General features: G+C 39.4%; 3 protein-coding genes across 17 annotated transcripts; 2 read left to right on the forward strand and 1 right to left on the reverse strand.

Annotated features, from left to right (window-relative positions):
- The first annotated feature begins 253 nt into the window (after nucleotides 1-253).
- Nucleotides 254-48630, forward strand: CD151 (CD151 molecule (Raph blood group)). 2 transcript variants are annotated; one of them, XM_058157369.1, is made up of 8 exons: nucleotides 254-515; nucleotides 23082-23183; nucleotides 24110-24301; nucleotides 32123-32197; nucleotides 35928-36032; nucleotides 39192-39344; nucleotides 42868-42954; nucleotides 46388-48630. In XM_058157369.1, exons 2-8 carry the CDS (start codon nucleotides 23100-23102, stop codon nucleotides 46445-46447), a joined length of 756 nt encoding a protein of 251 aa, XP_058013352.1. In that variant the 5' UTR covers nucleotides 254-515; nucleotides 23082-23099; the 3' UTR covers nucleotides 46448-48630. The 2 variants fall into 2 exon arrangements, with proteins under 2 accessions (XP_058013352.1, XP_058013361.1); XM_058157378.1 differs by lacking the exon at nucleotides 254-515 and adding an exon at nucleotides 1183-1299.
- A 59289-nt stretch (nucleotides 48631-107919) lies between these two features.
- On the reverse strand, nucleotides 107920-115070 carry POLR2L (RNA polymerase II, I and III subunit L). 3 transcript variants are annotated; one of them, XM_058157511.1, is made up of 3 exons: nucleotides 114964-115070; nucleotides 112358-112458; nucleotides 107920-108336 (listed from the first exon to the last, which is right to left on the reverse strand). In XM_058157511.1, exons 2-3 carry the CDS (start codon nucleotides 112450-112452, stop codon nucleotides 108228-108230), a joined length of 204 nt encoding a protein of 67 aa, XP_058013494.1. In that variant the 5' UTR covers nucleotides 112453-112458; nucleotides 114964-115070; the 3' UTR covers nucleotides 107920-108227. The 3 variants fall into 3 exon arrangements, with proteins under 3 accessions (XP_058013494.1, XP_058013485.1, XP_058013503.1); XM_058157502.1 differs by lacking the exon at nucleotides 114964-115070 and adding an exon at nucleotides 114811-114944; XM_058157520.1 differs by lacking the exon at nucleotides 114964-115070 and adding an exon at nucleotides 114250-114377.
- A 190-nt stretch (nucleotides 115071-115260) lies between these two features.
- On the forward strand, nucleotides 115261-943019 carry TSPAN4 (tetraspanin 4). 12 transcript variants are annotated; one of them, XM_058157452.1, is made up of 11 exons: nucleotides 115261-115450; nucleotides 307977-308069; nucleotides 454004-454055; nucleotides 603731-603754; nucleotides 622078-622157; nucleotides 833383-833574; nucleotides 860749-860823; nucleotides 918862-918963; nucleotides 929112-929243; nucleotides 932907-932990; nucleotides 935904-943019. In XM_058157452.1, the coding sequence occupies exons 5-11, from the start codon at nucleotides 622095-622097 to the stop codon at nucleotides 935970-935972; spliced, it is 717 nt and encodes a 238-aa protein (XP_058013435.1). In that variant the 5' UTR covers nucleotides 115261-115450; nucleotides 307977-308069; nucleotides 454004-454055; nucleotides 603731-603754; nucleotides 622078-622094; the 3' UTR covers nucleotides 935973-943019. The 12 variants fall into 12 exon arrangements, with proteins under 12 accessions (XP_058013435.1, XP_058013426.1, XP_058013444.1 ...); XM_058157480.1 differs by lacking the exon at nucleotides 603731-603754 and adding an exon at nucleotides 554469-554547 and having other exon boundaries at nucleotides 115414-115450; XM_058157391.1 differs by lacking the exons at nucleotides 115261-115450; nucleotides 603731-603754 and adding exons at nucleotides 243472-243512; nucleotides 554469-554547.
- Nucleotides 943020-992882: the final 49863 nt, after the last annotated feature.

The raw sequence follows: 992882 nt of genomic DNA on the forward strand, positions 1-992882 counted from the left end.
ATTTCACCCCTGCTTTGGGACCACTTTCATGTTGTGTTTGAGGTCACATGGATAAAAATCATCGGCAGTCAGGCTCAGTTTGCTTTCGTGCCTTGTTACTCCATTTACTTGCAGCCAACGCCAGGAAAGGGGTCGGTCAGCTCAGAAGGCCACCCGGTGACATCATCCATCCACCCACCCACGTCCTGCAAAACACCCCCAGACAGCGTGTCTCGCGTGCCCTCCGCTTAACAGGCACCGACTTCCCTTCCCGGGATTCCGAATTCCACTTCCAGCCGCGGCGGCGCTTCGACGTCCTCCCTCCGTCTCCCCCAAGGCGGCAGTGGTCCCGTCCTTCCGCTAGGCGTCTCGGAAAGACCGGAGTTTATTCAGACGGTTTAAAAAGCACCGAAGCAGCTGCCGGAGCCGCGACTGAACTGGGAGGAGTCGCTTCCTCGGCGGAGCGTTTTGGGAAAAGCGAACCGAGCCTCTCCCGCCGCCAGCAGCGTCAGGACCACCCGGCTCGCCAGGCAAAGGTACAGGGGGCGAATTCCGGGGTGCTTCGGGGCGCCCGTCTGGTGCGGGAAGGGCGGACGCGGGAGGCTACCTGGGCGAGCGGCCCCAGTGGAAGGAAGGGCGCACTTGAGATACTTCAAGGGGGGAAGCGCGACTCTTTGTCCTTCCCATCTTTTGCCGGAGGGGTCGTGCTCTTTGTCTCGCGTGTATGTGGGGGGGGGGTGTCGGGTGGGAAAGAAGAGGTGGTTGGTTTGTTGGGAGGCCCACAAAGTTCCTGAAAGTGATTTTCTGGCGAGCGGGAGTGGAGGCTGCGTGTGAGTGAGTGAAAGGGCGCTGCGGGCGTTTCTTGCTCATTGTGCTGTTTGTTTTTAATAACTCGGGGTCGCGCCGGCTCTGGCGGCGAGGCGGGGAAGGGAAGCTCCGACCTTTGGAAATCCCTCCCCCTTCCCTCCTTTGGATTTGGATCCCGCTGTGGAAAAGGAGGGATGGGTGTGTGTGTGTGGGGGGGGAGGGAACAGATGAATAGAATAGGATAGAATTCTAATAGAATAGAATTCTATTAATAGAAAGGTTTATTTTATTTAAGCCGCAGGAGGCAGGAAGCTTTGTTGGACATCCAACTTTTTGTTTCAGAAGTCCGTGTAGGGTAGGGTGGGGCGGGACGGGACGGGGTGGGGCGGGCGAAGGGACCAAAGTTGTTCTCCTGGGTTTCTTCTGTGAAAGTGGAACTAGGAGATAGCCGCGGGCTCGCCCAGGAGCACTTGATTGCTTTGATTGGTTTTCCCCAAAGAAAGACAACCATAGGTCAGTTATGTGGATTATTTCTACAAATAATAGATTGTTATATAGATTAAGATTTTAGTCATAATTCATTAGCTCTTTGGTCCATCCTGTTTCTTTTGGGCGACCTGTGTAGTGGCAGAAAGTAAAAAAATGCTGTGGGCAGGTGGTGAGACCAATGTTTCCTTGTCCTGCTTTTAGAGTTGATAGAGTACCTATTAATTTCTGATCTGCAGTTCCTGAATTTTGGAAGTTACAATTCCAGTCACATCTGTAAGATTCCAGTTTGGGGAAGTAGGTTCACATGATGGATTCTGAGACTTGTGATTTTTTTAAAAAAAAAAATTGTTCCAGAAAGTTGCAACATTTGTTTTGGACCAGCATATATAATAAGACAACACACACACACACACACACACACACACACACACACACACACACACACATTCTATATAGAACCCGAGTCAAATATTTGCCAAATATGTATTAATTGTAGTGCAATATCAGCCTTTGAAATACAGTATAAAATTGAAAGCACTGAAATATGTAGTAAATCCCAATGTCAGGATAACAGAGTGGTATTACATTTTCATAAATTCATTTGCACTGATGTATTTGCAAGGCAGAATCAATGCCAAAACTTCAGAGAAGTTTACTTTCAATTTGTATTTACAACTTTGACTCCTTTCATGAGCATGTTACAAGAAGACCTCACCAACTGCAATTGGGACTGATAATTCTGTCACTTAGTGGCACGGTTGGTAAGTGTGATATCATGTGATCACAACTTCCCCCGTTGATTTTGTCGTTGGAAACTGGCAATGGTGACCACATAACTGTGGGATGCTCTAAACATCACAAAATATGTGTGAGCTGCTGAGTGTCTGAATTGCAATCACATGGCCTTGGTGATACTGCTAAGACCACAACTTCATGGATCAGTTGTAAGTCTTTTTTTCCCACCACTGTCATAAGTTAATGGGGTGCTGAATGAGTAGTTGATGAGCGAGGGCTATCTCTAAAGAAGTTGCACTTCCATTGTAACAGGAAAAAGGAGCTTGGACATCTTTTCTGAAATGAAAAACAATTTTTTTCCCATTTACGTCATCAGGGTAAATGCCAAGGGTTCCCCCCCTCTTTGGGTGTAATATCAAAATAGTAACATGGGATGAAACTTGCATTACTTTTTGTGGGAATGTGTTCTGATCTACTACTCTATAAATGTTTCAGCATTCACCCATATCAGTTCAAGCCAGTTTGCACAAGAAAAGAGCTTGTCTTGTGGGAGTTGTTCAGAAATTTGGAGAATGCTAGGCTGCCTACCCCTGGAGATTCCTTTTTGCTATGGATCTACTGCTATATTTTGTTTGTATAATGATTAGATAGGAAGACTTTGATCTTGCATTATACTGTGCTGACTAATGAAAAGAATACTGCCAACAAAATAGAATTTCTCCATTTTCTAATGAGTTTTAAATACTGCCTTGTAAAAAAGTTATGTGCTTTTGGCATCATTATATAATTTGTTTCTGTAGTAGCTAAAGGAGAGCAAACCAAGTTAATGACGTCCTCAGATGACCTTAACCCCTAGTGACTTTGTCGACACAAATGTAGATGTCTTGGTAATAGAATGAGGTGGTTCTGCCATTCCCTTCTTTTGGAATGTTTTTTCAACTCCTGTTTCGCCTATGGCTTTGGGGTCTCCTGGTGGTCTCCCGGGGGTCTCCCATCCAAGCACTCCGTAGCTTAACCCTGCTTAGTGTTTTGAAATCAGCTAGAGTTGGCTAAGTTTGGAGGAGAGTTGCTGTGTGGGATGGCATAGTAAAAGAACAAAGAGAGTGTGGGTGGTCTAGCAATAGGAAAAGGTGCCAGTAAGGTTTTAAGAGAATGAGAAAGCAACTGTTGATCTGAAAAGGGCAGCCAGACCTGTAGGCAGTTCTGGGCAATGGTATCTAGGATCTTGGGAACAAACAAAGCTCAAAGGCTGGAGTGGAATTTGCTGGCATTGGCTATAAAGAGCTGGAACTAACTCTTAAAGGAACAAGGTTCATTTTTATTTTGCAAAGTATAGACCTTGTGTAGTCTAATTCTCTCTCACTGGTTATTCTGACAAGTTTTCATCCAGCACCAATGAAAGGAACCACTTTGGTGGAAGCTGGCTGCAAACTGTAGAAAAATGACCAGAAAATAAATTAAAATTATGTGTCCCATTTTGGAATTTGTTTTTTTAAAAATAGTTTTGAGAATACATAATAACTCAAAAGCGTGTTAATAATTTTCTTTGGAAATAGAATGTAAATTTAATGAAAGGGTTTAATCAAAATTGTCAATAAAACCTGTTTCAGTTAATTAACTGAATTAATCTCCAGTTAATTCTGAGGGCCAAACTACATAGTATTTAACATATAAATTGTTCCAGAATGTTTTCAGTTTGAGTGTATTCTGTACAGATGCACACTGGCTCAATCTGGATTAGGACCACTAACTTCAAGGAGGTGAACCATTTAACTTTGTCCCACACATATTTATTGCCTTAGCTGGAAACTAAGTACGGATATCTTTTGCTGATATAAGATCACTGAAGTTTAAAGCAAATTCTGTGGCCATGCATGCTGATTTTTTTTAAAAATGAGCTTCTCTTCATGCATGATGCTTACATCCCACATTAAACTATCATATGGTTCAAGTAGAATAAATTGAAATTGGAGGATTCTTGCATTATGCCGACACCCAAAGGAATCGCATACTGTAACTTTAGACCATTTGAATCTGTACAAACAAGACTTAATGTTCTATATTTGGCATCACTAATTGTGCTTCTAAAAATAATAATTTAATTTTAAACATTTACATTTTAAACATTTAAACAATTTAAAAATAACAAAACAATAGCCCCCCCCCAATAAAAACAAAGATGATAAAGCAAACAAACCTGGATGGGAACAAAGAAAAGGAAGAAAAGGAGTGTCTACCCTCCTTGGTTGAAGAGTCACATCTTTAGGGCCCTTCAAAATATTTGCAGGATGGGAGCTGTTCAAACCTCCGGAAGAACCTCACACCAGAGAGCAGATGCTGCTACAGAGAAGGCACAATTCCTGGGTCCTGATAGATGTCATTATTTTAATTGAAGGAAGCTGGAGCACACCAACTCTGCCAGACCAGACTAGCTGGGAATATAATATTGGAGACAAGTGATCCCTCAAATTACAGAACAAAATGGTTACAGACAGTATAACCTGTCCTAAACCAATTATCCAGCTTTTGCAAGCTGCCGAACATATTTAATGAGAGGAATCTGGCTTCTTATCTTCCTACATAGATAAACTTCTCTCTCTGCTACTAAAGGGCAAGTGACATAAATGTTCCTAAGCACATTGTTTGTTTAGCATAACAGAGGTTGAACCGGATCTTTTTTTTTAGTGTAGACCTTATTTTCCTCTTCCAGGGGCCACCCCAGCCATTAAGGTGACTTCTGTGTTGATTTCCTTCCTGCTCAATGAGGTTTTTAAGAAACCTATAATGTTGAATTTTGTTACTTAGCGTCAAGATGGTGGAAGGACACTCCCTGTGAAATGCAAGCCTAACTCATATAAATATACAGCCTTTTCTTGGTTTTTTTCTCCTTCCTATATTTGTTTGCTGGCTAATGGCTATAAAAATTAAAATTCAATATATTGAAATGTGTGGGTTAGCAAGATTAGGTGTGTCTTTAAAAGAGATACAGCCAAAACCACCTGTCCCATCTGCAGATTTGGAGGAGAGTCAAGTTTTCCTCATGGAGTAAGCTGAACCCTTTGGAAACATTTCTCTCATACCATTTCCTAAGCTGCATTGTTTGAGGTGCCAGAGCGGGAGGGAGTGACCGGACATAAAGGCCTGTATCTCATTTCATCTGTAATCTGGATAACAATGGCAGCCTTTATTTTTGGATTGTTAGTTTTGAAAGACAAATGTCCCGAGCCCTCCCATCCATTATCTTTTTTTTTTATGATGTGCAGAGCTGTATTGGAGGAAAGAAGGTGTGGCTGGATGGTATTTCCTTTTGGCATCTGCCGTCTTGCAATCTGTTCTGTATCATTGCCTACTTAAGGTCAGTTTTGCTCAGTGAAATATGCCTGGGCGGAAAAGTTTTTTTCCCATTCTTGGCTCCCAGATGTCTCCTGTGGCAAACTAACATTGTTTACTTCTGGCTCTAAAAAAATACGCTGCTGTTTGAGGATTTAGTAATGGTCCCACAAAGAAAGTGGGAGATTCTAACGAAAACAAAGGCATTGCTGAAATTGCTGCTTGTGTGGGCACAAAAGAATTAATTCTGCCCATTTGTATCTGAAGTCTCCTGAAAGCAGCCCACAGTAGCAGGTTTTGTTCAAGATTGGATGGTGTAAAAACAAACCTACAGTCTGCATCAGAGATGACCAGCTTTGGCAAGGGGACAGGAGCTAAGGACTTCACATGGCCTTTGAGTGCCATGCTGCTGTTTCAAAAGGGAAGCATTTCTTTACTCCTTGTTTCTGTTTATATCAGAGGTCTTCAAACTTGGCAGTTTTAAGAATTGTCGACTTCAACTCAGCATAGCTGGCTGGAGAATTAAGTCCACAGGTCTTAAAGCTGCCAAGTTTGAAGACCTCCGGTTTATATCACACCAACACTCATTGGAGGTCAGTTCATAGCTTGTGAATGGTAGCTGGTTTACACATCATGGGAAGCGGTCAGCCATAGCTTGTGAATGGTAATGCAGGCATTTGCATAAGTCACAGCCAAGTAACATTTGAGTGCATTTTCTTTTGAAAAAGTCTACACCCTTGCCTGTAGTTAACATCTTTGCCTGCATGCTGCTTGAACTTTGACTGCTCTGAATGAGGTGTGGCTCATTGTACTTGTCCTGGTCTTTCTCCTATTTCCTCCAGCTTTTTGAGTTTTGAATGCATCTATTTCTTTCTGTAGTTTGTGTCTCTAGTTTGTATACAAGCCTGTATTCTCTACTGGGCACAGTACCCTGAGACTATAAGATAATTTCATCTCCAAAATGTATATTCCATAGATTTCTAAATATAATAGCATCATCAAAGCTGATACTAGCCTAGATACCTTGAGCATAGAACAACTCAAAGAAGTAGTGCAAGATTAGAAGATATGGAGAGAGACCTGGCCTATGGAATCGCCAAGAGTCGGTCACGAGTGAATGGACAACATCATCAGTTATAATATGGGACTTACATCTTGTATACCATTTTTTTGTTGGTAGGATGAACTTAGAGTCTATGAGAGTCTCCAGGATCTACAATTTTTTTTTAAACCCTGCCCTAGTTCCCTGGGCACTGCTGATGAAGCATTCTTTGCAACATGTTTTATTGAATTTTTATGAAGAAATGTTCTCAGACACAAAATTATTTTTTTTCTATTTCCTCACTTCAATCTAAGTGTTGCAGATAGTTTTTCTTTTTTAATGAAAGGACTCCAATCAGTTAACTCCCTGAGATTTCTCTGTGATTGCATTAAGACATGATTCACAAACATTTTTACATTTACCGTTTTTATCTCCTGGAAAATATGCTAATGGCCTTAGGGAAAAAAAGTACCTTCCATCTACTTGTTAAACTGTAGGGTTGTTTAAAAGGTGCATAAACATTAGACACGGTGTGATTTTATTGGAATATTTGGAAGCAATGACAGCTGAAAGGGGTGGATTTATTTTTAATGGTGCATTGAAGTGCAGCTTTTCTTCAAATTGCAGCAGTGGGTAGTTTGGAAGATGTACTGTGCAGCTGCTCAATTTAGTTGATTAGTACCTGACTTTCATTATGAGAAAGAGGTTTAGCATTTAAATTACTTTAGTTTGAGCAATATTCTTGCAGAGTACTGCTGAATACAAAACAAAAGCACGGGGAACTTATATCCATGTAAGGGAGAAAATCCCAGACCAGTTTGCATTGGTTATTCTGTGCTTAGCCTGTATGATGAAATGATGTATAACATTCAGTTAACTTTCCTGCCATTGGAATGGCCTCTGCAAAAATGAGGGATTGTGTGTGTGTCAGTTTCTCCTGTGCAGTTCTTCCCATGTCGTATATGGGAATTTGCAGGAATAGAAACAAGTCTCATCATGCAAGCAGAAATCCAGGCCTCAGATTTTGGATTTTATCCGAAGTAGGAAGCTACACAACATGGAAAAATGTAGACTTGGATTGAATTAAGATTTATAATGGAAAACAAATTGTGGGGGTGGGGGGGTAAGGTTGGACACACAATTGCAGATGAGTTTATCTTTATAGGTTAGAACTTTGAGGAAAATTACTGAGGTGATCCTTCCTAATAAGGGATAATTGTCAAAGATAATAGAACATACAAATAAAATTTAGATAGATGCTGCCTGGAAAAGATGGAAAAGACATTTAGCCAGGAAAGTTAGAGGGAAACCTGGATTTTTGGTTTCCTCGGTGTAAGATACGTGCTTCATTTACTCCTTATTGTTATTTATTTATATAAATTTATATAACCACCCATCTCACAGGAACTGACATGAGAGTAGCGTACAGGACCCCAGTATGGAATTTGGCTGAGATGGCTAAAATCTCAGCTTTTTTAAAAGACAATACGCAGGAAAGATATTTAATTGAATGGAAAAAATGGATTGATTATATACAAAACTGAATATATTTCAGATTAAGAAATATCAGATTGCCTTTGAATAATTAGAAAATTATTTTATTTAATGGGGAGGGGGTTGGGAGATGAAAAGCTTTGGATGAGGTTAATTGGATTGGAAGGGAAAATTTTATTCTATGTTTGGTTTATGTATAACAATACCTTGTGATTGACCCGGGAAGCGGGGAGGAAGGAGGGGAAGGGGATTTTTGGGAGGAGGGGAAAAAAGGGGGAAAATGTCTTTGTTTTTTTTTTTAAAAAACTTTTTCAATTAAAAAAAAAAAGAGTAGCGTACAATGGTCAGTAAAAAAAAAATACATATACAGTAGAACCTCTGGTCATGACCATAATTTGTTCCATAACTTTGGTCGCAATCCGATTTGGTCACAACCTAAACCTAATTTTGGAAATTTGGTGCTTACAAAAAAAACAAAAAACAAAAACAACAAAAAAAACCGGTGTGGAAGAGGAAACTGGCCGTGAAAAAAAATATTTTGTGAATTTTTTGGTTGGGACCTGATTTGGTCGGGATCAGAAGCGTTCGTGACCAGAGGTTCTACTGTATGTAAAAACAGACGTTTAAAAAACTACATGGCTATTTCCACAATTTGACTTGAAAAAAAACAACCTTGATTTTGAGCAACTTCAGTTTCCAGTTGTGATTTTATTATTGAAATGATGTGTTTTTGTAAAACTTGCAAAGCTCACTGAATATTCAGTAGTGCATGTGCACTAGAAGGGCAGGAAATACATTTCATATAGAATTAAAATAAAAGGTGCTCCTAGAAATAAATATCATTATTGACACATATTGCATATCGGATTGACTTGGTACTGTATGTCTGAGAATGACGGAGAAAGAACCAGTGGCAAACTATTCGTTCCATTGACACTTTTTGCTGTTTGCTAGAATGTTTCAGGTAAATGTTTATGTTTTTGTCCTGCATGGAGAAATTGACCCTATTATGGAGCAGAACATATTTTCATCAATTATATGAACAGATGAGAGGCTGAATTGAGCCTCTGTAACAGAATTTTAAATCCAGTTTTAAAGGAGAGTGGCAAACGCTGCAGATATTATAATATTACACAGGGGCAAGTATTGGCTGTTCCATGTCATATCACAATAAACAATTCTGCGTGGTACAGGTGACACTTTTGAAATTAGTGATGCTCTTGAAATTTCTATGTGGCACTGACAAAATTCTACATAGAAGAACAGGTGTTAGCTGCAGTTCAGAAGGCATTTCCGCCGCGAGCTTAAAACACATCTATTTATCTGTGCAGGACTGGACTAGAATTTTAATTTTAAATTTAATTTTAATGGGGTTTTTATCATTTTAATTGTAATTTTAAATTTTTGCCTATTTAATTAAGTTTTTTAATTTAGTGTTTTATCTTGTATTATATTTGTATTTTTATCGGGCTGTAAACCGCCCTTAGTCCTTCGGGAGATAGGGCGGTATAAAAATTTGATTAAATAAATAAATAAATAAATAAAATTTGCACAAACTGCAGAAAAAACAATAGCTACTAACCTGCCTTCCATTGAAGACCTGTATACTGCATGAGTCAAAAAGAGGGCTGTGAAAATATTTACAGACCCCTCACATCCTGGACATAAACTGTTTCAACTCCTGCCCTCAAAATGACGCTATAGAGCACTGCACACCAGAACAACTAGACACAAGAACAGTTTTTCCCCAAATGCCATCACTCTGCTAAACAAATAATTCCCTCAATTCTGTCAAACTATTTACTAAATCTGCACTGCTATTAATCTTCTCATCATTCCCATCACCCATCTCCTTCCACTTACAACTGTAACTTTGTTGCTTGTATCCTTAGGATTTATATTGATATTGTTTCCTGATTGCTTATTTGTACCCTATGCCTATTATTAAGTGTTGTAAGTGTTGTACCTTGATGAAGGTATCTTTTCTTTTATGTACACTGAGAGCATATGCACCAAGACAAATTCCTTGTGTGTCCAATCACACTTGGCCAATAAAAAAATTCTATTCTATTCTATTCTATTCTATTCTATTCTATTCTATTCTATTCTATTCTATTCTATTCTATTCTATTCTATTCTATTCTATTCTAAATGCATCTTGGGCTCCAGTTATACCCATTTCTGGATCAAGAAGCCTTACATTTATTGATGCTTTGCCTCTTCTTGTCTGGATCACTGCAATGTGCTCTACCTGGGATTTCTCTTCAAGATCACTCAGAAGTTACAGCCTATCCAGAATGCAGCGTCCTGGACAGTTACAGGCATTCCTCTGTGTGACCATGTAACATTTCTGTTTCAAGTGCTGCATTGGTTAGCAATAAGCTTCTGGGTACATTTTTTTTAAAGGTAGTAACTTAGTAAAATTTCCTCAATCTAATTTATGGTCTCTGCTCTCTGCATATCTAGCACTGGTGGTGGTCATTAACATACCTTCAGATGTTTGGCTCTCTCCAGATAGAAGAGAAACTCTAATCATCTAGTCCAGGGGTCTGCAAACTTGGCTCTTTTAAGACTTGTGGACTTCAATTCTCAGAGTTCCTTTGCTTTGCTGGCTGAAGAACTCTGGGAGTTGAAGTCCACAAGTCTTAAAAGAGCCAAGTTTGCAGACCCCTGATCTAATCTCCATTGTAATATGCCATTCTCAACCTCTTTGGTTTCACAATTATCATCTCTGGAGATGTCTTTCTACCCAACCCAATGGGGCAAAATTTGTTTTGTGCATGTCAGACACACTCCAACAAAAACATATCAGGAAAAAAAGTTAGCAAGAAACCTCCAAAGGAGCCAGGCAGCTCTGTTAGGCTTATATTAGGAAAGCAGCCAAACAGCTGATGGGAGTGCCAGTGTACAAAATATAATGGTTTCATTCTAAAAGCTTTTTCTGTGATTGATTCACAGGAGCCACTTCCGCAACCACTGAGATGAATGAGGGAACAATAAGAAATGAAGGGCTCGCATCTTTCAGTGAAGTGACAAGAGCCAGGGCCCTAAAAGAAAGCTCTTTTTAATCTGGTCTAAGTCTGCCAAACCCAAAGGAGCTGTACACAACGTTCATTTGCAAACTGAAAGATGTTTGTTTTTTGTAGGAAGGATTCCCCCCCCCACCCAGAGCTGTTACAGGAAAGGTGGAGTAGGGTTGGAGACCTCCAGTATGACAGCCTCCAGGCATCTCTCTTCATAATCACCAAACTCCCTGCCCTGCTCGACCATTTGCAATATAAAGCCTTGAGTTCCCAAAAAGAAGTAAAACTGCCATGCCGTAAGTCAAAGCATCAGATTTTCCTCCCCAAGAATAAAATGAAGAATGATGGTATTCTAGTATTTTGTTTATTCATTTCCCTTATATACTGAGCCATGGTGGCACAGTGGTTAGAATGCAGTATTGCAGGCTGATTCTGCCCATTGCCAGGAGTTCGATCCTGACCAGCTGAAGGTTAACTCAGCTGTCCATCCTTCCGAGGCCGGTAAAATGAGGACCCAGATTGTTGGGGGCAATATGTTGACTCTGTAAACCGCTTAGAGAAAGCTGTAAAGCAGTATGTAACGGCATATACAGTAAGTCGAACTGCTATTGCTATTGGTATTTATCAAGAAAGCTTGATTCAAATAACTCTTTCTAACTTTTCTTCATCCCCACCCCCACCAGCCATATGGAAAATCACTCTTGTGGAAGTTGTGCAAAATATTTATCTGGCCAAGAAATAGAGAGGGCACATCAGATATCATGTGCTCTGTCATGAGCATAATATGAATTATGAGCTTCCTAAAACAACATGGATACCTGTATTGACCAGGGCTTGGATAAGTATTTGAATGCACTGTAATATATTCACTTAGCAGGGGTGAAATGTAAAATTCATTACTACCGATTCTGTGGGCATGGCTTGGTGGGGGGTAATGTGACTAGGTGGGCATGGCCAACTTTTTTTTTTTTACTTTTAAAAGCATTTTTTCTACAACCTCTTCGGCTGAATGCTTTTAAAAGCCTGTCTGTGATGATCAGGCAACTCAGCTGGGATCGCCAGAGGGAAAAAAGCATTTAAAGGGTTCTGACGATCCCAGCAGAATTGTCTGATCGCCAGAACCTTTTAAAAGCATTTTTTTACAACCTCTTTGACCGAAGAGGTTGTAGAAAAATGCTTTTAAAAGGTTCTGATGATCCCAGCTGAGCCACGCGATCATCAGAGGTGTTTTTTTTTTAACTTTTAAAAGCATTTTTTCGGCTGAAGAAAAAATGCTTTTAAAAGTAAAAAAAAAACCCTCTGATCGTACGGCTCAGCTGGGGCGGGGCGGGGCGGGGGGGAATTTTGCTACCAGTTCTCCAAACCCCCCACTGCCATCACTACCAGATTGGGCGATCCGGTCCGAACCGGGAGCATTTCACCCCGTCACTTAGCTGTTTGGCTAAGGACTAGATCCATCCATCCATCTGGAATTTCTTCCATGAAATGTTTTGTAGCCATTATCTTATGCCCTGGCTGTGAAATACAGTGATGCATTTTTAGTGCAGGTTTACATTATCCTTGAATAACAAGGCATGGCAAACCTTTTCTGGCGCCTTTCAATGTTCTTTAAAGCAGTGCCCTGTAATTTGATTACTTTTTAGAGCACCTCCTCTGAAAACAGAAGTAACCTTTGAATACATTATGTCTATTTACATTTTCCCCCTAATTGGAAAATTGACATTTTCTTTTGCTTAGTAAATGTCTAGTTTGCCTGTCTTGGAAAAGCTGAAGGAGGCTTACAGAATAAAACCACATCTCACCCTCCCCCAGTCCGATGATACCCAGCTGTGTTTGTGGCCAGAATAGCCATAGGATAATGAGAACTGTAGTCTAGTACAGAGGTCTCCAATCTTGACAACTTTAAGACTTGTGGACTTCAACTCCCAGAGTACCTCAGCCAGCTTTGCTGGCTGAGGAACTCTGGGAGTTGAAGTCCACAAGTCTTAAAGTTGACAAGGTTGGAGACCCCTGGTCTAGTACATCAAGAAAGCAGATTTGTACACAAATCATACTGGTTGAGAATTTTCAAACTAATAAAGGAGAATATTTGTAGCTCAGGGTTGCCAAGAGGGGTCCTTGGTGTTCTCTGATCTTGCTTTTGTTTTCTGGCAGAGGTTTCATTACCCAAACTAGGTAATATCCTTGACTAGCACTGATGATATTATCTAGTTTAGGTAATGAAATATCTGCAAGAAAACAAGCAAGCTCAGAAAGCACTTTCTGAATTAAGGACACCTCAATTTTCAAACTGATATCCAATAAATTTGAAGGGCATCTGGTTGTGAAAGGCTGATGTAAACTGTTTTCTGCTAAGAAAGTTTAGCAAGAAACTTTTGTATTATCAAGAGTCTCCTCCCACTGCCACAAAAAAGAACAGTAATTGCCCATTTCTAAGGCTCTGGGCAACAATTAAGCTTTTTATTATTCCTAAAACTGGAAGAACAAGGATGAAATATTTTTGAAGAGCAGTGTTTATTATGCTCTTGTTTTGCTTGAGCTGTAGTGTCTATATCTACATAAGATCTGTTTTACCTCTTATTTCCTAAACTCCCGCTTTGGGTTTAGATTTAGCCTCAAGATAGGCTACAAAGAAGTAGCTTCAGGAGCTGCTTTCTTTATTACCATACAAGTTGAGGCAAGTGTGAAGGGCAAGGAGTGTAGGTAAAAAGATGGATATAATTATAAAAGAGAGTGATGATGTGAGCAGATAACTTTGTTGAGATTCTTGTTTATAATTAATAATTCAGGGCTTAGCATATGCCGGGTAAGAGAAGCTTCTAGTTTGACAGGTGTTCTACCCAATTTTGCATCTATGCCTTGGGACAGTCTCTGGGCTCACACGTTGCCAGAGGATAGCGTGTTTTGATTAGCAAGCATGAACCCATCTACTCCCTTTTCCTCCCGGCTTCCTAAAGCACAAGATGGCTTACAGCAGGGGTCTCAAACTCGCGTTGTCACAGCGTCGTCACATGACCTATCAGGGCTTTTCCCCCCTTTTGCTAAACCGGATAGGGGCATGGCCAGCACGTGATGCATCCGGCCCACAGGCTGCGAGTTTGACACCCCTGGCTTACAGTATTCTTGAGAACAAAACTCTGTTAGTTAACTGGCATAAGGCAAAAAGAAACTGCTGGAACTTGCCATGGATGAGATAATTTTTTACCAAATGAGTGCAGGTGCCTCAACAACTCTGCTACTGAATAGCCTTTAAGCTTTTATTTTTGTTTCCTTATCCCTGAGGTATATTTTTCTCTTAGTCTCTCCTTTCTTAAAGTGTGCCTAAACTATATTTAACATTAGTAGATTGATGTGAATGAGCTCAAGTTAATAACCAGCAGGTTTTTTTTGTCTGTGTATGTGTGTTTAATTATTAGCATTTTATCCTGGCACAGAAAAGGGGGAAATTAAGAATGCTATTTCTTCAGAATTATATTACAAAACTTGTATTCTACTGAATTAGTTAGTTAAAAAGCTGTTAGTAAATAATCCTTAGTAAAGGAAGGCCAAGGAGTGGGATAGATGTACCCTTTTTGTGGAGCTAAGAGTGAAATGAAGGCAGGAAGGGAGGGGAGGAGTTAGAGGAGTGATGGCCAACCTTTTCCAGGCCGAGTGCCCAAAGTGTGCACTCCCGAACTCCCATAATGCAATGCATGCGTGCACCACGTGTATGCACTCCACTCACCATGGATGCATGTGGCCCCCAGCATGCACCCCTACAAATGCACATGGGCCCCTCATGTGCACCCTGCTCCCCTGTGCATGCGTATGCCCCGCCTAGTGCATGCATGGCAGAGACCCAAAGACCAGCTGGCCGGAGGGAGGCATGGATGTATGTCTGTCCAGCAGAGCTGAATGGGATGATTGCTCGTGTGCCATCAGAGAGAGCATTGCGTGCCACCTCTGGCACGTGTGCCATAGGTTCGCCATCACGGAGTTAGAGGAATTGGAGGAATCATCTAATTCTAAGCCCTTGTTTCTTTGCCAGCAACTTCACTCACCTATATGCAATTGCTAGTCTCTTGTGCCAACCAGGTGTAACTAGTCAAAAACCCACTATATACTATAGCCTCAGCATTTTGCTATTATGAGACAAGTGGTGCTATTAGACTTGGAATCAGTTAAAATAAACAGATTTCAGCTTGGAAAAATGGGGTCCTTTTGAAGAAAGAGACTTGGGCTCCCAATTCATAGATATAAAGCCTTAGCAGACATAATACTGAAAATGGCCTTTTATCTTGATTTCAGTGCAGTAGAGGATTATTATAGTATTATGGTAGCATTTGATGTTTGCTTCTTAAAATATTTTAATGATTTTGAAAAAATCTTTGGCATGCCTATTAAGTTGAACAAACTGTTTTAAAATGTATCAATCTTAATAGGTGTTGGAATCTTAGATAGAAATGCTTTATGAAAAGCCCTTATGTATGGGCAGAACTCCTCAAAGAAGAATAGCAATAATTATGCAATAGAATTTTTTTTAAATTGGCCAAGTGTGATTGGACACACAAGGAATTCATCTTGGTGCATATGCTCTCAGTGTACATAAAAGAAAAGATACATCCATCAAGAATCATAAGGTACAGCACTTAATGATAGTCATAGGGTACAAATAAACAATCTGGAAACAATCAATATAAATATAAATCGTAAGGATACAAGCAACAAAGTTACGGTCATACAATCATAAGTGGAAGGAGATGGGTGATGGGAACAATAAGATTAATAGTAGTGCAGATTTAGTAAATAGTCTGACAGTGTTGAGGGAATTATTTGTTTAGCAGCGTGATGGCGTTTGGGAAAAAACTGTTTTTGTGTCTAGTTGTTTTGGTGTGCAGTGTTCTATAGCGTCGTTTTGAGGGTAGGAGCTGAAACAGTTTATGTCCAGGATGTGAGAGGTCTGTAAATATTTTCACGGATTCGTGCAGTATACAGGTCCTCAATGGAAGGCAAATTGGTAGCAACTGTTTTTTCTGCAGTTTTAATTATCCTCTGAAGTCTGTGTCTGTCTTGTTGGGTTGCAGAACCATTAGCTATGGATGTATTTTTTTCCTAACTCCTCTTTCTGGCTTCCTTTGGCTAAATGATTCTACCATGCACCTGTGCATAACTGCAAGAAAACAGCTGGTATTTTATTGGAGTCTCTTTAAACATATGTCTAAATAACAAGAAAGTGATGCCTGCAGGATGTTTGCAATCTTTCTTGGTGAGGCATACCTTGAAATATGTACGAATGGCTCCAGATACTTCTGCATGTTATAGTTTGCATGAGCTTGTGCCATTGAGCTGATAACTTTGTGGGCTGAATGAGAACATGGTGGCTTAGAATGAAATGCAAGCCATCAAGATATTGCAGGTCACCCTAGAGAGCTATCTTTTGTGGCTCATCTAGTGGCATCATGCTCAGTTGTCCTTCTCAAAAGTTGAGGTTGGAACAGTTGTCTGGGACCTCTTTCAATTCTTTGGTCCCCAATATGAAATATGCAGCAGAAGATTGGATTGACTCCAATGTTTTGCTGAGACTTTAACTAAAAATCAACCACAATCTGGGTGAGAAAGCAGGTCATAATTTGGATATATGGACGAACCACTCTACCTCTGCAGAGGAGGTTCCCTCCAGATTTGTCATTTCCTTTTTCAATTTTCTTTCCCATAAGCTTGGAGGGGATGGCAAGAAGGTAATTTTCTTCCTGCCTGTGAACAATATTTCACAGAGTACTGAACTCCTAAATGGATGCAGGAAACTTATTAGACTTAATCCCAGTGGACACGGGAAAGCACTGTATCTCTTCACAACAGCTTTATGATGCGGATGGAGAGAATGAGTTCATCAAATAGTCATGTTGAGATGATCTGCAAGTTGATCCTATGTTGGATGTACTTCCTTTTCAGATCTGTGAACTCTGTATCAGATTAACAAAAGGGGATAGCAGAATATTTACACGCTCATTTTCAGGATTGGATTATCTAATCTAACTAGTGTATTCTATTGAGATTATCTCTTGAAATTATCTGTGCATAGCTCAGCATGTGCTAAGTGAATGTGAGAATAGAACGGATCAAGCCTCAGTCCTTCTAATCACCATCTCATTTTATATGGTCGTTCACCAGAGAAAGCATGGAAGCCCACCAATAGGAGATTAAAACAGACCTCATCTCTTATAGTTGCTCTACAAAGGTCAAAGGGTACCTCCTTGTGACTTGAAAGAGTAACTCAAATTTTGCCTTTGTCTGGATTAATTTTGTAAGCATCGTGCAGACAAAGCCATAGCATAGAGAAACTCAAAATAGTCAGGTATGAGCATACTGTAATTTTCAGGGATCGTGAGCATGGCTTTTAGCAGAAGCAGAACAAGAGGCCCTAAAAGAAACAAACTAACCTCCTGTTTAGGTTGCCTAATTAGTTTATGCAGTATTGAAAAATCCAGATTTCCTTGGAAGAAGTGCATGCAAATTCTGATATCAGAAACATAACTGAGGTGCATACAGAACTCTAGTGCTAGCTACGAGATAGAGAATCTTTTCAAATTTTCAATTTTTGGAATGTTAAGAGCATGTTGTTCTTATAAAACATCTACCATGAAACTTTCCTATGCACTAAATTGGCATCCCAGGATGCCAATTTATTAGAAAACAGGTGGTGATGTTCTCCCTACCAGTTAATCTAGTCACTTCACAATGTTTTCTATCATCCCAGCGTAGAAAGTTAACACCCACCCTTCCCCTAGAACACGGGTCTCCAACCTTGGTCCCATTAAGACTTGTGACTTCAACTCCCAGAGTTCCTCAGCCAGCTTTGGCTTAAAGGGACCAAGGTAGAAGATTCCTGCCCTAGAAGATTGAAATATTTTGGGAAATATTGAAGATAGCAGAATATATTTCCCTGGATGAGAAATGGAGAAACATGTTTTAAAGACAGAGCACTCCCTGCAGCTTCCTGCCTCCCTCCCCCACCTTTGTCAATGGGCCAGAGGCAGAATCTCATTCCCCCCCACCTTTGTCAATGGGCCATGATCTGCAACACAATAGGACCCATCTAGCAACAGAAACTCACCACATGGTAAGACTCAAGCAAGCTTGAGAGACAATCTACAAAGTTAGCTAAGAACTCCCTAGACCACCTGGGAGTTTGACAACCAATCAGGATACATTTCTTATACAGGAACAGGAAACACTAAGGTGGGCCCCCACAGAGGGTATAAACTCAGGCACTCAGCTTCTTGGTCTCTTTTCCTATCCTCTCTGGTTCTTCACCCAACACCTTGAAGCATGTGATCGCCTTTTCTTCTCAGGAACTCAAGCCATGTGATTGATTCCTGTTCACCATTAAACCATCTTTCCAAGCACTCTCCGTATTTTCAGTGTCTTTTTCCCCACTTGGAACTGAACCCAGAAGGATATTTCTTTCAACAATTTGGCACCCCAGATGGGATGCTAAATTGCTTTTCACTTTTTTTTTTTGCTTTCCACTGTTGGAAGAAATGTCCAGACACTGGAAACATGGAGACTGCTTGGAAAGATGGTTTAATTGTGGTCAGGTTCACATGGCTTGAGTTCCTGAACAGAAAAGGGGTGAGATACTGAGCGTGCCTTGGTTTTATGCTCTCTCTGAGCTTTGAACTTCCTGGGGCATGGGAAGAGTATCCTGATTGGTTGTCAGACTCCCAGGGGGTGGGGGTCTTAGCTAGCCTTGCTGGCTGATGTAATCTTCCCAGGTGTCATGTGGTGAGTTTCTGTTGCTAGATGGGTCCTATTGTGTTGCAGATGATGGTCCCATTGACAAAGGTGGGGAGAATGAGTTTCTGCCTCTGGCCCATTGACAAAGGTGGGGGGGAGGCAGGGAGCTGCTTTGTCCTTAAAACATGTTTCTCCATTTCTCATCCAAGGAAATATATTCTGCCTCTTTAATATTTTCTAAAATATTTCATTCTTCTAGGAGGGGGATGGGTGCTAACTTCCTACACCACTTTCGCTCATGCAAATAGACACACTTCCAAACAAAGCACTGAACTGTAGTGAACCCATCCACCCCTTTTTTTAAAGTGCTTCTGGCATAAATATTTTGCAAGAGGCTAACACTTTACTATAACTTCAGGAGACCAAGGAACCCAATGGGCACCAAAGGAAGATGCCCACAAATGCCACATTTTCTAGCTAGAGATTAATCAACTTTGCATCTCCAGGGCACCATGAAAAAGCTAATTAGCTGATGTCAAAAGAAAAGCATGAAACCTGCAAGGATAGAATTACCAAAAGAGCATGATTGGTTCTAGTAGTATTCCCAGTGTCTTGCCAGTTTCATTGCAAGAACAGTCTTGCTATACTCTGAAATGCTGCTTTCTAGCCAGGACAACTGGAGAGAGCAGTGATAGTTCCATGATTCACTGCCCATTAACGGGGCATTACTCATGCTGCTTTTTGAATTTCCAGCTGCTTTTTGGCTACAGCATTAAAACCAGTAAGTGCCTTTTAAAACTGTCTGTAAAATCCCATTGATTTTACAAGCTTCTGGAAATTTAGAAGGAACATAACTATTTCTTGAAGTGCTGAATTGTTTCCTGTGATAAAAATGGGGAAGCAGTAATAGAAATGGAACAGTTTGCAGTAACATCAGATCCTATCTGAAATCTCATTTCTTTATGATGCTCAGGAAGAAAAAAAGAGACTGAAATGTAGAGTTGGCTAAGTTTAAAAAATTTTCTCTGGAAAGAACTGTCTTTAATACTTGGCAGTTTGGAGATTATGGAGTTGTAGTTTCAATGTTTTTAGTTGATATTTCTTATTGATGGCTAAAGAGGGACCCTTTGGGTCTTGGACCCTTTATGCACGGCAGGAGAGAAAGTTGAACACCTTTCATATGCGCTGTCTCCAACGTATTTTTGGCATCATCTGGAAGGACAAAGTTCCAAATAGCGCAGTCTTGGAACGTGCTAGAATTTCTAGCATGTATACACTACTGAAACAGCGACGTCTACACTGGCTTGGGCATGTCGTGAGAATGGCTGATGGTCAGATTCCAAAAGATCTCCTGTATGGCGAATTAGTGCAGGGAAAGTGCCTCAGAGGGAGACCATAGCTGCAATATAAGGATATCTGCAAGAGGGACCTAAAGGCTTTGGGAATGGACATTAACAACTGGGAAACCTTGACCTCCGATCGTTCAGCTTGGAGGCTAAAGACGTAGCATGGCCTTCTCCAATTTGAAGAGACATTTGTTCGGCAGGCTGAGGCAAAGAGGCAGTCCCGGAACCAGCGAAATTTGGGGGCTGGGCAGGGGATAGAATGTATCTGCCCTCAGTGTGGAAGGGATTGCCACTCTCGAATTGGCCTTTTTAGCCACACTAGATGCTGTTTCCAGAGCACGATACCATAGTCTTTTGAGACTGAAGGATGCCAATAGACAATAAGACAGAGAAAATAATACCGGCTCTCAATACCTCATTTGAGCTATTCTTGGCTTTTGAACCTTATAGATTCCCTTTATGTATCAACAAAACTCCGATAATATCAGTGACAGAAGTAGACAAACATTAAGAAAATCTAAAGGATGAATATCTTTTGTACAGAACAGGGGTACGCAATCTTAAACAGTCAAAGAGCCATTTGGACCCATCTCCCACAGAAAAAAAACCACAGAGCACCAAAAACCTGGGTTCTGTCATCTCTTCAGCTTTATCATTCTTTGGAATAACAGAACAGAGTTGGAAAGGGCCTTGTAGGTTATCTAATCCAACCCCCTGCTTAAGCAGAGACCCTATACACGTGATGGCGAACCTATGGCACATGTGCCAGAAGTTGCACGCAGTGCCCTCTATGATGGTATGCAAGCTGTCGCCTTAGTTCAGCTCTGTTGCGCATATGTACACATTTCCTGGTGGCCAGCTGGTTTTCGGGTCTCTGCCGTGCATACATGGGGGGGGGCAGGGCACATGCCAGGGTGTGTGTGCGCATGGGTGGGGGCGTGCTGCATGCGCGGAGGCATGCTGCATTGCTTTTTGGGGGTTCGCGTGCACACGCGTGCATTTGCTCACTTATGGGCATGCTTTAGACACTTGGTCGGGAAAATGGTAGCCATCACTGCCCTATACCATTTCTGACAAGTGGCTTTCGGTAAAGGTAAAGCCAGTTTATTTTTTAATGTAATTTGTTTATTAAATTTATTTGCCAGTAGTTCCCACAGTTTAGTTACTGTAGGAAGGATATGAAGAGGAAGGAGGTTTAGGGGAGAAGAGAAAATAAGAAACCAAATATGACAGCTTATGGGGATGTTTTGAAGATGTTCCACCTTAATTAACTTGCTGTAAGTCTGGCTGAGAATTTGCAGTTTGAAAGATTGGGCTGTTTTTATCTCAGATTTGCCTTAATGATGCCTTCCTGAAAGCCATGGGGTTCTTGCTTCTTGGATTTGTTAATTATATGGGGCTTGACAACAGTTCTATCCTGTATGTCCTGGGAACAGTAAATCTCTCACCATTTACAAGCAATAAATCTCTGGGAAGCCTTAAAGAAGTAAGATACTGGAATGTGAAGGGATGCATAAGGGGAGCACAGACATGTTTCATGATGACTGGGTTGTCAGCAAGCCAAGACTGGAGCATTCTGTCCCTGATACTATCTTGGGTGAATGCAGTCATCTCTCAGTCTTTCCTTTTGTTTTGTGAATAAGATCCTCTGCCAACTATGCCGTCACCTGTCCTAAGAGAAAAACCATTTGCTCTTTGCTTGCTTGTGCAGTTGGGCAAAAGGAACTGATTGGAGTAGAGATGAAAGCTTCCCATTTTTTTTCTCCAGAAAAAATGTCCCATGTCCTGGGGAGATGGAAGAGCTTTCTAAATGGGAGAGACCAAAACAAGAGGAAAAAAGTGTTTGTATTGCAAACTTCCATTTGTATTCAAGCCAGAGTGCCTCTGTAACTTGACATACTCATGTAAAAACATAAGAGAGGGGTCCTTGATGCTCTGTGAACTTGCTTGTTTTCTTGCAAACCTTTCATTACCCTAACTAGGTAACATCATCAGTGCTAGTGATATTACCTAGTTAGGGTAATGAAACATCTGCAGGAAAACAAGCAAGCTCAGAGAGTTCCAAGAACTCTTATTTCAACCCTCAACTGCAAATATTCTCCTTTACTGAAACCTAACAGGGTACATTTGCTCTCTTTCTCTCACTGTGTGTGTAGCCTTCTGGTAAGAATTCAAGATGCTGGTCATAACTTACTAAAACCTGTGACAGAACTCTCAGCCCTCATCATGGCCAAAGTGGAGAAAGGCATAAAACTTGGAAAGGGAGTTTAACTTGTCTTCCTTTAGAGAAAACTGTACCCACAGGAGACCATCAGTGAAAGATTACCATCAGGGGTGGGAGTCTACCAGTTCGGACCGGTTCGGGCGAACCTGTAGCTCCAATGATCAACTGGGAGCGAACTGGTTCACTCCGACAATCAGGTGGACTCGCCCGTCCACACCTGTGCTTTACTGACTTATATCTTCTCAGCTGATTTGCACGGCAGAGCCAATTGCCGCACCTCAGCTGTGTTACCTCCCCAGCAGTAACGTGGAAGGTAAGTTTTTGTAAAACTGTGCACATGTGCACAGCAATCACCGAACCGGTTGTTAAACTGGCAGGATCCCACCACTGGTTGCCATGTGGATGATCCTGAGTCTGCCTGTCTCTTGTTAATGTATTCGAGTGCCTGCAATTTCCAGCATGCACATAACACAAACATACGCAGAAGCAATAGAAGAGGAGAACAGAAATTTACACACAATGAAATGCACTGTATTACTTTGTTATAGAAGAAAATGCAGACCCTCCATATGGTCACTGTTGGTAAAAGGGTCCCACAAAATGCTCTGCATTCTTTTCCTGTCATATTTCCCATATGGTGTATTGCAGCCATGCTAGCTGGGTTGTTATTGTGTAGAACAGGGGTCTCCAACCTTGGTCTCTTTAAGACTTGTGGACTTCAACTCCCAGAGTTCCTCAGCCAGCTTTGCTCTGGGAGTTGAAGTCCACAAGTCTTAAAGGGACCAAGGTTGGAGACCCCTGGTGTAGAGAAATGCAGAATGATCACCCTTGCACAAAATAAAACAAAGAAAGGCTTCTTCATAGGTTTGATGTTTTGCTTTCTTCTTCCTTTACAGTTCTATTGATTTGTGACCATGCGTGAATACAGTGAAAGCAAGGAGACATGTATGACCATCTGTCTCAAATACCTGCTGTTCATCTTCAACTTCTTCTTCTGGGTAAGGAACTGCTATTTGGGGTACTTTCCTGCATCATGCTGTAAATCTAGGGGTCGCTTTGGGGGAGGGAAGCATAATTAAAGTTAATCTAATGTAGTACTGTGGCTAGAGTGTTAGATCTGGATTGCAAAGATCCAGGTCCAAGTCCATTCTCAGCCATCTCTGCTTGCATCATAAGGCTGCTGCTACTGAAAAAAATGGAAGGAGGGAGTTATGTATGTTGCCTTGAAACTTTAGAGCAGGGGTGTCAAACTCAATTTCCTTCAGGGCTGCATCATGGTTGTGTTTGACCTCGCGGGGTGTGTGTGTGTGTGTGTGTGGCCAGGTTGGGTGTGGCTTTAAGTCACTTGGTTTAAGTCCCTGCACTGAATTAGGAGTTACCTTCTTTTTTCCTTGATTGAACTCTATGCTGCATAGTCTGGAAGCCCACCAAAAGAGTTTCAAAAGCTTAATAATGGGGTCTGAGATAACATTTAGGAGATAACATATTGGAAGGTCCTGGAAACACAAATATATGGGGTGTTTGTGTGAATTGTTTCTGTGCTTGTATGGCTCAGGTACTTTTTTCCTAAACTGAGGTTTATGTCCTTTTATATTTACCAAGAAACATTATTGCCTTTGCCAGGCATTGTAAGCTCTTTATAAAAGGCTCAGTTTTGATTTCTTGATTGGATAAATTCCTAATCATATAACCCAGAGAAAAGTGAAAGTGAAAAAAATGCTTAGACATATTCCGGGAACTCAAATCTACAACTCTTAAAGTTGCCAAGGTTGAAAAAAGCTGTGCTATAATACTCACAATTTCTAGACACAGTCCAGTGCATGTGGATGACACCAGTTTGAAGAAAATTGGACAAGGTGGTTCTGGACATTTGAATGCAGATACCTTTCACTCATCCTGTATGCGTTTCTCTCTCCCTCTTTAGCTGGCAGGAGGAGCTGTGATGGCAGTGGGCATCTGGACCCTGGCTGAGAAGAGTGACTACATTAGTCTCTTGCAGTCCAATATATACCTGGCAACAGCCTACATTCTGGTGGTGGCAGGTGCCGTTGTCATGATTACTGGCATATTGGGTTGCTGTGCAACCTTCAGGGAACAACGGACCCTGCTGAAAGTGGTGAGTTATTTAAATGGACATCTGGAACCCAGAATGCAAAGGGGAACATGTTTAGTCAAACAAAAGGCAAGCTAAATTAGGAAAAAAACCAAACCCAGATTTGTTACAGCTCGAAAAAACAACTACTGTTTCTGCGTTAGTTTATTTTAATTTATGTAGTGTAGAAAATTCTAAATATGGAACAGCAAAATACAGATCAGTCTTGCTCCAGCAAAATTATTTGGTGGGAAAAAATTAGCATCTTTTTCTGATACAGAAAAAACCCAGTGTACCAAATTGGTTGCGTTGCTGTCCTTTTCCTTTACATAAGATATGACAAAGAGCAGGGCAAAAGAGAGGTATTCTGAAAGCTTTGACCCAAAGCATTTGGAGGGTGCCATGTTGGGGGAAAGGGTGTTATAGCTTAAAGATCAAGTCACCCTTGAGGATATTTTTGAAGTTCTTCTAGCAGCTTCAGAAGATGTTGATGTTGGACGTGGTTTGCAAGCCAGGCCACTCCACTCTGGCTGCACACAAGAACTCACTGTTTTGGAAAATTATCCCTGTTTGTTTCTCTTCCCCAAAGCCAAAAATTACAGATTAAAAGTTGGTCCAGTCTTTTAGGTTATTTTGCCATAGAAAACTAATACTTCTCTTTTGGGGAAGAAAAGAGCTGTTTGTTTCTGCATTTTCTACTCTAAGTGGCTGGCTGTGACAGGTCGATTGTCTCCTGATTTGGGACCAGCAGTTCATTTGGCCTGGCTGGCTTTGGCTTCAGCTGTTTCTGCCAAGTCTGAGCTCAGCCCATATTTCAAGCATCTCTGTGATTAGAATAAAGAGCTGTGCACTTGTATATTCCCATTTCTTTCTTATTGAACATTAAGATGAATGGACATGATGGTCCGCCGTGATGAGTGAACATCAAAGGATGAGTGGGTCTCTTATGGGCTTAGATTCAAATCTGGTATCAAATGCCTTGGAAAGAAGGCACAGACTTCAAAATATGTTTTCTTCCTTTGATGAGCAATCCCCTCCATTTCTTCTCCTGCCCACCCCCACAATTGCTGTGTAAGTCACTTGTTGCCATCCCAAGAGCGGGCTGTTGAGGGGGAAGTCTTTATGATCCCTATAAAACGGGTTGGCAACTCTTTAACAGCTACAATGACAAAGTTTCGACTTAAATCTTAGTGATATTAGGCATGTTCCTCATATCTGTAAGTTAAGAATAAACTCAAAATTCTCCCACTGCAAAACTTAAACCTATTGATAGGCATTCTTCCTCCCTTTTAGCTCATCTTAATTATGACCTGGTGGAATTTTTTCCCATATTTTTCCCTCTGTCAGTTATAACTTTGATAAATTGTCATCCACATTTAAGCATTCGTAATAGGGTGTGAGGTTGGTCTTTTTTGGGAGGGAGTTGACAAAGGTTGTGCTACAATCAGGTTGTGTGTGTGTGTGTGCGTGTGTCTGTCTGTCTGTCTTCTGGTCAGTATTGACTGCAGGAGATTGCCTGGACTAATCCCTGCAATTTTCTTAGCAAAGTTTTTCAGAAGTGGTTTTCTATTACCTCCTTTCTAGGGCTGAGAGAGAATGACTGGCTCAAGGTCACCAACTGGTCTTGTGTCTAAAGCAGGACTAGAACTCAGTCTTCTGCTTTCTAGCCTGGTGCCTTAACTACTATACCAAACTAACTCTATAATCAGTTACTTTGTTTGTTTGTTTGTTTTAAAAAATACTTGGGACTTTTGTAGAAGCCAAGTCTGTTCTTGCAAAAAAGAGAATTGTACTTTACAACTTGCTGGCTTCCTTTTAAAATTCTATTTAAATACTATTTTTAAAAATATCAAAACTAAAGCCTAGTGTACAGCAAGAAGGCAAGTAGAGAGGTATCTCCAAGTGCCAGATGCAAATCTCAATTCCTATGTCAATTGCTAGATCACAACTGACAAGGATTTGTTGTGATTCTATAGATCAGTCTTTCTCCTGCTGGCCGAGGATGATCACAGTTCTAGGTCAACATGTTTAGAAGGCATCACGTTTGAGAAGAGAATTACTGACCTTTGATGTTCTAAAAAAGAAACAGCTGTGTCCTGTTTAATTTGGGAGCCATTGGCTCTAATCATCTCTGAATGGAATGAAAAATATAATCTAATTGGGCCATATTTGTACATCAGAGGAGGAGAACTTCAGGAATACAAGCATAAGAATCAGTTTTCTAGCTGATTGGCGAGTTGTTTCTTTTTTAAAAATCTCAGCTGCTAGAAGGATGACATCAGCAACATCACTTATTCTGTTTCCAATAAAAATGACCTGTAGGTTAAGGCGTGTTTCTGTTCTATTTGCAACTCCTTTTAGTATGAAGTCCAGTCTTGAGTTAGCTAGCTCTCTTGTTTGTTTACTCGTGCCTGTAGTATGAAAGGACATCTTGTCCAGCACACAGATGGTCAGAGGCTTCAACAAACTTTGTGGGATGTGAAGGGCTGAGATCAGCCAAGAGCACAAAAAAAAAAAAAGTTTGAAGTTTATTATTTAACTGAATAAATGTGTTTAGGTTTTAGTCTTCAATTGTATTTACTACTAGCATGGACCAATGTATAAATTAAAGGGTGTGGACCCCCCCAATAAAATTAGCCAGAATAAAATTAAAAACTAAAAGGAAATGAAGAAACACTGCAACAACTACAATCACCAACACAACACTTTCATAATACTTTTTAGTAGTCCATTATCTTAAAACAACATAGCATATAACAGTTAAGAGCCAGTATAGTGTGATGGCTAAGATATTGGACTAGGTGTGGGGAGACTGAGGTTCTAGTCTTCTCTTAGCCACAATAGCTCGTTGGGTGACTTTGGGGTGATTTTGTTCATAACTCAGCTTGTCTCACAAAGTGAGCGTAATGGAGAAAAATAAATCTGTTGTGCTTAGTCATAAAACACATATGAAATAAAAATATTAAACTTAAATTAATATTGTCATTTAGTACTGGATGAAGAAATGCTCAAATAATATTAGGGGACGGGAGGCTAAAACATACGATGAACGGTTGCAGGAACTGGACATGGCTAGTCTAATGAAGGATACTTGCTTCCATCAGAATCTGATTTCTTTTTAAGGCAAGGGGAACTGGATGTAATTTAGGAGCCAAGGCATGTTAAAATAGCAGAGGGCAGATGGGAGCTATGAGGGGGTTGAAGGATAAGTATCAGCAATTTGAATTTTGTCCAGGGTCAAACTAGAAACCATTGGAGCTTTGTCTCTGTTGCCAGAAGACAGACATTCTAGTGTCCCAGTTCTACCTCACAACTAACTTTAATTCTTGAGTATTTAGCAAGAATGACTTCATGTATAACCTACTGTAGTAATGTAACTTGAAGATGTCAGCACATGGGCAATTTTTCCCAGGCTGTTTTTATCCTAGAGGTGCTACACATAGCAGGTCACCTTTGGTTGATATAAGTGATCCAGCATCATATCAGAATACTGGGGATGTGTGGGTTCCCATTGTTGAAGCAGGAGGCTCCAGGAAATGTGAGACATGCAGCACTAGTACAACCAATGTGTCATAGCTGAGTTGTCTGTTTTCTTTAGTGACTGAATTGTTGAGATGAGGGCTAGTTGTACTTCTAGGCAAAATGAGAAATTAGGAACTAGAGTGTATTGAAAGACAAAGATGTGTATCCCATAAAGTCCACTCTTTTATTTCTAAATTAATCTATTGCCTTATAGTGCCGTAAGAGAGGGCTCATCCATCTCTAGTGTTGAACTTAGCCAGCTGTCCCGACAGCTCTCCATGTAAAGAAATGAGTGTAGGTTGTTGTTACCTTGTCCTTTGCTTTAGGCAGCAAATTGCTTGGACCAACAATGTTAGAAATCGAGCTACAAAAAGAGTACCATCGTTGCAGAATAAGAAGTAATCTACTCTAATATATCTCTGAATTGCTTCCCTCTGGGTTCATGTTTTGTGGCATTAAATCTGTTTTCTTAAAAGAACTGAGTTTTATCTTCCCTAAACACTGTGAAAGACTATTCAGTATCCTGAATCCAAAGTACTGCTTATATATGGAAGGATGAATAAAGCTGGCAGCAGTCTTTTGAACATTTGAATCCAAGTTTTATTTAAATTAATCAGAGTTAACTATGTGCTTAATTAAAAGCCAGTTATGATAGATTCAGTGGTGCAATGTGTTATGGTATCTGGAACACGAAGCACTCCAATTGTCAAAGCATAATAGTAGGCACCGTCATTAAATCTTACTCCCTACCGTGCATTTCAAGCAAATGCAAGAAGGTTGGATAAATAGCAAAAAAGCCATAAATGTGAACAAGTTCTTGGTCTAAGAACTGCTCTAACTGTTGGTCTAAGAACCTCAAGTCCTTCCTTCTTTATATGTTAGTCCTCGAATTTAAGTCCTGGGCTTCTCCTCTTGAATTTCAGAGTCAAAGGCCATGTTTGCTCAATTCCTGATTTTGAATTTTTGACTGTTTACCCCTGTTTAGCTAAAGGACTTGCTGTGGCAAATGTGCAGGCTGGTGACCAGAAGCAAAGACACTGAGATCAGTATACATGATATAATGAATAAGCAGGTCCATTACTGTGTAAGATGGGGAAGGTTTAATAATTTGATCTACATGCTATATTATTAAATAGAGAGCTTGATTGCTTGATTGGCGATATCTGAACTTCCTTGTTATTAGGGCTACTTGTTTCTGCAATAATATCAATGTATGTTGCCTTGTCCTGCTAATTCTTGCATGTGGATCTGAGTTCCTTGAGAGAGATTTATGGTTGAGCCTTGGATGAAGCGCTGACACTGTAAGAATAAAAGATTTTCATCTCCTCAGCTTCATCTTTATACTACCTCTATTTCTACCTTTACTTTCACCTGACCCTGTGGATGCTTTCTTCTGATTTGGAGGAATTGGTTCCTGTCCTACTGTTTTTCTTTTCTTCTTCCTATATATATATATGCTTATACTCCTAACATTTACTCATATATATGTTTATATACTATATAACCTTTTTGTATGATGTTGTGACAAAATAAATAAATAGATAAATAAATAAATAAATAAATAAATAAATAAATAAATAAATAAATAAATAAATGAATGTCCTTCCTTCCACCCCCCTTGTTGTTGTTTTTCAATTGGAACTGACAAAGTCTCCTCCCTTCTACCTTCTCTTTTGTTTCTTTTAAATTGGGCATTTCAAGCCAGGGGATTTGCATTTCTTTTACAGTTAAACTGTAATATCAATCTCCCCACCCCAGGCAATTTCCCTTTATATTCAAGGTCAACCCAGAACCAGTCAGAACGTGCAGCCCATCAGAAAGTTTGGGTTTCTTGGTATGCTGCAAATGCAACCGTTCGTGCTTTGATATTTTGCAGGAACAGTGCAAACTATTTCAGTTAATAGATATTCCAGATTGCCCTTCCTAAATTGGAAGCCTGTTCTGTTCTAAATTCTTCCTCCCTGCCATTGAGATCGAGGTGATAGAACAGACTGGCATAGGGAGCCAAGGGAGGCATTCCAGAACATAGGATGGAAAGCAAGATATGTCTTCTGAATGCAGGGAAGCTGTAGACCAAAGGCAAAAGAATATGCAGGAATGGGAAATGGTCCATCAACCTGGATCCAACTTTTTAGATGTTCATGTGGAGGGAAGAAATATTCTTAGCAGTGTGAAGAGTCCTTGATGGTGACAGTTGGAGTGCTTGTAATAGGCCTTGAATGGCCTGGGGAAACCTTGAAGAGGCCCTGAGCAGTTTACACGTCCTGGAGTAAATATGAGAGCTCTGGTAGAAGGCAGCCAAAAAGCAACAGGGAGCAGTCGTGAGTGATAAGTGTAAGTGGTCTGAAATGACAAATCTGTAGAGGCATGAACTGAGTAAGTATACTGTATGTATCTTTGACAGGATTGTTGAACATAGCTCCCAAGAATGCCATAAATTGGAGATGGTCTAAACCTGGCGTGGGGATGAGATAGCTGGTTTTGTTGCTCTCTTATGTCAATTATAAATCCTGCAAAAGGTTGATGGGAAAATCCTCAAACCAATGGATAATTCCTACAGGAAGGTAATGAACCTGCTCAGTTGTTCTTCCTTTCAGGCCAAGAAGCAGAAGTTTGATTTCAGATGGCTATTTCAGCAGCAACAGCAGCGTATGAGGATTTGCGCAGAAAGCGTGACTAGAGCTACTATTGTGGCAAATTCCTTGCCACCTGTTGGGCTAGAACTGGTTCATTGTCTTGATTAACTGGATTATTGGATTGCAACTTGATACTGATACTAGAGCAAGTGATCCCCAGAAGATCTATACTCATAGCTTTGTCTTAAGAGCGAGAGGTGTGTGTGTGTTATACGAGGTATGGCAGTTAAACTCCCTCCTAACTCCACATTCCCAAGCAGAGAGAAGTTGGGTAAACAGATTAATTTCAGAAGATTAGGAAGTCATAAATATGAAGACCCAGATTGTTGGGGGGGCAATAAGTTGACTTTGTAAAAATATACAAATAGAATGAGACTATTGCCTTATACACTGTAAGCCGCCCTGAGTCTTCGGAGAAGGGCGGGGTATAAATGTAAACAAAAAAAAAAAAAAAAAAAAAAAAAAAAAGAAATTATCTGTATAGCAACACTTTCAAATTTGGTCCTCTCTTTCTTCCTCTTTCTTTTAAGTCTCTAGCTTTATATCCTGGGCCTGTTCCTCTTGCCCTTTTGAGTCAAGGTCATGCAGTGACTTGTTCTCTGACTTCTCCATTTGTCCCTTTTTCTAGTGTGCCTATCTCCTGTTTGGAGATGTCTACATGACCAGTTTTAAGCCTCACATCAGACTTAGTGTTAATCTGATCTGAATGTTTTTAGAGCTAGCTAAGTAGTTGGATTTTTTTAAAAAAAAGTTTATCTCCTTTATTCTTTTGTAAAATTCACACCTGATAATTCAGCCCAAAGTGCTTGCCTACATTTTGTTGACTTTCGATACTGTTAGGAGCCACAAGAAGCTCAGCTACTTCAAAATGCTTTCTGCCCTGAGCAATTAAACATTCCACCATCATCTAACAAGCTTGTGATGAGTTTTTTCTGATGTCAGCTGGAGGGTTGCATTTCAAAACAAGTAGTATTGGCAAGAGGCGTAGGAGTCACAGCTGTGAAAGCAATGGGTAAGGGAATATAATTTAGTGGTAGAGCACATGCTTTAGACACAGAAGGTCTACAGATCAGTCCCCAGACTCACTGAAAGGATCTTGGCTAGCAGAGCTGCAAATGATCTCTTGCCTATTATTTTGGAAACCCATTGCCACACAGTAGACAAAGGTGCATTAGTTAATTATGATTTATGGAATAAAGCACGAGGACTGTAATTTTGCAATGTGCTAAACCAAGCAAATCTCATTTTGGTGAATTTATATGGCAGTGAAGACCTGTTTTTGTCTTCCCCCTTAATGTATCCAGAAAGCTTATCAAATAATGTATCAAGAAAGCTACCTTCTAGACAAGGTAGATGTTTGTTCCACTTCTGAGTAAGGTGTACTTTGTGCAGCTTGTTCTGAGCATTTCATAAAATAACAAGCTCTGAAAGTCAAAAGCAATTCTTCCACTCCTAGACAGAGCAGTTGGCTGGTAACCCCCCAAATCAGGGGCAACCTCCAAATCCAGTTCCTCTTGGCCAGGAGTGCATCAGGCCTGTTGCTGTTTCTCTGCTTTGCCATGCCATTGTCTTCAACGTTGGGTAGCTAAGTCTGCTTGTTTTGTCAATACTATATTTTTATGGGCAAAGTAAACCCCATAGTGTACAATGCTCTGCTTTAACTTCTTTGTTCATTTTGTTTCTTTAGTATTTCATACTACTGCTCTGCATCTTCCTGCTTGAGATAATTGCTGGAATCCTGGCCTGTGTCTATTACCAGCAGGTAGGTAACATGAGAAAAGGGGGTGATTGGTAAACATGCTACATTTCATTCCCCACAGGTCTTCTCAACACAATGAATATTTGTCTACAGAGATCTACTCATTCTTGTCTACTGTGAGCCAGCACTACTGTGACAGTGGTAGTCATGGGGCTTTTTGGCTTCTTTCCACAAAACCCTGTAAGCACATCTGTTATGCATAGAACCTCCTAGGCTACAGATTTGTGCAAACCTACAATGAACAAAGGATTGGCATCTGGGCACTCTATGTGTCTCAAGGGCCATGCTATGATTTGAAGCTGAAGTGCAAACACTTCTTTCATTAACTTTGTTCCAGTGCTACAATAAAAATGCATTTGATTATAAAACTCCTATGTAGGCATTGATGTACAGCCATTGGCCCAAGTAAAGCAACTTTTACAATGCAGTAAATTTTAGTAAACCAGGAGCATAAAATGTTGCTCTAAATGATTTAGAGAAGTTCAGTAGTTTACCCATGCGCACACCTGGGAAGATCTTTACCACCAGACCCATTTATTATTTAAACCATTTACATAGCTGCCCATCTTATATCTAATTCTGGTAGGCTTCCAATTGAGAATTAAAACAGTATCAATAATAAAACAACATTAAGACCATATTAAAAGCATAAACATTAAAACCCAGGATCAAGTTAAGCTTCTGACCTGCAGTCACCTCATCCTATCCCATGATAGCAATAGCACTTAGACTTATATACCACTTCATAGTGCTTTACAGCACTCTCTAAGCGGTTTGCAGAGTCAGCATATTGCCCCCAACAATCTGGGTCCTCAGAAGGATGGAAAACTGAGTCAACCTTGAGCTGGTCAGGATCGAACTCCTGGCAGTGGGCAGACCCAGCCTGCAAATACTTCATTCTAACAATGCACCATTGGCCAGTTTAATATAACATGTCATTGATTGGCAATGAGTTGGTCTGAAGCCATTTTCATGAATTGTGAAAATACCATCTAAGAGAATATTCTGCTTACTGCATCTGTGATTGGAATGCAAATATTGGAATTTACATTTCTTTGTTCTCTTCCCTTTTGATGCTGTAGTATAAAATGGAATTACTAACCATCCATTTGATTCTATAGTTCGTAACACTTATTACTAACAAAAGGTGATTGTCACTGCAATATCTCTTGACTGTTCACATAGTCTATACTAAGCCCAGAGAGCTAAGAAACAGGGAGGAATGAAGATGTGAATGGGTGACATCTAGATCTATTTTTAAACTCCTAAGTGTCTCATTGTATATTTTGCAATATCCACATTCAACTGCAAGTACATAGAATCCCAGAGATAGATTCTTGTCTATGAGACCACTTCAATTGGAAATGTTAATTAAAACATTTTTAAAAACCTTTATTTTGGTCTGCTTATTCCTGACATATTAATTACCACTGAACTTAATTATTGTTGCTCTCTTTTAAGGGACTGTAATGCTTTTTTTGTACCTTGGTTTTATAATGAAATACTGCAATCATGGAAGGGCAGCTATCCTTAAAGGACCATCTATAAATAATAAAACAACAAAAAATGCTTGGTAGTTGTCTGTTTTTTAATATTGTTCTGATAGGTGCATGTTTTCATAATAAATGTAGAGACTGCTGATCTAATCAATAGTGGGTTTTTTGGCATCCCAGAGAGTGAGTTTGCAACAGTTTTACTCAGTGGTGGGATTCAGCCAGTTCGCACCACTTCGGGAGAACCGGTTGTTAACTTTCTGAGCAGTTTGGCAAACTGGTTATTGAAAGAAATCATTAGGGCAGAGAACCGGTTGTTAAATTACTTGAATCCCACCACTGGTTTTACTACTTAAGATAAACCAGACGTAACCTGATTGTAACCTGAACAGAAGACCTGACACAATTATTTTGGTTCACCCAACAAGCTAAATCCTGCTTGCTTGGTGTCTTTGCTTGTGTAACAAGCTGTGCCCAAACTAATAAACTAATTTGGGCAAGCTAACACTAATGTACAGGTTTCCGCAGCATGCTAAATCACAAGCTACACAATTCCACATTAGCTTTTTCCAGCAAATGCAGTGCAATGGATCAGGTCAGGTGGAAAAGCAGGGAAGTTTGCCACCTGTAGGTGCTTAATAATTTGGTCATGGCTTGATTTAGGACTGTGAACTGTCACATTGGGTTCTAATATAATTCAAATATGGATTATAAAAAAATTGTATGATTTATACACGGACTAGCAGCATTAAAAGGTCAGGTGTTGAAAAGATAAGTAGGCTGAATGCTAGTGAAATAAAATACAGTAGTGCTGGAATCACTAGGAAATCCTGATCCGATCCCTTGTGAAGTTTGCAGGTTGCAGAATCTGAGGTATTACCTGTATGTGAAAATGGACTGGAAGCTGAAGGAATGCATGGCAAGCATTGATGATGGGGGCAGGGAAAGGGGGCAAGGCATGGCATGTTGACATCTTCACTCTTTGTGGATGTTTAGTGATTGTGGGACTCATCTTGGTTTTGTAAGCTTCATTTATTCCTTCTGCTAGTTTTTCTTTGGCAATTGGTCTTTTGTGTTGCCTTTTGTATTTCTTCCCTTGCTGGCGCTTTCTTCCAAAATGCCTATAAACTCTGTGTGTGTGTGTGTGTTTATTTTTGCTGCCTCTTTGTGATGCTGCAGTTTTTCCCTATCAACCCACAGGTAATCTGCTTTTGTTTTTCTGCATGGCATGGGTTAACGGAGGGCCTTTTAAAATGTTTTCTTCTAGTATTGTTAAGCTGTTCGGTTTTGCATTTTTTCCTGATTTTCTGCTCTAAAACCTCACAACCTTTGGTTTCCAAATAAAAAGGTGATTTGGACATAACCAAGATGATACGCTACCTGATTGGACAAGTGGGGTTTAAGGCTTATTCCTGAGTTGATGATGCAAAATATTGACCTTGTCTTTTTTTCCAGATAGGCTTTTAACAGTGTACTAGTTTAGACAGCAAAGTTGTAGATTGGGCATTTGAAGTCTATAGTTAAATTATCTTGGCTGATAGGGTTGATAAAAATAATGGGTTTTGTTCATCTTCCCACATTAGCAATGGCCATTAACAATTTGATGAGTTACTGGTCCTCCATTAGATGAAATCATTCTTTGCTTCCAACCTATAAGGTGTGTGGGATCATTTGAATAAGCGCATGTAGCTCTCAGTGCCAACAGTATACTTCTAAAAGTAAATCCAGGCAACCAAGAATACTGGGTCTTAAAACTGTTTCAATTCTAGAGTTCTAACCAAGTTAAGTGCTTTGTCTTATTTGGTTTGCAAAGCATGAGGCAGGATGTGCAGGAAAGATCAGAACAGTCCTGCAATATATATATAAAAAAAACAAACAGGAGCAGGACATTTTGACACATTCAATGAGCATTTCTTCAGAAGCTGGAGGAGGCTTGAGTAGCCTTCTCCAGTGATCATGTTGGGTAGGGGATGGTGGGAACTACCGTCCAAGTTTTGGACTGACACTCAAGAAGCCTGTTCTAGAGCATTCAGTTTGCGCAGCATTTCAAGCTATCCACCTTGCTCAATTTGCCAAATTTATATTTGTCAAATTGAACCCCAAGTCCTAAGAGCCATTTTGTAGTACATGAAAATTCTCTCAGAATAGCTGGTAACAATTGTTACACTGGAAACTGGGTTAAAGAGCCATATTGCTATATCTTATTTCTGTCCCCATTGTTGATGTCCTCTTCTGTATAGCTGAACCACGAGCTGAAGGAAAATCTGAGAAACACGATAATCAAGAAGTATAGGAAAAAAGGAGAAGAGAGTGTGACTAATGCGGTCGACAAACTTCAGCAGGAGGTATGTTTAAGAGATTAAGATTAAGAGATTAATACAGATTCAGATCTAGGGGAAGAAATGGGAAAAGCTTAATTTATGTATATTTATTTATTTATTTACCTATCTATCATGGCAGAAAATAAAATAGCGCTTTCCCCCTATCTTCAGACTGTGGTATCTTTGAAGCATGTTTTCTGGGTCCATTTTTATTCATGCAAATACTTTCAAAATTAGCCTGCAGTTGTTTTTGGCCAGAATATTGTTCCCACTCATCCTGGATCACTGGGGATTTTCCTTGAACAGAAGTCATAATGTGGTCCTTCCTTTCAAGAGAGCTGTGGATGAAAGAATTAATCAAATGAAGGCCCAACAGCACTCAAAAAAGTGCTGATGGACTTGACTACTGCCAATTGACGGGGCCTGTTACTTACCCAGAATGTAGGTGCACATTTGGTAACTTTAGGCCCACTTATCTGCAAGTAACATCTGAAGGGGTCTGCATTTCCACCAAATAACTGTATTTAAATGATCTTTTATAAGGGCAAGGCACTTCTACCATACTTAGATAACTTTCCCATGCCTTCCATTCTGTGTTGACTTTCCCTGGTTCAATAAGGCCTGTGTATTTTTAGCACTCTTGCCTCATGCATGAAACAGCAGATCCCAAAGGAGAGGCACAAAAGTAGCTGGGTAAAATAATCTGGTGATCCTATTTAATGATCAGGTCACTGGAATACCTCTCCAGTTCTTATTTCCACCCTCAAGCATTTAATAGTCCCGTAGCATGAGAAAATTAGAAAAAAAACAGATTGGTCTTTGTTGAGTAAAAGTGGTAAATCACTTCCTGATTGTCAAGTATTTTTCTTGAAGCTATTAATCTCCGGTTACAGAGAGTCATGGCATAAAATGTAATTAACAGAGAAGCACAGTTCTCTCAGAGAGTGAAGGGTATGTGCTTCATCTTCTTTTGACCAGTGCAGCTGGGCTTCAGATCAATATGTCTGGTTATTTTAGAATTTAGATGATTATATTGGATGTGCTAGACACTTTAAGGTATGGTGAGTATGATTTGGGGACATACTATGTAATTCATTCAAAAGGACAAGATAGAGGGCATTTTCCCAACTGGTGGGACGTTCTACTCATCTTTTTTATTTTTAGAAACTGCTGATAGGAAAATGGCCGTTTCTGTTCTTCAGTTTATAAAATCACTCTATTTTATTTCAACACTTGTGAAAGTGTGTTGCTATAAGCCACCGGTATACCAAGTCTAAACAGGAACATCATCCTAACATCTATCCTTAGAAGATTTGCAGTGACTGAAAGGTTCTGCCGTTGGGCAGTAGGGCAGAGAGAGCATGTGATAGTAGAGGGATCACTCAGCACATGTCCCAAACGGTTCAGAAATAAATCCATCTGCATTTAAATTAACTTCCCAACATGCATGAGATTTCTGCCTAGCAGTCTAATAGCACAGGGAATAAGCTGCTCAGAGATAATACACATATAGGTTCTGGATTCATGCCACAAACTGGAAGCTTGGGATACTTCTGTGTAATCATGATATCAGATGGAAAAAGACTGTACAAGGAAGGGAGGAGTCTCCTTTTCACCGTAATTGAACAGAAATGCTTGAGCATGCCATGTCTCTACAGGGAATTACATTTTTCAGCAATGATTCTCCCACACCCAGCTGATATATCATCCACTTGGCGGGAGTATAGCTTGATACAGTGAGAACAACTAAAGCAATTTATTCATTGATTGAACAAATCAGTGGAGGCCAGCATATGCCCATGGATACGAAGCAAAAGTGGCACAGCCAAGCATGGCTTTATATTTAACACTGGGAGCTAATATCTTCCAACATTACTGAAAGAGTTTCTTAATATTCAGTATTTGTATCAAGCTCAAGGCCTAATTAGTTCCAGGTATTCCTCCACAGAGATGAACTATTCAGTGCCAGAGGGTGGTTCAGTCTTTTCTTTATATCTCTCTCAGAGGGAGTTTATTTATTTGTTTGTTTGTTTGTCCAGTTTCTATGGCCTTCCTTCTGGACTGGGCGATTAGAGTTCAGAAAATATACTACAATTAAACATTTGAAAAACATTTTAAAGCAATAAAAACAGTAAGGTAAAGGTTCCCCTCGCACTTATGTGCTAGTCATTCCTGACTCTAGGGGGCGGTGCTCATCTCCGTTTCAAAGCTGAAGAGCCAGCACTGTCCGAAGACATCTCTGTGGTCATGTGGCCGGCCATAAACGCCAAAGGTGCACTGAATGCTGTTACCTTCCCACCAAAGGTGGTCCCTATTTTTCTACTTGCATTTTTTACATGCTTTTGAACTGCCAGGTTGGTAGAAGCTGGGATAAGTAACGGGAGCTCACCCCGTTACTCGGCACTAGGGATTCGAACCACTGAACTGCCGACCTTTCGATCAACAAGCTCAGCGTCTTAGCTACTGAGAACCTCCAATTCAAGATACAGAAGAGCAAGCTATTTGGCCCGTTACCAATATAGCCAGGAAATGGAGCCCTTGACACATTCAGTGTCCCAGGCTTTGAAACATAGTCAGGTTTTTAAGGCCTTATGAAAGACTAACAGGGCTGGGGCCATTTTGATCTCTGAAGTGAGCAGGAGCTGTTGAGGAAAAAGCTCGTCAGTCAACGTTCTTTGGCTGATTGCAGCATGCACATTCTGCTTGACTTAGTTGGTAGAGACTCTTTGAAAAAGGTGATCCCTCATGGATCCCAAGCCATGTAGGGCTTTATAATAATAACAGCATTTGCAAAAGGAGGTGAAGAGGACTGACTTCAGGGCAGTTTTTTTAGAAAGTACTTTAAAAAAAAAAAAGGATTCCAAAACTGTACTGATACACATTTTTCTCACTCCCAAACTGAAAAGAGACATTGTAAGCTTCCAGAAACAAAGTGAACTGGTGGGAAGAGGTGCATAGCCTTGTAACTACATAACGGCAACAAGAAGCTTAAAAACAAAACATTTTTGTTCTGTTGTCTGGCTGGTGGGTGGTTGTGTACTGACCTTTTTATGAAAAGTGGCCACAAGTTGTGCATACTTGAAGGACATGTTGTCAAAGACAGGACACGTAATTTTGTAATTTTGGCCAATACGTCATGCAATTTTGGTTTTCTCATAATGTCTTATTGCTTGTGTTTTTCAGTTTAAGTGCTGCGGCAGTCATAATTATACAGACTGGAGTGACAGCTATTGGTACAAAGTTGAAAAGGAAGGAAGGAAAGTCCCCGATAGCTGCTGCAAGACAATGACTGATACCTGTGGTAAAAGAGATCATCCTTCAAATATCTATAAAGAGGTAAAAAAAAACAAATTAAAAAGGAAACCGTACAAAACCAAGCCTTCTCCAATTATCACTGTGTTAAGAAAACACTGAAGAAACCATTGACTGATTATGCTCTTTGATCAATCATACCTTGGTCATTATGCATTTGAACAACATAACAGCCTCCATCTAGAATTATATCACAGTACAGGTAGTCCTCGACTTAGAACAGTTTGTTTAGTAACCATTCAAAGTTACAATGGCACTGAAAAAATTGACATGACCGTTTGTCACAGTTATGACCTTTGCAATATCCCCATGATCATGTGATCAAAATTAAAATGCTTGGCAATATTTATGACTGTTGCTGTGTCCCAAACTCTTTTGTTACCTTCTGACAAGCAAAGTCAATGGGGAGGGCAGATTCACGTAACAACCAGGTTAATTTTTTTAAAATTTGCATTTATATCCCGCCCTTCTCCGAAGACTCAGGGCGGCTTACACTATGTTAAGCAATAGTCTTCATCCATTTGTATATTATATACAAAGTTAACTTATTGCCCCCAACAATCTGGGTCCTCATTTTACCTACCTTATAAAGGATGGAAGGCTGAGTCAACCTTGGGCCTGGTGGGACTTGAACTTGCAGTAATTGCAAGCAGCTGTGTTAATAACAGACTGTCTTAGCAGTCTGAGCCACCAGAGGCCCAACAATAACTTATCAACTGCAGTGATTCACTTAGCAACTGTGGGAAGAAAGGTTGTAAAATGGGGCAAAACTCACTTAAATGTCTCACTTAACAACATAAATTTTGGGTTCCATTGTGATTGTAGGTCGAAGACTATCTGCATTTGTCTTGAGTATATCGTTCTAGAGAAGTAAACATATAAGCAAAATTGATACTTATATTCCTTAGCAGCGCTGGCCCTACTGTTCTTGGCATATGAGGCCAAGAAGTTTTGCCTAGCTAGGCAGCCGCACCTCTCTGATCTTCACTAAGCCAGTATGGTTAGTACTGAAAGGGACACCAGAAGGGAAGGCCAAGACTATATGCTAGAAATGGGAGAAACATTCTGGGAGAAAACAGTGGTAACCTACTTTTCATTATTAAGAAAACAAATGGGGATATGTGAAATTGAACTCGCCCTAAAGAGTATTTTTCTTCTGTTTTATTGTGCATGTAAGCTTTTCAGTGTGAAGAGTAGTGAACTATATATATTTCAAAATGCCCATTTCTACTCCAATCCTTTAGAATTGATTTAAGTGCAAAACTCCATTTTTCCACCGAGCTGGTTGATGCTTTCAGCCTCTAGGATACTTTGCTGGATGATGATGATGAAGCAGTCCCTTTCAGTGGCGCTCAGGGGTGGATTAAGGGACATGAAGGCACATGAATAACTTCTGCAACTAAGCTTGTTTTGGTCATGCAGAGGATGACCAAACTCTGCCTCAGGGCACAATTGCTGACTGCTGAATCCAGGGGACCCTTTTTTTAAAAAAAAGCCCCTTATCTAAAATGTTGGGGAAAGAGGCTCTTCTGAAGCAAAATTTCATTACATTCATCTGAATTTTCCCTACATTTTTCCCTGCATCTATTTCCACTCTCTCTTTTTGTCTTTGTTTCTAAATTGCAAACCTTCCTTCTATCATTGCTGCTGTACAATTAAAAAAAATAACTAACAGGGCTGGGCTACTTTAAAGACTAGCCAGTTTATTATTGTATAAGCTTTCATGGATTGCAAATCACTTCTTCCAATTCACAAATGTTTTGATGATGGTAATAATAAAATGGGCTATTTTTAAGTTGTCACAAGGCAGTGGCTTATTTTTGTTCCAAATGCTCAACAGGGCAACTCCATACAACCTGTGAAATAAGTAATGTTCCCAAAGACTTGGAAACAATAACGAACCATTTCCTCTTGATGAGATTTCCTTCCAGCCAGTATTTGAATCTGACCTGCCATAAATAGGTTGAGAACATAAGGAGAAAGACTACTTTGGGGGTTATATGATTTAATTTATTCCACTGTAGTTGTATAGCCCTGGGAAGCAATTGATAAGGAGAAGGTGGAAAGGGACAATTCATGACTCCTGTCATAAACATAATCACTTGTTTTTATCTTTGCAAGAATTAGATTGTAAGAAACATGAGGCTAAATAGCCAGTAGGTTTGAGGGCATCTAGCAGCTTCATGGCCAAAGAAGGATCTGACCTTAGATTGCCTCAACATGTTTCCTGCTGGCTCAGTTTTAAAATCATGGGACATACCTTATATCACTACTGGGGTTCATGGGTATGAAATGAATAATGAACGTTTGGACTTTCCCCAGTTGTCTGTAAAAAACTAATATATATTCGGATTATAATATGCAACCACATATGCTGGTAATGTTTCTATGTTTGGAAGATCTGAGGGAGAAGCAGGTAAGACATCAAATGTAATGTTTTCCAGAAATGCTAGGCTTCATTGATCCCAGATTATGTGTTCTGCCTCCCTCACCTCAGTCCGAGCGATGGCTTAATTAGCCAGCACTATCAGCTCTGGCAGCAAACTAGTGAGTGTCTGCCAAGTGTCTTGGTTATCTCCCTTGATGCCGATGAGTCAACAAACAGTACTTCAGCTCTAGTTAAGCAGTTGATTTGCCTGCTATGAAGAGGCATAGCATCCCTTGCTGCTTTTATATCCTGTGGGGTGTGGCTCCATGACTCAGCACTTCCTAGGCCTGCCCCACCTCTGCTTCTGTTGTTCCCGCCTCTCCTGCCTACAAAACCTAGGGTCCAGCCAGGCCTGATTGCCATCAGCTGGGTCTGGAGGCATAGCCTGGGGGAGGGAAGAGTCAGGGGACGGAGGCCTCGTTATCTCCTCCACCTGGCCTGCCTCTGGCTCCTGGAGCTGAGCCAGGGAAGCTGGTGCTCCCGAGGTAAGTCCTGATGGCCCTTCCCCCTCACTTTCCAAGTCACTTTCTGGCAGGGGGCCCAGCTCGGGAGGCGCAGACACAACATTATGTATCAAGCTTTGTTAGGGTTAGGGTTATACTCCTGGTTCTTCTTCTTGTGCCATATCCATCATTGGACGCTGGCAATCATGCTGGCAATCCTATTTTTATCAACAGTCGCACTGTTGAGTTTTGTTCAAACCTAGTCCCTTAAAGTTGAAGCCATGATGTTCTTTTTCTGCCTAGACCTCGTTTGCCTTCAATCTTTCCTTGGAGGATTAAGTGAGGGATGCCGTATTTTTCTGGGTGTCACATTACATGCCCAGAATATTCTAACTTTTGCTTTTTTATGGTTTTGATGATTTCCCTTGGCTTTCCCAGTACTCCTGGTTGAACCTTCTTAAACCCACTTGATAGAAGGCTGTATGGAAAGCTTATCAGGAGATGGGGATGATTCTCAAGCTGATGACAGTTTTGCCACATGTATCAACCTGTGTTTTACCTCATCCATTCATATGTTTGCATCTTGAAGGATGTGACATTATACAGCATGAGAAGATAAAATGAGCTTAAAAAGATATGTATGAAAAGTAACATCACCTCAATGTTTTATTCCCAGGGTGGCTGTATCACTAAGCTGGGAAATTTTATCCAGGAACACTTAATAATTATTGGAGCAGTGGGGCTCAGCATTGCATTTGTACAGGTATGTAACTAGCAAAGACTGAATTAGGCCTGCTCAGAGTTTGAAGGACTTCAGAGTTTGACTTGGAAAGCCAACTTTGTCAACTGTAACCAAAATTGGTACTATAAGAGGCCCAATGATCCAGTTAATTGAAGTAGGAGTAAAGTTTTTTTCCCCCTAAGCTAGAACCTTGCTGAAGATTGCATGGTAATAAACTTATTCCCCTGCCTTAGAAATAAACCTGAATAGAAAATATTTCTCAAGAGTACCATCCTCTTTAATGAATTCGATAACATTTTAAGGAGAAGCTAACATGGAATCTTAAATTTCTCTCAAAGACTGAGGTCTTCAAACTCGGCAGCTTTAAGATTTGTGGACTTCAACTCCCAGAATTCTGGGAGTTGAAGTCCACAAGTCTTAAAGCTGCCAAGTTTGGAGACCCCTGCTCAAAGGTTTTTTTTTTTTAAGCCTAAAGAAAAAAAGCTTCAGAATGACAGTCAATTCAGAGATCTGTCATTATGCAAAGTATGTCATAAAACCAAGATTAAGTGATAGAAAGTTTATAGGCCTGTGATGTTGTGTTAATTTTACACAGTTTTATTATGGTTTTTATGTTGTTTTTCGTTTTTGGAGCCACCCAGCACTGGACATAAGATGAGAGGCTATATAAATGTTTTGAATAAATAAATATTTTAAATAAACGAATTGCAGGATTCATTGTGGCTTTTATGTATACCTCAACTAAAATGTGTATGTTGTTAATAAGTTGTTTTCATCCATCATGGCTATCACCTTTGTTTTTAGGGTCTGTGAGGCCAAAATGTACTGAAGCATGAGTATTTATTTATTTAAAACATTTATATAGCCCTCCATCTTATGTCCAACTTTGGGTGGTCAAAAGTGAAAACAGCATAAGAATCAAATGGTGGAATTCAAATTTTTTTACTACCAGTTATGTGGGCGTGGCTTGGTGGGCGTGGCAGGGGAAGGATGCTGCAAAATCCCCATTTCCACCCTACCCCAGGGGAAGGATACTGCAAAATCCCCATTCCCACCCCACTCTGGGGCCAGCCAGAGGTATTTGCCGGTTCTCCGAACTTCTCAAAATTTCCACTACCGGTTCTCTAGAACCTGCTGAATTTCACCCCTGATAAAAACCATAATAAAACTGTAAAATTAACCACATTAAAAATATTAAAAAAAACACCTAGCACCGAGATAAATGATAGATTATGATTTGGTAGGTAAATACAAACAAACAAATTCCTGTCAAAAATAACTTTAAAATATTGAAACAGTTGTTATTTCCTATATCTTCACCCAGGCCACAACCACCACCGCCAGTCATATATAAAGGTGTTGACCTGAACTTAACTTTATATTTTTACAACAGCAAATAGTTTAAACTGAAACCTCATCTTACTTTACACTATATATGCGCTGGAATGTTTCTCACCCTTGTGTCTTTTTTTGAAATCGAGTATTTCTGGATCCTGAAGATTTGTGGCTGTCATTTACTCCTGGAGGCTGTGTGTTCCTCCAGGGCAAAGAACTCTATGAACAAACCCTGCAAAGATCTTATACCAGCTTTTTTATAAAAAAAAAAAGAAAACACCAGCCAGTATTTAAAGGAGGATAATTGGCTCTGAAGACCCGACACTCTCTCTTACCATCTAGAAACTTCCCTGCCTAAAGAGGATTTCTACTGTGTATGAATAGCCATGTGATTTCATGTTGTTTGGATGCTGGGTTAAAAATGATACAAGCAGCCCTATTTATGGATTGGAATCTGCTTTTCAATCTAGGCCTCAGTGAAAAACAGAGACACACTTGAATTTTTGAATTATTTTAAATTGCATTTTGTTAAATGTGTAAATGGAAGTTCCAGTAATCTATTTTTTTTCTTTTTCAGGTGTGTGTGTGTGTGTTTGGGAGAGGGAGGGAGGCTAGAAAGTGTCTTTTTCAGGAAATGTGAAAATTTATAAAGCAGTCAAACAGCGCCCTCTGGTGTTAAAGCAGCACAACAACAAATCAATTTGCAAACTCCTGAGGGAGGGAGGGGTTTTGAACAGCTTCTTACAAATTCCCCTCGTCAGAGGTGTTAACCCACTGTGATAATTACATCCAGTGTCTGGGAAATTAGTAGTTTTCCATCATTGGGTATCTCCTTCCTCCCTGCACATTTCAAATAACTTTGGAGAATAGTAAAAAAGAAAGCCTGCTGTGCAAATGCTGGAAAGAGCCCAATTCTTCTAAGAACGGTACAGTTCACTGGAGAATTTTTGTTAAATTGGATCTGCACACTATGATGTAATCCAAGTTTTGCTTTCTTACAACACCATAGAAAGAAATGTTCCTATGCATAATATATTGATTGTCTTAAAAGCTCATTGCCATCCTATTCAGTTATCCCATCACTTACCAAGAGAAAATCTCCGGTTCCTTCTTATAGGTCCACCTAAATAAATAAGAGCGCCCGTTTCTTGTCCCAGCTTTTACCAGCCTAGCAGTTCGAAAGCATGTAAAAAAAATGCAAATAGAAAAATAGGAACCACTTTTGTGTTCCGTGTGTTTTTGGTGTTTAGTCATGCCGGCCACATGACCATGGAGACGTCTTCGGACAGTGCTGGTTCTTTGGCTTTGAAGCGGAGATGAGCACCGCCCCGTAGAGTCAGGAACAACTAGCAAATATGTGCGGGGGAACCTTACCTTTACCTTTAAATGTATCCTCAGCATTTCTGATTATAGGATACAGTTTGATTTAAATTTATTTATTATTTAAATTTGTATGCTGTCCATTTCACTGATAAAGTGACTCTGGGTGGCTTATAAATGATTAAAAAAGATAAATAAATTTAAAAGTTTATAAGAACTAATACCAGATTTAGAGCTAAGAGCTAAGACCAAGAGACTGATGACACACAGGTGAAATATTCTTATCCTGCTAACCTTCTCCAGCAAGCAGCACCCCCATTAAACTGTTGGCCTGGGAATTCTGGGAGTTAACATTGAAACCTTTATTTGCAATCATAGATTTTAGCAAAGTTAATATAAAATAGCAGCAATCCATATCATTCTGGGAATCAAAATCCACAGATCATAACATTGCTAAATTTGAGAAACGGTGATTTAAACCAGGAGTCAGTTTGGTCTAGTGGTTCAGGTACCAGACTAGAAAGCAGAAGACTGTCAGTTCAAATCCTGCCTTGGCCGTGAAAGTCAGCTGGGGTGACTTTGGGCAAATCACTGTCTCTCAGCCCAACACACCTTACAGGGTTGCTGTTGTGGGGAAAATAGGGGGAAGAAGGTGTGTTGGCTATGTTCACCTTGAGTTACCTGCAAAAATAATAAAGGCAGGATATAAATGAAACAAATAAACTGCATGGATCCACAGATGTTCTGGCTTAATATTATAGCCCTCCTCTTACTTACCTCCATTCTCTTTGTCTCCTAGATATTTGGGATGTGCTTTACTTGCTGTCTGTATAATAGCTTGAAGTTAGAGCCTTACTAAGAGCTCATGGATTGCCTACCTACTCATTTCCTCCACGTTCCAGCCCGTCACCCTGACCTTCTCTACAGCAGCACAGAACTATCAACCTTTCCAGGACTTTGCTGCTTCAAGGAATTTATTCTGGGATCATCCGGTGCCTCTGCCAGAAATAATAGTCCTCCTTGAGTCAGTAAGGAGGGAATTCAGTGCTTAGCTAAGTCATTTTTTTCCTCTCACTCCAACGTAATGGAGCTATAGAATGCAGCCTGGTTGAATTCTTTACAAGCACACAATCTGAAAGAGAGCTCCCAAGGACATGGTGCCTTTGTCTTTTCCCAAACCATCAATCAAGGTCTTTGAGTTCGGAGATATGACAACTAAGCATTGTGTGTGTGTAGTAGATGCTTTCTTCCTTTCCCTAAATACAGTGTCTGTATGGAAGTTTTCATGACATCTTACCCAAGAGGATAGCTCTATCTGTCAATAGATACTCCTACTGGAAAATTTTTCCTCCTAATTGCCTTACAGGATGCTATCCAGGGATGGATGAATAAGATAACCCTGCACATTTTTGTTCCCTTCAAGGAATATTTTTGTCCTGGAGAAGAATATTCTTTTGTGTTTCTCAAACCAAATGTTGGAAGACATTATTTTGTTCACATAATTAGAAATTTTTGACTTTAAAAAAATAATAATCAAAAACTTATTGAGATAATCCCACTTTGAGGTATGCAGTAATAACTCTTCATAGAATTAGATCCATTTCCAGAATGACATCTCTTTTCACTGAGGAAAAAATATATATTATCAAGTTTGAAGTCTGATACAAAAGTCTCATTTACCAGCCAGGTATGATCTGATAGGAAGAGATCCAAAATTTTGATCACTTTACATTATGAGTGAGATTCATTAGGAAAAAAATGTTGAGAAAGTGGTGTCTTTTCTAAAAAGTGATCATTAAAAATTTATCAGCAAAGCAGAAAAGTGATCACTACCTCTTTGCAGCCATAGTAATACTCCCATGTTTAGGAGGCTGACCAGGCACTGGCTTCCATCACTAGATTTATTAGATTTCCCAAGAATTCATCCACATGGAAAATTCCTAGAGAAGCTGCCTATCCTTTATAGCCCTTCAGGGTCCAATTGGCATACCCATTGCTAGAACATTTTGTGCCCCTTCCTACATCCCATTTTGGGTTTCAGGTATAAAGGTCTTTAGTTAATGCTCGTTTATCCCTCATCCACAGCAGCGGGCACTCAAGAGTGCTTTTTAAAGTGTTCACTATGGATTGTTGTTCCTGCAATCCCTGGCCATTAGCCCTGCCATTTGGGTTTTATGGGAGATAGTCCATAGTCATAGTGGGCCACCAGATTGCCTATCCCTGGTTAACAGACTACTACTGCCTGTAAGGTCTGTGATGCTTTCGAACCTAGCAGGGAAACAGATATGTGATTTACCTGGAGGTTGTTAGTACCATTCTCCCTTTCCCCCATCTCTTCCCTTATTGGTTCTTTTGACAGAATTGGCAGCAAGGGAAGTCACATGATCTGAGACTTCTTTTTCAGCCAGGACCAATCCACTTTGAGTGGCCATATTCCCTTCCCCACCACAAAATCACTATTCATTCTTTCAGAGAAAAAAAAGGTGGAAGAAGGTATTTTTTAAAATCTCTCTCTCTCTTCTTTCTTTCCCCTTTTTGTAGGCCCTTACTGCAAACACCTAACATTAACTCACACTGTTCTGAAACATCCATGTCACTGTTTTGAGTTAGGAAGGCAAATGGGAAGATGAGAAGACAGATCTCTTTTGTGTAAATGCTCACACAGGAGTCGGGGGGGGGGGGAGGATTCTCACTGTAAAGGTTGACAGGTCTTAAATTATTGACAGAAATTCATTTCTAGAATTAGGGGTGAATTATTTCTTGAATATGACATGGTGTGTTCCTTGAGAAATGGGTTATTAACTAAACTACTGCTATGATAGCTTGAAATGATGTTTGACTACTGAAATGTACATGCACATTGGCTAGCTTTCTTTTTCCCTTCTTTCTGGGAGTCATATAGTACCATGGTATAAGCAGACCAGGTATGCTGATTGGTAAGCTGTGTCTGCTCTTTTTTTTTTCTTTTTTAAAATATATGTATATATTAACCATGCTTAAATGCAGTTATGTTGCTGGCCAATAAAGTTAAATGTGTCTTTATTTGTCTTGTGTAATGCTGAACTGATCTCCTATATACAGTGGAAGAATAACAGCAATAGATTTTCCTAGGATGAAGTCTGAGCAGAAGGGAAGTTCTTAACTTTCCTGCTGTCCAGGACCCTCCTTAGCTCAAATATAATTGCCTTCTGGGTTAATAAAAACAGATTCTACTGCTACCCCCTGCTCATGCATTTCAGAAATCCAGCTGATTTCCTCTTCTGAAATAATACCTGTATTAAAATATTTTTCTTAAACATTAGAGGAAGTCAGGTTCCATTTTTATGTGATGGAGCAGAGTCTAACCATCTGCTGCTGCAGTTAATTTGTAATGTTGCCAGTGGGTATGTCTAAATACCCAATGACCTTGGATAATCTCATAAAGGTTGGCCTTGGATGAAAGATCACCAGAAAATCCAAAAAAATGTAGCCGGAACTGGGAAGTAATCAATGCTAGAAGAAGGTAATGGCAAATTACTTCCCTGTCGTTCCCAAGAAAGCCACATGAATTTGTCCTTGAATCAACATGAGTTGACTTTATCTGAGCTATGTAATGTTCTTTCCAGCCTGAAAGTCGTGCCTGTGCTTTGAACAGGATACTTGGGGGCTGTGATTAAAAAGAAGTGGGATCAAGATTTAAAAAATATTTTAGTTTTTAAAAAATTATTAATATCATTGCAATTTGATGACTACCCAGCCCATTTTTTTTTTTAAAAAAGGATGCACTGTGATCCTGCAACTTGGGATGTGCACTTCTGTTTTATAGTGATAATACAAGGGTGAAATTGTCTTGCCTCTATTTCATTCTAGACTATACAGGGAATTATTGTTCAGGAATTACAGTTGGGATTAGCATCTCAATTGCTAAGCAATCATGACTATACTTTAGCTTTCCTTCTCCTGCCTTTTGGAATCCTCACCCCAGCCCTGGGATAATTAGCAAGAAGAGAATTTATGTTCACATTTACATTCATTGGAAAGGAAGGGATTACAAAAGAGTATAAACAGGCACACAGTGGAGAATGCACATGAAAAGAAATGAGTTAGCATTGGCTGTTTGGCTAGTCTAATGCCCTAGCAGCTCCAGGCAGAAATGTGAAAGTGATTGAAATCTTGTCAGTTACAGGCAGCAGTTGGGAGCTAGTGAATTAAGATTGCGGAGCTGGGTTTGTTAATTTGTGGTTATCGTCTTTTGGGGAAGCACTGCAATGTAGAGAAAAACAGCTCAGGAAGAGATTGATTATTGAAACAAACTGGGGGAGGGGGAAAGCAAAAATGGGTCAGGCATAGGACAATGCATATGAACTGACTGTAATGCCAAACATGATCGAGAGATGCTGTGAAGGTCATAAATGCACACCTTGGTCACAAAGTTATTTTTTTTATCATCATAACTTAAAAAGAAGTCAAATGAGGCAGTCTGTAAACAAGGTCTTCCTGTAATTTCTCCAGTCAAAAGTTGACCTTTTGCATTTTTTTTCTTCATTGCCCACGACTAGCATCTATTACATCAAGCTGTTCAAAATCAACGATTTGAAATCTCAAATTGTTTGGAGCAATTTGAGATTTCAAATAAAATTTGGTGATTCAAACAGAAACGCAGAAGTTCTTGTTTAGACCATTGGTTCTCAACTTCTATGAATTGACAATACTATCTCAAGTGTAGTAGTAGTAGTAGTAGTAGTGTGTGTGTGTGTGTGTGTATTGTACCAAATTCGTGTTTGCTGATAAAGACATAAAGGGTTTTATCAGCAAACATAAATTTGGTACAAAATAGTTTGTTGTGAAAGCGACTGCCTGAGGGTTCCTGGATTGGAGTTGAAAGGCAAAAGGGAAGCGGTGTGCTCCCTCCGGTTTGAGGGAAAGTTATACAATATTTAAAAATACCTGCACTTGATATTTTGAATTGAATTGAATATACGGTTTATACAGAATATACATAATGCCCAAAAATATTGAAAAAATAAGACAAAAATCCTGTAGCACACTGGAGACAAACCCGTGGCACATCTGATTGAGAACCACTGCTTTAGAATCAAATAGAAACATGGGACTTGCTTCTTCGTAAACATAGTTGTATTGTTGCAGTGCTTTTGTTTATGAAAAAAAGCCTTAATGGAAGTACGTAAGAACAAGCTCATGTCAAAGCATGAAAAAAAGGAATTGGAGGACCCTTGCATTCTTTCTAGGTTTTGAAACTTCTTATTGCATGAGTGTCTGTGAAGATTCTCAGTCATCCAGGTCATGGTTGTCCCAAAAGTGCTTCCCACCCCCTCCCATCCAGTCAGAACTGAAGAAGCTTCTTGGATGAGAAGCGAAACGTCTTCAAAGAAAAACCAGAAAGTCCTATTGCATGAGTGCAAAGCGATCTATGGAATATGGGGTGAGACTAACCCAAGTTGTGCCCTTATTAAAGGCCCCCAAAGGTATTTGATAGGATGCCTGAGGCTTCCACTCCGCAGTTATGATATCAGTCTCTGCTTTATACAGCGTGAAGCAATTTTCCAGCGACAAAATACTGTAGTTGGATAATGGAGGAAAATGAGTGAATTTATTCAGCAGTTCAAGTTGGTCGTTTCTATCACAGGCCTTCTGTTCTCTGTGAAATTTAAAAGCCCAGGCAATGGGAAACAGAAATAACGATTGGAAACCTCATGAAAACCTAAGATCAATAACATTTCAAAATGTTTTTGTTCTGCTTTTCAGCAACTCCGTGGTAGCAAAGGGGTCCTCCATGGATACATCAATAAGAATGCCTTTCTGTTTTTCATGTGGACATAACTCCATAACCTCCTGAGCCAGGATTTCATTAAGCCATTGATGTTAAAGATCACATCATTCACATGTAGTATATAAAGATCTGGAAGCATAAAGAAGAACTAAAAGCCTCCAAGGGAGATTCATGTCCAAACTCCTGATGTTGTACATTGCACTGTAGTGACAACCAGAGCACTTGTTCAATACCATATAAAAGACATTCGTTATTAGGTTTCAATTAAAATTGTAAAAAGTTCTTTTGTCTCGAACAACTCCAAAGACTTTACCTTGTAAACCATTCGTTGCTCCTGAGGGGAGAAAGAAAACCCGTCTGACCTTTATTATATTTATTTACTGATTTTCCTTGAGCAGTTTAAATAGCGTGCATAGTTCTTTCACCCAATTTTATGGTCACAACAATCTGTTGGGGTAGTTTGTTGGAGAGCGAGTGACTGACTCAGAGATAGTAAATGAGTGACATTGATGTACAGTGGGTCCAAATTAAAGCTTTTCGTTCTAGTCCAACAAAGAGTTCTGCAATCTCTGAGGGTCAGTTTGGAGCCTTGGAGGTGCCTCATGGGCTGAAAATGCCAAGGTGAGCCACAAACCAGAAGCAAATGAAGTGCTGAGCTCAGTTATCCATTTATGTTTCTCAGAAGAGTTCAGGATGCAGGTGGGACTGCTTATTGCTGTGAACACAGATTGGGTTGTGTCTTATGCCTTGTTTTTTCCCTGTTCATTTTTTCTGAATTAAAAAATCTTAACAAAATTGGGCAGGAGGATTGGTGAATACGCCAGCAGGCAAATTGTCTCTTGCAGTACTACTGAACGTTAGGAAGCCAAGCTCTAATCACTACACCAATTGTCCCCAACCTGAGCACCTTCCAAACGCATGGAGGTCAACTCCCAGAATTCCATTGTTTCCATTGCTGAGAATTCTGGGAGCTGAACTCTGCATGTTACAGGCCATCAAGAACAGAAGGATGAATTATGTAAAACCGACAATCTACAACAGAGGTTGTAACCTATGGCTCCTTTATGATTTGTGGACTTCAATTCCCAGAATTCCTGAGTCATTCATGCTGACTCAGGAATTCTGGGAGTTGAAGTCCACAAATCATAAAGGGATCATAGTTCTCCAACTCTGACATACAACAAGGTTTTTAAAACATTTTTTTTATTTCTCAGGACCCCTCTACACCTTTAAAAATTCCAGAGGAGCTCCAAATGAAGTTTTGTTTTTGTGTGTTGCCTTTGTCAATATTTACTATATTTAAAATTAAAAGAGATGCATTTACTGCCATTGCCAATTCTCACAAGTGTTTGATGGGATTTGAATATTGCATTATTTTTCAACATAGGCAGGCAAATAACTTTGATTTTGAGGACCTCTAAAAGGATCTTGGGAGAAATCTCTAGGGGGTCTTAAGATGACACTTTAAGAAATACTGGTCTACTGACTCTTATTTCAACAAGAATAGAATAAAAATGAGCTGTCATCAAAATAATTTGAAAATCTTGACTGAAAATAGTCCTTTTTAATTTGATAAGCAACCTCTTGTGGATCAAGTTCAATAAATTCAGCCAGAGCTTCTGATAATTTTTTTTTTAAATCTTCCCCTTTCTCCTCATTCAAGCCCCTAATTCTCAGAGCTCCTTCCATCATTCTATACTGCATCACCACCACTTGATCTTCATTTTTGTCCAATTTGATTTGCATTCCCCCCATTCTATTTTCTATTTGTTGATTTGACTGAACAATTTCTTGCACCTCCTCCTCCACCACCTCCAGTCTTTTTGCCAAACCTTGAAAAGCCATCAAGATATCTTCTCTTATTTTTTTATTATTCTCTTTTATTTCTTCTCTTATTTTCTCATTATTATCCATAATCTCCTTAAACCTTTCTTCAGACACTTTCCCTTGCTCTTTAATCAGATCTTCTAAAGCTGGTTCAGAACCCCTTCTACCCCCAGTCTTAGGTGGTTTAGTAGCCATTTCAGTTTTAAAATTCACAAAATATAAGTCTAGAAACTTCTTTTCCCTTTAAGTATAGGAGAGCTCACTTCACTTCATTAAAATCCACACATAACATTTCTTATCTTCTTAGTTACACAGGCTGTTTGAAATTCCATTCGTCACTTTCACTCCCTTTCAGGCGCCATCTTTAAGAGTCAATTAAAACAAAGAAAAAAAAAGTTTCTCTTTTTTAAAAGGTAGAAGTCAGGAGATCAAAAATACTTGCAATCCAGTAATTGTTCGCTCGCACTCATTCCGTCTGCTTAAAGAGATCCATAAAGATAAGACAATTAGCAGAGATGGACACTTTCTTCTTTTCCTGCTTTTGCAGGCACGCACTGAAGTCGGAGCATGGCAGGAATATTTATGGGACCGTCGACCCTTCAGGGCTCTGCTTAATTAAAAACAAAGCCCCTGGGGAGGTCTACCAACACTTCCCTGCAGCTCTTATCTTTTCCCTTTCATCCAGGGAAAGAGATTAAAACCACAAGAACAAAGACTGTCGAGGGGAGCCCTTAAGCGTAAAGAAAAGGAGCAACAAACTCAAAGTAAAGTTCAGGATTCTGCTACAGAAGCGGTGGGAGGAGCACGGCCGAAGATACGGGAGGACGATCTTCAGTTGATTGCTCAAAAGCTTCAGCAGCCCAGTAATGGCAAATAAAATCTTGACTTGGAATGTCAATGGTTTGAATTCAGCTCAGAAGAGAAGAAAAATATTTCATTATTTGAAACAATTTAAAAATGATGTTATTTGCTTACAAGAAACGCATATTAAACTATCAGATCAAAAGTACTTAATAAACTCAAAGTTAGGTAAACATTTTGTTGCTTCAGCTTTGGAGAAAAAACATGGCATAGTGGTTTATTTGAGAAAAGATATACCAGCCAAGTTAATAGAGGCAGATATTCACGGAAGATATATTGCTATTGAACTTACAATAGAAACAAAAAGGACTCTCTTGTTTGGTATATATGCACCCAATCAGCAACAAGAAAAATTTTATAGAATGTTATATGATAAGTTGATTCTATGGGATTATAAATCGTGCATTATATTGGGAGATTGGAATGGAGTAATAGATACACGAAAGGACAAGAGAATTTCTTCCAAGAAGATACCTGCACATGCAAAGCTGCCTAAATCCTTTTTTGATATGATAGAAGATTTTGAGTTAAGAGATGTATGGAGACTGCGAATTTGGAGGAAAGAGACTATACTTTTTCTCTGATAGGCATCAATCCTTCTCACGTATTGATTTTATTTTAATTTCTAATGATTTGCTTTTTAGGGTGAAGAAAACTAAGATATTTCCAAGATGTTTGTCTGATCATAGTCCTGTTTGGATGGAATTGCAATATGGAAAAGAGGGTAGAAGAACTTGGAGATTAAATGAAAATTTGTTTAGATATCAGGATAATGTAAATCAATGTAAAAAGCAGATGAAAGAATTTTTTGATTATAATTTGAATAATGAAACATCGATAGAAATGGTTTGGGACGCCAGTAAAGCTTTTATGAGAGGTGTATTAATATATCTTAATAATAGACAGAGAAATAAGCAACAAAGACAGCGTAGGTATCTAGAAGAGGAAATTTATAAGAAACAACAATTATTAATACATAATCCACATGATCAAAAACTTAAAGATGCAATAAAGTTACTACAGAATCAATTTAATATGATAATGGCTGATCAGGTGGCAACAAATATACAATATGCCAAACATAATACTTTTTGTAACGCAAATAGACCTGGTAGGTGGTTAGCATATACCTTAAGGAAAAGACAAAAACAACGTACTATAGAAAAAATAGAATACAAAGGCAAAGAGAGATATCAACAGGATAAAATTAAAAAAGCTTTTTTAGAATATTATACAAATTTATATCTTAAAGATAATATATTGAATAGGGATATTGATAATTATTTGAAGGAATATAAGGTTAAAAATTTAACTTTAGAACAAATGGATGAACTGAATCGGCCTATAACCTCTGAAGAAATTATTTTGGTAATTAAACAATTAAAAATGGGGAAATCTCCTGGTACGGATGGGCTCACAGTTAGTTATTATAGGAATTTACAGGATGAGATGTTAGGTCCACTTAAGGAATTATTTAATCAGATACAACTAGGAGGGGAATTCTCATGGAGAACCTCTTTATTTCATTGATACCAAAAGAGGAACAGGATTGTTCTAAACCTGGGAATTATAGGCCAATCTCACTTTTAAATAATGATTATAAGATTTTGTTAAAATAATAGCTAATAGATTAATGTTGATTCTGCAGCGAAGAATTCATAATGATCAATCTGGATTTATAAAAGGGAGACAGATGAGGAATAATGTTAGGCAGATTGTTAATTTACTGGAGTACTTAGAAAAGAAAAATTTTATTCCAGCAGCATTTATTTTTCTCGATGCAGAGAAAGCTTTTGATCGATTGCATTGGGATTTTTTATTTAAATTAATAGAAAAGATGCAATTTGGAGATGGTTTTTTAAGAATAATTAGGGCAATTTATGGAGAGCAAACAGCACAGATTATAATCAATGGTAGCTTAACAGAACCTTTTAAGATTGCGAAAGGAACAAGACAGGGATGTCCTTTATCACCATTATTGTTTATTTTAACTCTAGAACCATTATTGGATAAAATACGAGAAGTAAAGGAGATAGAGGAATTAGAGTTAGACAATATGAATATAAGTTAAGAGCTTTTGCAGATGATTTGGTGATTACTTTAACAAACCCTATAAATTCTAGTAAATCTTTGTTGGAAATAATTGATCAATATGGGAATGTTTCAGGGTTTAAGGTAAATCAGAAAAGACAAAAGTGATAATAAAAATATGGCCAGACAACAGAAAGAAAAACTAGAGGAAATAACAGGATTTGAAATTGTAAAGAAGGTTAAGTACTTAGGGTTTATATTACATCGTCAAATGTGAAATTGTATAAGAATAACTATGAGGTTTTATGGCAAAAGTTCAGAAGGAGTTGATTGTTTGGAAAAATTGCAATTATCTTTGCTGGGAGAATTGCTGCTATTAAAATGAATGTTTTACCTAGATTTTTATTCCTCTTTCAGATGATACCAATAATTAAGAAAGATAAGAATCTTGAGGAATGGCAGAAGGAATTAACAAATTTATATGGGAAGGTAAAAAGCTAGGGTTAAAATGAAAATAATTCAAGATTCTCGGAAAGGGAGGTTTAAAATGCCTAATTTTAAATTATATTATGAAGCAGCTGCTCTCTCTGCAATAAGTGATTGGTTTAATTTAACAGAGGACAGAATTTTGAATATAGAAGGTTATGATTTGCTATATGGATGGCATGCATATTTAATTTATGACAAAAAAGTGGATAAGGCCTTTAAAAATCATGTGCTAAGAAATGCCGTTCATGTGTTTGGAAAAATACTCTTATAAACTAAATTATAAGGTTCCTATATGGGCAAGTCCTAGACATACAGTAGAAAATATAAACATAGAACAGAATCAGGAAATGATTACATATAAAGATCTTTTGTATACTGAAAGAGGTAATTTGCAGTTAAAATCTCTGCAAGTATTAAGAGAGGAAGGGAAAAATTATACTTGGTTTCAATATGAGCAACTACGTGCTAGATGGAAGGAGATCAGAAAATTGGTATAGAGCAGAACGAGGAAATTTGGTAAAGCAAATTAGAAATCAGTCTCAGGAGCATATAAAGAGATTGTATAATGTGTTACTTGAAATAGATTCTGAAAGGGACTTGGTAAAGGACTGTATGATAAAGTGGGCACAAAATTTTCAGGAGCCAATATTATTGGAAACTTGGGAAAAATTTGGGTTAGAAATGTTAAATTCACGAGGCACAGAATCTGAGGGAAAATTTTTATAAAATGTTTTATAGATGGCATCTAGATCCTAAAAAATTATTGTGTATGTATCCAGAAATGCAAGCAAAATGTTGGAGATGTAATTGTGATGACGCTACATATTTTCACATTTGGTGGACTTGTAAGGACATAAAGGCCTTTTGGCTAAAAATTTGGTGGATTTTACAAAATGTTTTGAAAAAGAAGATAAAGTTCCTGCCGCAATTTTTCTTGTTGGGAATTATTACGGATTGTACAGTAATTGAGACTAAATTGATTTTAAACCTAATAACAGCAGCAAGATTACTAATAGGACAATATTGGAAGAAAAAAGAAGTACCAACAATAGAAGAATGGATATTGAAGGTTGCCAATTTGGCTGAGATGGCGAAGATATCAGCCTTTTTGAAAGACAATACGCAAGAAAGATACTTAAAGGAATGGAAAAAATGGATTGACTATATTCAACGTAGATATCAGACTAAGAGTTATCAGACTGTTTTTGAATGATTATGATGTATTATTCTTGATTGTTTTTGGGGAAGTTAGGAATTGATGATTGTAGGGGTATAATTAAGTTGGGATGAAATTTTTTTAGCATATGTTTGTTTTATTTTTAACTATACCTTGTGCCCGTTCCGGGAAGTCGGGGGGGGGGGGGAGGGGGGTTGTGAAGGGAGGGGAGAGGAGGGGGGGAAAGGGGGAAAAAATTTTGTAAAACTTTTTGAATAAAAAAAAAAAGTCCTTTTTAAAATGATTTGTTACATACTTTTTTAAAAAAAAATGTAGGTCAGATTTTTGCCTGGTGGCTCAAACTAAAGATAACAACATTGTTTTCTTCTATTTTCTTCAGCTATTTGTGGTCAAATGAGAGACCTTACTTTTTTTTTGTCATTTAGATGAGAGCTATTACCCACTAAAAATACCAAACAAAATGTCTTCAAGAAAAACAAAAAGCAATCATGACTGGATGGCTGAGAATCTCCATAGACATTTACCTACTAAGAAGATCTTAGTGCTGATTGTTTAGGGGTACGTCTTATCCATAAAAATAAATGCACATTTATTTGTAGCTTATCCAGTGTTAAGACCCACCAGGTTGAATAGGCAATGCCCTGGTTCTGCTCTTATGTAAAACCATGGATTTGCTGCTCTTTATTGCTGCCCTCTGGCAAAATAACACCGCTCTATACAATATCCTTGCAACTGTTACTGAGATTATAGGCAGCTAAGGTAAAGGTAAAGTTTCCCCTGCACATGCATACTAGTTGTTTTCCGACTCTAGGGGATGTTGCCCATCTCCGTTTTTAAGCCGTTTCTAAATTCCCACCAAGACTGCATTTCCACAGGCAAAGATAATTTATAGCCCTGGGTTTAGGATGGTTAAAATTTTTGTGCACACCAGAATGGTCCAGGATGTGGCCATTCAAGTAGTAGATTAGGTACAATCCTAGTATTCTTACCCTTTATTTTGTTTGGTCTTATAGGAGGGAAATTATCAGTAGTTACAAAAGTTAAAAGGTGATCAGATTGTAGGAAGTTAGCATCCACCCCCATCCTAGAAGAATGAAATATTTTAGGAAATATTAAAAAAGGCAGAATATTATATTTCCCTGGATGAGAGAAATGGAGAAACATGTTTTAAGGACAAAGCAGCTCCCTGCAGCTTCCTGCCTCCCCCACCTTTGTCAATGGGCCAGAGGCAAAAACTCACTCCTCCCACCTTTGTCAATGGACCACCATCTCCAACACAATAGGACCCATCTAGCAACAGAAACTCACCACATGACACCTGGGAAGATTACATCATCCAGCAAGGCTAGCTAAGACCCCCACCCCCTGGGAGTCTGACAACCAATCAGGATATTCTTCCTGTGCCCCAGGAAGTTCAAAGCTCAGAGAGAGCATAAAGCCAGGGCGCCCTCAGCATCTCACCCCTTTTCTGTTCAGGAAGTCAAGCCATGTGAACCTGACCACCATTAAACCATCTTTCCAAGCAGTCTCCATGTTTCCAGTGTCTTTATCCCCACTTGGAACAGAACCCAGATGGACGTTTCTTCCAACAAGATATCAAAAAGTAACAAAGATTCTTGTTGGGAGAAGCAATTTTAGCAGCCATCGGTGTTTTCACTTCTGTAAAACTAGTTGCACTATGTGCCCGACTAAAATATATAAAAGCCACCTTTACCTTTTAATCTGACAGTTCTATGAACACAAGCAAGGAAAAAAAATCCTGCATTCCTTGACTCCGAGTCTAATGTAAGGTGTTAAGTGAGGGCTTGCCACTTTTACGTGAAATTATATTCCTGGGGAGAAAAAAATGCCCACTCATCTAGATTCTTACCAAAGGCTGAAAAAGAACACTAGCTTTAGGTTAACCCCCTTAGGCCAGTGGTTGACACAAGAAACAGTTCAATATATACCAACAACTGGTCTTGGGAATGAAGTGTGATTAAGGAGTTCCTCTTGAACACATTTTTTCCCCAAAGTATTAGACCGGTATGCTGTAAGAGATCTTTAAATGTCCTGCAAATGCAATCTCTGCTATTCTTCTCTTTGCATTGATCTTTTTTTTTTTTAATGATGGAGCATTCAAGTATACAATCTTCTTCCCCTCAACAGGAAATATCACAGTCCCATTAAATTTTACTACTTGAGGCTAATATACTAGGATTGTATAAAGTGGTTCCTAGAAATTAATTCTCAGGAAGCATTATCAAGTTTACTATGCTGCTTCGGGACAATCACTTCTGTCTTTTTGAAAGGGTGGTTATGAAGGTGGAATGAGTGTAGTTTCCCTTTTCTGTGTCAGGATTTGGAGAATTGCATGCACATGCCCGTCAAAAGCAACTTGAATCTTGCTATTAAACTACATTTCTAGGTTCTGCCCCATTTTCACTGCATTTATGTGAAAATCCCCTTTTCCTTGAGGCCTTCAGCATAATGTCAAACGTGATGTACACGCAGTACTTAAAACCTAATGAAACCTGTCTAATCACGGTCATAAGTTGTGATGGTTGTAAAACAGGATTGGTCATGTGACTGACCCAGTTTTACAACTTTTTTTTTTCCATAAAAAAGTTTTATTTTTACAATCATATCAAGCAGCTCATCCAAACGGGCTTGCCAGTCACCACCCCCCTTTTTAACACTCTTCCTCTTCTACCTTCTTTACTTTCCAGACCTTCCTCTCCTTCTCTTATCTACATCCTCTCCTACCTCCACCCTACACCTTCCTTCCTCTTCTACCCTCTTCCTTCCTCTTCTCCTCTTCCTACCTCCTACTCTCTCCTCTTTCTCCTCCCCACCGTTCTAAAATGGTAACTGGGCAGACCCGACCCTACATTAATTATATTTATACATCTTCAATAATCCCTGTACATTAATCATCACTCCATCCTCTACCCTCAACCCCCAATTCCCTCCCCTTACCCCCACCCCACCCCGATTTCCCAGAACAAAATGCAGGGTATCAAAACTAACAATCATAATCCAAAATAAATCCTAAATTATAATCTCTAGTCACTCCACATATAATCACACTCTCAATTCCCCTCTCCTTCAGAAATAAATCTAATACAAAATATTTCCTAAATTTACCAGTTTTACAACTTTTATGTGTGGGTCATTAAGTGAACCAATGGCTTGCTATGGGTGCAGTTTTGCCAAAAAACGTAAGTAACTGTCACATTTTGGCAAAACCATCATAAAATGCAATTGTGGGACCGTGGGACACTACAAACGGCAATAAATGCAGCCTGGTTGCCAAATGCCTGAAGTTCAGTCATTTGACCATCAGGGGTGCAATTATCAGAACTTTGAATCCAGGTCATCAGTAGCTCCGTGGTAGGTCCACTGAAACTTTGAATGGTTGTTAAGTAACCATTTATAAATCGAGGATTAGCTGTACCAGTGCACTAAGCCAAAATGGGTGTTTTGTTTATGGTTTAGCACATTGTGTAACCCACTCAGCCTGGTTTGTAAACCTTGATTTGCTACAGAGGGAGCAACATTTGGTGGGTAAGACAAGAGCTGCACTGAGATGCTTAGTGGCTGGGTGATAGAGGCTGGAATTTTGCTTTTGTATTTTTCTGGGAATTGGGAAACCTTTCCTTCTTTTGTTTTAAAGCAAATGTTTCAGTGCATTTCCTCCCTCAAAACCCCCTCACACTTATTTTTGTCGGAGGAAATTCTGTGATGTATAGAGGAAGTGTCAACTGATGATCATTTGTGTGTAGGTGATTTTGCTACTGGTATTGATCAGATAGTCTCATCCTTGTCTTTGCACAATCTAATTTGTTATAGTTTCCACTTTTTCTATTTTTTTCTTTTATGGGGTTTGTTGCTAGCAAATATTAAGCTGTCTCTTTCCTTCTTGACTGAGCCACTCTGAAACCATTGCCAAGTTTTGTTACTGTTCACGTTGCCTTCAATTTCATTTAGATATTGACCGTGTAAAGATTTATCTCTCTAAGTTTTCGTTTACAGTTTCACCTGTTCAGTATTTTATGTCATCTTTAATTCTGTCCCTTTCAAAATATTTTCCTTGCAGACTTAACATCCTCTTTTTGCTTGGTTTTATGTAATCACTGACTGAGACCTCAGATTTCATCCTCCACTGTCTGCTTTACTTGCAGCAAATAAGCACCAATTTTCCTTGGTAAATACAAAAAAAAAAAAAAAAGCGTTGCTTGCTGGAGTGGTTGGAATGATAAGGATCACAGTGCATGATGCTGAGTTCAGCAATGTAATGTTGGGTTTCTGGTTTACTGCATGATTTATTATCATATATTTCGGATCTTGTGGTCTAAAGCATCTAATTTCACCTGAATCCAGCCAACAATATCTGTTGTACAGCATATTGCAAGGACAACTTTGTATTATTTGACTTTGTATTACCATCATTCAGTTTTGATTGAAAACTTTAAAAAGTCATATTCCATATTCAGGACTGGTTTTCTTTTTCATTTAAGTATACAAATATTAAAACACCAAAATATGTACAACTTTCCTCCATTTTCAGTGTTTTCATTTTGCCGGCATTCAATTCCATCTAAGTATGCAATTTTTCCTTTTTTAGTGCCACTATTGCACATTTCTTTCAATCCAAATACCATTTTCATGTCTAAAGTTTTTAACTGTATCTAAAAGTAAATGTATTTCTTCAGACAATTTTGCATTTAATTTCAAACCATATCAGAAGAATAAATGTAAAACATTTGTTCCTTGCTTAATGAGCCAATATTCTGAGAACATTTCATTCAGTAGACCAGTGGTGAAATCTAATTTTCTTTCCTACCGGTTCGGTGGGTGTGGCTTTGTGGGCGGGTCATGTGACTGGGTGGGCGTGGCTATGTGACGGGGGATCAAAAGACAGAAATTCACTAACAATGTTCTGCTGGAGCTGGGTTGGACTAGATGACCGCCAGGTCCCTTCCAGCCCTGGATTATCATCTGAAGCTGCATTTAGTGCCAGGTTTGTAGTCTTTCCTTCCTCTCCTTTTTCCTCTCTTTCTCTTTCTTTCTTCCTTCCTTCCTTCCTTTCTCTCTCTCTCTCTCTCTCACCCCTCCCCACACCCCCATTTTTTGCCTACACCCCCCATTTTTTGCCTAGCAGGCTTCAGCTTTTTTACCTTTTAAAAAATGCTTTTAAAAGTAAAAAAAAAGCCTCTGATGATCAGGCACCTTAGCTGGGGTCGTCAGAACCTTGTTTTAACCCTTTAAAAGCATTTTTTTACAACATCTTCGGCCAAAGAAGTTGTTAAAAAATGCTTTTAAAAGTAAAAAAAAAAAAAAGGCTCTGATGATCACGTGGCTCAGCTGGGCATGGGAGGGGCCAGGAATTTTTGCTACTGGTTCTCCGAACCACCTGCTGCCATTGCTACCAGATCGACTAATCCGGTCTGAATCGGGAGCATTTCACCCCTGGTAGAGACAAAGAATAAGGGACGCAGTGGCTCAGTAGCTAGGACATTGAGCTTGTTGATTGAAAGGTCAGCAGCTCAGTGGTTCGAATCCCTAGTGCTGCCGTGTAACGGGTTGAGCTCCCGTTACTTGTCCCAGCTTCTGCCAACCTAGCAGTTTCGAAAGCACGTAAAAACGCAAGTAGAAAAAATAGGGACCACCTTGGTGGGAAGGTAACAGCGTTCTGTGCGTCTTTGGCGTTGAGTCATGCCAGCCACATGACCAGGGAGACGTCTTTGGACAGCTCTGGCTCTTCAGCTTTGAAATGGAGATGAGCACCGCCCCCTAGAGTCGGCAACGACTAGCACAAAGAATCTCTAAACAAATTGTCTTCTGATTTTGACTTCTCTAAGTTCTCTTGTGTTATTTTCCATTGCATTATTTAGAAAGTTATATTTTTCCCCATTGAATTCAAAACGTTCCAAATATTTTTAATCCAACTATTGTGTAGTGAATCTAATGCTTTTTGTAACTAATCTAAGCCATATAAATGTTTGTTTTATGTCTTTCAGCATTTTTAAATATTGCTTTATCCATGAAAAGTTGTTCTTTGTCACTAGAATTTTTGAAGTACTTTTTGTTCTAGAGCAGGGGTGTCAAACTCATGGGCTGCGGCCCAGATGCGTCACACATTGGCCACGTCCACCCCCATTTTAGCGAAGAGGAAAAAAGTTATGATACGTCACATGACGACAATGTGTCATTGCAAGTTTGACACCCCTGTTCTAGAGTATAAAGCTGAGATTAGATATCTTTATAGTAGATACTACTGGCCATTTTAATTTAGCTGCTGATCATGACCAAAGAAAGTCTGTAACTTCCTTTCTGTGATGTTGAATATGAACATTTTCAAGCTATACAAGTTTTATACTTTATCTTTTTTATAATTAAATTTGATTTCGCTTGTCTCTCGTGAGATTAATCTCACTCCTAAGGAAAGGCTGAAATTCTGTAGCTGCACACTTCTAAACTACATGGCCTATTGTGATTCAAGATGTGTGTGTGTGTGTGTTTATTACTTTTTGAAATGACTTCATATTCTAAAAAAAAACAGAATAAGCTTTTTTGTCCCATGTTTATCTTTAATCATTAGGAAGACAGCCCAGTGTGTGAGCGTTTCCTCTCTCACACTTGCCAACATATGGGGAAACATTGTGGCCCACTAATAGTCTTGCAAGGGGTGATTCCAGCAGCATAGACACCTATGACTCCACTCAGGCTGAGGTAGATCCAGCAAGTCCTCAGGGCTCCTTGCCTATACTTCAGACTCTGGAATCCAGCCATCTATTCCAAGCAAACGCAGGCTTTAAACAGCAGAGGTCCATGGTCACACAACCTGGTAAAAAATCGGACTAGGAGGAAGAGTAGACTGTAATGAGTAAGGAGTCTCAGCTGTGTATTTGGCTATTGGTTCAGCTTAGCTTATTTATTGGCCTTATTCCTTGAGAGAAAACTCTGAGAACAAGTTTTCAAGCCTTAGCTTTGTGGCGTTTGCATTGCTAAGACTCTGGATTCCACCTCACCAGACCTCTCGTCTTATATCTTAGGTTTGTTGCTTGTTTATTGGATTCCTGGTCTCAATCTGGGCCAAACCTTGGACTATGATGCAGTTGCCATCTTTAACTATAGGTGAAAAGAATTCTTCACTTCTCAAAGGTCCATCCAATTTTGCCTATCCTATCACTAGACAGTAGCAGACATCCAGCTTGTTATCTTGTCAGCTGTCAGTCAAAAGTGCCAGCAGAGAATGTCAAATAAAATGCTGCTTGGGTAACAGCAACTATCTGCCAGCTACCCCAAAGTAGGAGATGGAATTCAGAGCTGAAGACCCAGAGAGCTTATGGTAGAGGAGCTTTGATGTTTCCATCCTTCAACTCTATGGACTCAGACATTCCACTGTAGGTACAATCCACTAGTGAAATCCATTTTTTTTACTACCGGTTCTGTGGGTGTGGCAGGAGAAGGATACTGCAAAATCTCCATTCCCACCCCACTCCAGGGGAAGAATACTGCAAAATCTCCATTCCTACCCCACTCTGGGACCAGCAGAGGTGGCATTTGCTGGTTCTCCGAACTACTCAAAATTTCCGCTGCCAGTTCTCTGAACTGCTCAAAATTTCCGCTACCTGTCCTCCAGAACCTGTCAAAACCTGCTGGATTTCACCCCTGGTACAATCCCAAAAAACTGGGATCGTTGAGAAAAATATGGCTATATTAAGATTGCTGTGTGAATGCAATCTTAAAAAGAAGGGGCAATGAACTGGTTCAGACTTTATTGCCTCAAGAAAAGCTCTGTGATTCCTTTAAAACAAACAAATGAACAAAACAATTAACAAAACCTAGAATTGCTGATCTCCTGTTCTTCAAACCATACTGTGCATTTGCAGGGGGCTATTAACAGCTGCAACATAAACAGTGCCAACTCCCCATACATGCTCAGAGCTGGGAGATGTTGAAGAAAGGTTAAATCGAAACCCTGGACTGAAGGAAAGGTCTAAAGATAGATGAGATTTACTGATAGATTTCTGAGTAAATTCATATATTTAAGCTTCAAAACAGATATGTATCTAATTCCTCTGCCCTATCAAGACTACTTCAGCTTTAATTGCAACAATACAAGAGCAACCAACAGATTTAAACTTAATGTTAACCGCTTTAATCTAGATTGCAGAAAATATGACTTCTGTAACAGAATCATCAGTGCTTGGAATATTTTACCTGACTCTGTGGTCTCTTCCCATAATCCTAAAAGCTTTATCCAAAAACTTTCTACTATTGACCTCACCCCATTCCTAAGAGGACCATAAGGGGCATGCATAAGCGCACAAACGTGCCTACCGTTCCTGTCCTATTGTTTTTTTTCCTTTTCTTTTCTTCTTCCTATAAATATATTGGTGCTTATATCTCCTAATATTTACTCATATATATGTTTATATACTATATAATCCTTTTTATATGATGTTGTGACAAAAATCAAAAATAAAAAAAATAAAAAAGTAAACTAGTACATAATCCAAGTGCTCCATTCCTTTTTTTAAACATCCTTTTTTGTCCCGCTCAATGAGGACTGATATACAAGTACCAGGACCCGTCCTTTGCAGATATCAGCGTGCTCTTACTTTCCCAGCCAATCATGCTTCTGTGCTAGCTGAAGTGAAGGGAATTTTCTTCCATTATGCGTCCCCATGCTGGGTGCTATTATAGAGTGCTTTACATTTATGGCCTCTAAATTAAATCTCATCCCGTTTAAACGCCTCCATTTGGCTGAGGTCCCTCCATCTCGAAGTGATTCCATTTACTTGCTGTTTTTGCAAGCCCTCCTTTTTTGATTAGCAAAGGAGATCGATACCGCAATGTATTTTTGTCTCTGAAAACCACGAATGAAGATTTTAGAGGGTAGGCAGCCTCAGACTTACCTGGTGCTTCCTATGCCTCATACATCACAGCCAGTTGTGGAGGCGTTCAGTGCAATTGATTTGTTGATGGGCTGTCAGCAGCTCTCTGGTTGCACGGCAATATTCTCAAACAGAACATTTCAATGATTTGTCACAATTCCAAGATTCCATAAGGAAACTTTATTTAAAAAAAGGGGTAGAAGCTTCTCTTATTCCTTGAGTACTTTGCCTTTATGGGTGAAGGTATAGAGTATAGGGCAGGAGTCTCCAACCTTGGCAACTTTAACCCTGGAGGACTTCAACTCCCAGAATCCCCCAGCCAGCAAAGCTGGCTAGGGAATTCTGGGAGTTGAAGTCCTCCAGGCTTAAAATTGCCTAGGTTGGAGAACCCTGGTATAGGGCATATATGCAGGGGTGGGATTCAGCTGATTCGTACCTGTTCGGGCGAAATGGATGCTAATTTTACATCTAGTTCACTGAACCGGTAGTTGCAAGGACTGGCTGGCCCCGCCCACCCTGCCTCGCTCCTCCCAGGAGTCTCCACGTGGCCTGTTTTGGATGCGAGGTAAGTGCAGGGCCTGCGTGGAGGCTCTGGGATGGTGAAAAATGGCCCTTCTGGAAGTTCCAGGAGTCCAGAAACGGGTCTGTTTCCAGCCTCCAGAGGGCCTCAGGAGGGCCTCCGGAGGCCGGGAGAGGCCCTTTTCACCTTCCCAGAGGCTCAAGGAAAGCCTCCACAGCCTGGGGTGATGCAGGAGGCCAAATAGGCCACGCCCCCATGGCCATGCCCACCCAGGAACCGGGCAGAGAACTGGTTGCTAAAATTTTTCAATCCCATCCCTGCATCAGTGGTGGGTTGCTACTGGTTTTCACCAGTTCGGACGAACCGGTAGTGGTGGTGGCGGGACGCTCTGCCCACCTGCCTGGATGCTTCTGTGCATGTGGAGAAGCAGCGTGCGTGCACACAAGCAAACCCATACCCACAAGCAAACCGTTAGCAACAGGTTTTGAAACCTGCCCCTGCCCTGCATGTATGAGGATATCGTGATGATGGCATTGGACTTAGGCCAAGAAAATCCCATTTAGTCCTAACTGAGGATTTAAATGGGAATTTTAGGTAACTGGAACCAGTGATTGTGTTTCATTCAACCTACCTTACAGGGCTGATATTGTGGAGGTAAAAGTGAAAAACCTTTATAAGTGCTAGCTTGAGGTCTTCGAGAAAGGGTGGGATATAAATACAGCAAAGGAACTAAAATGGTGGAAGAGCCAAGAGTAACAAATAGACATGGTTTAACAACTGAATATTCATCAGCCGGGTTCACAGGGCAAACTGGATTACAGTAAAACTCAATTTTTGAGTTGAGTTGATCTCTAGCTATTTCAGTTTGATGCATATACTCATACCAACTCATAGTTAAGTATAGAGAGAAATCATAATTTATTGAATTAACCCAATTGTTTCCTAAACTGACATGCTGAGTTCCTACAACATGCTGAGTCAAAACTAATAACTCTCAAATCTCTAATTTGCGATTCACAAAGGCTGTGGTACTGAGACCTCCTAAAATGGTAAATGAATTTTTGTGACTACCCTCTCCCATCAGTGAAATAAATGGTTAATTTAATAAATAAAATTTAATAAATAAATAATTAATTGGGTTTATGGCTGCATACATGCTACTTAACAAACAAATACATAAATTTCCTCAAACTTGTTTGACCTGAACTTACTTTTATAAGCATAAACTGTAGCTTGGTCAGCTTTACCTTTCTCCATCCAGCAAAACCATTTTCATTTTGAAAGGCTAGAAACTGAAAAGAATAGATTAACAATTCTGATCTTGGATTACATGTACCAACATGGCAAGACAATGTATATGCTGCTTTAGGCCATGCTGCAATTTGCCAGTTGGTGCAATACGATCCCTCAATCACAAACCTGCTATGATTGGGTTTCTCCACCTATTAAACTCTGCTTGTGGGCAAGTCTGGACCCATTAAGTTTTGACAGTCCCCTACTTTGCCTGCACAAGTCTGTTCAGCTTGAAAAAAAAAAGAGAGTTCCCACCAGTGGCTTGTGATCTCCCCGAAGATCATACCTCCAATCTGAACATCCTTGGTCTACATTACTGTTCAATGCCAGCCTTTGAAAACAGGATTTGAGTACACAGCTTTACAGCTGAAATCCTTATATGCTACATAACCACAACTCTCACCATCTCTCACCATGTAGGCTGTTTGGAGTTTGGTGATTAGAATTTCAGGTTTTCTTTTTCTGGATATTGAGATTCTGGAAAGAGTACAGAGAAGAGCGACAAAGATGATTGGGGATTGAAGGCTAAAACATATGAAGAACAGTTGCAGGAATTGGGTATGTTTTGTTTAGTGAAAATAAGAACTAGGGGTGGCATGATACAGTGTTCCAATATTTGAGAGGCTGCCACAAAGAAGAGGGGGTCAACTAGGGATGGGATTCAGCTGGTTCGGACAGGTTCGGGCAAACCAGATGCTAATTTTACATCTGGTTCACCGAACCGGTAGTTGCAAGGACTGGCTGGCTCCGCCCTGCCCACCCCTCCCCTCCCAGGAGTTTCTATGCAGCCTGTTTTGGATGCCAGGTAAATGTAGGGCTCGCACAGAGGCTCTGGGAGGGCAAAAAATGGGCCTCCTGGAAGTTCCAGAAGTCCAGAAATGAGCCCATTTCTGGCTTCCAGAGGGCCTCCGGAGCCTAGGGGAGGCCATTTTTACCCTCCCGAAGGCTTGAGGAAAGCCTCTGGAGCCTGGGGAGGGTGAAAACAGCCCCTCATCATGGTGCAGGAGGCCAAATAGACCACGCCCACCATGGCCAAGCCACCCTATTTTCCAAAGAACCAGAAAGGAAGACCAGAAGCAATGGATGGAAACTGAACAAAGAGAGAAGCAATTTAGAACTAAGGAGGAATATCCTGACAGAACAATCAACCATTGGAACAAGTTGCCTTCAGAAGCTGTGGTTACTCCAACAATGGAAGTTTTTAAGAAGGGACTGCACAACAATTTGTCTAAAATGGCATAGGGTCTCCTGCTTTGACAGGCTGTTGGACTAGAAGACCCCAAAGGTCCTTTCCAACTCTTTTTTTTTGCTGTACATGATAGAAAACGTACAATAGCAATATTCTCAGGGCCAGGAATTTTCTTACAAGTTTTTCTTACAGGAGTTTCTAACATTGTGTCACCCTTTATAATATATTCATATTTATCTCCACAATATTTTGTAAGGAAAACTCCACTGCACGTTGATTAGAAAAGTTGTTTTGCGAGAAACTCTGCCTAAAGTCTTTCTGTATCTAGCTAGATTGGATTCTTTTTGTCAGTCAAATCAGTAATTTTGTCAAAGGAGGCTATTGAGTCTGCCCGGTGAGATCTGTTCTTTATGAACTCGAGCTGCTTATCACTCGTTGCATTGTTCTTTCATAAAGATGGGCATATTGATTTCTCCATCTCACTTGCCTGGTATAGAAATGCCGATTTCCATAAGTGAGTGAAAGCAACAGGCCCAGGATACATCACACAGTATTTCAAGTGGAAATGGGCAACGAGACTTGGGTTGCTCCCTCTGTCTAGAAGGGAGAAAATGCTTCTTGGCAAGTAGTGATGTGCATCATATTATTAGACTCAGCGGTGAAATCCTCTTAAGTTGCTACTGGTTCTGTGAGTCTGCTACTGAGTGCACGCTTTGCATGAGCATACGCACCTGAGGCACGCCCATGAAGCACTAAAAAAGGAACATTTTGAAGCCTTCCAAGTTTGCAGTGGTAAGTAGAACAGTGAGGGTGGGGGAATCCACTGTGCCACGTGATTTAGATTAGCTAGAAAGCAGGAAATCCGACGATTGTAGTTAATATAAATTGCGTATCACAGCTGATCATCGGAAATACCGGTTCGTAAGAACTGGTAGCATTTTTTTAAACTACCGGTTCGCCTGAACCGGTAGCATTTTTTACTACCGGTTCTCCTGAACCGGTAGCATTTCACCCCTGATTAGAACGTCTTGATGTATGCGCAAGAAATCAACAAGAAGGAACATCCCTGCTGCAACACACAATAAACAAAACAGGGAAGAAGAGATCAAGAGGGGGCTTATCTCTAACAGTGTGACAAGCTTTATTCAAGAAGCACAATTTGCTACCTTCAGTCAACCCCCCAACCATACATTTCAGTTTACAAACCTCAGTGGGTTAGGGACATAGAGCATATTAAGCCAAAACGTGGTTTGCTTTGTGTAGCTTAATAGGAAGCTGCTTTGAAAGACTCTTTGAAAGCTTCATTGTAACCTGATGAGACAAATCAGTGGGATTCTGAGACTTCCATACTGCATTTGCTTCAGTTGAAGTCTCCCCTGATACAGGTAGTCCTCAACTTACAATCGTTTTCATTTAGTGACTATTTGAAGTTACAACGGCACTGAAAAAAAGTGATTCCCCCCCCCACACTTGTGACAGTTGCGGCATTCCTGTGATCACATGATCAAATATTGGTCACATTTGGCAACTGGCATGTATTTGTGACTGTTGCAGTGTCCCGGGGTCATTTGATCACCTTTTGTGACCTCCTGACAAGCAAAATCAATGGGAAAGCCAGATTCATTGAAGTGTTACTAATTTAACAACTGTACTTAACAACTGTGTTAAGAAAAGTCATAAAACGGGGCAAAGCTCACTTAACAACTGTCTCACTTAGGAACAGAAATTGTGGGCTCAATTGTAGTTGTAAGTTGAGAACCCCCTGTATTTCTGCATAGCTCTCAGATGCAACTCTGGACTTAGGCAGGAGAATTCCCACTGGATTCAGTTGGATTTTTCAAGTGAAGATATATGGAGGTAGCCCAGATAACTAAAAGGGTTCAGGACTAAGATATTTTAAGGATCTCCCTTATCCACATCTTAAGAGTTAATCCTGGCACCTGGAATGGATGAATGTTTTTAGGTTCAAAAACAGCTCCATTTAGACATCATTTCACTGTTCAGATAAATGTTTTGTGGAAACGTTCATAAAACATGAATGTCCAAGGTTTGGCTAGGGTTTATCTTGCTTCATTTTCTTCTGGGGCTTTGCAAGTTGTGCGAACTCTGCCTATCTGGTTAGTTGATGGTTCAGTTTATTGTATACATCCAGAAAATAGGTTAATTCAGTAACTTGGTTTCACGGGTTGTATGAACATAGCCAGTAAGCCACAGAGGTGTGTCCAGAACGGAGTGGTGTGTAATATGGCAAACTTTTTAGTTTTCCACATTGGACCAGAATAGCTTCCAAAGTTGTATCCCTTTGCTCTTTTTGGCTGAAGGCCACCCACCGGGGAAAGGGCTGTTTTTGAGGTAACCCCATGACATGATTGCCAGTGAGGGCACATCCGACCCCATCATATCAAGCTTTTACAAAGCGCCTCAAGACTTATTTCTTTTCCCGTGAATGTTCTTAGATAAGTTTATATTCAGTCTCTGGATTTATAAAATGGATTTAGTCAGAGTGATTTATTGGGGGTTAGCATTTTTCTTTTTATTGAGCTGTCTTTTGGTGTTATTGCTCTTTCTTATTTATTTTTAAATTTAGCACTATATAAGTTTATTGTTATTTATATTGTCAGTTGATTGTTTAAAGCCGCCCGGGGAGAGCTCTCATTCCAAAAGGAAGAAAGTTATATTTTAAATAAATAAATAAATACATATTTGTTACACTGCCACTCTTTTATTGATGTTTTATAGCTGCTGCTCTGGAAATTTTTCTTTACCCACTGCAATATATCTTAAAAGTATTGCCAGTGTGTGTGTCGGAGAAAACTTTGCTGATTCCTCATTAAATGAGAGGAAGAAGGTCAAGTCCCTCAGCCATGTACCTCGGCCAGAAGATCAAACCTATTGGCTCTAGGATGGCTTCCCCATACACAGCAGCGGGGAATACTAGACCCATTCAAGCAGAGAGACTGATAAAATAGCTGATATCCAAGAAAAGCTGGTGTTTTCCTGGGAGCCATGATGGCACAGTGCTTAGAATGCAGTATTGCAGGCTAACTCTGCCCACTGCCAGCAGTTCAATCTTGATCAGTTCAAGGCTGATTCAGCCTTCCATCCTTCCAAGGTTGGTAAAACAAGGACCCAGATTGTTGGGCAATATGCTGACTCTATAAAACTATTTAGAGAGGGCTGTAAGCGCTGTAAAGTGGTATATAAGTCTAAGTGCTATTGCTATTACCCAGAAGCTTAGTGGCAAATGATGCATTGCCTGCAATATCAGTGTTACATGACGCTTATATGTCAGCAAACAGATGGCTTCATTCTATATCATTTGCAGCTTGCACGTACCCTTCAAATACAGGCCTATGTAAATTGCATTGCAGATCTCTTAACAGATGAAGATATGTGTAACTGTTTTCCAAGGCATTATATTCCAGGAAAGGCTATACTAGCAGAAACCAATAAACCTCCACTAACTATGGAGGGACAGAACAGGCCTCCACTGGTATATTTAACAGCAACTCTGAGTTAGAAGAACCCCAACTCAGGCATCTACTTCTTCAGGTGAAGTGCCTCCACATCTATACTTAATATTGGAACAGGCTGAATGCCCTTATAGTCCTTTGATACATACTGCCTCCATTTGCAGAGATAAATTTTAGCTTATTATTTGTCAACCACATCCTTACACTGTCCATATTCCAGGCCTTGACTCTTCCTCAATCACATACTGTGAGGTAAAACTAGGTATTTGATGATACCACATTCCAAAGTGATAGACTTTCCTATTAGTTATATATAAATCTTAACTAGTCAGGGAAGAAAAAAGTATTCTGCAGTATCCCACAATGGAACAACTGAAAAGTAACTTTGTCTCTCATGATTGATTGGCACTACCCAATTAGGTAAAAGTAGAACCACTGTCATACAGTACATCCAATTTTGTAGGCAATGGAGAAGTATACCACAGGTGATGGTATCAAACACCATCAAGAGGAAGTGAGCAATATCGATATGATGTAGGTCACCCACTAAGATTATTAAGGTAGTTTGCATCCTAAACCCTGACTGAAACTATGGGGTTAATCTTTCTCTAGGGCAGTCTATAGCTGGAGCCTCTCCACTATCTCAACAATCTTTTCCCCAAAAGTGAAAGTTGGAATGTGGCCAATAATTGCCCAGATTTGGAAGACCAAAAGAAGAACTTTTCAGAAAGGAATACATAACCATTTTTCTCGAAGTGGGTGACATAATTTCCTCTCTTAAAAAAGATTTGCCGATCTCTTGGCTCCAGCTCTAGATTTCTTGGGTTCAGCATGCAAATGACAAAGCTTATTCCAAAGATTATTTACTTCCTCAAAATCCACAATCAAAACAAATGCCAGGGAATCCCCTATCCCGGTCATCTTTGATAATAACCTTGCCCCTGCAAGACTAGGCCAGGGCAGAGTCATGGAATATTATTGGCAAAATGTTGCCCTAAAATCTCAGCTTGTCCTTCCTGTCTCCCAAACTTAAACAGAGAGCAGGTTACCCCAAAAAGTGTTGTTATGGCACAATCTACAGACACAATATTAGTGGGGAAGTCCATATTAATTTTTAATGGGGCTGTAGGAAAAGATTATTCTGTTCTTAAAAGATTAAAAAACAACTAGATAAAACATGATCCATTGGATCATCATTTCAAAGATATTTCCTTACTTAAACAGAGAAACAGAATGATCAAGAGCAAAAAAGCAATGGGAATGGGAACAATTTCCAACTTCCTGCTGGCTTGACCACAGGAATGGTCTGCTGATGCTCTCCAGCAGATGATGGTGGGACCTGTCTACCCGATCTTTAGAGGGATAGGATGAGACCCATCTACTGAACTTCTGGGAGATAGCATGGCAGCACTGAAGTGACCGCAACTTTCTCAGATTTCAATTTTTTAAAAAATTTGCATTTATATCCCGCCCTTCTCCGAAGACTCAGGGCGGCTTACACTATGTCAAGCAATAGTCTTCATCCATTTGTATTTTATATACAAAGTCAACTTATTGCCCCCAACAATCTGGGTCCTCATTTTACCTACCTTATAAAGGATGGAAGGCTGAGTCAACCTTGGGCCTAGTGGGGCTTGAACCTGCAGTAATTGCAAGCAGCTGCTGTTAATAACAGACTGTCTTACCAGTCTGAGCCACAGAGGCCCTAGAATTTGATGGAATTCTTGGGTTTCAAATTTTGGATGTATTCTGTAAGCTAGTCCATTTGCAGTACTTCAGTTCAAAAATTGTTATTCTATGAGGCACTATTTCACCGAGTTAAAGGTTACAGATACAAGGGTTAGTTATGGGGTTGGACTAGAAGACCTCCAAGGTCCCTTCCAACTCTGTCATTCTCTTCTCGTCTTGTCTCTTCGCTCCTATTCTCATTCCATTCCATAGCATTCCATTCCATTCTACATGATATATAAATAGAAATTACACTATCTAGCAAAATTGAGTGGTAATTTTGCATCACAATAATTGATAGCAAGGTGAACAATAAATTGGAGCTAATGCTGCAGATTGGCAGCTTATCTGAGTTTAGTTCCCAGCATTGAAATTGCATCTGAATAGCATATTACTTGTTAGAATTGTTGAATTTAGTTTATACTGTCTTTTCCACAATTACATTCTCATGCGCTCCAGTAAACCAATGTTTGCCCAGAAGATTGTCTTTATTGGCTTAGACAACTTAGAACTAGGCAGACTTCAATCTGACCTAAGCATAGTACATAAAATTATCTACCACAATATCCTACCTGTCAATGACTACTTCAGCTTCAACCACAACAATACACGAGCAAATAATAGATACAAACTCAAGGTAACCCGCAGCAAACTTGATTGCAGAAAATATGACTTCAGTAACAAAGTGGTCAATGCCTGGAATGCACTACCTGACTCTGTGGTTTTTTCCCCAAACCCCCAAAATTTTAAGCTTAAACTGTCTACTGTTGACCTCACCCCATTCCTAAGAGGTCTGTAAGGGGCGTGCATAAGTTCACCCGCATGCCTACCGTCACTGTCCTTAATATTCCTTTTTTTACTTCCTCTTTTCATGTATCCAAATTATGTTTATACTTTTACCTGTTATCTTATATATAATTGACAAAAATAAATAAAATAAATAAAAATAAAATAAGATTGTAGAGAGAGATGGAAAAAGTAGGACAGCCAATGATGTACGTGGCTAATAACTTCTTGAGTTGGACCTGAAAAGTAACATATATGTGGATTTGCCTTTGTATGGGTTTCAGAAATGGTAAGTGTTTTAAAGAGTGGCCGTCAGCCATGATGGTGGACTGGGACAGATTGCCCAAGGCATGTTGAATTCAAATTTTGTTTTGGCAAGCTGTTCCCAGTTAAATATTGGCTGCTCAAAGAAAATCTTTTCCCACCTGAAACACACAAAGCCCTGTGACCTGAATTGTGCTGGAGGGCCATTTCTCCACATGCCACTGCTCTGCTCAGAGCTCTCATAGGATAGTTGAGATAGTTCTAGAATAATGGGAGGTTTAGTCTTCAGCAAAATCTGATATTTCTTGGCAAGATCTTCCTTGGCACACATTGCCTGGGCTCACACATTTTACCGCTGGTATATAACGAGTTGTTATTTTGCAACGAGCTGCTTGGAAGACTGATGTTTTCTGAAAATATAGCAAAATGATTAAAATTTGCTAGATTGCCTGAGGAGGTTGTTTCTGGCGTTGTGTCAAATTTTCTCCATAGTTCTGTTTTTAATCCTGATCATGGATTGGATTAAAATGTATGTTTATTTACTTCCGGTGTAAATAAACATAAAATGTGATCTTTGGAGGATGTGCCTGTACTAGAAGAATATACCCACTTGTTAGGAATGGCGATCCCAAACCTGAAGCTTTGCTCTTAAATACCAGGCTACCCGGAAGCTTTGCCCAGGATCACTGCAGGCATGTTGAAAGTTAATGGGTGTCTCTAGAGGCAGCTCTGAAGGCTCTGCTAATTGAGCTTCTTGATTGGCGACAGCTGCCGTACCTAGTGTGCCATCACAATTGATGCAGAAAAATGCAGCTTCTTCTGACTCTGATGCTTCCTGAGTGGGCTTAAAGGAGATAGGAATAGGTTTCGGAGAAATAAAAAAAAAGCAAACCCAACATAGTAATTTGCCTGAGTTGGTGTATAATATAAGAAGCAGCTGTTTCAATTTAAATGGGTCCTTCCTAGCAATAGAAGCATTTAACTGGAATGGACAGAGGTTCACTGGTTTTCCTCTTCCTGGAAATTTGCAGATTTATTAGATGGGTTGAAAAAAAAGTGCTCTGTTAACAAGAAACCTGTTGTCTTCTAGTTTAGGAAGTGGCTAATTCCAATACTGCATAGGTAGTCAAGGTGCTAATATTTCTAAGACCCTGAGAAAATGTTAGGCTTGTTATGGGGCCAATATGAGCTAACTGCAAGATCTGGAATTGTATATCTCATTTATCAGAAGGAAGGAAGGAAGGAAGGAAGGAAGAAGGAAGGAAGGAAGGAAGGAAGGAAGGAAGGAAGGAAGGAAGGAAGGAAGGAGGGAAAAAAAGCTTGAATAGTTGGTAGCTGAAACATTTTGGGCAACAATTCTGCAACTGCAGCCAACCTTTTTCAACTTGTCTTTCATTCCAGAATGTGCAGTCGAAATAAACCTATGGTGAGGCTTGTAAAGAGTCTATCTTCAAAATGTCATTAAAATCTGACTACTTAAACTCTCTCAGAAGAGTAGTGCATTTCTTATCATCTGAACAAAACAGAGCGACAGCTTTTCCAAACCATGTCATTATTGCACAGTGCTGTTGTCTTGTTATTTGTTGAAGAAAATCCAGGCATCTTTGCCAGAATTTGTCCATCTGTTGCCAGAGAACTACAATTGCTCAGATCGGAAAACAATATTTTTTACCTAGGAAAAAAAAATCAACTTTGTCCCACAGCCAGTCAGCTAGTATGTCTTTTGGAACTGGGATTTTATCTCAACACCTATCAGGGCATTTTTGCATAATGCTCATGACACTATAAACTATCCCTGCTTTTCCTTATTATCAGTAGAAGTTGTCAATTTCCTATATGCGGTTCTAGAACATTCAAGGTGGTAAAATAGCTGAATATTACGTGGTAACCGAGAATCTTAGATTCAAGAATGTCAGATCCCTCTCTAGGTTTGCCACTGAAATTACTGCCTTGACAATAGGGGAATCATTGTCCAGTCACCAACTCTATTCATACATTCTTTGGCCGAAGAGGCTGTAAAAAAATGCTTTTAAAGGGTTCTGGCGATCAGGCAATTCAGCTGGGATCGTCAGAACACTTTAAAAGCATTTTTTCTACAACCTCTTTGGCCAAAGAGGCTGTAAAAAAATGCTTTTAAAAGGCACCTCTGGCGATCCCAGCTGAATTGCCTGATCATCAGAGGCTTTTAAAAGCATTTATTCTACAACCTCTTCAACCGAAGAGGTTGTAGAAAAAATGCTTTTAAAAGTTAAAAAAAAAAGTTGACCATGCTCACCCAGTCATATTGCCCCCACCACCAAGCCACACCCACAGAACCAGTAGTAACAAATTTTACATTTCACCCCTAAAACAGACCCAAGAAAAATGAGACATCCACATTGGAGCACTGATGCCAGAGTCATCATCAAAAGGCTGAAAAGGATAAGCAAAAGAGACAAAGCCTGAGGATTAGCACAATATAAAGCACAAAAGTATCAAAGCATGATAGTGAATGATGTATAATGGGAACAGGAAGACAGACTGCTTACAAGGGGTTACATTATTTGTCAAACTACAATTCAGTTATGAGCTACAGTTCAGGATTGTCTTCTGTGGAAGAGAGCAAATTCTGAGCCAGGAGGTTCAGAAGGTTTCAAGAACTGAAAACCTGGTGCTTTGGATCTTTTTTCTAAAGCACTTTAATCCCAAAACATAGATTTAGCCCAGCATTAGATAAGACCAGGATTTAAAGGAAAAACTCATACAGTCAAGTTTGGATTGAACAACATGCTGAGCCAAAGCTGAACTGTTGAAAGCACAATCAATCTGAAGTTGGTTCCAGCAATCTTGTCTTAGTATATTTCAGAGGAGTTGCAAAAACACCCTGTGGGGTTGTAGCCGAATCGTGCAGTGATCTGTATGATATTCTGTTCAGATGCTGAACGTTTCATAAAGAATCAGCAAGCAGCTTGCTTCGCACTCAGGTGTCTTAAAAAAGAGGCAGGAAACCCTTCTAAACTCCCTACTGTTTTTTGGAAACGGAAGAAAAAAAAACCTGGTCAGAACAGTTTCCCTTATCCTGATTTCTCCATTTGTGTTGGATTTGGACTCCCATAATCCCAAATCAGGATTATGAAAAGTGACATCTAACACAACTGGAATGTTGCAGTTGGGGAGGCTGCTTTAAAGAATATTGTTCATGTCAGGGTAATGATGATTTAATAGTTGACCAGCTGCTATAAGGCTGTAACTGAAATGATGATGCAATGAGAATGAGTCAGCAGAGTTATCACTTTAAGAGGCCCTATGAGGACGTAACTCTCTCTCTCTCTCTGTGTGTGTTTTCATGCTATAGTTGATGATTGATTACCTGACTTTGCCTAGTACATGTATGTATATATTCCTTGTAGATAAACCACTATTTGAAAGACAAACCTCTGTTTACTGTATTTTGCTCCTGGGTAGTCTCAAAATAATTACACTGTGTGCACTCTGACAGTTCAGAAATCAAAACCATCAAATTTAAGTTCACATAGGAAAAAAATTCCTTGGCTCTAAACAATATAAATTTAATAAAGCATATTTTTATATAGCCATGCCTGGCATGATGCTTTGACACCAACTTTTCTGTCTCACTACCTCCACTGCTATGGGAGGTAAGTTCTCACTTCAGGATTAAGATATGATTCTAGAATCTAGACCTTTCTTCAATCCCATTGACTGTCATTGAAATCACCAACACCTTGTTCCAATATCCCCACCAAATTGTGAGTCAGATGGTCCCATCATCCATCCATCCCCTAGTGATGAACGAGCTAACCAAGAAGGTGGTACAACAATTTTCAGCACCAGTATCATCTGTATCTTTTTTTCTTTTTAAAGAAACCAGTTTTATTGAATTTCAAATATAAAATAACAACCACAACAAAAGATTGGGAAGGTGGGAGGAAGACAGGGGAAAAGAGAAGTTTAAAAGTGACAAATCTTGCAACTGTTTATATTTAATTCTTGGTTTCATAACTTGCCATACAAATCTGGAAATATATTTCTGCCATTGTTTAAATAGTACATCAGTTGCCAATGCTGGTATAGTATGAGATAAAAATAACATCCTATGTCAACAGCCTCTCCTGTATCCTGCTCATGTAGCAGCTATAGTTGCTTCAGCAGCCCTCCCATATCAAGTATTTGCCTTCATGCTTGACAATATAATGGGTTTGTTGGCGTATTTGCTACCTTCTTGCTCAGAGAAGATTGTTCATCTCCCTACAAACTGAACATTTTCCCACTGACCAATCTTGAGGAGGATTTCTAATCAGTTTAATGTCTGAGAGAGCTGCAGAATGGACACCTGCCTTTCTGATATAAAACAGCCTGGATTTGCATCAAATATGTGTCATATCTGGGGAGAAGGGGGACATTTTGTAAGCAAATACCATGAATAGTCCAGGTCTGGATTTTCAGGAAAATAGCCCCGCCTAGGTCTCAAAAGCTAAGAGGCTGGGACACCTGGAAATCCAGTGGAGCCAGACAATTGCACGACTTGCTTTCATTTAGTTATTCCTCTTACATTGCAGACCCAGACAGATCCAGAAATAAAACAGCAGGCTGTAGTAGACTCCGATGCCCCTGGCAACTTCACTGAATTCTCTGTTGCACACAAATATGCTCTCCCCAGGCAGTCTATCAAACTGCTAGTTTGGGCTGAAACTATTGACGGCTGGCTTTTATGCTCAGGACCCATAGATCGATCTTCTTCCCATCAACAGTCATCAGGAGTTCCTGTATGACAACCCCTCCTTCTCTTCCCCGAATCCCCCTGGCCTCTCCTGTTTATGGATCTGACTTTTCTTTCCCTCCCTTCACCCTTACTTGGCCCATGGGCAGCCTGATCCCCCTGTGGCCCCCTCTTATTGAAAGTGCAAATCTGAGGGAGAAGGGCCCCCCCCAATAGTTTTTTTCTCCCACAGGGGTTGCTTTATTGCTGTGCATTCTTGCCTAGAATAAGGAAAGGCTGGGGAACATGGACAAAAGGAGGCAGGAGGGAAAAGTGAGAAAAAGAGAAGGAAAAAAGCAAGCAAAGCATTTGGCATCCAACAGTTAGTTTGTACAAAGTAGATGGAATTGGCTGGATTGCACTCCTTTGTATTCACTCCAAGATATTTGACTTGCCTGCTTGTTTTAGCGATAAAACTGACTAGAATGGTAAAATATTGGTCATTTCAAAATATGCTTCCTTTGATTCCATACTGCATTGGATGTCACTTTTATTTTAGCTCATTTTAGATAGGGGAAAGAAAGGAATATAGTGCACATATATTTCATTCCAAGTCTCAATCCAATGCATTTTGAGGAAAAACTTTCCTTTGGGGGGCTGTGAATAATAGAAATGATATCTTTACAATTCATATATCAAATAATAACTACAAATGGAAACACACATCAAGCAATATGAAATAATACTCATAAATGAACTAACCAGGAAAAGTGTAACAAAGAAGAAAATGTAAAATCAAATTAGAGCAAAACTAAAAACATAAAAAAAAAACCTATGAGCACAGCCCAAATTAAATGCAGTGTGACAAAATAAAAACAAATGAAGCATATTATGTAGAAATGTAGCAAATAATATAAAATTGTTGCCAATTATACAAAATATGTGAACACATAGCTCTATGGTCAGGATTGGAAACATATAACTTCTCATTTTGCTTCATTTCCATGTCTGCTCATTTTTTCCTCCTGCCTTCCCCCCCTCCAAATATATCAGCATTTTTCGCCTCATTTGAATATTGTCCACAAAGAGGAGAATATTGCAGATACCTGCAGGCCACCTTCCCACTGGCTAGTCCACTAGTGCAGGGGTCTCCAACCTTAGTAACTTTAAGACTTGTGGACTTCAACTCCCAGAATTCCTCTGCTGGCTGAGGAATTCTGGGAGTTGAAGTCCAGAAGTCTTAAAGTTGCCAAGGTTGGAGACCCCTGCACTAATGGGTTTCAATTTTGGCCGCTACCATTTTGCTCGTGGGTGTGTGCTTGCGCACAACGCTTCTGCGCACATGCAGAGATGTCCAGGCAGATGGGCAGAGCCTCCCGCCGCCGCTACGTAGCAACTCATCACTGGGCTGGTCCTGCTTAGTTGTCCCGTGTAAAAGCTTTCTAGAAGAATCCATTTTAGAAATGTAGAGAATATGAATTAGCTTGGCCTGGTTAGTCTGCCCAGGTCAGGTCATAGTTGACACAAAAGCCTAAGATGATGGGAGCCTGCAGCTGCAAATGGCAACTAACAGTGAGAATTTGGATGCCGTCAGACCCAGAACAAAATGAAGCATCTTCCTGAGCCATGGTTTATTTAATCATAATCTGTTGAATGGTATTGAAGTTAGATTCATACAACACATTACCACAAAACATTCAAACTCTATGGATTAGGTCCGTGATGGCGAACCCACGGCACGTGTGCCACAGGTGGCATGCATAGCCATATCAGTGGGCACGCCAGCTCAGCTCTGGCTCGCATGCGAACTCCAGCCAGCTGATTTTTGGGCCTTCTGTGTCCACCAGAAGTAGGGAAACAGGCTGTTTCCTGCCTCCGGATGGCCTGGGGGGGTGGGGGAAGGCTTGTTTTTCTTTCTCACCTGGCTCCAGATCCTCTCTATGCATCTAGGGAGGGCGAAAACACCCTTCCCCAGGCCCTTTGGAGGCCCAAAATGGCCTGTTTCCCAACTTCTGGTTGGACAGGAAGTGACTTTTTTGCTGTCCCCAGCCTCCAGAGACTCCTAGAGGACCTCCGAGGGGGTGGGGAAGGCTGTTTTCGCTCTTCCCAGATGCATAGAGAGGATCTGGAGCCAGGTGAGAAAGAAAAATGGGCCTACCGGGCCATCACGTGCCAGGAGTGGGGGGGAGGGGGTTGCACGCGCATGCACGTGGTGGGGTGCATAGAATTATGGGTGTGGGCAGGCGTGCGTGCGAACCTTCCCCCTCCCCGGCACGCGATGGCAAAAAGGTTAGCCATCGTTGGATTAGGTCTATAGAGTTGCCGTTTGGAGTCTTCTCCCTGAAGCATGAATAGAACCATCAAACATTGTATCTCTCATTCTTGATGCAGAGAGCATAGCACCCAGAGCATACAATGATGGATGGTGTTGAAAGTTGCTGGGAGTTGTAGGGGAATTAGTTTTCCCTTAGCTCTTTTCCCATCCATCCATCATGGTGACTAAGGTGGTTTTTGTGCTGCAACCAAGCTAGTAACCAAGCTAGTAACTAAATTAAAATGCATCAACATCATTAAAGAAAGCCTGGAGTTCTTTGGCCATCATACCATTCCAGCATTTCATCTGAAAGAGAATAAGAGAAAAAGAAAGAAGAAGAATGTTAGCTTTGACCAGTGGTGGGTTGCTACCGGTTTGCACTGGATTGGGCAAACTAGTAGCGGCAGCAGCAGGAGGCTCCACCCACCCACCCACCCACCTGGACACTTCTGTGCATGCACAGAAGCACTGCGTGCACGAGCGACAAGATTTGGAACCCACCCCTGGCTTTGACTAGCTGATATTGTTCTGATCCTCTGGGATCAGAGAGGCTATTTTCCAGTCTGTCAAAAGGTGATCGTAGTTATTTGGTCTATTATTTTCTTGAAATGTGTAAGTTGTTAGCTCAGGTAGGATCTTACATAGCCATTGGAGGAAGTCTCACATCAAGTGATCAAACTCTCTTATCACTCACATCTCCATGTGTACTTGAGGATGTGTTTGGGTATGGAGGGGGAAGAATCCGTTACCCATTCTTAACTGAATTATGAAACCAATCAACTGAAGACCCCAGCCATATCAGTGGAGTGGGGTAGCCATGAAGCTATTAACTATTCTCTTCTTTTGAGAACAGAGCCATGTGGCTACCATAGACCATTGGAAGAGGTAATGATTGATCCTGGAACCAATGTGAAAATGTGACTTGACATCCAATTCTTATCAGCTTCTGTCCATGGATTGATTACAGTTGTATTTGGTGCTTATGATGATCATCAATTCATTCTGAAAGAAAATTAGAGTCAGGCATGTCGATCGATGGAATGATACTCAAGAATGAGCATGGGAGGTTGTGCCTTATTTAAAGAACGAAATTCTGATATTCACATTTGAAGTTTGATCTTCACAATATAGATGTCTAGAAATGTGTCATGGCTCAAACAAGGGAGATTTCTGATGACACCCAAAAGTAATTGTTGATGCTTACCAGACTGGAAAAAAATTACAAGATGATTTCCCAAAGAATTTGAACTCCACCAGTCCAGTGTCAGGCAGACGATATACAAATGGAGGAAATTCAACACTATTGTTACTCTCCCTAGAAGTGGTCAACCAAGCAAGATTGCACCAAGAGTAAGGCATGTAATATTCTGAGAGGTGTCAAAAACCCCCAAGATAACATCTAAGGAACTAAAAGTGTCTCTTGCATTGGCAAATGTTAGTGTTCATGAGACTATCATCAGGAAAACACTGAACAATAATGGTGTGTGTGGTAGACTTGCAAGGAAAAAGGCACTGTTCCTTAAAAGGGATATTGTTGCCTGTGCACAGTTTGTGAAAGAGCATGTGGATATGCCTGGAATGCACTACCAGACTCTGTGGTCTCTTCCCAAAATCCCTAAAGCTTTAACCAAAAACTATCTACTATTGACCTCACCCCATTTTTAAGTGGTCTGTAAGGGCACCATAAGAGCACCAACGTGCCTACCATTCCTGTCCTAATATTCCCTTGATTGTATCCAATTTTGTATAGTTATTACATACTTATGCTTATATATATGCTTATATATCGTATAGTTATTTTATGCTTATGCTTATATAAACTGTTGTGACAAATAAATAAAATAAAATAAAATAAATGCCAGAAAATCATTGGAAGAATGCTTTGTGAACTGATAAGACCAAAATAAAACTTTTTGGCTTGAGTGAAAAGTGTTAAGTTTGGTACTTGTATTGATCTATGACCACAATAAATTGAAACTGAACAGAACTGTATTCCAGCATACGAACTTCATCTCATCTTTGAAATATGGTGATGGTAATATCACAGTTTGTGCCTGCTTTGTTGCCTCGATACTAGGACGGCCAAATTGCCCCAGCAAATTCTACAGGAAAGTAACAGGGTATCTGTTCATAAAGTGAAGCTCAAGAGAAATTCAGTCATGTAGCAAGACAACTGAAAACACACAAGTTGTATGACCAAAGAATTGTTGAAACAAAAATTCGTCAATGTTTAGGATGATCAAGTCAGTGTCCTGATCATAATGCTATACAAATGTGGAAGAATTTGATGTGTGGAAGCCTATCAACATTTCTCTCCAAGCCAATATCCAGGATTGATCAACAGTTATCAGAAACAATTACAGTTACAGTTATTGCTGCCCAAGAGGACACACCAGTTAATGAAAGCAAAGATTCAGATACTTTTGTCACATACAAATATGTAGCTTTGGATCATTTCTCTCAATAAATCAATGAACAAGTGCAGGTAGTCCTTGTTAAACAACCATTTGTTCAAAGTTACAACAACGTTGTAGTAAGGTGTGGCTGTTGCAGCACCTAAAACTGTTTAGGATTTCACTTAATGGCAATCGGAACTGCTGCAACTGCTGTTGTACGTTGGCACAGTCATTTAACATTGTACTTTATGACTATGTCATTTAGTTCCATCACTAGCTCCCCCCCCCTGCCCGGGGCTTCCCCACCCTGAAATACCTCATGTACGCTTAACAAACTGCACATTCAGTTAGCGAATGTGTGAGTGAAAGGAGGGAGTGATCGCGTTCAAGGTACAAAATTCACTCCCACGAATCCTCTGGTTACAAATGGAATGGGCAGGCTCCATTACATTCGTAACTCGAGGACTGCTTATATTCTAGCTCAGGGGTCCCCAACCTTGGCAACTTTAAGCCAGGTGGACTTCAACTCCCAGAATTCTGGGAGTTGAAGTCCACCAGGCTTAAAGTTGCCAAGGTTCGGGACCTCTGTTCTAGCTGGTCAATGAAAGAGATGCTTGCACTGAGGCTGGTAAACTGACCTGAGCTTGACTGAGTTATCTCATCTGCTATTCTTAATGGATGCCAATTGCATCCAGTTCTTTTAACTCTCAAATAGTCCTTCTCTCTGAATTTGTATATGAGCCTAAGCTAGAGGAACAATTTCTTTAGTTTTGTTGTTGTTTTATTGTTGTTGGTTTTTTCCCCCTTTTTTGGAGTTTTTTTCCAAAGTCACTTAATTACTGTTTCCAATGGATATTGTGGTTTAAAAGCAAAATAAAGCAAAACAATGAGATGTCTCTTTGCCAGTCCTGACTTCCCTTTTCCATTCTTTTTGAATGCTTGAACTCCATTTTCTGCCGGCAGTAAACAAAACCCCATAATTATTTTGCTATTGGTTTGGTTTTGCTCAAAAAACAACAATTCAGCATTAGATGTTAATTATGATAGTCCTGGAAATTATGCACCATGGAGATGCAGATCCATTTGTTAAGGTTGCAGTTACCAAAGTCTAAAACCAAAGGATATTTTTCTGACTCAGCGGACAATAAGAAAAAACAAACAAACAAAGTGAGTGCCGGCCTAAGCCGTGGGCCTTCCCTGCTAATAATGTGAAGCACTCAAGCCATTATTAGCTTAATGGTTTAATTTAATAGATCTTTCCTGGAGGTAGAATTTATTGTGCAAACAATAGAGTTAGAAAAAGTAAAGTTAATAATAGCCGGGACTGCAGAACTTGTTAGAGGGACTGGTCTTCAGCGTTAATTACACTATGAATTTTAAGGAACACTTCTTGCTTATTTCACAACCCTAGTGTGGATGCTTGGCATTTTATTTACATAAGCTACACTTTCTGAAAACGTATCAGAAAGAGCTGGAGCTCCAAGCAGCCCAGGTTAGAATTCACTTGTTCCCAATTATATTTGTGCATAATGTGATAATAACTGATCAGTGAAGAAACAAAACACCTGCCAAAGCTATTAAAGGTTGCTTAGAACATAGTCATGCCGTGAATGAAAAACACAATGGCTGTGTTCACACTATGATTACCTATAGTTGTCTATGGTTAGATGGGTTTTCTTAGTTTGCCAACACATTGAATTACAGGTAGTCTTTACCTAATGACTGTAATTGCATCTGCAACTATTGCTATGTGACATGGTCACATGTGTGACAGCAATTTGTCATTTTGCTGCCAGCTTTCCTATTAACCTTGCTTGTCAGGAGCTGGCTATGAAGCTCATAAACAGAAACCAGGTGACTGCAGGACTCTGCACTGGTTATAAATGAACACTGGTTGAAAAGCACCCAAATGGTGATAATGCTGTCATAACTTCAAACAGTTGCTAAACAGGATAGTCATTATCTTGGGACTACAGTCCTAGGGATATTTGAGACAATAGGCAAATTGATTGGGGTTTGCAAATGAGGGATATTTGAGAATTTAGAAAGATTTGTGGGGAAAGGAGCTCAACTGCCCTGAGTGCAGCCAGGCAATTCCATTGGCATAGTGAAATTTTTAGTTACTAATTTACTCCTCCAAAAGCATGACTCTACCCATTACCAACACATCGTCCAAAACTGAAAAGTGCAACATTAATTTGCACAACAGAGCATAGCTTAAGAGAAAAATGATTGGATTGACAGATCATATGGCTTTCAAGGGTTTCTTCTGTTACATTTCCCTGTCTTTAACAATGTCTTTATGAATACATGAATTAATACACAACAATAATGCATAACTCCATCAGCTAAGCTTCATTAGGGCATTGAGCCAGGAATATTTTTAATCACAGTTTGTTGAATAAAGCATTGTAGTCTGACTCACACAAATTAAGTCATACTGTGTGAGGTCATATTGCATAATATGGGGTTCTGTAAAAAACAGAGTCTGGATTGAGAAGCTTCATTGTCTATATATGAATCCGGCCCCTTAATAGAGAAGTTCCAGGTTCTGCAGTTTCCAGCTGCCATCCCCTATTGCCTTCTCTGAGAAAACGATTAACTATCTGGGAGAATAGATTGCAGGCAAGAAAACAGCATCTAAAACCTGCGGTGAGGAAGTTGTTGGTTGCGGTGTCAAGGTGACTGATAGTGCAATAAAAAGCCCCAGAAGAATGGCTGGAACAGTAGCATTTGAAGCTCTTGGGGGCTGGGAGAACATAGCAGCCATCACTTATCGAGTGTAACAGGGCTGCGAAAACAAGCAGGGCTTGGCGAGGGATGGAAACACTGCTAGTTGTAAGAGGATGCTCTTACGTTCTTCTACTGTCAGGTTAGGAAATGAGTATCCAAGGTAAGAGCCCTTCTCTGCCATGGCCCTCAAGAGTAGGAGTGAGGGAGTTGGTTGGGGGCTGGAATTGTTGCAATGATGGAGTGCAGAGGGGGATTGTCCTGTGGGGTTATTGAAGCTGGAGAGTTAATAAAAATGCTCATGAACTCCCTTCTAGAGGAAAAGAACAAAGAAGAAAGTAAATGCATAAACAGCTCCTTCAATTTTTGACTGATTGCATAGCTTCAAATACAACACTAAGCCCTAATGTTGGCTGATTGATTTTTGGATTGTTGCTGTGTTTCTTAGCCTCAGCAGCTTTAGGATGTTTGGACTTCAACTCCCAGAATTCCTCAGCCAACAAGAAGAAGCCCACTCAACTTAAAGTTGCTGAGATTGAGAAATGCTGGTGTAATATGTTGTATGTGCTCTGCTAGTGGGTAGAGTTTACTCACTGAAGTGTTTATACTGAGAAAGCCCAACCCTTCAAATTAGACCTGCTTTATAGTTCTGGCTGGACAATTAAACTTACCTAGTTATTTTTCTTTTCATTAAAACACCACCAATGTTTAGCCAAAGGCAGTAAAGTGATAGACAAAGCAATTGTTTCTATCATATTGTGCAAACCATATGTTTGTGCAATATGGTTCACACACTGCCCAAACTCAGCCTTTATAGTTTATAAAGGTGAAGACTTAAAGCATTGCATACAATTTGTTAATTGTGATTTATTCTATAAATATTTAACCAGACCACAGCTTACTGTAAAACCCTGACATAGGTGTACAGTATCAAAACTTTCTAATCTTTGAATTCCTGGAAGTTACTATTTCTAAATTGTATTATTCATTCGTATCCACAAAGTGGAGCCTGCTAGTTTACTAAGGCCCTTGTCTCCTAGTCCAATCTGGAGTGGGGATAAAGACAAAATTTCCTTCTATTATGTCCCTACTTCATGCTTTTGAATGCATTATGATTACATTCAACATAGAGAAACAGGAGTAGCACAAGGAAAATATGTCAGACAATTGAAATCTGTGCATTTCAGAGTCAGGAAACCCCCCTACTGTGTCAACAGTGTTAAGCATGGCTTAATGAATACGATTGAATTGGCTGTGCATATGCCATATTAAGGCATTAACAAACCACAATACTAGGTTTATATAAATTCCCAAGGAAAACCAAGCAAATATAGGTAAACCCAAGGTTGAATGAGATTTCTGACTCCAGTCATCTGAAGAGTTTGAACTTTTCCTTGTCTCAACATTACATTAGTACCTTGGAAGCTTGTATCAGAACAGCTTGTCCGGCTGGGTGGAAGTCACTATTGCAATACCTTCTTCCTGAAGCTCTCTGGCTCATCATATGCTGGATCTGGTTCCTATTTAGAGGTCGCTCCTGCTGCTACTACCTATCTTTTCAACTGGCATACTCCCCAATCCCTTTTGTACAGGTCTGTGACAAAAGGCTTGTTTTTTTGTAGAAAGCTAGAAACTTTCCACAAAATACTGCTGTTTTTTGACTGAAAACTGATAGACCCAATTTTTCTCACTTGTACAGAGAAATAACACCAATTAGACTTAACTCAACACCACACACATACACGCACACACAGAGAAATCTAATGCAAACATATGGTTTGATGCATTATCAGTTTCTTCAAAGATATTAACCAAAACCTCTATTGAGTTTTACTTTTTCTAGATTTTCTATTTTCCTGTGGTTAATATTAAGGTTGCTGGGGAGAGCAACTTTAATCTCCGTTAGTGAATCCTAGTTCACAGCCTCTGGCATTCTACTTCTGAGTTTCAAATATTTACAGTTTTTCTCTAGGTCCCAGAATGGAAGGTGCTTTTGTATACATGACAGAGAATCACCTCTTCCTCATGGGAATGTGTATTCAGCCTGAGCCAGTTTGCCATGGAAGCCACATCCACAACAAGGGCTAAAGTCTGGCTCCCACTAATAGCATGGTTCCCTTGAGATTCAAATAAAAAATGATGGAGATCTATGGGAAGGACTCCTGGTGTATTTTAAAATACCTCTGGTTGGAGATGCCTGTGCTGAGCATCATGCTCAATTGTCCCATGTCTATTACAAATAAGAACAAAATATGTTAACAGCAACAATGGGATTTGTGGACTTCAACTCTCAGTATTCCTGAGCCAGCCATGCTAATTCAGGAATTCTGGGAGTGGAAGTCCACAAGTCATTTATTTATTTATTTATTTATTTATTTTTCATATTTTTATACCGCCCTTCTCCGAGGACTCAGGGCGGTGTACAGCATAAATAAAACATAGATATCAAAAAATTTTTAAATACAATATTCCATTAAAAATCTGATTCAATAAGCTGAATAATAAAATTACTGAGTAAAAGTTACTAAATAAATTAAACCCCTTAAAACCCCCACTAAAAAACCCTCAAATTAAAAATTTATCATTAGGCCAGCCCTGCTTGGTGAAAGAAGAAAGTTTTGAGCTCGCGCTTAAAGGTCCGAAGATCAGGGAGAAGACGTAGTTCCACAGGTAGATTACTCCACAGGGCCGGAGCCCCCACAGAGAACGCTCTTCCCCTGGGGGCCGCCAGCCGACATTGGTTGGCCGACAGCACCCTAAGGAGGCCCTCCCTGTGAGAGCGCACTGGTCGATGGGAGGTAACTGGCGGCAGCAGGCGGTCCCGTAGATATCCCGGTCCCATGCCATGGAGGGCTTTAAAGGTGATGACCAAAACCTTGAATCGCACCCGGAAGACCACCAGTAACCAGTGCAGCCTGCGCAGGAGAGGTGTTACATGGGAGCTACGAGGCGCTCCCTCAATCCCCTGCGTGGCCGCATTCTGTACCAGTTGGAGCCTCCTGGTGCTCTTCAAGGGGAGCCCCATGTAGAGAGAATTGCAGTAATCCAGACGGGAAGTAACGAGGGCACGAGTGACTGTGCATAACGAGTTCCGATCCAGGAAAGGGCGCAATTGGCAAATCAGGCAAACCTGATAAAAAGCTCCCCTGGCGACGGCCGTCAAATGATCTTCTAAAGACAGCCGTGCATCCAGGAGAACGCCTAAATTGTGCACCGATTCTCTGGGGGCCAACGATTCGCCCCTCACAGTCAGCAATGGAATTAGCTGACTGTGCCGGGACGCTGGTATCCACAGCCACTCTGTCTTGGATGGGTTGAGTCGGAGTCTGTTCGTCCCCATCCAGACCCGAACGGCCTCAAGGCACCGAGTCATCACATCAACGGCTTCGTTGGGGTGGTTCGGGGTGGAGATGTACAGCTGAGTATCATCAGCGTACAGTTGACAACTCACCCCAAAACCACGGATGATCTCCCCCAGCGGTTTCATATAGATGTTGAACAGGAGAGGGGAGAGGATCGACCCCTGCGGCACCCCACAAGTGAGTTGCCTAGCGGTCGACCTCTGCCCCCCTGTCAACACCGTCTGCGAACGGTCGGAGAGGTAGGAGGAGAACCACCGAAAAACAGTGCCCCCCACCCCCAAACCCTTCAACCGTCACAGTAAGATACCATGGTCGATGGTATCAAACGTCGCTGACAGATCCAACAGGACAAGAACAGAGGAACAACCCCTGTCCCGTGCCCTCCAGAGATCATCAACCAATGCGACCAAAGCCGTCTCCGTGCTGTACCCAGGCCTGAAGCCGGACTGGCACGGGTCTAGATAGACGGTTTCATCCAGGTACCAGGGAAGTTGCCATGCCACCACACTCTCAACAACCTTCACCACAAAGCGAAGGTTGGAGACAGGACGGTAATTAGCTAAAATTGCCGGGTCCAGGGAAGGCTTCTTAAGGAGAGGCCTTAAGTCATAAAAGGGCCATAGTTCCCCTTGCCTGGCTTAGATGGAGTGACTAATCCAGAGATGCCCCAGATCACCCAGCACAGATCTGGGTCCCCTCACTCTAGTCTAGTCTGATTGTTTCCTGATTGCTTATTTGTACCCTATGACTATCATTAAGTGTTGTACCTTAGAATTCTTGATGAAGGTATCTTTTCTTTTATGTACACTGAGAGCATATGCACCAAGATAAATTCCTTGTGTGTCCTTGGCCACTTGGCCAATAAAAAATTATATTCTATTCTATTCTATTCTATTCTATTCTATTCTATTCTATTCTATTCTATTCTATTCTATTCACCGCTACACCACACAGTCTTTCACCAAATGACTTCCAGAATTATTTGCACTGTATAGAGTAAAATCTCTGAGTACTGTTTGAGATAGCACATGCACCCACAATTTTAAAACTTATTTTATTTGTAAAAGCTGTGGATATCATAGTCAAACTCTGGCTAAGAGCAATCACATCAGCACACACACCCCATTCGCCTTTTGCGGAGGAGCCAAATTGATGGCTGGGAGCAGCTCCAGCTCCAAGTAGAAGATGCCTAATCTCTTGACCCAGATTGCGATTTCTTTTCTCCAAAGCTTTAGATTATATTATTTTCCTCTCCTTCAAAGGGAAGGTTTGTGTTAGTAGATGCTTCATTGTGTCTTGTTTTAGAGACATGCCAAATTGCTTCAGGGGAACTGCAGCTGTGAGATGTGTTCAGCTGAAGACGGACCAGCTGCAAGAAGCCATCAGAACTAAAAAGGAGAATCCCCAAATCTTTGCAAAGCTACCAATCCACTGCTTCTTGGTCTTCAGCATAACACTTGATTGTAAAACAAACAGACAAACAAAAAGCCCTCTGATTCGTATTGGGCTCTACAGCTCCCAGCCTGAGAAACCACAGGAGTTTGCAATGCTCATCTTTCAGTTACAGCTGCTTTTTCTTACCTATCTTATTAACAGTCCTCTTCTTTAAGCATCTTTCCTATAGAATCTAAGCATCTTCTGACCTTCTGCTGACACTTTTTGGTGATTTGGATGCAGGGGATGTTCAATCAGTCTGATCATTATTGCACTGCTCTCTCCTAGTGCACATCAGAGGGGACGGTGGGGGAAAAAAAAACACTGCTTGAAAGATTTTGCTAATGCACTCAGGAAACCATGTGGCTTGAGATGTTTTATGGTGGGCTGCCAACAAGCTACCAGACAGCACTTTTAGAGTGGAAGGCTTGTAAATCATAACCATTTTAAGGAACGTTTTCATCTCCCAAATGCTCCCAAGGCATTCGTTTTCAATTCTGGTGTAGGATGGCACTGTTATTAATTAGTATTAAAACTTGTAAAACAACTTCCTGTGTCCACCCATCCTTATTTCTCTAGCAACAGTTCCACGAAGTAGGTTGTTTATTCTTTTTAAAAACAAACCAATAAACCGAGATGTAAGTCCAGCCTATATATTTTTGAAACTCATATGTTCAGACTGCAAAAAGAGGCTGATTGGAAAAAGCCACCCCCTTTGTTGGGAACAAGGTCTAAGTTAGCTTTCTGTGGTCCATGGCTTGATATTTTTCTATGTTCAGAGAATTTTTTAGCATGATGGAGTGTTCAGTCAGTCTCTCCACTCTCTAGCACTACCACCAACTGTGATGTGGTATAACAATTAAAGAGGCTTCTCAATGGAGTCTTAGGACAGGGGTCTGCAAACTTGGCTCTTTTAAGACTTGTGGACTTCAACTCCCAGAGTTCCTCAGCCAGCTCTGGGAGTTGAAGTCCACAAGTCTTAAAAGAGCCAAGTTTGCAGACCCCTCTCTTAGGAATATGAGACCATGGGTTATATTGACAACAAACGCATGTTTTAGTCACATTCTCTCCCTGATGCCCACATAGACTCTCACAGTTCGATCTACCTTTTGTCTTGACCTTGTCACACTGATAACTTTTCTATCTTTCTAATAGCAGCAAAGATGTGGGTCTGAAACACCTCATGTCCAGTTATTAAGTAGCTAAGATATCCTAGTTTCCTTTTCACTATCTGGCAATTCTGGATTTGTAGTCCATAGTTGGAGACACCAAGCTGAGGAGAAGTTAAAGCAATTGAAAGGCTATCATTTTGGTTTCAGGTTTGAACTTCTTGTCATATCTAATTTGCCATCTGTACCTGCTTAGTAACCAGTCATCCTCATTTGCCCATGATTATTCTTAGGTTTCTTCACTTATCTTTGTTTAAATGTAGCATCTGAAAGGACCCCCAAACTGCCTCTGCCCTAAATAATTAATAACATTTAACAGATGGAAGCAAATGTAATCATGCCCTCCTAATTCAACATAGGCTTGTAGCCAGATGAAATGAGTCTTGCATTTTCCAAATTTTCCCTTGGAAACTGGTGGAATTAAATTAGTCATTATTAACTTGTTGGGACTATTAAGACAATTCTACAAAAGGAGGGAAGGATAAAGTAGCAGCTTGTTTGCAGCTTCCCAGTCTGCCAAGTCACACTGGCTTGGGGACAATTTTACTTTTCTTTCTCTCTAGAAGTTTTGTTTTCATTTCAATGGTAGAGAAAATGTTTGTGCCAGCTGCAAACTGGAAAGAGTTTTGGAACTAAGACTGCCTCCATTTATCACAAGGGTATCCCATTTTAGTGCCAGGGACTTATTTGACAGACAAATAGCAGGGTTGCTGAGATAGTTTCTCTCCCAACATGAGTGCTTCTTTGCTGTACATATAGTCCTTGCTTACCGACCACTTGTTCAATGACTTTTCAAAGTTACAATGGTTCTGAAAAATAATTTTCCAGCCATTTACAACCTCCACAACCTCTTTCAGTCATGTGATTGCCATTACAGAGTGCTGTGAAGCACTAAGAGGTGGTATATAAGTCTAAGTACTATTGCTATTACAGTCAATACGCATTGTCTTGTGCCTGAACTGTGGTTTTTGCTCCCCCCCACCTAGAACAGCAGAGAGATTGGAGAAGATGGGATTGCAAGAGAATAAGCAGTTTCTCTTCCACATATCAAAAGCAAAGTGATCATGCTGGCAGCAGGAAAGGGTCAGACAAAAGAGAGATTGCCTATAGAAATTGCTTGCTTTTTTTTCTCCCTTCCCTTTCTGAGTAGAGAGATTGGCAAGAAAGAAAATTAAAGAGTACTGTAAACTGGATAGAACAATGCAAACAATGTTAATACAAACAACAACAAAATAGGACTTTCCCCTCAATTACAACAAATATAAACAATTTTAATAACTTATCTCTTAAAATATAACAAAGGATCTCTTCTTATATCCCATCTCTAAGCTATATCCTAAAACTTTGTCATTTCAGTCCTGATGTTAGCAAGATTAACAATACCATTAAAAGATTAATAATATATCTTTTAACCTTGATCAAGTTAACCATCCTTGTATTCCTTCGTTTTACTTTTAACAATCTTGTTCTTTAATCTCTTCAAACAATGTGCTAGAATTGAATATTTTTGTTCCGTTTCACAAACTTCTTCAAAGCTTTAACAAGCCATCTTTTATAAATCTAATATAACAAAATTATCTGGCTCACTCTTTTGGTTTGCTATTTATGTTCTCCCTTTTAATTAAGGTATCAGCTGTCTTTTTAAAATCCACTTTTAGATCTGTCTCAATCTTGTCTGATAAAACTTGTTCCTTTTCCATAACACTTTTTAAACAATTATTGATAGAGGCAGACATTCTTAGAATTAACCTCTGGGTCCATTGATCAAAAATACATCCAGTGTTAAACTATTTTGCTTCATTCTGTATTTGTATTTGTAAGTAGAATTTCAGTGTTCTTCTCCTTCAGTTGTAGTCTTCAGTTCTTTCTAGTTCCCTCTAGTGTCCAATTTGTAAAGTCTTGAAAAGCATTTCACCATGGGAAGGATTCTGTATAATTAATTCCAAAATCTTATTTCAACTTTACCAGACCCTTTATTCCATGTGTAATTTTCTAAAATCAATGTTTAATCACCTTTTTTCTATTTATTAAAAAAACAATTTTTTTAAAGTCTTTAATCTTATATTTAAAACCTCTTTTGCTAAGAATTGAAGAAAACATATAGATGCTATAAATTCAAAGGTTCCTAATAGCTGAAAAGCAGTTAACAATTTCCAAAAACAATTAGAAAAGGAAGTATGTGAACCAAGGACCCATAAAGGTGCTGATCATAGTTTGAGCAAGGTGGCTATTCTTTCATTTCAGAGCTCTCAACCTACACTGTCTTGTAGTTTCCTTATTAGAGCAACTGTCTGGAGTATTTGTGGGCAACCTCACATCCTCTCCTTGTCTAGAGAGGAGCTATTGAAGAGCTGGTCTACTAGCTGGCTCTTCATTCTGCAATGATTAGTAGTTCCACCTTTCACAGTGGTGGGTTTCAAAAACTTTTACTACCAATTCTGTGGGTGTGGCTTGGTGGGCATGGCATGGCTTGGTGGGCATGGCTTGGTGGGCGTGGCAAGAGAAGGATACTGTAAAATCTCCATTACCTCCCCAATCCAGGGGAAGGATACTGAAAAATCCCCATTTCCTCTCAATCAGCTGGGACTTGGAGGGCAGAGAATAGATGGAGGTGGGGCCAGTCAGAATTTTTACTACCGGTTCTCCGAACTACTCAAAATTTCCACTACTGGTTCTCCAGAACTGGTCAGAACCTGCTGAAACCCACCTTTGCAGATCTGTCTTCAGGTTGCCATTTCTTCCCTGGAAAATAGGCACTTGAGCATTTCAAAGGATGGGGGAGTGGTTAGGAAGGGAACAAAAGTGGAAGGTGTGAAATTTATTAATTTTGTCTCTTTCCAGCCAGAAAGTACAGTTGCAGTCAGGTAATTTCTCATTTAGTGACTGCTTTGCTTAGCAATGGAGTTGCTGATCCAATTCGGGCCATTAAATAGGGACCTTCTGTAATCTCTTCCAAGTAGCAGATTTGGGGATTAAGACTGGTCTAGGAATAATAACTCATGTAGTCAAGAAACCATGGATGTTTAGCTCTAGTTGTGTTTACTCCTGAGTAAATCAATCCCAGTCTTAGGTATTTTGAATGATCAAAATGGCAAATGAAGAGCAAATCTGGCTTTGAGAAATTACTTCCATTTTAGAAAAAGAAAATCAATATATGCACCACACTGTGAGTTTAGATTCAGCAAATTATTTGCTTTTGTTGCAAGAGGAATAGAGGGAATGCTCAACAAATTCTAATTCACTTCTGCAGAAGACAATACTGCTGTTTTCCAGGAATAAAAGCAGAAACCATAAAATACTTCCCATGGTTTCTTTCTTGCTTCTCCCCTCAACCTTGGTGCAGCAGATACTATTTAAGTAAGGTATTTAGAGTGATTTGCATATAATGATAGAAGATAAAATAATGTGTGATAGTCCAATTAAATCTAGATGCTTACAATCAGGGTATGCAATGCATCTCTTCAGGATAGAGATGGCAACCAAAACCCAAAAATCACATCTATTGGCAGGGATGGTTTGGCTTTCCTCCTGCTACCCTCCTTTCCCCTTTCCCCCCTTCTGCTGGCTAGAAATATTTATTTTATTTATTTTTATTTATTTTATTTGCATTTATATCCCGCCCTTCTCCAAAGACTCCAAAGACTCAAATACTGTAGGAGCCAGTTCTCACACATTCAGTTTTATTTATAAAATTCCTAGCTTCCTTTTATGAAAACAACTTTCCACGAGGCATCTATATTGCTTAAAAGCAGTTATAAGTAACTAAAATAAAAACAACATAGTAAAACCCTAAATAACATGTTAAAATTGTTGAATACATACACACATCCAACTATCCCCTTCCAGAGTAAGCAATATTATGTAAAGCAGGGGTCTCCAACCTTGGTTCCTTTAAGACTTGTGGACTTCAACTCCCAGAGTCCCTCAGCCAGCAAAGCTAAAGGGACCAAGGTTGGAGACCAAGGTTGGAGATCCCTGGTCTAGAAGGTGCCTTAAGTCTACTTGTAATAACTAGAAGAATGATTCAGAAAACCCACCAGCCAGATGTAAGAAGTGGCAGAATCCATTCAGATCCAAGCAATCAAGGATGGGTTCATTTTAAAGTTGTAACACTCAAAATAAAAGGAACAGTATTGATATGTCAAGTTTTGGACAAAGTATTAAAGTAAATACCAATGCTTTGCCAAACATCAAACTAGCCTTATTCAAATTATACTAAATTATACTATAGGGCAGGGGTCTCCATCCTTGGTCCCTTTAAGACTTGTGGACTTCAACTCCCAGAGTCCCTCAGCCAGCAAAGCTGGTTTGGGTGAGCTCCCTCTAGTCCAGCACTGAGCCTGCATGCCTGCCTCAGGCAGCCCAAGTGTACAGGCCAGCTGTTGTGAGGATTTTTTTTTTGCAGCAGGCTAGAAACTACAATTGCCTAGAGTGAGAATGAAGACTTAGCACAAGACCTAGAGTGTTGCTTTATATAGTAGGAAAAAGCCAAGGGAGAGCTGTCCTGGGAAGGGGACTACGTAAGCACCTTTATGCTAGCCAGGTCATCATGGGCAATGGTCAGAAGGATATTAAGCTTCCTGTAGAAGCTGTTTTTGGAGGAGCCACAGTGCCTGGTTCCCAAGCATGGTTCAGTCCAGCACCAGCAGGAAAGGCTTGCCTGCCTTCAGGCACAACAGACCAGAATACAACCTCCCTCATTGGCTCAGTCCCTTCTCTCAGCTTGGGTAGACCAGGAATACCTGAGGTAAGGAATAGTAAATAAAGGAAATGAAAAGCTTGAAATAAGAAAAGGAGATAAACTCTATCTACCCTTTTGGTATAGAGAATGGGCCGTGGATTGTATCCTCAAAAGGATGGTGATATCTTTGCGAAGGACTCAAAGTTCTAATTTCTTTTTCTCCTTAGGGAAAGACTTAGGGATAGAATGGGAATGAATGATCTTTCCTCTTTCTATGTTTAAAAATTCCACCATCACCGCCCCCTGGTCCAAAATTATGTAATCAGAGTTTAGCAACAAAATGATCAAATTTCTGCTAAAACTAGTTTATATCAACACGTGCACCTCCCTCTGTCTTCTCTCTGTTTTTGAAACCGCCCTTGCTTACATCTTGTCCAACATTGAAACACTATTTCATGCTTTGCTTTTTGTTCTTTAAGCTCTTCCTTTTGAGGAACTCATCAAGTCCATTCAATCATATGACTTTCCCAGCCTTTCTCTTCCTCTTAAATCCATTTATCTTTCTTCTTGTATTGTTTTGTAATTTAGTTCTCACCCATTCTTTCTGCATGACCACCCTGTCTCAAAATATTGTTTTCACATTGATCATTTTTTATATTCACACATACTTTTTTTTTTTTTTACATTTATACCCCGCCCTTCTCCGAAGACTCAGGGCGGCTTACAATGTATAAGGCAATAGTCTCATTCTATTTGTATATTTTTTTTACAAAGTCAACTTATTGCCCCCCCAACAATCTGGGTCCTCATTTTACCTACCTTATAAAGGGTGGAAGGCTGAGTCAACCTTGGGCCGGGCTCGAACCTGCAGTAATTGCAGGCTCTGTGTTCTAATAACAGGCTTCTCTACTGCCTGAGCTATCCCGGCCTACTTGAAGTATCTTATTCTGCATTCGACTTCCTTTATGTTTCTTCCTGACATACCCAATTCTCATTTTTATATAACAAAATGGGAAGAAGCATGCTCTTATGCACAACCACTTTCACTGCTTTGGACTCATTCTTATAGAATCTCTTCTTTTGGGTTCATTCTTATAACTACTATCCATCACTTTTCTATAAATATTTGCATATCTTTAAATTTCTCCATGTATCTCCTGATTTTAGTGAATGTTCTACAAAAGGACACAATTTCATTGACTTTCTCCAGTTTGCTGGAGAATTTTATGCATAATGCAGGTATCACTTCATTTTTCCTACCAAATTACAATTACCTTGGTCTTTGATACAATTTGAATGAAAGTTTGGTTTGATCTTGGGGTAAAGAGTCAATAAAAACCTACAGGGAAGTTAAGGTGTAGGTTTAATTATGAACAAAAGATATAAAAATGAAGCAAATATGAATTTGATCCTATGGGTGCATAAGAAAGTAGAAATTCATAGGTTGGTAATTGTTGCATGCTATGTTGCAATAATTGGTGATAGTGGCTAAAAACAGTATGCAACAGTCTGTGTGAATGAAATATTTGAATGGCTGGTTGGAACAAGGTAAAAGAGTACAGTAGAGCAATTAGGTTATTTGGAGACATTAAAATGAATGAAAAATGTGGTCATTAGGTGAGCATCTGCTTCAAAAATCTGTATTGGCTTTGAATATGTGGTCTAAGTATAAATCTACTCATTTGTACACATGGACAAAGAATGAATTCAAAAAAGACAATTCATTTGATGGTTTATGATGGAAAAGTGAGAGAATTATTGAACAATGCAAGAATATTAGCGGGCTTTGAACGTGAGAAAGGCTTCCTTTTTTTAGAGGGGATTTGATCATGTGGAGAATGGATGGAGAGGGAAAGAACATAGAAAACAAAATAAGTAAAATAAAACAGATTAAAAGAAGTAAAATAGATTGGAAGCAGATAGGAAAGTATAAACCTGTTTGTTTTTTTAAAAAATGTATTAGAAGACTGGTTATTCTCTCAACAATGAATGGACAGTGGATATGCAAAGAAAGAAGATGTGTAAACTGTTCAGAGCAGAGTGAAAATAATTATATAACAGATTGCCAAGAAGTGTTTGAAGGTATGCTAATAGGAAGTATGAAAAATAATGTTTAGGGGAATGATGAAGTGAAAAAGCTGTGGAGAAGAAAAAAATGCACAGGTAACAATGATTGCTGCAAAACTGAGGATGAGGGAAAGATATTACAAAAGGGCAGAGAGAAATATGGCTGCAAGAATGTAGACCAAGGTAGAACAAACAGAGAAAATGCAGTTACTTTTTTGGGAATAAAATAGTTTTAAAGGAAGGCAAAATGAGAAAGTGAAGCAAATTGGAATGAAATTTGAAGCAGGAGAATGCTATAAGAAGATTTCTATGGAAATAATAGTAAAATTTGAAGTAAGAGAATACTACAAGATGATTTCCATGGAAATAATAGTGGTATATAAAAGAATGGGACTAAAATGATGAAAAGGAAGCAAACATTTCTGTGAGCATGATGCAAAATGCGGAAGCTGCAGGGGCTGATGGTGTACTGAAAAAAATGTGAAAGGTGCAGGTGTGAAGATCACATCTGTGCCTGATAAATGGAAGAAAGGGAAAGATTGCATGAGTGAAGGCAAAAACAGCTAGTTTGTCATAGTACCGTGGGAAGTGAATTCTGTACAAGAGGAAATGGAGAGTAAAACTGGGGAGAAGTAGAGGGGCTTTAGTCTGAATATGGGGTGTATAGGCCAGATGTTTGCTCTTCAGCAGATGATTGGGAAACGTAGGCATGAATGTGAACTCTTATACATTTCTTGAGTGAAAGGAAGGATATGAGAAAAGGAACAAGCTTGAAATAGGAATGTTTTGCTATCAATTGGATTGGAAGTTGAGTTACTGAATGAGCAAGAATAGCATATGATGAAAGAAGAGCACATGTGAAAATAAATGGAGCCCTTACTGAATGGGTCAACATTGAACGGACAGTAATAGTAGGATGCCCTAGTTCTAACTCCTTGCAGTTAGTCTGGGGAAGGAGCTAGAACAACACATCCCATATTACCTTCCTATTGGTGACAAGTTGTTGTTGTTGTTGTTGTTGTTGTTGTTGTTATTGTTAGTTGCGAAGTCATGTCTGACCCATCACAACCCCATGGACAATGTTCCTCCAGGCCTTCCTGTCCTCTACCATCCTCTGGAGTCCATTTAAGCTCATGCCGACTGTTGTGACCCAGACTCGAGCAGGTAGCAACAAATGCAGTCCTTAGTAAAAATACACTTTATTCAAACAGCTGGGAATTAATTCATTCTCAGTGCCGGGTAACTCAAAATGAAACAAAGGCTTCTGTCGTGTGCCCCTCCCCCTCCGACGACCAGGTCTGGAAAGTCTGTATCAAGCGTGGCCACGAAGCCTCTGCAGCTTTGCCAAATTCCTTTCACATTTCTCAGGGCAGGCAGGAATCCAAGGTGTGACTTCAGCAAACCAGATGAGACTTTGCTTGACTCAAGGAATGCCAAAAAGCAGATCCTTCAAAAAGCAGAATGCCAAAAAGCAGCCACATGGGGTGTGGCTCCATGACTCAGCACTTATCCAGGCCTGCCCCTCCCTTCCTTCTGCTGACGTCGCCTCTCAGATCTCCGGAAGCGGGGATCCGTCCACTATGAATTCCCTTCCTCCGGATCTGCTGCCGGCAATTCTAGCACGTGGCTGGCTTCATGCTCACACGCTGTAGGAGTGAGGTTTGTTTGTTCATTCCTGACATTCTGTCTGGGCATGGTACCAGGGCTGGGGGCTGGAGGCATGCCTGGCCGTTCCTCTTCATTATCAGACTCTGAATCTGATAGCAGGCCCGGCAGGAGGAGGGAGGGGCCCGGCTGAGGAGAGGAGGGAGGACAAGGCACAACAGCTTCACAAACAAACAGTCTTTGGTTATCTCAAACCTGGTTCAATTTGGATAACTGCCAAGGTCTTTTCTGATAAACATACAGAGCAGAGAACAGAGCAAAGAGTGCAGCTGCAATGTTGCTTTCCGGCAAACTGAGACACCAATGCTGGTCTCCTTTTAAACCTTATGGGAGGGGCCAATTATCTCTTGGCCCTACTCCCGAGGTGTCCTCTCTGCTTGAGCTGCTCTTGCCTTCTGGCAGCTCGTCTCATGCAGGCATTAGGAACAGGCTCATCGCAGTCCGATTCCACTGACAGCTCTGTAGGCTGCTGACGGATCACAATACCGACTGCTTCAGTGACTCCATCCAGTACCTCGTTCTCTGTCATCCCCTTCTTCTTTTGCCCTAAATCTTTCCCAGAATTAGGCTCTTCTCCAGTGAGTCCTTCCTTCTCATTAGGTGGCCAAAGTATTTCAGTTTCATCTTCAGGATCTGACCTTCTAAAGAGCAGTCAGGGTTGATCTCCTCTAGGACTGACCGGTTTGATCGCCTTGCAGTCCAAGGGACTCACAGGAGTCTTCTCCAGCCCCATAGTTCAAAGGCCTCAATTCTTTGGCGCTCAGCCTTTCTTATGGTCCAACTTTTACAGCCATACATTGCAACTGGGAAAACCATAGCCTTGACTATACGCACTTTTGTTGGCAGGGTGATGTCTCTGCTTTTTAGTACGCTGTATAGATTTGCCATAGCTTTCCTCCCCATGGACAGTACAAAAAAGGGGACAAGGTAAAGTACAATAAATTGATGAAGACCAGCTGAAGACCACTGTCAGTACACAGAGTACTTCCTGAGACTGCTTTTCTATATTAGATTGTATCTGAAGTCAGAATAATTTTTGTGGTTGTATAATCTGGAGAAATTTGTCAGGTGCATGGTTCTTAACAATATAGTCTTACAACTTCCAAATTGTTTTCTTTTTTTCTCACTTATGTACACCTATGGTGTTTGGTGTGATGCACAACTTGATGAGAGCATTGTTCACATATTCAGTCACTGTCCCAGTTTCACCACCTACAGGGACATCATTTCAGCTTTCATTTCTAACAGAGTTGGAAGTGACCTTGGAGGTCTTCTAGTCCAGAGGTCTCCAACCTTGGCAACTTTAAGTCTGGAGGACTTCAACTCCCAGAATTCTCCAGCCAGCTTTGCTGGCTGGGGGATTCTGGGAGTTGAAGTCCACCAGGCTTAAAGTTGCCAAGGTTGGAGACCTCTGTTCTAGTCCAACCCCCTCCTCAAGCAGGAGACCCTATACAATTTGAGACAAGACTCTTAAAAGTTTTTAGTGATGGAGTATCCACAACTTCTGGAGGCAAGCTGTTCCACTGGTTAAGTGTTCTTACTGTTAATTGTTAATTGTTCTAAGTGGCTAATTGTTCTCTAGCTGGAGTACAGACTCAGGAGGCCAAATTGTGAACAATTCCTCTACAGTGAAGCTCCTATTTCTGAATTTGTTTAGAGATCAGACTGACAGACACAGGACCAAGCTACATATAACTATGCATTTGTTTTTGGTTTCATGTGGGTGTCAGTTCATTTTAGAACAATGAAAATCCATGGTTTATCATTTACCCATCACACTGGGGGGGAAAAAAAGAAACAAGTTGCATAATTGCTAAGCATAAGGTGTAAATATATGATGATTGGGTATTGGGTATTACAACTCATCGAAGTGTGTATACACACTTTGACATCATCAAAGTGTGGCAATACAGAGCACTTCCTCCCAGTTTATATTCTGGGAGGAATTATGAAGAGGGATTTGGGAAGTGTGGGTGGAAAGAGAGATTGGATGGAAGGTCATAGTCCCTAGAAAAACCTCCATCTGTCAAAGGGATAGATTTATGAGTATATATTTAGTATTGGGGATGGCAAGCAGGGCAGCTTCCATACACACACACACACACACACACACAAACTGTGCTAGTCTTATACCTTTCCCACATTCTTCCTAGTCACTTTACCTTAAATATTTATAAATAAATATAGGAGAAAAATGAAAAAGATGGAAATGGCCTTGTGGCAGCAAAAACAATAGAACTATCCTTGAAATCATGGGATTACACTTTAATTTTGAATAAAGCAAAGAAAATTGGGACACCCCTTTTGACAATAGGGGTTGCATGTGACAATCAATTAATAGATTTTTCATTTCAAGAGGGTAAAATTTTCCCTTTATTACAGTAGTACTGCATTTGCTCTCTAAAAGGTAGAGGAGAGGAATGGTTAACAAAACATATAGTGATTAATCAAACTTTTTATTTGGTGCAGTTAAGTGTTGGAGACACCTTCAAGGATACATGAGGACAATTTTAAAAATTCTCAGTTTTAATTTCTAATACAGTAAATATTTATGGATATAGCCCACATAAACCAACATTCTTTCCTCATTCATTTTTAAACAATATGAAGAGGAAGTCCTGAGATTTAATGTTTGAGAACTGCTAATCTATCCCACTGTGCTGGATCAGGTGTTATACTTTGATCAAGGGATTATGTTTGTCTTTACACCTTTTATTTGCGTATAGCTTATTTTCTTCAGCCCCACTTACAGTTTCAGTGTAAGTGGGGCTGAAGAAAATAAGATAGACGCAAACAAAAGGTGTAAAGATGAACATAATCCCTTGATCAAAATGTAATACTTTCAGTGTGATAGGCACAAGTGAGCATCTTAAACTACCTAGATGCCTTCTGGTGTTGTCACAGAAGTTTTGTATGGTATTAGCAATATAGCCTAGGATAAAATAGAGGAGACCATTTCAGTGAAACGCTGAAATGCAGAAAAACCCAGAATTTTCTTCTGGAAGGCATAGATTCTGAAAAAAATCCCTCAAGTGTAGCACCTGGAACTAGGGCGACTTTATTCCCTAAAAATGTAACTTTGAAGGGGTAAAAGCAAAGGAACAGTAACTTGATGGATTCCAGAAGCATGAGGCTTGAAACAGAATGTTATTTTTTTTAAAAAAAGCTATTTTCCTAGATAATTTACAAGCTTACAAAAACATAAGCTCTCCAGCCAACCATGAAACACAAATGCCAAAATTAATCACTTAATGCCCTTTGCTTTAGGATTCAACATGCAGTTTAAAATATAACAGAACATTTTAAATGGCTAAAGACTGGAGGATAAAAAAACAATATTTTGCATCCCAGTACTAAATGAAAAAATGGAAGGTTAACATGTAAAGATTTGCAGGAGGGAATGAGAATAATGCTTAGAAGTTTTTTAATGTTTCAAGAATAGTTTTTTTTAAAAAAAGCAAATTGATAAAACTAGTCAGTGTGTTGGAAAAAATGGGATTCCACAAGGAACTGAAAATAGCTAAAGTAATGAAATATGCACCTGTCTTTGCTGGTCTTTTTGGGACAAGCTACATAAGCATAATTTCTTGAATTATGAAGCTGAGCATAAGAAACTTTTCATATCATATCAAACCCCTTGGAATGATGTTACTTCATTTATTATGTTCATGCCACAAAAGCACGATATATGGATTTGCTACATTATTTCCAACTCAAGCACTGCCTAGATTGATTTTCTTAGTTTCAGCAAGGTACATGGACCATACGCTCCTTAATGTAATGTACCATTGGTTTATGGAAGCAGTTTTCCTTTGGCATGTTTCGCATTTATTATTAGATGAAGGGGATTTGGATATTTTGAGGGTGTGTGAACAAAATAATCTTGATATTTTTTCCTCTGTATTTCCCTGCTATGCAGTTATTACTGTACCTGGTTTTTTAATGTTTGTCATCCGCTGTACACTGCCTTGAGATGAATTGAATTATGCTGTGGTTGGTTGTAGTCAGCCAGATGTTTAGACTGGATTTGGCATTTTTATCGAATCCTTAGTACTATTATTCCAGAGAAGCTTTACTAATCCCTGATGGCAGTGTGTAGAGAAGCAAGCTTTTCTTGTATTTTTAGTTTTATTTATTAAAATTTTATTATATGACTTTTCTTACGTGGTCTGGGCTTGCTGAAGATAATATAAAAAAGGAAAACTTTATTCTTTATATTATAGAATGAGACTATTGCCCTATTGCCCTATACATTGTAAGCCGCCCTGAGTCTTCGGAGAAGGGCGGGGTATAAATGTAAACAAACAAACAACATTCTGTCTTTGCAGGAAGTATTATTTTTTAAAAGATAACAAGTTAGAATAATTTCTGTAAATTAATAAGTATCAATTCCTCTAAGCCATTTGCCATCTCTAAAATGTCACTGTACTATGTTGAAACTCAAGGCCATTATAGCAGACCTGGATAGCTACAGTCCAAAATGTCTTTCTCTAAATACGGTTTTCAATTGTACTTGCACTATAGCAGTACTCATAGTGATTGAAAACATCTACAGTAAAAGAGTTTTGCTGGCTAATAGGAAAACATCTTTTACCTCTTATTGAATTAATCACATATTTGTTTTCTTCAGTTTGTAAAATGAATAATGTACTATTTCTTCCAGGTTTATTTGGCAACAAGCACATCTTTATTTACTAAGTTCCCTCAAAGGATCCCAAAACAGAAAATACAAGTTGATTTCCAGCTCAACTCTAATAGAATAGAATAGAATAGAATAGAGTTTTTAATTCGCCAAGTGTGATTGGACACACAAGGAATTTGTCTTGGTGCATATGCTCTCAGTGTACATAAAAGAAAAGATACCTTCATCAAGGTTCAACACTTACAACACTTAATGATAGTCATAGGGTACAAATAAGCAGCAGAAAACTATCAATATCAATATAAACTGTAAGGATACAAGCAATAGTTACAGTCATACAGTCATAAGTGGAAGGAGATGGGTTATGGGAATGATGAGAAGATTAATAGTAGTGGAGATTTAGTAAATAGTTTGACAGTGTTGAGGGAATTATTTGTTTAGCGAGTGATGGCATTTGGGAAGAAATTGTTCTTGTGTCTAGTTGTTCTGTTGTGCAGTGCTCTATAGTGTTGTTTTGAGGGTAGGAGTTGAAACAGTTTATGTCCAGGATGTGAGGGGTCTGTAAATATTTTCACAGCCTTCTTTTTGACTCGTGCAGTATACAGGTCCTCAATGGAAGGCAGGTTGGTAGCAATTGTTTTTAATTATTGAAAACCAACTTCAGAACTGGCAGAAACATATTCAACATAGCAGTATCTTTTGGTTGACAGACATAAAGTTTCTGAATTAAGGATGAAGAAGAGACATTCTGGTGAGAGAAAAGTTCCCTGATGGTGTCCACAAATCTGAAAGCTAGGAAGTCAATGATTTGAATGAGGCTGAAATGCAATTAATCTAATTCAGGAATGAGATTTAGAATAAGACAATGGAAACTGGTTTAACCAACATATTTTTATTAAAACTTCGTTACAACTGCTAACTGTAACCCAAATTTTGAGTTTTTTCTCCCAAACTTCCATATTTGAAAATCCAAAAGATTCTAATATACTTAGAATCTGACAAAAAACCATGCTGTAATTAAAAGCACACTCCCCAACTGACTAGGTGAAATTCAATATTAAGTCATTTATTTGGGGGATACTAAGTGGCTTGAGGAATTTCCCACAGATCATTAATCTGATTTCTAATCGCAGCAGTTTGACTTGAGGATTGTAAAATCTTTGGTTCATGTACACATAAATTCTTCATATTTATTTCTCCAGTGGGGCATAGTTCAGGAGCTTTTCAATCAGGTCTACATGGGCAAGCAGCATTCTGCGACAGCAGTATCTTTTCAGACCCAAAGCATCTAAGGCATCACTAGGAACAAACAAAAGCAACAGTATTTTCAAAGAAAAGCATCATGATTAAATCAAATTCCAATAAAATAAATACAAATTTGAGGCCTTGTCCACAAAGGGAAGAAGACAAAGAGACAAAGAGAATGTGAGCATCTGCAGCAGAGGATGGTGCAACTAAGAACTAATCAGAGATCATTAGGGGGAAAAGTTGTGAAAGAAGTTGCCTCATAAATGCTCTGTTAATTCTACTTGGATCAATTACTAGTTTTTAGATTTTTCTACTTATAAACATGTGCCTGATTTGATTGCCTTGAGCCTTCCCACTTAAAAACACATCTGGTGTCTTGATAGTCTAGTGAGAGGAACTGCTGTTTTGATCGAAGAACCAAGGCTATATATTGGGGAAAAAAGATGCTTTTGACTACTTCAAATCTTATCTTCTTAACAAGACAGATGTAGAAGATGGCTTCTGCCCTGCAGGAAAATGTAAAAAGAAAATGTGGGGAACTTTTAGATCTATGATTTGCTTATTTTCTTTCCACCCCAATGCTTAGGAATTCTCTATCACAAAAGTCACACAGTGTTGGCTTCTAGCAGTTTTCAGCATCTTCCTCTTTTTCTCCTTCCCAGCTGCACAATATTGTATTTATAAAAGAAAGACTCTGAACAACAAAAAAAGTCTCTTTCAAATCAGAAGAGCAAATGATGAGAGAAAGACAGGAATCCTTTGTAATTCCTAGCTTCCTCTCCTTTTCAAGCTATGACTGTCAATTTTATCTGAAACTAATTGTGGTGATTCCTGTCCTCATGCTATCACTGTGTGGATTGTGTGAGAGACACACTTGCCTATGAACACATGTATATGCATATGCCTGCAAGAATCCCCATTCTATAAAAAGAACAGGATTGAAAAACATAATTTCCTGAACCAATAACTACTCTAATTTCAGGGCACATGTTGCAATGCTGTATGCTACTAGTATAGTGCCACTCTCAAGAAAAAGCATTTAGTTTTTCCCCCCAGTAGTATAAATGCAGTATGGCAGAAACTACTTGCTTGTTGTGGTCCACCAGCAGCCTGCGGACCTGGCAGCGGAGTCGGACAGTGAGGAGGCTGGGGAGGGCAATGGGCCAGTCCTGGAGTCAGGGGAAGGTCCGGACGAGGGCTCTGCATTGGAGGCAGAAATGGGGCCAGGGCCATCTGGGAGTGATGCGTGGACTCCAGAGCCTCCAGAGGCGGACAGCAGAGAGGCAGAGGAACAGGAGGAGCCTGTTCCTAGTGCCCCATGAGAAGAGCTGCCAGAAGGCAAGAGCAGCTAAAGAAAAAAGGATAATTCGGGAGTAAGGCCAGAAGATGATTGGCCACTCCTATAAGGCTTAAAAGAGCAGCAACGAGCCATTGAGTTCTTTGTAGGAAAGCAACATTGATTTCTGCGCTTCTTGTCAGTGTCTCTTGAACTTTGTGGGGTTTTTGCCAAGAAAAGCCTTTGGCAGGTTGCCAAAGACATCAAAGGTTGGTGATAAGCCGTCAGATTAGTTATTAAGAATTTTATTTTGGACAAAGCTGAGAATGAATTACCGTATATACTCGAGTATAAGCCGAGTTTTTCAGCACGTTTTTTGTGCTGAAAAACGTCCCCTCGGCTTATACTCGGGTCTATATGGCTTATACTCGAGTTTTGTTTTTTTTTAAGCCCCTCGGCTTATACTCGAGTATATACGGCTTATACTCGAGTTTTTTCTTTTCACATTTTACCGACGGCGCTGGGAAGCCCTGCCGGTGCAGTGAGAGGCGGGCGGGGAGCCGCCAGCCTTCTCAGCTGAGGGAGGAGGTTTCAACCGGTAGGTGCCTCATTTCCCACCCTCGGCTTATACTCGAGTCCCCAGTTTACCCCAGTTTTTGGGGTAAAATTGGGGACCTCGGCTTATACTCGGATCGGCTTATATTCGAGTATATACGGTAATTCTCAGCTGTTTTAATAAAATAAGTTTGTTGAGGAATGAATTGTGATTAGTAATCACTATTTGGGCCTTGGTCACAACACTGCTTTGTAATGATTTCAACTATCTGACCTTGCTGTATCATCCTGGATTGACTGTATCACTCTGATTTTATCATTCTGATGCATTCAGATAGAGGGATAGGAAACTGTATGTTGGTTTTAGATGGATACTTGTTCATTAGGGTCTATCAACCCCCGTGATCAGATATAGCTATTCAGCCTCTATTTAGCGGAACAGCTTATCTCAGTTTAATCCTGACCTTCCAGGTAAATATTCTACTTGTTTCTATCTTATATAAATTCAGGATTTCAATAGGGACTAATTAGCATCTTTCAGATGGCAGAGTCAGAGGCACTAACACGGATAGCAATAGTCTAAAAATAGTTGGCATTTTTCAAGTGTTATTATTGCATATTTTGACATGTAAGAAAATATTACATTCTAAATGGGACACTACAAGTAATACTCGACTTGAAACAGCCATTGGGACCAAAATTTCAGTCATTAAGGATTACCTGTATAGCTCATGATTTGGGTAAGGATTTATGCAAGGAATAAAATATCTATAGCATTTAACATTCAGTTTGAGATAACAGTCACTCACAGATCAAGTAAGTGAAAGTTAAAAAATCTAAGCAGAGAACTGATGAACACAAAACGGCAATCTGTAGCTTCCCCAACAAGTTCCAGATTTCTACATCAAATGAAAGCTTCTTCATAGAATTCAACCTCAAATCTATTCAAACAACAATAAAACTAAAAATAGATCCTTACACATTTTAATGGTGTATTATAATTGTTGTATTTGTTTTATTAGTGTTTTGATGAAAATTCCAGCATACTTAGGCTGCACAGTTGTATAAGCTTATATGGAGATGATTTTATTGAACTCTAAGGAATTTATTTCTAAGTAGAAATGCATATAAACACATTAATTTCCACCAAAACTGCAGAAAAGCTGAGTGCTGCAAAAGAATTCTCATATACCAATTTTTATGAACCCATCCTCCAGCTTTTAAAAATCCTACATCTGATAATATGGAGCTAAACAATTAAGCAGAAATGATTATGTTCTTTTCTTCAATATTATTTTTAGTCAGTGCTGTTTGAAGAAACTCAATGTACGTGAAAAGCAACATTTTGAAATACAGCAGAATCTCTGCATCTCTGGACAACTAGCTTATTCAGGTGACCTGACCCCTTTTTATTACAATAAATTATTTTAACAATAACTTGAGTGTCCTGAAGATTGTCAGATGACAGTTACTACAGACAATTCTGCTGCTAGGAGGAATTCAATTATGCATTGTATGCTCACTTGGCCAATCTAAAATCATACAATAAATAGCAAGAGAATTTAGGCATACACTCAAATCAAATGTATTTATCATGCAAATATTTTACTAATATGCTAAAATAATATCTCAGGCTGTAGATCCATAGTTTCCAATTCTGTATTTGCAATGAAAAATCAATGGCTATCACCGCATGATTAACTGCAACCAGAGACAATTCTACCAAGGTAAGGAAAATGGTGAATGTAGCACAAAAGAGAATAATAGACAATAGTTTCCAAATACTAGCGATCAATGGAAGAAATGTTTTTCAGGCTTTTATAGTACATAATAGGATTCAACATAATGTGCTATTTAATTGCTATTATTGAAAAATAGTACTACATGACTTCAAAACTAGCAAGCTTTTTTGAAAAAAGAGCACATCAGTATTAGGGGCTGCTGGAACAAGATTAATATTTTAAAATCTATCAAATTATTTGATCTGTTTCGGTAATATAACAAACTAAATTATTACTCAGAAATACACGTCTAACAGGACACTACAAGGGAAAAATTAAGCAATGTCTTACCATGTACAAGCTATCAACTGAAGCCACCAGAAAATTAGCAACATTTACATTCAGTGGCATGGAAATAATATACTTAAAATATTACACTGCAATCCAAATTGTTATATTGATAAAATTGTTGCTTATCTTACAAAATAGTTATGAAAATATAGGAGTTGAGAATGCATACCCTTCTGTATATTCTGCTTGCAAAAGACCAAGATATGCCTCCCATTTATTTCCAACTGTTTTACCACAAGTGAAGCATCTCACAGGTATAATCATTTTGATCTATGAAAATATAAACAAAACAGCATTTAAGCAAGTGATTAAGTGATTCACACCCAATTTTATGACCTTTTTGTTATATGAGTCACTGCAATTGTTAAGTGAATCACATGATCATTAAGTGAATTCTGGCTTCCCCACTGATTTCACTTGTCAAAAGCTTGCTGGGAAGGTCACAAATGGGCACTATGAGACCCTGGCATGCTGCAATCATTGTAGATATGTGCCAGTTGCCAAGCTCCTGAATTTTGATCACAAGACTGTGGAAATGCTGTCATGTGTGAGGACTGGTTGCAAGTTAATTTTTTCAGTGCCATTGTAATTTTGAATGGTTGTTAGAGGAGTAGTTATAAGTCAAGGACTACCTATATAACCCAACTCTAAACATATTTCCTTGAATAGGACGTAATAGCACAAAGGACGTAACTGTTGAAGTGAATGTGGACTGAATGGTGGGATGTCCCGGAAACCCAAGTAATCAGGATCAAGTACTTATGCAAAAAATTCCATCTGATTATCTATTTTTTGGGGATGTTTATATACATATTTCTGGCAGGTGGGGCTTGCTGCCATCCCTTTGGTCAAGGAATTTCAGGCCTAGAAGAGCATTTTTTGCCATGACTCCTACCCTTTGGAACACCTTGCAAGAGCCACCCCCACTCTCTTTGCCTTTCAGAAGGGCTGACTATATAGTTTGAATATATTATGAGAACCCAGCTTTAAATTTTGGCTTAATCACCAAGCTCTCCTGAGTAACCCAGATTGTTGGGGGCAATATGCTGACTCTGTAAACATCTTAGAGAGGGATGTAAAGCACTGTGAAGCAGTATATAAATCGAAGTGCTATTGCTAACCAATAAATGAAGGGTACTTGATGCTCTCCGAATTTGGTTGTTTTCTGGCAGACTAAGTAACATCATCAGTCCTGGTGCTGATGTTACCTAGTTTAGGTAATGAAACATGTGCAAGAAAACAACCAACTCAGCGACCCCCCAAGGACCCCTCATTTCAACCCTGAGCGAGAAATATTCTCCTTTATTGGTAACCAACAAGTGTATTACATTTTCTTAGCCTGATGCCAAATTATCTTGCAGGATTGTTTTACATCCTTCAATGAAGAACAATTAATTTTCTTCTGACCATTTTTCATAGTATTTGAGCTACCGGTATCTGTGCGATGAAGAGGGAATTAGAACTATTCTGTATCAGCATGACCTGGTGCAAGATGTCTGTGTGCTCAAATGCAATTAATAAATCAGCTTGCCAATGGGTATTGCCCTGAAGTGTTAAGTGTTAAGTGGCAAAAGTATTTCTATTTAGTGAAACTAATTGGAAACTGAAAACTGTTTTAACAGTTTTAAGTTATCCTGTTTCATTCATGAAATGTTTTGCAAGGGTTCATGTGATGCTTTTCTGCATTTTTCTGTATTAAACAGCTGATGCTTCTAGATAAGAATGCTTGCATTGTCAATAAAAACACATGCTTCTGTTCTTTCTTTAGTTGACTTTTTTAAATTAAAAAAAGAAAAGAAATATGAACGGGATATAATGAAAGATGCTATCTAATTATTTGATAAAATTCTGCAAGGACCATTTTGCAATAAATGTTTTATCTGATGGAAGTGCTTCTAGAGGAGATTTTTCATATGTAAATATTTAGCCTCATTTAAGGAATTGTACAGAGGATCAGACTGTATCAATCTCTATTTGCAATTCTGTGTTTTCTCATTACTCTTTTCAATTTTCACTGTAGGAAAAAAAACTAAGATAGAAGAGATCTAATAGCTACGAGACATTTTTGTGATGTTTCTAGAGATAAGGCTTCTTTCTGGACAGCTACATAGTTCACTTAGACATTCATTTGGGGTGTGTGCAAATGCTGTCATCTTCCATTTGTAACCTTCTGTTTTTCCCCTCATTATTCCATCATTTCTAGGGAAAAAAAGAGGAGGAAACATTGGAATAGTTACAGATCGGCTGTTTGTATGATATTGCTCATCTAATCAATGATAATTTATTCAGTGTAACCTACCATTATAGTGAATCATAAATTAATCAAGGCAGGTTACATTCGCACAGCACTGTAGACCAAAATTTCACAGCATGAAGCCAGTTTGTTGTACAACCCAAACCCGACAGGATTCACATGTAAGTACTTATGGGGTGTGTTTAGCGTTAGCTCAGCACTGTATGTTTGTGTCAAACTGTCAACTCCTTAAATTATGCGCAGCACAAGGTTTCTTCCCGCTAAAAAGCTTTTCTGGGAAAGCCTCTGAATCCCACGAAATAATTTTTCGTCCTTTCTTCATCAGATTATCTTTTGTGAAGGAAGAGCCAGAAAAACAGAATAAATACCAAACTGAAAGGACATGAGCTGCAATTAGCCTGGTGTGTCCCTGTCGGGGGGAAAAACATTCCACGTTTGGCCGATATAGGAAACGGCACGTTTTATTTCCAAAGCTTAACAGCCAAAGGCAAGTTCCTCTCTGGTCGCTCGGGGGTACCTACCACACCGAGCCGGTAACGGCTGCCTCCCGTTCAACCCCAGGCAAAGAAACTGCCGCGGGTCCACGCTTTCGCAAGGTCACGCCCACTCCCGCGGGCGCTACCAACTCCGCAAAAGGGGAGAAATAACGTCTCCTGCCTTCCTTATTTTAGTGTCCCAGGGCAGTAACAGAAAATAGAGACGTGTATTCATAGAGGCGTGTATTCATCACAGCGTGATCTGTGACAAGCGTAAAAAAACCACCTTTCTCTCTTTTTTCTTTTTAATCCAAATCGATCCCCCCAGGATAAAAAAATGATACGTTCCAAGAGGTACGGCACCGCGGTTGGCTCAAGATAACTGCGTTCCTCTACAAGCTTCGCAATTCTCGTGCGCGGTGCGCTGAGTATCTATCTAGCTATCCGGCTGGTGCGTTCGGCTTGCTGAGCGCCGAGTTTTAGGCAGCGGCTGAGTTCCGGGACTCATCGAAAGCAGCGGTGAGGCGGCAAGGTATTTCCTCGCTTCTTCTTCTTCTTCTTCTTCTTTTTTTTTTTGCGTTGCCGCGGTGCTGTTTGGACGACACTTGTTGCCGAGAGTTTTTCCAAGGGAGAGTTCGGGCGGGGGATGGAAAGGCTCGTCTCCCCGCTCCGCTGATTTGCTCTGCAAACTGGAAAGCGCAACTGGTGGTGTTTGCCATTGAGCCCTGCTAAGTTTTTCCCCTCCCTCCCGCTTGTTGATGGAAATAAAGAAAATAAGCGGAGGGGTGGCAGCTGATAGAAAACAGCTGCTCGCTGCCTTTGCCGGTCTGCTGCTTGTGATCTGATGTAGGAGGCCGGTTGGTTTGTGTTCCGCTGCTACCGAAGAGTGATTTCTTCTCGCGTTTGCCCCCAAACCGCTCGAGTTAGTAGAGATTTGCATGTTTGCATGCACGGGGCGGGGGGGATGCGGGAGAGGTGATTGCGATGACAGGCTGTGCATTTTGCAAAACCGAGAGGGAAATCTAAATGGAAAACTGGTACTAGTAAAATAATACCAACCAAACCTTCCTTTCTTTTTAACTTAGGAGACCGAGTTGAGAAAGCAGTGATTTCCCCCCCCCCCCATCGCGTTCTTCCTTGACTGCGCCGGCTCTTCTTGCTCATCGTTTTTTCTTTTCCGAAAGAAGGAATTTTCCTTCCTTCCTTCCTTCGGAATGTTCAGTTAATGGAGCGGGTGACTATGTTAACGTCACGCGAAAACTTGCCCGGTATAGATGTGTTCCCCCCCCCCCCACCACCCCGGGAGCTGTCTTAATTTCTCCAGCCTCGGCTTGGAAGAGGTAAATCAGCCACTGGTACCTCCCGGTTTCTTTCCGCGCACCTTTCTTCAGACGTAACCCGGTGGGGGTGGGTGTCAGTGGGTTTTACGCTCCGAGAAGGATGCACGGCCTTTGAGGGGAGAGGTTTACGTTTGGGGAGGCGAGCAAGCCTTTTTAAGCAATCCACCTGATTGAAATCGGCGAGTCGCTTACAGAGGAGCAAGTCTCGTTTGCTCAACTGATCGGACGTTGGTCTGGTTTTAAGGCTGCCCATCGGGGGCGAAAAAAAAACATATACATCTGCACTGCAAGCATCCTTTCCGAGCATTTCGACGTGCTTCGGCCTCCTTTTTTCGCTTCGTGGAAATCTTACGAGGCGTTTCAGAACGAGCGATGGTAGCTGATCTAAGATCACCCCGTGTAAACTTAAAAGGCGGCGGCGTGTGTGTGTAGGTGCGCTAAGCATGTGAACGCCGGTGAAAATAAACGGGGAAAGAGCTGATTGCGTACTGTATATCTAGCTTATTCCGCGGTCCTGTAATCCAATGAATCGGTTCCTCTACAGTGCGGACCGATGTTGGTGTCACAAGACTAGAACTTTTCTGCTCTTGTGAGTTTGGCTGAAGCCACTGGGTGTGGCCCATTTGATTTAATCTGGCATAATTTTGGCTTGCTCCCTCTGGGCCAGATATGCTGAAGAGCCTCTAGAGTCTAGACTACTTTCCTTCCAAAGGCTGGGAGTTAGTCACACCTGTATTTAGAACAGAAACTTACACCTTTAGTTTAGTACAGGGGTCTCCAACCTTGGTAACTTTAAGCCTGGAGGATTTCAACTCCCAGAATGGGAGCTTAACGTTGCCAAGGTTGGAGACCCTTGGTTTAGTAGGATAGTGGTCCAATGACAATTGATATTGTTTCCTGATTGCTTATTTGTACCCTATGACTATCATGAAGTGGTATACCTTATGATTCTTGATGAATGTATCTTTTCTTTTATATACACTGAGAGCATATGCACCAAAGACAAATTCCTTGTGTGTCCAATCACCCTTGGCCAATAAAAAATTCTATTCTATGACAAAGTTGGAGTGGGGTGGAGTTATAAATCATGGGGGAGAGGAGAAGATTTGAACAATACAAGGGGTCTTAAGTCCAGCAGATAGGTCCCTGCCCTTCTTCAAGCTGTATCTGCACTTTTAGGCAAATGCTAAAAGAAAGGTTATGGGAGATCTTTGAATGTCAGAATGGAACCCAAGTCAGTTTGTGAAAGAGGGCATGAGGGAGGTCTTCCCTACAACTTGTAAGGCTACCAAAGAGATGTTTGGGACAGGTTGAAGGATGGACATTTTTTGGGTGATCTTTTGGAGATCTTTGGGCTTATCATCACACTATCACAGCTAATAGAGTTTTGCATGCTTCAAATTTAAAGTCACCAAGGTCTTTGGGGCATGTGAGGAGGAATGCTCACCTTTGTACCTCCTTAATATAACTGCCTTTTTCTAGATGCTGTGGTTGGCCTTTAGAATAGAATAGAATTTTATTGGCCAAGTGTGATTGGACACACAAGGAATTTGTCTTGGTGCATATGCTCTCAGTGTACATAAAAGAAAAGATACGTTCATCAAGGTACAACATTTACAACACAATTGATTGTCAATATATCAATATAAATCATAAGGATTGCCAGCAACTAGTTATAGTCATACAGTCATAAGTGGAAAGAGATTGGTGATGGGAACTATGAGATGATTAATAGTAGTGCAGACTCAGTACATAGTTTGACAGTGTTGATGGAATTATTTGTTTAGCAGAGTGATGGCCTTCGGGAAAAAACTGTTCTTGTGTCTAGTTGTTCTGGTGTGCAGTGCTCTATAGCGTCGTTTTGAGGGTAGGAGTTGAAACAGTTTATGTCCAGGATGCGAGGGATCTGTAAATATTTTCACGGCCCTCTTCTTGATTCGTGCAGTATACAGGTCCTCAATGGAAGGCAGGTTGGTAGCAATTATTTTTTCTGCAGTTCTAATTTTCCTCTGAAGTCTGTGTTTTTCTTGTTGGGTTGCAGAACCGAACCAGACAGTTATAGAGGTGCAAATGACAGACTCAATAATTCCTCTGTAGAACTGAATCAGCAGTTCCTTGGGCAGTTTGAGTTTACTGAGTTGGTGCAGAAAGTACATTCTTTGTTGTCCTTTTTTGATGATGTTTTTGATGTTAGTTGTCCATTTTAGATCTTGCGATATGATAGAACCTAGAAATTTGAAGGTTTCTACTGTACTGCTCTGTGTTGAAAGAAAAGTCCACAGAATTAACTTTTTAAGCTAATTTGATCCAATCTATTGGGAAATAGAAGGATAGACTCTTTCCAAAATATCCCTATTGACTCCTTCACTACTAGGATAGAAAGAGCTGCAAGTTTGAAGAAGTGTTGACCTTCATGAAAATCTCCAACCATCATATTCTCCCATGTCTTGTCTTCTGTTTTGTTTTGTGGAACTGATGCTAGTTTATGAACTGATGGAGAACAGAAAATCTAATAGCATGCTAATCTTATTTTTTTCCCCATGGGTGTGGTTAAAAACTTCCAAAGTTCTAGAACTTAGCTATTGTGGGAAAATAAGATGCTATTCTAGATATGTTTTTGGTCTATTCCAGCAGGATTCCTCATTTCAGAGGCCTGTATTATTATGGTTAGATTCATGAACATAACAGTTGTGTTGCCACATATATTGTATATTTAAAGTAGATGCTAAGATATACATATCTGCAACTGATTTTGGAGGAAATGAATGGATCTAAGCAATCATGAAGATTATTTAGTGGGATCACATTCCTGAATCCTGTGTGGTTAACATAGTTCAGGGGTAGTTAACCTTTTTATTCCTACCACCCACTTTTGTATCTCTGTTAGTAGTAAAATTTTCTAACCACCCACCGGTTCCACAGTAATGGTGATTTATAAAGTGTATCATCGTCTGCGCATGCCTCTCACGCATCACTTACATAACGTGAACTAAACGTATGCGTGGGCGATACAAATAGTATATTTTCAGAAATTTAAATTGTCACAGGGAATTTTATTAAAACCTAATGAAAATGTTTTTAAATAATGCTATGATTTTTTAAAAATAAGTCAATTAAATTAAAAAAAAGGAAAGTGCTTCAGTATCGGATAAAACCCCTACCACCCACCATGAAAGCTGGAACACCCACTAGTGGGCGGTAGGGACTAGGTTGACTACCACTGACATAGTTATTCAAAGTAAAATGAATTTTAAATGATTCCTCACTCCTACCCAAATGGACAATTGAGCATAAGTTTTCTTGTTTTTTTATTACCAGATTTTCAGGTATTTTACAATGATCACTCCATTTTAACAGTAAGTTACATGGAGAGGAGAAAATGTCCTGTTCCTTCTTTCAGTAAATTACATAGAGGGAAGTGATATATAACAGTAATCTACAAAGGGGACTTCTCTGTAGTGGCATGTTGTGAGAGACTGTGGGAAGAAAATGGAAGAAAAGCACATTTTGGGGAGAAGAGATAGCACAGCTGGGTGGGAATCATCGTTAGAAAATTATTTAATTGTAATGAATTCACTACTGAATGGTTCTACCTAATACAAATAGTCCTCAATTTACAACAGTTCATTTAGTGACTGTTCAAAGTTACAACAGCACTGAAAAAGGGGATTATGATCGTTTTTCACAGTTACAACCTTTCCAGCATCCCCATGATCATGTGATGAAAATTAGATGCTTGGCAACTGGTTCATATTTATGTCCCTTGCTGCGTCCCAAGGTCACGTGATTGCCTTTTGCAACCTTCTGACAAGCAAAATCAATGGGGAAGCCAGATTCACTTAACAACTGTGTTACTAATTTAACTGCAGTGATCACTTAACAAAGGTGGCATGAAAAGTCATAAAATGGGGCAAAACTCGCTTAACAAATTTTTCACTTAGCAAAATAAATTCTGGGCTCAATTGTGAGGACTACCTGTACTTTACTCTTAGCGTTTCCAAGATTATGTTTTTATCACAGTTTTAACTGTGCCTTCTTGAAAATAATATGAACTTGTTTCCTTTGTTTGCTCCCCCTGTGGGGCTCAACACATATTCTTGAAATTCTTTGCCTTCCCTGACATTTGTGATACACGTTAGAGTCTGTAAAAGTTTTACCTTGCCTGTTTTGGATTGAGTTAATCAATCTTATATGTTTTAATTGTTGAATATTGAATAACACTTTTATCACCTTTCTTTGTTAATCTGAAAAATAACGTGGCTACTTTATAAATTGCATAACACACGGCTGTTGTGAAATACTTGGTTCCTTAAAACAGCTACCTTGCTTTCATATGTTCCAAAATGTACCTTCTGAACATTTTTGAAACATGCTCAGCCCTAACATTCAGTACTTTAACTTCGACCTCTTACTGTACCTACCGTATAAAGTTAATTAGTACATAAATTAAAAGTAACAGGGAGATGTATGACAAATATATATTAATGTATCATTGATTCTGGTTCTCAAAATATTGAACTTGGTGTAAGCAAAACAGTGAGGTCATTGCATGAGAGAAGTATCAGAACTCTTAGAAGTATCCCAGATCTTGTAGAAATAGAAACAAATTTAGGAACAATATGGATAAGGGATGAAATAGCCCACTGAGCTCAGAGTTAATGCTTTGTTGCCACAGAATGCTAAATGTTTCTTGTGAAACACGAACCAGGAAAACTTATCTTGGATATGGATTTGGTTGGCTGGAATAGGCACATCCCATTGTGCAACTCTGCGTTGTATGACCAGAACTATTTCAATTTTTCTGTGTTAATGGATTGACAGGGCCAACCCCAGAGATGGGACAGTGAGATCCAATCAAGTCCAATCTTTTATTTGCTTACATCTAATGGACAGAATCTTGCCAAACTCAGGCTATAACTTTCTAATCTACTAGATATATCCTGAGAGACTTTCGGGTGTTGAAATGTCTTTCAATATTAGTAGCTCAGGTTGGTAGTTATGTTGTTGGTCTGAGCTCCAAGCTTGGTGATTTGGTTGCAAATGTTTCGTCCCCATTAGAGGAGACATCTTCAGTGCACTTTGGATTGTGCTTACCTAGGGGAGCCCTGGCCTCGACAGATCACAAGAAATTGGACCACGTCACACATAGCTGATCAAATCAATCTGAAACCAAACCATGACATCATCAGAAGACATCCAAACAACACCAGCACTAATTTACATCATACAGATGGTACTTAAAACCAAGGACTATTCAGCAACTGCAGCCAGCCAATCACACAACCCGAAATCAGACCAGGACTTAGAAAGGTATTTAAAGGCCAGTATGCCCTCAGACAAGCACAATCCAAAACACACTGAAGATGTATCCTCAAATGGGGACGAAACGTTTGCAACCAAATCACTAAAAACTTGGAGCTCAAACCAACAGCAATAGCATTTAGACTTATATACCGCTTTACAGCTGTAAACCGCCCTGCGTCCTTCGGGAGAAGGGCGGTATAAAAATCTAATTAATTAATTAAATAAATAATAATAAATATAGTGCTTTACAGCTCTCTCTAAGCGGTTTACAGAATCAGCATATTGACCTCCCCACCAACAGTCTGGGTCCTCATTTTACCCACCTTGGAAGGATGGAAGGCTGAATCAACCTTGAGACTGGTGGGATTTGAACTGCCAAATTGCAGGCCGCCGGCAGTCAGCTGAAGTAGCCTGCAGTACTGCACTCTAACCAAGGCGCCATGGGGGGCTCATAACTTTAGGATGTGGTTACCCTGAACCTCTTCCCGCTTCTCCCATCCAGCTCAGGACTTGAACTGTTTCTTAATCTGTCCCTCTTTCTGTGAAGGCTCTGAGTTGGCAAAATACTCTTCCCCTGTTGCTGCAGGTGCACATTTGATCACATGAATATCTTTATTAAGACAAGAAATTGTCTACATTCAACTCTAACTCTGTGTTTAAACAAAAATAGTTCTAATTTAGCTACTTTATGCTAGAGATTTACTTTTCAAATCTAGTTGTTGGGCAATGACAACATACAATTTAGGAGCAGAATGTTTGGGTAGATTTAAATGTTCTCCCACTGATTTATGAATATTGCCAGTATTGTGTTTTTTTCCCCTCAGGTTTTTGCAAATAACAAAAATTCCTCTGCCAGCATTTCTGTTCCACCTTTTTGCAGACTACTTGAAAACTATGGTGGTCTTAGAAGAGATTGAATCGACTTTTTTGTTCTATAGGTCAAAAAAGTGTACTTCACTCATATTTCAGTGTTTTTCACTAATGCCATCATCATTGTCAAAACTCAATACTTTATTATGACAATCATATACCATGCAAATAATTAATTTTAGAAACATTAATATGTATCAATGGGTGGAAACTAATCAAGGGGAGAAGCAACTTAGAACTAAGGAGAAATTTTCTGACAGTTAGAACAATCAATAAGTGGAACAACTTGCCTCCAGAAGTTGTGAATGCTCCAAAACTAGAAATTTTTAAGAAAATGTTAGATAGCCATTTGTCTGAAATGGTGTAGGGTTTCCTGCATGGGCAGGGGGTTGGACTAGAAGACCTCCAAGGCAGTGGTGGGATTCAAGTAATTTAACAACCGGTTCTCTGCCCTAATGATTCCTTCCAACAACCAGTCTGCCAAACTGCTCAGAAAATTAACAACTGGTTCTCCCGAAGTGGTGCGAACTGGCTGAATCCCACCACTGCTCCAAGATCTCTTCCAACTCTGTTGTTATGTTATGTTATGTTATGTTATGTTATGTTATGTTATGTTATGTTATGTTATGTTATGTTATGTTATGTATCAGTTTTATGAGGACCATTGATCAATAAAGTTAAGGTCTTGTTAGGTTGTTTGATAATAAGGTATAATTAAAATATTCTTTCTTTGGGGAGAAGGAAGTAAAGGACTAAATGTCTTGCTTAGAAAATTCTAATTGATAGTCTACAGTTCACAGTTGAAAATCATTTTAACTATCTGAGGTATTTTCCAGTTTAGCAAAGTTGATTTGGAAAGATCTTACTTGTTATTTTATCTTTTCTCTCTGGGTGTCTCAGATAATTTTTTTTTTTTTTTTTTTTACATTTATACCCCGCCCTTCTCCGAAGACTCAGGGCGGCTTACAGTGTATAAGGCAATAGTCTCATTCTATTTGTATATTTTTACAAAGTCAACTTATTGCCCCCCCAACAATCTGGGTCCTCATTTTACCTACCTTATAAAGGATGGAAGGCTGAGTCAACCTTGGGCCGGGCTCGAACCTGCAGTAATTGCAGGCTACTGTGTTCTTAATAACAGGCTTTACCAGTGTGAGCTAAACCGGCCCGGTTAATTATGGTTGAAATAGCATGCTGGTATTTAGAAAAGATAACAGATTATATAGAATCTATTTACTTGATTATCTAGGTAATTTTATAGACTGAAGGAATATTATACATTGAAAGTACATTAATATTTCACAAATTTGGAGTGGCAAATGGCTTCTTGAAAATTATGTATATAAACAAAACTTGTGGTATGTTGGGTCACTGGCAAATTGCTGCATTCACTTTAAAACTCTTTTCATGTTTGCTTGCCTTATTTAATTAAACCAGTGATGGCGGACCCATGACACGTATCTTTTCTTTTATGTATACTGAGAGCGTATGCACCAAGACAGATTCCTTGTGTGTCCAATCACACTTGGCCAATAATTCTATTCTATATCAAAGGTAACATGCCATATTTTGGATGACATGCCAGCATTCACCAGCAACAACTATTCAAAAGCATAGTGTCATGTCCCACTCCCACTCCGACGCACGAGTCAAGGAAGTCCGTAACAGACTTGGCAATGAAGCCTTTGCAGCTTGCCAAGTTCCTTCGAGGTTTATCAGGGCAGGCAGGAGTCCAAGTTGTGACTTCAGCGATAGAGTCCGATATCAGCAAACTAGCTAAGACTTTGCTTGACTCAAGGTTGGAATGCCAAAAGCTGGTCCTTTATATAGGCTGTGGGGTGTGGCTCCATGACTTGGCATTTATCCAGGCCTGCCCCACCCCTCCTTCTGCTGGCGTCACCTCTCAGATCTCCGGAAACGAGGGTCCTCCCACTTTGAATTGTCTTCAGCTGGATCTGCTGTCAGTAATTCCAGCACCTGGCTGGCTTCCTCTGACGGCTGAGCCAAAGGAACACACGCCGTATGAGTGAGGTTTATTGGGCTTGTTCGTTCACTCCTGGCATCCTCTCCAGGCATGGGGCCAGGGCCAGGCTGGAGGCATGACAGGCCATTCATCTTCATTATCAGACTCGGAGTCTGATAAAAGACCCGGTTGGAGACGGGAGGGGCCCGGCTGAGGAGAGGAGGGAGGACGAGTCACAACACATAGTCTGTTATCTTGTGATTTTTTGAGGTTATGGATACCTTGCAAGAATGGGTTTGATGCCTCTGAAACCTCCAAAAATCACATGAGAATAGGGTGTCCTTTCACATGTTTGTTGGCTGCAGAGGCTACAGAAGAAGCTGCTTCAAGAACAAAAGCCTCGTGCAACTTGGATTACCTCAGAGATGCTGCAGTGGCCTTTTCAATAGAAAGAGAACACTGCCTGAAGGTAAGTAGCATACAGCAGAACCTGGGGAGTGCTGAGCTGTGGAGCAATCGCATCATTCCCCAAGGCTCATGGGGAACCATGAGATGGCCTTTTGGAGTAGCAGCTGTTGTATTAGGGCCGAAGTTGAGGCGTTTATTTCTACTTCAGGCCCAGCCTCAGTGTTGCTGCTGAGTTTTTTATTTATTTATTTATTATTTATTTATTTGTCATAACAGTATACATAAGCATAAGCATGAAGTATCTATACAACATATAAGTATATATATGAGTATAAGCATGTAATAACTATATAAATTGTATATAATGAAGGAAACAGTAGGATAGGAACGGTAGGCACGTTTGTGCTCTTATGCACGCCCCTTATAGACTTCTTAGGAAAGGGGTGAGATCAATAGTAGACAGCTTTTGGGTTAAAGCTTTGGGGACTTTGAGAAGAGACCACAGAGTCAGGTAGTGTATTCCAAGCATTAACAACTCTGTTACTGAAGTCATATTTTCTGCAATCAAGTTTGGAGCGGTTAATATTAAGTTTAAATCTATTGTTTGCTCTTGTATTGTTGTGATTGAAGCTGAAGTAGTCTTCCGTTGGGCGTTAATGTTGGGGTGGCCTAGATGGAAGGAAAATAGAAAATTGTTTCTCTTGTTTGGGGGAGTACTGTATCTGTGACAAGGCATTTTCTGAATTGTTGTTATGCAGAGCCTAAAAGGTCAACCATTACTTGAGCAAAAGCATTCTTTCTTAATCCAGTTTTTTTGGGTTTGCGTGGATATACTATGGATTCACACAACATACTAGCCCAAAGGGTACTTGACTAATTTGTGGTTCGGCGCATCAAATGACCACAACCTAAATAAATCTTATTACCTATGTTCATCAAATTATTGTGATGTTCCACATTTATTGTGCCTCCTTATTACATAGTTTCATTTGACCAGCAGTAGCTTTGGATTGCATCAGATCTGGTTGTGATTGACAGAATAAAACAAAATCTTTATAGTACACTAAGAACTGTGCATGTTACAATGACAGCACACTCAGATGTAGAATCCAGCAGCTATTTCTGCCATCCTGAATGGAGTTAGGTACAGCGCCTCTTCTTTCAAAATGCAGCCTTTTCTATAATCCTTTATTCATGGAAAAGCTGTAATGCTTATCTCAGCATGAAATGTGCATTAGGAATAAACCAGGGGGAAAATAAGAAGCTCAATGGAAGATGTGTGCAGGAACTACAGATGTTCAGTAGTTGACGCTTCCAAAGAAATAGGAATTGAAGGAAAAAGTCATGCAGATATAACCATATCTAGCCCCATTCTGATGCAATTTCCCTTTGCATGACATTAGATTAAAATTTTCTTTTTGCCTACATAAGATTAAGCACCATTAGACTGAAGAGAGATGACTTTTGAATAAACATTTCTAGAAATAGCTATAAGTGGGCCTTGCAGAAACCTGCATATGCAGCTATGATTTATTTGAAGGCCTACGAGTTCCAACTTTTTTACCGATGATAAAGTTTATTTAGAGTACTACAGGAAATATTCTTAAAGCAGGGAGAATTAGATAGCTTTTCTATTTCTTTTTATTTAGCTCACATTTTCAATTCCTAAAGACAATAAGGCGGTTCAGAGCTAGTCCTTTTCCTAGTTCATCATTCTGTACCAGTGGTTCTCAATTTACGATCACTCTCTTACAACTCAAACTTACAGTGGCACCCCTTCCAAAGGTACTTACGACTTATTTGAAATTTTGACTCCCCCTCCCATGGTCACCTGATTCCATTTTGGACACTCAGCCACCAGTCCACATTTACGGCTGTTTGCAGTATGGGTTTGCTTAATGACGGTTCCAAAAAAAGTAATAAATCCGGTCAGTCACATGATGACCTGCTTAGTGACTGGCATAAGTTATGATCAGAATTCTGGGCTTTGTTATGGTTGTAAGTTGAGGACTACCTGCAGCCTCTATATTTGCAAAGTAGTGACTTTACTATAAAGATAAAGGTTCCCCTTGCACATATGTGCTAGTCGTTGCCGACTCTATGGGGCAGTGCTCATCTCCGTTTCAAAGCCGAAGAGCCAGCACTGTCCGATGACGTCTCCGTGGTCATGTGGCCGGCATGACTCAACACCAAAGGCGCACGGAATGCTGTTACCTTCCCACCAAAGGTGGTCCCTATTTTTTCTACTTGCATTTTTACGTGCTTTCGAAACTGCTAGGTTGGCAGAAGCTAGGACTTTACTATAGAATTTGATATATTTTGAGTTTTGTCTTTCCTCCGTTAGCAGTAATTTAGAAAGAATGTTCCCTTTTCACCTTTGCAGATCCAGTAGTTAGAAGAATGAGAACCAGATGGCATCCAGATGGGAAAAGATTTGGATTTTGTTGCAGATTTCAACTTTATTCTTTGAGTGATTCTCTGGTGTAACTTCTAAGAGGGTAGGCCCTCTTTTAAAAAGAGCAGGACCATGCAAACATAAGATTTTAACATATATTTTAGACAAGCATCTCAATTAGTTTCACATTCAATGAATATCTCTTTAAGAAGAGATCTTAACAATTATTCATGTTGTTTGTAGGTAAAAATGTGCAGTCATTAACATGCAAGACTTGGATATGCCAGTCTTGATTAAATTCCTTATGTCTAGTCAGTTAATGTTGGACAATCACATTGATAAAAAGTTCTACAGAACCTGGAGCAAATGTCTGAAAATAATGACTTCTCATATATGTATTTTTAGGACTAAGACATTTAAGATATATTTGTATGGCATTTGTGCTACCTTCACAAAACAGGAGACATTTAATTTTGCTATTATATTTTTTGTGGTAAAGAGAATTGTATTTTAAAAAACTAAATAAACTGATACACTGGGAATATATAGCATTTTTTCCAGTCCTACTAGGCCAGGGCTGTCAAACTCGTGGCCTGCGGGCCTCACCCATGCCCGGTTTAGCGAAGGGAAAAAAATCATGATACATCATGTGACCAAGCTAGAAATCAGGAGATGGTGAGTTCTAGTTCTGCCTTAGTCATGAAAACCATCTGGATGAACTTGGATCGGTAACTCCCTTAGGCCAGCCCACCTCACAGAGTTGTTGTGGGGAAAATAGGGGAAGAAGGACTATTAGGTATGTTTCAGTGGTGGGTTGCTACTGGTTCGCCCCGGTTCGGGTGAACCAGTAGCGGTGGTGGTGGGAGGCTCTGCCCACCTGCCTGGATGCTTCTGCGCATGCGGAGAAGTGTTGTGTGTGTGCTCAAGCACGCCCACGCCCATGAGTGAACCGGTAGCAATGGGTTTTGAAACTGCCCCTCGTATGTTTGCTCTGGTTTTTAACAAGCTATGACAGCTGTTACCTTTATTTATTTCTCTCCAACTGTATACTATGAAGAGTTACTTTCAGTGTAATTTTGTAGTCTCATGTAATAGACAACATCGCAATAATCTCCATTCAGGGTTTTCTATTATTATTATTCCCAGTAGATGGATATAAGATGAAACATCCCATGTGAATGAGAATGGAATTTACTAGTTGTAGAATCTGAGTGTGTGTGAAATTTGGTTTAAGTTACTGTATTTGCTGCTCAATAGGAAATTGGTCTAAAAGTGCTTGGGGATCCACAAACCCAGGTAATGTATGGAGATTGTATATCTTTAGTCTACTGACACTGCTTGTCACTCATACTATTTCTGCACTCATTCCTTGCAAGAATCAGGATCCAAATGAGAAGCAAATATGTCTGAAAATGGAAGGTAAAGAGTAGTTTTGGAGTACACATGAATATCCTAGGTGCACTGTCTCCCTACCGAAAGAAATTGCAAAGAAAGTGTCTAGATTTGCTGGGGAAAAGTAGAAGAGCTCATGGGTTGATGCCATATAGTTCCATTTCTGGGCTAGGCCCTTCCATGAGGGTCTGGAATTGAGAATGGTGGCCTGTTTTGTACTTTGCAAAAATATGTTGCAGTTATGAAGAGTTTGAACTTTAAAAAGAGTTCTATTTGATTCAATAGAAGCCCAGTCTCTCTTGTTTTCAAGCTTACAAGCAAGCCATGAAGTTAGTAATATTAGGAACCATCAGAGAGTATTATAGCAGAGATTTACAATATCCAGTTGGTTGTTGTAATGTATCTTTAAGGGTTTTGGAGGGAAAATAGAGCGGGAAATAGCACGTTGCTAATTGGCTGAAGCCTCCAGCTGAACTGTATATAAGGAGGGGTTTTTACCGTTTGCTTTTGCTGGGTTCACTATAAACTGAAGAGCTGTTGTTACTCATCTGGTCTCCTGTCTCGTTATTGCCCGAATCTAACACTGGCGACGAAGGTGGGATCTCGAGGCAAAAGAGCACCAGGAACGAACCCAGCAAAATAAGGGCGGTTAGCAACGATGTCCAGCTATACACCGCCAGCGCCATTCGACCCAGCCAAAGAAAAATGGGGGTCATACATGGCTCGCTTCGAGTGTTTCCTCGAAGCCAACGAGCTCCAAGGAGTCTCGGACAACAGGAAACGGGCGTACTTCCTGAGTCACTGCGGTCCCGAGGTTTTCGACACCGCGGAATCGCTTTCTGAGCCAACGCCGGTACAGGCGGTACCGTGGCAAACTCTGCAGACTGTTTTGAAAGCCCACTATGCACCAACGCCTTCCAAGTTCGTTCAACGGTTCGAATTAAGGCAGCGCATGCAGCAAGAGGGCGAGTCCATCAGTGTGTACATGGCAGCACTGAGGAAAGCCGCGAACCATTGTGAGTACCGAGACTTGGAAGACGCGTTGCTCGACCAGCTAATTTGCGGGGTCAGGGACATCCGTTTGCGACGGCGGCTGCTGTCCAGAAGCAACCTAACGCTCGCAATCGCCCTGGACGAGGCAAGGGCTCACGAGATGTCTACCCAAGCGGCAGAAACACTACAAAAGCCAGTCGCGCCAGGGGCGGCAGCGAAAACAACCCCAGTCCACAACGAGGAAGTCCAGGCCGAGTCGGAAGAGGAGGAAGAGGAAGAAGTCTTCCACACCGGGAGGCCGGAGAGGGAAGACCGGGGCGAATGCGCGAGTTGCGGGGGCCAACACCAACGGCAACATTGCAAATTTATGTCACGTGTCGGCGATGTGAAAAAAAAGGGCACATCGCGAAAGCCTGCCGAGCGCCCCAACCTTCCCGCCAAAAATTCAAACCGACCAATCAAAGCGCGGGAACCGCGAAACGGCCCGGGATTTGTCAAGGGAAAAAAGGCGCGAAGTTGAATCAGACCGCCGTGAGAGTGGGCCAGGCATCAACACGCCTAGAAAAAAAAATCTTTATTAAAACACTCATCGAAGGAGTGCCGTGCCGAATGGAAGTGGACACTGGATCTTCAATTACGATCATGTCCTGGAGCAACTTAGAAAAAAACTTGCCGGCTATCGCGAAACGCAAACTGCGGCCACAGAAGCTACGAGTGCAGGACTATCAAGGGAACAGGATCCCTGTCCGAGGGGCGACGACCGTCCACGTCAAGTATGGACAGTTTGAAAAAACTCTGCCCATCACCATCGTCGATGGGACTCTGCCGAGTTTGTTGGGACTAGACTGGTACCGGGCGTTGTGCATGGTAGTGACCGGAGTCTTCCGAAATGAAGTCGACCTCAAGGACGAACTCATGAAGGAATTCGAGGACGTTTTCAAAGACTGCCTGGGCAAGTACAAGGGGACCCCTATCTCCTTCAACCTAGACCCTCAAGTTGCCCCTATCCGTTTAAAGGCTAGGAGGGTTCCCTTCGCCCTGAAGCCCAAGATTGACCGGGAACTGGACAAACTAGTAAGCCAGGGGATACTAGTGCCAGTTGACCATGCGAAGTGGGAGACGCCGATAGTCACCCCAGTGAAACCAGACGGGTCAGTCAGGATTTGCGCCGATTACAAGGCGACGCTAAACAAAGCTTTGCAAAAAAGCGCTTACCCCGTCCCAGTGGTGCAACACTTGCTGCACTCGCTAGGGCAAGGGCAGGTTTTTGCCAAACTAGATTTGGCCCAAGCCTATCAACAGTTGCCCGTAGATAGCAGCACGGCCGAGGCACAAACAATCGTAATGCACAGGGTGCTTTCAAATGCACCAGGTTACAGTTTGGGGTCAGTGTGGCACCAGGATTATTTCAAAATTTAATGGAGCGGCTTCTGCAGGCTCCCGGGTGGTACCGTACTTTGATGACGTACTGGTATCCGCCGATAATATGGAAGAACTAGGGTGCGACTGAGAAAAGTTTTGAGTATTTTCCGTCCGCCGGTTTAAAAGTCAAATTAAACAAGTGCCAGATCGGGTAGGATCCAGAATTCCTGGGCTACCGGATAGACAGGGAGGGATCCACCCACTGAGAGCAAGGTTAGGGCAATCAGAAAGGCCCCAGCACCCCAAAACAAAACAGAGTTGCAGGCGTTTTTGGGTCTGGTAAATTTTTACGCGGTTTTTTTAAAAAATAAGGCTACCATAGGCGAGCCGCTACACAAATTACTAGGAAAAAATGCTGCATGGTCTTGGGGAAAGGCGGAAGCTAGAGCATTCGAAGCAATAAAAAACCTCCTGTCTAGCGATAGCCTATTGATCCAATACAATAGCACACTACCATTGGTGCTAGTTTGTGATGCATCCCCTACGGGTGGGGGCTGTGCCCAGCCACAGGCTGCCAAATGGCACAGAAGCCCCTATAGCGTTTTACTCCCGAACAATGTCCTCAGCTGAAAGGAACTATAGCCAGTTGGATAGGGAAGCCTTGGCCATAGTCTCCGGGGTAAAGAAGTTCCATGAATATGTTTTCGGTCGCGACTTCGAAATCGTCACAGACCATAGACCCTTACTAGGGTTGCTGGCGGGCGACCGCCCAACGCCCGTGGCACTTTCGCTCAGATTGACCCGATGGACTATCTTTCTGGCTGCATATTCTTACAAACTGCTACATCGGCCAGGAAAGGAGTTAGGGCATGCAGATGCCTTGAGCAGATGCCCTTTACCAGCGACTATCGAAGACCCCACTCCGGGCACACCCGTCTTGTTAATTGACTCTTTGGACTCTGGTCCAGTCACTTCCAAGGAGGTGGCTCGGGCTTCTTACAAGGACATTACATTAAGGACTGTAATGGGTTGGGTGCAAAGAGGATGGCCCGCTGCGCTGGGTGAGCGTTTTAGGGAATATGTAAAAAAGCGCGGGGAATTGTCGGTGCAAGGGGGGTGTTTGCTCTGGGGGGATAGAGTGATGGTCCCAGAGAAATTACGGAAAAAAGTTCTGGAACTTCTGCACGAAGGCCATCCTGGAATCGTGAGAATGAAGGGTTTAGCCAGGAGCTATGTGTGGTGGCCCTTGATGGACATGGAGATTAGCGATAGGGTTGGGAAATGCCAAGCATGCCAGGAATCCAGACCACTACCACCAACGGCCCCAATCCGAGAGTGGGAGAAACCCCAGGGCCCATGGTCCCAAATCCATATCGACTTTGCTGGCCCTTTCCACGGCCAAACATTCTTAGTGGTGGTAGACGCATTTTCCAAATGGCTGGAAATCATTCTAATGAAATCCATGACCGCAGAGGCTGTAATTTCAGTCCTGCGGCACCTTTTTGTAACACACGGGTTACCAGACACACTCGTTTCAGACAACGGGCCACAGTTCACAGCGACCCTTTTTGAGGGGTACTTGGCGGAAGAGGGCATCCGGCATGTCCTCTCGGCGCCTTTCCACCCTGCGACGAACGGCCTTGCAGAGCGTTTCGTCCGGAGTGCAAAAGAGGCATTGTCCAGAATCAGACCCGGGTATTGGCAATTAAAAATTGACACCTTCTTAGCGGTACAACACAGAACCCCTTGTGTAGCGACTGGCCGCAGCCCAGCAGAGCTACTGATGGGGAGAAAGCTTAGATGCCCGTTAGACCGGTTAAACCCGAACTACACACCAGACGGGTACAAAACAACACCGGGCAAAACAAGAGAATTGACAGTAGGGAGTTCCGTATGGGCACACAATTATGGTGAAGGCCCAAACTGGCAAAAGGGAACAATCCTAGAAACAACTAGGGCCCAAATCATATCTCGTAGAAATAGAGGATGGCCGGGTTTGGAAACGCCACATAGACCAGTTAAGAAAAAGAATAGCCACCAGTCTAGAAACAGACGAAACAGGCCCTGACTATCCAATGATTGAATCCACAGCTAACTCAAACCCGAGAAAATCGCAGGACTTATCTGAGTTCCAGTGACACCAACCGGTCCCTCTGAAGGAAAGCAGGAACGACTCTGCAAGTAATCCAAGGCCGGATGGCCTGGAGGAGGAGCTGAGAGGAACGAACAGTCCCTCTGGCCAGCTCGACTCGCTCCCAGATAATGAACTGCGCAGGTCCGAAAGAGTTAGGAGACGCCCTGCGTACTTACGTGACTATGTAGAAAAATAATTATTCATTTTATGTAAATAGGGGTAAAAAGTTTTCTGGGAGGGGAGGAGTGTAATGTATCTTTAAGGGTTTTGGAGGGAAAATAGAGCGGGAAATAGCACGTTGCTAATTGGCTGAAGCCTCCAGCTGAACTGTATATAAGGAGGGGTTTTTACCGTTTGCTTTTGCTGGGTTCACTATAAACTGAAGAGCTGTTGTTACTCATCTGGTCTCCTGTCTCGTTATTGCCCGAATCTAACAGTTGTATATCTACATATTGACGCATATAGAAGAGCCTTCAGTACCTCACCATTTTCTGAGACAATAGTCACTAGGATTTCCTAGTCTGTCACATTCTCATTGCTGGTGTTGCTGCTGGGTGTCTTAGGTTGTTTTGAAGCTGCACCACATGGGAGAATTGACCCTGGATGTCTTTGGAAAAGAACAGCTGGGCAGTAGACAAAACGAGGGGCAGGGTGGCATATTAGGAATGTTGGCTAGGTGAAGAATAAGCAAGTCAAAATGGTAGATTCCTGGGACAGGGAATTAGACCATGTGTTCTTTATAGGTTTCAAGCTATTTCAATTTGTTGATTTTGTTGAATTAGTTTTTTTTTTGTAATAAAATTAGGGAGAAAATGTTCATATTTGTTCTCCTTGTTATTATCCCTAAGAGCTTTGCAAGGCTTTTATATTTTAAAGTGCTGGCTTTTCCCGAAAATGAAATTTCTCTTGACCCTGACATGAGACCTGTTCAAACCATTATACTGCCCTATGTGTAAATAATTGCTCCTTGATGCACAATTTGCGCTAATGCATTTTTCATGTTTTTTTTTAAAAAAACATGGATCATTGACGTGATGCATAGTATCTCTACTTGCAATACAACTTGTGTCAATCTAGGATTGCCAGATCTAGGAAAAAGATGTTCTGGAGATTTCTCTCCCCTGCATAAATGTGGGTGATCCACATGTACATTATGGCATGTATGTATGTATACATATGTTTGTGACAGAATCCAGACCTCAATAAATAATTGATTGAATTAATAACTAAATTATCCACAAAATAAGCTATACTACTACTTGATCTTTTATCTTCATAGGGTACTCATTTTCTTATTTGCATACGAATTACTTTCATCACAGAAATACTATAGACATGGACCCCCCATGGATCCAGCAAAAAGAACAAAAAAAAAAAAAGGAGATGAGAAAGATAAAAGAAAGGATAACTGTTGAATTTGAAAGAAAATAGAAAAAAGAGAAACCATTGAATAAATATGAGGAAAGCAGAAGGAAAGGAAAAATATTTATTTCTTTATCATATTTATGTCCTGTAGGCTCCCAAGACAAACCAGCCTTTGTATAAACAGCATAAATTCAATATCATAAATAAAATTCTAATAAACCCTGAAATACGATAAAACATCACTGTGCATTATCTGTATACTACCAAAATTCTCACATCTGTAACCTTTGACTGGGTGAAATGATCCATCTTAGGGCAAAATGTTTTCTACCAAGATACCTCAAATAGGCTAACTTACAGAATGCTGAGACACCTGATTCCAGTGGAGTGAAATTTTAGAAAGTTGTGGCTTCTTCAATGCTGCTGGGTTGCTGCAGCATCGATATTCCCTCACAGCTTCCCACAAGTCCCACACCCCTGTGTGCTCACACTTGATCTTTCCTTCACCCATCAACAAACTGCCTGTTGAGAAGGAAAGAAAGGACGGAAGGAGGAGGGAAGAAGGGAGAAGGACAGAGAGAAGGAAGCAAGGAAGGAGGAAAGGATGAAGGAAGGGAGAAATAGGGAGGAAAGGGAAGAAAGGGAGGAAGGGGGAGGCAGGGAAGAAAGAAAGAAGAGAGAAAGGAAGAGGAAGAAGGATGTAAGGAGAAAGGAAGGAAGGAACAGGGAGGAAGGAAGGAAGATTTCTGTCAGCTTCCCGCAAGAAAACTCTCTGGGGAAGCGTACAGGAAATCAGAAGCTCCCACTGATTTTCAGCCCACCTGTGATGGTCATTCTATTTAGGTTATGGAAATTTCTCTGAAATAATAAGCATTGTTATAACAGTGAGAAATACACAATAAAAATCCACAGTCAACCCTGACTGCTCTTTAGAAGGCCAGATTCTGAAGATGAAACTGAAATACTTTGCCACCTAATGAGAAGGAAGGACTCACTGGAGAAGAGCCTAATGCTGGGAAAAATTGAGGGCAAAAGAAGAAGGGGACGACAGAGAACGAGGTGGCTGGATGAAGTCACTGAAGCAGTAGGCATGAGTTTAAATGGACTCCAGAGGATGGTAGAGGACAGGAAGGCCTGGAAGAACATTGTCCATGGGGTTGCGATGGGTGGGACTCGACTTCACAACTAACAACAACAACAATTTTAAAATCCTGGTCAGCCCTCCTAAAATTATGGATTCCCAGAAGGGAAAGCTTCAGTATAGAAATAACTTTTTAAAATTCTTCATAAAAGAAGCCAGGGAGAGGCCAACTTAACTTCCAAAGAAAGGCGGTTTATAATACTGGTGCAACCACTAAGAAAACCTTGATTGGATGTTACAAAAGTAGTTGAATTCACCAGGGAAGCAGCCTCTCCCAAGCAATAGTTAATTGCTAATTTTCAAAAGCACCCACAGTTTTCAGCTGGGATGTCTGCAGTCTTGTGCCCACTGACTGTTTCCTTATTTTCAGTAATTTCTTCTCTGTAAATGTGAATCCCTTGCTCTTATACAGGTAATTATATTGGGGGAAGAAAACCCTATTCTCTTTGTATAAAAGTTAAATACTATAGTTGAGACATGATTTTTATGACATCTAAGTGCTAATGAAGAAAGTAGTTTTATCTTTGCCTTCCCAAGGCCAGTAATTTTCTTTAGTTTTGAAAGGAGGGAATTGAATTGGCACTTTATTATAAAAGCAACTCCTGTTCATGTTCATTAGCATTGAAGTATTCACAAGTCCAAGTATTATAATTCTCTCGCAGGACTGCACCTGTCTTGCAAATACCACATTGTTCATGAATCTTTAAAAAAAAATTCATAAAGAAAGGTAAGTATTGTTAAGGGAGTAATCCTAAGGAATCTTAATTAGAGAGCAGGTCCCATTAAGTGTAGGAGATTTAATTCTACACAGTAACATATACAGGTAGTTTTTGACTAAACAGCCACAGTCGACACAGGAACATCCATCACTAAGCAATGCAGTCATTGCTGATTTTATAATCCTTTTTGCCATGGTTGTTAAACAAATCTCACAGTCATTAAAGGAATCTGACTTCCTTCCTTGATTTTGCTTATCAGAAGCCAGCGGGGAAAGTTGCAAATGGCATGCTGCAACCATTGTAAATGTGAGCTGGTTGCCAAGTGCCCAGGTTGTGATCACGCCACTATGGGGACACTTCAACAGTTGTAAGTGCAAGTACCAGACAAAAGTCATTTTTCCCCAGCATGTCATAAATTTGAATGGTCATTAAATGAATTGTTGTAAAGCAGGGACAATTTGTAAAGTTATATTTATATTGTATTCTAAATGTGTGGTGAGAAGACTGAGAACAGAATTAAAAGGTTGTTTGCTGTAGTGCCAGAAACCTGGATGGTGCATTTTTTTAATCTTAGGAAGTCTTAAGTTAATAGTTGTATTCTATATGTATACTAATCAAATTAGGGAGAGCATGTAGAACATAATTTTTGGAATCCTTACCAGATTTTTAGAGTAATTCTACTCTAGGTCACCTGACCAGACAGGTAGACTTACAAAGGGTGAGTCCGCAACCCTCCCAGATATTTCTCCTTCAGGGATTCATTGGGGAATTCCTTTTCTTTGAAGAGTTTTCTCTGCAGTCTCGAGCCGAATCTAGCCCATGTTTGAATTCAGCCGTTTTTGTTTCAATACCATTTTTGCTCCTATTCTCTTTTGTGTTTGGCAAATTATCCTGCTGATAGACAGACAGATGAATGGATGGACGGGGTCCTTTCACCATGTTTTTCCCACATCTGTTGGGGTTGGAATCAGTGGTGGGTTTCAAATTTTTTTACTACTGGTTCTGTGGGCGTGGCTTAGTAGGCTTGGCATGGCTTGTTGGGCTTGGCTTGGTGGGCATGGCAGGGGAAGGATACTGTAAAATCTCCATTCCCTCCCCACTCCAGGGGAAGGTTACTGCAAAATTCCCATTTCCTCCAAATCAGCTGGGACTCGGGAGGCAGAGAATAGATGGGGACGGGGCCAATCAGAGGTGGTATTTACCAGTTCTCTAAACTACTCAAAATTTCTATTACTGGTTCTCCAGAACTGGTCAGAACCTGCTGAAACCCACCTCTGGTTGGAATGAATAAAAATAGGAAGCTTCTTCCCTCCTCCTCTTCCCCCAGTGTTTGCTTGCTTTGTTTGCCAGAGAATTTGAAAGTCTGTGTATTATTTTTGTGGACTAAATTGCCCCTACAGTGGAACTGCTGTTAAACATATTCTAGAACTTGTAATACCTTCCTTGCCTGCTTACTGTGTACTAAGGTACCTGATTTATAATTACCATTCTTGCATCATAAGAGAGCAGCTGTACCTTAAGCTTTGCTCTGTCACCACTCACAGTGCTCCCTCCTTTGTTCAAACTCCAATTACAGACATTTCTGTAGTTTTCTTTCATAAAATATAACTGACCGGACATCTAACAATTGCTCCTTGAAAGATCAATTTATGTTATGGCGCAATAAAACCACAATGCTACTTGTGAGATTCAAACCCCAGTCCTGTCTTCTAATATCCGAAATTCTAGTTTGGTACAGTATTGGATTCTAAATCCATTTAGATTTATCCAGGGGTATTCATTCTTTTTTTTTTTTAGTCTCGGATGACTTATGAAGAGTATCTGACAAAACTATAATAAGCTTGCTCATGTTGATCAAGGGAGGAGAAGCAACAGCTCCTAATGGTGTACTTGTAACCTTGTACTGTAATGCAGCAATAATATTTGACATAAATCAGTATTTTAATAGTTACTTGTCAAGAATTATATTGGTATTGTGACGGTCGGATCATATGCGTGTTTGCTTGGAAATATGGCCTGCTGAATTTATGGGGAGGCAGCTCCGTCCACCCAGACCATTCAGAAGCTGAATTGCTACAAGGAATGAGCCTTCTCACTAAACACATCTTTTAGTGTCTGATCAATTTGCATATAGGTAGTCCTCAACTTATGACTGTAATAGAGCCCGGAATTACGATCGTAAGTCATGCAGGTTGTTAAGCAGGTTGCCATGTGACTGCACCCAATTTTATAACCTTTGTTGCAGAGGTTGTAAAAGTGGACGCCATGGTCATTAAGCAAATCCATTGTCCGCAATTGGTTTTTGGCATAAATCTCAGTAAAGCGACCCATACGATTTATTTATTTATTTATTATTTATTATTTACATTTGTATACCGCCCTTCTCCCGAAGGACTCAGGGCGGTTCACAGCCAAATAAAAATACAATACTATAAATACAAATTAAAAATACAATTAAAAAACTTATTAAAATTGGCCAAAATTAAAATTTGGAACTAAAAACCCATTAAAACCCATTAAAACACTACCCCAGTCCAGCGCAGATGAATAAATAGGTTTTAAGCTCGCGGCGAAAGGTTCGGAGGTCCGGAAGTTGACGAAGTCCTGGGGGGAGTTCGTTCCAGAGGGCGGGAGCCCCCACAGAGAAGGCCCTTCCCCTGGGTGTCGCCAGACGACACTGTCGCGCCGATGGCACCCTGAGGAGCCCCTCTCTGTGAGAGCGCACGGGTCGGTGAGAGGTATTCGGTAGCAGCAGGCGGTCCCGTAAGTATCCCGGCCCTATGCCATGGAGCGCTTTAAAGACATTCACCAACACCTTGAAGCGCACCCGGAAGGCCACAGGTAGCCAGTGCAGCCGGCGCAGGATAGGTGTCACTCGGGAGCCACGAGGGGCTCCCTCAATCACCCGCGCCGCTGCATTCTGGACTAACTGTAGCCTCCGGATGCCCCTCAAGGGGAGCCCCATGTAGAGAGCATTGCAGTAGTCCAGACGAGACGTCACAAGGGCGTGAGTGACTGTGCACAAGGCATCCCGGTCTAGAAAGGGGCGCAATTGGCGCACCAGGCGAACCTGGTGGAAAGCTCTCCTGGAGACGGCCGTCAAGTGGTCTTCAAAAGACAGCCGTTCATCCAGGAGAACGCCCAAATTGCGCACCCTCTCCATCGGGGCCAATGACTCGCTCCGACAGTCAGCCGCGGACTCAGCTGGCTGTACCGGGATGCCGGCATCCACAGCCACTCCGCCTTGGAGGGATTGAGCTTGAGCCTGTTCCTCCCCATCCAGACCCGACGGCCTCCAGACACCGGGACAGCACTTGACGGCTTCATTGGGGTGGCCCGTGTGAAAAGTACAGCTGGGTGTCATCAGCGTACAGCTGGTACCTCACACGAAGCCACTGATGATCTCACCCAGCGGCTTCATGTAGATGTTGAACAGAAGGGGCGAGAGAATCGACCCCTGCAGCACCCCACAAGTGAGGCGCCGCGGGGTCGACCTCTGCCCGTCAACACCGTCTGCGACCGGTCGGAGAGATAGGAGGAGAACCACCGATAAACGGACCCTCCCACTCCCAATCCCCAACCGGCGCAGCAGGATACCATGGTCGATGGTATCAAAAGCCGCTGAGAGGTCTAATAGGACCAGGGCAGAGGAGTAACCCCTATCCCTGGCCCTCCAGAGATCATCCACCAACGCGACCAAAGCCGTCTCAGTGCTGTAACCGGCCGGAAGCCGGACTGGAGCAGGTCCAGATAGACAGTTTCCTCCAGGTGAAGGGGAACTGATATGCCACCATACTCTCTACAACCTTCGCATGGCGGGTTGGAGACTGGGCGATAATTACCTAAAACAGCGGGTCCAGGAAGGCTTCTTGAGGAGGGCCTCACCACCGCCTCTTTCAAGGCGGCCGGAAAGACTCCTCCAACAAGGAAGCACTCGTAATCCCCTGGAGCCAGCCTCGTGTCACCTCCTGAGTGGCCAGCACCAGCCAGGAGGGCACGGGTCCAGTAAACATGTGGTGGCATTCAATCTACCCAGCAACCTGTCCATGTCCTCGGAGTCACAGGGTCAAACTCATCCCATACAACATCACCAAGACCGCCTCAGGCGTCTCGTCCGAATCGCTGCAATCTTGGTCCAGACCGTCCTTCAGCTGAACGATTTTATCGTATAGATAACGTTAAACTCCTCAGCACGTCCCTGTATCGGGTCATCCCGCTCCCCTGGTGAAGGAGGAGGCGGGTCACTCGAACAGGGCAGCTGGGCGGTTATCTGCCGGCGCAATGAGGGAGGAGGCGTAGCAACGCCTCGCATCCCTCAGTGCCACTAGGTAGGTCCTAGTATAGGATCTAACTAGTGTCCGATCAACCTCTGAGCGGCTGGACCTCCAGGAACTCTCTAGGCGTCTTCTCCGGCGTTTCATCCCCTCAGCTCCTCGGAGAACCAAGGGCGGTTGGGACCTCGCCGGGTCAGAGGCGCAAAGGCACGACACGGTCTAAAGCCCCGGCCGCAGCCCGTTCCCAGGCTGCAGCCAGTTCCTCTGCCGTGCCGTGAGCCAGATCCTCAGGAAGTGGCCCAAGCTCCGTCCGGAACCTCTCTGGGTCCATCAGGCGCCTGGGGCGGGACCAACGGAATGGTTCCGTCTCCCTGCCGTGGTGGGTGGCGGTCAGGAAGGCCAGGCGAAGGAGAGTGATCTGACCATGACAAAGGTTCAATGACTATTTCCTTTAAGTCCAGATCTCGACCACTGACCAGAGACAAAAATCAGGTCCAGTGTGCCACCCCCGATGTGAGTGGGGCCATCCACTACTTGAGTCAGGTCCAAGGCCGTCATGGAGGCCAAGAACTCCCGAGCTACCGTCGATGATGAGCCGGCAGATGGCAGGTTAAAGTCCCCCATGACTAAAAGTCTGGGGGTCTCCACCGCCACCCCGGCAAGCACCTCTAGGAGCTCGGGCAGGGCCGCTGTCACGCAGCAAGGAGCCAGGTACGCGACCAGCAAGCCCATCTGACATCTATGACCCCACCTCACAAAGAGGATTCACACCCGGATATCTGAGGTACAGTGGTCTCCCTCGGCTCTAAACTCTCTTTAATCACAACCGCCACCCCTCCACCCCTACCCTGGGCCCTCGGCTGATGGAATGCACGGAAACCCGGTGGGCACATCTCAACCAGGGGTACACCCCCTTCATTGCCCAACCAGGTCTCCGTGCGCCTATAATATCCGCGGCACCCCCCTGAATTAGGTCATGTATTAGGGGGGCCTTATTGGCCACGGACCGTGCGTTGCATAACATCAGACGGAGGCCCAGGTCCTGAGGGTCCTGACCATCCGGGGAACGGGTAAAGTTAGGGGGATCGGGGCACGCGATCGCCTGCATACATCGAACGCGTGACCCCCTATATCGATACGATCCCCCCCTTCCGCCATATCTGCCCCTCCCACTTACCGTGCCAATAGACTCACCCTCACACAAAGGAACACCCTCCCCCCCCATAACCTCCGAACCCATTTGATAATCGCCACGAGCATGCGCTGGAACTGGTTTCCCTCCCGACGGGCTACCCCCATCACCCGCCCTACCCCTCCCACCCCTTAAAAATGCCCTGTCTAAAAACCCCCAAAGGCTCTTTCTTCTCGCATGCCACCTCTGTGGGTCCCAAGACCCGTCATTGAGGCCGGCCCTTGGTAGCAATACGGGCCATTCCTGCGAGGCGGGGGCACCTCGCAGGCGCAAGAGTTCACGTGCAGTGTAGCGCATAGGAAAGTGCGAATCGGCGAGGGATGCTAAGGTGGTAAAATCCCAAAGTAATAGAAATGGTGAGTCTTCTAGCGGGAGTCCAGTTGGTCAAAGGACAGATGGAGCAGGAACCGGATAACGATAACAGAACAGGAACAGACAGGCCGACAGTCTCCATAGCATGCCTATGGGAAGCAGTTCTACAGATCTTAATCAAGTAGACGTGGCTAGCGGTCAGCCCAAGTCCCGAGACCAGTCCAAGCTGGTCTCAACGATGTTGCAAATGACAGTAAATGTGGGTCCGTTGCCAGGCGCGCAAAATATAACCATGTCACTGTGGGGAAGGGGGCAATTTTGAATCTGGGTGTAAGTAGCCCCGGGAAGTATCCATCGTAATTTTGAATAGTTGCCAAGTGACTGGTTACTAAGTGAGGACTATCGGTATGTCCTGCTACTCTGAGGTGGACAATATAAGGTCTCGGAGTTCTGCAGGCCTTTAAAATGTAGGGAATCCTGTGGCATATGAAATGGGCGGCATGAACAAAGGCTTATCTTCCTTGGGGTACATGCATTTGCTGGTCTGACTGGCAATTGAAAAAGAATCAGATATAACTCTTCTTAGTGGTGCTTAAAGCCACTCCAGATATGTGTGAGTGGGGATAGAGAAGTCATAAGTGAGCTTGTGATTAGGGGTCATTTCTTAAGTAATTTCTGTAAAAGCCACTGATGTATTTTGTTGCCTCTGTGATGCAAGAGTGTTCATTGACAATGTTTGTAATGAGTTAGAGAGGTTTCATGTGTTCATGTAGCCTTCTCTTAACATCATGACAATGTTATGGCCTCCTGATCTTTATAATCTTGAGCTGTTCTTACAGAATACAAATATTTTATGGATCTTATTTAGTGACACTATCTAGTGACTGTACATCGTTTATTATAAAGGACAGTCCTTTACCTCAGGAAGCTGCCCTTTAGATGTATTTGATTTATTTTCTTGGTTTTGCTCTTGAATTTTCCTATGTAAAGCAAAGTTGTAAACATAAACAATTATTTTTTTAAATGAACCTCTTTTTCAATTTGTCCCTTTTCATGTTTTTCCTTTATTTTTTCCAACAAAATATGAGGACTGTAGGTATATAATTATCTGTTCTGTATTTGATGAAACAGTTACACATCAGTTTGAACTGGGTAGACTGAAATATAGTTAATTTTACTCTTGTTTACTTAAAATGTTAATGCATCATTCAGAACGTTTCCAGGTGGTGTATGGAAAAGTGTATGTTTTGCTGATGAAACTATCAGTAATGTTTGCCTGAAATAAGTTGATTTCTAATCTGTAATTTGAAGTAAAATCATCACCTACTAGGTTTCCTGAAATGCTTGCTTTTTTTTTTGCATACAATTTTTGCTGATTACACATCAGTAGGGATGACTTGGTTAAGGCTAAAGCTAATGCTTTTGAAGCAAAGTTCAAGTTGAATAAACAGGTTTCGCTCTCTGTCACCTGAACATTTCCTAACCAGGGAGGTTGTTTTTCTTCCTCAAGCTCAGTAAAGTCAGTGATTCAAATGACTGAATAATCTGTTTGCAAGTTATCTTTTGAGAAGACTTGGTACGTGACATGTAGGTCTTTCTTGCTTGCCATTTTAACTAATTAATTAATTTTATTTAAAACATTTATATAGCCAGCCATCCTTCAATCAACTCTGGGCAGCTCCCAATCAAAAATAACAAAAATAAGGTATACATTATTTCAAAAATTATAAAACTCAACCAGGTAAAACAAAACATTAAAAACAACTAAAACCTGACACCAATCAGTGCTAATGTGCTAACGTGCCATCTTCTAATCTTCTCCCACACCAGGCCTTAAAAGCCTTATGGAAAGCTAAAAGTAAAGGCTTAGCAAATTTCAGGGGCAGAATGTTCTATAGGACAGGGGCTGCCACAGAAAAAACATGCTTCTTAACTCCCATCAGATTATAATATTCTGATGTAACAAGTGATGTTACAAGCAATGGAACAGCTTGCTTTCAGAAGTTGTGGGAGCTTCATTATTGGAAGCTTTCGAGAAGAGACTGGACTGCCATCTGTCAAAAATGGTGTAGGGTCTCCTGCTTGGGTGGGGGGTTGGATTAGATAACCTACAATGTCCCTTCCAACTATGTTATTCAATTATTTTTTAATTAAGTGTCGAAGAGTGAGATTTCTCTCAAGCATTTCTGGGTTTTTCACCATAATTCCTTTTTCTTGTTCCCCTTCAGGTTTTTTTTTCTTTGCTATCTTTATTCCATCTTTTGCTTGTGTTTTTTTTTCTGTGTAAATATTTTTAACAATATATATAATATATGGATTGTTTATGTGCCATCAAATTGTTTTTGACTTCTAGTAACTGCATAGGTAGATTGTCACCATGACAATCTAGCCCTAACCTGGTCCTTTGGTCATGGATCAAAATTTTGCTTGGCAAATGACATATTTTTACCACCACAATTGCAATATCCTGGGGTTATGTAATTGCCATTTGCAACTTTCCCAGCTAGCTTTTGACACAAGCAAAGTCATTGGGGAAAGACGGATTTGCTTAACAACTGTGTTATTCCTTTTACAATGTCAGTGATTCTCTTAGCTGCCATGGAAAAAAAAAAGAAAGGTCATAAAATTGGGTACGACTCATTGAACAACCACTTTGCTTAGCAATGGAAATTCTGGTTCCAATTGTGGTCATAAATTGAGGACTACCTGTAATAATCCAAAAACCCTGAGAGTCAGAAAAATACATGATTCCTTGAAAGAAACAGCCCTGGATCCTTGGAAAGCAGCTGTCCTATGGAAAAAAGTGTTCTATCTGCACTATTCTCATTCATTCAAAGTTTTGATCTACTTCAGAACTCTTTGCACTTCTGAAGTTCTTGTCCCCATTTTGTTGCTTTGGACATGGAGATCATCTTTCCGTTTCCAGTAAATCTTCTGGAGTTGCAAGCCGGAAGTAGTATTTTTTTTTTAAAAAAAAGAATACACAATTAGTAAATATTGCATTTTTGCCACTGTATCTAAAGTTGGATGAATTTCCCGCTGAGAAAACTGTGGTGATGTCGCTGAATAATTAAATGTTGGGATCATGAAGTAGCCAAGATGTTTAGAATTCCTAGTATCAAGCAGAAGTTTAAGATGTCCAACTGAAAAGTGAAAGACAAATAGGACGGAGATCAGGAAGGGGAGTGAAAGAAGAATGATTAAGAATACAAAATAATTTCAGCTTTTTAAGTGTGCTATTTCTCTTTTGCACCCCTTTTTCTTTGCCAACATGGCAGCACATTTTATACAAAGGCCTTGTATAGTGATAGTGAGGTGGGGATGTTCCTCTGTTTGTACATGGGATGGGGAGTTATGAAATTGTGACCAAATTCATCTCCCAGAGCAGAAGTATCAAACTCGATTTCATTGCAGGCCATATCAGGGTTGTGTTTGATCTCAGAGACCCTGGGGGGACATGGCCAGCTCAACGTCACTCGTGTTGGGTGGTGGCTCAATGACGGCCTCCTGCAACCCTCTGCCAGTGAAAATCGACCCTGTGGACCAGATCTAAGCATCCCACGGGCCAGATCCAGCCCATGGACCTTGAGTTTGACAGCCCTGTCCCAGCATATGCAGAGTCGGGCTACACAGGCCTTGGGGTTCAAAGGGAGAAAGGTACTTTGGAACATCTATCAGCAATCTTTAAAACTAGGTATATCTTTTCCTGGGATACTGCTTCTGCTTTAGAGGGCATCCATGTGATTCTGGGAATGGACACAGCTGTTTTAAGGCGTTAACAACAGATGATATGTGGGTGCTTCAGCAAGCTGCAAACTGCACGATTCATGCGAAATTGTTGCCAGGAGCCTTTCCTGGTTTGTTTGTTTTTTTGCTCTCCCTGTTGGCAGTTGGAAGAAATGGAATATCTATTAGGTTGGGTAGATTGTTCCCTGCCTGTGAAGAGGAAGGGCATATATTTATGTCTTTATGCAGCCCCATAACTCTGGCCTGCTGTTTGAATTGCCCTCTCTAGATGAAAAATAGCAGGCATAACAACATATACAGACATATGCTGGGTCAGATGGAAGTCTCTTTAAGTTTAGGAGTTGGTTCCTGCAGAGACTAACCAGAGGCTTTTGAGAAGCCCATAAACTACCAGTATATGTGAATGGTAAGTATAGCACTATCCTGCTCATGTTTTCCTGTAATTGCTGCAGAGATGCATAGCGTCTCCTACCCATAGCTTGTCCTCTGAACTAGAAACAAGTGAAATGGTTTGTATGCATAGGTAATCCTCAACATACAACCACTCATTTAGCTATCTTTTGGGGTAACAACATGAAAAGGTGACTTACAACTGATCCTTAAAGTTACAACCACTGCAGCATCCCTACAGTCACATGACCAAAATTTGGATGCTTGGCAACCAGCACATAGGTATAATACTTGCGGTGTCCCAGGGTCATGCGATGACCATTTGTAACCTTCCCAGTTGGGTTTCAAAAGCAAAGTCCATGGGGGGGTGGGGGAAATGGGATTCATTTAATGACCACATGATTCACTTAACAACCCTGACAAAAAAGGTGTAAAACTGGGTGCAACTCATTTAGGAACTACCTTGCTTAGCAGCAGAAATTCTAGTCTCAATTCTGGTCGAAAGTCGCTGGCTACCTGTGTGCTTGCATTTGGAAGAAATGGAATAATATAACAACAAAGAGTTCATTTGATTATGGAAAGTTGGCCTTTCAGTCTCTTGCATTTTGACAAAAATCACTTCTTCCAGCATTGCTCTTTTATTGAAGTCATTTCTTTAAGAGTCTCCCTTTTATGCAGGGAAATACTTAACCCTTCTTTCCTTATTGTTTAATAAAGTAAGGGGGAAGAAGAAGTGAAAAGACAAGACAAATAGCATGCAGAAGTGCCCTACAATGAAATATGAGTGAGATGGTACTACACCTCAGTGGTGAAATTCAATTTTTTTTACTACTGGTTCTGTGGGCTTGGCTTGGTGGGCGTGGCTTCGTAGGCGTGGCAGGGGAAGGATACTGCAAAATCTCCATTCCCTCCCCATTCCAGGGGAAGGCTATTGCAAAATCTCCATTCCCACCCCATTCCAGGGGAAGAATATTGCAAAATCCCCATTTCCACCCCACTCTGGGGCCAGCCAGCAGTGGCATTTGCCGGTTCTCCGAACTACTCAAAATTTCTGCTACCGGTTCTCCAGAACCTGTCAGAACCTGCTGGATTTCACGCCTGAATTTCACAATTGTTGAACACAATTGGCAAAGGTGCATTGTAGGGCTGTGAAATTTCTCCTGCTGCAAAGGAAGCTTTGTGCCTGTTCAGCTGAGCTGAAAAGTAGAGGGCCAAACTTTGCATATCTCTTTTTGACAGCCATCCCTAAAGTTTCCTCCCTTCTATTTCCTCTTAGCCAGAGATACCAAATGCAGGAAAAGCCTTAGATTTGCTTATGATGGTGAGGGAAATGTGCTTCTCTCTACTTTTTAATAGCTAACTTTAGGAACTTGGAATAAAAGAGTAAGCTAGAGAAAGATGGGGTAAAAGATATATCATCAGACTAATACATGCAGTGTCTCTTTTGGGTGGGGAACTCTTAACATATATTTGCCTTCATTCGAGAACTGTTAACAACTCAGGTATGTCTGAGTTTTTGCTATATTTGTTCAGATATCACTGTTCAAGCTTCAAGTAGACAATCATTTTTTTAAGAAAGAAATTTTAACAGAGCCTATGGATATATATGTTAATAGCTTCCTTTTATCATGGTTTTGAGAACTTCTTGGTCTGAGATGAAGCAGGATAAAAATTTCATGTCTATGTCTCTGAATAATGAATAACAGAATAACAGAGTGGGAAGGGACCTTGGAGGTCTTCTAGTCCATCCCTCTGCTGAGGCAGGAAATACCATTTCAGACAGATGGTTGTCCAGTTTATTCTTAAAAACTTCCAGTGTTGGAGCACCCACAACTTCTGGAGGCAAGCTGTTCCACTGATTAATTGTTCCAACTGTCAGGAAATTTCTCCTTCGTTCTAGGTTGCTTCTCTCTTTGATTAGTTTCCATCCATTGCTTTTTGTCCTGCCCTCAGGTGCTTTGGAGAATAGATTGATTCCCTCTTCTTTGTAGCAACCTCTGAGATATTGGAACACTGCTATCATGTGACCCCTAGTCCTTCTTTTCATTAAACTAGTCATATCCAATTCCAGCAACCATTCTGGTGCTTTGTCATAACGACTGTTAAACAATTTAAAAGTACTGGCCTGGATGTTCAGTTTCTATGGGCGAAATTCCACTTACAGGATGTCTCCAGTAGCTGGAACTGTGTTTGGAGAAGCGTTTTAGCTGACAATGCTTGTACGCTCCTGAAAATCTGCTCTGAGAATTGGGGAGCCTCCATAACAGTGTGTGGGATATGGAAGGCAGCAGGAGCCACAAGATCTTTTGGAAAAAAAATTGCTGCCGGAACTCTGTATTACATTGAAGTCATTTCCAGAACCCAAAGGAAATTTCTATGAAGGATCCTTCCTGCCTATGTTCTGCTTCTGTGTCTGGTGAAGCCAATCTAGAAATGGCTGAAGGAGAAAAGAATTAAGGCTAGGAGCCTGGCTAACAGTTTTGAAATTCATATGCCCTTCTTTCATTAAATTTAGTATTTAACAGTTTGCTGGAATTTTGGTAAGTTTGTTATGTAAGATGCAATGAAGAACAGCTGTGGAATAAATTCACACATAGTGTCTATTGCCAATTTGGAAAGCGGTGCAAAGCCCTTGCCTTGTTCCAAGGAGGAAGGAGAACTTGGCGGGGAGCAAGCTGTTTATTTTACACCTTGTTAATTGCTACCGTTGATTTAGTTTTTCAATGTTAGGTAGGCTAATAAAGAGACAAATCCTCTCAGACGATCATGTACCAACTATGGCATCTTTCCATTGAGCATTCTGCTTAGAAAGAGGAATTAATTTTGCTGGGAAATGGCATAAAATTGTGACAATCTGGAATATGTCCTTTCAGGTAATTCACCCTACTGGAAATGTTTCAGTTTAATACATATCGACAAACATTATTGTTACTATTGTTACTATTACTACCTCATTTTTTATATGTATACCTTAAGGTGGTGAACATATTTAATACTCCTACCTCCCTGTATATGTCACAGGCTGTACTAAGCACTAAACTTTCACATCCTTTGTTATATTATAGTTTGGTTTAGCAAATTTGATAAACTCATTTGTATCGATTCAGATAAGCAAATATGGGTTAGTAAACATATAAAATCATTACAGAAGTGAAGATGTTTCTTCAACTGGTTTGGCTCTGCAACTGAACAAGAAAGACACAGACTTCAACGGATAATTAGAACTGCAGAAAAAACAATTGCTACCAACCTTCGTTCCATTGAAGACCTGTATACTGCACGAGTCAAAAAGAAGGCTATGAAAATATCTACAGACCCCTCACATCCTGGACATAAATTGTTTCAACTTCTACCCTCAAAATGACATTATAGAGCATTGCACACCAGAACAACTAGACACAATTCCCCGCATGCCATCACTCTGCTAAACAACTAATTCACACAACACTGTCAAACTATTTACTAAGACTGCACTACTATTAATCTTCTCATCGTTCCCATCATCCATCTCCTTCCACTTCTCATCATTCCCATCATCCATCTCCTTCCACTTATGATTGTATGACTAACTTCGTTGCTTGTATCCTTATGATTTATATTGATATTGATTGTTTCCTGATTGCTTATTTGTACCCTTTGACTCTCATTAAGTGTTGTACCTTATGATTCTTGATGAAAGTATCTTCTATTCTATTCTATTCTATTCTATTCTATTCTATTCTATTCTATTCTATTCTATTCTATTCTATTCTATTTCTCATCCTTCCTATTACCTATCGCCTCCTACTTATGACTATAACCTTGTTGCTTGTATCTTTACAATTTATATTGTTTTATTTAGTTTCCTAGTATGATTTGATTGCTTATTTAGTATCCTTTAACTATCACTAAGTGTTGTATCTTATGATTCTTGATGAATGTATTTTTATGTACACTGAGAGCTTATGTACCGAAGACAAATTCCTTGTGTGTCCAATCACACTTGGCCAATCAAGAATTCTATTCTATTCTATTCTATTCTATTCTATTCTATTCTATTCTATTCTATTCTATTCTATTCTATTCTATTCTATTCTATTCTATTCTATACAAAGGTTACCAGTAGTGCCCATACTTGTGAGTCTACAATATAAATCTCTGTTGCATTTCAAGCCAAATTACTATGGATGCTTTCAATGGATATCTATAGGCAGCATTTGTTTTTCCCATAAGGTCAATCAGTAACTTTCTATTCCTGACTAACAATAATAAATATTTCTAGTTAGTTGTGGAAAACAAAGAATAAATGTTAAAACCATGTGGTGCTATTAAGATATGCTTCTCTGACCTCAAGATGTAAGAATGTGTGTGTGTGTGTGTGTGTATCTGTCTGTCTGTCTGTCTGTCTGTCTGTCTGTCTGTCTGTCTATCTATCTATCTATCTATCTATCTATCTATCTATCTATCTATCTATCTATTTTCTTTTGAACAACAGTAAAGTAAAAATATTGTTTCAATTCTTTTCTCTCATTTGGCCAAATTCCCATCTAAATTAACTTGTTTACTAGATATTGTTTTTTAAGTAAGAAAAGCCTGTGTCTTGCTCTGCATCTGCCATTGTACTTGAATGCTGACACTGCCGAAAACTCATAATAGAACCTACAGCATCTACCTTACAGTAGATTGAAAGCTTTCATGGCTCTCCTTGAGAAATGTTTTCACCAGAATACGTCAAGGGCTTGGGTGCACTAGAAAAAAAAAATGACACTGATCCATTTTCTTTCTGAGAACTGGGAGAGGAAAGCCAGAAGCTGCTGGGAACTGTGCTATATAAATACTTAGTAACAGATTTGAATCTGTTTACATTCTCACTGTAGAACAATCCCTCTAAATTTGGTATGAACTGGCCTTTCAATAGAAAATAACAGCATAAAAAGAATATTAGTTAATGTCTAATTGCTCTGGCAGCCCTTTGTCAAAAAGCCAGTTCTCTAGGGCTTAGGCCAAACATTTCCTTGGACATAGGCAATATACTCTCAAAATAACAGAGTTGAAAGGGATCTTGAGGATCTTCTAGTCTAATCTGCTGCTCAATCAGGAAACCCTACAATATTTTAGACAGATGGTTGTCCAATTTATTCTTAAAAACTTCCAGTGTTCGAACACCCACAACTTTTGGAGGCAAGTTGTTCCACTTATTAATTGTTCTAACTGTCAGGAAATTTCTCCTTAGTTTCTAAGTTGCTTCTCTCCTTGATTCCACCCATTGCTTCTTGTTCTACCCTCAGGTACTTTGGAGAATAGTTGACTCCCTCTTCTTTGTGGCAGCCCTTTAGAGTAGGGGTCTCCAACCTTGGTCCCTTTAAGACTTGTGGACTTCAACTCTCAGAGTTCTTCAGCCAGCAAAGCTGGCTGAGGAACACTGGGAGTTGAAGTCCACAAGTTTTAAAGGGACCAAGGTTGGAGACCCCTGCTTTAGAGATTGGAACAAATGGGATTTAGCTCCTGGTCCTCAGAAGTTGGAGAGGCTGATTATCTGTATTTATAAAACTCTCTTATAGAGCAATATATTTCTCCCACCTAAACTAGAATATAAATTGGACGTGCATTTTCCTCTCTTTAGCAATCCATTCTCAATTCTACCTTTTTCTTTCACTTTTCCTCTCAACTGTTGATCAGTGTTCCACGGATAATGAATATGTTTCCACCTCATTGTCTACCCAGCACAACTCAAAATCTGTGTGATAGCGTACGATGAGAGTCTGAAGTTAAATGTGACTTGGAAATATATTCTAGCTATATGGTGTATTTTCCTGCTGGCCTGCAAGATGTTGCCTACAGTAATTAAATGACATAAGCCTTCCCTGTCTGCCATTTCAGCATCAACACAAATTTTATCCATGCCCTTGTTAAAAAAAAATAAAATTAGATTTGTAAATCTAAATGCCAAATTCTCTCTTAAAATTGAGGAAGAATTGAATCTGATCACAGAAACTCAGATATTTCATGCTTTATTGGGTCTTTTGAGTTCATCCATCTCACAACAGGTATTGTGGTCTATTGATGCTCTAAACCAGTGGTTCTCAACCTTTATAATGCTGCGACCCCTTTAATACAATTCCCCACGATGTGGCGACCCCCAACCATAACATTATTTTTGTTTTGAATTTATCACGCCTGAAGCCATATTGGCTAACGATCTGAACTGCTTGCGATTGCCTTGAGGATGGAGGCATTAAAGCGGAGACTCCTCCCCTATTAAGTTTATCGCGCCTGAAGCCAGATTAGGCTAGCAATTGGGAGTGATTGCAGCTGGCTTGAGAGGGAAACATCAGAGCAAAGATTTCTCTCTTTTTTAATTGATCGCGCCTGAAGCCGAATTCGGCTAGCGATTTGAAGAGCCTGCAGCTGGCTTGTGGAGTCAACCATTGGAACGCGATTCTTCGACTCGCAAGTATACTTCCCATATTTCCGATGGTCTTAGGCGACCCCTGGCAAATTGTCATTTGACCCCCAACGGGGTCCTGACCCACAGGTTGAGAACCACTGCTCTAAACAAAATTGTCCAAGGATCTAAGAACATAATGAGATTATTTGGAAGCATTCCAACATTCGATTGGACTATTTTTAGCTAAATCTTCTCAGGAAAACCAAAGTTATTGCTAAAGGTCCAGGTGTCGCCATAGAATTGAAAAAAAAATGTGGGAGGATCTGAAAAAGGAAGCATTTCCACGGTGTGTCAGGTACCGCAGAACATGTATTCGTATTCACTAAGGATAAATTTGGAGTTGAAGTCTTTCTCACAACTATGGATATGGGCTTCTCAAACTGATGAATTCTACATTGAACCATAAAGGAACTCCCAAGCTTCTTATTCCCTAGCCTTCCCCTATTTACACACAGCAAAAAAAGGTTTGCTGTAAAGTTTGCCAAGTCTGTCTGCCACATTTGCTAAATCTAAATAAGGAAAAGCTTCAAACGAACTTTGCTTGGCAAGGATTCAGATCTGTGTACCACTGGAAGAGCCACAAGCAATGTATTTTAGTTTCTTAACCATATAGAATAGAATAGAATTTTATTGGCCAAGTGTGATTGGACACACAAGGAATTTGTCTTGGTGCATATGCTCTCAGTGTACATAAAAGAAAAGATACGTTCATCAAGGTACAACATTTACAACACAATTGTTGTGTTGTATTGATGCCAAGAGCCTAGAATCTATGTTCTGTACCTTTAGATATACATTTCTTTAGGAATGCTCATTGTGTTGGCTGATTCTTGTATTCAGGGAAGATTATTTTTGTACACTTACCAAGAACTTCTTCGTACTCCTCAACTGGGGAGAATAGGCAGAACCATTTGATTTAAATTTGCAAAACAAATAAATTATGGTATTGCTAACGGCTTTGCAGCCTTGAAAGTGAGAAATAAACGATATTTTGATTAAAACACTTAAATGTGTAGGACAGCATTTTTAAGCACTGTGATTTTAAGATTGTTGTTTCAGGGAAGAAATAAATGTTGGTGGACATTGGCTAGGCACAGGTGATATTGGACTTTGGTTGGCTCATATTGTACTTGTGTGCTCATTTCTGTGTGTAGATGTCATGTTCCCTGAAGAATGAGGATAGTTGGTTTATTGCAGTTTTTTGTACATTCTTCCCATTTCTTTCTTGGCCGTTCTGATCCTTTGAAGAAACAAACGATTGTGACTTGGTAACTAAGGATTTGCAGAGAACAAAATATAAATGTTATAATGGCAAGTGCAGATGGGCTGGCTGTCATCCAAGCTGCCTTGCAATTTGCTAATATACTTAAAGGTATATAGGAAGTTGCAGGCAGGGCCCTGTGCATATCCAATCTCTTTGTGCCTTTCTAAGCTATATGAGACACCTTGTTGTAATATGAATGAGGCTACAATTAGATCTAGAATTCTGCTTACAGGCAAAAGATATGGATATATGCTAAAAATACACTTGCTAAGGAAGAAGGTTTTACTTATGGCTAGATTTAACATGAAACTATTTTAAAAGCCCCATTTTACAGCATTTTACAGAGAATGCAGAACAACGTGATTGCTTAACAGTATATATTTTAAAGACAATTTATGACTGAATCTCTCCTGGCACACTTGGTGGCACCACTTAAATTATAAATGGAGTAAAGTTAGAATAAATTCATACCTGGGAAAGAAATGTTAATGATCCCGCTTTCCTAGTTATATTTATTTTGAAAGTGAATGCAAGTGAATCTGTGATTATTTCCGTTGGAACAGTTGTACAGAAGCGAAAATATAAGGGTTGTCAATAGAGCACAAAATCCCATTTCTTCTGAAAGACTGGAAGGGATTGGAGTCAGTATATTACTTGTACCTAAGGCTAGTTTTGCTACTGTTTGGAGTAGGTATGTTGTTGTCTCCAAGGCTAGTTTTGTGTTGTGGTCCACCAGCAGCCTGCAGAACTGGCAACAGAGTCGAACAGTGAGGAGGCTGGAGAGGAACATGGATCAGTCCTGGAGTCTGGGGAAGGCTTGGACGAGGGCTCTGTATTGGAGGCAGAGAGGTGGCCAGGGCCATCTGGGAGTTATGTGCGGACTCTGGAGCCTCCAGAGTCGGACATCAGAGAGGCAGAGGAACAGGGGGAGTCTGTTCCTAGTGCGCGCATGCGCAGAGCTGCCAGAAGGCAAGAACAGTTAAAAAAAAAGGGACAACTCGGGAGTAAGGCTTGGAGATGATTGACCCCTCCCATAAGACATGAAGAGCAAAGGCACATGGGCCTTTGACTCTGTTTCCTTGTGGCCTTGCCAAGATAATTGCCAATTAGATCTTTGGCAGCATGTCAAAGAAGATAAAGGTGGGTGTTTACCAGCCTTATCTGAAGGACTGTGGCATACTTCTGTTGGACTATTTATAAATTGGTGATGCAGCACGTGCTGTGAATGAAAGGAATTCACAACCCTTAAAATTTTTTAAAAAAAGTTTTTGGGGACTAATTGTGTGCTTTTTACTATATCAGGAAGCCTAGGTCAGAACATTTTGTATCTTCTAAAAGTAGAAATGTGCTCCACTGTTGGAAGAGAAAATACATAATTTAACAAACAGTGTAAACTTTAAAAAAACTTTAAAAAATACTTTAATCGGGACAAGGGTTGAGCCCCCCCCCAAACATTTTAATTAAAAAGGTGAACTGTAGTTGAGTTCTTTTGGTATTATGGGAAGAGTAATCGGCCTATAAAGTAACTTTAGACAAAAATATAATAAAAATGGAAGCTAATTCATTAATAGTTACAAGTGTGACAGCGTAAGTTCTGTACATCCAAGTCCAGTAATGTTCACACATTTATATTCTGCCTGGGATAGCAAAGTGATTCTCAGTTTTGCCTACTGGAATTTGCTTTGGGATTGCTTTGGGAGTGTTTGGGAAAATTGAAGGTCCATATGGATACCCCAGATAAATGGGAGGGGGGGGGGAATTGGTGTAATCAACAGTATCATTAGGTGTAAAGATGACTATTTGGTAAAATAAAAACCAGAACTTGTTTGTTGGCTAAGTTCTTAGAGGCTACACCCCCCCTCCCCTCCAGTGCTTTTAATATCACACGGTTACAGGAGATGGCATTAGTATGTTGGAAACTCGCTTCTCTAGTTTCTTGTCATCTACTTTGGATAAAGTTGGGGAAGGGATGAATCGGCCAACCCATCAAACCTCAATCCTAATGAAAAGGAAGTATTAAGGCAGATGATTTCTGGATTCAGAAAAGTGTGGCATTTGAATTGCTCTTGATACAGCTGCACTGCCCCGGTATGATCCAGATGGTAGTTTCCTGGATTTCTGTAGCTTTGTCTCTTGTAACCTCACCATAGACAGGGAACTTGTTCACTTATATCCATGTCTTAACATCTTTATTGGATTACTGCAACAGTTCTATCTGTAGAGGTGCTTTAAAGATTACCTGGAAGCGTCAGTTGATTGAGAACAGGGCCAGAAGGGTTTTGACTAGTACATTTTATTTGGATTGTTATCTCCAAGGGATTAAAAGAGCTCTGGTAGCTGCCTGTTTATTTCTTAGTTCTGTTCAATGTTCAGAAATTGACCTGAAGCCCTAAATGTCTTAGAACCCAATTCCCTGCACAAAACTTCTCCGGTATCAATCTGCCAGCTCTCTCAGTTCATCAACTTAGAGATTTTTCTCTGCTTCATTCTTAAAAGAGGGCAGACATGCGATAAGTCCAGGGAGAGCCTTTTAGGAATGAAAAACATCCCCATCTAATCAATCTACTTCTATTTCAGTCTGTTTTAGGCAAATCGCTGGCTTATGCTCTTCGGTTGATTGTACTTGAGCATATTGTTTTGATATTTTAATTAAAGGAAACACGGGGGAACCAATTCTATTGAAGGGAGTATATAAATACCGTAAATAAAGAAGTCCCTGCAGAAGGTTACACAAACAAGCACATTGTAGCTTTGCTAGTCTCATGTCCCCTGACAAAAGCAATTTAGTAAAGGGCCAGGGAATAGCCAGTCATTGTCCGCATTTCTAACCTTCTATTCTCTTTTCAAATTCGATCCATCCTCCCAAGAAGCACAGCTGGAGTTAGGTTTTATGATGCTCACAGTCAGCTCTGATTTAATCAAAGCTATACCTGGCTAGGCTTCAGAAGAGTACCCCTGGCTAACCACTCACTCCCTTCTGGATAGCTGCTTGGCTTACTTGATTGGTTGTGGCCCCATCTAGTGGCCTGTAGCTGTAGTGGCAGTGCTGAGTCCCTAAGCCTAAGGCGACAATTCAGAGGTCTCCTTTCTCAGAAATTGTTAGCCCTGTGTTGTTGTCCAGACAAGGAGCACAGCAAGGAGTACAATCTCTGTATTTATTTCAAGAGAATTTTGCAGAACTGGGGACCTTGTTGTTATGTAGGTTGACAGCAGGGAGAATCATATATGCACAAAGATGGCAAGACACACTAATTCCCACAATGGAAGAATGGATGATAAAAGTGATGGAGATAGCCAAGATGCCGAAACTGTTTTAATTAAAGAGAAGAACTTAACTAGTTTTGTTTCCGTTCGGAAACTTTCTTGGACTTCTTGTTTTGAAACTGAAAACAACGAAATTTTGTTTGGTAATGGGAATGCTTTTGTCTTTTTAGATGTAGCTTGAAATGTTACGAAATGTAAAGCAAAACTTGACTTTTTTTTTTGTATCTTACTGCCCTAAAATATAGGAAGTCATTTTTTTCTTTTTTTTTCTCTTGGCACCTCTCTCTTTCTTTCTCTTAGTGTGCTAACATTTGTTTCTCATGTATTTTTATTTTATAATGTCACTTAATAAAAAAAAATATCGCAAGACTGAAAGTGTTTCTCCCCTCTTTTCTTTTTACTTTTTAGAATACTAGGGAGGGTCCCTTCTAAAACATTTCCCACGCTGTCCCTCCTTCTATGGACCAAGATACTTTTGATGCTGGTTGGCCAGCCTGCAGCTCCTTGTCCTGTCTCCCAAGGTTATTCCCACAAACCATTACACCTTCTGGTCCTACACACCTTGGCCCTACCTTCCTTCCAGGGGTGAACTCTACTTAGCTTCTCTACCGGTTTGGAAGTGTGTGCGCACCATCGTCACGTCCAATTTTGGACCCTCTGTGCATGCGCAAAGCCTTCTGCACATGCACAGAGGGTCAAAAACAGGTGACTTCCTGGTTAAAACCAAGAAATAATGATGTCCGGCTGGGTGGGTGGAGCCTTGTGCTGCAGCTGCTACCGGTTTGCCGAACCGTGCGCTGCTGCCGCTACCAATTCTCCCCAACTGGAACAAACTGGTAGCATTTCACCCCTGCTTCTTTCCCTGGTGTAGCTATTTGGTAGTTCCTGCTACATTATTCATTTTTCAGGATACATGTGTACCAGGTATCTTCCTTGCTTCCCGGTGTGGGAGACCCTGCAGACTCCATAGATTGTATGCCATAACGATAAGTAACTATACAAAAGGCTGATAAAAATGAAATGATCTTCTACAGTGCCATCTCTTGTGCTTGTAGAGAGAACTAAGGCACGTACCTAAAGAAATCACTCATTTGAGCTTAAGATCACTTTACAAGATAGAAACAAAATTAGCTTTTTTTTTAAATTAAATTTTAAGTAGTCACGTGCCACACGCCAGAACCGAAGACAAATGTAGTTTTTTTCAGTTCACAAAATGAGAATTCAAAGGATCGTCAAAGAAAACTGTAAGATAACTTTAGTGTCTTCCTAATTTAGAGAAACAGTGCTATAAAGCGCACAGAGTTTTTTTCAAAATAATTTTTTATTTTTATTAAATATAGAAACAGCAAAAATTTCAATGTCTATATAAATAGTGTGTTGTCTGGGTATAGTTAGTTTGAGCAATCATCATCATCATCAAAACAATAGCATTCATAACAATAATAATCATATAGTAACAATGATGTCTCATCATAACATTGATAATAAACATATAATGGCAATAGTGCTTACTTATCCATTTGATAAACATTTTTTACAAAATTAGTCATTCTCTTGTATTTTTTAAAAAATCTAACTTCTGTTTCTGCTCATTAACCATTGATAGAATGAATTCCATATTAAGAAATATTTGGTGTCTTCCTTGTCTTTAATTTTAAGTGTTAATCTATCCATTTCTGCACATTCTAGTATTTTTTTTATTACATTCTCTTCTATAGGGATCTCTATGCTATTCCAGTGTTGAAACACACAGTTTTTTGAGTATGTACAGAGAATCTAAATCAGTGGTGAAATTAAAAATATTTCCCTACCAAATCTGTGGGTGTGGCTTGGTGGTCATGTGACTGGGTGGGCGTGGCCTGGTGGACATATGACTGGGCGGGCGTGGCTGCACAACTGATTCACACACAATGTAAAAGCACTTCAAACAAAATGGCCCCTGCAACAAGCAGGAAACTCACAGAGTCACAGAGAGTTCAAAAACCAACTATCACACTTTACACAAAAATAACACAAAGGCTACACAACTGGCTCACACACAATGCAAAAGCAGCTGGACTTCACACAAAATGGCCCCTGCAACAAGGAGGAAGCTCACAGACAATCAGGCACATCTGATTATTTCACAGCTGATCGGTAGTAAAAAAATGCTAAAAAAAAGTAAAAAAAAAAAAGGTCCAAGGATTGCCCGGCACAGCTGATTGTTGCACAGCTGATCTTTGGAACTTTAAAAAAAAATTTTTTTAAAGCATTTTTTTACTACAGTTCAGACGAACCGGCCCGAACCGGTAGCTTTTCACCCCTGATCTAAATGCCCAAGACTATAAAGCAGACTTAAACATGTGCATTAAGAGAGAAAAGATTAGTCTGAGAACAGATGATACACGTTTGCCAACTTGTAACCTAGAAAACCTTGCATTTTGCTAATTCCAACTTAAAATTGACTCTGGACAATTCCCATTCATTTCTAGTTTTTTTTCCCCAGCAATCTCTGCCTGATTTTAAAAGAAATTTCCTAAGATACAGAAAGGGTGCAGTTTGGAAGGAATCTTGGCTGTTATCTGCCATTTTGCTGTGCTCTGTTCAGAGTCACTCATGCCCTAGTAGTCAACTCAAGATTGGACTATAGTAACGTGCTTTGCATAATGTGTTCTTGAATTTGGAAGCTTCAGCTGGTGCAGAATGCATCAGGGCAGGCAATTATGTCTTCTTCTAAGACAGCACATATTACAGCTCTCTGCTCCATGAGCTGCATTGGCTGCCATTTTGCTTCCAGGTCCTGGGTTTTGTGCTGGTTTTAATCTTTAAAGTCCTTCATAGTATGAGACCAGATTATCTGAGGGACTACCTTTCCCTTATTATATCATCTTATCCATTGGATTCAGTAGACAGGACATGCAATGGATATCATCAATCAGGAACCTATATTTGGTGGATCCCGGGGGGTAGACTTTCTCTGCTGTGGCACCTGCCTAATGGAACATTCTCCTCTGGACATTAAATCAGCTCCATCCCTTGTGATGTTCCGGAAGTCCCTCAAGATCTGGTTATGCCATCAAGTCTGGTCATCCCAGGAAACCGAAGGCTTGCTTAAATGGCTCCACTAGTCAGGTGGATGTACTTAACTCTCTCTGCTTGGGGCTTGTGTATACAGGTAGTCTTTGACTTACGACCACAATGGAGCCCAAAATTTCTGTAGTTAAGTGAGACATTTATTAAGGGAGTGTTGTCCCATTTTACGACTTTTCTTGTCCTAGTTGTAAAGTGAATCACCGCAGTTGATAATTTAGTAACCTGATTGTTAAGTGAACCTGGCTTCCCCATTGACTTTGCTTGTCAGAAGGTCGCAAAACGCGATCATGTGACCTTGGGACACAGCAACCGTCATAAATATGAACCCATTGCCAATCATCTGAATTTTGAACACATGTTCATGGGGATGCTGCAAAGGTTGTAACTGTGAAAAGCGGACATAAGTCACATTTTTTTCAGTGTCGTTGTAATTTTGAACAGTCACTGAACGAACTGTTATAAGTCGAGGAATGCCTGTATTTTTAGTTTTAATCTCCATTTTGAATGCTGATTTTTCTAGTTCTAAATATCTGTTTTTATATATGTATTTTTTATTGACTATTGTACACTGCTCAATGTCAGGCCTGGAAACCATACTAGGCCTTAGGTTTCCAGACGCTGCCACATTTTTCCCCTGAGGGGAAGAAGTGGGGTTGAGGGGTATGGTAACATTCTTCAAGCGGTCAAGGTCGGATTGTGTTCACATCTGCAGAAGGAGGGCAAGAAGAGGTTTCGAATAAAGTGGAAGGACGATGGACCATGTGACCAGCAAAGGGGTTAGTGGGGTGAGACTCTTGGGGTTTGTATAACTGGGAAAAAAATCCGGAAGTTCATTTTTGGAATTTCACTCATCGTGTGCCAGTTTCCTTATGCTAGTAAAGAACTCTGAAAGACAATGGCTTCTGAGTTTTTTTTATGCAGAGGAGGTTTTTCTGGAACCTTGACACTCAAAGTTGCTCGTTCTGAGATGGACAGCTATATAAATTAGGTTAATAAATAAATAAGTTTTGATAGCTAGCTAAGGGCTACCATTGTATTGTGATCAGTGAGTTCTTCTAAATGTTTAAGAACTGGCTCTGTCAATTCCATTGCCTGAACTGTGCCACTAGCCACAGAACACTGACAGGTGCGCCACACATGGAGGCTCACCTCTGGTGTCAACCAGCTCACAATTCCAGAACATTTAACAATTGAGTGTCATGAGCCAGTGTGAACCAGCTCCAGCCTACCACTGATTGTGGGTCATAACAACTAGTCTCTGTCCTTCTCTGTCTGGAATAAAACAGCCAGTTATTGCCTCTCCAACTGTTGCATTGCTGTCCCCAGGCCAGACAGCCTGAAAAAAGGACAAACTGGCATTTCAGCTAGCAATTCTACTCCTTGGGAGAGGAGGTAAGTGGTGACAGAAGCTCATGTCTCAGTTAATATCCCTGCTGGACCCAGTTAGAATACATAGGGACCATAATTACCCAGACACTCTTGTTGTCTTCAAGAGAGTTGTCATTTATCCTAGAATTAATTTTCTTCTTTCTTTTAAGACTGTGCTGGAAGTCATGTTTGGTTAGTACAGTATTCCACTCTTGGGAGCCCTGTTCTTTAATTCCAGATGTGCAACGTGATTACTCCGGTGTGTATTCATAGATTCCAGGATTGCGCTAACGCTAAGATTCGAATGTATGGTGACATAACAACACTATTTCTTAATAGTTTATTGTGTGTCCATTTGGATGCTTCATGCTGACTGAGAAGCAGAAGTGGAGAGTAGTGAAATGGATTGTGATTTTGTCTTGTGATAATTTGCAATCAGAGACAAATTGGCAACTCCAACACATAAAAGTATGTTTTAGGACAGGAGTCTCCGACCCTGTTTTAGGATACATATTTGTGTAGCAGCTGCTAAAAAAGCCAACACAGTTCTAGGCTGTATAAACAGAGGGATAGAATCAAGATCACGTGAAGTGTTAGTGCCACTATATAATGCCTTGGTAAGGCCACACTTGGAATACTGCATTCAGTTTTGGTCGCCGTGATGTAAAAAAGATGCTGAGACTCTAGAAAGAGTGCAGAGAAGAGCAACAAAGATGATTAGGGGACTGGAGGCTAAAACATATGAAGAAGGGTTGCAGGAACTGAATATGTCTAGTTTAATAAAAAGAAGGACTAGGGGAGACATGATAGCAGTGTTCCAATATCTCAGGGGCTGCCACAAAGAAGAGGGAGTCGGGCTGTTCTCCAAAGCACCTGAATGTAGAACAAGAAGCAATGGGTGGAAACTGATCAAGGAAAGAAGCAACTTAGAACTAAGGAGAAATTTCCTGACAGTTAGAACAATTAATAAGTGGAATGACTTGCCTGCAGAAGTTGTGAATGCTCCAACACTGGAAATATTTAAGAAAATGTGGGATAACCATCTGACTGAGATGGTGTAGGGTTTCCTGCCTGGGCAGGGGGTTGGACTAGAAGGCCTCCAAGGTCCCTTCCAACTCTGTTGTTATATACTTTATATACACCAGACACACCAGAATCTGCTCTGTGGTGAAAAGATCTGGATAGCTATGACCATCCAGAGGGAGGAAAAAAATAATATTGAGCAAAAGCAGCTAAAAAGAGTTGATGGATCTTAAATAAATACAAGGGGAAGAATTAAGTACCGTATATACTCGAGTATAAGCCGAGTTTTTCAGCACGTTTTTTGTGCTGAAAAACGTCCCCTCGGCTTATACTCGGGTCTATACGGCTTATACTCGAGGTTTTTGTTTAAGCCCTCGCTTATACTCGAGTATATACGGCTTATACTCGAGTTTTTTCTTTTCTTTTTCACATTTTACCGGACGGCTGGGAAGCCCTGCCGGTGCAGTGAGAGGGCGGGCGGGGAGCCAGCCTTCTCAGCTGAGGGAGGGAGGGTTTCCCCAACCGGTAGGTGCCTCATTTCCCACCCTCGGCTTATACTCGAGTCCCCAGTTTACCCCAGTTTTTGGGGTAAAATTGGGGACCTCGGCTTATACTCGGATCGGCTTATATTCGAGTATATACGGTAATCCTTTCCATCTGTAGGATTGTTCCTAATAATATACAGACCTAAATCAAATAAACCAGTAATCTGAACCAATACAAAGCATCTTAATATGATTGAAATATTTTGCTGCACAATTAAAAGGTAAAGTTTCCCAAAAATCTAGCTCAAAGTCTCAGAGAAGGAGAAAGAAAATACAATATGGAAATAATTGCCATTTCATTCTCCCATGATATTTTTTCATCTTCATACAAAGGGATTTATAAAGCTTGATTCTTTCTAATGCAGGAGGTAAAGATAAAATCTTCACAAGAGCTCTGGAGTCTGCTTAAAGACGGCTATTATGGAAATGTTTGCTCTCTGTTTCAAATCAAAGCTACCATTTTGATTCCACTTTGGCTACATTATATTGTGTTGCCTGACAGGCTCTTTACCATGGAAGAACTACTATTACATCACCATATATTGCTATCTAATTGGGACCGTAATTTGTACTGATTCATGAAGAACACAAGATACCTCTTTGTAGTTTTAATCAATAAATCAAGACACCTAATGCTACCAATTTTCTAACCTCAATCTCATCTTTCCACTAGGTTCTCCTTGGGGTTAATGAAAAGAAACTAGTTGAGCCTTTCTATTTTATTTTTCTTTACAGAGAGAATGCAGATGCTTATGAACATCTATAGCCTTACCTTTGGAGTGGTACATGCTAAGAATGTAAGGCTGGCCTCGTATAACACTGATATGCTGCCCTAGCTATCATACTAGTAGCAAAGCTTTCATTAGATCCAAACTGGGGGGGGGGGGAAATGATGTCTATTTCTGTCTATGGCAGCCATTCCCAGTCTGGTGCCTTCCAGTTGTGTTAAACTAATTTCCATAATACTTGGTTAGCATAGTCATTGGCTGGCCAGGTTTGGAATTATGAGAGTTATAAACCAATGGATCTGGAGGAAAACCTGATCTATAGGAGTGTTGAGAGGAAGAAAAAAATTGCATTAATATTTGATCAGCCTCCTATTTCAAGTACTGTACGCAGTTCTGGGAGTTACATTACAAGGAAGATTTAGAGAATTTATAGCAGTTAGCAAAGATGATCAGGAGATTAGAAACTGAGACCTAGGTGGAAAGATTGAAAGATTTATCTAGCCTTGAAGCAAGACAATTGAGGGAGAATCTGATAGCAGCTTTCAAATCCTTGAAATGTCACCTAGAAAAAGATTAGCTCCCTCATTCCAGAGTGTAGGACATTATATATATCTCTCTCTCTCATCTATCTATCTATCTATCTATCTATCTATCTATCTATCTATCTATCTATCTATCTATCTATCTATCTATCTATCTATCTATCATCGATCATCTATCTAATATTTAAGCTACAGCAAGGCAGATTCCAACGGAATGTTGGGAAAAACTTCATAACTGAGAAATTTGACAGTGGAACCAGTGAGCCAGAGAGGAGGCTGGTCATGGATGGAAACTAATCAAGGAAAGAAGCAACCTAGAACTAAGGAGAAATTTCCTGAAAGAACAATTAATCAATGGAACAACTTGCCTCCAACTGCCCCAACACTGTGAGTTTTAAAGAAGAGATTGGACAACCATTTGCCTGAAATGGTATAGGGCTTCCTGCCTGAGAAAGGGGTTGGACTAGAAGACCTCCAAGGTCCCTTCCAGCTCTATTATTCTGTTATTATTCTGTCTCTCATTAGGTGCATTCAAATAGAGGCTAGGCATAAATCTGTCCAGGATCCTTTAATTTGGATTCATGTACTGAGCAGGATATTGAACTCGGTGGCCTAAAAGGTGCTCTTTAGATTGATGATTCTGTGATATTTTTTTTTAAGTTTGCCTCTTCTTTCCATCTCTAAGAACTGTTGTTCAGTCCAGAGATTTTATGAATCTTTAATAAGACATTTTCCAGCACTTTTCCCAACTGACAATTCTCACAGGGAAACCAGGGCAATTAAATGGTTGAATAATAATACGTAGCATGTGGCTAGATACATTAAAATGGAGAAACTTAGTTCTCTTTTACAAAACCATGCAGAATATCTGTAAAAGCAGAACTCAGCTGGTAGAGCAAAAGGTTGAAGGTCTCAAAACTCCTACAAATCCTCTGAGTTTACACATTCTGACCTACCTTCCTGTCTGAGTTTTTCTTTTTACACATTACTATTGTTGATGGATGTGGTGCTGGTAATCTGTCTCCTGTCTAACCTATATGCTGCACAATCAACCTGACTTTTTCTCTTTTCTCCGTGGCTCAACCCAATTTAAGCCCCACATCAGTCTAGCACTCTGTTTGTCAGACAAAGCAAGCTGTAACTCACAAAAGCTTATATCTTAAAAAGGTTAGTTGCAAAAGTACTACTAGACTCCTCCTCTAGAGGAGGAGGCTACCTACTTCTGTAAGGTAAAGGGAAAGGTTCCCCTCACACATATGCGCTAATTGTTCCCAACTCTAGGGAGCAGTGCTCATCTCTGTTTCAAAGCCGAAGAGGCAGTGCTGTCTGAAGACGTCTCAGTGGTCATATGGCCAGCATGATTAAATGCCAAAGGTGCACGGAATGCTGTTACCTTCTCATCAAAGGTGGTCCCTATTTTTCAACTTGCAGTTTTTAGTGCTTTCGAACTGCTAGGTTGGCAGAAGCTGGGACAAGTAATGGGAGCTCACCTCGTTACATGACACTAAGGATTCGAACCGCTGAAATGCCAACCTTTCGATCAACAAGCTCAGCATCTTAGCCACTGAGCCACTGCATCCCTTTCTATACACTTCTACTAATCCTACTTTGTTCTACTTCTTGGTAGATACTAATGACATCCCTTTATCTTCTAGGGCAGGGATGTCAAACTTGATTTCATTGAGGGCCACATCAGGATTGTGTTTGACCTTGGGGGGCTGAGTGGACGTGGCTGGTGTGGGTGTCGCCAGGATGGGCGTGGCCAGCTCAATGTCCTGCAGCCCTCTGCCAGCAAAAACTGAGCTTGGGAAGGCCGCACGCAGCCCTCCTGAGCTCTGTTTTCGCTGGCAGAGGCACCATGGCAGAGGCACCAGGGTGGCGCCATGGGCCAGATCTAAGCACCCTATGGACCAGATCTGGCTCATGGGCCTTGAGTTTGACCCCCTTGTTGTAAGGAGATGCTTGTACTTGGTATCTTTATCCCTTAAACCTGACATGTGGGGCAGTTAGGGATTGCATTTGTGTTACTGGCAAATGGAAGGCAAAATAATGATAAAAAGGAAATACAAATTTGTATTGCCACCTCCTAGACCTGTGACATAAGATACATGACTAGAGTTAGCACATCTCCCCTCCCTTTGAGATAGATCAATCTTACAGGTGTTAGATGTTTTGATTTTTCTTAGCATTTGTCAGATTTTCATGTAGGGTCCACCTGTTTTTCATCGCATCTGCCTGGTTCACACCAGGAAGATATCAATACATGATGCAACGAAGGAATTGTTTTTCAACCAGTCTATTTCAGAATCTAATGCTGATTTGGGCTGAAAGACAGCAACTAGCTGGAAGTCACCCAGTTTGGTTCCATGGTGTAAAGAGGCTCTTCCTACTCTTAGTCCAGCATCTTAACTACTATGCCATGCTGACTGTCAGTTTTAAAAACATTAAAGATATTAATCTGTGTTACAAAAGGAACAAAAAAAATAGAAAAAAAATCAATTAAGTTCTTTAAGTAATTGTATATAAAGCATTCAGTGACATAGGAGATAACAATATATTCAGACTACAAAAAGCATTTTAAGCAGAATCTGCAGAAAGGAAAGCATAATAGAATATGTAACGCTTTGAATTGATTACAGTGTGATACTGATTTGAACCTTAATTTGGAAAAAAAAATGTTTTAAAAAGTTTCATGTTGGAAAAAACCCCCATGTAATTTATTGCGCATGTCCAGAGAACATAAATAAGAGAGATAGTCAAACATACAGCATAATTCAAATAAATCAAAGATCAAATTCTAACAAGTAGTTAACTTGTCTCCATTCCTCAAGCATAAACTACTCTTGAAACAGAAGTTATTTCTGTGCCATTTTTATTGCCTGGAAAATGTTTCTGTACTTGAGAATGAGCTCTGATAGAAGAACTGAGGTCCTGCAATAGCTCCCAGTCACTCTACAGATGCTTATCTCTCACAGCAATGATGGTGGGATGCTCAATTTGGCCCACACTGGTTGTAGGCTGTTACAATCATACTTGTCTATGGAGATTCTCAGTCATCCAGGTCATAGTTGTCCCAAAGATGCTTTTTCAAGAAGCAACTGGACTTTCTTGCTTTTCTTTTAAGATGTTTAGCTTCTCATCCAAAGAGAAGCTTCTTGTTCTGACCTAGGCTTCCTTAGAAAGCATGAAGTCTTAATCCCAGTAAAACCTCTTTTATTAACACAACTGTGAATTCCGTTCATTCACAGTCAACAAGGCTTTGGCAAACAGTCTTACAGAGGAATGTTTATCAACCCTCCACCTTATCTCACTTGGAACCACTGCTAGAGAACCAATTTCCAAATGCAGAGCAAGGCCAAACTTGGCATCGAGTCTATTAGAGTCACAAACAGAACTTTCCAATCTTGAAACTAGATGAACTAATTGCTTCCTACAAAAGCCCACATCCCGTTCGCTCCTCTTTTAAGTCCTATGGGTGGGGCCAATCATCTCCAAGGTGTGGCCTTACTCCTGAGTCTACCCTGCTTTCTTAATTGTTCTTGTCTTCTGGCAGCTCTGTGCATGCACACACTGGGAACGGGCTCCAGCTGTTCCTCTGCCTCGGTGCTGTTCCTCTGCCTCGGTGCTGTCTAACTTCCCCTCTGTCTCCGACTCAGAGCCCTCGTCTGTGCTTTCCCTAGCCCCCAGGACTGGCCCAAGTTCTTCCCCAATCTCCTCACTGTCCAACTCTGCTGCCAACTCTGCTGGCCACCAGTGGATGAGACTCAAAAGTCTTCAAAGAAAAACAAGCAAGTCCAGTTGCCTCTTGAAAATGTATCTTTGGGACTACAATCTTACTTGTTTTTAGCTCCCAAGAAGGACGACTCTTTTTTGGGGGGAAATCACTGGCATCAACCAGACAGAAGAAGAACTCAATCAGCTGGTTTCTCTTTGAAACAGTGGATGGCCCAAGGAAATGATTTTTTTTCCTGAGAAGCTTAAACAAATAAATGCTCAAGATGTTTTTATAAAAGGTTCCTTCCTTTAGGGGGCATTTCACAACTTTTAGAAATAAATGCGGTTGCATGATTTTTATGTACACTGATTGCATGATTTTTATGTACACTTTTATGTACACTGAGAGCATATGCACCAAGACAAATTCCTTGTGTGTCCAATCACACTTGGCCAATAAAATCCTATTCTATTGTAGGATCAAGCCTACCAATTTAATCCAAGGTTTCTATTTTTTCCTATTTGAATGACTTGACATTCTTTCCCCTCTTTGCTGATGTTTATACTAAGAGCCACCACTGTTTATAAAACTATAATGGCCCACCCACCCACACAAATGCAGAGGTGTCAAGTTCTCTTCTGCTCTCTTGCTTAAAGGAGAAGTTCAGCAGGTAGGCTGAGGCTGAATTTTACACATGGCAGAGGTGTGCAACTGCTCTCCTCCGCTTTTGTGATGGATTCAATGCATCCCTGTGAGCGACAAGTAGCCTCTGAAATGACAGCCTTCTCCAACAGAGCCTGAAATTAGGATTTTTTTTTTCTCCCCCCAAACAAAAGTACAAACAGAGAAAAAGATCAGTGACAGCCGTGTTCCTTCTCTGTGGGGAGAAGAGGAAAACGCTTGACCTTTTCAGGAGAAGTGGGGAGACCACTTGAACTTTAAGCGTTTATATAAAAGTAAAAACTGCTCTGAATTTTTAAGGTGAGGGGGATACCACTCCCTGCTTGGCAAGCATGCAGTGGCAGCTGTTCTCCCTAATTGTTTCGAGCAGCTTTTCCCTCTCTGCAAAAGTTTGGAAAGCAGGGGAAAAAAATGTGTGTGTTTGTGCGTATGGGGGGTTTGGGGAGGTGATGGGAAGAGGGCAAAAGCTCTTAGGGCACCCGTTAGCTAAGATTCCTGGTTTTCTGAATAAGCTTGTTTTTCCTTTCTAGATATTTGGCGTTCAGATTAGTTCTGCCTGAATCTCTGGACTGTCGTAAAGGTTTGGCAAGGTGGGGATCCAAAGGAAGGGAGAGAATTTAAAGGAGTCTGTTCTAAAGCCAGCTTACTCTATGGGTAAAAATAAGAGAGGGAGGGAGGGAGGAGGGATGGAGGGGGAGATAGATAGATAGATAGATAGATAGATAGATAGATAGATAGATAGATAGAGAGAGAGAGAGACTCATTTGATATAGTTGCTATTTTTTCTCCAAATAATTAATAAAACAAACAAGTACCTTTGTGTGTCGTACAGTGTGGCCTCCCTTGACAAATAAAGTGTGCCTCTCCCCCACACCCCATGACAGACCACGCTCAGCATGGTGGTTCTCTCACCTTAAGCATCCATTAAGGAGACATGCTTGGTCTCGCAAGAGACACTGAAGCTATTGCTCTACATATCCAGTAACCATAGGGGTCCGATGCTTAAAGCGCTGCTCTTAAAATTGCTCTCCCTTTTTTGCAGCAGGGAACTCTGTAGAACAGCAAATTGCTTTTTGTTGTGTTCTTTTCCAAATAGACTCTTTAGGTCTTAACGAAACTACTGTGCATGCACTGTAATGACTTGGCAAAAGTTTTTTTTTATTTTATTACAGTGTTCAGGCTTGAGTAGAAACTATTATGTTCTAATGGGTAAAAAAAGAAGGAAAGCCCTTAAGCCTGTCCGTAGCTTTTGTAAAAATGGATTTTGGTTCTTTTGTGTCTCTTGCTGATGTCTTTCATTAAAATTTATCTGCAGCCGATTTACTGGATGATGGTTGTAGGTGAGGAAGAATGGGCTGGCTGGATGAGATTTTTCACTAAAGTGGTCAGTGAAAGAAGTTACATTATCATATTGGCATGATTGGCGTTCTGGTGGCTTTATGAGGATCTGAAATGTATTTGGATAAGTTCTCTTCCACTTCTGATTATAAAGTTGCTGGAACATAATCAGCATTGCAGATTTTAAAACAGCAGTTTCTCCAGGTAAAGCTTCTATGTCTGATCCCATTGCTAATTGCCTGCTTCCCACCTCTTGCAAAAGTGAATGGGGAGTTGGGGATGTCTTACTTAAAAGTTGTGGTAGGAGGAAAGTGAAACAGTAACAGTGAATATATTGGGGAAAGGGGTGGACAAGTAGCAGATTTTGTTATTAAAACCTTAAAATAGGACAAGATTTCTGAAATTAACCCAGCTTGTACCTAACATTTTATGCCATCAATTTATTCCTAATGTGATTTGAGACACGTCGTAAGGTGTCCTTCACAAATAGTCCTCGACTTACGACTACAATTGAGCCCAAAATTTGTGTTGTGAGACATTTGTGAAGTGAGTTTTGCCCCATTTTACGACCTTTCTTGCCACAGCTGTTAAGTGAATCACTGCAGTTGATAAGTTAGTAACCTTGTTATTAAATGAAGCTGGCTTCCCCATTGACTTTGCCTGTGAGCAGGTCGCAAAAGGGGATCACATGACCTTGAGATACAGCAACAGTCATAAATATTTACCAGCTGTCAATCATCTGAATTTTGATCACATAATCATGGGGATGCTGCAAAGGTTGCAACTGTGAAAAACGGTTGTAAGTTACATTTTTCAGCGTTCTTATAACTATGAATGGTCACTAAACGAACTGTTGTAAGGAGAGGACTACTTGTATTATCAAAGAAGAACAAGTGAGGAGGAAGCTGAGAGCGGGATCCTACTTGCTTGGAGATCTTTGGGGGCAAACAGGAGCACGGAAGCTGCATTGCTACTCCTGAGTTACTCAGGAGTAAAGGTAATTGAATTTAGGAGGTTCGTTTCTAAGCAAAGTGGATTGGGAACAGCATGTCTACAAGCCCTTCAGATGCTACAAGCGAGAGGCTAAACATTTCCTTTCTCGTCTGCAGACAGTTTGTGCCATCATCATGCCGTCTTTCTGTGCAGAGTAAAATGAGGATATGTGCAGCGTGTTTGAGTTCTGGTGGGCATGGAGTGCCTGATTAAATCATTTGGCATAGCTCATCAGGGAGCAGTTCATTAAGGGCACCGGCTTCTTTTTTTCATCCAATAACAGCTGCGGTGATGCTTTCCTGTGGAGAGTAGGAATAATAAAATAATATTCTAATCAGAAAGTCAGGTGGTTGAAAAAAAAAGTTTTGTAAAAATTGACAGGCTCTTCCCTGACAAAAGAAGGATTAGGCACACAAATAAAATACTTTTTTTTCCTTTTTTTCTTTTCTTTAAGAGGCAGCGAAAATTGCAGATACGTTCTGAATAAGACCATCAATTTGATCCAGGATTTGATTTTTGAATGCTACCTCTGTTCTTCTATTTCCTTTCAGCGGCGTTCCCAAGCAATATTTGTCCTATATAGAGGAAATGAAAAACCTCTTCCATATTTGTGCTGGCACAAAAGTACCATTTTAAAGATTCCCTGATATTCTTCAGTGACTCACAAAGCTGTTTATCCTTTCATGTTATCTTCATGTTGATTGCTATTACATCTTAATAACCTGATAACAATAGCAATAACACTTAGACTTCCATACCGCTTCACAGTGCTTTACAGCCCTCTCTAAGCGGTTTACAGAGTCAGCCTATTGCCCTCAACAATTTGGATCCTCATTTTACCCACCCCAGAAGGATGGAAGGTTGAGTCAACCTTGAGCCTGGTGAGAATTGAACTGCCAAATTGCAAGCAGCTGACAGTCAGCAGAAGTAGCCTGCAGTACTGCACTCTAACCACTGCGGCACCGAGACTCATACATTCCCTGATATTGGAACCATCTGATAAGTCAGTGTATCTCCAGTAATGTGGCAGATACTTTATCATTAGACACCAAAACAGGTGGATGTGAGCCTCCAGTCATGGGATTTTTTTTTAAAAAAAATCTGCTATGAAGGAGACTCAGAGAGGACAAAAAAAAATGTGGTCCAGTGATGATGTTCTTATCACCCTGAGTCATTCCATTAATGGGGTGAAATGGCAGACCAGGACATTTTTTAAAAAATTTGAATTTATATCCCGCCCTTCTCCGAAGACTCAGGGCGGCTTACATTGTGTAAGGCAATAGTTTTATTCTATTTGTATATTTATATACAAAGTCAACTTATTGCCCCCCCAACAATCTGGGTCCTCATTTTACCTACCTTATAAAGGATGGAAGTCAACCTTGGGCCTGGTGGGACTCGAGCCTGCAGTAATTGCAGGCAGCTGTGTTTAATAACTGCTGCCTGCAATTAAGCTGTGTTTAAGCTGTGTTTGAATCATGCTTAGCTCACATGGTCTCTGTAACTTATTTTTAATGCTACTTTTGGTCAGGATTGTGACTGCAGTGTGTCACCTTTGCCCTGTCGAGGAGAATTGTGCAATAAGTACTGCCCCTCCATTGTATCCCAGATCTGATGTCTCACCAATTTTATTTCAGCAAGAGCTGAAATTCTCAGCAAATGAGGCCAAGCTGCAAATGTAAGAATGGTTTAAGGAGGTGTCATTTAAAAGCAAACACATCGTCTGACTTCTGTTGAGTGTTTTCCTCCTGCTGTTTTCCAGACAGTTCCTAAAGAGGGCAAAATGTAAAAACTCTCATGCTTTCTTTTCATCTGGTCCTCTGCCCTATTGCTATCCCCTGACTGTCCCTATTGCTACGGATCCTTCTTTTTAACCACCTACGCTCCTGATGTTATTATCTTTGCAAATTCCAGCGAGAGGGTTTGCTTCCTTTGTAAGGAAAGATCAGTGGATATTTGCAGTCTTGCTCTTAATATTGGGATTTAGCTATAAATGTACAGTGAAGGCTACCGGACAAATCCATTGCCCCACATCCAGTGCTTAGGCTTCCCAGAGGTGTCCTTCATCCTCAGTTGATCTCTTTCTATCCCTATAGATCCTCCTCTGCATACCTTCTGTTCTGTACAGTAAATAGTTTTTGCTGGAGAATGACAGGAATGCATGCCATTTACCCCAAGCTCTGGTGGCTTTTAATAATTTAAGATGGAGAGCTTCAAATATCAGCTTCCATTTCATTGGCCAGCCTGAACCATTAGCCAATAATCTGCTTAACAAAAGCTGTGACCGGGCCAGCACTCATGAATATATTTGAGATGGAAAAAGGGAATTCTGCATCACTTTTGATTTCTTTCAAAGTCTGTGGAAATAGTTAGAGATCATTCAGCTGCCATACCTTTCCAGCAGCTCACAGTTTCAGGATTTGAAGGGCATTGGTTGGTGGATATGCTGTTTTATCTGTTAAAAAAAAAACAAACCCCAACCCAAACTAATACATATACTTTCAATCTTTTGGGAGTTTATTCTTTAATGAAAGAAAACTTTCAATAAAAATGCTTTCTGCCTCCCCTTCCTAGTGTCTTTTTTCCAATTTTAATTTATTTTTGTGGGGGATTTCTGCATTCTGTAATAAAAAGGGCTTAATTGTGAACGCCAGTGTAGTGTGGAGAAGAAATTAAATGTGTACTGCAGTTCAGTAGTTGAGTAAGAGGATGTTGCAAACCATCATAATTTAAAACTTCACTGGCAGAGCCCTTTTTCCTTCCAAGAGTTTCCTAGTAAAAAGAGAATTATAGTAGTTGACTATCAGGAATAAAGCTGAATTTTTTAACATATCCTAATCTGAGGGGTCGTTGGTGCTTCTTCCTGAGCTTGGTTCTTTTCTTGAATTTCATTACCTAAACTAGGTAACATACTCAGTGCTGGTAAGGAGATTTCTGTAATGAAATGTCTACAAGAAAACAACCAAGCCCAGAAAGTACCAAGAAGCCCTCATTTTAATCCTGAGCTACAGGGTTATATCGATATCCTGGTCTTTTTCCCCCCCAATTTTTTAAAAATTTTCCATAATATTTCCAATAATTTAACCAGTGCACAATACATTCAATTATCCAACATTTATTCCTCCCCATAAATTGTACTCAGTTGGGCCTGCCCAGTCGCCACTCCCTTCCTTAAACCTTTCTACCCTTCTCTACCTTCTTTTACTTTCTCCACCTTCCTCTGCCTCACTTTCCTACTTCCTCTCCTCCTTCCCACTTCTCACTTCTACCCTTTCTGACCCTCTCACTTCCCCTCCTTCTTCTCCTACCTACCTACTTTCTTCCTTCTCTCTTCTCCTCTCTCCCTACCCTTTCCCTTCTGGAGTGGTTGCTGAGCAGGCCCGATTTTGCACCATTCCAACTTAATTAATTCTTCAATTATTCATGTACATTGGCAATCAATCAATTTATAATCTTCCCCCTTCCCCCTCCCTTTCCCCTCCCCCCCAAGACTTCCCAGAACAAAATATAGGGTATTATATCTAACAAACATAATCTAAAATAAAACATAAGACATAATCCTCAGTCCCTTCACACCTTCCCACTATCAATTCCCTTCTTTCTTAAATTTACTAATACAAAACAAATCCTAACTTCACTCAAAAGCTAATTGGTATTTTTTAATCTGATACTTATTTTGAATATAATCAATCCACTTTCTCCATTCCAAAATGTACAGTATAACTGTACAGTTATAGAGACTAAATTGATTTTGAACTTAATAACTGCCGCGTGATTATTGATTGCACAATATTGGAAGAAAGAAGACTTACCTACAATTGGAGAATGGACTAGTAAAGTATCCAATTTGGCAGAAATGGCAAAAATTTCTGCCTACTTGAAAGACTATACACAAGAAAAATATATTTTGGAATAGATATCCTGGTCTTGTTTGGAAGAAAAGATACTGTGGCTCTTTCTGTTAAAGCCCAGAAGTGTAGAACCATCTGCCACCCGGTTATCTCTGGACATCTTATGAGATCCTGTGAAGTAGATGTGGTTTGGGTTCCTTATCACAAACCAAAAGGCATCCAACAGTACACCTTCTCTAGTGAAGCACTTGCTTTATGGAACATCATTCACCCTATTTTTCAGACCGCTTCAACCTTTCTGCCTTTCCACAAAGCCCTAAAACCTAGATCCCTTTTCCTGCCAGGTGAGTGCATCGGGGTGAGTTCTACTTACCTTTACTACTGGTTCACAATGGGGCCTTGCAGAAGCTTCCTGATGACGTTGGGGTATGTAGGTGGAGCCTCTCGCCGGTTTTACTACCGGTTCTATAGAACTAGTCCGAATCGGGTGGCAACCTACCACTGGAGTGCATGTAGAATGTAAGACCCTTGAACAAGATATGCATTGGTTGACCTCAATTGCTTCTGTTATTACTGTTATTTCTATTCTTATGCTTATATTTCTGTTATTTTGCTATTCTTTTTATGTTCTCAAGGTCTGTTATATATAAAATATATACAATATTTTATATTTTTTTTTTTTAATCTTCTCTGCTTCTTCAAGTTGGAAGTCACTCAGAATCACTCTTGTAAATTAAGGGGCCATATAAAATAAACAAATTTTAGTCAATTCTTTTACCAATCCCTGAAGCATGGAAGCTTGCACTGGATAAGATTCAGATGAGAAATTTCTTTATTAAATCAATGAAACCAATCTCTAGATATAAAATGGAGTTTGCTGCGTAACGGGAATTACTGGAAAAATAAGGGGAGGAAACAAGAAAGATACATAGCATTGCAAATGAAATAAATACAGTCAACCTAGCAAAATGAATTACTTATTACCTGCTTGTCTGAAATTTTGGGTTTTCAGTACACGTTCAAATACAGTACCCATTGCAGAAAGAATGATTGGAGAAAAATATCTGGATCTTCTGCTTAAGTATGGTGAAATCCAAATCTTTTTACTACCGGTTATGTGGGCGTGGCTTGGTGGGCATGGCAGGGGAAGGATATTGCAAAATCTCCATTCCCACCCCACTCTGGGACCAGCCAGATGTGGTATTTGCCTTTTCTCTGAACTGCTCAAAATTTCCACTACTGGTCCTCCAGAACCTGTCAGAACCTCCTGGATTTCACCCCTGGACTATCCTCAATTTTATTGAATGTAGACCATAATAGAAAGCCAAGCTTTTTGTAGCGGCTGATTGTTTGTCTAACACAGTAAAAATGCCTCATCTCCAGTGGGACCAAAAACATTGCTAGAAATAAGCAAGATGTGAAACTGTCTCATATTTTTTACTAACGGAAACTAAGCAAACCAAGAAACGAAAGGTCAGATGGAACATGAAATCTAGTAGACACAATGAAGCCCACATAGGCCCCATGGCTTAGGCCCCATGCTGTTTACTTCTGCTTTTAAGTATTTCTTTACTGGCAACCATGCTACATTTTGAAAATACATAGTGAATGTATTATCAAAAGCTCTTGATAAAGCTTTTCCTGTGCAGTTAGCTTGCTGGATTCACATAGTGATATTGGAATTTCCAGGCATTACTTGTCTCATCTTCTAATCTTCTTTCTCTTTCTTCTGCTTCTTGCTTCTTATCACGGAAATCCATTAAAGAGGGTAAGATCGAATAGCTGCACAATGCCTATTGATTGGTGACGCTAGGAATTGCTCTCCTGGATGCATACCTTGAGGTTATGGGAGATGAGAAATGTGAAGGTGTTATCTTGCGGTCAGAAATTTGTTTTGGCTACATACTACAGATTCAATTTCCATTCTGTGAAGAGTATCCCAAGATGCTGCAACCCTTATTAAAAATGGTCTTTGTTTTCAAGGGCTCCTCTAAGATGCTTCTGAAAAAAAAGCAGCCCAGCTATGCAGGTGGCTTTTTCTGACTGCCATTAAACTGCTGGATGGAGAATAATAGGATGGCTTGTCTCTTGCTAATACCAATAGCACTTAGGTGTATATATCACCACAGTGTTTTACAGTCTTCTCTAAGCGGTTTGTAGAGTCAACATATTGCCCCCAACAATCTGAGTCTTCATTTTACTGACCTTGGAAGGATGGAAGGCTTGGAGTCAACCTTGAGCTGGTCAGGATCAAATGTCTGGCAGTGAGCAGAGCTTGTCTGCAATACTGCATTCTAACCACTGCACCACCATGGTTAAAATATAAAACAACATGAAGATTAATATTCTACCAGTTTTCAATTATACCGGCACAAAAGATCTATTTTGAAGGGAAGTGTACAACGCTCCCTTAGAAGCTGGGGAAATCTGCAGAAAGAAAGTTTGTAAATGTTGCTTTTGCCATCGTCTTCAGGGAAATAATCTTGCTTAGTATCTTTCTTCAGGAGCAAAGAGGGCTAGAGAGTAGTTCAAGAAGCAAACTGAATTTGATATTAAGAGTGTCTTTGTATTTAACATGCAGACCTTGAAAAAGTGTGAGTGATATTAAGGGGCAGGGGATTGGTCATTTTTGCTTTGCTCTAGGAATGAAGAGAGAATTTAATATTTCAGCCTCTTCCCCTGGAGCAGAGATGGAAGAAGGATGCATTTAACAATGAGGGTGGTTTTCAAGTATCCTTGGAATAAACATGTGGGTCAAAGTCACAAGAATTGTACAACCAAAGGCTTTGAATTATGCTCCTAGGTGATATAAAGGCTCTGCTCAGTTGCAAACCAATGTACAATGATTTCAGTGTTAGCAACCAGATGGTATGAATGCTTCTTAAGGAGACGTGTGTTTCAAAATAGAGATTTTTTTAAAAAATGATGATGTAGATTGAGGGTGGTGGGGATGGTAGTATCATTTAAATATAAAACAGCTGATTTAAGTCAACCCAGTGTTTACCTTTAAGTAGAACTGACACGTAAAGATACTGTGTTATTTCCTGTATGTGGCAGAAGCAAACCAAAGAAAGGGTGTCAGAGTTTGTTGCAAAAAAAGAAAAAACAAATCCAGAAGCACACACAGATAAACTGATGCAGCAGGATTCATTAACTTCTTTAAATACACAATAATACATGAAGTAAATTTACAATACCAACAGCAGATTCACAGTTACATTTCAGTTCAGATCAGCAGACAAGTTCACACACACTGGTACTGGTTTCAGTTTCTCTTTACAGACTCAGAAGATACGCCCTGGCTCCAGTCTGTCTCAGCTCCCAACTGGCTGACTTTGTTGCTATGCCTATTCATTGGCTGACCTTCTTATCATGTCTCCCCAGTCATGAATATTCTGACAAAGGGTTCTTTCTCAACTCTATGAACATTGCTAATAAGTGCAGTTGATACCCTTTTAGTAAATAAACTAAACATTTCACTTTGACAGCTGAATATCAAACTATCCGAATTACTAGAGTCCCGATATATTTGGATTGTAATCGTGTGATGGCAGCAATTTGCTTAAGATTCATCATTCAGAAGCTTTGTTTAAATCAAGTGATGGAGGAAAATGCCCTGTCCTTTTCCTTAGAACACCTCTTACATGACAGTTGCAATTACAGACTGACTTAAAAGCTTTATTGCAACCTGTAATAATGGAATAATTGTCCTGATGAATGCTTCTGGGTTACATGGGATGCTTTGTGGTGTAAGGAAATGAACTGAGTAGGGCAGAAATTTAGTTACAATTATGGTCTTTTAAAACTCATTTCCTAAGAAGATTGTATTTGTGGAAAATTTCAAGGAAATGTTAATCCTTGAAGAATTGGATTTTAAAGCCTTTTTCATCAACAATTGCCTGTCAAAGTAGTAAACTAAGTATCTAAATGAAAAGCAAATGTTTAAAACATGTTTATAAAACTGGAAATATTTCCTAACTGTGGAGAGATACACATTTCTTGTGAATACAGAAATTCTTCCTTCCTGCATTTATTCTAATTAGTTTCTTCAGCTGGATATGGCTTGGCAAGATCTCAGTAAAAGAAAAATGTATTGTTTTTCTGCAGGATAAATGCGTAAAGTAGGGAAATGCTACCTATCTTATCCTCTGGCCTTATTTGGATCACTCCAATCCCCTTTCCCAAATTTACTTTTGGCTTGGCTTGGGTTCACTTGAAATATTCTTTTCTCAAATTTGATAGGAATAAAAACAAACTGGTTTGTTATTAACATTTTAAAAACGATTCATTCTCCACTGCCATTTCTTCCCATATTCTTATTGAGCTATAGCAACAGCCGTGGAAAAGAGCCATAGACAATAAGTAGTTTAATTAATGTACAGATTATCTGGGGAATGACTGGAAGGAGGAAAATGTGTCATATCTCAAATAAGCAGATGCCACAGTTCAAGCAAGAGATTACAGTATGTCTTAACACCAAGTGAAAAGCTCAGACTGAAATCACACAAACACAAAAGGCTTAATTATCACTTAAGATTTTGTTCTCCAGTTCAATTATTGTGTTCACCACTGTTTAGAAGATGTGCTTTTCCTGTTTGTCACCTAGCCACAGCTAAGGTGGGTGTAGACCTTTCCTATCTGTTTAATTTACACTGGACGAGTAGTTCCTTGAGAGCTCAAGGCAATTCTGCAATATCTTGCTTCCCTATTCTTCCCTTCATCATATTACCATTTCCCCATCTCTCATGAAACTTAAAAACCAGGGAATCATCTGTCAATTTCACAGATGTCTTTCAGATATACTCACATGCCTGCAGACACACCCATCTGCATACACAAAAACATCTTTTAACTCATGGCTAAGTACATTGTCTAAGACAGGGGTCTCCAACCTTGGTCCCTTTAAGACTTGTGGACTTCAGCTCCCAGAGTTCCTCAGCCAGCTCAGCCAGCAACTCCCAGGGTTCCTCAGCCACCTAAGATATGGGTGAAGGAAACACAATATTTAAGATACACATAAAGAAAAACCTGACACAATGATGTTAAGTTACCTAACCAAACTCCTGCCTGGATCCAGGATCCAATTAGTCATTTCCAAAACCTTCTTTTAAGAAGATAGTTTGACTTCAAATGATTGAGGCACTTGAATGGGACTGAATGATGTGGAAGGCAAATAGCCATCTACTGGGGCATATGCACGGGGATCCAAAAAGGTCAAGATATGGTGGCCAGTGTTTGAAGCCCTATCCCTTTATTTTGTCCACCACACATGTGAGTTATATGAAAAAATGGTGGAACTTTGGTGTGATTGTGTGATTGTGGCCACCATCTTGTCTAATTGACACTCTTCCACTATATATTGGTGGTCTGTTCTAATCAGCAAAAGCAATTAGACTTATATAACACCCCATAGTGATTTATAGCACTTTCTGGAAGATTTACAAGATAATAGAAGCATTATTTGCATATTGCCCCCAACAATCTGGGTCCTCCTTTTACTGACCTCGGAAAGATGGAAAGCTGAGTCAGCCTTGAGCCAGTCAGGATCAAACGCCAGACTGTGGGCAGAGTTCACCTGCAATCCTGTACTTTAACCACTGTGCCAGCAGAGCTCCTATGTAAGGTTGAATATCTATTATTAATGTGGTAAATTCAGTATAAGTGAGCGAAATAGAGAAAACAATCAAATAGGCAGGCTAAACGTAAATTTCTTAAAGAAATTTACACTCAGCATCATTCTGCCTGATCACTCTGATCACTCTTCTTGGTTTTCTTAATGAGAAGCACACAACAAAGACCTTTTACTTTATGCTGAATTGGCAAGTTGGATCTTCAGAATAATAAGGAAGACAACCAGACAGGATTTAGAATTAGCCAGTTCATATGAGTTCATATAAGTATGTTAGCACAGAAAATGGTGGGATTCTGCATCGCTTTTGGTAACAGCTTTGTTCCAACTGTGCCTTCTATTAGTGTTCAACATGAAATTCTTAACCGTCCAAACTTTCTTTAGTCCCTGCCGTTCGATAATTTTTAATAGATTATTTTCTTTTTAAAATGGTGTCTATTCTAGAGAGTGTGAGATCAATTCTAGTTATCTTCTTCTTGTACTATTTCTTCATACTTCCCAATGGAACTTTTTCCTACCTTTTTCTGTTCGGTTTTGCTGTTGTGATCTTCAAAATTATTTGCTTTTTTCTCTTCATGGGGTGAGAGAAACAGGAGAACATTTTCTAGGGAAGTGCTTTTATATTAATTATATTTTGTATTATTTTGCACTGTTCTTTGGATCAGCCACTGCCTGACTTTTTTGTTCTGCACTGAAGTTATTTGTTTCTCCCAGTTCCTCTGCCTCTGGGGAATCCTGGCTGCATTTTTTCCATGACTCTGAGCTCTTCTTCATGGCTGAATCTATGTGCATTCCTCAGTCAATAGAAAAGTATGCTGGAAAAATTTGCTGGTGTAGTTTCTATTGCTCTAGTGGCCAATTTGTAATCTGTCTCAGTAACTCGGTGAGCAAGTGGTCTTCTCCTTGAAGCATCACTACCAGCCAGTTCAAAGGCAGGGATTGGTGGATTCCCCTCTTTTCCTTGGTATCTGTTACCACATGCCTCCCACCGACCCATACGCTCTCACAGAGAGGGACTTCTCAGGGTGCCGTCCGCCAAGCAATGTCGGCTGGTGGCCCCCAGGGGAAGGTCCTTCTCTGTGGGGGCTCCCACACTCTGGAACGAGCTTCCCCCGGGTTTACGCCAAATACCTGACCTTCGGACCTTCCACCGCGAACTGAAGACACATCTTTTCATTCGCGCGGGGCTGGCTTAAATTTTATTGATTTTAAATTATCTATTATTAATTTTAATGGGGTTTTAGTTTTATATATTTTAAAGTTTTTTAGGCCAATTATAAAATAAGTTTTTTAATTTGTATTTTAAATTGTATATTGTATTGTTTGTTTTTATTTTTGGCTGTACACCGCCCTGAGTCCTTCGGGAGAAGGGCAGTATAAAAATCAAATAAATAAATAAATAAATCAATAAATCATCAGCCATCAGAAAACAACAGCAACAACACAACACCCCCCCCCCCACAATTACTCTCCTTCAAGTGTCACACAATATTTGGGTGAGTGGACAGAGGCCTGTAGTAGAAGCTTTAGTTACTTTTCAGATTGCTGAAATGATAGGCTCTTAGTATATTCCACCTTGACAATATGTCAGCGAGGTTGTTGCTAAGTATAGATCTATGCAGGTGAAAAAAAATTATCTGCCTAACAATCAGTGATATGGAGGGGAGGTAGATAAAATAAGGAGGAGCTTGCAAAGTGCATTGAGATAACTTATCTCCAAGGTATTTTTAGGCTTAGACCTACTAGTCTTTTTTTCCCACTGGGCTAGTGATGTTTGACTTTGGGGGAAAAACCAGATACATGAAGGGATCCAAAAATGGACTTTGCATACTGGTTAGCCTGTTTCATAAGTGACTCAAAGCACACGATGGTGGTTTGGATTCTTTGTAGTTCCATCTTCCTGCCTGATCAAGAATTAAAACTCTGAAAGGATGTCTTTTTAAATGCAAATCAATAGCAAGAAAGATTTTCAAAAGTATTTAAGTGGACATTTGAGTAGCTTTTTTTGTAGTAAAAGATGAAGAATATCTGTATTCTTTATTGCATGAAATGAATCGCTTTAAAGACAAAATTGTTTATTGTATAAACTGCAAAGCATCAAATCGACTTGTGCTATAGTTATGTTCAATTCTATCTTTCAACAAAACATGAGACCCAAAATATTATGTTTGTATGTTTTAACTGTAAGTGATTGCAACAGAATATAAAACACAAATGGCATAAAATTGGATTTCTACTAGATACTTTTTTTCCTGTCCTTTGAGCACATTTGATCCAATCTATATTATTTCATAATTTGCAGAGATATAAAAAGAAGACATGACTTGTGGGCATAAATGTAGTTAGTTGGCATTTCAGACAATACTGACGAGTTTGTTCAAACCCTCCCTCTCCCCCTCCTCAATTTTTGCACTCTTCCCACAAAACGTGTTATGGCACTATATATTTGATTCAGAGGGGGTGAAATAGAAAAAGATGGAAGGTGTTGCCAATAGGTTTGTGAAATTTGCAAGGTTCTTTCGTTTGAAGAAAAAAAGGTGAGAAAGTACAGTATTGCAGAAAGGTATGAAATTTAAAAGTTAAATATGAAAGATAGCGAGAAGGCAGAAGTCTACAAAATGCCTGAGATATGCTTCAAACAGAGGAGGTGCCGTTCCTTTGCCATAACTTTTCAATTTTAGTTGAACTCTTCTTCCTTTGCACTGAAAAGTAGAAACTGCTTCACTTTCAACTTGGTTGAAAGGCCCTGTAGAATATCTCTGTTGCTATAGAATTTGTGGGGTTTTTTAAATAGATTTTTAAATAAGGGTTTTTTAAGGGGGGGGGAAAGATTTGAGGGCTGGGGGTGAGAACCCGTCGGGGAGGGATCCAGCCCCTGTGCTAGTTCGCGGCACTACTCCATCTGGTCTGCAGGCAGGGGGGGAGGGCGTTGTTCCAGGACTAGAGGGTTGTTCGATCTGTACGGTAAGTGGGAGAGGCAGATATGGCGGGGGGGGGGGCGTATCAAGAGTTGGGAGCACGTGTTCGATGTCTGAAAGCGATCACATGCTCCGGCCCCTCAGTCCCTACCCGTTCCTCGGGCGGCCATGATCCTCAGAGCTTGGATCTTCGGCTGATGTTATGTAATGCCCGGTCCGTGGTTAATAAGGCTCCCCTGATTTGCGATCTTATTCAGGGGGAGTCCGTGGACCTCATGGGCATTACGGAGACCTGGTTGGGCCCAGAGGGGGGGGGTTCCCCTTGTTGAGATGTGCCCTCCAGGTTTCCGAGCATTTCATCAGCCGAGGGCCCAAGGTAGGGGTGGGGGGGTGGCGGTTGTCATTAAGGAAGATCTAGAGCCGAGGGAGGCCACTGTTCCTCAGATTGCCGGCTGTGAATCCCTCTATGTGCGGTGGGGCCATAGGAATCAGTTGGGCTTGTTGATCGCGTACCTGGCTCCTTGCTGCGTGACCACAGCCCTGCCTGAGCTGTTGGAGGTACTTGCCGCTGTGGCGGTTGAGACCCCCAGACTTATAGTGATGGGGGATTTCAACCTGCCATCAGTTGGCTTGTTATCGACGGCAGCTCGGGAGTTCCAGGCTTCCATGACGGCCTTGGACCTGATTCGAGTAAATGATGGCCCTACGCACATGGGGGGAGGCACGCTGGATCTGATTTATATCTCTGGACAGTGATTAAATGATCTGGAATTAGATGATTTAGTAACAGAACCAATGTCATGGTCCGATCATTTTTTCCTTCGCCTAGACTTCCGAACCGCCACTCACCATCACAGGGAGACGGAACCTATACGTTGGTTCCGTCCCAGGCGCCTGATGGACCCTGAGAGGTTCCTGACGGAGCTTGGGCCATTCCCTGAGGATCTGGCCCACGGCACGACTGAGGAACTGGTCGTGGCCTGGGAACAGGCCGCGGCTGAGGCCTTGGACCGTGTCGCGCCTTTGCGGCCTCTGACCCGGCGCAGATCTCGTCCGGCCCCTTGGTTCTCCGAGGGGCTGAGGGAGATGAAACGCCGGAGAAGATGCCTAGAGAGCACCTGGAGGTCCAGTCGTTCCGAAGCTGATCGGACACTAGTTAGGTCCTATTCTAGGACCTACCTAGTGGCAATGAGGGAGGCGAGGCGTTCATATGCCTCCACCCTCATTGCGTCGGCAGATAACCGCCCGGCCGCCCTGTTTCGGGTGACCCGCTCCCTCCTTCACCAGGAGGTGCGGGATGACCCTTTGCAGGGACGAGCCGAGGAGTTTAGTGGTTATCTATACGATAAAATCGCTCAGCTCCGGGACGGTCTGGACCAAAATTGGGATGATCCAAGCGAGGGAGAGGAGGCACGTCTTGTCAAGTCTGTTTGGGATGAGTTTGACCCTGTGGCTCCCGAGGACGTGGACAGGCTGTTGGGGAGGCTTCACGCCACGACATGTTTACTGGACCCGTGCCCTTCCTGGCTGGTACTGGCCACTCAGGAGGTGACACGAGGCTGGCTCCAGAGGATTATCAACGCTTCTTTGTTGGAAGGGGTTTTCCCTGCCGCCTTGAAAAAGGCGGTGGTGAGGCCCCTCCTCAAGAAGCCCTCCCTGGACCCAGCTATTTTGGGTAATTATCGTCCAGTCTCCAACCTTCGCTTTGTTGCGAAGGTTGTAGAGAGTGCTGTGGCGCGACAGCTACCCCAATACCTGGATGAAGATGTCTATCTAGACCCGTTCCAGTCCGGCTTCCGACCTGGATACAGCACGGAGACAGCTTTGGTCGCATTGGTGGATGATCTCTGGAGGGCCAGGGACAGGGGTTATTCCTCTGCCCTGGTCCTATTAGACCTCTCAGCGGCTTTTGATACCATCGACCATGGTATCTTGCTGCGCCGGTTGGGGGGATTGGGAGTGGGAGGCACCGTGTATCGGTGGTTCTCCTCCTATCTCTCCGACCGGTCGCAGACGGTGTTGACAAGGGGGCAGAGGTCGACCGCGAGGTGCCTCACTTGTGGGGTGCCGCAGGGGTCGATCCTCTCGCCCCTGCTGTTCAACATCTACATGAAGCCGTTGGGTGAGATCATCAGTGGCTTCGGGGTGAGATATCAGCAGTACGCTGATGACACCCAGCTGTACTTTTCCACCCCGGGCCACCCCAATGAAGTTGTTGAAGTGCTGTCCCGGTGTTTGGAAGCCGTATGGGTCTGGATGGGGAGAAACAGGCTCAAGCTTAATCCCTCCAAGACGGAGTGGCTGTGGATGCCGGCATCCCGATTCAGCCAGCTGCAGCCGCAGCTGACTGTTGGAGGCGAGTTACTGGCCCCAAAGGATAGGGTGCGCAACTTAGGTGTCCTCCTGGATGATCGGCTGTCATTTGAAGATCATTTGACGGCCCTCTCCAGGAGGGCCTTCCACCAGGTTCGCCTGGTTCGGCAGTTGCGCCCCTTCCTTGATTGGGATGCCTTGTGCACAGTCACTCATGCGCTCGTTACCTCTCGCTTGGATTATTGTAATGCTCTCTACATGGGGCTCCCCTTGAAGTGCACTCGGAGGCTTCAGTTAGTCTAGAATGCAGCTGCGCGGGTGATAGAGGGAGCTACGCGTAGCTCCCATGTAACACCGCTCCTGCGCAGACTGCACTGGCTGCCTGTGGCCTTTCGAGTGCACTTTAAGGTGTTGGTTACGACCTTTAAAGTGCTCCATGGCTTAGGGCCTGGGTACTTACGGGACCGCCTGCTGTTACCACATGCCTCCCACCGACCCGTACGCTCTCACAGAGAGGGACTTCTCAGGGTGCCCTCCGCCAAACAATGTCGGCTGGCGGCCCCCAGGGGAAGGGCCTTCTCTGTGGGGGCTCCCACACTCTGGAACGAGCTTCCCCCGGGTTTACGCCAAATACCTGACCTTCGGACATTTCGTCGTGAACTGAAGACACATCTTTTCATTCGTGTGGGGCTGGCTTGAATTGAATTTTATTAATTTTAAATCTTTACTAATTAATTTTAAATGGGGTTTTTAGTTTATGGTATATTTTAACTTCTCAGGCTAATTTTGAAATAAGTTTTTTAATTTGCATTTTAAATTGTGCATTGTATTATCTGTTTTATTTTTGCCTGTACACCACCCTGAGCCCTTCGGGAGAAGGGCGGTATAAAAATAAAATAAATAAATAAATACAGTAACTTCTAAAATTGTTTGCTTTTATTAGCCAGTAGATGGTAATGTAATGATGATAGCTTGAAGAAAACCACCCAATCAAGCAGCCTATGGCTACTACGGGGATAGGAAAAGATAGTCCGTGATCGAATTATGAATTATATGCAAAAATTTGCTGGCCTGATCACAGCATCTCTGGATAGGGCTGGAAGAAAAGATCTACCAGAAATTGTGAAGAAGTACACCACTGGGACAGATGGGCCAAGAGTTTGATTTTTGTTACAGATAGTCCTTGACATATAACTATTTGTTTAATGACTGCTCAAAATTAAACTGGCCCTGAAAAAAGTGATTTATGACCAGTCCTCACACTTACAACGGTCAAAGTTCCTACGTTCACATGATCAGTATTTGGTTGTTTGGTAATCAACATGTTGCATTGTACTAGGATCACATGATTACGATTTGTGATTTTCCCAGGGGGTTTCCAACAATAGGGAAAGTTGGATTCGCTTAACAGCCATGTGATTCACTTAATGACAGCAGTGATTCACTTAATGACTGCAAGGAAAAAGGTCATGAAATTGGATGTGATTCATTTAATGACTGTATTGCTTAGGGATAGAAGTTCCAGTTCTTATGTTGAAGACTACTTATAATGTAGCTTCATATGCTCCTAAATAACCCTTTCCTGAAATTTTAGAACCGTAATCAAGAAATAATGACTTTAAATTGCTACCTTAAAGTGATTAATGAATCCATTTTATTGAGTAAATGCAGTTTGGGATAAAAGGAAAGATGCTGGAAACATGAATAAAAAAACACAACAACATTCTTTTTCTTGTGAATCTGTTATACGAGAATGAATTTTGGTAATTTAAGACCGAGGCAGAAGGAATATTGTTGGGAGGGGAACCAACTTTTTCAAAAGAAATTAATAAAATGGAGAATCAGGAAAGGAAATTAAATTGGAAGAGAGGCATAGGATGTTATCTCTTTAACACATTTCTATCTTGCCTCTTTGCTCTTCACAAAGACCTCCCATGGTGACTTCCAACACCTACAATCTGAATTTTTGTTGTTTGGCCGAAACCCAGTCAGGACTGTCAACTACAGTAAATGCTAAATATAGTTAAGAACAGAGCCTATAGTAGCAAAATTCAAGCTAAATACACAATGATTCAAGTTAAATACACAGTACACTAATACTGTTTCAGCTTACATACAAAGTTGACTTTAAGGACAGAACTTGAGAGCAGACTGGGGACTACTGGGGACTACCTGTAAGTTAAATGCATTAAAGAACCTCCGTTAAAACAGCAGTAAGCAGAGTCCACATAACCGGGTCAGCTACACAGGAGAAGGCCAAAAGCAAGAGGATAAAACTCAGAGGAAGGTAGAACTTGCAAAAGCAAACATGAAAAGTCTGTGGAGGGAGAGAGTCAGCCGGTCCTCTTGTGAAAGCAAAGGAGTAGTAATTGGCCTTGGTTGATGAATAGGAACAGAAGAGGTTGCTTGCTGGGGCAGCACAAAGCCTGTCTTGTCTGGCTTTTTGATGCCAGCAGGCAGGCAGCTTCTCAAGGGAATGCAGTGACCCAGCACAGCCTTCCCATAATTGCTCATCTCTCAGTCTTGTGAGTTAGAAAACAGCTGTGGCAGCCACTGCTGTGGGAATGGCCAAGAGGACTTGGGGGAGCTCATGTGGGACCTTTGTTTTGACTCCCTTTGGGCTTTGGACACAAACCCAGTCTAGTGTTTCTGTTTTAAGTCCGGCATTTGGACTTAAAGGCGCTAATAGGCCCCTCCTGGAATGCTGATGGAGCAGGTACCACTGCTGTGTGGAGAGGGAAGGACACACTGCAAGTGATTTCCATTGGGGCTCCATTTATAGTAGTCATTCTTTTCTTTATTCCTGTCAGAGGCACCTCCAAATCTCTGACTGAAAGCTGCTGTGAGGGTGAAAGGATTTTCCTTCGACAACATGGAGGAGATGCCAAATTGCCAAAGTAATACGATCTTCGGGATTAGTACAGGTAGTCCTCGATTTACGACCGCAATGGAGCCCAAACTTTTTGCTGTTAAGTGAGAAATTTCCCAAGTGAGTTTTGCCCGGTTTTACAACCTTTCTTGCCACAATTGTTAAGTGAATCCCTGAAGTTGTTAAATGAGTAATCTGGCTTCCCCATGAACTTCGCTTGTCAGAAGGTTGCAAACGGTGATCACGTGATCCTGGGGTACAGCAACTGTCATAAATATGAACCAGTTGCCAAGCATCTGAATTCTGATCACATGACCATGGGGATGCTTCAAAGGTTGAAATTGTGAAAAATGGTCACAAATCACTTTATTTGGTGCCGTTGTAACTTGGAATGGTCACTAAGTGAAAGTTGAGGACTACCTGTAAGGTAGTCATGATTAGATTTGTGTGGAACAAATAAGTGCACAGTTCAAGATGGTGGTAGTGACCACCTTTAATATCCTGTATGGCTTAGGGCAGAGGTGTCAAACTCACATCGTCACAGCAGTGGCACATGACATATTGGAACTTTTCCCCCCTTTGCTAAACTGGGCATGGGTGTGGCCAGCGCGTGACGCATCCGGCCCATAGGCCGGGAGTTTGACAGCCCTGGCTTAGGGCCTGACCATCTTCAACACTGCCTGTCCACTTAATCTTGTTTTTTTCCTAATATTTTTATTGACAATGTGTTCTTGGTGCTTTCTTTGCAGACATTTCATTACTCAGTTAAGTAACATCATCTCACGCTTATTAAAAAAAAAGCATATTTCTCTTATTTTCGGGTTTGTTTCTGCAAGCTGGTTGCGTTGATGCATGCTCTGCGTAAGAGAAGACACTTTATCTTGGAATGCATTTCTGAAATTCTCAGTGTTTATGTGTGCCTTTAACCTACCATCCCTTAAGATATGTAAAATAAGTGTTGCCGATTTCTGTATTCATTTCTTCTGTGCCATCAGAGAATGCTAGTGATGAATTTTGGTTACTGCATCCCTTGTTTGTACACAAAGAAAATAAGAGAAGGTTGTTCTTATGACAGGAGCCACCATGTTCAATATCTGAGTTTTCCTTTATTCATTCTAGTTTTGCCTTACATGTTCAATGTGACTTTGAACTCATAATTGATCTCCAAAATCTTTCATCTCCCCCACCCCACCCCACCCCACCCCACCCCATCACTTTTCTTTTCTTTTTAGGATTGGCTACTCTGGCTTCTTGGTATGTGGTATTGGTTGATAGAGGAAAAGCATCCATGGGAGACCATCAAACTTCCTGTGTAGCCCCAGGGTTGTACTGAGACTTTTCTTCTCCCTGCATGTCTGTGGAGTTTCTCAGTCATCCAGGTCACGGTTGGCCCAACGATGCTTTTTCAAAAGGCAACCAGACTTTGTTTTTCCTTGAAGACATTTTGCTTCTTCTCATCCAAAAAACTGAAGTCAGAACTGAAGAAGCTTCTTGGATAACAAGCAAAACGACTTCAAAGAAAAACAAAGGCCAGTTGCTTTTTGAAGAAGCACATTTGGAACTTCTCCCTACATGTTTTTATTTGTTTATTAAATTTATATGCTGCCCATCTCACTGTTCGACTTAATTTTATACCAGCTGAAGGCTTACATTTCAAAAAAAATTATTAACTCAGTTATCTTTTTTCATTGTTTCTATGAATACTTATGTATATTACTTTATCTTAGGAAGAGGGAAGAAAAGTCAAAACCATCTAGCATTTTGGATGTTAGCATTTCCATGTTTCTAGTGGCTGCCATTCCTGATTATGGTATTTTCAGACATACAGTCTTCAGGGGATGAAATTGTAAAGAGAGGATAAAAAATGATAAAGAAATATAGTTTGCTCAGCAGAGAAGAGGTGAGGTGAGGTGAGGTGAGAGAAAAAGAACAGTCCTTCTTGCTAGAGAGCTCACAATAGGCTAAATTTTGAGCAATTATTATTTGCGCTGTTCCATTTGAAGGGGCAAAAAAGATAGGACTCTTTAAAAAGGTAGCTCCACAGGGCTAAATCTTGTATCAGGTACGGTACTTTAATCTCTGTGCTGAGAAACACAGAATCCTTCCTGGGGTTTTTTTCTGGGGAACTCTGTCTTTTGTGTAATTCCTGTAATTTGTGAACCTGTCCTAAAATTACCAGGATCTGACATTTTTCTTTTCCAGGTATGTTCTGGGAATGGTGTCTGGCAAGGGCTACTACTCTGTAACTGTGCCTAACTATGCTGACCATGTTGTTTTCCTTGATTGTTGAGGAACAATTGTGGTAATTTATTTTTTTCTGCCACCTGAAGGTTGCCTAATATCTCAAATATCAAACATCTCCCCCTCCTTTTAAAAAAAAAAAGGGCAGCAAAGGCTAATAATTTCATTTAAAGATGCTTCACTGGGTTGTGTATACTTAAGACCAAAAAAAAAACCCCACAGGAGCCCACTGTGTCAAATACCTAATGAAAAAAGAACAAGAAAGAAATCCAAACATATAGCATTCATTTGTTTCCAGTCAAATCCATTTCATAAACTTTGGGTTTTAGAACTGTTGGTGTTATTTAAATAGTCTGCTATCAATGAGCAGAAGGAGAGAAAAGAACACTGTCTAAAATTGCTAAAAAGTTTACCAAAAGTGTAATCTAGAGGAGGGCTGTCAAACTCCTGGCCCATGGGCAGGATGTGTCATGCGCTGGCCACACCCCCGCCCACTTTGGCGAAGGGGAAAAAAATCCCAATACATCATGTGATGCTGCCGTGACGCTGTGAGTTTGACACCTGTGATCTAGAGCTTTGACTATGAACCAACTGTTAGGTTTTTTTTCCTCCCTATCTGCTTAGGATTGCATAAAACCTATGCAGTACAGAGAGGATGGACCAGGGGTGAAATGCTCTTGGTTTGGACCGGATCGCCCAATCCAGTAGCGATGGTGGCGGGTGGTTCGGAGAACTGCCCCCCCCATACCCAGCTGAGCCACACGATCATCAGAAGTTTTTTTTTTTACTTTTAAAAGCATTTTTTCTTCGGCTGAAAAATGCTTTTAAAAGTTAAAAAAAAGCCTCTGATGATTGCGCGGCTCAGCTGGGATCATCAGAACCTTTTAAAAGCATTTTTTTCTACAACCTCTTTGGCCGAAGAGGTTGTAGAAAAAATGCTTTTAAAAGGTTCTGACGATCAGGCAAGTCAGCTGGGATTGTCAGAACTCTTTAAAAGCATTTTTTTTACAACCTCTTCGGCTAAAGAGGTTGTAGAAAGAATGCTTTTAAAAGTTAAAAAAAAGGAGGCCATGCCCACCCAGTCACATTACTCCCACCACCACCAAGCCATGCCCACAGAACCGGTAATAACAAATTTTACATTTCACCCCTGGGATGGACTCACTTGGATTAATATCCACAGGTCCATGGCCAGTGACAACTGTCTGGATAGATAGAATAGGGGTGCAGAAGTCTTGTCTTCTCACTACAAACCATTCCTAGTTTACCAGTTTTTTTTCTTATAGTGGGCCTACATTCTTTGGCTTTTCTTTTGTTTTTAATATACAAACTTTTTATAGTTTTCTTTAATATCTCTTTCAAGCTTCAACTCATTCTGAACTTTATAACAATTTAAACAATTATATTAATAATTGTTATGGACTCTCCTTCAATTTCCTAAATATTCCCTTTTTCCTGTTCAGCATTTTGGAGAGGTCTGCATGCATCTATTTCTTCAATTTTTCTTCTTGTAGGAATTGTGACTATATCTTTAGCATCTCATTTTATAGAATTTTCTATCCCTCTAGAACAGGGGTGTCAAGCTCAATTTCATTGAGGGTCGCATCAGGGCTGTGGTCAACCTTGGGGGGCCAGGTGGATGTGGCCGACTGGGTGGGTGTGGCCAGCTTGACACATGTTTCCTTTATGCACTGAGTAGACTGAGCCAACATTACATTGGCCTGATCTTTTCTCTTTGCATTGGGTAGACTAGGCTAAAGCTATGTTGGCTTGATCTTTCCACTTCGCACTGGATAGACCAGGCCGAAGCTACTCTGGCCTGATCTTTCCTCTTTGCACTGTGTAGACCAGGATGGCACTGTGGGCTGGCTTCGACCACATTGCAGCCCGCATTCAGCCCGCGGGCTTTGAGTTTGACACCCCTACTCTAGAACTTCCCTCTTTTAAGAATTCTAACCATTGGATGTGTCCCATCTTCTCTTGGAGTTTATTAAAATCATTTTTTCCTGAAGTCCAGTATACAAGTTTGACTCTTCTCATTTCATCCTCCTTGGGATATCATGGATATAGGAATGAAACTACTTTTCTCTCAGAGTACTGGTAGTTTTTACTTATTCAACCAAGTCCTCCTTGGTGGTGAGGAATACTCCCCCTTCTTTTTTCCATCTTCTGACAGATGAAGTTGTCACCGAGAGAGGACACAAATGTGCTGGACCTCTGACTCTTGGCAGACTTATATTCCCTGCACATGTCAAGATAATTGAAATCTTCTTTATTGCTATCACATGACTCTTCAAGAGGCTTGTCATCTGATGCAGAAAGGCCCCATTCGTCTCTTCTGCCTGCTTCAGCAACCTAAATTCCCACAATGATGTCATTTTTGTTTCTCTCTTCTTTTAGCTCTGCCACAAGTACACACTTCCACCTAGAAATCCAGTTCACTTACAGTATATACTGCAGAATATACTATGCTTCATTTCAATTTTTTCCACATATTTCTCAGATCCCATTGAATATGTCTAAGTGAAGTTGACATATTAGAAGTAGCTTTTAAGCTGATGTTTATATAAATGTACCACATATTTTGGACCCTGTTGGGTGTACTAAAAGATCCTTAAATCAGTAGAGTGTGGATCAGTCATAGGGCATCTGTTAATGGGGGCTATCTTCTTTTTTTTTGAAACCAAGTGATACTTTCTGAAAAGTGTTAATGGGAAAAAGAAAAATTAGCTGCCAAGGCCAACTTGTTAATGGATACTACCTTCTCTATTAGCCAACCTAGAAGAGTAGAACATCTTCCAAAAGGATATTTTAGATAATACGTGTCTTTGTATTATGTTTACTTAGTTTCTTAATAAGACCTGCCCTGGTTGATATTCAGAAGCTAAGAGGAAAATTTAGGGCTGCTGTCCCAATTGAGATGTCAGAAAAGATTCCTAGAAGATGATTATGGTAGTTGAGCTTGTTTAAGTGGCCTCTTTATATTGCATTACAGTATTTTTTATCTTATTTTGATTGAAATAATAATCATTATTGTTTGCAATTAACCATAATCCTATAGCCATTTGAAAGAAGGTTATTATTATTAATGCTGTAAATTGAGATTGATATAAAAAGTTTTCTTTACATGAAAAAGAAAAAAAAAAAGGAAATCATATTTCTGTAAAACTGTGTCTCTTGAGCCCTCCTTTGACTATACCGTGATTCAATATTGCAGGGAGACATGAGAGCTGTCTTCAGTTATCAGAAGAGCTGTCAGGTAGAAGGCAGGAATTGTTCAGACTTGTTCCAGAAGAAAAGAAACAATGGGATTCAATCATGAGATACTAGATCTTGGTCAGAGATTAGGGAATATGTCCAAATGGTGAGAGCTCTACAAAAGTGCCTAAGGAAGAGAAGGATTTTCTTTCACTAAAGAGGTATAAACAAGGGCAGATGGACATCTGTTGAGGATGATGTAGTGATGGATTCCTGCACTAAGCAGGAACTTGACTAGATAATCTCCAAGATACCTTCCAACCTGATTTAACTGATTGTATGAGTCATGTGTAACATATGTTTTATGAGTCATATGTAACATATGCTTTAATTTTTACTGATAATGTCATGGCCTAAATTCTACTCTCTTAACTGGTAAAATATTGGTGGATTGGCCAATTTCCAGTGCTTAACCACTTCTTATCTTTCTGCTACCAATAACAAAGCTGCAAGATCCTTAACACAAGGAGCATTGTTACCATCTTTAAAGATACACGCTATAGCAGGTGACAGAACCTTGTTAACTTCGCTGAACTTGAAAAACCTCTTCAGAGTTAAACCTAGTTCATACTTGGAAATTCCAGGGATTTAGGTTAGGCTGAACAACATCCTATGTTGGCACAAAGAAAAATTGCATGCATTTGTCTGTATCATCATCAGGAATCAAGGTTTTATTAATTATTCTTTTTAATCAAAGATAAAAATAATAAAGCTTCAGTAAAAGACACTTGTTGATGTATGATTTCAGGAATGAAATGCAGTGCTTTGACTTAGCACTTTTGGATAGTGGGACAACCAAGCCATGTATTGTATGGCCCAATGTTCCTACTTTCTCCTATTGCTTTTGACCTACTTGACTTTTCGACATTTATAAGTTTTGTTGGTTTACCATCTGATTGCTTAAGAGATTCCATAGTCAGAAACTCCTAGTGAACAAAATTAACGGATGGAATTTCCCATAATAACATGTAAAACGAGGACCCAGATTGTTGTGGGCAATATGGTGACTCTGTAAACCGCTTAGAGAGGGCTGTAAAGCACTGTGAAGTGATATATAAGTCTAAATGCTATTGCTAAAGTGAAATCAAGCTACAACTCTGAATGCCATTTCGAATGACATGCTTTTTCTGCTGGTTGTATTGACTCTTAGAAAGTTTGGATAGTGGCTGTAAGATGGGATAATACACTGGAAATCTATGGGAAGCCTGACTCATAAACTTGGTTGTGTTTGGAAACTGCGTTGGCCAAGCTGTTAACCTAGCAGATTACTCCAGGGAAAGAGTCAGAAAATTTATGGGGATGACGCATAACAGAGTAAAAACAAATAAGATCATAAACCGGTCTTTGCTTGCCTTTATACTACAGTCTGGGATTTCATCCATTAAAATTGTTGACATTTAGAGGATCCCTGTGAGGAGAGTGGGAATGTTTTTTTGAATGTCTAGTTTAGATATTTCAAACAGCAGAAATTATGGAACGGTTGAAACTAAATGAGGTCTTTATTACCTCTGGGTTTTTTCCCCCTGATGTGTAAAGATTTGTTAATGGCGCTCAGAAGAATGTCTGGATGCTGAATCAATATTGACAACTGAGCTTGTTTGCCCAGAGGAGTGCAACTATTGTAATACCCTTGACTGAAGATTGGTCTCAACCCTGAAGCTGACCTGACTGAGGCCATTTTTGAGGCTTCAGTGTTGCCACACTGGAGTTGAGGGATAGGGAGGGGGGGAATCAGAGGTGGGTTTCAGCAGGTTCTAACCAGTTCTGGAGAACCGGAAATTTTGAGTAGTTCGGAGAACCGGTAGTAAAAATTCTGACTGGCCCTGCCCCCATCTATTCTCTGCCTCCCAAGTCCCAGCTGATCGGGAGGAAATGGGGATTTTGCAAGAACCTTCCCATGGATTGTGGAGGGAATGGAGATTTTACATTATCCTTCCCCTGCCACACTGACCAAGCCATGCCCACCAAGCCACGCCACGCCCACCAAGCCACGCCCACAGAACTGGTAGTAAAAAAATTTGAAACCCACCACTGGGGGGAATAGAGATAGCTGGGGTTTTGCAGCCAAAATAAAAGACTTTCTCTTGGGAACCAGAGACATTCTCACATCTGGCCAGAGGAAGGATGAGTGATGTCACAAGGCAACCTGACAGTGCCTTGATTGGACCATGTGACTGATTATTTGGGGTTGAGGGAAAACGTTTACTTTTCATTAGGTGAAAACTGTGGGAACCTTCAGAGTTGGTTTTCACCAGCTTATGCCAATATGATATATCCAATAAAACTGTTCTTTGAGGAATCTGCCTGCCTCGGAGTTCAGTTTGTTATTGGATGTATTACTCAGAACCCTGACAATCGGTACCCTCCTATCTGGGATGATCATCCTTTTTCACTGAGCGTGCAGCTTGCAGAGGGATGCACATGGAGCAGTGAGGGAAGAAGGAGACGCCTGGCTAGTCAGCCAGATCAGGGGTCTCCAACCTTGGCAACTTTAAGACTTGTGGACTTCAACTCTTAAAGTTACTAAGGTTGGAGACCCCTGGTTTAGATAATTAAACAACTAAGCAAACAAGAAAAACTATTTGGTTGAATTTTTTTAAATGGCACTGCAAATAATAATGAAGAATAATTCCAAGCTGTCCTGTGAACAAGAGTGAATTCTATTTACCCATTTGGAATAGCTCAGTATAATAGAATATTGGCTATTTATTTTGAGAGAAGACAGTCTTAGAAATGAGTTTAGTAGCCCACTTACCAATCTAAGGCCTTCTGAAGTAATGTCCATGCTGGTTGACCACCTGTCACCCCAGCACATTTGGAGCACTCCTGACTAAAACAGGTAGCCCTCGATTTATGACCACAATTGAGCCCAACGTTTATGTTGCTAAGTGAGAAATTTGTTAAGTGAGTTTTGCCCCATTTTACGACTTTTCTTGTCACATTGCTTAAATGAATTACTGCACTTGTTAAATTAATAACATGGTTGTTAAGGGAATCTGTTTTCCCCATTGTTTTTTTATTATTTTATTTATTTATTTATTTGTCAACAAGAACAAGGAAACATGTAACAGTATAGACATAGACACATGAAAAAAATTGGCACACAAAAAAGGATATAAATAGGCAAAACATAGCCATAAACACACAGAATTATTACATATAATTGGGAACAGTAGGACCGGGACGGTAGGCATGCTCGTGCGCTTATTCCCGCCCCGTTAGGGACCACGGTAGACAGTTTAAAGTAAACTCTGTTTTCTTGACAGAGGGTTGCAAAAGGTGATCACATGACCCTGGGACACTGCAACTGTCATAAATGTGAGTCAATTGCCAAGCATCCGGATTTTTATCACATGACCATGGAGATACAGCAACGGTCATAAGTTTGAAAAATGGTCATAAGTCACTTTTTTCGGTGTCGTTGTAACTTTGGTCACTAAATGAACTGTCGAGGAGCTGTACTATTATGGATTTTTAAAAGTTTCATTTTAAAGAAAAGGCTGTATTTATAAACCCCGTTTTCTTCTCTAGTTATGTACCTTGATTGCTTTGGAGGCAATATATGAGTGCATATTTTAAGACTGCAGTTAAAACTACAACAATGGATTGTTATGTTAAATGAATGAGGAAGTATGGAGTTCCCTGTTCCATTCATTAGTCCTTTTGGTAAATGGGGAAACATAGCCTGCATGGAAGGGTTGGCTCCTATTTTAATACTTCCATTGTAACTTGGAAGGGATGGAGATGAAAGCAGGAAACATGTGAATGAGGAGGTATTTTGCTGTCCATCATAAGTACATGTGTTAGGGTGGATGAGATCAAGTTCTTCTGGTAGATCTCAGGGTGTCTTGCAGTCAAACCAGCAAGGTTTTCAATTTCTTTTCTGTCCCTCCTCCTTCCAAAATTGACTTGCTAAGAAAAGACAGTGTGGACTGTCCTACCGAAGGACTTGTAAGCTCTGTTTGGCTGCTGATCACATGCTCAGGGGCAATTTGTGCCCTCACTCTTGTAGTATAGATGTCTATTTGCAGATGGACTATTGGAATCCTGCAGCTTAAGCTTGCTCATGGCTGGATCGGGGCAGTGTCTCGGAGCAGAGAGCAACTTGCGCATCTCCCCAAGTGACCGAGGTACGCCCAGTACCAACAAGGGCCGGAAGAAGCTCCAGCAAGAGTGAGGCACCAAAGAATCAGCTCTGGTTAATTCTCCCCCCCCCCCATCTCCCTTACCTTCTCAGGCCAGGCAAAGAGTGACTAGGAGGGGAGGGCAAGGGGCAGGACCAGCCAGTGATGGGACAGGGAGCCGCATCAAAGGGCCCAAAGAGCCACGGGTTCTTTGCCACCCGGTTTAGAGCAACACTGCAGAAGTGTTTCCTCCCTGTTTTAATTTAGACATTAAACCCCAAAGCCACAACTTTCATATCTACCTGCTCAAGCAGAGCCTTTTCTCTTTGCAGGCAATTCAAGGTTGAATCTGCAGGTTTTTAAGGAATGGGCATTGAGGAGGATATGTACATATAGGGCTGTGCCATCTGGAAAATTATACAGATTTTAACAGAACTTGCCAAAGGATCAGTTTTTCTCCAACTCTTACCATGAAGAGACAGGGAGATTGCAAAAGGTGCTTTGCTTTAGATGCATGAAATCAATATCATTTTACACACACGCTTCTTGTTGTAAACGTTTAGACAGTGATGGTAAGTTTGGGTAAAGCAGCCCCTACTTAATGGGATTTGCTCACAAGAATCATCTGCCAGAGTTCCCCTCCTTCCAGCCATTATGTTCAATCAGTTTAACAATCAGTGTATTTTAATCACTGAAGCATAATTTGGCTGAGATCTTGCTTATTCACAGTTCTGTCTTTTATAATGCTCTGCATGATTTTATTTGTAATTATTGCATTTGCTGCATTTTGGATGTTTGACTTTTTATGGACAGAAAGATGATAATAGAGCAATTTGTTAATTATTCAGGCAGTGTTTTATGTACACACAGCTTCACTCATGCGAGAGCCATTGTCAGGTCTGATTGTAGACCCTCTGTGCATGCGAAAAGCCTTCTGTGCATGCTCAGAGGGTCAACAGCAGGTTACTTCCTGGTTAAAACCAGGAAGTAACGACATCCAGGCAGGTGGGCAGAGCCTCGCGCTGCTGCCGCTACCAATTCGCCACACCATGTGCCACTGCTGCTACCGGTTCGCCTGAACTGGAGTTTCACCCCTGAGTTTGGAGTACCTTAAGAGGCTGTCCACCTTATAATAAAAAGGACTTGATTAAATTGAGAAGCGAAGGCTCTTTGCCCATCAGCTCCCCACCTGCATTGTCAGAGTCTCATCTTGAGGCACTGGGAAATCCAGTCTACAATTTCCCAGGAATAGGAAATAAGCCTTGGTATAAAATAATCCTGAGAGGGTCGGCAACCAGTCATTTTGGCAGGGCTCCTTTAGATACTATTCTAACAGATGAAAGGGTGTCCCTTCTTGTGTTATTGCTTTGTTTAAGAGCAACTTTATATACTGCAAGCCAAGGATGATGAAACAGAAGTTGCAAGGAGTAGGTCAAAATGCCAGAAGCAGCTGGAATCATCTGGTTATTGGAATTGGGATGTCTATGTGGCAATCATAGTATGGAATGAGGAAACGGATTTACACTCTTATTTTGGGTGCCGCAGTAGCAGTGTGGAGTAGTAGAAAACAGGAATTAGGTCTCCCCCAATCCTCTGTCAGGGTTTATGCCTTGGATCACCATAATCTCTCTTTCCCCCTTCATCTTCAGCATGAAAGAAATAGGAAGAGAACAATGATAGTGGAATATATATCTCGCTTTTCTTGTTGTTGACTATTTGTTGTTTTGAAATTTGATGTTTCATTGGCCAGCAATGGCAATAGTTCAACCCTTAGTCCACGGACTGGCACCGGTCTATGGCATGCCAGAAACCAGGCTGCATAACCAAGCGAAGGCCCATCCATGAGATGCAGACAACACATGAAACCACCACCCCTGGTCTTCAGAAAACCCTCTCTCTACGGAACCGGTCCCTGGTGCCCAACAGATTGGGGGGGGGGGCACTGCAATAGTTGGAATGGCATCATCTAGATTCTCATAATACAACCTTAGTTGCTCAGAATGGTGTCTTCAGTACAAGTAGTAGGGAAGGTGGAAAGTATTAATGTTACCCAGTTCAGACAAGACACACTATTCACATTTGGAGCAGGGTCTTGAGAAGGGATATGAGTGACCATTAAAGCAGCAATAACTTTTTACCTTAAAACTTTCATCTCTGTGGGTACTCTGCCCCAAAAGCTCAGCTTTGACTGATTGCTTGTTTGTGCTGGGAATCCCAATCATGCAAGGCCATTCTATGAACACAGTACAGGTGTCATCAGCAATCCAGCCTGAGAGAGAGACTGCAAGTGGAATAACAGACTAACAGAGTTGGAAGGGACCTAGGAGATCTTCTGTCCAACCACCTTCTCAAGCAGGAGACCCTATATCAGTGATGGCGAACCTGTGGCACGCATGCCAGAAGTGGCATGCAGAGCCATGTCTCTGGGCACGCCAGCCACCACCCGTTGCTCTTCTGGTTTGGCCAGCTGGTCTTCGTGCATGCATGTGTGCCAGAAACCGGAAGACGAGGTGACCAGTGCTCATGCGCACGCCAGAAATCAAAAGCTCAGAACTGCTCTTCCAGTTTCTGGTGTTCCCGCGTGTGCACGCCAGGGAGCTGCTCTTCCGATTTCCAGCGTCCCCCCACCACATGCCCGCACACTCCCGTTTTGGCACTTGGTGCTGAAAAGATTCACCAACACTGCCCTATACCATTTCAGATAAATGTACAAATGTTGTAATATACATGCACATAAAGTCACAGCTATGTTTAGACTCGGTAGAAGCTGATCTTGAAGCTGGTTGCAATAAAGGTAACTTACCTCCTCAATCCATTCCCATATAAGCTCTTGAATATGGTTTGAGTTCAGCCAGAACAAGAGAGAACTACTGCATTGGATATTAACTTGCAGTAAGGTACTTGTTAGCTTGCTAGCAGAGAAATGTTGGAATGAATATGTTTCTGAAAGTTTTGCAGACACAGTTGTTCTACATTCTCTGTTACAGTTTCCTAATTTCACAGGGTGCTCCTTGGAGCATGAACTATGTAATACATGGACCTATGGAATATGGTTCTTAATGATCCCAGTTCTTACAGTTTTGCGTGCTTTGAGAAGAAAAAATAGACTGGATGCTGAGTCAACCATATCCAATGTCCTAAGAAGTGCATACTATATTTGCAAAAGTCACAATATATAGTAAAAGGGCATAAACTTTATGTAAAAGCTCTGATAACTGTCTTACCAAGGGATTTTCAATTGATATGGAACGGTGTATTAGGCTCAGCCTTGAGCTACTGACGTTACCTTTTTTTTTTTTTTTGAATTTTTGAACAGAACAATAAGATATGAGGCATGAGACCAATGCAATTCCCTCTGAGGTTTCAGGAGGTGGTGATGTGTGGAAGGAATGCATAAAACCTTCCTTGTGCATCAAATGAACTGCCACAAAGGCTGCAAAAAACCCTGAGCAGAGAGTTGTATATGGCAGACAACTGAATAATTACTAGCTAACCTATTCATTTTCACTTACTGAGAAACTGGGTGGCAGATAATTATCTTTGAAGCTCCACAGATAATAGGAAGGAATGTGTGATTGTTTTATTTACTATATGTATTTATTTTCTTTGCTGAGCACAAGTATATCATTATGAGGAAATCCGAAGATTTCCTTCTGGCTCTCTTATTCTTCCAATAACCTTTTGACAACGTAAGGACCCTCTTGGGTCTGGAACAGTCCTGGATCAGCTGGAATGTGAATCAGGATCTTATCAACTTGTCCAGCTACCACATTGTCCTTGTTCTCAGTGCTATAAAATTATAAATATATGCTTGTGTGCATGCATTATTTTTTGCCACTTGGGATGAGTTCTTCTTGAGTTCCCCCTCAGTCCCATTAAGAATTTCTCTAATAATCATAGCATTATTACTGTTTGGAGGGAGGCCTTGAGATGAATATAGCATATTTCAAAGTTCGAACATCATGACTGCTAGCAAAGCAAATCTCCTTCAGAATCCAAGTATGAACTGGACTCTGGGGGCAAAGTGGTGTACTAGGCCTGGGAAGACCCAAATGGAATTCTTATCTCAATTATGAAGCTCTTTGGAATTATACATTCAGTCTTTACCCAATTCCTCTTTTTCCAATCCAGTGCCTGCAGAAAGTTAGGCTCTTTTATCTCCCTTTCTTTGGGTTGGTCCAGTAAGATGATGGAGATAACCATTGGCTCAAGATGGCATGAAGAGAGAAAGTGCACTTAAATGTAGGAACAAAAGGCAGAATGGTGCTAAATCATAAACAAACAAAAACCTAAAGCAAAGTCCCTTGTATTCATAAATGAGGAATCAAATGATGACTCAAAGGAAAAATTGCAATGACTGACAAAACGTACGATAAAAAGTGAACCAGAGGCAATTTAAGGAATAATCAGTGACAAATCAGAAAAAAAGTATATTCAAGCCGAACTCTGGTATTAATAGAATAGAATAGAATAGATTTTTTTTATTGGCCAAGTGTGATTGGACGCACAAGGAATTTGTCTTGGTGTATATGCTCTCGGTGTACATAAAAGTGTACATTAATTTCCCTTACCAGCGTTCAGCATTCATACTTCACTGTTTAGAGCATTCAAGCATAATGAAAATATATATCTACAATTCAGTGAAGATCTTAAACTCCTAACTGATCTTCAAGTTCAAATAAACATGCCAAGAACCCAGAGAAAAGTTAAGAAAGTTAAGAAAAGAAAGATATACTGGGGGGAAAAAAAACCCCTTTGTCAGCTGTATTGTTTCAAAAGTTTGAATCTTGGAAGAGGAGCTGAAGAACTGGAATTAGAAATTCAGGGCTATGTTCCCCAGACTTTTCTTTCCTTTGTATCAGCATTTTTCTTTGTTCAGTCCAGATTTTATAATTTGTCAATTGTCCCATGTTCGTCACTCACAGTATTTTAAAGTTTAAGATGAATATATTCCTGATACGCTTGAACTGCAACTCCTGAATTCTCTATTCAGGTAACCCATGGCTTAAGAACCATTTGTTCAGTGACCATTCAAAGTTGCAACAGCACTGAAAAAACGAATTATGATCATTTTTCATACTTATGACAGTTGCAGCCTCTTCATGGTCACAATTCAGGTGCTTGCCAACTGGTTCATATTTCTGATGGTTGCAATGTTCCGGGTTCATGTAATCACCTTTTGCAACATTTTGTTGTGCCTCGCCCGTCCCCCTCTCCTCAGCCGGGCCCCTCCCATCTCCTGCTATCTGAGCCAGAGACTGATAGTGAAGAAGAATGGCCTGGCATGCCTCCAGCCCTGAGACTGAGCAAACAAACCTCCCTCCTACAGCGTGTGAGCAAGAAGCCAGCCACGAGCTAGAATTGCCGGCAGCTGAGCAGGAGGACAAAACGTGGAAAGATCTCCGCTTCCGGAGAATGGAGAGGCGACATCAGCAAAAGGAAGGGAGGGGCAGGCCTGGATAAGTGCTGAGTCATGGAGCCACACCCCATGGCCTATATAAAGGATCTGCTTTTTGGCATTCCTTGAGTCAGGCAAAGTCTAATCTGGTTGCTGAAGTCACACCTTGGATTCCTGCCTGCCCTGAGAACTCTGACAGGAATTTGGCAAAGCTGCAGAGGCTTCGTGGCCATGCTGAATACAGACTTCCCAGACCCAGCCGTCAGAGGAGGAGTGGGACACGACACATTTTGACAAACACAGTCTATGGAGAAGTCAGATTTACTCAACAGCCATGTTACTAACTTAACAGCTGCAGTGAGTCACTTAACGTCTATGGCAAGAAAGGTCGTAAAATGGGGCAAAACTCACTTAATAAATGTCTCACTTAGCACATTTGGGACTCAGTTGTGGTCGTAAGTCAAGGACTGCCTGTACAGATGTGGACACCAGCTATGCTAGCTGAAACATTATGGGAACTGGAATCTCAACTTTATCTGGAAAGTGCCAGCTTGGGAAAAGTTGAGGATAATACATGGGCAGGAGGGGTAAGAAGTATGCTACATCTTGAGTTTTTGGAGAAAAAGGGAGATATCAGTGAAAGGAAAGAGTACAGACTTGTCATTTCTATCTTGAAAGCATAAGAGTGTCTAGCATGCATGTGCGATGTTCATTTTCTGTACTGTTCAATTGTTTTAAAAATATTTATATGCTTCTTATGATATTTTTCCCCAACTAAAGTATATTAAAACATCGGTTCATCTGTAAGGGAAACAAGGCTCTTAGTCGTTTTGCTGCAATTGGCTTAGCACAGTTATCCTGGCAACTATAACTTCAGGCAAGTCACTTGAGATTTTCTTCCTCGCTCACTTTTCCTGGGGGATCTGCTGCCTTAACGTTACCACCCAAGGAGGCTTACAAGTAATACTGCTGTTTTTGGATTAAGTGAAACTCTACCTGACCTGCACAAAAGGGGCACTTATTCCCCGACTCCACGGTGTACATCTATTTTATTTCTGAGCTTCCCTGCATTTAATGCAGATGGCATTTCCTTGCCCTCTCCTCCATCCTTTGACTTTTAAAAATCGTTTCCAAGTTTCACGGCATGAAATTCAATTCTTCATGGTGCCAAAAGTTCTTTTACATCTCTTCTCCTCCCTCGGTTTTCTTTTACCTACAAACGGCAAGGATGACTCACAAGACCCTTTCTAGAAAAAGGGCTGGTCTTTCTCTGAACATTTCATGCCAGCCTTCCTGTTCCTGCCTTCCTGACAGGTTTGCCTGGAAAATTTTAGCTTGTTAGCCTCAGCTGGCACTGGAGGTTGTTTTTTTAAGCTACTTTCAAGGTTGCTCAGATGAAAAATTCAGAGTCACATATTTGGCAGATAAAAAGCTTGGAGGAAAGAGGATCAGATTTAGAATGTCTCCAAGGGTGTATCTTTGTTGGGATTTATGCTGTTTTTATTTTTTTTAAAGGAAAATGATATTTTAAATAGAGCAAGTTAATTAATGTTTTTCCTTTACTTGTTTTGTAAGCAATTCATTAGGTGGCACAGCAAAATGTTGGAATAATGAGAATTTTTTTGAAATTCAAATGAAACTGGTTTTACTAGGCATATTTTGGCAGTACTAATGTGGCATAATAGAATGTGAGGTTAGACTAGTGTTTGTCATCCTTAGCCATTTTAAGATGTTGCTGGCTGGGGAATTCTGGGAGTTGAACTCCATACATCTTAAAATGGTTATGGTTGACAAACACTGGGTTAGACCATACCACATAGAGGACTGCTTAAAAATGAATTTTATCCCTTCCCAGTATCAAAATCCTTCTACACATTAAGGTGAAATAAGAAGCAATTCTTATTTTTTTTTTTCAAAAAAAAAGAAGAAGCAATTTTCTCTATTAACTTACATGAGTGCTATTCTTTGCAAGTGTAAATTAGAGGGTTGTCCTCTGTTTGAAAGGGAGTTTCACCTCAGTCAGTTTTGAAGATAAAATATCATCAGAAGGTAAAGGCAGGACCCTTAAAGCTAATCTTCACTTTGACCTCTGATCAAGCTGCGTATCTTGGTTACATTAAGGGCTGTAGATAGCAAGGCAGCCACTGATACCCAGTTTATGGAAGCAGCCCGCAGTTACCTAAAGTTACCAAGCAAACCTTTGAGTATCTTGGAAATGGTTTAAGCTATATCCTCATGTTGTTGCCTTCATCTGGTCCCCAGTCCATATCCAAGGCAACCTTAAGTCATCCTTAGCTATTCCAGTTTTAAAGTAGATTTTTCCAAATCTACCCAATTTTTTACCAACCTTGGAAGGATGGAAGGCTGAGTCAACCTTGAGTCGGTGAGGATCAAACTGCTGGCAGTCAGCAGAATTAGCCTGCAGTACTGCATTCTAACCACTGCACCACCACAGCTCCTAGCACACTTTCCCACCATTCTTTGGTGATATGGTCATGTATCTTCTAGAGTTGGTTCACCCCAGTGCTCACTGGCTATTTTAAGCAGCTTCAGGCATTTAACCCACCTCCTTCTTACCCATTAAACATAGGCTTTCAAAGTCATTCTAAGCTTGGCTGGCAGATGAGCCTAGTTCTTTCCTGGAGACTTGGATCAGCCTCTATGGCTGCTGATCAGCAATGCCCATGTGTTTTCCACAGCAACTAATCTGTGGCCCAAAGTCATCCAGTAAGTTTTTCTGATTAAGAATAGACCAGAAACTAGATCTTCCCACTGCTAATCCAAACTATTTAAACTTTAAACTATACTTATTTTCTTTTATATTTCATGCATTGCATAATATTTATGATCATACACAGAAGACTCTCTCTCTCTGCCTATCTGTCTGTCTGTCTGTCTGTCTGTCTGTCTGTCTCTCTCTCTCTCTCTCTCTCTCTCTCTCTCTCTCTATCTATCTATCTATCTATCTAGATTTATTATGTGCCATTAAGTTGATGTTGACTGTTAGCAGATAGCTCTCTGGAATGATCTGTCCCAAAGCTGACCCATATTGTACACATGCAAATTGTGGTAGCAATATTCTCTATTTAAATGAGAAGATGATGCTTGAAGGAAGTTATTTTGTAAAGTAAGTTCCATTTACCTTGACACTTCTACTGAGATACACTGTTACTGAAACAATATTTATTGGCAGTGATATCAAAAATGGCTCTTGGGAGCTGAGTGTATGAAATTTTTGTCTGTTTGTTTCTTGTTGGGTTGTTCATGGATGATCCCATTGATCATCTTAACAACAGCGAAGTACCAGGTTTTTTTTGTAAAGTTTTGTCAGACTATAATTCAAGTTTGTTTTCCTAACATTGTATATGTTTAAAGGGCATTATATTGAAGTTCTTGAGATGGAAGCTTTCTGCTTCCATAATGCAAAAGTTAATATGGATAGATTCCCTCCAAACTCTTGGTGTGATTCTTTTGAAAATCTTGGAAACTAACTGGAGATTTGTTTGCTCTAAAGACAGTTCTTGGTTTCTTGAGTATAGGTTTTAATTTAAAGACAGTTTCTCATGAAATCGCCTTGCCAGTTTAAAAGCTGCTTCAGATCTTTATGATCCCACAACACTGGCTGTGTTTGTAAGCTGAGTGATTCATTTTTGGCTCAGCTGCACTGTACTTGGAAATGTAGTTAAACTACACTGTTTAAAAGCAAACTGTACAGCCCTGTGGTGCTTGTGGGCATCCTCCTTCTCCGTTTGTGACTCCCTGCCTCCACCATACCTCCTGATTTCTGGGCCACAGATCTTTGAAGACAGCTTGGTATCTTTTAAATTCATCTTTACAAGACAGAGTGGAATATTAGTTTATATGGCCAGAAAAATGAATACATATATTGAAGTGGATTGGAATGTATGTACGTGCAAGCAAATTTCAATTTTTCTTTCACTTTCTCTTTTGCATGAACTGGGAATGAAAAAATAAAAAACCTTTGCTTCTTAGGACCTGTGTCAATGTGGAGCTGGAGAAGCAATTTTTGTTGCTTGCTTTCAGTGAATGAACCCTAAGTCTTTCCAGACAGCTCTCCATCTCTAACCCTTTTCACTGCAATAATGTTTCGGTGACAGTAGCAGCCACAGCCTTCTTCAAAGAGGAGAGAAATCTTCCTATTCTGTGTGGTTACTGCAGCTGGCCTGCTGGGCAGGTCTCAAGGGAACTCCAGTTTCAGAAGAATCCCTCCCATCCCCCAGAGGCTGGCAGAGCTGATGCTTTATGTCAAATGCAGGCACTAGTCAGAGAAAACAGAGATGAGAAATACCTCCATTCCTCAAGCTACAGCAGGAGATCCATCAATTTTGCCACCTGCCTAATCAGAAATTGTGACTTTAAAATGAAAGTGTTGAAGCTTGGGAAAGGGGGGGAGGGAGGGAGGGGGACAAGACTTAATTGGCTTTAGTTTTGCTTAGAAATGATTTAAACTATTTCCCAGCTTTCAGAGCAAGTCTTAGCTCTAAATTTACAGTGTGAATCATCCATCAGTGACACAATGAAGATGAGTGTTTGGCAAGAGATAACATTGTTGCCTATCTTCTACTTATCCTGATGCCTTTTTGCTTCTCCCCACTCCTCAATTTTAATAAAAACGTTACTTTATAATCATGTGATGTAATTTCTCTGCTGCTTAATTTAACAAATTATATAATTGAATATGACACTTAGAATTTGTCATTTTAAAGTAAACATGCAAATATCTTATACTTGAGAGCCAGTTTGGTATAGTGGTTAAAGTATCAAGTTAAAAACTGGGAGACTGTGAGTTCTAGACCCACTTTAGGTATAAAGCTAGCTGGGTAACTTAGACCAGTGATTCTCTCTCAGCCCTAGGGAAAATGCAAGGACAAACTACTTCCCAAAAACCTTGCCAGAAAAATTGTGGAGAGAAGTCCAGGCAATTGCCAAGAGTCAACACAGACTTGAAGTTACCAGATGTCCGTCCATCCATCCATCCATCCATCCATCCATCCATCCATCCATCCTTCCTTCTTTATTTTGGGGTTGGGTTAGATTCTTCTTTGCATGACTGGCATTCCAAGTAATATTTTGGGAGATTGTGGAAGAATGATAATATGTGGACAAGTTGACATAATACAGCACAATTCTATTTTTCTGTTTTTAAAAAGATCTCATTAGCATTTTTCTATTTTTTTCATACTGCATTAAGCTTTAAGGCCACAGTTGCATGAACCTGGAGAGAATTCCCACTGTTGATTTTTAGCAGTCAAGGTTTTGAGAGAGCCTTGAGCACTTGAGATGACCATTAGCCTGGTGGCTATAGAAAGCTTAGGCCTTTCTTGGAGGGACCATTGCTGTGCAAATAGGGAACATCTTCTCCCTTCCTAGTTTCCAGATAAACAATTGTTGCATTATTTCCATTTTTAAAATGCCCTTAAAATATTAAAACACATATCTCATCATAGAAACGTAGGCTAAGATAGGAAAAAAAACACCCAGGGAAGAGTGATAGGGGTTATACTGTTTTAAAAGATAGGGGTTTTTTTTGTCCACCTGGGTTTTTTTTAGACTTCAGCAAGAGTTTTCTGACTTTCTTTAAGGAGTCCATTTCTGTTTGTAGCAAAATATCTTGCATTGGAGGATGGATTTAACTGTGTCCTTCTACTACTCTGCATTTCTTTTTATTTATTTATTTATTTATTTATTATTTAAATTTGTATACCGCCCTTCTCCCGAAGGACTCAGGGCGGTTCACAGCCAAGTAAAAAATGCACAATACATTATAAATACAATTAAAATACTAGTAAAAAACTTATTTAAATTGGCCACAATTAAAATTTGGAGATAAAACCCATTAAAAACCCATAACTTAAAAAACTAACCCAGTCCAGCGCAGATAAATAAGTAAGTTTTGAGCTCGCGGCGAAAGGTTCGGAGGTCCGGAAGTTGACGAAGTCCTGGGGGGAGTTCGTTCCAGAGGGCGGGAGCCCCCACAGAGAAGGCCCTTCCCCTGGGTGTCGCCAGACGACACTGTCGCGCCGACGGCACCCTGAGGAGTCCCTCTGTGAGAGCGCACGGGTCGGTGAGAGGTATTTGGTAGCAGCAGGCGGTCCCGTAAGTAACCCGGCCCTATGCCATGGAGCGCTTTAAAGGCGTTCACCAACACCTTGAAGCGCACCGGAAGGCCACAGGTAGCCAGTGCAGCCTGCGCAGGATAAGTGTCACTCGGGAGCCACGAGGGCTCCTCTATCACCAGCAGCTGCATTCTGGACCAACTGCAGCCTCCGGATGCCCTTCAAGGGGAGCCCCATGTAGAGAGCATTGCAGTAGTCCAGACGAGACGTCACAAGGGCGTGAGTGACTGTGCACAAGGCATCCCGGTCTAGAAAGGGGCGCAACTGGCGCACCAGGCGAACCTGGTGGAAAGCTCTCCTGGAGACGGCCGTCAAATGATCTTCAAAAGACAGCCGTGCATCCAGGAGAACGCCCAAATTGCGCACCCTCTCCATCGGGGCCAATGACTCGCTCCCGACAGTCAGCCGCGGACTCAGCTGACTGTACCGGGATGCCGGCATCCACAGCCACTCCGTCTTGGAGGGATTGAGCTTGAGCCTGTTTCTCCCCATCCAGACCCGATTGAGCTTGAGCCTGTTTCTCCCCATCCAGACCCTTTTACTGTCACCTTTTTTCATAGAAGGCCCCAATGATTCTCTTACAGCTGTTAAATGTATTCTGCCCATTTCCTTCCATGAGAATCAAGTAACAATTCCTAAACCTTCCCATTGGAGCCCCAATTTCAAGATCCACTTCTGCTTAGCAATAGATTTTCATTGGCAAAAACGTTCTGTATCCTTGAGTGGCACGGCACCCAATTAGTCTTCATTCTCACTTCTGCATTGCTATTGCTTGACTACCACCTTGGTTAGTGAAGTCCAAAAGTGAATGGTGACTTCATCAATTGTCTGACAGCAGCTCTGAGACCCAGAACACGCACCTTCAAGTTCCCTTTTCTTTTGAGTTGTCAATGTTTAAATGACATTTCCATTTAGATTTACCTGGCTGTTTCTTTGACAAAGGATAGCAGTTCCGAAGAAAGGCTTAATGCAGCACTGCAGGCTAGAGAAAAGGAAATATTCTTTGTTCTAAATGAACTCTGAAGTAAATCTGTCTTCTCTAAGAGAAAAGGAAATACTCTTTGTTCTTAATAAAGTCACAAGCGAACTGCCTTCTGATATATTTCATTCAGAGGCTACTTTGATGAATGAGATTGATGGCATTGGCTTCTTTTGTTTTAAACCCAGTGAATGGATATTCTTAAAACAGTTCATTTTCTTGAGACTGGTCTTTTCCAGCAAAGGCTGAATAATAATTTGCTTTTGAAAGCAACTTCCCATTTTGTCAGAATGGTACATATATGGAAGTCCCCAGCTTGGGCTTTTGGAGAAGTCTTGAAACTTCTATTTCCACAATTCTGCAAATGTAAAGTCTGGATATTGTGTACCAGTTCAGTTGAAGGGTATCAAGTATCACTATTGGATCTGGAGAAACCAATTTGGCAAAAAGCCTATAGAAATCAGCCCTTTGAATAAATAGGCCTTAGACATGGTCAAAATTAACCATTTGGGCAAAATGTACCTGCAACAGCCACCCCTTTGGTTTCTTCTGTCAAAGATCAGATCTTTTATGAGTCCTCCCTAAAATTATGGTTGCTATGGATTTCTGAATATGGACTGCTCCATCAGAAAAGAGTTTCTGGCTCACTTCATGAGCAAAGCACTTTGTCCATAGACCAGATAACTTTATTTTTTTATTTTTTTATTTTTTTTTAATTGTGTGGAAACTGAGAGGCCAAATTTCTCAGGGAGGAGATACTGGTAATGTTAAGAACCAACAATTTCCCAGGTTCAAGGCCAAAATCACAAAGCAAAAACTGTGTTAAACCATAGGAAAGATAGGAACACGGCAGAATTAAACTAGTGAAGGTATAAGGAGAATTGCACCTTCCTATGCAAAGAAAGCAGCCAACTGTTTTATATGGCTCTATCCTAGTGTGCAATAAAGTTTCTTATCTAGTTGTGCCATGTCTTGTATTATGATAGTCTGTAGCAAAGTTCTGGTCTAAGAGCTTTGTCAGGCTGTTCCATGTTGGATATCTAGGAACCAATGCTAATTCTTTTCAGTAAGTCTGACACCCAGTTGGAGCGAGTAGTGATTTTATTTGTGTGTTCTGCGAGATGATATGAGGATGGTGTGAAGTCTGTTTTTTCTTGGCATCAGAATATGTTTCTTTGTGTCTCATTTCTGTGCAGGAGATATTGCTCAGAGCAACATTCGCGCCCCCCCCCGACTCCTTTGACTTCTTTGGGGCATTTTCTATTATGCCCAGAGGGTTTCTTTTTATCTCCCCAGCAAACTAACACTTTCTGAGCTTGGTGCTCTACTGTGGGAAGTTGGAAGTCTCACTGCAGTTTTTGTCCCCCTGCCTCCAACTTCCATATGTTTGCTTACTTGGTGGAGTCTGGTTTTTTTGTGTGGGGATTTATACACATGTGTGTTTTGGTAAGAGGAAATGTAAAAGTGAGCTGGATTATACAGGCCATAGAAGCAAAGAAGGCCTCTATGGGGAGAAGTGAAGTTGTAGATTTCACCACCTAGGAAATCCTTCTTAGCTGTTTTCCACTTTTTCAACTAGGCCCTTCTCTTATTTTCCAGGGGCTGGAAAATCACACCAGGCCTCCTTCTAAAAGGAAAAGAAGGATCTTGAATATGATAGTCTGCTAGTTAGTCACTGATGCACTTGCACTCAGAGCCATGCCTTGTTGCTTCTTGATGAGGAAGCCAGGAACAGTGGCAGCTTCTCAGCATTCAGAAGGTAAATTGGCACAGATGTCTCCTCTCCCTTAAGGATGATAGAGGAGGATATGGCTCGCCATAATGATGATGCTATGGGGGCGATAGAGTGTGACTTGGGCAATACATGCGTGTAAGCGGAGGGTGTTTACTGAGAAGTTAAAGCAGTTGGTTGTTGCTCATGCTTTTACAAATGGTATTTTGCAGTTCCCTGATTAAATGAGGAAAACTAAACAGAAGCAGTTGAATATGGCACTGCTATAAATAATGGAGGAGAGAAAGGCAATTGAATGAATTCACATGCAAATTATAATTTTTTAAAGAAAGAAAACTCACATAAGGGGATTGGTGACTTATTTAAATTGTCTGTATTGGAAAAAATTAAGCAAATTTCTCAATTTCATCAGATCACATAAGACTCAACTCTACAAAAAGATATATTTTATATATTTCTATATATTTTTTAATTGAGAGTGGCTATAATAACATATCTTGCATGATTCTGATTATGTTATACCTGATCCCCTTTACAGACATGAATTAGAGATATGTCTGTCTAAGCCTCTTCTGCATATTTTCTATTAATTTCTATTTCTTTTTGTCATGAACTTAAGATATGTTTTCCCCTTGTTTTGGAGCTTGGATATCTCCATCAAGGTAATCTTTCTTAATCTCTACAAAATTAGATAATTGCTCATATCTCAAAGAACCTTTGAGATGGTTCCATAAGCCATTGCCACTGGTAAAATTGGAAGGAAAAGAAGAGGATAATCAACAACAGGTGGATTCACTCAATTACAGTGTGATGGATGCACTATTGGAAGATGTGAAGGAACAGGTTTGGGACAGAAAGTCATGGAGAAAGAGAACCAGTTTGGTGTACCTTGATGAACGTATCTTTTCTTTTATGTACACTGAGAGCATATGCACCAAGACAAATTCCTTGTGTGTCCAATCACACTTGGCCAATAAAAAATTCTATTCTATTCTATTCTATTCTATTCTATTCTATTCTATTCTATTCTATTCTATTCTATTCTATTCTAATAGTTGAGAGGCTGGTCTAGAAACCAAGAGATTATGAGTTCAAGACCCACACTTTAGGCATGAAAGCTTTGGGTGACTTTGAGGCAATCACCCTCTCTCATCCCAACCCACCTCACAAGGTGGTTGTTGTGGGGAAAATAGGAGGAAGGAGGAATATTATATGTGTTCGCCACCTTGAGTTACTTATAACGTAATAAATGTGGGGGAAAAATCTAATAAAGAAACAAACTATATAATAGCTGGCAGCTGACACCTGTTTGATGGTACGTAATCAAACAACCAGTTGATAAGAGAAATTGAGAAATCAGGTGGACACAAATTTTGATCTGAGAAAAGTGTGTCTTATCATTTGATTGAAGCGCTCAGAAAAAATTGTTTGCATGTTCTAACATTCCAGACATAACTAGATAAAAAGCATAAGGAAATATTGATAAGAATGAGGAAAATAATTTTGCAGTCAAAAATGTCTTTCATGTCTCATAATAATTCTTGTTCTGATTCTACATATTCAGTGTTGTGGAATTTCACCTGAGAGAGGGCACTTGTAATATTCTCTCTTTTCTCCCAACCCCCCCTCCCCCCGCCCAAACATCTCCTGCTTCCTATGAATGATTAGGATTAGAGGACTGAACCTGACAGAATAAAAATCATATTACTGATTTGACATTGTGTTTTTCCCAGACTAAGTTCTACACAAAGTTACTTTAGGGTTCATCGTGTGGAAACATCCATAGCATTTGTTAGTTGAAAAGCGTGCTGGGCCCCAAGCATCTTAGAATAGACTTGATATTTGAAAATCAGCATTTGGTTTGATGGATGGCATTTGTTTTAGAGCATGTAACATAGCACAAGACCAGATAGGCATGACAGAAATCTTGCTGTATGTCTGATTTACTGATTCAGTCGGTGATGCCCATACAGTTTCAGAATGGCTCTCTCAGTTGGAACCTGAGAGGAACCTCAGAATGCCAAGTTTTCTGCCTGGACTGTATGAATCCAGGATATCCAAATGCTGCCTTGAATGAAAAACCTCTACAAGACCATTCCTTCATCACTTCATCATCTGCCAAATCTTCCTTCTATCAGCCCCCCATGAAAACAGCAGTTTACAAGATCTACGATAAACAGGATTTGAATATTTCCTTTTGGGAGTCTTCCAATCAGAATCAAAACTGCACTTTAATCCTCTATCTAGCTGTAGCTTTCCCTGCCAAGATCAATCCTCTTGCTCACCAGTACATTTACTATAAGTAGATGAGAAGGAAGACAAGTTTTCAATGAGTATTTTTCAAGACCACTAGATTGCTGGCTGGAAGAAGTGAGATTCATAACCAAGATATTTGGAGGTCTCCAGACCAGCAACTGTACCAAATATTGCAAACCCTTTGACCTTGGAAAGCTGACTGTGGCATTCCTTTTGGTATGCAAATCCAAAATGATTCTCCCTTCCTCCATAGTTATTTGACTTGTTGGGGAAAAAAACCCTGACTCTTCTTGGTTTGTGCTCTAATGCAGGGGTCTCCAACCTTGGCCTGGAGGACTTCAACTCCCAGAATTCCTCAGCCATCAAAGCTGGCTGGGGAATTCTGGGAGTTGCAGTCCACCAGGCTTAAAGTTACCAAGGTTGGAGAGCCCTACTCTAATGAACATGTTATATAGTATAGACATTTAGAATGTTATTACCCTTGGGGTAGCATGTTGCAGACCAGAAAAGGATTCAATTCTGAATCATGGTTGACTTTTGCTTTAAACTTCTCTTGAAGCATTTGGAATCAGTATCCTCTTTGTGATGATTTGGGGGAAGGGAGAGTTAGTAGAAAACATTATTTCAAAAATCTCTACATTTGGGGGTAATATAATTTGCATACAATACATACAGCCAAATCATATACATATTCCTGTATTAAGGATTTGTAAGTCAGAAGAATGGAGTGGATTTTAAAAGAGAGGTAGAAGAGAGAGATATTTTTTTATTTTGACTGGACAGTGCTGATCAACAATTATAACCAATATCATGTTATCCTGACATCATTTTATATCCTTGGGTTTTAATGCAGGTAGTATTTAATGATGTTTGGGAGTTTGTCCAGCATTGATAAGGGAGTAATGAAAATTAGACAACTGGTTAAAACGTTGTACAACCAAAAAAGATGAAATATGTCAAAACAAAATGGAATATGAACAACACATTATTATATAAAGATGCCATAGCCATGGATACATGATATATATGAGAAACACAATACTGACTGAACAATTAAACATGATGGACTTAGTCTTGATTGGGTAGATAATGGTGTAGAAGCTGGGCAGAGCTTTCTCTGATTGGGTGAAATGCAGATATAAAATTCACAGTATTCCAAAGTGAAGATCTACTTTAGGACACTTTTCCTAGATTCCCTCATTCCTTTGGTCATATTTGACCAATAAGGAAGATGGCTTAGGTATGTAGAAATAATGAATGAGGCGTAATGTATATATTTGGATACAGTCTAATAATACAATACCACAAAAGATCTCCAATAATTCATTATAATTCTTGCCAAAAAAAAAAGTTTAGCTGTTCAGTAACTGTAACTGATATCTAGTTATCTGGGAGTGAACTCTTTGAGAATAACTGACTTACTTTGTGTAAATATGTAGTGTGCATCAATCAACCAGCTAGCTTATCAGTGTAATTACTTTAACACATAAGGTTAAAAATAAAATAGTGATTTAACATAATCTTATCAATTGCCCATTAGCTTGTGTCACACATAGGAATTCTACATTGAATGGTTATTTATTCAAGGACTGCAGATCAAGCAGCATTAATATTTAGTGCTCGTAACTGTTACTTCTTTTGTACTGCAGTTCTTAAAACAGATGGGCCTATTTGCACTACAAAAATGAATTTTATTTCCTTTACATTCAGCACTAGAAATGGTACATTTCTCATTTTAATAACATTTTAAAACTGCCTGGCTTAAGGATTTTCACTTGAAAGATCAGCTGAAAATCCTGGCTTACATGGAAAACCTATTACATGAAGATATGATCTAAAATGTCATCAAATTTCTAAGATTTATTGTATTTCATCTGACTTGAGGCATGAGTACAAGGCTAAGAGTGATGAGACGTGGAGCGCAGAAGCAAAGGTGAATTAAATAAAAGGGAGTGGGGAAAAGAGAAAAGATTCAGGATCAAGACAAATATTTCTGGTCACCGGTATAAGAATGTATATTTATTTTTTAAAGACTTAATTGCCTACCTACCAAATTAGGTGCTTGAGGCAATGTGCAAAAGAGATTGAAAGAGCAGCAGGGCATTTATATTTATATTCTTTCCCAATGTTGCAGTCAACAGAAGTCTTCAGGGAAACTATAGTCCCTCCTGAGCAAATAGCTCCCCAGGCTATCAATCCTGTGAGACATTCAAGTTACTAAAAAGTTGGAGCAGCTTGCTGGGGTTTCTCCTGGCTTGCTTCAAATGAGGTAGTGAAGCCTTTTCTGGCAAGGAAATAAAATTCTGGAGGTGAAATGACCAACTCAATTTCCATCTTGAACTGCTAGCTGAAAAAAAATAAACTAAAATAAAGATACTCTTGAATTGAACTGAACTCCTAATGAATTACATGGGCATGTAGAAGTGTAACCGTAATTCTAAAAGGACATTGGTGCTGTTCCACATTTAAATAGCAAAGGGTTGGCTAATGTAGGAAGTGAAAGTGAGTAGAACAAGCATATCCTCCCTCCTAGGAAAACCTACTAGAATTTAAGAATCCTATTCTTGACCTGAAAAGTGTTCAATGATCCAGTGGTGGAAATGCCAGAAAAGTTCTAGTTCAGCCTTAAGGTTGTGGTACAGCGTGTGTTTGTTCTCCCAATTTCACTTTGTTTTTATTTGTTTTTATTTTTATTTATTTATTTATTTATTTTATTTTATTTTATTTATTTATTTATTTATTTTGTTACATCATCATATAAAAAGGATTATATAGTATATAAACATATATATGAGTAAATATTAGGAGGTATAAGCATCAATATATATATATATAGGAAGAAGAAAAGAAAAGAAAAACAATAGGACAGGAACGGTAGGCACGTTTGTGCGCTTATGCACGCCCCTTATGGTCCTCTTAGGAATGGGGTGAGGTCAATAGTAGAAAGTTTCTGGTTAAAGCTTTTAGGATTATGGGAAGAGACCACAGAGTCAGGTAAAGTATTCCAAGCACTGATGATTCTGTTACAGAAGTCATATTTTCTGCAATCTAGATTAAAGCGGTTAACATTAAGTTTAAATCTATTGGTTGCTCTTGTATAGTTGCAATTAAAGCTGAAGTAGTCTTTAACAGGAAGGACATTACAATAGATGATTCTATGAGTTAAATTTAGGTCTCACTTAAATAAAGTTTTATTGCCATTCATTGGGAACTTGGTGTGAAGGTTTAATAGAATCACCTTCTGCATTAGTGATAACGCAGTTCTCCAGATTTTTGCCACTCTGTCGGCTTATAAATATAGTGAATGTTGCAGGTAAGCAGCAAGATAAATACACAATGAAACATGGGTTCAGTAGTCTGCATGGTGCCCATATATTACAGTCACACCCCACTGTGAAGCTGTTCTCCCTGCCAATGTTCCAGAGATTTAATTTGAAGGTGGTTTGTTAATTGCTACAGACAAAACTTCAGAGGACAAATTTTTTTTCAGAAAAGATTTAGTCCAACATTAAGATTGTTTTTTTAAGTGAACATGTGATGGAAAATGAAATATGGAGATCACATAACCTGAGAATTACAAAACAATTGTAAGACATCTTCTATCTATCATAGTGGGCAGCGTGTAGTCCATCCTTAAAATCAGCTAATTGATGCTGCTGAAATTTGGCTACGAAATGCTGATGGTTGATTGAGATAATTTTGTTGCATTAAAAAAACTAGAGTTTAGAATAATACTGAAATGGGGAAAGTGCTAGGAAATTCCAGGATGGTAGGCTAATAGTATGGACATATGCAGAGTTGGTTGTTACTTGAGGCTTTCCTAATAAAAATATTGTCCCAAATAAGAATTTGGGAAGGGTGGTTCACATGATCTACAAAACTATGAACCTGACTAATTTTCTTCTGATAGGCTAATGCTGAACAGAGAATTCCCTTGGCTGAACACGTGAAGTGGAAGATACTGTACCCAGACAAGTTTTAATGTTAATATATATAAGTCAGTACACTTGCTCCTGTTCCCACTTCCCCACTATAACCCAGGGAAAACACTTGAAACCACATAAATTGTGAGAATGAGTTATCCCACAACCAATGAAAAACAACAGGAGAGCAGATCTGAGCCTTGCAAAACCAAAAGACAGATGGAAACAAATCAACCTACTCAAAAGAAGGAGTTAAGCATTTGATTATGTCAAGCAGGGAGGGATAAAGTAATGAAGGAAGGTTCAATCACTTTTTGTAGGACTTACTCTATAATCACAACACTTTAATTATGTTTATCCAACTTTGTTCAGTAAATATTATTCATCAGAAATTCCTGAATCCACGGTCCTGCTTATTGGATGAAGCCTGGCAAGAATTATAACTTTTATTGTCAATGTGCATAGCTTAAGAAGTACTATGCATAGCATAGTACTTCTTAAGATCAATAATAGGATTTACCTGATCAGTCTGGATTTGGATCAACTATACCAAAAATACAAAGCATGTGATGATTTTATGACGTACTTCCTCCCAAGTTTTTCTAAAGATAGTGATTTCCAGGATTATAGTGGAAAAAAGAAGCATTTGGAGTTTCGGGGGAGGCAGCAATACTAATATATTTTTACTTGGTTGTAAATCCCATGAACTTAAATAAAGATTAGATAAGATTAGATAAATTTAGAATTGTAGAGAAAATCCTCAATATGTCCCTGTGAGGATTTTTGTGAGAATAAGAGGTTAAAATATTTGGTTTATGAGTTGCCCTGTGGCTAAATTAAACAAATGAAATCAAATAGCAATTAAAGAAACAAAGAACAAACACAGACTGAAATTGAAGAAGGCATCAAAGGCAAAAAATGCTAAAGAGATTTTAAAATATTCATAGAGACGAACGGAGCTATCTTTTTCGGTTTAGTTCAAATCAAGGAATTGAATTTTTTTTTAAAAAAAATAAATAACACAAGATATGTGTGCAGAATCCTCAAATTTCTCAGCCTCCGGTAGAGGATCCAAATATAAATCCTTCCATCCCCACCATTATGTCAGAACTGTAGATGCTTCTTGGATGAGAAAATGATTTTTTTGTTATAATTGTTTCTTCCGCCCTTCTTTCTATCAGCTAATTCTCTAACATTTTTCTCCAAGCTCTTTGTGTCATTTTTAATACCCATATTATCTATTCATTTTTTCTGTTCTTTCAGCCAAAAGTTCATATATGGATTCCAGTGTTTTAAAATAGTCTCGTTTTTATTTTGACCAAGCTGGACAACTTTGCCATTTATGCAAGTTCAATTAATTTAATAACCCAGTTTTCCATGGTATGCGTTTCATCATTTTTACATATATTTTTTACAAACAATAATACTGCCACAGTTAATATGTACAATATTAATTTCCCATATTTCTTTTCTAATTCCTTGTCCATAAAACCTAATAGGAGTAATTCTGGTTTCAACATAACATTAATCTGTAATTTTTTTGCATTGCTGTATGGATTTGTACCCAGTTTCTTTTGCTTTTTCACAAAAGTCCCTTCTCCCTTTCCACACTTCCAGAACATAATAGAAATTAATACTTTCTAGAAGGGTTTATTTCAGTGATGGGTGGCCCCCCTGGTTCAATCCGGTTCTTGCGAACCAGTAGTAAAACCAGGGGAGGCTCTGTCCACCTGCCCAGACTTCACTATGGATGATCAGCACTTGTGCAGAAGCTTCTGCGCATGTGCAGAAGTGCACGTGTGTGCTCCCGTTGCAAATCGGTAGTAAAGGTAAGTAGAACCTACCCCTGGTTTATTTATTTGTTAATGGTTAGCTTTTAGAATTGTGGTGCTTTAAAATATACGACTTTTCCCATTTTGAAACTGACAAGATATGTAAAATGGTCTGTAGGCGAAAGAAATTAAAAAAGGGAAGGCATAGTTATCATCCTGAAGTATATTGAGAAATGCCAAGCCAGCAATCCCTTATAACCTTTTATAATATCACAGACATTTAAAATTACAGTGTCCTTCTTCCCATATTCCTTTCTAAGTTGACATCTAATTTTATTTATTAGAATTTATAGTGATGTCTTTCTTATTGTTGAAATGGAAGGCTGTCTCTGTAACTCTTTCAGATTTCTAATCATATAATTTTGGGCATGAACTCAATTTCTAAAGAAGTAATCCTGGAGAAATAGGATTTGGGGGACTATTTTGTTTTGTTCTTTTGGTTGTTTATCCAATTTAATGCATTGAGTGAGTGCAATAGAAGAGGATTTGTATAGCCTTTCCCAGAAATTTATGCTGCTTGTTTTTATCAGTAGGGCCCCAACCCTGCTAGGTTCAAAAAAGGACTTTGAGGTATGAATTTTTCACCTTCTTATAGTTGAGGGTTTATTTAATGGAGTTTTTTTAAAATTGTTCCCCCATGTAAAAGTATAACATTGTGTACATTTTATCATATTTACAGAATAGTTTATGTAAACTGTCTAGTATGATTGGAGCAACACAATATTCCATTTAAATAAGTCCACTATTCTGGGTATTATGGTTCTGAAGAGAAGTATTTTGCTTACTGTAGAAAGAAGCTGTGTCTTTGAAGTGTGAATGCCCCTCACCTCTCAATAATCCAAGTAATCCATTAATACAGGCTATTATGATAATAGTGATCCAGCAATGACTTCATGCTATATTAATGCATTCTTAATCTTCTGATATGTGTATTACTGTAATCCATCTACACCATTTTTAAACACTGAATTCCACTCCTGTTTTGCACTCTCTCTATTCTAAACGCAATTGTCAGGCCAGGTCAGGTCAAGTACCAAGAAAGACACATGAGTTTACTTTTGCGGATTTAACTACTTCTTTTATTGTTTCTCACCTATAGACAGAAATCTTGCCAAACTAAAGCAACTATTTGCATCACTAAAGATATCCTCTGAGAATTTTTAGGGATGGGTCTACTTAACCATCTTTTTCCCAACCAGACTATCTAACAGTTTTACTACCGATTCTGTGGGCGTGGCCTGGTGGACGTGATATGGGAAGGATACTGGAAAATCTCCATTCCCACCCCACTCCAGGGGAAGGTTACTGCAAAATCCCATTTCCTTCCGATCAGCTGGGACTCGGGAGGCAGAGAATAGATGGGGCCAGTCAAAGGTGGTATTTACTGGTTCTCTGAACTACTCAAAATTTCCGCTACCGGTTCTCCAGAACTGGTCAGAACCTTCTGAAACCCACCTCTGCTATCTAAGTTTCACTGCCTCTTTGTCCTCTGGAATGCTGCCACCCCGTCCTGGGAATCCAGACTCCATTCTAATACAGGAAGACAATAATAATAATAATGTGGATGATACGGAAAAAATTAACTAAATCAAAACTGAATAATTTTAATGGTGATGTTTATAAACAACCAGAGTAGACAAAGCTTAAGACTTCTTCCTATTTCACGAAAGAAACCTCCTTCTTTCAGTCTTAAATTCTGTCTTCTTGAAGAACCATTTTCGTTCTTCTGATTGGTTCATCGACAGGAGGTGCTTTGTTGATAGGACAACATGGCTTTGCAGGGAGGAACTGGCTGAAGGAGTATCAATGAGGAACTTAGTTAATTAGCTGAGTCCAATTAGGAAAACAAGAAATTAGGGAAGACAAGTTTTCTGAACTTTCCCAATGAGGTGAGTTGGAAAATGCATAATCTTGGTTTACACAGCCAGCAAGAGGCAATCCCTTTTCTTCTCACAGCATACTCATACACTGATGAAAAGCAGGAGTTACAGCTGATGGACACTAGTAGAACAGTTATGTGGGCAACAATACAATATATACAATATATCTGTTTACCATCTCACATCTGGATTTGTTCACATTGGGTTATAAAGAGTATTGGGTTACTGGATCATACTGATTACCCTGGGTATGAATACATTTCTTTTCTAATAGCTTCATCTCCAGAACTGAGAATGGTAGTTGGATTTATCATAAAGTGCTTTTCTGACCATCAGAAGATAGGTTGAACAATCCAACCTTATTTAAAAGGGACAGAATTTTAAGGGAAAAATTAAATGTCCCAAGAGTTGAGATGATGTTACTGTACTATGCTAAAAATAAGACATTGTTTTTCTGATCTTATATGTTTTAACACTCCCAAGTCTGATAATTATAGTAGAATATACAATAAAGGAAGAGCTGAACTACATTCAGTTAAAGTTGATGTGATGACTGCAGGAAGTTTATTCAATAGAATAGGAAAAAGTCTTTAGCTCTGATGTTTAGCTAGAAGACAGAGACCTTTTCTTTTGGATTCATTTATCAATGTCCAGAAAAGTATTTCACAGTAGGTGCAGGTCCTGTTCTTGTTCGAAGTCTAGAAATAACAAAATAATCAAATGTGCCAGTCATAAATGACGAGAGGTAACCATGCAACATTACACATGAACATTTGAAAGATAAATATTCTTATTAAACTAATGAAGCAAAATATCTTAATAGAAAGTTTCTTGGGGAAGGGAGATATAGGAAAACAGTGAATGACAATAATTACTCCAGAGTTCAAAAAAAACCCCAACCCCAACCCAGACTAGCTAAACAAATAAATATCTTCCTGAAGAAAGTACTGGTTTAGGGTTTATCAGTTGCTTTAAGTTTAGGGCATACTGTTACACTGAAGATTAAGGGCTTTCAGAGTGCCCTTTTTATTTTAAGATTATTTGATCCATTTTGATCAAGTTTTTGATTAAAAAATCCTGAATTTTCCAAAAATCTGCTGTGCTATTTGGTTTATCCTATAATAGCTATTCCTTGTGTTGAATTTATCTCCCTTAGTAATCTGTTCAAATTTATTTTATCCATTTATAAAATGGATATAAATGCAATATAAACAAGGCCTATCAGTTTTCAGTAATACTGGCATGTTATAATGGAATTGGTTCTTGTACTCTATTTTTTTAGTGTTTGGCTAAAATCCCAAGAGATGGGAAGGTCACTTTGGTTTTTAAGTTAGATATAGTCATCTGAGGGACGCAGTGGCTTAGTGGCTAAAACGCTGAGCTTGTTGATCAAAAGGTCGGCAAATCCCTGGTGCTGTCGTGTAACGGGATAAGCTCCTGTTACTTGTCCCAGCTTCTGCCAACCTAACAGTTCAAAAGCACGTAAAAAATGCAAGTAGAAAAATAGGGACCACCTATTCCGTGTGCCTTTGGCATTGAGTCATGCCGGCCACATGACCACGGAGAGGTCTTCGGACACCGCTGGCTCTTCGGCTTTGAAACAGAGATGAGCATCGCCCCCTAGAGTTGGAAACGACTGGCACATATGTGTGAGGGGAACCTTTACCTTTACCTTTTTTAGTCATCTGGTCTCTGGAAGAATGCTTTTTGAGGAAGCTGAAAACTTGTGTGTGAGACGATGTGTTCACACATTGCTGTAAAATAGAATGTGGTTTGTCTGATCTTAGATTAGTGTGTTGTGTGAATACAGCTAGTTATGTCTTACTCATCTTAAACAAACTGATTTAGCTGTGAATATAGAGTTATCTTAATTAAAGGTGGGGCTTTGTTGTCTAATGATTATGTAAAATATCTAAGGAACAAAATGCAAATCGCTGTTCTTGAAGCAGATTTCCATCCTTATTTCCATATATAGTTTTCTTGGCAGCAGGATGGCAATTTTGCTACTAGCTTCTTACATTAAACCCTTGGTTTCCTCTTAGATTTTGGCTTTGATGTTCTAAAATAGAGTGATTGCAGTGTCCCATCAAATGAACATGATGGGCAGATGGTAGTCCTAATTGAAGTTGCAAACACTGCTTTTTTTTTCCTTCCTGGAAAATGAATCAGTATTTGGAACTGGAATTTTAATTCCAGCTGATTAGTCAGCTTCTGTGCTGGTCATTCTAATATTCCAGAGCCTAGATTATTAAAGGTTACCTTATTTTCCAGTAGATGAAATAAATCGAGGTATTCTGATTAGTATTATTGAAGTAGTTCTGGCCATTATGATCTCCACATCTATATAAAAGTCTTGTAGGTCAGATTTCGTCCCTTGTTGTCCAATTCTTTGCAGTCTTTTTTCTCTGCACAAGCAATCACAAACTATTTACTGCAGCTGTTGTAGAAAGACTTTTAATAACATCCTATTTAGTTAAGTATAATTGCTAGATGAGGAGATTATAAGAAGAATAAGTTTTGTTTGCCTACATGTGCATAATATGTATAGCCTATCTTGAGCTAGAAGTTGATAGACACAATATAGTGTGAAAATTATCCCATCTGTAATTAGCAATACAACTTTTCTGCAATTTTATTGTGAAATCCTTTTATAAAAATCTTGCTGTTCCATTTGGGTTTGCTCCCTTTATTTTAGATGAACAGTTATCAGCAAGTTGCTTAATTCTGAGTTGGTTAGTCAGCTGACTTTTAGATTTAATTATTTTCCAAATGATGCAGGACCATTCAGTCTGCCAGCTGTATTTTACAGGTGGTGGTTTTATGTCTATGAAAAGCATTTCCATTGCCTGGGTGATGATGGTTCATACAGCCCAGATGGAGAAGATAAGACTGAAATCCATGAGACTACTTACAACATAAGTGCATTTGCATAATTATATCTTTACTGTAACAATCATCAAATTTGATATATCCATCAGACTGAATGTTCCAAAGACATTTGCTACACTGTGTAAAAGTAGAACAGAATAGATAGCATTCTTACCAGTTGTATTTTGGACTGTCTGTTCAAAGATAGTGTCATTCCCCACCCCTCCAAATTTGATTCTTGAAAATAAAAAGGTTCATTTCTTCTGATATTTCCAACAGAAATCAGAAATATAAAGTGATTTAAAATGACGAGATTAATTTTTATTGAGAAGTTAACAAAAAATACAGGTAGTCCCCATTTAGCAACTGCCTCAGACAGTTTGAAGTTACAACAGTGATGAAAAAGACTTTTTGTGACCAATACACACATTTACAACCTGTCTCTGCCTGACTCATTTCTCCCCATTTCCCCTCCTCACAGGGTGGAGAAAGAAGCTGTATCTTCCTGAGCTGCTTTATTCCCTGGTGTAGTGTAGCACTTCCTCCAAAAGTGTTACCTGCAAGCTAATAACTCAACTCTGTGCTGTTATCTGAAACTAGCCAGTTTCATCCTGAAGGCTCTTCTTTTTGCTCTTGAACGGCTTGTGGCTGACACCTACAAATCCACCTGGCAAGCAGCTATTGCTAGTGGATTATTTTTGATGTATATTCCCCATTGTGTGCTTGATTACTCTGTGGTAATCCCTTTCTCTCCAATGAATATACATGCAAACATCAGTTCTCTTCTTGCTAATTATCCCAGTGCATAGTGGGGGGGGGGAGGGCTATGATATTTGCCCTTTCACCAGTCTTTCTCATGAGCAGAATTCCAGAAACCTTCCCCGATGTTTGGCCTCACCCAGCTTTCAGTCATATTCTTCTGAGTCTATAAAGGAAAGGTGGAGCAAAATTAGTACAGTCATGATATGTGATTTCCCCCCCCCCACACCCAAGACCACTTTGCTTAACTGCGGAGTCACTTGTACCAATTGTAGTTGCTAAATAAGTAGTTGCTAATACCCGCTTAGGGAATATGTAAAGCCAAGAACTCCACCCGGACTAGATGGTCTACCCCGGTGAGGGGAACGGTAACGAGCATATATGGGTGTCAGGTGAAAGGTAGAGAGAAAAAAGACTACCAGGGGTGGATCGAGCATACGTGATAAGAACATGAGGGTGAATGTACCAATATAACGGGTGTGACCAAAGACCTTGGAAAGAGCAAGTAGAGAGGGATGGTTCCGGGCCATTGAGATGAACTTGAAGGTGTAACCAGCGGTCTTGGAAAGAGCATTAAGGGAGGGGTTACAATAAATGGACGTGAGAAGCGGAACTGTATGCTTTCATTGGAAGGATAGAGGATTTCATTGTTCATAATGGTAATGGTCCCTGCAAAGTGGCAACGTCAAGCCAGCCTTGACTGATCTTGAAAAGCTATGGTAAGTAGAATTTGTATTTGTATTTATTTGTCAAGCATGTATTTTATGACAGATACAAGTATAATTATAAATACATGAAAAGGATACGAATAAAAGAAAACATTAGGACAGGGACGGTAGGCACGTTGGTGCACTTAAGCATGCCCCTTAAAGACCTCTTAGGAATGGGGTGAGGTCTACAGTAGACAGTCTAAGGTTAAAGTTTTCGGGATTTAGGGAAGAAACCACAGAGTCAGGTAGCGCATTCCAGGCATTACTGCCTGGAATATGACAGAATATGACTTCTGTTACTGAAGTCATATTTTCTGCAGTTTAGTTTGGATCAGTTTACCATGAGTTTGTATCTATTGTGTGCTCTTCTATTGTTTTGGTTGAAGCTGAAGTATTCATTGGCTAGTAGGACATAGTAGCAGATGATTTTATTTACTATGCTTAGGTCAGACCGAAGACGGAAAAGCTCTAAGTTGTCCAAGCCCAAAATTTTGAGTCTGGTGCTATAAGGTATTTTGTTGTGAGCAGAGGAGTAGATTTGATTTAGTTAGTACTCAGATGATAATTGCAAAAATAAATAAATAAAAAAAAAATTGGTTCACATTATGAAGATGAAAAAACATCATGGGAGAATGAAATGGCAATTATTTCCATATTGTATTTTCCTTCTCCACTAAGACTTTGAGCTAGATTTTTGGGAAACTTTACCTTTTAATGGTGCAGCAAAATATTTCAATCATATTAAGCTGCTTTGTATTGGCTCAGATTACTGGTTTATTTGATTTAGGCCTGTATATTATTAGGAACAATCCTACAGATGGAAAGGATTACTTAATTCTTCCCCTTGTATTTATTTAAGATCCATCAACTCTTTTTAGCTGCTTTTGCTCAATATTAAATTTTTCCTCCCTCTGGATGGTCATAGCTATCCAGATCTTTTCACCACAGAGCAGATTCTGGTGTGTTCTGGTGTGACAGGCATTTTAAATAGAAAAGATCAGAGGTCAATCAGAGTTGTTACTAGATGGCCGGTCTTTAAATTTGAATTACAAGCAAACAAATAATCAGCCTGCTCCCCAGCCAGTTTTTAAATTTTATTTAAGATTACAGCCATAATGGAAAAACCCACTGATGCAACATCTTATATAGTACCAATTGACTTCCAACAGTTCATTTAGTGACCGTTCCAAGTTACAATGGCCCTGAAAAAATTAATTTATGACAATTTTTCAGTTATGATCTTTGCAGCATCCACATGATCATATGATCAAAATTCAGATGCTTGGCAACTGGTTCATACCAGTTATGACCATTGCAGCGTTCCGGGGTCATGTGATCACCTTTTGCAACCTTCTGATAAACAAAATCAATGGGGAAGCCAGATGTACTTAACAACTAGTTTACTAATTTGTCAACTGCAAGTGACTCACTTATATGCACCAAGACAAATTACTTGTGTGTCCAATCACACTTGGCCAATGACAAAATATATTCTATCAACAACTGTGGCAAGAAATGTTGTAAAATGGGGCAAAATGCACTTAACAAATGTCTCACTTAACAACAGAAATTTTCGGCTCAATTGTGGTCATAAGTCAAGGACTGCCTATACTGTGATTTTTTTTCCAGCAAAACATTTATGATGGCATCTATAAATTCTAAAATTTGAAGAGAGTTCTAGCTGGGAGAAAACTAAAAATATCGTTTGACCTCACAGTCAAACAGATCTAACCATGTAATCTTAAACCCACCCCTGAATCTTCTTGTGAAAACCATCTGTATTGTTATTAAGATGTATTTGTTTTCAAAATGTTTTAAAATAATTTTCATGCATTCATTTCTCTGTGTTATTCCCTCCCTCCCTCCCTCCTTCCATCTATCACACTTATATGTTGTCCCATTAAAATAATTTTCATGCATTCAATTCTCTGTGTTATTCCCTCCCTCCATCCTTTCATCTATCACACTTATATGTTGTCCCATTTGTTGACTCTGGGAAATTTGCAACGACAACCATTTTTATAAACATGATGAAAAAAGTGTTTTCATTTTGTCAAAATGTACATCCATCTCTGGAACAATCAAAATTAAACGTTGAGGAGCAGAGAAGTTAAAAAAAAAGTTGATAAAGGAAAGTCAGTATTTCCAGAGCTCCTGAATGTGAAAAATGTTGTTTTTTTTCAGATCTATGAAATCTTTGGCCCAGTGCCTCAGTCTCCAGGATGTATAACTAAAATAAATAAATATTTTTCACTTGTTTATCTCTGCCTCCATTTCCATTCACTTTCTGTTGTCTCTTTTATTTTGAATTCTAAATTGCAAGCAACCTAAAACAGAGAGTTAATACTTTTACACTTATAAAAAAATGGAAATCGTTGCCATACTGAATATAGTTTTCTGCTGAATAGCTTTGAAAAATACGTATTTTAGTACTACCAAAATATACTGTTTTCCTGCTATTGTTAGTCAGCCTATTCTTTGAAAGATCACTCTTTCTTTAAATAATATTTTGAGTTTTGGGATATCCTTTCATGTATGACTAGATCTCTTTTTCCAACAGCATTTGGCCAATCTCCATTGTTCTTACCATTGTTGCCAATACTGTTCCCATAATTCCTAGCCAGATAGTCAAAAATTAATCACCTATTGGAAATTTTACCTTGGGATTTGATATCAGGTGATAGCTTCTAACATGACACTTTCTGCATACAAACCTGAGGACTATTACAAATCTGGCTACTTTATAAACATTTCTTTCCTGAACAGACACTGAAACCACAGTATTTATATACAGCTAGTCCTCAATTTATGACTATAATTGAACCCCAAATTTCTGTTCCTAAGTGAGACATTTGTTAAGTGAGTTTTACTCAATTTTATGACCTTTCTTGCCACAATTGTTAAGTGAATCACTGCAGTTGTTAAGTGAATCTGGCTTCCCCATTGACTTTACTAAATGTTGGAAGGTCACAGAAGTTGATCACATGACCTCGGGACACTGCAACCCACCCAAAAATATGAGTCAGTTGCCAAGCTTCTGAATTTTGATCAAGTGACTATGGGGAATGCTGCAATGGTTGTAAATGTGAAAAATGGTTATAAGTCACTCTTTTCAGGACTGTTGTAACTTTGAGCAGTCGCTAAATGAACTGTTATAAGTCGAGGACTACCTCTATTTGTTGCAGAGTGAATGATGCATAGGTAAGCTACATGAAAATGCTTTATTGGCTGGGAATGTGATGATACAAAAGATATGGTCCCCCACTGCTGTAAAATGCTATCTTATGCAAATTGATGATGTCTCTGAGAGAGGGTAGCTTTGCCTTCCCCTCACCAAGGTCACCTTCATTGGTTTAATTAATTAATTAAGCCATCCATTAGTGCTACCCACAGAGTGCATTTCCTACAGCATGGAAAAAAAAATAACATTCCTGTATAGCTGGGAAGCAGAGATGCGAAGCACTAAATAGGGATAGTTGAGTACCAGCTCCATCGGCTAGAAAAAGGACTGCGGGCCACAAGAACATCAACAAGGCAAATTGGAGATGAGGAAAAGAAAAGAAAGCAAAGGAAAAAGAAGATGGAAAACGGAAGGCACAAAATTCATTCAAAGTAAGCATCTCTAAGTTCAAAAAAATCAGTCTAAAGAGAAAAAGGATAAAGTGGTGAGCTGTGGAAGGGGAAATTGCTTTTGGAACTGTAGGTGTGCGTAGGTGAGACAGCAGCAGAAAAGCTTTCAGCAGCCAGAAATCCAACAGATGGAAAGCCTCTGAAACCTGGGAGAGAAGAAGATTTGCTTGGGAGGGGGAGGACTGTAGTCAAGTCACCCTCCTATTTGTTATGCAGAGCCTATTAATACAGAAAAAAGAGAAGCTACCAAGAGAAGAGAATATCTAGCTGAGGTTTGAATTGTGGGACTTGGTGCTCTCTGAGCTTGGTTCATTTGCTCATTTGCAGATCTCTCATTACCTGACCAGGAACACAATCAGTGCAGCTACCTAGTGCTTACCTAGTACTGATGATGTCACCTTGATGGGTAATGAAACGTCTGCAAACAACCAACCAAGCTCAGAAAACACCAAGGACTCCAAAGGAAGCCTGGAGGAACTGGACTGAGACAAAGGAGGCCTGCTTTTCCACAGAAGAAAGTTTCCACAGAGACCGTTGGGAGAAGGGTGAAGACAGAGAAGGGATAGGGATGGCCTTGTATCAACAGAAAAAGGGGTAATATTATCCTGGCTTCTGAGCACAGTCTTCAGACCAAACCCTTGAAGAAAGATATTGGAAGAAACACGACAAGTGATTTGGGAAAAGGAGACTGGTAGAAAGAAGAAAGGAAATAAAAGTGAAAGAAGTCCAAGAGCTAAGTTGAGAAATAATAAGTGTCAAAAAAGTGTTAACCAGAGTTCAATAAGAGAAATAACAATGTGAGGGCTAAAGAAAAAAAAAGTGTTTCGGTAGAGGAAGATGTTAAGTACAAAAAAAAGTTTAGAAACACTCCATCCTCACAGTGTTATCTTTAATATATTTGGTTTCCTTTTACTCATTGCTTAAATATTCAAATGCTTTGCAAGCTCTATCTGCATTCAGTCTCCCTAATTGTGTAAGAAACTTGTTTTAGCAAAGAAATAGCTTCCCTGTGATTTATTACCAAGCACCTTAAAAAATGAACAGCTTCCTTTTGCTGACGTTTGATGGAAGATTCTAGATCAATAGATGAACAGGTCTGTCCACTAACTATGCCTACCAGTTGTTGAAAAGCTTATTTCACTTGTGGGTAGCGAACTGTGTCACAGTTCTAGTCAACTGTCAGTTGTGGTTTTTTTCCCTCCAAGAATTATTAATGTGTGTTTTGTTTTCAAGCCTCCTTCAGTTTGATTAATAACACTTATGAAGCTTTTCTTTGGCCTGCATAAGAAGTAAATCAGATAAGTGACAAGCATTTCTTAATATCTCTCTTCCAGTTCCAATCCATGAAAGAAATGAGGTGAAAATTCTTGTGCTTGTGGACAAATTGGGGCAATGAGGCAAGGCAACTACCTCACTTGCTGACCCACAGGATATTATTGAATTGGCAAGAACTGTAATGCTTTTAAATCAATCTTTAGGAGGCTATATTGGGAATATGAAAACAAGTCTATCCAGCCAATATGAATAAGGTGATTGTAATGCCAGCCCCCTTGGTATGTTTTTGCTCTGAAGGTTTAAACATATGGGGCCTTTACAATATGGTGGTCTGTCACATTATTATTATTGTTGTTTTTCCTCATAAGTTCTAGAAATGCTACCCACACATAGTTTCCTAGCTTTATTGAAATTTCTATCTGTTATAGATTGTATCATAATGTATAGAAACCATTTGAGTCCTTTCCATTCATACTGTATGTATAACATTTTGGGATCTGGAGGTATCACAGAAATAAAAAAAGATAACCACTGTGGTTTGGATAAGAAAATGTGTCATTCATTTTGAAGGCAGGTTTCAAAATGTTATCCAGGGCTGAATTAGCTACCTGTAAAAACAATATAGAAATCATAATTTTATTCCAGTTATGATTGGACAGTAGCATCTTTTCCCCCCTTCCAAGGCAAAGAATGCCAGTACTTTCAAACTAGGTGCTACATCATGCCAAAAGTGATTATTTAAGAACAGTTTAAAGATAAAAACAACTTGTGCTTGAAACTGAAACATTTTGTAGGCCGAGCCTCCTCTTCCAAGTTTGTCCAGTGCGCACAGCAATAGCAGCATTTCAAATGCATCCAGTATTGTGTTTGATTTGTGGGGCTCCTGCTCATCAGTGAGACTGGACATATTGTCGGTATGATTGTTTCTTTCTTTCAGCATCACAGAAGAATGGGAATTGACCCAGATACCGTCTCCAGTCTGCTGGAACAGCTCATCAAGTTCCATTCCTGCATTAAATTTGGGTTGACAATATGAGCGATGAAAGGTTACAGTCAGGAGTAAAGGGCAGTCAATCCATTAATGGAAGCTGTGTAGAAGATCCCTCCTCATGGTAGGAGTGTAGCAGGCTTGAAGATGGCTTCTTCTTAGTTTGGTTCTTGAACAAGTGATAATCATGGGATCTTCTCATACAAGGTATAGTAGCAGGAGTTGGTATAAAGAGGAAGCAGATGCTGTTTAGGACTTTAGAACTGTTTTGGTCTAAAGTCTGCTATAGTCTGTCTGCTGTAGATTTACTAAAACATGTAAGAATGTGGATAACATAGCAAAGCATGTCTGCTTGTTCTGCTGGTTGACCTTTAGAATAAGCATTGTTAAGTCTAAGTGGTTCTGTTCCTATAGTATCCTGTTCCTTTTCTGTGGTTTGATTGTAAATCTTTGTATGCATCCCATTGAAGCTGGAGCATTAAACCTTCATTCAAATCCAAGAACTGAATTCTGTTGCTGTGTTTTGACAACATAGATGACCTAAATACCTGCTATCCCCTTTAAGACATGCAGCTAGGGAGTACTGGGAGTTGAAGTCCACACATCTTAAACTTGCCAAGTTTGGGAAATCCTATCTTAGAGAAAGACGTATTTCCTTCTATTGCTATTCACAGTCACAAATTCCTTGAATTCCAGCTACTGTAAATGTTACTGAGACACTCTCAGTTCCTGCTGTTTCGTTTTTTAACTTTTGGAGAAGAAAAAAAAATGCAGCAGTGACATTTCTATAGAGAGTTTAAGGAAGCTTAATTTGCTTTTTTCACTCCCTTCCCCTATACAAGGACAAAGTGGAGAGGGAGAGGGAGTTCCCCAGAGGAGAGCTGTGAGATTGCCTCTGCATTGAGCCGCGGTGGCGCAGTGGTTAGAATGCAGTACTTCAGCTAATTCTGCTTACTGCAGGCTACCAGCAGTTTGGCAGTTCAAATCTCACCAGACTCATGGTTGACTCAGCCCTCCATCCTTCCGAGGTTGGTAAAATGGGTACCCAGATTGTTTGGGGCAATATGGTGACTTTGTAAAACTGCTTAGAAAGGGCTGCAAAGCACTGTGAAATGGTATATAAGTCTAAGTGCTATTGCTGTTACTATTGGCAGCAGAAAGAGAGGCTGGCGGAAGATCATCTTTCTCCTTGGGGATTACAGTACAGTACAGTGCAGTATGATACAGCACATAACTACTGAGGAGATTAAAAAGGTAAAGCCACCTTCAAGTGGCTTCATGGGAATGTTCTTCTGGTTTTCTTGGCAACAGTGTGGAAGTAGTTTGCCACTTCTGGAATGATTCATTTTGGGTTTTCTCTGATGGTCTCCCATCCAGTGACAGGTCTGACCTTGCTTTGCTTTTTTTCTAGATCAGCCTCTCTGGAGCCAAAACTGTCCCTTCTCTGAGGCTTATGGTGTTCACATGGTATATCAATTCTTTGTTGTCCAAATCTAGTTACCACGCTGGGTCTTCCTAAATCTTAGGGCGGGGTTTACAGCAGTGGTGAAATCCAATTTTTTTTACTACCGGTTCTGTGGACGTGGCATGATGTGGCTTGATAGGCGTGGCTTGGTGGGCATGGTAGGGGAAGGATACTGCAAAATCTTCATTCCCACCCTACTCTGGGGCTAGCCGGAGGTGGTATTTGCCGGTTCTCCAGACTACTCAGTCATTTGAGGGAAGAGTGAAGGAATATATCATATGTTCAGTAGATCTTCTCTCCATTTTTTCTCTTTCTTCTGAACAGTAGCAACTGGAGTTCCATCATTTTATTGCATATCATTTTACCTATTCTTGAAACCGTTTCTTTTATTCCAACAAATCTTTTCCCAAAACAACTTCTTTCATTTCCCATCTTATCCCACAATCCTTAACCTTTCCTAAAATGCAATTCTTAATACTTTTGATTTTATTCTTCCTATCATATGAGTCTATCTGGACTTATGCAGACAGTGTGACATTTATTTTCTTTATCTCTTATCTCTCCCTCTTAATTTTGACCTTTTTAAGATTTACAAACATTGTGCTTTGTTTTGATCTCCTCTATTCAGTTTCTTGCTGGTGAAAGTTTGGCCACAGGTGGCTTCTGTGTTCTTTGGAAATTAGTAAATTACTCTGGGTCTGCTTAAGAGTGTCTGTGTGCATGTGCGTATACACATACGGTATATTTATTGTATAATAGAGCTTATTGTTTCCATTAATCTGCATGTTGACAATTTATAGTTTGTGGGATGGAGGCGCAAGGACTTCAATAAAGCTTAAAAATGTTAGTGTTTTAAAGGAACTTAAACAAGAGCTTTCCTTTACATATATACAGTAGAGAAAGGAGATCTCAAGTTGGTTCATATCTTGTTCATTATTATTCCATTTCCTTAGCCTGTCAAGTAAGGTTGCTTTTTACCAAAAGCAGAGTCTTTTCTCATGAATCTCTAGATGCAACAACACCCACATATAGCCCATTCTTGTTATCATCCACAGGACTTTCACCAAACTGCTATATTCTAACTGGCTCCTTTCTTCGAGTTGCGATCATTTCTTCCCCCTTCATTTAGACAGGAGAAACCCAGTGAAAAGGAAGCGACTTCTAGCTTTTTCAGAAGGGTTATTGGCATGGAGAACTTTGATTTTCCAATGGGTCTAGCTAGCCACACAAAGGTGGGACATCCATGTTATTGGACGTATGAGTAAAAGTATTCCTGTACACTGTGCGAGTAGGTAGTGTCAGTTGTTGGAACCAAGATTTCCAAAAATACGATAGAGAGAATTGGCCATTTTGTAGTCGAATAGAATAGAATAGAATAGAATCTTCCATTAGCTAAGTGTGATTGGACACACAAGGAATTTGTCTTGGTGCATATACTCTCAGTGTACATAAAAGAAAAGATACGTTCATCAAGAATTCTAAGATACAAGATAGTGTTATCTATGATAGCACCTATCTATGAAGAGAGTCATCCCCCTTCCCCCAAATCCACTCAGAAGCCCTCCCTGCACAAAAACCAATGGAATACCAATGGAAAGACAATGGAATATGGCACTCTACAGCTCTCTTGGGGAAAAAAAAAATCTGTGGTGGAATATTTGTGGGTTTTTTTCTTTTGGCTCAACTAGCTGATTTATACTAGATAATACTTCAGCTGATTTGTACTAGTTTTATGTGCCACCTTTCCTTCAGAAGGTCAAGGTAGGTTAAATAGGGATCTCCATGTTATCCCAGCCATACTGGTTCTGTAATGGAGAGTAATTGACTGGGCTGAGGGGGAGTAACTAGCTCAAAGTCACCTATACTTTTGCATGGTTGAAGATGGACCTGAACTTGGATTTCATCATTCTAGACTGAACCAAAACCATTACGCTGCAGTCTCTCATAGTTGTCTTCTCATTTTACAACAAAGTTTAGGTTCTAAATGAAGGGGTCACAGAGAGTTGGTGCCTAATGAGGGAGAAAACGTAGCTCCACTTTAGAGGTTAGAATTAACTGGAGAGGAGCCATCCTGGTGCAAAAATATCCTCATTCACATGTCATTTCACATTTCACAGAATTTCACTTGTCATAAGAAGGAGTGATCTGGCATGTGGCCTCATTTGTACTGCAGCAAAGACTTGCAAGACTAGGTGACATTATGGATCATCTGACACCATTGCAAGGAGTACAAAGACAGGGGAACCCAATTGATGTGGAATGAGGACAGTAGGAAGATAAACAATTCATGGGGGCGGGGAGATGTCCTCCTGACTGATCTAAACAAACAGTTTGGGATGCTATTAGGTTTGACCTTGTTCTTGAGTCTCCAGTAATCACTGGCAACACCTGTAATTAAATAAAACAAGAGTACTGGCTTCATCTTTCCTTGGGCAATCATTTTTTGGACATCGGGATGATCTGTGTTGAATTGTTGCACAGGGAGCATCCTTAAAGACTACTTAAGAGCTTCAGATAGTTCAAAGTATAGTAGCTACACCAATCTTCTCCAACCTGATACATAGATTTAAGTTCCCAGTACTTCAAGGGTTATGGTCTCGGGAAATTCTGGGAGTTGAAGTTCATATGTCTGCAGACTGCTCATGTTGGAGGAAGCTATATGGAGGGCACGTGTGCTTGAATTCTAAGCACAATTTAAGATACCAGTCTTAAATGTTAAGCCATAAAACTGTTTGGGAATGGATCATCATCTGCCCTTATATTAAAATTTTATTTGCGAGATTTTCCCCCCATGGCACAGTTAAAATAGTCTTCATCTTGAGCTGGCAGAGTACTAAATCAAGATAAAATTGGCTGTCTCTACTGTCAATGCCTATCCTGCCTTTATAGCCTCAGTTCTGGCTTACTGCTGAAGGATGGTGCCTTGGTTCTGAGTGTTCAAGCCAGGGGATGCAAATCAATTGGTTCATACTTGCAAACTTATTAACCCATTCTTTTCTTGGGGATCATGAGCCAGTCGAAAACTGCCTGCCGATCATGAGACTGCTGTGATTGGCAGATGGCTTTGACAGATGGCCAGACTCCTTGGTTCAGCCATATCTCAAAATTTGCTAACAAGACAACTGATTGGAAGCCTGAGCCAGGTTCTGCACAACAAAGCAGCTTTTCCTGGGCATCTCCGCCACCCTTTGGATTAGCTGCCAACACTCAAAGCAAGATGCCTGGCAGTTGCTAGGATGGGATGAGGCGATGCTACCAAACCATTATTTGCAGGGCAGCCCTCCCCCCACCCCATGCAGCACCTGTTGACTCTGTTTTTGTGTTGAGGCTAATGCTCTCTATTTTGCTTTCTCACCTCCTTGATCACCTGTTCGGTGCCATGGAGAGCCGTACATACAAAGCAATCAGTTACTCCAGGACAGCATCATCCCAAAGTGATTTGAATGTGTCATGGATGGGTAGCTCAGCAGATTGTCCCCATTTCTAAATTCCTTCTAGTTTCTTTCCTCCTAAGCTGAAAATGACTTTCCTAATCATGGCCCAAGAGTAAGATGAAGGCAGTGACATAGGAACATGGAAGAATAAAGGGGTTGCCAGGACAGTTTCATAAAATTCCCAGACACAAGTATAATAGCAGCAGATCAACTTTGATTTGCTGATTCTTAAAACATTTTTCCAGAGCAGTGTCTGTATTTCTGGCACCAGATAAAGACCTTTATATTTGTATGAACACATATATATATTTCAACTTTTTATAGATTGCCTGACTTCCTGCTGTTTTTGCTTTTACTATGTCTTTAAAAAGTGCTCTGGGATTCCCATAAGACACTGAAATGCAAGACTAGCTAATAATATCCTAAGCAAACAAAACATTATAATTTACTATTATAATCAGCTATGTTTGATGCATTTCCACAGCTCCTAAATCTTACATGCACAAAGTAATAGAAGACATCAGAGAATAATGTTTTTGTGTTCAGAGTTTTGTTCATGATCCATGTACAGTGGTTTGAAATATTGTGCAATTGGCATTCTTAAAGGTCAACTTTTCAGATGAAGATAGTGGATGGATAATTACCCAGTTGAGCATTCTGTTTTAATGACATCTGAAATAAAGCTAGGCTTCTTGGGTACCAAAACAACAACAACAACAAAAAAAAAACTCTGTTACAGGTCCACTAAGAAGTTAAGTTATGCTGTAAGTTTTGGAAGGCTTGAAACAACTGCATCTCTTTCATTTGTGTGTCTGATTTTTTAAAAACATGACTTGTCCCTAACAGGTTCTCTTGACCCAGTGTGGTTTACAATACAGAGCATTGCATGGTCAGACTGAGTTATACAAACCGGGTTTAAGTACTTTTCCTTCAGAAAGTAAAAAACAATCTTTCTCCCTGTATTCTATGAAAATGCTACCTTCATGGAAGTGAAGGTTGTCACAGCTGTTTCAAATAAAAGTAGAACAATGAAATCATGTTAGTACTTTAGAAAGACTCATGGTATTCTAATCCATGTTAAAATCAGGTGGCAGGTGGAGAATTCCAGTCTTTTTTTGTAATTTGGATTCAGCTGGACAATCACCTTCTAAATGAGAACATGACTGCTCTTGAGCACTGATTCTTGCCAGATAGAGTGGGGGTACAGTTCTCAATCCTACATCCCTAACTAGAATGAAGAAGGTTGCCTTAAAGCAGGGGTGTTCAACCTTGGCAACTTTAAGACTAGTGGACTTTAATTAAAGACCTTGGAGTTTTCATGTCAAATGTTCTAAGTGCCAAAGCCCACTGCAAATACATAGCAAAAAAGGCTCTAAGAGTTGTAAATCTAATCTTGCGTAGCTTCTTTTCCAAAAACACTACACTACTAACCAGAGCATATAAAACATTTGCTAGACCAATTCTAGAATACAGCTCACCTGTTTGGAACCCTCACCATATCTCTGACATCAATACAATTGAACGTGTCCAGAAATATTTTACAAGAAGAGTTCTCCATTCCTCTGTAAACAACAAAATACCTTATCCCACTAGACTTGAAATCCTGGGCTTGGAAAACTTGGAACTCCGTCGCCTTCGACAAGACCTAAGTTTAACTCATAGAATCATCTATTGTAATGTCCTTCCTGTCAAAGACTACTTCAGCTTTAATTGCAATAATACAAGAGCAACCAATAGATTTAAACTTAATGTCAACCGCTTTAATCTAGATTGCAGAAAATATGACTTCTGTAACAGAATCATCAGTGCTTGGAATACTTTACCTGACTCTGTGGTCTCTTCTCATAATCCTAAAAGCTTTAACCAAAAACTTTCTATTGACCTCACCCCATTCCTAAGAGGACCATAAGGGGCGTGCATAAGCGCACAAATGTGCCTACCGTTCCTGTCCTATTGTTTTTCTTTTTTTCTTTTCTTCTTCCTATATATAATTCCCAGAATTCCGGAGAGGATTTTCTGGTAAGGAAGGTAGCTCTTCCTATTCTACCATTTGATGAGAAAAGCTGTGTATGCCTTTTTCTTTTTCTTTTACTTTTTGTTTATCCTCTCTATTCTTTCTCTTTTTTAAACTTCATTCAGCACAAATTCTGAAAAAGGTCAGTAATTTTCAACCACGGTTTTTAGGTAAATGCATTTTTAAATAAAAGCCAGTAAGAAGTTGTATTTTAGTCTGAAAAAAAAGCTGTTTTTGGCAAGATCAGACATGAAGTAGAAAGGCACAATTCAGCAAATAAAAAGGAAAAGAAATAGTCTTTGAATGTCCATTGACAAAAGTTTATTGCAATTTCCTAATGCATTTTGGACACATCATTTCAAGAAAAGGAGGCTGTTGGGAAAAGGGAAAGAGTAGAAGCCCTTGAAAAAGAATACTTTTGAAACACACCTGACAATGAAATAAAATGACACAAGCGCATTTTTGAAGACAATTGTTTTTTCCAAGTTGCCTTTAAAGCTATTTTTCCATGTTGCAGTTCTTACGTTTCCATAATAGCTCGTATTATGCATGTTAAAAGGTCAACTTTTTGTGCTCTCAGAAGCACTAAAGCAGCTAAATTTTTGTGCAGGTGAGGCTAAATCCTTTCAGGAGTGTTTTGATGTGAATTTCTCTAGCAGCTCATTCAAATAGCATCTCTTCCCATTTGCTTTTTGGACTTACTGCAATAAATAGCTATGTGTCTTGGGCTTGTCCTTTGAATTAAACATGTCCAGTTAATTGGCAAAAATAATTTTGCATAACCAGATCTTTTCCCTTAACGCCTGCACCTAATTTAGGCCCACTGAATGATTAGGACTGTGAACTTACTCTTTGTGGCAGACTCTTATGTCACTGGACCTGGTTTAATCCCTGGGGCTTGGTTTGCATTAAACTTTAATGTTGCAGATAGGGATAAAAATATCAGTGGATGATTATTCCATATGACAAGGCTGGCTCTTGTGTAACCATTAATGTTACAGGTTCCTTTTTTGCATTTGTAATACACAGTGGCCCTTTGAGTGGAAAGTAGTAGTATTAAAAGAAGTTGGACATGATGCTTAAATCCTTCAGTTTTATAGTTCGGACAGAGATGTTTATCATGAGCTTTGAATTTATGAAGTCAGCCTGCAGACGGACCTTATCTTTACAGGTCAATGAAAAAGTATTAATCTCCTCTCGGTTTTCTAAATTTTTCAGTATATGTGCTACTAAATATGACAACTTTGATAATATTTATGATAAATAAAAAAATATGGAGTCACAAATACTGATTTTAGCCAAGGTGAGAAAGACTCTAGAGCTCTTTCTGATTTCCTGAGTATTTTTGTGATGTAGTTTTGGAGTGGTTTTAACTCTTCCTTTTGTGTCTTTGCTTTTTTTTTTTTTCCTTTTCAAATTTTCATTAAGGTTTTTGTATAATCACTTAGCTTCTTTTTCTGCCTTCCTTTTTTTCTCGTTTCCAATTGAGCTTTTGATATTTCCTTTTTATGTAGCACTCAATTAAACTTGGGCTTCTTTTCCCATTAATTTCCTCTGCCAGTGGATCCTGTTTACAGTTGTGTTTATTAACATTTTTTTAAAACATTCAGGGTGGTGCATGACTGATTGGATATTATTTTTCTTAAAATCAGAAGTCCTGAATTACAGGATCCTCCCCTTCCCCAGTTCCTGCTGCTTCCTCAATTAAATATTCCCAACTGATTTGTATCAAGTCAATTATAGCTGAATCTTTTATACTTTCCACTACCCTCTGAAGCAGAAAGCTGTCAGCAAAACAAGTCAGGAACTTTCTGAAGCAATCATATCCCGAGAGATGTTGGCATAATAAAAGTCTGCCATCATTATGACATTAACACCTTTTTAAAAGAGCTGCCATTGGCCTTTGGAAGGCAACATCCACTTCTTCTGGATTGGCAGGATGATACTACAGTAGATAATGACCATGGTCTCATTTTCCTTTGCACTTCCACTTTGTTTAATACAGATGCTTTCTGTAGCATTCATTTGGATTTCTGAGCAGGAGTGGATATTCTAAACACTGTAACTCCCCCCCACCTCTTTTTCTATTGCTTTTGTTACTTTTGAACAAGTTGTGTTCTTTGATTTTCCAGCTATAATACTAATCCCGGTAGGTTTCTGTTGTATCTGTTAAACCATTTTGACTTTCTGTACTAAGAGGACAAGCTCATCTTATTTTTTATATTTTGAACATGAATATATAGATAATAAAGACCATAAGCTTTGTGTGTTTCTTTGAACGCTTTAAGAAGCCCTTTTGTGTAAGAACATTCCACTTCATACAGCGCTTAAGTCTTTAGAGTTACCTTAGGGTTTCATTTCAGTCTCCCACAGAACTGGGTTTAAAGTCCTCCTATAATCAACCTTACCATGATTTGGCCAGTACCTTTTTCCTACTCTATGTGAGATCTCATGTCAGTAGCATATCTTGTCTGGATATTTCAGAGCATGCTTACAGATGTACAGTCTGAACTGTTGCCACTGTTGGTCTGATCCATCATTGAATTAGACTAATTTCCGAAAATTTACTCAAGAAAACAGTAAAACACACTGTAGGCCAGTGATGGTTAACCTTTTTGGTGCTGAGTGCCCATAGCATGTGTGCGAGAATGCACGAGTGCGTGCTTGAACCCCAAAATGCAGTGTGAGTGCCCCCTGCATGCACTCTGCCCCCATGCATGCGTGTGCATCCCCAGCGCATGCATTTGCATCCCCGCGCATGTACCCCAACTCCCCCGCGCATGCGCCCTGCCTCCCCATGCCCTGTTTTGGGCCTGGAAAGCTTCCTGCATCAACCTGGAAGCCAAACATGGAGGGTGGCTACTTCCGGCTTTTTTTGGTGCAGCTGGGCACAACTCCCAGAGACACTGAGACACTGGCTTGCCATAGCCGTTGCAGCCTCTTTGCCAGCGCGAATGGTCTGCACCCACAGCCTCTTTGGGAGCCCACCCATCCCCGCATCAAGTTTTGGGCCTGGAAAGCCACCTGCACCAACCTGGAAACCAAAATGGGGCGCAGGGGTTGGGACTCGCACCCGCAAAGAGGCTGAGTCTGCAGGCTATTCATGCTGGCAAAGAGGCTGTGGGTGCAGGCCATTTGTGCCGGCAAAGTGGTGGTGAAGGCAGGCCAGTGTCTCAGGGTTGCACCAACAAAGGCGAACCCCCCAAATTCAAGATGAGTGCCCTCCCCCGCATGCCCGCGTGCATCCCCTGCATGCACCCCAACCCCTGTGCATGCACAGCAGAGACCCAAAGACCAGCTGGCTGGTGGGAGGCGCATGTGCATGTGCAGTAGAGCTGGGCTGGGCTGACAGCTGGTGTGCCCGCAGAGAGTGCTCTGCTTGCCATCTGTGGCATGCATGCCATAGGTTCACCATCATGGCTGTAGGCTGTAGGGTGAAAAACACACACTCCTGCTCCAGCATTAAATCATGGCTAAATCCCATACTGATTTAATTAACCAATTTAAATATCTCACCTTAGATATATTAATTCAACTCTGTTTTGAAAACGAGATATTGTGCAGGAGGAGGAGATACTATTATCTTTTGTTCCAATGATTTGCTACTAGAATCTCTAATCAGATACAAACATATCTTGGTTATTTAACCTGCCAAACACTGTGTGAGTGGAAACACTCAGAGCTTATCTGTTAGCCCTGTGAGGTAGTCGAAACAAGAAGCCCGGCAGGAGTATTAGGTCTATATTTATTGTAAAGTCACATTATTGCAGTAATTGCAGCTAACTATGCCCATAGCCAGAAGTTCGATCCTGATGGGGCTCAAGATGACACCACCTTCCATCTTTCTGAGGTTGGTAAAATGAGAATCCAGATTGTTGGGGGCAATATGCTGTTATTTGTAAACCACTTGGAGAATGCTGTAAAGCACAATCGAGCGGCATGTAAGTCTAAAGTGCTATTCTATTGCTGTTAACATTAACCTAAAATTGCAAGATTGAAATAATTTCTCTCCCCCTTATCTTTTTCTCTACTGAAAACTAGGGAAGGCTTCTTATGAAATGTTTCCCAGGCCCTCCCTTGTGCAGAGATACCTTTTACATATGTTGTCCACTGTGTGACTCTCCCTCCTGCCTCCCAAAGTCATTTCTACATACCCACATATTGATTGAGGCTGAGCCAGCATTACATTTGAATCCCAAGCATACAGATCTCAGCATCTACAAAGCTACCTTACTCTGCCACCTGTTTACCATGCTAACTTTCATGTGACTATAATATAACACTTATTCCTGTGGCTCAGATTCCTGCAGAATGCTGATACCCAAATGTCAGGAACTGAATTGCCCAGCTAAAGGGATTTGATGACAAACTGCAAATCGGGGCCGCGGTGTGGCTCAGGCTGTAAGAAGCCTGTTATTAAACACAGCTGCCTGCAATTACTGCAGGTTCAAGTCCCACCAGGCCCAAGGTTGACTCAGCCGTCCATCCTTTATAAGGTAGGTAAAATGAGGACCCAAATTGTTGGGGGGGCAATAAGTTGACTTTGTATATAAATATACAAATAGAATGAGACTATTGCCTTACACAATGTAAGCCGCCCTGAGTCTTCGGAGAAGAGTGGGATATAAATGTAAAAAAAAATAAAAATCTTCTATTCTCACTCTATTATTTTTGTTAAAGAGAACAATGGCTCATGATATTTATTTCATGATTATAAACTCCTGAATTTTGCTGACCATCGTTGTAAACTGTAATTCTCCTCTTTACATGATCATCTCAGAATCTGGATAACTAACTATTGGACTGTTTTCCAATCCCACCGCCTTTCGCTTCCAGCTACTGCAAAAATACATCCAATCTTCTTCAATTTCACCTAGTTCTGGATTGCTTCTATTATCCTTGTATGCCTCTGCCTCTTCGCTATCCTTCCGGCTGGAGAAGAAAGAATTTGATTTGAATTAATTTTTTTTACTCCTAATGCAGAAGAGGAAGACTGAAATACTAATGCATAATAATCACAATATTACACATTGATAGCCATTAAAATTATGAAGGTGTACTGCTCCCATGCAGTGATACTACACCCAGTTCTACAGTGTGTGAACATTGTGTTTTACTTAAGTGTTAAATATTCCTGACGCTGAGTTCTGTAAATGATTTTCTGAAATTCTATTCACTCTAGTTATTCTTCTGAAACTTAAACCAAACCTATTGTTGGCATCAGAACATACATTTACTGCCAGAGCTGTCTGCCAAATAGAAGAATTAAGCTGCAGCAGTCAGATCAATGTTATTTGCCAGTGAGCATCAATTATATGAGATTTGGTTTGAACATCTGGTGCTTCATATTTCCAAGTTGTGAGAATATGGTTGTAGGGAAGAATATTTCAGAAGAATTAGACCTAGAGAAACTGTGTCAGAGGAGGCCATTGTGCTTTTCCCACCCAGAATTTATCCATCGGCTCCTAAATTTGGATGGATTTTATTCTTAATCAGGCAGATATCTGCTATAGATAAATAGTAAAAGTAAGTCTCTGTGTACTGAAATTAGGGTTTTATCTGTGGGTATGTGCCTTAAAGTTGTTGTCCAGCTTTTCTAATGCGATGTTCCCAAATATATTGAGAATCAAATAATTGTTCCTGAACCATTGCCTCTAGCCACATTCAATCTCTCATTAGATCCTATTCTCTCTGCAGGTCTCGTTGTTCAGTGTAGTTCGGTGGCGGTTTAGAGGCAGTCCTTGATTTACAACCATTCATTTAGTGACCTTCTGAAATTATAGTGATACTGAAAAAAGTGATTTACTGGTCCCGACACTTACAACCATTGCAGCATCTACACAGACATGTGATCAAAATTTAGGTGCCTGGCAACGATTATGGTCTAAGTTGATAAATCTGAGTATATTAGGTTATACTAGAACCTACTGTAAACACTTCAAATGTTTACTCTAGTGATTTGTTTTTACTTAAAAAATAAAAATTGCTATGTCGTTGAGTCTCAGTTAAGTCTTTTTATATTTTTTTACAGCACTATTGATTCAAATTTGTTAAGGGAAAATATTCCAAACTTAATAGTGTTGTAAATAAGTTAATATGAATAAGAGTATGCAAAAACACGACCCATTGTTAATAAGTGATAAGAGTCCCAAAGGTGGTTTTTCATACTCCTAGTAGACAACTATAAATCCTTCTATTCCCCACCATCTAGTCAGAGTTGAAGAAGCTTCTTAGATGAGGAGTGAAATGTATTCAAAGAAAAAACAGAAAGTACAGTTGCGTCTTGAAGAAGCATCTTTGGGACAACTCTGGCCTCCATAGATGAGAGATAAACAGGAAATATAATGGAAATAACCTGTAATTCAGATACTAAGCAGTATTAAGCCACTGTGCAGGCATAAGTAGTAGAGAGCAAGACTTGTGTCTTATAGTAGAACTGGCCAATATAGAGCAAGAAAAAATATTAACGGTCAACTAACAGAAATACATTTCAGATGTGTTCTTTTACCATTACAAAATTTGTATGAATCCTAAAAACCCTGTTTTTGAAATTTGCTTTTTTTTATTTAAAAAAAATGTAGCATTGTTCTTGTTTACTGTAAGGTACAATTGAATAAATAATACACCATCCATGCTTTATTAAGACTGCAACACAGTTGCTTTTAGGCTTTTTCATTTTGAATGATCAGATTGCCAAAAGAATTTAGTAATGTGATACATATTAAAGATTTCTCAATAGGTCAGCATTTATGAAGGGCCATCGAGGATACTGAAATATATCAAGATGGCTGTGAAGGCGAACAGTTGGCCCTCATTGGATTAATTACTTGATCTTGTTACTAGTGTTTTTTGCAAGGAAGAAATATTCAGTAACTGCAAGGGGATTTATTATAGCAGTTCAGAGAATAAAATAATTGAAATTAGCTTCGCTCATATCTCATATGAGATAACTATAAAAAGTTTTAGAAGAGCTGAGATGCATTTATGGTAGTCCTCGACTTACGATGACAATTGAGTCCCAAAATTTCCATTGCTAAGCATTGTTTATGCGTTCCCACGTGGATTACTGAAAATGAAAGGGAGCTGTTCCTGCCAGGCTATCAATCAGCTAAACAACCATTGGCCAAATGTGGAATTTTGGTGGGGGAAAACTGCTCTATCCTTAAGTACAGGTAGTCCTCGACTTACAACCCAACATTTCTGTTGCTAAATGAGACAGTTGTTCAATGAGTTTTGCCCCATTTTATCATCTTTCTTGTCGCAGACGTTAAGTGAATCACTGCAGTTGTTAAGTTAATGGTATGGTTTTTAAGTGAATCTGACTTCCCCATTGACTTTGTTTGTCAGGAGGTTCCAAATGTGATCACATGACTCTGGAATACTGCAACTGTCACAAATACACGTCAGTTGCCAAGCGGTCGAATTTTGATCACATGACCATGGGAATGCTGCAATTGTCGTAAGTGTGAAAAACAGTCATAAGTCACTTTTTTCAGGGCCATTGTAACTTCAAATGGTCACTAAACAAATGATTATAAGTCGAGGACTACCTATATTTTGCTTCATTCCAAGTGCTACATTTTCCACTTTGTCCTTTTCCAACTTCCTTCTAGTAAAGGTTCTGCAGATATGCAACAATGGCTAATTAATGTTAAACGTAGAAAATGGATATAACACTATCAAATAAACGAAGCTGAAGATTAATGGGTAACTACAGTAGGTTGAAAGATTAGAGGAATTGTAGTGGAAATGGAGGATTGACACAAAAATGATAATGGAAAGTACTTTAGCTTTCTGGCACTCTTTAGTTTTAAATGAAGAATAAGGTTCTGTAATTAGATAAATAACAAATGATGGACTTTTAGTTTAGACAAGTTTATTGGCTTTAGATTTTAAGCTCTGAATGAGACAAGTAGGAGACTAATTCTCAAAGGAAATTTTTCCCCCCAGAACTGGAAAAAGCCTAAAATGAAATACCTGATGATTTTTTTGTAAATTTGTCTATTTGCAAATATTTCTGTTTGCAATATTTTTAAACAGTTTCATTCATGCCAACTCTAGAGCAACTTCCCCCAATCTGGCACCTTCCAGATGTGTTGGGGCTGTAAGTGCTGGAATTCCCCACTACTTCTTCGGAAGGTGCCGAGTTGGGAAAGGTTGATTTGCAATCTGATGTGCCTGAAGTTACCAAGGGGGAGATGGCTGAATTGGAGCCAGGACCTCCATAAATACTTTTGGGTAAGTGAGAACTCAGGTGCCTTCTACTGTATTTATCCCTGTCCAGGAGCTCAAAGGATGCCAGAAGGGATGACTCAGAGAAGTGCTTGAAAGTTGGTCTTTTCACAATCTACATTTTTCAAACAAGGGAATGAAGTTTATGAGGGATGAGGTGGAGGATCATTCAGTCACCTCCAACCTTTTTTGGAGCAAGTGACTTTCTTGAGAACTGCTTGTAGTCTTAATCATATACTTCAAGTAAATATGTGTAATGATCATTAGAAATATGGGATGGGCATTTTACATACTCAAGGGATAGGTAAGCAAATATTCTTTATAAAACCACAGTTGAATTTATGAAGAAGTTTTAAAGCAAACTGGGGCTAGTGGCGCAGAAGATGGAGATATGGTAGACCAAAGCCTTGGGTTTTAGTCCCATTTTCCTCTCTTGCAGGGTACCAAGAATATTTAACCCATATATATTATAATTATTATTTCCTAAATAAATGTAATAATATTTTACCTTAGTTTAGAAGGGCTGTATGCTGGGAGGAAAAGTTTGTAGCTTCCAACACCTCTTAGAGTCACCCCAATTCTTTTGTTTCTTCTCATTTTACTTTTTGTATAGGAAATTTCCTTGACATTCTTTCACTCTGACAAACACTTCAAATGTTCTGTGATTAAGCCTGGAATTTCCCTCCTCATTTGTTTTTCAGGACATAGCTTTGCTAAGACATTGAGCCTGTACTCTGACTTGGCATTCCAAGGAAAATTTTAAATTGTTTTTAAAACTAAGAATATCCACTCTGCTTCTACTGTTGACACTGGAGTGGTGATTAGGTCTCTTAGCAATGTCAGCGTTGCTCCAAAGTTGAGTCCAGTTGACTTCCCAGAAGAAAGCTCCAGAATGCAGGTACATCCTTGCAAGTACAGGTTTAACTTATCTGCTATGCGATAGGGAAATCACTGCCTTTAATATAACTTTCTGCAAAAATGGGTTCTCACACAGTCACTAAAATGCTCACTATGGTAACAAACTTGGTTGTTTGCAAAAACCAGGAAAAACTGTTTCGAAATCAGTCCTCCTGCATGAAAGGGGTCCAAATAGCCTGCTATATAGGACAAAAAAAGAGAAGAAGTGTGAAAGAATCAACTTGTAAGTAAATAGTTAATTCTGAATTACTATTGAGAAACTTTAAGCATGGTGGCATTCTTCAATGCAAATTCCATTGCTAAGTTGATGGATGCCACAGATAAGGATCATTCCATGTCAAATGGTCTGATTTCAGGAAAGTGCCCAGGTTGACCATCACGGATTTTGATGAAATTTGGTGTGAACATGCACACCTGTCCCCAGTGAACATTGGTAAAGTGTTATGTTTGCCGATGCTGTACTTGCAGAGATATAGTCATTTCTATGACCCCATACCGCAGCCTTTAACAGTATGACTCTGAGATTTCAGCGACTTTGAGACATAATATCTCTGGTAATATTTTGTTGAGAGAAACAAAACTTGGCCATCTTGTACAACTTGTTTTGCTCTATTAAAAAAAAATAATAAAAACATTATCATGAGCGATCTCCATCTAGATAATTGGGAGCAAATTTGGCTGAATATGACTGCAGCATGAAAAAAGGATAAAGTTTGGCTTCTTATATCTCTGGAAGGAAAAGTATGAGACATGTGAAACTTTGTGCATAATAACTTAATAACACAAGGTTGTTGAATATAAAATTTCATTCTCCTACTGCTTTCTAATAGTTCACAAATTGAGTGTAAAGTTGATGTTTTTTTGTAAAAATACCAAAAATAGGATATTTTCAGCTCGCTTCTACAAAAAAAGACCTTCTGGAAACACTGTTAAATCATTCTCATTAGAAAGAGCATGTTTCAACCCCCCTAAAAAAGTAGAGTTGGTGTTTCATCGCTGACTTATAAAGCCCTAAAAATTACAAAATGAAGGACATTGCTATGGCAGTGTCACATCCATTCTATTATTGTTTCATCTTGTTTGTTTTATTTAGACATCATTATTACTATTATATTGTGTTGGTCAGATCCATGGTGACATTGTCATTACCAGTTCAGGCACTTGACCCAGCAACCCCATCGCCATAGGGTCACACCTGATAGCCAGGATCCCAAATGTGTAGTTTGGTTTCTTCCTCGAGATTCAAAAGCCTTGTGTGGGTATCTGTCTGGTTCCCCAGCTGCTGATTGGGCAGCTTATTCTAGGTTCCCAAGCCTAAAGTGGGTATCGTATATGGTTTCCAAGCCGAAGTCCATACTGTATGAACTGCCAAATCCCAATGATTGCTTATGTATTATTGAATTTATGAGCTACATTCTTTAGCATTGCTTCTGGGAATTGATACTGTCGACCTGACGATGTAAGTGAAGGCACTGGAAGCATGCAAATAAGATGTGGTTCTGGAACCCAACAAACATCTTGTCTTTCAGGCCAATAAAATGAATGAGCAGGGCCTCGCAGATGCATAAATGTTACCAATGCATCATTTTGTTCGATCGAAATTTCCACGATGTTGCGTACCCACCATTTTTTGTCATAAATGCAGGCAACATAACAACCGGGAAATAGGTCAGCCAATTTTAAATTCGGATTGATGGTATTGGACAGTTTGGCCACAAAGTTAATCGTGTCATTTGAAATGTTTCCAGACCACTTAACCACTACACCAAACTGGCTCTCAGCTGTACACCTGCCTCCATCTAAGTCTTTCAGATCTCATGCTTCCTTGTCTGTTCTGATTCCTACCTGTCATTTTACTTCTAAAGATCAAAACAGGGAAATAGAACAAAGCATCTTTTGTGGTATTGCCGCATAGCCAGCACTTTCTCTCACACTATATTTTACTGTATCGAACATTTCGATGATTTATTTTCCTCTGGCACTTATAGGTGAACGGAACTTCAGCACAGGTATTTCTGATTCTGTATTCTTGACTTGCTTCTTCTCTGATTGAGTGAATCTTGAGAAGAGTTTTTAGAAATCCTTCTACAGTGGTTGTTGTGTGCTGTTTGAAATAACATAAAAGAGACATCATTCCATCCATGAGTGCATTGCTGCAGTCCCAGCAACTATACTTCCACCCCTGGGGCTGTCATTCTCCTCTTTGACCGTTCCTTTCAGTTCGAGAAACTGTCATCCCATTTCCAAGAAATCTTCATGCTACATCAGTGATAGCTGGAGTTCACCCTTGTACCATGGCCATGTGCTTAATGTGGTCCATTCCTTTGCCTCATCTGAGCCCTCAAGGAAAGGATGGGTCTCCTCCTCTTCTCAGCAGCCAGCAAGCAAAGAAATAACATTTTTTGATGCAGGATGTGCAGCTTTCAATTGTTCCTCCAGTTCTTTCTTTCAGTTCTACTGTACCTATATACCTATTGTCCTAATCATATGAATGGACCTTTTACATCTCCCAGTGTTTTCATATTTTATTGTGCTTGTCAATAATTTGTTTTAATTCACTCCTCCTCTAGACTCAAAATTAAAGTAAAAAACGAAAACCCTGCATAAACTGCTAAATCTATGCAGTGAAAATGTTAAGTTTGATTGGATTGATTAACTTAATTCTAACACTGCTTGCAAATAAGATATATGGTGAAAAGGATAGGTGCTTCCAATCTTCATTTTAAAACGACAAGCGTCCTTTGTGTAATTTTTTAAAATTTATTTTGCATTTATATCCCTCCCTTCTCCGAAGACTCAGGGCGGCTTACATAGGATTTACATAGGATTATCATTAAGTTTATTTACATATTATTATGTAGGAATTTGAAGATTTGAAGTAACTTTGAGAGAGAGAGAGAGACAGACAGACAGACAGACAGACATAAAAAATGCCAGATACTTTAACACTCTGGTTCCTTTTGCTAGACAAGCTTTAGCTCCCTAGTTGGGCCTTAGTTATTCCTTTAAAGTTATATTTGTAGTTGGTTTTTCTCTGGTGGAGAAAATATTCAGAAGATTGCAGAGGTTTGTGACTTTGGTTTGTTATATGTTTTTCACTTTACACCAATGTAGTTAATAGAAATAAAGTCTGATCTAAGACTCTATGGATTTTCCCTGCAATATTTGACCCATGGCAAATGAGAAAGCTTTGACAGAAATAATATAATTGATTCTCAACTTAGAATTACAAAATGTACTAAGCTTTACTCTAAAACATTCTGTATGGCTTAGGGATGCTAGAGAGGCAGTTAGTAGCCAAATATCTTACTGATATTTAATAATCCAACACAGAAGAGTTTTGCCATTAGCTGGATTCAATACCATATCTTCAGCTAGTCTGGAAGGGAAGTGCAGTGACACATTTATACAAGTTTGTTTATTTCTATGCCCTTTTGAGGAATTTGAATCAACAGCATATGTCCTTGCTTGTTGTCCCTTTTCCTTAAATTGATGTACTGTGTAGATTTATTTGCAGCAAACCAGACAGAAACCAGAAACAAACCAGATATAGCAAATCTGGGACTGATTTTATTTCTCCTTCCAGGGATAAATACCTAGACAATAGTTAAATTTTGCTTCATTCCCCGCTATTCATTGCAAAATAGTTCAGTTTGTCCTGTTTGTAATCCTCATGGTTCTTGTATCATTTTAATAATTTACAATATTAAGTAACACTCAGTTAATAACATCATATTTATTTATATCTATCATCCTAGAATTATTGTTTAAATAACTGACAATTTTAATCACTGCTGAGTCAAAATTTACATGTTTTATTGGCTTTGTTTTTACTGATTGGTAAGATTTAATGGTTTTTAATTATTTAATAAGTTAATTTTGTCCTTGGAGTATTTTAGATTTTTATAATGTCCCATTTTATTTTTACAAAATTTTATAATTTTAAGTTCAGATTTTCTTAAGATTGTATACAGATATGGTTACTGATTTTAATAATAAAGTTAATGTAGCTTTCATTTTCTATGTTGAAAATTATATAGGTGTTTTAAGGTCTCCAAAGACCTATGCAAGGCTCCTCTTTGTAGACTCTAGTTCAGCATTCAACACCATCATTCCAGACACTCTTCTAACTAAGCTAAACCAGTTACAGGTACCTGAACAGACTTGTAAGTAGATCACAAGCTTCCTAACAAACAGGAAGCAGCAAGTGAAGCTAAGCAGGATCACATCAGATACCTGTACAATTAGCACAGGAGCCCCCCAAGGCTGTGTGCTCTCCCCACTTCTCTTCTCTCTGTATACCAATGACTGCATCTCCAACGATCCATCTGTTAAACTACTGAAGTTCGCAGATGACACAACAGTGATCGGTCTCATTTGAGACAGTTACGAATCCGCATATAGACGAGAGGTCGAACAACTAGCTTCATGGTGCGACCGAAACAATCTGGAACTGAACACATTCAAAACCGTAGAAATGGTGGTAGACTTTAGGAGAAACCCTTCCATACTTCTACCTCTCACAATACTAGACAACACAGTATCAACAGTAGAAACCTTCAAATTTATTTTTATTTTTATTTATTTAATTTTGTCATAACAATATACACAAGCATAACAAGCATAACACAAAAGATTATATAATATATAAACATATATATGAGGAGAAACAAGGTAGTATAAGCATATATATATATAGGGGAAGAAACAATAGGACAGGAATGGTAGGCACATTTGTGCTCTTATGCACGCCCCTTAGAGTCCTCTTAGGAATGTGGTGAGGTCAACAGTGGATAGATTTTTAATAAAACTTTTGGGGTTATGAGAAGAGACCACAAAGTCAGGTAATGCATTCCAAGCATAGATAATTCTGTTACAGAAATCGTGTTTTCTGCAATCTAAACTGGTGCAGTTGACATTAAGTTTAAATCTGTTGGTAGCTCTTGTGTTATTGTAGTTGAAACTGAAGTAGTCATTGGCAGGAAGGACATTATAACGGATGATTCTATGAGCTAAACCCAGGTCCTGTCGAAGGCGACGAAGTTCCAAGTTTTTTAGACCCAGGATATCAAGTCTGGTGGAATAAGGTATTTTATTGGTTACGGAGGAGTGGAGAACTCTTCTCGTAAAATACCTTTGGACATGCTCAGCTGTATTGATATCAGATATATGGTATGGGTTCCAGACAGGCGAGCAGTAATCAAGAATTGGCCTAGCAAATGTTTTATATGCTCTGGTCAGTAGCGTGGTGTTTTTGGAAAAGAAGCTATGTAGAATTAAGTTAACAACTTTTAGAGCCTTTTTTGCTATATAGTTGCAGTGGGCTTTGGCACTTAGATCGTTAGATATAAAAACTCCAAGGTCTTTGACTGGGTGGGGGTCATCTGTGAGGTAATGTCCATCAAGCATGTACTTAGTGATTGGGTTCTTTCTTCCAATATGTAGGACTGAGCATTTGCTGGTTGAGATTCGTAGTTGCCAAATTTTAGACCAAGCGGTTAGATGATCAAGGTATTTTTGAATTGTAGATGTATTGTCAGTGGTGTTAAAAATTTGACATCATCAGCAAAGAGAACACAGTCACTTGAGATGTGATCACAAAGATCATTTATGAATACTATAAAGAGAGTTGGTCCAAGAACGCTACCTTGAGGAACACCACTCTTGACAGGAACAGGATTTGATATAGCACTACCAACCTTAACCACTTGTTGTCTGTTCGACAGAAAAGCAGATATCCAGTTGTGTAAGGGTCCTGAAATGCCATAGGATTTTAATTTTAGGAGAAGTTTATCATGTACTACTGAGTCAAAAGCTTTACAGAAGTCTATGTATATTGCATCTATTGTTTTACCTAGATCAAGATTTGTAGTCCATAGGTTTTAACAGTGGAGAAGTTGTAAATTGCATGATAATTTTTTTCGGAAGCCAAATTGTTTATTTGAGAGTAAGTTGTGTAATTCTAAGTCCAAGGTAATGGATTGGTTGATGATGGATTCCATTACTTTGCAGGCGACGCAGCATAGGGAGATTGGTCTATAATTTTCAACTAAGCTGGGGTCGCCTTTTTTGAAAATTGGAATGACTGTGGCTAGTGACACAGTGACAAATTTTTAGGTTCTATCATATCGCAAGATCTAAAATGGACAGCTAACATCAAAAACATCATCAAAAAAGGACAACAAAGAATGTTCTTTCTGTGCCAACTCAGAAAGCTCAAATTGCCCAAGGAGCTGCTGATCCAGTTCTACAGAGGAATTATTGAGTCTGTCATTTACACCTCTATAACTGTCTGGTTTGGTTCTGCAACCCAACAAGACAGACACAGACTTCAGAGGATAATTAGAACTGCAGAAAAAATAATTGCTACCAACCTGCCTTCCATTGAGGACCTGTATACTGCACGAATCAAGAAGAGGGCCATGAAAATATTTACAGATCCCTCACATCCTGGACATAAACTGTTTCAACCGTCAACTGTTTCAACTGTTTCCTACCCTCAAAACGATGCTATAGAGCACTGCACACCAGAACAACTAGACAGAACAGTTTTTTCCCGAAGGCCATCACACTGCTAAACAAATAATTCCCTCAATACTGTCAAACTATTTACTAAATCTGCACTACTATTAATCTTCTCATCGTTCCCATCACCAATCTCTTTCCACTTATGACTGCGACTGTAACTTTGTTGCTGGTAATCCTTATGATTTATATTGATATTGATTGTTCCTGATTGCTTATTTGTACCCTATGATTATCATTAAGTGTTGTATCATTAAGTGTTAATTTTGTACCCTGTGACCAACATTTGTGTTGTAAATGTTGTACCTTGATGAAGGTATCTTTTCTTTTATGTACACTGAGAGCATTTGCACCAAGACAAATTCCTTGTGTGTCCAATCACACTTGGCCAATAAAAATTCTATTCTATTCTATTCTAAATGAATGGTCTTTGTTGATGTTGTTGTTTTAGAAAAATGAATTCAGAATGGAGAAAAAGTATGTTTGCTTTTTGCTTTACACCAAGACATTCTTCCATTAAATAAATTATAGTTATTAATTAATACACTAACACTAAATGCAAAGGAAAATTCCTATACAAATGGACTGGGAATAATATGAACATATTCTGAAATGCTAAGTATCAACTTAATGAAGATGATTTTTGACTTATCATCATTTATTTAATGACCATTTTTAGTTATGACAGCATTGTAAAAAATGACTGGTGGCTGGTCTCACATTTATGACATTTGCAGTGTCTCTTCGGTCACATGATCAAAATTCAGATACTTGGCAACTGGGATATATTTACAACAGTCGTAGCATCCTGGAGTCACATGAATGCCATTTCTGAGCTTCCTAGAGGGCTTTTGACAAGCAGAGTCAATGGGAAAAGCTGGATGCACTTAATAACCACGTGCTTCATTTAACAATTGTGGTGATTCACTTAATGACAGTGGCAAAAAGGTCATAAAATTGGGTGTGGTTCACTGAATGACTGCATTGCTTAGCGCTAGAGGCTCTCTGGTCATAAGAAGATACAGTATGATCTTGAAGGCTTAATCATGATGAAACATTGTTTTACACCAACTGTTAAAGACAAATAGGCTATTGATAAAATCTGATTAGGGCAAAGATTAAATTCTTTCTGAATTTAATCTTTGCTCTTTCTGAGAATTCTAAATCTATCCATGATGTTCTGTGCATTTTCTCATATGAGATTATTCTTAAGGACTCTTCTAGAAAGCGGGTGGGTTTGGAACAATGCTTCCTGCCAAAGAATACGAGTTTCTCTCATCTGTTGGTTTCATCTGAGGATGTAATTCAAAATAATTATTTGAATCTAGGGAAGAAGAGGATAATTTATGTAGTTGAGTAATTCATTTGAAAATACAGTAGTAGGGATTCAATTTGAGAAGAAGAGGAAGGTAGAAGAATGCACCAGATAATTGTACACATTAGTGCACAGTTGTAAAGGGGAAAAAAAGGTATTTTTCATTTGTACATATAGATTAGTTGATGTTTTGTAGGTTGCCCTGAGTAAACTGGGTTTGGAAGGATAGTCAGCCAAATTGCAAATAAAAATTAATAATGCAGGGAAGAGTTAGATAATGAATAAGATTAGAAAGGTGAAACAAAACAATCTGCTAGTGCTAGTTCTGGATTTGTTTACAGAAATTCTATTAGTAAAACAGGAATCAGAACAGGAGATGCAGATGGTCATGAGAAGGCCAGCAGATGGAGGAAATACTCCAGATTTTCTTGGTGTTCTTCTGACTAGAAAAACAACTGTCACCAAGAGAATAACCATCTGCCTGTTGTTGTTTTTTCTTTTCTTTTCCCCCCCAAGAAACTAAGCAGCTGCTTCTGGAAAAGTGAGGGTAGAGTCACTGCTAAAGTTTTTGTCACTGAACTCTTTATTTTCTGAATGCATAAATTTTACCAAATGAACTATTTTTGATTTCCTTCTCTACTGTGGCCCGTCTTGAGGATGGTCAGTCATGGCATCCTTTTCAAAGGTAATAGCAAGAATGAAAAGTTATTAACAGAATTTTGTCGAAGTGTTTTTCAGGGCTTTTCCCTATGATGGAAAACTTACAAGGTAACTGTGTGTTTGGCTTACATCCGTTCATTTAATGACGGTTTAAAGCCAGTTCTTGCACTTTTGACTAGTCCTCACACTTATGACCTTTGCAGCATCCCCATAATCATGTGATCGAGTGTGGGTGCTCAGTAACCAGCACACATTTATGACCAATTGCATTGTCCTGCAGTCAGATGAGCACAATTTCTGATTATTTTTGCTGGTTTCAGGCAAAAACTGCCTATTCGAGAAGAATGGGTTTGCACTTACAACCACAGTGTTTACTTAAAAGGCCACCGATTCTCTTAATAAGTAGTGATTCACTTCATGACTGTTGTAAAAATGGTTGTAAAATCAGGTCTGTCTTAACTGAGCACCATAATGGCTTATAATGAATCTGATCTCCATTGTGACTGTAAGTTGAGGACTACCTGTAAAGATTTGTGTTTTTGACATAATACTAAAGTTAGTAGTACAGGTAGTCCTTGACTTACGACCACAACTGAGGCTAACATTTCTGTTGTTAAGTGAGATAAGTGAGTTTTGCCCCATTTTACGATGTTTCTTGCCACATTTGGTAAGTGAATCACTGCACTTGTTAAATTAGCAACACAGTTGTTAAGTGAATCTGGCTTCCCCCATTGACTTTGCTTGTCAGAAGGTTGCAAAAGGTGATCACATGACCCCGGGACACTGCATCTGTCATAAATATGAGTCGGTTGCCAAGCTTCTGAATTTTGATCATGTGCCCTGTAACGGTTGTAAGTGTACTTACAGGACCGCCTGCTGTTACCTCATGCCTCCCACCGACCCGTACGCTCACACAGAGAGGGTCTTCTCAGGGTGCCGTCTGCCAAACAATGTCGGCTGGCGGCCCCCAGGGGCAGGGCCTTCTCTGTTGGAGCTCCTACGCTTTGGAACGAACTTCCCCCTGGTTTACGCCAAGCGCCTGATCTTCGGACGTTTCGCCGTGAGCTGAAAACGCATTTATTTATCCAAGCGGGACTGGACTAAAAGTTTTAAAAGTTTTATTTAATTTTAACTGGGGTTAATTATTAATTTTAGGTAATGGGGTTTTATCATTTTAATTGTAATTTTAAATTTTGGCCTATTTAAATAAGTTTTTTAATTAGTTTTTATTGTGTATGATTTCTGTATTTTTATCTGGCTGTAAACCGCCCTGAGTCCTTTGGGAGATAGGGCGGTATAAAAATTTGATTAAATAAATAAATAAATAAATAAATAAATAAATAAGTGTGAAAAATGATCATAAGTCACTTTTCCAGTGATGATGTAACTTTGAACGGTCACAAAACTGTTGTAAGTCGAGGACTACCTGTACTATAATGACAAAACTTCGTAAACTGGTTCATCTTGGGAATTTTTTTCTTCTCCAAACCACTTGATTGTTTACTGGAAAGGGGGGGGGGCAGCAGCGAGGAGGCTGAATTTCCCTGCTGATAACCAGCAGATCTGTATTGTAATATACTTGAAATCTGAGGATCACCGGTGCAATTAAAAGGGCTTCCAAAAATAAGATCTGTTACGCCTTTTGAAAGGCCATTGTGGTCTCTAGAGGAAAAAAGCAATTTTGAATTGACTGGGACTTCATGTATTGATCTCATATACAGGAGGTGTTAACAGAAGAGGGAGATTAATGAGAGAAAGAAGGTGCTCTGGCTGCCTGGTAGAACAGGTTCCAGAGTGGTTGCAAAGGACTGAAAAGCTGAATACTAATGCATTAATTTTGATTATGTTTTATCTCTGCAAAGTAGAGAGGCAAGGAATGTGTATTTCATTTTTAAATCTCTCAACACTTTCAAGAATTTATAGTCTTCTACTTTTTTTAATTGTATTTATTTGCCGAGTATGTATTCGATAATATATGTAAGTGTAAGCATGAATTGAATACATAAATGAATACAATCAAAGGGAACATTAGGACAGGAACGGTAGGCACGCTGGTGCTCTTATGCACGCCCCTTACAGACCTCTTAGGAATGGGGTGAGGTCAACAGTAGCCAGTCTAAGCTTAAAATTTTGGGGGTTTTGGGATGAAACCACAGAGTCAGGGTAGTACATTCCAGGCATTGACCACTCTGTTGCTGAAGTCATATTTTCTGCAATCGAGTTTGGAGTGGTTCACTTCAAGTTTGTATCTATTGGATGCTTGTGTATTGTTGTGCCTGAAGCTGAAGTAGTCATTGACAGGTAGGACATTGTAGCAGATGATTTTATGAGCTATACTTAGTTCATACCGAAGGTGGCGTAGTTCTAAATTTTCTAAGCCCAAAATTTCGAGTCTGGTGGCATAAGATATTTTGTTGGGAGTGGAGGAGTGGAGGACTCTTCTTGTGAATACTTTGGGGATGCTAATGAGATGTAGTCCTGAATTTAGAACACAGAAATCAGGGCATTGCAAGATATAATGAACAAGAGAGTAAACCTAGTCCTGTCTGAAGATTATACCCAGCAGTATTTTATCATGTCAGAAGCAAGTTAGCATGTAAGTAATACACATCTGCACCCATTATTCCCCAAAAGCCTGGCCTTATAGCTTCACAGTCTAATGCCATTCAGTTCACTGGATTTGCATACAATATTGGCATTCCTCTTGTGGATTTATGAAGCCCATATTCTGGTGAGGTAGATGGAAAAATGGAATAGAGATTAATCATATTTTTTAAATTTATTTATTTGTCAAAAACAACAGTATATATAAGTATAAGCATGAAATAAATAATATTGGGTCCTACAAGCTCAGAGGGGATAGGAGATTCTCCAGGCTCTTCTTTTGGGCACCTAGTCATATTCTTCCCCCAGTTCTGGGTCTGATCTGGACATCACAATATCTTCTCCATAATGTACTTCTCACATTCTGAGTGTGAATAAGAGAATGGGTGGTTTTCTGTAAACCTTTCCTTGGCAGCCAAAAAGATACCTGTATCTGCATCTGAAGGCTTAAGGAATAATTTCCTGGATCTCTCAGGATTTTCTGAGTTAAACCTCCTGACAGTTTGAACAATTATCAGTGGAATGATATGATTCCAGAAGTCTTGGGTGCACCAACATTCGAGGTTCTTAAGAAGATATTGGACAACTCTTCGTCTAAAATGATGTATTGTTTCCTGCTGGAGCAGAGGGTTGGACTAGAAGAACTCCAAGGTTCCTTCTAACTATATTATTCAGTTAATGGATCTGATGTAATCTGATGTATATGATGGAAGCAGTAGTGAAGTACAGGACTATCTACATATTTTTCCCACAATTGCAATTCTGAGCCATACCCATTCCAATCAATAAAATCCTTCAAATTCATATTGCAGAGCCATGATTTGAGATGTAACTTCATCTTGCTTGTGTCCTTCAGGCAGCATTGTTTGAAGAGAACTGATAGATTCAACATAGTGAGGATAGGTAGGAAGATCTGTTAATAAGAGTGAGTGACAGGTTATGGAAAACAGAAAGTAAGTAAGTGGAGGAAAGCTAATAGTTATAGTTATAATGTGAAAAGATTGATTTCATCTTTTTTTTTACCCTTTTCCCTTCCTGAATTTGAGCTGGACAAATAAGCATTTAACTGGTAGTCCATTGTAAAGAAAGATAATCTGGTTTATACATCTTTTTCATAGGGCCTGCTGGAATATCAGAAAAATGATGGAGGCATGACATCCAAGAATTAAAGTAACCGATCTACCGATCAGCCAATAACTGGGGTTCTTTCGTCTCAGAGCATGTTTGTCAGCCTTTTTACAAAGCCCTTCTAAACCTGTTGCTATTGGGATGAAAATAATCACAACATTACTTTAGCAAGAGAAGTATTAATTATCCCCTGTTAATTCAACCAATTTTATCCTGGAGCTGGAGTGGGGAGATTGAACTTTTCAGAACATTTTATGTTTTGGGGGATTCAAAAAGGCTTGTGCAATGCTAAAGGCTGCCATTTTGCCTCTTAAAATTCTCCAGAAGAGGAAAAAAATGATTTAGTTTTTAGGCCTTGAGACTCCATGCAGCCTTGTGCCAAAGATTGCCTACCCCATATGTAGATCAGTATTATTTATCAACAGAGTCTCAAATAGAAAGAGATTTTCTCATTAGCTGGCTTTTTAAAAGGGAGAATGATTAGGAATTAAGTTTTGAACTTTTTCTATGCATAGCTATCGTAGTCCTTCTTTGATCAACATGGGTAATTGTCCACACTACATGGACAGATTTCCTGCAAAATGCTCTAAACTGGACTGAAGACTGGGCAATTGGATATTAAGTTTTTCCCTCCATTTTGAGCAATATGGATCTGTAGATTCTCTAGACATGTCAGATTAAAGATGATGTCTTACGGTTTACTGGCCTTAGGTTTGAACCTAGCATGAAGTTTCCTACTGTGGATGGAATTAGGGACACAAGTGCTAACCTTATCAATAAATAAGAACTACCGTTTCCTAAAATCTCATATGGCTAAGGAATTGTAGGAGTTTAATACATCTGGCTGCTTGGATAGGCATAAATGGTTCAGAATTTAATTTACCAGATTTGGTGGAAAACTGACTATCTGTACAGTTTAAATTATTACTGCTTCTCATAACTTAATACCACTGGAAAGAAATTAAAAGGCAAATCTGCATGTTAATTTTGGGACTATATGATGATATCTTATTATTGGCACTTTATTTATTGATAAGAATGGTTAATGTATATTGTATTGTTTTATCTTGCCTGTACACCGCCCTGAGTCCTTTGGGAGAAGGGCGGTATAAAAATCGAATAAATAAATAAATAAATAAATAAACAAGCCATCTGTGAGACCACAGACTCTTGGTTCCAAGTCAGTGGGAAGAATCTTATTCATTTAAATAACTCTGCTGGTGGTTTTTATTTGTCCAAATGCAGGTAGTCCTTGACTTACAACAGTTTGTTTAGTGACCGTTCAAAGTTACAATGGCACTGAAAAATGTGATTTATGACTGTTTTTCACAGTTACAGTCATTTGATCAAAATTCAGGTGCTTGGCAACTGATTCATATTTACAATAGTTGCATGTCCGGGGGTCATGTGATCACCTTTTGTGACCTTCTGACAAGCAAAGTCAATGGGGGAGCCAGATTCACTTAACAACCAGGTTATTAACTTATCAACTGCAGTGATTCACTTAGCAACTGTTGCAAGAAAGGTTGCAAGAAAGGATGTAAAATGGGGCAAAACTCACTTAACAAGTGTCTCATTTAACAATATAAATTTTGGGCTTAATCGTGATCGTAAGTCAATTGTGATTGTAAGTCAAGTTACAGTCACCTGTAATGATTTGCAGTGTCAGTCTAGGAACATGAGTTTTAGAACTCAACCATTAGAAGAGGATGGCTTTGTCATTTAAAATAGTTTTCACATAAGAAAGCTCTTCGGAGGGAGGATAATAACACGAGACCCATCATAGCTTTCCAAGATGACCATGTGGATCAGGCTATCTATAATTCCTCCCATTTCAGAATTCCATGAAATCCTGGCTCTGCTGTCCTTCACTGTTTCTTGCTGTACTTTGCTAATAGTGCTACAGTGCGTGAGTTATCTATTTACATGTTTTCACTCAAGGTCAAACAGATTCCCATTATTCTTTCCTTGATTATTTCTATTTTTCCCCTCCTGCGTTTGTTGGTTATGAACTGATTACATTCTAAAATTCATAGTCTAAGCAGAATTTCAAAGACAGGTGCAGGGCAGTATCCATTCTATCACTTTTCCTCTGATGTAGTGTCAGATTGGTTTCCTCAAACTTTTATGCTAAAATGGAGCTAGTTGGTTTTTGGCTCTGTAGCGGGAAAAACCAAGCAGCTCAATTAATCTTGCAAATTACAAAGGCATGATTGGCAAAATGCATGCGTATTAGCATTGCATTGATTTGTCCGGTCTTTGGAGGTGTCAGCTTAAGATTCCCTTTAACGAGATCCTCATTTCTCTGCAGAATATCCAAGGTGTAGGGCACCGCAGTAAAAATCAGTAGTGTTGACAATGTTGCAATTAATTCAATTGATCTCCCTTCTAAGGAGCAAGCAAGGGATTGGCTGTTTGCACACATGATATGTTTTTAAACATGCCTTTGAGTATTCCTTCCCTATTTGTGTTGAATTGTTTTGTTCATCACAAAGCATCTGAGGCCACATTTAAGTCATCTCATTACATGATGAAGAAATGCAAAGAGCACTTCCTTGTCAGTTCCAAAGACAAAGGGAGCTATCCATCTTCACAATATCTCCCAAGTTCCATTGCAGCAAGATGCCAGTGGCAACTAGTGTGGATTTGTATTCCACTGCTTGATTTAACAGGCGGCTTCCAGCCCAAATCATCCCCCTGATTCCTTTTGACTAGTTCACCACAGAGAAATCTAATCATATGCTAAAATTCCCAAGCCTGCTCTGATCTCTAGCACTGCCTTCTTTAACAGTGAGTTTAACTGGCGAGAGCTCAAAACAATAGAGGCAAGAGGGCCCATTGAGAAATAAGCAGAAGCTCATTTTCAAAGCACCCTGGGGAACTTCGTAAGTTTGCAGATGTTCCAAAAGTTTGCTTCAACTTTAGGGAAAATACTTGGGGCAGTCCCCTTTTCCCAGTGCTCAGCGAAGATTGATCATGCTTCCTAGACCTACGCAATGCTTCAGATTTCACTTGGCAGGGATGCTTTGGAATGTCAGAAGTTGCATCTGAATCGGGCATATCCAGGATCATAACAATTGCCTGAATGAGTTGGTTGGAAACCTAAACAGGATCATATCACAGTGTGGCAGGTCTGGCATATTCCTCCCTGTTGTTTATTTTTTCATATCTATCTTTGGGCACATTTCCCCAGATCAATTGGACTAATCCCTTTAGATCAGGGATGTCAAACTCGGGGGTGTCATTGAGGGCCGCATCAGGGTTGTGTTTGTCCTGGGGGGGGGTGTTGGAGTGGGAATGGCCAAGGGTGGGCGGGGCCAGCTCGACATCACTCATGTCAGGGGCACCTGCAGTGGCCCAAGCACTCTGCCAGAGAAAACGGGCCACCGAGCTCTGTATCTGGTATGATGGCCTCTTGCAACCCTCTGCCAGTGAAAATGGAGCTCGGGAGGGCTGCATGTGGCACTCTTGACGTCCATTTTCGCTGGCAGAGGCACTGCGGGCCAGCCCTTTGCTGTTTCCAGAATAGCCCCTCAGGCCAGATCTAAGCACCCCATGGGCTAAATCCAGTCTCTGGGCTTTGAGTTTGAGACCCCTGCTTTAGATAATGGTAATTGTAGTCATCCTTGTAAGTAAAGTCCACCTTGAGTTGAGTTGGACTCCCTTATGACTATATAGACGTGTCCATGGATTTTTCTTGCTAACCATATGGACATGATTTGCTTTTTGTAGGATTAATACTTTAAAAGAAAAAAGCTTTCCAGATTAGCATAGAGCCCTGGGATTTCTTGATGATATCCCATCCAAGCAATAACAGGTCTGATCTTTCTTACCTTTTGTTTGTTAAATCAGCCAAGGCAGTCCGAATATTAATTATAGAAAACATCTGTCCTGTTACAGATTTTATCCACTGGCAAATGTAGATCCTTCTCGCAGTTCTGTTTTTTCCATCTATTTAAGTTTGCAGAACATTATTTCAACAACTTTTATTTAAAAAAACCCTTCAGTTTAACCTCTGTACCACTGTAGTGATATTTCTTGAGAAAATGTATTTAATTATATTGATTGTCGTTTCAGGTGCCCACTGGAATATTGCTTACATTTTCTGATTCCGTTCTGATTTCCCAAAATGCACTTAAGACAATTTCATGTTTTGCTGATTATAATCTCTCACATTTATTTCTTGTTGCCTGTGTTACTTATTTAAAAAAAAAACCCTGAGATTTTCAAGTGAACTGTGTAAGTATTTAGGGAATCAGAGAGGATGAAAGAGATTTAGGAGATACCTAGTGAAAAATTCAGAAAAGAGGTGAACTAATTATTTGCCAGTTTAAATGTGTAAACTAAAGAGTAGTTTGACCTTCTAGTGTATTTGAAATAAAGATCTTTTGTGATGTGTAGAGAGGGTATATCCAGGGTGCAAACATCTATATGCAAATACACCTTAAACCCTAAATAAATAGTTATAAGGCTTGACAGTACATTTTTAAAAAAAATACGTCCCTCACCCCCTATCTATGTACTTACTATCCAGATCTTGTGAAATTTACTGGAGCCCTTCAGAAGCACAATAAGGAACATTTCAAATCTAGGAGTTACTGGCTCTGGTCCTTAGGTGTGAGACAGTGTGCTTTGTTTTATAACTGCTTACAAAAAGCCTAAGTTTAGATTCTCTGTCTCTGAACAAAGAAGACAACAGCCTTTGGAGCTTTTTCATTTGGAAAGAAAACTGGCATGATAGAGACAGAAAAAACATGCATGGAATGGAAAAAGGCGAATAAAAAAGATTATTCACCTCTTTCCAAAAGTGCCCGAGTCCTTCTGTTTATCTACAGAAAGGCTTATATAATTTAAAAAGTTAAACCAATGAAACCACACCCAAATCCAGAGCAGGCTTTAAAAAAAAATGCAAGAAACCAATTTAGAAGCAAGCACTACCAGCACTTATAAATCTTCCCCTTTATATTTACTTAAAAGTAAACGAGCAGGTCAGTTGCAAATTCCAGTGTGAAAAGGCTGAATTTGCCCATAGGAAAGAAAAAAGGGGAGTCAGAGGAAACATTGTGGCTACTCTCTGGTATTTTATATGGTCTGTTATTTTAGAGCTATCAAGAAATAGTTTTTTTAAAAAAACCAACATGTTTTTTTTGAACTTTTCTCAAGCTATAATTTTTGTTACAGTAAAGCAAACAAACTCTTATTTACAATTGATATAATCCATGTGAAATGCCAAAAATGTAGAAGCATTGTGCTGACCTGTTTCTGTTGCAGTGTGGAGTTTTCAATTTGGCTATCTTTGATTGTACTAGGCACACATATGAATAAACTATTTTAACCCTGTTATATCAATGAATAGAGATATTTATTTACCTATTAATTAAATTAATTTATATACTGCCTTTATTATTTTTATAAATGATTCCAGGCAGTGAATTTATTTAATACTCCTTCCTCCTCCTTGTGAGTTGAGTGGGGCTGAGAGATAATGACTAGTCCAAGATTATCCAGCTGGTTTTCATGGCAAAAACCGAACTTGAACTCAGAATCTCCTGGTTTCTAGCCTGGTACCTTAACCATGCGACAAATTGGTGCCAATCTAGTCATTGACTGAATCCACATGCATAATAATGACAACCCCAATTTTAAAAACCATATTTGTGGAGCCCATTGCAGTGGCTCCACAAATGGAGTCAAAATTGGTGGTAATTGTATGGGATTACACTAAACTTAAAAGCATCTATCTTGCATATGGATCATTGCAACACACTCTACATGGAGCAATTCTTGAAGGCCACTTAGCCACTTAGAAGATTCAGCTGAACCAGAATGCAACAGCACAGGCAATTAAGTAACTCTGCACTAAGTGCATTGAGTGCAAATCAAGGTGCTGGTGATCCCCTATATATAAACCTTCATGGCAGTGGTCACCAACTGGTGGTCCATGGACCACTGGTGGTCCCTGAGAAAATTTTGGTGGTCCACAGAACAATTATTTGCATTTTTTTAATATTGCACTAAATCAGGGGTCCTCAAACTATGGCCTCGGGACAGATACGTGCAATGAACGATTGTGTTGCTGCAGAGAGTCTTCCCCTTCAGGGTCTTTTCGTGTGGGTTGCAGGGGGGGCAGAAATTCTGATTTGGGGTCTGCTACAGCCTCCTGGTGCTTTGGGCAAAGGCTGGAGGGAAGTGCCACTGGTGCAAGAAGCCAGAGGGCCTTGTTCCAGTGGGACTGCCTCATGACCTGGAACTGGCTGACCACTTCAGCCCGCTAAGCCTCCAGCAGCTGGTACCTGGCCTTGCACTCCCGCAGGTCTTGCCTCTGCTTGGAAAGTCTATGCTCCTAGTCCTCAGTGAGGTGCTTCTACTGAGCCTCCTTCTCGATCAGATCCAATTTGAACTGAGCAGTTGTTTTGCCAACTCTTTCTCATGGTGGTTGCTTAGCTCCAACAACTGCTTCTTGTTGGGGCCTAAGGAGCCCGGGCGGGCAGGCGAGGAGTGGCTGGCAGGACAGGGGTGAGTAGAGGCGCCCCTCGATGGAGTGATATTGATTTGGCCATGCTTACCCAGTCACATGACCACCTAGCCACACCCACCCAGCTGGTCATTAGGCAGATCATATTAGTGGTCCATGGGATTTAAAATTATGACTTTAGTGGTCCCTGAGGTCTGAAAGGTTGGGGACCCCTGCTTCATGGAATATCTGTGAGAAACCTCTGTAGTTTCTGTCCATCCTGTATGATTGGGGCAGGGTTGGTATGTTCTGGGTCCCATTGATTAGGCATTTTCACCTGATTGGTCCCAGGAGGTGTCTTCTGTGTTGCAGTGCCTGACTCTCTCCAAATTTTAGATGGGCCCCAAGAACTCCTTCAAAAGAGTTCTTAAAGCCTAGTTTTTCCAAGGGGTTTGGACTGGATATGGACACCTTGTGTGTTATATGCTTTTTCTTAGAGCTTGTGAGGTTTTTCCCCCCTGAATGCCTATTTTTGTGTGTGCATTTTTCCATTTTTAAAAAACAGATAGTCCTCAACTTATGACCATAATAAAGCCTAACTATCACAGTTGTAAGTCACGATGGTTGTTCTGACCTTTTTTATAGCAATTGTAAAGTGGCTGCCATAGTCATTAAGCAAAAGCTGCAGCTGTTAAGTTAACTCATGGTTAAGTTAACCGGCATAAAATTTTTAGAAGTTTTATTATTTGGTTTTAAATTTTAAAGTGGGTTTTATTGTTTTAAATGTATTTTAACTTGGGGCCATATTTAATAAGTTTTTTAATTATTGATTTTATTCTGTGTTTATTCATTGTGGTTTTATTTGGCTGTGAACCGCCCTGAGTCCTTCGGGAGAAGGGCGGTATAAAAATTTAATTAATAAATAAAATAAAATAAATAAAATGGTTTTCTATGGGACTGTTTCCTGAAAACCAAAGTAAATGCTGAAAAATGTGACTGCAGAATGCTGCATATGGCTGTAAATACAGTTGTATTGCTGAGAGCCCAAAGTTTGATCTTGTGACTCTGGGAGGGCCCAGACTGTTGGAATTTTGGAAAATGTAGTACAAGTTAGGTCTCTAATAATTTAAACAATTGCTGAGTGATTAGTTGTATGTGAAAGACTACCTGAACTATTTGCTATCCAGAGTTTGAGAATAGTTGGGCAGTCTCATACACTTAATAACCAAACAACCAAATAATAAATTATATTACATCTTACAATGATGCATGAACCCATCCCATGATTAAAACAAGGAACTATCCTTTTAAGGGACACCTCATACCTAACTAGGAGCATCTGTTTCAAAGACTGAAGTCAAGCAGCAAGTAATAATTTCTGTTCTATCCATGCAGCTTTATCTGTTCATTGATGCAACCGTTGAGAGCAAGCTGATTCACTTCAAATACAGAGAAGAGAAAGTAAAAGTTGGGATACATGCTTTATTAACCATGAAGTGAGAAATGAAGTGGTTCACTATCTTTCAGAACATCAAAAAAGAAGGATTTGTGTGAGGGGAAGTATCAGCTATATATAAAAAAGAGCATGACAGATAGCGAAGACTGGGTGATATACTTGAGTGGGCTTGGTGTTTATAACAGAAGTAAATCAGATTTTAACTTACAGGAGAGCACACAATTATGGTTAATAGGAGATTACAAGAATATATCTTTGTGTAGGGGCTGGTGTTTGTAGGTATCCAGGGTTGATTTATGAGAACAGATGCTGTACTTCTGCATCCCAAAGGTGCTTTTTCAAGAGGCAACTGAACTTTCTGGGGTTTTTGCCTCCTTTGAAGACATTTAGAATAGAACAGAACAGAACAGAACAGAATTTTTTATTGGACACACAAGGAATTTGTCTTTGGTGCATATGCTCTCAGTGTACATAAAAGAAAAGATACATTCATCAAGAATCATAAGGTACAACACTTAATGATAGTCATAGGGAAACAGTCAATATAAATATTAAGGATACCAGCAACAAAGTTACAGTCACACAGTCATAGGTGGGAGGAGATGGGTGAGAAGAAGATTAATAGTAATGCAGACTTAGTAACTAGTTTGACAGCGTTGAGGGAATTATTTGTTTAGCAGAGTGATGGCCTTTGGGAAAAAACAGTTCTTGTGTTTAGTTGTTCTGGTGCGCAGTGCTCACCAGAGGAGTTGAACAGTTTATGTCCAGGATGTGAGGGATCTGTAAATATTTTCACAGCCCTCTTTTTGATTCGGGCAGTATACAGGTCCTCAATGGAAGGCAGGTTGGTAGCAATTGTTTTTTCTGCAGTTCTAATTATCCTCTGAAGTCTGTGTCTGTCTTGTTGGGTTGCAGAACCAAACCAGTTACAGAGGTGCAAATGACAGACTCAATAATTCCTCTGTAGAACTGGATCAGCAGCTCTTTGGGCAGTTTGAGCTTTCCGAGTTGGCACAGAAAGAACATTCTTTGTTGTCCTTTTTTGATGATGTTTTTGATGTTGGCTGTCCATTTTAAGATATGGTAGAACCTAGAAATTTGAAAGTTTCTACTGTTGATACTGTGTTGTCTAGCATTTTAAGCGGTGGTAGTATGGTAATATGGAAGGACCTTTCTCCTAAGTCCACCACCATTTCTATGGTTTTGAGTGTGTTCAGTTCCAGATTGTTCTAGTTGCACCACGAGGCTAGATTTTTTTTAAATTTCATTTTGTCACAACAGTGTATACAATCATCAACATAAACAATAACCCATCATGAGAGAAAAAAGTATATATAAGTAAAAGTAAAAGTATGCATATAATACTATAATGAAGGGAACAATAGGACAGGAACGGTAGGCACTTTTGTGCTCTTGTTCAACCTCCCATCTGTATGCGGATTCATCATTGTCTCGAATGAGACCGATCACTGTTGTGTTATCTGCAAACTTCAGTAGTTTAACAGATGAATCACTTGAGATCCAGTCATTGGTATATAGAGAGAAGAGAAGTGGAGAAAGCACACAGCCTTGTGGGACCCCTGTGCTAATTGTACAGGTATCTGATGTGATTCTGCTTAGCTTCACCTGCTGCTTCCTGTTTGTTAGGAAGCTTGTGATCCACTTACAAGACTGTTCAGGTACCTGTAGCTGGTTTAGCTTAGTTAGAAAAGTGTCTGGAATGATGGTGTTGAATGCTGAACTAAAGTCTACAAAGAGGACTGTTGTGTAGGTCTTTGGAGATTCAACATGTTGTAGGATGTAGTGCAGAGCCATATTAGCAGCAGCATCTGTTGATCTATTTGCTTGGTATGCAAATTGCAGGGGGTCTAATAGTAGATCCGTGATGGTTTTCAAGTGAGACAGCACCAGCCTATCAAAGGTTTTCATAACTACAGATATTAGAGCAGCTGATCTGTAGTCATTCATTTCCTTGATGGTGGGCTTCTTGGGCACTGGGATGACAGTAGAGCGTTTGAAGCAAGAAGGAACATAGCTCATCTCTAGTGATTTATTGAAGATATGGGTGAAGATGGGGGCCAATTGGTCACTACAGACTTTTAAGCAAGAAGGAGTTATCTTGTCTGAGCCTGGAGCTTTTCCTGGCTTTTGTCTGTGAAATAGGTCTTGCACTTCCTTTTCTGTGATCACTAGGGGTTGTGAACCTAATGGGATGGGGTCAGTTGTAGGAGGCTTGGCTGTTGTTAGTGGTCTGAGATGGGGGTTGTGGAGATAGGTGGCTGTAGTTTCCTTTCAAACCTGCAGATGACGTTCAGGTCATCTGCCAGTTGTTGATTTCCTTCAGCCTGGGAAAAAGATTTGCCACAACCGGTGATTTCACTTCTCATCCAAGAAGCTTCTTCAGCTCTGACTGGATGGTAGGGAATGGAAGAAGGATTTATACTATTTGCAGACAGCTGGTTATTTGCATAACAACTCTAGAGAATTGTTGAGGCCACCTGGAGGTTTATCTTTGTCCTCAGGGTCACCTGAGTAGTGCAAATGGGTGTGGTTCCATAGACATTTGTTCTTCTGCATGTTTGTGTACAGTAGATTTGAATTGCCTTGACTGAAATTGTTTATACATTCATAGGTAAATAAAAAATAAATTTGGAATGGAAGATGCCTGCCCATGGCAAATGAAACAAACAAAATGTTAAAAGATTATGATATTTATCTAGTTACCAAGCACATCTACATTATATTGGTGGTGGTTGTTAGTTGCAAAGTCGTGTCCGACCCATTGCGACCCCATGGACAACGTTCCTCCAGGCCTTCCTATCCTCTACCATCCTCTGGAGTCCATTTAAGCTCATGCCGACTGCTTTAGTGACTCCATCCAGCCACCTCATTCTCGGTCATCCCGTTCTTCTTTTGCCCTCAATCTTTCCCAGCATTGGCTCTTCTCCAGGGAGTCCTTCCTTCTCATTAAGTGGCCAAAGTATTTGAGTTTCATCTTCAGGATCTGGCCTTCTAAAAAGCAGTCGGGGTTGATCTCCTCTAGGACTGACTTGTTTGTTCGCTTTGCAGTCCAAGGGACTCGCAGGAGTCTTCTCCAGCACCAGAGTTCAAAGGCCTCAATTCTTTGGCACTCAGCCTTTCTTATGGTCCAACTTTCACAGCCATACATTGCAACTGGGAAAACCATAGCCTTGACTATATGCACTTTTGTTGGCAGGGTGATGTCTCTGCTTTTTAGTATGCTGTCTAGATTTGTCATAGCTTTCCTCCCCAGGAGCAAGCATCTTTTAATTTCTTGACTGCAGTCCCCATCTGCAGTGATCTTGGAGCCCAAGAAAATAAAATCTGTCACTACCTCCATTATATTAAAGTAACCCAACATTATATTAAATGTTAAATATTAAATGTTAAATATTAAATATTAAAGTAAGATTATATTAAAGTACCCCAAATATCTTTACAATCCTCAAGTTGCTTGTTACAACTTTTGAGTACCCCCTAATGTTTGGAAATTGAAAGTTGAAAATTTTCTCACGCCCTATAAAATGCCATGTCAAGTGTTTTGCACAACTGGAAAGAAAGTGGATGCTCGAGTTCAGGGAGAAACTTAGCATAATGGATAACCTAAAAGAGACTCCTTAATTTGGAAGATGTTTGTGAGTGAAGAGAAGTTCTAACTATAAATGCATATATCTTGGGAATCAACATTAAATTCTATTCTTTTTTTTTTTGGAATATACAAAGGATAAAATTTGGTAACTTTTACTTTATTCTAACAATATAGTGAAATCTTGTCTTGATTAAGTAATGGTGTGTGTGTGTGTGTGTGTGTGTGTGTGTGTGTTTTCATAAAACCTTGTTAAGCAAGAAATTATGTCATAGTGGCAATTTATGTTATTTGTATGATGATGTCATGCAAAGTGCATCATTCACAATTTTACAACATCGTGTTGTTTGCATCATTGCAATATTATAAATTGCATAATCTGTGTAATGGCATCATTTAGGCAGCTAACGTAAATTGATGGAAATGCAGAGATGCAATTTGCCTCATTACACTATTATGTCAGTGAAATAATTCACCAGAGAAATTTAGTCTGTTGAATGCAAAACACCCAAGCTTTCCTATGCTTTATTACATTAGGACCACTGCATAGGAAAGGCCTGTCTTCTTCTCTTGAAATCAATTGTGGTTCTAACAGGTTTGAATTCCGTTCTGCCCTTTCAGGCTGGCAGAAGCGTGCGATAATCTAAGCATGTCTGTCTTGCATAAAGATGTCTTCAATGTGTCCTGTGCTTTGATAACATACTGATCATTCCTCTAAATTTCATGGCAGATACTGAGCAGTGCTGAACAACTTGAAATTATGTTTTTATGGTCATTTTGAAAGCACATTCTGTACCAGTAAATCACTGAAAGCATTTGTTTTCATTAGAGATGCGTGGGTAGATTCTAACAAGAAACGATTAACCAAGCAATTGAGAAATATATTTGAAAGATGGCAGAATGTGAGCAATGCAAATTTGATAGCAGCAATTGTCTTCTCTGAATTTAGAAAATTTTTAGTGCAAAATGGGAAATCAGTCTGATTTATAACTGAAGGAGGAGAATGGATAATGTTGCAGGAAACTGGATGGAATTAGGAATTAGTTGAAAAGGAACTAGTGACTGAGCTAGGAAAGAATTTGAATCTAAATGATGCAAAACTTCTGAGCCTTCTATCATGTCCCCTTCTCCATCAGGAGGAAATTCAAACTAGCCTGACTTCTTTACATTAGAATATTAAAAAAAAAAAAAAGAATTTCCTGCCAGGAAAGTAGAGTTTAACACATCTTTCCATTCTCATTTCTGCCTCGCCAGAGTTAAACTGATGTTCTTTTGAATTCTATCAGTCTGATATCAAAGCAGTGGTGGGTTGCTCCCGGTTCGCTCCGGTTCTGGAGAGCCGGTAGTAAAAATCTGCTGGCATTCGGAGAACCAGTACTAATGGCTGGCTGGCCACGCCCCTGAACTGGTTCCCCGATCATCAGAGGTTTGGTTTTTTTTACTTTTAAAAGCATCTTTTCTTCAGCCAAAAAGGGCTTTTAAAAGTAAAAAAAAAACCTCTGATGATTGCGTGGCTGAGCAGGGATCATCAGAACCCTTTAAAAGTTTTTTTTTAACAACCTCTTCAGCCGAAGAGGTTGTTAAAACAAAAGGTTTTAAAAGGCTCCTCTGGCGATCCCAGCTGAGTTAAGAGCTTCTGGGCTGCCAGTAGGCAACTTCAGCTGGGTTCCTCAGAGGAGCCTTTTAAAATCTTTTTTTCCTCTGGCCCACCCAATCCCACTCCCCACTTACATTAATTAAATAAGTTCCTTTGGGCTTGCTTTCCTTTGGCTTCTGCAATCAGTTGCATCAGCTGCAACTGAATCTGCCTGCCTGCAATCCATGTCCTCAGTGCCTTTGCTGGCTGAGGAACTCTGGGAGTTGAAGTCCACAAGTTCACAAGTTACTCAGGTTGGAGACCCCTGATCTAAAAAATATAAATAAAATAATAAAATATTTGTGCAGTTTTCTGAGATTTGGTGTGTTTCTGTAGTGTTTCATTCTAACTGCAGAAGCACACAGAATCTCACAAAGCTGTATGTGGCATTTTGTGTGTGTGTATGAGTCAGTTGTGTTGTGTTGTGTGTGTGTAAAGTGTGAAAGTTGGATTTTGAGCTTTTTTGTGGCTGTGTGAAGTTCCTGCTTGTTGCAGGGGCCATTTTGGGTGAATTACAGCTGCTTTTACATTGTGTGTGAGTCTGTTGTGGTGTGTGTGTCCCTTTGCAAGGACTTGGAGGCAGCTCCTCTGAGGAAAAGAGGAGGCGGCGAAGCTCTGGCTGTCCCCCGGGAGAAATCACCCTGTCTCTGCAGCATTGGTCATGTGACTGAGTGGGCATGGCCAACTTGATGTCACTCACAGCAAGGTGCCACCCCACCTTGCCCTGAGTGAGTTCAAGTTGGCCATGCCCACTCAGTCACATGACCACCAAGCCATGCCCACAAATAAGCCATGGCCACAGAACTGGTAGTAAAAAAAATTGGAACCCACCCCTGTATCAAAGTTTCATGAAACGGCATAGGAATGGTGTGTTTAGTCATTTAATCTTTTAATATGATAATTTGTTTTACATCAGCTCACTGATAATAAAAAAACACCACCTTAAGGTATTTAATGTTCAAAGTTCAAGTTTATATTTTAGAAATAAAACCGAGCGTACTAAAAATAACATAAGTGTAGCCAACAGTAAAAGTTGTTTTATTACCAGATACATATTAGGCTAGACAGAATTATATACCGTGGTGGCACAGTGGTTAGAATGCAGTACTGCAGACTAAATCACTGCTTACTCCAGGAGTTCGATCCTGAATGGCTGACTCAGCCTTCCATCCTTCTGAGGTGGGTAAAATGAGGACTCAGAGTGTTGGGGGCAATATGCTGACTCTGTAAACTGCTTAGAGAGGGCTGTAAAGCACTATGAAGCAGTGTATAAGTCTAAGTGCTATCACTATTGCTATCACACCTTGAAATAGACACGAGGAAGTGTGAATGTATGATTTGAGGTGGAACACTCCATATTCGCTATTTCTGGCCCAGTTTTTGAGTGTTTGGACAGAGAGTTTTAAATCACCCATTATACCATCAGTTCTCCCCAACCCCAAATATTAGATCAATTATCCCACCAGGGAGAATTTTAAATGCACACCTCTGCATGGCTTAAAACAGGGGTCTCCAGATTTGGCAACTTTAAGACTTGTAAACTTCAACCCTCAGAATTCCCCAGCCAGCATGGTGAAGTGGCTCAGCAAGTCCACAAGTCTTAAAGTTGCCATGTTTGGAGACGCCTGCTCTAGGGGACACTCAAGAATCAAAGCTTTTTCCTTCTGATAGTTGTAGATATTTTCTTCTTTTCCTTTTGGCAACTTAGCTATTTGACTAGGACAAGGTATATAAAGCAGGCCTTGGAAATGGAAATGCAGATGGAAAAAGAGAGAGAGAGAGAGAGAGAGAGAGAGAGAGAGAGAGAAATGCATACATTAGTGCCTGTTAAATTAAATGATGAAATTGCTTCCCTTAAGTTGCCGCTTTGCTTTACTTTTTCCATGACATTAGCTATCCTGCTCTTATGAGTTCTATAAAACCATTTTATTTTTCTCTATACAAACAATATAATGAATATTATATGCTATGATATCGTGATTTTTCCCTAGGTATTATGTTTAAACAGTGTATTTTATATACAGTATATTAAATGTTTGAAATTTAATGTTTTAAGTAGTGCTGTTAGTACCTTATACTGTACGTCAGATAATTGAGATAATGGAATTAAAATATTTGGTACATTTGCTGGTGTTTGCAAGGTTATATGATGATTGTTAACTCTGTTTTTGGATGTTGGTGTATTAGGATATAGGTAGTCCTCGAGTTACGACTGATAACTTAGCTACAGTTCAAAGTTACAATGGACTTACCTGGAGGATATTTACAATGCAGATTCAAAGTTCTGACACTTATGGATGTCCCCCCCTTGTGGTCACGCCCAAACAGTGGGTACTTGGCAGTTGTGAAGCATTTACAGCCATTTGCTGTGTCCCACGATCATGTGACCAATATTCTATGTTGGTTTTGCTGAAAACCAATATTTATTTCTGGTTTCCAGCAAAACCATGCCCAGAGCAAACCATTGGTTTAGTTAACAACTGTGGTGTTCATTTAATGACCATGGTGGCCACTTTATGATTGCTGTAAAAAACATTGTAAGATTGGTCATGTGACCAATCCATTCTATGATCTTCATGACTTATGATGATGATAGGCAGACCCTATTATAGTTGAGGTCTACCTGTATAACCTAAAACTATGTTGTGCGTGGTCTAATCCTAACCCTAACCATATTTAAGAAACCGCCATCTGAAACCATAGTTTGTTAATGTCCTGTTCCTAACCTGCTGTTACATCAAGATAATAAAGCCCCATAGATTGTTCCTGATTATTTTCCATGCACAGTTGATGCCAGTCATTTGGAATCGGGTGAGAGACATGAACCACTCATAAGGCTTGGCTCTAGATTCAGCTGGGGAATTGTGGGAGTTGAAGTCCACACATCTTAAAGGTGCCAAATCTGAAAAGAATACTATTCCAGGCTCTTGATAGAGATTTTTCTCTGTGATAGTTTTCCACCTGTCAAAAAGAGGCACTCAGAGCACCCACCTATTTCTTCTTGCTTTCAAGAGTGAGCAGACATTTGAGTCGTATTACTTTCTTTCTGGAAAGATTTTTTAAAGGCGTTTCCTACAAAGTTGCTAATCTTGGCTTGAAGATAATTAAACGATTGTCTCCTTGATAAAAACCCTGAAATCAGCATGAATTGCATATCTGTCCATATTGTTTGCATAAGTCTTCTCAAATACATGTTCAATAAGATAAAGCTCACAACAAACGCCTGCAAAGTACTAATCATAAGCACTCTCATAACATCAGATGCACTCTGAACATGTCACGCTTCTCCCCTGTCCTGAATTAAACTTTACTTTCAGTGTTATCTCAGAAAGCCAAATAACATTGAGAAAATCTCCAGGCTTGATTGGGAAATTAAAAAGAAATCCTGGAAGAAGGATCTCATATTGTTGCTATTTGTACATATCCTTGTATTGCCAGGAGCTGAACTCAATTCAAGAGTGAATTTAGCTTTATGACTTACTAAAGGACTAAAAACAACAGAATTATCAAAAATCATTTCATTGGTAGAAGATGCTGTTCAATGCAAACTGAGGTTTTTCCCCAACTGATTTCAAGTTTCTTTCCTTATAATGGCCATATCTGATAAAGGGACTAAGAGGAGATCACCTCTTAAATATTTATTTATTTAGCAAATTTATATGGCTGTCCATCTCATATAACATGACTCTGGGTGGCATACATACATAGCAACAATTAAAACAACATAACTCTTAAAATACTGAGCATTAAATCAAAATAAGAGCCAAGATTATGGGAGAATAATAATAATCACCTAATATCGTACAATCATCTTGCAAGTTCCCCATGGTTGCTGGAAAAAAACTATGTTGAAAAGGCTTTTGGGAAAGCTAACATCAATGGGGCCAACTTCACTTTGTGGGGAATGATGTTCTAGAGGGTAGGAATCACAGCAGAAAAGGCACATATTTTGGGTCCTGCCGGATGGATTTTTTTTAGCAAATAGGCCCCACAGCATATGCTTTCTGCTGGACCTGCTGGGACAGGCAGATACAATCTGGAAGATAATCTGATCTCCTACCATGCAGGGCTTTAAAGGTCAAAGTTAATTTTGAGTTGGACCCAGAAGCAGAGGTCTTTCTAGAGGTCATATGAGTGAAGTCTGCCTCAGTCGCCAACTCACTCCAAGTGTCACGCAGGATTTCAGTCAGACTCCGCAACAGATCATCAGGACCAACCCTCAGCTCCCTCTAGAACCCATCTTTGGTCCCTCAGTTGCTGGGGGTGGATTGATCTAATAGATCCCATCTCCCTGTGGCAAAGGGCAGTACCAAAAAATCTCATGGTTATCAGGGCAAGAACTGACTATGACAGGGAAACCACAGAGAATTTCCCCAAATCCAGTGTCAACTTGCGAAACATTCCTGACCTGAGTTGCCATAGGCAGGGGGATGGGGAACCGAGCCTCACAGCTGCAGCGAGGGAATCACACTTCAGTCAAAACAAAAGCACATTCCAGCCATCTCTCTGTCAAGGCCATTTCCACAGATACCCACAATGGCCAGAGGGAGGGACTCTACAACCCACGAAATTGCTTCGTTAGGGAATGTGACTGATGACATACTATGGGGGGTGGGGGGAGGGGGAAACAGGGTAGAGCTGGAGCATGAATTAAGTGAGGTCAGAGTTGGCTTCACTTGGAACATGCTGACATGAAGCCCCTAATAAATAACTGGATTTCTTTTGAAGCTTGGCTGGAGGCTCATGATTTAATTAAGAGTGGAACCCTGACATCTAGATCACACTGCTTCTGCTCTAACAAGAAAACCACATCAAGATTTTGACCACTGTCCTGTTGGGCCCTGGGTGATAGGTGTCGTGGTGACCATGAACTATTGAGTCATTTCAGACCCACTCCTAGGAAGGCAGATTGAAGTCCTCCAAGACCATAAGCCTGGGAACTCCACTGTCAACAGAGTTGTAAAGCTCAGGTGGGAAGGTTGCTATGCAGCAGGGAGGCTGGTACAATAGCAGTAGTCCCAACTGATTCTTCGAGCCCAGCTTAAGGAACAGAGTCTCCCGTCCACAGCTTGTGGAGCAGTGCCTCTGAAAGTCTTACTGACTCCCAAATAAACTCATAGGAATCCCTTACTTCTGCTTCATAGTGGTTTGCTCTTGAGAAAATCAAAGTTTTGGGATCCCAGACAAACTGTACAAACATTGAACTGACAAGAACATTGTGATCTATATATCAGGAGCAGGGGTGTCAGGCTCGATTTCATTGAGGGTTGTGTTTGATCTCGGGGGGCTGGGGCAACATGGCCAGCTTGACATCACTCATGTTGGGGGTGTCTGTGGCGGCTCAAGTGCTCTGCCAGCAAAAATTGGCTCCCAAGCTCTGTTTTCAGCTGTAATGGCCTCCTGCAATGCTCTGCCAACGAAAACGGAATTCGTGAGGGCTGCTCATGTCCTTCCCAAGCTCCGTTTTCATTGGCAGAGGCACCACGGGCCGATCCTCTGCTGTTTCCAAGGTGGCCCCGCAGCCCAGATCTAAGTACCACTTGGGCCAAATCCGGCACCTGGGCCTTGAGTTTGACACCCCTAATCTGGAGGCTCAGCAACAGTTTTGGTTAAAACTGTAAGTTGCATTGTTTACTTCAAAAGCTGACGGGTGGTGGTTTTACAAAGAGTTGAAGAGATGACACATGCCGTGTTTTTCCAATCCCTCTTCTGAAGGCAGAGGGAGCCCAGACTCAGAAATCAGATGGAGAATGAAGGGAGGAGCTGGGTGTCAGTGATTCAGAGCATGAGTTAATGATATGAAGGCATTGGATGGCCTTCATAGCATAATCTCTAGTTCAGAAGGAGAGGACTGTGTAGAAGGGGTGGTGACCCGTGGGCCGGATGTGTCATGCACAGGCCACACCCACCCCAGCTTCTCAAAGGGAAAAATGTCATGATACGTCACATGATGACATTCTGACCAGTTCTGGAGAAGTGGTAGTCAAAATTTTGAGTAGTTCAAAGAATCGGTGTAAAAATTCTGACTGGCCCCACCCCACTATTCTCTGCCTCCCAAGTCCCAGCTGATCAGGAGGAAATGGGGATTTTGCAGTATCCTTCCCATGCCACGCCCACCAAGCCACACCCACAGAACTGGTAGTAAAATTGTTTGAAAACCACCACTGATTCAGGAGCCCTAGTGGTGTCTTACTGAGGGGAGAATAGAAATGTCTGGTTTCTGCAAGAAACTTAATAGTACGCAAACAGTAATGAAGCATTGCTCTACTATAAAGGGAGGCAGAAGACATGGAATGAAGAAATAATTTACGAGTGGGGACAACACTTTGTTCTGATTGCTGAGGAGGCATGACACAAGTCATGGAACAAACCATGGTTTAACAAGCCATAGCTTATTGTTAAATGCTGCCTAACAGTTGATAATTAGAATTTAGAAATGCATAAAAAAAATGACAACCAGCTTTTTTATTTCAGGGGTGGAAAGGCAGGGCCATCTTTAAGCATGCCTTGCTACTGTCACTTTTATTTCAAAAAACCTTTTGGGTGAGCAAAACTGCTTTCAGTCATTTGCCATTATGTATTCAAAAATGTAGAGTGGTTGCTTATTGAATTTCCTGCTGTATAATGACATATTGTGTTAACTTAAAATGGGAAAAAGCCACATGGCTTTGGGAACTTCACGTGCACAAAAGTGATTTAAAAGTGTGACTAAGCTATTCTGTGTCCATGTTTCCCTTCAATCATTCACCAGGGCTTGGCCGGGTGGGTGTATAGTCCTGCTAGCCAGGGATAGCAATGGCCAACTCTAAGGCTCTACGAATGAATAGAAGGCTGGGAGGTTTTTGACAGCTGGATATCTGAGACATCCATAAGTGCCAGCTTTTCTTTTCAGACAAAACCATCTCCTCTGGCAGGAACCATTATAACATTTGTATAGCTGCCTGTCATGACAGGCAGAAAAAGAAAAGGTTCTTCTCGGGGGCTATTTAGTATATATGCTGGTGATATGTTGATTTTGATGGAGGCCTTGAATAAATGCCTTCTTATCAAGCACAGCCACTTGGAGCTGAAGTAATTTTCAATTTCTAGAGCAGTCTTTGCTTTAGAAGGCAATTTTAATGGTCGGAGCTCGAGAAGATCCTAGTATGAATTAAATAAAATCTGTGTATAATGACTTCTTGCTAAAACAGAAGGGTATTTGTAGTTGGAAAGTTCAGTGAAAATAAATATTGATTTATGCCCATGCTTCAAGGTGGTAATTCCTGCTGGATTTCAAAAATGACATTTCTGACTCTACTTTTATCAGAGGTGGGAAACCATGGCCCCTTTATGACTTGTGGACTTTAAGTCCCAGAATTCCTGAACCAGTATGGCTGGCTCAAGGATTCTGGGAGTTGAAGTCCACAAGTCATAAAAAGGTAATAGTTCTTCACCTCTGTGCTAGATGATGGTAAGATGCAATGTTCAGGACAGTTTCAGTTACAAGAATACCTAATACCTGTTGAAGGTTGAAAAGAATAATCAAGGAGAGAGGCAACCTAGAACTAGGGAGAAATTTACTGACAGTTAGAACAATAAATCAGTGGAACAACTTGCCTCCAGAAGTGTGAGTGTTCCAACACTGGAAGTTTTTAACAAGAGATTGGACAGCCATTTGTCTGAAATGGTATAGGGCCGTGATGGCAAACCTATGGCATGTGTGAAAACAGCCTTCCCACCCCCGAGTCCCTCCGAAGGCCAGAAACAGCCTGTTTGCCGACTTAAGGTGGACCAGAAGGCTGGTTTTTTGCTCTCCCCAGGCTCCAGAGCCTTTCTAGGAGCCTGCGGAGGGCAAAAATGGCCTCCCCCCCCGGAGGCCCTCTGGAGGCCCACCAGAAGCCAGAAACCAGAAGCCAGGAAACGGGCTGTTTCCAGCCTCCAGAGGGGGGTGGGAAAGGCTGTTTTCGCCCTCCCCAGGCTCCAAGAAAGGCTCTGGAGGGCAAAAAATGGGTCTACAGTGCCCACCGTGCCATTGCATGCCAAAAGTTGGGGGAGCACCGAGGGGTCACATGCACATGCGCGTGGCCCCTGCATTGAATTATGGGTGTGGGCATGCATGCTCCATGCTCCCCTATTTTGGCACATAATAGCAAAAATGTTCGCCATCACTGGTATAGGGTTTCCTGCCAGAGTAGGGGGTTGGACTAGAAGACCTCCTAGGTCTCTTCAACTCTGTCATTCTATTCTGTCTGAAATCAATAATTAATTTCTTTAAATTGGAACAACTCTTTATATACCGGTATATATTTGGAGGCACAAAAATGATGGGCATAAGGCACTCCACAACTCTGAGCAAACTCAACATTTAAGGTGTGACATTTCAACTTATAATTGTTTGCTAGTCAGTCTGGAAAGATTGGGTTAAAAGAGCAACTGAATGGGTTTAATAAATCTTGAGAGCCCAGAATTATAACTCTTTATTTTCCCCAGGACAAAAGCACAGCCAATAGTCATTGGCAGCAGCTTCATAACATGATGGAAGATATTGTTCTGTACCCTTGGTTGATATTCAGATGAAAACTTATTATCGTGTACATGATATCAAGATGAAAACTACACCGAGGGACTTTTTCCAGAGTGCAGTACATCCAATGGATTTTTGCACTGTGCCTTAATGTAATTCTTCCTGGTATGAGTAATGATTAGCCAAATCTGAAGTTAGAGAGAGTTAGAGGGTTTATTTTTATAAAGAAAATGATGGGTTGAAACAATCAATTTCTATTGAGTGGAACAGTAATGGTTTTTACAGTGATGAAACTTCAGAAAAATTAGCATTTATTAAATAAGAAATAGAGGTAATAAAAAGACTATATATACCAACAAATACCTTTGGTTATTGATAAAGATGAGCTGGAGAATACATCAGAGACTAAGAAAAGAAATGGAGAATAGAGTATAAGTTACTATTTATTCTAAAATAAGGGGAACACAAAAGAATGTACTTCTGAACTGATCACAGATAGGTAAAAAGTAGATATGCAAAGGATCCTTCTAGCTTGTAAATCAGGGTTACAAGTTTAAAAGAGAAATAAAGCTTGAAACCCCTTAGGCATACTTAAGAAAATTGGTGTACAGATGAAAGTCCCAGAAGAAATTGCAGCAGGTTCTCTATATCATATCTTGTTCAAGGAAGCGAGACACACAAGATAGATACAAAAGTCCATATTTCTGATAAGGTCATGCATAACTCCAAGTTTGGAGGGCCTCATAAATCTTGAAGGTTACATTATTGACAGTATCAATAATAAGTTGATTGAAGCAGCGCTTGCCACAATGACAGTTTCCCCCTGATCACTATTTTTTTTAAAAAAGCAAATTGCAACCGCCAATCCATGAGACAGCTTTAATTAGCACTTTATTTATTTCCTGCCTTTATTATTATTTTTTATAAATAAGACAGCAAGTGTATCCAGCGCACCTTCCTCTTTCTAGTGTCCTCACAACAACAACCCTGTGAGGTGAGTTGGGCTGAGAGAGAGTGGCTGTCCAAAGTCACCCAGCCAACTTTATGACTAAACTGGGACTAGAACTCTCAGTCTCCCACATTCTAGCTAGGTGCCTTAAACCACTAGACCAAAATGGTTTCACTGATTCTATTTTATTTTGCCTCCTAGTCCTAAATTCAGAGAGTTTTTTTGCTGTGTTGGGAATGCTCAGCTTCTTTATCGTTTGACTGGCAGTCCCTCCTTCTTATTTATTTATTTATTTATTTATTTATTTATTTATTTATTTATTTATTAATCGTATTTGTATACCGCCCTATCTCCCGAAGGACTCAGGGCGGTTAACAGGCACATAAAAACACATAAATACAGAGTAAAAACAATTAAAAAACTTATTCTAAAAGCCGAATATTTAAAACAATATAAAAATAAAACCCATTTAAAACCCATAAATTTAAAATCTAATTCAGTCCTGCGCAAATAAATAAGTGTGTTTTAAGCTCGCGGCGGAAGGTCCGGAGGTCCGGAAGTTGACGAAGTCCTGGGGGTAGTTCGTTCCAGAGGGTGGGAGCCCCCACAGAGAAGGCCCTTCCCCTGGGCGTCGCCAGACGACATTGCCTCGCTGACGGCACCCTGAGGAGTCCCTCTCTGTGAGAGCGCACGGGTCGGTGAGAGGTATTCGGTAGCAGTAGGCGGTCCCGTAAGTAACCCGGCCCTATGCCATGGAGCGCTTTAAAGGTGGTTACCAAAACCTTGAAGCGCACCCGGAAGGCCACAGGTAGCCAGTGCAGTCTGCGCAGGATAGGTGTCATGCGGGAGCCACGAGGGGCTCCCTCTATCACCCGCGCAGCCGCATTCTGGACTAACTGCAGCCTCCGGAGCCCCATGTAGAGAGCATTGCAGTAATCCAGGCGAGACGTCACGAGGGCGTGAGTGACCGTGCATAGGGCATCCCGGTCTAGAAAGGGGCGCAACTGGCGCACCAGGCGAACCTGGTAGAACGCTCTCCTGGAGACGGCCGTCAAATGATCTTCCAGAGACAGCCGTTCATCCAGGAGGACGCCTAAGTTGCGCACCCTCTCCATCGGGGCCAATGACTCGCCACCGACAGTCAGCCGCGGACTCAGCTGACTGTACCGGGATGCCGGCATCCCCCGCCCCTCTGTCTTGGTAGGGTTGCGGTTGAGCCTGTTTCTCCCCATCCAGACCCGTACGGCTTCCAGACACCGGGACAGCACTTCGATAGCTTCGTTGGGGTGGTCCGGTGTGGAAAAGTACAGCTGGGTGTCATCCGCGTACAGCTGGTACCTCACACCGAAACCACTGATGATCTCACCCAGCGGCTTCATATAGATGTTGAACAGAAGGGGCGAGAGGATCGACCCCTGCGGCACCCCACAAGTGAGGCGCCTCGGGGCCGACCTCTGCCCTCCTGTCAACACCATCTGCGACCGATCGGAGAGATAGGAGGAGAACCACCGATAAACGGTGCCTCCCACTCCCAATCCCTCCAACCGGCGCAGCAGGATACCATGGTCGATGGTATCGAAAGCCGCTGAGAGATCTAATAGGACCAGGGCAGAGGAACAACCCCTATCCCTGGCCCTCCAGAGATCATCCACCAACGCGACCAGAGCTGTCTCAGTGCTGTAACCGGGCCGGAAACCGGACTGGAACGGGTCTAGATAGACAGTTTCATCCAGGTGTAAGGGAAACTGATATGCCACCATACTCTCTACAACTTTCGCCGCAAAGCGAAGTTTGGAGACCGGATGATAATTACCTAAAACAGCCGGGTCCAGGGAAGGCTTCTTGAGGAGGGGCCTCACCACCGCCTCTTTCAAGGCGGCCGGAAAGACACCCTCCACCAAAGAAGCCTTTCTTTGCTCTCCTCTGCTATGGGTTCTTTCCTGATTTAGAGAGGAGAGTTGTATCGCATCTAGAACTTTGTTGGCATATTGTCAGTACTGTGTACACAGTAGTAGGTAGATTGAACAGAAACTTAGCTGTTATTTTAAAAAGCTTGAGTTGCAACCATTTTGAACCAAAATATATCTAAACGATAACAGCGTTCAGCTCTAAACCTTTGAAAGATATTCTTGAATTGTGCTCATTTAACAGAATAACAGAGTTGGAAGGGACTTTGGTAGTCATCTTGTCCAACCCCCCTGTACAAGCAGGAGACCCTACCATTCTGGACAAATGGTTGTCCAATCTCTTCTTAAAAACCTTCATTGAGGGATCACACACCATTTCTGGAGGCATGTTGTTCCACTAGTTAATTATTTTCACTGTTTAGGTTGCTTGTCTCCTTGATTAGTTTCCATGCATTGCTTTTTGTCCTGCCTTCTGGTGCTTTGGAAAATAGGTTGACCCCAGGGGTGAAATGCTCCTGGTTTGGACCGGATCAGGCGATCCGGTAGCAATGGCTGCGGGTGGTTCAGAGAACTGGTAGCAAAACTCCCTGCCCCCCCCGCCCATGCCCACCCAATGCCTGGTCGCCCGCTTCCCCGCTTGCCGCTTCTTTTTAAAAATGCTTTTAAAAGGTAAAAAAAGAGGCTCTGATGATCCCAGCTGAGCTGCCTGATTGTCAGAGCCTTTTTTTACTTTTAAAAGCATTTTTACAATGTATTCGGCCGAATAGGTTGTTAAAAATGCTTTTAAAAGTAAAAAAATAGATTGCACAGTTCTACAAAACCCCCACGCTGTTCTACTTACCCCATGCCTCCTTTTGGTGTGCACTGCTCACGTGCAGCCAGCAAACTGGTAGTAAACCAGTTCGGATTTCACCACTGGTTGACCCCTCTTTTATGGCAGCCCCTTAACTATTGGAACACTGCTATCATGTCACCGCTAATGCTTCTTTTCATTAAACTTGACATACCCAATTCCTGCAACAGTTCTTCATATCCAGCCCCCTAATAATCTTTGTTGCTCTTCTCTGCACTCTTTCCAGAGTCAGAATAGAATAGAATAGAATAGAATTCTTTATTGGCCAAGTGTGATTGGACATACAAGGAATTTGTCTTGGTGCATACATCTTTTTTATACTGTGGCGACCAAAACTGGATGTAGTATTCCCAGCATGGTCTTACCAAGGCATTATAAAGCAGTACTGACGCTTCACATGATCTTGATTCTGTCCCTCTGTTCATGCATCCTTCTCTGCTTCACTGTAGCAAGATTGCTTCAATATACAGTAGTAGCTCATATAAGACTCAGCTCCATAAGACTCCAAAAAATGGAAACAGGAAGTTCAAAGTTTTGGGATTTCAAACAAAAGAGTCAAGCTGTGGACTCACCATGCAATCACCCATAAGTTTTCCTTTGAACAGAGAAACCATGTGGCTTTCTCTGGGCATGCCAGGCAATGAAGATGTTTGGGGAGAGAAATGGAATACTGCGATTGCAAAAACAGGAGGCACCAAAACAGTGCAGAAATAAAACTAATACGATATCACAAGGAATACTTTTGAGGACAAATTAATGTTGGGTCTGTCTTAAAGCTACATTATACATAATGGGTATTCAGGCAAACAACAATAAAACCGTAAACTACAGGACAATAAAGATGAATGGCATCACATTCAAAATGTGAACCAAAGTGCCCAATCCATTCAATGGTTGTAAAGGAAACTCAGGAAAGGGTAAGACAATGGCATCAATAGTATCACCCAGCGAAATGAACATGAGTCTCCTAGCTGTTTATTTCATTTAGATCTGTTGGATGTAATAAATATCTGTATATCGAGGGACATAATATATAAATATCTGTATATCGAGGGACAAATAGTTACTGATGGGTAAAACAAAAGAGATAATTAGGAGTGTCTGTTTTACATAATTTGGATGCAGGAATACAGGTAGTTCTTGACTTACAACAGTTCCTTTAGTGATTGTTTGAAGTTACAGCATCACTGAAAAAGGTAATTTATGATTTATGTCTGTTGCAGCATCCCCATGGTTACATGATCAAAATTTGGATGCTTCACAACTAGTTCATATTTATGACGGTTGCAGTGCCCCAGGATAATGTGATCATCTTTTTCAACCTTATGACAAAGTCAATGAGAAACCCAGATTCACTTAGGAACTGTGTTACTAACAAGAGCTATGTTACAATTGCAGTGACTCACTTAACAACTGTGGCAAGAAAAGTTATAAAATGGGGCAAAATTCACTTAACCATCGAAATGTTGAGCTCAATTGTGGTTGTAAGTCAAAGACTACCTGTACATTAGGATAGAGCAGTTTTCCCCCCACCAAAATTCCACATCTGGCCAATGTTTGGTTAGCTGGATGATGACTTGGCCAGGAGCAGCTCCCTTTCATTTACAATAATAATGTGGGAATGCATAAACAATGAGGTTCTTCTGTCTCTTTGTATCTTCTGGTGATTGATTCTTCTTCTTGACAATTTTGTAAGCCTGGTCATTCCAAAATGAAATGAATTCTAGGGGCAAGGTGTCAGAATAACATCAGGAAGAAAAATACAAGGCAAACTACCCATGGATGAAAAGCAGCATGCCTCAGTAAGGATAGATGAACCAGTCTTTCATTTTATACAGCTCCATTACTTTATTTCTCCATTCGTCTGCAAGTTTTGGACTTAAACCCATCCTGGTATATATTTTGTCTGGACTTGTGCATTTTTAAAAGAATGTGCTTATCTTAATGTTTACAAAATGCAACCATTAGTAAAAATGCATATGTTTGAGTATGCCATGCTAGTAAAATATGTTTTTTTGTGTATGCCGTTTCCCAAAGGCTAGGATTCTAAAAGTGTAGGTTAGGTCCTCTCGAGCAGGGTTCTCCAATTTTGGCAACTTTAAGACTTGTGGACTTCAATTCCCAGAATTCCTCAGCCAGGAAGAAGAATGGCTGAGGAATTCTGGGAGTTGAAGTCCACAAGTCTTAAAGTTGCCAAGGTTGGAGAACCCTGCTGTGTAGAGCTGGGGTTGGAGATGGACAAACTCTCCTCAGCTGTATGACTGAGCTGCCTGAAACAGGTATCAGTCATAATAAACCAGCATGAGAATATAAACCAATAATAAACCAGCATGAGAATATAAAAGTTAAGTATAAGTAAACTTTTTACCCTGGCAGTTTGCTACAAAACATTAAAGATTTTTTTTAAAAACCACTTGAATCATGTGAGCTTTATATCAGGGGTCTCCAATCTTGGTCCCTTTAAGACTTGTGGACTTCAACTCCCAGAGTCCCTCAGCCAGCAAAGCTGGCTGAGGAACTCTTGGGAGTTGAAGTCCACAAGTCTTAAAGGGACCAAGATTGGAGACCCTTGACTTAGAATGAGGCATGTGGCTCCTGAATGACTGACTGTTCTCAGAATGAGGCAGCATGTGCTGAGTAGGGCCTCAGAGAACTGCCCACCTCACCAGTGCGAGAGAGAGGCCCAAGGACAAGGATCCTTCTTTGCAAGGGCAGGGCTGGGCAGCACCTTATGCTGAATCTCTTTTCATATATCTAATAAAACAGACTGCAGTTGGTGATAAGAACATAAGAACATAGACCAGGGGTCTCCAACCTTGGTCCCTTTAAGACTTGTGGACTTTGGGAGTTGAAGTCCACAAGTCTTAAAGAGACCAAGGTTGGAGACCCCTGCTTTATATAATGGTTGTTCTAACTGATGGTGGGCTTGTAGGGTTACAAAACCCAGAGAAGGATGGAGGGTGAAACCTAGTCTTTCTCTTTCCCAGCTACTTTGAGTAGAACCATTTGTCCTTCCTCCTACTCCTCCCTTTACTGATTCTGCTCAAGATGGATTATTTTTCTGATGACATTAACAGTGGGAAAAACAGTAGGTAATGTTTTCTTTCCTGCCAGTTGATGAGCTGGCCATCAGGGAAAATGAGTAAAGCTCTCTACAGCTTTGTAGGTTCGCCCCCTCCCTTTTTTTTGTGGCCAAGGGCTACACAATATGCAATCCACGGGGTTGTAAGCATCCTATTGCATAGGATGCAAGAACTTTCTCATTCTGTTCTGGAGTTAAAAAATGTGTGGGTGTGAGAGTCCCCTCCTAGTTTTAACTGCTGATTATTTTGTGATTGAAACAGTACTTCTGTAGCATCTTGCGGCTAGGGCTTTCTTGTAGTTAAAAAGATAGAGATGCTTTGTCCAGGCAGTATCCTATGTGGATAAATCATATACATGCGGCTGAATTGCTGAAGGGGATGTACTGGAGTAGAGTTAAGTTTGACATAATAGCATGGGCTTAACATAATAATGTGACATTGAAAATAAGTAACAAGGCAATTGCTGAAGAAGTATGTGGCTGCCTGGGGAGTGTATAAGAAAGCCTTTTTATAAACTATGGATGACAATGGAAAAGAACTATAATATATTGGTAATCACGCCATATATTCTTAAATATATTTTGGTCTTAATGCTGATTTTTTTGTTGAAAACTAAGCAGAGTCTATAACTTGGCTGTAACCGAAAGGAAGAACAGCTGCCTACAGACATTCAGCCCTTCTGGACTCTGGCCCTTCATAAGCTTGTTTTCATGAAGATAAATGTTAGCAAAGCAAAGATGGGAAAATGTCACTTAGAAGCTTGAGCATATAGCCTGTAACATTTGTGGAACGGATTTTGTTTATCAGCAGCACAGGACACAGAATACTTTGGCTGCATTCTTCAGTGCTAGATGGAAATTTAGATTTTTTTTTACTCTTTAGATTTTTTTAATTCTAATTTATATCAATATAAATTTGTATGTTTATCCTGTCTTTACTATTTTTATAAATTACTCAAGGCAGCAAAAATACCTAATACCCCTTCCTCCTTCTATTTTCCTCACCACAATAACTCTTATGAGTTGAGCTGAGAATGCCTTGCCCAAAGTCATTCAGCTGGGCTTCATATCTAAGGTGGAACTAGAGCTCACACGTAGTGACTTGACGTCTACAACAAACTATTTTTATTTATTTATTTATTTTATTTTGTCACATCAGTATATATAGGCATTAACATGAAATGAAATAGCTATATAATATATAAGCATATATATGAGTATAAGTATGTAATAACTATATTAATTGGATATAATGAAAAGAAACAATAGGACAGGAATGGTAGGCACTTTTGTGCTCTTATGCACGCCCCTTACAGTCCTCTTAGGAATGGGGTAAGGTCAATAGTAGATAGTTTTTGGTTAAAGATTTTGGGATTTTGAGAAGAGACCACAGAGTCAGGTAGTGTGTTCCAAGTGTTAATGACTCTGTTACAGAAATCATATTTTCTGCAATCAAGTTTGAAGCGGTTAACATTAAGTTTAAATCTATTGTTTGCTCTTGTATTGTTGCAATTGAAGCTGAAGTAGTTTTCAACAGGAAGGACATTGCAATAGATGATTCTATGAGTTAAACACAGGTCCTATCGGAGGCGGCGGAGTTCTAAGTTTTCTAAACCTAGGATTTCAAGTCTGGTGGCATAAGGTATTTTGTTGTTTTCAGAGGAGTGGAGAACTCTTCTTGTAAAATATTTCTGGACACGTTCAATTGTCTTGATGTCAGAAATGTGGTATGGGTTCCAGACAGGCGAGCTGTATTCAAGAATTGGTCTAGCAAATGTTTTATATGCTCTGGTTAGTAGTGTAGTGTTTTTGGAAAAGAAGCTACGCAAGATTAGATTTACAACTCTTAGAGCCTTTTTTGTGATGCAGTTGCAGTGGGCTTTGGCACTTAGATCATTTGATATTAAAATTCCAAGGTCTTTAAAAGGGTGGGGGTCATCTGTAAGGTAATGTCCTTCAAGCTTGTACTTAGTGTTCAGATTCTTTTTTCCAATGTGTAAGACAGAGCATTTGTTAGTTGAGATTTGGAGTTGCCAAGTTTTTGACCATTCCAACACAAAGTCAAGGTCTTTTTGAAGGGTAGCTGTATTGTTGGTAGTGTTAAATAGTTTAACATCGTCAGTGAAGAGAACACAATTGCTTATAATATGGTCACAGAGATCATTAATGTATAATATGAAGAGTATTGGTCCAAGAACGCTGCCTTAGGGAACGCCACTCTTGACAGGAACAGGATTTGATAGAGCATTGCCTATTTTGACCACTTGTTGTCTGTTTGATAGGAAAGCAATTATCCAATTGTGGAGGGGTCCTGAAATGCCATAGGATTTCAGTTTTAGGAGAAGTTTATCATGTACTACTGAGTCAAAAGCCTTACAGAAGTCTATGTAGATTGCATCTATCATTTTGCCTTGATCAAGATTTGTAGTCCATATGTTTTTGCAGTGAAGAAGTTGAAAGTTACATGATAATTTTTTTCTGAAACCAAATTGTTTATTAGAGAGTAGGTTGTTTGTTTCTAGGTGGAGGGTAATGGATTGGTTGATGATTGATTCCATTACTTTGCAGGTGACGCAGCATAAAGAGATTGGTCTGTAATTTTCAAGTAGGCTGGGGTCTCCTTTTTTGAAGACAGGGATGACTGTGGCTAGTGACCAAAGTTTGGGAAGGGAGCTGGTCATGAAAGCTTTTTCAAAGATTATGCTTAGGGATTCTGCTATATTAGTGGAAAGTTTTTTTAAGAAGTATGCACATAGTCCGTCAGGCCCAATAGATAGGGAATATTTCAGTTTGCTAAGAGCTTTTTCAACATTATCTTCTGTGAAGTCTATATGTGTTAGGTCGTTGTACTCATTGTTGGTACGATTGGGGAATTTCGGGTATAAGCTATTACTGTTAACAAAGACTGAGGCAAAGAATGTGTTAAAGAGATTTGCTTTAACTGTTTCATCATTACATTCTTTGCCGTTAGGTTCTTTTAGTGGTGAGATGGATCTTGAGTCTTTAAGTTTATTGTTCACAAAATTATAAAAAGTACGACTGGAATTTGTGTGCAGAAGGTCTTCTTCTTGCTTGGTGTGGTAATAGTTTGTTGGATTATTGGAAGTTACAGTCCCAACAGATCTGGAATGCTTGAGATTGGGAAATCTGATTTAATAAGTGCTCTACATTTGTGACCCACCAAATAGATATGTTTGTGGAGTTCAGAGCAGAAAATTGAGCTTCCTGTATAGACCATGATAAAGAAATCCAAATCAATGCATCCCTCTCATTTTCTAGATTGGGAGTCCCCAATCCCCAGGCTGCATCCCACTATTGGGCCATGAGAGGTTAGGAACCAGACTGCAGAAGCAGCAGGCAAGCGTGTGCACATGGGCACACATCCCCACTTGCGTGAGCAGCGGGCAAACATGCACACAGAGGCTTGCCGGTTGCTTGTGTGGAACCCTCTCCTCTCTTCTTCACATCCTCCCCCACTAATCCGCAAAGCTGGAAAGATTGGAGAACTCTGTTCTAGTTCAAGTATTATCCAGCAACTCGGGACTTTCCAAATGGTATAATGGAGAATCAATGTGGAAACCTATCTGGAAGACTTCATATTGATAATGGTAGATAAGCTTTCCTGGATGAGGAGGATATTTTCATGAGAATTCTGTGTTCAATGACTGGGTTCAGAATTCATATTAAAGCCATCTTAGATGCTGAGCTTGCTCTGAGGCAAAACCAAGTAAATGACATTAGAGTGTTGTGCACTCTAGGAACATGAGTATTAAAAATGATGGTGAGATGAAACAAACCTGTCCAGTGGCCATGTAGCCCCAGTGTGTGACCTAGAGTCTTTTGCGGGAGGAATTTTTGGGGGAATGGGGCAGATAAATCCATGAATCAAGGGTTCCTGAACAAGACATTGGAAGCCTGTATTATGATGTCATGGAATGCTCACCCTCAGAAAATATTGAGCTATAACTAAGGGACTCTTTTGGTTTCAAATGTTTTTGTTGTTGCGATGCAAGAAGCAAGCACTGAAGAGAGGGAGATCTTAATAGTTTTTTTCTATCATTTTCATTCAAACATGGTTTAGTTGTTTTCTTCTTCCTGTAGAAATTTTTTAAAAAACCATAGATTGCAATTCACTTTTGAGTATGCATGGTTTTTGTTTTTTTCATCATCTGGAGAAAAATAGTTTATTTGGACTTTTCAGTAAAAAGTGGGGCAGATAAGTACACAGATTTGCCCTCTCCATTTGGGCTGTCCTTTACTCATCATGATTTCTGCTTCCTGCTCCCGCTTTCTGTTTTGAAGAAGTAACTACTATAATGATCAGGAATCAATATACACTGTTTAAGCCCAAGGCAATTCAATTTTGCAGGCATTATGTGGTCTCTTAAATTTGAAGTAAGATGCCTTGGTCATTTTTGCTAAAATTGGGTAATTTGATTCTTTCTACAAGAAAAAGACATCACTGCTTACATTGTGACAATGATTAATGTAAAACATTTGTCATTTGTCACCACAGTTTTGTAGTAGTCATTTCAGCAAGCAGTAGCTTGCTCGAAAACACATTAATAACTTTTCAGAGGACTTGTAACACGGGCATTTTGTGCAGTATGCATACAGGTATATCAGTCACATGGAATATCCCCAAACTGCTCACACTGAACAGATAAAAGAAGCAAAAATGTAAAGCAGTGAGTTGAGTTCCAAAGATCCTTTGTGTTTTTACTTACCGTATATACTCGAGTATAAGCCGACCCGAATATAAGCCGAGGTACCTAATTTTACCACAAAAAACTGGGAAAAACTATTGACTCAAGTATAAGCCTAGGGTGGGAAATGAGGCAGCTACTGGTCAATGTAAAAAATAAAGATAGAGCCAAGTAAAATAACATGAATATTTATTTGAACGAAAAACAATAAAAGTGCAAAAGGGGGTCCCCAAAAAGAATATGGTATCAAAAATACAGTATCTTTAAAAGTAACAGCAACCAAGCTAACGAGCTAAAATCCTCAAAACTGGAGTTCTCCTCCTCATCATCTGTTTGTCCAAACAGAGCTTCAGCTACTTCAGCTTCTGTGATGTTATCCGCATATACGTTGTCGTCATCACTGAGTTCACAGTCGTCATCATCACTGCTGTCACTCTCATACAATGCGCTGTCTTCACTGCCATCCATAGCATTACTAATGCCACATTTCTTGAAGGCACGTTGCACCATGTCCTCTGGAATATCTTCCCATGCATCACGAACCCACTGTGCTATTAGTTCTATGTCTGGCTTTCTCAGATTTCCAACTTTTGTCAGACGAGCTTGACCAGATGTCATCCATTCATGCCACATCCTTCGCACACGGTCCTTGAAAGGTTTATTTAAACTGACATCTAGGGGCTGCAATACAGATGTAAGCCCACCTGGAATAACGGCCAAAGTGACTTGAGATGACTTTGCCAATTTTTTTATGTCATCAGATGTGTGGGCTCTGAACATACCCCAAACTAACAGTGATCTTCTAGTCCAGTCCCCACTCCTCAAGCAAGAGATCCTATACTGTTTCAGACAAAGGATTGTCCAGTCTGTTCTTTAAAAACCCTCCAGGAATGAAGTGTCCAATAAGGTTCAAATTGCAAGTAGTCCTCAATTTAAGACTGCAATTGAGCCCAAAACGTTGTTTTGTTATTTTTCCCTAACCGTGTATGTATCCCCCTGCCCCCCATTTTACGTCAGGCTGCCATCAAAGCACGGCTGAATATTATTATTATTATTATTATTATTATTATTATTATTATTATTATTATTATTATTATTATTATTATTATTATCATTATCATTATCATCATCATCATCATCATCATCATCATCATTATTATTATTATTATTATTATTATTATCATTATCATTATTATCATTATCATCATCATTATTATTATTATTATTATTATTATTATTATCATTATCATCATCATCATCATCATTATTATTATTATCATTATCATTATTATCATTATCATTATCATCATCATCATCATCATCATTATTATTATTATTATTATTATCATCATCATCATCATCATCATCATCATCATCATCATTATTATTATTATTATTATTATTATTATTATTATTATTATTATTATTATTATTATTATTATTATTATTATTATTATTATACCGCCTTCTCCCGAAGGACTCAGTGCGGTGAAGTAAGATTCAACAGCGGCAGGAGGAGCTGGCTCTGTGTTTGTGTGTGTGTAGTATGCGCGTTGGCCGCCCTGTTTCCTGGTGCTCTGCTCCTGACCCCAGTGGCAGTCCTTACTCTCTCTCCTCTTTCTTTCCTTCTCGTTCCCCAGTTCAGAGCTCGGACTGCTCTTATTTTCCTCCCCTTTTCTTTCTTTCCTTCCTTACACCAGCCGCCCACCTATGCCAAGGTCTCCCTGGCTTTTTCGCTCTCTGTAAGCAGCGGCTTCTCGGCAGCGTCGCCCCCCGCCTCCAATTGGTTTGGAGAAGGAAAGCTAATTTGCTGATCTGCGCGAGGGTCGGGTTCTTTTGCCTCCCTTCTTCTTCCTCACTCCGGGGGGTGAAGCATAAGTATAGTTAGCCTGAAAAACTGAACCGTGTGACTGGCGGGAGAGAAGGACGGCGCCGGGAGGCGGGGAGAAATCGTTGTTCTTGCCGTGTTCTCCGCTTTCCAAGAGGCTTTTCTTTTCACCTCTTTCTCCCCACCTCCCAAATTTCGATAGGGGGGAAAAAAAACCCTGGGGAAAACTTGGCAAAAAATAAAATAAAATAAAAAGTACTGAGTGCAAATGTTTTTTTTTTATACTGTAGTTGGAGTTTTCCACGTTTCTTTCACATTCCGAGGGCGAGAGGAGGACGAGTAAGAGGAGGGCGAGGTGACAACGCCCCTCCGCCTCCGAGGGCGAGAGGAGGACGAGTGAGAGGGGGGCGAAAATGTCGAACGCCCCCTCCGCCCCCCGCTCCCTCCGCCGACCACTGCCGCCGCCGCCATCAAAAAGCGGCGGAAGAAAATGCCGGAGGCCAGCCGCCGCCCCAAAACGAGCCGGCCGAGCTGGCAAAGCATGCCGGCAGCATTTGGGCTCATCCTGCCGGCCCAGCTGCAAGGGTAGACTCGAGTATAAGCCGAGGGGGCGCTTTTCAGCACAAAAAACGTGCTGAAAAACTCGGCTTATACTGGAGTATATACGGTATCTAGTTTCTTTTGCACGACCCAGGGGAGCCTTCTACAGTTGGCATTCTCCATGGTGGCTAGGAATTTGAATACTTGGTACTCAACTGCTTGAAACTCATAGAATTTGGTACTCAGTGCATTTTCACATGAAAATTTTGTCTCAGTACTCATTGTTTGTTTGGTACTCAACACACAAGCTAGAAATTGTCAGTGTTGGCTGCCTTGTGACTTATGTTTCTCCTTATGGGAAAATCTTTATTTATTATTTATTATTTAGATTTATTATTTAGATTTTATTATTAGATTTTAGATTTTATTTTATTTATTAAATCTGTTTAGCACTCATCATTTTTGGTACTCATCACACCTCTCGGAACCAAATAATGATAATTACTGAGGTACCGCTATAGTCCTAACATATCTGGAGGGAACCAAATTGGTAAAGGTTGACAAATTCATTTACTGTTGCAGTTGGCATCCTGGGGGCTATTCTGAATTCACATTTCTATCAGGGTGGCCAGTTCCATGGCAGCTAAAAACTCCTATAATAATATTCAATTTTCTAAGAGCTGGGATAATAACACTGACCCTTTGTTGACCCCTGGAGTTTTGGTATTACTAGAAGAGTGTGTGGGGGTCATATCCTCCCAAGATAGTGTTGGAGGGAGCCTTTGGGGCTCTTGCTCCTTTAGAGTTTAAATGCACAGGCCAGGAGTTTTACAATATTTTGCATACATCATTATGTGTGTGTGCCTGACCAGATACAAGAATTTAAATGATGAAATGATGAGCATATTGTACTGTACTCATTCTGATGCTCCAGCATCATCCATAGTTGCTCATGTAATATATGTAAATTTTTATTGGAAATATTGCAGGTGAAGGAGAAATAGAAGTAGCAGATATAATGGTGGGAGTGAAAGAGGTAAGATTAAGGTTATTATAAGAGGTCAATTCTAGAAGGTGATTGAAAAGGTAGTATCCATAAGCAGAAAGGGAACCACACAATCAATCAATAGAGATAGCTGTCTGTTAAGTATAGAAAGGGAGGACTTCATCTGGAGTCAATCAATAGTGAGGACTCTTCTGTTAGCTGGTATCGATGGAGTATATTTTAAGTCACAGATCTCCTGCATGTTTTAACCTTTTGCTATAGAGTAGAAGAAGGAGGAAGTTGGAAACCAGCTTGTTGGAGCTAATTGAATTGGTATTTTATAACAGTTCAGCAGGATACCATTTCTTTATCCAGCCATGCATTGGCTTAACCTGTCTGAGATTCTTAGAACATAATTTGGTGAAATTAGCATCGACATTTATATTTCAGAAGTATCAATTCCAATTCTTTTTGTTGTCTTCTTAAATAGATTGTGGCATTTGATGTTTCTCTCTCTCTCTTTTTTAATGTGAACATTTTGCAGGCAAAGAGAATCTTTTCATTTAGCACTCCTTTCACAAAGCGATCTTCAGTGAAGCAGCAATAGGCTAATGTGTGAATCTTCGCTCCCCGTCATAAAAGATGGCAAGTACAGTTTGTGTGTATGTTTGCATGCCTGACAGTTTCATGCTCTACTCAGTAACAAATCTTTTCCACGAAGGCCCCACTCAGTTGGCTTTCACTTACCGTGCACATTTTTAGAAGCTTTTAGAGGTTATTTGATGGACAGGTTTCAGGCAATACGATGCTATGGTTGATTTGAAGTAAATAGACATCATGCCAGTTGTGGTTACCTTTAAAGTTGTAGCACTTGGAATTTCCATAGCTGACTGCATTGTTTTTAAAGGAAATGAGTGTCGATGACGGTGAAAGTATGGATAGGAAAAAAACAACCTCTTGTAGAGGAAAGAAGGAAAATTCTGGATGGAAACAATTGCAAGGTGATGGGGTGATTTTTTTTGAGCAGCAAATAAGGAAAGGAAGAACATTTGTTCTTTTCAGATAACCAGAGAGAACTATATTTTGAGTGACACCTGTGTAATAAGCCTTCTCAAATTCAGATACTGATGCTAAATCCACCCCATGATTTTCTAGGAGGCCTTTTGAGACCGAGACAGAATGAGAAGTAGAAAAGAAAACAATAGAGAAACAGAAGCAAAACTGAAGTGCTGCAAGAGGTCCAGAATTACCAAAACAAAGGTTTTTCTTAATGTTACTGGTACCACAAGAGAGCAAGCGAGTGAGCGAGAGCTAATAAAGAACTATATATAATAGAACCAGTAAGGATTTATTTGTTGGGGTTGGTTATTAAATTTATATCTTGCCTTTCAGCCAGAAACTCAAAGTCACTAATATGGGAACATCTGGCACTTCTGTCTTCCTAGTTCTGTGAGATGGTTGTGTTGGGAGAGAAAGGGACTGGCCCAAGTTACCCAGTCAGCTTATGGGACTGAAAATGGTCTTGAATTTGAGCCTTCCTAGTCCTAGTCCAACATTTTGACTGCTGTAGCTAATACAACCAAAAAATACTCAGAAAATGCTGAGTGACTATTATGTCACTGTGCTGGTGATTCCTAAAAGGAAAGAGCTGCGGCTTTTCCTGGGCTCATTTGCAGCAGCTACACAAAATCAGAAAGTGATGCGTTTGATTTGGTGTTGCTTTAACCAATTCATGGTGGGTTTGGAAAACATATATTATCCTAGACCCAGACAAGCTACCAATCCAGTACTGCCTGTAAATTGTAGTCTGCAGTTAGGCTTAAAAATAGGAATAAAATGATTTTCTACCCATTAATATAGGTAGGAAATTAAAGGATGGACAGTGTTTTTAAAAAATTGCAGTGATTACTGTGGAAAAACATCAACTTAAAGCAGGCCCAACTTAGCTGAAGCTTAAGGAACCTGATGGTCTCTTTGCTTTTCTGTTTTCAATGTGCTTTCTTTTCCAAGACAAACTGGGAGAGATTGTGGGAGGTGAAGTTTAGCATAGATATTTCAGCTAAAAGAGGTGACGATTGAAGATTCAGTTGCAAAAGTGATCATCTTAAGCAGAACAGCTGAGCTCTGCAATTGCCAAAACACCTTTGTCACAGGTCACAACTCCTGTTTTCCCTTCTACCATAAGACTGTTGGGGAGAGTAATTCACAAATCATTTTAAAACAGGTGAGCCTTGGAGCTTTTAACAATCATTGATCTGTTTATATTTGTCTTTTGAAGGTCATGACCCAAGACTTGGGATCAGTCCTGAGGCTAGTTCAAATGCAGGTGAAGACAATTCCCGCAAAGAAGGGAGTTTGACCTGCTTTGTTCTCGTATGTGTCTTTTTCTTTCTTTTGACTGTGGCAACAAGTGAATGTCTATCCCATGATGGTGAACCTATGGTATGTGTGCCAGAGATGGCACGCAGCGCCCTCTCTGATGGCACATGAGCTGTTGCCCCAGTTCAGCTCTGCTGCGCATGTGCGCACGCCTCCCACTAGCCAACTGGTCTTCGGATCTGTGCGGTGCAAGTGGGGGCAGGGCACATATGGGGGCGTGTGTGCATGCGCAGGGGGTGGGGGGCATGTGGGGGGCAGGCGCACATGCATGAGGGGTGGGGGCAGGTACAGGTCCCGCATGTTTTGTCGATTTGGTCATGCATGTGCGAGTTTGAGTGCACGCTTTGGGCACTCCAGAAAAGTTTAGCCATCACTGGTCTATGCTATGCATATTTTTTTTCCCGACAAGGAGCTTCTTAAATGAAAGGACTGAAGTGAAGACTTTGCCCACAGATTCTCCAGCTGAAAAACTGTGGGAATAGGCCCTTAACCTCTGTACAGCAGGCTTCAGTTTGAGTTCTTGCAAAATGCACATTCATATATGAGAAAGCAGCTTTATTTTCAAAGAGTGAAAGGGAAGGGTTCACCCTGCACTGTGATCACTGTGCAATCCCTCCTGGATAAGAGACCAACCTGTTGTCCTTTTAATCTAGCATTACTCTCTAGAGACAGATCAATGATTGCATTTGTATTAGCAAACCACAGGCAGGGCATGAAGAGTATAGTAAAGGAGACCAGGCCCTTTAGAGCTTCTGTTTTTTAGATCTTTTTCTGCCTTTGCTTCCTTTATTTATTTTTACAAAAAATACCTTCTGTGTAAAAGTCCCAAAACAAGGGGTTACAGCTACCTTCTGCTTTAAAAAGCTATTATGTTCATGAGATTTGACAGTAAGATTCTTCTGTCCCCAGAGGATTTAAACATTTGTCAGCTACTATTTCTCAAGAAACACTCGGTATAAACTTGTTTAATTTCCTGCATAAAATGAATGTTTTTAAGGGATATCTCGCTGACTTTCCTTGCTGCTACTTTGATTCATAGTCTGGCAAAATGTCAGAGATGAGAATGTGGTTTCAGATAACAAGAGCAGAGAACAAGCTATTACCTTCCTTATTACCTTGGATTTCCAAGGCCTTTGAAAATGGTTACAAGGACTTTTAGCACCTGAAGCCACTAGTAAACTTGAACGCTTAATTCAAGTGAGAAGCAATTTGTATGCTTTCATATGATAAGCACTTCAGTTGTATTTTTAATTTAATTTGTTTCATATATTTTTAATCCATCTAGATCCAGAAGATGGAAAAAAAATATGTGAATCCAAACTTCGGGAAGGCAAATGGTTATATATGAAAGTGGGCTTTTTCATAATCTCTTCCCTTGTTCCCTTTCTCCTGTGCTCTAATTTATTTCAACGAGTTCCCAATCCTCTGGAGCATATTTGGGGATATGTGCTTAGGAAAAGAGAAAGAAGAACTATGTTTTCCTAGTGTCAGTCTCCCAAGTAAACCAGATAGAAACATAACCAGACAAGCCAATTCCACTTTAATGTAAGGTTACGTTAACAGAATCTTGAAAGTCTGAAAGTACAAATCTCCTGCCGTCGGCTTGTTGTCTCTTTTTACATGCGGATAAGTCAGGGCAGATCCTTTCTAAGTTTCTTTCTGTGTACATTATGCCGGTGCAGGCTCCCTCCCCCTTTTATCTGATCATCTCTTTCCTGTCTTCCAAGGTCATTCCTATATACCGTTACAACTGGCAGAATTTACTCCACCAGCAAATGGACACTGTTGAATTACAGTCTCTTGAGATTTCAAATTATTAAGGTTACAACAAAAATTTTAGATGCAGCAGATAAATATTTGTGAAAACAATATTACAAGAGTAATCTGGATTTTTTTAAAAAACAACAACAGCAGCTTAAGCCTGCCCTAATTGCAGCAACCTAGTACATTCAGTATAACCAAAATAATTCAGTAGTTACATGCTAACCTATACCTGTTTTTCCCCCTCTATTTGACCTGTTGCTATTTTTGAAATCAATTCTGGAGTGCTAAAAAGCGATCGCATCTGCTAGTATCTTTGTTCTTCTCCCGTGGCATTTGGATGTGTTCACGGTGCTACAGCTTTCACCCCTGTTTGCTTTATTTGTAGAAGGTGCTGTATCAAAGCTGTTTTCAGTCAAACCATGAAAAGATGAAAGCGTATTGCTAGAATTTCAAGATGAAGCACAGTTAGGATGAAGAGCTGGATATACTGCATACAGAAGAATGTAGGATGTGAATTTATATGGGTATAACGTAGGAGGACTAGGATCTGAGTCAAAGAAGTGGTAATAGGCATCTGGAAGGATGGCCAACAGAAATGCAAAGGGGAACACAAAACTGAAAGGTGGAGGGCAGGGCCAGGTGGATAATTAATAAAATATAGAGCAGCTTTCTCCAGACTTTGGCATGAAAGCTGACTGGGTAACTTTGGGCCGGTCCTTCTCTTTCAGCCCAACCCACCTCACAGGTTTGTTGCAATGAGAAAAATAGAAGGCAGAAGGAATATTGTGTGTGTTCACCACATTCAGTTATTTATGAAAATAATAGGGATATGAATGAATGAAATGACTGACTGACTGACTGACTAACTGAATGTGTTGTGACCCAGGCCCAAGTAGGTAGTAGGAAACTCAGTCAGTGAAAAAACAAACAAACTTTATTCAAACAGCTGAGAATTACTTCATTCCTAGTGTAGTTCAATTAAATTAAAACAAATTCCTCCCAACACAAATTCCTCAGTCCTATCGCAAACCTTGGTCCAATTAGGCAAACTGGCAAAGGCCTTTCTTGGCAAATGTTGAGAAGTCACTGATACAAAAATAAATGCAAGAAGATGAAGCTACCAATGTTGTTTTCTGGCAAAGCCCAAACACTGTTGCTGATCTTTTAAGCCTTATGGGAGGGGCCAGTCATCTCTTGGCCCTACTCCTGAGTTGTCCTCTTTGCTTGAGCTGCTCTTGTATTCTGGCAGCTCTTCTCATGTGTGCATTAGGAACAGGCTCCTCTGTTCCTCTGCCTCACTACTATCAGTCTCTGGAGGCTCTGGAGTCTGCACCTCACTCCCCGATGGCCCTGGCCCCACCTCAGCCTCTGACGCAGAGCCCTCATCCGGGCGTTCCCCAGCCTCATCGCTGTCCGACTCCATTGCCAGCTCTGCAGGCTGCTGGCGGACCACAACAGAATGAACCTAACACCCTTCAATTATATCAGACTAGAACAACACCAGAGCTGCACTGTACCTCCTGAAGCAGCTTGCTAACCAAAATCCTCTTAAGAACTGTGATTCACACCTCCTTCTCTAGGCCTCTATTACTTGCATCAATGAGACACAACTAATAACATTTTTCTTTTCACAATGATTCTACAGTTATGGGTTACGCGAACAAAGTAAAGTCAAAATTACAGCCCTGAATTCCCTGCCTAATTGTTCCTGTTCAGCAAATGTTTAAATAGCAGTCTGTGTGGCTATTTAGGCACTAATGCAGAAGAGTGGACACACTCAATTCGCACTCCATCCACAGAAATGAAACTGATGGCAAAGTGCCCTGTCAGAAAGTAGGCTGAACGAAGAGCCGGATGAAGAGTTGAGTTGAAGAGCTTCTCCTCTTGTTTTATGCTACTAGACAGAACAAAGTGCTAGACTGTGAGCAACAATTTTCAGTTACTCCAGTTCTGGACATTATGGATTACACTGTAGGGTTCTGAAGGAACTGGCAGACGAAATCTCAGAACCACTGAACTATATCTTTCAAAGATCCTGGAGCTGCCAGAGGATTGGAAAAGAGCTGATGTAGTTCCCATCTTCAAAAAAGGAAAAAAAACTACAGACCTATCAATCTAACCTCAATACCAGGGAAGATTCTGGAAAAGATAATCAAGCAACGAATCACTGAACACCTAGAAGCAAACAAAATAATAACCAAAAGCCAACATGAGTTTGTCAAAAACAGATCATGCCAGACTAATCTTATCGCATTCTTTGACAAAGTGACAAAATTAGTGGGCCAGAGGAATACTGTCGATATAATTTACTTGGACTTCAGTAAAGCATTTGATAAAGTAGACCATAACCTACTACTAGATAAAGTAGAAAAATGTGGGTTAGACAGCACCATCACCAGATGGATTCGTAACTGGCTGACCAACCGCACCCAACGTGTAGTCCTCAACGGAACTACATCCACATGGAGGGAAGTATGCAGTGGAGTACCCCAAGGCTCTGTTTTAGGCCCAGTACTCTTCAACATCTTCATCAATGACTTGGACGAGGGGATAGATGGGGAACTCATCAAATTTGCAGATGACACCAAGCTGGCAGGAATAGCCAACACTCCAGAAGATAGGCTCAAGATACAGAAAGATCTTGACAGACTTGAACATTGGGCACTATCTAACAAAATGAAATTCAACAGTGAAAAAAGTAAGGTTCTACATTTAGGACAAAAAAAACAAAATGCACAGGTATGTGGTACCTTGCTCAATAGTAGTAACTGTGAGAGGGATCTTGGAGTCCTAGTGGACAACCATTTAGATATGAGCCAGCAGTGTGCAGCAGCTGCCAAAAAAGCCAACACAACTCTGGGCTGCATAAACAGAGGGATAGAATCAAGATCACGTGAAGTGTTAATACCACTTTATAATGCCTTGGTAAGGCCACACTTGGAATATTGCATTCAGTTTTGGTCGCCACGTTGTAAAAAGGATGTTGAGACTCTAGAAAGAGTGGAGAGAAGAGCGACAAAGATGATTAGGGGACTGGAGGCTAAAACATATGAAGAACGGTTGCAGGAACTCGGTATATCTAGTTTAATGAAAAGAAGGACTAGGGGAGACATGATAGCAGTGTTCCAATATCTCAGGGGTTGCCACAAAGAAGAGGGAGTCGGGCTGTTCTCCAAAGCACCTGAGGGTAGAACAAGAAGCAATGGGTGGAAACTAATCAAGGAGAGAAGCAACCTAGAACTAAGGAGAAATTTCCTGACAGTTAGAACAATTAATCAGTGGAACAACTTGCCTGCAGAAGTTGTGAATGCTCCAACACTGGAAATTTTTAAGAAAATGTTGGATAGCCATTTGTCTGAAATGGTGTAGAGTTTCCTGCCTGGGCAGGGGGTTGGACTAGAAGACCTCCAAGGTCCTTTCCAACTCTGATATTATTATTACTATTGTTATTATTATTACAATTGTAGAGTTATTTTGTAAGAAAGGCATTTTCTGCTCTGTTTGCAGGGATGTAATCTGCCAATATTAGTCTTTCGCAATACCCTCATCCATCAGAATGGGTAGTTTCACTGTTGGTCCCTCAGTCTCATTTCTCAGGTCTCGCCATGTTTTCTGTGCCCATCTTTGACATAGCAATGCTGATCCGGAATGGAGTGGCACCTTGCTCCTTCTGGCATGATTTATTTCATTATTTATGCCTAATAATAATAATAATAATAATAATAATAATAATAATAATAATAATAATAATAATAATAATAATAATAATAATAATAATTAGTTGCATTTGTATACCACCCTTCTCCCGAAGGACTCAGGGCGGTTAACAGCCAATTTAAAAGATACAATAAATATACAATAAAAACAAAACTAAAATTTATATAAATAGTGGCTGAAATTAAAAACTAAGTAATATAAAAACTAAAACCCCATTTAAAATTACTTAATCAGGCTAGCCCAGCTCGGCGGAATAAAAGAGTCTTCAATTCACAGCGGAAAGTCCGAAGGTCGGGGAGTTGGCGAAGCCCCGGAGGCAGCTCGTTCCAGAGGGCAGGAGCTCCCACAGAGAAGTCCCTACCCTTGGGGGTCGCCAGACGACATTGTTTCACCAACGGTACCCCAAGGAGGCCCTCCCTGTGGAAGCGCACAGGTCGGTGGGAGGCTGTTTGTGGCAGTAGGCGGTCCCATAAATAGCCCGGTCCTAAGCCATGGAGCGCTTTAAAGATGGTAATCAACACCTTGAATTGCACCCGAAAGACCACCGGGAGCCAGTGCAGCCCGCGCAGGATAGGTGTTATATGGGAGCCTCGAGGTGCTCCCTCTATAACCCGCGCGGCCGCATTCTGGACCAGTTGGAGCTTCCGGGCGCTCTTCAAGGGGAGCCCCATGTAGAGAGCATTGCAGTAGTCCAGGCGAGATGTAATGAGGGCATGGGTGACTGTGCGCAGCGCAACCCGGTCCAGAAAGGGACGCAACTGGCGGATCAGGCGAACCTGATAAAAAGCCCCCCTGGCGACAACCGTCAGATGATCTTCAAAAGATAGCCGCGCATCCAGGACACCTAAGTTGTGTACCCTCTCCGTGGGGGCCAACGACTCGACCCCAACAGTCAGCAATGGAGTAAGCTGGCTGTACCGGGAAGCCGGCATCCACAGCCACTCGGTCTTCGAGGGATTGAGCCGAAGTCTGTTCCTCCCCATCCAGACCCGTACGGCTTCCAGATACCGGGACATGACATCAACGGCCTCGTTGGGGTGGTCTGGGGTGGATATGTACAGCTGGGTGTCGTCAGCGTACAGATGACATCGCACCCCAAAACCACGGATGATCTCACCCAGCGGCTTCATATAGATGTTGAACAGAAGAGGTGAGAGGACCGACCCCTGTGGCACCCCACATAGGAGGCGCCTCGGAGTTGACCTCTGCCCTCCTGCCAACACCGTCTGTGACCAGTCAGAGAGATAGGAGGAGAACCACCGATAAACGGTGCCTCCCACTCCCAGCCCCCCGAGCCGTCGCAGCAGGATACCATGGTCGATGGTATCGAAAGCCACCGAGAGATCTAATAGGACTAGGACAGAGGAACAACCCCTGTCCCGAGCCCTCCAGAGATCATCAACCAACGCGACCAAGGCCGTCTCTGTACTGTAACTGGGCCGGAAGCCGGACTGGAATGGGTCTAGATAGACAGTTTCATCCAGGTACTGAGGGAACTGTCGTGCAACCACACTCTCAACAACCTTCGCCGTGAAGCGAAGGTTGGAGACCGGACGATAATTCGATAAAATGGCTGGATCCAGGGAGGGCTTCTTGAGGAGGGGCCTCACCACCGCCTCTTTCAAGGCGGAAGGGAAGACACCCTCCATCAAAGAAGTGTTAACAATTCCCTGAAGCCAGCCACGTGTAACCTCCCGGGTGGCCAGCACCAACCAGGAGGGACACGGGTCTAATAAACATGTGGTCACATTTAGCCCCCCCAGTATCCTGTCCATGTCCTCAGGAGTCACAGAATTGAACTCATCCCAGATGGAGACATCAAGACCAGCCTCCACCATCTCGCCCGGACCTACTCAATCTGCATCCAACCCTTCCCAAATCTGAGCGATTTTATCTTGCAGATACTGTACAAATTTCTCAGCTCTTCCCTGGAGGGGGTCTTCCAATACAGAGATCATTCTAGCTTGACTTTATGGTTAGTCATAGCGTATAAAATCAGTACCTTCACAAAGTTTTTTTTTTTTTGCTTAAACATGGATATTCTTCAGTTTAGTCAAGCTCTGTGTCTCCTTCCATATTTTGTCTCATGATAGTCCAGGTTCTGTGTCAACATATATTGTATTACAAGTATAAAATGAACAATTATCCCTTGGTTAATTAGAATACTTTTTGGTATTGTAATAAATATTGTGATGCCAAGGTGTAAAGTTTTGCATTTGAACTAGAAATCGAGAGAGAGATGTAGAAGTAAATGTTATTTTTTAAACAATCAGTTAATATTTGATCATTATTTGAGCTGTGGTGGCACAGTGGTTAGAATGCAGTATTGCAAGCTACTTCTGCTGACTGGCGGCTGCCAGCAATTCAGTAGTTCAATTCTCACTGGCTCAAGATTGACTCAGCTTTCCATCCTTCTGAGGTCAGTAAAATGAGGATCCAGGTTGTTGGGGGCAATATACTGACTCTGTAAACTGCTTAGAGAAGGCTGTAAAGCACTGTGAAGTGATATATAAGTCTAAATGCTATTTGATTAACCCTCTTTTCCTTCTTTCCCTTTTTTCAATAGGTGCCATAAAGAGGGACCAGCATTGCTTTGGACCACTGTACAGCGTGTCAAACGCCTTGTAGCAAACCTGGTGCAATCATTACAGTTATCAAGGCAAGTGAGGTGCTTTTAAAAGCAAACTTTTGCTGATTAGTTATTTGTTCTCCCATAACCACCCACTTAAAGCTTAATAAATAATCTGCAAAGGCCAGGGCTGACAACTCAGTCTGCCGTCTTGAAGCTCTTAATTATGATCTGTTCTTCCTGATTGAAGTCATTTCTGTGTGTATTTCTTTGAACTCCCTTTGAACAAAGCCTGTCTTCATAATGGCATCCGTAATCTACAGTGGTGCTGTCCTTTTCATGTGATTACAAGTCATCTTCATAATAGAGGGGGAAAGCTAAAGGGTAGAAGTTGAGCGTGTGTGCTTAGCAATCTCATTCCTTAAAATGCTGAAATAGAAATGGAAAAAAACAAACGGGGGAAAAAAAGGAGCAGGGGGTGAGCAGCTCTGCAGTGTGTTTAGTATACTACACATTTAATGAAATTTTCCACTAGCAAAGTTATTTTTTTCAATTCAGCAAAATCATCAAAAGTATAATGCTTTGATTACTCTTCCTCCCCAAAGCTCATGGCTATTTTTACTAAGGACATTTTCTTCTTTCGTTAGTGTTTGGGATGATGTCATTCATTGACCTTCATCAATTTGATTTTCCCAAGCAATAAATCAATGGAACGTACAACATTATTGTAAAATATTAAAACTGTGTGAAAAATACATCTAACGGTAGAATTCTCCTCCAGGCGCTGGTGTCTTAATATTTTATTTTTATTTATCTTTTGTTTGATTTAAAAATGCATATATGGATTGTAGTGTTTTTCAGTCTGAATTCCTTAGTACGCTTTTCTCTTAATATCCCTCTATATTAAAAACGAAACATTTTTGTCTTACTGTATGTTGAGGAATGAAACTGTAGAATGTTGATATCTTCAGAGCGATCTAGAAGTGGAGGAAATTGAAAAGAAATCCAACTTAGTGTCATAATCATATAAATCCTTCCATATTAATTTAGGAGTTGGGAAATGTATGAATGCACTCAGGGCCATAAATATATGAAGTTTTACATAGGATATATTTGTTTCCATTTAACAAATCTTTATATTTTGCTGAGTTATAATTCATAAGTGTATACATACCCATCACATAGTTCCTTTTTTGGGATTATTAATGTTATGCAAAGTCCAGAAATGAGTAAGAGAATGGTATAAGATAAGAAAAAGAAATATAGCTGTATCTAGTGTACACAGATAGCATTCACTGTCCCTTTCCATTTCATTCTATCTTTGTAAATCACCTGGCTTTCCCCATGTCCATGCACTGCTTAATGTATTGCCCTTTGTTTGCCTCTTTTATCTTCAGGATTTCATCAGTCTCATCCAACCACAACTTTCACCCTTTCCCTCTCCCTCTCAATCTATTTACTCTCCTTCCATATATTTGTTTGTAGTTCAGTCTTCATTCATTCTCTCTCTCTGTCAAACTCATCTCAACGAACTTCTTCTGAATTGATCACTCCCTTTTGTATTCAGTCTGAATTCATTCATATATATTTTGATTCCGTCTCTTTTTGTTTTATCACAAACACTTAAATACATTATTCAATGTATTTTTAATATTTCTCCTGAGGTACACAAATCCCTATAACAAGAAATATACTCTTATACACAAATGCTTTGCTTTGTTTAACACATACTCATTCCTCACTGCAAATGACATATACCTACTCTTTGTTTAGTGACTGAGTTCTATTCCAATGTTCAGATCATTTAGCGAAATGGTTGCAAATTGAACATGTGACAGCTTTACTTTCACTTTGGCATGTGTTGTTTTCAGGTGCATAAAATTTGGTCATAAATATGCACATTGGTCAGAAAATCAGAAAGTGATTTTTTAAAAAATTGCTGCTTGTTACCATTATATTTGCAGATGATTGTTAGCCAAGGTAGTTGCTAAACAAGGAATGGGTTTTCTAACCACTGCCTTTCAACCACCATTTGTATAGTTAAAATTTTTCCATTCCTTTAAAAATTTCTAAAATTTTCTCCTTTTGTAAATATTTTAGTAGAGTACAAAAACTTGCATGTTCCTTATTAGTGATTGTTGTACAACCTGCAACTGTTCACTCCATTTTCTCTATCAGATATAATTGCCAATATAATTTATCTTTGGTACATTAATTTTTAGATCCATACTCCTCATTGCATCACACAGTCTAACCAACAATACAGTATCTCACTCTTTCTTTCTCTCATACAAACAACACATACAATGTATTATGTCCCTCTGGCTGTTTAGTGATGGTGAAGGTAGAAATGTGTTGGTGATACGTGAACATTTTTGTTCACGTATCTAACCAACACATATCTACCTTCACCATCACTAAACATCCAAAGGGACATAATACATCCTTGTCTTATGCCCGGCTAAATGTTGAACTACTCACTATTTAGTTTAGTCTTGTGGATGCTTTACATCCATCATACCCTGCTGTTATCACATTTGACAACTCCATATTCATCCTTCAAATACTCCTCTTATCACATTCAACAGTTCCATATTCATGTAAAACATTCCATAATTCAAGCCTATTCACTATCATACACTGTCTCTGAATCAACCAAAGTGCAATAAATCTCCTCCTATTGATGTACTTCTCAGTTACCTGATAAGGAGCTAAAATCTGGTCAGCACACCACCTGCCCAGCATAAAAATGCACTGCATTTCCCAGATCGTTACTAATTGTCTCCTCTTGTACCTTTTTGATCAGAATTCTGCTGAAGACTTTCCATGCATTCATTCATTTAAAATAGTTGCATGGCTGCCCATCTTAAAACCAGAACGCTGGATGGTATGCCTAGTAGACAAATTCCCCTCTAGTTTTTGCATTCATTCTTGCTGTTTTATCCTTTGTATAGGGGAACAGTAATTGCATTCTTTATATACAGTATCAAGACTTCCTCACACTCATATTAAATAGGGCATGCAATTGCTCTGTAATCATTTCAGATTCCCATCTGAACATTTTCTAATGATACCACCTACTCATAGAAATGGACCGCTTTTTTATGTCCCCATAGCATTTATTAGTTCCTTTTCATCTCAATCTTTTTCTTGGACAATAACATGTGCAGTTACCTGTATTTTTTGGAGTATAAGACGCACCTTCCCCCCCACCAAAAGAGGGTGAAAATCTGGGTGCGTCTTATACTCTGAATGTAGCCCCACCCAGCTTCTCAAACGGAGGTTTCAGAGGCTGAAAGAAGCTTCAGAAAAGAAGCTCCCAAACAGAACTTCAGAAGCTTTTTTTCTGAAGCTGTTTCAGAGGCTTTCAGAGGCAGAACAAAAAAAGCAAAAAAGAGCAATGCACAGAGCTCACAACCAAGAAACCTGTTGCAAAATTCACCTCTGGGAACAGCTGATTGGGGGTATTCCGGGAGGCCAATCCACCTGCCAATTTCTTATTTTCCTCCCCAAAAACTAAGGTGCATCTTATACTCCGGTGCGTCTTATATTCCGAAAAATATGGGTAGTTCTTACGAACACAAATTTGAGTACCACATTTTCTGTTGCTAAACAAGGCAGCTGTTAACATGAGTTTTGCCCCATTTTACAATCTTTTCTGTATTAAGTGAATCGCTGCAGTTATTAAGTGAATCTGCCTTCACTTATTGACTTTGTTCGTCAGAAGCTGGCTAGGAAGGTTACAAATGGTGACCATGTAACCCCAGGACAGTGCAACTGTCATAAATATATGCCAGTTGCCAAGCGCCCAGATTTTGATCATGTGACCACAAGGATGCTCCAATGGTCCTAAGTGTGAAAACTGATCATAAATCGCTTTTTTCAATGCTATTATAACGTCAAAAGGATCCTAAATGAACTGTTGCTAAGTTGAGGGCTACCTGCATAGAATTTTGTCTAAATTCCATTTTTCAAAGCATTGTTGTCATTCCATACAGATACCGTGTTTCCCCGAAAAGGCAGAGTCTTATTTTCGGAGAAATTTTTTTTTGAACCCTGAAATAAGTGCTTGGCCTTATTGCCATGTGCTCAAAAGCCCGATTGGGCTTATTATCAGGGGATGTCTTAATTTGGGGGGAAACAGGGTACATAAAATACTTTTTCCAAATTTCCCTTACTTCATCCCAAAAAATTTAGTCATTTTTAATTATATTCTGTTCCTTGTTTAGAACTCTTCATTCTCATTTCCCACAATAATGTTGCATTTCCATCAAAATTGTTCTGTCTCATTTAATTGTTCCTTGCTATCTATGTTCTTTACAATTATCTTTTTCTTTCTATAAACATATTACAGTATCTTTTTGTCATTCTTTTTTTTTTGCAATAGTCATTTTCCTAAATGCATTTTTTTTTTCATCCAAAGCCTCTTTTATTTCGTTATTTCACTAAGCATCTTTTTTGGATATCATTAACAATACTTCACACATTTGTGCAGCAGTATAAACTCTAGCATTTTAAAGAAAATAACCTTTTAATTGTTGACTTGATTTTTTTTAAATTTAAATCCAGCCATCTTAATCAAGCACCAGGATAATCCTAATAAATAAAAAAAAGACCCCAATAATAAATTGCAGTTAGATCACTAGTGGGAGAAACTTAATTGGAAACCGCATAGAGGCAATATGTATTGCACATAAATTACCTAGTCAGGAGGCTTATTTATGTCTTGTATTTGTATTTAAAACATTTATTTGCAGCATAGGTTTTAGCAAATTTATCCTTATGGATCTTGGCAACTATAGCAGATCATAAAATGAGCATTTAATCTTGATGGTTATTGAGCCTTTCCTCCATCTGAATGCTTTTGAATACTTTGTTCTATCAGGTTCTTATTCCAGCTTCTACAATATAATGGCAACAAGTTAAAGGAAAAGGAAAAAAAGAGTCATAAGATCAAACTTCAACTTTTTAAAAATAGAATCTAGCTATAAAGTGTAACTGTTTATTTTTGGATCGCTATTGGGAAAGATGCTTCATCATTCAGAGCTCCTATCACTAACTGTCAAAAAGAACCCAAGAATAATTCCTTCTTTTAGTCTCCAGCAACTTTCTCTCCCTCCCTCCCTCCCTCCCTCCCTCCCTCCCTGTGTATGATGAGGCAGAAGATGTGAGGTTGCAAATGAAGAATGACCTTGTTTGACCCTCCTATAAATTCTAGTGAATCAGGCCAACCGTACCGCATGACTAAAACTTTATCAGGTCACACTTAAGTCATGTTTGAAATAGAGGAAATGTAACAAGAGATTAGAGGTTTTAGGAAGATATCTCTCATACAATTAAAAGGAATGCAAATGAGTATTTTAATAGAAAAGCAGCAAAATTAACTCCTTTGGTGGCAGGTGGCTTTAAAAAGCCTAGACAGAAAAACTCTGAAAAAATGAAATTTGAAAGAATACTCAAACATGAAAAAGGACAGATTCTAGATAGATCATTTTCTGTGTTTCATTTCAAGCCAGACTTCTATATTCTTGTTGAGTATGTATAGTAGAAAAGTTAATTGCCTTCGTTCAGAAGAAACATGAAAAGGAGCCTGCTTTTTCAGACAGTTAAAACAAAGGTTAGAATTTTTGTCTCATATGTGCTGTTCTGGCTGGCTCTGCTCTCTTTCTGATATCGTTTTAGAATGACTTTTTTTCTATTTCCATTTTGATCTTGTAGTGTGACTGAAGTAAACCCATTCCTGGGAGTGAGGAAGGGGTGAACAAACTGTTAAGGGAGAAGATTCAGAAAATATTACTCAGTCCTGGAAAAAAGGAGAGCATGAAAAAAGAAACTCAAAATAACCTCATCTTGATTTTATGTGGTGTGAGTAGAGAAAAACTGACAGCTTTCAAGATTCTGTTATTATAGTCTACAGAAATAAAGAACCATCTTGAAACCGTGGCTGCTCCTAATTTCTGACCTTGCCTACTTGAAAGGAATGATACATAGATTCTATCTCCCCTCCCCCCCATCCCCGACATAACACTATTTAAAATGCATCAATTGAAACAAGCTCAGTAAAAATTGGATGAGGGCCTCTGATGTCATAAATAAGAGAAACATAAAGGAGTCTCTAAGCATGGTTCAACTTATTTATTTATTTATTTGTCACAACATTATATATAAGCATAAGCATGAAATAACTATAAGATATATAAACATATATATAATCATAAGTATATAATAACTATATGAAATTGGATACAATCAAAGGGAACATTAGGACAGGAACGGTAGGCACGTTGGTGCTCTTATGCACGCCCCTTACCTCTTAGGAATAGGGTGAGGTCAATAGTAGATAGTTTTTGGTTAAAGATTTTGGGATTTTGAGAAGAGACCACAGAGTCAGGTAGTGTGTTCCAAGTGTTAATGACTCTGTTACAGAAATCATATTTTCTGCAATCAAGTTTGAAGCGGTTAACATTAAGTTTAAATCTATTGTTTGCTCTTGTATTGTTGTGATTGAAGCTGAAGTAGTTTTCAACAGGAAGGACATTGCAATAAATGATTCTATGAGTTAAGTACACGTCCTGTTGGAGGCGGCGGAGTTCTTAGTTTTCTAAACCTAGGATTTCAAGTCTGGTGGCATAAGGTATTTTGTTGTGATCAGAGGAGTGGAGAACTCTTCTTGTAAAATATTTCTGGACACGTTCAATTGTGTTGATGTCAGAAATGTGGCATGGGTTCCAGACAGGCGAGCTGTATTCAAGAATTGGTCTAGCAAATGTTTTATATGCTCTGGTTAGTAGTGTAGTGTTTTTGGAAAAGAAGCTACGCAAGATTAGGTTTATAACTCTTAGAGCCTTTTTTGCAATGTAGTTGCAGTGGGCTTTGACACTTAGATCATTTGATATGAAAACTCCAAGGTCTTTAACAGGATGAGGGTCATCTGTAAGGTAATATCCATCAAGCTTGTACTTAGTGTTTGGGTTCTTTTTTCCAATATGTAAAACTGAGCATGTGCTGGTTGAGATTTGGAGTTGCCAAGTTTTAGACCATTCTGATACAAAGTCAAGGTCTTTTTGAGGGGTAGTTGTATTGTTGGTGGTATTAAATAGTTTGACATCATCAGCAAAGAGAACACAATTACTTGTCAAATGGTCACAGAGATCATTAATGTATAATATGAAGAGAGTTGGTCCAAGAATGCTGCCTTGGGGAACGCCGCTTTTGACAGGAACAGGATTTGATAGAGCATTGCCTATTTTGACCACTTGTTGTCTGTTTGATAGGAAAGCAGTTATCCAATTGTGGAGGGGTCCTGAAATGCCATAGGATTTTAGTTTTAGGAGTAGTTTATCATGTACTACTGAGTCAAAAGCCTTACAGAAGTCTATGTAGATTGCATCTATTGTTTTGCCTTGATCGAGATTTGTAGTCCATATGTTTTTGCAGTGAAGAAGTTGTAAGTTACATGATAATTTTTTTCTGAAACCAAATTGTTTATTAGAGAGTAGGTTGTTTGTTTTTAGGTGGAGGGTAATGGATTGGTTGAGGATTGATTCCATTACTTTGCAGGTGATGCAGCATAAAGAGATTGGTCTGTAATTTTCAACTAGGCTAGGGTCTCCTTTTTTGAAGACAGGGATGACTGTGGCTAGTGACCAAAGTTTGGGAAGGGAGCTGGTCGTGAAAGCTTTTTCAAAGATTATGCTTAGGGGTTCTGCTAAGTTAGTAGAAAGTTTCATTAAGAAGTATGCATATAGACCATCAGGTCCAATAGATAAAGATGGTTTCAGTTTGCGAAGGGCCTTTTCGACATTATCTTCTGTGAAATCTATTTGTGTTAGGTCATTGTACTCATTGTTGATATGACTGGGGAATGATGGGTATGAGCCATTACTGTTAACAAATACTGAGCCGAAGAATGTGTTAAAGAGATTTGCTTTAACTGTTTCATCATTATATTCTTTGCCATTAGATCCTTTTAGTGGTGGGATGGATCTCGAGTCTTTAAGTTTGTTGTTCACAAAATTATAAAAAGCACGATTGGATTTTGTGCACAGAAGGTCTTCTTCTTGTTTAGTGTGGTAATTGGTGCATTCAATTTTTATTTGGTTGCATATATTTTTGTAGCAGTTTCTGAAGTTGGTTACATAGCCAGTTTTGTTTCTTCGCCAGAGGGATTTTTTTTTTTTTGGATTGGAGCTTTTTTATTGATATGGATAATTTTTTTTTCTGATTTTGGTGGTGGTTTGTGGTACGTATAGTTTAACGACTCTATTGACTACAAATAGGAAAACTCTATAGTGGTTTTCAGCAGATACTTATAGTATCTTTATGGCCACATTTATGTAATTTCTTTATCAACAGTACTGAAGTGGTATGCCATCCCCTTTTCCGAGGATATGTTTTGTTTCCTACAGCCTGGCCTAAGGTCCTGAGATTTCCTGGTGATTTGCTATGCAAGCATTAATGAGTGGTGCCACTGCTTCCTTTGTGAGCTCATATCAAGTTGGCCATCTGTTACTACTGGTTGAGGATCCATCAGCCATATACAGAGGCAATTTTCAGTAATTTTATACATAATAATTTTTCAAGTACTCCATATAATTTGGCAGATGCCTTGTTTGGGAGAGCTTTGGATTTTAGATACTAAGAATTAATCAAATAAAAATTAGGCTTCCAGAAACATTAAGATACTCATTGCTCCTGTTTGAATGCTTCAATTGAAAATTGAAAATGTGGATTTCGATAACTAAATGCAGTAGGGCAGTACATTTTCTATGGCATAGAATCATAGAATCAACAAGTTAGAAGGGACCTTTTAGGCCTTGAAATCTAGCCCCGTGCTCAATTGGTGAGCTTCCTTGCATAAGCTATCCACTTCAGGCCCTTTCACAGCATTTTTGTAAGATAAAGACATGACTTAACTATCATGTCTCCCTGCCCATATATCACGAGCTAGCTTATCAGCGTTCTTTCTCAAATAGATCCAGTCTGCCTGATCTGTACAGTCAGAGAGCTTCTGCTTCAGATATACAGTATGGCTGGAGGGGATCCGATGTCAGGCATTTGCTCGGGAGGTATCCCTCTTATGCAACAGATTGTCTCTGGAGTTGGGACCATTTTTCATGGTTTTTCAGATATGATAAAACTCTGGCTCTTCTGGAAGGGCTTGAACTGGATTAATTTAAATAAGTCAATTGGGCAATTGGTGCCAATGTTAGCTTTAAATGTCATTGTAAATTTATACTATTTATTCCTATTGTTTCTCTTGTCTTATGAATTCCAACTGAAACATTGGTTGAGGAAGACTGGTCCAAAATAACCGAGTAGCCCTTTTTTGGTTTCTTGTTAGCATCTTTCTCTTTTCATTGTGTAGTTCTAGTTCTTTTTCTTTTTGCTCTGAACATCTTTGAGGCAACTCTTTTAAGATGTTGTTAGTCTGTTTTGTTAACTGAGTACATTCTGAGTTTTTGCTTTCCTGACTGAAGCCTTGAGATTCTGGAGTACTTGTCTAATCCCTTCCTTTGTGGTTTGGCACCCTTTTCACTGCTTATAGGTGCCCTTTTTGTTTTCAGTTCTTTACTAAGCTTTTTCTGTGGCCTCAAGTCATCATACTAAGTCCTGATTGCTAATCATGGTTTATGAAAAAAAGCACAGTTGGCTGAGTTCCCAATAAGCTATAACTACAGTTACCATGTAACCTTGATTATAAAGGGTAGTCCTTTATATCAGAAAGTTATCCTATAGATTGATTTAATTTGATTACTTTTATGTTTTTGTTCTTGAATTTTCCTTTCAAAAACAAACCTATAAACATAAACCTTTTAAAAAAATCCTTATGAGCCTTTTTCTGGTTTGCTCCTTTTCCTGGCTTGTCCCTTATTTTTTCCCAAGAAAATGCGTTTTGTAGCAATAACCCATAGTTTATAAGCCAAAATGTCCACATACTTGTCAGAAACAAACAAGACCTATCATGACTTGGTGTGCTGGGTAGATCCAAGAATATGTGCATTGTGTTATCTACAACACACTGCTTCATATTCTAAGGGCATATTCATATGGTGTTCTCAGTTTTTAAATCAGGAGGTAAACTTCCCCTTAGTTGCCTGTGATTATGTCTTGAGAACTTATCCATTGCTTGCATCTCTTTAAAAAGCAGATTGATTTCATACACCCAGCAAGGAATTGTTCTGTTTAAAAATGTATGAGTTTGTAAGGTTATCAACATTATCGAGGCATTTCAGCACATAAAAGGAGAAATTTGGTTTGCATAAAATCCAAAACAGCCTGATTATCAGAACACATTCTAAAAGAAAAACATTTTGATGCTTCTCACTCAAAATGCTTCAGCAAGGAATAAGAGAAACCACATGCAGTGTTCCTTGTATTTATTTTAACAATCCTAAAATGGTGGGAGTGGATATTTCAAGAGGTAGCCAGTAGTGACACTGCTTGAGGAAGGAAAGGCTTGTGCATTTTAGTACTACATGGAATTACGAGTCACAGTTTGTGTTGTAAGTTAATATTCCATTTCCCTAGAAACTAAGAAAAATAGAATGAACTCTTCATTTAAGTGATACTTTCCCACAGAAAAACATAAATGAATGCTTTGCAATTGTAACAAAATTTTATTCATTTTCTTTTTAACTGTTTTTCTGTTTGGCACTATTTCTTCGTTCTTTTTTGTAATCAGTAAACCCTTTCCTTTGTGCTAGATGCAGCAATTTTTGTATTCAAGAAGATTTCTTTTGTAATATACAATATATTTCAGCCAAGCGTGGGCTTCAGATCCTTTAGCAACGGGTTTGCTGCCCCATTGCTGGGCTCGGGGTGGTCATGGTGGGTATGGCCTAGTCGGCTGCCTGCACCATGGGGGGGCGGGTTTTTTTGCCCACCCCAGGCTCCGGAGGCTTTCCTTGAGCCTCAGGGAGGGCGATAACTGCTTCCCCTGAGCCCCAGAGGCCCTCCAGAGGCCAGAAACAAGCCCGTTTCCGGACTTCTGGAACCTCCAGTAGGCCCATTTTTTGCCCTCCCAGACCCTCTGTGTGGCCCCTGCAGTTACCTGGAATGATAGCCAGTTTTGTTTAAAAATAGCCTGACTGATTCAGAAATATGCACAGTACATTGACATGAAGTGAATCAGTTGACAGTTTAGTTCATAAAAGCAACTAAGCCCAGATAGGGATGAGGAAAAGCAGCTCAATATATTCAATTAACTTTAACTAACTCAGTATAAATGAGCCTGGGAAATTCTTATTATAGTTTGGAAGATTCTGCATTTACTTCAGATGAGCATTAAACATAACCTAATCAATGTATATCTTTTCCTTGTTTCGTCTTGCCTAGCTGCATGGTACTTGACACTTTAGGAAGAGAATGGATCAAATACTTGATCTCTGAATTGTAACGCCCAGAAAGTATATAATCTATATTGATATTATATAAATTAGAATAGAATAAAATTTTTGTTGGCCAAGTGTTGGCCAAGTGTGATTGGACACACAAGGAATTTGTCTTGGTGCATATGCTCCCAGTGTACATAAAATCACATACTATATATACACTCTGTGTGTGTGTATGTATGTATGTGTGTGTGTATATATATTTGAATTTGAATATATGTGTGTGTGTGTGTGTGTGTGTGTGTATTTATGTACGTATGTACATATATGTAATCCCTTTTTATCAGGATGGAATTGGGGTGACTGAATGGAGCTGAGCATTTACTGGCTGGATGTCCTTCCTGATGCCTATTTGCAGAAGATATTTTCTCTTTATGTCCTGAAAGAGAAACATCTGTTGCTGCTTAGGATCGAACTCTCAACCTTATGAGTGGGAGGTATCTATGTTCTTATTTTGACATTGTGTAATCCACAAATTGGATAAGAGCATTACTTTAATAACTAGGTTTACTACTAAATATCAGTGGTGAAATCCATTTTTTTTTACCGATTCTGTGGGCGTGGCTTGGTGGGTGTGGTGTGTCTCGGTAGGTGTGGCAGGGGAAGCATACTGCAAAATCCCCATTCCCACGCCACTCCAGGGGAAGGATACTGCAAAATCCCCATTCCCTCCCCACTCCTGGAGAAGGATACTGCAAAATCCCCATTCCCACCCCACTCTAGGGGAAGGATACTGCAAAATCCCCATTCCCACCCCACTCTAGGGGAAGGATACTGCAAAATCCCCATTCCCACCCCACTCTGGGGCCAGCCAGAGGTGGTATTTGCTGGTTCTCCGAACTATTCAAAATTTCCACTAGTAGTTCTCCAGAACCTGTCAGAACCTGCTGGATTTCACCCCTGCTAAAAATATTGAATAATACTACCCCAAGAACGATCTTTGTAGGATTACTGGTTACTGTTTTCCCAATTGATATAGAACCATTCATATTCAGTTTCTGACTGCAGTTAGCAAAGCAGTTTGAACCCATCTTTCTGTAGTACCATCTAAAACACACTTTTAACAGTTTGTCAGTAAAAATGCCAAGGGATCTTTGCCACAGGTTTTGCTGAAATCAAGGCAGATTACCATAGCATTCCCTCTGTGAAAGGAAGAGATAAGAGTCATCTCAAATGACCAAGTTTTGATGAAGTCATGCTTTGTCAATCAAGCATTGTTTTCAAAATGCTTTTATTATCTGCTTTAAAAAACTTAAGGGATCTTAATGATAGGCTCACTGGTTGATCTTTTCTTTATTTTTTCGTTAAAAAAGGGATCTGCACTTGCTCTTTTCCAGTCCTTTGGAACTTCTCCAGCGCTCTTCAAAGATAATTGACAAGAGTCCCAAAGCTCTTCAGCAAGCCTTCATTATTTGAGGGTGTATTTCATTCATTAGGACCTGAAGATCTGAAAGTTTTTAATTTAGTTGGAAGATTTTTTTTAATCACTTCCTTACTGACTTGTAAATCTTGCCTCCCTGTTCCCCCTTGGTTCATTCCCTATGTACACTATTCAAATCAGCATTTTATTTGAGTGTAAAGAGAGAAGTAAAATGGGAGTTGAGTTCCTCTGCTTCCTCATGGATTAATACATTAATATGTATTCAGTTGAAACAAGCTTGGAGCACTGTTCCTCCTGCTGTTGACATATTTGAAGAACCCCTTTTTGCTCGATTCTATATCTCTAGCTCATTCTAGAAGGCCATCAAGACTTGGCTTTTTACCCAGGCATGGGGGGTAGTGTGAGAGTGGTTTGAGTTGGTTATTGGAACATCCTAAGAGGGTGTCAGAAGTGCCAGGTTTTGGTTGTGTTTTACAATTTTATGTTTTTACATTTTCTATATTTTGTAGTGGGGTCTGAGCTTGGCTGTTTTCTTGCAGACATTTCATTACCGAACTAGGTAACATCATCAGTGTTTGCAAGAAAGCAATCAAGCTCAGAGAGCATCAAGGACTCCATATTTCAACCCTGAGCTACAAATATTCCCCACAATAATTTGAAGTTTTATTATTGTGAACTGCCTAGAGTTGTTTTTTTAAGATGGTCAGCCATTCAAATCTTTCAAATAAATAAAATACATTTATCATACTTGCTTTTCTTATCTCACTCTTATATTTCTGAGCTGAAACTTCATATATCTCCTTGCTTGTTAGCCCATCCTTCCATTTGAAGAAGCATCTGTCTTTAGTCTCAGCTCCTTTGTGACCTGCCTATCAAACCACATTAGCTCCTTAGGTGTCTCCTGGTTTTCTTCCTCACTGGCATTGTTTGAGACTGTGCTATCTTTAATTTTTAGAAGTCCCAACATGCCGCAACAAATTTGCCTTTAAGATTTTCTTCCCATGGTTGCTTCCTTCTTATTTATCTTAATTTATTAAAATTGGTCATTTTAAAAACCATGTTTGTGATTAACTTTTTTCTAAGCTTTTTTTTATTAAAATCAGTGACTCTTAACAACATGTGCTTACTTGCATTGAAAGTTAGTGTTTTAATATATTAATCAACTCCTCCCTGTTTATAAGGGCCAAATCCAAGATGTAGATTTCTTATGCCTACCACAAACTTTTCAAAGAAAATATATCTCCAGTACAAATCAAGTATTGATTTGAAATCTTATGTTTGGTGAAATTAGTTTTCCAATCAATATCTGGGCAGTTGAAATTTCCCATCACAACCAGTTCATGGTTCTCTGTGGCTTCAGTTATCTAATAAATCTTTATTTACCTTTTCTGACTGGCTTGGTGATCTGTTGCAGACGTCTAGCAAGATACCTTTCTGTTAGCTTGCTCTTTTAACCTAGTTGCTTTCAGTCCTCAAAGTACCATCAGGTGAAGGGATATCTCTACATGTAAGTTTAATCCTGATATATTCAGTGCTATACCACCTCCTTTTTCCAATTTCCTGTTCCTTAGAAAGGAAGTATACCAACTCCATGTTCCACTGGATTCATCCAGCCATATATATATATAATTCCTGTTATATTATTCTTAACAGAATAATAGAATTACAGAGTTGGAAGGGACCATGGAGGTCTTCTAGTCCAACCCCCTGTTCAAGTAGGAAACCCTATACTATTTCAGATAAATGGTTGTCCAGTCACTTCTTAAAAACTTCCAATGTTGGATCATTCACAACTTCTGGAGGCAAGTTGTTCCACTGATTAATTGTTCTATCAGGAAATTTCTCCTTAGTTCTAGATTGCTTCTCTCCTTGATTAGGTTCCATCATTGCTTCTTGTCCTGCCTTTGGGTGCTACTTCTTTTGTGATTTATGAGGTCTAGCGTATTTTATTTAACCCATACTTTATGCATTAATGTAGAGACATTTAAGACAGCAGGTTAGATTTTCTGTGTTCAGTTTCCCTTTTTGTTTACTTCTGTATTTTCTTTGTTAAAGTTGTAATTTCTAAAACACATCATTTTGCTGCTGTATTAAACCTACTACTTATGAGTTTGTTATTTGCCTTCAGCTGGCATGGGACTGGGCTATTTGAGGGACCACCTCCTCCCAATTATGTCTACCTGCCCCATTAGGCCCATCAGAAAGAGTGTGCTCCAAATTCTGCCTATTTAGGAGTGCAATCTGGGGCGGGGGCAAGAAAGAGAGCCTTTTCTGCTGTAATGTCCACGATTTACAATCTCTTTCCCCCAGATACTAGATTGGCCAAAACCATTTTAGTATTTCTTGAGGCCTTAAACACATGATTTTTTAACTGTGTCACCCCTTTGAGGAATTCAGACAAGAAACCAACAATATAATTACTTTTATTGTAAGGTTGCAATAACATAATCATTTAAATCTGAGCACTTCTCCCCTCTCTTGCCTTTATTTTCCAGTGAAGTACGGAGGGTCCCTTCTGAGATGTTTTCACCCATTCCTTCTGTGGGCTGAGACATCTCTTGTTTGACTACAGCTATAGCTACATGGCTACAGCTCCTCCTCCTGTCTCTCAAGGTTATTCTCACAGTTCATTACAGCCAGTGCAATAGTTGTGCTCATTTGCACTGCTGTTTTGTTTTCTTGGCTGTGGTCTGCCGGCTTCAATCTCTCAGCGACCGGTGCATTCTCACAGAGAGGGACTCCTTAGGGTGCCGTCAGCCAAACAATGTCGACTGGCGGCCCCCAGAGGGAGGGCCTTCTCTGTGGGGGCTCCTACCCTGTGGAACGAGCTTCCCCCTGGACTTCGACAATTGTCTGACCTTAGGACCTTTCGCCGCGAACTTAAAACCTATTTGTTCCATCTCGCTGGACTGGCTTGATCTTTAAAAATTTTTTAATCTGATTAATTGGGGTTTTAAAAGTTTTAATAATTTATAGGGGGTAATTGTGTTTTAGTCTTGGCCAATTGAATGAGTTTTTTAAGGGTTGTTTTAATATTGTCTGTTTTTCTGTATTTTAACTGGCTGTTCACCGCCCTGAGTCCTTCGGGAGAAGGGCGGTCTATAAATTAAATTATTATTATTATTATTATTATTATTATTATTATTATTATTATTATTATTATTATTATTATTATTATTATTATTATTATTATTATTATTATATGTATTTTAAAAATTGTTTTCTGTTTTTTTACACTTTTTTTTGATCTTTTAATTATTGTTAGCTGTCCAGAGTCATGAACCTAAGATGAGTGGCCATATAAATGGAATAAATAAATCAATAAAATTTCCACTTCGTTAGATTCTAGTTAAACCCTCTTGACAGGTTAACCAGAAACTACCCTTCTGTAGTGAGAGATATCGTAAGTGTACTTTCTCTCCTTAGTGAATAAATGATCATTCTCAGCAGTTTAATGTATATATTGAAAACTATGGAAGATAAAATACTGTAAAATAAATGTCAGCCCTGGAGGCCATCTTTCTCTTTGGATCTTCAGGGCTGCCACATTTAGTGCACAGGCCTGCTGTGGAAAACTGGGAGGGGATTGCAGGGAATGGGTAGAGATAATTAGCCATCACAACATTTTTTTCTCTGGGACTCAAGGACGTTCAACCTGCACCTGGAGAGGTGTGACTGGGAAACATCTCCAGTTGGGACGGTGGATTGATTGGACGATGTGATGGATATGGGAAGGGACTTTGACTTTCCTTTGGGTGGGGAAAACCCGGGGGCTTTCAGATTCGGGTTTTCACAGAGGTGCCAATATGTTATTTCTAATAAAATGGAACTTTGAGGAACTGCTAGCCTCGGAATCTTACTTGGTTGGGGGTGTTAGTTGGAACCCTGACAATAAAATTCCAAATGTTTAAGCTGTTTCCACCCATATAATTTAGTGCAATAATAACATCAGCATTATCTTCTGGAATGGACTACCCACAAAAGAGGCAAAATCAATGCAATGCAGAGTACTTCCACTTCTCTTCATTAAACTAATTTAGGAAGGATACCGTATATGGTGAAAATCATGGAAGCGTCCAAGGGAATTAATATGGTCACACCTTTTGGTCCTTTTTCTAGTTTGGACAGAGCAATATGTTCCAAAAATAGGCTGGACATTGAGTTGAAATATTTTTAAAAATTTAGTTTCACTTTACAATATCTGGGATTGAGCAAGTTAATTTGGGAAAGATATAACAAAATGACAACAACTAAACATCCCTTTAAAAAAAAGCAAAGAGGAGAGCCAAACGTTTTGAAGACTTTCTTTGAGATGCAATAAGAAAAGAACAATACACACTAAGACTAGCAAAATAATATCCATGAACAAATTCCATTTAAATGTAAATTACGTGAAATGGTGGTTGGGCAAGTATTTTCTAGGAGAACAAAAATGTTCACTCCTTCTTCCCTCTAATTCCAACAGGTGATTCACACACCTGCACATAGCTAAAAATGACTCCTGGGCTCCAACACCCGCTATCAAATCTTTTGCACTGGGCTTTTGCAAGCAATTCTCTGCAGTGAAGCCTGCAGGTGTTCATAGCTGTAAAGTGTTTTTCAGTTGCCATAGCCTCTTGCTGCTAATTAAAATACCAATGATTGGCACATTCTACTTTGGCATTGCTTTCTGTGTTCTCATTGGATGATCGGCTGCTGGTGGCCATCATTGCTCTGAACTCCAGAAAAAAGGTTTCAGAACATTTAGAAGAAATTATCTCTCTTGCTGTGCATTTTCTGTAAAAAGTACACCTCAGAATAATCTTCCTCCAAGCTGAATAACAGAAAAGTTGAAGCGGGTATGAGAGAAAAGGGAAAGAAACTAATTTCCAGACAATTCCAATGATGCATTGTAAGACTTTTGGGTAGGTTATTTCTATTTGTATGAATGGGTGCAATTTACTTTCCTACAGTTGGAATGCAGCTCATGGCCATTAGCTCTCCCAGGTAATGTTTGACATTCTGGCACATAACGTGACCTGTTAGTTTCCTCAGCTGTTCTATAGGGTTGTAGTGTTTGTGTATGTTTGTGCCCACACTACAGATATTTATTAATAGAAACTTCATTGTGCTACCAGTCATAAACATTATCATTATTCTAGCTCTTCTATGTATTTTTTTTAATAGGAAAAGTATTGGAACAGGTATTGTAGTAGAAAATTACAGGAAACTTCAATGGAAAAATGATATCTTCCGAAGTATCCCATCTGTCCTCTGGGTGATTTTTTTTTTTAATGAAAATGAAAGATTGCATAATTTAAGATATTTCTGGAACAGTCGTGGGTTTCAAATTTTTTTACTACCGGTTCTGTGGGTGTGGCATGGCTTGGTTGGCGTGGCTTGGTGGGTGTGGCAGGGGAAGGATACTGTAAAATCGCCATTCCCACCGCACTCCAGGGGAAGAATACTGTAAAATCTCCATTTCCTCCCAATCAGCTGGGACTCTGGATGCAGAGAATAGATGGGGGCGGGCCCAGTCAGAATTTTTACTACCGGTTCTCCGAACTACTCAAAATTTCTGCTACCGGTTCTCCAGAACTGGTCAGAACCTGCTGAAACCCACCTCTGGTCTGGAAACATTGTTAGCCATGCTTTAATTCCATTTAGATTCAGATTCCAATTAAATCAGACTTTAATTTATAAGGCTGCCCGATTCAAAAGTCTCTAAGCAGCATAGAGGATTAAAAATAGTTAAAACAATAACAATTCAACAAAAGCTAAGTGACACAGAAGAATCAAAATGCCTTCACATTGACAAGAATGCTCATAAGGAAGCCGTCATCCAAATTAGTCCAGGTTTAAAGGTTTTTTTTTGAATAAGTCCATTCAGGAGAAATGCTGTTTTAGGAGGCCAAGCAGTCACAGAGAAGACCTGCTTGCTGGATGTCATGAGATGAGATTGTTTTATCACTGGGATCTGGAACATGGCAACTCTGTCAGATCAAACAGGATAGCCAGACACAATGGAGATTGATGATCTCTTGAATACCTAGGTCCTATGTGTTGAATGGTTTTAAAGGTGATAACCACCAAGTTTGAATTGCACTTGAAAGATACATTGTAAGCCGCCCTGAGTCTTTGGAGAAGGGCGGGATATAAATGTAAACAAAAACAAAAAAAAGTCAACTGGTAACCAATGCAATTTAGTCATTTTTTTAAAAAAATTGAATTTATACCCTGCCCTTCTCTGAAGACTCAGGGCGGCTTACACTGTGTTAAGCAATAGTCTTCATCCATTTGTATATTATATACAAAGTCAACTTTTATTGCCCCCAACAATCTGGGTCCTCATTTTACCTACCTTATAAAGGATGGAAGGCTGAGTCAACCTTGGGCCTGGTGGGACTTGAACTTGCAGTAATTGCAAGCAGCTGTGTTAATAACAGACAGACTTAGTCTGCTGAGCCACCAGAGGCTTTATTTATTTATTTATTATTTATTGTTATGCCATTATTTTGAATGAGATTAAGCTATGGCTAATTTAGGCTAATTTAGTCTTGATCTAAGATGCAAATTTCATACAGGCTAGGTGTTAGCCTTTTGAGTTAATTTAATGTAGCTAATGCATCTAAAGTTGAGTAAAGCATAGTTGGATTACAAAGTGCATTTGGTAATAAGTTTTAACTTTTTCCTTTCCTTTCTTTGATAGTTCAGAATGCTTGACCTCGACACAGCCTGTTTTACTACCTTAGTTTACAAATTTTTATTTATTTTTGTTTATTTATTTATTTTATTTCATGAAGCATGTATTTTATGACAGATACAAGTGTAAACATAATTATAAATACATGTAAAGGATATGAATAAAATAAAACATTAGAATAGGGACGGTAGCAGGGGTGAAATGCTCCCTGTTCGGACCGGCTCGCGCAATCCGGTAGTGAGGGCGGCTGCTGGTTCGGAGGACTGATAGCAAAAATCCCTGGCCCCATCCCCCCTGCCTCTGCTGAGCCGCACCATCAGCAGAGGTTTTTTTTAATACTTTTAAAAGCCGGTTTTTCTTCAGCTGAAACATGCCTTTAAAAGTAAAAAAAAGCCTTTGAGGATCCCACCTTCAGCTGAGATTGGCAGAGCCTTTAAACTTAAAAAAAAAAATTAAAGTCTCTTCTGGCGATCTCACCTGAATTCCTCATCAGCAGAACCTTACTTGTACTCTTACTTGTAGAAAACATGTTTTCTACAAGTAAGAGTAGAGATTCTAAGCCACTTACCTGATTACTGATGAACACATGGCTTTTTTTCCAGCCCGAAAGCCCCAGTTTCACTTTCAGCCAGACAGAATCAATTGCTTAGCTAATCTATTTCCTCATGATCAACTAATGCTGGCTGGCTTTGCTGGCTGAGGAACTCTGGGAATTGAAGTCCACACTAAACTAAACTAAACTAAACTAAACTAAACTAAACTAAACTAAACTAAACTAAACTAATAAAATAAAATATTTGTGCAGCTTTCTGAGATTTGGTGTGTTTCTGTAGTGTTTCACTCTAACTACACAAACACACAAAATCTCAGAAAGCTGTATGTGGCATTTTGTGTGTGTGTGTGTGTGTGTGTGTGTGTCAGTTGTGTTGTGTTTGTGTAAAGTGTGAAAGTTGGTTTTTGAGCTTTTTGTGGCTGTGTGAAGTGCAGCTGCTTTTACACTGTGTATGAGTCAGTTGTGTTGTGTTATGTTGTGTGTGTGTGTAAAGTGTGAAAGTTGGTTTTTGGTACCTCTTATTGCTTTTTATACTTTGTTTATTATTTTTATTATTTATTGTTATTGGCCACGCCCACCCAGCCATCTGACCACCAAGCCACGCCCACCCATTAAGCCACGCCCACAGAACCAGTAGGCAAAATTTTAAGATTTCACCCCTGGACGGTAGGCACGCTGGTGCGCTTATACACGCCACTTAAAGACCTCTTAGGAATGGGTGAGGTCTACAGTAGACAGTCTAAGGTTAAAGTTTTGGGGATTTGGAGAAGAAACCACAGAGTCAGGTAGTGCATTCCGGGCGTTGACAACTCTTACTGAAGTCGTATTTTCTGCAGTCTAGTTTGGATCGGTTTACCATGAGTTTGTATCTATGGTGTGCTTTTGTATTGTTTTGGTTGAAGCTGAAGTATTCATTGGTAGGACATTGTAGCAGATCATTTTATGTACTATGCTTAGGTGAGACCAAAGACGCAAAGTTCTAAGTTGTCTAAGCCCAAAATTTTGAGTCTAGTGGCATAAGGTATTTTGTTGTGAGCAGAGGAGTGAAGGTATTTTGTTGCGAGCAGAGGAGTGGAGGACTCTTCCTGTGAAATATCTCTGGACTCGTTCAGTTGTATTAATGTCTGATATGCAGTGTGGGTTCTAGACAGATGAGCTGTATTCAAGAGTTGGTCTGGCAAAAGTTTTGTATGCCCTAGTTTGCAGTTCAATATTACCAGAGAAGAAGCTACACAAGATTAGGTTAACAACTCTTAATACTTTTTTTAGCAATGCTGTTACAGTGAGCTCTGGCACTTAGGTCATTTGAGATGAGTACTCCAGGGTCTTTGACAGAGTGAGGGTTGTCTCTTAGGTCATATCCATCCAGCTTGTATTTTGTGTTCTGATTTTTTTTGCCAATGTGTAAGACAGAGCATTTGTTGGTTGAGATATGGAGTTGCCAATTGTTTGACCATTCTGACACATAGTCAAGGTCTTTTTGCAGAGTAGCAGCATTGTCAGTGGTGTTGAATAGTTTTATATCATCTGCAAAGAGAATGCAGTTGCTTATAATATGATTGCAAAGGTCATTTATATAAAATATAAAGAGTGTGGGTCCTAAAATGCTGCCTTGGGGGACACCACTGTTAACAGGTGCAGGGTTAGATAAGGCATTCACTATTTTGACTACTTGCTGCCTTTTTGATAGGAACACAGCTATCCACTTATGCAGGAATCCGGAAATGCCATAAGATTTCAATTTTAAAAGTAGCTTGTGGTGTAACCACTGAATCGAAGGCTTTACAGAAGTCTATATAAATTACATCTATTGATTTACCCTGGTCAAGTTTTGAAGTCCATATGTTTTTGCAGTGTAATAGTTGCAGGTTGCAGGACAATTTTTTTCTAAAACCAAATTGCTTGTTAGAGAGTAGGTTGTTAGTTTCTAAATAGAGGGTAATGGATTGATTTATGATTGATTCCATGACTTTGCAGGTGACACAACAATGAGATTGGTCTGTAATTATCAACTAGGCTGGGCTCACCCTTTTTGAAGATAGGGATGACTGTGGCTAGTGACCATAAGTTAGGTAAGGAACTAGTTCTGATAGATATTTCGTAGATTATGCTAAGTGGTTCTGCTATGGTAGTTGAGAGCTTATTTAGGAAGTAAGCACATAATCCATCAGGGCCAATCGATAGAGATGGTTTTAGGTTGTGTAGTGCCTTTTCAACGGCATCTTCTGTGAAATCGACATGTTGTAGATTGTTGTGGAGTAGTTATGGTACGATTGGGAAATGAGGGGCATGAGCCATTGCTGTTTACAAAGACTGAACCGAAGAATATGTTGAAGAGGTTGGCCTTAACGGTTTCATCATTACAGTCTTTCCCGTTTGGTCCTTTTAGTGGTGGGATGGATCTTGAGTCTTTAAGTTTGTTGTTTACGAAATTGTAGAACGCCCTGATGGATTTAGTGTGTAATAGGTTTTCCTCTTGTTTGCTGTGATAACTGATGCATTCTGCCTTTATCTTTGATCCACTTCAAGGAAATTAGCTTATTCTGAAATATTCATTTTATCTTCGCCCCACTGTGTTTAACTGTTTAGCTGAAATTGTATTTTTCATTTACTCGTTTCACCTGGTACCTAGCACATTTAAATGATTTTCTATTGAATGGTAAAAAAAAGGCTTATATTTAATGGTTGAAGTTGGTGGAGAATGAAAGTATGTGACATTGCAAAGAATAATTTGCAGCCTCTGTGGTATATTAGATTTGTAAATATGTCTTGTTCTTGTAAATTTGTCACTTCACATGTATTTGTTCAGTCTTCTAGTAAATGGGAAGTTATTATTCTTCAGAGGTTAAATTTATATACTGTAAACATTGGAAAGTTAAAAAGTTTTATTGACTAACCTGTTAAATCATTGGAACCCATGAATTTTGAAGATAGAAGAAGATATGATAGCGCTCTTCCAATACTTGAAGGAATGCCAAGTCTTCTCCTTTATCATTTCAGATTTAGGATGTAAAATAATGGCTATAAGATACAGGAAGGCAATGAAGGTTGTACAATACGGAAAACTTTCCAAATGTAAAGAACCACGCACAGCCCCAGAATCTTGCTACTTTTGTTGCAGTAGTGAAACCATTGTTATGATATTACAATATCTTCTCTCTTGGAGATGTATAGTGATGTCAGGATTTATACAAAAAAGGAAGCTGGCAGGGCTAGTTATGACAGTGCTTTTTTTCATTCTGCTCCCACTCCCCCATTCCTAGTAAAAGCTGTTTGACACGGGAAATCAGTTATACTATAGAAGAGGTGGACTTTTACTGATTAAATCTGTCATATATTTTTAATTTGGAGTCTTGGAGAAAACAGAGGGTTACTTGATGGCCTACATAGTCCCTTCTAGATCTTTGAAATATATTGGCAATAAAATGAGCAAAGTTCATTTGAGGATGAACAACTATAAATTTTCCCTCTGAAGGCCTTGCGAGGGTTTATAAATATCCTCCTCAGCGTTGAGATTATGAATGATATTTTGTTAAAAATGATAAAGCCTACCATGTTAGAAGTTAGATTGTCCTGAGAGGGTAAAGAATGTCAAGCATGAGTTCTATAACAAGAATAATAATTCTATGACAGGTAAAAAACAATAAAGCTATAGCAACATACGGACTAGATTCCATTTTATAAATGCATTCTTTCAAAGGCTTAGAGTTTTTTTTCCCCTCTACCACAAAACATCCCCCCAACTGGAGAAGATGTTTTCTCACAATTTTACTTAAAATAGTTTGAGTGCTTTTTGACATTAAAAATAAATCCCAAATCATAATCCTTAAATTGACTGACCTGAAAAGAGAGGGAGAAAACAAAATAACCTTTAGCAACTCTCTTTTTGGAGATTTGCCAATCTTCTTGAGTAAACTTTGAGAGATGCTAACCGTCAAAGTAATGCTTTTTATTTTGCATCTTTAGTGTTTCTATACATATAGCATGATTTTCCTACTATGCTTTATTTTTATTTGCTTACACTAAAAATGCTAGCTTAATGTTACAGTGACTTTGTTCTTGATTTTTATTGTGATGTTTCTATAATAATTGGTTGGATGGTTATTAAATGTTTTGGTACTGTATTCTTGTATGACTAATTTGTTTTTGCTCAAGGCTTGACTTTGAAATCTTTGTGTTTAAAAATTCTAGAAGTGATCATTTTCAAGGATTTCTGCTTAGACATTAATTCTTCAGTCAATCATGAACTATCTAAAAATGATTGGGAAATAATTGGCCCCTGTAACTGATGAAATAGCTGATTATATTTTCGTTCTGCATGGGTTAAATATAAATTTACGGAGGAAGAAATAAGGATATAGTTCCATTTCAGATTTTCTAATTAAATAATGTTTCATATCACATTCCCAATGATAGCAGTGGCATAACTACATCATGACCTCTTTTGATACAAGAAATTCAAGAAATTGTAGAATAACATAAGGAGTTTTATTCTCATTTCACAACATTTATTTCAGATTTGGAGAAAGCCTAGATAGCTGAAATGGGACAGAGCTAGATTGTGACATAACTCAGCCACTTTTACCCAATCTACTGCATTGGGATTAAAACAAATTAGCTGAAAATTCTGGAAATTAGGACCCCAACATTTGAAGAGGGAAGCTAGACTAAAGAATAGAATGGGAGTGCTGATCATATAGATGAAAAAAAAGTAAGTGTACTTTAAGATGTTACTTTAAATGTTAAAGTTCAGCCCCCCCCCAAAAAAAACTTAACAGCTGTCTCCAGCCACCAAAAGGCTGGGCTTTGTCAGTCTTTTGCAGTCACTATTCCATTGCTTTAGATAAATCGATAAGTCTTTCCAGAGTGTTTTGTGTAGACTTTCATTCTTCATATAAAACAAGTCTCCTAATACATAAAAGTGATATTCTAATTTGCAGTGTATTCGTTCTGCTTTTCTAGTATAACAGCTATCTGTTCCTTGCTATTGTAGATAACAATACCCAAAGACAGGAATATTGAGACTGGGGGTTGTGATCCTCCAAAAGGGTTGCAAGCAATTCAGTGTGTGTGTGTGTGTGTGTGTGATTTTTAAAGCTGATCAGTTGTGTGTAGGCAAAGAAAAAACATTGTGAAAAACTGGCCCTACTTTATCTGCATCGGTTTGCAATGGATTCCCATTTGCCAAGGAGTGAGCATTGAGGGCTGGTTAAACCTATGGGCTCTGGTTTGTAATATTAAGTCTGATATATAGTAGCATACTCACAATCTTTGGAGGATCTCTACTTATGGGCAAAGTTCAGTATTTGTATGCATTATTTTAAGTTTCTAGCCATTCAAAATGGAAAGTTCTTGTTGACAGTAAGGGAAAAAGTAAAATGGCACTGATAAAACTAAGTCCAAGTCTAGAAAGTATGATAAAAGTCACAAATCTGTTAGCAAGTATATCTTTCTTTTCTTGGCCATTTCCTAACCCCATTGTTTTATTCATGAGAAGCTTGCACAAATTCATTTATCATGTTAGGGGATATCATAATGCTTGAGAAATCCTGCTCTAGGTAAGTCAAGGTCATTTCCCATACTTTGATTTGATCTCTAAAAGTGACAGAAATTCCCTAGAAATAAATCAAAATCATTCATGTGTCCACAACATCTTCAGAAAATGGCATCGAGATTACAATTGAATTGATGTTATTATTTGAGTCACCGTAAAACAGTTTGCAAAATCTTCCATTTCTTGTGTTAAGTTCTTTTCTCTTTTATTCTGTTGTTACTTTTCTAGATGCTGAAGTAAAATAAATCAGTATTGTCAGTTGTCCGATAATGTTGTATAAGTAAAGAGAGCAAACTTAAATCAGTTTCATTGAAGTTTAATAATCAACAATATAGTTTTGATTAAGATTTAGTACATTGTTTATTTATTTTTTCTTTGCAATGTCTACCAAATTCTGGCTTCTGAAAGAAATGTGGATTTCTGTCCAATCGAAACAAAGGTTTATGCTTTCTTGTGACACATCAGTCTTTGTAAATTAATGTATAAAAGTCTTCAAATAAATATTTTGGAGCATAGTTTCTTCATGCAGCAGTGATTTTTTAGCTAAATGATAAATGGGCTTAAACTGGCAAGTGAACTGTGCCTCGTGTCAAGATGGATTACAGTCCTAAAGGTGATCTTCTGAAAATAAACTGTGTGTTGAACTTATCCTTTCTTCCTCTTCTTCTTCTTCTTGGTATTTTGTCTTTTATAAGCACAGTGTACAAATACATTTCTCTTTTACATTAGACATTCCGATCATTCCAAACCTGCAAAAGTCTGCAGATATTTAGAGAAATAGTTTGAGAGAAAAGAAAAGGAATATTTTTTGGGAGAAGCAATGAAGATATGATAGAAGGTAAATTACCTCTGGTTTATGAATTTGTCCCACTGACTACAATGATTAGGTTTTAAAAAATACCTGTAACAATACAATACCTGCAAGATCTATATAGTAGAAGCTATAATGGGATGAATTAATTAGGGCAGATAATTTGAAACCCATATTAGGCAAATGTATTTATTAGACTGAGAATCAGAAAATAATATACAAATGTATATTAGTTCATCAGAATATCAGGCAAATCAAATCAAAGGTCAAGAAGACAACATAGGCTCAAACTGCAATCATTTTGTACTGGTGGACACATAGGAGTTTTTGAGGGTATGGGATAAGTACTATTGGTAATAGCTGTCTCAAGGGTCTTTTCTCACACATGTTATTGTGGCATGGCACAATAATATCCCGGAAGCCTCTTCATCTTGTTGCTTTCTCATGAGGTTCTCTTTGTCTAAATTTTACTTAAAAATGAATCATTTAAAATTTTTCTTTAGCTATTCTGATATTAAAGCAGGCATCTTAAAAGATTTTCCTCTTTAAGCAGGCATTAATCTTTGCCATTTTCCCCATAGATATAGTTTGACCAGTTTCACCAGTCCTTTGACTGGTGTTGCAGTCAGGTGAACACTGGAAAGTGGAATTAGCCCATTGCCTACTTACCACTTCAGGTTCATGCAGGCATCTCCGCTTCTCTGCATCCTTGGACAGTAACTTTCAGAGCAGTTCTTTTGTCTGCTGCTGTATGTGCCATGTCTCTGAGCCCGATACCAGCTCAGGGATTAGCCCGAACAGTTGAGGTGGTAGTGGGGCTGCATAACGATATGGATTAGATTTGCTTTGGATCAAAGTTTAATGCTCTTCTATAGTAGCACTAAATCTGTATCCAAAATGGATCTGACAATCAGTTTTGGCTTGGTGCAAAATATTCTGCGCAGGTGTGTTCAACTGATGGTTGGGTTTCTTTTGACATAGATTTCATGCTAATCCAGAATAATCTCTACCCCGATAATAGTTGTATTCTCTTTGAATGTGTACCGAATGAGTGTGATTTTGGACAGAGGGTTAAGCATGCTAGTCTAATGATCTGTCAACTTTACAATGAGGGGAGTACCTCATTGGATGTGGCTACTGGACTAATTAGCTGACCCTACCTCCCTCTGTGCTTCCTGCTCCTCCTCCACTCATCTTTTTAAATCTGACATTATTGTACTTCCATGGTCTATTTTTATTGTTTTATTTCTTTGTTATTGTTATACTTTCATTTTTTATATTTTCCCCCATTTTATTGTTGTAAGCCACCCAGAGTAGCCCCAAGATAAGATGGGCAGCAAATAAATTTAACAAATAAAAAAAATCTCCATTCCATTAAGGAGTTTAGAAGATGTTTTCCCATTGAGTAGAAAGCAACAAAACTGAGGGAAGCTACCAATCCCTGTCTTTAATGTTCGTTCTACACTGTAAATAAAAAATATCACAAAGTAAGGTTTGCCAATGGAGGTAGCAAATTTTATGCTAGCATAGTTTTCTACTGGTGCAAGCACTGGTAGATAGCACTTTAATTCAGTCATGAGGAAGTGGGAAAAATCAGTCTCAGAAAACTAATTGATCAGAAGATAAACCAATGATATTGCCCAACATATTTTAGCTTACCTTGCTAAATCCTCAACTTGATTTTTTTTCTTGGGAAAGAATGGAAAATTGGGTTCCCTTCCAAATAAATCACTGAGCTGCAACCAATTCCTTTTATTTTATAAGAATGCCTGTGGGGTCATGTGAAACCCAGAAGCATTCTTGTATATTAAGCAGGAAGCTGCTGCTTTATTTTTTGCAGCATTCTTGTTTTTCGTTTTAAAAAAACAACACATTATTCTAAGTCAGATGTGGATACTGGAGAGAGATCATGAGGCCCCATCTGGGAGTTCTGCATTGATTTAACAATCTAAATATTGAGTGCGGGAATAGACTGAGAAAATTCAGAGATGATTGAATTCAGAGACAATTGTCAAGTACTGAGAAGGTTTTTTTTATTACCTGATTAGTAATCAATGGTCTATTCTCCCTTTTGAGAAATAAAAAAAAAAATGTTTCAGAATTCTTTTCAGCCTTGGGCAGAAACCTAGATTTCTGGGGAGTAGAAAAGAGAAGAAATAAAGGACACCTTTTTGATATTAAGGAACTGTAGTGTACTAGGTGGAAAAGAAGACAAACAGAAGCAGAATTAATAATGGCTTTTTTCCCCAATTGCCTTTAGCACTCTAAGATACATAATATTTATATAGCAGTCTTGGTGAGGCAGTTCTTCAGAAAACATAAAAAGTGGAAGGTAGTTTCCTTCAGTTTTGAAATTGCGAATTTCAAATAGCATTTGGCTCAGGAAAGTAGCTGGATGTGTTTTTATAAAAATGGTGCTGTGGTCCTGACATGATATATTCGACCCTGTTTTCAGAAAGAGGTCTAGGATTGGACAAAACTCAAGTAGCACCGGAAAGAAATAAAGAATTATTAAAAGTTTGATAACAGGGAGAAAAATTCCTCCAGGTAGTGGCTAGTAAGGTTCAATTTTAATAGTACTGATTAGTCCTCCTGCTTTGAGATGATAAATTGGAGGAAGAGCAAACTGTTACAAATATTCTTTACCCTCCAGGAGGAAAATGGGATTTTCAGCCTGTCTCTCCCACCACCAAATGCTCCAAATATACATGCTATCAACCTGCCAATTTCTGGATATTTTTCTTTGCCCAATTAATGTGTGCATGTGTGATATACGTGCATTGGTACATATCCAGAAAGGGGAGCTGAATTAGGAAGGAAAGGAAATGGGGAAGAAAACTGAACAGTGATGATGAGAGAGGAAGTGATGAGTGTATAAGAAAGGAAAGGAAGAAGTAAGAAGCTCTGTGTAGATGTTGCAAAAAGCCTTAAATTAAAATTCATTAATAATCAGCCTTCCCCAAGCACCAAGCTTTAAAGGCAAAGAATCCATGCTGATCAGCACCACCTCCAGCCTGTTCTTTTGTTTTCAACAATTTCTGCTGTTCTCGACAGAGAACATAAGAAGACATGTTCAATTCACAGGTGATTTTTTTGGGGGGGAGGGGAAGGAGGACGAAAGAGCCTATATTCCTGATGGTGTACTGCATGGGTGTCATGTTGCTGTCACGTGGCATTTCACGACATTTTTCCCATTTGCGGGGCTGGGGTGAGCACGGCCTGCGCGTGATGCAATTGGCCTGTGGGCTGCCAGTTTGACACCCCTTGTGTACTGTATTTTAAAAATTAATGAATTGAAAAACGTCTTGAATTCAAGTGGTTTCCATTGAAAGTGACTGTTTTGCACTCAGAATAGAATAGAATAGAATAGAATAGAATTTTTATTGGCCAAGTGTGATTGGACACACAAGGAACCTGTCCCGGTGCATATGCTCTCAGTGTACATAAAAGAAAAGACACGTTCATCAAGGTACAACATTTACAACACAATCGATGGTCAGTATATCAATATAAATCATAAGGATTGCCAGCAACAAGTTACAGTCATACAGTCATAAATGGAAAGAGATTGGTGATGGGAACTATGAGAAGATTAATAGTAGTGCAGATTCAGTACATAGTTTGACAGTGTTGATGGAATTATTTGTTTAGCAGAGTGATGGCCTTCGGGAAAAAACTGTTCTTGTGTCTAGTTGTTCTGGTGTGCAGTGCTCTATAGCGTCGTTTTGAGGGTAGGAGTTGAAACAGTTTATGTCCAGGATGCGAGGGGTCTGTAAATATTTTCACGGCCCTCTTCTTGATTCGTGCAGTATACAGGTCCTCAATGGAAGGCAGGTTGGCTTTTCAATCATTTTGGAAGGGTCTTGAACCAGATCTGGGGGGTTCTCCCCCTTTTTATTTTCTGTGTCCTTTTTATTATTTAAAGGGGGATAATTTTTTTTGATTCCTCCAACTTGCACTGGAAAATAACAGCCACTCCCCCACCCACGCCTCCAAACATATTCTAGAATGCAATGGCAATCTGCTTTGTTGTCATCTCATATGTAGCATACGTTCCTGCTCTCAGGACCTCGAAGCTCCCTTTGAAGGGAGTAATACATCAGGCTGTCAATATCAATGATTCAGAAAAGGTTTTGACTTCAACACACAACCTTCTCGCCACCTGTTAGCCAGGTTAAACCCGGGAACAGCATAAATAAACACTATTCAGGTATCAGTGTTCTGCACTTTCCTTAGGCAGAGTTTGCTCTCCCTGCTTTAAGCCTTGAAGACAGGATTTGAGGCATTGAAATGACAGCTCAACCAAACACTGTTATCAAGGGAGACTTATTTTTTTGAGTTATGTCTCTCATTACTTTCCTCTAAAGACAATGGCTTAGGGAGAGCTGGCCTTTACACTAGCTAATTCTAATTTAAGTGTATCTCAAGGAGCACAAAGTTTGTACACAAAGCATGGCAAATCAGGAACCCTGTGAACTGTAAAATTGTACCAAGGTACTCCGAAGAAGCATAACTATGCTTATATATGCATCCTTCACGCTATTCCCTTTTGGGAGGAATTGCATTATGCAAAGCACAGAAAAGGAGGAAATAGTAAATGTTAGAGGCTAAAGGCATGAGATAAAAAAGGAAATATGGATTAATCTGGTTTATACAACCTGCTGGGTCAGCCTGAGATGAGTTGTAAGGCTGCCTCTGCCAGGATGCACCTCTTCTACAAATGCTTTCCACAGCCCAACCTTGTTGAAAAATACCATCAGTACTTGTGAAGTATTACTGTGGCCTGCAGAAAATACTGGCTACAACTGGAGCTCCCTGCTCTGTCTTACAAGGTACTGTGCCATCTTATTTTTTACATACTAGGTAGTGGTGGGATTCAATTTTTTTTACTACCAGTTCTGTGGGCGTGTCTTGGTGGGCATGGCATGGCTTGGTGGGTGTGGCTTGGTGGGCATGGCATGGCTTGGTGGGTGTGGCTTGGTGGGTGTGGCAGGAGAAGGATACTATAAAATCTCCATTCCCTCCCCACTCCAGGGGAAGGATACTGTAAAATATCCATTCCCTCCTCACTCCAGGGGAAGGTTACTGCAAAATCCCCATTTCCTTCCAATCAGCTGGGACTCAGGAGGCAGAGGATAGATGGGGCAGTCAGAGGTGATATTTACCAGTTCTCTGAACTACTCAAAATTTCCGCTACTGGTTCTCCAGAATTGGTCAGAACCTGCTGAATACCACCTCTGATATCAGGTTTTGTTTGCCCCTTGAGCACAGAAAGAGGAAGAATATGTCACTTCCAGTATTTGAGGGGCTGTTACAAAGAAGAGGGAGCCAAATTATTCTCCAAAGCACCAGATGGCAGGATAAGAAACAATGGTTGGAAACTAATCAAAAAGAGAAGCAACCTAGAATTAAGGAGAAACTTCCTAACAGTGAGGATAATTAACCAGTGGAACAGATTGCCATCAGATGTTGTAGGTGCTCCATCACTGGAGGTTTTTAAGAAGAGACTAGACAGTCACTTATCTGAAATGATATAGGTTCTTCTCCTTGAGCAGGGGGCTGGACTAGAAGACCTCCAAGGTCCCTTCCATATTCTATTCTATTCTATTCTATTCTATTCTATTCTATTCTACTCTACTCTACTCTACTCTACTCTACTCTACTCTACTCTACTCTATTCTATTCTATTCTATTCTATTCTATTCTACTCTATTCTATTCTATTCTACTCTATTCTACTCTACCCTACCCTACCCTACCCTACCCTACCCTACCCTTCTTTATCTCCCCCCTCATCAGTAAGTCTAGTAGCAGAAATGCTTGCTTGTGCTCATCACTCATTAATCAGTGCTGAACGCAGCTCCTGCAAGGATGATTCACAGACTCTTACCATATTGCACACTACTGCTGTTATAATAATAGTATATCTTTACTCAGTATATTTAATTTTAAGAAGTAAGGTTTTATTCAAGCTGAGCTTGATTTCTGGTGCCTTCATGTCCATGTCTGTGTAACTTACTTAGCAGCAGTACAGAAATACTGTTTTCTTCCAGGATGTGTTTCCAGTTTCCCAGCTTCTATAACCCTAAGTTTTCCTGGTGGTGTCCCATCCCAATGCCAAGTATAGGTTCAAACCTACATTGCTTCTGTTCATATTTCCCTTATTTTATCTTCTGATAAACTTGACCTGCCATCTCCATTTATCCACCTTTAATTTCAACTATATTTAAATGATTTTTTAAAAAAAGTCTTGGCTCGTAGGTAATTTGGGGAAGTAGGACCTCCAATGCGTACCACAATGATTAAGTGTGGCCCTCAGCCCAGAAAAAGCTGCACTTGCCTGATTTAATTTTCTGTAAGGTAGAGAAATCCAGTTTATGCTGTTCTGCTTAAGGATTTCATTTCTCCTCAGACTTCCTACTTATGGTAATTTTCCCTTTGTATATTGCATAAAAAGGCTTTTCTTAGGTTCTCATTAGCTTTGGAAAGGTTCCTGTTAACATAAATGGTGATTGGATGAAAGTCAAAACGATTAACCACAGGTGTATATTAACACATGAATGCACAAACGGTGTGGGTGTTTGAGGCCCTCTAGTGTCTAGACAGTGTTAGAGGCATAATTTGCAGAAAAAATAATGTTCCACTTGTAGCAACAGAAGTGGCACTATTCTGAATATACCGTTGCTCAGCTCAAGTGATCAATGGCAAAAGATGATAATGCTCATAAAATTTCAGGATTTTAATTGCCTTTGTCCTGATAAGATCCCACATATTATCTGATGAGCTGGTCCTTAAAGCTACTAACAGTCTTTTTTTAAAAAAACAAAAACAAAAAACAAAAAACAATGTGATATGTATTTCATATCTGAAATCAAACCGATGTGATATGTATTTTAACCTTTTTCATATTTGTATTTTAACCTTTTTCATATTTCTCTCAGAGGCTCAGCAATGAAGGATGAGTGACTTTTTCAAGTATCTTTGACAGGAGAAAATGACTTTTGGTCTCCATGTATACAGATGATTTTTAATTTTCTTGGCATATTGGCTGATGGGAAACTCTGTAATACGTTCTGTGAATATAAATCTCAGAAGCTTTTTATTGAAAGTGAACATTAAAAAGCAACATTGAAGGCATTGTTGCTTATATGACTAAGGTTAGGGCTTTCAGATCCAAGCTGTAAATATCCAGACAGGTCTGCTTTGCGCCCGTACAATAGTCCAGATTTTTGCACTTGGGTAGAACAAATCTCCATTATATATAAACAAAATGCAAAATGAAAAGATTTAGTTTAATATTATCTATCTACATCTTCATCCTTATGATTATTGCCATCATAATTTTAAGCTTGTTTATTTGACCAGTATTGCATTGTACTGATAAATTAGGATGCAGCCTTATGTTTATTTCACATTTAAAAGATTATATAGCTACTCATCTTATAGCAAACTCTGGGCAGCTCCTAAGTTAAAACAGCATCAATATACTATTAATATACTGTATGCATATACTGTATCTATTAAATCACAAACTTTAAAAGTGGCACCAAAGTTAATTTCTTCTGCTGTCCTATGTACTCTTGTCAGAAAAAAATAATATTAACAACAACAAAATAACAGAGTTGGAAGGAACCTTAGAGGTCTTATTGTCCAATTCCCTGCTCAAGTAAGTAAAGGTAAAGGTAAAGGTTCCCCTCACACATACATGCTAGTTGTTCCTGGCTCTAGGGGCCGGTGCTCATCTCCATTTCAAAGCTGAAGAGCCAGCACTGTCTGAAGATGTCTCCGTGGTCATGTGGCTGGCATGACTAAATGCCAAAGGTGCACAGAACGCTGTTACCTTCCCACCAAAAGTGATCCCTATTTTTCTATTTGCATTTTTTTAACGTGCTTTCGAACTGCTAGATCGGCAGAAGCTGGGACAAGTAAGGGGAGCTCTCCCCATTATGGGGCACTAGGGATTCGAACCACTGAACTGCCGAACTTTCGATTGACAAGCTCAGCGTCTTAGCCACTGAGCCACTGTGTCCCCTTCCCTGCTCAAGTAGGAGACCCTATACTAGTGACTGTCTTGTCTCTTCTTGAAAGTCAGTCTTATCCTATCCCAACTCTTAGGGGAGGAAAGCCAGGTCAAGTGCTTTTCAGAAGGCTAGGAAAATGAGGGCCTGTCAAACTTCAAGAGGAAAGAGCTGTCCAGAGGATAGAGGCTGTCATGGAAAAGTCATGGTTCCAAGCTCTCATAAGAGGCAACATTTAAGGAAGGGATTAAGAGCACACCACCCTATTTGATCTGACAACCTAGGATAAAAGAATGGATCTGATAAAGAACCAAGAAAGATGCCTGAGACTAGAAGAACATTAAACCAACATTTGAAATTGCCTCCCAACTGCTGTGCAAACAGCAGACCTTGGATATCAGAGAAGGTAGGAGAAATTTAACTGCAGTCCTTGGAGCTTTGGATCCCCCAAATTTCTAAATAAAGATCATTTTCTCAACACAGTGGTAATGTATACTAGCCCTGGAATTGGAGTGATGGAATTTAAAGCCCAGGAAAGCTGTTGGAAATTGCTTGTACTAGTTTGTTTTTAACTTTAAGTAGGGCTCAATTCTCTCAAGTTTGTATAAGCTCTGAATAGATCTGTTGTGTGGTCGTGGAAAGTGCACGGGAAATTTTTCTGATATTTTTTGCATACAGTGAGGTATTGGAAACATTTCATTTTCTCGATGAAAGTGGTAACATACTGTATTTTAATTTAATGTCTTGCCTTTAGAACTCAGGCAAATTGGCTTGCAATTAGTTTTGTAATCGGACAATTTAATGTTTTAAGCATGTTGATGGAAGCATTTCAAATTGCAATATGTGTCCACTAAGATACAAATCTGTTCTAAGGGAAGTTGTCCTGATTACATTCTACATTTAGAGAGATATATTATTCCCTAGCCTTAGAACGCTGTGGCTCAGTGGCTAAGATGCTGAGCTTGTCGATCAAAAGGTCGGCAGTTCAGCAGTTCGAATCCCTAATGCCGTGTAACGGGTTAAGCTCCCGTTACTTGTCCCAGCTTCTGCCAACCTAGCAGTTTGAAAGCACGTAAAAAATGCAAGTAGAAAACTAGGGACCACCTTTGGTGGGAAGGTAACAGCGTTCTGTGCGCCTTTGGCGTTGAGTTCATGCCGGCCACATGACCACGGATACACCTTCAGACAGCTGGCTCTTCGGCTTTGAAACGGCGATGAGCATTGCCCCCTAGAGTCGGGAACAACTAGCACATATGTGCGAGGGAAACCTTTACCTTTAATTTTAGCCTTAGAATCCCCATTGAAATCTCCTGTATAAAGTATGGTGATAATGATCAGATTTTTAGTTTTGAGGCAAATTTTTCTTTCTAGTTTTGTCTATTATCCAATCTTTGTTCCTTGCTGAGAATGTTGACGGCATTCAGGAAATTCTTACAGACTTGGCTGTTCTCCTAGGTTTTGGCTCAGAGCACAGATTGAATCCCTGTTGGATGGATTTTCCTAGAATCATTTGTTGTTCTGAGTCTGTCCATGATTCTTTTTTCATGGTTTGTATGGTTTGTACTTTTAACTGTAACCTCCCCAGAGTCATTGGGAGTAGGGCATCTTATACACTAAATAAAATAAGGTGCAGCTATTTTCTAGGCCTGCCCTGCTCTCCAAATGTCTTGGGCCAGTAGGTTATAGAAATCCCAGTTAGAGCAGCCAATTCATCAGATAGGGGAGCCTTTATAGTCTATGTATGGGTACTGGAGAGAGTGGACAGAGGTTGTGTGTTGATTTCCATGTCTTCATATTTTACATACTTTTTTACAGTTGCCCCATACAGTAGAATTGGTGTGATTGAGTTTCCCTTTTCCTCCAGGATACAAGTGTTCCAACTGCCCTTAAAGTTAGGAAGGGCTCCTCTAAATTGACAGAAACATTGTAATATTTTCCTGATGCATATAGGGTCTGCATTTCCTGATGCATATAGGGCAGTGATAGCGAATCTTTTAGACACCGAGTGCCCAAACGGCACACACATGTGCACACATGCACAGATATGCACACATGCGGAGCTTAGACCCAAAGACTAGTTGGAGGTGGGGCATCCCAACACTGGCAGCACAGCAAGAGGTAAGATCTTTTTCTTTCATGAGCTTCTGTTTTGTTGTTTGCAGGAAAACAGAAGCTCATGAAAGAAATGCCACAGAGATCTGACCTGGGTCAATGGTGTGCATTCCAGGAGAGAGGGCTCTGTTGCCACATCTGGCACGCATGCCATAGGTTTGCCATCATGGATATAGGGACTGCATATAGATTGCATCTGTGCGTGGTACTTTACAAGAATGTGGCTTTAAAAAACAATTAATGCATCCATTGAAATAAATAGATAGTAGTGCATCCTTTGAAGCCTTGAGTATTTCCTTGCAGTATGTTGATTGAGAACTATCAGAAGTACAGGTAGGATTTCGAAGAGGCAGAAGAACTAGAGATCAAATTGCCAACATACGCTGGATCATGAAGAAAGCTAGGGAGTTCCAGAAAAACATCTACTTCTGCTTCATTGACTATGCTCAAGCCTTTGATTGTGTGGATCACAACAAATTGTGGCAAGTTCTTAAAGATATAGGAGTACCAGACCATCTCATTTGTCCCTTGAGAAACCTGTATGCGGGTCAAGAATCAACAGTGAGAACTGGACACGGAACCACTGATTGGTTCAAAACTGGGAAAGGAGTCCGACAAGGCTGTATACTGTCACCCTGCCTATTTAACGTAGATGCAGAGCACATCATGAGAAAGGTGGGACTAGATGAATCAAAAGTTGGAATTAAGATTGCCAGGAAAAATATCAACAACCTGAGATATGCAGTTGATACCACTCTAATGGCAGAAGGCGAAGAGGAACTAAAGAGCTTCTTGATGCAGGTGAAGAAGGAGAGTGCAAAAGTTGGCTTGAAATTCAACATTAAGAAAACTAAGATCATGGCATCTGGCCCTCTCAATTCCTGGCAAATAGATGGAGAAGAAATGGAGGTAGTGACAGATTTTATTTTCTTGGGCTCCAAGTTCACTGCAGATGGAGACTGCAGACAAGAAATTAAAAGACGCTTGCTCCTGGGGAGGAAAGCTGTGGCAAATCTAGACAGCATACTAAAAAGCAGAGACATCACCCTGCCAACAAAAGTGCTTATAGTCAAGGCTATGGTTTTCCCAGTTGCAATGCATGTGAAAGTTGGACCATAAAAAAGGCTAAGCGCCAAAGAATTGAGGCCTTTGAATTATGGTGCTGGAGAAGATTCCCGCGAGTCCTTTGGACTGCAAAACGATCAAACTGGTCAGTCCTAGAGGAGATCAACCCTGACTGCTCTTTAGAAGGCCAGATCCTGAAGATGAAACTGAAATACTTTGGCCACCTAATGAGAAGGAAGGACTCCCTGGAGAAGGGATGCTCTTCTCCAGGGCAAAAAAGATGGAGGGCAAAAGAAGACGGGGATGACAGAGAATGAGGTGGCTGGATGGAGTCACTGAAGCAGTAGGCGTGAGCTTAAATGGACTCCAGAGGATGGTAGAGGACAGGAAGGCCTGGAGGAACATTTTCCATGGGGTCGCGATGGGTCGGACACGACTTCACAACTAACAACAGCACAGATTGCAAAGGAAAAATAACACTGCTGAGCAAACTGTCTTTCAAGAAAGTTTGTGACTTATTACTGATCTTTATGCAGGGGAGCACTTGATAAATTCCAAAGAATTCTAGGATTTCCAGAACTGCTTGAACAAGGCTGCTAGATATCACAGCCCTCAGAAAGCTATTACCAGTTCTTAAAGGTCCACCACCCACTTTCTTTCAACTAATTAGTTCTTTTTGGCACAGTCGCCAAAAAGAAGGCCAAGGCCCATCCATCAGTCCTTGAGCTGATGGAAAAACAAGTTGACATAACATTTGCTAACCCTGATTGCCAAGGTCTTTTCTGACCCAAGAAGAAAGTCAACAATTTATGCTGTCCATACAATTTTGATGTGAGACATGTTAAGAAAAGGGATTAGTGGATTTTCCTAATTTATTCCCCCACCCTTCTACCAAGTGATGTCTGCCAGTCTAAAGCTGACCATCAGTCATTCTCTTAACATGGAGCAGGGTGGAGGTAGGTGAATGCCAACTAATTTAGCTATTTCTCAAGTTGCTCAGCTGATAGAGACTTGGGTGTACTCTGTTCTTGTGACCTCTCAGTTGGGCTATTTCTGAACATCGATAGATAACTTTACTTGCTTCAGTTGAAGTGGCTGATTTATTTTCTATTCTGTGAAAATGTTGAAAAGTTCTGCAGGTGAGATTTGTTTGAATGAAAAGCATAGCTGCTGCTGCTTTTGGTTTGTTCAGTCTAGGTCCAAGATGGCGAACCTATGGCATGGGTGCCACAGGTGGCACGCAGAGCCATATTAGTGGGCACGTGAGTGTTGCCCTATCTCAGCTCCGGTGTGCATATGCACGCTGGCCAGCTGATTTTCATGCTGTTTCCGGCCTCCAGAGGGCTTCCAGGGGGGGGGAAGGCCATTTTTGCCCTCCCCAGGCTCCTAGAAAGGCTTTGGAGCCTGGGGAGGACAAAAAATGGATCTACCGGGCCCACCGTACCATTGCATGCCAAAAGCGGAGGCCATGTAAGGGGGTTGCACATGCATACATGGGCGCACGGGGCACATTAAATTATGGGTGTGGGCACGCATGAGCGCAGCCTCTCCATGCTCCCTCCCGCTTTTGGCACTCAACGGCAAAAAGGTTAGCCATCACTGGTCTAGGTTGTGATTGCGTTTTGTGTTTGTTAGTCATCAGTTGAGATTTCTTCTTGCCATCTTGCTGTAGGACTCTGAAATCTTGGAGGCAAAGTGTCAGCATTCCAGAAAACCCTCCTTGCAGAAAAGACTCTGAGGCAAACATCTTTGTTTGCAAACAGCTGACACAAAGTTCACTTCGTAAGAAACTAGAACATAGCATAATAGCAATAGCGCTTAGACTTATATACCACTCATAGTGGTTTATAGCACTCTCTGAGCGGTTTACAAATATCAAGATATTGTCCCCAACAAATTGGGCCCTCCTTTTAACGATCTTGGAAGGATGGAAGGCTGAGTCAACTATAAGCTGGTCAGGATTGAACTGCTGGCTATGGCCAAAGTTATCCTGCAATATTGCATTCTAACCACTGCGTCACCACAGCTGCATACCTGAAAATACATTAGAAAAATCTTTTAGTTTGTCCATGTTCTCATAAACTCATCATCGCAAATGGAGTTGTATCAACCATTTGCACTGAAAAGAAAGACTTTTATAATTTTTCCTCTTTCATCGCTTAATGAGTAAGAAGTCATTACCAGATCTGAATGAGAAGGTCAGAGACAATTCTGCTACAAAAGCTATTTGTTCATAAATTGCTTCTATTAAATGGAAGTATAATTTTACTCTGTATTTAGTATGTATGTGAGGTTATCTAATGTTAAATTAAAGAAGGGCTTTTGTTTCTTTTGACCTTGTTGAATATTCTTAGAATATGGAGCATGCTAAAGAAAGTGAGGTTCAAAAGAGGTTTTTGAGATTTTATGTACTGTACATGTTTGCCTATTGTGATTGTGATGATTGTGCTAATTAAGTAATTATTATATAATTACTATATTGGTAATGGAATTGCCGTATTTTTCTGATGTTGTACTGAAATCTACATAACATTTAAGATTGATAATAAGTGAACCCATTTTTAGTGGGCTTCTGCATCCTTGCTAGATCATAAGAATATTGGACTTGGTAGTTTTGGTTGGATTCAGCAGTTAGAATTACACAACAGTGAGGTTGTGTTTTCAGTCAGTTTTCTCCAGTATGGTTTTCCTGCAGATATGGATTTCAGAGTCTTTTAATCATATTGATCACTAGCTATGCTCAATGAGGATTATGGGAGGTGATGAGCAACATACTTGGAAATACTATTTTAAAGAACACTGGCAAAGATTTTGCATTATTTACTTATTCTAAGAGATTCTAAGTATTTCCATTTTGCGAATCTGCAACATGTCTGCTGAAATATATCTCAGTTCTTGCTACCCTCACTATATTATAATTCCTTAAGCCATTTTCTGATATTGAAACAGATGTTTAAAATGTAAAAGTTAAAAAGAAATCTGAAATATTTTGTATGTTCTTAGTTTTCCCTGTGCAACCGTTTTATGACACGAGTTATTACCCTCAAAATCTTCTCCAAATTAAGATTATGGATATAGACCAAAGTGCAGTAATATGAACTGTCACTAGTTGTCACTCATTTACCATTGAAAAAGAATATCTGTGGGGAAAGAGAGCAAAGCGGCTGCTCTTATCTGCAAAGAGAACAGTAACTACAAAGAAAACCTTTGCCTTTGCGGCTTGTTTTAAGGTAGGCTTCAGAATCATCTCGCTGCCACTGCCTCGACTCTGGGGTTTACTTGGATGTGCACATAAATGTTAAAAACAAACATAAAAATCCCGAAGGGTCACTATTCTTCTTAAGAATATTTGGAGAGCAAACATGGCACGGTGGACAGGTTAAATAACAGAAGGCCAGAAAGAGCCAGATGCATGGGTGGGTTCACTTTACCTTTACTACCGGTTCTCAACGGGAGCACGCACATGCTTCTGCAGAAGAAGCACCAATGATGATATTGTGGCGGGTGGTTGGAGCCTCTTGTCAGTTTTACTACCGATTCTATAGAACCAGACCGAACCGGGGGCAACCCGTCACTGGCCAGATGGTGTGGGACTATAAGGGTGATTCTGCTTGAGGTGGGTTTAGAGGCAAACTGAATTTAACAAATAGGTTTGGACATGAAATCTGTTAAGATATTGTAAACATGAAAGGATTCTGATCAAACAATGATGTTCTTAGAAAGGTAGTAGTTGCTTGGGAAGGCTACCAATCCAGCAAGTTGCCATAACAGGCTTTTTAAAATATCCTCACAAGGCATCAAAATCTTATGTAGTTAAAAGTTTGATGAAGGCTTCTTTAAATGATGATTCTGGGTTGTCTTCTATTGCTGTCCTTTCAGCGGTTCCTGTTTTAGAGCATGCGTGTCTAGGTACCTATGCATTCTTTGTACTGTATAGCCAGGGGTGAAATGCTCCCAGTTCTGACCAGATCTCGTGATCCGGTAAGTGATCATGGCCGGTGGTTCGGTGATCCGTTAGCGATCGCCAAACCACTGGTGAAACCTGCCACCCGGGTGTTTTTTACCTTCTGCGTATGCGCAGGTCTGCGTGCGTGCAGTGTGCAGACTTCCAAGCCGGTAAGGAAGATAAGTAGATTTCACCTCTATGTATAGCTATAATAAATAGCATCTGCTTCCTCAGCACTTTGGGAAAAAGATAATCTTTTATAGATTACCTCCATACATTTAAATTATTTCCACTCATTGCGTTTGTTAATATTTAAGGTGGACAGTGAAGGATAACCTAGCATCTCCTTGCAGGGTTAAACCTCCCATTCTGCTGGATGTTGTGCATTCAGTTCAATGGGGAGCTATTTGAATGTATAAACAAACTATTAAGTAGACATCATCCACCCCATCCAAAACATTGCCTAGGTCCTACAGCCTCGTCTAGAGGTAATTGAAATTGGTATGGTGACTTTCCCTGAAAAAAAATAATTATCTCTAAGTCAGGGGTCTCATACGGTGTCACATTGTTGTCACATGACATATTGTGACCCCCCTTCACTAAACCTGGAGTGGGCGTGGCCACCATGTGATGCATTTGGCCCACGGGCTGCGAGTTTGACACCCCTGCTCTAAGTAAAGGAATTAACTTGAATTTGAAGGTTAGCCTTGATGTTTGATGCTTGCTAAGTGTGTGTAAAGCATCTGACTGACTGACAGACCAATTTTTGGAAGGTTTTATTAGCAAAGCACTATACGTTAATCACTTGAGACGTATGTCCTGACATCAGGTTGGTAGCCTTAAAAGAGGATGCATAAAGGAAGGAAAAGTGAAGAAATGATTAGGAGGATGGAAATTAGATGGGGGTTTGCACTGAGAGGAAGGGGGGGGTGACTGACTGACAGAGGAATGGTGCACTGACCCTTATCATTCGACCAATACCGGAGGCAAAAACAACTCTTCTCTGCTTCTGCAGTTACAGGAATGTAGAATACCGATAAGCAATGGTAGACAGTTGTTGAGCCAGGGAAACCTGTATGAGACGACAGGGACAAATGTGATACTGTAGCTACTAGGGTTGGGCAGTACTTTAGATCCAAAGCCAAATAGGTGCCTTGGAAGATGTGAGGGGTGCAAGAGGTATGCACATTTTTGCAGACATAATACAGGTAGTGCTTGACTTACGACCACAATTGAGCCCAAAATTTCTGTTGCTAAGTGAGACATTTGTCAAGTGAGTTTTGCCCCATTTTATGATCTTTCTTGCCACAATTCTTAAGTTAATAACATGGCTGTTAAATGAATCTGGCTTCCCCATTGACTTTGCCCGTAAGAAGATACAAAAAATCCCCTTCAAACAGAGACTGTGCCCATATGTTGGATGGTTGAATAATTGAATCAATAGAACACATTATCCTCTATTGTCCCCTCTATGCAGATGCACACCAAGAATTATTATTTCTACTTTTTATTAAATACCCTGGCCATCCTACTTTGTTTTATCTTAAAATGCTATTATCAGAGCAATCCAACACCATCTCTTCTGTCTACAGCCAAGTACAGCTCAGGAATCTGCACTTTATGCTGTAGGATTGATTCTAACCCTCTTAGATACTTTAGGCAGTACACACACACACACACACACACACACACACACACACACACAGAGAGAGAGAGAGAGAGAGAGAGAGAGAGAGAGAGAGAGAGAGAGAGACTCACTGAGTACATGTTCCTGTTTGGTTCTGAGTAATTCCTTTTGGGAATATGATTTTGGACTGCACAACTTTAATTTCTGAATCCAGTCGAGGACGTAAAAGTGTTATACTGAATGACTTCCTAGTTCAAGAGTTTTGTTGTGGTTCTAGCGCATGCACTATAATTACTGGTATTACCTTCTGGAATTCCTAGCCTTGACTGGAGAGATATTGCAGTTATAACATCTGTTGGTGTGTGGTAGATTTCCTGGCTTTAGGTGGCTCTTGCTCATATGGTACAGCCATTCATATTGGTGTGTAGGTGTATATTTCTACTACTAGGTATTTATTAAAAATCTAACTGAAAATAAAGAATAACTTTTTCTTCTGCATTTTTATGGATTGTTTTATGTTAAAAATATATGTTTCTTTGATCATAAATATGTCATGCCTTTCTGTTGTTGTTGCTGTTGTTTACTTTTGCTGATGGCAGGTTTTACTGTGTCTCATTTACTGCTCAAGCAGAAGGGTATTTTTTTCCAGAATCAGAGAAAAGCAAAGTCCCTGTGGGAAATTAAAATTCCACAATATTCTAAAATTACTTGCAAAAAGGAGAGAAACACAAACACCAAAATGGCTAGACTAGAGCAACTAGTTCTTAATTGTCTTTAAATGCTCAGTATCTAGTTGAATCATAATATTTTCTTTTAAGAGTTGTTTCCATGTGGGATTTTAAATTTCAAGTGCTATAGTAGTCGTTGTTCTGACAGTGCATTGTTTCACTATCAATATCAGTGGTGAAATTCATTTTTTTTTACTACCAGTTCTGTGGGTTTGGCTTGGTGGGCGTGGTGTGGCTTGGTGGCCATGGCTTGGTGGGTGTGGCAGGGGAAGGATACTGCAAAATCTCCATTTCCACCCCACTCCAGGGGAAGGATACTGCAAAATCCCCATTCCCCCCACCCATTCCTGGGGGAAGGAGACTGCAAAATCTCCATTCCCTCCCTACTCCTGGGGGAAGGATATTGCAAAATCTCCATTCCCATCCCACTCTGGGACCAGCCAAGGTGGTATTTGCCGGTTCTCCGAATTACTCAAAATTTCCGCTACCAGTTCTCCAGAACCTGTCAGAACCTGTTGGATTTCACCCTGATCAATGTTGTTTGTATCAATATTTCCTGGGATTGATGCTAGTATCAACTCTCTGTTGATGGGTACTATCAATATACTGAGTACTGAATTCTTGTCAACTAACATTGAAAGATAGACTCCTAACCTACTTGCTTTGGAGGTAGAAAAGCAATAATATCTGTTTAGGATTAAAATGTGATAATATGCAAGGGGCATATTTGATTACAATATGCCAACAAGTTGTTTTACTTATGAGGATAAGACAATTAAAAAAAAATATATTAATACCTGCTTGCCAAGAAGAAGACCATCTGATATAATAGACAAAAATGACTGGCAACATTATTAAACATAATCATACTAAGGAATAATAATGATTTTTGGCTTTGTTGTAATTTTGGAACCTATTCTTTATGGTATAGTATGGTGTGAACATAGCTATAAGTAAAAAATGCAAATTAATTCAGCTATTATAATGTTCTAAGTGTTATAAACTATGGAGGCAGATGGGCTTACAACTGGGGGAAAAAAGCACAAGATATCAATCTGAAAGTGACATTATGGTAGCTTTGTCTATGTGACTGAGTTTCCTGTTACCTTGGTAACATATAAAAGTTAGCCATCATTTGGTAATGATGGTGCTTCCCAGCCTTCCCCAGTTTGGTGGCCTCCATTTGTCTCGAAACAAAACCAGGGTATTTGGATGGCGCTGAACTGTAAAATTCAGCCGCTGAAATGAGCATGACCAATGATGGGAGAAGCTAGGAGTTCAGCAGTAGCTGGAAAAGCAGATCTCCTATCTATCGCCTAGAAAAAGTGAAAAGCAGTTGAATGTCAGATTAGAGAAGATTGATTGATTATATGTCATCAATTCAATGTTACCTCTGAATGAACAGTTATACAGACCTTCCAGAGGATGATCTACCTCTAACCTGACCCATCAGATCGTCCAGTAGTATAGAAGATTATATAATATAAATTGCTATTGTGACTATAGTCAAATCCATCCACCTTGCTGATGGCCATCCCTTTCCTTCTACCTTTCCCAATGTTATGGTACTCTCAGGGGAGATGTACCTTTATATAATGTGTCCAAAATATGATAATTTGACCCTTCACTTGATTTGTAGTTTGGGTGAGAAGCTTAGATTTTGTTCTCTGATGTCCCTTGCAATCTGTAGCATTTGCAAGAGGATTCTCCAGTGTCAGTACTCTTTCTACCCTGTTTCTTCAAAGTCCAGCTTTTGTATCCTTACAGCCATGATGGCGAACCTGTGGCATGCATGCCAGAGGTGGCATGCAGAACCCTCTCTGTGGGCACTTGTGCCATCGCCAGCTGGTCTTCACACGAGGACCATCTGTCTGACGTGCGTGTGTGCTATGGAACCTGGAAGAGAGCAGCTGATTGGTGCGCATGCTGTCTGGTGCTGACTGGTGTGACCAGCTGTCTGGCACGCATGCGCCATCGGAACCCGGAAAAGCAGCTGGCCGCCACGCACATGCACACTGGCCAGCTGCTCTCTTCCAGGTTCCGGCACTCCAGCATGCATACACACTCCAGTTTCGGCACTTAGTGCCAAAAGGGTTAACAATCACTGCCCTAGAGTATCATAAGGACAACCATTGCCTGCACATTTCTGACTTCAAGAAGTATAGATGTATCATGCATCTAAATATCTTTTCCGCTATCCCAAAAGACCTAGGCTGGATAGTACCAGTGGAATGTCAGAAAAAGAAACAACTACTAAACATAGATAAATTAGACATAAATAAAAACATTGTGCAAAACTTTTTAATAACATATTTTTTTCTTTCTTTCCTTTCTATTTATTTCCCCCACCATTGACCAAAACTTAGATTTCTTTCATCTACTTTAATACTTTATATTATACATGCATTCTTTATATTATGTTAATTATATTATGTTACTCATATCATATCCATATTTCCATCGCTAAGCAAGATGGTTGTTAGGTGAGTGATGCCTAATTTTATAACCTTTTCTGCCATGGCTGTCACATGAATCATTGCAGCTATTCAGTGAATCCTATGACAGTTAAGTGAATATGACTCCCCCGCCCATGACTTCGCTTATCAGAAGCAAACAGAAAAAAAAATCACAAATGGTGACCACATGACTCTGGGATCATTGTAACTACGAGGACCAGTCACAAGTCACTATTTTCGGTGCTATTGTAATTTTGAACTAAATGAATGAGTGTAAATTGAAGGCTACCAACATGCCTTTTCATTATCATAATAGTGGCATTAACAAAGCACAGGTTATTCATGTCTCTTTCTCCAGTTTTAAAACCATACTTATGTTCTTTCAATCAGTTTATTTCAATATATTTGAGGGAACGGGGACTGGGATTACCTGATTTTAAATTGTGCTTTGTTGCCTGCTGTTTGGTTTGGATGAAAGAGTGGCTGTTGCTAAGAAATATGAAGCTCATAAAATTAGAAAATCATGGTCTAAGGTTTGGATGGTTGCTTACAGTACAATAAAAAAAATGTAGATTTAAAAAATCATTATATCAGGAATACCAATTTATTAATAAGGGATAAATAAGTACAAACCAGGCTATACCCCAAAATACCTCTTTTGGTTTCATCCAGTGGTGAAATCAATTTTTTTTTACTACTGGTTCTGTGGGTGTGGCTTGGTGGGCATGGCTTGGTGGGCATGGCAGGGGAAGGATACTACAAAATCTCCATTCCCACCCCATTCTTGGGCCAGCCAGAGGTGGCATTTGCCAGTTCTTTGAACTGCTCAAAATTTCTGCTACCGCTTCTCCAGAACCTGTCAGAACATGCTGGATTTCACCCCTGGTTTCATCCCAAGAAACAGTTTATAGAAAGAAACAGTGGGCCAAGGCAAATGGTTAACATATTAAGATTTATTAGTACAAAAAAAAATGGAGAGTTTAGGATAATATCAGTAAAAAAATTAACTGCAGAGTAATTTGGTTTTCAGTGTTTTCATATGCACAGTTAAGAGAAAGATTTAATGTAGATTTTAAAAATCATTATATCAGGAATACCAATTTATGAATAAGGGATAAATAAGTACAAACCAGGCTATACCCCAAAATACTCTTGGTTTCATCCAGCAGTGAAATCAATTTTTTTTACTACTGGTTTTGTGGGTGTGGCTTGGTGGGCATGGCTTGGTGGGCATGGCAGGGGAAGGATACTGCAAAATCTCCATTCCCACCCCATTCTTGGGCCAGCCAGAGGTGGCATTTGCCAGTTCTCCGAACTGCTCAAAATTTCTGCTACCGCTTCTCCAGAACCTGTCAGAACATGCTGGATTTCACCCCTGGTTTCATCCCAAGAAACAGTTTATAGAAAGAAACAGTGGGCCAAGGCAAATGGTTAACATATTAAGATTTGTTAGTACAAAAAAAATGGAGAGTTTAGGATAATATCAGTAAAAAAATTAACTGCAGAGTAATTTGGTTTTCAGTGTTCTCATATGCACAGTTAAGAGAAAAATTTAATATAGATTTTAAAAATCATTATATCAGGAATACCAATTTATTAATAAGGGATAAATAAGTACAAACCAGGCTATACCCCAAAATACCTCTTTTGGTTTCATCCAGTGGTGAAATCAATTTTTTTTTACTACTGGTTCTGTGGGTGTGGCTTGGTGGGCATGGCTTGGTGGGCATGGCAGGGGAAGGATACTACAAAATCTCCATTCCCACCCCATTCTTGGGCCAGCCAGAGGTGGCATTTGCCAGTTCTTTGAACTGCTCAAAATTTCTGCTACCGCTTCTCCAGAACCTGTCAGAACATGCTGGATTTCACCCCTGGTTTCATCCCAAGAAACAGTTTATAGAAAGAAACAGTGGGCCAAGGCAAATGGTTAACATATTAAGATTTATTAGTACAAAAAAAAATGGAGAGTTTAGGATAATATCAGTAAAAAAATTAACTGCAGAGTAATTTGGTTTTCAGTGTTTTCATATGCACAGTTAAGAGAAAGATTTAATATAGATTTTAAAAAGTACCAGGAATAGGCTTCCGGTTTGGCACCGTAGGTGATGGTGGCGATCTTTACGATCGCCAACCTCTGGATTATGTGGACTCGCTAGGACAGCTTAAATCTGCCGTCCAGCGGTTCAAAAAAACCCCTCTTCAGGAGAAGAAGAGGAGGTGAGCTGCAGGGTAGAGGTAGAACTTCCCTAAAACCCCTGAGAAAAAAGAGGTTTGAAGGGTTAAGTTCCCTCCAGCAACTCGAAGTGCTCCAGATCCGAGGATTTTTCTGCCTTGGCGGATTCAAGCACCACAACCAAACTCCGAGATCTATTTTGGACAATAAAGGATTATACCGGACAGAATGAAAGTGGGAGAACTCCATGCAAGTAGCTAAGCCAATTCCCTGTTACTTTGTATCAAGCTTGAAAATAGCAAGAAAATGGTGGCGAGTTGTTAACAAGTTAATGAGTGGAAAGCGAAAGTGACAGAACTTTTATTGCTTTCTGTCTGCCGCTGGTAAATTGCATGTTGTTTGCTACTTTTACTCCTTGCTGCCTGCTGGTAGAATCTATGGGAGATTTTTAAATATTGTTATAAAAGACTGTGTTTTTAGGAGGTTAAGAAGATTTAAAGTGAATATTAAGTTGGAAAATAAATAAATAAATAAATAAATAATCTTATAGAAGATGGAAGCCAAACAATTAAAGTCTACTGTAATAAAGAGCTCTGGAATTTCTTCAGCTGGGGCCTCTCCACCCCATACAGCAGATACTAAAATATTGAATTTGGAGGCGTTACAGGAGAATTTGAAGGATTTTATACAAGAAAAAGTTAAAGTAATAACTGATGAGATGTCTGAAATGAAAGAGCAGATGTTAGAAATTCAAGTGGGAAATAAAGAAGTTAAAGAAGGATTTGTGATTGCAGTACAAAGTTTGGCAACAAATGTGATTTTATTAGAAGAGGAAGTTGAAGAAATCAAGCAATTTAATTCAAAATTAGAAAATAAAATAGATGAATTTCAAAGTAAAATGGAAAAAACAGATGATGAAATAGTTTTGATACAATATAGGAATATGGAATTTTTAAGAATCCGTGGCTTAAAGGAAAATAAACAAGAGAACTTAAGGGAATTTTTTTCTGAAGCATTTGCTGAGATATTAGCAGGCCGTCCAGCAGATGTGGCTTATCAAATTGACGAAATATATCGTGTGAATTCTTGGATAGCAAGGCAAAAAAAGTTGCCAAGGGATGTTGTTGTTATCTATCACCGCGGGTGATAGAGGGAGCCCCTCGTGGCTCCCGTGTTACACCTATCCTGCGCAGACTGCACTGGCTACCTGTGGCCTTCCGGGTGCGCTTCAAGGTGCTGGTGACAATCTTTAAAGCGCTCCATGGCATAGGGCCGGGCTATTTACGGGACCGCCTACTGCTACCAAATACCTCTCACCGACCCGTGCGCTCTCACAGAGAGGGACTCCTCAGGGTGCCGTCAGCTAGGCAGTGCCGTCTGGCGACACCCAGGGGAAGGGCCTTCTCTGTGGGGGCTCCCACCCTCTGGAACGAACTCCCTCCAGGACTTCGCCAACTTCCGGACCTCCGAACCTTTCGTCGCGAGCTTAAAACACACTTATTTATCTGCGCAGGACTGGATTAGATTTTAAAGTTATGGGTTTTAAGGGGTTTTTATTATTTATACTATTTTAAATTTGGGGCAATAGAATAAGTTTTTTAATTGTTTTTTAATCTGTATTTATATGTATTTTAACTGCCTGTGAACCGCCCTGAGTCCTTAGGGAGATAGGGCGGTATATAAATTTGAAAAATAAATAAATAAATAAATAAATAAATTTTACAACAAGAACAGTGAGAAATCAGATTCTGCAAGCTCCATATAAGGGGGAGAAGATTCAGGTTGCTGGTCAAGATATCTTAATATTAAAGGAAATTCCACCAAAAATGTTAAGGGCTAGGAAGGAATTTGCCTTCCTGGTGAATGAACTTAAAAAACATCAGATTGAATATAGATATTCCAACTGGTATAATAGTATATTATGCAGAGAAAGCATAAAACACAGCTGCCTGCAATTACTGCAGGTTCTAGTCCCACCAGGTCCAAGGTTGACTCAGCCTTCCATCCTTTATAAGGTAGGTAAAATGAGGACCCAGATTGTTGGGGGGGCAATAAGTTGACTTTGTAAATATACAAATAGAATGAGACTATTGCCTTACACACTGTAAGCTGCCCTGAGTCTTCGGAGAAGGGCGGGATATAAATGTAAACAACAACAAAAAAACACAAAATATTGTCTCAATACAGTTGGGAAAGCAAGAGAATTTTATGTTGAGGTATTAAAAGCTGGAAGTCTTCCCCCATTGGAAGCTAGAAGAAGGGAGGGTGAAGTGAAGGAAAGAGAAGTGAAGCAGGTACAAGAACAGATTGTGATGGAAGAAGATTTATTACAAGTGTTGGAAATACCTATGTCGGGTTCAGATCCAAAGGAACAAAGGCTGACAAGAGCTGCTGCTAAAAGAGTAAAGGCACAACAACAATTGGCAACTACTACAATGGAAACAGTGGGAGGAGCAAGGCCTAAAGAAAAATGTGATCTGTGGCTGGTGTTCCAAAAGTTTCCTTTTACCGATAATGGCAATTAAACTATTATCTTGGAATGTTAATGGTTTGAATTCACCACAGAAGAGAAGGAAAGTATTTCATTATCTGAAACAATTTAAAAATGACATTATCTGTTTACAAGAAACATATATTAGATCTTTAGACCAGAAATATTTGATAAATTCAAAACTGGGAGTACATTTTGTTGCCTTCGCTTTGGAAAAAAAGAATGGTTTAATTATATATATAAAGAAGGATATATCAGCAAAATTAATTGAGGTGGATAATCAAGGAAGATATATTGCTATTGAACTTTTGTTGGAGGGAAAGAAGACATTATTAATAGGAGTTTATGCTCCGAATCAACAACAAGAAATTTTTTTCAAGTTTTTACATAAAAGAATAGTATTTTGGGATTATAAATCATATATATTAATGGGTGATTGGAATGGTGTGTTGGATACTCGAAAAGACAAAAAAAGTTTAAGGAAGATTTCAAGACGGGCGAAATTACCAAAGGCTTTTTTTGAAATGATGGAGGACTTGGAATTAAGAGATATTTGGAGAGAACATAATACAGAAGAGAGGGATTTTACCTTCTTTTCTGATAGGCATCAATCATTTTCGAGGATTGATTTTATTTTGATTTCTAATGATTTGTATTCTAGAGTGAAGAAGACGAAGATTTGTTCAAGAACTCTATCTGATCATAGTCCGGTTTGGATTGAATTTGATCAGGAAAAGGAGGCTAGGAGATCATGGAGGTTGAATGAGAATTTGTTTAAATGTGAACAAAATGTAAATGAATGTAAAAAGCAAATGAAAGAATTTTTTATTATGAATATGAAAAAAGAGACATCTATAGAGATGATTTGGGACGCTAGTAAAGCTTATATGAGAGGAACTCTTATACAAATGAATATTAAATATAGAAATAGATTGCAGAAAAAGAAAAAGGAATTGGAAGAGGAAATTAAAAAGAAAGAACAGTTATTGATAAATAGCCCAGGAAATAGTAAAATAAAAGAATCAATAAATATATTAAGAGGTCAGTTTAACATGTTGATGGCAGATCAAGTAGCAATTAATTTACAATATGTAAAACATAATACGTTCAATAATGCTAACAAGCCAGGAAGATGGCTTGCCTATTTAATAAGGAAAAAACAGAAATCACGAACGATTGATAAAATAGAATATAGGGGCAAAGAAGTGTATCAAAAGAATTTGATTAAAAAAGCGTTTTTAGAGTATTATACAAAGTTATATACTAGGGATATGATTGATGATACAGAGATAGAAAGATATTTACAACAACAAGATATTTGTGAGCTTACAAAAAATCAAAGGGAAGAATTGAATCAATTAATTACTTCAGAGGAAATTATGTTAGCAATTAAGCAGCTTAAAGTCGGTAAAGCACCAGGTACAGATAATTTAACAGCTGCTTATTATAAAAATTTACAAAATGAGATGGTTGAACCACTTAAAGAGCTATTTAATAAAATTCAAATGGGAGGGGATGTTCCCCCTTCATGGAGGACAGCTTTTATTTTGTTAATACTGAAAGAAGATCAAGATGGTATTAAAGCAGAGAATTATAGACCAATATCACTTTTAAATACTGATTACAAGATATTTGCCAAGATACTTGCTAATAGATTAATGCCAGTGATGAATCAAATAATTCATAATGATCAATCAGGATTTATTAAGGGTAGGCAGTTGAGATATAATGTGAGGCAAATTGTAAATTTACTTGAATATTTGGAATGAAACAACCAAGTCTCAGCGGCACTCTTTTTTCTGGATGTTGAAAAAGCTCTTGATAGATTGGATTGGCAGTTTTTGTTTAAAGTAATAGAAAAAATGCAATTTGGGGATTATTTTATCCATGCAATTAAAGCAATATATCAGAAGCAAACAGCACAAATAATAGTAAATGGTGGGTTAACAGAAACTTTTAAAATTGGGAAAGGGATGAGGCAGGGATGCCCCTTGTCTCCACTACTTTTTATTTTAACTTTAGAAATTCTTTTGAATAAAATACATGGTTCAGATTGAATAAAGGGAATTAGAATTAAAAATCAAGATTATAGATTAAGAGCCTTTGCAGATGACTTGGTTGTTGCTGTATCTCAACCAATATATTCAGCTACTCGTTTAAAAGAAATAATTGATCAGTATGATAAAGTATCTGGATTTAAGGTGAATCAGCAAAAGACAAAGATGATAACTAAAAATATGAATATACAACAAAAAGAAGAGTTGGAAAGATCTACGGGTTTTGAAATAGTTAAAAAGGCTAAAAATTTAGGAATATATATTACAGCTTCAAATGTGAAATTATACAAAAATAATTATGAGGTATTGTGGCAGAAGGTATGGAAAGAAATGGAGAATTGGAAGAAGTTACAACTATCCTTGCTGGGAAGAATAGCAGCTATAAAAATGAATGTTTTGCCCAGGTTTCTATTTTTGTTTCAAATGTTACCGGTACTTAAGAACGATATCAAATTACAGGAATGGCAAAAGGGGGTTAATAATTTTGTATGGATGGGCAAAAAACCAAGAATAAACTTAAAAATAATGCAGGACACAAGGGAAAGGTGTGGGGTCTTAAAATGCCTAATTTAAAATTGTATTATGAAGCAGTTGTCTTATTATTAATTACTGATTGGATTAATTTAACTGAGGAAAGAGTTTTGAATATAGAAGGTTATGGTTTATTATAGGGGTGGAATGCCTATTTATTATATGATAAGAAAGCTGACAAGATATTTTAAAATAATATAATTAGAAATGCATTATTGAGGGTGTGGAGGAAATATCAATATAAATTAGATACCAAATATCAATATAAATTAGATACCAAAGATACCAATATGGGCAATCCCGAGACACATGATAGAAAATATAAATATATATCGAAAGATGGAGGTAGTTACTTATAAAGAACTTCTTTGTATGGAAAAGGGGGAATTACAATTAAAATCCAGAGAAAAGATGGGGGAAGAAGGAAAAAAATATACATGGTTTCAACGCCAACTCAGTAAGCTCAAACTGCCCAAGGAGCTGCTGATCCAATTCTACAGAGGAATTATTGAGTCTGTCATTTGCACCTCTATAACTGTCTGGTTTGGTTCTGCAACCCAACAAGAAAAACACAGACTTCAGAGGATAATTAGAACTGCAGAAAAAATAATTGCTACCAACCTGCCTTCCATTGAGGACCTGTATACTGCACGAATCAAGAAGAGGGCCGTGAAAATATTTGCAGATCCCTTGCATCCTGGACATAAACTGTTTCAACTCCTACCCTCAAAACGATGCTATAGAGCACTGCACACCAGAACAACTAGACACAAGAACAGTTTTTTCCCGAAGGCCATCACTCTGCTAAACAAATAATTCCCTCAACACTGTCAGACTATTTACTGAATCTGCACTACTATTAATCGTTTCATAGTTCCCATCACCAATCTCTTTCCACTTATGACTGTATGACTATAACTTCTTGCTGGCAATCCTTATGATTTATATTGATATATTGATCATCAATTGTGTTGTAAATGTTGTACCTTGATGAACGTATCTTTTCTTTTATGTACATGAGAGCATATGCACCAAGACAAATTCCTTGTGTGTCCAATCACACTTGGCCAATAAAAAAAAATTCTATTCTAATTAGATCAAAAAATAGGTATTAGGCAAACTGAGGATAATTTGTTAAAACAAATGAGAGATCAAGGTCAACAGCATATTAAGAGGTTGTATAATGTATTAGTAGAAATAGATTCAGAGACTGAATTGGTTAAGGATTGTATGATTAAGTGGGCACAAAATTTTCAGCAACCAATAATGTTGGAAACTTGGGAAAGAATTTGGGTGAGGAATGTTAAATTTACACAAGCGCAAAATATGAGAGAAAATTTTTATAAGATGTTTTATAGATGGCACTTAGACCCCAAAAAGTTGTCATGTATGTATCCTAATGTACTAGGAATAATTATGGATTGTACAGCTATAGAGACTAAATGATTTTGAATTTAATAACAGCCGCAAGACTTTTGATTGCTCAATATTGGAAGAAAGAAGAATTACCTAGAATTGAAGAATGGACACTTAAAGTATCAAATCTGGCAGAAATGGCAAAAAATTCTGCTTATTTGAAAGACTATACACAAGAAAGATATATTTTAGAATGGAAAATGTGGATTGATTATATTCAAAATAAGTATCAGATAAAAAAATATCGAATAGCATGTAAGTAAATTTAGGAAATATTTTGTATTAGATATATCTTTGAAGGAGAGGGGAATTGAGAGTGTGATTATGTGTGGAGTGACTAGAGATTATAATTTAAGATTTATTTTGGATTAAGATTGTTAGTTTTGATACCCTGCATTTTGTTCTGGGAAATCGGGGGTAAGGGAGGGAATTGTGGGGGGGATGAGGGTAGAGGATGGAGTGATGGTTAATGTACAGGGATTATTGAAGATGTATAAATATAATTAATGGAGGGTCGGGTCTGCCCAGCTACCATTTTAGAATGGTGGGGAGGGAGAAAGGAGGAGAGAGTAGGAGGTAGGAAAGAGGAGAAGAGAAAGAAAGAGGCGTAGAAGAGGGAGAAGGAAGGTGTAGGGCAGAGGGAGGAGAGGATGTAGATAAGAGAAGGGGAGGAAGGTCTGGAAAGTAGAAGAAGGTAGAAGAGGGAAGAGAGTTAAAAAGAGGGGGTGGTGACTGGGCAAGCCCGACTAATTGTATATGACTGTATATTGGATGAGTTGTTGGATATGAATGTAAAAATAAAATTTTTTTATAAAAAAAAAGTACCAGGAATAAAATGGGATAAAATGGAATTCAAAAATTAATTGTGTGGAAACGATGAACATGTGAATTGCTAAAATACATAAACTTTTGTTGAGGTTTGAAATGGAAGAAGAGCAAGTTAAAGAATGTTTGGCAAAATGGGCCAAGCACTTTGGTTATAATATTCAGATGGATCAAAAGAAAAGAATGTGGTTAAAATGTTTAAAATTCGTATTGTCTTATGATATAAAAGAGAACTTTTTAAAAATGATGTACCGTTTGCATATGATACCAGAGAAATTGTCTGAAATGTAAAAAGGTATCTCTAATTATTTTTGGAAATAGGAAAAATATGAAGGGACATATGAAGTCATTCTGACTTTTTTCTATTTCTTGGACCATACAATCCAACCAAGTTTCCTCTTTATTATTTCTAACTTTGGCATTCCAGTCTCCAACAATGCCTACTTGTGTAGGCAACAGAAATAACTTTCATGCCATGGGTGACCCTGCTCGTGTACGTATTTTTGGAGTATACTCCACCACATTAAGGTGGCATAATGGGACCTGAGTGTGTGTATATAAGTGTTTATGTGTGTCCACGCACACATCTGCAAGCCATAAAATAAATCTGGAGATTAAAAATACATAGAAAAACAAAAGTGCTCTCATCTTGAAAATATCACAATGTTAATATCAGATGAATCTCCCTGGGATTTTGCATCTGTGGCCATGACTTAGAAGACGGTCTCTCCTGAAGATAGCTTTCTCTAATTATGAGGACATTTTATAATGTCCTCTAATAATGACAAGAAGAGATACGAGCTAGGTGTGCATTGTATAATAATTCTGAATAAAATATTCTGCACACTTTGCTTGTTTCCATTTGAGAATTTGGTTATCAGTCTGTTTTGCAACTATTCATCTCTCTTAAATTTGCCTTCCTTCCCCTGTTGCATTAAGCAAGCACGCATTCTTAAATAATGTATATTTGTAGCAAATACACATTCCTATACAAAAGCCATGCATTTCAGCATTTACCCTCAGGGATTAGCAATTGATTGATTGTGCTTCATAATTATATTTCTAACCATCTGAAGGCACAAATACATTATTTGGAATCTATGATTGGAGTTATTTAGAGTAACTGCGTTTTAAATCACCCAGCCTTTGGGGTTTGTGTTGATTAAGAGAAGAATGCCAGATGTCTCAGGTACACTAGGTGTCAAGAAGGGATTAATTAATATTTTGAATAAATATGTAATTTTCACAGTACAAGCTTGCAGCTTTGCTTAAATAAATGTAAAAAGCTATTGCCAGCATTTTTGACAAGCAACCAGCAAGGAAAAACAACCACACATTTTTGTTCCTTAAGTACTTCAGAATCACATAGTTGGAATAAACACATCAAGGGGAGCTTTTAACCTGCTTGGATGTGTTTTCAACCCTCCATCCACCCTGAATGGTTCTTGTAAGAGGAACCATGTTTTATGACTGAATCATTCATAATCAAGTTTAATGAATCATCACTCCAAGTTCAGAAAAACAATGATAATGATAGCACTGCTTACCATACATGCAACAGTTCATAATTAGTACAGCCAGTTCTTGACGTATGACAACAATTGGGATCAAAATTTATGTGGCTAAGTGAAGTGTTGTTAAGTGAGTTGTGCCTGATTTTACAACCTTCTTTGGCCATGGTCGTTAAGAGAATCAGTGCAATTGTTAAGTGAATCACAGAGTCATCAAGCGAATCCAACTTCCTCCATTGACTTTGCTTGTTAGAAGTTGGGAAGGTTGCCAATGGCAATCACAAGACCCTGGGATGCTGCAATCATTGTAAATATAGGCTGGTTGCCACGCACCCCAATTTGGATCATGGGAATACTGCAGCAGTTGGTTGACTGGTTGTAAGTCATGTCAGGCTGCCTCTGATTATATCTAGGAAAGAATACACCTTGACTTCATTTGAAAATAAAGAAAAGTACTTTTACTAGGTACATCTTGATTGCAGCAGTATAAAGTTGGATCTGAGACAAAATATGGCTAACATTTCATATCTCCCCATTTGTCCCTTCTCTCCTCAGGAGGTCAGGCTGGTCTGGTCCAATGCCAGCTCCTTCTCGGGCCCCGTGGTAATCTTCTTCCGTCGGTCTCTAGCTGTTAATCATCTCAGGAATGCAGTGTCTGTTGAAAAAGCCCACGCTCTTAACATTCAGCCGTTAATCACCCCTCCCCCACTGTTATGTCAGACGACACTCTTAAAGGGCCCTCTTCCCTTACCCTGTATGGGGCAATGATACATCTTACATCCTTAACTATTTTACATTACAGAAAGAACCCTTTTATATTCTAACTACTGAATATAAATTGTACAAAAAATATGTAAGGATTGGAGTGGAGGCTGTTATTGTGTCAGCGCCGTTATAACTTTGAACAGTTGCTTAGCAAATGGTTTAGCTACCACAAAGGGTTGCTAGTTTTGTTATGTCCATACTGTACGGGAGGTTAAAAGTGAAAATCAGTGGTTTGTGTGATGCAATGGGAAGACGATCCACAGAAAGTTAAGACTTGGAAAACAAAATAACAGATCAGACTCTAACCATTCTTTGCAATACTCCATAATTTGGTGACATTTTAATGAGACACATTATTACACGGCAAGCCTACATTTCCAAGGCTATTTGCAGTTGACAAACATGTTTTTCATGGTTATGGTTTTAATAGTTTTAATATGGTTTTGTATTGTTTTAATTCTTGATTGGGAACTGGCCAGAATTTGGTATAAGATGGACGGCTGTATAAAGGTTATAAATAAATAAACAAAAGTCAAAATAGATGTTGAAATTAGAACTGGGATGCATCAGATCCTCAAGCTAGATGGGTTTTGCTTCTGCTTCTCTACTCTCTGCAAGATTTCCATCTCTTGAGCCGAATCCAGACAGACCAGGTCCCAAAAGACCATCGGAAAATGCCAAGGCTATAGACAAAGTCTAGGATTTTCCTTTTAAAACCAACTCAACTCTGTATTGTTGCTAATTAACTACATGGAGTTATGATTGACTTGAGGGAGTTTTTACTTTTATCTTTCCTACCATTAAGCTGATGGATCCCTTTCTGTGTTAATCTTAAACCTTTCCCCTTTTCCCATTATTCCTTCAGTTAGGCTCCTTGGCTTAATTCATGTGTAAAAGTGCAAAGGTGACCAGAAATGCTAAGTTTGGGGAGAGAAGAAGATATATTAAATCAAAATAAGCTGAAGAGTATGTCAGTGAAATTGAGTATCACTGGGAGATAATTTTTCTTTGGTAGATAAAGTCTATCATAAATCCTCAATGCTCTTATATCATTTTGGGGAAGTTGAGCCTGTGGCAACATTCTTACTAAGGCTGGATTTATTTCTATTACCCTAAATGACAGGTTGCATTTTTATTAAATTTATCTCATAAATAAGAGGATTCCCAGGATGGTGTTGCCTATTTGGTAGTACTTGGCAAACATTAGAATTTCCATTTCCGTTATTCTAGCCAAGCTTAACTCTTGGAGCTTCATGGTTGGTGTCTAGTAATTTTCTTGGCAACAGCTTCAAGTAGTTTGCCATTGCCTTCTTCAGGATTATTTCTGATATCCAATCTATAGATCACCCAGGACTTATAAAAACAAACAAGACATTGATTTCATCCAGAAAAAAAAGCACACTGAAGATGTTACCTAGTTTGGTAATGAAATGTATGGGGGCCAAGCAGCAAGCTCAGAGGACAAATCTCCGCCTAAATCTATAACCCGAGCCATGAATATTCTCTGCAATTTCTAATCTAGCCTATTCTACAGTCCTGTTATTTCCCAGTCTAATTCTAATGTGGTCTGATCCTGCTTTAGCTTTTCAAGATCAGCTAGGTGGTGTCCAGTAAATGGGCTTTATAATCTATGGCTATCAGCATTGGTTCAAATTTCTATAAGAATTTTTATCCGTGAGTCAAGACTGGTTTTGTTAATAATATTTTATTTATTTATTTGTGGAGTTTTTGATGTTCTCTGAGTTTCGTTATTTGCTTGCAGATGTTTTATTACTAAACTAGAGAGCCAGTTTAGTTTAATGGTTAAGGCACCAGGCTAGAAAATGGAAGATCATGAATTCAAGTCCTGTCTTAGCCATGAAAGTCAGCTGGGTGACTTTGGACCAGTCACTCTCAGCCCAATCCACATTACAGTTGGTTATTGTGGGGAATATAAGGGGAGGATATCTTTGCTGCCTTGAGTTATTTGTGGAAACAATAAAGACAATACACACACACACACACACACACCTTTATTTGAAAAATTAGGCAGGCAAATGATTTTATGTTTACTTTAGTATATAAATTTTAGCCTCATTTCTTTTAATTTTGACAGATCCCACCTATTTCTGGATGCTTTCTATTGCTTCTCATGTTTTAGTTTGTAATTGGATAGAGGGGCCTGGCAATCTTACTGCATTTTAACTCTGACCTAGTGGGCAAATAAGATTCATTTTTTAATTGTTTTTATTGTTTGGTCTGTAAGACTGTAATGATAGCCTGTTTAGTGTAGTGGTTAAGACATCTTCCTAGAAATTAGGAGAGCGAGTTCTCATTCTGCCTTAGGTACAAAGCCAGCTGGGTGATTTTCTCAATCGTAGGAACATCTGAAAAATCTTGCCAATATCTGCCTGCCTGCCTGCCTGCCTGCCTGCCTGCCTGCCTGCCTGCCTGCCTGCCTATCTATCTATCTATCTATCTATCTATCTATCTATCTATCTATCTATCTATCTATCTATCTATCTATCTATCTATCATCTATTTCATTGTCATCATCATTGTCATCATACATCTAACTAGTTCCTCAGATAACCAGGCCCATGCCATTGACATCTTCATAGATAATAACCAACATCTTGAATTGTATCTGGAAGGCAATTGCTAGCCAACACGTCAGTGATGACACGAGTATAATGATGAATATTCATTACTTTATGCACCGCTAGATGTTGATCCATCTGTAAATTCTAGATGGTCTCCAAGGGCAGCATTTCGATAGTTCACTTATAGGATGGCCATGGTGTAAGTGTTTGAAGGGTCTTCCAGTTGAGGAAAGGAAGGGTGCAACTGTGGCACAAGTTCACCTGTGCAAAGGCTCTCATAGCCACATCTGATACCTATGGATCAAGCAATACCTGTGGAGGACCCTCAAATTGCTCATTAATCTCAGATGGAAAGGTCAAGGATCAACAAGGATAAATCTGTCCAAGACCACCATGGAATTGTCTCCAACCCAGGAGAGCTAAAAAGTCACAGTCACTCAATTTTTCAGGACTGAGCTAAAGTTTATTCCTCTTCATCCAAACCCAAGCAACCTCCAGTCATTGGGCCACTATATTCATTTGTGCAGCTAATAGTAACTTTTCAAGCAGATGTATTATTTCATGGTTGACAAAAATAAAGAACCATTTTTGTCATCAATTGCTACTAGCATTTCAGGGTCTTCCGTATTAATTAGATTTAGCAGTTCTCATTTGGATCTCAGAATATTGGATATTAGCAAATGTCAAAGAACTAAGGCTTTTCTTCAAGAAGTCCCCATAATGTGCTTCTTTATGATTACCAGATTAAAGATGCTGAAGTGGAGCAAAAGTAGCAGAACCCTGAGCAACTCTCAAATGTTATATATTTCTGTACGTGTCTTGTATAGGCTACCTTTTGACTTTCTGTCCATAGGCTGCCTTTTCACTCTGTATCCATAAGGAGATTAAGTTCCAAATTCTGCCTTCTCTGCAGCTTCTAGCTGCAATATCATTAAAGGAAAATCCTCTTCATGCTGTGCATTCAGCCGTGAACGTTGACAAGTGTGTTGATGGTTATGAATCAATTCTTGCACCTCAGAAAAAAAAAAGTGCAACTAGACGCAATTCTCTTTATAAAAAGACGCTTACATACAGATATTTATTGTTATGAAAAGAACTCTTGAAATCTGCTTTAGCAGAGATGGAGATACCCACCAATAATAAAGAGTTCTTTTCATATTCCATATCGGTTTGCCGTGACCTTTTTTTTCTTTAACTCATTTGGATTCTGTTGCAAACTAGGAAATTTCTGGCCATATGACAAATGACCAGTTCTGATTCAAAATGGAAGCCATAGTTTAGTCTAAAAAAAAAGTAAAATAAAACTTAAGTGCCATTGATATAATTGGGGACATTGTATTCCTTGGAAGAGCTCTTCCAGAAGCTGAATAGGGTGCTTAAATATAAGTTGCAAAAAAGAATACACTGAGACACTGCAAGAACAGATGAACAGACGTTTTAGGGAAGATGGGCCTCTGGTGGCTCAACGGACTAAGTCTGTCTGTTGTTAACACAGCTGCTTGCAATTACTGCAAGTTCAAGTCCCACCAGGCCCAGGGTTGACTCAGCCTTCCATCCTTTATAAGGTAGGTAAAATGAGGACCCAGATTGTTGGGGGCAATTAAGTTGACTTTGTATATAATATACAAATGGATGAAGACTATTGCTTAACACAGTGTAAGCCGCCCTGAGTCTTCGGAGAAGGGCGGGATATAAATTCAAATAAAAAAAAAAGATCAGGAAGAAAATGTGACGAAAAAATTTATTCTTAATAATTGCTCTTTATTGATGGACTTCCAGAGAAGCATGACAGATTGAAGCTAGCTCCACTTTCATCCCAATGGCTCCTCAATCCTTTTCTCTCAATCAAGTTTCACTTACAAGTTTGCTCCATACAGAATCACCCTGAGAAATCTCAGTCTCCTTACTTCTGAAAACTGGGAGAAAAACATCCTGTCTACACTGTGGTTTGAAGCCTTCAAGAGGGTGTTGGGTTTGTGCATTTCCTCTCTTAACTATATTAGGAAGTTAGTTATTATTGATTTTCTAGATTTTAAAAAACTTCTGAAGGGCAAGCTTTATTATGCAAGAAGAATCCCCTTCTACCCTGAATGGAAGAAATTTTATGCAAGTTTAAGGTTTAAAAACAATTTTTAAAAATTTTTGGACTACAGCAAACGGGAGACGAGAATGTTGGCTTTGGAAAATCTAGGGGGTCCATGGACGTGAAAGAATATTTTCTGTGAGATGCTTTATGTTTTACAAAAGAATATATGAAGTTTTTGAAATTAAGAAATCATCCCATGACAAAGTTTCACTGATTGGAAAATAAACAGATGATAAGAAGGGAATCTGGAGATTCACTAGAGCAGAGTTGGCGAACCTTTTCTGGCACCGAGCCCTCCAAAGCATGCATGCCAGAAACCAGAAGACCAGGTGGCAGGTGCAGATATATGTACTGGAAACCGGAAGATCGTCTTCCCAGTGTGCATATGCATACTGGGCATCTGCTCTTCTAGTTTCCTGCACTCCCGCGTGCGTGAAGACCAGCTGGCCGGCAGGTTGGAACCCGGAAGAGCAACGGGCAACGGCTCACATGCCTGGAGAGATGGCTCTGTGTGCCACAGGTTCGCTCAGAGATGGTATTCAGCCGGTTTGTACCAGTTCAGACGAACTGATAGCAGAGATCGCGAGTGGGCCCACCACCTGCGCCGGCTCTATGTCGTCCTGTTTAGGCACGGTTTTGAGGCCGGGTGCATGCGCGGAAGGCACATGCGTAAGCAAAATGCATGCACGTGCTGGGTGAACCAGTAGCAACAAAATTTGAAACCCACTGCTGGGTTTGCCATCACAGCACTAGAGGGAACCAGAGAGAGCTAAGAATTACAATTAAAAGAGAAGAGAGCCACTAATATAATACAGCAATACTATCTAAGTATAGAAATTAAGGCCGTTTGGGAACAGTCTACTCAAAAATCACTTTACTATGACAGAGAATTATAAAACAACAGATTTTATTGGATAAAACAGAGACTGAGGCTGGTTCGAATGTGGGTTTGGATTTTTTTAAACAAAATTATAAAATTTCAAAAAAGTTTACAAAAATACTGGGATTCAAGAGTGATAGATGACACAATGGATTTACAAATGGAACCATCTGATGATACCCTAATAATTAAGAGAGACATAAAAATACTACACCAAAAGAATGTATTGGAAATCTTTCTTATTTTGGATTTACAAAACAGTCATTTTAAACTATTGTAACTATACCAGAAAGAGACAAAAAGGGAGATATTGCTTTTGCTTTATTTCATAGAGAAAGAACAGAACTGGATTACAATCCTGATTCATTAGATTATGATTAAAATGTAATATAAATTACTATTTCTGATAGCCCTTAATGATATTTGCTGATTAGGAAAGAATGTGTTTTTAGAATTTGATTATTGATAAAGAATGAAATGTGAGAAGATTATTTTTTTTTATTGAAATGTTGCAGAAAGTTTTAATTTACCGAAATTATTTTTACATGCCTAGAGGAAGAGAGGGAGTCACTCATTATATATTTTTTCTTTTCTTTTTTCTTTTCTTTTTTTTAATCTCGTTGCACTTTTCCTTTTCTTTCTTTCACCTTTATATTTTCTTTAGTCTGTATTAGTCTTTTATCTTTATATTAGTAAACTCCAATAAAATTATTATAAAAAAAGATAATTGCTCTTTATTTTTACTTTATTATTTAAAAAGGCAGTACCTCATTATAGCAGAAGGCAGTACCTCATTACTGCAGCTTCTTGGCTACAAGACTTAAATTTATTTCTGTCTGATTACTTTCTAACTAATTCAAGCAAAGAAAACATAGCCTATAATTTATATGTAAATTACAATTTAGAGGTGTGTATTTTAAGGAACTGCCTCTGTTACTTTTACTCCCATGCAAGAGCTTATTTGAAGTTTTGTTAAAGGTTTTCATCCCATGGAATGTATCTTTTCCTTTAAAAATTGGCTTTTAACTTCATATGTTTAAAATCCCCACCTTGAATTTCTCTTCCCTTCCCTTTCTTTTATCTTCTGGCAATGCTGCTACAACTCTCAATTACTGCTTCTGATAAATATAGTTCTGGGTCCTTGTAATTTGTAAAATTCCAAATACGGTAATGTATATTGAATGTACATTTGAAACACCTATGAATTCTGCATCAATTTAAGCATTAATAAGCATATCATAATGTAGGCTTCATAAAGTAGACTTAATACATATTAAACAATACCTTGAGCTGAAAGGTGTGAATGGATAGGGGTATGGGGAGAATGGGAGTGTGGAGTGTGCCCAAATTGCTTGAAGTCTGATATGTTACAACTCAGCTCAAATGTAGAGCCCTGCTAAAGAATCAGTGCAAAAATTGGTGGTATATATAGCTATGGTTGAAACAAGGACAGTCTGCAAAATAGAAAGATATGAAGAATTATAAAGAATAATGTTGGTGGTAAATTATTTTTAATTTGTGTTTCCTTTTCTTTTCTATGTCATGCCTTTAATTTATTTGGTTGTATTTCTATCAAATAAATGCTTTTTTTTTAAAATCTTACTCCTTTTCTAACCGCTGCACATTGTCACTATGAAAGAGAATAGTACAATAAATAAATATGTATATTTGCTAACAAGGTCACTGATCATTCTCAACAATTTCTTATACCTCAAAAAGGCAATTTCTTCAGTAATTCAAGCAAAGAAAACATGGTCTATAATTTATATGGAAATAAGAATTTAGATCATATGATATGACAAAACCAATTAACACTATCTGGAACAGAAAATCTTAATTTTCATTTGTCCCCCAATGAATAATATTTTCTTAGTAACATTGAATTTTACACTTTCACATTGAAGTCTCTTTTTGAAGGATTTAGGACTAAGGCTTTTGGTGGGCTACAAGTAAATTACTGATCCTCATGAAATTTCTAGACCAGAAAAGTCAAATTTAGGGTTGTTCTGTAAGATAATTTTACTGTGTGCACTTGGAATAAGTATAAACTGTTTTTTTATTTTTATTTTTGCTCTGAACAGATATTCTATAGTTTAGAAGTAACTGGAGTCGAAACTTATAGGCAAATACATTAAAAAAGGGGAGAAAATAATGCCTTGGGCATTCAGTTTTTTTCAAATATATACTGTATCTTTCACAACCTTGAATAAAATCATTGAGGCAGCTTTTCCCAAACCAATTAATCTGGATATACTTGGATTTAAAATGGCTTCAAAACTACTAATTTTTACTTTGAGCCTCTGATTTATGAACCAGGCCAAATATTGCCCAGTGTTTTGTTTTCCCTTCCATATATTTTCAAACAGTATATTGTGAAGATTAATAAATGTTAGCAAAGTATTTGGAAATTGCAGCATAACAACCATTAGTGCATATAAATGGATGGAACGGTAATCTCCGAACAGTAACCCAGAGTTTGCAAGGGGAAAATACTATACTTGGCTTTCCAAATTATATAAGAAATAAATTTAAATACAAAGTCGGTGACTATTACTTACCTCCTAACAGATTGCTATATCTCCTTCACTTATGACTGTAACTTTGTTGCTTTATTCTTATGATTTATACTGATATTGTTTCCTGATTGTTTATTTGTAGCCTATCACTATCATTAAGTGTTGTATCATTAAGTTTATACCCTATGACTATCATTAAGTGTTGTAAGTATTGTACCTTGATGAAGATATCTTTTCTTTTATGTATACTGAGAGCATATGCATCAAGACAAATTCCTTGTGTGTCCAATCACACTTGGCCAATAAAAAATTTCTATTCTATTCTATTCTATTCTATTCTATTCTATTCTATTCTATTCTATTTACATACAAGTGAAAATTCTTTCCAGCAGTCATTAATTAGAGCATGGCTAGCTGCGGAATTCTGAGAGTTGAAGTCCACAAATCTTAAAGTTGCCGAAGTTGGACACGCTGGCTGTAGAAATAATCAGCTCTCTCTTTCTATGGAATTCTTTCTACTCTATCTAATCTAAAGTTCTTGTCTCCTCCTTGCCAAGCCAGGATTTACTCTCTTATTTTCTGGAGATTTCCTTGGCTTTGATTCAATAGTGTTCATCATCTCCAATCCCAAGGAAAGTTAGCCTTCTTCTGACTGTAGTTCTGTGAAGATCCAGATCGAGAATCCAAATGAAACTTCCAGGATCATTCCGTTTTTTAAAATCTTACTGTTTATTGAATACATAAGGCAAAACTAACTCTGAGCTTCCTAAACACCAGTCCATATAATAAAACAACACTTTTCCCAGTCAAACCCCAGCATCTCACGAAGTGCATGCGAACAAGTTCTCTTTGTTATAAAAACCGTCTGCTTCAACTGCACACCTGTTGTGGTGTCCTTGAAAAGGTTCCAGGCTCCCACGGCTTTCAGCAGAATCATAGAGGTGTTGTTTCTCCATCCAACCCATTGAAAAACAGTACCTCCCCCCACCTTACTCTAATGGCAAGTTGAAACGAAGAGGCACGTAGCTGCCAAACTTTCATCCTTGACAAGTTCACTCCCACGCAAGAGGGATCTGTCATCAGAATTGCTTAGTCATTTTCTTCTCCTGCAAATAGCTCACCAAAATAATGTGGTCAATCTCTATTTTTTCTGCATCTTCCTGCAATTATTCTTTCTTTCCCACACGCTATTTCTCCTTGGTCTTCTCCCATGTGATCTGCTAATGTCTTTTTCTTCAGCTCAAGGCAAAGCTTTTTTTAACAGAAGAGGAGGGGGTGGTTTTGCTCTTCCTCTTGGGGGCTAAATTTCAAAAACGTTAAAGCTTTCCCCCCCCCTGTAGTCCAAAGGACATTGTTCTGGATAATCCCTAGTGTCTGGTGTACATACTTGCATTTGAACTCATGATGGGTTCTCCTGCCTGTTTCCATATATGTACTGATTGCCTGGAGCTCTTTGCTTCTATGCAGCATAAGCTTGAATGAATGACGGAGGGAAGTGTAGCTGTCCATTCAGTACACTATTGATAACATAAGGAACATGTGTGACAGTACAGTTCCCATTATTGACAAGCCAACCCTCTCCAGGTCTATCCCCAGTTCGTGATTGGAAGCAGCTAGTATTTAATTTACTTACAAAAGGAGGTATTGCCATTTTTCCCTAAACATTTATATATGTATAATACAGTTAGACATTGGAAATCAATACACTACTGAGTCTTCCTGACTTCTTCCTGAATAAAATTAAATAAAATAAATAAATAAAATAAAATAAATAATGTCTTTTTCTTCAGCTCAAGGCAAAGCTTTTTTTAACAGAAGAGGAGGGGGTGGTTTTGCTCTTCCTCTTGGGGGCTAAATTTCAAAAACGTTAAAGCTTTTTCCCCCCCTGTAGTCCAAAGGACATTGTTCTGGATAATCCCTAGTGTCTGGTGTACATACTTGCATTTGAACTCATGATGGGTTCTCCTGCCTGTTTCCATATATGTACTGATTGCCTGGAGCTCTTTGCTTCTATGCAGCATAAGCTTGAATGAATGACGGAGGGAAGTGTAGCTGTCCATTCAGTACACTATTGATAACATAAGGAACATGTGTGACAGTACAGTTCCCATTATTGACAAGCCAACCCTCTCCAGGTCTATCCCCAGTTCGTGATTGGAAGCAGCTAGTATTTAATTTACTTACAAAAGGAGGTATTGCCATTTTTTCCCTAAACATTTATATATGTATAATACAGTTAGACATTGGAAATCAATACACTACTGAGTCTTCCTGACTTCTTCCTGAATAAAATTAAAACTTGTTTACTATGTCCTTTTTTGATGTCATCAATTAATGACATTAATGTAGATGGCTGTCTTGGAAACAATAGGGTGCTAGGGAAAATTCCTAGGTATAGCATTACAAAGGTTGTGCTTCTTTTCTCTGCTTACAATTAATAAATCATATTTAATGAAGATCAAAGAGCCAATGAACAAGTGAGTTAAGGCTGACATTCATAAAGGAGGCTTTTCTATACAAAGAAGTCAGAAATGGGATGAGAAATGAAGTTAGAATGAGAGCAAACCAAATGATGCTGAGCAGAAGAAGTTAAAGGGAATATAAGGAAGGAGAGGGTCCAGTTGTTTATCACATTAAATAAATGGTATAATTCCATTTAATCTGCAGTATTTGAAAATATCACTTGTGAGTGCTGAAAATTGGACCTAACGTCAGAGATAGGAATTTGACTTTTTTTTAAAAAAAAATGCATGCTGCACTTCTGAGAAAAATCTGTTCTCTGAAGCTAAGACTGTATTTGCATGGAAAAGAAATCGCCCATTGTTGTGTGCAAATGCCAGCTTCAAAGCCTGACTTTTCTCAGGTCCATGGCAGGAGAGGAAAGTATTAGTTCATTGTTCCTTATCTGCTCTGATTCTATAAATATTTGTTTACAGTAGTCCAACTGTGATGCTTCTTCTATGTCATAAAAAAAATCTGTTTTTTTTTTCCAATTGGAATTGCATTAAATTTAGTTTGTTACTAGGGCAAAAAATTCTAAAGTTAAAGAAAATGAATATAAGACTATTCTGACGGATGATCTGAAAGCAGTGCTAAAACTAAAAACCTTGTTTTATTATGTTAATGTATTATTTCAGAACAGTTGTTAAATTAACATGCACGCCAGCACTTTTATTTGTAACTGTTGATGCTGATTTTAAAATAATTGTATTAAGAGTAGGCCTTCATTTTCAATAGAATAGAATATTTTTTTTATTGGCCAAGTGTGATTGGACATACAAGGAATTTGTCTTGGTACATATGCTCTCAGTGTACATAAAAGAAAAGATACATTCATCAAGAATCATAAGGTACAACACTTATTGATAGTCATAGGGTACAAATAAGCAATCAGGAAACAATCAATATCAATATAAATCGTAAGGATACAAGCAACAAAGTTACAGTCATACAGTCATAAGTAGAAGGAGATGGGTGATGGGAACAATGAGAAGATTAATAGTAATGCAGACTTAGTAACTAGTTTGACAGTGTTGAGGGAATTATTTGTTTAGCAGAGTGATGGCGTTCGGGAAAAAACTGTTCTTGTGTCTAGTTGTTCTGGTGTGCAGTGCTCTATAGCGTCGTTTTGAGGGTAGGAGTTGAAACAGTTTATGTCCAGGTTGTGAGGGGTCTGTAAATATTTTCACAGCCCTCTTTTTGACTTGTGCAGTATATAGGTCCTTAATGGCAAATGTTTTACTCTAGCAATGTATACAAAATGGAAAACCTGTTTCAACCTGAGATGCTTTGACTGTTCCAGCCATAGGAAACAGTAGGAAATCTCCAGTTTGCACTTTGGACTACAAGGGGTAATCATGATTTTTTTAAAAAAAATTGATAAAGTGATGGGAAAGAGACATAATGATCAGAACCCGCCCCCCCCAGCTTTAACTTTAAATCAGAATGGGGGAGGGAAACAGAGACATAGCCTTAGAGACTTCTGCTTGGCACATTAATGTGCATTCCTTGAGTCCGCAAAAAATATATGCCAGTGTTATCTGTGCTGTTCTGTTGGCTGAGCTCTAACCTCCCTAAAAACAAGGCTGGTGAGTGGTCCTATTCTTATGGTTTTACTGTATGTCAGTTGAAGAGCAGCAGTTGCAGAAAAAGGTTTGCTTTGCTTGCCTCTCATCAAATGTTATTAACAAGCAGACCAACCCACCATCAAGTGGGTTTGGGCAGAGTGGAGTGGGACAAGCATAGACAGTTATCTGGTATGAGGATTTGGTCACCTTTCTGGTTGCCAGAATGACAGTTTCCTAGTCTTTTGAGACAGTAGCCTTACCTGAGCAGAAAAAGCAGAGACATCACCCTGCCAGCAGAAGTGGGTATAGTCAAGGCTATGGTTTTCCCAGTTGCAATGCATGGCTCTGGAAGTTGGATCATAAGAAAGGCTGAGTGCCAAAGAATTGAGGCCTTTAAACTATGGTGCTGGAGAAGAGTCCCTTGGATTGCAAGGGGATCAAACCAGTCAGTCCTAGAGGAGATCAACCCTGACAGCTCTTTAGAAGGCCAGATCCTGAAGATGAAACTCAAATACTTTGGCCACCTAATGAGAAGGAAGGACTCACTGGAGAAGAGCCTAATGCTGGGAAAGATTGAGGGCAAAAGAAGAAGGGGACGACAGAGAATGAGGTGGCTGGCTGGAGTCACTGAAGCAGTCAGCATGAGATTAAATGGTCTCCAGAGGACAGGAAGGTCTGGAGGAATGTTGTCCATGGAGTCACGATTGGTCGGACATGAGTTTGCAACTAACAACAACAACAAACCTTACCTGGTTTGTAAAGTCTGTAAAGATCCTGAGCATACAGACAAACCTCCAAGTGGCCTCAGTGACTCCCTTGACCTTTGGGACAACCATGACCTGGACGACTGAGAATCTCCATAGACTTTTAGTTGAAAAATGTGTACAGTGTGTATGGTATGTGTGGATGTGTTTTTCAAAAAAGGCAAAATGGTGATTATGACATCGCAGTCAGAATCCCCACCTCTTCTTTTACATGTATCGATGTTGCACAAATGTACAAAGCAGTTCTACTTTAATTGTAAGGCCATAATCTCCTCTTGTCCCTTACTGAGGAGAAGCATACTATGGCTTGATATTCTAAAGGCTGAACTGAGTTTAAGAGGGATGGGAAATTGTGCAAAATGAGATACTGAAAACCTAGGCACAAACAATCCCCAAGTGAAAAGAAGGAACAATTTAAGGGATCTGTATGGATGAATAGCCAGCGGACTGATAAGCTGAATAGCAGAAAGGAGATATATAGAAAATAGAAGTAGGTGCTGATAAGGAGACGGGCTAAATAAAGTGAAGTTGATGGGGAATTCAAAATATAATAAGAGGGCAGTTTTGGAAGTCTATCCAAGGAAGAGTCAAGCAAGTTTGTCCATTGTTCATAATTTTCATTTATTGTGCAGGAAGAGAGATAAGTAATAACAAGCAAGAAGTGAAGTTGAAACTGTATAACTTTTTTTCAGTTTGTCTTCTCAGAACAAAGAGAGTGAGAGTGAGAGAGAGAGACTTTTTTCCCACAGGAATCAGAAATAATGAAAAATTCAATGTATAACTAATTAAGATATAGTGAGTATTTAAAGAAAGTCCGTCTAATAACAGTTGGTATAATGGTTAAGACCCAAGGCAAGAAACACAGAAATTGTCAATTTTAGTTCTATTTTAGGCCTGAAAGCCAGCTAGGTGACTTTGGGCCAATCACTCTTCTCAGCCCTAGGAAGAAGGTAAGAGTTAACATGACGACACTCTCTCCGAATAGACACAATGTATATGAACTTTAAACAAGTTAAGAACCCAAAGCCAAATTAATTGCACCTCAACATATAGAAGGAGTTGTCAGATGGGATTTCAGAACAACTAACTATAATCTTTTGTAATTCCTAGAGAAAAGTAAATACTGTCTCTTTTTTTTTTTAAAAAAGAAAGAAAATAACACTCATGTAAGATTTGGGAAACTATGGTTATTTAGTTCATCATCTGTAATAGGCAAGATTATCAGCAGTATGTCTGTGAGGACTTAAAAGAAAATGTTTCCATCACCAGAGGCCAATATAAGTTTGTTAGAAAGTCATGTCACATTAACCTTGTCTCTTTACAGCAGAGTGGCTAATTTGTTAGACCTAAGAAATGGTGTACATTGTAATGAACCATGATATCAATGAAACATTTGACATTGTCTGCTGCGATATCCTTATGGATTAGATGGATGAATGGGGAGTACTTCTTTTATGACCACAACTGGGACTAGAATTTCCATTGCTAAGGAAGGTGATTGTTAAGTGAATCACTACAGTTTACAAGTGAATCATTAATCAAATCAAATTTCCACATTGACTTCACTTGTCAGAAGCTGGCTGGAAAGGTTGCAAGTGGAAACCCTATGACCCTGGGATACTGCAACCATCATAAATATATGCTGTTGCCAAATGCCCAAATTATGATAACATGGCCCTGAGGGTCTGTTACAGTCGTAAGTATGAGGACCAGACATAAGCCACTTTTTTCAGTAGAAACTGAGAGCAAACAAGGACCAGTGGCTTTATGCTAAATGGAAGTAGATTCAGTGTGATGGAAAATGCTGCTAAATAGTGAAACTGTCTACTAATGATGGACTCTCCTCACTGGATGTATCCAGTTTAGTGGATTCCTTTGATTTATAAAGCTTCTTCATTTCAGAAATATGACAATTTTCAATAGAGAGATCAGATTTTTTCTTTCTTTTCTTTTCTTTTCTTTTCTTTTCTTTTCTTTTCTTTCTTTCTTTCTTTTAAAAAAGCTTCCTTAGACACTTGTCCAAACTTTGCAATTGCAGAAAAGACAGTTTGTCCCTCTTGCTTTTAGCCAGCATTTAAGATTTAGATAGAGGAAGCCAACTAGTTAACCACAGGGACACATTCATGTGTTCCATTGCTATTGTGTTTGTTGTTCTGTTTTCAGTAATTTTTTAGAATATTTTTTAAGCCAAGTGCTACATTCTGAAAAGTTTTGATAAGGATATGACCCGCGAGTTAGCAAAAGATAAACAGAAGAATAGTGCATGAAGGAAAGCTCATCCAGCAATCTGTAACAAACAGAATGTCTTTAGTCTTTTTTTGTTTGTTTGTTTACATTTATACCCCGCCCTTCTCCGAAGACTCAGGGCGGCTTACAGTGTATAAGGCAATAGTCTCATTCTATTTGTATATTTTTACAAAGTCAACTTATTGCCCCCCCAACAATCTGGGTCCTCATTTTACCTACCTTATAAAGGATGGAAGGCTGAGTCAACCTTGGGCCGGGCTTGAACCTGCAGTAATTGCAGGCTTTGTGTTCTTAATAACAGGCTTTACCAGCCTGAGCTATCCGGTCTTGATGTTTTAAAAGCACACTCCAGAAGCCTTTCAGAGCACCAGAGGGTGCACATACCCACAAAAATAGAATAATCCAGCCCCTTCTAAAACATAGAGAGTATGTATTCCCATATGCCAGGAGTCAGCAACCCACGACTCTGGAGCCGCATGTGGCTCTTTCAAACCCCCGGCTGCGGCTCCCTGTCACTGGTCAGCACCACAATTTGAGAGGAGCTTTCGGTTGGGCGGGGGGAAAGCATGGCGTGCCAAGAGGAGACTCTATGGCAAGGGACAGGTTTTCCGGTCAGCTACACAATTGATAGGGCTTTTGGTTAGGACAGGTAGAGGAAAAAGGACACCGCGCTAGGAGGAGACTCTATGGTGGGAGAACCGGCCTCCGGTCGGTTCCAGAATTGAATGGGGGGCTTCCAGTTAGGACCTTTGTGGCTCTTTGAAGGTTTGAGGTTGCTGACCCCCTGCCATATGCAGTGTAGAAACTCAGCATTAATGACACATTGCCAGAAGTTTTTGAATGTTTAACATACCAGCCAGAACTAACTTTTATTAGCAGACTTTGCGTTTACAAATTCAAAAGCTATAATAATATCTGCATGTAAAGCCAAGTTGTGTACATTCATGCAAACCTGATTCCTTCCTTCCTTCCTTCCTTCCTTCCTTCCTTCCTTCCTTCCTTCCTTCCTTCCTTCCTTCCTTCCCTCCCTCCCCCCCTCCCTCCCTCCTTCCTTCCTTCCTTCCTTCCTTTAATTCCAACTTCCTCCTAGCAAAAATCTTTAAATAATGGCAGTAGATTTTTTTAAAAAAATATAAAGCAGGCAATGCCAATGAGCTTCAAGTAGTTCTGTTATTTTCCCCCTGCCTAGCAATCTAGGAGGGCCATGGCTGTGTATTAAAGAGGGTGCAACAATCTATGTGGTAGTTGGAATAAATAGCTGAAGGACTGTTAATCCAAAATTGTCATTTGTGCAATGGATTGCTTTACAACTGAGGCCTTTTTCTGGCCACTTGATCACTGATGGCTGCTTCAAATGTTTCATAATCACCTGGCTCTGTCTGAGAGCATATATAACATGCTGCTAATTGACAAGATGGCTGTCTAAAGACATCAGGATGATGCCTAAGGAAATGCCAACCTCCACAAGATTGAAAGACACTTAATATTCTTCCCTTTGCTGACCTATGCTTGCAGTAGATATAAAAATAGACATTGGGGTTTTAAGCTTGAAAGAGCCCTTGTATTTGTCCAGCTGTAAGCCTGCCTTTGATGATGAGGAATTGTCTCCTTCTTTTTTTCCTGGGTTTCCAGCAATCCCAGTTTTGCAGTAGAGGAACTGTTTGGATCAGTGGAGAAATCCATTTTTTTTACTACCAGTTCTGTGGGTATGGCTTGGTGAGTGTGGCTTGGTGGATGTGGCAGAGGAAGGATACTGCAAAATCTCCATTCCCACCCCCTCTGGGGCCAGCCAGAGGTGGTATTTGCCGGTTCTCCAAACTACTCAAATTTTCCACTGCCAATTCTCCAGAACCTTTCAGAACCTGCTGGATTTCACCCCTGGTTTGGATTCATTCAAAGATAACTTTTTCTTCTGACCTCATTTTTGTTTCTGGGTTCCTAAGTCAGTGTTCTCGACCTCAGTAATTTTAAGATGTATGGGTGGCTGGTGAATTCTGGGAATTGAACTCCACTCAGCTGAAATGTGCTACAATAAAGTATTTTATACCATTATCTTCTGTGTGTGGTGCGTCCAGTCTTTGGAAAACAAAGACGCCTCACAAGTGCACAAACTATAGTGGCTGTCATGATTTGCTGTATAAACATTCATACAGATACTCCTCCTTCAAGCATATCCAGTAACAACAGCTTTAGCCTGCTAGGTAGAAAGCTACATTTTCTTTTCTTTTCTTTTTTTTTAAAAAGAAAGGAACCTAATATCAAACCTCAACAGAAAGATTCAGTGGCAGTGCTCAGAACACTCAAAATGTTCTGTCCACAAAATAACAACCTGGTTTCTTTTTACCTTGAAGCAAGCTTGAAATAGAATCTTTTTGTTTCATTCTCAGAGTGCTCAGGATTACCTTCTTCATACCGAAAAGGACTTTTAGTGTTGGAAATTATAATTGTGTTCCTCTATTGTTGTCACAGAATATAGGTTTTATAGATATTTTCATGAACTAAACTTCCATTTCTTATGCCTCAGAAAAGATTCCTAAAAAGAACACACAGGCTATCATGTGCAATGTGTTTTCTGCTGATCAGATAAAAATTGTTTTCTTGCTGTGTGGCCTTGTGAGAGACAAATGGGCTGAACAGTTTCATCTTGTTTGATACATTTAATTTACACACATCTGCCTGGTGAAGAAATTTTAAGCATGGAGAGAATCTATTGAAAATAGATAGAAGCCAAACTTTCTTGTAAAGATGGAAGACCAAGGAGGGGAACCCCCCCCCATGCTTCAGATACATACATCTGGCCATATTTCTAACAGAATTGATTGTAATCATATTGATCTTCTGTACAACTGCAAATTAATTCAATACATTAGCTTGTTGGTAAAAAAAAGAGAAAATAATGTTTTCTATCAAGCTTAAATATTTAAATATAGAATTTAGAGCATAGAATAATAGAGTCAGAAGGGACCTTGGACCTTGGAGGTCTTCTAGTCCAACCCCTGCTCAAGCCATTTTAGATAAATGTCTGTCCAGTCTTTTAAAAAATCTTCAGTGATGGAGCACCCACAACTTCTGGAGGCAAGTCATTCTAACTGTCAGGAAATTTCTCCTTAGTTCTAGTTTGCTTTTCTCCTTGGTTAATAATAATAATAATAATAATAATAATAATAATAATAATAATAATAATAATAATAATAATAATAATAATAATAATAATAATAATATTTTAATTTGTATACCGCCCTTCTCCCGAAGGACTCAGGGCGGTGAACAGGTAGATAAAATATAAATACACACAATAATTAAAAACATCCCTTAAAAAACTAATTTAAATGCCCAAAATGTTAAAAATGTTAAAAAACGTACTCCCCCGTAAAATCACAAAATTTTAAAAACCCATCCAATAAAAATAAAAATCAGGCTAGGTTAGTTTCCGTCCATTGTTAGTATTATCTCAGTGTAGTATGATATTGATGAAGATATATATATCTAGTTTGTAATATATACATACATACATACATACATACATACATACATACATACATACATATATATATATATGTAGGTCTTTGGTTGTTCGGGTTTTCTCCCGTGTAAAATTGGAAGTGTCTTGGCGACGTTTCGACGAAGTCTCATTCGTCATCTTCAGGCTTCAGCTTCGTGCTTCTGGGAGCAATGTGTGATCGCAGCTGTTTCTTCCTTTTAACTGCTAGTGGGGGTTTGAACTGATTGGGTGGGAGTTTGGCTGTGCTCTGATTGGCTGGGGGTTTTTTTGTGCTCTGATTGGCTGGGAGTGTGTCCTGTTTGGGTGGGGGCTTGGTTGTGCTCAGTTTAGTCTGTGTTGCAGAGGGACTTGAGCTGATGAGCTGCATAGCTGTTGTTTGGCTTTGTGGTCGTGCTACATCTTCATAGTGGGTGTCAGTCTGCTGCATGTATCGATTGGAGGGGTTTGAAATGGCTAATGTTGCAGCTGCGGTCTGGCTTCTGGTCCTTGGTCGTGGTTCATGATCAGTGTGGGTTTGGGTCTGCTTTCTGGGTGGATGTGCAGTGGTGACATCCTGTGTGGACCTCGTGAGTGTGGGTCTGGTGTCATTCCTCGTGTTAGGGACTCGTTTGTCAATAAGGGCAGGTTTCCAAATGGCTGGTAGGCGGGAGGTATCATCTCGTTTGTTCATGCTGTGTGGGCGTTTTTCTATCTCAATGGCTTCTCTGATTATTCTGTTGTTAAAATGTTCAGTTTTGGCAATAGTTCTGGTCTTTTTAAAGTCAATATCATGTCCTGTGACTTTAAAGTGTTGGACCAGGGAAGAAGTTGGTTCCTCTTTTTTGACTGAGTTCTTGTGTTCTTCAATGCGTGCACTTATTCTTCATTAGCCATTTCAAACCCCTCCAATCCATACATGCAGCAGACTGACACCCACTATGAAGATATAGCACGACCACAAAGCCAAACAACAGCTATGCAGCTCACCAGCTCAAGTCCCTCTGCAACACAGACTAAACTGAGCACAACCAAGCCCCCACCCAAACAGGACACACTCCCAGCCAATCAGAGCACAAAAAACCCCCCAGCCAATCAGAGCACAGCCAAACTCCCACCCAATCAGTTCAAACCCCCACTAGCAGTTAAAAGGAAGAAACAGCTGCGATCACACATTCTTAAGCACAGCTGGTCGGAGGTCATTGATATCGCGGAAGCCCTGGCAGAGCCAACGCCGTTACAATCGGTGTCGTGGCCAACTCTACAGACCTTACTAAAAAACCACTTCGCGCCAACGCCGTCCAAATACGTGCGGCGGTTTGAATCTCCAGTGCACCAGGAGGAGGTTCAGACCGAATCCGACGGTGAAGATGAGGAAGGGGTCTGCCGAACCGAGAAACGCGACAAAGGGGACCGAGACGAATGCGGAAGCTGCGGTGGTCAACACCAGCGCCAACGCTGCAAGTTTAAGGACGCGACATGTCGGCGGTGCGGGAAGAAAGGGCACCTAGCTCAAGTTTGTCGAGCGGCCCAACCTTCCCGCCGAAAATTCAAATCGGCCAATCAGAGCGCGGAATCGGCAAGGCGACCCGCGATTGGCTCAAACAAAAAGGCGGATTCAAACCAAACGACTGTGGTCATAGGCCGCCGACCCGAGTGGAGAAGAAGATCTTCACCAAACCAAAATAGAGGAGTACGGTGCCGGCTCGAAGTAGACACGGGATCAGCGATCACCATCATGTCCTGGGACACTTTGGCGAAGTCACTGCCGTCAGTCGCGAAGCGCCACCTGCAAGCACAACGGCTACGAGTCCACGACTACCAAGGGAATCGCATCCCTGTTCGAGGGACCACCTCCGTCCGAGTCGAGTACGGACCACATAAGAAGACCCTGCCCATCACGATCATCGAAGGGACCCTGCCCAGTCTGTTGGGACTAGACTGGTTTCGTGCCCTGGGCATGGGAGTGACTGGCATCTACAGAAGTGACTGTAACCTGAAAGACATTCTCTTTAACGAGTTCGAAGATGTCTTCAAGGACTGCCTGGGCAAGTACAAGGGGACCCCTATTTCCTTTAACTTAGACCCCCAGGTAGCTCCCATTAGGCTTAAGGCGAGGAGAGTCCCTTTTGCCCTAAAACCAAAAATTGACAAGGAGCTAGATAAACTCATAAATCAGGGGATTTTGGTGCCAGTCGATCACGCAAAGTGGGAGACGCCAATCGTCACCCCAATAAAACCAGACGGGTCAATTAGAATTTGCGCTGACTACAAGGCGACGCTTAACAAAGCCTTACAGAAAAGCGCTTACCCGGTTCCCGTGGTGCAACACTTGCTGCACTCTTTGGGGCGAGGGCAAGTCTTTGCAAAGTTAGACTTGGCTCAAGCCTACCAACAACTGCCCGTAGACGCCCGCACAGCCGAGGCCCAAACGATTGTAACGCACAGGGGGGCCTTCAAGTGTACCCGATTGCAATTTGGGGTGAGTGTGGCACCAGGGCTGTTCCAAAACCTAATGGAACGACTTCTGCAAGGGCTCCCAGGGGTAGTTCCCTACTTCGATGATGTCTTGATTTCAGGGGAAAAGCGTAGAGGAATTGGGGAGCGGTTGAGAAAGGTTCTGGGCATTTTCCGACAGCCGGATTAAAAGTCAAGGTAAACAAATGCCAGATAGGGGTCGAATCGAATTCTTGGGCTACCGGATAGACAAGAAAGGAATTCACCCCACTGAGAGCAAGGTCAAGGCAATTAGAAAGGCTCCAGCGCCCAAAAACAAAGCAGAGCTACAGGCATTCCTGGGGCTAGTGAATTTTACGGGTCTTTTAAAGTCAATATCATGTCCTGTGACTTTAAAGTGTTGGACCAGGAAGAAGTTAGTTCCTCTTTTGAATGAGTTCTTGTGTTCTTCAATGCGTGCACTTATTCTTCTGTTGGTTTGTCCAATGTATGTGGTGGGGCAGGCGGTGCATATGAAATGAAGGCGGAGTATATGAAATCCCATGCACCGCCTGCCCCACCACATACATTGGACAAACCAACAGAAGAATAAGTGCACGCATTGAAGAACACAAGAACTCATTCAAAAAAGAGGAACCAACTTCTTCCCTGGTCCAACACTTTAAAGTCACAGGACACGATATTGACTTTAAAAAGACCAGAACTATCGCCAAAACTGAACACTTTAACAACAGAATAATCAGAGAAGCCATCGAGATAGAAAAACGCCCACACAGCATGAACAAACGAGATGATACCTCCCGCCTACCAGCCATTTGGAAACCTGCCCTTATTGACAAACGTGTCCCTAACACGAGGAATGACACCAGACCCACACTCACGAGGACCACACAGGATGTCACCACCACTCATCCACCCAGAAAGCAGACCCAAACCCACACTGATCAGGAAGCACGACCAAGGACCAGAAGCCAGACCACAGCTGCAACATTAGCCATTTCAAACCCCTCCAATCCATACATGCAGCAGACTGACACCCACTATGAAGATGTAGCACGACCACGAACACGAAGCCAAACAGCAGCAGTGCAGCTCACCAGCTCAAATCCCCTGCAGCACAGATTAGACTGAGCACAACCAAGCCCCCACCAACACAGGACACACCCCAGCCAATCAGAGCACAGAAAACCCCCATCCAATCAGAGCACAGCCAAGCTCCCACCCAATCAGTTCAAACCCCACTAGCAGTTAAAAGGAAGAAACAGCTGCGATCACACATTGCTCCCAGAAGCACGAAGCTGAAGCCTGAAGATGACGAATGAGACCGAAAACGTCGCCAAGACACTTCCAATTTTACACGGAGAAAACCCGAACAACCAAAGACCTATATATATATATATATATATATATATATATATATATATATATATATATATATATATATATATATATATATAACTATTTTAAAAATACAAGTTCCAGGTATACTTGTAAAGAAAAAACAGACATTCGGCGAATTCTGGAACTAAAATAATTAAAATTTTATTCTGCTAAGCTTTTGTCAGCCATAATACAATAATTTGAATTATTTTAGTTCCGGAGTTCGCAGAATATCTGTTTCTTTCTTGTCATATATATAGTATATACAGTATATATGACATTGGGCTGTGACTAAAAATAGGTTAAAAGAAAGAATCTCTTTCAGCTTGCATATATATATCCTTTATGCTATTAATTGAAAACTTCACCTGGTGACAATTAGCCATTTCCATGCTGTTTCACTTATATGAATGGGTCATCAAACAAAGATTAATTATTTATTATTTGTTTGTTTGTTTAGTTATCTATTCATCCATCTATTCATCCATCCATCCATCCTTTATTATTTTTACAAATATCTCAAGGCGGCTAACATATATCCAACACACCTTCCTCTTCCATGTTATTTTCCCCACAACAACAACCCTGTGTGGTGGGGTGGGCTTGAGAGAAAGAGTGACTGGCCTAAAGTCACCCAGCTGGCTTTCATGGCTAAGGTGGGACTTGAACTCATGATCTTCCATTTTCTAGCCTGGTATCTTAATCACTAGACTTTCTAGTCTAGTCTAGTTTTAAACTGGCTTTCTGTACTCCTCAATATGATATATTCCTCGATTTGATATCTCTATAAAAAGTTATTAAGAGTCATGGTAATATAGAGTCCGAACAATAAACTCCTTATGACATACTCGCATACAGATGTGCACGGTTTGAAAATATAGCCTGATGTGCCTAAGATAGCACATTATATGACTGTTGATACAGTAGCAGTATTTTAAAATGGTATGCATTTATATTTAAGGTAAAAGCTAGTTCACTGCTTCAGTTCTTTTTGCCCCTTGAAGACATATGTTTGTAGACTGAGTATAGCTGGGGTAAGTGATTTTACACTTACTGTTTTTCACCATTTGAGACTCTTCACGCTGACAGTTATGCTGCAATAATATTTTGCTGCAAGGCTGTTGTACTGTTCTATTTTCCCTAACAGTAGCAGTTGCAAAAATCACACACCCACACACCCACACCTACACCCACACCCAAGCATCATTAAAGAGCAAGGAGCAAAAAAGCTAGCTCAGGATGAGGACATTAGATTGTCAATTGAGACACAACATTGTCCTCATTCACAGTTAGCTTTGTCTGTGTTCTTTCGTGTAGCGAAAGACTAAATATTATTGGCAGTGTGATGATGCAACAGTTGCAAGAAGGAATGTTGCCCCCAAATGTTCTTCATCAGAAATACGTCTTGGATAACATTACTCCCTAGTGAAAAGACATAGAACTGAAGAATATTTAACTGTATTTGTGATTCTAAGCGATGACAAAGCACTGAGAATTTGTGAGGATTTCTTTGTAATAGATAATTTGTTCCACTGATGTTTCTATGGTCAGTAGAATTTTTAAAATTATACTGTGAGCAGAGAAGACTCTTGTTACAGTATTGTGTTGACAATTGTCATATCAGAATGAAAGAAAGTTTCTTTTATATTTGTTGGTTTCTGTTTCCATTTCTACATTAAAACATTTTTTTTTTACAGAAAAGGCATCTGAAAGGGGAGGGAATGTCAGAAGTCATGGCAGGTTCCATTGCATTTAATTCATGTGAATTCCCTATAGTAGTGTGGGATTTATTATTGTTGGATTCTCATGCTGAAAGAGTATAAGTCAGAACAAGGTTGCAGAAGACAAATAAATCAATGGGTGACACTGGAATTTATGGCCCACCACAGAAGACAGAATGGGAGCTATGATTTATATATTTATTTACTTTAATAAATTAAAAAAATAAAGTATGATGTTATTTATAGGGGGCTGGGGCAGTGAACAATGACAGTTCAATTTATTTTTGTCAGTGCTGTAGACATGTCTTTCCCTGGAAGAAGGTCCTGAGCAATGGCCTAAGGTTTTGTGAATACAAAGTGTCCACTAAATGGTCTGTCTGTGAAAATGATGTTCAGACATAGAAAAAAAAACAATAACAAAAAATAAGAGTACAGGTTGGTAGTGCCAGATAGGATCTGTGAGCCCGAAGTCTGTGAAAATGAATAACTTAGGCTCTTTTTCAAGAGGAATAAGTTAAAATAAAAAATATGATTTAGGAGTTCCTGCTTGCCTCTCTTCTTAGTAATGACTTGATAACCATTCTTAATATGAGATTGCCCATTTGTGACAAAAGGCTATTTCAGTGCAGCTTCCACTATGATAAGCTTTCATCATTTACATTGTTTCTCAAATTTAGCAACTTTAAGACATGTGGATTTCAACATGACTTCTAGCCAGCAGAGGGATGACCAAAGTTGAAAGCATTTCTTACAGCAATTTTCAACGTGCACAAGTAGTTTACAAGGATCTTCCCATGCCTGAAATACTGAACAGTGGAAGGAAGGTGAAGTGAATTATCATGTATTAGCCTGCAGCTCAATCAGTCCTGACCACCCTGACTCTAATTTTGTTTTTATTCCAATTTGCAGACGATACTAAGCTGACAGAAATAGCCAACACACCAGATGATAGACTCCAGATTCAGATGGATCTTGACAGACTTGAACACTGGGCCCTATCCAATAAAATGAAATTCAGTGTAAAGAAAAATAAGGTTTTATGTTTAGGCAAGGAGAATCAAGTACAGATTAGGTAAAACATGGCTCAAAAGCAGTAACTGTGAGAAGGATCTTGGAGTCCTAGTGGACAACCACTTAAATATGAGCCAGCAGCAGACAAAAAAGACAATGCAATCCTAGGTTGTATAATCAGAGATCATGTGAAATATTAGTATAATAGAATGATCATAATTTGTTCCATAACTTTGGTCACAAACTGATTTGGTTGTGACCTGAACCTAATTTTGGAAATTTGGCGCTTACAAAAAATAAAAATAAAAATGGCGCAGAACGGGAAATCAGCTGCGAAAAAAAAAAAGTGAATTTTTTGGTCAGAACCTGATTTGGTCCTGGTCAGAAGCATTCGTGACTAGAGGTTCTACCGTACTGCTTTATAAAACCTTAGTAAGACCACAACTGGAATACTGAATCCAATTTTGGTCACTACATTATAAAAACATGTTGAGATTCTGGAAAGAGTGCAGAGAAGAGCAACAAAGATGATTAAGGGTCTGGAGACTAAAACATATGAAGAACTTTTGCAAGAATTGGATATGGCTAGTATAGTGAAAAGAAGGACTGGGATGATACATGATAAGAATGTTCTAATATTTGAGAGTCTGCCACAAAAAAGAGGGGGGTCAACCTATTTTCAAAAGCACCAGAAGGCAAGACAAGAAACAATGGATGGAAACTAATCAAGGAGAGAAGCAACCTAGAATAAAGGAGAATTTTCTTAACAGTGAGAACAATTAACCACTGGAATGACTTGCCTTCAGAAGTTGTGGGTGCTCCATCCATGGAGGCTTTTAAGAAGAGACTGGACAGCTACTTGTCTGAAATGGTATAGGATCTCAGTCTTGAGCAGGGGCCTGGACTAGATGATCTCCAAGGTCCCTTCCAAATCTGTTACTGTGTTCTGAAATTTCAGTTCTAAGAAAAATTTCCTAAACAGTTTGCACAGTAATGTCCAGTCAGGCACCTATCCATTTATTTGATAAGTACACTTTTTAAGATCACCAGAATTTGATTGTGTACTGCAGGTACTGTTTCGCTATTGCTGGTTTTATTTTACCTATATTTTTTTTCTGTAGTAAACTTTTCATTGATATAAATGTTATTGTCTCATTATGTTACACTCATTTTGTAGACATCCAGAGACCTAAGTTGCTGCATAAGGGTTTATATGCTGAAAAGGAAGTAAGCATATTAAACAATACCTTCTGAAAACTGTTCAGTTCTGTTACCATTAGGGCAACTTGGACTATTTTAACCATGTCTTGGAAATGTGCCTCATTTTGGAGCTACCCTTTGGTTAAGTTGGTGCTTTTTTCATGTTTGTGTCTCTCTCTGTTTCTTATTGAACTTTTTGGTAAATCTTTTAAGACAAGGGCTGTCTGTGTGCATACTGATGATTAAAAATAAATTTGTCAAATAAATAGACTATAACTGAAACCAGCTATTTAAACTAAAGATGGTAATTTTTCTTTGTTTTACATTAATAAAAGGAGAAAATCCACTCTTAAGCTTCTCCTATGTTTCTTTTCATAACTTGTTAGAGGTATTTTTCCTTGGAGTGCCTTTTCAGAGAGATTATACACTACAACACATGTAGAGACCTTACAATCCTCCAAATGCTAATACTAGCTCTGTTGACACAGCTCAGTGGTTAGCAGGGATGACATAACTCTAAGGCCTGTCTTTCATTCAGAATATGCAACAGGGGAACTATAGTGTTAATTAGCAATCAAAAGAGCAGGATTGACACTTGCAGAATAAATGAGATTTTCCTAGGGGCTTCCTTTGAGGGTGGCTCAAGTAGAATGACAATGATTCTATGATCCTTTATATGTTTAATTTTTAAAGGGGTTCATAAGGTAGTATATAACAACAGCCCATAGTAAAACAGCAGACACTGTAAAACAACAACAAAAACATAATTAGACCAAACGAAGAATAGAAAATAGACAGGGCAATGCAAAGTATTACATGGCCAAAACATTTTTAAAAAGCAGGCAAAACAGATATCAGTAAGATCTGACAATGGCTAAAGGCAGGAAAATTGAAGAAAAAGGTAGAAGGGCTAATTGTGGCTGCACAAGACCAAGCATTAAGAACAAATGCATATAAAGTCAGAATTGAGAAGGCAGAAATAGCCACCAAAGGCCATCTCTGCAAAGAAGCTGAAGATATATTGGATCATCTAGTTAGCTACTGCAAGAAGATAGCACAAAGTGCCTATAAACACGGCAAGATAACATAGCAGCAGAGGTGCATTGGAATATCTGCAGGAAATACCATTTTTCTGCATGCTAGACCTGGTTGAACCACAAAATAGACCAAAAAAAAATGAAGAAGCTGAAGTGCTCTAGTACTTTCATGGACAATCACCTACCACATAACTCTACAGACTTAGCAATTGTCAATAAGGAAAACAAAAAAGTCTGGATAGTGAACATTGCAAATAGCAACATCTGTCTAGTAATGTTTCTGGTTATTATTACAGTTCGTTGCACACTCAGACAGATGTTTAGATTAAATTTGAGATTTATATTCACCTAGTAAATCCTTCCCTGGGAGCTGGGGTAGGCAGATACTTGATGGTATTAAAAGTATGATCGCAGGATGTAAATTGTTCCAAGCAAGGCTGCCTTTTGCAATTGACTGATGGTGAATTTGCCAGTGCCAATGATGTAAGTGGTGCTGCAGTTATTTTGAGATTGCACCCAAGGTACCTATTAATATTGATAATACCTTTGCTTTCTTTTGTCACAGTCATTCTATTTCATCCCTTCCAACTCTGTTATTATGTTATGTTTTGTTCTATTATATTACTATTATGCTTAAGATAGTTTAGTGTATATATTTAGAAGTGTTTCTTAAGTGTTCTATATAAACAATCTGTTCTGACTTGCATGCAGATTCTACTTAAATACAGATTTAGGAACGGATCTTGTTCTTAACCCAGGTCTGCCTGTACATCCTTAATTTAAAGTTGAAGATTTTCAACTAATTTGTTATGTGATAAAATTATAATAGAGTGGGATTTTAAAGGGTGAAGTCAGCTTTCTAAAACGTATCTACCGTAATTGCTTCCAGACTCTTAGTGGTATTTTGTTTTCAGAGCAGTTATGCAATAGATTTGCAGATGCAATATAATATTCCCAGGGGTATTCCAGTTGTGTGAGGGAGTAGAAAGGTTGCAGCTGAAAAAAAGTGCTAGTTTTCACGCTCAAGACATCTTAATAATGATTTTCAGTTCTTCTTTCTCTGCAAGTCTTAGTTTTCATATTCATGAAAAACAAGTCTCGGTGAACCCAGTAGAATAAATTCTCAAATAGTTGCAAGTAATATCTTATTATTATGTTAAAACTTGTTGAAAGGCATTATGTCATTCTTCCTTCAGATGATAAATTTCACTTCAAAATTAAGTGCTGAAAACAATGCACAGGCACACAGACACAGCATCTCTTTTCAACTAGTTAAGCAGCCTTGTCTTCGTTACAGATTCACAGAATTGCTTTGGAAGCAATTTCCAGCTGTCTTCACATTTGTGCGCGTTCTTTGTATTTTTCCCAAAGAAATGAAATGATTGTGTATCCGCACAAATGTAGGGAAGTCGTCAAAACGCCTGGAGGAACCTAGAAAATGAAATAACTGCATTCACAATAGAATAGAATAGAATAGAATAGAATAGAATTTTTTATTGGCCAAGTGTGATTGGACACACAAGGAATTTGTTCTTGGTGCATATGCTTTCAGCGTACAAAAAAGAAAAGATACGTTCATCAAGAATCATAAGGTATACATACATACAATTATGTTTTCTGAGGTTTTCGCGGGTGTTTGTATGTAGGTCTTTGGTTATTTGGGTTTTCTCCCCATAAAATTGGAAGTGTCTTGGCGACGTTTCGACGAAGTCTCATTCGTCATCTTCAGGCTTCAGCTTCATGCTTCTGGGAGCTTCCAGAAGCACGAAGCTGAAGCCTGAAGATGACAAATGAGACTTCGTCGAAACGTCGCCAAGACACTTCCAATTTTACGCGGGAGAAAACCCGAATAACCAAAGACTTATACACAATTATACATACACATACAGTTTGAGGAAAGCTGATCTTGTATGTTCCAAGCAGCTCTTTCAAAGGATATGCACAACCATGCTATAGTATAACACTTTGTATTTTGCACATGGAAAACATTTGTCTCTGGAGACAAATTTTCCTTTCCCATTCTAATCTTTTCTGCTATCACTGCAATTTTTTTTTCATTTACAGAGTGATTCCAGAGACACTTGAACGTGAATTTTGTTAATCTTTCTTCTAGGGTAGTCTTGGCACTTACTCCTTTGAGTAAAGGAAAAACAATGATCGTATTTGATTGATAGAAAAACTAAATTTCATGCTTCCCCAGGTTTCTTCCCAGTAATGTGTTTCCTGCCTGCCTAGGCTATGAATGTAAAGAAATGCCTAAGAGGCCAGCTTTTCCCACCAAAGGGATTGGATTAACATATATTTCTTTTCTTTAGAACATTTTTGAATAGGCTCTGGTTGGATAACTGCTAATTGTTCCTGCTTATATTGTCCTAAGTTGTTGCTAGTTTTATCTTTGTACCTCCTGTGATTTGGAAGCCAGTGTGAAAATGATTTTCTCTCCGTGTAACTTTGGATTGGCAATATAAGAAGTTTAGGAAAATAATCAACCTTTCGAATCTAGTTTCTGTACTTTCTCTGTTTAGAAAGGGAATAATGCCACTAAATTAGGTCTCAGAAATTAACTGGGGGATGGAAGCATATTTTGCATATTAAGCATGCTGTATTTATCCTATCCCAGTTCTGAAGCAGCTTTGTAAATAAATATTTATAGAGATGATTTATACATCTAAGCAATATATACATTTGAAAAAAAAAAGCAGTTGCTCTTTTTAAATAATGGCTGTTCTTCATTTTACTTAATACAATAATATATTACCATGAATATATCATGCCAAAAATACATTTGCATGACCAAGTATTTGTGTGCTCAGCTTTGCTCAGTTATCCTCTAATTTTCTACCTTATCGGTCACTTGCATAATGCCCATACCCTCCCCAGCCCTCATTGTGCTACCTTACATCCTCATGCTCTTCTGCACATCCCAATGCAAACTTCCCAATCCATGCCACACCCCTGTGCACTGTCTGCTACCTCACAGTGCCTGCATATAAACCTGCATACCCCACATACCCTTTGAGACCTGCACAGGTTCCCTCTTGCAACCTCCTCACACCTCACACAGTGGTGGGTTGCTACCGATTCGCCTCAGATTGGGTGAACCGGTAGTGGCGGTGGCAGGAGGCTCCGCCCACCCACTTGGATGCTTTGCGCATGTGCAGAAGTCTCACATGAGCATGTGAGCACACCCAAGCCCAGGAGTGAACCAGTTTCAAAACCCATCCCTGCACACACACACCCTTCCTGACCTGCCTGATACCTCTTGTGTGCCCTATGCACTCTCCCTGACCTGTATGGCCTCTTGTGCATCCCCTTGTCCCCCACATCCTCCCTTGACCCATTGGCACCTCTTCCACCCCTCTGTGCATGCTCTCCCTTGCTCCCCCATGCAGCATAGTTTACTTACCCACCTGCCATTTACTTACATGCCTGCCATTTTATCTGCCTGCTGGCCTAGGACTTCCTGCCAGTTTTTTCATTGACTTTCTTTGTAGGAAGCAGGAAGGGAGCTTGACAATCCGATTACACAACCATGCTTGACTGCAGCAGCATAGCAACACTGAAGTGACCACAACTTTGCCAAACTTAAGTTCCATGGCTGTTATAGGCCCCTGATTGTGAATACTGATTCTGTAAGTTAGCCCATTTGAGATACACTGATTCAAAAATGGTTGCTCTAGGATGGATAGTTTCAACCAATTGAAGGCTGCATATAGACATGAGAGTTTTAGTAGTCTATAAACATACCGCTAGCTAACTTCTGTGGATATGGAGAACACAAAAAAACAGCATTGATTTCAGGTATGTGGGTAATGACTGCAGTTGTGGGCTAATCCTTGAGGTGTTTGTGTCTTTACCAATGGGAGGAAAATCATAGTTGCAGCTGTTTTATATCATGATTCTGGCTCCCAACTATTGCAAATGGGTGATCCTATTCTATCGACCACACTGGCAGTGGTGCATTAAAGCCCTTGAGGTACCAGGCTGAGCAGATGCAAGTGACCTTTAGTGGCATAAAAAACGGAGTCTGATCTGTATGAGAGGAAACGTTCGGCTGTCAACCTTCGCTGTCTAGTACAAGAAACAAGGTGAGGAAATGAGGACAATTTGCGCCAGTACAAGTTGGCATGTTGAATAACAGCTGTGAAAATATGCTGTCAACCATGTCCTTTTAAACTGCAGCCCTAACAAATAAGGAGAAGGGCTATGTAACTGCTGGGGTGGTAATAACAGTTGTTTCTCCAGGTGTCTATCTGCACATGATTCTTTCTGCTGACACAGTATTTCCTTGTAAAACATGTTTTATGGATCCTTTCCCTGAAATCCCTGTTCTGCACAGAAATAGGCATTCTGTGTCTAAATGGTGAAATGAAACTCAAAGGAAAGGAATTTTAAAACAAAAATTCAGTGGCAAAAATTTAACATGCTTGCATGTGGTTTCATCCCAAAACCCCCAAAACTTTAACCTTAGACTGGCTACTGTTGACCTCATCCCATTCCTAAGAGGTCTGTAAGTGGTGTGTATAAGAGTATCAGCATGCCTATTGTCCCTGTCCTAATGTTCCCTTTAATTGTATTCATTTTATGTATTCAATTCATGCTTATACTTATATATATTATCTAGTACGTACTTGACAAATAAATAAAATAAAAAATAAAAACGAAAAATGTCTTGATCCAATCTCTTGATTCTTTTTTGCCAGCTTTCTAGAGAATTATTAGTAATTGTGAGCCATATTGTCTCTTTTTATTTAGTTGTAAAACTGTTTGTGGATTGCCTTTTACATCAGTTACTGAAGCACCCGGGAAATTACAAGCTTGATTTCCAAATAAGAATTATTATAAAAAACACAACTCAATTCAGATGGAATCCAAGTAAAGCTGTGTTCAAATTAGTGGCCCACAATAGTAATCTTTTGAAGCCCTTCCCATCCACCCTGCTCAGGAGAGATAACAGTTTATACAATGGGAGAAAATACTAAGTCCTTCTCCCTGTTCCAAGCCTAATAAAAGGCCTGGGAGAACAAGAGATGATGTCAGTGTTAAGCTTACTAATTCAAATCCAGCAGTCATTGAAAAACATCATGCAATTCTAGATGCTGATAGACATCCTCATTCGTGTCAAAAGATTAGTATGTTCAGCTCTGCAGGTGAAGGTTGGACATCCAAATCGTATTCATTTAGGCTGGTAATGTATGCAGAAACCTGTTTACGTAGTCAGATTTTTCCTGATGAATTGGAGTAATTGTTTGTACCCCATTTGCAAAAGATGAATAAAATAATTTGATTTTGGGATGTTAAAGAGTATAACAAAGTAGCTGAAATCCACTTTGGTGTAGTATCAAGCTAGAAACCAGGAGGCTGCAAGCAGCAGTCCTATTTTAGGCACACATGTGCTGAGTGACTTTGGACCAGTCTTTCATTTTTAGACCCAGGAAGGTGGCAAAGACAAACTACTTCCAAAATCTTGCCAAGAAAACTGCTAGGACTTTTTCAGGTAGTATCTAGTAGTCAATACTGACTTAAAGGTATGAACCATTCCCCCCAAACAAACCAAAACACCCCCATATATAACCGTATATATCCAGGTGATCCTAGGGAGGCTTCACTGTTGTCTCTATTGTCCCAAAGCACAGGACCTAAATAATTTTCATTTATAAGAGCATAGATTCCAGTTGTATATAGGAAAGTAAGAAGAGTTCAAAGTGAAATCAATCATCTAATGACCTTAGAGGTGGTAGCTCCCATTAATGAGATATGTTTAAACAGAGCCTAAAGAGCTGTCTATTTGAAATGTTTCAATTCTCAAATTGAGCAGGAATTGGATCCAGTGGCCTAAAAACCCTTCCATTCCTATTATTTGATATGCAAAGATGATCCTAAAGCACTATCACTCCCAGTCATTGGCAACTAACTTGACAATTTGTGAGAAATCTCTGTCTGTTGTCATTCTTGACACCATTTCTGTGTCATATTGAGGTGGCATATATAGGTAAATGTAAAGGTTCCCCTCACACATATGGCTAGTCGTTTCTGACTCTAGGGGGCGGTGCTCATCTCTGTTTCAAAGCCGAAGAGCCAGTCCAAAGACATCACTGTGGTCATGTGGCCGGCATGACTAAATGCCAAAGGCGCACAGAACGCTGTTACCTTCCCACCAAAGACGGTCCCTATTTTTCTACTTGCATTTTTTACATGTTTTCGAATTGCTAGGTTGACAGAAACTGGGACAAGTAATGGGAGCTCACCCTGTTATGCGACACCAGGGATTCGAACCGCTGAACTACTGACCTTTTGCTCGACAAGCTCAGTTTTTTAGCCACTGAGCCACCACGTCCCTGTGGCATATATAAATTGGTGGCAAATAAATAAACATATGAATTGAAGGGGTGAGTTTATCTTAAAAAATTAAAGCATATTAATAGGAGCTGGGATTATATAATGATTTTTCTGCACAATTCTCGGGGTAGGAAGCAATGTATTTTTTGTGGTAAGGTTTTGAAAGATAGCACTGCTAAAATTATAGATTTTTTTTTAAGCTTTAAAATGGGAGAAAACCCTTTCTGTAAAGGACAATCGGTTGCATCTAATTGCTTCCAATGCCAGCTCTTCTTTCACTCAGGGGACAGGGCCTCTGCACGGAGTCGTACATGCTCCATGGTATTATTAGATCGATAGATTGGAAAGCCCAGGATTGAACTGGAAAATAGTGGCGTCCACACTGATGACTTAATAGAGAGAAAGGCATTTTCTTTCTCCTTTTCCCCCTGAGATGTTAATCATAATTGTTAGAGCTGATAAATTAAGCCTTGCGAAAATACAATTGTGGTCTTCTGAGCAGGTTAGAACCATTTTCTTCTGTTAGTATTGATTGGATTGTCATTAATTGCAATAATTTGCTTGTTAAAATGGTAATGAGTTGTGGATTTTAAAGGGCTAAAATGCGAATTGATCATCTCTCTCTCAGATGGAGGTTGTGTTAGAGGAATGTTTCTCTGGATCCATTCCAATTTGGATTCAGGCTTAGAGTATAAAAATAGTCCTTACATCTTATATGGATGACTTACATATTGAGGAGCGGCTGAAAGCACATTTTTTTTCTAGGAACCTGTAGCTAATCTACTCTGTAAAATAGTTTGCAGACTTATATTTTTTTAAAAAGTATGTACTTAATTCAGGCTTTAATTGTATACTCTTTGGTCCTCTGGCAAAGTGAGATACAGAATCGAATACAGCCCCTGATGCAAATATATGCTATCAGAAAGTAATTGAGAGGATATAACAATAAAGGAAGACATTTATCATAAGGACTACAAAATATAAATAATAATTAATAATTGTGGGCTGGTGGCAATTATTTAATTTCTCCAAATAAATTGGCCACTTCTGACCAAATACTTTGAGTCCTCCATGTCTAATTAATCTACTCTGCCTGACTAATTCCATTTTTACCTGACTAGTTTTTAAAAATAATAATAATAATAATAATAATAATAATAATAATAATAATAATAATAATAATAATAATAATCATCATCATCATCATCATCATCATCAGGAACTCTGGATGAAGAGGAAAACTCTTGTGATAGAAGGCTGGCTATATTTGAATGGAACCATCCCACTCGAAAGTCTTTTATGGAATCCCATCAAATTGTTGTGGAAGCCCAGGTTTCTGCAGATCAGAGTTTGGAAAAACCTGGTCTATTCAGTTTGCAAAGACAAAAGAGAAGCAAGGGGGGAAAGAGAGGCTTGTTTGAACTACAGAAGATTATCATGAGAAAATCCGGGCTAGTATATTACTGGTTGTGGAGAGCATCTCTATAGAAACATTTCTTTCTTCTCTCATTATTTTGCTAATGCTATGTGAATAAATGTCAAGGAATGATATAATTTTAGATAAGATATGTTGGGTTGTTTATAAGTATTTTGAAATGGGTATCCATGAGGGCTACAAAAATCACATTTACAGAAATCACTTGAGTCTTTGTTGAATATATAAGCTCTTTGCTGGCTGCTGTCCAAGTACTTATGTTCTCATTGATTAAAAAAAAAAGATTAATGCCAGTTTCTGGTTTTTTGAGAAATATTAGCTTGTTTCTGGCAAATATATGAAGAAGAGCTGGTATATTGTAGTGAATACTGTAGGGAGAAGGGCTAGGATTGAAACACCAAGGTTCAAGAATACTCTTAGCTCCAGGAACTCATTGGACGACTTTGACTCAATCACATACGCCTTTGGTTCAGTTACCTCTCAGGCTCATTGTGGGAATAAAATAAAAGACCACATGTAAAATACTTTGAGCTCTTGGCAGAAAGGCAGAATACATGAATCTGATTTTGATCCTATAGCAAATGAATTTTTAATCTGAAATGGTCGTCATCTGTTTCCATGGGCCAAGAAAGCAAAATAGCTTTTAGACTTTTTCTCATTTTGGTGAATTGCATATAATTATTCCTTAAGGATGACACATTTTCAGCCCACTAAATAAATATATTTACTTTTTAATAAAAAGGCATTTTAATACTTGCTTGCAGATATACATTTTTTTAAAAAGAAAAGTTTCAATTTTGCCCAGGTTTGGGTATATTAGGGACACCGTTCATTACACGGTAATTTCTCCAGGTGACTATATATATATATGATTGCTATTTCTCACTTAAAATATCACACTTTTCAAAAGGTCAGATGAATAAACCCTATAAAAGAAATAATGGAAATTGATCATGATGTCTTTCTTTTTAAACTGTATGTTAAATAAAATAAGTTCTCAGTGTGAGAAGTGCAAAAGTAACGAATAGCTCATGTGTATGCAGTGGTCTTATGAGGAAATTCCTTAAAATATTCACTGATCCACAATTATTTATATCTGTGATGTATATGTGTGCCATGTTTATGTATTTGTGGAATATGCATATGTGTGTGGAGTAATGATTTTGTTTTTGTTTTCCTTCCAATGAAAAATTATTCTTTAAAGTAAAAATGCCCCTGGTGATTTCCCCCCCACAAAGCTATGCCTTATGAGAAATCTTTTCTTTTCCACTCTCTGAATCTTAAAAGAAAGGTCATAAATCTGTAATATCTTAATGCCATACTAGAAAAACAGCTTTTCTTGCACCTTTTGCCATTTCAGATGGCCAGTTCCCAATTTGTACCTGGCTGGCCCTTCTTTATGGGAGAGTTATATATTGGGTTGGTGAGGGGTACCAAAATATATTGATTGAAGAATTGCCATTAACTCTGCACTGGGAATGCCCAGGAGTGTTATAATATGCACTCTAATGGTAATCTCTGATCAAACTCTTTATCTGCTAATTCTGCATGTTAATTGGATTGTCATTAGCATTATTCTAATTTAATTACTTAGGAAATCAGGTTGTTGTTGTTGTTGTTTTTTAAAAAGGGAACCAACATCCATCTAAGCCTGCGGATTCCTGCTCTTCTAAATACAGCAGCTTTTATTTTTGCCACTGAATAATAGTATGTTGGAGTGAAGCACTGAGACGACCATTGATATTATTAGCATTGTCAAATCATGGCGGTAGATGGCACCTTTCCATCTTGGATAAGCATTTATATAACAGAAGAATTTGCAGACAAAATTGACATGCAGGATCATTGGCTGTTGAAACTTGAAATATGCTCAGTAGGATTTCAGGCTATGGATTACCATCAAACACAAGGAAAAAAAATTTTTTTTCTATCAGGATGATGCAGCAGGCTTTAAAATGGGATAGGCAACAGGGGAAAATGTGGTACTGTCAGGTTTCTTCAAAAGCTTGCAAGTAAGGCTTAATCCTAACACACACACACACACACACAAACCCACAAAACCCAAAGAAACTAGTATATATAGAGAGAAGTGTGAATGTGTGTTTTGGAGTAGTGAAGTTTTCTCTTCTGTAAAAAGAAATTTGTGAATGAACACAGTAAAGTAGTGCTGGGAGCTCAACAACATCAAGTACAAAATGGAAACGAGAAGTGTGTTGAGATCAGTCAAGGCAAGGTGGAGTCCACTGTTATTTAAGAGGATATGCAGGTGCTATGCTGGATACTAATCAGTTTCAAGATGGGTACTCAACCATTTTATCCTGTAATTTAATGCAGATAATTTGTGTGTAGATAGTAACTGTATAAAATAATTACATATCATATAATGGTATAATTAATATGAATTAAGGCAGCTCTCTGGGATACCTAAGCATGACTTTGGGTAAGCTGGGGGAAGGCCAGGTTTGAACTTTCTTGGAATTATGCCACCTGGGTTTTGCATCAGCTGAAACCTGGAGGGAGTTTGTCTGTTCTCATCCATGAAGGCTCTCAAAGGCTGTGCTCCACAGATAACTGAATGGGAGGTGCTCTCAGTGAAGCTGATCTCTAGGGAACAGTTGAGATTACAGCTCAAGCTCTGGATTCTATTACCGTGCTGGACATTGACTCCCTAAGGCTATTGGCACTCAGAGATTTCAATTTAACACTCTGAAGTATTGAGTCTGGACTGGTTCAGGAGGTTGTGCCTCTATGGCAACCATGGACCTGTCCCAAGCCATCTAGTAGCCCAGTGCATACTAGATTAGATCAGGGTTTTGTCTCAAGGCAATGGCATGATCTGATAACAGAGAAAATTAACGTTAGTCCATTGCTATAGTCGGATCACTCTCTGATTGCCTTCAGGCTCATTGTGTCATCCTCCCCTGTAGGGAGACAGGAACTGTCAATTGGTCTGCCCCAGGTGCCTAAAGGACTCAGTGATATCTTTGCTATTAGTAGGATAGCTCTGCATTTTATTATTTTATGCAACTTGATCACAATCTTTCTTGCAAGTAGGAAATATCTCTTTATTTCATAGCCACAGTTAGAATCCCTGTGAATCTTTGAGTCAGAGAGGATAAAATCTATTTAGTAACTCTGTACAGGGCCAACAGTGGGATACCTGAGGAATTTGTAATCTGTAAGTCTCATTTTATTCAATCTTATTTATACTCTCTCCCATGGTGTTTGCCCAGCTGAAACAAACTGATAGGACTGATGCACTCCAGGTCCCTTTAGTTAAATAATATTGTGTATCAGGACTCAAAAAGTTTACCTTCTCTTTTGCAGCACCTACTTCTGAAACAGCCCTGCTGTCTTGAAATATTTCCCCAGATATCCGTGTGGCTCCCACCCTAATGGCATTCCAGAAAGCCTTAAAGACTGTCTGTTCTGCTAGGCCTTTGATGAGGTTGGTTGGAGCCCCTGTCAGATTTGTTTTGGGATATGGTTGCTGTTAGTCTCATCCTTGGTTCTTGATTCTTTGATAATTTTGTTACATTTATTTTCTAGAGATCATTATCTTGGACTGAGCATAGGATGAGCAACCTGTTGGGATCCTTATATTACAACAAACTATTTCATGTATGGTCAGAATTCAAAAATCACATCTAACTCAGCCCTTTATTTGAATAAAACAATTCAGCTGAGATCTGCTTATATTGGTCTGATTCAGGTAAATTGTAGGTGGGATACTGAGATATGGTTTATATTCTTTATTGTTTTTACTTAATCTGTTTCTCTTATTCCATTTTATATACAGGCTTACTAATATTCTGTTTTATAGTTTAAATTTTCATATAGCTCATTGCCTAATGAACTGTAAAGTTATATTTATTTCTTATATTGTTTGGTTTTATTGTACACAACCCAGAGTCAGTTTGGAGTTGGATGGTGCCTAAATTGAATAAATTAAATGAGCCACAAGAGGAACAGGACTTCAGGGAAGAAATGGCAAACTGAAGACAGCTCAGTTAAATGCAGACCAGTGACTGTGGCAGAATGCATGGCTAATGGGTAAACCGGTTCTACTAATTCCTCTCTGGACAAGGAAAAGACTTGAGGTCATTGAGTGTAGGTTCCTGCAAGAAGACCACAGAAGAGCAGTTTTTGGCAGGTTTAGAGCTCTGGTAGCCAAGGGAATAGCCATATTTTTGGTCAAATTGCTGTTAGTGCTTTTCAAAAGAACACTGGTTCCCATACACCTTTTGTAATCAGTTTTGGAAATTGCTTGTTAACTGCTTTTCAGTTATTAGGAATTGGTTCAACAAATTTTACAGCAATGGGTGATTTTCCTTCAATCCTTACCCCCAAAAACTTTAAAATATAAATTTAAGGACTTGATAAAAATCTTTTAAAATAAACAGCAAAAAGGTGATTAGAACTTTGATTTTGGAAACTTACAAACAGACTAAGTATCCAGATGTATTTGAAATAGCATTTTGGAATTGATTATTAGAATCCTTCCTGTGGAAAAATGCTTTAGTTTTCAATTGTTTATTTTTAAAAATCTTAATAGAATGAGACTTTGAAGGTTGGACACTAGAGGGAACCAGAACAAACTAAGATTATAATTAAAGAAGAATACTTGCCTTGCTAAAACAGAATGGAAGAAAATACTTCAACACTGGGTGTACTGAAGGATATTTTTGAACAATGGATCCAGAAGTTAATTTTAAGAGTCTCTGCCTCTATAGACAGACTGTGTTTAAAAGATGTTATGGAAGAGGAAGAAGTGTTACTGCACAAGACTGAGATTTCTCTGAAAGTTGATTTAAAAATCTCAGGTGACAAGGTTGATATAAAATAAGATGCTATACTGGATAGGCAAATGATATGCAAAAGAGATTTTTGTAAACAAAAGATCTTAAGAATTTTGTGAGAAGATAGGGAAAAAATGAAAAGAAATAAAGTTCTAGAACATTATTTGACGGGATTAAAGATCAAGATAGTTAAAAGAATGGAGTATAAAGTTGGTTTATTTGATCAAGGTTAATATAGAGATGTTGTTATTTCTGGCAACCTTTAATTGTCTTTGCTGACTTTGAACAAAATGATGCCGTTTTAAGGTGATATACACTGCTCAAAAAAATAAAGGGAACACAAAATTTCTGTAAGACATCCTAGATCTGAAGGAATGAAATATTCTTATTAAATATAGTACATTGTGTTGTTTAAGTGTTCTTTTTATTTTTTTGAGCAGTATATATAATATATATTAACACTTATTAGAATTAAAGAAAGAAGCACACTAGGAAACTGATCGCAGTAATGCCTTCTGGCCACTATCTTCTGAAACACTGTATTCCCTCACAGTTCCCCACTTTTGAGTCTAATACTTTATTCTTGTACTTGAAGGGAGAATATGTCAGTATTTTTAGAGTAGAAAATAAATAGAAAAAAGATAAGAGCTGACAACTCTAAACATCAGTTTTCCTAGTTATTCTGTGTTGCACAGAAAGGCCATAGGAGCTCATTTATACATTGTCTACGTCTTAGACATTTCATTAGTTCTCTGTGTATATAGATAATACAGTGATAGACACATGAAAGTAGTGAGAGAATTGAGTCACAGGAGGAGAACATTGCTCATTGAAAAGCTTTGTTGTAAACATTTTATGTATTGTTTATTCAGAACAAAATGAATTCAAATTATGTTGTTTACATTTTTAATAGGGGAGTAATCTTTGTCAGGCATTATTATATACTTATGAAAGAAACTGCTTCTAGGCTACAAGTGGCAATTATTGAACAGGTTTTACCTAATTCATGTGGTGATGCTAATAGGCAAGTGATTGAAGTTGATGCGATGTGAGTGCGACTTTACTGGGAAAAGGGCATCTTGCTCTCCTTCTTAGCTCTTTGTTTTGCAAGGATTACTTTATTTGTGCAAAAATTATGCTACTGGGATGAGAGTTAGTTTTTTGTTGAAAAAATAAGAGTATGTTTGTTCAAATGTTTTATATGTTAATGAGAGAATCCTAGACCACTCATATATAGTGGTCCTATGCTGATGAGGAGCCAAGGCATAATTTAGGATGTGCAGCAGATTGAGACAGTGCCCAGAATGGAGCTTGCATAGAAGTCTGGGTGAAGTTCAATTGCCACTGACCAACATCAAATGAAAAAAAGGAAGAAGGACGGAGCATTAGTTTTTTATGGAAAGCAAATATTTTAACTTTGCATGAGGTGTTTCTTTTATGGAACAATATGTGCAAAAGATACTAAAATTATTAATTATTTTATACTCCACCATTCTATTTTGTTCAACCTTACAGAATGGTTATAAAATACAACAAAGTTAATTCAATTAAAGACAAACAGTATTTAAATAATTAGTAATTAATAGATTCTCCTGTCAACCTAGCAGTTCAAAAGCACATAAAAAATGCAAGTAGCAATATAGGGACCACCTTTGGTGGGAAGGTAACAGCGCTCCATGCGCCTTTGGTGTTGAGTCATGCTGGCCACATGACCATGGAGACGTCTTCAGACAGCGTTGGCTCTTCGGCTTTGAAACGGAGATGAGCACCATGGAGGGTCTGGGCTGCCAAGGAAGTCCCCTGCACCTCTCAGCGGCTTCCCGGTGAAAGCTGAGCTGCCTCCTTATAGATGACACGGCCGGCACGAGGATGGGCGGTCTTTCACAACCGGGACTATAATAAACAACAATGTTTCGCCACGGAGGCCTTCATGGACATTGGCCTGGTTGGAACCTGGCCTGCTACGCCAGATGTTGGCCGCTGGGGGAGGGTAGCTTCTGGGTAATGTGGGGTGGAGCACACTGAATAAAAGCAGCGCTGGAAGGCAGATGCTCCCAGCACTGACTTCACATAGCTTTAATTGCCTTCTCGCTGCATTCTGAGGCTAGCCTGTTAATAGGAAAATAAAATCACAGTTTCAGCCACCTTTGTGGTCATTTTGTGTTTGTTTTTATTTTTTCCTGCCAGGCCTGCCTGAGTATGATTCCATAGCCTTACCATCATCATCATCATCATCATCATCATCATCATCATCATCATTGTATAGTATAGTTACATTAGTCAGGAGACTACAATGCCAATACAGAGTCATAGTTTGGCTGCCAATTTACTACCTCTGTTGTGGTACATGCTCACATCCTTTCCAAGTTGTGCCACAGAAGAGCAAGTTAGCTTCGCACCAAAAAGATAGATGAGTGGTTCTTCCTAGAGCATCATCCAAGCCCCCACACCCTCTATTGGAACTGCCTCGCAAATGAGCATCACAACCAGGAAGGTTCAAGAGTCCGCAAAAATCCAACTACTTGCACAAAACACCAGTGTCGTGTCCCACTCCTCCGCTGACGGCCGGGTCAGGGAAATCTGAATCAGGCTTGCCTCTGCAGCTCTGCCCAAAGTCCTAGCAAAGTCCTCAGAGCAGGCAGGAGACCAGTAAGTGACTTCAGCAAGATAAGTTCGACTTTGCCTGACTCAGAGACTGCCAGAAAGCAGATCCTTTATATAGGCCATGGGGTGTGGCTCCATGACTCAGCACTCATTAAGGCCTGCCCCTCCCTTCCTTCTGTTGCCTCCGCCTATCCAATCTTCTGATGCGAGGGTCACTCCAATCAGCTGTTGGAAGTAAACTTTCCTCAGGCTCACATGCTGTGGAGGAGGGGGAGGGGTCTAGCTGCTCCGTTTGCCTGGGCATGGAGCCAGGGCTGGGGCCGGGGGATGCTCCCTCCTCTGCAGCCTGCTTGGGCATGGAGCCAGGGCTGGGACCGGGAGGTGCCCCCTCCTCTGCAGCTTGTCTGGGCATGGAGCCAGGACTGGGGCCGGGAGGCATACATTCCTCCATGTTCGGGAGCAGATAAGCAGACCCCGGCTGCGGTGAGAGCGGACAAGACACAACAACCAACTTATCTCCCCATAGTAGTGGTACCTATTTATCTACTCGCATAGAACATGCTTTCAAACTGTTAAGTGAGCAGAAGCTGTGAGCCATGGTGGCTCAGAGGCTTAATGTAAGTGTTAGTCTAAGTGCTATTGCTAATGATGCTGGAGGTGGTGTCTGCTTCAGTGGTTCGAGCCCTACCACTGTGTGGTGGGGTAAGCTGTTCTCACTTGCCCCACCACTTAGTAATACATTTAAAACCCTGCTACAGATTGAGGGTTCCCAGTTTTCAAAAGCATTTCATTTAAGATTGGGATGCCAGCTATTTTTGAAAATATTCTTTATCATTTTCTAGTTTCTCCATAACCTAAAGCTGCTAAGAATTCAGAAATGCTCAGGGATAATATTGGTCAATGATATAGCATTCTTTGTTGGATCAAAATCAGCTGTGTGTAAACTTGAATCAAATGCCTGAAGCTATTTGCAGTTTTTCCCCAGCACAAGTATATAATATTGTTCAATTGCCTTGGACCATGTGTTTTTGATCGGATTTAAACTACCAATGTACTTGATTATTTAGAGCAGGGGTCTCCAACCTTGGCAACTTCAAGCCTGGAGGACTTCAACTCCCAGAAAGCCCCAGCCAGCAAAGCTGGTTGGGGCATTCTGGGAGTTGAAGTCCTCCAGGCTTAAAGTTGCCAAGGTTGGAGACCCCTGATTTAGAGGTTTCTATTATAATTGCTTAATGAAGTTAATTGTTTTAGTTTTGACTGAATAAAACAAATAGATTTTACCTGAAAATGTGTGAAACTTATTTTATTCTTGTTGTGTTCACTCAGAGGGTAGTCTACCTCATATAATATAGTATAAACTTCCCCACTATTGGCAAGATTTTGATTTATGGATGATCCATCAACTTTTTATGAATTTTATACTGCATTCTCCAGCTAGAATGGCAGTTTTATAGAGTTACTTAGGAACAAAGGTGAATCCCGACTCTCATGAAATAATTATAAAATAAGAGAGAGAGAGACTTGAACAAAAATAATGATACAGTGGGGAAAACGATGTGGGCAAAAATATGACATATATCTAAAACTTGTTTTTAAATGGAATCATCATCAATAGGGATGCTGTCTTTCAGAACTGGAAATCTGTTATCTCTGTTTTTTTTTATATGTCACAGAAAAACATATTTGGCCTTGCTACATTTAGGAAACAAGCAATATATTAAGAATACAAGAAAATACTTGGTATGGATTTTGACTGTTAAATACAGAAATTACCTAATTTTGACCTGTACACATGATGTACCAACTTAATATGAAGTCAGAAAAATACTACATAGTCAATAGTAAGCCAATTTAAATTTTACTTATGCCACTGATGTTGTTTTCTGTTAGGCATGGCTAGTAAGCTCTCACTTAGCTCTGTATTCCTAAGCAGATGCAAGAAACTTCAATTGAATACATTTCCATCTACAGAGTTAATGTGATTCTTGAAGCATTTTCTATCTGTCTGAACTTATGACTACAGGAGCCCATTCTGCAAATACATTTTGTTGTTGTTGGTTGCGAAGTCCTGGCTTCCTGTCTTCTACCATCCTATGGAGTCCATTTAAGCTCACACCGACTGCTTCAGTAACTCCATCTAGCCATCTCGTTTTCTGTCGTCCCGTTCTTCTTTTGCCCTCCATCTTTGCCAGTATTAGGCTTTTCTCCAGTGAGTCCTTCCTTCTCATTAGGTGGCCAAAATATTTGAGTTTCATCTTCAGGATCTGGCTTTTTAAAGAGCAGTCAGGGTTGACCCTCCTCTAGGATTAACCGATTTGATCACCTTGCAGTCCAAGGGATTCTCAGGAGTCTTCTCCAGCACCATTGTTCAAAGGCCTCAATTCTTTGCAAATTCTATGCAATTCTATGCAAATACATAGGTTGTGTTATTAAATTGCTCCCAAGTGATCAAAGTTCCTTCAGTTTAGGATGCCTTGCAGAAGATTCTGTTATCAGAAACCACTAGCGTTCATTTTTATTTATTACAATTGTAAGCTGCCTAGATTTGCCACCTGGTGAGTTGGGTGGCATATAAATTTTATAATAAATAATAAAATAAATTAGCAAAAGTTTAGTAATGGGGCATGTCTTAATTTGCTATCCAGGTTGCAGATTCTGCTTTAGACAGAATACTTTTGTGGAAGTTTTTTCTCTCTCCAGCTAATACAAACAACAACCATTCAAACTGTCAGCTCCTTGTCTGTTGTAGCTAACACACTTATTCTACCACTGTCACCAATCCTGTTCTCTCAAGAACTTGGGTTGGAAATAAGTAACATTTCTGTTGGTTCAGATGCCACTAGATTTATTGCATTTTAGCTTTGCTATTATTTTCCCCTACTAGTCTTGATTACAAAGGAAACACATAGAATGATTTTTTTCTATTACAAGCTTCATCCTTCACCATAAAGCCATATTACTGACAGTAGCTGGTATTATTGCCAAATGCACACGCAATATGTGGCATTATAACTGCCTATCAGGAGCTCAGACACCAGTCAAAAGATTCCCAGATGATATAATAATATGTCTCTTTGATTTTTCCTCTGTATTAGTTCATAAATCCCCAAGGTAATACCTGTTTCCCCCATAGTATATATAGATGGCAACTAGAATGATCTTTCATAACCGAGTAAATAGACACTTCAGATTCTGGTTCATTTGACATGGTTGCAGGAAACCTTATACATTGGAGCATTCTTGACTTATTATTGGCATTTAGCAGACATATTAGTGAAAAGTATTGCATTAAGGTTATTTGGTGCATAGTGAGATAGATCAGAAACAGTGGAAATTCCTTGCCATGCGGTATTCCGCATCCATTATTCATAGCTTGAATTGAAATGCCATGTGTAATGTAAGGAAGTCTATGGAAGAATAACTCCAGCAGCTTTATAAGTTCCTTGTGATAGATTGTGCTACTTTGAATTGTGACACCCAGACTTGGCATGTTAGTTTGTAGAGAAGCAAGTCTATGGTGAGCTCAGCACTTGACAGCGGCACTATATACTGAACTAGAATAAATGGGTTATCCACATAGATACCTGAGCTGTGCTTTCAGATACTGGCAATTTTCTGTGTGTACCTATTCTTGGATTATATGTAAAGAGAAGGTTATAAAACAAGACCTAAGTCTAATTTCCATGTAGACAAGGAACTAGAGAACTAGAGCGAAGTTCCCTGAAGATGGCCTCCAGCACGAGTCTGAAAGCTCAGAAGACCTCTGGTCAGGGTGACCGACCCAGATTGGATCCTCCAACACAGGGGTGGGTTCTACTTACCTTTACTACCGGTTCGCAATGGGAGGGCGTGTGCGCTTCTGTGCATGTGCACGTCATCAATTATGACTTCTGGGCAGGTGGGCGGAGCCTCCTGCCACTTTTACTACTGGTTCTAAAGAACCGGACAGAACCGGGAGCAACCCACCACTGCTGTAACATTATTCTGGGACACGTATTTTTGCCTTCATTTGTGAACTGGAGAACTACTTGAGTATTTTGCTGTGATTGAGGATACAGAGATATGAGTTCAAGATTTGATGAGGAGAGTGCAAGACCGCACAATTTCCAGTTTTTCTTCTTATTTGATTCAGAAAAAAAGACAGAAATAAGCAGTTGGATATAAGCCAAGCCTTATCAGAGTATGTCAGCTGTTTCATTTTTCACCAACTTCAACTCTGTTGTTTGCATTTTTAGTGGGCATTTTTCCACCTCTTGACTATAGCCTGAAACAATCTAAAGGAATATTATCAAGTGAGCACTTTTTCTCTCCTCCAGGCTTGCATTTATTCTCAAAAGCATTCTAAGGAAGCAAATATTAACACTACAGATACTGTGTACCTAACATACACATGTTCCTAATATATGTGCACCTCCTCTAGGTCCTATTTATCCTATACTATATCTATTCCTTCTAGATCACAGGTTCCCAACCACTTTTTGGCCATGACCCACCTAAGCACCTCTAAAATCCTGATGCCCCCCCCATGCCATATAATTCTTATTTTACTCAAAAAGTGAACTCTACTCATGCGGAGGAAGCCTAAAAGGTTATTAACTTGGTTTAAACCAGTTCAATTGCCCCAGGGGTGAAATGCTACTGGTTCTGACCGGTTCGGCCAAACCAGTAGTGATGGTGGCATGTGGTTCAGAGAGCTGGTAGTGGTGGCAGTGCGAGACTCCGCCGACCCGCCTAGACATCATTAAAGATGTAACCAGGAAGTAACCTGTTTTTTTGAGCCTCTGCATTTGCAGAAGATTTTGTGCATGCGCAGAGGGTCCAAGCGCATGTGAACCCCTGGTTGGCCCCGCCCCTGCCTGCCGCTCACTTAGGCGCTTGCCTGCCTTCCCAGGTTGGCCACGGGGACCACCGGGAAGGCCACATGGAAGGCAGGCAAGCAAGCATGTTGAGGCCACCCGACTGCGTTTGTTGTGTCTGCGCCTCCTGAGCCGGGCCCCCTGCCAGAAAGTGACTTGGAAAGTGAGGGGGAAGCGTTGAAGGGAGCTAGCAGCCTACTCCCTTCCCTGTGTCCCTGACATGCTTACCTGCCTTCCACACTGCCTTCCCAGCTCCATTTCGAACCTTCAGTGTATCCCAGGATTGCAACGCTGAAGGTTTGGAATGGAGCCATGTTCGTGAAAGGCAGGAAAATGGGGAGGGGGATTTTCCTGCCTGTCATCCATTTCTGAAGCTCAACACAGACTGAAGGAAGGATGGTAGGCAGGAAAATTCCCCTTTCCATTTTCCTGCCATTCGTCACAAGGAGTGGCTGGGAGGGGAGGAGAGGGGCCGGGTGAGGTGCCCCTCCACATGAGTGATGTTGAGTTGGCCATGCCCACCCAGTCACATGACCCTCCCACCAAGCCACACCCATCAAGCCACACTCACAGAACCGGTAGGGAAAATTTTTGAATTTCACTCCTGAATTGACCCCATTAAAAATCAAATTGCACCCACCCCCCCCCCGTGGGGTGTGGGCCCCACTTTGGGAACCACTGTTCTAGATCTAAGAAAAGGGCTTAGTTGGTTAGTCGACACTCTATTATCCACTCTCAAGTGGAAGAGGTGATAGGTGACCAGCTTCGATAGGCAAACCTTTATTCTTATTATTTGCTACCATCCTCTCACATGTTCAAGTCTAGCCAAATTTTAGGCTTATCCTAAGTTGTCTTATAGCTCTTGTCTCATAACTCTTCTCCTCAACCCATGGTTGTGCTGCTGAATGCTTTGGTGAGTTTTCTCCTGACCTCTCTCAGCATTTCATAAATCCTTATTTATTATTAAATTTATATCTCAACTGCTCAGTCTATTTGAGTCTTATGGGACAATGTCACTTTGGATAGAAACCAATAGTACACAATCCAAATGCAAGAGTTACTAGAGCTGATTAGCCCATCTCAACCATCGTAGACTCTCTAGTGGCCAGTCAGCTTCTCTGTTCCTCAGCTTGTCCCAAAGGTGCTTATTCAAGAGGCAACTGGACTTTCTGGTTTTTCTTTGAAGACATTTTGCTTTTTATCCAAGAAGCTTCTTCAGCCCTGACTGGATGGTGGAGAGCTGAAGAAGCTTCTTCGATGAGAAGTGAAACATCTTCAAAGAAAAATCTGAAAGTCCAGTTGCCTCTTGAATGAGCGCCTTTGGAACAATCTTGACCTGGATGACTGACAACCTCCATATACATGTTCCTCAGCTTCTTCACTTCAAAGCCATCTTTGATCTTGACATGAAATTTCTGGAAGTTCCTTCCCATGAAATCCACTCCGTCTTTGCCATTCTCTCTATTAGCACTGTGTACTATTAGAAGCTTTCTTTAACGTGAATGATATATAAAAACATGTAGTGGGAATACTCTTTAAGTTTAAATTGGTCTAATTCAGGGGTGAAATCCATTTACCTTTGCTACCGGTTCGTAAATGGGAGCACGCGCTTGCGTGTGACACATCTGCACATGCACAGGACCTTCTGCACATGCGCAGAATGTCAAAAGTGGGACATGATGATGTCCGGGCAGGAGCCTCCAACCACCGGCGCTACCTATTCGCCCAAGCCAGATAGAATCGGTTGCATTTCACCACTGGTTTAAGTATGTATTGATCCAAAATTATCACCAAAACAAACTCTGAAGGCTTGTTTCAAATTATATGGTAATATCTTCTGCTCTTTGCAATGGCAAAAGCCCCAAGTTTAGCCATTGAATTTGGATTTCAGACTGGTCATAAGGAAAATTCCTTAGGGCACTTCCTTGGAAAATGAAGGAAGCATCATTAGACCTAAGAGAAGCAATAGGATATGGAAGGTTTAAAATTTTGCTCAGGTGGAAATCGATAGTGATGATTCCAGACAAGAATATGGATTCTTCTCCTCCCCTTTTAAAAAGTCCGATGTTCAAAACTATTTATATGAATGTCATTTATAAACTATAGCGTGAAGCATTTTAATAGTTTATTTGCTAAATGGATTGTTGACTGCCCCTGCTAGAGTCTAATTGCAGTTTAATGGGGTGTTATATATCTTTATGAAATACAGTTGTTCCAGCAGGAGAAGCTACAGACATCTTGAAATTTGTTTCTTTGATCTAATCAGTTGTTCCCTTGGTTGTTACAGTGTAATTTGAACATAAATACATGGCATACTCTCTTTACATAAGATTATTTTATAACAATATTTAAGAATATAAATTGAAGTATTCCCTCCCCCCCCACAATCATGTTCTTTTGCTAGTTTACAGCTTATATTTTGAGGTGTTTTTAATGGATCTTTCCATTTCTGAAATAATAAATGTATCCACACTAGACAGTGAAGAGCAAGTTATGAGATGCTGCTATAAAAGAAAATAATGCAGAAAGAGGATGCTGGATGGTACTATATAAAATCTTTAATATCTTCCACTATACTTAAGGAACTAGTGGCTCACTGGCTAAGATGCTGAGCTTGTCAATCGAAAGGTTGGCAGTTCAGCGGTTCAAAGCCCTAGTGCTGCATAAGCTTCCGTTACTTGTCCCAGCTTCTGCCAACCTAGCAGTTTGAAAGCACATAAAAAATGCAAGTAGAAAAATAGGGATCACCTTTGGTGGGAAGGTAACAGCGTTCCGTGTGCCTTTGGCGTTGAGTCATGCCGGCCACATGACCACGGAGACGTCTTCAGACAGCGCTGGCTCTTCAGCTTTGAAATGGAGATGAGCACCACCCCCTAGAGTCGGGAATGACTATCACATATGTGCGAGGGGAACTTTTACCTTTACCTATACTTAAGGAACTATGTCTCAACTCTGAAGTCTATCACTGGGGAATTGTTTGAATCTTTATCTTCTCTAAGTGGGGGTAGGGTATGGGAGGATCTAAATAAAAAAAAAGAAAATGTACACATTTGTTGATCACATTTGGAAAAGATATATCATCTTCCAAATGAAAGGAAACAACATTAGCCTACCAATGTTGTATTATGTGATATTGACTGCATAGTCTCCAATAATTATTTGTTCTGCAAAACAAATGATAAAAGGCTGTTGTTAGATTAATTGCATAGTTGTCTGCAGCTAATCAATCATTTTGGGATTCCAGTCATAATTAAGGCTCATATGTGTTCTCCATTTGGTCTCATGAATAATTTGGGGCAGAGCCAGTAGAAGGCTATATTTTTTAGGGTCTAGCATCATAATACTGCTCCCATTGTTGGGCTTTCCTATCAGTGGTGATATGTACACTGAGAGCATATGCACCAAGACAAATTCCTTGTGTGTCCAATCACACTTGGCCAATAAAAATTCTATTCTATTCTATTCTATTCTATTCTATTCTATTCTATTCTATTCTATTCTATTCTATTCTATTCTATTCTATTCTATTCTATTCTATTTTTTTTACTACTGGTTCTGTGGCCGTGGCTTGGTGGGCGTGGCATGGCTTGGTGGATGTGGCTTAGTGGGTGTGGGAGGAGAAGGTTACTGCAAAATCCCCATTTCCTCCTGATCAGCTGGGTCTCGGGAGGCAGAGAATAGATGGGGGCAGGGCCAGTCAGAGGTGGTATTTACCGGTTCTCCGAACTACTCAAAATTTCCACTACCGGTTCTTCAGAACTGGTCAGAACCTGCTGAATACCACCTCTGTTTCCTATACCATATTTATGCAACTGCACTCCTCTTCAAAATATTAGTTATTCTGCTTCATGCTGAATACAGCATCTGTATAATTTTCCTAATAGGCGTTTAATAGAAAGAAGATTGATTCTAGAACATAGAGTGATGAAAATGGCCCATCATGCAATAGAAAACTATCATTTGTTCAATTTCATGATCATAATGTGATCACTTATGCATCCTTGATTGCCTAGCTGAAGATCCTACTTTGGTTTGATGTAATTTGATCAAAACATTTTCTTCTGACAATTCTCCCACAAAGATCATTCATTGTATAAGGAATGTCGTACTATGAACAGCTACCCCAAAGTGAACTAAACTGTTTATCAGGACATATGCAGTGATCCATTTTGCAAATCTGACCAGTTTTTAAACAATTCTAGGGGGAAATTGTTTTGGTCTTTAAACTAGGATTCCAGTGTACAAGATAACCTGCAAAATTTAGGTTACTAAATGTTTGTAGAACTAGATTGTACTGATAGAGCAAACAGAATTAAATAATTTGCTGTCTGATATATATCTTCATTCCCAGCACATTTATATTAGATACTTGGCTTGATGGGGTGGTAATTTTTTGACCTAGCAAAAACATTGGAAATATTTGTTGGGCTTTAGTAGCTGATATTTGTCTCTAGCTTTAATTAATGGAAGAGATTTTGAGCAAAAGAATAATTATTGTGCTCAGAGCATTGAATGAAGAGCAGTAATTATCTTTAATAGATTTTTGTTCATTTCCTTGAGACAGCTTTTTACATAGTGGAAATATTTGGTGAAGAATTAATTGCCTTTTTGTGTCAAATCAAAGTACATTCAGATTAATACATTTAAAGTACAGTGATATAGTAAAAGTCTTAGAACTATAGATGAACACGTTAGAAGACCACAAAGATTGGCATAAAGAAAAACACTGGAAGATATCTCTTAAGAAGTTGTATTACAGCAGCTCTTTGGCTCAGTGGTGAGGGCGCGGCCATTGAAATGTCCACTACAAGCTAAGGCAACCGGGCTAAGATTTGAGCAGGAGCGGTGATTGAACCAAGTATTGTTACCAGGTGAGTGATTGGCCAACTCACAGGTAAGAAGGAAACATTTTTAAAGCTTGAAAGAAGTCCCAACTCGAAATTAGCGGCTAATTGGCACACAGGAATTAAAAGTGAAAGAAAACAAAAAACAAAGAGGAACTTTAAGATCAAAGCCCTAAAAAGAAAACTTTCCATCTGGATTTAAAATTGGACTTGGAAGAAATTAGAAATAATAAAAGAAAAAGAAAACTGAGGAAAAGCATTCTTTAACAACAAAAGGATTTAATTGAAGAAGAGGAAGTAATTATTTTTGTGGATTAACAATTGACATTTTGTTGCCGGGGGATTTGTGAATTGTGAATTTGTGAATTGGAGATTCACATCTGCTGGTGGAAAGAAAGTACTGCATTACTTAGACCACCATGGGAAACGACTGGAGGAGTATTTGTTTAAACAGCTGGAGCATGATTTCAAGAAGGAGTGGAAAGAGTAAAGACTCAAACTAGAATGGTTTAAATGAACATTTGAACTGGACATTATTTGGAAAGAAAAAAGATACATTATATGGACTTGAATTTGAATTATACATAAGCTATAATCAATTCAAAAATCCTTTCTCTTTAAATTGATAACATGGAGAGTTGGGAGCATGAGTATGCGGAACTAAGGGAGAGGTTTCCAAAGGTGCGAGAAGCGTTTAAGGGAAATAAAGAAGCGGAGGATTGGTTAGAATGTAAAAAAAAAAGGAAAAAGAAAATATGAGTGAGAAGCAAGAGGAGCAAGAATACAATGTTGAAAAGGAGATAATTGAAGATAAAATCATAGATGATTACACTGGGATTGACAGTGACAGAATAAAAATGGATAGGGGGAAGTATCTCTCAAAAAGAAGAGAGGAAAAGGAAATGGGTAAAGTTTGTGGGGAAAAATTACAAGAGTAAAAATTAGAGAAAGGAGGAAGAAAGGAAGATACAAGAAAAAGAAAAAGAAGAAGATAAGAGAAAGGGAGAAAGGGAGGAAAACATTAAGAAATGGAATTTTGGAGAGACCAAAAGAAAATGGTTAAAAGGGGAAGAAAAATGGATAGCAGAAAGGAAATTAAAACATCAAATAGGTTGATTTAAGGGAAGGATATTAGTAGTAGAAACTATATGTAAGAAGTAAATTAGAAGAAATATATAGATTATTGTAAAAGGGAAGTAAGCAAGGATGAAATGAAGTATATGTAAGAAGCAAAAAAGAAGAAATATACTGTTTAATGTAAAATGGAGAAGTAGATGAAATGTGAAAGATAAAATGGGTTATATGTTTTGTTGTCTGAGGATGTATGGATTGGAGAGAACAATAGTGGATGGTAAAGAAATATGTTTTAAATATTGAAAAGAACAAAGAAATTAATTGAAATTAAGGTATAAAACTGAACAGTTAGTAAATGATATAAGTAAGGATGAAATGAAATATATATAAGAAGTAAAAAAGGAAGAAGTATACTGTTTAAGAAAAATAGACCAGCAGATGAAATGTGAAAGATAGAATGGTTTATAGGTGAAAATAATTGAAAGTAAGATATAAAATTGAACAAAATTGAAATATTAGTAAATGATATATGCTAATGAAAGAAAAAAATTGTAATGTATCTTTAAATGGTTTTGGCGGGAAACAAGCACGTTGCTGATTGGTTAAAGCCTCCGGTAGAACTGTATATAAGGAGAGGTTTTTCCCCAGCCTGGTTGCTGGGTTCACCATATATTAAAGAGCTGTTGTCACTACCCTGGTCTCCAGCCTCGTTACTTCCCGAACTTAACACTGGCGACGAGGATGGGATCTCGAGGCTAAGAGCACCAGGAACGAGCTGAACGCACGGAGAACCGAACCCAGCGAACTCAGGGCAGAAACGCGGAGATGGCCAGCTACACTCCGCCCGCACCGTGTGACCCAGCCAGGGAGAAATGGGGAACGTACATGACCCGTTTCGAAAGCTTCCTAGAAGCAAACGAACTGCAAGGAGTTCCAGACAACCGCAAAAGGGCATATTTCCTGAGCCACTGCGGTCCTGAGGTCATCGACATTGCGGAAGCCCTGGCAGAGCCAACGCCGTACAATCGGTATCGTGGCAAACTCTGCAAAATCTATTGAAGAACCATTTCGCCAACACCATCCAAATACGTCGGCGTTTTGAATTTGGGAGCGAGACAGCAAGAGGCGAATCCATCAGCGATTACATGGCTGCCCTGCGAAAAGCCTCCAAGGACTGTGGGTACCGAGACTTGGATGAGGAGCTGTTAGAGCAACTCATCCGTGGGGTCAGAGACATGCGTTTGCGAGGCGGCTGCTATCAAAAGCAATCTACCGCTGGCAAACGCTCTGGACGAAGCCAGAGCTCATGAGATGTCCACCCAAGCAGCGGAAACCCTGCAAAGCCACTCGCCAACGGCTACAAGCGAAATCAACCCCGGTCCATAGTGAAGAAATCCAGCCCGAGTCAGACGGCGAGGATGAGGAAGGAGTTTGCCTCACCGAGAGAAGGGGCAAAGAAGACCGGGATGAATGCGGAAGTTGCGGAGGGCAACACCAGCGTCAATGATGCAAGTTCAAGGACGCTACATGTCGGCGGTGCGAGAAGAAGGGGCACCTGGCTCAAGTCTGTCGAGCACCCCAACCTTCCCGCCAAAAATTCAAACCAACCAATCAGAGCGCGGGATCGGCAAGGCGACCCGCGATTGGTCAAAACAAAAAGGGCGCGAACTCAAATCAAACGACCGTGATCATAGGCCGTGCAGCAACCCGCGTCGAGAAGAAAATTTTCACTAAACCGAAAATCGAAGGAGTGCCGTGCCGACTTGAAGTGGATTGTGATCAGCGATCACAATCATGTCCTGGGACACTTTTGCAAAAGCTTTGCCGAGAATCGCCAAACGCAAACTGCAAACATAACGGCTACGAGTGCACGACTACCAAGGGAATCGCATCCCTGTTCGAGGGACCACCTCCGTCCGTGTCGAGTACGGACCACACAAGAAGACCCTGCCCATAACGATAGTCGAAGGGACACTGCCAAGTCTGTTGGGACTAGACTGGTTCCGTGCATTGGGCATGGGAGTGACTGGCATCTACAGAAGTGACTTTAACCTAAAAGACACACTCATGAATGAGTTCGAAGATGTCTTCAAGGACTGCCTGGGCAAGTACAAGGGGACCCCTATTTCCTTCAATTTAGACCCCCAGGTAGCCCCCATTAGGTTAAAGGCAAGGAGAGTCCCTTTTGCCCTTAAACCTAAGATTGACAAGGAGATAGACAAGCTCATCAGTCAGGGGATTCTGGTGCCAGTCGATCACGCAAAGTGGGAGACGCCAATCGTCACCCCAGTGAAACCAGATGGGTCAGTTAGAATCTGCGCTGACTACAAGGCGACGTTAAACAAAGCCTTGCAGAAAAGCGCTTACCCGGTCCCCGTGGTGCAACATTTGCTGCACTCGCTGGGGCAAGGACATGTCTTTGCCAAGTTAGATTTGGCTCAAGCCTATCAACAACTACCCGTAGACGCCAACACAGCCGAAGCCCAGACGATTGTGACTCACAGAGGTACTTTCAAGTGTACTCGGTTACAGTTTGGGGTGAGTGTGGCACCTGGTCTATTCAAAATTTAATGGGCGACTTCTGCAAGGGCTCCGGGGTAGTCCCTATTTCGATGATGTATTGGTATCAGCGAAAATTTAGAAGAATTGGGGAGCGTTTGAGAAAAGTTCTGGGCATTTTCGGTCAGCGGTCTAAAGGTTAAAGTGAACAAATGCCAGATAGGGGTAGAATCCGTAGATTTCTTGGGCTACAGAATAGACAAGGAGAATTCACCCACTGAAAGCAAGGTCAAGGCAATAAGAAAGGCTCCAGCGCCCAAAAACAAAACAGAGCTACAGGCATTCCTGGGTCTAGTGAATTTTACGCGGTCTTTTTAAAAATAAGGCAACCGTTGCCGAGCCGCTACATAAGTTACTGGGAAAGAATACTGCTTGGTCTTGGGGAAAGTCGGAAGCTAGGGCTTTGAGCAGTAAAAACCTACTCTCGGCGAGAGCTTACTGGTTCAGTATCATAGCTCATTGCCATTGGTATTAGTCTGCGATGCTTCCCCTTACGGGGTGGGGGCTGTGCTCAGCCACAGGTTTCCAAATGGCACAGAAGCCCCAATAGCCTTCTACTCCAGAACGATGTCCTCGACAGAGAGGAACTATAGCCAGTTGGATAAGGAAGCGCTAGCTATTGTGTCAGGGGTAAAAAAGTTTCACGAGTACGTTTTTGGTAGAGACTTTGAAATTGTGACAGATCATAGACCACTGTTAGGGATACTGGCTGGCGACCACCCAACGCCTGTGGCACTGTCGCCACGGCTGACCCGATGGACTATCTTCTTAGCCGTCTATTCCTACAAACTGCAGCATCGGCCCGGAAAAGAGGTGGGGCATGCGGACGCATTAAGTAGATGCCCACTACCAGGAGCGATCGAAGACCCCACTCCGGGGACACCCATACTGTTAATTGACTCTCTGGACTCTGGCCCAGTCACATCTAAGGAGGTGGCTCGGGCATCATACCGACATTACTTTGAGAACTGTACTCGGTTGGGTACAAGAGGGTGGCCGCTGCGGGCGGCGTTTAAGGAATTTGTAAAAAAACGTGGGGAACTGTCGGCTCAAGGGGGGTGCCTGCTATGGGGGGATAGAGTGGTGATCCCAGAAAAATTGAGGAAAAGGGTGTTGGACCTCCTCCACGAGGGTCACCCAGGGATCGTTAGGATGAAGGGTCTAGCGAGAAGCTATGTGTGGTGGCCCTTAATGGACTCAGAAATTGCTGAAAGGGTAGGGAAATGCCAGGCCTGCCAGGAGTCCAGACCGCTACCCCAACGGCCCCGGTTCGGGAATGGGAGAAACCCCAGGGCCCCTGGTCTAGAATACACATTGATTTTGCCGGCCTCTTCCACGGCCAAACCTTCCTGGTCGTAGTAGACGCCTATTCCAAATGGCTGGAAATCATTCTCATGAGATCCATGACAGCCGAGGCACTGATCTCAGTCCTAAGGCACCTATTTGTAACCCATGGGTTGCCCGACACGCTAGTGTCCGATAACGGCCCACAATTCACGGCAACCCAATTTGAAGAATACTTGGCAGAGGAGGGCATCCGACATGCCCTCTCGGCGCCTTTCCACCCTGCGACGAATGGCCTTGCAGAGCGTTCCGTCCGGAGCGCTAAAGAGGCATTGTCCAGACTTAAGCCAGGCGACTGGCAAACAAAAATAGATATTTTCCTGGCAGTCCAACACAGAACCCCTGTGTCACAACCGCAGAAGCCCAGCGAATTGTTAATGGGCGAAAACTCAGGTGCCCCCTAGACCGTCTACATCCAAACTATACGCCGGAGGGTTACAAGGGGGAAATAGGAAAAACAAGAGAAATGGACATAGGCGACCGAGTGTGGGCACACAACTATGGTGAAAGCCCAACCTGGATAGCAGGACAAATCCTAAACAGAACAGGTCCCAAATCATACTTAGTAGAATTAAGGGACGGCCGAGTATGGAGGCGCCACATAGACCAAATACGAAAACGCATAGCTGAACAATCTGAATCAATAGAAACGGGCCCTGACTACACAATGTTTGATTCTACAGCTGACTCAAACCCGGAGAACTCGCAGGACTTAGCTGAAATTCCGGAGGTCCAGCGACGCTCACAGGTTCCAGTAGAAAACAGCAGGGACGACTCTGCTAATAATCCAGGGCCGGATGGCCTAGAGAAAGAGCTGAGAGGAGCAAACAGCCCCTCCGGTCAGCTCGACCCACTCCCAGGGAATGTACTGCGCAGGTCCGAAAGAGTCAGGAGACGCCCAGTCTATTTGCGTGATTACGTTGAAAAATAATATGTAAATATCATGTAAATATGGGTAAAGTGTTTTCTGGGGGGAAGGAGTGTAATGTATCTTTAAATGGTTTTGGCGGGAAACAAGCACGTTGCTGATTGGTTAAAGCCGCCGGTAGAACTGTATATAAGGAGAGGTTTTTCCCCAGCCTGGTTGCTGGGTTCACCATATATTAAAGAGCTGTTGTCACTACCCTGGTCTCCAGCCTCGTTACTTCCCGAACTTAACAAAAATAATTATTGAACTGGGAATAAAAATTTAAAGAAAATAAGAGGTGGAAGGTTGAATTAACTAAAAGGTTGTAAGGTACAAATGGAATAAGTTGAAATACATTGTTAATAATTAAAAATATATGAGGGGAATTCTGATAAATACACTCAATAAATGGAGGAAAAACTGGGATTGTCTGGACACCATAGTGAAAAATATTGAATTGAAAATGAATACAGCAATAGAGAGAGATAAGAGGGAGAAGGAGAGAGAGGAAAAGAAGTAAGGGAAGAGGGGAGGAAGGAAGGGAGGGGAAATAAGAGTAGGAGAGAAGGTTAGATAAGGAGGAAGAAAGGAGGAGGGGGAGAAAGGAAGGGGAAATAGAGAAGGAGTAGGAGAGGAGGGAAGAAAGTAGAAAAGATAAAAGGAGGGAGGGAGAGGCAAGAGAAAGAGAAGAAAGATTGCTGTAAAACAAAAAAGATGAAATGGAAGAAAGGCAACCCCGAACATGTTTGAATATATCAGGATAAAAACTGAATTATCTAAAAAATAATAAAAGCGAATATATATCAGTAAAAATGGAGAAATTAGAACTTGAGGGCGAAAGAAGATGTGGTTTATATAAACAAGCATAGAAATATTAAGATATGATTAAAAATATAGAAAAAGAACATTCTGGTAGAAATTGTAACTAAGTAAAATGTATTTGGATATGTTAAGTTGTATGATATGGCCAATACTCTGTTCATAAAATATGTGGGTGTGGGTGTGAAGAAAAAAAATCAATAAAAAATTATTAAAAAAAAGAAGAAGTCGTATTACTTATTTTTTGTTTGGTCACAAGAAAGTCTCCACTGTTATTCCCAATAACAAAGCCGTAGACATGTATGTTGTAGATAATTTCATTTAGCAGCATAGAAGATTTAGAAAAATCCTTAAAATATAGCATTTTCTGTAGTTCTTCCTCTGGGAACCATAATACATGAAATGAAGAACAAAATATGTTGTTTCTTATTATATTTATATCAAAACATCTCTTCCATGGAACTTATGAATAGTGTCTCACCTCCCAATGTTTTCTTTGCAATAAATTGTGAGATAAATTAGGCTCAGAAGTCATCCAGTGAACCTAGCAGATCTTTACACAAGTCTCTTGTATTTTTATTGAATTGTAACCACTGCACCATGCTGCTTGACAGAATGTGATTTTACAATTGGAAATAAGGAGTATTAAAAAAAATACTGATAGAAACATCAGAAAATATTCTCTAAGAATTTGTGTTTCTATGTATACCCAAAACATATACGCAGACATAACAAACATTATTTGACAATCCTGCCTTATTTTTAGAAATAGTAACTATAGGGCTAACACAACCCTTGCATGAAAATAACAGCTCCTTTTTTCATTACACTGATTTGATCCTTGCCTTTTTCTTTTCCTCTCTACTTCTTCACAGAGCTCTTGCTGACAGCTCTTATTAATTCACACTTAAATGATTTCATTGGAATGCAGGAAGTCACATATAACAGAAAAAAGGATGCTATATGATACATCCTTTAGTAATCGGTGATGGAGCTAGACTCTCTAAATTGGCCCTTTCTTCCTTGGACTTCCTTATTGTGTTCAAAGACAGGGGCAACAGAATATGTCTCTGTCAGCAACATATTCCCCACCCAGAGTTACTCTATGGGGAGATGATGAGCACTTTCTAAATATGAATGTATAAATCAATCAATAAATACAATAAATATTCTTTTACAAATACAGTATCGGCAAAATATCAAAGCTTAGGAACCCATATATTATGATGACCCAAAAAGGAAATTCAATAACGTTATGTTATTCCCCACTTCCATCTCTGTAACTCTGATCCTGAATCCTGGTGGTGAAATCACCAGTGAGTTGAGTTTCAGTTTGTTACTAATAAACACTCAGTTTAACAGAATAACAGAGTTGGAAGGGACCTTGGAGGTCTTCTATGCCTGCCCAAGCTGGAGACCCTATGCTATTCCAGACAAATGGCTATCCAATGTCTTCTTTAAAACCTCCAGTGATGGAGCATCCACAGCTTCTGAAGGCAACACTGGTTAATTGTTTTCACTGTTAGGAAATTTCTTCTTAGTTCTTGGTTGCTTCTCTCCTTGATTAGTTTCCATCCCTTGTTTCTTATCTTTCCTTCTGGTACTTTGGAAAATAAGTTGATCCTTCTTTTTTGTGGCAGCCCCTCAAACACTGGAATATTGCTATCATGTCACCCCTAGTTTTCTTTTCATTAGACTAGACATGGAAGGAAGCGAGGGAGGGAGGGAGGTTGGTTTACTATATGACTTTCAACCTTGACTTAGTTGTCTGTTGAGCAGACCTGGGCACATTAAAACTTGATTGTGTCAGGAGAGGAATGTCACCCATTAAGAAATCTGCCCTCCTGTGTCTTGAGTCCTGCAGTAGGTGAGGAGCTAGCATTGATTCTTAGAGACACTTTATTTGTGACCAGAGGCCCTGATCTGCAACTGATGGGGCACAAATACCACCATGTGACGTTAGATTGTAGAGACTCAGAGATAAGCTGAATGTCCTTATTCCCTCGTTGATGTCATAGAGAGGACATTATTAAGGCAAAATTATTTATCTCGAAGCAATATTAATTTTAATAACATTATTTCTCCAAGGTATAATTTTTCAGTGTGTTCCTTCCCCGACCTGAGTAGTCCTAGTTAATGTGAGCAAATACTTAGATTATGATTTCCAGCATCAAACTATATTACATAATGGCTACTATTTCATCCATGACACTTAGTTATTTAGTCTTTCCTGATTGCATCAAGTGAAGAAACTCACTGATCATTGATTCCAGGCTGATCCCACACTATGATGCCTAAATACTGAGAGATTGCTTCAAAATCCTTCCCCTGCCAACTTTTCAAAATAGCTTTTTAACTGCTTTTCAACTATTAAGAATCTTCCAATCGACAAGTCTGATAAACGTGCAGTGGGTGAGTTGACTTTAATCCTTAGTGAAAGAAGTTCTAAAGCAAGAAGCTTAAGGAGATTTTTTTGTGTGTGGAATAAGTGGCAAAAGGGTGATTAGAAGGTTGATTTTGGAAAGTTATAAATGGATTAGGGGGTTCAGATAGATTTGAAATAAGATTTTGAAATTGATTGTGAGAATCCTTCCTGTGGGAAAAAGCTGTTGTTTGGAATTCATGAAATAAAACATGATGGAGTCATTTGAACTGAGGTGGGAGGCTATAGAAATTGAATATAAATAAATAAATAAGCAAACAAATAAATGGAAATTTGGACATTGGGCATCAGAGGGAGCCAGAGCAACAAAAGATTACAATTAAAGGAGAACACTTAATATTTGACTTATTAACACAGAATGGAGCAAAATACTTTAACGTTGGGCATATTTGAGGATATCCAATTATATCTCTCTACCCCAGACTGGTAATGCTATGCTGAGTGCCTTGAAGCTATAATGTCTTGATGGGGAGAAACTGGCTTTGACTGACAAGACAGAGTGGCTATGGGTTTTTGGCCACCCAACTCCAGATGATATTTCCTTTTTTACTCTTCCTTGGACTGAACTGGTATGCATTTTGAGGGTCTTCCTGGACTCATGGCTCCTATTCAAGGAGCAGATGGCAACCATGGCTAGGGGTCTTTGCACAGATTTGCACCAGTGCAGTGGTGGCTTTCACTTACCTTTGCTACCGGTTTACTCTGCGCATGTGCAGAGCATATTTGATGACATCCAGGCGGGTGGGCAGAGCCTCCCTCTGCCACTACTACTGGTTCACCCAAACTGCTTGGATTACTGCAGTGCACTCTACTGTCCCTGAAGATATGATATGCTACATTGGGTACGCAAATGAAACCAGATGATATCATAATAACTGAAAGCGATGTACAAGTGATAAATCAAAAGAGTGACTTCCATGATTTTCCTATATTGGATTTACAAAAAAAGATCTTAAATGTTGAAGGACAAAGAACAAAATTAAACGAAAACAGACTCCAGCACTTATTTGAAGTGATTAAAAAGTAAGTTTGTTAAAAGTAAAAGGAATGAATATAAAATTAGTTTATTTGGTTTAAAATAGATACGGGTAGTCCTTGACTTATTATTCATCTAATGAGGATTCGAAGTTACAACAACCTCAGGAAATGTGATTTATGACCTGTCCTTGCACTTATGACCATGTAACCCTGTGGTCATATGATTGCAATTTGGGCGCGTGGCAACTGACTCATATTTATGACCGGTTGCAGCATCCCGCAGTCTTTCCAGATAGGTTCTGCAATTGGGGAAGCTGGATTCACTTAACAACTTCTTGCTTCACTTAAGACTATGGTGGTTTGTTTAATAACTATGATAAAATGGTCATAAAATAAAGTCTGGTCATAGGATGACTCTCTTTATGAGTACCCCAACTTTTGATGGAAATTCCTGCTGTAATACTGGTCATAGGTCAAGTACTATATATATGATAACAATATGATGTTATTTCTGTAATTCTTAATGGAATTTTGCTGATATCAGGATTGAAATGATGAGGTTATAAGGAACTGTTTATAGATAAGTGATGATGAGGAATTTTTTATTTTATTTTAAGAGATGATGATAAGTTGTTAAAACTGTTTATAACTGGTAAGATAAAGGGGAAGTAATTTTTTTAAATATTTCTTTTCTTTTGCTAAGACATGAGCCAGTTTCTTTTGTAGGTCCTGTGTAGCATCTTTTCCTGTATCATTCTTATAGCCTGTCATTTTAAAATCCACTTTCAGATGATTACAATTAAAAGAGAAGGACACTTTAATTTACTAATACAAAATAAAGCAACAAATTTTAATACTCAACATATTGGATGTTTGAACAATGGACTCAGCAGTTCATTTTCAGACTCTTTAAAAGAGGAACATGTTTTATCCAGCAAGAATGTCAGCATGAATTTTCAGATGTTGTTTCTGCTTAAAATCTACCACCGGGTTACCATTACCTGCAATTGTTGCTTCCAAACTTAATGTAAGACAAAAGTAGTCTAACGTACCAAAGAGAGCACCCTTGTATTGTCTTTCTTTTTTGTGGTAAAGGTTTTGATAAATGTTTGCTAGATGTAGATTTTGGTCAGTGGGATAAAATAATAATGGGATTTATGGCAGAGCAATCTGTCAGCGCAGAAGATTAGAAAGGCTGAATGAGGGGAAATCTAATTGCATGGGTTTTGAGCTCTGAAGATGGAAATATCTTTAATGTTGCCTTCTTTGTGTCCTTTGTGCAGTGAAGTGCCAGTGAAAAGGATTTATGGGTAAAATAGATTTGAGAAAAGGAACAAGCCTGAATGCTACATTGAGCAAAGAACAGGTTTTTTTAATTCTAAAATCTGCTGTTACTTCTCATCATCACCAGGTTGCTTTTGAGAAGAACTTAAGCTCTGTCGTATTCAAAGCCAGTTTGAATCAGCCCTGGTTAGGGAGGGATTCCTATGAGCATACATACTCCTGTTTCCCAATTCTGTTCTTGCAAGCAGTCGTCCCTGCTACTACCTTTACAATCGTATCTGTACTTGACACATTTTATTGTTATGTTTAATTTCGCCTAATGTTTGGAATGCCATATGTTCCTCCTTCTTTGTTGCTGTTGTTATTGAAGAAGCAGTATTATTGACTGTAATTAAAACACCGAAGAAAGGTATGTAAGAATAGTGCAGTGGGATCAAAAGAGAGTTTCTGGCAAAAATTCAAATGTTTGGCATGTTGACTGAAGATAAGCATGTCAGCTTTTTTCTAATGATTATATTACTGCGTTGTCATGCATTGGGTGCAGCAATGATTCTCAAACTTGGCAATTTCAAGATATGCAAACTTCAACTCCCAGATTCTCCCAGCCTGCATGTTATTCTAGATCAGCGACCCCCAAACTTTCCAGCTTGGCAGACTGACGGCGGAGGGGGTGCTCATGCACATGTATGAGCACACACAACTCCATTTACAGGCGCCTACTGCTCACACAAATGGAGTTTTGCATGAGCAACCACTGTTCATGCAAGTGGAATTGTGGGCACACTTGCTCACCTGCCACTTGCATGGCTGAATGGGCCATGGCCCGGTAATGGGCGGTGCCTTGAGAGTTGGGGATCCCTGTTCTAGTAATTTCATCATCAGATCCTGCTCTTCTTCTCTTAGTTCATGTTCCTTCCCTATCAATTCAAGAAAAAAACAGAAAATCCAGATTCACCCATATGCATGGCTCACTCCATATTAATCACCCTACTAAACCTCGCTCTGTAAAGGCAGTTCAAAGATTTACACAAGAGTTATGTGAAATCCAGGGATCCTACCCTGCCCAATAATAGAGGCAAATCAGAGGTTCACATAAAGGATTTACAAGATACAAAGCAGAGAATTAACTAGAAATAGGCTAAATAAGAAAGCTAGGCATGCTTTGAAAATTATGAGGTTATAAGGAACTGTTTATAGATAAGTGATGATGAGGTATTTTTTATTTTATTTTAAGAGATGATGATAAGTTGTTAAAACTGTTTATAATTGTTACGATAAAGGGGAAGTAATTTTTTTAAATATTTCTTTTCTTTTGCTAAGACATGAGCCAGTTTCTTTTGTAGGTCCTGTGTAGCATCTTTTCCTGTATCATTCTTATAGCCTGTCATTTTAAAATCCACTTTCAGATGATTACAATTAAAAGAGAAGGACACTTTAATTTACTAATACAAAATAAAGCAACAAATTTTAATACTCGACATATTGGATGTTTGAACAATGGACTCAGCAGTTCATTTTCAGACTCTTTAAAAGAGGAACATGTTTTATCCAGCAAGAATGTCAGCATGAATTTTCAGACGTTGTTTCTGCTTAAAATCTACCACCGGGTTACCATTACCTGCAATTGTTGCTTCCAAACTTAATGTAAGACAAAAGTAGTCTAACGTACCAAAGAGAGCACCCTTGTATTGTCTTTCTTTTTTGTGGTAAAGGTTTTGATAAATGTTTGCTAGATGTAGATTTTGGTCAGTGGGATAAAATAATAATGGGATTTAGGCAGAGCAATCTGTCAGCGCAGAAGATTAGAAAGGCTGAATGAGGGGAAATCTAATTGCATGGGTTTTGAGCTCTGAAGATGGAAATATCTTTAATGTTGCCTTCTTTGTGTCCTTTGTGCAGTGAAGTGCCAGTGAAAAGGATTTATGGGTAAAATAGATTTGAGAAAAGGAACAAGCCTGAATGCTACATTGAGCAAAGAACAGGTTTTTTTAATTCTAAAATCTGCTGTTACTTCTCATCATCACCAGGTTGCTTTTGAGAAGAACTTAAGCTCTGTCGTATTCAAAGCCAGTTTGAATCAGTCCTGGTTAGGGAGGGATTCCTATGAGCATACATACTTCTGTTTCCCAATTCTGTTCTTGCAAGCAGTCGTCCCTGCCTACTACCTTTACAATCGTATCTGTACTGACACATTTTATTGTTATGTTTAATTTCGCCTAATGTTTGGAATGCCATATGTTCCTCCTTTGTTGCTGTTGTTATTGAAGAAGCAGTATTATTGACTGTAATTAAAACACCGAAGAAAGGTATGTAAGAATAGTGCAGTGGGATCAAAAGAGAGTTTCTGGCAAAAATTCAAATGTTTGGCATGTTGACTGAAGATAAGCATGTCAGCTTTTTTCTAATGATTATATTACTGCGTTGTCATGCATTGGGTGCAGCAATGATTCTCAAACTTGGCAATTTCAAGATATGCAAACTTCAACTCCCAGATTCTCCCAGCCTGCATGTTATTCTAGATCAGCGACCCCCAAACTTTCCAGCTTGGCAGACTGACGGCGGAGGGGGTGCTCATGCACATGTATGAGCACACACAACTCCATTTACAGGCGCCAACTGCTCACACAAATGGAGTTTTGCATGAGCAACCACTGTTCATGCAAGTGGAATTGTGGGCACACTTGCTCACCTGCCACTTGCATGGCTGAATGGGCCATGGCCCGGTAATGGGCGGTGCCTTGAGAGTTGGGGATCCCTGTTCTAGTAATTTCATCATCAGATCCTGCTCTTCTTCTCTTAGTTCATGTTCCTTCCCTATCAATTCAAGAAAAAAACAGAAAATCCAGATTCACCCATATGCATGGCTCACTCCATATTAATCACCCTACTAAACCTCGCTCTGTAAAGGCAGTTCAAAGATTTACACAAGAGTTATGTGAAATCCAGGGATCCTACCCTGCCCAATAATAGAGGCAAATCAGAGGTTCACATAAAGGATTTACAAGATACAAAGCAGAGAATTAACTAGAAATAGGCTAAATAAGAAAGCTAGGCATGCTTTGAAAATGATTTAGAATAAATGCTTTGGAGCTCGTGCAAACACAATCACAGCCCTTCTCTATTTATTTTTTAAAATGGCCTCCCCCCGCCCCACTCCCTCCCCCCAGATTTCCACACAAGAATTGTAGAAACTTTAATGAATTGATACTTGTAGCTTTGTTCAGACTTGCCCAGAAAAAAACATACTATGAAGTATCGGTTTTGAAATGTGCCTGGCCCTACTAGATAGCAGTAAGCCCAGATGTGAAATTGCATCATCTTTTAACCGCATATGCTTCTGTGAAGGCTGAATTTTGCTGGATTGTAAACATGTCATCTGATGTCCATTTAAGTACCTGTTTTAAACATTTTTGTTCCAGACAAACTGCCAGTATTCTTGTCCCTCATAGCATCTTGACAATGAATTGCTGGTAGATTCAGAATACAATAATCACATCAGCCCATCACTTGTTGCTGTAAGATGCATGTTTCACTGCCTGAAGTATAATACAGTATAGAATAGATCCGTGAGGGCCTCTCTGAGGGCACATGAGCTGCCGCCCTTGTTCATCTCTACCGTGCATGCGCGTGTGCCTCTCACCGGCCAGTTGGTCTTTGGGTTTCTGCTGTGCATGCATGGGGGACGGGTACATGCGTGGGTTACACACGTGCATGTGCTTTGGGCACTCGGTCTGGAAAAGGTTAGCTAACACTGGAATAGATATTTTGTCAGCTTTGGAAGCCATACTAGGCCAGAAGCTTCCGTGCTGCCACTTTCTCATGTGTGGGAAAGTAGGAGGGGGGATTTAGTAGAGGGGCCCATTAGAGACAATAACATTCTTCCTGCCGGTCAAGGTCAGGCTGGTCCTGCATCAGGAGAAGGAGTGGTCGGAGTGATGTATCGAGATGGGATGGATGGCGATTGGAGCATGTGATCAGCAGAGGAATCAGGGGGTGGTTTGGGGTTTTTGATTTACTGAGGGAAAACCCGGATTTCTCAGATTTGGATTTTCCCAGATGTGCCAGTTTACCTATCTTAGTAAAAGAACTTTGAAAGATGCGTGCCTCAGAGTTTTTACTTGGCAAGGGGTTTTTCTGGAACGCTGACATATTTACTTGCAGAATGGAGTGCAAGGAGAAAGTTTGTGTAGAGTGATTTAATTGCTCGACAGGTAGCTTGAATGCACTTAAGCTGGCAGCTGCAGAAAAGACAAGTTGGTAAGTCAATAGGAAAGAGGGAGAACTTTTCTTGATGGCCACCTGGCCAGTTGGAACATAGCCGTGGCAAAAAAAGACCAACAATATTGTGTTGGTTTACTGGGAGGAACAAAATACGAGTACTTACGAAACCGCCTGCTGCTACCCTATGCCTCCCACCGACCCGTACGCTCTCATAGAGAGGGTCTCCTCAGGGTGCCGTCTGCCAAACAGTGTCGGCTGGCGGCCCCCAGGAGTAGGGCCTTCTCTGTGGGAGCATCGACGCTCTGGAATGAACTCCCCCCTGGCCTACGTCAAGTGCCTGATCTTCGGACCTTCCGTCGTGAGCTAAAAACATACTTATTTATTCAAGCGGGACTGGCATAATAGTTTGATTTTAAATTGGGGTTTTATTAATATTCTTAAATATTTTAAATTTAATTTTAATTATTAGCCGTTTTTGTAATTTTGATATGTTTTAATTTGTTTTAATTGTACATATTTTGTATTTTATCTCCGGCTGTACACCGCCCTGAGTCCTTCGGGAGAAGGGCGGTATAAAAATTCAATAAATAATAATAAAATAATAATAATAATAAAATCTTCCCTCATTTTCTGTAAGCAAGTTGAACATTAGGACAAGGTGAAGGCTTTCCTCTTCCTCTGCAAATCAGTAGGATGTCAGGGTGCCAAGTAATACCCCCAATGAAAGAAAACTCAGAGGCTTGCGATTCCTCAAAGTTCCATTTTATGAGAGATGTCATATTGGCCCATCTGGGGAAACCCGAATCTGAAAGTTTCCAAGTTTTCCCCACCCAAGTGAAAGTTCAAGTCCCTGCTCAGCACCTACATATCCATCACATGGCCCAATCATACACCGTCCCAACTGGAGATGCCTCCCAGTCATCCAACTCCAGGTGCCAGGGCAAGGCATCCTTGACTCTGGCCCATCCTTGTGGCAGGTCTGAAGGCCCAATGTAAAATATGGCTTCCAGGCCTGACATAGTAGGGAACTGCACAAGAAATGGTGGAAGAAGGAGAGAATGGAGGAGAATCAGAAAGTGTGAGAGAGACAGATTAGCTGCATTGGCAAATGTGCTACCTCTGACTTGGCAATCCATGGGCCAAAACAATTAGTCAACCTTGTGATTTTCTCTTTATTTTCTAATTAAAACAACTTTTCAATGACACTATTAAATACTGCTAAAAGCTAGACGGTAGGAATGTTAAGATTGCAAATTCTTAAAAATATTTATTTGGATATAAATTTTATAGATAAAATGAATATTAGCAAGGCAGTTTTGATAAGTATAATTAGTGGCAACCAAGTTGGATATCTCTTATTCTTGGAAATTTTACTTGCATGTTAGTTAAGTTATTATAAAGAAACCAAACAGGGTTGATGGAGCCCATTGGTCAACCACCTCTCTTTTAAGCTTGCTTTTTTGTGCTTCTTACAGAAGAATAGGATGCAAGATAAATGGGGAAGGCTATTGTTTGGATTCTTTGGAAAGAATCCAAACCTCAATATTCTGAGACTCTTAGGAGGAATGGACAGGAAAACAATGGATAGAAAAAAGATCTGTGCTTAAACTCATAATTAGAACATAATTTGCATAAAACACCTCCCCAAGTTGTTGGCAGTCTGAGACATAGTAATATACAGTACACATGTTGTAAAAGTATGCAAATGCAAACCATTAACATGGCTTCTTGCCACACAGAGACAAAACTGGTAAGAGACCCACAGCTCGAATTTAGCTCGTGATAATTATATGGATACACCTTGGCAAGAATTTTGGAAGGCATGCTATTTCTGGTTTGCTTTTTTAAAAAAACAAACAACACATTCTAGCCTAACCCTGGAATTTTCTGACCCTGTTTTTAGTCTAGTTAAGGCACCAGGTTAGAAACCAGGAAAGGGTAAGTTTCCCCACCTTAGGCATGAAAATTGGCTAGGTGATCTTGGGTGACATTCTCTCTCAGCCCAACTCACCTTGTTGTTGTGGGGAGAACAGGAGGAAGGATTAACAGATTAACAGAGTTTGAAGTGACCTTATAGGTCATCTAGTCCAACTCCCCGCTCAAGCAGAAGACCCTACACTATTTCTGACAAATGGCAGTCCAATCTTTTCTTGAAAATCTCAAGTGATGAATCTCCCATAACTTCTGAAGGCAAGCTGTTCCATTGGTTGTTTGTTCTCACTGTCAGAAAGTTCCTCCTCATTTCTAGGTTGAATCTCTCCTTGGTCAGTTTCCATCCATTATTTCTTGTCTGGCCTTCAGGTGCTTTGGAAAATAGCTTGATCCCCTCCTCTCTGTGGCAGCCCCTCAAATATTATAGTACTCAAATAAAGGACTATTAGCTATGTTCACCAGCTTGGATTATTAAAAGAAAAGAATAAAGGTTGGATATAAATAAATAAAATAATAAAAAATAAAATAAAATTCTGAGATCATCCAAGGTTGGTTACTAGGTGTGGGGATAAGTCTTAGATTAATGCCCCCTGGCATTTTTGGATGAGCATTAATATATTATAAAAAGAATAATAATATTCATCATTCTTTAGTCCGTCTCTAGGAAAAATGTATTGCTCTTTTTAAGAAATGTATAATTGCTCTTTTTAAGGATAATTTCAATAATTAATCATATTTTGGCAGTTTGCTGCAGATTATGCTTCTAATAGCTTTGTTTACACTTAGCAGCGTATTTCCTCCTGAGGGGGTGTAGTTCGTCTTCCTTCCTATATTAGACAAATGTCGATTTGAATTACAATGATACTTTGTTTAATTTTTATAGCTTTACGGCATACAGCCTTATGCATGTTTATTTGGCTGTATAAATTTCACTGTGATCATTGGAGCTTATTCCTTAGTAATGAGGTGTTTAAAATGGAAGCCTTCAGGATGACTCTTAACTGACTGAGGCATCTGGAGCTGGGAAATCAGTACAGTGCACTTTTCAGTACCATTGCCCTCTATAACAAGCATTCTTGTCCTGCTTTTTTTTTTTAGATTTTTATCCCTCTTTTTTTTAAATATACAGCTCAAGGCAGTGAACATACTTAAAGCTTCTTCCTCCTCCTCATATTCTCCAGAACAACGATTCTGTGAGATAGGTTGGACTTGACTGGCCCAAAGCCACCTAGCAGATTTTTCATATCTAAAGTAGGACTAGAGCTCACAGGCTAGCAGCTTTACCCACTACAGCAAACTGGCCCTCCAGTCTTTCATTGATGCCATTAATATATAGTCTGGATGCCAAAGGCCCTGCAACCCCAGAATCCTAAAGAGATGGAACACTTGGATTAAAACCAACAATTCAATTTTACAAAGAATTAAAAAACAGAATGAAAGTTAGTCTTGGTTATATGACTGAATTGTGGAATGAAAAATTGGGATATCCTGTTTTGGATAATCAGTAGACCCAGATTTTTAAGAAATGTAAGGCATGCTCTTTATGCCATTTTAGAATGAAATCGTTCAATGTGTAAATGTGATGTTAAACTATATTCTGAAAATATGGAAGTTATAGTTATATGAAGTTCTACTGACTTCTACTGAGGGTCAGTACATTTCACACAAAAGGTTGTTCTCACCAGGCCTTGACTTAGGATCCCTTTGATGTTTGATTCTGATTTCATTTGCCATATACCTGTATTTGTTTTCTTTGATATATATGTTTTCTTTTATTTTTTTAATGGTTGATTGCCAGAGCCACTTTGGAACTGGGCAGCTGAATGAATGAATGAATGAATGAATGAATGAATGAATGAAAATCTGTACTTCTGATACTAAGGAATAGATTCAGGAAATAAATCTATACTGTTTTTTGAAAAACTCTTCAGGTTTTAAAAATGAGCCAGTGAAACACTATGTTTCTGAATAATCTACATTTAATTATAAGTTTAAGGATTGAATTACTACTACGTTGATACTAAGCAGATATTATATGAATCTTTGTGCTGCTGATTTTTTTTCTGTTAGTGTTGTAATTGTTTGTATTCCACTATTAAGAATATTTTTTAAAGTGCTCCATTACTTTCACCGTCATTGCTGTCCTTCCACTGAGCAGCCTCGCATCAGTTTTCAGATGAAAGAAAATCAATATGAAGTGACATTTTCAGGACATTTTCTGGACATTTTCAGCCTAATATTTGTCTGTGTTTAATATCACTGTAATTGCAACCATATACTGTGCTAAAATCTGATTCTAGATATTGATTAACTTCATCTCCATTTAGTTATTTATGTGGCAAATCTTTTCCCGTAGTTTATCTAATTGTGATTTATGCAGTGGTGGGATTGAGCCAGTTCGCACCTATTCGGGAGAACCGGTTGTTCACTTTCTAAGCAGTTCAGAGAACCGGTTGTTGGAAGAAATCTTATTTTCTTTTTTTCCCACTTTACAGGGCTAATCCTGCAAGGAAGGCAGGAAGGAAACATTCTGGTGTTGTTTCTAACCTAATCTTTATTGCCCTGCTTACAGAAACTGCCTCTCTGGTTAACAGCTAAGGGGAAGCACCCATCAATGTGAGTGACATTGACTTGCCCACGCCCACATGGTCACATGACCACTGAGCCACGCCTACCCAGCTGGTCATTAGGGCAGAGAACTGTTTGTTAAATTATTTGAATCCCACCACTGGATTTATGTCCCCCACTGGTGTAGAGAGTAAAGAAGATAATCTTGACAGAGATATGCAAAAACTGTTGCTTAATCATTTTTAAGTTCAGAACATCCTGATAACATTTAGAAGCAGCTGAGAAAGACACTTCCCTAATTTCCTGAACTATAAGATACAGGAAGGAGGTACAGCACACATGCAAGATTCTTTTATTATAGCCAATGTGAATAAAAGCAATTTTAGTTTTCCTTTGGAGTTGATTTTATGGTCTGGTCTTCTAGTGGGGCTGAGAATTTGGAAGTTCCTCCTCCTCCTCCTCCTCCTCCTCCTCCTCCTCCTCCTCCTCCATCTTCATCTTCTTCAATACAATTACATAAACTTCGTACATTTCTCCAAAAGTATCTTTATACACATAGGACACAGATTGACAAAGGAACAACAGATTGTTTGCCTGCTCTTCCACACACAAGGATTATCTGGCCAGAATAGTGTGTAAAGTGGATCTTGATTGCATATACTGTTACCTTCCTCTTTATTTATTGATTAAGCGTTGGTAAACATCAAACAAGATACCTGGCAAGTTGAACAAAAAGCAGGCAAAAGTAGGGAGAAAGGTCTGAATAACAAACAGGAGATAAAAAGGAAAAGTGAACGATATCTCCATTAGCCATGTCTCTATATCAAAAGACGGATCTTTCCAGAATTAACAATACAGTAGGTAGTCATTGGCATGTTCTTTGTTTGCTCCAGCCTTAACTCTTTTGTGCACAAGGCAGTAGCAGAATGCAGGTGGAAAATAGGACATCTGGTGATATCTCCTCTGTTTTGTACTGTTAAGGAAGCAATTTGATGAACAGTGATGGTACAGAGCAGGTGGCACTAGATGAAAGACAACTTCAGTTCCACCCAAATAGAGGCCACAAAAGAACTGTACTTAGCTAGCAATAACGTGAAGATTCTCATCTGCTGCTTGGCTTTCTGTAACTTATGACATTGTAAAGAAATCAAGTCTTTATAATCCATGCATCTTGGAAGGTTGGACAGAAAAGTATTAATACCAGTAGAAGGATGTCTACGGATATGTCTTTCTCCTGGAAAAATTGCAAATAAAATGGCTTGGGAATTATGGGAAGAAACCTCTGGAAAGAGAGGGTTATCTTGGCCAAGGTTTTCCTTTCTGTAGAGTTAAGTAAGCTTCCAAATTTTGCACTCATAAGATTTTTTTTTTTGAGGACACAATGAATTGAAGAGGGGGGGGGAGTTATTTTTGAGCATCAACGTTTTGTCCTCTGGGGAATGTGAAATAGGAATAGCAACTGTAAGATATATAAGAATGCAAACTGTGCATATTCACTTTTGTTCTTCTTATATATCTGTAAAGAAACCCAGCAATGCCTTCTAGCAAAGAAAACCAACTCACCCCTGGAATATTTTTTTTTATCACTTTGAAAAACGGGTAGCAAATAAAATATGGAGCTTTCATTTCATCTTCCTTTTCCTTCTGGTTTTAATTGTGCATATCCGCTGATCATTTTTCTTCCTAAACCAGAGAAAGAACGAGTGCTCTTGGTGCTCTTTAGTTCTGAAGCAGAAAGTTAGACAGATGTATTTATGCAAGATAGACACAATTACTTAAGTGCAGGAACAAGCTGTGAACCAAATTTATGCCCACGGCATGAAGAAGAAAAAAAAAAAAAAAGAGATGTCATTTGGTAGCTTCCCAGGCTCCTCATAAATTTCAAAATGGTGCCTTTCTTTTTTTAGTTGCCTGTAAAATGCAACCCTGGGACCATTAGATGTTTTGCTGGTGAAGGTAATAGGAAACGAGAGAAGAAATTTCCTGTCCCTAGACATTTAATGATTTGTCAGTCAATTAACTGGAGGTCAGATGTATCTGCAGGCTATTAAGAGTTACATTCAAGCAGGCAATGATATCAAAACCTTATAGGTTGTGTCTCGGAAGATGAACATACTGTAAATCTTTTTGTGCGTGTGTGCAGAATGTCACATTTTGAAATAAATTCCCAAGATCATAATTTGAAAAAACCGATGTAATTGGCATATTTTTTCTTAAATACTCTGAATGAGTGCAAAATACGAGGAGTAAAGTTTTGTTCACTATTTCGGCTACTAAACCATAACCGCAATTAACTTTACTAGTGCAAATACTTTCTCTTGTATTTTCTGCTCTGAGCTGGTTGTTGTCATGTTTTCTACCTGTCCTACTGTGACTGCACATTGAGAATCCTGTTTACTAGTGGCACAAAAGAACGGAAAGCAGCCAAATACTCCATAAAGCACTGGAGTAGAAATACCTTCTGGGTTATGTATTTTGATACTACTGCCCTGGAGCTTTTCATGCTATTGGAAAGCGTATTTTATACAGTGAGTCATCCCTAAAGATGGGAAATGTATCTATAAACGTATCTTTTCATAATTACATATATAAATGTGAAGCACCTGAATTCCCATAATTTATTGGTGGCAGTATTCAAATTGATGATCACTGCTGGCTGGTTGGACATATTTGCTGCCTTATTTAAGAAGAAATGATGGTAAATAAAGGGTGAAATATTCAAGAGTTGTAGGCAGCACTGTTTAGAAATGGGTTGCTGCTGCAGTTATGTTAAATTTGGCTGTTCAGAAAGCTATTAAGCCAAGGACTTTTATTGGATGGTTCAGATGTGAGTATTGAGCCTCCAAATCAGGTTTGATTTATTAAGCTGAGGGGTTGCCTGTCTAAACAAAATCATTGTTATTAGCTGTGTACTGCATATCCAAACAAACAGCTTCCAAATTGATTTATGATCGTGGCTCAATTGAATGAACAACCGTTAAAATTAGTGTAGTTTCAGATTTGAACAGAAAAGCAAACAATTGTAAATAGAAAATGGAAAGAAATCCTTCCTGTGAATATGCAAAGCAGAGAGGTAGGGTGGCAAACAAGTCTTTGAACTTTTAGCCCAGAACGATGTTATGATCTAAACTGCTGATGGGACAGCAAAAATATACAAGTGTGGGATTGCAACAGTTTTGAAAAAAAGAATCTTTCAACTGTGGAGAAGCCTTTGATATCTACAATCCATTTCCTGGCATCAAACGATTTCTGATCTGCAAGTTTCCCATAGCAAAAATTCCAGTTGTCACTTCCTATCACAACCTGTTTATCCATTTTTTAAAATGGCTTTCTTCTTAACTACATCTCCCAATTTGCTTAATAATTACTATCTTGTATCATCAAAAATAATTTCTTGGAGGTTATTTTTCCCCCATTATGATTTCTGTTAGAGCACAGCGGCAAGCCTCTGTCATCACTGTTTTCTATATGCTAAATCAATAATTAATATCTGAAATTGTGCACAGTTTTATAGTTTCATTATTCTATTATTTCAGTGTAAACACTCCAGTCCTCTTTATACAATCAATCTGATATTCTGTGAAGCTGAAAAAATTTCTGCTTGGCTATAGATTTAGTAGTCTGACTGTTTATGCTTTTTGCTGTTATAATGAGACTGTAAAATTGATAAAATAATCAAGTTACAGCAAAAATGTCCTTACAAGAAATATTCAATTGAGCAATCGCTGCTCATTATATTAAAATCTTTTTATTAAAGTGAGTATAATTAATGAGTCTTTGAAAATTATGAGAAAGAGGAGAGTCTGTAATTCTTTATGGGATGTAAGTGCAATCTTCATTGATTGATTATGTGGAAATGTAAAAAGTGCAGTTTTCAGTACCATTGCCCTCTATAACAAGCATTCTTGTCCTGCTTTTTTTTTTTAGATTTTTATCCCTCTTTTTTTTAAATATACAGCTCAAGGCAGTGAACATACTTAAAGCTTCTTCCTCCTCCTCATACTCTCCAGAACAACGATTCTGTGAGATAGGTTGGACTTGACTGGCCCAAAGCCACCTAGCAGATTTTTCATGTCTAAAGTAGGACTAGAGCTCACAGGCTAGCAGCTTTACCCACTACAGCAAACTGGCCCTCCAGTCTTTCATTGATGCCATTAATATATAGTCTGGATGCCAAAGGCCCTGCAACCCCAGAATCCTAAAGAGATGGAACACTTGGATTAAAACCAACAATTCAATTTTACAAAGAATTAAAAAACAGAATGAAAGTTAGTCTTGGTTATATGACTGAATTGTGGAATGAAAAATTGGGATATCCTGTTTTGGATAATCAGTAGACCCAGATTTTTAAGAAATGTAAGGCATGCTCTTTATGCCATTTTAGAATGAAATCGTTCAATGTGTAAATGTGATGTTAAACTATATTCTGAAAATATGGAAGTTATAGTTATATGAAGTTCTACTGACTTCTACTGAGGGTCAGTACATTTCACACAAAAGGCTGTTCTCACCAGGCCTTGACTTAGGATCCCTTTGATGTTTGATTCTGATTTCATTTGCCATATACCTGTATTTGTTTTCTTTGATATATATGTTTTCTTTTATTTTTTTAATGGTTGATTGCCAGAGCCACTTTGGAACTGGGCAGCTGAATGAATGAATGAATGAATGAATGAATGAATGAATGAAAATCTGTACTTCTGATACTAAGGAATAGATTCAGGAAATAAATCTATACTGTTTTTTGAAAAACTCTTCAGGTTTTAAAAATGAGCCAGTGAAACACTATGTTTCTAAATGATCTACATTTAATTATAAGATTAAGGATTGAATTACTACTACGTTGATACTAAGCAGATATTATATGAATCTTTGTGCTGCTGATTTTTTTTCTGTTAGTGTTGTAATTGTTTGTATTCCACTATTAAGAATATTTTTTAAAGTGCTCCATTACTTTCACCGTCATTGCTGTCCTTCCACTGAGCAGCCTCGTGCATCAGTTTTCAGATGAAAGAAAATCAATATGAAGTGACATTTTCAGGACATTTTCTGGACATTTTCAGCCTAATATTTGTCTGTGTTTAATATCACTGTAATTGCAACCATATACTGTGCTAAAATCTGATTCTAGATATTGATTAACTTCATCTCCATTTAGTTATTTATGTGGCAAATCTTTTCCCGTAGTTTATCTAATTGTGATTTATGCAGTGGTGGGATTGAGCCAGTTCGCACCTATTCGGGAGAACCGGTTGTTCACTTTCTAAGCAGTTCAGAGAACCGGTTGTTGGAAGAAATCTTATTTTCTTTTTTTCCCACTTTACAGGGCTAATCCTGCAAGGAAGGCAGGAAGGAAACATTCTGGTGTTGTTTCTAACCTAATCTTTATTGCCCTGCTTACAGAAACTGCCTCTCTGGTTAACAGCTAAGGGGAAGCACCCATCAATGTGAGTGACATTGACTTGCCCACGCCCACATGGTCACATGACCACTGAGCCACGCCTACCCAGCTGGTCATTAGGGCAGAGAACTGTTTGTTAAATTATTTGAATCCCACCACTGGATTTATGTCCCCCACTGGTGTAGAGAGTAAAGAAGATAATCTTGACAGAGATATGCAAAAACTGTTGCTTAATCATTTTTAAGTTCAGAACATCCTGATAACATTTAGAAGCAGCTGAGAAAGACACTTCCCTAATTTCCTGAACTATAAGATACAGGAAGGAGGTACAGCACACACATGCAAGATTCTTTTATTATAGCCAATGTCAATAAAAGCAATTTTAGTTTTCCTTTGGAGTTGATTTTATGGTCTGGTCTTCTAGTGGGGCTGAGAATTTGGAAGTTCCTCCTCCTCCTCCTCCTCCTCCTCCTCCTCCTCCTCCTCCTCCTCCTCCATCTTCATCTTCTTCAATACAATTACATAAACTTCGTACATTTCTCCAAAAGTATCTTTATACACATAGGACACAGATTGACAAAGGAACAACAGATTGTTTGCCTGCTCTTCCACACACAAGGATTATCTGGCCAGAATAGTGTGTAAAGTGGATCTTGATTGCATATACTGTTACCTTCCTCTTTATTTATTGATTAAGCGTTGGTAAACATCAAACAAGATACCTGGCAAGTTGAACAAAAAGCAGGCAAAAGTAGGGAGAAAGGTCTGAATAACAAACAGGAGATAAAAAGGAAAAGTGAACGATATCTCCATTAGCCATGTCTCTATATCAAAAGACGGATCTTTCCAGAATTAACAATACAGTAGGTAGTCATTGGCATGTTCTTTGTTTGCTCCAGCCTTAACTCTTTTGTGCACAAGGCAGTAGCAGAATGCAGGTGGAAAATAGGACATCTGGTGATATCTCCTCTGTTTTGTACTGTTAAGGAAGCAATTTGATGAACAGTGATGGTACAGAGCAGGTGGCACTAGATGAAAGACAACTTCAGTTCCACCCAAATAGAGGCCACAAAAGAACTGTACTTAGCTAGCAATAACGTGAAGATTCTCATCTGCTGCTTGGCTTTCTGTAACTTATGACATTGTAAAGAAATCAAGTCTTTATAATCCATGCATCTTGGAAGGTTGGACAGAAAAGTATTAATACCAGTAGAAGGATGTCTACGGATATGTCTTTCTCCTGGAAAAATTGCAAATAAAATGGCTTGGGAATTATGGGAAGAAACCTCTGGAAAGAGAGGGCTATCTTGGCCAAGGTTTTCCTTTCTGTAGAGTTAAGTAAGCTTCCAAATTTTGCACTCATAAGATTTTTTTTTTTGAGGACACAATGAATTGAAGAGGGGGGGGGAGTTATTTTTGAGCATCAACGTTTTGTCCTCTGGGGAATGTGAAATAGGAATAGCAACTGTAAGATATATAAGAATGCAAACTGTGCATATTCACTTTTGTTCTTCTTATATATCTGTAAAGAAACCCAGCAATGCCTTCTAGCAAAGAAAACCAACTCACCCCTGGAATATTTTTTTTTATCACTTTGAAAAACGGGTAGCAAATAAAATATGGAGCTTTCATTTCATCTTCCTTTTCCTTCTGGTTTTAATTGTGCATATCCGCTGATCATTTTTCTTCCTAAACCAGAGAAAGAACGAGTGCTCTTGGTGCTCTTTAGTTCTGAAGCAGAAAGTTAGACAGATGTATTTATGCAAGATAGACACAATTACTTAAGTGCAGGAACAAGCTGTGAACCAAATTTATGCCCACGGCATGAAGAAGAAAAAAAAAAAAAAAGAGATGTCATTTGGTAGCTTCCCAGGCTCCTCATAAATTTCAAAATGGTGCCTTTCTTTTTTTAGTTGCCTGTAAAATGCAACCCTGGGACCATTAGATGTTTTGCTGGTGAAGGTAATAGGAAACGAGAGAAGAAATTTCCTGTCCCTAGACATTTAATGATTTGTCAGTCAATTAACTGGAGGTCAGATGTATCTGCAGGCTATTAAGAGTTACATTCAAGCAGGCAATGATATCAAAACCTTATAGGTTGTGTCTCGGAAGATGAACATACTGTAAATCTTTTTGTGCGTGTGTGCAGAATGTCACATTTTGAAATAAATTCCCAAGATCATAATTTGAAAAAACCGATGTAATTGGCATATTTTTTCTTAAATACTCTGAATGAGTGCAAAATACGAGGAGTAAAGTTTTGTTCACTATTTCGGCTACTAAACCATAACCGCAATTAACTTTACTAGTGCAAATACTTTCTCTTGTATTTTCTGCTCTGAGCTGGTTGTTGTCATGTTTTCTACCTGTCCTACTGTGACTGCACATTGAGAATCCTGTTTACTAGTGGCACAAAAGAACGGAAAGCAGCCAAATACTCCATAAAGCACTGGAGTAGAAATACCTTCTGGGTTATGTATTTTGATACTACTGCCCTGGAGCTTTTCATGCTATTGGAAAGCGTATTTTATACAGTGAGTCATCCCTAAAGATGGGAAATGTATCTATAAACGTATCTTTTCATAATTACATATATAAATGTGAAGCACCTGAATTCCCATAATTTATTGGTGGCAGTATTCAAATTGATGATCACTGCTGGCTGGTTGGACATATTTGCTGCCTTATTTAAGAAGAAATGATGGTAAATAAAGGGTGAAATATTCAAGAGTTGTAGGCAGCACTGTTTAGAAATGGGTTGCTGCTGCAGTTATGTTAAATTTGGCTGTTCAGAAAGCTATTAAGCCAAGGACTTTTATTGGATGGTTCAGATGTGAGTATTGAGCCTCCAAATCAGGTTTGATTTATTAAGCTGAGGGGTTGCCTGTCTAAACAAAATCATTGTTATTAGCTGTGTACTGCATATCCAAACAAACAGCTTCCAAATTGATTTATGATCGTGGCTCAATTGAATGAACAACCGTTAAAATTAGTGTAGTTTCAGATTTGAACAGAAAAGCAAACAATTGTAAATAGAAAATGGAAAGAAATCCTTCCTGTGAATATGCAAAGCAGAGAGGTAGGGTGGCAAACAAGTCTTTGAACTTTTAGCCCAGAACGATGTTATGATCTAAACTGCTGATGGGACAGCAAAAATATACAAGTGTGGGATTGCAACAGTTTTGAAAAAAAGAATCTTTCAACTGTGGAGAAGCCTTTGATATCTACAATCCATTTCCTGGCATCAAACGATTTCTGATCTGCAAGTTTCCCATAGCAAAAATTCCAGTTGTCACTTCCTATCACAACCTGTTTATCCATTTTTTAAAATGGCTTTCTTCTTAACTACATCTCCCAATTTGCTTAATAATTACTATCTTGTATCATCAAAAATAATTTCTTGGAGGTTATTTTTCCCCCATTATGATTTCTGTTAGAGCACAGCGGCAAGCCTCTGTCATCACTGTTTTCTATATGCTAAATCAATAATTAATATCTGAAATTGTGCACAGTTTTATAGTTTCATTATTCTATTATTTCAGTGTAAACACTCCAGTCCTCTTTATACAATCAATCTGATATTCTGTGAAGCTGAAAAAATTTCTGCTTGGCTATAGATTTAGTAGTCTGACTGTTTATGCTTTTTGCTGTTATAATGAGACTGTAAAATTGATAAAATAATCAAGTTACAGCAAAAATGTCCTTACAAGAAATATTCAATTGAGCAATCGCTGCTCATTATATTAAAATCTTTTTATTAAAGTGAGTATAATTAATGAGTCTTTGAAAATTATGAGAAAGAGGAGAGTCTGTAATTCTTTATGGGATGTAAGTGCAATCTTCATTGATTGATTATGTGGAAATGTAAAAAGTGCTGTTTTCAATCAAGCTGCACAAGAAAAGGATTAACCGTTTTCTGACAGTTTTGATTACGCAAGAACACAACATCACATGTTAATGTTAATCAGTGGTGGGATTCAAGTAATTTAACAACCGGTTCTCTGCCCTAATGATTTCTTCCAACAACCAGTTTGCCAAACTGCTCAGAAATTTAACAACCGGTTCTCCCGAAGTGGTGCGAACTGGCTGAATCCTACCACTGATGTTAATGGACTATATTGATGCATTTTCAAGAGTTATGCAAGAGCTAAACCTGGAGAGCGGCTTGCCCTTGCAAGAAAATGGAAAATATATTACTTTGCTTCAATGTTGATTCATCCCTTTTACAGCAGGATAAATGTTAATAAGCCCTAAAAATGAAAATGTTTTAGGTTGCTTAATAATAATATGTATTATCATAACAGTGGGGCAGAGTACATTGAATAAAAGCATAATCAAAGCATCAAAGCAAATAAAAGTATCATTGACTATTAATACATTTAATAGTCAATTATGTATTAAAAAATACAGCACACAATACTGAATTTTATATGTTACTTCTTAACCAATAAGTTGACAGACTCCCACATTACCATCTGCTCCAACTTATTGCAATATAGCAATAGCATTTAGACTTATCTACCGCTTCACAGTGCTTTACAGCCCTCTTTAAGCAGTTTACGGAGTCAGCATATTGCCCCCCACTATCTGGGTCCTCATTTTACCGACCTCAGAAGGATGGAAGGCTCAGGCAAAACCATTATGATGGTTTTCCATTTTCTATTTTAGAGCTAATCTCTATTTCCTCCTTTCCAACTATACCTACCCATTTTATATCAGAACTGAGTGTGCTGTTCTTAATGTAGATGTCAAATCTAACACTGCCATACATTTGTCAGGCAGACAAAGACACCTGTTAGCACCTGAGATCCACTCAGCTGTTTTTTCACTGACCAAGGTTCTTATGTCAAGTAGGTTAGAAATGGTAAAATTGCTTCTCCTGTGCTATTTATTAAACAATAATTGTTTTCCCAATTTGCCCTTGATTTGATTTACCAATCCAATTAAAATAAGTGTATTTATTTAGCTAGTTATCATACTTCAACCATACAATTATAATGTCTCTGTGGTTTACAGTACATATAAAACAAGGATTAAGGTATCCACAATTAGATTAAAATTTATCTGAATCATCGTACAGCAATATAACAGTGATCTCCTCAACCCCACATGAATGCACAAAAAGCATCAAAAAACAAGATGGCATCAGGGTTAAACTTAAGAAAAAATCATTTGAAACAGCTTATTTGTTAACAATTTCCAGAAAAAGTGCTGGGAGAAGGCCAAACTGATCCCTTTTGGGAGGCTGCTTCAGAGTTAAAAATGGTTGTCAAAGTAAGAAAAGCTTCCAGATTAATGTACATATGTGTCCCTAGATAGTTTATTACAAACACTTAATTTTTAGAAAATTTTTACTTATTAAAAATGTAACTATTGTGTGCATAATATATGTATTTAAATCCATTTTCAAATTATTCCTCAGATAAATGTTAGCAGAAGTAGGATGAAATTTAATGCCAGCTGGAAACTTGAATATACTGTAGATCAGGGGTCTCCAACTTTGGCAACTTTAAGACTTGTGGACTTCAACTCCCAGAATCCCCCAGCCAGAAAAGCTGGCTGAGGAATTCTGGGAGTTGAAGTCCACAAGTCTTAAAGATGCCAAGGTTAGAGACCCTTGCTGTAGATCATTGAAAAGTTTCAACAGTTCATTTAGTGATTGTTTGAAGTTACAACGGCACTGAAAAAAGTGACTTATGACCATAGGTCATGACATGTGCGGGAGCACCAGAAACTGGAAGGCAGTTTTGATGGTGAGCCTATGGCACATGTGCTGGAAGTGGCATGCAGAGCCATCTCTCCAGGCATGCCAACTGTTGCCTGTTACTGTTCTGGGTTCTGGAGCACAATTGCACGCCAGCCAGCTGGTCTTTATGTACACGGGAAATGCTGGAAACCAGAAGAACAGGTCTGTGCTGTGCCTGTGTGTACTGGGAAGCTGAGCTTCCAGTTTCCGGTGTGTGCATGCATGCTGGTCACCTGGTCTTCTGGTTTCTGGTGTGTATGCATATGCGAAGACCATTTGGCTGGTGCGCATGTGCGCAGCAGAAACCAGAAGCTCCGCTTCCTGGCACACGCATGCTCCCACGCATGTAAAGACCAGCTGGCTGGCACGCCAAAGGTGGTATTCAGCAGGTTCTGACCAGTTCTGGAGAACTGGTAACAGAAATTTTGAGTAGTTTGGAGAACTGGTAAATACCACCTCTGACTGGCCTCACCCCCATATATTCTCTGCCTCCCAAGTCTCAGCTGATTGGGAAGAAATGGGGATTTTGCAGTAACCTTCCCCTGGAGTGGGGTGAAAATGGAGATTTTACAGTATCCTTCCCCTGTCACGCCACACTCACCAAGCCCCACCCACAGAACTGGTAGTAAAAAATTTTGAATCTCACCACCGCGGCGCACATGTGCATGCCAGAACCCAGAAAAACAATAGGTGATGGCATGCCTGGAGAAATGGCTCTGTGTGCCACTTCCGGCGTGCCATAGGTTCGCCATCATAGTGCTAGGTCATTGCCTTCAGATCTGCATTCAGCTGGAATGGGTATGAAACTATTAGAAGAAGATGGGGTTAAAGGTGGCTGGAGGAATAGGATTCAATTTCATACTCCAATCTCTTGAGCCAGAGATAGAATAGAATAGAACAGAACAGAACAGAACAGAACAGAATAGAATAGAATAGAATTTTTTTATTGGGCAGGTGTGAATGGACACACAAGGAATTTGTCTTGGTGCATATGCTCTCAGTGTACATAAAAGAAAAGATACCTTCATCAAGGTACAACATTTACAACACAGTGATGGTCAATATATCAATATAAATCATAAGGATTACCAGCAACAAAGTTACAGTCATACAGTTATAAGTGGAAAGAGATTGGTGATGGGAACGATGAGAAGATTAATAGTAGTGCAGATTTAGTAAATAGTTTGACAGTGTTGAGGGAGTTATTTGTTTAGCAGAGTGATGGCCTTCGGGAAAAAACTGTTCTTGTGTCTAGTTGTTCTGGTGTGCAATGCTCTATAGCGTCATTTTGAGGGTAGGAGTTGAAGCAATTTATGTCCAGGATGTGAGGGATCTGTAAATATTTTCTTAAATAAACCTCTTCTTGATTCGTGCAGTATACAGGTCCTCAATGGAAGGCAAGTTGGTAGCAATTATTTTTTCTGCAGTTCTAATTATCCTCTGAAGTCTGTGTCTTTCTTGTTGGGTTGCAGAACTGAACCAGACAGTTATAGAGGTGCAAATGACAGACTCAATAATTCCTCTGTAGAACTGAATCAGCAGCTCTTTGGGCAGTTTGAGCTTACTGAGTTGGCGTATGAGATATGCTTTGAAGGTTGCTGTATCTCTTAACTATACTTTAGGCACAGGCAACTGGAATATCAGATACTCTTTCAATTCATTGCAGGCCTAACTTAGTTATAAGGGATGTAATCATCCTAGTTAATTATTGGATTTGATGAAACTGTACTGGTGGTACTCAAAATTATCCACGAGACCTTTCAATTGGATGTTTGTCAGTGCTTCATAGCTGGCATTAGGTTCAAATCCCCCCCCCATTTATTATACTTTTCTCAATTCCTGTAGGTGTAATTCACAATAATTCATGGCATAATACATTTGGTGATCATTAAAGTACTAGAATTTTTTTTTTTGTTACAGCAGGCAAACATGGCTCCCCCACCCCCAACTTATTACATCCAGGAATTTTTGGAGAGGAAAATTGTGTTTGTTTATTTATGTGAATCTCAAAGAAAAATTGAAATAACATTGTACTCTGGTATATTATGTATTATGATGGTACTGTGAGGAGGAGGAGATTTTAACTTTGACAAACCCTTTGATGCAAATATGTGGACATTTGCTTCTGTACATTTAAATTTAGCTCGATGCACTAATCTTGCAGGGAAGTAGGACCAAAATCTATGCTGTTTTAGTTGGAGACATTTGAAACTCAATTTCCCTTAATGCTTTGTTTACCTTCAAGTGTGGTTCAATATTAATTTATTACTGACATTTGCAGTATCCCTTTCACCTTGCCTTCTGGAGATTCTTATCTATATATTGCCCTATATGGAGGATATTGATCACTTCCTAGCTTCTAATTATGATTACATCTTGAGATTGTAGAATGCTTTGGTCTTAACCATCTCAAATGGCAGAATGCAATATTTTACTGAAATGTTAAGACTTGTGTTTCCCCATTAGAACATACAGTAAATTAAGTTTCACATGTTTTTATTTATACTTCAATTTTACTATTTATTTATTTTATTTTATTTTATTTATTTATTTATTTAATTTATTTTGTCACAACAATATATGTAGGTATCATACAAAAAGATTATATAGTATATAAACACATATATGAGTAAATATAAGGAGGTATAAGCATATATATAGAAAGAAGAAAAGAAAAGCAATAGGACAGGAACGGTAGGCACGTTTGTGCGCTTATGCACGCCCCTTAGGAACGGGGTGAGGTCAATAGTAGAAAGTTACTACTGAGCAACTTTTTAAAAATCTGCATGAACAAATGGAAATATGTAAGATTTTTGCTCTCTAAAATAATCCTCCTACTATCCCTCAGGAAATGTCTTTTCTGATTTCATCAAATGTTACTTACCTAAGATTGGAGCTGCTACAAGGTTTAAGAAGTCCTCCTCGATTGGGGATTATGTGTTGTCTCTAAGTACCTCACTATTGTTCTATTATATCCAGCTGATTTCCTAACTTGATCTGTCTCAAAGACTTGACTCATACCTATCAGGAACTTCAAGAAAGTTCATCCCACTTCAGATTAGATTTCTGTTCTGGAGCTTTAAGAAAGTTGAACAGTTTATTTCATTATACTTTAACTAATTTAACAGTAAGTGGAAAAGAGATGAAGTAATAAAATCCAATAGCTAGATTAAAAAAACCCACATCGTTTATTTGGAAAACATTAAATAAAATAAGGCTAGCAAAGGTTAGGAGGAGGAGAAGGACAAATCTTTTCTTGGGATATTAGCCAAACAATAGATAGAATAGAATAAAATAAAATAAAATAACAGAGTTGGAAGGGACCTTGGGGGTCTTCTAGGCCAACCCCCTGCTTAGGCAGGAAACCCTACACCACTTCAGACACATGGTTATCCAACATCTTCTTAAAAACTTCCAGTGTTGGAGCATTCACAATTTCTGGAGGCAAGTTGTTCCACTCATTAATTGTTCTAACAATTAGGAAATTTCTCCTTAGTTCTAAGTTGATTCTCTCCTTGATTAGTTTCCACCCATTGCTTCTTGTTCTACCCTCAGGTGCTTTGGAGAATAGTTTTACTCCTCCTCCTTTGTGGCAGCCCCTGAGATATTGGAACACTGCTATCATGTCTCCCCTAGTCATTCTTTTCATTTTTTTAAAATTTACATTTATATCCCGCCCTTCTCCGAAGACTCAGGGCGGCTTACAGTGTATAAGGCAATAGTCTCATTCTATTTGTATATTTACAAAGTCAACTTATTGCCCCCCCAACAATCTGGGTCCTCATTTTACCTACCTTATAAAGGATGGAAGGCTGAGTCAACCTTGGGCCGGGCTTGAACCTGCAGTAATTGCAGGCTGCTGTGTTCTAATAACAGGCTTCTTACCAGCCTGAGCTACCACGGCCCATTAAACTATAAATACCCAGTTCCTGCAACCGTTCTTCATATGTTTTAGCCTCCAGTCCTCTAATCATCTTTGTTGCTCTTCTCTGCACTCTTTCAAGAGTCTCCACATCCTTTTTACATTGTGGTTATTTATTGTGGTATCTTATTTTCAAACGATTTTCTTCTAGGACTAAAAAGTTCCACCATTCTGATCAGGCCACAAGTACAGCCAATGTCATTTGTTATTGTTTCTCTGTTGTTTCCATTCCTACCCCCACTGAAGTTGAAGTTTCTTAACCTGCCAGGCAGGAGGTGGATGACTCTAACAGTGAGTTTCGCAACTTGGACATCCTACTGTTTTTCATTGGTCACAAAAGAGTTTCCAGCTTGGATCTTAGAGTAAATCTGATAAACATATTTTCTAAGAGGTGATCAAATAAACTTACATTTGCTTTTGCTTTTCCAGATTATTTGAATCCAGCAGATTTAAGAATTCTTTGGCGTCGGCTTCAAATCAGGTATTTACCTTGTTTCTATAAAATTTTCAAAGCTAAAAATATTTTTTATTTTTCTCTATTCCCAAATGATCTTTAAAGGGTTTTTAAGAAAAGAATGTACATTCTATTTTGGTTTTTTTGAGGAACTTCTTTATTTTGGACATGTGCATGGGCACCAGAAAAAAAGCAAATATTCTGTATTGTACATTTGGAAGCATGTTGTCCATTGTCAATGTTCAGTCAACTGAGAAAGTGGAAGCAATTGTAATGATGGTAAATGATTAGATCAGATAAATGGGTTTATTATTTGAAATTTAAATTTTTCAATGGCCATTGAGAATGAGAAGCACACATTGGAAATGGATGATGGGCTATGATAAATGGATGATGGGCTATGATAAAAAGAGAGAAGAGAACATAAAAGTGAGACTTTTTGACAGTAGCTTCCATCACATATGATATACATTTCAAAACTACAAACCACCTGGAAATATTCTTACGGTTTTACTTCTGTATTTGTAAAATTACTAGCAACTTGAAAAATATACTTCACGGGACCGCTAATAGTGAATATATTTATTGCATTTTATTTTTTCATTAAATCTACTTTGCAAGCTGTTAAAGACAGAAACTGGTACAATGTTCAATCCCTTGCTTTTAGTAGTTAAATTTAGTAGTTTATATTTCAGAGTTTATGTCTTAATTTTGCACTTAACAGAGATATATTGGTTTTTGCCTATAATGTTTTGATTCATTTGATACATTTATTTTCTGTTCAATGTTGTTTGATGTAGCAAGTGTGTAAGAACTCAGGAATAATTTTTAAAACTCCAGTAAAAGAGAATACATGAAGTTGCTGTATGAGGGAGATTGTGGTTTCTAAATATGATAAAGAAATAAAGAAATATCTGTAGCTCAGGGTTGAACTGTCAAGTCCTTGGTGCTCTCTGAGCTTGGTTTTTTGCTTGCAGATGTTTAATTACACAACTGGATAATATAACATGAGCTAAGTGAGTGTGGAGTTTGCTGCCTGTTTATATGTGTCTCACATAAAAATAAACCATATTTACACATCATTGAAAAGAGACAACTAAAAAAGCTAACAAACAAATAAACAAATAAAAAAAGCCCAACAGGTCCTCTCCAGCATCCAACAAGATAAATAGGGATTAACACAATGGAAATATTCTTACGGTTTTACTTCTGTATTTGTAAAATTACTAGCAACTTGAAAAATATACTTCACGGGACCGCTAATAGTGAATATATTTATTGCATTTTATTTTTTCATTAAATCTACTTTGCAAGCTGTTAAAGACAGAAACTGGTACAATGTTCAATCCCTTGCTTTTAGTAGTTAAATTTAGTAGTTTATATTTCAGAGTTTATGTCTTAATTTTGCACTTAACAGAGATATATTGGTTTTTGCCTATAATGTTTTGATTCATTTGATACATTTATTTTCTGTTCAATGTTGTTGGATGTAGCAAGTGTGTAAGAACTCAGGAATAATTTTTAAAACTCCAGTAAAAGAGAATACATGAAGTTGCTGTATGAGGGAGATTGTGGTTTCTAAATATGATAAAGAAATAAAGAAATATCTGTAGCTCAGGGTTGAACTGTCAAGTCCTTGGTGCTCTCTGAGCTTGGTTTTTTGCTTGCAGATGTTTAATTACACAACTGGATAATATAACATGAGCTAAGTGAGTGTGGAGTTTGCTGCCTGTTTATATGTGTCTCACATAAAAATAAACCATATTTACACATCATTGAAAAGAGACAACTAAAAAAGCTAACAAACAAATAAACAAATAAAAAAAGCCCAACAGGTCCTCTCCAGCATCCAACAAGATAAATAGGGATTAACACAATGCAAACAATCAAAGAGAAAACAATACCCTATCAAGGAAATATCAGACAGAAAACCTCATTCCCGCCAACACTGGGTAGACAAACTTCTGTGTATAAATAGGAAGCAAACTCCACACTCTTCAGCACTGTTGATGTTACTTAGTTGGGCAATTTATTTAATTATATTTCAAATATATATACTGTAGCTACCCATTTCACAAAACCAGCAGCTTATTACAAAATTATAAAACAATAATTCACAAATAGCAATGATTATAATTACTATTAAAAATATTAAAAACTATAAAGTGCAGCTAAAAAAAACAATGAGCTTAATAATAACAACTATAACAACAACAACAGAACCATCTCACTATTTCACCAGTTGCTAGGGGTTCCCAGGCGTGATGGCACAACCAAGTCTTGAGGGACCTTTGGAAAGTCAGGAATAAAGGTGCCGACCTAACCTAAGAGGGGTGGATATTCCACAATGTGAGTGCCATAGCTGAGAAGGCCCACAACCAGTATGTCCTCTCACCAAGATCTGGTGAGACAAGAAGATGTAATTTGGGAGAGGCAGTCCCTCAAATAACCTGGTCCCTTATAGAGCTTTAAAGGTCAAAACCAAGAATTTGGATTAGATCTGGAAACAAACAGGTAACCAACACAGTTTGCAAGGTAGATGTGTACTGTGTGTCTACACGTAACTGCCAATGCCACTCATTTTGCACCAACTCAAGTTTCTGGATACTTTTCAAGGGCAGCTTGCTGTACAGTCCATTGAAACATCTGCAGGCAAACAGTCAAGCCAGAGAGCATCAAGGATGCCACAGTTTTTGAACTGTTAGTCATTTATTTATTTTTATTTTAAATGTGAGAAAGGAAAAAATATATATCTTGATTTCCACCAAACAATCTAACCCACTTTCCATTAGTTCTCAAAAAAGAATCAATTGAGGAAGAATCAATATTAGGATGAATCTAGTTTATGATGCTTTTTCATGGGACCAATGCATCTTGGTTTGCTTCAGATACATTCTGAGGGAGTGTTTTTCATCTTCAATCAGGGAACAACTCCCTTGTTTGAAATGGAGAGCCGTTACTCTCCACTTGAACTGGAATGTTTTTTGTTCCTCAGTATGGGAAAATTCTTTTTTCTGTGGGGTCCTTAGTGCTGTCTGAGCTTGGTTGTTTTCTTGCAGATGTTTCAACACAAACTAAGTAACATTATCAGTGCTAGTAAGGAAGTATGATTTGCTCTCATTTTGTGGCTTGCTCTGTTAGTGTTGGTTGGAGTGGGCTCGGTAGTTCTTTGATTGGGCTGTAGTTTTCTTGTTTGTCTGAATTGGTGAGTTTCTCTATTGGGCCATTCTTTGTTCTTGATTGTTGTTCTAGTGCTAATATTGGTGCTACCGTAATCTCTGCTCATCTGGGTGTTAATTGCTGATGAGGAGGTGTTTAGGTCTTTTTATTTCCTTTTTGGCTTCTCGATTGTCTCCTTTGAGAGGTATGTAAAGGTTGGATTCTTTTTTTCATCAGGTATATAGTGAGGAAATTCAATCTTATGACGGCTCACATCAGTTTCAGAATGGGCTTTCCCCCCCTGTATCTATTGTTGGAAGAAATATCCATCTGGGTTCAGTTCCAAGTGGGGACAAAGACACTGGAAACATGGAGGCTGCTTGGAAAGATGGTTTAATGGTGGTCAGGATCACATGGCTTGAGTTCCTGAACAGAAAAGGGGCTGAGATCCTGTGTGCTCCCTGGCTTTATGCTTTTTCTGAGCTTTGAACTTTCTGGGGCACAGGAAGAGTATCCTGATTGGTTGTCAAACTCCCAGGTGGTCTAGGGGTCTTAGTTAACATTGTAGGTTGTCCCTCAAGCTTGCCTGAGCCTTGCCATGTGGTGAGTTTCTGTTGCTAGATGGGTTCTATTATGTTGCAGATGATGGCCCATTGACAAAGGTGGGGAGAATGAGTTTCTACCTCTGACCCATTGACAAAGGTGGGGAGAAATGAGTGAGCTTGGTTGAGGCTTTAATGGTCCATTGACAAAGGTGGGGGGTGGCAGGAAGTTGCAGGGAGCTGCTTTATCTTTAAAACATGTTTCTCCATTTCTCATCCAGGGAAATATATTCTGCCTTTTTAAATTTTCTAAAATATTTCATTCTTCTAGAAGGGGGGTGGTTGCTAAATTCCTACAATATCATTCACTTCCCTCATATCCTATACAGTATTTATCTGATCTTTGTGAGGTCCTACTGTTGTCACTCTGTCTAGCTCTTGTGCCAACCCTGGCACTTTAGATGAGGTATTTGGCAGTGATTCAGTCTCTGCTTTATGTCTGTTATGTATCTTTGCTTTCACCAAGAAATAAGTGTTCCTGAATAGTTGCTCTGCTGGACAAATTGTGCTCCCAGACTTGCTGCTAACATTGCATATCTTTTGGTTGTCTAGGTTGTAAGTGAGCCCTTGGAGCGTATCCAATGCATCTTAGATTTGCTTGGGCTTTTTTTTCCCCCTTAGAAACTACCTTCTCAGGACATTATATGGCTACATTAGTTGAAGTTTGTAAAGTAAACTGAATGGAATGATGCAAGCATTCACTGTAGTTATTGCATAATATGCTATTTAAGTCTCACTTCATTCTACAAAGCCCACTTCACGTGAAACACTATTATTTCAAATTAATACATTTCAAAAGAAGTGTATTACATTCAGTGTGCTGTAAAGTAGTCTGTGCCAGGGATGTGGGATCTCCTTTGTTTTCTTCTCTTGTACTGAATTGCTGTTAATTGCTATATTTGCAATTTAAATTCTTATGAATTAAAAAAAAAAGGACCTGTACAGGTTTTGTGTATCTATTGCAGAAGCTGACATCTACTGATTTTTTTTTCCCATGGTACAGGAAGTTTCATGAGTCGATTTCATAAAAAGTGATAGTATGTGCAGCTTCGCAATGGGTCACCATTTTGCATAGCAGCCAGGCTTCAATCTAAATGGCCATTTTAATGGCTGCACAGCTGTGGCTGAAGATGCAACCACTCCCTTGTGGTCTGTCCTGTTCCACCCTTGGCCCTGTCATTGCCCTCCTCTCTCTAACGTGAGCAAACAGTTCTGCCAAACCACAGAGGCAGAAGCAAAGGTGGCTGCCATTTCTGTTGTCTTTTTGAGGAGATTAATGAAATAAAGTGGTGACTCTCCAGGCTGCAACCTAACAATAAAAAGGTGACTACTACTACTTCTTTTTTTGCACAGAGTAGAACAACATAAATGTTTGTAGCTATAAATGCAGAATGTTCTTACCTGTTAATTGTCTTCAGTTGAGAAATACAATTTATATGAAATATCTCCTCTATTTTTCTTACAATGATACTCTAACAGTTATGAAAAATAATTCTCAATCAAACGATTTCCCATCTTGATGAGTAACAGGGAATCATCATGAAGGAGATTCCTGATTTTATCTCTGTATGCCTCAATTTCTTAGCTGTTCAACTATGGGTGGAAGATCCTATTGAAATCGTGCTGCCCACTAGCAGTTCCTAAGAGTATATGGGACCGGATAAGCAGTCTCCTTGGAGTATAAAGGTTCAGTGAGATGTATATTCAGTTTATTAGTCTTCCGGCATCTTTCTAGTTTAAAGCATATAGAATTGCGGAGGCAAATATATGAAACTTGGAAAGCCTGCATTTTGACACAGGCTGCTGCTTGTACTTCCTTTCTGATCAGTATTTCACTTTTACAGCTGAAGTTTCATTTCCCTTTGTAGCCAGAAGGAAGAGGAATGGCTTGGTGAGGATTTCACTACCTATTGATTACTGCTGTCAAGCAAGATTGCAGATGCCTCCAGCCTGTCATTCACTAGATATTTAGTGTAAAGAATATAAGCTGGGCTTTCGACATAAGTAACAAGTGGGAGAAAGAAAAAGATTGTGGATGTGCGTAGAATCCAGTGTTGGAATTTTCTTGACTGTTTGTTTTCCTCTCCTGGTAATATTACATGGGGGAATTGGGTAGATAGATGATAGATAGATAGATAGATAGATAGATAGATAGATAGATAGATAGATAGATGGATGGATGGATGGATGGATGGATGGATGGATGGATGGATGGATAGATGGATAGATAGATAATCATCAGCCTTGCTTTATGGCTCCTGTACCAGGTTCCCTGATATTCCTAAAAGAAAATAGTGAAAAAGTGTGCTCAATTTAATGTTGTCTTAGGTCTCAGCTCTGGCAGAAATAAAACTGTGATGCCAGTTTTGGCAATAAAAGACATTTGATATTCAAGGAAGAAATCACAAAATTAACTAGTTTGGAGAGATACTATGTTAGAAGGAAAGTGTGAAAGAGAGGTAGAGAGTGTTAACAGGAATATGATTCAGAAAGCATCTTCCTAGAAGATGCTATATGGAGTAACCTATCTAACGCCCATCTCCACATGGCTGTTGTTCATGTAATGGGGCAGAAGTTACCTGGAACAGTTTGATGAAAGACTTGAAATCCCGAGTTGTTCCTGCTTGGGCAACCTTAGCATGGACATTTTTAAAAGATTAGAACCTTCTGGAATCCAACCTTAAAACATCTATTTATCTGTGCAGGACTGGACTAGAATTTTAATTTTAAATTTAATTTTAATGGGGTTTTTATCATTTTAATTGTAATTTTAAATTTTGGCCTATTTAAATAAGTTTTTTAATTTAGTGTTTTATCTTGTATTATATTTGTATTTTTATCGGGCTGTAAACCGCCCTGAGTCCTTCGGGAGATAGGGCGGTATAAAAATTTGATTAAATAAATAAATAAATAAATAAACCTTTCATGCAGTTAGCCCTCAACTTACAACTATTTGTTCAGTGACTGTTTGAAGTTACAAAAGCACTGAAAAAAGTAACATTTGATCTTTTTTCATGTTTATGACCATTGTAGCATCCTGATGGTCACATGATCAAAATTCAGATGCTTGGCAGCTGGTTCATATTTACGATGTTTGCAGTGTCCTGAGGTCATGTGATCTTTTGCGACCTTCTGACCAGCAAATAAGAAAGCCAGATTCACTTAATAATCTTGTTATTAACTTAACTGCAGTGATTCACTTAACAACGGTGGCAAAACAGTGGGAAAATGGTGCAAAACTCACTTAACAACTGCCTTGCTTAGGAATAGAAATTTTGGGCTCAATTCAGGAGTGAAATGCTACCAGTTCACACCGGTTTGGGTGAACCGGTGGCGGCGTATGGTTCAGAGAGCTGGTAGTGTGAAGCTCTGCCCCCCGCCCAGATGTTGTTCTGTTTTTTACCCTCTGCGCATGCACAGAAGGCTTTGTGCACGCATAGCGGGTCCAAAATCACACATGATGCACCTGCACACTTCTGAACCGGTAGGGAAGGTAAGTAGATTTCACCCCTGGCTCAATTGTAGTCGTACTTCGAGGAATAAAGAAGAGGGAGTCGGGCTGTTCTCCAAAGCACCTGAGGGTAGAACAAGAAGCAATGGGTGGAAACTGATCAAAGAAAGAAGCAACTTAGAACTAAGGAGAAATTTCCTGACAGTTAGAACAATTAATAAGTGGAACGACTTGCCTTCAGAAGTTGTGAATGCTCCAACACTGGAAATTTTTAAGAAAATGTTGGATAACCATCTGACTGAGATGGTGTAGGGTTTCCTGCCTGGGCAGGGGGTTGGACTAGAAGGCCTCCAAGGTCCCTTCCAACTCTGATGTTATGTTATGTATGTTATGAATACCTATATGCATTTAAAAAGTGAGCTTCCCTTGGCCCCAAACTACTCACTTTTGAGTTGTCTCTTCTGTAGTGAATTCACCATGATAACGACCTTATCATGCCAAGGAAAAGTTCCTTTTAAGTTTTAGGCCTCCGATAGTGAAATCTTGGAGTGATGGTCTGAGGCAGAAGCATGTACTTCAAGGAAGATGTTTTCTGCAGGTGTTAATCAGATAAGTGGACAGGTATACAGCCAGACTGTACAGTGCCATGTCCATCTCTCTTATTGTCTATCTATCTACTGCCTCTCCCTCTCCTACTCTCCCCCACCCCACCATTTTTTCCAGGTTAGCAATCTTTTCAAAACAGCTTGCAAGCAATCAAAACAAGTATAAGTGAAACTATCATAAATCTTATTTTAAAACCAACAAGCATATTTATTTCTAGGGACCTCTTCCAGAACATTTGATTGAAATGCCCCGTGAGCCCGGGAAACCCTAACTTTGTTGCTGGTATCCTTATGATTTATATTGATATTGTTTCCTGATTGCTTATTTGTACCCTATGATTATCATTAAGTGTTGTATCATTAAGTGTTAAATTTGTACCCTATGACCATCATTAAGTGTTGTAAGTGTTGTACCTTGATGAAGGTATCTTTTCTTTTATGTACACTGAGAGCATATGCACCAAGACAAATTCCTTGTGTGTCCAATCACACTTGGCCAATAAAAAATTCTATTCTATTCTATTCCTGCTCATCCATCAGATCTATTGAGACTAAACAGTGTTGAAGTGACATTGTCCTTGACCTCTGTCCCTGTCTGGGCTAAGTCCCTGGAGTGCCTTTGAAGGGGTCACATTGCACTGGTCTTTGTCCTAAGAAATGTCAGGCATTACATTTTCTGCCTGGCTGGCACCAGGCATCCGGCTTTCAAAGTGATTTATTGAGGGGAAAAGAGGCAGAGGAGTTTACAGCTTTCTCTTTTTCACCAAGTAAAAGGAGTTGTAGATCCTTTCCTGTTTGCCAAAAAACTATTTAGTAATTCTAACCATACCCTTCATTTGCTTCACCTTGCCAGGTGCTAACTGTTTGGCAAAGGGCCAACTTTTATGCACCTTCATTTCCCCATCAATGTGAAGAGTTCAATTCCAAGTTCGATATAAGCAAATAGCTTATGGCAAATATCTCATGACAGTACAGAGAACATTTATTACCACCGTTATACCCCATTTCTTTCTTTTTTTGCCTGTTGGGCTTTAGAAACCATATAAAAAGGCATCAGTAAGACATGCAATCTTAATTCAAGGGATGTACAAGTTAGCTTTACACATCCTAACTAGGATATAGTTTTGTTCAGGGGTGAAATACTCCCGGTTTGGACCGGATTGCCTGATCTGGTAGCGGTGGTGGTGGGTGGTTCGGAAAACTGGTAGCATACTTCAATAAGTAACAAACAGGAAGAATTAGAAATCCTAACAGGATTTATAATTGGAACATAAAACATGAAGGATACTATTCGTTCAAAAGAAATAACCTAAATAATGGCCACCCTCCGGAATGGTTTAGAGGATTTCTGTATTTAGCAAGGCTTGGATTAGATGACCTATAAAGCAATTCCAACCTGTATTTGAAGGATTTGTAGTAAATGGGACAAAGAATGGAAAAAAATATTTTTCAATAAGTAGGATATCTAGAAGTGATATTGTACACAGTGTGTTCAGAATGTTTTTAATTTTGGAAAGGAAGATAAAACTGGAGACTATCTCATTTAGCAATCTTCATCCAAACACTGGGCTCATCATATTTGATGAAATCTTGAAAAGACTGACATCGAAATTACAATATCTCCGACTCAGATCTCATCCGTGCAGAATTGCAGCAAGAGGCTATAAGGATGAACAGTCATCTGAGGAAGGAACATCTTCACAGACTTCACAGAGACTTCATAGCCACTACTTTGGCAACATATACAATTATGATTTGCCAAAGTATGATTTACGATTAGCCAGATGTTTAGACTGGATTTGGCATTTTATCCACCTATCGAGTCCTTCCCAAGGATCTGGGATAGGGAGATGTTAATGTTTGATGAAGTTAGAGATATCATCGCTCTGGTTAAATGATAGCAGTTTGGCCTCCCTCAGCATGTGCATTTCTTGTTGGGGAGCAAGGGAAAGGAAATGACAAAAAGTGCATTGTGAAACTGCCACAGAAATTCAGTCTTTTCTCTTCAGACATTGTCATGTTGCATGCATGTGAAGGACAGAGTTTGTGTGCTGACCTCATGACATCTTTTGTCATTTGGACAAAATCTTGGCTGATTGCCACTAAACAGACCACATTTGGCTGGCCATTAAAGGAATGTTGAAATGTCAAGAACGTAAATTATCTGGTTTTGCTTTCACTCTTCTTTCCTTTTTCCTTTCTGTGACCTGCGTTTTTATATTGTAAGCCTCAAGACAGGTGATGTCTGGGAGGCATTCGGTATTATGGGTGAAATATAAATATTTTAAATAAAATAATAAATAACATGCTTCGGACTGTAGCTAAGCAAATGCCCATATGACTTTTTTATTGGTCTCCTGAATAGCTTATTTCTAGCTTGCCACTTCAGTATTAGATTTGACTGTTTCTTTACAGAAGGTTGGTTTTATTGCTTCCTAATAAAGTGGAATATTGTAGAATATTGTTGAATGAGTGTGAAATACTGTTGGGTTAGTCACTTGATTTATTTCTGTAGACCATGAAGGATGTTACTGATGGTAATTTAAGAAAAGGCTTAGGAATATTAATTCCCCTATCATCTTGGAGTTAGTTAGGCATGACATCATATGATTTGTGACTTCTTGCCAGCTTTCCCGTTGACTTTGCTTGTTGGAAGCTGGCAGTGAAGGTTGCAACTGGCAATTAAGTGACTGTTGGATGTTGCAATGTCAAATTTTTGTCCTGATAGCCAAGATCACAATCACATGATTTCAGGGGCACTGCGATGGCCAGAACCTTGAGGAGCAACCATAAGTCTCCTTGTTCAGTGCCATTGTAACTTTGAATGGTTACTAGACTAGAATAGAATTTTTATTGGCCAAGTGTGATTGGACACACAAGGAATTTGTCTTGGTGCATATGCTCTCAGTGTACATAAAAGAAAAGATACGTTCATCAAGGTACAACATTTACAACACAATTGATGGTCAATATATCAATATAAATCATAAGGATTGCCAGCAACAAGTTATAGTCATACAGTCATAAGTGGAAAGAGATTGGTGATGGGAACTATGAGAAGATTAATAGTAGTGCAGATTCAGTAAATAGTCTGACAGTGTTGATGGAATTATTTGTTTAGCAGAGTGATGGCCTTCGGGAAAAAACAGTTCTTGTGTCTAGTTGTTCTGGTGTGCAGTGCTCTATAGCGTCGTTTTGAGGGTAGGAGTTGAAACAGTTTATGTCCAGGATGCGAGGGGTCTGTAAATATTTTCACGGTCCTCTTCTTGATTCGTGCAGTATACAGGTCCTCAATGGAAGGCAGGTTGGTAGCAATTATTTTTTCTGCAGTTCTAATTATCCTCTGAAGTCTGTGTTTTTCTTGTTGGGTTGCAGAACCGAACCAGACAGTTATAGAGGTGCAAATGACAGACTCAATAATTCCTCTGTAGAACTGAATCAGCAGCTCCTTGGGCAGTTTGAGCTTACTGAGTTGGCGCAGAAAGAACATTCTTTTTTGTCCTTTTTAAATGATGTTTTTGATGTTAGCTGTCCATTTTAGATCTTGCGATATGATAGAACCTAGAAATTTGAAGGTTTCTACTGTTGATACTGTATTGTCTAGTATTGTGAGAGGTGGAAGTATGGAAGGGTTTCTCCTAAAGTCTACCACCATTTCTACATTTTGAGTGTGTTCAGTTCCAGATTGTTTTGGTTGCACCAAATGAGTGGTTGCTGAATGAGGATCACCTGTATGTGTGTGTGTGTGTGTATGTATGTGTGTGTGTGTGTGTGTGTGTGTATTTATTTATTTCTGGGACACGGTGGCTCAGAGGCTAGGACGTTGAGCTTGTCGATTGAAAGGTCAGCAGCTCAGCGGTTCGAATCCCTAGTGCTGCCGTGTAACGGGGTGAGCTCCTGTTACTTGTCCCAGCTTCTGCCAACCTAGCAGTTTCGAAAGCACGTAAAAACTGCAAGTAGAAAAAATAGGAACCACCTTTGGTGGGAAGGTAACAGCGTTCCGTGCGCCTTTGGCTTAGAGTCATGCCGGCCACATGACCACGGAGATGTCTTCGGACAGCGCTGGCTCTTCGGCTTTGAAACGGAGATGAGCACCGCCCCCTAGAGTCGGCAACGACTAGCACGTATGTGCGAGGGGAACCTTTACCTTTACCATACATACATATATATATATACATACATACATACATACATACATACATACATACATACATACATATATATATATATATATATATATGTAGGTCTTTGGTTATTCGGGTTTTCTCCCACGTAAAATTGGAAGTGTCTTGGCAACGATTCGACGAAGTCTCATTCGTCATCTTCAGGCTTCAGCTTCGTGCTTCTGGGAGCAATGTGTGATTGCAGCTGTTTCTTCCTTTTTAACTGCTAGTGGGGGTTTGAACTGATTGGGTGGGAGCTTGGCTGTGCTCTGATTGGATGGGGGTTTTTTTTGTGCTCTGATTGGCTGGGGGTGTGTCCTGTGTTGGTGGGGGCTTGGTTGTGCTCAGATTAGTCTGAGTTGCAGGGGGATTTGAGCTGGTGAGCTGCATTGCTGTTGTTTGGCTTCGTGTTTGTGGTCGTGCTCCATCTTCATAGTGGGTGTCTGTCTGCTGTATGTATGGATTTGAGGAGTTTGAAATGGCTAATGTTGCAGCTGCGGTCTGGCTTCTGGTCCTTGGTCGTGCTTCCTGATCAGTGTGGGTTTGGGTCTGCTTTCTGGGTGGATGTGTGGTGGTGACATCCTGTGTGGACCTTGTGAGTGTGGGTCTGGTGTCATTCCTCGTGTTAGGGACACAAGAACTCAGTCAAAAAAGGGGAACCAACTTCTTCCCTGGTCCAACACCTTAAAGCCACAGGACACGATATTGACTTTAAAAAGACCAGAACTATCGCCAAAACTGAACACTTTAACAACAGAATAATCAGAGAAGCCATCGAGATAGAAAAATGCCCACACAGCATGAACAAACGAGATGATACCTCCCGCCTACCAGCCATTTGGAAACCCGCCCTTATTGACAAATGAGTCCCTAACACAAGGAATGACACCAGACCCACACTCACGAGGTCCACACAGGATGTCACCACCACACATCCACCCAGAAAGCAGACCCAAACCCACACTGATCATGAAATACGACCAAGGACCAGAAGCCAGACCGCAGCTGCAACATTAGCCATTTCAAACCCCTCCAATCCATACATGCAGCAGGCTGACACCCACTATGAAGATGTAGCACGACCACGAACACGAAGGCAAACAACAGCTATGCAGCTCACCAGTTCAAATCCCCCTGCAACTCAGACTAATCTGAGCACAACCAAGCCCCCACCCAAACAGGACACCCCCCCAGCCAATCAGAGCACAAAACCCTCCCATCCAATCAGAGCACAGCCAAGTTCCTACCCAATCAGTTCAAACCCCCACTAGCAGTTAAAAAGGAAGAAACAGCTGCAATCACACATTGCTCCCAGAAGCATGAAGCTGAAGCCTGAAGATGACGAATGAGACTTCGTCGAAACGTCGCCAAGACACTTCCAATTTTACGTGGGAGAAAACCTGAATAACCAAAGACCTACATACAAACACCCGCGAAAACCTCAGAAAACATTATATATATATATATATATATATATATATATATGTAGGTCTTTGGTTATTCGGGTTTTCTCCCACGTAAAATTGGAAGTGTCTTGTGACGTTCGACGATCAGCCAATCAGAGCACAAAAACCCCCATCCAATCAGAGCACAGCCAAGCTCCCACCCAATCAGTTCAAACCCCACTAGCAGTTAAAAGGAAGAAACAGCTGCGATCACACATTGCTCCCAGAAGCACGGGTTGAAGCCTGAAGATGACGAATGAGACTTCGTCGAAACGCCGCCAAGACACTTCCAATTTTACGGAGAAAACCGAACAACCAAAGACCTATATATATATATATATATATATATATATATATATATATATATATATATATATATATATATATATATATATATATATATATATATAGTGTTTTTGGTCCATAATAACCAAAGACCTACATATGTATGTATGTATGTATGTATGTATGTATGTATGTATGTGTGTGTGTATATATATATATATATATATATATATAGTGTTTTTGGTCCATAAGAGAGATAGCAGAATGATTCTTAGAATCAGGTTAAGTGTTCCAGCTTATTTGAATAACCTAGAGCTTTTATTAATTTGCAAAATTAAGATGTCATCACATATGTGAGATGAATTAGGGCCTGTTCAGGTTAGTATAATGTAGCTGTAGCATTGCAGATCAGGTATAGTTAGGATTGGGAATGGGAGAAGAGCAAGTACAGTTTTTTCGTGTTTGCTTTTTGTCTCCTTGTCTTCCTCTTTTTCCTCTTTGCATTATTACAGCATTTTGAATACAGAAACCACACCCCAGAACTGGGTGTGGCCAGGGCAGTTTTGATGGTTTAAACCATGAAATGGATGCCTTAAGCAACTGCTAGGCTTAAGCCACCATTTTACTCCTTTAAAATATGCTCCAAGCAAAAAATCACACATTTTTGATTCCCTTCAGTTGGGAGAGTGGGTTGACAATAAGAATGCCTGTGGTTTCCATGTGGCGTAATTTATATCCTTGCCTTAAGAATCCAAAGAAAGATATCTGGCACTCTTAACCCCCCCCATCCTTTTTACTCAAATGTCAGTGGGCTGAGGATTATGATTGATTTAGTGTCAGCCAGTAAATAAGGAGAATTGCACCTGGATGTCCCTAATCCAGTATCTTAACCATTATATTATGCTGGCTTTACTAACCATGTCGCTCCTTTGAGAATCATAGTTCAAGTATTAATGACCTGTTCTATTATTAGGAATTGAGATATAATTGACTCTCATTATAAACATGTAATTTAGAAAAATTGAATGTAATAAACTGAATCTCTATTTATCTATAAATAATTGCTTCCTTCAGAATGTCCTTTGTGCTATTCTGTCTTTTTATGAATTTCAAGAGCAAACTCACCAGAATTTTTTCCCCATTTCTAAAACCTTTTAACTTTATTGTGTCCTGAGCAAAGTATGCAATCGGTTCCTTGATTTTAATCTAATTTATTCAGGAATGAAAGGATTGATGCTCATTTCAATCTTCTGAAGCCAGTTCAGTATAGTAAAAGAGGAACAGATCCATCCAGCTCTACAAATGTGATCAAAAGTGAACCAAGAATGCACGGGATCTTTCTGTCTTCTAAAATCGGCTGTGCCTTCTGGAAAGCAGAAAAGCATCTTAGTATTTCAAAGGTCACATATACTAAGCATAGGAAATGTAATAATATTTGCAGAAGAATTTTTCTGTTGCACGGTTCCAAAAATTCTTTTGCAAGACATACAGGATGTCAGTATTGGAATATTTGACCATTTTATTCATCATTTTTACATTTGGATGGAGGGCTGTTGTTTGAATTCACTCAGCATTTTGCTTCATCTTCATCCCTATAATTATGCCACAGATATATTTGCCTTTACGGCTACTGAAATCTCAGTGGGTTTTTCCATGTTAAGTTAGGTACATCTCAATAGTTCTGTTGACACAGTTCTTCTTGTCTGTCTGGTTTACTTGAACCTGTCATAAATCTGATCGTTATATTGATGAAACCCCTGAAAGAAAGTCATGAAAAAATACATTAAAAGATTATTTTCCCTTTGATATCTCATGGAATGGTAAATCTAGCTTCAAACTGACATGAATGCATGTCTATATTATAAAACTTGGGAAATTACTCTTACTCTCTTGCCTATTAATTGTGGAATGGAGACACATTTGTGTGGAAGTCAGGTCAAAACAATGTCATGCAGAGAGACATCGGAAGAGAAGCACAACAGTAGTAATTTAAATGAAGCTTGGGAAAAAATTGTATTCTTTAGTCTATAGAAATACAGATATGCGTGAGCCAAAAACTTTGTAGGCACTTGGTCACGTACGCATAGACTTGCATGTGAAGTGGAGATATACAGCAGAAAGTTTGGGTAGATTGTCTAGATTCCTCATACTCTCAGTTAAGAATTTTAAGTATAACTTGCCAGGTTATTTTTGTTCTTTTTCTTTTGTATCAGTTTTTTTTTTAAAAAAACCTTTTTGTTTATTGTTAGATTTTGGGAATCTAATTGTGTATATATCTTTTCTCCTAATCTGAATCACTATCCCCAGTCTGTTAAATCCCTCTTGCTTTTTGATAAGTTTCTTCAGCTAATCTGATACACTTTTCTCTTCTTAACTACCAGTCCCAAGTAGTTCCTGGTCTGATTCTGTACTGTATTTGTAAAAAGTGGGTGGAATTAAAAAAAATATAGCACTAAACAGAAGTAGACTTGGTATTCCTTCAGTCATTAATTCATGAAAAATGTATGTATACGTGGCAGTTCAGTTCCAGCAACAGACACCCAGGGATGTAAACAGCCAAATCGCACAAGATCTCAAGTGGAGACTCACAAGATTTGGGCTAAATTATTTGCTCATTTCTTTATTTCTTTATTACAATATTCAGTGATTGATTTATGTGTTGCCTAAGTTGACGAGAAAAGTTGCACAATCATTCTTGCCATTTTAAAAAGTTGCTGGCCTCTGGTATGCGACCAAAGGCCTTGGGAAGAGCAAGTAGGGAGGGATGGTTCCGGGCCATTGAGATGACAAGGGAGAGATTTCTCTGCAAGGACTTTTTCTGTTTCCATGTAATAAAATAAAATAAGAAAATGCAATACAGATAGTCTTTGACTTACAACAATTCATTTAGTGACCGTTCAAAGTAACAACGGCACTGAAAAAAGTGACTTATGATCATTTTTCACGCTTATAACCATTGCAGCACTCCCATAGCCATGTGATCATAATTCAGATGCTTGGCGATTGATTCATATTTATGATGGTTGCAAAGTCCTGTGTTCACCTTTTATGACCGTCTGATGAGCAAAGTCAATGGGAAAGCCAGATTCACTTAACAGGCATGTTACTAAATTTAACAACTGCAGTGATTCACTTAGCAACTGTGGCAAGAAAGGTCATAAAATGGGGCAAAACTCACTTAACAAACACTGTTTCTTGGTTAGAAACAGAAATTTTGAGCTCAATTGTGGTCATAAGTCGAGGACTACCTGTATAAAAAAGGTGGCATAAAAATCTATTAGTAAAATTAAAAACAAACAAATCCAACAGGCAGATAGATTTCTCTTCCTTGGCAGAACCATAACTAAAGGTGAGGAAATGCAAGGAGAAAATGTTAAGAGGTAGAAATTCTGAAAGAAGGGTAGTAGATAGCAATGAATGAATGTTGCAAGTAGAAATGGCTGTACAGATAGTCCCCGACATATGACCACCACAGAGCCCAAAACTTCCACTGCTAAGCAAGGAAGTTGTTAAGTGCGTTTTGCCTCCTTTTATATCCTTTTTGCCACAGTTGTTAAGCAAATCACTGCAGTTGTTAAGTGAATCATATAGTCCAATGATGGCAAACCTTCGACAGCACTACGTGCCAGCCTGCGTGCAGGAAGTAGCACCTGAAACTATCCCGCGAGGTATGAGCAGTCCCACTGGCCTTCGCGCGTGCAGTAGCACCAATACCTGGAAGAGTGGCGGTCCGTCGCGCATACGCAAGCCGGCATCCAAACACCTGGATACCAGCATGGACGCGTGCCCGACGAACAGCTGGCCATCGCGCATGCGTGACGTCACACTGCTCTTCCGGGTTCCGTCGCTCCCATGCGGGCGACAGCCAGATGACTCCTGTGTGATCACAGGAATGCGGAATAGGAGCCAGCGAGGCCGCGCATTCTTTGCGGGATGGTTTCGTGTGCTGCTTCCGGCACGCATGCCATAGGTTCGCTGACACTGATACAGTCATTAAGCAAATCTGGTTTCCCACCTTGGCTTTGCTTGTCGAAAGCTGTCTGGGAAGGTTATGAATGGCAATGACATGACAGTGCAACTGTCATAAATACAGGCTAGTCGCTAAGGATCCGAGGTTTGATCACATGACCACAGGGATGGGGCAATGGTCATAATTATGAAAAATGTTCATAAGGCATTTCAATTTTCCATGTCATTGAAACTTCGAACCGTCAGTAAATGAATGGTAACAAGTTGAGGACTACCTGAATATAAGAGTGCACTGCTGCCTACTTTGTTACGTGAAGTTTAAGAAACAAAAGGCAGTTAATGCACGAATATGGTGGAAGCAAAGATGGTTTGTAACAATATTAAGTTACGAGAGATTCAGTAAATGGCATTGGTGTAAAGTATATTTAAGTAGAGCTCTTTTCTGTTATCACTTGCTTTAATTTCTTTTGCCTACTACTACATATTCCATTTTTTGTACCTTCCATAATGTTGTACTTTCCTTTATGTTTCTTTCCCAGCCTATTATATGGATAGAGGCTTTAAGTATCAAGACCTACTCCTTTTGCCTTGATATTTCATAACTTAATTTTCTAAGTCAACCAGCCATTGAATGGACAAAGCCAACAAGTGGAGACTATATGAGAGGCTATCCTCTGGACCAAAATCGTTAGAGGTTGCCTTGATACAATTTTGCTCCAGTTCCCAGGAAACAAGCCTATTTATTTGAAGCTGAGGTATCTGGCTTAGAGAAGCAAAAAGAGGCAGGCAGGTCGATGGATAGCAGCTTCTCCACTCTCATACATAATGAACATCTGGGGATAAAAAGCATTCATTCATTCATTCATTCATTCATTCATTCATTCATTCATTCATTCATTCATTCATTCAAGATTTATTGGCTGCCCATCTCACCATAGGGTAATTCTGGGCAGCTTACAGTTGCATCTAAGTTAAAATATAAAATGTTAAAATGAAACTAAAACCAAAGTCACATGCGGAGTGGGGGGAGAGGTCAGATCTGTTGTTACTCAATCAACCTCCTCCATTGCACTGATTGCCCCACTGGGGCCCCAAGCTGACCTGCAGAGAATCGTCTTTAGGCCCTTACGAAAAGAGAGGAGGGTTGGGCCAACCTCACATTGGGGGGAGGGGCAAGATGTTCCAGAGGGCAGGAGTAACAGCAGGGAAGACCCTCCTCCTTATAACAAGAAGCAGAGAAATGACTTGTTTGAACAGAAGATATAAATGGTATACTTGATTCTGATGAATTAGGTGAGGTCAAATGAGCATCTGAACATGTGCAAACAAAGTAGTCTACTTCTCCTGCCCCATGTCCTCTCCTATGTTTAATATGTACCCACCAACAGCCATACATCTCATAAACATATCTCCCCCAATATACATGGAGACATATTGTCTTCCACAGCCCCCTATCACATTTTGCGAAGTAGACTCCTTTTCCTGTCATACCTCTTCTCCACCCGCTTCTACCTGCCCATTTGTACCCAGATACACCATAGAACTGTGGCAGCAGTCATCCCATTTTAAGTTTCAGTTAACATTGTTAGTCTAAAACAGTGTTTCTCAACTATGGCAATTTGAAGTTCTGTGGACTTCATGGCTGGCTGGGAAATTCTAGGAGTAAAGGTTCATTCATCTTCTTAGGGTTGAGAAACACTGGTCTAAAAGCAGCATTTGATTGGCTCACTGTTTAGACAGAAACAGATCAATTTTGGTGAAGCATACAAGGGACTCCAGCATTGGAGCACTGGTAAAGTGTTGTGTGTGATGACACCTATGAGTGCCACATTGACAATCCTGGCCTTAGAAGAAAACTACTTTATGAAGCACACATCCATAACCTATCATGTAGAGGATACCATTTGAGGTTGGTTACGCTAATCATTAGGAATGCTAATAACTGAGTACAGCAAAGGGCATGCAAACGATATTGTCCGAGTTCAAATGCCCTGATGTACCACATTTTTCAAAAACTTAATTTTGTGAAGTGATTGCAATTAGTGAAGTGAAGATTCCGTAGATCCTTCTCAGTGGTGTCCCGTATCAAAGAGGCATTAACTTTCTTTGCATTTACTTAAATTGCTTTGCTATTGCCTGAAATCATGCTCTGTTTTTTGGAGTGGACAGTTTTTGTATCTATTTTTGAGGTAGAGGAATTATTATTTTACGGTAGAAATAGACATGAGTGAAATCTTATCAATGATTGAATGAGTTCAGTTGAAGAAGGAAAGTGAAGACAGGATGCTGAGGAATTTTTTTTAAAAAAATCTCAGGATAAGATATTTTACTGTGTTGTTGTTAGCTGCAAAGTCATGTCCGACCCATCGCGACCCCATGGACAACATTCCTCCAGGACTGCCTGTCCTCTACCATCCTCTGCAGTCCATTTAAGCTCACACCGACTGCTTCAGTGACTCCATCCAGCCACCTCATTTTCTGTGGTCCCCTTCTTCTTTTGCCCTCAATTGTTCCCAGCATTAGGCTCTCCTCCAGTGAATCCTTCTTCTCATGAGGTGGCCAAAGTATTTCATCTTCCGAATCTGGCGTTCTAAAGAACAGTCAGAGGTTGATCTCCTCTAGGACTGACTGGTTTGATCCCCTTGCAGTCCAAGGGACTTGCAGGAATCCCTTGGACTGCACCATAGTTCAGAGGCCTCAAATCTTTGGTGTTCAGCCTTCCTTATGGTCCAACTTTCACAGCCATGCATTGCAACTGGGAAAACCATAGCCTTGACTATATGCATTTTTGTTAGCAGGGTAATGTCTCTGCTTTTTAGTGTGCTGTCTAGATTTGCCATAGCTTTCCTCCCCAGGAACAAGCATCTTTTTATTTCTTGGCTGTAGTCCCCATCTGCAATGATCTTGGAGCCCAGGAAAATAAAATCTGTCACTATTTCCATTTCTTCCCCATCTATTTGCCATGAATTGAGAGGGCAGGATGCCATGATCTTAGTTTTCTTAATGTTGAATTTCAAGCCAACTTTTGCACTTTCCTCCTTTACCTGCATCAAAAGGCTCTCTAGTTCCTCTTTACTTTCTGCCATTAGAGTGATATCATCTACATATCTGAGGTTGTTGATATTTCTCCTGGCAATCTTAATTCCAATTTGTAATTCCTCTAGCCCCGCCTTTCTCATGATGTGCATATAAGTTATTCTGCATATAAGTTAAATAGGCAGGGCAACCGTATACAGCCTTGTCAGACTCCTTTTCCAATTTTGAACCAATCAGTGATTCCATGTCCAGTTCTCACTATTGCTTCTTGACCCGCAGGTTTCTCAAGAGACAAATAACAATTTTACTGTAGCTGGTCTTGAATTGTGGAAATATGGAATAATATTTGTAAATATTTCTCCCTTTGGGCTTTTTCTATTTTTTTTTGCAGAAGTCTGAGTATAATAGCTAGATAATCATTTAGTTACAGTAAAGTATTGGCAATTTTAGTTTCTTGCTGTCATATTCTCTTCATATCCTGTTGTGCTCAATATACCGGGTGGTGTAGAAACTGCAACATAAATCCTTGACTTGACAATAGAAATTTCATCCAATTATCTTACTGACTGGTCTTTATTACACTTCATCTGGTTTTCTGATTTCATTTCCGATTGGCTAACATCTGTTCTCCGGTGACAATGGCAGGCATAGATATTTATAGATATTCAGATAGTTGCACATGTATATATGCATAATAAATATGCACTCCAGTATAATCAATTGCCATTTCTAATGCCAACTATTATTATACAACAAGTGAGTTACCATTGCTTTCCCCCTTGTTGCACTGCTCTTTAAGATGGCTGAAGAATTGAGGGAAAGTGCAACAAATTAATTCAGAAGGCACACATTCCTGCAATCATTCAAAAGTGAACTTGTTGACTCGACAAGCTCAATTTTGAAAGCAATCTCCTTTAGAGTACAGAAAGGTAATAAGTGAGGAATCTACAAAAAGACTCCATTTACAAAATGTCAGGTAGGTGGCGTTTATTTTCAGCAAAAAACCATATTTTCAGTGTCAAAATCTAGACATTTTATTGGAGCTGCAACTTGGGCTATGCATGTTATGGAGGTTGAAGGAAAAAAATTCTTCCAAATGTTGACTTGCTGACATCTCTCTCCTACTGGCAATGTTTCTGAAAATTATTTTCATCTGAATAATGAATATCAAGAGTGCTGTCCCAAATATTTCTAGGTGCATATATTCCTTTGCTTTCTCAGAGATAAGACTAAGGCTGTGCAAGCCGTTCCAAAGAGATGCTTCAAAGAGATACTTCACAATTGGAAGATCTCCCTTTGAAGTGTTAAAGTAGCTGTGTCCCTTGAAAGACTAAATGTCACTGCTTCAGATGGGGTCTGTTATCTTGGTGTAAATAGAGATATCGTCAAAGCAGAGGTGGGTTTCAGCAGGTTCTGACCAGTTCTGGAGAACCAGTAGCGGAAATTTTGAGTAGTTCAGAGAACCAGTTGTAAAAATTCTGACTGCCCCTGCCCCCATCTATTCTCTGCCTCCCAAGTCCCAGCTAATCGGGAGGAACTGGGGATTTTGAGTAACCTTCAGTAACCTCTGGATTGGGGTGGGAATGGAGATTCTATAGTATCCTTCCCCTGCCACGCCCACCAAGCCATGCCACGCCCACCAAGCTGTGCCACACTCACAGAACCAGTACTAAATTTTTTTGAAACCCACCACTGCTTCAAATATCTGCCAGTGAAGCAAAAACAGATGTGCATGTACAAACATGTGGAGACAGCTGTAAATAGCTTCAAAGCTGTTACATCATCCTGTCAAAGGATGCAGCTATTTAACACAGCAAAGAGGGATTTCATTTTGGCTGATGTGCTTTATAAAGCATATTTTTTGAGTCAGTCTTAGTACAGACTTGTAAAACATGAAGTGTTCATACATTTTTGTTTCTCTCATCCAATGCAGATTAATCCATTTAAAGATATTAGATACTATAAGAAATTTTAGGATTGGCAACTTATTTTATAGCTAACTCTGATACAATTTTTACATCTACAGGACAGTAAAAGTATTTTGTTATGGTTACTAGTTTTGATGTGATAATTTAAATTGTTGAACGTAATTATAACCTGCTTTTTGTTATTTATTGCTGAAATGAAGAGAAAGCCTATTTATAAAGATGGATGCTGCAGATTTTTATTGTATTCTACAGTTCTAGTGCAAGCATTTGGCTTGTTCAGAAAGAGCATCACCACTTCCGCTGTTTGGAGATTTAAACTTTGGAGGGGCAACTCCAAAGTCACAGTCAGGTATCAAATGTGAAAGACCCACAAGCCAATTGAAGATCAAAATGTGAATTGATAATTTTTATTATGTCCAAATAAATACAGAATAGTCCCTCTTTTTATTCCCTTTCAAGATCCATTAAAGTGAGCTATAGGTATCTGGTACAGAGGTGGGTTTCAGCAGGTTCTGACCAGTTCTGGGGAACCGGTAGCGGAAATTTTGAGTAGTTCGGAGAACCGGTAGTAAAAAACTTGGCTGGCCCTGCCCCCATCTATTCTCTGCCTCCTGAGTCTCAGCTGATTGGGAAGAAATGGGGATTTTGCAGTAACCTTCCCCTGGATTGGGGAGGGAATGGGGATTTTACAGTATCCTTCCCCTTCCATGCCCATCAAGCCACGCTCACCAAGCCATACTATGCCCACCAAGCCATGCCCACCAAGAAATACCCGCGGAACCGGTAGTAAAAAAAATTGAAACCCACCACTGATCTGGTAGATTTTAAGTTGAATAGATAGTGTAAATAAAATCTGCACTCCTGCTTTTCAGAAAGTAGGAAATAATTATTTCTTAGAGTAGACCTTAGACCACATTCTCAGTGATTGTATTTGTAAACAATGAAATGATTTTTTAAAAAGTTGGCATCATCCCACTTCATAATTTATAGGTGATGAAGATGTTTCCAAGCTAGGAGAATACCAGGTAGTTGCATTTTTATAGGTGTCAAGGGGTATGTTACAGAGGAGAAGTATATAAATAAAAACCTTAATATATATTAAAAACCTAGACAAAGTGATGAATTGTTGGTGAACGGAAATTTTAGAAAATACTGTATGAGAAGTTATTTATTATTTACTGTCCAAGTCTCAAACTCCCAAAGAGGCAGAAGAGAAAAATTAAATCAACAGCAGATCTACTGTGGAGTAAATACATAAATGGCTAACATATTGCTCTGTCATGTTCATGTTTTTACTCAGGGCTAAGTAGAACATCGTAAGTGATATTTTCACTGATATCATGTGTTGCTTTTAAGAGGATGTTCGTTGTGCAGATCATGGTATCTAATGTATTTTATTGTGATTAGGAATTACAAAAGTAATGGTGGTCAAAAACCAAAATGAAATTGTCAGCCATCAATTAAAGGTAAAGGTTTCCCCTGTCCAGTTGTGTCAACTTCAAAGGGGTGTGTGTGCTAGTATTCATCTCCTTTTTTTTAGCTAAGGGAACTGGTGTTGTCTGAAGACTCTTCCAGGGTCATGTGGCCAGCATAAATATATATCAAGGTGCACGGGACGCTATTACCTTCCCACCGAAGGGAAACCTATTTATCTACTTGTATTTGTATGTTTTTGAGCTCACAATTATCATCTAAATCACAAAGCAAAGATGTCCAAATTTCATACCTAAAGAGAAAAAGCCTTTGTGCGCTATCTTCCCTGTCCCCCTAACCACTTAAACATTTTAGAGAAAAATACTAGATTTAAAAAAATAATAATAGAAAAACTGTTGATTTATTTATAAATCTAAAACAAATGGTACTATATTTAACATTCGGTCTACAAGGATTCCTCTCGCAACTTATATCACTGAAAGTAATAGAACAGTTCATGATAGGCTGGATATTCAGTTTTTCAGTTAAAGAGTCAACTTCACAATGCAGGTAGTCCTCAATTTATGACTGTTATTTTTAAGTATTTCACATTATCCAAATGTCCATACCTGACAGCTCTCTAACAGCATTCCTCTCGCATGGTCTATATCAGGGGTCTCCAACCTTGGCAACTTTAAGCCTGGAGGACTTCAACTCCCAGAATCCCCCAGCCAGCAAAGCTGGCTGGGGAATTCTGGGAGTTGAAGTCCTCCAGCTTAAAGTTGCCAAGGTTGGAGACCCCTGGTCTATATTAACTCTTCAGTCATTGTACATCTGTCACTCTGGCTAGTGGACAGATATCATGTTCTACAGCAGGGATGTCAAACTCAATTTCATTGAGGGCCACATCAGGGTTGTGTTCATTGAGGGCCACATCAGGGGGGTTGGGTGGGCATGGCCAGAGTGGGCGTGGCCAGCTCACTGTCACTTGTGTCGGGGGCGCCTGTGGTGGCCCGAGCGCTCTGCCAGGAGTTTGACACCCCTGTTCAATAGTGTGATAACACCTAAAAACTTTGGAGAACATTCTGCTATAAGAGGATCATGGCTTCTATATCTAACTGAGGCATAGAGAGCCTCATTGGATTGATATGAAGAGGACAGCTTTTATAGGTAGTCTTTGATTTACAACCATTCGTTTAGCAATTGTGTAATGAAAAAAGGGATAGCCATCCCTTGCACTTATGACTGTTGCAGCATTCCCAGAGTCACCTGATCAAAATTTGGGCTCTTGGCAACCGACATGTATTTACAGCAGTTGCAGTGTCCCAAGATCATGTTATTGCCACTTGTGACCCTCCCAGCTGGTCAATAGGGGTTTGAACCAGTGATTCTCTTAGCAAAAAGTGTCGGAAAATCAGATGTGACTCACTTAACAACTGCCTTGCTTAGCAATGGAAACTCTGGTTCCAATTGTGCTCATAAGTCAAGGACTACTTGCAATTACTCAGGTAGTGCATCAGTACACATTAACTGGGTGTTCGACATTAGATCTGTATAGCATCTAAGCAGTGGTGAAATCCAGTTTTTTTTTTACTACTGGCTTGGTGGGAGTGGTGTGGCTTGGTGAGCGTGGCTTGGTGGGCATGGCAGGGGAAGGATATTGCAAAAACTCCATTCCCACCCTACAGTGGGGCCAGCAAGTGGTTGTATTTGCCAGTTCTCTGAATTACTCAAAATTTCCGCTACCGGTCCTCCAAACTGCTCAAAATTTCCACTATCTGTTCTCCAGAACCTGTCAGAATCTGCTGGATTTCACCCCTGCATCCAAGTTATACTGCTTTTGTCAAACTCTTGAAACCGTTTGAAATGGGCTTTGATGATCTGTATTTCCCATTCTGCTTCTTTTTTTAAAAAAGATCCTCACACTCATTTTTTCCAGCCCATTGCTTGCTCGGGCCTTCCCTTACCCTGCTGCCTATAAAGACAGGTGATTTAATGCTTCTGCAGAGGTGAGGGAAGAGCTGTGTAAGCTGACAGAGCTAGGCTGATATAAAAAAACACCTCCATGCCTCATAAACTTGGCTTATTATTAGCAACTGGAGTTAGATCACATAGAGTCAGAAGGTGAGTTTGAGCCATTACACTTTAATTTGTCTTTGCTTTCTTCACAGGGGAAAAAAATGCCTCTGAGGCAAGTTTTTGATATGTTAAAAAGAGAAGGGTGATTTTTTAAAGGATTAGCTCTGGGATTACCCCTAAAAGAGGCGTTGGATTCAAATGCTAAAGTCAGAGTGGTTCAGAAAGGAAAGCAAATTAGACCTGGCAATGCCACATTCTCTTTCTTGGCAGGGTGTGTGTGTGTGTGTGTGTGTTACAATAGGTATGTGTCAGGCAGAAATTCAAGCAATATTGCCTTTTAACAAAGAGAGGGCAGAAGAGCTTTACTTCCTGATTTTCCCACCCCTTGGTGTGGAAAACAGCTGAGGAATGGAGACATGATTAAGCCATTCCCTGCCAGGAATGTTTAACTTCATAGATTAAATCCTTGAAACCTTTCCAAGGAATAGGATTGGCAATTGGCAAAGATTCATGCTGTATCCTAATGCCAGCCATATAAGCTTTTCACCTTGTCTGATTGTAGGGGAAAGAGGTTACCTGATTTATAGGGGAAAAGCCTTAAGCTGCTGGTGACATTAGCAGTGAAAATGTCAGGGTCCATATTATGTGGTAGGTCCATATGCTGTAATATCACTGTATTTAACACTATGGAACTGTAACCAAAATTTACATTGTTCTAGTGTGTTATTTTAAAACACAAAGGGCTTATGTGTTATGATCGTCCCATGGAGCCTCTTGAAGAAGCCTGATTGATTACTTAACCTGTTTCTGTAATACACAAAAAACCTTCAGATGCATAGTTCCTAACAGAGATTTGAACTAATGAAGCACAGTCTTCCTATCCTCTGATTGCACTCTAGTCGCATGGATTTTGCTTCCCAAATTGGCTGGGAATTCCTCTCTTTTGCACATTTTCCCTCCTTTTTGTGGTCGGATTCAGTGGTGGGGTGCTACCAGTTTGCCCTACATTGGGCGAACCGGTAGCAGCAGTGGCGGGAGGCTCTGCCTGGACATCTCTGCACATGTGCAGAAGCATTACAGACATGTGTGAGCATGCACGCGCCTACGAGTGAACCAGTAGCGATGGGATTTGAAACCCACTACTGGTCGGATTTTATGCCTGCAGTCAAGAATTGTACTAATAGCAGTGGAGACGGATCGTCAACTTATAATGTTTAATTAAAATAATTATGTAAAAGTTGCTGTAATATTGTTTTTCAACGATTATACAGATTACTTTTATGTGCCTTTTGTTTCTCCTTTCTGCTGCAAAATTCTGAGACTTTTTTTTTTTCCTTTTAGTGTTCAAGTGTTACAATAGTTTTAAGCCCTTGAAGAAACCTTTAGTCAAAGCAGATGGCGGCGTTTAGCTGACCTGGCTTGATCTTCAGAGGGTGAAAAAAGGACTAAGTGGGATCAGGCCTGATTATTACTTGGAGGGGAATCCATTGGGAAATCTAGGGCTGTAGGCTAAATTGAAAGGAGGGGAGGCAGGAACCTACTCTGAAAGTGGTAAAATACTTCTGTACTGCTATGCTATGGGTATGTAGAAGTTGAAATTGATCCAAGGGAAATATTTTCTTGTTAAAGAAATCATTAAACGTACCCCCCATTTAAAAAAAAAATTCTAAGGCTCTAATCCAGGGGTGTCCAAACTTGGTTCCTTTAAGACTTGTGGACTTCAACTCCCAGAGTTCCTCAGCCAGCTTTGCTGGCTGAGGGACTCTGGGAGTTGAAGTCCACAAGTCTTAAAGGGACCAAGTTTGGACACCCCTGCTCTAATCCATAGTGCCCTACATTGCTTTTCTTACTTTTTCCCAAGAAAATAATTTGAAATTGTCAATGGCAATATCTCTATCATCCATTACAGTTCTATTTTTATACCAACGTTCTAAGCTACAAAGGTCCAAATTTTACCCTGAAATTGTTGGCTTTGAGGAGTCCCAATATAGGCCTCAAGCAGTAGAGGAGAATGGATTACCAGAATGAGCATTAACTAATCTATCTATTTAAATGGTCATGGGTTTCCAATTAATCTTCATTAATTTGATTCATGTGGGGGAAATGGTGACTCAGGTTGAATCAAAGCATACGCCCACAAGGATTTAAGACTTTTCAAGATTTGATATAGGTGCTATATCTCAAGCTATGAGGGCTTCCTGGTTTGTTCCTGATTGATAACATGATGCCCTGTTACTTAATGTAACAGGTTAGTTAATGCTGTAGAGTTCATATTTTTTGTTCCTGTGTCCAATATATGATTAACTTACAAGTCCTACTTTGTAAAACCTGTCTTTCTACTTATTGTAACCTGTTCACACACAATAATTTTAGTTGGTTACTCTTATATTTTAGGAAACCTTAATGGAAAAAAAATTTGAGAATTGAGTATTCAAATGTGTCCTAACTCCTGTTAATGACATTGATTCTTCCCCTCCATTTCCAAAGTAAGCAGCTACAGCTCTGAAACGTTGGGGAAATCTCAAAACAGACTGTCTACACACTCTTGGCAGGGATGAGCAACCACACTGGCTCAGGAATTCTGGGAGTTGAAGTCCACAGGTGGCATAGTTGGCCACCTCTGCTCATGGGAATTACAATGGGTGAACCCTATGTGAACGATCCTTTGCAAAAACGGAAAGTATTTGAGTGTTTTAGCACCTCAGATGAAACTGAGCTTCTTCAAACAGGTTTGTGATATATATAAGCTGTACCCCAGCAGCTAATACTGTTGTACTTGTAGAGTAACACATGAATTGCGGGGTTGAGATCAATTCAAGATCATGTTGAATGCTAAAATGGATGGTATAGATGTCACCAGCTGGAGAACAATTATCCTGAACTCCTTTCTCCTCCAATCTTTGGTACTTCTGAGTCTTGTTGGATTTTATCCTTCTCACAAGAGACTTCAAGTTACTCTGCTCATGTGTTCCTGCTGCAGAATTGTAGAATTTATTTAAGAGGTATCAAGTAAGTCCTAGGTAAGAAAAGTAATGAATAGTAGCAAAGTGCTGGGAAAAAAATTGTGTGTGCCCTTAATTTTGCTTGCTTTTCTAAAGTTCCTTGAAGTAAAATTCAGCTTCCAGTAAGTGGGTTTCTTTAGGTGGCATTGAGGCAAGGGCATAATGAGGTCATTTGCTTTAGGCAGCAAATATCCCTGGGTGAGCCTTGATCAACTGGGCTGAAATTGAGATGAAACAGATTTCTGGAGTGCAGAACCTAGATATGTGGATTTTGCACAATGTGAGATGAAGTTCAACATTTTGCCCTAAATCTGCTTTGCAAAGGATAAAGGAATCTTCTCTTCTGCACCTTGATTGTCTGATCTCAACGTACATAGAGAAGAAACCAGCTTTCTTCATGTCCCACTTTTGCTTGGTTGAAAATATGCAGCGGTAACTGCAAAAAAGGTGTAGAATAACACTTGTGGGGTGGAGAGAATGAAGAAGAGAAGAATGTTTGTTGGCAAATGATCTATGTTATTTTCAGCTGATGGGCAGTAAAAGAAGATATAAAGAAGTTCTCAGTGTGCGGTAGGCTCATGATATAAAAGCAACCATTAAACTTTAGTAGCAACTAAAATAGAGGCTACAGGAAAGGAGTGTATCTGTATGTATATGTGTTTGTGAGATGGGGAAGGAAGGAAGGAAGGAAGGAAGGAAGAAGGAAGGAAGGAAGGAAGGAAGGAAAAATAATAGGAACACATTTAATTGCAGAAGTATGTGACGCTTTTGTTAAAGAAAAACCCCAATTCCCATTCTATGTATTTTTGCCAGAGCAGTGTTGCGGAACTGAGATTCTTATTCCTTCACCATCTTTATTTCCCAAGCGATGTTTGAAAATGATCTGACTTCATTCTCAGTGCCACATGGTACTGAGAACGAAGGAGCAAAAATCATTGTCTTGCCAGAGGATTTGCTACAATAGCAACAGAACCCTTCAGTGTCCCATTCCATGCAAAAAAAAAAGAAGTGAAATAAATATTCTGGAGCATGGAGAGAGGGAGAGAGAGAGGGAGGGAGGGAGAGAGGGAGAGAGAGAGAGAGAGAGCTTTTGTGGGTAGGGGAACTGAACAGGGAAGCCATCTTCTCTTTTGAAAGACTTGCTGCGATGGCTGCAGGATAAGGTGAGACAAAAATTTCATCAGATGATTAACAGTCCCTACCCCAATGTTTCACAGAACCATTGATTCTTACAGAAAAAAGTTCTGACATCGTTTTGACCACAGCTGGCTCAGTTGCTTAACAGGGGTAATGCTGTAGAGATACCATGGAGATACTAAGCTGAGTCAGGTGCCCTGAGCATACTTATTGTGGGTCAGGGCTGAGGTAGAGAGATAGTGGCGGCATTTGACAATTTCTAGGTGCATTGGAATGATTCTTCTGCCATTTGAAGTTGGTTACAATATCTACCAAGGAACAAATATTGTAATCATGTACTGTGAAAACAATATTGGGATATAAAAAAAGTACGTAGTCACTCACGGTTAACTTAGAGTTTTGATTAACGTGAAAACAGGACAGTTGTAAAACTTGACTGGGAGTCTGAAAACACCTAAAAGAAGTTGATTGCTAGCCATCAGTCTACTGCTTCCAGATTTTACTGGGTATACCCATGAAGCCATGAGTTGAACTTGACAGTGTTTTATATCTTAAATGTACTGGTAAAAGTTTGAGAGAATAAGCACAGACCTTATTTTGCACCTAAGTAATAGTAGTAAAAGTGACAAGTTTGTATCTTTCAGAATGATTGTGGAATTATTTTGTTTGTCATCCTAATATTTCTGAAATTAGTTTATCTACTACTAGTGCAGGCATGAGCATTACATTTTTGAACTGCTATTTTACAACTCCCAGTTGTTTTACAGTTTTAATTAAGTAACGGTTCTCACTGCTTTAATTGCAACTAGGAAATGGTAGACCTCTTCCCCAGCTGGTGGCAGAATCTATCTATTGGAAATCAAATATAATTTGATCTCTGTCTCAGCAGTAACTTTTACAAAATTTAAACCATGGGTATGTTTCCCAAGCTTCAGATTTGACGTTTCTTTTCCTCAGCATAGATGCATAAATAAAGGATGGTACATTTTCTTTTCTAAGACCTGTAGAAGTGATGAATTGACAATAAAATGCATTTGGAACACCATTTTATTGATTAGAAAACTTCCCACGTAAATGCACCCATATTTTGTCTTCGGCCAGAACTGATGACTAAATTAGGTAAACGAACAAATAACAAACATCAGAAGTACTGAAGCTTGCTTGTATAAATATTCATACTAACATTTAGTCATTGCAAGCACATTATATTCCAAAAGGATTTCCTCCACTTTTTGTGTTCTTCAGATGATTAAAAAATTAAAAAGTTTGAAGTAACGCTGATCAGAGACGCCTCTCTAGAGAAGCATATATTATTTCTTTACCCTTTAAAGCCTAAAGCAAAGTTATTATTAGAGTTTTGTTTTTGAGAGTGCTCTCATGAGAAACCAGACTGCTTCTGTGTTCTTTGTGATTTCAAATGACAAAGATGAAGAATTCATTATCACAGGATGTGATGATGGCTATTGACTTGGAAGGAGGGATTGGATAAATTCATGGAGGGTCACTCTATTAGTCTTGAAGTCTTTGAGTTATTTCTGGGTTGGAGGTAATGTGTCCTTCCCCCAAAGGCATTCATTCATTCATTCATTTACCCACCCACCCACCCATCTTGCTGTTTGTGGCAACTTTATGCCGCTTACAATATAATAAAAAAAATAGAGATATAAAAGTGGTTATAAATATAAAACCTCATTAAAATTATGAAAGTTCCGTTTACTTCAATTGCAGTGGAATAAGAATATGAGAGGTGTGTACCTTTCTCTCCTGCTTCTGAGCACCCCAAAAACCTCTGGATGGCCACTGCCAGAAACAATACGCAAAATGAAGTGAGTGGAGCTTTGGGTTGATCTAGCAGGTCTATTCCGATGAGGTTGGATGTCTAACTCCTTATGGTTAAATGGTTATGATGAGCATTAAGACTGTATGTTGATTACTATCTAGCAGTGTAACCTTTTAAAAGAAATCTTTGATTTCGGATGCAAAGTAAATTTTAGGCAAAGTTACTCAATTGCATTGCTCATAAGGACTGTAATTGGGAGACCAGAAGAATGCTCAGTCTGCAGATACATTTTTTGGTGTCCTGTTTTCAAGGGCATGAAAAACTTCCAGGATAGGAAGGAAGACTTTGGCAGCTACAAAGTAGAAGGGGAGACAAGTGGGAAATGTTAAGGTATGGCCTCATTATGGAGAGCAGAATTTATTTATTTGTTTAGCATATTAATTCAGTTGACCATCTCACAAACATGTGCATAAAACATAGCAGTTCAAAACTCCCTAATAATCTAAAAATTCTGTGCTGGGATACTAAAAAAAATCCCTAGTGAATTCAATAGACTTATTCTTAAATAAAAAGTTACAGAATAATGACGGAAGTCCCAGTACTGGTCTGAAACCAGAATAGCTTTTAATTTGAAGTAGCACAATAGTGGAGGGGCAGCTTGGTATTTTGATTAAGGCTCCAAGTTAGAATCCAGGAGACAGTGAATTCTAGTCCTACTTTAAGCACAAAGACAGCTGGCTGACCTTCCCTGCTTCCCCTGGCTGAGAGAAAATGACTGGTCCAATCAGTCATTTTCTCTCAGCCAGAGGAAGCAGGGAAGGGTAAAGCACTTCTGAAATCATGCCAAGAAAATTACACAGGGACTTGTCCAGGCGGTCACTGGGAGCAGTTGTGGGCTTCAAATTTTTTTACTACTGGTTCTGTGGATGTGGCTTGGTGGGCGTGGCATGGCTTGGTGGGCATGACTTGGTGGACGTGGCAGGGGAAGGATACTGTAAAATCTCCATTTTCTCCTGATCAGCTGGGACTTGGGAGGCAGAGAATAGATGGGGGCGGGGCCAGTCAGAATTTTTACTACCGGTTTTCCAAACTACTCAAAATTTCCACTGCCGGTTCTCCAGAACTGGTCAGAACCTGCTGAAACCCACCTCTGACTGGGAGTCAAGGTGATTGGAAGACAACAATGCAGGTTGACTTGGAGAACTCTATTATGTAACATCTGTTCCTGTGCAAGATGAAATAAGTAAACAAATATGAGAGACAACCCCTTTTAATGAGTAAATTAACAGAGAAATGGCTTTTGCAAGAAGTTAGATCCCTATAAATCTGTACCATTTACAAGCAAATCATATGGTGTCCTTGGTGCTCTCTGAGCTTGGTTGTTTGATGTCGGATGTTAGGTAATACCTTCAGTGCTAGAAGTGAGGGGGCAAGGTATTGTACAGAAACAGAACAAACCCCCACTGAAGATGTTGCATAGTTGGGTAAGGAACCATGTTTGGAGGCAACCAACCGAAGAGCACTAAGGACTCTACAGTTCAACCCTGAGCGACAGTATCTCTTCTATTGCTACAAGCAAATGCATAGAAGTCCAATGTACTGATAACTTAAGAAACATCAAATTTAACTGGAGATAAACAACACAATAAATATAACAATCTCTACATCTGTAAGTACGTTTTATATGGATTTGGTTGTCAGAATTAAAAACCTTTTATAGCCATGACAGATTAATTCATTAAATATATATGAATCTGCAGATTAAGCTCAATTGCAATAAAAGAGTTTGATCTATTTACTCATTTATTTAATTTGACTTAGATTTTGCGACTCAATTTCAGTCTATTTCAGTCTCAATTTCAGCTCACAGGAACAAAATAATGTATATAAAATAACAAAAAAGTAGATGGTAAATCTGGGTCAACAGTAACAAATATATCGGACCCCCAGCAAGGGGCTCTAACCAGCCTAGCCCAAAGCCTGGGAGATGATCTAATTCTAGTTATCAGAATTAGAATATTAGAAGGTGAAAGTCTACATTAGTGTGACCTCACTTCCTTGTTGTCCTGCAACTTGTAGAAGAGGTGAAGTAGGGCAGAAAGTTCAAGGCAAGATGTTTAGAGCATAAGATGTAAACAAGCACAGCATGTGAACAGGAAGAGAGACTGTGTATTGCTTAAAGGATGTAAAAGCTAAACAGATACTTTTTAATAAAATTACAATATCAGTGCTTTTAAATAATGCATGAATTCTGTAAATTCCTCAAAAATTCCTGTTTATTGAAGGTTTCCTCCCCTTCCCCTGCCACCACCACTGCATTAACAAGCACAAAATTGAAATATCTTTTTTGTGGATTATGAGCACTTACGAAAACTGGGTGAAGGTTATTAATCTGTACTACTTTCATAATGAAATTGTCTCTCCCCACGTTAATACAGATTGAAAGGAATATCATGCTAAATCTGAGATCATCTTCACTTCCTTTGTATTAAAAAAGATTTATTTATAGAAGTGGACCACATTAAAATATGGTTTTAATGTTGTCTGGAAAGCTCTGGCTGATTTTACTGACCTCCCCATCTCTCACGGTGCCCTACAATGAGCCTCCAGATGGCTTCCCTCTGGCTTTTTGGGAGACTAAGTTTTTGAAGAGAAGATAAATTCACCCTAGCTTGAATCTCCACTTTTGCTAATGGAACCTGACCATGATATTATAGTATTTTTAAAGCAGCTACTTAGAATGGTCTCTGCTATGTGTTTCTGTCTGAATAGCCCAGGATTTAAAATGCAGGGAGATGAGGGGAGCTTATTATGAAATGCTGTGTGCTGTTATTAAAAAATGCTATGTGATAACAGATGGGTTTGGATGGGGGCACTGCTTATTTTGCAGATGGGATTCAGAACAATTGATCCAGCCAGTTGAATGCTGAGCCTCCTGCCTCATTGGCTCCCTCCCTGCCCCTCTCTTCACCCATGCCACTCCTGCATATGTTTGATAGATGGAATGCAGGCTAGAAATGTACACATGAGCCTGTGGGTTAAAGAAGGGTGAGACGGATGTATTGCTGATGTCATCCATCAAGCATCATCCAAAGGGCATTCTGCCTTGCTGAGAATGTCACATGCTGCTCCCCCAGCAGAGAGCAATTCCATCCCTTTCTGGTAGCTGAAACATGTATTCTTCCCTCTGAGGAAAGGCTATCCCCAGCCATATGCTCTTGACCCTTGGCGGTCAGCCTCCTGCTTTCTTTTTGTACTCCTCTCCAGGTTGCGGTTTTGTTTTCATTTGCCTTCCCACTCCACTTGTATCCCTCCCTCCCTCCCTCCTCTTTTGCAGGCAGAAAGTTCTCCTGGTTTTCTCTTGAAGTCTTTTTGGTGCCGCTGGTATTGCGGGTTTTCTAGCGGATTTGGCGAGCCTTCTTTATAAGAGCAGGCAAAATAGCACTTTGTGGGGCGGCTGCAGAGAGTGTGTTGAAAGATGTTAAAAAGGTGGGTGGCTTCAGCTAATTTGCCTTTATTTCACTTTCACCCAGTGAACAGAGGCAAAGATTACCCAAAAAAGGTGTCAGAGAAAAATTAAACAGTGAGTGTTTCCTTCTCTTGATGTATCATGCAAAAAGCACATCACCTCAGTTCTCTCGTCGTGTGTCTTCATTTCCAATAGTTTGCCCTGCATACACTGCTCTGAATCACATGGTTGGAACAGAATGCAGCTCTTGAGGGTTAGAAGTCCTTATCTTCCATTTCCATATTGATAGTATGGGGTGGGGGGAAGCTGCTGTGGAGTCAAATTTGTTCAGATCCTTTAAGGGTCTGTTCTTCTCTCTTCCCTCCCCACAACTTCTTTCCCTTTTCCCTGATGCAGCTTGTGTTCCCATCTTTATAAAGAGGGAAACAATAGAAATGCATCCTATTGAGAAAGACAACAAATTACTCTTAAGATGATAGAGGCATCTCCATGTTTTTGTCTTCATACCAATGGTCTCTTGGATCCACCATTTAAAAACAGAGAATGCCCTAATTCTTTTGGACCAGCTAACTATGATCCTCTGAGGCTTGCAGAAAAATGAATATTTATTGCTTATTATTTTACAGGAACTATAGTCCACAAATCCAAGTTGTGTAGGATAAAAATAGGTTCCAAATGTTGCTGGGTGCACAAATGACTGAAAGAAGTTCCTGCCAGTAATTATGGACTTTTTTGTTTTTTTTTAGAAATGGCCACTCAAAAATTAATTTCCATTCAGGCTGATTTATGTCGCAATTAAGTCTCTATAGGGGGCAGTTGGGAAATATCTTTATCCAGTTTCCCCAAATTATATTCCCTGTATTGAATCGAAGTAGCTGTCATCTTCCTCATCACCTTTTTGAGGATTCTGTTGGTTCAAAGTCTCGATTTCATGTTTTTTTTCCAGTTCTTGGCCATATATTGCCTGCCTTCCTTTCCCCCAGAGCTTCTCCCAGGGGTACTCTGAGGCTCTACACTTGTTAACATTTTGCGTCTACTGCTGTAACTGATAGCTTTTTTTCTGCTACTGGTGGTGCTGTCTTTTGACTTTGATTTCACAAATATCGTATAAATGAGCACCATGATAAGCACAAGGAACCTATTCAATACGCATTGCATGACATTATGCTTTTCCTGACGTACAAGGGGGAAATATTAATCCTGGCTCAGAGTAACTTTATGCATAAAAGCAATACCAGGTTTGCCAAATGGATGGGGAAAACATAAGAGATGTCATTTAAATTAATAGGTTGCAGCTAATTTTTGTACCAAACACACACACACACATACACACACGTGTATGTGTGTATGTGTAAAATTATATGTGTGTGTGTGTGTGTGTGTGTGTGTGTGTGTGAGAGAGACAGAGAGAGAGAATGTAGTCTGAATACGTCTGTGTTTTGCAAATGTTCCTGTAACCACATCATAGCACAGTTCAAGGCTATAGCTGGATGAACTGTGGTATTTGAATGCTGCTGACCGCTGACAGCTCATAGTGACAGCCTTTCCAATTATGGCCTTTCTCTCATGTCCCCATGTTTGTGACAACACTACTAGTTTCTCTTCAGCCCTGCAGCCTGCCATTACTCTTCTAAGCCTCCACATTTCAGGCCTTTATGGTTCATTTCCTTAAGATTAAGTCTTATACTGTCAGTTACCATGAACATTGTGTCTTTACAAAGGTGTTTCGATAAAGAAACAGCAGTGTTCATCATTATTTAGTACTAAAGAGAGGCTCAATGTCACACAGAGGCAGTTCTTTTCTGTGTGTATTCATATACTAGCAGTCACACTGCTCTTGCTACCCCCAAAGAAATGTGCAGTGGATTCATTACAACCTGCAAAAACTTCTTCCCTCATCCTTGGAGAATTTGTACCTGCCTTCAACTTTTCTTTGGAGAGATTCATCTGAATATTCATTGAATACATTCTTCTTGTTAGAGCCTAGGCTCCCTAAAGAAATCCTACAGTGACTTAGAGACTATAACAATTTGAAAGTTTACATATGATTTGTATAGATTTTGTGTGTGTGTGTGTATGTGTGTGTGTATGTGTGTGTGTATGCGTTTGAATACATGTTTTACAAATCAAAGCCAGCATCTCTGTAGGTACATCTAGTCTAGTGTCTGCACTTGCTTCAAGCCTTATTTAGAGGTGAGGAAAAAGTTATTCTGGCTTGCATTTAATGTGAATTTACCTAGTTTTCACCTATTGAAACACTTTGTGAGTCAGAAGACAGTTTAATGTTGAAATCTGCAGTTTGCCAATGTCTGACCGTTCATCTGTATGCATAAACTCCCATGTGTTAGAAGAAAGTACGCAGAAGCATCTATATTAGAGGAAAGAAAAGACAAAAGTTTAAATTTGGTTTAAAAAGTTATCTACATATAGCCGCTGACATAGGACCATAATTGAACCCAAACTTTCTGTTGCTAAATGAGACATTTGTTAAGTGAGTTTTGCTCCATGTTATGACTTTTTTTAACTACAGTTGTTAAGTGAATCATTGCGGTTCTTGAGTTAGTAATATGGTTGTTAAATGAATCGGGTTTCCCCATTGACCTTGCTTGTGAAAAGGTTGCAAAATAGCAATAGCACTTAGACTTACATAGCATACAGCATATTGCCCCCAACAATCCGGCTCCTCATTGGTGATCATGTGATCCCAGAACACTGCAACTATCATGCAACCTCTGAATTTTGATCACATGACCATGGGGATGCTGCAACAGTTGTATGAAAAACCGTCATAAGTTACTTTTTCAGTGCCATTGTAACTTCAAATGATGACTAAACAAACTCTTGTTAGTCGAGATAACTACCTCTATTCTTGGGCAAGTTTTCAAGTGGGCATTACAAATTTATTTTAGTACAGAGCAGAAGAAAAGGAATGACCTACAAAAGTGAGATATGGCTATCCAATGACATGGTCATGTAAAATTGCAATGCCTGCAGATATTCATTGTATTCAAAATTAGTCTGTGTGCAAGCGTGCACGCTTTTTTCCAAAATACAATTTTCAAACTGCAGCTACCCAATTCTTCAGAGTTCCTGAAAACCTGAAAGCATGGTTCAGTCCTGGTCTTAGTTTGTGCCCACTTCTGCACATACTGAACCTGAAAAGTTCATTGAGTGTTGGTTTCTGGGATTACTACTTGTTTGGTGATGGTCAAGCACTTGGCCTCCTTGTTCCATAAGAAGAGGAGAAGGTAATTTGGGTTTGACTTCAGGGCTGCAGTGACTTGAGGGATGTGGTGGCTTAGTGGCTAAGATGCTGAGCCTGTCGATTGAAAGGTCGGTAGTTCAGCAGTTCGAATCCCTAGTGCTGCGTAATGGGGTGAGCTCCTGTTACTTGTCCCAGCTTCTGCCAACCTAGCAGTTCGAAAGCACATAAAAAATGCAAGTAGAAAAATAGGGACCACCTTTGGTGGGAAGGTAACAGTGCTCTGTGTGCCTTTGGCACTTAGTCATGCCACATGACCATGGAGACTTCTTCGGACAGCACTGGCTCTTCGGCTTTGAAACGGACATGAGCAACGCCCCCTAAAGTCAGGAACAACTAGCACATATGTGCGAGGGGAATTTTTATCTTTACCTCAGGACTGAAGACTATACAGTTCAATTTCTGTCGGCATCCTGTTCAGAGAACATTAACTATGTTTAATGAACTTAATTTAATGACATTTGCGTTCATTTCTGATCCTATTCATTTCTTATTCTACTCCATTGATGGAGTGTGGCTTCTGTCTTACTACTCAAATGACTTCCCCATCTGCCCAAAATTTGTGCCTTCGTGCTTAGGAACTTTCATATGTAGCTTGATGCATATATTGGAGACCCATCTCCCTGAAACCTTTTAATGGCATTCTTGTATGTATTACTATTGGAAGTTTCTTCTACAACTTCTCCCTCACATCATTGACACCAGGGTTTAGGTTTCTACAGAGACTTGGATTGGAAGGAAAAAGTGAAATACATTACAGTACATCTGTCAGTAATTCATTAAAAAAAGCGATGTTCTTTTCTTGAGCTTGCCCAATCCCAGGCAAAAAAATGTGTTTGATTTCCAAACAGATGCAATGTATATGTCTGTGAACATTCCAGATCACTGTTCCCGCTTTGAGTCTAAATCTATGCATAGCCCTGTGAGATTCAAAACAGTGATCACAAGAACTACTCCCACTAGTTATAGTGTCCATGGCACATTAAAAAAACACTCTAATTAATAGTTTATAATAACCGCAGGTCTTTTATTTCTAAAATGTTGTTTTATTAAATTAAGACGTGATCTTTCTGGCACATAGGGCAGTTTTTAGAATGATTAGCATAGTGAAAATAGTAGAGAATTTTCCTTTCCCAGGAACCTGATATCCATGGATATTTTTAGACATATCTGACAAATTTATACATTAGAGGCATCTTCCCTCTTCAGGAAACTCCTTTCACAGCCAGTTGCAAAGGTATAAGCCATAAAGCTGTATGATTTTTTACACTGGCTACTGAAAAGTCAGATACAAACCATCTACTTCAGAGTTCTTCCATCAGATGTTACATTCCATGTTATTTACTTGGTAGTTATACATAAAGTTCTTTGCTACCAATTCTATGGTTTCTTTGAGATGCCTCTGATGTGATTAGAAATTGCAAGATTGAAAGTCCTTTTGGAGATGTGTCTCCAAATACATGTATATGGGGTGTAATAATGATACAGGACCAACAAAATTCCATTTGGGGTAAATGAACTGTTTTCATTCTTCCTTGATTATGAAAAAGGGACCACAATTAGATCTCTCAGCGGCTTTTGATACCATCGACCATCGTATCTTGCTGCGCCGGTTGGAGGGATTGGGAGTGGGAGACACCGTTTATCGGTGGTTCTCCTCCTATCTCTCTGACCGGTCGCAGACAGTGTTGACAGGGGGGCAGAGGTCGTCCGCGAGGCACCTCACTTGTGGGGTGCCTCAGGGGTCGATTCTCTCGCCTACCCTGTTCAACATCTATATGAAGCCGCTGGGTGAGGTCATCAGTGGTTTCGGGGTGAGTTATCATCTGTACGCTGATGATACTCAGCTGTACTTTTCCACCCCGGACCACCCCAACGAAGCAGTCGAAGTGCTGTCCCGGTGCCTGGAAGCTGTACGGGTCTGGATGGGGAGAAACAGACTCAAGCTCAATCCCTCCAAGACGGAGTGGCTGTGGATGCCGGCACCCCGGTACAGTCAGCTGCATCCGCAGCTGACTGTTGAAGCAGTTAGTGGCCCCAAAGGAGGTGGTTCGCAACTTGGGCGTCCTCCTGGATGGACGGCTGTCCTTTGATGAGCATCTGGCGGCCGTCTCCAGGAGGGCCTTTTACCAAGTCCGCTTGGTCCGCCAGTTGCGTCCCTTCCTTGACCGGGATGCCTTATGCACAGTCACTCACGCTCTGGTTACATCTCGGTTGGATTACTGCAATGCTCTCTACATGGGGCTGCCTTTGAGGTGCACCCGGAGGCTGCAGTTAGTCCAGAATGCGGCTGCGCAAGTAGTAATGGGAGCCGCTCGTGGCTCCCATGTAACACCACTGCTCGGTAGTCTGCACTGGCTTCCTGTGGTCTTTCGGGTGCGCTTCAAGATTTGGGTTACCACCTTTAAAGCGCTCCATGGCTTAGGACCCGGGTACTTACGAGACCGCCTGCTGTTACCCTATGCCTCCCACCGACCCGTACGCACTCATAGAGAGGGTCTCCTCAGGGTGCCGTCCGCCAAACAGTGTCGGCTGGCAGCTCCCAGGGGTAGGGCCTTCTCTGTGGGAGCATCGACGCTCTGGAATGAACTCCCCCCTGGCCTACGTCAAGTGCCTGATCTTCGGACCTTCCGTCGTGAGCTAAAAACATACTTATTTATTCAAGCGGGACTGGCATAATAGTTTGATTTTAAATTGGGGTTTTAAATTTAATTTTAATTATTAGCCGTTTTTGTAATTTTGATATGTTTTAATTTGTTTTAATTGTACATATTTTGTATTTTATCTCCGGCTGTACACCGCCCTGAGTCCTTCGGGAGAAGGGCGGTATAAAAATTCAATAAATAATAAATAATAATAATAATGATCCAATTAGCTTCTAAGTAGAAGTTAACTCAGCTAAAAATTCTGTAAAAGTTTGCAACTTACTTCCACATTTTTCTTGGGAAAAGAATTTGACTGGCTAGGTTAATAATTCCAGTGCTATTGAGTAACAGAGATGGAAATTATTTATTTAACTGCTTTCTTTTTTTATGATGATTTTATCTCCAGTAATGCCAAGGACAGCTTGAGCCATCTTGATAAAAGGAACTGCTTTCTGGTCATGATCTAATTGTAGATTAAAGTTAATACAATTTTGCCTACTTCATTAAATACCTAGAGTGGCATAAGCAAAAGCTTTCTTCTTCACCAAAAGATATGTCCCTTGGGATAGCAATTTAGCAAAATGTGTGTTTTACCAAAAATGAATATTTTCAGCGATATAGTTTTCAATTAGTGCTATAGCATGGATATTAAAAAGAAATCAACCACTTATGAGTTGCATGCACAGCTAATCCCTATGAACTAATGTAGACTTTTGACAACAAGGAAGTTGTCTAAACTATAATCATCTTTGGTTAATAGTGGTAATTGGAACCAGAATTTCTGTCACTAAGCAATGCAGTCATAAAGTGTGATGTAATGTGACTACACCATTTAGCTATGACAGTGTTGGCAGTTCCCAGTTACTGTTTTTAAATAAGAACCTCATCTGCTTGCAACTTTCCACTTTCTGCCGTCTTCTCCATTGACTTTGCCTTTGGGAAGTGCCAGGAAAGGTTGCAATTTGAGATCACATGACCATAGGTCACTGTGACAATCAGAAATCTGGATCAGTTGCCAAACATCCAAAAATGCCAGCTGGAACTTCAAGAACTGGTTGTAATTACCAATCGTTCAGTGCTGTCACAAGTTCAAATAGTCACTGAATGTATAAGAAGCAGGTATTAAACCAAAGCCATATCTTTTTTTTTTTTGACCCATGCTATCTGGGGAAAATCTATGGCTCAACTAAAAAAAAAAGAATAGCATTAGAAATGCTATCTGGTTATAAAAATCACTAGACTGGAAATAAGGCCTTCATTTGTCCTACTTGCGTAGGAATTTTACTTGTGGCATCTTAGTTTTTAGGCACTATGCATCTTGCTTTCTGCCAAGACATTTTGTTGATCACTTTTAGACATTTTCACACTTGTTGAAAAGCTGCTTATTTGACAGTTCTTTTTTTAATTATTATTAAAAGTTGCACAGATGAAAAGTTTTTTTTAAAAAAATAAAAGAATAAAAAGAAATAGAAATAAGAGAAAAGAGAAAAAGAGAAAGGAAGGAAAAAATAAGAAAAAGAAACAAAATATATATAAAGGAACTTTCCCCTTCATCACAAATATAAATAATTTTAGTAACTTATCATCTTTACTTAAAATACAACAAACATTTCTTCTTCATATATTCCAACATTTATCTATAAACAAATCCTTAAAGATTCAGTTTCAGATCTGATTAACAAAGTCAATTAAAGAGATAGTCTCAGTCAAATAAACCAATTTTATATTTCTTCCTTTTTACTTTTAACAGTTTTGATCTTTAGTTCCTTCAAATAATGTCCTAGAACAGGGGTGTCAAACTCAATTTCATTAAAGGCTGCATCAGGGTTGTGTTTGACCTGGGGGGGTGGGGTGGGCAGCATGAGGGTGACCAGGATGAATGTGGCCAGCTCAATGTCACTTATGTCGGGGGTGTCTATGGTGGTCTGAGCGCTCTACCAGCGAAAATGGGCTCCCGAGCTCCGTTTTCAGCTGTGACGGCCTCCTGCAACCCTCTGCCAGGAAAAATGGAGCTTGGGAGGGCCACCCAAGGTCCTCCCGAGCTCTGTTTTTGTTGGCAGAGACACCGGGGGTTGGTCCTTCGCTGTTTCCAGGGTGGCCCCATGGGCCAGATCTAAGCACACCATGGGCCAGATCCGGCCCCTGGGCCTTGAGTTTGACACTCCTGTCTTTTTGGGTTTTTTGTCACTTTTCACAAAATTCTTCAAAGCTTTAATAAGCCTCTCTTGCAAATCCACTCTTGGCCACTCTCTTGGCTTGTGATTAATATATTCTTTTAATTATTAAGACATCAGCCAGTGTCATTTGAATGTCCAGTGTAGCATCTTTTTCTATATCATTCTTGTAGCCTATCTTTTTTAAATGCATTTTCATATCATTCAGATTTGTCAGGTAAAACTTGTTCCTCTTCCATAAAATCTTTTAAACATAGAAGCAGATACTCTAAAATTAACTTCTGAGTCCATTGTTTACAATATTTTTCAATACGTCCAATATTAAAATATTTCCTTCCTTCTATATTAGTATATCAAATTTAAGCATTTTTCTCCTTTAATTGTAATTTTTAGTTCCTTCTGGTTCCCTCCAGTGTCCAGTCTTCAAAGTCCTGTCCTATCATGGTTTTTTAAAAAAGAAAATTCAAACAAAAGCATTTCCCAGAGGAGGTATTCTTATAATTAATTCCAATGCTGTAAACCCTGTTTAAAATATTTTCCTTCATTCTGCATTAATAAATCAAGCGTTCTTCTCTTTTAATTGTAATTTTTAGTTCCTTCTGGTTCCCTCCAGTGCCTGATCTTCAAAGTCTCATCCTATGATAGCTTTTTAAAAAGAAAATTCAAACAAAAGCATTTCCCAGAAGAAGTGTTCTTATAATTAATCCCAGTGCTATAAAATTTGCCGATCTAAAGTTTCCTAATACCTGAAAAGCAGTTTACAAGCAAAGTGTTTACAAATTTGTGAACCTGGGTCATTTTGAAGGTGCCAACTTTGGTTTGAGCATCATGGCTATTCATTCCCTTGTTTCCCAGAGTTCGTGAGAAGTGACTATATGGAGCACTTGGGAACCTTGCCCAATCTACAGGTAGGCCTCTACTTACAAACACAATTAGAACCATAATTTCCATTGCTTAGCAATGCAATTGTTAAATGAGTCACATCCAGTTTTAGGACCTTTTTTTGCCATGGTCATTCTGTGAATTACTGGGGTCCTCAGGTGACTCATAAGATTTGTTAAGTGGACCTGGCTTTCCATATTAACTTGGCTTGTCAGAGGCCCCATGGTATAAATGGTGTTCACCTTCAGCCCCGGGATGCTGAAACTGTCACAAGTACATGCCAGTTGCCAAAGGACCTAAATTTTGATCATGTGACCGCAGGGACACTACAACCATTGTAAATGCCAGAACTGATCATAAGTCACTTTTTTCAGTGCCATGGTTACTTTGAATGGTTGTTAAACAAATAGTATATCAAGAATACTTGTATTCGCTTCATTTTGCCACAGGCATCGGTCTACTTTCAGTGGATTTGTCTTCGGTTCCCCATTTCTTCCTCGGAAGTTGCAATTGTTAGCGATTCTCTTTGTGAAAATTTTTTATTAAGTTATAGAGTATTATAAAATACAAAATATAAAAGTAAATTGAAGAACAATGATAGGGGAGGGGAAAGGGGGAAGTGAAATGAGGAAAAATAGTGAAAAAGAAGCATTGACTTCTGACTCTCTCTGTGTCGTGTCCCACTCCTCCGCTGACAGCCGGGTCAGGGAAATCCGAATCAGGTGTGCCTCTGCAGCTCTGCCAAAGTCCTAGCAAAGTCCTCAAGGCAGGCAGGAGACCAGAAAGTGACTTCAGCAAGATATGTTTAGACTTTGCCTGACTCAGAGAATGCCAGAAAGCAGATCCTTTATATAGGCCATGGGGTGTGGCTCCATGACTCAGCACTTATCCAGGCCTGCCCCTCCCTTCCTTCTGTTTCCTCCGCCTATCAAGTCTTCTGACGCGAGGGTCACTCCAATCGGCAGCTGTTGGTAATTGACCTTCCTCAGGCTCACATGCTGTGGAGGAGGGGGAGGGGTCTAGTTGCTCCGTTTGCCTGGGCATGGAGCCAGGGCTGGGGCCGGGAGATGCCCCCTCCTCAGCCTGTCTGGGCATGGAGCCAGGGCTGGGGCCGGGAGGCATGCTAGGACATTCTTCAGCGTTCGGAAGCAGATAAGCAGGCCCCGGCTGTAGTGAGATTGGGCGAGACACAACACTCTGTTACAGTAAAACAAGGCATCAAATCACAGCTTTTTGCTTTTCCATAATAGTATGAGTATATAAGCAATAATTAGATGGAAAGATTAGAGGTTGGAATATGGTATTACTATGTACGCTTGATAATACCATTGGCATTAAAATAGTACATTGAAATATTGAATAAACAACTACATATATATCAATACCAGAATTATATAAGTTTGATTCAGTGGTGGGCTGCTGCCATTTTGGACTGGTTCGGGTGAACTGGTAGTTCCAACCAGCGGCTGAACCCGCCCACCAGCCCTGGCGCTATCATGTCCTATATAATCGCCAGTTTTTCGATGCTGCGTGCATTGGCGCGCTCATATTTTCGGTTCCGGGAGAACCGGTTGTTACAGTATGTGATGCCCACCTCTGGTTTGATTAATGTAACATCATCATCATCATCATCGCTGTTTGTATCAAAATGAATTATACCCAGAGGCCACACTGTTCATGTATTGATATTGATGTATATTTAAAAATAAAAGTCGAATAAAACTTAAAAAAAATATGAGAATGGGATCTCACTGTCTGACCACATCATGATGGTAAGCTGTATTAATTTTTTCTTGCTCTATTTGTTGGCTAAAGCAAAACTGGATCTCTTTTTGCTTGTTTTTAAATATACATTAGTACCGTATTTTAAAATGTACTGTAGTTAATGATTATTATTTAGTTCATTCAAAGAAATGAGCATTACTGGTGGTGGAGATGATGATGTTTTTTTTTTTTTTTACATTTATATCCCGCCCTTCTTCGAAGACTCAGGGCGGCTTACATTGTGTAAGGCAATAGTCTCATTCTATTTGTATATTTATATACAAAGTCAACTTATTGCCCCTCCAACAATCTGGGTCCTCATTTTACCTACCTTATAAAGGATGGAAGGCTGAGTCAACCTTGGGCCTGGTGGGACTAGAACCTGCAGTAATTGCAGGCAGCTGTGTTTAATAACAGGCTTCTTACAGCCTGAGCCACACTGCGGCCCTGAGCCACACCGGTTGCATTATTGTTCTGTCTGCTTTATCTAGTCTGGTAAAGAAGCATCTGAAAGGCCATCCATAAGCACCCCACAATTCAACACTCAGTTACAAATATTTTTCCACTATTGCATTTCCTAAAATGGGCCACTTTGTTTTCTTGTGCATCCCTGCTTCCCTAAACAATAAATATCTTGACTTGCTTATGATTTTTTCAATTTTGTCCGGATTAGGATCAACCATTATTTTCATCTCACCACTGAGCAGAATCCCTGTATTTGAGAAAAACCACAAGAGCTCTCTGTGTACTTTTTCTCTGCTCACTACTCAGGATTCCACTCAATATGTTTTCACCCCCTGTGCAGAGTCTGTAAATTCCTTTAGACTGAGGCATCTCAGACAGCTTGGGGGAAAAAATGTTTAAACTGGAAAGGGTTGCTCCAATAAACAGGATGCTTTCAAGTCACTTCAGTGTTTATCGGAATACTCTTAAAAAGTGAAGACACTATTGAGCTGAACTTGACTTCTAGCAACAAAATGAACATGACCTTTCTGGGATGCTATAATGAAATTCCTGAGATTCATCTGTTTTTTACTTCCCAATCTATCCCATAGCCTTGGTGCTCTCCTGTGCAAGTATTAACAGGGTCTGGTCCTACTTATTTTTTTTTTTCAAGAGATGCCAAGATCTGCCAGATTCTTCTTCCTTCGATGATTTTTCCCCAAATCCCCACACCTCTAAAATATTTGGTCAAAGTTACTCTAAAAATTTTAAAATACAAGCAGATTTCCTCTTCCCGATGTAGTGAGATACCCAATCATTGCAGGGACAGTGTTATACACAGAAAATGTGAATGCACCTTTCAGATGAGCAGTGGTGTATCATTTATTATTAGCCTCCAGTCTTACAATGATGTATGTTTGGAGCAGTGGTGCATTAATAAATGTATAAGAACCGCCTTTGCTAGCTCCATTACTGCCACATCGTACCACTGGTTGTGGAACAGCTGATCGACAAACTGGGCATTGTAACACAGCACTGCTCTCAATCAACTCACCCAAAACATTCCCCAAATGTAAGAACCGGCTCTTGTGAGCCGGTCAAAGCCACCTCCAGCATACCACTAGTTTGGGGCAATGTTGGGAATATTTGTTGCTGACGATTCCCCCTAGAAATTGTTTGCCCTTTGGAATCTGCCTTTGTTTCTGAATTTATCACGCATTGAAAGAGAAGTCTGGGTTGATGCTATCCTGACACTCAAGAGTACTTTTGTGAATGCAGCTTTAGGTCATGCACAGAGTGAAAAGCAAGAGAAAAGAAGAGGCCAAAGACTTGCTTGTGTAAATGTGCCACATTATGGCATAGCTGCTTTTTTGCCCTGCCAATGAGATAACTTAGTGAGGAGGGCCTGATCTGAGCATGGAAGAATTTTTGGTATAGTCATCTCATCTGTTTAGAAAAAACAACAAACTGTAACATCAAGTAGTTGCTTCCAAAATGCTATGTTTTAGCTTTTTTAAAAAAAAGAAAAGAAAAAAGAAAGGATTTTTTCCCAGAGTTTTAGAAACTAGTTTCCTTTGGTTGTTGTGATTTGGCCAAGCAATTAAAAATTAATGCAGAGCTCCATTTTGGAGAAGACATGATAAACAAAAGGAGTGTAATACAATATTCAAGGCTTATTCTCTCTAGGGGGAAAGAAGAGTTTGATGAATATAAAGAAAGGGAACCAATGGGGAAATATGCCTTGAGTTCATTTAGGTTGGGTGGGTAATAAAATGAAACCGGAGTTCTTGCCCTTTAGTATTTTTGCACCATTAAGTAAAAAGATAGGGAGCAGGTTTTACAGCATGCCTGCATGCGATAGATTTGTTTTTGTGTGCCGGTGAAAGAAAGAGATGCCCACAATCGGGTTCAAAATAGAATGATGAATGAATGCATTTAGCATCAAAAAAAGGAGATGGATGAAGGTTAGCATGCAACAGCAGCCAAGTGCATGAGCTAGTCTGTTTTCATTGTGCTAGGATGGATCAGATAGGCGTCATCTTTTCTACATTACATTATCCATTCCCTGGAGTGTCTCATGAAAAGTGTTTCTTTTTTGGCTCCATACAGAAATACAAAGGAAGAAAGATGAATTAGTCCTCGACTTACGATCACAGTTGGGACCAGATTTTCCATTGCTAAGCCAGGCAGTTGCTAAGTGTGTTGTGCCCAATTTTATTTCCCTTTTGGTCATGGTTGTTAAGCAATTCACGGCCCTTGTTAAATGAATCATATGGTCATTAAACAAATCCAGCTTCCCTTCATGGAGTTTTCTTGTCAGAAACCAACTGGGAAGGTCACAAATGGTGATCACATGACCCTGGGGTACCACAACTGCCATAAATACGTGCTGGTTGCTAAGCGTCTGAATTTTGATCATGTGACTGTGGAAATGCTGTGATGGTCATTAAAGTGAGAGCTAGAATAAGTCACTTTTTTTCAATGCCAGTATAACTTCAAACAATCACTAAACAAATGACCTTAAGGTGAGTACTACCTGTAATATAGATTACTGTTGGTTTATTATGACTATATTTGCAAAACTGATGTCGACGGTGTATTTTATTATAATGCTTTTGTAATGTTGTACCAGATTTACTATCGGCTCAATGTTTCGAATGTAAAAAGAGTTTTATAATGTTCTGTAGGCTACACTATTCCAGCAGTTGGGATGGGAGCAATTTCAACCCCTGAAAAATTAAGGATGTTTAGAGTGGGTTGAAGAAGATTGAGAAAAAGTTACTGTCAAAATGAAGGTTGATTGACCCCAGCCATCAATAGGTTTAGATTTTGTTGATTTTTATTGATGACAAACAATAATTAGATCAGAAGTTCATGGCTGGCTGGGGAATTTTGGGAGCTGAAGTCTACACATCTTAAAGTTGCCAAGATTGAGAAATACTGGTCTAGGTGAAAAAATAGCAGGGTTTATTGGGAAGTTCAAGATCCAGCGAAGGATTCAAACATAATCATTTCATAACACCATTTGCCTTGCCTAGCAGCTAGGAAAACATGCCCTTCCACCACATTTTCATTCTCTGGCTAATCTGTGTGTGTGCACTATTTGATCATGAGCCTGCTTGTAATCTTTTGAATAGCTTTCTGGATTATGAAGAGCATTTCTGCCTTTTCAGGTATCACTTTTTGGAATTTTTTCCTTTCCTTCCCACTAGGAGAGGCAAGAAAACAGCTGTCCATGATTTGTTTTTAAGCTTATTGTATGAATGCAGGGCATGTGCCCAGAACTAACATGGGAGCAATGCCATAAAAAGCCAAGCTATCATTCGAGATGGTTGTTACCTTCTTTGGTTGGTTCTGGCTGCATGGTAAGCTGAAAACAAATAGAATAGAATAGAATAGAATTTTATTGGCCAAGTGTGATTGGACACACAAGGAATTTGTCTTGGTGCATATGCTCTCAGTGTACATAAAAGAAAAGATACGTTCATCAAGGTACAACATTTACAACACAATTGATGATCAATATATCAATATAAATCATAAGGATTGCCAGCAACAAGTTATAGTCATACAGTCATAAGTGGAAAGAGATTGGTGATGGGAACTATGAAACGATTAATAGTAGTGCAGATTCAGTAAATAGTCTGACAGTGTTGAGGGAATTATTTGTTTAGCAGAGTGATGGCCTTCGGGAAAAAACTGTTCTTGTGTCTAGTTGTTCTGGTGTGCAGTGCTCTATAGCGTCGTTTTGAGGGTAGGAGTTGAAACAGTTTATGTCCAGGATGCGAGGGATCTGCAAATATTTTCACGGCTCTCTTCTTGATTCGTGCAGTATACAGGTCCTCAATGGAAGGCAAGTTGGTAGCAATTATTTTTTCTGCAGTTCTAATTATCCTCTGAAGTCTGTGTTTTTCTTGTTGGGTTGCAGAACCGAACCAGACAGTTATAGAGGTGCAAATGACAGACTCAATAATTCCTCTGTAGAACTGGATCAGCAGCTCCTTGGGCAGTTTGAGCTTACTGAGTTGGCGCAGAAAGAACATTCTTTGTTGTCCTTTTTTAATGATGTTTTTGGATATGGAAATATGGATAGTATGGGCAACAGTAGGTGTGTTGTGTCTTTAATCATGGTTTATGATGCTCTATCTCAAACCAGCCTAGTTTAATGTTGTCTACTTCCTTGTGATCAATAGGTTCAGACTTTTGTTGATAGATTGGTGGCAAACAATAATTAGATTAGAAGCCATGACTACAAATATTTTGTAACTATAATTTGGTGCTATGTCTTGAGTTAATTCAGAACAAATACTGAAATGAGTACATATTCAGATGGACATGTTTATTTCATTCCATGCTACCTTAAACATCTGGACTAAATCTTAGAAATGTAACTGATCGACCCATCATTTCTGGCTAAGAAAAGGAGGGATAATGTATAAAAATAATTTTCTAAATTATAACTTCTGCAGTGGCATATGTGTATTCCCCATACAATCTACTGTAAGATATCAAATTACATTAATATCACTGATAATAATAATAATAATAATATTTTAATTTGTATACCGCCCTTCTCCCGAAGGACTCAGGGCGGTGAACAGGCAGATAAAATATAAATACACACAATAATTTAAAACAACCCTTAAAAAACTGATTTAAATGCCCAAAACGTTAAAAACATACTCCCCTGTAAAATAACACAATTTTAAAAACCCATCTAATAAAAATAAAAATCAGGCTAGTTTAACAGCCGTTCTTGTATAATATATATAATTTACATCCAGAGCTTTAACAATGGGCATGGAGGTGATAACCAGATTCAATAACTATACTATTTTCTCTATAACTGCAACTCTCAAGTGGACAAATAAGGTGTGTTTTAATATGGAACGATTATCTTTAACAGACAGAACTGCGTTTGGGAAAGTATTACATTATCTGTACCATCAGTTATCTAATATTATATCCATATTACCTCTATATAGTTGTCATTTAACAAACACGATTGTCTTGGGTTTAATTTTTTCCGTCTGAGTGATGACCGGTACTAGCCTTCCATCACCTGCCATCAGCACAAACGTGCCTACCGTTCCTGTCCTACCGTTCCTGTCCTATTGTTTTTCTTTTCTTCTTCCTATATATATATTGATGCTTATACCTCCTAATATTTACTCATATATATGTTTATATACTATATAATCCTTTTTAAATGATGTTGTGACAAAATAAATAAATAAATAAATAAATAAACAACTGATGAAGCTTCTTGGATGAGAAAAGTCTATGGAGCTTCTCAGTCATCCAGGTCATGGTTATCCCAAAGGTGCTTTTTCAAAAGGCAACTGGACTTTGTTTTTTCTTGAAGATGTTTCAAAAACTCTCATAAAGAATGTTAATGACCAGATGACTGCAAGGAATATAAATCCTTCCATTCAATTAGAACTGATGAAGCTTCTTGGATGAGAAATGAAACATTTTCCTCTTCCTCCTCAAGGAAAAGAAACAGTCCAGTTCCCTTTTGAAGAAAAAGCACCTTTGAGACAACTATGACCTGGATGACTGAGAATTTCCACAGACATATCAGAAATACTTAATGAACCATGAACTAAAAGAGTATTGAAGGACTACTATTATTGAGGAAATTTTTTAAGTTAAGAAGCTTCAAAACCTGAGGCTGGCTATAAAACAAGGAACAATGCAAGCTACATTAGAACAAATATCAAATTCCTTGTTAAGCCTTGTTAAAGTTTCTTTATGGTGAAGATGATAGTTGCATGATAAATACTCTTTTGGAGATTTTCCCTTCCAATTTCCTCTGCATGTCTAATTCATCTTCTTAGTTTTGACTAGTATCTGAAGTCATCTATAGGGATTTGTTACCTGATACTGTTTAGGAATGAAGGCATGAGTGATGTGTCATTCTTGATAACTTTACCACTGAATCAATGTGCAGAAACTCAAAGCTACCTGAATATTCGATGTCTCTAAAGAGCACCTCAAATTTTAAGTCAATGTTGCTTCTCTGGCACCATGTTTGGATTGTCATAATTTTAGTTACTTCAACAGCTGTGAAATAAGGCAGTCTTATGATTGGGGCACTACAAGAAGAAAACAAAAATAGATTTGAAAAGTTAAATTGTATTTTGTGTTCTAAGTTAACACAAACCATATTTGGCATGATTTTTGATGAATTTTTGAGAGTATGATGAACCTGTAACAAGACTGAAAGATTACTGAAAACCTTTTGGGTAATGAGTATTACCTATAAAGATCATTGGATGCTAAATCTGGGAAGCATATGAATAATTTCAGAGTTCTACAGCTGAGTGTGTGAAATACTGTTTTGTCAAATTCAATTTAAGATGTCTTTCCCATGTTATTGGAATAAGCTATTATTTAGTTTCTTATTTTTGTTTTCACCATAAAGGTAAAGGTAAAGTTTCCCCTCGCACATACGTGCTAGTCGTTGCCGACTCTAGGGGTGGTGCTCATCTCCGTTTCAAAGCCGAAGAGCCAGCGCTGTCCGAAAATGTTTCTGTCGTCATGTGGCTAGCATGACTCAACGCCAAAGGCGCACGGAACGCTGTTACCTTCCCACCAAAGGTGGTCCCTATTTTTTCTACTTGCATTTTTATGTGCTTTCGAAACTGCTAGGTTGGCAGAAGCTGGGACAAGTAATGGGAGCTCACCCCGTTACACGGCAGCACTAGGGATTCGAACCGCTGAGCTGCCGACCTTTCGATCGACAAGCTCAACGTCCTAGTTTTGCTCAAAAGGCATCCATTAAATTTGGAGTGAGCATTTTAAAAATGGAACCATTAGTATGTTTAATTTTTTTGAGCAAGCCAGTATTTCAGCGGGTTTGAGACAAATGGTTAGAACTGGTGAACCAGCTCAACTGATGCTATAATATTAATAATGGAAGCATCTTCTCTGAAAAGTAGGGTAAATAACTTTCACATTCCTGAAAATGTAATGTCACTGGTCAGAATGATTGTGACATTACAGTTTTCCAAAGTAATGGGTTTATTTGACATACAAGATACAAGTCATGTAAGAGGTTAATTTGGATCCGTGAATGGAGCAGCTTAAGTGACAGTGCACAAGTTGGATTTTGTTTTTACTTATTCCAGAGACACAGTAGTCTTTGGTTGTATATTATGCTGCAATTCATACCCAGTAGCTTTTCTAGCCTTGGAGCCCATTTAGAGAGAGAACAATTTGCTTGCAAATGATATGTACTGGAAATCTAAAATATACCTTTGCTTGGATTAATGTTATTTTAAAGGGATGGGAAATTGCTGTGGCTGAAAAAAGTAACACAACCACCATGAGGTGTTTTTTTTTTAAAAAAATCCTATAATGAAGGAAACATTTATTCAAATTTGAATACCACCTACATGTTTTTTCCCGTAATACATGGTTTTCATCTCTATAAAATTCATTCTGGATGTAAGCATTACATATAAGTGTTCTAAATGATATTTTTGTAAGGCCACTATACAGTATATCAGTTTCAAAGTTTTATAATTTTTCCTTTGCTTTTTGGTTATATTTTTTTCTAAATATAAATTGGCATTTGGCAAAAATTGTCTAATAATATGTACATATTTAAATGGGAAATGTTTCCCATCCACTTGTTTTTAAACTTAACCCTAGCAAAACCCTAGCCTAAAATGTGGCTGGCATGACACTGTGTTTTGTGAATTCAAAAAAGAAACAAACAATGGAATTGAAGACAGTAATGATACATTGATGATGACCATCCCCTCCGTGGCTATTCAGTGTTAGATAAGACACGTGTGAATTAGAGTAGAGTCATGATCGTATCGATTCTAACTTTGCTGCAAGTGATTCTGACTTTAAAAAATTAAAGATAGCTGTGATTTCTTGGCAATCACTATCCATCCTATCTTTTTCTTTTTCTTTTTCCCCTGGGGAAAAAGGTAGAATTCTTCTTAGACTTTGCTTTGCTGGGATCCAAAGAAAACAGAACATATGAATATCTGCATTCTTTTTCATTCTTTTTCATTCCTACTGTTCACTGTGACACAGGCATTCTTCTACAGGTGAACTCATTATGACATTTTACCAATAACCATTCCAGTGTTTTCCTGTTCATTTACCTAGTAGGGTTGTTACAGGTTGTATACACTCATAAACAAACAAACGAATGAATGAATAAGCAAACAAAATCATGAAACAAAACACGATATGAATGACTATTTGCAAAATTAGATAAAATAGCATTATAATGGTGATGTTACACATCCTTGCACAGGGGCATTTCATTGAATTCAGTGGGATTAAAAATGCTCAGATTTTGAATTGAATTCAGTGGGATTAAAAATGCTCAGATTTTGGCTGGGAAACTCAGTCAGGATCTTAACCCCAGTATAAACCAGTCATCATGATATGCTTTATTTGTCTGGACATAGTATTTAATGTAGACATGGCATCTGTCTTGTTTAATCCATGTTTAGGCTTAAAAATGTATTTAACTGCTATGGTAGTATCTGTCCATTTATTTTGCTTAATATTTATAACTCATCCACTTTATAATGGGCTATACAGCAATCCACAAAACATGGTATGCTGATAAAACAGGATGAATTAAATGTTACAATTTAGATACATAGTAGCAAAGTGGTGATGTTAATAATGAGGTACTTAAGAGGTAAAACCTAATTAAGAAATCAGTGGCTAAGACGCTGAGCTTCTCAATCAGAAAGGTCAGGGGTTCGAATCCTTATTATAGGTCTTCTGTGTGAGCATGGGGTTGAACTAGATGACCTCCAAGGCATTCCTTGGAGGTCCCTTTCAACTCTGTTACTGTTACTGTTACTTTAATGTTTGCTCCTATATGGGGCGCGTGCGCGCACACACACACACACACACACACACACACACACACACACACACACTCTTCTTATTTGAGTTGTTGATGTGGTGGAACCTGGGACTGAGTTGAGGAGTCCCTTCCTCACCCCACCCCACCCCACCCATGTCAGTTACCTCTTCTTTCATTATCTATATCCAGGTTTTTCTCTCTCTTCTTCTCATCTCAAGGCAAAGATCCCCTTCTTTGTCTCATTTCTATTTTTCCCTTTTTGCTGTTTCTGCTTGGAAGGAAAGAGTGGAATTTCTGTATCTATATGTATTGGTGATTTTGTGTTTGTATGCATGTATATGTGTGATATGCACACAAAGTAAGAGAAAGGATGACAAGCATATACAAATACGGACTAATTGATTTATTTTATTTTCGTATTTCACAAGAGGGGTGGTTTATTGTATAAGCAACTCTTAATAGTTTAATTCTTTTAAAACATTTTTCTTGGCCTTGCCCTTTTCTGCAGTCTGGATTTTTGCAGATCTGTTTGTGTATGTGTGTGCATCTAGAACACACAGAGAGATACAGATATACGTGCACAATATTTGAGAGTATAACAAACACATTTTATTTGTAGGACAAGTTCTCCAGGATTAGTCTGGATTTTGCAACCTGTGGCTCATAAGGTAGAGAAATTAGATTTTTCAGAGGATTTGTGTGTATGTGTGTAATTTGTGTGTAATTACAATTGTTTCCTATTGTTCTGGAGAAGTATTGTTGTTTAAATTTACATACCAGATGTCTCCCAGTGACTCCAGGTAGTTTACAAATAAGTTAAAACATAACATCAAGACAATAAACAAAAAAGGTAGAGATGGCAAAATAAAGAACTGGGTGGGGAAAAAAATCAATTAAAAGGAGGTATCCTTCAGGTATCCTCACCAAAATCCTGAGTAAAGAGCCAAGTCTTTAGGCCCCTTCAAAACACCATCAGGGTGTGAAGGGTGAAGTTAGAATCACTTAAAAGTCAATGTGTTTTTTTTTAATTTCCCAGGCTTAATTCATGTTTTGTTAACTACTGTGATCTTTCTCCCAGATGACCTCTATGCTTCTCTGCAGATAGAATTCCCAAAAACAACTATCAGAATTCTGGCAAGTACAAGTAGTCCTCGACTTACAACAGTTCATTTAGTGACCATTCAAAGTCACAACGGCACTGAAGAAGATGACTTATGGCCGTTTTTCACGCTTACAACCTTGCAGCATCCCAGTGGTCATGTAATCAAAATTCAGATGCTTGACAACTGGTTCAGATTTATGATGGTTGCAATGTCCTGGGGTCACGTGATCACCTTCTGCGACTTTCTGACAAGCAAATTCAATTGGGAAGCCAGATTCACTTAACAACTGTGTTGCTAACTTAATAATTTCAGTGATTCACTTAACAACTGTGGCAAGTAAAGTTGTAAAATGGGTCAAAACTCGCTTAACAAATATCTCATTTAGCAACATACATTTTGCATTCAGTTGTGGTAATAAGTCAAGGAATACCTGGAAAATCCTTAAGTGACGTGTCAAGTCATCATTGAAGAATCAAAAGTTGGTATTAAAACAACAAGAAAGCGTTTAATGAATGCTTTCCATTACATAATGAAATGAAGTTTCAAAAGGGTAAAACACTTTATGAATAATTTATGAATAATAAGGGGCGTGCATAAGCGCACAAACGTGCCTACCGTTCCTGTCCTATTGTTTTTTTTTCTTTTCTTTTCTTCTTCCTATATATATATATATTGATGCTTATACCTCCTAATATTTACTCATATATATGTTTATATACTATATACCGTATATACTCGAGTATAAGCCGAGTTTTTCAGCACGTTTTTTGTGCTGAAAAACGTCCCCTCGGCTTATACTCGGGTCTATACGGCTTATACTCGAGTTTTGTTTTTTTAAGCCCCTCGGCTTATACTCGAGTATATACGGCTTATACTCGAGTTTTTTTTTTCCTTTTTTTCACATTTTACCGGACGGCGCGGGGAAGCCCTGCCGGTGCAGTGAGAGGGCGGGGCGGGGGAGCCGCCAGCCTTCTCAGCTGAGGGAGGGAGGGTTTCCCCAACCGGTAGGTGCCTCATTTCCCACCCTCGGCTTATACTCGAGTCCCCAGTTTACCCCAGTTTTTGGGGTAAAATTGGGGACCTCGGCTTATACTCGGATCGGCTTATATTCGAGTATATACGGTAATCCTTTTTATATGATGTTGTGACAAAAATAAATAAATAAATAAATAAATAAATAATCCCTAATTGTATTCTCAAATTGGCTTCACTAGTATTCTCAAATAAATTTAGTTCATCCACACTAAAGACCTACTACCTCATAGTGACATGCTGATTTTCCACAATAGAATTAAAATGGTGGCTTTTCACAGATACTTAATACAACCCTCTCTTTCCCAGCATTCTCATGGCTACCATCTTTCTGTAACGCCTTCAAGAAGGATGTTTCATTCAGTCAAGAGTCTTTTAAAAACCAGTTGAAACTTTCATATTCAAAGGTTCAACTCATTTTATTGCTTTCCTATTTGGCCTACCTATAGGAGTAATATAAAATTGCCCTTGAATTGCCCCATACTTGGCTGCTTTCTTTTCCCTGAATATGTAATTACTTCTTTCTTTCTTTCCCCCTCAATGCTAACTCTTTCCGTTTGGTTAAATTGCACCATTTCCATGAAATACATAGAATAAAGACAAAAATAGTAACAAGATGCTAGTAATATAATAGCCTCTGTACATGAGAAATAAAAGGTGATCCTCTAAGAAGTAATTGACCATGAACTTTCCAAATGTCCTGAACAAGAAAACAATAAAACAGGATCAAATTGAAATTGGCAGCTTTCAGGTTAATTGTATGTTTGTATGTGCATATGTGTATGTGTTTGTAAATAGCAGTTTGCCTTTATTGCATAGGCTAGATTTTTTAAAAATAAATAAATAAACCATAAATCAGATCTGAAAAACATGGGTGAACAAAGAGAATTCAATTGAGCTGCGATATTTGTGGATTTCCTTACAAATTAAGTAACAAAGGACTATGGTTGCAGAACAAAAGCCTTGTTTGGAAACGGCTCTAGCTGAATGTCATGGCTTATCTTCAGCCCATATCAGAAGTCTGCAAACTTTATTTCATTTTAAATAAAAAGCTAATCCAGAGTTTGCTTAGCCAAAAGTGTGAATATTGCTTTATCATCTTGAAGCTTACCTCATTACAGGCACTCAGTATTAAAACAGAGAGTATAAAGCAAACCGTTGTAGAAATGAATTCACTTATCAACCAGGAGCTGCTTTGTTTTATTAGCTTGACTGTCTTGCCTGATAAAATGCATTTTCCCACCTCCACTGATTCCTTTAAATGTGAATGATGTTGAAAACTGTTTATCTGTTGAATATTGAATATTTCACTAAGGAAGATGCATAACCCAGTTCATATGCATGAATCTGAAAATGTTGATCTTGAATATACTGCTCAAAATGCAATTAAATTGCCTAGCAGATAGAGGTGATTTGTTTTTATTTTTGCTCACTGTTGCATTTTGCCCTCCAGTTCCGTTTTGTGAAAGTTAAAAACCTTCCAACTTCTAAATTAGAATCTAGTGGAGATAAAGAACAATCTTCACACAGTCATCTTCCTTTTTCTATCAGTTTGTCAAATCCTGCTGGGGAACTTACACATTAATAAAGGAGGAAGTGGGAGACTATTTCTTTCCACGACTATCATCTTACGGTTTATCTACTCTCTGTAATGGGTATTGCGGCTACTGCCATTTTATGTACCCAAACTACAGAAAGAAAGAAGTTTCTGCTAATCTGGAGCAGCAAAAGAGAAGTTATCTGTATAGAAAAGTAAAGGAAGGTTTCCTTTGGTTTACTTCCCCATAGATTGGGAAGAGGTTAATTCATTTCTAACTATTTATTTATTTATTTATTTATTTGTTCAAATTTATATACCGCCCTATCTCCCTAGGGACTCAGGGCGGTTCACAGGCAATTAAAAAACAGACATATAAATACAATTTAAAATCAGACATAAAAAACTTATTCAATAGCCAGATTGATTAAAACAATATAAATACTAAAAAACCCCATAAAACCAATAAATTTAAAAACTAACCCAGCCCCGCGCAAATAAATAGGTGTGTTTTGAGCTCGCGACGAAAGGTTCGGAGGTCCGGACGAAGTCCTGGAGGGAGTTCGTTCCACCCACAGAGAAGGCCCTTCCCCTGGGTGTCGCCAGATGGCACTGCCTAGCCGACGGCACCCTGAGGAGTCCCTCTCTGTGAGAGCGGACGGGTCGGTGAGAGGTACTCGGTAACAGCAGGCGGTCCCCTAAGTAACCCGGCCCTATGCCATGGAGCGCTTTAAAGATTGTCACCAAAACTATAGGAAACATATTGAGAATATTGACTTGTGTGATGGCAGAGAATTATATGTGACTTTGATAAAGCCTTCTAACCATCACCTCCTCTGGTGGAAAGCACAAATGTAGCATTGCTCTTTAGCAATAGCATCTAGACTTATACACCACCCCATAGCGCTCTACAGAACTCTGGGTAGTTTACAAAGTAGAAGCATTATTTGCATATGGTCCCCAACAATCTGAGTCCTCATTTATCGACCTCGGAAGGATGGAAGGCTGAGTCAACCTTGAGTCCCATCAGGATCGAACTCCAGGCTGTGGACAGTTTGCCTACACTTCAACCACTGGCCCCCCAATGGTTTGTTTGTTGTCCATTTCAACTGTGATACCAAGAAGCTCAGCCACTAGAGTAGTCATGCTGCTTTTTTACCTCCCTCATTACTCTAGTGCCCTGGCTGAAGAATCTGTATTATCCTGGGTGGCTGTAAAAACCAGAATATTCCAAGAATAGGACTTTGTGATGAGAAAACAATGCCACTAGTATTTGAAGAATTTAAAGTTCGTAAGCTTTGTGTCTCTAAATTGAATTAGCTGGAGTTGTCACAAATAGTGGAAACTCCAGATAAATGCAAAATTCCTTCTTTCAAGCCACCTTTAATAGGTCAGTTTGATTCTTAGTGGGAAATAAGGCCAGTTCTGAACTGTCCTCATCAGGGGTGAAATCTACTTACCTTCCCAAATGTTCCAGAAGTGCGCATGTGCGTCACATGCACGCTTGGACCCTCTGCACATGCACAAAGGCTTCTGCGCATGCGCAGAGGGTAAAAAACAGATTACTTCCTGGTTAAAACCAGGAAGTAACGATGATCAGGTGGATGGGCAGAGGCTCGCGCCACTATCGCTACCGGTTCTCCAAACCACCGGCCACCATCGCTACCGGTTTGGCCAAGCAAGTCTGAACCGGGAGCATTTCACCCCTGGTCCTCGTCCCCAAATAGTCTGCTCCAAGAGACAACTTATTTAAAACTCTATTCATTTTTGTCCATTTATTCCTTTTTGATCCATCACCTCCATAATATTGAAAGCTAGTCCTGCCACCTTGTGCCCTGCGTAGGGCTGGTTCTCCCATCCTGCTTGTTCCAGCTTCTTCTCCCACTGCTGACCAGGGACACCTGGCCTGGCCCTTTGTGAAGCCACGCTGGACATGCTAGGCCTTCTTTCCTAGTCCATACAAGGTCATGTCCAAATTGCGTATGGCATTCTCTCAAAGCTTTATAACTGCCCTTATGTTCCTGATTATGTGCTAGGATGTATGCAAAACTCTTCTGCAGAATGTGTGTGTGATTTGATACAGAATGGTAAAGCATTAATATTATGCTAGATAAGCACTTTAAAATTTAATGCTTCACTTCCCTGCCTTTCGTGTTTTTGAATGTTTCTTGTTGAAGCAAAGTAACTTGGGACATTGCCAGTTCAAATATTCAATAGAAGCAACTATTTTGGTCAAGCCCCAAAGCAGTTGGTCAAAATCATGGAAGCATGAACTATAAAGATTTCACGTAAGATATCTTTACTACTAGCTTGGGGGTAAATACAGAACCTTGGAAATTGTAAGAGGATTTCCAACCATCATTTATAGGACATATATTAAGGTGGAGTATTTTTGAATGATTTCAAATATTTTTTCCCAGATTCCTTGCCACATAGGGTGACCTGCCTTTTATGAAGTAAGCTGCCCGTTGACATGCCTTTTAGTCCTTGATTGTTTATATCTATATCTTGTTTCCATTTTCTCCCATCCTCCTAATCTCGCATAAATGGCATTTAATAATAGAAAGGCTTCATTAGCGTTAATAATTGTTTTAATTCCTAATTCTGTTATCTATAAATCTAAGTCAGACCAAGATGGATCAGTGATCAGTCTTGTGGAAAGTGAGACAAATAGTAATTTGCAAGGACTGTTTTAATCAGTAGCTAGCTCCTACTAGGAAATTGATTTGTCCTTCTCGTATAAACTTTAGCTTTCATTAATATGGTAAATGCTTATATCGAATAGACATAATTGTTATTTCTATTATTTTGGAAATGCTAGACATAAGCACTTTAGTGCTTTTAGAAGATACATGGGGCAAATTAATTCTGTCAATATTTTAGCCAAGAATTGTTGTAGCATTCTTTGTTGGTAAATTCTTTAAGCTGCTAGAAAAATAATAATACATACATATATATGTATGTATACACACACACACACACACACACACACACACACACACACACACACGTAGTTGCAAATATTGGATTCCTGCTTCCAAGCAGAGTATATAACAAAAATCAGTCAAGTAATTGTAGTCATAGAGTCTGGAGGTTACTTCTCATGAGAAAAAGAACAGTAGAAAAAGAACAGTCCACAAGTATATTCCTATTATGCTCAGAGGCAGGAGGTGGCACAGCAGCTGACAGCTGGGTTACATCATTTCTGCAGAGTAGATCACTGTGGTTGCTGGGAGAAAAGAGAATAGTGCATTATATAGTAATGCAAGGTTGACATCCAGTCTCCTGACAGAAGGTGTAGGAACTGGGTAAGGGCTGTAAAATTAAATATTACTTAGCATCAGATAGAAAAGGGAACAGGGAAATCTCTATTTAAGGAGCAATTGTGTTCCTTCATACCCAATATTTGATTTTTTTCTGAGCCTGTAAGACTTCAGTCCTGATGGTGATATAGAAAATGGTTGGACTGTGTCAGAAGCCTTTTTGCAAATGTTGACATTTCAGCATGAAATGTTGAAGCTGATGTCAAAGTCTTCAGGAGCTACACTGTCTGTTCCCAGAATCTCTATAAGGTCCCTTTGCAATAAGGTAATGGGTATTTCTGGTCCCTGCTGCACATGCATGACCATCTGAACACATGTTATATTTTACATACCCATTTTATATGCCAGGGTGGCTCATTTTCAGCATTTATGAAGAAAGTTAATTACATTTTCCAGTTACTTTTTAAAACATTATTACTAACGATTACATTGCCTTCCAGAGTGAAAGATCTTCATTTTTTTAAAAAAAAAAGTTTTATTTTTACAATCATGTCAAACAACTCATCCAATGTACAGTTATATACAATTAGTCGGGCTTGCCCAGTCACCACCCCCCTTTTTAACACTCTTCCCTCTTCTACCTTCTTTTACTTTCCTAACCTTCCTCTCCTTCTCTTATCTACACCCTCTCCTCCCTCCACCTTCCTTCTCCCTCTTCTACCCCTCTTCCTTCCTCTTCTCCTCTTTCCTACCTCCTACTAAGATCTTCATTTTTAACAGCCCCTATTCAAGCTGATTTGAATAGGTTAAACTGAGAAGTGATGGGCATGTTTAGTTAAAAAATAATTGGAGGCAAGAGATGTTGTTTTGTGCTAAGTCTTTGTAAAAAAATGCAGTAGTAAACTAGTTTGTGCGTTTCTCAGTTATCAGTGACCCATGGAGTCAGGGATAGTAGACTTTTGTTTTCAGGAAAGCATTGAAAATGATTTTCAATAAAATTTGGGTGTTTAGTTCCATCACAATTGTCCCAACCTAACCTGGCATCAATGTGCATCATGGGTCTTCATAGCAGAGTGGACAGAAGGAATTATATGTAGTAGCAATTTCTGCAAATCAATTTGAAAAGGGATTCTGGGAGGTTTTTTTGCAAGAGAAACAAGTCCACTTTAAGTACATTAGTACATTTCATAACACGTTCCCATTAGAATTGGTGCGAGAAGACTATCAAAGGAGAAGTACAGCTGTCACATAGGAAACAATACTTTGAGCTCAGTATGAAAGAACAATGCAGGCTTTGGGTCCAGCAACTGCAAGGTGACAAAATAGCCTGTCAGAGTGTAGACAGCTTTACTACAGGAGACAACCCAGAAGCAATAACAGCAAACAGAGTTTTGTAATAAATAGTGGATTTATCTACAAAAGAATATATACTATTCATACGTACAGAAGTCAAACAATCAGTAAATTACAGCAGGGAAGAACACATGGCAAGAGAGAGAGAGAGAGACCCTAACAGGGCCTCTTCTTATGATACAGGCCCTTAAAGGGATAACAGCTAAAAACCTTGCTGACTCATTCCCATCATTACATCAGTGCATCATTGCATCATTGTAGCAGCTGGTCAGCTCTTAAATCACTACCCTGACATAGCCTTTATGGAGTCTTTCCAGTTATGGAAGCTTTAGCTTAGCAAAAAAAGAAAAAAAAACTGAAATAGAACTCAGAACATTTAATTGTAAGATAGAAGGTAATAGTGACATTCTTGATTAGACAGATCCTTTCATTGGCCTTCTCCCATGAGTAGGATCCTGATGTCCCAGCTGTACTGTAGTGAGCATTATAAAAAATCTAGAAGTGGAACTATCTTTCAGTGGATTTGTATATGCTTAGGAATCCAAAGATGCCAAGTCTGAATTTGGAATATGAATTAAAGAGAAAGAATTGGGAAGGGCAACACTGACAACTAAAACTGTCTAGTATACTACTTAGGCAGACTAGAACCATTGGTTTATTTAGATGATAATCTGAGCAAATCATCTCATGCTAGTTTCTAATTTCACTTCAATTCATACACTTCACTTGGGCTGAGATGTTTCTTTAAAGCTGCTTCATGGAAAGCAGAACAAGCAACTAATTGTTAACTACTTTTAATAGGGTTGAATTATTCTTGCCTCCTTAAAATTGTATAACTTTATTATGCTATAAAATAAATAAATAATAAATATTTTATGGAAAGACTCCATAAAGTTAAATATAACATTAACATTTTAATTTTAATATACTGTTTTATGTTTTGTTGTTTTATTCTCACCTGCCAGAATCCCTCTTTGAGGGAGATGGGCAGTTCAGATATATGAAATATAAATAACTAAAAGCATTATTTGTTCTGTGTGGTATCTCATACTGGCCATGGCTGCACCTTACAACAGTTTTCCACAATCGGGTGATCTCCAGATGTTTTAGGCTATTGATCAAGGATTATGGGAATTATAGTCCAGAATATTCACAAGAAGGACCAAGATAAGGTACATGTTTTTTTGTATTACATTTCTATCTTAACATGCATTTTTATGGTTGCCTCTGACTTCAGATATTACGTGGTTACTCAGTTGCATGCAGAGACACAAAATATATAAACTAATTATTAATAATAAGAGCCAGATTACTATAGTGGTTAAGGCACCAGGCTAGAAACCAAGAGAGCATGAGTTCTAGTCCCACTTAGCCATGAAAGCTAGCAGGGTGACCTTGGGCTAGCCACACTTTCTTAATCCTAAAAAGAAGGCAATGGCAAACCACTTCCAAAAAACTTTGCTAAGAAAACTGCAGGAACATATCCAGGTAGTCTCTAGGAGTAAAACAAAGGAAAAGAAGAAACCTGACTCTAAGAAATAAAAAAAAAAGATATAGCCAAGGAAACCACATAAATCTTTAACACATAGCTATAGATTCAGAATCAGCATAACAGAACTGGAAGAGGCTTTGGAGATCTTCTAATCCAGAGGTCTTCAAACATGGCAGCTTTAAGACTTGCGGACTTCAACTCCCAAAATTCTCCAGCCAGCTGGAGAATTCTGGGAGTTGAAGTCCGCAAGTCTTAAAGCTGCCAAGTTTGAAGACCTCTGTTCTAGTCCAAGCCCCTTTTCAAGCAGGAAACCCTATACCAACCATGTCGGGCAAAAGGTTGTCCAATCTCTTCTTAAAAAACTCCAGAAGATATCAAAGACGTTGGTGCAACCTCAGAAACTGGACAGACATAGAGATAAAAGATCATTCAAAGGTTTTTGGGGAAGGGGAGATCCATATAGATATGAAAGACACTTACGTATGTCATATGAAAACATAAAAGTCATACAAAACCTTAAAAGAATTCTACTTTCAATTTGTCCTGCTGCCATGAACTTTGGCTGTGTCCTGAAAATAACACATCACATTACACTGGCCAGCAATTACAGGGATGATGGTGGAATTTTGTGGAGTTCACTGACAAGGTTGCGATTTCTGTAGGCTGCCTCAGAATATGGTGGGAGCTGATCTTACAACGTTTGGAGAAAGTGTGCCTATCTGAATGAGAAGAAGGACTCCTAAGCTATGAGTACATGAATGCGCTGCACTTTCTGGGATGCCTAAAACAGAGTGGGTAAGCAGAGCCATATGGTTTCTGGGTCACAGCCATAGTTAAGCATGTGTTTAATATTAAATGCAAAAAGTCCCAGGCATCCCTAGGTGGGGTTAGAAAAAACTCCCACCTGAAACTATGGATAGTTGTTGCCAGGCGACGGACAAATAGTTGGACTCAGTAGAAAGTGAATTCCTCTGCTCCCTCCACCCCTTGTGTGGGGTGCCTTATCCCTTTAATCTTCCATGAAGCATCAGAATTGAAAATTCTTTTCTTCTTGGGACTGAGATTGGATGTGAATTCTAGACATTTTCTGGTAGAGAAGAATGCAATGCACAGACTATATAACCCACTTACTTTCAAAGTGTGTTTGGAAAAAAAAATGCTCCTCATTCAGGAGAGTTGAGGTAAATAGGGAATGCGATGTGCTGGGGAGACTTTCCTCTTGTTATTTTAAATGCTTGTTCCACTATGATTAAAGTGTTTCCCTTTTTAAGAAAAGGGAAGTTTTTGAAAGAAGCTGGAAGTGAAGTGCTTTTGAAGCCGTGGAAATTTTATTTGGTCCACATGTTTCCTTCATTTTTATAAGTGCAAACATTCATAGAAGAGGCGTGTGGAAAGCTTTTTTTTCTTTTTAAGAACAATGTTTCACAGTTATGTTGGTATTGAGGCCCCTGATGTGTTCTTTTTTTTGTCTATACAAACTGATAAAAAGCTCACTTTGAAAAAAAAAATCTGAACTTCAAAAGGAATTGAACATTGTATATCCAGTAAGCAAACTATGCTGTGAGGCAGCTCAGAGTTTATGAGACTTGGGATCTCTACGAAAACTATTAAAAAAAAATATCTGTAGATGCAAAATCCAATGCCTATAGAATTCATGGGGGATGATTTGCTATCATCCCCCAGCTTTGAATCCATTCTGCTGTACAGAATCCATGTATCTGCTGATAAGAATTTGTGATTATATTATCCTTTTACAAATGGCCATGACTTTTTGGGATATAGTTTTGTTTCTTGCCCTTTGCACTTGTGGGTGTGTCATCGGCAGGCACCATAGCATTCTTCTTGATAGAAAAGTACTGTCTCTGAATGTATTGCTTGATTTTATTTTGTAAAATACAAAGCTGCCAGTTATTTATTAGTTGATATTTAAGAAGGATGCAACAGTCAGAGCTCGGAGAAGGTAACATCACTTGAGTTGTGGGAAAATAACGTAAGAGACAGACAGATAAAAACAGGAATTTGGAAAGAGAAGCTGAAGTACAGAAAAGGTTAGTTCTTAGTGTAAGTGTGTAGAGAAAATTGCAGTCTGATTCAGATACGGTCTAAGAAAATGTGATTTCTTAGACCATACCTGAACCAGACTGCACTATGCCAATTTTTATCTCTTTTCTCCTATGGTTGCTATTGTAGGCCAAGGGTCTCCAACTTTGGCAACTTTAAGCCTGGAGGACTTCAACTCCCAGAATTCCCCAGCCAGCTTTGCTGGGAGTTGATTCTGGGAGTTGAAGTCCTCCAGGCTTAAAGTTGCCAAGGTTGGAGACCCCTGTTGTAGGCTGTATCAGTGGACCCCAACTTTTCTGGCTGTGCAGACCCGTGACAGCAGAGCTGGGAGTGGGGTGGGGTGGGGGAATGGTTTAAGTGCAAATGAAATTTCTCGTGCTCACCCGCCGCTTGCACAGCCCAGTTCCCCACAGGCCTTGGCCGGGACCACTGATACAGCCTACAACAGGGGTCTCCAACCTTGGCAACTTTAAGCCTGGAGGACTTCAACTCCCAGAATCAACTCCCAGCAATGGACCAGGGATTGGCGACTCCTGGACCATATGTTTTCCTCCAAAAACAGGAAGCAGAAGTTTGTTTATTTATGTATTTCTTTTGCACATGTCACTAGAAGAAAGTTGAATGTCATTTCTACATGTACAGGAGACAACATATTTTGAAAAAAAAATTATCTCAAATGAACAAAGGGAAATAAATGTTTTGTTCGCCATCTATTTCTAGGATGATCTCTATAGCTAGAAATACATGAACGTGAATCAAATATCTGATTTATTACAGTTTTTCCTCTAAACAACTACATGGTTTAGAAGCTTCAAGAATGCCAGGGAATCCATAATTCACACAGGCACACATTCTCTCTCTCTCTCTCTCTCAGTCACTCTCTCTCCACTAGCTGAGGATGGTTTTATCTTTAGAAGTCTTTATGGAACAGAGAGGCTGTGACTGGTCAAGAGTAAAAATAGTTCTGAGTTTTCAATGGCTGCATTCCTGATTGGAGCCTGAAACCCTGAATCAGGACTCAGCACTCAGACTGTACAGGACCGAACAAGAGAGCTGTGCAGCAGAAGGCAGGAGGGCAACTTGCACCCTAGGTCGGCGATGAGTCACCCCACAGCTTCATTAATCGTTTGGGAAGGGCCAGTCCTGCTCTTGCATTCCCAACAAGGTACCAATGATGTTGTTTATGCTGAGTAATTTCTACGTCATGCCACATGTTTTTTTTAAAAAAATATAATGCAAAGGACCAAGTCTGAATTAAACAGTTTGATTGATTCTTTTTTCTCCTTTGGTCCTATTCTTTAGAGGCGATGTCATTGTTGCCCTTGTAGAGGCCTATTTTATATACATATTCTGACTACTAGCTTGGTTTCGGCGATGCTTTCAGATAATCAGTTTTCCTTGGGTGGGCTGAGTGTATGTTTTTCATTCTGGGAGATCACCAGCAGATCTCATTCTGTTGAAAGCATGGTACGAAGGCTACTCAAAATATTTTTTAAGCAAGAGAATTTCTGGAGAAATACTTTCCAGAAATATTTTCAGTATGTGTTAGAATAGAAAGTGAGAGACTGGTTGAGGAACAGATTCTAAATTGGGTATGAGAAATATCTAGTGCATGGTATAAGGTAGCAGATCAGTGCCAAAAATATTTGGTGGAACAACAGAGGAAAATATCATTTCAGGCTGTAGCATCATATTGGAAACCAGGCGTTCTCTTACTTTTCATGCACGTATCTATGATAAAGCTCCTTTGTGGTGCGTTTTGTCTGTTTATTTCTTTCTGAGGAAAGAAATGTAAAGTTGGGCAAGATTGGGATAATCCCTCCTCGCCCAAGTAAAATTAAAAAAAAATAGTAATGTTTTTTTTGCTTCCTAATACTTAAAATACGATTGCAAGTAGAGGAAAGAAATTACAGGTAGTCCTCGTCTTACAACCACAACTGAGCCCAAAATTTCTGTTGCTGAGCGAGACAGTCATTAAGTGAGTTCTGCCTGGATTTATGGTTGTTATGATTTCTGCCACGATTGTTAAATGAATCACTGCAGTTTATTATTATTATTATTATTTATTAAATTTTTATACCGCCCTTCTCCCGAAGGACTCAGGGCGCTGTACAGCCAGAAATAAAATACAAGATATGTACAGTTAAAAACGAATTAAAACATAGCAAAATTACGAAAATAGCTGATAATTAAAATTAAAATTTAAAATATTTAAAATATTAATAAAACCCCAATATAAAATCAAACTATTATGCCAGTCCCGCTTGAGTAAATAAATATGTTTTTAGCTCACGACGGAAGGTCCGAAGGTCAGGCACTTGACGTAGGCCAGGGGGGAGTTCATTCCAGAGCGTCAATGCTCCCACAGAGAAGGCCCTACTCCTGGGGGCCGCCAGCCGACATTGTTTGGCGGACGGCACCCTGAGGAGACCCTCTCTGTGTGAGCGTACGGGTCGGTGGGAGGCATAGGGTAACAGCAGGCGGTCTCGTAAGTACCTGGGTCCTAAGCCATGGAGCGCTTTAAAGGTGGTAACCAAAATCTTGAAGCGCACCCGAAAGACCACAGGAAGCCAGTGCAGACTACGGAGCAGTGGTGTTACATGGGAGCCACGCGGGAGCCAGTTGTTAAGTTAGTAACACGGTTGGTAAGTGAATCAGGCTTTCCCTTTGACTTTGTTTGTCAGAAGGTCGCAAAAGGGGATCACATGACCCTGGGACACTGCAACCGTCATAAATATGAGTCAGTTGCCAAGTGTTTGAATTTTGATCATGTGACCATAGGGGTGCTGCAACAGTCATAAATGTGAAAAACACTTTTTTCCAATCTGTGGTAAGTTTGAACGGTCACTAAACGAACTGTTTTAAATTGAGGACTACCTGTATATTTACTTAAGACTGAAACAAAACAAAATAATTAGATAGAATAAGAAGAAACTTCCAATCCAACAGAAGACATAGTGATTTGTCAGTAATCATTGTGAAGAGTAAGGTGCTGGGTGAGCTTAAGACACAATGTTCCTAGGCTTGATAGAGGGAGATATTAATCATCAAACCAGACCAGTTCTTACACATTTCTCTACAGGAGATTCCTCTCTCTTTGGCATCTTATCAGGGTTGAATGACTGACTGCAAAGACCCACATGGTGGACTACAGATAGAGATTGCTGAAAAATGCACATAAAGACTGCTGAAAGACCCGCAGGTAGACATGAGACTTAATTTGGGTTTACTGAGAGTCTGCATATGTAGTTGTATCAGAATGCAAGTCCAGGTAAGTCCTCGACATATGAGCTGTTGCTTAGTGACCAAAGTTAGGACAGAGCTCTGCAGGACTATTTACGACCTGGATTCTGAGTTTCAAAGGCCAGGTCTCCCCCGTGATTATGTAATCACATTTTGAGTGCTTGGTAACTGGCCTACATTTACAGATTTTTTTTAGCGTCCCACGGTCATTTATGATGTTTTGTTGCTGTTGTTGGAAATCAGCATTTACTTCTGGTTTCCAAGAAAAAAACCCCACCCACTGAGGACATCAGATTCACTTAATGACCATGGCATTCATTTAACAGCCACCACAAAATTACTCATAAAATCATATAGACACAATCATATAGTGAGCTACTTAACGATCAGTATGACTTATGAACGTAAATCTTGGCTCAATTATGGTCTTAGGTCGATGACTACCTGTGCTATATTCCACTCCTTAATCAGAGAGTCTCCTTTTTAATGAATCTGTAATTACATCACTCAGAATTGTGTCCTTTTAGTATTTCTCAGATTGCTCTTCTCCTCTTCGAATGAGAGATCTACTGTCCTCAGGGTTTATTTACAAAATGTGCATTTGTATTTAATCTTTGCAGTTATCTTTGTCTTGTAAGAAGGGACCAGCATAAATTTTGCTTTGCATGTAAATGAATTGTATGTAACATACGATGGGGTGTAAATGCATGAATGTATTTGGTCCTCAAAAGGGTGAATCATATGAAGGTTTTCTACTAGCACCAAGTGATATCACATTAAGGCAATAGACCACACTGGTCACTGCTCTAAAACAGCGGTCACCAACTGGTGGTCCATGGACGAATGGTGGTCCGCGAGAAAATTTTGGTGGTCCGCAGAAAAATTATTTGCATTTTTTATATTGCACTAAATCAGGGGTCCTTAAACTATGGCCCCTGGGCCGAATACATGCAATGAATGTTTGTGTTGCTGCAGAGAGTCTCCCCCTTCGGGGTCTTTTTTTGTGAGTTAGAGGGGGGCAGAAATTCCAACTTGGGGTCTGCTTCAGTCTCCTGGTGTGGGGCTAAGGCTGGGGGGAAGCACCGCTGGTGGTGAACAGCTGGAGGGCCTCTGCATTATGGCCTAGAACTGGCTGACCATCTCAGCCCGTTGAGCCTCCAGGCACCGGTACCTGGCCTTGCACTCTCACAGGTCTTCCCTCTGCTTGGAAAGCTTGTGCTCGTAGTCCTCAGTGAGGTGCTTCTACTGAGCCTCCTTCTCAGTCAGATCCAATTTGAACTGAGCCAGCTGTTTTGCCAACTCTTTCTCATGGTGGTTGCTTAGCTCCAACAACTGCTTCCTGTTGGGGCCCTAAAGAGCCTGGGTGGGGAGGTGAGGAGTGGCTGGGAAGGGAGGGGTGAATAGAGGCTGGCGAGGCGCCCTTCAACGTTAGTGACATTGAGTTGGCCACTCCCACTCAGTCACATGACCACCTAGCCACGCCCATCCAGCCGGTCATTAGGCAGATCATATTAGTGGTCCGTGGGATTTAAAATTATGAATTTAGTGGTCCCTGAGGTCTGAAAGGTTGGGGACCCGTGCTCTAAAATATGGCTATACTTCATTATGCCTGGTGACAGATAGATGTGGTGTTTAAGGGTTTATGTTTTTATTGATCATCTGAAGACAGTGCAGTCATAGCAACCTTTTATGTTATGAAAAACTCCACTGACACATGATATTGCCATAACTTTCTTCATTTAGGAGTAGTCATTCTATATGGGTTTGTGAAGATAGAATTAAGAATCTTACACTTAGCATTTCTGTTGATGGTGAGGAAGAGGATGAAGAAAATAAAGATATTACATCCACCCCCAGCCACTGTTTCTTGTGATACTTTATTGTGCCACCAAAGAATTTTTTCCCCTTAAGGCTTGAAATACTATCTGGTATGATAAGCAAAGCATTGGCAGTTTTAGTGTGGGTGTTGCATGTATCCCAGATTTTTTTCTATTCATATCCACAGGGTAAAGGAGGAATCGTGGTTTTAAGTTCAGTGTCAGTTCTACACCTTCAGACCTAGAAAAACTTGCTCAAATGTTTCATACCTGATTTGCAAAAATATTGGTATTTCTTAAAACCTCTCCAGTAGGTAACACGCTCACCTGAGACATTTTGGAAAGCAAAAGTAATCTAGCTTATTAGACAATACTGTAATTGCAGAGTAATACCTAGAGATTGTTACTCAACTGTCTACTGCCATTTCTGCAAAGCACTGAGCTTGGTTTTTTTTTTTAGCACATGAATGATTTTGCAATTATTTCAATTTGTGTGTCCAAAGTAAAACACAAATGTAAGAGTTTTGCATAATTGGGTCTGCTGCAAACGATTACCTTCAGTGAAATTGGCCTGTTCAGGAATGATTTCTTTGCTTATAATCTGCAATTCTCTTAGAAGTTAGTTAAGGTTTTTCTTATAGGTTTGTATCACACCGTCCATGTGTCTTTTCTGTTAGGGGAGAGAAATTCTAACATGTAACAAAAGCATTTGCCTTGCATACATATAATGAACAGTATATTCAAACTGTTTAAAAATATTAAATTTTGAAAAATTATATGACTTCCAGTTGTTTAAGCAAATAGTTCATTTAAAATAAACTACAACACAACACTAATCAGCATACTTAAACTGACTGAAATCATTCCACTGATGGTGTTGGTTATGACCTTTAAAGCGCTCCATGGCTTAGGGCCTGGGTACTTACGGGACCGCCTGCTGTTACCACATGCCTCCCACCGACCCGTACGCTCTCACAGAGAGGGACTTCTCAGGGTGCCGTCCGCCAAACAATGTCGGCTGGCGGCCCCCAGGGGAAGGGCCTTCTCTGTGGGGGCTCCCACACTCTGGAATGAGCTTCCCCCGGGTTTACGCCAAATACCTGACCTTCGGACATTCCGTCGCGAACTGAAGACACATCTTTTTATTCGCGCGGGGCTGGCTTGAATGGAATTTTATTAATTTTAAATTTTTATTAATTAATTTTAAATGGGGTTTTAGTTTGTATATTTTAACCTATCAGGCTAATTTTAAAATACGTTTCTTAATCTGCATTTTAAAGTTGTATATTGTATTATCTGTTTTTATTTTTGCCTGTACACCGCCCTGAGTCCTTCGGGAGAAGGGCGGTATAAAAATCAAATAAATAAATAAATAAAAAATAAAAACTATAGCCAATATATATCTAATTCCTTAGAAAATCTTGGGAATATTCACTTCTGCTATATTATCTAGTTGTTGGCCAGGCTGTAAACAGGCAAGAGATTATCTCCACATGTGATCGACTTTTTTTAGAAAGATGTAATCATCCAGGCAATTAGACAGATACTACAATTAGAGATAACTAGAGAACTAGCTAAAACACCTTATTAGGTTCCTTAAATGATTTCATCACCGATAAATATGATAATTAGCAGTATTTTGTTGCATTTGAAATGTTAAATACTTGTCCTTATTGTAATGATTCATAACAAAGTGAATTTAGAATATTGTGAACATGACAAGTTTACTAATTTTATCAAATTGCAACAAGGTTAATAAAAAGTCTAAGAAGGATGAAACAAAAAAGAACAGAGCAGTGAATATTTTGTGGTTTTAGGAAATCATTATGATATACACATTTCTAAAGATATATACATATTCATAGTACTGTATAGGTCTGTCATATTACTGAAAAGCTTGAAAATGAGTTTACAAAAAATAATAGCAAGGATATTGAAAAATTATGGAGGGTGTCCAAACATGCAGTGTATGCTGGGAGATCTTAGAATATTTTTGAATTAAAAGAGTTCTGCAAAGAGGAGAGGAGAAAATTTTGAAAGAAAAAACTGAAAGGCTCTTAACTGGGTGGAGAAAATGTTTGGAAGCTGTTGTTTCTGCCAAAAGAAAGTATGTATGTATGTATGTATGTATGTATGTATGTATGTATGTATGTATGTATGTATTTATTTATTTATTTGTCAAGTATGTATTAGATAATATATATATAAGTATAAGCATGAATTAAATACATAAAATGAATACAATTAAAGGGAACATTAGGACAGGGATCATAGGTACAAATATGATCAAAATGATATCCAAATGTATTAATTTGCCGTATTCATTGTTTTTATTCTGAATTTTTAAACAACTGCACGTAAATAGTAGATATGCACTCAGATTTAGAGAAAAATGCTGCCTGTAACTTAGTAACATGTGAAGGTTTTGTTAACCTTTGTTCGCTTTTGTTGTTCCTCGCCCGCCCTCCTCTCCTCAGCCGGGCCCCTCCCATCTCCTGCTATCTGAGCCAGAGACTGATAGTGAAGAAGAATGGCGTGGCATGCCTCCAGCCCTCAGCCCTGGCACCATGCCCGGACAGAATGAGCAAACAAACCTCCCTCCTACAGCATGTGAGCACGAAGCCAGCCACGTGCTAGAATTGCCGGCAGCAGAGCAGGAGGACGGAAAGACACAGTGGACGGATCCCCGCTTCCGGAGAATGGAGAGGCGACATCAGCAAAAGGAAGGGAGGGGCAGGCCTGGATAAGTGCTGAGTCATGGAGCCACACCCCATGGTTTATATAAAGGATCTGTTTTTTGGCATTCCTTGAGTCAAGCAAAGTCTCATCTGGTTGCTGAAGTCACACCTTGGAGTCCTGCCTGCCCTGAGAACTCTGACAGGAATTTGACAAAGCTGCAGAGGCTTCGTGGCCAAGCTTGATACAGACTTCCCAGACCCGGCCGTCAGAGGAGGAGTGGGACACGACAGCTTTGTTCATACATATAAATTACATGAAACATGCTGTTTGATCAGGGTTGCCTAAACTTTCATATGCAACTATAACTAAATGACAAGTTCATCTACTGGAGTCTTGGCAAGGATGAAACAAGGTGGATAAGAAGCACCTGTATAACTAGCTGTTACTCTGCACAACTTTGTATTCCTTTGTAACTAAAGAAATGGAGATCTTTAGTTCTGAAGGCTTTATAATGGGTGCATCCCAAGTCTAATACTATTATTATAAATAATATATTTTAAAAACCGTACATCTTAAGTATTATGCAATTTGTTGTTCTTTGGAAACAGCAAAGTTGCTGGACCTCTGGTAAGAGTTTCCTTTTGTATCTTCCTGCAGTGTGCTCTTCTTTACGCACTGAAGGTAGCCTGTATTGCAGTGGTTCTCAACCTGTGGGTTGCGACTCCGTTGGGGGTCGAATGACGATTTGCCGAGGGTTGCCTAAGACCATCGAAAATATGGAAAGTATACTTGCGAGTCGAAGAATCGCGCTCCAATGGTTGACTCCACAAGCCAGCTGCAGGCTCTTCAAATCGCTAGCCGAATTTGGCTTCAGGCACAATGAATTAAAAAAGAGAGAAATCTTTGCTCTGATGTCTCCCTCTCAAGCCAGCTGCAATCACTCCCAATCGCTAGCCTAATCTGGCTTCAGGCGCGATACACTTAATAGGGGAGGAGTCTCCGCTTTAATGCCTCCGTCCTCAAGGCAATCGCAAGCAGTTCAAATCGCTAGCCAATACAGCTTTAGGCGCGATAAATTTAAAACGAAAATAATTTTACGGTTGGGGTCACCACATCGTGGGGAATTGTATTAAAGGGGTCTCAGCACTATAAAGGTTGAGAACCACTGCTGTATTGGGTATGAAATAGTAGCATGCTATCCGCTCTTCAATAACTAGCATTTTCAGAAAGAACACCCATAATCACTTTGAAATCCTAAACCTCATTAACAGGGAACCAGAGGAAGTACGGAATGAAATCAAAGAAGTTGGGAATGAATGTGAAAAGGGACTCCAAATATCAAGAAACCAAACAAGTCAGAACAAACAGTAGAATTTGTGAAGAGGAGAATCCAAATCCAAGAAAGACTGAAATCTCAGGAAGGAACAAATCACAGGATTTCAGAGAGCTCATATAAGAAATAAGCAGCAACAAAATCTGTTAACGACATTGAAGATGGAAACAGACATGGAAAAACAAGCAAAGTCTTCTTGAAGATCTCTGACCTCAAGAGATTCTAACCCCAAGTTGGTGTGCTAAAGAATGTCAGTGGATACATATAATAATTGATTTAAAGAAAATTAAACAAAAATGGAAGGAGACATTCTGACATTCTGCAGGGTAGAGGTGTCAATATCTAAGTTCTGTATTTTTAAAAACTTTAGTGCCAGCAGATGAAGTTTAAATCAGCACTCTAGTCATTACCAAGTCTGAATGCTATAAGACTTGATGGAATTTATACTGATATATGGCAAGTAACAAGCTGAACTGGCAAAGTGTTTAACAAAGTCATGCTGGCAAATCTGGAGAATGATGCAGTAGCCAAGAATTTGGAATAGGTCAACCACGTATGCCACTCCCAAAAGAGGCTTAATAGAGTTTTCAAGGGGGAGGGGAGGGGGTGGCAGTGGTGGTGGTAGTGACCTGTGGAAAGGAGGAAGGGGAATATCTATTCTTTAATTATGTGAAAACCGTGGGAAATAGCTAGAGTTGGTTTAATGTCAAGGTTCCAACTGACAAACCCAACCAAGCCAGCAAATCGATACAATCAAATCTCTTTAAAAATAGCTTTATTGAGTATCTAATTGCGGCATGCAGGAAAGCAAAACCAACTCTAGCTCTTTCCTGTGGTTTATGCATAATTAAATAATAAATATTCCCCTCCCTCCTTGCCACAGGTCACATTGTCCAATTAGGTGTTCTGGTGTCTTCAGGGAAACTTCTTCAAGTCTCTGGCAAGCATCTGCTGAGATTGTCTTGATTCCCATGAGATAATCTGTTGTTATTTTCTGGTCTCACATTCCAAACCTCTCCCTCCTCCCATAATGTGTGGCAAGCTGAGAAATGAAAAGATGGCTGTAGCAGCACAGGTCCATTTCGGAGTTGACAGGTGGTGGGGGTGGGGAGGAGGGAGGAGGGAGGAGGAGGAGGAGGAGGAGAATCAATCTCCAATATAGATTAGTGAGATACATAGAAAGGGAGATGCCAGAGGTTCAAGGTGGTTTTAGAGAAAGCTGGGGAAATAAGAGCTATTATTGCTGATTTTTACTGAAACTGAATGCTGAGAAGAAGTCAGTGTGTACTCTATTGACCATAGAAAGGCTCAACTATGCCAAACTGTGCAATGTTTTTAGTATAATGGGAATCATAGCCCTACACACAGGATGGAAAGCCACTGGATGGAATATGATGACACATATTGGCTTCAGCTTGGCAAAGGAATGAGTTGGGATGTATAATTTCTCCTTATTTATTCTGTGTGCTGAATATATATTAAGAAAGGCTGGATTGAAAGATGAGCCAGTTAAAATTAAAGTAAAACTTCAATAACCTGCGGATATCACTATAATAGGTTAAAAATACAGTTGATCTATAAATTCTGGTAATGAAAATAAAGAAATTGTTTTAAAAAATGGAACTAGGATTAAATATAAAGAAAGTCAAACTCATGACAACAGGTATAATTTACCAGACTTAGAAATGACAATGTAGATGTTGATGTGATGAGTCCAAAATTTTCATTGCTAAGGAAAACAGTCATTAAGTGAGTTTTGCACCCTTTTAAGACCTTTCTTGCCACAGTTAGTAAGTGAATCACTGTAGTTGTTAATTTAGTAACATGATAGTTAAGTAGATCTGAATTCCCCACTGACTTTGTCAGAAGGTGGCAAAAGGGATCACATGACCCTGGGAAACTGCAACTGTCATAAATATGAGCCAGTTGCCAAGCATCTGAATTTTGATCACATGACCATGGGGGTGCTGCAGTGATTGTCAGTGTGAAAAATGGTAATAAATCACTTTTTTCAGTGCCGTTGTAAGTTTGAACGGTCATTAAACAAATGGCTGTAAGTCGAGGACTACCTGTATTCAAAAATGTCACTTTTTGACATTTCTCACTGGTGATGTTTGCTTTGGGCATGAAGGGTTCAAAAAAGAGATGAGATATTCCTTAGCTACTTCAAGTGCATAAGGTCAGTTGGCTTAATTGCAGTGCTTCGTTCAGGGAAATACTGAGTTTCATCTGAATTACTGTACTTCATTGTTTGTTTTAATATGAATCCAGAAGAAACTTCCTAGCAGTGAGAACAATTAACCAGTGGAACAGCTTGCCTTCAGAAGTTGTAAGTGCTTCATCATTGAACATTTTCAAGAAAAGACCTCTGTGAAATGGTATAGGGTCTCATGCTTGAGCAGGGGGTTGGACTAGAAGACCTCTAAGGTCCCTTCCAGCTGTATTCTGATTTAAGTGCAGCATCTCAGCACTCTTCTTTAGCAACCCATATGCCTTGCCAGCATCCTTCAGTTTCCTAAGAGCTATTTCAGATAACATTGTGCAAAGTACTGTTAAGGGTTGTTGTTGTTTTTTTGTCTTATTCTGTGTGGTAATCTTTGATATTTATGCTAGATTCCTTGTCTGACTACTTAGCATTCGTGTCTGTTGCTGTCGTAGAAGGTTGTCCTGCTAGCTCTTTACAGATGAAAACAAGGAAACACAAAGGCATGAAAAATATTTTCTCGTGGAAGCACTTTTTGCCTGAGTATTTAAAGATACCTCCATTTGCTGCTAAATGGACAGTGCTTCTGAATCAGATGCCTTAGTCAGTTAACTTTTCCATGCATACACATAGACAACTTCAAAACAATTCCTGCCATAACTGATAATACATGTTTATGTTGACTCTTGTTTTTCAAGTAGTGATACTAAACTACAGAGCTTGGTTCCATAGGCATTTCTATTGCCTTATCCAATTTTAACATTTGTCAGAGAGAAGTAGTGTTTTTCAACTTGATGCCCTCCCAAATGAACTGGGATTTGCAAACTGCAAATTCTGGGAATTATAGTCCCAGCACAGCTGGAAAGCACAAGATTTGGGAAGGATTTGTTTGAAGCACCCAACTACCTCTTCTCTTAATTAGCAATCTCAGGGCATATGCTGTCTATTTCTAGCCAGAAATTTCATCTCAGAACGTAAGATCCTGTTATGGATCATGAGCTAAGAAATGTATCACACGAGACAAGTGTGCTCACCCTCACGTTTTCTATCAGGCTTTGGCATAGCTAATAGTTGGAGAGGCTTATCCTGGTGATGAGTACTTTTTTTTCTAGAAAGAGAAAGAGAGCTGCTCAGGAGTAAAATGAAAATTTTATCTGTTGGATGATAATTATAATTTTGTCAACAGTAAACTTAAAGATTCAAGATCCATCCCACCACTAAAAGATTCTAACAACAAAGAATGCAATGACGAAACAGTCAAAGCAAACCTCTTCAACATTTTCTTTGGCTCAGTTTTTGTTAACTCCGATAACACATATCCAACATTCCACAAACGAACCAGCAATGACTATGATGATTTAACTCATATAGATTTCACAGAAGACAACGTTGGTAAAGCTCTTCACAACTTAAAACCATCGCTTTCTATTGGACCTGATGGTCTATGTGCATATTTCTTAAAAAAACTTTCCATTAATATAGCTGAACCCCTAAGTATTATCTTTGATAAAGCTTTCACTACCAGTTCTCTTCCCAAACTTTGGTCACTAGCCACAGTCATCCCCATCTTCAAAAAGGAGACCCCAGCTTAGTCGAAAACTACAGACCGATCTCCCTTTGCTCGTCACCTGCAAAGTCATGGAATCTATCATCAATCAATCCATTACCTCACACTTAGAAACTAACAACCTACTCTCCAACAAACAATTTGGTTTCAGGAAAAGTTATCATGTAACTTACAACTTCTCCACTGCAAAAACATATGGACTTCAAATCTAGATCAAGGCAAATCAATAGATGCAATCTACATAGACTTCTGCAAAGCTTTTGACTCAGTAGTACACGATAAACTTCTCCTTAAACTAACATCCTATGGCATCTCAGGACCCTCCACAAATGGATATCTGCTTTTCTGTCTAACAGACAACAAGTGGTCAAAATTGGCAATGCTTTATCAAATCCTGTTCCTGTCAAGAGTGGCGTTCCTCAAGGCAGCGCCTTGGACCAACACTCTTTATTCTATACATTAATGATCTTTGTGACCATATCTCAAGTAATTGTGTTCTCTTTGCTGACGATGTCAAACTATTTAACACCACAGACAACACTTCTATCATTCAAAACGACCTTGACCATCTAACCGCTTGGTCTAAAATTGGCAGCTCCAAATTTCAACCAGCAAATGCTCAGTCTTACATATAGGAAAAAGAACTCTAAAACTAAGTACATACTAGATGGACATTACCTTACAGACGACCCCATCCCGTTAAAGACCTTGGAGTTTTCATGTCAAATGATCTAAGTGCCAAAGCCCACTGCAACTACATAGCAAAAAGCTCTAAGAGTTGTAAACCTAATTTTGCGTAGCTTCTTTTCCAAAAACACCACACTACTAACCAGAGCATATAAAACATTTGCTAGACCAATTCTAGAATACAGCTCACCTGTTTGGAACCCTCACCACATCTCTGACATCAATACAATTGAACGTGTCCAGAAATATTTTACAAGAAGAGTTCTCCATTCCTCTGAAAACAACAAAATACCTTATCCCACCAGACTTGAAATCCTAGGCTTAGAAAACTTGGAACTCCGTCGCCTTCGACAAGACCTAAGTTTAACTCACAGAATCATCTATTGTAATGTCCTTCCTGTCAAAGACTACTTCAGCTTTAATTGCAATAATACAAGGGCAACCAATAGATTTAAACTTAATGTAAACCGCTTTAATCTAGATTGCAGAAAATATGACTTCTGCAACAGAATCATCAGTGCTTGGAATACTTTACCTGACTCTGTGGTCTCTTCCCATAATCCTAATAGCTTTAACCAAAAACTTTCTACTATTGACCTCACCCCATTCCTAAGAGGACCATAAGGGGCGTGCATAAGCGCACAAACGTGCCTACCGTTCCTGTCCTATTGTTTTTCTTTTCTTCTTCCTATATATGTTTATATGTGTATATACTATATAATCTTTTTGTATGATGTTGTGACAAAAATAAATAAATAAATAAGTTAATGGAATACTAAGAGTAGATGATGAACTTTCCTTGAAAGTGAATAATGAGTAGAAACAGCAACAAAAGTCCATTGCATTTCTAAAATTGGAGGCAGAACTGAAAGTTAATGCCATTTAGAGAAAAGCTCATGTGGAAATCTATCACTCAGAGATGCTGGGTAATCGCTTTTTCTTCAATTATATAATGCCACATAAAGTATTTGCTTGGAAATTCTAGAGTAATAAATACAGATGGCAGGTACTTAAATGAATTGTCTTGTAAAAAGGATGCTGCGAGGCAAGAAGATGAAACACAAAATCTTGCTGTTATGGTCCAAGGTGATGGTGAGGCAAAGTAGCTGTATACCTTCAGTTTCAATCCTTATTTTTCCAATGTCCTTCTAATTCTCGACAGCACGTTTCTCTGAGGGGGATGATGGATCAAGGTTTTACATGAATCTGCCAGTTGCTTTTACTTTTTGTGAGTATCACACTATCATATGGTAATATCGCAGCAACATATCATAACATGGGACAAGCAGCTGTAGTTGTATACCTCATCTATGTTGAGGCATTCCTCCTTTGCAGATAACACTTTTTAAAACAATTGACAAAATTCTCAGTTATGCTGTCAAGTTTCCAGTTGCTTTGTTTACATTTTCCGATCCACTCAGTTGTCACATAAATTTGGGGCACATATTTTTTTAATTTGACCAAGAATTTTCCCATTTTTTTGGAAGAAATGATAGATCTTTCATTCTTACTTTATGCCTGTATTTTGAAATGCATTTGTAATTCTGATAAAGTTTTCCTCAGAAAGACGGTTACTAGGAGTTAGCTTATGAAAGTTACTGAAAGTGTAAAATCAAAAAATAATCTGAGGTAATTTTTTAAATATTGCATTTCAGTAGCCTATTGCAGAGATGGATGTCTTTCAGTTTCATTGTACTGTATATGTAGTTTTAGCAGCAGAAGCTGCTTCTAGATTGCTGCACAATGTTGAAGTAATAAATGAATAAATGAATTGGTTTAGGCAAAGAAAACCTATTAGGGAATATTGTTAATATAACAAATAAAAATGATCAAGTCTGAATAACTATATCCTTTGTTTCAATTTTTTCTCATCTCTTTTTGTTGTTGTTTGTTAAATTTTCAACACCCTCGCTTTAAATATCATTGTTTAGGTGTTCTTTTCCATTGTTGTTTTGGGATAACCCAGCCAGCAGCTAACAGGAATGGAATATGAACAAAAAAAATCAACAACAAAAATCAACAACTGGATTTATTATAAAAACACTTGTATTCATGTTCTTACAGATTCTGTTGGGAAAGCTGTAAGCAATTTACACATATTATATTACCATCTTTGGCAGCAATGACTAATGAGCAGTCCTTTTAGCTGAAGTTTTTTTTGGGGGAAAACAGAAAAAAAAATACTCAATATATCTGAACTTTGGGGAGGGTTGGTTTTTCATTGTATAACTTGCCCAAATGTGTGAAGAGAAGGATTAAATTAAGTGCACAGCATGAATATCTTTACCAAATAAGTATAAGAAGGAGTAAAATTTGGGCATACTACTTTTTAGAGCTTTAGCCCTCCATAAGGAAAGAGTTTGTAGGGACGGTGCTGATCATTGACTGCTGACCCTGTTAGTTAAATTGTCCAGTGTCCAGAGAGTTCAGTATCTAGAGGCTAAGAACTTTGAATTCCAAATGCTGTGAATGATAGTCATCAAAAGTTGTTTTCCACTTGGTGCTTGCACATTTTCCATTGTCACCTGGGTAGCCATGGCTAGAAGGAAGATGCTAAGTTTGACAGATGTTTGTCAGTTTGGCAAGTGCCTTGCTTTGTCAAGTTGCTTTTTTTCTGAATTCAATGGAAACTCCCAAGTGCAGAGTTTTGCTGTCTCCAAATCTCAACTCAAAAGAAAGGAATACTTTTAGAAGGCGGCTAATGCAACTTTAAATTTTAATCAGTTTCATTCATCCTTCCATTAGATCCATATTTCACGTTTCCTCCAGGAGCTGTGGCAGCGTTTTTAGCATTCTCCTCCTCCAATTTCCCCACAATACAATGCTGTGAGGTAGTTTAGGCTGAGTGGTGCTAGATGGCCAGGAGTTATCCATTGAGCTTCTATATAACTGATGATGAACTGGAATTCTCTGAGCCTTTTCCTATCTTAATCAGTACATCATGCACAAAATTTCATTTTCAGTGTTAGCAAATTTTGGTGTATCTTAAAGTTTAAGCACCCTAAATAACTTTGTGTAATCCATAATGTGAACACTTGCTTGCTTAGGACTTTTAATGACAAATTAAAAAAAATATCAATTCCCCACTTTCAGAAGGACCCCACTTTCTTTGCGAGAATTATCTATTCTTGCTTTTTGAGAATTGTTTAGTCTTGCTTTGTGAGAATTGTCTATTCTTGCTGTGTAAGAATTGCCTATTCTTCAAATGACTGGGGGAGTCTTAGCCCATGACTCATACTCAAGTATTTTGATGACATTGCCAAGAATGTTTTTATGAATCCAGATAATATTCTTTATCATCATTTCCTCTTTTATTCTGCATTCACAGGAAGTTAATAGGGAAAACCCATAATATCCTCTAGCAAAACCTAAAGAAGGAAATTCCACTCTCGCAGTAGATGTCAACCCTTCAAGGCAGACTAGACATGAGCACCAAAGTCACAAATACTAAAATTACTTTTATTATAGGGTTACAGTAACAGAATCTTGCAATTCTGAATAGACCTCTCCCCTTCTTGCTTCTTATTTAAAGAAAACTAGGGACAGTCCAGTTTGAAATGCTTGCTCAAATTACATTCCTGCTTTAGACTGAGGTTCTCTTATGTGACCGTTGCCTTTGCTTCTGCTCTTTCCCCTCTTTCTCAAGGATATTCTCACAGCCCATTAATCAGAACAATGAAATGAAATAGGCAAAGTTGATAGAAGGAATAATAATAATGATAATGATAAAATCCCATTCTTCTGTAAAAGACAATTCAGCTCAAGAAAATGGAAGCAGGAAAGTGAGCTTTCTTGCCCAAACTTTCCTATATATGATACTATCTCAGCAGCAAAAGGGAGCTCGCACCAACCTTGTACAGAAAATGATAACCTGTAGTCCACAAGGCTGTGGAAATAAGGTTTTGCCAGGTGTTTTTCCATGAAGACAAGAGTAGGACAGTGCTCTTTGATTTGGAGGACTCCAATTATAGGACTGAATATATTGATGGATCACTCTGAGCCTTACTGTCATCACTGTCTTCTGCTGCACTTGGAAAGAGATCCAAGAGCCAGGAATCATGATGTTCTTATTCAAGTGCTTGATGATAATATTACAGAACTCTGAAAAGTCAGGATAGGCAGAATTTCTCTTTGGAGATACCAGATTAGTTATTATTAAGCACAATGTTCTCTCTTGTATGTTTTCTTAATGTGTATTTAATACTGTTTTCTCATAACCATTAGTTTGTATTCAGATAAGAGATTCTTGGAAATTGTCATTTTCACTAGATTAGAAAAAAAAGGTAGGAACAAATTGATTTTTCTAGATGAGGTGGAAAGCTTGTTGTCAAAACAACCTCCCTTTCAGTGTGATAGTACAGGCTATGTTTCCTGATAAAAATTAATTGACTCTTTGTGTGATCCCCTCCATTGGCTGTCTTTTTCTGGTCTCAGATCAACTCTAAATCAAAGCAAGGAACCTGTCTGCATCTCTAGCCATCCAAAAGCCAATTGGAAGCTTATAAACCAGGCATGATGGCAAATCGTCATTTTCTATTATTTTATCTAGCTTATGTGCTCAGCGGAAATATATGACCTTTCAAAATAGATGTTCCATTCTTAGCTTTCCTGGCTAAAAGCCCTTGCTGCATTTGTCCTCCATACATTTTTTAACACATTTCTTCTAAAGCCCATCTAAACTAACAATAACCATGGTATTTTATAGCAATGTATACTATTGGTTTGTTAGGCATTGTGAAAGGGAACACTTCCTTCCAGAGTTGCATGCCTATTGACAAATCATTTTATTTTATGATAAACCCTAGTGTTTTGAAAAAAATAGACGGAAGAAGGGAGAATAAGTCCTTTTTGCAAATTTAGTGTTTTCTAAGACATCGGGATGGGACGTGGTGGCTTAGTGGCTAAGACACTGAGTCTGTTGATTGAAAGGTCGGTAGTTCAGCAGTTCGAATCCCTAGTGCTGCGTAATGAGGTGAGCTCCCGTTACTTGTCCCAGCTTCTGCCAACCTAGCAGTTTGAAAGTATGTAAAAAATGCAAATAGGAAAATAGGGACCACCTTTGGTGGGAAGCTAACAGCGTTCCGTGTGCCTTTGGCGTTTAGTCATGCTGGCCACATGACCATGGAGACATCTTCAGACAGTTCTGGCTCTTCGGCTTTGAAATGGAGATGAGCACTGCCCCCTAGAGGTGGGAACGACTAGCGCATATGTGCGAAGGGAACTTTTACCTTTACCTTTAAGGCATCGGGTAGACTTATTTAATGCTTTCCTTCTGTAGGGAATGGAGAGGGATGGGGATACAATACTCGGAGACTCTGTAACACTTATGCTCTGGTAAACGTAAGAAATTCAACATGGCAAATAAAGTATATTTTGAATTAAATTTGACTCCAAACAGCATCATGGAAATATAGGATCCATGCCATTTGCTTGGCAATATCACAGTGGTGGCTTATCTTCTCTTTCTTTTCGTATGCCTGTTTAATTTCTCACTTTACCTGCAGGCCTAGTATTTTCTTATAATCTTCTGCCCAAAGATGAACCACGCTGATTCCTCTTTGCTGAGTGGAATTTGTATCTGTCACCTCCATTTAAAAGGATGTCAAGTAATAGCGTTAGCAAAAGTATCTGACTATGGTATTGGAAAGTTGTGCCTTGCTGTGGCTTGCTATCAGACATGTGTAGAGAAGAGTGAGTCCTAGTGACACTTAGATCTTGTTCAGCTCAGTACTGACTTGCCCATGGTACTCCTTGCCCTTTCTTTGCAAGCAGCTGCCTCTGCTTTTTGAGCAAAGCAGGCATATGGGCTTTCATAGCTACTCTCTTGAAAAAGCTGTACGAATCACTCCTTTTTACTCTTATTAATTATTAATTAACTCAATAATTCCTCTTCTACAGAGGAATTATTGAGTCTGTCATTTGCACCTCTATAACTGTCTGGTTTGGTTCTGCAACCCAACAAGAAAGACACAGACTTCAGAGGATAATTAGAACTGCAGAAAAAATAATTGCTACCAACCTGCCTTCCATTGAAGAACTGTATACTGCATGAATCAAGAAGAGGGCTGTGAAAATATTTACAGATCCCTCGCAGATGACACAACAGTGATTGGTCTCATTCGAGACAATGACGAATCCGCATATAGACGAGAGGTCGAACGACTAGCCTTGTGGTGCAACCAAAACAATCTGGAACTGAACACACTCAAAACCGTAGAAATGGTGGTAGATTTTAGGAAAAACCCTTCCATACTTCCACCTCTCACAATACTTGACAACACAGTATCAACAGTAGAAACCTTCAAATTTCTGGGTTCTATCATATCGCAAGATCTCAAATGGACAGCTAACATCAAAAACATCATTAAAAAAGGACAACAAAGAATGTTCTTTCTGCGCCAACTCAGTAAGCTCAAACTGCCCAAGGAGCTGCTGATCCAGTTCTACAGAGGAATTATTGAGTCTGTCATTTGCACCTCTATAACTGTCTGGTTTGGTTCTGCAACCCAACAAGAAAGACACAGACTTCCGAGGATAATTAGAACTGCAGAAAAAATAATTGCTACCAACCTGCCTTCCATTGAAGAACTGTATACTGCATGAATCAAGAAGAGGGCTGTGAAAATATTTACAGATCCCTCACATCCTGACATAAACTGTTTCAACTCCTGCCATCAAAACGACGCTATAGAGTATTGCACACCAGAACAACTAGACACCAGAACAGTTTTTCCCCCGAAGGCCATCACTCTGCTAAACAAATAATTCCCTCAACACTGTCAGACTATTTACTGAATCTGCACTACTATTAATCTTCTCATCGTTTTCATCACCAATCTCTTTCCACTTATGACTGTATGACTGTAACTTTTTGTTGCTATCACTAACAGTTAAATTGCAACCTATGACCATCATTTGTGTTGTAAATGTTGTACCTTTGATGAAGGTATTTTTTTTCTTTTCTTTTATGTACACTGAGAGCATATGCACCAAGACAAATTCCTTGTGTGTCCAATCACACTTGGCCAATAAAATTCTATTCTATTCTATTCTATCCTATCCTATCCTATCCTATCCTATCCTATCCTATCCTATCCTATCCTATCCTATCCTATCCTATCCTATTCTTGGTGTCTTAGGACTATCACTTTCTTAGTTGTCTCTTATGATTTATGATGTATTATTTTGTTCCTTATATGTACACCGGAGACAAATTCCTTGTTGAAATTTGACACACTTGGCCAATAAAGAACTATTCCATTCCGTTCCATTCTGTTCCGTTCCATTCCATTCCAGTCCATCAGTCCAGTAAGTCCAGTCCAGTCCAGTCCAAATGAGTGTCCCTGCACAATTTCTCCTACAGAGTGAGGAGAAAAAGAAGTAGTCTGCTTTTCCTTTATTTATTTATTAAATTCATATGCTACTCAACACACTATCCAAGGCAACTTACAATATGATAATTTATTTATTTATTTATTTATTTATTTATTTAATCATATTTATATACCGCCCTATCTCCCGAAGGACTCAGGGCGGTTCACAGGCACTTAAAAAACACATAAATACAATATAAAAACAATTAAAAAACTTATTCTAAAAGCCCGTTAATTAAAATATAAAAATAAAACCCAATTAAAACCATAAGTTTAAAATCTAGCTCAGTCCTGCACAATTTCTCCTACAGAGTGAGGAGAAAAAGAAGTAGTCTGCTTTTCCTTTATTTATTTATTAAATTCATATGCTACTCAACACACTATCCAAGGCAACTTACAATATAATAAAAGCAGAAATGTAAAATCATTGAAAACATTCACATTAATAGGAATTAAAACCAGGAACTAAAACCAGGATGTGTGGTGTGGAGGTGGAATCTTCTCTTTTATTCCACCAGTCACTCTACCTTAAAGTGTCCAATCGGGGCCCCAAGTTGGCAGAGCCAGGTTTTGAGGCCTTTCTGGGAAACCAAGAGGTTGGGGGCAGATCTCACCTCCAATGACAAGATGTTCCAAAGGGTGGGAGCCATGGCAGAAAAGCTTCTTCTCCTGGATCTCATCAACCAAAGTTCCTTGACTGCTGTTCTGCCAGCGCAGGTGGGGCCAACCAGCCCTGCTGGGATTGTATTATAGTATCTTTGTCTGCTGTAAATACAATGCAAGCCTTTTATTTGTTTTTGTTTTAATTTACTGCATGTGCAAAAAGAGAGAAAAGAGAGACACATACGTTCCATTGATTAACTGAAATCTCTTGTACAAAACAAAAGTATGCCTACATGCGGCTGCGCGAGTGATAGAGGGAGCCCCTCGTGGCTCCCATGTGACACCTCTCCTGTGCAGACTGCACTGGCTACCTGTGGCCTTTCGGGTGCGCTTCAAGTTTTTGGTAACTATCTTCAAAGCGCTCCATGGCATAGGGCCGGGTTATCTACGGGACCGTCTGCTGCCACCGATTGCCTCCCACCGACCCGTGCGCTCTCACAGGGAGGGACTCCTTAGGGTGCCGTCAGCCAGGCAGTGCCGACTGGCGACGCCCAGAGGGAGAGCCTTTTCTGTGGGGGCTCCCACCCTCTGGAACGAACTTCCCCCAGGTCTTCGTCAACTTTCCGACCTTTGAACCTTTCGTCGCGAGCTTAAGACACATCTATTTATTTGCGCAGGACTGGACTAGGATTTTAAATTTTAATTTGGTTTTAATGGGGTTTTATTATTTTTATCGCAATTTTTAACATTCGGCCTTATTTAATAAGTTTTTTAAATTGGTGTTTTATTCTGTATTTATATGCATGTTTTATTAGGCTGTAAACCGCCCTGAGTCCCCTGGGAGATAGGGCGGTATATAAATGTGATTAAATAAAAAATAAATAAAATAAACATGTATCTTTATGCCTTTTCATGCAGTTATATTCTTAACACTATTTACATGAGGTCAGTTAGTTTGAAAATAGAAAAGTAAACATAGATTAGTATTTACGGCCCTAATTTCTAAGTAGACCTTGGATCAGTACTCCTGGTCATTAAATATTTGAATGAATATAGAATGAGAGATAATCTCGCCAAACCAATTGCTTAATAGATGGAGAATTGGTGTTCTTCCAATTTTCAATGTAGTGTGATTTTTGTCTGTGTGTAATTATAAAAGTATGCATTATTCATTTTTCTTGTCCTGCTATTAGTGTTTGAATCATTGGTATGTAAAAAGAACATGGACTTATTATATAAAAGCCAATGACTCGCCACCGATGGTCAGCCATGGATTTAGCTGACTGTACCGGGATGCCGCATCCACAGCCACTCTGTCTTGGCGGGATTGAGCTTGAGCCTGTTTCTCCCCATCCAGACCAGACGGCCTCCAGACACCGGGACAGCACTGATAGTTGGGGTGGTCCGGTGTAGAAAAGTACAGCTGGGTGTCATCCACATACAGCTGGTACTTCACACCGAAACCACTGATGATCTCATCCAGCGGCTTCATGTAGATGTTAAACAGTAGGGGCAAGAGGATCGACCCCTGCGGCACCCCACAAGTGAGGCGCCCGGGCCGACCTCTGCCCCCTGTCAACACCGACGCGGCCGACGGTCGGAGAGATAGGAGGAGAACCACCGATAAACGGTGCCTCCCACTCCCAATCCTCCAACCGCGCAGCAGGATACCATGGTCGATGGTATCGAAAGCCGCTGAGAGGTCTAATAGGACCAGGGCAGAGGAACAACCTCATCCCTGGCCCTCCAGAGATCATCCACCAACGCGACCAAAGCCGCCTCCGTGCTGTAACCGGGCCGGAAACCGGACTGGAACGGGTCTAGATAGACAGTTTCATCCAGGTGCAAGGGAAACTGATATGCCACCATATTTCTACAACCTTCGCTGCGGCAAGGTTGAGACCGGACGATAATTACCTAAAACAGCCGGGTCCAGGGAAGGCTTCTAAGGAGGGCCTCACCACCGCCTCTTTCAAGGCGGCCGGAAGACACCTCCACCAAAGAAGCGGTCGTAATCGCCTGGAGCCAGCCTCGTGTCACCTCCTGAGTGGCCAGCACCAGCCAGGAGGGACTCCTTAGGGTGCCGTCAGCCAGGCAGTGCCGACTGGCGACGCCCAGAGGGAGAGCCTTTTCTGTGGGGGCTCCCACCCTCTGGAACGAACTTCCCCCAGGTCTTCGTCAACTTTCCGACCTTTGAACCTTTCGCCGCGAGCTTAAGACACATCTATTTATTTGCGCAGGACTGGACTAGGATTTTAAATTTTAATTTGGTTTTAATGGGGTTTTATTATTTTTATCGCAATTTTTAACATTCGGCCTTATTTAATAAGTTTTTTAAATTGGTGTTTTATTCTGTATTTATATGCATGTTTTATTAGGCTGTAAACCGCCCTAAGTCCCCTGGGAGATAGGGCGGTATATAAATGTGATTAAATAAAAAATAAATAAAATAAACATGTATCTTTATGCCTTTTCATGCAGTTATATTCTTAACACTATTTACATGAGGTCAGTTAGTTTGAAAATAGAAAAGTAAACATAGATTAGTATTTACGGCCCTAATTTCTAAGTAGACCTTGGATCAGTACTCCTGGTCATTAAATATTTGAATGAATATAGAATGAGAGATAATCTCGCCAAACCAATTGCTTAATAGATGGAGAATTGGTGTTCTTCCAATTTTCAATGTAGTGTGATTTTTGTCTGTGTGTAATTATAAAAGTATGCATTATTCATTTTTCTTGTCCTGCTATTAGTGTTTGAATCATTGGTATGTAAAAAGAACATGGACTTATTATATAAAAGCCAATGACTCGCCACCGATGGTCAGCCGATTTAGCTGACTGTACCGGGATGCCGCATCCACAGCCACTCTGTCTTGGCGGGATTGAGCTTGAGCCTGTTTCTCCCCATCCAGACCCGCACGGCCTCCAGACACCGGGACAGCACTGATAGTTGGGGTGGTCCGGTGTAGAAAAGTACAGCTGGGTGTCATCCACATACAGCTGGTACTTCACACCGAAACCACTGATGATCTCACCCAGCGGCTTCATGTAGATGTTAAACAGTAGGCGAGAGGATCGACCCCGCGGCACCCCACAAGTGAGGCGCCCGGGCCGACCTCTGCCCCCTGTCAACACCGACTGCGACCGGTCGGAGAGATAGGAGGAGAACCACCGATAAACGGTGCCTCCCACTCCCAATCCCTCCAACCGGCGCAGCAGGATACCATGGTCGATGGTATCGAAAGCCGCTGAGAGGTCTAATAGGACCACGGCAGAGGAACAACCCCTATCCCTGGCCCTCCAGAGATCATCCACCAACGCGACCAAAGCCGTCTCCGTGCTGTAACCGGGCCGGAAACCGGACTGGAACGGGTCTAGATAGACAGTTTCATCCAGGTGCAAGGGAAACTGATATGCCACCATACTCTCTACAACCTTCGCTGCGAAGCAAAGGTTGGAGACCGGACGATAGTTACCTAAAACAGCTGGGTCCAGGGAAGGCCTCTTAAGGAGGGGCCTCACCACCGCCTCTTTCAAGGCGGCCGGGAAGACGCCCTCCACCAAAGAAGCGGTCGTAATCGCCTGGAGCCAGCCTCGTGTCACCTCCTGGGTGGCCAGCACCAGCCAGGAGGGGCACGGGTCCAGTAAACACGTGGTGGCATTCAGCCTACCCAACAACCTGTCCATGTCCTCGGGAGCCACAGGGTCAAACTCATCCCAAACAATATCGCCAAGACCACCCTCGAGCATCTCACCCGCATCACGCAATCTTGGTCCAGACCATCCCGGTTGAACGATTTTATCGTATAGATAACCGTTAAACTCCTCAGCACGTCCCTGCAACGGGTCATCCCGCCCCTGGTGTAGGAGGGAGCGAGTCACCCAAACAGGGCGGCTGGGCGGTTATCTGCCGATGCAATGAGGGAGGAGGCGAGCTACGCCTCGCTTCCTCAATGCCACTAGGTAAGTCCTAGTATAGGACTTCACTAGTGTCCGATCAGCTTCGAGCGGCTAGACCTCCAGGAACTCTCTAGGCGCCTTCTCCGCGCTTCATCCTCTCAGCTCCTCGGAGAACCAAGGAGCCGGTTGGGACCTGCGCCGGGTCAGAGGCCGCAAAGGCACGACACGGTCTAAGGCCCCGCCGCCCGTTCCCAGGCCGCAACAAGTTCCTCAGCCGAGCCGTGAGCCAGACCTCAGGAAATGGCCCAAGCTCCGTCCGGAACCCATCCGGGTCCATCAGGCGCCTGGGGCGGAACCAACGTGTCGGCTCCGCCTCCCTGCGGTGGTGAATGGCGGTCAGAAAGTCCAGGCGAAGAAGAGAGTGATCTGACCATGACAAAGGTTCAGTGACTATTTCCTTTAAGTCCAGATCTCTCAACCACTGACCAGAGAGAAAAATCAGGTCCAGAGTGCCACCCCCAATGTGAGTAGGGCCATCAACTACTTGGGTCAGGTCCAAGGCCGTCATGGAAGCCGTGAACTCCCGAGCTGCCGTCGATGACGAGCCGGAAGATGGCAAGTTAAAGTCCCCCATGACTAAAAGTCTGGGGGTCTCAACTGCCACCCCAGCCAGCACCTCCAGGAGCTCGGGCAGGGCAGCTGTCACGCAGCAAGGAGCCAGGTACGTGATCAGCAAACCCATCTGACACCTACGACCCCATCTCACAAAGAGGGATTCGCACCCGGCAATCTGAGGTACAGTGGTCTCCCTCGGCTCTAGACTCTCTCTAATCACAACCGCCACCCCCCACCCCTACCCTGGGCCCTCGGCTGATGGAATGCACGGAAACCCGGCGGGCACATCTCAACAAGGGGCACGCCCCCTTCAGTGCCCAACCAGGTCTCCGTAATGCCCATAAGGTCCGCGGAACCCCCCTGTATAAGATCATAGACAAGGGGGGCTTTGTTCACCACGGACAAAAGCAGAAATGTAAAATCATTGAAAACATTCACATTAATAGGAATTAAAACCAGGAACTAAAACCAGGATGTGTGGTGTGGAGGTGGAATCTTCTCTTTTATTCCACCAGTCACTCTACCTTAAAGTGTCCAATCGGGGGCCCAAGTTGGCAGAGCCAGGTTTTGAGGCCTTTCTGGGAAACCAAGAGGTTGGGGGCAGATCTCACCTCCAATGACAAGATGTTCCAAAGGGTGGGAGCCATGGCAGAAAAGCTTCTTCTCCTGGATCCCATCAACCAAAGTTCCTTGACTGCTGTTCTGCCAGCGCAGGTGGGGCCAACCAGCCCTGCTGGGATTGTATTATAGTATCTTTGTCTGCTGTAAATACAATGCAAGCCTTTTATTTGTTTTTGTTTTAATTTACTGCATGTGCAAAAAGAGAGAAAAGAGAGACACATACGTTCCATTGATTAACTGAAATCTCATGTACAAAACAAAAGTATGCCTACATGCGGCTGCGCGGGTGATAGACACCTCTCCTGTGCAGACTGCACTGGCTACCTGTGGCCTTTCGGGTGCGCTTCAAGGTTTTGGTAACTATCTTCAAAGCGCTCCATGGCATAGGGCCGGGTTATCTACGGGACCGTCTGCTGCCACCGATTGCCTCCCACCGACCCGTGCGCTCTCACAGGGAGGGACTCCTTAGGGTGCCGTCAGCCAGGCAGTGCCGACTGGCGACGCCCAGAGGGAGAGCCTTTTCTGTGGGGGCTCCCACCCTCTGGAACGAACTTCCCCCAGGTCTTCGTCAACTTTCCGACCTTTGAACCTTTCGCCGCGAGCTTAAGACACATCTATTTATTTGCGCAGGACTGGACTAGGATTTTAAATTTTAATTTGGTTTTAATGGGGTTTTATTATTTTATCGCAATTTTAACATTCGGCCTTATTTAATAAGTTTTTTAAATTGGTGTTTTATTCTGTATTTATATGCATGTTTTATTAGGCTGTAAACCGCCCTAAGTCCCCTGGGAGATAGGGCGGTATATAAATGTGATTAAATAAAAAATAAATAAAATAAACATGTATCTTTATGCCTTTTCATGCAGTTATATTCTTAACACTATTTACATGAGGTCAGTTAGTTTGAAAATAGAAAAGTAAACATAGATTAGTATTTACGGCCCTAATTTCTAAGTAGACCTTGGATCAGTACTCCTGGTCATTAAATATTTGAATGAATATAGAATGAGAGATAATCTCGCCAAACCAATTGCTTAATAGATGGAGAATTGGTGTTCTTCCAATTTTCAATGTAGTGTGATTTTTGTCTGTGTGTAATTATAAAAGTATGCATTATTCATTTTTCTTGTCCTGCTATTAGTGTTTGAATCATTGGTATGTAAAAAGAACATGGACTTATTATATAAAAGCCAATGACTCTTCCAGAATGAAACTAACATATGACATAATTTCTGTTAAAAATGACCCACTATTAGACCATATCATCCTATGAAGCAATGTTGCCTTTTTCTTGAAAAGATGTATAAATGTGTCAAAAAGACATGAAATAACATTTTGTTAAGTGTAATTTTAAATTTACAGAATTGTAGCATAGACATAGATGCAAAAGAAACTTCCATTATATACTTTAGATTTATGGTTCTTCATTCTATGCCTTTCTATCCCCCTTCGGTGTATTCTAGCCATTACTGTTGAAAGTTATTAGGGATCTGTCATTTTGTAAAATGCATGTCTTGATTAAGATATTGCCTTGAAAGTTTCAATAAATAATGCTTGTGCTGCAACTTCTTGGAAAACTAAAATCGATCATTAAGTGATCTAAGAATTCTGTGCTCTGCCCTGTTGCCATTTTCAGGTTGGCTTCCTTCAGGTCAACCTAGCATGATCATAAAAATCAAACAGGGTTTGACAATGTATTGCGTGCCTGTTGGCCTAGCCCTAAACTGGATGGCTCGTTTCTCTTGGTGCAAGCAGCAAAAAATCACACAATAGCAGGTGGAAATGAATAGAATAGAATAACAGAGCTGGAAAGGACCTTGTAGGTCTTCTGGTCCAACCCCCTGCCCAGGCAGGAAACCCTACACCATTTCAGACAAATGGCCATCCAATCTCTTCCTAAAAACCTCCAGTGTTGGAGCATTCACAGCTTCTGGAGGCAAGTTGTTCCACTGATTAACTGTTTTAATTATCAGGAAATTTTTCCTTAGTTCTAGATTGCTTCTCTCCTTTTTTTTTTATTTACATTTATATCCCGCCCTTCTCCGAAAACTCAGGGTGGCTTACATTGTGTAAGGCAATAGTCTCATTCTATTTGTATATTTATATACAAAGTCAACTTATTGCCCCCCCAACAATCTGGGTCCTCATTTTACCTACCTTATAAAGGATGGAAGGCTGAGTCAACCTTGGGCCTGGTGGGACTTGAACCTGCAGTAATTGCAGGCAGCTGTGTTTAATAACAGGCTTCTTACAGCCTGAGCCACACCGCGGCCCTTGATTACTTTCCACCCTTCTTGTCTTGTCGTCAGGTGCTTTGGAGAATAGCTTGACTCTCTTCTTTGTGGCAACCCCTTAGATATTGGAACACTGCTATCATGTCACCCCTAGTCCTTCTTTTCATTAAACTAGACATACCCAGTTCCAGCAACTGTTCTTTATATATTTTAACCTCCACTCCCTTAATCATCTTTGTTATTGTTCTCTGCACTTTTTCTAGAGCAGCGATGGCTAACCTTCACTGCTCTAGAAGTGTGCACATGCAGAAATGCGTGCGCATGAGCCTTCAAAATACAATGCATGTGTGGGCACCCCCCATGCGCCCTGACCCCCCATGTGCCCCAACCCCATGTATGCGTGCACGGCACCCCCGCATGTGGCCTTGCATGTGCCCTGCCCCTGCGTATGTGCGGCAGAGACCCAAAGACCAGATGGTTGGTGGGAGGTGGGTGCACATGCACGGCAGACCTGAGCTGGGGCGACGGCTCGTGTGCCTACAGAGAGGGCACGTGCCATATGTACGCCATCACTGTTCTAGAGTCTCAACATCTTTTTTACATCATCATAACCAAAACTGGATGCAGTATTCCAAGTGTGGTCTTACCAAGGCATTGTTAATACAAAGTTGTATTAACACTTCACATGATCTGGATTCTATCCATCTGTTAAGGCAGCCTAGAACTGTGTTGGGTTTTTGGCAGCTGTAGCACACTTCTGGCTCATATTTAAATAATTGTCTACTAGGACTCCAAAATCCCTCTCACAGTAACTACTGTTGAGCCAGGTACCACCTATACTATACCTGTGCATTTGGTTTTTCTTGCCTAAACGTTAGAACCTTACTTTTTTCACCATTGAATTTAATTTTGTTAGATAACGCGCAATGTTCAACTCTGTCAAGATTCTTTTGTATCTGAAGCCTATCTTCTGGAGTGTTAGCTATTCCTGCCAGCTTGTTATCAACTGCAAATTTGATGAGTTCCCATCTATCCCCTCATTCAAATCATTGATGAAGATTTTTTTTTTTTTTTGCATTTATATCCCGCCCTTCTCCGAAGACTCAGGGTGGCTTACACTATGTCAAGCAATAGTCTTCATCCTTTTGTATATATATACAAAGTCAACTTATTGCCCCCCCAACAATCTGGGTCCTCATTTTACCTACCTTATAAAGGATGGAAGGCTGAGTCAACCTTGGGCCTGGTGGGACTTGAACCTGCAGTAATTGCAAGCAGTTGCTGTTAATAACAGACTGTTTTACCAGTCTGAGCCACCAGAGGCCCTTATGTTGAAGAGTACTGGGCCTAAACAGAACCTTGGGGTACTCCACTGCATACTTCCCTCCATGTAGATGCTGTATCATTGAGGACTATATTTTTTTTTGAACAAGTTTTATTAAATTTTTCTTTTACATACGTATTTTATGAACAGAGTATTGACCGGGTCACATCTTATACAACTTATAACATAGTTGCATATTGATTTTCTATAATGAATTCCAATCTTCTTTTTTTGTTTTTTCCAAATACAATTTATATATTTCAATTTCTGCCATGATATTTTTCCCTACTTTTTTATTTTATCTTAATCTCTTCTTAATACATACTATATAAACAATATCACCATCCACCCTTCAAATCCTAATTTCTTAGCATTACTTCAATTAATTATCTTATTTCTCCATTTATAAAGTATATTTCTAAAAATCCCCATCACATTTTTTGGCTATAAATAATGTACTTCATCTTATTCAATTCTTACATTGAAACCCTTTAACTTAATTGACCTTCCACTTCTTATCTTGATCTCTTCTTAGTACATAATAAGCAATATCACTATCCGCCCTTAATTCCTGATTTCTTATAATAGCATCAATTAATTATTTTATTTCATCATTTACAACATATATATCAAAATCTCCCATTACACTTTTTTACATTTCAATTTTATCTCTTACTTTCAGTTATTTTCATAATTAAACCAAATTACTGCTTCATATTTCATCTGATATTCCATTTTACAGTACACAATATACATCATCTTATTTACTTTTTACATTCATGATTACTAATGTTAATACAGTTCCCTTAGATCTACTAATATGTACCTTATTTCTCTTCCTCCTTTCCAATATTCTTCCCCTTTTAACCAAGGTTGGAGACCCCTGCTATGGAACATCTGAGGACTAGAGATTGCATTCTGAGTTCTAATAATAAAAGAAGGGCCATTCTTGTTGAGAGTAGATCCCTAAAATGCATTTGACAAAACCTATTATTACATGACCTGGTAGGACAGAGAGCTGTGACTGCTCAAGATTGAGAAGGATACAAAGTCTGTGGGGCAGAGCTGGATAGCCTACCAACTAGATCAGGGGTCTCCAACCTTGGTCCCTTTAAGACTTGTGGACTTCAGCTTTGTCCACAAGCTTTGCTGGCTGAGGGACTCTGGGAGTTGAAGTACACAAGTCTTAAAGGGACCAAGGTTGGAGACCCCTGAACTAGATAATTGTTTATTTTTTAAAAAAAAGAACGGAAGAAGCTTCTTGGATGAGAAGTGAAACATCTTCAAAGAAAAACAAGAAAATCCAGTTGTCTCTTGAAAAAAAACACCTTTGAGTTAAAAAAAGAAGAGTTTTCTGGTTGAAGAGTTGCCCAGCCCAGCCCACTGTAAGAAATAAAAAAGTCAAAAGAAGAAAGAGAGAACTTGAACTAACAGTTTTGGGCAGCATCCTTAATGTGAATTTAGATCACATAGTCTTCTGCACCATAGTGAAATAAAGTTGTATTTTTGCTCTAATTACAGTAATTATTTCTGTACGTACAAATTAGCATATCCAAGTATGTGTTCTTCTCTTTTGGGGCGATATGAAAGAAATCTTACTAGTTTTAATGTGGAAACTATCCTCTACATTTTGTTTATATTTATAGGGATAATGGAAGTCATAGTCCACTCTTTTAACTGATGGCAGTTATACTTCTCATGTTCCTGATTTAGTCATATGCTGGCTATTGAATATAAATTATATTGAATATAAATTATACCAAGCCATTTTTCTATTTTAGAAATATGAAGCAGGAGAGCTGGCTGAATATACATTTGGCTCCATAGTACAATCAAGAGTAAGCAAATTTAAAAAGCATAAATATTTCAATGGTGTTTAGCTAAAATATCTCAAAATGGCGGCAAATATTCAGATGCAATTTATATTGATAAGCATGTACAAGGTACAAAATTGTGTATGTCTGTCTCTACCATGCTTTCTATTTTTGTAAAAATCTCTGACTAGTTCCTGGGGAGACACTGATTATTTCACTGGACAAGCCTTAGTCTGATCCATAAAGAGGTATTACATACACAAGTACAAATGTAGTATTATCACAGTACATTGGTAAGATCTGAATCTTGTTTCATAAATGTAGGATCTGTCACTGCTCTCAACAATTTGTATAATATTTTCAAAAGTAAGCATGTCATGATAGTTGCCACATCTCTGGAAATAAGCGTACACTCTGTATTGTGTCAATTCTTGTCTCAATAGGGACAACATAACATCTCCTCAGATCAATCCCAATGAATTATTTTCAGACATAAGATTGAAAAAGATTCAGAGCTAACCATTAGGAACCTCATGTATTTGTCTTGGTAGAGGCAAATTCTCTGACAAGAAATGGGTCCTTTAAGGACTATTTCCTGGTCTTCTAAGAGAGAAATCTTCCAAATCTAATGGTTTCTAGTTTAGTTGACCATAATGATTGTGAATGATGGGAGTTCTGTTATAAGTAGCTAACTGAGGACATCAGTACTCCTAACCTTACTTGCTATAGGGGAAAATAAAACTCCCAGGGCTTATTTATGAAAGACATGCCTAAAACTAAGACTTGTTTAATTCAGTCACACTTTTCAGTTAAACGGTGAGTCATCAAAATAAAGGTCAGCCAGAATTTTGTTTGTTGCAGTAATCAATCTAAAACGCCTACCCTTTCTACTTCAAGCCTTACTAAACATTGAACAGCCAACAATTGCAAATTGAATCATCAAGAGTTGGCCCAAATCACATTTTCATGTTACAGTTTTCATTACAATTCTTTCTTTGCTTCTCTTTGCAATTCTATCTGTCTTTTCCAGCAGCTGGTGGAGATCAGAAGGGTCTGGAATGTGGGAGATGTGCTTCAGCTGATGAGCTGCCAGGCTGCTTCAAAAAATGCAGGCAAGTAGCTGCCTTCCCAAGACTTTTACATAGCTGAGGCAGCTGCACCAGAATTTTGCCTCCTGGGCCACAGCCCACTTTGCTTCCTATGATCATATGAGTTCTGGAGACATGCTTATGCATGCACAAACCAGCTCCTCATTGGCATATAATCATCTAGCAAACTAAGTGCTCTTTAAAAGCCAGTGTTATCAGTAGCTGCAAATGCTAGCAAACTCAGGAATGAACATAGATATTTCCAGAGAAAGAGAGAGAACGCACAGATTATTAATGAATTGACTTTAAACTATTCTAGAACAAATCCACAGAAAGTAGTTTAATTTCTATTAAACACAGTACCGGCTTTCCTAAAAGCTTGCCATTTAGTTGTTCATCAGCCAATGTGTGACATGCTTACAGCCTTTGCCTAAGAAAAAGTGCCAGGATATATTGTAAAGACAATTCATAAAGATTTTTTTTCTTTTTCACTGGTCAGCCTCATCAATTTGTCTTGGTGCATTTGCTGTCAGTGTACCTAAAAGAAAAGATATGTTCATCGAGAATTGTAAGGTACAACACTTAATGAGAGTCATAGGGTACAAATAAGCAATCAGGAAACAATCAATATCAATATAAATCATAAGGATACAAGTAACAAAGTTACAGTCATACAGTCATAAGTGGAAAGGAAGTGGAAGTGGAAGGGGATGAGAATGATGAGAAGATTAATAGTAGTGCAGATTTAGTAAATAGTTTGACAGTGTTGAGGGAATTATTTGTTTAGCAGAGTGATGGTGTTTGGGAAAAAACTGTTCTTGTGTCTAGTTGTTCTGGTGTGCAGTGCTCTGTGGCTTTGTTTTGAGGATAGGTGTTGAAACAGTTTATGTCCAGGATGTGAGGGGTCTGTAAATATTTTTACATGGCTTACAATTCAGTGGTTTGCTCAGCATGTAGGACAAGGTGATCACATTTGAAGTCTCATTCAGAGTGGTCTCTTGGCAGGAGGCATTCAAGAACAGATAACTTCATCCTTGCTCTTTAGGGTGACTTCGCAGGTTTCCGTCTGGTTGCCAGAATTAGTCTGCATGAGGAAGATAACCCTTTTTTCCATAATAAGAATTGAAACTACAGCGAAGTGGGAGATATTCCAAGGCAGGCTTGGAAACCTGGAACTCCAGGAAGACTTTGGCCTAATTTATGAGGACTTAGTGCTCAATAGCACAAGCCCTTTCCAAGCAATAGTCCTTTGGAAGAAGAGGTGTATTGATTCTTTGCAACTTGTTGGGAAGATATGGAGGCAGAAAAGATGGTATCGGGAACAAAGTTAGAAAAGAATGCAACAAGAGTTGTCCAACATAGAGACAATAGATGCCTGACTTATTTTGTTTGCTCTTATTCTATCTATCACTTGTTCCTAGTAGACTAGTCTTGTGGGAATGTAGTTTTGAGCATACAGAATGAAACTTAACCCACCCTTGTGCCAAAGGAATTTGGAAACGTGGACGCAACATAGTTAATGTAGTACTGATAGTCTTACTCCCCCTGCCAAGGACCAGAAACAAATACTGGCTTGATTTCTCCTTTGCTCCTTTCTACACATCAAGGTGCTCTTCAGTTTGGAAATTTATTTTCCTCTTTGGCAGGCCTTGGAATTCAACAACTTTAATAAGGCCTAGATCAGTGAAAAGAAACTCGGGTATCCCAGTGCTTCAACCAAATGGTTTGGACTTTGCTTGAATAGCATAATAATAATAATAATAATAATAATAATAATAATAATAATAATAATAATAATAATAATAATAATAATAATAATAATAATAATAATAATAATAATAATAATTTAATTTGTATACCGCCCTTCTCCCGAAGGACTCAGGGCGGTGAACAGCCATATAAAAACAACAATCAAAACACACAATACAAATAAAACAATAGTTAAAAAACGTATTAAATTTGGCCCAAATTTAAAATATATTTAAAAACCCAAAAAACTAATTAAGAATTAAAACCCATAAAACATCTAAAAATTCTATGCCAGTCCCGCGCGGACGAATAAATAGGTCTTAAGCTCGCGGCGAAAGGTCCAGAGGTCAGGAAGTTGTCGAAGTCCAGGGGGAAGTTCGTTCCATAGGGTAGGAGCCCCCACAGAGAAGACCCTTCCCCTGGGGGCCGCCAGCTGACATTGCTTGGCTGACAGCACCCTAAGGAGTCCCTCTCTGTGAGAGCGCACGGGTCGGTGGGAGGCAAACGGCGGCAGTAGGCGGTCCCGTAAGTAACCCGGTCCTAAGCCATGTACTCTTTAACATCATTAGCATGTACTCTTTAACATCATTAGCTACCAGTGTGTATGCATTGGCTTTTGGACTAGGACTGGGGAGATCCACTGGATAAATCTGTCTCAATCCAATCCAACCTAGGTCATATACTAATTGTGGGGGTAACATGAGAGGAGATCGTACTATGTATGCCACCTTGAACTTCCAAAAACAATAAACCATTATTGCCATTAAGCAATAAAGCTATTAAGTGGTCTGTGGGTTAGTCAAGCCAAACACAAATGCTAAGAGCTTAATCTTTGTCTAGTAAAGGAAACAATATCTCTCCCCTCAACTATATTTGACTTCAGCTACTCATGTATGGCTTCTCCTGGACCACAATAACAATATTTCATAGCATCTAGGAACGATTTATCTGTTGTACTCAGAACAGTCTCTGAAGTGTGCCAATCATTTTTAGGTAACTGAAAGGGACTGTATTTTAATAAAGTTCAAATAACTTGCTGGATTCCAATTTGTTTTTAAATTCATAGAAGGTGGATATATTAAAACAACACTGGAAATCTCTTCAGTATTCTGTAAAAGGATTTAAAACTGGTTTCAGGTTTGGGGGCATATCTTCAATGACTCTTTTCCATAGGGAAGAATGGGAAGCTCATAGTTTCAGGAACTCCCTGAGGATCATACTGCTGAAATTGACTAGCAAAGCAATTTCTCTCTGATTTAGATTTGGGGGGGGAAAAACAATGAAAATCTAGTGTATTAATCCTCATAGTGGCAAACTTCATCCTGCCACAGCTGTAAATCTTGGCTTTCCAAGTACTAAACCTTTCTTTGGGTACTGACTAACTTAGCAGCATTCTCATAGCCATGCCTCAGCTAAATTAGTTTCTTTACTCCAGACAAATTAAAGTTCATACATCCAGAGGTTTTGCCTACTGTAACACTACTGCTACAGGAACTTTTGAGAATTCTCTGAATATTCCAAATTGTCGGGATCCGTTCAGATCTTTGTAAGTATTCCACACCTTCAAGGTGATGATGACAATGTTGAAAAGTTTTCTTGATGGCCCAAACCCTTTTGTTAAATTTTTGTCAGTAAAAATTTGTCAGTAATTTTTGGCTGGAAGGTGCTGGTTGGGAAAAAAACTGAGATTTATTTCAAAATGCTGGAAAGGATTGTAAAAACACACTGCAAAGGCAATTGCAGCCTTTACCATAAATGGGGCAGGTGGGATATGGAGGATGGAGGATGGGATGAGCATATTTGAGATGAAAGAAGGATTATTGGCATTCAATCCCCCCGCCCAAAGTGACCCACTTCTTGCTAACATGAGACAACAGTATTAGTGCAGAAGAATTAGGTGGTAAAGATTTAAAATAAAGGCAAGAAGTTGTTGCCTTTTGGATTCTAATTTTGTTTATGTACAACTGACATTTTAAAAAGATCTGTGCATGAATGTTAACAAATGTCAGTTATGCAGAAAAGCCAGCACATAAAAGAACAGTGCTGCCACTGCCAGACAATGAGGAACAGATGCCGTGGCAGCAAGAAGGAAAACAAAGCAGCAGGAACACTGAAAATTAACAAAGACCTGCCTGGTAGAATATGCCCATGCTGACAAACCCATACTGTCTTCCGGTCAATATCCTATCAGAGGATAATATTCAAAGGCTTTTTTGAGCATACAGAATTAACATATGCCTGGATTCATTTCCTCCTCCTATAAAAGTGAGGGCCTTTCTGTAGTTGCCAAGAGGGATTTTTTTCTCCTTCAATAATGTAAAGAAAGACATAATCGGCTAGCAGGCAGCATTACTGGACATTGTCTGAAATGTCCTCTATAAGGTTCCTAAATGACACATTTCTTATCATCCGCTCAAAAGCTCTTCATCTGTACTTTTTGTATAAGCTTTCATCTCGGTTTTCAATGTCTTGCCACTACTGAAGGTGTTATACGGATTCTATAGTGATGCTTGAAGCATGAAAAAAAAAAAGAGGTCCAAATATTTTTTTGCTGTGGTATCGGTTGCTATCAGCTACAGATCTTACTCTCTGATGTTGCTCAAATAGCCCCCAACCAAGTCATGCATTAGTTTGGATTAGACTTTGAAACACTGCAAGGTTTTATTCTCTGAAACACCTCAGATTTTAAAATCAGTATTCGGGTTGTGTTTGATGCTGTAAACTCATGATTTTTGAAAGCTTCTGAGAAATCAGACTTTTTGATGTCTCAGGAAACAGAAAGACATCTAATATAAGTGGGCTCTTCTCAAGTGTTTGAGTACATCTCCACACTTCAAACGTTTGGAAAGAATTGTTCTAGTCAGACATGTACGACAGCAAAAGCGAAAGATGGAGAAAAAAGTAAAACGGCGTTCTGTTATTAGATAACGTCATGAAATTCTGGCTGCCATTTTTCCTTTGCAAAGTGGATTGGTAGGGAGCGATTGGCAAGGATTGAAAAATGGTGCTTTTAAGGATTGAACCATAGTTCAACAATTTCCACCTTTAAGACTTCAGTTTACTCTCCTCATTGCACTGTGTATTGATTGAGATCAAAGCTAGGTCTGTGTTTAATCTACTATACAGATAGTCCTTGATTTATCACCACAATTGGGACTAAAATTTCTGTTGCTGAACAAGGAAGTTGTTAAGGGAATCACATGCCTGATTTTATTATGTTGTTTTCCATGGTTGTTAAGCAAATCATTGCAGTTGTTTAGTGAATCACGCAGTCATTAAGCAAATCTGGCTCCCCCCATTGAATTTACTTGTCGGAAGCTATGGCAAGCACCAATAACTTTGGGACAATGCAACTGTAATTTTTACAATTGTAAATATATGCCGTTTGCTAAGTACCTGAATTTTGATTACATGTTTCTGGGACTGCTGTAACTGTCATAAGTGTGACTGTCATAAGTCAAATTTTTCAGGGCTATTGTAACTTTGCATGGTTGATAAACAAATGTTTATAAGTCAAGGACTACCTGTACTTGACAAATACTATGGCAAATCTAGACAGCTTTCTAAAAAGCAGAGACATCACCCTGCCAACAAAAGTGTGTATAGTCAAGGCTATGGTTTTCCCAGTTGCAATGTATGGCTGTGAAAGTTGGATCATAAGAAAGGCTGAGCGCCAAAGAATTGAGGCCTTTGAACTCTGGTGCTGGAAAAGACTCCTGTGAGTCCCTTGGACTGCAAGGCAATCAAACCAGTCAGTCCTAGAGGAGATCAACCCCGACTGCTCTTTAGAAGGCCAGATCCTAAAGATGAAACTCATATATTTTGGCCATCTAATGAGAAGGAAGGACTCACTGGAGAAGAACCTAATGCTGGGAAAGATTGAGGGCAAAAGAAGAATGGGACAACAGAGAATGAGGTGGCTGGATGAAGTCACTGAAGCAGTAGGTGTGAGTTTAAATGGACTCCAGAGGATGGTAGAGGATAGGCGGGCCTGGAGGAATGTTATCCATGGGATCACAATGGATCGGACATGACTAACAACAAAAACCTGTACCTGACATCAAAAATTATGAATTAACATGTTATGTCTAAACTTAAATAAAAATATTCAAATCAACATTAGAAATGGAAAATGCTATGGTTGAACCTTTAGAATGACAGTATCTACACAGACATTTTCATTGTCACTCTAATTTGAAATGGCTCCAGCTATTGTATAAACTGTCTTACCACCCAGGTTTCATAGAAAAACAGGGTGTCTTTTGTGTAGGTTGGAGGGACAGTTAGGAATAGTTTTTAAACATAGTCTGCCTTGTCATGCCAATTGGCAGTAGGCCAAGGCCTCAATAGAAAATGGCACGACTAACTGTTCCAGAACATAGCCTGACTAGGTGGCTCAGTGGCTAAGACGCTGAGCTTGTCAATCAGAAAGGTTGTTGTGTCTGTGGAGCTGCCGAAGGAGTATTGAGCATGCTCACGCGATGCGATCTGATTGGTTTAATTCCGCATCCTTTCAGGCGGGAAAATTAGAGCTTTGCTATTGGTTGTTGTTTTGGACAGCTCAGTATTTTAAGAGCTGCCAACTCTTTTTCTAGTGTTGATTCTGTTCTGGAGTTGCCTTGTTGTCAATAAATGGTTCGTGTTACAAGCCATCTCCTCATTCATGCCGACCATCGCTGAGATAATAATAGTCGGCAGTTTGGCAGTTCGAATCCCTAGTACTGGTCTTCTGTGTGAGCAGGGGGTTGGACTAGATGACCTCCAAGGTCCCTTCCAACTCTGTTACTGTTAATTTATGCTTTGATACCATGTTATTCTGCTGTTTCTGCCAGTGTTACCTTCGCTATTGGTTTTCCTCAGCCAGTTTTCCAGAATTGTGTGTATGAAAGATTTACAACATTGCCTCAGAGAGTGTTTGTTTGTTTATGAATGGTGGGAGCATAATAGATTCTGCAACAGTAAAAGGCAATGCTTGGGGAAAAAATGGTTGAAATGAATGGGCTTTATATAGCTGAGTATTTGAGCAATAAAAAAAAATTTTGATTATTTTTTTAAAGAAAGATTTCTTCCGAAGTAATACAGTGTTCTCCATTCTGGATTAATATGTCTTTAGAAGTACAATTTCTCTTTATGATTTAATTGCTTAACAATGATATCACAAGCCATAGTTTGCAGGCAGTTTGATTTTAAGCAATTTATAGGTCTAACTAGATGATGAGGCAAGTGAAGCAGTAACCTGATGCAGTAAAGGTTGACATCATGGAAAAACAGTCAAATCTTGATTATTTTAGTACATTACAGGTAGTCCTCGACTTACAACAGTTTATTAGTGACCATTCAAAGTTACAATGACACTGAAAAAAAAGTGATTTATGACCATTTATCATACTTATGATCATTGCAGCGTTCCCATGGTCAAGTGATCAGAATTCAAATGCTTGGCAACTGACTCATATTTATGATGGTTGCAATGTCCTGGGATCATGTGATCACCTTTTGTGACCTTCTGACAAGCAAATTCAATGGGGAAGCCAGATGCACTTAACAACCGTGTCACTAATTTAACAACTGCAGTGGTTCACATAACAACTGTGGCAAGAAATGTCGTAAATTGGGGCAAATTTTCCTTAACAAATGTCTCACTTAACAGAAATTTTGGGCTCAGTTGTGGTCATAAGTTGAGGACTACTTGCATTTGCATGGAAGGAAGAAAGTAGGGAAAGAGCCATTTTGAAATATATGGTTCAAATACCACAGTATTTTGATGATGATAATAATAATAATAATAATAATAATAATAATAATAATAATAATAATAATAATAATAATAATAATAATAATAATAATAATAATAATAATTATTTAATTTTTATACCGCCCTTCTCCCGAAGGACTCAGGGCGGTGAACAGGCAAATAAAATAGTACAATATATTACAATAAAACACATTTTAAAAAACTTATTCAAAATAGCCTAAATTTAAAATACCATACAAAATATAAACCCCAATAAAATCCATATTTAAAAACCCTGTTTAAGCCAGTCCTGCTCAAAAGAATAGATATGTCTTCAGCTCGCGTCGAAAGGTCCGGAGGTCAGGAAGTTTTCGAAGTCCTGGGGGAAGGTCGTTCCAGAGGGTAGGTGCGCCCACAGAGAAGGCTCTCCCCCTGGGGGTCGCCAGCCTACACTGTTTGGCTGACGGCACCCTGAGAAGACCCTCTCTATGGGAGCGTACCGGCCGGTGGGAGGCATGTGGTAACAGAAGGCGGTCCCGAAGATATCCCGGTCCTATGCCATGGAGCGCTTTAAAGGTGGTAACCAACACCTTGAAGTGCACTCGGAAAACCACAGGTAGCCAGTGCAGCCTGCGCAGGATTGGTGTTATATGGGTGCCACGAGTGGCTCCCTCTATCACCCGCGCAGCCGCATTCTGAACCAACTGTAGTCTCCGGGTGCACCTCAAGGGGAGCCCCATGTAGAGAGCACTGCAGTAGTCCAGGCGAGAAGTGACGAGGGCGTGAGTGACCGTGCATAAGGCATCCCGGTCTAGAAAGGGGCGCAACTGGCGGACCAGGCGAACCTGGTAAAAAGCTCTCCTGGAGACGGTCGCCAAATGTTCTTCAAAAGACAACCGTCCATCCAGGAGAACACCCAGATTGCGCACCCTCTCCATCGGGGCCAATGACTCTCCCCCAACAGTCAGCCGCAGTTGCAGCTGACTGTACCGGGATGCCGGCATCCACAGCCACTCAGTCTTGGAGGGGTTGAGCTTGAGCCTGTTTCTCCCCATCCAGACCCGTACGGCCTCCAAACACCGAGACAGCACTTCGACAGCTTCATTGGGGTGGTCAGGGGTGGAAATGTACAGCTGGGTGTCATCCGCGTACAGTTGGTAACTCACCCCAAAACCACTGATGACCTCACCCAGCGGCTTCATGTAGATGTTGAACAGGAGAGGCGAGAGAACCGACCCCTGTGGCACCCCACAAAGGAGGCGCCTCGAGGTCGATCTCTGCCCCCCTGCCAACACCGTCTGCGATCGGTCGGAGAGATAGGATGAGAACCACCGAAATACGATGCCTCCCACTCCCAGTCCCTCCAACCATCGCAGCAGGATACCATGGTCGATGGTATCAAAAGCCGCCGAGAGATCTAGGAGAACCAGGGCAGAGGAATAACCCCTATCCCGGGCCCTCCAGAGGTCATCCACCAACGCGACCAAAGCTGTCTCCGTGCTGTACCCGGGTAAGAAGCCGGACTGGAACGAGTCTAGATAGACAGATTCATCCAGGTACTGGGGTAACTGATGTGCCACCACACTCTCAACAACCTTCGCCACGAAGCGAAGGTTGGAGACTGGACGGTAGTTGCCCAGAACAGCTGGGTCCAGGGAAGGCTTCTTGAGGAGGGGCCTCACCACCGCCTCTTTCAAGGCGGTGGGAACAACACCCTCCCTCAAAGAAGCGTTGACAATCCCCTGGAGCCAGCCTCGTGTAACCTCCCGGGTGGCCAGCACCAGCCAGGAGGGACACGGGTCCAATAAACATGTGGTGGCATTCAGCCGCCCCAGCAACCTGTCCATGTCCTCGGGAGCCACAGGATCAAACTCCTCCCAGATGGTCTCAACAAGACTAGCCTCCGTCTCCTCGCCCGGAACCACCCAATTTTGGTCCAAACCGTCCTGAAGCTGAGCGATTTTGTCAAACAGATACCTGCTGAAATCCTCAGCACGACCCTGTAAGGGATCATCGCCACCCTCCTGATGAAGGAGGGAGCGAGTCACCCTAAACAGGGAGGCTGGGCGGTTCTCTGCTGACGCAATGAGGGCAGAGACATAGGCCCGCTTGGCCTCCCTCAATGCCACCACATAGGTCTGGGTAAAAGACCTAACTAGTGTTCGGTCGGCTTCGGAACGGCTGGACCTCCACGCGCTCTCTAGGCGTCTTTTCTGGCGCTTCATCTCCCTCAGCTCCTCAGAAAACCAAGGAGCTGGTTGAGACCTACACCGGGTCAGAAGCCACAAAGGCACGACTCGATCCAAAGCGCCCACCGCGGCCTGTTCCCAGGCCGCAACAAGCTCCTCAGCCGAGTCGTGGGCCAGGTCACCAGGGAACGGCCCAAGCTCCATCAGGAACCTCTCCGGGTCCATCAGTTGCCTGGGACGGAACCATTGTATTGGTCCCGTCTCCTTGCGGTGTTGAGCAGCGGTCCGAAAGTCCAGACGAAGGAGAGAGTGATCTGACCATGACAAAAGTTCAATGACTAATTCTCGTACTTGCAGATCACTCAACCACTGTCCAGAGACAAAAATCAGATCCAGTGTGTTTCCCCCCACGTGGGTGGGGCCATCAATTAATTGGGTCAGGTCCATGGCCGTCATGGAGGCCATGAACTCCCGAGCCGCTGTCGACGACACACCGGCTGATGGCAAGTTGAAATCCCCCATGACCATAAGCCTGGGGGTATCAACTGCCATCCCGGCTATCAACTCCAGCAACTCGGGCAGGGCTGTTGCCACGCAGCAAGGAGCCAGGTACGTGATCAACAAGCCCACCTGCATCCTACGCCCCCACTTCACGTAAAGGGATTCACAGCCGGCTATCTGAGGAACAGTGGTCTCCATCGGCTCCAGACTCTCTCTAATAACGACCGCCACCCCTCCACCCCTACCTTATTAACCTTTATTAGATTTATTAGATTATTAGATAAGATTAACCTTATCTACTACCCAGCTTGAATAGACGCAGGGGGGATACAGTTTGCTGCTCTGTCACAAACTTCAAGATACCTTAGTCTAATCCTGTAGTTTTATTTCCATTTTATCAGTCTTTCCCTATAAGAATTTTCAAGAAAAACTTGTTCTGCTTCACCCAACAGCAAATGATATATAAGTGCCTGGTATTATGTGAATGCTGATATGTGAAGGTGTCAATTTTTTTCCTCTTATTTTTTTGTCAGATAACAGATGCCATCATTCTGTAATGTTAATGGCTACTAAACATAGTCCCTAACTGATGACTTGGTGAAGGTCAAATCAATTTTTCTCTGGTAAAGGTGATTCATTGTGGGTTTCCTGGGCAACCAATAGGACAGTCCACCACACCGCCCACAATGCTCTATATGCAATATAAATAAAGTGAAAGATCACAAGGAGCAGTTCACAAAGCTTACATAGGATCAAAAGGCAACTATCATTAGAGTTTCTATATGATAGAAGGATTCTTAACCTTGCTTATGTTTAATCCTTACTAGGAGCTGCAACTGATTTTTATTTATATAATTTATAAAGCTGTCCCATGATTCAGGGTGGTACATTTTCAATAGAGAATATTGGAGAGCATATGCACCAAGACAAATTCCTTGTGTGTCCAATCACACTTGGCCAATAAAATTCTATTCTATTCTATTATATACAAAAGATGCTGTAAGCTGCCTAGAGTCACTTGACAGTGAGTTGGGTGGCATATAAATTAAATAAATAAATAAAGATTGCCATGTAGACTCTGAGGCAATATAGGGCCTCCCTTTGCAGCTATAACAAAATAAGAATGAATTATCTGGCACCATCAAGTATACAGTGTAAAACAGGACCAAAACATGTTGTAATGGTAGGCATTTAATTATAGTTATAGTCAGCGAACATGACTTAAGGCCTCGTATGAAATTTTGGGAGTTCTAACAACAGGCAAAAATTCTTTCTGTTTATCTATGTTCAAACTATATTAGTAGAAGTGAGACCATCACAAATCACGGTCTAGATAAAGCAGCCGGCAGAGAGATTTGTTTTGTTTTGTTTTGTCTCTTCCATCTTGTTTGTGCTGTCTTGTTTTATCTACTTTTTTTCTTTTTTTGTTTTTGTTTACATTTATACCCCGCCCTTCTCCGAAGACTCAGGGCGGCTTACAGTGTATAAGGCAATAGTCTCATTCTATTTGTATATTTTTACAAAGTCAACTTATTGCCCCCCCAACAATCTGGGTCCTCATTTTACCTACCTTATAAAGGATGGAAGGCTGAGTCAACCTTGGGCCGGGCTTGAACCTGCAGTAATTGCAGGCTACTGTGTTCTTAATAACAGGCTTTTACCAGCGTGAAATTCCCCTGGCCAAAGTGGCAGATGTTAATAATGCTTTTAAATAGGCATCAAGAGGCCTTGCTTTAGATTGAACAGATAGGTGATCTGGCATCCTAAACTAATGATAGAAAGTTCCCACTCAAACATCCTTCAACATAGAGATCAGGGCGATACATGGAGTAAGATCTTTAGTCTCAATTAGTTTAGGAAACATTACATATGTTTTATTTAAATATAGCTTATAAAACAGTTTTAAGCAATGCATTTCCTGAATTGCAATGCACTGTTTCTAATAATCCAATAAAAAGTATTTGCATTCTATGCTAAGCATTTTTTTTTAATTTTAAGCAGTTTTACACAGCATAATTTTATGGTCTGTTACTTTCTGTCCAAGCTCTTCTTGCTGAACTATGAATTTGACCATTTTACTGTCCCTAAAGCAGATGCCAGACATATAAAATGCAGTTTAAAGGGTAAATTTCCTCATAGACTCAGGAAAAGAAACAAATTTGAGGGGTGCAATTACTTTTCCTAAGGACTCACTTGAATTGAACATCTTAAACATTCACAAACACTTTACTTTTTGATGCCATTTGAAAATAATTACGTTCAGGAGAAGGAGTTATACTCAGTGGTGGGATTCAAATAATTTAACAACCGGTTCTCTGAATATCTGAACAATATTCAATAAGTTCAAATGCTGATTTTGCCATTTTTGTAATTTTAATAGTGGTTTATTATAGTTTATTGTAACTCCCAGAATTATTAAAACTATTAAAAATAGTTTAATAATTCTGGGAAGAAGTGAAACAGTTCCACCCTTGTGTAAGTTTCATGCTTACTAGGCGCCGCAAATGATTTTTAGCCATATGATTTAAAGGGCTGCTCTGCTGAACATATGACTCAGAGTGGTGGACATTTCCAATAATGAGTACCAAGTCAGTAAAAAAACAAATGTATCCAAAGGAGGAACATAAAAACACTTTAAATAGTGAAAAAAAACCATAGCTCTCGGAGACACAATGCTTGAAAAATAAACTCCAGGTCTCTAATCTCTCTCAAAAGAAAGGCGAGACCAGCAGAGTTGCATTGCAGGGGATATGCCCTTCAAAGGGCATGAGCCACAGCAGACAAGACACACTGATCTAAGTAAAGGTAGTCCTCGACTTAACGACCACAACTGAGCCCAAAATTTATGTTGCTAAGTGAGAAATTTTTTAAAGTAAGTTTTGCCCCATTTTACTATATATTTTTTTTGGGCCAGATTTGTTAAGTGAATCACTGCAGTTGTTAAATTAGTAACACTGTGGTTAAGTGAATCTGGATTTTCTCATTGACTTTGCTTGTCAGAAGGTCACAAAAAGTAATCACTTGACCCCAGGACACTGAAATTGTCACAAATATGAACCACTTGTCAAGCATCTGAATGTAAATCCCATGACCATAGGGATGCTGCAGTGGTCACAAGTGTGAAAAATGGTCACAAGTTAGTTTTTTCAATGCCATTGTAACTTTGAATGGTCACTAAATGATATGTTGTAAGTTGAGGACTACCTGTAATAGAGCTTGAAGCATGCCAACTAAATTCTACTTAACTCTATTCCTATGAATGTGTGTATTTTATTGAGTTTATAAACTCCTCCAGCCCCAATAGGCTCTGTTTTAGGCCCAGTACTCTTCAACATCTTCATCAATGACTTGGACGAGGGGATAGATGGGGAACTCATCAAATTTGCAGATGACACCAAGCTGGCAGGAATAGCCAACACTCCAGAAGATAGGCTCAAGTTACCGAAAGATCTTGACATACTTGAACATTGGGCGCTATCTAACAAAATGAAATTCAACAGTGTGTTGTGTCTTGCCCGCTCTCACAGCAGCCAGGGCCTTCTTATCTGCTCCCGAACATGGAGGAATGTATGCCTCCCGGCCCCAGTCCTGGCTCCATGCCCAGACAAGCTGAAGAGGAGGGGGCACCTCCCGGTCCCAGCCCTGGCTCCATGCCCAAGCAGGCTGCAGAGGAGGGAGCACCCCTCGGCCCCAGCCCTGGCTCCATGCCCAGGCAAACGGAGCAGCTAGACCCCTCCCCCTCCTCCACAGCATGTGAGCCTGAGGAAAGTTTATTTCCAACAGCTGCTGATTGGAGTGACCCTCGCATCAGAAGACTGGATAGGCGGAGGCAACAGAAGGAAGGGAGGGGCAGGCCTTAATGAGTGCTGAGTCATGGAGCCACACCCCATGGCCTATAAATTCAGCCCTCGGCTGGATTACTGCAATGCTCTCTACATGGGGCTGCCCTTGAGGTGCACCCGGAGGCTGCAGTTAGTCCAGAATGCAGCTGCGCGAGTAGTAATGGGAGCCACTCGAGGCTCCCACGTAACACCACTGCTCCCTAGTCTGCACTGGCTTCCTGTGGTCTTTTGGGTACGCTTCAAGATTCTGGTTACCACCTTTAAAGCGCTCCATGGCTTAGGACCCGGGTACTTACGAGACCGCCTGCTGTTACCCTATGCCTCCCACCGACCCGTACGCTCTCACAGAGAGGGTCTCCTCAGGGTGCCGTCCGCCAAACAATGTCGGCTGGCGGCCCCCAGGAGTAGGGCCTTCTCTGTGGGAGCATTGACGCTCTGGAATGAACTCCCCCCTGGCCTACGTCAAGTGCCTGATCTTCGGACCTTCCGTCGTGAGCTAAAAACATATTTATTTACTCAAGCGGGACTGGCATAATAGTTTGATTTTATATTGGGGTTTTATTAATATTTTAAATTTTAAATTCATTTTTAACTATCAGCCGTTTAGTAATTGCTATATTTTAATTCCTTTTAATTGTATATATCTTGTATTTTATTTCTGGCTGTACAGCGCCCTGAGTCCTTCGGGAGAAGGGCGGTATAAAAATTTAATAAAATAAATAAAATAAAATAAAATAAAAATAAAGGATCTGCTTTCTGGCAGTCTCTGAGTCAGGCAAAGTTGAACTTATCTTGCTGAAGTCACTTTCTGGTCTCCTGCCTGCTCTGAGGACTTTGCTAGGACTTTGGGCAGAGCTGCAGAGGCAAGCCTGATTCGGATTTCCCTGACCCGGCTGTCAGCGGAGGAGTGGGACACGACACAGTGAAAAAAGTAAAGTTCTACACTTAGGCAAAAAAAACAAAATGCACAGGTACCGTATATGTGGTACCTTGCTCAATAGTAGTACCTATGAGAGGGATCTTGGAGTCCTAGTGGACAACCATTTACATATGAGCCAGCAGTGTGCAGCAGCTGCTAAAAAAGCCAACACAGTTCTGGGCTGCATAAACAGAGGGATAGAATCAAGATCACGTGAAGTGTTAGTGCCACTTTATAATGCCTTGGTAAGGCCACAATTGGAATATTGCATCCAGTTTTGGTCGCCACGATTTAAAAAAGATGTTGAGACTCTAGAAAGAGTGCAGAGAAGAGCAACAAAGATGATTAGGGGACTGGAGGCTAAAACATATGAAAAAGAGTTGCAGGAACTGGGTATGTTTCGTTTAATGAAAAGAAGGACTAGGGGAGACATGATATCAGTGTTCCAATATCTCAGGGGTTGCCACAAAGAAGAGGGAGTCGGGCTGTTCTCCAAAGCACCTGAGGGTAGAACAAGAAGCAATGGGTGGAAACTGATCAAGGAAAGAAGCAACTTAGAACTAAGGAGAAATTTCCTGACAGTTAGAACAATTAATAAGTGGAACGACTTGCCTGCAGAAGTTGTGAATGCTCCAACACTGGAAATTTTTAAGAAAATGTTGGATAACCATCTGGCTGAGATGGTGTAGGGTTTCCTGCCTGGTCAAGAGGTTGGACTAGAAGGCCTCCAAGGTCCCTTCCAACTCTGTTGTTATGTTATATTATGTTATGAACTGAGACTTGGAAGCGTCAGAAATCAATTTGCCTTTGGGAATAGATACATGAGGGAAGGGCTGGATCGGACAAAAAAGAAAAGTTATGTATAACGCCATCATAATGGTTTGCATATATCAAATACATCTGAACATCCCTAATGTCATTGTGTGTCAGCATTCCAGAAAACCCCCCACTCCAAGTAAAACTCCGAAGCAAGCATCTTTCAAAGTTCCATTTAGTAGAATACATAAACTGGCACATCTGGGAAAACCCAAATCTGAGAGGTCCAAGTTTCCCCTCAGTAAATCAAAAACCCCAAGACCATCCCCTGACTTCGCAGTCAATAACAGGCTCCAATCACCAACCATCCCATCGCGAGACAGCACTCCGACCACTCCTCCAGATCCAGGATCGTCCTGACCTTGACCAACAGGAAGAATGTTAGTATGTCTAATGGCAACCCCTCTATTAAATTCCCCCCTCCTACTTTCCCATACATGAGAAATTGGCAGCACAGAAGCTTCCAGACTAGTATGGCTTCCAAAGCTGACAGTGTGTCCCATGAGAACGTTCATATGATACAGACCTACTCCAGTAATTTTAATGGGATTCTTTTCTTAACAGCTCAGAAGTGTGTGTGTGTGTGTGTGTGTGTGTGTGTGTGTGTTTGTATTGCCCTCTACATCAGTGGCCCCCAATCTTTTGGGCACCAGGGACTGTGAAGAGAGGTTTTTCCTCAGACTGGAGAGGGCATGGTTTCACATACTCCCTGCGAATGGGGCTTCATTTGTTTGCGCAGCCTGGTTTCTGGCATGCTGTAAACTGGTGCCAGTCCACGGACTGGGGGTTGGGGACTCCTGCTCTACATAATATGGGATTTCTTTTTCCAAAATGTGTTTGCTTACTATGGATTTCACTGGAACTGCTCTCATCCAAATCGGTTTTTTGCATGAAAAAGATTTTTTTCTGTATCACAGGGCTCTCAAACTAATCCTTAAGCAACCTTATATAAAATACAATCCATTCCTCAGTGGTATGTTTCAGGCTGCCTTACTGACTGTCCCTTGCTAGAATCCCAAGCACTGTAGGAATGCAAACACTCTTCTCTTTCCTCCCAGTTACCCTGGAGAAATTAGGCATGCTGGTTTCTGATTTTGCCTGATGCCTCTCATGCCAAATTATAAGTGCAAAAGTGTGCTGGATCAGGCGTTTTTGTTGAGTGCACTGCTGCACGATAAAGCATTGCACAGTTGTACAGTGGGAAGATTCTTAAATTATCTTAAAGGCAAAAAACTATCTTGTATCATCCCCACTTTGGAAGACCACCACTGTTCAAGTTTCCTGGTTACTTAACTGAGTGAGAAGAACTTGGGAAGATGGATTTTGCTGTACTTTTCCTGTCTCCGAGATCAGCCTATTTCCTCCTTTCTTCTTTCCTTCCTTTCTTTCCTTTAATTAAAACACCAGAAGAGCTGAGAAGAGGAAAGTGGAGAAGTTGGAAAGTTGAAAAATAGAACCTGTTTCAAATGTGGCAAGGTAGGACACTTATTAAAAATTGTCATAATCACTTATGTCTTTTATATAATAATAATAATAATAATAATAATAATAATAATAATAATAATAATAATAATAATAACAACAACAACAACAACAACAACAACAACAACAACAACAACAACAATAATAATAATAATAATAATAATAATAATAATAATAATAATATCAGGATTTGAGAATCGAATTGCAGAGACTCTGGCATAAACCAGTGCAGGTGGTTCCAGTGGTACTCGACACACTGGGAGCTGTGCCAAAAGACCTAGGCAAGCACTTAAAAGCAATTGGCGCTGACAAGATCACCATTGGTCAGCTGCAGAAGGCCGCCTTACTGGGATCTGCTCGCATAATTCGCCGATACATCACGCAATCCTAAACGCTTGGGAAGTGTTTGACTAGTGATCTGTGATACGAAATCCAGCATAGTTATCTCGTTTGCTGTGTATACTATCATTTTGTGTGAATAATAATAATAATAATAATAATAATAATAATAATAATAATAATAATAATAATAATAATAATAATAATAATAATTGGAACACAATACCCCGGATATCACTATTGTGGAAAAGAAAAAAGTGTGGATAATCGACATTGCTATACCTGTTGACAGCAGAATTGATGAGAAACAACTTGAAAAAGTCACCAGATATCAAGATTTGAGAATCAAATTGCAGAGACTCTGGCATAAACCAGTGCAGGTGGTTCCAGTAGTGCTCGGCACACTGGGAGCTGTGCCAAAAGACCTAGGCAAGCACTTAAAAGCAATTGGCGCTGACAAGATCACCATTGGTCAGCTGCAGAAGGCCGCCTTACTGGGATCTGCTCGCATCATTCGCCAATACATCACACAGTCCTAAATGCTTGGGAAGTGATCTGTGATACGAAATCCAGCATAGTTATCTCGTTTGCTGTGTATACTATCATTTTGTGTGAATAATAATAATAATAATAATAATAATAATAATAATAATAATAATAATAATAATAATAATAATAATAATAATAATAATAATTGGAACACAATACCCCGGATATCACTATTGTGGAAAAGAAAAAAGTGTGGATAATCGACATTGCTATACCTGTTGACAGCAGAATTGATGAGAAACAACTTGAAAAAGTCACCAGATATCAAGATTTGAGAATCAAATTGCAGAGACTCTGGCATAATCCAGTGCAGGTGGTTCCAGTAGTGCTCGGCACACTGGGAGCTGTGCCAAAAGACCTAGGCAAGCACTTAAAAGCAATTGGCGCTGACAAGATCACCATTGGTCAGCTGCAGAAGGCCGCCTTACTGGGATCTGCTCGCATCATTCGCCAATACATCACACAGTCCTAAATGCTTGGGAAGTGATCTGTGATACGAAATCCAGCATAATTATCTCGTTTGCTGTGTATACTGTCATTTTGTGTAAATAAAATAATAATAATAATAAAGTTAGACCTTCTAAAATGGTGGAAGGAAGGAAGGAAGTAAGTTGAGATTGCCTGTCTGTGCTTTGGAAAAGCAGGTGCAGCCAGGCAGAAGTCTCTCTTTTGCAAAACTATAGCAAAAGTCACCTTACCAAGATCTTCTCACTCAGCTAAGGAAGCAGGAAATCTGAGAACTGATCTCTTCCAAAGTGGGGATGATACTAGCTAGTCTTGCCTTTAATATCACTTAAGAATCTTTCCACTGCACAACTGTGCAATGTTTTGTTATATAGCAGTGCTCTCAACAAAAGCTTCCCAGTGTGCCTTGGTCTTCCTCTGCAATCTTGGATTCTTGCACCCCAGTCCTGGATTCCACTTCAGTCTTGGATCAGGTTTGGCTCATAGAATCATTCAATTGTCAGATGTAAGACATTTTAAGAACTGCTACCAAAACTGATTCTTTCCCAGCAAAAATCTCAGAGAGTTCTTTTTATCAAGATTTTTTTTTTGAGATGAAAGGGATGGGCTTACATGAGTTCAGCTGCTGGATTATTTCCCATTTAGAGCCAGTAAATCCTTATTTACATCCCATCCTAGGAACTAGTATAGGTAATCTTTATGATCTGAATTTGAAGGTCTATTATTTTCCAAATCTGTTCATAGTCTTTAAAAAATTATTTTTTATTTATGGCCATTGCTCTTTCTCCGCTAGCCTGGAAATGGGGAAGTAGCCGGATATCCATTTCCTCCCCTTTCACTCTTGCTGTTTCCCTTCAGTTCTAACTTTGTTTTTTAAAGTTCAGGGTGTCTGTTAATAATAGGAGTCTTGTTTCCAAGACAGAAATTTCCTTCTTACCCAGATGTTGTACCTTGCTTCCTCTTTCCTTTTCTTCATGCAAGATCGCCCCGGCTTTGCGACAGCTCTCAATGGCTGACTTCCCAGCTGTAGAGTTGAGGGCTCTTCGCCGGTGCTACAGAGAATTTGCAACTTCCCTATCCAAGCCAGCCTGTGCCCCCTTTTTTCACCATACTTTTGGGTTGGCTATGGTCCACTGTGGACCCCCAAAACAGCTGAAATGTTGTCACTCACCCTAGAGCTCCAAAGTTTGTTTCGTACCACCATGTCGCTGCCCAGGCCGCCCCTGAATTTGAACTTCTGATGATCATCTTCCCACTCCAGTCATATGAGTACAGTTCAGGTACTTGGCAGCTGGGCAGCATTTATGGCTGTTTGCCGTGTCCCTTGTCAGGTGACCCATTGGTTTGCTTAACGACAGTGTCATTCAAACACTGTGATGGCTGCTTAACAACTGCTGCAAAAAAGGTTGTCACATTGGCTCAGTCATGTGACCGGTTTGCTTTATGACTTCATGTGTTACAACCATCATGGGCAGGCTCCATGACAATTGTAACTTGAGGACTACGTGTAAGGACATGGGTCTTTGATAATGGAAAAGCTCATAGGTGAGTGTTGAAATAATGATTTCCTGAATCTTTGTCAGTGTGGAAGTGAATCAAATCTGAAACCCCATCTTCTAATGGAATATGCGGTTTATTATGGGGAAAGAAATTATGTGGTTAAACAAATAATAGTAGAGTAAGTATTCTGATTGATTTTCTAAAATGGAATACAATATGCACTTTTAAAAATTAATTTCCAACCAGTTTGGAGAGGCAGATGAATTATAGACATATCTTTCATTGTGTGAGTTGGCACTTTCAGGAAATCTTCAGCTTTGATAATGGAATCATGTTGTATAGGTGGTATTCACCTGTACCTATTATTTTCCTTCCTTTATGTAGAAAGGTGATGCAAGGTTCTTTATTATCTTCCTATATAAATAATATTGGTGTCTTGTGCGATTTGTGCTGTCATACATGATTTGTGAATAACATTTGATCTTCTTGGCGGAAGCCAAATGTTTCCAAAGGCATTTATTGACTTATAAAAATCAGAAGCACGCACAACATTGAAAGATGCAATTTAGCCTGCTTCTTTGTTGTGTATGCTTGAGCTGCCATAATACCTACTAGTACTAATTGTATAATGTGTACTAATACTTTGAATCTGTGTGATAATTCATTGCATCCACATAGTGCAGCAATGCTTTAGCTTCTTGGAACATAGATGTCCTGTTAATGCAAATTGTATGACATGACCTCATTGTGCTTCTTATTTCCCAGTTTAAGGCCTGTGAACTGAATCCATTGTTTTACAACAAGAATAATTGATATTGAAATGTGAAGGTTTGGGGGCCAAGGAAAGAACTATGGCAGGTTATGGATGGATCCCATGCCTTGCAGTGCCCTGATATCCCTTTAGTTTAGTTATTAAGGATTTTCTGTGGATGGGAGAAATTTTGTTTGGTTTACATTTTGAATGAATCTTATGAAATTACTGAAACCAATATATGAACAGGGACAAAATCCATTTGTCAAAATGTTGTGATACAGTTCAAGAATTCATATGAAAATATATTAATTGTTGTTGTTGTTTCTTTCTTTCTTTCTTTCTTTTGCCTTGCCACGCCTGTTGCAAATTTGTCCATTCCTTTTTGGGTGTATCCTATTCCTGCTATAGAGAGCTAGTTTGGTGTAATGGCTAAAGAATCAGGCTAGAAACCAGAAAACTGTGAGTTCTAATCCTGTCTTAGGCACAAAGTCAGCTAGGTGAGTGGGATCCAGTTACTTTCTCTAAGCCCCAAGTTTACTCCAGGAAAGGGATACTACCCCTGTCAAATTGATTGCCCTTTAAAGTTTATACATTCTGGGAATTTAAAATAAAATGTCTTCTATAACCATAGAACCTATCTTTCCAACAGTTGTGTGTCAGAGAATACTAAGTAGAGAGACTTTTAAAAAGAACGCAAGTGATACCTTTCCAAGAAAAGTAAAGGAAATATTGGAGTTAGTGAAATTCATCTTAGAAAGGGTTTGCTCCTTGGCCGATGACTATCAGCCTGCTATGCCTGCAGCATTGCAGCAGGCTAGCACTCTGTTTCGGCACCTCCTCATTACCATTATATGGGACAAATTATGCTTCTGAGTTCAAATTCCACTTTGCTTTTCATAGACCAATCCATTTTCATGGGTACTTCCCAGGTTGAAATGTAATGCAGTGAACTATTAGTGTTTTTATAATTAGTCCATTGTTCTCAGTTCACTAAAAAAAATACCTCTAGGGTTTAACAGTAATGGGAATTATGCAATATTCAATCAAGATACAAGCACTGCTTGTAATTGTATGGCAGCTCCATTAAAGGCCTATTATGAGCTCATATGCATTTCTTCGGAAATCTCTCTGTGTGTACGTGTGCATGTGTGTTTTCTTCTTATTTCATGCGCGCATGCACATGCACACTAATTACACACATGCACGCATATAGAGGTAGTCCTCGACTTGCAACACTTCAATTAGTGACAGCTAGAAGTTACAACGACACTGAAAAAGTGGCTTATGATCATTTTTCGCACTTATGACCATTGAAGCATCCCTGTGGTCACATGATCAAACTTCAGATGCTTGGCAACTGACTCATAATTATGATGGTTGCAGTTTCCTGGGGTCACATGGTCACTTTTTGAGACCTTCTGACAAGCAAAGTCATTGGGAAAGCCAGTTTCATTTAACAACTAACTTATCAACTCTAGTGTTAACAACTGTGGCAAGTAATGTCATAAAACAGGCAAAACTTACTTAACAAATGTTTTACTTAGCAACATAAATTTTGGGCTCAAATGTGGTTGTAAGTCAAGGACTATCTGTATACATCATCTATCTATCTATCTATCTATCTATCTATCTATCTATCTATCTATCTATCTATCTATCTATCTATCTATCTATCTATCTCCAGATCCAGATCCAGATCCAAGAATTAGAATAATGTTATTATGACTAGTGAAATAATGTTATTATGGCTTGGGAAAAGAACATATTTACAACATGCAGGTGTATAAATGCCTAACTTTTGTATTCAGAGAATCATTACTAATGTAAAGATGAAGTCACAAATCTGTATCACAACTATTGTCAATTAGGCAGCTGACCTGGCATGTATAACTGAGAGTTGGACAGTCTCTGTGTCTCTGTGTGTGTGTGTGTTTGTGTGTGTGTGTTCCACTCTCTGAGATAGACTCAAATGGTTGTGGACTGGGCACTATCCACAATCCCAGGGCAGGGTGACAGGGTGGCACGTTATCTGGGAAGCCCTAATAACGTTCAGAGGTTCTGGGCTGCAGATAGTTGGATATAAGATCAACTTTGTTTGAAGTTGGGCCTTAGGGTGGAAGCTGGTCTTTCAGAGAGATTGAACTGTGTTGCTGAGCTGGCAGTGAAGTCTCCGAGACTGATAGTTCTGGGAGACTTTAATTTGCTCTCATATGGTATGGAGTCTAAAGTAAGACTTCCTGGCCACCATGACATAAGTTATTAAGGACCCAGCACACGCAGATGGTTACACTAGATTGTGTTTTATCCTGGGACACTTGCAATATGATCTGAAGGTGGAAGATATTGACATCTGTCCTTTGTCATGGTCAGATCATTCTCTGGTTACTTTTAGCTTGCTGGTGCTGCCCTGTTCCCTGCTGGGAAGTAGGACCTTTTTAATCAGTCCACCCAAGTAACTACCCAACCTGAATGGATATAGAGAGTGCTGGGGAGGAGTTCTGGGGGATCTGGTAAGCAGTTTGACTGAGACCTTAATCTCCCTGGAAGGAGTGTGTGATGAGGGCCTTCAATCAGATGACTCCTATCTAGTAGCTTCTACCTGTTCAATTTATTCTGCGGGGTTCCCTGGTTTTCTGAAGAACTTCAGGAAGTGAAGTGACAGAGGAGAGACTTATAGCACTATTGAAGACAAAAAAGCAAGGCTGACTGAGAATATGAAATCACAGTTACTTTTCTGCTCTTATCAAATCCATGGGCAGCAAGTTGATCTATGTTCTACTGAGAAGGGATAGTCCTGAGAATATCTACACAGCTGCTGTGGGGATTATTAATTTGGCAGATAAAGTTGCCTTAAGTTAGATTCTTAACTGGGCAAGTCCTGATGAGTTAGCCAAGGCATGGTCCATCTTGTTATTATCTCTGAAAACCTGTTCTTTCCCCTATTATGTTTACTTTTGATATCGTTTTTAGGCTCAGTATTTGTTTATTATTTGCATGCCACCAAAGTCAGTGTTGCATTGAGTAGCCTATAAATCTAAATTATCTATTGAATTTATCTCTCTCTTTCTCTCTCTCTCTCTTTTTATCTATGTTTGAAAAAAGGAACTAGTTAAGTATTGAAATTTTTTTAAAAAATCAACATGGTAATGAAATCTGGGAAGTCTGCCTTTTAGCATTTGAATACTATAGTTAATATATTTTGGATGGGTGAAGACATGAGTTGTTGCAGTCAGCTCTTGCATATTGGTGTAATTGTGGCTATTTTTTTATGTTTTCCAAAGTTTGCATGTAAGAGGAAGTTTAATTTTTTTTCTCCCTTAAAATGTTAGAGCTTAAGATGTAGACTGGTTCAACAAACTCCTTCCTCCCCTCCACTCCCCTATTTATTTTTCCGCAATTAATTAGAGATGCCCTTAGGAAATAGGAAAAGAAAAGGACAGGGATGCATGCAGGTTTCCAAACAAAAGGATTGTATCCCGTGGCATCTTTCCATTCTCAACTACCTCTTTGATCCAGAAAAATGGAATAAAGAGAGATTATTTATTTTTTCTACTCACCAGGAGAAAATCAGAGCCACTGTGGCTATTAAAGTTGGATTAAAGGTAAAGGTAAAGGTTCCCCTCGCACATATGTGCTAGTCGTTCCTGACTCTAGGAAGCAGTGTTCATCTCTGTTTCAAAGCTGGAGAGTTAGCGCTGTCCGAAGACGTCTCTGTGGTCATGTGGCCGGCATGACTAAATGCCAAAGGTGCACGGAAGGCTGTTACCTTCCCACCAAAGGTGGTACCTATTTTTCTACTTGCATTTTTATGTGCTTTTGAACTGCTAGGTTGGCAGAAACTGGGACTGCTTAGAAAATCCAGACTGTTTTCCCTCAGCCCAACCTACCATATTAAGAATTGAAATGAGGAACAATCTCATATGTAGCGTATAATCTATTAAAATAATTGAACTGAATACTTTGTCTCTGGTGCAAAAGCTTTCAGTGTGCATGCAAAGCAACAAAATAATGATCATCATCATCATCATAATATCAATAAGAAGTGGGAGTAAAGAATATAATAAAGATAAATAATAATACTACAGCCATACTACATGGGTAAATACACATAGACATTAGACAGCACTGTGAGAATTAGATATTCAGCAGAGAATCAGTAGATAGTTCCCTTGACAGTTTTCCCCCTTGTGCCATCTCTCTGCTGAACACTTAATTCTCACAGTGCTGTCTAATATCTATGTGTATTTATCCATGTAGTACAGCTGTATTAATATCTATGTGTATTTACTCATGTAGTACAGCTGTATTGCATGCCAGAACAATACAGTTGTTCTGGCATGCAATACCCTATAGTGTTGTCCTGAGGGAGCAATTGAATCAGTTTTGTCCAGGATGAGAGGGGTCTGCAGATACAGTATCTTCTCAGCTTTCCTTCTGACAATATACGGGTCTTCTGTGGAAGGCAGGCTGGTTGTGATTGTTGTTTCTGCAATCTTAACTATCTGTTGGAGTCTATACCTGTCCTGTGTGGTTTGCTGGACCAAACCAGACTGTTATAGAAGTACGGATGACAGACTCAATAATTCCTCTGTAAAATGGAATCAACAGCTCCTGGGGCAGTCTGAACTTCCTGAGTTGATATAGGAGGAACATTGTTTGTTGTATTTTTTAAAATAATGGTTCTAATCTAAGGGTCCATTTCAAGTCCTGGGAGGTTATAGAACCCCAAAACTTGAAGAACTCTACTGTTGACACTGTGCTGTCAAATATAATAAGGTGATCAAATAGAAGAGTTCCTCCTAAAATCCACTTTCTTCTCTACAGTTTGAAGCATGGTCAGCTTCAGATTGTTATGGATGCACCACAGGGCCAAGTATCAAAGATGGAATGTAACTATAATAAACGACTGAATGAAAAGAGTCTCTCTTTCTCCCTTTCTTGCAATCCTGTATTGTTCAAAGAGGCTTCCAAGCATTGACATTATGTGTAGCCATTGATCTAGCGTATTAGAAAATGAGCACCCATAAAAATATATGTACCATTAATATAATGACATTGAATTATTTAATAATATAATCATCATTAGCATCGCATGAAGAGGCATAAGATGTTTGTAGCCTTACCTATAAGTAAACTCTTTGAATCTAGTGACTTTCTGGGTAAATATGCATTGGATAAGCCTTAGTTATAGTAACCAATGAAAAAAGCAATGACTCCAACTACATTATTAAAATTCTCCAGCTCTCCTAGAGTGAAACGTATTTGAAATGACTGTTAATGTGATTCAGAGCAAGAGCTAACACAATAGCTTTTATTTCTGAATTTGCACATTGAGGCTGATCAACTTAAATTTACGTCCCAACTGTATTTGTTATGCATTTTCAATTATTTTACTTGACGGTGATCAAATACCAGAATTGAAATGTGAAACAAGGGGAGTCAGTGGCTGATTAGTATAAATGCACTGTTACAATGATGCTCCTGCAGTACATCTGTAAGAGTTTTTGGTCTTAGAGCTGTATCCTGCGATTTTTAAAGTACCTTTTCAGCATGACATCTAAGGATGTGCTTGTTTAATAATCAGCTGAGGTCTAGCAGCAGTGCCCTTATCTCTAACAGTTATACATCCTTCCAGTTGGCTGAGCATCTAAGTTCTTTGTAGCAAGAGCAGCCTCATTTTCATAACCACCTTCCATCACCATTGCCTTCTGCCTGTGCTCAGATTTAGCTGTCTTTCTTTCAATTGGTTTATCTGTACATAATAAGGTTTCTATCTGCAGAAGTGGATTCTAGCCCAGAGAACCACATGCTGTAGTACATTTGTTAGTTTTTGAAGTACTGCAAAATATATTTTAAGCCCTGGAAATAAGAGTTTTATAGCAGCCTAAGTTGGTTTTACAATCTTCCTTTAAACACTACGTTAAAAAGTGTGTTGCTCATCATATTTGAAAAGAAATATATTTTAAGAGTCCTTCACCTTTTTCAGGGCTTTCTGCCCCATAAAACTCAACTACCTCATCTAATATTGTTCACTTCGATTTAGTAGGCACATTGTTGTCTACGAGCCTGGCTGCAGTGCACGTCATTCCACATTGTTCACACTTGAAAAGTATCTTATGCACATAACATTCTTGGCAAAATATTTTGTGTGTGAACAGATGTTAGCATATAATAAATGTAGGTAGATTCCTTACTATGTCTGATGTGCTTTATTTCCTTGTTGTCATCATGTAACATCTGCTAAGAGCTAAGCAGGGCCAAAAATCCTTTCTCTAAGCAACTTGAAAACTTGAATTCACCAAATTCTACCTAGTAGGCAATAAAAATATTACATGATGTTGTAATTATATATTTCCTGAGTTAATTTATCTCTTAAAGAAATTAGCTTTTCTTTCAGGTGATCGCTGTTGAACTGCAAATTTAAAATTGGAACTTTGGGGCTGAGAGCTTACTTATTGGTCTGTGATTAGCAGAAGAGAATTTAACATTCATTTCTTGACATAGTAATCAAGAACTCAAGTATGTCCAGGCAGTTTTGATTAGCAATGATCCTCGGCAACAATATGCTGTTTTCAAATTCTTTTGTATGATACCTGTTGGAGATAGGGCTACCAGGTAGATAATGTGAAGGCTTTTAATTTCCTTTACCAATAGAAATGGGTTCTTCATACCATTTCAAAACTTGATTAGTCATTTTATATATTGAGAGGTTTCTTTTGCCTCAACCAGTATCCCAGCCAAACACAAAATAAATGAGTGTTAAGGGTGACTGTCAACATATAATTGCTCTTATAGGAAAGCCGTAAAATACTGTAATTAAAGTTGTTAGTTGTTACAAGAGCAATTAACAATACAACAGACCTTCCACTCTTGAGGTCAGTTTATTGGCACCACTTGCTATAGCAGAAATGCAGTCACAAATGCTATTCTCACTTGACAATTTGCCTTTTCGAAGTTATGGTTATTATATTCTATTAATACAGAAATATCTGCATTTCTTTCCTTCTGTTATCTCTATTATCTTTCCTGTAGAAATACACCAGTCATGGGACTGGTGGGACATTATTGCTGTGATTTGAACACTAGTCCTGTTTTGTCTCCACACGTGGCTTCTGCATAACGAATGATAGACACTTCCTGTCTTAAAGAATCCTCAGTCTAAATATAACAAATAGGCAAGAGCGAAATGACTTCCCTCAGGCCATGCTGCAGCCTGTGGCAGATTAAAGCTAGGATTAGTTGTGTAGGCTTGTACAAGCTTGGCATGTCTGTTTTCTATGTATTGTAACCTGATTTCTCCAGTTGGCCTTGGGACATCTAAATGATTCATAGAAAAAAAAATGGAATAAATAGGCTTCCAGTTTGCAGAAACTTTTGCTAATGTGAACCTTTATATAAACTGGAAGGCTATTCTAAGGTTCCTGTGAAACATTAATCTGAATGCACAGATCCAAAGTGCTGTTATGAGGCCTCAACATGGTGAAGGTAATAAGTATGCACCAAACACTTATTTATTTGTTTGTTCGTTTATCAGATTTATTTGCTGCCCATCTCACAGTTCCGGCGACTATATATTCTCAGCAGAATCATTCAAGGTTTGAAGGTCATCCCAGCTGACCACTTAAAGCAAGCAGACCCCAATAATGGGCAGCAGTTACATAGGAAGAGACATGGTTATATAAAGTGTACATAAAATGGTGTTGAATGCAGACGAACACCTTTCTTATAATGGCAAAGACATAATGTAGCATTATGCTGGGGGAAATGCACTCCTGTATTTTAACAAGAAAATCTGTCAAGTTTCTAACCAAACTATGCCATCAAATTGGGAGAAAGTTGCAAATTGGAGGAGATTAATCTATATACTAATCTATATATTAATACCAAAGGGAAAAAAATGACATGTAACACAGTGGTGAAATGCAGCCGGTTCTATCCAGTTCGGGTGAACCAGTAGCACCAGTATATCATGTCCCGTTTTTGACACTCTGCGCATGTGCAGAAGGTCCTGCGCATGCGCACGCTCCCATTTGCAAAGGTAGCGAAGATAAGTGGATTTCACTCCTGATGTAACATTGTGTGCAAACTTTCACATAATATCCTTAATTTCAGATGCCATCACAAACATGCTGAGGATCATTCAACAGAAATTAGAGCTTGACATGAAAAAGGGAATGCCAGATATTCCAGTTGATTTTTGAAAAGACCAAGGAACAAGAGACCTTATGACTGATGTTCACTGGATAATTGGGAAAACCAAACAATATATTAAAAAAATAGTCAATATATGCTTCAGAAGGCCTTTGATTTTGTTGATGGTGTCAAATTGCGGAATGTCTTTAGAAAATGGAGTTCCATACATCTCATTACCCTCATGCAAAATCTGTACACGGATCAGAAAATGACAGTTGGAATGGATCACAGCAAAATAGACTGGTCAGCAAAGGACGGAGACAAGGCTTTATATTCTTTATGTATTCAACCTATGAGTTGAATAAATATTGAGAGAGGCTGAGGTTGAAAAAGATGAAGCAGGTTTAAAATTGGAGGAAGAAGCATCAATAACCTGTGCTGTGCTGATGACGCTACTCTGATAACTGAAAATGCAAACAATCTGCAAGAGCCAATAATGAAAGTCAAGGGGCAGAGTCAAAAAAAAAAAAAAAAGAGGGGGGGGAGGGCCAAGATTAAATATAAAGAACAAACAAATGACAGTCAGTGCAATAACCAGCCATCGAACTGACAATAAAGATAGGGAAATGCTGGATAGCTTCTGCCTTTTAGGATTAACTATAAACAGTAAAGAAACCAGCAGGCAAGAAGTACATCACAGATTAGCACTTGGTAAAACAGTAATGAAATCTGCTTGGATTTCTGGAAGTACCTTTATGTGTATATATTTAGTAAGGTGATGTAACAGAATCTTGAAAACTTGTCATAGCAATTTTCCCACTGAACTTATACCTACGTTAATTAAAATGGAGTTGCTTTGAAAATATTTTTTGTGCTTCTATCATCCCTGGCTGAGATATCTCTTTTGCAATGACTTTTCTTCCTTCTTTGGTTTTCCATGTTTTTTTAAGACGGTCCAGCATATTTCCCCATATTGTTCAATAGTCAGATGACTTCTGGCAGAGGTCATCTGTTGATTTGCAGTGTTCTATCTATTTGATGGTGGCAACATTATTATATGCACAAAGATGGAATGATTTGGCATGATCAATTATGGAGGAATGGTTGCTGAAATTGACAGAACCTTGTGGACTTTTTGCATAAAAAAGAAAATGATTTGTGATTTGTTGTTAGAAAGTAGAGGTTATAATAAGAAAGAATAGGTTATAGAAAGAAGAGAATTATTATATAATCTTGAACAGGAAATTGAATAGAATAGAGCTGGAAGGGACCTTGGAGGTCTTCTAGTCCAGCCCCCTGCTCAATCTTAGAAAAGTTTGATTTGAATTCTATGTATGACTTCCAAGAGGAAGTTTGGAAGCCAAGTCTGTATATATTCTTTATATGTTCTGTTCTTTTATTTTTCTTTTTGCCATTTTTCTTTGTCTCTTCTTTTTTGTTTCTTTTCTTTTTTTTCTTTTTCACATTTACTATATATTTTTTTGAAATATATTTCCAAAATATAAAGTATGTTTGATACTTTATACATAAAATCTTTTAATAAAACTATTTTAAAAATCATTTTTGTATATTTTTTATTATGGGTTTTGAATGGAAGATAAAAACTAACAAGAAGTGGTATAAAATAAAGAAATAAAAAAGAAAAAGGTGAAATGTGCAAAAAGAAAGAATGAAAAGAAAGAAGTAACTTTCCATTTTCTTTGCATCGAATATAAATACAATTACAAAATTACCTTTAAACGTCTTTTTCTTCTATCTATTTTTCCTAATCATCAAAGCCATAAATGATAAGACCATTTTTTTTTCTGTTTCATACAAAAAAATTTACAGAGGAAAAATTAATATGTTGATGATAATCAATATAAACTGGTATCCTAGACGTTGGGCCAGAGATGCTTCAGAGGTCCTTACGTTATGCTTGTGATGGGTTCCCATCAAAAGACAACTATTTATCAGTGATTGATTTGGGTTGATTTTTGCTCCAACTGTGAGCTCTGGACAGGATCACCTTCCGTTGGAGGGAAAGCTCTGTGACTTGGATCGACAGGTCCTGATCAAGGAGCAGGTGGAGGCTGTGGTTAGGGCCTTTTGTACAGTTTTGACTGGGTTATTATTGTGCACTTTTCTAGAGCAGAAACTCATATGCCAGCACCCCAAAATTGCACTTCTGCAATATACTCTATAAGGAAGAAAACCTTTGAGCAATACAGGTAGTCCTTGCTTAATGATTGCTCTGCTTAGTGACTGTTTAAAATTATGACAGTAAATCTACAATTGGTCCTCACACCTATGGCCATTGCAGCATCCCCAATCACATTATGGCCATGTGATTGAGATTTGGGCACTTCACAAACAGCAGATGTTTACGGATACAAATACATATAATTAATTGATTGTTTTTCCTATATTTATGAGCATAATATAGTGAAGTGAAGATTATAATAAAGCTAGACTAGACTAGAAGCAATAGTGAAACATAAAATTATCTCTTTTCAACTGCAGTGAGAGTGCATTGTGTTTATGGATTAGAAAATGAAGACAAAAGTATGAGATGACTTTTGATATACCTCAGAACATTTTTCAAGAAGAAAGGGGTTGAATTGGACCAGAAAAGTTATGTAGAGGGAAAAACCATTCATAATTAAGCCATAGGCCATCTGATATTTATTGGTGTCAGGCCTGCCCTAACTTGTTCCCTTAGCAAAGAATTTGTATGTTTCAATTTGTAGTGAAACATATACTTTTACTTAAAGTTAAGTGGATTACAGTAAAGCAAAGCCAATACAAAAGATTCATGTGCCTATTTTTTCCAGTTAACTTTTCCTGTCCAGTTCCTCCCTGATTCTTCCCCCTTGGCAGTCCCTTATTATCCAATTATATTTGAATAAATTGTTTCGTAACTGTCTTTTCAATGGTGGGCTGGCTGGTTCACCATTGCATTCCATTCCCAGTTCTTCGACCTTGAAATGGTGTTTCGAGAGGGCACAATGAGTAGTTACTTCCCCTCTCCCATCCAGCTTCCTTACCCTGTAGTCCATATGCAAAGCTTGGCATATGATGGCAGTTCAGACAATTGGTATTCATTGCACTAGAATAATATGAGCTCTTGGTTTAAAGCTGACTTAGACCCAAGATCTACTAAACCAGTAGGTAGAGGATACAAAAAATACATTTTTGATGCTACTGGAGCATCAGTTTATACTGCAGGATTCAGGCTTTAGTGCAATGAAACAAAATTTGTCCATCAGATAGGAAGGTGTAGTAAGCCTACTATTAATATTTTCAATAGAATAAAAGAATAGAAATTTGTTTCATGCACCAAACATTCTAGTTGTGTCACACAGAGGTGGTATTCAGCAGGTTCTGACCAGTTCTGGAGAACCAGTAGTGGAAATTTTGATTCGCTCAGAGAACTAGTAAATACCACCTCTGACTGGCCCTATCCCCATCTATTCTCTGCCTCCTGAGTCCCAGCTGATCGGGAGGAAATGGGAGTTTTGCAGTAACCTTCCCCTGGAGTGGGGAGAGAATGGAGATTTTACAGTATCCTTTCCCTGTCACGCCCACCAAGAATCGGTAGTAAAAAATTTTGAATCTCACCACTGGTGTCACATCTTTTATGTCAAGAGCAGGATAGCTTTTCCATTGGATAGGATACACGAAGAGAGGGTAATATCTTCTCACAATGGTATTTATAGATCCCATTTCTATTGCAAAGATATGAAAACTTTCTATGAATCAGTTTCTTGTAACCTGGGAGTCCTGTGGACTCATGGACTTCCAGGATTTTTAGAAGTAGCCATATTGACTACTTATTTTTAGGAGTTGGGCCATGTACCTAGAAAAGAGAAGCTGTTTTACATATACCAGCAAACAGAAGATAAGTTTTAGCAGAATGAAAGTGAACCATCTAAGAGAAAATGGCCAGTGAGATGTCCAAACTATAGTTATTGCCTTAGAAATCAATCTGTCTCTTGTTATGCTGTTGAACACCTATTGTATAAGCACATGGATTACTCTGGAGCTTACACAGACATATCTTAGAGATTGTAAAATGCTTGAGGATTGAGGGAGCAGGGAGGGGAGATTGACTTGAATGTATTCCCTCAATTGCTATTTAGTATAAGCCTCTCAGCCTTCTACCCCTCCCACGCAAACATCAGAAGCAGAAGAAAAAAACATGCTGTTAACATAGACGGATTAACCATCAGTAGTAATTTTAATGAGGATGAAGAACATAATTGGTAAATAGAGTGTGGAAGGGTGAGATCAGAAGAATCCCGACAGACACGCTCAACACCTACACTTTTATCTCCAAAAATATGCATTGTGTAACACAATTATCCAGTCACCTTATAAAAATAAATGAACCAATAAAGATTGTTATTGTTATATAGAACCCCAGAAAAAAATATTGTGAGTAACTTAATTCCTGCACAGAATATTTTAATTTATTGGAAACCATTGCTATAACCCAACATCAATGAAAACTGAAAAGCAATGCCTTTTAATACTTAGAAATATAACATGAAATAGCGGATTAATGAAGGGAACTTGATCGTAATTACTGAATGTGCAGATGGACAGGTTAGAAATCAAGATAATCACAAGGGAAGCATCTGTGACTCAGATATTACTTCCAAGATTGGATTTATTTCCTTCAGACACTATTTCCTTTCAAACTTAGTAAAAAAAGGGGAAAAAAAGTCTTTTAAAACAGCACTTGCAATGACAATTAATAAAAGTCAAGGACAAATGTTTAATTATATTCACTGTGTGCAAGAACTAATATTTATGTGAACATTATTATGTCCGAGTCATCTTCTTCCATTGGAGTAGGATCTTTAAATTCCCTTCATGCCTATTCACCCAGTATACAAAAGTGCTCATTTCCAATATGTTTAATACATTACGATATCTATATTCTGGTTCAGGATACCCACAAGTTAATTCTCTGCATCAGACATAGCTTCCATATTATAGCTCTGGATCTTCTGGCATCCGTTAAAGGCACTGGTTTGGAAAACTTTATGAGTTTTTGATATGTCTATAAAGCTGACCAGGGCTGGCCTGTAAAATGATTTGCCAAGAAAGAACCTCTAGGAAGGGGATACATTCTAGGAACTTTTCCAGGAAAACAGGAAGAGCTTTAATTAGAAGTTGCAACTCACGGTTGAGGTATTTTTATTTATTTTATTTATTTATTTTGTCACAACGGTATATATAAGCATAAGCATAAAATAACTATACGACATATAAGCATATATATATAAGTGTAAGCATGAAATAATTATACGAGTTGGATACGATCAAGGAGAACATTAGGACAGGAACGGTAGGCACGTTGGTGCTCTTATGCACGCCCCTTACAGACCTCTTAGGAATGAGGTGAGGTCAATAGTAGATAGTCTTCAGTTAAAGCTTTGGGGATCAACATATGGTTGAGGTATGATGTTTTTTTGTTTTTGTTTTTTTTTGGAAGGGGAGGGGAGGGGGGACTGCCAGTCGCTTTTTACTTCTTTCTCTTTCTAGATTGAGAATTTCCAATGCTAAGGTTGTCTGTCTTGTGTTTCTTCTCCTGCTTTGCCTCTCCTGCTTCCATAGGCATTCCCTAATGAATTTAACTATTCTGGTACCAAGGCCTGGCCCTTCCATTCTTTGCATGGCCATATTGACATATAGTCAAGCAGAGAATGCACTATAATAATACTGATTGCCAGTGCCATGCCCAGGGCTCGCCCATTTTGATTTTTTTTATCCTTAACGTAACAAAGAATAACATAGAATAATAGAGTAGGAAGGGACCTTAGAGGTCTTCTAGTCCAACCCCCTGCTTGAACAGGAGACCCCATATCATTTCAGACAAATGGCTTTTATCTCTTCTTAAAAACCTCCAGTATCATAGGACCCACAACTTCTGAAGGCAAGCTGTTCCATTGGTTAATTCCTCTAACTGTTAGGAGAGAGCATTGTTACATTACCAAGTAAGGAAAGGACTGCTCATTTATTTTGTAGATTTCTCCCCTTTTCTATTTCTTTTCTTTCCTATCTCATCTTTTCTATTGTTGAATAATTCTTACCACTAGAACATAATTTTTTTTAAAAAGAACACCTAGCTGAAAACAGCTTTCTTATTGCAGGTAGTCCTTGACTTACAACCATTTGTTCAAAGTTACAACGGTCCTGAAAAAAGTGACTTAGGACCAGTTCTCATACTTATGACTATCAAGTGACTTAGGACCAGTTCTCGTACTTACGACTGTCAATGCATCCTCATAATTCTGTGAACCAAATTTCAGGGCTTAGAAATAGGCAGGCATTAACAACAGTTCCAGTGTCTTTGGGTCATGTGATCATCATTTGTATCTTTCCCAGCCAACTTCCAACAAACAAATCTAATGGAAAAGCCGGATTCGTTTAACCACTGTGGAATTCACTTAAAATTACAGTGATTTCATTAACAATGAAAAAAATTGGATGTGAGTCACTTAACAACCCCTTTGCTTAGCAATGGAAATTCTGGTCCCAATTGGGGTTGTAAGTCAAGGACTACCTGTATTTAAATTCCTTGTTTCTAGGCCTAACTTTTGGGACTACTTTAAACAATTCTGGCCCATCTTGTATGAGATAGCTTTTCAGATCTTGAAGAAACATATCATGTCTGTGTCACCTTCAGACAAGCATGATCTAAAATGGACAGCTAACATCAAAAACATCATTAAAAAAGGACAACAAAGAATGTTCTTTCTGCGCCAACTCAGTAAGCTCAAACTGCCCAAGGAGCTGCTGATTCAGTTCTACAGAGGAATTATTGAGTCTGTCATTTGCACCTCTATAACTGTCTGGTTCGGTTCTGCAACCCAACAAGAAAAACACAGACTTCAGAGGATAATTAGAACTGCAGAAAAAATAATTGCTACCAACCTGCCTTCCATTGAGGACCTGTATACTGCACGAATCAAGAAGAGGGCCGTGAAAATATTTACAGACCCCTCGCATCCTGGATATAAACTGTTTCAACTCCTACCCTCAAAACGACGCTATAGAGCACTGCACACCAGAACAACTAGACACAAGAACAGTTTTTTCCCGAAGGCCATCACTCTGCTAAACAAATAATTCCATCAACACTGTCAAACTATTTACTGAATCTGCACTACTATTAATCTTCTCATAGTTCCCATCACCAATCTCTTTCCACTTATGACTGTATGACTATAACTTGTTGCTGGCAATCCTTATGATTTATATTGATATATTGACCATCAATTGTGTTGTAAATGTTGTACCTTGATGAACGTATCTTTTCTTTTATGTACACTGAGAGCATATGTACCAAGACAAATTCCTTGTGTGTCCAATCACACTTGGCCAATAAAATTCTATTCTATTCTATGTCTCCATGGAATCTTCTATTTTCCAAGCTGAACATACCAGATTTTTCCAAGCATTACTCATGTTTTTCCTTAGAGCTGAAATGCTACTGGTTTGCTTTGGTTTGGGTGAACCGGTTGTTAAAAAAAGCTACCAGTTCCTCTGAACCGGTATTTCTGACAATCAGCTGTGCCTCACAGTTTACCTTTGCTAGAAAGCAAGAAATGCTTTCTAGTGAAGTTAAATCACACAGCACAGCTGATCCCCCCCTCACTGTTCTACTTACCTTCCGAAGCCTACTTTTGGTGCGGACTGCACATGTGCACACATGGAGCATGCATTTGGTGCATACTGGGTATGTGCAGCGCACATGCGCAGCCAGAGAACCGGTAGCAAACTGGTTCATATTTCACCACTAATTTTTTCCCCAGTCCCTTTAGGTTCTGATTGCTGCCCTATGGAGATATTCCAGTTTCTCAATGTCTTAGAGTAAATTTACATAGACCCTTTTATTTATTGAAAAATCTGACCATTCAAACGTCACATTTTATATTTTCGGGCCCTGTCAGTCAACAGCGATTTAGAGGGACTTGAGTGATTGTCAGCCCTTCAAGGTAGATCAGACTAGAGATCTAATCTCATGTAGGTCAGCACCGCTTTTATAAAAAGCTAGAGTAAGAAAATCGTGCAAGTCTGGATGTGTTTTCCCCCCCACTCCTTTTATCTTCTTCTGAATTAGGGAAAAGCTTGTGGTATGATGCTGCCACACTGTCTTTGTCATTCTGATTTCAGACAACTGCAGCAAGAACCATCCCACATGTCTCTTCCAACTAAAATAACACATGAAATTTTAAACCTAATGGGATATTATTGTTACAGACTTCACTTCCTGTATCTATTAAGAGCTTCTCTGCCTCCAGCATGGACAGATAAAGCTATTGACCTTTTGTGTCTCAAAGTGAGCAGAAAGGGACCGAACCTCTAAATTCCTTGATTCCTGGATTGGTTGCAGCTGCTCCAAAAACCTGTCACATGTAGCCTTGCCAAATAAACCTTGCTGCTTCTTCATGCCCTGTTTTCTAGTAGCACTGAGTGAGCCCAAGCACCTTGTCCTGAATTGGACATGCTGAGTTGGAAGGAGAAAAAGTTAGCAGATTGGCCCTTCTGGACTGTGGGGTGGGGTGTTTACTTGGTATGAATGATTTGCAAAGCCTTGATCATTTTCAGCACAATGTCCTACAGTGCTTAGAATAATCGAGGCAGTACAAAAAGACCAGGTTCTGTAAATCATTGTATTTCATAGTATACTTGAAACTATTGTGCGCCAGGTAAGTATATCCAGTTTAAACCTTTTGAGGTTTAAAGGGGGTAGGTGAAAATCCTCTCTATTCAAAGACCAGAAAGAAATTTCCTAGTGACTTTGGGGACCTAAACAGAGAGAGAACTGAAACTTCCAAAGCGAATTCTCAAAGCTACAAGAGTATTGAATAATTTACAAGCTAGCATGGGAAGAAATGTTTGCATTAAGCATTGATTCAAGAGGCACTGATTTTCAAGTGCGCAAAAGACACATTGTCTCATACCTCTTCCTGGAAGTATTGAGAGAAGTTTTCTGGGAGATTTTTGTTTGTTATAATGGACTAGAAAAAATTGAATGATTATTGATGGGGTTCGATCAACTAATGATGTTTGTTTCTTTAAATTATAGCTGCCCACTCCCATAGACTATGGAAAGCTTACAAATACATTTTGCAAGCAATAAAAATAGTTAAAAACATGGAACCCTACTGGCAGTCCCAACTCATATTAAACAAGGGATCCCACAAATACATCAGCACATGTAAAGGTAGTCCTCAACTTAAAACAGGTCATTTAGTGACCATTCAAAGTTACAATGGCACTGAAAAAAGTTACTTATGATCATTGTTCACACTTACTATCATTGCAGCATTCCCATGGTCACCGGTCAAAATTCAGATACTTGACAACTGGTTCATATTTATGATGGTTACACAGTCCTGGGCTCACAGGATTATCTTTTGCAACCTTCAGACAAGCAAAGTCAATGGAGAAGCCAGATTACTTAACAACTGTGTTACTAAGTTAACAATTGCAGTGATTCACTTAACAACGGTGGCAAGAAAGTTCATAAGATGAGGCAAAATTCACTTAACAAATGTTTTGCTTAGCAGCATATATTTTGGCCTCAATTGTAAGTCAAGGACTACCTGTGTATGTAGGCATACCCCCATAAACACATAGGCACAAATACACGCATACAAAAGTACATACACCCCTAGAGAAAAAGGAGAAAATATGTTAATAGTTCAGATACAAAATAATAGTCTCTATAGAATTATCTCGTGGAATTTTTAAAAAGACACATTAGAGGTTTGTCATAATATTAGGAATTGGCTTGAAACAAGCTTAGAAAGTTATTTCAATTCACATTTATGTAAATTTTGTTTCTGGGATTATTATTCCATTTTTTTATTTTGTGTAAGTGTGATGGATATTTTTTCTTCATTCTTTTCAGAATGAATCAACTTGAAATCGAACTTTAACTACAAAAATCTCCTTTCAAAATCCCTGTATTTTGGGTGAAACTATCCTTTGTCTCATTTTTTTAAAATCAGATTTCCACTAAAACATTTGCCCTAAACAGTCCTTTGGGCCCTCAAAATCTATGTGCATGACACTCAAGTAAAGAGGTGCCTTACCTGCCCTTCATCATATACACTTCCAAAAAGGGGGATTATGATTATGTTCTGGATATTTCTAAAAATAATAGCTGCTGTGTGAAAAATGTGTCCCTTCTGGCAATTTCTATTAATGGATATTAAATATCTAGCAAAACCTGCTTTTGCAGGGGAGGCAGGTATGCTGGTTGGTTTTAGATAATGAGAGGGCTGGGAATTGCAACTAATACAAGGATTCTGGCGGAATGGTGGGTTGCAGTCATCCATAGAAATGTAGACGAGATACTGGCACACTCTTCAATAAAAGGAATTACTTTTATTGACTGAAAATGAGAATAAATATTTATTTAGAATTGCCAATCATATAACAGAGGATCTATACATTTGTAGGAGATATTAGAGGAATAGAAAAGAAAAGCCCTTCTATGATTAGAATTACCTCAAAGTTAAATGGATTATTTTATTTATTTATTTTTATTATTTATTTATTTATTTGTCAATCATATGTAAGATAATAGGGAGAAGTATAAACATAATTTGGATACATGAAAAGAATAAGTAAAAAAGAAATATTAGGACAGTGGTGGTAGGCACTTATGCATGCCCCTTACAGACCTCTTAGGAATGGGGTGAGGTCAACAGTAGATAGTCTTAGGTTAAAGTTTTGGGGGTTTGGGGAAGAAACTACAGAGTCAGGTAGTGCATTCCAGGCATTGACCACTCTGTTACTGAAGTCATATTTTCTTCAATCGAGTTTGGAGTGGTTTACCTTGAGTTTGTATCTATTATTTGCTCATGTATTGTTGTGGTTGAAGCTGAAGTAGTCATTGACAGGTAGGACATTGTGGTAGATAATTTTATGTACTATGTATGTATTAAATTTGTGTAGAAGGCAAGTTCTTTAGCTCTGCTAGAATTGTGCATGGTATGATTTAATTTGACCTTGGGAGAGCAAAATGGAGGCCTTCTAAAGAGGGTGGGAAGCTTGAGTAATTTTATTAATTTAATCTCCCGTGGGATAAATTATGACACTGCGGGCTTCAGCAGCTGCCCTTGTGAAGGATCAGACACTAAGGTTTTCTAGCAAGGCCCTTTTTTTTTTTGTGAGATATCAGACTGCCACTATTCAATGTAGAATATTGTGCAGATGGGATGGTTGTGCTCTTTGAAAGCACTGATGGTATTATACTATCCCACCAGCTATGAAAGTCTTAGCCACAGAAAATTGTTATAATTGTCCCTTAGGTCAGAGGTCTCCAACCTTGGCAACTTTAAGACTTATGGACTTCAACTCCCAGAATTCCTCCTTCTGGAATTCTGGGAATTGAAGTCCACAAGTCTTAAAGTAGCCAAGGTTGGAGACCCCTGCCTTAGATCCTTTAGATTAAATGCTGGCTAGGGAATTCTGGGAGTTGAAGTTCACACGGTCTTAAGGTTAGGAAACAGTACTTTAAATCACACTAGATGTGACCTAGGGTTTGTTTTGCTCTTTGGTATTTGAGTGCCCTTTTAATGAATATCATGGCCAGTTATTTTGATAGGGTCCAGATTAACTGACTGCAGGAAGGTGGTGGATATACTGCACAGCAAAGCATTTGAGGAAGTGTAATCCTCATAGAGGCGATGACAAAATGGGGACTGGATTAAACTACCTTTAAATGAACCTTGAGCTGTTTGAACAATCATACCATGTGTGCATGTCATTATTTTCCCATCAAATGACATAAGAGAGGGAACCTGTGCTGTATTTGTATTTAATGTCAACCCTGAAGTGATCATGGCTGAGGGCAGCTTGGAGGCTTCAGGGCTGCCACACAATAGAGGGAGGGGGAAAATAGTTAGATGGGTTTGTAGCCAAAACAATAAAACTTTCCTATGGTAACCCAAGGACATTCCAACAGGTGGCTGGCCACAGGAGGGGCGAAGTAACCAAGCAACCAGCCAGCTCCTGGATTGGACAGCGTGACCAGTGACTTGGGGAAAAGGGAAAACTTTTATTTAAGTGAAAGCTGCAGGGAACTTTAGAGTCAGCTTTCACCAGTTGTGCCAATATGATCTACCTAATAAAGCTGTTTTTTGAGGAACCTGCCTGCCTCAGAGTTCTGATTTCTATGGGTGCATTACTTCGAACGCTGACATTTAATCTGGCTAAATTTGCAAAGAATGCAAAGGTAGGACAATAGCAAACACTAGAGAGGAAAGATTTCAAAGATCTTGAGAAGCTGAACCAAATGACAGAAACCAGCAAAGTATATTTCCACAGTGACAAATGTAAACGCCTTTATTTGGGTAAGAAAAATAAAAGTCGTCAGTATGGGATGGGCAGCAGTACTTGTAAAAAGTATATGGATATCATGGATTACTGGAAGAGAAACATGAGCCAATGGTATCATTAGCTTCAGACATGTACAAATGCAATCCTAGGCTGCAACAAGAGAAGTATAATCTCAGGATCAAGAGAGTCATTGTTCCTTTCTATTCTGCATTGATTAGACTGCATCTAAAATATTCTGGGAATTTAGGAGAGTGGCATGATGGCTTGGTGGTGAGGACGCTGCCGCTTGGAAGGTTGAGACTTCAATCCTAGGTAGCGGCAGATGTTTCTCTCCTAGGGTTCAAAGAAAGAAAAATGCTGTGAACTCCACATGGTGTCAAGAAGGACAGCCGGCCAGTAAACTTTCAGTTCCATCCAGTCACCCTGACTCTACCCCAAGTTACAGGGTCATAAACAGGGAAGGTTTTTTGGGGGGAATTTAGGAATTTTTAGTCATATTTTAGGAAGGTCAGTGACGAAACTGGATTGTGTCCAGTACTGTTCAAATATGGAAGACCTTAGGAGTTGGGCAGTGGTGGGTTTCAAAAATTTTTACTACCAGTTCTGTGGGCCTGGCTTGGTGGGTGTGGCTTGCTGGGTGTGGCAGGGGAAGGATACTGTAAAATCTCCATTCCCACCCCACTCCAGGGGAAGGAAACTGTAAAATCTCCATTCCCACCTCACTCCAGGGGAAAGGATACTGCAAAAATCCCCATTTCCTCCCAATCAGCTTGGAATTGGGAGGCAAAGAATAGGATGGGGGCAGGGCCAGTCAGAATTTTTACTACCGGTTCTCTGAACTACTCAAAATTTCCACTACCAGTTCGCCAAAACTGGTCAGAACCTGATGAAACCCACCTCTGGAGTTGGTGGACTCTTTCCCATGGCAAGTGTTTAAACAGAGGCCAAATGACCTTATTTGGACATCTCTAGTGAAAGATACCTATACTAGGCAGAAGGTTGAACTAGATGAAGTCCAGTGATTCCAGTTCTTACATTCTAGGATGCTATTAATTTATGTGCTTTGATTTCTCATACCGCCCTTTGGAATACACCAGCTGGTTAACACTTGTACCATGTTGGTATTTCCCAGAAATGTTACTGAGCTTTTTTGAGTGAAGAGTTTAAACTCTCAAAACATAACTTGTAATTTGTTCCGGAAAGGATAAAAGTGATCCCATTCTTTTTTAGGAGAGGGAAAAATGGGAGCGTGTTGTTTATCTAGAGTGTAGTCTATTGAATTACTTTTCTGATGTTGAAGATGTCTTATAGGAAATTAAGGTTGATGGAAAGTACTTTTTAATTTAATTTGTAATTGGGGAAAAAAAGATTCTATGAGGTCTCCTAAATGTTTGACCAATCTTGCTGCAGAGTGCTTTTTTTTTTTTTTTAGTGCCTGCTTATACCTTAGCAATATCTCAGTCTCTCCCAGGAATTCAGTCCTGCATTCCAACGATCATATTTCTTTCACTGTAGTTGCTGTTATTGTTATTAGGCAGGAGACAGATAAATAAGAAATATGGCCGTGGTTTGTCTTACAGCTGTTATACCTGGCCTAAACAACAAACAAATTAAAGAAGCAAGAGGTATCCCTCTGCCCCAGAAAGCAAAATTACAGACTTAGGGGGGTGGGGAAAAAGGACACATGGATGGCACATCATATGTTCTTTGATACTAATTTAAACTATATCAGAGCATGCCTATTGTAGGAAAATGTGTAAGACTTCATTTCATCTATTATTTACAATTTCCTACCTTCATACACTGCCTTTTAGATGGATCACTCCCAAGGAATTATATACTGCAAGCAAACTTAAAACAATACTCCCAGAACATTAAGTCTATAAAGCTCAAATCCAGCACTTTAACCTGAGATTGAATATACTGGCAGTTAGTGGAGATTTCAGGGCAGGTGGTTTATAGTCCTGAGAAAAGGAGCAGAGAAATGTATTTATTATTAATATTTTCATATTGCCTTTCTGCTAAACGGAAAGGAGATTGTATTTGGAAGCAGGTGGCATTCCAACTGATAGTTCCAGGCAGAGCACATCACAATAATCAAATCAAAAAGTTATCAAAACATGAATGATCATAGCCAGCTCTTTATCTCCCAATACTCCTAATATTTATTTTTTTAAGTATTATTTTGAGCAACAATAACTATGTGAGTATTCAGGAACAATGCAGACCTAAACTCTAAAGAAGAATATTTCCCAGTTTAATCATTTCAGTCAACTGGATTCAATTTCAATTTTTCCATTCTTTTCTAATGCATCAGTAATTTCAGGCACTTGCTAAAGAGGTCACAGCCTCATCTTCAGCTGAAGAAAAGGAGGAATAAAGCTGTATGTCATCAGCACACACTGACATCACTACCCTCCAGATCCTTACAGGATTTCATCCATAGGTTCTATGTAAATGTGGTAATAGCATAGTGATAATTTTGGATGAGGAAGCCCACAGAATAATTTCTCTCTGGTAGAAGAATGATCCTCTAATGGTGTTTTTATTTATGAAGAATATTAATCCTATTTTTCATACCAAAGCATTCAAAACATTATATAGGCAAAACATTATACAGGCAGGATTAGGAAACAGAAGGCTAAAATTTATGAAGAATGGTTGCAGGAATTGGGTATGTTTACTTTAATGAAAAGAAGGACTAGGAGTAACACGATAGCAGTGTTCCAATATTGAAGCGGCTGCCACAAAGAAGAGGGAGTCAAGCTATTCTCCAGCGTACCTGAAGGCAGGACAAGAAGCAATGGATAGAAACTAATCAAGGAGAGAAGCAACCTAGAACTAAGGAGAAATTTCCTGACAGAGCAATTACTCAGTGGAACCACTTGCCTCCAGAAACTGTGGGTGCTCCAGAACTGGAGGTTTTTAAGAAGAGATTGGACAACCATTTGTCTGAAATGGTATAGGGTTTCCTGCTTGAGCAGCGAGTTGGACTAGAAGACCTTCAACTCTGCTATTCTGTTATATTTGTTTCTTTATGCTTTAATTCAATATTTGTATGTTCTCTTTCTATCTTACTTGTTTCCATATAGCCTTTTTAATTAGAACCTAGGTTTAGTGTTAGCCATCTTTCCAACTCTCACTGGAGCATCCAAACAGTTATTGTTATTTCTCATTCAGTTCCAGTGGATGAAAGAACTTGTTGTGATAGGAAGGAATAACAGGAGAGTGGAGAGGCTTCTGCTTATCTGACTGTCAAATATTTAGTAATTGCAGAGAACCACAGAAATGACTTGGGGAAGCAGTGGGATGGTAATTAGCAAAGCATAATCTAAGGCTGGGAAGGGGAAAAGTGTTAGAACAATGTGTTAGAAAGAAACCTAAAATGACTCTACTTTTACTCTCTTTGGCATAAAGATGGAGGGAAGGGAAGACACTTTAAGATTCTGTTACTAAGCCAACAATATAGATTTCCAGCATTTCTTGTAGAACCTGTTTTCTGATCTGGTCAACCCCAAAGGGCTGACATTAATTTTGAAAATCACTTGCTTCTCCCATTGATGTGGTTCTCTACAGCGATCCTCCCATGATTGAAGAATTAGGAACTTGGGGTGTCATAGACAGAAACTAGTGCTTAGCCTTGTGAGCTCATTGGGCCCCTATGTACTCAATTTTCAACTCATTCAGATGATCAGGGCTTAAAATATTGTTCCATTGTCTGCCAAGTATTACACATAAAAGACATTAAATTCACTTTTGGCATTATCTGTGGAAATGAATATTCCCTCTTTTTACCTGGCAAACATTACTGGCTCTCATTTTGCTTTCAGGTGAAATTTCCTTAGCTCTTGATCCAAGAGTCTGATCCTTTCTATTCTTGGTTCATCAGTTTTGGAGCCAATTATGGGTTACCTTATAATCACTAGGCCCAAAAGAGACCCAGTGGCTTTGATATAGCCAATCTATTTTTTCTTTCCTGAGTTCATATGCAAAGTAGAGCATAACTGTTTATTTTTTTCCACTACAAATTTTACAGTCTCTGATTAATATATGGATACAAAAACTGTTTATGATGGGGAAAGTATGGTACTGTTCATGCATGCAAGAAAACATACGAGAATGTACATAACTTTTCATGCAGACTTTTACAAAAATCTTCCAACTCATGGAAATGAGACAGAACAAACAGGAGCTTCAAATAATGTGAATGTTATATAGCAAGTTTAGCAGGGACATTTACTTGTCTCTAACTACAATTTATTTTAGCAGAAGACAGTATTTATCTGGGCTTAGAAGCTAAAGAAGAGTTGGGCTGGATAGTATTTGGACGGGAGATCAAGGGATTGTTGGGTTGTAGGCTACACTGGGAAGTCCAAAAGCATCCTAAAAGAAGACTGTAGAAAGCTACTTTCATAGTGTTGCCAGGAAAACGGCATTGAAGTGTCCATGGAGTCACAGAAATCCAGTTTGATTTTGCAGGAAGCTTTACTTATTTAAGGCCAAGGAATAAAGGCTGCGGATACTGTTCTTTTAAAGTAAGGGATGTCAACTTCCATTAGCTTGAGTGCTGTGTTGCATGTTGTGTAGCATGTCAAGGGATGTGCTTGTGCCAGAATCTGTTTTGGCTTGGAAGTGGCAAGATAAGCAGAAAGGAGACCTTATGTTTCAGCAAGGCTTAAGCATTTCCTTTACTCTTTATACATCCCGTTTTTTAAAAAAAGGTAAACAGGGCCAAACTGTGGAATGACTTGCCTGCAGAAGTTGTGAATGCTCCAACACTGGAAATTTTTAAGAAAATGTTGGATAACCATCTGACTGAGATGGTGTAGGGTTTCCTGCCTGGGCAGGGGGTTGGACTAGAAGGCCTCCAAGGTCCCTTCCAACTCTGTTGTTATATTATATTAAACCATTCTAGTGCACTCTGGGGACCACAAAGAAATTTGGAAGTCAGCATCAATTGCACCCCCACTCTTAATGTGGCCATTCCACTAGCAGCCCTTTCCACTTACAGCTAGAGAGGACCACTTGCTAAGGAGCATTTGGAGATAGCAGCAGCTGCTACTCTTACTTTTCTCCAAGAGACTAAGATTTGGGTTCCAGGGTTCTCTACTACAACCCTACTCTACTCTGCTTTTTAAACATATAAATTACTTGTTTTAGTTTTAAACTAAAAGAGACAGAGAAGCAGAACACTTGCCTCTACAATCACCTTTTATTTCCAAGAAACTCTGGAGTTCTACAATATCTTCATGTTGCTTTTATAAAATAACAATAATTAATGACTGCTTTGTTTGCAACCTAATGAGATGAAAAAAGGAGAAAGAGAGGATTAATAATAAGCATGGAGAAATACCCGGATTGAACAGCCAAGGAACAGATTCTAACAGAGATAGAGATTTAGGAGAGGAATTTGGGAGGCAAGTTAAAAAAAAAAGCATAGCAATTAAAGTATTGAAGCAGGCAAGGGAGGATGGATAGATGATTTTTCTTCTCTGTTGTTGTTTTGATTTGATTTCCCTTTTCTCTCTTTATCTTCTTTTTTTTTAGTAAAAGATGATATGATTAAAAGTTAGAATAAGTGAGAGAAATAAGAGAAGGGGGAATGTTAGTGTATACTCTTTTATATAATAAAAGAAAAGTAACAATAAGAGAAACATGGAATAATTGAATAATGACAGATTGCAACTTATTATAATTGTGTATCATTATTATAAATATATAAGTTAATTGAATCTAATAATTTTGAATAATTTAACTAGTTTTATTTGTATTAGAACGTTGGACACCCAGGTGCCACACTGTTCACGCATTGATTTGATATGTTTGTAAAAAAATATAAAAAAATAAAAAACTTAATAATAAACATGAGGAGGTGGCTAGGGTTGGTGTCAGGAAAAAATCAGTGTACATTCTGTTAAAATATAGCTTTGTAATTCATCTCTGTGTGACAGTTATCAGCACTCACAACACGAGGAGACCTTGGTGATCACTGAGCTTGGTTGTGCACTGATGATGTTACCCAGTTGGGTATTGAAATGTCTGCAAGAAAACAACTAAGCTCAGAGAGCGCCAAGGACTCCACCGTTCAACCCTGACCTACTTTTATTCTCTTCTGTTGGTACTCACAACATGCTGTCAAAATTTCAGACGTGCCCATTGCAAAGCACTTCCATATTATGGCAGGAGAACTGCCTGGGCATGCCATGATAAGTCACAAGTGTACTTGAATGCAACTTTATTGATGTATTTATTTTTACTATGGGATGCACCCAGAGACTTTGAGACCTGAGCTAACATCTGAAATCTCAACTAAGAGAGAATTTGCTTCTGTGCACTTGGTTTTATCTGGTAGTTGAATACACTAAGCCAGAAAAGTTCACATTGTAGTCTAAGGCAGGGGTCTTCAACCTTGGCAACTTTAAGACTTGTGGACTTCAACTCCCAGAGTTGAAGTCTATAAATCTTAAAGTTGCCAAGGTTGGAGACCCCTGGTCTAAGGAGGAAGTGGCTCACTTCTTCTACTTAGAGATTTTAGGGTTAATTGAAGTATGTCTGTTTATTATTTCATAATTTCAACATAGTGCTCCCCTTCACAATGTTTTTCCATTACATTTAGTGAGGGTTCCTCAGACACTTTGATGATGAAAAAGTATTCTTTTACTTATATATTGCCTTACAATGCTTGTAACTTGCCCAATTGCCAGCAGGGAGATGTACAGCAACATACAAAACAAAACATAATCATAAAACCCAAAAATTAAAGTTAGACGGTGGATGCCCAATTCTTACCTGGAACAACTGAGGGAAAAGTGGATCTGTCTCTGCCCCCACTCCCTCCCTCCCTTCCTCTTTCTCTTGCTCCACCTCTCTCTTTCTCCCCACCTCATTATCTTTTTCATTTTAGTGTTTTCATCCATGTGCTTAATTAATTAAGAGATTCGTGGGAGATTTGATTACCCTAAGGCTTACTTTTGGGGCAATGAAAAGGTATTTAAAGAGGGAGTATCATTTATTAAGAAACAGGGCAGGATGGGTTGAAGAAGGGAAGGATTAGAATGCAAGATATTTATATTTGAAATTCAAAACTGTGAATAAGAGAAGACAGCTCACATATTCAGGTAAAGTAATATATAGGTAGTACTCAACTTACAACCGCAATGAGCCCAACATTTCTGTTGCCAAATGAGATATTTGTTAAGAGAATTTTGCCCCATTTTATGACTTTTCTTGCCACAGTTGTTATGTGAATCATTTCAGTTGTTAAATTAGTGACACAGTTGTTAAGTGGCTTCCCCATTTATTTTGCTTGTCAGAAGATCACAAAACGGGATCCTGTGACCCTGTGACACTGTTACAGTCATAAATATGAGTCAATTGCCAAGCATCTGAATTTTGATCCCATGACTATGGTGATGCTGCAAAGATTGTAAGTGTGAAAAATGGTCCTAAGTCACTTTTTTTTAGTGCTGTTGTAACTTTGAACGGTCACTAAATGAACTGTTGTAAGTTGATAACTACTTGTACAATCGTAAAAGTGCTTCATAAATGGAGGGAAATGGCCATTCGCCAGTTTATAGTAACACAAGTACTACTAACTGGAGCATTTATTTGTCACCCAATCTTGGGGTGCATCCTGAAGCTGGAAAAAGAAAGTTAATCAGTTGTTTTGGTGTGATGTGGAAGTGGTGTGCTATTGCCTTTTCCAAGATGGTTGCTTAAGTTTCCAGCCTGGATTATAGCCCTGAGGTCTCTCATCCAAATACTATCAAAGACTGACCCTGCTTAGCTTCCCAACCAAAGCTTGCTAAGTGCTGCCACTTGTTGAAGCAGCATCCCATGTAAGTTTGCTGTAAATTTGCAAAGTTTCTTTTCTTTCTCTCATTTTAGTGACATAAGAAGAACATGAAGGGGGTATGTATGTCAAGTTATTTAAGTAATATATAAAATTTATATTTATTTAAATTAGGGGGTTGGGCATAATTTTGTTTATCCTCTCTTACTGCAGTGTCAACCTTAGATGCTAATCAAAGGTCAAATGTGTTGCCTCAGAAAAGGTTTTTGTCCACCCTGGGATGCAAAAATGATCTTGTATACAAAACTGCACAGGTGCATTTTCCTGAATCACACCTAGATCTGATGGATGAAAAATTGTGCATGAAATAAGGGCAAGGAAGATTGGCTGCTTTTTTTTATAATGCAAAACTGTTCGGAATGCAAGCCTGACCATTTTGCTGTTCCACAGATTATTTTGGCTATCCCTGTCACTAGAAACAAAAAATCGGTTGCCATTTTAGCTAGCCATAGCACTTTTAGGTTAAATGGAATACAGTATTGCATTGCCCTCTTGGTGCTGGTGCCTGTTCCACATGGCTGGCAGACCAATGAAGAGGTCTCAAAAGCCAAATGCTGTTTGAGCCTTCCTCTGTTTTTAGAAACTAAAAACAGGCTTATCTGTCACATGTTTACCTAACCTTTTCCAAATGTACAAGAGATCTTAGATCTATGGCAAAGCACATCTAGTACTTCTTCTCTCCCTCATATATACAATACAGATAATCTGATGGTTATTTCTCCTGCCCTCCTCTTCTGGTCCCAGCTGTTTTAGGAAATTATCGTCCGGTCTCCAACCTTCGCTTTGTGGCGAAGGTTGTAGAGAGTGTGGTGGCACGTCAATTACCCCAATTGACCTGTGGTGTAATTACCCCAATTACCCCAATTGACGTGTGGTGGCATGTCAATTACCCCAAGACAGATGAAACTGTCTGTCTAGACCCATTCCAGTCCGGCTTTCGGCCCGGATACAGTACGGAGACGGCTTTGGTCGCGTTGGTTGATGATCTCTTGAGGGCCAGGGACAGGGGTTATGCCTCTGCCCTGGTCCTATTAGATCTCTCAGCGCCTTTCAATACCATCGACCACGGTATCCTGCTGCACCGGTTGGGGAGTTTGGGAGTGGGAGGCACCGTTTATCGGTGGTTCTCCTCCTATCTCTCTGATCGGTCGCAGACAGTGTTGGCAGGGGGGCAGAGATCAACCGCAAGGCGCCTCACGTGTGGGGTGCCGCAGGGGTCGATTCTCTCGCGTCTCCTGTTCAACATCTATATGAAGCCGCTGGGTGAGATTATCAGTGGTTTTGGGGTGAGGTACCAACTGTACGCTGATGATACGCAGCTGTACTTTTCCACCCCAGGCCACCCCAACGAAGCTATCGAAGTACTATCCCGGTGTCTGGAAGCCGTACGGGTCTGGATGGGGAGAAACAGGCTTAAGCTCAATCCCTCCAAGACGGAGTGGCTGTGGATGCCGGCACCCCAGTACAGTCAGCTGCAACCACGGCTGACTGTGGGGGTGAGTCATTGGCCCCGATGGAGAGGGTGCGCAACTTGGGCGTTCTCCTGGATGGGCGGTTGTCTTTTGAAGATCACTTGACGACCGTCTCCAGGAGAACTTTTTATCAGGTCCGCCTGATTCGCCAGTTGCGCCCCTTCCTTGACCGGGATGCCCTATGCATGGTCACTCATGCTCTTGTTACCTCTCGCTTGGATTACTGCAATGCTCTCTACATGGGGCACCCCTTGAAGAGCACCCGGAGGCTCCAGTTGGTTCAGAATGCAGCTGCACAGGTGATAGAGGGAGCGGTTCGTGGCTCCCATGTAACACCACTCCTGTGCAGGCTGCACTGGCTACCTGTGGTCTTCCGGGTGCACTTCAAGGTGTTGGTTACTACCTTTAAAGTGCTCCATGGCTTAGAGCCGGGTTATTTATGGGACCGCCTACTGCTGCCGATTGCCTCCCACCGACCCATGCGCTCTCACAGAGAGGGACTCCTCAGGGTGCCGTCCGCCAAGCAATGTCGGCTGGCGGCCCCCAGGGGAAGGGCCTTCTCTGTGGGAGCTCCCTCCCTCTGAAACGAACTTCCCCAAGGACTCCGTCAACTGCCTGACCTTTGGACCTTCCGCCGTGAGTTGAAGACATACCTATTTATTCGCGCAGGACTGGCATAGAAATTTTTAGTAGCTTTTAATATTTGGATACAAATTTTATGGGGTTTTTAAAGGTTTTAAATGGTTTTTAATTTTGCCTTATATTTAATAACTTTTTTAATTATTGTTTTATTGTGTACATAATTATTGTTTTATTCTGACTATGAACCGCCTGAGTCCTTCGGGAGAAGGGCGGTATAAAAATCTAATAAATCTAATCTAATCTAAATCTAATCTGGTCACAGCTTCCATTTGCTGTTCCAGCAGAAATTGGTAGTCAGGACGAAGCCACAAAGTGAGCATCCAACTCTTTTCACGGACAGTGCAACTCATTCTAGAAGAATATATGGAGCCCTCAAGGAATCAAAAGCTTCTTTTGATTTAGACTTAATCTGTTTTTAGGTGGTCAAGTCTTCCATTCCGTCATCATCTCAGCCTGGGGCTAAGATGTTTAATTGGGTATCACAACACTGATGTGGTATACACAACATTGATTGTATCCAAGTCTAAATTGAGGGATGATCTTCCCCAAGCATTTCATGTAAATGTTAAACAGAATGGAGGAGAGATCTGAACTTTGAGGCACACTGCATTGAAGCATGGCTTCGTTTTTCCTCCCCCAAGAAGAGATTGCAACAGCTATTCAGAAAGGAGAGGAATCACTGTACAACAGTCCCTCCATTGCCCCATCCTCATAGACATCCCAGAAGATTCCATAGTTGATGCTATGAAACACATTTGAGAAGCAATGGGAAGTGTACTCCACTCCCCACCTCTTGCTGCAGGTCATCCCTAGAATAGACAAGTAATACTTGTTTCATTCATTGTCCCTTGTCTCTAGATTCTGAAGCGAGATTCATCTTTGTTTGTTTATTTATTTATTTATTTAATCATATTTTTATACCGCCCTATCTCCCAAGGGACTCAGGGCGGTTTACAGCCAAGTAAAATATACACATAAATACAAGTTAATACCCCAATTTAAAAAACTTATTAAATACGGCTGAATATTAAAACCCCAATAAAATAGTAAAACCCCATTAAAACCAAATTTAAAATTTAAAATTCTAGTCCAGTCCTGCGCAGATAAAAAGATGTGTCTTAAGCTCGCGGCGAAAGGTTTGAAGGTCAGGAAGTTGGCGAAGTCCTGGGGGAAGTTCGTTCCAGAGGGTGGGAGCCCCCACAGAAAAGGCCCTTCCCCTGGGCGTCGCCAGCCGGCACTGCCTGGCTGACGGCACCCCTGAGGAGTCCCTCCCTGTGAGAGTGTACGGGTCGGTGGGAGGCAATCGGTGGCAGTAGACGGTCCCGTAAGTATCCCGGCCCAATGCCATGGAGCGCTTTAAAGATAATTACCAAAACCTTGAAGTGCACCCGAAAGGCCACAGGTAGCCAGTGCAGTCTGCGCAGGAGAAGTGTCACATGGGAGCCACGAGGGGCTCCCTCTATCACCTGCGCAGCTGCATTCTGAACCAACTGGAGTCTCCGGGTGCTCTTCAAGGGGAGCCCCATGTAGAGAGCATTGCAGTAATCCAAGCGAGAGGTAACAAGAGCATGAGTCACCCAATCTTGGGGTGCATCCTGAAGCTGGAAAAAGAAAGTTAATCAGTTGTTTTGGTGTGATGTGGAAGTGGTGTGCTATTGCCTTTTCCAAGATGGTTGCTTAAGTTTCCAGCCTGGATTATAGCCCTGAGGTCTCTCATCCAAATACTATCAAAGACTGACCCTGCTTAGCTTCCCAACCAAAGCTTGCTAAGTGCTGCCACCTGTTGAAGCAGCATCCCATGTAAGTTTGCTGTAAATTTGCAAAGTTTCTTTTCTTTCTCTCATTTTAGTGACATAAGAAGAACATGAAGGGGGTATGTATGTCAAGTTATTTAAGTAATATATAAAATTTATATTTATTTAAATTAGGGGGTTGGGCATAATTTTGTTTATCCTCTCTTACTGCAGTGTCAACCTTAGATGCTAATCAAAGGTCAAATGTGTTGCCTCAGAAAAGGTTTTTGTCCACCCTGGGATGCAAAAATGATCTTGTATACAAAACTGCACAGGTGCATTTTCCTGAATCACAGCTAGATCTGATGGATGAAAAATTGTGCATGAAATAAGGGCAAGGAAGATTGGCTGCTTTTTTTTATAATGCAAAACTGTTCGGAATGCAAGCCTGACCATTTTGTTCCACAGATTATTTTGGCTATCCCTGTCACTAGAAACAAAAAATCGGTTGCCATTTTAGCTAGCCATAGCACTTTTAGGTTAAATGGAATACAGTATTGCATTGCCCTCTTGGGGCTGGTGCCTGTTCCACATGGCTGGCAGACCAATGAAGAGGTCTCAAAAGCCAAATGCTGTTTGAGCCTTCCTCTGTTTTTAGAAACTAAAAACAGGCTTATCTGTCACATGTTTACCTAACCTTTTCCAAATGTACAAGAGATCTTAGATCTATGGCAAAGCACATCTAGTACTTCTTCTCTCCCTCATATATACAATACAGATAATTTGATGGTTATTTCTCCTGCCCTCCTTTTCTGGTCCCAGCTGTTTTAGGAAATTATCGTCCGGTCTCCAACTTTCGCTTTGTGGCGAAGGTTGTAGAGAGTGTGGTGGCACGTCAATTACCCCAATTGACCTGTGGTGTAATTACCCCAATTACCCCAATTGACGTGTGGTGGCATGTCAATTACCCCAAGACAGATGAAACTGTCTGTCTAGACCCATTCCAGTCCGGCTTTCGGCCCGGATACAGTACGGAGACGGCTTTGGTCGCGTTGGTTGATGATCTCTTGAGGGCCAGGGACAGGGGTTATGCCTCTGCCCTGGTCCTATTAGATCTCTCAGCGCCTTTCAATACCATCGACCACGGTATCCTGCTGCACTGGTTGGGGAGTTTGGGAGTGGGAGGCACCGTTTATCGGTGGTTCTCCTCCTATCTCTCTGACCGGTCGCAGACGGTGTTGGCAGGGGGGCAGAGATCAACCGCAAGGCGCCTCACGTATGGGGTGCCGCAGGGGTCGATTCTCTCGCGTCTCCTGTTCAACATCTATATGAAGCCACTGGGTGAGATTATCAGTGGTTTTGGGGTGAGGTACCAACTGTACGCTGATGATACGCAGCTGTACTTTTCCACCCCAGGCCACCCCAACGAAGCTATCGAAGTACTATCCTGGTGTCTGGAAGCCGTACGGGTCTGGATGGGGAGAAACAGGCTTAAGCTCAATCCCTCCAAGACGGAGTGGCTGTGGATGCCGGCACCCCAGTACAGTCAGCTGCAACCACAGCTGACTGTGGGGGTGAGTCATTGGCCCCGATGGAGAGGGTGCGCAACTTGGGCGTTCTCCTGGATGGGCGGTTGTCTTTTGAAGATCACTTGACGACCGTCTCCAGGAGAACTTTTTATCAGGTCCGCCTGATTCGCCAGTTGCGCCCCTTCCTTGACCGGGATGCCCTATGCATGGTCACTCATGCTCTTGTTACCTCGCTTGGATTACTGCAATGCTCTCTACATGGGGCTCCCTTGAAGAGCACCCGGAGGCTCAGTTGGTTCAGAATGCAGCTGCACAGGTGATAGAGGGAGCGGTTCGTGGCTCCCATGTAACACCACTCCTGTGCAGGCTGCACTGGCTACCTGTGGTCTTCCGGGTGCACTTCAAGGTGTTGGTTACTACCTTTAAAGTGCTCCATGGCTTAGAGCCGGGTTATTTATGGGACCGCCTACTGCTGCCGATTGCCTCCCACCGACCCATGCGCTCTCACAGAGAGGGACTCCTCAGGGTGCCGTCCGCCAAGCAATGTCGGCTGGCGGCCCCCAGGGGAAGGGCCTTCTCTGTGGGAGCTCCCTCCCTCTGAAACGAACTTCCCCAAGGACTCCGTCAACTGCCTGACCTTCGGACCTTCTGCCGTGAGTTGAAGACATACCTATTTATTCGCGCAGGACTGGCATAGAAATTTTTAGTAGCTTTTAATATTTGGATACAAATTTTATGGGGTTTTTAAAGGTTTTAAATGGTTTTTAATTTTGCCTTATATTTAATAACTTTTTTAATTATTGTTTTATTGTGTACATAATTATTATTTTATTCTGGCTATGAACCGCCTGAGTCCTTCGGGAGAAGGGCGGTATAAAAATCTAATAAATCTAATCTAATCTAAATCTAATCTGGTCACAGCTTCCATTTGCTGTTCCAGCAGAAATTGGTAGTCAGGATGAAGCCACAAAGTGAGCATCCAACTCTTTTCACGGACAGTGCAACTCATTCTAGAAGAATATATGGAGCCCTCAAGGAATCAAAAGCTTCTTTTGATTTAGACTTAATCTGTTTTTAGGTGGTCAAGTCTTCCATTCCGTCATCATCTCAGCCTGGGGCTAAGATGTTTAATTGGGTATCACAACACTGATGTGGTATACACAACATTGATTGTATCCAAGTCTAAATTGAGGGATGATCTTCCCCAGGCATTTCATGTAAATGTTAAACAGAATGGAGGAGAGATCTGAACTTTGAGGCACACTGCATTGAAGCATGGCTTCGTTTTTCCTCCCCCAAGAAGAGATTGCAACAGCTATTCAGAAAGGAGAGGAATCACTGTACAACAGTCCCTCCATTGCCCCATCCTCATAGACATCCCAGAAGATTCCATAGTTGATGCTATGAAACACATTTGAGAAGCAATGGGAAGTGTACTCCACTCCCCACCTCTTGCTGCAGGTCATCCCTAGAATAGACAAGTAATACTTGTTTCATTCATTGTCCCTTGTCTCTAGATTCTGAAGCGAGATCCATCTTTGTTTGTTTATTTATTTATTTATTTAATCATATTTTTATACCGCCCTATCTCCCAAGGGACTCAGGGCGGTTTACAGCCAAGTAAAATATACACATAAATACAAGTTAAAACCCCAATTTAAAAAACTTATTAAATACGGCTGAATATTAAAACCCCAATAAAATAGTAAAACCCCATTAAAACCAAATTTAAAATTTAAAATTCTAGTCCAGTCCTGCGCAGATAAAAAGATGTGTCTTAAGCTCGCGGCGAAAGGTTTGAAGGTCAGGAAGTTGGCGAAGTCCTGGGGGAAGTTCGTTCCAGAGGGTGGGAGCCCCCACAGAAAAGGCCCTTCCCCTGGGCGTCGCCAGCTGGCACTGCCTGGCTGACGGCACCCCTGAGGAGTCCCTCTCTGTGAGAGTGTACGGGTCGGTGGGAGGCAATCGGTGGCAGTAGACGGTCCCGTAAGTATCCTGGCCCAATGCCATGGAGCGCTTTAAAGATAATTACCAAAACCTTGAAGCGCACGTGAAAGGCCACAGGTAGCCAGTGCAGTCTGCGCAGGAGAAGTGTCACATGGGAGCCACGAGGGGCTCCCTCTATCACCTGCGCAGCTGCATTCTGAGCCAACTGGAGTCTCCGGGTGCTCTTCAAGGGGAGCCCCATGTAGAGAGCATTGCAGTAATCCAAGCGAGAGGTAACAAGAGCATGAGTGACCGTGCATAGGGCATCCCGGTCAAGGAAGGGGCGCAACTGGCGAATCAGGCGGACCTGATAAAAAGCTCTCCTGGAGACGGTCATCAAGTGATCTTCAAAATGCACCCTCTCCATTGGGGCCAATGACTCGCCCCCAACAGTCAGCCACGGCTGCAGCTGACTGTACCGGGGTGCCGGCATCCACAGCGACTCTGTCTTGGAGGAATTGAGCTTGAGCCTGTTTCTCCCCATCCAGACCGTACGGCTTCCAGACACCGGGACAGTACTTCGATAGCTTCGTTGGGGTGGTCCGGTGTGGAAAAGTACAGCTGAGTATCATCAGCGTACAGTTGATACCTCACACCGAAACCACTGATAATCTCACCCAGTGGCTTCATATAGATGTTGAATAGGAGGGGTTAGATATATTATACAAATAGCAATAACACATAGACTTATATACCATTTCACAATGCTTTACAGCCCTCTCTAAGTGGTTTACAGAGTCAGCATACTGCCCCCAACAATTTGGGTCCTCATTTTACCCACCTTGGAAGGATGGAAGGCTGAGTAAATGTTAAGCCTGGTGAGATTCGATCTGCCAAATTGCAGTAGCCTGCAGTACTGCACTCTAGCCAGTGCGCCATGGTCTGGAACCTGACTGGAAAGGATCCTGATAAATTTTCTGATCCAAGCTCCTTGGCAACTGGAACCCAGCCAATCTTACCAAGAAAGATTTGACCAATAGTTATCTAGAATGATTGGGTCATGAGATGGCTTTTTAAGTGTGGGAGGGGCACAACTGCCTTCTTCAAGGCTGGCAGCATCACTCCCTGTCAGCCCTCTGAGGTAAATCAGACAGGAAACATGACCAGATGAACTAATTCTACTTAATTTAAGATTACAACAGAATTTTGCAAAACTGAAAGTAAATCTCACCCCATCTCCTTTACAGCCCAGGAAACTAGGGAGAGTTTCTACTGGGCTTCTTGTACCACCCATATTCTTGCTGTGGGCTCAGGCGCCTTTCATCTGACTATTCCCTTCGTTGTGTCTCTTTGCCCTACCTCCCAAGGTCATTCTTCCTCAAAGAAGACAAACGTAGTACCAAAGACCCTGAAGTTTTTGCTTTCAGCTCAAGATGCATATGCAAACAGCTGAAATACTAGCTCAAGTGAATTTAGAAAAGAAAGAAGAGGGGGTAAACATCAAATAAAATCACAGTGGGAAGGCAAGAAAATAGGATTTTTAAAAGATAATGTTCAAAAAGAAAAACTGTTAATAGACAGTATTTTTACAATCAAATAAGAAGTCTGGCAGTCCATACAAGATGTAGAACTTTCTGTACATAAATATATCCAAATTTTTACACAAGATAAGAAAAGTCACTTTAGGAAGAATGGAATTTGAAGCTGAGAAGAGAAATTATGGGAGCTACGCTTAACTTTTTTACCACCTACTTTTTAATCCAAATCTTGTCCCATAGATAGGCTTTTTTTTTTTTTTTTGCTTATAGGATTGCATTTTTCTTTCATCATACTTCTGCCTGACACTTTAAGAATAATTTCTGTACTCCTTCTGCATAATGCCCTCTTGGAGATGTGAAAAAGCTATTTGTTTTCTGCCAGGAAAGCTACAACTGAGGTTAATATGAATGCAATCTACCTACTTAAAGCAGTTCATCAGAAATATTTTCCAAGAAACAAGTTTTTTAAAATGCATTTTCACTTTGTGCCCTTTAGAAAATAAAGTGAATACAATTTATTTAGGGATGATGTATTTATTTAACATGTTATAATTTTTGGAGCAAATGGTCTCCAAGCAGGATGTATATGTACAGAAAGCCATGTAAGTCTGCATGTAACACTTATACAACGTGTGAGGCAAATTAAAGCATTATTTAAGAGGACCAACTTTTGTTTCATATGGATAGCTGCAGAGATATCTGGCAGAAAAAGAATTCCAGCTATGTTCTGAAAATAATTTTAAGAAGAGACTTCCTGTATGTGCCACAGTGAGTAGACAGATTGCTGGTTTTTATTAGCTAGCAAGACAGGTTTACCAGCAGACTCATCTCTAGATGCTGGATCCAGATTAGGATAATCTCTGCAGATCATTGAAGTTAACTACATTAGTCCAGATCAGAGGTGGTATTCAGCAGGTTCTGACCAGTTCTGGAGAACCAGTAGCTGAAATGTTGAGTAGTTCAGAGAACCGGCCAATACCATCTCTGACTGACTCCGCCCCCATCTATTCTCTGCCTCCTGAGTCCCAGCTGATCGGCTGGGTCTTCTTTTGTTGCCCTGCACAGGAGAATGGAGCTGGAAAGCAGGTTAGTGGGGTGGGGAGGGAATGGGGATTTTGCAGTATTCTTCCCCTGGAGTGGGGTGCGAATGGAGATTTTACAGTATCCTTCCACTGCAACACCCACCAAGCCACACTATGCCCACCAAGCCACGGCCGCAGAACCAGTAGTAAAAATTTTGGAATTCCATCACTGCTCCTCATGAGTAGACTATGGTAACTGTCATTTTTATTATAGGCTTATGAGAGTTGGGATTTACATCCAGCTCAAACTTGCAAAGGAATCTTTATGGACACTACACTTAACCAACCCTTATATCTCAAATCACATTTGAATTTGTTAAAAAAAAATCTTTGCATATTGGAGGGATTAAAACCCTTTGGATTTACAAGGTTCTACCACATTCATTGGAGAGTTTGCGTCTCTTTAAAAGATGATGGTGTGAATTTTATTTCTAAAGTTTTGAAAATATTATTTTTTGGGGTATTTTGCAGCAAAAGGGGCTTAATATTTGGATTTTGGAAAGTTAATAATGGATTAAGGGGCAGAAGGATTTGGAATTATAGCTTTGAAATATTTAGATTTTTTTTCATGAAAAATGGAGATTGTTCTTGATTTTTTTTATGATAAGGAGACCTTGAAACCTCTAGAGACCTCTAGAGACTAGAGTCAGAGGATGAAAAAAAAAATGGAACAGAAATCCTTTGTGCAAATTTTTGAATATTTTTAGCTAAGATTTTGGACAGAAGGGATCAGTTGCTTAATATAATTGCCAGAACATGTTAATTAAAAAGTTGTAAAATAAGAACGAGCTGCAGTGGATGTTTATGAAATTAATTTGAAGAAGAATTGATTGCAATACAAATGGATCTGATGGAGAAAGTGGTGTTAATAGAGTTTAACCTTTAAGAGCTTTTTTCAAGAGTAGGGACTTCTGTACCAAGGCTAATAACCCACTCAATGACCCATAATTTAATTAGATCAAACTCCCATTTTATAGCAGGTTCTAAGGTCTGGATTTACTATTATATGCCCGATTCACTCATTGAATTAAGCAAGATTTGTTTAATCATTATTTCTTGAATATGACTGTGTTTATTTCATTTTATAAATTTGTAAGCCATAATTGCTGGGCTCATATATTACACAAGCCAAAAACCAGTTACAACATGCCTTAAGTCAGGGGTGTAAAACTTGATTTCATTGAGGCTGCATCAGGGTTGTGTTTGACATCAGGGGGGCTGGGATGGGCATTGCCAGCTCAACGTCACTCGTGTCGGGGACAGTTGTGCTGGCCCGAGTGCTCTGCCAGCGAAAATAGGCTCCCGAACTCCATTTTCAGCTGTGACGGCCTCCTGCAACCCTCCGCCAGTGAAAACAGAACTCCATTTTCACTGGCAGAGGCACCATGGGCTGATCCTTCACTGTTTCCAGATCGGCCTAGATCTAAGCACCCTGTGGGCCTCATCCAGCCTGCGGTGCTTCAATTTGACACCCCAGCCTTAGGAGAGTATGTGAGCTCAATGTTTTTAATCTTGTCATATATTCCATTTGATATAGGCATTTTATATGTAAAATCAAGACCATGTGGCTGTAACATATGCAGAGTTTATATGTGAGTAAATAGCTGGGCTGTTTTTTTGTTTTTGTTTTTTGTTTACATTTATATCCCGCCCTTCTCCGAAGACTCAGGGCGGCTTACAATGTATAAGGCAATAGTCTCATTCTATTTGTATATTTTTTTACAAAGTCAACTTATTGCCCCCCCAACAATCTGGGTCCTCATTTTACCTACCTTATAAAGGGTGGAAGGCTGAGTCAACCTTGGGCCGGGCTCGAACCTGCAGTAATTGCAGGCTTTGTGTTCTAATAACAGGCTTCTCTATTGCCTGAGCTATCCTGGCCCATTTGTTAATGCTCCCTTAGGAGCATTATGGGTATTTTCGAACAAAGTATTAAAACATAATACAGCTTGTTAGATTTTGGATTACTAAATTACAATAACCCAGCCATTATGGTTTTTAAGTTATTGCCTGATAGCTTACTATTATGTTTGCATCTGACCATTATGGTTGTTTGGTTACCCATGGTCGAAGCATATACTTAGCATTTGTGAACTCAGCTTGTGGCTATTTATTTCACAATGTAGATTCTTCTTCACATACAGGAAGGGAAAAAAAATTGTTTCATTTTGTAGCAGGGTTTGTGGATTCATTAAACATATTTTATGTCAGCAGTTAGTCAGTTTTCAGAGAGAAAGAGCAAGTGAGTAAGTCAGCAAGTAGAGAAAAGAGTATTTCGGTGTTTGTGTGCAAATATCCTGACTTGGCTTAAGTTAGCAATTTATCTACTTTTCCATGCGTCATACTTTTTTTTTTTTTGTTTACATTTATACCCCGCCCTTCTCCGAAGACTCAGGGCGGCTTACAGTGTATAAGGCAATAGTCTCATTCTATTTGTATATTTTTACAAAGTCAACTTTATTGCCCCCAACAATCTGGGTCCTCATTTTACCTACCTTATAAAGGATGGAAGGCTGAGTCAACCTTGGGCCGGGCTTGAACCTGCAGTAATTGCAGGCTTTGTGTTCTTAATAACAGGCTGTACCAGCCTGAGCTATCCGGCCCCTCTTGAAATCTAAACTCTATACATGAACTTTCTTTTCTCTTTTTTCTGTCCTCTCCCCATCTCCCCAACTATAGTTTAGAAGAAGCATAGTTCATTTTGAATCGGGCTGTTTTAAGACCGTATGGGATGGACAATAAAAATTGTGCACTACTGTGTAGGATGTTATTTCTTGTACAAGCTACTTGTTTGAAATCCATTCCTTCACCTCCCTCCAGGGGTGAAATCCAGCAGGTTCTGACAGGTTCTGGAGAACCGGTAGCGGAAATTTTGAGCAGTTTGGAGAACCAGCAAATACCACCTCTGGCTGGCCCCATAGTGGGGTGGGAATGTAGATTTTGCAATATTCTTCCCCCAGGAATGGGGTGGAAATGGAGAGTTTGCAGTATCTTTCCCCTGCCATGCCCACCAAGCCATGCTCACAGAACCGGTAGTAAAAAAATTTGGATTTCACCACTGCCTCCCTCCCCTTAAAACCTCTGCTTTTAATATTCCTTGAAAATGGCTGCCATCTCAATATACCATACCTTCGGGAAACTAACGCTGATTTTTGTGCCTGATTGAGTGCTTTGTCCTAGGCGGCGTTAGTGCTTGTATTGCTTGTGTATGTTTGAATTGCTGATGCTTTGAACTTCAACAGAGTCTTCCACATCAGAGGATGCATCGGCATGTGTGCTAGCCAGCATATAAATGATATCAACATTGTAACTAGCAGCCAAAATATGAAAATGTTTGACAAAGAGATTCTTTTGAGCAAAAAAAAAAATTACTTTCATCATATTTTTAAATTTTAATTAATTAATTTAAATCTGTTATATTTCAAATACAACCTGCTTTTCTGATCCTTTGTTCTCTTTATTATTGTAGTTTTCAAGGGGGAGTGATGCTGGATTCTTTAATATAGAATTGACAAAGGCTTTTTTTACTCATTAGATGTAATAATCCTCTTTATATCTGACTTAAACAATGTTTCTAAAGGTAGTTGTCAACAATTCCCTTTTTAAAGATGCAGTCCCGGAATCAGTGGATTGCTAAATAATATAGGGAACAATTCTCCATAAGTGAACCTCCCAAAACATGGGAAATTCGTTTTTATCCGTTCTTTCTTGTAATATACTCAGAGGATAGAGTACGTGTCTCCCCGATTGCCTTACATTTGGAACAACCCCTTTGGGAAGATTAGCCTGAGTATAAATCCATATGTTGCTTGCAGGCTAACATTCTGACATGCACAGAGAGCAAGACACTCATTTAACAGTAACAGAGTTGGAAGGGATCTTGGAGGTCATCTAGTCCAACCCCCTGCTCACGCAGGAGACCTGGTACTAGGGATTTGAACTGCCGAACTGCTGACCTTTCTGATTGACAAGCTCAGTGTCTTAGCCATTGAGCCACCTAGCTAGGATACTCATTGAAAAGGCATCCATTTATAAAGTTGCATTTTCTATTCAAATTCAGCTAAGAGGCCATCAAGGAACTTTTCACTAGCATCGTTTGTCTGAACAAGCACTACAAGTTTAATAAGGAACTTTTTCAATACTCATTATTCTGCATATACAATTAAGAATGGCATTAGAATTAGAATCACTGTGGATGCTTGTGGATACTAAGCCCATATGGCATATTGAAAGAGAAAAGAGATTATAGCCTGTCATGTTTATACATTTTGTGTAGTTCGAGTAAGTGGATAGCTTGCAGAGGTGACCTTGCAAGAGAGAGGCTTGCAATATCAGCCATTCAAGTTTTTCTCTTTCCTGTTTAATTGAATAGTGTTCCTGATGTTTCTCCAAGAAAGATGATTTTGGCAGGAAAACATCTTTTGTATACGGTATTATCTTTCTCCAGAAAGGGTTTAAATTGCTAACCAGTCACCTCTTCCGTCTGATGATGATACATTTCATAAGCTGCATGTGTTAAGTAAGTGATTCTTGGTCCTGAGGGGCTGGCAGCATCCATTAGGACTTTGAGCTGTTTAAATCCAGTGCTGCTTTTCTTGTCAATCTGATATTCTTGGAACCTTATCTGAATCCTCCCCATCTGAAAAAAATAAAGTCTTTATAGCAGTGGTGAAATCCAAATTTGTTTATTACTGGTTCTATGGGCGTGGCTTGGTGGGCATGGTTTGGCTTGGCTTGGTGGGCGTGGCAGGAGAAGGATACTGCAAAATCTCCATTCCCACCCCACTCCTGGGGGAAGGATATTGCAAAATCTCCATTCCCACCCCACTCTGGGGCCAGCCAGAGGTGGTATTGCCGGTTCTCTGAACTTTTCAAAATTTCCACTACTGGTTCTTCAGAACCTGTCAGAACCTGCTGGATTTCAGCCCTGCTCTGTAGATTGAGACTCTGGAATCACTGTTTTCTGCCTGAAGATAGTGGGAAAAAGTCAGATGAAAACTTGTGATGTGTATGAATTATCAGTCAGTCAGTCAGTCAGTCAGTCAGTCAGAATAGAGCTGAAAGGGACCTTGGAGGTCTTCTAGTCCAGGAGACCCTGTACAATTTGAGACAAGTGGCTGTCCATCTCTTCTTAAAAACCTCCAGTGATGGAGCACCAACAACTTCTGAAGGCAAGCTTTTCCACTGGTTAATTATTCTCACTGTTAGGAATTTTCTCCTCAATTCCTCAATTGTTTCTCTCCTTGATTAGTTTCCATCTATTGTTTCTTTTCTTGCCTTCTGGTGCTTTGAAAAATAAGTTGACAACACCCTTTTTTGTGGCATCCCTCAAAAACTGGAATATTGCTATCATCTCACCCCTAGTCCTTCTTTTCTCTAGACTAGGCATACCCAGTTCCTTTGTGCACTAAAGTCACTTTGCGCACTAAAGTAAGCCAACAGAGGAGAAATCTTGAGCTGACAATGTCATGGCAGTGAAGTAGGTGCAGAACACTACTTGTGCTGCTGCCAGTTCCAGAGGTTCACAGATGAAGAAAATTCACAGCAAATTATGAGTCTCCCCCACTGGTTATGCACACCTACGTCTGCTCCCGAAATGAAGCTTCCGAGTAATTATCTGTTCTATGTACCTTGCAAGTCTTCTGCCATGGCTTGTCCTCAGTCCTTCACAACAAATCTAAAAAGATGTGTGGTACAGGGATGCAGGAAAAGAGGAGTCCATTTAGTGCTTTGCAACTACTTCTGTATTTCCTAATATATGAACGTTGTTTCCATTTTTAATTTCCAATGTCTTGCTTCAATTGCTCTAGTCTTTCTCATGTTTCAACTCTCAAATATTCCTGTGTTCTTCAATTTCTGAATGGAGTTTTTCATTCGACTTTCCTAACATGGCATTCTCTACAACTACGAGGTTTGGATGACAGCTAGCATATTGGCTGGCTGGGGATGATGGGAGATGTAATTCAATGCAGTTTGTGGAACTAACAAGGAAGGCTGCAAGGGCTACTCCAGAGCCCCAGGAGTAGCAGTATTTGTTATAAAATGAGAAGATTGAACAACACATAGAATAGAATAGAATTTTATTGGCCAAGTGTGATTGGACACACAAGGAATTTGTCTTGGTGCATATGCTCTCAGTGTACATAAAAGAAAAGATACGTTCTTACAACATACTGTTGTAGCAGGCAGCAGATCGTTGTCTTACATTCCAGCTGCAGAGATTCTCAGCATTGCTATGGCTATGATTCTTCTTTTTTAAAAAATGTGAACAATCCCTATCACTTGCTATGTGAAACAGTAGGGAAAGTAGATCCTCATAATAGCATGAATGAGGGCTCTGTGGTCTGATGCAGAGGCTATCCAAGGCAGAAATAGCAGAAATGTTTATTCTTCCATACATAAAAGACAAAACCACCAATTTTTTTTATTAGAATTTCTAATTCTAATCCCATTGTCCTTATTGCTAGCCAATGGGAACTGAGGTTGGAACAACTTGGTGCTTGAATTAACCTTAGCATTCAAATTGTCATTTTATTGATTTGACACACAGACAATTTGACCTTTCTCCAGGTACTCCCCAACCTCTTTCCTCCACTCTCCCCCTCCCAAAGTATGCTAACCTGAGAAAAAATAACTGGCATGGAGTTTCCTCAGGACTTCATAGCAGAGATGGGAACGTGGGTCTCGCTAGGCTTCAATCAGTGTTTTCATCATTATAACCCACATATCAAGATGGAATGCCCCAGATGCAGAGACACCTAACCCAGATATCTACCCTTTCCAGAAACAATGGCTATGACTCAAATTTCTAGGGTGCAGTAGCCCTGAATGGGAAGTGCTTGGAATCTGGGGGAGGGGGAAGAGATCCAACTTTTCAGTGAAATGTTGTGTCAGATGAGATGCATGCAAAAGTGAAAGAGGAAACTGTCCACAGTGTCGGTGCAGGCATCTCAGATAAGAGTGCAAACAAACAAACAATCCAAGAAAACTTAGGGATTTCTCATCCCCAAACCAACATGCTTGCAGGCAATCCGTTGGCTCCCTGCTTTTAAGAGCAATTACCCTTAGAGCAGCCATCAATTCTGTAGCCTCTTCTGAAGGGGCTATAAATCCAAGCAGCCACTGTCAGCTGGGATGATTAAAAAGAAAAAGAAAAGAAAGGCTGCTTCTCCTGTACCCTTCTGCCCATGATGAAGGGAGAATGCAAGCTACCTAAAGAGGCAGGACTCTGGGCACAGAACGGGAGCTTCCCCACCTGTAGCCTGATTGGTTAAAAGCAGCTCATGTTGGATTTGCTGTGAAGAGGCTAAGGGGAGGGTTTTATTTTAAAGAAGGTGGTGATGTGGAGGGGGGAATAGAGGAGCCTGAGAGTACATTTGATTGGCTGGGGGAGGGGGCTTGAGCTGGAGAGAGTGCTGAGCAGGCATTCATGAGATACGGTGAGGCGAGCGTCTTTCCTCCTGCCTCCCACTTCAGATGCAAGGACAGGCTGGAGCGCTGTGGCTGGGTTAATAGCACGGAGAGGGAGCACGACTGGATTGGAATCTCAAGAGTGACAGCGCCGTGCATGAAACACCTTCTTACTTCTGTCTGTCCTAGGCTTCCTCTGTCCGAGAGGAGACGGGGAATCATTTAAAGTGAACTGCACCATCTCCGGCCAGAGCGATGGGACCGAGAGGAGCAGGGCAGGAGACCTGCTTGCTGTTGGGATAATCTCTAACCTTAGCCTCTTTTCTGTGCAACATCCCTGGTTTGCTGTTTCGGTGTCTTTTTAAGAGCAATGTGGATTGAAGGTTTTATATGGCACTTGGGATAATCCGCAGGACTGTCGCTCTCCCTTGCAAAAGCAAACCAGACCATTGCTCTCCCTGGGTCTCTCTCTCTTTTCCCCTCTTTTTAACTGTGGGGAGGGGGAGACTGTGGCACCAAAGACGATGTTTTCTGCGCAGGAAAGACTTCTCCAGAAGTAAGCCCAGGGGTTTCCTAACTCCTGGCTGAGCAGGAGGGGTTTCGCATTTAGCCAAGGGGCTGCTTTTGCAACTGGCTTTACTCCTTGACAGAACCATGGCAGGCAAAAGAACAGCTGGCAGAAAACATTAGGGGGTGGGTGGGAGCCAACTAAGGAAGTTGTGGAAAGCCTGTCCTTCCCCACCAAATAAAACTGCAAAGATTCTTGTCAATACTAACTCTGGAACACTTTTGACGTCACCATGCGCAGATCTAGCACCGATGAATCAACTTATCATAGGAGCCCTTCTGTGGACAGCAAGGATTACAGTTTTCCCAATGGCGCCTTCCGTCGCTACAGCAGCATGTACGGCGGCCAATTTGGAGCCGCAAGTAACTCTTTTTTTGGATTCCATACCAACCCGGGTCCTAAGGCCACCAAGGCTAAGTACACCTCCCCCAAGGGGAACAAGTATGTGGTCTTTTACTTGGATCTCTCCTTTATTTTTCTTCTAGAACTGAAGAGGTGCAGCATGGCTCACAACTGCCTGCAGTGCATTAAGTACCTCATGTTTGTCTTCAACTTGCTCTTCTGGGTGAGTATGTACCTGTGCATGGGTTAATTTAGCCCTTGGGTGTCTCAAAAAGTCTGGGGATAGTTTTCCAGCAAGTAATGGGGACAATGGGAGCTGGTTGTAGGCATTATACATCATGCACGCCGAAGTTGTAGACTGAAGTGACACAATTTTGGACGACACCATTTGAGGCTGTGGGGGTGGAGCTCATGCCTTTGAATGCTCTGTCACATGAGTGAGAGAGAAAGAGAGCCATTCATAGAAAACACCAACACATTAGCAAGAAATTGGCAGGTGTCCTTGCTTTTTGCATGCTGACAGCTTTTTATGGGGAGGAGCATTTTAAAAGACAGAATCCCAACCTTTAGTATGAAGTGGTACAGTCCAGAGTCCTGCCACTTCATTTGCCCCTTTGCTCTGCATAATGGTAGAACCAATTTGGCTTTTCCTGTTGAGGTTGCTTGAGTTAGTGAGGACCAAGAAAATATTGGTCCCTGTTTTGTTCTGTTTTTCTGTGTTCTTCATCGGTCTTGTTAAGCTGCATGCATATTCAGATGCTATTCCTGAGGCTGGGAATTCATTGCACTTCTTGTTCCATATGAATTTGTGCCCCTGCTCAAGTCTCAAATGTGTTGTTAATTGCTATGTGGGATCATGTATCTAATCTCGGATTTGCATAGTCTCTTTAAAAGATGGTTCTTGAAATACTAAGACACAAATTGATGCTATTCTGTGGTGATGACCAGGAATAATCTGAATCAATGTGTACATTGTGGGAATGCATATGAAGATAAGCTGTGCCCTTGTGTCTGATAGAGTCATCAATATTAGTGATACTGCAGGTGGAATTTAACAGATTAGCAAGCTAGTACCTGGTTTTCTGCAGTAAGAAGAGACTTTACAGCACAGGAGTAAACTTACTGGGCAAAATGTGAACTGCACATCCTGGTAAGTAATTTCCAGTCCTGTAATAAGGTGTCATATCCCTTCATTTCCAAAGAGTATTTGAAAATCCTGGCTATAAAGTAACTTACTTTCTGTGCTGCTTATTCAATTTCCTGTACATACATACATACATACATACATGACTTGTAGATTCATAAAGTTAGAAGGGAGTCATCCAGCCCAATCCCCTTCTCAATGTTGAAATCCAAATTAATAATCCCAAACAGATGGCTTTCCAGCTTCTGTTTGAACACATTGTAGGCAAATACATTAATTTTTTTTAAAAGCAACTGGAGTTGTATTGCTGTTAATTTAATTGCATGTTAATTAATTTTGCCCATAAAATCCACAATTTTCTACTTAACACAGTTGTCTAGCATATTTTTTTGTAGAAAAATAGATAACTGAAGGTAACTTTACTTTAGAAGGTATTAAAAGGTGCAGTTTACTTGAGTAGGTATAGCATTCTTTCAAAGGTTTTTTCTTTTCTTTTCAGGAAGCAAAGTTAAAGACTCCTTATACTGTTCCTCATCCCCGTATTCAGAATTTAAAGAATACAAATTTTAAGATGGAGAAACTGGCGGGGACTAAACAGGCCCTATTTATTATATTTGCATGGAAAACTAACCCAGGTCATCTTTCTTCTTTTTGCCACGAACAAAACATTTTAAGCACATACAAATATTAGGGGGAGGGGGGGTAAGAAAACAACAACAGCTGGAGCCTTGTTGGGAGGGAGGGAATGTGGTGGAATTGCTGGTTACTTTAAAAAGGTCAGGCTCAGATTGACCCAGAATCTCTACCCTTCCCCCCCACCAATGCATTTTCCTCTTTTGTTTCAAGGGGTGTATGTGTGTGTGTGTGTGTGTGTTCCTCAGCTTTTATTCACTTGTTAATAGATTTTTTTTTTGGAAACATGGAAACTCTGGATAAGCTGAAAGGAAACATCACTCAGACTGTTTCCCAGCTCCCAATTCTCTGACACAGCTAGAGTCCTAGTGTGTGTAGCCAACTTGTCCCAAAGCTTCTTGAAAAGACAGAGAATCGGGTTTGTTGACCTTTCCATCCACCATCTCTTCTCCATCTCTTACTGAATAGAGAGCTCAGTCAACCAATTGAACTACATATTGGGTGGGTGGGGGGAAGAATGAAGATAGCCTTCTTTTTAAAAATAATGCCCACCAAAGACTTAAAGGATATTCAGTGCATGAATCCTGCACTGCAGAGAAGGCATGCTTTTTACGGCATGTAAATGCAGACTTACACCGGGAATGCTGCAAAGGTTTTCCTTTTAATTTAACCAATTCGAGAAATGCTGTTGTAGTATTTCTTGAAAACGGCGACTGAAGTTATAACTCTTTGATGTATCTTCTTTTTCTCAAACTCTTGGGCAGAAAGATCCCTGTGGTGTGATGAGATGCCCATGTCTCAAGGTTACCATCAGGGAACATACAAGAATTTATCTGTGATAATAATCCGTATGTGAAGTATATTGTATATAAAAAAAATATTTCAATTTTTAAAATTGTATCTTGTTTTAGGGATTGGATTTATCTTTTGGTAGTTTGAGCCATGTTTAAGAATCTAGGACAGGCTCCGTTCAGAGCTTCCATCTCCACTATGGTGCAAATGCTTTCTCTTCCAGGAGTATTTCTAGATAATTTTTTAAAACATTTTATATGTTCCACGCAGGAGATTTTTCTCTCTGGCTCAGAGATGCTACATTACCCGTGAAAGTGACAAGAGGCAGACAGGCTGGCCTCCTTTTAACAAAAATGTTTATGTTGTGAAATGGAGATTAAATATGTGTCACGTGTACAGCTTGAAGGGCCCATTGTACACCCAATGGTGAACAAATCTACTATTAGCAGCTGTTGGAAAAATGTAATTGTTCTTATGCGCCTGAAGATACAGTTCTCTTTGGATATGATCAATTCCTAGATACCTCCCAGAAGGCTGCAAATTTTCTACAATATTAATAGCTGTTGTGACCAAGGCCCAAGTAGTGATTACTAAACACGATTCAGTCCTCAACAAACTTATTTTATTAAAACAAAACAAAACAAAGTCCAAAACAAAATTCTTAAGAACTAGTCCCTCGGCCTTATCACCAACCTTTGATGTCTTTGGCAACCTGCCAATGGCTTTTCTTGGCAAAACCCCCACAAAGTTCAAGAGACGCTGACAAGAAGCATGGAAATTTCCTACAAAGAACCCAATGGCTCATTGCTGCTCTTTTAAATCTTATGGGAGTGGCCAATCATCTTCTGGCCTTACTCCTAAGTTGTCCTTTTTTCTTCAGCTGCTCTTGCCTTCTGGCAGCTCTTCACATGCATGCACTAGGAACAGGCTCCTCCTGTTCCTCTGCCTCTCTGCTGGAGGGTCTGGAGTCCGCACATCGCTCCCAGATGGCCCCGGCCCCATCTCTGCCTCTGATGCAGAGCCCTTGTCCGGGCCTTCCCCTAATTCCAGGACTGGCCCATTGTCCTCCCCAGCCTCCTCACTGTCCGACTCCGCTGCCAGGTCCACAGGCTGCTGGCAGACCACAACAATAGCTATGGTTTATAGAAGGTGTTTGGTGCTTTTATTTGCACTACTAACTGTTTCAGTTCTCCCCCCCAACCTATTATCTACCTATTCAAACAGCCACCCACCCACGCAATCTTATTTATTAAATTTATATGTTCTCATCTTGCCAAGTGGCAACTCTAGGCAGCTCTATCTACGGTATATCATTTTATTTATTTATTTGATTGATTTATTGATTTCTATAGCCTCCCATCTCAGCAAATGACTCTGAATGTATTTTTATGATTGGTTCTGGACTGTAAACAAACAAGCTGAACTGACCTTCACACTAGGACAGTGTTGACGAACCTATGGCAAGTGTGCCGGAAGCGGCACGCGAAACTGTCCCGAGGCAAATGCGTGCCCTCGCCAGCTCCGCATCGTGTTCCTATGCTCAAATGCGCACCGGTCAGCTGGCTGTTGGGTGCATGCGGTGCCGGCAGACCATGCATGCGTGAGGCAGCACACATGCCATAGGTTTGCCAACACACATTATTCACTCAAAATGAAGAGTATTTTAAGCCTACTTGTACTTTTGTACTTAGTTAATGTCATGTAGGAAGACAATAGAATGTCCATTTCTATATCTTGCTTTACCTAGTTCATTAATTCTATTCAGGAGTGACCATTTGTATACATTGGCCTAGTTCCAATGTTTTCATTGCAAAGACACACATTTCTTTGCTTCTTCTCTATTTATCCCCCTCTAATTTTGAAAACAACTTCACCCATATGCCAAGGGATAAATTGCAAAGCCTGAAGCATGCACCACTAGGGATTGAGGCAGTGGTGAAATCCTCCACAGATTGCCACTGGTTCACTGCCCGCGAATGTATGGTGTGCGCCAAAAGCATGCTGCGCTCAGGCGCATACACAGTGAGCACCAAACACATTCTTTGCATGGAAAAGAAGCCTTTTCTAAGGTAAGTAGAACAGCAAGGGGGGAACAGCTGTGCTGCACGATTTAGATTTCCTGCTTTCTAGTGAATATAAACTATGCGGCACAGCTGATCATCAGAAATACCAATTCAGACGAACTGGTAGCTTTTTTTAACTACTGGTTCTCCCAAACCGGTGTGAACCAGTAGCATTTCACCCCTGGATTGAGGGGTGTCTGTGTGTGTGTCCTTATATTTTGGAAATAGAGGAAAAAATGAAGTCAAGCAGCTGGACTGAAGGATAAATGTGAAGTGATGGAATGGACATTTTGTTTGAATTATGCCGATCAGATTGCAACTCATTTTTTTTTTATTTACATTTATATACCGCCCTTCTCCGAAGACTCAGGGCGGCTTACAGTGTGTAAGGCAATAGTCTCATTCTATTTGTATATTTACAAAGTCAACTTATTGCCCCCCCAACAATCTGGGTCCTCATTTTACCTACCTTATAAAGGATGGAAGGCTGAGTCAACCTTGGGCCTGGTGAGACTCGAGCCTGCAGTAATTGCAGGCAGCTGTGTTTTTAATAACAGGCTATCTTACAGCCTGAGCCACTCAAGGACCCTTTAGCTCAATTATGTTTAGATCCAAGACAGGTTGCCTAAAAGTAAACATTTCTAACCAGTTATGATGGAAAATAGTTTTACTCAGTGTTGGGTTAATGGTTTTCTAGACATTTTAGGAGATGGGCAATGACATTCATATGGATTATGTTCTAAGCAATCCAAAAAGAAATATGGTGCAGAAAAGAAACAGAGAAATAAAAGATGATTGAAAGCAGAATACATTGGTACACACACACTTACAGACATGTACATATGCCCAGAACAATATTTTGGATTGATGGTTGCTGAGAATATACCCAATATACACTTCAGACATCAGCATGGGTTTCGCATAAAAACTCATATATAGCTGGGAGATTTGCTTTTCTTTTAAAATATTCTTTAAGTATTTTTCCCAGAACTGGTCCTTTTCGACAATACTATACAATATGAACATTTCATATCTTCAGGGAACACTCTACTTTCTGATTCTAGATTTTGTTTCTTATATGGTGATGCTTTATATAGCAATGCTTTAGATTTCTCCGGAGAAATCAAGACAAAGCATAGCGTAAACTTTGCTGTATTTTTCAGGTCAGCATTTACAATGGCAGGGCAAATTGTTTTGTTGGGGAGGGGTATGGCATACATTTGCATAGGCGTATGACTGAATGTATAAGACTTGCATGTCATGTAAAGGAGATTTGGGATTTAGAAGTAGAGAGTCTTCAAGTCAACAGTCAAAAGTTAGGTTAGGTTTCTTTGAAATAAAATGTACTACTGCAATTCTTACCAATTTGGGGACATTCACATTTCATACAGTGGGTTATGTGTATCTAAAATACAGATAGAGTAATGGTAGCAATTTCCAGTAAGTATTGGCTAGAAGATTAACAGGTTTTTTTGCTAAGAATAACCCCAAAGTAGATCTTTGCTGGTCAAAGTTGGGGAGAAATATGTTATAGGAAATTGTTGGCAGTCAGAAAATTAAAGAAGGTGTAGTAAGATGCAACACTTAGAAAGATAGCCAGACAAGTGAGATAAGGCCAGCCCCCAATTGTGCACTAGATACAGAATCAGGTCTGCCTGGATGTATAAAATGTCACTGTAGTTAATGGAAGACCAATACTTTGCCTGGAGATTCAGCTTATGTTGTACCTGAGGAATAGAATACTGATTCTTTTCTCTTATTCCATAACTCAGAGATAGCTCCTTGCAAAGATGTCATTTTACTACAGACTTGCAACCTATCATTCAGTCAAAAAGTATTTGAAAGACGCTATCAAATCTTAAAACATAGCAGTAATTCTGTCAGATTGACTAGAAACAGGCCTCTGCTAGAAAATCTGGCCATTACAGCAGGTTGGGGAAGGTTGCAATGGAACAATTCAGTTGCATTGCATTGGAAGGTTGCAAATCAGAAGGCTGCCAGTTCAAGAATGGTTGATTCTCCCATTTTAGCACCAAGTGAAATGGCTAGCCCAGTCTGTTGTTAGGATGTAGGCAAAGACATCAGTAACTTGTTGCACTGATAGTTTTCAATAGAGATACTTAAATGGAAACAAAAGCAGTGATAAACATGAATTGTTTCAGTAGTATGTCTGACATCAGAAGGCTGGAGAATAGTGGACTTATTTGGAAATTTGAGAACATACCGTAGGTGTTTTCCCCAAATGGCTGTTGTGATGGTCTTACTATCTCACAGATGTCACAGAAAATATAGTCATTTAAAAGCACTGATTTACAGGAATGTTGTTGACTAATCCATTAAACTTTTTCCTCACATAGGAGGCTTCTTACTCCCCTTGCTTTGTTCTTCTACTGGGCAGGTGGACACACTTCCAAACAAGGGACTAGGCTCCATTTTATCCATTGTTCTAAGAAAGCTAACAAAGTTCACTGGGGACCCAGAGGCAATCTTTGAAAAAGAGAGGATGCTGGGAAATAGGATTTAGCAGAATACCATTTTCTCTTTTTTTAAAAAAATTGAAAATGCAATTTTAGGAAGAGGAGAATAAAAGACTATGGGAGCTACTGTGTTTCCCCGAAAATAAGACCCTGTCTTATATTTTTTTGAACCCTGAAATAAGCGTTTGGCCTTATTTTCGGGGAGGTCTTATTATTTTGGGGCATGTGGAAGAAGACAGGGCTCCTCTTGCCATCTTACCTGATTTCCAGCTCTGTGTCCCTAACCCTAACCAATGGAAATGGTGGGAGCTGGCTGCGCATGTGGTTAAATATTTTTGTGGAGAGCTTATTTTTGGGGAGGGTTTATTTTCATGGAGGGCTTATTTTTTTTGGGGGGGGGGTATTTTCAGGGGGGCTTATTTTAGTGCATGCATTCAAAAGCCCGATTGGATTATTATCGGGGGATATCTTATTTTCGGGGAAACACGGTGTCTGCAGGTATATTGGCATCACAAGAATATCACACTGGAGACTTCAAGTCTGCATTATCTGCTCTTATAAGCTTTCAATTCTTTCAATTTCCACAAGGGTAGGGTCAGCTATAATTGTATCAATAATTCTTTTGGTATTTGAAATTACTAGTGGTACTTATCCTAGACTGGATGAACATGTTTTACTTTGAGTGCTACTTATACCTTGAAACATCTTGTGAAATATATAATTTATATCAATTCTATTGTCATAATAGTGCTATATTAATGCATGCCAAATTTCCATCCGAGAGACTTCTTACAGGTTATGGCTGGCATTCAACAAACTGAGGAAATTGCTCTGCCTACCTAAGAGACGTTAGAATGTACTGTATGTTTTTTTTAACAACAGCTCTACATGCTGTAAAACACATTGCTTTTTGAGTTAAGTAGTCTTTCCAAAGCAGGTTCCCATAGGACAACAGACTACAATGATTGAAAATGAATAAAAATTTGTCCAGTCTTGCCGTATGTTTAACGTGGTTGTTTCCATCTCACTATTTTCACTTATAAAGTTATTTTAAAAGGTGTCCTAAAAGCTCAACATTTATTTAAGATGCCAAGCAGATTTGGCAGTCTTTTTCTGTTTAATGATTATTTTATAGCCAAAGTAAGGTTGCTACTCTGTAGTGCAAGGGTCCCCAACCCCTAGGCCATGACCTATACGGAACTGGGCCATGCAAGCAGCAGACTGGCAAGCACACATATGCGTGCCAGCCCGCCACTCGCACGGCCCAGTTCCCTCCCCCCCATCTGGGCTGCCAGGCCGCAAAGATTGGGGAACACTGCTATAGTGTGTATTGAATTGAATTACTAAAAAAACCCCAAAAGGGTCTTTTCCATGTTTTTGTGTGCCATTTCTCTTGATCTCGTACAGAGCCACTTGCTGTCTTCATCAGGGTTGTGGTAGGTTAACAATCACTGCTCACCATTCTACATTAGTTATTTACCACATTTCTGAAATAGCCTAGCATACCCACTGTTATTCTCTTTCTTCAAAATTCTGGTCTTCTTGACCCCAGGCTATAATTTATACAGATGTTTCCCATTCTGCGAAAACACAACACGGGTGAAGAAAGGTGGGACAATGAAGGGATCTCTTACTCTTGCCCCAATAAGGGTTGAATACCACTGAGGTACTTCAGAGAGAAAAGACTTAAACTGTTTTCAAAATCCATCACTTTAGCCTAATGCAAATTTATTCCTTCATCCCTCTTTCTCTCTCTTTTAACATCTGTTGATTGAGCAAATAGTATTTCACACCATTGGTATGTTTGTATACAATGTACATTTAGCCACATGGAACTGACAAAATGTTAAGCAGTACATAAATTGTGCAATAAATATATAAATAAAATATAAATAAAATAAATAAAAGTGAAATATATATATATATATATATATATATACATATATATATATATATATATATATATATATATATATATATATATATATATATATATATATATATATATATATTCAGCCTTAATTATATAATTCAGCAAATGTGTGAATTGTAGACACTGATTAGTAGCACCATGTTTCTGAGTCTGATGAAATAGATTAAATATTTAGATAACATATTTTGAGTGATACTGACAGAATAACAGAATAAGAGAGTTAGAAGGGACCTTGGAGGGACCAGTCCAACCCCCTGCTCAGGCAGGAAACCCTATACTATTGCAGACAAATGGTTGTCCAATCTCTTCTTAAAAACCTCCAGTGTTGGAGCACCCACAACTTCTGGAGACAAATTATTCCACTGATTGTAACTGTTGTAACTGTCAGGAAGTTTTGCCTTAATTGCTTCTCTCCTTGATTAATTTCCATCCATTGCTTTTTGTCCTGTCTTCAGGTGCTTTGGAGAATACTACAAAGTATATTACAATAACAAAACAATAAGCATTTGCTTTTTGGTAAATGAATCAAAATTTGAAGTTTCCAGCCAGTTTAACCTACTGGTTTATCTGTCCATCAATCAATGCACCCAAAAAGATAGTTTCCCAACATTTTGTCACTCTACAGTATAATTTCTTTTTAAAAATTTAAATAATGTTGGGGAAGATTTATAAGCATAATTCCTAGCTTTTTTATTTTTCTGGGTAGGGACTAGGCATGGTATCCAGCTTGCCATTATACAGTCAATATTTGGCAGTGCTGGTTAATATTGTTTCAACCCTACTTTCTGAAGTAATACTTGGAAAGTACTCTTGTGGAGTACTTTCTTACTCCACAAGAAAGATGTGGTGCCAAAAATTTGTAGGAAACTATTATGCAGCACATCTCTGCATGGGATTATGGAAGTTGTCTGCTTATAAGGAAGGTTCTGCTTCTAACAGAAATTTACATAAATAGACAAATAGGAAGCAAGCATTTTGGGTCAGCATGATGGGTGTCTGTATATTTTCTAACTTCCAGGAACCTGCTGTCCTATCATCTCTTGAAGGAGCATCCCCCAACCTTTTGGGCACCAGAAACCGGTTCCGTAGAGAGAGGTTTTTCTGTGAACTGGAGGGGGTGTAGTTTAATGTGCTGTCTGCATCTGGATGGGGCTTCGCTTGTTTACGTGGCCCAGTTTCTGGCATGCTGAGGCCTGGTTGTGGACCCCTGTCTTAGAGCAGGGGTCTCCAACCTTGGCAACTTTAAGACTTGTGGACTTCAACTCCCAGAATTCCTCAGCCAGCCAAGGAGTTGAAGTCCACAAGTCTTAAAGTTGCCAAAGTTGGAGACCCTTGTCTTAGAGGATACCAGTTCATCCCATGTCAAATCAAATTAAATAAATTTGTAATATTGACCTTGTTTCCAACAATGTAAGCTTCTTTATTTACCTGGCATTTGGGCTTGATCGAAGAGTGTGCTGCGTAGCCCTTTGTCCAACTGTAAGAAATATGTGTGAGATTGAACAATACGTAAACCTCACAGTGTATTTAATCAGTGCAGCTTCTCTGGCCTATATTATTTTTTTTCCTCTTTAGAGAAAGCAGAATAAATAGGGGATTGTTGGGGGATTTTGTTTTTGGGCGTCACTTAAGATGCCATGCCAGTCTGCTGCCCTTATTAGGATTTGTGTTGAAATGTCAGGGTCAATCGCCTTAATCTCTGGGACAGGAAAAGCCTCTAAAAATGAGGCAATCCAGTCTGTGCTTAACTGTAGTGGGGGTAGTTTAATCCTAAAACCAATAACTTACTGACTGTGGGATGGATGAAGGATTCTCTCTTGGGTGGACTCAGGGGTGTCCGTCTGCACATAACCACTTGGTGGTGATAGAGAAGCATCACTTAAATCCTCTGAAACTCACTTCTTAGAGTTAAATAAATGAGAGAAGCGCCACGCCCTATGCACCTCTATGCGCTCATTTTTTAAAAAAATTACTTTACTTTTAGTTGAATGGCAAAGTTGCATCTCATCATGGATTCCATTGGGCTGCTCAAACTGCAGGAGAAATGCCTGTGGTGTTGATGGGCTAGGGGTTTCCAAGTGAATTTCATTATTTTTCAAAGATATGTAGATTTAGAGTGACCATTTTACAGAATACAGAATAACAGACTTGGAAGGGAGAATAGGCTGACCCCCTTTTCACTGCAACCGCCCGTCAAATATTGGAAGACGGCTATCATGTCATTCCTAGTCCTTCCCTTCGTTAGACTAGACATACCCAGTTCCTGCAACTATTCATTGTACGGTTTACCTTCCAGTTCCTTAATCATTTTTGTTGCTCTTTTCTTCACCCTTACTAGAATCTCAGCATCTTTTTTTGTGTCGTGGTGACCAAGAGTGGATTCAGTATTAGCCTGACCAGCATAGTATAAAATGGTATTAGCACTTCATCCCTCTGTTGATGCCGCCTAAGACTGCATTGGCTTTTTTTGGCAACTGCAGCACACTGCTGGCTCATACTAGTTGTCCACTAGAACACCCAGATCAGGGGTGAAATACAGCAGGTTCTGATAGGTTCTGGAGAACTGGAGGGGGTGTGGTTTAATGTGCTGCCTGCATCTGGATGGGGCTTCACTTGTTTACATGGCCCAGTTTCTGGCATGCTGAGGCCTGGTTGTGGACCCCTGTCTTAGAGCAGGGGTCTCCAACCTTGGCAACTTTAAGACTTGTGGACTTCAACTCTCAGAATTCCTCAGCCAGCAAAGGAGTTGAAGTCCACAAGTCTTAAAGTTGCCAAAGTTGGAGACCCTTGTCTTAGAAGATACCAGTTCATCTCATGTCAAATCATATTAGATAAATTTGTAATATTGACCTTGTTTCCAATAATGTAAGCTTCTTTATTTACCTGGCATTTGGGCTTGATCGAAGAGTGTGCTGCGTAGCCCTTTGTCCAACTGTAAGAAATATGTGTGAGATTGAACAGTACGTAAACCTCACAGTATATTTAATCAGTGCAGCTTCTCTGGCCTATATTATTTTTTTTTCCTCTTTAGAGAAAGCAGAATAAATAGGGGATTGTTGGGGGATTTTGTTTTTGGGCGTCACTTAAGATGCCATGCCAGTCTGCTGCCCTTATTAGGATTTGTGTTGAAATGTCAGGGTCAATCGCCTTAATCTCTGGGACAGGAAAAGCCTCTAAAAATGAGGCAATCCAGTCTGTGCTTAACTGTAGTGGGGGTAGTTTAATCCTAAAACCAATAACTTACTGACTGTGGGATGGATGAAGGATTCTCTCTTGGGTGGACTCAGGGGTGTCCGTCTGCACATAACCACTTGGTGGTGATAGAGAAGCATCACTTAAATCCTCTGAAACTCACTTCTTAGAGTTAAATAAATGAGAGAAGCGCCACGCCCTATGCACCTCTATGCGCTCATTTTTTAAAAAAATTACTTTACTTTTAGTTGAATGGCAAAGTTGCATCTCATCATGGATTCCATTGGGCTACTCAAACTGCAGGAGAAATGCCTGTGGTGTTGATGGGCTAGGGGTTTCCAAGTGAATTTCATTATTTTTCAAAGATATGTAGATTTAGAGTGACCATTTTACAGAATACAGAATAACAGACTTGGAAGAGAGAATAGGCTGACCCCCTTTTCACTGCGACCGCCCCTCAAATATTGGAAGACGGCTATCATGTCATTCCTAGTCCTTTGCTTCGTTAGACTAGACATACCCAGTTCCTGCAACTATTCATCGTACGGTTTACCTTCCAGTTCCTTAATCATCTTTGTTGCTCTTTTCTTCACCCTTACTAGAATCTCAGCATCTTTTTTTGTGTCGTGGTGACCAAGAGTGGATTCAGTATTAGCCTGACCAGCATAGTATAAAATGGTATTAGCACTTCATCCCTCTGTTGATGCCGCCTAAGACTGCATTGGCTTTTTTTGGCAACTGCAGCACACTGCTGGCTCATACTAGTTGTCCACTAGAACACCCAGATCAGGGGTGAAATACAGCAGGTTCTGATAGGTTCTGGAGAACTGGTAGTGGAAATTTTGAGTAGTTTGGAGATCCGGCAAATACCACTTCTGGCTAGCCCCAGAGTGAGGTGGGAATGGAGATTTTGCAATATCCTTCCCCTGGAGTGGGGTAGGAATGGAGATTTTGCAGTATCCTTCCCCTGCCATGCCCACCAAGCCATACCACACCCACCAAGCCATGCCCACAGGACCGGTAGTAAAAAAAATTTGGATTTCACCACAGACTTAGATCCCTCTCATAGGTGAATTTGAATGTTACTGACTTCTAGGGTGCTTCCCTATAAAGAAGACAACTAAAATGTGATATATATGCATATTCTGAGATACAGTGATAAAAATCTGAAAATAAGAATGCAAATGTTTCTTTACTGAAATAGTAGCATGAAATATTATCCCCAGAAAGTAATGATGGTATAATGATATCAAATAATGATTTATATCAGCTAACTGCTAGAGCAGCAGAAAATGGGTCATTTTAATGTTGCGAGTTTAAAACTCAGGGCATAGTTTGCTTCACAATAACTATACAAACATTGTGAAACTAGAGTAGAATATTGAACTAAGGGGATTTTCTTCATTATGCATTGAAAACCTATGTGAGGAGACAGAAATGAACATAGGAGAATCCATTTCCCCTGTCTTTACTTCAACGACTCTAGGCTGAGGAGATATTTATGGAAATAATTTTTATTTATATTTGAAAAATACAAGCAAGTCAAACTGTTGTAGTTCAAGACACCCAGTGAAACAATTGATTTCATTCTGAAAAAGAAAGACAAGAGATTTGAGTGCTGGGAGTAAAAAATTATATATCTCACCTTCTTTCAAAAATTTCTCAATCTCCAATGTGAAGACATGTGCACACAGGTATTTCCTTCCATTATTATTCTCTATGACAGATAGGATTGCTTGAATATAGGAGAAAATGATTATGTGAATGCTCTTTCAGATTGTTTTCCTTTTGGTTTTATATATATATAAATATATAATATATAAATATATATAAATATATAAATATATGTATATATATATATATTTGTTTTCTGAGGTTTTCGGGTGTTTGTATGTAGGTCTTTGGTTATTCGGGTTTTCTCCGTAAAATTGGAAGTGTCTTGGCGGCGTTTGACGAAGTCTCATTCGTCATCTTCAGGCTTCAGCTTCGTCACACGGCTGAAGCCTGAAGATGACGAATGAGACTTCGTCAAAACGCCGCCAAGACACTTCCAATTTTACACGGAGAAAACCCAACAACCAAAGACCTATATACAAACACCCGTGAAAACCTCAGAAAACAAATATTGCACCTCTACGGGAGGAAATCCACCATCTGACCAGGACCTATGAAAAACTAGAAGTCCAAAGAGCTTCCATTTTATGTGACCTCGCATTCCTACGAAACTGCCGCGATCAAAATTTAATCCCCAAATGCTTCCAATTGAAATTCCACTCCAACTCTGCAGCCACCAAACGCATCCTAAAAAGAACAGAATTGGCCTTAATCAGAAATGAACTTCACACAAAAGATTCCTCCTAGATCAAATCAACAAAGATCTCCTCACACTTCACCTCAAACTCAGCAACAAGATGCACCCTGCACTTTGGGACAAATCCAAACAACTTGCCGTCTGGAGGCGAAACACAGACCACCCTCAAGACAGACACACACCAACAAACTCCGAAGACTACAAGAACGCCAGAAACAAACCCTCCACCCTCACAGCAACACATGAAACAAACAGTGCATAACATCTCAGATAGGATCCTCACCAAAGCTGAAACCGATGTCCTTTCCAAAGTTCAACTTTGCAGTCACTCCCAAATACATCCCCACTGAAACCATTATATGCGGAGTTGAAACCAGCCTGACCAAAATCAACCCGATGGCGCTAACAAAATCAGACTCGAGATCTCCAACATCCTCTGCACCAGCAAGCCACCCAAAAGCAACTTACCCAAGAGGAACAGACAGCACTACTTAACCTGAAAAAGATACCAGCATAATAATCTTACCAGCAGACAAGGGCAACGCCACGGTGGTTATGAACACATCTGACTACCAAACCAAATTAACCAACCTACTCCAAGAGCCTGCATACAAGCCCCTAAACACAGACCCCACCACCTACCTAGAAAAACCACTAGATCCAAAATAAAAGCCTCCCCATCAGCGAAGAAATCCAACAAAGAATCATTCCCAGAGAGAAATCATCCAGATGCCCTAAGCTCTATGGCCTCCCGATACACAAAGAAGGAACCCCACTCAGACCCATAGTCAGCTCCATAGGCTCACCTCTACAAAACCTAGCCAAATTTCTCGCCAAACAACTACAGCCCTATGCAGAATCCATCACCTCACACGTAAAAAACTCATTCCAGTTCATAGAGATCATAAAGAAACAAAACTTACAGCCCAGCGACCTACTCGTGAGCTTTGATGTCATATCCCTCTTCACCCAAGTGCCAATCAAAGAAGCCTTGACAGCTATCCAAAACAAATATAACCCCCCCAAGCACATCCTAGATCTGACCAACCACTGCCTATCCAACACATACTTCATCTATAATGGACAAAAATACAAACAAATAGAAGGAGCACCCATGGGATCATCCCTCTCACCTGTCATTGCCAACCTCTACATGGAACACTTTGAAACCCAAGCACTAGAAAAATCTGATCACAAACCCAAACTCTGGCTCAGATATGTAGACGACACCTTCATAATCTGGCCACACGGGAAAGAAAAACTTGAAAACTTCCTCAGCCAGCCAAGGAGTTGAAGTCCACAAGTCTTAAAGTTGCCAAAGTTGAGACCCTTGTCTTAGAGGATACCAGTTCATCCCATGTCAAATCAAATTAAATAAATTTGTAATATTGACCTTGTTTCCAACAATGTAAGCTTCTTTATTTACCTGGCATTTGGGCTTGGTCGAAGAGTGTGCTGCGTAGCCCTTTGTCCAACTGTAAGAAATATGTGTGAGATTGAACAATCGTAAACCTCACAGTGTATTTAATCAGTGCAGCTTCTCTGGCCTATATTATTTTTTCCTCTTTAGAAAGCAGAATAAATAGGGGATTGTTGGGGGATTTTGTTTTTGGGCGTCACTTAAGATGCCATGCCAGTCTGCTGCCCTTATTAGGATTTGTGTTGAAATGTCAGGGTCAATCGCCTTAATCTCTGGGACAGGAAAAGCCTCTAAAAATGAGGCAATCCAGTCTGTGCTTAACTGTAGTGGGGGTAGTTTAATCCTAAAACCAATAACTTACTGACTGTGGGATGGATGAAGGATTCTCTCTTGGGTGGACTCAGGGGTGTCTGTCTGCACATAACCACTTGGTGGTGATAGAGAAGCATCACTTAAATCCTCTGAAACTCACTTCTTAGAGTTAAATAAATGAGAGAAGCGCCACGCCCTATGCACCTCTATGCGCTCATTTTTTAAAAAAATTACTTTACTTTTAGTTGAATGGCAAAGTTGCATCTCATCATGGATTCCATTGGGCTACTCAAACTGCAGGAGAAATGCCTGTGGTGTTGATGGGCTAGGGGTTTCCAAGTGAATTTCATTATTTTTCAAAGATATGTAGATTTAGAGTGACCATTTTACAGAATACAGAATAACAGACTTGGAAGAGAGAATAGGCTGACCCCTTTTCCTCACTGACCGCCTCAAATATTGGAAGACGGCTATCATGTCATTCCTAGTCCTTTGCTTCGTTAGACTAGACATACCCAGTTCCTGCAACTATTCATCGTACGGTTTACCTTCCAGTTCCTTAATCATCTTTGTTGCTCTTTTCTTCACCCTTACTAGAATCTCAGCATCTTTTTTTGTGTCGTGGTGACCAAGAGTGGATTCAGTATTAGCCTGACCAGCATAGTATAAAATGGTATTAGCACTTCATCCCTCTGTTGGTGCCGCCTAAGACTGCATTGGCTTTTTTTGGCAACTGCAGCACACTGCTGGCTCATACTTAAGTGGTTGTCCACTAGAACACCCAGATCAGGGGTGAAATACAGCAGGTTCTGATAGGTTCTGGAGAACTGGAGTGGAGATTTTGAGTAGTTTGGAGATCCGGCAAATACCACTTCTGGCTGGCCCCAGAGTGAGGTGGGAATGGAGATTTTGCAGTATCCTTCCCCTGGAGTGGGGTAGGAATGGAGATTTTGCAGTATCCTTCCCCTGGAGTGGGGTAGGAATGGAGATTTTGCAGTATCCTTCCCCTGCCATGCCCACCAAGCCATACCACACCCACCAAGCCATGCCCACAGGACCGGTAGTAAAAAAAATTTGGATTTCACCACAGACTTAGATCCCTCTCATAGGTGAATTTGAATGTTACTGACTTCTAGGGTGCTTCCCTATAAAGAAGACAACTGAAATGTGATATATATGCATATTCTGAGATACAGTATAAAAATCTGAAAATAAGAATGTAAATGTTTCTTTACTGAAATAGTAGCATGAAATATTATCCCCAGAAAGTAATGATGGTATAATGATATCAAATAATGATTTATATCAGCTAACTGCTAGAGCAGCCAGAAAATGGGTCATTTTAATGTTGCGAGTTTAAAACTCAGGGCATAGTTTGCTTCACAATAACTATACAAACATTGTGAAACTAGAGTAGAATATTGAACTAAGGGGATTTTCTTCATTATGCATTGAAGACCTATGTGAGGAGACAGAAATGAACATAGGAGAATCCATTTCCCCTGTCTTTACTTCAACGACTCTAGGCTGAGGAGATATTTATGGAAATAATTTTTATTTATATTTGAAAAATACAAGCAAGTCAAACTGTTGTAGTTCAAGACACCCAGTGAAACAATTGATTTCATTCTGGAAAAGAAAGACAAGAGATTTGAGTGCTGGGAGTAAAAAATTATATATCTCACCTTCTTTCAAAAATTTCTCAATCTCCAATGTGAAGACATGTGCACACAGGTATTTCCTTCCATTATTATTCTCTATGACAGATAGGATTGCTTGAATATAGGAGAAAATGATTATGTGAATGCTCTTTCAGATTGTTTTCCTTTTGGTTTTATATATATATAAATATATAATATATAAATATATATAAATATATAAATATATGTATATATATATATATTTGTTTTCTGAGGTTTTCACGGGTGTTTGTATATAGGTCTTTGGTTGTTCGGGTTTTCTCCCGTGTAAAATTGGAAGTGTCTTGGCGACGTTTCGACGAAGTCTCATTCGTCATCTTCAGGCTTCAGCTTCGTCACACGGCTGAAGCCTGAAGATGACGAATGAGACTTCGTCGAAACGTCGCCAAGACACTTCCAATTTTACACGGGAGAAAACCCGAACAACCAAAGACCTATATATATATATATAAAAAAAACCAAAAGGAAAGCAATATGTATGTATGTATGTATGTATGTATGTATGGAATGGGAAGTGATCCGTCTTTCTGTGTCCTGTATATAATTTATTCAGCAGCAGTAGATGGCACTGTGAACTGAGCCATTGGAACAGAGCGACTGCCTGATAAGCTGGCAATTTTAGAGCACAAATGTTTTTATTGTAGGATGGAGTTGGATGGAACGACAGGATTTGGAGCAAGAATAGGTATTACTTAAGTGTTGCTTTATGTTCTTTGTAAAAAAAAAAACAATGTTGAAAAAAAATAGGTCCAGGGAGATTCATAGCATGAAATATTTAAAATGGTTGGCTAAATTATTGGTCACCCCAAATATCCTATTATCAGGGTAAATACTAAAAATGTTCACATTTACTGAAAGGAATAGTGATTTCTAAGTATGTTTCTGTTAATACGACAGCCATTGATGTTTTAATGGAAGATCATGTGGTATTTTCTGTGAACACCAACACTGTATTTCGTACCAAATTTGTTCTTGGATTAGGACTGGAATCAGCCATGTCTCCTGCAGAAAGGAAGAGAGGAGGACCTCCCTCTGTTAATCTTGCTTGGTTTCTCATTTAATACTGTTGTCCAGATTGTTGTTTCTGGGCTCTCTGTGAGAGCTAGGTTGAGGGTTCTTTGTTATAGTAATTCTGCTGCTCCTAGTAGCAGGAGTGAAGAAATATATGGGGCAACTATTTCCTTGGACTAAGGTACGGGGTAATTAAAAAGTACCACTCTGTTACCACAGTGTGTTATTCTGTTAAGTGCCAAATATGAATACATAGGAATGAGACATAAGAATGCAGAAAAAGTGACTGGGTCATTCAGAGACCACGAATGAAAAAAAAAATAGAGATTGATTATTGTGCTTGTGTTTAGGAAAAGGTTTCTTTTGAACATGTGGTGTAAGCATTAATCTATTCATAGGTGCAGATGGGACAGAATAAATATAAATCTAAAAGTGTGACTGATTGGTTGTTTATGATGACAGATTAAGAGAATGAGTAAAGGATACAAAGGTGAATTTGAGATTAGATTATTTTTTGGTAATGCAGATGGTGGGAAACAAGTAGACAAGGAAGAAAAGAAAAAAAGGGAAGAAATGAGAGTGAAAGTAGAACATTTTCAGGAAAACAAAATCTAAATGTTATATAAATAAGTATTAGTATTAATCTCTCAATTAAATTAATGGAATGAGGAAATGAGGAAAGAACATACAGAAGCTGCTTGGAATTGAGTTTAAAGAATTATGTTGTGCAATGATGCTAATGGGAAATTGGAAAAAGAATGCTCCGTTGCATGATGAAGTGAAAGATTGTAAGGGAAAAATTCACCTTAGACAGAAATTGTAAAAATATATATGAAAGAATGTTGCAAAGATGAGCCTGAGAGAAAGATGCATAATGTACATATAAAGAAAAAGATTTTAAATACTGGAAGGAATGTTCTAAAGATGTTTGTGAGAATATCCTAAACAGTAGAATGGAAATTAAAGCTATTAAGCTTAGTGTTCAATGAAAAATTAAGGAAAATGAAAATGGTGAAAACTGGCAAAGTTGCTGTTGCAAATAGCATCATTGAAGCTAAGTTTGAAGTAAATGAGGTTGCTTATGAAATGAGTATGGAATTTGTTTGATAGGAACTCTTTCCTTTACTGTTGTTATTCCTCCATAAAAGGGAAGATAGTAAGAGTGAATGCAAACCTACAGAAGGATTAGTTTTCTGGAAAGGTATGCTGGAAAGGTGTTTGACAGAATTCTGAGTGAGAAATACCGTGTTTCCCCGAAAATAGGACATGTTCCGAAAATAAGGCCAAGCTGTATTAAATAAGGCGTAAATATAGGCCCTCCCCTGAAAATAAGTCCAAGTGACAGGGTGGGCGTGGCCAGCACTTTTGGGAGAGAAGGCAAAGGGGAAGCGATCGCTTGAAAACTCCCGCCCTGCTCCCACCTCTCTGCTGGACGACTCCCGGCAGCCCCAGACACCCAAAGCCCGTGCCCGCCCAGCTCTCTTTTACACAGCACGTAGCTCTTTATCGAGGGCAGTGGCAGGTGGGGTGGGGGACAAACGAGATGCATGGAGCGAGACAGGGCTCGTTCCTCTTGCCATCTCTTCTCTACCTTGCTGCTCTGTCTTGTGTCTCGCCAAGACCAACCTTTTCATGAGTTCAAGAAGTTTGAACTCGCAAGGTTTTTTTTATCTTACAACTTGCTTGCCTGAAGACAATGGCGAGACATGTGATGGAGCTACAAGGCAGGTAAGACACATCTCACATTTCCCCAGCCCCCCCCCACCTGTCACCCCCAAATTGCATCCAATTTGGGCAGGGGCAGGAAGCCCTACCATGCCCAGCGAAAGGGGGAGAAGAGATTGCAAGAGGAACCCTGTCATGCTCCATGCCTCTCGCTTCTCCCCCACCCTACTTGCCACCCCCCTCGGCAAAGAGATGGCCGGGAAGGGCAGCAGCCAGGCTGCTGTTACGGTACCATTGGGGTGCATGGAGCCATCTTACATGCCTTGTAGGTGAGTGCCAAGAACGCCAGGGAGATTTCCATCTTTGGTTGCCCCAGTGAACAGCTGATGAGCGGCTGTGTTGTGCTGCTACAGCAGCACAACACAGCAGCAGCCATGAGATGGCCACTCTCACTGCCTCCTGCACCCCCAAAATAATAAGACCCCCCCATTAATAAGGACAAGCCCTTATTTCGGGGTTCAAAAAGTAAAAGACAAGGTCTTATTTTCAGGGTAACACAGTAATGTGCAAAGTTCGGAAGTCCACTCTATGCTGGGAATGGACCAGATTTATGCAAGTCAGAGAAATGTATGAATATGCAAAAGAAAATTTATTTTACATTTTTTGTTTTAGAAAAATTAAAGTCTAAATAAATCTATTTCTCATGGGAAGGATTCTTTATAATTAATTCTTCCAAATTTATCTGGGCCTTTAATTTTTTTATAATTTTCTAGGGTCAAAATCTTACCTAGCTTTTTTGCTATTCATCTCATTATTTTTTTTAAAATTCCTAAATGTATCATTCAATTTTTTTATTAAGGATTGAAGGAAAACTCACCTGGCATTTTCAAACTGAATCCAAAGACCTCTAATGGATTAAAAATAGTTAACAAGCAATTTCTGAACATAATTAGAAAAGGAAGTTGGTGAATTAAATATCCTTTAAAAGGCACAGACCTTGGTTGCAAGCAAGATAGCAATTCCCATCAACCTGCCAGGGGCTGCTGTCTTGCCTTGCAAAGCAGCAACTGTTTGGAGCTCTTGTAGGTGATCTCTTGTCCTCGCCTTATCTGGAGAGGCTTCAAAGAGCCAGTCTTGCAGAGAAAGTCTTTTTGTGGAGCCAACTTCAGCCTGCCATTTCTTCCCTGGAAGTCCCTGTTGTGGCCCCGCAGCCAGCGAAGCTGGCAGCAGAGTCGGACAGTGAGGAGGTTAGGGAGGAACTTGGGCCAGTCTCGGGGGCTGGGGAAAGCTCAGATGAGGGCTCTGCATTGGAGGCAGAGATGGAGTTAGATAGCAGCAAAGCAGAGGAACAGCTGGAGCCCATTCTCAGTATGTTCATGCGCAGAGCTGCCAGAAGACAAGAACAACTCACAAAGCAGGGTCGACTTGGGAGTAAAGCCACACGTTGGAGGTGATTGACTCTCCCATAGGAAATAAAAGAGGAGCGAGCAGGGAGTGGACTTTTGCAGGAAACAATTTGTTTGTTCCATGACTCTGAGAGACTCTGTGCCAAGTTTTGCCTTGTACTACGGTTGGAAACAAGTTACGTGGTAGCTTTCCAAGCGAAATAAGGTGTGTTGAGAAATATTCCTTTGAAAAACTGTTTGGATTAATCTTGCTGACTGTGAATGAACGTAATTCACAGTCATGTAAACAAAAGAGGTTTTGCCTGGACCAATTCCTGCCTCCTGCTTGTTAAGGGAGCCTAGGTCAAAACAGTCCCCCTTTTTTTGAACATAGGTTTTCTTATGTGCACATGTATAAAAATGTCTAAGGAGATTCTCAGTCATCCAGGTCATGGTTTTCCCAAAGATGTTTTTTCAAGAGGCAATTGGATTCTCTGGGTCTTCTTTGAAGACATTTCACTTCTCATCCAAGAAGCTTCTTCAGCTCTTCCATTCCCCACCATCCAGTCAGAGCTGAAGAAGCGTCTTGGATGAGAAGCGAAACATCTTTAAAAAACAAAACCCAGAAAGTCCAATTGCCTCTTGAAAAAGCACCTTTGGGACATGCCTAAGAAGTGAGCAGAACTTGCATTGCAACACAGGGCACTTTATTCTTTTGACAAGAGTCTCCAACCCAGCACGTGCCTCTTTATGAAAAAGGAATAAATTGTTCCGAGAGGAAGGCGTAGACTAAGAAAGCTTGATTAGAAAAAAATGGTAAAATCTTTTGAAAAGAGAAAATAAAGAACAAAAGTGTGCTGACCTGGTGAAAGCAGAAATGGTTTGCGTGGATAGAAAGGTATGGAGATGTAGAGTGAGTGGGATTGGAATAGGCTAAAGTTAGTTGTATTGTGAGAGATTGCAAGGAAGTTGAGAAAGAAAAGGGAGGACGTAAACAATTAACAGGTAGGAGCAGTGGTGAAATCCAAATTTTTTTACTACTGGTTCTGTGGGCGTGGCTTGGCTTGGTGGGCATGGCAGGGGAAGGATACTGCAAAATCTCCATTCCCTCCCCACTCCAGGGGGAAGGATACTGCAGAATCTCCATTCCCTCTGCACTCCTGGGGGAAGGATATTGCAAAATCTCTGGACTAGCCAGAAGTGAGATTTGTCGGTTCTCCGAACTACTCAGCATTTCCGCTACCGGTTCTCCAGAACCTGTCAGAACCTGCTGGATTTCACCCCATGGTGGGAGACTTCGTTCGGGTCTTCCTTAGTAAACATCAGCTCAGTCTGGGTTGCAGAATGCCCAGAAAGCTCCAAAGGAAGCGATTCCAATTTTTAAAAAAAGACTGTTTTAGTCAACTCCCTATAAAAAGCAGCCTGGAGGTTCCTGTCATAGTTTGATTGACAGTATCCTGCTGTAAAGAGCTGGAAGTGTTTTCTTTTCTTAGTTGATGCCTTTAACTTACATTGTTGTTTTATTTCCTTCTTTGCATAATGTTGTTTATCCCACAAGACAATAGCCTGATGGGTGGGATAGCTAGTTATACTACATTGAAGCATTTGCATTGACTGCCTGATAAATCCGGAGCCAGGTTCAATGTTTTGCTCCTAACATTCAAGTCTTGAGCAATTCAGAATAACTGCAACACTGCAATTCTGTTCAGTCAAGGTTTGATTTATGCAAGAAGGTGATGCTGGAGTAGAGTTAAATTAATATATACTAACTTTAGATTTTTATTTTGATTCTTTTGTGTAAAAAAAGTATGATCATTTTCTTTCTTATTTTGGTTTGCTTTTAATTGTTTATTATTCACTTATTGTTTTTTTCCTTATAGATTAAAAAGCAAAAAAAAAAAATTAAATTAAAAGAAGACAAGAGCTAAAACAATTCAGGGCAAGGACGTTAGGCAGGCCACTATTACCCACCTGTCATTCCCTAAGAACTTTGGGGTGGGTCCTGCTGCATCTGTCAAAGTTGGTAAGACATCCTACTCATGGGAGTATGGTGGGACCTGCAGGGCACTTCCCTTTGAAAATCATGAAGCTTCTACATTTCATTATTTAGATGCCCTTTGCTAGGAATTTGTTGAATGGCTCAGTTCTGTTTTCTTTGGCTTTCCCCCATCTTTTAATGAATATCGTTCTTTTCTTTTCTTTTTTTGCAGGTATTCGTTTTAACATGTTGCTTTTCCTAGTTGCATTTTTTATACTGTAAACTTCTCTGATAGGCAATTGATAAGCATATCAGTTAAATAAAAGCTTGCTCCAGAAAGAGTTCTTAAAATAGCAATCTAATTACCTATGCCAGTGTAAATACTGCTTGCTATAAACAGGACATCCTTTATTCATATTTTCCCATATTTTCTTAACGGGTAGTCTGTTGAAACAACCTCTATGCAATAAGCAGCTGCCTGTGAAAAATGCTACTGTGGCATTTGCAAAAATAAGACATATTTTTAAGTTGATTGTTTTTTTAAGGACCCGACCTTAATTTTATGAAAACCTTTAGAAAAACTATTGGGCTTATTGTCGTGGCCCCGTGTATTTGGAGGGGAAGGTTAGGGTTAGGAGAAATTCCTTGTGTGTCTAATTACACTTGGCCAAATATCCTATCCTATCCTATCCTATCCTATCCTATCCTATCCTATCCTATCCTATCCTATCCTATCCATCATGATTTTTCTCTTTAAAACTTATGCTTTTTCAATGGATAACAAGAGTTCAATCTGATAATCTGCGTATAGAATGAAAACTCATATACAGGTAGTCGTTGATTTACGACTACAATTAAAGCAAAAATTATGTTGTTAAGTGAGACATTTGTTAAATGAGTTTTGCCCCATTTTATGACCTTTCTTGCCATAGTTGTTAAGAGAATCACCGCAATTGCTAAGTTAAATAGCAATAGCAATAGCACTTAGACTTATATACTGCTTTACAGTGCTTTACAGCCCTCTCTAATGGGTTTACAGAGTTAGCATTTTGTCCCCAACAATCTGGGCCCTAATTTTATCAACCATGGAAGGTTGGAAGGCAGAGTCAACCTTGAACCTGATGACATTTGAACTGCCAAACTGCAGGCAGCCGGCAGTCAGCAGAAGTAGCCTGCAGTACTGCATTCTAACCAGTGCGCTACCATAGCTCTAGTAACCTGCTTGTTAAAGTGAATTTGGCTTCACCATTAACTTTGCTTGTCAGAAGGTTGCAAAAGATAACACAACTTTGGGATACAGCAGTGGTGAAATGTAAAATTTGTTACTACCGATTCTGTGGGCATGGCTTGGTGGGGGGTAATGTGACTGGGTAGGTGTGGCTAACTCTTTTTTTAAAAACTTTTAAAAGCATTTTTTTCTACAACCTCTTCGGCATTTTTTTTTTTTTGCCTTTAAAAGGAAAAAAAGCTTCTGACGATCAGGCAACTCACCTGGGATTGTCAGAGGAGCCCTTTAAAAGCATTTTTTCTACAACCTCTTTGGCCAAAGAGGTTGTAAAAAATGCTTTTAAAAGCCTCTGAAGATCCCAGCTGAGCCACGCGATCATCAGAGGCTTTTTCTTTTACTTTTAAAAGCATTTTTTTGGCTGAAGACCTTTTAACTATAAAAATCCATGCCTGATTTTGGCTTGCTTCCCTCTTCCCTCTTTATCCTTTTTTCCATTCGAATTGTGTCTCTTAGATTATAAACATTCAGTGGAGTTTATATGGAATTTTGGAAGCATTTTCAATCTAAAGTAAAAACCTCCTTGAAATAATAAACATTTATTCCAAGAGTTCAGTCCCATATTTGATACCCAAAAATCATGTACAAAATGATCCAGATTTGGTGACATAATTTCAGCCCACCTGGAGGACTGTAGGGATTAAACAAACAAACAAACAAACAAACAAACAAACAAACAAACAAACAAACAAACAAACAGGAAGGAACTTGGTTTTGATTCCAATTTCTATTCATATAAACCTCTCTAAACATTGTGCAGATACAAAGACATGTGGACAAGATCCATCTAATTTGGTGATTTATTTCTAGACCTTTGGAACACTGAATTGTGGCTCCTCACCCTTTTGAATTTGCTCACTCCTGAAAGTATGTATGAATGCAATGAAAGTACATTCGAAGAGGAGAATGTAAGTTTGTCATTGTTTCTGCAAGATGTACTTTATTCCATTGGGGCAAATTCTTCAGTCTCAGGTACAAAGTACTATGAAAGCTCCGGTCTTTGTGTGATGCTGTTATAGATGAAAAGTGTGTTAATAAGGCTAAATGGTTAAGGTGTTGGACTAGGTGTTGGGCTAGGAGTGGCTAGGAGTGGGGAAATACAGATTTCAGTCCACTCTCAATCATTAAAGCCCATTGGGTAACTTTGGCCTGTCATTCTCCTTCCACCCAATACCTCACCAAGCCCTTGCTGTGCAGAAGAAGAATAAGAAGAGAAAGCAATGTCCATGCTGCCTTGAGCTCCTGAGTGAAAATGTAAGAAAACAAAAATTAACTGTGTTCTGGATGCTTGTCTACTGCAGCATCTCCCATACGAAATAATTTATTTTATTATTTTATTATTCAAACTTATATACCGCCCTATCTCCCAAAGGACTCAGGGCGGTTCACAGGCACATAAAAACATCAATATACAAATTAAAATAATCATTAAAAAACTTATTATAATGCCCAATTATTAAAAAACAGAAATATAAATATTAAAATCAATTTAAAACCCCTCTCAATTTAAAATCTAAGCCAGTCCTGCACAGATGAATAAATGTGTCTTGAGCTCGCGACGGAAGGTTCGAAGGTCAGGAAGTTGACGGAGTCCTGGGGGGAGTCCGTCCCAGAGGGCGGGAGCCCCCACAGAGAAGGCCCTTCCCCTGGGCGTCGCCAGACGACACTGCCTAGCTGACGGCACCCTGAGGAGTCCCTCTCTGTGAGAGCGCACGGGTCGGTGAGAGGTATCTGGTCGCAGTAGGCGGTCCCAGATAACCCGCCCTATGCCATGGAGCGCTTTAAAGGTGGTCACCAAAACCTTGAAGCGCACCCGAAGGCCACAGGTAGCCAGTGCAGCCTGCGCAGGATGGTGTTATGCGGGAGCCACGAGGGCTCCATCTATCACCCGCGCAGCCGCATTCTGACTAACTGTAGCCTCCGGATGCCCTTCAAGGAAGCCCCATGTAGAGAGCGTTGCAGTAATCCAGGCGAGACGTCACGAGGCGTGAGTGACCGTGCATAGGGCCTCCCGGTCCAGAAAGGCGAACTGGCGCACCAGGCGAACCTGGTAGAACGCTCTCCTGGAGACGGCCGTCAAATGATCTTCTAGAGACAGCCGCTCATCCAGGAGGACGCTTGTTGCGCACCTTCCATCGGGGCCAATGACTCGCCACCGATGGTCAGCCGCGATTTAGCTGACTGTACCGGGATGCCGCATCCACAGCCACTCTGTCTTGGAGGGATTGAGCTTGAGCCTGTTTCTCCCCATCCAGACCCGCACGGCCTCCAGACACCGGGACAGCACTGATAGCTTCGCTGGGGTGGTCCGTGTGAAAAGTACAGCTGGGTGTCATCCGCACAGCTGGTACCTCACACCGAACCCACTGATGATCTCACCCAGCGGCTTCATATAGATGTTGAACAGAAGGGGCGAGAGGATCGATCCCCGCGGCACCCCACAAGTGAGGCGCCCGGGCCGACCTCTGCCCCTGTCAACACCGACTGCGACCGGTCGGAGAGATAGGAGGAGAACCACCGATAAACGGTGCCTCCCACTCCCAATCCTCCAACCGCGCAGCAGGATACCATGGTCGATGGTATCGAAAGCCGCTGAGAGGTCTAATAGGACCAGGGCAGAGGAACAACCTCATCCCTGGCCCTCCAGAGATCATCCACCAACGCGACCAAAGCCGTCTCCGTGCTGTAACCGGGCCGGAAACCGGACTGAACGGGTCTAGATAGACAGTTTCATCCAGGTGCAAGGGAAACTGATATGCCACCATATTTCTACAACCTTCGCCGTGAAGCGAAGGTTGGAGACCGGACGATAATTACCTAAAACAGCCGGGTCCAGGAAGGCTTCTTGAGGAGGGCCTCACCACCGCCTCTTTCAAGGCGGCCGGAAAGACACCTCCACCAAAGAAGCGCCAGAATCGCCTGAGCCAGCTCGTGTCACCTCCTGCGTGGCCAGCACCAACCAGGAGGGGCACGGGTCCAGTAAACATGTGGTGGCATTCAGCCTCCCAACAACCTGTCCATGTCCTCGGAGCGACAGGGTCAAACTCATCCCATAAAATGTCACCAAGACCACCTCAGCCGTCTCACCCGTATCACCGCAATCTTGGTCCAAACCATCCCGGTTGAACGATTTTATCGTGATAGATAATCATAAACTCCTCAGCACGCCCTGCAACGGGTCATCCCGCCCCTGGTGTAGGAGGGAGCGGGTCACCCAAACAGGGCGGCTGGGCGGTTATCTGCCGATGCAATGAGGGAGGAGGCGAGCTACGCCGCTTCCTCAATGCCACTAGGTAAGCCCTAGTATAGGACTTCACTAGTGTCCGATCAGCTTCTGAACGGCTGGACCTCCAGGAACTCTCTAGGCGCCTTCTCCGCGCTCATCCCCTCAGCTCCTCGGAGAACCAAGGAGCCGGTTGGGACCCGCGCCGGGTCAGAGGTCGCAAAGGCACGACACGGTCTAAGGCCCCGCCGCGCCCGCTCCCAGGCCGCAACAAGTTCCTCAGCCGAGCCGTGAGCCAGACCTCAGGAAATGGCCCAAGCTCCGTCCGAACCCTCCGGGTCCATCAGGCGCCTGGGACGGAACCAACGTGTCGGCTCCGCCTCCCCGCGGTGGTGAATGGCGGTCAGAAAGTCCAGGCGAAGGAGAGAGTGATCTGACCATGACAAAGGTTCAGTGACTATTTCCTTTAAGTCCAGATCTCTCAACCACTGACCAGAGACAAAATCAGGTCCAGAGTGCCACCCCCAATGTGAGTAGGGCCATCAACTACTTGGGTCAGGTCCAAGGCCGTCATGGAAGCCATGAACTCCCGAGCTGCCGTCGATGACGAGCCGGACGATGGCAAGTTAAATTCCCCCATGACTAAAAGTCTGGGGGTCTCAACTGCCACCCCGGCCAGCATCTCCAGGAGCTCGGGCAGGGCGGCTGTCACGCAGCAAGGAGCCAGGTACGTGATGTTCTAATGCCTGTTTGGTGCAGTGGTTAAGGCAACAGGCTAGAACTGGGAGATTGTGAGTTTTAGTCCTGCCTTCCTTAGGCAAAAAGCTAGCTGGGTGACCTTAGACTAGTTACATTCTCTTAGCCCTAGGGAAGAAGACTAACACAAAGCCCTTCTGAAAAACCTTGCCAAGAAATCTTGTGCAGGCAGTGAGTTACCAGATGTCCAAAGTGATTTGAAGTCAACAACACACAGAAAAATGCAAACAAAATACTTGAGAAGACAACACATCGCCTGTAATTCTACCTACCCAGCACAAAACTCTTCTCTTTGACTCTTCCAAGTGCAGTTTGCCTATTTTAGCCTGAATAGAGGTGTTTCCCAGAATGATCCCTGTTCCCTTTTTTTCCTATTTTTTTTTCCAATTGCTTTTTTCCATATACAGTATCTAAATGCCTATAGTGTATCTTTATCTGTTCTTTGCTCTGATTCCTGAATAAAATATACAGATGAATCTGTCAGTTTTACTTTTCTATTTTCAGACTTTTAAAATTTTCCATCCTGTAAAATGGAGACATTTGGGGATTTGGGTAAAAATAAAGAACCACGCAGAATTTGTGGCAGCAACCTGTCAGCTTCTTTGAAGCTTCCTACCATGTGCATTTGTTACTTGGGGAGTCCATTGTACTAACCTTAAATTTTTCCTTTATGTTTCTTTTACAATTTAATAGGTTAAACTTACATCAGCTTCTAACTTCAGGAGAACTAGCAATCTTTTCTCCATGCAGCATTCTTATTTGAAACTAGCCAAGTTTCCGACGCTATTTCAATCTGGACTGAAATTTGAAAATTCATCAGTATTAATAACATTACAGATATTCCCTGGCACAATATTGCACTAAATTTAGAGACAATTTAGAGAATTTTTCATTTTGTTTGCCCAAATGCTTAATCTTTGGATATATCTATTAGAGTTGCATAAGCAATGAATCATTTTCCAAGGAGAAGAATAGTGAAGACAATTTGTATGATTTTAATTATGAAAACATAGGCTAGGTCTATTTTCTTCCATCAGTAAGAGACTGTTTTGGACATTTTGTTTACAAATAGACTGTAATCCCTCCTCCTCCTCCTCCTCCTCCTCCTCCTCCTCCTCCTCCTCCTCCTCCTCCTCCTCCTCCTCCTCCTCCTCCTCCTCCTCCTCCTCCTCCTCCTCCTCCTCCTCCTCCTCCTCCTCCTCCTCCTCCCGTCTCACTTCTTTCTCTTCTCCCTTGAATTCTTCATGTGAACTGATTTTGCCATTGCTCCTAATTTGCTGAGCCTCTTTTATTTAGAATGTGACTTTTGGAGGCATTGTATTTTTTGAAATTTCTTTTTGTTAGGGGAAGAAGTGTTTACTGCTACTATTGTGCTGAATTGAGACTTTTCCAGTGATATATTTGGTATAACCTTGGGTACCCTGTTAAAATCCTGAGAACTTCATTTGCCAGCTTTGATAATTGCATTATATTTGTGGCAACAGGACCAGGGAACTGAAAAAAGATAAATCAAAATGCCAAGTTTATTACGTTCTAAAAGTCAAATGTTTCTAAAGCATTCCTCCGAGGTACAGATTTATGATTTGATACTTGTGTTTTTGACTGCAATAGTGTTGATTACCCTCTGGATTAGCAGAATTTTAAAAGAAGTGAAGTTTTTTTGAACTTTATGTAGCACATTTTCAGTATAATAATGTTCTTTGGTGCTTTTATGAATTTCTTGCTATATGGTACTGTAATTGATTAGGTCTCTGACAGGATCCAGCTCATCCTTCAGAGGTTATTGTTTCTTTTGAAGAACAGGAAACCTATTTTGATTTTCTTTAAGAGTCAGCAATATTAGAATTATGAAGTGGATGTTCTGAAGAAGAAGGATTTTATATCCAGAAATTCAGCTTTCTTCTGTTTCCCATGGGAGATGAGGGTAGAAGTCTCACAAGGAAGATGTATAGTGCAAAAGAGGAGTATGACTCAAAATAATATTTAGATTTGTTCTTTTGAATTTACTAAAGAAAAGCAACCTCACAGGTCTACGTTTAACATTTGCTGAAGCTAGAGAAACCATTGTAGCATTGGCATGGCAAGCTAAAACTACCTGACTCCAACTTCTTATTTTAATTTTTTTAGTCTTTGCTTGCTATATAATATTGATGTCTATAGTATAGTTCCCTCTGATGGTTTGGGGATATATATTTGTATATTTATAAACACAGTCAATACTGAGAACAGTGGATGAATATAGCAATAGTACTTAGATTTGTATATTGCTTCAAAGTGCTTATAGCACCCTCTGATTGGTTTACAATACAGCACATTGTCCCCAATAATCTGGGTCCTCATTTTACTGACCTTGGAAGGATGGAAGGCTGAGTGAACCTTGAGCTAGTCAGGATCAAACTGCTGGCTGTCAGCAGAATTAGCCTGCAACACTGCATTCTAACCACTATGCCACCATGGTTCATAATATGAAATATAAGCTATCCTCATTTGAATATGGTGCTTGTCTGCTGTTTGCTTAGCTGGCCTTTTCCTCACAACCCCAACTCTAAAGTTTTGTAACTATACATTTAGGAGATTTGGGGCAGACCAAATACATCATCTATCCTATATCAACAGAGCAGGACTACTAACCAAATATATGAAAAAGGAGCTGGGAGAATTTTAACAGATGTTTTCTGTGTTAAATAAGAATCTTGTACCATGCATTAAAATCATGGATCATCCTCACTGTTTATGGTACTATTGTGCATTATGTTCATCTTATGTTTTATAATTAGAAGGTAGAGCAGATGGGGGGACACTTTTTCCAAAGTTACATGCCATTAACTGAAGTAATATGTGCCTATATTCACACTGCAGCAGAGGTTGTTTGCCTTGTTGGAAATAATGTTGTTGCAGTGATAGCTGCAGAGAGTGACATTGGACTTTCCACACACCAGTGGGCTCCATCAATTTCTCCTCTCTCCCTCTGTAGCTCTTAAAAGCAGTAGCCAGATAGTAGGAAGCAAAATTAATGAGCCTGACCATTGCTTAGTAAAACCTTCTTAGGGCAAAGAGATGCTGTTATTTCCAAAGCCTTGACTAGGAAATGTTTCCTTTAGCTTTGTGTCCTACTGTGTTTTCCATAATCAATTCTGCCTATTTCTCCAACAGAGATATATTACTTCTCCTTATGTTCTTAAGAGTTCCCTTGCCTTCAATCTCTGCTTCTGCTGAGAGCCTCAGTCTTTTTCTATGAACTCAATTCTTTTTCTCTATGATTCTTTTTCCTCTTGTTATGTAGTAGGAATACTAACAGATAGAGTTAGATATCTTCTTTCTTTAATTGCTGAGGAGTTGTATTAGAATAATTAATACATTATTTATTAAATCCTGACCATCTCACTGTTGAAACAATGATAAAAAGACAATATAATATGATTAAAATTAAAGGAGATTCATTTGCCTTCTTTGGTGACTTGTGAGCTGCATTCCTCCTCCTCCTTCAGAGAAATAGAATAGAATAGAATAGAATAGAATAGAATAGAATAGAATAGAATTTTTATTGGCCACGTGTGATTGGACACACAAGGAATTTGTCTTTGTGCATATGCTCCCAGTGTACATAAAATAAAATATACGTTTGTCAAGAATCATAAGGTACAACACTTAATGATAGTCATAGGTACAAATAAGCAAACAAATCATATTAGAAAACAGTCAATATAAATTGTAAGGATACAAGCAACAAAGTTACATTCATACAGCCATTAGTGGAAGGAGATGGGAGGAAGAGAAAGAGCCTATACTCTATCCTAAATAACCTTAGCTATAACTTTTAAAATAGCTTTTGGGACAGTGGAGTGGACTAGCCAGAGAAGATTGCTGACAACAGCAAACGTCACACTGGAATCTTGTTTGGAATAAAACTGAGGTGAAGCCAATTTTGGCCCATAGCCATACTGCAAATACTAGGCTGTGACTTTGGATCAGGTTTCAGGACCATGGAGAGCAGCCAAGCAGCTAGAATACAAATTGCAGTACCTCAGAGCTGATTTGAAGTAATGGACAAGTTTTGTAGGTAAGCCCGGAAAATCTTTTGTGAAATTTCTCCAGCACAGTTAATAAGCAGGCCTTTCCCCCACTATTTAGAATAGAATAGAATAGAATAGAATAGAATAGAATAGAATAGAATAGAATAGAATAGAATAGAATTTTTATTGGCCAAGTGTGATTGGACACACAAGGAATTTGTCTTAGTGCATATGCTCTCAGTGTACATAAAAGAAAAGATACCTTCATCAAGGTACAACATTTACAACACAAATGATGGTCATAGGGTACAAATAAGCAATCAAGAACAATCAATATCAATATAAATCATAAGGATTACCAACAACAAAGTTATAGTCACAGTCATAAGTGGAAAGAGATTGGTGATGGGAACGATGAGAAGATTAATAGTAGTGCAGATTTAGTAAATAGTTTGACAGTGTTGAGGGAATTATTTGTTTAGCAGTGTGATGGCCTTCGGGAAAAAACTGTTCTTGTGTCTAGTTGTTCTGGTGTGCAGTGCTCTATAGCGTCGTTTTGAGGGTAGGAGTTGAAACAGTTTATGTCCAGGATGTGAGGGATCTGTAAATATTTTCACAGCCCTTCTTGATTCGTGCAGTATACAGGTCCTCAATGGAAGGCAGGTTGGTAACAATTATTTTTTCTGCAGTTCTAATTATCCTCTGAAGTCTGTGTCTTTCTTGTTGGGTTGCAGAACCGAACCAGACAGTTATAGAGGTGCAAATGACAGACTCAATAATTCCTCTGTAGAGCTGGATCAGCAGCTCCTTGGGCAGTTTGAGCTTTCTGAGTTGGCGCAGGAAGAACATTCTTTGTTGTCCTTTTTTGATGATGTTTTTGATTTAGCTGTCCATTTTAGATCTTGCGATATGATAGAACTTAGAAATTTGAAGATTTCTACTGTTGATACTGTGTTGTCTAGTATTGTGAGAGGTGGAAGTATGGAAGAGTTTCTCCTAAAGTCTACCACCATTTCTACGGTTTTGAGTGTGTTCAGTTCCAGATTGTTTCGGTCGCACCACAAGGCTAGTTGTTCAATCTCTCATCTATATGTGGATTCGTCATTGTCTCGAATGAGACCAATCACTGTTGAGTCATCTGCGAACTTCAGTAGTTTAACAGATGGATCGTTGGAGATGCAGTCATTGGTATACAGAGAGAAGAGAAGTGGGGAGAGCACATAGCCTTGGGGTGGCCCTGTGCTAATTGTACAGGTATATGATGTGATCCTGCTTAGCTTCACCTACTGCTTCCTGCTTGTTAGGAAGCTTGTGATCCACTTACAAGTCCGTTCCGGTACCTGTAGCTGGTTTAGCTTAGTTAGAAAAGTGTCTGGAATGATGGTATTGAATGCTGAACTAAAGTCTATAAAGAGGACCCTTGCATAGGTCTTTGGAGACTCAAGATGTTGTAGGATGTAGTGCAGAGCCATATTAACAGCATCATCTGTTGATCTATTTGCTCGGTATGCATATTGCAAGGGGTCTAACAGCGGATCCGTGATGGTTTTCAAGTAGGAAAGCACTAGCCTTTCAAAGGTTTTCATGACTACAGATGTTAAAGCAACTGGTCTGTAATAATTCAGTTCCTTGATGGTGGGCTTCTTCGGCATTGGGATGATGGTAGAGCGTTTGAAGCAAGAAGGAACATAGCACATCTCTAGTGATTTATTGAAGATATGGGTGAAGATGGGGGCCAATTGGTCAGCACAGACTTTTAAGCAAGAAGGAGTTATCTTGTCTGGGCCTGGAGCTTTTCTTGGCTTTTGTCTGTGAAATAGGTCCTGCACTTCCTTTTCTGTGATCACTAGGAGTTGTGAACCCAATGGGATGGGGTCAGTTGTAGGAGGCTTGGCTGTTGTTGGTGTGTCTGAGATGGGGGTAGTGGAGATAGGTGGCTGTAGTTTCCTTTCAAACCTGCAGCAAAACTCATTCAGGTCATCTGCCAGTTGTTGATTACCTTCAGCCTGGGAAGGAGGTTTGCCATAGCCGGTGATATTTTTAAGAGTTTTCCATATGTTTGCTGGTTCATTTGCTGAAAACTGATTCTTTAGCTTTTCAGAGTAGCTTCTTTTTGCTGCTCTGATCTCCCTTGTTAGTACATTTCTGGCCTGATTGTATAGCATTTTATCACCTTTTCTGTAGGCTTCCTCTTTGGAATGACGTAGCTGCTTAAATTTAGGTGTGAACCAAGGTTTGTTGTTACTGTATATTCGCAAGTTCCTTGTCGGTACACATAGGTCTTCACAGAAGCTGACATATGATGTTACAGTATCTGTGAGTTCATCCAGGTCTGCAGAGGTATCTTCAAAAATATTCCAATCAGTGCAGTCAAAGCAGGCCTGTAGCTTTAATTTTGCCTCCTCCGTCCAGGTCTTCACTGATTTAATTGTTGGTTGTGTGGTTTTAAGTCTTTGCCTGTAAGCAGGTACAAGGTGAATCATGCAATGATCAGAGTATCCACTGATCATCCCACTGAAAAATCATCTGGTTTTTCTGAGGAATGCTTCTCCAAGTTAGCAGCCAATGGCATCTTGTTGCATAGGATGGAGATGCTGGACTGAGAGTCCCAGTTTGGAATAACAAGGCACTGCTTCTGATGCTTCAGTGGAATTCATTGCTGAAAATCTGTGTCTAAGATTCTTCAGACCTGATTTATGACTAGGGATCTTTTCTTTTTTTCCTTTCTTTTCCTTCTTTGGACAGTTAAAAGTCAGCTCTGTACTAAAGTATCTTCTGGCAATAAAATCACAGTGGACTAACAATTTTTCTCTAAGTTGCTCGTTCTTGAGAATCTTGAGAAAATCCATTGCTTTTATCTAGAATATTCTTAATCTGGTCATTTTTGGTGTTTTTATTGTTTTACTGTTTTAAAAAGGTTTTTTATATTTTTAATTGTAATATATTTTTTGAATTGTAAGCCACCCAGAGTATTGACTAAGATGGACAGCCATAGAAAATCAATTAACGAACAAACAAACAAACAAATAAATAAATTGAAATGAAATGAAATGAATGAATTAGCACTATGGATCCATTACTACTCAGTGTCACTTGACATTAATTAAAGGGAAGACAGAGTACTTCTGTGATCGTGAGAAGTGTGTATATGGAAGATAACTAATCCCCCCTTTTACATTTTTATTTATTCAAATTTGTTACAGCTACCCAGCTCCAATGGACTCTGTACCATTAATAGAATAGAGTAGAATAGAATTCTTTATTGGCCAAGTGTGATTGGATACACAAGGAATTTGTCTTGGTGCATATGCTCTTAGCGTACATAAAAGAAAAGATACATTCATCAAGAATCATAAGGTACAACACTTAATGTTAGTCATAGGGTACAAATAAGCAATCAGGAAACAATATCAATATAAATAGTAAGGATACAAGCAACAAAGTTACAGTCATGCAGTCATAAGCGGGAGGAGATGGGTGATGGGAACGATGAGAAGATTAATAGTAGTGCAGACTTAGTAACTAATTTGACAGTGTTGAGGGAATTATTTGTTTAACAGAGTGATGGTGTTCGGGGAAAAACTGTTCTTGTGTCTAGTTGTTCTGGTGTGCAGTGCTCTATAGTGTCATTTTGAGGGTAGGAGTTGAAACAGTTTATTTCCAGGATGTGAGGGGTCTGTAAATATTTTCACAGCCCTCTTTTTGACTCGTGCAGTATACAGGTCCTCAATGGAAGGCAGGTTGGTAGCCATTGTTTTTTCTGCAGTTCTAATTATCCTCTGAAGTCTGTGTCAGTCTTGTAATAGAACCTGTATCTAAAATGTAACTGGGAGATTTAGAAAAAAATGGGATAGTATTGTAAAAGAAGCTCTTTTCCTTCCATCCTTTTCCATCTTAAAAGCTGTTTACAATTCCCTGTGATTCCTTTTTCTAGAATAAAAAATATTGCTATTAATCACAGTTAATTCAATTAATGATACATCAAATTTGCCTTCAGTGCCATTGTTAATAGGAAAGCTTGTGATATGTCCAAATTCTGCATTTTGCTGCATATAAGGTATTTGTGACAAGGATGCAGGTTTTAATAAGATAACTATCAAAAAGATCAACTGAGGTATCACTGGAGTGTAAAGAAGTAGAACTAAAACTTTGGCTTGGCCTACCTACCTACTGTTTTGTGCATTTGTAAGAAAAATAGTTCAAACTGAAACAAGAAACTTCAGAGCAGGCAAATTATTTAGAGCTACTTAATTTCCCCTCAAGCCTTTCTTTCTTTCTCTCCTCATCCATCAATATTTTGAACACCTTTTTCTGTCCTTTTCCTTTATTAGTTGTCACCGGTGTTTGACTCTCAAAGGAGACAGCATGTCTAAATCTGATAAAGGTTTCAGACAATCATGTCCTTAACTGTCAGTGAGTCAAACACCTTTACTTATTCTTCTGATGTTTATGCAGCAGCAACCTTTCTTTCCTTATCTTAAGGAGAGATGTTTTAGTGAAATATAAATTGAGATCTAGTGTTAATCTTTTCAGCTCCACCTTCTCTGGACAATTGTTAGCTTTAGAACCGATAATGAATGGAACAGTTTTTGGCTTGTCTTCTTACTTACTTACTTACTTCTTACTTACTTTCTCAAATGAAACCAGTGTGTAATCTGACCCAATACACAGTTCAATCATTTCAGGATCTCACTGGATCACATAACTAGCTCTCCTTTACAAACAACTAAAAATGTTAATTTATTCAATTAATCACTTTTTCCTCCCCCCACTTTTTTTTAAAGAAAAGGAAAACCTATGGCTCTAGGGCTACTTGTGGTTTTTAGTCTAATTCAAGAGTGCTTTTTTTTTCCAGTGACCAAAGATTTGGTCTTTGAGTGGCATTTCAGGGGCCCCATTTCTATATTTATATAAAGGCCAGGACAAATAAAATATTTGTTTACCTTGAAATGCAAATAAATATAGAGAACATGAAATGTAAATAAGTAAATACAGATAACATAATCACTTCCCAGACCTTTTAATACCTTTTAATAATACAATTTATTTATTTATTTGTTTGTTTGTTCAATTACATGTAGCCAAATGGGATTCTGGACAGTTAATAACACATTTTTAAAAAGAAATATTATCAAAAAATAAAAAGTAATTGGTTTATTGATATGAAAATGAATGGAATGAAATTGAAATAAAAAATAAGGCCAAGAAAAGTTGTAATTAATATATTTAAAGGTTATTGTCATGGTGTTGGGGTTCAGTATTATATTTATTTATTTGATTTCTATAGCTGACCATCTCATATAAGTGATTATAGCTGTATTCTGTTTTGTGAACATCTCTTTCCTTTCATTCAGCTAGAGTTTTCATCAATTTCTTCCATGGTTTAGGAATGTCCCCTCACTTCGTATTTAATGTTCTGTTCATCCTGTTTTCATTCTTCCCTGTACTACAAGAATAGCATCATCAATTATATTTCATAATCTGCCTTTAGATATTAATTCACTTTAATAGGATACTGTTATTATGACTGAATTTTTAATACTGCAGGCATTCAGATTGGGTCCCTGACTCCCTTTATGTAAATTTTAACAGTTCAACTCTAAGAAATCCAACAATGTGTTTGTGTACATGAATTGAAGGTTAATTATATGAGTCCAGGAGAAGGAAATCACTTTGACTTAACCAAATTGGGTAGAAAACCTCTGACTGATTGACATTTTAAATTCAATTTCTTTTTTCAAAAGAAGTACATATATTCATGCCTTCAGTTGGAATTTATGATAGGTGTGGGTTGAAATTGACAAATTTGCAAAGGAAAATGCAAAAAAAGAGGCAGGAATAATACACAATTATAACAACTAAATGCAACTCAAATAGTTTTGAGAAACGTATAGTTATTTCAATGAAGTGCTTCATTTCTAAAAGGTCCAACTAACATCCTGCTCATTAATATTTGGCTAAATTCACTCAGATAGCAAGAAGAAAGCACTTCAGTCAACTTTAGAGAATGGGGATTATGCAGATTGGATTGCAGGCTCTGCTCTGACAGATCAGTGCCAGACTTGATGCTTAACACAAATGAAAGGGTGGCAATGGATAAAGTTCTCCCTAAACTGATTAAACTAATTCAGAAATAGTTCTACTAAATCATCTCTACACCATTTCTGCCCCCCCCCCCAAAAAAATGATTGTCCCTGAAGCACAGGGTAACACAACCAAAATGCTGTTTTAATGTACTAATGGGGAGGGGGAGGTTATTCATGACAAGCTGTCAAAAATGAACATTCCTCATCACGGAAATGTAGGTTATTTGCCCAGTGACATTACCCAAATGATGTTAATTATGTCATTTGTGTCAATTGACATCATTTGCCTGATGATGTCATTTGTGTCCATTTGCATCCTTTTGAATAATTCCACAAAGGACGTCAGTTGACACAAAATGAAGTAATTTGCATATATACAAATGATGGAGATGATATAATTTGTATTGAGGTCTCCAACCTTGGCCACTTTAAGACTTGTGGACTTCAACTCCTAGAGTTCCTCAGCCAGCTTTGCTGGCTGAGGGACTCTGGGAGTTGAAGTCCACAAGTCTTAAAGTGACCAAGGTTGGAGACCCCTGATTTATATTATTTGTTTAATGAGATCATTATGCAAATTATGCAAATAGCTGCAGAAAATTGAACCATTGCATGCAAAATCTGTTCTATCGAACACTTACATACTGATCTGGTCTACAATCCTGTTCATTTTTTCATGATTTTTCATCTGATTACTAACCTGATACTGTTATGTGGTTACTGTTATGTGTTGTGTGGGCCTGCTTTGCTTTTCAGGATCCACTAGGTGTTTCTAGTATAGTGAATGCCAAGTATGAAATATCACTGCAAAGTTATTAGTGCTTGTTTTCATACCTGTCTTTTTAAAGAACAATATATTATATTGCTAGTGTTAATGTCAGAGAAAGTTAAGCCTTCTGTTATTCATGCTACTGGTTCCATGGTAAATAAATTCCCTATCATTCCTCCCAGCTTTTCTCTCAAGCAAAAATAAAAATAAAAATAGGAGATGTTGTATTTTCATTTGCATTGCATAAAGTAATATGATGACTGTACAAAAGACAAAGAAGTGACAATCCCCCAAATTTACATTATTTCTTTGAAGCATATCAGAAGGAAATACGAATACTCTACTACTAGACCTTCTGGCTATGATTTAGATCTTGAATGGTCACTAATGAAGTCTGGGCCCTATTCTGCATGAGAGGGAGAGTTTCATTTTGGAGAATGAAGGCAAACACTCTCTTCAAACTTAATGGCAAGACTGCTAAGGAGAGCACTGCATACTCTTCAAAACCAGTCTATATACTTTTGATTGACTTGTATTAATTTGGATACACTTGGATATACAGCATAATAGTCTTTATGTTTCTAAATAATATACAAACATGCTGTATATTTCTAAATATCTTAAAGAATAGCAATAGCACTTAGACTTATATACCGCTTTACAGTGCTTTACAGCCCTCTCTAAGTGGTTTTACAGAGTCAGCCTATTGCCCCCAACAATTTGGGTCCTCATTTTACCCACCTCAGAAGGATAGAAGGCTGAGTCAACCTTGAGCCTGGTGAGAACTATATAATATTCCTATATTAACCACAAATTCAAAGCCCATATGAACTGCCGATGACAACTTATTTCCACATTTCAAATAATATTTTAAAACTAAATCCATGTGCAAGTGGAACTATGCTCCACATATTTGGAGGTGCCGTGGTGGCACAGTGATTAGAATGCAGTATTGCAGGCTAACTCTGCTTGCTGCCAGGAGTTCGATCCTGACCAGTTTAAAGTTGATTCAGCCTTTAATCCTTCCGAGGTTGGTAAAATGAGGACTCAGATTTTTAGGGGCAATATGCTGACATTTCTAAACCACTTAGAGAGTGCTGTAAAGCACTATGAAGTGGTATATAAGTCTAAGTTTTGTTGTTATTGCTATTTGAAAACAGTACTCCTTGAAAGTAGATTTTATGTACCATGCTGCCCTAACAATCATTTGCCAATTCTCTTGATTTCATTGTGGCAGAGTTAATCTCAGGTTTTGTTTCATTAAAGCCAGTTGAAGATAAATTAGGCTTAAAACTTAAATTGGATTATATGCAGGGACTCAATCAGCAGCTACAGTATATCTTTTATACCTTCTAGGGCTCTCCACCTGATTTATAAATGAGAAGCACTGGGGAGGGAAGCACTAAATTCTTTCTCACCCACCATTGATTTTTTCTATAAGGTACTCTCTAAGACATGAAGTTTGAATTTTGAATATTGTTGGTAGAGAAGGAGGAATTACTTATGCTAATGCTTTGAAGTGAAGAAGTAATGGCCAAGACTGGTTATCTTAGTCTGCTTGCCTGTCTACCTGCCTGTCTGCCTGCCTTGGAACTGTTTGTTTTATATAGCAAAGGAGACGGAGTGCTGTTAAATGTGTGGAAAGAAGAATAGGTAAGTTAATGTCTTCCTGATACTTCGGACAAACATTCATAGCTCTAGTTAATATGGCCAATGATGATCAGTTGTGGCCACTGTGGTCTACAGTATCTGGAGGAGATTCATTGCATTAGAAAGTAACATAATCAGTACCACAGTTTCTTTTACCAAAGAAATAGACCTTGCATAGAGGTTCTTGCTGGTTCCAAGCTTCCCAATTAAAAAAAAAAAGTAATTAACTGATTTGATGTCTTTTGTATCTGATTGGTCTGTTTTGCTGTTTTTTGTTCTGACTCAAGATCAGTAGCTGTTATAATTTATTTTATAATCCTATATAACACAAGATGATATTACTACTGCCCTATCAGGATCAAGAGTGAGAGAAGTCTTTCTGACAACAAGCCTGTTTTACATAGCAGTCCAAATTGTTTCTAGGAATCTTTGTGATATCTATGTTAGATCTTTACTGTAACATAAGCCAACCCGATTTTCATCATTTTTCACAACCAAGGTAGTATTGTAGAAAAACTTCAGGAAAATACTTTATTAATTCATTTGATCTCTATACACCGGAATCATTTAGGTTTTGCTGTTTTCAGGTTTTTTGCCCAAGTGAACTTGGATCACAGTAGGGCAGTTGGAACAACATGCTACACAAAGTATGTGTCTCCTCAACTGCTGCCTGTTTAGCTTTGTGGAATGTGCTGTCCTCTGCTTCATTAATTCCTTCAATTCCTCTGCAGGCCAGGAGTAGCTGTAGTAATAGGAGAGAATCAATATTCTTTTGCACCTCCTTTACCAAGATACATTTTCTGTAGCTCCAGCTAAACCAAAATGTAATGTTGACCTAGTCTGAAGGGGAAAGATGTATAATTAATCTTGAGTCTTACCTTCAGATATTCCATCCCCTCCTGATGCTCTCAGCTCTTAATGAATGGAAATTATTCATATTTGGGTTAAGAATCAAACTTAAGAGCTATTTCACTTGAAGGTTCAGCACCTAGAAGCAGTGACAGATTCTTGTTTAATAGGCCACCTGACTTGATTGGATCCAAGGTCTTCAATGAACCAGGTCACTTACCTTGCCTTTTCCATTTAATTGGAATCTTTTTTCAAAGCTATAATTAATAACACTGCCCAGAAGATAAGTATTTCAGCCTGTCATTCTAATATATATTCACATAATACTTTTGACCACATTTCTGCCTCCAGAAGATAATTGATGCATATGGTTTTCTCCCAAGAGAAAGTAGCGGAGAATATCAAGAAAGATAAGATCAGATCTCTATTAAGACTCAGAGAATATTCAGATGAGATGATGACTTGAGTGCAATGCTCATCTGCAAATAAAAAGGATCTGGAATAAGTGTCTATAAGGGAAATTTTAAGTTTTAATGTTCGTTATCTTAAGTTTGAAGGTAATAATGTTATATCGACTGTTATTGTAAAATCATATTTCTTAGTGAATCATATTATGAACTAAGAATTAAAATCCATGCATAAGATAAAGGTAAAGGTTCCCCTCGCACATATGTATTAGTCGTTCCCGACTCTAGGGAGTGGTGCTTGTCTCTGTTTCTAAGCCGAAGAGCCAGCGCTGTCCAAAGACGTCTCCATGGTCATATGGCCGGCATGACTCAATGCTAAAGGTGCATGGAACGCTGTTACCTTCCCACCAAAGGTGGTCCTATTTTTTTACTTGTATTTTTAACGTGCTTTCGAACTGCTAGGTTGGCAGAAGCTGGGGCATGTAACGGGAGCTCACCCCATTACGACGCATTAGGGATTTGAACCGCTGAACTGCCAACCTTTCGATCGACATACATATCCATACATACAATCCATACATATAACTCTGCTTCATTAGTTGATAAATGTACTCAAAAGCATTTCCACAAGACTTTCTCTAGGTTGATTTGGTTTATTTTTCCACTTTTCTAGACATATTAAACAATGTATCTGAGTTAAGGGTAGAAGCCTTCTTAAAAATACCATCCGTTTCAGTTTTCTGTTCCATTTTATTTATTTTTGTTAATTTCAGCTGTGTAGACAGAAAGGCAGGATATAAAACGTATAAATAAATAAATAATAAAAAAGCAACTTGCTTGTAATCCTTATTTTAAATTTTAAATTTTATTTCCAAGCAAAATTACATGATCAAAGAAACAAAAAATTTTTTAACAAATGCCTAAATGTGTTTAATTAATTATTTCTGCTAATTAGTGTTTTGCCACTGCAGAAACACATTTCTTTAAAAGATGGTGCGTACTGAATTAACTCATCCAACTCTTTATGAATGAACTTTGCCACTTCTCCAAGCAAACTCCAGGCAAAGTCACTGCCTGAATTCCCCTCCTTTTGCTAAATTTTTTCAAAATGTATGTGATCCCCATGCCCTTCAGCTATAAATAGAGCAAACCATTTGCATCAAGGCAGCACACAGTATACACATTTAATTAATTCATACCATACCATTCTTGTTCCTTATAACCATCCTCTTTCTTCCCAGACTTTTTATCTGCTCTTTGGTATTAAAATAAACATCAGCCCTGTGAATTCTTTTCAACTCCAGATTTTGTGCCTCTAAAAATTTACTTTCTTTTCAATAGAATAAAAGCTAATTATCTTGCCTTTCACTTGTTTAGTTAACTCTGGCTTAATATTAAGCAATCCTTGTAACTATGTTTGTTCTGACAGATCAAATAAACCAGATGAATGAATAATATGATGTGTTCTTCTTCTTCTTGTGCCATATCCGTCATCGGACGTTGGCGATCATGTTGACGATCCTATTTTTATCAACAGCCGCACGAAAAAGTGCTGTTGAGTTTTGTCCAAACCAGTCCCTTAGATTTTGAAGCCATAATGTTCTTCTTCTGCCTGGACCTTGTTTGCCTTCAATCTTTCCTTGAAGAATTAAGTGAAGAATGCTGTATTTTTCCGGGTGTCGCATCACATGTCCAAAATATTCTAACTATCGGTTTTGATGATTTCCCTTGGCTTTCCCAGGTGGCTTATATGTGTTCCAAGGGATGTCCTATCAGGCAGTTCTGATATAAAGAACTTTTTGGCAAGTCCATATAAGTAATTACTATGTAGGAAACCCTATACCTTGTAGGAACGTTGTAAGAAACTCTATACCTTCTCCAGAGCAATTACCATTTTCATCATTCTTCTGCTCATTTCCCACCACCTCATGGTAGGCTGGGGGTGGGTCGAAGCAGCTTGGGGGGAAATGTGAATGTGCTTTGTGCAACTAATACAGTATCCTTGATCATCATAAGTAATATAACAATAGTTAATAATTTAATTCACATTTCTCTGTCTTTGGATTTTGGCTATTCTGCTATATGGAAATAAGTGGAAGCTTTTATGAATGATAGAATTAGTAAATGGAAGAAGCTAGTTGCCCTGAATTGTGCTCAGTTTCTGGTACCTGTATAGACATAGTTATATGTCTATATATTGGTTTCCAACAATGGATGGAAACTAATCGAGGAGAGAAGCAATCTGGAATTAAGGAGAAACTTCCTAACAGTGAGGACAACTAACCAGTGGAACAGCTTGCCTCCAGAAACCGTGGGCGCTCCATCATTGGAGGTTTTTCAGAAGGGACTGGACAGCCACTTGTTTCAAATTGTATAGGGTCTCCTGCATGAATAGGGGTTTGGACTAGAAGACCTCCAAGGTCCCTTCCAGCTCTATTCTGATATTTTTGGTCATCTTGATCATTATTATATCTTGTAGCTCTACTAAGAACATTCCAATAAGCCATCTGATCTCACCCATATATGTTTATTTTTTCTAATCTCTTTCTACTTCCATATTTCCTGGCTAAGCATTATAATTTTTCCTAGTTCATAACTTGCTTGTATCATGTACTTAAAGAACAGGAGTTTCTGTGAATCATCCAGTATTGGCTGATTTTACTAGCAGTCTGGTACTCTAAGTAACCATCTTTAGATTCATAATTCAAAGGATTCACAAAGATTGAGGAAAGCTGGTTGGGCACCTCTGGAGAAGAAGAAAGAATTAATTTCTGCTTTTCCTGTAGCCATGAAAAGCAACCTGAAGAGTCTCCATGTGATACTTCACAGAGTAGTACAACACAAAGCCCAAGTATTTAGAAGCTGGAAACCTACTCTATGTTATGTCCTTCAAAAATGCTTTTTTTTAAAAATACAGAAATGGACCAGAGTTTCCATGGCCCCTTTGAGTCTATTGTCATTTGTGGTAGGAGTGCATTGTCTCCATAAAGCAGTACAGAGACAAGTATGCTGTCCAGTTTGATGGGACAAAAATCTCCCCAGGTTTTAGTCATTGTATAGATGTAGTAGTTAAAAAGTAACAGGGTTAGAATACACCCTTGTTTGACCTACTTGCTGGTTATTGCTGTGCCTGAAAGATGCCTGTGTAGTACATCTCATTCTCTAAGTAGAAGAGCCACAGTAGCGCAGTGGTTAGAGTGCCGTACTGCAGGCTACTTCTGCTGATCACCGGCTGCCAGCAGTTTGGCAGATCGAATCTCACCAAGGTTGACTCAGCCTTCCATCCTTCCAAGGTGGGTAAAATGAGGACCCAGATTGTTGGGGGCAATATGCTGATTTATACTGACTTATGATGACACTTAAAGGGGCTGTAAAGCACTGTGAAGCGGTATATAAGTCTAAGTGCTATTGCTATTGCTATCTTTATATAATATATGTACTAGCATGAGTAATTATCAATGGAAGAAGCTTTCCATTTCTTCGAGATAAATTCTTTGGAAATAGGTTCAAAGGCCAGCTTAAAAAGTCAACCATCAAAGCATAAAGAGGTAGAGCTACTTTTTCTGGCTGAATTTGTTTCTCAGTCATGTGGGAAAGAGTCAGTCCATGATCTGTCACAGAGAAACCTGTCTCAGAATCCCACCTGTCCCATCACCTAGAATGAACAGCAGCTTTTCCTTCTTCAGCATACTTTGTAAAGGAATTTGGAGCGGATCTTAGGGAAGGTATGAGAGAGCCATTGTGAGGCAGGAAGGAGTGAGTTATTAAGGGGGAACCTGGAGAAAATAGCATGCAGTCCTGAGGTAGGAGGAAGCAAGACCTCTTCTGAATCATTTTTTACCTTCTGGCTAACAAAATAGCAATTACATATCTCAAGTTGTTAGTCTTTGGGTCACTTCCAGTCTTCTCATTCTTATAATATATACCTGTAGTAATGGAAGGCAAAGAATAATCAAACAACGTAAGAGATGGAGCAAGTTTTTCCTCCCTCCCTCCCTCCCTCCCTTCCTTCCTTCCTTCCTTCCTTCCCTGGTTTTTCAGCTAAAGATTTTCTGACCATACAGTACTAGTTTTTCTTCTTAAATCTTTGAAATATATCAAGACAGCTATGAAGGAAGCTATTTCCATGTTAGTTTCCATGGGGAATAATCCCGTTCCATAGGAATCCTAACTTTTTCAAGATATCCACCTGTGATTTTATGTTGGCTAAGAAAGATTTTCATAATTATCTCCAATTTGCACCCACAACCAAAGGCAAAACCGGAAAATTTTATAGATTTTTTAAAAATGAAAATCATGGCAATGATTATATTGACAAGTTTAGAGAACAACTGGTTTTACTAACATAAGCTATCATTTCTAGATTTCTGAGAAGCAGCTTATCACTTATACCTGTTCTGGAACTTATACTATTGAAGTACAATGTTAGGTGATTGTTATGTTCGTTTTGTGTTATTTTTGCTTTGCTATACAGGTAGTCCTTGACTTACAACACACTCTATTCTATCTAAAGAATCTAAAGAAAATCTAAAGAAGAGAATTAAAATGTGATCCCATAAGAGGCTACTATGCAGAGGATGAAGATCCATTCAAAGTAGAGGGAAGAATGTTCTTCAAATCTTAAAATTGGTATCTGTTGAAGCTCACATGAAATCCTATACATATAAAGTTAAAGCAGTTCTTTAAAGGGAATAGCAGAAAAGAAAAAGGGAATTACCAAAAAAGAAATATCCACAACTGAGTGGGTGTTTTTTGCCTAAAGAAAGTACCATAGAAAGAAGACAGATTCAATGAAGGAATCCAATTAATAGAAGCTTCAGAGGAAAACACAAAAGTAGAATGATTTATTGAAAAATCGATTGAAGTCAATTGCTGCCAACTGCTGAATGGCTTTTTATTTTCTTATTTTTATTTATTTTTCTTTTGTTTTAAGCTTCTAAATCACAAATTCCTCTCATACTTTTTTGGCATCATTAGCAGTTTCCTTAGATTTGTCTTTCCTATGATTCAGCAATGAGCAATATACTAAATGGATATTATTAAATCAAGCTTAACAAATGAATGCTTTTTAAATGCAGCTTCTTTGGGTTTTGAAAGCATTCCTTGCCATTTTTCTTAGTAAGCTGGAGACACATACATACAGATGGTCAGGATATAGTAGAAGGTTGCTAGCATAGTCTGTATTTTTTTTTCTGGAGTTCTCTGGGCCTTCAGAAAATGCTTCATTGGTTCCCCTTGAATATTTTGCACCAAGTCCTACAGTAGATAGTTGGTGATGAAGCAGTGTTACGTCCCATAATAGAATCTGCACTGTTCAGAAAGTTTGATTGCATCATTGATATTCCCAACATTGTATGGCAACTTTGGTTATAAACCAATGTTTTGAAAATAAAGAGTATCCTCCCAGAAAGGAAAGTAATAGCTGAAATGTATTTATCCTTTCTCTTTTAATTGTAGCATTTGTGCAACATCAACACTGCTTTTGATTCATTTTTCAAGTTTTTATTGTATAATGGTATTTGTCCTGGGATTTTTAAATTATACTATATGTATGTGTGTGTGCGTGTTTGTAAGAAGGAGGGAGGGAGGGAGGGAGAGAGAGAGAGAGAGAGAGAGAGAGAGAGAGAGAGAGAGAGAGAGAGAGAGAGAGAGAGAGAGAGATGGTTGATTTTGCCTAATGTTCGATGCCATATTTTTTGCAGCTGGTTTACCAAAGTGCAGGGAAAGATACAGGAATGGCTGAGTGAGATAATATCCCCTGTCCTCTTACTGAGTCAGCCTTTTCTTTTCTTTGCTTCTTCTGAAGGGCTCATTATAGTCAAATCCTAGTTCTTGAGCAGGGACCATGACAGGGTAATGGCAGCAATAACAGGTCAATGAATATTCTATACCACAAAACTGAATTTGAGAGAAATGCAATAGGCTCCCTCATGACAGACAATTCAATTCCTAAATGTTGTTATTCTACCGTATTACCTCTTGGTTCTTAAACGTAATACTTAAAGCATTGATTTGATGAAAGAAATGCCACACTTAAATATTAAAGTTTGTAGTAAAATTGGAATACCAGGACAGTGTTCTACGTGAATAGGTATGGTTTTGCTCTAGGTAGGTCAAAAACATGATTATGATACTCCAAATTGTGTACAGTTGTCTTATCTTCCTATTCTACCCCTTAAGAACTCCATAGTCAGAAGTTGCTGGAATAGAAAAATGACAGTTGGAGAAATCCAACGTATATCCAGATAGTATTTGACTTACAACAGTTCTAAGTGACAGTTCAAAGTTACAATGGCACTGAAAAAAAGGACTTATTACCGTTTTTCACACTTACAATGGTTGCAGCAGCTCCATGGTCACGTGATCAAAATTCAGACGCTTGTCAACTGACTCATATGATTGACAGTTGCAGTGTCCCGGGTGACACATGATCCCCTTTTGCGACCTTCTGACAAGCAAAGTTGATGGGGAAGCCAGATTCACTTAACGACCGTGTTCTTAACTTAACAACGGCAGTGATTCACTTAACAACTGTGGCAAGAAAGGTTGCAAAATGGGGCAAAGCTCACTTAACGAATGTCTCACTTAAACAACAGAAATTTTGGGCTCCATTGCGATCGTAAGTTAAGGACTACATGTATTATTTTTTTTATCAACTTAATTTTGACTTTGTTCATGTGTGATCGAAGCTTTATAAATACTTTACGGACTAATATCTACCAAAATGAGACTACTCTACCTAAAAAAAGGGGGTAGGGAGATTGTACTATATACTTTATATTCTGCCTCATGGGAATGCTGCTCTCACCCAGCTGTATCTGTCCTTTTAAAAATGCTGTGACCAGAAAGATACACAGTATTACAGCTGCAGTCATACCATCAATTGATCTAAATAAAACTTGCACAGGCAGTTTTATTTTCTGCTCTTTTCCTAATCATTCCAAGCATAACATTTGCCTTTTTACAGTAGCTGCACACGGGGTTAATATTTTTTATTTAGCTATCTACCATGATTCCAAGAACCCTTTTGTTATGAGTCATCACTAGCTCAGATCTCATTACTGTACATATGAAATTTGAAATTCCTTCTAAAAAACTAGAATTACGTTTGCTGCTTTCCAGTCCTTAGAACAGGCACTGATCTGAAAGAGGAGTTTCATATTTTTGCTAAAAGATTAGTAATTTCACGTTTGACTTCTTTAAGAAGCCTATAGTGAGTATTCTCAGCACTGAGGGATTTATTCATTTTTAACTTGCCTATTAGCAATGTAACTTTATTTCTTGTTACTTCTTTTCATCTCTGCTCAGCAGATTCCCTTCCTGAAAAATCCAGCTCAGGAACAGAAATATACATTATAACCTCAGCAGTGAAGATGGAAGCAAATTATTTATTAAGTTTCTTGTATTTTCCTGCCCTCTTAATGTAACTTCAATGGCCAATTACCTCCTTATATGGTTTTCTGGTAGATATTAACCTTTTATAAACTTTTAACTAGAGCTTTAAACATACATTGCCTTCTTGACTTATCTCCATTGTATAAAATACCTTGTTGTATAATTTGGGAGGCAATTGTTTAGTAACTCTTCGTTTATGCATTATAAATCAATTTGGCTATAGTTATACAGTAGATTTGCTTAAGCTCATAGTGCTTAGATTAGCACATCACATTAAACCACATTGTGGTTTTTTTGATTTTGAAAGAATCCTGCCAACTGTACTTTTGTTCAGCAAACCATAGTTAAATTGTGGCTTTTCACAATCTGAAAACTGTTTTATAACTTTTGCAGAAATGCTTTATTTTTAACTGACTGTTACATTTAGTTTTGCTTAGCTTTTTTATAGCTTGGTGTAATGACTCCAAAGATGCAGGAATTTATTATTTTAATTTCATATTTTTATAAAAGTATTTTTTCATACAGATGCAACCCTTGTACATATTCAGACACAACCATTTGTACACACCTGCACAGGGTTATCAATCTTAGATATGTAATATTAGAATAGAATCGAATAGAATTTTTTATTGGCCAAGTGTGATTGGACACACAAGGAATTTGTCTTGGTGCATATGCTCTTAATGTACATAAAAGTAAAGATACGTTCCTCAAGAATTCTAAGGTTCAACACTTAATGATAGTCATAGGGTACAAATAAGCAATCAGGAAACAATCAATATCAATATAAATTGTAAGGATACAAGCAACAAAGTTACAGTCATACAGTCATAAGTGGGAGGAGATGGGTGATGGGAACGATGAGAAGATTAATAGTAGTGCAGATTTAGTAAATAGTTTGACGGGAATTATTTGTTTAGCAAAGTGATGGCGTTTGGGAAGAAACTGTTCTTCTGTCTAGTTGTTCTGATGTGCAATGCTCTGTAGCGTCATTTTGAGGGTAGGAGTATGTAATATTATTTGAACATATCTATAAAACGCAAAGAAGGATTTTCTGAATGTTAAAAAAAAAGCTACAATAGTCTATAATGTTCATCATCTGTAGCCAATAACTGCTTGAAAGTTAGTAACACAGAGATAATTGGACAGCACCTTTATCCTCCCTGCCCCCTCCCCTTGGGTTCTTTATTAAGTAGGCATTTCTACGTTTATCTCCAGTTTTACTTGGGATGATATTTAGCGACACCACTAAAAAGCAAATATAAATTTGTCCTTCCATATGTTGTTGACACTTATTTTCATTACTGATTGCTATGTGTATATGTTATTCCATGTCGGATTCATTATTCATGGCTGCTGTCTTTGCCTGGTGTCTTTTCATGGTTCTTGTAACATATTTGGCAGAACTAATTGGAAGTCCAGATCAAGTAGCCTGCGCTTGTCAGAGCTATGACCCAATTTTAGAGGTACATGAGCAAGAAGGTATATTAGTCAAATCTGCAAAGTGAACTTTGCATCCTCATAGAAAGTTCTACAGAGGCAAAATGGGTAAGACAAAGCATTATGAGTCCGCTTCCCAGAAAGCTTTGTTAATATGTCATAATTTTCAACTGATGCAAATAACATGATTTGCAACTTTAAAATGTAACACATATACACACACTACACATTTTGTAGTGTGTAACAACTCCTAAAAGCTTCTTGTAGTAGCTGCAGAAATGACTTTCACTTTGTAGGAAGGAAAAAAGGAAAGTGGTTTTGCAAGTAGCCTCACTTAACAACTATGATTGGGACCAGCAACTCATTGCTAAGTAATGATAAGTATAAAATTTGTACATAGAATAGAATAGAATAGAATAGAATAGAATAGAATACAATACAATACAATACAATACAATACAATACAATAATGATAAGTATAAAATACCTTATGCCACCAGACTTGAAATCCTGGGTTTAGAAAATTTAGAACTCCGCCGCCTTCGACATGACCTGAGCTTAACTCATAGAATCATCTGTTACAACGTCCTTCCTATTGAAGACTACTTCAGCTTCAATTGCAACAATACATGAGCACACAATGGATTTAAGCTTAATGTGAGCCGCTCCAATCTTGATTGCAGAAAATATGACTTCAGAAACAGAGTTGTTAATGCCTGGAATGCACTACCAGACTCTGTGGTCTCTTCCCAAAATCCCCAAAGCTTTAACCAAAAACTATCTACTACTGACCTCATCCCATTCCTAAGAGGTCTGTAAGGGGCGTGCATAAGAGCACCAATGTGCCTACCGTTCCTGTCCTAATGTTCCCTTTGATTGTATACAATTTCATATAGTTATTACATACTTATGGTTATATATATGCTTATATATCGTATAGTTATTTCATGCTTATGCTTATATATAATGTTGTGACAAATAAAATAAATAAATAAAATAAAAAATAATGCAATTGTTAAGCATTAAATCACCCACAGGTATGACTGTGACTTGCAATTTTTACAGAAGCTTGTCCATTGACTCTGCTTGACCGAAGCTAGCTGTGAAACATGCAAATGGCATTAATGTATCTGCAGGACACTGCAATGGTCATAAATACCCTCTGGATCAGTGGTGGGTTGCTCCTGGTTCTGACTGGTTCTATAGAACCGGTAGTAAATCAGCGAAAGGCTCCGCTCACATGCCTGGATGTCATAAATGACAAACTGCGCATGCACAGAAGCGCTCATGGCCCCGTTGTGAACTGGTAGTAAAGGTAATTAGAACCCACCCCTGCTCTGGATGCAAAACACTCTGATTTCAATCATATGACTGTGATAGTTGCACATGTAAGGGTTGGTCATCAAGTAATTTTTTTCAGGAGAATTGTAACTGGTTGCTAACTAAGGCAGCCATTAATTTGCCTGTCTGAATGTGAACTTTATGAACTTAATGAGATAGCCAATAGTATCTTTCAAGCTTTCAAACAATACAGCTTCTTTAACAATTTGAAAAAAAAAAGCACTTCTGGTGATAAGAGGCAAGCCAATGCCTGTGTTTTTCTCCACTGTGCAAATTGAGGGAGCATTACAGTTGAAAAGACAGCTGGTTGAGAGAGCCAGACTGTGAAAAGTCTCTCCAGAATAAAGAGAAATCAGGAGATTGCCCATATGTACTCTAAGGTGCGTTTTGTAAATAGACTGCAGAAATTGATGTTTTTTTGCAGCTGCTTGCAAGCAGCTGAGAGTTACAAGTTCCATTGTGCTCTGAGCCATAAATGCAGCCTTTCATGGATTCAAGGTTTGACCAACCTTCATGTTTTTGGAGTTTAATTTTTTTATTACTTACTTATTTATTTATTTATTTTTATTTTATTTATTTATTGCATCAAGCATGTATTTTATGACAGATACAAGTGTAAACATAATTATAAATACATGTAAAGGATACGAATAAAAGAAAACATTAGGGCAGGGATGGTAGGCACGCTGGTGCTCTTATGCACACCCCTTACAGACCTCTTAGGAATGGGGTGAGGTCTACAGTAGACAGTTTAAGCTTAAAGTTTTGGGGGTTTGGGGAAGAAACCACAGAGTCAGGTAATGCATTCCAGGCATTGACAACTCTGTTACTGAAGTCATATTTTCTGCAGTGTAGTTTGGATCGGTTTACCATGAGTTTGTATCTATTGTTTGCTCTTGTATTGTTGTGGTTGAAGCTGAAGTATTCATTGGCTGGTAGGACATTGTAGCAGATGATTTTATATACTATGCTTAGGTCAGACTGAAGACAGTGAAGTTCTAAATTGTCTAAGCCCCAAATTTTGAGTCTGGTGACATAAGGTATTTTTTCTTTAAGATTGAAAAAACTTCAAAACTTCAAGCCTACAAGGATGAGTTTTCAGTCAATATGTTTAAAAAGAAAGCATGTGATGTTTTTTCAGTCTGAAAGACATTCATTTTCTTTTCTCTTTTGTAATTGTTTGCAATACACAGCAAAGGAGTGATTTTAGAGTTGTGACTAAAGAATTTAAATGCTATGGTTTTGTGAAACTGGTTTAAAGAAAGACTTGAAATTAATTAGAAAAATCCTTTGGTGTGGGAAAAATCTGTTATGTTTACATTTTGAATACAAAAAATATTTTGAAGATCAATTATTAAAGCACGTGATGGCCACTTTAAAGGGAAAGATTTGATGAGCTGTTGAAGTGCTTGAGCTTTTAGTTGTTTCCTGAAACTAACTGTTGCTACAAAAGATCTGGTTATCTTCCTTTGAAGATAACCAAAATGTATTTTAAGGTGGACTTTAAAATTACAGTTTATAAAATATAAATGGAAATACTGGCTATTTCAAGTGGAATTGGATGATCATTTAAAAATCAAAAAAAGATATAGAAAGTATGTATTCAAAGAGGGATGTGGACTACCATTTCTAAATGAAATCAGAGACTTACTGGAATTATTTCATGGAAATTACAAGAAGACTTGGATAAAGATGATAAGAACTTAAACAGAAGAGACAAAGATATATTAGGAAAAAACATATGTTAGAATTTTATCTATGGGACTTAAGGATAGCTGGGGGAAAGAAGGAAAAAAGTTGAAAACTGGCCTATTCAATTATGGTTAAATAATGAGTTGCTATCTTTCGTTATAGTTAATGGTTATTTTTTGAAAATGTTTAATGGTTTAATGGATATGTTTCTATTATTTATATTTCTACTTTTGAATATCTAAATAAGGGGTTATTATTTCTAGTAATATTTAATAACTCTCATTTTTATTGCAATGTTTAATTTTTAAGAGAGGGGGATTTAGATTGGAAAGAGAGATTATCAATTTAGGTAGTTATATATTTATGTTAATCTTTACTGGACATTTGTTGATTAATAAAGAGAGCTGAAGATTTAGATGTGTTTATTGAAAATGGGATGAAATACGGAATGGAGATGTATCTGGCTGCGATTTAAGTGGCAGTGACAAGTTGTTAATGTTGAATATGCTTGCTAGAGATGGAGGGGGAAGTTTCTTTTTTTGGGAGGAAGGGATTTTTTTCTTACAAAATCTATATAATATATAGAATATAGACATACACAGAAAGGAAGAGAGAGTACTAGGTTTCTTTATTAGTTTTATCTGTTTAATATAATTTTTAACAAAACTATGAACAATTTGAAAAAAAAGGTGCTTTGTATGTGAACCAAATGGCATAGCTTTACTGGGTGATAGTTTAGCAAGCACACAACTTCCAAACCTTCTACAAATACTAATCATACAACATCTGTATGTATGTGTGTGTGTGTGTGTGTGTGTGTGTGTGTGTGTGTACAATTTTTGTTAAGTATTTCTATTTTTTTAAAAAAGTAAAAAGAAAGAAAGAAAGGGAAAAAGGGGAAAGTGCAAAAAAGCAAGATAGAATTAAAAAAGAAATATAATTAAATAAACAAGAAAAAAATAAATGATTTCTGACCTTTGTAGCAATTATAAACATTGCAACTCATTATCCCTGCAGTGGCGCAGTTGGCAATCTGGCAGTTCTGGCAGTTCAAATCTCACCAGGCTCAAGGTGAGATTCAGCCTTCCATCCTTCCCAGATAAATGGGTAAAATGAGGACCCAAATTGTTGGGGGCAATATGCTGCCTCTATAAACCTCTTAGAGAGGGCTATAAAGTACTGTAAAGTGGTATACAAGTCTAAGTGCTATTGCTATTGCTATTGCTATCCCTCTTTCCTCTTGGTCAGGGGTGTCAAACCCTCATTGTCACGTCATCATCACGTGATGTATCACAACTTTTTTCCCCTTCGCTAAATTGAGTGGGTGTGGCCAGCACATGACTCATCTGGCCCATGGGCCGCAAGTTTGACACCCTTGCTGTTGGTACTGTAAAAATCTCTTTAGCTCATTATTTAATCCATACAACGTTTTTACATCGAAGCATAACCTAGAACTAACCAGATTGGTCCCACGTTCTAGATGGCTCTTACTTCAAAGTGGCTGTATATTGGTGGAGAATTAATTATGGATTAAGGTTGAAATGATGCTATTTGTTAGGCATGAAGAATCAGGATCACATGCAAGCTCAAGTTCTGATTTATTACTCAAACTATACACTAGAATCTGGTCAACTAACCGATAGCACTAAATTGGTGCTAGATAAGAGTTATTGGAAATCAAGGGGACTGAATTTAGTGCACTTATAGACATGTAACAATTCTAGGCTGAGTCCTCTCTTGACTCTGCCCCCAGGCTCTGCCTGCTCTTCTCCTACATAATTAGAAGTATCACCACAATAAAATAGTAATTTACCCAAAGTGAAGTAGTTAAATGACAGAAAAGGAAACATATGTAAATCAAAGCAGAATCTCTTGGGGAAAAAAAATGTCTGGGTAGTTTTGCTTTAAATAGAAATATAGAAAAGAGAGGTCAAAATCCAGCTCAGCATTGAGAAAGCCATACTAGAGTTTGTCAACCAATCCAAAGGTCAGAGTTTTAGGGGTTTTTATACATGCGGATTATTATATGGAATTATATGATGAAGCAGGAGATAAGATAGTTGTTTACAATGGAGAGAAATGAGTCAAGGCTGCCTCTTAAACCAGGCTACAGCCAGCTATGTTTAATTAAGATGGTCTCTCCTTTGCTTGGCAAGGAATCTCACTGAATGCCCTTCCTCTGCTTTGCTCTTCGCTCACCAAGTCCAAGACTTTGGAGGCCTTATCTCATTGTCGGACAGCTTCAGTTGTTCTGACATGCCAGTGTTTTATAAACCTCAGGTGATCTCTAACTTCATGTCTCTTGAGGCTGACATTCCACTGTTCCATCGTTGGAGCAACTGCTTTAGAACTGCTGGATTCAGAATCTTCTGAGTCTTGGGCCAGGACTCAGCCCATTTCTAGGGTGAAGAGAAATGAACACTTTGTTGTGACCCAGGCCCCAGTAGGTAGTAGGAAACTCAGTCAGTGAAAAAACAAACAAACTTTATTTGAACAGCTGAGAATTACTTCATTCTCAGTGTAGTTCAACTAAATTAAAGCAAATTCCTCCCAACACAAATTCCTCAGTCCTATCACCAACCTGGGTCCAATTAGGCAAACTGCCAAAGGCCTTTCCTGGCAAAAGTTCAGAAGACACTGATACAAAATAAACGCAAGAAGATGACACTCTCAACGTTGTTTTCCAGCAAAGCCCAAACGCTGTTGCTAGTCTTTTAAGCCTTATGGAAGGGGCCAATCATCTATTGGCCCTACTTCTGAGTCATCCTCTTTGCTTGAGCTGCTCTTGCCTTCTGGCAGCTCTTCTCATGTGTGCATTAGGAACAGGCTCCTCCTGTTCCTCTGCCTCACTATTGTCAGCCTTTGGAGGCTCTGGAGTCCGCACCTCACTCCCCGATGGTCCTGGCCCCACCTCAGCCTCCAATGCAGAGCCGTTATCTGGGCCTTCCCCAGCCTCCAGGACTGGCCCACACTCTTCCTCAGCCTCATCGCTATCCAACTCTGTTGCCAGCTCCGCAGGCTGCTGGCGGACCACAACACACTTATCCAAATGTTAGCTGCTCTGCATTGCATGTTAAGTGGGCAAAATCCATGTATGGAGTTGTATTTCACCTGCATTTAATTCTCCGCTTCTTCTTCTATCTCATTTCAAGGTCATTTTTGACTGCTGGCTCAGACATTATTAAAATGACTTGGTTATAAATGAATCACTTCGAACCAAGATTTTCCTGGTTCATCTCAAAAAGTGTCCTACTTCCTACCTCTCAGCAAGAACTGTTCTTTTCCTTTTTAATTGAAATTCCCTTCTCCCCCTCCTCTTTATAGATTTCGTTTCATTTCCATACCCCAGGACTGCAGTTCAGGGCTTGAAAAGGAGTGGGAGTGTTATTTGTTGATTCTCAATGGATCCCAGCAGCCTTGATGAACTGCTGTTTTCTGAAGGGCTTTTTGCCCCCCTGTGTTTTCCTAAAACTTTCAAGTCGCTCCAAAGATCAGGAGGAACGCTAATGACATCTCCCATGAATTAAATAGAACGTTCAAGGGTTTAAGAGACATTTAGTGATGTGCTGTAAAGCAAAATAAGACCTTATCTTTGATATTTGTCTTTTCCATTCACTTAAAAAACTCAGTTTCCATCCATTGTTAGGATCACATTCTTTTTTGGCCTGAAACAGTGCAGCATTGAGGACCTCAGGAAAGTCTTATGGTGGGGGTCTCAAATTGGCATGAGGTCTTCATTGGAGCTAGCAAGTTGGCCCAAGAGCTGCAGCTCTAAGCTTTATATTTTATTAGCACAAAAGTCTCCCATGAGTCACAAGAATATCACAGAAAACAGTCAAGAGTATCGCAGTATGCCATTAAACATAAATTTATCGAATTAAAAAAATTGCTGCAAAACAGAATTGCGAAACAGCCGTTTCACTTTGGCTGTTTAACCAGCAATATTTTTCATTAACCAGAACACCAATATTTGTTATAGCTATGGCTGAATAACAACATAAAACCCTTGAACCTAATCATCTGAAACTTGGCATGTGTATCTTTTCAGAAGAGGCAACCATGCCTGAATATTATGTCTAATTCTGCCAAGAAATTGGGGGAAAAAAAAAAAGAATTGGCAGTTCTCGAAGGGGGAAAAAAACAACCCACGTTTTTATCTTCAGTTCGGCATGTTATCAGTTTCTCATAAGAGGCTATCTAATTCCTGCAATTTTTGTTTCATTTGAGATTATTTTTAATAGAAAACAGGCTGAAATATGATTAAATAAACAATTACCCTCTCATAACCCTCCCCTCCCCACAAATACCATGTGGTATTTTTCGGTTATATTTAGTGAGCAAGCATGGAGATTTGGAGCTTTAAATCAACTGTAAGAGCTGAGCATAAGCCTCACCTATCTTCATAGGCAGAAACCGGCTCACCTCTTTTGAGAAGCATGGAAGTCGGGGGGCATAACATGGTACCCAGAAGGAGAGAAGCCAAGACAATGCTGGGCATCTCCCTGGAAGCAGATCTTTGGATAAGACTAGTCTATGGAGCAGAGGTCTCCAACCTTAGCAACTTTAAGCCTGGCTGACTTCAATTCCCAGATTTCAATTCCCAATTTCTGGGAGTTGAAGTCCTCCAGGCTTAAAGTTGCTAAGGTTGGAGACCCCTGCTATGGAGAATGAAATAGTGTCTTCATCTCTGACCTCCTTTGCTGACCACAACCAGCAGAAGCCACACCAGGAGCATCCCTTCTTTTCCTGCTGCATCTGCCATCTTTCACGTCTGGAGGAAAGTTTTTCCCTGCCAAGTTCATTGGGATTTGCTGAGACAACTTTGCTGTGGGTGCTGCTTCCTGCCTCTGCCCTGCTCTCCTAAAGCAGCTGTCTTGCATCCCGAGTAACAGACAGGGAGGCCCCAGGTGATACCAGCCTTTCTGTCCCACTCTTTCTGTTGGGATGAGTGGAGGGAAGCCACCGTATGTCCTTTATTATAAAGAAGAGTCTTTTATTTCAGAAAACTGTCCTTTAGATTTATTTAATTCAATTATTTGTTTGCTTGGTTTTGTTTTTGAATTTTCCTTTGTAAAGTTGTAAACATAAATTCTTTTAACCTTGTGAATCTCTTTCAGATTGGCCCCTTTTCCAGGTTTGTACTTTATTCCCTCCTTGCCCCCAAAATGGTCACTGTAATTATTGATGATGTTTTTATATTATATGTTTGGCCACCCAATAAGATGAGCAGCCTTATGCATTTGATAAGCAAGCAAACAGATCCTCTCACAAAGTAGTCCCCTCTGTATTAATTAAAGGGATGCGGTGGCTTTGTGGCTAAGATGCTTGTCGATCAAAAGGTCGGCGGTTCAGCGGTTCAAATCCCTAGTGCCGTGTAATGGGGTGAGCTCCCATTTCTTGTCCCAGTTTCTGCCAACCTAGCAGTTCGAAAGCACGTAAAAAATGCAAGTAGAAAAATAGGGACCATTTTTGGTGGGAAGGTAACAGTGTTCCGTGCACCTTTGGCGTTGAGTCATGCTGGCCACATGACCACAGAGACGTCTTTGAACAGCGCTGGCTCTTCGGCTTTGAAACAGAGATGAGCACCGCCTCTAGAGTCGGGAATGACTAGTACATACGTGCGAGGGGAACCTTTACCTTTTACTATATTAATTTGGATCAATTCCATTCTAAACAAGGAATTCTTAATTTTTTTGCAAAATTACAAGCAAAAACCAACAAATGGGTTTAGTTTACATGAGAGTGCCTCATGGGAGCACATACTTTTAGTGTATGTTTTTCAGATACCCCTGCTTGTGATTTTTCATAGTGATTGGAGTTTTTGAAGGAATTAACTGTGGTTCCTAAACCAGTAACACTTTTGAAGATGAGATTAAAAGAAGTTGATGTAATTAATAATTATTTACATTACCTCTAAGATAATGAACTAGAATATCCCACTGAGGGTCAAATACTTTTATGTATTTTAGACACATCAGAGAATGTTCATAGAATGTTCATTCACTTTGCTATTTAAGATACTGTACCCCTCACGAATTTGAATATGACTCATGTGGTTTGCTCTTCTTTGTACAGCTTTGTTATTGTCATAGTCTGTGTTGACTACAGCAGGATTGTTATTTTGACACTGGAATGTTTCTCTGGATTAAAAGACACCTATCTTCTTCTTGGCCATAGGCCCACTATTTGGAATCTATACAGATTTCAAGATTTGTGCATTTTTTTGGCATAGGAACTGACTAAGAGATTTATTATGCAATCCTGGTAGAAGACAAAGGATTATTGATACATGCTGGTTGTCAACATGTGAACCTGGCTTTTTTTTTTTTTACTTTACCTCATTCAAACAGCATGGTCAATATTATTGGAGCTCTATTAATAACATATTTTAGAGTCACTGTCTCCTGCCTAAATTATGGTAATTTAGAAGTTGTACTGTGTATGCTGCCCCTGTCCCCCCTCTCCTCCTTTTTTTTTTAATTTGCATTTATATCCCGCCCTTCTCCGAAGACTCAGGGCGGCTTACACTATGTCAAGCAATAGTCTTCATCCATTTGTATATTATATACAAAGTCAACTTATTGCCCCCAACAGTCTGGGTCCTCATTTTACCTACCTTATAAAGGATGGAAGGCTGAGTCAACCTTGGGCCTGGTGGGACTTGAACCTGCAGTAATTGCAAGCAGCTGCTGTTAATAACAGACTGTCTTAGCAGTCTGAGCCACTCAAGGACCCTTTTTATGCCTTCAGAATTTCTAGTCCTGAGCTCGGAATACATTTTGTGCTTGTCCCTGAACTTTGGGCAAATGGAGGTGACTTGTTTCATTGTTTTATGTGTTTTGATGGCCTAGGATCAGTAGATGTTCTTTTAAATTCCCCAAGACTATACAGATGTGAAACAGATCAGGCAATGAAACACTGGGCAGAGATTCTGCTGTCATTAGCTGAAGCCAATTAAGGGGTGGATGCAGTAGGGGGTGAGAGAAAATCAGTTAAGCAGATATATTGTCCAGAAACTGTAAAACACATTGAACATCAGGATAAGCTTGGAAAAATATGATGCTGTAGATGATGAATACAATAATGTGGTTTTAAATTCTTTGCTATGGGAAATGCAGTTTATAAATGTAAAGTTTCTGTACATTTTCCAAGCAGTTTGTCAAATGCCAAGTGTTCAACATATGAGCCTAAGAAGTATCGCCTTGCTGTTGAACTTTCCATATATATGTATCCCATGTTCATTTCTTCATCATTGCAGACAGAGAAGTATTTTTTTGTGCTGTGCATGTAGTTCACCAGCTATGTTAAAGTGAATCTAGTACTGTTGGTTTTATCTTTCCTTTTGCTCAGCTGTAACTATGCATGTCGGCTGAGATGTTAAAAGTACATTAAATGGTTAATTTCACTGTTTGCCATGGGCTTTTTCTTTTAAAAAAATACTTTTTTTTCCATCAAGAATCATCCAGTTCTCTAATTTATATTTTGATAGATGGCACTTATCCTAATAGTAATAAAAAATGAAGGAATAAATGGCTTGTTTCAAGTTATCATTTTTCTCTCTGACAGAATATTTGAGGTGTTTTGAGCTCTGTTCCATTGCAATATAAGCAAAGCCAAAACCAAAACCCAAAACCCTCGTGGTGGGGATATTTATTTTCCAAAATCCTAACCATTTTTTTAATTGAAATTATTTCACATACATCCCAAGCAAAAAGTTGCTTTCTTGCATATAGGAAGAATATGTGTGTATGTGCAGAGGGTGGGAGCTTGTAGGGTGTCTGTGATTTCTTAATCCTTGAGTTAAATATGAAAAAAACACACCTATATTTGTGCCAAGCCATTGGTAAGGGCAAAATGCATTAACAAAATTACAACTGTTTCATTAACTAGACTCCTATATTAAGTTTATATGCGCGCTACAAGCAAAATTTTAGTGCAATGTTGGCGAACCTTTTCAGCACCGAGTGCCAAAACAGGAGCATGTGTGAGTGTATGCGTGCCCCAGGAATCAGAAGAGCTGGTGCGCATGCGCATACCAGGAAGATGATCTCCCAGTTTCTGGCTTCACATGTACACCACCCAGCTGGTCTTCATGCACGCGTGCGTGCCAGAAAATGGAAGACCAGGTGTCCGGTGTGCATGCGCACACTGGAAACTGGAAGATCATCTTCCCAGCGTGCGCATGTGCACCAGGCGGATCCTATTCCAGTTTCCGGCGCTTCCATGTGCGTGAAGACCAGCTGGCTAGCGTGCTGGAACCCGGATGAGCAACGGGTGACGGCTCGTGTGCCTGGAGAGATAGTTCTGCGTGCCACTTTCGGCATGCATGCCATGGGTTCACCATCACGGTGTTAGTGTGTACAATTGAAAAGCAACAGGCAGTGTGCTCTGAGCAGCAACAGGTTCAGAAAATATGAAAAGTGACATATTGGATGGAGGTACTGGATGTTGTAGGGAGGAGAATGCATTTATTTCTTGTTATTGCCAAGAAAAAGCGTGGACAGCCTAATGACCTTTCAATGATTTTGAGAATGAGGGAGTGAAAAAGGTAATGGATAGACTGAATTTTTGTGCCTGATTTGAAATTATCAGTCCAGCGGTTGCGTGGAGTACATCGAATGTACTTCAGCCAAACACGTTTCCCCTATTTTAAAATTTATTACTCCTTTCTTTTAAAGTGTTTTCAATCTGAGCAGGGATGTACATTAGACGCTAAGTGTGAGATACACAATGAATTCTAATATGATTCCATTATTTTGTTGCTTTGCAAATGGAAGAAACCGCAGTGCAAGCTGGGAACTTTCTTTGAAATCCTTTCTGAAAGTCTAATCAGCACAGAATGACTTGACTTTGCCTCATCATGCTTCTGTTATATTTTTTAAAAAAAAGGTAGTAACAAGGTGGCTATAAGCCATATGGAAGTGTCAGAATATTATTACCTTAAATAGCTTTTTCCCCACGTTGGGAAATGATATTTTGCTTCCACATCATTTGAAGGGAAGGAAGGCTTGGCAGTATATGTATTATTATTATTTTTGTCCTCAGATGCTTGGGAGAACAGGAAATGGCTGTCAAGGATGGGAAAAAATCTGGATAGAATGAACGAGATGCTGCATTTTAGCATTCGTTTTGAACTCAAAATCCCTTGCTTAATGAGTTAGAGCAGGGATCTGCAAACTTGGCTCTTTTAAGACTTGTGGACTTCAACTCCCAGAGTTCCTCAGCCAGCAAAGCTGGCTGAGGAACTCTGGGAGTTGAAGTCCACAAGTCTTAAAAGAGCCAAGTTTGCAAACCCCTGAGTTAGAGCTGTAATGGAATGTGTGCACACGCACTTGCCGGAGCACCGGAAACCTGAAGACCAGCTGGTCAGTGCACATCTTCATGCTGACCACCTGATCTTTGGGCTTCTGGAGCTCTGGCGTGCGCTAAGTCCTGCTGGCTGGCGCTCATGCGTGTGCCAGAAACCAGAAGAGCAGCTGGCGACAGTGCACATGCCCACAGAGAGGGCTCTGTGTGCCACCTCTGGCACGCGTGCCACAGGTTCGCCATCACGGAGTTAGAGCCTCAGTTTTTGTGTATGAGAAATATGCAAACACATTTTGCCACTATAATCACCTAGAAAGTATTACCTTTCAGCAGTCCCACTTTTTATATCTCATACAGTGTTGATTGTATGTGTGTGCATCTATATTCAAAAACATACATACAAAAGATGTTGAGTCTCTACAAAGAGTGCAGAGAAGAGCAACAAAGATGATTAGGGGACTGGAGGCTAAAACATATGAAGAACGGTTGCAGGAACTCGGTATGTCTAGTTTAATAAAAAGAAGGACTAGGGGAGACATGATAGCAGTGTTCCAATATCTCAGGGGTTGCCACAAAGAAGAGGGAGTCAAACTATTCTCCAAAGCACCTGAAGGCAGGACAAGAAGCAATGGGTGGAAACTAATCAAGGAGAGAAGCAACCTAGAACTAAGGAGAAATTTCCTGACAGTTAGAACAATTAGTAAGTGGAACAACTTGCCTGGAGAAGTTGTGAATGCTCCAACACTGGAAATTTTTAAGAAGATGTTGGATAACCATTTGTTTGAAGTGGTGTAAGGTTTCCTGCCTGGGCATGGGATTGGACTAGAAGACCTCCAAGGTCCCTTCCAACTCTGTTGTTGTTGTTGTTGTAGTTGTTGTTGTTAAAAAAAATGACAAAAGTTCTATTCTGTTCAACCTTGAGTCTAAGTGACTTTACGGACACATCTACGGAGGCTTTTTTTTGTATGTGGCAGCAATACAATAAGGCTTGCCATCGCATCCTTCCAGGGGTGGGTTTTTCTTTTTTTTTTTTGGACTTTTCTGTCTAATTTACATCTCTTGTATTCCCTAGAGATGTCCTCTACCCACCCCTCATCCCCCCCCAATACATATACATGCATGCAGTTCCTCTTTCAAAATGTTCAAGGGGGTTGACAGGCTGTCAGGCATCCAGACATTCTCTAGGGTGAGAAATTCTTCTTTGACTTTACTAAAATGCAAATTTTTCTACTAGCACTTGGTTTTGGTTCCTAGCTTAGAACCTTAAATATGTGATGTTTCTGGGATAATGCTCTTGATTTTAAATAATTATGGCGGTGTTGTTTTTATTTTTTTTTCTTGGTACTTGATGGCATTTCAAATGATTGTGAATTGTAGGATTTTTAAAGTATAGTCTAACGTGAAGTGTTATCGAATTACTCATCTCCAGTATGAATGTTTTTCTGCTTGAATAATAATGGATTTAGGAGGTAAGGAGAGATTTCTCTGGAAAAAAATCTTCACTCTTTTGCCTTTTAGAAAAAATGTATTTAAAATTACTTCCAACCAAAAAACGTTTAATTCTATGTGAGCTCTAATATGTCCAGAATGCTTATTGTGTGAGTATTTTGCATTAATATTTTTTTAATTTTTCTATAAAAGTAAACTTTCAAGAACACAAGTACAGAATATACTAATGAAAAGAATGTGTGTGAGCAAGTGGATCAAAATGCTCATGTCAAAATATAATAAGCAACAGCTTTCTTTGTAAAATTGTTTATTCCAGAATTATCATAAATCTTTTCAGCTTTCTCCAGGTTTAAACAGTTATTGTAGATGAGCTTGCCATGTCCCTTTAATAGTGACAAGGTAAGATCCAGGGTATAAAGATTCTCAGACATGTATATATTGGCAGGAATTTTGTTTTGTTTTTTCACCTCCAAAGTCATCTCTCATTGAATTGATTACTGTTTCTCCTGCTTGTGATCTGTTATTTACCTTTGGATGTCTGAACTTATCTTCAACATCTTCAATCCTGGAATCTTGTCTAGCTAGTACATATTTGGAATCTAGCTGAGAATCTTGTAACATTTTTATTATAATTTGAATATATTGATAATTGTGAAACTGTATATGCCCTTCCTGGTGACTGCTGTCTCCTTTATTCTATCTATCATGATTGATTTTGGGAACTTGATTATTGTATTATTCACTCCATCACTAATCATCTATATACTACAATCAATCAAATATTTATTATGGCCATAGACCAGCATAAGAAGGGTGGGGTACAAACAGTGACTAATTTTAAAAGCTAAAAAAATATAATACAAAGTTTAAAAACATTTTTTTTAATTAAAAGTATATATAACAATAAAGATCTAAAAATAGAAACCTATAAAAAGGGAAAAAGCATTAATTAAATACAGGGAAATATAAAGGTTAATATATGGCTAACTAAATCTATCATAATACAAAATACAAGTTAAATATTCATGGATACTTGTATACTATAAAACTCTCCTATCTGTTTGTCTGTTAGTATCTTTAATTGGGGGCCACTGGACATCATAAGGCAAGAATTTTTGAATCAACAAATCTCAACTAGATCAATTTAAACAATGTGTCCAAAATCTAGGACCTATTATTTCTGTGGGATTGAAATTTAGCAAATTTGTGGCTGCTTCAGCATCACCAGGCTACCGCATGGCCATAGTCAGCCACAGTTGCATGATCATTCTCCCTTCTGACTTCTTATAAGGAAAGAAACCTTATATAAACCTTATAAACCTTATAAAAGAAACCTTATATAAACCTTATAAACCTCACCCCATTCCTGAGAGGACTATAAGGGGCGTGCATAAGAGTACAAAAGTGCCTACCGTTCCTGTCCTATTGTTCCCTTTCATTATATCAAATTAATATAGTTGTTGCATACTTTTGCTCATATATATGTTTTTTCTTTTATGATGTGTTGTTGTTTTATGTCGATGTTTATGTATACTGTTGTGACAAAAATAAATAAATAAAAAAAGAAAAGTCAGTGGGGAAGCTGGAAATTAGAAGTTGTTCCAGGTCCCATTGCTTTTTTGCCTGCCCATAGTCATTCTGTTCAGGTAAGAAAATATCTCTGAAACAATGACCCAGTGTATCATGGATTGTCTCGTACGATTCTACTCTTGGACATAGGACATACATTTAATACCTTTGACCTTACAATTCAGGCTTTCAGATCTGGCAACTCAGTGACCTATAGTTTGCTGGTGCAGATATCTGCTTGTATATTTTTATTTCGGTATTCTAATAAATTACTTTCCTCTTCTTCATTAGTTTCTAATTTAATTTGTAACAATTTAAAAACATGCACGCTAGCGGTGGCAGCACAATGGTTAGAATGCGGTATTGCAAGCTATTTCTGCCGACTGCCAACAGTTTGTCTTGACCAGCTCAAGGTTAACTCAGCCTTCCATTCTTCTGAGGTTGACAAAATGAGGACCCAGGTAATGCAGTACTGCAAGCTACTTCTGCTGACTGCCGGCTGCTCTGCAATTTGCCAGTTTGAATCTTACCTGGCTGAAAGTTGACTCAGCCTTCTATCCTTCCAAGGTGGGTAAAATGAGGACCCAGATTGTTTGGGCCAATATGCTGACTTTGTAAACGGCTTAGAGAGGGAGTATATAAGTTTAAGTGCTATTGCATCTGAATTGCAAAAATTCAGATAGCCACTTTGTAAACTTATAGAAAGCTGTATCTGTTCACTGCCTTGTAGAGATGGTATGGATTTTGTAATCCAGGTTTTATAATTCTAATGTATTCTTTCTGTTTTAATCTATGGAATATAATTATTTTCTTAGACATTTTTCCTAAAGTGTTCTTTTAGTTGGTATGCCCAGCTGAACTCAAAATTTCTCTAGCAGAAAAAGAGATAGCTCTGGAATTTTGTTAAAAACAAAATCCTTCAGATTAATATTGTGGTTCATAGCTTTTCTTCTGTCTTGACTTAACAGTTTTTGACAAGCAAATTATTGGGTTGGTAGCCCTTGGAAGTTAGAATGAATTTAGGAAATTGGCTACAGCATACAACTACAAATAGCTTATTGTCATGAGGAACGTGGCAGATTTACAGAGAAACTGAACCTAATTATCTGTACCTTCCATGGGTAATGCCAAGCTGTTCCGGGCTAATTGTATAAAGTTTGGACTAATTTATCCAGCTATTTTGTGTATTTTCTAAACACACAAAGCCCCTCCCTGTGGCTTTGCTCCTCTACAATGTGGTTCTAAATTTGAATTTTCTGTGTGGCTTTTGTTTTAATTACACTATTCCAATTGAACTGGTTGGCTTGGGGTTGTGAATTAATACCTTATAATTGCACATTAGCACTTTTCATTTCATTATCATGGAGAGGTGTTCTGAGAAGGTTGCCAAACTGCCAGTTTTCACATTGATTATCCTAAGAGAGATATCGTGTAATAGTCAGCAAGCAATCCAAAGCCATTGCTTTAATTGTGCTGCATCTTGAGATCTGGATCTGTTGTGCTCTTCGTTAGTCTAATTACAGTTTGGCTATCCCTGTGTTGGGTACTCTGGAATTCAAAATAGGTATCTTTTAACTTTGAACTGGGACCTCATTCTAACAAGCTATGCTAGAAATTATACATAGGCCTCAAAACTGGGCTTATAAGGAACTGAGATTTCTAAGTGTTAACTTTGTCCTGTATGAGAAATACACAGAGAAAGCATAGTGAAACTGTCAAGCCTAAATTTGATTGGAGCGTGGGATTGTTTGTATCCTTGGGCATTCTGACATGCATTCAGTTTGACACAGTTTGAAGCTTAAGGGGGGATGGAGCCTTCAGTCAGAACAGCATTCCTAACTGATGAGTCAACTACATTCCAACTGACTGGCTGACCGGAGAAGAAGGAGGAGGAGGAGAGAGAGATGTTGCCAAGCAACTAGCTCCCATTTTGGTTGGACAATGTGACAGTTGTTTTGGAAACTTGAGAAACTGAAACCTGTATTGAAGTGAAAAGCCCGGGAACTTTAGTACTGGCTTTTCACCAGTAGTGCCAAGATGGTATATCTAAATAAATTTGTTCTTTGAGGAAAAGCATGCCTCTGAGTTTGATTTGTGATGGGTACATTACTTGGAGCCTGACAGAAATGGGTTGGAAACACACAGTTCAGGTACAGCAGAGGCTAATAGCAGAAAAGCATTCGAGGTTGACTCCAAGGCTTGAAGAAGAGGCAAAGTGCCATAGGCCTAGAAGTGGAGTGCAGGGGAGACAGGCATTGAGATCACAGAGTCCAGCTTCCCAAAGTAAAATCAGGGTCCCAACCAGTGGTAGGATTCAGCCAGTTCGCACCACTTCGGGAGAACCGGTTGTTAACTTTCTGAGCAGTTTGGCAAACTGGTTGTTGGAAGAAATCATTAGGGCAGAGAACCAGTTGCTAAATTACTTGAATCCCACCACTGGTCCCAACCATTAGAATACAAAGGCAGGTTATCATAAATGTCATTGCCATCACTTTTCTGACTTTGATAGAAGCATTTATACTGGAAACACCCAGAGGCATCATGTGTTCATTAGTCAATAATGTAGCATAGATTTAGTGCACAGAATTATGGACTTCAAGGAAGAGATGGAAGAGATCTGTTCCATTGCTAACTACACAGTGCATTTTTAAGGCAAAGAGATCACCATCTATTTCTCATCTGGAGGGATCAAGTGACAGGCAATATAAAACCATCTGGGTTGATCAGAAATTTTCATCCTTTTCCTTTTGCCTTTGTTTGTTCAACAGTATCAGTACCTTTTTCTGTTGTGTTTCAACCTATTTTTTTTAAATAATCAGAAAGGAAAAAGAGCAACCGCAAATAATGAAGTTAGCCAGCCATAGAATAAAACATTTCTAAAGAAGGCAAAAATAATGACCCTAGAAGGACAAACTTACATCTACCTTCTAGTTGTACTGCCTTTTTTTTTTCAAAAGCAAAATTGGGGATACATTTGAAAACTCCTGCTTGATAAAAGATCCAAAGAAATGCCATCCAATGATCTCTGAGCAAGTTTTATAGTCCTTCTCTTTCAAGAACACCAGCTGCAAAAGTCTAACTGACCACTAGATGCATTTAGGGCTGGTTAGTTAATCCATTAAAGTATTTTTGCATCTCAAATCAAGCAGTTCAATTTGCCATCATTTGCCTTTCAGAGATTGCCTTGATGGTTCTCATTTACACTATGTAGGTGGAAAAGAAAATTGATTCCTTTAGCTAAACCTATCAAAAACTGCTGGATTTCACAAAAGAGTTGGAATGAAACAAATTGAATGTTTCTATAAGTGTCCATATCCCTCTAAGAACCAAGCTACCTTTGACCTTGCTGTTAGTTTATAATCCCAACTATCCAAATGATATAGAGAAGAGGAAGCTGGCATGAAGGCATGAAGTTTCCTCAACAAAATAGCTTCCTTCGATAGCTAAGGAAAACTGATTCCTTCCTCCTTCACTTAATTCTTTTTTGTCCATCCAAAAAAGCATTAAAACAATAATAAAGATGAGAGCGTGCAGCAAAATAAATAAAAATCAGCATCAGCCTATGAAATTATTTAAAATTATTCCCTGTGTCCTTTGATGTGATTGGAGGCGCTTGGTTGGGAGTCCCAACCTATAAAGTCAGAAATTGCCAAGGCAGCTATCAGTTATCTCAGGCTAGACAGAATTGTTATAAAACATACAGCAGATACCTCTGATTTTCAAGACCAGAAAAAGACTCATCAAGTCAAAAGACTGAGAAAAGAAGGCCTAGAACTGAAGCCCTGGGACTATTTTTTCCCCTCTATACACAGCTGGATTTCCAGGTTCTGCAGGAGGCAGATCTACATATATATGACTTCTTTTTTGTGGTTTGCAGCGAAGCAACATAATCTAACTATAACGTTCTGTGAAGCTTTTGCTTTTACTGAATATGGGATTGAGGTTTTGGAGAATTGATTTTTATTGCTGTGCCTGGTATGAAGTTGCCTTTCTTAAAGACAAGAAAAATGCTATGAAATTGCCACTAGTAATGTGAGGCTGGTAGATGAGGCTAACAGTGAGCATGAAGATTGCATTGTCTGTGACAGATGATGCAATTGTTGGTATTGTATTACCTGTCAGTCTCTCTTACTCCTTGTGTGCTGGCATGGAGAAGCAGCAGAGTAGCTGCCACTTTCTCAAGGCTTTTATCCTTTATTTGACCTCTTCTACAATCAGGGAATACATCCTTGTTAATGCCTCAGACAAGCGGCTCTCTCTCTCTCTCTCCCTCTTTTTTAAAATCAAGGACACAAACTAAAAAAGGCATTTTTTTAATTTTGTGTGCTGCTAAGGAAGAAATTGGCATCCTTTGGTTGCATTAGGATGAATTCCTAGTCTCTGTCTTTTAGGAACCGATTTTCCCAAGTGCTTTTCTTCAGATAGTCATTTTCAGCATTAGAACTCAAATTCAAAACATTTGCCAGACCCATCCTTGAATACAGCTCATCTGTCTGGAACCCATACCACATCTCTGACATTAATACAATTGAACGAGTCCAGAAATATTTTACAAGAAGAGTTCTCCACTCCTCTGAATACAACAAAATACCTAATGCCACCAGACTTGAAATCCTGGGATTAGAAAACTTAGAACTCCACCGACTCCGACAGGACCTGTGTTTAACACACAGAATCATCTATTGCAATGTCCTTCCTGTTAAAGACTACTTCAGCTTCAATAGCAACAATGCAAGAGCAAACAATAGATTCAAACTGAATGTTAACCGCTTCAATCTTGATTGCAGAAAATATGACTTTTGTAACAGAGTTGTTAATGCTTGGAATACACTACCTGACTCTGTGGTCTCTTCTCAAACCCCCAAAAGCTTTAACCAAAAACTCTCTACCATTGACTTCACCCCATTCCTAAGAGCACTATAAGGGGCGTGCATAAGTGCACAAAAGTGCCTACCGTTCCTGTCCTATTGTTTCCTTTCAATATATGTGCTTGTATATAATGTTGTGACAAAAAAATAAATAAAAACTCTAGGCCAGGGGTCTCCAACCTTGGCAACTTTAAGACTTGTGGACTTCAACTCCCAGAACAAGTCTTAAAGTTGCCAAGGTTGGAGACCCCTGCTCTAGGCTAAAGCAAATAATCAGAAGACCAGTTTTAGAAGATCTGGACTCTCACCTCTTTTAGTATGAGTAGAACGAGCACTGTGAACGTCTATGGTTGTCTCTACTTAGTTGCATTACTATATTTACCTGCTACAAAAATGAGACTCTTTATAAATAATTACCATGGAATTGATGCAATTATACTACTAAAGCAGAATATTTGTAGCTCGGGGTTGACATGAGAGGTCCTCTGAGCTTGGTTGTTTTCTTGCAGACATTTCATTACCCAAAGTAGGTAACATCATCAGTGCTAGTCAGATGATGTTACCTACTTTGGTTAATGAAACATCTGCAAGAAAACAAGCAAGCTCAGAGAGTACCAAGGACCCCTCATGATGCAATTATGTTACCTTCAGTCTGCCCAAAATATAGAAACTATGTGATTTCTGTTGACCTCCCTTCTTAAAAGGTGGAGTCATTTGAGATTATCTTTTGAAATTAATCCTTTTCTAGCCTTTCAAAAGGCCTCCTCTCTCTCTTTTTTGGTTTTGTTTTCTTCCCTGTCTGATGATCTCTTCTCTTTATGCTTATTATGCTGGCATAGGAAGAGGGCTCATTTCCTGTTTATTAAGGACATTTTCTCCCAACTGAGCCTCCATCTTGGTGCCAGCCCGCTGCTGAACCACACTGAAAGAAACCAATTCAAAATGATCTGGCATGACTCCTGGAGTCATTGGCAAGTGGACATATAATGTATGTAGGGGGTGGATTAATGAATTTTATTAAAGGAGAAATCTATTTTACAGGAAATAAAATTTAATTGGGACCTTCTTTTTTATTTTTCCTGCCCCTTTTGGGTATGTACTGCTGGCAGATATCTATACAAATGGGCTATTTTATCAAAACTTAATGTGGATCCTACTGAAATATAAAAGGAATCTAAATGAAGACGTATCATCGCTGTTTGGTGCTTGTTTGATTTATTTCATAAAACAAGTCATCCAACTTCAAATCTGCCAGTATGAAAAAGTAATTGCCCTCTTGGTTCAATCAATTTAATTGAAGGGATTAGTAGGAGCAGTTGTGTGAATAATCAGGGTGATTTGAGCCAGCTCTGTCCTATAAAAATCTCATCAACTATGGTTTTGCAACTTTAGGAGCTGAATGACTTGCCCTCATTAAAGGAAGCACAAATTCTTCTTTTGTACCAGAGAATTCTAAAGAAGACTATCTGGCCATCTATCCATCAGCTGAAGCTGTCAAAAAGCTACGTGAAGCTCTGATAAAATTCAGGGGCAAAGCTATATAAAAATTCAGACAATCTGAAAGGTGATGAATTCTTTTTCACAGCACTGTAAATATATGCTGATACATACTCAGGGCATCACATATACATATTTATTGGTGCATAGAGGAATATTCAAGATTGATTTTAAGCTGGAAAGGAAGTCTAGGTTGACAAGCGGAAACATTGGACGTTGTGTCTGTCTTTTTCTCCCCCCTACCTATTTATTCTTATTTGAGAGAATTATCCTAAATTCTGGTGCTGGAGAAGACTCCTGCGAGTCCCTTGGACTGCAAGGCGAACAAACAAGTCAGTTCTAGAGGAGATCAACCCTAACTGCTCTTTAGAAGGCCAGATCCTGAAGATGAAACTGAAATACTTTGGCCACCTAATGAGAAAGAAGGACTCACTGGAGAAGAGCCTAATGCTGGGAAAGATTGAGGGCAAAAGAAGAAGGGGATGACAGAGAATGAGGTGGCTGGATGGAGTCACTGAAGCAGTAGGCATGAGTTTAAATGGACTCCAGAGGATGGTAGAGGACAGGAAGGCCTGGAGGAATGTTGTCTATGGGGTTGCGATGGGTCGGACATGACTTCACAACTAACAACAACAAATCCTAAATTCAGCTATTCCTTTGTTCAGGGATATATTAGCCAAATAAAATGGCCTCCAAAATGTTTTGGTTTCTGCTGGAGGTATGATGTCCAAGGCTACCAACCTTGATTAGCATAAAACAAACATGATATTGATGTCTCTTTCTAGTGTCAGCAGTGAGAAAACCTCTTTTTCTTATTGAGCAATAGTTGTTGCCTCTGAGAAGCCAAACCTATGCATAAAAACTTTTTCATCGTAAGGGGTTGGGTGAGCTTTCTCAACATTGTGTGGTTCGGATAAAAGATTCTAAAATGTGAACCTTGTAATTTGCATATCTGTGGCTAGGTTTGGACTGCTTGACATTTCCCCTTTAATACAATCATTATAATATAAAGGAATAACCAAGATTTGAGGGTGCTACCAATTTAATCATTTGCTTTTCTGCACCAGACGCTCTTGAAGTTCAATAATGATTTTGTGCTTTGTGGCTTGATGTGACATAGATGGAGTATTGAGGATGACAATTTAGCATTTATACCGATTTTTTTTCTAATAAACATAAATTAATATTGTCTGGAGCAGGGGTCTCTAACCTTGGTCCCTTTAAGCTGAGGAACTCTGGGAGTTAAAGTCCACAAGTCTTAAAGGGACGAGGGTTGGAGACCCCTGGTCTGGAGGAGTCATGTCAAATATTAAACTCTTGAAAAATCCAGAATGTAAAAGTGAGGCAAGCTAACTTACAGAAGTTTTTGATAAGCAGAGACTTTTGAGAGTGAAGTAATAATCACTTTATTTTTAGATATGACCTGTGGTCATTTTTAACAGTAATCTTAATTTGTAATCCACAAAAGAGAACCAACTTTATATTCATAAAGCCTGGCCTTTTAAAAATAAATGATAGAAGAATAAGTATGGTTCATTAACCATCTGTAGAAGAAGAGTAGGATGCAAAAAGAAAACAGTGCAACAGCCTTTGTACCCAGAGGTGAAATTACTAATAGGGTGCTTAAATACATGGCTGTGAAATCAGTATTCTGCGTTTAGATACTAGGGACGCTTGAGGATTTTTTAATGAATTCAGATGGAAATTGAACTAATACGTGGATTGGATTTAATTAATCAAAGTAATTTTCTCAATTAATAAGACATGGTTGCAAGTATAGAAAATGCATTTCTGTAATAATATTTGTTTGTGAGAAAATATGTATAAGCATGCTTTGTAGGAAAATGTTTTTTTCTATTTGCCTGTTTGGGGAGACAATAGGATTCAAAAATAGTTTTTAGGTTCAATAGGAAACAGGAATCTAGTATTTTTACTCAGTAATTGCTCTTCAGATTCAAAGACTGGGTGGTGATCATCCCAGATAATATAATTGTTATGAGTATTTTTTGGGGGGGAAGAAAATAGTGTGTTTATGTAAAGAATATAGATTACGTAAAGAATATAGACAAGTAATGTTTGTTTCATTCATTGTCCCTTGTCTCTAGATTCTGAAGCTAGATTCATCTTTGTTAGATACATTATACAAATAACAATAGCACTCAGATTTATATACCGCTTTACAGTGCTTTACAGCCCTCTCTAAGTGGTTTACAGAGTCAGCATATTGCCGCCAACAATTTGGATCTTCATTTTACCCACCTTGGAAGGATGGAAGGCTGAGTCAACCTTGAGCCTGGTGAGATTCGATCTGCCAAACTGCAGTCAGCCAGCAGTCAGCAGAAGTAGTCTGCAGTACTGCATTCTAACCACCGCGCCACCTCAACAATGCCCATTTTGGAAGACTAGCCATGAAATATTCCTCCCCTCTTGCCCTTGATATTTTTGAATTGAACTTCCATGCTATTTCTACATTTAAATCTATAATCAGTTATTCTAAGTCATCTTTTATGTCAGTTTCAGAATGCTAACCAAGACATGTATGTAGAAGAACTAGTTACAGCCTCTGTTCTGTCAAGACTGTAGTTGCAAATTAACTAGGCTTTTCTTTTTCCCTCTAAAAGAACATTGTGGTATATTGGAGCTGTTCAGCACATTTGGAATTTTAAGACAAGCTGGGAATGCTCTCATAAAACAGTTGCCTATGGCAAAAACCCATTTGCCAAGCACTGATTTACTAGAAGTTTCCTGCTGTTCACCACATCTTTGCTGGCTGCAGGTTCTTCGTGGCTGTTTAAAAGGTGAAGCCATTCTCAAATTGAGTTTTAAACATTTAATGATGATATGTATATTATACATGCCCAAGTTGTTTTCGTGGTTGTGTTCCCCCCTCTACCACAGTACAGATGACTACCATCTGTTTATATGATTGAGTGGAGACCAGAAGTGTTCCTAGAAATAAATACGATGCATAAAGCTGGTTTTAAATAGTGTCAAGCTGGTGACTCTCAGAACACTATAGCCCTCAAGCCACTTCCCACTTCCAATGAGAAGCATGGGAGAGAGGAACATAGAACTTTCTTTGTCCCTACGGAGACATGGTTGGAAGCCCTCAGAGAAACCAGGAAGTTAAGAAACAGATTTTGTCTGATTATGCCTAGAGCTCAAGCACTCTGCCCAAACATTCAGGGAGAACAAGAACCCAGTAAGATAGCAGTGGCAGAGAAGAGGCAGATAAAAATATGAAAGAATTTAGAAAAAAATGTTCTCACAGCATTCCTTTTCTTAGTCTTGGGTTGTATAACATCTGCTTCCATTCTCTGTTCGGCTATCTCTTTCTTTGTTTGCTCAGACTGTTTACAGATCACTAGATTTGGTATGCAGCCCTTAGACTTACCTGTATGTAACTTGGTGCAGCTTTGTTTTTGCTAAAATAAAAATATATCTTTGATTCTATTCCGATGTTGTGCTTATAGTGTCATCATTCAGTCTAAAACTGCTAGGGCCTGATAACCTTGGAAAAACATTTATTTCAACATTTAGTCCTAGAAAAGTTTATATTTCCTATTCTACCCTCTCCAAATTCCAGATGTGGAGGGCTTCTCCACATACCAGAACACATGATGGGACTCTAAATTGTTGCTTAGACAAAGCTCTCAAAGCTAGAGGAATAGTTACACAAAAATAGACTTGAACTCTGTTACAGGGGAAGGACAAGACAGAGATCTCAAGGAGAGATCTGGCAGGCTTGAATTGATAATCATAGAAGAAGTTGTGATAGATTGGTGTTTTGTTTTACAGCATGCCAGCTTCCCATTGTTTAAAATATGCTTTAAACATTGTTTAACATATGCTTTAAAACATGGTTTAAACCAGTGACGCCTAACCTTTTGTGCACCAGTTCCATGGAGAAAGGTTTTTCTATGAACCCGAGGGGGGCATGGTTTTGCGTGCTGCCTGCATCCTGTGGATGGGGCTTCTTCAGGGGTGGGATCCAGCCAGTTCTGACCAGTTCAAGTGAACCAGATGTTAATTTTAATTTGGTTCGCTGACCCGGTTGTTCCAAGGACTGGCTGACCCCACCCACGCCACCCTTTCCCTCCTAGAAGTCTCCATGCGGCCCGTTTTGGATGGCGGGTAAGTGTAGGGTGCATGCAGAGACTCGAGGGAAGCCTCCGAAGCCTGGGGAGGGCAAAAAAAGGAACTACTAGAAGTCTGGAAACGGCCCATTTCTGTACTCCGGAGGGCACGCGAAGCGAACCAGTTGCTACAACCGGTGAATCCCACCACTGAGCTTCTTTTGTTTGTAAGGCCCGGTTGCTGGCATGCTGCAGCCCAGTGTCGGTCCACGGACTGTGGGTTTGGGACCCCTGCTTTAAACAATGTAAAAAGTCAGGAGGAGCAGAGAGCATTATAAATGTGAAGAGATGCAATAGGAACCATATTGGTGCTCTTGAGCATCCTGTTAGGAGAGGTTGAAACCAGAAAACTGTAGGGGATTGAAACCCAAAATAAAACTTATAGTTATTTAAAGTATGTGTTTTTGTAAAGTGATAGGTCCATTTTAACAGAGTTCTGTGGGTCTATTGATGACCAAGAAGGGAATGGTTTTGTAGTGGAACCAGCTGTTAGGATTCCTGTAAAGCTTTTAGACATAGGTAATGCTGCTGGATCAGAATACATTTTGAGTGAAGAAAATACCTTGTCACACACATGAAGATCCAATTAAATTAATTTATTGCTAATCACCTCCATGCCCAAGAATCTTCTCAACTAATGGTTAAGATCTGCTTGGGGTTAGGTTAAAGGGAAATTCAAGGGAAGCTGGACTTAGTTCACTTGAGGCTATGTAGGGATTCTAGGCTCATCCCTCTTTTAACTCCATCCCCAGGTTGTGCCACTCCTTCTCCTACATATCCTAACAGGGTCACATTCAGCAACTATTATGCTTTTATAAATATTTTAATTATATAATTGTTTTAAGGAAGCTGTCTTTAAGTAGTTTAATACATTAATTAGATAAAATCCCATTGTCCACATACTTGTGAACTATCTGCATCAGAATATTATTTTTAGTTTGAATTTCACCTTTTAATTGTAGAAACTGAGTGTGGTGGCTTTGAAGAGCCACGTTAATCTCTTCTAGAAGAATTGCAAGGCATCCACCTGAAATAGACGGAACTTGCTTCCAAATAATGACATAAACTGGGATTAAGGCTACCAAAATAACAAATTGAATGCTCTTTGTTAATCCCTTGAGAACATAGTTGAGAAATGTTTCTAACTGTCAGTAAATTTTCCCCTCTAAAAGTTCAGTGGTTGCACTCCAAAGAAGTTAAGGCTGGAAATGTGTAATTGGATGTAATCTTCCCTTTCAACAGCTGCTGTAATATATAATTAAATAGCTTAATTAAATAACAGTTCTGGTCTTTCTGAAGCTATAGTTTCGTATTTAGATTTGCTTAGAATATCTAAATTATAACTAGAGCTAAAATACAGCAGTTCTTTCTATGTCATCTCACCCCCTGAGAATGTTTTTAAGAACTCTTGGGATTCCTATCTAAGTTAGGCAAATTCTTATAACATAACATAAAGAAAGATCTCCCACAAATTAGATAATGGGAACCCATCATTATCCTGTCCCCTATGGCCAAGCAGATATAATTCTTGGAAGGTCCACAAACAGGACATACTGCATTTGAATCTGAGTATTTTTTTTAGCAATCATTATGAATGCCCTCCTAAAATATTTTGCTGTCTAAGATAAAAAACAAGATGACTTCTCCCCTTCTAATTCTATATGTAAAATCAAACTGGACTGGGAGTTAAAATTTTATTCAATGCTGGAAACACAACCATCATTGTTTATTTAGAAGAGGTAGGATATGTCAGGTCACCCAAAAAGGTCTGGCATCCAACACCTTATTAGTGTTGACTCAATAATGTATTACCACCTGATGTCTTTTTGCTACCAATGAATGTCATGTGGAGTAAGAATTTTTATTTTATTATAGATGAGAATTTGTTCCAAATGTTTCATTGTGAAGCTATAGAGGCTTTCCCCCCCCTAACTTTGGCAACTTTAAAATTTGTGGACGTCAATTGGCAGAATTCTGGGAGTTGAGTTCCATAAGGCTTAAAAAGTTGCCAAAAATTCCCATACCCACACACCTGTCTTAGAGATACTTCAAAAAGGGAAGAGAAATATTTCAAAGGTTTTCAAAGCTGGTATTCTTGAATTTATATGTCCAAGTAGATAGACAGAGATAATATAAGAGATAGCAAGAGATCTCGGAAATGATTTATTTGAGCATAATTAGATTGCTAAGAGAGAGCTGGAATCATTTGAACAGAGTTTGAAAGGCAACTGGGTGAATGAAGCCTAAGGTCCAGCAGAAATGTAGGTTGCCAAGAAAAAAATCTGGTCTGCCTTTAGAAACAAAGGAATCTGATTGGCTAAATCTTTCTGCCGGAAATCTGTATTTTGAGCTGAAGAAGCTTGTGCTCAGAGGTGAGCTGCTGCCAGTTCGTACCAGTTCAGATGAATCAGCAGTTAAGATTCTGTGCAGTTCGGCGAACTGGCAAATCCCACCACCTGCTGGCCCTGCCCCTGCTTGTTTTTTTGGCCTGTTTTCCATGCCATTTTCCAGGCGGTTTTCAGTCCTTTTTTTGGTCCAAAAAATGGCCTGATAACAGCCTGAAAAACAGCCCTGAAAACAGCCTGAAAAACGGTCTGAAAACTGCCTGAAAAACAGCCCTGAAAACGGCCTAAAATGGCTGAAAATGCCCCCCAAAACAGCCTGAAAATGGCCAAAAAATGGCCAAAAAGCAGGCCGAAAAATGGGCAGGGCGGGGTTAGCCAGTGGTGGGATTAGCCCCAACTGGTTGAATCCTACCTCTGCCTTTGAGGCAAGTGGCCAGGAGGCGGGACTGGGTGTGATGAGTGAGGTCACCCAGTCAGATGACCAACAGCCACGCCTACCCAGCCAGAGAACTGGTTAAGTTATTCAAGTCCCACCATTGCTTGTGGAGAATCAGTGAAGTGTGTGAAAAATGCATTGCTGACTTTGGGGAGCTTCTTCTTCTTCATTCAACTGTGAGAAACACCTTAGTGCCATTTTCCTCCCTGAAACCAGCATTTAAATATTTCATTAGGAGCAGCTAAAGTTTGTCAGGTGCTCAGCCAGCTGTCCATTCCCTAGTCATTTCTGCCCAAGTATGTGTCCTCAGTATTCAACTTCCAGAGTCAGTAGATATGAGACTGGGTAGCAAATTCTACATAGGAAAGGAAGCAAAAGAACTGCCTTCAAAGACCCTGAACAGGAGAAGGATTGTATGACCTTAAGCCAGTGGTTCTTAAACTTTTCTTCACCATGGACAATACGGACCATGGCCACAGACCACCAAGACTTAACTCAAGATTTAAATCTCAACATTTCTTTAAGCCTTTGTCTACCCCCTGTGATGACATTGTGGCATCTCATGGGTCCGTGGACCACAGATTGAGAACTACTGACCTAAGCAATTGTACATACACATCTTAAAAGCACAGCAAGTGTCCCTTTCACACCTTATTTGCAGAAAGGATCTCCAGATGGGAGCAGTGGGTTCACATTTCAGTAAAATACATATACACAAGCATTAGCATGCAGCTTGCACCATCTCCTGCACCAGAATTTGTTTGATCTCTCGGTCTTTTATTAACCTGGACAAGCAAAGAATTTATTTTTCCCTGCAGCACAATATGAGGTTATGTGGATGATTTCAGATATATCTTTGGAATGGCCCAGCCATTTGATTTTTATTTCATCTTAATTTTCATCTCAAAGGGAATGGCCAGTTGGGATCAAAGGCTTGAAATGCCAGAACTCTATATTTCAAATGTGAGTTTTGACCTGAAGAAAATAGGCTCGGTATTTCAGTCTGAGAAATTTATATTTGAAAATTGACTTAAGCGGACACGCTTTATGTTAAGGGCCTGCATTGCTTAAGAACAATTAGGTTCAAACTATAAATAAATATACATATTGTAAAATATTGCCTGTGGGTGTGTTTTAACTTTCTGGTAAATGTGTGTGGCGAATCAGTTTGGTATAGTGGATAAGGTACCAGGCTACAAGCCAGGAGCCTGCAAGTTCTAATCCCATTTCAGGCAGAAAGCCAACAGGGTGACCTTGGGCCAGTCTCATGTCAGACCTCAGAAAAGGAGGTAATAACAAACATCTGGAAAACCTTGCTAAGGAAACTGGAGGGGCTGTTTTTGACTGAACTGTACTGATCGTTTCTTTCCCAGTACTGATTGGGATAATATGTAGGATAGGAAGTATTACCATTCCTCTCCAGCCTCTTATACTTGGTACAAACTAAAAGACAATATAGTTTTATTGTACTACTTTAAGTCCTAATGCACATTTATCATATAACATGCTAATGGTCATAATAAGCATAATGTCAATGTTCCAATAAAAAAAAATCCCACTCCAAGTAAAAACTCCAAAGCAAGCATCTTCCAAAGTTCTATTTAGTAGGATAGGTAAACTGGCACATCTGGGAAAACCTGAATCTGAGAGGTCCGTGTTTTCCCTCAGTAAATAAAAAAAAACCCAAACCACCCCCTGACTCTGCAGTCGATCACATGCTCCAATCGCCAACCGTCCCATTTCGAGATAGCACTCCAACCACTCCTTTTCCAGATGCAGGATCAGCCTGACCTTGACCGACAGGAAGAATGCTATTATGTCTAAAGAGAAACCCTCTACTAACCCCCGTCTACTTTCCCACACATCAGAAAGTGGCAGCATGGAAGCTTCCAGCCTTGTATGGCTTCCAAAGCTGACACATACCATATGGGTTTCAGTTGCTTATCAGTTTCTTTTCTTTTTTCGTCCTGTATTAGATTGGGGGAAGAGATTTTTTTTAAAAAAAGTATTGCAAATTTCTTGAGGATTTAACAGATAAAATGAGACCAATAATCAGTTAATATCTAACATACTACCATGTTTCCCTGAAAATAAGACCAGGTCTTATATTAATTTTTGCTCCAAAAGGCGCATTAGGGCTTATTTTCTGATTAGGTCTTTTTGGGGGGGAAATACGGTATTAAATGCATCCATCTGGCTGACAATCTTAACTGGGGCTTATTTGGGGGGTAGGGTTTATATTACAAGCATCTTGAAAACTCATGCTAGGACTTGCTTTCCAGTTGTGTCTTATTTTCAGGGAAACTGGGTAGAAACACACACAGCCCCAGAAATACGAAAAACAAGTAAATGCGAAACATGTATTAAATTCTTCCTTCTTTTTGTTGCTTTCTCTTATGTAATTGCCATGGTTTCTCCCTCCCCCCAATTGATAAGGGGAAATTGAGTTACAACAACATCAGAACATGGATTTAGTTGTACTATCTGTTGTGAATGTTGTTAGATTATAGATAAATCCATTTCTGGTAGTGATCTTACACTATGATGCATTGTTTGGTCAGAGACATAACAGTCCAGCACATATGGAATGTATGCACAAAGCCCTTGTTTGTTTGTTTAGTTATTTCCCACCTTCATTATTTTGAAAAATAACTCAAAGTGACTAATATACTTAATACTTCCTCCTCCTCCTATGTGCAATGATAGTTTAGACCGATAGGTAAAAGTGACATCACATGTGTCATGTTGTCATCACACAAAATATGCACACTATGTAACATCTAACCTAATTCATGTCATTTGTATGATGTTATAATGATGCATATGACTCATTTTCTCTCTCCATTATCCTCTTCTGTGGATCATGTACAGATAATCTTTGACTTACAATTGGTTGCTTAACAATAATTTGAAGTTATGGCAGACTCCCCAAAAGCTACTTCTGACCAGTTTTAGAAATTATGATGGCTCTACCCTCCGCTACGGTCATATGACCACATTTTGGACACTTGACAACTGATTCATCTTTACACTAGTTTGTAGCATTTAGTGATCATATGATCACAATTTTTGACACTTTTTGCCTATTTCTTTTATTTATTTCTGAGGTCGGGTAAAACATGTCCATTGGGGAAAAATGATTAACAATCACATTGTTCTCTTAACAACCACTGCAAAAGATGTCAGAAAATTGGGTCCTATCTTGTGATGCCTTGACTTATAATCATAATACTGGGCTTAAAAGTTGTGGACTACCTGTATCTTCCCATCCCCAATGTTTTTCCATGGGAGAATCAGTTATGGATTTCCCATATAACTTTTAGTTTGACCCTCAGCAGAACTAGGAAATCATTAACGGGTAAGGAAAAGCAGAGTAAATACCTTATGGCACCTATGAAACACATTAAGTAATATAAATTATCTTATTAAGATAAAAGTTAAAATATAACCAACAAGTTACCAATATTATTAACTTTAATTGTATTCTGATATCTAGCATTTAATGTCTCTTACTTAAGTTAAAGGGGACGCCATGGCTCAGTGGCTAAGATGCTGAGCTTGTTGATCAGACAGGTTGGCAGTTTGGCGGTTCGAATCCCTAGCACTGCGTAACAGTGTGAACTCCCGCTACTTGTCCCAGCTTCCGCCAATCTAGCAGTTCGAAAGCATGTAAAAATGCAAGCAGAAAAATTGGGACCACTTTGGTGGGAAGGTAACAGCATTCCATGCACCTTCGGCGTTTAGTCATGCTGGCCACATGACCACGGAAATGTCTTCAGACAGCACTGGTTTTTCGGCTTTGAAACAGAGATGAGCACCACCCCCTAGAATCGGGAACAACTAGCACATATGTACTAGGGAAACCTTTACCTTTACTTAAGTTAAATTTGTCTTTTTACCTCTTTTATGTCCCTTTCATGTAATTCAGGAGGAGGCTGTGTCTAGATAGACTTCTTTTTATTCTCCTGAAGAATTCAAAGCTCACATACTGCAGCATTTGTAGATTGTCATGGGATCATATGAATGGGTATATGGGAAACAAATGCATAAGCAATATTAGGAACATATACCCAAGCAGTCTCCCTGGTACTTCACTTTTATTCAGTTTGGCTCCATTCTTTCTGCCAAGCCTAAGGAACTTATCATAATCCTTATACTGTTGCCAAGACAAAGCCCCTTTGCAGTTTGAGTTATGAATTATGACCTGTGGGTACTGTATAGACAATGGGGGAAAGAAAATGAATGCATGCCTGTTCTTTCTTTGTTTAGTGTGTATTTATATGAATGTGGGGAAAGAGTATTAAATCTTAGAAGGATATTCCCATGACTCACCATTTGCTGCTCAGCTGTAGCTCTCAGTATTTCTAACCGTGGACTTTGTTGATTGAGCTGTATACTGGGAGCCGATGTTCAGAAACACTGTGGTGGGGTGGGAGCTCCCCATTCCACTACAGGCTATTGCCTTTTTATTGCAATCCAGTTGCAGTTGCTACTGCATTTTAATTACTACACTAAAGCTTAAATGTTCACCTGGTAGAAAACTTTGGTTTATTTAACTGCTAAGAAGAATCTTAAAAGATTTTTCAAACAGTTCTTTTGTTTTAGCTGTCCATCTGAAATTTGTTGCTAATATACTTGAAATTTTCTTTTGATTCTTACTTTCCCCTCCCCCCACCATCAATAGCCTTGTTTCTTGGTTTAATGAACAATGAGTTCCAAGTAGAAATTTATATTGGTATACAAAACTCCCTTGATTTAATTATCTGTGACACTAATTGGCACATCTAGCATCAACTCCTCCTTTCATCTCCTTCTCATCTTACTCCTTCTCATAACCAACAGGCAACTCAGAGTTACACAAATGAAGTGAGGGAGCATTCCAAGAAAGAATTATTCCATAGGTATCTCCTCACTGGAGAAGCAGATTTTCTTTGCAGATCAACTTTGCCCTGTCATTTTCCAGATTGGTGCCTTTATTCTTTTTGAAATTCTACATTTACAGTCACTTATTCTACGTTTCAACATTTATATCATTTACCAGAAAAAATAAGTAAGAACTTTTCTAATTGTGCTTCTAATTTTGTTCCTTTTCATTTAGCGTGTGGTGCTAGGACATTTTAGTAGTTAGAACTATCAAGGAGATATTGAAATGTCTATGGTGATTCTCAATCATCCAGGTTATGGTTGCCCAAAAGTGCTTTTCCAAAAGGCAACCGGACTTTCTTGGTTTGTTTGTTTGTTTGTTTGTTTATTTATTTATTTATTTATTTATTTATTTATTTATTTATTTATCAAACACAACAGTATATATATAATCATAAGTATGTAATAACTATATGAAATTGGATACATTAAAAGGGAACATTAGGACAGGAACGGTAGGCACGCTGGTGCTCTTATGCACGCCCCTTATAGTCCTTTTAGGAATAGGGTGAGGTCAATAGTAGATAGTCTTTGGTTAAAGCTTTGGGGATTTTGGGAAGAGACCACAGAGTCAGGTAGTGTATTCCAAGCATTAACAACTCTGTTTCTGAAGTCATATTTTCTGCAATCAAGATTGGAGCAGTTCACATTAAGTTTAAATCTATTGTGTGCTCGTGTATTGTTGCGATTGAAGCTGAAGTAGTCAGCTTCAATCGCAACAATACATGAGCACACAATACCTTTGAAAAGGTTTTGCTTCTCATCCAAGAAGCTTCTCCAGTTCATAAAGAAGCTTCTCCTGAACTGAAGAAGCTTTTGGATGAGAAGCAAACTGTTTTCAATGAAAAAACAAAAAAAATTCAGTTGCCTTTTGGAAAAGCACCTTTGGTTGATATTGAGAAGCTTTTGTGGAATCACAATATAAAGCCAGTGGAATAGCAGATGCTATGCAGGTAGAAACATCTGGATTCAATCTCCTGAATTTCCATATAATAGCAATAGCACTTAGACTTATATACCGCATCAAAATGCTTTTTACAGCCCTCTCTAAGCTGTTTATAAATGTCAGCATATTGCCCCCAACAATCTGGGACCTCATTTTACCCACTCAGAAAGATGGAAGGCTGAGTCAATCTTGAGCCGGTGAGATTCGATCTGCTGAACTGCAGCTAGCAGTCAGCTGAAGTAGCCTGCAGTACCGCACTCTAACCACTGTGCCACCTCAGCTCTGGGAGAGACATTATCTAGAGCAGTGATGGCTAACCTTTTTGCCACCGCGTGTCAAAAGTGGGGAGAGTTGCGGGGTGGGGGGGTCATGCGCAAGTGTGCCCAGACCCATAATTATATGCGCACCACGCATGTGCGCACGACCCCTCCCCATGCTCCCCCAGCTGTTGGCATGCAATGGCACAGTGGGCCCATTTTTTGGTCTTCCGAGGCCACTCTAGAAGCCTGGGGAGGGCAAAAACGGCCTTTCCCACCCCGCCGGAGACCCTCCGGGGGCCAGAAATGGCCCGTATCTCTACTTCTGGTGGGCCCAGAAGGCCTGAAAATCAGCTGGCCGGCGCACACATGAGGTCGCTGAGCTTGCATGCCCACTGATATGGCTCTGTGTGCCATCTGTGGCACGTGTGTCATAGGTTTGCCATCACGGATCTAGAGAGACATTATCTAGAGAGAGATTATCTAGAGAGATATGGCCAGTCAACATGGACAATACTAAGACAGAAGGACCCATGGTTTGACTTGGCGTAAGGCAAGTTGTTATACTTAGCCTGACTTTGCTATTACCTTTGGCTATTTCCTAACATATTATATTTTCTGATTTCTTTCTATAATTAGTATAAATGCGTTATTAAAAAGGTGGGATTTTTTTGTTTAAATAAATTTCAGCATGTGTGTTAAATCAGTGATCTGTAGAATATGGCTTCTAATAGTCAGTAGGCAAATGTAAATTTTGTTCTCAATGGACATCGAAGATGCAAAAAGAAACAGATTAAAAACAGAGCAACATAGAAATGACTAATTATGCAGCAGCTGCCAAAAATAAATAATAAATAAATTTCAGTGCCCACTTGTGTGCTTCATCATAGTATTCATGCGTAAACTGTTTATAAGTAGCAATAAGAAGTCACAACTTTGCTCTAATTTATGAAGAAAATTAAAAGATGCAAAATAAGGATGGATGCATGGAGCCCTTCCAGATATCATAATAAATGAGGAAGTTCTTTTGTGTCCTTCATCAATTGGGGTGATAATCTTCATTCTCATCCTTATCGTATGATAATCTATGCAAAGGTCATATTTTACTTCATTTGGGTTGTAGTACTAATTTATTCGTGGATTTAGCACTTTTCTTTATAAACTGCTGGTGAAGTGTGATTCAGAAACTGAGCAATTCAAAGGCTGTGATTAAATGGATGCAGAATTTAGATGCAGTAATAGATATGCAACAATTAGAATTCAGATGGGCAAGGAATATTAAATTACTCTGCATATTATATTTAAAGAAAATTGGTATGAGGTGTATTATTGATATATTTACTCGAGTCCTGATTGCTAAAATGTGCTAAAACCATTTGATCTCTAAAAATTGCTGGAAATGTAATGAGCAGGGCAGATCCTTCTTTCATATCTGACAGCAATGATGTAAAAAAGCTCAATATTTTTGGAAAATTATTCATGCCAGAAATAAACAAATCTTAAATGTTGAACTCCCATTTCAACTTGCAATATTTTTATTAAACTTTACTAAACCATAAACTCAAAGTAGTGGTGAAATCCAAATTTTTTTACAACCGGTTCTGTGGGCATGGCTTGGTGGGCATGGCAGGGGAAGGATACTGCAAAATCTCCATTCCCTCCCCACTCCTGGGGGAAGGATATTGCAAAATCACCATTCCCATGCCACTCTGGGGCCAGCCAGAGGTAGTATTTGCCAGTTCTCCAAACTACTCAAAATTTCCGCTACCGGTTCTCCAGAACCTGTCAGAACCTGCTGGATTTCATCCCAACTCAAAGTATGCTGTATTAACTTTTTCCTACTAACCGTGTATGCCATTTATTAGCAAGGACATTTGATTCCCTGTATGGAACAATGGCTAACCAAATTACATGTAGTCCTTAACTCACGACAATTATTGAGCCCAAAATTTAGGTTGAGAAATTTGTTAAGTAAGTTAGCTCCATTTTACGACTTTTCTCGTAAAATGTTAAGTGAATCACTGCAGTGCTTAAATTAATAACACGGTTGTTAAGTAAATCTGGTTTCCCCATTGACTTTGCTTGTCAGAAGCTCACAAAAGGGAATCACATGACTCTGGGACACTGCAACTGTCATAAATGTGAGTCAATTGTCAAGCATTTGAATGTATATCACTTGACCATGGGGATGCTGCAACGGTCATAACTGTGAAAAATGGTCACAAGTCACTTTTTTCAGTGCCGTTGTAACGTTAAAGGGTCACTAAATGAACTGCTGTAAGTTGTGGACTACCTTTATAGGGATATACTTTGATTTCCAGACTACTGTAACTTTGAATCTTTAAAGTAAATTTGATGTGGTCATTAATTTAGATTGGAAACCATTTCTAAATTTTAGTTCGATCCATGGATTTGTATTACATCGTAAATTTTTGGTTTTCTATCCATACAATATGTATTTAAATTTGATAGGATTTTTAAAGTAGAATAGACTTAGTAATATGAATAAATTTATTGTTGTCCATAATCTCATTATGTGATTTATACTGTACTGTACTGACTGTGGTTCCTGGTATTTATGCTTTGTTTAGAGCTTAATAGCAAATTTCAAGCTTTTAAAACAATATAATGTATTCAGTTATCCACAATCAAATAATGATATACTGGAAAATTATAACCTCTATAATATTTGTAAATCCCTTGTTTATTCATTGTATTATACTGTTTTCTATGCTCGTTTATATATTTTTTCTGAAAGGTTTAACAATAAAAAAGAATCATTCATTTTTATGAGGAACATATTTTCTAGAATCTGTAACTACAGTTTCAATGAAGTTTACGTTACTGTAATCAATTTACTATGCAAAAAGGAGGCATTAGCAATGTATTGGATGAATGAACCACACATTTTAATTTAGCTCTTCACTTATTTCTCATAAAAGGCATTTGAACAATTTGCCAAAGAAATCATAATTAGTGTCACATTGGGAACCTTATAAGGTCATAGCTACCAAACTTGTCTTAAGATTTTATCCATGGCTTAGTTCAGGGGGAATTGTTTGTTCTTTCACGAATGAACACTAATATATGTGTCCCAGGATAATGTTGCAAGATCCAATATGGGTCAGTCACTGGAACTAGAACCTTCCAAGCTTTCAGACTTATGTTGGAGCCCATCTTCAGGGAACTTCTGTCTAGCAGAATGTGTGCTTTGGGCTGTTCTATGTGTGGTATTTATATAGTGCCTGTTGTATGTAGCTTTTTAGATGTTGATTGGAGTATTGGTGGCTGGCTATTATGTCATTGGCTGTTGTTTGCTTGTGCTGCCAAGCCCTTGTTGAGTAATGACGCTGTGGATGTTTTATTATTGTGAACAAACCCTGCTGAGAGTCTCTCAATTGCATCATAAAAAAAAGAGTAATTACAATTACAGGCATGTAAAGCAAGCACCAGCCCATAATCAACCAGAAGAACTTTCCATGGTCCCTAGGACCTCTACTATGAAAGCCCTACTAATATGAAAGGAATCTTCCCAAGGAATCTAACCTGCTTGGAGTTAGATAAGGGCCCACGAAATTCAAGGAGAGGAGGGGCGTGTTGGACTTAGTCTGCTATGTAAGGATTCTAGGCTGATCTCTCTTTTAACTCTGTCCCCAGGTTCTGCCACTCCTTCTCTTATAATAAACTGCAATAGAAATACAAAATGGTGGCTGGGTATCATATGTAAATTTTATCTTTCAGGCATCGTTGTGATTAGGAATGGATGTCAATGCCCTGGAGCTCTTCCTATCAGTACAATTTGGGAATTAGTAGATAGTAACAGAGGGCTCCAAACAAACAAACAAACAATAAAGGCCATAATAAAGAACCATTTAATAGCTCCACTTCTGACAAAACAGTATTTGTTCCTTTCGGTTTTTGCATACTACATATTGTTATAGTTTGCATGTGGTTTTTTCATATTTCCAAGCGTTCTTGACTACTCCTACTTTGGGATTGTAAGATAATTCTAACACAATTCTTACTATCAGTATTAAAACATGAATAGCTTCCTTTCTGTATCTAATACAGTACTGTATTGTAGGCATGCCATTCATTGTTTCATTGCTTTCCCTACAATTATATAAAGTGTCTCTCCAGAAAAGTATTAGTTTTGAACAATAGTGGTTTTCACTTACCTTCGCTACTGGTTTGGCATGCACAGAGCATCCGTGATGATGTCCGGATGGGTGGGCGGAGCCTGCTGCTTCCGCTACCGTTTCGCCCAAATGGGACGAACCGGTAGAAACCCACCACTGGTTTTGAGCCAAATTCAAACTGTATCTGTGTATGAAAGCATGATTTCCATTTAGTGTCCCTCAGAGTTGCAGCCATACAGTGTTAGGGATTCTCCTTGAGAGAGAAGTGGAGAGATTGGGCCACTTTTGATTCACTGTTTCAGTTAAGCAGAAACTTCTTCTGAGCCTCAGCATGAGGTAACCTTCATGAATATCTTCACTAATAATAGCAAGAATGACAAATTGTAACAATAACATCTGTTAATGGCCACAATTATTATTTCATTGACTTTTCGATTGTGTCCTGTATTCCCCATTAATGGATTTACTGTTTAAAGCCTTACCCCTGTTTTGTTTCCATTTCATTAAGTCCTACTTTTGTTGAGCTAAGAAATTTTAAATGTAATGCATCATATAATAAACCTACTTTATCAAAACACTGCCAAAATTGCTTTGCCCTTCGTTGATCCTTAGCAGGGTGGCTTTTATTGGGGTTTGTCTGTCACATCTTTACTGTTTTAATTGTATTATGAGCCATGATGAAAATAAAATTTGACTTTAATGCAATTTATTGTGTAATTCAAAATGTTGGTGATATGCGTTGTCAGGAGAAATTATTTCAGTTTCTTCCAAGGGTCCTGTTTTCACTGAATCTTAAGATAGAAAATACCACAACATTTGTTTTTATGGAGCTTTTAAAAGGTTGTTTATTTTTTTTTCTGCTAATTTTGAAAATGCATTTGGAAATTCCAGACCTTCATTCAGTATTACTGCAGTTGCCTTTTTATGTGTGTGGGTATGTGAAGGAAAGAAAATTATGAATTCTTGGGACACTCTATTTTGTGTCATAATTTAAATATTTTCATCAATTTCCCCAATTAAAATACTTTCCCCAGTTTGATCCTTTATAAGGGGAACTATTTGGAAGTGGGAGAATTGTTAAAAATTTAAAGTTGGTTCAAATATTACATTTGTAAATCCATACAATTGATGTAAGACAGGAATCCTCAACCCCTGGGCCACAGCCTAGTACCAGGCTGCAGCCCATTGGAACCGGGCCACACAAACAGTGGGAGAGCATGCAATTGTGTGGAGCTTCATTTGCACAAATAACGGATATGCCCAAAACCATCTCCTCTCCCCCCCACCCCCACCGTTGCCACTGCTGTCAGTCTACAAAACCAGAAGGGTTGGAGACCACTGATGTAAGAAACAGATAAAGAAGCACAGACCAAGGGGCAAAAACAAAATAAACAGAGGATAAGGATAGGGTGGGAGAGGGAGGGAGAGAGGGAGGGAAAGATGGCATAGATACAGATAGGCCATGGTAGCTCAGGCTGGTAAGAAGCCTGTTATTAGAACACAGCAGCCTGCAATTACTGCAGGTTCAAGCCCGGCCCAAGGTTGACTCAGCCTTCCATCCTTTATAAGGTAGGTAAAATGAGGACCCAGATTGTTGGGGGGGCAATAAGTTGACTTTGTAAATATACAAATAGAATGAGACTATTGCCTTATACACTGTAAGCTGCCCTGAGTCTTCGGAGAAGGGCGGGATATAAATGTAAATAATAAAATAATGATAAATAATAATGGGAAAAACTAGGAGGCTATTGAAAAGTACAAGGGCTCATGCAATCATTAGGAAGTTGCTAAATAATTTTAAAATGTTTATGGGGTTATTTTATAGAGAGCTTTGAACGAGTGCTACCAGTACAAAGAGAATGCAAATGAATCAGTGGAATGAAATTTCATTTGTGAGTTCTACTACTACAGAATATTGATTGATTGATTCTAGTGGATAATATGGTTAGGTTCGTAGCAGATTGGAAAAAGACTTTCTTCAAAGATTCTGGGCTTTTGTTGCTCATTAATAACATTTGAATGCTATAGTGACTAAGGCAATTTGCAGCATACTACATCAAACATAATAAAACATCATTCAACTTACAATGAGCAATTTCAGTAGCCAAGTTAACAGGTTTCTTTTGAAAATCCATTTTGAAAAACTAAGGGAGCTAACAAGAGATCTCTAGTTTTTTTATTTTTTATTTTTTATTTACATTTATATCCCGCCCTTCTCCGAAGACTCAGGGCAGCTTACAGTGTATAAGGCAATAGTCTCATTCTATTTGTATATTTACAAAGTCAACTTATTGCCCCCCCAACAATCTGGGTCCTCATTTTACCTACCTTATAAAGGATGGAAGGCTGAGTCAACCTTGGGCCGGGCTTGAACCTGCAGTAATTGCAGGCTGCTGTGTTCTAATAACAGGTGAGCTATTACGGCCCCTTGAGTCATTGAGTTGGCTCCCTTGAGTCATTTGTGTTAGAAAGCATAGAGAAGGGTGTCATCTAGCCAGTTTGGTCTGGCTTGTAAGAACCCATTGTTATGTTTTTTTCTCTTGCTCCTCCTAGGCTTCTTCCTAATGGACATCATATTGGTTTCTATAATACTTCAATCAGCCTAATAAATGGCAGTACCTCCTGCCTTTTTTCAGTTTCTTGCAGGTGGAAGTCAGGGTTCTGTGCAGCTCAATCACATTTTTATTAGTTTGCAGAAGATCTTACAACCTCCTTATGTAAGGTATGGAAATAAGCAGTATGGACTTAGAAATGGGGGAGAGGGGCTGAGAATGAACAGGACCTGCTGACTGTTTAGTGACTTATGTGTATAGATGCTGAAGTGAAGATTTGCAATTCCCTTGCAAACAAGAGGGTGAGAAGTGCAAGAAGAGGACAACAAACTGGAGTTTGATAAAATGACTTTTGCATAATTTAGATAATAATATCGATGGAATGGGTGTAGAGACTAAGTTATGTGGATTAATGACAGAGGCTTCAGTGGGTGGACTGGGAATGGGAAGAAGAGCTACAATGAAGACAATGGTACGATAAACTTGAATCTGGAGCAGATCTGTAACCTGAATAAACACCTTTCCTAGTTCTCAAAAAGATAATTGGAGGGAGCGGGGGAAGTACATTCAGATTTGCAAGATTCTGTTACCATAACCTTATAATAAAAGTAGTACTCAAAGGTGCTTTTTCAAGAGGCAAGTGGACTTTCTGGTTTTTCTTTGAAGACGTTTCACTTCTCATCCAAGAAGCTTCTTACAGAGCTGAAGAAGTTCAATTGCCTCTTGAAAAAGTCCCTTTGGCACAACCATGACCTGGATTACTGAGAATCTCCATAATAAAAGTAATACTTGCATGTGTAACTTTGGTTTTCCTAGTTTGGTGTACCTTACAAGACTAACAACGCACCAAAAATACTTTGTCTGCCTCTTGTTCCATTATATCTGCTTTAAACATTTCCAAGTGTTACTATGCGTTTTCACATTACATACTACTTGGGAACGCAAATGACTCACTGTTTACATCATTTATGAAATGAAACTGTAAGCTTTTTTTTTAAGGCTATGTAATTAATTAGTACCCTAAAACTACATTTACTGCAACTTTTCAAATCTTGATACTTTCTCTAGTTCTCAACCAGTTTTCTGTTAACTGGTGGATTTTGCTTTAATGATGAAATGACTTTTCAATGAGCTAAGAAGAACTAAGTGCCTTAACTCTGAAAATCAATAGCAAATCTTGAATCCCATCAGAAAACGCATAAGAGTCTTTTGTTGCTGAAATCTCTTTTATTTTCACCTTTAATGAGGCAGAAAGTTTTTCATTTGACTTCTACTGCCTTGGCCTTTTCACAATAATTGACCTGGACCGTTGGGCCATGCCTTAATAAATGTCTTGTTTAAGGTGAGAGAATAGTGAGAATACTATATTTATTCTTGGCATTGTAGATGTTGATTCACTTGTTGGAATTTCAGTTCAATGGGATTTTGGAGTGTTTTTTTGTTTTGCTTCTTTTCTTGGTTTTCAAATCAGAATTGCCAAAGAAGCATGAAAAGTAGCCGAAGCATGTGCTCATGTGAGTGCCCAGTACATAAGGATACAGGTAGTTCTCGACTTATGACCACAACTGAACCCAACATTTCTGCTGCTAAGCAAGACACAAGTTCAGTGAATTTTGCCCCATTTTAAAACCTTTCTTGCCACAGTTGTTAAATGAATTCACTGTAGTTGTGAAGTTAGTAACACGGTTGTAAAATGAATCTGATTTCCCCATTGACTTTGCTTGTCGGAAAGTTGCAAAAAATGATCACATGGCCTCAGGACACTGCCATCATCATAAATATGAGTCAGTAGCCAAGCGCCTGAATACTGATCATGTGACCATGGGGATGCTGCAACTGCCATAACTGTGGAAAATGGTCAAAGGTCACTTTTTTCCAGTGACGTTGTAACTTTGAGCAATCACTAAATGAACTGCTGTAAGTTGAGGACTACTTGTATTTCCACTGATGACTTGACTTTGGTCATTCGGTTGCCTGGCATGCAAGTTTATTGTAGAAAGATTACTATATTGGGTCTTCTCTTCATATCTTCATTGTCTCCTGAAGGTGGGGCAGAGATAGGGGAGGAAAGGATGACTGGGGAAAGTTGAGTAGTCCCTACAATTCTAAGTGTGAGTGAGTTGCCAATTATCCAAGTTTTGATCTTGTGACTGTTATAACTTTAAGCAATCGGTCAGAAGTCCATTCTTTTCAGCAATGTTGTCATTTCAAATGGTCATTGAACGAATCGTCACAAACGGTGGCCTAGTGGTGGAGCTCTCACCTCACAATAAGAAGGCTGTGAGTTTGATCCTAGGTAGAGGCAGATATTTCTCTCTCTGGGCACGATGAGAATATATCTGCTGAATAGAACTCCACATTGGTGACAGGAAGGGCATCTGGCAGTAAATGCTCAGCTCCATTCAGTTGCCCAGACTCTACCCCGCAAGGGATTATGGGGTCATTAAAAGAAGATGATGAATGAATAAATGTATCTTTCTTACTTCCTTTGAGGCAATATTTCTAATCCCTAAATTACAATTAAAATGTAGTGCGGGGTGAGAAGGAAAGATGGGACTGACAGATAATTTCAACAGAGGCCAGTGGCTATCCACTAAACAAAGGAGGGGGAAGCTAGAGTTTGAAGGCAAAGAGTAAGAAAGATACAGTAAAATTGCAGCAGATGAGACTGTTGCTAGGAAATATAAGGCTACCTCTTTCATGAAATACATAGAAATCCAATGCTGCAATTGGACTGATTCCAAATAGGTAAGCTGCAAAAGTCTACAAAAAAGTATTTGTTCCTTATAATTAGTGATTACCCTTGCAAATGTTAAATTTTCTGTTTGATATTAAAATGGAGTAGATGGAAAACTTTAAATATATGTTATTGATTTAGAGGCAGAGGAAGATGAAGGGAAGAATGAAATTGTCTATGTGATCTCTGGATAGTTTTAAGAAAGAGATTTTAGCTAGGATGACCTCTGATTAGTAATGTAGATATAAAGCTGAGAGTGGTGAAATTTTAAAATGTTAATAGAATTTATTAATGATGTTGAAGGGAATTAAGCACGGGGACTAGACTTCATTTAAATATTTTCCTGAATTGGTTGAATTTGATTTACTTCTATAATCAGATTGTGTGCAAATAAATAATTGAACTTAAAGAAGAAGGAAAATACATTGTATTAGATTATAACAGGTGAAACTTGATATGTTTAAAGATGTACCTGACCAATAATTTGTTCACAATGATTCTTTTTTATTATGCTTGTAAAAAAAATAAAAAAAATTGGCAAAAAAAAAAGTATTTGTTCCTTGAATTCTGGAGCAGATAATTTGCTGATGAATCAATTTGTAGGTGCAGGTAAATTTTGGTGAGATAGAAGAGGTTTTTGGGGATATTTTTTTTTAGGAAAAGTAATTTTCAGTTTTGTGAATCTTTTAGTTTCAAAGGCTAAATATCACGTTGCCCTTTTGCAGAAAGCTGTCATTTTGACTTTTACCTGGTCTTTGTTCCCAGAGACATCAGCTGTTAGTCTGAAGACTAAAGGTCTCACAGGGGTGACCTGCAGTCTGTCTTGAATTAAAAGACAATATTTAGACCACTCCCTGCTATTCACAATGGTGTTAAGGAGATTGCACTAAAGAGCAAAACAACTGGGGGGGGGAAACAGTTTACACCAGATTTTTGAGTCTTTTTCTTACCTACGCAGATAAAAACGGATCCATTCATTTGAGCAGGAATTTATCCAGCAGTGTGCTTTAGATAAATATGCCCTTTCTTTTCTTTCTTTTCTTATTCTCTAAACAAGCTTGCACTGATCATGTAAAGAGACTTCCATTAATTTCTTTAAAAACTTTTAGATCCATTTAACTAATACTTTGAGTTTATGTTAAAATAGTAATAAAGCAGGCTTCCTGAAGTGGTTTTGACTTGAGTTCGTGGAAAAGTGCTCTCCCTACAACAACTCCAATTACGAATGTCTTCTTCTCAATCCTTCCCTTTGAGACAGAATATGTGAGATGGAGGATGGAAGAAAGGAATATAAATAACTTCTGATGTTGCATTCTGTAGAACATATAAAATGAAACATACTTTTCTGCTTCTCCTTTTTAAGGAGATCAATATGGTAATCCAAATACTGTGAATAGATGAACTTCTACCATGGCTGCTGTTTTCTGATAGGACTTCTGTTTTTGAAATTAAAAATATTCTTATCAAACCCCACCCCCCAGAGTTGCCTGTTGGATTGTTTTATAGTTTGCTTATTTAGTTGTATTTTTTTATTTTTTTATTTATTAAATTTTTATACCGCCCTTCTCCCGAAGGACTCAGGGCGGTGTACAGCCAAAAGATAAAAACATAAGAAATATACAATTAAAACAACAATTTAAAACCGAGCATATTAGAAAAAGGCCAAATAAAAGATTTAAAATTTAAAATTAGAAACCCTAAAATGATAAAACCCAGTTAAAAGAATTTTTTAAAAAATTTAAAAATATTAAAAATATTAAGCCAGTCCCGCTTGAATAAATAAATGCGTTTTCAGCTCACGGCGAAAGGTCCGAAGATCAGGCAATTGACGCAATCCAGGGGGAAGTTCGTTCCAGAGCGTAGGAGCTCCCACAGAGAAGGCCCTTCCCCTGGGGGCCGCCAGCCGACATTGTTTGGCGGACGGCACCCTGAGAAGACCCTCTCTGTGTGAGCGTACGGGTCGGTGGGAGGCATGAGGTAACAGCAGGCGGTCCCGTAAGTACCCGGGCCCTAAGCCATGGAGCGCTTTGAAGGTGGTAACTAAAACCTTAAAGCGCACCCGAAAGACCACAGGAAGCCAGTGCAAGCCGCGCAGGATCGGTGTTATATGGGAGCAACGAGTTGCTCCCACTATTACCCGCGCAGCTGCATTCTGGACTAGCTGCAGCCTCCGGGTGCACTTCAAGGGCAGCCCCATGTAGAGAGCATTGCAATAATCCAAACGGGAAGTGACAAGAGCGTGAGTGACCGTGCATAAGGCATCCCGGTCAAGGAAGGGGCGCAACTGGCGAACCAAGCGTACTTGGTAAAAAGCCCTCCTGGAGACGGCCGCCAAGTGATCGTCAAACGACAGCCGCCCATCCAGGAGGACGCCCAAGTATCCTGTCTTTAATATTTTTACAAATAACTGAAGGCAGCAAACGTATCCAACAGACCTTCCTCCTCCTATTGTCCCTACAACAGTCCTATGAGGCGGGTTGGGTTGAGTGAGAGTGACTGGCGCAAGGTTACCCAGTTGACTTTTATGATAAGGTGGGACCAGAACTCATGGTCTCCCACTTTCTAGCCTGGTGCCTTAACCGCTGGACCAGAATGGCTCTCATGTTGTTGAGTTGTTATTTGAGTTGTTATTTGTATAAGAATGTAAGCCATGCTCAGGCTTGTGCGTTCTTTTGTTTGAAAATATTTAAAGACACTTAAATAATAAAATATAGGAACATATATATTGAAGCATGTTCAGTAGTAGTTAAGTCGAGGAACTTATGACCACAATTGAGGCCAACATTTCTCTTGTTAAGTGAGACATTTGTTAAGTGAGTTGTGCCCCATTTTACAACATTTCTTGCTACAGTTGTTAAGTGAATCAGATGTTGTTAAGTTAGTAACTCAGTTGTTAAGTGAATCTGGCTTCCCCATGGACTTTGTTTATCAAGAGATCGCAAAAGGTGATCACATGATCCCGGGATAAAGTAATTGTCATAAATATCAAACAGTTGCCAAGCATCTGAATTTTGATCACATGACCATGGGGATGTTGCAAAGATTGTAACTGAAAAATGGTCATAAGTCATATTATCCAGTGCTGTTGTAACTTTGAATGGTCACTAAATGAACTGTTGTAAGTTGAGGACTACCTGTACCGTATATCTACTGAACTCTCAGATAAATGATATGATTCTTAAATGCTATGTCAACTTATGTATGCAGGGGTTGGTAGATCATTTATTGAAATCTGTCAAATATATATTTTTAAAATCCCCATGATTTCAAAAACATCCTCTGGATTTTTCCACACAGAGGGCATGTTGCCTAAATTACTCTAGCTAGATGTTCCAGAAGCAATAGCAAGAGGAGAAAAAAAACTTTTAGACAAAAAAGCAAATTCTCCTATTAATGAGGTCATTATGGTACTCTGTAATGTATATTTTAAGGGATCTAAGTTGGAAAATTCCCATAAGGAAAATAAGCAGACCAGATGTCCAATTTAATATGGCCAGAATTACATAGTATGGACTTAACATAGGTGTTCTATTACCCTCCTGGAAGTTATTTGTTGGTGTTTTAATACAGCACTGACATAGCATCTGTTTTGCACTGAAATAGCATCTGTTTTGCTCAAAATTGGAGATTTCAGAAAATAGATATCAGTTGTTTGTGAAATAGGAAGAGAAGGAGTTCTGTGATTGCACTTCTGATGCCTCCCATAGTATGCTCTAAGCCACCCAGAGTCACTTTAAAATGAGATTGGGGGTGGGAATAAATTTTGATGATGATGATGATGATAATGTTGTCTTCAGAATGTAACAGAAATGTTGTGGTGTATAGTGGAGTGACATGAATTGATAGCCATGACTCTTGAACTTCAGTATTTTTTTTTTCATGAAATGAGTGACTTTTTACTTCTGTGCTTGAGAGAAAAACTGCAAATAAAAATTGAGGCAAATTATTGAGGACGTCGATTAAAAAAAACATTTACCAGATAATTAAAACATTATTCTATGAAATTAAATGAACGTTGAATTGTTTTAAGAACTTTTTTTGCCTGTAAATACATTTTAAATCCAACTTTTTTAATCAAAAACTTGTTAACTAGTTTTTAATTATTGCTTTTGAGCATAGTGTGTTTAGGTGTTTTGTATTCTGTGCGGTTGAGCAAAGAGAAATGGCCAAGGTTTTTTTTTTGTGTATCACTCCTGGCTTCCATCCAACTGAAAATGCCTAGTAGCAATTAAGTACATTGCTGAATAATGGCATTTTGCCTGCTTTGGAGGCAGGGAGGCAGTTTTATTGGCCTGGCTCTCGTAAAAGCTATGCCTGTGAATATTAAACAAATAGCATGTAGTGGGAAAAGTTTAGTCCTTTATAGTAAATGTATGTGAATATTTTAACAAGTGATAAGTTTGAAAATGATTGTGTGGTGCTAATATTATTCAAACGAGTGAGGAGGGGAGGGGAGGAGAAGAGAAGAGAAGAGAAGAGAAGAGAAGAGAAGAGAAGAGAAGAGAAGAGAAGAGAACTTTATTGTCATTATTTTATTGGGAGCACACCGACCCACATTAAAAATGAAATTCTGTTGCCTGTTCTCAAGAAAAAGTGTATATCTACCCAAACCCATACATAACGCACATATACACATAAAAGAACTTTCTTGGTTGGGATCGTAACTAGATATAAGATACGATTGTGAATGATCATTGACACAGCAATAAGCACCAACATGCTAAGGGGAGAAGGAGAAGGAAGAAGCTAAGTATCCTTTTAGGCTGCTTTCACATACTGTATTATTTTAGGAACAGGATAAAACAGCTTCCTCCTGAAGTAAGAATGGCTTTCACTTTTGTGGCCTTCCAGAGAATAGTTCCAGCTTTTTCCGAAGGTCTTTGAGGATTAAACCAATAGAGCAAATGCATCATCATTGCTTACTGTTTTTTAAATTGTTTAAAAATTATTTTTGACAGAGGAGATAATGACCCCAATATTGAAAGAGGCAGCAATGCATCTCGTCCTAAAGAGGGAACGTTTGGACTTCAGTAATCAATCTTCAAGCTTATTGATGATTTGTGCCAGACCTGGGATGGTGGTGGTGCATCCATCCTTGTGTTCTTTGATCTCTTGTTCTCACCAGGAATACAATCAGTCCCTGAGCTCCTCCTTTGTGGGGGCCATGGAGTTCTATTCTCCCTACCCTTCTTTTCAACATCTACTGTACATGACACAATTGGATAAGGTCATCTGCTAGTTCGGGGTTTGGTATTATGATGACATCTAACTATATCTTTCAACTTCTGTCAAGTTCTGTCCCAGTGCTTGGAGGCTATGTGAGTTTGGATGAAGAAGAATCTTCTCTGACTCAATCCTACCAAGTTTGATTGTCTGTGGATATTGGACCATTCAGATCTGGGGTTATTCCATCTTTGATCTTGGATGGGATGGCACTCCTGTATTCTAGAGTGATGCAAATTTGGAAGTCTTCCTAGACTTGCAGCTATGCTTATGAGACAGGGCGGGCAAGAAACCCTTTGCCTAGATTCTTCTGGTGGGCAATTGTTCACCCTTTCCTAAATTGGGGGGGAACACAGGATGTCGATTTCAGACAGCTACTCATGCTCACAGCTTGATTACTGCAATGGGCTTTGTGAAGATCACTTGGAAACTTCAGTTAGTTCAGAATGAGTGGTGAGCTCAGGTAACACTTCTGCTTTGTGAGCTGCACTGATTGCTAGTTGTCTTCTGGGTGCAATTCACAGTGCTGGTTGTTACCTATACAGTCCTGCATGGCATAGGACCTGCTTATTTGAGAGACCACAAGTGTTCCTGGAAGTCCCTAGTATCTACCTACCTGGTTTGGTCTAGAAGGGTGGCATGCTCCAAGTTACATTAATTAAAACATGTCATCTTTTGGGACCAGAAGTACCCTAGAAGTATATCTTCTCTGTAGTAGTACCTGCTGTGTGGAATTAGGTCCCCCCAAGTTTCATATGGCCCCCCACTATACTGGGATTTTAAAGGGCCCTAAGGAAGTGATTCTTCATAAGATAGAAGGAGGGACTACTGCAGTGGACCAGAATCAAAGGGAATCTTAAAAGTGTAATATGGAATTCTAAGGGAAATGTGGAATAGACATAGTAAAGGAAACAGAAGTGGCTGTTGAATATGAGTTTTAGTAAAGAGCAGTGCGGGCTGATAATCTTGATTTAGGCATTGTTTATAATGCTGAAGGGAGCTGTAGGGCACAGTTCAAAGAAGCATGCTGAAGAGAAAAATGTGATTAAAACATACTGATGACTAATTACTAACCAATATGGAGAAGTGTATTGGAAATGGTAGAAGTGCATAAGACCAAACCTGACCAGCTAAAAAAAAGACAGCTGCCATTTGTCTGAAGTGGTGTAGGGTTTCCTGCCTAAGCCGGGGGTTGGACTAGAAGACCTCCAAGGTCCCTTCCAACTCTGTTATTCTATTCTATTCTAGAGGGGGGGAGGGAGAGGGAGGGAGAGAGAGAAAATTGCATTAATTTCTATAAATGCTTTCTTAACTCTAGAATTAAGACATAGATTGAAGCCAATTAAAGTAGGTTTAAGTATTAAGCTTGTATAATGTCCTGTGCACATACATGAATTAGAGTTGCTTTATACTGAAAGTTTGAGCTCAAGGTTTTGGTGTATTTTAAACGTTTTGGTGCATATATCCTGTGGCAGGCATTTTAAGATATACATTTGTAATTAAAATCTCCATTTAAATTGCAAAAACATCATATATTTGAAATATATATTTAAAGAATTTTAAAGCAGTTATTGATCTTTTTTAAAAAGATCAATACCTGCTTATTGATAAAGAAATGGAATGGAACGAATTAATGATATAGTTTGAAAATAAACTGACAATGTACTCTTAGCAGAAGCACCAAACCCTAAAGCTGACCAGGTGACTTGGAATGTGATGGGAGCCATCAAAAGCTATCCTCATTCAAAGAAGGCAAAGTTGTCTTTCTTGGAAAATGGGACTCTGTAACCCAGCAATCCCCAACCTTTCCAGCTTGGTTGACCGTCAGAGGGGGGGAATGAGAGAGGGGATGGTTCTGTGTGTGCGGTGGACATGCGTGTAAGCATGCACATCTGACACTTTCACAAGTAGAGCTTCGCGCACACACCCTTGCCTGCTGACCCCTTGTTGGCCTGATTCTGAACGGCCCACCGCCCAGGGTTTGGGACCCCTGCTGTAACCTCAAATAGCCTGGAAATTTCAGAAGCATTTCTTCTGAAATATGTTCCTAGTTCTAATTCATGTCTACAAGATTTGCCAAAACCTCTGGTTGCAAATAAAATTTTAAAATACAGTGTCTAAAAGAAATCTCTCAACGATAAATTGCATGTTCTACTTGGACTGAGCTGTTCTCATTTATAGGAAAGGAGAAGGGCTTTATTGCTCCTCTAATATGGCTTTAGCTGCACTTTAGACTAGTTTATCCTCATTTAAAATGTCTACCTTGCATATAGAGCTACAATCATATTGGAACTTTTAGATAGATTGCAAAAGACTAGGCTAGGCTATTAGCAGAGAAAAATCATATGATGCTCTTGTTGGACCAACAGCATTGATTCCCAAGCCACATACTAAATAGTTTAGAGATTCTCTCCATTGAAATTTAGTAGCTCATACCTTGAAATCATTTTGGGGAGATCTTTCTTGGATATTCTATCTGAATGAATTAATGTGGATGCCTATAATAGAGCAACCTTCTCCATCCTGCTGCTTCCTATGTGTAATGCTCTTCTCAAAGGGATTTGTTTGGCACTCAGATTGTTACCTTTTCAGTACCAGACAAAAACACTCATCTTCTCTCATTTAAAATCTTTATATTGTAATTCTGCAGAGAATACTCTTGTATTGAATTGGTTATTCTGTATTTTTAGTATCTTATTTTTACATACATTGATGTTTGCTTTCTATGGTTCTATTCTTATTCAACCCACCCAAAGAATGGGTTTATCAAGTGGATTAAATATACAATGAAGTTTAAAAAACAGAAAAATGAAGTATGTTTTAAGAATTCCAATCTTGTCTTGCATCTATGGTTATTTTGAAAAGGAAGATTATCACTAGAGTTTCTTGTGAAGATGTTAGTCTATATATTTTGTGTTTCTCTTGGCTTTTGCTAGTTCTCCTGTTGATTAACTAAAATACAGATCTTCAGAGTAAATAGGTACTTGAGGGTTTTGTTTTGTTTTTTTGCTAATTGTGAATTGTTTATAAAGTTCTGATCTACCATTTTACAAGTATTTTTGCCTACTTAGGTTGATTTGAATGTCAATTAATTAAACCAAAAATACTATTTTATCCAAGACCAAATGCCACCTATAAACTGAATTCTTAGCTATAACAATACTACTACTCAAGTTACATTTTGCTTGAACTGAGCTGTATGCAAGACAGCACATACAGTATAGCCTTTTTGCAGGCTGGTGTTTCTCTGGTTGCATTGTACATTATCAAGATTGATGGCAACTTTAAATCATTTATTTTTTTCCTGACTTGTGCCTTTCGTGCAAGGAAAAAAAAAACTTTCACTGCCAAAATGCCAGCCACTTGGAATGGCTACTTATATAGTACCTCTTTAAAAAAATAATGAAGGTCATATACATTGAAAGTGCCAGAAAGATAATGGAGTTTTAGGTAAAAGAGAGTTTTATAAGGAAAGGTGATAGGAAAAGTTAGGCTTTGACATTCTTTCAAGCAATGCTCTTGTAATTACTGTTTATGAGGTGGCAAAGATGTCTGTGTGAATGTTTGCTCTTCCATTTTACAATTGTATCCCCAGAAATCTGGGGAGAAAGAATTCCCAAAGGAAGATGGCAAGTGGGAATTCTTTCCATTGATCTTTTTCAGTAGTGGTGGCATTGTAACAACCAAGAAGGAATCCTGTCCTTGGAAAATTGTTGTATAAGTTCTTTCCTATGCAAAAATTAATGGAAATTGTCCAGCCTACAAATTTGGCAGAGCATTTGGAAAAGTTCAGGAGGAACAAGTTCATGCTAAACCATGAAACAAAGCATAGTGAACTGTGATTAATGTAATCCAGAAGTTACAGTTGTATGATATATTTACTTCTGCATAAGCGATAACTCTGTTGGAGTTTAGTTCACTGGCTTTAACATTTGGAAAACACCTTTATTTGAAATTGTGTATGCCGCAAACTGAACTGGTTCCATTTACAGTTTGTTGTAGAGAACACCACAGGGAGACCTTGGGTTTTTTATCTATAGTCAGATCTGGCCATACAGGCACCACTGCCAGGATGTTTGAATCTTTCTGGGCTTTTTCTCCTCTTCAGGAGTCACGCTTCTCTGTTCTCTGTTCCTGAGACAATTTCATGTGCCTCCCTTTCTCCTTCCTCTCTGCTCTGGTCTTCCTTCAGCCCTCCTCTTTCCGTCTTCCTCCTAGGTTGGCCTGTTCAACTTTGCCATGGTTATCTCTCTTCTGCTTCCCTTGCCTATCTCTTGAACAGTATGATTTTTAAATTTCCCAGATCTTGGAGCTTTATAGCAATAGCAATAGAACTTAGACTTATATACCGCTTTACAGCCCTCTCTAAGAGATTTACAGAGTCAACATATTGCCCCCAGCAATCTGGGCCCTCATTTTACACACCTCAGAAGGATGGAAGGCTGAGTGAACCTTGAGCGTAGTGAGATTTGAACTGCCAAATTGCAGGCAGCCGGCAGGTAGCAGAAGCAGCCTGCAGTTCTGCACTATAACCACTGTACCACCATGGCTCTTTATCTTGTTCACATCAGCCAAAGACTTTGAGATTCCTTCCATCTTAGAGCAGTTTGTATACTGCTCTGCTCTGATACCTGCAAGGGAAATAAGAACAGATGTCAAGAGTCATAATAGTTTTACATTGACTAAACAGCCTTTACAGAAGAGGTGCCTGGGGCTTCTTCACTTCCTTTACCCTCTTTTACCATTTACCATTGATAGCTTTACCTTAAGAAGTAGCCTCAGTCATGATGAAAGGGAGAGATATGACTGCCTTAGATTCACAGTTTTGTTTTGTTATTGAGGAGGTGTGGATTTTCAGAATTCTGCTTAAGCAAAAGCACGTTAAAACTTAAATGTTTAAAAATATTTAGAAAATAAGAAAAAAACCACCCTTTTTTGCTCCCTGTTATTTTAGCAGTTTTCTTCGCTAAATGCTTTAATTAAATTTCTAATCCAAATCTTTAGAATGGTCTTTAAATGAAGACATTTCATATTTCAGATCCTAAGTATGCTAATACTTTGGAAAAGATGCTACAAGATGCCTTTTGATTTGGCAAAAATGTTTAAAGATAAATCTGCTAAATGTTGGAAATGTCACCAGTTACCAGGATCTTATTATCATATGTGGTGGACATGCTCAGAAGCAAAAAAATTATTGGAATAAAATAAAGATATGGTTAGAAGAAATGACCCAACAACACATTGATTCAAAACCGGAGCTGTTCTTATTGGGTATTCTCCCAGAGAAAACCAGTAAAGAAAATATTTATTTGATTATACATGTAATAACAGCAGCAAGAATTGTTTTTGCACAAAACTGGAAAACAGAGAAAATACCCCCGGAAGGAGAAGTTATTAGAAACTTTTTAGATTGTGCAGATATGAATAGATTAACTTTGATGATCAAAGAAAGAGAAGATTCAGAATATTTTAAGATATGGGATCAATTTTACCATTGATTAGAAAAAAGATATAGATAAGCAATTGATAGTTATGTAGGAAAATGGTATAATTAGAATATTGTACTTGTGAAAAAATTGTAATAGATTAAATTGAAATGAAGAAAGAAGAGACAACAAAAATATGGAGCCATGAAGAAAACACCGAGATGTCACATGGAAGAAATGACTGATGTATTAAACGTTTGTTTATAAAATAAAAAAAAATTATATAAAAAAGATGTCTTGATTAGCATTAATAAATATTTAATACATCAATATCTGTAATACTTCTTTCTTACCGCTGCTTTAGATAGAAGACAGAAGAATGGTCAATTTTTTTAAAAAGTGCACTATTTTAGATGGAAAATCAATTTTATTCCTGGTTATAATATTTAATAAGCACTAGCATTTCTAAAATTAGCAAAGGGAATTCTGTATAAAATTTAGCCTTATAGAGAAAAGATCCTCCCTGTCCTTCATGAGACATACTTGTCTCATCACATTTAAACTTAATCCATTTCTGTGGGACAAAATTTACATATGCAGGTGGAAATTATTCACTCTAATACCTTTGAATGAGGTAAGAATCAGATTGTAGTCTCTGTGTTTTAAAAGCTGTACAGTTCTAAAACAGTGCGTTGTGCTGGAAACACAAGGGCGTGGTAGCTCAGGCTGGTAAGAAGCCTGTTATTAGAACACAGCAGCCTGCAATTACTGCAGGTTCAAACCCGGCCCAAGGTTGACTCAGCCTTCCATCCTTTATAAGGTAGGTAAAATGAGGACCCAGATTGTTGGGGAAGCAATAAGTTGACTTTGTAAATATACAAATAGAATGAGACTATTGCCTTATACACTGTAAGCCGCCCTGAGTCTTCGGAGAAGGGCGGGATATAAATGTAAATAAAATTTTTTAAAAAAATACATGTTCATACCCTCACATCTAAAAATTTCAGTTTCCATTTCAAACTGAACTCATTTCTTTGATTCACTTGTGTTATCATTAAAAGTAAAATTTCCCTCAAATCAAATTTGACTCTGATGCCTGGATAAGTTCATTGTTTTCTTGGCCACACTACAGTCTTGAATAAATTCTGCTAAAATGGTATTTCTTTCATTCTTGAAGACTTAATGTTCTCTCCCAGTTCAGTGCAACATACCTCTACATAGAGTTGCAGAGGACCAATAAGTACAAATGGGCTTGTTGCCATATCCAACTTGTGAGCACTCTCCAACATCTAGTTGGGTATTTGAGACATGGAATGTTGCACCTTCCCATGATGTAATAGGGCTATTATTAGATTCGAGGTGTTTTTTTTTTTAAATTTCCAATTCTCTGAAGCCCTGAAATTACTTGGTGGTATATCACCCAAGTTTCCACTTAATTAACTCCGTTTAGCTTTGTCAATATCAGATTAATTTGATGTCCTAGGTCAAAAAATATATTCATTTTTCTTAGGTTTTGTGTATTTCACTCATAACTGAGGGTGAATGGGATGTTCCACAGACTTAATCTTGTTCATTTTCCAGGTATGTTTAGATCACAAACCTTACTTAAAAAAAGAGTAACCCATGTATCTGAGTCATGGCTTGGTGAGACTGACTTAAATGTAGAAAGATATTGGGCTGGGAGCACAGAATGCCTGTGAAAGAAAAAGGTATTTTAATAAAACTACTTCAGCAATATCAGTGCATTAGTATTTTATTGGACTGTGTGATAAAATAAATGCATTGATGATTATCAATGCAGTATTTCTAATTGTTTTTACTGGATTTATCAACAAAGCAATGGATTAAAAGTCCTCCTAGTCTCCAACAGCATGTCAGTGCATCAGTAGTTCAGTTAACTGCTTAGATCATAGAATTTTGTGAGTCTGTTGTCTCTCTGCTTCTGACGCCTTAACATGAAGCTTCTGAAATAGGTGGATCTGTGAAAATATCAAAGCTAGGAGTTTTTATGGTAGAGGAAATGGGAAAAATACTAACTGATTTACTTTCTCTTTTCTAATACAAAAAGTGCATTTTAGATTAAAATTGTTTAATCATTCCATAATTATCAAACAATGGCATAATTTAAAGAATGTTGAAGAAAAAATGCTGGAAACAGCTATTTTAGGAGTGGGATCTCACTTATATCATCAAATGTAGGTATTGTAATGAATTTCAAAGCATTCAAAGTGTTAATTTTGGAGTAGGGATAGATATATGATACATATTCCAATCATGCCCAGATCCGCCATTCTTGATCCTTCTATATTGTATTGAAAAAACTAAATATGGATTTTTTTTTGTTTTTATTCTGCCTTTATTATTTTCATAAATAACTCAAAGTGGTGAACATATCTAATACTCTTTCCTCCTCCTATTTTCCCCACAATATCAATCCTGGGAGGTAAATTGGGCTGAAAGAAAGGGACTGGCCCTAGATCACCCAGCCAGCTTTCATACCTAAGGCGAGACTAGAACTTACAGTCTCCCCATTATGTTGCACAGAGTCGAGGCCCTGAGCGTTCAAGATTCTGAAACATGTGGAGGATTGCAGATATTCTTAGCTGGGACTTCAGTTCTCCCCTCTCCACCTACCCATGTCCATGATTAAAATGTAGTACACCAGAAGATACCTTGGTTTTTAGAACCCAGGTTCACTGCCATAAGGGATTGATTTGATCTTTGTCATTTATGAAGGATTTTCAATTTGATGTGCGCTACAAGAGTTTCTTAAATATTTTCTTGTGTGGGAGTTGCTTTCCTGTTACTGTTTCCATTATATCTACTATAGCACTTAAATAATAAGGCACATAATTGGAGGCTGAACTTTAGAATTGTCGATTTTTGTGATCAGTCCCTAGAATGCCTGTTAGGGTTAGGCACCCCAAAAATAATGCCTTTATTGATTTATTTTGGTGGCTTCTTGGTCACTTCTAACCCTAAATGGCTTACAATCAGAAGAGGTACTTCAAAGAAAGTGCTGGTATGAACAAAGCACCTCTCCTTGAAGCATTAAAGTACCTGTGTCCTCTAGAAGGTTTTATACAGCTGCTTTGAAGGTAAGAGTGATAGCTGAATTATGATTTGTACCCAGGTCACCTTAAGCCAAGTCCAGGCATATCTCCTCTTTGCGGTATGATATTGAAATATATTTGATTCTTGGACATCTTAGGTTTAGGCGAGACATCAAATATACACTTCTTATAGCTTAATTTAATCTTGAATAATTTTCCTCCATAATAGGATACAAATGTAAATTGATTTTAAAGCCCTAGAAGCTCATAGTCACACTTTTTGTCTTTTATTTTATTTTTTCTTATTGCAAGACAGGATAAATTAAAACGTACCAGGAATGCAAACCATTGCATATTACATGACTCCTTCACAAGTTGTTTCACATAATATAATTTCTTTTTGGAATACTCACAATATAAAATATTTCCCTCCCTCCCTCCCTCCCTCCCTCTATCTTCTCTTCATTCAGGCACAGATGTTTGAAACAATTCAGAGACATCCTAGTGCTAAGCCCCAATTCTTTAAGAGCTTTACAACGAGGATTCTAAAGGTCTCTGATTCTAAAGGTCAGATCATGGAACGATAAAAAGAAAGCCAGACAATGATCGTTCATTCATTGTTATTTGGGGCGAACGTAGGGTATTGGCTCTGTGATTAGAAAATATTGTGGAATGCTCCCTAGAGGGCGGCAGCCTGAACTTCAGCATTGCAAAGATATGAACCTAACAATTCTATTAGTTTATAAGAAATAGTAAGGACCCTCTTCAATTGTATTTTGCTGTTTAGAGCGCAAAGCACATAGATGTAACAAAAGGGATGACTGGCTTCTGATAATAAGCTGATGTCAGTGCTTTTAGATGGCTGCATTTGTTTTTAAAGAAATAGAAATGGAAAATTAGGAAATAAAAATGTACTGAGTCCACCAGTATTAGCTTCTTTCAGTATACATGAAGTTCTCTTTCTCTGTGGAGAAATTATTCTTCTAGAATAATTTTAGCTATTTTAGTATGAGGAGTGGACTATCGTGGGGAAGAAGAGATCCCCTCCATGCACTGGTCACCTAAACTTAACAATACTAACTACATTTTCAGCAAATAAAACCTGCAATGATTTTGTATCACTCCATAGTTAAGAGAGGGTGTTATTTTTATTCAATTTAAAGATTTGATTCATTTGAAAAGTCTTTTCTCTTTTTTCCCCTCCAGACTGAAAGCTGTAGAAAATCTAAATATTGTTCCAATCTGTTATACAAAACACTTTTATGAAGACAAATTGTATACAACAGTGTACATTTGCATGTTCAAAAAGGATCCTGGGTTTATGACCTGTACAAATGTCATAATATACTATTAAAGGTGAATTAATTAAAATTAATGAGTTAATTAGTGAATTGTCAGTATGAAAAGGAAATTAGCTCCATCTGAAAATAATAAAAAAGACCTACAATATTTAACTGCAGCAGTATTAACAAGAAAGCTTGCAAATCAAATATAAGATCCATCGAATTCAACGATTCTGCTTGGATGAAGGATTATGGCCTAAATATTTGCTTATTAAAAACCTATTTACATGCTCTGAAAATTGGGAGGTGACATTCAGAAATAGCAGTAAGACTTCCTATCCTTACAAATTCTATAGCACAATACTAAGTCTTCTCTGAAATATTTCATTAGCCCTGCGATACAGGCACTGAAGGTAATGTTTGCTATAATCTTCATTTGTCATATAATTCTATTACTCGTTATTAATCTAAGCAAATAAATCATGGGTGATCTTGTTCTTTTAGTGGTTTTTTTTTTTGCATCATCATGTCCTTTTTCAACGTATTTGATTTCCATCAAAGCACCGCAGGAGTTCATTATTATTTTGACAAGAAGCAAAATAATTAATTCAAGAATATCTAAAACATACAGTGAGTACAGTTGGAAGAGAGTTATATTGTGCCATAAGCATAACAAGTTATTAAAGTGAGATTAGCATGCTTACTGCCAGTTGATGTTGATGCTTAGTAGAATTATTAATACTATTTACACCAATAAAATTAACAGGAAATAACCTTAATTAATAGTCTAATTAGGAGAACTGCTGAATATGTTGTGGTATCTGATGCATGATGATGTTATAAAACCTTCTGGCATTTTCAAGTTGGAGGCAGGTGTGGATTCAGTAAAGCTTTTTCCTTCTAATATATTAATTAAGTCAATCATTTTTAATTTTGCAAACAAAATTCATTTTGCACTGACAAATCTGAAAAATAACCAATATTGCAATGGAATAATTCATCTTCACTTCTTCCACTCATATTTGTACAGATACAGATTTGTAGATGATGGCCAAAGAACTTCAAGATTGTTTGTGTTCTTCCCCTGCCACCCAAATACATTGAACTACAACTCTCATTACTCTACTTAGAATGTAAATTTGAATTGTACTAGACTGGATGTTGTGAACTTGCATTAAATCAGTTAAACCTGTGTGATAATGTTACCTCAGTACGTGATGTAATGGAAGCTGTGTTTGTCTGATATTTTACTATTTGTGCAGATAATATGGTGCCAAGAATGCAGGGTAGATTTCAAAGAATAATCAAATGTCAGGTTTTTGGAAAAATAGTGAGAATTCAGGTTTACTCATTTTTTGCAATAGTGTTGATTGAACCATTAGAGTATGCTTCAAAACATATATATTTAAAACAACTGGAAAGTTTCTCTATGAATTTATTAAGATATGATTAATCCATGTAGTATTGGAAGTGCTAGTTTTTACTTATAAGCCCCATATGGTTTAGCACTAAGGTATTTGCAGGATTACCTGCTCCAACCAGTATCAATCCATCCATGAATATTTATGAAGTGAGAAGGCTTATACTGGAAAGCACTTTTTTTCTGCTGTGACACCCATTCTCTGAAACAGAAATTAAATGTTACACATAAGAATATTTGCAGATATGCCCATATCCCAAATATCAGAACCCACATATAGTATTGTCTGAGGGAATTTGCTTGTGTGGCACTATTGGTAGCTATTTTGGAAAGCCATAGACCTCATATTGACCTGAGGGACCATTGCACATAAAAATAATTTGCTTACAAATGAGATACTATAATGTTAATATATAATCTGTGCTGTCTGCAACCACAGTTTTTATTACTTAGATAATTTAAGCTGTATCTTGAATGTGACAGTACACTGCATTTAACTCCTAGTTGGTGGGAAATTGAACAAAATTAATTTGATTTTCAAGAAAGTCTTGAGATTGCATAGAATCATATGGAGCAAACTCCCATATGGTCTCATACTGGGGAAAACATGCCAAAATGCTCTACTTTGTACTGTACTTAACATTACCAAGAAAAACTGTGTGCAACACAGTAAAGTTTTCAATACTGACTCTATTTTACTAAAAATATATGGTTAAATCCTGTATGAAGCAAAGCTAGGAAGAGTGTCAGAAATAAATATTAGTGGCCCTATCTGATTGTGATCACAGCAAGTGAATATTGTGTCTTTTTATGTTAGAGGAGTAAAAGAGTAAAAATAGGTTTGTACGTATAAAATCAAGAGAAAAGAATAAGATGTAATATAGCTTTATAAATGGTCTCATGGCATTATTGAATACATGTTGGCTCTTGTTTAATTATAAATGAGAAAGCTAGCTTTTATCTCATAAATATGATTTGTTGTCATGTATTAATTTGTTCGAAAGTAGGAATCCAGAAGTTAAGGATACTTCATGTTAGACTCAATGAATAAAAGACCCTGGATGGGTTTGGAAGTATATTGTACAGCATTCTGAAAGGACGAAATGCAGGGCAAAAAAAGTTTCCACAGGCACAGATAGTTGGGTATAAATGAAACAAGAAAGTACAAAAGAAATTGATGGTGACCCCAAAATAAATGTGAATGTGGACTTCCTGTGTGAAGCCATATAGAAAAAGGTCACCATAACTCTGTTTAAATGTATACATAGCAAAGCAAGAAATATTATTCCAGGCATGTAATAGATTCAATTGAGAAAATTAGTGAAAGACAGCGGTGAAATCCTGCTGGATCTATCTGGCTTGCAGTAGGGTCAGTGGTGGTAGGGTCTGCCCACCCGCTGGGACATCATTACATCCCATTTTTTACCCTCTGTGCATGCACTCTCACATTTTTGAACCAGCAGCGAAGGTAAGTGCATTTCACCGCTGGTGAAAGATATAAGACTGATGAAAAGTTCTGGATGCAGGAGCAGCTTTTTTTTGGGGGGAGCAATGTCAATAGAATAGAATAGAATTTTTTATTGGCCAAGTGTAATTGGACACACAAGGAATTTGTTTTGGTGCATACATTCTCGGTGTACATGAAAGAAAAGATAACTTCATCAAGGTACAACACTTACAACACTTAATGATAGTCATAGGCTACAAATAAGCAATCAGGAAACAATATACAGTATTGACAGTATAATCAAGAATGGATCTTCAGAAAAACGTTAAAAAAGGAAAGAAATGAGTAAAAGTAGAATGACTACAGATAGAAAAGATACAAGTACAGTGGTACCTTGTTATTCAACTGCTTTGAAATTCATTGAATTTGGTACTCAACACATTTTGACGTGAAACTTTTATTCCAGTACTCAATGTTTGTTTGGTACTTAATGCATAAACTAGAATTTGTCAGTGTCCACTGCCTTGTGACTCACTATATTATTCCTTATGGGAAACATTTGTTTGGTACTCATCGTTTTTGGTATTCTTTCATTGCATCTTCCGGAACCAATTAACAATGAGTACCAAGGTACCACTGTATTATGTGAAAAAAGGTCAAAAATAAATCTTCCAAACAAAACAAAATAATGGCAAATGGATCTAAGAAAAGATCCATTTAATTATATTGCAGATGCTACAGATGCTTACAGCAATGTGCTAATTGGAAGTATGAAAGATGATGTTGGTGGAATGAAGGAGTGAAAAAAGTTGCAAATGAGAAATAATTGCATATTTATTTACTTCATTCATACAAGAGAATATTGTTTGCAAAGAGAATGAAACAAAGACAATAAAGATCATACCAAAAACCATAGTCAGAGAAACAGGGAATCATTTAAAATTAAAAAAAGAGAAGAAAGAGGACAGTTTTGATGGAAATAAACACCTTTTTGGGAAGTGGTTAAAGAAACATAAAAAAGGAACTTCCAGTAGTGTGAATGGTATTAGAAATAAAAAGGATAAAATGATTTGGAGTGAAACTGCAGTATGGGAATGCTTCATAGGATTTTTATGGCAGTGATAGTGATATGCTGAAGAGAGTAATTAAAATGAATGCTGTAAATGTTAGTTTCCAAGGAAAAATAATGAAAAGCAAGTTTTTATTTTATTTATTTATTTATTTATTTTGTCAAACGCATACTAAACAATATATATAAGTATAAGCATGAAATAAACACACAAAATGAAAACAACCAAAGGGAACATTAGGACAGGAATGGTAGGCACACTTGTGCTCTTATGCACGCCCCTTACAGACCTCTTAGGAATGGGGTGAAGTCAACAGTAGACAGTCTTAGGTTAAAGTTTTGAGGATTTTGGGATGAGACCATGGAGTCAGGTAGTGCATTCCAGGCATTAACATCTCTGTTACTGAAGTCATATTTTCTACAATCAAGATCGGAGCGGTTCACTTTAAGTTTGAATCTATTGTGTGCTCATGTATTGTTGTGGTTGAAGCTGAAGTAGTCTTTGACAGGAAGGACATTGTAGCAGATGATTTTATGAGTTATGTTCAGGTCATGCTGAAGGCGGCGGAGTTCTAAATTTTCTAAACCCAAAATTTCAAATCTAGTGGCATAAGGTATTTTGTTGCGATCAGAGGAGTGGAGGACTCTTCTTGTGAAATATTTCTGGACACGTCAATTGTATTAATGTCCGATATGAAGTTCCAGACAGATGGGTTCCAGACAGATGAGCTGTAATCGAGAATTGGTCTAGCAAATGTTTTGTATGCTCTGGTTAGTAGTGTAATCTGTCTGGAGAAGAAGCTACGCAAAATTAGGTTTACAACTCTTAATGCCTTTTTATTTATTTATTTTATTATTTAAATTTGTATACCGCCCTTCTCCCATTTTTGGTGATGTAGTTCCAGTGGGCTTTGGCACTTAGATAATTTGATATGAGAACTCCAAGGTCTTTGACAGTGTTCTACATGCTTTGCAAATGTTGAAAAATAGCACCATTGCAGGTACTGATGGAGTAATTGGAGAAATTTTAAAATAAAAGTTTGTTTTACTTACGGAATAGCTGTGCAACTTACTTAGCATTTGTGCAAAGACTGAATCTGTGCCTGACAACTGACATAACACAATTATTATTCCTCTATACAAAATTAAGGTGGTAAGACTGAATGGAAACATTACAGAAGGATTAATTTGTTTAAGTTGTCTGGGAAAGCGTTTGCCAGAATTATGATCACAAAATTTTAAAAGAGTAGTGTGGTTTTATGGGCACAAGATACGCAGAGTAGATATGTGCTTCTCAGTAAATTATTAAGCCATGTGTGAATATAAGAAAGTAATCTTATTATATCTTTATTGGTTTTGGAGAAAGTGCATGATAAAGTCAATAGGCATGAATTTTAGAACTTTTGTGTTAAGAAAGTTGGTTATTAAATGTGATCAGAGTAATAATAAATAATATAAATGGAATCCTTAGCAAATAGTTTAATACTGAGCAAGACATGAAGGTGTTATGGCCAGTTCAATGTCTCTGCGAGTGGCTCCAAAAACAGAGAAAACATAGTGGTGGAATAAGGGGTGAAATCCAACAGGTTCTGAAGAACCGGTAATGGAAATTTTGAGTAGGTTGGAGAACTGGCAAATACCACCTCTGGCTGGCCCCAGAATGGGGTGGGAATGGGGATTTTGCAATATCCTTCCCCCAGGAGTGGGGTGGGAATGGAGATTTTACAGTATTCCTCCCCTGCCACGCCCACCAAGCCACACCACACCCACCAAGCCATGCCCACAGAATCGGTAGTAAAAAAATGTGGAACTGGGTGGAATTGACAGCCAGGCCAGGAGTTGGTTCTGGCTTACAGAACATTTCTCTGGAATAGGGGATCCATTTGTGATCTCGTCATTAAAAAAACAAAAACAAAACCACCACCCTGCAGGAATATAATTTCTTGTGGTCAATTGTGAGTTGAGTAGTTTGGCAGTTGAATATTTACAATGTATCTTAAACACTGTGGAGCTTTTTTCTTTTTCTTTTTTTACAGAAACTCGACAAGCAAAAGCTTCACCTTCAAGTACTAAGCAAGATATGGTTTTATGGTGTCTGTGATGATGTTAGAAATATGTTGCTGGATATGTGAAGATATGTGTTCTTTACACAGACAAGGCTATATTTTTTACTTGAGAAAAAATTAATTTGGATTAATTTGTTGTGAATGCTGGATAGACTGCATGATAGAGCCTCGGTGGCGCAGTGGTTAGAGTAAAGTAGTGCAGGCTACTTCTGCTGACTGCTGGCTGCCTGCAATTTGGCAGTTCAAATACCACCAGGCTCAAGGGTGACTCAGCCTTCCATCCTTCCGAGGCGGGTAAAATGAGGACCCAAACTGTTGAGGGCAATATGCTGACTCTGTAAAACCACCATAAAGCACTGTAAAGCGGTATAGAAGTCTAAGTGCTATTGCTATTACTAAAGGAGTGTTGATCTAAAATGTAAGGCATGAAAGACTGGGTAAATTTTTCCTGTGTTTGATAGAAAACAATGGATAATTCCATTTTGCGTATGTTCACAAATAATTAGAAGTAGATGAATTTTTGTATTATGGTTCAGTAAAGCTAGAAAAATAGATGGGAACATTCTAAAATCTACAGGAATTGGTGGAAAAGTAGAAAGTACTATGTGGTCTGCTACAAAAAAAAGTTTGGTAAAGAAATGAAAAACAACTGTGTATAATGAAGTTTTCACTCAATTTGCTAAACAAATACGAAAATCAGATATATCACAAAACAAAAAAGTAGGTTGAACACAGTAAGAACAGAATAGTTAAGAAAAATAGGAGGTCAGACAAGAAGATTCTGATCCAGAATGAATGGATGCTGAATTAATGTAAGCTGGATACATACACAATGAAGAACTGGTAGGGAAGAAGTATGATGAATGTTGCTGATTGAGGATTAAATATTAGCATATGAAGGAAGAAGGGATGTATAGAGAGGACAAAGGAAATTTGAGAAATACGTGTTTGGATAAACTTTTTTTTTTATTAAAAAAGTTTTATTTTAACATTCATATCCAATAACATATTTAATGTACCATCATATACAATTAATCGGACCTGCCCGGTCACCACCCCCTTCCTTTAACTCTCTTCCCTTCTCTACCTTCTTCTACTTTCCACAACCATCCTCCCCCTCTCTTATCTACATCCTCTCCTCCTTCCTCCCTACTCCTTTCTTCTCCCTCTTCTATCCCTCTTCCTTCCTTTCCTCTTCCTCCTCTTCTCTTTCCTACCTCCTTCTCTCTTCTACTTCCTTCTTTCCCATCATTCTGAAGTGGTAGCCAGGCAGCTCCGATCTTACATTAATTATACGTCTTCGATCATCTTTGTACATTGACCATCAATCCATTTTCTACCCTCATCCCCCTCCCCCTCCCCTCCCCCTCCCCTCCCCCGGACTTTCCAGAACCGAATACAGGGTATAAAACTAACAACAAAAATTAAAATATAACACGAATTGTAATCCATAGTCACTCCTTAAAACCTCAACTCCCCTTCCAGAAACAAAGAAAATACATTTCTTCCAATCCATTATATATCAGACCATTCCACTCCTAGAGTTCTCAGAAATTTCCGATTGAGTTAGTGTTTGTTCTTGAATAAAGTACATAGTTTTTAATATCCAACCTCATCAATTAATATCATATGTTTGGATAAACTTGATGAGATCCTCAAAATAAGAGAAATGAGAGGTTTAAAGAGAAAAATAATATATAATTTGGTGCATGGGTGTGGCAGAAACAAGGATGATTTTCAAGGATACAAAAGTATGGAGAGTTAGAAATTGGTGTTGGTGTAACTAGATTTAGTTAAGTTTCTCTCTGTTGATTTTTTTTAAAATTCCTTTCAGTGCTCTGCAAAATGTTGCTTGCTCAAAGAGGGATTATTGTGATGGAGAAGTATAGTTCACGTAGAAGTTCAGGCACCCTTGCTCAACAAATCTTTTAAGAGAACAGAAGCCAGCAGATACAAATATTTGCATAAGACTGTTCTTGCTTTGTATATACTTAGATCTGTTGAGTATATCCATCTGTATGGCTGAATTGACATTTAAAACAACATTTAATCTAAATGTAAAGGTTGGAATTAATGTGCATGAACCACCCTGATAATGAAAAAAAAATTGCTTTTATTTACATGTTTGCATTAACATCACAAATCTGCATTTCGAAAGCCCACATTATACTTTTCAAGGATACCCATTGTTCAAAGGAATGTAAACTTTTTTTTCTGCCATTAGCAAAATATCCTTGCAAAACTAGCCCATTTAATTGTCTGAAGAATAATGTAGTATATTTTGGAAGATGAAATATTTTTAAATCAGTCTTTCACTTCCTGTATACCCATCATCTTAGTTTACAGACAAGAAGGACCTTTGAAGAGGAGGATGTTTTGTTGTAATTCAGCAAGAAAGGTGAGAATGTCTCTTCATCTGAAGAGCCTCACACAGCTATATCTATGAAGGAGACGTGTCCTTTGAACCAATTATCTGCCAGCATTTACATCCCATGGTTCTGTGGGATAAATATAAGCCTGGCTTTCTCTGCCAGCATCTCTGTGTCCATACAGAATAAAAGTATTGGACCAGATGGTTGTTTAATGCATCCCAGTTTGCAGAGCAGATGGAAATGTTTGGCTACTCTGTACAATCTCATTTTGCCTTATGCTGCCAAGTTATCAATATTTTTCTTCCCTTTAGCATTAATATATCCCAGAGACATACCTTATTTGGAGAAATACCCCATTGTATATTTTCACTGTGAATGGAAAGCGATAAACTGACATGTCTGTAATGCAATGGAGTCATTAGCCATCTGTGCATACAGTGCTAATTGGGAGCAGCAGAACTCACAGGAACAAGGCTCTGCTTGCTGTCCTAGAGGATTATCAATGGTCTGTTAGAAGAGCGGTTGTTCTAAATCTCTTTGACCTAGCACAGCCGTCATTCAGTTTTTACCCCTGTTGGAAGAAATGTCCATCTGGGTTCAGTCCCAAGTGGGGAAAAAGACACTGGAAAGATGGAGACTGCTGAAAGGTGGTTTAATGATGGACAGGACCATATGGTTTGAGTTCGTAAGCAGAAAATGGGTGAGATGCTGAGAGTCCCTGGGTTTTATACCCTCTCTGGCTTTGAACTTCGTGGGGTAGAGGAAAAGTATCCTGATTGGTTGCTGTCAGAGGTCATAGCTAGCCTTGCTGGCTGATGTAATCTCCCCAGGTGCCAAGTGGGGAGTTTCCGTTGCTGCGTGGGTCCTTTGTGTTGCAGATGATGGTCCATTGACAAAGGTGGTGGTGGTAGGGGTTGGATTTCTGCCTCTGGCCCATTGACAAAGGTGGGGAGATGCAAGAAGCTGCAGGGAGCTGCTTTGTCCTTAAAACATGTTTCTCCATTTCTCATCCAGGGAAATATATTCTGCCTTTTTAATATTCCCTAAAATATTTCATTCTTCTAGAAGAGGGGTGGGTGCTAACTTCCTACACCTCGGTGCAATTATTTCTTTTCATAGGAACAGTAGTAGTAATATTTCTACAATTGTGAAGTCTTTGGGGCTTTCTGGATTTTCTAGAAATTTGATTCTAAGTTCTAGAATTACTAAGCACAGTACAAAGATAATAATAATTAATAATAATAATTAATAATAGTGATACATTTTTAAATGTTCAGTTGACTGAGTTTCATGTTTAATGAACAAAAGAGAGAATAATTATTATAAATGTCGTACATTTTAAGAAGGTACTTGATTGATACCTAGGATGCTGGCAGCAACCTGTATCAAATTAGCACCAGTAAATGGTATTTGTGATGCCTTTTTAAATGTTCAGTTGACTGAGTTTCACGTTGAATAAAGATTAATAATAATAATAATAATAATAATAATAATAATAATAATAATAATAATAATAGCAGCAAGAATAGTAACAACTTAAGTAACATAGCTCTTCCTTCGGCTTTGCAATCCAAAATATATGATGTAAATGGGGAAAACTATAAGGAAAGAAGGTGGAAGCATAAACTAAGACAGAGTAGCTTTTAGCAGCCTTTTTTAGGAAAGCACTTAGTTCTAATGCAATCGTTTATGATGGGTTATTTCTCCCTTTATTGCTACCAAGTAATCTGGTGACTGAGACATTTTGGGAACAGGAAAAACAGAATAATAATAACAGAATAACCGAGTTGGAAGGGACTTCGGAGGTCTTTTAGTCCAACCCACTGCTTAGGCAGGAAACCCTATACCACTTCAGACAAATGGTTGTCCAATCTCTTCTTAAAAACCTCCAGTGTTGGAGTGCTAAATTGAGGACATTTGTATTAAAATAATAATATTGCAAATCTGAGAAAGAGGGGGTAAAGGAAGAAGTATGCAATATGTAAATGATAACCAAAAAGCAAAACTGAAATGAAGTAGAAACCTGAATCCTAGTAGTCGGTAGGTAGGATATTGTTCTTAAATCCATACTTCACAGTATGTAAAATATCTTACATGTAAGATTTATACATTATTACAAATTTTGAATTTGCATCATTTGGGCCACATCTTCAAACTTAGTAGCTAAGTGGAACATACTTGAAGTATTTCATATAGAGGCCAAAAGCTTCTGTTCCTTAGTGTTTTTCTTGAATGCGAAGAAAGAAAAAGAATTCATTGTTTATAAACAGAGAAACTTTAAACTTTACTTAGGCTCCCTTTATATTCCAGTAAGGCCATACAAAGCTCTGCTAGCATCAATCAGAAAAGTTCTGCAAGCATTTAAAAGAAATTCAAAAGGTGTTTTCCATTTTGTCCAAAATCACTTTTCTACAGAACTGCATATAGATTTAAACAGTTTGCTTAGTCAGTGGGTTCTTTCAATGTCATATTTCTGAAGGTTCTCTCCTCCCCCATCAAACCTATTTGTTTTGCTGCTCAAATGCCTTGCCTTCCTTGACTTTTTTGTTTTATTTATAATATTTTTGCCTTTTCTATTATGTCATGAAACTAGTTTATCCAAACTAATGAGGATTTTTTTTTTCATGGGAAATTGTACGTGCTAAAGCAAATATAAACTGTAAGAGGTTCTTTAATGGTCTCACTGTGGTGGCTCTTTATGTTTAGTTTACAAACAAGGAACAATCTGAAAATGGTAGCTATTATAAGTAGAAACATAGAAATAATGACAGCCATATTGTTACTTTTCAGGCTGAATGATTCTTCATTAGTACATGATTATGATGTGAATAACTATATCCTGCCTCACCGGGGAGCTTTTCCTTAAAGCAATGACAGTGTTTGAGGGATTTGTATTTAATTATTCTATACAATTTCTAGGGCTGCTTACAAAATGTAAAGACAATGAAACAAGCCAAGCATGTTAGCAACAGCAAGATGTGGCAGTTTCAAAGCACTCAATGGCCAGTGGACATGTTTTCTTTCTGGAAGTGTTAGTCATTTCTTGACAACTCTTGTTTACAACCACAGGTCCTCAAGATGATGCTGGATCATCATTGCTGTCATATTTGCATTGATAGGGATGATGAGCCTTGTCAATCAGCATCAGAGAGCTACGGTTGGAAACAGCTACTCTGCACACTGGAAACCATATATGGAGAGAAGATCTTACTGGGGGGAGAGGGGAGCGTTGCTTAAGAATGCAACTCCTGTACGTCCAGAAATAGCCTTTCAAGAGGAATGTATGAATCCCCATTTTATACGAATGGTGCAATTGTTCTTGTATTGTACTGCAGGGAGAAGTGGGACATACATTTCTTTAAATTAGATGAACAGCATGTATATGAAAAGTAGGAGAAGTCATGTCTGTTCCCTGAACATTGAACTTGTAGAGGTTTTACTCTTTAATTCATTTTTGCAGAGCTTCGAGGTCAGATGGAGTAACTTGAAAACACTTGCCTGTACTATTGCAATGTGTTCTAGATGGGAATGTCTCTCAAGACAACCAGGAAACTGCAGCTGGTTAAGAAGCAATATTGTCTGGGGCTCAGTGCTATGAGCTCTGCTTTGACAGTCAATAGGTTTCTGGGTGCAGTTTGTTTTATTTTTAGATTGATGCCCTACTTCTATTCATGAAGTCAAAAGAGCATATCTAGAGCTCCCTCCTCCCATTTTTCTCTAGTGAAGGAGGCTGATCTGAGAGAAACTGACTGGCCCAGAGCTGAGTGGCTGAGAGTTCTTGAGAGTAAAGAATATGACTTTGATGCAAAATTCCATTACCATACAATACAAATAAACAAAATATCACTAGTACAAATATAATTTAAAAACCAGAGCAGGCAATGGACGGACAATATTGCAGAAGCATAGATGATGGGGGAAGGGTATAAAAGCATCTCAGGTAGATCCCTCTCCCCTGAATTCCCATGGAGATAAAAGAGATAGGAAGAAAAGGCCAATCAGACTTGTAATAATAATAATAACAACAACAACAACAACAACAACAATAATAATAATAATAATAATAATAATAATAATAATAATAATAATAATAATAATAACCTTTTAATTTTTTTTTTTTTTATTATAAAAAGTTTTTATTGGTCAAAAAAAATTTATGCAAATACATATCAGGTATGGTAAATTTTCATTTTTCTTATACATGATAAAATTTTACTCAAAATTTTAAACACATACAACAGCCATATGGCAAGCAGGTGATCTGAAGTAGCTAAGTTTCAATCTTACACAATAAGGAAGGGTCAAGAATAATCAGAATATCATACGAAGAGAATAAGGAAAACCAACACAATACCAAATATCTTTGTCACTTCCTAGTTTTGGATCTCAGAACTCTGGGTTCAGCCTGACCCAACTCCAGGGCCGCAACAGCGGCAGCCGCCTCCGCCCCATGGTCTATAACCTCCCCTTCTTCAATTCCTGGGTCATCTAAATCCAGGAGGGCTTTGTGTTCCTCCACGAGGCCGCAGCCTCCGCAATTGTACTAATTTTTTCGTAATGCCCTCCCGGAAAATCATCAATCCCTCTGGCATCAGCCATCTGAAGCCCACTCCTTCTGGTACAATTTGCTTGATAAAAATAATATTTCTTTCTCATTTCACGTACCTGTCTGGGAATCTGCCTCAGAATGGCTATCTCCCTGCCCCTATAAGTCAATGGCCAGTGGACATGTTTTCTTTCTGGAAGTGTTAGTCATTTCTTGACAACTCTTGTTTACAACCACAGGTCCTCAAGATGATGCTGGATCATCATTGCTGTCATATTTGCATTGATAGGGATGATGAGCCTTGTCAATCAGCATCAGAGAGCTACGGTTGGAAACAGCTACTCTGCACACTGGAAACCATATATGGAGAGAAGATCTTACTGGGGGGAGAGGGGAGCGTTGCTTAAGAATGCAACTCCTGTACGTCCAGAAATAGCCTTTCAAGAGGAATGTATGAATCCCCATTTTATACGAATGGTGCAATTGTTCTTGTATTGTACTGCAGGGAGAAGTGGGACATACATTTCTTTAAATTAGATGAACAGCATGTATATGAAAAGTAGGAGAAGTCATGTCTGTTCCCTGAACATTGAACTTGTAGAGGTTTTACTCTTTAATTCATTTTTGCAGAGCTTCGAGGTCAGATGGAGTAACTTGAAAACACTTGCCTGTACTATTGCAATGTGTTCTAGATGGGAATGTCTCTCAAGACAACCAGGAAACTGCAGCTGGTTAAGAAGCAATATTGTCTGGGGCTCAGTGCTATGAGCTCTGCTTTGACAGTCAATAGGTTTCTGGGTGCAGTTTGTTTATTTTTAGATTGATGCCCTACTTCTATTCATGAAGTCAAAAGAGCATATCTAGAGCTCCCTCCTCCCATTTTTCTCTAGTGAAGGAGGCTGATCTGAGAGAAACTGACTGGCCCAGAGCTGAGTGGCTGAGAGTTCTTGAGAGTAAAGAATATGACTTTGATGCAAAATTCCATTACCATACAATACAAATAAACAAAATATCACTAGTACAAATATAATTTAAAAACCAGAGCAGGCAATGGACGGACAATATTGCAGAAGCATAGATGATGGGGGAAGGGTATAAAAGCATCTCAGGTAGATCCCTCTCCCCTGAATTCCCATGGAGATAAAAGAGATAGGAAGAAAAGGCCAATCAGACTTGTAATAATAATAATAATAATAATAATAATAATAATAATAATAATAATAATAATAATAATAATAATAATAATAATAATAATAATAATAATAATAATAACCTTTTAATTTTTTTTTTTTTTATTATAAAAAGTTTTTATTGGTCAAAAAAAATTTATGCAAATACATATCAGGTATGGTAAATTTTCATTTTTCTTATACATGATAAGAATTTTACTCAAAATTTTAAACACATACAACAGCCATATGGCAAGCAGGTGATACGAAGTAGCTAAGTTTCAATCTTACACAATAAGGAAGGGTCAAGAATAATCAGAATATCATACGAAGAGAATAAGGAAAACCAACACAATACCAAATATCTTTGTCACTTCCTAGTTTTGGATCTCAGAACTCTGGGTTCAGCCTGACCCAACTCCAGGGCCGCAACAGCGGCAGCCGCCTCCGCCCCATGGTCTATAACCTCCCCTTCTTCAATTCCTGGGTCATCTAAATCCAGGAGGGCTTTGTGTTCCTCCACGTAGGCCGCAGCCTCCATAATTGTACTAATTTTTTCGTAATGCCCTCCCGGAAAATCATCAATCCCTCTGGCATCAGCCATCTGAAGCCCACTCCCTTCTGGTACAATTTGCTTGATAAAAAATAATATTTCTTTCTCATTTCACGTACCTGTCTGGGAATCTGCCTCAGAATGGCTATCTCCCTGCCCCTATAAGTCAGTGCCCCACTCCTATGTTTTCTAAGAATTTCATCTCTCGTCTCTCTTTTCACAAATTTGACATGAACCTCTCTAGGAACTGCATGCGTGCATATTGTGAATTAACTCTATAAACTCGATCCACATCCCAATTCATAAAATCAACACCTCTCCCAAGAAATTCTCCCAACAGTTTAGTCACAACATCTCTCAAGTCTTCTTGGTCCACTTCTTCCAAATTTTGAAACCTAAGAAAATAAGACATTTTATCCATCTGTAGTCCAAGCACAGCATTGCTTGTCGTCTCCCCTCTTTTCTGCACTGCCCGCATCTCACCCTCCAGACCTTCCACTTTCTGCTTATTTTCTGCTGAGACTTGTTGAGTATCCTTTAAATCCTTTTGGATAGTCACAATTTCTGCTCTTATTTCACATATTAGATAACTTTTCCAGAATTCTCTCCATTTCTCCAGCAGTTGGTCTCTGACCTTTTGCCATTTAAAAAAAAAATTTTTTAAAATCCTCAGGCAAGCACAGTATCCTTATAATTTCCTCCGGATCCACCAGGGGGCACTCACAGGAGCAACGAGTCCAGAGTACAGTTAGTCAACCAGGAAGCCGAAGGGAAGTGATGTCATCAAGATTCTCATAGTGAAGGCGGAAGCTGGACGCCACCATTGTTCCCCAGAGGGAGGGGGGGCCTCAAACCCTCCCTCCTAAATTTCTCCATCACCTCTTCTCTCCAGAGCTCCACAAAACCGGTAATCTTGTTATTTTAAGTTCTCCTCTCTCCAAAGTGATTCGTACTCCTTCCAGTCGCAGGGGAGAAAAAACCCCCCCGCACTCCGGAATACTCCACTCACGTTTGCCGATATTCCCTTCCCTTCTTCATTCCTCAATTCTTCTCCGTTCCCTGTTCACCACCAGGCTGCTGCAATTATAAATCCAAAGCCCCGGTGTCACCGGGCACAGCGGCCCAGGCGACGACCAAAGTAATGGCCGCGGCCTGTAGCCTCCGAACCCCGCCGAGCCTAGGACGCGCCAGCATCGGTCCCCCCAGTCCTGTATATCGGCTGGGAGACCCCTGGCGAGCCGTCCGTGCGGCAGGTGTCCTTTTCGGAACACCTGGCCCCTAAGGGCCTCGGCGGCGGCCGGATTCGGACACTGGAGGCAGGAGAAGCCTTCCAGACGTCCGTTGCCACCGGATACCGGAAGTCGTCTCTATAACCTTTTAATTTGTATACTGCCCTTCTCCCGAAGGACTCAGGGCGGTGAACAGGCAAATAAAATACAAAACAGAAATATACACCATAATTAAAACAACCCTTAAAAAACTGATTCAAGTATGCCAGAAATTTAAAATAACATTACACCCCATTCAAATTACAACAATTTAAAACCCACAATTAAAATTTAAAAATTTAAAATCAGGCCAGTCCAGCCATATGGAATAAATAGGTTTTAAGTTCGTGGCGAAAGGTCCTAAGGTCAGGTAGTTGTCGAAGCCGGAGGGGAAGCTCGTTCCACAGGGTAGGAGCCCCCACAGAGAAGGCCCTCCCCCTGGGGGCCGCCAGTCAACATTGTTTGGCTGACGGCACCCTGAGGAGTCCCTCTCTGTGGGAGCGCACCGGACGCTGGGAGATAGAGGCCGGCAGTAGGCGGTCCCGTAAGTAGCCCGGTCCTAAGCCATGGAGCGCTTTAAAGGTGGTAACCAATACCTTGAAGCGCACCCGGAAAACAACAGGTAGCCAGTGCAGTCTGCGCAGGATAGGTGTTACGTGGGTGCTCCGAACTGCTCCCTCAATAACCCGCGCAGCCGCGTTCTGGACTAACTGAAGTCTCCGGGTGCTCTTCAAGGGGAGCCCCATGTAGAGAGCATTGCAATAGTCCAGACGAGAGGTAACGAGAGCATGAGTGACCGTGCATAGGGCATCCCGGTCCAGGAAGGGACGCAACTGGCGGATCAGGCGAACCTGATAAAAAGCTCTCCTGGAGACGGTTGCCAAATGATCTTCAAAGGACAACCGACCATCCAGGAGCACGCCCAAGTTGCGTACCTTCTCCATCGGGGCCAACAACTCGCCCCCGATAGAAAGCCGCATCTGCAGCTGACTGTACCGAGGTGCCGGCATCCACAGCCACTCCGTCTTGGAGGGATTAAGTTTGAGCCTGTTCCTCCCCATCCAGACCCGTACGGCTTCCAAACACTGGGACAGCACTTCGACAGCTTCGCTGGGGTGGCCCGGGGTGGAAAAGTACAGCTGGGTATCATCCGTGTATAGTTGGTATCTCACCCCAAAGCCACTGATGATCTCACCCAGCGGCTTCATATAGATGTTGAACAGGAGGGGCAAGAGAATCGATCCCTGCGGCACCCCACACATGAGGCGCCTCGGAGTCGATCTCTGCCCCCCTGTCAACACCGTCTGCATCCGGTCAGAGAGGTAGGAGGAGAACCACCAATAAACGGTGCCTCCCACTCCCAACCCCTCCAACCGGCGCAGCAGGATACCATGGTCAATAGTATCAAAAGCTGCTGAGAGGTCTAATAGGACCAGCGCAGAGGAATAACCCCTATCCCTGGCCCTCCAGAGATCATCCACCAGTGCGACCAAAGCTGTCTCCGTACTGTATCCGGGCCGAAAGCCAGACTGGAACGGGTCTAGATAGACAGCTTCATCCAGGTACTGGGGTAGCTGACATGCCACCACACTCTCTACAACCTTCGCCGTAAAGCGAAGATTGGAGACTGGCTGGTAATTCCCTAAAACAGCTGGGTCCAGGGAAGGCTTCTTGAGGAGGGGTCTCACCACCGCCTCTTTCAAGGCAGCGGGAAAGACCCCCTCCTGCAAAGAAGCATTTGCAATCCCCCGGAGCCAGCCTCGTGTCACCTCCTGTGTAGCCAGTACTAACCAGGAGGGGCACAGATCCAGTAAACATGTGGTGGCATTCAGCCTACCCAGCAACCTGTCCATGTCCTCGGGAGTCACAGGGTCAAAATTATCCCAAACCACCTCAACAAGACGGGTCTCGGAACTCTCGTCTGGATCTACCCAATTTTGATCCAATCCGTCCCGAAGCTGAACGATTTTATCGTATAGATAACCGTTAAACTCCTCGGCACGCCCTTGTAGGGGGTCCTCCCGCCCCTCCTGTTGAAGGAGAGAACGGGTCACCCGAAACAGAGCGGCCGGGCAGTTATCTGCCGATGCAATGAGGGAGGAAACGTAGGAACGTTTCGCATCCCTCAGTGCCACTAGGTAGGTCCTGCTATAGGACCTAACTAGTGTCCGGTCAGCCTCAGAACGGCTGGATCTCCAGACACTCTCTAGGTGTCTTCTCCGGCGTTTCATCTCCCTCAGCTCCTCGGAGAACCAAGGAGCTGGTTGAGACCGACGCCGGGTCAGAGGCCGCAAAGGCACGACACGGTCCAAAGTTCCAGCCGCGGCCTGTTCCCAGGCCGCGACTAGCTCTTCAGTCGTGCCGTGGGCCAGATTCTTGGGAAGCGGCCCAGCTTCGTCAGGAACCTCTCAGGGTCCATCAGGCGCCTGGGACGGAACCAACGCATTGGTTCCATCTCCCTGCGGCGGTGGGTAATGGTCTGAAAGTCCAGACGAAGGAGAGAATGATCTGACCATGACAAAGGATCGATAACTAAATCTTTTAAAATCAGATCATTCAACCACTGGCCAGAGATAAAAACCAAGTCTAGGGTGCCTCCCCCAATGTGAGTAGGGCCATCAATTAATTGAGTCAGGTCCATGGCCGTCATGGAAGCCATGAACTCCCGAGCGGTCGAGGATGCCATGCCAGTTGATGGCAAGTTGAAATCCCCCATGACCAACAGTCTAGGGTTTCAACTGCCAACCCATACATTTTGTAAGATTTTCTTACTAAAGTAGAGTAATAAACTTGTTTAATCAATATACATTTTAGACATATGTGGCATCTGATTTTTTGGTCTGGTCTACCTTATAAGGCTGACAAAGGTAGACTAGAGCAGGGGTCTCCAACCTTGGTCACTGACTAGCACTGATGATGTTACCTACTTTGGGTAATGAAATGTCTGCAAGAAAACAACCAAGCTCAGAGGACCTCTCATGTCAACCCCGAGCTACAAATATTCTGCTTTAGTAGTATAATTGCATCAATTCCATGGTAATTATTTATAAAGAGTCTCATTTTTGTAGCAGGTAAATATGATAATGCAACTAAGTAGATACGACCATAGAAGTTCACAGTGCTCATTCTACTCATACCAAAAGAAGTGAGAGTCCAGATCTTCTAAAACTGGTCTTCTGATTATTTGCTTTAACCTAGAGCAGGGGTCTCCAACCTTGGCCACTTTAAGACTTGTGGACTTCAACTCCCAGAGTTCCTCAGCCAGGTTTGCTGGGAGTTGAAGTCCACAAGTCTTAAAGTGGCCAAGGTTGGAGACCTCTGGACTAGAGCTTGGATTTCCCTATTCCTAGTAGTCCAGCACATTAAATTCTGGCTTTAAGTTGTTAGACCCTCTGAAATCTGGCCTATGACCACCTTCTCCAACCAGTGTTGATTCATCTCATCTATTAATCCAGAGAAAAACTGCTGGTGGTGTCTTATTTTCATGACATGTTTTTCAGTAACAGTCCCTGTATTTTAGAACAGTCTCCCTAACAGCCCCTTTGGTCTTCTAGAAGTTAGTCAAAAACTTCTGAAGGGCATTTGTGAATTAATGGGATCTCGCATGCGTGTTAGCTTTTTATTGCTGCTCTGGTTTTTAAATTATATTTGTACCAGGAATATTTTGATTATTTGTATTGTATGGTTTCCTTTGTAGCCTTGAGGGGTTAAAAGGGAGTTTGGCAGCATACAAATCCAATACATTAAATAATAATAATATGCCATTATTTATTCCACAAATAAATCAGATATATGATTTGCCAGTAAAATTATAATTCTTTTTTGACTGTTTCAATCCAGCAATGCTGGTAGAAAAGATTGGGAATGAAGTTAAATCAACAGTTTCTGTCTTGAATCCTTGCATGCCTCTAAACTACCATATTTACAAAACCATTCTTCCTCTTGGAGGAAAAAAATGCATTTTACTATTACAATATGTGGCTTAGCCTCCATCTAAGTAGAGGATCACTGCATCTTGATGAGATCAAGAAGCATCTGTTAGTCCAGGCTCAGGATTTCTATTCTGTGAGCTCTACTATTGATCCTGCTTTCTGTCTGCCTACATTTGCAATTTCTTCTACTTTTCACTATATCTTCTAGTCTGCATGGTTTGTATAGTTCACATAGATCTCTTTCTTAATTGGTGGCTGAATTATGACATGTGGACTGTTTCCAGGAGAATTGCAAATTCTAACAGCTCCTTGGTGATTTCATTAATCTCCCAAGTGCTTTGTTCAGTTTCAGGGACTTTCAGATTGTTTCATAATTATTGTCCAACTCTCAATAGGACCTAGAGTGGCTTTGCAATTTTTCTTTAATGTTAAAGAGCTTTTCATGGCTCTCCAGGGCAGAGATGTCTAATTTTTTTGATGGTCGCTGCTTCTGCTGAACAACAGGAACTCCATATTGCCCTTCAATTTGATTACCATTCTTCCTCCTAAAGAGATATGCACAAAATTTGTTCTTTGTTCTCTTTTTTGTTCTGAGTAAAAATAAATGGAGCAAGTTTGATCCTTTCTTTACTGTTATTGTTAACTAATGTATGGTATTTGACTTCTCACACTTACTTCTACAGAAATATACATAGATTGAGGTTTCTAAAATGGTTCTTGTACTTCTCTATACATATATACAGGTCTTCATTTTAAAAATGATTCGTGTACTTAAATGTTTGGTATGTAGAAACAGAAGCAGAATAACAGAGTTGGAAGGGACTTTGGAGGTCTTCTAGTCCAACCCCAGAACTCAGGCAGGAAACCCTATACCATTTCAGACAAATGGTTGTCCAATCTCTTCTTAAAAACCTCCAGTGTTGGAGCACCCATATCCTCTTGAGGCAAGTTGTTCCACCGATTAATTGTTCTAACTGTCAGGAAATTCCTCCTTCATTCTAGGTTTGTTTTCTTGATTAATTTCCATCTATTGCTTCATGTCCTGCCTTTAGATGTCCTAGAAATGTTTAGTACTGGGATTCAGGCTTGGTAGATACTTGTGCTTTTAGTTGATGCCCCTGAGATGTGTCATTGAAGTGTTTTAAAGGCAGAAAACTTGTTTTAGAGTTCAGTATTATTTAGCCTAAAACAAATGGGTTAAACCATCAGTCCCATTCCCTTGACTCTGGCCCCATTCACCATCAAAATGTAACCTTCTGGACTATTTCTGGTCAACTAAAATTTGACTCTCCATCTAGAAAAAAGCAACAGTATCCTGGAAGATAGTGAAGCAGATCCCCAAGTATATTTATTGTATTAATAGATATATAGAAGGGGTGAAATCCAACAGATTCTGACAGGTTCTGGAGAACCGGTGGCAGAAATTTTGAGTAGTTCGGAGAACCAGCAAATACCACCTCTGACTGGCCCCAGAGTGGCGTGGGAATGGGGATTTTGCAGTATCTTTCCCCTGGAGTCAGGTGGGAATAGAGATTTTGCAGTATCCTTCCCCAGCCACACCCACCAAGCCACGCCCACCAAGCCACGCCCACAGGACCAGTTAAAAAAAATTGGATTTCACCACTATATATAGTATATAGATATAATATAGCATATAGATAGATAGATAGATAGATAGATAGAGAGATAGAGAGAGAGAGAGAGAGAGAGAGAGAGAGATGGATGGATGGATGGATGGATGGATGGATGGATGGATGGATGGATGGATGGATGGATGGTTAGATAGACATAGACATAGGTATGGAATTTTTAGAAATAAGCTGTAAAAAGAAGTGGAGAAATATTTTGCCATAAATCTTACCTTTGCCTCATGGAATACTCTAAGGATAAACCATTTGCATTGGTTTTCTTCCCCTTTCACTGGCAATAAAATCAAGTGTAGGTAATCATATCTGTTATCTTTGTCCTCTGTTCAGCTTAACTATGAGTGTGGGTAATGCAGTTAAGGTAATCTGTTCTTCATCGCACCAGAAAGAAATCCTTTTAAAAGAACAATCTATGATACTGTAACAAGATAGTAATTGCTGGGATAGCAACTTTTAATTATAACTGAGATTCAGTTTTAGTATTGACTCCTATTATGATTTAATATATTAGATCTATCCTTTGAAAATGGAATCAAAATGCCCTTAATAATTCCATGGATGACTAAAACGAAGTGCACAATTTGTTCTTATTGTATTATCATATTGGTGTTCATTTCTCTAAGGCAAAAATAATTAAAATAATGGCCAAAGCTCTGAGCAGCTTTTCAATGGAGGAATAGGCTTGTGAGTTTAATGGATGAAGAAAGATAACAGTTAAGTGAGAAATCTAACTGGAGGACATTTGTTTTAAAATAATAATATTGCAAATCTGGGAGGGAGGGGGAAAAGGAAGAAATGTGTCATATGTAAATAATAACCAAAAAGCAAAACTGAAATGAAGTAGAAACTGAATCCTAGTAGTAGATTAAAAATGGTATAGTTTTTAATTATTTGTTAGTTTATTCCTATTAACATAAAAAAAATTGAACATTGAATGAAACATGCACAAACTAATTGCAACAAATAGTAAATAATTGTGTACTTTATCTAGACCTGGGCTATATTTTCACACGCATTAATATATGGAATTGATCAACATCCTAGTGGTTCCAAGGATTAGAAAATTAATTCTACTAACTCAATGTAATTTTGTGTGAACTAGGACCATAATGTAAGTTTCTAACTTTAAAGTGGGGACATTGTTTAAGTATTAATAAATAATAGTTGAAGATATAGGATTTCCAGTTTTATTGACTTTAGTGCAACGGAATTCTTATTTGACCTTCAGTGACAAGTCTAGCTATCCAACTATAAAATAGGAAATAAAATAGCTATTTCTTAACTCATATATCTTTGAAATGTAGTACAGATTCTAAAGTGATGTGAATGTGAAAACAGCTTTAAAATCACTTGTTTTAAAGTAATAGCATTGAAAACTATCAACTTATTCCTAAAAATGGAATTTTGAGGTATATGGCTTGTTTTGTAATAGGTTGCTTGCTTGTTTGTTTGTTTAGCGTATGGCATGTCAAACATGATCTAGCAATATAAATTAACATTTCAACTAGATTAGTAGCACCCAGTAAAATATAAATGTCAGAAAGATCTATGTTCAAATATTAATGTCTAGGGCTAGGCCCATGATGGTGAATCTATGGCACACATGCTTGAAGTGGCATGTGGAGCCATGTCACCTGGCATGCACGGCGTCACCCGTTCCTCTTCCAAGTTTCTGGCGCACATGCGCGCGCGACGATCAGCTTTTTGCATGCTGCAGTGCTGGAAACTAGAAGACCTGGTCTTCCATTTTCCTGCGTGAACATGCATGCATGCCAGCTGATTGTCATGTACACATGCGCATCAGGAACCCAGAAGAGTAGCTGTCTTAAACCAGAAGTTCAGTAGAAGTAGAAAGTTCACTTTTGGGCACGTGCATGCACCCTGGACATGTTTGGCAACTGGCATGTATTTATAACAGTTGCAGTGTTCTGAGATCATGTGATCATCTTTTGTGACCCTCTGAAAAGCAAAGTCATTGGGGGAAGCCAGATTCACTTAACAACCATGTTACTATATTACTAGCAACCATGTTACTAACTTAACAACTGCATTGATTCACTCAACAATTGCAACAAAAAGGTCATAAAATGGGGCAAAACTAACTCTTGCTTAGCAATGGAAATTTTAGGTTCAATTGTAGTCATAAGTTGAGGACTACCTGTATATAACACAATTGTTCTAAAAAACCCTTAGAAGCATTTTTTGTGGCTAATTCAACTTTCTCAGATAAGAGACTCTACTCTCACACTTTCCAAGATGTGAAGGTGGTAGGGTTTTCCCCCCCATAATTTAGGAATATGCAATATAATTAAAAGGGGAAGATCTACTTTTAACAATCGTGAAGCCACATTTCAGTCACCATATAACTAAGCACTTGACATTAAAATAATATTTAAAGCTTATTCAAAATAAGCGAGCAGGAGACAAAGGAACATTGGAAGTGGTAGACCACAATAATTGGCCTACACAATATGCTGCTATACAGTGTTTCTGTAGACAGCCATGGCTATAATTTTTCATTCTGACTGCGGAGCCTATTGCTACTAAATCTTTTAAAACCTCCATGGGTTCCTAGAAATTAGTGCTTACATGAATATAATTAGGCAAATGAGAATTTCTGAATATTAAAGTAGGATAGCTTTTAAGATCATCTATAAGTGATCTTAAGGTTTATAATTCTGAGTCAGAAGCTTTGGTGCTTTTATAAGGACACTGAGGCGTACATATGAATGAACAGTATGCTGAGCCAGATGAGTCTGGATATTCACAAGCCACCAGATGCCTTCACAATGTTTTTCAAGAATATAAGATCCAATTTGAGACAATTCCAAGTGACAGGCCATTGTGTCTACTAAGATAAAAAAAAATCTGTGGTATTCGACAACTTCTAGAACCTCACTTCCAGCAGGAGCTATAAGAATTATTTTAAGTCAAAATAAAGTTGTTTTGGAAGCGGTGATTTGTCTAGGTTTTTATCATACGAAAACCAACCAATTATATTCTGAATCTGAGTGATGCATGAATCTTGCACATGTATCTCTAAGCTCCTATAATTCTGCGCCTCAAACTTTTAAAATTATTTATTTCTCAAATCTGTCTGAACTATGATTCAGCCAGTAAAATACATTCCTAAATTAAAAGAAGGAAAAAATCCTGATACTTTTTTTAAACGAGTCTGATCAAAATTATTTAACTACATTATTAATTAGCAATTTTCCGAAGGGATATTTTTTCATCTTATATTTATGTCTGTGGAGATTCTCAGTCATCCAGGTCAGGGGTCTCCAACCTTGCCAACTTTAAGCCTGGAGGACCAACTCCCAGAATTCAAAGCTGGCTGGGGAATTCTGGGAGTCAAAGTCCTCCAGGCTTAAAGTTGCCAAGGTTGGAGACCCCTGATCCAGGTCATGGTTATCCCAAAGATACTTTTTCAGTTGCCTCTTGAAAAAGCACCTTTGGGACAGCTTATATTCACTTAAAGGACAGAACATGGTTGGTTATTTAATACCACAGTTTATAACTATAACCTCAGTATCTGTGTTTGTATGTGTCTACCATTTTTTTAAAAAATGTCTGTTTCCTATTATTCTTCTGAAATGAAAATCAAATATTTTTCTAAGTTATTAACAATAATTTAAACAGAAAATGAAAATGATTTATTATACAAATATCACTGCCACTGATAATTAAAAATGGAAATGTTTAAATCAATGCTTTTCAACCTTGGAAACTTCAAGATGTAGGAACTTAAACTCCCAGAAATCTGAGAATTTTTCATGTTGAAGACCGCACATCTCAGTTCCCAAGGTTAAGAAGTACTGGTTTAAGTAATATTTATTGCCTTGTCCAAGTGGTCACAATCAAGGACATCAGTGGTCCAAAGCAATTTTGGCATTGCTGTGAGAAGACGTTTAGACCTATTTATAGCAGCTCTATAAATTTAAGAGGTACTAGTACTAAAAGTCAAAGAACGCAGTGAAAAAGTGGGACTAAAATTAAATATAAAGAAGACTGTTACTCTTTATAAAAATATGTTTAAGTCTAGGTGGGTGACAGGAACACTTAGGTGACATTGGCTGATCGAGCAAAAGTTGGATCAGTACTTGGATGAGCAACAGAAGAAAACGAACAGCTTCTAATAGCAGCATCATGACAACTTTAAAATGATAGCAGCATTAATAAGAGGGAAATAAGATATGTTTCAAGGCCCCCTTTTTTAAAAAAAAATCCAGTCTATTCCTCTATTTCATAGTAAAATCGAGAGATTGGAGAAGATGACTTTATGTGCTTAAGCTTGCAAAAAAAAGTGTAAGCTTTCACCATTAATGGGGTTGCTTTATTATTAATACAGGGAGACGAGGTAATTTTCAAGGCCATTTTAAAAATTCTGCCTTTGGAGAATCCTCTATTTTATACTAAATCAAGAGATTCTTATCTATTAGTTTCTTTGATCACATCACAGTCGGGTTACCTGAATGAAATTACTATATTTTATATGTATTTATAGCAATGAAATAATAATTATCTAAATCCCCACAATTCTTTTTTTTTGTACATGTGTGTGTGTGTGTCACAGGCTGTCAAGGGCAAAATGGCTGTCTGCTTCAATTAGATACTCTAAGTACTTCTTGAATCTGTTTATGAAACTGTCCGTGTAAAAAAGGCATGCCTTAGGTTTTGTTTTGTTTTTTGTTTTTTTGGTGGTGATGGTTGTTTTGAGAAAGTTGTCCTACTGAAAAGCTGTCCATTTGTGGAATGCATGTAGTTTTTACGCAAGTGTATCTCCTCCTAGGCGGAAAAATGCTTCGTCTAAATATATAAAAAATGCAAAAGATGTGTATATGTGTGTGAGAGTATGTGAGATGTGAGCATAAATACATTAATGTGAATAGATTTCTTCACAGAAGCCATTTGCTTTTTGATTTACTGCAAGATTAAAATAAATATTTTTGAAATATTTACTGGATCTCTTGAGACGGTCTGTTGGCCCCTCTGTCATGGTACAGATTTGCTGACGCAGCTTTGTTAGAACTCTTGCTGATTCTTGTTTGGTTGCTTGCCATATTTAGTTAGGTATTCCATCAGTTTCTATAACCTTCCAGTTAGGTAATGCTGATCAAACTACTATTAGAGTTCTTCAGGGAATGAAGAAGCTTCTTGGATGAGAAGCAAAACGTCTTCAAGGAAAAAAAGTTACCTCTTGGAAAAGAACTCCAGTTACCTCTTGGAAAAACAGCTTTGGGACAGCTGAGAGTCTCCATAGACATCTTGTAAGTAGGGAATATCTTCTAACATATCTTGGATGTGGCATTGTGCAGTTTCTCAGTATACTCCTTCCATCTTTGCTTTGTCTCCTTTGACTCAGTAACTGTCTGTCATTGGAGTCTTTTAGTATATCCCAAAGACTGGAAAAGGTCAATCTATGTTTCAGTACCAAAAAAAAAAAAAAAGAGACCGCAGAATGTGTAAACTGTCGTACAGTATCCTTAATTTTGCATGCTAACAAAATAATTAGGGTAATAGAATAGAATAGAATTTTTATTGGCCAAGTGTGATTGGACACACAAGGAATTTGTCTTGGTGCATATGCTCTCAGTGTACATAAAAGAAAAGATACCTTCATTGAGGTACAACATTTACAACACAAATGATGGTCATAGGGTACAAAATTAACACTTAATATTACAACACTTAATGATAGTCATAGGGTACAAATAAGCAATCAGGAACAATCAATATCAATATAAATCACAAGGATTACCAGCAACAAAGTTATAGTCACAGTCATAAGTGAAAGGAGATGGGTGATGGGAACGATGAGAAGATTAATAGTAGTGCAGATTTAGTAAATAGTTTGACAGTGTTGAGGGAATTATTTGTTTAGCAGTGTGATGGCCTTCAGGAAAAAACTGTTCTTGTGTCTAGTTGTTCTGGTGTGTCTCTAGTGTCGTTTTGAGGGTAGGAGTTGAAACAATTTATGTCCAGGATGTGAGGGTTAGGATTGGGGTTAGCATAAACCAAAGCAAATTAGAGCCCAATATGGAAAAAGAGACATTGGCTGTTCAAGCTGGATTTAGACAAGGATGAGGAACATGAAACATTATTGCTTTTTTTAAATAGATTTTATTTTATTTGGAAAATCAGGGTAAAATACAAACTCCCCAAAAAGGGGGAAAATGTTACAAAAACAAAACAAAGATAAACAAAACATTGGAAAATTGTGCATTAAAAAAGACAAAAGATCAAAACACATATACATATATTATTCCCCTAGCTGAATACTGCTAAATATATTGGAACAATATTAGTGTTCCGCCCCCACACTTTGCAAAGCTGCCCCAAAATTATAAACTTCTATCTCTTTTTGCAACCAATTTGACCTGTCATCTATCGACTATATATAAAGGCAAAGTAATTAACAGTTTAGGGACAGGAAAGGAGCCCCCCCCCTCCCCAAATTGCCTACTGGCATTCAGGTGTCCCTCGGATAAGATTACAATGCTTCAAAAAAATTCTTTCACAGAGGCAGCCAGCCACCCTGGTGATCCCTGGCTAACACCTGCCAAACGCTAAAAAAAAAAAAAAGTTAACCAACTTGTAGAAAATCTACAACGGCTTCTTATCTGCCATAAATCTACCATTTAGATCTAGGGAACTGACTGCTGAAGAACCCATTTTGGCAGCAAAATCAGCTGTTCATCAGCAGGAGGAATAAATTCCTCTTCGCCCACTGCCACTCAGCATGCTGATCTTGGGGGAAGTCGAGACATTGTTGATGCATGCTGGATAACTGTGAAAGCCAAATAATATCAAAAAGAAGTCACTATGTGAGATCACACTGAGCTGTAGAAAATCCTTAGAAAAATAGGAATCCCCGTATATTTCATTGTCCGTGTGCAAAAGCTATATATGGGTCAGGAAGCGACAGCATGGATAGAAGGTAGTGAAACAAACAGGCTCCAAATTGGCAAAGGTGTACCCCCAAGGCTGTATACTCTCCCCGTCTTTATTCAACCTACAGGCCAAATATATACTAAGGGAAGCTGGATTGGAAGAAAGTGAGTATAGTTTGAACAGTGAAGAAATAAGATTAATAAACAAGAGAAAGAAATATCAATAACCTTCACGATGCTGATGACACTACCCTGACTGCTGAAAATACATAGGATGTGCCAAGCCCTAGTAATAAAAGACAAGGAGCCCAGTGAAAAAAATGGGACAAAAATGAAATATAGAGAAAACCAAAATAAAGCTAGCAGTAGAACAATCAGCCTTAGAATTGACAATGAAGATATCAAAGTGATGGATATATTCTGCCTTTTAGACTCAGCCATCATCAGTAAAGGAACACGCAGTCAACAAATATGCTGCAGGCTAGCATGTGATAGGGCAGTCATGATCTTGGAAAAGATAGTCAAATGCCATGATGTGTCTATACCTACAAAGATCAGAACAATAGAAGCTATGGTATGACACTCTAAAAAGAGTGCAGAGAAGAGCAATAAAGATGATTAGGGGACTGGAGGCTAAAACATATGAAGAACAATTACAGAAACTGGGCATGGTTAATCTAGTGAAGAGAAGGATCAGGGGTGACATGACGGTAGTGTTTCAATACTTGAGGGGTTGTCACAGAGAGGAAGGGGTCAATCTATTTTCCAAAGCACCCAAAGGCCAGGAATAATGGATGGAAACTGATCAAGGAGAGATTCAACCTAGAAATGAGGAGAAATGTTCTGACAGTAAAAACAATCAACCAATGGAACAGCTTGCCTTCAGAAGTTGTGGGAGCTTCATCACTGGAAATTTTCAAGAAGAGACTGGACTGCCATCTGTCAGAAATGGTGTAGGTTTTCCTGCTTGGGCAGGGAGTTGGACTAGATGACCTACAAGGTTCCTTCCAACTCAGTTATTCTGTTATACTCTATTGTAGCAAAAGTTAGACTTCGAAGAAGCAAGCTAGTAAGAGTACTGATGTTTTTAAACTTTACTGCTGGAAAAGATTGCTCAGAAAATCACAGACAATCAGGAAAACAAACAAATGGATCATCAAGCAAATCAATCTAGAATCTTCACTTGAGGCAGAAATACTAGGCTCAAGTTATCCTACCTCAGACACATTATACAGAATAACAGAGTTGGAGAGGACCTTGTAGATCATCTGTTCCAACCCCCTGCTCAAGCAGGAGACTGTATACTATTTCTGGCAAATGGCTGCCAAATCTTTTCTTGAAAGTCTCAAAGATCATTTCCTTCTTTCTTTCTTTCTTTCTTTCTTTCTTTCTTTCTTTCTTTCTTTCTTTCTTTCTTTCTTTCCTTCCTTCCTTCCTTCCTCCCTCCCTCCCTTCCTTCCTTCCTTCCTTCTTTTTTTCTTCTTGAAAGACTCAAGAGTCAACTTTCTGGAGATGGCTTTAATACTGGGAAGGGTGAAGGAAGAAGAGACCAGCAGCAAGATGGGTGGATTCAGTTACAGTAGCATTGGAAGAGCGGAAGGGCCACATTAGGGCCAGATCATGGAGAAAATCTCTCTGTATGGTCACTAAGGGCCGGCAATAAGTTGATGGCAGATAATCAAACAATCAATTTTGAGATAGCAGAACACATTTTGTATAAAAGTTCAGCTTTTTAATTTCTGAAGGCAAAAAGCTGATTTGGATTGACAGTTTAAGTGCATTTATAACAATAAATGAACTGCAGATTTTTGTGACAATTTCTCTTTTCCTTTTAGCTCCTGTTGCAATATAGCATTCAAATGCCCTTGTTCCATTTGCCTTTTTTTACAAAGTATTGGGCAGCATCCGGCTTCTTAAATTATCTCAGTTTTAATTTATCCCACATTTGGTGTCCTTTGCCATATATATTTTTCTCCTTTACTTTTGCAGTCTACAATTTGCATTGCAAAGTATTTTAAAAGCAGACCAAACGTATCTTTGAAAATAGTTGCCAGTGTTATTTATACGACTAAAGAATGATGTGCCAGAAGTTTAGGTGGGGGATCAGTGAGTGGAAACGACTCAGTTCATGAGCTTTTCCAGTCATTCAAAACTGTACCAGAAGCAATTTTCTTCCATCTGTTTCGATGCAAATTAGATGACAAGCAGGTTATTGGAAGGACACCAAGGACATATAGAGTTATGAGAGTATCCACATCATAACTTGTTTTGTGCAACATTAGTGGCTACTGATTAATTCCTACTAGTTGTCAAAGAATCTTCCCTGACCAGGAACCTTGATACTACTGTGACCGGTTCTAATGGTGCTACTATTACTGTTAACCCTTCAATGTACACCAGACTAAGAAATCAAAGTCACACATGCTAATATTACTTTTATTATAAGTTGTAGAACAGTCTGTCAAGTCTGAATGTGCTTCCTCTCTCCCTCCCTTTATCTTCCTGAAAATTAGAGTCTTGCCTGAGACAATTACTCAGGTTAAGTTCGGCCTGACTCAGATTTCTTTTATCTCACTGTTGTCTTGATTGTGGCTCTTCCTTCTGCTCCTCAATATTCTTCCTTCTGCTCCTCAATATTATTTCTTCTATCCATTACAGTTACTTGATAATTGGCCATGCTTTCTTCTGGGCTTTAGTTCAAAGTGTGGCTGATATCTGTTGGGCATTGATTGAAATGCAGGAAAAGGGAGGATTGAGTGGTACTTCGTTTTTATCTTGTGGGGAGGAAGATCTTGAAGGTTTTCAATTTGAGACACTATTGGAGACACTCTTCTTTATATTGATAGCAGTATTGCTGATAGACATTCTAAGACAGGGCTGTCAAACTCCCGGCCCACAGGCCAGATGCGACATGCACTGGCCACGCCCACGCCCGGTTTAGCGAAGGGAAAAAAGTCCCGATAGGTCACATGACGCTGCCATGATGACATGAGTTTGACACCCCTGTTCTAAGAGATTGTCCTACCAGGCCAAGCTGGGAGCACTTCCTTTGCAACAATTGAGGATAAAAAGAAGCACCACGATACTCAGCTCTGCCCTTTCTTTTCTAGGACTTCATTTCCGTTCTGGTCTTGTAATGGTTTTTGTTTTTATTTATTTATTTTATAATAGTTAATGAAGATACCCAGGGTCTCCCTTGAATTTCAGGTTCATATTCATATTTCATGAGGGATCTAATTTTTGCAGGTAATTTTTTATCCTAAGAAATGGATTGCAGAGGAGAGCCTTGTGCATTAAGAAGCACAATGAATTATCCATGAGGCACAGCAGTCAGACATTAGCAGTGCCTTTTTATGAGGAAAAAATGAGTGATATTAACAATTTAAACCATCCACTGACTCCTCTTTTTCATAGGAAAGCAATAACAGCTACCACAGGCCTAAAAATGAAGAGCGTGCAGCTCCTTCTCTAGGCCTTAAGCACCTTTGGAAAGAAGTTCACAGCAGATTACTTTCAGCATCTTGTGATTTGATTTTGTAAGTACTTCGGCAGCACAGGGCAAGAGAACTTGGACCAGAGTCAGCTTCACAGATATGTGCATTTGATATGTTAAGTCCATATGATGGGGCTACATGGGAAATGAGCACCATGGATATGGTTAGTTTAGGAATGAATGTTATGGAGATTCTCAATTATCCAGTCATGGTTGCCCCAAAGATGCTTTTCCAAAACTCAACTGGACTTTCTTGGGGTTTTTTTCCCTTGAAAACATTTCCCTTCTCATTCAAGAAGCTTCTTCAGTTTCTGAATGTTCAGGAATGAATATTACCCTCAAATGGAAAATATTGAGTGGATGTGATGAGCTGCTGATAAGCAAGTCCTTGGGTTGATATGATACTTGGGGAAAAAAAAGCAGGAAAGGATTCCTAAACAATTGTTAACTGTTCTTGGACCCTTTAATTCTGACTTTAAATGTGGGGGGCGGTAGCTGTAAAAGATTACCCTCCAGTAACAAAAGAAATTTTGACATGAAGGAGGTTTATCTCTGATAAATGACCCAATACTTGCCCAGCATAGTGAAATATTTAATGTTCTTGGCTCTTATTCAGTAACAATTTTCTCCCTTTATGTCTGTCCAACCTTTTCTACTTGTACAATATTGGCAGAAGTGTTCTTTTCATGGTAAGGTTGTGTGTTATGAGATTTATATTCTGGAAAAAGTATATTGTATTGTGGCATTGTAGGTATCTTGTTACCTGAATTGAGAGCTATGGATCATAAATTCTTATTACAAGCTAGGTTTCTGTGATGGTGTGTGGGAAAGACTTTGGGAAATTGAGCCAAGAGACAATGCCAAGAGAACGGTCACATCAAAGGCAGCATACTTGCTCCTGGATAATGGCAAGAGGTTCAGAAAGGACCCTCCTTAGTTTCTTGGGTTGTATAGGAGACAGGGAGAAATATACTTTCAGTCTTGTGAGGTAAACAAGATAAAAATTACAACTAGATAAGCTAGTTCTATTTTATTGTAAATCTTGTTACTTATTTGTTAGGTTGTTCCTTATTGTTCTTTATTTATTTTCCTGAAACTGGCTTTTCATAATAGTAATGTTTTATATTACTTTGAATGTTTGTACTGCAGCCGCCAAAAAGCCAATGAAGTCCTAGGCTGCATTAACAGAGATAGACTCAAGGTCACATGAAGTGTTAGTTACACTTTATAATGCCTTAGTAAGACCACACGTGGAATATTGCAACCAGTTTCAGTCACCATGATATAAAAAAAATGGAGACCCTAGAAAGAGTGCAGAGAAGAGCAGCAAAGGAGGCTGAAGAAGACTTAGACATATGAAGAACGGTTGCAGGAATTGGGTATGTCTAGATTAATGAAAAGAAGGAGTAGGGGAGACATGATAGCAGTGTTTCAGTATTTGAGGGGCTGCCACAAAGATGTCAATCTATTCTCCAAAGCACCTGAAGGCAGGATAAGAAGCAATGGATGGAAACTAATCAAGAATAAAGCCAACCTAGAGATAAGGAGAAATTTCCTGATAGTGAGAACAGTTAACCAGTGGAACGACTTGCCTTCAGAAGTTGTGGGTGCTCCATTAGTAGGCCATGGAGATTTTTAAGCAGGCCATGATTGCTCAAGGAAGGGGAGAAGTGATAGCATGGAAATGATATCAGGACACAAATGCCACAACAGACCTGCTTGCATCAGACATCAGAGTTAGAGTATGTAACTGCAGCATTGGCGTGATGACATCCTCACAGTTTATTGCACTGCATTGGCCTGCTGGAAATTGCTAGTAAGACTGGGAATTGCTTTGCAGGAGGGGAGAGAAATGGACCAGCTGCTATGGATACATATACAGCTAACTTGGTTTATTATTTCTATGAACATGTACAGCACATAGTGCAGCGTTATGTTAAAATACTGGTTAATGTTTATAAACTTTCCTCTAATTAGAGTGCTTTATGGACTACAGATTGCCAAAGCATTGATTCACTTCCTGTACACTAAATATTTAAATGTTCTGTCACTATATTTCCAGAATGGATTCATAGGAAGGTTCCAGCATAAGTGTTTTGCAGTATATTTTTGCGAAGACTGCAAACCATTCTTCTTAAATGCAAATCGTTAATTATATATTGTTCTCTAATTGTTTTCCTTTTGGCAAAATAACTTTATAATGCAGTGCTGTTTATGCCCAGAGGGCACAGAGAATGAACTTGCAAGAAGCAATCTGCCATCATTTTAAATTTCAAGATAGCTCTGAGATAATACTGTTGCTTAAGTATGTGGTAGAAAACCAGGTTGAAACTTCAAACATGAACTTAGTTTACAAGACTAATTAATTATTTTTTTCTGAATAATTACTTGCTGGTAATTACTTGCTGGTGGTCTCTTTTAGAGGCAATCCCTCTCTGGTTGGTAACTCCTTGAGACACATGGCATTTTCTCCCCAGAGAAATTCAACTGGCACCCAGGATCGTTTGAAGGCCTTTCTGTTTTCCCAGGCTTCTAAACTACTTTTTCATTACAAATGAAGGCAAATATATGTGTCCCAGGATAATGTTGCAGGATCCAATCTGGATTGGTCACCAAGACCAGAGGTTTAGTCTTAGAGCTTTTGGACTTGTGCTGGAGCCCATCTTCAGGGAACTGCAGAAAAAATAATTGCTACCAACCTGCCTTCCATTGAGGACCTGTATACTGCACGAATCAAGAAGAGGGCCGTGAAAATATTTACAGATCCCTCACATCCTGGACATAAACTGTTTCAACTCCTACCCTCAAAATGACACTATAGAGCACTGCACACCAGAACAACTAAACACAAGAACAGTTTTTTCCAAATGCCATCACTCTGCTAAACAAATAATTCCCTCAACACTGTCAAACTAGTTACTAAATCTGCACTACTATTAATCTTCTCATAGTTTTCATCACCAATCTTTTCCCACTTATGACTGTATGACTGTAACTTTTTGTTGCTATTACTAAGGGTTAAATTGCAACCTATGACCATCATTTGTGTTGTAAATGTTGTACCTTTGATGAAGGTATTTTCTTTTTCTTTTCTTTTATGTACACTGAGAGCATATGCACCAAAAACAAATTCCTTGTGTGTCCAATCACACTTGGCCAATAAATTCTATTCTATTCTATTCTATTCTATTCTATTCTATTCTATTCCATTCCATTCCATTCCATTCTATGCTAGCTTCTCTCTAGTAGAGTGTGACAGACTATGAGCTGGAGAGAGATTTCCTGAGAATGAGCTCCAGCACGAGTTCAAAAGCTTAGAAGACTAAAATTCAGGTCGCAGTGACTGGTCCAGATTGGATCCTGTAGCTTTTCATTGTATATTCACATTATTTTAGTTTTTGAAAGACTGCCTTGATGGTGTTTTTATTTTGCAGGTAATTTTTTTAAAATAAAAAAAATTTGTTCTTTGTTAAAGTATGTTTTACTGTAAAACATTCAGAGAGTTCCGATTATGGGACTGGTTTTTATTTTTAAAAAGGTAAATAAATGGAGTCTGCTGATATTCTGGGATTCAAATAATGTCAGTCCATTATTTTAAATCTAAAATATTTCTAAACTGTAGATACAACAGTGAATGGAACTACTTGCTGGAAGTCCATTTAGGCACAATGCTCTTTTTGTAAAGGAGCTGGAAAAATTGTCATATTAACTGAAGTTTGCCACAAGAGATATATAACACTTCAGCTTTTTAATTGCTGAGGTAGCACTGGAAGTGATCATGGAATAGCAGGGAAGAATCCTTGAGAGATTTGCATAAAATTATTTGGGTAAACAAAAAGTAATTTTTTAAAAAATGCTGTGAGCATAAATAACAAAAGGCCTTACACGTAAATGTACTATTATGGGAAGCACCTGCCTTTATATAAATCCCTGTAATAGTAGTTGAAGAGATATCCTATCAAATAATCTACATTCATATGCACAATACAAGTGTTCTTTCGCTATGGGGGGGGGAGGGGCTGGCTGACAATTTCAAAAATAGTTCAAAAATAGTCCCATCTGATGATCGGATTAGACTCAGTAGATCAATCCAAACTGTGTTTTTGAAAAATGGAGCACCATTCTCCCATTGAACACAGGAGTAAAGAATACATTCCTGTGTCTCTGCTTCTTCTTCAGAATATGATGAAATTTCCAGGCAAGCTAGGACACTTTGAGGTGGTATAGCATCTCTTATTCCATTATGATTGGTGTAAATCGATCCCTGAGGTGAGATCTGCTCCTATCCTTCTGACCTTCTGTAAGGGCCCGAAAACCTGGCTCTGGCAGTTGGCTTGGGAGCCCTAATGGGAAGGTATCTTCCATTGAAGATGGTTGATGTATTCAGAGAAGATCCCCACCTGTCCCCATGTACATCATGTTCCCCTTCCTCCCCTCCTTTTTAATTGTAATTTATTAGTCTTATTAAGAGTATTTGTTGTTCATGGTTTTATTGGCTTTTAAAGTTGTAAGCTGTCCAGAGTTGGCTCAAACTAAGATGGGTAGCAAATCTAAGAAATAAATAAATGGTTTTGAGCTATATCTCTTTAAAATCTGGCTTCTTTATAGACCTGTATCTTGAATTCTTTGAATAAATGATGATGAACTAGCACCATGATGTGGCTCTATTCATCCAAGGAAGTTTCAGCTGGCCCTGGCTAGATTAAAGTTCTTTCTCTACTCTAACCCACCCTGATTTGGCTCTCCATCTGAGACAATATGACCAGATCCATAGTCTAACCATGGCTTGAGAACCTCTATCAGTCAGTAATTCTGATATTGCTTTCCAGATTTTCCTAACCTCTCCCCTTGATGCTGATTATTATTATGGAAACAAAGTGCCTTCCACAATAATTAGCATTAGCCTTAATTCTTCAGCTGCTACTTAATTAAATAGCTGCTTCTTGTTTTCTTTTTGATACACATAGATAACCACTTTGAAGTAGGCTCAGAGAAGTAATTATTTTGTAAGCCAGTCACTAAAATATGAATTCTGGTTTTTCTTCAGTGACAAAGAAAGTGAGTTGCTATTATAGCCCTTGTAAGAAAATGCTTCCTCCCATCAAATTGGTTTTGATAATTATATGCAGAACAGATCCTCTGTCTTAAAGGAAATATCCAAGTAGAGGGAAACTATCTAGTTCTTTAAGGTCCCCTTGGGAATAAGAGTTCAATCCTTCAATTTACCAGGCATTCTCCAGTGATGTTAACTGATGCAGAATCAGACATTGGCTTTCCAGAAGCAATACAAAATCATTTGCAGAAGTAGCAAGTGCCAAACTGCCATCTGCCCAGTCTGTATATTTGTCTGTTTTAAAAGAAGAGCAGCTGAGTCCTGCTCCTGAGAGCCACCTGTATCATATGCTAAAGGCAAAGTTTATCATAGAAGAGGGCAGTGATAAAGCACAGCATATTATTTTCTATAGTTCACTCCAAGCGTTGGACAGTAAATAATGGAATTCCTGTTCTGTTTATTTTAGATGATAGCTAGTTGATTAGGTTTCATGAGGTTCTTTTGTTTGCTTTTCCAAACTGTGTGTGTGTATATGTATATATACATTATTACAAACAGTACCATACTACAGTGAGAAACATAATATCAGGCAAGTAGATAGCTTTTTATAGCTTTTGACATCTATTCGCCTTTTCTCATCAAGCCCAGGATATGATAAGTCAGAAATCTAAAAAATTTAAAATAAAATACAATCTTAGTTGTTCTAATGCTATATATAAAGAGGGGAAAATCACATTTTAGCAAGTATAAATTCAATTTTTGGAAGTCTTAGGGATTAATTGTGAGCATTCCGAAATGGAATTAAAGACTCTCCATGGAGCCCTTGATTGATAAAATTGAATGATTCTCTTTCCCTGGAACTGAGCTTACTAAGCTACACCAATTACTGAGTAATACTTGGGCTTTTTTGGCTCCTGGTATGTCATCCTCTAATAATCCATGGTGAGATAATTGTGAACCAGCTACACATAGCTCCAATCTCCAGCAGTTTCTGCATCGTGTGATGCATTCTAAAATACATTCTTCAGTTGCAGTATGTAACAGTAGGTGGGGATGACTTTGGTGGGGGGGAGATGCAGCCGACGGAACGATCAGATAAAAGGCAGCTTAGCTCGCAGCAGGGATGTAGGTGGGGCAAGCAGTTTAGAAGGGGTCCTGGCCAGTTTCTTTGGCTGTAAAGGGAATGGCGGAAGAAATGTATTTTCAGACTTGTAAGACTCTGTTAATATAACTCTACAATAGCAATAGCACTTAAGACTTATATACCGCTTCACAGTGCTTTACAGCCCTCTCTAAGTGGTTTACAGAGGCAGCATATTGACCCCAACAATCTGGGTCCTCGGTTTTACCCACCTTGGAAGGATGGAAGGCTGAGTCAACTTTGACCCTGGTGAGATTTGAACTGCCAAATTGCAGTCAGCCGGCAGTCAGCAGAAGTAGCCTGCAATACTGCACTCTAACCACTGCGCTACCGTGGCTCTTAAAGTAGAATTAACACATTTGGCCATGATTTCTGTCTAGTTTACATTGAAAGGCTGACACATTAATTGTCTATAATCATGCAGTCATTTTTCATAGTAATAGATGCATACATACATAGTCCAGATACTGAGCTGAGAAATTATTCCATCCTCCATATTAGTTGATCTGAAGTGATTTGATTCTAATATGTGCTGGTATTGGAATAACTGGTTTACAGGTAGCCCTCAACTTATAACCATTCGTTTAGTAACTATTTGAAGTTACAACGGCACTGAAAAAAGTGACTTATGACCATTTTTCACACATACAACCATTGTAGCATGCCCATGCTGGTTCATATTTATGATGGTTGCAGTATCCCAGAGTTGTGACCTTCTTTTGTGAACCTCTGACAAGTAAGGTCAATGGGGAAGCCAGATTCAGTTAACAACCATGTTGCTAACTTAACAATTGTAATGATTTATTTAACAATTATGGCAAGAAAGGTCATAAAAAGGGACAAAACTGACTTAACAACTGCCTTGCTTAGCAACCAAAATTTTGGGCTCAATTGTGGTCGTAAGTCGAGGACTATCTGTATTTCTTGGACTTGAATGTACTCCAGAATTTATGACATCTGGGCTTTATAATCAAAAGGGCCGGTTTAGCTCACGCTGGTAAAGCCTGTTATTAAGAACACAGTAGCCTGCAATTACTGCAGGTTCGAGCCCGGCCCAAGGTTGACTCAGCCTTCCATCCTTTATAAGGTAGGTAAAATGAGGACCCAGATTGTTGGGGGGGCAATAAGTTGACTTTGTAAAAATATACAAATAGAATGAGACTATTGCCTTATACACTGTAAGCCGCCCTGAGTCTTCGGAGAAGGGCGGGGTATAAATGTAAACAAAAAAAAACAAAAAAAGCTGGATTAAGACCAATTTATGCCTAAATGCAGCCCAATAATGGCGCTCCTTGGCCCTTCCATAGCTTAACTGGCAAGATATTAAGATTCAATAAGTGCTGAAAGTGAAATAAGAAACTAAACAGCTAGTTTTCTTCCAGGCCATCCCTTAGGCCACATCCCACAACTATATTAAATGTAAACTTTTTTGGGGAAAAAATGTTCTGACCTAGGCTTCCTTAGAAAATATAAAGAACAATCTTAGTCCCGGTAAAACCTCTTTTATTTACACGGCTATGAATTATTGTCATTCACAGTCCACAAGGCTTCACAAACAGGGGAATGTTTATAAATACCCACCTTATCTCCCTTGGAATGCTGCCAGAGAACTAATTGCCAAATGCAGGGCAAGGCCAAACTTGGCATAGAGTCAAACAGCACTCTTGAACTGACCAGGTGAACTAATTGCTACCTCCAAAAGCTCATGTCCTGTTTGCTCCTCCTTTATGTCTTATGGGAGGGGCCAATCATCTCCAAGCCTTACTCCCAAGTCGACCCTGTTTTCTTAATTGTCTTCTGGCAGCTCTGCACATGTGCACACTGGGAATAGGCTCCCACGTTCTTCTGCCTCACTGATGTCAGACTTTGGAGGCTCCGGAGACTCCAGAGACAGCACATAACTATCATAACTATCTCTCTGTTTTCAATGCAGAGCCCTCGTCTGAACTTTCCCCAGCCCCCCAGGACTGGCCCAAGTTCTTCCTCAACCTCCTCACTATCCTATTCTGCTGCCAGCTCTACTGGCTGCCGGCGGGCCAAAACAAAAATATCATTTAGCGCTAAAAATAGCAGTGAGCATTATAAGCAAATTATTTACGTATTACTAAGCAACAGAAGAATGCACATTTTCAACACTTTTAATGCATTTTAATAGAATTGTTATAAGTGGAAAAATGCTAATTCAAAATATATTGAAAACTACTTTAATCACCCTCCCCAAGATTATAAGGCAAAATAAGAATTGTTATTATTGCTACTGAGATTACATGAACATGTAATCTCCGTGGTGTGGCTCAGGCTGTAAGACAGCCTGTTATTAAAAACACAGCTGCCTGCAATTACTGCAGGCTCGAGTCCCACCAGGCCCAAGGTTGACTCAGGCTTCCATCCTTTATAAGGTAGGTAAAATGAGGAGCCAGATTGTTGGGGGGCCAATAAGTTGACTTTGTATATAAATATACAAATAGGATGAGACTATTGCCTTACACAATGTAAGCCGCCCTGAGTCTTCAGAGAAGGGCGGGATATAAATCTAAATAAAATTAAAAAAAACATATTTTTCCATTTTGAAAATCTCTCAAATCAAGCTTTTAATATTAAGTCATCATGCCAAAGAAAACAGTGCAAATTAAAACTGAATGGGGCAGATAAGGACGATTATAACAAATTAGTTATAGGTAGTTTTCAACATGCAACCGTTCGCTTAGCCATCATTTGAAGTTATAATGGCACTGAAAAAAGTCACTTATGACCATCACAGCACCCCCACAGTCACGTGATCAAAATTCGAACCCTCGGCAACAAGCATGCATTTATGAAGGTTGCAGTGTGGGCTGCAGGGGTGGGCTGCTGGGAGTTCACAGGGGTTCAGGAGAACCTCTAGCTAAGATTCTGTGCAGTTTGGAGAACCCCCAAGTTCCACACCTGGCTGGCCTCACCCTGCCCACCCCTCCCCTCCCCGACATCCCCACACAGCCCGTTTTGTATGCAGGTAAGTGCAGGGCACGTGTGGAGGCTCAGGGAGGGCGAAAAACTGGCCTACTGGAAGTTTGGGGACCACGTTTCTGGCCTCCAGAGGGCCTCCAGAGCCTGGGGAGGCTGTTTTTGCCCTCCTGGAAGCTCAAGGGCAAAAACAGGCCCTCCACCATGGTGCAGAGGCCGACTAGGCTATGGCTACCATGGCCATGCCCACCCAACAGAGGGTGGGCAGAGAATCCCTTGCTAAAATTTTTGAAGCCCACCCCTGGACTCAGGGGTCAGGTGATTGCCATTTGCGATCTTCCTGGCTGGCTTCTGACAAGCACAATCAATAGTAGAAGCCAGATTTGCCTAACAACCTCATAATTCACTTCTCAACTATTGTAATTCACTTGGAAACCATGGCAAAAAAGGTTGTAAAATTGAGCAGGCCTCATTTAACCACCACCTTTTCCTAGCAAAGGATAAATCTGGCCCCAACTGTGGTCGTAAATTGAGCACTACCTCTAAAACAGAGGTGGGGAATGACGGCCCCTTTATGATTTGTAGACTTCAACTCCCAGAATTCCTGAACCAGGATGACTGGCTTAGGAATTCTGGGAATTGAAGTTCACAAGTCATAAAAGGACCATCATTCCCACCCCTACTCTAAAATGAAGAATGAAGAATGGCAGTGAAAAAGTTAAGGGCATGACAGTTTGGGGAAAATGCTGTGTGACGGCCTCTTTCCCTTGGTGCCATGGGCGCTTGCTTCTTCGTTTAATGGCTAATGAGGGCTGTGTATAATCATTTCTGCAAAGGAGTATGATAGCTCTGAGCCTGTAGAGATGCTTCCTGATTATTAAGAGTTTGTTTAGACTTGTCCCATTTTGATTGCTCGTTGTGGTAAATGTGTGGTTGCTGTAAGTGCTTTCCATTTCTGTGCTGATTTTACAGTTTAAGCAATGAGGTTGGCTCCATGAGGAATTTGCAGAAGTTGGAATCAGGTCATAGAACAAAGCTCTTCCTTTGTAGCGTTATATACACAAATATTAAGGTGTCAGAAAGGCTCAATACTTTGCGGTAACCATTTCAGGAACAGCTTACAATGTATATTTTCCCCCCTTTCGTATCTGAGACAGGCATCCTTCTCTCCATTTTCCTGCCCCCTGCTGTACATCCCCAGGGAGAGAGTAAGATTGTTTTGATATAAATGACTATGTTGATCTCTTGTGAAGTTCCCTGAATATAAAAGGGACTTCTGAACAAACGCAGTCTAACGGAGCTGCTTTTCCACAATACTGTAACAAGATTACATTTAAAAATAAGAGCACTGTAAATAAGATTCCAAAATAATGCCCCAAGACAGACATCCTGAAATAATTAAGGTAAGCCTACTTTCTACCAAGAAGCCTTTTTCAACTTTTATTTTCTGCAATATACTACTTTCCAGCATAAATTTTACTGTGCACAGAATGTTTTTGGTGTCTCATTTTCATCCTCTGTTGAGTTAATGGGAGTGGGGGGAGAGAGATAGGGTTTGGAAACTTAAGAAAAATGGTTGAATCTGTATTTTTTGCACGCATATTCCGACTGTAATAATACAAAAAGAACTTGCAAATGGAAGTAGAACAATTGTGACAAAAGAAAGAAAAGATAGTACCAATACTAATAAGCGCATTGGGTGCAATCCCAAAACATCTGGAGCATCATTTGAACACCATTGGAAATGACAAAATCTCCATCAGTCAATTGCAAAAGGCAGCCTTACTTGGAATAACTTATATCCCGCAACATACCTTTAATATCACAACAACAATATCTATCTATCCCACATCCTTGGAAGGATTTGATAGGTGGATAAAATACAAAATCCAATCTCAACATCTGGTTGACTGTGAAACCAATCATAATAATTGGAACAGCTTATATCCTACTAATATCTTTAATATTATTAAACGACAGCATCTGCAACTACCTATCTCACATCCTTGGGAAGGACTAGATAGATTGACAAAAATGTCAAATCCAGCCTCAACATCTGGTTCACTGGGTGAGCAACAATAATAATATCTGGCTTTCAGATTTTTTAAAAACAAAATTGACCCATCTCCCCCACACACCCCTGTAGAAAGAAGAGGGGAAATCCAACTAAACTGAAGTCAAAGGCTCCAATTTGCCTCAGTATTAAATGCTGGGAACTGTCCTGCTTGATTTGTCTCCCTGGAACATTGCTGTTGGCCTTGGCATTTGTTCCTAATATTCAACCCTGACCTGTTTTCAAAGCAAAAGCATGTTTAGCACTACTGCTTTAAAACTAGGATCCTAAAAGATTCCTGGTTTCTGTTATCCTTCCTGTCAGATTTCCCTTCCAGATTTGCTGGGCCTCCATTCCCAACTCCAGAATAGGATGTGCAGCTTGTCATGTGTTTAAAGGTGACTTGTGGTTCCTATCACTTTTTCCCTTTCTTATTTTTTAAAGGAACGTTTTCAAATTTGTCCTCCATGTATATGGGCAGAATTGAGTTTAGGCATCTGTTTTCTTTGCCAGACAATCCTACAAGGTGGAATAGATTTTTCCTCTCATGAGTTTATACACGAAGCTCAATTACAATCTATCTACTGGTGGAAGGGTGGATTTGCTTTTCCACCCAAAAGATTAAGTTAGTGGGCTGAACTTAAGAAAAGGTGCATAGAAGTATAAGTGCCCTATTGAAAAAAAAAAGAACTATCTTCCCATCATCCTCTCATCCCAGTATGATGTTGGCCTGCTGAGGTAACTACAATCAGAAAACAGGTGCACCATGGAAAACAAGCCAAGAGAAATATGCAGAGGAAGATAAAAATACAGAGAAGTTTACCCAATAATGGCCGTTTCATGTATTATGAAACATGTTTCAATTCTCCTCAAGAGGCTGCCAGCCTTTTATTGCACAGTGTGCAGCAGGATATAAAATAACACATACAGGAAATTTCTGTGAAACATTATACTTCAGAATCTTTCTTTCTTTGGTGGACATTGGTCTCTGGAGGAAGTTCTAAGACGTTTGAACATGTCAGGCACATCTTTTTATTGGACACACACCAGCTGCTGCCACTTGGGTTGAATGCAAACTGAAAACTCCCATATTGCTTTTAACACCTAGCACTTAGGCTTATATACCATTACACAGTGCTTTACATCACTCTCCGAGTGGTTTACAAATGTCAGCATGTTGCCCCCAATAGTCTGGGTCTTTATTTTATTGACCTTGGAAGGATGGAAGACTGAGTCAACCTTGAGCTGGTCAGGATCGAACTCCTGCTTGTGGGCAGAGTTTGCCTGCCGTACTGCATTCTAACCACTGCAGCACCACAGCTTTTGCCTGTTTTCTAGGCCTTATCAAAAAGGTAGAGAAGTGATGTATCTTGAATGTAGGCAAAGAGTGAGCCTCTTGAGAAGTGGTTTATGGAAGCATACATCTGAACATACATCTGAATGGTGGTGAAGAGACTGTGAATGCTTCTGCAGTAGTTACCAATTCTGAGCATTTCCAGACATAGCTTGATGAAGGTTTACCATAGATCGTTGCTGAAAAAAACTAGATCACATTTCTTTGTGCATATCTGCCAATTTAGATGAAAGAACCATTGAAAGAACATTAAAGCTCATTCCAGTGCTTTTCAAAGCCTTAGGAATTATCAAATGTTTCCAGAATATTCTCACTTTATCCTCCAGCTATTTAACTGAGCAGTTTCAATGGATAAATATATACTGTATTGTTGAGTAACACAAAAAGCATAAGCTGGGTCTTTACCAGCCCAGTTTTTCCACTTTCTCCCTTGTGGGTCATATACTAAAAAGCTTTCTTTAGTTTTTGTTTCAAATTGGTGTAATAAGAGGACAATTCTTTTGAGGTGGCATATAGTTTCCTTTGGCTTGTTTACAGTATTTAAGTGCCAAAGACTGAGACATCAACAGGAAGCCTGGTTAACCTTTCAAAATATCAGTCATGAGGCCAGGTTCAATTGCCTCCATATATGTTAAAATCTTGCTGGATATTTTTTTTTTAAATCTTCCAGGTGGATACATTCTATAGAGCTAACATAGGAGAGGGAATACTGTATATCCAGCTGTGCAGGGTGCATTTCTTCAGTTACTAACTAAACAGGAGGGGGGATCAGGCAGGTGCTGTCTGAGCCAACCATCCTTATTTGCTCTCTTGTTTTGATTTTCACTTGAGCAAGATGCACCTGCTGCAACCTTCATTTTCATTGGGTTAGAAGCCTTGGGACTTTGAGACTGATATGACATTAACTTTTGCCTGCTGCATAATTATATCAACAAACAACTGATTTTAAGCGGTTGGCGTAAATCCAGAAACAGCCAACTTGATTCACAGAGGGAAAAGTACTGTATTTTCTAACAAGCAAACTGCTCTTTAGTCAAGCTGGCCAGCAAGCAAGGGCATTTGTTCCCAGGCAGCAGGTGTGCATAGCAGGTGCTGCAGAACATAGCTGGGACATTGCTCGGCTCTTCACCCATTCTTTTTCCTATAATCCCTGCTCAACTAAGTGGATAGCTGCAGTTTTCCTAGAAATTCTTTTTTTTTTTTTTATTGAAAGAGTTTTAAAAAACAAAAACATTTTCCCCCCTTTTTTCCCCCTCCCTCCAAAAAAAACAAACAAAAAAAACCCTTCCCCCCCCCCCCCGGCTTCCCGGGTCAATCACAAGGTATTGTTATACATAAACCAAACATAGAATAAAATTTTCCCTTCCAATCCAAATAACCACATCCAAAGCTTTTCATCTCCCAACCCCCTCCCCATTACATAAAATAACTTTCTAATTATTCAAAGGCTCGCCCATATATTCCAATATATTAATAATCTGTCTAACATTATTCCTCATCTGCCTCCCTTTTATCAATTTAGGCTTACTTTTATTAGGACTCCCACTAGATTGATCAGCTTTTTCTATTAATGTTCAGAGAAGCGTCTGCATTTTGAAAGGGTTAGAAATTTAAGACAATGGAAATGCAGAATTTTGGATACGTTATATATGGAAACCAGTTAGTGCAAAACTATAGTTTTGACAAATAGCTACTCTGACATGCTTAGCTGTAGTTCAACACTCACATCTAAGGAAGTCTGTACCTGCAGTGGGCTTGTCCAGGCAAAACAAGAGGGAGTTTGAACACCTTCTTTGTTTTGCCTGCATAAACCTGACCTTATTTAAACATACACTCACTGCTCTGGCCTCTAATTGTTCGTGACCCCTTCTCTAAGAATATAGTTCTGTGGAATGGCAACAAAGGAGCAACAGAGTAATTTTAGGTGAGTGGGAACTACAACAAAGGTAGGAGATAAGTCAGAAAAAAAAGAACAAATAGGATGCTTAATGTTTTGGCCTTGCAATGCATTTGGGAACAAAATGCGGATCTAAAGTTGCTTCCTTCTCTAGTCTCTGAATCATCACACTCTTTTGCCCCAGATTCAAATTGCATTTCACCCCTTGAGTCCACAAACAATACAGTTCTCATGTCATGTTGGTGACTCAAAAGCAAATCTCATCCACAACCTTTCAGTTTTGAAGTTGTATATATACGGTATATTAACAAATCTGTATTTCTGATAAACAATCTCTTGTTGTTCCATTGCATCCAACTTTTTGTGACCCTATTGACAATAACATGCTAGACAACCACCCCCACTTACCCCCGTCTTCCACTGACTCCTGGAGTTTGCCTAAATTCATGTTCATTGTGTCGATGAAACTATCTAGCCATCTCAACCTCTCCTTTGACCATCCATCTTTCCCAACATCAGGATCTTTTCCAGTGAATCCTCTCTTCTCATTTGGTAGCCAAAGTATTTGAACTTCAGCTCCTGTATCTGTCCTTCCAAAGAATAGTCAGGGTTGATTTAGTTTAGGAAAACAATCTCTTCTATGACCTAATTATATCATAATACAGGAGTGCCCAGAATTGTGGAAACCTTTTGAGGTTTGATGGCTAATAACACCACTTTCTTTTGGAGTTTCAAGATAATCATATTCCACTGCTGGAATGGCCTGGGAATAGCCCAGACCTTAACCCAATTGAAAATCTATGGAGCCGACTAAAGAAACTTGTTAGAAGCAATAAAGCCCAGTTAATAGAAGCAATCATTCAATCTTGGTTTTACATTGTAGCAGCTGCAGAACTAAAAGACTTGGTATACTCCATGGAAAGACATTGTAAGGCCATAATTCATGCTAAAGGTTACCCAACTAAATATTTGTATATCTCATTTTTCTATGGTGATAATTTTTATCTCCATAGAATCTCATTTTTATATCTCATTTTTTTCTAAGTGTTTCACTTCTCTTCTTTATACTGTAACTGCTATTCTAATAGAAAATCCTTCATAAAAGTTATTGCATTACATTCTTGATTAAATTATCTTTCCATTGATATATAATTTTATGGTACTACTCCAAAAGTTTTAGAAAGTAAACTTTTCCCAAAAGGTTTCCACAATTTCGGCCACTACTGTGGATATTAATTGTCTAATAGAGATCAGGGTGAGGACCTGATTGTATACCTAATTTTTCTGGATAGATGATTTCAAATTTAGAGCCTGAGTTTACATGCTTTAGGAAGAACCATTGATTTGAACTATTTCCAAGAATAGGCTATTTAAACTTCAGATTACAGAAACATAGAAAACTGATGTCAGAAACAGATCCACTGGGTCTGCCCTTTGATTTTTTTTCTTATCATTTTTTTTAGTTTATTATTTTTCTTATTATTTTTATTTTCTTTTTAAAACAAATTGTTGGATGATAGGCATGTGCTTATCCCAAGCGTGTTTCAGCTGACTTAATGACGACTGGCCCACTACCTCCACTGGAATAGGGTTCCAAGCTTCCATTACTATGAAGTAGTACTTTCTATCATAATACAGGTAATCTTTGGCTTACAAGCACAATTGTCGCTAAGTGAGACATTTGTTAACTGAGTTTTGCCCTGTTTTACGAACTTTCTTCCACCGGTTGTTAAATGAATCACTGCCGTTGATAAGTTAGTAATCCGATTGTTAACTGAATCTGGCTTCCCCACAGACTTTCTGTCAGCCTCCGCTTTAATTTAGTGTATTTCTCCTACTAGATTATCTGACTATTTTATTACCGTATATACTCGAGTATAAGCCGAGTTTTTCAGCACGTTTTTTGTGCTGAAAAACGTCCTAAACTTATACTCGAGTCATCTTCGGGAACCCCGCACAGGAGGGGGTACCGAACGGACTCCCATGGGAGGGACGGGGAGCGGGCCCGCCGAGGTCTCGCGGGATTTGTCGCCCCCAGGCCGGCCCCCATTCCCGTGTCTGGTGGGCGGACGGCGCAAACTTGGCGGACTGTGCATTGGCGCGGGGAAGCCCTGGTGGTGCAGTGAGAGGGCTGGGCAGGGGAGCCGCCAGCCTTCTCGGCTGAGGAGGAGGTTTCCCGACCGCGAGCTTCGCCGCCGCGAGCCACCCAAAGGCCAGAAGAAAGGTCATTCCATCGAGTAATGGGCGGCTCCTTCCTCTCCGCCTTACCCATGCTGTGCGAGCCCGGCTGGGCTGCAACCCCGCCGCCGCCGCTCCTTCCTCAGCCTCCGGGGCTCGCGCTCTAGCAGCCGCCAAGCTCAGGCCGGACTCGGCAGCTCCCCATCAGCACTCGCCGGCGCGATTCGGGCAGGAGGTCGGGCTCGCTCCGTGGCGGTGGCGCCGCCGCCGCCACCACCGCCACGGAGCGAGCCCGACTCCTCCTGCCCGAATCGCGCGTGCGAGTGCTGATGGGGAGCTGCCGAGTCCGGCCTGAGCTTGGCGGCTGCTAGAGCGCGAGCCCCGGGAGGCTGAGGAAGGAGCGGCGGCGGCGGGGTTGCAGCCCAGCCGGGCTCGCACAGCATGGGTAAGGCGGAGAGGAAGGAGCCTCGCCCATTACTCGATGGAATGACCTTTCTTCTGGCCTTTGGGGTGGCTCTCGCGGCGCAGAGCGCAGCGCCATCCCGCCCGCGACCCTCAAACTCGCGTTCCGCTTTCTGGTAAATTGGAGACGCCCCGGGTGAACAAACAATGCAGCAACTCAGAGCAAGCCGGCGATTGGCCAAGCTCAACCAGTAGAAAAAAAGGTTCTCCCCGTGTCGTCATTGTTGCTAGGCAGATGTTCAGGCGCAACGGGAGAGAGAAGAGGGGGGGAAAACCCTCCCTCCCTCAGCCGAGAAGGACTGCACCGCCAGGGCTTCCCCGCGCCAATGCATAGCCTGGCGGGAGTTACTGCAGCTCACCCGGCCCCCGCCCCAACTGGTGGTGTTGGGGCAGCAGCTGCCGCTTTCTAGCAAAAAGGTCGCTCGCCCAAAACTCCTCGCCTTCTCCTGGGAAGGGCTGGATGGCTAGCCGGGAAGGGTTGAATAAGCAAGCCAACCTCCCTCCCTCCTCCCTCCTCTCCCCATAGCGAAGAGCGTTTTCCCGTTGGAAGAGAGAGAGAGAGAGAAAGGAGGCCGTTCCTCCTTCTTTCATTCTTTCTTCTCCTCCGTGCTTCAGAAGCTGGGCGTGTGTGCGCGCCTAGTCCCCTTCTGTTCCGTGGCGCTGGAAGAGAGAGAGAGAAAGGAGGGCCGTTCCTCCCTTCTTTCATTCTTTCTTCTCCTCCGTGCTTCACCGTGCTGGGCGACCTGGAGCAGCTGCTCTTCAGCCAGATGCTCGGTGAGTCAGCCCGTCCCCTTCCTTCCGTGGGGTCTGCCTTGCTGGTGAAGGTTATTGGGGCTTTTGAGCAAGGGAGGAGGAACGCGAGCACCGCCTTCGCTGGCATTCCGGGATTTCCCTTTGTTTAGAGCTGGGAATCCTCCTTCCCCTTTGCACTCCTCCTCCCTCCTCTCTCTCTCTCTCTCTCTCACACACACACACACACACACAGACTTCTAAAGTCGATTGGCACAATGCTAAGCAAACACAGCAGTGGGTCAAGGGTGAAGGGCTAGGAACCTGGCAGGTGAAAGGTTGAGCGACATGAAGGCAAAGACCACAATTGTTTTAAGAAAGAAGCTTTAGCAGGAGGGGGATGGGAGGGTGTTTTAAGTTTTGGCAAACAGCCAGGCCAACTGTATTGGAGAAGGTCACACAACTGGCCTTAACATTTTAGCTGCTGTCTTTTCCTCACACTTGGGTTTAATGATATTAGAGATCCTTATTGCCCTGCCAAAAAAAAAAAAAGAGCCACCCCAACGTCTATGAAAATTAACCTTCTCTGCCAAGAGACACTGTGCAGGGTATTTTCACTATTGGTGTGCATACAGGCTTAGATTTGTGCTGGGTTCTTAGTGCTTAGAGCACTGACCTTCAGAGGCACCCTGGTCCCTTGGAAGCTAAAGGAGGACTCATTTTCATGCTTGCAGTTGTATTGTCAATTTCTGTGAGACAATGTTGTTGAAGTAACTCACTCACTCATTCATTCATTCATTCATTCATTCCTTGTGTGTCCAATCACACTTAGCCAATAAAAATTCTATTCTATTCTATTCTATTCATTCATTCATTCATTTTATTTTGTCAAATACATATTAAATAATTATATAAATATAAGCATGAATTGAATACATAAAAGGAATACAACTAAAGGGAACATTAGGACAGGGACGGTAGGCACGCTGGTGCTCTTATGCACGCCTTACAGACCTCTTAGGAATGGGGTGAGGTCAATACTAGATAGTCTTTGGTTAAGGCTTTGGGGATTTTGGGAAGAGACCAGAGTCAGGTAGCACATTCCAGGCATTAACAACTCTGTTACTGAAGTCACATTTTCTGCAATCTAGATTGGAGAGGTTCACTTTTAAGTTTGAATCTATTGTGTTCTCGTGTATTGTTGTGGTTGAAGCTGAAGTAGTCATTGATAGGAAGTACATTGTAGCAGATAATTTTATGAGCTATGCTCAGGTCATACCAAAGGTGGCGTAGTTCTAAATTTTCTAAAGCTGGGAATCCTCCTTCCCCCTTTTGCACTTTTATTGTTTTTCGTTCAAATAAATATTCATGTTATTTTACTTGGCTCTATCTTTATTTTTTACATTGACCAGTAGCTGCCTCATTTCCCACCCTCGGCTTATACTCGAGTCAATAGTTTTTCCCAGTTTTTGTGGTAAAATTAGGTGCCTCGGCTTATATTCGGATCGGCTTATACTCGAGTATATACGGTACCTTGTTAAACGTTTGCTCTACTGATTGTCTTACATGCTTTATGGAGAAGAGGGGGGAGGTTTTCACTGTTCCCAGCGTTGGCTGACATTGTATGTGGGGGAGAGAGGAAATGCCATTTTCAAAACCAGAGGTTTGAATTGTGTTGGCGCGTGAATGTAACGGCAGCTGCTGATTCCACATTCCATTTGGAAGATTGACAGAGGGAGAATATCGGAAGTGAAACTACACGTGACTGAGGAGAAAGAAGACATTGGACTATTATTGTATGACCTCTAGTAGGGGGAGGGTTCAGGAGAGAATATGACTCTGGGGATTTGATTTACTTCCAGTTCCAGCTTTGCTTTTCACCGCATCCAGACTTGTATGATAAAGATTACCAAATTCTTCAACATGATGAAGTTGGGTTTTTATTTTCTCAAACACTGATCTGGGGCAGGCTGACACTTTCCTTGTCAGAAGGTCGCAAGAGGTGATCGCATGACCTGGGAACAAAACAGCGGTCATAAATAGGAATCAGTTGCCAAGCATTTGAATTTAGATCACATGATCATGGGGAATGTGGCAGAGGTCGTAACTGTGAACAACTGTCATAAGTCACTTTTTTTCAGTGCCGTTGTAACTTTGAACTGTCACTAAATGAACTGTTGTAAATCAAGGACTACCTGTAGTAATACTTGCTTTTTCTAACATAAAAATAATACTTGGCTTTGAACTTCCCTCTTGTCAGTTTGAGGTTATGCCAGAGTATTTTAAAGTCTAAAAATATTTTTACTTTTGCTTTGCATTAACAGAACTGGCCTGGTTTCAGAACAATTACTTTGACTCTTAATTCTCTTTAGTTTTATGATTAACTTTTCTGAACTGCAAAATACTTTCCTTTCGTCTGGAAATTATCTTCAACCAATTTGCTATTCTATCAGGTCTTTTCTTATCAGTACAATATTTTATCTTTTAATCCTCTGTGTTTTATAGCAAAACAGACAACTAGAAATCAGAATGTAAAGAGGTTAATAAAATATGTTGCTTAGAGTGCAAATTTGAACAAGATAATAAATATCTAGGTCCAGACATTTTTCAAGAAAGATTGAAAATGATTTTGGGAACAGAATAAATCAAATGATAGTTTTGCAATGTAAATTAAAGCCTGTTTTTCCCATTATAACAAAGTTTATCTATGAATATACATTTTTTGAATGTGACTTTTCAGTCAGCAGCAAATAAATTTAACTTTTGTATAAACATTATCTCTTTTTACAGACAAATTACATTTTTAAATTTAAACATCAATGTGTGGTCCCAAACTCTGTGCTACCAATTCAGTAGGAAAATTCTTTTTCCAGCAATAAGGGATCACTATTGCAGCTATTAATTTCATCTAGTTATCTTGTGTGTGACTAAGGAGCTAGTATTTATATATTAAAAACATTTATTCCACAGGATATGAAATTTTGACATGATTAATTTTGCCTTCTTAAAGGGAAATAGTTGGTCTCAGCAGAGTAAAATATTGTAGTTTGTAAACACGAATAAGAATTACTGAAGCTGTCTTGCATTCCAATATATTTAAATACACTGAGACACCAAATTTAATTATCTGCAAATCTGCAGACCTTGCTATCTTACAAGCTGATATAACAATTGCCCATTTTTCTGACTTTTCTTATTTTTCTGGCTATTATTATTGCTTATCTCTTGGCTTCTCTCTAAGGGAAAGGACTGAGTTGATTACTAAACTGGAACTTACTGATGCTAATTGCCCAGAACAGCCGCCCTCCCTCCATCCTGTGATAACCTCCTTATTCTCTTAAGTGGTAAATCTCAATATTCCATGCCAGGCTGCCTACCTTCAATGCAGGTCAATTGTCCTCATTTCAGAAAATGCCTTGGGCACAAGTCAGTAGAAACAAAATGTGTTACTCTTATGTTGAAGCTGGCTATTATTCTTCCTTGAATATGTTATTGCTAATTTGCTACATCAGAGCAGGAGAAAGGCAAGTGACAACCACCATAAAATCTGGATTTTGCTAGATCAGATGTCAGCAAACTGCGGCTCTGAAGCCACATGCAGCCCTCTGCTATGGCTCCCTGTTGGGTGATCCCACCACTGGCTGGCCGTGCCCATCGCCCTCCCTTCCCAGTCACTCCTCACCTGGCCTGAGAAGATAAGGGTGACAACAGGGGATGGAGAAGTGGCAGGGGAAGATACAGAGAGAGGAGGAGAGAAAGAAACATAGAGAGATACAGGGGGTGGGAGAGATATCAAAAGGGTTTTGTGGTTCCCAGTGTTTTTTAACAACCAGTTCTCTGCCCTTATGACTGTCTGGGTAGGCGTGGCTAGAGGGGTCATGTGACTGGTTGAAATGAGTGATGTCGAGTTGGCCACACCCATCCAGGTTTTGTGGCTCCTGGTGTTTTCTGTGGGAAACAGGTCCAAATGGCTCTTTGAGTGTTTAAGGTTGCGGACCCCTATGCTAGATGATTACCTCCTACAGAGCTGATATCATTATAGGTGTTCTGAGGAGTTCCCTAGAAGCTTATTTCTTGTATTTTGTTTACAGTTGTTTATACTGTAATACTTGTAGGCAGCTTTGGAGAATTGCTATCTTGAAAGATATAAATCCTGAAATAAGGGATATAAATAAATTATTGGTGACTTTTATATACTTAAAGATTTACACGTCACCTTTAAATATTTGGTAGTAGTAGTAACATTTCTCCCACCCACTACCTTCCTGTAAATATCTGATTACCAATTTAGTTGGGAACATAAGATTTGGAGAATCTAAAAATCAAATTTCTTATCCAACAAATGTGCACAAGATACTTTTGATTTCTACATTTTTATTTTTAAAACTTGAAAAATAAATGGGTTGATCATAATGGATCAATAATCGATTAACCTCCTGAATGTTTCCATTCATCTCCTTCCCATGTTTTTCTGCAAAAATTCTCAAATGTTAAAAAAAAAATTTTTTTAACAGGGTTTCTAGTCTGCTCCAATAATACAACTCAGAGTCATATAGAATTCCCCAGTATATAATAGCAGTTAAAAACAATATAAGCAATTTTAAAAGAAATCATTTGTTATAATAATATAATATAAATAATAACATAAAGCTGGGAAAGATACTCAAAAAACTAAAATTAATTCCTCCTCAGGAGACGTAATTACAGGGAAATAGCCCAAATTGCTTCTTGGAAGAACTAAGTTTTCACTAATTTCCTGAAGGGGCCATTCTTACTGCATTAAAGTATCTATTTATAACTGCCTCTCTGCTTACCCGCCTACCTCACAGCAAAGGATATCCAATAATTTCTTTATATCAGAGGAAAGGTTATTTCTGATAAATTAAAATCTCCCTCTCCAAATCTACTTGTGAAGTTTAAAGATCTTTTGCCAGATATATTGTAGGGCCCTTCAAGAGAAGAAGAGATGAGAGATGAAGGGATAATCCCATTTTGTAAGCACAAGCCTTCTCATGTAATGTTGGGTATTGTAGAGAGTAAAGGAAGGTCATATTGATGGAAATACATAGAAACATTACAAGGTAAATAGGGATCAAGCATTTTTTAAGTCTAGATTTGTCAGCCCTCCCAAGTAAACCAAACAGATAACATGACTAGATGAGCTAAACCTATTTTATTGTAAGGCTACATTAACAGAATCTTCCAAATCTAAAGATACAAAACTTACATCACCACTTTTAACCATCTAATCAATTAGGGCAGATCCTTCTTAAGTTACTTTCTCTGATCATTAAGATTTTGGGGCTCCCCCTCCTCTTGTCTGAATGTTTCCTAGGCAGTATCTCTTTCTTTCATCCCTCAAAGTTATCCACGTATTCCATTAATATTCAGAAATGGCTCAGGCAGATGCCTTCCAAATTCACTGGAATATAAGAAAGACAAGGAGATGTAGCACCACCAGAGCTGCATGATTGGGTTATTATAGCCAATTTCAATCAAAGTAGTTTTAGCTTCCTAAAGCTACAGAGTTGAATTTTCAGTCTCATCTACCTAGTGAGGCTGACAGGTATGGCCTATCATCATATTTCTCCCATATCTCAAATGAAATTCATCTGTGCCCATTTATCAACCTTCCTTCTTGGCTTGAAAGAATTGGCAAATTATATAGTCCACGTCCTCTACACTATTTGATTTCTTTCTGCAGGCAGAATCCTGGAGATTCTGATGTTTTGGCACATAGTAGCAGCCATTGTTGGATCAGTACCTTTGCTGTACTTAATTCATAAGTTTCTGGCTCTGAAAACAAATTTAATATTTTGCTTGCAGCAGCATCCTATACCATAAGGCTGTTCTTTTTTTAAAAAAAAGTTTTTAAGTTTGATGGTATATATTAGAATTACTTTTCTCTTTTGACTGAGCAATAAGTCTGGAATTTCTGTTGCATAAGCTTAAACAGGTTCAATTCTGTCTTTCCTTATTGCTTGCTATAAATATATGTTGATTTGTGTCTTTCCCTGTTCTCCTCCATCTATTTATGCAACAGTATGCTTTTCTTCTTTCTTCTTCTGGTAAAATACTCTTTTTGACCCATGCTTTTTTTCTGTATAAAAAGGAAAACAGTCACATTGAGCAAAATAATTTACGCAGACAAAATTCTGATTTAAAATATTAATTAAAGATTTGCCATGTTGTTCCACCTTTCAGTGTTGTACTTTTTTTTTTTTACATCAGGCAAGCTAGTTTAAAATCCAGCTTCCAAAAAATGGAAGATGGAAATAAGAAAAATGTGACTGGCATTCAAGCCATCTGTACCCCAGCTTAGAATCTTTGCTAAAGCATTTTGAATTCTATCTGTAGTGGATTCCTGCAAATTCGGAAGTGATATTAACCTGCACTAATGGCTGTCTCAAATCTTACTAGGAAGAAGAAACCAGGTTTGTATTGGGAGGGGGTGGGTGGGTCACACACACACACATTTTTCTGCTAAGGAAAATCTAGGAACAGCAAATTACTCTTATGGAGGGTCTCCTTCTGGAACTGAGTTACTAGCTAAGACACTGCCCAGTTCTAAAGAATCTGCAGGATAGAAGTTGTACATATGTAGTATCATATTGTTCTGTGCAATTCAGACCCTTTACCAGGAATTGAATTAGGGGTGCTATTATTCAGCAAGTTCTGACAGGTTCTGGAGAACTAGTAGCAGAAATTTTGAGTAGTTCGGAAAACCGGCAAATACCACCTCTGGCTGGTCCCAGAGTGGGGTGGGAATGGAGATTTTGCAGTATCCTTCCCCTGCCACGCCCACCAAGCCACACCATGCAAACTAGTCCATGCCCACAGAACCGGTAATTTAAAAAAATGAATTCCACCACTGAATCGAATGCATAGATCATTGCACTGTAACCCAATAACAAAGTACTGGTCTGTTGATTCAATTTCCAGTAGAGGGTTTGAATTCCTTAGAATAAGACTTGACTATGTACATCTGATGATTTCCAAAAAGAATGAATACTGTTACACACTGTCACTCGGTGGTAACCAAAAACACTTCACAATGTTTCCATAGTGCGAAAGTATACAAGGCATGTATTAATCAACCAACAGTTGAACAAAACCTGCCTGAAAAGTAGAATGCCTCCTGAAGATCTCTCAGAAGTAGGGTTTCTTTTTTCATGAATAGAAACTTTGTAAGTTTCTCTCTACTACGCTGCATCTAACAGGACCAAAATCTTGTATGCTAGAAACAATAACTAGAAACAACTCCTGTTTTTTTTTTAATTTACCATATTCTTCATTATAACTTGGCTTTTTGGACTCAGATAAATTGGCTAGGATGTGTCAACTAGCTGGAATTCTCAATAAAATTTAAAAACAAAAGTGAATGTGTTGTCTGTGTAACAAAAACACACACATCAAAACTCCATGTTAAGGTAATATCCTTTTTAGACCAATGTTCTCTGTTTCTTGTAACTTAGTCAAAGTATATCTGAAATTCCAGTAACTATTTTGGTAATGAAAAGGTTCTGTACATAGGTTCACAAATATGGAGAGGCAAACACTGCACCTATCTGAAATCAGTTGCCATGTCTCAGTGTCATTTCTGTTTCTGGCCCTCATGGGTATTGTGTAATCCCAGGAAACCTTGTGGCTGTTTTTGGCTCCAAACAGGTCCCCAAGGCAATTTGCAGTACTTGATGTAATGCATTTGAAGTTATTTTGAAACTAAGCAAAAAACAAACAAGGGCTTAATGATGCATCTAAAATTAAATTAAGAAGGGACCAATCTAACTTTCTACAAGGAAGACTGAGTCCTATGTTCCTGTGAAACATAGAATATCTTTGTTGGAGGGTAAAAAAAAGTGACAGGAACTTTCCAGAGTCCCCCACACGTTGCTTCTTTAGTTACAGTGATATTTCATATGTACCAGATGTGTGTGTGTGTGTGTGTACATATACATACAGCAGAACTATAGAAATAGAGATATAGTATATATAATTAAGATAGGGAAAACAAGATTAATTGTGGGATACATATACATTCAGTGGTACCTCAATATTCATCATCATCAAGGGCCGTGATAGCTCAGGCTGTTAGAAGCCTGTTATTAGAACACAGCAGCCTGCAATTACTGCAGGTTCAAGCCCGGCCCAAGGTTGACTCAGCCTTCCATCCTTTATAAGGTAGGTAAAATGAGGACCCAGATTGTTGGGGGGGGCAATAAGTTGACTTTGTAAATATATAAATAGAATGAGACTATTGCCTTATACACTGTAAGCCGCCCTGAGTCTTCGGAGAAGGGCGGGATATAAATGTAAATTAAAAAAAAATTAATTGGTTCCAGAAGATGCGTGGAATACAAAAAATGATGAATACCAAACACATTTTCCCCATAAGGAATAATGTAGTGAGTCACAAGGCAGCCAACATGGAGAAATTCTAGCTTGTGCATTGAGTACCAAATAGAGAATAAGTACTGAGACAAAATTTTCATGTAAAACTGCACTGAATAACAAATTCAATGAGTTTCAAAGCAGTAGAGTATCAAGGTACCACTGTACATAGACAGAAATAAAGAGTAATAAAGTTGGTAGTCAGTAATGAAATGAAATGTCATTTGACATTTGACATTTACATCAAATATGTGCAGTTTGTAGCATTAAAAAGGTAGCTTTTTGCATGCTTTGCCAAGCTACTGCAAATGCCTCAAACTTTGTTGCAATATATGGAAAATTGAGATGATAGGTTCAAATTCAAACCTTTATTTTCATAGTACAACATGTGTACAATGAGATTGGCTGAGCATCCCTTCGTACATCCCCCCAAATGCAATACAACTCACAGTGAAAGACAAAAACCCCTAGCCCAGTGCATCCTACTAACAAACAAACACCCAGTCCTATTACATCATGTGAACTTATTGCACGTTGCACTGGGCCCTCAAGTCAATCATACTATGTTGTTGTAAAGTTATTTTTTGTTCAGGATTCTGACAGCCCACGGATAAAAACTGTTCTTCAGCCTGTTTGTGCGGCTGCCTATGCTTCTACAGTATATCTTCTTCTCAATGGTAGGAGAATAAAGAAGTGCTGATCAGGATGTGAGTTGTCCCAGAGGATTTTCTTCACTCTTCTAAGGCAGTGAGCCCTAGCGATGTCAGATCTATAATTCTGAACCACTGTTGACTGTCACTGTATGTTGGATCATTGCTAGCCACTTAGAGATGAACATTCACCATTCCATGTCCCAAAGGTGCTTTTTCAAGAGGCAACTGGACTTTCGTTTTTCTTTGAAGGCATTTCACTTCTTATCCAAGAAGCTTCTTCGGCTTCTTGGATGAGAAGCAAAACCTCTTAAAAAAACAGCAACAACCCCAGAAAGTCCAGTTGCCTCTTGAAAAAGCACCTTTGGGACAACCATGACCTGGATGACTGAGAATCTCCATAGACATCCACCATTCCATTTAATATGACAAACACAACTTTTATATGAAACTTGAGCATCAGCCAATAGCACTTAGAAAATTTGCATTGTAATAGGACTAGGACTGAATTAAAATCAAGTATTTATTAGTACTTCTAAATTTCAGAATGAAACCAAATCTGAGTAGAGCCGAGTCTACTTTAACAACATTTTTAGACGATCCCGTTCACTAACTCGTGGATATATTTATGAATAGTACCGTATATACTCGAGTATAAGCCGACCCGAATATAAGCCGAGGTACCTAATTTTACCACAAAAAACTGGGAAAAACTATTGACTCGAGTATAAGCCTAGGGTGGGAAATGAGGCAGCTACTGGTCAATGTAAAAAATAAAGATAGAGCCAAGTAAAATAACATGAATATTTATTTGAATGAAAAACAATAAAAGTGCAAAAGGGGGTCCCCAAAAAGAATATGGTATCAAAAATACAGTATCTTTAAAAGTAACAGCAACCAAGCTAACGAGAGCTAAAATCCCTCAAAACTGGAGTTCTCCTCCTCATCATCTGTTTGTCCAAACAGAGCTTCAGCTACTTCAGCTTCTGTGATGTTATCCGCATATCGTTGTCGTCATCACTGAGTTCACAGTCGTCATCATCACTGCTGTCACTCTCATACAATGCGCTGTCTTCACTGCCATCCATAGCATTACTAATGCCACATTTCTTGAAGGCACGTTGCACCATGTCCTCTGGAATATCTTCCCATGCATCACGAACCCACTGTGCTATTAGTTCTATGTCTGGCTTTCTCAGATTTCCAACTTTTGTCAGACGAGCTTGACCAGATGTCATCCATTCATGCCACATCCTTCGCACACGGTCCTTGAAAGGTTTATTTAAACTGACATCTAGGGGCTGCAATACAGATGTAAGCCCACCTGGAATAACGGCCAAAGTGACTTGAGATGACTTTGCCAATTTTTTTATGTCATCAGATGTGTGGGCTCTGAACATATCCCAAACTAACAGTGATCTTCTAGTCCAGTCCCCACTCCTCAAGCAAGAGATCCTATACTGTTTCAGACAAAGGATTGTCCAGTCTGTTCTTTAAAACCTCTCCAGGAATGAAGTGTCCAATAAGGTTTAAATTGCAAGTACTCCTCAAGTTAAGACTGCAATTGAGCCCAAAACGTTGTTTTGTTATTTTCCCTAACCGTGTATGTATCCCCTGCCCCCATTTCGTCAGGCTGCCATCAAAGCGAAGCACGGCTGAATATTATTATTATTATTATCATTATCATTATCATTATCATCATTATCATCATCATCATCATCATTATTATTATTATTATTATCATTATCATTATTATCATTATCATCATCATCATCATTATTATTATTATTATTATTATTATTATCATTATCATTATTATCATTATCATCATCATCATCATCATCATCATCATCATTATTATTATTATTATTATCATTATCATTATCATCATCATCATCATCATCATTATTATTATTATTATTATTATTATTATTATTATTATTATTATACCGCCCTTCTCCCGAAGGACTCAGTGCGGTGAAGTAAGATTCAACAGCGGCAGGGAGGAGCTGGCTCTGTGTTTGTGTGTGTGTAGTATGTGCGCGTTGGCCGCCCTGTTTCCTGGTGCTCTGCTCCCTGACCCCAGTGGCAGTCCTTACTCTCTCTCTCCCTCTTTCTTTCCTTCTCGTTCCCCAGTTCAGAGCTCGGACTGCTCTTATTTTCACTCCCCCTTTTCTTTTCTTTTCCTTCCTTACACCAGCCGCCCACCTATGCCAAGGTCTCCCTGGCTTTTTCGCTCTCTGTAAGCAGCGGCTTCTCGGCAGCGTCGCCCCCCGCCTCCAATTGGTTTGGAGAAGGAAAGCTAATTTGCTGATCTGCGCGAGGGTCGGTTTCTTTTGCCTCCCTTCTTCTTCCTCACTCGGGGGAGTGAAACGCAAAGTATAGTTAGCCTGAAAAAAAACTGAACCGTGTGACTGGCGGGAGAGAAGGACGGCGCCGGGAGGGGCGGGGGGAGAAATCGTTTGTTCTTGCCGTATTTCTCCGCTTTCCAAGAGGCTTTTTCTTTTTCACCTCTTTCTCCCCACCTCCCCAATTTCCATAGGGGGAAAAAAAAACCCTGGGGAAAACTTGGCAAAAAATAAAATAAAATAAAAAGTACTGAGTGCAAATGTTTTTTTTTTATACTGTAGTTGGAGTTTTCCACGTTTCTTTCACATTCCGAGGGCGAGAGGAGGACGAGTAAGAGGAGGGCGAGGGTGACAAACGCCCCCTCCGCCCCCTCCGAGGGCGAGAGGAGGCAGTGAGAGGGGCGAAATGTCGAACGCCCCTCCGCCCCGCCCTCTCCACCGACCACCGCCGCCGCCGCCATCAAAAAGCGGCGGAAGGCCAGCCGCCGCCCAAAGCGAGCCGGCCGAGCTGGCAAAGCATGCCGGCAGCATTTGGGCTCGTCCTGCCGGCACTTCACGGCGGCCTCCCCACCCACCCACCCACCCCCACTGCCGCTTCGCACTCAATTTCGGCTTTTCGGAGAGGAGGACGAGGGTGACAAACGCCCCCTCCGCCCCCTCCGAGGGCGAGAGGAGGACGAGTGAGAGGGGGGCGAAAATGTCGAACGCCCCCTCCGCCCCCCGCCCCCTCCGCCGACCACCGCCGCCGCCGCCATCAAAAAGCGGCGGAAGAAAACGCCGGAGGCCAGCCGCCGCCCCAAAACGAGCCGGCCGAGCTGGCAAAGCATGCCGGCAGCATTTGGGCTCGTCCTGCCGGCCCAGCTGCAAGGGTAGACTCGAGTATAAGCCGAGGGGGCGCTTTTCAGCACAAAAAACGTGCTGAAAAACTCGGCTTATACTCGAGTATATACGGTAACTTAACACTTTTGTGCATTACAGGGTAACTAAAAATGGTGGTGCAATCACTCTCAATGATTAAATGCTCATCTGAAAAGGATAGTCCTCAAAATTTTCTGGAATGCCAAGAATCAAGGGGTCAGCTTTATTACTGGAGCTCTGTATTCCTCAATGTGAAGTAGTCATGGAGAATGATTGCCTTCTGGCCCACATATCTTTTACCTCTAACCCTGCTGGAACCTTGAATCAGCCCTCTCTCAATTCTCTATAATACAGCCAGAATAAGTTTGGATAAGAAAGTCCCTGATATAACCTGGTAGTACATTATGTAACTTTTTAATGGGACCCAGGAGCATATGAAAACCAATGTTACCTTTCCAATTCCACCCATTACTAATTGAGCAGCTGCATTCTGTACCAGTTGTAGTCTTACGACTGTCTTCAGAGGCAGCCACATATAGATAGTCAGTACAGTTACAGTAGTCAGGACACAGGATGGTAAGGTCAGGCTACTATCGCCAGTGTTTCCTCTACCAAGTAACACCTTGGTACACCAGATAGATCTAGACAGAAGTTTTCTTGGCCACAGGAACCATGAATCTAGGACAACTTCCAAGTCATGGACCTGCTCTTTTAGGAGGAGTGCAGCCCCCATCTAGAATCAACACTGATACCAAAGTTTCTAGACAATCTAGAGCATTGCTTCATATGAATAATTAGGTTCTGGTAAATAGCATAATGGACAAATATTAATGGAAGTGAATGATCCATTGCTACTTCTGTGCTGAACTCTTTTCCCTTTACCTTCTGCTTTGTTCAGAATATCTGCCTTTGCTGGGGTTGGTTTTTTTTTTTTTTTTTGTAGGCTCTGACAAAATATTTCACTGGTTGCCCTGCAGGAGACAGTTCAAGTCATCAGAAAGAGAGCCTTTAAAAGGAAGTTAACACAGAAGTAACTTCTTGAATCTTTCTCCGAACTTCACCTGTTAAATAGTTGATGTATTAGGAATGGAGCACTCAGAAAGCCATCCAGCCCCCACCTCTTGCTTTAGGCACTTAACATTCACTTTCACTGGGTGGTAGATTCTTAAAGAGTCCTTAATTAGACGCATTTCCCTAAAGGCAGGTTTCTTGGCCCAAGGTTTCCTGAAGCAATATGAATGTTGCATTAAAAGGAACTGCCTCTCCACGGAGTTTGCCTTTGCACTAGTATTAATCAAGAAGAAGAACCCCAATAGAGCTCATTTAGAGATTTTCCTCTGATTTTAGAAGTAGGGAAGAATGGATTCTGCAATCAACTGGGACATGCACTAATAGCTGCTGGGAGGGCTCTAGGACAAGCCTCTGGGCCTTGCATATCTAAAGATTACTGGCATCGAGAAGATATCTCTGGCTTCTCATCCTATCAGAATCCTTGGATTGATATTAAACTATGCTTATCACATCCTGAAGGAAGAGAAGAAAAGATGGACATACCTAGTGTTTAAATGTTCTTCTTTTCTTAATCACATTACTGGAGGAATGATTTAAGACATCCAAGAAGGGTAAAAAACAGACATAACAATCCTCAAGAGAAATAATAACGATTCATCAAAAGGTTGAGAAAGAAGGACTCAGACATGATGATCACAGAAATTATTTGCCCTGTCCTTACCTCCAGAAAGGTAATAATCTAAAAAAATCAAAGATAAATTAAGGAGAAGAAAAACGATCTCAATACTTAATCAATACTTACTTTTTAGCATATGTTTGTTTTACTTTTAACTATACCTTGTGCTCGTTCCGGGAAGTCGGGGGGGGGAGGGGGGTTGCGAAGGGAGGGGGGAGGAGGGGGGGAAAGGGGGAAAAAAAATTTTGTAAAACTTTTTGAATAAAAAAAAAAATACTTAATCAATTTGCACTTTTTATTCTTAAAGCGTGAACATTCCAGTTGCTTTATTGTTTTTTTATTAAGATCCTCAAATCTTGCATTTTCGTACAAACTGGCCTTTTGCATTCAGCCGCTTCTTATTCTCTAGGTGATAAAGGCAATTATAAATGAAAATAAATTTCATCTCACCCCACTTTCCTAAACTGACTGAAATGGATGATGGTAATAGTAATAGCACGCCAGCTTGTTCTTTTTTTTAATATGGTGAGTTATTATTAAACCGTTGCAAGTTTTGCTTCAATTCTTACTAAGAAAAACAGTGCCATATATGGAGAGAAGAAGGCCAAACAAACAAGCAGGTTCATTTTTTTTAAAAAAAAAGCAGAGAACAGGAGATCAGATCACTCACAAAAGATGGATAATGGAGAGACTGAGAGAATAGAAGGAAGAGACTTGCACTTGCTTTATTGACTATGAGAAGAGTTTTCCATAACTATGCCAAAACGTGGTATCTTTTAAAATTAATTAACATCTTGGAACCCTTAATTATCCTTCTGATTTTTTATAATAAACAAGAAGCTCCTAGAATAATTAAATATGGAGAAGCAGAACAGTTAATAATCAGGAAGGGAGTAAGATGAGGATTCATATATATCTGATAATACAGCAGGTGTATAATATTATAGAGATAGAAGGATTGGAAGAGACAAGATACTTTTGAATCAAAGTAGAATGCCAAAATAATAAGCAGTTTGACAGAAACAGTACCATTTTTCTGAAAGTAAAAGAGTTAGAAGAGCTCATTATGATGGCAAAAAATGGAACGTGAAATGTATGATTTAATGTTAAATATTGACAAGGGTAATTTCAGACTACATGAAATTGAATTTCGGTGGCTGATCAAGAAGTGGTGGAGATAGGCAGTTTTGTGTTTTATGAACAGACAAAGGTGAAACATGTTGTGGAAGTAAAAAGGAGATTAATCCTACGTAAGAAGACAGGGACAAAAGAAGAATGTTTCTGTGAGAATATATAGGTCAGAAAACCTTGGTATTTCCAGTAATAAATAAGTAATTGTGAAAACTAGAAATTGAGAGAAAAAAAGATGTCTTCAAATTACAGAGTTGGAAAGGGTTGCTAAGAGAACCATGGATTACAAGAAGGATCAGTTATTAATTTTTGAAAAATATAAAGACTGACTGGTCCTTTGAGGTGTTGATCACCAAGTAGAAACTAGTATATTTTAGGCACGTGAAATGACTCCAGTAACTTCAACTAAAATCAAATAAATCTAGTTTGTGTAAACTGCCATAATAGGCAGTAATGGTGATGATCTTACCTGGTTCATACAATTGCTTCTCTACAGAGTAAATATCATATTTATTCCTTTAGTGCATATGCCACTCATGCAGTATATCTCTTTGGGGAGAGAGTTCAAGTGATAAGGAAAGGTTTTAATGGGAACCCTAAATTGGGAGCATGAAGTGGATGTGTCATTCTTTGCTATTGCAATGATTGTTCAATATAACTGAACTGAAATGCGTCGACCAAGGCACTTAGAAGTTTTGAATTCTAGTTAAGAGGCCAGCAAACTGTAACCTGGAAAATAAAATGCAGAATTAATACTGCTTTGGTGTTTAGGAATATCTGTCATTGTTTCCAGAATAATACGCTTTGTTTATTTATTTATTTATTTATTTATTTATTTATTTATTTATTTATTTATTTATTTATTTATTTATTTTGTCACAACATCATATAAAAGGATTTTATAATATATAAACATATATATGAGTAAATATTAGGAGGTATAAGCATCTATATATATATAGGAAGAAGAAAAGAAAAACAATAGGACAGGAACGGTAGGCACATTTGTGCGCTTATGCACGCCCCTTATGGTCCTCTTAGGAATGGGGTGAGGTCAATAGTAGAAAGTTTTTGGTTAAAGCTTTTAGGATTATGGGAAGAGACCACAGAGTCAGGTAAAGTATTCCAAGCACTGATGATTCTGTTACAGAAGTCATATTTTCTGCAATCTAGATTAAAGCGGTTAACATTAAGTTTAAATCTGTTGGTTGCTCTTGTATTATTGCAATTAAAGCTGAAGTAGTCTTTAACAGGAAGGACATTACAATAGATGATTCTATGAGTTAAACTTAGATCTTGTCGAAGGCGACGGAGTTCCAAGTTTTCTAAGCCTAGGATTTCAAGTCTGGTGGGATAAGGTATTTTGTTGTTTTCAGAGGAATGGAGAACTCTTCTTGTAAAATATTTCTGGACTCGTTCAATTGTATTGATGTCAGAGATGTGGTGAGGATTCCAAACAGGCGAGCTGTATTCTAGAATTTGTCTAGCAAATGTTTTATATGCTCTGGTTAGTAGTGTAGTGTTTTTGGAAAAGAAGCTAGCAAGATTAGGTTTACAACACTTAGAGCCTTTTTTGCTATGTAGTTACAGTGGGCTTTGGCACTTAGATCATTTGACATGAAAACTCCAAGGTCTTTAACGGGATGGGGGTCATCTGTAAGGTAATGTCCATCAAGTATGTACTTAGTGTTTGGGTTCTTTTTTCCAATATGTAAGACTGAGCATTTGCTGGTTGAGATTTGGAGTTGCCAAGTTTTAGACCAAGTGGTTAGATGATCAAGGTCTTTTTGGATGATAGATGCATTGTCTGTGGTGTTAAATAGTTTGACATCGTCAGCAAAGAGAACACAATTACTTGTGATATGGTCACAAAGATCATTAATGTATAGTATGAAGAGTGTTGGTCCAAGGACGCTGCCTTGAGGAACGCCACTCTTGACAGGAACAGGATTTGATAGAGCATTGCCAATTTTGACCACTTGTTGTCTGTTAGACAGAAAAGCAGATATCCATTTGTGAAGGGGTCCTGAAATGCCATAGGATTTTAGTTTTAGGAGAAGTTTATCGTGTACTACTGAGTCAAAAGCTTTGCAGAAGTCTATGTAGATTGCATCTATTGTTTTTCCTTGATCAAGGTTGGTAGTCCATATGTTTTTGCAGTGAAGAAGTTGTAAGTTGCATGATAATTTTTTCCTGAAACCAAATTGTTTATTGGAGAGTAGGTTGTTAGTTTCTAAGTGTGAGGTAATGGATTGGTTGATGATTGATTCCATGACTTTGCAGGTGACGCAGCACAGAGAGATCGGTCTGTAATTTTCAACTAAGCTGGGGTCTCCTTTCTTGAAGATAGGGATGACTGTGGCTAGTGACCAAAGTTTGGGAAGGGAACTGGTAGTGAAAGCTTTGTCAAAGATTATGCTTAGGGGTTCTGCTATATTAGTGGAAAGTTTTTTTAAGAAGTATGCGCATAGTCCATCAGGTGCAATAGATAGCGATGGTTTCAAGTTTTGAAGAGCTTTTTCAACGTTATTTTCTGTGAAATCTATATGGGTTAAGTCATCATATTCAATGCTGGTGCGTTTGTGGAATGTCGGATATGAGTTATTGCTGTTAACAAAAACTGAGCCAAAGAAAATGTTGAAGAGGTTAGCTTTAACTGTTTTGTCTAAGAGGTTAGCTTTAACTGTATTCTTTGTTGTTAGAATCTTTTAGTGGTGGGATGGATCTTGAGTTTTTAAGTTTATTGTTAACAAAATTATAAAAGGCACGATTGGAATTTGTGCGCAGAAGGTCCTCTTCTTGCTTGGTGTGGTAATTTGTGCATTCAGTTTTTATTTGGTTGCATATATTTTTGTAGCGGTTTTTGAAATTTGCTACATAGCCTTTTTTGTTTCTTTTCCAGAGGGATTTTTTTTTGATTGAAGCTTTTTTATTGATATGGGTAGTTTGCTTTTCCTGGTCATGGTGGTCATTTGTGGTACATATAGTTTAATGACTTTATTGATTTCAAGTAGGAAAACTCTATAGTGGTCTTCAGCGGTTGTGCAGGTTGCAAACAGATTTTGCCAGTCCAGAAATGAAAGATCGTTGTTTATAAGATCGTAGTTGGCTTTTTTGAAGTTGTAGCTGGGAATACTATTGTTATTACGATTTAAGTATGGACGTATATTGAGACGAAAATCAATCATGCAGTGGTCACTGTTGGAAAAAGGTTCTTTAATTTGTAGTCCATAAATTGAGTTGGAGTTGTTGCAGAAGATGAGATCAAGGCAGTTGTTGAGTCTTGTATTGTTAGTTACAAGTTGTTCAAGACCTAGGTTTGTAACAGCGTTGTATAGTGTAGTATGGATTGGATCAGTTGCACATTCATTAGTTATCCAGTTTATGAGAGGTAGATTTAGGTCACCCAGGAAGATGAGAGGATATGGGCAACAGGTAGCCCATGTTAGCAGTAAGGTTAGCATATTTGCATGGGTCATGTCATAGTCAGGGGCTCTGTAGCATAGTAAGAATCAAAGAGTAGTGTTAAGGGATAGGTCGCATACAATAGTTTCAGGAAAAGAAAGTTTTTGTGCAACTTGGATATTTTTTAGATTCAGTGACTTTTTGTAAAAGATAGCCACTCCACCACCTCTTCGGTTTTCACGATCTGATCTATAAACTTGATATTCTTTGTTTGAGATAATGGAGTCAGGAAGGGATGAGTTCAGCCATGTTTCACAAACAAATATGATATCAAATGTACCACTGTTTAACAAGAGGATAAATTCAGGTAATTTGTTAACAATGCTTCTTGCATTCATCAATTTGCATTTGAGATCTGTAGTAATTGGTGTTGCAGAGGTAAGGGGCGTGCATACCTAGTTTTGGATGTTTGTAGGTTGAGGGTTGTGCACAACAGGTGGTTGAATAGATGGTAATTTTCATACATTTCATATATAATTTTCATATATGTCAATATTGTTAGGGAAGTTGCATAATATTGATTTCTCATAGGGTAGTATTTTGATCGTAGATATTCCACCCAAGTGGAGGCTGTAAAGGTAAAAACCTGCAAAAATTTGTATCTTTTTCCACATTTTTCTATTTCTCAGATGGTAAGGCAGAGTATGTAAATAAAATTGGCAAACATAAACATTGCAATAAAATAGAACAGTTCCATGAATTTATAGCATGCAGAAGTAAAGTAATAAAAAGCTATAAATTTCATTGCAGTTAGAATGCCTTATCAGTTTGTGTAAACAGTATGTATATCAAACAATGTGAGAAGAGAATTAAAAGTATATTCATCTTCCATGGGCAGCTTTTTATCAGAACCACACATAAAAGGTAGCCAGGGCAGCGGGAAATTAATAGCAGACTGAAAATATATGAAAACCAAGTCTTGCCTCAGATATTCATGGACCTCCATCTGACTAAACTTGGAGCAAATTGTGGGTTCCTACTCTTATCTAAAAGATAAAAGTCTCCAACTCTTTTATGTTTTCAGGGAATCCGTGAACTATCTGATTCTTGACAAATGTTGTAAGATCAAAACATAATTTCATTTGTTGATACTCCCTCCACCCGAGTTTATATTTTGTTTTGCAATATACATATTAATATTGGCCAACAAGCTTACTGTATTTATTTGTTCCTATTCAGTAGTATTTGGGTTCCAGTTCTTGATTTTCAGAAATATATATACATAAGAAGGATATTAATTGATTATCTATAAACCCTTTGGAAAAATAATTCCAAGATAAACAAGCAAACTGTATCTAAAAGAAGCATATGCTGAAGATTTAATTAAACCTAAATTTTCTGGAAGTATTTATGATCAGGAAATAAAGTTCTAATTCTAATTATTACCATAAAGGCTGTAACACAAAACTCTATTTGCCTATCCCTTCTCCTATCACCAAAGCCAGACCTAGCATAGATGAATGTTGGTACTGATGCACTGATGGAACAATGCATTGTGAAGCGGGCTGCAGGTAACTGTGGCAGAGACATCAGAGGCCTAAAGGGATGTTTTTAATATTCTGATATGAAATATCAAATTTAAGAAGAAATCTGTACATTATTCCAACACCTCCATTTAAGATTTATTTTTTTAAAAATAATGCAACAACCTGGAATGCTATACCTTTTTGCTGTTGAATATCTAATATAGTGCTTAGTACTGTATTTAATTTTAAAATATGTATCCTTCTTCTGATTTAATTTGATCCAGTTCCTGATTTTTTAAAAAAAGAATTTCCTTTTACCTTCATGTTCACATTTGAAAACACTCGTTTCTAAATTTAAGGCTACTTTTCTTCCATTTTTGGTTTTCCCCAAGATATTGTCTGGGAGAAAGAGATAAATGAAGATTCCCTAAAATTGTTTCAGGGGCAAAGTATCGTAGTATATTGTTTCCTTAGTAAGACTACATAGAACATTGGATAAAGAAAAATTAAACTCTCACTGTTTTGTTATTACATACAGTATTTAAGGGCAACCAGTGTCGTGTGTAATGATAATCACTTCATCTAACAATTCTCATATGTCACTGAATTCCTTGATGGATGGTTGACTTTCAGATAGGACAAATAACAAGGCTGTATAAAAACAGTATATGTTCTAATAATGCCAATGATCAGAACTTTAAACATAAATTTGAAAAATATTCCTAATATTTTTTTTAAATTACGAAGCTCCAAGCACTCCAAGTATTTGCTTTGTGAAATGTTTCTACTTGCTATCACAGCATAATTATTGTTCCAAACACTACTATTGATCAAGTCAATCAATGCCTCGTGCTTCAGGGATGTTTCCTGTCACAAGCTGAGGAAGCAAGATAGAGTTTGAAGAGTTGACTTTAAACCCATTTCCTCATAAAATGTTTGCCCTCAAGCAGGTATTTGTTACAGGAGATATAGAAAGTTGTTCCTATCAGCCTATTTATTTAATGGGTATATTTAATGTTATTCTTAGTTGGAGGCTTATTAGAATTTCATATATTATCATGAGTAATTATAATAATAACAAAACATGTTCATGGGTTTGAGGTGGAAAATAAATGAGTGACTCTCATTGTCAGGCCTGGAAGCCATCTTTTTCATTGGATCTTCAGACCTGCCACATTTACTACTGTGGGAAACTGGGAGGGGGGATAGTATGGAGTCAGGGTAATATATAGTCATAATAATATTCCTTTCTTAGAGAGTCAAGGACATCTTGCCTTGCACCTGGGAGGCTGGAACTGGGAGGCATATCCAGTTGGGACGGTGCTTTGATTGGACCATGTGATGGACATATGGTTGTTGGGCAGAGACTTGGATTTTCCTTTGGGTGGGGAAAACCTGGAAGCTTTCAGATTCAGGTTTTCCCAGATGTGGCAATATGACATTTCTAACAAAATGGAACTTTGAGGAACTTCAAGTCTCTGAGTCTTTTTTCGTTGGGGGTGTTACTTGGAACCCTGACATTCATTTTCTTGGGGCACTCTTTTCATTCCTCTAGTTGGCAGGTGTGTGTGTGTGTGTGTGTGTGTGTGAGAGAGAGAGAGAGAGATGTAGAGTCTAGAGCCCTAGAGTATTTTGGAGTGAAGAACCATAACAAATCTAACAAATAATAATAATGAGGAGAAGGGAATTGGAGGTCCTTCACTAATCATTTTCATTTGCAACATTTACATTGCACGAGTGTGATTCTTCAACAGTGTGCAGTAAAACCTTAATTTAATGGATCATTCAGTGGAGGAATTGTCCACTGCTCTCCATTGTACATTAAATCCTAATGTACATCATTCACATCATGTTATGTCTTTTTATAAAATTTGCATAATGATGCCATTGTACTAATCGTGTAAATAAATGCAAATGACATGTGCTTACTTGCTTGCTTACATCCAAATGCAAATAACACAGATTGACAAAAATAAGATAGTACAGTCTGTTATTGGGGTACTGTACATGGATGTTGTATGTTGCATCCAAAGTCTATTAAAAAGGGGTCTGTTAAAGTTTTACTTTATTAGTAGATGTACTAAAGGGCAGAATAAACAAGTGTATGTGTTCATGGATGTTCATTTGTTGTATTAAGACTGCTAGTCTGTGAAGCTGCTTTGTCAGATAATCTTTGATATGATTTATAAAATTTTGTTGTTGTTAGTTGCAAAGTCATGTCCAACCCATCACGACCGCATAGACAATTTTCTTCCAGGCCTTCCTGTCCTCTACCATCCCCCGGAGACCATTTACGCTCATGTCGACTACTCCATCCAGCCACCTCATTCTCTGTCATCCCATTCTTCTTTTGCCCTCAATCATTCCCAGCGTTAGGCTCTTCTCCAGTGATCCTTCCTTCTCATTAAGTGGCCAAAGTATTTCAGTTTCATCTTCAGGATCTGGCTTTTTAAACAGCAGTCAGGGTTGATCTCCTCTAGGACTGACTGGTTTGATCGCCTTGCAATTCTTTATAAAATTTATAAAATACATATTAATAAATATTATTCGTTTGATAGATTTCTATTCACTTTCTTTCCAGTAACTTACAATGGGATCTCCCTTCATTTTTAACTATGAATGAACATCCCATTGAAATATGTTGAAATTGCTGAAAGCAATTGGCCAGAAGTCACTAAGTGAGTTTCTTTCCAGCTATAGTTCAAGACCTGAACATGGAAACCCTGATTCCCATGTTATTTCATAAGAAACAAGCTATTTAAGTCTTTGTAGGTTGCAAAACTTTATTATGACTGACCTGAGAAGGGACTAAATATGTCTTCCCTTAAGAGTAAAATAATTATTTTAGATCACCTCTACTCAGAAATAAGAAGTTATTTTTTATACAGACAGTGATATACTGTATTGCGAGAAATAAGGTATATACTCTCGTCTGTAGGAAACAAATGGGTATAAAATTCTTATTTAAAACATAGCAGCTTCCATTCACTGTATTATATGCAACAGAAATACATTCTCCCTCCCTCCCTCTCACTTGAAACTCAGTCTGTTATCAAGCTACAGAAACCAGTGTTTTTGTCTTTGGATCTATCATTTTTTCCTATCCCCTTCTCTGTCCATTCTCCATTAGTATAATTATGATGTGAGTTGCATCAGGGCTTTCTTTCAGAGAATTGGAGTTGTGTTTACAAAATGAAATGTTTTGTAAATGGAAACTTTTTCCTTTCACGGAATTACAACAATTGGCTCCAACCCAGTAATCAAGAGAATAAGGTGTATTTTTGAATAATGTACACAAAATATGCTGACACATATGCATTTTTAGTTCCTTGATCCTTTAAATAGTTGTGTGCTACAAATATCACCTGGACTGTATCATCCTTTATTGGCAAATACAATATTCTAATGGGTGCTGCTGCCATCAAAGCTGCTAAACTTTTTGTAGTTCAGAAAATACCTTACTACATTTTGAAACTTATTTTGTCAATGAAGTGGATCTTTTAAATGGCCTTTTTTTTGCATAAGTATAAAATCATAAATTACTCTGGTAAGCAAAAATAATTGTTTTTGAAACCCATCGGGAGGTTATAAAAATAATAAATAAGGATAGCAATGCATTCGTTGACTTTCAAAGTATATATTTCAGCACCAAGGACAGCAACACAATCCCTGCAAGTTTTTCATTTTCATTTTTCAGATATTTTGCTCAAGGAGAAAATTTATGCCATCGTCAATAGTTCATAACAGTATATGGCATATAATCAATCAATTGATCAGAGATTTTGTATATTCTGTGTAAAATGACTTAAAGCTAATTATATTATTTCCAAGATCATGTTGGTCTGGACAGTTAATTTCATGATGATTTTGCCTTTTTCATGTTTGCAGGGCCAGCTTTTTTTTTTTCTCCTCCTCCTTTTCCCCCTTCCCCAACATTTTAAAGAATAATCTCTACTCTCAGGGTCTTCTACAATGTGGACATTATCATATTTCATAAACAAATCAATGGCTGATTTATATTTTAAACAAATGTTTTCTTGTTCTACCAGAACTACTTGGAAAACATTAGAACATTTTGCATTTAATGAATTTTGATCCATTATTTATAATATCATTATTTAAAATCTATATTCTAGTTTAAACCATATTTTAAAATTGAGTTCCAGCCAACTTTGTTTATTCCTTTGATAGTAGCCAAAGGTCAGAAGAATATTTCACTGTGCACATATTTTACTGAGAAAAAATAAATAGCAAATAATAAGATTCATTTTACATAGCAGTAAGATGTTGCAGAGCTTCACCATTTGAAACCTAAGTAAAAGCCATGTATTATCTGAATAAAAAAAGAGCTGAGAAACATATGATAGCAAAATTTAGACTGTCACTTTCTCTTAAACTTGGAAGATACTGCATTATTGTTTTATTTGTAAAAATGTAACTGTGACAGGATCCCCGAAGAACTGGTAAAATTATCTGAAAAGCCAGATTTTTCAAAAAACACAGAAAGTTAGCCATCCCTGATTTAAACTAAAGGGGTTCTGTTTCATCAGTTAGTTTTCTGATATAAAATCTCTAGAGCTCCTATCCGGCATAACAGCTCGTATACAGATTGCCAGCAATCTTTCGATTCGGATTGCCATTTCAAAAACTGAACTTGCTTTCAGAGCTTGTACATCCAAACTTCCTCTCGATCATGCTGTATTCATAATGGTCAATCCCAATTGTACTTTGAGAAATTGTAACTCAGAGATAGATGAGGACATTTTGTTTATTTGGCATTGCTTAAAATTATGCAGATGCAGAATTTTCCTTAGCTTCCGTGCTTGTTTGTGTGTGTGTGTGTATGTGTGTTGCATACACTCATACATATCTTGATTGAAAATTCATTTTAATTAAAGTTTAAGTATATGCAAGGTGAACAGTCTTACCAGGTTAAATCAGTGGTTTTAGAGTACTTATCCTAGAGAGCTACCTGTGTTAGTTGCTGTAACGAAACCAACAGAGACCTTAAACGTTTATAGAAAATCACTGTTCATCAGAACCTGAGGGGCAATCTCAAGTTCCTTCTGAAGCCTGGCTAGAGCCATCTTTTCTCCCTATGACAGAAAACAGCCACAGAAAACTCCATGATTAACAGGAACTGTTCTGTCCATACAAAGGACGGATGGTACTATCTCCCCTGATCCAGAAAATACCATTGCCCCAAGACTAATACACAAGGACACAGACACACAGGTCTTTCAACAGTCTGAGTCAGGTTCTCAAGTCATCTCTGGCCTAAGGAAGGCAGATTAAATTTCTCCCAGACCCAATAGCTTGGGGGATTCCATTGCAAAATCTACAGAATTAAGCAGAACTGGTAGCGAGGCTGCTGTGATAACAGCAATCCCATCTAATCCCTAGCACACAGCTTCCCCAATAAAGTCTGACAGGCAGCAGGATCTTCTGGATAACTCAAACATCTTAAGATCTTTTCTACCATTAGCTATTCCATTCACTAGCAGTGCTAAAATTTCACTTGGGATGATAGCCACACATGTTCACATTGTTGAATTTCAACCTTTTTTTATTGAACATTGTTTATAGGTAGAAGACAAGAGTTCGTTCAAATATGAAAGCAATCGGATGTTCTATTTTTTTTTCCTTGAGGAGCCTGCAGCAATTTTTGCTTAGTATTTTATTAATTCTCTTCTGCCAAGTATGCAAGCTGATCATTTGAGTACACAGTTAAATATTTAAGTAAGCAGTCGGTTGTGATGTTTGAATCTATCTTTATTCGTGTAACGGCAGTATTTTTAATAACGTATCTTTTATTTCTATCCTAAAAACAAGGCTGCCAAAAATCTCAGTATATGAGCTTCAGTTTACATACATCTGTTGAAATGAGCTGTAGTTCACAGAATCATATGCCATTTAATAAAATGTGTTAGTCTGAAAGGGAGCTATTGTATTTCTTCTAATATTTGCCTACCATAGACTAACGTGAATCTCCTCATACAATAACTGAGTTTATATTTGATCTTGCAATCAACCCTTTCTGTCCTCTCTCAGATAAGGGTTTGAGAACCCCTGCTTTCACTCTTTATCACTAGTGTAAATGATAAATACCTCACCCCAATTTCTCTACCAATCACCTCAGATGAGCACAGGGATTGCAAAGGAGGCCCAAATGGTTATGGGGAGGAGTAGCTGGAGAAGAGCCATTTTATTCATTTGTTTATTTATATCCCACCTTCATTATTTTCACATTCACACCTTCTCCTATTTTCCCCACAACAACCCTGTGAGAAGGGTTGGGCTGAAAGACAGTGATTGATCCAAAGTCACTCGTACCTTCAGCAAATGACAGAGCATTCAGAGGAGAGTTTGTGCACATGACAAGTTATTTCTCCCATGTTTATGGCTTTTTTTAAAAAAAAAATAGTGACTCTGGATAAATCTAATAAAGATTTATTTGTCCTAGTAATATTATTTGCTTGGGTAAAGAGAATGAAACCGAGAATCAGCACTGTAGTAGGTGGATTATACCCAGAAATTTGGAAAATGAGAATGGTTTTGAGTCCAGTCTGTTTTCTTAAGGCTGTGTTGCCAAGGTTTGGTCCCAGAATTGTGAATCAAAATTAGGCTGGAAACAAAATGCAAAACCTAGTTTGCTTGATGTATTGGTACAGTATATGTAATAATTGAGGAAATTGCAACAAACTGCAGCATAATATCTTTGGGTCTATAAGTGGCTATTCGATTAATGTGACTGTAGCTTCCAGTTGAATCTCTAGGCTGGGAAGCAGCTCCAATAGTTAGAGAACATTTCCAAGAAAGAAGGAAGGAAGGAAGGAAGGAAGGAAGGAAGGAAGGAAGGAAGGAAGGAAGGAAGGAAGGAAGGAAGGAAGGAAGGGAGGGTAAGTTGTGACCCAGGCCCAAGTAGGTAGTAGATGCAATCAGTTCAAAAACAAACAGACTTTATTAGAACAGCTGAGAATTAACTCATTCTCAGCATAGTCCAAACTAAATCAAAGCAAATTCTTCGTAACACAATTCTTCAGTCTTATCACCATCCTTGGTCTAATTAGGCAAACTGCCAAAGGCTTTTCTTGGCAAAAGTTCAAAAGCAGAAGACGCCGACAAGAAATAAATGCAGCAAGACAAGGAGCAATTCTATCAACATTTTTTTCTGGCAAAGAGCCCAAACGCTGTTGCTGGTCTTTTAAGCCTTATGGGAGGGCCCAATCATCTCTTGGCCCTACTCCCGAGTTATCCTTTTTGCTTGAGCTGCTCTTGCCTTCTGGCAGCTCTTCTCATGCATGCATTAGGAACAGGCTCCTCTTGTTCCTCTGCCTCACTACTGTCAGCCTCTGGAGGCACATCACTCCCAAATGGCCCTGGCCCCACCTCTGCCTCCGATGCAGAGCCTTCATCTGGGCCTTCCCCAACTTCCAGGACTGGCCCATGTTCTTTCTCAGCCTCATCGCCATCCGACTCCATTGCCAGCTCTGCAGGCAGTTGGTGGACCACAAAAGAAAGAAAGAAAGAGAGAGAGAGAGAGAGAAAAAGAGAGGGAGGGAGGGAGGGAGGGAGGGAGGGAGGAAGGAAGGAAGGAAATAAATGACTGGAAAAGCATGGATATGTAAGCACCTTGAAGAATCCATCAAAAGCATCATCCTCTGAAGAAATGTGGAGCTTGTCGGTAGAGTTTGTCAGTATTTCCCAGAAGACTTGTCAAGTTGGGCCATCAAGTAATGGGGCTGTGATGGACTAAGCAAGAAATAAGACAGGAATAAGGCATGATTCAAAGCAATGGTGGGTTGCCCCCAGTTTCGACCGGTTCTATAGAACCGGTAGTAAAACCAGTGGGAGGCTCCACCCACTGACCCGAACATCATCAAAAGTGATCTGCGCATGCACAGAAGCGGGCACAATGCAAACCGGTAGTAAAGGTAAATAGAAGCTACCCCTGATTCAAAGCCAGAAGAATCCAGGGCAAAGTTTCCATACTATTCCTTCCACGATCTGTGCTGCTGGGTTTTGCCTCCAAGAAACATCACTCTGCAGGCTAAATAATGTGTTTTGGTACTAAAAGTAGCTGCACTACTATGCCTGAATTTCTAAAATATACTTAGTCTCTGGACAACCTATCAGTTTCCTGTGGGTAAAAAAAACAGTAGGGAAGTAGCCTCCAATATTTTTTAGAGGATAGAAAAATATACTAATTCCTCAGGGTAGAAAGTTAAGTAGAAAAATAGTGTTAACAATATTTTGGTATGTTTATATTTCGTTAGACAGTTGGCTTGTTTCGCACGATTTCAATTTGTGCTGATTTTCAAGTCTCTGTTATATTAAGACTGAATATTGTAGCATTATGTTTCAAATTAATTTTTGAAGCAGAGAGCAAGAATATAGGATGGGAAGCTAAACAATTAGTTTCAGAGAGCTTTTAATTTTTAATCATCCTTCACTGTTTATCAACTTCAGAGCTGCGAGGAGTGGCGGTTGTAGTTTTCTGTAATTTAGTGAATCCCATGCCTCCGAGAAGCATTCTCTTCTTCAGGGTTGTAACAAATCTCAGTGCAATAGGACAACAGAGAACAAATGACAGCAGGCTAAAAATGATAAAAGAGAAAGGGACAGATTTAGCTCTAAAGTAATGGCACAAGACACTCCATAGAGAAAACCTGTTGCATGATGTATGATTATCTATTACTAGGTTCTAGCAGAATGGCCCTAACTTTGAAGATAAATTTCTGTGCAACTTGGAAGCAAAATAAGCACAAGGAAGAGCACAGTTTGTAGGGCGACAGACTTATCTTATTTTAGTTTGGCACAATATATCATGACTAGCTTGAATGTAACTTCTGTTTAGTTTGAGTAACATTTTCTATTGATTATTTCTTTAATTTATTAAACTATTACTCATTTCCATTAGTCATTTATAGCAACTTGTACAACCATAAATATTATATAAAATATTATTTAAAATTAAAAAGTAAAATCCCATCACATTATCCCATCCAATCACATTTGGCTAATAAAGAATTCTATTCTATTCTATTCTATTCTATTCTATTCTATTCTATTCTATTCTATTCCATTCTATTCCATTCCATTCCATTCCACTCTCCACTCCACTCTTTGTCACCTCCAGAATTACTATCATCCTTCTATTCAAAGTTTTCATAATCAGACAGATTGATTGAAGCACATCACTCAACATTTGTTGTTGTTCAGTGAGTTCTGATTTTTTGTGATCCAATGGACATTTCTCAGGATTGTTGGTTAGTAACTACTTTGGGGTTTTTCTAAGCTCATGCCTGTGTCATCAACAACAGCATCTAGCCACCTTGCTTTTCTGAGTGCTTTCAGTTTTTCCAAGGATCAAGATCTTCAGTGATACTTTCCTTTGCATTATGTGTCCCACTTGTTCCTTTGCTGCCAATGTGATGTCTCTGAGATTGAATATTTTTGTTCAGATACTGTTTTCTTCACACAGCAGATGTCTCCTTATTTCCTAGCTACCGTTACCCTCTCAGTGAATTTTAATGCTTAAAAAAATAAAATCTGTTCCCATTTGAACTTGTTTTCTACTTGTTTGCATTGGATTAACCTCATCTTAGGTTGCTGTTGCTTTTGTTCTTGTTGTTGTTTTGATTAGCTGTCTGGCTATATGCTCTTTCCCTCTCACACACACACTTTTTTTTCCTTTTCTTTTAGCTTCAACCAGGTACCTTGCTTTCCACCATCAAAGCCGAGGTTATTGGTGTTTTCCCCAACAATTTTAATTCTGGTTTCTATTTATTCTAGTCTATCATGTTAATGTCCTTCCTGCATACATACATAAATTTATGGCCAAAGAGTCTGGTTTCCCTTCTGAACATATAAATATTACACTTCTAACTAAAGATCTTCAGATAAAGGGGAAAGCATATAACCATGGCACAGTTTTTCCCAATTTTGAACCATATACCATTCTAACAGGTGTTTTCTGATCATGAGTTTTTCTTGTTAGAACTCAGTCTGAATCCTGTTTCATCTGGTTTCTTGCCAAAATACTGGAGTGAGTAGTATCTTCACCGGTATTTCACATTTAGCCTAACTCCTCATCTATGACCTATACATAACTGTTCGGGGAGTATACACTCCCAGCATTATAAGTCATAGTGTCACCAGAATGCAGGAGTCCTTTTATCACTAGATGCCAAGAGTACATGAAAGGAAATGTCACTGGGTACATACACACCCTTCAAAGAATTTGATTGGAAGAGACAGTGTCCCATAGCATTTCTGGTTTTCTGCTATTTTATTTAACTTAAAAGACAGGGATAGGCAGTTTCAACTAAGCTTTGCCAAGTGGCTCCAGATCCACTAATGACATAGCATTTTAGAGTGGATCATTCTCCATTCCCTGCCTCAATGCAGTAGTCTGTTGTGGGAAAATACAGGAGGCAGCCCAATGTATGGGTTTCTGCACTCCAACGATCAGTATCAATTCAATACAATGCTTAGCATGAATTGCTCAGCAAGTTACGATATGAGCTTAACATATATGTGTTGCTAGTTTTATTCAGATTTAAGGAAAAAGTTTTCTTTCCTCCCTCAATCAGATGAGTTGGCAAGTGATCCCCTAACAGGTAAAACCTTTGATGATTTTATCACTTAACCATGCCCTCTGCATTGGTAGGTTAGGTCTCACAATGGTTTTCATCTTCTCTCAAGTCTCATCCTTGAATGCTTTGTGGACTTGTAAACACACATAGATTGCAACCCCTCAGCAGCACAAAAATCGATTCTAGGATGATTGGCCACTCTTTTTTCAGATTAAAGGAACTATTTTTCACAGCCCTAGAACTTTCTAAGTCAATTTCACCCATTTTAGTTGCTACTGCTGCTGCTGCTGCTGTCCTTTCCATTAGCCTTCTGGATATTTTAAAACTTCCCCTTTGCTACCCTTATCCTGCCTCCCTTCCTTCCTTTATGAGAATTTATACCCTATGAGAATTTAAACCAACTTCTGTTTCCAACTGCTTATCAGCGAACTTAATATGGAGAGTTTGGGTGTTTGCATGGATGCATGGACACATGAAGAGTCAGAAAGATATTATGCCTGAAAGCAAGCTTATCTTATTGAACATACAATTAGGAAACCCCTAATACAACTAAGTATAACTTGAGACCTCAATATAACTAAGGTCTAAATTTGAATCTGCTTCCCCCAACTTTCTTATGCCTAGACCAGGGATGGCTAACCTTTTACTCGTTGTGTGCCAAAAGTGCATGTGTGTGTCTGTGACAGCGCATGTGTGTGCCAGCACCCATTATGCAGTGTGCCTCCCCTGCGCATGCACACATGATGCCTCTATACTCCCCCGCCCCCCCTGCGCATGTGCATGCATCTCCCACATGCGCTGCACCCCACACACATCCCAAAAATCAGCTGGCCAGTGGGAGGCACACACACACATGCGCAGTGGAGTTGAGCTGGGCGACGGCTCACGTACCCACAGAGAGGGCTCTGTGTGCCAGCTGTGGCATGCGTGCCATAGGTTTGCCATCACAGGCCTAGACTTTGCCTTTGTGTTTTCTTATTGATCCTTAATTTGACTTGACAATATTTGCACCAGCTGCATCTTTTTTGTAAAATCCTCCATAATAATCTCCCATTTCTTTGGACTTGATTTGTGAAGTAGACACCAAAAAAGAATGATTAAGCCAATCCATTTAAATTTATATTTCCTACATTGTAGTCTTCTGCATGGATTACAACAAAGAGCTTCAGTTCCTAGTTCTGAGTGAATCTTAAGAATCAGGAATACAGATCCCATTGTTCAATAACCTTTAGCTTTCAATCCACTTCTATTGCCAAGCTTCACAATGCATAAAGACTATCAAACAACTACATATTCATGAATACTATGAAATCAGACAAGCTTGATTAAGTTCCTTATGGCTACATAAAGAACACTAATTTAGACATTTATTGTATCAGACATGGGAAAATGGCACTGTGAAATGAGCAACACATAAATTTGATCAATCAAATAAACAATACAAAAAAGTTTCATCTTAGGTAACCATGGGAAATTTTAATAATGTGAATTAAGTTTGCAAAATTTTTATTATTGCTTATTTAGTACTAAGAATTGAATTCACCTGGCAGAAGTAAATCTGAGAATTATATGATTCATTTGTTCCCCATCTCTTAATTACTCTTATTGGTGTCAAATATTTTTTTAGTTAATTGAAAAGTCTTCCAATAGTGCTTTTTTCTTAAATGTAAATGGCATCTGGTGGGCCATATGTGAAATATCAGAATAAATGTGCTCAAATCAGTGCCTCTAAGCACATTTCTAATCCAAAAATTTTGTTCATTAGTCCGTGGATGTTCTTTTTCAGCAGCCTAGGTGGTATTAAGATAAATTTTTCAGCAATTGTTGTTTGGAGTTAAAACCTTCCTGGATCCAAACACCTACCAGCAATTCTGATATATCTTTGGTTCTATAGAATAGCCACCAGAACAAAAAACTGGTACCTGCATTTTTTTTCATTATTCATAATCTAAGTTGATTTGCAAGCTAATTCTGCCAACTGCCAGCAGTTCGATTCTCACCGGCTCAAAATTGATTCAGCCTTCCATCCGTCTGAGGTTGGTGAAATGAGGATCCAGATTGTTGGGGGCAGTATGACTCTGTAAACCACTTAGAGAGGACTGTAAAGCACAATGAAGTGGTATATAAGTCTAAGTGTTATTGCTATATGAGTTGTTGAATGGGGCAAAAGAAAAAAAGAATTGTTCCTGGGTTTTATACACAATTGCAATTTAAAATGGTGATGTCAAAATCCAAGACAAAACCACTGATAACATGTCTAGAAAATAGCCTAGAGCTTAAAGAAGAAGCTCTTGTTTGATTTTCATTCCCTCTGTGAACCAAATATTTGTCTTTGTATTTTCCAAGGTCACTTTTTTTTTCTAAGCAAGCTGGTGCCTTAGAATGTTCTAATACCCATTACAATTGTTGTCAGGGCATGTGGTGAAGCTGAAAAATTGAAGGAACAACAACAACGAGTCCCTGAATAGCCAAACAGGGTTAGATGTTGTTGTTACCAATCTTATTGATGCTATTAGATTAATGTTTCATCTGGTATCTAATAATTGAATAAAATCATTCAGTAAGCGTAGTGTTTTTAACTAGGATTTATATGTCAATACAAAATACAGCTCAATAGAAGATAGATTTTCTCCATTACCTATAACTGTCTTCCCACATATGGAGGAGGAAGTAGAAAATCAGAAAAGAGTCAATTGACTCAGTTAAGCCCTGGATGTTAAATTTAACCCCAAACAGACAGGTATTGCACTAGACAGATATGTATTGTCTCTATATATAAAGTTTATTGTCATTGTACATATATACACAGTATACTCATACAACGAAATTCACATAACACCCAGAGACCAAGCCCAACACACATGACAACCAGACACACACCCACCCACCAAAAAATTCCCCACCCCTAAACCATCCAAGCATCCACACAGCAGATCAAGTCTGGGCAACACAAGTTTGGGCAACACAAAGTTAATAATCATGTTAAACCCAGTCATATGATTCATTTTGTATACACCTAGTTTTCCAGGAAAAAGAGTTGGAGAGAAAGAGTAGTGGAAAAGTATTACCTTTACAAATATATTGTCAAGGCCTGAAAGCACATAGAACACACATATGCACACATAACAGTAATCATTGATCTTCTACTCCTACCTCACTTTCTTGTCAGAGGGGTAGGGGAGAGAGAAGTCGAGAAAGCTCTGCTGTTGCAAAGGGTTTATGGAATGCCTAAAGAAGGTGGATGAAAATTTTGTATTCTACATTCTTCATTGGTAAAACTTATATAGTTATTTATCATATTCGTGTAGCAGCCCATCTCACACAGTGACCCTGGGCAATATACATAATAAAATAAAACATATACCGTGTTTTCCCCAAAATAAGACCAGGTCTTATATTCATTTTTGCTCCAAAAGACGCATAATGGGTTACTTTCTGGTTAGGTCTTATTTTGGGGGGAAATACAGTACTAAACACCTCCATCTGCTGACAATCTTAACTGGGGCTTATTTTTGGGGTAGGGCTTATATGATGAGCATCCTGAAAAATCATGCTAGGCCTTATTTTCCGGTTGGGTCTTATTTTCAGGGAAACAGGGTAAAAGTAAAATACATAAAAAACCTCAATAAAACCACAATTTTAATTACAAATAAAAATAAAGTAAAAAAACAAAAGGATGGCCAGCATACCGAGAATGCATCAATTAATGACCATATAACCATCCAACAGGATCCACTCTACCATGGGACCCCCAAGCTCACAATATTTTTCTCCTGCCTGACTTGAAGGGATATGTAAATGTAACTGGAAAGAGGTGGTTCCTCAGATCACCTGACCCCTTTCCATGTAGAGCTTTAAATATCAAAACCAGCAACTTGAACTGGACTGGAAATAAATGGCTAAGCACAGCAAAGGTATGATATGTGCAGTTCTTGAAGCACGCATAACTGCCCACATTACTGCATTTTGCACCGGCTGAAGCTCCTGGATTCTCTTCAAGGGTAGTCCCAAGTGGAGTGCACTACAGTACAGTAGTCTATCCAGGAAGTGATATGGGTGTGAGTGGCGATGAGTAGAGCCTCCTGATCTAGGAATGGACCTAACTGGTGAACAACAAGATGCACAACAAAGGCCCTTATGGCCATGTCTGCCACTTGCTTTTCAAGTAGGTCATGAGTCTAGTAGAAACCCACCGACCCCCAAAATATGAGCATTGGATCTGTTTGGGGTAGTTAGCGTTAGGATTAGCGTTAGGATTGCCAACCCATTCAGGGCTTGGTAAATTTTCAGATACAGAAAACTCCAATACTCAAGGCCATTCAGTCCTACCAGGGTTTAATTCAAGCTCGTTGTTTCCCATCCAGATCCTCACAAACGTCACACTCTGAGAAAGGATATCAACAGTATCATTTAACTCATTGGGGGTGGAAATATACAACTGGGTATCATCAGCATACTTATGCCTCACCCCAGATGGCCTCACCCAATAGCATCATGTGGTTGTTAAATAGCAGTGGAGAAAATTCTGAAACCTGTAGCACCCCACATAGTAAGGCCCAAGATCAAGACTTCCAGCTTCCAGTCATTTATGATTGGAACCAGTCTTGATGGGTGAATTAATCATTTCTAGCACTCACCCATATGCACTCCCAGGTAGTCTTAGTCAGCCAGGAGGGGCATAGTTCTAAACAGCAGGTGATTGAGCTCACAGTCATAAGAACCCTGTCCATTTCCTCAAGTCCAATAGGTTCAAACTGCTCCCAGATAACAGGGCAAGGCTGAATTTTGATCCAACTAATTTGATTGTGGCTTTCCAGAACTGCCGGTAAGAAATTATGTTTAACTTAGTGGTTGACTGGGTCAAACTATTATGGTAACAGGACCTATGGTAAATGGCTGATATTAACCTGAGGCTTGTTTGTTGCAAGAGCTCTTGTTTTTAATAAAATTAATAAGCATTGTGGCATTTATGGATTTTGATTTGATGACAAAAGTAAACAAACTGTTGATTAAATCTATGTTTAAACAATGAATAAAAATAACTCAGAGCCACTAGTAGAATTAATGAGATAAAGTTCTCCATTGAGGTGCATGACAAACAAAACCCTTCAATTGTATTCTTGTGTTTGATGTTACTTGAGATTATCTCATTTAGAATAATGAAAGATCAATAGAAAAAATGTGCATTCTAAATCTGAATAATTTATTTTCCAAACATATTTAACTCTACCAATCTTTTCTTCATCTTCTTGAGTCTATCTCTATCTATATGTAATCGTGAAAGAAATTTCTATTGAATTTGTAGTTATACAGTATTTAGAGTTGAATATAAACATTTAAACTATAGTATACCATACCGTTCTGATTTTTTTTTTAAAGTTTTTCTTTCATTTACAATGGTCTGCTTTTTTGGGGGTCTGTTTTGCTTGTGATTCCTCTCCCAATATTTCATGAAGTAGGATTTGGAGGAATTAAGAACGTATAAAATGCAAGGCTGGTTTGACTGGCCTCCAGGAAGTCTTCCATGGGGATAAGGCAGTCATTCTCTGGTTAGAAAGAAAGTAGGCAAGGTGAAAGAAAAAAAGTTCTGAGATAAACTTCCAAATCAGTCTTCTTTTTCTTGACAGAAATTGACAATAGAATTTTGAAAAGTTTATTACCAGGTCAACTGATATTGCCATGCCCTGCTAATAAAACAGATAAAACTCCTCTCTATTTTATGTGTGTGTATGTGTGTGTGTACCCACGCATGCAGAAGAGAGAAATTGTAGAGGGAGAAAAGAAACAAGCAAAGTTGTATTTTCATGTGAGAGAAAGTGATGGTGGTGGTGGGAATAGAAAAGGAACAGGGAAAATTGTTTTTATCAAAGAAATTGTACTATAAAGGAAGTAGTGTAATAAAACAATTTGCCCAGACATACTCAAGGGGAATTTTTGCTAGAAAACACTCTATTTACCTAGCTTATCCCAAATACCAAAACAAAATATTTCATTTAATCCTGAATGTAAAACTACTACTACTACTACTACTACTACTACTACTACAACAACAACAACAACAACAACAACAACAACAACAACACATATTATAACAAAGAACAGAAAAGACAATGACAATGATGGATATTTGCAGCAAGGGACACAATGCTCTAAACCAGGGGTGTCCAAACTTGGCAATTTTAAGACTGCTTTTGCTGGCTGAGGAATTCTGGGATTTGAAATCCACAAGTCTTAAAGTTGCCAAGTTTGGACACCCCTGCTCTAAACAAATGCATTTTGTTCAAGTATAGAGGGAACTCAAAATGTAGGAATATCACCTTCGTCATTTTTCCCCCTCCAAATTTTATGTGGTGCCTCAAATCGGTAAGATGAACTTTGTAAAGTCTATCATGTTGCAAAGGATTGTTAGTCCTGCAGAAGAGTGGACTGTGGTATATATTTACAGGTGGTAAAATGATGGCAAAAGCTCAGGGGGACAACATTCCAATACCATATTCTGTCCCAAAGTATTTAAGTGACTTCAAAGGCCTATTTTGGTTTTTAACCATATATGTTTCTAATATTTCTAATCTTTGCTGACGATGTCAAACTCTTTGCTGACGATGTCAAACTATTTAACACCACAGACAACACTTCTATCATTCAAAACGACCTTGACCATCTAACCGCTTGGTCTAAAAATTGGCAGCTCCAAATTTCAACCAGCAAATGCTCAGTCTTACATATAGGAAAAAAGAACTCTAAAACTAAGTACATACTAGATGGACATTACCTTACAGACGACCCCCATCCCGTTAAAGACCTTGGAGTTTTCATGTCAAATGATCTAAGTGCCAAAGCCCACTGCAACTACATAGCAAAAAAAGCTCTAAGAGTTGTAAACCTAATTTTGCGTAGCTTCTTTTCCAAAAACACCACACTACTAACCAGAGCATATAAAACATTTGCTAGACCAATTCTAGAATACAGCTCACCTGTTTGGAACCCTCACCACATCTCTGACATCAATACAATTGAACGTGTCCAGAAATATTTTACAAGAAGAGTTCTCCATTCCTCTGAAAACAACAAAATACCTTATCCCACCAGACTTGAAATCCTAGGCTTAGAAAACTTGGAACTCCGTCGCCTTCGACAAGACCTAAGTTTAACTCACAGAATCATCTATTGTAATGTCCTTCCTGTCAAAGACTACTTCAGCTTTAATTGCAATAATACAAGGGCAACCAATAGATTTAAACTTAATGTAAACCGCTTTAATCTAGATTGCAGAAAATATGACTTCTGCAACAGAATCATCAGTGCTTGGAATACTTTACCTGACTCTGTGGTCTCTTCCCATAATCCTAATAGCTTTAACCAAAAACTTTCTACTATTGACCTCACCCCATTCCTAAGAGGACCATAAGGGGCGTGCATAAGCGCACAAACGTGCCTACCGTTCCTGTCCTATTGTTTTTCTTTTCTTCTTCCTATATATGTTTATATGTGTATATACTACATAATCTTTTTGTATGATGTTGTGACAAATAAATAAATAAATAAATAAAAATAAATAAGGGTACAGCAGAGTATTTCTGTGTACTAGGAGATATTATCATTCTGAGAGGGCTTTCAAAATGTGTTTTTGGCTTTTGACAGTGGCAGTCAACAAACTTTTTCTTTATAAACTTTTAGCACATACAATGTGCAGTATTAATGTTAATTATGGATTTTAGTTTGAGGGGTCCTTGGTGCACCCTTAGTTCAGTGGTGGGATTCAAATAATTTAACAACTGGTTCTCTGCCCTAATGATTTCTTCCAACAACCAGTTCATCAAACTGCTCAGAAAGCTAACAACCGGTTCTCCCGAAGTGGTGCGAACTGGCTGAATCCCACCACTGCCTTAGTTTCATTGTTTCCTTGCACTTATGTGTTACCTAGTTTGGGTAATGAAATGTCTGCAAGAAAACAATCAGAGAGCACCAAGGATTCCTCATTTCAACCCTGAACTACAAATATTCTCTTTCATTGGAATTTCGTGTCTATCAAAAAGCAAAAAAAAAAAAAAAAAAGGAATAGGGGGCTCAAAGCTTATTTGCTCCAAATTGTCCAGCTCATTCTTTGCATACCGCAACAATGCACATTGCAATACAGCTTGATTCTGATAAAATATCCACCCCAAGGTGTATCAGCAGACGAATACAGCAGATGAATATCTTCTATCTATTTCATTTTGTTTTTTGAAGAAAAAAAAAGGTCATCTGCTATGGCATTGTTGTAGCCACTGTTCAATTGTTAAAATCCTAGTCCCCCTAGACAAGTTACTTGCAGGCTTTAGGAGACGGGAAATCCTCCAGAACATTATAGAAATGTTTCGGTGATTATGGATATACAGCTAATTTACCTTCCCCCTGCCTGCAGTCATACTTTGGAATCATTTATAGACTATATTGAACTGTTGGCAGTAATTCAGCAGCATCTCAGTGTATGAACTCATCACTGATACTTACAGAATCTTGAAATAAAAGTTAGGAACTTCTTTGGGTTTGTAAGACTGCAGTGAATACCTTACTCCACAGGTATCAAACTCATAGCATCACGTTGCCATCATGTGATGTTTCACAATGTTTTTCTCCTTCGCGGAGCTGGGGTGGGCATGGCCTGTGTGTGACACATCCAGCCCACGGGCCACCAGTTTGACACCCCGTCTTACTCAAACACCTAATACAAGGTGTTTTAAAAACTGTAAAGGTAACTTCATAGTTTTCTTCATAATTTTTCAGACCAAGAATTATCAACATGGCAGATGATATCTCTGAATATTTCCAGGGATCCAGTCTGGCCCTTGTAAATGCTCTACTTTTGAAAAACATTGTCATGTAGTGCTATCTTGCAATCCGTTCTACTTCCATTGCCTCTTTGCTTTCTGTCTTTCTGTCTTGCTCAGATTCTTTAGAATCTAACTTATTTAGCATAAATTACCCCATTTTAGCCTATGGCCATTCACTTCACAACCACTTCAATCCTATATCATTATGCAATTAGCTAAATTTTGGAACAAGTAATTATAGGAGATCCTAGAGCGTTGTGCAGGTACCGGACATTTGATACCTTCATTACTAAGATTGGATCACCATGATCAGCAGGTCTCTGTGACAGCTGTGATACAACTATTTTTTACCTCATCATTTTATGTATTCTCTTGCAATCTAACTGTCATTTCATCACTCATGTTACAAACTGGCAGGACCTTCTTCTGCATCCTAATATAATGGTAAATTGATTGTCTTCAGATTAAACTAGTCATAAACAATAAAATTAATTTGGGCTAGAAGAAAAACATGAAATGATGTGTTAATTGTGCTGTACTAAGTTTTTGGATCTATAATTTTGTGAAATCAGGATATCATCTAAAACAAATTAATTGAGAGACCCAAAGTGAACTTGAAAGAACTCCAAATTAACTTCAATTTTCAGGAGCCTGTAAAGACATGTATGAAATTTTCTGGAACAAGAAAGAGTAGAATGCTAGGGAAGAGCATAAATAACAACTGTAGCCCATACAAGTTTTGTAATTACATATTTAACATTAACATCATTGTTATTATTGATGTCTTAATTGGAGGTGCATTTAGTTGCTTAAAAAATACATTTCTCATCACTGCTATTCCTTTTTTAACATATATTTTTAATGACCATCCTATTTAGAATGTAAATCCTGGTTACCTGTCCAAACTATCAGGATCGTCTTCTGATTTGGTTTGGATTTTAATGTTATATATCTACCAAGCCACTTACAGAATGGTAGAATCAGAACAGGACAGCCTGCTCAGTGCTTAAATAATGCATATCATTTAGGATTTTTTTTAAACAATTTATGAAAGAGACTTGCTATATCTTTGAAGAATTCTGTGAGAAGGGACAAGAAAAAAATGAAAAGATATCAATTTATAGGACATTATTTGAAGGGAATAAAGATCAAGATTGTTAAAAATCAAAAGGGAAAAATATAAAGCTAGTTATTTCATCAAGGTTAAAAAAGATACAGGTAATACTCAAGTTATGATAGTTTACTTAGTGACCATTCAAAGTTACGTGATAACCTCCCCCAAGTGTTTATGATAAAGTCCTGAAATTACGAATGTTGCAGCACCACAGCAGTTGTTTGCCCTTATGAATAACCACAGAGGCACTGCAACATTCATGCTATTCCTCACACCCCCCGCTTCCTACAACTGTTTCCCCCCTCCCATCCTGCTGCGCTGTACTCACTTACTTTGCAGAGATTTGTCTCCTCTCTAACACAGTTTCTTTACCTTTGAGGGAAAGGAGTGTAAGATGATTTCCCTTTCAGCATCCGGTCAGCATGCAATGCTTTTCGTGCCAAGAGTGAAATGTTCTGGAGGCCATAATCTTGCGTGACCGATTCCTTGCAAAACCTGATGGGTGCCTGAAGTCACACAAGATTACAGCCCCCTTTTGGCATGAAAAGATTTGCAAGCCGATCAGACACTGGAAGGGAAATCATGCTGCTCTCCTCTCCCTCAAAGGCAAAGAAACCACAATAGAGAGGAGACAGATCTTTGTGTCAAGGTTCCAGAAAAACCTCTTCTGCATAAAAAAAACTCTGAAGCCATTGTCTTTCAAAGTTTTTTACTAGCATAAGGAAACTGGCACACGATGAGTGAAATTCCAAAACTGAAACTTCCGGATTCTTTTCTCAGTTATACAAACCCCAAGAGTCCCACCTCCCTAACCCCTTTGTCGGTCACATGGTCCAACATTCTTCCACTTTATTCGAAACCTTTTCTTGCCACTCCTTCTGCAGCTGCGAACATAATCCGACCTTGAACGCTTGAAGAATGTAACTATACCCATCACCCCCCCTTCTCCCCCTCAAGGGAGAAATGTGGCAGCGTCTGGAAACCTACGGCCTAGTATGGTTTCCAGGCCTGACACTTTGCATGGTAAGTGAGTCCAGCACGGAAGGCGGGGAATCATGAGGTGTCTCAATGGGTCAAGGAGGCCTTGGGTGGCCTGTTCCATCACTAAAACCCCCCTCCATGGCCTTCCCTACCCTGAGATATCTCTTACACTTAATGACCTGCGCATTCAATTAGTGAATGCATGGGCAAAAGCAGGGAGTGATCACATTCTAGTTACGTGATTCACTCCTATGAATCCTCGAGTTATGAATGAAATTGGCAGGCTCCATTACATTACATTTTATCTCTGTTTTTCCATTATTTTCTATCACTTTGTTTTAATTTATTCTTTTATTTTTTAGTTGGTTTGCATTAGTTTTTATCTTTTTAGCTGTAATATTTAATAAAATTACTCTAAAAAACAGATGCCCATGCTTATACCCAACAGAAGAGAGATTGAAAGTTTTGAATATTCAAAGGGGGGAAATGTGAAGCTTGCCCTTGCCCAACACCTCAAGACCACTCTGTCAAAATGAAGCTGTTCCTTCATTTTCCAGTCTCCCAAGGTGGCTTACAATTGATAAGAACAGCCCTGTTCACATAAATAACCACATCACATTATCCCTCTATGTCTTGGCTCAAGAATAAAGATAAGGAAAAGAGGTGGTAATGTATCTGTCGTAATTGTGCGAGATAGAGGAGGTGTCAAAAATAATTACTCAGGACCAGCATTCAGGACCTGCTGCATTTTAATTTAAGGCGGATAAATGCTGCCGTCATCAGGAAACTAGCTGAAGGTGTCATCTTTGATAAACAAGCCCAGCTTCACACATTTCCTGCAAAATCAATACAAGCCTGGCGCTTATTTGCTAATGCATCATGCCATTTTTGAAGTCATTTGTTTGTGCGTTGGCTTCTTTGTTGTTACTCTTTTGTTTCAATGATTAGTGTCTCCTCTCTTTTTGACAATTGAGGGGGGGAGGGGGCTTCCCTGAGATAGTAAAGCTATCAGATCCAGCCCATGCTAGTAGTTTTGTTTCTATTCTTCTTTTGTATGGTAGCAAGCTCTGAAAACTCACTGGCGTCATTGTCTTGTCACTCCTTGGTGAATTGTTTGGCAAGGAATGGTGGGACATCCTTTCATTAAAAAGCAATACGATTATCCATTGATTACACATGTTTAGTATCAAGTAATGGAAGGAAATAGAGGAGTGGTTGGCAGCAGCAGAAGCAAAACTTTAGTGTCTGTTCTTTATTCCCATTTTCTTTTATTTAAATGTTCCCTCCTCAATAGAAAATCCACTCAAGATGGCTTGTATTTTCAGACTATACAATAAGCCAAGAAACTGGATGGCATTAGAAAGCTACATGTGGCCCAGATAATCTTGGAATAATCTCTGAGATGAGACCAATTTTGCCTTTATGTGGAAAGAAGCAGCTATCTTGGGCACAGACTTAAACAACGATAATTGGGTATCAGCTTGTACTTGGTACCTTTACAACTTGTTGTCTAAGACAATTCTAATATCTAAGGTACTGCCAGAAAGAAGAGGAGGTCAACCTATTCTCCAAAGCACCTGATGGGAGGACAAGAAGCAATGGATGGAAACTAATCAAGGAGAGAAGCAGCCTAGAACTAAGGAGAAATTTTCTGACAGAACAATTAATCAGTGAAATGACTTGCTTCCAAAAGTTGTGGGTATTCCAACCATGGAAGTTTTTAAGAAAAAATTGGACAACCATTTGTCTGAAATAGCATAGGGTTTCCTGCCTGGGCAGAGGTTTGGACTAGAAGACCTCCAAGTTCCCTTCTAACTCTGTCATTCTATTAATTCCTCACAAAGCCTGAAGTGTGCAGCTCTTCTCTGCTGTTTCCAGACCAACAAGACAACAAGGCTGCTTGTTGTCTTGTAAGATGATTATGCTGTCTACTTGCATATGCAACTCGCAATGTATTGCCCTTCAGAATGATGTCTATGAGGCACTTGACACCCCAGAGGCTGAGTGATGTTACTGCTCCCTTTAAATACATGAATTGTGCATGTGGGGGAACCCCAGGTCGTTGTGTTTCTTTTCTACTTCAGGCAGCAGAGGAGATCCTGAATGTATGAACAAGATCTCTGCTAAAAGACATAAAGCTTTGTGTCAACTCTGAAGGTGACCTGACCAGACCCTTTTGAACAGTGGTGGGTTCTAACCGGTGTTACCACCGGTTCACTTCGCGTACGCGCTTGCACATGAACGACGTGCGCGGCCTCGCTTTACTCACATGCATGCCAAACTTGAATTTTACAACAGCTGAAGCATGGCAATCTGCTCTGCTGCGCCTTTCAGCTGGGCTAAAAATGAAGGAATAAAGGTAGGTATAGTCCAGGGGCTGGCGGGAGGGCCCACCTGACGGTTGGAGCTAACCAGTTTGCTCTCACATCAACATTTCCGCTACCAACTCTCCCGAACTGGGGAGAACTGGTAGCAACCAACCACTGATTTTGAAGCTTCAGCATTGCCACACTGGAACTGAGGGATAGGAAGGGGGGAATAGAGATAGTTGGGGTTTATAGCCAAAACAAAATACTTTCTCTTGGGAACCAATAATTGGAGAAAGGAAAAAACTTTTACTACTAATTTGGTGAAAAACCATGGGAGCCCTCAGAGTCAGTTTTCACCAGATCAGTGCCAATATGATATATCCAATAAAACTATTCTTTGAGGAATTTACAAGCCTCGGAGTTTTGTTTGCTTTGGGACTATTACTTGGAACCCTGACATTTTGTGCTTTGTAAAGATCATGTGGTTTAAAGGGGGAATATCCTTAAGGTCAGTGAATTCCTCTCTGCATGACCCACCATTGATGAGACTATAATCTGCAGTTTGTTAGATCTTACCTGGGTTCTGGATCTGACCATGCCTTGGGTTATCAGTTCTAGGCTGCAAAACTCTGGATTATCTCTATATGGCAGCAAAAAATACAGAATTTTGCATTTCAAAAACCATTAATGCACATAATTACAAAGCTATTATCCTTCCTCCATAATATCTTGGCAGCCTTGGCTCCAGTTTTAGTCACTTTCCGCTTTTTTCTTCTGTACTAAGTGCTCTAAGACACATTTGAAATATGTTGGGGAGAAAATTTATGTTTGAATTAAACTTTCATGGAAAGCAGACATAATTGGAACTTTTAAGGTTGGTGTCATTTATCTATTTATTTATTTGAAATTCATTTGCAAAAAAGGCACAAGCGGTAAGAAAAAAAGTAGTAGTTTTGAACCAGCAGTAAAAACATCTTTTGACTGTATAATCTGGGCTTTATCCATAAACTGCAACTGAAGTTCCTATTAATGCATATAGTCAAAGGTTTTGAAATTCTTAAATATATAATTGCTATTTACAAGTGAAAAAAGTTATTGAGCTAGGCAATCAAGATATATATTTATACTAGTTTAAATTTATTGCAATTTTTTAAAAAGTTCAATCAATAATTACAGGTTGGTGTATTTTAAAGTGTTGTGGTAGTGCAGTGGTTAGAATATAGTATTCCAGCCTAACTCTGCCAACTGCCAGCAGTTCGATCCTGACTACCTCAAGATTGATTTAGCCTTCAACCCTTCTGACGTTGATAAAATGAGGACCCAAATTGTTGGGGGCAATATGCTCACTCTGTAAACTGCTTTGAAAAAGCTGTAAAGTATACGAAGTGGAATATAAGTCTAAGTGCTATCGCTATTGTTATTACGAGTGTACTTTCTGACCCTTAGGTCATAATTTTCTTGATAGCATGGAAATGTGGCATCCTGTATTCAAATCAAAACTTTTACCATGATCTAATAAAAGTTTTGATTTGAATACTGGATGCCACATTTCCATTTTTCTTGCTATCAAGAAAAATATCCATTAGAGTGCTCCCTTTAAACTGTTCTGTCATTATTTAAGGAAACACCTAAAACCGTATGTACTCTGAAAAACTATTCTTAAAGCTGCAGAATAAGAGAGCTGACTCTTTTATATTATAAGGCTATTTTCTTCTTTTCCTTAGTGTTTGATGTATATTTTATAATGCTTCAGTCTATATCAAGCCTGTGACCCATGAAGTCAAATGCAATCCATCATATTATGACCTCCCCAGTGTTTAACTGTCCTATTCATTGCAGGCATCAAAGACAGAGCTGGGGGGGGTCACATAATGAGTAGGTTGCTATACATTGATCACAGAATTGTAGTGAAACATGCCAAATTGTGAAAGGAGATGAACTTACTTTGACTCTTAGTTTCAAGGCCATTGTAACCCACCTTTTCACTTATACCTAAAAGCAGTGCTGAAATCTAAATTTTTTTGTCACTGGTTCTGTGGGTGTGGCTTGCTGGTGGTCATGTGACTGGGTGGGCGTGGCCAACTTTTTTTTTTACCTTTTAAAGCATTTTTAACTAGTAAAAAATGCTTTAAAAAGTAACAAAAAGGTTCTGATGATCAGCACCTGATGAGCCTGACCTGCCTCGCCAGGCCAGACGCAACGCCTCCTAGCCCTGAAGATTGCCCACCTTTTCACCTTGTGGCCACCCAGATGATGGGGAGGAGAGAAACAAAACGCTCAGCTGCTCCCCCTTTTCACTCACCCCGAGCTTCCTGCTGCGGATTTTCGTGCCTTGCTTCACGCACCCGGGAATGTCACCCTCGTATTCTTCTTCCTCCTCCTCTCCATTTTCCAAGTGGAAAAATGCCAGGAACAAGCACAAAAAGAAGCGCATGCTTGCTCCTCGAACATCTCCATTTGTAGGAAGCTTTCGTACCTGTGAAGGCAAGTCTGGCTTCCTGTGCTGCTCGCTAAAAACCTCACCAGTACCACTGTGTGTCCAGCATGTGTGTGTGTATGTATTTGCTCCTGGTCTTTCTCAGCAGCCTGTGCCTGACATCCCATCCCCAGCCAGCTGAACCAGAGTTAGAGAATTCATTCACCCCTTCTGGCCTTGCCCGGGCCAGGCTGGCCAAAGCTCCCCCCAGATCGCCTTGGGGGTTGTGCAGCGTGACGGCTGATTTCTGCTGCTCTTAAAGACCCTGAAGTGGATCTGGGCGCTGCCATTCTAAGCTTGCTGGGGCAACCACCACCTCACCTGTTGCGCCTCCCTAGGTGGATGGAGCAGCCAAGGCAGCCTCTCCCCTTCCTGAGGCAGCGGGGGCAGGGTGCCTTTAAGATGAGCAGCCGAGGATGGGATGTCAGGCATGGGCTGCTGCGAAAGACCAGAAGCTGCTCCGGCTGCCCCAAAGACCCCTGACCAGCTTGCCCAGGATGTGCAACAGGTGAGGTGGTGGTTGCCCCCGGCAGGCTCGGAATGGCAGTGCCTGGATCCACTCTGAGGCCTTTAAGAGCAGCGGAAATCGGCTGTCATGCTGCGCAATCCCCAAGGCGATCTGGGGCGGCTTCGGCCAGCCCAGACCAGGCAAAGCCAGAAGGGGTGTCCGGTTCAGCCGGCCGGGGACGGGATGTCAGGCACAGGCTGCTGCGTAAGACCAGGAGCAAAGAGAGAGAGAGACATACGCACACACAAGCCGCACACACAGCGGTACTGGTGAGGTTTTTAGTGAGCAGCGCAGGAAGCCAGACTTGCCTTCACAGGTATGAAAGCTTCCTAGAAATGGAGAAACGGCAGGAGCAAGCACACGCTTCTTTTTGCACTTGCTCCATTTGTAGGAAGTTTTTCCACTTGGAAGATGGAGAGGAGGAAGAAGAAGAAGATGAGGGCAACAATCCTGGCTGCGTGAAGCAAGGCATGAAAATGCACAGCAGGAAGCTCCGGGTGAGTGAAAAGGGGGAGCAGCCGAGCGCTTTGTTTCTCTGGAACCGGTAGTAAAAAAATGCTTTAAAAGTAAAAAAAAAAAGTTCCCATGACCCTGCATTGCTCAGCTGATGTAAAGCTTCCTGGAAGTAAAACTAGGAAGTAACGATGACCGGACGGGTGGACAAAGCCTTGAGCTGCCATCGCTACCAGTGCGCCAAACCACCAGCCGTCATCGCTACTGGATTGGCCGAACTGGTCCGAACCAGGAGCATTTCATCCCTGCCTAAAAGTATATATTCTCTTGACTCTAATGTTTTCTTTTTGATGACGGCTATTTCCTTATATCCGTATTTTTAATTGATTAGCAAAAAATATATTAAAAAATTCATAATTGCTTCACCCCTCTTAATTAACAAATATAAATCTCTTCATTATATAATCCATGAAATAAGCAATATCTTCTCCTTATACAATTGTCAGCAAAAAAACCAGAGTTCTATCGTATTAAAATTAATGAACATAAAACTCAACTTTCCACATCTCAACTTTCAGCTATTGGCAAAACCCCATTTAAAAAGCATAAAAAGGTCCCCAAATCCTAGTATAAATAAATTATACCTAACGTTTAACATAACAAAAAGAGGCAATTTCTCCTTAAAAAGGAAGGTCAAATTGCAGTACACTCATTCTAAATGCCAACCATCACCAAGAGAACCACCACAAATAACATCATATTCCATTTGAATAAACATTTCAGCATCTCAGTTCTAAACTATGTAAGTAATCCCAGAATCCTAATATTAAAAAGACTACAATTTAACCCTAAAGAAAAACTATTCCTTTAAAAAAAATCACACTGCTAGATACTACATATTTAGATATTAAACAATTAGCATTCAGAAAATAGGTATAAAACAAAACATTTAACCAAAACCACATATTTCCAGTCAAAATATTAATAAATCCAAAAAGAACCATGCAGAATGACAACACGTTCCATTTTAAACATGGTCAAACAAATCAATTTTGTCTTCCTTTTTTTGAAACACAGAACAGTCTTCCTTGGTGAACCATCCCAGTAGTTATTGATCCTTGTTACAAATTTCTTCTTTTCTTTAAGCTGTCTCTTTTGTAAATCCAACAAAGAAAAATGATTTCCATTACTCTCTGGGATTATCTTTTTTATTTCCTTCTTAATTTTTAATACTTCATACAGTTGTTTTCTTTGTATCTGATGTCAGGTTCTTAGCCGAGGTTTCATTCATACTGCTCTCAAGTAGAATTTGTTGTGTATTTTGTTCTGTAACATTTTTGTTCTGAAGACAGACGGTTCTCAGAAAGACCCAGCATATCTGCCATAATCGATTCAAAGTCTTGACACATCCTTGGTAGCGTTCCTCAACAATATCTCTAAGTGCCATAATTTATTTCCCACAAACATGCATTTGTTCTTTAAAAATATTTTAAAAGTCTTAATATTCAAAATTTAATACTCCAATGTTCTGTGAGCCAGCCCTTCATTTAAAAAAAAGTGTAGGCAAAAGCTTGCCCTTTTACTCTTTATTTCCTAAAAGTAATAAAAAATAAAGTAATAAGTAATAAAAAGTAATAAAAATAAAATTTCATTTTCTTATGTTAAGGTTTGAAGGCACTCACTCACCAGCAGCGATGGGATTCAGCCAGTTCGCACCACTTTGGGAGAACCGGTTGTTAACTTTCTGAGCAGTTTGGTGAACTGGTTGTTGAAAGAAATCATTAGGGCAGAGAACCGGTTGTTAAATTATTTGAATCCCACCACTGCTCACCAGGTATTTGATGCCTTGTTCCTTTTGAAGGTATCTAGCTTCTTTCAATTTTAATAAACAATTTCTAAATGTAGTTAGCAAGAGAAGAGTCCAAATTTAGTGTCCTTTGAAAGGCTCCATTTACAGCTAAATGAATTATGGTAAATTTCCCCTCTCTCATCAGTAAGCATTGTCTTGAGTCTATTTGTGAGGAAAAGGGATGATTATTCCAGTTGCCAACAGTTTTTGTAATCTCACGCCTCTCTCTTTTATCCATAGAGAAACAAGGAGCTAATCTACTAACTCCTTTAAAAAGTCATATTATTTACTTTTGTATTTTCTTTGTATGCTACACTATAAACTAATACAATTATTAATATAAAAAGAATACAAATAAAAAGTCCACAAACTTTTGTTCTGCTTATTCCTGGAGCTGTCTTCAGTTGGTCATTTTCCTCAGAATTTTCTGTAATTAGGTGTTTTTCCCCCCACTATTGTTAATCATTTGAATGTTGTCTGGGCTTAGAACCAAAGCCTACTTGTTATTTAGCAGATGCCAGTTTTTGGAATTGTAATATATACCACAACCAGCTCCTGGTTATTCACACTGGCAAAAATGTGGGGCCTAATGATCTCCCTTCTTCTACTCATGAGTGTTGTAATGGTGGCAGTGTTGGCCATCAGCACATGCCTGTTTTGGCATATCTGCTCTAATTTTTCTTGGCTCCTGAATTCCTCCCTACTCCAGAGGCCAAGAGTCTTGGCACCCAGAAGGAACCTTTCTATTTTAAAGCCACATGTTTACAGAGCAAAGCTATAACTCACTCACACAGTGGAATGGCTAAAGGCAGTAGAAGCAAGGAGACACATGCCTATTGATGCTCTTTGGAGGCACACCTCCCCTTGGAAATGAAATGGGAAAGCTCTGATCCCTGAACACTTTTGAAAAATTGCTCTGATATGTATTACAGCTATAAGCAGGACAGCTGAGAAAGCCTCTGGCAGTTCTTTGCCTGCAGCAATGAGTTTTACAGCTGAGACCGACTCTGCTTTTCAAATCTCTGAGTTGCCTAAATTATTCCATGTTTTGTTTGTTTGTTTGTTTTAGTCTTCAGCTACACATGGACTTATTAGTGGTTGTTGTTTTTTGTTTTTGTTTTTTGCAGTGGGTGCATTTCCTTTAAGCAAAAACATGACAATTTGAGCAAAGCTACTTGGCTGAGGTCCTTGAGCTTTATTTCTAATCCTAACTATGTGGCAGCTCACTTTGTGATGCTGTTTTAAATTACTTTAATTTATTCCCAGAGGAGGTGAGATCAGAGCTTAACCATGTTTCCTGCTCCTTGCTGTTTTATGAAAGGGCTTAGTGAACCAAAAAGTTCCATGGTTGTTTATGTGATCTGTGCCCCAAGGTGAATGTGCATCAGCAGTTCTATAGGTATTTCTCCCGACTTAGGGACCCAGTGTAATTTCAATGGAAAGAAATATGCTTAAATTCAAAAAATAATCATTCTTCTAGATAATGCTGTTTCTACTGCTGCTGATGCTAATGAAAAGCAATAGTGATGCTGATCATGAGAACATCTCTCTTAGCTGTATGACTGAGCTTATTTTTCTTTGTTTTTTGTATTTTTTTTCCTAGCTGGGAGGCTGTGGGATCCTTGGAGTTGGCATATGGCTAGCCGTTACTCAAGGGAACTTCGCTACCCTCTCTTCTTCCTTCCCTTCTCTGTCAGCTGCCAACCTGTTGATCATTACAGGGACTTTTGTGATGATCATTGGCTTTGTGGGATGCATAGGAGCCATCAAAGAAAACAAGTGCCTCCTACTCAGTGTGAGTATTGACCGTGTCTTATCTACTGGTATCCTACTTTGCGACCTTAGAATAATTCTGCATATGTTAATGCTTAATATATTGTCAAGTTCACATAGAGTATATCCCAGCATCTAATACAAGCAGTTTCCCATCAGGAGTAAGACACCTTTATCTAGAATCTTTAACGATGTTTAGCATTATGATTGATTGTGAAAAAGGGGATACATGTTTGTAAATACCTGAGGTTGCCATCAAGCAAACCAAATGACAATCTAAAAAGCAAGGCTGTTACTGCTTGTGCTGATAAATGAATGCCTTTGAAGTTACAATTGGTGGATTGTATTTGCTGATGGAATGGTTTTTGCCAGCCAAACACTTCCCCCCCCCATCTTCTCAGATAGTTAAAAGAAAGAATTGGAAACAATCCCATTGTTATAAGCAGATTTCTATTTGCAAAACTCATCCTGTTTTTACTTTTAGGTATACTCTCCTTTTTAACAACAGACTTGAGAGACATTCTGAAATTTGTAGCAGCAATAGATAATTGTTAGCTTTTGATCGTTAGATTTACATCTTGCCTTTTCTCCAGGAGATCAAGACAGCTTACAACAGGGATCTTCCTTCATTTTATTCCTACACAACAAGCTTGTGAAATTGGTTGGGCTATGAAAATAAGATTGGTCCAAAGTTACCCAGTGAATTTCCATAACTGTGGCTGCTCTTGAATTTGATATTCCCAGTCCTAATCCAACAGTAATATAGAAAGTAAAAGATAGAAATAATGCATGTGTGGATAAAGAATAGCATATATTTCTTGCTTTGGAAATTATTTATCAAATTTGGAGATGGGTAGATGGAAAAAAAGAGAGAAAAAGCGGGGAGATTTAAAGGAGTTGATGCAGAAATTGGATGAGTTTAGAAGTTGGAAGGTTGGAGGTCTCAGATCTTCTTTCCCCAAAATCACTTGATGTTCAAATCCTGGCCCTATCTCCTGCTTTATGGTTATACTTTGATAGTTCTTGCAGCTGTAATGATCATTTAGGTGAAGCCTGATCTGGCATCCTCCCCTAATATCAGAAACATGAGAGAGATAGTACCGTTACATCCTGTACTGCCATTCTGCCCATTAAAAAATAAAAGGAAATAATTCCTGTCTTACCATCTCCTAGCCAGAGCATTAAGGCATTGGCTAGAAGAGTTCCCCCAGCTCTCAATCCTTCCCCTTCAACTCAGTAGTGATAAAGCCAATAGACCATATCATGCTCCAAGCAGCACACATAAAATGGTATTGGTACATTACAGTTAGGATTTTCCATCCCACAACCCCAAAGAATTCTCCCTCTTCTTCTTCTTCCTCGTCCATTTTGAGGTTATGGCAAAGAGCAACCAAAAATCAACAATAGCTAGCACAGAATCTAGTTAAAACCTAGTTACTTATGACTACAGAAACATCCATTTTTTTCTTGAAGCAACAACTCCCAGCTTCTATTTACATAAATGCCCCTTTCCCTCAGGATTCCAATAAATTAATTCTGAGGCTGCTGGAAAGATGAAAAGAATTTCTCAGCCTTGGTACCCAACCTCCACCCTTCTTCCAATTCTGCCTTTCTTTTAAAACCACTCAAAGTTTCTGTCTGTATGTGATGGAGGAGTTGGGAATACCTTTCTCTGCTAAGCCTGCCTGTTGGCAACAAGAATGGATAACAAGGGTATTTATTTATTTACTTTTATTTATATTTTTATCCCGCCTTCATTACTTTAACTCTAGATAGCAAGCATATATAATACTCCTTCCTTTTATTTTTCGACAACCATTTTTTTTTTGTTTACATTTATACCCCGCCCTTCTCCGAAGACTCAGGGCGGCTTACAGTGTATAAGGCAATAGTCTCATTCTATTTGTATATTTTTACAAAGTCAACTTATTGCCCCCCCAACAATCTGGGTCCTCATTTTACCTACCTTATAAAGGATGGAAGGCTGAGTCAACCTTGGGCCAGGCTCGAACCTGCAGTAATTGCAGGCTTTGTGTTCTTAATAACAGGCCTTACCAGCCTGAGCTAAACCGGCCCTTTTATGAGGTCAATTGGGCTAAGAAAGAGTGATTGGTCCAGTGTCACTCAGCTGGCTTTTATGTCTAAAGCATGACTAGAACTCACAGTATCCTGTTTTCTAGGCTGGAAGTTTCACCACTATAGCAAACTAACTCTGTTCCACCACCCTCAAATCCTTAGCCATTCCATGCTCTAATGACCAAGCCCTTTCTAAATTTGCTTGCTACTTCCTGTTCTCATCATTAGAAGATGGTCCATGGGCATAATCCCTAAAACATGTATTTGATTGTTTATTTTATATGCTGCCCATCTATCTCTCACTCTGAGAGATAGACCATAAGCTATACTTTTTTCAGATGTTGCCTCAAGAAAGGGTATTTGTAACAGATGTTCATCCCTTTTGACTTTGATCCTTTGGTTTGAAGAGCAAATAAAGTATCACTTTTTGTGAATCAGTGGGATAGTGTAAAAAAAAAATCTCTAACCATGTTACCAAGTTTTTCTCAGTGATGTGAAAGGGACTAAAACATGAACAGTGTCAATCCAATCCAAGTATTCTTTCTACAAAAAATATTTTTTTTGTATCTGTAATCCAACATAATGATTTCCTTCTGTTTACCAAAAAGAAATGGAAGAAGGAACATCAGGTATCAGGAGAAGATCTGTGTAGCTTTCAAACTGATATGAGAGACAGACTGAAATGTTAGATAAAATAAAATTTAAAAAAGATATGAACTATATCCTTAAAAATGGAGAAGGCTTTGCTAAGGGGCAATCTTCTATTTTCTGTTATACCTTTGTGATAGTGTGTCCACCTTAGTGCAGAATTACCCACTGTATATAAGAAGTGCATTTGCATTTTAATAAATACATTGCTGATAGGATATCAGCATTAGTATTTGGGAATAAGCTCCACTGTCCTCATTTATGAACTGGATAAGCATCAATTCTGATGTATTTGAGTTCTTAAAAATTCTTGGCTTGGGGAAAAAACAAACACTGAAATCAACTTTTCATCCTAGAGCAGATGTTCACTTTAAATTGTCTCAGTCAGTACAATTTAAGGCATACTTGGAATATGGCACTCCTTAGATTGAACTCTTTCATATAGAAAAGAAAGCTGTTGTGTTGTGTTGTTCTCCTATGTTAAGTAAAGAATACAGTACTTTGATGTGTAGGCAGTGTACTGTTTCCTTCCACTTCACAATGACATGTTTCCCTCACACAGCAAAAATAATTTTAGAAGATTCCTTAGAGTCACACTAGATTGCTTCCTGAAAATCAGTGTTTTCTTTCTCCCCCTCCCTCCTTCTACACACACACACACACACACACACACACACACACACACACACACAAGATTGGCTTCAGTAAATGAAGGTGTAAATCCTTAGTTAGAAGTTACATAAATGTAGACAATCCAGTTCCTATGCAGCAGCGATTGGGGATCGTTGCATCTGTTAATCAGACTTATAAGTAGAAAATTGAGCTAAATTCTCTCTATAGAGTCATTTCTAATTTGCTTGATTTAAAATTCAGCAGCCCTTTCAAATGCTTTTGCTAAGGTTTACCTCCAGTTGCATTTGAATCCTCAAATTTCACATTAGAGCAGGGATCTCCAACATTGGTCCATTTAAGACTTGTAGATTTCAACTCAGCAAAGCTGGCTGAGGAACTCTGGGAGCTGAAGTCCACAAGTTGTAAAGGGACCAAGGTTGGAGACCCCTGCATTAGAGAATTTGAGATTTCTGCTTCCGATTTTTCCCTTAGTTGGACAACTCCTTGATTTTGGATTATTATTATTTTTTTGACTAATCTAGAAGATTATCCAGAAAGGGTGGAAGTTCCCTTACTTGAATTTCATTAGCACTGTTGGGATTAGAATAGTTTAGACACTTGAAAGATAGATTTGCCCAACATATTGAATGCATAGTTTTTCATATGGTTCATGACCAGCTTATTTCACAAAAAACTCTCTCTTCAAATATAAGTCTGTATCCTATTTCAGACTGATAGGTAATTCATGTATTCAACCAAGACTTGCACATATTTTCCTATATGTGACAAGGCATGCAATGCTTCCCCATGAGCCTCCACTTGAATTATGCAAGGAGTGAGACAAATGATGTCACCTGTTTCATTTCTTTCATATGCAAATTGTGTAAACTGTGTCATTTATCTAGTTTGTAGATGGAAACGGCATAAGTAGTGCATGCTATGATGATATTATGGTGTACATGATGTCATCATGACTTGTATCAGGAGCTTTTGTACTTCCGTGTTCTTCATTGGCAGGACCATGCATGGAAAATGTTCAGAACCATTTCATAATAAACTCTGGAGTTACAAACATAAAAGAATAATTGTTGTTAGTTGTGAAGTCATGTCTGACCCATCGCGACCCCATGGACAACGTTCCTCCAGGCCTTCCTGTCCTCTACCATCCTCTCGAGTCCATTTAAGCTCACGCCTACTGCTTCAGTGACTCCATCCAGCCACCTCATTCTCTGTCGTCCCCTTCTTCTTTTGCCCTCAATCTTTCCCAACATTAGGTTCTTTTCCAGTGAGTCCTTCCTTCTCATTAAGTGGCCAAAAGAATAATACAAATTTTAAAAAGCATAAAAAATGAAAAAAGAGGTTATAGATAGGGGAAAAGGAAATAGAAAGTAAAATAGAAAAGAAAGAAAAAATAAGAATATGGTAAAGAGTCACCTCAAATCAGCCTCAGTTGCAGTCTCGCCCAGTAAAATTTGTTCCTCTTGTATAATCACTTTTAAATCGATTTATAATAGCAGAAAATTTTAAGATTAACTTCAGAATCCACTGTTTCCAAATATCCTTTAACTCACCCAAAATTAAAGTATTTTGTTCCATTCTGTATTAGTGAGTTTATGTTTCTTCATTAACACGTTTCTCTTTTCCTTCTTTTAAGAAATTCAGATCCCAAAAATGTATCTCTTTTATCTGAATGACAAATCTATGAGATCAGATAGACTGAAATTTTTAAGTTTAAACTAGGACTTCTTTTAGAACTTCTTAGTTAGAATTCAACACCTGTTACTTTACACATCACATAGTTCTTTAGCTAGTGATCATGCTCCATTTATGGTTTATGATTCAGGGAAGTTCCTAGAAATATAGAATTGGAGAAGAGCTTTAAGTAGAAATCCACAATTCAAACATTTCCAATGTGACTGTTTGACAGACCTAGAACAACAAATGTCTGCCAACTGTTTGACAGACTTAGGATGAAATTTCTGAAGAACAAATGAGAAATTAATTGGCCATGTCAATGAGCTGTTCCTTTGTGCAGCATTTCAAAAATTGCAGTTTGTTTTGGCTTGAACATTTGTTCTTTGGTTTCAGTTTGCTAATAAACAAGGCAAGGCCATGATTTCAGATAAAACAGTGAAGTTAACTCATATCTAGTAATAGTATAAGTTGGTTTTTCACTTTTTAAAAAATGTGCAAGCTTTAAAGATTCATTTGTGATAGATGCATTACAATAACTTTTCTGAAAAATATTATTCCTAGATTTCATTGAAAAACTGACTCCTTCAAACTCCACAAACAACAGGGAAATTGACTAAATAAATATAAAAAAGAAATAAAAGATGAAGTATTCTACTTTTCTCATAAAGTGAAACCTTTTCTTGAGTCAAACTTATCTAGTCTATTTTAAGACAGCAGCTTCTGGATTTAGATGGGTCTTCCCCAAACACTTCCTAGAGACATCAAAGAATTGGGACTTTTGGGTGTGAATTAGGCATTTTCTTTTCAATTTAGGTATTTTTGCTCTTGAAGGTTGGACATATATATAGTAAAGATCAGATTGTTTAAAAACAAAGACCAGATTCTATGAGAAATTATAGAGATCTCAGGGTATTAAACTGCACTTCTCATTTGTCTCAGTTTCCCTGTTCCTTATTTTTCACAGCCAAATAAACTAAGAGCCGTTTTTCCCCTCTTCATGATAGTTTTAAATAGTAGAAGGGGTTATTGTTGGTGAGTCAGGTAAGGAAATGTAAAATTCAAATATTCAAAGAGGTATTCTTTTCTTATTCACCTGCCCTTCACTTTTTCTGACTGACCTACCTTTAAGCTAGGATTTGAAGAGCAATTCTAACTGTGTTACATGCCAGAATCTAACAAAACAGAGTCAGCTGGAAGTTGACATCCTGTGCTGTATATATTAAATCCAATTTTTGCTGTCTTGGAGGAGATGATTGGAGTACTGTAGATGTGAAATCCTCAGGCAAATTTAGAAGTTATTAAAGATTATTTTTAGAGAGGATACTCACTGTCCCTTGTGACTGCTCTGGTTATTAAAAAAGATTGCCATGCAATAAGATCTTGTTCATTCATAATATTGAATATTGTATTTTATATATGAATATCTTGTATATATTCTGATTAAAGTGTGAATGACATGGCATATACATTTAATGAGTGAGTGAGTGAGTGAGTGAGTGAGTGAATGAATGATCATGTCTGATTGCCATAATTTTTACTGGTACTCTTTCCTATCCAATAAGTTGTCTACTCAGTCAACGAGACACATTGTTCCAGAGCTGCCAGATTCTTGTTCTGTATCTTTTTTTCAGTTCAGGACAATGGTGGGTTGCCCTCGGTTCAGACCGGTTCTATAGAACCGGTAGTAAAACTGGCAGGAGGCTCCACCCACTGACCCAAACGTCATCAAAACTCTTCTGCGTATGCGCGGGCACGATGCGAACCGGTAGTAAAGGTAAGTAGAACCCACCCCTGGTTCAGGACTTTAAAATTCTGCAGCAGGAAGCGGGATTCATTCAGATGTTTCATATCCTGATCTCCATGTATCTATACTTCAGAGAATATTTTGCCTTGGTGCAAGTGTTCCAGAAGTTCAGCATGCAAATGTCTCATGTGAAATGGTGTCTACTTATCTCTGCCAGTGTTTCCATTACAGTCAGGGGTAGGATTAATACAGCCATCTAGGAATATCCATTAAAATCGTCTTCGTTAGAGATCTGCCGCTTCCATTTGCTTGAAGAGAATATCAGTCTTTTTTTTTTTATTCAAAAAGTTTTACAAAAAAATTTTTTCCCCCTTTCCCCCCAACCCCTCTCCCTTCACAAACCCCCTCCCCCCTCCCCCCCTGGCTTCCCGGAACAAACACAAGGTATAGTTACAAATAAAACAAACATATGCTAAAAAATTTTTTTCCCAAAACTATTATACCAATTCTCCCTCTCTAGCTCTGACTTCCTCCTTACATAACCAAATCCTTCAAAAAATTAACAATAAACAGTAATAAAATATATAAATCAGTAGAACAAATTAATCCTAAAATATTTAAAACCAGCTAAAGCATAAAAATCCAATCCAGTTCAGAGAATATCTCCCTTATAGCTTCTATAACCATATAACCATATAATTTAATTTCCCCCCCCTAGTCTTTCTTACATAAGATCTTTCAAGAATATTCTATTTAAAATTCAATACAACAGATTATAAAATTTATAAAATTTCAATAGAGAAAATTACAATATTATTTAATTAATTACAATATCTATTCAACTTTAGTCCTTCCTCATCAAAATCCAGTATATCCAAATATCTAGTCTCTTATAATCACAAATTGCCTTTCGGGGACACTAATATTTTTGTCTATTAATATTTTAAAAAAACCTTGTTTCAAAAATAATACTTTTGTCTCTTGCCATTTTTTTTGGTGCATTAATCTCTGTCTTTCCTTCGTTGCTCCTTTTAAAAAGTCAATCACAATATTTCCTAGTAATTCCTTATGTCCAGAAATCCAAAAATTACTGCCGTATATTCCATCAGTCCAAAAGAGAACTCTTGGGAAACATTAAGCTTGTGAGTCTTTTCCATTTGAGGACAATCTCCTGTATCACAAATTCAGGCAGCTCATCCAAACTATTTAAAGAAAACTTCTTTAGATCACCTTGTTTCTTCACGATCAAATCTTCATATTTATCCACTTTTATTTGTATGTCCTCCATTCCATTTTCCGAATAATTGCACTGGTTAATTTGCTCCAAACTCTCATCCAAAACGTCCCCATTTTTTATCAATTCGTATTTTTGAATAATTAAATACATACTTTCTGTGTAGTCCTGTATAAAGTCACGAATCCATTCTTCTGAAAGAACCTCCATAACAAAATTCCTGCTGAGAATCCCCTTGTAAAGTACTTAAACAGCGTAATATAATCCAACAGTCCACAGTCAAACACAATAAGATAAAATATCCATTCAGTTTCGATTCAACAGCAAAGCTCCCTTTGATGTATCGCTCTGCTTTCAGTTTCTCTAAAACGAAACTGAAGGGGGGGCGGAAGTCAGAAAATCAAAAATACTTGCAAACCATTAATTGTTCCTCACACTCGTTCCGCCTGCTTTTCGTATCCACAAAAAAAAAATCAATTGCTAGCAGAAGCGGACACCTTCCTCTTTTCCTGCTTTTTCAGGAGCGCAGAGAATACTGGAGGTGGGGGAGGGGTAAATAAGGGGATTCGACCGTTCAGGACTTTGTATTACAAAAACAAAGCCCCTAGGGGAATCTACCCAATTCCTCCCCCTTGCTCTGTCTCTCTCTTTCAACCAGAGAGAGAAATGAAGCCGGGATCAGTTGTTAAATCTGGCTTTTACCATATTCAATGCGGAGTGCCATAAATTAGCACCCAGCGAGAAAGGTGGCGCCACCCAGAAGCCCCGAGAATATCAGTCTTTACATAGCAAAAGTGAGCAGAATTTGGGCCCATTTTGAGATGGACTATCAGAAGCTTTTATGGGTGAAGTAAATAGCTTAAGCAAAGTTTTGATTCATCCTTTCTGGGAAGAAACTTTGTGGGTACATACAAGTTATTGCTGGAAGACATATGTTCCAGTACCAATCTTCACATGCCTTGAAGTCCTAATACTTCCCAGAAAATTCATTAAAATAATGCTTAAGGTACTGACTGCATACTGACTACAATCTTCAACAGAATTACAGGATTGGTACTCCATTGATGTATGTGTCCATGTGTGTGCACATACGTATATAAATGTGCGAAACACATGTGTGCAATAACATAATTAATTTGTGTTTTCTTAAGGGTATGTTCTTCTTTCTGCAGTAATTATTGTCATGTATTATTAACTTCCACCACTTTTATTAGTATTTTCTTTAAAAACCTTGTTTCAAAATAATACTTTTGTCTCTTGCCATTTTTTGGTGCATTAATCTCTGTCTTTCCTTCGTTGCTCCTTTTAAAAGTCAATCACAATATTTCCTAGTAATTCCTTATGTCCAGAAATCCAAAATTACTGCCGATATTCCATCAGTCCAAAAAGAGAACTCTTGGGAAACATTAAGCTTGTGAGTCTTTTCCATTTGAGGGACAATCTCCTGTAGCACAAATTCAGGCAGCTCATCCAAACTATTTAAAGAAAACTTCTTTAGATCACCTTGTTTCTTCACGATCAAATCTTCATATTTATCCACTTTTATTTGTATGTCCTCCATTCCATTTTCCGAATAATTGCACTGGTTAATTTGCTCCAAACTCTCATCCAAAACGTCCCCATTTTTTATCAATTCGTATTTTTGAATAATTAAATACATACTTTCTGTGTAGTCCTGTATAAAGTCACGAATCCATTCTTCTGAAAGAACCTCCATAACAAAATTCCTGCTGAGAATCCCCTTGTAAAGTACTTAAACAGCGTAATATAATCCAACAGTCCACAGTCAAACACAATAAGATAAAATCTCCATTCAGTTTCGATTCAACAGCAAAGCTCCTTTTGATGTATCGCTCTGCTTTCAGTTTCTCTAAACGAAACTGAAGGGGGCGAAGTCAGAAAATCAAAAATACTTGCAAACCAATAATTGTTCCTCACACTGCTCCGCCTGCTTTTCGTATCCACAAAAAAATCAATTGCTAGCAGAAGTGGACACCTTCCTCTTTTCCTGCTTTTCGTATCCACAAAAAAATCAATTGCTAGCAGAAGTGGACACCTTCCTCTTTTCCTGCTTTTCAGATCCACAAAAAAATCAATTGCTAGCAGAAGTGGACACCTTCCTCTTTTCCTGCTTTTCGTATCCACAAAAAAAAAATCAATTGCTAGCAGAAGCGGACACCTTCCTCTTTTCCTGCTTTTTCAGGAGCGCAGAGAATACTGGAGGTGGGGGAGGGGTAAATAAGGGGATTCGACCGTTCAGGACTTTGTATTACAAAAACAAAGCCCCTAGGGGAATCTACCCAATTCCTCCCCCTTGCTCTGTCTCTCTCTTTCAACCAGAGAGAGAAATGAAGCCGGGATCAGTTGTTAAATCTGGCTTTTACCATATTCAATGCGGAGTGCCATAAATTAGCACCCAGCGAGAAAGGTGGCGCCACCCAGAAGCCCCGAGAATATCAGTCTTTACATAGCAAAAGTGAGCAGAATTTGGGCCCATTTTGAGATGGACTATCAGAAGCTTTTATGGGTGAAGTAAATAGCTTAAGCAAAGTTTTGATTCATCCTTTCTGGGAAGAAACTTTGTGGGTACATACAAGTTATTGCTGGAAGACATATGTTCCAGTACCAATCTTCACATGCCTTGAAGTCCTAATACTTCCCAGAAAATTCATTAAAATAATGCTTAAGGTACTGACTGCATACTGACTACAATCTTCAACAGAATTACAGGATTGGTACTCCATTGATGTATGTGTCCATGTGTGTGCACATACGTATATAAATGTGCGAAACACATGTGTGCAATAACATAATTAATTTGTGTTTTCTTAAGGGTATGTTCTTCTTTCTGCAGTAATTATTGTCATGTATTATTAACTTCCACCACTTTTATTAGTATTTTCTTTAAAAACCTTGTTTCAAAATAATACTTTTGTCTCTTGCCATTTTTTGGTGCATTAATCTCTGTCTTTCCTTCGTTGCTCCTTTTAACCAGCAAACATGTGGAAAACTCTTAAAAATATCACCGGCTATGGCAAACCTCCTTCCCAGGCTGAAGGTAATCAACAACTGGCAGATGACCTGAATGAGTTTTACTGCAGGTTTGAAAGGAAACTACAGCCACCTATCTCCACAACCCCCATCTCAGACACACCAACAACAGCCAAGCCTCCTACAACTGACCCCATTTCATTGGGTTCACAACCCCTAGTGATCACAGAAAAGGAAGTGCAGGACCTATTCACAGACAAAAGCCAGGAAAAGCTCCAGGCCCAGACAAGATAACTCCTTCATGCTTAAACGTCTGTGCTGACCAATTGGCCCCCATCTTCACCCATATTTTCAATAAATAACTAGAGATGTGCTATGTTCCTTCTTGCTTCAAACGCTCTACCATCATCCCAGTGCCGAAGAAGCCCACCATCAAGGAACTGAATGACTACAGACCAGTTGCTCTAACATCTGTAGTCATGAAAACCTTTGAAAGGCTAGTGCTTTCCTACCTGAAAACAATCACGAATCCGCTCTTAGACCCCTTGCAATTTGCATACCGAGCAAATAGATCAACAGATGATGCTGTTAATATGGCTCTGCACTACATCCTACAACATCTTGAGTCTCCAAAGACCTATGCAAGGGTCCTTTTTGTAGACTTTAGGAAAACCCTTCCATACTTCCACCTCTCACAATACTTGACAACACAGTATCAACAGTAGAAACCTTCAAATTTCTAGGTTCTATCATATCGCAAGATCTAAAATGGACAGCTAACATCAAAAACATCATTAAAAAAGGACAACAAAGAATGTTCTTTCTGCGCCAACTCAGTAAGCTCAAACTGCCCAAGGAGCTGCTGATTCAGTTCTACAGAGGAATTATTGAGTCTGTCATTTGCACCTCTATAACTGTCTGGTTCGGTTCTGCAACCCAACAAAAAAAAACACAGACTTCAGAGGATAATTAGAACTGCAGAAAAATAATTGCTACCAACCTGCCTTCCATTGAGGACCTGCACGAATCAAGAAGAAGGCCGTGAAAATATTTGCAGATCCCTCGCATCCTGGACATAAACTGTTTCAACTCCTACCCTCAAACGACGCTATAGAGCACTGCACACCAGAACAACTAGACACAAGAACAGTTTTTTCCCGAAGGCCATCACTCTGCTAAACAAATAATTCCATCAACACTGTCAGACTATTTACTGAATCTGCACTACTATTAATCGTTTCATAGTTCCCATCACCAATATCTTTCCACTTATGACTGTATGACTATAACTTGTTGCTGGCAATCTTTATGATTTATATTGATATATTGACCATCAATTGTGTTGTAAATGTTGTACCTTGATGAACGTATCTTTTCTTTTATGTACACTGAGAGCATATGCACCAAGACAAATTCCTTGTGTGTCCAATCACACTTGGCCAATAAAATTCTATTCTATTCTATTCTATTCTATTCTATTCTATTCTATTCTATTCTATTCTATTCTATTCTATTCTATTATATATATGCACTAACAAGGAGATAAGAGCAGCAAAAGAAGCTACTCTGAAAAGCTAAAGAATCAATTTTCAGCAAATGAACCAGCAAACATGTGGAAAACTCTTAAAAATATCACCGGCTATGGCAAACCTCCTTCCCAGGCTGAAGGTTATCAACAACTGGCAGATGACCTGAATGAGTTTTACTGCAGGTTTGAAAGGAAACTACAGCCACCTATCTCCACAACCCCCATCTCAGACACACCAACAACAGCCAAGCCTCCTACAACTGACCCCATTTCATTGGGTTCACAACCCTAGTGATCACAGAAAAGGAAGTGCAGGACCTATTTCACAGACAAAAGCCAGGAAAAGCTCCAGGCCCAGACAAGATAACTCCTTCTTGCTTAAAAGTCTGTGCTGACCAATTGGCCCCATCTTCACCCATATTTTCAATAAATCACTAGAGATGTGCTATGTTCCTTCTTGCTTAAAAGTCTGTGCTGACCAATTGGCCCCCATCTTCACCCATATTTTCAATAAATCACTAGAGATGTGCTATGTTCCTTCTTGCTTAAAAGTCTGTGCTGACCAATTGGCCCCATCTTCACCCATATTTTCAATAAATCACTAGAGATGTGCTATGTTCCTTCTTGCTTAAAAGTCTGTGCTGACCAATTGGCCCCATCTTCACCCATATTTTCAATAAATCACTAGAGATGTGCTATGTTCCTTCTTGCTTAAAAGTCTGTGCTGACCAATTGGCCCCATCTTCACCCATATTTTCAATAAATCACTAGAGATGTGCTATGTTCCTTCTTGCTTCAAACGCCTACCATCATCCCAGTGCCGAAGAAGCCCACCATCAAGGAACTGAATGACTACAGACCAGTTGCTCTAACATCTGTAGTCATGAAAACCTTTGAAAGGCTAGTGCTTTCCTACCTGAAAACAATCACGAATCCGCTCTTAGACCCCTTGCAATTTGCATACCGAGCAAATAGATCAACAGATGATGCTGTTAATATGGCTCTGCACTACATCCTACAACATCTTGAGTCTCCAAAGACCTATGCAAGGGTCCTTTTTGTAGACTTTAGTTCAGCATTCAATACCATCATTCCAGACATTCTTCTAACTAAGCTAAACCAGCTACAGGTACCGGAACAGACTTGTAAGTGGATCACAAGCTTCCTAACAAACAGGAAGCAGCAGGTGAAGCTAAGCAAGATCACATCGAATACCTGTACAATTAGCACAGGGGCGCCCCAAGGCTGTGTGCTCTCCCCACTTCTCTTCTCTCTGTATACCAATGACTGCATCTCCAATGATCCATTTGTTAAGCTACTGAAGTTCGCAGATGACACAACAGTGATTGGTCTCATTCGAGACAATGACGAATCCGCATATAGACGAGAGGTCGAACGACTAGCCTTGTGGTGCAACCAAAACAATCTGGAACTGAACACACTCAAAACCGTAGAAATGGTGGTAGACTTTAGGAAAACCCTTCCATACTTCCACCTCTCACAATACTTGACAACACAGTATCAACAGTAGAAACCTTCAAATTTCTGGGTTCTATCATATCGCAAGATCTCAAATGGACAGCTAACATCAAAACATCATTAAAAAGGACAACAAAGAATGTTCTTTCTGCGCCAACCCAGTAAGCTCAAACTGCCCAAGGAGCTGCTGATCCAGTTCTACAGAGGAATTATTGAGTCTGTCATTTGCACCTCTATAACTGTCTGGTTCGGTTCTGCAACCCAACAAGAAAAACACAGACTTCAGAGGATAATTAGAACTACAGGAAAAAAACAACTTCTACCAACTTGCCTTCCATTGAGGACCTGTATACTGCACGAATCAAGAAGAGGGCCGTGAAAATATTTGCAGATCCCTCGCATCCTGGACATAAACTGTTTCAACTCCTACCCTCAAAACGACGCTATAGAGCACTGCACACCAGAACAACTAGACACAAGAACAGTTTTTTCCCGAAGGCCATCACTCTGCTAAACAAATAATTCCCTCAACACTGTCAGACTATTTACTGAATCTGCACTACTATTAATCGTTTCATAGTTCCCATCACCAATCTCTTTCCACTTATGACTGTATGACTATAACGTTACTGGCAATCCTTATGATTTATATTGATATATTGACCATCAATTGTGTTGTAAATGTTGTACCTTGATGAACGTATCTTTTCTTTTATGTAACACTGAGAGCATATGCACCAAGACAAATTCCTTGTGTGTCCAATCACACTTGGCCAATAAAATTCTATTCTATTCTATTCTATTATATATATATATATATATATATGTCTTTGGTTGTTCGGGTTTTCTCCCCTGTAAAATTGGAAGTGTCTTGGCGACGTTTTGACGAAGTCTCATTCGTCATCTTCAGGCTTCAGCTTCGTGCTTCTGGGAGCAATGTGTGATCGCAGCTGTTTCTTCCTTTTAACTGCTAGTGGGGGTTTGAACTGATTGGGTGGGAGCTTGGCTGTGCTCTGATTGGATGGGGTTTTTTTGTGCTTTGATTGGCTGGGGGTGTGTCCTGAAGCCTGAAGATGACGAATGAGACTTATATATATATATATATATATATATATATATATATATATATATATATATATATATATATATATATATATATATATATATATATATATATATACAATTAAAATATCTTTAAAAGCCTAAAAGACAAATACAGGCCTCAAAATATCATAAAACAGCTTCCTTAGAACAAAGGTTTTGGACATCTTTGAACAACACATTTTTCACTGAAATAAAAACTTAATACCTTTTATTTCCAAAGGAATAAAATAAAGCTGAGTGTGTTAGGTATTGCGTGCTTGTTTCTTGACCTCCTTTAATTCTTTTGAAAAATCCCAACTGTAAAATTTGAGATGGGCCAAAAATGTACGGTTGGTGTTATGTCTAATTCACCAGCTCATGCATAGCGAGCAGATGTTATAGCAGTTGTCTACTCAAGTTGTCTACTCAAGTTTTGTGTCCTGAGAAATGGGATCCTAAGGGAGGTGAATGCTAAAATCAAATCCTTTTTAAAAGAGAGAAAGGGTATTTTGCTGTTCTGTGCCTATGGTTATCTAGAAAATGTTGGGATGATCATGCTTAGATTGTGACAGAGATCTGTAGCTGTGGTATTCTGTGACATTTTATTGATTAGAGTCTATTTTCTTCCAAAAGTCATAAAATACTGAAAATGCCATAAAATACCAGTTAAATCAGCTGTCTGACATACAGTCAAGGCACCATTCTTTTCTCATTCTACTAGCTGGGCTAATGCAGCCAAATGATTCATGTTAGCTGCCCAGGTGAGAAAAGGCTGAATTTATTCTCTGAAAACACACAACTTGATTTATGTGGTGTTTGCATTTTACAAACACACACCCCCCCGGCTTTTTTTTTCTTTTTGCCTTGGGAAAACTAGTAATAAATAATGTAGACCAGGTAACACAAAGAAGTTTGGTGTCCTGTTACACATTCCTAGCAGGCTGTATATCCAACTTTTGGAGCACTTGTTTGACAATTTCTTAACAGTGCTCTAATCCTACAACATCAACCCTGGCATTTGTGCGAATAATCCTTACCAATCTGGCAAATGTTTGTATCATTCCCACTGAATATCCAGACATTAACCTGGCTAGATTGTATTACAGGTAGTCCTTGACTTACAACTACAATTTCTGTTGCTAAGTGAGATAGTTGTTGCCCTATTTAATGACATTTCTTACCATAGCTGTTAAGTGAATCACTAGAGTTGTGAACTTAGTAACATGGTTATTAAGTGAATCTGGTTTCCCCATTGACTTTGCTTGTCAGAAGGTTGCAAAAGATGATCACATGACCCTGGGATACTAAAACTATCATAAATATGAGGCAGTTGCCAAGTATCCAAATTTTGATCATGTGACCATAGGGATGTTAAAAATGGTCATAAGTCATTTTTTTCAGTGCCATTGTAACTTCAAATGGTCACTAAGTAAACTCTTGTAAGTTGAGGACTACCTGTATTTTAGATAACAAGTGAAGACTGCCATCTTGAAGTAATGCCAGAGATTAGAGCAAAATATAATATAAAAATATATAAAATATAATTGCATAATTTAGGGTAGTACTATAAATTATACTTTGCATAACTTCTAGTCTAGTGCTATGCATGTTAACTCTTAAGGCTTCAATGGCTCGTGCTTCCATGCAAATTTTGTGAGAGTTTAAGTCCGCAGAGATCTTGTTATGGAATAAAGAGGAGACAGATAGATTTGTTAGGTCCTGGGGTATCTTTACAAGCCATCTCTGTACAAAAAGGACAATTTCCATTGGCATCAGGATGAAACCGGACAGTTGGCATTAATATTGAAAGGAGGCAACACACTTTTAAACTGCTCTTCAGGGAAAGGAAACAAGAGTTGAGGGACTTCTGAATGGGAAAAACTCGTTCTTAGAAGATTTAAGTGAAAATATCTCCGTCCAAAAGGGAATTCTGTAGAAAATTGTGAAATGGAAATGACTAAAAACTAAAAGAATAAAATTTTCTGTTGATACATACTCTGTAGAGAAAGATACTTTATCCTGTAGGTCAAAGAGTGTATACTGAAACTATTGAAGGAAGCAGAACTTTACAAAGAATCATTCAAGATGTTGAAACCAATGTTAAATAAAAGGGTATATTGTCACATTATGCTTCGGATATGTTGCTTGGGGTAATCTTCAGGTGGAACTGAAATGTTAACAAAAGAAGTATTAACTGTAATAATGACTTTAATCACCCTCTGTTAGACAGGAAAATGTATGTTCTCGACATGACTGAGACACAGTATTTACATCCTCTACATGAATGTGCCCTGGAACTCCTAGTTAAGGCGCTTACTGTCTAAGCTTCTCAAAAGCCATATTAGAAGGAAAAAAAACGATAGAAGGTAAAGCACCAACAATGGGATGATATAGGCATTGGCTGGCATTCCTGATGGCAGGGCTTTCAGTTTCTGAATATGTTTGTGAGAGAAATAGATCGGTGATGGGAAGTGAATAGATTATGGCTGCATACAGAGGAGCAATCAAATTCAAATTGAGAAAGAAGAAAATAAAGAAGAGACACCACGCATTGAGATAGGACAGTGATCCTGGCTATATGTTCTCATTATCATCTAATTATAGTTAGAGTCAGTGTATTAACAAAAATTAATTAAACATTCCCAATAGAAAAAAATAGTAGAGTTTGAGTTTTAGAAATTTAACTTGATTCTAAAAACAATATCTTTTTTCCCTTTCTTCTCCTGAATCCTAAAACACATAAGTCTTTTGAAAAATAAGTAACCTAGTGACTTTCATCCTCAGCAACCTCATCCAGATACCATCTTAGCGACCAGAAACTTCTAAGGTGAAATATATATCACTGCAAAGTAAGATTAATCATCTTTGTGAGGATCTGTATAAATGCTTTACATTAGGATTGTGTTTCCTTGGGTCATAAATCGTTCTATCGGTTGCCTACAATCCCCAGGCACCATAGCAAAGCTCATTTTTATTCTCTTTATTTTTACCATTTCAGCTGGGAAGCTTAGTTAACTGTGCTATTCCATGTGCTGTACAATCTTGATTTTCCTTTTATTCCTTCCATTTAATCATAGAACCTGGTATACAATTTGGCTGGGTTATTGGGATTGTATATTTCAGGTCAGATAAAACAGAAGTAATGAACTTTCTAAGTATGGTTGTCAGTAAATAACTCAGAGAAGTAGCTGCATTTGTAGTTTGGGTCTGAATTATTTAATATGTATTATACTGGTGTATGCCAATCTGGCCTATTAATTCATGAATGTGGTAGCACAAGTATTTCTCATCCTTTCTACTTGAGCTCCTTTAAAGTGGAAATGAGCAAAGTTACAAGCTTAGAATCCTATCCAGGCAATTTATTATTTTATTTTTGAATGTATAAAAGGAAAAATTAAGGACATATATATTTTCCAAATTTCATTCCCAAGTTATTAGATTTGTCCCACCAAAATAAAAATAAATATTATGGTTGCCTTGAGTAATGTAACCTTGGAGTCAGCTTAGATTTGACTATTAGATCCACTTGTAATAAGTTTTCAAGTCCTTTGGAACATCTAACATCAAATGCTGTGTGATGTGTTATCACAAAAAACTTTCTCCAATATCAGTGGTAACATCTGATGGAAAAAGTAATCTCCTGTGTTGTACATAGATTGTAAGTATAATGGATTTGAATCGGAAGAAGTATTTGATGCATGAAAAGTCAATTATATATATATCAGCTTTCAGTCTGCAGTGACATAATATATCAGTGCTTTCCATCTTCTGAAATTATTTGCTATCTAATTTGGAGATTGTCAGTTTGAATCTGTTTGGCAGGATCAGTTAGATTGTGCTCACTGTGCTCAGCATTTGAAAACTGGGATCAAAGACCTTCAGACGCTGGTAGGATTGCCATCAACTATACCAAATTGAAAATAACATGGCTGTCCACATTTGTAACTATTGGAATTGCAGTCTCCTTGTCCTGCCATAAATTATACATTACAAATAATCAAAAGGATAATACAGAAAGTAAAATAAAACCCTTAAATAAGTACCATAAATGAAATGAATAACTTATACAATACCTGTAGCTGTATCAGCCCTGATCATTATCTTCTCCTCCCCCTGAAGACCAATAGTTACAAGCAGAACTTAGCACAGCTTCTGTAGATAGATCTGGTAGGGAAAAAAAACAGATAATGTTCTCATGTGACCTATCAAAGCAATTGGATAATTGAGAAATGGTTACACCTATGTGCCAATTTAGATTCAATTGAGTGATACATTGCTCCTACCCAGAGAAGAATATTCTGCTCATTAAACTTAGTAGAATAGAAGATAAACCTTAATTTATGTCTCTTGATAATAAGAGCTGGAGAAGATCACAATAGGAGTAGTAGCAAATCGGATTGTTTGACCTCTATTTTATTATGGAAAAGGTACTGGTTAAAAGATTGGGCTTTCATTCATCAAATTATGGGGTTTTTTAGCCACTGAAATTTTACAGGCTTGAAATTGGGAGTTAAAAACCTATTCTATTCTATTCTATTCTATTCTATGCTATTCTATTCTATTCTATTCTATTCTATTCTATTCTATTCTATTCTATTCTATTCCATTCCATTCCATTCCATTCCATTCCATTCCATTCCACTCCACTCCACTCCACTCCACTCCACTGATATCAATGTTTCTTAAACCTTACTTCTTGGACTTATTTTTTTCTTAAATTTATTTGCCTCTATTCTCATTCTGAAGTGACTCTGGGCAGCTTACAGCATTAAAACATTAAAATAATCAGAAATAAATAGCTGTTACCCAATAAAACAGCAATGTAATAAAAGTAAAACCATGGTCACAAGATGGGAAAGGAGGTGGGGAGCTGGATGTGCAAGAGCAGGAGTTGGGAGGCGCTCTTAATTAATCAACCACCTGCAGTGTGATATCCCCCGTGGGGGTCCCAAGTCTTCTGGCAGAGCCAAGTCTTCAGGCTCTTTCAGAAGGTAAGAAGGGTGGGAGCTGATCTCACCTCAGGGTGAGAGTCACAGCAGAGAAGGCACTTCTGGACCCTGTCAGCCAAAATTCCTTAACCGATAACAATCCCTAATATCCTGTTTTTCTGTGTGTGTGTGTGTGTGTGTGTGTGTGTGTGTGTGTGCCCGTGCGCACACACACACACACACAAATATATAATATTGAGAGGGAGGGATAATATAAGAATGCAAGGTAAACAACTTCTAGATTCTTATAATGCAATATTACAAATATGCTCCTATATCCACTTGCAATCTTTATGGAAGGTTTCATTATTCTTTATCATTATTCCACTGTGTACATTGTTTTAATCTAGTCACATTCATTTAATCAGGTTTATGCGTTGCTTGTCTTTCGTATGGACTCCAATGCAAAACCAGAACAATAAAAAATAGGAGATAACACAAAACTGTGTACAATATCAGCATAATTCAGAGCATCTGCAGCACACACATACGAATACACATATTCCCTCACAAGGGCTTGCAGTTCACAAAGAAAAATTCTCTGCTGAGATTTCAAGACATTTGGTGCAATAAATAAGTTATTGCCTCCTGAATGGTTTTGAATGGTAATACAATGCATTGTAACCTGCTCAGCTTTCTCTTTTGTTTCAGAAGACCTTTGTCAAATAAGAACATTTGCTTTAGAAAGTTAATTTATAGCCACAATTTATGCTTGTACATTTCGAAATATGTCCTTTGAGAATTACTTTCAGATTAATGTTTTTACAGAGGGGTTTTTTTTTAATTTCCAATTTTTGAGCATTGCTCCAAGCTGATGAACATCAGTCTCTTATTAACTCCGGCATTCCGTTCCTTTTGGTCCTCAATAGCAATCCTGCCTTCCTAAATAAAAGGAATTCTATTGTTATAATATTAGGGATGCAGTATAAATGTTTGTTTGTTTGTTTAATTAATTATTAAATTTATATGCCACTCATCTCAGCAATTCTATAGATTGATAGATATAATCAAATGCACTATCAATCTGTGAGGTAAAGAGTTTATTCGATATTGGATTGACTTCGGTCCTAGCAGTTTATGCATATGGAGAAAATTCCATATGCATTTGATTGTATTTTGTCCCCTTTGCCAACTGGCACAGTTGAATCAGTAAGCTATTTTTCAGACAACTTAATAATCAATGTAAATATCTTTATACATTTGTATCTTAATTTATTTCTGTCCCTGTTGGTGGTTTTCTCACAATAATTTCAAGCATGCTGCAATTATTGTCAAAAATGTGGCCACAAAAGAGGTATAAAGAGGTCAAGCAGACCAATTCCTTCCTTCCTTCCAGCACTGCATGCAGAAAAGACCCTGATTTCATCCTGAACATCTCTGTATATGACTTGAAGAGTTTTTATTCTAAAGCCCAGCAGAATTATTGCCAGCCAATGAGAATAATGCTAAGCTAGGTGGACAAGAGGCATGTTCTTATGCAGAATTCTGAAACACTTTTCCTAATAAATCTATGAAGTTATAAAACATAGGAGGAAAATGTTTCAACTGAGGAGTTATTCCATTGAAATCCATGGGAATTGCTTCCCAGTAAGCTTGAAGAATAAGATTGCAAACTAATACTGCATCTCTTTTGGTGATGGATCTGGTACTCTCTGTTGAATGACTCCAATTAAAGTAAACCAAGTGGAAGCATGCTATTGTGAATCAGATCTAGTCAAATCCATCTGGTTAAACCTGATCAACTCATGGTTAATCAGGAAGGGTGAAGACAGCAATCAGCTTCTTGGATTATTTTTGGTGGGTTGGGGGATGCAAGTTCCAAGTGTGTTAGCTGAATTTTGAAAAAGATGCTTTGGTGCAGCATTATAGTTAAGGGAGGCCTTAAAAAGACACATCTTTTCTTTCCAGTAGAAGTATCCCAATATTATTTTTATGGAAATAAAGTGACTTGCTTATCAGGAGCGAGCAGAAATATCAGAGTAGTGGGCCGAAGAAAGTGTTTCCAGCAGAACTGTGATGGGCTGAGGGTAAGCTATTCCTGCGTGAACAGGACTGAGGGAAAACCAAATATGAAATTGTCCCAAAGGTGCTTTTTCAGGAGGCAACTGGACTTTTTTGTTTTTTTCTTTTGAAGATGTTTCGCTTCTTATCCAAGAAGCTTCTTCAGCTCTGACTGGATGGTGGAGAATGGAAGGGTTTGTATTTCTTGCAGACAGCTGGTCATTTGACTCCTTTTTGAGGATCATTGAAGCACTTGGAGGTTTATCTGTGTCCTCAGGGTCACCTGAGTAGTGCTAATGGTTCCTACTCAGGTGACCCTATGGACACAGATAAACCTCCAAGTGCTTCAATGACCCTCAAAAAGGAGTCAAATGACCAGCTGTCTGCAAGGAATATAAATCTTTCGATTCCCCACCATTCTATTAGAAGCTTCTTGGATGAGAAGTGAAACTTCTTCAAAGAAAAAATAAGGAAGTACCATTGTCTCCTGAAAAAGCACCTTTGGGACAAACATGACCTGGATGACTGAGAATTTCTACAGACAAACATGAAATTCCTTCAGATTCTTTAAAGCTAAATTAAGAAACTGATTAACTCACCTTTGCCCATAACTTGTTCTGTTGCTGAATGGAATGAAGAAAAAAGTCTATCCATTTTGTTACCCCTCTATTACTTGAATTACCTAAGGGAGAAATTAAAGCTGTAAATAACAGAGAATCGTTTTCCCATACTGTTTCCTTATTTCATATTGTCAGGCATGAAAGACCAGGTCCATATGTGAAGGTCCAATTAAATTGATTTATTGTTAAACAGCCTATGCACAGGAATATTCTCAACCAACAGTTAGCACCTGTTTGAAGTTAAATAAAGGCCCACAAAATTCAAGAGAGTTTGGACTTAATCTGATTGTGGCTACCCTACGTAGGTAGGCTCATCTCTCTTTTGACTCCTTCCCCAGGTTCTGTCACCCCTAGTCCTACAATATATCCTACTCTGATGGATTTAGCTATTCTGTGCATTGCATTTTCAGTCTAATTTTAGTAAACAAAGGGAGGGAGAGGAGGAGGAAGAGGAGAGAGAAAGTTACTTATCACACACGTGGCACACCAAATAGTGAGAGCCAGCAGGGTGCAGTGATTGATGTTTGTACAAAAGCAGGGCAATTCAGGTTCAAGTCAACATTCATTCATGAAATTGTGGTAGTCACCATCTTGGAGACTTAGAGAAGGAGAGATGAGAGCAGGTGATGGACAGAGAAACCAAACCAGGTAAGGAAGGGATTTTTACAAACTTTCAGATGGAGAGACCAATAGATATTGCCCCAGGCCACGTTTACATTAAAATATATTACATATCTTTTTGGAAAACCCAACTCTGCATTTACTATTAAATATTTAAAGCATTAAGCAGTCATATTCAAGCTAACCAAATAAATTTGTAAAAGCTGTTAGCAGCTTGAACATGAATGGGGGAAAAATACTATTTTCTTAATCAAGGGCATATGAAAACACAATAGAGGAGCAGTGCATCTAAACTCAATTCATCTTGTTGGTTGTTGCTGCTTGTTGGTCTTTACCAGGGTGGCATTCACTTAATTTCCCTACTGGTTTGCAAATGTGAGCACGTGCGTGTCCATGCATGCACCCGGCCTTCTGTGCATGTGCTTTGCTGATGCGCGCATCTTCCACGCATGCGGCAAGCTTCAAAAATATGCCTAAATAAGATGGCATAGAGCTGGGGTGGGTGGGCAGGCCCACCTACCGGTTCAGGCCAAACTGGCTGAACTGGCTGAATACCAACTCTGGTTAACCCTTCAGAGTGAAAATAAAATGTAATTTTTTAAATCAGGGGTAGCCAACCTTTTTATACCTACCGCCCACTTTTGTATCTCTGTTAGTAGTAAAATTTTCTAACCGCCCACCGGTTCCACAGTAATGCGCCATATATCGTCGTCTGCACATGCCTCTCACGCATTGTAGATTGGGTTTTTGGGGGGCGCCAGCTACCAGCTCTGCTTGTCTGTTACAGCTGGGTGGTGTGGGGGGAGATGCACGAGCTATTCTGGGACGAGGCTCTTTTGTTTGTGGTTGCACTATAGCGCCATTTGGTTTCACTTAAGTAACGTGAACTAAACTTATGCGTGGACGATACAAATAATATATTTTCAGAAATTTAAATTGTCATGGGAAATTTTATGAAAACCTAATGAAAATGTTTTTAAATAATGCTATGAATTTTTTTAAAAAAGTCAATTAAATTTAAAAAAAGGAAAGTGCTTCAGTATTGGACAAAAGCCCTACCGCCCACCATGAAAGCTGGAATGCCCACTAGTGGGCGGTAGGGACCAGGTTGACTACCACTGCTTTAAATGGAATCTAGATGCAAATAGGCAACTGGTGATCCACAAGTGTCACATTTGCAGAAATATTGGTCCCTAGGAGCAACTAGGGTGTCACAGTCTGTTCTACTTCATCACCATCTATTATCACTGCCGTTTAACCTTATTCTGTCTTTTATGCTGGAATTCAGTTTTGGCTATTTTGCCATAGAAATAATCCAGCTTGCTTTGACTTGTAAAGCATTTTAGAAAGGTTTTGAAACAAACAGGAAGGAAGATTTTGCTCCACTCCGTGAAATCTTTTAGAGCGGGGATGGGATTCTGTTGCTGAAGTACAATTTCTACCATTGCTCATTTTATTGGTTGGGGATGCTGGGAGTTGTAATTCAACAAATATTGACAAGCTATTGATTTTCTACCACTGCTGAACTCACAGGGAAGTAAAAAGTTACAGTTAAACTGATTTCAAGGTGCATATGATTTATAAAATAGAGATATGATATTAAACATGTAACGGGATTCAATAATCGTTATTGTGAAGCTAAACGACTATGCAATTCTTACAGGGAACTAAATACTAGCAATTATAACTTCTTCTTAGCTGAAACTTAAACTTATTAAAACAAAACAAAAATCCTATGTAGTACAAAACTACATATACACTGTGTGTGTGTGTGTGTGTGTATGTAGTCTCAAGATGATGTCAAATAAACTCCTCTCTATTTCTCATTTTTCCATTCTTACAGACATTTTGTCCAATTGCCATGTCTGCATTCATAACTTCAGTACACGCTTTCCTTAATGTATACACTTTTTCAGGGAAAATTCATTTTTTATACATTTTGTGATTTCTTCCAATATAAATCCATTTTTGTGGATTTATAAATCCATCCAAAAAATGGATACATTTTTTCTGTGCAAATTTTGAATGGAAAATGGTATTCCAGAAGTAGGACTAGGGCAAGTATAAATCTCTTACTGTTTTCTAATTAATATATATATTTGGGAATTACCATATTTTTCGGAGTATAAGACACACCTTTTTCCCAGGCGTGAAAATCTGGATGTGTCTTATACTCCAAATGTAGCCCCGCCCAGCTTCTCAAACAGAGGTTTCAGAGACTGAAAAAAGTTTCAGAAACGAAGCCCCCAAATGGAGCTTCAGAAAAGAAGCCCCCAAACAGAGCTTCAGAGGCTTTTTTTCTGAAGCTCTGCTTCAGAGGCTTTCAGAGGCAGAAAAAAAAAGCAAAAAAAAAAAAAAAAAGCAAGGCACAGAGCTCACAACCAAGGAACCTGTTGCTAAAATTCACCTCTGGGAACAGCTGATTGGGGATATTCCGGGAGGCCAATCCACCTGCCAATCAGCTTTTTTAAAATTTTCCTCCCCAAAAACTAAGGTGCGTCTTATACTCCGGGGCGTCTTATACGCCGAAAAATACAGTATGTATTTATATGACTGGATAATATGAATTAATGATCTAAACAATTTTCTCCCCATTCCTAGATACTCTACACTTGTTTGTATCTTTACGTTGACTTCTTTTTTTAAAAAAAAAAATCCCATGTTCTACAAAGCAGAGTGGTGGAAAAACAGAAGCAAGGGTGCTTAATTCTTTCTTAATCTATTTTGTCACTAAGTGCCATCCTGTAGCTGTTTTCTTGAAATACCTTTTGCCCTGGAGGGGAAAAAGAACAACATGTATAGTGATTTTACGCAGAAAAATTGCTGGAGGCATAAGTATTATGTGTGTTACAGAATTGTTAGTGGAAAGGAAAAATATAAATTCAGTAAATAAAGGAAATTCTTTTGGGTTAGAAAATTACTTGGCTCATCCATTTAGCTCAAAGTCATCTGAGATTGTTTTTCATTACCAAAAAACAAAAAACAAAACAAAAACAAATCAGCAGAATGGTACACATAGCTAGTTTTTAATATCTGATCTTGTCTCTTGATTAATTAACATAGATTTAGGCTTATTTCAATATCATATGCATATTTTAAACTATCTTATGTTTTAGGGAGTTTTCACCACATGTCTTTCTCTGCATATTTGTTATCTTAAGAAATTATCTAAGGTAGTTTGAAGAACCGTGGTGGCGCAGTGGTTAGAAACTAGTACTACATGCTATCTCTGCCCACAGTCTGGAATTCAATCCTGACCAGCTCAAGGTTGACTCAGCCTTTCATTCTTCTGAAGTCGATAAAATGAGGACCCAGATTGTTAAGGGCAATATGCTGATTCTGTAAACCGCTTAGAGAGAGCTGCAAAGCACTGTGAAGTGGTATATAAACCTGAGTGCTATTGCTATTGCTATTACTAATCCGCATGGCTGCCATGCTTGCTGGGGACTCTGAGTCCTTACACATCAGGAGGAAACCCACTAGATAGGGGAATGTTGGTCTGCATCTAGATAACCTCATCCAAGTTCTCACTGAAGTTATCTAGATGCACCATTTCAGCCTACAGGTAAGGATCAAATCACTGGATGCTACTGTGTTTAAAAGGGTTCTCTCTGCTTACAATATGGTGTGGCAAGAGAAAAAGCTGTACTCTAGCCTTCTCTTTGATACGTTAGTTTTCCTGTGTGGAAGAACACCCAAGTAGTGGATCCTCCACCTGCATTTAAAGCAGATTCAAGTTTTTCTCCCCAACCAAAGCTAACCATGAGCCCAGTCCGTTTGTATATGGATTTATATGTTGCTCGATGCCAGGAAGACAAACCAGATTTTGATGTTTCTGGACTTTTGTTTCTCTCCCGCTCCCTCTTCTCTTGACAGTTTTTTATCATGCTGTTAATTATATTTGTGCTGGAGCTCACGGTGGTGATTCTTTTCTTCGTCTACACCGACAAGGTACGTCAAAAGAATTCGTTTTCACTATCTTCTGTCCCTTTCAGCAAATGCCTCTCCCTTCATCAGTAAGTCATGAAGTCTTTCCCTTGGCATGCAGGTCATGTTTTCCCAGACTCTACCACCTCCCTGCCTTTCAGGAATCATGTTCTCTGAATGCCTAAATATTTAATGTTCTGGGCTCCCTCTTCCTTTCCCCCCTCTTTTGAGTTTGCTTTCCTTTCAAGGTCAAGCACATCGACAACTCAGCCACTATTTAAATATGGAGCAGTTTAATGAGGAAAAACTGATGAAAACTCATGTACTAAAAAGCGGATAATAATCATCACATTAAGAAGTTCATTATGAGAAACAAATGTGCTGAAAGTCCCAAATTGGCCATAGTAAATCTAGTGTTTTTCATAGATTAGAGAGCTGCATAATCTCAGCTAAGGAATTCTGGAATTACAGGCTTCACAAGTCTCAGGGGTGGCAAATCAGAAAAGATGTTGTAGATCTAAATTAAGAAATACGAAGTTAATGAATTAGATGCGATAGCCACAAATAAAGCTTGACAATGTGTAAGTTACTTGGTAGTGCTGATAATACTTGCTAGCATTCAACAGAGAAGTCTGCTCTAATGGCATTCCTGAGGAGTGCCACCATGTTCCTTAAACTTCTCCTATTTACAGAGCTAAAAAGAGCAGAGTTTTCCAAAACTGTCACGGTAAGTCTTAATCACTATTTCCTTCCGTTGGTGTTTCTTTTTAAGTCATCTGCTCTTTCTTTTTACTTCCCTTTCCCAGCCCATGCGCAGAAACTAAAATTCCCCCCTTCCTTCCCTACCAGTTGGCACCACCTGCCAAAATCAGAGATTCAGTAACCACTTAATCCACAGGTGCCTTTTCAAGAAGCAACTTACCTTTCTGGTTTTTCTTTGAAGGCATTTCGCTTCTCATCCAAGAAGCTTCTTCAGCTCTGAAATTCCCTACCATCCAGTGAGAGCTGAAGAAGTTTCTTGGATGAAAAGCGAAACGTCTTCAAAGAAAAATCAGAAAGTCCAGTTGCCTCTTGAAAAAGCGCCTTTGGGACAACCATGACCTAGATGACTGAGAATCTCCATAGACAGTAACTACCGGTACTTAAGTTCCACATCTCATAAAAAACTCCAAAAAGCAGCAGTTTACATTACAAAACAAAAGGAAATAGGCTATCAACTATCTTTATCTGGTGAGCGATAGGATAATAACGTTTAAATTTCATGTATTGATTTTTATATTCCTCTTCTTTAAGCAGATTAGGTTGGAAAATATTGATGATTCCATCCTCCCCATTCAAAATGGATAATTTTGCTTCTGAAATTCAATGTCAGTTAGGAAAAAGCCAGAATTGTTTGTTACAATACATTACCCTCATATTCTTTAAGATAATGGGCAATAATGTTCCGAAAAATTAACTTTGTGCCAACAGGAAATACTAAATCAACTTGTACGGAAGATAATTTATGATGTCGGTAATCGTTTTAACTTCATCTATTCTGAAGGCTTATGAATTAATTGCAGCCCTTTAAGAAGAGAAACTTACCCAAAGTGCTTTCCAAAAGTTAACTGGATTTTCTTTGTTTTTTTTCTTTGAAGATGTTTTCGTTTCTCATCCAAGAAGTTTTTTCAAATGGTAGGAAAGAAAGGGGGGGAATTCTAGTTTCTGACAGATGGGGAGAAGGCCCCAAGGCCCTTTCAGTGGGTTCATGAAGTCAAATAAATATTTTAACATTTCTCAGTTTTAATTTCTACTACATTACCTATTGGTAGATATATATCCCACACAAACTGGGTTCTTTGGGGCAGTCAGTCATTTTAACAATGTAAAGGGGTTTCTGAGGTGAAAATGTTTGAGAACCACTGGTCTTTAGGATATTTGATAAATGAAACCAAGGGCCATTGCAATGTAGATTGTTGCCCTGTTGGTAGAAGAGAGGGTAGGCAGAGGTGCTTAACCAGGTCAGCCTTGCACTATAAATAATTTACAACCATTTTGTGATATGAAGTTGTTTAAATGTATTTAGGGCTTTTTTCTCCTAAATGAATTGATAGCAAATTTTTGTATTCTCCTTTTTGCATTCTCCAATAAGAATAAAACAAGCTCCTGAAGTTGCAGGAGTGGAACAATGGAAAAAAACCTGTATCCACTCACATCAATATTTTCTTTTTTTATTGGAGAACCTTTCTAAGTTATGTATTTGTTACTTTGAAAGTAAGAAATTGAGTTTTACACTGAATAAGATCAATGTCCAGTTGTAGTTGCTGCTCTCACAATGCTCAACTCTTCTGTGTCACAGATAGTTCTCTTGTACAAGAAATCCATTAACTGGAAGTACTAGGAATTAAGATGGGGCTTCACGCATGCACCATCTGCATGCTACCTCTGATCTAATGATAAATATAATTAATATTTTTTTAGGTCACTGCATTCAATTTGATTATTTTCCAGAGCTTTCCCTTATGATTATGGACAAAATAAATTTTCATCCTGCCTCAGAAAGCAGCAGTCAACTTGAAATATTGAAGAAAATTAAGTATTTGATTTTCCATAATCTCCACAAAGTCTAGTTTGACTTCGTTTAGATGTGACTAAGTTGAGAAAGATTGTGCCATTATAGTTGCTTTCCACTGTCTTCTCTAAAATCTTCCATGTTCCTTATTTGTGAAACAGAGCCCTACCCAGGAATTCTCCTCTCCTCTCCTCTCCCTTCCTCTCCCCTCCCTTCCTCTCCCCTCCCCTCCCCTCCCCTCTCCTCCATGGATCAAGATTGTTTGATCATCCTTTGCCATCTCCAAGTTGCTCCCTAAATATTCAAATTGTGCTGCTGGTCAAATTAAAGGTTATCCCCATATATGCCTGCCTGATTCAACTGTTTCTTGGTATCCCCATTTCTACTTCTCTTTACCTTCTATCGTTACTGGCTTTCTTGAGGACTGAGTGAAGGTCTACTAGGTGAAGATATGCTTTCTGGAGGTGTACTAATAGTCCTTGATTTATAACCATTCGTTTAATGATTGTTCAAAGTTATGGTGCTGAAAAAAAGTGACTTATGACCAGTCCTCACACTTATGACCATCACAACATCCCCATGGCTACATGATCAAAATTTGGGCACTTGGCAACCTGTGATGTATTTATGATAGTTGCAGCATCCCAGAATCAGGTGTTCACCGTTTGCAATTTTCCCAGGGGGCTTCCAATGAGGAAACTCAATGAGGGAAGCCAGATTTGCTTAATGACTGTGGTGATTCGTTTAATGACCACAACAAACTAAGTTGTAAAGTCACACACAACTCACTTATGGACCATATCATTTAGTGATGAAGGTTTTGATCGCGGTTGTGGTCAGAGACTACCTGAATAGCATAGATGGTGTAGTCTTCTCAGCACACCCAGAGTGGCAGATAGGGAAAATTGGAATCTAGCCCAGTTCTATTTGGAGGGTGACAAATTCTCTGCCTTGCTATAAATGCACTGTTCTTCCACAAAGAGCAACACACATGTTATTTTAAGATAACTACCTCAGACTTGCCTGAGGGCAAGTGTGAGCACTATATTTTCAGAGTAACAATGCTTTTAGAAATATATAATTTCAAATCTTAACTCTCTAAATAATACACTAGTAATAACTTATTCTGCCCTTCCACTTTTAACATCTGTGTTTATATTTTCATTATGGAAGTTTTCCCAAAGGCAATAATAAAGCTCAGATTTACTTGCTTTGGCAACATTGTTTATCATTCTCCAACAGATAAGTTTATTCAGATTTTTCCCTTTCTTCATCTGATTTATAAAAAGAACTTTGGTGTTGCAAACTGGGAAACATAATTCTAGGATTTAAAAAACACACACACACACTAAAAGGTCAAAAGTAATGGGAAGGTAGCTGTATTGTGAGGATTATACATATTATTGGCCCAACTTGTGGCTTCAGAATTTAAAAAGTGAAAATAAGCTTAGTAGACTGGAAGTCCAATGAAGGATTAGAACAGAATATAATATTGTCTTGGCAAATCAGGATAATATAAAAAAACAGAAGGGAGGTAAATAACAAGAAAGGATTGCAAGTTTGGCTCCCGTCACTCATCCCTGGCAAATGTCTCCTTCCTTAGACTTGTAGGCCACGGTGGCGCAGTGGTTAGAGTGCAGTACTGCAGGCTGCTTCTGCTGACTGCCCGCTGCCTGCAATTTGGCAGTTCAAATCTCACCAGGCTCAAGGTTGACTAAGTTTTCCATCCTCCTGAGGTAAAATGAGGACCCAAATTATTGGGGGCAATATGCTGACTCTAAACCACTTAGGGCTGTAAAGCACTGTAAAGCGGTATATAAGTCTAAATGCTATTGCTAGGCTTGCTTTTAGATTTCATATAGCAGCAGGTTTAGAAGTTGGACAAATAATCCACTGTTAATTACTAGCAATAAGAATTACAGAAAGAGGAAAAATACAGAACTCCATGTAAATCCAATTGGATTATATGTGGAGAAAGGAGTATTCTAAAGGATTAGCATCAGTTAAAGTAACATAATATGAACCTCCTCTGCTCAGGAGTGAAATGGAATTTAAATCATGGCGACATTTTTCATTATCATGGCTTAGTAGGACCATGATAAAATGACCATTCTTCCTCAAATCCTGTTAAAGTTTCAACAGTCCTGATTCTATTATGTACTACTTGGCTCTCTATAGGTAAAGATGTTTTTTCCATGTATGCACAACGATTAAAATCAATAATTATGCAAACTGTGCAATGTAAGCAAACTCTGAAATTTACTAAGCATACCAAATAGGAAATATGTTGATGCCATTCAAGCATTTCCCTTCCTGTACAGGATCTTTTCCCAGATGGGCAAAGTTGCAAGGGGCTGAAGATACCATTTTTTTAAAAAAGTTTGGATGATTTTAGACATTAGCCTGAAGATTTGCCTGATTTTAGTAGAGCTAAAGTTGACATCTGTCCCTTTGCTTTCCTTCCTTGTCTTGTCTCAATTCCATCCAATTTTATTTCTCTCTTTCCTTGACTCAACTGTGAAAACAATTGGTTGATATTTGTAGATAAGGAATCAGTTAATAATTATTTTTTTGTTTTGGCCAGCCATTATTTTGTAGTGTGGCTAGGTAGGTTTCTATGTATACACATTAAGTATCTGGATATATATATATCAGTGGTGGGTTCTGTGGGTGTGGCTTAGTGGGCATGGCATGGCTTGATGGGTGTGGCAGGGGAAGGTTACTGCAAAATCTCCATTTCCTCCCAATCAGCTGGGACTTGGGAGGCAGAGAATAGATGGAGGCGGGGACAGTCAGAATTTTTACTACCAGTTCTCCGAACCACTCAAAATTTCCACTACTTGTTCTCCAGAACTGATCAGAATCTGCTGAAACCCACCTCAGATATACATGTTTTAAGCATGCATATGTTGAGGGACAGATGATGTGTTCAGCCAGAATTAGCAATCCTAGGTTGACATATTAAGAAAGCAACACCTAGAAAGTTTTAGTTGGTTTATAACATTTCTTGTTCACTCTTGGGAGGATTATCTTAATTTAAGGATTATCTTCCTTTTTGAGAATATGGTAACTGGATCTATTCATGTTGTTAATGAATAATAATGTTTAATGAGTATGAGTGGAGTTAAAGTGAACTCTTTATTGGTCAGGATGCCACTGTTCCTCTGATATTAAGAAATTAAAATCATAGAACCATAAAATATGAAGGATAGAAATAATAAAGGAGAATATCTGTAGCTCAGGGTTGACATGAGGGGTCCTTGATTGTTTTCTTGCAGACATTTCATTACCCAAACTAGGTAACATCATCACTGTTACTAAGGAATTTAGTTTGTTGCCAAAAGAACCAATTAGAGAACACCCACAGAACCATCAACAACATTTTTAAAGGAATCCATTTTACTGGAGAAGAAGAAAACAACAACTCAGTACCGTTCCTGGATCTCCTGATCAGCATAGACCATAATGGCAAACTAGAAATGCAAGTCTACAGAAAAACCACCCAAGCCAAGTGCTCAGTACCAAAGCAGCAACCCAACCTCCCATAAAAGAAGCTGCGTAAGGACTTCATTTAAATGAGCCCAAATACACTGCAGCAACCTGGAACAGCAGAAAAAGGAAATAGAGCATCTATACAACAGCAAGCTCAGAGAGCACCAAGGACCTCTCATCTATACAACATATTCCAACAAAATGGATATCTAGGCAAAGTTATCCAAAAAAAAACCAAAAAAATAAAACCATCCCCACCAACACTGACAGGACAAGCTACCAGAATAAAAACTGACAGAAAACTGCACTTCTTACTAGTATTGATGGTGTTACCTAATTTGGGTAATGAAACATCTGCAAGAAAACAAGCAAGCTCAGAGAGCAGCAAGAACCCTCTCATAACAGATGGAAAGAATCTTGAGGATAATTTTATCCAACCTCCTGCCCAGTGCAGGTAGCCACTATTACCGCATCTCTGACAGATGACATTCAACTTATAATAAATAATTGTGATGAGGAAGAGATGCTGCCTAGGACAGGGTTCAGCAACCTTAAACACTCAAAGAGCCATTTGGACCCGTTTCCCACAGAAAAGAAAACACCGGGAGCCACAAAATCCTTCCCATTTCTTGAGTGGCCACAAAACTAGCATATGTAGTTGAATTAAACTTTCTGCTTTCTTCTGAAACCTTTCTTTTCTTGGATTTATCCATGGTTGGCCTACCAGGGGTTGAAAAGCTCAATAAATCACGTGCCGGTGGGTGTCACACATTGGCGGTTGTGACGCATGTTTTGAGTGACAGGGAGCCGCAGCAGATAGGTGAAAGAGCCACATGCAGCTCCAGAGCTGCAGGTTGCTGACCCCTGGCCTAGGGGAATGATCAGATAAGAATGGTGGGTGGAAGCTCACGGTGCATAAAGGCAGAGACTCAGAAACCATCCCCCCTGACTTATCAGGCTGTAAAAAAGATGGTGGGAGATTTGCACTATTAGACTTGCAAGATTCTGTTAATGTAGCCTTACAATAAAGTTCAAAATCGCTCATGTTTCCTGGCTGGGAAGGCTGACCGTATCTCAGGTGAAATGCAATCGCCATCTGCCAAGGCAGCTGAACAACTCTTTCTGTAAGACACTTTTTCTTGATGTCCAAGTAAAACTTGCTCCCTTATAAATTAAATCTACTATTTGTTTCTTATTTTGGGGGGGGAAACACTGAGGAAGTATAACCCAGTCTTCACAAAATAATATTTTTGTAATTGAGGAGAGCTATCATATCTCCTACACCCTTCACTAGGTTTATTTTTAATTATGTGTTGGATTTATGTCTGGCCTTTTATTAAGGACCCTAAAGCAGTGTACATAGTGCTCTCTTGGATCATTCCCCCCACCCAACAACAACTCTTGAGGTAGGTTAAACTGAATGACAGTGATTGACCGAAAATCAGCCAGTGAGCTTCTGTGGCCGAGAATGTATTTAACCTGTGTCTCTCCATTGCCAGTTCAGTCCTTTAGCTGCTATCCCACACTGGCTTTTAGAATATCTTCAATGTTCATCTTAAATCTATTCCTTCCAGCCCCCTAATCCTTTTAGCTGCTTTTCCTCTGGACACCCTCCAGTCTGTCAGTAACCTTTTTAAAATGCAAAGCTTAGAAGTGAACACACACTTCAGTATTCTAAAACCAACACAGTATTGAGGAGACAGTGACTTACGTTGGTCTTGTCACTGTGTTTTTGTTGTTGTGGTGGCCTAGAATTAAACTGGGGGAGGGTATTGTTTTGTTTTTCTTTTATGGCAAACTAAAACTGGAGGATTACTTATAGAACTTCATGAACAAAATCCAGGCCAAGCACAGTCATGCCCACCCCCCTTCTTTACATAACCCCATCAGACCTGAAGAGACTATTCCTGCCCTAAAACAAAGTCCCCTTAATCTTGCCAGGCAGGAAGAAAAGACACACCTGGATGCAACAAACAAAAGACAGAAACGTTTCACAAATGCCCAGCAGCAGGCCTAATAAAAGAATTGCAACAATTTAGCTGGGGAGAAAACTGCAGATGTTCCATTCTAAATTGAGGACAGGTGTCTAATCTAATGTCCCACTGCTTGTTAAGGTGAGAACAGAGCATTTCAGGGCTGCTCCCATATTGAAAAGGTGCAGTGCTTTTGCCTCTCATTTACATGTAACGGAAACATCCCACCATCAACTCCCTCCAGGGTCATAGAAAGCCACCAGCGAATCAAAGTCTTAACATTTCCTTCTCCCCAGGTCACAACTTCTTTGTTCTTGTTCCTCTTTCTTCTTTGAACCCAGTGATCATTGCTTCCAATAAAGCATGATCTTCCTCCTCAGTGTTGTGCTCCATTTCTTGCCATCTACATTTCTTTGTCTTTTTTTATCTAAAACAGGGGCCTCCAACCTTGGTCCCTTTAAGACTTGTGGACTTCAACTCCCAGAATCCCTCAGCCAGCAAAGCTGGCTGAGGAACTCTGGGAGTTGAAGTCCACAAGTCTTAAAGGGACCAAGGTTGGAGACCCCTGATCTAAATCATCCTGTTAACTCATGTTCCATGTGTAGTCTACCAAGATACCCAGATACTTTTTGCATGTATTATCGCCTAGAGCCGTGATGGCGAACCTATGGCACGCGTGCCAGAGGTGGCCTGCAGCGCCCTCTCTGTGGGCATGCGAGCCATCACCCCAGTTCATCTCTGCTGCGCATGTGTGCATGCCTCCCACCACCCAGCTGGTCTGTGGGTCTCTGCTGCGCATGCATTGGGCGCATGCATATCTGCAGGGGGCATGTGGATGTACACGGGGTGGGGCACATGTGGGGGGGCGTGTATATACGTGGGGATGGGGCACATGTGCGGGGCCACACATGCATTGCATTTGGGGGGTTCAGGCGTGTGCGCTTTGGACACTCAGTCCAGAAAAGGTTAACCATTACTGGCCTAGAGAATGATCTCTTCCATTTCCATGTATGTTTTTGACTTTCCTCCCCAAAAGATTGCATTTGTCTCTGTTGAAATTCATCGTGCTGGCATTTCTTCATTTGGTCCAGCTTATCAAAATCTTTCAGAATCTTAATACTGTTCTCTAAGATGTTTGCTATCACTCCACCTACTGTATGTGGTCTTTGCAAATCCCGTTGTCCCAAGTTAGAACAGAGCACTGTAGTGGGCCCCTTGACATTTACTTCCCTCTTGAGGCATTGACATATGCTTGTTTAGCCAGCTCTGCAGCCATTTAATGGTAGCATAATCCAGCCCATATTTTTCCATCTTGTCTACTAGGTTTTTACCAAAAAAATTATCAAATGTTTTGCTGAAGTTTATGTATATATTGTTTACCACATTACCATGCCAACTAGATTGGTCTGTCAAAAAAGACAAATGGATTTGATATGAGTTGTTCTTAATACATTTATTCTTTGAAGCTGCCTCCTGCCAACAAAGAATTTTTTTCTAATTAATATGAACAACTTAATTCAAAAGCTTGGAGAGTGTGAAAGTTTTGGCTGTTGACTTTTTTTTTGTCCGTTTTCCTATTCATTTATCGCTGTATTTTAAAGCATGAGGATACATTTGTTCAATCAAGGTATGAGAATATAGAGGATTTTTAAAAGATTAGATAGTTAATTATTGAAGGAAACTCTTGCTGCTGAATATTTTGCAAAAGAAGTGGTCACAAGACCCAATGTCAGTCATCCAGGTCATGGATGTCCCAGAGGTACTTTTCAAAAGGCAGCAGGAGTTCCTTTTTTCCCCCCCATTGAAGACATTTCTGTTGTCATCCAAAAAGCTTCTTTAGTTCTGAAGAAATTCTGGATGAGAAGTGAAATGTCCAAGGAAATCTTCAAGGAAAAAACAAAATTCCGCTGCCTTTTGAAAAGCACCTTTGGGACACAAGACCCCACCTAGTTTCAAATGAGTTAACTTCAAAATTCCTTCATCAGAACTTTAAACTTTACCAGTTGTTACCTTAACAACATTTGAACAAAGGTGTATATCTTACTTTTTTTAATAGCAAAGGAATCTGTCAAAATTATATAAATTAAGATTTGAACACGTTGATTTTCATTAGAACTCTTTGTGACATAGAATTTCTTAGATTGCAGTATATTCTACTGAAAGGACACAATAGAAATTGTAAGATTTCTATTTGGCATTAGTGGACCTGCAGACAAATTGGTACATAATAAGTTTCTTAGTTCTTTAGGCTGTCAATTTTTGAAGAAAATTGCAATTAAATCCCATCAATCTTAGAAAATGAATTCTGCAATCGATATATGATCACTATCCCCTAAAACATATAAATTGATCTAACATAACAAATTGACTCAATTTCTGTTGTTACCTGTCAGGTTTATTGTGGAAAAACACTAGAAAATGAAAATACATCTTTGATTAGATCAGGATGAAAAACTGATCTGACTGAAAAATTAACACAAGAAAAAAGAGTGTTGAAAAATCTTAAAATACAGTATATTGTGGATTTGCTTCAATCTACAGTAGTATACATTTATTATTCTATTAACAATGCTGATCCTAATATAATTCTTTGTAAAAAATATTATAGTACATATTTAAAAATTATATTCAATATTTATAAATATATTTATATTTGAATATTTAGTAACAATGTTTTAAATGCTTGGGTAGTTCTTTAAGATTATGTGTGTGTGTAATTATAATCTGGTTTTATCATTTTTATTCACTTTTGTTTATGTTTTTGGATCTATAGTTACCTTTTTGTTTCATTCTTTAATAAAAAGAAAAAAAACTTTATTAAACTTCATGAGATAAATTCTTTAACATATTCCTGTGGTCATGAAAATTAATTTTAATTTAATAACAGAAGATTCTTTAGGGGTTTGTATGAACCTAAGAAAGATCAGTTTTATTTCCCAAATGTATTAGGAGAAGTTTTATTTGATATTTCCACACATACAAAGCACAATTCCTTATGAAATATTATTGAAGCATTACAAGTGAGAATATCAAAAAGAAGGAAGGATACACGTACAGAAAAATCAGGTACTACTTAAATACAGAAAAATAGAAATAGATCTATAATATGGGTGAATATTTGGAATATCTTTCTTTGGAAGTTCATAGGATATTCATATTAAAAGGATTAGTGGAATAAAGCATTAATATATTTAAAAGGCAAATTTTAGCTCCATCTCAAGTGTTCCAGTATCCTATTTAAGAATGGCATGCTTTTATAATTTACATACTGTAGCTCAGTGTCCAATTTTTATATTTGTTAAAGTTCCTAGAGGATGATACACTCTTGAAATTTTAAAACTTGGACATGTAGACATTTTAGAAGTTGAACTGACTTCCTTCCATGTTTATTTTGCAGCATATTTTACTTTATCTTTCTACATTCTTCATTGTAAAAGCTATTAATTTACATTATGCTATTTTCTCACCAAAACAATCAAGACAATTATCATAATCTACTGGAAACCTCTTATATACTGTTCTCGGCTCTCATTTAGAGCAAAGCAATGTAGCATTTGCATCTTAGAAACTGACATGCATATTACATCAGTACTTTATTAACTTCGCCAGTCCTAGTCTAATTACAAATAGAATCCAGTGCTTGTCTCACCTTTAAAACCCTTAAGAACGTCAAGCCTTGGCATATACAGAACTGTCTCTTTCTTTTGATGAGAGGCCATTTTCTGACTATCCCTAATCAGATAGGATATGGTTAAGTGGGGCTTTTTAATTGTGAAATACCGTTGGCAAGGACATCCTTTTATGTGTTTCCAGCACCTAACCAAAAGTCCCGTTTCTCAGGCCTTCTGAACCATATCACAATCATGCCCTGTTAGGTACTTGGGGATTCATTAAGTCCAGCATACCAGAACCTTTTGGTGATGTTTATGTCTCTATTTGAATTTAACTTATGTTGAATTTAACTTAGCTTATGTTGGAAAACATCTCTTTCCCTTTATATCGTCCTAGGCTAATCCTGTAAGTGATTAAAACATCTATTTTCCCAATCTCTCTCTTCCCTTACTGATTTTGTCATAAAAGGATTAACATTCCACAAAAGCAGTAATTCATGATTCCCTGATTTCTGGGCTGCAGCATGTTTAGCTTTACCTTGTGACTGTGATGTGTGGGAAGCTATCTCTAACTCCTCTAATTAGAGTTAATTAAGTGTGTTAATTATACTTTGCCAGCAATCTCTCAGCTAGCTGAATATTTTTGTCTTGGATGTTCACCATCAAGTTTGTGCAGAGCTCAGAATAGTTATGTCCCTAGCCTGATGCTCTCACTGTCTATCTTCTTTCTTGTGTGGTCTCATTTCATACTGTCCTGGAACTGTTTAGTGAATTTGGACATAAGTAAAATTGTCTAAACCTTTAATGGTTCACTAGTCTTCTTGTTTTCTTCCACAAATAGATTCTCTTTTCTGCCTGCACCTTTCTTCATTTTAACTTTCTTTCCTCCTTCAAATTCATGCAACTATAATTGTCTATCTCTTTAATTCACATGTTCCCAGCTAGATTTGCAGCCTGTCATTATTACACTACAAAAGAGAAGGTATGTCTGGAATGTCACATAACTGATTAGGAAACAATTTTTTCTGTTTTGTCCATAAAGCAGGGCTGTCAAACTCATGGCCCACAGGCCGGATGCCAGGTTTACAAAAGGGGGGAAAGTTGTGATACGTCACGTGACATGTCATATAGTCACAACCCTCATAGAGGAGATGCAGTGAATGCCTAACCTAATGCATTTCCAGCAACAGGCAAAGTCTTCATTCTCAGCCTTTGTCAATCATCTCACAGCATTTCTTGTTTTAACTTTATTATTTTTAAAATTTCTTTAATTTGCTTTCATCTTAACTGGTGCCTTAACTGTTGCATTTTTTTAATTTTCTGATTTCTACTCTGCGATGTCCTAATAAACTTGTGGTGGGAAGATGATTAAGTAATCTTAATAACTAAAGAGTTAAAGGAAAGGACATGTAAAGAATGCAGTGCCCTGTAGAGGATTTCCCCAATAAACTGTTCCAAAATTTGTATATTTGAAACATTAGTAGGATGTAGTGTCTAATAAACCAGATATGATACAAATTAGTCAGGGGCTTAATCAGCTGAACTGACAGTGATCTCAAGAGAAAACACACACACATCTCAGTAGCAAATACATTTGCATTGGAAAAACCGAGATGCAGCTATTCTGGGAAAAGTCTCATTCAGAATTGCTTTCTTAGATTATTTATAAATCCCCATATCATTATGTATTAGAGAGGCTAGTTCTCTCTAATACTTAGAAAAGCTAGTTCTTTTCAGAGATACTGCAAGAGTCTTTTGGTATCTTGAGGATTAATACAATTTTTATGCCATAAACTTGTGATTATGTAAGTTATTACCAGCCAGATTTTAACTGTAGCTGAAAGAAAGATTGCAAGACTGTGCAGAATATTGGGTACCTATGGGCATTACAGATCTTTAGCGGTATGGAATGAATGGAATTCCATTCCAGCTGTTGTTTCTCTGAGAACTATCCTTAGCTAATGAGCCAATTAGGTAGCTACCGCCAAGCATCCTCAATGAAGTCTTATTTGTCATAGACTCCAACCCAGTTACTGAATGAATCATTTTTGCCATTACTGTTGCTCCAATCAGGCTTTTTCAAGACTGTTATTCTACCTTAAGAACATTCCTGGAATCCCTGCCACATCTCTTCTTGACCTGGCCTCTCTGGAAACATTGACATCAGTCTTGAAAGCCTGTCCGTGTTACTGTGTCCCATCTTATAGACCTAACAAAATCAAGGTGGTTCTCTTGAATTTCTTTCTTACACTTTCCTCCTTCTCGGGACTAAGTTTTCTTTCTCAAAGTCCTACTGCCACTACTTGTTCATCTGTTCACTATCCCGAAGGTCAGTTCTACATTCCTTCCTACTTACTTACTAACTTCCAGAGTGTTTCCCACTTTTGCACTTCTGATAGTTATATAAAGGAAAAGTGTTTTTGTAGCTTACTGAAAGAACAAGAATGTGCTGTGCCTTGGTTTCTCCCCCTCCCCTATTTAATCCTCCATCTGTAGGATTTAATTTAATCCTAAAGTGAGAGCTAGGGGTGGGGAGTGTGTCCACTGCTATATGCATGGACATTAAATAGTTTAGGGGTTGGAAGACAGGTTGTGTAGTACAGAAAGCTGTTTCCTCTGATAGAGGTAAATAACTAGGTAGCTTCCATTGTGGTACCCTTTAGTTCTGTGAAATGCTAAGGCCTACCCAGGGGTGACTCCGCCGCCTTCGACAGGACCTATGTTTAACTCATAGAATCATCTATTGCAATGTCCTTCCTGTCGAAGACTACTTCAGCTTCAATCGCAACAATACAAGAGCAAACAATAGATTTAAACTTAATGTTAACCGCTTCAATCTTGATTGCAGAAAATATGACTTCTGTAACAGAGTTGTTAATGCTTGGAACACACTACCTGACTCAGTGGTCTCTCCTCAAAATCCCCAAAGCTTTAACCAAAAACTGTCTACTATTGACCTCACCCCATTCCTAAGAGGTCCATAAGGGGCGTGCATAAGAGCAGAAACATGCCTACCGTTCCTGTCCTATTGTTTTCTTTCATTATATCCAATTAATATAGTTATTACATACTTATGCTTATATATATATGCTTATATATTATATAGTTACTTTCATGCTTATGCTTATATATACTGTTGTGACAAAATAAATAAATAAAATAAATAAAAATAAATAAAGAAATGTAAAATTTGTTACTACCAGTTCTGTGGCTGTGGCTTGGTGTGGGGTAATGTGACTGGGTGGGCGTGGCCAACTTTTTTTTTGCTTTTAAAAGCATTTTTTCTACAACCTCTTCAGCCGAAGAGGTTGTAAAAAAATGCTTTTAAAAGGCTCTGAAAATCCCAGCTGAGTTGCCTGATCATCAGAGGCTTTTGTTTTCTTTTAAAAGCATTTTTTTGCCTTTAAAAGACAAAAAAGCCTCTGACGATCAGGCAACTCAGCTGGGATCGTCAAAGCATTTTAAAAGCATTTTTTAAACAACCTCTTTGGCCAAAGAAGTTGTAGAAAAAATGCTTTTAAAAGTAAAAAAAACCTGATGATCGCACAGCTCAACTGTGCATGGGGGGCGGGCAGGGATTTTTGCTACCGGTTCTCTGAACCACCCGCTGCCATTGCTACTGGATCGGGTGATTTCACCCCTGGGCCTAGCACAGAACAGTTTTTATACCATATGAAGATCATATTAGCATACTTACATATTTCAGCAGCTCATGATTGTTACAAAATGCTTACACTTTTTCTCAACATGGTGGCAGTATTTTTATCGAAGAGTAATGAGTTCTGCAGCTCAGTATGTATAGGCAGTCCTCAACTTCTGACCACAAATGAGCCCAGAATTTATGTTGCTAAGTGAGAAATTTGTTAAGTGAGTTTTGCCCCATTTTATGACTTTTCTCGCCCCATTTGTTAAGTGAATCATTGCAGTTCTTAAATTAATAACACAGCTGTTAAATGAATCTGGCTTTTCTTCTTAACTTTGCTTGTCAGAAAGTCACAAAAATGGATCACATGTGTCTGGAATACTGCAACTGTCACAAATGTGAGTCAGTTGTCAAAGCATCTGAATGTAAACCCCGTAACCATGAAGATGCTGCAACGGTCATAAGTGTGAAAATGGTTGTAAGTCACTTTTGTCAGTACTGTTGTAACTTTGAACGGTCACTAAATGCACTGTTGTAAATTGAGGACTACCTGTATAGCTTAATCCTTTTGATAATTGCAGGGATGCTGCACGGTGAGTTTGTGTGAGCCAGTTGTTAAGGATTTTTTTGTGGGGGTGGGGGAATGAGATTTTCTATGGGGTTTTTTTTCCTGAGGGGTATCATTCTGGGTCCTGGCAATGAGCTTGTGCTCATGCTTCAGGTAATCTGAGCACTATTGTCAGATAATTCATGATTGGCAGAGACATGGTAACAAGATCAGCCAATGAATAGGCATAGCAACTAAGTCAGCCAATGGGGACTGTTTGGAAACTGAAATGGTATTTGCTGGAGACAGCTTGGAGTCTGGGCTTGGCTTAGCTCTGAGTCTGCTGTACTAAACTGAAACTAGTCTGTCTGCTGAATTGAAACTATTTTCTTCTCTGCTGTACTCTGCCTGTGTTTTGTACTTACTTACAATCTCTCCTCTCTACCACATTGGAAGAACCACTCTTGGTATTGTATATATGTCTTATGTGTTATTATGTATATAAAGAAGTTAATGAATCCTTCTGAATCAGTTATCTGGGCGTGCTTTCTGGATGTGATTTCTGCAATAAACTCTGACAACTATGCCTACGTTCCTGTTTCTGGGTTGGCAACCACACTTTCATATTGCTGGTTGCCAGTCAGATTATCATCAGAATCAGTCATGATCTAATTAAGATAACATTTCTGGCCAATCCAGAGATCACATATAAAGTTTTAAGAATTGTGTAACTGCAGTTGAAGCTTGCAGACCTGGTGCTGCCTTCATTCTTCTCATAGGCAGAACAGTCTGAGAAACCTTTGAGGCTTGGAAGATGATAGTGGAAATATCCTAGCAAATCAATAACATTCCCCACATAGGTGCTAAGAGTGAGGAGACTGACTGATATGTGCCATTCGTTGTACCGCGCAAGAGAAAATCACAGAGAATGATTATTTTTAATGCATTAGGACATTCATTTATCTTGTAACTAATAAGGTTCCTGAAATTCAAAACTATCTTTACAAGCTAAGTATACAAGTTTGCATTTGATTCACCATATCCTGAAAAGGTGATCCCATAGAAGAATTTGAACATATGTGATCAATCTTCAACAAATCAGGTACTTAGGCTAGCTTTATTCTAGGTATAGGTATAGATTTATTTTAGGATAATGCCCTAAAACTGTATTGACTGGGTAAATTATATTTGTTACGGAAATGTAAATTATGCATAGCATGTATTTGGCTTAATTCAGCTATTTTGGTCAGGCTAATCTACCTGATGTAGTATAGTGATTTTTTTTTATAATATCAGAGTTGGAAGGGACCTTGGAGGTCTTCTAGTCCAACCCCCTACCCAGGCAGGAAACCCTACACCACTTCAGACAAATGGTTATCCAATCTCTTCTTAAAAACTTCCAGTGTTGGAGCATATACAACTTCTGCAGGCAAGTTGTTCCACTGATTAATTGTTCTAATTGTCAGGAAGTTTCTCCTTAGTTCTAGGTTGCTTCTCTCCTTGATTAGTTTCCACCCATTGCTTTTTGTTCTACCCTCAGGTGCTTTGGAGCACAGCCCGACTCCCTCTTCTTTGTGGCAACCCCTGAGATATTGGAACACTGCTATCATGTCTCCCCTAGTCCTTCTTTTCATTAAACTAGGCATACCAAGTTCCTGCAACTGTTCTTCATATGTTTTAGCCTCCAGTCCCCTAATCATCTTCGTCGCTCTTCTCTGCACTCTTTCTAGAGTCTCAACATCCTTTTTACAACGTGGCGACCAAAACTGAATGCAATATTCCAAGTGTGGCCTTACCAAGGCATTATAAAGTGGTATTAACACTTCACGTGATCTTGATTCTATCCCTCTGTTTATGCAGCCCAGAATTGTGTTGGCTTTTTTGGCAGCTGCTGCACACTGCTGGCTCATATCTAAATGGTTATCCACTAGGACTCCAAGATCCCTCTCACAGTTACTACTATTGAGCAAGGTACCACATATCTGGTACCTGTGCATTTTGTTTTTTTGGCCTAAATGTAGAACCTTACTTTTTTCACTGTTGAATTTCATTTTGTTAGATAGTGCCCAATGTTCAAGTCTGTCAAGATCTTTCTGTATCTTGAGCCTATCTTCTGGAGTGTTGGTTATTCCTGCCAGCGATGTTGGCTATTCCTGCCAGCAATGTCTTTCCCCTAAGACATTGTAGGGCAATCTTGTAGTCTCCAGATGTTGCTGAAATTCTTTCATAATTTACCACGGATCTGCCTAATAGATCTGCTGAGAGTTATTGTTCAACAACATCTGTAGGGTCATGGGTTACCCATCTCTGCTGTACAAGTTCCGAATAACAGCATGGTTCTTTCTCCATGCAGAAAAATGCTATGAGATGGATTGGGCTAAGCAATACTACTTCTTCTCCTTGATTTTACTGTGCATTCTGCAAAATAACAATAAATAGTAATAGTAATACAAAAAACTAATTTATATGGATTTTAGCAAATGTATCACATCCTTTTGCATTTTTATCTGTGTTGTTTCTCTCATACCCTCTTTCAAAATCAGGTAGTCAAGTCCAAGAGCAAGAAGCAGCCTACCATGAAAACAATTTTTTGCAACCTATTGAAATAAATTGAATAACTGAGGCAGAATTCACCATCAGGATGATGGTGGATGCATAAAACAAAACCGAATGATTAGGATTATATATTGAAACAGACAGCATGTTTTTATTCATTCCAAGAGCATTTTTGAAGTGTCAGTGTATATTTAAACCAACATTATGTATCGACAGTGAACTAACTCTTTAACAGTTTTGCATATACAAAACAGACTATAAAATGGAGACGACTTCCGGTATCCGGCGGCAACGGACATCTGGAGGTGCCTCTCCTGCCTCCAGTGTCCGAATCCGGCCGCCTCCGAGGCCCTTAGGGGCCAGGTGTTCCGACAAGGACACCTGCCGCACGGACGGCTCGCCAGGGGTCTCCCAGCCGACATACAGGACTGGGGGGACCGATGCTGGCGCGTCCTAGGCTCGGAGGGGTTCGGAGGCCTCAGGCCGCGGCCATTATTTTGGTCGTCGCCTGGGCCGCTGTGCCCGGTGACACCGGGGCTTTGGATTTATAATTGCAGCAGCCTGGTGGCGAACAGGAACGGAGAAGAATTGAGGAAGGGAGAAGGAAGGAGATATCGGCAATGTGGTGGAGTGCTCCGGAGTGCGGGGGTTTCTCTCCCCTGCGACTGGAAGGAGCACGAATCACTGGAGAGGAGAACTTAAAATAACAAGATTACGGTTTTGTGGAGCTCTGGAGAAGAGGTGATGGAGAAATTTAGGAGGGAGGTTTGAGGCCCCCTCCTCTGGGGAACAATGGTGGCGTCCAGCTTCCGCCTTCACTATGAGAATCTTGATGACATCACTTCCCTTGACTTCCTGGTTGACTAACTGTACTCTGGACTCGTTGCTCCTGTGAGTGCCCCTGGTGGATCCGGAGGAAATTACAAGGATACTGTGCTTGCCTGAGGATTTTAAAAATTTTTAAATGGCAAAAGGTCAGAGACCAACTGCTGGAGAAATGGAGAATTTTGGAAAAGTTATCTAATATGGACAAGAAACTGGATGAAATAAGAGCAGAAATTGTGACTATCCAAAAGGATTTAAAGGACACTCAACAAGTCTCAGCAGAAAACAAGCAGAAAGTGGAAGGTCTGGAGGAGAGATGCGGGCAGTGCAGAAAGAGAGGAGACGACAGGCAATGCTGTGCTTGGACTACAGATGGATAAAATGTCTTATTTCCTTAGGTTTCAAAATCTGGAAGAAGTGGACCAAGAAGACTTGAGAGATGTTGTGACTAAACTGTTGGGAGAATTTCTTGGGAGAGGTGTTGACTTTATGAATTGGGATGTGGATCGAGCTTATAGAGTTAATTCAAAATATGCACGCATGCAGTTCCTAGAGAGGTTCATGTCAAATTTGTGAGAAGAGGCGAGATGAAATTCTTAGAAAACATAGGAGTGGGGCACTGACTTATAGGGGCAGGAGATAGCCATTCTGAGGCAGATTCCCAGACAGGTACGTGAAATGAGAAAGAAATATTACTTTTGTCAAGCAAATTGTACCAGAAGGAGTAGGCTTCAGATGGCTGATGCCAGAGGGATTGATGATTTTCCGGGAGGGCATTACGAAAAAATTAGTACAATTGCGGAGGCTGCGGCCTCGTGGAGGAACACAAAGCCCTCCTGGAATTAGATGACCCAGGAGTTGAAGAAGGGAGGTTATAGACCATGGGAGGAGGCGGCTGCCGCTGTTGCGGCCCTGGAGTTGGGTCAGGCTGAACCCAGAGTTCTGAGATCCAAAACTAGGAAGTGACAATGATATTTGGTATTGTGTTGGTTTTCCTTATTCTCCTTTGTATGATATTCTGATTATTCTTGACCCTTCTTTATTGCGTATGTAAGATTGATAAACTTAGCTACTTCGTATCACCTGCTTGCCATATGGCTGTTGTATGTGTTTAAAATTTTGAGTAAAATTCTTATCTTGTATAAGAAAAATGAAAATTTACCATACCTGATATGTATTTGTATAAACCTTTTTTGACCAATAAAAACTTTTTGGTTAAAAAAAAAAAAAAAAAAAACAGACTATAAAATGAATGCTCATGTTTTGGAGATATAAATGGACCCATGGAGAGTAACCAACATCTCTCACTAGACAGCCGTCAGTAAAAATATTATGCTCCAAATAACTACTGAAAAAAATCCAGTTTGAAGCCAATGTATTCCTTTATTTTAATTAAATGTATGAGAATTCCATCTGCATTTTCCTTACTATTATTCTTTCTTCTTACTGTTTCTAAAATTATGAGCAAAAATACTGTACTGTAATTCAACTCTCAGTCCATGACCACGTAACCCAACTTCGTGATATTACTCTATGACTAACTAAAGCCCAAATTTGTGACAATCCTTTGACTACCATAGAGTTGTTCATCAGCAGGGAGCAGACTAGATGTCACTTGAATTACTCTTAAACCCTTGAAAAGAAAGAAGAGCCTCATTTCCTGCTGGCCATTTTTGTAGTCCCTTCTTCAACAGGCTTTTTGAGACAGTGCAGAACCTTATTTGGTTAGATATTGGCTTTTGCCTGGGTCACTTCCTGAAATTCAAGATATACTATGAATAATGCTGTTTGGCTGTTGTTTGTAACTGATAAGGGAGAATATTTATAACTCAGGATTAAAATGAGGGGGTCCTTGCAGTTTCATTATCCAAATTTGGTAACATCATGATGAAAGAAAACAACCAAGCTTAGAGAACACCAAGAACCTGTCAAATCCTGATAGTTTTCTCCCCAGATACACAATCCACGTAATTAAAAGAATTGGTTAGACTGTGCTCTTTTTTATTTTCATATTTCCTTCTGGTCTGATTCTAATAAAAGTATTACAAATACACTACTCTTTGCCAATCACGTTTGCCAGAAGAGGATCCAAGGTGTCCCTCTGTTATCTTAACCCTCTGTCCTGCTCCAAGCTGTTAGATAATTAAATACTACATACCTTCAGTCTGTCCTCCATGAATTAAACTTCACCTCATGTGCAGTTGGACTTGGTTGCACGTGTTCAGGGTTTAGCAAATCTGGATGGCAATTGCAGCAATAGATTTACTGAGCTATTCTGTTCCACATGGAAAGTGTGAACATATATTTGATACAAACCCACAAAGGAAAATGCTAATTTGCTTACCTATCTTCTGTTATCTTATTATTAAGATCATAACAGAATAACAGAGTTGGAAAAGACCTTGGAGGTCTTCCAGTCCAACCCCTGCTTAAGCAGAAAACCCTATCCCATTTCAGACAAATGGTGGTCCAATCTCTTCTTAAAAACCTCCAGTATTGGGGCACTCAAAACTTTTGGGAACAAGTTGTTCCACTGATTAATTGTTCTGTCAGGAAATTTTTTTTTAGTTCTAGTTACTTTTCTTCTTGATTAGTTTCTATTTATAGCATCTTATCCTGCCTTCAGGTGCTTTGTAGACTATGTTGACTGCTTCTTCTTTGTGGCAGCCCATTAGATATTGGAATACTACTATAATATCACCCCTTCTCCTTCTTTTCATTAACCTAGATATACCCAATTCCTGCAACTGTTCTTTGTATGTTTTAACCTCCAACCCCCTAATCATATTTACTGCTCTTCTCTGCACTCTTTGTAGAGTCTCCATCTTTTTTATATCATGGAGACCAAAACTGGATGCAATATTCCAAGTCCAATCTTACCAAGACATTATAGAATGATATTAATACTTCACATGATCTTGATTCTATCTCTCTGTTAATGCAGCCTAGCACTGCCTTAGTTTTTTTTTGGCAGCTGTAGCACACTGCTGACTCATAAGTGATTGTACACTAGGATTCCAAGATCCCCCTTACAGTTACTACTGTTGAGCCAGGTACCATCTATTCTATGCCTCTGCATTTGGTTTTTCTTGCCTAATAGAACCTTATTTTTCTCACTATTGAACTTCATTTTGTTATATAGGGTCCAGTGTTCAAGTCTGTCAAGATCCTTCTGTATCTTGAATCTATCTTTTGGAGTGTTGACTATTCCTGCCAACTTAGTGTCGTCTGCAAATTTGATGAGTTCCCGTTCTATCTCCTCGTCTAAATTATTGATGAAGATATTGAAGAGTACTGGGCCTAACACAGAGCCTTGAGGTATCCCACCTCATACTTTCCTCCATTATAGCTGCAGTTCCATTGAGGGCCACACATTGAGTGCGGTTGGTCAGCAAAATACAAATCCATGCTGTCTAACCCACATTTTTCTGTCTTATCAAGTAGCAGGTTGTGGTCTACTTTATCAAATGCCTTACTGAAATCCAAGTAAATTATATCCACAGCATTTTGCTATTCCACTAATTTTGCCACTTTATCAAAGAATCCAGTAAGATTTGTCTTATTGCAATATGCTGACTATGTAAACCACTTAGTGCTTTAGCTGTAAAGCACCATGAAAGAGTATATAAGTCCAAGTGCTATTGCTATATGTGTTCTCTTACCATTCTCTTGCTTATTTTGACTTGCACTACTAATCTGCATCGTAAAGTATTTTTTGATAAGTTGGATAGGCTTTTATAATCTCACTTTTCAAAGTTTCCCAAGTTTCTTGTGTTTTTTTTTCCACTTGAGAATTCTTATCCATGGAATCCTTCCCTAGTTCTCTCTAAGTTTATTGAAATAAGTTGTCTTAAAGTCAAAGACTCTTGTTTGACTTTGTTTTATTGCTTGAGCTTGCATAATTTATTTTAATTAGAGCCAAATTGAATAAGTTTTTTAAATAGTATTTTATCTTGTATTTATATTGCTGCTTGTTTTTATCTGGCTGTAAACCGCCCTGAGTCCCTAGGGAGAAGGGCGATATAAAAATCTAAATAAATAAATAAATAAAAAATAAATAAATAATGTTGAATTCCAATATTCCAATAATGCATGGTCATTCCCCACCCCCAAGGTTCCTATAACTTCAACAACTTCTATCATTTCATCTCTGTTTTGTAAGAATTAAGTCCAGTATGGCTGGCCTCTAGTTCCCTTCTCTACCATTTGGGAGACAAAGCTGTCTGCTAGGTTTGTCAGGAATCTGCTTGATCTTCCACTAAGTGCAGAGTTTATCTCCCAGTTGATATCAGGGTAAAGTTCCCCATTATTTTACATTACATTACATTACTTTACATTTTATATTATATTGCTTTACATCAGTGGTAGTCAACCTGGTCCCTACCGCCCGCTAGTGGGTGTTCCAGCTTTCATGGTGGGTGGTAGGGTTTGTCCAATATTGAAGCACTTTCCTTTTTTTTTAATTTGACTTTTTAAAAAAAATTCTTAGCATTATTTAAAAACATTTTTATTAGATTTTCATAAAATTCCCTGTGACAGTTTAAATTTCTGAAAATATACTATTTGTATTGCCCGCACATAAGTTTAGTTCACGTTACGTAAGTGAAACTAAATGACGCTATAGTGCGACCGTAAACAAAAGAGCCTCATCCCAGAATAGCTCGCACATCTCCCCCTACACCACCCAGCTGTAACAAACAAGCAGGGCTAGTAGCCGCCCCCCTCCCAAACCCAATTCACGATTCGCAAGAGGCATGCGCAGATGACAATACACGGCGCATTACTGTGGAACCGGTGGGCAGTTAGAAAATGTTACTACTAACAGAGATACAAAAGTGGGTGGTAGGTATAAAAAGGTTGACTACCCCTGCTTTACATTTTACACTACATTATATTATATTACATTACATTAATGTTAGATTACATTACTTTACATTTAAATTGGCCCATTTAGTCAATGGCTTCTTAAACAGACATATAAGAAAATACGTCTGACTTTTTTTCTCCTAAAATCCAGAATACAGCTATGTTTCTATCATGCAACAACAGACAATAAATGAATGGGTTACATAACACATAAACATAACTAAATGAAGTTAAGCTTGGAGATCTTTGCATACAGATAGCCCTCAACTTAGAATCGGTCATTTAGCAACCATTCAAAGTTATGATGTACTCCCGCCAAATGTACTTACAACCCCGTTCCAAAGTTCGGATGGACAAATCCCCCTGAAGTCATATGACTGTGTTTTGGATACTTGGCATCTGGCATGCATTTACAGCCATTTGTAGCATCTGCAGTCATGTCACTGCAATTTACATTTTTGCCGAAAACTGGTGTTCTGATTTTCAGGAAAAATACCCCATAGCAATTAATGGGTTTGCTTAATGACTGCAGCATCTGCTTAATTATTGTGGATTCACTTAATAACCATGGTAATTAACTTAATGATCACCATCAAAAAAGGTCAAAATATCAGGTTGGTCACATGTTTTATGACCATCACAATTTACAATCTGAAGGGCAGATTCCATTAACACTCTGCTCAAGGATTAACTGTAAACAGGAATAGAGCAGTGGTGGGTTGCTACTGGTTCGCCCCAGATCCGGCGAACTGGTAGCTGCAATGGTGGGAGGCTCCACTCAACCACCCGGACACTTCTGCACATGCGCAGAAGTGGCGCGCATACACACGAACTGGTAGCGACATGTTTTGAAACCCGCCCCTGGACTAGAGATCTTTTCAAAGAGAGTTTAGTAACACTGGAGAGGGAAACCAAGATCAATAGGTCCAAGCTAAAACTCGATTTGAATGGTTAGTGGAAAAAGAAGAAGGGGAGAGCAAAAAACATGCTGGCTCGATGACATCAAATCTGATGCAAAGTTGAACATACAACAATTGAAAGAAGCTGTGCTTAAAAGGTTAGCACTTGCATATAAAGTCAGCAAGAGTCAGAGACAAAACAACAACAAAACTCCATTGCAGGAAAAAAATTCCTAAGAGTCCCCATTCCTAAGAGGACTATAAAGGGGCATGCATAAGAGCACAAAAGTGCCTACCGTTCCTGTCCTATTGTTTCCTTTCATTTATCAAATTAATATAGTTATTGCATAATTTTGCTCGTATATATGCTTATATGATATGTAGTTATTTTATGTTGATGCTTGTGTATATTGTTGTGACAAAAAAAAAAGTCTAGACATCTCCATTAATCAGACATACTATTTTTAGCCAACATGTCCCATTGATTTCAGTACCACTTAATTGTATTTATTTCATTTGCAGATTTGGGAATGGTGGATAGAAAAAATAATTCTGTACAATTTTAGTTTGGGTACAACAGGATTTCATATGGGATCCAAATTTAGTTTTCTGGGGGGTTTTCCTCTTAGCAAGGAGACAGCATTTTCCTACCACTCATTATTGCAAGATTTGTAACTGTAAAAATATAATTATCTCCTTGTTCAACTAGCATTCTGTGGAGATAAGGAGTAGTTGCTTTTTATTGACTGCTTTTATTTACGGCCACCATAAAACTGCAATTATATTTTGATTAATTGAAAAATAAGAAAAGGAATTAAAAATGGCAGTGCTAGGCCAAATCAATACAATTCCAATTTAGATATCTTTCCTTTACATCATAAGAATAAATTTATTACTGGCTCTTGTTGTATATTTGTGTCAGCCATTTAATATTTTTAAGACAAACAACTAAACATCACTTAGTAAGGTTTCCCCTTGATGTTTTGTCTGATTTATTTTTTTAAAAAAAGAGGGGGGGAGATATTCTATTATTTCTGTTCCTGAATTATTAGTATTCAGAAGATTTCCATAGATTATTTTGGCTGCAGTCTTTAATTCAGTTGCTTATAAGTAAAGCCATTGAACTCAGTGGAACTTACTTTGTAAGACATTAAATGCTATCTCAGAGATGTAGAAGGGTAGGTTAGCCAATGACCATGGAGACATTCTAAAAGGGCTGGTAGCTATTGAAAGTTGTGAGAGTAAATCTTTAGAATAGTACATTATATCTCCATCTGCCTGGATCCAAATTTTCCAGCTGTCCTGCTTAATTTTGTGCTCTGCAAAAATAAGCAAGATCATCTATAGAAAAATCAGGAAGTTCTTTGCTTGCCATAATACTTTCTACTAGACTTCACCAATAAATATAAATAAATATAGTCTTTGAGTTCAGAGCAACATGTTCGTGAATGTTCTGTTGAATGCAGCTGTATGAGTGTGATGAACTTGTTTTTGGTTAGCATTTCTGTTATTTCTGTGAAGACATTCACAGATTTCTTTTAGAGATAGATGTGAACGCGGGGGTGAAATCTAAAAATTTTCCCTACCGGTTCTGTGGGCATGGCTTAATTGGTGGGCGTGGCTTGGTAGTCAGATGACTGGGTGGGCGTGGCCAATAACAATAAATAATAAAAATAATAAACAAAGTATAAAAAACAATAAGAGGTACCAAAAACCAACTTTCACACTTTACACACGCACAACACAACTGACTCACACACAATGTAAAAGCAGCTGCACTTCACACTTCACACAGCCACAAAAAACTCAAAAACCAACTTTCACACTTTACACACACACAACAACACAACACAACTGACACACACACACACAAAATACCACATACAGCTTTCTGAGATTTTGTGTGTTTCTGTAGTTAGAGTGAAACACTACAGAAACACACCAAATCTCAGAGAGCTCCACAAATATTTTATTTTATTATTTTATTTCATTTTTTAAGGTTTGTGGACAGAGTTCCTCAGCCAGAAAAGCCAGCCAGCATTAGTTGCTCAGTGATGAAATAGATTAGCTAAGCAACTGATTCTGTCTCGTGCTGAAAGTGAAACTGGGACTTTCGGGCTGGGAAAAAAGCCATGCGTTGGATCAGTAATCAGGTAAGTGCCTTAGAATCTCTTAAAAGGACGTTTTCTACATGTTTTCTACAGAAATGGGCCGGAATAGCTCAGGCTGTAAGGAGCCTGTTATTAGAACACAGTAGCCTGCAATTACTGCAGGTTCAAGCCCGGCCCAAGGTTGACTCAGCCTTCCATCCTTTATAAGGTAGGTAAAATGAGGACCCAGATTGTTGGGGGGGCAATAAGTTGACTTTGTAAATATACAAATAGAATGAGACTATTGCCTTATACACTGTAAGCCGCCCTGAGTCTTTGGAGAAGGGCGGGATATAAATGTAAAAAAAGAAAAAAAGAAAAAGAAAACATGTTTTTTAAGGTTCTGCTGATGAGGAACTCAGGTGAGATTGGCAGAAGAGCCTTTAATTTTTTTTAAAAAAAGTTTAAAGGCTCTGCCGATCTCAGCTGAGGGGCAGGATCCTCAAAGGCTTTTTTTTACTTTTAAAGGCATGTTTTGGCTGAAGAAAATCCTGCTTTTAAAAGTAAAAAGAAAAACCCTCTGCTGATGGTGCGGCTCAGCAGAGGCAGGGGGGCGGGGCCAGGGATTTTTGCTACTGGTCCTCCGAACCAGCAGCCACCATCGCTACCGAATCACACGAGCTGGTCCGAACCGGGAGCATTTCACCCCTGTGTGAACAGACATAGCTGTACCCTATACCAGGGGTCTGCAAACTTGGCTCTTTTAAGACTTGTGGACTTCAACTCCCAGAGTTCCTCAGCCAGCTTTGCTTTGCTGGCTGAGGAACTCTGGGAGTTGAAGTCCACAAGTCTTAAAAGAGCCAAGTTTGCAGACCCCTGGTATAGGGTATGATTGCAAGGTGCACATCTGTAGCATAGGCTGTTGTAACCCACCTGACCATTTTTCCTGTATGTGTACTTTATACATTATATTCTGTTATAAGAATGTAACATACTGGATTTAGGAATAAGTTAGATTTGGGGATTGGGGAGGAAGACCAAACTTCTCCATCTACCCTATGATATGAATTTATGAAATTTCCTTATAATTACTTAATCCATTGAGCCTTATAGACCAACATTGTCCACATTGACCAAAGCCCTCCGGGCTTCAGATTGGAGACTATCCCAGCTGTACACAGTGGGACTAGTAGTTATGTCTACAATCTTCTCTAAGCAAACCATTGATTTTGTAGCCCTTCCTTCATCATGGAAACATTGATAAGCCTTTTAGGCTTTTTGCAGAGGGCATTGGGGGAAAATGTATATATCTGATCAGTTTTTGGAACTAACTTGACACTCATTTTTTCCAGCCACTTGGAAAAATGGCATCGCCAACAACAAATGTTTACATTATGAGAAATAGCAGTATCACTTAGACTTATATACTGCTTCACAGTACTTTACAGCCCTCTGTAAGCAGTTTACAGAGTCAGCATATTGCCCAACAATTTGGATCCTCATTTTACCGACCTCAGAGGATGGAAGGCTGAGTCAACCTTGAGCCAGTGAGAATCGAACTGCTGAACTGCAGGCAGCCAGCAGTCAGCAGAAATAGCCTGCAATACTGCATTCTAACCACTGCACCACCACCAAGGAAATGTTCTTAGTCTACAAATTTGTTACTGGGCTGAGTGATTTTATATTTTAAAAGAGATTTAATAACTTTTAAATATAGATATAACATTTCTGGTACTTGTAGTGGAGGTCTATCAAGATAGATAAGTCTAACTTTGGTCTTGATATGTTAGGGCTCTCCATCCTTTCAATGGGACAACTTGTGTTCAGAGTAATGACTTTGTATCTGACCAAAATCTTTAAAGAAGGCAATTAATTTCTAAAATAGTATCTGATTACACCATTGGACTCAATGATAAATAAATCTCGATTCTTAAAACTGATAAGCCAGAGATGTTCTTGGTCAATCAAACCTGTTTCCACTACATTTTCCCAAAAAAATGCAGTATGCCATGTTGAAAAAGATACTTGAAGAATGCCAGATGAGAGAAGAGCAAGATGTATTCACACAACATGATAAGTTGGGTTAGCTTGGTACAGCAGCTAGTGGAATTGCATCCTTTTGGTTCATTTATGGTTCAGGATATTGTGAAAAGCAGAAAAATGTGTGAATAAGTTCACTAGATCAAAGGAATTGTGTGAACACACCCACTACTTTCTCATTACTTTCCTTAAAAAGTCTCCTAGCTACAAGATGACATAGAATCAGCATTTATTAATCTTTTTAAAGTCAATAACCCTTTCAGCTTCTCACTTGGCAGATTCTATAAGAAATGCAAATTAAAGCATTAAGTAATAAAAGCTGAAAAATATTTAAATTAGAAGAAATTGTGAAAAATTAAAATACCAAAGTCCTTTGGGGAGAAAGAATACTCCACCCGCTACCCACACCAAAGAAATTAAGGGAAAGAGACAGGGAAACAGATGTTAGTTCGATCCTCCACTTAAAAGCATTGCTTTTTCTTCCCCAGACTTTTTAAAAGCTATAAGACGACTGCAATTAACCAAAATAATTGAAGAGAAATTTAAGTGCAGCCACGCAATTGAAGATTCAGGAAAAGTGATGTGCTTTTGGAGCACTAAAGGAAAAGAGTGTGGCTGCACAATTTGTGTATTCATGAAAAGTGCACTCAGCAGAGGCTCACCTGATGCACTTTAACAAAGGAGAGTTTAAAACTTTCCAAGGGCAGAGGAGTCCAATAGAGCAGGGGTCTCCAACCTTGGCAACTTTAAGACTTGTGGACTTCAACTCCCAGAATTCCTCAGCCAGCAAAGGAGTTGAAGTCCACAAGTCTTAAAGGTTGGAGACCCCAGCAATAGAGGAGACACGCAATTGACAAGCAGTTATTTGGCCGTCGGAATGAGGGATAGAGGCAAATGAAGAAAACGGAAGGAAAATACTTTTATAAACGTACTGGAAATATCAGAACAGATAAGTCAGTGTTCACTAAGCCAGCCCTGCTGCCACCCACCAGGAGTTTGAGCCACTCAGGTGCCAGTGCACAAATGCCAAGTGGGTCTCTGTGGCTCAGACTGGTAAGATAGTCTGTTATTAACAACCGCTGCTTGCAATTACTGCAGGTTCAAGCCCCACTAGGCCCAAGGTTGACTCAGCCTTCCATCCTTTATAAGGTAGGTAAAATGAGGACCCAGATTGTTGGGGGCAATAAGTTGACTTTGTATATAATATACAAATGGATGAAGACTATTGCTTGACACATTGTAAGCCACCCTGAGTCTTCGGAGAAGGGCGGGATATAAATGCAAATTTTAAAAAAAGTGGAAATCTGTCTCATTGTCAGAGGTTGCAGCTTTGCTTAGGCCGGATTGTTGTCTGAGATTCTGGTAGCACAGGTAATATTTTCATAACGAGGGGTTGTTATCACAGATGAACACAAAGTGGTGATGGAGAATGGCTTTTTTTCTTTTTTTAAGAAATAAAAAAGGATGACAATATGTTCTCTTCCCTGTTCTGGAAGGTGTCAGTTTTACTCATCCACAATAATTATATAGCCGAAGGAGGGATGATGGATTGCTTCCTGTTTCTCAGAACTAGTAAACAGCAGCTGTATGACATCAATTTTCAGCATATCTCTTGGGTATCCAGTCGGAATCCAATCAGTCATCATTAGTCATGGATTACACTTTGCAGGTCCTTGAATTTTTGCAGGTTCGTCCCCGACACAGGGGTTTGATCACCGCCTTGTAAATGCCTTCCATTTAAAAAGTCCTATTTATTTCTTATTCTTGTAATTCTACCTTTTTGCAACAGCTTGAGAATATAAACCAAGGGATGAGGGAAGGAATTCAGCACAATATCCTATGAATTGCCCCATTTGCTCTCTTTGCCCATGGAACGCAATGGTAGTTTCTCCAGCATTTTCCATTAGGTGACACATGAGGAGATACTGTATAAAGAGGTTAGAAAACTGAGGTGAAATGGTTGGAGTTTTCTCTGTGTCTGATGCAACAGAAGAAAGCGGAGACTCATTCTCTGGTACTCCAGAGGACAGAACTAGACTTTAGAGACTTAAGTAACAGATTTTATTTGAACATTAAGAAGATAAGAAAAAGAACCAATTATCTATTGTGATGGTAAATGATCCTCACTAGAGATCTTCACATAGAGGCTGGAGAGCCATGCTTGGGATAATTTAGCTTCAGATTTTTTACAATGATAGTGTTGGCTACATCATTCCAAATCACCAAATTGATTCTTTAAATGGTACAGACTAGAGGAGGAATTAGCTGGTGTCCTACTTCACATGTCTATTCTCCTGCTTTTATCTACACAAAAGGATGAAGGATGAAGTAACCAAAAGCTAACTTTTTGGCTCTCTTCATGCTCATTCCCCACTCTATTGTTTCTAGTGGCTCTGGAAATTTCAGTGCCTTTTACCATTTAGATAAATGGATTATATATAATTTCCTGCCTATTATATATGTTTGTGTGTATTGGAGGGAGGGAGGGAGGGAAAGATTGTCTTTTCTCTCATTTTCCCAATTAGATGTTTTGATGTTAGGTGATGTTTAATTAATAAACACTATATTAGCTGAACTGAGTGGTATATCTGCTTGCGCTGATTTGGGTGTAGGGATTGATTGGGAGAGTTCTGGATGCTAACAAAAGTGAAATTAGACAGTAATTTATCAGGAAATAACTATGCGGCCTACATCACCCCAAGAGTCTGCTTATAAAATTATGTGGTTGCCTTAATCGCAAGAATATTAAATAGCCTACCTGGATCAGCTAAAGCTTATCTTAATTTAGCATTTGGTTTTTCTCAGAGTGACAAACCAGATAGTCCAGAATGGTTACAAGCATGAGAAAGAGACATTGTGTTCCCCTTACAATGATAATGATAAATGGAAGTCTGATATCCCTACTCTAGAGGTAAAACTGAGTTACCAGTATCTCTTATTTATTTATTTATTTATTTATTGTTTACATTTCTATACCACCCTTCTCCGAAGACTCAGGGCGGTTTACAGCTAAGTTAAAAAGACATATTCAAAAATTAAAACACAATATTTGAAATTTAAAAATCTGAAACCATAAGGCCGAATATTAAAATAACAAGTAATAAAACCACTCAATTAAAAATTACTCTTAGGCCAACCCTGCTCGGTGAAACAAAAAAGTCTTGAGCTCGCGCTTAAAGGCCCGGAGGTCGGGAAGAAGGCGTAGCCCCAGAGGCAGTTCGTTCCATAGGGTATCATATCTTGATAGACTTGTTTTGATAGACTTGTTTATGGTGGCTGCCTCTTTATTTTCTAACAACAAACTGAACAGGTTAATTATGTACAACATGAAGAATTACTTTCTTTTGTCAGATTTAAATTTCCTTTCAATCAGCTTTATGGGTCCCAATGTAGAGGACATCCACTTTCCCCCTTGCACATGCATGTCTTGTAGGGATTGAGGGAGCTTCATATCAAAATCTTAATTTCTTTTTGCAATTTTCTACTTCCATTTCCTTTTGTAACAATATTGCATCCAGTCTCCATTTAAAAGATCCTTTTTACTTTTAACAATTAAAATCACTGGATTGTGTTGTGAAAATGTTTGGAAATATATCCACTTTATAAACATTGTTAGCCGATGTCTTAGAAATCCAAATGTTATCTATTCTTGCAAAAAAAAATCTATGCCTTTCTCCCAGAAGTGTACCAATGAGCATTTTCTACTTTTCTACTTATTCTTTAATTAATCTTGAATTGGTCTCCTCATGAGGCCCTTCAACCTATTGGTAAAAGATATTGCTTTTTTTGACTAGAGAAAAATATTGAAATTCATGAAAGAAAATGATTGCAATTTAAGTTTTGTGAAATCTCTCCAAATATATAAAGACAAGAGGCATAAGGCACAATCTTAAGCAAGCTTCCTTTTTTTAAATGAGAAATTATCAATTAAGAAAATGAATCCTCCAAATTTAATTCATTTTGCATTTTTAACATAACAAGGTCCTTGAGCAGGCAGCAGTATAAAATGTTATTAATATCAAGATTTCCATTTTAGATTTATTTGACACAAATGAAGACAAGATTAACTCCTTAAAATATTGTAGGCTCAAATTATCTTTAGCGAATATAAAACACTGTTCACAATTGGCTGCTCGCTTCAAGAATATGAGCGTATGTGTGATGGATTTAGAGCAATCTTCCCCAATCTGGTGCCCTTTAGACATACTGTATTCACCTAGCATGGGTGGGTTGCAGTTTTATATGAATTAAAGTTCAACCTAACTGGCTGGCATCACATTTCTGGTCTATCTTGTAATGAGTCAGACTACTAGTTAAGGTGATTTCCAACTGATTTTGGGATATTTTTTCAGCAGAGCTCAGCAGAAAACCTTCCTAGTTCTGTTAGGAGACATCTATAGAATGTGGAATCAATGGCTACATTGTAATAATTTCCTCATAGCTTAATATTCAAATATTTCCAATACCTTCTCTGATTCAAAGAATATACTGTGTAAATATATAGCTCCATCATTTTGATTTCAAACAGTTCCCCTGATTAATGCTGCATCAAGGGCAATGAGGAAATCAAAATGATTATCAAAATGAGGATACTCTGTTGTCAACATTTCCTTTGATAGAGGAGAGGAACCACATGTTACCCTGGACCACTTTATATCCAGAGAAGCCCCCTTCTCTAATATTTTACCAATGAGAGAGCAGTATTTTTTAAAGCCCACTCTAACAGCTCGTTCCAAAGCTGTGCATTTCAGACATCCTCTATTTACATGGTATCAACAAAGTTGCTTGCATCCATCCTGACACGGCTCATGCTATCCTTCCCCGCATTTCTTCCTACCATCCAAATTTTGGGATCAATCCTTTTTTTAAAAAAGAATGCAATTTAATGTTTCCTATGTAAATCTCATTCCAGTAAAATGTTTGATGGCAACAGCAAGAAAGACTGATGGATTCATAGATGATGGTATAATGCAAATGAATTATCTTGTATGCAAATTCTTTAAGGATTGGTCAAGCCAATTCTCTTCAAGCAGGTTCTTTAAGAATGACTAAAACAGGGAAGCAAGATTTAAATATACATATATGTATACACTGAGAGCATATGAACCAAGACAGATTCCTTGTGTGACCAATCACACTTGGCCAATAAAAAGATTCTATTCTATTCTATTCTACAGATAGACAGATAATACAAAATAATAAAAAAGGAAACTATCTCCACATTTGTAGAGATTCTCAGTCATCCAAGTCATGGTTGTGTCCCAAAGGTGCTTTTTAAGGAGGCAATTGGATTTTCTTGGTTTTACTTTGAAGACATTTCACTTCTCATCCAAGAAGCTTCTTCAGCTCCACATTTGTTGCTGACTATCTTTAAAAGGAAGGGGTTTTTTTAAAAAAAAAAGTGGCTGCATTGGAATTTTGTCTCTCCTTCAAAAACTGTTGTGGCTTACCTTTTTCTGAGGAAGGCCAGACATATTTTCAGATAAGATTATTAATCACATCTATATTGCTGCAATCCAGAATAGTATGCACACAAAAATAGGATTAGGTTAATACTTCAAGACCAATTCTGGGAGTTAAAAATTGACAGGTCAGTCATAAAGTTGTCATAGCTGCCCACCCATTGTAGATTGAAGTTTCTTAGAGGCAGGAGCATCTGTAGACCATATCTCTGAAAACAGTAACTTTGTTTGACTTTGCTCCACCCAAAGGCGTAGCTATTTAAAATGCAAATGTCAGGTTTTTTTAAAAAAGTGTTTTTTTTTAAGTAGCACAAACTCTTGCCCAACAGCTAATTTTGCTTAAATAGATCTATATGGAAGACAGATGGTATGGCTGAGGGAATTCAATCTCAGCTCATTTAAAATCAGTAATGCTCACTTGATTACCATCCACTTGTTTATCCACACAGAAGGTCTGCTTTCTTTTAATGTTTTCCTTTTTTTGCATCTTTACATTAAACGTTATGTTTCCATTTCTTTTGTAAAATTAGCCTTGGCAGATTCTTGAACTTCTGAGGCTTTTCCCCATAGATGCCTTTAAAACTTGTAAACATCTTGCACCATTTTTTCACAGTGGAATAAGCTTGTATTTGCATGCTATTAAATTCATATACCTACCTCGAGTGTGTGTGTGTATGTGTGTGTGTGTGTGTATAATCTTCAGGATATTAAGCAACTAGTTTTTGGTTTAGTTTGGAGATGCTTTTTGGAGGAGGGGGGTAGCTGTCTTTACAAGATTCAAAAGAAGTACAGCCAGTGCTTCTATCACCTGATGCTGGGTGGCCTTCTAAATCTTTAGTACTCATAGTTTGGAGGTACACTCTTGTATTACTGAAATCCTTCTTGGCTTATATTTGCATGGGATTTTCCTCACCCCACCTTACCTGTTAAGCCTAGAGCCAGGACTGGGCCCAGGGCACCTATGTGATGTCACCTTCCTTTTATTCTGTGATGATGGTTGTCCCAAAGGTGCTTTTTCAAGAGGCAACTGGACTTTGTTTTTTCTTTGAAGACACTTTTGCTTCTCATGCAAGAAGCTTCTTCAGCTCTACGAAAGCTTCTTAGATGAGAAGCGAAACATCTTCAAAGCAAAAACAGAAAGTCCAGTTGCCTCATGAAAAAGCACCTTTGGGACTTCCTTTTATTCAGAATTTTTCTCAGTAAACTTCCTTCACTTTTCTTGCAGCCTTTTGCCAGAACATATAAGGGAATGCATTTATAGGGAAAGTAATACCTCCATTAAACAATCTATTAATTACTTCAGTGTGAGCAACAGGAGTATATGATATTTCAGGAGCTGAGCACACAAAGGCTCTCACTTCTCAGGTTAAAAGGCTAATGGAATAAACGCTTTAGCTGTCCCTGGGGCCAACAAGGTCTTCCTATGCCTGTCTACCACATGTGTGGTGAATGGCTTGCCAATTCATCCCAAGTGAGCAAGTAGAATTATACAGGTGAAGGTAAGACTTCTCAGAGCTCCCATGTTAAACCCCTTAGAGTTTTAATGAGAATGAGCCAGCACTTTTAATTAAGCCTAAAATAACATGAAGTTGATATATTGGAAGACTTGCATACTTCCCTGCCTCCAAATTAATTTTTTTTGTCATGGGCTCTTACTTTAAATAATACACAATTAAGTTGACTCAGACTCAGCCCCAAAATCAGAGGATTCTAAATAGGTGGGATTTTTAAAATACCTCCGTATAAGGTTTGAGGAAATATTTTGGGGGGAAAACCCAAGATACAAAAGGGAAATAGGCAACTTACAAGTGCTTTCTATTGTCACTATTCTATTTCTATTATTTTTATATTACTACCCTAATTACTATTACTATAACAATTACTATACTCATACTATTCAATTACTATTACAGTACTTCTTTCTTTAATACTATTCTATAAAAGTGTTCTCTTTGTACACACAGTATTCTGCCTTAATTCCTTTCTGGAATATCCTCTGGCTTTTCCTTCTCTGCTACTGGCCAGCACGTAGAGTACTTATAACTTTCTATATTATGCTTGCAGTTTTCCTTACTCTGTATAGTTCTTTTCTTCTGGACCATTCACTTCCTCTGAAGGAAAAACACCCTTCTTTTATTCAACTGCTTTATTCTGGTTGCTGGTGGCTGCAGAGCTTCCAAATGAAGCATCTCCTCTCACACCTGTGCCAGGGTTGCAGTTTAATTGGCAATTGTGCTGGGGGGAGGGGAGGCAACACAGATGCCTGCAATTTTTCTAAGCAGCTTGCTCTTCCACACTAGCCACCCGCTGATGCTGTTCAGAGCTACTAAATTACTTTTACTTTGTCACTGATTGATAGAACAGGCCACTCAGTCACCTAAGCAGAACATTAGCTTCCCATTGTCCATAGAAGGAATTTTCATAATGAATTGTAGATGTGTTTGGCTTTAAAGTCATAGGATAGCAAAGCAGCCAGGTATATCTGAATCATACCTTGTTGTATGATGGGCTCTTGAGCCAAGCTACACCGTGCTAAGACCAAAATTCTTGTATCTTTCATCTGCACAAGCCTATCCTAGCCACGATGTTAAAAAGATGTGGAGACCCTAGAAAGCGTGCAGAGAAGATGATTAGGGAACTGGAGGCTAAAACATATAAAGAATGGTTGCTGGGTATGTCTAGTCTGATGAAAAGAAGGACTAGGGATGACATGATAGCAGTGTTCAGATATCTTAGGGGCTGCCACAAAGAAGAGGGAGTCAAGCTAGTCTCCAAAGCACCTGAGGGTAGAACAAGAAGCAATAGGTTGAAACTAATCAAGGAGAGAAGGAACTTAGAACTAAGGAGAAATTTCCTGACAGAACAATTAATTGATGGAACAACTTGCCTCCAGAAGTTGTAAATGCTCCAACACTGGAAGTTTTTAAGAAGAGATTGGATAACCATTTGTCTGAAGTGGTGTAGGGTTTCCTGCCTAAGCAGGGGATTGGACTAGAAGACCTCCAAGGATTCCCTTCCCTTCCCCTTCCCCTTCCCTTCGGATTGATCGATTGGCATCAGGTAGCAATCACACAAACCAGAGTTAGGATTCTTAGATTTGGTCAAATAAAAACCAGTAGATTCTTGAATCCACTCTACCTACTCCAGATGTGGGTGCAGAGAATTTGGAGCAATAATTATACTGGATATGTACAATTATTGCTCTAAATTCCCTGCACCCACATCTCTCCAGGCTGTTATAACCATGCTTTGCAGAAACCTACTTTTCCATATGTTTATCAAAAGTGTTAAGAGCCACCTTGAACTCAGTGACAAGTGAGATCATTGCTTTAAGCAAATTACTATCAGTTTCAGATTATGATGTTAAAGAAGCAGACACAAAAGCAGATTATTTTTGCATTAGGGTATGTTGGGACTTTTCGTGAATAAAAATGGAGTATATAATTTTTCCTGGAGTTATTTATATCATATTTTAGAAGGAGCTTTTAAGCATTGCAGAAGCCCAGTGATCTCTCCCATGCATAGACACACACACACACACACACCATCTCCATTTGCAAGTTTACAGCATCTTTTTGAACCTCAGCTAAAAGGACTCGGGCTAAGCTATGTGATCTTGCAAAGGAAAATTTCAGTGAGCAAAACGGATTTTTTTTAAACCTCCCGCCCCATCTAACCCTCAAACCTTCCTGTCTTATTTCATCACAAGTCACAGTCTATTAGTGTCTTAATGTTTCTATCAATAAATGATGGATTTGGAAATGATAATTCAAGTTTTAAATTACTTGTGAATACCTAATGAAGCCAGCAAATCAGGAATTATATTTCAGAAGAATTGCATGTGACAGTTAAAAAACAAAAGGCCAATGTAATTTCAGCAGTGGCACCTTCAGCAGCAGGAACCCATCCCCACCCTTTCTATTTTTTTCCCCCTCTAAGCCTTAAGAGGTAGTTAAAATTTGCTCTGCAAGAATTGTAGTTAATCTCTGGAAGGAGAGGAATTTAAATAATTTTATTGCTCCAGTGTCCTGATTTTTCTCAGTGTGATGGGAGAGAAGGAGATATAAGAAATCAAATTTGCAATGAATAAGATTTTGTAAAAATTTGTACCTATAACACTTCTATTGTATATTCCCCTCTGTTTTCTAATACAATCTTCAAATGATTCAATAAATCAGCATGCTGGAAGATCCAGGAAGGACAAAAAGAAGTATTGTTAGGTAGTTAAACTAAGAAATTGACTTCTGCAAGATGCAGGGATGACACTCAATCTACTTCAATAACTTTCAGGGGATCACAAATTCTTGGGGGATAAAACTGTGAGTGGCTTTTTGTTATTCATGTGAAGAGGCTAAATGTTTCTGAATATCAACAGCCATAACGAAGACTAACAGCAAACTATAAAACAAGATTTAAAAAGAAGAACTATCATTGCTGACTATATAGCCATGCTTACAGAAAAATGAATATTAATAGAATAGAATAGAATAGAATAGAATAGAATAGAATAGAATAGAATAGAATAGAATAGAATAGAATAGAATAGAATGTTTTATTGGCCAACTGTGATTGGACACACAAGGAATTTGTTTTGGTGCATACGCTCTCAGCGTACATAAAAGAAAAGATACATTCATCAAGAATCATAAGGTACAACACTTAATGATAGTCATAGGGTACAAATTTAACACTTAGTGATATTATATTATATAATGATGTTATAGCCAATAGCTACACACTAACACAAACACACACACATACATACACACACAAAACCTCAGCATCAGTTTTTGATTGGAATCAAACTATAAATTCAGCAGAAGGGCTTCTAGTTAAGAAAGCCCGGTGATGGTTTTTAACCGGAAAAGGAAAATGAGCATATTTTAAATACATTTCAAATAATTTGGAAATATGTGATGTGATTCTAAAAACTAAGACTTCCTACTAATTTGCTGAAAAGATTACCCATATTTTTCCAAATGTTTTATTATCGATCCACTACTGTTTAAATAATAGCTATGAAAATGCCGTGCTACATCTGACAATTGCTATTATACTCAAATAGTTTAAGAACCTGAGGGATATTAAGCATTGGGATCAATGCTTTACTGAATAGAAATTTCAGACAGTGATCAATTGTTTCAGAAATCTGCACAAAACTTGTTTAGATGCAAATCATATACCAGTTTTTTGGAGGAGTGCTACCCTGTTGAGAATTACAACTCTCAACATCCTAAACCCCAGAACTACTTCATCCTGTAATTGGTCCTCATCCAGCTCATCACAACATCCAGGCACTAAGTGAGGCCTCAATGGAACCGCTTGTCTGGCTGGAGAATGGAGATACACCACAAAGTATCATCAAAGTACCAGCGATGCTGTACTCCATGCCAATCAATGATGCCACCAAGCAGCTTCACCTAGATATTTAAGGGAGTGCTGAAAGAACTGGGTCTGGAGTTACCACATGTGGAAGAAGCGTAGAATTAGATATCTTCCTTCCCTATCAATATCAGCTGGAATCATCCAGAGAGAAAGGAGTACAAACAGTCACACTCCCGCCCAAGCATCCTAAGCCAATCCAGAAAGATACCATGATCAGTGATCAGAAAGCCACTAAGAGATCTAGGTGGGGCAAAACAGATTCTCTACTCCCGTCCATAAGTACTCCTGATGCTGTCCCAGTATTATGTGGTTTCCATAGTGCAGGGTTCAGTACTCATTCAGTACTGAACTCTGAGTGGGAAAAAAGAATTAGATAATCTGTTTCTTCCAAGGTCTTTTGAAGCTGAGCATCTGTCACCTTCCCCAAAATGGGAAAATGGGCTGCTGATTGTCTCTCTACTTTATGTAGTAGCATCAATACTGGTAGCATTCAGAAGAGTTATGTTAACAAAAGATGGTTACTTGCATTTCTTTAATGTTTTATTCTTTGAGCTCAAAGTAGTATATGAGGCCTCCCATCCCCAAGTGTTCTCCACCACAACAATTCTGTGAGGTGGTTTGATATGAGAAAGACAGACTGTCCCAAAGTCACCCAAAAACCATCTGTGGTTGAGAGTGGAGAAGAGTCTGGGTCTTCCTGCACCTAGTCCAGCACCTTAACCACACCATCCTAGCTTTCTAACCTTTTATACTCATGTCCTGCTTAGACATTTCTTTGACCTTGTGAAACCAGACTTCTAGATTAGATCAATGTGTAGCTTGTCCCAATGGCTTTTCTATTTTTATGTTAAATTTTGTGGGATTTTCATAAAATGAGCTACAATCTTTTCAGAAATTTGAATGGATTTTAAATTTGTTATATGGATGAATAAGCAAAGGAGATTGTTAGAAGCAATAGAAAAATCCAGTTCCCTTGACAGGGTTTATAAAGTAAAAATTTGTTTAGGAGATCTGTGTAGATTGCTGCTCATGTTTTCTTCAAACATATTAGCAAGGGGAAAAAAACGACATATCCAAGACATATCAGAAGCAAACCTAGGCAATCATCCTTTTGTCTGAGCCATATTTAATGTCATAGCATGCTACATGTGCCGTCTTGGCTGAGCATCTGAAATCTAAAAGGTGTTCATTATTGGGAGAAAGCATCTGCCCATTATGTTTTTTCTTCCCTGCCAGCTTTCCCAGATGGCGCTCATCATTTTTAATTTGCTACCGCAAGTGGTGATCACATATGAATCTGTTTGCCTACCGGTCCTCTTGGATGGCTCCGTTTTTCTGATGAACTTTGGCATCTCTAACTGAACAAACTAAGATGTATTGTTCTGTTTCTAATGTGACCCCTAATCAGTTCCAGCTTATCTGTATTTCATTTGTTATGGCCAAATATACATTTTTCAAAAGGCATGACGATCATAACTTCATTAAACCTTCATTCTAACAGAGAAATATTGTCTTCTTCATGAATTGTTCCAAGTCCCAAGAAATATCTATAGATGGTGATGAATTCTTGAAAATGCCTTTATTGCCATAGCATAGTTACATATCTTTTACCTCTGCCTTAGTTTTTTTTTTATTTGCATTTATATCCTGCCCTTGAAGACTCAGGGCGGCTTACACTATGTTAGCAATAGTCTTCATCCTATTTGTATATTTATATATAAAGTCAACTTATTGCCCCCAACAATCTGGGTCCTCATTTTACCTACCTTATAAAGAATGGAAGGCTGAGTCAACCTTGGGCCTGGTGGGACTAGAACCTGCAGTAATTGCAGGCAGCTGTGTTAATAACAGACTGTCTTACCAGTCTGAGCCACAGAGGCCCTGTTAGTGATAACAAACCCAGGGTATCAGAAGATTGCAAAGTTGTTAATTAGAAAAATATATGTTTCTGTGGAACTTAGTCATAAAACATTTAGTTACCTTCCCGTTAATTTAAGAGGGGGTCAACTTATTTTCCAAAGCACCAGAAGGCAAGACAAGAAACAATGGATGGAAACTAATTAAAGAGAGAACCAACCTACAACTAAGGAGAAATTTCCTGATGGTGAGAACAATCACCTAGTGGAACAGCTTGCCTTCAGAAGTTGTAGGTGCTTCATCACTGGAGGCTTTTAAGAAGAGACTGGACAGCCACTTGTCTCAAATGGTAAAGGGTCTCTTGCTTGAGCAGGGGGTTGGATTAGAAGACCTGCAAGGTCCCTTCCAATTCTGATATTCTATGTTCTAAAAGGCAGAGAAGGGAGAAGTCCCTGAACTGCATCCACATACTTGGACTGGAGACTTGCAGGCTTAGCTCCTGATAACACCCTGGAACAGGGGGGGGGGTGTGTGTGAAATCCAGCAGGTTCTGACAGATTCTGGAGAACTGGTAGTGGAAATTTTGAGTAGTTCAGAGAACTGGCAAATACCACTGGCTGGCCCCAGAGTGGGGTGAGAATGGAGATTTTGCATATCCTTCCCCTGCCACGCCCACCAAGCCACCCCCACCAAGCCACACCCCACCCACCAAGCCAAGCCCACAGAACCGGTAGTAAAAAAAAAAATTGGATTTCACCACTGCCCTGAGGGGGGGAAATCCGTGGAGTTTTGTTTTGTTTTTTTCCTTCTTCTGGTGGCTTTGTGTTTGGTTGTATTTGCTTTCAAGGCAGCAGTTTAGAATGCTGTGTCTCTGGTGAAGGAGTCCCCAAGTGATTTTGGTATGCATTTGGAATCTCCAGAGCTTATATTTCTCCCCTGTGTAAGGACACTGTGTCAGCTCACATTATAAGTGTGGATTTCATCTTGTTGATTCATAGAGTCCCTTGCATGAGAGAGGTTTGAATCTGAAATATGAGACAAATGCCGGCTGAGCATGAATTTCATGGGCTGCTATTATGCACTGATGCCCTGACGGAATCACAAAAGGAGATGCTATGGCTTTTGCCTTGGAGGCAGTTAAACCTGTGGTTTTTATGTTGCACTCTTCTCCCTTTTTAATATGCTTTGGGAAAAGAAACCAACTTTTGACCACAATAATAATAATAATCAGGTGTGCATAGCTACCAGGCATAAGGTTACTGTATTTCGTGGAGTGGCGCAGCTCTCCTATTTGCTCCATTGTAAATGACCTTACTGACTTTGAGACTGTTTCTATCATGCTCTTAGCATTAATTGCTTTTTTAAATCCAGGGTGGATGGAAGAAATTGGACTAACTTTCCATGGGATTAATTCATAGGTAATTGTGTATAGCAGAGAGCAACCTTTTATAGAAATATATATATATATAACCAAGGGCTACATTTTAAAATTGTTTTAAGAAGCCAGTTGGGGTTGAAAGTAACTTCAGGGGACCTGGCAGCAAACTGATCATTCCTCCTGTTTCAGTATTTATCATAATAGAAAATGTGAATACTATCTTTTAACACATGACTTTGTTCTATAGAAATAGGACTCTGCCATTTTTCTTTCCCTTATACCAATCATCTTTTGTCATCTTCCCCAATTGGGAGCAAAAGGGATAGAATACAAATATGAATCTTGCTGGAATGGGAGTGAAAGAGATAAAGTAGGAACATTTCTGCATACCCTGTGGTTGTTTTAATGGCATTTCCACAAACGACCTTGACTTGGAGCTTCTTGTCATCGTGAAACCACAGCTATCTTATCCAGTCACCTTGTCATAATACATTCCTAAATTATACCCTTGGCTCCTTTGAGCCCTACTACACAAAACCCTCCATTTGTGTGTGCATGTGTGTGCTGGCACATAATGCACCACTGCATCCAGGTATGCCAAGCACATCTGAATTGACACCAAGGGAGATGGGCAGTACAGATTAGATTCCTGGTGAAATCTATATGGAAGAGGCCAGTAATTTAGGGGTGGAGGGGGGAGTAGAAACACAAAGACTTGCAAATGTCACTGTTTACTCTGATCAAAATAGACCTAAGTTAATTTACACTTTGTAGATCTGCAGTTAAAAGAAGGTTGAGGCAATTTTAGTACTCATTTCCTTCCAAATTACAGTAGCTAAATGAATAATACAAATAATAGTTACAAAAGTTATTCTCCTGAGATTGTTCCACTGAATGGCTCTGCGGGCACAGGGCCAAGTCTTTCATCCCTCCGTTAAACCAACAGTTCCTCCTTTGCCAGCTTACAATTCCTGCAGAGAATTATACCGTTCCTATTTTTGTTCTGCTCAATTTAAAATCATACAGTGGTCATTAGGTTTAACAATAGACATTATGATTTACCCTGTTCATTTGCTTTTGCCTCATGTAGCCTTTATGAAGGCTAATTGGAGTGTTCTTTTTATTGACATATTTATCATGGATTGTTGTGTTTGTTCTTGTTCTTTTGACATAACAAGTTGCCTGGTGTTTAACTGATAGGTAGTGTGGCTTCACCTTGTATGTTTTGATATGCCAAAGTTGACAATAGACTAATGATCTCTCCTGGGAACAAAGCTGTTGTCACTCATTCAGGGCAGCCATTCACCTTGATTTACAGCCTTTAAAAAAAAAAAAAAAAGAAATGTATTGACTTCATCTTTTGATATTCAGTTAAGAGATTCAGTCTAAGTTTGGAGTTGAAATAGCTTTGATCAGATTAAAGCCTGGAGTTGCACAGAAAAATGATACAGTTTGTTAATCGATACCTTGGCATTGCTCCTTTTACATAGGTGACGATGGTTTGATCTAAGCAATCTTGGGAAAAGACACAACACTCTGTTTTACTTGTATTGTTTTGTATTGTATTGTTTTGTTTTGTATTGTTTTGTATTGTTTTGTATTGTTTTGTTTTGTATTGTATTGTTTTGTATTGTATTGGTTAAACACACAGATCAAAGCATAAAATCTTTACGGTAAGACCAAGATTTACAGGCTACAGGCAGTCCTCGATTTACAACAGGTTGCTTAGTGATGGTTTGCAAAGCTGGAAAGATTGGGGAACTTTGAGATAGAGGGCGTTATTGTCCTGATGGAAATTTTAATGGCTAAAAAAACAGTAGGTGGGTAGGATATCTTATGTGAAATATCTGCTAGATAATGTATAACTCTGAACCACTGGAAAATGCTGGAAAATGCATCCTTGATTTAATTTAATTCCCACCTCTGAACCACTGGAAAATGCTGGAAAATGCTGGAAAATGCTGGAAAATGCTGGAAAATGCTGGAAAATGCTGGAAAATGCTGGAAAATGCTGGAAAATGCATCCTTGATTTAATTTAATTCCACCTCTGAACCACAGGGAGATGGTAAGGAAACATTTTCTTACATTCTATTTCTATTATTATTCAGAAAGTGAATACAAATAATAGTTACAAAGTTATTCTCCTGAGATTGTTCCACTGAATGGCTCTGCGGGCACAGGGCCAAGTCTTTCATCCCTCCGTTAAACCAACAGTTCCTCCTTTGCCAGCTTACAATTCCTGCAGAGAATTATACCGTTCCTATTTTTGTTCTGCTCAATTTAAAATCATACAGTGGTCATTAGGTTTAACAATAGACATTATGATTTACCCTGTTCATTTGCTTTTGCCTCATGTAGCCTTTATGAAGGCTAATTGGAGTGTTCTTTTTATTGACATATTTATCATGGATTGTTGTGTTTGTTCTTGTTCTTTTGACATAACAAGTTGCCTGGTGTTTAACTGATAGGTAGTGTGGCTTCACCTTGTATGTTTTGATATGCCAAAGTTGACAATAGACTAATGATCTCTCCTGGGAACAAAGCTGTTGTCACTCATTCAGGGCAGCCATTCACCTTGATTTACAGCCTTTTAAAAAAAAAAAGAAATGTATTGACTTCATCTTTTGATATTCAGTTAAGAGATTCAGTCTAAGTTTGGAGTTGAAATAGCTTTGATCAGATTAAAGCCTGGAGTTGCACAGAAAAATGATACAGTTTGTTAATCGATACCTTGGCATTGCTCCTTTTACATAGGTGACGATGGTTTGATCTAAGCAATCTTGGGAAAAGACACAACACTCTGTTTTACTTGTATTGTTTTGTATTGTATTGGTTAAACACACAGATCAAAGCATAAAATCTTTACGGTAAGACCAAGATTTACAGGCTACAGGCAGTCCTCGATTTACAACAGGTTGCTTAGTGATGGTTCGAAGTTACAGCGGCACTGAAAAAAGTGACTTATGACCATTTTTCACACTTATGACTGTTGCAGCATCCCCATGGTCATGTGATCAAAATCCAGATGGTTGGCAGATGACTTCTGTTTATGATGGTTCTGGGTATTCTGGGGACATGTGATCCCCTTTTGCAACCTTCTGACAAGAAAAGTCAATGGGGAAATCAGGTTCATTTAAGAACCATGTTACTAACTTAACCACTGCAGTGATTCCCTTAACAAATGTGGCAAGAGAAGTCTAAAATGGGGCAAAACTCACTTAATAAATTTTTCACTAAGCAACATAAATTTTGGGCTCATTTGCAGTCGTAACTCAAGGACTATCTAATATATATTCCTTAGGGGAGAATAATGTGTACAACCAGATAGAGCAGGAATCCCCAATCCCCGGGCTACTGCCCAATACCAGGCCATAAACTGTTCCAAACTGGGCCATGGAAATGGCAGGTCAGAGTGTGTGTGTGTGTGTGCGTGCGTGCGTGTGTGTGTGTGTGCATGCCCACTTGCACAAGCAGCGAGCAAGTGCATGCGCACGCGGTCCATTTGTGTGAGTGGCAGGCATGCATGCCTGCCGGTCACGCAGATGGAGGTGTATGTGTGGAACCATCCTTTCTCTCCCTTGCCTGCTGGTTTGCAAAGCTGGAAAGATTGGGGAACTTTGAGATAGAGGGCGTTATTGTCCTGATGGAAATTTTAATGGCTAAAAAAACAGTAGGTGGGTAGGATATCTTATGTGAAATATCTGCTAGATAATGTATAACTCTGAACCACTGGAAAATGCTGGAAAATGCATCCTTGATTTAATTTAATTCCCACCTCTGAACCACTGGAAAATGCTGGAAAATGCTGGAAAATGCATCCTTGATTTAATTTAATTCCACCTCTGAACCACTGGAAAATGCTGGAAAATGCTGGAAAATGCATCCTTGATTTAATTTAATTCCACCTCTGAACCACTGGAAAATGCTGGAAAATGCTGGAAAATGCTGGAAAATGCATCCTTGATTTAATTTAATTCCACCTCTGAACCACTGGAAAATGCTGGAAAATGCTGGAAAATGCTGGAAAATGCTGGAAAATGCTGGAAAATGCATCCTTGATTTAATTTAATTCCACCTCTGAACCACTGGAAAATGCTGGAAAATGCATCCTTGATTTAATTTAATTCCACCTCTGAACCACTGGAAAATGCTGGAAAATGCTGGAAAATGCATCCTTGATTTAATTTAATTCCACCTCTGAACCACTGGAAAATGCATCCTTGATTTAATTTAATTCCACCTCTGAACCACTGGAAAATGCATCCTTGATTTAATTTAATTCCACCTCTGAACCACTGGAAAATGCATCCTTGATTTAATTTAATTCCACCTCTGAACCACTGGAAAATGCTGGAAAATGCTGGAAAATGCTGGAAAATGCATCCTTGATTTAATTTAATTCCACCTCTGAACCACTGGAAAATGCTGGAAAATGCATCCTTGATTTAATTTAATTCCCACCTCTGAACCACAGGGGAGATGGTAAGGAAACATTTTCTTACATTCTATTTCTATTATTATTCAGAAAGTGAATACAAATAATCACATAGAAAGGAGTGAAGAGAATAACCATTTATATACAAATAAAAAATAAAAAATAAACACCAGTAAAAACATTAGAAAGCTTCGTAATTACAAGTTATAATCTTATTTCCCATTGTACCCCAACTGATAGTTACAATCAATATATTTGGAAGTGTTAGGAGTTGTCTCTAATTTTTATTTAAGCCCTTTCATTTATTTTGCTTTTGGTTTTTTTCTTTCTTAGAAACATATTCTGAATATCTGAATTTGCCTTGTTGTGTCACGTATGATATTTAAGAGAGCTGTGGTTAAGCTTCTCTTGTGTATGTATACCATTACTTTTGCCATTGCTATAGAGCAGGAGTGTAAAACTTGTGGCCCACGGGCCAGATGTGTCACATGCTGGCCACGCCCATGTCCGGTTTAGCAAAGGGGGGAAAAGTCACAATACGTCACGTTACAATGCTGTGATGATGCAACTTTGACACCCCTGCTATAGACGCTCCAGATTTGCTTCCAGTATCATCTGGAAGAGATTTCTGATTTGATAATATACTCCAATTGTATATTATCAATAAATACCAAGTGCACTGGTATTTATATTTAGCAGTATGTTTCCTATGAAGGAATCCCCTAAGATATTCTAACCATTTACCTTCTAAAGTGATAAATTAATGCAGTCCCCATAATTAATAAAGATAGGGACAATAATCAAATGTGTCACCTACGTGCAGTAAACATTGTTTATCAAATACAATAATAATAAACTTTTACAGCTTTACAAAATAAAATGGATTGGATATCATCAAGAAATAAATTAATTTAAAACAATTTTAATGGGAAGGATGAGCTTGCTTTCTTGCATAATTCCTGAAATCTGGATTTCATTTTAAGTTACCTGCTTTCATTTCTTTTTCCATATTTTTTCCATAGATATAAACATTTTATTTCAGCAACCATAGAAAAGCCAGAACTATAGAAATAGGGTCCTGCAAACTTTAATAACTTAATATAACTAAAGGCTTATCACTTTTAATGTTTCTTTTATCATCTAAAGATTTTTCCCCATTTTGAAAGACATTTAAGATAATGTTTAAAAATACTGAACTTCTACAAACATCCCGGAGGTGACTGATATATTGTTACATGCAATGCTGGTAGAATGCCAGAAACACATTATTATTTTAAGAAAAGCCAATCATCATTATCTGTAAGACAATAATGCAAAAAATGTAATGTGATTGATTGTTTTTATGCTAATAAATGCTGGCTTTTCATTGTGAAAATCCTTAGATTTATCAAATGAAATAAAATTCTGCAGATAACTGGTACTGTTTGTTGTAACTGAATGGGACAATATAAGATACCTTTTTTTTTTCCTTGGAGTGACTAGCAGATTTAACAACACTGTGGAAAATATCGCTGGATGGAAATTCTTTAGCACTTCAATGAGTCTCTGGACAACTTAATTTTGAAATGATATTTTAATTTCAATTCAGAAATCATTTCATAATTATGTAGAAGCAAAAACAAAAAACAAAAAACACCCAACCCCACTGACCTTAAACATTGGATAAAAGGGATTGATTCCCACCCACCCCAAGCTTTGCTATTATGCTTACTTTATGTAGACTTTGAAACTTCCTTATCTGTAGGTCTCAGCACATATTGGATGAATATATTGGTATGTCCTATATTGTATATTCCTTCTACACTCAGGTTATGCAGCACTTAAGATACAGCACATATTGGATGGATATATTGGTATGCCCCTATACTGTACATTCCTTTTTTCCCTTCCTTGGTTGACAAAATAGTAACTTTCATCATCATTTGGGTTATGCAGCATTTGGGATATGATTTTACAAAAAATGTTTCAGAGTGCAAATGTAATTTGTGTTTGCACTACTTTAAAGTGGCTGCGCTGGTCTGGGAAAATATAAGGCAGGGTTAAGGAGCTGTAGATCGATGTTACAGACAGTGTTGTTTCTCATTACATTACTAGGTTGTAGAAATTGGAATAATCAGATTTGGTGCTATGGGCCATTGTAAAAAATTAAAAAGTTACAGGAATTGGGGCTTTAGGCTGTGTCCTCATTCCTTTATTTATGTCACACTAAAAATGTACAGAGGTTTTTCTCAACCATAAACTTGAAATTATTCCATTTCAAATTTCAGTCCAAGATTATTTACATTTTAAAAGGCTTCTTATGTTTATTTCATCACATTCTTTTAAATCAGTTTAGAGGGCATTGACTTTGGTAGTGTCATCCTGTGAGATTTGTCTTAATTACCCAATGAAAAATATGGATTTGAGACATCAAAAGCTATGGACTTCCGGGAAAAGTACAGAGAACTAAAATGGCTCTGCAAAAGTGGAGCTGACAACCTGGCAAAGACCAAGGACTCAGTTAATAGACCAGTTCCTTGGAATCTCTCTGGATAAGTAGAAGAACTGTACTTCAGACAGTTGCTTATTGTGAGGAGACTGAAAGACAGTGGCTTTATGCAGGATTGAGTCCCAGGAGATAGTGGAATTAGCTATCTTGGTCACAACTGTGGTGGGAACATTTAAAGAACAGTAGGTTTGCAAACCTCACTTTCCAATCACTTTTAGAAATTGCATATTATTTACTTCTAAGCTATTGCAGATCTTTCAGAACAACAAATTTAAAAATGCTAGATGAATCTCCCTTCATCCCTGAATGAATATCTTAAACATAACCCGCAAGAAAATTAAGGTCTTTTGGATAAGAATTTGGTGGATTATTCAAAATGTACTGAAGAAGAAGATAAAGTTCCTGCCACAATTTTTTTTTTTGGGAATTATAACGGATTGTACAGGGATTGAGACTAAATTGATTCTGAATTTAATAACAGCAGCAAGACTGTTGATTGGACAATACTGGAAGAAAGAAGAGGTACCTACAATAGAAGAATGGATACTGAAAGTCATTAATTTGGCTGAGATGGCTAAAATCTCAGCGTTTTTAAAAGACAATACGCAGGAAAGATATTTAATTGAATGGAAAAAATGGATTGATTATTTACAAAATAGATATCAGATTAAGAAATATCAGATTGCCTTTGAATAATTAGAAAGTTATTTTATGTAATGGGGAGGGGGTTGGGAGATGAAAAGCTTTGGATGAGGTTATTTGGATTGGAAGGGAAAATTTTATTCTATGTTTGGTTTATGTATAACAATACCTTGTGATTGACCCGGGAAGCCGGGGAGGGATGGGGAAGGGTTTTTGGGGAGGAGGGGAAAAAGGAAATGTTTTGTTTTTAAAACTCTTTCAATAAAAAAAAAAAAGAATATCTTAAACATAACCCAAAGAATTTAAAGAATCTTTAAGATTTAGATCTTAGAAAGTTATACTAGTAATACTAGGAGTCCACAGTATCAACAATGTCAGTATAATGTCCGCTGAGATGTTATTGAAGAAATGACAAATATAGAATAAATTTTATCTGACAAGATAGAGATGGTATCAAAAGTGGATTTACAAATGACAGGGCAAAAGAATGACTTAGAAAAGGATGTTTCACTAACTCTACAAAAGAAACTGGCTGAGGTTTTAAAATTTAAAAGGGAAATACAAAGGAAAAACCAAGAGAATGACCCAGATAAATGTTTTCCTCTTGAATTAACAAGCAAGGCTAGTTAAAGCATTGAAAAACTCTGTGTGATGGGACAAAGAAGAAGAGAAATCAAATCCAACAACAGCATTTGAATCAACTAAAGAGTAAGACTTCAAGAAATAAAAAGAAGAAATATAAAGTTGGTTTATTTGATCAAGGTTAAAACAGGATATGTTGCTACATCTGGCAACTTTATATTTCTGCTGACACCAGGACTGAAAAGATAATTGTTTATGGATTTGTTTATAGATAAGACATGGGATATGAGATGAAGAAATAAATGTTCGTAATTTTAGAAGAGGTGAATGGTCAATAAATTTGTTTACACATTGTGATGAAGACTGAAAGTTTCTTCTTTATATATTTACTTTCTCTTTATTCTTAATTTTTTGCTTCTTTCTCTTTTTCCTGTAGTCTGTACTTCATTTTCCTAATCTTTTATGTTTAGTTTGTATTACATTTTTCTAGTATATTATTATAATTAACATTCTAAAAATTATATGGATTTTTTTGGCATGGGAGGAATTCCTAGAAGATTTGTTGTATAAAACTGAAAGAAACCCTTGCCTTATTTGTGCAATGGTTTGTTGTCTGTCAATATTTGCAAAGAAAAAGATTTTCAAGCAACATGGTCAAATTTGTTTAAATTATTAAAGTTATAGTAGATCTTTAATTAGCCTCTCTTTTCAGGATATGCATTTGGTATTTTCCCAAGGCTAAGACTTAATTACATCCTCCATTCTAAAATGTGATTCTGACCATCTTCCATCTGTATGGTGGATTCATGGGCTGAATAATATCCCACCCCAATATTAAGGTGTTCCCCATTCAATCACATCTTTTCCCCAGAAAGCAGCAGAGCTCCTGTAAATGACCTTCTAGATTAGGGGCTCTGTATTTACATTCAATTTCTAGTTCTGCGCTATCGGTAGAAAATGATTATCAAGGCATGAAATTAGAAGTCTAACCCAGGGGAAAACAATTGGATATTTTGTCCTTTCTCTATTGCTTCTTCTTCTCTTCTCCCTTATTAGTGGGAGGAAAGAAGCAATCACCAGAAAGGTCAGAAATGTTTATTTACCGATATTAAGATGCTGCCTAGGCAGTTTCTTTTTACAGCATAAAATAATTGCTCCCTAAGATGTTGGTAACTAAGGAAGGCAAAGTGCATGTGAGAAGTTGAGACAGTGGGGCCTGAAATGAGAGCTTGGGGCCCAATGACAGGTACCAGGGCAGTAGCTGGGGAGTTCAGCAACAATGAGTAATCCCAACCCTCCACCCCATAACAACCTTAGCAACAATTAAGTCTAACATCCCCACTCCTACTGGGATGGGCAGTGATAATAACAGCTGTAAGGAAATATTTTTTAAACAGTGTGTGTGAGAGAGAGGGGGAGGGAGGGAGAGAAGGGGAGGGAGAGGGAGTGGGGAGAGAGAGAGAGAGAGAGTGTGTCCTGGAAATCAAATTACAAAAAGATTGCCAATTAGTCTTATTCACGTTTAAACAACATCCATCTTTGCCTCAAAAAGGTACAGAAAGTTTTTTTCTTCTTCTTTTATGCTAGTAGAAATTCAGTCTGAGATTGAAGTTTATTTAATTATATTTGTCAACTGCCTTAAATTCATAGAGATAAAACAAAAAGTAATTAAAAAACAGAGTAGATAAGAGTAAGGTAGGGTTGGGTAGGGTAGGGTAGGGTAAGAGAAGAGAGAAGAAAGAAGAGAAGAATATAGAAGAATAGAATAGAATAGAATAGAATAGAATAGAATAGAATAGAATAGAATAGAATAGAATAGAATAGAATAGAATAGAATAGAATCTTTTTCAGTTTTCTTTCTTAGCTGATAACTTTAAATAATAAAAAGGAAGGTGCTGCGCAAAATATAGAAGGATTGTAAGTAAAAGGCAATGTTATCTTGATTCCAAAGCACCTGAGGGTAGAACAAGAAGCAATGGGTGGAAATTGATCAAGGAAAGAAGCAACTTAGAACTAAGGAGAAGTTTCCTGACAGTTAGAACAATTAATCAGTGGAACAACTTGCCTGCAGAAGTTGTGAATGCTCCAACACGGGAAATTTTTAAGAAAATGTTGGATAACCATCTGTCTGAGATTGTTTAGGGTTTCTTGCCTGGGCAGGGGGTTGGACTAGAAGGCCTCCAAGGTCCCTTCCAACTCTGTTGTTGTTATTATTATTATCTTTTCCATACACATAACATTTATGAAAGAAGGACAATTTTGCACAACGAGAGCCTCCGACAGGAAATCAGACAGATGGATTCTATCAAAAGTAATGTGATCCTGACAGCAGTGGCTAGGGCTGGGAGTCACGGGCACACTAAGCAAACAATTTATTCTCTTGAGATTTCTTTCTCTCCAATCTCTCTCCTCTGTAGGCAGGAAAGGGGAAGCAGTTTCTGTAGACAACCTCTCCTTTGCCTGACCTTTCCCCCCATCCTCATCAGAGGAGAGAGATTGGAGAGAGATTTCAGGAGAATAAGCTGATTGCTCTTCTACACATAGAAAACAACATCACAGCAGCAGAAAAATGTCAAGGCAAAGGAGAGATTGCCTGCAGAAATTGCTTGCTTCCCCCTCCCCCCCGCCCTTTGTAAAACATAGAGATTGGATTTCAAGGGAATACTGTAAGCTGTTTACAGTAGCGCACCAGCAACTCCCAGCCCCAGGTTGTTGGCACAATAACATTGCTTTCAATGTATAGAAGAGTAAACAGCTTATTTGCTTGCAATTCTTCTGTCTGATTTGCAATGGTGGAATTAAAAAAAAAAACACAGGTCAGGCACAGGAGGAAGTGCATTGGATATAATGGCGATTACGTGTCTGAAGGAAGCTGAGTAGTTTGTAAATAGGCTATAATGTTATTAATGGTCAGTAGGTGTAGACTACCCAAAGTCTAAGAGAGTATGGAACCAAAGGCTGAAATTGTCATTACTTTAGGTGAACATGACCTCTATTATTACAGAAAACACTTTTGAATGTCTTATTGTACGTCAATGTTCATGAGAGCCTGGACAAGAGTATGCCAGTTCTGCTTATGTAATCTCCAGTCGAGCAAAGAGTGGGGAATATGTTACAAAGAAAACTCCTTTTTTAATTTATTTATTCAATTTCTCTTGGAACCGTGCAGCTCTTTAAGGCAGCTTCGCTTCACTGAGATTTCAATGACAGCATCCTTTTGAAGTGAAGCCAGAGATTGAAATGCTTCCTTGCTCTCCCCTGTAGAGGTGGTGTGCAGAAGCTGCATTTGGCAAAGTGGGATGTTTCTCATGGCTTGGCCTCCCACCATGGCTCTTTGCTAGGGCAAAACCACACACTCCAGGAGGCACTTTATCGTGCTGAGGGAAATTGACATGTCTCTGCAAGGGGGATCACAAGCAATCTGAAGGCCTTTTCCACTTTGCTTCTCAGACAAGTATGTCAGGCAGCAAAAAGTTGAAAACAAAGCTAAAATCAGTTAGCACTAAAGGGTCTGGCAGAAGAGATGCGTTTGTAAATGCAGAGGGAAAGGAAAAACCAAAAGGGGTGGGGGTAGGGTGGATGTTACATCACTTCAGAACAATTCCTCTCACAGCAGGGATTTGGTCAGGAAATTTTAATGGCCAGATTCCTGACAGGAGAAGAACCCTATACTCAAGGCTCAACATGTTAAAATTACAAATAAAGGAGAACATTTATGGTTCAGGGTTGAAATGAGGAGTCTTTGATGCGCTCTGAGCTTGGTGGTTTTCTTGCAGATGTTTCATTACCCGAACTAGGTAACATTATCAGCAGAGGTGGTTTCAGCAACTTCTGACCAGTTCTGGAGAACCGGGAGTGGAAATTTTGAGTAGTTCAGAGAACCGGCAAATACCACTGGCTGGCCCCAGAGTGGGGTGGGAATGGAGATTTTGCAGTATTCTTCCCCTGCCATGCCCACCAAGCCACACTCACCAAGCCACACCCAGAGAACCACTATTAAAATTTTTTGAAACCCACCACATCTGATGAGCCCACATCAGTGTTCAGAAAGCACCAATGACCCCTCATGTCAAACTCATTCCGATCGCATCCTTGCTTATTTTTCCTCATCCATCCTAAAGCTCCAAACAACTTTCACCTTACTAGATTCATGCAGTGAATAAATAGCAGCGGGGCTTAGAAGGAACCGTATGGAGCAACCAAGGTGTCCCATATTCACTAGTGCTACCTTCAATATAGTTTGATAGGAGGGCCAGGTCTGCTGCAGGACAATTTTGCCATGGCTCTTTGTTCTGCCAATGGAGGGCAGAGGAATCATTAGAGTTGAGGCAGCATCAATCCATTCATCCTTTTCTCTATTAGAAAACACTCCACAAGCATAATTTTCATCCTCTCCTGACAAACAAGCTTAAATCTACCCATGGAAGATATATATTTCAGGTTATCTGCTGATCACCTCTATCTTAGATAAAGGCCTCTCTGAAGTTTTCACTTACTGCCACTGATTTTGATTTATGTAAATTGTAATCAATGATTCCCCAACCAACAGAAATGTATGGTAAAGCAGTCTATTATGATAAAATGTGAATGTCTGTTAAGATATATTGGAGTTAATAAAATAAAAGTTAATTCCTCTGGATCCTTCAGACAATTTATAAAAGTTGATTTGCTGCTATTAGAACTTAACTGCAAAACAAAACAAGTTACAGCAACTACATTATGTAGAGTCACATTTCAGCCTTGGTAAGAAAACCTGAAAAGTTTATAGATAACTATGACAGAAAGGTAGCTGAATTCACCAAAGAAAAACAACACTGACATTTTTGCAGTTTCATAGAATTTTTTCTTCATCTTGGATTTCCCCATCACATATTACTTTGCAAAAAAATTATGGGTCAACATTGCAGCCAATTTTTACATATCTATACTTGGGGATGGAGGTTTGTTCTCCGAGCTTGTGGATGGTTTTTGAATGTTTCGTTACCAGATTAAATAAAATCTTCAGCATAATTTAAGGGATTCCCTAAATTCCGCTGAAGATATTACCTAGCTTAGAATGAAACATTCAGAAACCAACCCACAAGCTGGGAGAACAAACCCTCATCCTACACCCGCTTAAAAAGCAAACAAACTCCTTTAGTATGAAATTGATTAGGGGTTTTGTCAATTTCAGGCAACAGCTGAGAGCCCATTGAGTCTTCTAATCAACCAATTAAGGTCACAGAACTGAGCTTGTTATCTTGCAGTTAGCACTTTTTAGGGACACCACCGTACTGCTGAGAAAAGCAGTTCAGGAAGATGGCCTGTTTAGGCAATCTCTCCCTCTGCAAAGGGTTTGGGTGTGGGGTAGGGGAGAAAAAAACAGGTCAGAAACAGAATGGCATGTATTAACTGTCTGTAATGGTGAGCATGGAGCAGAGAGAAGGATGCTGTGAAGTCTGTAAATGCAAGCATCGATTGCAATGTGACTGTTCTATCACCATTGTAACTACAGTCGCTATCCAAGGCAGTTGTTAAACAAGTGCCTTTCTAAATAAATTTGCCCTGTAGTATATAATAGGAAGACAGCATCTCGCCATATTGAAAAAAATATTATCACCATTCATAGCCCCTCTTCCCTAATTCTTTAAAACTAGAGCTTTTTACAGGTTCTAAATATTTACTGTATGAAAAATGACCACAGATTTTCAGTTGTTCCATAAAAAAAACCATTGACTGGAAATCATAATTCATCACAAACTGTTTTTCTCTGAAGAAATATTTCTAAAACTGGAAATAAACTGGAAAGAATAATAAATTCAATTCTACTGTATGGTTAAATCTTTCATAATATCAAGTTATTCTATATCCCCTTTTTTGAAGTTTTTTCTCCTTATAATAATGTGGAATTATTAAAAAAAACAATAGAAGAAAGCAATTTTGCCACAAAAGCAAGCAGTAATAAGATTCTAACAATGTTTAGATCTATTTAAAATCGATTTTTGAATTGATTTTCAGCCAAAGAAATACCTAGATAAAGAAAACTACAGATAGTAATAAAAAAAAAGCAGATGCTATCTCATTAAATTTCCAGGAAACACTAAATAACGATGTCTATATAGAAAAACAAAACTCTAATTTTTGATGGACAAACTAACTGGAAGTTTTTATAATAGCTACGGTAGGTAATATTATTTTCAGTCACCATTTTTAATATTGGAAAATTGAATATGGAAGTTAGGAAAATATATTGTTCAGATACCTATTTTTCTTTATACAGGCGGTCCTTGAATTATGATCACAATTGAGCCCAAACTATCAATTGCTAAGCAAGGCAGTTGTTTAGTGAGTTTTGCCCCATTTTATGACCTTTTTGTCACAATTGTTAAGCGAATCACTGTAGTTGTCTAGTGAATAATGTAGCTATTAAGCAAATCTGGCTTCCCACATTGACTTTGCTTGATCACATGACCCCAGGACAGTGCAATTATCATAAATATATGGCAGGCGCCTGAATTTTGATTCACTGCAATGGTCATAAGCATGAAAACTGGTCATAAGTTACTTTTTTCAGTGTTGTTGTATCTTCGAACATTCTCTAAATGAATGGCTGTAAGTCAAGGACTAACCTGCATGTTGTATTTTTAATGTGCCTCACTTGCAGTTCAACTGTTGTCATGGCTCTTCAGCCCAAAAATGCCTATTCACAGAATTTATCATCTTGGATGCATATATATCACTGTATTTGCTTTATTTTCAGATCGATAAGTATGCTCAGCGGGACCTGAAGAAAGGGCTTCATTTGTACGGAACTGATGGAAATATTGGTTTAACTAATGCATGGAGCATCATACAAACAGATGTAAGCTTGTACTTCTTCATTATTCTTTCCCATAACACCAGCAGGTGCTAACACCTACACACCCATCTGCCTGGCTTTGAATTTCCAATGGAAATATTGGAAATTTATTTGGGATTTCTATAAGCATTTGCCTTTAAAAAAAAAAAAAGCAAATACTACAGCACTGTTCCTGACCTGGAATCAAGGCCCTGATATTTAATGAATCTTTCCCCAGCCTACTTTGGAATCTACAGATAAGGGTTTAATTTGATGCTTTGGTGCTCATCGGCATGCAGAGAAGCACACACGCAGACAGACAAAATGCAAAGGAAATCCCACAAGTAATTACAGAGCACAGGAGATACCACATTTCAATCATCATGCTACAACCTTAGTGATACTAGAGAAAATGAGATAAAGAAGTTCACAAGCGCTTTTCTTCAGTCCTCTTTGTTTCCTCTTTTGCATCCAAGGCTCTATTGAATGAGTCAGCAGTCAAGAGAAGGAAGGAACATAGTTGTTCTTGCTATACATTTGAGAATACAAGAACATGAGATCAGGGTTGTGCTTTTTTAAATCAGCTTGCCATCTTACACAAAGAACACCAGATACACTTATAGTCCACAAATAAGAATTATTTGCATATAGCATACATGTCTGTGTGTGTATGGCATGTGTGTGTGTATGTGTGTTTGTTTTCATAGGTTTTCACGGGTATAGGTGTGTAGGTCTTGGCATATTCGGGTCTTTTCCCGTGTAAGGTTGAGAGTATCTTGGCGACGTTTCGACGAGATCTCACTCATCATCTTCAGGCTGGTGCTTTCAGCTTTGTGCTTGTACAAGCACGAAGCCAAAAGCACCAGCCTGAAGATGATGAGTGAGACCTCATCGAAACGTCGCCAAGATACTCTCAACCCACACACACACACACACACACACACACACACACATGGAAATAGTAACAAAAATTACATATATATGTATGTATTTTTTTAATTCCTAAGAATTGAAACAATAAAGTAATAACAATATGAGCTCAGAGAAACATTATATATGTGTGCATGTAATTTTTTGTTATTGTTTCCCTGAGCTCATACTGTTATTACTCTATTGTTTCAATTCACAAATGAAAATTTGTGCATACAAATGAATCCCAAAGATTTTATTGATTAGCCAACTCTGGAAGCCAGAAGAATGAACTTTCACAGCTCGAGAGTTTGATATATATTAGATGTTGAGATCATTTTAGTCTCACAGTTAACTTTGCCCTTGTCCAGAATTGCCATACCATTTGTTTCCACTGGAATATTTTTTACAATAAAGTTGATAATGGCTTAATAGGGTGGCAGCAGTTTTATAGGTACTAATATGCTTGAGGGATGCTACAAGCTTGATTGGAATAAAGGATCTAAAATTATGTTTTTTTCGAGAGATACAAAATTCTTACTAAGGGTTCTAAAACTCTTGAAACACTCTCTTGCACAGTTTTCAGTAAACAAAATAAAACTTGATTATACAACAGTATCTCTTTGGCTGTTCTCTTAAAAGTAGTGAACTGTCCATTTTAATTTTAAATTTAGTCATCTGTATGTACATGGGACATCTCAATTTTTTCCTGTTGATAAAAAAATTAAATAGTCCTGTTATTGCCGCTATATTTCAGGTCACCTGAATTAGCCTGTATTCTCCTCTGGTATTGCTCAAGTTTTCATACAGTTCATCACTGTATTTAATACTGCTTTTGTGTAATCTGCATAATGGGAATGGTTAATTACAATCCCAATAATTTGTTCTCTTTCCAGTTGAAGAAGTTACATTGTCTATTCAAATGACTCTCACATTTGTATGGATGTACATTCTCAATTCCAAATTGCTGTGACATGTTACTTTGCACAAATAGAAGGCATTCATTTTATGAATACCAAAATAGAATATATATATATATATGAGGGTACAGATTAGTGACCTGCTAACCAGGACTCAGGGGAAAATAGAAATAGAATTTCAAATATATTATCATAATATGAATACTTTAATTTGTTGACAGAATTAGATTATTCAACAACACAATTAGATTTCAGTTTTGAAATATTGGTTCTGTTGGATCTCCTTTTGTAAATGTAGAAAGTTTTCTCCAACCATGAGATAGAAGACTTCATTCCAATGAGCAGATAAAATCTAAGTTTCTCAACCCACAGTTTCTCTGTATGTTGTTTTTATTAAAACATTTGTCTGAAAAATAATTAACTAGGAACTAAATGTAACTGATCCCAATATTTGGTATTCTGTGTTTCTTCCTTTTTTTTTTTGTATGACTAATATGATTGCATACAACTTGTTTATATTGGAATGTAAATTAGTACACACTTTTTCTGTTCCCAATATTTTTATTTGAATAAACAAAACAACAAAACTACAAAAGTTAATTTACAGAGTCCCATTATACTGTCAATTTTCTCCCCTTCCCTGCTCAGTTAAAATTTTGAATTGGAGAAGAATTGCAGATACCTCATGAATGATACATGCTTATTTTCGGACTAGGGTTATGAACCACAAATATTCATGTTCAGAATTCATTCATTGGGAGACTTGACTTCAGCAGTTAATAAATAACATAACTTCCTTGGCATCTCTACGGAGAAAAGAATCAAATTTCCCATCTATTTCGAAGTGTACTTGGAGGCAGAATCAAAGATCTGCTATTTTTCTCAGTTATCCCCCTTTGTCACTTCTGCCATGGGGAACTTGCTTCAGGAAATATTTGACAATAAAAGAATGTAGAGCCTTTGATTGTAGTCACTTCAGAAAGATTGGAGGACATAGCTTTGTACATTAAGAAATCTACTTGCATTTGTACAACAGGCAAGGAACGCTGAACGCGTGAAACAAAAATAACACAGGAACTTCACAGTTTCCTCAATTTTCCCAGCCTTCCTTAAAGGCAAAAGCAAACTGGACAATTTGGAAAAATTCAGAATGCTAATTTTCCAGATCCATGTTGATTCATGTGTGAGTAGGCAATTAAAACAATCGTTTTAATAATTTGAAAGTTGCAGAACTGAACTAGAGAGATATCCCACAACCCAATAATACAATAATTGTTAGCTGCCCAGAATCATGTGTCTAAGATGGGCAGCCATATAAACATGTTAAATAAATAAATAAACCCACATTCAGTGGAGGCTGCTGCTCATTAATTAAATGCTGTCTGGTTGGCATAACTATGAAATCGTCTGCCCAGTTGTACAGTGTGACCACCTTTTTTTCAGGTTTGCAGAGTAGATCTTACAAAGGGATCCTGAACTCCTAGAACAATCTACAGATTGCTGTCTCTTGAAAACCAAGGTTCACATCCAGAATGTGCTGAATTGCTACAATAGAAGTGATATCAATCAATATTTAACACGCTGATATTTGGAAAAGGTGGCTGCCTTCAGTCTCAGTTCCCAGATCATGACTTCATTAGTAAATGTCAAAGACAATTTCAAAACAGAGCATATATGAATTTGAAACCACTCATTGTTACATGTCATCTAATAAAATTGTCATTGCTGTAACCCGAACACTTTTTGGGATGGTAATAACATACTTGAAAAATAATACAACCGCACTCTGTATTGCTGATAATATCATATCTTCTGTCAAAAAACTTTCTCATTTGAGTTTTTCTTTTCTTTTTTAAGTCCCATGAAGAAGGAACAGTGGAAATGTTTTTCTTGGTTCCTCCCCCCACCCCCATTGATATAATTCTAGTTCTTTTCACTTTTATTGTAAAATGCATGGAATTTGATAAAAATGTTTTCTTTAATTTCCACACAATTTAAGTGCTTTTGTTGTCCAAAGATGAGACAAGAGATCTACTTCATTCAGCAACTTTCCAAGCCATGTTGAATATTAGGAGCAGTGGTTCTCAATCTATTCTTCACCACTGCTCCTACTTTAAATTTAATTTACCCCCTTTAAATACCTTTTGTGGCCATGGTTCATGACCATGTATGGACTCCCAACACTTAATTCAATATTTAAATCATAACATTTCTTCAAGCCTTCGCACACCCCCATGACATCGTGCTCCCCCCACCCAGGGTTCCACAGACCACAGGTTGAGAAACATTGGTTAGGAGCACTTCAGAATGAACAGGAATATCGTAATTAGGCAAAGCCATTTTTTTTTACTCTTTTTCTCTTCCCTTCATATTGTACCTGTAATGTATCTTTAAGAGTTTTGGAGGGAAAACTGAGCGGGAAAAAGCACGTTGCTGATTGGATGAAGCCTCTGGCTAAACTGTATATAAAGAGAGGGTTTTCCCAGCCCGAGCCGCTGGGTTCACCATATAGTAAAGAGCTGTTGTCACTATCCTGGTCTCCTGCCTTGTTATTGCCCGAACATAACACTGGCGACGAGGATGGGATCTCGAGGCTAGGAGCGCCAGGAAAAAAGCTGAATTCACCAGGAAGATGCGAACCCAGCAAACAAGGGGCGGAAAGCAGCGATGTCCAGCTACACACCGCCAGCGCCATTCGACCCAGCTAAGGAAAAATGGGGGTCATACATGGCTCGTTTCGAGTGTTTCCTCGAGGCGAACGAACTTCAAGGAGTCTCAGACAACAGGAAGCGAGCGTATTTCCTGAGCCACTGCGGTCCAGAGGTTTTCGACACCGCAGAATCGTTGGCGAGCCAACGCCGTACAATCGGTGCCGTGGCAGACTCTACAGACCGTATTGAAAGCCCATTATGCACCAACGCCGTCCAAGTATGTGCAACGGTACGAATTCAGGAGCGAGGCAGCAAGAGGCGAGTCCATCAGCGTATACATGGCAGCCCTGAGGAAAGCCTCAAAACCATTGCGAGTACCGAGACTTGGAAGAGGCATTGCTGGAGCAACTCATTCGTGGGGTCAGGGACATCCGTTTGCGGCGGCTGCTGTCCAAAAGCAACCTAACGCTGGCAAACGCCTTGGATGAAGCCAGGGCTCATGAGATGTCTACCCAAGCGGCGGAAACCCTACAAAAGCAGGTCGCACCAACGGCTGGTGCGAAATCAACCCCGTCCACAATGAAGAGGTCCAGGCCGAGTCGGACGGTGAGGAGGAGGAAGGAGTCTTCCACACCGGGAGGCCGGAGAAAGAAGACCGGGGTGACTGCGCGAGTTGTGGAGGGCAACACCAACGACAACAATGCAAATTTAAGGATGCGACTTGTCGGCGGTGCGGAAGAAGGGCACATAGCACAGGTCTGTCGAGCACCCCAACCTTCCGCCAAAATTCAAACTGACCAACCAGAGCGCGGAACGCGGCGGCCCGTGATTGGTCAATTCAAAAAAGGCGCGAAGTTGAATCAGACTGCCGTGAGAGTGGGTCACGCAGCAACACGCCTAGAGAAAAAAATCTTTACGAAAACAAAGATTGAGGGGGTGCCGTGCCGATTGGAGGTGGACACCGGCTCAGCGATCACGATCATGTCCTGGGACACTCTCGTGAAAGCCTTACCCGCCATCGCAAAGCGCAAGCTGAAACCACAGAACTTAAAGGTACAAGACTACCAAGGGAATCGCATCCCTGTTCGAGGGGTAACGTCCGTCCACGTCGAGTATGGACAATACAAGAAAACTCTGCCCATCACCATAGTCGATGGGACCCTGCCAAGCTTGTTGGGACTGGACTGGTTCCGAGCATTGGGCATGGGAGTGACTGGAATCTTCAGAAACGAAGTCAACCTCAAAGACGCACTCATGAAGGAATTTGGGGACGTTTTCAGAGACTGCCTGGGCAAGTACACGGGGACCCCTATTTCTTTTAACTTAGACCCCCAAGTTGCCCCTATCCGTCTAAAGGCTAGGAGGGTCCCGTTCGCCCTAAAGCCCAGGATTGACCGGGAACTGGACAAGCTAGTAAACCAGGGAATTCTAGTGCCAGTTGACCATGCTAAGTGGGAGACCCCTATAGTCACCCCAGTCAAACCGGACGGGTCGGTCCGGATTTGCGCTGACTATAAGGCAACGCTTAACAAAGCGTTGCAAAGAGTCTTACCCGTCCGGTGGTACAGCACTTACTGCACTCAATGGGGCAAGGGCAGGTTTTGCCAAGCTAGACTTGGCCCAAGCCTATCAACAGCTGCCTGTAGATAGCAGCACAGCCAAGCGCAGACAATTGTGACTCACAGAGGGCTTTTAAGTGTACCCGGTTACAGTTTGGGGTTAGTGTGGCCCCAGGGTTATTTCAGAACCTAATGGAGCGGCTATTACAGGGACTACCAGGGGTGGTACCATACTTTGACGATGTACTGGTATCCGCTGAGAATCTAGAGGAATTAGGGGTAAGGCTGCGAAAAGTTTTGGGCATTTTCCGGTCTGCGGTCTCAAAGTTAAACTGAACAAATGCCAGATCGGGGTTGAATCTGTGGAATTCCTGGGCTACGGATAGACAGGAAGGATTCACCCACTGAGAGCAAGGTACGGGCCATCAGGAAGGCCCCGGTTCCAAAGAACAAAACGGAGTTGCAGGCATTCTTAGGTCTGGTCAATTTCTACGCGGTATTTTTAAGAAATAAGGCAACAGTAGCCGAGCCGCTGCATAAATTACTAGCAAAGACGGCTGCATGGTCTTGGGGAAAGGCGGAAGCTAGGGCATTCGAAGGGTAAAGAATCTCCTATCGGTGATAGCCTCCTTATCCAATACAATGGCACGCTGCCATTAGTGTTAAGCTGCGATGCATCTCCCTATGGGGTGGGGGCTGTGCTCAGCCACAGGTTGCCAAATGGCACAGAAGCCCCTATTGCATATTACTCCCGAACCATGTCATCAGCTGAAAGGAATTATAGCCAGCTTGATAAGGAAGCCTTGGCTATAGTCTCCGGAGTAAAGAAATTCCATGAATATGTATTTGGTCGTGATTTCGAAATCATCACGGACCATAGACCCTTGCTAGGCCTGTTGGCAGGCGACCGCCCAACGCCCGTGGCACTTTCGCCCAGACTGACCAGATGGACTATCTTCCTAGCGGCGTATTCTTACAAACTACTACACCGGCCAGGGAAGGAATTAGGGCATGCAGACGCCCTGAGCAGATGCCCGTTACCAGAGACTATCGAAGACCCCACTCCGGGGACACCAGTTCTGCTAATTGACTCTTTGGACTCTGGCCCAGTCACATCCAAAGAGGTGGCTCGGGCTTCGTACAAGGACATTACAATAAGGACTGTAATTGGTTGGGTACAAAGAGGTTGGCCCGCTGCGCCGGGCGAGCGTTTTAAAGAATTTGTAAAAAAACGTGGGGAACTCTCAGCTCAAGGGGGGTGCCTGCTATGGGGGGATCGAGTGGTGATCCCGGAGAAATTGAGGGAAAAGGTATTGGAGATCCTTCACGAAGGCCACCCAGGGATCGTGAGAATGAAGGGTCTAGCGAGAAGCTATGTGTGGTGGCCCTTAATGGACACGGAAATTGCTGAAAGGGTAGGGAAATGCCAGGCCTGCCAGGAGTCCAGACCGCTACCCCCAACGGCCCCGATTCGGGAATGGGAGAGACCCCAGGGCCCTTGGTCTAGGATCCATATCGATTTTGCCGGCCCCTTCCACGGCCAAACCTTTCTGGTAGTAGTCGATGCCTACTCCAAATGGCTGGAAATCATTCTCATGAGATCCATGACAGCCGAGGCCGTGATTTCAGTCCTACGGCACCTATTTGTAACCCACGGGTTGCCCGACACTTTAGTCTCCGATAACGGCCCGCAATTCACGGCAACCCAGTTTGAGGGGTACTTGGCAGAGGAGGGCATCCGGCATGTCCTCTCGGCGCCTTTCCACCCTGCGACGAACGGCCTTGCAGAACGTTTCGTTCGGAGCGCAAAGGAAGCATTGTCCAGAATCAGGCCAGGCGATTGGCAAACAAAAATCGATACATTCCTAGCAGTCCAACACAGAACCCCCTGTGTAACAACTGGCCGCAGCCCGGCAGAGCTATTAATGGGTCGGAAGCTTAGGTGCCCACTAGACCGTTTAAACCCAAACTACACACCAGACGGTTACAAAGGGGCACACGGTAAAACAAGAGGGATGGCAGTAGGCGACCTAGTGTGGGCACACAACTACAGCGAGGGCCCGACCTGGTTAGCAGGAAAAATCCTAGAGATAACAGGACCAAAATCATATCTAGTAGAGATAGAGGATGGCCGGGTATGGAAGCGCCACATAGACCAAATAAGGAAACGCATAACCGGTAAATCAGAATCAGACGAAACAGGCCCTGACTATCCAATGTTTGAATCCACAGCTGACTCAAACCCGGGGCAAACGCGGGACTTATCTGAGTTCCAGGAGGTCCAGCGACGCCAACCGGTTCCTCCTGAAGACAGCAGGGACGACTCTGCAAATAATCCAGGGCCGGATGGCCTAGAGGAGGAGCTGAGAGGAACAAACAGTCCCTCCGGTCAGCTCGACTCACTCCCAGAAAATGAATTGCGCAGGTCCGAAAGAGTCAGGAGACGCCCAGTCTACTTGCGTGATTACGTTGAAAAATAAGATGTTAATTCTATGTAAATATTGGTAAAGTGTTCTCTGGGAGGGAAGGAGTGTAATGTATCTTTAAGAGTTTTGGAGGGAAAACTGAGCGGGAAAAAGCACGTTGCTGATTGGATGAAGCCTCTGGCTAAACTGTATATAAAGAGAGGGTTTTCCCAGCCCGAGCCGCTGGGTTCACCATATAGTAAAGAGCTGTTGTCACTATCCTGGTCTCCTGCCTCGTTATTGCCCGAACATAACAGTACCCTAATGGAATGTCTTAAAGGATATAGGATTATCTAGAAGCAAACTGATCTTTCTCTTATGCAATAGTTATCCCTTAGATGTTCTGTTCTGATATTACAATGGATGTATAAAGTGACATAGGGGTCTCTGATGCTCCTGGGCTCTCTGCTCTGATATAACAAGAAAACTGAGTCACTAATACAATAGCAATAGCACTTAGAGTTATAGATCGCTTTACAGTGCTCTTACAGCCCTCTCTAAGTGGTTTACAGAGTCAGCATATGGCCCCCAACAACCTGGGTCCTTATTTTACTGACCTCTGAAGGATGGAAGGCTGAGTCAACCTTGAAGCTGGCAGCCAGTGATCAGCAGAGGTAGCCTGCAGTACTGCACTCAAACCACTGTGCCACTGCGGCTCATAATACAAGTGGTCCTCAGTTCATGACCTTTTGTTCAGCAGCTGTTTGAAGTTACAATGGTACTGAATGTTTACAATCACTCCTTGTACTTATAGCTCTTACAACATTTCCACAATTATGTGATCAAAATTCAAGAGCTTGGCAGCCTGCTATCAGTTATGACTGCAGGTTGCACTTAAAATTCCTCCCCATCTCTCCTTTTATGGCTTTCCTGCACTCTACCCTTGCTGCCCCGACCTTTGCCCTGCAGCCCCACAGCCCTGCACTCTGCCATCCCACCACCCTTCACTGCCCCCAGCTGACTTTTACCATCTGCTTCCCAGTGCTGACAAGGTTTGCCCAGCCTGGCCATTCATGAAGTCCTTCCAAAGCCTTGCAAGGTCCTCCTGAGGTTGCACATGGCCAGCTCATGAAGGGTGGGCACCCCTTCAGCAGCAAGAGGAAGAGGGCAGCAAAAGTCACCTGGGGATGCCATTGGATGGCAGGGGCAATGAAGTACAGGGAGGTGGGTTGCAGACCAGTGTGAGGGGTGACTAAAAGAGCTGAGATAGAGGAGGGAGATAGGAGACTGGGAGGAGTTGAACTGGAGGTGAATGCAACAGGGCAGGAAGACTGTGAGATCCTTGACTAACAATGGTGTGGTTCTGGCCTATTGACCACAACCGAGACCCCTGGAACTGCCATCACTAAGCAGTGTAGTCGTGTGATGTTTCACCCAATGACCACTTCATTTAGTGATAGAAATTCAAGTCCTAATTAGGGCCATTAAAGAAGGACTGTTTGTAATAGATTTGGGAGACTCTTTTAACTTTCTCAGATAAATGAGCTAAATCTGGAGAAATTTACATAACGTTTTATTCAGAAATGAATGAACTTGAATAAAAGGTATAGTGCTTCCTCTTTCCAGATGTGCAGTCCAGAGACGTTCTGGCATGCTGGGCCAACTGAACCTGATCCTTAAATAGGCCTCTTGACTTAGGTGACTTGTAATTCTCTTATTCCCCTTCAGTTCAGATGCTGTGGTGTCTCCAACTACACTGACTGGTTTGAAGTGTACAATACCACACGGGTGCCAGATTCATGCTGCTTGGAATTTAGTGAAAACTGTGGACTTCATTCCCCAGGGACCTGGTGGAAAGCTGTGAGTATTAAATGTAAATCATGACTCAACTAAGAAGACTAGAATTTTTAGAATCTCCCAGTGAAAGAAAAATGTCATTACTTTACCTATTTGCTACATGCTGTTGTGCCCATCTTTAAGGGTGACTAAACATCTATCAGAAAGGCTATTCTGACTCATTCATCCTAATTTGGCATACTTCTCAGACAACCAACCAAGAGGAGAAGAGTCTTAATAAGTAGTTCACCTTTAAGTGTCAGTAGGAGAAGTAAAAACACAGAACTCAAGAACGTGAGTCAAGGCAACTTTTAGTAATCTGAATGCTTGTGAAAAGCACATAAACGGATGTACTTCCAAACCAGGCAGGTAAAAGTAAAATGGGGAGGGCCATTTTTATTAAGTCAAACGTAAACAGACAAATACGCTTGAAAACAGACAAATACGCTTGAAAACATAACCTAGTCCTATACAAATTTGCATACAAATGTAAGACAGAGGAAGCAAGAATATCGTTAGGAGCAAAAGGAATCAAGTAGGGAATAAAAACAGAGCAAGGAGCAAAAAATGATATGGAGGATGGTGCAGGAGTCAAAGGGAGAGAGGAGCAGATAGATTGGAAAAGAAAGCGGGAAAGGAAATTTGAGGGGTGTATATATGAAATGAAGTGGCGGTCCACATTGGAGAGGAGCACAGGGATATGTCAGTGGAAATTCTCAGCCATCCAGGTCGTGGTTGTCCCAAAAGTGCTTTTGTCAAAAGGCAACTGGACTTGGTTTTTTTCCTTGAAGACATTTTACTTCTCATCCAGAAGCTTCTTCAGCTCTGAGCTGAAGAACAGCTGAAGAAGCTTCTTGGATGAGAAGCGAAAAGGGGGAAAAAATGAAGTCCAGTTGCCTTTTGAAAAAAATCACTTTTGGGAGCGCAGGGATAGCATATAAAAATCTTTAGTTTGCCCTTGTGGTCTTTTTTTCTACTTTGTTTTTCCCTAAGTGGCTTCTTTCACTGCATGTATGCTTGCAGACTATTGTCTATGTAGATTCTCAGTCATCCAGGTCATGGTTGTCCCAAAGGTGCTTTTTCAAAAGGAAAAATAAAGTCCAGCTGCCTTTTAAAAAAGCACCTTTGGGACATGAAGATTATTATTTTTCAATTGCTAAAAATACAGATTTCTGCATTTAGTAGAAGGTTGGACCTATATGACCCCTTCTAACCCCGGGATTTTTTGAAACTGCCCCTTTTCTCAGCTCAGTGCCAAGCTGATGTATCAACAGCAAGGTTATTTTGAAATATCTTTGATAAGGGCAAAACGAGAATGCCTGTCTAAATGTTCTATGATCACTGAAAATAAGTTGAATTGCTACGACAACTAGCAGCCATCTTAAATGGTAGTGGCTAATTTATGTAGTGCATAAGAGTAACTCCTTTCAGTTGTTTCTTTCAAAACAATATTTGCTGAATATTGATCATTGTAAAAATTAAAATACTCTTCTTATATAGACTAGAATGTTGAGTACCTACTCCATAAATAATCAATTTTTATTTAGTAATTCACCAGCAAATAAAAGAAGAAAATCTTAATTATTTAGGATAAAAATGACAAAAAATGTTGATGAAGGCCCTTCTAGAGTCATTATGTGACTAAGATATCTGGCTAGTTGGAGCAGATATTCAGTGACTTAGGAAGATGTTTCTAGGTAGAACGCACAAATTGCTTGCAGATTTAAATCAATGGTCTGCTGTTTAAGATCAGATAGTGTATAGTCATAGCCTATGGCTACAGTGATGGCTGGCAATGAAAAGCCATAAAGTTGCAATCTGGCACGTATTGCCTAGCACTAGGAAGACTAAAAGCTATTGGCCAAAATCAGAGGAACCAAGCCAACTGATAAAAGGGATCTTAAGCCAATAGGAGATCATGAATATTTTAAGTAGGTCACCTTTACAACAAATTACCATGTTCCGAACACTGTGAGGTACTTGAAAAACTGATCTCAAGAAGTTGAATGGAACTCCTTAACGAGAAAGGAATGACCTGTAGGGGCCTGACTGGAACTTCAAAAAGGAGCTGGACTCAGATCTTGGCCACAAAGACTTTAATTGCTGCAGGTACTGTATATGCTGAGCTCCTTTGAAGAAGTAGAAAGATGATAAAGCCAATGATGTTTTTTTGTGTGTTTAGGGTAACATAACCAGCAGTAGATTTTCAGTGGCCCATACATAGAAGGAAAAACAATCCTCAGATATTTAAAAGTCTTGACTTGCTCTATTGTTTATTCAGCCATCAGCCATATGATTCCATAAATAAAAAGGCTGCTTTCACTCGAACCAAAAGTTCTGCGAAGGAAGGAATAGCTGTTTTTTTCTTATTATGCTTTTCCTTTTCAGATCCAACACTCTTCAAGTATTGTTTTGGTATAGAGGTTCCTTCCTACTAGTGTGTGGGAGTCAAACTCGCTGCATCAAGTTGCCATCACGTGATATTTCGTGATGTTTTTCCCATTTGCGGAGCAGGGGTGGGCGTGGCTTGCGTGTGACACATCCGGCCCACGGGCTGCCAGTTTGACACCCCTGTAATGAGTCTATGTCTCTGATTAAAAGTTACAGAGAACTGCAGCATTGAGACAGAATCCCATTCTGTGAATTTTAGGATTCAACTTTAGCTTCTCGCAGAATGTGCCCGAGATGAGACCAGGAAACAAGAAAACAAGACTTTACAGTATAAGACAGCACTGCCTGGTTTTGTGTTGTCAGTTTTGGAGATTGCATACACAACATTCAGTCTGCAGTGGTGGCTGAGATCAACTGGCTTGTTGTCACAGCAGACACTGATAATCTCTGGGAAAGCAGCTCTGATGAAATAATAATTTATTTCTAAATTATATTTAGAGGCTTTCTACAGGGGGAAAAAAAGCAGTATCTTTCTCAAGGAACATTCCTGCATTCAGAAAGTACTCTGGAATCCACCCAGGTGTACAAGAAGTTACCAGAGTGTGGATAGAGTATTGGGCTCACAGACTCAAATTCAACCAAACCTTTCTTGAGCATACTCAAAAAGTTATGCTGAAAAATAAGTCCAAGGTGATCTGTCACAGGAATATATCAAAACTAAAAGTAAATCCTACTGTTGATTCAATTGTTATTTTAAAACCTCTTGTCTTTATGAGTCGGGCCTGTAAATCCTCCTCGGAAATTATCAGTGCTAAAAGTTGACATACTGACACTGGGACTAACATGTTAGAACAAATGTAATGTCATCTGGTTACTTTGCGGTTGCGAGAAAGCAAGGTGAAGTATTTGGGTGATGGTTTGTTTAAGCAATAATCGGTCTATAATTGCCTTCTCACATTCCTGCCTAGCATTTCTGTTTAAAGCACTGAGATTTACTATTCGATTTCGAAACACAGCAGTCTGATTTGTGGGGCATACACGAGAAGCATTGTTCTTTTTTTTCTTTTTTTTTTGTTCATGAATCTTGCACAGAGTATCCACTTGATCTTCAGTTGTACAGTTTTTCTAGGCCTTTAAAGTCATATTTCATTGCAAGAAAGTCCCCAGAGATGCTTTTCATCTCTACCGGAAAGCTTAAATTGACACTGCCGATTACCAAGTTTGATATGAGTTGTAGGTTCTCCTTAGGTCATTGGCTTCCTTATAGCATAATGTTGTGGTTTTTTTTTCCTCTAGCCTTGTTACGAAACAGTGAAATTATGGCTTCAGGAGAACCTGTTAGCAGTTGGAATTTTTGGATTGTGTACAGCATTGGTTCAGGTATTTCCTGTGTTTATTTTACCACCGTGAAGGATTTAAATGCATCTCAGTTTATTTTTCAGAAATATAATCTGGTATTAGTAGCAAAGTCCTATAAATCTTTCTCAAAGGGAAATTCCGTTGAACTTATTCATTGATAACTTGGTCTGGCATGGTAGCCTACCTATCAGAACTACAAGAAGATTGATCTAATTAAATATAATTAATGTAGGGTCGGGTCTGCCCAGTTACCATTTTAGAACGGTGGGGAGAGAGAAAAGAGGAGAGAGTAGGAGGTAGGAAAGAGAAGAAGAGGAAGGAAGAGGGGTAGAAGAGGGAGAAGGAAGGTGGAGGGTGGAGGGAGGAGAGGATGTAGATAAAAGAAGGAGAGGAAGGTCTGGAAAGTAGAAGAAGGTAGAAGAGGGAAGAGTGTTAAAAAGGGGGGTGGTGACTGGGCAAGCCCGACTAATTGTATATAACTGTACATTGGATGAGCTGTTTGATATGATTGTAAAAATAAAACTTTTTTATGAAAAAAAAAAGAAGATTGATCTAAAGAAAAAAAATGTATTTATGTTGAATACTATTTTGTTTCCTCCTCCTTATGTGCAACTGTAACCGTGCAAACATCAACAAGTCATGAGTATTCAATAATCCTTCCTTGGTTTAATTAGATATCTGATGATATAAAATAGCAATGGTTTCTACATAAAGTTGGCTAAGCTTAAGTTAATGGGGAATAGTAATTGACTTATTGTACCTTGGCCTAAACTGCAAGAGATCCCTCATAATGAATTTTTATTTGAAAGCAGGGCTGTTCAGTAATTGGCATATTTTTACTTGATCACTTCACTGCCTCTTACACTTTAAATCTTTTCCTCCAATTCTCAGAAAGTTGTTCTGAGATCCTAAGAACCGTATAAAGCTGCTTAAAATTAACAAACAAGAACTGTGATTAAAACCGCTTATATTGTACCGCATTTGAGCCAAAACAGGCAAATATGTTGTTAACTTACAGCCCCAACGATTTAAACTTGTCATCACCATTTAGAATTAATCCTGTAGGGTTGTAGGATTCCCTCCCCCCACTCTCCAAATTAATGTCACAATTTAATACAGAATTAAGGAGGCTAATCCTGTTGAAATCAGTGGATTTAACTGTGCCCAACTCTTCAGAATCAGAGTAGATAAAATACATTTCTACTTTGTAATCCTCTGTTATTTTTATACCTGATTATTTGTCATGGTTTTCCCAGAAAATAGTAGAAAGTGAAAATTAGATACAGTGCTAGCCATTCTCTATTAGAGTTCTGTAACATGCTTCAGAAAATTTCAGTTCCTAGGATTTCTCAGCTAAAGGAGGTACTGTACATCAGGCTTTTGGGAGCATACAGTCTTGGGCAGATTATTTATAGTACTCACACAAGAACAAGCCTATAAAGCAGGGCTGTCAAACTCAAGGCCCGGGGGCTAGATCCGGCCTGTGGGGTGCTTAGATCTGGCCTGTGGGGCTGCCCTGGAAACAGCAAAGAACTGGCCCACGGTGACTGTGCTGGTGAAAACAGAAATCGGGAGGGAGTTCCGTTTTCTCTGCCAGAGGTTTGCAGGAGGCTATGGCAGTTGAAAACGGAGCTCGCAAGGGCTGCACAAAGCCCTCTCGGGCTCTGTTTTCGCTGGCAGAAGGTTGCAGGAGGCCACTGTAGCCAGAAACGGAGCTCGGGAGCCTGTTTTCACTGGCAGAGCGCTCAGGCCACCACAGGCGCCCCAACATGAACTTTGGCCATGCCCATCCTTGCTTCCCGAGGTCAAACACAACCCTGATGCAGTCCTCAATGAAATTGAGTTTGACGCCCCTGCTATAAACCATAATGGACACACCCAAGTATAACTTTGCACAGAGCAGAATAGACAGGCCATGCAGCACAAGTCCTTACTTCTTCTGTACAGGGCAAAAGACTGAGGAAAAAGTTTGGCAAACAGAATATGGAGGGTTCAGATGCCCTTTGGTAATGCCTACAGATGGAATCAACACTTAGCCTAACTGTTGTCCCCCAAATACTGTTTTCCCTGGTCAGAAAGCCCATGAGAAAGCAGAATGCCCAAGCAAAATAATGGCATAGATAGATAAAAATAGATGGCAACTAATCAAGGAGAGAGCCTTCCTGGAATTAAAGAATAATTTCCTGACAGAACAAATGTCTATGGAGATTCTCAATCATCCAGGTCATGGTTGTCCCAAAGTTGCTTTTTCAAAAGACAATGAGACTTTCTTTGTTTTTCCTGAAGATGTTTCACTTCTCATCCAAGAAGCTTCATTCAGTCAGACCTAAAGAAACTTGGTGGATGACAAGTGAAATGTCTTCAAGAAAAAACAAAAAAAAGGCCAGTTGCCTTTAGAAAAAGCACCTTTGGGATGACAGCTAGAAAAATTAATCAATGGAACATCTTGTTTCTTAAATTGTGGGGGCTCCAACACAGAAGAGATTGGACAACCATTTGTCTGAAATGGTATAGGTTTCTTGCCCGAGCAGGGGTTTGGAAAAGAAGACTCCTAAGGTTCCTTCCATCTCTGTTATTCTGTTAGAAAGGAGAGGGGCTTTTGCCCCTCTCCCAAATTATCTAACCTAAAGGGTTTTTTTTCATAATATTGAATAAAGCTATGATTGAGTTATATTCCAGGTTTCTTTCCTCCCTTTTCTTTTTCATTGTGAAGAAATTTCATAACTCTCCTTTGGATTTCCATTAGGTTAGCCCCAAATTGAGCATGCCTTGTTGATTATGCAGAACTGTTTTATGTTAGAATTGGTAAACCTTGGGTGGCATGGGAAATTCATTACTCCTTCTGGATCCATAGTGTGCAACTGTGCTTATCATTAAAGAACAGTGATAAAGTTGCATGCTGTTTAATCCTGACAATGATTTTTGTATCTGCAGATTCTTGGACTGACATTTGCAATGACCATGTATTGTCAGGTTGTCAAGGCAGACACCTACTGTGCATAAAAATCATCTTCAGGGTCCATCAGCCACCTCTCCACAAGACGAAAAGAGAGGACCCTTCATCCTGTTGTCATATTTTTTCTATGTAAAATAAACTGTATAATCCTCTATGGATAAATTGTGGATCACCCTAGTTTTGTCACACCACTCAAACGGTATCATCGTGGAACTCAGACTTGCTCCGACAAAAATTAATTCTTCTCTCTAAAATGGCAAGAAAACAAAGAAAGGAGCTGCTCTCTGTTGCACAGACTGTGGTTTAGTTCGAGGCAGAGTTTAATCTCTGCAGGATGTTGACAAATAGAAATGTTCCCATCTAGCCCTATTTCACCCGTCCTCAAAGTACAGGGGGCTCTTTCTCACGATGACAGAGAGGATGTGGAACAGGCCATTTCCTAGCATTTGGTTTTAGCCAGCTTAGCACCTCGGTCCAGGGGCATGCTTTGGACTCTCAAAATTGTGTCAAGGAATGAGAGGCCTTTGGGGAAAGCGTGAAGAAAGGGTTTCAGATGTCCAATCAGATCTGGCTTGTAAACAGAACTGGAATTCTTACTCTTTAAATCAGTGTAATGACGTTCAAATGTTAATGTCTGAATACATCCACACAGATACACACCGACAATTCTAGCAGCTGCCTACAAAGCACATCAGTCTTCTCTTCCTTTGTATTCCACGGGATCATGGAGTCAAATGGAAAGATCTCTTAGGGAAGAAACTTAGGCTACTGAGAAATAAGTAATTGCATCAAACAGATTTATTCTTCAGCGGATATGTAATCACCTTCCTGTCACTGTCCTCTGGAATTTTTTTAAGTGTCATTCCAGTTTTGGTGTTCCAATATATCCCTTTTTTTTTCTGTTGTTGGCCCCTTTGTCTCTTTGCCTTTTCCTTAATTTGCTATGTCATATTTTTACCTTTAAATAGGATAGATTCACTAGGGGGGGGAAACTTGCTGTAAACATGTTTTGTAGCTGCTTCTTAAAAGAAACAAATTATTCCAAGAAGGAATTGAGATGTTTTAATTGAAGAAATTTCCTACTAACCAAAAAGGTTTTAAACAGACGTTCATTTCCCTTTTTTCTTTTATCTGCTATAATATACACAGAAGAACATGCAGGTAAAGATTTTCAAGCACATTCCCATCACTGCTTACAATCACAGGCTAGTGAAAGGCTAGCATAGATTATCTGCTCTCCGTCTCAACTGTGAAGATTTAGATCAAAATGCTTGATGGATCAGCTATATCTGTCTTGCTGTAACAAATCATATATCAATAAAATGAGTGGATTATCATTGTAGGTGAGCACTAATACGTGTGTTAATACCTGCATGCTGACGATTGATCAGACTTAAAATGCATAGTTGTAAGCCAGTATATATATATATATATATGAATATATGTATACGTATATACCACTAACTGTGGCTATCATAACTGGAATTGTTCTTGATCATGAATATGGTGTTCATGATCTTAACATCCAAGAATTTATAGTCAATGTATATACATTGCTGGTCCACTCAGAGGCCATTTAAAGACAGTTCCCTTCCCTTCTGTTCTGTTCTGCTCAAAAAAATAAAAATAAAAGCAAAGGGACATTAATTCAGCCCTTTCCTTTCTTTCCATCCTTTTACATTCAGTAGATCATTGTTTATTTTTCTAGTAATGGAAGCTAATGAGTCAGGTTGGTGCAGTGGTTAAAGCACCAGGCTAGAAACTAGAAGACAGTGAGTTGTAATCCTGCGCTTTAGAGGCAAAGCCAGCTGGGTAACTTTGGGTCAGTCTCTCTGTCTCAGTCTGAGGAAGTAGGCCATGGCAAACCACTTCTGAATTCTTGTGAAGAAACCTGCAGGGACTCGTCCAGGCAGCCATCATAAGTACCCCCTCCCAAAAAAGGAAGACCAGAATATGCAACCCTGTGTTGAGGCCTGTAGGTTAATACAAGTTATTTTCCCCTTAATATTCATAGCTCTTTGAAGCATATAAGAATGAAAGTTTACAACTGCAAAAAGAGAGTCAACCATATAAAATCAAGACCAACCATATCAGTAACACCCTTAACTAAGGTCTCCCTCTGCGAAACTAAAGTTTCATGATTCCATGCAATGTATGGGTGTGTGTGTGGGGGGGCAATCTTACATCTGACATATATGCTTGATTGCAGACAAAGCAGCCAATGTAGGGTACAGTATTATCCATTTACAGTATAAACTATATAAATAGTTTCAATACAAACGTTTAATACACAAAGAAAAATATGAAATATGGCAATATCTTGACTATGATAGGAAATGTAGAACATTCTAATCTTTTTCTGTAATGAAGCACTACCTCAGGGCTATAATTCAAGGAAGAAGTAGTATAGGTTAGGATTTGACCTTTAGACAGTGGTGGGATTCAGCCAGTTCACACCACTTTGGGAGAACCGGTTGTTAATTTTCTGAGCAGTTTGGCAAACTGGTTGTTGGAAGAAATCATTAGGGCAGAGAACCGGTTGTTAAATAACTTGAATCCCACCACTGCCTTTAGACCAATTGGTGCCCATGCTCTTACAGAAGTGCTCCCCAACCTATTTGACACCAGGGGCTGGTTTTATGGAAGACAATTTTTCCATGGACTTGGGGGCAGGGGGAGGAGCACACAACCTAGATCCCATGCATGCACAGTTTCACTCGCCCACCGCTCACCTCCAGTTGTGCTGTCTGGTGCCTACAGGCCATGGATCAGTACTGGTCTGTAGCTCGGGGATTGGGGACCCCTGCTCCAGAGCAGTGTTTCTCAACCTTGGAATTTCAAGATGTGTGGACTTCAACATTCAGACTTTGCAAGCCAACACGGTTGGCTGAAGAATTCTGGGAGCTAAGTCCACATATCTTAAAGTGGCCAACATTGAGAAACACCGCTCTAGAGTTTATCAATTAACATATTGCCTACCCAAATTCATACATGAGTGAAGAGTTGAAGAGTCCAGCAGTAGCCAGTTATAGCAAATGTGTAGAATTTCCTATTCCACCCTGCAGTTGACGCTTTTGATTCCTCTTGTCCTGTTAAATGTGCATACAATGGACAAGTTTGACTTCAAGCAATAATGTACATGTTATTTTCCAATTATTTTGTGGTTTTGATTCTTTCCCCTATACAGGAATGAAGAGTGACTTTGAAATTCCATTGCTGTTAGTTGTCATTGCTCATTACTTTTGACTGTTTTACAAGCACACCTACTGACAGCTTTTAGATTGCCATCTCTGAAGACCATTATCATAAAATAAGGCAATACAAATAAAACATAGGTTCTAAAAGTAAAATATGAGTTCTAAAAATATTAAAGTACTCCTGAAGATCCCCTTTATACAAATAAAACTGGGTAACTCAGCAGAATTACTCCCAGAAATTAAGTCATAGAAGTGAGCAGGAATCTCAGCAGGAAATGTTGTTGTTGGTCACAAAGTCATGTCCGACCCATCGCAACCCCATGGACAACATTCCTCCAGGCCTTCCTTTTCCTCTACCACAGCAGGGAATAGGTAGGCATTAATCATTTCTTAATACTGATTGAAAAAGAAAGAAACTAATAACAAAGCTCAATAGTTAAACAATAACCTCAAGGGCTTCCTGAATGTTACAGAACAGGGATCTCCAACTTTGGCAACTTTAAGACTTGTGGACTTCAACTCCCAGAATTCCACTTCCAAGACCCCTCTCCCATCCCCACTGAGTCCATGATCATCCAAAAGTCATCTTGGGTTACACCTAAGTCAGGGGTGTCCAAACTTGGCAACTTTAAGACTTGTGGACTTCAACTCCCAGGAATTCTGGGAATTGAAGTCCACAAGTCTTAAAGTTGCCAAGGTTGGAGACCCCTGTTACAGAACAAATAGTAACAAGTATTTCATAGTTTGGAAATCTAGATGAATAGCCTTACTGTCTACTGTGTGTATGCCGGCCATTCATTGCAAAGATGGAGGGCTTGCTGTTTCTGCAACATCACAACAAGATAAGTAGGATTTACACTTGGATCATTGTGTTTAGAAGGCCAAGATCATTCTAAGCTGGGGATTTAATTTTCAGTACCCAAACTGAACCAGCTAGTAATGTTTTCATATTTAACCTTATTATTTATTAAGTTTATAAGCTGCTATAATCACTAATGACATGTGAAAGGCCACTCTTTGATTTCTAAGACTTTATTTCAGGAGATTAATTTTAATGGAAGGACTACTTTCTTGCTGTTATTAGATAATTGGAACCTCTTTTCGGGATACTGTACATCCCCTAAATATCTAGCATCAGATTCTGATATCGCTTCTGCATGCTGGCAATATAAACATTTCAACACCGATTGAGTAACTCTAACCTAAACAACACCATCATGTTAGTAACTTTAAATATCATCATAGGAAGCCTAAATCATCATCACACTATCCAGAGAGGATGCTGTTCTTGATTCACAGGACATTGTCATGACAAAAGGCAGGTGCTGAAAATCTAAGGAACATAGTTGTATAAATGAAATACTGAGACATTTTTCTTTAAAGCTGTTAAAAAAAAAGTGTACAGGACTGAATGCAACATAGAGAGCATTTGAAATGAGAGGAACTAAGACTGTATACCATGGGGAATTACTTGCTTCTCCGAAGCTTCCTCCTTATGCACGTTAGAAAAACCTTGGTGCTAAAGCAAATCATGGCTGCCTGTAACACAGAAACCAAATTTAGGAAACCATCACCAGCCATCAGACTAGGTACCTGTAGCTAACACAACAGGCTACTGTGTACTCATTATGCGTCATTAATTGGTCACTCAAATCCCTGATCAGTGGGGTTTTTTTGGGGGGGGGTTTAGGGCAGAAAATAATTGAGCACGAATAAGCAATTTTTACAAGTCCGATTGAAAGAAGGAAATGCTTGTGATACTAATTTACTAACTCTTTAGTGACATGTATTCCAGGCAGCATTCAAGAAGCCAGTGCAATTCCTTTTCTATATTATAAGCACAAGGCTTTAAATATATAATATGACCAAAGCCATTTAGGATCAGCTGTGGAGCCTGCCCCCTAAAGGTTCAGGTTTGGGTCCAGGGTGCTTAATTTCTGTTTCATGGCCCAAAGACTTCAAGTCAATGCAAATTAAGGATGTGAGTTTACATTTCTGTCTTACTTGCTAGAAATGTGTCTTTTGTCTATTGTGAATATTCCTAAAATGATGTATGCTTTAATATACTGTAAAATAGCTATTGATAGCTACCTAGGTTTGTTACCTATGGGGGGGGGGAGCCTGGGAGAAGGAAGGTTCAGCCCAATAATAGGTTTCTAATCTACAATATGTTTTTCTAGCACATTATGTTAGGATCTCTCTTTCAGTTTGCTGTATTAAAAGGTACATTTTCCACATATGCTATGGAAGAACATGCACCTTAGAAATCAGAACATAAAGACTTCTTTAAAATTGTGCAATGATGTTGCTGATAGCACAAAGTAACTCCCAGGAGTTTCCAGTCAACACAACCACCGACAACGGCATCAGGAGGACACCAGGATTTGGGATCACTAGAGATGGGGCAACTTAATGCTCTGCAGTTATCCTGAACTACAATCTTCATGCAGGTGGACTATGATGGGGTATTGAACTCTCCAGAGATCTGGAAGGCACCCGTTTAACAAAGGATGGATTGGAGTTTCCTAATCATGTACTAAGATTCTATCTAAACAGCACCAGAACAAGAGTGTATAGCAATCCAGGTTGTTGTTTTTTTAAAAGACTACGAATGACATGCAAACTTATTCTCTGTATGTCCTGCGTGAGATCCCATAGATCTCAGTGGAATTTGCTGCCCCAAACTGATGCACAAGACTACAGCCTTCAAATCTTGAAAGCTGTTTTTCCAGATTATGTCAGGCAAACCTGAGTTTGCTACAGTGGATACCCTTGACTAAAGCTCAACTCTAGGTGTGACAAAGCATCCATCCATCCCTGGCTTTAGCCTGTACATTTTTAAACGCATACAAAAAAAAAGCAACAAGAGGAAAACCACAGGGTGAGAGAAAGATGCTGCTCTTTCTTCTTCGGCTGTTTCGTTCCTTTAAAAATTGCCACCCAAATATTTTTCTTCACAGCATTATCCACTATAGTTACCCTACAAAAGACAATCTGTTTAAAATAGAAGCACATTCTGAGACAAGAGCATGAATGGCTTTTCCCATTGCCTGGTCTCCACCACCGCACAAAACTGGTTGCGCCTTCAAATGTTCAACCTCTCAAATCTGAAAATCCAACTAGAAATCCCAGACAAGTTACCTAATTCAAATACAAGTCACATCCAGTTTAGGTCAGAGATTTGCAGTAACCATCTACTCATGGCTATGTATATATTTGCAAATCATTTGGTATTTCTAGATAAGCACATAGAAAATGTATAAAACATAACATGAAGATTTCCCAAAGTTCTAGCAATGATGTGAGAGATTGGAGGTCCTCTGCATCTCCCGTCTACAGTTTTGTAAATGTTGCTCTCCATTTTACAAAATGTTTTTATTATGTGGCTCTACTTCTTTTCATATTCCAGTTTTCATAAAACTACTTTTTTTAATGTTACCTGTTACTATCCATTGTAGTTTTTCTTGGTTCCTTGGGTATTCTTGCAGGAAAAAGGAATGGTATATTTTCATGCACCTCATAGGAAAATAAAGCTATACATTATTTTTTAAAAGCTTATTAAATATTCTTTAAAGTTTACAGCAGATTGTGTTTTGTATTCTTTAATATTTCTGTATACAATAATACTAAATACTCTTACTAAAACACTTGCAAGTTATATTTATGTGGGGGAAATACACAGCACATTTTCTCTATATTCATTATGTTCCTATTTGTGCGATGGTGGCGGGTGCTACAATAATTTAGTATTGTTTTGTACGAAGTCAATTTTTCATTGAAAACAACCTGCTGCAATTCAATTTTATGGCTTAAAAATTACACAACTTGGGTTAATGCACTTACATGAACCTGTAAGAATTTGTTTACACCCTTTGAATAAAATTGGTTTGGAACTTCTCTGGCCCACTCTGGTGCTGGCATTTCTATGGTTGTATGTTTGCTATATTTTAAAGTCCTTCGCAATCAAACATTCGTATGTGTGTGGTTTTAAGAGATGCATCATTGAATAGTTCAGGATCTTAATAAAAATAATACTTACAGTACTTAAAAATATATCATGCCTGGAAGCTACATAAACAAAAAAATATCAATGTAGACATACAAATAAAATGCAACTGTATAGAAAAAGGATATCATATCAAGTATCAATGATGGAATTCTTAGGAACTTCATTGCATTAAAGCAGGGGTGGAGAACCATGGCTCTTCTATGACTTGTGGACTTCAATTCCCAGAATTCCTGGGCCAGTCATGCTCTCCTACCCCTGCATTAAAGTGCAGTAAACAAAAGATACATGGTTGATTATTGAATATATCTTTTTTTTTTTGTTTACTAAATACTGATCCAATAATCCACCAAGTGGGATCCTTAGTTTGTGTGTGCATGTTTATATTAAGAATTTTATATTTTTTATTAAGAATTTTGATTTTAAGGTTGATTAAGCTTACATTAAGTTTGACAAGTTTATTAAATTTAAGTTATGATTAACTTTTTATTTCATTCAAGATTGAGGGCAGACTTACCCTGGCATTTTCAGTTTTGTTAGTCCAAAGTTCTCTAGTAGTTAGACGTAGTTAATGAGCAATTCCTGAAAATGATTAGGAAGTGAGATCTGAGAATTTAAAATGCTCCTTCGCGATTGTTAGCAAGAGGGCTAATCTTGTCATCTCCCAATGTTCAAACCCACAGTCCCCTTGCGGGAAGCAGCCAACTAGAACACCCATGGGGAATCTCTCACCCTTCTCTAGAGTGGTTCCAGAGGAACTGTCCTACTTATGGTTTCTTGGCCTTTGCTACAATTGTCAGCACTGCATTTCCAGAGTTGTCTTCAGTTTGCTAATCCTCCCCCAGAAGTTCAAATAGGGACGTGATGGGAAACCTATGGCACACATGGCACAGGTGGCCCACAAAGCCCTCTCTGCGGGCATGCAAGCCGTTGCCCAGCTCAGCTGCACCCCGCATGCGTGCACGTCTCCCACCGGCCAGCTGATTTTTGAGTCTCTGCTGTGCATGCGTGGGGGGGGAGAGTGGAGCGCATGGAGGGGATGTATGCATGTGCAGGAGGGCAGTGGGGGCAAATGCGCATGTGGGGGTGGGGAAGCACGTGCATGCACAGGAGGCAAAGGCAGCATGAGGGGTTCTGCGTGCCCCTCCCGCGGCCTGTTTTGAGCCTAGCAGGCCTCCCTGTGGGGGGGGGGGTCAAGCGCGCATGCGTGGGGGCAGGCTATGGGGGGATCATGCACGCATTGCTTTATGGGTGCAGGCACCTGGGCACGCTGTCGCACGCATGTGCGAGCGTTAGCCGTCACTGAAATAGGATATAACTGCAAGCCTCTCTGTGTTAACTTTTTCCACTGAGTCAATTCTGATCTGTCAATATCTTTGTGGAAATGGATATCCAGAATTATGCTTAGGAATCATGGCCTTTTCTTCAGAAGGCGTACAAATGAATTATTTTAGTATCTGCTATGCCATCTTTCCAGGTTTTGATGTTAGGAAAGTTCCTAAATCAATAAAATGTAGAAATCAATGAAGACTTTTCTCTTTAAATATAATCCCCCCTTATTTGGTTTCTATGATAAATTTATTATAGCTTAAGTATATTTAAAAGTATTTAAAATCTTAGCTATTAAGGCATACATACTAAGCAATTTATAAACACTTTCATAATAAGCAATGTTATGAACACTTTCAAGGATATGTTGACATAATGAAGGAGATGTTGGAAATCAGCAAGATCTTGAGACCCTTTACCGCATATAGCTGTTCAGTTGCAATAATTATATATATAATTTCAACAACGATGCATATTTCTGATATTATAAAATGCATATTAACGATTTAATAGCACAAAAATTGCCTTTACATCTGTCATATTAGGTCAGCTAGTAAAAGCAATCTGTGACTTTCAATTAATAAGTTATCTTTGTTCCAAGTCATATCTAGAGTACTAAAAGAAAAGAAAAAAACCCCTAATGGATAGACATAAGGAAGGAAAAAAAGAAATTAAATGTAGAACAAATGTACAGTAAATTGGATTTAAGTGGAAGATTTTAGGTTCAAAATGTATAAAGACTGCTTTACAAAATCCTCGCTCATGAGCAATACTGTATATAATGGTATGAAAACAACAGCTCTAAAGAATCATTATGTTAATATATTATAATAAAGTAGTTTTGTCTGTTACTAATTTCAGATAGAATCCAAAAAGCAAAATAAAACAATAAAGTCAAAAAGTGAAAGTTAAAATTCTGGCACGTTGAGAAATGAAACTGGTTGACAGGAAGATAAGTTAAGATAAGATAAGATAAGATAAGATAAGAAGATAAGATAAGTTGACTTTGTAAATATACAAATAGAATGAGACTATTGCCTTACACACTGTAAGCCACCCTGAGTCTTCGGAGAAGGGCGGGAAATAAATGTAAATTAAAAAAAAAAAGATGGATATGCCCATTGACTTTTCAACTGCTTCTAGAAGGAATTGGAATTTTCCAAGACCCCTCTCCCATTCCCACTGGGTCCACGATCATCCAAAAGCCATCGTGGGTTACACTTAAGTCAAGGGTGTCCAAACTTGGCAATTTTAAGACTTGTGGACTACAATTCCCAGGAATTCTGGGAGTTGAAGTCCACAAGTCTTAAAGTTGCCAAGTTTGGACACCCTTGACCAAAGTGATTCAATTCAAACCCAGAGAACAGCACCATCAAAGAGCTAGTTTCCGCAGTGAAATTAGCAGATTGTTGGTAAGAGAAAAAAGAAAACCTTACTGAGCAGCAGCCATCTTAAAAGAAGGGCAAACCAATGGTGAAATTCAAATTGTTTTACTACCAGTTCTGTGGGCGTGGCTTGGTGGGTATGGTGTGGCTTAGTGGGTGTGGCTTGAGCGTGGCAGGGAAAGGATACTACAAAAATCTCCATTCCCACTCCACTCCAGGGGAAGGATATTGCAAAATCTCCATTCCTACCCCACTCTGGGGGCAGCCAGAGGTGGTACTTGCCAGTTCTCCAAACTATTTAAAATTTCTGCTACCAGTTCTCCAGAACGTGTCAGAATGTGTTGGATTTCACCACTGGGGCAAACCATAGATAATTTTTTAAAGGTTTGTACAATACAAAAAAATAATGTTAAGTATATTATTGCTTCTGTGAATGGCATGGTGGACCGGAGATGAAGATGCTCACCTCTCACTTGGAAAGTTGAGAGTTCAAGCCTAGGCAGCAACAGATATTTATCAGAGCACAAAGAGAAAATATCTGCTACAAACTACATGTAGAAGTCAGGAAGGGCATCTGGCAAGTAAATGCTCAACTCCATTCAATTGCACCCCGATAGAAGGGATTACAGGGTCATAAACAGAAAAAAAATGCTATTGCTTCTGAATCTGTTTCCCTCTGTGAATGATGGTTAAGTTTTGCATTTGGTTAAAAGCAGACAATCTAGTGCTGTGATGGTGAACCTATGCATGTGTGCCAGAGGTGGCACTCAGAGCCCTCTCTGTGAACACGTGTGCTCTCTCGCCCCAGCCCAGCCAGCTGGTTGTCGGGTATTTGACGCGCACATGCGCACCAGCCAGCTGGTCGTGTTTCCAAAGTGTGCATGCGTGCCGGCCAGGTGGTCATCAGGTTTCTGGCACTCTGAGTCATGCACACATGCGCCTTCCTGTTTGGGCGCTCTGTGCCTAAAAGGTTCGCCATCACTGATCCAGTGCCTAAAGTTGTTTTCAACAATGCCTCTAGCCCAGGGGTCTCCAACCTTGGTCCCTTTAAGACTTGTGGACTTCAACTCCCAGAGTCCCTCAGCCAGCAAATTGAATTGAAGTCCACAAGTCTTAAAGGGACCAAGGTTGGTGACCCCTCCTCTAGCCTCTTGTTAATGGTTAGGCTGTTGTCCAGAACATTTGGAAGGCACCAGTCTCATTGGAAGTCTTATTCAGATACTCTCCTAGAGACATTTCAAATTATTTGAGACATCCACAGTTCAATTTTTAAAATGCAGGTTTATGAATCCTATTTCCTCAGAGCAAATTGAATAGTTTTGTAGCTTACTGACCCTATCTTTAGTGATCTTAATACAAAGGCTTCAGAAAAAAGAGAACCACAGAAGGAGTTTGGGCTTCATTATGCAAAGAGTTGAAAGTACTTGCCTATCATAATTTATCCTCACATCGGGGAGCTAACAATATGGAGTGTTTTCTGCCTTGGAAACTCAGGCCCTGCTGCTTCTGAAATGAATTCAGCTGTGGCAAATTTCACAAATATTCTTGCCCATAACCTTTTAAAGTTAACTTGTTTGTCAATTTACCATCATTTCTGGCACTTCAGAAGGCCGGCCAAGCAAAGAAACAGGGAATAAAATTGCTGATGAGAAACAGTAGTGGCAATCCTGGATGGTCCCCATTTAAAAAAACAACCCTGAAAGGTATGTGATAGTTAAACATGGTGGCAATCAGCTCCTCCCCCCCACAAATATGATTGATCTTTTCAAGCTATTTTCACATTTTAAAGGTTTGGCTGATTATAGACTACTGTCTGGATTTTTCCAGTTTCATAATATAATAACCATTTACTGCACCGAGGGGAAGGCAAAGTATTTGCTCTCATATTGATCAGTATTTTATTTTCGCTGTTATTCCTTTGCTGTTTGAAAACGCTTGGCTGCTTAGATAAAGATTGCCTTAGAAGTTTGTAAAAAAAAATCTAAGGTTTTGTGTTCACCCTTCTGTAGGGGACATAAAGAATTTCAAAAACTGTTCGGTGAAGTGTAACACAATTTAGGGCAGTGCAGTGGTTAAAAAATAGAGTGGTAGTAGGAGACTCAGCTCCAAATCTGCCCTCTTCCATTGAAGTTCACTGACTGATTTAAAGCCAGCCACTCCTCTCAGCCCAACCCAACCAACTTCACCAGATTTGGCTGTGGGAGCACCATGTGTGCTATCTTGAATTCCTGAAGGAAAGGCAGGATACATATGTAACAAATAAACAAATTTGTGAGCTTTAGGGCCACCTTCATATAATGTAGACAGCTGAATGCCCTTCACATTAAGAAATAGCACAATATTCCTTTATTCCTCTGATGGGACCAGTCCAGGGTTGCCCCCAGTTCGGACCAGTTCTTGCGAACTAGTAGTAAAACCAGGCGGATTTTACTAGTAGTAAAACCAATGTCATCAGGAAAGTTCTGCGCAGAAGCACACACGATCCCGCTGCAACCCAGTAGTAAAGGTAAGTAGAACCCACCCCTGGATGGGACCCACAAGAAATACTGCATAGATGCATAGTTTTAATCCTTAAGCAGCTTGCTTTAGCATTCCATGGGGGCAGAAGCATCCAATTCATTCAGCCTCTCCCTATTTGTTCAGGAAGCAGCCCCATACTCAGACACATGATCCATATTTTTGGAACAGTGAAGGCACCCTGGAAACATTGGTATCAGATTTATTTTCTTTGTAACAAGTAAACATTGTAAATCCCTGCATAATAAATCATAATTACGGCTTTTAGCTAGCCACGCTCTTTACAGATAATCCTCAATTTATGACCGTTTGAAGTTACAATGGCCCTGAAAATAAAGGGACTTACAACGGTGATCCATGATCACATGATAAAAATTTGAGTGTTTAGCCACCAGCAAATATTTACGAAAGTGACAGCACTCTGAAGTCATGTGATCGACATTTGAAACCCTTTCCAGCCAGTCTCTGACAAGCAAATTAATGGGAATACCAGATTAGCTAAATTACCTTATGATTCACTTAGCGAGTGCAGTGATTTGTTTTATGACTGCAGTAAAAAAATTGTGCAATGACCATCTTATTTAGTGATGGAAGTTCTGGTCTACATTGTATTTGTAGGTCAAGAACTATCTGGATTTTTAATTAAGACTATTTGCCAAGCTATTGTAAACTGCCCAGAGTCTTTGGGGAGTCTCCAAATCTAAATAACAGTAACAAGTTCTCAAAAAATGTACTGACATTAAACTTTTTCAAGTTTATTCTGCATAGCATTTTGTTTGGCACCTTAACCTTATCTATTCTCAGCTGCTAAAAGGATAAAAGGGTCAAACTTCCTGATTGGTCAATTTTCCAGAGGGGATAGGGATAGATCTTAGCAGGACTTAATGCAGTCTTAATAAATAGTATTCCTTTCATCATTTACTAGTGATTTTGCAGATTAGGCAGTCTCCAAAATGGAGTCTGATGATTTTAAAAATGGCCTCAAAACTCATCATAATGGTGATAGATTCAGAGATTACTGAAGGAAAATGTTGCAAACCACCTTTGAAATGATGTTGCCAGGTTTTCCACTAATGGTACTTAATATAGCTGGACAAGAATTTACAGGTGGCTTCACAGGTGCTACAACACACATGCACACAGATTCTTCAATAGAATAAGGAAGAAAGTGGGGAGAAAAAAGTGAAATAGTCCAAAGTAAGCAAGAAGTAATTAAGGTAATACTGGGAGGTTGCCAAACTTAGAGTTGGTCTACTGTGGCTTCAAATAAAAGAATAAAGCTGTCGCCGGGCCAAGTTTCTGCTGTTACAAACTGGTCAGATCTTACAGTATCAGGAGGGAGAAACTTATCTAACAAAACTCTTAGAAAAGAAAATCTAAGGATGTACTGTGAGTGTATAGCCAACCTGGTCTATTGATTAACCATATGCATCAGAGTCTTATGCTACTGTGTATAACAGAAATAATAAACAGCACTTCTACTGATAGTGCTCAGTGTTTGTGTTTTGATCTGGTTGGCTTTCCCACTGATAGAACCATCTCTTCAAGATCCTTGGCTGTATTCAACCCAAAATTGAAACTAAGACGGAAAGTGCTGGACTTCCGATAAAGAGGTGCAAACAAAACTTGTGTCAAGAATGTGCATTTAATTGTTGCTAGGATATCACTGAAAAATTGGGTTTTGTGTATTCTGGGATGCAACATTTATTTATGCTGTGTGCGTGGTGGCGCAGTGGTTAGGATGCAGTATTGCAAACTAACTCACTGCTCGCCGCCAGGAGTTTGATTCTGGCCAACTCAGTTGACTCAGCCTTCCATCCTTCCGAGGCGAGTAAAATGAGGACCCAAATTGCTGGGGGCAATATGCTGACTCGGTAAACTGCTTAGAGTAAAGCACTATTTATATAAGTCTAAGTGCTACTGCTATAAGATTCATTCCTGAATCAGGTAGTACCCCAAAGTCTATTTTAGAAAGTGGTAATTAAGTTTAATGACAACATGACACATTCTTTGTAGAAGAATTAAAGCATCCCTGTGTCTGAAGTATATTCAATCAGATTTCCTACCTGCTTATTAACAGACAGAGTCTACTTCCTCTAAAATCCTAGACGTTGCTCTAGGTGTCCTCACCACATTTCCTTCAGTCATGCTGACACCACTTAAGATAATCAGATTTCCTGCCTGCTTATTAACAGACAGAGTCTACTTCCTCTAAAATCCTAGACGTTGCTCTAGGTGTCCTCACCACATTTCCTTCAGTCATACTGACACCACTTAAGATAAGGTCAGATGTTGGGAGATGAAGAATTGGTGTAAAACATATGTCCAGGCTGAGTCGATGCTGTAATATTCACAGTGCTTCCAAATCCCTCTCCACAAACAGGTAGTAAAAGTGAGGAACTGCAACGATGATTTATATTATGAAGAAGAGAGAAGATTCTTTACAGGAATTTCAAGTAGCAGTGTCCAAACATATTTATAAATCACCACTGGGGGCTTTTACGTCCTACTTTACATTTCCATTATTCCACAGAGCTACTAGTCCAATCTCACTTTGGCACACTCTCTCTGTGTGCCAAAGACAGCTTTGCTAAATAGTAGTGCCTTAATTTTAAGTACTGTTGTGTGATTGAAGAGTTCTAAACACTGTAAGAACAGCAAATGTATTCCAATTACCCAGAAGGTTTTCTTTCAGAGAAGGCAAAAGTAGGTGTCCAAGAAATACCTTCCTCATTTTAATTAGGATCCCTACAACCTGCAGGAAGTGTTAATTCCATGTCTGGCAAAAAGTTTTAGCTACAGGATTAGCTTATAAGGCACCAGTTTTTGCTTGTCTCTTGCCTTCCAATATCAAATAGACAGTATTTTTCCTCCAATCTGTTAATATATAGCAGACTGTGAGAAGGAATCAAAATGCCAACTATATTTTCCTACGTATTCCTACCAATACAACATTTATCATTGCAAGGCTTTGAATTCTTTCCATTTAATAGGTATACTGTATATCAGTATCGAATTTACTACTCCTGGCCAAGGAGAATCAGATCATGGAATCCTCTAAAGCTGTTGCAAGAAATGGATTTTCTGGTTCAGTTTCAATCTGGTTTCAACCATGGACATAGCAGGAAGTGGCATTAGTTGTGCAGATGGATAGGTAGCCCTTTACTTACTACCAGCAACCATTCAAAGTTTTAATGGACCCTAAAACAGGTACTTATGACCTGGATTCAAAGTTCCACAAAAACGTGATCATAATTTTGGGCCCTTGGCAACTGGCCCTCATCTACAGATTCCCAGTTACATGGGAATTTACATTTTTTTCTGTAACTGGCATTTACTTCGTTTCTGGGGGAAAAACACCCATTGCAGACAATGGGTTCATTTAAGAAAGACAGAATTTGCTTAATGACTGCCATGTTCAATTAACAACTGGCAGAAAAAGTCAGTCCTGTAGTTTAGCGGGGCACTTGGGACTCCTTACTATCCTTGCATGCACTAATCAGGGCAATGGTTAGGAGGTGTTTCCATCTGTTTATTATGTTCACAAGTTTTTATGAATAATTTTTTTCCTCCATGAAAAAGATCTGCTCTGCCTTCCATTATTCATTCTTTGGTTACCCAATAAATTATTACAATGTACTCTTTGTGGGGCTTTATTTGAAGGAGACCCAGGTCTAAAATACATTGGATATACTTTTTCTGAGCAAGAGTATCCTCTTCTGACTAAATTAACTTGGCTCTCAATAGGTTTCTGAGTCAGTTTCAAAATGATTATTATCACATCTAAATCCCTGAATGATTTGGGTCATACTTACCTGAAGGAATACCTTCTGTTTATATGTAGTGATCTGAGGGTTGCGTTCTTCAGCTAAAGACAGAAGGACCTTTTTGATGGTCCAGCATTATGAAATTCTTGCTGCGTATGGCCTAAGGCAGTAGTGGTTTTCACTTACCTTCACTACCGATTCGGAACTGTGAACACATGCGGGCACAGAACCTTCTGCACATGCACAGAGCATCCATGATGACATTCAGGTGGGCGGAGCCTCCCGCCGCCACAACTGGTTCGTCCAAACTGGGGTGAACTGGTAGAAACCCACCACTGGCCTAAGGTTGACTGTGACAGTGTGATCAGCATTTCTATTGTGACAGAGACATTCTGTCACAAGCAGATGAGATTACCTACTCAACAAAAGGAAGGAAGGAAGGAAGGAAGGAAGGAAGGAAGGAAGGAAGGAAGGAAGGAAGGAAGGAAGGAAGGAAGGAAGGAAGGAAGGAAGATCCAAAATGAGAAAGTGAAAGGATTGGAAGAGACCCTCAAAACCAACCCTTAGCCACTGTAGCAATTAGCTACTGTAGCATCCCCAAAAGATGGTCATTTCCATGTCTGCTAATTATATTTAGTGCAGGTGAGTCTGCTACCTCCTGAGGTAGCCAGTTCCAGAGGAGCAGCTAGACCATTGGTGTATTCATCCTGATATCCAGTCAAAATCTACTTCATTGTATTTTTAAGCCATTGGAGTTTTTTTTTTAACTTTCTAGAACAGCACTGAATATGTTTATTATTATTATTATTATTATTATTATTATTATTATTATTATTATTATTATTATTATTATTATTATTATTATTATTATTATTATTATTATTATTATTATTATTAATTTGATTTTTATACCGCCCTTCTCCCGAAGGACTCAGGGCGGTGTACAGGCAACAATAAAATACAGACACTACAGTATACAATTTAAAATGCAAGTTAAAAAACTTATTATAATTAGCCTAGAACTTTAAAAATTTATAAAAACCAAAACCCCATTTAAAATTAGTAAAAAATTTAAAATCAATAAAATTTATGTAATTTAAAATTTAAAAATTTAAAATTTAAGCCAGCCCAGCGCGAATGAAAAGATGTGTCTTCAGTTCGCGGCGGAAGGTCCGAAGGTCAGGTATTTGGCGTAAGCCCGGGGGAAGTTCGTTCCAAAGTGTGGGAGCCCCCACAGAGAAGGACCTTCCCCTGGGGGCTGCCAGCCGACATTGCTTGGCGGACGGCACCCTGAGAAGTCCCTTTCTGTGAGAGCGTACGGGTCGGTGGGATGCATACGGTAACAGCAGGCGGTCCCGTAAGTACTCAGGCCCTAAGCCATGGAGCGCTTTAAAGGTCGTAACCAACACCTTAAAGTGCACTCGAAAGGCCACAGGTAGCCAGTGCAGTCTGTGCAGGAGCGGTGTTACGTGGGAGCTACGCGAAGCTCCCTCTATCACCCGCGCAGCTGCATTCTGGACTAACTGAAGCCTCCGAGTGCACTTCAAGGGGAGCCCCATATAGAGAGCATTACAATAATCCAAGCGAGAGGTAACGAGCGCGTGAGTGACTGTGCACAAGGCATCCCGATCAAGGAAGGGGCGCAACTGCCGAACCAGGCGAACCTGGTGGAAGGCCCTCCTGGCGACGGCCGTCAAATGATCTTCAAACGACAGCCGTTCATCCAGGAGGACACCTAAGTTGCGCACCCTATCCTTTGGGGCCAATAACTCGCCTCCAACAGTCAGCTGCGGTTGCAGCTGACTGAATCGGATGCCGGCATCCACAGCCACTCCGCCTTGAGGGATTAAGCTTGAGCCTGTTTCTCCCCATCCAGACCCGTACGGCTTCCAAACACCGGGACAGCACTTCAACAACTTCATTGGGGTGGCCCGGGGTGGAAAAGTACAGCTGAGTGTCGTCAGCGTACAGCTGGTAACTCACCCCGAAGCCACTGATGATCTCACCCAACGGCTTCATATAGATGTTGAACAGAAGGGGCGAGAGAATCGACCCCTGCGGCACCCCACAAGTGAGGCACCTCGCGGTCGACCTCTGCCCCCCTGTCAACACCGTCTGCGACCGGTCGGAGAGATAGGAGGAGAACCACCGATACACGGTGCCTCCCACTCCCAATCCCCCCAACCGGCGCAGCAAGATACCATGGTCGATGGTATCAAAAGCCGCTGAGAGATCTAATAGGACCAGGGCAGAGGAATAACCCCTGTCCCTGGCCCTCCAGAGATCATCCACCAATGCGACCAAAGCTGTCTCCGTGCTGTATCCGGGTCGGAAGCCGGACTGGAACGGGTCTAGTTTACCTTGTTTTCCAATGATAGACTTCTGATATTTGAAGATAGTTACTATATCTCCTGATAGTCTTCTCTTTTCCAGGCTAAACATTCAATGTCTCCACCAGCCCTCGTTATTTTTCCTTCCAGGCCCCTTATCATCTTGGTTGCTGTCCTCAGGACCTCTTCCAGCTTGTCAATGCCCAGAACTAGATATTATATTCTCGGTGTGTTATTATCAGCCCACAATGAGAACTATTACTTGTATTTTCTTGATACCATACTCGTGTTCATTCACCATAACATTAGATAGGCAAGTACTTTAAACACTTTGTATAATGTTTTTTTTTTTGCATCTACATCAGTCTGTTGGCTCCTATTCAGTCTTTAATCCTTCCAAATATCCAGAGTCTTTTCACGTCTTACTGCCCATTATGGTCTTTCTCGTTTAATACTCATACTTACCTCGTTTAATACTCATACCTACCAAAACAAAGGATTTTCTATTTGCCCTTGTTACAGATTGAACTTGCGGGTTTCTAGCTATTGTCCCAGCTTGTTTAGATCCTCCTAAAATGTAATCTTATCCTGACAGATATTTGCCCTGCCCTCTACCTTTGTGTTGATGCAGGTGCAACAGCTGAGAAGTATGGACGACATTTGCAAATGGTATTTTCTAAGCATTCATCCAAATTATTTAAAATTATATTGAACTTGCAGGGCCATGATGCATACCACAGAACCTTCCCTTCCACCTTGAAATGCAGCTATTGCTTACTTATTGGATACAGCTGTTGTGCCAGCAGTACAGCCATCTAACACAGGGGTCTCCAACCTTGGCAACTTTAAGACTTGTGGACTTCAGCTCCCAGAATTCCTCAGCCGGCAGGGAGTTGAAGTCCACAAGTCTTAAAGTTGCCAAGGTTGGAGACTCCTGATCTAACAGCAGGTATCGTCCAGCCATATTGTGTCATCTTTTATCAGAATCTCTTATGAGCCTGTTAAAAAGATTTGCTTCTTCCTTTCCTTTTTAAATTCTTGGTCTATTTTACATCAATGTCCACTTAATCAATGGTGTCCTACTGAGCGATTACGATTACATGCGTGGATGAAAAATGATTATACCATGTGGCAAAATAAATCATCTTAACACAAGTGAACTGTAAAAATAGTTGCAGAGACAATGAAAATATCATCGAAAAGTTGAACAAATGGAGAGGACACTGCTAGCCCCAGTCTTCAATCCTCTTCTTGTTATTTGAGTGACCTTGTGGCTTCAGAGGAGACAGCAGCTGCAAATAATTGTTAATTACTTCATGAATATTTCTTGAACTATTTCCTTGGCACTCATGGATCATTTGAAATAAAGTTTCACCTGACACAGAACAGGTGATAGTTTGGTCCCTGAAGAAATTGCATGTGTATCTCATCTTCATTAACATTTACAGCCTTGCCACCATTATCCATTAGCAGACCAGCATCCCCTTGATAATAATTTATTAGGAATGAATAACATTAAACTTTATAGTCAACAGGATCCACCTTCACAGAACTGATGACACAGTAAAAATACACCAAGTAATAAATATATGGTAAAATATACCATATGGGATCTGTATTGAAAGGTGGGATTGGAGAGGAATAGATCTGCTCTGCTCAGAATTTTAGGAAATTATTTAATGCACAGAGGAAAAGTAAATCCCAGGGAAGCTTTATGAGAATGAACTGCAGGAACTCCTGAGCTCATCAATTTCTCCTTCTGCTCTAGCACTGCTACAGCAAAGTATCTTTATGCTTTTCCTTCTTTTTAAAATATAACTGGTTTCGTTTAATTTATGGTCACTTTTACTTTTAATTATGATTAATAGAAGGCAACATAGGTTGTGAAGCTGGCCTGGCTCAATTTTGCCAACACCAGTACTAACCAGGGCATATAAAACATTTGCTAGACCAATTCTAGAATACAGCTCACCTGTTTGGAACCCTCACCATATCTCTGACATCAACACAAGTGAACTGTAAAAATAGTTGCAGAGACAATGAAAATATCATCGAAAAGTTGAACAAATGGAGAGGACACTGCTAGCCCCAGTCTTCAATCCTCTTCTTGTTATTTGAGTGACCTTGTGGCTTCAGAGGAGACAGCAGCTGCAAATAATTGTTAATTACTTCATGAATATTTCTTGAACTATTTCCTTGGCACTCATGGATCATTTGAAATAAAGTTTCACCTGACACAGAACAGGTGATAGTTTGGTCCCTGAAGAAATTGCATGTGTATCTCATCTTCATTAACATTTACAGCCTTGCCACCATTATCCATTAGCAGACCAGCATCCCCTTGATAATAATTTATTAGGAATGAATAACATTAAACTTTATAGTCAACAGGATCCACCTTCACAGAACTGATGACACAGTAAAAATACACCAAGTAATAAATATATGGTAAAATATACCATATGGGATCTGTATTGAAAGGTGGGATTGGAGAGGAATAGATCTGCTCTGCTCAGAATTTTAGGAAATTATTTAATGCACAGAGGAAAAGTAAATCCCAGGGAAGCTTTATGAGAATGAACTGCAGGAACTCCTGAGCTCATCAATTTCTCCTTCTGCTCTAGCACTGCTACAGCAAAGTATCTTTATGCTTTTCCTTCCTTTTAAAATATAACTGGTTTCGTTTAATTTATGGTCACTTTTACTTTTAATTATGATTAATAGAAGGCAACATAGGTTGTGAAGCTGGCCTGGCTCAATTTTGCCAACACCAGTACTAACCAGGGCATATAAAACATTTGCTAGACCAATTCTAGAATACAGCTCACCTGTTTGGAACCCTCACCATATCTCTGACATCAATACAATTGAACGTGTCCAGAAATATTTTACAAGAAGAGTTCTCCATTCCTCTGAAAACAACAAAATACCTTATCCCACTAGACTTGAAATCCTGGGCTTGGAAAACTTGGAACTCCGTCGCCTTCGACAAGACCTAAGTTTAACTCATAGAATCATCTATTGTAATGTCCTTCCTGTCAAAGACTACTTCAGCTTTAATTGCAATAATACAAGAGCAACCAATAGATTTAAACTTAATGTCAACCGCTTTAATCTAGATTGCAGAAAATATGACTTCTGTAACAGAATCATCAGTGCTTGGAATACTTTACCTGACTCTGTGGTCTCTTCTCATAATCCTAAAAGCTTTAACCAAAAACTTTCTACTATTGACCTCACCCCATTCCTAAGAGGACCATAAGGGGCGTGCATAAGCGCACAAACGTGCCTACCGTTCCTGTCCTATTGTTTTTCTTTTCTTCTTCATATATATACATATACATATACATATACATATATATATACATATATATATATATATATATATATATATATATTCTCATTCGTCATCTTCAGGCTTCAGCTTGCGCTTCTGGGAGCATTGCTCCCAGAAGCACGAAGCTGAAGCCTGAAGATGACGAATGAGACTTCATTGAAACGTTGCCAAGACACTTCCAATTTTACACGGGAGAAAACCCGAACAACCAAAGACCTACATACAAACACCCGTGAAAACCTCAGAAAACAAATATATATATATATATGTGTGTGTGTGTGTGTGTGTGTGTGTGTGTGTGTGTGTGCTTATACCTTTATATACTATATAACCTTTCTGTATGATAGTTACATATATTGTTGTGACAAAATAAATAAATAAAATAAAATAAAATAAATAAAAGAGTTAAAAGAGTTCAGATTGAATTTAATCTCTTAACAGGGAAATCTCCTCACAGGCCCAATATGTATCAGTACACTGGAGTGCGGCCTTAGCCACAGCTCATTATGTTAACATTGGCAAAATTTAAGGGCTTAAGAGGATGAAACACCTAAGCTGGTGCACAGTGCTTTAACTGCCACTTTGCTAATGGATGACAGATGGTGAGCACAAGAAGTCTCCAAATTTAGTCACTGGGTCAACTCCACTATGACTTACTCGAACCACTTGCAGATCTAGAAGAAGCAGCATGGGAGCGTGTGTGAGTGGAAAGTCCTCCAATCACCAATCACCAAGTGGGGTTCCAGCATACCATAGCCAGGGCTGTCATAAGTTTTCATGAGGTCCAATAGGATCAAGAGTATATACTATCCACAGTGGGTACAAGAAAGCTCATCCAAAGAGCAGGGGACGTCATCTCCAGATGCTTGCTTGGACCTGAAGCTTGAATAAAATTAAAGTCTGCTTCCCCTGGTCTGCTATGCAGCTGAATCCCTACTTTCAATAACCTTCCTTCCAAATAAGGAATGGAGACTAGGTAATATTTATCAAGCACTTTTTAATTCAGAGAAGCTTAAGAAGGGGCATTCCACAGTCTTCTTCATGGCTGCCAATATTACCATCTCCCAAAATCTGGCTCTGACAAGCTCCTGGATCCAGTACATTCTACTCCTAGATCCAAATAGGATCAGTTGGGGCATTAACCAAGCTTGCCAGTGGTGATGTCAGACCGCATCCTTTCCATTAGGTCAGCAACTTCAAGCCAAAAGGCCGTCTAAAACATGTCAGCACAACAGACTTCAGCTAGGATGAATCAAGACTCTTGATTGGCAAATCGTGAGGCTTTATCAGCAGTGTGCTGTGCAAACACAGTCATGGCGGTCAGATGTGAGATCTTTCTGAACGTCCCTCTCTAAGAGGAAGTTTGCTACCCTAATGAAGACTGTCAGCTGACTATGGGACTGGCCTTCCATAGTTTTATTTGATTAGTATGACTTAAATTTGTGTAGGTAGATTATGTAAATCAGGGGTGTCACACTCGCAGTCTACAGGCCAGATGCATCACGTGCTGACCACACCCCAGTTTTTCCCCCAGGGGAAAAAAATGTCATGATAAGTCATGTGACACTGTTGTGATGACACAAGTTTGTCACCCCCTGATGTAAGTCTTTTCCTGTTGTAGCTCCAGTGATTTGTTTACAAATATAACATGGAAATGTAGTCACTGAATCTAAATAATATTGTCATGCCCCTGTGGGAGTCTGAATGCAAAGGGGAAGAGGAACGGCTGACAGAGAGTGAGAGAGTGGATCCATTGGCTATGGAAAAAACTGGGAAAGAGCAAAGTCAGGCTCGGCAGAGCAGGAGAGAGGTAGAACAAGGGAGAAGGGGTTCAGATGAAGCCCAAGGCCCACCCCCTCTTCATCCTAGGTGGCGCAGGGAGGAACGGAGAAGAGAGCAACGTGGGTTGTGTGGCTTACGAGGGAGGAAAGGGACCCGATCCTCTTTACAAGGTACAGCTGCTGATGGAGTTTAAAAGGAAAGACAAAGGGGAGGGGCATTTGTCAGGAACAAATGCTGAGTTTATTTGGCGTTTCTTTGAATCCTGGCATCCTCCCAACTGGCTTGATTTATTGCCGTGCTATTTTACTTGTGGAATTCCTTATTTTGCTTGCCCTGCTGGATTAATTATTTTGTCTTGCCTTTGGATTTTTTATTAGAAGTTTTCTCCTTACAACGTTTGGGACTTGAAGTATTGCCACCTAAAGACTATTACAGGTTGGTGGAAGAGCTCTCTCCAGGTTAGAGAGTTGAAAGGGACATTGGGGGCCCAGGGTGATAATATCAGTTCTCCGGCTGTGTTGCCTTTGTGTCACACCCCGGGTCATCACAAATATATTTTTAAAAATTCCCATTCTATTGTGACCAATTTTCCCAAACTGCCTGGACATGTTTTCTTGGCAAGGTTTTTCAGAGGTAGTTTGCCCTTGCCTCCTCCTTGGCCCAGGATCACCCTGCTGGCCTGGTGTCTGAGGCAGGACTAGAATTCATGGGATCCAGGTTTCTAACGATGCCTTAACCATTACATCAAACTGGCTCTATATAAATATTAACTTACAACAAAACCCAGTCTGAATTGGGCTACTTGCTTTGATCTCGCATTAAATTGATTTATCAGCTATTGGAAGAAAGCTGAATATGCCAGTCTGGCACAAGTCATAACCAATCTAGACATAGTGTACTTTTTCTGTAAAGAATATTAATCTCAAGAACTGCTACAGTTCCTGCAGTTTTAGATGAGGATGAGGATTCTATATACAACTGCATGATAAAATTATTCTAAAGTTGGGTTTTAATTTAAAAAGCTAGGTATATACTAAGCTAGTTTCATGCCAAGAAAAAAAGTTTTAAAATCTTATCTGATTTTTTTTAATACACAGTAATCTTTCCGAGACATGAAATGACAAAACCCACTATTGTGTAAGCTTTCAAAAATAATTATGTTGAAAAACTAACACAGCTGAACAACCTGTGACACTTTAAATGAAACAAGATAGCATTTCTTTATTGGTATCTCAACTATTGAACTTTTTAATAATCTACATTCAACAACAGCTAGACAAATTTGTTTTAACATTTCTTTGTTTGCCTTTGTGCAAGGTTTGGAAGACCTTACTAATCATAATGAAATTCCATTTTCTTATCGCTTTATATGTTGATATCTAACTTCACCTTGACAGGTATAAATTGGAAGAGCTCTGCTTAAATCCAAGTGGGCAGCATTTATCAGGAAGATAAAGGACTTGGTGCTTCAGCACCTTTGACAGCTGATAAGAGAAGAAACAAAATGGAATTTACCCCTTAAGACCAATTCTCAGTGATAATCAAGAGCATATTCCTTCAACTTTCCAAGAGCCAAAACTTGCAATATTTGCACAACCAAATCAATGAATCACTCTAGGAATAAAAAGAATGTTACATGGTCACATATTACAAATTCGTTTTACTGGAAGTAAACACAATACTGAGAAAGTTATAGGAATATCTTATAGGAACATTAATTCCCACAAATGAAGACATTTGAGAATGAGAATGATTCTTAAATTAACTTTAGAGTAACAAGGGATAAGAAAAAAAGAATACACCCTTAAAAGAGTCAGCATGGTGGTCGGGTTAAAAGTGCTAGACTGACAGAGAGGAGGCCAGGTTAATAGCAATAGCAATAGCAATAGCACTTAGACTTATATACTGCTTTACAGTGCTTTACAGCAGCTTACAGAGTTAGCATATTGCCCCCAACAATTTGGTTCCTCATTTTACCCATCTCGGAAGAATGGAAGGCTGAATCAACCTTGAGCCTGATGAGATTCGATCTGCCAAATTGCAGGCAGTCGGCAGTCAGCAGAAGTAGCCTGCAGTACTGCATTCTAACCACTGCACCACTGTGGCTCATAGTTTGCCTTCAATCACAGAAGGTCACTAGTTGGACAGCGATGAGGCTGAGGTGGGGCCAGGGCCATCGGGGAGTGAGATATGGACTCCAGAACCTCCAGAGACTGATAGTAGTGAGGCGCCTGTTCCTAATGCATGCATGAGAAGAGCTGCTTGAAGGCAAGAGCAAATCAAGCAAAGAGGACAACTTGGGAGTAGGGCCAAGAGATGATTGGCCCCTCCCATAAGGCTTAAAGCAGACCCAAAATGGTGTTTGGGCTTTCCCGGAAAACGACGTTGGTAGCGTCATCTTCTTCTTCATCTACATCTTGCATTTATTTTTGTATCCGTGACTTCTGAACGTTTGCCAAGAAAGGCCTTCGGCAGTTTGCCTAATTGGACCAAGGTTTGGGATAGGACTGAGGAATTTGTGTTGGGATGAATCTGTTTAATTTAGTTGAACTACGCTGGGAATGAAGTAATTCTCAGCTGTTCGAATAAAGTTTGTTTGTTTTTTACTGACTGGGTTTCCTACTACCTACTTGTGCCTGGGTCACAACAAAACTATCCATAGATTTTATATTGCTATCCCATTTCCCTTGGGGTTTCAATCTGTAACACCTGAAGTGACATCTTCTTAGTTCTGTGTCTGTATCATTCTGTTTCCGATGGCAAGCAGGTAGGCAAAGGAACAGCAGATTTCTCAGCTGTAAATTTTCTTTCTGAGAAAGACTTTGTTGCTTACTCATCTTTAGAAGTGTAATCAGGATGTTCAGAAAGGATTTGGAAAGGAAACTGAGAGACTCTTTGATTATTTCACTTTCTTATACATAAGCTGCGAAGCTTTGATTTGGAGTGAATTTTTTGAATGGATGGCTTTTCAATTCTTATGTTATTAAAATGATCCTAGAGATATTTTGAGGCTCTACAGCAGAATGTACATCCAAATCAGTCGATCAACTCTTGTTTTAATAAACCCCTCCCACATCAAGCCAGTTGGGTGTGGTGGAGAAGGTGCTGACCTAGAAACCAGGAGACTGTGAGTTCTAGAGCTGCCTTAGGCCTGAAAAGCCAGCTGGGTGACTTTGGGCCAGTCACTCTCTCTCAGCGCAACTCATCTCAAAGGGATGTCATTGTGGGAAAAGCAAGAGGTAAGAATGTTAACTATGCTGCCCCTTTGAATTATATGAACAAGAAATGAAATGATGATATAATAATAATAGAGATTGATGCACTTAATGTTAACAGAAGTTGAACAAAATTGTCAAAACTCTGCATGTTGAAAAATGATCATGTCCATACATTTTTAAAAATGCAGTTTGGAGAATGGTCTGGCTCTAAGCAAAGGAACAATGCTAAAAATGGGATAAAAAAGACATTGTCCACTCTATCAGGTTATCAGCTCACACTCTCAAGCATGCATTTTTATTAAATGATGTTAAAGCACAGAAGCACAAAGGTTATTACAGGCCAATATTTAAGCCATTTCAAGATCTGCCCCAGTCTTATGACATTATGGCCTTATAGAACAATTAATTTATTTAGCTAATTACATCTTTTTTGCAGAAAGGACTTCTTTCGTACTTTATATATGTGCAAATCTGTCACACTAGTCCCTTGTGGGATAAACAGCATTATATAAAGCACTAGAGGAATAAAACAAATAAAATGTGTATTAGTTTGTAGATCAGTTGCATGCTCACATTACAATCTGTAATTGTCTTAGTTTTAATAGAACGTCAACATTGGTATTTGCCATTCTCCCTATACCCAGAGTTTTCAACTACTCTGAAAATCTTCTATTCCATCAGTTGGTGACAAGGACGAGCTGATATCTCAAAAGAGCCAGCAAAACCCCATCCTAATGTGTTAGAAGCTTAGGTGAAATCCTACCAGTTCTGGTGAACTGGTAGTGATAAAATCTACTGATTCAGTGAACTGGTAATAAAAAAAAACCTACTAGTTGGTCCAAAAGCAGGAAATCCTGTGCGGCACAGCTGTTCCCCCCCCCTCGCTGTTCTACTTACCTTCAAACGGCTCCTTTTTCATCATGAAGTTTGCATTTGGTATGCACGGCGGATGCATAGGCAGCAAACCAGTAGCGACCCACAGAAGATTTCACCACTGGTTAGAAGCTAACTTCAAGTAACAGTCTGAAATGATTATTCTGTTTATATCTTTGAAATGACCCATTTCTACTAAGATACCATGTTGTAAATAAGGTTGGTTGCTGATGCATCATAGAAGCCAAAGAGGAAAACAGGAACAGATGAAGTTAGCCATTTCAGAGTAGGAGGAGTAGAAAATTCTTCCAGTTAAATTCCAGATGTCCTGGGTGGAGATAATTTAATAGTCTCTCAGGTTTGAGTTATTAATTTTATGAAACCAAATGTCTTAAGCAATTTAGAGACCAATCTACCAAAACAGCATCTGACTGAGCCATCTAAGAAGCAATTCTAACCCAACAGGTTTTTCTACAAGACAAATAGAATAGAATAGAATTTATTTATTGGCCAAGTGTGATTGGACACACAAGGAATTTATTTTGGTGCATATAGAATAGAATAGAATAGAATTTTATTGGCCAAGTGTGATTGGACACACAAGGAATTTGTCTTGGTGCATATGCTCTCAGTGTACATAAAAGAAAAGATACGTTCATCAAGGTACAACATTTACAACACAATTGATGATCAATATATCAATATAAATCATAAGGATTGCCAGCAACAAGTTATAGTCATACAGTCATAAGTGGAAAGAGATTGGTGATGGGAACTATGAAACGATTAATAGTAGTGCAGATTCAGTAAATAGTCTGACAGTGTTGAGGGAATTATTTGTTTAGCAGAGTGATGGCCTTCGGGAAAAAACTGTTCTTGTGTCTAGTTGTTCTGGTGTGCAGTGCTCTATAGCGTCGTTTGAGGGTAGGAGTTGAAACAGTTTATGTCCAGGATGCGAGGGATCTGCAAATATTTTCACGGCCCTCTTCTTGATTCGTGCAGTATACAGGTCCTCAATGGAAGGCAAGTTGGTAGCAATTATTTTTCTGCAGTTCTAATTATCCTCTGAAGTCTGTGTTTTTCTTGTTGGGTTGCAGAACCGAACCAGACAGTTATAGAGGTGCAAATGACAGACTCAATAATTCCTCTGTAGAATTGGATCAGCAGCTCCTTGGGCAGTTTGAGCTTACTGAGTTGGCGCAGAAAGAACATTCTTTGTTGTCCTTTTTTAATGATGTTTTTGATGTTAGCTGTCCATTTGAGATCTTGCGATATGATAGAACCCAGAAATTTGAAGGTTTCTACTGTTGATACTGTGTTGTCAAGTATTGTGAGAGGTGGAAGTATGGAAGGGTTTTTCCTAAAGTCTACCACCATTTCTACGGTTTTGAGTGTGTTCAGTTCCAGATTGTTTTGGTTGCACCACAAGGCTAGTCGTTCGACCTCTCGTCTATATGCGGATTCGTCATTGTCTCGAATGAGACCAATCACTGTTGTGTCATCTGCGAACTTCAGTAGCTTAACAGATGGATCATTGGAGATGCAGTCATTGGTATACAGAGAGAAGAGAAGTGGGGAGAGCACACAGCCTTGGGGGGCCCCTGTGCTAATTGTACAGGTATTTGATGTGATCTTGCTTAGCTTCACCTGCTGCTTCCTGTTTGTTAGGAAGCTTGTGATCCACTTACAAGTCTGTTCCGGTACCTGTAGCTGGTTTAGCTTAGTTAGAAGAATGTCTGGAATGATGGTATTGAATGCTGAACTAAAGTCTACAAAAAGGACCCTTGCATAGGTCTTTGGAGACTCAAGATGTTGTAGGATGTAGTGCAGAGCCATATTAACAGCATCATCTGTTGATCTATTTGCTCGGTATGCAAATTGCAAGGGGTCTATGCTCTCAGTGTACATAAAAGAAAAAGAAAAAAAATATCTTCATCAAAGGTACAACATTTACAACACAAATGATGGTCATAGGTTGCAATTTAACCATAATGAGATCCCATTATGAGAGACCCAAGCCACTAGACTCTTGAACAAGGATAGACTTTGCCAAATGTCTATGGAGATTCTCAGGCATCCAGGTTATAGTTGTCCCAAAGATGCTGTTTCAAAAGGCAACTGAATTTTCTTTTCTTTTTTTTCCCCTTGAAGATGTTTCACTGCTCATCCAAGACGCTTCTTCAGTTCTGACTGAATGATGGAAAATGGAAGGATTTATTCCAGATTAATATGACCAGCTGACTGCAAGGATTATAAACATCTTCAAGGGAAAAAAGAAAGTCCAGTTACTCTTCGAAAAAGCATCATTGGGATAGACCTGACCTTGCCTCAAATCCCTTACTACCTACCATCTTCCTAAATGGTTTAGATTTCTAGTATGACCAGTACAAAATTGATCTCCAAGCTATCATTAATTTATAGATACATGCATGCATGCCCCTGTAAACACCCTTCTTATTCTTTGGGCTCTTTCAGAGGTTTTCTGCCTTGCTGCTATGCTGGGTTTTAAGTAGTTCATCTCAGTGATGGACTTATATTCTTTGTTTCTGGGCTGCCTGATTTGCCCTTGTTACCTTTAATAGCTATTTTAAAGTATTGTCCTTTGATTATATTTTCATATGTATGGATTTTCTTTTGTTTATATTATACATACTCCTCCTGGGAGCTTTTATTCACATAGTGACTCATAAAATGTAGACCTAAAAAAGTATAATAAAACTGCAGCCAATGGAACAACAAAAATGGAAGCAAAAAGCTCACAATATTAAATTGTTTGGGGTTAGAATTTGGATTCAGAAATTCTTTTTCAGGAGATGAAATGTCTTTGCTGGATGTTCAGCGCAAATTTCTCTTGTGCTAGGAATAAAATGACAACACACAGATTCCAGGAAATCAGTTAAGGATCTGGGACCCACAAAGCAAGGACAAAAACCAACAAGGAGCAACTCGCTTTGGTTTGGCCATGATGAAAGCTCAGTATTTATGTTATTTATTAAAATATGTCATCTTTCCTTTCTGAAAACAATCAAGTGGTGTGCAATGAAAGAGTATCCTCCATCATACAAAAGAACCATACCATTCAAAGCAACATGAACAATACTAAGGCAGCCTGAAGGGCTGCTTTCTTTTCTTCTTGGAGTGAAAGTTTCTAAATGTAGAGTGTGGAAATAATTGTGGCTCCAAAGGGAGAAGTTCTATAGTTTGGAAGCAACATGAGACAAAGCTCTCTCCTGGCAAATGAATCCTCTACAAACAGATCTCTAAGAAGTCTTTTCCAAATAGCTTCAAACCTGGATACAGTTATGACCATAGTTCCTTCAGATAGCCATATTGCAAACCTTTAAACTGAGTTCAGAAAACAACTGGTAGTAGGTATAGATCCATGATGGCGAACCTATGGCATGCATGCCACAGGTGGCAAATGGAGCCATATCTGTGGGCACGCAAGTGTTGCCCTAGCTCAGCTCCAGCGTGCATGCGTGCAATGGCCAGCTGATTTTTGGAAGTCAGGAAATGGGCTGTTTCTGGCATCTGGAGGGCCTCCGGTGGGGGGAGGCTGTTTTCGCCCTCCCCAGGCTCAAAGAAAGTCTCTGGAGCCTGGGGAGGACAAAAAACGGGCCTACTGGGCCCATCGTGCCATCGTGTGCCAAAAGAGTGGAGGTCACACACGCATGCACGGGGGGGCGGAGCACATTGAATTATGGGTGTAGGCACACACACACGCCTCCCCGTAATCCCTCCCTTTTGGCATGCAACAGCACAACTGTTAGCCATCACTGGTATATATCTTCCAATATGGGAGAGAGAAAAATTCTGTCTTTTCTTTATCTTTCTGTTAAATTCTCGTTTGATGATACTTAGGCATTTAGCAATTACACTGATATGTCTACTGTGTCTTACATTGTTAGAATGTAGACTACATTCTAACTACATTAGAATATAGAAGCGTGTCTCTTCTTCTGGATTTTGTTTTTACTTCCCAGTCTTATCTAAGCTCAGAGATGTCCTAATGTTCTCCCATCTATGCTGTAATCAGTTCTGACCCCTACTTAGCTTTTCTGAGATCAGCCAAAGTTGGTCAGGTTGCTGCCATCTGCTGTAATGATTAGTAGATTAGCGGTTATATTTTACACCATTTGAAGTTTCCAAAACATATTGCAAGGTTCTAAAAATGATGTGAATAAGGCTGCCTGGGTAGATTTTCTTGAATCTGATTAAAGAAGGAACTATGCAAACAATAACATTCAGAGCCTTATATAGTCTTTTAAGCTATTACTGTTGTTCTAACCAACCATCCATGGGCAAGCACTCACACACGAAGCTCCACTCGTGCAAGCAAAGGGTGCTCGCGTGCAAGCATCTTCCCCACAAGTGGCCTCCACTCATGCGAGTGGAGCTTCACGGGTAAGCATGTCTGCCATGAGTGCCAGTGGAGCTTCACATGTGAGTGCAAGCTTCCCCTGCTTGCGCACAAAACTCCATTCATTGTGAGTGGAGGTGTGCATGCAAACTGCTCGCACAAATGGAGCTGTACACATATGTGCCTGTCATTCACATGCTACACCCACCCATCCTGCACTGGGCTGGGCCATCAAGATTGAAAAGTTGGGGATCGCTGTTCTAGGGAAAAATGCATTTGGCAAAAAAATATAATGCAGATCTATACAGAAAGAGGAGGTGTCATAGCCGACTTGCTGTGCACTTTTGCTCGCAGCCAGACAACTGAAACCAGGGAAGGGGGAGGGATATGATTGGAACGTATGGGCGATTGGGAAGGAACTGAGCTGTGATCTTGACACCTCAAGGTCAAATGATGAGAGTCTTCTGACCCAAGAAGACAGATTGCACTGCATTGATGGACAATGAACAGTGGGTGGTCCAAGGAGGGAGGGGGATTTTAACTATGCAGGGGTTTTTTTTGCATGAAAACTTTAAAAACTGGCTTTGCTTCTACTGTGCCTATATGGCTCTATCAGTAAAATTATACTCTTGGTAAAATAATGTCCCAGGAGTTTCTTTTGCTGAATGTACCAATGGGATGGTTGACAGGAGGCAGCATTTTTTATATGATTTGCCTGATATAAGATGATATATATTACGCAAGATATGGAATTCTTATATAATTCCAGCAATGACTGAGAAGTACTCTTTTCTGAAAAATGTAATGAGCAATTCTTAGTAACTGTAGGCAACCTCATGCCTTCCAGATGTTTTGGTCTGCTAGTCCTATAATCTCTTGTCCTTTATCATGCTGATGGGAGTTGAAATCCAAAACATCTGAAGGGCATCATGTCACCACAGCTTATGAGGTTTTCAGACAGTTATCCACCTCTGGTAAAGACAGCTCTTAGCTAGAAGACCAGCGATATGAATCTGTGCCAGACAGTTTGCTGAGTTTAGTTTGGAAGAAAAAGAAGCATTTCAAGAGCTTGAGGATCTTATTGTCAATCAGCCTTCTTTTGCTGTGGGAAGGAAGGGACTCTTCCCATCCCTGCAACCTAAAACATTTCCACTTCTATTAGATTTCCATCTAAGCCAGGGGTAGTCAACCTTTTTATACCTACCGCCCACTTTTGTATTTCTGTTAGTAGTAAAATTTTCTAACTGCCCACCGGTTCCACAGTAATGGTGATTTATAAAGTGTATCATCGTCTGCGCATGCCTCCCGCGCATCATAGATTGGGTTTGGGGGGGGGGCACCGGCTACCAGCTCTGCTTGTCTGTTACAGCTGGGTGGTGTGAGGGGAGATGCACGAGCTATTCTGGGACGAGGCTCTTTTGTTTGCGGTCGCACTATAGCGCCATTTAGTTTCACTTACATAACGTGAACTAAACTTATGTGGGGGCGATACAAATAGTATATTTTCAGAAATTTAAATTGTCACGGGGAATTTTATGAAAACCTAATGAAAATGTTTTTAAATAATGCTATGACAATTTTTTAAAAAGTCAATTAAATTAAAAAAAAGGAAAGTGCTTCAGTATCAGACAAAACCCCTACCGCCCACCATGAAAGCTGGAACGCCCACTAGTGGGCGGTAGGGACCAGGTTGACTACCACTGATCTAAGCAGAGTGATATATATATATATATATATATATATATATATATATATATATGTATGTATGTATGTATGTTTGTATATATATATATATATATATATATATTTATATATATAGGTCTTTGGTTGTTCGGGTTTTCTCCCGTGTAAAATTGGAAGTGTCTTGGCGACGTTTCGACGAAGTCTCATTCGTCATCTTCAGGCTTCAGCTTCGTGCTTCTGGGAGCAATGTGTGATCGCAGCTGTTTCTTCCTTTTAACTGCTAGTGGGGATTTGAACTGATTGGGTGGGGGCTTGGCTGTGCTCTGATTGGATGGGGTTTTCTGTGCTCTGATTGGCTGGGGTGTGTCCTGTGTTGGTGGGGGCTTGGTTGTGCTCAGTCTAATCTGTGCTGCAGGGGGATTTGAGCTGGTGAGCTGCACTGCTGCTGTTTGGCTTCGTGTTCGTGGTCGTGCTACATCTTCGTAGTGGGTGTCAGTCTGCTGCATGTATGGATTGGAGGGTTTGAAATGGCTAATGTTGCAGCTGCGGTCTGGCTTCTGGTCCTTGGTCGTGCTTCCTGATCAGTGTGGGTTTGGGTGTGCTTTCTGGGTGGATGTGTGGTGGTGACATCCTGTGTGGACCTCGTGAGTGTGGGTCTGGTGTCATTCCTCGTGTTAGGGACACGTTTGTCAATAAGGGCAGGTTTCCAAATGGCTGGTAGGCGGGAGGTATCATCTCGTTTGTTCATGCTGTGTGGGCGTTTTTCTATCTCGATGGCTTCTCTGATTATTCTGTTGTTAAAGTGTTCAGTTTTGGCGATAGTTCTGGTCTTTTAAAAGTCAATATCGTGTCCTGTGACTTTAAAGTGTTGGACCAGGGAAGAAGTTGGTTCCTCTTTTTTGAATGAGTTCTTGTGTTCTTCAATGCGTGCACTTATTCTTCTGTTGGTTTGTCCAATGTATGTGGTGGGGCAGGCGGTGCATGGGATTTCATATACTCCTTGATTTTCTAACTCAATTTTGTCTTTGGGGTTTCTTAGGATGGTGGATATTTTTTGGTTTTGGTCAGATACGTAGACGACACCTTCATAATCTGGCCACACGGGAAAGAAAAACTTGAAAACTTCCTCACACACCTCAATAGCCTACACCCCAAAATACAGTTCACCATGGAAACAGAAGTTAACAACCAACTTCCCTTCCTAGATGTCTTAGTCTACAAGAAACCCAATGGCTCCCTAGGACACACCATCTACCAGAAGAAAACACACACAAACCGCTATCTGCATGCACTCTCACACCACCACCCAGCACAGATCAACTCCGTAGCCAAGACACTCATCTCTAGAACAAAATGCTTAGCTGACGAACAACACCTAAAACCGAACTACACTCTCACAAACGTATTTAACATCCAATGGATTCCAGAGAAATAAGATTACCAAACTAATCCAAAAGAACCCCCACTAAAACCCAAGACAGAGAGCAAGAAAATGGCACAGCCCTCCTCCCATATATAAAAGGCACCACAGACAGAATCAGCAAGATCCTCCACAAACATAACATCAAGACAGCATTCTGCACAAACCAAAAATATCCACCATCCTAAGAAACCCCAAAGACAAAATTGAGTTAGAAAATCAAGGAGTATATGAAATCCCATGCACCGCCTGCCCCACCACATACATTGGACAAACCAACAGAAGAATAAGTGCACGATTGAAGAACACAAGAACTCATTCAAAAAGAGGAACCAACTTCTTCCCTGGTCCAACACTTTAAAGTCACAGGACACGATATTGACTTTAAAAGACCAGAACTATCGCCAAAACTGAACACTTTAACAACAGAATAATCAGAGAAGCCATCGAGATAGAAAAACGCCCACACAGCATGAACAAACGAGATGATACCTCCCGCCTACCAGCCATTTGGAAACCTGCCCTTATTGACAAACGTGTCCCTAACACGAGGAATGACACCAGACCCACACTCACGAGGTCCACACAGGATGTCACCACCACACATCCACCCAGAAAGCACACCCAAACCCACACTGATCAGGAAGCACGACCAAGGACCAGAAGCCAGACCGCAGCTGCAACATTAGCCATTTCAAACCCCTCCAATCCATACATGCAGCAGACTGACACCCACTATGAAGATGTAGCACGACCACGAACACGAAGCCAAACAGCAGCAGTGCAGCTCACCAGCTCAAATACCCCTGCGACACAGACTAGACTGAGCACAACCAAGCCCCCACCAACACAGGACACACCCCAGCCAATCAGAGCACAAAAACCCCATCCAATCAGAGCACAGCCAAGCTCCCACCCAATCAGTTCAAACCCCCACTAGCAGTTAAAAGGAAGAAACAGCTGCGATCACACATTGCTCCCAGAAGCACGAAGCTGAAGCCTGAAGATGACGAATGAGACTTCGTCGAAACGTCGCCAAGACACTTCCAATTTTACACGGGAGAAAACCCGAACAACCAAAGACCTATATACAAACACCCGTGAAAACCTCAGAAAACAAATATATATATATATATATATATGTATGTATGTATGTATGTATGTATGTATGTATGTATGTATGTATGTACGTACGTACGTATATGTATATGTATATGTATATGTATATGTATATTTATATATATATATAAGATCTCATTTCAAAGCAAATTATTTTTTTAATCGCCAGCCTTAGTTCCATCCTACTGTTTGAATGATCGAGAAATTCTGTGCACAGGAGTTTGCAGCTAAAGAAAAAGTACTACATGATTGTGTTTAACATATGCTAATTATATGCAACCACATTGTCTGTGGTCTACTATTGATGTGTTATAAACACTGCACTGAATTGGCAACTCCTGTATTAAGGCTTTTGACAGCTGCAGCCACCAAAGGCACCAAGGCATTTCTTAAAGGCTTCAAAATTCACCACCCAGTCCAAACAGAAAATTGGACATCAAAGCAAGTGTCAAAACCAGCCCCATGCTAATTAAGACAGCATTGGGATTTTAAAAGGCAAAATTTCATCCATAATGATCTTGTCACTTCATATAGTTACAAAACAGCTGGCAAAGATGACAGGATTCAGAAATATCAATCCATCATAGCTTAACCTTCCTCTGCATTCATATTTAATTTTATTTTCTGTATCCCATTATAGCAGCTACTGTAAAATGCATAGCTTTGTGCTACAAACTTTGTTACAGGGGCCAAGGGAGGAGCTCAAAATTGTCAAAAGATCCTAAATATGGCAGCTGTTGTTATCATTATGGGCAGTTGATATGAAGAGCATAACATACAGCTGTAAAATATTAAGCTGTTACCGGAAAAGTAGATGTTGATATTGGCAGATCAATAGCACTGCAGTTGCTGAGAAAAAGAGGTGTTGATGCTACTGCCTTGGGATGCGCAGGCCTTCTATAATGATACTGGAGGGTGAACTCCCCATTCTATTCTGTCCCACTATAGAAGTGAAGTCAGAACAATTTGGTAGCCTGCTGAATCAGCAAATGAAAGGCTGAAAGCCAAGTTTCCCCTTGTATTTGAGGGGGTGAGAATAGAGGCCATTGTATGGAGCAGGGGTCTCCAACCTTGGTCCCTTTAAGACTTGTGGACTTAAACTCCCAGAGCTGGCTGAGAGACTCTGGGAGTTGAAGTCCACAAGTCTTAAAGGGACCAAGGTTGGAGACTCCTGGTATGGAGCCTTCTCAATAGAATTCTCAAATCCTTCCAATCTCTCTATTAGGCCTGTAGGTATAGATAATACTCCAGATAAAGAAATATTAATTCTCTATAGATAGATTTTGAGGTGTGTGTGTGTGTTAAGAAAAACAAGCCTACAATAAGTATTGTAGAAGCTTTTATCTGTTAAAGTCGGAGGCTAAAATAAGCTGTTGCTGCTTGCAGGAATCCTATTTAAATTTAAAATGTGTATATGATGTGTGCAGTGTGTACTTCATAGTACAGGTAGTCCTTGACTTACAGCCATTTGTTGGTGACCATTCAAAGTTTACAATGGCACTGAAAAAAGTAACTTATGACCTTTTTCACACTTTATGACCACGGCCATGTGATCAAAATTTGGATGTTTGGCAACTGGTAGGTATTTATGGGGGTTGCAGTGTCCTCATGCAATCCCCTTTTGACAAGCGAAGTCAATGGAGAAGCCAGATTCACTTTACGACCGTGTTACTAATTTTAGAACTGCAGTGATTCACTTAACAACTGTGGCAAAAATGGTTGCAAAGTGGAGCAAAACACACTTAACAACTGTATTGCCCAGCAACAGAAATTCTGGGCTCAGTTGTGGTTGTAAACTGGGGACTATCTGTATTCTATCCATAAATACATCTTCCTTTTCCTGTGCTGAATGAGAGCTAGCAGAGTCTCAATTTTGTCTTCTAGAAATAATAATTATTTATTATCTATCAAATTTATATGCTGCTCAACTCTCAGTGATTTTAGGTAACCAACTTCTTTCTGGTTTCATTGGCTAGACGCCATTTTGCAAGTTGAGCTCATTAAGGAAAAACATTAGGCTCAAACTGCTAGTGCTTATCTTGATTGTCATCTTTCAGGTTGACTCACTCTTTACCTGGAAATGCAGCCTAATGTCAAAAAGCTCACATACAGTGAATCAGTGTGACTGAGACAACTATGCAATGAGACTCTATATAACCCCACATGTGAGAACAACTTAGCCTTTCTTTGCAGACCTCAACAAGGGGCATTCAGGCCTTGGGATGTGCCATCCAAATAGGCCAGCTGAACATGTCCATTTCTCTCATAACAAGTAACATGGGAATAAAGCTTATAAATTATCTGGTTGGTTCCTTTAGGTCTAGAAGATTTCTGAACTATAAATTATCTGATATCCTGCCCCCCCCTTAATAGACATGTTAAGTATTTAATTTACAACTAAGCTATCTGCAAATAATTACTGTTTAAGAATGTATGTAGCACTTGAAAACATTTGAAGTGACTCCCATCCATTATCTGAAAGAACCTCTCAAGAGCCCCCTTTGATAGATTCAGCATTATCTCTATAAAACAGACAGGAAGCTGACAGTGTGGTGGACAGAAAGGAATTTACCTGCGGCTACCTACTGAATTTATAGTACTGCTAAGATTAGAATTAAGGACGTCCCTGTTGCTATTTCCATCTTCCCCTTTATATGGTTATAAATGCTGGCTTCTACCAGTGAGAGTCAATATAAAAGAAAACAGAGATAGGTACATCTTGATAACGTCTGCTTGCTGCAGGCTGTAGACTCGATTGGTATAACATTAAAAAGAACTCGAGATACAACTGTATGTGAACACAGATGAGCTCAATTTAGAACTGGGGGCAGGCAAAGCGCGTAGTGCTTATCTCCCTATGTCCGGAAAGAGAGGCTGTTCACAGAACTAGAAAAGTGAAAAAGAGCTTGAGGTGTTCCTGCCCATCAAGAAGACAATAATCAATGACTGGAACTGATTTGTTCTTCAGCAGTTTCATAAGCTTTATTAACTTTGCCACCTCCGTCCTTTATTTCCCCCTGTTCAATTAACCATCTCCACCTACCAAAGGTTTATTTGGACTGTACAGCATGTTTGTCTTCCTTAAATGCTTAACCACTAATACAATTTGAAACATCCTGGTTAATAGCCCCGAACAAAGCTACAGACAAATGCTTACCGAATTTATCTTTAATTCGACAAAATTGTTTATAATCTGAGGCTTACTATGGTTAGAAACATTTTACAAACAGCAAGGATGCTATATTCTGCTGTGCCAATAATAGTTCACCTTTAAATGCAGGCAAGATAATGGAAGAGACTGCCACTTTCCCGTTCCCTGTTATTTATCAGTCCTTAGTTTGAGCTCGAGAGCCACTACTTAAGGCACTAGGATAGAAACTGTGACATTGTGAGTTCTAGTCTTGCCTTAGGTACAAAGCCAGTCACTTTTCTCAGCCCCGGAAAGAAGGCAAAGGTAAATCATTAATAAAACCTGGAAAAGAAAAATGTAGAAACTAGACCAGGGGTCAACATTGACTTGAAGACACACACACACACACACACACGGAGAAAAGTGTGAACTTAGGAAGGCTTAGTGCCCATTGGTATGTAAAGTAAGCAAGGCCATCCATCTATGGCAGAGGTCTTCAAACTTGGCAGCTTTAAGACTTGTGGACTTCAACTCCCAGAATTCTCCAGCCAGCATAGCATAGCTGGTTGGAGAATTCTGGGAGTTGAAGTCCACAAGTCTTAAAGCTGCCAAGTTTGAAGACCTCTGATTTATGGCCTTGTAGTACCCTGCCTGACTGAAGGTCACCATTCACACTAAAGGAACACACTAAAAGCTTGTGGTGCAGAGTGCATCTTTAAACATCATAAGGATGGGACCTTTTTCATTTATTGTTCATTAAATTGCTTTTCATCCAGGAACTCAGGGCAACACAGGTGATTCTTCCTCCTTCAATTTTTCTTCATTTACTAGATTGACCTTATCATTTCTTCGCTTGTTCATCCAGGCACGATGGCTTTCGGGTTGGGATGGGTCTTGGTTTTACCATTTATGGCTCTGTTTCTCATTAACTATCCTTTTAATAAGGTTATCAGGAAAAGGAGATTTGCCGAGATTAAATTGAGCTGTCAGAGGCAAATATCAGGGTTCTTTCTCAGAACAGGTGCAAGTTATGATAAAATATGCAGTCATTGTCATAAAATGAATTCTGTGAAGTGGAATCTATAAAAATGCAAAATTAATATTATTGCAAAAGATGCCCAGTTTTCAGATGGAGAATGAAACAACCTTGCCACAGCTGCCCTGAAAAGCCCTTCGGGGGTCTTACTGCACCACTGTGTTCCCATAACATTGTCTTCCCGGGAGCAACCCAATCATTTTTCCTGGTGCATTTCAATGTGCAAAATATCCATTTATAATTTTTAACATTTGAATTCTTTAGCCTTAGGTCATCTTCCTATTCACAGGAATTCTTAGTTAATAGAATAGAATAGAATAGAATAGAATAGAATAGAATAGAATAGAATAGAATAGAATAGAATAGAATAGAATAGAATAGCAGAGTTGAAAGGGGCCTTAGAGATCCTCTAGTCCAACCCTGCTTAGGCAGGAAACCCTACACCACTTCAGACAAATGGTTATCTAATCTCTTCTTTAAAAATTCCAGTGTTGCGGAGTAGTTACTCCGCAGTTCTTTTTACTAGGAATAATTATAACTGTACAGTTATAGAGACTAAATTGATTTTGAACTTAATAACAGCCGCAAGACTTTTGATTGCTCAATATTGGAAGAAAGAAGAATTACCTACAATTGAAGAATGGACACTTAAAGTATCAAATCTGGCAGAAATGGCAAAAATCTCTGCTTATTTGAAAGACTATACACAAGAAAAATATATTTTAGAATGGAAAATGTGGATTGATTATATTCAGAATAAGTATCAGATAAAAAAATATCGAATAGCATATGAGTAAATTTAGGAAATATTTTGTATTAGATATATTTCTGAAGGAGAGGGGAATTGAGAGTGTGATTAAGTGTGGAGAGACTAGAGATTATAATTTAGGAATTATTTTAGATTATGATTGTTAGTTTTGATACCCTGCATTTTGTTCTGGGAAGTCGGGGTGGGGGGTATGGGGGAGGGGAATTGGGGGGTTGAGGCTAGAGATGGAGTGATGGTGAATGTACAGGGATTATTGAAGATGTATAAATATAATTAATGTAGGGAGGGGTCTGCCCAGTTACCATTTTAGAACGGTGGGGAGGAGAAAAGAGAGAGTAGGAGGTAGGAAGAGGAGAAGAGGAAGGAAGAGGGGTAGAAGAGGAGAAGGAAGGTGTAGGGTGGAGGAGAGGATGTAGATAAGAGAAGGAGAGGAAGGTTTGGATAGTAAAAGAAGGTAGAAGAGGGGAGTGTTAAAAAGGGGGGTGGTGACTGGGCAGGCCCGACTAAATGTATATAACTGTACATTGAATGAATTGTTTGACATGATTGTAAAAATAAAACTTTTTTACTAAAAAAAAACAACTTCCAGTGTTGGAGCATTTACAACTTCTGGAGGCAAGTTGTTCCACTGATTAATTGTTCTAACTGTCAGGAAATTTCTCCTTAACACTTCATGTAATCCCAATTCTATCCCTGTTTAAGCCTCGCCTCATCTTGTAGCTTCCTAGATTCTTCCTGTATCCCATCTTAAGTTTTTGTAGGCTATGTACCAGCCTGATTTCTCCTGCTTATATGAGCTCTGTTCGGTGACCTCATGTGTCATCAAAATTCAAAGACTCTGAGTTCAAGTAAGTCTATGGTCTACAATTGTAGTTGCAGTGTGGTAGAAAGCATCTGGCTGCAAAACTACAATGTTACACAATTGTAGTTTTCAGTGGGAATGTGTAGAACAGTTCAGATATATACATATACATACATACATACATACATACATACATACATACATACATACATACATACATATATATATATATATATATATATATATATATATATATATATATATATATATAGGTCTTTGGTTGTTCGGGTTTTCTCCCGTGTAAAATTGGAAGTGTCTTGGCGACGTTTCGACGAAGTCTCATTCGTCATCTTCAGGCTTCAGCTTCGTGCTTCTGGGAGCAATGTGTGATCGCAGCTGTTTCTTCCTTTTAACTGCTAGTGGGGGTTTTGAACTGATTGGGTGGGAGCTTGGCTGTGCTCTGATTGGATGGGGGTTTTTCTGTGCTCTGATTGGCTGGGGGTGTGTCCTGTGTTGGTGGGGGCTTGGTTGTGCTCAGTCTAATCTGTGCTGCAGGGGGATTTGAGCTGGTGAGCTGCACTGCTGCTGTTTGGCTTCGTGTTCGTGGTCGTGCTACATCTTCGTAGTGGGTGTCAGTCTGCTGCATGTATGGATTGGAGGGGTTTGAAGTGGCTAATGTTGCAGCTGCGGTCTGGCTTCTGGTCCTTGGTCGTGCTTCCTGATCAGTGTGGGTTTGGGTGTGCTTTCTGGGTGGATGTGTGGTGGTGACAAAGAAGCCTTGACAGCTTCTTTGCCAATCAAAGAAGCCTTGACAGCTATCCAAAACAAATATAACCCCCCCAAGCACATCCTAGATCTGACCAACCACTGCCTATCCAACACATACTTCATCTATAACGGACAAAAATACAAACAAATAGAAGGCGCACCCATGGGATCACCCCTCTCACCTGTCATTGCCAACCTCTACATGGAACACTTTGAAACCCAAGCACTAGAAAAATCTGATCACAAACCCAAACTCTGGCTCAGATACGTAGACGACACCTTCATAATCTGGCCACACGGGAAAGAAAAACTTGAAAACTTCCTCACACACCTCAATAGCCTACACCCCAAAATACAGTTCACCATGGAAACAGAAGTTAACAACCAACTTCCCTTCCTAGATGTCTTAGTCTACAAGAAACCCAATGGCTCCCTAGGACACACCATCTACCAGAAGAAAACACACACAAACCGCTATCTGCATGCACTCTCACACCACCACCCAGCACAGATCAACTCCGTAGCCAAGACACTCATCTCTAGAACAAAATGCTTAGCTGACGAACAACACCTAAAACTGAACTACACACTCTCACAAACGTACTAACATCCAATGGATTCCAGAGAAATAAGATTACCAAACTAATCCAAAAGAACCCCCACTAAAACCCAAGACAGAGAGCAAGAAAATGGCACAGCCCTCCTCCCATATATAAAAGGCACCACAGACAGAATCAGCAAGATCCTCCACAAACATAACATCAAGACAGCATTCTGCACAAACCAAAAATATCCACCATCCTAAGAAACCCCAAAGACAAAATTGAGTTAGAAAATCAAGGAGTATATGAAATCCCCTGCACCGCCTGCCCCACCACATACATTGGACAAACCAACAGAAGAATAAGTGCACGCATTGAAGAACACAAGAACTCATTCAAAAGAGGAACCAACTTCTTCCTGGTCCAACACTTTAAAGTCACAGGACACGATATTGACTTTAAAAGACCAGAACTATCGCCAAAACTGAACACTTTAACAACAGAATAATCAGAGAAGCCATCGAGATAAACGCCCACACAGCATGAACAAACGAGATGATACCTCCCGCCTACCAGCCATTTGAAACCTGCCCTTATTGACAAACGTGTCCCTAACACGAGGAATGACACCAGACCCACACTCACGAGGTCCACACAGGATGTCACCACCACACATCCACCCAGAAAGCACACCCAAACCCACACTGATCAGGAAGCACGACCAAGGACCAGAAGCCAGACCGCAGCTGCAACATTAGCCACTTCAAACCCCTCCAATCCATACATGCAGCAGACTGACACCCACTACGAAGATGTAGCACGACCACGAACACGAAGCCAAACAGCAGCAGTGCAGCTCACCAGCTCAAATCCCCCTGCAGCACAGATTAGACTGAGCACAACCAAGCCCCCACCAACACAGGACACACCCCATCAATCAGAGCACAGAAAAACCCCATCCAATCAGAGCACAGCCAAGCTCCCACCCAATCAGTTCAAACCCCACTAGCAGTTAAAGGAAGAAACAGCTGCGATCACACATTGCTCCCAGAAGCACGAAGCTGAAGCCTGAAGATGACGAATGAGACTTCGTCGAAGCGTCGCCAAGACACTTCAATTTTACGGGAGAAACCCGAACAACCAAAGACCTATATACAAACACCCGTGAAAACCTCAGAAAACATATATATATATATATATATATTCTGAGGTTTTCGCGGGTGTTTGTATGTAGATCTTTGGTTATTCGGGTTTTCTCCCGCGTAAAATTGGAAGTGTCTTGGCGACGTTTCGACAAAGTCTCATCCGTCATCTTCAGGCTTCAGCTTCGTGCTTCTGGGAGCAATGTGTGATTGCAGCTGTTTCTTCCTTTTTAATTGCTAGTGGGGGTTTGAACTGATTGGGTGGGAGCTTGGCTGTGCTCTGATTGGATGGGGGTTTTTTTGTGCTCTGATTGGCTGGGGGTGTGTCCTGTTTGGGTGGGGGCTTGGTTGTGCTCAGATTAGTCTGAGTTGCAGGGGGATTTGAGCTGGTGAGCTGCACTGCTGCTGTTTGGCTTCGTGTATATATATAGCCAAACACACCCTACTTGCACTGGAAAATGTGTCTGTGGGAGTGGTGGTGGTGGTGAGGAGGAACCAGCATTTTTGTAGCATGAGATTTTTATTATTTCAGAATCTCTACATAACGGGCCTAGTTGGCTCAGGGTGTTCCCTGCATGCTTCCAGTATTCCAAGGGCAGCAGGAGTAAAAATGATCCCAGTTACCATCAAATGCTTTAGAGCAGGGGTATCAAACTCAAGGCCCATGGGCCAGATCCAGCCCACGGGGTGCTTAGTTCTGGCCTGTGGAACCATCCTGGAAACAGCGAACGACTGGCCCACAGTGCCTCTGCCAGTGAAAATGGAGCCTCCCAGTAAAGCTGGCTGAGGAACACTGGGAGTTGAAGTCCATAAGTCTTAAAGGGATCAAGGTTGGAGACCCCTGTTCTATACAATCCTACATGGTGCAGGACCAGATGGTCTGTAGAACTACCTCCCCCTAATGATATTTGGCTGTCCCACGAGTACTTCTCTGAAACAATGTCATTTGACAGGACTACAAAGGTGTGCCTTTTCCATTGTGTCACTTAACCTCTGGAATGGTTTGATTGCCAACAGAAGAGAATATCTGTATTTCAGGATTGAACTGTGGAGTCCTTGGTGCTCTCCGAGCCTAACTGTTTGCTTGTAGACCTTTCATCACCCATCTAGCTAACATCATTAATGCTAGTAATGGTTGGCTTCAACCAGTGGTGAAATCCAAATTTTTTTACTACTGATTCTGTGGGCGTGGCTTGGTGGGCGTGGTATGGCTTGGTGGGTGTGACAGGGGAAGAATACTGCAAAATCTCCATTCCCATCCCACTCTGGGACCAGCCAGAGGTGGAATTTGCTGGTTCTCCTAACTACTCAAAATTTCTGCTACTAGTTCTCTGAACTGCTAAAAATTTCCGCTATGGGTTCTGCAGAACCTGCTGGATTTCACCCCTAACTTCAACCCTGCAGGTGTTCAAGAAAAGCAGTAAAAAATGTGAGGTTTTTTCCTTGACTTTCAGGTCAGGCTTATTAAAGCTTCCATTTGGAAAGGAACATGAATGAGAGCTTTTGGTCACCCATTTATATCTGGTAACATTGTAATTGAAAGAGTTTATATCAGAGTCTCAATGTTTACATTAAGCATATACATTCTTTAAATGATTGAATGAATTTATCAATGAATAGGTAAATATTTCCAGTTCAAAAATAATTACTGCATATGCCTTAAAGTATATCTTCTCTTTATACTCTTTATATAACTTCCTTGGTATGCAGTTTTGTACTTTTGATGCAATTAATTATGTTTTGGTCTTACTGTATTAACTATATGTTTTTTTTTCAAAATCCATTTCTTATTCCTTGTCACCTGGCCTTTCTTAAGTGCCCCACTCCCAACAAATACAGTGATTCTCATTGAGCAAGCAGATCTTTCACCCATAAAGACACCCCCCCCCATTAGCAGTAAGAGCCATCTCTAACATTAAAAAAAACAACAACCAAGGAAACAAATAGAATCTACATGTAATTCCCCAAACACCAAATGGCATCAAACCAAAAGCCATAAGCTCCCTGGAAAGAATGCTTCCTGAATCAGCTTCTTTATTACTAAACCAGGGGGGAAAAATAATTTAACTATAGAGAAACATGCACACCACAAATTACACCTATATTGGTTCAGCAAGAAAATAACAGGTTCTGATTAGGAAAGCTACTAGGTAAAAAAGCGGAGAAGCTCCAGATTAGAGCAGAGTGAAAATCACCGGTTCTTTAATCAGCAATGGTTTGCAGAGAATCTATACGGTTTAAGATCAGATGTGGAAAGCTGCCTGCTGAGATTAATTTAGAGGGAAGAGACAAAGGACATCCTTTATCTTAGCAATAGCTACAATGGGCATCTGTGGGGTCTTTACTATTCCTTTGTGCAATTTTCATCTTTCACTATAGGCCACATATCTAACTTCCAGTATCTTTGAGAGATCCCAGACTAGATCTCTACTTAAAAAAAACAAAACACTAGAAGAAAGGATGATTCCAAAGGCCAAGGCCTTGTGAAAGCTGATAAAAAAACCTGCCTCTTCTGGAAGGTCTTGGTGAATTGATTCTGAAACCAGCAGTGCCGATATTAGTTGTCTGACTTGCCTTGTTTATTATAATTGCAGTATTGAATTTACCATTGCTGGTGTACATTGTCTATAGCAGGGGTCTCCAACCTTGGCAACTTTAAGACTTGTGGACTTCCCAGAATTCCTCATTCTGGGAGTTGAAGTCCACAAATCTTTTTTTTTTATTAAAGAAGTTTTACAAAGATTTACCCCTCCTTCCCCCTCCTCCCTCCCCAGCCTCCCCTCTTCCCCCCTCCCTCCCTCTCCCAAACCCCCTCCCCCCCGGACTTCCCGGAACAAAATACAGGGTATTAAATCTAACAATCATAAGCCAAATTATGCTATCTGTAAACTCCCATCCTCCCCTAGAACCTTAACTCTCCTTTTACAAAGAAAAAACATAAACATAATTCTTGTAAACTGTTCATTCAAAAGCTATTTGGTATTTCTTAATCTGGCATCTGTTTTGAATATAGTCAATCCATCTTCTCCATTCCAATATGCATCTTTCTTGTGAGCAGTCTTTCAGGAATGCTGAGATTTTTGCCATCTCTGCTAAGTTTGCAACTTTTAATATCCATTCTTCAATCATAGGCAAATGTTCCTTCTTCCAGTATTGCGCAACCAATAGTCTGGCTGCTGATATTAAGTTTAAAATCAATTTAGTCTCTATTTTCGTACAATCCATAATTATACCCAATAAAAACAATTGTGGAGTAAATTTTATCTTCTTTTTCAAAATATTTTGTTTAAACCACCAAATTCTTATCCAAAATGGCTTAATTTTTTTACAAGTCCACCATATATGAAAGTAAGTAGCATCATCCCCATCACATCTCCAACATTTAGCTTGCAAGTTCGGGTACATACACGCTAGTTTTTTAGGATCTAAATGCCATCTGTAAAACATTTTATAAAAATTTTCTCTTAAATTTTGCTTGTGTAAATTTAACATTTCTAACCCAAATTTTCTCCCAAGTTTCCATCATTATAGGTTCTTGTATATTTTGTGCCCATTTTATCATGCAATCCTTAAACTAATTCCGTTTCTGAGTCTATTTCTAACAATGCATTATACAATCTTTTAATATGCGATTGGCTGTGATCTCTAATTTGTTTTACCAAATTTTCTTCATTTTGCATGATACCAATTTTCTGATCCTCTTTCCATCTGGCTTGCAACTGTCCATATTGAAACCAAGTATGAATTATCTTTTCCTCTTTCAATATATTTAAAGATTTCAATTGCTGCTTACCCTTTTCCATAAAAAGAAGTTCTGTATAGGTAATTACCTCTTGTTTTTGTTCTGTACTTATATTCTATATCGCATGTCTAGGACATGCCCATATAGGTATCTTGTAGTTTAACTTATATTGATACTTTTCCCAAACCCGTAACAAAGCATTTCTTAATATATGAGCTTTAAAAACTTTATCCACTTTTTTATCATACAGTAAGTAAGCATGCCAACCATATAACAAATCATAACCCTCTATATTCAATATTCTATCTTCTGTTAAATTAAACCAATCACTAATTAGAGATAGGGCAGCTGCTTCATAGTATAGTCTTAAATTAGGCATTTTAAGACCCCCTCTTTCACGTGTATCTTGTATTATTTTCAATTTTATTCTGGGTCTTTTACCAGCCCATATAAATTTATTAATTCCATTTTGCCATTCTTTCAAATTTGCATCTTTTTTAAGTATTGGTACCATTTGAAACAAAAATAAAAACCTGGGTAAAACATTCATTTTTAAAACCGCTATTCTTCCCAGTAAAGATAACTGCAGCTTCTTCCAATTCTCCATTTCCTTCTGCACCTTTTGCCATAAAATTTCATAATTATTTTTATATAATTTCACATTCAAGGCTGCAATATACACTCCCAAATATTTGACTTTTTTTACTATTTGAAATCCCGTTATTTTCTCTAATTCTACTTTTTGCTGTATAGACACATTTTTAGTTATTATTTTTGTCTTTTGTTGATTTTACTTTAAAGATTTGAAGTCCACAAATCTTAAAGTTGCCAAGGTTGGAGACCCCTGGTCTATCAAAACCGAGTTAGTAGATCGCATAAACGAACAACAATGCAGGCTCCTATGCAGAAACAGGCAAATGGACAAGTCACAACTACAGGGAAGCATTAATGAAAAGCTTCAGAGATGCTTTTTTTCTGCTTCATCCTCCACCCAACCCTTTCCCATGCCAGAGGCAGACACTCAGAGGCAGACACGTGGATGAGGCAAGGAGTGATTCAGACACAGGGACTCTAGAAAGGGTCCTTGAGTGGCTCAGACTGCTAAGACAGTCTGTTATTAACAGCAGCTGCTTGCAGTTATTGCAGGTTCAAGCCCCACCAGGCCCAAGGTTGACTCAGCCTTCCATCCTTTATAAGGTTGGTAAAATGAGGACCCAGATTGTTGGGGGCAATAAGTTGACTTTGTATATAATATACAAATGGATGAAGACTATTGCTTGACATAGTGTAAGCCGCCCTGAGTCTTCGGAGAACGGCGGGATATAAATGCAAATAAAAAAATAATAATGGATTACCTGCATCATTTTCAATCAGGATGCAGGCTCGGACATGGGATGGAAACAGCATTGGTGACTCTCATATATGGCTCCATTATGCCCTAAATGGGGATAGCATTTCCCTTCTAATTCTTCTGGATCTCTCATGGATTAGTCAGAATATAGGCCTGGATGTGCTTGTCTTCCTTAGCTGCCTGTAAGAGCTGGAACTGGAAGCACTGTTTTGCAGTGGCTCTGCTCCTTGCTTAATTTCAAGCGCTGCTCCCTTGTGTGATGGTGCAGGGGGAGGTCAATCCTCTCCTGGTTTTATTTATTTTTTTAATTCACACATGAAGCCACTGGGGGAGGCCATCTTTCAGTTCAGAGTTTGATACCTAATTTTACTCTGCTACCCTGAGCTGAGTTAGTGAGGCTGTAGAAACCTTGTAGGTGCTGTTAGGATCTAAATGGGGCAAACCAGGCTGAAGTTGAACCCAATGAAGAGTTAACATTTATCTATTGAGGTTGCCAGATAACTCTGGTGTTGAATCTCAAGGGGAAGAGATTACCCTTTGGGGGCACTTCCATAAACTACTATAAGTGCTCTCCTACCATTGAATGGACAAGTGGAAACTGTGCCTAGGCAGTCCTTTGCCCAGCTTGGGCCAAGTCTGGTCTTTTCTGAATTTGAGGTTCTTGTAACAGCAAACCAAAGTGCTCCAATGCACTCCAAATGGAGCTATCTTTGAAGACCATTCAGAAGTTACACTTGGTACAAAATGCGGTGCTCCTGTTGTTGGCTGTAAACACAACGCACACAGAGGGATATATGTGTATATGCACTTACATTCAGTCATAATGTACATCCAATGGTGTATGGTTTGGCACCCAGGTACTTCCTCTGCCTGAATGTATTCCTCAATTGTGATTATCATTTTTAGAGCTCTTAATTACCTTGTATTTTCATGAAGGGACAGAAACCACGAAGGGGAGTTTTTTAGGGTTTCACCTTTCCGGACCAATCTCCCCTCAGACATCACTGGAGCCCTGATTGTGAGGTCTTCTGGAAACAAGTAACCCTAGGTTGTTCAGGATGGCTTTTGAAAGAAGGTCATCATGTATGCAGCTATTAAAGAGTCACTACTTAATATTACTACTTAATACAAAATAAACTAAAAATTTTATTTTAATAAAAATAAAATATACTACTTAATACAAAAGGGATGCGATGGCTTAGTGGCTAAGACGCTGAGCTTGTTGATCGAAAGGTCGGCAGTTCAGCGGTTCGAATCCCTAGTGCCGCATAACGGGGTGAGCTCCTGTTATGTGTCCTAGCTTCTGCCAACCTAGCAGTTCGAAAGCACGTAAAAAATGCAAGTAGAAAAATAGGGACCACCTTTGGTGGGAAAGTAACAGCGTTCTGTGTGTCTTTGGCATTTAGTCATGCCGGCCACATGTCCACTGAGACGTCTTCGGACAGCGCTGGCTCTTCAGCTTTGAAACAGAGATGAGCACCGCCTCCTAGAGTCGGGAACGACTAGCACATATGTGCGAGGGTAACCTTTATCTTTACCTTACTTAATACTAATGAAAGCTTGTTTGACAATTGTATCAATGTGATATTGTGGATTTTCTTACTAGAGTAGCCATGACCTGAACAAAATAAATCTGGAGGAGAGCTTGTAAGCACTTAAATATTCTAAAAGTTGTTTATGTTTTTATCCAACATCCTTTAACCTGCTCCTTCTTCAGATACTTCCCTGCTACTCCAAGACTGTTTTCTTAGTTTAGAATAGACCTGAAGCTGGATTTAAATGCAGATAAAATAGGGCTTCATAAACCTTTGAATCAGGCCTCTTTTCCCACCACCCATTTTTAGAAACCTTCATGCTGCCCCTTCCTTCTATACTTTAAGGCAAACCCCATTTTAACAAAAAAATAAAATAAAAATCAACTGATGATTAAAAATAAGCACAAAATGTGACCTACATTGATTAAATGTTATACACTAATTAAAAATAAGCACAAATGTTGAGGAAATGGGGGGGAAAAGAATTTATTTCAATAGAAACATAGCAGAAATAAAAACCTTTCCTTTCCTGTGCCCCATCCAGACTTAAATTCTTTTTTGCACAGCTACCAATGGCCACATCAGCTTCCCTCCTTCCATCCTATCAGGCTGCAGCCACACAAGACCTTTGTACCTCACAACTTCCAATATGCACAGTGCCTTGTCCTTCTCTCCCAGGCTACCCATCCTCACTTACCTTCCCAGTCCATCAGATTCATTTATTGAACAGAACTGTACCTTTTATGCTGAACATCTAATAATTTCATATCCTTCCACCTCTTCTTAGGATGTCTGCATGCCATTTCGTAAAGATAATGGATGCACCCATAAAAACTGTGCGACATAGAATGCATCCAAACTGGCACTGGCCATCCAGACTTTCTAGTGTTCTTGCAATGGCCAGTGGCCCTTTATTGGGGTGTAACTTGGCATATACTCTATCCATCACCTCTCTCTCTTTCTCTAACTAAATTTTGGTATTAATAGTAACATCTAATACAAACTAAACTTAAAGAAAACAGAAAAGAGGAAAAAGTGCAAGGGAAAAGAAATTAAAATAGAGAGAAAAGTAAGAATATAATAAAGAGAAAAGCTATATATAAAGTGACTTCCAACCTTCATCCCAATAAGTATAACAAAATTAATAATTCTTCACCCTCTCTAAAGTTACATTTATCTCTTCATCCTATGTCTCTTATCTGTAAACAAATCCATAAAACTTCATCTTTTCAGGCTGGGTGTCAGCAGAAAATCCATAAAGGGTAGCCAGAATTAACAATATATCTTAATCAAATAACCCACACTGAGTCCAGCTTCCTAAGAAATATTCTTCAAATGCGCTGGTGCGTGCCCAACACTCTTCTTTGTATAGAAGCAGGATTCCTTAAATTTGAAGTGAGTGCATATATCAATAGCCTCTAAATTTGGCTAAAATTCATTATTTTAGTCTTAATCCCATATATGAGACAACCTCTTCGTCACAAAGGAGCTGGACGAGTAGCCACTTTTATACAGATTCTCCCTTCGTGCACTGAACATAATGAGGTACGACTCATCTAGGAAGAACATCAGACAAGGAGTGCTTGATATGGAAGAATAAACTGAGGATAGCCTAATTCCCACATTATTCTAGTCACCAGCTAGAATCCTGCCAGATATCTCAGTCGAACTATTGTGCTGAAATTCTGAAGAGCTCTGATGCTTGCATGCTATAATAACTTGCAAGGTGCAGCTTTAGAAGGGAGATTCCAGAAAATTCTATAATTGTTCTGACCTAAGCTTCCTGATACAATAAAAGCACACAATGAGTCCCAAAAACCCTCTTTTTATTTCCACGGCTGTGAATTCTGCTCATTCAGAGCCTGTTCATTCCCAATCTGTTCATTCAGAGGAATGCCAAATAATTGTAAAGAGTCCGACAGAAATCTGCCACAGTTCTTCGGGATAATGGTAATAAACACCCACCTTTATCTCCCTTGACACGCTGCCAAGACCTAATTGGCAATTAACTTTGCAAAGCCACATGGAACACAGAGTCAACACAGAGCTGCAGTCTTGAAACCGGCCAGCACGAACAACAGTTGCTTCCTGCAAAGGGCTCATGTGCCCTTGCTTCTCCTCTATGTTTTATGGGAGGGGCCAACCATCTCCAAGCCCTACTCCTGAGTCATCCCTTTTGTTTCAACTGTTCTTGCCTTCTGGCAGCTCTGTGCATGTGCACACTGGGAACAGGCTCCCCCTGTTCCTCTGCCTCACTGATGTCCAACTCTGGAGGCACTGGAGTCCGCACATAAGTCGCAGATGGCCCTGGCCCCATCTCTCCGATGCAGAGCCCTCGTCCGAGCCTTCCCCAGACTCCAGGACTGGTCCATGTTCCTCCCCGACCTCCTCGCTGTCCAACTCTGCTGCCAGCTTTGCAGGCTGCTGGCGGACCACAACAATAATGTCTTTGACAGGGAAAATTGGGAGCTAACAAAACCAAAAGTTCATTCATTTCTTTACTATCAAACTTACTACAAACTGGTAATTATTACACTCAATATTATGTCCCGTGATAAGATTATTATCTCAATATTTAGGTTACACTGATTCCTTTTAGCTGATCAGATTTATGTATTCTCATATAATGTCACCAGATTTTGGATGCTAACTGGCGAAATCCGTCAGGACTGAGAACAGTTTGATTTGACTACAGATAGTTCTCTACATACAACCATTCATTTAGGCCATTTAGTGACTATTCAAAGTTACAATGGCGTGGGGAAAAAAAGTGATTTATGACTGCTTCTCATACTTGCCACCATTGCAGCATCCCCATTGTCATGTGATCAAAATTTGGATACTTGGCAACTGGCATGTATTTATGACAGCTGCACTATCCAGAGTCATGTGTTCATCATTTCCCTTTTTTTGGGGGGGGGGCAGATATTTTCATTAGGTTATAAAATAAGATACAAAATACAAAAGAAAACAGGAAGACTGAGTGAAATTCCAAAACTGAACTTCCGGATTCTTTTCCCAGTTATACAAACCCCAAGAGTCCCACCCCCCCTGACCCCTTTGCTGGTCACATGGTCCCACATTCTCCCAGTTCATTTGAATATCTTCCCGCCACTCCTCCTGCAGATGTGAACACCATCCGACCTTGACCGCTTGAAGAATGTTACCATACCCCTCAGCCCCCCTTCCTCCCCTCAGGGGAAAAATGTGGCAGCGTCTGGAACCCTAAAGTCTAGTATGGTTTCCAGGCCTGACAAAGACAGTGAAGGGAAGTGGGGGAAAGAAAAGTGAGGAAGGGCTGGGGAAAAGGAAAAAAAAAAAGCATAAAATAAAGCATTAATACCAAACCACAACTTTTTGCTTTTCCATAGTAATATAAAGTAGCCATTTCTATAAACACGTTTCAGTCTAATCTAGGGGTGTCAAACTCAATTTCATTGAGGGCCGCATCAGGGTTTTGTTTCACTTAGGGGAGTGGCAGGGTGGTGGTGGTGATGGCCAGGGGGGATGTGGCCAGTTCATTGTCACTCATGTCAGGGGTGCCTGTAGTGGCCCAAGTGCACTACCAGCAAAAATGGGCTTCTGAGCTATGTTTTTGGCTGTGACAGCTTCTGCCAGTGAAAAAGGAGCCCTCAGCACTCCCAAGCTGTTTTTGCTGGCAGAGGCACCGTGTTTCCTGGTCCTTTGCTAACCCTAACCCCTGGGTGCTTAGTTTGATATACCTGGTCTAATCGGTAAAACCCGAAATTAAAGTTTCATTTTTTTCCCACCTCAAGCACAAAGTTCAGAAACGGTCTCCATCTGGCAACAAAGGTACAGATATTCTTTTCTTTAATCAAAATGGTCAATTTAGTCATTTCTGCCACTCCATCAGCTTCTATAGCTGTTGTGGTGGTTTGTCCATGGTGGGAATCAAAATGTCCTTCCATTTTTGGGCGTAACCTTCCCAACCAGCCTCCGACAAGCAAAGTTAACGGGGGAAGCCAGTTTCACTTAACAATCACATGATTCACATCACAACTGCAGCAATTTGCTTAACAAATGTGGCAAAAAATGTTGCATAATGGGGCAAAGCTTAGTTAACAACTTCCTTGCTTAGCAGCAGAAAATTTGGCTCAATTGTGGTTGTAAGTTCAAGGCCTACCTATGCATTTTTATATTTATCTTACTTTCCTGTTTTATTTTATCAATCTTATTTTATTAAACGTACCTGTTATGTTATTCAAGTCTGGCTAGCAACTAGAAGAAAATACTTTCACTTTGACACGATGGATGTGTGCCCTCCTATCTTAACCCAGGTAATTACATGAATGTCCTAAGTCTCCAGCGATCTCTTTCTTCAAAGAAGCCAAACCTAAGTAAGTGCTCTGCTTGAAACTTCTCATTGCTCAAGAAAATAGGGCACATTTCCAGTATGAACATTGTAATTGTGCTTGCTTAGAGATAAACTGCAAGCTGGAAGCACAGAGCCAAAATATAGAAACCACCCTAACCTAAATGGATTTGATGCTCCAGCAACTTGCAGTAAGAATGAAGGCCAAATGACAACAGCAAAGCTAAGAACAAACAGAGGCCTCAATAACTTAGTAAGAACTGTAAGATGAGCTTCAGCAATCTGCAGATTTCCCAAATTCAGCTGATACAAGGGTATTCACTACCAAAAGGTAAACCCTTTGTTTAATGTCTATGGAGATTCTCAGTCATCCAGTTCATGGTTGTCCCAAAGGTGCTTTTTCAAGAGGCAACTGGACTTTGTTGTTTTTTGTTTGAAGATGTTTTGCTTCTCATCCAAAAAGCTTCTTCAGCTTCTTGAAAAGCTTTTCAAGAAGCTGAAGAAGCTTGGATGAGATGCGAAACGTCTTCAAAGAAAAACCAAAAAAAATCCAGTTGCCTCTTAAAAAAACACTTTTTGGATAAGCCCTTTGCTTGTTCAACCATTCTATGGAATCAGGCATAGTTCAGAAGCACTCTTGATGTCAAGATCTGGAATTAGCTACACAGACATGAATGGTAATAATTTGTATTTAGCAGTAGTAGAGAAATAAGATGCTTGGCCTATCAGAAGTTGAGTAAGATGCTGCACAGAAAGTCCCACAAAGGGAAAATGGCTATGCAGGAACTAGGCAAGAGACGAACATGAGATTTCTCAAAATTGAGAAATTTTGCCCTACATATTGCCCTCAATATGTAGGGCAATGAATAAGCTGGTACAAATGCATGTCTGTAAATAAATTCAAGTGGTACTCTGATGATCCATCCAAATCCAAGGAAATGCTACCTCTGGAACTTCTCCCGGCTTCCTCTTCACAAAAAGAAGAAAGTTGTGTGCCACCAGAGACATTTATACAATCACAGAGCAAGAAGTTCCAGGAGCAGCACTTAAGCAGTTTACAGTAACTTACACAACCTGGCAGCCTCCAGAGCAGTTGGCTACCCTGCAGGTTTCATAGATCAGCAACTGTTCACATTTCCCAGGATATTATAGTTGTGTGGATCAGCATGCAACATGAATCTTTAAAAGAAGAACCCTCAGCCCTTCACTAAATTATCATTCTAGGATTATGGTGGGGGAAATCCAGACCGTTAAAATAGTATAAAAAACAACATTTACTTTGCAGTATAGATAGAACCTGCATTCCCAAGATTTGGCTTAAATTCTTATTTGATACTGATTGTAATTAATGAGCAGCCTAAATAAACCCAAAATTGTTTAATTTATTTTAGGCTCAAATATATTTAAACTGCCCGAGAATCAGTTTACTTCAGGGCACCTAATAATTTATTGTTACAACCTGATGTGTACTTGGAGGTCAATTC

Source organism: Ahaetulla prasina, chromosome 1, assembly GCF_028640845.1.
Source record: "Ahaetulla prasina isolate Xishuangbanna chromosome 1, ASM2864084v1, whole genome shotgun sequence".
Lineage (NCBI taxonomy): Eukaryota > Metazoa > Chordata > Lepidosauria > Squamata > Colubridae > Ahaetulla > Ahaetulla prasina.

Coding starts and splice junctions, on each gene's coding strand:
- TSPAN4 (XM_058157391.1), top strand. CDS start 243,475: ATGGGGCTCAAGATGACACCACCTTCCATCTTTCTGAG. Junction 243,513..307,976: donor CCACCTTCCATCTTTCTGAG/GTTGGTAAAATG, acceptor TTTTTTCAATAG/GTGCCATAAAGAGGGACCAG. Junction 932,991..935,903: donor TGTGTACAGCATTGGTTCAG/GTATTTCCTGTG, acceptor TTGTATCTGCAG/ATTCTTGGACTGACATTTGC.
- CD151 (XM_058157369.1), top strand. CDS start 23,100: ATGCGTGAATACAGTGAAAGCAAGGAGACATGTATGACCATCTGTCTC. Junction 24,302..32,122: donor AACGGACCCTGCTGAAAGTG/GTGAGTTATTTA, acceptor TTGTTTCTTTAG/TATTTCATACTACTGCTCTG. Junction 36,033..39,191: donor TCGACAAACTTCAGCAGGAG/GTATGTTTAAGA, acceptor TGTGTTTTTCAG/TTTAAGTGCTGCGGCAGTCA.
- POLR2L (XM_058157502.1), bottom strand. CDS start 114,870: ATGTTTTTCCCCCCGACAGGGACACACCAGGCTAATTGCAGCTCATGT. Junction 112,459..114,810: donor GCTCATGTCCTTTCAGTTTG/GTATTTATTCTG, acceptor ATATTTTCATAG/ATCAAAATGATTATACCTGT. Junction 108,337..112,357: donor CAAGCAGAATATACAGAAGG/GTATGCATTCTC, acceptor GTTTGTTCCTAG/TGATGCCTTAGATGCTTTGG.